Source organism: Staurois parvus, unplaced genomic scaffold (genome assembly GCF_062004578.1).
Source record: "Staurois parvus isolate SC_StPar_1 unplaced genomic scaffold, SC_StPar_1.0 ptg000275l, whole genome shotgun sequence".
Classification (NCBI taxonomy): Eukaryota; Metazoa; Chordata; class Amphibia; order Anura; family Ranidae; genus Staurois; species Staurois parvus.
Genome location: NW_028318071.1, coordinates 3155 through 1156587, shown reverse-complemented (window position 1 = coordinate 1156587; position 1153433 = coordinate 3155). Strand labels below are relative to the sequence as shown.

At 45.0% G+C, this 1153433-nt stretch overlaps 1 protein-coding gene across 2 annotated transcripts; it reads left to right on the top strand.

Annotated features, from left to right (window-relative positions):
• Nucleotides 1–241202: 241202 nt before the first annotated feature.
• Nucleotides 241203–1131851, top strand: RASGRP2 (RAS guanyl releasing protein 2). 2 transcript variants are annotated; one of them, XM_089681653.1, is made up of 12 exons: nucleotides 241203–241310; nucleotides 407290–407432; nucleotides 578002–578104; nucleotides 660875–660925; nucleotides 661032–661163; nucleotides 792965–793115; nucleotides 839695–839868; nucleotides 840642–840758; nucleotides 965002–965283; nucleotides 976397–976474; nucleotides 1053275–1053388; nucleotides 1131732–1131851. In XM_089681653.1, the coding sequence occupies exons 2-12, from the start codon at nucleotides 407363–407365 to the stop codon at nucleotides 1131849–1131851; spliced, it is 1392 nt and encodes a 463-aa protein (XP_089537779.1). In that variant the 5' UTR covers nucleotides 241203–241310; nucleotides 407290–407362. The 2 variants fall into 2 exon arrangements, with proteins under 2 accessions (XP_089537779.1, XP_089537780.1); XM_089681654.1 differs by lacking the exon at nucleotides 965002–965283.
• The last annotated feature ends 21582 nt before the right edge of the window (nucleotides 1131852–1153433 follow it).

Sequence of the window (1153433 nt, the reverse complement as noted above, 5' to 3'; positions counted from 1 at the left end):
GCTTCCCTGAAGAGGTGGGTTTTCAGGGTGCGCCTGATGGAGAGGAGAGTAGGTGATAGTCTGATGATGGGTTGGGGCAGAGAGTTCCAGAGGATGGGTGACACCCTGGAGAAATCATGGAGGTGGGCAAGGGAGGAGGAGACCAGGGAACTAGTGAGAAGGAGGTCTTGTGAGGAGCGGAGTGTGCGTGTTGGGGTGTACTTAGATATTAATTCGGTGATGTAATTTGGGGCAGTATGGTGGACAGCTTTGTACGTTAGTGTTAGGATTTTGAATTTGATCCGTTGGGCAATCGGAAGCCAGTGGAGGGATTGGCAGTGGGGGGTGGCGGAAACGGAGCAGTTGGTAAGGTGAATGAGTCTGGCTGCTGTATTCAGGATCGACTGAAGCGGGGATAGCCTGTGGCGAGGCAGGCCAGTGAGGAGGGAGTTGCAGTAATTGAGTCGTGATATGATGAGGGAGTGGATGAGCTGTTTAGTGGTTTTAGGAACGTGCGGATTTTGGTGATGTTGCGGAGGTGGAGTCTGCATGAGTTTGTTAATGATTGGACAAAAATATATATACACACACACACATACTTCTTCAATCATGCCTAGTTCATTTTAAAATAAAATATCCTGTGCTTCTTAATTGATTTTTTCGTGTGAAAAAAAAAACTTGCATTTGTTGTGCTCCCCCACCAGATGTGCTCTCACCTCAAGTATATGACCAAACCTTTAAGAGGTCATATCAGGCTTGTGTCCCTTTGAATGGGCCAAAAATGGATGGGATGGTATCCTGCTGTTTGGGGTCATTTTGCGATTTTGTTTTTTGTTCATAATATGTATATGCATATTGGTTTTGAAAATTGATATTGCTTTACATTATATATTTATTTATTTTGAGCATTCTTAGTGAATAGTCTGAACATATACTGTATCTTTCGCTCAATAAGACACCCCCCCACACAAAAATGGGGGAAAATGTCTGTGCGTCTTATGGAGCGGCCGGACCGGTATTTCCCCCGTCACTGCCGCCGTGTTAGAATACTGGGCTGGCCGCTCGGCTCTACTGTACAGAAGAACCAAACCTACTCCTCAGTCCTACCTGTTCCTCGGTCTAGCGGTGTCCTCTTTTCACCAGCCATCTTCTCTCCCTGGCGCTGGCATCTTTACTGTGGGCACCCGGCTGTGACAGCTTGCAGATTCACAGCCAGGTGCCCACTGCACATGCACGAGAAGCGCTGCACCTTGTGAATGGCTCCGTAGTCTTGTGGAACCTGTCACGTGTCCCAGAAGACTACGGGGAGGACAACTCCACGGAAGTGGAAGCGGGTACCTGTCAAATTTGGGTACCCCCCTCCCTCCCCAAAGGTCTGCAGTCTCTAGTCATCTTGTGTACTATCTCCGCAGTCTCTGGTCATGTCCTGTACTGTGTCCGCAGTCCATTGGTTCAGAATATTTTTTTAGTTTTCCTCCTCTAAAATCTAGGTGCATCTTATGGTCCGGTGCTTCTTATGGAGCAAAAAATGCAGTAAATAGTTCCAAATTTCATCTGTATTACTTCCCATAGAGATCCCCTTAATTACAAAGTTACATAGTTAGTCTGGCTGAAAAAAGACTAAAGTCCATCCAGTTCAACCATTAAAATTAAAAAAAGTTTAATCCTACATCCACAGTTGATCCAGAGGAAGGCAAAAAAAAAAAAACCCAGCAAAGCATGATCCAATTTCCCACTCTGATTCCCTGTTCTATTTATAGAATAGATCCTGGGTTCCCACTTACCCTGAAAGTTTTCCAGTCTATTACTATAGATATGTACTCATTTTTGCTTCATCTAGTGTTCTATAAAAGATGTCTGTGACATAGTTATTCTAGGTAAAAAAAAAACAAATTTCCATCTGGTTCAACCATAAATAGAAAAAAAGGTTATATTCCTATACCCACAGTTGATCCAGAGGAAGGCAAAAATCCACAGCAAAACATGGTCCAATTTGCTCCTGCACGGGAAAAAATTCCTTCTTGATCCCCCGAGAAATCAGATATTCCCTGGATCAATTTTACCTATAAATGTTAGTATCCAGTTATATTATGTGTATCTAGAAAAGAATCCAGGGCTTTTTTAAAGCAATCTGCTGAGCTGGCCAGAACCAACTCTTGAGGGAGTTTATGCCACATTTTCACAGCTCTTACTGTGAAGAAACCTTTCCGTATTTGGAGACTGAATCCTTCTCCAGACGTAAAGAGTGCCCCCTTGTCCTCTGATGACCTCAGGGTGAATAACTCTACACCGAGTTCACTATATGAACCACTGATGTATTTATACATGTTGATCATATCCCCCCCTTAATCTCCTCTTCTCAAGAGAGAATAAATTCAGTTTCGCTAATCTTTCCTCATAGCTGAGCTCCTCTATGCCTCTTATCAGTTTGGTTACCCTTCTCTGTACTTTCTCCATTTCCCCAATGTTCTTTTTGTGAATTGGTGCCCTAAATTGAACTGCATATTCCAGATGAGGTATTACTATTGATTTGTACAGGGGTAAAATTATATCTTCCTCTCTGGAGTCTATAACTCTTTTAATACAAGAGAGGATTTTGCTATCTTTAGAAACTGCAGCTTGGCATTGCATGCCATTATTAAGCTTGTGATCTACCAGAACTCCCAGATCCTTCACCATTGATTCCCCCCAGTTGTACTCCCTCTAGTAGGTATGATGCATGCATATTCTTAACCACCAAGTGTAGAACATTACATTTATCAACATTAAACCTCATTTGCCACATAGTTGCCCAATTAAACAGTGCATTGAGGTTGGCTTGTAAGTTGGAGATATCCTGTAAGGACATTATTCCACTACACAGCTTGGTGTCATCTGCAAAGACTGAAATGGTATTTTTAATCCCAGACCCTATATCATTTATAAATATATTAAAAAGTAAGGGTCCCAACACTGAACATTGGGGTACACCACTGACAACCCTAGACCATTCAGAGTATGAATCATTAATCACTACTCTCTGAATACAATCTTTTAGCCAGTTTTCTATCTATTTACATACAGATTTTTCCAAGCCTGTAGACTGTACCTTACGCATTAGCATTTGGGGAACTGTGTCAAACGCTTTTGCAAAATCCAAGTATACCACATCCACAGCCACCCCTCTGCCCAAGGTTTTACTCACCTCCTCATAAAAAAAAAAATTAGATTTGTTTGACAACTTCTGTCTTTCATGAATCCATGCTGTCTGTTGCTTAAAATATTTTTTTCCAGCAAGAACTCATCTACGTGGTCTTTTGTTAAACTCTCGAGTATCTTCCCAACTATAGAAGTTAAATTGACAGGTCTATAATTACTTAAAAGATTTTGACCCCTTTTTAAATATAGGCACCACATTGGCCTTACGCCAATCCAATGGTACTATGCCAGTCATTAAAGAGTCCCTAGAAATTAGAAACAATTGCTTTGAAATGACAATGCTCAATTCTTTAAAGACCCGTGGGTGTATGCCATCTGGTACAGGTGCTTTATTCATCTTTATTCTGTCTAAATATTTCTGGATCATATCAATTGTGATCCAATGTAGATCATCTGGAACTGTGTCAATACCATGCCCATTATGGACAAGAGCTCCCCCATGCTCATTTGTATACACAGAGCTGAAGAAGGTATTTAATAAATTTGCCTTCTCTTTGTCCCTAGTCACCCACTTTAGATTATTTTTTAAAGGGCCTACATGCTCGGACCAGACCTTTTTAATATATTTGAAGAATTTTTTAGGGTTAATCCTGCTATCTTTTGCATTCTGTCGTTCATTTTCAGTTTTGTGAAGAGGTAGAGCAGTCCATGCAGGATGGATGGACGGAACACACTAGAATAATAGCGGAGTCAGACAGGCTGGATCGATAACGGTGGAAGCAGAGCGGTACAGAGCAGCAGGCAGAGGGTCGTCGGGTCACAGACCAGGTTCAGCAGCAGGAGATCAGATAATCGGGAACAGGCTATTAGCAAGACAGAAAGAAGAAAATAAAACAACTACAAGCACCAGCAATCACCAGCAGTCGAAGTTCCTGCACTAATGCTATAATATGTTGGCCTGTGTTTGCTAGGTGTAAGGTTTATCAAACAGATGCTAAATGGAAGACAATCAGAAGAGTCTCTCCCGAGCTTCATGCTGGGAGAGACCCATTGTCCATAGGATTAGTTCTGTAAATAGAGTGTCTCCGATGGGAAGTTCAAACTTATGCAGCACTAACCCCTTAGGGGTTGCTGATGAATTGGGTCCCCCTACAGTTCTGCACAGCCAGGCAATCTGCATTCTCCACACAAATTTGCATTTGGAGGCAGAAATCAGTTATTGAGCTTTTGTTTTGTAATTTATTGAGGGGATTTGAACTGGGATTGGGTAAGGAGGGTATAGGATGCCCACACTTCTTGGAAATATTCATACGCTTCTCTTCTGCAACACAGTCTCTGTTGGAGAGCTAGCCAGCATCTCCTTGTTGTACCACCCCAGACCCTAGATGAATTCCTCTTTACCCAGAAAACTGGAGACTTTTCCTGAGCAGGGGATCTGCCTCCTGTCCCTTTGAATAGGTGAAGAATCACTAGTAGGGGGCTAATCTGCTCCATCCCTTCGCTCAGGGGGCCAATGAGCTTTGAGGTTTCCTCCTTTCCAGCTCCAGGCTTGCAGGCAGGCCTCATCCCACTAGGCCTCCCAGCAGCCTCCTTCCTCTGCCTAACATCTTTCTCTCCCCTTCTCTCATTCTTCCACCAGATTCCCCCTACTGAGCAGGCTCGTACACTTTTTAAGGGAATCCAGCCCCTTGCCAAGCCTTCTGTTGGGGATTAGCTGAGGTCCCTCAGCCAGCCACTCCTCAGATCCACACACTGCCTGCAAAGTCATCCTCCAAAAGCTTCAGAGCAGAGGTTCTTTCCAGAGGGGCTGTCCTGCAGAGTCTCTCAACTCTGACCACCATTTGACCCCACTGGCTATTACACCTGAGCTGCTAACAGCTTCTGTCTAACCATTAGGATCTAGCTCCCACTAGCTAACCTAGGAGGGTGCTACACTTAAAATAAAGGCATTACTCTGACTTGTTTAAAATCTGTCTCATATAATCCAAAAATAAAAATGATAAAATGTACCAAATTTTTTTATTCATAAAAGTTCTGACAAGTTACTCAGGCCTGAAAGACTGAAAGTTTTATGATAGCCACTAGCGAGACTAAGATTTGTATTGTTTTAGACTCTGTTAATCCTATTGTAGCACCCTCTTAGATACAGTAGGTGCCAAGATTTGTACAGTTAGGATAAGTATAGCTGTGTTTCTCTGCTTAACAGAGAGGCTGTTAGGTAAATTCAGTTTGGTATTCTGCTTAACAGAGTGCTGCAACTGAGTAGTCAGGTCTGCTCATGATGCTCTGGTGCTGTTTAAGTTTGTCTTGAGCTCCACCTGTTTTCAGGAAGCTAGTAGAGCCTTCCAGAACATAGGCAGGGGCTAGGCAAATGAATATGGATACAGCCTAACCAGTTGCAGGGCTGGGTGGCCCCATTATATGCTGGGAATGGTATTTATGTTCTGTGAGCACATGGGCTGGGGGTATTTTTTGGAGAGGATTACACTAATCCAAGAGGGTGGCAGGCTTGCCTCGCCTGGCACCGGCTGCCATGAAGCCTCAGGTGTGTGACCTGAGGGCCTGAAGTAAGAGAAAGAGTGACCCTGGTACACTGACTGAGGGGGAGCTGTCTGCCAAGGATCTGTCTGGCATCACTGGAAGGGTGTCGCTTGGAAGATTGATAGGAGGCTACCATTCTGTCCTTGGGCATTGTGAGTATGGACTCTGAGAGATCTTGGGGACTCTGTGTGCTTTGCTACCCCTCTGGTGCTTGATAGTTAACATGGGTCTGAGAAAAGGAAACACTGGCTAGGGTTCTGAAGAGCTTGTCCAACTGTTGCTACTGCATAGGACTTTGCTCAGTTTCTGTTACTTTTGGACTGCCGCAGTCTGCCATAACTAGCTTGTACCTGGGGAGCTTTGCCCAGGTACTACTAGTACTGCTAAAGAGACATTCTCAGTCCTAAACTACTTGTTGCTTTTACCAAAAGAGATGCCTTTTACCCTCTTCTGCAAGGACTTCACCTAAAGCTCAACCAGAGACCAGTTAGATGTCCTCAGTTGAATAGTTCTAATTCTGGAGTATCCTACTAAATTCCCAATCCCTATCCCCAGTTCTACAATAAAATTACAAAAACAACATCCCACAGACTGGTCATTGAAGACAAAAAGCAAAAATGTGTGTGCACTTGGCTGTAAAAAAAATACCTTGTGCCTGGTTGCGGGGTGAAGACCTGGGCAAAAATACAAGCGGCTCCTATGGGGGTAGCGCTACACTATCAAAGTACTGATAATGGTGTTTGGAATGAAGCTAAACGTTTGTTATTTGTACAAGATGCCTTTCTGATACTATTGCAATGGGATAACTGGTGTTTTGTGTCTCTTTTTCTCCAAAATGTCATGGCTGACCCATGAGTCCTTAACAACAACAACCTTTTGGGGTGCCCAGTTGGCACTATTATCAAACACCAGACCAGTGCAAGAATCAGGAGGGAACAGACCATCAGTCAATGGGACCACAGGTAAGAGTTCAGCTTCGCAGCCATAGCAAGGCAGGAACAGTCCACATGTCTGTAGGACTACAAGGTAACAGATTAGCTTTACAGCTGACTTGTGACACCTGAGTGCACTGTGAGTGGCGGAATTGGGTCTCCTCTGCATCTCTGCTTATCAGCAACCCCCCAACCTCTTGGGACACACAACAATTTGACATCTGTGTTGGTGCATGGCCTCAAACACACACTGTCTGCATTCAGGGTCATGCACCCACAAGCATGTCAAATTTGGAGCAGCGGTTGTCAAGGAGATCACCATGACCTGGGTCCTTGTAGGGGCCTGGGGCCAGCCTCCTTCCTATCGACTATGGATACAGGACTTTGGAGACCCCCCTCAGACCTGTTGGGGTTACAAATAACATTTCTCTCTTAGATTGTAAGCTCCAAGGAGCAGGGCCCTCCTAACCCTCTTGTATTGAACTGTATTGTTGCTGTATTGTTCCCCATTATATTATAAAGCGCTGCGCAAACTGTTGGCGCTATATAAATCCTGTATAATAATAAAAATAATCATTTCTGCTGCTTTCCCCTGGCATTATGTTTAGGTCACCCTGTATCCATAAAAGGTACAGGGTGTGAATCAAGCATGAAGGATTCATTTTTGGGACCTATTCCTGTTTTTTGAATAATGGAATTAACCTGGTTGACTCTAGGTGATAATCTCTAGCTTCACTTAAACACCTCAAGTCCAGGCTTTTAAATGCCAGAAAGGAACCCATTGTTCTTCTATGTTTGATTGTTTATGTGATTTAATTTTCTCCTAAAGCGTGTCATACCTGAACATTTTTTGTGTTTAAATATTCTGTGGTTTCTTAACCACCTCAATACTGGTTACTTTTACTCTCTTCCTGACCAGGCCAATTTTCAGCTTTCAGCGCTCTCACTCTTTGAATGACAATCGCACGGTCATGCAACACTGTACCCATATGACATTTTTATTCACACAAATAGAGCTTTCTTTTGGTGGTATTTAATCATCAATGAGTTTTTTATTTTTTACTAAAGAAAACAAAAAAAACTGAAACTTTTGAAAAAAAAAAAAACGCAGTTTTCTTAATTTCTGTTATAAAATTTTGCAAATAAATAACATTTCTTCATAAATTTAGGTCAAAATGTATTCTGCTACATTTCTTTGGTGAAAATACCCCAAATTAATGTATATTATTTAGTCTGTAGGAAAGTTATAGAGTCCACAAACCAAGGTATATACAGTATATCTGACAATGGATCAATCCTGATGTGCTGACGGCCCATCTCATTTCTTGAGGCCCAAAAACACCAGGAAAGTACAAATACCCCCAAATTAGCCATTTTTGTAAAATAGACTGTTCAATGTATTTAGTAAAAGTCATAGTGAGTTTTTTGGAGGTTGTAATTTTTTGTTACAATTTTTCAACACACTGTGACCAAAGCAATACAATGTTACCATAGTAACATTGAACTACTCTGGGCAAGTGATCAGGATTTTTGTTTAACACATTATGATTGCTAATACCAATGTATTTCATTGATATTTGCAATTATTGTTACTGAGTGAAACTGATTAATTCAGTCTTTTGTTGTGATTAGCTGTGATTGGACAAAGTTCATCACAATACAGATGGGCTGTGATTGGCCCTGTCTGTATCATATGACTGCTTTGACCAGTCACAGCTAACAACATAATTGTATACAATGGATGGCATAACAGGCTACGGGCCGGTGTAGTGATATGTCATTGGCTGGGTCCCGTGTCACAACGAGGAGTGTTCTGCCTGGCCGTCAATCTGCTATAGACCGGGCAGGAAGGTGTTAAGTCAGTCCTGTTTTACTTAGCATTGGTTCTGTCTGATGCTCGGGGTAAATTTGCTATCTACAGTCCTAACCTAATATACTGGTCCTGTTTGGTAATTAGGGAGGATTAGGCTGAACTTGCTATATTCTGGTTCCAGGGTGGAGGAAGGTGTAGTTTGGCAGAGATATAATGTTCATGCAGCTGCCACGTGCCAAGTGATATCAAACAGACAGCCTGCATTGGGATGCACAGAACATCTGTGCATCCCGTTGCAGGTAAACACAGCCCTCACACAGATGTATGCTGTAGTGCGTTCCATGTGAACTTCAGCTAAGTGTGGTTTTCTGTTTTGTAACTACTTTGTAATACAATTACATATTAATAAAGAAATTGCAAGCTTCTGAAATCTCATCCAGTAGGTTGTTCCCTGCCATCTTAAACAAGGATCAGTAATAGTGCTTTCATGCAAAACCAATACAGGTAGCTTTACCCCTGGGAATAGATTCAATCAAATACTGGCACTGTCACCAGCACCTCCACAATTAATTTTAGCTGCTCTGTTAGTTGGACACTATGGGATTGATTTACTGAATAAGTAGAGCATGTTCACTTTCAAAGTGAATTTTCACTTTTCAAAGTGAATGCTCACTGAAACAAAGAAAAAATTCACTTTGCACAGAATATCAAATCATGTCCAAGGAAAAAAAAAATACATATTTGCCTGCACATGATAGGATGAATATAATCTTTTTGAAACTGCACTTGTGGTTATCAATGAACAAAGAAAAAGCAGCTAACACAATACAGTATGTGATAGCCAATGTAAATCATGCACACCAATTATTAAGTGTAGCCCTAATCAAAAACATACAGCCAGTGAAATCCTAAAAATACATTCATCAAGCAGGGTAAAATGCACAAACATGAAAGTTTAGTAACAAAACTGTGAAAAAGTCCTCATAATAATCCACCACATACAAAGTGCAACTCTACAAGAGTGATTTTCACAATTGTGCACTTCATGTAACCTCCACACCACCAGTGGCCAAACTGCAGGCTTAGCAGTTTGGAATGATCCTCTGAGTATGAGTGCTTAAAAGTGCTTTCGGTACTATGGAAACCTGCAGCTTCTATTCCGATACTCCACAGAGACTCACATCAAATCTGCTAGTTGAATAACAAATAATGAGAAAAAAGAAGGGCCAGGAACCCAATAGTGTAATAGTGTCATCTCTGTATACCTCTAATTCACATCACATTGGCCTCTCAGCCCTCCAGTATTTTCTAGTGAAGGACAGCAAGCTGAATAGTTCACAAGCTGCCTTTTTGGTGGAAGCGGCCAAATGTATCTTGCACCACAATTATTTCATCTTTCAAGATACATTCTACCTCCAGATTATGGGCACAGTCAAGCTCCACCCCCCAGTTATGACAAGAATTTTTTGTGCTACTGGGAGGAGCAATTCATTTGGAATGACAACACCTTTGCCAAGCACTTGGTGTTGTTTGGCCACTATATAGATGACATTATCTTTATCTGGCAGGGGGATTATTATTATTATTGTTATACAGGATTTTTATAGCGCCAACAGTTTGCGCAGCGCTTTACAAAATGAAGGTAGACATTATAGTTACAATACAATTTGGTACAAGTGGAAACAGAGGGCCCTGCTTGTTAGAGCTTACAATCTAGGAGGAAGGGTTGAGTGATACAAAAGGTGATAGCTGTGGGGGGGATGAGCTGATGGAGGAAATAAATGGTGGTTTACTAGGTAGAAACAGGATAGACGTCTTTAAAGAGAAAGGTTTTCAGGGATAGTCTAAAGGTGGATAGATGAGACAGCCGGAGAGATTGGGGTAGAGAGTTCCATAGGATGGGAGAAGTCCTGGAGGTGAGCATGGGAGGAGGTGACACGGGAACTAGAGAGCAGAAGGTCTTGGGAAGATCGGAGAGAGCGGTTTGGTTGATATTTTGAGACCAGGTTGGTGATGTAGCTGGGGGCAGAGTTGTGGATGGCTTTGTAAGTTGTTAGTATTTTGAATTTTATTCGTTGAGCGAGTGGAAGCCAGTGGAGGGATTGGCAGAGAGGGGTAGCAGACACTGAATGGTTGGTAAAGTGGATGAGCCTGGCAGCAGTATTCATGATGGACTGGAGGGGGGATAGCCTATGTAAAGGTAAGCCAATGAGGAGGGAGTTGCAGTAATCAAGTCGAGAGATTACCTGGGAGTGAATTAGGAGCTTTGTGGTATCATTGGTTAAGAAGGTGCGTATTCTGGAGATGTTGCGGAGGTTGAGGCGGCATGATTTGGACAGGGATTAGATGTGGGCCTGAAAGGATAGTTCAGAATCCAGGGTTACACCTAGCACCTTGGCATGCAGGGATGGGTTGATAGTGGTGCTATTGATCCTGACTGAGAAATCAGTGGAAGAGGCACATGGGGGAGGGAATATTATGAGCTCAGTTTTGGATAGATTGAGTTTTAGGAAGTGGAGTGACATCCAGTCTGATATGTCTGTTAGTAAATTGGTGATACGTGTGGAAACTGATGGGGTGAGCTGAGGAGTAGAGAGATAGATTTGTGTGTCATCAGCATAGAAATGGTATTGGAAACCATGTGAAGCTATCAGCTGACGCAAGTAGAGGAGTAGAGAGATAGATTTGTGTGTCATCAGTAGAGATGAGTGAATTATTCAAAAATTCGGTTCGGCTGATTCGCCGAATTCGCCGATTAAATTCGCTTCGTGCCGAATATATTCACTGCGAATTTAACTTATAAAAAGGGTGTTTCTAGGCTTCAGAGAGCCTTTATATTAGTGCAGAACACTGTACCTTTAATTTAAATGCCCTTGGAGTCTGCTGGGGAAGACTCTTAGAATCACCGCACACTTCACTCATTTGGGCAGTCACGGGCCAAAACCAGAGTGTGGAGCCACAGTGTGGCGGTGGAGGCAGCAGCAATGGGAGGCCATACAGCACCCTATGACAAAATGGAACCCACCAGCAGTGTGAGGAGACCTGAAAGTGGCACATGGCAGAGTGTGGCGATGGAGACAGCAGCAATGGGAGGCCGTACAGGGACCCATGACACACTCTGGACCTGGCAGCAGCATGAGGAGGCGGTACAGGGGCCCATGACAGATTACGGGCCTGGCAGCAGCATGAGGAGTCGGTACGGGGTCCCATGGCAGATTACGGGCCTGGCAGCAGCATGAGGAGGAGGTACAGGGGCCCATGGCAGAGTGGCGGAGCGTAAGCAGCTAAAATTGAAGGCCATACAGAGGCCTATGTTAAAAAGTCCCCCCAGCAGCAGCGTGGGGAGACGACTATCAAGAGTCCAATGGCAGAGTGGCGGAGCAGAAGCAGCTTCAATTGAAGGCCATACACAGGCCTCGGTTAAAAAGCGGAAGCCGTCAGCAGCGTGAGCAGACGACAGAGGCACATGGCGCAGGGTGGCGGTGGAGGCAGCAGCAATGGAAGGCCATACAGCACCCTATCACAAAATGGAACCCACCAACAGTGTAAGGAGACCTGAAAGTGGCACATGGCGCAGGGTGGCGGTGGAGGCAGCAGTATTCGGAAGACATACACAGGACTAGTTTAAAAAGCGGAAGCCGTCAGCAGCGTGAGCAGACAACAGAGGCACATGGCGCAGGGTGGCGGTGGAGGCAGCAGTATTCGGAAGCCATACACAGGCCTAGGTTAAAAAGCGGAAGCCGTCAGCAGCGTGAGCAGACGACAGAGACACATGGCGCAGGGTGGCGGTGGATGCAGGAGTATTCGGAAGCCAAACACAGGCCTCGGTTAAAAAGCGGAAGCCGTCAGCAGCGTGAGCAGACGACAGAGGCACATGGCGCAGGGTGGCGGTGGAGGCAGCAGCAATGGAAGGCCATACAGCACCCTATCACAAAATGGAACCCACCAACAGTGTAAGGAGACCTGAAAGTGGCACATGGCGCAGGGTAGCGGTGGAGGCAGCAGTATTCGGAAGACATACACAGGACTAGTTTAAAAAGCGGAAGCCGTCAGCAGCGTGAGCAGACCACAGAGGCACATGGCGCAGGGTGGTGGTGGAGGCAGCAGTATTTGGAAGCCATACACAGGCCTAGGTTAAAAAGCGGAAGCCGTCAGCAGCGTGAGCAGACGACAGAGGCACATGGTGCAGGGTGGCGGTGGAGGCAGCAGTATTCGGAAGCCATACACAGGCCTAGGTTTAAAACTGGAACCCAGCAGCGTGAGCAGACGACAAAGACGCACATGGCAGAGGATGGATCTGGCAGCAGTATGAGAAGGCGGTACAGGGGCCCGTGGCACAGTGTGGTGATGGGGGCTACAGCAACTGGATGCCAGAAAGTGGCCGATAGGGCTATATACTGCATGACTACATAGGTGGTTTTTATAGTACTTTATTTTGGCCTCCCTCTCAGCAGGTGTGAAAAAGGCCACCATTTTTGAACGGTAGCGAGGGTCCAACAAGGTGGACAGCCAAAAGTCATCCCTCTGTCTGATGGTTATTATTCGGCTGTCGCTACGCAAGCAACCGAGCATGCTATGGGCCATTTGTGCCAAGGAATGCGAGGGACTCCCTGCCTCCATCTCCACAGCATACTGCCACGGTGCGTCTGGGTCCTCTGTCTCCTCCTCCTCTACCAGATGCTCCTGCTCCTCCACTCCTGTCCGCTGAGTGGAAAAACCACCCATTTCACTCAATAATTCCTGAGCACCAATGTCCTCCTCTACCTCCTCCTCTTCTTCCTGTCCTGCCCCCACAGGGGTTATGTGGCGTTGAGATCTGTGCGCTACGTCTACCGCACCCTGACCAGCCATTGTTAACAGCATTTGTTCCAGGTTCCATAGTCCTGCCGACTCACGAATAGCGTGGCCTCCTCAAAGGGCCTGAGCAAGCGGCAGGTGTCACGCATGAGCTGCCAATGGCTGACATCTAAGTTACACAGGGGAGTACCTTTATCCGCTTGTAACATCAGGAAATCGGTGATGGCCTTTCGCTGTTCGTAAAGGTGGTCTAACATATGTAGGGTTGAATTCCACCTTGTTGCAACGTCGCAGATCAGGTGATGCTGTGGAATTCCGTTCTGCCGCTGCAGCTCAAGGAGGGTGTGCTTTGCGGTGTAGGAATGGCTAAAATGCATGCAAAGTTTACGTGACATTTTAAGGATGTCTTGCAGTGGGATGGTGGATTTTAGGAACCGCTTGACAACCAGATTGAACACGTGAGCCATGCATGGCGCATGGCACAACCTTCCTTGACGCAGAGCAGACACCATGTTCTTTCCGTTGTCGGTCAACATGGTTCCGATTTTCAGTTTGCGCGGAGACAGCCATCTGTCGATTTCTCTGTTCATTACACTCAGAAGTTCCTCCCCTGTGTGACTACGTTCGCCAAGGCATACCAGGTGCAGCACAGCGTGACACCGTTGCGCCCTGCACATGTGATATGCCGGTCGGGTAATGGAACTTGGCACGGGGGTGGCGGCTGAGGACACGGCGGAAGAAGAGGTGGTAGAGGCGGACATCTTTGCTGGACCAAGGACGTGCAAACGTGGAGGCAAAAGCGGCGTGACCTGTCCAAGTTGCTGGTGCAGCTGTGCCGGCACCACGTTCACCGAGTGGGCCGTAAATGACATGTACTGTCCCTGACCGTAGTTACAGCTCCACACGTCGGCGCTGCCGTGCACTTTGGCAGAGACCGACATGCTCAAAGACTGGCCCACCATCTCTTCTACATGTGAATGCAGGGCTGGCACTGCCTTTTTGGCGAAGAAATGCCGGCTTGGCACTCTCCACCGCGGCTCGGCACAAGCCATCATTTCTCGGAAAGGTGCTGAGTCCACCACTTGGAAAGGGAGGGACTGCAGCACCAGCAACTTGGACAGGAGGACGTTCAGCTTCTGCACCGTCGGGAGCGTGCTCGCAAACTGTTGTCTCTTGGAAACGGATTCCAAGAAAGACTGCTGACGGAATCCGTGAAGAGGAGTAGCAGGAGAAGGAGCATCTGAACAAGCGGAAGATGCCAACGAGCGACAACTCCCCTCAGCAGAGGTGTTGGAGCCTTGACTGGCTGATAGAGGGCGATTGACGTCGGGTGACGGAGCAAGTAACGGAGCGGGTGATGGAGCGGGGGCTGGGGCAGGCAGAACCGCCGTATCTTTATCACGGTTTTCCCAGGCCACCGAATGGCGACGCTGCATATGCTGACGCAACGCTGTAGTCCCAACATTGGCCCCCTGGCCACGCTTGACTTTCTGGCCACATAGTCGACATACGGCTACGTTTACTTCCTCGGGCGGCGTGACGAAAAATTGCCACACCGCCGAGTAGGAAACTTTGCCCCCGCTACTCCTCACTGGCTGACTGCTACTTCCTCCGTGCACACCGGCACCACTACTGGCCGTGGTGGTAGGCTGCAGTGGAGCTGGTGCTCTACTCCGTGGCCGTTTGGCTCCACTGACACTGCTGCGACCCTGCTGCCTTCTGGGCAACCCACCGACTGTTTTGCTCGCTGGCAAGCTGGCACCCTCTTCTCCTGATGATGCGGAAGCAATAGCCTGATGACGACGAGGCTGCCAAGTGCGATCAGCCTCATCATCATCAATTAGGGTCTCTGCGTCACTACTAGCCCCCTCGGCTGCGTGTGGGTCAGGAGACAGACCTGTCTCTAGACCGGCTACCGAGCCACTCTCCTCGCCAGTACTTCTTCGCCTGGCTGCTGAAGAGGCGGATGTCTCCCCCCGTTCCTGACCGCCCTCTGTTAGCTCTTCCTCACTGTACAGTGGGGCTGAGCCCACAGCATGCGATACTTCGCTTGGTGAGGGAACACCAAAGGACAGGGGCAGGTCGAGGACACGTGATTTCAGTGGGCTTGCTCCCGGGCCATGCCAACTAACGGTTGTGTCTGACGTACCCACCGACCGTTGGCTGTAGGTGTCAGAGGTGACCTGGGAAGAGGAAGACGACCGAGTCAACCAATCAATGACGGCAGGGTTGTCGGTGGAGACACGACCGCTGGATGACACCGGGAGCACTGGCCTCTGGCTGCGACTAGTGCTGCCTCGACCCCTTCCTCTGCTGCCACGTCTGCTCGCTCCTGAAACATTGCCTCCTCTGCCACTCCTCTGCGTGTTGTCTGACTTACTCTTTAATTCAATAAGCACCCCAAAAATAAAACCGGGTTTAACTCTTTGAACGTACAATAGTGGTTGTGAAGCAGAAAGTCAGTTTATTTAGCACAATCGGTCAATTGCAGCTTGCCGTTGGCTGTAAACTGTACGTTTATGTCACTGGAATGCACTAATCACCCAAAAAATATTACCGCCACCCGGCGTGTAAATGGATCTAACTCTTTGAACGTACAATAGTGGTTGTGAAGCAGAAAGTCAGTTTATTGTACACAATCGGTCAATTGCAGCTTGCCGTTGGCTGGAAACTGTACGTTTATGTCACTGGAATGCACTAATCACCCAAAAAATATTACCGCCACCCGGCGTGTATATGGATTTAACTCTTTGAACGTACAATAGTGGTTGTGAAGCAGAAAGTCAGTTTATTTAGCACAATCGGTCAATTGCAGCTTGCCGTTGGCTGGAAACTCTACGTTTATGTCACTGGAATGCACTAATCACCCAAAAAATATTACCGCCACCCGGCGTGTAAATGGATCTAACTCTTTGAACGTACAATGGTGGTTGTGAAGCAGAAAGTCAGTTTATTGTACACAATCGGTCAATTGCAGCTTGCCGTTGGCTGGAAACTGTACGTTTCTGTCACTGGAATGCACTAATCACCCAAAAAATATTACCGCCAGCCGGCGTGTAAATGGATTTAACTCTTTGAACGTACAATAGTGGTTGTGAAGCAGAAAGTCAGTTTATTTAGCACAATCGGTCAATTGCAGCTTGCCGTTGGCTGGAAACTGTACGTTTATGTCACTGGAATGCACTAATCACCCAAAAAATATTACCGCCACCCGGCGTGTAAATGGATCTAACTCTTTGAACGTACAATGGTGGTTGTGAAGCAGAAAGTCAGTTTATTTAGCACAATCGGTCAATTGCAGCTTGCCGTTGGCTGGAAACTGTACGTTTATGTCACTGGAATGCACTAATCACCCAAAAAATATTACCGCCACCCGGCGTGTAAATGGATCTAACTCTTTGAACGTACAATGGTGGTTGTGAAGCAGAAAGTCAGTTTATTGTACACAATCGGTCAATTGCAGCTTGCCGTTGGCTGGAAACTGTACGTTTGTGTCACTGGAATGCACTAATCACCCAAAAAATATTACCGCCAGCCGGCGTGTAAATGGATTTAACTCTTTGAACGTACAATAGTGGTTGTGAAGCAGAAAGTCAGTTTATTTTGCACAATCGGCAAACTGCAGCACCAACTGTGCACGACAGCCACCAAAAAAAAAAAGGGTGTATGTCACTTTAAATTTTCGATTCTTTGATAGCTGTGGCCCTGAGTAACGATTCTGTGTCCCTGAGTAACGATTCTGTGTCCCTGAGTAACAATTCTGTGTCCCTGAGTAACGAATCTGTGTCCCTGAGTAACGATTCTGTGTCCCTGAGTAACGATTCTGTGTCCCTGAGTAACGATTCTGTGTCCCTGAGTAACGATTCTGTGTCCCTGAGTAACAATTCTGTGTCCCTGACTAACGATTCTGTGGCCCTAAAGTCTCTGTGGCCCTAACTCTGTCCCTTAATACAGACAGGTCTGTCTCTCTTGAATGACCGGAGGCTAATGGAGAATTCTAAGATGGCCGCGATTTATAGCTCCACCATTACACAGTGCTGGCTGGCTGCTGATTGGCTAATGCGATCACATGTCATGATTCATGACTCATGAATGCATTATGGGTCAGCGCGCCTTGTCTGCGCGCCTTCCCAGAGATCCCCGCCCCATCTTCTCTGTCCATTTTTTCCTGTCGCCACAAATGTCGCCGCCATTTTTGGGAAAATTCGATTCGTACATCCGAAGTTTGCTAATCTTCGGATTCGTCGCGAATCAAATTTTTCCAAATCTTCGGAACGAATTCCACTTCGTCATGTTCGATTCGCTCATCTCTAGTCATCAGCATAGAAATGGTATTGGAAACCATGGGAAGCTATCAGCTGACGCAAGGAAGAAGTGTAGATCGAGAATAGGAGAGGTCTGTGGGGGAAAGGGTTAATTTCTTATTCCTGTCTAAAGCTACTTTTATTAATTCTAATATACAGTTCAATGCCCTGGCTGAGGGAAAAAGGTTATTACCCAAGACTTGACGGTACATTGCCCCATCCATCATCCCTTTGATGCGGTGCAGTTGTCCTCTCCCCTTAGCAGAAAAACACCTGCAAAGCAGAATTATTCCACCACCATGTTTGACAGTTGAGATGGTGTTCTTGGGGTCATAGACAGCACTCCTCCTCCTCTAAACACGGCGAGTTGAGTTGATGCCAAAGAGCTCGATTTTGGTCTCATCTGACCAGAACACTTTCAACCAGTCCTCCTCTGCATCATTCAGACATTCAGTGGCAAACTTCAGATGGGCCTGGACATGTGCTTTCTCGAGCAGAGGGACTTTGCGGGCACTGATTGACTTCAATCCTTGTCGGCGTAGTGTGTTACCAATGGTTTTCTTGGTGACTGTGGTCCCAGCTGCCTGGAGATCATTAACAAGATGCTCACCTGTAGTTCTGGGATGATTCCTCACTGTTCTCATGATCATTGACACTCCACGAGGTGAGATCTTGCATGGTGCACCAGACCTAGGGAGACTGACAGTTGTTTTGTGCTTCTTCCATTTGCGAATGATTGCACCAATTGTTGTCACCTTCTCACCAAGCTGCTTGGCGATAGTTTGGTAGCTCAGTCCAGCCTTGTGTAGGTCTACAATCTTGTCCCTGACATCCTTGGACAGCTCTTTGGTCTTTGCCATGGTGGAGAGTTTGGAATCTGATTGTTTGATCATGTCCTGTGGACATGTGTCTTTTATACAGGTAACAAAATGAGATTAGCAGCACTCCCTTTAAAAGACTGCTTCTAATCTCAGCTTGTTACATGTATGAAAGACACCTGGTAGCCAGAAATCCTGCTGAATGATAGGGGATCAAATACTTATTTCCCTCATGAACATGCAAATCAGTGCATAATTTGTTAGACATGCATTTCTTTTGAAATTTTTGTTGCTATTCTGTCTCTTAGTGTTACAATACACCTACCATTCGATTTTTAGACTGATCATATCTTAGTGAGTGGGAAAACATTCAAAATCAGCAGGGGATCAAATACTTATTTCCTTCACTGTATCAGCAGTTAATTTCTCCCTCACAGATAGAGAACTTTGGTTCAATCAATACTGAATGCTTATTCTAGCCACTGTTTATTCACATCTCTAGTGTGTCATGATAACCTAGTCCCAAAATTGTTAATATCACGTTAGTTACAAGTACTGGACTTTGGATTCCTGCAAACCATAGCACTTTTATATAAAACAGCTATAGAATGAGATCATGTTATAAAATATGCTTAGCTAATGTTCTGATTGGCTGAATTGATATTGGTTGTAATACTCCTAGATTGTAAGCTTGAAAGAGCAGGGCCCTCGATCCCCTCATGTTTTGCATTGTATTGGTATTGTTCTGTCACATGTTCTGTCCCCCTTTGTAATGTACAGCGCTGAGCGAACTATTGGCGCTTTATAAATACTGTATAATAATAATAATAATAATAATAGTCTGATTGGATGGAGGGACATCCTCCCTCAATAACTGTCTGTATTTAATTCCTTCTCATGCTACCATTAAATGAGCACATTAAGAGCCTCTATGTCTCCTTTGGTTTTCATTGTGTGCTCCCAGAATTCTGAAGGGTCTCCCAGATCATCCATGGGGCCAAATTAACCCCTTCCCAACAGATGGTGGCAGCGGTGGGATGCAGTGATCATCCGGGGTAAGTGAATTTGTGTCTTCTTGCCTCGGCTCTGACTATACTACATTTCTCTATAGTTAAATTTAACAGCTGTTAGCAGCTGAGATTGCGTTTGGTACGCAACGGTGGTTGTGTTCGGTACACAACAGAAGTTTTTCTGCTTTACTTTTGGGAAGTACAAAAATTGTCTTTGGTAGACTGAGTAAATAGGTCTTTTTGGGAAAGACCAAGAAAAGTGGATAATCTGAGGGACTCCTAACCTCTTTTGCTTGACCTCTTCTATCAATGCATGATATAGAGTATAAGGTTGGCATTCATAGAGTTATAAGATTGCTGAAGGCCTTGTAAGGTGAGACAACGGCTGACAGTGAACCATCATTGTAATTGACTGTTTTAACACACTTACACACTTGCAGAATGGGATCAAAAGGTAGTAAGGAGTATTCTCCCCCCAACCCTGGGAAAACATGTAAAACTTACGTAGCCCGGGTCTGTGGGACAGACTATTTCCTTGTTAACCCCTTTGTAGATAATCTGGCAGGGTGAACTGAGCTAATGGGAAGCTCCTCCCCATTTCCTCAGGAAGGGGCAAATGATTTGTTCCATATGGATATGATAAAGGGACTTTGTTTAGGGGATAGACAGGCCTTCCCGTGGTATTCAGGTAACCCAGACTAGGACCAGTCTTATATGAAACGGAGAAAATTGGCTTTTAGTAGCCCCTTTCTGGCATGAGGTTGAGGATAAAGGGAGTAAGGTGACCGCCAATGAAGATAATGGAGAAGCAAAGAAGCCGAAGTGAAGGTTAGTATTGCCCAAACTGAAACTAAAAAAGGAACAAGGAAGGTAATGTACCCACCTTTACCCCTGAACAACTGCATGCAATAGAGGCAAAAGTAAAGTGCCCACCTACGATGCTTGCAGGTGTTACTTACACCCCACCAGCATACTGCCCCCTATATCCAGTTCTCCCAGCTGGTATCAAAAGGGCCAAGGATGAGGAGCTCATCCAAATAGCTGCATTGGCCCTGAAGCCCCAAGCCCCACAAGCTCCTGCTGCTCAGATCCAGGCATCTGAATCTGCCCCCTCACCAAGTATGGTCAAAGAGTCAGGAGATGCAAGTGGTGAAGAAATGGTAACTGTCTCGAAGGCGACGCTGGAACATGTGATAGATACACTGAAGGAACATGTCGATGAGGCAACGCAGGAGGAAAAAGAAACCCTTGAAGCCCCCAGACAGGCCAAAATGGCAGCAGTTGACAAACTTAAAAGGTTTGCTGGTAAAGGTAAAACCTGCCCAGGGAGACCTGAAGGAGAGATGTGGGAACAAGAAGGAGCAACTGGGGGAACAGGACCACAAGTTAGTAGTACACTGCCCTACTTTATTATGGGAGATCAGATGATTCTCAAGCCATTGGAATTTGGAGAATTAGCTGATATTATTAACAGAGCCCCAAAGCCCCAGCACAACCCTGCTGCTTGCATAACGTTTCTCAAGCCTGCATGCAAAGGCAGACAGTTCACTCAAGAGGATATGAGGTTAATCATAGATGGGATCATGGGTTATTTTTTTTTTTAATTTAAATATTTATTACATTTTTCATGTTAATACAAAAACCCATAAAGGGGAAAAATTCTCATACAAATAGACATTTATAACATTTCTACCTTTCCCTTACTAAAAACTCTTTTCTTTCCCATCCCACTACCCCCCCTTTCCGCCCCTTATCCCTCCTCCTCCCCCTCTGCAGACTCTAGCCCATTCTACTCTCTTGAGGCATTATTAATTTTTTACTAACATCCTAGTTCATGTTTTCCTATATTTTTCTTTCAATCCTGCTCTTTCCCACTTTTCCCATCTCCTAAAATAAACTCTCATCCTATCTTCCTGCATATGGTATGCTCTTTCCATTCTACCTATCTGGTTTACTCTGTTAATCCAGTCTTCCTCCTTCGGTACCTCAGATTTCCGCCAAAACTTGGGTATCAACCCCTTCGCCGCATTCAAGAAGTACCATATACCTGAATCTTTATATTTATTTACAGATGTCTCCACATTGTGTAGGAGGCACGTCATTGGGTCTAACCCTATGTCAATTTCAGTTATATCTTCAATCAATTTGACTATTATCTTCCAAAACGCCTGGATTTTCGGACATTCCCACCATATGTGAAACACCGTGCCTATCTCTCCACATCCTCTCCAACACAAATTTGAATTTTCCCCACTCATCTTGTGCTCTACACTCGGTATAATGTGCCAACGTGTCACACACTTATAATTAACCTCAACCTCTCTCATACTAACATTATCGTATATCAATCTAAACATCTTTCTCTGTCTATCCTCATCAATCCCAACTCCCATATCTCTCTCCCATTTTGTTATAAAGATTAACTTTCTGTTTGTGTCTAATTCTGTGAGTATTCTATACACTTTTGAAATACCGTGCTTCCCATCCCTTCGTGTCTCTAACAACCTTTCAAACATATTCCACTCCTGTTTTGATCTCAGGGGTTTCGGTAGATTTCCAATAAAACATTTCAATTGATGATATTTCCACTCATCTATTCTAATAAAAATATCTCCCTTCTTCTATATTAAATCTTTTAGTGATCTCAATTCCCCCTCCACCAAAACATCTCTCAGTTGGGTATCCTCCTTTCTAAACCATCTCCCTGATATCCTAATCTTTCCCGGGGGAAAGTACTCAGTGTTTGTGAGAGGCATTAATATAGAATTAAAATCCCATTTCATGCTTTTGTGTAAATTATCCCATACCCTAAAGACATTTAAAGTGTAGATACTTGTGCTTTCTTTAATTCCCCTGAACTGTGGTGGAACCCATATCATCTGACTCAATCTAATGCCACTAAGATCATTTTCAATTGTTACCCAGCTTTTCCCCTTATGGTTAAATGTCCAGTCATATATTCTTGCTAAAACCACTGCTTTATAATATCTCTTGACATCTGGTAGACCCAATCCCCATTTCTCTTTAGTCCTACTCAATGTTTCATATGCTATTCTAGGTTTTTTATTCTTCCATATGTATCTTGTTAGTATTTTTTTCATTATCTTGAAGAAGGCTTCTGGAATTTTAATTGGTACCATTTGAAATCTATACAGTATTTTAGGCATGATTACCATTTTGACTAGGTTTATACGTCCTATCCAGGATGGGTTTCCTCCTTCTAGTCTTTTTAAATCTTCTCTGATCTCATTTATCAAAGAGATATAGTTTAATCTATACAAATGCTTAGATGAGGCAGTGAGTTTTATTCCTAGGTATTTTATCTCTTTTTCTCTCCATATAAAGGGGAATTCTTTTTGTAGTTTTTCTTTTTCATTCTTTGATATATTAATATTCAAGATCTCTGTTTTCGTTGGATTAATTTTTAAATTTGATAGTTCACCGTACTCCTTCAGAATCTTCATTATATTTGGGAGAGTTATTCGGGGATTCCCCACATAGAACAATAAGTCGTCCGCAAAGGCCGCTACTCTATGTTCTATGGATTCAATCTGAATTCCCTTTACCGATCCACTATTTCTTATTATTGACAGCAGAGGTTCAAGTGACAATACATATAGCAAAGGGGACAGTGGACAGCCCTGTCTTGTACCATTAGACATTCCAATGGGTTCTGATCTCTCCCCATTTACCGTGATGATTGCAGTGGGCTCCCTATATAATTTACTTATCCACTCTCGCATTCTATCACCTATCCCCAGCACTTTTAAGTTGTCCATCATAAAACCCCAGTCCACTCTATCAAATGCCTTCTCTGCATCAATTGACAAGAGCACCACCGGGGCTTTCCCTTTTCTACTTTTCTGAATAAGCATCAGGGTTCTCAGGCCGTTATCTCTACCTTCTCTCCCCGGTACAAAGCCCACCTGGTCTCCATGGATCCATTCAGGCATCAGATCTCTCAACCTGTTTGCTAACACCTTGGCATACAGTTTAGTGTCTGTGTTCAATAATGAAATAGGTCTATAGCTGGAGCACTGAGATGGATCTTTTCCCTCCTTGTGAATAAGTACTACATGGGCCTGTAGGGATTCTCTCCTCACTTCCATCCCACCTCCCAGGGCATTCATATATTTGTCCAACTTGGGTAACAGTACTTCACTAAATTTCTTATAGTATTTAACTGTATAGCCATCCGGACCTGGGCTTCCCCCCCCCCTGTGCCTTTTAATGCTATTTTGATTTCTTCCTGGGAAATTTCTGCATCTAGGGTGTTCAACTGTGCTTCACTTAATTTTGGTAATCCCGCATTTTTTAAGTATGTCATCTTTTTTTCATTAATTCCCCCTTGAGCTTCTTTTAGAGGGCCTTGGGAACTAATATTATATAGCTTTTTGTAATACTCCGTAAACACTTTAATAATCTCTTTATTTGAGTGGACCAACTCCCCCTTTGAACTTTTTATCTTTTCTATATAGTTCCTATTTTTCTTTTTGTTCAGAGATCTCATTAGATATATTCCTGGTCTGTCTCCCCATCTATATCTCTCGTTCAAAACCCTGTTGTATACTCTTCTCTTCTCCTCATCCATCAACCTCTCTAGTTCATCTTTTTTATCCAATAACGTCTGTCTCATATCTTTTGTTATTTTCTTCTTATGGATCTGCTCCAAGTCCAATATTTCTTTTAAAAGCCCACTGACCCTTTCTCTTCTTTCGTTTTTCTTCCTTGCTCCTGCCGCAATCAAGATTCCTCTTATGAATACCTTGTGGCTTTCCCAGACTGTAGCTATCGATACCTCCTCTGTTTCGTTCTCCTTAAAGTATACCTTAATCTCTCTTTCTCGATTTTCTGAACTAAATCCTCATCCAGAAGAAGAACCTAATTTAACCTCCACCCTAATCCTCCAGTCCACCTTCTTCCCCATCCCATTTTCATTACGACCGGAGCGTGATCCGAGAACGTCCTTGTCTCTATGTCAATTTTAACCAGATGATCTATAAGTTGATGATCTATTAAGATGTAATCTAATCTCGAGTATATCTCATGTGCATTAGAGAAGAAGGTATAGTCTCTGTCTTTCATATGCATTATTCTCCAGGTGTCCACTAGTTGATATTCATGCATCACTTTTTTCAAAGATCTCAGAGACCTACTCCCCTCTCTTTGCACGGAAGAGGTATTATCCTTTTGTGGGTCCATACAGAAATTTAGGTCTCCAGCTACTATCAAGCACCCTTTTTTAAATTCCATTAATTTTTTCAACAAACCTTTCATATACATCTCCGGGTTTTTATTAGGGCAGTATATGTTGGCTAAAGTACACTCAATCCCCTGAAGTCTACCTTTTAAAAATAAAAACCTCCCCTCCGAGTCTGTTCTTCTATCCTCCAGCTCAAATCTCATATTCTTTGCCAAACCTATTGCAACCCCTTTTGCTCTTTTAATTGGGGAATCTGCATAGTACCATGTTGGGTAGTGTTTGGATTTCAATTTCACGTTTGCCTCTATCTCAAAATGTGTCTCCTGTAAAAATACCACTGACGTAGCCCTATGATGTAACTCATTAAATAACCTAAATCTCTTCCCTGGACCACTCAGCCCGTTCACATTATAGGTTATAAACTGTATTTCTTCCATCATTCCCAATTAACTCCATCTCTCTTCCAGATTGCCTCTTCCTCTTTATCCCTTCTGTCATGCAGAGTATTACCCAATACCTCCTCCCCTCCCTCCCACCCCACTCCTATCCCCTCCTCCCTCCCTCCCGTTCCCCCATCCCACCCCCTTCCCTCCCCCTCCCCGCCTTTCCCTCCATCCCCCCTCCCACCCCCCATTTTTCCCCCCTAACCTCCCCCCCACCCCACCCCCCCTCCCCCCTCCCCACCACTAGGCATCTAATATACCTACTAATCATTTGTGGTTCTAAGAACCACTGTTGATTATTTTTGGGGTTTGAACTCTGTCCATGGACAGCTCCTCCTCCTTCACCCTCCTCCCCAGCTGTTCCCGTCCGTTATCTCATTTCTTTCTTTACTTTTAACAATCCGCTGTTTCACCCCTAGGGAAAATCTACTTTCTCCCTCTAACAGTCTGCCATTCCTTTTGTCTTGCTTCTCCTCCTTTATTTTCTTCCTCCCATCCAAGGATCTCCATCCTCTGCAACTCAAGTTTTTCACAAAATTCTCTCATATCTTCTGGGAATCTCAGGTAGGCTGTTATCCAATTTTTCCACCCAATCAGACAAATTGGGGTTCCCTATCTATAGAGCACCTTCTTTTTTCTCATCTGCTCTGTCAGTGGTTTCAAGGTTCTTTTTCTCCACAAAGTTTCTGGTCCAAGGTCTGCAAAGATCTGAATATCCATTTCTCCATATTTAATCTTTTTTTTTCCTTTAATCTTCCTCCAGATCTCTTCTCTGTCTCCATATCTATGTAATTGGACTATAACATCTCTTGGATTTTCCTTCCCACCACTTTGAAACTTTCCTTTTCTCCAAACACCATCTGTTTTAATCACCTCTGACGCAGCTCTATTCAATATGGAATTTAAAATTTTACATATTTCTTTTTGTAATATTTCCCCTTCTATAGTCTCTGGGATTCCTCTCAGCCTTAGGTTGTTCTTCCTGTCCTTATTTTCTTGTACTTCCAATTTATACAGCAGCTTTATTTGCGTTTTCTCCATATTTTTTACTTTTTCCTCCAATTGAGATATATTCTGGGTCTGATGTTTTACTTTTCCTTCCATTTCCTCCACTCTTGTCAGCACCTGCCCCAGATCCTTCCGTATAGTTGCCATTTCATTCTTTATTATCTTTTCTAAGGCCTCAAACATTTCTGCCATCTCTTTTTTATTTGGTGCTTGTAGGTCACTTTCCATTTCTCTCCCATCCACTATTTCTAATATCTGCTGGTTAGTGACATCCAAGCCCAATGATAATCTAGGGCTTTTTCCAGACTGGTATCCCCTTCTCTTTTCCCGTTTATACTTTGTGGTCTTTCTGGGGTTATATTTCCCTGCGATGTATATTTTTTAATTGTTCCTGATTGGGATCCTTTAAGACCACTTCCTTTAATGCTCTTATTCTTCATGTCTTCTATAGGGTTCTTTTATTTTTTCATATGCTATTAAATAGTATACTTCTATAATAGGGTCCCCTTTTTGCCTGTTAGGTTATCCTCTAGTTTTCCTGCTTTAATTACTAAATTAGTCTCTCTTTCCAGATACCCTGGGAATCCCCTCCTTTCTCTTCTCTTTTGTTTTCTATGTTGTTGTGTCACATGCAACAAGTAAATACGAAGGAAACAATAACCCACAATTTTATGAGTTATTTTTTTCAGTTTTCAGCAGCTTCCACTCACCCAGCTCACCCCTCCTTCTGCTCGGTCTGGCTCCAGCTTGCTGTCTGTAGTTCCACTTAGTTTGCTTGGGGATTCCACAGGGTCCTTTCCTTTTACTTTTCCCCCTCTTATTTCTTCTCCTCTTGGGGTATTTTTGGTTCCTGGATCAGCAGGTATTTTTTCCTTTCCCCCCTTCGGTGCAGGCTCAGCAAGGGGGGTACTCGGAGGAGCCGCCTTGTCTCTCCCTGCCTCTTGTGAGACGCCAGCCGGCTTTCTCCTTTCCCAACACTCCTTTGCAGCTGGTCACATGGTCCCGCCGTCCTCCTGTCACCTCGGCAACCCGGCTTCCCGGCTCGCTCACTTGCCGCTGTCCGGGCTGCCGGGTAGACCTAGCCCGCATCAACAGCTCCTCTCTGTCTCCGCACCAGGGATCCACTCTGCCGTCGGTTACCCCGCTCTCCAGGTACCTCTTCGGCCGCTCATGCCTCTTTCTGTATGGGGTAGCTGGGGAGGGTCTGGACGGAGGAGTCCCGTCGGAGAGCTCCTATCGCATGCTCTCCGGCGCCGCCATGTTCAGGCTCCTCCCCCAATCACCTCAGCCTGGGATCATGGGTTATGATCAGGAAAGTGCTTGGGATTGGACCAAGGTCCCCGCCATAGATACTGTTCAAGGCCCAGGCACAGCAGCTAGTGCCCATAGACTCAATAATGAGGCTGGGAGGGATGATATGTGGACTCAACAACAGAGATTAAGCGGGTTTTTAGTGAAAGGTCTTCTCTCCCCACAGCTGTGGCATGTAAACAGAAGAGTAAGGAGGAAGTTGTGGAGTTTTTCAAAAGGTTTATGAAAGTGTGGAAGGAAGAAGCAGGTTTGTCTACTGAAGGATCAATGGGTCCTTTATTCATTCAAACATTCATTTCTGGTTTGAAGAATGAATCAGGGCTCATGGTGAAGCAAATGATTTTTGAATGGCCAAGTTTAACAGTGAAGGATTTTACTAGTGAGATTATGGAGAAGGATGCAGCAGGTTGTTTTGATTCAAAGGGAGTGACAGCATTTTATTATCAGGGAAGCTTGCAGCACTACGACCCAGTGCATGCCGGACCCCGTGATAATACTGGAGAGTGTAGGAAGTAGGGGAGGGGAGAAAGACCAAAATGGAGAGGAGAAAGACGCAGACAGGAAAGGGGAGTTAGGCACACTCATTGTTTCAACTGTGGCCAGGAGGGCCACTGGAGGAATCAATGTCCACATCCACCAAAGCCTCAACAGCCATAGCTACAGCCACAGCCACAACAAACACAAGGGCCCCCTTACCAAGCCAAAAAGGAAGAAAAGGAAGAAGGCATAGCCCCAATGGTTGAGCACTTTTTGAAGCAAGGGATATTGAAACCAATCATATCACCTTATAACACGCCCATCAATCCAGTGAGGAAGAGTGGTGAAACCTTTAGATTTGTACAAGACCTCGGGGCCTTCAATAATCTGGTAGTCCCCATTGCCTCAATTGTACCTGATGTTCCATCTCTCATTACCTCCAATTCCTGTGGATGCAGGGTTTTTTACAGTTGATTTAGCAAATGCCTTTTTTCTGTCCCAGTTGACTAAGAGACACAGCTACTAATGGACTGGACATATAGGGGGCGCCAGTTAATCTGGTGTCATTTAGCCCAAGGCTTTGTAGACTTGCCTCCAGTCTACTCTATAGTGCTCCAGGCTACCTTACAGAGTTGGGCACCCTGCCATGGTTCCGTCCTGATTCAGTATTGTGATGACTTATTGCTCTGTAATGCTAGCAAAGTGTCATGTGAAAAAGACTCCATCTCATTGCTTGAACATCTAGCGCAGACAGGTTACAAAGTGTCTAGAAAGAAATTGCAATGGTGTAAGGAAACTGTGGAATACCTGGGATTCACATTGTCTCATGGAGAGAGAAAGATCAGTCATAAGTGAGCTGTGGCTCTAGTGGGTCTGCCACGCCCACAAACAAAAAAGGAAATGCTAACCTTCTTGGGTATGATTGGTTACTGCCGCCAATGGATACCTGACTATTCATTGTAGGACAACATCCTGAGACAAGCAACCTCAACTGAAAACTCTGATTTTGTAAGATAGTCTGATGAAATGGTTGATACTTTTGTGTATCTTAAAACTGCAATGGTGACAGCTCCTGGTTTAGGACTTCCTGATTACCGCAAAATGTTTCATTTGTTTGCAAGGGACAGCTGTAAAACCATGGCAGGGGTTCTAGCACAGAAGCATGGTGGTAAGCAGAGACCTGTAGCCTTCTTTTTCAAAGTAGTTCCAATGCCGGTACAGGGCATGTCGGCGTGTATGAGGGCCCTGGCCTCATGTGCCATGGCAGTAGAGATGGCTACACCATTTACAATGGGTCATCCCATGGAGTTACACACCACACATCAGATAATGTTCTTGTTAAAGAACCTACACACACAACACATGTCTGCCCAGTGACTCAGTGGATATGAAGTTATCCTCTTGAGTAACCCATCCCTGTTCATTACATATGGATCCCCTACCTCTGGCCCAACCCTTGTTTTCAATGTCTTATTGGGTTTAAAATGGGAGGGCGATGAGGTGCCTTCTCCACATGACTGTATTGAAATCATCCATCAGGATACTTCCCCAAGAGCTGATCTGCTTTCTTCTCCAATGGAGGGGGTGCATACTGTCTTTGTGGATGTGTAAGCCGTGTACCGGGGTGGGCTCCCCAGGATACAGTGAAGTCACAAACGAGGAAAGCAACCCTAACACCAGCTTTTGTCACAACAGAATTTTACTTAGATGTGGCAAATAAACAAAACCACAAATGCTCGAATATACAATAAATTTACATACACCCAGCCCAAAGGCTGAGACTCCTGTGCTGCACAGCACAGCGCCTTCTGATGGATGAAGGTAGAAAGTGCAGCTAAACTACACAATTCCTGCCCATCCAACTACTTTTAGCTTCTGTTGAGATGTGGGGGGTGGAGCTCCCTTTACCTGGAAATGATCACACAGCACTTTCAGGTTGCTGTTGGAATTCACATAGAGACTGGCTTCAGACTCAGCCCCCGGTTTTATTAAAAACACACACGCCCCCCCCCCCACATGAATAAGGTCAATTCCCTCCCACAGAACAATGCAATGGGGAGTGCCTATACACAGGATGTACATTCCGATTGGAGCATAGCCTTTCCTATTATCTGGTCCTCCCCCATGAGCCCTCTGAGGTCAGCAGACTTCCTCCCCTTCCACCCATGAGCCCTCTGTGGAGAGCATATCTCCTCCCCTTCCCCCCATGAGCCCTCTATGGAGAGCATATTTCTTGTTCCAGCTCCTAGCAGTATGTTCATTCTCTGTACAAGCATTCCCTAGAAACATCAGTCTGTACCTGGATGGGCCCGATACGATCTTTATTAAAACACATCCATCCGGATACAGTTCAGGTCGGTAATGGGTTGTAAGATATGCATAAGCCTACACGCGGAGTTCGTACCGCTTGGCGCCTTGCGTTATGAAGTCCATGTGGTACTATGCTGCTGATATGTGGATACAGGCCCGCGGTCTACTGCCAGCGGCATTCGATGCGAATGCCGTGGTGGTATACACGCCGGTCTATAAGCACAGATCCGCCATCTCATCCATTACCGAGCTGAGTACTGTAATACATACATTGTACATGCGCATGGCCCAATTGCAGCCTTCAGAGCTTTAATTAAGCCACACGAGAGACATATGAATAACACTCATATATGACACATTTAAAGTTCAACCAACAATACAAAATTTCCATGACAACACTTTGCAGGACAGATGTTTGCAGATTGAGAATCGGTTTCAGGCCTGCACCATATCTGTTTCTGTTTCACAGGCCCCGGCTCCTGCACCCCCGGTCGCAGCAGCCCACGAGCCGGCTCCTGGGCCTTCCGCATCACTCCCTATGGCGGAACCCCGAGTACCCTTACCCGAGCGCTTCCACGGGGATCGCACACGCTTCCGGTCATTCCGTGACTCCTGTCTGCTCTATTTTGAACTACAACCACAGACTTTTTTGACAGAATCGGTGAAAGTGGGGTTTGTTATCTCCCTGTTGCAGGGGGAACCCCAAGACTGGGCCCACCGACTAAGGGGAAATAATGACCCCCATCTGGTGACGGTTGACAATTTTTTTAATGCTATGGCCATCTTATACGATAATCCACAACGGGCGGCCTCGGCCGAGGCCACATTATACGCACTCCGATAAGGTCGGCGAGCGGCTGAGGAATACGCCTCTGACTTTAGGCGTTGGATGGGAGACACTCGCTGGAACGAGTTTGCGCTTTTGCACCAGTTCCGTATGGGCCTATCTGAGGCTCTGAAAGACGAGCTCGCCCGGGTGGAGGTGCCTGAGACATTAGAGGACTTGATTGCACTCACCATTAAAATTGACCGTAGGCTACAGGAGCGCAGATTGGAGAGGTCTGGTCAGGGTCGCGGAAATACCTGGGGGTCTTTCCAAGGAGCCAGTCAAAATACTAGGCCAAATTTCCAGAACCTGCCGTCTGAAGATGCTCCCGAACCCATGCAGCTAGGCCTGGCACGGCCTAAACTACCGCCAGAGGAACGCCAGCGCAGACGCTCCCAGAACCTGTGTCTCTATTACGGTGAAGCTGGTCACATGGTACGTTCCTGCCCGCAGAAACTGAGTAAGTTCACCTCATCTTCCTTATCTATTGGCAATATGAATCCGTCCCAATACTTAGTTGTCCCCCTCTCCTTCCAGCTTTCAGAAAGGACCGTGGAGGTGACGGCCATAGTTGATTAGGGGGCATGCAGCTGATTTGTGGATATCAATTTTGCTCACCGGCAGGGTATCCCCCTCCGTCCAAAGGAGAAGGGGTTTCACATCTTTTTGGCTGATGGTTCCCGGATAAAGTCAGGGGTGGTTAACCAGGAGACCCCTTCCATTGTGACTTCCATTGCCGGTCAGCACCGGGAGCTCCTCCTCCTGGACGCTATTGCATCACCCCTTTTCCCAGTCATTCTGGGGCTCCCATGGTTGCGGGCCCATAACCCCCAAATTGACTGGGAGACTGGGGTTGTCTCGTTCCCTTCCCCATACTGTCGGGAACTGTGCCGAACTTCAGGCCTGGAGGTCCCCCAGGTCCTCCTGTGCTCTGAAGGGGATGCCAGCCTAAAACAAGTGATTCCTGCAGCCTATCATAAGTTTCTTGATGTGTTCAGTGAATGGGGAGCAGATACTCTACCCCCCCACCGCCCATATGACTGTCCTATTGATCTGTTACCCGGTTCTGAAATTCCCTTCGGGCGAATTTTTCCCCTTTCTGAGCTAGAATTAGGGGCCCAGAAGGATTATATTGAGGACAGCCTCCGGAAGGGATTCATCCGTCCCTCCACTTCCCCAGCAGGTGCAGGGATCTTTTTTGTAGAAAAGAAAGACAAGACTTTGAGGCCATGTATCGACTATCGGGAACTGAATAGGGTCACAATCAAGAACCGTTACCCATTACCACTGGTACCAGAATTATTCCAGAGTTTAAAGGCTGCAGTAGTATTTACCAAGCTGGACTTAAGGGGAGCCTACAACTTGGTTCGCATAAGGGAGGGGGATGAGTGTAAAACGGCCTTCTGCACCCGTTTCGGCCATTTCGAGTACCTGGTCATGCCTTTCGGGTTGTGCAATGCGCCGGCCACCTTCCAGCACTTTGTAAATGACATCTTTAGGGACTTCCTGGACATATTTGTCATCGTCTACTTAGACGACATCTTGATTTTCTCATCCTCCCTGGGGGAGCACAAGGGTACATGTAACAAAGGTGTTGGGGCGGTTGCAGCAGCATGGGTTGTACGCTAAAGCAGAGAAATGTTGCTTTGAACAGGCTAGCGTTACATTTCTGGGTCTGATTATCTCCACCACGGGGGTCGCAATGGACCCTCAGAAGGTCTCTGCGATCCTAGATTAGCCTGAACCCACGGACAGGAAAAGCGTCCAACGTTTTATCGGGTTCGCAAACATCAAGAACTTCTCGGGTCTGGTCTCCCCCATCACTCAGTTAACCAAGCTTGGGACGCGATTCAGATGGACGCCAGAGGCACAGGAAGCTTTTGAAGCATTAAAAAAGTTATTTACCTCGGCACCCATTCTGGGTCATCCTGACGCCTCCCTGCCCTACATCTTAGAATTAGATGCGTCAGAAAACGCGGTTGGCTCCATTCTTTCCCAGCGAAAGGGCGCCAAGGAATTACTTCACCCAGTAGCATTCTTCTCACGGAAACTTACCCCTGCGGAGAAGAATTACGACATTGGGGATCGAGAACTACTGGCTATCAAGACCGCATTAGAAGAATGGAGGTACCTGCTGGAAGGTGCCTCACACCCCATCCTGATATTCACGGACCACAAGAACCTGGAATATCTGAGGACCGCCAAACGTTTGCGCCCACGACAAGCAAGATGGGCATTGTTTTTCTCGAGGTTCCAGTTCCACATCACATACAGGCCGGGATCAAACAACACGAAGCCGGACGCGTTGTCACGCATGTACGAGGACGCCAAGGAGATCCCAGTACCTGACACTATTCTGCCTGCAGGAAACTTCTTGGCTCTCCAGACGAACCTTGCTCCGAGATAATGAGAGCGTCCACAGCCATGTCTACCCCCGATGGGGCGCCCCTCCTGAACAAGGGGGGACTCCTATGGAGGGAGGACCGGATTGTGGTGCCGGAGGAAGCCCGAACCCTAGTCTTGGGACGTTGCCATGACCACCCGATGGCAGGACATTTTGGCCCGGTCAAGACCTTGGAACTTCTCCGACGTTCCTTCTGGTGGCCGGACATGGCCAAGGATTGTAAGAGTTACGTGGGCTCCTGTGTCATCTGCCAGCGGAGCAAGCCTACAAGAAATAAGGCGTGGGGCCTGCTACGTCCATTGCCCATCCCTGAACGGCCCTGGCAGAAGATCTCTATGGATTTCATAGTCGAGCTTCCACCTTCACTGGATCACACAGCAATTCTCGTGGTCGTGGACCGTTTATCCAAGATGGCCCATTTCATTCCTTTACGGAAGACTCCATCAACAGCCGAGACGGCGCAAGCTTTTATTCGAGAGGTTGTTAGACTGCATGGGGCCCCCGAAGACATCGTCTCGGACCGAGGGGTGCAGTTTACCTTGAGATTTTGGAGGGCATTGTGCAAGGCCCTGGATATCAAGCTTTCCCTGTCCTCGGCATTTCACCCTCAGACCAATGGTCAGACCGAAAGGACCAATCAGACCCTAGAGCAATACTTGCGATGCTACACATCATTTTCTCAGGACGACTGGGTGCCACTTCTCCCTTTGGCGGAATTCGCGTACAACAACGCTTGCCATTCAGCAACAGGGCAGTCCCCGTTCTTCTCCAACTATGGGTTTCACCCTATCTTCCTCCCGGATTTAGTCCCGGAATGCCCAATTCCAGCAACACAGGATGCACTAACCTTTTTCGCTTCAAACAATAAAAAACTACAGGAAGCCATCAGTCAGGCCCAAGAAGATTTCAAGAGGGCTTTTAATAGGAAGCGAAGAGGGGATCTGGTGTTGCGGCCCGGAGAGAAGGTTTGGCTGGCTACTTCTAACTTGAAGATGCTCTGCCCATCAAAAAAGTTGGGACCTAAATTTATAGGCCCTTTTTGCATTAAGCGGATGGTCAATGAAGTGGCCTATGAACTTGTCCTCCCTGAGACACTCAAGATCCACCCTGTTTTCCACGTGTCCCTGCTGAAGCCGGTAGTCCCTGATGCCTTCCCGGAACGGGAATCCAGGCCCCCGGAGGCCATAACAGTCGAAGAGGAAGAAGAATTCGAGGTGGAGACTATCCTGAAGTGCCGACGAAGGGGGGGCCAGACCCAATTTCTCATCAAGTGGAAGGGCTACGGCCCTGAGGACAATTCGTGGGAACCAGCCCATAATGTCCATGCACTCAGACTTGTCCGGAGGTTTCTTTGTGATCACCCGTGGTGGAGAGATCGGGTGGGCATCCGGAGGTTGCCCGTAGGGGGGGGCAATGTCAGGGATCCCCTCGATCCCCGCCGCGATGGTCCCGGCACAGGCGCACTGCACCGCCCTGTGCAGGGAAACGGGCACTAGGTCCGGGCCGGCTGCGGCGTTCGAGTTCGCGCATGCGCAGTAGAAGCCACGGCCGCCCGCTGGGCACCAATGGCAGCGCAGGGCAGGATATTTAAATGTCCCTGAGCTGTCATTTTGGTGCCTTCTGGTCTTACCTGCTCCCTGTGTATCTGAACCTGTGCCTTGTAAGTTATTTGACCCGGATTGTTCTTGACCTGCTGATTTCTCCTGCCCAGACCCTTGCTTTGCCTGACCTCTCTTCCTGGATGCCCCTCATTAGATTTGACCTACTGTTGCTGACCTGGCGTGTGACCCGACGATTCTCTGCCCGCTCCCTTGTACCTTACCGTCCTCTACGTTACCAACTCAGCCTGTCTGACTTCGCACTTGCTCAGCCATCCATCCATCCCATCGGGGTCACCCGACCTTCTCACATCTGGCTCTCCCTGGTTGGAGCCCCTGGCGAACACCCCTACCACTGACAGGTGTGCTCACTAGTGGCGACCTGGTCCCGGGGTACTACAAGTCCATCCCCACCATCAGGGGCTCTGGTGAACAAGTACCCTGGGGCTTAAACTCCGCGCTCTGGGCACGCCTGACCAGTGGAGTGCTAGGGGTGCCGCTCGGCGGTCCCTCACACCATCTTTATCTGGGTGCCAGGCAGGCTGGGAAGCTGAGTAATCTAGCACCTCGTAAAAAGATAACCCAAGCCTTCCCCTGAGTTCAAAGACATTCCAGAGGAGAAGACACTAGATAACACTTTTAAAATCCATTTTTCCCCTATGTCTCATATCTTGGAATATGAAAGACTTACATAAAAATCAGGTATATCATCAGATTGTATAAAATCATTCTAAAAAGAATCTCTCCATTTTAAGCAAATCCCCAACTGAGATATATAAACAAACCAGAACACCTTAAATTAATGATCAAACCAACAATAATCATAAATAAGTCCAGTGTCTTAATAGTTAAAAATCACTCAAAGAAGAAAAAACTGTGATAAACTTGAAACTTGAAAATAGTGAAACACTTGTGAAAAAAATTTGCAAACAGCACTCGTGCTAAATCCTGAAGTGTTTCACTCAGTGAGAACCATAACCCACGTGTGGCACTTCTAATAAATGAGGCATATATACCCTTACCAACAGTAAGAAAACAAACGCCTTAAGGTATCATCTGTAGAAATCATCCAACAAATCTTTCTCCTCCTTCACTTGTTGCAGAGTAACACTGTGCTATCATCCCTCCATGATCATTCACAAGCCTTGATCCAAAATTGCCAGGCTCCAATCATATAATAGGAAATGACAATAGTGTAACTCCGTATATTTATGAGATCATACTACTTTAATATATCTGCTTACATTTAAAAACAATCAGAGATGCATTTTAATCAATACCCCAGTTGCTGGGGATTACCAGGCAGTTCCCATATGGAGTGTGCAGCAATTTCCCACAATAAAAATGGCCGCCGTATCACTTCCGGTTCCTGCTCCTTGCGTTCGACGTCACTTTCTCTTGACGCGTTTCGTCACATCCGGGACTTAGTCATAAGAAATAAGGGCTTATCTCTTATGACTTTTTTTTTTTCTCATATAATGTTATGGTAATACACTATTTGAGTTTCTTTCTTGAGGTTTTCACAAAAGTCTCCGGAAGCAGTCAACACTATAAGAAAATTTCAAGTTTATCACAGTTTTTTCTTCTTTGAGTGATTTTGAACTATTAAGACACTGGACTTATTTATGATTATTGTTGGTTTGATCATTAATTTAAGGTGTGTGGTTTGTTTATATATCTCAGTTGGGGATTTGCTTAAAGAGGGGAGATTCTTTTTAGAATAATTTTATATAATTTTGAGCTTTCAAGGGCTGAAAGTTTTTTCTATTTGGAATTTAGAGCGTGATTGGGTTTTTTCTTTGGGATTTATATCATATTCACAATTGTGTTTGTATATCATCAGATTGTCCACGAGAAAACAAACAGTTTGATAGGTCACACTTCCTGACTGGAATACCTAGGAAAGCAGAAAATTACATCTCTGGAACCCTTCGAGTATGTATTTCATATTTCATATCTAACCGTTCCTCAGATGTGTCTGCATAGTATTCTACCTGTGGGTGGAATGTCACTTGTGCATAGGAAAAGTTATGAGCCAAAATATGAACTAGGAGAGATTTTGGCTATAGTTTAGGTCAACGCCCAGACCATACCTCCCTAAATGAGGCATTGGTCCTTGGCTTTAAAGACACCCCCTGCTGGGGGACTACAAAATGGGCTGTCAGGCCCAAGAGAGTTAAGTTGAAGAATTCTCCCTTTTAACATCAGAACCACCTTGGGAGACCGTGCCCTTTGGCAAGTACTTTAACCCTCTAACTTCTCTCTGTTATCTCTTTGCTGTGCTTATTGTGTATTTATATATATATATTGCTTACATATTTTTTTCTGTAAATATTTTTATTGCACCCTTTTGACCTTTTAGTAATAAATCTTTCTTCTGAAAGTGTTGAACTGTTTCTATAGCTCTTTATTGCAACTTACGAATTCCTGCCTCTAAAAGAGCGCTACTGTGTTTGTTTAATCCTCTGTATAACCTGTCCACAGTGACCGTGCTATACAGACGATTATCTCAACCATTATAGTGTTATTGCTGAGATTCCCGAGTTTCCTCTTTCTCTGTACAAAAAGAAGGTGGTGGCAGTGTGAAGGGTTAATTGCGTAATTAACCTGACCCAGTAACAAGTGCATTCAGGCTGCCGGTACATCGATTGGTGGTCCATTAGCTGGAAAATTGTTGTGCAGGGTGCAGCTGGGTGTGGCATTGTTACGCACGTGACATCGCGGTTTTAGATTGACTAGTCCTTCGGTCACGAGTTTGGTGAGAAGGTCAGGGGTCTGACGCCGCGATCGTCACAATCTGTTCTTGAAAATCTTGGTTATAGTTTGCTTGCTTATTTAGATTGAAATGCAGTTTTCTGACAAACCTGCTGAGAAATGTATGTGTAGGGAATTTGTAGAGGTGGGAGGTGTTTGTTATTTTGGCACTTATGTCTTATTATAGTGATATTTTGATCTGGAGCCTGTTTTGTGGATAGATCATCCTACTAAGTGATGGTGTGTTAATTTTTTGGCCCTGAAAATGTTGCTTGATTCATGTTAACCGTTTGTTTCCTGCTGTAACCTATGAAAGCAGTTCATTAGAAGTATCATCTTTAGATTGTAAGCTCTTATGAGCATTACCGTTTTATTTTAGAAACATCAATCCTGCTTTTCTTTTTTCTCACACCAAGAAATTGACTGTACCTAATTGTTGCTGCTGTCCAAATAAATGTGGAAGATGTATTTGATCAATAAACGTTTGAACTATGTATTTTTAGGGGGGTTATTTCATGTTCAATATACAAACACCCCTAACACTTACTTTGGATACCTATATAATATGCCCAAATTTAGCTTGTAAGAGTGCACATTTGCAAGTATGTCCAAACTAAAAAAAACCCCAAAAGCCCCCTATTGCACCACAAGACAATGTTATGTAGGAATGAATAGGTCATGTTCAATGTGCAGCAAGCTATTTTTTTTCTACAATTCTCTTAACAGTAATAAACTAGGCCCCCACTGTATGTTGACTTTGGGCCTTTGCCGACAAATATACCCACGCGTACCCAGAAGTGGTAGTGGGGAGTGTTAGTGGATGGGAGAGTGGTTGAATATTTTTGGCTTGCTGTTTGCGGATTTACAGACCACAATTGGACATGGCGAGATCGCTAATCTCAACTGAGGAGATGATTCTCATTTGCAAAGTAAGTGTGGCCGTTGCAAATATGTTCATAACATATGGGAGGGATAGGTAATTGCAGCTTTTGGGAGCCTAGCAGAATGTCACTTGGCGCACATGTGCATGCACATGCTACTTCCTGCTTATCTGTACATTAGCTCGTGGGTATTGATGGGTCACTGATATTAACCATCACACCAGCTAGGCCTTCATGTTTAATCTTTGCTTATATGTACATGTATACTGCGTACAGTGCATTAGTGTAAAATGCGTTAGGATGTACAGTGCGTTGGTGTACAGTGCATTGTGCTCTAACACATTTTACACTAATGCACTGTACACACTAACGCATTTGACTGCTCTAGTGTAAAATGCGTTAGTGTGCAATGCCTTTGAGAGTACACTGCATTTGCAATATTGGTGTATGTTTATTAAGCACAGATAATTGATCTCATTTCAGTTCTCAGGGAGTCTCATTTCAGTTCTCAGGGAGTCTTTGTCCGCCTGTTTATGAGGTGGAGGACATTTGTTCTCCGAAGGAGAAGAGAGGAGACTTTTTTTTTCTCTGAGAACAGTTGAAATCTGTGTAGACGGTTGAGGGACTGCATGTGATCTCCTGAGATAATTGTGATTACAGATCACCTGAGTTAAACCAGTGAAAGAAAAGTCACAAAAACCATTAAATTAAAATAATAACACTGACCACTGTGCTTTTTTAAAGCCACATTTTGGCACATTCTGGTTTCACACTGATGCGGTGTGGAATTTGCAGTGTTTTCTGTGCAAATGCTGCACCGCATCACAACCGCAACCCCTTCATGCCACCTGCTGCGGGTTTGTATGTGAAGTTAACAACACACCAAAATTGGTCCACAAAACGCAGTGCGATGTGCAGAATTGGATCGCATGGCTATTCACACCCATATGCATACCCCAAAAAAGTGTCCTGCACCTTATTGGACAATATGCTGTGTAATTTGAGCCATGCCAAATGTATGCCTCAAACGCAACGTACACAAATCGCATGTGATTTGCCCAGCAGTGCAGTTCCTGTGAAAATCACATGTGATATACCGCAACGCATATATGTGAACCCAGGCTAAATGTGTATTTTGTCTCCTTTTAATTGCGCATTTTAGCATTATATAAGTGCATTTTTCCGCTGTTTAACATGCTGTATACCCTGTTCCAAATTATTATGCAAATTCTATTTAAGTGTCACAAAGGTTAAATATTTTGTTTTTCAGTTTAACTCATGGATGGCATTGTGTCTCAGGGCTCTTTTGATCACTGAAAACAATTTCGGACACCTGTGATAATTAGATTTAAGGAAAAACTACTAAAGGAGGGTGTTCCACATTATTAAGCAGAGCACCATTTTCAAGCAATATGGGGAAGAAAAAGGATCTCTCTGCTGCTGAAAAGAGTGAAATAGTTCAATGTTTTGGATGAGGTATGAAAACATTAGATATTTCATGAAAACTTAAGCATGATCATCACACTATTAAGAGATTTGTGGCTGATTCAGAGCACAGATGGGTTTGTGCAGATAAAGGCACATTGAGGAAGATTTCTGCCAGATCCATGCATCGGATCAAGAGAGCAGCTGCTAAAATACCATTACATAGCAGCAAACAGATATTTGAAGCTGCTGGTGCCTCTGGAGTCCCACAAGGACATCAAGGTGAAGAGTCCTCCAGAGTCTTGCAACTGTGCATAAACCTTCTATTTGGCCACCACTAACCAATGCTCACAAGCAGAAATGGCTGCTTTGGGCAGAAAAATACATGAAGACTAATGTATTCTAAAATTTTAGAATTATCTTCACACAACTAGAGCTTTCTTTTGGTGGTATTTAATCACCACTGGGGTTTTTATTTTTTGCTAAATTAACAAAAAAAGGCCAAAAATGGTGAAAAAAAAAAAGTTTTTCTTTGTTTCTGTTATAAAAGTTTGCAAATAAATAATTGTTCTTCATAAATTTAGGCCGAGATGTATTCTACTACATGTCTTTGGTGAAAATAACCCAAATTAGGATGTATTTTTTAGTTTGTAGGAAAGTTATAGAGTTCACAAACTATGGTAAAGATCTGAATATTGATCAATCCTGAAGTACTGACAGCCAATCTAATTTCTTGAGGTCCAAGAACGTCAGAACAGTACAGATATCCCCCAAATGACCCCTTTTTGCAAAGTAGACAATCCGACATACTTAATAAGAGGTATTGCAAGTTTTTTGAAGTTGCATTTTTTTTTGTCATAATTTTTTGGAAAATGAAAAAATAAAAAAAAAATTAGTTTCACTATATATTTTTTTTTTTTACATATGGTCACCAGTGCAGTACAGCATCATCATATAACTGGCATGGCGGTGATCAGGGACACTGACTGACTGGGGACAGTATGAAGAAAAAAAAAAAAAATATATATATATATATATATATATAAATTTTGATCTGTGCAAAATCGCACTCTTAGTGGGCGAGATGTGCGTCCCACATAGAATAAGCCACATGGGCATAATAGGCCATAAATGACGAAAGATGTCCCACAGTTGATGAACTGTTTGATAATGTACTTTCTCCCATCAGTACCAGTGACATCACGTAGTGTTTAGTGTGTGTGTGTGTGTATATATATATATATATATATATATATATATATATATATATATATATATATAATAAAATTTTTATTTTTTTTCCCTTTTTATTATTATAAATTATCCTACTAATGCTCTTGAGAATATAACGATCGTTAGGAATGTGCGGGTAATAATTCCCTAAAAAACTATTCAAAAGGTATTAATCTACACCGTAATTAGAAATGATTCCCCAATCTTTACTGATTTGAATTTAATCCTTATCAATTGATACAAAGCAGAAGCCAGCAACCCATTCTGCCTTTTAATAATTTTAGCCTGCAATTGATAAAGCTGTCACTAGATGGCGCTGAACTGTCTGCACCTTCCACCTTTCAAGTATTTATGTACTTTTTACGGTCCCTTAATAACTAAGTATTAATCTCTTAAGGTCTAGTGGGTTCTTGGCCATGTTCAGCCTTTTGATCACTTTTTGCTGTAGGAGCTGTGGTGTCAGACTTCCTGCTTCATGATCCTCTTTAATATGGCAATGGCAGCTGGAACGCACAGCACATGTGCAGTAATGCATATTAGCCGGCGTGCGTTCCACTGCCACCTGCAGGCAGCCTACAGTATTTAATCCATTGCTTTAACCGCCAGCCACACTAAACAGGCTGAACTGCTGTAATACTGACACTCAGTGGCTGAATGTCTCCTTGCTATGGGAACTCTGCCATACTGAAGTTTTCTATCTGCTCAACCCAGGTATCTGTTTTTATATTTAATTCTATACTACACATAATAAAATGAACGTATCCTATTTTTAAATAGCAATTGTACTTTTGCATTTATATATGTTTATTTTATGGATTTTTTTGATTCTATATTATAGGGTTTTTTTGTATATGATATTTTATATGATTTTTAGTGTGTGTGTGTGTGTGTGTGTGTGTGTGTGTGTGTGTGTGTGTGTGTGTGTGTGTGTGTGTGTGTGTGTGTGTGTGTGTGTGTGTGTGTGTGTGTGTAATTTTTTTTATAATTAATTATTAAATGAATTTTTTCTACTATAGATACTTTTTATTGCTAATCGATCTTTAACCAGCAATTTTAATGCCAGTTGTACAATTAAGCTCTCAGTTTTTTCCATCATAATAATTATTTCCATCATCTATTTCCACCCATTATATATATATATATCTATATCTCAATTTTTTTTTTTTTTTATATATACCTTTTCTGTATGTGTTTTTTGACATCATCATTATTATTATTATACATATTGTCATTTTTATTCTCATGTGTATTGTTCTGCTCATCTACAATATCACAACCTGTTATACCATTTTGAATATTCATGTAAATATTTTGAGGGGAATTTGTATTTATGTTTTTTTGATCAGCTCTGATGAAGGGAGCACCTTTCGAAACGCGTTAGTTTTTATCCCCCTCTTTGGATTTACCTGTAACCTTGTGTGGATATGGTTTACTTATGCCTGTTTTACCGTCACCTTTGTGAGTATATTTCCTAAATTAAATAAAATAAGTCGCTACATTGAGGTAATGCACAAGGTTTGTACACTTTCATCCTCTTCTACAGTTTAATCAAGCTTCCCCAGCTTCATGATAGAGCTGCACAACCTCTGATCACCAGCGGATGAACACGCTGTTTGTTACTAATGCCCGTTTGATCTGAGTCTTTGAGCGCAGGAGATAATGGACCTTATGTGGAGTTTATGACTGGCCACTTTCTTCCCTGGTACAGAAGGAAGAACTATGCTTTCCGTAATAAAATCATCTTCATGCATGACAATGCACAATCTCATGCTGCAAAGAATACCTCTGCATCAATGGCTGCTATGGGGATAAAAGGAGAGAAAGTCATGGTGTGGCCTCCATCCTCCCCTGACCTCAATCCTATTGAGAACCTTTGGAGCATCTTCAAGCAAAAGATCTGAGGGTGGGAGGCAGTTAACATCCAAACAGCAGCTCTGGGAGGCTATTCTGACATCTTGCAAACAAATTCAAGCAGAAACTGTCCAAAAATTTACAAGTTCAATGGATGCAAGACTTGTGAAGCTGCTATCAAATAAGGGGTCCTATGTTAAAATGTAACGTGACCTGTTAAAATGTTTAAAAAGTTAAAATGTTGTTAAAAGTTTGATTGAAATAGCTTTTGATTTCAGTAAATATGCTGCAAACACAACAAATGACAATTTTCAGTTCTTTACAACCTATAAAGTGTTTTGAAACTTACTGTGCGTAATAATTTGGAACAGTGCATTGTAAGTTTTTTATGTTTAAAACAAATACTGTTATTAGGAGGTTTGTTCAATAAAATTTGAATTGTACTTTTAATAGTTGATAACATGAGAATTATGCTGACTGTTATTTACAACAATTATTTAGGTAAATGAGAAAAATATCATTTGCATAATAATTTGGAACAGGGTGTATATTTGGAACATGCATTTGGATGTTGTGTTTTTTGTATGTGCAATTTTCTAAACACACATTGACCCTAGGGCCACACCATATTTTCAGCAGTGTTTGTCATAAATGCAGTACAGTACATTTAAGATGATTTCCTATGGGACATGTTTACACCTGTGCGGTTTCACCTGGCCTGTTTTTTGGAAAGGGTCAGAGCCTTTCTTGAATGCAAAAAGTTGCATGTTTTCTTCAAAATACTTAAAGGGAAACACTGCAGATAAACACGTATTTCATTTTTGCTGCGTTTTGCCGGTTTAAATCTGCCTAGCAACAAGAATGAATAAAAAAAGGCAAAAAAATGCATCAAAAACTTGTGAAAAAAACCAAGTGCAAAAACACAATGCCAAACACAATGCAGAGATGGCTACAAAGCAATCTGTGTAGGTGTGAACTTAGCCTTAGGTACTTGAGCACACATTTCGGCACAGGTGATTTTAACCATTAGCCGCCCGACCAATAGCTATTTGGCGGCTTGAAAAATGCACTAGCTTTCCGGGTGGATGCCATATGGCGTCCTCCCGGACACGTCCCCAAAGCGTGCCCCTGGGGGCGCACCGGTCTCTTGTCGGCTGTGTCCCATGGACACAGCGCTCTCCCTGATGAGGGTAACAGCCAATAAAATTGGCTGTTTACCCTGCGATCGGTTGTGTCCTATCACAGCCGATCAGAAGTATAAACAATGAGTTGTCACTTGTTGTCACCATTTCTTCTTCTCACACATGGATCCTGTGTGAGGATAAGAAGGGGAACCGTGAGTTACAGCTCAGTACAGTGCAGCACATTACTGATTGCCATCACCGTGTACCTGTCAGCAGCCCATCACCGTGTACCTGTCAGCGCATACAACTGTGCAGCCTGTCAGTATACCTGTCATCAGAGTATCCATAGCAGAGCCACCATCACTGCAGCCCATCAGTAGTGTACCCATTACAGTTGCCTGACATACTGTCAACATGTAAAAAAAATATTATTCTAGTGAGGAGGCTTTCCAAATCCTGAGCATGATGGACGAGAGCAGCGGGGAGCTCTCACCGTCCGATTCCATTTGGATTACGAGCCAAGAGAAAGCAGTGGATCAGTGACCGAATCAGAAGAGGAAGCAGTCCCTCCTAAAAGAATAAGACGCTCTGAAGAGCAGGCAACAACGAGCAGCACCAACATACCAGTGCCATTACACACAAATGGTCAGTCAGAAAATGCCAACAGAGCTAGACCCTAGGATGACAGGCACAGTACCAGCACTGGGATATCACGCCAGACCCCCAAGACCCTGATTTACTATTGTGCCTGGGTGCATTTCCATGGGCGAACGTCTAATTTTTATGAGCGACCATCTACTTTTACCCCGCTAAGAGATTTACTATTGAGCAGCGTCAACAAGTAGACGCCCAATCGAATTTACTAATCAGACACACACCAGGAATCAGACTCACAAAGTAGACTTGGCAAGAGGTATGTCTAACACCATGAAAAATCACTGCAGAAACATGTTCACTTTGAAATTTGCTTTGCCAAATATCAGGACTTCACTTTAAACAATATCTACCATTTAAAAAAAAAAATAAAAAAATGTGTTTAAAAATTTTTTTTTTTTAAGCAAAACGACACAGTGAAAAACTAGACACTTGGGCAGTTTATTTGGCTGATACAAATGCGCATGTGCAGAACACATTTTAGACGTCCTCTGTGGGCGCTTGCTTTTTAGCCACTGCTCAATAGTAAATCTCAGTGTGGATTCCTCTGACAGCCGACACTCGGTCGCATCTACTGTGTTTAACAAACAGCACTAGGCATATCTTTATGTATTCTAATTTGATTTCCTTAGTTCTAGTGATTCTATTTTTGTTTCTTATCCTTTATAATTATTTCTGTAATGATTTTACTTATTTCGAAGGTCTAGATAATATTTTGACAGCTGAATGTAAAAATAAAGGTCCGGGGGCGCATGCGCGGCCAGGGACGATGGCGGCTGCATTTTAGCTGAGCTCCGCTCATCCCCGGCCAGCGCGGACTCACCTGCTACACGCCACTGCTTCCCTGCTAATAAGGGTGAGTCCCATCCACTTGGCACCCGGCCCGGCTCCAGGGAGAAACCTGTATGGGGAAGATAGGGCGCTGGAAGCCCCCCTCCCCGCAGCCACCGGATTCGCGGCTCTCGCCGCTCCGGCGGTTCCTGTCCAGGCCGCAATCCCCGGCCTCCAGTATGCCCAGGAACCCAGGGAGAGATCCCGGCCCCCCGGTGGTCACGGATGGTACTGCACCTTCATGCCTGTCAGCTTCCATGCCTGCCTCTACCCTGACTCAGCCCCAGATGGAGGACTCTGATCCCCATAATATAACTGGGGATTCCCAGCATATAACTGGGGGGGCAGCAGAATACTCTGCATCGGGAAATCATCCTCCCTCCACCCAGATATCTCAGCAAACCATACTGTCTCCTTCCCTCACACTTTCAGCGCTAGATGACAAGTTGCAAATTTTTCTGCGCAATATTACCGCATCCATATCCGCTGAAATTGGAAAGCTGGCATTAGATCTCAGAGGGGAAATAACTCAGATTGGAGACCGCACGGATAAATTGGAGACTGAGTTTGATGATTTGGTGCAATACGTTCATGTTTTGGAAGAGGATAACGCATATTTGAAGCATTCCATGTCCCAAATGCAACTCCAGCAAGAGGATTTAGAAAACCGGGAACGGCGCCAAAACATCCGTATACGCGGTATGTCCGAATCTATCGCTGATGCGCAATTGCACCGTCACCTTCTGTCCCTCTTTAGCGCAATTGCTCCATTGGTTCCGGAAACGGATTGGCGAATGGATAGGGCTCATCGCTCACTGGGCCCAAAACCTGTCGAGGGCACCAGACCACGCGACGTCATAGTTCGCTTCCACTTTTTTCAGAGCAAAGAAGCCTTATTATCAGCTGCTCGCCACAAATCATCTCTGGAATTTAAAGGTGACAGACTCCAACTCTTCTGCGATTTGTCTCCGACTACCTTGGCCAAGAGACGAGCCCTGAAGCCGCTCACCACACACCTCCAACAACATCATGTCCTTTACCGATGGGGGTTTCCTTTCCGGTTGGTCGTGACTAGGGATAATTCCCAAGTCGTGCTTCGTGATCTTCAAGAGGTGGATTCCTTCTTAAAGCGCCTGGGACTTCCACCTTTGCCTGAAGATGTGTCCCCTCTGCCACCAACTTCGTCTTGTCCATCCGCCACCCCCAACAAGATCTGGACTCCAGTCCGCGGAGGTCGGAAGAGACTCACACGTACCCCACAGCGTCCACGTCACCCTCAGTAGATCAATCCATCTGTATGATGATTCTCTGGGGTGCCCTTCCGATGTGTTTCCGGTGATGATCCTTCCTTCCTGGGTTTTTTTTTTACATAATATTTTTTTCTTTTTGGGTTTCTCTTTTCTGTCCGGCCGAACCATTGTTGGGTGCATTTTCTCACTTCTGTTTTATCTGGCCGGGCATGACGATTTTTCTGATGTCTTGGTTGTCGTGCTGCTCCCGAATTTGTCTAGCCATAGGCCTAGACGACTTGGGCCAATTGGTTGTTCCCGAGTTTATATCCTCATGGATACTTATGTCAATTTCTATGTTTACACCTTTCTGTGTTACTTTTATTGTTTTTTGTTTTTTTTTCTATTGCATCGATGGTATTTCATTTCTTTTTTAGGCTAACACATTTGCTTCAATTTTTGTTATTTTATAATGGCTTTGCGGTTTATGTCGTATAATGTCAAGGGCCTCAACTCCATTCAAAAAAGGTGGATGGCTTTGAGGGAATTTCGATCCTCAGGAGCAGACATTATTTTTGTTCAAGAGACCCATTTCAAATCAGCTGGCTCCTTTCGTTTTGCCTCAAGATTTTTTCCCCAAGCCTATTCGGCCTTTGATCCCTCCGGGAAGGCTGGGGTGGCAGTTTTGATTGGGTCGCACTGCTCCCTTCGGATTGTTTCCTCCAGAGTTGACCAAAAAGGTCGTTTCATTATTCTGGAATGTATGCTGGGTAACACTCCCCTTGTTCTGCTGAATTTATACGCCCCCAATACGGGTCAATTGCAATTTCTTTCCCAAACACTCGACGCTTTAGACTCTTTTTCCACTTCACATGTGATTGTTGGGGGTGATTTTAATTTGATTTTATCCCCCCATAAGGACAGGAAAGTTCTTTTTGAGTCCACACCCTCAAAGCGGCAATGCTCCGCTTCAAAATCCTTTCGTAGACTGATAAGGGAGCATCGTCTCTTCGATGCTTGGCGGATTAAACACCCCACCCATAAACAATTTACTTTCTACTCCACCCCTCACCGTAGCTTCTCCCGCTTAGATCATTTTTTCATCTCTGCCCCATTGCTTTCACTCTTGGTCTCTTCTGAAATTAACCCCATTACCTGGTCTGACCACACCTCTCTGACTTTAAACCTTTTCTTTCCTCCCGCTCTACCCAAACCATGTCATTGGCGTCTTAATGAGACCTTCCTCTCCACAGATCATCTTAGGGATGAATTGTCTCGGGGACTTGATACCTATTTTACCCTCAATGTTGGCTCCGTAGCCTCTTCCTCTATTTTATGGGAGGCCCATAAGGCGGTATTTCGGGGACTCTGTATTTCTATGGGTTCTCGTTTAAAGAAATCTGCGGCACGTGCTAAGGCCTCTCTTGTACATCAACTATTTTCGGCGGAACGACGGTTGATGGCCAAGCCTTCCATTTCTGGGCTCCGGAAGGTAACATTTTTACGTGACCGAATTAAAGCCCTCGACTCCAGTAAGGCTGCACAATCCCTGCTGTGGGTTAAACAGAAATTTTATGAATTTTCCAACAAACCCCATCGTATGTTAGTCAATCGACTTAAAGCTCAGTCTCCTTCCACAATGCCTGATCTTTTAATCCAACCAAACGGCAGTCCTACCTATGATCCTCAGGTCATGGCAACCCTTTTTGGCTCCTACTATGAGAAACTGTATAACTGTTTGATCCCAGACCTCCACCCGCCTCTCACACAGTTATCCTTTGACAATTTTTTTGATTCCTTGTCATTTCCGAGACTATCTCCATCAGACTTTGCCATTCTTAATGCTGACATTACGATAGAGGAATTACTTGATACAATTAAACATCTCCCTTCTCGTAAGGCCCCGGGTCCGGATGGTTTACCCTACACTTATTATAAATCCTTTATTGGTATCCTGGCTCCCCCTCTCCTTTCTCTTTACAGAGATCTTTTTAAGGGGGTCACACCCCAGACTGAATTTTCACGAGCCTATATCTCGGTTATCCCTAAACCCGATAAGGATCCCTCTATTGTAGACAACTACCGTCCGATTGCCCTACTTAATTCCGATTACAAGATTTTCACAAAAATTTTAGCCAACCGACTGTCCGGAATTATTTCCAAACTCATACATAGGGACCAAGTGGGCTTTGTGCCTTCCAGACATGCTGCGGATAACACCAGGAGAACTATTGATCTGGTTGATCTGGTTAATCGATCCTCCACCCCTGCTGTGTTGCTGAGCTTGGACGCTCAAAAAGCTTTCGACCGGTTAAGCTGGCCCTACATGTTTCTGGTTTTGGAGAAGTTTGGTTTCCGGGGTCCATTTGTAGCAGCCTTGAAGGCCCTTTATTCTTCCCCATTTTCGCAGGTCAGGTTAGCATCTTTTCTTTCACTCCCTTTTCAGATGTCAAATGGCACACGTCAGGGTTGTCCACTCTCCCCTCTGCTGTTTATTCTTTGCCTGGAGCCACTGGCCACAGCCATTAGGTCGAATCCGGATATTCGCGGGATACATTCCCATACCTATGAGTACAAATTATCGCTGTTTGCAGACGACATCCTCCTCACACTCACGAGTCCCTATACTTCTTTACCGATTTTGCATCAGATCTTGAAACGATTTGGGGCTATTTCAGGTTACAAAGTTAATACGTCTAAAACTGAGGCACTCCCAATTCACGTCCCACCTGTCACATTATCCCTGCTTCAGGAAGCCTTTCCCTATCGGTGGTGTACCCATTCTTTAAAATATTTAGGTACTAATCTTACTTCCTCTTACCAATCCATATACGAGGCCAATTTCCCTCCACTATTCATAGCAATTTCTCGCTCTCTGAAACGATGGGATGCCTTGCCCATTTCTTTCCTAGGACGCATTAACGTATTAAAAATGACAGTGTTGCCTAAACTTTTGTACCTGTTTGCGACCCTCCCCGTTCCCATTCCTATGTCCAAACTTCACTCTCTTCAGAAATCTTTCCTGCATTTTATTTGGCACAATAGGCGGCACAGGATTGCACGCTCCGTTTTGCTTTCCCCAAGATCTAGGGGGGGCTTGGGGGCCCCGGATATTATAACATATTACTACGCAACTCATCTTCGTTTTCTCATGTCATGGTCTTCCCATCATCCTCCCAACACATGGACTGAGATCGAATCTTTGCAATTGTCCCCAGCTCATCCATGCTCTCTCCTTTGGTCGACCTCAGCAGTGGATGTCTCCTCCTTTCGCCATTTATTTCTGGGACCTATGTACTTTTCCCTGACTGTTTGGCGGAAATGTAGGGCTAAATTTACATTGGCCTCTGATTGCTCCCCACTGACAAATGTCCTCTATAACCCTAATCTCCCAGACAATATGTCCATGTCCCGGATGTCGCATTGGGTTGTAGCTAACCTTTTTCAACTGCGTCACTTGGTACATCCGGTGACTCGTAAGTTACACTCATTCCCAGTCCTCCAGAAAAAATCCCTTTTACCTCCTCAACACCTATATATTTATCTTCAAATACGCCACTTTTTTTCCACTTTATCTCCCTCATTGACTCTGGGGAAACCTACTCCCTTTGAAAGTATATGTATGCAGGGTCTCCACCATAGGGGTATAATCTCTAATACTTATAAACTTCTTATGGAAGCCCCCTCCTTATCCAATGATACTCACCTTTACATGCGTAGGTGGTCTCAATTCATACAACGTGACATTGATTTATTAACATGGAAGAAAATTTGGGAAAATGCATCTAGATCTTCTGTCTGTGTGGTTTTTAAGGAAAATATTTACAAGATTATGATGTTATGGTATAAAACACCTGAGGTTCTGCATGCTTATAATCCGAGTGCTTCTCCTGATTGCTGGCGCTGTAGTAGAGACCATGGTTCTCTCTATCATATTTTTTGGACATGCAGCTCCATTACCCCTTTCTGGCAGGATGTTCTTTCCTTGTTGAATTCATTGCTGCATGTCTCTCTCCCATTTGATCCCTTACATTTTTTACTGGGTCTACCATTCCCAGGATTACCTAAATTATCCAGGAAACTCGCTGTCCATGTGCTGACCGCGGCCAGGAGAAGCATTCCTATGTGTTGGTTATCCTCTACTCCTCCTTCAATGTCAATTTTGTACAAACTCATTGCTGATGTGAGACAGATGGAATATTTGACTGCACTACATAGTTGTTCGTTTGCTGTATTTGAGATGATTTGGCTCCCATGGGATACTTTCACCTCTTCTATGCCGGTCCACGTTGCAAGGCCCTGATATCCTTTACATTGATATTTATGACTCCGCTGGTCCTGTCACTATTTAATTTTGCCATCGATGTATCTTTCTGTTATGTTTATTTTCTCTTCTTAACCTTTTGAAATATACTGTTTTTGTATTTCATGAAAACCAATAAAAATTGTTAATACAAAAAAAAAAAAATAAAAAAAATAAAGGTCCGCAATAAAAAAAAAAAAACCCAGCGTGGGTCCCCCCTCTCATCCATACCAAGCCCTTCGGGTCTGGTATGGATATTAAGGGAGAACTCCACGCCAAAATTAAAAAAAAAAAAAAACACACAGCGTGGAGTTCCCCCCAATATCCATACCAGACCCTTATCCGAGCATGCAGCCCGGCAGGTCAGGAAAGGGGGGGGCGAGCGAGCACCCCCCCTCCTGAACCATAGCAGGCCACATGCCCTCAACATGGGGGGGTGCTTTGGGGCAGGGGGGCTCTCCCCCCCAAAGCACCTTGTCCCCATGTTGATGGGGACAAGGGCCTTTTCCCCACAACCCTGGCCGGTGGTTGGTGGGGTCTGCGGGCGGGGGGCTTATCAGAATCTGGAAGCCCCCTTTAACAAGGGGCCCCCAGATCCCGCCCCCCACGTGAATGAGTCTGCGGTACATGGTCCCGCTACTCATTCACAAAAAAACAAAGTGTTGTGTAAAAAAAAAAAAAAAAAAAAAAACACACAGTACAGGGTCTTTGACAAGTCCTTTATTAAAACAATGTCCCCCGAACTAGATCCAACGTCAACTGCGGCGGCGATCCAAAAAAAGAAAAAAAAAAAAGTTCTGGTCCCGCCAGAGGCTTCCAGCCTTCTGAAAAAAGTCTCGCTGACAGTTCTTAAATAGGTTAGGGGCGGGGCCAGCCGGGGGACATCATCCGAGTGACCCCGCCCCATGTCACATGCTTGCTGTCCCCAGATGGCCCCGCCCCTTACCTATATAAGAACTGTCAGACTGTCTCCTGCATACAGCAAGTTAGCCTCAGTGGAGAGACAGGGTGACAGTTCTTAAATAGGTAAGGGGCGGGGCCAGCCGGAGACATCATCCGAGAAACCCCGCCCCATGTGACATCAATGATGTCATCAATGATGTCACATGGGACGGGGTCACTCGGATGATGTCCCCGGCTGGCCCCGCCCCTAACCTATTTAAGAGCTGTCAGCGAGACTCTTTCAGAAGGATGGAAGCCTCCGACAGGACCGGAACTTTTTTTTTTCTTTTTTTGGATTGCTGCCGCCGTGATTGATGTTGAATCTACTTCGGGGGACATTGTTTTAATAAAGGACTTGTCAAAGACCCTGTACTGTTTTTTTTTTTTTTTTTTTTAATTTTTTTTTTTTACACACTTTGTTTTTTTGTGAATGAGTAGCGGGACCATGTACCGCAGACTCATTCACATAAGGGGGGGGGTCGGGATCTGGGGGCCCCCTTGTTACAGGGGGCTTCCAGATTCTGATAAGCCCCCACCCTCAGACTTCCACAACCACCGGCCAGGGTTGTGGGGAAGAGGCCCTTGTCCCCATCAACATGGGGACAAGGTGCTTTGGGGGGGGAGCCCCCCTGCCCCAAAGCACCCCCCCATGTTGAGGTGATGTGGCCTGGTTTGGTTCAGGAGGGGAGGGGGCACTCGCTCGACCCCCCCCCCCCCCTTTCCTGACCTGCCGGGCTGCATGCTCAGATAAGTGTCTGGTTTGGATATTGGGGGGTACTCCACGCTGTTTTTTTTTTTTTTAATTTTGGCATGGAGTTACCCCTTAATATCCATACCAGATCCGAAGGGCTTGGTATGGATGGGAGGGGGGACCCCACGCTGTTTTTTTTATTATTTATTTAATTCACGGAAATAATTTAAAATTCAGCTGTCAGTGGGAAACCCCGATGACAGCTGAAACATTCCTTCTGTCCCTGCAGAGAGCTCTGCTATTATATTTGACATTAAAAAGTATAGAGACTGCAACATTGTATCTATTTGTATCCATTTCGGATATAGATATTTTTATTCGGATACATATAGATACAATGTTGAAACCTTTATACTTTTAAATGACAAATATAATAGCGCAGCTCTCTGCAGGGACAGAAGTAATTACTTTGCTATTATATTTGACGGCCGTAGACCGGGCGAAAATCGGACAATTTTTTTTACCGTTGGTGGTAACATCGGCCCATTGAACAACCGATTTGTCGGGTTTTTTTTTTTTTAAACGGCCAGTTTTCGCCCCATCTATGGCCTGCATTTTTCTTTTTCTTATTTTTCATTTTCTTCTTTTTTTTGCAGGTCATGGCTCATGCGCAGATTTTTTATCTGTAAAAAGATCAGCCAATTTGCCGATCATTGCCGCTAAAATCAGCCAATCTGCAAAATCGGCCGATTTTTATCCAAATTTACCGATTAAAAAAAAGTGGCAAAATTCCAAAAAATGGCTGACCAATTAACCCACTAACGGCCCGAAAATCAGCCGATTTTTTTTTTCGGCCGATTTTAGACCCATCTAAAGCAGGCCATAGATGGGTCTAAAATCGGCCGTTTTTGTGCCGAAAAAAAACGAACGATTTTTGGGCCGTTAGTGGGTTAATTGGTCGGCCGTTTTTCGGGATTTTGGCACATTTTTTTTATCAGTAAAGTTGGAAAAATTTTTTCCAACTTTACTGATAAACAAAATGTGCCAAAATCCCAAAAAACGGGCGACCAGTTATCCCACTAACGAAAGAGGCCCTTGTCCCCATTAACATGGGGAAAAGGTGCTTTGGGGGGAGCCCCCCCTGCCCCAAAGCACCCCCCCATGTTGAGGGCATGTGGCCTGGGATGGTTCAGGAGGGGGGGCGCTCGCTCGTCCCCCCCCCTTTCCTGACCTGCCGGGCTGCATGCTCGGATAAGGGTCTGGTATGGATTTTGGGGGGAACCCCAAGCTGTTTTTTTATTTAATTTTGGTGTGGAGTTACCCCTTAATATCCATACCAGACCCGAAGGGCTTGGTGTGGATGGGAAGGGGGACCCCATGTTGTTTTTTATTTATTATGGTGCTGGTTTTTAAATGTAATTTTCCCTTTTTTTTTTCTTCACTATAGCTCAGAAATTCACCTGTCACTTCCCCCAGCTAAAAGAGAAAGTTTTCTTGGAATTTATATCCCTAAAGGAAACAATGTTTACTTTGAGTTTATTAAAAGATACAATGCTTTCTTTAACTTAGGGGAAAGTGACTTCTAAGCTTGTGAACTATAGTGAAGAAAAAAAAGGCTGGCATTTGCATATCAGAGCTGACATACACTTTGTATTGCGAAAAAAAATTATTAACAATTGTGTAAACTGAGGCATTATTTTCAATGGATTTTCATTCGTAAACCAAAAATTATGTTAACCGAGGCGTTGGTAAACTGAGGTATGCCTGTATTAGTATTGCAATCCTTTGTATTGGGATACATAGAACCAACATACATCTGAATTGGCAACATAGCACAACATTTGTGTCACATTTGAGATATCTGGCTAGTTACACTGACCTTGCCCAGGGACTTAGGGTTGATTCACACCACAGAAATACAGGCAGGATTAGTGTTCAACAGCTCCGTGGATTAGTGGTTAGCCCTACTGCCTCACAATGCTAGGGTTGTTGGTTTGCAATCCCAACCACAGCAATGAATTTGCATGATCTCCGTGTGACTACCCTAACATACCTATGATGGTGGCAGCATCTTTGCTTTCTGTTTAAATGATCCCTAGAATGTGAATTAGAATGAGGCCTTGTCTGTTCAAGCACCTTTAAAGTAGCACCTTATGTGAATGTCAAACTATGGGATGAGATAAGGGCCTGGACTACTGATTGATTGGATAATGCTGGTTTGCACTCCACCTCCTTTTGGGAAAGTTTGTCAAACCATGACAAGAGTTAACGAGAGAAAGAAAAGGATTTATAAAATAATGGCATGGAGCCCCCCCCCAAATCCATAACAGACCCTTATCTGAGCATGCAGATAACGCATGCCTTCAAAGATTTATTTCCTTTATTGAATTGCCTGCTTGGTTCACACTAGATGTGATTTAAAATTGTGCTTTTTGTTGGCAATTTCACCGTGTTTTCTGTAGATTTACCAATGAGTTATTGCGTTTTCAATTGTGTTTTGCATTGCGATTTCTATTGTAGTCTATATGTGAAATCGCTACAAAATGCTGAAAAAGTTAGACAAGAACTACTTTTGAAATTGTGCTGCAGCAAATCGCTTATGTTAAGACACTCACATCCACATTCATTAGATCGGATATCGGGTACAATTTCAATTCCCAAATCGCACCTGAAATCGTGCACCCTGGATGCGACTTGGCATGCGATTTGCATGGCATGCAAGTTGCAAATCGTATGCCAAGTCGTACCCTATTGTCTGCTATTAGAGCAGTCACATGGGTGCGTTTCCGACACTGATTTCTAAAGTAGTACATGTACTACTTTTGTGATGATTTGCATAGATATCTGTGTCAGATGTCTTGCAAATCGTAAGGAAATCAGCATCTTCACTGTACGTTGCACAATTTCTAAATCAGCTTTGATGTGACCGCGGTGTAAGGCCTTTTTATGTTTGATTTCCTGAGTGTTTTTCCGATTTATGGAAAATGCCGCATACTAGCAAAGTGAATTGACATTTTCAGTATTGCATGCGAGATGTGGCCATGTGACTGCCTTAACTCATGCGATAATCTGGAGTGAATTGTGCCCATAGGGCCAAGAAATATTGCCAATAGGGTTCCCTTTCACATCCCTGTTCAATGTTCTGTTGTATGCTGCACAGGTACACTTCACTGTGGCTTTCTTTCTGACTCTGATTTGTGGGGCCTGTATGCCAAGGGTTAAACACAGGTGGGAAGAGAATTAATCAGGTGCAAACACTTTCTCTGACCAAATGAATGACAGTGGTGGGTGTGGCCTACCTTATATAAAGAGATGCAGTAGTGGCTGATTTTTGCCTTGTACAGGCACATTATTTCTGCATGTCCTTGTCTGTGGTGGTTTGGGGAGGAAGAAATATTGTGGTGAATTGCCCCAGGCCACACTCACACTGTGTTTTGATGTGGGCTGTAAATGTTTTGCGTGTTCTTCCTTCTAAGGTGTGTTTGTGTGTTATTGTACAATGATTGTGTGTTATCTTTGCATTGTAATCCTAACACATGTCCATTGCTCTGCTCTTCCAAGTTTGCTTTATTTAGAATGAAATGCAGTTTTCAGACAAACATGGTGGGAAATGTATGTGTGGGGGATTTGGGGAGGTGGGAGGTGTTTTTATTTTGGCATGTATGTATTTTTATATTGATATTTCGATCTGCAGCTTGTTTTGTGAATAAGCCCAAGTGATTCATATTAACCGTTTGTATCAGGGACCATCGCGACGCATGGGTCTGCACATGCGTAGGTGTCTGTCAAGACATGCAGGCAGCAGGGCACTAGGACCCAGGCGCACCCGTCGTCTATGACAGTGCTGGGCAGGCACTAGGACCTAGGCTGCGCCTGTCAGGTGCAGGGCGGGCTACTTAAACCAGCCCTGCACAGACACTTGTTGCCGAAATGCAGAAAGACCAATCCTGTTACCTGTGTTGTGAGTACTTTGATCCGGATTGTCTGACCTAGCTGCCTTCTCCTGTCCTGACCCCTTGGCTTGCCTGACTCTGCTCCTGGATGTTCCCCTTTATATTTGATCTCCTGTTATTGACCCAGCGTGTGACCCGACCATTCTTTGCCTACTGTTTTGTACCGCACCGACCCCCCGGCTACCGACATGGCTTGTTTGACTCTGCCCTTGCTCATTCCTCCATCCATCCATCCATCCGGGACCCCCGGGTCCTCTCACATCAGACTCTCACCCTGCAGGAGCCGCCGGCAGACTCCTCTACCACTGATAGAGATATCCGGTAGCTGCGACCTGGTCCCGGGGCGCTCCAAGTCCATCCCCACCATCAGTGGCCTGCTGGAGGTCATTTTGTAGGGCTCTGGCAGTGCTCATCCTGTTCCTCCTTGCACAAAGGAGCAAATTCCAGTCCTGCTGATGGGTTAAGGACCTTCTACGTACCAGTCCAGGTCTCCTAGATTAACTGTCTGTCTCCTGGAATCTCCTCCATGCTCTTAAGACTGTGCTGGGAGAAGCAGCAAACCTTCTGGCAATGGCACGTATTGATGTGCCATCTTGGAGGGGTTGAACTGCCTGCATACTCTCACCACATGAGGCCGGGCATTGTCACGCACCATGAGGATCCCAGGACCCACTGCACCAGTGTAGGGTCTGACAATGGGTCCAAGGATTTCATCCCCATACCTAATGGCAGTCAAGGTGCCATTGTCTAGACTGTACAGATCTGTGTGTCCCTCCATGGATATGTCTCCCCAGACCATCACTGACCCACCACCAAAACGACCATGCTGAACCATGTTACAGGCAGCAGAATGTTCTCCACGGCTTCTCCAGACCCTTTCACATCTGTCACATGTGCTCAGGGTGATCCTGCTCTCATCTGTGAAAAGCACAGGGCACCAGTGGTGGACCTGCCAATTCTGGTGTTCAATGGCAAATGCCAATCGAGCTCTATGGTGCCAGGCAGTAAGCACAGGGCCCACTAGGGGATGTCGGGCCCTCAGACCACCCTCATGAACTCTGTTTCTGATTGTTTGGTCAGAGACATTCACATCAGTAGCCTGCCCTGCACCTGACAGGCGCAGCCTAGGTCCTAGTGCCTGCCCAGCACTGTCATAGACGACGGGTGCACCTGGGTCCTAGTGCCCTGCTGCCTGCCTGACAGACACCTACGCATGTGCAGACCCATGTGTCGCGATGGTCCTTGACAGTTTGGTTCCTGCTGTAACCTGTGAAAGCACAGTTCATTATAAGTATAATCTTTTAGATTGTAAGCTCTTATGAGCAGGACCATTCTATTTTAGCAACATCAATCCTGCTTTTTTTTTTTTTTTTTCACACCAAGATATTGAATGTAGCTTTTTGTTGCTGTCCAAATAAATGTGGAATGTGTATTCGATCAATAAACATTTGTACTATGTATTTTTTGGGGGGATTATTTCATGTTCTAGTTGAATGTTGCACAGTGGCTAAATGGTTAGCACTTCCACCTGGCAGTACTAGGGTCATTGGTTCAAATCCCAGCCATGGCACCTCCTGCCTGGAGTTGGCATGTTCTCCCTGTCCCTGTGTTTCCTTTGGGTACTCTGGTTTCCTCCCACACTCTAAAGACATGCTGGTAGGTTAATTGGATCCTGTCATAATTGGCCCTAGTATATGTATGAATGTAAGTTAGGGCTCTTAGTACGCCCCTTCAGGGTTAGGGACTGATGTGAATTTAACACATCTATATGTAAAGCGCTGCGTAAATTGACAGCGCTATACAAGTATCTGAAATGTACTAGCACCCCTAACACTTATTTTTGCTAGCTATATAATATGCCCAAATCTTCCTTGTTAGAGCGCACATGTGCAAGTATGTCCAAAATAACAAACCAAAAGCCCCCTATTGCACCACAAGACCATGTTATGTACCAATGAATAGGTCATGTTCAATGTGCAGCTAGCTATTCTTTTTCTACAATCCTCTTAACAGTAATAAATTGGGCCCCCAATTTATGTTGACTTTGGGCCTTTACTGGCAAATATATATTCGCCAATGTCATATACACAGTATAGCTGCAAGCATACATTCACCAATGCCAAATCTACAATAGAACTGCAAATATATATTTGCGAATGTCATATACACAATGGAGCCGCATGTAAAATTGCTATGGTGCACAAATAAACGCCAAGACAGCTGTTGGAGGAGGCGCTAGAGCAGCTGTCATACCGGAAATAAATCATGATGTTGGCGGAAGGATGTTTGCACACACCCGGAAGTGGAAGTGGAGAGTGTGAGTGGATGGGAGTGTAGTTAGGAGAGTTTAGTGGTAATTTGCAAGTCTATTTTTTAGTTTTGTGAATTGTTCTTTTGTGGAATTCCAAACCACATCTGGACATGGCAAGATCGCTGTTCTCCACCGAGGAACTGATCCTCATTTGCTGGGGAAACAATACTAATAATTGTATTTTCAATTGAAAACATGTCCAATTCCTAGATCCATTGAGGTACATAGCAGAGGTTCAAGGTTCTTCCTAACTATACAGGTGGCACAGACCCAAGCATGCACCCAGGGCCACTGTTAGATATCATGGGGCCCCGTACAGCATACCTGACAGCCCCCCACTGCCAGAGAAAATATCCAAATTATATTTATGGTAAAAATACACTAAAAACATTATTAATGGACATAATCCCAACCATATTCCTGTGAAATCTAAATGATAAAACTGTACTGCGTTCATAAATAAAGCTGTGTGTGTAATTGAGGTGTAATTGAGGTTTTGGGGCTCATGGGTGCTGTGGTCTATAGAGTGGGAATCAGTGGTTTGTTTTTGTGGCTATCGCCGTGTCACGGTGTAAGGTCAGGTTCAGAGACCAGTTGCTATAGCAGTAAAAGGCTTACCTGAAACCAGCAGGATAGGTACACCAGTGGATCCCCCTGGGAATGACGCAGGCTCACCTGAGGTGCGGGGTCTAAGTATTAACTGGTATTCACCAGAGCTCCTAATGGTGGAGATGGATTGGGCTGCGTGTTAATACCAGGTCGCAGACCTCAGGATCACCCCATCAGGGAATGAGCAGACTGGGAACCAATAGCAGATCAACAGGTTAGGGATCAGACGAAAGCAGAGTCAGTCACAAGCCAAGGGTCAGTCACAAATGGTAGCAGATCAATCGTAGTACGTTAGGATGAGACAAAATCGTGGTCAGGAACAAGCCAAAGATCAGTAGCGGAGGTGTAGACAGCAGCAGGAACAGTAGTGGGATATTGGCTGGAAAGGCACAATAATCTGGCAAGGAGGAAGTCCAAGGACATGGCTTATATAGGAAGTTCATGGGAGGAGCAAGGAGTTCAAGGTTCAAGAGCAAACAAGGAACAAGGCAGGATTATCCAATAGATGAGGCAGAGTGTTGTCCAGCATCCTAGGTAGCTCAGTGAGAAGAGTTACTGCCTGACACAGTAGAAGTCCCAGGTTCAAGTCCAGGCCCTGACAGTACTCCCCTCCTCCCAGGACGTCCTCTGGACGTCTTAGGACTAGGCTTGTGTGGAAACCTCTGGTGGAATTCTCTTGTTAGTCTAGGACAGTGTTTCTCAACTCCAGTCCTCGTGGACCCCCAACAGGTCATGTTTTCAGGATTTCCATTATTTTGCACAGGTGATTTGATTAGTTTCACTGCCTTAGTAATTACCACAGCTGTTTCATCTGAGGGAAATCCTGAAAACATGACCTGTTGGGGGTCCATGAGGACTGGAGTTGAGAAACACTGGTCTAGGAGCATGAACATTCTCCTCAGGCTCCCAAGAATTTTCTTCTGGCCCATATCCTTCCAATTGAACCAGATACTGTAACTTATTCCTAAAGATCCTGGAATCAAGGATTTTCTCCACCACAAATTCTTCTTCACCCTGTACCTCAACAGGTGGAGGAGGTGGAAAAATTCTTCCAGGGAAAGGATTTTCCTGAAACGGTTTGAGTAGTGATATATGAAAAACAGGGTGAATCCTCATACTATCCGGAAGCTTTAAGCGAAAGGTGACTGGGTTGATTTGGGCAGAAATCTGAAAAGGACCCACAAACTTTTGACCCAACTTAGCAGATGGCATATGGACCTTCAAATGCTTTGTTGATAACCAAACTTTGTCACCCACATGAAACGTAGGAAGTGTTCTCCGGTGTCTGTCTGCAGCCTTTTTGTAATATTCCTGAGCTTCCCTCGAAGTCTCAATCAATTTCTCTTGAATCTCCTGCAATGTAGTTAGTCTATTGGTAACAGCAGGGATTGGAGTTGTGATAGGGAGATCAGGAATAAAAACTGGATGGTAACCGGTGTTTAAGTAAAAAGGACTTTGAGAGGTGGAACTATGTTTAGAATTGTTGTATGCAAACTCTGCAGTGGGAAGACAGTCCACCCAGTCATCCTGAAGATAAGTGACAAAGCATCGAAGATACTGTTCCATTGTTTTTTTGTTTTTTTTTTCCAAAAAAACAAAGTTTATTGAAAACAAGATACAAATTATCACACGAAAATGTACAGAGGAAAGGCACATAGGACAAACAGCAAAACATAAATCATACAAAGGCAAATGAGGTCCAACGCAAGACCAAACAGTGTGGATGAACTAGGCCACAACAGGGTTGTGCCTGCAATATTTAGGTATGCTTATCAAGTGCTAAAAATAAAGAGACGTCTGGCCTTCCACCATAACGTCTAGCGATAAAAATCTGTAGGGGGGAGAAGAGCAAGTACGATGCCTATGTGAGAGTCAATACTACAGAATACGATGGTGGAATTGTGCGAATGTAGGAGTAATTGTCGTGGGAACCGCGAACGAATTGCGGGAAGTGATGCTGACAGCATACTCAGTGTGCTATCGGAAAAATTGTCCAAAACGTGTAAAAGCATATGAAAGAAAAGAAAAAAGAAGGCGAGAGAAAAAAAAAAAAAAAAAAAAGACAGGAAGAAGAGGGGGAGAGAGAGAAGAAAGGAAAAAAAAAAAGGGGGGGGGGGAGGAAGGGAAGCAAGTGGGGAGGGCAAAATAAGAGAAGGGACAACCGTCAAAAAGATCTTATCCTCCAGACAAACAGTAGCGGGAGCGGGTGGAACCTAAGCTATCATCGGCGTCAAAGGAAAGCGTGTGTAACACAGGGGGGAGTATGATGGCACCCTCAGGTCAAATACCACTAAATAACACTATCAGGAAGTCCAAATTAGGTTTTAGACAGGTTGGTCCATGAGGGATCGATACTCCGGGGTAGTCAGAAAATGGGTCCAACAGGCCCATACATGAGAGTATTTCGTAGGAGTATCGCGGGCAGTCGCAACCAGTTCTTCCATGTCCACCGTTTTACCCACTCGAGTGAGCCATTCACGGATAGAGGGAGAGCGTGTGGAGCCCCATAGAACCGGAATACAGAGTCTGGCTGCGTTGATCATGTGCATGGCTAATGATTTAAAATACTGAGCCCTGGGAAGGGAAGAGTGATGGAGGAGGAATTGGGCGGGAGAGAGAGCTAAGGGTAAGGTAGTTATAGACACTACTAACCTATGGACCTCCTGCCAAAATGGTTGAAGAATCGGGCAAGACCACCAAATGTGAAGAAAGGACCCATCTGGGGTCCCGCATCTCCAGCAGCTGTTGGGGAAGGCGGGGTTAAAATGATGAATTCTTGAGGGAGTTCGGTACCATCTAGAGGCTATTTTGTAGCTGTTTTCTTGTGTCGAGACATTGAGGGAACATTCATGAGAGTATTGGAAAACCAGGTCCCAGTCTGAGTCCGACAGCTCAGCATTAAGATCTCTCTGCCAAGCCCGACATGCGGGGAGGGAGTCATAAGACCGGCTCTCCACTAGAAGTGGGTAGATCTCCGAGATCAGATGTTTCCGCGGTTCAGCCTTCGCGCATGCAGATTCAAATGGGGTAAGAGAGCGATGCCAGTTATGAGGGGGTTTATGAGAGAGCAGATAATGTCTGATCTGGAAATATACCCAGAAAGGGAATTCGCGAATACCCAGGCTTTCCTGCAGTTCACTGAGCGTTTTCACCTTGCCTTTGTGGAGAAAATGTTTCACTAAGATCTGTTTGTGCGGCCAGTGTTTCATTAAAAAGTCTTTATGCATCCCAGGGGGGAAGTCAGGGTTGAGGCGTATAGGGGTCAGGGGGTTGGGTGTATCAGAAATGGCTGCAGATCTACAAGCCGATCGGAAAATTTTTAACGTAGGTCCCACAAAGGGATGGGTGAGAAGAGCTTATGGCGTGTGTTTCGGCGAGAGCCAAGGAATCGATGCCAGGGGGAAGGGCGAGCAAGCATTCTCTATAGATATCCAGTCTTTAGAGGCAGTATGAACGTGCCAATCAACTATCCGGGAAAGATGACAAGCCCAATAGTAGCGGTAAAGATCAGGAAATCCTATGCCCCCTTTAAGTTTAGAGAGGGTTAGTTGGGAGTAGGCAATACGCGGACGTTTGTGGCTCCAAAGGAACAGTGAACACAGTCTTTTGCAAGATGCAAAGAAAGCAAGAGGTAAGTGAATTGGTAATGTTTGGAAGAGATACAGGAGACGGGGAAGTACATTCATTTTAATGATCGCTGCCCTTCCAAACCACGAGAAACAGGGACGGTGCCATTTATTGAGGTCTTCTTGCATAGAGCGAAGAGCGGTAAGATAGTTTTTCACATAAAGGTCATCAAGGTTACTGGTGAGCTGGATACCGAGATAAGTTAGGGAATCCCTTTCCCAATGAAATGGGAATTGGGCCTCACAAGCAGAGACTAGCTCAGCAGACAAAGTAATGTTAAGGGCGGCAGATTTGGAAAAATTAATTTTAAAATTCGACAAATATCTGAAAAGGGCAAAGTCTTTCAGTAGGTTCGGGAGGGTGATGTGAGGGTCCGCCAGGAACAAGAGAATATCATTCGCATAAGCTGCAAGCTTATATTCCTTGTCTGCCACCGTGATTCCTTTAACATCAGGGTTTAAACGAATTTTCCGCAACAGGGGCTCAAGGGATAGGACAAACAAAAGCGGGGAGAGGGGGCATCCCTGACGTGTACCGTTCCGTAGATGAAAGGAGTTTGACAGATGACCGTTCACCCGGACCCGGGCAGTAGGTGCAGAATAGAGGGCCATTATAAAGTTAAGCATCTTCTCACCCAGACCCAGTGCCACTAAAGATGCGTTCAGGTAATCCCAGGCAATCCTGTCAAAGGCCTTTTCTGCATCCAAGGAGAGGAAAAAACCCGGAGTGGTAGACCTGCGAAGCCAGTGGTGGAGATTAAGGGCCTTGATAGTGTTGTCCCTTGCTTCTCTACCAGGGATAAATCCTACTTGGTCCAAATCGACCAGGGAGGGAAGCAAGGGAAGAAGACGATTAGCAATGATCTTCACGAATAGTTTGACGTCCACGTTCAGCAAGGAAATGGGTCTATAATTGGAGACCTGGGTGGTGTCCTTCCCGTCTTTGGGGATAACTGTAATGTGAGCCTCCAACAGGTGGTTAGGCGACCCTGAAGGTCGAGCGAGAGTGTTAAAAGCAGCGAGAAATGGAATACCCAGTATATCTAAAAAAAGATTTATAATAGGCTGCTGAAAAACCATCAGGGCCCGGGCTCTTCCCCGGTTTCATCTGTTTTACTGCGGATTGCAGTTCAAGGAAGGTGAGATCAGTTTCCAAAGCGTGCACCAGATCCTCTGAGAGGGCAGGTGAACCGTAGAGATGGAGAAATTCAGAGATCAAGGCAGTTCTAGATTTGTCCGAATGGATAGGGGGACGTTCCTGAGGGAGGTTGTACAGAGATTTATAGTAGCGTTCAAAATGGGCGGCAATATCGGGGTTGGATGTAGCCTCAATGCCATCAGAGCCTCTGATTTTATGCACCGTCATACTAGCCCGTTTTTCACGAAGAGCTCTGGCTAAAAATTTCCCGCTCTTGTTTGCGAACTCGTAATACAGCTTATGTGAAAGAATGAATCTTTTTCTAACCACCTTACCCAGTTCCGTGAGAAGCTGTGTGCGTGTACTCGTGAGTTCCAAAAGGGTCGACGCAGCCAGAGTCTGTTTGTGTACTCTTTCCAAAGAGCGGATCCTATCTGAGAGGAGCTTCAGACGCTCCTGTTTGGCTTTCTTACGTCTCGTCGCAATGGCTATGAGGCTGCCCCGAATGACACACTTGTGGGCCTCCCATCGTGTGATGGGTGAGGTGTCTGACGAGCTATTCAAGGAAAAATATTCAGCCATATTAGAGCGGAGCTCTTGAACAATAGCGGCATCTGCAAGAAGGGAAGCATCCAAACGCCAGTATTTGGAGCGCGGGTGCGAGATGGGAAACCGAAGCGTCATGGTGATAGGATGATGATCGGAAAGGACCATCGGTTCTATGGTAGCAGCATGGAGGAGAGGGAGATCTGGTTGCGACAAAAAAAAATAGTCTATCCTAGAATACTTATTGTGTGGTGGGGAAAAAAAAGTATAATCTTTAACAGTGGGGTAAAGTGTACGCCAGGTGTCATGTAATTGTAGAAGCTGTAATTGTATATGTAGTTGCCTGAGGGCCTTGTAGGGTAAAAAAGAACTACCCGAGGAGGAGTCTAGCAGAGGGCTCAAAGGGACATTCAGATCGCCTCCAAGTATCAGTAACCCTTCCTGGAAAGCGGCTAGGTCAGAGACGATTGAGCGCAGGAAGGAGACCTGTTGAACATTGGGGGCATAGACATTGGCGAATGTGATAGGTCTGTTAGCGAATACTCCCTTTATAAACAGGTATCTACCCTCAGGATCCACCATGGAATCTGTTATATGAAACTGGAGGTGTCTGGCGAACAGTATCGCAACCCCCTTAGACTTAGCCAGGGGGTTGGTGGCGTGGAGGACTGTGGGGAAGCAGAAATTGTAAAGCTTTAAAATGGAGTCTTGGCGAAAATGCGTTTCTTGTAAAAAGACCACATCCGCTTTCTGTTTGCGTAAGTAAGAGAGGAGCATGGAGCGCTTTTCGGGTATGTTCAGACCTTTGATATTAAGTGAAAGGAGTTTCAGAGACAGTTGTCCCGGTTGTGAGGTGGAAGAAAGCATGACTGCTGGAAGGCGAAGCCTGAGTCCGAAGCTTCGGTATGCCGAGGATTCGGGGGATGGGAAAAGGAAGGGGGGAGGGGAAAGAAAAGAAGAAAAAAAAAAAAAAAGGGGGGTGGAAAAGAAGATTATAGATAGGATACGGCTTGAGGAACAGACCCGCTGTTCCACGTGAGAGAAAGAGAAACAGGAAAAGGGGAAAAGGACGGGAAAAAGGAAGAGAAACACAAAGATAAAAGAGAAGCTCAGAAAAAAGATAAAGATAGAAGCCGAAAGAAAAAGATCAGTGGAAGCTCGCCGAGCTCACTGTGTGGGGAACGAGGTCGGCGTAAAACCAGGAAGTGCGCATCCGCCGGCCGGTAGCCCCCTATGGGAAATTATATTTAAAAAAAAAGGCAAGAATAAGGGGGCGGGGTTCGAGAGAGATAAGAGGTGTCAGGAGTCCGCAGGGGTGGAGCACAGAGAAGGTTTGGGTACCGGTCTTCCGTGGGGGATGAAGTGTTATGTAACATGTAGAAGAAGAAGACCTGGGCAGATTTATTAGAAGCATCGCAAGTGAAGTGTTGCGGAGCTAGGGGTCTAGCTACACTTAGTATTAAAGAAGTGTAAAGGCACATACAGAGTGAACGCATTGGGAAGGACAGCCTAAGCCAAGGTGAGCGCAAGACAGTAAAGGGGCACCTCGCTAAACGGAGAACAGCGAAAGACCCCTGCACATATTACAGGCAAACCGCATCACAAGGCAAAAACATAACAAGTCAACATTATCAAAACATGAATGAGCATGACAAGAACAGATAAAACGTCAATAAGCCCCTGTTCAGCAGTTACCAATGAAGCCCCCTAAGATCAAGGCCCGTCATCAAACCCACAAAAATATAAGTATCAAGGGGACTAAATAAGACACAGGAAACCCCCCTCCCCCCCCCCACACAATTATAGTAGCTGGCGCCCTCAGGGAAGCAAAGGGGGCGAGCATCACCTCTCTTGGAATGGCGTAGGAGTGGGGAGGAGGAGGCGGAGGGAAGTGAGCATGGGGGTGAGCAAAGGCACACAGGCCCTCAGGTATGCCATTTCGGCCAAGTGAAAGCCGGGCTGGAGAGAATGATATGGTTCCATGTTGAAATGGCTAACCAGTAGCGGGGAGAGGTGGCGCTCATCCACCCAACCAAACTCCACTGACTATACGAACAATAACACTCCCCTAAAAAAAAAGCAGTTACCTGTCCCCGCCTACAATAATCACCTCCCCTCAGACCACCCCCCGGCGGAATTTGAAAGACACTAACATATGCACACAGAAAATATAAAATATACGTTACAAATTGAGCAGTAATCACTTCCGAAGGAATGGGAAGGCCAGGCGTTCCAATGTCCAGGGAGAGGGTGGGGGGGGGTGAACAAATCATCACAGAACAGCCCCAAGCGAGCAGCAGGACGTCCGCAAAGACATGAGGGCGAAGTTCAGAGCTTGCCAGGAAGACGAGGCTGGAGGACCTTCATTGCCCAGGATGCATCCAGATGGTAATTGGAGATAGAAGGCTGGGAGACGGCACAAATCGATAACCAACTGGAGGCGGAGGACTCGCTGTGGAATGCAGAGAACTAGGTGACGAGTAGCAAGGCAGAGCCCAGAAACTGTTCCCTCTTGTGGTAGGACGAGTCAGCTAGAATGAGGTCACCACCCGACCTCTTGGAAGGCAGGAAGGAACTGTGGAGGCCCAAACTTTTTCGTATAGGATAGTGACAGAGTCCCAGGAGTCGCAGGCTGTCATCTTGACGAATAAGTAGGAAAGGCAGTAAAGTAGGAGTCCGACGAGCATTGATCATAGAGCGCCAGTGCACAACTGGAACATATGGGGCGAGTGGATGAAAAAAGGTGCGCAGTCGCAGTAGAACGTAAACACTCAGCAGTGTATGCATCGAAGAAGCAGTGTTGAGGGAAGGACAGGGACCATTAGGTTTCGCGTCGTGGCCTCCTGTGCGCTGGAGAGGCCGTCGGGCTAAAGGTAGTTGTGGCGTCCCCTATGAGGGGTCTCGGAGGGGTCGATGGGGCTATCCGCCCTCTACGATAAGACTGACCGCGCCAATCCATAGCACTATCCTCGGCTACCAAATCCTGGGATAGTGGTAGTCTCATGGAGCTGAACCAATCAGGCAGGTCAATCAGTGGGATGTCTATGGAGGCACAGAAAGAGGGCAGTTCTTCAGGGGTTCGCAGGTTGTAAGAACGACCACCAACTTGTACAGAGAGACAGAAGGGGAACCTCCATCTGTACGGAATGTTGCGCGAACGTAGCGTATCCAGAAGAGGGCGTAAAGCGCGCCGCTGGCGTAGGGTGGTGCTGGATAAGTCCTGAAACAATTGTATTTCTGTCCCCTCATATAGAAGGCGCGCTCTGTCTCTAGCACATCGGAGGACATCTTCTTTGAGCGGAAAACTTACTAGGCAGCAAACGATATCCCTGGGTGGGTCTGCGTCTCCCCTCCTGGGGCGGATCGCTCTGTGCACACGTTCGATGTCAATCGGGGTTACTGGCGGGCGACCAAGGAGGTTATTGAATATGGCCATTGCTGCCTTGGGAATATCGGCATGTTCTACTGATTCTGGGAGACCGCGGATTCTGATATTACGCCTGCGGCCACGGTTATCTAAATCCTCAATATGCCTGTGGAGTTCTCTGATAGTGGAAGCGTGTACCGTTGACTGATGTTGTAAATCAAAGATGGCGGAGCCAGTTTGCCTGGATGCGGATTCCACCTGTTCCAATCACGAACCCAAGGCCCTTAAATCATTATGCAGATCCCCCAAAGCTGCAGTGAGTGTGGCTGTCAGGGTGGCCTTAATGTCAGCTGCCACAGCCTGAAGATCCCTTAGGGACAGAGATTGTGAGGCAGGGGGGACATCATGCTGAGGCACTGTGTCTGGGGCTGCCTGCATATCAGAGCAGGGAGGGTTAATAGTGTCAGCAGCTGTAGAGAGGGGGGGGAGGGGGAAGAAGCAGGAGAAAGAGATGGCTGCGGCCCTTCCCTTTGCTGCTGGGAGCGGAAGAGCTCCTGTATGTGTCTCCCCTGCACACCCTGGCTCCGTGGGGAGTGCGATCGGGCAGCGGATGAGGTCCGGTCATGCTTCCCCATATCGTGGCAGCTCTCTCTCACCCCGCTCCGTTGTGCGGTGATTCAGAGGGATCCGGCCGGCGGGAGCTCCCTCACTATGCGGCCATCTTCCAGCCACGGCAGACCACGCCCCTCCTGTTCCATTGTTTGATTAGTTCTCTCAGTCTGACCATTAGACTGGGGATGAAAAGCAGAGGACAGATTAATTGTAACACCTAAGGCTGAGCAAAAACTTCTTCAGAATTTCGAAGTAAACTGCACACCTCTGTCAGACACCACATCATCAGGGATTCCATGCAGTTTAAAGACTTCTCGAACCATCAGTTCAGCAGTCTGTTCAGCAGACTGCTGAACTGATGAACTGCAGTCTGTTCCACCACTGCCTTGATCTTTTCGGGATCCATGCTCACTCCTTCTGAAGAAACGATATATCCAAAGAACTGGATCTGGGCTCGTTCAAACTCACACTTCTCCAGTTTGATGTAAAGTCGGTTCACCCTTAACCTTTTGAATACAGTGCAGACATGCTTGCGATGCTCCACCAGGTTGGCCGAAAAGATGAGGATATGTCCAGATAAGCAATAACAAACTGGTCCAACAAATCTCGAAACACATCATTTATGAAGTGCTGAAAAGTCGCGGGAGCATTACATAGGCCAAAAGGCATAACTAGGGACTCGAAGTGTCCATATCTGGTTCTAAAGGCAGTCTTTCATTCGTCGCCTTGACGCATGCGTACCAGGTTATATGCGGAGCGGAGTCTTTCCAACATCTCTGCGATTAAAGGGAGTGGGTAACGGTTTTTAACAGTGATTTTATTCAAGCCCCTAAAATCAATGCATGGACGCAAGGTGGAGTCCTTTTTCTCAACAAAGAACAGGGCTGCTCCTGCAGGAGATGTTGAGGGTCTGATAAAGCCCTTCTGCAAATTCTCATCAAGCCAGTCCCTTAGCACCTTTAACTCAGGTTCTGATAAATTGAAAATGCGACTGAATGGTATTTCTGCTCCTGGAAGCAGTTCAATGGGACAATCGTATGGACGATGAGGAGGTAGTTGATCCGCATTTTTCTTATCACAGACGTCTCGAAACTCATGGTATTGTGGAGGCAGATTGTCATATGACTGTGTAGTTACCATATCAGCCTGTGATTTCCTGATTGGTAGACAACTTGTAGCACATGGTTTCCTACAATGTTCCTCACAATGGGGGGATGTAAAATTTATGGTCCGTGCTCCCCAGTTGATGGAGGGATTATGGGTAGAAAACCAAGGGATGCCCAGGATGAGAGAAAATTTAGGTGATGTAATCAGCTGAAAGCTGATGGTCTCAAAATGGTCAGCCTGAAATTGGAGTACTAGAGGAACTGTTTCATGAGTAACGTCCTGATGATAAAGGTGAACCATGAACTGTCTCCATATCAATAGGGGCAGATTTGTTTCTTCTGAGATAATTATTGTGGGCAAACTCTGTCCATAAAGTTTCCCCCAGCCCCAGAGTCCAGCATAGCAGAACAAGGAATTTCATGGCCCTCAGTGAAAAGTTTGATAGGGACAACAAAATGAGACTGTTTAGGACCAACTTTATTTTCTTCATCGATCAATGGGGAGATAGACTGGGTAATTGAATTTATGCATTCAGGCAGGATAACATCAGTCGCAGCAATTGTTCTTTTGACTTTATTAGGACAATTGACTGCGTAATGCCCAGAGTCCCCACAATATAAACATAAATTCTCCAAACGTCTTCTCTCCTTCTCTTGAGTAGAAATGGATCTTTTAATAGTATCTACTTGCATAGGTTCAGGTGTGTTGGAATCTGAAGAAATGTTTAAATCCTTCTGACTGAACTGATTAGCAGAAAAACGCATGCCACCATTACTTCCCAATCTCTCCTTTCTTCTTTCTGTCAGTCTCTGGTCAATCCGAATGCATAATTGGATGAACTCCTCAAAATCGTTAGGAGTCTCTACTCTGGCGAGCTCATCCTTCACCTGTTCAGAGAGCCCCTGCCGGAACTGACTCTTTTGCGCTGCTGAGTTCCAGGTGGTATCTGAGATCCAGCGTCAAAATTCAGTTGTATACTCCGCAACAGGGCGTCTACCCTGCCTCAAACTATGCAGCTTTGCTTCAGCGGTAGCGCAGCGGTTGGGATCATCAAAGACCTGGTTCATTGCAGTCACAAAACTGTTTAACATTGCATTGTCTTGCTCTATATAGGGAGAGGCCCAAGCTAGGGCTTCCTCAGTCAGGAGGTTTATAACAAACAATACCTTCTGCCTCTCAGTATTAAATGCAGCAGGTTGCATCTGGAAATAAATGCGGCATTGGTTAAGGAAACCCCTGTAGTGGCGGCGGTCTCCATTGAACTTGAGTGGCAGAGGCATGCGTGTATGCAGAGCATGGATCTCTTCCTGTTGCCCCTCTACTACACTTTGCAGTTCAGCAAATTTCGTTTGGTAGGTAACACCAAACTCTTGTAGCTCTGAAATTTGCTGCCTGACAGGAGCCATGGCATTTGCTATAGCGGCCTCCATGTGTGGGCCAGATTATTCTGTCACGGTGTAAGGTCAGGTTTAGAGACCAGTTGCTATAGCAGTAAGAGGCTTACCTGAAACCAGCAGGATAGGTACACCAGCGGATCCCCCTGGGAATGATGCAGGCTCACCTGAGGTGCGGGGTCTAAGTATTAACCGGTATTCACCAGAGCTCCTAATGGTGGAGATGGATTGGGCTGCGTGTTAATACCAGGTCGCAGATCTCAGGATCACCCCACCAGGGAATGAGAAGACTGGGAACCAATAGCGGATCAACAGGTTAGGGATCAGACGAAAGCAGAGTCAGTCACAAGCCAAGGGTCGGTCACAAATGGTAGCAGATCAATCGTAGTACGTTAGGATGAGACAAAATCGTGGTCAAGAATAAGCCAAAGATCAGTAGCGGAGGTGTAAACAGCAGCAGGAACAGTAGCGGGATATTGGCTGGAAAGGCACAATAATCTGGCAAGGAGGAAGTCCAAGGACATGGCTTATATAGGAAGTTCATGGGAGGAGCAAGGAGTTCAAGGTTCAAGAGCAAACAAGGCACAAGGCAGGATTATCCAATAGATGAGGCAGAGTGTTGTCCAGCATCCTAGGTAGCTCAGTGAGAAGAGTTACTGCCTGACACAGTAGAAGTCCCAGGTTCAAGTCCAGGCCCTGACACGCCGTTTGCAGGCAACCTATGTTACACTATGGAATTGCTGCAGGTCATAATTTGACAAGCATATGAACACAGACAGGGAGCATTCAGGGCCACTTCCCCACGCCTTCACACCTGTCAGATTAAAACCTATGTTCATACAGCTGCTGTGTCCCCATAGCATAACAGGTGGCTCTAGCCACATAAACAACCCAACTCATTCATGCTGTACAGGCCAGAGGACCTGTGTGAATGGGGCATTTTTAACTTTTTTTTTTTCTTCAGCTCGTTAATTTCAATGGGCTGCCTAATGTGTGAGAACATGCAAAAATACTGCAGGCATATTATTTTAAAAGTGTGTTGCACCTAACCGCTCACAAATCTGCAAAGAGCATTGCATTTCTTTGCTGTGCTGAAAAAAGTGTGTTCTTGCATGCGTTTCTGCACCACCAATGGTGTGAACAAGTCCTAAGGGCCAGTTCACACTATAGAAACAGTCTAGATGTGATTCTGATGTGTTTTTGCATGCCCTTTTGGCATGCATGTTTAGTGTGTTCCAGGACATTTTGGATGCGTTTTGGACACGTTGCATTGCATTTTTGTATCCCTTCCAGTTAGTTTTTTCTACTTTCTTTTTATTCAATTTAATTAGGGACTTGTGCGTTTTAGTACATTCAAGGATGTTTCAATGTGTTCCAGTACAGTTCTGTGCATAAACAATGCAGCGTGGGAGGAAAAGGCGGTGGAGCGTGAGCAAGGAGGAAGAGGGGAAAAAAAAAAAACCCTTCTCTCACCTCCACTCCCCGCCCCCCCTCCCCCCCTCCACTCGTCTCCACTCCTCCCCTCTTCTTGATCTATTTTCTCCAAATTCTTCTTCCCAACCATTAATTTCAATTCTCTGCATTTCAAGTCTATCGCAAAAATTTCTCAAGTCCTCTGGGAACCTCAAATGGGCTGTTATTCCGTTCTTCCATCCTATTAGGCACTCCGGTACCCCCCATCTATATTGCACCTTCTGTTTTTTCATCTGCTCCAGCAAAGGCCTCAGAGCTCTCCTCCTCCGGAGAGTCTCCGATGACAAGTCCGCATATATTTGGATATCCATTTCTCCATATTTTATTACTGATTTTCCCTTAGTTTTCCTCCATATTCTTTCCCTTTGCTGCATTTCATAAAATTTAACAAGTATGTCTCTCGACCTATCCTTCTCATGGTTCCCCTGGAGTTTCCCAATTCTAGAGATTCCTTCTATATTAGTTCTTTCCATATCAAAGTTTTCCATTATGAAGTTCAGTATTTTGCAAACCGCCTCTTCCAATATTTCTCCTTTTAAACTTTCCGGTACCCCTCTTATCCTTATATTTCTCCTCCTTTCTCTATTCTCTTGGATTTCCGCCTTGTATTGCAATTTTTCCTGAGCTTTTTCCATATTAATTATCTTCTTCTCTAATTCGGAGATAATCTGGGTCTGATTTTTAACTTTCGCTCCGTTTCTTCCACTCTTAGCAACAACTGCCCCAAGTCATTCCGAATATTTACCATTTCTTGCTTTATTGTTCTCTCCAGATCTTTGAACATTTCTGTCATCTCTTTTTTATTTGGGATTTGTAGGTCATTTTCTGTCTCTGATATTTGTTGACTACTAATATCCAGGTCCATAGATTGTTTAGGACTATTTTGCATACTTAGATCTAATTCTCCTTTGTCATTTCTGCTCTGGGGCCTTTCCGGGGTCACGTTTCCCTGGGATGTGTACTTTTTAATTGTACCCGTTTGGGACCCTTTAGGCCCCGGATCCTTTTGCACTTTTATTTTTCATTTCTTCTGTATCTTTTATTTTTCTCCCATAAACTTGTACTTTACACAAAAAAAAGCAATTAATATGAAATAAAAACATAAATCCCAACTCTGTCTGTTCACTTTCGCTTTTCTGTGTTTTTTTTCTGCATCTTATCGCCTTTTCCTCCCTCGCTCCTTTAGCTTAACTCCTTTCTTCTTTTTTTTTTTTTTTTTTCTTTCTTTAGAAGTATAAGCAGAAAGGGGGTCAATGGGGAGATTCGGAGGGAGGGGAGGCTGTCCATGGGAGGAGTGTAGCCCTAAGGATTAAATCAAAAGTGGATGTCATCTCCACAAATGATGGTTAGGCAAAGCGAAGGCCTAAAAAGAGGGGGGAGGGAGAGATGGTGAGGGAGGGGGGTGGAGGGGAGGGAGAGGAAAGGGATTGAGGGGAATACTGAGAGAGGGGGGGAGGGATAAGGGGAGAGAAATGTGTAGTAGGATAAAAACGCTCTATAGGAATGAGAAAGAGGAAGGGAAGGAGGAAGAAGGAGTTAGCAGGAAAAGAGTAAGATGGAAGAAATCCAATATATAACCTACAACGTAAAAGGGTTAAACTGTCCAGGAAAGAGATTTAGATTATTTAAAGAACTACAACATAGAAAATCCTCAGTGGTATTTCTGCAGGAAACACACTTAGAGATACAATCGAAGGTTAGATTGAGGACCAGACATTTTCCAACATGGTTTTATGCGGACTCACCAATCAAAAGAGCAAAAGGAGTTGCTATAGGCTTTGCAAAGAATATAAGGTTTGAGGTGGAGGAGAGATTAACGGATTTGGAGGGAATGTTTTTGTTTTTGAGAGGTAAATTACAGGGAACTGAGTGTACAATAGCAAACATATACAGTCCAAATAAGAGGCCGGAGATGTTTATGAGAGAAGTGTTGAAGAGATTGATGGATTTTAAAAGGGGGTGTATGATAGTAGCGGGAGACTTTAACATCTGTATGGACCCGCGGATGGATACTAATTCCTGTGTGAGGAGGGAGGAAAGCAAGTCCTTGAGAATGTTAAAGAAACTGTTGCATGAGTGTCAACTGGTGGACATCTGGAGAATCAGGAATATGAAGGAGAGAGATTATACTTTCTTTTCGCATGTACATGAGACTTATTCTAGATTAGATTACATATTAGTAGAACATCGAATGATAGAGTTGGTGGTGGAAGTAAAAATTGGAGGAAGCACCCTGTCGGATCATGCCCCAGTTGCAATGAAGTTAAGATGGGGTAGAGAGGGGAGAGAAGGATATGTATGGCACTTCTCATGGATGAAGAGATTGGCCAAAGAATTGAGAGGGAAATTGAGTGGTTTTTTGAAGAGAATGAAACAGAGGATGTGTCGGTTGCAACAGTGTGGGAAGCACATAAAGCCTACATCAGAGGTATACTCATTGCAATGGGGACAAAAAAGAAAAAAGAAAGGAGAGAAAAGATAGATAGATTATTAAATGAAATATATGATCTTGAACAGGTGTATAAAAGGGAAAGATCTAAGGAGATAATGCAGTTGTTAATAAAGAAGAAAGAAGAATTAGAGAATGTAATGGAGGAGGAAAAAAGAAGAGTCTTTAATAAAATAACATGTGAAAGGTATAGATGGGGAGATAGGCCGGGAAAGTATTTAATGAGAACTTTAAGAAAGAAGAAAAATAGAAATTATATTGAGAAAATAAGAAATCCCAAGGGAGAATTTGTACACTCAACCAAGGATATTGCCAGAATATTTAAAGAGTATTATAAAGAGCTGTATAATATCATACCTCAGGATATGTTTAAGAAAATGGAAACAGTAAATAGAGGGAAAATAAAGACATACCTAGAGGACGCAGGCCTACCGAAACTAAGAGAAACACAACTGAACTCTTTAGAGGCAGAAATAACTGCAGAGGAAATAAAAACAGCGTTAAAAAGCATGGCGGGAGGGAAAAGTCCGGGTCCGGATGGATATACGGTCAAATACTATAAAAAATATAAAGAGCTTTTAATACCCAAGATGAAGATTTACATGAACGCCTTGGGGAATGGGATGGAGATAAGGGGAGAATCTTTACAGGCTAATATAGTATTGATACAGAAGGAAGATAAAGACCCCTCGCAATGCGCGAGTTATCGACCAATAGCGCTGTTGAATGTAGACACTAAAATATATGCAAAGGTTCTGGCAAATAGTCTGAAAGAGTTGATGCCGGAGTGGATACATAGAGATCAGGTGGGGTTTGTCTCAGGAAGAGAGGGTAGAGATAATGCTTTGAGATCACTGTTGCTTATACAGGAGGGTAAAAAAGGGAAAACCCCAATGATACTGATGTCGATAGACGCTGAGAAGGCATTCGACAGGGTGAGTTGGGGTTTTATGATGGATACCCTGGAAGCGTTAGGAATTGGAAATAGAATGAGAGGGTGGATTGGAGAGTTATATAGAGGGCCTACCGCTACCATAATGGTAAATGGAGGAAGATCGGAGTATTTTAAGATGTCAAATGGTACAAGACAGGGATGTCCATTGTCGCCATTGTTATATGTGTTATCACTGGAGCCCTTATTGTCCATGATTAGGAAGAACATAGACATAAAAGGAATAAAGATAGGAGATAGAGAACATAAGGTAGTGGCTTATGCGGACGATCTGATGTTTTATGTTGGAAACCCCAGAACATCACTTCCAAATTTAATGAAAGCATTGAGGGAGTATGGAGAACTGTCGAACCTGAAAATTAACCCGACAAAGACTGAAATCTTGAATATAAACCTTAAAAATAGTGAAAAGGAAAAATTACAAGAGGAATTCCCTTTCCTTTGGAGAGACAAAGAACTAAAATATCTAGGAATAAAACTATCAGCTTCAATTAAGAACCTATACAAAGCCAATTATATAGCATTATTAAATGAGATTAAGGAATAGCTGAGGAAAGTGGGAAATGGAAACCCAACGTGGATGGGTCGCATAAACTTGATAAAGATGGTAATTGTCCCCAAAGTATTATACAAATTTCAAATGATCCCAATCAAACTCCCAGAGACATATATTTTAAAGAACTTAGGAAAATGATATTAAAATGTATATGGAGGAATAAAAAGCCTAGAATAGGTTATGAAACGTTGACTAGAAAAAAAGAAAGAGGAGGATTGGGGGTACCAGATTTTAGGAGATATTATAAAGCGGGAATTATCGCGAGAATATTTGACTGGATTCATAATCCGGAGAAAAGTTGGGTTAAAATTGAGAAAGCACTGAGTGGAATAAGTTTAAGTAAAAGTATCTGGGTACCTGCACAATATAGGGAATTAGAGGAGAGCACTAGCATGCACACTCTTAATGTTTTAAAAGAATGGGATTTATTACACAGACAAAAGGGGTGGGTTTTTAATTCACAATTAATACCACTTAGGAACACAAAATATTTTACCCCGGGTAAGGATAGCATAGCAGGAAAATGGATTATAAAACAGGAGGCGCAATTGAGAGATATAATGGTAGGAGAGGAAATCGGGTCATACAAGGATATGGAGGATAGAAAGGGAGAAGTCTTTAATAAGATGGATAGACTAAGATATTACCAACTGAAGTACTTTTTTGAGAGCCTTCCAAAGCCTATAAGAACTAGAAAAGACTGGAATCCATTTGAGAGAATATTTGAGTCACGGGGAAATGGTAGACACGGAACGGCAAAAATACACAAGATATTAATGGAACTTGATACCGACACAAAATTAATGCACATAGAGAAATGGGAAAGAGATATGGGAAGAATAATAGAGGAGGAGGAGCAGAGGAAAATGCTCACATTAATTCACAAAAATATTAGTATGAGGGAAGTAGAAATAAATTATAAGTGTTTGAATAGATGGCATATTACCCCTAATGTAGAGCACAAGATGAATATGGAAATTTCACGGATGTGTTGTGGAGAGGTGGGCATGTGCTATCATATGTGGTGGGAGTGTCCAGAAATACAGGTGTTCTGGCGGAGGATAGTTTATTTGATAGGGAAAATTACCAAAATCAATATAGGATTAGATCCAGAACTATGTCTCCTCCATATCTCAGAACTCTCAGTGAAAGCATATAAGAGTTCGGGGATATGGCATTACTTGACCGCAGCAAAGAGCCTGATACCCAGGTTCTGGAAGAAAAGAGAGGTGCCAACTGAGGAGGATTGGATGGCTAGAGTAAATCAGATTTCAGGGACAGAAAGATTGTACTATACGCATGAGGACAAGTTGGAGATGTATAATAACAAATGGAAAGGCTGGGAAGAATATAGAAAAAAGGTGAAATATATGAAGAGATAATATCCCTGGAAGTGGGTCTAGAATTGGGTTTAGGAACAACAGAATAATATGGACTTAATCAGAGAAGAGAAAATGTTGAGCATGGGAGGGAGGGGATAGGGGGATAGAGGTGGGGGGTCTGGGTGGGGGTGGTGGTAAGAAAAGGAAGTTATAAATAAATTATATAAGGAGAAAATACGGTTTTGATAACTATTTTAATAGAAATGTTGAAATGTTTTGTATATGATTTGAAAAATTAATAAATATTTATAAAAAAAAAACAAAAAAAAATGCAGCGTGGTCAACTTTGTTTACAGCACCTGCAATGCACTGAAAATGCAAGCGCTGATGTGAACTATGACATTGACAACCATATAACCTTCTTTCTGTGCGTTTGTGAGGCCGAAAAAGCAACTGAAACACATGTAGTGTGAACTGGTCCTAAAGATTATTAGAGGTAAGGGAACGGGACTGACCAGGAATTGTCAATTCAATCAGACTAGTGGTGATATACAATCAGCAATCGTATAATAATGTGAGATCTGAGCTGTAGCTAATAGAAAATGAGACACATTCACTTGATCAGTAAATAGTTAAAAAGAGTGGGGCGGTGATCCATAGATTTGCATATGGGACAGGTGATGATGGGGAGGGGGAGTGGGTCAAGTTGTATAAGGAGACAGATTTAAAAGAAGAGAAAAAAGTTACAATGAAATATACACAGCATGAAACTTGCACATTTCCTAATTGGCAGAAGAACAGGACGCAAGTAACATTCATCCACTTTCTAGTCATTGGGCAAAATCATAATTGATTGATCAATATTCCTGGCACTGACACAACCCAGAAAATTGATCTCCATTTTTTGAACGTTCATAAATGTCAAGGAGCTTATAATCTGAGGGCAGAAACGCAGCCATGTAACTAGGTCCAATGAACCTAACAGCATGTCTTTTGAGTGTTGGCAGAAACACATTCATACAGCAAAAGCATACAAACTGGGATTAGAACCCATGACCCAAGTGCTGTAAGTTCTGAGCTCTAACCACTAAACCACTGTGGGAGACACAGTTTGAGCTACAATGTAGAATAGTTACATTGTTTAAAAATGATAAAGCGAGTACTGGTAAAATTATATAGACTACTAAAATGGTATTACACAAGATAAATATAACCACGAACAGTAGTGCATGAACTCGTGAAAGGTCATCCACCCTTGTGGCAGTGTACTACACTATTAAGCACCTTTCTGGCTCCTGTGGCTGAGCTAATTCCTCCCCAGGACCATTTGGGCACCCACCCTGATGGATGGCTGGAGCTGGATGACTAACCCATAGCTGCCAGCATACCGCTGCACCCCCAGATGTGTGATGTGTATAACCCATGCGCATTAATACTTTTGCTCTGGTGAGTGCAGACCAGTCCCAAGGGTGGTTTATCATTCACAAGTTCATGCACTACTGTCCGTCACGGAGAAACCACACGTGCCATTCATAGGCACTGTCAGGAATGGACTGGCCAGCTATGGTGGCACTCACCTGCCTTTTGATCTGCAGTACCAGGGCTGGCCAGCGGGTGTTCCCAGCAATCAGAGACTCAACTTTGCAGCCAGCTAACACCTGTAACTGATTATGCTGGGGTATTTAAGGGATGGCCAGACCCACAGACTCTGCCTTGGTGTGTGTTTGTCCTGGGCCCTGCATCCTGTTTCTGTCCTGCATCCTGTTTCTGAACCGCTGCTGACTTCTCCTGCTCTGATCCCGGCTCGCTCCTGACCATCCCTCTGTCTGACCCTCTGTACCACGCTGCTTGCTACCTGTTCTGATCCCTGGCTTGTGACCCTGACCAATCTCCGCTTGCTCCCCCTGTACCTACCTGCCTTATTGATATTGACCCGGCCTGCCTGACGACGCTTGCTTGTATGTACTGTTATCTGTGGGTGGTTTGGTTTGGTTTGTTTGCACTGTATTATGTTTTAGTATTGCACTGCGTTTATGTTTGTATTGTTAGTGTTAATAAATTATATTGTTTATAACATATCTGAGGTCTGCGTTTCCCTGCGTCAGTCACACATCTCTGGTCACACCTGGGAGCCCTGACATTACACCAAGGCCAATCCTGACCAGAAGTGGCTGCACAGGGAAGCCATCTTGGCTTGTTGATGGGAAGGATGGATCTGGATGAGGTTGAGTATTTATCTCTGCTAGTGCTTGATGACAGAGAGTATGCTTATCAGACTCTGAAGGAGTATCCCCGGGATGAACTGCTAGAATGTATACGGCTCGCTCATGTTCTAGTAGATCAGGGCACAGATTTCTCTATGGTGCAGCCATTGATTCAGGTTTGTGTTGAGTTGGTTTCATCTGGTTCCCCCGAATGCAGGGATGAATTTTTGCCACCATTTAGTGCAGACCAGGTTGAGTCCCTGGTGTGGTTATTAGAGGATGATGTGGGTTACTTTCTGGAGCGTTATTCCACATGTTCACCACAGACACTAAGAGATTGTATAAACGCAGTGCAGTCATTGACCAGACAGGCTTTGTGTAAGCTCAGCTTTGTTCAACCCCTACTGCAGACATGGACAGACTTGTTGCACCCAGCCTCAGTCAGCTTACAAAAACCCAGTCCTGCTTCTAACTCTACTCCTGTATTCCCACCAGCTCCTCCAGTTACAGCCCAGTATACTTGGCTATCTACCGCATGTCAGTACCCTGTTCCCACTCGCTGCACCTATCCTGCCTTTAACCCTGTAAAAAAGCCCTCTGTAGCAACTGCTCCCTCTCCTGTTCCATCCTCCAGTTTTTCTCTGTCTCCAGCTGCTCCATTCGTTTGCAGACCTGCGTTTACTTGCAGTGCTCCAGTAGTTAAAACCAGAAAAAAGCGAAAATTCTTTCCAACCAATACCATCCTGCCAGTATCCAAACCGGTGAACCTGCCTTCCGTGACTCAGCCTGAAGCCTCTACTCAGCCGGATGCCTCTCTTCAGCCGGATGCCTCTCCTCAGCCGGATGCCTCTCCTCAGCCGGATGCCTCTCCTCAGCCGGATGCCTCTCCTCAGCCTGAAGCCTCTCCTCAGCCTGAAGCCTCTCCTCAGCCTGAAGCCTCTACTCAGCCTGATGCCTGCATTCAGCCTGATGCCGCTACTTAGCATGATGAACTGATCCAGCCCGACGATCCTATTAGGCCAGTTGACTCGATGCCCGCTGTTGATCCAGATGATCCGGTACCTGATCCAGTGCCCGCTGTCGTGCCAATTGACTCAGAGCCCTCTGTCATACCTGGTGACCCGGTGCCCACTGCCTTGCCAGATGACGCGGTGCCCGCTGGCAAGCCAAATGACCTGATGCCTGGTGACCCAGTGCCCGCTGTCATACCTGGTGACCCGATGCCCGCTGTCGAGCCAGACAATCCGATACCTGATGACCCGGTGCCCACTGTTGTGCCTGTTGACTCGGAGCCCACTGTCTTGCCAGACGACTCGGTGCCTGCTGTTCCGCCAGTTGACTCGATGCCCGCTGTTCCGCCAGTTGACTCGGTGCCCGCAGTCTTTCCAGACGACTCGGTGCCCGCAGTCTTGCCAGACGACTCGGTGCCCGCAGTCTTGCCAGACGACTCGATGCCCGCAGTCTTGCCAGACGACTCGGTGCCCGCAGTCTTGCCAGACGACTCGGTGCCCGCAGTCTTGCCAGACGACTCGGTGCCCGCTGTTCCGCCAGTTGACTCGATGCCCGCTGTTCCGCCAGTTGACTCGGTGCCCGCAGTCTTGCCAGACGACTCGGTGCCCGCAGTCTTGCCAGATGACTCGGTGCCCGCAGTCTTGCCAGACGACTCGGTGCCCGCAGTCTTGCCAGACGACTTGGTGCCCGCAGCCTTGCCAGACGACTCGGTGCCCGCAGTTCCGCCAGTTGACTCGGTGCCCGCAGTCTTGCCAGACGACTCGGTGCCCGCTGTTCCGCCAGTCGACTCGGTGCCCGCAGTCTTACCAGACGACTCGGTGCCCGCAGTCTTGCCAGACGACTCGGTGCCCGCAGTCTTGCCAGACGACTCGGTGCCCGCAGTCTTGCCAGACGACTCGGTGCCCGCAGTCTTGCCAGACGACTCGGTGCCCGCAGTCTTGCCAGACGACTCGGTGCCCGCAGTCTTGCCAGTTGACTCGATGCCCGCAGTCTTGCCAGACGACTCGGTGCCCGCAGTCTTGCCAGACGACTCGGTGCCCGCAGTCTTGCCAGACGACTCGGTGCCCGCAGTCTTGCCAGACGACTCGGTGCCCGCAGTCTTGCCAGACGACTCGGTGCCCGCTGTTCCGCCAGTTGACTCGATGCCCGCTGTTCCGCCAGTTGACTCGGTGCCCGCAGTCTTGCCAGACGACTCGGTGCCCACTGTCGTGCCTGGTGACTCGGTGCCCGCCGCTTCGTCTGGGGGCCCGAGATCTGTTGCTCCGCCTGAGGGCCCGAGACCTGTCGCTCCATCTGGGGGTCCGGCGCCCGCCGCTCCGCCTGAGGGCCCGAGACCTGTAGCTCCGCCAGGGGGTCCGGCGCCCGCCGCTCCGCCTGGGGGTCCGGCGCCCGCCGTTCCGCCTGGGGGCCCGATGCCTGTCGCCCCGCCTGGTGGCCCGATGCCTGTCGCCCCGCCTGGGGGCCCGATGCCTGTCGCCCCGCCTGGGGGTCCGATGCCTGTCGCTCCGCCTGAGGGCCCGAGACCTGTAGTTCCGCCTGGGGGTCCGGCGCCCGCCGCTCCGCCTGGGGGTCCGAGGCCTGTCGCCCCGCCTGGGGGTCCGAGGCCTGTCGCCCCGCCTGGGGGTCCGAGGCCTGTCGCCCCGCCTGGGGGTCCGATGCCTGTCGCCCCGCCTGGGGGTCCGATGCCTGTCGCCCCGCCTGGGGGTCCGATGCCTGTCGCCCCGCCTGGGGGTCCGATGCCTGTCGCCCCGCCTGAGGGCCCGAGACCTGTCGCTCCTTCTGGGGGTCCGGCGCCCGCCGCTCCGCCTGAGGGCCCGAGACCTGTAGTTCCGCCCGGGGGCCCGAGGCCTGTCGCCCCGCCCGGGGGCCCGGTGCCTGTCGCCCCGCCCGGGGGCCCGCTGCCTGCTGCTTCGCCTGGTAGCCCGATGTGCCTCTGCCCGGGGTCCTGCCCGATGTGCCTCTGCCCGGGGTCCTGCCCGATGTGCCTCTGCCCGGGGTCCTGCCCGATGTGCCTCTGCCCGGGGTCCTGCCCGATGTGCCTCTGCCCGGAGTCCGGCCCGATGTGCCTCTGCCCGGAGTCCGGCCCGATGTGCCTCTGCTCGATGTGTCTCTGCCCGGAGTCCAGCCCGATGTGTCTCTGCCCGGAGTCCAGCCCGGTGTGCCTCTGCCCGGTGTGCCTCTGCCCGGAGTCCAGCCCGATGTGCCTCTGCCCGGAGTCCAGCCCGATGTGCCTCTGCCCGGAGTCCAGCCCGATGTGCCTCTGCCCGGAGTCCAGCCCGATGTGCCTCTGCCCGGTGTACCGCTGCCCGGAGTCCTGCCCGGTGTGCCAGTCTTTGATATCCCGCCAGTTACCAGACCCGGGCGGTGGAACATTTTTCCCAGCTAGGACTGTTTGGAGCGTCCTGAGGCCGCTCCTTGAGGGGGGGGTACTGTCAGGAATGGACTGGCCAGCTATGGTGGCACTCACCTGCCTTTTGATCTGCAGTACCAGGGCTGGCCAGCGGGTGTTCCCAGCAATCAGAGACTCAACTTTGCAGCCAGCTAACACCTGTAACTGATTATGCTGGGGTATTTAAGGGATGGCCAGACCCACAGACTCTGCCTTGGTCTGTGTTTGTCCTGGGCCCTGTATCCTGTTTCTGTCCTGCATCCTGTTTCTGTCCTGCATCCTGTTTCTGAACCGCTGCTGACTTCTCCTGCTCTGATCCCGGCTCGCTCCTGACCATCCCTCTGTCTGACCCTCTGTAACACGCTGCTTGCTACCTGTTCTGATCCCTGGCTTGTGACCCTGACCAATCTCCGCTTGCTCCCCCTGTACCTACCTGCCTTATTGATATTGACCCGGCCTGCCTGACGACGCTTGCTTGTATGTACTGTTATCTGTGGGTGGTTTGGTTTGTTTGCACTGTATTATGTTTTAGTATTGCACTGCGTTTATGTTTGTATTGTTAGTGTTAATAAATTATATTGTTTATAACATATCTGAGGTCTGCGTTTCCCTGCGTCAGTCACACATCTCTGGTCACACCTGGGAGCCCTGACAGGCACTCTCTGAGTTGGTACTCTGACACAAAGGACATTCCATTATTCAGGAATGATTATATGAACTTATTTTAGCACCATTTACCATTTTACATCATTATTGCAATTATTTGCACTTTTTGGTTTTTACATGCGTTCATTATTGATCACATGCATTTATAGCGCTGCACTTGACTTTAACATAGAATAGTTACGTGATTAAAGAGAATTAAGGTATATCATTATATTGGGAAATTAGAACTCGACATTCCAAATTATTTGAGATATAAGTGTGAAAATGTTTAACATTTGAAAATAGAATGTATGACATTCATTAGTAAATGCATTAGTTGTCTGATCATTTTGGAGAAACAGCAAAAAAAAAAAATATATATATAGGTGTACAAATTATGTTACATTCTAAGTATTCTCTTTTGCTAACATAAAAACGCCAATGGTACAAAGCCCGCGCTTGTGCGCCATCTAGCGAACATATCCGGTATTGCACCTAAAAATGTGCCAGATGCGATTTCACATTTACTAATAGTAAAGTAGACGTTCGTCAATGAGATTGCTAGACGCCGCTCAGAAGACTGACAGGTCTTGATTGATTTAATTGAGTCTGCCTGAATGTTCAGAGTCTGCTGGTAGACTCAAGTCTTCGTAAATCAGGGCCCAAGAGTCAGGTCCCAAACTTTCCTCCCAAACTCTCTTGCAAACCCTTTGTGGCTGCCTTCCAACACAGGATCAGCTACAATCCACCCTTTCACCGTACAACCAGGAGTGCAGCCCAACACATAAAAATTTTCCCCGATTGATTTTTTAAATTTATTTTTCCCTGATAGTTTCCTTCAGTCAATTGTCAATGAAACCAACCTATTTGCCCAACAAGTTATTGCAGCCAACCCCAATTCGTGTTATGCCCGTCCATTCGAGTGGAGACAGCTATCACTAGATGAGCTTAGATTGTTTTTGGGCCTTACAGTTAACATGGGGCTTACAAAAAAAATGTACTACATTCATATTGGTCCACCCACCCCATCCATCACGTTCCCATATTTTCATCCGTAATGTCCAGGTCACGTTATGACATGATAATGCGTTTCCTGTATTTTAATGATAATTCCCAGTGCCCTCCACAAGATCAGCCAGGCTTTGACAAACTGTATAAAATTCGCCCCCTAATTAGTTTTTTTTCTAGAATATTTTCTGAAGTTTATGTCCCTGACCAAAATATCTGTGTGGACGAATCTGTTGTCCACTTTACTGGCCGGGTGGGAATCAAGCAATACATTCCCAGTAAAAGGGCCAGGTATGGACTGAAGCTCAACAAGCTGTGTGAAAGTGCCACGGGTTATGTGCATGCCTTTCGCATGTATGAAGGCAAAGACTCCCACCTGCAGCCCCCTGGGTGCCCAACCTACATTGGCACAAGTGGCAAAATTGTCTGGGACCTGGCTTTTCCACTCTTCCAAAAGGGGTATCACATCTACGTTGACAATTATTATACAAGCCTGCCCCTTTTCCGCCTCCTATACCTTGAAAAAACAATGGCCTGCGCTACTGCCCGAACAAACAGGAAGGGCTTCCCACAAAGTTTAGTAAGCACGACTCTACAAAGAGGGGAATCTGCAAGTCTTAGGAATGAGGAAGTTCTGTCCGTGAAGTGGAGGGATAGGAGAGATATTTATGTCCTGTCCACTATCCATAATGACATCATGGTGGAAATTCATAGAAGATGAGGGGAAGTCCAAAAGCCAGAGTGTATCTACAATTATAATCAATTCATGGGGGGGGTGGATTTAAACGATCGCATGCTGCAGCCATACTTATCAACAAGGAAGTCCCTCTACTGGTACAAAAAAGCTGCAATATACTTTTTCCACATGGCCATTTATAATTCATACATCATCTATCAAAAATCAACTGAAAGACCTAGCCCCATCTTCAAATTTACAGAAGATGTCATTACTGCCCTAATCTATCAGCAAGGATCTCCACAACAAACCATTCGCTACGATTGTGTCAGCAGACTGCATGAACGCCATTTCCCTGAGAGAATTCCACAATTAGAAACAGGAAGAAGACGTAAAAAAAAATGTAAGGTATGCAGCAGAAGGGGAATTCGGAGAGACACCAGTGTTCATTGTCCCCAATGTCCCTCCCAACCAGGCCTATGCTTCGGAGACTGCTTCAGATGTTATAACACTTTAATAAGATATTAGTTCCCCATATTTTCAACAGCCTGCAATTTCCCCATTTTTGTTATCTGTGCTGATATTTTTCCTACTGCCTTGATTTATCATGCCTCTGCCTTCTACCTTAACTGACCCTGGCCTGTTTACTGACAATGCCTCTGCTTGCCGTCTGAATTGCTTCTAAACCACATTTCTGCCTTCCACCAAAACTGACCATGGCTTGTTTATCGACTATGCTTCTGCCTGCTGTCTGGATTTTCAACCACGTTTATGCCTTCTTCCTGGACTGACCTCAGCCTGTTAAATCGACAATGTTTTTTGCCTGCTGCTTGGATTGATCTTTTGCCCTGCTACTGCAGTAGTGGGATTCAAGATAACACAGGGGTCTCGCATATGTGAGGGGCTTCAGAATAGAGAAAAAACAGTTTTTGGTTTTCTCCGGGTTTTGTTAGCCCGGGAATAGGGTCTGTTTGTCTGGAGGCTTCAAAGAGATTGGGTGGGACGAAGCCTCTACCCCTGTGCCCCAGTCCTACCTGACCAAGGCCCTAAACCTGATGTTCCTGTCTGCTGCCTGGACCAATACTTTGGCTCTGCTAATCATATCTCTGCTTGCTGCCTGTACTGATCTAGGACAATTTATGGACCATGTTCCTGCCTGTTGCCTTTACCAATACTTTGACTGTGCTGACCATATCTCTTTTTGCTACCTGTACTGACCCAAGACTTTTTCAGACCATGTTCCTGCCTGCTGCCTGGACCAATACTTTGGCTGTGCTGACCATATCTCTGCCTGCTGCCTGTACTGACCTAGGACTTTTTATGGACCATGTTTCTTCCTTCTGCCTGGATCTCAGCCTGCTGCCTGTTCTGACCCTGGCTTGTTTATCCACCATATTCCTGCCTCCTGCCGGGTCGAATCCTGTTGCTGTTGCCTGCTTCCTGGTCCAATGCTCTCCTAAAACCATAGGTAATCTTTTGCTTATCCTTTCTTTAGCTGTGAAAAAGTCTCACATGTGGTATTGTCATGTTCAGGAGGAGTAGTAAAATGTATTTTCGAGTATAGAAGAAATATCCTATAAATTGACAACTTTGTGTAAAAAAAATACTTTTTCTTTTTTTTTCCACATTTTCTAAAACTTGTGGAAAAAAATAACATGTTCAAAAGACTCATTATGCCTGATAGAATATACCTTGGGATGTTTGCTTTCCAAAATGGGTTCATTTTGTGAGTGTTTCCACTGTCCTGGTGCTCCAGTGCCTAAAAAACTGTGATAGGTAGTCAGAAAATTAGATGTGTAATTTATGCCACTTCTATTCTCCTACAACGTGTGAAGGTACTACTTGGATGTTGAGTCTCTGTATGTGGCCAAGTTGTGGAAATGTCTCACACATGTGGTATCACAATACTCAGGAAGTGTAGCAGAATGTGTTTTGGGGTGCAATTGCAAGTATGTCTATGCCAGGTGTGAGAAATAACTTGTTATTTTGCCAATTATGTGTGAAAAAAAACATAATAATTTATTCATTTTCCAAAGAATTGTGGGAAAAAATTACAACTTCAAATAACTCACCATGTCTTTTACTAAATACTTCAAGATAACACATGACACATGAAATTTTAAATTTATTTTTTAAAATGAAGAGAAACATAGTGCCTTATCCTTTAAACGCCTTTAATTTGTAGCCAATAAATAATGCACTGACAATGTTTCAGAATTAAAACAAGCCTTATAATAATGCTCAAGAGTCTCCTCTGTGTGTGCTGAGCACACTTCTCATACTCGCTGTCTGAATGCCGAATGCGCGGTGACGTCAGAGCCCCTTTCCTACGTGTTGCGCCACCAGGTCACGTGGCTTCGTCAGGGGGATGTGATAAGACATCACCTCACTCCCGTCTCCTTATAAGGCATACTGCCACCACTGAAACGTAGTTCATCAGACCGCGGCCATTTTTCTGAGGACACATATTGCGATGTATGCAATGAGCTTTTTACACATATGTGGATCGTTAACTTTGCAGAATTTACTAATTTACTCTGCATCACCTCGCAACTGCATTATAGTCCAGTCTGGCAAGTGCAGCACCCCAGAGGAGAACCCAGACCACTCATATAATACATACAAAATATTAATTTAAAATTGAATTGTGCAATTCTAAAAATAAAGCATAAAAATATATAGTATATTAAAAAATCATATAATCAATATATAATAAACTTCACTGAATACTGCCCTATATATATTAACCTCATACATTCCTAATTCATAAATCTTTATTAATAATACTAGAAAGAAGATAATTGTATCTATAGCTACTTTATATCATACCTACATATATTCATGATTATTCCAAATCATATAAATAAAGTAAAATAAAATATAATAAATTATATAAATACATTTTTAAAGCCTGCACCATCATATACATTTACCTCACATAAGTGTAATCATATATATTTTAACCATATCCTAATAATTAGATATTTATTAAGTGTACTGGATGAAGGATCATGGTATCTACTACTACTTAATATAACTCCTTCATATATGGATGTGTAACCCTAGCTAGATGAAATAAAATTAAAATTAAATTTAAAATGAAATTAAATTCAAAATTAAATAATATAAAATTACGCCATCATGTGTAATTATCTAATTAAACCTCTATGTTAGTGTATACTTATTTGGGCGTAAATGTATGCTGATAGAACAAGATGGTATGATCCTGGTTAATTATACTTGAGTAACATTACCCTCTCTCTGATATACTAACATCTCGAGGTTGAATCTTGTAAAGATCAAGAACAATAAACAATATGTCTTCCTAAATGTGCATAATGGCAACATCCACCCCTATTTGTACAACCCACTGTACTCAAAAAACATGTACCCCTCTTTAATACTTAAATATCACAAAGTACAAACATATGAGCATATTTCTCATTATGTCCCTGTGATTGCACATACTGGGTGGGGGTCATGGTGTCTACTACTACCTAAGATCATTATGCAGTTATAAATCAATCTCCTTATATTATGCATAATGACATCATCCACCCCCCTATTGTAGCATCCTACTATTACATTTGTATATATACATATTTGATGTTAATAATTGCTAATAATTGTGATCTGGTGGCGCAACACGTAGTTGAGGGGCCCTGACGTCACCGCGCATTCGGCATTCAGACGGCGAGTATGAGAAGTGTGCTCAGCACACACAGAGGAGACTCTTGAGCATTATTATAAGGCTTGTTTTAATTCTGAAACATTGTCAGTGCATTATTTATTGGCTACATATTAAAGGTGTTTAAAGGATAAGGCACTATGTTTCTCTTTCTTTCACATGAACGTTATATGGAGAAACAAGGAGTGATGGAGGAGTAGATTCATAATCTTAAGCCTGACAGAGGGAGAGATCCATCCATGCATGTCTGTCCACACTAAAGGATCAATTACATCCAGAGATTCCTGGTGGATGAAATACCACATTACATCTATAATTCCTTTTTTAATGAGAGAATCTGAAATATCCTGCTAATATTGGGACACAAAGCTGCTTTGCCTAATTGACAGTTAGGCTTATTTCACCATAGTGTGTTGCGCTCCTTATTAATTAATATCTCTTTAAATACTTATAATCATTTATACCCAAAATTTATAATCATATATAAACAAGTGATCTAATTTGCAAAAATATTTAAACATGTGTTCATACCATTGACCAAAATTCATATATAATAATAACTTAATATACTTAAAAAATATTCTAATAAAAAACCTCAATAACTCATAATATTAATACGTATACGTGATTATAAAATTAATTATTATTGAACCAATTGTGCAGCATTATTAGTGAAAAAAATAAATGTCAAGAAAATGTGAATAAATACTCATATATAATTAATTAATATTGTGCAAAAACAGTGTCCCATTAATCATAAAAATAGTGACTTTGTGCTTTATTTGATCTTCAATCCGTGACTGTTTGTGAATCCTCCAATTAGTGCAGATGTAAGCTCACCTCCTTATCTGCCTACAATTAGGCTATATGCGCTTTTGGTTCACCTCCTTTGGAACCTGCTTGATTAAGATTTTTCCTCTTTAGATTGTGGAATAGGGATATCCTTTATCACTGATTATCCCCTCTGGGATTAATCCCTCCTCACGATGATACAAGCCCCCTATACTCTCCTCTCCATGCGTCTATTTACTGCAATCAATATAAGGCAATCTTGTGTGTAACGAATCCTCCGCCGACCGTTGAGTCATGCACCCGCCGTCTGTCAAACAATCCGGCTATCTCCGAGTGACGTTGCAGCCCCACCCCTACGCGTTACGCCACTGGTCATGTGGCTTCATCAGGGGATTTTGATAGAATAGTCACTCTCCCATTGCCGGCTTATATAGCTCGGCTCCGCCATTTTGTTGTATATCTACAGGGGGCAGCCATGTTTTTGGGGGCAATTTCGTTACATTAACACTTTTTCCAATTGATACATTTGTTGCACTTACTGCATTACTTCACCCGGAGAAATACATTGTGACATGACTCTGCGGCTTGCCGGGATTCAAACGATCTCCTTATATATTATACTCATAATACAATTTTATTCTTTATACTTAAAATCGATCATATTTTTAAATTATGCAAACCATCATACATAAAAAATATATAGATATATATTGTTATAGGATGAACGGCGAGGTGATAGAGGGACGCTATGGCCTTGATTCACTGAGATGTGAGTGTATTAGCAGAGACTGACCATTCAGGCAGACTCCGGTCAATCAATCAGTGGTCTGACCAGCGTCTAGCAAGCTCATTAACGAGCGTCTACTGACTACTTTGCCATTAGTGAATGTGGTATCCCGTCTGGCACATTTTTAGGTGCAATACCGGATATATTCGCTAGATGGCGCACAAGCGCGGGCTTTATTAACATTGGCGTCTTTCTGATAGAAAATTCTAATACAGCTGTACTATTACATTCTGAAAATTCTCTTTTGCTATTTTTTTTGGCTGTTTCTCCAAAATGATCAGGAAAGTATTGCATTTACTAATGAATGTCATACATTTTATTTTCAAATTTTTCACACTTATATCTCAAATAATTTATATACTTCTAATTTCCCAATATAGTTATATATCTTCATTCTCTTTAATCACATAACTATTCTATGTTAAAGACAAGTGCAGCGCTATAAATGCATGTGATCAATAATGAACGCATGTAAAAACCAAAAAGTGCAAAGAATTGCAATAATGATGTAAACTGGTAAATCGTGCTAAAATAAGTTCATAGAATCATTCCTGAATAATGGAATGTCCTTCGTGTGAGAGTACCAACTCAGAGAGTGCCTATGAATGGCACGTGTGGTCTCTCCGTGACGGACAGTAGTGCATGAACTCGTGAAAGGTAAACCACCCTTGGGACTGGTCTACACTCACCAGAAAAAAAGTATTAATGTGCATGGGTTATACACATCGCACATCTGGGGGTGCAGCGGTATGCTGGCAGCTATGGGTTAGTCATCCAGCTCCATCCATCAGGGTGGGTGCCCAAATGGTCCTGGGGAGGAATTAGCTCAGCCACAGGAGCCAGAAAGGTGCTCAATAGTGTAGTACACTGTCACAGGGGTGGATGACCTTTCACGAGTTCATGCACTACTGTTCGTGGTTATATTTATCTTGTGTAATACCATTTTACTAGTCTATATAATTTTACCAGTACTCGCTTTATCATTTTTAAACAATGTAACTATTCTACATTATAGCTCAAACTGTGTTTCCCACAGTGGTTTAGTGGTTAGAGCTCAGAACTTACAGCACTTGGGTCATGGGTTCTAATCCCAGTCTTGGCAACATCCCAAAAAAATGGAGATCAATTTTCTGGGTTGTGGCAGGAATATTGATCAATCAATTATGATTTTGCCTAGTGACTAGAAAGTGGATGAATGTTACTTGCGTACTGTTCTTCTGCCAATTAGGTCATGTGCAAGTTTCATGCCGTGTATATTTCATTGTAACTTTTTTCTCTTTTAAATCTGTCTCCTTATACAACTTGACCCCCTCCCCCACCCCATCATCACCTGTCCCATATGCAAATCTATGGATCACCGCCCCACTCTTTAACTATCTATTTACTGATCAAGTGAATGTGTCTCATTTTCTATCAGCTACAGCTCAGATCTCACATTATTATACAATTGCTGATTGTATCTCACCACTAGTCTGATTGAATTCACAATTCCTGGTCAGTCCTGTTCCCTGACCTCTAATAACCTTTAGGGCCAGTTCACACTACATGTGTTTCAGTTGCTTTTTCAGCATCACAAACGCACAGAAAGAAGGTTATATGGTTGTCAATGTCATAGTTCACATCAGCGCTGCATTGTTTCTGCACAGAACTGTACTGGAACACATTGAAACGTCCTTGAATGTACTAAAACGCACATGTCCCTAACTACATTGAATACAAAGAAAATAGAAAAAAATAAGTGGAAGGGATACAAAAATGCAATGTAAACATGTCCAAAACGCATCCAAAATGTACTGGAACACACTAAACATGCATGCCAAAAGGGCATGAAAAAAACCCATCAGGAACACATCTAGACTGTTTCTATAGTGTGAACCAGCCCTTAGGACTTGTTCACACCATTGGTGGTGCAGAAACACATGCAAGAACACACATTTTCCAGCACAGCAAAGAAATGCAATGCCCTATGTAGATGTGCGCAGGTACCATGATGAAAACGTTGTTGCACCTACACACGTCTATTAAAAACAGCCCCATTCACAGCCACAAATACGCATGGCACCACACTACTGTGCGGTTAGGTGCGACACACTTGGAAAATAACATAAAAATAAGCCAACATGGCTAAAACATATCTTGAAAATATGGGGACTCTGATATCCGGCGACAGTCCGTTCACGAACGAGAAGCAATTCTGCACCCTAAAACCAACATAGAGGAAAGGGATGGTCAAATTGCTGTGCTGCTTCCAAACCACCTCTGGCATGCCAGGGTCATTATGCAGGTCCTCGATGCCAGTTCTTGCCTGCGGCCACAAAATATCCACTGGCCACAAGTGAAGGTGAGTGGAGGACGTGAAGGTGGATTTCTACCAGCTTCAACCGCAAGCAGTACCACTCCTGAAAAATGAGAGCAAATAATCATTGACACGTCATCATGACAGTCAATTCTCAGTGCAGGCTATCTAGAGTGTCTTTCCTTTTTAACCATTTCAAGAGTTTAAGGAAACATTCTTGGAGCATCTACTGTGTTTGGAAAGGCCAAAGGTCCCCCCCTCCCCCAGGCACACTAATGCTTATGCAGGCCATAGACGGGGAGAAAAACAGCCGATTTTTCTTTTAAAAAATGAAAAATCGGTTGTTCAAGCGGCCGACGTTACCAGCAATGGTAAAAAAAAAATCGGCCGATTTTCATCCCGTCTACAGCCGGCAAAAAGTGTCCCTGCAGAGAGCTCCGCTATTTCTTTGACAGTTCTTTGACATTTATAGCGGTTGCAACAATGTATTTGTATCCATTTCGGATACAGATGTTTTTATTCGGAAACAAATAGATACAATGTTGCAACCGCTGTAAATGTCAAGGAACTGTCAAAGAAATAGCGGAGCTCTCTGCAGGGACACTTTTTGCCATACTGGAATTCCTCTCATTTTTCATCCTTCTTCTTCCTCTTCTTCTTCTTCTTCATCATCATCCTCTTCTTCCTCTTCATCATCTTCTTCTTCTTCTTCTTCATCATCATCCTCTTCTTCATCATCATCCTCTTCTTCTTTTTCTTCTTTTTGTCTTCCTCTTGCAGGTCACTGCTCATGTGCAGATTTTTTATCAGTAAAAAAATCGGCCGATTTGCCCATCATTGCCGCGAAAATCGGCCGATCGGCAAATTCGGCCGTTTTTTTCCAACTTTACCGAAAAAAAAAATCTGCCAAAATACCGAAAAACGGCCGAACAAATAGCCCACTAACGATCCGAAAATCGGCCGATTTTATTTTCGGCCGAAAAATCGGCCGATTTTCGACCCATCTATGGCCTGCATAAGATATGGTGTGGCCCTAGGGTCAATGTGTGTTTAGAATACTTCCAAAATGCACATACAAAAACACTCCATCCAAATGCATGTTGCATTTCTATAGCATGTTAAACAGAAGAAAAATGCACTTACATAATGTTAACATGCGCAAGTAAAAATAGACAAAATCCACATCCTTTTATTCTGGCTTCACATACATGCATTGTGGTCTAACACCGCACTCCTGGGCAAATCACATGCAATTTGTGTGCGTTGCAATTAGAGACAAACATTTTGCACACCTCAAATTGCACCGCATCCGGGCCAAAAATGTGCAGGACCCTTTTTCAGGGTATGCACATGGGTGTGAATAGGCATGCCATCCAATTTGGCAAATCGCAATACGCTTTGTGTACCAATATTGGTGTGTTGGTAACTTCACCTAGAAAGCCGCAGCAGGTGGCATGAAGGGGTTGCGGTTGTGATGCGGTGCAGCGCTTGCACAGAAAACACTGCAAATTTCACATCGCATCTGTGTGACACCAGAATGTGCCAATATGTGGCTTGACAAAGCACAGTGGTCAGTGCAGATTATTTTCAATCCATGTTTTTTTACACTTTTCATTCACTGGTTTAACTCAGGTGATCATTAATCACAATTATCTCCGGAGATCACATGCAGCCCCTCAACCATCTACACATATCTCTGGAAATCTATACAGATCTCCTTGAAAAAATGTCTCCTCTCCTCTTCGGAAAACAATTGTCCTCCACCTCATAAACAGGGGGACAGAGAAGACTTCTCCTTGATAACTAAAATCAGATGAATTATCTGTGCTTAATAAACATACACCAATACTGCAAATGCATTGTACTGTCCAAGGCATTGCACACGAACGCATTGCACACTAGAAATGTCAAATGCGTTAGTGTGTACAGTGCATGAGTGTAAAATGCTTTAGTGCACACTGCAGTGTACAACGCATTGCACACTGTAATACTCTGTACAAAGTAATACCGTGTACACCCACACATTGTAGACTGTAATGCACTGTACACTGTCATGCAGGATGGAGCAACGCATTGCACACTGTGATACCATGTACACCCACACATTGTAGACTGTAATGCACTGTACACTGTCATGCAGGCTGGAGCTACGCATTGCACACTGTGATACCGTGTACACCCACACATTGTAGACTGTAATGCACTGTACTCTGTCATGCAGGATGGAGCAACGCATTGCACACTGTGATACCGTGTACACCCACACATTGTAGACTGTAATGCACTGTACACTGTCATGCAGGCTGGAGCTACGCATTGCACACTGTGATACGCTGTCCACTGTCATGCAGAATCCAGCAACACATTGCACACTGTAATACCATGTACACCAACACATTGTAGAATGTAATGCATTATACGCAGTATACATGTCCAGATATTCAAAGATTAGCCATGAAGGCCTAGCTGGTTACCTATTTGGCGACCGCAGATAGCCGAATAACGCTACACTGCATCCAGGCAGCTCTGGGAGGGTGTCATATGACATCCTGGCAGAACGCGCTCTCCGTGATTGCTGTGTCCATGGACACAGCTGATCACGTGATGTGGTAAAGACCAATCACAGCGGCTTTTTACCATGTGATCAGCCATGTCCAATGACACGCTGATCACCGGGAAATGCATTTGCCGGGTCTTGGCTGCACTTTCATCACGCTGTCAGAATGTGTGGAAAGTACTGCCGAGAACCAGCAGTTATCAAAGCAGGGGTCGGCCCCGATGATCAGTGCCACCCAACAGTTCCGCCCACCTGTGGCCAGCAGTGCCGCCTCATCAACGCACATCAGTGTTGCTAAATTACCAGTTTACCAAATGTTATAATATAAACAGCCTTTTATTCATTATGAGCTATTTTGTGGTTTATCGAGCAAAAAGTAAAACTCACAGCAGCAAGTCAATACCACCCAAAGAAAGCTCTATTTGTCTGAAAAAACTGATACAAATTTAAGATGGGTACAATGTGGCATGACCGCACAATTGTCATTCAAAGGGTAACAGTGCAGAAAGATGAAAATTGGCCAGGACAGGAAGGGGGTAGGAGTACCCAGTAGGCAAGTGGTTAATATAATTGACCCATCAATACCCAGGAGCTAATGTACAGATGAGTAGCATGTGCACCAAGTGAGATTCTGCTAGGCCCCACCCACAAAATTACAATTACTTGTCCCTCACATGTTATAAACATATTTGCAATGGCCACAGTTACTTTACATATAAGGATCATCTCCTCAGTTGAGAACTGTGCTCTCGCCATGTCCAAATGCCAATAAAGTTATCAAAATTTTCAACCAACACAAAACCTCCAACCACTACTCATCCACTTACACTCCCCACAACCACTTCCGGGTGCGTGCGCACCAGATGACGGACTTCCAGGAGGATAGCTGCTCGTGCGCCATGGGGGGACACCTGTTTGGCGTTTATTTGTGCACGATCGCGCATATCTATGCACGATCGCTCATTTCTATGCACGGCTATGATAGCTTTCGCGAATGTGTGTTTTAGTGATTTTTTTTCTTTTTAAACCTTGGCTAATATATCTTTGTTGCCAAAGGCCAAAAATCAACATACAGTGGGGACTATTTTATTACTGTAAATCAAATTGTAGAAAACCTGTAGCTGGCTGCACAGTGAATGTGACATATTCATTAGTACATAATATTGTGGTGCAAGCAGGTTTTTTATTTTTTTGTTTGGTTTTGAAAAAGCCAGTTTGCACCCACTTGCATATTCACGCTCTTACAAGCTACATTTGAGCAGATTATATAAGTATACAAAGTAACTATTAAGGTTGTTCATATATTGAACATAAAATAAACACAAAAACATCGGTGAAACATTTATTGATCAAATATATCTTCATTTATTTGGTCAGCAGGAACAAGTAGGTACAGTCAATATCTTGGTGAGTCACAAAAATAGGATTGATGTGGCAAAAAGAAAACACTCCTGCTCATAAGAGCTTACAATCTAAAGATACTTCTAATGAACTGTGTGTGCTCAGGTTATAGCAGGAAACAAAGGGGAAGATGAATCAAGTAACATTTTCGTGCACATAAGGTTTACTTACACAATCATTTAGTATAAAGATCCATTCACAAAAAAAGTCTACACATCAAAATATAAAGAAAACAAGACATATGTGAAAAACCCCTCCCACCTCTACAAATCCCCTACACATACATTTGTCAGCAGGTTTGTAAGAAAAATGCATTTGAGTCTAAATAAGCAAGCAAAATTAAAACAAGAGCAGATTTTAAACAAAACGATTGACATGTGTGAGGCTTTCAATGCAAAGAGAAAAAACACAATCATTGTGCAATAACACACAAACACACTTTACAAGGCCAAAAATATGCAAACATTTCCAGCCCACTTCCAAACACAGCCTGAGTGGTGTCTGGGGCAATTCAGCACAAAATCTCTTCCTCCCCCAAACCACTACAAGCAAGGACTTAGTCACAAACCACCCGGCCTAGTAACAGGCCAAATCACTCCCTACTGCACATCTTTATATAAGCTAGGTTGTATTTGGAGCGTGCCAAACAAGGCCCCACACCCAATGAAGCCACACCCACCACTGACCTTAGTTTGGTCAGTGAAAGTGTTTTCACCTGATGAATCCGCTTCCTACCTGCATTAACCCTTGGTATACAGGCCCCACAAATCAGAAAGATATATACAGTGAAATGTACGTGTGCAGCATACAACAGAACATTGAGCAGGGATGTGAAAGGGAACCCCAATTGGAACCTTTATTGCTACTATGGTCACAATTCCCTCCAGATTCTCGCATGAGTTAAGACAGTCACATGACCACATCTTGTATGCAATACTGAAAATGACAAATCGATTTGACTAGTATGGTGAATTTCCCATCAATTGGTAAAACACTCCAGAAATCAAACATCACCAAACATTACACTCTGGGCAAAGCTGATTTACAAATCATGCAACTTACAGTAAAGTTGACCATTTCAATCCAATTTTCAAGACATCTGACACAGATCTCTATGCAAATTGCCACTAAAGTAGTACATGTACTACTATAGAAATCAGTGTTTGAAACGCACCCATGTGGTCACTCTAATAGCAGACAATAGGGTGCGACTTTGCAGACGATTTACAGCTTGCATGTTGTGCAAATCACATGCCAAGTCCCACTCAATGAGCACGCTATTGGAGCGTTCATATTGTTGTGGTTCAAACTTGGTAGGAGCCGCAAGTAATAATAGAGTAATGAATACACTACTTTTCATGCAATTTGCTGAGAGATCGATGTCGAATGTCTTGCAAATTGCACTTGAAATCACCATGTACCCCGACTTTGAAATCATGCAACTTCTATGCAAGTCACATGATGTGACTGTGGTGTCAATAACACCACTTAGAAATCTGCTTTAATGTGACCGGGTAGCCCCCAGTAACATTGTTTGCGATTGCCATGCAATTGGCATGACAGGCGACTTGCAAATCGTAGACCAAGTCGCACCCTATTGGCCACTGTAGGCTCTGTTCACATCCAATTGGATTGTGAACTCGTGCAACTTCACTGTAAGTTGGACAATTGCCGCATCGGATTAGATGTGACAGTGGTGTTGGCCCCCAGTAACATTGGGTGCAATTTGCCATGCAAAGAGCAAGCTGCTGGCCATGCCAATCACATGACAAGTCACATCCAGGGTGTGCAATTTCAGGTGCGATTTGTGCATTGACATCGTACCTGATATTGGATATAATGAATGTGAGTGTATTAACATACACCATTTGTTGCAGCGAGAGTTCAAAGGTATTTGAGAATTGTGGCCATTTATTAGCAATTTAACATCTAGACTCAAATAGAAATCGCAATGCTACACACAATTGAAAACACAACTAGTTAGTAATTCTCTAGAAAACACAGTAAAATTGGCAACTTAAATTGCATATAGTGTGAGCGAAGCAGGAAAATCAACAAAGGAAATAAATCTTTGAAGGCGTGCGGTACCTGCCTGCTGGGATAAGGGTCTGCTATGCATTTGGGGGAAAAATGCACGCAGAGGATTTGTGACAAGTTTGATGTGTGGATTCACCAACCAAGTCTTTTCTCTCTCCTTCACTCTTCTGAATGTCTCTCTTTATCACTCTTCAGTATGTATCTCTTGCTCACTCTTCTTTGTCTCACTGGCTCGCTCTTCTCTCTCGCTCACTCTTCTGAATGTCTCTCTTTATCACTCTTCATATGTATCTCTCGCTCACTCTTCTTCGTCTCACTCTTCTCTCTCTCTGTCAGCTCTTTGCTTGCCAAATCCTTCACAAAAGTGGGTGGAGTGTAAACCATCATTATCAAATCTATTAGTGATTCAGGCCCTTATCTTATCCCATTGTATGACATTCACATAAGGTGCAGCTTTGAAGGTGTTTCAACAGACAAGGCCTCATTCTAATTCACATTTTAGGGATCATTTAGACAGAAAGCAAAGATGTTGCCAGAATATGTATGTGAAGACAGCCACACACGGAGATCATGCTACTACCTCGCCGGGGTTGGGATTCAAACCGACAACCCTAGAGTTATGAGGCAGTAGTGCTAACCACTAATCCACGGAGCTACATTGCTAACCCAGCCTGTATTTCTGTGCTGTGAATCAATCCTAGGTCCCTGGGCATGGTCAGTATAACTAGCCAGATATCTCCAATGTGACACAAATGTTGTGCTATGTTGCCAATTCAGATGTATGTTGGTTCTATGTATCCCAATACAAAGGATTGCAATACTAATACAGGCGTACCTCGGTTTACCAACGCCTCAGGGAACGTCATATTTGGGGTACAAATGTCAAACCATTTCAGTTAATTGGTCTGTTTACAAATGTTTGAATAATTTGGTATGGGCATGTGGCCTGGTATGGTTCAGGAGGGGGGGAGGCACTCGCTCGTCGTCGTCGTCCCCCTTTCCTGACCTGCCGGGCTGCATGATCGGATAAGTATGTGTTATGGATTTAGGGGGGTACCCCATGCTGTTTTTTATTTAATTTCAGCGTGGAGTTACCCCTTAACATCCATACGAGACCCGAAGGGCTTAGTATGGATGGGAGGGGGGACCCCACGCCAGTTATTTAAAGAACTGTTTATAAATCACTGCAATACTTTGACATTCAACTGTCAGTGGGGAAATCCGCCGACAGCTGAAACATGAGCGCTGCATTGGTTTTCATTACTAAAATGCTGCATGAGTTGATAACATAACTCATGCGGGATTGTAGGAGCGACAGCCATGAGTTAATGTTTCATCTGTCAGCGGGGTTCCCCACTGACAGCTGAATGTAAAATAATTCCCTTTATTGCATAAATAATAAAAAAAAAAGCGTGGGGTCCCCCCTCCCATCTGTACCAAGCCCTTCGGATCTGGTATGGATATTAAGGGGGAACTTCACGCTGGAATTAAAAAAAAACCCAGCGTGGGTCCCCCTCAATATCCATACCAGACCCTTATCCGAGCATGCAGCCCGGCAGGTCAGGAAAGGGGGGGGGACGAGCGAGCGCCCCCCCCCTCCTGAACCATACCAGGCCACATGCCCTCAACATGGGGGGGGTGCTTTGGGGCAGGGGGGCTCCCCCCCCCCAAAGCACCTTGTCCCCATGTTGATGAGGACAAGGGCCTCTTCCCCACAACCCTGGCCGGTGGTTGTGGGGGTCTGCGGGCGGGGGGCTTATCAGAATCTGGAAGCCCCCTTTAACAAGGGGGCCCCCAGATCCCGGTCCCCCCCCCTACGTGAATGATTCCGCGGTACACGGTCCGCAGACTCATTCACAAAAAAACTAAGTGTGGTGTAAAAAAAACACAGTACAGGGTCTTTGACAAGTCCTTTATTAAAACAATGTCCCCCGAAGTAGATCCAACGTCAATCGCGGCGGCGGCGACCCGAAAAAAGGAAAAAAAAAAAAGGTTCCGCTCCCGTCCGAGGCTTCCAGCCTAGTGAAGAAAAGCCTAGCTGACAGTTCTTATATAGGTATGGGCGGGGCCAGCCGGGGACATCATCCCAGTGACCCGCCCCATGTCACATGCTTGCTGTTCCCGGCTGGCCCCGCCCATACCTATATAAGAAATGTCAGCTAGGCTTTTCTTCACTAGGCTGGAAGCCTTGGACGGGAGCGGAACCTTTTTTTTTTTTTTCCTTTTTTCGGGTCGCCGCCGCCGCGATTGACGTTGGATCTACTTCGGGGGACATTGTTTTAATAAAGGACTTGTCAAAGACCCTGTACTGTGTTTTTTTTACACCACACTTAGTTTTTTTGTGAATGAGTCTGCGGACCGTGTACCGCGGAATCATTCACGTAGGGGGGGGGCCGGGATCTGGGGGCCCCCTTGTTAAAGGGGGCTTCCAGATTCTGATAAGCCCCCCGCCCGCAGACCCCCACAACCACCGGCCAGGGTTGTGGGGAAGAGGCCCTTGTCCTCATCAACATGGGGACAAGGTGCTTTGGGGGGGGGAGCCCCTCTGCCCCAAAGCACCCCCCCCATGTTGAGGGCATGTGGCCTGGTATGGTTCAGGAGGGGGGGGGTGCTCGCTCGTCCCCCCCCCCCCTTCCCTGACCTGCCGGGCTGCATGCTCGGATAAGGGTCTGGTATGGATATTGAGGGGGACCCACGCTGTTTTTTTTTTTAATTTTCGACGTGGAGTTCCCCCTTAATATCCATACCAGATCCGAAGGGCTTGGTACAGATGGGAGGGGGGACCCCACGCTGTTTTTTATTATTATTTATGCTATAAAGGGAATTATTTTACATTCAGCTGTCAGTGGGGAACCCCGCTGACAGCTGAAACATTAACACATGGCTGTCGCTTCTAAAATCCCGCATGAGTTATCTTATCAACTCATGCGGCGTTTTAGTAGTGAAAACCAATGCAGCGCTCATGTTTCAGCTGTCGGCGGAGTTCCCCACTGACAGTTGAATGTCAAAGTATTGCGGGGAATTAGAAACTGTTTTTTAAATAACTGGCGTGGGGTCCCCCCTCCCATCTGTACCAAGCCCTTCGGATCTGGTATGGATATTAAGGGGGAACTCCACGCTGAAATTAAAAATAAAAACAGCGTGGGTCCCCCTCAATATCCATACCGACCCTTATCCGAGCATGCAGCCCGGCAGGTCAGGAAAGGGGGGGGACGAGCAAGCGCCCCCCCCCTCCTGAACCATACCAGGCCACATGCCCTCAACATGGGGGGGGTGCTTTGGGGCAGGGGGGGCTCCCCCCCCCAAAGCACCTTGTCCCCATGTTGATGAGGACAAGGGCCTCTTCCCCACAACCCTGGCCGGTGGTTGTGGGGGTCTGCGGGCGGGGGGCTTATCAGAATCTGGAAGCCCCCTTTAACAAGGGGGCCCCCAGATCCCGGTCCCCCCCCCCCTACGTGAATGATTCCGCGGTACACGGTCCGCAGACTCATTCACAAAAAAACTAAGTGTGGTGTAAAAAAAACACAGTACAGGGTCTTTGACAAGTCCTTTATTAAAACAATGTCCCCCGAAGTAGATCCAACGTCAATCGCGGCGGCGGCGACCCGAAAAAAGGAAAAAAAAAAAAAAGGTTCCGCTCCCGTCCGAGGCTTCCAGCCTAGTGAAGAAAAGCCTAGCTGACAGTTCTTATATAGGTATGGGCGGGGCCAGCCGGGAACAGCAAGCATGTGACATGGGGCGGGTCACTGGGATGATGTCCCCGGCTGGCCCCGCCCATACCTATATAAGAACTGTCAGCTAGGCTTTTCTTCACTAGGCTGGAAACCTCGGACGGGAGCGGAACCTTTTTTTTTTTCCTTTTTTCGGGTCGCCGCCGCCGCGATTGACGTTGGATCTACTTCGGGGGACATTGTTTTAATAAAGGACTTGTCAAAGACCCTGTACTGTGTTTTTTTTACACCACACTTAGTTTTTTTGTGAATGAGTCTGTGGACCGTGTACCGCAGAATCATTCACGTAGGGGGGGGGACCGGGATCTGGGGGCCCCCTTGTTAAAGGGGGCTTCCAGATTCTGATAAGCCCCCCGCCCGCAGACCCCCACAACCACCGGCCAGGGTTGTGGGGAAGAGGCCCTTGTCCTCATCAACATGGGGACAAGGTGCTTTGGGGGGGGGAGCCCCCCCTGCCCCAAAGCACCCCCCCCATGTTGAGGGCATGTGGCCTGGTATGGTTCAGGAGGGGGGGGCGCTCGCTCGTCCCCCCCCCCTTTCCTGACCTGCCGAGCTGCATGCTCGGATAAAGGTCTGGTATGGATATTGAGGGGGACCCACGCTGTTTTTTTTTTAAAATTTCAGCATGGAGTTCCCCCTTAATATCCATACCAGACCTGAAGGGCTTGGTATGGATGAGAGGGGGGACCCATGCTGTTTTTTTTTTTTTTTTTTTTATTGCGGACCTTTATTTTTACATTCAGCTTTCAAAAAAAATATTATCTAGACCTTCAAAATAAGTAAAATCATAACAGAAATAATTATAAAGGATAAGAAACAAAAATATAATCACTAAAACGAAGGAAATCTAATTAGATTACATGAAGATATGCTTAATGCTGTTTATTAAACACAGTAGTCGCGACCGAGTGGCGGCTGTCAGAGGAATCTTCAATCAGATTCACTATTAGTCAGTGGCTAAAAAGCAAACGCCCATGGCAGAGGACTAAAAGGTGTTCTGCACATGCTCAGTTCTATCTGCCAAAGACACTGCACGGGCATCTAGATTTTTACTGTGTCGATTTCCTTGAAAAAAACGATTTTTAACACATTCTTAATTTTTTTGGAAATAGCAGATATTGTTTAAAGCGAAGTCCTGATATTTGGCAAAGCAAATTTCTAAGTGAACATGTCTCTACAGTGATTTTTCATGGTGTTAGACGTGCTTCTTAGCAAGTCTGCTTTTGTGAGTCTGATTCCGGGCGTGTGTCTTTTTGTGAATTAGATTGGGCGTCTGCTTATGGGCTCTGCTCACTAGTGAATTAGGTTGCAGGGTCAAAAATGGACGGACGCCCATGAAAATTGGGCTTAAGCCCATAAATATGCGCCCACGCCCAATAGTGAATCAGGGCCTATGTGTCACCTCGCATATGCTCATACCTGACCGTTTAAGTGGAGTCCACTCCGGGTTTTCGGGGCCACAGTTAAGCAGGTGGGTCCGGACCAGAGTTTGGGCTCCACTGATGTCCACCAACAGGTGGTATAAATAAGACAGGGATGGAGCAAGGAGTTGCTCGTGGCCTGGGACTCAGAGAGGTGTTCTGAGAGAGCTGTGTGTGTGCTATACCTACAAGAAAAGGTTTGCATTTGTTTTATTTCAGTGACAGGGAGAAGCCCTTCACCTCTGAGAGAGGAATTGCCTTTTGTTTAGTTAGTGCCTGGATGGCAAGGGTTTATTTTCATGTTTTGTTTATTTTCTGCAAACCTTTTAAATAAAGCTGACAACCAGTCAGATTTTGATGAAAGCCTGCTGTGCGGTCTACCTTTGTCCCAGGGAAGGAGATCCCCCACCTGAGCTAACCCCACATATGGTGGAGGATGCGGGCACTTCCTGAGCAAGTGGGAAGATGGAGGAAATAATAAGAGCCTTGCTGCAGGCCAATGCAGCACAACGGGAGACAAATCGCCAGTTTGCGGAGGCCCAACAGGCACAACATGAAGCCCAACAAGCACAACATGAAGCCCAACAAGCAGACCGAGAGCTCCTTAAGCAGGTGGCCCAACACCTATTAGAATTAAAGAAGGAATCTGCAGATCCGCTGCCAGTGGAGCAGAAAATGGCACGGGCCAGCTATGTTTTGCAGAAGATGACACCTGCGGATGATGTGGAGGCCTACCTCTCAACTTTTGAAAGGGTTGCTGTTCGGGAAGGATGGAAAAAGGAGCAATGGGCAGGACTGCTTGCACCATTTTTGACAGGTGAATCCCAAAAAGCCTATTATGACCTGGAACCAGGGGATGCCCAGGACTATGAAAAACTGAAGGCTGAGGCCCTTGCACGCCTGGGTGTCACCATTGCAGTCCGGGCTCAGCGGGTGCATCAGTGGCATTACAGGGCTGACAAACCACCCAGATCTCAGATGTTCGATTTGATACATCTCTACAAAAAGTGGCTCCAGCCAGAGGTATTGTCAGGCCCTCAGATTGTGGAGTGTGTGGTCATGGACCAATATTTACATGCGCTCCCTGCCACTTTGAGGAAGTGGGTTGGCCGTGGAGACCCTAAATCTGCAAACGAGCTGGTGGACCTGGTGGAGAGATGTGCAGCCGCTGAGGACTTTTTCCATTCACCTGGGCCGTACTCCAATGTCACTCGGGGTGGAAAACTATCCGGAAGATCCGGTAAGACTGTTCCATGGGCCAAAGGCTCAGGGAAAAATGATAAGACTATTGTGTCAGATAATGAGACTGTAGGCTTAGGACCTAGGGACTGGCCAAATAGGTCAGGAAGGTCCCCAAAGCCGTTTAGAGGTCTAAGCACAGAACATATACAATGTTATCGTTGCCATGCGTTAGGTCATATTGCTGCCAACTGTCCTTTAAATGATGAACCTATGCAATGTGAAAATGCTTATTTAGGAAAACGCATGTCTCTTTTTGCACAGGTGGTATGTACTGCAGCATGTCAGAAACGCATGGAAAAGCAAATGTGTGATTGCCATTGATGAAAAGCCAGTAACTGCTTTGCTAGACTCGGGTAGTGTTGTGACCTTAGTTAAGAGTGATTTGGTAAACCCTGCAAGCTTACACCCTAGCACGATTGGGGTTATTTGTATTCATGGTGATACACGTAATTACCAGACTGCTCTGGTGGAGATTGGTACTCCCTGGGGCCCTGTGACCCATTCTGTGGGGGTGGTGCCCTCTCTGCTTCATGAAGCCATAGTGGGGAGAGATTTTCCCCATTTCTGGAAGTTATGGGATAAGGAGGGGAGTCAGGAAGACCGAGCTCCCCCTGCTGGGGAAACGCCGGAAGCTCCTGAACTCACTCCTGACCCCTTTGACTGCCGAGTGGAAGTGGAAACTGTGGGTGTGTCCGAGGAAGGCGTAGATCTTTTCCCCTTCTCTGTAATGGCTGGGGAGCAGGAGGAGTTGGATACAACCCCAGACATTGAGGGTATAGAACAAGAGATGATCGCTGGCTCTAGTGAGAGTGGACAGAATGTGGTGCCTGACCTAGAGGTCAGAAAAGAGGATTTTTGTACGGAACAACTGAAAGATTCCACACTTAATAGAGCCCGTGAAAACATTAAAATGATTGATGGGGAACCAGTTGAAAATGATGTAGCGGTGTCTTTTCCCTACATGGCTCTTAACAATAACTTGCTCTATCAAGTGGTAAAGCAAGGGGAGGAGGTGGTAGAACAGTTAGTGGTCCCCAAACCCTTTCGCCGGATGGTACTGGATTTAGCCCATGGGCATATAATGGGTGGACATCTGGGTGTAGAGAAAACAAAGGAGAGAATAACCCAGAGATTCTTCTGGCCAGGCTTACATGGAGACATCAAAGCGCATTGTGAATCATGCCCGGAATGTCAATATTCTGCGCCCTCACCCCATTTTCGCAGTCCGCTAGTACCTCTACCCATAATTGAAGTACCGTTTGAAAGAGTGGGCATGGACCTAGTGGGTCCAGTAGTAAAGTCTGCCCGGGGCCATCAGCACATACTGGTTATACTTGACTATGCCACCCGGTATCCTGAAGCCATCCCCTTGCGTAATACCTCCGCTAAAAATATTGCCAAAGAGCTTGTCCGGGTGTTTAGTCGTGTAGGTATTCCAAAGGAGATATTAACGGATCAGAGCACGCCGTTTATGTCTAGAGTTATGAAAGAGTTATGCAAATTGTTCAAAATCTCCCATCTCTGTACCTCGGTCTACCACCCCCAAACCGATGGGCTTGTGGAAAGGTTTAACAAGACCCTTAAGAATATGTTAAAAAAGGTGGTGGACAAAGATGGGAGAAATTGGGATTTTTTGCTACCATATCTCATGTTTGCTATATGGGAAGTACCTCAGGCATCTACAGGATATTCACCTTTTGAATTACTGTATGGTAGACATCCCAGGGGATTGCTAGATGTTGCAAAAGAAACCTGGGAGACAGAGTCCGCGCCCTATAGAAGTGTCATCGAGCATATCTCGCAGATGCAGGATAGAATCGCAGCTGTCATGCCACTTGTTCGGGAACACATGGAGCAAGCCCAGGAGGTCCAGAGAAGGGTTTATAACCGGGGTGCCAGGATCCGTACCTTCAACCCCGGGATTAGAGTGCTGGTGCTAGTCCCCACCGTGGAAAGTAAATTCCTCGCAAAGTGGCAAGGTCCCTTTGAAATTAGGGAGAAAGTGGGAGAAGTAAATTATAAAGTTTACCAGCCAGGAAAAAGGAAACCCGAACAAATCTATCATGTTAATCTCTTAAAACCTTGGAAAGACAGGGAAAGTTTGTTGGCAGTACCAAGCCCCCAAAAGGACGTGGTTCCCGTGGCCCCTCAGGTACCTATAACGGAAACCTTGTCAGTAGCCCAACAAAATGATGTTAAGGAGTTTGTGAGGAAAAATGGAGATTTCTTCTCTCACCTACCTGGACTGACGACGGTCATACAGCATGACATAGTTACCCAGCCTGGGGTCCGTGTAAATGTCAAGCCCTATAGAATACCCGAGGCCAGGCGGGAGGCGGTGGCAAAGGAAATAAAGGACATGTTAGAGTTGGGAGTGATTGAGGAATCTCACAGTGAGTGGTCGAGTCCCATAGTGTTGGTCCCAAAACCAGATGGAACAATTTGTTTCTGTAATGATTTCAGGAAACTGAACAGTGTGTCTAAGTTTGATACGTACCCGATGCCTCGGGTGGATGAGCTCATTGACAGGTTGGGAACGGCTCGGTACATAACCACCTTAGATCTGAGCAAAGGCTATTGGCAGATTCCTTTAACGGAAGCTGCAAAAGAAAAGACAGCCTTCTCCACCCCCAAGGGGTCCTTTCAGTATAAGCGGATGCCGTTTGGTTTGCATGGGGCTCCTGCATCATTCCAAAGGATGATGGACAATACGTTGAGACCACATCGTCAATATGCAGCTGCCTATTTGGACGATGTCGTCATCCACAGTCCCGACTGGGAATCTCATTTGTCCCTCTTGCAAGTGTTCGTAGATTCGCTGCTGGAAGCAGGTCTTACCGCCAACCCCAGAAAGTGTGCCATTGGCTTAGAGGAGGCCAAATATCTTGGCTACATCATTGGTCGAGGTCTCATTAGGCCTCAGATCAATAAAATTGAGGCAATTCAAAAGTGGCCCCAACCTGTAAATAAAAAACAAGTCCGGGCATTTCTTGGAATCACGGGGTACTACAGGCGGTTTATCCCCAATTTTGCCACCATTGCAGCCCCACTGACAGATCTGACAAAAGGTAGGGGGTCAGTCATGATTAAGTGGACTCCTGAGGCAGAGATCGCATTTCAAAGGCTGAAACAAGCTCTCTGTGCTCAACCTGTGCTTGTGACTCCAGATTTCACAACAGAGTTTGTGGTACAGACTGATGCCTCTGACGTGGGACTAGGTGCGGTACTGTCCCAAATCAGAGATGGGGAGGAGCACCCTGTGGTCTTCCTAAGTAGAAAGCTCAACAAACATGAGAGAAACTATGCCATTGTGGAGAAGGAATGTTTGGCCATCAAATGGGCCTCGGAGGCCCTGAAATATTACCTGTTAGGAAGACCGTTCAAGTTGGTTACTGATCATGCCCCGCTCAAATGGATGTGTGATAATAAGGAGAAAAACAGTCGAGTGACAAGGTGGTTTCTCGCGCTACAAGTGTTCAAATTCACAGTGGAACACAGAGCGGGGAAACTGCAAAGTAATGTAGATGCCCTCTCCCGGGTCCATTGTCTGGTTGGGACAGTTGCTCAGCCGCAGGGGCTTGAGCAGAGGGGGGGGATATGTGATAGGATGAACGGTGATAGAGGGACGCTATGTGTCACCTCGCATATGCTCATACCTGACCGTTTAGGTGGAGTCCACTCCGGGTTTTCGGGGCCACAGTTAAGCAGGTGGGTCCGGACCAGAGTTTGGGCTCCACTGATGTCCACCAACAGGTGGTATAAATAAGACAGGGATGGAGCAAGGAGTTGCTCGTGGCCTGAGACTCAGAGAGGTGTTCTGAGAGAGCTGTGTGTGTGCTATACCTACAAGAAAAGGTTTGCTTTTGTTTTATTTTGGTGACAGGGAGAAGCCCTTCACCTCTGAGAGAGGAAATGCCTTTTGTTTAGTTAGTGCCTGGATGGCAAGGGTTTATTTTCATGTTTTGTTTATTTTCTGCAAACCTTTTAAATAAAGCTGACAACCAGTCAGATTTTGATGAAAGCCTGCTGTGCGGTCTACCTTTGTCCCAGGGAAGGAGATCCCCCACCTGAGCTAACCCCACAATATATATAAAAATACATACATCTGTATATATATAAAATAAAAATTATAATATATTAAAATAATTATACACCAATAATAAAAAAATATATATAATACAAAAAATATATTTTTTAAATAAAATAAAAATCTCCTACAAAGAATATCTTTATTTAACATACCAAAAAATAATTAAACAAAATAAAAAATCTCCCACATAAATCCATTTATAATTTGCACATCTAGTATATATAAATAGAACTCACCTATACCTATAACTCAAATGTGCAACTTCTATTCTTATAAAACTCGGCATCAAAGCCCTCCACTATCATATATACTACCTTTATAGTATCACTAAAGGTACGCGATATATTAGACATATTAATACAATCTCATAAAAATGTATAACTGTGGTGAATGAGAGAAGAGTTCTCCCTAACCTTTATCTCTATTACTTCTCTCACATTCACCACATCAAGATTCAAAACCTCCTAAACCGGGGTAAAACTACATACATGGATAATACCATCATATATTGTTCTTACGTCTAAACATCAATAATGAAGCAAGATAAATTAAATTCCTTGTTTAAACCCCCTGGTGCTAGACTTCCCAACTCATAGATCCAGAATGATTCTTTTTTACTTATTTCACGCACTAAATTATCTCCCCTCCAATGTGAGTTATGTTTTGTAATACCCCAGAATTCTATTTTCTCTATGTCTTGATTATGATATAGTTTAAAATGTACTGATAAATGGTGATATTTGTAGCCTATACTTATATTGTGTATTTGTTCTTTTACACGTTCTTTGAGACTTCTCTTTGTACGTCCTATATATAAACGATTACATGGGCATTTTAGGGCGTACACTACGCCCCTACTATCTCATGAAATGAATCGATCGATCTCATATTGTTTCCCATTCTTTGGATTCTTAAATAACTGTCTACATCTTGGATTCCCATGCGTTCTTCTGCAACTATAGCAACGACCGCATCTGTAAAACCCAGTTCCATTAAAAAAACTTAAAGTACTAGTCGATATGAGGGGAGGTTCTAACACATTTTTTACTACTCTATCATGAATATTGGGTGCCCTTTTATAAATGAACCTAGGTTTATCTTTAACAATAGTCTTAAGGGTCTTAACTAGTTTGAGTGTATTCCAATGTTTAGATATAATTTTCTGTATATCCCTGTGTTGTTTATTATATGGTAATATTATCAATATTTCCTGTTCATCTACTTTATGTTGTATCTTTTTTTCTAATAATGTTTTTCTATCTATAACTTCTATTCTCTTGCTTGCTTCTAATATTATTTCTCTCTTATAAACTTTGTCCACAAACCTTTGGGCCAATATTTCACTTTGCTCTCTATAATCATCAACATAAGTGCAATTCCGTCTCAATCTAAGAAACTGTCCCCTCGGGACATTTTTAATCCATGGTCTGTGGTGACAACTATTAACAGAGATATATGAATTACGATCAGTTTTCTTGAAATAATTTTTTGTTATTATACCAACACCTATATTTATTAATTTGAGATCTAAAAAATTAATCTTTTTATCATTGATGTTCCAACTTAATGTAATATTTTTAGTGTTCTGATTCAGATTCTGATAATAATTAATCAATGATGATGCATCTCCTCTCCATAATAATATAATATCATCAATAAATCTGCCATATTTAATTATATTATGACTCATATTATTGAATATTACTTCCTCCTCCCATTTCGCCATATATAGGTTAGCAATACTAGGTGCGAAACGGGTTAGGCTTATATTGAGGTGAGCGCATATTGATATCAAGGCATGCTGAGGTTTATTCACCATTTCAATACCGTGCAATTTTACACCTTCCTGCCCAGGCCATTTTTCAGGTTTCAGCGCTCTCACACTTAGAATGACAATTGCGCGGTCATACAACACTGTACCCACACTAAAATTTTATCATTTTCTTCACACAACTAGAGCTTTCTTTTGGTGGTATTTAATCACCGCTGGGGTTTTTATTTTTTGCTAAATTAACAAAAAAAGACCAAAAATTTTGAAAAAAAAACACATTTTTCTTTGTTTCTGTTATAAAAGTTTACAAATAAATAATTGTTCTTCATAAATTTAGGCCGAGATGTATTCTGCTACATGTCTTTGGTGAAAATAACCCAAATTAGGATGTATTTTTTAGTTTGTAGGAAAGTTATAGAGTTCACAAACTATGGTATAGATCTGAATATTGATCAATCCTGAAGTACTGACAGCCAATCTAATTTCTTGAGGTCCAAGAATGTCAGAACAGTACAGATATCCCACAAATGACCCCTTTTTGCAGAGTAGACAGTCCGACGTACTTCATAAGAGGCATGGCAAGTTTTTTGAAGTTGTATTTTTATGTCATAATTTTTCGGAAAATTAAAAAATTAAAAAAATTATTTTCACTATTTTTTTTTTTACATACTGTCACCAGTGCAGTACAGCGTCATCATATAACTGGCATGGCGGTTAACAGGGACACTGACTGGTGACAGTATGAAAAAAAAAAAATATATATATTTTTCTTATTTTTTTTATTTTTTTATTATATTTAATTTTTTATTACATTTTTTTTAATTTTTTTTAAGATTTTTTTTTCATATTTTACTATGACCAAAGTAGTACAATGTTACCATAGTAACACTGTACTACTTTGGTGAAGTGATCAGTATTTTTTTTTTTTTACACAATTTGCTTATAGCAAAGAATTACTTTGCTATAAGCAAGCATTTACCTGAATGAAATCGATTCATTCAGCTTTTTTTTTTTTTTTTTTTGTGCTTAGCTGTGATTTGGTCACAGCTAATCACATGACATGTGCATGTGATTAGCTGTGACCATTCACAGCTAGGCACTAGTATACAATGGATGGCATCATGAATGAAGCCATCCATGTATACAACTGTCATGTGACCTGCTGTGATTGGTCACAGCAGGTCACATGGTACCAGCAACGGAAGCCGGTACTCGGATCTGTCATCGGCCGTGTCCGAGGTGCACGGCCCGTGACAGATCCCGCTGCTGCGCCGCTCTGCATTACCGCAAACGGCGCATGTGTGGGAGCACGCCAAATGGCGTGCACCCGAAATGAAGAGGCACATCTGAAGCCGCCAAACGGTTATTGGCCGGGCGGCTAATGGTTAAAGAAAGTGAATACCCAACCTGGATTACTTGAATTGACTTTGGGACATTTATAATTTTATTATATATATATATATATATATATATATATACAGTTGCAAGAAAAAGTATGTGAACCCCTTGGGATTACGTGGAGTTTTACATGAATTGGGCATAAAATGTGCTCTGAACGTCATCTAAGTCACAACAATAGAAGAACACAGTCTGCTGAACATAATACTACACAAACATTAGATGTTGCCATGGTTTAATTGCACATAACATATAAACATTCTCAGTGCAGGGAGGAAAAAGTATGTGAACCTTTGGACTTAATAACTGGTTGACCCTCCTTCGGCAGCAATAACCTCAACCAAACATTTCCTGTAGTTGCAGATCAGACCTGCACAACGATCTGGAGTCATTTTGGACCACTCCTCTTCACAAAACTGTTTCAGTGTAGCAATATTCTTGGGATGTCTGGTGTGAAGCGCTCTCTTAAGGTCATGCCACAGCATTTCAATCGGGTTGAGGTCAGGACTCTGACTGGGCCACTCCAGAAGGCGTATTCTGTGCTGTTGCAGCCATTGTTTTGTTGAATTACTTGTATGCTTTGGGTCATTGTCCTGTTGCATCACCCATCCTCTGCGGAGCTTCAGTTGGCGGACAGATGGTCGTACGTTTTCCTGCAAAATGTCTTGATAAACTCTGGAATTCATTTTCCCATCAATGACAACAATCCGTCCAGGCCCTGAGGCAGCAAAGCAGCCCCAAACCATGATGCTCCCTCCGCCATGTTTCACAGTGGGGATGAGGTTTTGATGTTGGTGTGCTGTGCCTTTTTTTCTCCACACATAGTGTTGTGTGTTCTTCCCAAACAACTCAATCTTGGTTTCATCTGTCCACAGTATATTTTGCCAGTAGTGCTGTGGAATATCCAGGTGCTCTTTTGCAAACTTCAAACGTGCTGCAATATTCTTTTTGGACAGCAATGGCTTCCTCTGTGGTGTCCTCCCATGTACTCCATTCTTGTTTAATGTTTTCCTTATTGTAGATGTGTCAACAAAAATGTTAGCATGTGCCAGAGATTTCTGTAGGTCTTTAGCTGACACTCTGGGATTCTTCTTTACCTCATGCAGCATTCTGCGCTGTGCTCTTGCAGTCATTTTTACAGGACGACCACGCCTAGGGAGAGTAGCAACAGTGCTAAACTTTCTCCATTTGTAGACAGTCTCTCTTACCGTGGACACATGAACATCAAGGCTCAAGGAGATACTTTTGTAACTCTTTCTAGCTTCATGCAAGTCAACAATTCTAGATCTTAGGTCTTCTGAGAGCTCTTTTCTGCAAGGCATGGTTCACATCAGACAGTGCTTCTTGAAACCAGTAAACCCAAAACAGGTGTGTGTTTTTTAAGGGCAGGACAGCTGTCAGCAACACATCCAATGTCATCACACTGATTGGAGTCAAGGTTGGCTCAATACTGGCTCCAATTAGCTTTAGGAGAAGTCATTAAGCTAGGGCCTCACATACTTTTTCCTCCCTGCACTGTGAATGTTTACATGTTATGTGCAATTAAACCATGGCAACATCTAATGTTTGTGTAGTATAATGTTCAGCAGACTGTGTTCTTCTATTGTTGTGACTTAGATGACGTTCAGAGCACATTATATGCCCAATTCATGCAAAACTCCACGTAATCCCAAGGAGTTCACATACTTTTTCTTGCAACTGTATATATATATATATATATATATATATATATATATATATATATTTTTTTTTTTTTTTTTTTTTTTTTTTTTTTTTTAAATAATTTTTTAAATTTTCACATTTTTTAATTTCACTTCATGAATTGTTGATTTGATTTTGAAGAATATACAGGTGAAACTCGAAAAATTAGAATATTGTGCAAAGGTTAATTTATTTCAGTAATGCAACTTAAAAGGTGAAACTAATATATGAGATAGAATCATTACATGCAAAGCAAGATAGTTCAAGCCGTGATTTGTCATAATTGTGATGATTATGGCTTACAGCTCATGAAAACCCCAAATCCACAATCTCAGAAAATTAGAATATTACATGCAATCAATAAAACAAGGATTGTACATAGAACAATATCGGATCTCTGAATAGTATAAGCATGCATATGTACTCAGTACTAGGTTTGGGCCCCTTTTGCAGCAATTACTGCCTCAATGCGGTGTGGCATGGAAGCTATCAGCCTGTGGCACTGCTGAGGTGTTATGGAAGACCAGGATGCTTCAATAGCAACCTTCAGCTCTTCTGCATTGTTTGGTCTCATGTCTCTCATCTTTCTCTTGGCAATGCCCCATAGATTCTCTATGGGGTTCAGGTCAGGTGAGTTTGCTGGCCAATCAAGCACAGTAATCCCACGGTCATTGAACGGTTTTGGTACTTTTGGCAGTGTGGGCAGGTGCCAAGTCCTGCTGGAAAATGAAGTCCGCATCCCCATAAAGCTCGTCTGCGGAAGGAAGCATGAAGTGCTCCAAAATCTCCTGGTAGACGGCTGCTTTGACCCTGGACTTAATGAAGCACAGTGTACCAACACCAGCAGATGACATGGCTCCCCAAATCAACACAGACTGTGGAAACTTCACACTGGACTTCAAGCATCTTGCAGTGTGTGCCTCTCCATTCTTCCTCCATACTCTGGGTCCTTGGTTTCCAAATGAGATGCAAAAGTTGCTTTCATCAGAAAAGAGGACTTCTTTGGACCACTGAGCAACAGACCAGGTCTGTTTTTCTTTAGCCCAGGTAAGACACTTCTGATGTTTAGGAGCAGCTTGACAAGAGGAATATGACATTTGAAGCCCATATCCAGGACCCATCTGTGTGTGGTGGCTCTTGATGCACTGACTCCAGCCTCAGTCCACTCCTTGTGAAAGTCTCCAACACTTTTGAATGGCCTTTTCCTGACAATCCTCTCCAGGCTGCGGTCATCCCATCTGCTTGTGCATCTTTTTCTTCCACACTTTTCCCTTCCACATAACTTTCTATTAATGTGCTTTGATACAGAACTTTGGGAAATCCAACTTCTTTTGCAATTACTTTTTGAGGCTTTCCCTCCTTATGGAGGGTGTCAATGATGGTTTTCTGCACAACTGTCAAGTCAGCAGTCTTTCCCATGATTGTGATTCCTACTGAACCAGACTGAGACCATTTAAAGGCTCAGGAACACTTTGCAGGTGTTATGGCTTAATTAGCTGATTAGAGTGGGACACTTTGGCCTTGATTCACTAAGATGTGAGTGTATTAGCAGAGACTGACCATTTAGGCAGACTCCGGTCAATCAATCAGTCGTCTGACCAGCATCTAGCAAGCTCATTGACGAGCGTCTACTGACTACTTTGCTATCACTAAATGTGGTATCCCGTCTGGCACATTTTTAGGTGCAATACCGGATATGTTCGCTAGATGACGCACAAGCGCGGGCTTTATTAACATTGGCGTTCTTATGATGGCAAAATAGAATTCTTAGAATGTAATGAATAGTACACCTGTATTAGAATTTTCTATTTTCTTCTATTTCTTTTCTTGCTGTGTCTCCAAAATGATCAGGAAACTAATGCATTTACTAATGAATGTCATACATTCTGTACTCAAATGTTAAACATTTTCACACTTATATCTCAAATAATTTATATACTTCTAATTTCCCAATATAATTATATATCTTCATTCTCTTTAATCACGTAACTATTCTATGTTAAAGACAAGTGCAGCGCTATAAATGCATGTGATCAATAATGAATGCATGTAAAAACCAAAAAGTGCAAAGAATTGCAACAATGATGTAATATTGTAAATGGTGCTAAAATAAGTTCATAGAATCATTCCTGAATAATGGAATGTCGTGTGAGAGTACCAACTCAGAGAGTGCCTATGAATGGCACGTGTGGTCTCTCCGTGACAGACAGTAGTGCATGAACTTGTGAAAGGTAAACCACCCTTAGGACTGGTCTACACTCACCAGAACAAAAGTATTAATGTGTATGGGTTATACACATCACACATCTGGGGGTGCAGCGGTATGCTGGCAGTTATGGGTTAGTCATCCAGCTCCATCCATCCATCAGGGTGGGTGCCCAAATGGTCCTGGGGAGGAATTAGCTCAGCCACAGGAGCCAGAAAGGTGCTCAATAGTGTAGTACACTGTCACAGGGGTGGATGACCTTTCACGAGTTCATGCACTACTGTTCGTGGTTATATTTATCTTGTGTAATACCATTTTACTAGTCTATATCATTTGACCAGCGCTCGCTTTATCATTTTTAAACAATGTAACTATTCTACATTATAGCTCAAACTGTGTCTCCCACAGTGGTTTAGTGGTTAGAGCTCAGAACTTACAGCACTTGGGTCATGGGTTCTAATCCCAGTCTTGGCAACATCCCAAAAAAATGGAGATCAATTTTCTGGGTTGTGGCAGGAATATTGATCAATCAATTATGATTTTGCCTAATGACTAGAAAGTGGATGAATGTTACTTGCGTACTGTTCTTCTGCCAATTAGGAAATGTGCAAGTTTCATGCCGTGTATATTTCATTGTAACTTTTTTCTCTTTTAAATCTGTCTCCTTATACAACTTGACCCCCTCCCCCACCCCATCATCACCTGTCCCATATGCAAATCTATGGATCACCGCCCCACTCTTTTTAACTATTTACTGATCAAGTGAATGTGTCTCATTTTCTATCAGCTACAGCTCAGATCTCACATTATTATACAATTGCTGATTGTATCTCACCACTAGTCTGATTGAATTCACAATTGCTGGTCAGTCCTGTTCCCTGACCTCTAATAACCTTTAGGGCCAGTTCACACTACATGTGTTTCAGTTGCTTTTTCAGCATCACAAACGCACAGAAAGAAGGTTATATGGTTGTCAATGTCATAGTTCACATCAGCGCTTGCATTTTCAATGCATTGCAGGTGCTGTAAACAAAGTTGACCACGCTGCATTGTTTCTGCACAGAACTGTACTGGAACACATTGAAACGTCCTTGAATGTACTAAAACGCACATGTCCCTAACTACATTGAATACAAAGAAAATAGAAAAAAATAAGTGGAAGGGATACAAAAATGCAATGTAAACATGTCCAAAATGCATCCAAAATGTACTGGAACACACTAAACATGCATGCCAAAAGGGCATGAAAAAAACCCATCAGGAACACATCTAGACTGTTTCTATAGTGTGAACCAGCCCTTAGGACTTGTTCACACCATTGGTGGTGCAGAAACGCATGCAAGAACACACATTTTCCAGCACAGCAAAGAAATGCAATGCCCTATGTAGATGTGCGCAGGTACCATGATGAAAACGTTGTTGCACCTACACACGTCTATTAAAAACAGCCCCATTCACAGCCACAAATACGCATGGCACCACACTACTGTGCGGTTAGGTGCGACACACTTGGAAAATAACATAAAAATAAGCCAACATGGCTAAAACATATCTTGAAAATATGGGGACTCTGATATCCGGCGACAGTCCGTTCACGAACGAGAAGCAATTCTGCACCCTAAAACCAACATAGAGGAAAGGGATGGTCAAATTGCTGTGCTGCTTCCAAACCACCTCTGGCATGCCAGGGTCATTATGCAGGTCCTCGATGCCAGTTCTTGCCTGCGGCCACAAAATATCCACTGGCCACAAGTGAAGGTGAGTGGAGGACGTGAAGGTGGATTTCTACCAGCTTCAACCGCAAGCAGTACCACTCCTGAAAAATGAGAGCAAATAATCATTGACACGTCATCATGACAGTCAATTCTCAGTGCAGGCTATCTAGAGTGTCTTTCCTTTTTAACCATTTCAAGAGTTCAAGGAAACATTCTTGGAGCATCTACTGTGTTTGGAAAGGCCAAAGGTCCCCCCCCTCCCCCAGGCACACTATTGCTTATGCAGGCCATAGACGGGGAGAAAAACAGCCGATTTTTCTTTTAAAAAATGAAAAATCGGTTGTTCAAGCGGCCGATGTTACTAGCAATGGTAAAAAAAAAAAATCGGCCGATTTTCATCCCGTCTACAGCCGGCAAAAAGTGTCCCTGCAGAGAGCTCCGCTATTTCTTTGACAGTTCTTTGACATTTATAGCGGTTGCAACAATGTATTTGTATCCATTTCGGATACAGATGTTTTTATTCGGAAACAAATAGATACAATGTTGCAACCGCTGTAAATGTCAAGGAACTGTCAAAGAAATAGCGGAGCTCTCTGCAGGGACACTTTTTGCCATACTGGAATTCCTCTCATTTTTCATCCTTCTTCCTCTTCTTCTTCTTCTTCTTCTTCTTCATCATCATCCTCTTCTTCTTCATCATCATCCTCTTCTTCATCATCCTCTTCTTCTTCTTCATCATCTTCATCATCCTCTTCTTCTTCATCATCATCATCCTCTTCTTCTTCTTCCTCTTCTTCTTCATCATCATCCTCTTCATCATCTTCTTCTTCTTCATCATCATCCTCTTCATCATCATCCTCTTCATCATCTTCTTCTTCATCCTCTTCTTTTTGTCTTCCTCTTGCAGGTCACTGCTCATGTGCAGATTTTTTATCAGTAAAAAATCGGCCGATTTGCCCATCATTGCCGCGAAAATCAGCCGATCGGCAAATTCGGCCGTTTTTTTTCCAACTTTACTGAAAAAAAAAATCTGCCAAAATACCGAAAAACGGCCGAACAAATAGCCCACTAACGATCCGAAAATCGGCCGATTTTATTTTCGGCCAAAAAATCGGCCGATTTTCGACACATCTATGGCCTGCATAAGATATGGTGTGGCCCTAGGGTCAATGTGTGTTTAGAATACTTCCAAAATGCACATACAAAAACACTACATCCAAATGCATGTTGCATTTCTATAGCATGTTAAACAGAAGAAAAATGCACTTACATAATGTTAACATGCGCAAGTAAAAGTAGACAAAATCCACATCCTTTTATTCTGGCTTCACATACATGCATTGTGGTCTAACACCGCACTCCTGGGCAAATCACATGCAATTTGTGTGCGTTGCAATTAGAGACAAACATTTTGCACACCTCAAATTGCACCGCATCCGGGCCAAAAATGTGCAGGACCCTTTTTCAGGGTATGCACATGGGTGTGAATAGGCATGCCATCCAATTTGGCAAATCGCAATACGCTTTGTGTACCAATATTGGTGTGTTGGTAACTTCACCTAGAAAGCCGCAGCAGGTGGCATGAAAGGGTTGCGGTTGTGATGCGGTGCAGCGCTTGCACAGAAAACACTGCAAATTTCACATCGCATCTGTGTGACACCAGAATGTGCCAATATGTGGCTTGACAAAGCACAGTGGTCAGTGCAGATTATTTTCAATCCATGTTTTTTTACACTTTTCATTCACTGGTTTAACTCAGGTGATCGTTAATCACAATTATCTCCGGAGATCACATGCAGCCCCTCAACCATCTACACATATCTCTGGAAATCTATACAGCTCTCCTTGAAAAAATGTCTCCTCTCTTCTTCGGAAAACAATTGTCCTCCACCTCATAAACAGGGGGACAGAGAAGACTTCTCCTTGATAACTAAAATCAGATTAATTATCTGTGCTTAATAAACATACACCAATACTGCAAATGCATCGTACTGTCAAAGGCATTGCACACTAACGCACTGCACACTAGAAATGTCAAATGCGTTAGTGTGTACAGTGCATGAGTGTAAAATGCTTTAGTGCACACTGCAGTGTACAACGCATTGCACACTGTAATACACTGTACAATGTAATACCGTGTACACCCACACATTGTAGACTGTAATGCACTGTACACTGTCATGCAGGCTGGAGCTACGCATTGCACACTGTGATACGCTGTCCACTGTCATGCAGAATCCAGCAACGCATTGCACACTGTAATACCATGTACACCAACACATTGTAGAATGTAATGCATTATACGCAGTATACATGTCCAGATATTCAAAGATTAGCCATGAAGGCCTAGCTGGTTACCTATTTGGCGACCGCAGATAGCCGAATAACGCTACACTGCATCCAGGCAGCTCTGGGAGGGTGTCATATGACATCCTGGCAGAACGCGCTCTCCGTGATTGCTGTGTCCTAAGGACACAGCTGATCACGTGATGTGGTAAAGGCCAATCACAGCGGCTTTTTACCATGTGATCAGCCATGTCCAATGACACGCTGATCACCGGGAAATGCATTTGCCGGGTCTTGGCTGCACTTTCATCACGCTGTCAGAATGTGTGGAAAGTACTGCCGAGAACCAGCAGTTATCAAAGCAGGGGTCGGCCCCGATGATCAGGGCCCACCAGTGCCACCCAACAGTTCCGCCCACCTGTGGCCAGCAGTGCCACCCACCAGTATTGCCTCATCAATGCACATCAGTGTTGCTAAATTACCAGTTTACCAAATGTTATATAAACAGACTTTTATTCATTATGAGCTATTTTGTGGTTTATCGAGCAAAAAGTAAAACTCACAGCAGCAAGTCAATACCACCCAAAGAAAGCTCTATTTGTCTGAAAAAACTGATACAAATTTAAGATGGGTACAATGTGGCATGACCGCACAATTGTCATTCAAAGTGTAACAGTGCAGAAAGATGAAAATTGGCCAGGACAGGAAGGGGGTAGGAGTACCCAGTAGGCAAGTGGTTAATATCATTGACCCATCAATACCCAGGAGCTAATGTACAGATAAGTAGCATGTGCACCAAGTGAGATTCTGCTAGGCCCCACCCACAAAATTGCAATTACCTGTCCCTCACATGTTATAAACATATTTGCAATGGCCACAGTTACTTTACATATAAGGATCATCTCCTCAGTTGAGAACTGTGCTCTCGCCATGTCCAAATGCCAATAAAGTTATCAAAATTTTCAACCAACACAAAACCTCCAACCACTTCTCATCCACTTACACTCCCCACAACCACTTCCGGGTGCGTGCGCACGTGATGACTGACTTCCAGGATAGCCGTTCATGCGCCATGCGGACACCTGGTTGGTGCTTATTTGTTTGCAATCGCGCATTTCTATGCACGGCTGTGATAGCTTTCGCAAATGTGTGTTTCTTATTGATTTGTTTTTTTTAACCTTGGCTAATATTTGTTGCCAAAGGCCAAAAATCAACAAAGTGTGGACTATTTTATTACTATAAATCGAATTGTAGAAAACCTGTAGCTGGCTGCACAGTGAATGTGACATTCATTAGTACATAACAATATTGTGGTGTAAGTGGGTTTTTTTTTTTTTTTGGTTTTGAAAAAGCCAGTTTGCACACACTTGCATATTCACGCTCTTACAAGCTACATTTGAGCAGATTATACAAGTATACAAAGTAACTATTAAGGTTGTTCATATATTGAACATAAAATAAACACAAAAACATCAGTCAAACATTTATTGATCAAATATATCTTCATTTATTTGGTCAGCAGGAACAAGTAGGTACAGTCAATATCTTGGTGAGTCACAAAAATAGGATGTGGCAAAAATAAAACACTCCTGCTCATAAGAGCTTACAATCTAAAGATACTTCTAGTGAACGGTGTGTGCTCAGGTTATAGCAGGAAACAAAGTGGAAGATGAATCAAGTAACATTTTCGTGCACATAAGATTTACTTACACAATCACTTAGTATGAAGATCCATTCACAAAAAAAAGTCTACAGATCAAAATATCAAGAAAACAAAGCATGTGAAAAAAAAACCCTCCCACCTCTACAAACCCCCTCCCACCTCTACAAATCCCCTACACATACATTTGTCAGGTTTGTCAGAAAAATGCATTGGAGTCTAAATAAGCAAACAAAATTAAAACAAGAGCAGATTTTAAACAAAACGATTGACATGTGTGAGGCTTTCAATGCAAAGAGAAAAAACACAATCATTGTGCAATAACACACAAACACACTTTACAAGGCCAAAAATATGCAAACATTTCCAGCCCACTTCCAAACACAGCCTGAGTGGTGTCTGGGGCAATTTAGCACAAAATCTCTTCTTCCCCCAAACCACACCATGCAAGGACTTAGTCAAAAACCACCCGGCCTAGTAACAGGCCAAATTACTCACTACTGCACATCTTTATATAAGCTAGGTTGTATTTGGAGTGTGCCAAACAAGGCCCCACACCCAATGAAGCCTCACCCACCACTGACCTTAATTTGGTCAGTGAAAGTGTTTTCACCTGATGAATCCGCTTCCTACATGCATTAACCCTTGGTATACAGGCCCCACAAAGCAGAAAGAAATATACAGTGAAATGTACGTGTGCCGCATACAACAGAACATTGAGCAGGGATGTAAAAGGGAACCCCAATTGGAACCGTTATTGCTACTATGGTCACAATTCCCTCCAGATTCTCGCATGAGTTAAGACAGTCACATGACCACATCTTGTATGCAATACTGAAAATGACAAATCGATTTGACTAGTATGGTGAATTTCCCATCAATTGGCAAAACACTCCAGAAATCAAACTTCACCAAACATTACACTCTAGGCAAAGCTGATTTACAAATCCTGCGACTTACAGTAAAATTGACCATTTCAATGCAATTTTCAAGACATCTGACACAGATCTCTATGCAAATTGCCACTAAAGTAGTACATGTACTACTATATACTACATACTATATACATATACTATATGTACTATAGAAATCAATGTTTGAAACACACCCATGTGGTCGCTCTAATAGCATACAATAGGGTGCGACTTTGCCTCTCTCTGTCAGCTCTTTGCTTGCCAAATCCTTCACAAAAGTGGATGGAGTGTAAACCATCATTATCAAATCTATTAGTGCTCCAGGCTCTTATCCCATTGTATGACATTCACATAAGGTGCAGCTTTGAAGGTGTTTCAACAGACAAGGCCTCATTCTAATTCACACTTTAGGGATCATTTAGACAGAAAGCAAAGATGTTGCCAGAACATCTATTTGAAGACAGCCACACACGGAGATCATGCTACTTCCTCACCAGGGTTGGGATTCAAACCGACAACCCTAGAGTTGTGAGGCAGTAGTCCACTAATCCACGGAGCTACATTGCTAATCCAGCCTGTATTTCTGTGCTGTGAATCAATCTTAGGTCCCTGGGCAAGGTCAGTATAACTACCAGATATCTCCAATGTGACACAAATGTTGTGCTATGTTGCCAATTCAGATGTATGTTGGTTCTATGTATCCCAATACAAAGGATTGCAATACTAATACAGGCGTACCTCGGTTTACCAATGCCTCAGGGAACGTCATATTTGGGGTACAAATGCCAAACCATTTCAGTTAATTGGTCTGTTTACAAATGTTTGAATAATTTGGTATGGGCATGTGGCCTGGTATGGTTCAGGAGGGGGGGAGGCGCTCGCTTGTCCCCCCCCCCCTTTCCTGACCTGCTGGGCTGCATGCTCAGATAAGTATCTGTTATGGATTTTGGGGGGTACCCCATGCTGTTTTTTATTTAATTTCAGCGTGGAGTTACCCCTTAACATCCATACGAGACCCGAAGGGCTTATTATGGATGAGAGGGGGGACCCCACGCCGGGTTTTTTACAAATTGTTTATAATTCCCTGCAATACTTTTACATCAACTGTCAGTGGGGAACTCCGCCGACAGCTGAAACATGAGCGCTGCATTGGTTTTCACTACTAAAATGCTGCATGAGTTGATAACATAACTCATGCGGGATTGTAGGAGCGACAGCCATGTGTTAATGTTTCAACTGTCAGCGGGGTTCCCCACTGACAGCTGAATGTACAAAAAAAAAAAAAGCGTGGGGTCCCCCCTCACATCCGTACCAAGCCCTTCGGATCTGGTATGGATATTAAGGGGGAACTCCACGCTGAAATAAAAAAAAAACAGCTTGGGGATCCCCCCAAAATCCATACCAGACCCTTATCCGAGCATGCAGCCCGGCAGGTCAGGAAAGGGGGGGGACGAGCGAGCGCCCCCCCTCCTGAACTATACCAGGCCACATGCCCTCAACATGGGGGGGTGCTTTGGGGAAGGGGGGCTCCCCCCAAAGCACCTTGTCCCCATGTTAATGGGGACAAGGGCCTCTTCCGTTATTGGGATAATTGGTCGGCCATTTTTTGGGATTTTAGCATATTTTGTTTACCAGTAAAGTTGAAAATTTTTTGTTCCAAATTTACTGATAAAAAAAATGTGCCAAAATCCCGAAAAACAGCTGACCAATTAACCCACTAACGGCCCGAAAATCGTTCGATTTTTTTTTCGGCAGAAAAATCGGCCGATTTTAGACCCATCTATGGCCTGCTTTACATGGGTCTAAAATCGTCCGCAAAAAAAATCGGCTGATTTTCGGCCCGTTAGTGGGTTAATTGGTCAGCCATTTTTGGGGATTTTGCAACTTTTTTTAATTGGTAAATTTGGATAAAAATTGGCCGATTTTGCAGATCGGCCGATTTTAGCTGCAATGATCGGCAAATTGGCTGATCTTTTAACAGATAAAAAATCTGCACATGAGCCATGACCTGCAAGAAAAAGAATAAAAAAAAAGAATAAGAAAAAGAAAAATGCAGGCCATAGATGGGGCAAAAACTGACCGTTTAAAAAAAAAAAAAAAAAATTTGGTTGTTCAATGGGCCGACGTTACCACCAATGGTAAAAAAATTGTTCGATTTTCGCCCCGTCTATGGCCTGCAAATATAATAGCAAAGTAATTACTTCTGTCCCTGCAGAGAGCTGCGCTATTATATTTGACATTAAAAAGTATAAAGGTTGCAACATTGTATCTATTTGTATCCGAATAAAAACATCTATATCCGGAATGGATACAAATAGATACAATGTTGCAGTCTCTATACTTTTTAATGTCAAATATAATAGCGGAGCTCTCTGCAGGGACAGAAGGAATGTTTCAGCTGTCATCGGGGTTTCCCACTGACAGCTGAATTTCAAATTATTTCCGTGAATTAAATAAATAATAAAAAAAACAGCGTGGGTCCCCCCTCTCATCCTTACCAAGCCCTTCAGGTCTGGTATGGATATTAAGGGGGAACTCCACACTGAAATTAAAAAAAAAAACAGCGTGGGTCCCCCTCAATATCCATACCAGACCCTTATCCGAGCATGCAGCCCGGCAGGTCAGGAAAGGGGGGGGGACGAGCGAGCGCCCCCCCCCCCTCCTGAACCATACCAGGCCACATGCCCTCAACATGGGGGGGTGCTTTGGGGCAGGGGGGGCTCCCCCCCAAAGCACCTTGTCCCCATGTTGATGAGGACAAGGGCCTCTTCTCCACAACCCTGGCCGGTGGTTGTGGGGGTCTGCGGGCAGGGGGCTTATCAGAATCTGGAAGCCCCCTTTAACAAGGGGGCCCCCAGATCCTGGCCCCCCCCTACGTGAACGAGTCTGCGGTACATGGTCCCGCAGACTTATTCACAAAAAAACTAAGTGTGGTGTAAAAAAAACACAGTACAGGGTCTTTGACAAGTCCTTTATTAAAACAATGTCCACCGAAGTAGATCCAACGTCAATCGCGTCGGCAGGGACCCGAAAAAACAAAAACAAAAAAATGTTCCGCTCCAGTCCGAGGCTTCCAGCCTTGTGAAGAAGAGGCTAGCTGACAGTTCTTATATAGGTATGGGGCGGGGCCAGCCGGGCACATCATCCCCGCCCCTTACCTATTTGAGAAATGTCACCCTGTCTCTCCACTGAGGCTAACTAGCTGAATGCAGGAGACAGTCTGACATTTCTTATATAGCTATGGGGCGGGGCCAGCTGGGAACAGCAAGCATGTGACATGGGGCGGGTCACTCGGATGATGTCCCCGGCTGGCCCCGCCCCATACCTATATAAGAACTGTCAGCTAGCCTCTTCTTCACAAGGCTGGAAGCCTGGGACTGGAGCGGAACCTTTTTTTTTTTTTTCTTTTTTCGGGTCCCTGCCGCCGCCACCGCGATTGACGTTGGATCTACTTCGGGGGACATTGTTTTAATAAAGGACTTGTCAAAGACCCTGTACTGTGTTTTTTTTACACCACACTTTTTTTTTGTGAAGGAGTCTGCGGAAGCATGTACCGCAGACTCCTTCACGTAGGGGGGGGGCTTATCAAAGGGGGCTTCCAGATTCTGATAAGCCCCCCCGCCCGCAGACCCCCACAACCACTGGCCAGGGTTGTGGGGAAGAGGCCCTTGTCCTCATCAACATGGGGACAAGGTGCTTTGGGGGGGAGCCCCCCCTGCCTCAAAGCACCCCCCCATGTTGAGGGCATGTGGCCTGGTATGGTTCAGGAGGGGGGGGGGGGCGCTCGCTCGTCCCCCCCCTTTCCTGACCTGCCGGGCTGCATGCTCGGATAAGGGTCTGGTATGGATATTGAGGGGGACCCACGCTTTTTTTTTTTAAATTTCAGCGTGGAGTTCCCCCTTAATATCCATACCAGACCTGAAGGGCTTGGTAAGGATGAGAGGGGGGACCCACGCTGTTTTTTTTTTTTTTTTTTTTATTGTGGACCTTTATTTTTACATTCAGCTGTCAAAATAAATATTATCTAGACCTTTGAAATAAGTAAAATCATTACAGAAATAATTATAAAGGATAAGAAACAAAAATAGAATCACTAGAACTAAGGAAATCTAATTAGATTACATGAAGATATGCCGAGTGCTGTTTATTAAACACAATAGACGCGAGCGAGTGCCGGCTGTCAGAGGAATCCACAGTAAGATTCACTATTAGTCAGTGGCTAAAAAGCAAACGCCCATGGCAGAAGTCTAAAATGTGTTCTGCACATGCTCAGTTGTATCTACCAAAGACACTGCACGGGCTTCTAGATTTTTACTGTGTCGATTTCCTTGAAAAAAACGATTTTTAACACATTCTTAATTTTTTTGGAAATAGCAGATATTGTTTAAAGTGAAGTCCTGATATTTGGCAAAGCAAATTTCTAAGTGAACATGTCTCTGCAGTGATTTTTCATGGTTTTAGACTTGCTTCTTAGCAAGTCTGTTTTGTGAGTCTGATTTCGGGCGTGTGTCTTTTTGTGAATTAGATTGGGCATCTGCTTATGGGCTCTGCTCAATAGTGAATTAGGTTGCAGGGTAAAAAATGACGGACACCCATGAAAATAGGGCTTAAGCCCATAAATATGCGCCCACGCCCAATAGTGAATCAGGGCCTTTGAGCCTAGAATATTGCACCTTTTCACAATATTCTAATTTTCTGAGATTGTGAATTTGGGGTTTTCATGAGCTGTAAGCCATAATCATCACAATTATGACAAATCACGGCTTGAACTATTGCTTTGCATGTAATGAGTCTATCTCGTATATTAGTTTCACCTTTTAAGTTGCATTACTGAAATAAATGAACTTTTGCACGATATTCTAATTTTTCGAGTTTCACCTGTAGTTATTACATTTATTTGGATTATTTATTATCAATTTAATAAGTAGTTAATTACGTATCATGTTGAGCACATTTATCAATTAGCACATGAAGGTGATTCACATTTAATAATTAGGAGCATGACACAGATGTAATATTAAGATTTATTATTGGCACATGAGTGTGTGGAAGAGTGTCAGCGAACCGCCTTAACACTAAGAACGTCAATTCACATTATTGGTATTGACATTACTAAATAATAGTCATAGTGGCTCACAAGCACTTTTATTTAATATTTTGGTAAACTGCACATCTGCATCCCACTTTGGTGACATTAACAAAATAATGTCACCACAAACATGACTTGCATTTTGCATGCATTGCCAGAACACACACAAAAATGCTGGTAGCAAAATGAGCCAAAATACATGTTCAAAAAGCACAAAAATGCACATCCAAATTTCTAATCACATTTTAAGAAACGTGTCTTGACAGAAAAGCCGCAAAAATGTTGTTTACAAAATGCACCACAATGAGCATTAAAATGTCCAACAAAGCAAAAATTTAACTTTTTTTGCCCATGGAGTGTTGTGTATTTTTTCAATGCTCTTTTAGGTGTGTGGCTAGCATATTTGTTAAATGCTAAAATGTGCAGCAAAATGCATGTTTGCTAACAGCATTTGGGGTGCCATTAACAATGAATGGCACCCAAAAGCACACCGCATATTTTAAGACCATTTTAGCACAATTTGGAAGTGCAGCAAGAATTGTGCAATTCTGCCAACAGTTCTGCATTGCTCAGGTGAGAATGCATTGTAAATGACAATACAATATAATCATACTGTATGTATGTATGTGTATACACACACGTATGAAGATAAAGATAATGTTTTGGCTTGCCTTTGGGGACAATTATCCCCTGCTTTGTGTGGGATATTTTGTATGTTTGATTACACAAACATCTAAAATTTTAATTCTTGCCCTTTTTTTGTCATCCACAGATCCTCCTCATTTGCAAATATGATGTTGGCTTGTACAACTTCACCAAGCAGACCATCCTGTGCCATACTAAGCATCGGCTGTGGCAGAGATTCCAGCATCGCTACACTGTGCTGAAGCACAGTTGGAGCAATGTTAAGCAGCGCAACTCCGCCTTTTTAAAAAAAAGTGGCCCGCCGAATCCCTGGTAAGTCAAGTTGTTAAAAAAATCTTTAGTTGTTAAAAAAAGTTTTTAGTATTGTGAAAAATGTTTTGCTACATTCATTCTTAATTTGTTAGGCAATAATGTTGTCTTTGTTGACTTGTTCTAGGCACAGTTGATGGGCGCCAGGCAATGGTCTGTTTGTTGAAGAAGGCACACCGGAGGAAAGCTACCATTCAATATTGCCTGCCACAGGGTGGGCATCCCCTACACAGGCTACAAATTGTGGAAGGTAAGCACAAGCTCTGGAAGCTTGGACCTCATGACCTTGCCATTTTTGGCATCTCCCCACTGATCTACAGTGACTGTCAATAGTACATTAATTCCACATTGTTTGTAAATGTGTCAGGAATGGACTTGCCAATAGTGGTGGGACTCACCTGCCTTGTGGGCTGCAGTACCAGGGCTGGCCAGCGGGTGCTCTCAACAACCAGAGGTTCACTTTGGCAATTAGCCATCACCTGGGGCTGATTGCAGGTGTATTTAAGAGATGGCCAGACCTGCAGTCTGTGCCTTGGTGTGTGTTTTTCCATGGGCCCCTGTATCTTGTAACCTGCATTCCTGTTCCTGTTTCTGCCTGACTTGTTGCCGACCCTGCCTGATCCTGACCTCTGCTGACTTCTCCTGTTTTGATCCCTGGCTTGTGACCCTGACCATTCTCTCCGCCTGCTCCTCCTGTACCTACCTGCCCGATAGTTATCGACCCGGCCTGCCTAACTACGTTGTGCTCTACATGTGTATGTACATGGGTATCTGTATCAGTTTAGGTTTGGGTTTGTTTCACCTTGTTGTATGTATTTGTGTTAGCTTGGGGTTTGGTGCACTGCGTTTATGTTTGTATTGTTAGTCTTTAATAAAACGTCTTATTTATACCATATCTGAAGCTTGCGTTCCCTGTGTCAGTCCACACACTTCTGGTCACACCTGCATCTCTGACATTACACCAAGGCCAAAAACCTGACCAGAGGTGGCTGCACAGGGAGGCCATCTTGGCTTATTGTTGCTGGGAAGGATGGATCTTGATGAGGTGGTGTATTTATCTTTGCTAGTGTTTGATGACAAAGACTATGCTTATCAGACTCTTAAGGAGTATACCCGGGATCAACTGCTAGAGTGTATAAGGATCGCTCATTGTCTAGTAGATCAGGGCACAGAGTTTTCTGAGGTGCAGCCATTGATCCAGGTTTGTGCTGAGTTGGCTCGGTCCTGTACCCCTGAAAGCAGGGATGACTTTTTTCCCCCATTTAGTGTGGATCAAGTGGAATCACTGGTATGGTTGTTGGAGGATGATCCAGATTGTTTCCATGAGCACTATGCAGCATGTCCATCACATGTGCTTATGGATTGCATAAACGCAGTGCAGTCTTTGATCAGACAGGCTAGGTGTAAGCTGAGTTTTGTTAAACCGGTACTGCAGACATGGACAGATTTGTTACACCCAGCCTCAGTTGGCTTGCAACATCATTCCTCTGCTCAAGGCACTCTTCCTGCATCCCCGACAGCACAGTGGTGCTAACTACCACATACCAATCCCCTGCTCCCACTCGCTGCACCTATCCTTTCTTCAACCCTGTAAAGAAGTCCTCTGTAGCAACTGCTCCCTCCTCTGTTCCATCCTCCAGCTCTTCTCTGTCTCCAGCTGCTCCATCCGTTTACAAACCTGCGCTTACTTACAATGCTCCAGTAACTAAAACCAGGAAAAGGCGAAAGTTCTTTCCAACCAATACCATCCTGCCAGTATCCAAACCGGTCAGCCTCCCATCTGAGAACCTGCCTTCCGTGGTGCAGCCTGGTGCCTCAGCGCCCACAATTCAGCCTGATATCTCTACCCAGCCTGATGTCCTTACCCAGCAGGATGTCCTTACCCAGCATGATGTCTCTACCCAGCCTGATGAACTGATCCAGCCTGATGATCCTATTATGCCAGACGACTCGGTGCCCGCAGTCTTTCCAGACGACTTGGTGCCTGCAGTCTTGCCAGACGACTCGATGCCCGCTGTTCCGCCAGTTGACTCGGTGCCCGCAGTCTTGCCAGACGACTCGGTGCCCGCTGTTCTGCCAGTTGACTCGGTGCCCGCAGTCTTGCCAGACGACTCGGTGCCCACAGTCTTGCCAGAGGACTCGATGCCCGCTGTTCCGCCAGTTGACTCGGTGCCCGAAGTCTTGCCAGATGACTCGGTGCCCGCAGTCTTGCCAGTTGACTCGATGCCCGCTGTTCCGCCAGTTGACTCGGTGCCCGCGGTCTTGCCAGATGACTCGCTGCCCGCAGTCTTGCCAGATGACTCGGTGCCCGCAGTCTTGTCAGACTCGATGCCCGCTGTTCCGCCAGTTGACTCGGTGCCCACGGTCTTGCCAGATGACTCGGTGCCCGCAGTCTTGCCAGATGACTCGGTGCCCGCAGTCTTGCCAGACTCGATGCCCGCTGTTCCGCCAGTTGACTCAGTGCCCGCAGTCTTGCCAGACGACTCGGTGCCCGCAGTCTTGCCAGATGACTCGATGCCCGCTGTTTCTCCAGTTGACTCGGTGCCCGCAGTCTTGCCAGATGACTCAGTGCCCGCAGTCTTGCCAGAGGACTCGATGCCCACTGTTCCGCCAGTTGACTCGGTGCCCGCAGTCTTGCCAGACGACTCGGTGCCTGCAGTCTTGCCAGTCGACTCGATGCCCGCAGTCTTGCCAGATGACTCGATGCCCGCAGTCTTGCCAGACGACTCGGTGCCCGCAGTCTTGCCAGACGACTCGATGCCCGCTGTTCCGCCAGTTGACTCGGTGCCCGCAGTCTTGCCAGATGACTCAGTGCCCGCAGTCTTGCCAGACGACTCGATGCCCGCTGTTCCGCCAGACGACTCGGTGCCCCCAGTCTTGCCAGACGACTCGGTGCCCTCAGTCTTGCCAGACGACTCGATGCCCGCTGTTCCGCCAGTTGACTCGGTGCCCGCAGTCTTGCCAGACGACTCGGTGCCCGCAGTCTTGCCAGACGACTCGATGCCCGCTGTTCCGCCAGTTGACTCGGTGCCCGCAGTCTTGCCAGATGACTCAGTGCCCGCAGTCTTGCCAGACGACTCGATTCCAGCTGTTCCGCCAGTTGACTCGGTGCCCCCAGTCTTGCCAGACGACTCGGTGCCCTCAGTCTTGCCAGTCGACTCGATGCCCGCAGTCCTGCCAGACGACTCGGTGCCCACAGTCTTGCCAGACGACTCGATGCCCGCTGTTCCGCCAGTTGACTCAGTGCCCGCAGTCTTTCCAGACGACTCGGTGCCCGCAGTCTTGCCAGACGACTCGATGCCCGCTGTTCTGCTAGTTGACTCGGTGCCCGCAGTCTTGCCAGATGACTCGGTGCCCGCAGTCTTGCCAGACGACTCGGTGCCCGCAGTCTTGCCAGACGACTCGGTGCCTGCTGTTCCACCAGTTGACTCAGAGCCCGCTGTCGGGCCGGTTGACTCAGAGCCCGCTGTTGTGCCTGGTGACTCGGGGCCCGCGGTCTTTCCAGATGACTCTGGGCCCGCGGTCTTGCCAGATGACTCGGGGCCCGCGGTCTTGCCAGATGACTCGGAGCCCGCGGTCTTGCCAGATGATTCGGTGCCCGCAGTCTTGCCAGACGATCCAATGCCTGATGACCCAGTGCCCACTGTCATGCCTGGTGACCCGATGTCCGCTGTCATGCCTGATGACTCGATGCCCGCTGTCGAGCCAGACGATCCAATGCCTGATGACCCAGTGCCCGCTGTCATACCTGGTGACCCGATGCCCGCTGTCGAGCCAGATGGCCCGGTGCCTGCCGCCCTTCCTGGTTGCACGATGCCCACCGCTCTGCCTGGGGGCCCAGTGCCTGCTGCTCCGCCTGGTGGCCTGGTGCCCACCGCCCTGCCTGGGGGCCCAGTGCCCACTGATCCGCCTGGTGGCCCGGTGCCCGCCGCCCTGCCTGGGGGCCCAGTGCCTGCTGCTCCTCCTGGTGGCCCGGTGCCTGCTGCCCTGCCTGGTGGCCCGGTGTTCGCTGCTCTGCCTGGTGGCCCGGTGCCCGCTGCTCCACCTGGTGGCCCGGTGCCTGCTGCCCTGCCTGGGGGCCCGGTGCCCGCCGCTCCGCCTGGGGGCCTGGTGCCTGCCGCTCCGCCTGGGGGCCCGGTGCCTGCCGCTCTGCCTAGTTGCCCGGTGCCTGCTGCTCCGCCTGGTGGCCCGGTGCCCGCCGTCCTGCCTGGGGGCCCGGTGCCCGCTGCTCCGCCTGGTGGCCGGTGCCCGCTGTTTCGCCTGGTGATCCGGCATCCAGCCTGATGTGCCTCCGTCTGGTGCCCAGCCCGACGTGCCTCCGTCTGGTGCCCAGCCCGACGTGCCTCCGTCTGGTGCCCAGCCCGAAGTGCCTCCGTCCGGTGCCCAGCTCGAAGTGCCTCCGTCCGGTGCCCAGCTCGAAGTGCCTCCGTCCGGTGCCCAGCCCGAAGTGCCTCCGCCGGTGCCCAGCCCGAAGTGCCTCCGTCCGGTGCCCAGCTCGAAGTGCCTCCGTCCGGTGCCCAGCCCGATGTGCCAGTCTTTGATATCCCGCTAGTCACCGGACCCGGGCGGTGGAACATTTTGCCCAGCTAGGACTGTTTGGAGCGTCCTGAGGTTGCTCCTTGAGGGGGGGGTACTGTCAGGAATGGACTTGCCAATAGTGGTGGGACTCACCTGCCTTGTGGGCTGCAGTACCAGGGCTCTCAACAACCAACTCTGTCAAGATGTTTCCCATCACCTCATCTCTAATTGGGATTTGCATTACACAGAAGCCACATGACTTGAAAGCTGCTCTTGGAAGGACTATGAGTTATGGAAGAGACCACTTACATGCAATGTCCGCAGAAAAGGAGGGGCCCTAATGGGCAAATTGACTATTTGCTCACCACATCCCCACTTGTATCCAACTTGTTGCTCATTCACATGTCAGTGTTTTGTCAACAGGAGGTGGGCAGGTAATGAAGTTAGGAACAAGTGTCCACTGGGCACATACATTCCATAGGCACACACGTCTCGAATCAGGCAGCTAAAGGTCCTATGCTCCCCAACCAATCTCGGGGCAAGATGTTACACGGTGTGTAAAGCAAACTTAGTCCGGGTCAAGTTAGTCAAGCATAATGATAGTCCAAACAACAGAAGTCCTTTTTCTTTTTTTTTCTCCAAGAACAATTTTTATTGAGAAATAAGGCACAGAGGTAACATATACAGGTTACAATCGGTTCATGTATACAACTTAGTAAATGCCCGTATCCCTGATGGGGTTTACATCTGAAGCACATTTAGTGTCATCAATTAACATAGCTTGAAGCTGAAAAAAATATACACAAGAGAAAAAGAAAAACAGAGGAGAACATGTTCCAAGCACACATCTACATATTATGAAATGAGCAGAACAGTTGGGTACATAGATCAGCCAATCCTCGTATGATCATCTTAAATAGTGTGATGCAATGCAATACAACATAGCAGGATGGTGGGAGTAGCGGATGTTGAGGCATCCACCCATGGGGGCGGAGGCTGAGAAGCTGAAGTTGTACCTGTGGGTCTACTGATATTCTAAGTTCATCTGAACTTATAAAATTGGGGAAGTAAATTTGAGAATGTAAGATAGAGCGGGGGAAGAGAGAGGGAAGAATAGAAGGAGAGAAATAAGAAGGAGAGAGGAGAGACATAGTGGGGAGGAAAAAAAAAGGGGGGGAGAGGTAGGGGGAGGAAAGGGAAGCAACTGCTCCGGGTCAAACATTGCAAAATAATCCGAGTAGTAGTTAGAGGTCCCATATAGCAGTCTAGGCAGGCATGCGTAGCGGTCTCGTATATAGGTCCGTTTCTGCAATATTTATGCCGTAATTTTCGATCTCAGGCAAGGTGTGCATTACATGTGTGATGCATGAACAAAAAAACATATTCCTATTGGTAGTCGAGTAGTGATCAAGTGGGGGAAGAGGTGGAGTCATGCAGTAGTTGGTGATAAGCGGTTGTGGTTTTGAAATTACTCCAATATGCCCACGTCTTCCTGAATCTCTCGGGGCAATCCTCTATATCGGGGCAATCTTCCTATGGCTCCTCCATATCAGCAATTTTGTTTATACGTGCAAACCATTCCCGGACAGAGGGGGTATGAGCTGAGTGCCAGTGGATTGTAATACACTGTTTTGCGGCATTCACCATATGCATAGCGAGCGATTTGCAGTATGTTTTATAGGGGAGCGAGGAGTAGTGAAGTAAGAATTGCTCAGGAGATAGATCTAGGGAGTAGGTTGTTACTTGAGCAATTATTGATTGTATTATCCCCCAGAAGGGTTGGGGCATTGGGCAGCCCCACCATATGTAAAAGTGCACCAGTCGCTTGGCCGCATCTCCAACAAGAGTCAGAAATGCTAGGATCAAATCTATGAAGCAGAGAAGGAAATCTATACCATCTAGAGTATAGTTTGTAATTATTTTCTTGGGTCAAAACACATATGGAACCTTTGTGTATAAGGCCATATACATGGTCCCAATCAGAGGGGGTCAGGTTTAGTTGTAGGTCGTTGCTTAAAAGCTACGCAGGCCTTTCTGGACGTAACTTCATTTGTGTTTTCCAGGCATGCGTATAGCTTTGAGACCATATGTCTCTGTGAGGAATCTGTGGAGCAGAGTTTTTCGAATGGGGTAAGGGGTCTAGCAAGCTCTCTTGAACGTGACGGGCTATGTATGAAGTGATGGAGTTGCCTATACATCCACGGAGTCATGTTTAGAGTTGGCCATTGGTTCAGGAGGCGTTCTTTGACGCCATATTTGAAAAGATGGTGTAGTCTCAGGTATTTTTGGGGTGAGGCCCCAGCGAGGAATGCATTCTACATTCCGGGGGGAAAATCAAGGTTCATACAAATGGGCGTGAGTGGACCAGGCATTCAGGAAAGGCCCGATTTCTGACACATCAAGTGGTAACAAGACAGTGTAGGACCGATTAGCGGGTGTTTTTTGAAAGTGGATGGGATAAGTGATTTACCCAGCCACAGGGATGTGGCTAGTGGGGTCACTGAAAATGCTGCTTCCAGATTCACCCAGGCCTTATGTACATGGTTTGTAGACCAGTCCACAATTCTTGCCAGGTGACAAGCCCAATAGTAGCGAGTAATGTCTGGCAATCCGATACCTCCTCCAGCCTTCGGCATTGTAAGTTGTTCAAAGCTGATTCTAGGACATTTATTGCACCATAAGAAGAAGGTGCATAGTGTCATATATGAGCTAAAGAATGACTTAGGCTGTCCGATTGGGATCGTTTGCATCAGGTACAGTAGCCGGGGAAGCACATTCATCTTGAGGATCGCTGCCCTTCCGAACCAGGAGAAAATTGGTTTATCCCATCTCTGTAAGTCTTTAGTAATGCTACGTATGATAGGTAAGAAGTTTCTTGTATATAGATGTGAAAGGTGGGTGGGTAGCTGAATCCCCAGATAAGAGATGGCCTCGGATTGCCAGGTGAAGGGGAAGTTTGTCCGTGCCTGTCTGACCAAGTCAGGGGGTAGGATGACATTGAGGGCCTGGGATTTATTGAAATTAATTTTGAAGTTGGATATGTACTGAAAGTCTTGAAGTAGATTGGGGAGGGTGATGTGTGATTCTGTTAGGAAGAGTAGTATATCATCGGCGAATGCCGCTATTTTGTGTATTCTGCCCTTAACCATAATTCCTCTGATATTGTCATTCATTTGAATGCGATTCAAGAAGGGTTCCAGTGTAAGGACAAATAGGAGGGGAGATAACGAACACCCCTGTCTAGTCCCATTACTGATAGAGAAGGCTTCCAACAGGAGACCATTGACTCTAATGTTGGCTGTTAGTGTGGTATACAGCGACATGATAAAGTTCATGAGGAGTGGGGGAAGGCTAAGTCCAAGCAGAACCACCTCCATATAGTCCCAGGCCAACCTGTCAAAAGCCTTCTCTGCGTCGAGAGAGAGAAAAAAGCCATGTTGATTTGTTTGTGTCAACCAGTGATGTATATTTAGGGCTCGTATTGTGTTATCCCTTGCCTCTCTTCCTGGCACAAACCCCACCTGATCAGTGGATATAGAGGGTTCAATGATGCTTAAGAGACGGTTTGCTAGTATTTTAGTGAAGATTTTTAGATCAACGTTCAGAAGGGAAATTGAGCGATAGTTGGCCGTTGATGTCGTTTTCTTGCCTTCTTTTGGTATGAGTGTGATATGGGCTTCAGAAAGGAATCGCATCGGCTGTCCCAAGGTGTCTAGTGAGTTTAATGCTAGTTGAATGAGGAATGGTATGCAAGAATTTCCATAAAGGATTTGTAATAAGTGGTCATAAATTCGTCAGGGCCTGGGCTTTTGCCCGGTTTTAATTGTGCAATGGCTTTTTGGAGTTCTACAAGTGTCAGCACCCCATCTAGTTCACCTGCTTTAGATCATGAGATAGGTTTGGGAAGATATTGTGCTAGAAATGCCTGGATAATGTCAGTGCGTAATCTATTATCCCCTGCAGGTTTTGGGGCTTGAGGGAGATTATAAAGGGTCTTTTCAAATTCTGCAGCTATATCCGGGGATGTTTTAGGTATTCAACCTTGCTGGGAATGGATTTGATGAATAGTGCAACTTTGCAGGGCCCTAGCTAAAAATTTACAACTTTTGTTCCCATATCTGTAGAACAGTTTTTGAGATAAAGCAAAGTTATGCTTGGTTTTCCTTTCCACAGCTTCCAGTAGTTGTTTATGTGCAGCTGTTAGTTCGGCAGTAAGTGTCAAAGCCTGTTTACGTTTATGGGAACACTGTAGTTGACGTACTTTCTGGAGTAGCGAATTAAAAGATGCTTGAGCTGCGCATTTTCAAGAAGCAGCAATTGTAAGTAGAAGCCCACGTGTCACACATTTGTGTGCTTCCTATTGGGTGAGTGGGGTCGTTTCTGGAGATGTATTTTCCCGAAAATAGTTGATCAGACACTCACGAATTTGGAGAGACACGGATGGGTCCGTAAGAAGTCCAGTTACCATATTTTGGGAGTGATTGGGACATCTGGGAGATAAAATGGTCATAGTAACGTGGTGATGGTCTGAAAGAATCATAGGTTCAATAAAGGCCGACTTCAAAGTAGGGAGATCTCTTTGCGAGAGAAAGAGATAATCAATTCTAGAATAGTGGCTATGAGGTGCAGAAAAGAATGTGAAGTCTTTATCAGTTGGGTGTAAAGTGTGCCATATATCATGTAAGAGGAGGTCTGTAAGTTCCAATTTGTTCTGTTTCAGAGCTCGAAATGTTTTTGAAGATGTACCCGTCGAGGTATCTTCCAAGGGGTTTAATGCCACATTAAAATCACCACCCAAAATCAGAATGCCTGATTGGAAAATAGTTAGTGTTTTCACAATTTTACGGAAGAAGCTGACTTGCGCCGTATTGGTGCTGTATATGTTAGCTAATGTGATCGGCCTGTTGTGGATGAGACCTTTAAGGAAAAGGAATCAACCTTCTAAGTCCTCGAGAGAATCAGTAACCGTAAGCAGGAGTCTCTTAGAAATTAAAATGGATACACCTTTTGCTTTCACCACTGTATTGACTGCATGATATACTGTCGGGTACACTGCGTTGGAAAATTTAGGGATCTGGTCAGCACAAAAGTGAGTTTCCTGAATGAAAATCACATCTGCTCGTAGGCTTTTCATATAAGTCAGTAGTTGTGAGCGTTTTCGGGTAGATTCAGACCTCTAGCATTTAGAGATGCCACTGAAAGCGTATGGGAAGCATGTGGGGTTGAAATTGAAAAATTGATCCGTTTTATGTACAAAAGGGCAAACTTGACAATGGCCACACGGATACATACCTACCACTTTATTAGTTCTTGTTAACCAATTTTCTCTAGGAACCTTCTTAAATTCAGATTGAACCAATAAATCATTTAGATTAGAGGTTCAATCCACGAGGGGAAAGAAGCAAGTGATGCAGCTCCATCTTGGATAAGCATGAGGCAAAATGAAAAACTACAAGGCAACCACTCTGAGGAGCTTTCATAGGGGATTTAAGTGACTCAGTTCACTTCCACCAGTGGCAAGTACTAGAGTGTTAAGCTGAGTCACTATAGACCGCAATTTTTTGGAACGGGAGTCATACCTTATGCAACAATAGAGTCATTTGAGCCCCATATTGAGGGGAATTTTTGGATTAAATAGGTATATTTATATCGTGTGTTATATAGCCAGTGGTATGGGATAACAGTCTCACGTATTCCCATAGGAACTGCATCAGCTCTTATATAAGAGGAATTTTTGGAACCCTTAGAGGGGCACATTCAAAGGAACCATTAATGCCTGAACGCAATCTATTGAGATTTTTACACTAATTACTCTGGACTACAACTCCATTACCAACATATCCATGTTTTTCACTTCAACAGAGGGAATTTTTTCTGGTTCCTTTAATGGTAATTCACATTAGTCATAGATGTATGATACTAATGCACTACTTTATACATCCTTTATATTTGAGAAAGAGGATATTCACATAGAACATTGAGAAGAGCCAAACATAAAGCTTCATATACAGTGGGGCAAAAAAGTATTTAGTCAGCCACCAATTGTGCAAGTTCTCCCACTTAAAAAGATGAGAGAGGCCTGTAATTGGCATCATAGGTAGACCTCAACTATGAGAGACAAAATGAGAAAAAAAAAGCCAGACAATCACATTGGCTGATTTGGAAAGAATTTATTTGCACATTATGGTGGAAAATAAGTATTTGGTCAATATCAAAAGTTCATCTCAATACTTTGGTATATATCCTTTGTTGGCAATGACAGAGGTCAAACGTTTCCTGTAAGTCTTCACAAGTTTGGCACACACTGTTGCTGGTATGTTGGCCCATTCCTCCATGCAGATCTCCTCTAGAGCAGTGATGTTTTGAGGTTGTCTCTGGGCAACACGGACTTTCAACTCCCTCCAAAGGTTTTCTATGGGTTTGAGATCTGGAGACTGGCTAGGCCACTCCAGGACCTTGAAATGCTTCTTACGAAGCCACTCCTTCGTTGCCCGGGCGGTATGTTTAGGATCATTGTCATGTTGGAAGACCCAGCCACGTTTTATCTTCAATGCCCTTGCTGATGGAAGGAGGTTTGCACTCAAAATCTCACGATACATGGCCCCATTCATTCTGTCCTGTACATGGATCAGTCGTCCTGGTCCCTTTGCGGAGAAACAGCCCCAAAGCATGATGTTGCCACCCCCATGCTTCACAGTAGGTATGGTGTTCTTTGGATGCAACTCAGCATTCTCTCTCTTCCAAACAAGACGAGTTGTGTTTCTACCAAACAGTGCTATTTTGGTTTCATCTGATCATATGACATTCTCCCAATCCTCTTCTGGATCATCCAAATGCTCTCTAGCAAACGTCAGACGGGCCCGGACATGTACTGGCTTAAGCAGGGGGACACGTCTGGCACTGCAGGTTCTGATTCCCTGGCGGCGTAGTGTTTTACTGATGGTAGCCTTTGTTACGTTGGTCCCAGCTCTCTGCAGGTCATTCACTAGGTCCCCCCGTGTGGTCCTGGGATTTTTGCTCACAGTTCTTGTGATCATTTTGACCCCATGGGGTGAGATCTTGCGTGGAGCCCCAGATCGAGGGATGTTATCAGTGGTCTTGTATGTCTTCCAGTTTCTAATTATTGCTCCCACAGTTGATTTGTTCACACCAAGCTGCTTGCCTATTGCAGATTCAGTCTTCCCTGCCTGGTGCAGGTCTACAATTTTGTTTTTGTGTCCTTCGACAGCTCTTTGGTCTTCACCGTAGTGGAGTTTGGAGTGCGACTGTTTGAGGTTGTGGACAGGTGTCTTTTATACTGATATCAAGTTCAAACAGGTGCCAATGATACAGGTAATGAGTGCAGGACAGAGGAGCCTCTTAAAGAAGAAGGTACAGGTCTGTGAGAGCCAGAAATCTTGCTTGTTTGTAGGTGACCAAATACTTATTTTCCACCATAATTTGCTAATAAATTCTTTCCAAATCAGCCAATGTGATTGTCTGGCTTTTTTATCTCATTTTGTTTCTCATAGTTGAGGTCTACCTATGATGCCAATTACAGGCCTCTCTCATCTTTTTAAGTGGGAGAACTTGCACAATTGGTGGCTGACTAAATACTTTTTTGCCCCACTGAAAGACTAGAAAAGAACTAATCACTAGTTAATCCAAATAAAATTGATAAATCACAGAATCAACCAGTGAGGTTTATAACTACATTTGGACAACCTCATGGAATGAGGTTAAAAAGATCCTAAATTCACATTGGCACTTACTAACCATGAACCCAGGAATAGCGCAAATTGTAGGAAAAAAAGCACAACTGGTGGCTAAAAGAACCACTAATCTAAACGATTTATTGGTTCAATCTGAATTTAAGAAGGTCCCTAGAGAAAATTGGTTAACAAGAACTAATAAAGTGGTAGGTATGTATCCATGTGGCCATTGTCAAGTTTGCCCTTTTGTACATAAAATGGATACATTTTTCAATACTGATAAATCTCAAATATTCAAAATTAGAAACTTTATTAACTGTTCTAGTAGTAAAGTGATCTATAAAACTAAAAGATCATTGAGAATAAGAATTGGTGAACATCTGAGGGACATTAAGAATCAGGGGCGGACTGACCATTTGGAAACTCGGGAACTGCCTGAGGGCCCGGGTCAGTAGGGGGCCCCTGGTACCTTTTTCATAGGCTTTTTTGAATTTGGGCAAGGACACAGGGGCCCCATGATGCCCTATTGCCTATTGAGGCTCCATGAGTTGTCAGTGCGCCCCTGTTAAGAATGATAATAAAAATAGAAATGAAAAGGAGAGAGAGAATCCTTTAGCCCAGCACTTTAAGGATGTACATAAAGGGAAAATGGAAGGTCTGAAAGTAAAGGGAATTTTTCTGTTGAATATCTCCTCAAGGAGAGGTGATTTTGGTAAAATACTCTCACAGAAAGAAAAGTATTGGATATATAATCTAGGTACTTTATTGCCACATGGACTAAATACTGAACTGAATTTCAAAGTATTTTTGAATTAAAAAGAATAAAGAATATAACAGGAATAGATTTAATTAGAGAATTTTGGAGATTATTTCGATATTAATATCCACATGGCCATTTGATGAATATGAGTAAAAATAATTGAAGAAAAGAACACTATCTGGGATAGATTTGAGTGAATTTGGCCATTTCCTTAATGTTCTTTCTCAATCATATGTTTTTTAATGGAATTTTTGATGACATTGATGACATTTGAACACAAGAGGGCGACATATGCAGTTAAAAAGGTGCAATTAACCACATGCCGCCCAGCCACTGTAGAAATACAGTGGCAGGGCCGTACGGCTGGGCAAAACCACGTTTTAAAACGTGTGTTTTTAAAACAGGTAGGGGGCACGCGTGAGGCGCCCCGCCGCCCTACCTGTCCTGCCGATCACGGCCGCGGATGTCAGTCGCCGGGTCACAGCCGGTCGCTACCGGCTATGTCCCAGCGATTAGCGGCAATCAGTGACAGAGAGCACAGCTGCAGTAGCTGTGCTTTCTGTCAGTTCCCTGACAGCTCCTGACACGCTGATCGGGACAGAAGAGTTTATCTGTCCCGATCAGCAGTGTTCCCTGCAGTACACACCCCCGCCCCCTAGTAAAACACTCCCCTCACACAGTTAACCCTTTCACTGAATAATAAAGTTAACCCCTTCCTCCCCAGTGCCATTAGTACAGTGTCAGTGTTTTTTTTTTTGCACTGATCACTGTATTGGTGTCACTGGGGACATTGAAGATAATGTGATTTCTTTCTCGAGCTGTGTAATAATTCTTCCTTGAGTCGGAAATCCACCAGGCAGCAGATTACATCTCGTGGGGGATCTGTGTCCCTGCTTTTAGGCCGCAGAGCCCTATGGAGATGTTCAATCTCAATAGGTGACTCTTGTGGTCTTTCAAGAAAATCGTTAAAAATGGTTAGGATCGTTTGTGATAACTGACCCGCCTCAATTGTTTCAGGGTCACCACGCACCCTTAAGTAGTGACACTGTCCCCTGTTGTCCAGGTCTTCAATATGACAATAGGAAGTGCTGCATTTTTAGTGTTCACTATTTTGAATTACTGGTAGCAACACTCAAAAAAGCACCTGTGTTGGATTCCCTACATGGCCAACTTACCATTATTACCCCAAACACATTTGACAATTTGCAAGACACGTTCAGCCACTTTCCAAATCAGATTTATTAACATACTGTATAAAAAAACAAAAAACAACAAACATAATATAAAAGCAAACAATTAATTTGGGGAGGAGGCTGCTGGTGCTGCTGTGGGGGTGGGGGAAGTACTGTGTGTGGAGGGGCTGGGAAAAAGTGTGGGGGATAGAGGGCTGGTGGAGGGGTGGAGGGGTGAAGGAAAGGTGGGGACAGAAGGCAGGGAGGATGCGGGGAGGGGCTGGGAAAGAGTGATAGGGAGGGAGTGCTGGAGAAGGGGTTGAACGTGTGGTGAAGGAAAGGCGGGAATGTAAGACAGGGATGTGGGGAGGGAGTATGTGGGGAGGAGCATTTGAGGGCTAAGGAGAGTGGGCAGGATGTGGAAGGTAAGGGTGGAAACGGGATTGAGGAGGGGCATGTAGAAAGAAGGCGAGGAGGTGTGAAAGTGAGGGTGTGGTCAAGGGGCAAAGTGGAGTGTGAGGAAGGTGCAGAAGTGGGATCCATGGGGAAAGAGACATACTGGTGTTGGGGTGGGGTTTCTTGAGGGGGCTGCTCCAGAGTGGGTATTTTATGAATTGGCAACTCCCAAGCTTGTTCCCCTGCTGATTCCCTGGCACTTTCAGCAGGGGAACTCTGTGGTACCCTTGGCATTGGCTCCAAACAACTACTGCACAGGGGTTGGGAGCCTCTGGCTGAAGGTCCATTTTGTTCAGTCCCTGCTTGACATAAAGCCCGGATATCCTGCAGCACTGCAATCTGTTCCTGCAGCGCTGCAGTCTGATCCCTGACCGCGGTTCAAGTTCAAGCAGGGTTGCCTGTTGGAGCCCCAGTAAACCTTCTATATTACTTGGCGCAATAGAAAGCCTCCTTTGCTCCCACAATCTATCCATGTTGAACACCAGCCTTTCCCCAAGTTCGAGAAGGGGGCTGGCTCCAGGTGGAAGGGGTGCTGATCCAGCTGCATCCAATGTTTTACTGCAAGGAGAAACAAACAAACAAAAAAATTAAAGAGTGTTTAACACACAGCACAAGCACACAGTAGGACAGGGGGCTCATCTGACACTAAACACTAGCTCATGTTCCTGTCCCGCCCCTAGGACCAGGTATTGGTGAATGCCTTTCCCTGACACACTACACTGGATGAGCATTTGACCGAAATGAATGATTTCACATCTTTACCCAGACTAATACCTTCCTGCTCTGAAATGTGATCTGATTTGGATTTAGACAAAGTGAAATGCTAAAATGCTGATTTGTCACATGCACATCACTCCCTCCAGCTCTTGACTAAACAATGATCCGAAAAAAGTAAGTTACACATCACTTTGCCAAATCTTGCACAGCCAAGAACGAAGTTATACTATAAATGGGTGACTCACTAGGGATAACATCTTTAGCATCTCTTACCGGAGGTTCAGGCAACTCAGGTGTAGGTGACGGCCTTTGATGTAAATTTGGAGTGACTGAACTTCCCTGCACCACAAAACAAAAAAGAACAATGCATTACATTTCCAAAATACACATGTAACATGCATTTGTACATCCCCACCCCAATACAGCAGTTCCTATAGTCCAACATCAGATGCAGATTCTTCTTCCACTCCAACAGCTGGGGCATCCAGGGCCAAAAGATGATCTGCAAATATATTTCAAGAAGTTTAGCAACAGATACTAGTTAGGCTGAATGTATGATCTGACATTTTTGACCAAGGTTTGAGGGATTGCTTATTGGTATGTTTTTCACAACAGTTTATCCAGAGAAATAGGATACTGGCAGCCACAGCCCAGGAGACTGTTTTGGAGTAGATAGAGGCATGATAAGGCTCAGGAGCATGGGCCACAAGAATTAGTGGCCACCTTTCCTGCCAAACAAGAAGGCAGATGTGTTAGAATGGCTACAATATGTCCATAAGCCACTGCAGCCTTTTTGACCATGGGCTTCAAACATTTAATCCAAACATATAACATTTGTCGTCAAGGCAACATTCCAAAAATGATTCAATGGCAAAAAAAAATGGTCAAATCAAATATAAATGTGACCCAAAATATTTCAAAAGCCAAACGCATGTACATGCATCCAAAAGAATTGTTGATATAACTGTTGATCTGAAAATATCAAGAGCAATGCATCCAAAACTCCTTTAATCACTTTTAAACCACAGGTCTCATGCAAACTCAATGTGAAAAAGAAAATTATTAACTCATGTGGCAGTCTCAGAATATCCGAAAAGATTAAACAGCCTTTCCAGACAATTTGAAGCTGTTTGAGCTCCAAAGGGTGGGACAACTCAATATTGAACCATACAGATTAAGACTGGGATGCCATTCAAGTTCATGGAAGGCATCCCAACAGTGTTGGCAACATAGTGTATTTGTCAATGACCAATAGGTTAGTCTTTATGATGCCTTTGGGCTTTAGGCGACTTCAGTCCTGAGAATCTGGGTGGATAGGTCTGGCAAAGCAATAGATCTTCCTGCCAGTCATGTGATATGCCAAACTCAAGCAGTCTAATTATTGGCCCCATGTTCACATGAGAGGGCCAAAGCATTGTTTTGGTTACTTTGTTTTTTTGGGGGGGGCACTGTAAAATTATTTGCCCCTGGGGATTCCTTTTTCGTGACTAAGAAAATTGACATTTTTGTATGCTCTTATTTTGGATCTGGCTGGGTTTTTGGCTTTAAGAAAATGGCTCCAAGAATACTCAGTCTTGGTATGAACTTGATTTGACCTCTACAGTATATTTGGAGCAATGGGAAAATGGTCGCCGTGACTTTGAACTTGACAATTGGGTGAGTAGCTACATTTCTTGATGTTGACCTCAAGTTTTACTATGCTTAAGTCCCAGATCACATGATGAATCAAGTCAGGAGAGGGGGCCCACTAGATATTACTGCCAGCAGTGTCAGCATGGCTTTTTTAACCACTTGCCTACTGGGCACTTAAACTCCCTTCCTGGCCCGGCCAATTTTCAGTGTTCAGTTCTGTTGCACTTTGAATGACAATTGTGGTCATGCAACACTGTACTCATATGACATAGTTATTATTGTTTTCACACAAATAGTGGTTGCTTTTGGTGGTATTTAATTGCTGCTGGGTGTGTTTTTTTTTTTTACAAAAAGACCTAACAATGTGGAAAGAAACTATGTTGCTCTTGGTTTCTCTTCTCAAATTTTTCAAACAGGTAACTTTTCTCTTTCACTGATCTGTTGATGCTGCACTGATGAGGTGGCATGGATAGGCAGCACTGATGATTCTGCACTGATCTGCACCAATGATGGGCACTGATAGGCAGCACTGACTGGTGGCCCTGCTGGGCACTGATCATCAGGGCAATGATCATCAGTGCCCTGATGATTGGTGGCGATCTGTTCTCTGCCAATTGCCAGTTATCTGCAGTAATTTCCTCACACTGACAGCGCGAGGAAAGTGCAGCCGATAACTGCCAACTGAATTTACCATTGATCTGCCGTGATCACGTGGTAAAAAGCCACTGTGCTTGGCCTTTTACCACATCACCTGATCAGCTCTGTTGGTAGGACACAGAGATCGCCAGGTGTGAGCCCCCAGGGGCACGCGGGAGGGCTTCATATGATGCCCTCCCCTGACTGTAGCCAAATGACAGCTACAGTGCGGTTGATAAGTGGTTAAACACTACTCCGAAAATCAGCTTTCTTAAGGGTGTCAATAAACTCATTGAATGGAAATTTAAACAAGCATGAGCTCTTTTGGGCTTTAATTTTAACAATGATTTGGCTGAGACCTGCGGCCTTACAATGATACTTCTGAATTCCAGTTCTGCCACCCATAGTGTTGACCAATGTGTGTTTGACCTTCCCTTTGTGTGGCTTAAACCTGAAGGTGAGTGGCACGATTGGGAGGTAATGGTTCACTGTAGTGGAGCATATCATTTCTTGTATATTGAGCATGCATGATATATGCATGTCACTAAACAGCAAACACATTGGATATTCTGGGACTGTCAGAGTTGAGCATTTTGACATTGGTCAGAATATGTGTATGTGTTTACATGCATGGAATATTTTTGTGTCTGGGAGTAGTTCTGAAGTTGCGAAAGCGAGTTTGATTTGGAACGCTGGGGAGATGTCAGCTAGTTGGTGATGTTTGGAACTTTATTGCTCTCATCAGTTAGTTCCCCCATTTGGTGTGGTGTAGTTACCTGCTTTTCTTGGGCTGGGGAAACTGGGCCCAGGACATTTGGCAGGGATTAGACACATTTCTGTGTGGCAACAGTTTTTAACACTTTTTTGGGGTTTGAATGCAATACAGTAATGAGCCCCAAAGAAATACAACATGTTGTGGAGATATATTTGTGCTCAGACAGAGTTTAACATTGGTTTGTTCTTCATTCCTACAAGGATACTCATTGGCTTATCATAAGTGATTCTGATTGTTCTAGAAAAGTACATTAATACATACCCAGATCTTCCTCCTGGCCTGACTGCAGTGGGAGGAGCCTCTCCTCCTCCTGCTGATGTTGAGCTGTGAATAGGACATTGACATGTGAGATGATGTTTGATGTTCTAGCAGCCTGTTCAACATTACAGGGTGCATTCCCAATGAGTGCTTACCAGGAGGGAACATCTATTTATCAGCGTATGCGTGATCTGGTTCGTCTGATGGGCTGGCAGGGGCAGCACCTGGCTCGGGACTGGCTACAACAAAAGACAAAATGAACAACAAATGTAAAGCAACACTATTTCACACACTTTCCTTTAAAAAAAGATAACACAACTTTAAAGACAATATGGACATGTGTAGTGTACTTACCACTCTATCAATCATCAGTATCTCCATGAGCCGTCATCCCAAAAATCATGTTTAGGCTGATGATTGGCAGAAGTGCCTATTCTTCCCGAGTCAGGTGCTGAAGATATGTGGGGTCCACACCTTCCATGGTAACATGCCCCTGCTCAGCCCACTCAGCCAACTTCAACTATAAATTGCGTTTCAGATTACGCATACGCTTCTTGATGTTCTGGAGGCTCCGGCGTATCCTCTTGCCCACTGCATTCACGGCCACCGCAATTTCCTCCCACAGATGGTCCTTTGCCACCTGACCACTGAGGGAGGACCTGGGCCCCAAGATTTGTTCTGCTGTTTCCATGAAAGCCACCACCAGGGCCCAGGTCTCATCGCAGGAGAAGGGTGGAAACTTTGGCTCGGACTGGGATTGTCTGCCTCCCCTTGATGTCCCTTCTTCGGGACTAGAAAGGGAGGCAGCAGCCTCTGCTTCTGCCTCTTCTCAGAAGGAAGCCTGGCCCCTTCTGCCACCAGCTTGTTGCCCCCTCACACCACAGCCAGACCCCGGCCCTCCATGCCTCCCCTGGCCCTAACAGACACCTGGGCCCCAGTAGGCCCCCTGGCAACTGGCCCAGGGGAAGGCCCAGTGTACCGCCAGCCACCCCAGCCCCCCCTGGAACCACAGCCTCTTCGGCCCCTTGGGGGTGCCATGGGAGGACAAGTGGGCAGGGAGTCTGGCTGGATACTGTTTGCAGCAGCAGCAGCAGGTAGCACGTACGAATGTTGAAATCTGCAACAGAAAATAGGGACATAAGGGCAAGGGTTAGTTGTCTGGGCTCAAAAGACAGCACATGTCCTGGAGGAAGGGCCACACTTACCAAAATACGAAAATGGTTTTCTTGGCCAAAGGGCAGTTACGTCAGAATGCTAAATGGGAATATCCTCCTGCGCTTGGTATGGGTGAGTCCCTATCCTAAACAGCTGCTATCACTCTGCCTTAACCAATAGGTGATAAAGTAACAAACACAAAAATAGTGAAGCGCTAAAACAAATCCCTACATACGCACACAGTGCATATAATATTAAATGAAAACCATACCTCATAAGTAAAATATATCCGTGACATAAAAAATGTGTCAATAGAAAACCAAATAAAATATTTTCCTTGCCCCTAAATTATTTCTTTAAATCATACATTGATAAAAAATAGAAAATCCATGATAATACGAATAAAGTGATGAAAAAAAAAAAAAAAAAAAATATATACTGTATATATAAAAAACTGTGTTAATTAATATATATATATATATATGTGATAATACCAATAATAAATGTGACACCTAACAGAATAAAAGCATATAAATAGTGAATCTCAATCAAATATACGTGATTGTTGTGAAAAAATTATGCTATTACATAAAAAAACCCCTAAAACTTGTGATGTTTAGATATAAATAAGTGTCCATAAATGAACAAACACAGTCCATGCAGTAAGGTGAAAACGACACTCAGTGTTCTTCACTTCTAGTGCTCATAAAAAAGACAGGGAAGAAATCCTCCAATGGCAGCAATGCCTGCTCACCTCCCCAACTCGACCCGCAAAGGGCCACAAGGCTATATCTCTCCTCCAGGTAATCCTTTGCTTCCAAGCAGCTCAGTAAGGAATCACAGGACCTCCTCTCCACCTCCTCTCAAACGTCATATAGGACACAAACAGAGCTTCCCATAGTGTAATACCATTTATTTCAGACACTCCATATAGCAAAAAGTTTCCACTCACATGCGTTTTGTTAGTAATATGCAGTCCTCCTCATTCCCTGGGTGCATTCACATGTACATAGGGAAACCAATATGGTCGCTGTGCTCGGACATCCGTCCCCACGTGACCGGAAATGATGTGTCTCTGGGCTGGGAAAAGCGTTCCGACGCGTTGAGTCACGGCACCTCCTGCCTGGAGTCTGCATGTTCTTCCTGTGCGTGCGGGGGTTTCCTCCGGGTACTCCGGTTTCCTCCCACACTCCAAAGACATGCTGGTAGGTTAATTGGATCTTGTCTAAATTGGCTCTAATATGTGTATGTATGAATGTAAGTTAGGGACTTTAGATTGTACACCCCTTGAGGGTTAGGGACTGATGTGAATGTACAATATATATACTGTATGTGTAAAGCGCTGCGTAAATTGAATGAGCTATATAAGTACCTGAAATAAATAAATAAATACACACCACCAGCGAAAATATCCAAATTATATTTATGGTAAAAATACACTAAAACATTTCTTAATGGACACAATCCCAACCAAATTCTTGTTAAATCTAAATTATAAAACTGTACTGAGTTAATAAATAAAGCTGTGTGTATAATTGAGGTCTTGGGGTTCATTCATATGGGTGCTGTGGTCTGTAGAGTGGGAATCAGTGGTTTGTTTTTGTGTCTGTAGCTGTTTGCAGGCAACCTATGTTACACTATGGAAATGCTGCAGGTCCTAATTTGACAGGCATATGGGTGCAGGTGTACAGCCCTGAACACAGACAGTGAGCATTCAGGGCTACTTCCCCACACCTGCACATCTGTCATATTAAAAACTGTGCTCGTACAGCTGTTGTGTCCCCCAGCCACATGAACAACCCACTCCCTCATGCTGTACAGGCCAGAGGACCTATGTGAATGGAGAATTTTTGACTTTTTTTCCTCAGCCCATTAATTTCAATGGGCTGCCTAATGTGTAAGAACATGCAAAAATACTGCAGGCATATTGTCATGTTTCACATGACTGTCATATGCCTTTAAGTGTTTCTATATTTTGTGTCTGCTCCTCCCTTTCCTTTGGTTTAGTTAATGCTGTATAGATAGCCCTCCCCCTTTCCCAGAGATGCATTGCAGCTCTAGCCTCATGTCATGGAGCAGGAAACATTATGATCCTTTGACCTATTGAATGTTCATTGTTGTAAGATTCTCTCAGTTTATGGAATAAACTTCACAAGATCTACAAGATGTCTTATCGATTGAGTCACTGACTGTGGTATCCAACTGAGGTTGAAGTTATTGCTATCTCATCACAACTGTAAGTTACAGAGATCACACTATCAATGCTTAGATTGGAGAGACAGAGCAGTCAAAAGATCAGTGAAATGCTTCATAGGATCCTTGCAAGTCAAAGGATCAGTGAAATGTCTTCATAAGAATCCTTGCTAGCTAGAATACACAGTGAGATTTTACATGGATACTGGATATAACAGCTATAGAGAGTGCAGCCACCTCTACACAAGTCTGTGCATGCCTCCAAGTTTATCCCAGCATAACACTCATCTGTGTCAGGACAAATTATTGATGTGAATGTTTTACAACTGCAAGTTTATTCACTGCATCTGTATGCATTACCACATAGCTTGCTTGTGAACTTAAGAAGAAAGAAAAAGAAAATCTTTCTGCAATCATTGCCTAGGAAACCTGAACTCAACCACAGAAAAAGTCATACATTTCTCTGTAAACGTTCTATCAACCCCTCTCCTTGCTAACATGATGTTTCAGGAAAGTAATATAGTCTGGGTAAACCAATACACAACCACAATCAGAGCTTCATCCAGAGCAGGACTTAGAGAAAAGAGAAAAATGCTTAAGAAATCCAACCTGGAGAGTGCAAGAAAATCTTAATGCTGACAAGTTAGAATTGCTGTTTAATATTAATGACTTATGGTCTAATACTGTTAAATGCATGTCTGCTCTCTCCCAACAATCTCATGAGCCAATACAACTAGAGGTCGCTATCCAGCAATTGAATGTTGCTTATGAGAATTATCAAAGACTTTGTGTTAAATATTTTGCTCTGTTAAAGCGGTACAACACTCAAAGGTCATTGGAAGAATTAATGAGTTTTGAGGAGCTCAGTCTTGAAAGAGACAATTTAGTGGTGCGAACAAAGACAAAGGCAGAAGTGAGAATACCACACAGCTCCATGAATCCAGATCTTATCGCTCTGCATCTACTAGACGCTCCTCAAGATCTTCCAAATCCATACAATCAATGTCTTCTACACTCAGTCAACAACTGATAAAAGCCCGTGCTGATGCTGAAGCTTCTAAAATTCAGGCAGCTTTTGCCCTAAAGAAAACAGAAATAGAGTCTCAGGCCGCATATAAGATTGCAGAAATGGAGTCTCAGGCCGCACATAAGAAAGCAGAAATGGAGGCTCAGGCTGCACATAAGAACGCAGAAATGGAGGCTCAGGTCGCACATCAGAAAGCAGAAATGGAGGCTCAGGTTGCACATAAGAACGCAGAAATGGAGGCTAAGGCCGCACATAAGAACGCAGAAATGCAGGCTAAGGCCGCACATAAGAACGCAGAAATGGAGGCTAAGGCCGTACATAAGAACGCAGAAATGGAAGCTCAGGCCACAGATAAGAAAGCAGAAATGGAGGCTCAGGCCGCACATCAGAAAGCAGAGAAAGAAGCTGAAGCCACACGTCAAAAGGCAGAAATTGAAGTTTCAAAAAACAATGTGAGCATGCCACAGCCATGGCAAGGTTAAGGGTCTTAGAACAAGCCGCTAGTGAAAACAAAAGACAACAGTTCCAGACACTCAGTTGTATCTTATGTCTCAGATTCTTCACACACCTCTCCAGAACGTCAACTCTCTGTCACAGCAGTCAAAGTACTCAAAGTCTCTTCTCTGCACCTACCGTACCTCAAGAAGATTTGCCCTTATATCCTCAAATACATCAGACTGCAGCATCTCAGCTAGCCGCAGGCACTGGTATGTATTTAACAGACCGTCCACCTTACTTTGGCACCAACAGAGTACCTCCTAGCAAACGCAATACTCTACAAACCAACATGCCAATGGACTTTAAGCCAGCTCTGGGATTGAATGTCTTAGCAGCAACATATGTTTCCAAGTCACTCAACGTAACTCCACCAACCGTCACAACCAACTCTGTTCCACCTGCAGTCATGCACCCAAAATATGAAAACATGGACATGTCACAGTTTGCTAAATACATGCTCTGCAGAGAGTTTGTTAAGACAGGCCTCACCAAGTTTGATGACAAGCCTGAAAATTACAGAGGCTGGAAATCCACTTTTAAGGTCACAATGAGTGACCTAGACATCAATGCCACAGAGGAATTAGATCTACTCATCAGAAGACTAGGTCCCCAGTCTACTGAACGCATCAAGAAGCTCAAAGCAGTTCATATTGACAACCCTGCTGCAGGCCTTAATGCTGCTTGGGGCAGACTTGAACATACCTTTGGCAGGCCAGAGGCCATTGAAGATGCTTTATTCAAAAGGTTGCAAAGCTTCCCAAGGATTTCTGCTAGCGACAATCTAACATTTCAAGAACTCAGTATTGTTTTATTAGAGCTTCAACTTGCTAAGGCTGACATCAACTTACCTGGTCTCAGTTACCTTGACACCTGTCATAGAATCAAATCTATTGTTCTCAAGCTACCATATGGAATTCAAGAAAGATGGGCAGCGATTGGATCAGAGTATAAGGAAGAATATAGAGTTGCCTTTCCTCCTTTTTCCTACTTCTGCAAGTGCATCAAAAGAATTGCAGACACTAAGAATGACCCAAGTTTCTCATATGGGGACTGTAACCTTCTCAGTACAATCTCTCCAAGACCTACGAACACACGTATGTCGCACAGAGACCGTAGAGGTCCAGCGTTAGTGAAAATGACTAATGTTCTACCTGCACCTGCTACAGTTCTTGAAAAGACTGATCAAAACAAGAGAATTGAGGAACCAAATCACCAGTGTCCAATACATAACAAACCACATCCAATTAAGAAATGTATCGGCTTCAGAAAGAAAACCCTCAAAGAACGTAAGGAACTTTTGAAAAAATTTGGGGTTTGCTGCAAATGCTGTGCCGCCACAGAACACTTTGCAAAAGGACTGTAAAGCGATCAAATGTATAGAGTGTGACAGTGATGACCATGTGCAAGCTCTTCATCAATATTCGCACAACTCTACTACGCTCACAATCTTCCTGAGGCAAAGCAAGGCAGTGAGCGCCCAGATCAAGCAGCACCTACCACCCCAGTGTTCTCTACATGTACAGAGGTCTGTGGAGAAGAATTCAGTGACAAATCCTGTGCAAGCTATGCTTGGTCCATGTATACCCCAAAGGTCAACCTGAAAAGGCCATAAGACTGTATACTATTCTGGATGATCAGATTAACAGATCTCTTGCAAGAACACAGTTTTTTTGAAATGTTGAAAAAACCTGGAGAGACTCTGTCTTATACTCTAAGCACCTGTTCCGGCACTACAGAAGTCTTAGGTAGGAGAGCCAGTGGTCTTGTAGTTGCTCCTCTGAATGACAATGTGGAAATATCTTTGCCCACTATCACTGAGTGCAACCAGATTCCAAGCATTAAAGAGGAGATCCCTACTCCTGAAGCTGCTTTTCACCATTCTCACTTAAAGCACATAGCCAACCAAATACCAGTCCTCGATGAAAGTGTCGATATCCTGCTGTTACTTGGTCGAGACATCCTAGGGGTGCACAAAGTTCGTCATCAAATTAACGGTCCACACGATGCACCATATGCTCAGCATCTGGATCTAGGATGGGTCATCATAGGCAATGTCTGCCTAGACAAGGATAGGAGGTCCTACTCAGTCTCTTCCTTTAAAACACATTTCCTGTCAAATGGACGAACAACTTGTTCTGCACAACGACCACATAAATATATTGTGAAAGAAAGACTGTTTGAAAAAAGGTGCACAACAGCACATCATACAAGACAATAAGAAAGCTCTTAATCTGTGGAATGACAACATCAGCAACACAGTGTTCGAGGTAACCACTAAAGACAATGAGATGGCAGCTACCATAGAAGACAAAGAATTCTTGAAAACCATGAGTAAAGAGTTCTACCAAGATAATTCCAACAGTTGGGTAGTACCTCTACCATTTCGTATCCCAAGAAAGAGACTACCAAACAACAGGGTACATGCAGAATCTTGGTTTGTTACTTTAAATTGCAGTTTGAACCTGAAGCCTGAGATGAAAAAGCACTTTGTGAACTTTATGCAGAAGGTGTTTGAGAGAGTTCATGCTGAGCCTGCACCTCCTCTTATGGAAGGAGAAGAATGTTGGTATCTACCATGCTTTGGTGCCTACTATCCTCGCAACCTGATCAGATTAGGGTGGTCTTTGACTCAAGTGCTCGTCATGAAGGTTTGGTTTAGTTAATGCTGTATAGATAGCCCTCCCCCTTTTCCAGAGATGCATTGCAGCTCTAGCCTCATGTCATGGAGCAGGAAACATTATGATCTTTTGACCTATCGAATGTTCATTGTTGTAAGATTCTCTCAGTTTATGGAATAAACTTCACAAGATCTACAAGATGTCTTATCGATTGAGTCACTGACTGTGGTATCCAACTGAGGTTGAAGTTATCGTTATCTCATCACAACGGTAAGTTACAGAGATCACACTATCAATGCTTAGATTGGAGTGACAGAACACATTATTTTAGAAGTGTGTTGCACCTTCAAAAGAAACATGAAAGGCAAAAATACCAAAGGGGTTGGGTCTAGGAACCCCCAAACCGGTACGATCAAAAAATTTACGTCACAGGGAAATTTCACTCCAGAAAGATCCCAGGGGGTCAGTGAAAAAATTGAATTGGAAATAAGTCTGGATAACAGCCCGAGACTTTCCCTGGGTCCGGTGTATAATAGTCAACAATTAATGGAAGGCATTGAGTCGAGAGAAATTGAAAGGGACCTTCAAATACCAAATAAAAAGGAAATGGCGGAGATGTTTAAAAATCTGGAAATATCAATAAAGCAAGAGATGGGCACAATCTGGGAAGATCTGGAGCAATTGTTAACTAGGGTGGAAGAAACGGAGGAAAAAGTTCAAACACATGCCCAAATTATCCCAAACTTGAAAAAAGGGATAATAGATAATAGAAAGGACCTAAAAAGATTGCTTTACATGATGGAACAACAAGAAAACAGAGCAAGGAGAAATAATCTAAGAGTAAGAGGAGTCCCAGAGTTGACCCTGGGGGAAGATTTAAAAGAGTTAATTGGTAAAATTTTGACCTCCATAATGGATAATCAGGACGTGGCGATATGTAAACTGGATGGAGTATATAGGATAGGGAAGTATCAACGAGAAAAAGGAGTAGAAAAACCAAGAGACATAATTGTCAAATTTCATAACCACGGTGATAAAGAAGAGATATGGAAAAAGGTGAAAGGAAGAACAAGTATTGTATATGGAGGGAAAAACATCCAAATTTTTGCGGACTTAACAGCAGAGACTTTGAGAAAAAAGAGATTACTGAAACCCTTATTAGAAGTGCTGAAAAAGCATAATGTGAACTATAGATGGGGTCGTACAGCGGGTTTAATTGGTTGGAGGGAAGGAATTACAGCGGTCTTGAGGTTCCCAGAAGATGTGGGGGATTTTTGTGATAAATTTGGCATACAGAAACCAGAGATTCCGGGTTGGGAAGTGGAGGAGGGAGAGTCATATAATTTGGAGGAAGAAAATTGGCAGCCGGTTAGAAAAAGAAATAGAGAAGCAATGGATAAAGGGACACGGGGGAGGAGGGGGGGAGGGAGTGCGGTCATGGGAGGAGTTGAACCCCTAAGGTAGGGATCTGAGGTGGATAATGATCCAAAGGCAGAGGAGGCCTGGAGGGGATGGTGTGGGGGGGAGAGGGGGGTGGTGGGATTTGGGGGGGGAGGGTGGAGAGATGGGGAGTGGGGGGGGGCCGGACGGGTAATACTCTGCATAGTAGGGGTAAGTGTAAGAGGATGGGTGGAGGAAAGAGAGAGAAAAGAAAGAGCGGGACAACATGGAAGAAGTTCAGTTTGTAACTTTTAATGTAAAGGGGCTAAGCTGCCCTGGAAAGAGATTTAGATTATTTAAGGAGTTACAACATAGGACAGCCTCAGTGGTTTTTTTGCAGGAGACACATTTCGATTTGGAATCTAAGATTAGGCTGCGGTCAAGATATTTTCCGACATGGTATTATGCAGACTCACCAATTAGAAGAGCAAAAGGGGTAGCTATAGGGTTCGCAAAAAATATTAGGTTTGAAGTGGAGAAGAGAATAACAGACCCAGAGGGCAGGTTTTTGATTTTAAGGGGTAAGTTGCAGGATATTGAGTGTACAGTTGCTAGTATATATTGCCCAAATAAGAAACCGGAGATATTCCTAAGGGAAGTATTGCAGAGGCTGATGGATTTTAAAAGAGGTCGATTGATAGTAGCGGGGGACTTTAATCTTTGTATGGATCCACGGCTGGATACTACCTCCCATGCGAGGAAAGAGGAGTATAGGTCCCTGAGATTATTAAAGAAATCATTGAATGAATATCAATTAGTGGACATATGGAGAATCAGGCATATGAAAGATAAAGATTATACATTTTATTTGCATGTTCATGAGACTTACTCCAGATTGGATTATGTATTGGTAGAACATCAATTTATAGACTTCGTGGTAGAGGTTATGATTGGAGGGAGTTCTATCTCAGACCACTCTCCGGTTGCAATGAAGTTAAGATGGGGTAGAGAAGATAGAGGTGGTTTTGTGTGGCGGATGAATGAGGCACTTCTTCTGGATGAGGAGATCGATCGAAAGATTAAAATAGAAATTGAAAGATATTTTGAAGAGAATGATACTGAGGAAGTGTCGGTTGCAACACTGTGGGAAGCCCACAAAGCCTACATCAGAGGACTACTTATTGAAATAGGGGCAAAAAAGAAAAGGGAAAGGAGAGAAAAGATCAATAGACTTTTAAATGAAATATCTGATCTAGAACAGGCCCATAAAAGGAATATTCTGAAAGAATTAAGGCAGAAGATAACAAAAAAGAAAGATGAATTAGAGAGGGCAGTAGAGGAAGAAAAAAGAAGAGTCTTTAATAAAGTAACAAGTGAAAGGTATAGATGGGGAGATAGGCCGGGAAAACATCTAATGAGGGCGTTGAGGGAAAAGAAAAATAGGAATTATATAGAAAAAATAAGAAACTTTAAGGGTGAAATGATTCATTCAACTAAAGGAATCGCTAGAGTATTTAAAGATTATTATAGTGAACTATACAACATTATACCCCAAGACACCCCTAATAATATTGATACAGTAAATAAAGAAAAAAGAAGCACATTTTTAAAAAATGCAGGTTTAACAAAACTAAGTAAAATCCAACTGAATTCCTTGGATTCAGAAATTACGTCAAAAGAAATAGAAATAGCATTGAAGGATACAGTGGTGGGGAAAAGTCCAGGGCCCAGATGGGTTTACTGTAAATTACTATAAAAAATATAAAGAGTTACTAATACCCAGATTGAAGACATACATGAATGCTCTGGGAGATGAGTTGGAAATTAGGGGAGAGTCCTTACAGGCCAATATAGTTTTAATTCACAAGGAAGATAAAGACCCTTCTCGGTGTGCAAGTTATAGACCTATTTCGCTGTTGAATGTTGACACTAAATTGTTTGCAAAAGTTCTGGCAAACAGGCTTAAGGTCTTGTTGCCAGAATGGATACATGGGGATCAGGTGGGGTTTGTCCCGGGAAGAGAGGGTAGAGACAACGGATTAAGATCATTGTTGCTTATACAAGAGGGGAAAAAAGGGAAGACCCCAGTAATATTACTGTCAATCGATGCAGAGAAAGCATTCGATAGAGTGAACTGGAGTTTTATGATGGACACCTTGGTGGAGATAGGGCTGGGGGATAGAATTAGGAAGTGGATTGGTAATTTATATAAAGGCCCCACAGCCACTGTCATGGTAAATGGAGGAAGATTGGAGCTCTTCAGGATGTCAAATGGAAAAGAAAGGGATGCCCCCTATCCCCATTGTTGTTTGTCTTGTCCCTGGAGCCATTGTTGTCGATGATAAGAAAGAATATTAATATAAAAGGAATAAAGATAGGTGATAGAGAACATAAGGTAGCGGCCTACGCGGACGTTCTGTTGTTTTTCATTGGAAACCCTCGTATTTCTCTACCAAACTTAATGAAAATTCTGAAGGAGTATGGGGAAATATCAAACTTAAAAATTAATCCAACAAAATCTGAAATGTTAAATATAAATCTTAAAAATAGTGAAAAAGAAAAAATACAAGAAGAATTCCCCGTTATGTGGAGGGAGAAAGAATTAAAGTACCTTGGGGTAAAATTGTCTGCTTCAATTAATATGTATAAGATTAATTATATTTCACTTTTAAACGAGATAAAAGAGGAATTGAAGAGGTTGGGAACTGGAAATCCGTCTTGGATGGGCCGTATAAATTTGATAAAAATGATAATTTTGCCCAAAGTCTTATATAAGTTTCAAATGATCCCAATTAAACTTCCAGAGGTTTTTTGCAGGACACTAAGGAAAATGTTGTTGGGGTATATATGGAGGAAAAAAAAACCGAGGATACGATATGAAACGCTGACTAGAATTAAAGAGAGAGGAGGCCTAGGGCTCCCAGATTTCAAGAGATATTATAAAGCGGTCTTGATCGCGAGAATCTTTGACTGGACTCATAACCCAGGGAAAAGTTGGGTCAAAATTGAAAATATATTGAGTGGGTCCAATCTAAACAGAATTATATGGTTACCTACACATTATAGAGGTCTAGACGTTAACACAAGTGTGTACACTTCTATTGTTTTAAAAGTCTGGGAGATGTTACACAGACAAAAGGGTTGGGTTTTCAATTCACAGTTAATGCCACTTAAAAATACAGATTACTTTGCACCTGGGAAGGAAGATATCACAGGGAATTGGATTATTAAACAGGACGCGCAACTGAGAGATATAATGGTGGGTGAGGAACTAAGATCTTATAGAGAGATGGAGAAATTAAAGGGAGAGATTTTTAGCAGAATGGACGAGGTTCGTTATCACCAATTAAAACACTTTTTTGAGAGTCTCCCAAAACCGGTGAGAATTATAAAGGAGTGGATTTCATTTGAAAGTTTATTAGATACACGGGGAGATGGGAGACACGGAGTTGCCAAAATATATAGAATCTTAACGGCACTAGACACTGACACAAAATTAACTTATGTAGAGAAATGGGGAAAAGATATGGGCAGGGAGATAGATGAGGAACAGCAGAGGAAAATGTTTCGATTAATTCACGAAAATATTAGTATGAGAGAAGTAGAATTAAATTATAAGTGTTTAGTTAGATGGCACATTACACCGATTGTGGAGCACAAGATGAACGGGGAGAACTCTCCACTATGTTGGAGAGGTTGTGGAGAAGTGGGTACACTATATCACATATGGTGGGAATGTTCAAAGATACAGGTGTTCTGGGGGAAAATCGTCCATTTAATGAGGAAAATTACTAAGATCGATATTAGATTGGATCCAGAGTTATGTCTTCTTCATATCTCTGAGCTTACAGTGAGATCATATAAGGATTCAGGGATTTGGTACTTTCTGAGTGCAGCCAAAAGCTTGATCCCTAGGTTTTGGAAAAAAAGCGAGGTACCGACGGAAGAAGATTGGTTGATCAGAATGAATCAGCTATGTGAGATGGAAAGACTTTATTACACACACATAGACGGGATGGAGAAGTACTATAAAAAGTGGGGAAAATGGGAAGAATTTAGACAGAAAGTGAAATACACTTGATTTATACCTTTTGAAACGAATAATGTATTTTAGAAATGAGTGTTAGAAAGAAAAGGATAGTGTTATTTATTTATTTTTTTTCTCTCTCTCTTGGATTAGAAAGGAAAAGGCAGAGTGGGTTGGAGGGGGGAGGGGGGATACGAGGATGGGTGTGGGAGGGGGGGGGGGTTCAGGAGGGAATTAGGGTTGTGGGAATTAAATAAATTATGAGGAATATAATGATCTTTTAATGAAGAAAATGTTTGTTAATTATATCTGATTGAAAACCAATAAATATTTATATAAAAAAAAAGAAGTGTGTTGCACCTAACCGCACAGTAGTGTGTTGCCATGCGTTTTGGTGGCTGTGAATGCATCTGTCTTTACTAGACGTGTGGAGGTGCAATTAAGTTTTCATCATGGTACCTGCGCACATCTGCAAAGGGCATTGCATTTCTTTGCTGTGCAGGAAAATGTGTGTTCTTGCATGCGTTTCTGCACCACAAATGGTGTGAACAAGTCCTAAGAGCCAGTTCACACTATAGAAACACAGTCTAGATATGTTCCAGATACGTTTTTGCATGCATGTTTAGCGTGTTCCAGTGCATTTTGGTTGCATTTTGGACACGTTCCAGTGCATTTTTTTATCCATTCCAGTTAGTTTTTTCACTTTCTTTTTATTCAATTTAATTAGGGACATGTGCGTTTTACCGAGTTCAAGTACAGTTCTGTGCATAAACAATGCAGCTTGGTCAACTTTTTTGTCATCAGCTGCAACGCACTGGAAATGCAAGCACTGATGTGAACTATGACATTGACAACCTGTCACGTACCTGATAGGAGACTGAATTGATGAGGTCGGCCTCACTTGTGTCACTAGCCCTGAGCCCGCTGAGGTTGGAACAGAGGGAGTCTAGGGACCAGGGGGACAAGGGCGCCTGAGGTGGTTGCTTGTGGCTCTGGCAGATGATGGCCTGAGAAGGCAGTGTAACCTCTGATTTGAGTATTGTAATAGCAGACAGAGCAGGTTCTGGATAATGCCTGATGTGCAGCAGAGCAGGTAGGTAGCCAGGACACAGGACAGGAGCAGGGTCAAAGGAAGCCAAGGTCATCAACAGTCGGGCAGCAAGGTACAGAATCAGTAGGAGAAGCCAAAGTCAGGAGCAGAGCTGAAGTCAGGAACCAGGAGCAGGAGAGCAGAGTCGGGTCAGGAACAAGCCGGGTCAGCACCAAAGGAATCACACAGGAACAGCAGGACACAGGGGGAGGCTGAAGACCAGTCAGCAGTGAATCATCATTGAGGTGCTCCTTAAATAGCCCGCCCAGCGCCGACAGGTGTGCCTGGGTCCTAGTGCCTGCCAGTTCCATCATTGGTGACAGGCGCGCCTGGTTCGTAGTGCCTGCCTGCCTGTATGCCTTGTCGGGATCCTGCGCCTGTGCAGATTCATGTTCTGCAGCGATCTTCTTGTTCCCTGACATTGCCCCCCCTTATGGGCAGCCTCTGGATGCCCACTAGGGCTCGTTTCTCAGGATGACGACGGAGGTAGGCTTGAACTATCCGTGGGGCATGGACATTAGTGGACGGTTCCCAGGAGTTATCCTCTGGTCCGTAACCCTTCCATTTGATGAGGAACTGGGTCTGTCCACCCCTTTTCCTACAGTTCAGAATAGCCTCAACCTCATACTCTTCGTTCCCTTCGACCAACACTGGCGCAGGCGACTCCGGATTCCGGTTGGGAAACCCACTTGGGATGTGTGGTTTCAACAAGGAGCAATGGAATACTGGGTGAATCCTCAAATTTTTTGGTAATTCAAGTTTAAACGGTACAGGGTTCACCTTTTTCTTGATGGGAAATTGTCCCAGAAACCTTGGACCAAGCTTTCTTGATGGACAACTTAGTTTCAGGTTGGCCGTGGATAGCCAGACTTTGTCCCCTTGTTTCAGTTCCAGGTTACCCCTTCTTTTCCTATCAAAAAATTTCTTGTTGCTCGCCTGAGCTTCAGAAATTGTTTTTTGTAGGACTTCGCCGTTCCTCCTGAGGAACTCCATCTTTTCTTGTACTGCCGGCACAGTGGCCTCTACTGGTATTTCTGGAAGAAAGGTGGGGTGGTATCCGTAGTTAGATCAATCACTACGAAGATAGTAGTAAAACCTTCAGATGGTGGCACTTCAACGATAAAGTCCATTGAGATCATGCTCCAAGGTTTTTCTGGTATGGGCAAGGACTCCAAGAAGCGCCAAGTCTTGGCTTTATCGGATTTATTTGTCAGGCGGACTGTGCAAGATCTCACGTAGTCTTGGCAATCCTTCACTGTGTTTGGCCACCAGAAAAAACAGGAAACCAACTCAGAGGTTTTGTGAATCCCAAAATGACCTGCTAGTGGATGGTCATGACATCTCTGGAGAACAAGAGTCCGGAATTCTTCAGGCACGAAGATCTGCTCCTTGTGGAAATACAAGCCATCCTTTAATTGCAAGTGCATATTCATGGGAGGTGGGTGACTACTCATGGCTTCCTTTATCTGTGTAACAAGGTCCGTCTGAAGGAGTAAGTTTTTGGCAGGCAGCATTGTGTCGGGTTCAGACTGCGCAACTGGGTCGGGGAACATACGGGAGAGTGCATCGGGTTTGCCATTTTTGGATCCAGGATGGTATGTCAGATGGAAGGTGAAACGAGAGAAAAATAGTGCCCATCTAGCTTGTCGTGGCCTGAGGTGTTTCGCAGTTTTCAGGTACTCAAGATTTTTATGGTCTGTGAAGATGAAAATGGGATGAACTGCACCTTCCAGTAAATAGCGCCATTCTTCCAATGCTGCCTTAATGGCGAGTAATCCTCTGTCTCCCACGTCATAGTTCCTTTCGGAAACACTCAATTTTCAGGAGAAAAATGCAACAGGGTGCAGAAGGGATTTGAGTCCCTGTCTTTGGGATAATATGGCTCCAACTGCGTTCTCCAAAGCGTCAACTTCAAGGACAAAAGCGAGAGCAGGGTCCGGATGCTTCAGAATAGGTGTGGATGTGAACACAGTCTTTAACCACTTGCCGCCCAGCCACCGCATTAAAACGGTTGCAGGGAGGCACGGCTGGGCAAAACCACGTTTTAAAACGTAGTTTTGCAAAACAGGTAGGGGGCGCGCTAGCCCTACCTGTCCCGCGGGTGTCAGCAGCAGGTGTCAGCCGCCGGGTGATTACCGGCCGTTTCCCTGGGATTCGCGGTGATCGCTGACAGAGAGCAGGGCTGCATTGTTTACACACAGCTCTGCTCAGTGTCAGTTCCCTGACAGCTCGTGACAAGGTGAAGAGGGAGAGAAGAGTTTCTCTCTCTCGATCAGCCTGCCCCCGTCCAGCACACCCCCCCCGCCCCCTAGTAAAACACTCCCCTCACACAGTAAACCCTAAAAATGTTAACCCCTTCCTCCCCAGTGCCATTAGTACAGTGTCAGTGTTTTTTTTTTTCACTGATCACTGTATTGGTGTCACTGGGGATGTCAGTTACCCCAAGTCAGTTCCCCCCCAGTGTCAAAATGTCCGCCGCAGTCCCGCAGTCCTGCCATAAGTCGCTGATCGCCGCCATATGTCGCTGATCGCCGCCATTATTAGTATAAATAAAAATTAAAAATCCCAGTATCTTTCCCGCCATTTGGAAACGCTATAACTTTCATGTAAACCAATTAATTTACATGTATTGGGATTTTTTTTAGCAAAGACATGTCGCAGAATGCATTTTGGATGAAATTTGTGACAAAATTTGATTTTTAAATTTTTTTTACTGGACATGTTTTATAGCAAAAAGTCCAAAATATTGTTTTTATTTCTCAAAATTGTCAGCCTTTTTTTTTATAGCGCAAAAAATTAAAAACGCACAGGCGATCAAATACCACCGAAAGAAAGCTCAATTTGTGGGAAAAAAAGGATGTAAATTTAAATTTGGGTGCAGTGTTGCATGACCGCGCAATTGTCAGTTAAAGTAACACAGCGCTGTAACACAAACCTCTTCTGTAACCGCTTCTGACCACCCTACAGCAGAAATACTGCTACAGGGCGGCATGGGTACACAAAATCACATATATATATATATATATATATATACACGTGATTCGCTCTCCCATGGTTTTCACGCCCCTCGCTGATAGCGTCAGATTGCCCGTCAGTACACCAGTCATCACATTTAACCCCTTGATTGCCAGGAGTACGCTCATGTACAATAATCCTCCATTGCTAGTATAGCGTCTGAACTGGTCAATATCTTTGATCAGGTCAGCACTATACCAGCGTTCACATTAGTATAGCGTCCCCAAAAATGCAGCGTTAGCGGGATCAGCCCCTGCACCTGTCAACACCTGTGTTTAGCCCCTAGGCTTACCCCCCCCTTCTCCCCCAGCAAGTGCAGTGTCAGTAGGTCACTGTCACTTGATACATTGCACACAAAACTGCAGTGTTCGCAGAATCAGGCCTTATCTCTGTTAGCACTTGCTGGTAAATTTTGATGACTCTCATATGCAGCCAGTACTAGGGCCACTCTACCTTTTGGTGAACTGTCGAGTTCCAGCGGTCTAGTACATCCTGGTCTTTCACATACCTCCTTGATTTTTGGAGCTGTTTTTCACGGAGTATCTGTATGCGTTGATTGTGGATCAAAGCAGTTTATATGCACAACAATTTATTGCCGCCAACCCAAATTCAAACTTTGCCAGACCATTCGCATGAAAACTCATTACGGTTTTCAAATTTACATTATTTTGGGCCTAACCCTCAACATGGGCATTACTAAAAGAAATGAATTGCGGTTGTATTGGTCCGCAGACCCAATTCATCATATGCTGTGTTCTCTGCTGCCATGGCCAGGCATAGATATGAGAGTATAATGTGTTTTATGCATTTCAGTGACAATACACTCTGTCATCCTCGGGGTAACCCTCAATTTGACCGGCTCCACAAAATTCAGCCCCTCGCAAATCACCTTAACCTAAAATATGCAGATGTCTATACTCCCCAGCAAAACATCTGCGTTGATGAGTCCCTTATTCATTTTTCTGGCCGCCTTGCATTCAAACAATTTCTCCCCTGCAAGCGTGCCAGATATGGGGTCAAGATGTAGAAGACCTGTGAGAAGACAACAGGCTATACTTATAAGTTTCGGATTTACGAGGGAAAAGATAGTCACGTGGAGCCCGCCTGGATGCCCAGAATACATGGGGAGCAGTGGCAAGATAGTTTGGGACTTGGTGTCATCATTTCTTCATATGGGGTACCACTTATACGTGGACAATTTTTATTCAAGCGTGCCACTATTTAGACATTTATTCAATCTTGGAACTGGCACTTGTGGCAAAGTGTGACCTAATGTGTGCCCACCATTAGAAGTGGGTGGATGCAGGGTGGTATATTCTAATGGTGGGCATGCCACACACTTTTTCTGGCAGAGATTTCTTCTCATTTTTTCATTCAGTCCACTGGCTGCTTACAAAAAAAAAAAAAGAACATAGCATATATAACCAACAAGGACCAGCGATGTACTGGTACATCACTGGATTTGAATGGTTATACCAGGATGATGCCTACAGCTGCAGGCATCATCCTGGTGTCGTTTTTTTCAGCTTTCATGTAAAAGCAATCCTAGTGGCTAATTAGCTGCAAGATTGCTTTTACAAGCAGTGGGAGATGATGTCCCTCCTCCCCCGCTGCCTTCCAAGGCCTTCTCGGGCAGTCCCGTGCCATCAGGGGAACCTGAGAATGCAGCCGGTGTTTCTGCCAGCTAACCATAGAGCTGATTGGAGACCAGAATGGTGCCAATCATCTCTATAGTCTAAGAATTCGGAAGCTACAAGCATTTCATCACTTCAGTTTTGCAGGATATAAACAGCGCCATTTGTAAATTGGGAAAGCATCTGATCACACCGATTTTGGTTTGATTAGATAATGTAAGGGCAGAGGAGATATCTAGAGTCTGATAGACCCCAGATTTCTCAAAAAAGAATATATGACAATGCCCATTGAAGTTATAGGGGTTATTTGCATTCCCTGTTATAGCATTAAAAGTGATAAAAAAAAAAAAAGAAAGGTACAATGTAAAAATAATAATAAAAAATCAAAATAATTAAAAAAAAAAAATTGCCCCTCCCATGCGCGCACACCTGTGTGCACAAGCCTTGACCCTGTGCCGTTATGTAAACAGCGGTTACACCATGCATGTGAGGTATTGCCGTGAACGTCAGATCAAGGGCAGTCATTCTAACACTAGACCTCCTCTGTAAATCTAAAATGGTGGCTTTTAAAGGCTTTTAAAGCACTGCCTATGGATATTAAAAATATTTGCAGTTTGTCGCCATTGCATGCGCAGTTTTAAAGCATGTCATATTTGGTATCTATTTACTCAGCATACCATTATATTTTATATTTTACCAAACAATTGGCCAATATATTGTGTTTTTTTGCATTAAAAGTAAAAAAAGTGTATTTTTTTTTTTTTAAAAATTTGCTTTTGAAAAATCGCTGCGCAAGTACTATGTGCCATAAAAAATTGTAGTACCCACCATTTTATTCACTAGGGTGTCTGCTTTAAAAAAATATATAATGTTTGGGGGTTTAAATTAATTTCCTAGCAAAAAATACTGATTTTTTTTCATGTGAACAAAAAGGCTTGGTCTTCAGGTGGTTAGAAGAGTGAATGATGTGTGGCATAAACTTCTAATGCTGGGCATAAAACGCCCCCACCCCCCAAAATGACCTCTTTTTGGAAAGTAGTCACCCCAAACTATTTGCTGAGAGGAATGTTGAATCAATAGAAGAATTTTATTTTTTTACCACAAGTTTTTGGAAAATGACAAAAATAAATATATATTTTTTTTTTACACAAAATTGTCAATTAAATGATTTACTGCTCACACATGCCATGGTTATATGTGGAATTACTCCCCAAAATACATTTTGCTACTTCTCCCGAGTATGGGGGTACCACAAGTGAGAGACTTTTTGGCAGTCTAGCCAAGTACAGGACCCCAAAATCCAATAAGCACCTTCAGGCTTTTAAAGGGCTTTATTTCCTCATTACACTTCCAGACTACCTATCACAGTTTCGGAGGCCATGAAATGCCAGGATAGCACCTAACCCCCCCAAATTACCCCTTTTTGGAAAGTAGACGCCCCAAGGAATTAGATAAAAAGCACGGTAAGTATTTTGCAGATCTCATTTGTTGCCACAAGTTTTTGGAAAATGAAGAAAAAAAACAAAAACATATTTTTTCTATTTTTTTTATATTTCAAAACCTTGTGAGAAAAAAATGAGATCTGCAAAATACTCACCATGCCTCTTTTTAAATTCCTTGGGGTGTCTACTTTCCAGAAAGGGGTCATTTGGGGGGGTTTGGTGCTATCCTGGCATGTCAGGGCCTTCGAAACTGTGATAGGTAGTGAGGAAGTGTAATGAGGAAGTTACGCACCTTCAGGCTTTCAAAGTGGTCATCGGATTTCAGGCTCCTGTATGTGGCTAGGCTCCCAAAAAGTCTCACACATGTGATATCCCCATACTCAGTAGAAATAGCAGAATGTATTTTGGGTGTAATTCCACATATACCCATGGCTTGTGCGAGAAATAAATCATTTAAATGACAACTTTGTGTAAAAAAAAAAAGTCTTCCATGGACTCAATATGCCTCTCAGCAGATAGCTTAGGGTGTCTAATTTCCAAAAAGGGGTCATTTGAGGGTGTTTGTACTATTCTGGTATTTTAGCACCTCAAGAAATGTGATGGGCAGTCAGAAAGTAAAAGCTATGTAAATTCCATTATCTATACCATAGTTTGTAGACGCTATAACTTTCACAAAAAGCAATCAATATACACTTATTGGGATTTTTTTAACCAAAAACATGTAGCAGAATATATTTTGGCCTAAATTTATGACGAAATTTTAATTTTTTTAGATATTTTTTATGACCAAAATGAGAAAATATTGTTTTTTTCAAAAACATTTTTTTTCTTCAAGCATTTTCAGGTTATAGCGCCAAAAATAAAAAGTGCACAGGTGATAAAATACCACCAAACGAATGCTCTATTTGTGTTAAAAAAAGGACATAAATTTCATTTATGTACCATATTGCATGACTGCGCAATTGTCCGTTAAACTAGCGCAGTGCTGTATAGCAAAAACTTTTGGTAAATTGCAGTATCTATACCATAGTTTGTAGATGCTATAACTCTCACACAAAACAATCAATATACACTTATTGGGAATTGTTTTACCAAAAACATGTAGCAGAATACATTTTGGCCTAAATTTATAACTAATTTTGAGTTTACTATATATTTTTTATAGCTGAAAGTAAAAAATATCGTTTTTCTTCAAAATATTTTGGTCTTTTTTGTTTATAGCGTGAAAAATAAAAAGCGCGCAGGTGATCAAATACCACCAAAAGAAAGCTCTATTTGTGTGAAAAAAAGGACATAAATTTTGTTTAGGTGCAGCATTGCAATTATCAGTTGAATTAGTGCAGAGCCGAGTAGCAAAAAGAGGCCTGGTCATTAAGGGGGGTAAATCCTCAGGAGCTCAAGTGGTTAATTGCTCGAAGGCTGTTTAAGCTTCGGGAGTCCATTTAAAGGGAATATGCTGCCTGGTAAGCTGTGTTACTGGTGCGATAATTCCAGGGAAATTCTTGATAAATTTTCTATAAAAGTTAGCAAAACCAATAAAGCGCTGCACTGCTTTCCTGTCTCCTGGGATGGGCCATTCTAAGACGGCGGACACCTTTTGGGGGTCCATAGAGATGCCCTCAGAAGAGATCACTAGCCCAAGGAACTGGATGGATTGCCTCTCAAAATCGCATTTCTCGGCTTTTGCGTACAAACGATGTTGGCGTAATCTATCCAGAGTCTTCTTTACGTGCTCCCGGTGGCTTTCTATGGTACTGGAAAAAAACAGAATGTCATCCAGATAGACAATGAGGAAGAGATCCAGGTAGTCTCGAAAGATATCATGCACCAGGTGTTGGAAAGTTGCCAGGGCATTACAGAGGCCAAAGGGCATCACAAAATATTCAAAGTGTCCGAACCTAGTTCAGAAAGCCGTCTTCCACTCGTCACCCTCCCAAATTCTCACCAGATTGTAAGCACCCCTGAGGTCCAGTTTTGTGAAGAAGCATGCTCCTCGCAACCTTTGAAATAGTTCGGGGATCAACGGAAGGGGGTAACGATTCTTTACCGTTATCTTGCTTAAGTCTCGGTAATCGATACAGGGTCTGAGAGTATGGTCTTTCTTCTCCACGAAAAAGATACCGGCTCCTGCTGGTGATGTAGAAGGCCGAATAAAGCCTTTTTCCAAGCTCTCATTGATATATTCCCAGAGGACCTCTAATTCAGCCTCGGATAGGGTATAGATTCTGCCGAAAGAAATTTCGGTACCGGGCAGGAGTTCAATAAGGACAATCGTATGAGAGATGGGGAGGAAGGCAGTTGGCACTTTTCTTATTGAAGATGTCCAGATATTCATGGTATGCTGCAGGAACAAGTTTCATGGTCTCAGGGTCAGAGTGAATGCCGAGAAGAGGAGTTGCCTCAGTAGTCCCTTTGGGAGTACAGTGATTCAAACAATATTCTGAGGTGAAAGAGATTTCTCCGGACAACCAATTGATGGTTGGGTTGTGGGCTTTTAGCCAGGGCATGCCGAGAATGACTGAAAAAAATCGGAGAGGTAATGAAGTCTAAGCATAGGAATTCCTGGTGTCCCACAGTAGAGTAGCAGAATATTGGCACGGTTTCCTGTGTCACAGGGCCAGAACTGATACCAGATCCGTCAGCCAGGTGAACTGCAAGTCTCCGTGCTTTGTTACGGAGCGGAATCTGGTTTTGCATAGCGAATTGTGCATCCATAAAGCAGCTACAGGCACCTGAGTCTATAATAGCTGAGACCCTTATCCTTACGGCCAGTTGTAGCTGCAGATGAAAAGAGAGATGTGCCTGACTTGCTCCTTGAGGGTGCATCATGTCTCTGGCCTTGTTGTAGCTTACTGAGCATGACTTCAGCAGTTTGGCGCCGGAAAGGATCATCATAGATTTGTGCCATCGCTGTAAAGAAGGAGTCCACAGAAGCTAAGGCCGGGTCATGCAACTCACGTAGGTGGTAGGCCCAGGACTGGGGTTCATTTCTGAGGAGTGTGATAATGAATCCCACCTTAGTGTTAGGTGCCAAGAAGCTTCTGGGGAGCAGGGAAAAATATAACTCACAGGAGTTACGAAAAGTCCTGAACTTCCCGCGATCCCCTGTAAAGAACTTGAGTGTAGGCACCCGGGGTTCCTGCAGAGCAGAAGTTTCAAAGGTTATTCTGGTCTCTGTTTGCATGACAGCATCAAGGGTAGTATTGAGGTCTGTGTCTAAGAGGACATTAGAGTCGGTTCGCAGTTTGCTCTCCAAGTGTTCAAAGTCTTTCTGTAACTCATGCATTACGTTGAACAAGGTAGTTACTGCTTGGCGAATGTCCCCCAGTTGTGAGGCCTCCCTTTCAGACTCCATCATGGCTGACTGGTACTGTCACGTACCTGATAGGAGACTGAATTGACGAGGTCGGCCTCACTTGTGTCACTAGCCCTGAGCCCGCTGAGGTTGGAACAGAGGGAGTCTAGGGACCAGGGGGACAAGAGTGCCTGAGGTGGTTGCTTGTGGCTCTTGCAGATGATGGCCTGAGAAGGCAGTGTATCCTCTGATTTGAGTATTGTAATAGCAGACAGAGCAGGTTCTGGATAATGCCTGATGTGCAGCAGAGCTGGTAGGTAGCCAGGACACAGGAACAGGGTCAAAGAAAGCCAAGGTCATCAACAGTCAGGCAGCAAGGTACAGAATCGGTAGGAGAAGCCAAAGTCAGGAGCAGAGCCGAAGTCAGGAACCAGGAGCAGGAGAGCAGAGTCGGGTCAGGAACAAGCCGGGTCAGCACCAAAGGAATCACACAGGAACAGCAGGACACAGGGGGAGGCTGAAGACCAGTCAGCAGTGAAACATCATTGAGGTGCTCCTTAAATAGCCCGCCCAGCGCCGACAGGCAGTGCCTGTCAGTTCCATCATTGGTGAAAGGTACGCCTGGTTCCTAGTGCCCGCCTGCCTGTATGCCTTGTCGGGTTCCTGCACCTGTGCAGATTCATGTGCTGCAGCGATCCTCTTGTTCCCTGAAACAACCATATTACCTTCTTTATGTGTGTTTGGGATGCCAAAAAAAACAACTGAAACACATGTAGTGTGAACTGGCCCTAAAGGTTTTTATAGGTAAGGGAACGTGATTGACCAGGAATTGTGAATTCAATCAAACTAGTGGTGAGATACAATTAGGAATCTTATAATAATGCTAGATCTGAGCTGTAGCTGCTACGAAATGAAACACATTACCTTGATCAGTAAATAAATAGTTAAATAAAAAGAGTGGGGCGGTGATACATACAGTGGGGCAAAAAAGTATTTAGCCAGCCACCAATTGTGCAAGTTCTCCCACTTAAAAAGATGAGAGAGGCCTGTAATTGGCATCATAGGTAGACCTCAACTATGAGAGACAAAATGAGAAAAAAAATCCAGACAATCACTTTGGCTGATTTGGAAAGAATTTATTTGCAAATTATGGTGGAAAATAAGTATTTGGTCACCTACAAACAAACAAGATTTCTGGCTCTCACAGACCTGTACCCTCTTCTTTAAGAGGCTCCTCTGTCCTGCACTCATTACACAGTGCTGTTCACACTGAAGCATTAGCATTGCGTCACAGCAAAACTGGCGCCTCATGTCCAATCAGGAGGAGTTGAAGCCTCCTATTGAAGTCTATGGTGCCACTCCTCAAACACCTGGCAGGCGTTTGCGATGCAGTTGCGACATGGCGTTTGTGGAGCGTTAATACCATTTAACTTCATTATAGGTGTTTGTGGTGCAGTTTTAACGCTTGACAAATGCCTATCAAATGCCTCAAAACCACTCATAGGGCATTTGGGCAGCATTTGAGGAGTGTTAAAAATGCTTCCCAAACTCTATAGGGTTGTTTGGCAAGAGTAAGGGCTCATTCACACTTGAGTTTATTTCTAACTCTTGCCAAACGACCCTATAGCATTTGACAGGTGTTTGGGAAGCGTTTTTAACGCTCCTCAAATGCTCCCCAAATGCCCTATGCGTGGTTTTGAGGCATTTGATAGGTGTTTGCCAAGTTTTAAAACTGCACTACAAATGCCTATAATGAAGTTAAATGGTATTAACGCTCTGCAAAGGCCTCGCAAACCGTGTCGCAACCACACCGCGAATGCCTGCCAGGCGTTTGAGGAGCGGCACCATAGACTTGAATGGGAGGCTCCTGACTCGACATGAGGTGCCAGTTTTGCCGTGACTCAGTGCTAACGCTTCAGTGTGAACAGCACTGTGTGCTGCCATGTGCAGAATTTTCATAGGCGTTTGAGAAGCATTACAAATGCTTCCCAAACACCTGTCTGATGCCTGATGACAAAGCTAGTGTGAATGTCGCCTTAGAAAAAAGTCAAGTGTGAATGAGCCCTTAAACCTCTCTCCTTATACAACTTGACCCCCTCCCCCACCCCCCCTGTCATCACCTGTTCCATCTGCAAATCTATGTATCACTGCCCCACTCTTTTTATTTAACTACTTATTTACTGATCAAGTTAATGTGTCTCATTTCCTATCAGCTACAGCTCAGATCTAGCATTGTTAGAAGATTCTTAATTATATCTCACCACTAGTTTGATTGAATTCACAATTCCTGGTCAGTCCCGTTCCCTTACTTATAATAACCTTTAGGGCCAGTTCACACTACATGTGTTTCAGGTGCTTTTTCTGCATCCAAAATGCACATAAAAAAGGTTATATGGTTGTCAATGTCAAAGTTCACTAGCGCTTGCAGTTCCAGTTCAAGTCGAACAGGCTGCATTAGAAGGATGCGTAGAAATGTACTGGAATGCAGTAAAACGCCATTGAACGTACTAAAATGCACATGTCCCTAATTGAATTGAAAAAAAAGAGAGGGGAAAAAATTAACTGGAATGCATAAAAAAATGCACTGGAACACATCAAAAACACATCCAAAATGCACTGGAACATGCTAAACATGCATTAAAAAAGTGCATGCAAAAACGCATCTGGAATACATCTAGACTGTGTTTCTATAGTGTGAACTGGCCCTTAGGACTTGTTTTTTAAGGGAACATGGTCTTGTGGTGCAATAGGGGGCTTCTGGTTTGTTAGTTTGGACATACTTGCATATGTGCACTCTAACAAGCTAGATTTGGGCATATTATATAGCTCGCAAAATAGAGGTGTTAGGGGTGCTAGTATATTGAACATGAAATAAGTAAGTAAGCAGAGCTCCGTGAGGACGTCGAGGATGAAACTCGTAGGGCAGAGCCTTTGGATGTGACGTCAGGACGCTCCCAGGTCATTGGTACAGCGCACGCGCAGCCCGTGTGTCAGGGCTCGGGGTATGACCAGAGGTGTGTGGACTGACACAGGGAAATGCAGGCTTCAGGTATAGTGTAAATAAGACAATTTATTAAGACTAAACAACACAAACACAGTGCAAGGTAAACAACACAGTGCAAACAACCCAAACTCCAACAGATAACCATATATACAAATCAAACGTAGTCTGGCAGGCCGGGTCGGTAGCAAACGGGCATACGGTACCAGGAGCGAGCGGAAGAGTGGTCAGGAATAGCCGAGGTCAGGACAGGCGGAGTTCGTTCAGAGTCAGGATCAAAGCAAAGTCAGGATCAGGCAGGAAGCAGACAGGATGCAGGTACAGGGGCTCATGGGAAACATACAAGGCCCTGACTGCAGGTCTGGCCATTCCTTAAATACACCTTCTGCAATCAGCCTCAGGTGATGGCTGATTGCAGGAGTGAGCTTCTGGTTGCTGAGAGCACCCGCTGGCCAGCCCTGGTACTGCAGCCCACACGGCAGATGAGTCCCACCACTAATGGTGAGTCCATTCCTGAGAGAGGGTGTGTTGCACTTGTCTGCTGAGCTCCAGAAAGGCCCGAGAAGCCTGGGGCTAAAGTGCCCTGCCCAGCCCAGGCAGGATGGCGGATCCTGGGCCTGGGTCCAGCGGGGAGAAGGCCCTGGAGGGGCCTAGTACCGGCCTCTCTTTTCCACCAGTAGAGGACCTGGGAATGGCCCCTAGGAAGGGGGAAGTTTATTCTGCCTACCGGGACCGTGTGGCCGCTCGGGCCAGGTTAATAGACAAGGAGGAAGCCAAGCTCCAGAAGCTGACTCTGGAGCTAAAGAAGTTCCGGTCATCCTACGACCGTGTATGGTCTACTAAGCGGCAGGCCATGAAACCGGACCTGGAGGCGCTGGAACTTCGTGTGTCACAGCAGGGGAGGTATGTGGCGGCGCTGCAGCGCCAGAGCGGCGTCCTAAGCGAGAAGTATCTGAATGAAGCGAGATTTAAGGCTGCAAGAAGCCGCAGTGTTGCGGCGATGCGGGGTCCGGTGGAGGAGGCCTCTTCGGTGGAGGAATTGTTGGGGGAGTTGCTGGTGGAAGGCGAGCAGGGGCAGGTTGAGCCCACAGCACCCTCAGAGGAAATGGCGTCTAAAATGGAAGACAGCGTGGTGGCAGGATCATCAGAGTCCCTCCCCCCTGGGCAGCTGCCTGTGGATTGGGGGACCCAGGTGGAGGAGGAGGAGATAGTGGGCGGATTGCAGTTCCTGGCAGAGGCGGTTGCAGAGATGCGTGGAGCCGACTTCAGGTTTACGTCCGAGGACTCTGAAGAAGAAGCTGAAAGTGTTGTCATACCCCGCAAGCCGGCTAAGCCGGTGGTGAAGGAGCATGCTGCCTTTGTCATGCTGCAACGCATCCCCAAGGACGTGTTGGCAAAGGCAGGGGAGCCACTGGAAGGGGAGAAGGACTCTGCTGATTGTGTTGGTGAGATGGTTCTGGACACTGGGGTAGCGGGTATAATGCCTGCAAAATTGTCTGAGGTGCAGGTTAGCCCTACAGTCCTGGCTAAGGGTGTTTCCCCTCCGGTGGTGGTCCCACTGGGCCCCGCCCCTTTGGGGGGCATGGTGGCCTCTGGTGTGCAACCAGCAGGTCCCCCGGTTTCTCCTCAGGGGGCTCCAGGTTCTCAGGTCCAGGCTCCTGCGGGTCCGGCTCAGGTGGGTTCTCCTGCTGGTATGGGTGGTCCCCAGCCCCGGGCTCCCCCAGGTCATGGCTCATCAGCATCTGCCCCTTCAGTTGCTGCTGCTGGTGTGGCGGCTTCCCCTGGTCATGCCCCCTTGATGTTGAGTACCCCTGGGGCTAGATCGGGGCTCAGTTACTCTGCTGCAGTTAGGGGAGGTCAGGGGTCAGTGGGATCGGCCCGGGCAAGGGCAGGTAACCTACCCACTTCCGCCGCAAGGCGAAATGTTGTTCAGCTGAAATGGTCAGGGGAGGGCCCCCCCTTAGCAGGAGAGAGGTCATAGACCGCATATTAGAAATGGGCTTCCGTGCTGCGGATATTTTTGCGTTTATTGCTCCAGTTGGTACTGGAGAATATGACGTGTCCTTCATGCGGCCAGAATTGTTGGACCTCTTTTGGCAGAGGTATGAGGCCACCTTTGTCACCAGCCCTAGGTGGGTGGGCCTAACCCCGAGGCTCGTCTCTCGCCAGTCCCTGATTAAAAAAATAAAGGTGCTGGTGAGAAATGAATCCATCCCAGCATCAGAAATTGTGGTCTGGCTAAGTAGATATGGGGATGTGATGGGGCCCCTTGGGAAGATCAAGGATGAGAGGGGAATATGGACAGGTGGGTGGACGACCACCGTCCGCTTAAAGGTGGTTGGAAATGTGCTCCAGCACATTCCCTCTTCCGCTTTTCTAGGGAAGGACCGCCTGATAATTTTTTATGCGGGTCAGCCGAGGGTCTGCCACCGGTGTGGGGGCAAGGGGCATTTTGCGGCCACCTGCCCCGTCATTAGATGTTCCCTGTGTCAGGAAATAGGACACCTGGCCAGGGACTGCAATGTTGTCCGATGCAATCTCTGCGGGGAGCTCGGGCATTCATACAACCAGTGCCCGGAGGCCCTCCACAACCTTCCGGTGGGGGAGCTTGAAGCAGAGTTGGATCGGATAGATGCTGAAGAGGCGGAGGCAGCATTGGAGAGAGCGGCTTCGGTTGCTGTGGCGGCCCTTGTGAGGGAAGGGGAGGTTTCTGTGGCCCCTCCTGTCTCTGTCCCCCCTGTTTCGTCTACCCCTTTGGAGTCCCCTGTTGTTTTCCCTTGTGTGCCGGTTCCTCCTCCCAGGACTAAGAAACAGCTGAGGGAGGCTGCTAAAGGGGCCGGGATGGTTGAGGCTAGGTCTAGTCCCTCAGTGTCTGCTCCCCCCTTGCTCTTGCCGCTGCGGCGGAGTAGGAGGCCCGGTAGGGAGTCCCGGGAGTCCCAAGGTTCTGCTCCAGTAGGGGCTCAGGTGGAGGAGGGGTGGTCCCTGGTGGGTAGGCGGAGTAAGCCAGTTTTGTCCTCAGCAGGGTCGGTGTCCTCTTTAGAGGCGGGGGAGGTGGCCCTGGGGAATAGGTTTGGGGCTTTGTCGGGGGAGGAGGAGGGGTCAGGTGATCCCGCTTCCCCGATGGAGGACGAGGATGCTGGGGGGTCTCTTAAGAGAGTGAGGGACCCTGCCAAGAAAGTCAAGAGGAGGATTAAGAAACGTCCCTCTCAATTATCTTAATGGCAGTTCCCGCTCCGATAAAGGTAGCAACCATTAATGTTGCCAGCCTGAAGTCTGTAAGTGCTAGAGAAACAGCCTTATTTTTGATCAGTGGGATGGAAGCTGATATTTTCTTTTTGCAGGAGACCAGGTTGCCCACCTTGGCTGATGTCCATCTGGCCAAGCGTGAGTGGAGGCGTGGGCCCTCCTACTGGTCTCTTGCGGCTGAGCTTTACAGCGGAGTTGCGGTGCTTTTTACCGGCATGGTAACGTGTCGGCGGATAATTGAGGTAGAGATCGGAAGATGTCTGATTCTGGATGTTCTCATAAGGGGGCATGAGGTCCGTCTCATTAATATCTATGGCCCACAGTCCAAGTGGGACAGGAAGAACCTCTTTGCGAGGATTAAACCTTACCTCTTTACATCCCGGCTGGTAGTCTTTGGAGGTGATTTTAACACCATTACTAGGCCCAAGGACAGGAGAGGCTTCACTGACGGGCTGGGATATGATAGCAATTTTCTAAATGCTATAGTCAGGGAGGCAGGTCTGGTTGACGCTTGGATTCAAAGTGTCCCAGACGGCACGAGTTTCACCTTTAGAAGAGGTAATAGCCAGAGTAGGATAGACAGGTTTTTTTTGAGGGAGACCTCTGCCTTCTCGGCACCTGAGTGTCAGGCGGTGGAGTTTTCCGATCACCTTATGCTATCTGTCACCTTGAATATTTCAGACACGCCGCTGAGAGGAAAGGGCATCTGGAGGATGAATTCATCTCTGCTGGAGGACGAGGAGGTGAGACGATCTTTCGAGGAGTTCTTTCAGGCGCAGGAGACGGTGCTGGATTTCTGCGGCAGTAAGTCTGAGTGGTGGGAGCTCACCAAAGTGCGGATCAGCAGGTTTTTCAAGGCCGTTGGTAAGAGACGGCAGTTTAAACAGTATAACGCCTACCAGCGGTTGCGGAGGAAGCTCGACCGCCTTGTTTCTAGCGGTGGAGATTCGGGGGCAATCTCGGAGGTGAAGCTTCTCCTTAGGAAACTCCAGTATGATCGGCGTGCCTCTTTGGTTCTGGAGAGGGATTATGGGAAATACTACTCGCCTGACCCTTTCCAGAATTGCAAACAGAGTGCAGCAGTTAAGACAATCTCTGCTCTGAGGGATAGTACAGGGTCCCTGACTAAATCCAGGTCAGGGATTCTGGAGGTCTCCAGGTCCTTTTATCCGGATTTACTGAGTGAGAAACACCTTGACCGGACAGGGATGTCGAGCTTTTTGGAATCCACGCCTGGTCTGGACAGTGATGTCCCTCTGGCGAGTTTGACTGGGGAGATTACTGCAGAAGAGGTGTCCAGAGCGATTGATAGTCTGGCCATTAAAAAGACTCCTGGGCCAGACGGTCTGACTGCCGAATTTTTTAAGGCTTTTAAATCCCGCCTGGCACCTCGTCTCGCGGAAGTGTATAACAGCTGTCTGGATGAGGGATCTCTCCCTCCTTCCATGAGACAGTCTGCAGTTATTCTCCTGTCAAAGGGTAAAGATCCTTCGGCTATTGAGAACTGGCGCCCCATCAGCCTCCTCAATGTCGATAGAAAGGTTCTGGCGAAGATCTTGTTCTGGCGCTTGTCGTCAGTGGCAGACAGTTTGCCTTCTCGTCAGCAGCATTGCTCGGTCCAGGGCAGGAGTACCTTTACAGCGGTGTTAGCTGTCCGGGAGGCTCTGGAGCGATGTAAGGCTGAAGGATGGGGAAAGGCGTTCGGATCTTTTTGGTAGCCTTTTGCATGGTAGGTTGTAGGGGTCAGACGTGGAAGATCTGCGGGTTCCTTAGCCCTCCCCTGTGGTGTATATAATGGTATGGTTAGGTCCTTTGTATATAGTTTAGGCCATATAGGCCGTAAGCAGCAGGTTTGAATATGGAAATTGCATATGGTTTATGTTTTTGTCTGAGCCATAAAGGCTCTTAGTCATGTGGTCTCGGCCATAAAGGCCTTGTACTGTAAATATTGTATATAGTTTCCGTTTTTTCCTTTCAGGTTATGGACTTTTATTTATGAGCCGTTCAGGCTATGTTTGAGTTTTTTTTTTTTTTTTCCCCAGGGACTGTTGGGACATTTTAGTTTCCTTTCTGTTGAGTTTTGTATTTATTTATTTATATTTATACTTTTATACATAAGTCTGATGGATATGTATGACATCAATACATAATAAAAAATCTCCATTCCTGACAGTACCCCCCCCTCAAGGAGCGGCCTCAGGACGCTCCAAACAGTCCTTAGTGGGCAAAATGTTCCACCGGCCGGGTCAGGTAACTGGTTGGATATCCTACTGCCGGAGTCAACCGGCTGGCTGGGTTTCCTGCTGGTAGACTTCTCCTTGTGTAGGAGAACCCAGGAAGGCAGGTTACTGGACACAGGATCTCCCGGAGCAGGCTGGGAATCAGTTATTGGCCAGTTTAGCTGGACATCAGGGGCTGGCACATCAGGCTGGGCAGCGGACAGAGGCACATCAAGCTGGGCAGCGGACAGAGGCACATCAGGCAGGGCAGCGGACAGAGGCACATCAGGCATCAGGCTGAACAACGGAAGGCGGGTTCTCAGACAGCAGGCTGACCGGCTTGGATACTGGTAGGATGGTACTGATTGGAAGGAATTTTCGCTTTTTCTTGGGTTTAGTTACTGGGGCACTGCAAGTAAATGCAGGTCTGTAAATGGATGGAGTAGCTGGGGACAGAGAAGAGCTGGAGGGTGGAACAGAGGAGGGAATAGTTGTTACAGCAGCCTTTTTTACAGGGTTAAAAGCAGGATAGGTGCAGCAAATGGGAACAAGGTACTGACATGTGGTAGATAGCAGGGTATATTGGGCTGTAACTGGGGGTGCTGTCGGGAATGCAGGAATAGAGCTTTGAGCAGAGGAATGATTAGAAGCAGGACGGGTTGCAAGCTGACTGAGGCTGGGTGTTACAAGTCTGACCAGGACTGTAGTATTGGTTGAACAAAACTCAGCTTACACATAGCCTATCTGACCAAAGACTGCACTGCGTTTATACACTCCACTAGCACATGTGGTGAACATGCTGAATAATGTTCCCAGAAGCAATCCGGATCATCCTCCAACAACCATACCAGTGATTCTATTTGATCCACACTGAATGGTGGAAGAAAGTCATCCCTGCTTTCAGGGGTACTAGATGAAGCCAACTCAACACAAGCCTGAATCAATGGTTGCACCTCAGAGAACACTGTGCCCTGATCTACTAGGGAATGAGCGACCCGTATGCATTCTAGCAGCTGATCCCTGGTATACTCCTGCAGAGTCTGATAGGCATATTTTCTGTCATCTAAGACTAGCAGACACAAGTATATAACCTCCTCCGGATGCATCCTTCACCACAACAAGCCAAGATGGCTTCCCTGTGCAGCCACTTCTGGTCAGGAATGGCCTTGGTGTAATGTCAGGGCTCCGGGTATGACCAGAGGTGTGTGGACTGACACAGGGAAACGCAGGCTTCAGGTATAGTGTAAATAAGACAATTTATTAAGACTAAACAACACAAACGCAGTGCAAGGAAAACATAACACAGTGCAATCAACCCAAACTCCAACAGATAACCATATATACAAATCAAACGTAGTTGGGCAGGCCGGGTTGGTAGCAAACGGGCAAACAGGGTACCAGGAGCGAGCGGAAGAGTGGTCAGGAATAGCCGAGGTCAGGATAGGCGGAGTTCGTTCAGAGTCAGGATCAGGCAGGAAGCAGACAGGATACAGGGGCTCATGGGAAACATACACCAAGGCACTGACTGCAGGTCTAGCCATTCCTTAAATACACCTCCTGCAATCAGCCTCAGGTGATGGCTGATTGCAGGAGTGAGCTTCTGGTTGCTGAGAGCACCCGCTGGCCAGCCCTGGTACTGCAGCTCACACGGTGGATGAGTCCCACCACTAATGATGAGTCCATTCCTGACACCGTCTTATATTACAGATCACGCTGTTTGTGCTGGTGTCTGCATAGACACCGTTTCTTGTAAGTGCAATAGTTTTTATTAAATCAGAAGTTTTATTATGTACTGCACCATGAGTCTTTATTTCTTTATATCCCGAGTGGAGGTCTGATTACCCTAAGGATTCGGTGGCTGATTTCTTGGAGTGCATCTATATGGTACACAGTCCTGCAGAATATTGCTCCCTGGAGACCAGATTTAAAGATCCTAGGCCTCAACCATTTGCAGATCATTGCTCCCAGAGCAGCAAGCGCTATATGCTGATTTACAGTATAACATAATCAGCATATTGCTCTGGTGAGTTTATTTAACCGTTTTTGGTGGCGGATTCACTTTGGTGGAATTTGTTTAAACACTTCTTCAAATATTATGTATTATATCACTTTGGAATTCTTTTTTGGACTTTATATAATTTATATGTGATTTAATTGAGATATATTTATTCAGATATATTTTCATTAGCGCAACCTGATTTTTTCACATTTAATGCACCTTATATGTTTTCTAGGTTAGGTTTTGCAGCTTATTCATTTGTTTGTTTGTTTTTTGTTTTTTTCGTGGCACTATCTAATTATTCAACTGTATACATAAGACAGTGCCAAAATAGCAAAAGCCTCTCACCTCCCCAAATCCCCCACACATACATTTCTCATCAGGTTTGTTCCAAAACTGCATTTCAGTTTAAATAAGCAAACTATAGCCAAGTGCAGATTTTGAAGAGCAGAGCTGTTGACATGTGTTAGGATTACAATGCAGAGATAATAAACACACAATCATTGTACAATAATACACAAACACACTTTAGAAGGAAAAAAATGCAAAACATTTACAGCCCACATCAAAACACAGCCTGAGTGGGGTCTGGGGCAATTCAGCACTATATCTCTTCCTCCCCAAACTACCACAAGCACAGACCTGCTGAAAATAACCTAGCCTAGTAACAGGTAACATCACCCACTACTGCAGGTCTTTAAATAACATAGGTTGCCATTGGAGCACACCAAAAAAGGCCCCACCCCCAATGAAGGCCACACCCACCACTGTCATTCATTTGGTCAGAGAAAGTGTTTGCACCTGATTATCCAGCACCAATCCTCTTCTCACCTGCGTTAACCCTTGGTATACAGGCCCCACAAATCAGAGTCAGAAAGAAATCCACAGTGAAGTGTACCTGTGCAGCATACAACAGAAAATTGAACAGGGATGTGAAGGTGAACTCCATGGCAACATTATTGGCACTATGGGCACAATTCACTCCAGATTATCGCACGAGTTAAGGCAGTCACATGACCACATCTCACATGCAATACTGAAAATGTCAATTCACATTTGCTAGTATGCAGGATTTCCCATAAATCGGAAAAACACCCCAGAAATCAAACATAAAAAGATCTTACACCCCGGTCACATCAAAGCCGATTTAGAAATCGTGCGACTTACAGTGAAGTTGCCATTGTCCTTGCGATTTGCAAGACATCTGACACAGATATCTATGCAAATCGCCACAAAAATAGTACTATTTTAGAAATCAGTGTCGGAAACGCACCCATGTGACTGCTCTAATAGCGAACAATAGGGTGCGACTTGGCATACGATTTGCAAGTCGCATGTCATGCAAATCACATGCCAAGTCGCACTCAATGTGACCGCTATTAGAGTGTTCATATTGGTTTGGTTCAAACTTGGTCAGAGCCGCAAAGATTTCTAAAGTAATGAATACACTACTTTTCATGTTATTTGCAGAGAGATCTGTGTCAGATGTCTTGCAAATCACACTTTAAATCAGCATGTCCCCCGACTTTGAAATCATGCGACTTCACTGTAAGTCACATGATGTGACCGTAGTGTAAGTCGCACCACTTCAAAATCCATTTGATGTGACCGGGGTGGCCCCCAGTCACATCGGGTGCGATTTGGCATGTGATTTGCATGACAGGCAACTTGCAAAATGTAGGCCAAGTCACACCCTATTGTCCACTATAGGCTCCATTGACATTCAATCTGATTTTGAAATCGTGCGACTTCACTGTAAGTTGCCCGATTTCCAAATCGGATTAGATGTGACTGTAGTGTTAGCCCCCGGTCACATCGGTTGCAATTTGGCATGCAATTTGCAAGTCGCATGCCAAGTCACATCCAGGGTGCGCGATTTCAGGTGCGATTTGGGAATTGAAATTGTACCTGATATCGGATCTAATGAATGTGAATGTCATAACATACGTGATTTGCTGCAGCACAATTTCAAAAGTAGTTCTTGACTAACTTTTTCTGCATTTTGTAGTGATTTCACATATAGACTACAATTGAAATCGCAATGCAAAACACAACTGAAAACACAACTGAAAACACAATAACTTGTTGGTAAATCTACAGAAAACACTGTGAAATTGCCAACAAAAAGCACAATTTTAAATCGCACTTAGTGTGAACCAAGCAGGCAATTCAAAGGAAATAAATCTTTGAAGGCATGCGGTATCTGCATGCTCAGATAAGGGTCTGTTACGGATTTGGGGGACTCCATACCATTATTTTATTTTTTTTAAATCCTTTTCTCTCTCTCTTGCCTCTCTCTCTCAGCTCTTGGCTTGACAAACCCTTCCCAAAAGGGGGCGGAGCATTATCAAATCTATCATTAGTCCAGGCCCTTATCTCACCCCATCTTTTGAAATTCACATAAGGTGCAGCTTTGAAGGTGTTTGAACAGACAAGGCCTCATTCTAATTCACATACTAGAAATCATTTAGACAGAAAGCAAAGATGCTGCCAGCACATCTATGTTAGGGCAGCCACCCAGGGAGAACATGCAACTTCATTACCGTGGTTGGGATTCAAACCGACAACCCTACCACGGTGAGGCAGCAATGCTAACCATTCCTCCACGGAGCTGTGACACAAATCCAGCCTGTAATTCTGTCGAGTGAATCAACCCTAAGTCCCTGGACAAGGTCAGTGTAACTAGCCAGATATCTCAAATGTGACACAAATGTTATGCTATATTGCCAATTCCGATGTATGTTGGTTCTATGTATCCCAATACAACGGACTGCAATAGGCATACCTCAATTTACCAACTCCTCGGTTAATGTTCTTTTCAGTTTATGAATGAAAATCCATTGAAAATAATGCCTCGGTTTACACATTTTTTCATAATTTTTTTCGCAATATGAAGTGTATGTTGGTGCTGATTTTTAAATGCAATTGCCAGCCTTTTTTTTTTTTCTTCACCATAGTTCACAAGCTTAGCTGTCAATTTCTCCGGAGTTACAGGAAACTTTGTATCTTTTAATTAACTATAAGTAAACATTGTTTCCTTTAGGGATATAAACTCAAAGAAATCTTTCTCTTTTAGCTGGGGAAGTGACAACTGAAATTCGGAGCTATAGGTCCCCCCCAAATACTTACCAGACCCTTATCTGAGCATGCAGCCTGGCAGGTCAGGAAAGGAGGGGGGGGATGAGCGAGCGCCCCCCCTCTTGAACCATACCAGGCCACATGCCCTCAACATGGGGGGGTTGCTTGGGGGCAGGGGGGCACCCCCCCAAAGCACCTTGTCCCCATGTTGATGGCGACAAGGGCTTTTTCCCCACAACCCTGGCCAGTGGTTGTGCGGGTCTGCGGGCGGGGGGCTTATCAGAATCTGGAAGCCCCCTTTAACAAGGGGGCCCCAGATTCCACCCCCCTACATGAATGAGTATGCAGTCCATGGTACCGCTGCTCATTTACAAAAGACAAAAAGTGTAGTGTAATAAAAGACAGGATACGGTCTTTGACAAGTCCTTTAATAAAAGAAAAATCTAAAAGAATGTCCCCCTAAGTAGATCCAACGTCAATCACGCTGCAAACCGCTGGTGACCCGAAAAAAGAAAAAAAAAAAGGTTCTGCTCCCGACGATGGCATCCAGCACTCTGCTTTTGGCTGGGTTGCCAGTTCTTAAATATGTAAGGGGCGGGGCCCCCCCGGGGACATCACACATGTGACCCCACCCCATTTGACATAATTGATGTCACATGAGGCGGGGTAACTCGGATGATGTCTCCGGGGGGCCCCCTTATTAAAGGGGGCTTCCAGATTCTGATAAGCCCCCCGCCTGCAGACCCCCACAACCACCGGCCAAGGTTGTGGGGAAGAGGCCCTTGTCCCCATCAACATGGGGACAAGGTACTTTGTGGGGAGGAGCCCCCTTGACCCAACGCACCCCCCCATGTTTAGGGCATGTGGCCTGAAATGGTTCAGGAGGGGGGCGCTCACTTGTCCCCCCCCTTTCCTGACCTGCCGGGCTGCATGCTCAGATAAGGGTCTGGTATGGATTTGGGGGGGGACCCCACACCATTTTTTTATTTTGGTGTGGGGTTACCCCTTAAGATCCATACCAGACCTAAAGGGCTTGGTATGGATGGGAGGGGGGACCCCACGCCGTTTAAAAAAAAAAGTTTTAATTGCCGATCTTTATTTTTAGATTCAGCTGTCAAAATATATATTATCTAGACCTTTGAAATATGTAAAGACATTACAGAAATAATTATAATGGATAAGAAACAAAAACAGAATCAGTAGAACAAAAGAAATCAAATTAGATTACATAAAGATATGCCTAGCTACAAATAGCGCTGTTTGTTAAACACAGTAGATGCGATCGAGTGCCTACTTGCAGAGGACTCCACACAGAGATTTACTATTAAACAGCATCTAAAAAGAAAGCTCCCACAGCAGACGGCTAAATTGTGTCCTGCACATACTCATATCTATCCCTGCGTAGATGTTGGAAAAGCATCTAGTTCTTGACAGTCATGAATTCCCTTAAAAAACTATTTTTTACCCATTGAAAACATTTTTTGAAATGTAAGATATTGTTTAAAGTGAAGTCCAGATATCTGGGAAAGCAAATTTCAATGTGAACATGTTTCTGCAGTGATTTTTCATTGTGTTAGACGTGCTTCTAGCACGACTGCTTTCTTAGACTGATTCCTGGATTGTGCCTAGTTAGTAGATTCGCTTTTGAGTCTACTTGTTAGACTCTTTCTTTAGTAAATGTCTTTGCCGCCTAAAAGTAGACGGACTCTATTGAAAGTAAACTTTATCCCACGGAAATGTGTCTAGGCACATTAGTAAATCGGGGACAAGTTGTCAAAAAAAAAAATCTAATTTCTTTTTATGAGGAGTTAAGAAAAAAGAAAAAGTCTACTTGGATTTTGACAAAATATGTGATACAGTTCCCCATACATAATTAATAGGTAAATTAAAGTCTTCAGGCTTAAAACTAGCTAAAAGTATGTATTCAGAGAGTGGTGAATAATGATTCATACTGTGAACGGTCTAAGTTTATAGATGGTGTACCCCAAGGTAAAGTGTTACTTTTACTTTTTAATATATTTATAAATGATATAGGTTCTGGGATCAAAAATACCATTTCAGTGTTTGCAGATGATACCAAGCTATGCAGTGGAATTACGTCCTTATGGGATGTCTCCAACTGACAAGCCGACCTCAATGCACTATTTACTTGCAACTATGTGGCAAATGAGGTTTATTGTTGGTAAATGCACTTGGGGCTAAAACATGCATGCATCATACATTCTAGGAGAACAGCTGGGGTAGTCACTGGTGGAGAAGGATCTGGGTGTTTTGGCAAAGCATGCAATGCCAAGCTGTAGTTTCTGAAGCAAGCAAAATATGTTCTTGCATCTGAAGAGGTATAGACTCCACAGAGAAAGAGACTTAATTTTGCCCATTTATGAATCATTATTAAAACCTCCTCTGGAATATGCAGTTCAGTTTTGGGCACTAATTCACAAAAAGGGTATCAGAAAACTGGAGAAAGTGCAGAGAATGGCAACCAAACTGATAAGAGGCGTGGAGGAGCTCAGCTACAAGGAAAGATTTGCTGAACTGAACTTATTCTCTCTTGAGAAGAGGTTATTAAGGGGGGAATATGATAAGATTTTAAGATCATTACAGAGAACAAGGGGGCACAATTTAAAAAAGATTTAGTCTTCACATATGGAAAGCATTGTCCACAGTTAGAGCTGTGAAAATGTGGAATAGACTCCCTCAAGAACAAGGGGGCACTCTTTAAAAGAGATTTAATCGTCAAATATAGAAAGGTTTCTTCACAGTAAGAGCTATGAAAATGTGGAATAGACTCCCTCAAGATCTAGTTCAGGCCAGCTCAGTAGATTTGTCAAAAATAGAAGGGAAAAAAAAGGGGAGGGGTTGCAAATGGACTTTAAAGGCACAGAAATTCCAAAAACATAATAGTAAAATCATTTGTATTTTATTATGACAACAAGTTACGAAAAAACATTTTGCAGTTTCAAAAATCATAGTTATTGTCAGGGATTCTGAGTTTTGCCGCGGCGCACGGGTCTGCACATGCGTGGAATCCCGATGCGGACAAGCATGCGGGAGCTAGGACATAGGCGCCCACGGCAACAACTGCATGCGGATGCGCACCTGGCACTAATGACAGCGCAAGGCTCACTATTTAAACTGGCTCTGGCAATGCTCAAATTGCTGTATGGTCTTGTTCCTTGTTGTTCCTGTTCCTGTGAGAATTTCCTGTTTTTGCCGAACCCTGCTTGATCCTGATTATTGCTGACCTTCTCCTGCCCTGACCTCTGGCTCGTTTGACCATTATTCTGCCTGTTCCCGATTATCTGATCTCCTGCTGCTGAACCTGGCCTGTGACCCAACGACCCTCTGCCTGCTGCTCTGTACCGCTCTGCCTCCACCGTTACTGACTCGCCCTGTCTGACTCCGCTATTGTTTCAGTGTGTTCCGTCCATCTATTCTGCACGGACCACACTGCCTCTTCACATCAGGCTCTCATCCTGCTACGTGCCACTGGCGGTTTGCTCTACCACAGCTGGGTGTACCCAGGGGCCACGACCGGGTCTCAGTCTGCTCCAAGTCCATCCCTACTATCAGGGGCTCTGGTGAACAAACAGATTGGGGCTTAGACTCCGCGCCCTGGGGAAATGCGGTCTGTGGAGCGCTTGAGCTACCGTAGGTAGGTACCTGACAGTACCATATGGCCATGTCTGAGCCTGGAAGAGGACCATCCCCTCTGGATGAGATTTGCCAACATCTGGCAGCACTCACCCAAGCAGTCAAGACGCTACAGGAGGGATATATGCATTTGGAAGGACGTATTCAGACCCTAGCCTCACCGGCATCCATACCTCCGGATCCGGCTTCTCCCCCTGCAGCCAGGAACTCCACGGAACCCTCCGCCGGAGCAGTGGTCACATTCCCTCCGCCTGAACCCCGCGTGCCGACGCCGGAGCGTTCCAATGGGGATCGAGGGAGGTTCAGGGCTTTTCGGAACTCGTGCCAGTTATACTTTGACCTGCAGCCGCGGACATTTTCCTCAGAATCCGTGAAAGTGGGGTTCATCATATCCCTACTGCAAGATGAACCCCAGGGCTAGGCCCACCGTCTACTGGAAGCCCGCCATCTGCAACTAAATTCGATATCTACGTTCTTCGAGGCAATGGCGCAGTTATACGACGATCCGCAGCAGGCAGCTTCTGCTGAGGCGGCCCTGCACTCGCTCCGACAAGGTCACTGAGCGGCGGAAGACTATGCCTCTGAATTCAGACGTTGGAGTGGAGACACCAAATGAAATGACGCAGCCTTGCGCCATCTGTTTTGCTTTGGCCTGTCTGAACCACTTAAGGATGAGCTAGCCAGAGTGGGCATACCCAACTCCTTCGAAGATCTGATAACCCTTGCCGTTCAGATCGACCGCAGGCTGCGGGAACGTAGGCTAGAAAGGTCCAGCCAAGGTCAGAGACCGACATGGGTGTTACCTCGGTTCCCGGTCCAGTCGAATCCCCTTTTTTATTAACCAGAATCCTGAGACTACCAACATACCCGAGCCAATGCAACTGGGACTGATTCGACCTTCACTGACATTTGAGGAACGCCAAAGATGTCGAACAAATAACCTCTGCCTTTACTGTGGGGAAGCAGGCCACTTTGTGCGTTCCTGTCCGGCGAAGCTGAGTAAGTGTGCCTCTATCTCTTCTGCTGTGTCTCCAGCTTGTCTCCACAACTCAAATCATCTAGCCATGCCTATCTCTTTCCATCTCCCCGGAAGAACCGTGACAATGATGGCGGTTATTGATTCAGGGGCTTGCAGCTGTTTTATAGATCTGAACTTTGCAACCCAGCAGCAGATCCCCCTACAGACGAAGGAGCACGGTCTAAACATCTTCCTGGCCGATGGGTCCCGTATCAAATCCGGGTTGGTAGACCATGAGACCCCACCGATCTGTACTATGATTGCCTGCCACTATCAGTAACTCCTTTGCTTGGATGCCATCGCCTCTCCCTTATTCCCAGTCATTTTGGGGCTTCCCTGGTTACGAGCTCATGAACCCCAAATCAATTGGAAGACAGGGGCGATCCAATTCTGTTCATCTTACTGTCGAGAACATTGTTGTCCCAAGATGCCTTTGGTCCCACGGATCCTATTATGTGTGGACGCTGATGCTGAGCTAACTCAAGCCATTCCTTTGGTTTACCATGGCTACCTCGATGTGTTCAGCAAACGGGAAGCAGACGTTCTTCCTCCGCATCGAGCGTATGATTGCCCGATCGTCCTCCTCCCGGGGTCTGAGATTCCCTTCAGGCGAATCTTTCCTTTATTGGAGCGAGAGTTGGGGGTATTGAAGGACTACATAGATGAGAATCTCCAAAAAGGTTTTATCCATCCTTCCACGTCACCAGCTGGAGCTGGAATCTTCTTTGTGGAGAAGAAGGACAAGTCCCTGAGACCCTGTGTGGACTATCGGGAGTTGAATAAGGTAACTGTGAAAACCCGCTATCCCCTGCCCTTAGTCCCCGAGCTGTTCCAGAGGGTGAAGACGGCATCTGTCTTCACCAAGCTGGATCTGAGAGGTGCCTATAACTTGGTCCGCATACGAGAAGGGGATGAGTGGAAGACGGCGTTCCACACCCGATTCAGCCACTTCGAGTATCTAGTCATTCTGTTCGGGTTGTGCAACGCACCCGCCACATTTTAGCATTTCATTAATGATGTATTCAAGGACTATTTAGATGTTTTTGTTGTCATTTACTTAGATGACATTTTGATTTTTTCTCCATCCCTGGAGGCGCATCAAGGTCATGTCAGGAGTGTGTTGGAGCGACTTCGCCAGCACGGGCTCTATGCCAAGGCAGATAAGTGCAGTTTCGAGCAGCACAGCATCCCCTTTCCTGGGATTAATCATCTCCACCACAGCAATTGCCATGGACCCTCAGAAGATTTCTGCAATCCTAGAATGGCCGGTACCCTCTGATAAGAAGGGTATACAGCGGTTCATTGGCTTCGCCAATTTTTATCGAAAGTTTATCAAGAACTTCTAAGGCCTCATGTCTCCCATCACCCAACACACGAAGATAGGGGTTCGGTTCCAGTGGACTCCCGAGGCGCAGGTGGCTTTTGAGACCCTGAAAAAGCTGTTTACAGCAGCTCCTATCCTAAGTCACCCGGATTCTTCCTTGCCCTACATACTGGAGGTAGATGCGTCGGAAAACGCAGTGGGGGCAGTCCTGTCACAAAGGAAGGGCCTTAAGGAGCTTATGCACCCCGTAGCCTTCCTTTCCAGAAAACTCACACCAGTAGAGAGAAATTATGACTTTGGAGACCGAGAGCTCTTGGCCATCAAGATGGCACTGGAAGAATTGAGGAACCTGCTGGAGGGGGCCATGCATCCGATCTTAATCTACACAGACCATAAGAATTTGGAATATTTGAGAACAGCTAAGTGCCTGAGACCACGCCAGGCCAGATGGGCGCTGTTCTTTTCGAGATTTGTATTTCACATAACGTATAGACTGGGGTCTAAGAACACAAAGCCCAATGCTCTCTCTCACATGTTCGAGGACCCGGAGGAAATCTCTAAACCTGACACTATCCTGCCTGCAGGGAATTTTTTATTGCTGCAGTCTGAACTCCTGTCCAAGTTGCAAGCAGCATCTGTGGGAATACCCAGTCCATCCGGAGTTTCGGTGCAGAACAGAGAAGGACTCGAACCCTGGTCCTGGGCTACTGCCATGACCATCCGTTGGCAGGCCATTATGGAGTGTTCAAGACATTAGAGCTGATGCAGCGCACATTCTGGTGGCCAAGTATGGCTAAAGACTGCGAGACATATGTGAAGACTTGTGCTATCTGCAACAGAAACAAGCCCACCAGAAACAAAGCCTGGGGCTTGTTACGACCTTTGCCAATACCTGATAGACCATGGAAAATGATATCCATAGACTTCACTGTCGAACTTCCACCCTCCCAGGATCACACTGCGATCTTCATGGTAGTGGATCGTCTGTCCAAGATGGCCCACTTCCTACCATTAAAGAATACGCCTTCGGCGCCAGAAACTGCACGGATCTTTATCAAGGAAGTTGTAAGGCTCCATGGGGTGCCTAGGGATATTGATTTGGACCGAGGGGTTCAGTTCACCTCGAAGTTTTGGAGAGTCCTGTGTGAAATCTTAGAAATCAAGCTATCCTTTTCTTCCGCATACCATCCACAGACAAATGGGCAGACCGAACAGACCAACCAAACCCTCGAGCAATACCTCCGGTGTTACACTTCTTTCCTCCAGGATAACTGGCTGGCACTCCTGCCTTTAGCAGAATTCGCCTACAATAATGCGAGTCATTCCGCCACCAAGCAATCCCCTTTCTTTGCCAATTATGGGTATCATCCTACATTCCTGCCTGATCTGATTCCGGAAACTTCGGTCCCTGCCGCTCAGGATACTCTGGATTTCTTTTCATCCAATAACAAGGTGTTACAGGAGGCAGTCGCAAAGGCTCAGGAAGACAATAAGAAAGCCTTTGATAGAAGGAGAAGAGGCGAATTGATTCTGCATCTGGGAGACCAAGTCTGGTTGGCAACGACCAATCTGAAGTTGGCATGTCCATCAAGGAAATTGGCACCTAAGTTCGTGGGCCCATTCCAGGTAAAACGTAAAATTAATGAGGTTGCTGATGAGCTAGCGCTTCCTGAATCCTTCAAGATACATCCTGTCTTCCATGTGTCTCTGTTAAAACCTGCAGCACCGGATCCTTTTTCAGATCGTATGTCCAGACCCCCGGAGGCCATAGACATTGATGGAGAAGAGGAATTTGAGGTTGAAGCAATCTTATACTGCAGGAAGAGGAGAGGTCTAACACAGTACCTCATTAAGTGGAAGGGCTATGGCCCAGAAAAAAATTTGTGGGAGCCAGCCCAAAATGTCCATGCTACAAGGCTAATTCAAGAATTTTTCCGCAACCATCCACAAAAGAGAAGTCAGTTGGGCATCCGGAGGCTGCCCATAAGGGGGGGGCAATGTCAGGGATTCTGAGTTTCACCGCGGTGCACGGGTCTGAGCATGCGCGGAATCCTGATGTGGACAAGCGTGTGGACGCGCGCCTGGCACCAATGACAGCGCAGGGCACACTATTTAAACCGGTTCTGGCAATGCTCAAATTGCCGTATGGTCTTGTTCCTTGTTGTTCCTGTGAGAGTTTCCTGTTGTTGCCGAACCCTGCTTGATCCTAATTATTGCTGACCTTCTCCTGCCCTGACCTCTGGCTCGTTTGACCATTGTTCTGCTTGTTACCGATTATCTGATCTCCTGCTGCTGAACCTGGCCTGTGACCCGATGACCCTCTGCCTGCTGCTCTGTACCGCTCTGCCTCCACCGTTACTGACCCGGCCTGCCTGACTCCACTATTGTTCCAGTGTGTTCCGTCCATCCAACCTGCACGGACCGCTCTGCCTCTTCACATCAGGCTCTCATCCTGCTACGTGTCACTGGTGGTTTGCTCTACCACAGCTGGGTGTACCCAGGGGCCACGACCGGGTCTCAGTCTGCTCCAAGTCCATCCCCACTATCAGGGGCTCTGGTGAACAAGCAGATTGGGGCTTAGACTCCACGCCCTGGGGAAATCCGGTCTGTGGAGCACTTGAGCTACCGTAGGTAGGTACCTGACAGTTATACGATCCCCGCAGGCAATGTCCCACAGCCCACCATATACAAGAAACACCTTAATGATTGAAGACATGATAACCACCAGATGAATCCCATAGAGGAGGGTTGTGAAGGACATCAAACCACAGGAAAATGGCCCAACATGTTTCTCGACAATGATCGCTTCTTCAGGGGCTTAGTAGTAAAATCTAAAAGAAATATACATAAATTGGGTATATCAGATTACAATATATAGTTAACAAATGGAAAAAAAAAAGCACAATCATACATTAACATAATATGACTTACATATGATATCAATATGCACCATGCAGCAGCAAAACCCTCCGTGTGCAAGGGGTAGGCCTCCTCTGTATATTCGATAAGGCAAGAGGCCGCTTAACAGGCCAGATATGGGGGCGCAAAAATTGGCTAACAGTTCGAAATGGTCTAAAATCAGCCAATAAAGAAAGGAAATATTACACGTAATATATACTATGGTACACCCCAAAAAAGATCATAATAAAATATGTATATAATAGCAAGATAAATACATTTTCTCCTAAATTGGCCATCCCAGTATTGATATTAGTGTGTTGAGCATTACCTTTAATAGGAATATTTGTATCAGAGATCAAGCCCTTCCACAGGAAAATGTCCTATCCTCCCACAAAGCAACAATAGTGAAATAACAAAGATACCCTCAGATAATGAGCTCAGTAGATTGTTTTAAAAAAGGAGCTGAATGCATTCCTAAAGGCACAAAATAAAAAAGGATACTAATTTTTAGAGGCAATAATGCCAGGGGTAGTTGATCCAGGGATTTTCCGTTTGCCTCCGGGGGGCCAGGAAGGATTTTTTTCCCTGCTGGATCAAATTGGATCTTGCTTTACTGGGGCTTTTTAAACCTAAGAATATATATGGGGCAAACCCAGTATATAATCATCCTCATGAGCCAGAGGTGCCTTACATATGAATTAATAATTAAAGATAAAAACCATACATGTCATATTATGATATTGTTGTCATAATACATTGTTGACAATAAATAGGCCTAAAAGTCTTTTAAAAGTTTCATAAAACAGGCAAAGGATGCACTTCAAGAAGGCTGCTCCACTAAGAGACAGGAAAAACCTCTAAAATGCAAATGGAGACAAAAAAAAAAGGGGGTGCCAACTAAGTGCAGTATTGATAAAACCTTTAACAATAAAAAAAAGACAAATGACAAATCCCAATAAAGAGGGGGCTGTGCGCTTATCTGTATAAATGTAGCTCATGAAAGGTTACTCTTGCCTGGGCAATATCCAGTCTGAATCCAGCCTGTGACCATCAATAGGGAAGCCAAGCCAAAACCGAAAGTCAGGTAGATCCACCGTGGAATGCCAAACCAGAAGTGACATCACTATGGGGAGGACCTGTAGCTAGGGGGCATTGTAACATGTTTCAGAGCGCTCTAGCTTCTTTGTCAAATAAATGCACAGGTGTATGCCAGTCCATCTATTGTATATAAAGGGGAGTGACATTGGTACTGCATGGCCCAGCAGACCCTGTGCAATAATATTGAAGCAAAACAGAATGGCAAGAAATCAATGCACCACAGGTCCATGGGGCCTTGACTTTGTAGGTGGCCCATTGGGGCAGCTCTGATGGGCAAAGTCTTCCTCTGGATGGAGCGAAGGCAGGAGTGACAGTAGCTTTCAATTTCAGCTCACATTCATGGCCAGTAGAAGCAATCCCTAACTAACTTGACTGTTCTATCACATCCCAAGTGCCCATGCTCATCGTGTAATGCATTCAGCACTGCCCCCCTATGCTTTTCTGGGAGGAACAGTTGCCAAGACTCTTCTGAGTCATCCAAGGGGCCCCTTCGGTAGACCACCCTGTCTGACAACTGCAGTCGATTCCACTCCTTGTGAACCAATCGAGCCTCCTTTGGGGAGTCTGCTGCTAGCAAAAGTTCTGGATGACCACTCTCCAAAGCTTTCAAAGTCAGGAAACAAAGTCTTTCTTGGAAAGGGCAGGCAGTCCCTCGTCCCACAGTTGGGTTAGGTCACAGTAGAGCCTTGGGACTCCAACAGTGGTTGCTCCAAGGGTTTCAGCCCCTGTTGCTCCTCTACCCCGGTACTCAATCCCTTGACACAAAGCCTGAGCGCCTTTTGTCGTCAGTCGAGTCCACTGTTCCTTAGAAGCTCCCGGGTCATGAAGTCTTCTTGACAGAGCATCAGCATCTCTATTTTCAACTTCAGGTCGATACTTGAAGCTGAAACGGAAACTGGAAAGTGCTGCCAACCATCGATGTCCCATGGAATCCAGTTTAGCTGTAGTAAGGACATATGTGAACGGGTTGTTATCTGTCTTGACCTCAAATTCTGCACCATACAGGTATTCTTTCAACTTGTCAATGATAGCCCATTTCAATGCCAAGAAATCCTACTTGTGGGTAGGTTAGTTTCTCTCAGATGGAGCAAGGCTTCGACTAACATAAGCGACAGGTCTCAAACATCCATCACATTCTTGATACAACATACCACCCAGCGCATCTCTGCTGGCATCAACATGGAGCTCATAGGGCTTGCTGGGGTCAGCGTAGGCTGAGACTGGGGCATTAGTCAAGCTCCACTTCAATTGAAGAAATGCTTGTTTGCATTTAGAGATGAGCGAATCGAACATGACGAAGTGGAATTCGTTCCGAAGATTTGGAAAAATTCTATTCACGACGAATCCGAAGATTAGCAAACTTCGGATGCACGAATCGAATTTTCCCAAAAATGGCGGCGACATGTGTGGCGACGGAGAAAATGGACAGAGAAGATGGGGCGGGGATCTCTGGGAAGGCGCGCAGACAAGGCGCGCTGACCCATAATGCATTCATGACATGTGATCGCATTAGCCAATCAGCAGCCAGCCAGCACTGTGTAATGGTGGAGCTATAAATCGCGGCCATCTTAGAATTCTCCATTAGCCTCCGGTCATTCAAGAGAGACAGACCTGTGTGTATTAAGGGACAGAGTTAGGGCCACAGAGACTTTAGGGCCACAGAATCGTTACTCAGGGACACAGAATCGTTACTCAGGGACACAGAATCGTTACTCAGGGACACAGAATCGTTACTTAGGGCCACAGCTATCAAAGAATCGAAAATTTAAAGTGACATACACCCTTTTTTTTTTTGGTGGCTGTCGTGCACAGTTGGTGCTGCAGTTTGCCGATTGTGCAAAATAAACTGACTTTCTGCTTCACAACCACTATTGTACGTTCAAAGAGTTAGATCCATTTACACGCCGGCTGGCGGTAATATTTTTTGGGTGATTAGTGCATTCCAGTGACAGAAACGTACAGTTTCCAGCCAACGGCAAGCTGCAATTGACCGATTGTGTACAATAAACTGACTTTCTGCTTCACAACCACTATTGTACGTTCAAAGAGTTAGATCCATTTACACGCCGGGTGGCGGTAATATTTTTTGGGTGATTAGTGCATTCCAGTGACATAAACGTACAGTTTCCAGCCAACGGCAAGCTGCAATTGACCGATTGTGCTAAATAAACTGACTTTCTGCTTCACAACCACTATTGTACGTTCAAAGAGTTAAATCCATTTACACGCCGGCTGGCGGTAATATTTTTTGGGTGATTAGTGCATTCCAGTGACAGAAACGTACAGTTTCCAGCCAACGGCAAGCTGCAATTGACCGATTGTGCTAAATAAACTGACTTTCTGCTTCACAACCACTATTGTACGTTCAAAGAGTTAAATCCATATACACGCCGGGTGGCGGTAATATTTTTTGGGTGATTAGTGCATTCCAGTGACATAAACGTACAGTTTCCAGCCAACGGCAAGCTGCAATTGACCGATTGTGCTAAATAAACTGACTTTCTGCTTCACAACCACTATTGTACGTTCAAAGAGTTAGATCCATTTACACGCCGGGTGGCGGTAATATTTTTTGGGTGATTAGTGCATTCCAGTGACATAAACGTACAATTTCCAGCCAACGGCAAGCTGCAATTGACCGATTGTGCTAAATAAACTGACTTTCTGCTTCACAACCACTATTGTACGTTCAAAGAGTTAAATCCATTTACACGCCGGCTGGCAGTAATATTTTTTGGGTGATTAGTGCATTCCAGTGACATAAACGTACAGTTTCCAGCCAACGGCAAGCTGCAATTGACCGATTGTGTACAATAAACTGACTTTCTGCTTCACAACCACTATTGTACATTCAAAGAGTTAAATCCATTTACACGCCGGCTGGCGGTAATATTTTTTGGGTGATTAATGCATTCAGTGACATAAACGTACAGTTTCCAGCCAACGGCAAGCTGCAATTGACCGATTGTGTACAATAAACTGACTTTCTGCTTCACAACCACTATTGTACGTTCAAAGAGTTAAATCCATTTACACGCCAGCTGGCGGTAATATTTTTTGGGTGATTAGTGCATTCCAGTGACATAAACGTACAGTTTCCAGCCAACGGCAAGCTGCAATTGACCGATTGTGCTAAATAAACTGACTTTCTGCTTCACAACCACTATTGTACGTTCAAAGAGTTAAATCCATATACACGCCGGGTGGCGGTAATATTTTTTGGGTGATTAGTGCATTCCAGTGACATAAACGTACAGTTTCCAGCCAACGGCAAGCTGCAATTGACCGATTGTGCTAAATAAACTGACTTTCTGCTTCACAACCACTATTGTACGTTCAAAGAGTTAAATCCGGTTTTATTTTTGGGGTGCTTATTGAATTAAAGAGTATGTCAGACAACACGCAGAGGAGTGGCAGAGGAGGCAATGTTTCAGGAGCGAGCAGACGTGGCAGCAGAGGAAGGGGTCGAGGCAGCACTAGTCGCAGCCAGAGGCCAGTGCTCCCGGTGTCATCCAGCGGTCAGGCCTCCACCGACAACCCTGCCGTCATCGATTGGTTGACTCGGTCGTCTTCCTCTTCCCAGGTCACCTCTGACACCTACAGCCAACGGTCGGTGGGTACGTCAGACACAACCATTAGTTGGCATGGCCCGGGAGCAAGCCCACTGAAATCACGTGTCCTCGACCTGCCCCTGTCCTTTGGTGTTCCCTCACCAAGCGAAGTATCACATGCTGTGGGCTCAGCCCCACTGTACAGTGAGGAAGAGCTAACAGAGGGCGGTCAGGAACGGGGGGAGACATCCGCCTCTTCAGCAGCCAGGCGAAGAAGTAGTGGCGAGGAGAGTGGCTCGGTAGCCGGTCTAGAGACAGGTCTGTCTCCTGACCCACACGCAGCCGAGGGGGCTAGTAGTGACGCGGAGACCCTAATTGATGATGATGAGGCTGATCGCACTTGGCAGCCTCGTCGTCATCAGGCTATTGCTTCCGCATCATCAGGAGAAGAGGGTGGCAGCTTGGCAGCGAGCAAAACAGTCGATGGGTTGCCCAGGAGGCAGCAGGGTCGCAGCAGTGTCAGTGGAGGCAAACAGCCACGGAGTAGAGCACCAGCTCCACTGCAGCCTACCACCACGGCCAGTAGTGGTGCCGGTGTGCACGGAGGAAGTAGCAGTCAGCCAGTGAGGAGTAGCGGGGGCAAAGTTTCCTACTCGGCGGTGTGGCAATTTTTCGTCAAGCCGCCCGAGGAAGTAAACGTAGCCGTATGTCGACTATGTGGCCAGAAAGTCAAGCGTGGCCAGGGGGCCAATGTTGGGACTACAGCGTTGCGTCAGCATATGCAGCGTCGCCATTCGGTGGCCTGGGAAAACCGTGATAAAGATACGGCGGTTCTGCCTGCCCCAGCCCCCGCTCCATCACCCGCTCCGTTACTTGCTCCGTCACCCGACGTCAATCGCCCTCTATCAGCCAGTCAAGGCTCCAACACCTCTGCTGAGGGGAGTTGTCGCTCGTTGGCATCTGAGGGGAGTTGTCGCTCGTTGGCATCTTCCGCTCGTTCAGATGCTCCTTCTCCTGCTACTCCTCTTCACGGATTCCGTCAGCAGTCTTTCTTGGAATCCGTTTCCAAGAGACAACAGTTTGCGAGCACGCACCCGACGGTGCAGAAGCTGAACGTCCTCCTGTCCAAGTTGCTGGTGCTGCAGTCCCTCCCTTTCCAAGTGGTGGACTCAGCACCTTTCCGAGAAATGATGGCTTGTGCCGAGCCGCGGTGGAGAGTGCCAAGCCGGCATTTCTTCGCCAAAAAGGCAGTGCCAGCCCTGCATTCACATGTAGAAGAGATGGTGGGCCAGTCTTTGAGCATGTCGGTCTCTGCCAAAGTGCACGGCAGCGCCGACATGTGGAGCTGTAACTACGGTCAGGGACAGTACATGTCATTTACGGCCCACTGGGTGAACGTGGTGCCGGCACAGCCGCACCAGCAACTTGGACAGGTCACGCCGCTTTTGCCTCCACGTTTGCACGTCCTTGGTCCAGCAAAGATGTCCGCCTCTACCACCTCTTCTTCCGCCGTGTCCTCAGCCGCCACCCCCGTGCCAAGTCCCATTACCCGACCGGCATATCATATGTGCAGGGCGCAACGGTGTCACGCTGTGCTGCACCTGGTATGCCTTGGCGAACGTAGTCACACAGGGGAGGAACTTCTGAGTGTAATGAACAGAGAAATCGACAGATGGCTGTCTCCGCGCAAACTGAAAATCGGAACCATGTTGACTGACAACGGAAAGAACATGGTGTCTGCTCTGCGTCAAGGAAGGTTGTGCCATGCGCCATGCATGGCTCACGTGTTCAATCTGGTTGTCAAGCGGTTCCTAAAATCCACCATCCCACTGCAAGACATCCTTAAAATGTCACGTAAACTTTGCATGCATTTCAGCCATTCCTACACCGCAAAGCACACCCTCCTTGAGCTGCAGCGGCAGAACGGAATTCCACAGCATCGCCTGATCTGCGACGTTGCAACAAGGTGGAATTCAACCCTACATATGTTAGACCGCCTTTACGAACAGCGAAAGGCCATCACCGATTTCCTGATGTTACAAGCGGATAAAGGTACTCCCCTGTGTAACTTAGATGTCAGCCATTGGCAGCTCATGCGTGACACCTGCCACTTGCTCAGGCCCTTTGAGGAGGCCACGCTATTCGTGAGTCGGCAGGACTATGGGATGAACGACGTCATTCCTCTGTTGCACGTCCTGGAACAAATGCTGTTAACAATGGCTGGTCAGGGTGCGGTAGACGTGGCGCACAGATCTCAACGCCACATGACCCCTGTGGGGGCAGGACAGGAAGAAGAGGAGGAGGTAGAGGAGGACATTGGTGCTCAGGAATTATTGAGTGAAATGGGTGGTTTTTCCACTCAGCGGACAGAAGTGGAGGAGCAGGAGCATCTGGTAGAGGAGGAGGAGGAGACAGAGGACCCAGACGCACCGTGGCAGTATGCTGTGGAGATGGAGGCAGGGAGTCCCTCGCATTCCTTAGCACAAATGGCCCATAGCATGCTCGGTTGCTTGCGTAGCGACAGCCGAATAATAACCATCAGACAGAGGGATGACTTTTGGCTGTCCACCTTGTTGGACCCTCGCTACCGTTCAAAAATGGTGGCCTTTTTCACACCTGCTGAGAGGGAGGCCAAAATAAAGTACTATAAAAACCACCTATGTAGTCAGTTGGTCTCTGCCTTTCTGCGCCAACGTCCATCCTCAGACACTGTGGGCCCTGTGCGCTCGCGTTCCGCTGCCATGGCAGCAGGGGAGGGGTGGTAGGAGCAGTGGCAGCTCCACCAGCAGCGGCTGCCTCAGTCTGCAGTCGATGATGAGTAGCTTTCTTCACCAGCGCAGTGAGGAAACTACTAACCAGCCGCAGCAGCAGCAGCATCAGGTGGACCTGGAGCAGGACCTCAAACAACAGGCTTGGGCCTACTTGGACAGCACCCTGCCAACCGAGGTAGACAATCCCCTTGACTACTGGGCAACGAAACTTGACCTTTGGCCCCAACTAGCTGAATTTGCCCTTGAAAGGCTGTCATGCCCGGCCAGTAGCGTGGCATCGGAGCGCGTGTTTAGTGCGGCAGGAGGTATTGTAACTCCGCGGAGGACACGACTGTCCACCCAAAGTGTGGAGAGACTCACGTTTGTGAAAATGAATCAGGCGTGGATTAGTCTGGATTTCAAACCACCAGTTCCTGACACAACTGACTAAATCCGCCATGAATCATGCCCCAAACATGTTATTAGGGACAAATGGAAGACCTCCACCTGATCCGTACATTTGTATATATATTTTATTGAGAGGCTGCTGGTCGGCCGACTCATGTTTTGCACATTTTTAATGACTTATACTCTGCAGGTCGAGCCCCTCATGAATTGGGGTTTTTAAATTATTTATACGTCGCTGGACGACTGTCACATGAATTTAAATTTTTTAATTATTTATAGTCGACCAGTTCCAGACCGATGGAATAGCAATTTTTTTAAATATTTATTTGACACGTGTTGTCCATCTCATCAATGAGGTGGACTGTTTATTTATTGGCCACAGTTTGGCCCCCTCCTGTTTCTTACATTGTTAACTTGTTGTATCGGTCATGGTTTGGCCACATGTTTGGTTGTCTTGTTAAGATTTTCTGTAATGTACACAGTTGCGCTTGACTTGTCGACTTTCCACAATCTACTAAGGTATAGCATCGCATCAAAGTTTTTTTTTTTTTTTTTTGGTCTAAACCATTTCTTATAATGTCAATTTGTAGGATACGCCGCTGTAAGGCGACCTACTTTTTTGTCACTGTGTAGACATCTATTTATAGGCCGATGTTTGGCCAGAAAGATATATTTAGTAATAACCTAGCCGTTCAAGCCGCTCATTGAACACCTCGGGAATTGCTTTGTATATCTGTCGCCTTAGGGGCCGCTGTCTGGCGACATAATTTTTTGTCACTGTGTAGACATCTATTTATAGGCCGATGTTTGGCCACAAAAATATATTTAGTAATAACCTAGCTGTTCAGGCCGCTCCCTGAACACCTCGGGAATTGCTTTGTATATCTGTCGCCTTAGAGGCCGCTGTCTGAACAGCTCATGAATTGCTTTCTATATGTGTCGCCTTTGAGGCCGCTGGCTGGACAGCTGATGAATTGATTTGTATATATGTACTTATTGTCCGCTGTCCGGACAGCTCATGAATTACTTTTTGTATATAGCCTTCCAAACCACTCTCAGAATAAGTCATGATATTCATGCTGTGTATAGCCTTATAGGCCAATGGTCAATCAAGTCATGATTGTTATAGTGTGTATAGCCTTATAGGCCGCTGTCTTTACAACTTTATAATTCCATGCAGTATATAGCCCTATCGGCGACTTTCTGGCATCCAGTTGCTGTAGCCCCCATCACCACACTGTGCCACGGGCCCCTGTACCGACTTCTCATACTGCTGCCAGATCCATCCTCTGCCATGTGCGTCTTTGTCGTCTGCTCACGCTGCTGGGTTCCAGTTTTAAACCTAGGCCTGTGTATGGCTTCCGAATACTGCTGCCTCCACCGCCACCCTGCGCCATGTGCCTCTGTCATCTGCTCACGCTGCTGACGGCTTCCGCTTTTTAACCTAGGCCTGTGTATGGCTTCCGAATACTGCTGCCTCCACCGCCACCCTGCGCCATGTGCCTCTGTCGTCTGCTCACGCTGCTGACGGCTTCCGCTTTTTAAACTAGTCCTGTGTATGTCTTCCGAATACTGCTGCCTCCACCGCCACCCTGCGCCATGTGCCACTTTCGGGTCTCCTCACACTGCTGCCAGGTCCATACTGATTCATGGCCCCCTGTACCGGCTCCTCATGAACGTGGTTCAGCGGGTTTGCATCACTTAACGGCAAATCGTTGACAAATGCTGGGACGTTCAGTGTTGTGCGCATTAAGCCAGACACCAAAGGGCAGCACAGACCTGTTATTACTCGCTCAAGCATGGCTGAACAAAACCAGTCTCTACCACAAATTGGACCCAGACCTGCCCAGGGTCTCGTAACTAGATTGCACGGAGGAGTAGAGTCCGTTATCGGAATTAAATAGACAAAACGCCACACCAAAAAGAGTGGCCATTTCCAACACTTATTCCAGAAAGAGGAACAACCCGTTTCATATACGGCCCGTAGACGTTTCACGTCTGCCACATTCAGTCGATTTAAGACGCAAGCTCCACTTCCTGTGGTCTCTGACCGTCGATATACCTTTAAGTGTCAGCTTTGAAGCTATATTCCCTCCGGAGCACTGACACTGGTGCCCTTCCGTCAACATGCCTTTAAGTTTCAGTTTTCAACCATATTCCCCACAGAAGCCAAACTCTTGGGTATCCCAGAAGCTGCTCAGCGGGACAGGGCAATAAAGCTCCCGGTTCGCAGGTTGTTCCGTCTTATGAATGGAAGTACGACGGTATATGATCTTCTTCGCACCCACGGCATTACCTCATAAAATTTCTGCATTGCATCTGCAATCACAACGCTGACTTCCCGGATCGCCACTCAGCCATTGGACTCTTGATAGTCGTCTCCCCACACTGCTGCTGGGGGGACTTTTTAACCTAGGCCTGTGTATGGCCTTCAATTGAAGCTGCTTCCGCTCCGCCACTCTGCCATTGGACTCTTGATAGTCGTCTCCCCACGCTGCTGCTGGGGGGACTTTTTAACATAGGCCTCTGTATGGCCTTTAATTGAAGCTGCTTACGCTCCGCCACTCTGCCATGGGCCTCTTGGGTATCCCAGAAGCTGCTCAGCGGGTCAGGGCAATAAAGCTCCCGGTTCGCAGGTTGTTCCGTCTTATGGATGGAAGTACGATGGTATATGATCTTCTTCGCACCCAGGGCATCACCTCATAGAATCTCTGCATTGCATCTGCAATCACAACGCTGACTTCCCGGATCGCCACTCAGCCATTGGACTCTTGATAGTCGTCTCCCCACACTGCTGCTGGGGGGACTTTTTAACCTAGGCCTGTGTATGGCCTTCAATTGAAGCTGCTTCCGCTCCGCCACTCTGCCATTGGACTCTTGATAGTCGTCTCCCCACGCTGCTGCTGGGGGGACTTTTTAACCTAGGCCTGTGTATGGCCTTCAATTGAAGCTGCTTCTGCTCCGCCACTCTGCCATTGGACTCTTGATAGTCGTCTCCCTACACTGCTGCTGGGGGGACTTTTTAACATAGGCCTCTGTATGGCCTTCAATTTAAGCTGCTTACGCTTCGCCACTCTGCCATGGGCCCCTGTACCGCCTCCTCTTGCTGCTGCCAGGTCCAGAGTGTGTCATGGGTCCCTGTACGGCCTCCCATTGCTGCTGACTTCATCGCCAGACTCTGCCATGTGCCACTTTCAGGTCTCCTTACACTGTTGGTGGGTTCCATTTTGTGATAGGGTGCTGTATGGCCTTCCATTGCTGCTGCCTCCACCGCCACCCTGCGCCATGTGCCTCTGTCGTCTGCTCACGCTGCTGACGGCTTCCGCTTTTTAACCGAGGCCTGTGTTTGGCTTCCGAATACTGCTGCATCCACCACCACCCTGCGCCATGTGTCTCTGTCGTCTGCTCACGCTGCTGACAGCTTCCGCTTTTTAACCTAGGCCTGTGTATGGCTTCAGAATAATGCTGCCTACACCGCCACCCTGCGCCATGTGCCTCTGTCGTCTGCTCACGCTGCTGCCAGGTCCATACTGATTCATGGCCCCCTGTACCGGCTCCTCATGAACGTGGTTCAGCGGGTTTGCATCACTTAACGGCAAATCGTTGACAAACGCTGGGACGTTCAGTTTTTTGCGCATTAAGCCAGACACCAAAGGGCAGCACAGACCTGTTATTACTCGCTCAAGCATGGCTGAACAAAACAAGTCTCTACCACAAATTGGACCCAGACCTGCCCAGGGTCTCGTAAGTAGATTGCACGGAGGAGTAGAGTTCGTTATTGGAATTAACTGTGAGGGACTTTTAAACCTAGGCCTGTGTATGGCCTTCAATTGAAGCTGCTTCTGCTCCGCCACTCTGCCATTGGACTCTTGATAGTCGTCTCCCCACTCTGCTGCTGGGGGGACTTTTTAACATAGGCCTCTGTATGGCCTTCAATTTTAGCTGCTTACGCTCCGCCACTCTGCCATGGGCCCCTGTACCGCCTCCTCATGCTGCTGCCAGGCCCGTAATCTGTCATGGGCCCCTGTACCGCCTCCTCATGCTGCTGCCAGGTCCAGAGTGTGTCATGGGTTCCTGTACGGCCTCCCATTGCTGCTGTCTCCATCGCCACACTCTGCCATGTGCCACTTTCAGGTCTCCTCACACTGCTGGTGGGTTCCATTTTGTCATAGGGTGCTGTATGGCCTCCCATTGCTGCTGCCTCCACCGCCACACTGTGGCTCCACACTCTGGTTTTGGCCCCGTGACTGCCCAAATGAGTGAAGTGTGCGGTGATTCTAAGATCGACGGCACTCATCTGCATGTCATACTGACTGATAGTATTATTTCTCTTCCCCAGCAGACTCCAAGGGCATTTAAATTAAAGGTACAGTATTCTGCACTAATATAAAGGCTCTCTGAAGCCTAGAAACACCCTTTTTATAAGTTAAATTCGCAGCGAATATATTCGGCTCGAAGCGAATTTATTCGGCGAATTCGGCGAATCAGCCGAACCGAATTTTTGAATAATTCGCTCATCTCTATTTGCATTGATCAGACCACTCTCCCTCTATGGACTCTTGTGACTTTCTTGCTCCGTTAGCTTGCTGGACTCCCTCTGAGGCCTCTTGCTCCCTATCATCTTCACCAGCCTGCAGAAGTCCAGTGAGAGGTCTGGCTATCTTGGCGAATCCTTCCACAAACCTCTTGTAGTAAGAGCAGAACCCCAGAAATGACCTCAACTCTTGCACATTTCGGGGCCTGGGCCATGTGGTGATGGCTTTCAATTTATTGGGGTCAGTTGCTACTCCCTCGGCTGAGACAACATGCCCAAGATAGGTGACTGATGACTGGTAAAACTGGCACTTCTCAAGAGACAGCTTCAACCCCTCTTCATAGAGTCGTTTTAGGACCTTCTCCAAACACTTCTCATGTTCTGCCAGAGTACGTCCAAAGACAATTATGTCATCTAGATACACCAGTACTTCAATCAGATTCCTGTCACCAACAGTCCTTTCCATCAAACGCTGGAAGGTAGCAGGGGCTCCAGACAAACCTTACGGCATCCGCTCAAACTCAAAGAACCCCACAGGGCAGATGAAAGCAGTTTTCTCTTGATCATCTAGATGCATGGGGATCTGATGGTACCCACTTCTCAGATCCAACATGCTGAACCATGTGGCCCCTGAAAGACATTGCAGGGCATCTTCTATCGTGATGTAGTGTACTGGTCTGGAATGCTTTTCTTATTGAGGGTACGATAATCAATGCACATCCTCAATGACCCATTCTTCTTTCTCACCACCACAATTGGAGAAGCATAGGAACTTCGGGATTCCAGAATAATTCTTATCCTCTTTAACTCTACAATATGTTCCCTGAGGTCATCTAAATCTGCTAATGGGATTCATTGACACCTCTCTCGAAATGGCTTATCCTCTTGTAGACGAATATGCAGCAGTGCGCTCTTTGCACATCCCACATCAAACTCATTTGCTGAGAAAATTTTCCTCTGCTTTAAAAGTTGTGTTCTGGCCTGTTCTCCCCATTCAGATGGCATAGGAGAGCCCTTTGGATAGAATTGGCCCTCTAATAATTCTTCATTGGCTTCCCCCACTGTATCATGTGGTGTGATGGGTGTGGCTGGGTTCACTTGTCCTATCACCATTTGGGCCCACATCTTCACTGGAGAATCAGTAACATTGAGAACACTGACAGGAACCTTTCCATGGGCTCTCTGTAAGGCCTTCATCGAAATGACTTCTAGAATCAGTTCCAAACCCGAATCTGTTGTCTGTGGGTCACCTTCAAGGACAATGTAAGGGCCAGGTTGGTCCCAATTCGATTTAACTGAAGCCTGCACACATGCTGCTTCACCTGGTTTCAAAACCTTTTCTGTCCTGTCCAAGTTCCATAGTTTTCCCACTCCTTCGGCTGGAGCCTTCTGTTCCTGAATCAACCTCTTGTACATTGAGTGCAATGCAGGATGTACACTTTCAGCTGCAGTCTTACTCTTACATGGGGAGTGAGTAACCGTTGAACTAAGTCAGTGTTCGTCCTCACAATCATGGAACTCCGAGTTGACCCTGGAGGGCGGGGACATACAATGGCCAATGTGACAGAAGTTACTGGCTGTCCTACGACAGATGGGCCATATTCAAGCTTGACTGGGAGATATCCGTCATAGGGGAGCTTCTTAGTTCCTATACCCCAGATCTCTAGACTTTCTAATTTCCACAAGGGCAGGTGTCTCAGGTGTTTATCATAGAAATCACGGTAAAGTAAAGTAACTTGAGTGCCAGAGTCTAAGAGGGCTTTTGTATATACACCCTCAATCTGAATAGGCACTATGGGAGAAGGGCCCACCAGCTAGTCAGAGAACCTGCCTGGCTGCTTTGGTGCGGTTTGCTCGGCTGTTTGGGTTTGAACCCCTCTTTTGTTTTGGGTGCGTTTCCATTGCTGTCTATGCCGACGGTTTTGAGTTTGGTGTGCACTGATCCCCTGTGATTTGGGACAATCGGAGAATAGGTTGGGCAGCCTAACTGAGGCTTTAGGTGAGACTTGATACAAAGATTTGGGCCCCACCTGCCCTTCGTTTGCAGTTTGGGAACTGGAGCAAACTGACTTAATTGGGCACCCGGTTGGTTCCCTCACCAGGGCTCTCTGGAGTTTCTTGCCGGCTTGTGATTTTCTATGTGGCTTGTGTGGGCTGGAACAATCACGCTGATAGTAACCAACGCCCCCACAATTGTAACAGACCACTGCGCAAGAGTGTTCTCTAGTAGGAACATTCTGTGTTCTCTCTGCCTGGGTGGTTTTCAATACCTTTTCCCCCTCAGATGTGGCAATCCTGGCAGACAGTAATGTCATCAACTCCATCATCTGTGACATTTGAGTCTTCAAAAGGTCTATATCTGAACTGTCATTACACAAATTGGCCGTTCGGACCTCTTTAGATAGTGTAGATCCTGATCCTTTCTTTTTCTCCTCCAAGATGGCCTCTTCCTCCCGCACCTTCTTGATAAGCTCAGGGTATCGCAGTGATGTACCTCCTTGTAAAGTCTTCAACTGAATCCAGGTAGGGTTTGAACTCAGTGCGCCTCTAAGGATCTGTTTCATTCTGACTTGGTCTACATCTGTAGGCTCTATTTCTTTCTTCAGTACAATCTGATACAGCATTTTATTTAGTCGTCTAATATACTCAGACAACTGTTCATCTTCCCGCTGAAATGAATGTTCAAACAGGTAGATTAAATCCATAGCTTTCTCTGTGCATCCAAATTCATCCTGTAACATGCGAAGATAATCATAGGCTGTACAGGACTCTTGACTGAATTTCAGATTTCTAATAGCTTTAGCTGCAATACCTTTCAGACTCTCAGTAATTCGCTGTTTCTTTTGAGCCTCTGGAACATCCCACTCTTCTAGTGATTGCATAGCCTGTTCCATCCATGTTTCATACTCCTCTTCCCCAGGTGGCACAAGGACCTTCCCAGAATAAAATCACAGCTTGCAATATCCATAATTGATAGACGCAGCTGAATTTTGGATTAAAGTCTCCACCAGCTTTCCCATATCAGTGTTAAATGTAGCAGGAGGGAACCCTGTATTTGGAGTGGAAGTAGTATCTGACATTCCTGATGCTGTTGAGCTAGTAATCTTAGGGTGTTCATCCTGCGTACTTGTCTGTATAAGCTGGGCTTCAGGGTTCCCTGGTAACTGTATGTTAAACCCCTGGAAACAGGTTGGAATCCCTCTCTTCAATTCTAACAGAGCATAAGTACTGGATGCTGCCTGATCAAACTTCAGGTTCACTACGAATGTCTTTTGATCAGATACTAAAGTTGACACTACTTTCTGGACTTGTTCCTCTGTCCATATGGCACCAGAGAGACACATAATTACATAGAGCCCCAACCTGCCATTTTGCTCTTCACACCACTTGACTGCAGTGGCAGAATCCATCATGGCAGCTTGGTCAGTAGAGGTGGTTATCACTCTGTAACAGGGACCAGAAGGTATGCCGGACGAGACCCCTATGTGTAACGCTCACCCCCGAAGGAGCCGCTGAAATTAACAGGCACTTCTGTCCTTTCTTCAGTGATGAACCATATATATATTGGACCACAGAACACCAGTACACCTTGTGGGAAGTTTTATAACAGGTTTAATAAGACAGGTAAAACTCTGCTAATAGACTGCAAGTTAACTTGGAAAATAGCAGTTAAATGCACTGAATACACAAACCTTCTAGAATTGGCACAATAACATCAATAAAAACAATATTTATTTATATACCGGTATAGCTATAGATCAGAATTAACCCCCTGCAACTATAGCAGCAATATGTCCCCAGCTAAACTGACATCTCTTTAGGCTCAGTCCCAAATTCACTTGTATACTGCAGGATTGTAACACTGTGTGAGTCTATGTGTTGCACAGGCCTGTGTTAGTGAATCGGTGGAGCGCTCTTAAGGACTGGCATGTCACTGGTTAGCAGTTGCTCACCACATCCAAGAAGAACAGTCTCCAGGGGTTAACTCCTTGAAGGGATGATGAATGGGGCTCTCTCTCACTGACTAGTGTTTCCTGTTGTCAGGTGCCTCACCTGGGATGATCACACACCTCCTCTGCGATTTCCAACACTCTGACCTCTCTCTGCGGTGGGAGATATCGTTGCTGTCGGTAACTGCCGTCGCTGGTGACTGCTACCAATGATCACAGTTCCCGCTGACTTCAGCTGCTGTACATAAACATTGTCTTTAGCAACCTCTGCTGTTCTGGAAACAGTGTCAGTGTTCTTCAACAGTAGGGGCTGCAGACTAGCTCCCACATGTCCTCTGCAAAGGCCCACGTGGCTCCTCCACCCCCTTCCTCCTTGCAAAGAATCCTGGTCTTGTAGTTCTGTGCAGTATCAAGTCACATTGCCTCTGTAATGAAACTGCAACTCCCACAAACATTCCAGTACTGCTGAGAGCTGAGCCAATCAAACCCTTTCTGACAACATGCAGTCTTAAAAGGGAAACAGTTCTTTAAAAGGGAAACAGCAATGGCCCCGCTACAATAGTTTTTTTTTATATTTGAGGATATAGGGGTTCATCCAGGGGCGGACTGACCATTTGGAAACTCGGGCACTGCCCGAGGGCCCGGGGTCAGTAGGGGGCCCCATGAGATGCCCCTGGTACCTTTTTCATAGGCTTTTTTGAGTGTGGACAAGGACACAGGGGCCCCATGATCCCCTATTGCCCGGGGGGCCCCATGAGTTGTCAGTACGCCCCTGGGTTCATCCTTTCATGCCAGCTGCTTTGTGTTCTACTGTGCACTTGTTTTGCTTTTTATGGGATTCGTAGGCTGATTGCAAGGCTTCATTGTCTAACAAGAAAACAAACTACATTTCCCAGAGGAGCTGGTGGGCGAGGGCAGATAAATACAGGAGCCCGGGAACTCGTAGACAGGAAGTGGAAGGAGAAAGCTGGAGAGAAGGTGTAAGAAGAAGACTGTGCGGGACAGCGGAGGTTCCAGCTGGGCCAGACTGCAGAAAGTGGAGGAGAGAGGAGGAATTGCTGACCGCTGATACAGCTGACAAGTCGGGCAGACAGCCCTGTGAGGCGGGCCAGAATGCTGCTGTTCAGAGTGATCTCTGAAGGAGGAACCGTGAGGACATGGGGGCCCCCCGTCTACCGAAAGACCATCCGCCACCTGTCCGAGGCCACAGATTGGGTGAGAGAATATCATATTCAAGCCATCTAAGTTGCACATGACATTTCTAAATCCAGTTACTTTCTACTGAGCTTGACTACTATTGTTTCTCAAGTTACATGTGTTAAGGCAAAGTTGTTTGGCCTACTAGTTATTACAGTTCCAGCACATCCAACATGGCCAGATCTAAGGGGATGCTGAGGTGGGCTGTGCCCTCCCAGATTGCAGTTGGGCCCCCCAAGGTCGGGTGCCCTCCTCTCATGTACATTGTGCTGTGTTCGCTGAGCTCCCCCCCCTGCACTCACAGCAGATCGCCGTTATCTAAAGTAAACAGTCCATACAGGAGCGGCAGAGAGGAGAGAGCGGGGAGGAGATGCAAGCTCTCTGTGATTAGACCTCCTGTCATAACAGCGATCCTCCATACAGCAGGTTACATAAGATCGCTATTACATCCGATGGTACACGGCTTCATTACCTGCACCATCTCCTCCAAAGACTGCTCAACTCTTGGATATGTGGATGGGGCAGTTAATGAAGCCATGCACTGTCGGGTGCAATCCTATGTAACCTGCTGTATGGAGGATTGCTGTTGTGACAGGAGGTGGAGATCACAGAGAGCCCGCATCTGCTCACTACTCCTGTTGTTCCCGCATGTAAGACTGGGAAAGCATGTGAGGAGGGGTGGTGGGGGGGCTGTTTGTGCTGGTAAGGGTAGGGGGGGATGTGTTGGGAGGCGTGATTGGGGAAGATTTTTGAAAGGAGGGGGGGAATTGGGAGGGGGATGATTTGTGCTAGGAGGGGGGAATTGTGCTAGGAGGGGGATTTGGGAGGGGGGGTGGATTTGTGCTAGGAGGGGGAATTGGGGGGGATTAGTGCTAGGTGGGGGGAATTGGGGATGGTATGTGCTACTAGGATGATGTGGGTATGCAGGAAATTGTGCTCGGAAGGGTAATCAGTAGGCGTTTGTGCTAGTAGGAAACATTTTGGGGGGGATTTTGTACTAGAAGGGGGGAATGGGAGGATTTGTACTAGTAGGGGGGATTTGTACTAGGAGGGGGGATTTGTACTAGAAGGGGCTATTTGGGAGGAGGATTTATGCTGGGAGGGGGGATTTAGGGGGGGATTTAGTACTAGAAGGGGAGATTTAAGGAGAGGATTTACGCTAGGAGTAGGGTTTTGGGAGGGAGGCTTTGTGCTAGTATTGGGGGTAATTTGTACTAGGAGGGTGATTTGAGGAGAAAATTTGTACTAAGAGGGGGGATTTGGGAGAGGATTTATGCTAGAAATAGGGATTTCGGGAGAGGAATTATGCTAGAAGGGGGAGATTAGTACTAGAAGGTGAAATTTGGTGGGGATTTGTACTGGGAGAGGGATTGGGGAGAGAATTTATACTAGGAGGGGGGATTTGAGGGGAGAATTAGTACTAGGAGTGGGATTTGGGGAAGAGGGTTTGTACTAGGAGGGGGGATTTGGAAGGAAAGAGGATGTGTGCTAGGAGGGGAGATTTTTGGGGCATTGAAGATTTTTTTAGGAATTGAGGGGATTTGATCTGAAAGGTGGGATTGCGGAGCAAAGATGGGGAATTTTTGCATTGGGGGGATTTGAACTAAAAGGTGGGATTGGGGAGCAAAGATGGGGAATTTTTTCAGTTTTGTTTGGGTAGAATTTGGGCTTGCAGAAGGAATTCATGCTTAGGGGTGAGCATGTTGATTAGTGCTATTTTTTCTTTTTTGAGGGGGAGGGGCAGTTTATCACCTTTACCTTGAGTGATAAAGGAGGAGAACTTTTAAGTGCCCTGCAAGCAGTGACCCTGTCCTCAACTCTGCTGATCACTGTTTTCTGCCATCCTTACTCCTGTACCCTGCCCTGCTAACTCCTGTCCTCTGCACTGCTGACCCCTATCTTCTGTCCTGTTGACCCCTGTCTTCTGCCATGCTAACCTCTGTACACTGCCCTATAAACTGTCCCCTGCCCCCCTGACAGGCTAGATCCAGCCCTGATATCCAATCACAGTGGTTTACTGCACTATCTGCCCTTTGCAGGCCCAGCTGTATTATTGCTCCCGTTGCCCAAGGTGTTCCTGTGCCAAGGTGTTCCTTCATTGTTGCAGTTTGCCACTGTGGCCCAAGGAAGAACCAATTTCCACAGAAGTGTGTTTTTACCCATTTGTAATTTCTGCCACATATTACACCTCACCCTGTGTGTGCCAAAGAGGTACCATTCAAATTCAATATCACCTAAGGGGGCAGCTCCCTTCCTTTGTGTTCACCCTCTATTAAAGATTCTACCTTTGCTTTAAAGAAGATTTTAATTATTATGTGCACCAACTAGAGCCCCATCAAACATGCAGAATATCAGACACTGCAGTTAAAGGGACATTGACCTGTTTCATTGAAGAGCTCTTCTTTTTCTCAGAATTAGGCTCAGCCCAAAGTGAGTTAGCCTCTACTTGGCAGTTTGTTTTGACTCACTGGGGAAGAAACATCTCAGGACTAGGGTTCTCATTTAAATTCTGAACTGCAGGACTTCTAGAATTGATTGAAATTGTACTTTGTTGTGACCCTTACTTGAAAGTACTAGAGTGACAGCTGTTATCTTATGCACATATTTTCCTGTTGCTTTACTGTATTTACATTTTATCTCAATACAACCTGGTGATAAAATATTCAAATTATACACTCGCCAGATGCATAATTCAAATATTCCCTGGTGGCTCTCTCCCCATGAACTCCCACCGCGGGGGGAAACAAATCCGCACTCCGGGTTCCAATCCGCTCTGGAAATCACGCAGGGCCGGAAGCACCGGAAGGTAACTGAGAGGTGCTATATCGGATGATCCAAAGGGAACCCCAGATGGTCAGAGGTGCCCAGAGGGAAGCCTAAAGATGCTAGACAAGTCCTTAAGAGGATTCCATTTGAGACCTTGAGATGAGATATATCTTCTTAACGCATATATGAATTATGCATCTGGTGAGTGTATAGTTTGAATATTTTATCACCAGAAGACACACGAAGGATCACCATTCAATATATAGACTTTGGCACTTTATTCCGGCACTTATCAGTCACCTATATATATCTATTATTGTGGTTTATCCATTTGTTATCATTCATTTCAATAATTTAATGTTTTTATCCATCCTCCAGTATTTTATCTGAGTTTTTAGCACTGCACCTTTTGTATTATATTAGTTTATAAGATTGAATTGCAGTTTTACCGAAATATTCACAGAAGTAAATTCAGTTTTGAAATGAAACACAACAATGCTTCTGTTAGTTTTGTTATCTAGCTGTGGGCTAAATGTTAGTAGGATAGCATAAAAAAAAGTAATCTGTATACAGACAAAGATAGAGGGGCTTCACAGTGAAACAAGCATACGTCTACAGGTGAAAATAAGGAGCTCCATTTGAATGTGAAACACGAACATATCAAACTTCAGAGAACAGATCTCACATATCTGGCTGCAGATATTCAGTGTATTCCAGCAGATCATTCGCCAGTTTTGCAGGCCACAGAGCAAGAGCAAAGGCAGAAGCAGCACGAGCCTTATAATCTCAAAAAGAAGTTGATTTGATAAGGCAGAAAGCGGAGTTAGAAGCTACCTCTTTGAGGCAGAAAATCACGTTAGAAGCCACCTCCTTGACCAAGTTAGGACAGAGTATGCTTCTATCAAGCCTATCTCCAACACATTCCCACAGTTTCCTGACTTGACATACTGACAGCCCTCTGCAGATATGCCTGCTTTGTCTCCAACTTTTCAGATTAACTCTGAATCTGTCCCAGCACCAAGGGTACAGGTTCAAGAAAGACGATGTAAACCCTCAGCATCCATCATGCAACATGGTTTATCATGTATCCTTCTTACATTTGCCATTTGCCCATTAGGATCCTCAGAGACAACTTATCTAGCAAGGCACCTAATTCGTCGAGAATTAGTGAGCACCTGGCTACTAACACTTTACGATCGCCCCAAGAACTATTGGGCAAGGAAGACATCTTTCCAAGGCATCATCAGATATCTTAGTATTATGGCTAGAAAGGAGCTACACAGTTACATAGTTAGTTTGGCTGAAAAAAGACAAAAATATATCTAGTTCAACCATAAAAAAAAAGTTATAATCCTATACCCGCAGTTGATCCAGAGAAAGGAAAAAAACCCAGCAAAATATGATCCGATTTGCTCCTGCTGGGGAAAACATTCCTTCCTGATCCCCTCGAGAGGCAATCGGATATTCCAGAAAGAATCCAGGCCTTTATTAAAGCAATCTACTGAGCTGGCTAGAACCAACTCTTGAGGGAGTCTAATCCACATTTCCACAGATTTTACTGTGAAGAAATGTCACGTACCTGATGGGAGACTGAAATGATGAGGTCAGCCTCACTTGTGTCACTTGTCCTGACCCCACTGGAGTAGGAACAGAGGGAGTCTAGGACCCAGGGGAACAAGAGTGCCAGTAGTTGTTTGCAGCTTTTGCTGATGAAAACCTTGCAAGGCTGATGATCCTCTGATTCTGGCACAGTAGTAGTAGGCAGAGCAGGTTTTGCAGATTGCCAGGCGTGCACCAGAGCAAACCAGGTAGTGAGGAGAAGATTATTATTATTATACAGAGACAGGAGCAATGTCATGGAACAGCCAGGGTCATCAACAGTCGGGCAGCACGGTACAGAATCAGAAGGAAAAGCCAAGGTCAGGAGCAGAGCCGAAGTCAGGAACCAGTATCAGGATAGCAATCAGAGTCAGGTGAGGAACAAGCCAGGTCAGCAACAAAGGAATCATACAGGAACAAGCAGGACACGGGGGAGCTGAAGACCAGTCAGCACTGAACATGAGCAGAGACACTCCTTAAATAGGCCGTCTGGTGCCAATCTTCACCGTGCGTGATCACGCATTTCCGGTCACGATTCGTCTTGCCGGAAATCCCTTACAAGAAACCTTTCCATATTTGGAGATTAAATCTCTTGTTGATCATATGCCCCCTTAATCTCCTCTTCTCAAAACAGAATAAATTCAATTCCTTTAATCTTTCCTCATAGCTGTGCTCCTCCATGCCTCTTATCAGTTTGGTTGCCCTTCTCTGCACCTTCTCCAGTTCCCCAATATTTGTTTTTTTGAATTGGTACCCAAAACTGAACTGCATATTCCAGATGAGGTCTTACTAATGATTTGTATAGGGGAAAAATTATATATCTCTCTCTCTCTCTCTGGAGTCCGTGCCTTTTTTAATACAAGAGAGGGTTTTGCTCGCTTTAGAAACCGCAGCTTGGCATTGCATGCCATTATTAAGCTTGTGATCTACCAGAACTCCCAGATCCTTCTTCACCATTGATTCCCTCAGTTGTGCTCCCCCTAGAATGTATGATGCATGCATATTCTTAGCCCCCAAGTGCATAACTTTACATTTGTCAACATTAAACCTCATTTGCCACATAGTTGCCCAATTGAACAGCGCATTGACGTCAGCCTGTAAGTTGGAGACATCCTGTAAGGGCGTTATTCCACTGCATAGCTAGGTGTCATCTGCAAAGACTGAAATGGTATTTTTAATCCAGACCCTATATCGTTTATAAATATATTAAAAAGTAGGGGTCCCAACACTGAACCTTGGGGTACACCACTAACAACCCTAGATCATTCAGAGTATGAATCATTAACTATTACTCTCTAAATTCGATCTTTTACCCAGTTTTCTCTACAATTACATACAGATTTTTCCAAGCCTGTAGACTTTACCTTAACAAAATTAAAAAAGAAAAAAGCGCCACTTACAAAAAACACCAAAGTGTCAGCAGCATATCCCACCCAAAATAAATTTTGGTGGGATACCGGTACCGCCCCTTGATGACGTCGGTGTGACGAAACCGGTTGGGCGTAGCCTACTTGATGTGGACGTTAGAGAGCCCTGCTGGTCTGTGCTGTATGGGAGAGATCTGCGGTGAGCGTTAACTGTATCTCAACCCTTTTTTTGCGATTGAAGCTGGTGTCTGTTGGACACCTTGTTTGTGAGTTTCCTTATACCTTTTTTATTAAAGAGATAAATGAAAAAAACGTATTGCACCATTATGTTGTCTTTTTTGTCCCTGAGTGTACTGCATGCTCTCATGGAGGTATGAGAGAGTGGAGAAGTTCATCATAAGAGCTTGGGCTGCAAAGTTGTTTGGCTGTGATTATTATTATCTGGAAGTATCTGAAACATCACCATATCTATTTGGACATCGGGTTCATTGCTCCCAGAGCACAAGCGCTGTTGCTGGTTTATTATCTGACCAGCCATTAGCTCTGGTGAGTTCATTTAATATCCTTTGGTGGTGGATTTCTCACAATTGGTTCAAGTCACTGAAGATATATATATTTTTTTGGACACTAATTTATGTTTGGACACTATAATTTATTTAAAACACTAATGTTTTTTGGATGATGATATACACTTTTGTATAAGTTTGTTATTAGCGCATACCTTTTAATTTGCATTAGACTTTACCTTAAGCATTAGCACTGTTTTGGGAACTGTGTCAAACTCTTTTGAAAAATCCAAGTATACCACGTCCACGGCCACCCCTCTGTCCAAGGTTTTGCTCACCTCCTCAAAAAGAAATCAGATTTGTTTGACAACTTTTGTCTCTCATGAATCCATGCTGTCTGTGGCTTAAAATATTTTTTAAAGTAAGAATTTATCCATGTGGTCTTTTATTAAACTCTCCAGTATCTTCCTAACTATAGAAGTTAAACTAACAGGTCTATAATTACTTAACCGCTTCCCCGCCACACTATAGTAGAACTACTGCTACAGGGGGGGCAGGGCTGTGCAAAATTGCTTATATATACGTGATTTTCATTTCTGGGTAGGGGGCCCACGAGCGCCATTAGCGGCTACAGATGTCAAACACCGGGTCCCGGCTGGAGATTCCCCTCCGGCACCCCGCGATCGCCAAGTAAACTGACAGAAAAGAGACCTGTGTGGTTTTTTTTTTTTTAAAAGAAACTTTATTAGGTTTTATTGTACACACACATTAACCAACTATGAAATTTGTCAGTAGTCATAGCGTGGCAACATGCCAAAGCAGGTGAAAAATTCCAGAGATGACAATTTTACTCATAAACATATTGCAAAAGCCCCGAAAGAAACAAAGAGGGATTACAGACAAGGCATATAAGCATGATGCATAATTTTGAATTGCTGCTCCCTCCAAAATTTGTTCGTGTTGAACGCACAGGTAGTGTTAAAACCTGTGAGTATTTGCTCCGCGGTGAATGCATTGTCAAAGTCCCTTATCCACGATTTGATGGAAGTAAAGGATTCCAACGGTTTTGCATAGTGCATAGACAGTTGACCATAAATATTGGATATGTTGTATTTTTGATTCCTTACAAGGACTTCTATCATAGTCGTGCAGAAGCAAGTGGACTTGTTCTGCTCTATGGAGTTCACATAATTCCTAACTTGTAAGATATACAAAAAATTATGGGAAGGCAAAGCAAACGAGCTAAGAATTTGTTGGAACGGAAGGGGAGATCCTGATGCAGAGTCATACAATTGACTGACAAGTCTAAGACCCTGGTTATACCACTTTTCATAGTCTGCATGATGTTGAGAGACAGAAAAGGAAGGATTGTGATGAATAGGGAGAAAACGAGACAGCCAGGGAGGAACTCCTAGTCTACGTCTGACCTCCCTCCATGTGAAGAGCGTATCCCGTATGAGTGGATTATGTTTAAGATGTGGAGGAAGTGAGTTGGAATTAGAATGTAAAAGGGCCGACAGATCAAACGGACTCACCATGGCAGATTCGAGTTGGTAATTGGAAAACACGGACGATCGGGAGATCCAATCTATGCATACCCGTAAAATGCAAGATAGATTATAGAGCCTAATGTTGGGGAGGCCCAGACCGCCCTCACATCTAGGGAGAAACAACTTATATATAGCTATACGCGGGCGGCGCCCCCTCCATAGGAAACTGGAAATCGCTTTGTTCAACCTGACTAATTATCCGTATGTTTGAGCAGGAGAGGGATAGTTTGCAGAGGATATAAAAGCTTCAGAAAACTCGTCGTCTTGAAGAGGTGGGCTCTACCCATAAGTAATAACGGCAGTTCTTTCCACATTTCTAACTCCCCTAAAATTTTTTGCATTACTGGCGAATAGTTAAGAGAATAAAGGGACGAAGTTAATTTCCCAATTTTAATACCTAGATAGGTAATATGGTTTGTATTAATTTTGAAAAATGATTCGCCGGCCCACTCAGGAAGTCGAGCATGATATAGGGGGAGAACCTCACTTTTCGCAAAATTTATACGGAGACCGAGCAACACCGAAAATCTGCAAAAACTGACTGAATATAAGGTAAATCTAGAGTCGGGTTGGAAGTGAATATTAATATGTCGTCAGCAAATAAAGCTAGGCGAAGATCTTGTTGAGCAATTTGAATGCCATGAAGTTGTGACTGAAACAACAAGAAGCGGGCTAGGGGTTCTAAAGCTAAGTTGAAAAGCAAGGGGGGCAATGGACAGCCTTGCCTTGTTCCCTTATGTAGTGGAATGGGGTTAAATATTTTTCCCGCCGCTACTACCTGAGCCATTGGGGCGGAATACATAGCCTGAATTAAATGCGTAAATGGACCGGAAAAGCCAAATTTAGAGAGAACTAAATGGAGCCATTGAAAACTAACATTATCAAAGGCTTTTTCAGCGTCGAGGGAGATAATCGCTAGATCCTGTAATGAGTTATTTTTAGCCTGATGTAGAACTGTGAGCACTTTGCGGATATTTGATGTGGCCGAGCGCCCCTTTATAAAATCCGCTTGAGAAGGATGAATAAGAGAGGGTAAAATAATGGCCAAACAGTTAGCTATGATTTTAGAAAGGATCTTTGCATCTAGGTTAAGAAGAGAAATCGGACGATATGAACCAGGGTCCGAAGGGTCTTTGCCTTTTTTGGCTATTAGTTTAATGTGGGCTTGCGATGCCAATGGGAGATACACCCCGCTCTCCTGGATGGACTGATATACCAACTGTAAAGTAGGAGAGAGGGTTTTATTCATAAGTTTATAGAATTCGGAGGTGTACCCGTCTGGGCCTGGAGCTTTACCATTGGCTAGAGAGCTAATAGCTAGACAAATATCCGCTTGTTATATAGGGGCATTTAGAGATTGCAGTGCTATTGGATCTATTTGTGGTAGATTTACACTTTCAAGAAAAGAGTGTGCACATGCCTGGTCTATAGGATCTGGCCCATATAAATTTGCGTAAAAACTTTCCAAAATAGGTATAATCTCTTCTGGAGATTGTTTAAGTAACCCCTGAGAATCTTTTAGAGAGGTGAATTGTGTGGTGGTAAAAGGCTTCCTACATAGGCACGCTAGAAGTTTGTCTGGTTTGTTACCAAACCTGTGATACTGTAAGTCAAGGTATGAGTGATGTAGTGTTTCCTGAGCTGCCGCCCATGTGTCGAACTGGTTTTTAGCATCCGCCCAAGCTTTCCTGTTGTCCTGCGTATTTGAGTCCGTCATCCTTCTTTGAGTCAGTCTAAGAAGGTTACTAGCCTCAGTGAAATTATGGAAAATTATTTTTTTATAACTGGACGTAAAGGTGATAATTTTGCCACGTAATACAGCCTTCCCCGTATCCCAAAATAAATTTGGATTGGAAACATGGGCCGCATTGGTAGTTTGGAAATCTGCCCAGGTGTCTTGTAACTGCCAGGAAAGCTCCTGATTATTCGCCAGAAACGAGGGAAAGCGCCATATCCTAGGATGTGGTGTAGGATCTAGAAAATTTATAGTAATAGAAATTGGAGAGTGATCCGATATGGCTATGTCATGTATGGTAGACGATACAACATGTTGCAGTATTGTGGGGTTACAGAAAATATAATCGATTCTAGATAAAGAATGATGAACGGGAGAGTAGAAAGTGTAATCTCTACTGTCTGGATGGGTCAAACGCCGTAATTTGCATTGCTTCAACGAAGCTACATAGTAAAGTGGGCGTTGGACGGGAAGTCTGAGAAGAGCGAAAATCACGGTCAACACTCTGCGATTTATCCTCCTGCTCCTGCATGACAGAATTAAAGTCACCTCCCATGACAAGCTTGTGAATATATGCTGCCAACTGTGAAAACAGACCTTGAAAAACCTGCCTCGTCAGGGAGTTTGGTGCATATATACTGGCAAGTACCAACTCTTGGGATCCGAGTTTGATATATGCTGCTATAAAACGGCCCTCGGTGTCAGCGTCCATAGAGACCCCTGCTTTATTATTTAGGGAGGAGGAGCCGAAGACATGACCCACCCAGAGTTTTCGTATACGGACAAAGTCAGATTGGGTGAGATGAGTTTCTTGAAGTAGAGCTATATCCGCGCGTAAGTGCCGCAAATGTCGTATTACTGCCATGCGTTTGTGAGGAGATCAGAGGCCCTTAACATTCCAAGAAAAAATACGTGTCATTCTAGCTGGTGTGAGATGTGTGATAAAAGGATAAGAAACTTACCAATTAAAGATGTGGAAACGATTAGCGCTGCTTTGTAGACGGATGGGAGTGGTGTAAATCTGGTCTCAGAAGACTAAGGAGTTCTCCAAAGAAATAAAAGTGGGAGTGGAGAGAAAAAAGAGTAGAGAAAACGCAGACAAGAGCAAGGGCCCTAGTAAAGCCCAACAAAAATTCAAAACATACAATATACCAAAACAGTATAAAGGACTTCACTTCATTCCGCATGCTGTGCCCACCAACGTTAGCGTGACCGGGAGTAGCAGTGAGAGGAACCTGCCTCAGGGACCAAGTTGTAATTGTTGAGATGAGGGAGGGCGTCCCTCAAACGTATTCCCAACAACAGCTCCAACACCCCACCACCCCACCACCCGCAGCACTGCTGATATATGGAACAAGACACATGCGGGAGTAAGGAAGTAAAATTCAGGCATATATATATATATAAAACATTAACATTGAAACAGGTGAATGTGATAAGACACCGTACCAATCAGATAAGGCTTAAAACAACTAGTGCTGAACAACCAATAAAAACTCAGACTTTAGAATGTGAGAGCTTTTCAGTAAATAACAAGAGATGCCATTCAAAAAAATAGAAAACTCTTTCATCTGAACCAATCGGACCAAGAGAAAAGCTTGAAGCTTTAATGTAGAGACCAGTGGCCTCATAGACCTTCAAGGCGGGCAATATTTGGAGGAAGATGGATTGGTGTGTTGACGTTTAGGGGGGTCTTTGCGAGGACTGCGTTGATCTCTAGGACCAAAATTTCTACCCGCATGCTGTGTCGACGAATTCCCGTTGATTGGGTGGTCCTGGAGATATTGGAGGGCTTCTTCAGGATGAACGAAAGATTTGGAGACCCCAGATGGTGCAGTGAATCGTAACGTGGCCGGATACGCCAATGTGAACTTTATTCCTTTCTGGAGTGGCACAGACGTGCTGAAATGCTTTCCGTTTACGCGATACTTCCTGTGAGTAGTCCGCAAATAGTAGTAATTTGTGACCCCCGATCTGCAGAGAGCGTGAGTTACGAAAAGAGGTGAGGATTGCTACGCGGTCAGCATAGTTGAGATAGCGGACAATCACTGATCGTGGCGTTCAGCGTTCGGTAGACGGAGGCCCCAGGCGATGAGCTCTCTCTACCTGACAAGAGGAGGATAGGCCTAACGCCGCAGGGATCCATGCTGAGCAGAGATCGGGGAGAGAACCAGTATTAAAAGATTCTGGAAGACCCACAATGCGTAAGTTATTCCTATGTGATCGATTTTCCAGATCATCGATTTTATCCAAAATACTTTGCTATATACGATTGGTATGTGATGTAACCGCTTGCATTGAATGGACTTCATCTTCTAAATCAGATAGGCGCTGTTCAGCCTCAGATAATTGTTTAGAATGTTTGCCCAAATCTTTACTCAGCTGTTCAATGCCCATTGTGACAGCTCTATCTACAGCCTGGGTGATATTTGGGAGCAATAGAGAGGACACTGCCTGAGCTATTTTATCATATTGCTCAATAAGGCAGTCAGTGCCAGAAGGGAGTGGAGAGGCAGTGAGGAGGATGGTGGGAGGCTCTTTCATACCTGCTCCCACTTTGCGATCCCGCTCTGTGCCTGTGTCCATACTGTGACAGGCATCGTCGGCCATCTTGGCTGCAGGAAGGGGAGAGCTGCATCCCTCCGCTCTAGCCACCGACTCATGGCCGGACTGCACTGGCAGAAGGTACCGCTCCATGCTGGGGCCACTGCAGGAAAGTAAGGGACACCCCTAGGCTAAAAAGCAGGGGTCCCCGAGGCAGTTAGCTGGCTTTATAGAGCCGGGATCCTGGGAGCCGCGGGTCCCGCGTGTCATAGCATCCGGCGCCGGAACCGGAAGTCTCAGACCTGTGTGTTAACAACACAGGTCTCTCACCTGCCAGCAATAACATGCTGCTGTGTATTTCTCTGCACAGCAAAGAAATACATAGCAGCATGTTTCTCAAGTAAAACACACATAGCACAGCACATAGTTAACCCTTTGATCCCCCCAGATGTTAACCCCTTCCTGCCCAGTGTCATTAGTACAGTGTCAGTGCTTTTTATTAGCACTGATCACTGTATTAGTGTCAGTGGCAGTTAGTCAGTTCCCACCCAGTGTCAGATTGCCCGTCGCAGTCCCGATCGCTGATCACCGCCATTTCTAGTAAAAACAATTATAAATATAAAAATTATACTATATATACCACCATTTGTGGATGCTATAACTTTCATGTAAAACAATTAATTTACATGTATTGGGAATTTTTTTCAGCAAAAACATGTAGCAGAATACATTTTGGTCTAAATTTATGATGAAATTTGATTTTTTAAATTTTATTACTGGATATTTTTATTTATTTATTTATTTATTTCAGGTACTTACAGTTGCAAGAAAACGTATGTGAACCCCTTGGGATTACGTGGAGTTTTGCATGAATTGGGCATAAAATGTGCTCTGAACGTCATCTAAGTCACAACAATAGAAGAACACAGTCTGCTGAACATAATACAACACAAACATTAGATGTTGCCATGGTTTAAATGCACATAACATGTAAACATTCACAGTGCAGGGAGGAAAAAGTATGTGAGGCCCTAGCTTAATGACTTCTCCCAGAGCTAATTGGAGCCAGGAGTGAGCCAACCTTGACTCCAATCAGTGTGATGATATTGGATGTGTTGCTGACAGCTGTCCTGCCCTTAAAAAACACACACCTGTTTTGGGTTTACTGGTTTCAAGAAGCACTGTCTGATGTGAGCCATGCCTCGCAGAAAAGAGCTCTCAGAAGACCTATGATCAAGAATTGTTGACTTGCATGAAGCTGGAAAGGGTTACAAAAGTATCTCCAAAAGCCTTGATGTTCATGTGTCCACGGTAAGACAGACTGTCTACAAATGGAGAAAGTTTAGCACTGTTGCTACTCTCCCTAGGCATGGTCGTCCTGTAAAAATGACTGCAAGAGCACAGCGCAGAATGCTGCATTAGGTAAAGAAGAATCCCAGAGTGTCAGCTAAAGACCTACAGAAATCTCTGGCACATGCTAACATTTTTGTTGACACATCTACAATAAGGAAAACATTAAACAAGAATGGAGTACATGGGAGGACACCACGGAGGAAGCCATTGCTGTCCAAAAAGAATATTGCAGCACGTTTGAAGTTTGCAAAAGGGCACCTGGATGTTCCACAGCACTACTGGCAAAATATACCGTGGACAGATGAAACCAAGATTGAGTTGTTTGGGAAGAACACACAACACTATGTGTGGAGAAAAAAAGGCACAGCACACCAACATCAAAACCTCATCCCCACTGTAAAACATGTCGGAGGGAGCATCATGGTTTGGGGCTGCTTTGCTGCCTCAGGGCCTGGACGGATTGTTGTCATTGATGGGAAAATGAATTCCAGAGTTTATCAAGACATTTTGCAGGAAAACGTACGACCATCTGTCCGCCAACTGAAGCTCCGCAGAGGATGGATGATGCAACAGGACAATGACCCAAAGCATACAAGTAATTTAACAAAACAATGGCTGCAACAGCACAGAATACGCCTTCTGGAGTGGCCCAGTCAGAGTCCTGACCTCAACCCGATTGAAATGCTGTGGCATGACCTTAAGAGAGCGATTCACACCAGACATCCCAAGAATATTGCTACACTGAAACAGTTTTGTGAAGAGGAGTGGTCCAAAATTACTCCAGATCGTTGTGCAGGTCTGATCTGCAACTACAGGAAACATTTGGTTGAGGTTATTGCTGTTAAAGGAGGGTCAACCAGTTATTAAGTCCAAAGGTTCACATACTTTTTCCTCCCTGCACTGTGAATGTTTACATGTTATGTGCAATTAAACCATGGCAACATCTAATGTTTGTGTAGTATTATGTTCAGCAGACTGTGTTCTTCTATTGTTGTGACTTAGATGACGTTCAGAGCACATTTTATGCCCAATTCATGCAAAACTCCATGTAATCCCAAGGGGTTCACATACTTTTTCTTGCAACTGTATACAGTATAGTGCTGTCAGTTTATGCAGAGCTTTACATATATATTGTACATTCACATCAGTCCCTAACCCTCAAGGGGTGTACAATCTAAGGTCCCTAACTCTCATGCATTCATACACATGCTAGGGCCAATTTAGACAGGATCCAATTCACTTACCAGCATGTCTTTTGGAATGTGGGAGGAAACTGGAGTACCTGGAGGAAACCCACACAGGCACAGGGAGAACATGCAAACTCCAGGCAGGTGGTGCCTTGGATGGGATTCGAACCAACGACCCTAGTACTGCAAGGCGGAAGTGCTAACCATTTAGCCACTGAGCTGCCCAGTTTTATAGTAAAAAGTCAAAAATATATATTTTTTCAAAATTGTTGGTCTTTTTTTGTTTATAGCGCAAAAAATAAAAAATACACAGGTGATCAAATACCACCAAAAGAAAGCCCTATTTGTGGAAAAAAGGACATAAATTGTATTTATGTACAGTTTTGCATGACGCAATTGTCAGTTAAAGTAACTTGCAAAAAATGACCTGGTCAGGAAGGGGGGAGTAAATCCTCTGGAGGGCAAGTGGTTAAACATAGGCATTACATTGGACTTACACCAATCCAGTGGTACTATGCTAGCCATTAAAGAGTCCCTAAAAATTAGAAACAATGACTCTGAAATGGCAGAGCTCAATTCTTTAAGGACCCATGGGTGTATGCCATCCAGTCCAGGTCCTTTATTCACCTTTTAGTTGTCTAAATATTTCTGGATCATATCAATTGTGAGCCAATGTGTCAATACCATGCCCATTATGGACAAGAGCTCCCCATGCTCCTTTATACACAAAGCTGAAGAAGGTATTTAATAAATTTGCCTTCTCTTTGTCCCCGGTCACTCACTCTAAATTATTTTGTCAAGGGCCTACATGCTCGGATCTGACCTTTTTACTATTAATATAGCTAGATCTGCTAACAAAGTGGCTCGGACCAGAGTTATCTCTGCAGGCCAAAAGAATCAGGTCCGTACATTTGTACATCAGGTCTGTATTTATGATCCAGCTGCTGGGGTTAAAATGGTATGGCAGAGATAAGAGGACTGTTATGGCAGTCCTGGAGCTATTGAGAATGCTCTGTTGAAGAAACTGGGAGACTTCCCTAAAATGTCTAACAAAGACAACCTAAAGTTAAGAGAACTTGATGAAATGTTGTTGGAGGTCAATGCGACCAAGGCCGAAGGACCTTACCAGGACTGGGATACTTAGACACAGCATGTGGGATAAAACTAATAATTTAAAAGCTCCCATATAGTCTGCAAGATAAGTGGATTTATCAAGGCTCTAAGTAAAAGGAAGATAATCATGTCTCCTTCCCACCATTCATTTTCTTCACCAAGTTTATCGTCAACCAATCAAAGACTAGAAATAACCCAAGCTTCATATTTTTTTTTTCTTTTTTTCTTCTAGCAGTACATGTTTTATTTCTTAATTATACAAACAACATTAAAACATTCCATCTTCCAAAATATACTTTTTTCTTTTCTCCCCTAAATGAATAAATACATTCTATAACCCCCCCCCATCCCCGCCCATCCCCCCATCATTGTCTTATCTTTCTTTATCTGTATCCATTTCTCCATAACTTGTTATTCCGACCAATCTCATCGTGATTTCTTAGGCTACCTCCTTTACTTTAATTAGTTCTGTATAAGATTCTGTGGATTTAAAATTTAACCAAACACTCCATATTCTTTTAAATATTCCCATCTTATCCTCTTCTAAACTTCTCAGTTCTTCCATTCTGAAAATGCCTTCCACACTATCTATCCAATCCACCACCCTCAGAAACCTCTGCCACTAACCAAAATTTTGGTATCAAACCCTTTGCTGCACTGATTAAATGGTACAATACTTTATTCCTATTTACTTCCGCCATGGGCTCAGAATAGTAGAAAAAGCATTTCAGTGGATCCCCTTGAATATCTACCCCACATATTTCCTTGATATAATATGTTATTTCCCTCCAATAAACCTGTATCCTTGGGCAACTCCACCTGATGTGCTCCATATTGCCCTTTTCTTCACATCCTCTCCCGCACCATGGGGAGCTTTCTCCTTGCTGCTTATGGGTTATGCTGGGTGTTAAATACCATCTTGCCAAGCATTTGTAGTTCATCTCTACTGTGCGCATGTTTATTACCTTGTGTGTTAGGTTAAAAATACCTTCCCTTTGCTGAGGGTTGACTTTTATTCCTAGTTCCCTTTCCCATTTACTTAAATATCCAGGGGGTTCTACATCATCTAAGTCCACAAGGATTTTATATATCCTAGAGGTGATGTGTTTTGGACTTAATTCAGCATTCATTCGTTTTCAAACGGGTTAATTTCTCCTACAACCCTAAATGGTTGTGGTAAATTTGCAACGAAATGAGACAACTGGTTATACCTCTATTCATCTATTCTAACAAACAAATCCTTATTCTTCTTTAAATTCTGAAATGTGCATAATCTCCCCCCTTTTATAATATCTTTCAAGAGTGCGTTTTTATCCTTTATCCATCTTCCACTTATTTTAACATTTCCTGATGCAAAAAAATCTGTTCCCACTAGTGATATCAATAGTGAATTAAATTCCCATTTTTCCTTATTGTGTAATCTGTCCCATGTATCCAACATTAGCTTAGTCAATTTACTCGTTTCTACATCTAATGTACGAAACCCATGAGGTTATACTCGCCGTATAAGACTACCCCTCTTCCAACGCACACCAAATAAAAATGAAAAAACATCAGATTTGATTTCAATATGGTATGCTATTTCAGTATGGTATTCCATTGATGGGGTGCTATTCCTCCCACTGACACCAATGATGAGGCACTACTCCTCCCACTGACACCAATGATGGGGTACTATTTCATCCACTGACACCAATGATGGTGCCCCATCATTAGTGTCAGTGTGTGAGGAATAGTGCCCCATCATTAGTCAGTGGGAGGAATAGTGCCCCATCATTAGTCAGTGGGAGGAATAGTGCCCCATCATTGGTGTCAGTGGGAGGAATAGTGTCCCATCATTAGTGTCAGTGGGAGGAATAGTGTCCCATCATTAGTGTCAGTGGGAGGAATAGTGTCCCATCATTGGTGTCAGTGGGAGGAATAGTGGCCCATCATTGGTATCAGTGGGAGGAATAGCACCCCATCATTGGTATCAATGGGAGGAATAGCACCCCATCATTGGTGTCAGTGGGAGGAATAGCACCCCATCATTGGTGTCAGTGGGAGGAATAGCGCCCCATCGTTGGTATCAGTGGGAGGAATAGTGCCCCATCGTTGGTGTCAGTGGGGGAGGAATAGTGCCCCATCGTTGGTATCAGTGGGAGGAATAGTGCCCCATCGTTGGTATCAGTGGGAGGAATAGTGCCCCATCGTTGGTGTCAGTGGGAGGAATAGTGCCCCATCATTGGTATCAGTGGGGAGAATAGTGCCCCATCGTTGGTGTCAGTGGGGAGGAGGAATAGTGCCCCATCATTGGTGTCAGTGGGGGAGGAACAGTGCCTCATCGTTGGTGTCAGTGTTGAGGAGGAATAGTGCCTCCTTCATTAGTGTCAGTGGGGGAGAGGAGCGGATGCTCCTTCTTCCAGTTCGGCCGCTCGATTTTCGCGGGGCCGCTCGGCTCCGCCTCCTCGCCGGTGATTGGTCGCCTGTGTGCCTTTCCAGTTCTGGCGCCCAATCACCGGTGAGGAGGCGGAGCCGAGCGGCCGCGTGACCATAGAGCGGCCGAACTGAAAGAAGTAGCAGCCGCGCTTCCTGGACCGGATCGTCGTGGGACCGGAGCCAGGTAAGGTACAGCAGCCCCTCTTCCCACCCCTGTACTTAGTGTCCGTTGGAGGAGGAGGGGGGGCGGCGCCGCGCCGCCCCTCGAAAAAGTGCCGCCCTGACACCGGCTCGCAACGGCGTATAAGACGACCCCCGACTTTTCAGAAGATTTTCAGGGGTTGAAAAGTCATCTTATACGCCGGAAAATACGGTAATTGTGATTTACTTAATTCCCCTTCTATCTTTACCCAACTTTTCACTTGTGAATTAAAAAACCAATCTATCACCCGTGACAATATTACAGCTGTATAATACTTCTTTATATTCAGTAACCCCAGTCCTCCATTTGCTTTTACTCTACATAAGACTTTATAACTAATCCTAGGTCTCTTATTTGCCCATATGAATAGTAATCATCTTTCTAATTATTGTAAAGAAAGTTCCCGGTAAAGATATCGGGAGCATCTGAAACTTATACAGAATTTTTTGGAGTATCACCATCTTGACTAAATTAATTCTTCCAATCCACGAGGCCCCCCCTTTTACTAGCCTTTTCAGCTCATCTTTTATTTCATTTATCAGGGGAATATAGTTTATTTGGTATATGCTTTTAACCAAAGTCGTTAATTTTATTCCAAGATATCCTATTTCGTTTTTCCTCCAGGAAAAAGGGAACACATTTTGTAATCTTTGCTTTTCTGTCACTGCAAGATTGATATTTAGGATTTCCGATTTAATCGGGTTTATATTCAAATTTGATACTCCTCCATATTGTTTTAGTTCTGTCATTAAGTTGGGCAAAGTTCTCCTAGGGTAAGCCACGTAGAACAGCATGTCGTCTGCATAAGCAGCGACTTTGTGTTCCCTATCTCCTATTTTTAACCCTTTTATGTCATTACCTTTCCTGATCCTCTCCGACAGTGGTTCTAATGACAACACAAACAACATGGGGAGAGGGGGCAACCCTGCTTAGTTCCATAATTCATCCTGAAAAACTGAGATAATGTTCCATTTACCTTTACTGCCGCTGATGGGTTCTTAAATAATCCTTTTATCCAATTCATCATTTTAGGCCCCAGCCCCAATTTTTCAAGCTGTCAAACATAAACCCCCAGTCGACCCTGTCAAATGCCTTTTCCGCATCGATCAACAATAAGAGCGCAGATGTTTTTCCTTTTTAGCTTTTTGTACCAACATCAAAGATCTCAGACCGTTGTCCCTCCCCTCTCTCCCTGGTATAAAATCCACCTGATCTAAATGCACCCATTCGGACATCAGATCCTTCAACCTTGCAGCCAGTACTTTTGCGTACAATTTGGTATCAACGTTTAGCAATGAAATCGGCCTATAACTTGCACACTAAGAACTATCCTTCCCATCCTTCAAAATGAGGGTGATATAAGCCTTGAAGGATTCTTCCCTCATTTCTAGTCCCTCTCCTATCACATTCATATATTTACATATTTTGGGAACCAATATCTCTTTAAATGTTTTCAGGTATCTTACTGTATACCCATCTGGCCCAGGACTCTTACCCACTTTCGTATTTTTCAAAGCAACATTAATTTCCTTGGGGGTGATCGGGCTTTCGAGATTTTCTAGTTTTTCCTTTGTTATATTTGGGAGCTCCACCTCACTTAAATAGTCCTGTATTCTTTTCTCCTCCTCCTCTTCACTTCCCCTATACTTATCCTTTCTTACATTATAAAGTTCACTATAATAATTATGAAACCTCCTAGCAATGTCAGATGTTTTAAACAAATTCTCTTCCTTCCTGTCACTAATTTTTTCAATAAAATTCCTTGCCTGTTTATTCCTGAGTCTTCTCATTAAATATTTTCCTGGTTTATTCCCTCATTGATATCTTTCTTTAGCTATTCTATTAAATATCATCCTAGAATCCTGTTCCATCAGATCTTTCATCTCATCCCTTTTTTGTATCTTCTGATATTTATTCATCCCCTTTTCCTTTTTGTGAGTTTGTTCAAGTTTTTGCAGTTCTTCTATGGCCTGTTTTATTTTTTTCCCCCTTTCCTTCTTCTTCTCTATGCCTATGGAAATCAATATTCCTCTGATGTAAGCTTTATGTGACTCCCACACTATTGCCTTTGACATTCCCTCGGTCTCATTTATCTAAAAAAAATTGTTCAATTTCCCTTTTTATCCTCTTCTCCACTTCAGGATTCTGTAAAAGCGAATCATTCAATTTCCAAGATAATGTTTTATCTTCTCCACTCCCCATTTGAAACCTCATCATGACTGGGGCATGAACTGATAATGACATAACTTCAATCTTAGATCCTTTTACTATCTCCAACTGTCTATGAAAGGGTATGTACTGAGGACCCTTCCTGTACCACTTTTCTTTGTTCCCCTCTCCTCTCTGAAATTGGGCTTCCTTTATCTTGGACCTCCTCCATATTACCAAGTGACAGTCTTGATTGATCACCTCTCATGTTTATAGAGCACTTGCCCTGGTTCTCTTGATTTTGCGATTCTGGACTTTTTTTTCCCCCGTGCCGGCATATATTTTTTTATCATAAGGGAGTTTGCACTTGCCTGGGGTGTTTTAGGGCCACCCCCTTTAGTTGGTTTACTTCTAATTTTCTTTAGGGGATTCCCGTTTAATGACTTATTTGTTATTTCGGACTGGTGTAGGCCTTCTATATATATATATATATATGATATAGGTCTACTATATAAGACAACTTGGATCTTCTGTATTGAATTTGCGTAAATCTGCTATATACAGCTAATACGTGTCTGCTGTATAGTACTTGAATTAAGTCAGCAATATATAACTTGATGCAGATCTGCTGTATACAATTTGATGTGCGTCTACTATTTGAAGTTTTTGTGCAGATCTACTATGTAACACTTGACGGAATTCCACTGTATAGACCATGGTGCAGGTCACTTGTTTGGACTTCCATATGAGTCTGTTGTTTGCAGCTTAGTGCGGGTCTGCTGCGTTGTATTTAACAAGCGCCTGCTATTTATGGCTTAGTGCAGGTCTGCTGTATGAAATTTGGTGTGAGTCTGCTGTCTGGAGCTAGGTGCGGGTCCACTGTATAATATTTGGTGTTAGTCAGCTGTATAGAGCTTGTTGCAGGTACGCTGTATATGTTTGGTATACATCTGCATTTAAGAGCTTGGTGTGGATCTGCTGTATGATGCTTGATGAGAATCAGCTGTAACTGAATATCAGTCTTTAGACTTCCACCAGCACCGACAGACATTGGTAATACAGTTCTCGAACAAATGTACCCAGTGTGCTGGGAAATGTCTGCAGCAACCCTTAATTGCCCTGCACTAGGAAATCTGCACCACCTTGGTGCAGGTCATTTGTTAAGACTTCCATATGAGTCTATTGTTTGGAGCATAGTGCGGGTCTGCTGCATTGTATTTAACAAAAGCCTGCTATATATAGCTTAGTACAGGTCTGTTATATAAGATTTGGTGTGAGTCTGCTATTTAGAGCTAGGTACGGGTCCACTGTATAACATTTGGCATCAGTCAGCTGTATTGAGCTTGTTGCAGGTACGCTGTATATACTTTGGTATAGATCTACATTTAAAAGCTTGATGTGGGTCTGCTGTATGGTGCTCGACAAAAATCAGCTGTAACTAAATATCAGTCATTAGACTTCCACCTGCACCAACAGACATTGCTAATACAGTTCTTAAACAAATATACCCAGTGGGCTGGAAAATGTCTGCAGCAACTATTAATCACCCTACACCAGGAAATCTGCACCAACCTTTTTGTATATGTTTTATTTTATATGCCCGGTGGAATACGAGATGAATTTGGGAACTGACCATATGTCCCCAGGCTCCGGTCCCACTGCTGCTGCTCCCTTCCCCTTCTAACCTGTGACTGCCAGTCCTCCAGTCCTCAGGCAGTATCCGGGGCAGCTGCGGGTCCTTCCATACCTCTCCGGGTCCTTGCTTCTTCTCTCTCCTTCCTTGGTCACTTCCCCTAGCACACCAGCTCCAGACTCACATGGGAGTGGACTCTCACTCCGCTCCCCCAGCACACCGACACTGCTCCCTTGCCGTACCACCGTCCTCCACCGCTCCGGATCAGATGACACCCAGGCTCCACGTCCTCTCACTCCAGGGAAGTGTAAGCTCTTTCCACACTTAGGGCACAGCACCTCATACTGCTTCTAGCAGGCCGGCACCCGTAGCCTCCCAGCCATGCTGCTACAGATTCCTGCTGCGGCTCCTCCCCATTTCCCCAACAGACATTTTCTTCCCCAAGCTTCATATTCTTGACATGCAGTAACCAGATGTCAGCAAACACAGAGAAGAAAGGAATAAAGCAGACCATCAGTGTCAGTCAGAAAGACAGAGGTGTCAGCCACTGATGCAACTTTACATCTTAACAAGTCTGAAAAGAAATCCATGGACCCAGACAGTTCATGCTCAATTCATAAAAAACACAGCCACTGTCAAAGTGTCGTCGATTTAGAAGCAAGCACATTATTGAACTTAAAGCTTACCTGAAGGAAAATGCTATCTTTTTCAGATTTTGTGTATCCACCAAACACATTGCTAAAGACTGAAAGGTCAATGTTAGATGCAGAGAATGCAGTAGTGACCAACATACCACAGCACTGCATCCACGACCACACCTTTGGGCAACAGAGATTCCGGTAACCAACAAAGAACAAGGCAGGGAGGAAGATGAACCTACCCCATCAACTGTTGTGTCCAAGTGTATGGAGGAATGTGCAGAAGGGACGAGGTCCAGATCATGTTCCAAGATTTGTATGTGCAGAAGGGACGGAGCCCAGATCATGTTCCAAGATTTGTTTAGTGACGGTATACTCCTCTAACAAACCTGTTTTGTGAAAATGTATGCAGTGATCAAAGTAATCGCTCATTAGCCAAGTCAGAGTTATTTAATGTTTTTAACATTAGTGGTGAAACGTTTTCTTACACACTAAAAACATGCTCAGGTACTATGGAGAAAACAGGCGTAGGGCATCTAACTTTACTGTTCAGTCTATTGATAGGAAAACACACATAAAACTTCCCACTCTCATTGAATGTGACATGATACGCAATGACAGGTCAGAAATACCAACCCCTGAGATTACACAATCCCTAATTTGAACTCCTTAACAGATAATATCCCTGCAATTGACCTCATTGCCCAAATACTCCGCTCACTGGGGAGATATATTCTCAGGGTGCACAAGGTATGTGAGCAGATTAACAGACCCCATAATGCTCCTTATGCACAATATTTAGATTTAGATTGGGTCATAGTTGGAGAAGTATGCTTAGGTGGGGCTCACACACCAGTAGACGTGAACTCATGTAAGACAAATGTGCTGCCTAATGGGCACCCTTCTGTATTCAGCCCATGCACCAGCTACAGTGGGGCAAAAAAAGTATTTAGTCAGCCACCAATTGTGCAAGTTCTCCCACTTAAAAAGATGAGAGAGACCTGTAATTGGCATCATAGGTAGACCTCAACTATGAGAGACAAAATGAGAAAACAAATCCAGACAATCACATTGGCTGATTTGGAAAGGATTTATTTGCAAATTATGGTGGAAAATAAGTATTTGGTCAATATCAAAAGTTCATCTCAATACTTTGTTATATATCCTTTGTTGGTAATGACAGAGGTCAAACGTTTCCTGTAAGTCTTCACAAGGTTGGCACACACTGTTGGTGGTATGTTGGCCCATTCCTCCATGCAGATTTCCTCTAGAGTAGTGATGTTTTGGGGCTGCCGCTGGGCAACACGGACTTTCAACTCCCTCCAAAGGTTTTCTATGGGGTTGAGATCTGGAGACTGGCTGGGCCACTCCAGGACCTTGAAATGCTTCTCACGAAGCCACTCCTTCATTGCCCAGGCGGTATTTTTGGGATCATTGTCATGTTGGAAGACCCAGCCACGTTTCATCTTCAATGCCCTTGCTGATGGAAGGAGGTTTGCACTCAAAATCTCATGATACATGGCCCCATTCATTCTGTCCTGTACATGGATCAGTCGTCCTGGTCCCTTTGCGGAGAAACAGCCCCAAAGCATGATGTTGACACCCCTATGCTTCACAGTAGGTATGGTGTTCTTTGGATGCAACTCGGCATTCTCTCTCCTCCAAACACAACGAGTTGTGTTTCTACCAAACAGTTCTATTTTGGTTTCATCTGACCATATGACATTCTTCCAGTCCTCTTCTGGATCATCAAAACGCTCTCTAGCAAACTTTCAGACAGGCCCGGACATGTACTGGCTTAAGCAGGGGCACTGCAGGATCTGCAGGATCTGAGTCCCTGGCGGCGTAGTGTGTTACTGATGGTAGCCTTTGTTACATTGGTCCCAGCTCTCTGCAGGTCATTCACTAGGTCCCCCCATGTGGTCCTGGGATTTTTGCTCACCGTTCTTGTGATCATTTTGACCCCACGGGGTGAGATCTTGTGTGGAGCCCCAGATCGCGGGAGATTATCAGTGGTCTTGTATGTCTTCCATTTTCTAATTATTGCTCCCACAGTTGATTTGTTTACACCAAGCTGCTTGCCTATTGCAGATTCAGTCTTCCCAGCCTGGTGCAGGTCATAAATTTTGTTTCTGGTGTCCTTCGACAGCTCTTTGGTCTTCACCATAGTGGTGTTTGGAGTGTGACTGTTTGAAGTTGTGGACAGATGTCTTTTATACTGATAACAAGTTCAAACAGGTGCCATTGATACAGGTAATGAGTGCAGGACAGAGGAGCCTCTTAAAGAAGAAGGTACAGGTCTGTGAGAGCCAGAAATATTGCTTGTTTGTAGGTGACCAAATACTTATTTTCCACCATAATTTGCAAATAAATTCTTTCCAAATAAGCCAATGCGATTGTCTGGATTTGTTTTCTCATTTTGTCTCTCATAGTTGAGGTCTACCTATGATGCCAAATACAGGCCTCTCTCATCTTTTTAAGTGGGAGAACTTGCACAATTGGTGGCTGACTAAATACTTTTTTGCCCCACTGTATATACGAGTAAAAGAGACCTTTACTGCTTGTGAACTACAGCCATGCACTCCCTCGTAATGCCATTCAGGAACCACAGCTCATAGTGTGGACAGTTTAGATGACATGTTCACTAGAACGCCAAATGATGAAAGACCTGCTATGTCCATTGAAGATCATATATTCCTTGATGTAGTTTAAAAGAGATGTTTGTGGATGAAGCAAATCGCTAGGTAGCACCCCTACCATTTCGTTTACCACTCCCTAGACTACCAAACCACAGGGAGCAAGCACAGAAGAGACTCAATGTTCTACAGCTCTTTTGCAAGAAAACCTGAAATGTAAGAATATTTTGTTAACTTTATGTAAAAGATATTTGACCATGTTTAAGCAGAGCCTGCTCCACCACTGAAACTGTGTGAAGAGGGTTGGTACCTACCAATCTTTGGTGTCTATCACCCTCAAAAACCAGAGCAGATCAGAGTAGTTTTTAATTCTAGCACTCAGTATGATGGCATCTCATTAAATTATGTGCTTCTTCGAAGCCCTGATTTGAATGATACGCTGCTAGGCGTTTTTCTACTTTTCCACAAAGAGCAAGTTGAAGTTACTACTGATGTGCAGCAAATGCTTTACTGTTTCATGGTTAGAGAAGAACACTGCAACTATTTGAGGTTCCTTTGATTTCAAGATAATGACCTCAACAAAGAAATTACAGAGTTCAAGGTGAGAGTACATGTCCTTGGAAATGGTCCTTCACCCTCCATAGCCATTTATAGTCTAAGACAGGGGCGGACTGACCATTCGAGCACTCGGGCACTTGCCGAGGGCCCGGAGTCAGTAGGGGGCCCCATGAAATGCACCTGGTACCTTTTTTATAGGCTTTTTTGAGTGTGGGCAAGGACACAGGGGCCCCATGATCCCCTATTGCATGGGGGCCCCATGAGTTGTCAGTCCGCCCCTGTACTAAGACAATAGCTATAATAGCAGGGAGCATGTGGGTATGCAGAAGATGTAAAACAGTTCATCTTAAGAAATTTCTACATAGATGATGAACTTACATCTGTACCTACTGAAGCTGAAGTAGTCAGTCTTCTGCAGAGAGCTAGAGAGATGCTTTCAGGATCTAATCTTAAGCTACACAAGGTGGCATCCATGTGAAGTACAGCAAAGGAAGCATTTCCTGTAGATGACAGAAATAAAGAGTTAAAAGACCTTGTTCTAGGTTTTGATCCTCTTCCCCTTAAACAGAGTTTAGGAGTAAGGCTCCATGTACACAGGACACTTCTGAATGATGGAAACTGACTGCTGGAATATGTAGGTTAAAAAATGTCTGTTTAGCCGCGTTTGCATAACGCGTTTATGCGCATTTATGTGCGTTTGCATTTAGAAGCATTTTTTAAAGATAAGCACAGGAGAACCTCCCAAATGCCAAGAATGCACTGAAAAGTGGTAAATTATTAACTATTTCAGACTGTTTCAGAGAAATACAGATAGTAGAAGCAGAGACAGTGTTAAAATTAGCTTAGGTGCAAGTTGGTCATTAACATTTCATTTGTTTCCAAGGGTGGGAAAGGTGTCTGGTGGAGTGAGTCAATAAGGCCACCTGGCAGGGGGTCTTCATGAGGAATTTGAGGTGTGAATGGTCATTAACATATCTTTTGTTTCCAAGGGTGGGAGAGGTCTGAGTTGTGAATTGGTCATTGCAATGTGTGACAAGCTTGGTAGGAACATCCTGTTTTCAGTGTTTTGTCCATCTGAGTACCTTGAAAATGCTTTGCATGCACTTTTCATGATGAAAAAAGGCTCTGGACAGCATTGGGAACTGGAAGAGTTAAAAAAAAAAATTCAAATGAAAATGCTTACAAAACGCAATTTGCCGCATTTACAAGCATTTACAAGCGTTTTGCGTTTGAAACGCTGATAAAATCGACTGCTGAACGCAAGTTTTCTGCATTCAAAAAAACGACTGTAAACTTAAATGCCTGGAAATGACTGTAAACGAAGATGCATACATGGACACATAGGAAAACATTAGGGTGAGTTCAGGGGCTGCTGAAAAATACGCTGAACAGCTCCTAAATGTGAGTTTATCGTCTGCAGCCCTAGGTTGTAATCTCCAGATCGACAGTTTTACCTTTCAAGTGTCCAAGGAGGTGAAGCTATACACACGGAGAGGTATCCTAGCAACAGTAAACAGTCTTTATGACCCACTTGGGTTTGCAGCCCCAGTCACTATGCAAGGTAAAGTTTGAGTTAGAGCGCTCTCAATAGGTGAATGTAATTGGGACTCCTCACTCTCGCAAGAAAGAGAAACTCAGTGGAGAACATGGGCCAAAGACTTGATTTATCTTGAAGATCTCAATATTCCCAGACCCTATGTGCCAGTGTCACTAACATCAGAGCGAAGATAAGTAGATGGAAGGAAGGCAGGAAGAAAGAAAAATGATGGATGGGAGGCAGGAGTCTTACCAGGCTGATGTACCACATCTGCCTAGGCAGATGTTCTGTGGGGCTTGGCATATTATTGTCCCTTGGACCATGTGTAGAGTTGCTGGCTTTAATAGTATGGCTGTTGAAGCCCAGTCGGGGCATTTATGAATTTGTGTTCCCTACAGTACTATCAGCTAGGAAGGCTATTACCCATAAAATATATTATTGGGTATGGACCTCACTTATTGTGAGTCTTAGGACTTGCAAGTTTCTCCATAGAATAAATCCTCTTCTTCCGGCAACTGGATTTGGACCAGTATTTGGCTCTTAGCACTTTCAAGGGGCTGAATTTTACCCTATCTTCTTTCAGAGACTATTGGTCTTTCACTTCTTGATTTAGACCTTTGTATGGAGAGTCTCTTATGTACCCTAACTTGCTCAGCCTCCTGTGACTCTTTGGGATCTGATTCTGGTTCTGTCTGTGCCTCAACTTCACCATGTGAATTAATTAGAGACACTCCTCTCTCTCTACTGTCCAGACAAAGTAGTGATTCTTGCAGCCACCATCTCTACAAGATGAAATCCTGAACTGATATTTATTTATTATAGGTACTTAAATAGCACTGTCAATTTATGCAGCACTTTACATATATATTTGACATTCACATCACTCCCTAATCCTTGAGAGGTGTACAATCTAAGGTTCTTAACGTACATTCATTCATACACATACTAGGGCCAATCTAGACAGAATCCAATTAACTTACAGCATGTCTTTGGAGAGTGGGAGGAAACCAGAGTATCCAGAGGAAACCCACGCAGGCACAGGAAGAACAAACTCCAGGCAGGTGGGGCCATGGTTGGGTTTCGAACCAACGACCCTAGTACTGCCAGGTGGAAGTGCTAACCATTTAACCACTGTGCTTCCCGTACTGGTAGGCTTTTCCTGCAAGGAACCTCTTCTGGTTTTACAGAAGGACTAATTGGTGTTGAGGAACAGGACTTCTTTGTTGCCTAAGGAAGTTCTGTGTTTTACTTCATCCAGTACATTGTTACCTGTCCTTCTGTCTGGCTCCAGTTCAAAACAGAATTTTCCTCAAATGTTTGGTTATTATAAAATCCTATAGATTCTACGCTACCTAGCCACATGAGTCATAAGGACATTTCTGTGAAGAGTCCATGTTTGTGCAGCTTACATTTTTCTGCAGAGCATGTGTTTTGCTATCCTTAACCCGTTTTACATTATTGCTGATAATTGTGCACGTGTTTACTAAACTGCAAGTTACAGTTACTCTCTGTCTAATCATTTGGCCTACTGCCTATTCTGTTAAAGTGTTAAAGCTCTTGTCAGGATATAAGCAGTTAGAGAAAGCTGCAGGATTTAAATGTTTTTTTTTTTTCTAGAGAAAGCTGTGAAAAAAACTGCCAAGCCGTTGGCCTACCGAACTGAAGAGTGAACAAAATGTATCATTCTGGTAAGCTGGCAACTGTTTGTGTGTGTGTAATGTTTCTTTGACTTGTTTGTAAGTGAAAAAAAGTGTTCCACTTTGAGGAACTATTTTAGCAATCTCTTGTGTGCTGACAAGGGGGGGCATCTGACATGACAGAGCGGATGCCCAAATATTAGAGGATGTAGCTGTGTTAACTGCTGATTATATACTGCAGTTTCCTGCCCAGATGCACAGGGAGGAAGTGCAACTCAAATTGTATAATAGTATTTTGGGCAGTGAAAAAAGACAAAGAGGGGCTGTGTCTTGTCACAACTGCTGGAAAGAGGTAGGAAGGGTGCTGTTCTGAGTTAAATACTAAATTAAATGGATATTATTTTTTTATAATGTTGTCTGTATGTGGTTCTGATATGTTTGTGTGTCACCTGTGATTTAACGGAAGTTTTTTAATTTTATATCTTATTATGATTATTGTGTTAATGATGTGTACATCTTCACCAGTTTATGTTACAAGTCACTAAACATTCAAATTGTTATACAATCTGTAACATTTGTAATCCAATTACAAATGATTGATGTGAAGCATTTGTGTTATAACATTTCATATTAATCACATTACATAAGAGTGCTTGTTGTCCGCTCACATTTTCTGAGAATGCTGCCATGCGCACATTGCATAGAAATAGAGAATTTTTGTCTTCACATATGCAACCGTAACAAGAGTACTTTAACTTATGTTGTAATACTTTGTTTCAAATTCCTTTATATCTGTTTTCATCAGTTTTCATGTATATAATGTGAAACTTTACTTTTAATAGTCTTTACACATCAGTTACTTACATTGTAAGGATTTTCTGCACACTTAAAATGATATAAAACCCAAGGAAAACATTTAATACATTGCAGATTACCAATTTCTAGATGTGATGGCTGCATTCATTTTTCTTTTTTAGGATTTCTGTATTTTATTTTTACTTGGAAAGTTTTTTATATTTAAATAGAACTATCAATCTTGCAGATGTAGCAGTTATGGGATTAAGACACTGACAGCGGTGATTACAACGATCAACTTATATTTATCAGCTTAAATTTATATGCAAAACCTTTACCCCAAAGAGAACAATGTTTCTGTAAGTGCTTATAAAGTGTTATCTGGAGTTTGGCTTTATATTTGTTAATGTATTTAAATCTGCTAATACTCCCCTCCACCGAGACTAACAATACTGCTGTCCAAAGGCATCTCTGCATTCCTTCATCCAGAGTGTATGCACCCTAATACAGGAGATGTGTTACTGGCCAGATCACCAGGTGAAAACAGAGGGGAAAAAAGCCTAGAAAAGAAAATTATTGCAGCCACCACATCTCAGGATTAGTAAGTTGTAATATATTACATTTTTGGTTTTGCTTTAATTCCACTTGCTGGTGTTCTGAAGTTTTGTGAATGGTGAGGCACGACATTCTAGAAACTTTCTCTTCACTATGCTGTGATAATTGCAATTGCCTATCTGCTGTAATTGTACAATCACATCAGAAGTAAATTACATTTCTGGTGGTGATCTGTATTTGTACACTATCTTTCAATTACTTTTAAAGAATTTACTGTGTTGTCATACCTGACTGAATACAGTATATTAATAATTTGCTTGCAAAGATTTTATTTCTTGTTTTGAGTAGTTGAAAATTTTGAAAATACTAAATATAAAATACTTTAGTCTGGCTTCACATCTATACATTGCTGTAATGTGCAGTAAACCTTGTGTTTTACCACTTGCTAATGCAAAGCATGGTACTCTGTGTGCTAAATTGCAGTGCCATTTTTTTTAGATGCACAATGTACAGGATACCAGGGATGGATCCTGGGCAGCAGGTATATTTTTATACTATCTCAGTTTACTGCAGGGCGGGCCCACTGCGCAAAATCATGTGTATATATACATGATTTTGCATTTCCAGGTAGGGGGTACACCTGTCAGTACACTAGTAATCACATTTAACTCCTTGATTGCCAGGAACACGCTCATACACAATATACCTCCATTGCTAGTATAGTGTCTGAATGGATCAATATCTTTGATCAGATCAGAACTACCAGCGTTCACATTAGTATAGTGTCCCCAAAAACACAGCGTTAGCAGGATCAGCCCCGGCACCTGCGTTTAGCCCCTACGCTTACCCCCCCTTCTCCTCAAGCAAGTGAAGTGTCAGTAGGTCACTGTCACTTGATAGATTGCAAACAAAACAGCAGTGTTTGCAGAATTAGCACCCGTACTTCCCCCATTCACTGCCCAACTTGGAATTCAGGTGGAAACAGCAAATTTAACTACTCCCCTTGATTTTTTGGAGCTGTTTTTCACGGAAGATCTGTATGCATTAATTGTGAATTAAAGCAATTTATATGCACAACAATTTATCTCCGCCAAACCAAATTCAAACCTTGCCAGACCATTAGCATGGAAACCCATTACGGTTTCCAAATGTAAAATTTATTTTTGGCCTAACCCTCAACATGGGCATTACTAAAACAAATGAATTGCGGTTGTATTGGTCCACAAACCCGATTCATCATATGCCCGTGTTCTCTTCTGCCATGGCGAGGCATAGATATGAGAGTATAATGTGTTTTATGCATTTCAATGACAACACACTCTGTTGTCCTCATATACACCTACACTCCGTGATACTCACTCTGCTCCGCGGTAGGATCGCACCACATCCGGAAACACTCCTTCCGGTGGCCAGAGACCGACAGCCAATCACAGGCAGACTACAACTCCGCATGGGCACTCTGTGGCACAAGGAAGCCCTTCCTCAGTTTCTTCTCTTCAGGGATCAGACTGCTGTAATGTAATGAGGCACTAGCCATTCATCTCACTGCTGGGGAAGGAACGTTTACAACTACTAAGGAGCAGTCCACAGGCCACCATCCAAGGGATCACCCTGATGTTCCAGCAGTAATATCCAGGAGCACTGGAGGGAGGCTATTGCATTGCAGACCTTACCTAGACCAGCTGATGAACCCAAGGGAAATTTATATTTACAAACGCCCATTATACTGTGCGTTCTGGTGAGTGTGCATTTCTTCAGCACTATACCGCACAGCACCTTATTATCAGGAGGATATGAATAGATGAGAGCACTTGAAGTCACCTTGATATCACCACATGAACTGTTTTATTTATTTATTTATTTATTTATTTATAGTATTTCTCTTTTTTAGCGCTGCATCTTCTGATTTATGTTGTCCTCAGGGTGACCCTGTATTTGACCGGCTCCACAAAATTTGGCCCCTCATAAATCACCTTAACCAAAAATTGTCTATACTCCCCAGAAAACCATCTGCGTTGATGAGTCCCTCATTAATTTTTCTGGCCGCCTTGCATTCAAACAATTTCTCCCCAGCAAGCGTGCCAGATATGGGGTCAAGATGTATAAGACCTGTGAGAGGGCAACAGGCTATACATATAAGTTTTGGATTTACGAGAGAAAAGATAGTGACGTGGAGCCCCCTGGATGCCCAGACTACATGGGGAGCAGTGGCAAGATAGTTTGGGACTTGGTGTCATCCTTTTTCCATATGGGGTACTACTTATACGTGGACAATTTTTATTCAAGTGTGCCACTATTTAGACATTTGTACAATCTTGGAATTGGTACATGTGGCACCGTGCGACCTAATGTGTGCCCACCATTAGAAGTGGGTGGATGCAGGACAATATATTCTAATGGTGGGAATACCACACACTTATACTGGCACATATTTCTTCTCTTTTTTTCATTCAGCCCAAGAAAAAAAAAGAACAGCATATATTCTCAACAAGGACCAGCGACATACTGGTACATCACTGGACTTTGAATGGTTATACCAGGATGATGCCTACAGCTGAAGGCATCATCCTGGTATCTTTTTTTTTCAGTCAGCGATTGGCTTTCATGTAAATGCAATCCTAGTTGTTACTTAGCTGCAGGATTGCTTTTACAAGCAGCAGCAGCAGACGATGCCCCCCCCCCTCCCCTGCTGCCTTCCACGGTGCTCTCGGGCAGTCCCATGCCATCAAGGGAACCTGAGCATGCTGCCGGTGTTTCTGCCAGATGACCATAGAGCTGATTGGAGACCGGAACGGTGCAATTATCTCTATAGTCTAAGAAATCGGAAGCTACGACCATTTCATCACTTCAGTTTCGCAGGATATAAACAGCGCCATTTGTAAATTGGGAAAGCATCTGATCACACCGATCTTGGTGAGATTACATAATGTAAGGGCATTGGAGATATATACAGTAGAGTCTGATAGACCCCAGATTTCTCAAAAAAGAATACAGTTGCAAGAAAAAGTATGTGAACTCCTTGGGATTACGTGGAGTTTTGCATGAATTGGGCATATAATGTGCTCTGAACGTCATCTAAGTCACAACAATAGAAGAACACAGTCTGCTGAACATTATACTACACAAACATTAGATGTTGCCATGGTTTAATTGCACATAACATGTAAACATTCACAGTGCAGGGAGGAAAAAGTATGTGAGGCCCTAGCTTAATGACTTCTCCTAAAGCTAATTGGAGCCAGTATTGAGCCAACCTTGACTCCAATCAGTGTGATGACATTGGATGTGTTGCTGACAGCTGTCCTGCCCTTAAAAAACACACACCTGTTTTGGGTTTACTGGTTTCAAGAAGCACTGTCTGATGTGAACCATGCCTCGCAGAAAAGAGCTCTCAGAAGACCTAAGATCTAGAATTGTTGACTTGCATGAAGCTAGAAAGAGTTACAAAAGTATCTCCTTGAGCCTTGATGTTCATGTGTCCACGGTAAGAGAGACTGTCTACAAATGGAGAAAGTTTAGCACTGTTGCTACTCTCCCTAGGCGTGGTCGTCCTGTAAAAATGACTGCAAGAGCACAGCGCAGAATGCTGCATGAGGTAAAGAAGAATCCCAGAGTGTCAGCTAAAGACCTACAGAAATCTCTGGCACATGCTAACATTTTTGTTGACACATCTACAATAAGGAAAACATTAAACAAGAATGGAGTACATGGGAGGACACCACAGAGGAAGCCATTGCTGTCCAAAAAGAATATTGCAGCACGTTTGAAGTTTGCAAAAGAGCACCTGGATATTCCACAGCACTACTGGCAAAATATACTGTGGACAGATGAAACCAAGATTGAGTTGTTTGGGAAGAACACACAACACTATGTGTGGAGAAAAAAAGGCACAGCACACCAACATCAAAACCTCATCCCCACTGTGAAACATGGCGGAGGGAGCATCATGGTTTGGGGCTGCTTTGCTGCCTCAGGGCCTGGACGGATTGTTGTCATTGATGGGAAAATGAATTCCAGAGTTTATCAAGACATTTTGCAGGAAAACGTACGACCATCTGTCCGCCAACTGAAGCTCCGCAGAGGATGGGTGATGCAACAGGACAATGACCCAAAGCATACAAGTAATTCAACAAAACAATGGCTGCAACAGCACAGAATACGCCTTCTGGAGTGGCCCAGTCAGAGTCCTGACCTCAACCCGATTGAAATGCTGTGGCATGACCTTAAGAGAGCGCTTCACACCAGACATCCCAAGAATATTGCTACACTGAAACAGTTTTGTGAAGAGGAGTGGTCCAAAATGACTCCAGATCGTTGTGCAGGTCTGATCTGCAACTACAGGAAATGTTTGGTTGAGGTTATTGCTGCCGAAGGAGGGTCAACCAGTTATTAAGTCCAAAGGTTCACATACTTTTTCCTCCCTGCACTGAGAATGTTTATATGTTATGTGCAATTAAACCATGGCAACATCTAATGTTTGTGTAGTATTATGTTCAGCAGACTGTGTTCTTCTATTGTTGTGACTTAGATGACGTTCAGAGCACATTTTATGCCCAATTCATGTAAAACTCCACGTAATCCCAAGGGGTTCACATACTTTTTCTTGCAACTGTATATGACAATGCCCAATGAAGTTATAGGGGATATTTGCATTCCCTGTGATAGCATTAAAAGTGATAAAAAAAAAGAAAAAAGAAAGGGACAGTGTAAAAATAATTAAAAAAATCAAAATAACTTAAAAAAAAAAACCACCCTCGCCCCCCTACGTGTACACCTGCATGCTCGAGCTATGACTCTCTGCCGGTATGTAAACAGCAGTTGCACCGTGCACGTGAGGTATCACCGCGAACGTCAGATCAAGGGCAGTAGTTCTAGCACTAGACCTCCTCTGTAAAAATCTATCTAAAATGGTAGCTTGTAAAAGCTTTTAAAGCATTGCCTATGGATATTAAAAATGTATGCAGTTTGTCGCCATTGCACGGGGCATGCGCAGTTTTAAAGCATGTCATATTTGGTATATATTTACTCGGCATACCATCATCTTTCATGTGTTACCAAATAATTGGCCAATATATTGTGTTTTTGTACATTAAAAGTAAAAAAAGTGTATTTGTTTCAAAAAATTTGCGTTTGAAAAATTGCTGCGCAAGTACTGTGTGACATAAAAAATTGCAGCACCCACCATTTTATTCACTAGGGTGCCTGCTTTAAAAAAACATAATGTTTGGGGATTCAAAGTAATTTCCTAGCAAAAAATACTGATTTTTTTTCATGGGAACAAAAAAAATAAATGTTTTTGTCATTTTCCAAAAACTTGTGGTAAAAAATTAATTCTTCTATTGACTCAACATACCTCTCAGGAAATAGTTTGGGGTGTCTAGAAGAGTGAATGATGTGTTGCATAAACTTCTAATACTGGACATAAAATGCCCCCACCCCCCAAAACTACCCCTTTTTGGAAAGTAGACACCCCAAACTATTTGCTGAGAGGCATGTTGAGTCAATAGAAGAATTAATTTTTTTCCCACAAGTTTTGGAAAATGATAAAAACATTTTTTTTTTTACACAAAATTGTCTCTTAAATGATTTATTGCTCACACATGCCATGGGTATATATGGCATTACTCCCCAAAATACATATACTTCTCCCAAATATGGGGGTACCACATGTGAGAGACTTTTTGGCAGTCTAGCTAGGTACAGGACCCCAAAATCCAATAAGCACCTTCAGGCTTTTAAAGGCTTTATTTCCTCATTACACTTCCTGACTACTTATCACAGTTTCGGTCATTAAGTTTCAGTCATTAAGGGGGGTAAATCCTCAGCATGGCAAGTGGTTAAACATGCAGATCTAGGCTTCCTCCCCTCCTTCATCCCTCTTCCAGAAAATTCTCTTATTTTCCATGAAGGGTGTGAGGGCTCCAGAAGTCCTGACCTGTACAGCCTTCCAAGCTGTCCTGAGGTGAACTCACTACCTCACTCCCAGGCTGACTCATCCCAGGCTGCTACCCAGCCTCTATAAAAAAAAAAACCCAACAAAGCCTACCTAGCTAAACCTAGAGGGTGCTTCACAGTCGTGGTCATTTGCATGGGTGGCATGTTTACAGGAACGAGCTATATGGATGAGGCAAGGAATAGCTGGAATGAGTGACTTCCAGGTTGGGAAACTGTTAAATCTGTAGGATTTAGGTTGACTGCCAGAAGTCATTGTCTGAAGTGTGGAGATTTCAAGGCGGATTTCAACATCTTATTCTGGATCCACTAGCTCAATTGTGCCACTATCAGAATCAAGCTTTTCTGTGAAGTACAAGAATAGAAGTCCTGAGAACCATGTTGTGTCCTTAAGATGACATGCAGCGACAGCATGATCTGTAGAGTTATGGTCAGTAGATACATACAGTTGCAAGAAAAAGTATGTGAACCCCTTGGGATTACGTGGAGTTTTACATGAATTGGGCATAAAATGTGCTCTGAACGTCATCTAAGTCACAACAATAGAAGAACACAGTCTGCTGAACATAATACTACACAAACATTAGATGTTGCCATGGTTTAATTGCACATAACATATAAACATTCTCAGTGCAGGGAGGAAAAAGTATGTGAACCTTTGGACTTAATAACTGGTTGACCCTCCTTCGGCAGCAATAACCTCAACCAAACATTTCCTGTAGTTGCAGATCAGACCTGCACAACGATCTGGAGTCATTTTGGACCACTCCTCTTCACAAAACTGTTTCAGTGTAGCAATATTCTTGGGATGTCTGGTGTGAAGCGCTCTCTTAAGGTCATGCCACAGCATTTCAATCGGGTTGAGGTCAGGACTCTGACTGGGCCACTCCAGAAGGCGTATTCTGTGCTGTTGCAGCCATTGTTTTGTTGAATTACTTGTATGCTTTGGGTCATTGTCCTGTTGCATCACCCATCCTCTGCGGAGCTTCAGTTGGCGGACAGATGGTCGTACGTTTTCCTGCAAAATGTCTTGATAAACTCTGGAATTCATTTTCCCATCAATGACAACAATCCGTCCAGGCCCTGAGGCAGCAAAGCAGCCCCAAACCATGATGCTCCCTCCGCCATGTTTCACAGTGGGGATGAGGTTTTGATGTTGGTGTGCTGTGCCTTTTTTTCTCCACACATAGTGTTGTGTGTTCTTCCCAAACAACTCAATCTTGGTTTCATCTGTCCACAGTATATTTTGCCAGTAGTGCTGTGGAATATCCAGGTGCTCTTTTGCAAACTTCAAACGTGCTGCAATATTCTTTTTGGACAGCAATGGCTTCCTCTGTGGTGTCCTCCCATGTACTCCATTCTTGTTTAATGTTTTCCTTATTGTAGATGTGTCAACAAAAATGTTAGCATGTGCCAGAGATTTCTGTAGGTCTTTAGCTGACACTCTGGGATTCTTCTTTACCTCATGCAGCATTCTGCGCTGTGCTCTTGCAGTCATTTTTACAGGACGACCACGCCTAGGGAGAGTAGCAACAGTGCTAAACTTTCTCCATTTGTAGACAGTCTCTCTTACCGTGGACACATGAACATCAAGGCTCAAGGAGATACTTTTGTAACTCTTTCTAGCTTCATGCAAGTCAACAATTCTAGATCTTAGGTCTTCTGAGAGCTCTTTTCTGCAAGGCATGGTTCACATCAGACAGTGCTTCTTGAAACCAGTAAACCCAAAACAGGTGTGTGTTTTTTAAGGGCAGGACAGCTGTCAGCAACACATCCAATGTCATCACACTGATTGGAGTCAAGGTTGGCTCAATACTGGCTCCAATTAGCTTTAGGAGAAGTCATTAAGCTAGGGCCTCACATACTTTTTCCTCCCTGCACTGTGAATGTTTACATGTTATGTGCAATTAAACCATGGCAACATCTAATGTTTGTGTAGTATAATGTTCAGCAGACTGTGTTCTTCTATTGTTGTGACTTAGATGACGTTCAGAGCACATTATATGCCCAATTCATGCAAAACTCCACGTAATCCCAAGGAGTTCACATACTTTTTCTTGCAACTGTAGTACTATTGTGTTGGACAGGTGGTTCTCCTAATCCTTAGCATTCTGTTGTTGACATAAACATAGAATCGAATCCTCTAGTTTCATACAGATGTAACCTAAAACCATCTTGCTGTCAGTGTAGAAATCAGAATCTTGAAAGGTCAATGTCCATTTCTGATGCAATAAGATTGGCTAGCTCAACAGCTAATACCGCAGCACAAAGTCCTAGTCTAGATATGATGTGCTCAGGGTGTGGAGCCAGTTTTGTTTTGCCCATGACAAACCCTATATGGTGTTGTTTTGTAGCATTTCCAGTTTTTAAGTAGGCAAGTATCTAGAGTGTAACAGCCTCTCTGGTCTGAAGGGAAGAGATGTGACCCAGCTATTTTTACCATCTGTGACTAGTCCCTGCTCCGTTATTTCCAAGAAGGGTTTGCCTTCAATAGACATTGCCACCTGATTGTCCTCTGTTGTTCTTTGAAAGACTGTACACCCTAAATGGTCTTGGTCACTGTCACAGGCAAGGTTGTCATTAGAAGGGCCTATGAAGGGACAGCTAAGGCTGTCGGGACTTGTAGTTTCTCATTCACAGAGGAGACAAGACAAAAGTACGTATTGGCGCAGGAGAGGAAGTAGTGGGTATGTGGTTTGTAAAGAGTTTTTAGAGGTGTGTAAAAATGTTTCAGTTATAGGAGAGCATGGGGGCTTCTCCGTACACCGGGGTTGGGGGGAGAAAAAAGGGGTAGGGTGGGGCGAGAAATATATATATCATATATGGTAGTATAGGAAGGGTATTGCAGCTTGAGTAGTTCAAAAGGTGGAGGAGTCTTATAGTTCAGGTAGTAATGGGCAGGAAGGGGGGATATAAAAGTCTGTATATATATATATATATATATATATATATATATATAAAAATATATATATAGCTGTAATATAAACACCGACATGAGGCCGCACTCTCTAGAGTAAACTGGAACTCTGTGTGGAGAGAATAGAGGAGTTGAGAGGTGTGCCAGACTAAGTGCAGTAAAAATGGTAACTGTTTATTGCACACAAGATATTTAAAAACTCACAAGATGTGGGTAAAAATCAGGCATCAGGATGTAGATATAGGGCGTCATATAGGGTGGACATCTGGAGCAGATGGCTGAGGTACCAGAGGCCAAAAAGCTCCCTCTGTGGCTGGTGCTCTGGAGTGGGTCTCAGTGGAGGAGCAAGGAAGGCAGGCGATTGTCTTGGGAGTGGCGGTGCAGGGAAGGAACCGTGCTATGGACGGGTGCTGCTAGCCTCTCTCATCAGCGTGGGTAGGGTCACGTAGTAGAGCTCCCCGCTAGCTGTCAAAGCGGGGGAGCTGGGGCCTCTGTATTCATAACATATGACATCCTGAACATGGGTGTAACATGTTATGAAAGGTGAACTTATAGTTTAAACTTTTAAAGTTCTTTTGTGACTAACTCACTTAGTGCAAAAAAACTTGGCAAAGTCTACTGTGGCTTGGTTAGCTGACTGTGTATTGCTATGGTGAAAAGGTGTTGTGCATTAATACCTTTTAAGAGTCTCTGGTTTAAGCCAGTCCCTGTTGTACTGTTCTGATGTGAAGGCAGGACCTGCAGAATAATTTGTAGATTATGGTGCCTTGCATGTAAGGTATCTGTCATAAGAGGTTTCACTTTGCTTGGAGTTCTCTTGTTTGCAGATTTGAGGCTCGATGTTGACTTGCGGTGGTGCTATGTCTTTGGTTTGTCTCCTCGACGTTATCTTTATTGCTGCTTGGCCTGAAGTGCTGATAGTAGATGTAGCAGTGTGATTTGTACAGAATCTGAACCTCAGGATCCTGTACAACGCACTCTGGATTACGTCTATGTTCACTATCAGGGTATACAACTAATTATAAGGCCTCTGCTTCAGCTATAGCATCTGTAATGCAATGCTGGATACAATAACTAAAAGCAAGTCACATACACACATACTCACACACACAGCTACGTTCAACAGCATTTACACCATTAATTATTCTAAGCATGTGAAAGATCCTCTACCAAATGAACAACTGCCCTGGCACATCATAGCATTCACTCGGCACTCCAAGAAATAACAGAATCCAACTGCAATATTCTTGCACTGTCAAAACTTCAATTTTTATTATCACACGACACACAGGAGGATATATCTTATAGTCATCACAACCTGCATAATAAAATACACCAATAATAATGTGAGCATTACAGCATGAAATAGACACATCTTTTGACAGCGTCACATCATTAAATTAGTACATTACCAAAGCTATAGGAAGACGGGAAGGAACAGACCCCAAGGGATCTATAATGTACAGGGGGTTGCGGGGAAGCCGTAAACGCGATCAATCGATGAGCCCATATAGCCTTGGCAAGAGTCCCAGTGTCAGAGCATCCTCGTCTGCATAGGAAGGGTGCTCCCAATTCATCCCAGTTAAGCTCCTTGTTTTAAACCCTTTTTCTGGCAGCTTTCCCAAAGTGGGCAATTCTTATCTAATTTAGGCAGTCTACTGTAACATTTTCTAGATGTCATAAACACGTTTAATCCCACAAACAAGTTCTTATCTGCTTTAAGCATGCTAATATCTTGTGACTGTTCCTTGGGCCTAGGGAAATTATATCAATGTCTCATGCTCCTGGCATCTGGCCAAAAGATGCGTTATTGTAAAAATTACCCAAGAAACAAAGGGTCCAAGGCCAACACATTTCATAGGCATTAAATTCCACCCCTTGGCATTGGTCCATTGGTTTTCGGGGGCTGCGAGCATTGCGCTATCAAATACCAGCCCAGCATCCATGTTATTATTAAAGCCAATAAACAACCCACAATAATAAGAGTGCACTTAAGCAAGGTTCCAACCAACTCCTGAACATTCCTCCCAATCCCAAGGTCCAGTCAAAATCCTTAAAGAAGTCTGAGATACTTTCTGCTATGTCCCAGGTGGTGTCAATAATAGGCTTGAGATGGGCCTGAACCTTGAGACGGACCTGAATTTTGGTCTGGTGCAATAAACAAACTCTGCTCTCCTCCCTCTTCACTTGCCTCCATTGTAAGTATAGGTATGTCAGGGATTTCACCATCTCCTTCCACTTGCAGCCTTGGATTCCTGGATAACAGGATCACCACCAGATTTACCCATAGTAGGTACATGGCTGTCTCCTGAGCTTTCCCAATGGAGTGGAGTATGCACAGGCGTTACAATAGCACGTTACAGGGTGGTCCTCATTTCCTATGGAAGAAATCATTCTTGTGAATATCAGGTAAAGTTTTTATCTTAACACTAACTTCAAGGGCTCACTTCACTCCTTAAACTTATTTCTATTATCTTAACTTATTGTTCCTCAAAAGTGAAAAAAAAAAAAACTTTGTTGCATTAACGTCTTTCATCCTAAAAGAAAAAAAAACACACAAGGTACCTTATCACTCTTATAAATGGTATTGTCTTGAAAGGTGGAAAGAGTCCTTACCAACCCACAGTTAGTGTATTGTTAAGGTTTACTCCCTAAGGAAGCATTTTCCAGATGGCACATGCCGCCACTTGTCTTCTCCATCCACTAAAATAATCAGGGTACTGACATTACTGGAGACTATGATTTTAGCCTGCAACAGGGGACCATTTTTCCTGGTGCCACCATACCCGGGCGCCAGCTCTCAGTATTCCTTTACCTGTAACAGGTGCCAGAGCCAATGTAGGAGGTGGCTCCTCCACACCTTGGTCACCTGTAGATAGGTCTAAAAGCATGTGACCTGTACAGTCATGGTTTAGCATTCTTTGTAGTGGGGTCAAACCAGTAGTTAGTTGTCTGCCATTATGTTGCTTAACTGCTGGTGAGGTGGAGGGGCGGATGAACCCCTTTTTGAGATTATCCTCAATGTAGTCCTTTAATACCTCCAACTCACGTTCTGATAGCGGAAAGATCCGACAAAAAGGAATCTCAGCTCCAGGTAGAAGTTTGATCGGGCAGTCGTAGGGCCTGTGAGGTGGAAGGCTGTCTGCACCATGTTTACTGAAGACATCCAGAAAGTCATGGTATGCTGCCGGAACCATTTGGCCTACTTCAGTATCATTTTCCATGCATAACAGGGGCCCGGATAGAGCAGGACCTTGGGGCAAGCAGTGCCCATGGCAGTAGACCGATTGAAAGTTCACTTCACCAGATACCCAGTTTACACTGGGGTTGTGGGCCTGCAACCATGATGACTGGAAACAGTGGTGATGCAATAACATCCAGGCATAGTAGCACCTTGTGACCAGATGAAGATATTACCACAGGAAGTGGGATCATTTCCTGTGTGAATGCCCCAGATTTAATGTTAGATCCGTTGGCCAGATATACTGTCAGTCTCTGAGTTTTGGTGTCAGGAATGGATTCAGCACTGGTGGTGGGACTCTCCTGCCGTGTGGGCTGCAGTACCAGAGCTGACCAGCGGGTGCTCTCAGCACTGGTGGTGGGACTCTCCTGCCGTGTGGGCTGCAGTACCAGAGCTGACCAGCGGGTGCTCTCAGCACTGGTGGTGGGACTCTCCTGCCGTGTGGGCTGCAGTACCAGAGCTGACCAGCGGGTGCTCTCAGCACTGGTGGTGGGACTCTCCTGCCGTGTGGGCTGCAGTACCAGAGCTGACCAGCGGGTGCTCTTAGCAGCCAGAAGCTCACAATCAGCCAAACCTGGGGCTGATTACAGAAAGGTGTATATAAGGCATGACCAGGCCTGTGCTCTGCGCCTTGGTGTATGTTTCCCCATGAGCCCCTGTATCCTGTTCCTAGTGCCTGTGAGAAGATACCTTGTTGCCGACCCTGCCTGATTCTGATTCCTGTTGACCGTCTCCTGTTCTGACTACTGGCTTATCCCTGACCATCCTTCTGCCTGATCCTCTGTACTGCGCTGTCTGTGAGTTACTGAACCCGGCTTGTGACCTTGACCATCCTCTGCCTGCTCCTTTGATACCTTGCTGCCCGCACGTTGCTGACTTGGCCCGTCTGACCACGCTCACTACTCTGCCATCCATCCATCCTGCACGGATCCAGCTGTACCTGCACATACCTCTGGCGGATCCCTCTATCACTAGCAGGTGTACTCAGGGGCCGCGACCTGGTTCCTGTCTGCTCCAAGTCCATCCCCACCATCAGGGGCCCTGGTGAATAGCAGACTGGGACTTAGACTCCGCGCCCTGGGGAATCCTGCCCTGAGGACCGCTAGAGGTACCACCAGGCAGTCGTTACAGAACCCTACGGCCGGCCCGACCATTCCACCTCTCCAGCCCTGACTACGCCTGTGTTCCTGCACCTCCTAAGATTAGTGGAAGGTTAGTTTGCTCACTGTGCGTTTATATATATATATATCTGGGTGGCTAATAATAACCTGTATTATACTATACCTGAAACCTGCGTTTCCCTGTGTCAGTCCACACCTTTCTGGTCACTCCTTGATTCCTGACATCACACCAAGGCCTTTCCTGACCAGAAGTGGCTGCACAGGGAAGCCATCTTGACTTGTCGTGAAGGATGCATCCTGATGAGGTTATATATTTGTCTATGCTAGTCTTTGATGACAGGGAATATGCCTATCAGACTCTGCGGGAGTATACCCGGGATCAGCTGCTAGAGTCCATACGGGTCGCTCATTCCCTAGTAGGTCAGGACCTAGAGCTCTCTGAGGTGCAACCTTTGATTCAGGCTTGTATTGAGTTGGCTTCATCTAGTACCCCTGAAAGCAGGGATGAATTTCTTCCTCCATTCAGGGCGAGTCAAGTAATTTCACTGGTATGGTTGTTGGAGGATGATCCGGATTGCTTCTTGGAGCATTATTCAGCATATTCACCACAGGTGCTAACGAAGTGTATAAACGCAGTGCAAACTTTGATCAGACAGGCCTTGTGTAAGCTGAGCGTTGTCCAACCCTTACTGCAGACATGGTCAGACTTGTTACACCCAGCCTCAATCAGCTTGCAACTAACCAGTCCTATTTCTCATCATTCCTCTGCTCAAAGCTCTTTTCCTGCATTCCCGACAACACCCCCAGTGACAGCCCCCCCAGTGACAGCCCAGTATACCCAGCAATCTACCACATGTCGGTACCCTGCTCCCACTCACTGTACCATCGTACCAGTTGACTCGGTGCCCGCTGCCGAGCCAGATGACTCGATGCCAGTTGACTCGGTGCCTGCTGTCGTGCCAGTTGACTCGGTGCCTGCTGTCGTACCAGTTGACTCGGTGCCAGTTGACTCGGTGCTCGCTGTTGTACCAGTTGACTCGGTGCCAGTTGACTCGGTGCTCGCTGTCGTACCAGTTGACTCGGTGCCAGTTGACTCGGTGCCCGCTGGCGTACCAGTTGACTCGGTGCCAGTTGACTCGGTGCCCGCTGTCGAGCCTGATGACTCGATGCCAGTTGACTCGGTGCCAGTTGACTCTGTGCCCGCTGTCGTACCAGTTGACTCTGTGCCCGCTGTCGTACCAGTTGACTCTGTGCCCGCTGTCGTACCAGTTGACTCTGTGCCCGCTGTCGTACCAGTTGACTCTGTGCCCGCTGTCGTACCAGTTGACTCTGTGCCAGTTGACTCTGTGCCCGCTGTCGTACCAGTTGACTCGGTGCCAGTTGACTCTGTGCCCGCTGTCGTATCAGTTGACTCGGTGCCAGTTGACTCGGTGCCCGCTGTCGAGCCAGATGACTCGATGCCTGATGACTCGGTGCCCGCTGTCATGCCAGTTGACTTGGTGCCCGCTGTCGAGCCAGATGACCTGATGCCCGAGGACCCAGTGCCCGCTGTTGAGCCACATAACCTGATACCTGATGACTTGGTGCCCGCTGTTGTGCCAGTTGATTCAGTGCCCACTGTTGTGCCAGTTAATTTGGTGCCTGCTGTCGAGCTTGGTGACCCGGTACCCGCGGTTCTGCTAGAAGGCTCGGTGCCCGCTGACGTGCCCGGTGACCCTGTGCCCGCTGTCGTGCCAGATGACTTGGTGCCCGCTGACGTGCCTCTGCCCGCTACACAGCCCGCCATACCAGCCCCTGATGTCCAGTTAAACTGGCCGATAACTGATACCCAGCCTGCTCCTGGAAATCCTGTGCCCAGTGACCTGCCTTCCTTGGTTCTCCTACACAAAGAGAAGTCTACCAGCAGGAAACCCAGCCAGCCGGTTTACTCCGGCAGTAGGATATTCAGCCAGTTACCGGACCCGGGCGGTGGAACATTTTGCCCACTAAGGACTGTTTGGAGCATCCTGAGGCCGCTCCTTGAGGGGGGGGTTCTGTCAGGAATGGATTCAGCACTGGTGGTGGGACTCTCCTGCCGTGTGGGCTGCAGTACCAGAGCTGACCAGCGGGTGCTCTCAGCACTGGTGGTGGGACTCTCCTGCCGTGTGGGCTGCAGTACCAGAGCTGACCAGCGGGTGCTCTCAGCACTGGTGGTGGGACTCTCCTGCCGTGTGGGCTGCAGTACCAGAGCTGACCAGCGGGTGCTCTCAGCACTGGTGGTGGGACTCTCCTGCCGTGTGGGCTGCAGTACCAGAGCTGACCAGCGGGTGCTCTTAGCAGCCAGAAGCTCACAATCAGCCAAACCTGGGGCTGATTACAGAAAGGTGTATATAAGGCATGACCAGGCCTGTGCTCTGCGCCTTGGTGTATGTTTCCCCATGAGCCCCTGTATCCTGTTCCTAGTGCCTGTGAGAAGATACCTTGTTGCCGACCCTGCCTGATTCTGATTCCTGTTGACCGTCTCCTGTTCTGACTACTGGCTTATCCCTGACCATCCTTCTGCCTGATCCTCTGTACTGCGCTGTCTGTGAGTTACTGAACCCGGCTTGTGACCTTGACCATCCTCTGCCTGCTCCTTTGATACCTTGCTGCCCGCACGTTGCTGACTTGGCCCGTCTGACCACGCTCACTACTCTGCCATCCATCCATCCTGCACGGATCCAGCTGTACCTGCACATACCTCTGGCGGATCCCTCTATCACTAGCAGGTGTACTCAGGGGCCGCGACCTGGTTCCTGTCTGCTCCAAGTCCATCCCCACCATCAGGGGCCCTGGTGAATAGCAGACTGGGACTTAGACTCAGCGCCCTGGGGAATCCTGCCCTGAGGACCGCTAGAGGTACCACCAGGCAGTCGTTACAGAACCCTACGGCCGGCCCGACCATTCCACCTCTCCAGCCCTGACTACGCCTGTGTTCCTGCACCTCCTAAGATTAGTGGAAGGTTAGTTTGCTCACTGTGCGTTTATATATATATATCTGGGTGGCTAATAATAACCTGTATTATACTATACCTGAAACCTGCGTTTCCCTGTGTCAGTCCACACCTTTCTGGTCACTCCTTGATTCCTGACATTTGGCTTTTAAGGGTATCTGGTGTTGCTGAGGGAAGGTTGCATCGATAAAGCAACTGCAGGCCCCAGAATCAATGATTGCAAGTACTGGCAGAGTTATTCCCGAAAGCTGGAATGAGATGAAAATGGTAAGATGAGCAGGGTTGGTAGTTGGAAGTTTAGCAGGCAGGGTGGTCAGAGACTTACGTAATTTTGCAGGGCAGTTCCGTTGTCAAGGAGCGAGGAGCCAGACACACAAGGAGGTACAATTAAAGGTAGGTTTATTTACACAGAAACAAGGCAAGAGTCTATGAAAGTCTGACAGCGGATGACTTGGTAGGACAGAAGTTCTCCTGCCGAGGTCATCTTCCAGGATAATCAACTCGAGAACCAGCGGGAATCGTAGCCAAAGCCGGGGTCAGAAGCCAGGAAGAATGGTCGCCAGAGCCGGGGTCAGAAGCCAGGAAGAATGGTCGCCAGAGCCGGGGTCAGAAGCCAGGAGGAGTCTTAGCCAAAGCCGAGTCGGTATCCAGGAGTGCAAAGAGTTAACTGAACAGGAGCTTGCTGCTGTGCAACAGACAGGACACGAATGCAATGGACAGCTGCAAACAGCAGACTTAAATGTGATAAGCCGCCACCTCCTGGGAGAAGCCGCAGAGGGCTGAAAAGCATAAAGTATCCCACAATGCTTTGCAGACCTAAGATGGATGCCAGCACATGGAGCAGCACAAGCCCTGAGGAAAGGGGGGACCTTGATAGTACCTCCTCCTCAAGGGCCCCTCCCCCTACGCGGCTCAACATAAGGCTTCTGGGGAAAGCGTGCGTGAAAAGCGTGGAGGAGGGCAGGAGCATGAACATCTGCGAAAAGAACCCAGGAACGCTCCTCGGGACCATACCACGCCAATGGACCAGGAACTGCACCCAACCCCGGACCAACCGAGAGTCCAGGATGCAGCTCAACTTATACTCCTCATGACTGTCAACCCGGATAGGACGGGGCTGAGGTGGTGAGGCAGTAAAGCGATTGCAGACCAGAGGCTTCAACAGGAATACATGGAAGACATTGGAGATACGCATCCCAGGAGGAAGAGCAAGGGCATAGGCACCCTGTGGAGGATGCGGAAAGGACCAACAAAACGGGAAGCCAGTTTCGGTGCGGGCACCCGAAGATTGAGGTTACGAGTGGACAACCACACCCGATCTCCGACCTGGTATGAAGGAGCGGACAACCGTCTACGATCAGCCTGGAACTTCTGGCGCTGTGCTGAGTCCTTCAAGGACCTCTTGATCTGCCCCCATGAAGAACGCAGGGCAGCAAGATGGTTCTCCACAGCCGGAATGTCCTGTGGCGAGAACCACTCAGGCAATACAGCGGGTTGGAACCCATAGTTGTCTATGAAGGGAGACATCCCGGAGGAGGAGTTGACAGCCGAGTTCCTTGCAAACTCTGCCCATGGCAGGAGATTGACCCAATTGTCTTGATGGTCTGAGATATAGCAGCAAAGGAATTGTTCCAGGGCCTGGTTGGAACGGTCCGCAGCCCCATTGGACTGCGGGTGGTAGGCCGAAGAGAAGGAGAGCTTGATACCCAACTGGGAGCAGAAGGTGTGCTAGAACCTGGACACAAACTAGCTCCCACAGTCCCAGACAACCTTAGGCAACCCATGCAAGCGAAAGATCTCCCTGGCAAAAACCGTAGCCAGTTCTTGCGCAGTCGGCAATTTCTTGAACGGAACACAATGGTACATCTTGGAGAAACGATCAATGACCATAAGAATGACCGTATGGCCTTGAGACGCAGGGAGGTCCACAATGAAATCCATGCCCAGGTGTGACCAGGGACGCTCCCCATTGGGAATGGGTTGCAGAAGGCCAAATGGAAGATGCTGAGGAGATTTATTCTGGGCACAGACAGAACATACCGCTACATATGAGGCGATGTCGGAATGGAGAGATGGCCACCAGAATAGACAAGAAACGACCCAGGACAATTGGTTCCTCCCCGGATGACCGGCAGTCTTGGAATTAAGGTAGATATGCAGCAGGCGGGTGCGCAATCCCTCAGGTACAAAACATCTACCAGCTGGTCTCTCAGAGGGAGCATCAGTTTGAGCCGCCAAAATCTGCTCCCCAAGGGGAGAAGTCAGGCTGGTACAAATGGCAGCCAGGATCTGATCAGGAGGTATGACCGAGGTAGGCTCAGAGTCCTCCCTGGACAGCTCAGAGTATTGCCGCTACAAGGCATCAGTCCTGACATTCTTGGAGCCAGGCAAATAGGAGACCACATAGTTAAAACGCGACAAGAATAGAGCCCATCTGGCCTGACGTGGAGTCAACCTCTTAGCCTCTGAGAGATACATCAGGTTCTTGTGGTCAGTGAGAATGAGAACTGGAACCGCAGAACCCTCGAGCAGGTGCCTCCATTCCTTGAGAGCCTGAATAATGGCCAACAACTCCTTGTCTTCAATCTGGTAGTTGCATTCTGCGGAGAAAAGCTTCCTGGAGTAGAACCCCCAGGGAAGTAGGGGTCCATCGGGCGACCGACGCTGAGACAGGAGGGAGCCTACTCCCGTCTCAGATGCATCAACCTTGAGGACAAAGGGCAACCCAGGATTGGGATGAGACAGTATCGGAGCCGAAGCGAAGGCGGCTTTCAGAGCTTCGAAAGCTAAGATGGCCGCGGATGACCACTCGTGGGGATTACTGCCCTTTTTGGTCAGATCAGAGAGAGGCTTGGCCAGCGTAGAGAAGTTTCTGATAAACGTCCAATAATAGCTGGCGAATCCCAAAAAGCGCTGAATGGACCGAAGACCACTGGGACGAGGCCACTGCAGAACCACCGAAACCTTCTGAGGGTCCATGGAGAATCCCACAGCGGAAATGATGTAGCCCAAAAAGGCAACCTGGGATCGGTGAAATTCACACTTCTCGAGCTTACAGAAAAGCTTGTTCTCATGTAACCGTTGCAGCACCCACTTGACATCCTGGATATGAGACTCCATAGACGCAGAGTAAACCAGGATGGCGTCCAAGTAAACCACCACGCATTGCTGAAACAAGTCACGAAAGACATCATTAATGAACTCCTGAAAGACCGCGGGCGCGTTACACAACCCGAATTGCATAACCAGGTATTCATAGTGGCCGGTTCTGGTGTTGAACGCGGTCTTCCACTCGTCGCCCCCATTGATCCGCACGAGGTTGTACGCAGCCCTAAGGTCAAGTTTAGTAAAGACCGTTGCTCCCTTGAGGCGGTCGAACAACACGGTAATCAACGGAATTGGGTAAGCATTCTTATATAGACCCCTATAATCAATGCAAGGCCTCAATTCACTGCCCTTCTTTTTCACGAAGAAAAAGCCAGCTCCTGCTGGGGAAGTAGACTTGCGAATGTGCCCCCGGGATAGCGCATCCGCAACGCACTCCTCCATGGCCTGATTCTTCGCAACCGAAAGAGGATACTCCCTGCCACGAGGAGGAGTTGCACCGGGTTGCAAGGCTATGGCACAATTGTATGGACGATGAGGAGGCAGAGCACCGGCGCGTACCTTGTCAAACACGTCCAGGTGCTCCCCATAGTAAGTGGGCAACACAGAGTCCGAAGAGGCACACAACACCTTAACAGGTCCAGGGATGCAACCGGACCCATACTGTGGAGACCACGAGAGAATCTCGGCCGACCGCCAATTAAACGTTGGATTGTGCTTCTGAAGCCAGGAATATCCCAAAACCATGGAGTAGTGCGGAGAAGAAATTACCTGGAAACCGGCCAACTCCCTGTGAACAGCCCCAATAGCTACTTCAACCGGCAGGGTCTCGTGGGTAACCTGCGGTGGTTGTAGGGGCCTGCCATCTATCGCCTCGAGAACCAATGGAGCTACTCGAGCCTGCAGAGAAATGGAGTACTGAGTAGCAAACGAACTGTCCATAAACAACCCGCCAGGACACGAGTCTACCAACGCCTGGGCTGTCACCGAGTCTTCCACCCAAGAGAGGACAACGGAGATTAGCGGTTTATCTTTGCGGGACACCGGGGACGAGGAAACTCCACCCAAGATCTGCCCCCCACAGGATCTCAGGTGCGAGCGTTTCCCGGATGGACCGGACAGGACTGCCAAAAATGCCCACCGAGACCACAGTACAGGCAGCGACCCTCCCGACGCCAAGAGGCCCGCTCCCCCTCAGAAAGGCGAGCAAACCCCAGCTGCATGGGCTCACCGCCAGACAAGCCATCCCCAGGAGGCAAGGGAGGAGAGGGAGGAACGGGTGGGACAGAAAACATAGGCACCAATCGGTTAGGAGGCCTCCGCAGACGCTCCTTAAGTGAAGGCCTCTCCCTGAGCCTGGTGTCAATCAGAATTAGGAAGGAAATGAGTGCTTCGAGCTCCACAGGCAGTTGTAACGGACCGCCTGACAGTACCTCTATCAGTCCCCTGATAGAGCCTCCCCAGAGTGCGGAGTCTAAGTACCGGAGCACTTGTTCACCAGGGCCCCTGATGGTGGGGATGGACTTGGAGCGCTCTGGGACCAGGTCGCAGCTGCTAGGTATCTCTACCAGAGGTAGAGGAGTCTGCCAAGGGTTCCAGCGAGTTAAGATTCTGATGTGAAGGAGCCCAGGGATCCCTGAGGGATGGATGGACGGATGCGCAAAGTCAGAGTCAAACAAGCCGGGTCGGTAACTAGCAGGTCGGTGAGGTACAAGACGATAGGCAAAGGATAGTCGGGTCACACGCAGGGTCAATACCAAAAGATCAGATCTATAAGGGAACATCCAGGAGCAGAGTCAGGCAAGCCAAGGGGTCAGGACAGGAGAAGGCAACAAGGTCAGACAATCCAGATCAGAGTACTCACTACACAGGCAACAGGATACAAAAGACCATTCGGCAACAAGCGTCTGTGCAGGGCTGGTTTAAGTAGCCCGCCCTGCACCTGACAGGCGCCGCCTAGGTCCCAGTGCCTGCCTAGTACTGTCAAGACGACGGGTGCGCCTGGGTCCTAGTGCCCTGCTACCTGCACGTCTTGACAGACGCCTACGCATGTGTAGACCCATGCGTCGCGATGGTCCCTTACATTGCCCCCCCCTATGGGCATCCTCCGGGTGCCCAACTGATCTCTCCACTGCGGGTGACCACGCACAAACTCCCGCATAAGTCTGGGGGCATGAACATTTTGAGCAGGTTCCCAAGAATTCTCCTCAGGACCATAGCCTTTCCACTTAATCAGAACCTGGGTCTGGCCCCCCCTCCTACGACAGTTCAGAATTGCTTCTACCTCAAATTCTTCCTGTCCCTCCACTGTAATAGCCTCAGGGGGCCTGGATTCCCGGTCCGGAAATGGGTCTGCGACCACTGGTTTCAGCAATGAGACATGAAACACCGGATGGATCCTAAAGGTCTCCGGAAGGGCAAGCTCATAAGCCACCTCGTTGATCATGCGTTTAACCTGGAAGGGGCCTAAAAATTTTGGTCCCAGCTTTTTTGACGGACAACATAATTTTAGGTTAGTTGTTGCCAGCCAGACCTTATCTCCTGGCTACAGCACCAATTCCCCCCTTTGCTTTTTGTCAAACGCCTCTTTGTTGTCTTCCTGGGCTTTAGCCATGGCCTCCTGCAACAGTTTGTTGTTATCTGAGAAAAAATCGATCATGCTTTGGGTAGCTGGAACCGTGCTTTCAACAACCAGATCAGGCATGAATGTGGGGTGGAATCCGTAATTCGCAAAAAATGGCGATTGCCCTGTGGCGGAGTAGTTTGCATTATTGAAAGCAAATTCTGCTAAGGGCAAGAGGGTCAGCCAGTCATTCTGTAAAAATGATGTGTAACACTTCAGGTACTGTTCCAACGTCTGGTTGGTTCTTTCCGTCTGTCCGTTGGTTTGTGGATGAAAGGCGGAGGAAAGTGAGAGCTTAATGCCTAGAGCCTTGCATAGGGCTCTCCAAAACTTAGAGGTAAATTGTACCCCCCGGTCAGACACTACATCTTCTGGAACCCCATGTAATCTGACCACTTCTTTGATGAAAACCCGAGCGGTCTCTTCAGCTGATGGGGTACCTTTCAGTGGTACAAAATGGGCCATCTTTGACAGACGGTCCACAATAACGAAGATTGCCGTATGGCCCTGGGACGGGGGTAGTTCCACTATAAAATCCATTGCTATCATCTGCCAGCATCGAGCAGGAATGGGTAGTGGGCGTAGCAGCCCCCAAGCCTTATTTCTGGTTGGCTTATTCCTCTGGCAAATCGCACAAGACTTTATGTAGCGTTTGCAATCCTTGTTCATGTCAGGCCACCAGAAGGTGCGTTTAAGCAGCTCCAGCGTTTTTGCCACTCCAAAGTGCCCAGCCATTGGGTGATCGTGATAGTGCCCTAACACCTGCGTCTGCACATCTTCCGGTACCACAATCAATCCCTCCTTTCGTAACAATCCTCCTTCGAGGGAGAGTGGTATTCCTGGTAGAGGGGGGCAAGTCCCAGATGCGTCTTGCAGCTTAGCACGCAGCTCCGTTTGGAGGGCCAAAAAGTTTCCTGATGACAGAATGGTATCCGGCCTGAGTTCTTCCTTGGGGTCCTCAAACATGCGCAAAAGGGCATCTGGCTTTGTGTTCTTTGAACCCAGCCTGTAGGTGATGTGGAAGGAAAAACGTGAGAAGAAAAGAGCCCACCTGGCTTGGCGTGGCCTTAAGCGTTTAGCTGTTCTCAGGTATTCAAGGTTCTTATGGTCAGTAAAAATCAAAATTGGGTGGGCCGCTCCTTCCAGCAGGTATCTCCACTCCTCCAGGGCGGTTTTGATGGCCAATAGTTCTCGATCCCCGATGTCATAGTTGCGTTTTGCCGGAGTGAGTTTCCTGGAGAAGAATGCCACTAGGTGCAACAATTCTTTTGGTCCTTCCCTCTGGGATAAAATTGATCCCACCGCGTTCTCGGATTCATCCACCTCTAGCACATAAGGTAGTGCAGTGTCCGGGTGACCCAGAATGGGGGCAGTGGTAAACAGTTGTGTCAGGGTCTCGAATGCTTCCTGAGCTTCTGATGTCCATTTGAAGCGGGTCCCTGACTTAGTCAACTGCGTGATAGGGGCGACCAGACCTGAAAAATTCCTAATAAACTTCCTGTAGAAGTTGGCGAACCCAATAAACCATCGGACGCCTTTTTTATCGGTTGGGATCGGCCATTCAAGGATTGCTGAGACCTTTTGGGGATCCATTGCGATCCCCGCAGTGGAGATGATCAACCCCAGAAAGGAAATGCTCTGTTGCTCAAAGCTACATTTATCGGCCTTGGCATATAGGGCATGTAGGCGCAACCGCTCCAGAACCTTAATCACATGGACTCTATGGGTGTCTAGGGATGGTGAAAATATCAAAATGTCATCCAGGTAAACAATGACAAAAATGTCCAGAAAGTCCCTAAAGACATCGTTCACAAAATGCTGGAAGGTGGCCAGAGCATTGCAGAGCCCAAAAGGCATGACCAAATACTCAGTGGCCAAACTGAGTACGGAAGGCCATCTTCCACTCGTCCCCTTCTCGGATGCGTACCAAGTTGTATGCCCCACGGAGATCCAACTTAGTGAAGCAAACCGCTGCCCTTAGGCTTTGAAAAAGTTCGGGGACCAGTGGTAGAGGGTAGCAGTTTTTAATTGTAACCCGATTCAGTTCCCGTTAATCAACACAAGGCCTTAAAGTCTTATCTTTCTTCTCCACGAAGAAAATACCCGCCCCTGCAGGTGAAGTGGAAGGACGAATAAATTTGTTCTGGAGATTCTCTTCAATATACTCTTTCAGTACCCCCAACTCCACCTCAGATAACGGGAATATGTGACCAAAAGGGATCTCGGATCCAGGCAGTAAGTCAATGGGACAGTCATATGGTCGATGAGGGGGCAAAGTGTCGGCCCCACGTTTGCTGAATACATCGGTAATCATGGTATACCACTGAAACAACCTGTCTCAAGCTGGAATCCTCCTCTGCACATAGGAGGATTTGGGGGGCCCGGGGCCTGGAGGCATGACAGTTTTCCCGACAATAGGCCGAGGGAAAACTGAGGGACCCGGTTTCCCAGTTGATCTTAGGGTTGTGGGCTTGTAGCCACGGAAGCCCCAAGATCACTGGGAAAAGGGGTGACGCGATAGCAACAAAACGTAATAACTCCCGGTGAAGGCCCATTATGATGGTGAGTATAGGGGGAGTTTCTTGGTCAACCAAACTCGATTTAATCTGGGAACCATCAGCCAGGAACAAATTAAGTCCCCATTTCCTGGCCTGTAAAGGTATTTCCTGCTGACGGGCAAAATCAATGTCCAAAAAGCAACTGCAGGCCCCCGAGTCAATGATTGCAGTGGTCTCCATGGTTCTTTCCGGAAGCTGAAAAAAGAGGGGTACTGCTAAGTAACTGGATTGACTCATATTACCCAGGGAACAAAAGGGAACTGTAGTTCTCGACTTACGTGCCTTCACCGGGCAGTTCCGCACAACATGTCCAGTTCCTCCACAGTAGAAACAGAGGTTCCTGGTGCGTCTTCTCTGGCGCTCCTCTGGGGTGAGGGCCTGCCGAGCCAATCCCAGTTGCATAGGCTCTGAAGTATCCACAGGAACGGCTGATGGAACATCGGTAGGGGCGAGATGACCTGTGCCCCTGGGAGGTGCCCATGTGACTCCTTGACCCTGGCCTGACCTCTCAGACCGGCGTTCCCGCCACCTGCGATCGATTTGGATTGCCAGGGTGATCAGATCTTCCAAGGACTCTGGGAGGCCAACCCGGGCTAACTCATCCTTTAGGGCCTCCGAGAGTCCGACCCGGAACTGGTGACGCAGGGCAGCGTCGTTCCAACGCGTGTCCCCCATCCATCGCCTGAACTCGGAGGCATATTCCTCCGCAGCTCGACGACCCTGTCGGAGGGAGTAGAGGGTGGATTCAGCTGAAGCCACCCGCTGGGGGTCGTCATAGAGGACAGACATGGACTCAAAAAATGTGTTTAAGGTCTGTAACTGGGGGTCCTGCGTTTCCCTTAATCTATGGGCCCAGTCCTGGGGTTCGTCTTGTAGTAGGGAAATCACAAATCATACTTTAACCGACTCAGTGGTGAAGGTACGAGGTTGCAGGTCAAAATACAGTGACATGCGTTTTTGAAGGACCTAAACCGTGCACGATCTCCCCAAAAACGTTCAGGCATGGGAACACGAGGTTCGGCTGGTGAAGCTGCAGCCGCAGCCCCTATGGGAGATCCAGAGGCTACCTCAGGGCTAACAGTTGAGGCCTGGCCCTGAGGAGGAGCCTCGGACATGGTCATGGTGTCAAACCGATTTTCTAACCGGAGCATTTGTCCTGGAGGGCAGTTACTGCCTGGGTTAGGGCGGACAAATGTCGGCAAATCTCTTCTATGGGAGAAGGACCCCTCCAGACTCAGTCATGGCCGAATGGTACTGTAACGGACCACCTGACAGTACCTCTATCAGTCCCCTGATAGAGCCTCCCCAGAATGCGGAGTCTAAGTACCGGAGCACTTGTTCACCTGATGGTGGGGATGGACTTGGAGCGCCCCGGGACCAGGTCGCATCTGCTAGGTATCTCTACCAGAGGTAGAGGAGTCTGCCAAGGGCTCCAGCGGGTTAAGAGTATGATGTGAGGGATCCCAGGGATCCCTGAGGGATGGATGGACAGATGAGCAAAGTCAGAGTCAAACAAGCCGGGTCGGTAACTAGCGGGTCGGTGAGGTACAAGACGATAGGCAAAGAATAGTCGGGTCACACGCAGGGTCAATACCAAAATATCAGATCTATAAGGGAACATCCAGGAGCAGAGTCAGGCAAGCCAATGGGTCAGGACAGGAGAAGGCAACAAGGTCAGACAATCCAGATCAGAGTACTCACTACACAGGCAACAGGATACAAAAGACCATTCGGCAACAAGCGTCTGTGCAGGGCTGGTTTAAGTAGCCCGCCCTGCACCTGACAGGCACCGCCTAGGTCCCAGTGCCTGCCTAGTACTGTCAAGACGACGGGTGCGCCTGGGTCCTAGTGCCCTGCTACCTGCACGTCTTGACAGACGCCTACGCATGTGTAGTCCCATGCGTCGCGATGGTCCCTGACAATGCATCTGAGAGACCATGAGAGAAAGCAGCCACCAGAGCCTAATTGTTCCAACCCACCTCTGCCGCCAGGGTATGAAATTCTATGGCGTACTCGGCAACGGTCCGTGAACCCTGATGCATGGACATGAGCAGCTCTGCAGCAGAGGCGGAGCGAGCAGGCACATCGAATACCCTACAGAAGGAGGCAACAAAACCGGCAAACTCGTGAATCACAGGGTTATCGTTCTCCCATAAGGGATTTGCCCAGGCCAAGGCCTTGTCCGAGAGCAGCTAGATTAGGAAGCCCACCTTTGACCTCTCAGTAGGAAAAACGTGGGGTATCAACTAAAAATATATGCCTCCTTGGTTAAGGAAACCCCGACACTGACTTGGCTCACCCCCAAAGCGCTGTGGAAGGAGGGCTGATCCAGTCATACCTCGGGGCACCGCAGGTGCAGCAGCAGATGCAGAGGTAGGCGCAACAACTGGAATAGCAGCGGGAGCGACCACAGGAGTGACAACTGGCCTAATTGCAACAGGAGCAAGGTGCGCTGTGCGTGCAAGCAGCGTCTGCAACGCCTGAGCGAACTGATTCAACAAGAGATCCTGCTGATCAAGTCTGGCAACCAACATAGGGAGCGAGGGCGTACCTGCACCGTCAGGATTCATGGCATTCATGTAGTGTCAAGGAGCGAGGAGCCAGACACACAAGGAGGTACAATTAAATGTAGGTTTTTTTACACAGAAACAAGGCAAGAGTCTATGCAAGTCTGACAGCAACAGCGGATGACTTGGTAGGACAGAAGTTCTCCCGCCGAGGTCGTCTTCCAGGCTAATCAAGTCGAGAACCAGCGGGAATTGTAGCCAAAGGCGGGGTCAGAAGCCAGGAAGAATGGTCGCCAGAGCCGGGGTCAGAGGCCAGGAAGAATGGTCGCCAGAGCCGGGGTCAGAAGCCAGGAAGAATGGTTGCCAGAGCCAGGGTTAGAAGCCAGGAGAAGTCTTAGCCAATGCCGAGTCGGTATCTAGGAGAGCAAAGAGTTAACTAAACAGGAGTTTGCTGCTGTGCAACAGACAGGACACGAATGCAATGGACAGCTGCAAACAGCAGACTTAAATTTGATAAGCCTCCACCTCCTGGGAGGAGCCGCAGAGGGCTGAAAGCATAAAGGATCCCACAATGCTTTGCAGACCTAAGATGGATGCCAGCACATGGAGCAGCACAAGCCCTGAGGAAAGGTAGGAACTTGATATCCGAACATAATGGCCTGGTTCTCCACAACAGAGGCATAGGTTTCCCTGTCACCCCTGAAGAAACCTCAAGCCACCCCATTGTGCCTGGGCACCCTGGTTGAAAAAGTCTGGGGTAAGGCCAGTCAGAGTATATCTAACTGATACAGCTGCCTTGCTGAAGACAGACTCACTGTTGTCACAGATGGCCCCGGGCCTATTCCCTTAAGAGTTGGGAGGTTGTGATCTTTCTTTTCCTACTATTTATGCCCCCCCCCCCCCCTTACCATTTTGTAGCGTTAACATATTCAAGAGCACAAGTACTTGAGTCAAAAGAGGAATTGTGGCACCACGTCCCCCACTTTAAAAGTACAAGAAAAAAGGGGAGAAAAAAACACTCTTCAAAATGTGGGACTTTATTGGTGCACAGTCATTCAATGTGACACATAATTCCAGATAAAATCAGAGTTTAAAAATCAATTTGTTTTATTCAAAGCAGACTAAATTGGAGGTTTTGATGAAGTACAATCTCACACATGATAGTTCCAAATAGTGTGTATATATATATATATATATATATATATATACACACATACACACACATACATATACTGTACATATATGTGATAAATACCAATGGGTTTCGCCTATCAGGCTTCCTTAGGGGATAAAGTCTATCACATTGTGAAGGAACTAAGAAAGAGATATACAGTAACAATACTTCATAACACATGTAATTTGTTAGAAGACAATATATAGTAACAACAAATGCTGCTTTAAACATATAATTCTACCAAAGACATTTTTAATACTTAAAATTTGAACCTTTCCAGCAAATTAAAGAAAACACAAAAATCATTGAGGCATTGTTAAATGGCATCTCACCAATGTCACATAGATCCAAAAAAGCAATTGGAAACAAAAGAGTGGTTGTATCAGGTTAGAGCCAGGTAAATCCAAGAATCCTCAACACACCTAGACAAGGGCAGTATATGGTGAGCTACAGGCAGAGCACACAGGCAGGAAACGGTTTTAGAGAAATAATTATTGTATATGTATCTATAAAATTAATATATATATTACGGTATTTTTCGCTCCATAAGATGCACTTTTTCCCCCCAAAAAAGGGGGGAAATTTCAGTGCGTCTTATGGAGCGAATATAAAGCGGCCGGTCCGGTATTTTTGCGGCCATCATGTCAGAATACCGGGCCTTACCTGTTCCTCGCTCCAGCGCTGCACAGTCTTCCCGCGCTGGCTTCTGTGACAGCAGGGTGCCCACTGCGCATGTGCTGCGCTTTGTGAATGATCCGGTGTCTTCTGGGACACATGACAGGTCCCAGAAGGCGCCGGCCATTCACAAAGCGCAGTGCTTCTCACGCATGCGCAGTGGGCACCCGGCTGTCACAGAAGCCGGCCCGGGAAGAAGAGATAAGGACAACTCCGTGGAAGTGGGAGCGGGTACCTGTCAAATTCAGGTACCCGCTCCCCCTCCCTCCCCAAAGGTCAGCAGTCTCTGGTCATTCCCTGCACTGTCTGCAGTCTCTGGTCATTCCCTGCACTGTCTGCAGTCTCTGGTCATTCCCTGCACTGTCTGCAGTCTCTGGTCATCCCCTGCACTGTGTCCGCAGTCTCTGGTCATCCCCTGCACTGTGTCCCCAGTCTCTGACCATCTCCTGTACTGTGTCCGCAGTCTCTGGTCATCCCCAGTACTGTGTCCGCAGTTTCTGGTCATCTCCTGCACTGTGTCCGCAGTCTCTGGTCATCTCCTGCACTGTGTCCGCAGTCTCTGGTCATCTCCTGCACTGTGTCCGCAGTCTCTGGTCATCCCCTGCACTGTGTCCGCAGTCTCTGGTCATCCCCTGCACTGTGTCCGCAGTCTCTGGTCATCCCCTGCACTGTGTCCGCAGTCTCTGGTCATCCCCTGCACTGTGTCCGCAGTCTCTGGTCATCCCCTGCACTGTGTCCGCAGTCTCTGGTCATCCCCTGCACTGTGTCCGCAGTCTCTGGTCATCCCCTGCACTGTGTCCGCAGTCTCTGGTCATCCCCTGCACTGTGTCCGCAGTCTCTGGTCATCCCCTGCTCTGTGTCCGCAGTCTCTGGTCATCTCCTGCACTGTGTCCGCAGTCTCTGGTCACCCCCTGTACTGTGTCCGCAGTCTCTGGTCATCTCCTGTACTGTGTCCGCAGTCTCTGGTCATCTCCTGTACTGTGTCCGCAGTCTCTGGTCATCTCCTGTACTGTGTCCGCCGTCTCTGGTCATCTCCTGTACTGTGTCCGCCGTCTCTGGTCATCTCCTGTACTGTGTCCGCCGTCTCTGGTCATCTCCTGTACTGTGTCCGCCGTCTCTGGTCATCTCCTGTACTGTGTCCGCCGTCTCTGGTCATCTCCTGTACTGTGTCCGCCGTCTCTGGTCATCTCCTGTACTGTGTCTGCAGTCCATTGGTTCAGAATATTTTTTTTTCTTGTTTTTCGCCTCTAAAACCTAGGTGCGTCTTATGGTCAGGTGCGTCTTATGGAGCGAAAAATACGGTAATATATAATTAAAGCAGACCTCATTAACGCCACCCTTATTTACACCAAACTATTAATGAGGTTCTCTAATTTACAGTGCGATAGACTTTATCCCTTGAGGAAGCCTGATAGGCAAAACATGTTAGGATGCATCACACGCTATTTTGAACTATCATGTGTGAGATTGTGCTTCATCAAAACCTCCAATTTAGTGTGCTTTAAAAAAAAACAAATTGTTTTTTAAACTTTATGTACTGTATTTAATAAAGCTTGATGATTTTATCTGGAATTATGTGTCACATTGAATGACTCTGTACCTATAAAGTCTCAAATTTCAAGGAGTGTATTTTTCTTACAGTTGCAAGAAAAAGTATGTGAACCCCTTGGGATTACATAGAGTTTTGCATGAATTGGGCATAAAATGTGCTCTGAACTTCATCTAAGTCACAACAATAGAAGAACAGTCTGCTGAACATAATACTACACAAACATTAGATGTTGCCATGGTTTAATTGCACATAACATGTAAACATTCACAGTGCAGGGAGGAAAAAGTATGTACGTTTTCCTGCAAAATGTCTTGATAAACTCTGGAATTCATTTTCCCATCAATGACAACAATCCGTCCAGGCCCTGAGGCAGCAAAGCAGCCCCAAACCATGATGCTCCCTCCGACATGTTTTACAGTGGGGATGAGGTTTTGATGTTGGTGTGCTGTGCCTTTTTTTCTCCACACATAGTGTTGTGTGTTCTTCCCAAACAACTCAATCTTGGTTTCATCTGTCCACAGTATATTTTGCCAGTAGTGCTGTGGAACATCCAGGTGCCCTTTTGCAAACTTCAAACGTGCTGCAATATTCTTTTTGGACAGCAATGGCTTCCTCCGTGGTGTCCTCTCATGTACTCCATTCTTGTTTAATGTTTTCCTTATTGTAGAAGTGTCAACAAAAATGTTAGCATGTGCCAGAGATTTCTGTAGGTCTTTAGCTGACACTCTGGGATTCTTCTTTACCTCATGCAGCATTCTGCGCTGTGCTCTTGCAGTCATTTTTACAGGACGACAACGCCTAGGGAGAGTAGCAACAGTGCTAAACTTTCTCCATTTGTAGACAGTCTGTCTTACCGTGGACACATGAACATCAAGGCTTTTGGAGATACTTTTGTAACCCTTTCCAGCTTCATGCAAGTCAACAATTCTTGATCGTAGGTCTTCTGAGAGCTCTTTTCTGCGAGGCATGGTTCACATCAGACAGTGCTTCTTGAAACCAGTAAACCCAAAACAGGTGTGTGTTTTTTAAGGGCAGGACAGCTGTCAGCAACACATCCAATATCATCACACTGATTGGAGTCAAGGTTGGCTCACTCCTGGCTCCAATTAGCTCTGGGAGAAGTCATTAAGCTAGGGCCTCACATACTTTTTCCTCCCTGCACTGTGAATGTTTACATGTTATGTGCAATTAAACCATGGCAACATCTAATGTTTGTGTAGTATTATGTTCAGCAGACTGTGTTCTTCTATTGTTGTGACTTAGATGATGTTCAGAGCACATTTTATGCCCAATTCATGCAAAACTCCACGTACTCCCAAGGGGTTCACATACTTTTTCTTGCAACTGTACCTTTTTTCTTGTATATTCAAAAGGACTTAAAAACATTCATGTCAGGCAAAGAAGCGTATGACAAACAGTGCCTAATGAATATGCCAAATTCCTTGGGGCCGAGCTTATGCAAATATGCAGCCTCTCAGGAGCTGGGCCTTGGCGCCAAGGGGCCGCATATTTGCATACCCAATGTAAACAAAAGATGTGCTGAGATCACATGCCCCACGTGCTCTTAGCACATTTACCAGTGCCTCTCGGAAAGGTCCTGATCGCTACTTGTGGTCAGAAGCTTTCTGATCATGTCACCGCCGTGACAGCCATCATAATGACTCTAAACCCTACCCCGCTTCCTGGCATCACAAACCCCTTAAAGAGGGAGGCGCTGGCGCCAGGGGGTTAAATATGTTATTTTTAAATTATTGTGAGTAAATGAGCAGATCTGTATGATGAATGTTTTTACTGGGTAGGAATATCACTTTTGAATGAAGTTATGTTCTGTCCAATGACTAGCTTGTAAAACAAAGCTGCTGGAGGGCATGCGCAGCCGGCTCTGAGGATGGACACTCAGTGAGGAGAGCTCCATCCCCAGCCAGCATGATCTCCGCACACTAAAGCCCCAGGGAATATAAACAACAGCAGCTGAAACATTAACCCCTCGCCATCCGACAGGGCTATGACCCGACATCGGAAAACGCCAGGACACCCTGGTAAAATGACCAGTTTCTTTCCTGCTCTCGGCCCCAGCAGCCAAGATGCCGCCGGCTGCATGCTAAACGGCCACTCAACACAGCCAGCACAGCAGGGAGAGAACACAGATCTCCAGGCAGCATACATTCCAGACTCCAGGCTGAAGGGATCGCTGTATCCAGGGGATCCTGGTGAGTCTTCTCTCCCCCGTCTTCTACGTCCACCAGCCTGGCAAAATCCAGACCAAGACTGGACACAGGTTCACCCCCTGACAGACAGCCTTCTTTCTCAGCTACTATTCTATCAGCTAAAGCTCCATCTTTAATCGAATCCTATCCTGCTTCTGACCAACCTATCACAGAGATTTCCATGAAAAACATGTTCCTTTCCCTGCGACAAACGCTACATAATGACCTGACAGCATCATTATCTCAAATTTCAAATAAGGTCCAAAATCAAGAAAAACGCATCTGCCATATCAAAAATAAATTAGGGGAAATGTGCACCACACATAACGACCTCATTGATGCACACACAGACCATGAGGCAGACATCGAACAAATCAATCTCAAATTGGCAGACTTAGACTATCGCTCCAGGCGAAACAACATCAAATTCCATGGGATCCCAGAATCCATCACCACAGACGCCATAGTCCCATACATACAACAATATATGAAAACTCTCATCCCTACCCTCACAGATGTAGAACTGGCTGTAGATCGAGCACATCGAATCCCCAAACCATCATTCCTGCCAGCGACGGTCCCCAGAGACATATTGGCGCGCATACACTTTTTCCACGTGAAGGAAAGAATAATGATGGCAGCAAGAAATTCGATCTCCATCCCTCCAGCCCAAAAAACCATCAAATCGTTTGCAGATCTATCCAAAGCCACACTCTCCAACCGTAAGAAGCTCATCAGCATAACTAAAGCTTTACGGAATCATGGAATCGGATATCAAAGGGGGTTCCCTACGAAATTGAATGTCAAATACCAAGGCGGATTTTACACAATTAAATCCCTAGAAGCAGGCATCGAATTGCTGAAATCGTGGAACATCATCCCAGCAGACTCCCATCAACCAGCATCCAATCGGCCGCAACAGATGGAAGCAGAATGGTCATGACCAATGCTCAAGCATAATACCTCCAACCCAAATTCCCTGGGCCTCACTCTCTAACACACAAGCTGGTAAGCGGCCCCTGATCGAATATGTTGTTCGTCCAAGTTCGTCTCAAGCATGAGCTCTCGAAAGAGTCATGCTTTCTCGTGCCTCCACTTTACACAGTAGCAGATACTGCTACACGTTACTTGTGTTTTTTACCCCTGTTTTTACCCTTGATCATACACCAAGCTACCAGTCATCAGTCGCTAGAACCAACCCTCTCAACAACCCCCTCCATATAATTGAACACTCAATCCACAACAAAGACAAACCCATACTCACAAAGCCGCACACCTGGCGGGCCATCACCTCCGTCATGAGGAAAATCACTTACCTCCATAACACCTGAAACAACACAGCTATGGAATCCAAACCATCTACAATCAACAAAATGATTACTATATCTTTGCTTAATGTCCGAGGTCTCAACTCCCCCTTCAAAAGATCCCTGCTCTCAAGAGAAATCCGCTCCATTCAACCTGACATTGTATTTGTAGTCTGGGTCCAAGATGGCGTTCATAGTGGCTGCATAGTCTACAGCTCTAGCGCCTCGTCCACTAATCCGCTGCCATCCGGGCAGCGGCGTGCCACCAACAAGCGTCGGAGCTCTCCCCGACCCTGCCCTTACCTGGAGGAGGGGAGCAGAGTAATTTTGGCCTCGACTACCGTGCCCGGCATGGCGGGGCCTACCGCAGCCTGCCGCGCTCTCATCCGCGGCCTACCGTGATCTCATCCATCCGGGCCATCCCGGCTGGCCATCTTGGCCTGTGGTGAGCCCGTGAGGTGAGGCCATCGGGCGGCGACCGTGCCCAGCATGGCGGGGCCTACCGCGATCTCATCTGTGGCCATCCGGGCCATCACGGCAGGCCATCCAGGTGGCGGTGAGCCCTTGGCGGGCATCGGAGGCCTCCACTGTCCGGTCCATACCTTGGGGGGGGGGATCGGAGCGGGTCTGTCCCCCATCAGCTGCGGCAGACGAGCTCTGCCTAGTGAGGCCTACTGCGGCCTGCCAAGACACAGCCTGGCCCATGCCTGGAATCCATCCGCCCTTCATGTGAGTATACTTGGCATGGGGGGGGCAGCCAGCACTTATCAGACCCCCTGTGGGTGCTCCGCTGGCAGCGATTGGCATCTGAGGCCTGAAATTTTGCCAGCAAGGCCTCAATTGGGCCTGGGGGCTTGCAGTGGCCTGGGAGTCAGGAATTTGGTCTCCCTATATATATTCTGAGTCACTCTGGATCCTGGTGCCTGGGAAATCCTGTATCTTGTGGTCCCCTGTACCTCATCTGACCCCATAACAGAGGCCGGGCCAGCGTATGGTTCCCTTGCTCCTACTGCACATAAATTCTACAGCTGATATCCATCCCTCACCTCACCTCACCGACTTGACCCTTTATAGTCTAGCTTTCACTCTCTACACTCCACTGAAACTGCTCTATTATCCATCCATCCCTCACCTCCACATGTTAAATCTCATTTTTACAATATGGAAATTGTACAAAACGGAAATTGAAGCTTGACTGCATCTATGTAACTACTTCTCTGCACCGGTACCGGGCGTTATAGATCCCCTGGGGTCAATACTACCCTTGGTTATACTGTATTCAATTGATCACCCCCAGGAGATTTCCTGCATGCCGTCCACCAAAAAGAAAGTAGGGGTAATGCTAAAAAATCCCTTACGACATATTTAATGAAAACGCACAAGATTTTCAGCATGTCTCAGGATATCACGGAAAAAGCATCCCCACCTGGTCCGACACAGGATAACGCAGCCCATCCCTCAGCCCAGGACAGTGAGTACGCACAGCAACTTACAAAGGGGGATCTGGAATTTTGCCTGGAAACTATACACACCAAATTAGCCGCTAAATTGCAATCAAAACTCCATAAAAGTACAAACGTCCTCTCTCAGGAAATAGCCGCGTTGGGCTCCAGTAGCAACCATTTAGAAACCAAACACGATGAACTCTGCTTAGCTTGAACTAACGCAGGAGAACCCAAGCAGCAGGTAGATACAACAACAAGAAACTCTACTGCATGCTTGACAGACTGCAAACAAACACCCTGGGAAACATCTCTTACAAGACTGAGTCCCACTCCGTGTACATTTTTAATATGTCCCCTCTACTCCTCCTTTTCATATTACTTTGCTGCGTACCCAAAATATCACTTCTTCATCCCTCTGCTCCACCCCAAAACTTGTACATCCCACCCTCACTGCTTCCATCTCCCTACTACTGCTCTCATCACCTCTTGCTGATACTTCACTCTCCTGCTGACCCAAACACCAGGACTGGAAGGCATGTGCGCTCGTGTACATCCCGCTCCTATGCTACCTTCCTCACCTTTCTTCTTCTCCTAACCTCTGGGGATATCTCCCCAAACCCTGGTCCTCCACTATTTCACCCACACACCAGGCATCCTTTCTTCCTGGGAATATCCACAATCCCCTCAATTTATTATCTGTCCCTGTGCTCCCAAAAACCACCCTCCCTTTTTCATGTGCACTCTGGAATGCCCGCTCTGTCTGCAATAAGCTCACCTCTGTCCATGACCTTTTTGTCTCCCGCTCCCTTAACCTACTAGCAATTACAGAAACCTGGCTCCAAGCAGCAGATTCTGCTTCCCCTGCAGCACTTTCCTATGGAGGCACCCTTCTTCTTTTCCTAACTGCGGGGGACATTTCCCAGAACCCTGGTCCTCCACCACCTCGCTCACCCACAAGGCACCCTCCTACTTCCAAGAACTGCCGCAACCCCCTCAACCTAATACCTGTCCCTCTACTCCCCAAAACCACCCCCCATTTTCGTGTGCACTCCTGAACGCCATCCACGAATGCAACAAACTCACCGCCATCCACGATCTCTTTGTCTCCCGCTCCCTCAACCTCCTAGCGATTACTGAAACCTGGATCCAAGCCACTGACTCTACCTCCCCTGCGGCAGTCTCCTATGGAGGTCTCATCTGGACCCACTCACCCAGACCCAGTGGTCAGAAAGGTGGTAGGGTTGGTTTGCTTCTATCCCCACTGAGCACCTTTCAAGTCCTCCATAACCTCCCTCTCTATCCTTCTCTTCTTTCGAGACTCGCTGCATCCGGCTGTTTTCTCCCATTTCTCTGAGGATTGCAGTGATCTATCGGCCTCCTGGACCCGTGTCCCGCTTTCTTGATGATATCTCCACCTGGCTACCCTACTTTCTCTCCTCTGAACTACCCACTATTATTCTCTGAGATTTTAACATCCCTATTAATGTCAACAACCCGGCTACAACCCAACTCTTCAACATAACCTCATCTTTTGCATTAGCACAGTGTATACAGTCCTCCACTCAGTCTGATGGGAATACATTAGACCTTGTCTTCTCTCATTTTTGCACTCCATACAACCTCACAAACACCCCCTTTCCTCTCTCTGATCACAATCTCATCACCTTCACAGTCTCCTCATCTTCAAACACCTATCCCTCCAAGCAGCAAACAATTACTCGCAGAAACCTTTGCAACTTGAACCCTGCTCCTTTCCACTCTGCAACTGACCAACTCTATGACAGAATCTCTCCACTGTCCTGCCCTGACATGGCCACTATTGTCTATAACAGTTGGCTTTCATCCACATTAGACTCGCTTGCTCCTCTAACAACACGAAGCATCAGGCCCCGACCGTTACAACCTTGGCAGACTGACCACACCAGAAATCTTAAATGACATACAGTAGTCGTGAGCTGGAGTGATTGTGGCGTAAAACCAAATCCCACCAAGCATTCACCTGATATAAATCTGCTTTCTTAACATACAATTCCTCCTTTCATGCTGCCAAACAAGTCTACTTTGTCGCTCTTATTATTACCTTCTCATCCAGTCCTCATCGTCTCTTCTCTACTTTTAACTCTCTACTTTCTCCACCTCCACCCAGTACCTCACTCACTGCTCATGAGATTGCAAATCATTTCAAAAACAAGATTGACGCAATTCGTAGGGGTGTCGCCCCTGCACAGACATCCATCCCACTTAGCATACCTTATACTAAACCTCCCTCAACACTTTCCTCTTTTAACCTCGCTACTACCGAAGAGGTCACTAAGGTTTTCTCAGAAGCCCATCTCACTACCTGCCCCCTGGATCCTGTCCCCTCACAACTACTACGGTCACCCTCTTCTTCCATTCTATGCTCCCTCACTCACATCTTCAATCTTTCCCTCTCTACTGGTGCCTTCCCCTCCCCTCTAAAGCATGAGCACATCACTCCCATACTTAAAAAGCCCTCCCTGGACCCCACAAACCTGAACAACTTAGGACCCATCTCCCTGCTGCCATTTACCTCTAAACTCCTAGAACGCTTAGTCTACAATCGCCTGAGCTCCCACTTCACCAACAACAACCTTCTTGACCCTTTACAGTCTGGCTTTCGCTCTCTACACTCCACTGAAACTGCCCTACTAAATCTCACTAAAGATCTACTAACTGCTAAAACCAATGGCCACTACTCTGTACTCTTACTACTTAACCTCTCTGCGGCTTTTGATACGGTTGACCATCCCCTCCTCCTCAAAAAACTCCAAACTCTTGGCCTCAGAGACTCTGCTCTCTCCTGGTTCTCCTCCTACCTATCGCAGAGCTCCTTCAGTGTTACCTACTGTATAACGCTGCCTCCTCCTGTTCACTCCCTCTCTCCATAGGGGTCCCTCAACGTTCTGTCCTTGGACCCCTTCTCTTCTCCATCTACACCTCCTCCCTTGGTTACTTGATAAACTCCCACGGCTTTAAGTACCATCTCTATGCTGATGACACACAAATCTATCTTTCTACCCCTCACCTCACCCCTTCAGTCTCCACTCGCATTACTAACCTACTAAGGGACATATCGGTATGGGTGTCACTCCACTTCCTCCAACTCAATCTTTCCAAAACTGAGCTCTAAGTATTTCAACCAGCCCGTGCCCCCTCCCCTGATTTCTCCATCAAGATCAATAACACAATAAACAGTCCCTCCCCTCATGCCAGGGTACTAGGTGTAATACTAGACTCCCATCTGTCCTTTCAGCCCCAAATCCAATCACTGTCCAAATCGTGTAGACTTTACCTCCGCAACATCTCCAAGATACGACTGCTCCTAACCTCGGAACCCACTAAGCAACTTATTCACTCCTTAGTTATATCTCGCCTTGACTATTGTAACTCCCTCCTCATTGGCCTACCTCATCGCAGGCTATCCCCTCTTCAGTCTATCGTGAATGCTTCTGCCAGACTCATCCACCTTACTGACCGTTCTGTATTGGCCACCCCTCTCTGCCAATCCCTCCACTGACTTCCCGTTGCCCAATGGATAAAATTCAAAACACTAACAATAACGTATAAAGCCATTTATAACTCTGCCCCAAATTACATCACCGATATTGTCTCCAAATACCACCCAAACCGTACTCTCCGCTCCTCGCAAGACCTCCTACTCTCTAGCTCCCTTGTCTCCTCCTCCCATGCTCATCTCCAGGACTTCTCCAGAGCTTCCCCCATCATATGGAACACTCTACCCCAATTTATCAGACTATCACCTAATCTGATCACTTTTAGGCAATCGCTGAAAACCTATCTCTTCAGGGAAGCCTATCCTGCCCTCAGCTACTGGAATCTTCTACTCTTCCAACCAGTCCATCCCCCACAATTACTACCTTTTCTATCACTAGCCCCTCCCTCCTAGATTGTAAGTTCCAAGGAGCAGGGCCCTCAAATCCCTCTTGTATTGAACTGTATTGTTACTGTATTGTCTTCCTTTATATTGTAAAGCGCTGAGCAAACTGTATAATAATAATAATAATAATTCCTACAAGAGACTCACTTTGCCTCATCCAAAATCCCTAAACTCAATATTCCTCACCTCTCCACAGTATATATGGCAACAAACCGGAAAAAGAAAAATGGCATCATTACAGCCATAAGAGACTCCCTGCAGTTCCAATTTATCTCAGCAACAGCAGACCCACAAGGCCACTACCACATATTGATCTGCAATATCAATGATACTACATACTGTGGCAGGAGGTCAGGAAGAACTATGGGATGTATTCAAGATGGGAGATATATTTGTCCCAGGTTTATGCTCTACACTGACTGTTTTCCTGTTGTGCTGTGTGATGAGCCTGTGTGGCTCACTGTGGATAATTAGCTCAGGTGTAGTGCATTAAGGGCTCTGGGCTCTATAAAACTCCCAGGCTGCATAGGGAGATTGCTCTATCCTGGAACCAGTTGGCTGTGTAAGACAGACTGGGGAGCAACCAAACCAACCTATGGTGAGAAACAATCTCTGTGATTTTGGAACTGTGTGAACACCCTGGGTCTGAGCAGTGGTAGGCTGCATACAGACCGCTAGATAGGAAAGCTGTGTGTTGTAGTTAGTAGCCCAGTGTGGCCAGGATTTATTTTTTGTTTTGTTTGTTTTGCTGGGTTTTTTTATGCACTGTGTGTTCACTGGACTTTGTAAATAAATGCACAAAATTTATTCACCAAGTACCTGCTGTCATGCTGAGCCTCTGTTTATGGTGTTCTGACCCATCCAGGGGGTCAACCACAACCCGCTAGTGAGCTAAGCCCTCACATATGGTGGAGGTTTGCGGGCACGTGAAGTAAGGCCAGCATGGAGGAGATACTAAGACAGCTTGCTTTGGCAAATGCAAATCAGCAGAGAACAAATGCAAGTGTGTAACAGAGCCTTGCAGCCCAGCAGCAAGCCCTGGAACAGGCGGAGGCCCGCCATAGGGAATCATTGGAACAGCAGGAACGGATACATCAACAGCAAATGGCGGCCATCACAAAACAGCTTCAGCAGAGGCAGCAGACGGAGGCTGGGAGTGATTCTACTACCATACCATCTTTTCGTGTAAAGTCACCTGCTGCCAAAGATGACTACAGATGAGGACCCTGAGATGTTTCTCACCACTTTTGAGAGGACAGCTGCAAAAGAAAGTTGGCCTAAAGAGCAGTGGGCTGGACTAGTGGCCCCCCTACTATCCGGTGAGTCCCAAAAGGCTTATTTTGACCTTGAGCCTAAGGAAGCCAAGGACTATGATCGCTTAAAAATGGAAATTTTGGTGCGGCTGGGCGTAACCCTGGCTGTCCGGGCTCATCGGGTACACAATTGGAGTTATCGACTGGGAAAACCACCTCGATCCCAAATGTATGACCTCATTCATTTGACCAGGAAATGGCTGCAGCCAGATACACTGTCTGGACCAAAGATTGTAGTAAGGGTGGTGATAGACAAGTTTCTGAGGTCTCTCCCTACTACCTTGCAGAAATGGGTGAGTCATGGAGATCCGGAAACAGCGGACAAACTTGTGGACCTTGTGGAGAGATATTTAGCGACTGAAACTCTTACGTCTTCCCTCAAGGACTCACGGACTTTCCACCCCAAGACCAGACCATCCCCGGCTGTGGGTAAGATTGCACCAAGGGATGGGGGTGGAGAGAATGGAAAAGGGGGAATGAAAGGTACTTTTGGGACTGTTTCGAATATCTGTCGCGAGCGGTCTGGAAGGCCCAACCCGCCAGAGGGGAGAAGAAGGATAATCTGTTACCGCTGCCGGGAAGAGGGACATGTAGCGGCGGATTGCCCAAGTACAGATGAACCAATGCACTGTGACTTTCTTACAGAGACCGCAGTCCCTCTTTGCAGCGGTTACTTACACTGCTGAAAAGGGAAATGAGAAACCTTTTTTCCAAATGTGTATTGATGGTAAAAATGTTCTGGTATTGTTGGACTCAGGTAGCCTGGTTACCTTAGTAAAAACTGAACTGGTAAGGGGGAAAACCTTGCACCCTAGAAAACTGGCAGTCATTTGCGTTCATGGGGACACTCGAGAGTATCCGGTGGCAACAATGTTCTTTGAGACCTCCCTGGGTAACCTGTGCCATTAGGTGGGATTGGTGCCCCAACTACCGCATGACGCCATTGTGGGAAGGGATTTCCCAAAATTCTGGGAGCTCTGGAATGGCCCCGAGTTGAACGGTGTTTCAGAGCCTGAAGGTTCTCATAGGGAGTCCTTTGTGGGCGAGGATTCCCCGAAATTTCCTTTTACAGTATTAGCTGGGGAAACAGGGCCTAGGGAGGAGCCTACATCCTCAGAAGTGGAACAGCCACCCCTAGTGTTTGACTTAGAACTAAACAGGGAAAAGTTGGTCACTGAACAACTGAAGGACCCCTCATTACTAAGGGCCCGAGAGAATGCAGTAAAAATAGAGGGGGAATTAGTGAATCCCGACGAGAGGACTGCCCTCCCGTACTTTATCATAGAAGCAGACCTCTTATACCGGGTGTCACAGAAGGTGGGGGAAACCATAGAGCAACTGGTGGTACCTAAATCTTACCGCAAATTGGTCTTAGAGCGGGCCCATGGGCACATTCTAGGGGGACATTTAGGAGCTGAAAAGACCCGAGACAGAATCATACAGAGGTTCTATTGGCCTGGGGTCAACAAGGAAGTGGAAATGTACTGCTCTTCCTGTCCCGTGTGTCGGATTTCAGCCCCGATGCCACATTGTCACAGTCCTTTGGTTCCTCTGCCCATCATTGAGGTCCCGTTTGAAAGGATCACCATGGATTTGGTTGGCCCCTTGCTAAAGTCTGCAAGGGGGCACCAACACATCTTGGTGATAATGGACTATGCCACCCGTTACCCAGAGGCAATTCCTCTCCGAAACACCTCTGCCAAAACCATTGCCAAAGAACTATTTCAGGTCTTCAGCCGTGTAGGCCTACCCAAGGAGGTACTAACCGACCAGGGCACCCCGTTTATGTCTAGGGTAACCAAAGAACTTTGTAAACTTCTGAAGGTGACACAAATCCGTACTTCCGTGTATCACCCTCAGACAGATGGGTTAGCAGAAAGGTTTAACAAAACGTTAAAACAAATGCTAAAGAAGGTGGTTGATAAAGACAGGAAAAACTGGGATTGTTTACTACCGTATTTAATGTTTGCGATCCGAGAGGTTCCCCAATCATCCACGGGGTTCTCTCCCTTTGAGTTGTTGTATGGGAGACACCCACGGGGGCTACTGGACATTGCGAGGGAAACATGGGAGAGTGAGAGTTCCCCTCATAGAAGTGTCATTGAACATGTGGCCCAAATGCAAGACAGAATTACACAAGTAATGCCTATTGTGAAGGAACACATGGCTCGAGCCCAGTTGGCTCAACAAAGAATTTACAACCGTGGAGCTCGGATCCGGTCTTTTTCACCTGGTGATAGGGTGTTGGTGTTGGTCCCCACGGTTGAAAGTAAATTCTTGGCCAAATGGCAGGGCCCTTATGAAGTGTTAGAAAAAATGGGGGACATGAATTATAAAATTAGCCAACCAGGAAGGTGAAAACCTGAGCAGGTGCACCATGTGAATTTGCTGAAACTCTGGAAGGATAGGGAAACCTTGGTCGCTGAAACTTCCCCGATTCCAGCTCCGCCTACCTTGGAAGTCCTAGAGGTCGGGGTAGCGGAGACTCTATCAAAAGCACAGCAACAGGAAGCTAGAGAGTTTGTGCTACGCAACAAAGAAAAATTCTCAGCCTTCCCTGGATGGGTGTCTGGGATTGAGCATGACATTATTACTTCCCCAGGGGAAAGGGTCAAGTTAAAACCCTATCCTATTCTGGAAGCTCGGCGAGAGGCAATTCGCCAAGAAGTAAAAAATATGCTGGAACTGCGGGTTATAGAGGAGTCAAACAGTGACTGGTTCAGTCCTATCGTGCTAGTGCCCAAACCAGATGGAAATTGGCGGTTTTGTAATGACTTTCGCCAACTGAACAAAATTACTAAGTTTGACACCTATCCCATGCCCCGTATAGATGAGCTGATTGACCGTCTAGGGACAGCCCGGTATATGACAACACTGGACCTGACCAAAGGGTATTGGCAGACTCCTCTTTCGGAATCAGCCAAGGAAAAGACTGCCTTTGTAACTCCAGAAGGTTCTTTGCAGTATCGGAGGATGGCGTTTGGGTTGCAGAATGCTCATGCCACGTTTCAACGGGTGATGGATAAGACCCTCCGGCCCCATAGAGCTTATGCGGCAGCATACTTAGACGATGTGGTCATCCATAGTAAAGATTGGGACTCACATTTACCGAAAGTTCAGGCAGTGTTAGACTCTATCTGGAAAGCAGGGTTTACAGCCAATCCAAACATATGTACCATTGGGCTAGAGGAAGCCAAATATCTGGGATATACCATTGGGAGAGGTCCTATGAAGCCCCAGGTCAACAAAGTTGAAGCTATACAAAGCTGGCCACGCCCCACCAAGAAGAAGCAGGTACGAGCATTTTTGGGAATTGCTGGTTATTACCGGCGGTTTATTCCTGATTTTGCTTCGCAGGCTGCTCCCCTGACCAATTTCACAAAAGGGAAGGAGTCTGTCATGGTCAAATGGACCCCTGAAGCAGAAGCCACTTTTGAGGCCTTAAAACGGGCCTTATGTAGACAGCCAGTATTGTACTCCCTGGATTTTTCAAGGGATTTTGTGGTCCAGACCGATGCCTCAGATGTTGGGTTAGGAGCTGTGTTGTCGCAGGTTTTCAAAGGAGAGGAACACCCCGTCATTTACCTCAGCCAGAAATTAAAACCCCATGAAGAAAATTATGCCACTATTGAGAAAGAATGCTTGGCAATTAAGTGGGCTCTAGATTCTCTCCGCTACTATCTTTTGGGAAGACAGTTTGAACTAGTAACAGATCATGCTCCCTTGAAATGGATGGCCCAGAACAAAGAGACCAATAGGAGAGTGAATAAGTGGTTCTTGGCCCTTCAAGAATTCAGTTTCAGCATACAGCACCGGCTACTAGAATGGGGAATGCAGATGCCCTGTCCCGAGTACACACTTGCTTGCAACCCCAAGGTTGAAACAAGAGGGGGGGGGGGTATGTGACAGGAGGTCAGGAAGAACTACGGGATGTATTCAAGATGGGAGATATATTTGTCCCAGGTTTATGCTCTACACTGACTGTTTTCCTGTTGTGCTGTGTGGTGAGCCTGTGTGGCTCACTGTGGATAATTAGCTCAGGTGTAGTGCATTAAGGGCTCTGGGCTCTATAAAACTCCCAGGCTGCATAGGGAGATTGCTCCATCCTGGAACCAGTTGGCTATGTAAGACAGACTGGGGAGCAACCAAACCAACCTATGGTGAAAAACAATCTCTGTGATTTTGGAACTGTGTGAACACCCTGGGTCTGAGCAGTGGTAGGCTGCATACAGACCGCTAGATAGGAAAGCTGTGTGTTGTAGTTAGTAGCCCAGTGTGGCCAGGCTTTATTTTTTGTTTTGTTTGTTTTGCTGGGTTTTTTTATGCACAGTGTGTTCACTGGACTTTGTAAATAAATGCACAAAACTTATTCACCAAGTACCTGCTGTCGTGCTAAGCTTCTGTTTATGGTGTTCTGACCCATCCAGGGGGTCAAGCACAACCCGCTAGTGAGCTAAGCCCTCACAATACACATTGGTGAATGTCTACGGTCCTAACACCAATCAACTCCATTTCTTCAACAAGCTTAACTCCATTATAAATCAACACAGAAAAGGCAGACTACTCATCGGCGGAGACTTTAACACTATAAGGAACCCTCTTCTTGACACATCATCCAAGACAAGATCTTCAAAACAGTCCTTCAACCAATTTCTTCACTCCAACGATCTTTACGACATCTGGAGATGTCAACATAGCACAGAAAAGGACTATACCTACTATTCTCTATATCACTTATCCTCATCCAGAATCGAATTCTTCATCACCGATAAATGGACTCTACAACACGTCACCTCCTCCAAGATTGGTACCATCACTTGGTCAGACCATGCTGTGACAGCAAACAACATTGGTCATTCCCTTGACAGCAAACAACATTCATCGATACCCCGATTATGGCGATTGAACTCGATCTTGCTGAAAAACCAAGACTACAAGCAACAAATAATTGATGCACACAAGTCATTTTTTTGAATTTAAAGATACCCTTGATATATCCATAACCACTTTGTGGTCAACCTATAAAGCATACATGAGAGGTATTCTGATACAACTAAACAATCGCGTTAACAAAAACAAAACCCAACAAATAGATAATCTCCTAACCTCAATGAAAAACAAATGAGGAAAAAAACAAAAAATCCCAAGACGCAACAATCTCTTCGTCCCTGACAGCAGATAGAAATAAATTAAGATCCCTTCTACTCTACAAATATGATCTAAGTCTCCAAAAAATGAAAGCGAAATTCTACTCACTAGGTAACAAAGCCAGCTCGTTGTTAGCCAAATCGGTAAAACAAAAACGGCTGAAATCCAAAATAGCCTCAATTAAACACCCATCTGCGAATACCCTAAATACAAACCCACAAGACATAGCTAATGCCTTCGCAGAATACTACCAAAACCTATATAACCTTAAAAACGACCCTGACACCATTCAACCAACAACCACCTCCATACAACAAATGACCAATCTTCCTCAACTATCCTCAGACCAACTTGACACCATTTCTTCCCCAATATCACCCAAAGAAATAGAAACGACCATTAAAACACTCCCAATTAACAAATCACCAGGAAACAACGGATACACTAACGAATACTATAAACACCTTTCCACGGCCTTATCACCACTCCTGACCAAACTCTTCAATCACGCTGCCACCACAGGCTCATTCCCCAAAGACATGTTGCAATCCATCATAACAACTTTACCAAAACCTGGCAAAGACTCCCAACTTGTCCAAAACTACAGGCCAATTTCGTTACTCAATACCGACATAAAACTATACGCGAAAATCTTATCCCGAAGAATTCTCCCCTACCTCCCCACCCTAATTCACCCAGATCAAGTAGGTTTCATCCCAGGTCGCCAAGCACCCGATGCTACCAGAAGAATTATCTCCCTCCTACATAACCTAGAAAGTACCAAGAGCCCCTCCTTATTCCTATCTCTAGACGCAGAGAAAGCATTCGACCGGATACATTGGCAATCCATGGAACTCACTATTCAAAAATTCGGCATCACAGGTTGGATGCTGAACGCCATCTTGTCATTATATTCACATCCATCTGCTAGAGTACTGACAGATGGCACATTATCTGACTCCTTCGACATCTCAAACGGTACAAGACAAGGCTGCCCACTCTCCCCAATAATATTTACACTCCTTATTGAACCCTTAGCATCCAAACTCAGAGCGGACCAATCATTTACAGGAATCGCACACCTCAACATGGAACACAAAATTAGCCTGTTTGCGGACGATATTATGTTGATGGTGACCAACCCAAAAAGATCCCTCAAAATGATTCCGCACAGATATATACCTACTCAACAGTCTCATATTACAAACTTAACGAACCCAAATCTTCCATACTAAACCTTCACATCTTATCCCAACTCCAAACCCAACTAGCCAAACAATTCCCTTTCTTATGGGAAACGAACATTCCCTACTTAGGAATCAGACTCACACCGACGACAAACCAACTATACACAGCAAATCATAAAATTTTGCATGCAACTATCCCCCGAGAACTAAACACTTTACGCACTTCAGAACTCTCCAAACTAGGCCGAGTGGCAACTCTGAAAATGTCCATTTTTCCAAAAATCTTATACATATTCCGCACACTCCCCAAACCAATCCCTAACTCATTCTTTTCTAGCCTACAAACAATCCTCACAAAGTTCCTATGGAACTCGAAAAAACCAAGATGTATCATGAATCTCTTAATGTGCCCTACAGCTAAAGGAGGAGCAGGACTCCCACACCTCAAGTCTTATTACATAGCTACTCTTTTAGACCAATTATATTTCTGGTGGAACCTATCAAAAGAAAAAATTTGGTCCATAATGGAAACCCTCCCTTTTCAACCACTTAAGCCCCAAAATATAATCCTGACTCCACTGGCCAACCGAAAAGAACCCCAACTAAAACACCCCTACATTAAAGCCTCCCTACAAGCTTGGCAGGACCTCCTTTCCACTAAATTTAAAGACTTCAAACATATACCTACTCCAACCAATATACTACACCTTCTCATCCCCTCGCTAGACTTATCTCAATGGACAAAACAAGGGATAACCAATATAGCAGACCTCTATATGAATCAACCTATATGCCCCTTCCAAATTCTCCAAACCAAATATATTCTCCCTACTACTAAAAACTTTACATACCTAAGAATTGCTCACTGTCTACAAACATCTATCTTACCCCACACCACTATGATACCAATTACAGCGTTCATCTTCTTCACCAAACCTCAATAACCAGGCAAAGGTACATCCACCTTTTATACATATCTCACAAACTTACAACTTACTCTACAAACAACCTCCCTAACCACCTGGGAAAAAATCCTAGTACATCAAATAACTTTAAAATGCTGGGAAAATACCTTCAACATCACCTATAGAGCTACCCGATGCAGCTCCCATTGGGAGTCATGCCTAAAAGTACTCCACCAATGGTACCTGACCCCGGTCAAACTCTCCATCTACTACCCGAAACAGTCTCCTACATGCTGGAGACAATGTGGCGAGCCAGGCTCAACACTACATATTCTTTGGTCATGTAAGTCACTCAGATCCTTCTGGAATACTACTTTTCAATTAATCTCCGAAATAAACAAAATATTGTTAACACCGAACCCCTCATTAGCACTCCTACACATCAGGATCGAGAAACTCCATCCTCGTTCCCAAACAATTATTACCCACATACTCTTTGCCGCCAAAATTAACATTACCAGATTATGGAACACAAATAAAACCCCCTCAACCACATCATTACATACAGACCTTAACACCCAATGTGAAATGGAAAAATTATCCGCAATTAATACTTCTTCCTATCACAAATTTAATAACCAATGGACCCGATGGCGAAACCACCCAAAATGTTCTGTACAATGCTGATGACATTTTACTAGTCGAATTACCATCCAAACCGAGACTGGTATCTCCTCAATTACTCAGTTATATCCCTCCTCCCCCAATCCTCTCCTTCCCCACCCCCCCACCAAAACCCCCCTAACAACCCAACTCCCCACCAAAGGTTTATCATACATATATGAATACCTCTGATGATATTGCTAAACAAGATCTACACCTCCACCTACCATTGTGTGGAACAACAAAAATACTCAACCATGTATTGTCTAATGTAATATTTAGAGATGAGCGAATTATTCAAAAATTCGGTTCGGCTGATTCGCCGAATTCGCCAAATAAATTCGCTTCGAGCCGAATATATTCGTTGTGAATTTAACTTATAAAAAGGGTGTTTCTAGGCTTCAGAGAGCCTTTATATTAGTGCAGAACACTGTACCTTTAATTTAAATGCCCTTGGAGTCTGCTGGGGAAGAGAAATAATACTGTCAGTCAGTATGACATGCAGATGAGTGCCGTCGATCTTAGAATCACCGCACACTTCACTCATTTGGGCAGTCACGGGGCCAAAACCAGAGTGTGGAGCCACAGTGTGGCGGTGGAGGCAGCAGCAATGGGAGGCCATACAGCACCCTATGACAAAATGGAACCCACCAGCAGTGAGAGGAGACCTGAAAGTGGCACATGGCAGAGTGTGGCGATGGAGACAGCAGCAATGGGAGGCCGTACAGGGACCCATGACACACTCTGGACCTGGCAGCAGCATGAGGAGGCGGTACAGGGGCCCATGACAGATTACGGGCCTGGCAGCAGCATGAGGAGTCGGTACGGGGGCCCATGGCAGATTACGGGCCTGGCAGCAGCATGAGGAGGCGGTACAGGGGCCCATGGCAGAGTGGCGGAGCGTAAGCAGCTAAAATTGAAGGCCATACAGAGGCCTATGTTAAAAAGTCCCCCCAGCAGCAGCGTGGGGAGACGACTATCAAGAGTCCAATGGCAGAGTGGCGGAGCAGAAGCAGCTTCAATTGAAGGCCATACACAGGCCTAGGTTTAAAAGTCCCTCACAGTTAATTCCAATAACGAACTCTACTCCTCCGTGCAATCTACTTACGAGACCCTGGGCAGGTCTGGGTCCAATTTGTGGTAGAGACTGGTTTTGTTCAGCCATGTTTGAGCGAGTAATAACAGGTCTGTGCTGCCCTTTGGTGTCTGGCTTAATGCGCACAACACTGAACGTCCCAGCGTTTGTCAACGATTTGCCGTTAAGTGATGCAAACCCGCTGAACCACGTTCATGAGGAGCCGGTACAGGGGGCCATGAATCAGTATGGACCTGGCAGCAGCGTGAGCGGACGACAGAGGCACATGGTGCAGGGTGGCGGTGAAGGCAGCATTATTCTGAAGCCATACACAGGCCTAGGTTAAAAAGCGGAAGCCGTCAGCAGCGTGAGCAGACGACAGAGACACATGGCGCAGGGTGGCGGTGGATGCAGCAGTATTCGGAAGCCAAACACAGGCCTCGGTTAAAAAGCGGAAGCCGTCAGCAGCGTGAGCAGACGACAGAGGCACATGGCGCAGGGTGGCGGTGGAGGCAGCAGCAATGGAAGGCCATACAGCACCCTATCCCAAAATGGAACCCACCAACAGTGTAAGGAGACCTGAAAGTGGCACATGGCAGAGTCTGGCGATGAAGTCAGCAGCAATGGGAGGCCATACAGGGACCCATGACACACTCTGGACCTGGCAGCAGCAAGAGGAGGCGGTACAGGGGCCCATGGCAGAGTGGCGAAGCGTAAGCAGCTTAAATTGAAGGCCATACAGAGGCCTATGTTAAAAAGTCCCCCCAGCAGCAGTGTGGGGAGACGACTATCAAGAGTCCAATGGCTGAGTGGCGATCCAGGAAGTCAGCGTTGTGATTGCAGATGCAATGCAGAGATTCTATGAGGTGATGCCGTGGGTGCGAAGAAGATCATATACCGTCGTACTTCCATCCATAAGACGGAACAACCTGCGAACCGGGAGCTTTATTGCCCTGACCCGCTGAGCAGCTTCTGAGGTGGTAGAGGCGGACATCTTTGCTGGACCAGGACGTGCAAACGTGGAGGCAAAAGCGGCGTGACCTGTCCAAGTTGCTGGTGCGGCTGTGCCGGCACCACGTTCACCCAGTGGGCCGTAAATGACATGTACTGTCCCTGACCGTAGTTACAGCTCCACACGTCGGCGCTGCCATGCACTTTGGCAGAGACCGACATGCTCAAAGACTGGCCCACCATCTCTTCTACATGTGAATGCAGGGCTGGCACTGCCTTTTTGGCGAAGAAATGCCGGCTTGGCACTCTCCACCGCGGCTCGGCACAAGCCATCATTTCTCGAAAAGGTGCTGCGTCCACCACTTGGAAAGGGAGGGACTGCAGCACCAGCAACTTGGACAGGAGGACGTTCAGCTTCTGCACCGTCGGGTGCGTGCTCGCAAACTGTTGTCTCTTGGAAACGGATTCCAAGAAAGACTGCTGACGGAATCCGTGAAGAGGAGTAGCAGGAGAAGGAGCATCTGAACGAGCGGAAGATGCCAACGAGCGACAACTCCCCTCAGCAGAGGTGTTGGAGCCTTGACTGGCTGATAGAGGGCGATTGACGTCGGGTGACGGAGCAAGTAACGGAGCGGGTGATGGAGCGGGGGCTGGGGCAGGCAGAATCGCCGTATCTTTATCACGGTTTTCCCAGGCCACCGAATGGCGACGCTGCATATGCTGACGCAACGCTGTAGTCCCAACATTGGCCCCCTGGCCACGCTTGACTTTCTGGCCACATAGTCGACATACGGCTACGTTTACTTCCTCGGGCGGCTTGACGAAAAATTGCCACACCGCCGAGTAGGAAACTTTGCCCCCGCTACTCCTCACTGGCTGACTGCTACTTCCTCCGTGCACCGCGGCACCACTACTGGCCGTGGTGGTAGGCTGCAGTGGAGCTGGTGCTCTACTCCGTGGCCGTTTGGCTCCACTGACACTGCTGCGACCCTGCTGCCTCCTGGGCAACCCACCGACTGTTTTGCTCGCTGGCAAGCTGGCACCCTCTTCTCCTGATGATGCGGAAGCAATAGCCTGATGACGACGAGGCTGCCAAGTGCGATCAGCCTCATCATCATCAATTAGGGTCTCCGCGTCACTACTAGCCCCCTCGGCTGCGTGTGGGTCAGGAGACAGACCTGTCTCTAGACCGGCTACCGAGCCACTCTCCTCGCCACTACTTCTTCGCCTGGCTGCTGAAGAGGCGGATGTCTCCCCCCGTTCCTGACCGCCCTCTGTTAGCTCTTCCTCACTGTACAGTGGGGCTGAGCCCACAGCATGCGATACTTCGCTTGGTGAGGGAACACCAAAGGACAGGGGCAGGTCGAGGACACGTGATTTCAGTGGGCTTGCTCCCGGGCCATGCCAACTAACGGTTGTGTCTGACGTACCCACCGACCGTTGGCTGTAGGTGTCAGAGGTGACCTGGGAAGAGGAAGATGACCGAGTCAACCAATCGATGACGGCAGGGTTGTCGGTGGAGACACGACCGCTGGATGACACCGGGAGCACTGGCCTCTGGCTGCGACTAGTGCTGCCTCGACCCCTTCCTCTGCTGCCACGTCTGCTCGCTCCTGAAACATTGCCTCCTCTGCCACTCCTCTGCGTGTTGTCTGACATACTCTTTAATTCAATAAGCACCCCAAAAATAAAACTGGATTTAACTCTTTGAACGTACAATAGTGGTTGTGAAGCAGAAAGTCAGTTTATTTAGCACAATCAGTCAATTGCAGCTTGCCGTTGGCTGGAAACTGTACGTTTATGTCACTGGAATGCACTAATCACCCAAAAAATATTACCGCCACCCGGCGTGTAAATGGATCTAACTCTTTGAACGTACAATAGTGGTTGTGAAGCAGAAAGTCAGTTTATTTAGCACAATCGTTCAATTGCAGCTTGCCGTTGGCTGTAAACTGTACGTTTCTGTCACTGGAATGCACTAATCACCCAAAAAATATTACCGCCAGCCGGTGTGTAAATGGATTTAACTCTTTGAACGTACAATAGTGGTTGTGAAGCAGAAAGTCCGTTTATTTTGCACAATCGGCAATCTGCACCACCAAAAAAAAAAGGGTGTATGTCACTTTAAATTTTCGATTCTTTGATAGCTGTGGCCCTAAGTAACGATTCTGTGTCCCTGAGTAACGATTCTGTGTCCCTGAGTAACGATTCTGTGGCCCTAACTCTGTCCCTTAATACACACAGGTCTGTCTCTCTTGAATGACCGGAGGCTAATGGAGAATTCTAAGATGGCTGCGATTTATAGCTCCACCATTACACAGTGCTGGCTGGCTGCTGATTGGCTAATGCGATCACATGTCATGAATGCATTATGGGTCAGCGCGCCTTGTCTGCGCGCCTTCCCAGAGATCCCCACCCCATCTTCTCTGTCCATTTTCTCCGTCGCCACACATGTCGCCGCCATTTTTGGGAAAATTCGATTCGTGCATCCGAAGTTTGCTAATCTTCGGATTCGTCGCGAATAGAATTTTTCCAAATCTTCGGAACGAATTCCACTTCGTCATGTTCGATTCGCTCATCTCTAGTAATATTGTATGAATGAACCATATTTCACTCCCTTGTTTTTCTCTGAAAAATTTAATAAAAATATTGAAACATAAAAAAAAGGTGGTCATGGGCCTTTTGAGGTATTGTGCTGCATGGGATAGCATGTTTTTGATATAAAATGCTTACAGTATAGAAAGCGATAAACGTATTTAATGGTTTGTATAGACATGTTACAACAAATTTGTAGCAAAATTGCAGTAAACCAAGATTAGTAAAAATATAAAACAAATGGTTTGTGGTATATCAGGAAACAAATCTAATTCAATTTTTGATTTTTCTTTTATGAACTTTTTCAGTAGCAAAGCGTTCCTGGAAAATAGTTTGTAGTGCTGGCATCTATGATACTGACACATCATTCTCTAGCCAGCTTGCTGTGTTTTTGTACAGGATGACATATGGGTGATTATTAGATAAATAAATTGAATGAAAATGAAATTTCTTAGCAGAACTGCTATACTGAGTACTTACATATTCTGTTTGTGTGAAAAATTACAGAAAAATATAAAATGCCTGAAGAGTCCACTTACCATTTTTAAAAGGCAAGAACATAAAAAATTGTACAACTCACTATTATATTCTCTAGGGCCTCTGCTAAAAAATATATATAATGTTTGGGGGTTCTAAGTAATTTTTTAGCAAAAAAATACTGATTTTTACATGTAAACAAAAAGTGTCAAAAGGTAGATATTAAAGTGGGCAACATACAAAACAACATATAGAGTGCAACATTAGGATGAGCCCACCTGTTCACATCAGATTCCCCCTTACATTAGGAATCCCCAGAGTCCCTCCTGTCCATGTCAGGGGTCCCCCAGAAAGCAGTGTTTGGAAGTATGATATTGAATTATGGACAACAAGGGGGGGGGATTTACTAAAACTGGTGCACTCATAATATGGTGCAGCTGTTAAGTAACCAATTGGCTTTTAGGTTTCTTGTCACAGCGTAATTTAACAAGTTAGAAGCTGATTGGTTACTATGCACAGTTGCACCAGATTCTGAGTGCACCAGTCTTCGTAAATTTCCCCACAAGAAAGAAAGAAACGGAATGTGCACTGAACATTCATGTCTGCTTGCTGTACCTGTCAGCATAGACTGGAGATTGAGATACACAGTCAGTCCGGCAGTAAATAAGGTTATGTGCAAAGAAAGTTCTGTTATCAATTGAGAAGATTTACTTTAATTTAATACTTTACTTTTGTACTGAGCAGGGCTTGTTTGAAGATGTATTCACACTATTTGAAGTATTGTATGTGTACATGCGTTACACATGCTTTACTTATCAGTTATGCATTTTTTGATATTTTTTGATGATGTACTGAATAAGTCTGTGTGGTGATATAGTTATATATATTTGTTTGGTGCTTTGTATATATAACCACTACACATTGGTTATAATATCTGCTCAGAATTTATTATTGGGAGCGCTTCGCTGTATTTTTCTTTTACTATTATTTTGAGTTTTTTAGTGGTAGCTGCTTCAAGGTAATGAATATTCTTACTATGTAGTTTTTTTTTTCACTTGTACACTTGGTGGGTTATATTAAGGTGTGTCATTAGCATGAGGATTTCCTTTTTATATTTAAAACCTAGAAATAAAGCAAGCTTTGCTTTATCTTTTGGCTTGGGTAATTTGGGTATAGCATCAATGTTGGATTGTAAGAGTTGTATACCCAGTGATGAGAGTCTGTGGCCTACAAAATCAACCTCAGTTTGCGAAAAAACACATATTTCTTAATTTAGGGTGAGGTTATATTCCATCTGTCTGTGAAAAACTTGTGAAAGGATTGAATTATGTTCCTCCAGAGAGGGTGTATGGATAAAGATACTCAGGTAAATTGTTATACCAGGTATTTCTGCAAAAACAGTGTCCATTATTTTTTGTAAACAGCTTGAAGAGGTGTACAGCTCAAAAGGCATGCGTTCAGAGCAGAAAAGTCCCAGATGCATAATGAAAGCTGTTAGCATTCTATCCTGCAATGCAAGTGGGATTTTGTAAATAGCCTTTACGGAGATCTAGTTTAGTGAAGATTTTTCACCCATGGCATTTGGAAATAAATCCTCTGTGGTAGGCAGTGGGTAACAGTCCAGTATTGATTTATTTACCAGGTTAAGGTCAACATATAGTTGAATTTGTTCTCTTTTTTTGTTAGACCTAGTGTTGACAGGTATTCTCTTCCACTTCCGGCTGAGTTCTCTGTGCCAATCTCCGGCCCCTCCTCCTCCCCCTCGCAGTCTTCCGGGACACATCATAGGTCCTAGAAAACTGCAGGACTAATCAAAAAGCGCAACACAGCTTGCACATGCGCAGTAGTAAACTTGCTGTGAAGCCGGAAAACTGGAAGGCTTCGTTAAGATGCTGGTGCCAAAACCCAAAGCCGATTAAGGAAATCGGCTCAGGTGCGGACATCACCGGACACCTGGACATGTAAATGTGCTTATATTAAAAGTCAACAGCTACAGTATTTGTAGCTGCTGACTTTTAATTTTTTATTTTTGAGACTGGAACTCCCCTTAATTAAGGTGCTGAACTTGGGGTGTCACTCTTATGACAGTTACCCTTATGGTTAAAATAACGTGTGTTTGGTGTGCTGTAGTCAGTTTTTGTACTTTAACAGGAGCTTCATTACCATCTGTGGTGAACAGCATATTACTGGCTTTTTGCATTGCCATTTCCATCTGTGACCCCAAATACACAAAGTAAGTATCTGGCTCCTTTAGCAGCCTTTCCCTATGTTTTGTGCTTGTAGTCTTTTCAATAAGCTGGTCTCTAATAATTTAGTCATGTATTGGTCCAAATCTGCAGTGCGCTGCTCACTCTCCAAGATCAGCAACATAGTGGTGAATAGATTCTTCCTTACCCTGACATTGTCTGTGAAAATTAATTCCAGCCACTAAAGCATGAATGATTGATTTAACCACTTGCACTCCTGAGGATTTAGCCCCCCTCCTGACCAGGTTTTTTTTTTTGCCATTCGGCGCTGTACTATTTCAACTGGTAATTGTGCAATCATGCAATGCTGTACCCAAACAAAATTTATGTCCTTTTTTCACACAAATGGAGCTTTCTTTCGGTGGTATTTGATCACCTGTGCACTTTTTATTTTGTGCGCTATAAACAAAAAAAGACTGAAAATTTTGAAAACAAACAATATTTTTTACTTTCGGCTATAAAAAATATATAGTAAACTCAAAGTTAGTCATAAATTTAGGCCAAAATGTATTCTGTTACATGTCTTTGGCAAAAAAATCCCAATAAGTGTATATTGATTGCTTGTGTGAAAGTTATAGCGTCTACAAACTATGGTATAGATACTGCAATTTACGCCATTTTTTGTTATACAGCTCTGCACTAGTTTAACTGACAATTGCACGGTCATAAAATACTGTACATAAATAAAATTTATGTCCTTTTTTCACACAAATAGAGCTTTCTTTTAGTTGTATTTGATCACATGTGTGCTTTTTATTTTTTGTGCTATAAACAAAAAAAAACCGGAAATTTTGAAAAAAACAATATTTTCTCATTTTTGTCATAAAAAATATCCAAAAAACTAAAATTTTGTCATAAATTTAGACCAAAATGTATTCTGCTACATGTTTTTGGTAAAATAATCCAAATATGTATATATTGATTGCTTTGAGTGAAAGGTATAGCATCTACAAACTATGTTTTAGATAATGGAATTTATACAGCTTTTACTTTCTGAACCTCATTTCTTGAGGTGCTAAAATACCAGGACAGTACAAACACCCCCAAATGACCCGTTTTTGGAAAGTAGACCCCCTAATCTATCTGCTGAGAGGCATACTGAGTCCATGGAAGATTTATTGTTTTCCACAAGATTTTGGAAATAACAAACTTTTTTTTTTTTACACAAAGTTGTCACTTAAATGATATATTGCTCGGAAGGTGTGAGGAGGGGGGAGGAGCCTAACTATGGCGGTGTAGGAGAGCGCGGTGTGGGCGCTCTCTGTGCTTCCCCACCATCTCAGATACAGACTTTGGAGAGCAGGGACCGGGGAGACCTACCGGAGTACGGTGGGTCCCGTATTGAAGACGGTGCTCCGGGCGCGGTGAGGAGGAGGTGAACCGCGTCGTCGGGCTGGGTCGGAGACAGGCTGGAGCCCCGCTTGAGGAAGTGAGAGCAGAGGGCAGGGTTGCCGAGGAGATGAGGAGCTGCAGCTTGACCACGTGTCAGCCGCAGAGAAGCACTGGGTAGGGGAAAAGCCGGCCGGCGTTTAGAGGTGAGAGGAGAGAGGAAGACGCCGGTTTGCTCCCCTCCCAGTACATGAGACACCCATATGGGAAAACTGTGCAGCAAGATGCCCCCCCCTGAATGGAGGTGACCTTTCCACAGGGGAGTGAAAAGTGAACAGACCCAGAGGAAACCCCCCCCCTGAAGAGCGCTATGGACTGTGACAACTGACTAGTCTGCTGGTGCTGCAGCTGTGGAGGGTGAGTGTCAGCAGCCTGGATGGACTATTGTGATGCATAAATGACTGTTTTTGCTGTCTAAAGGGAAAAAGAGGAGTTGTGAAAGGGGGTTTCCCTGGGGGGGTCTGACTGAGAGAAAGGAGGAAGTTAAAGCAGCCTGGTAGGAGCACTAAGTGGAGAAATGGACAATAACAAATCTGGGTCCCTGGTATATATTTTTATCAATTCTTGTGTTTCCCCCATTGAAGAAAACAAAACGCATAGAAGAGATGAAGAATAAAAATGTTAAAAATAGTGGGCCAAAGGGGTCTCAAACTGGTACGATAAAAAAATATACATCTCAAGGAAATGTGACTCCAGATAGGACTCAAGGTGTCGGTGAAAAAAGTGAACTGGAAATGAGTATAGAAGGTAGCCCTAGACTCTCCCTGGTAAAAAAAATATAACAGCATGCTACAGAAAAGTTGGAGATGAGAGACACTGAAAGTGAATTACAAATTCCAAACAAGAAAGAGATGGCAGATATGTTCAAGAATCTAGAAAAAGCATTAAAGCATGAAATGACAAGTATACGAAGTGATTTGGGCCGGATGCTATTGAGGGTGGAGGAGACGGAGGAAAGGGTTAAAAGCCATGCTCAATATATTTCTGATCTAGAGAAAAGGACAATAGAAATTAGGAAAGATCAAAAAAAGTTGCTATACAGAATGGAAGTACAAGAAAATAGGGAGAGGAGAAACAACATTAGGGTAAGAGGAGTTCCGGAATCGGTAAAGGGAGAAGAAACAAAAGGCCTTATCTGTAAAATATTAAACTCCATAATGGACAGATCAGAAACAGAAATGGTTAACCTGGAAGGTGTTTTCAGGATAGGAAAAAATCAACAAGAAAGTGGAAAAGAGAAACCAAGAGATATAATAGTCCAATTTCAGAAATGGGCAGATAAAGAAGAAGTATGGAGAAAGAAAGATTAAGGGAAGATCAAGTATTAAATATGGAGAAATGAATATACAGATTTTTGTGGATTTAACAGCAGAGACACTATGGAGGAGAAGATCTCTAAAACCCCTGTTAGAGCAGATGATAAAGCAAAAGGTGCACTACAGATGGGGTACGCCGGAGTGCCTAATTGGATGGAAGAATGGAGTTACAGCTCAGTTGAGATTTCCTGAAGACTTCTGTAATAGACTTGAGTTACAAATGATGGAGGTCCCTGGTTGGGAGGTAGAAGAAGGGGGTTTAGGAGGTGGAGAGAGAGAGGAGTGGCAGTTTGTTAGAAGGGGGAGATAGAGAATCAAGGGAGGGCGCAGGGTGGGAAATTTTTTTTTCTTCCATCCCGCTTGACACCACCCCTCTCTCTCTCTTTTCCTCTTTCGGGACCTCAAGAAAGGTGGGAACATATCGAATTGACTACGGAGATAGTTTTGGGGTATCTGAGGTGGTGGGAGGGAGGGGAGGGGTGGATTGGGGGGTGGAGGGGTGAGGGATGGAGGGAGGATATTAGGTTGGATAGCTTGGGGGAAGATAAGAGTAATAGGGGTAGAGAGAGAGAGGATAAGATAGAGAGAAGGGAAAAGATATAAAGGAAATGGAAGATTTAAGATTTATAACCTATAATGTAAATGGGTTGTGTTGTCCAGGGAAAAGATTTAAATTATATAAGGAACTACAACATGGAGCAGCATCAGTGGCTTTCCTACAGGAAAGGCATTTTGAATTGAAGTCAAATGTAAAGTTGAATTCTAGATATTATCCGTTATGGTACTATGCAGATTCCCCGGTTAAGAGAGCAAAGGGGGTAGCTATAGGATTTGCAAAAAATATAAGGTTTGAGTTGGAAGAAAGAGAGACAGACCAGAAGATAGGTAGGCTCCTAAAAGAACTAGCGGAGGTTGAACAATTGCATAAAAAGAATATAACGAAAGAGATAATGCAGAAGGTAAAAGGAAAAGAAAAAGGAATTAGAGATTATGATGGAAGAAGAGAAGAAGAGAGTCTTTAACAAAGTAGTATGTGCAAGATATAGATGGGGGGATAAAACAGGAAAGTTTTTGATGAGAGCTTTGAGGAAAAAGAAAAATAGGAATTATATAGAGAAAATAAAGAACCCCAAGGGAGAACTGGTTCACTCAACTAAAGATATTGCGAAAGTGTTTAGGGATTATTATAGAAAACTTTATAACATTGCCCCTCAAGATTTAACATGTAAGGATGGAATAACATACGTAGAAAAAAGAAGAATATATTTAAAAAATGCAGGACTACCGAAATTAAATGAGTATCTTTTGAATTCTCTAGAATCTGAAATTACTTATGAAGAATTAAAGATAGCATTAAAAAATTCCATGACAGGCAAAAGCCCAGGGCCAGATGGGTATACTGTTAGATATTATAAAAAATATAGTGAATTGTTAATATCTAAATTGAAGTCCTATTTCAACGCCTTGGGGAAGAGATGGATATGAGACGAGAATCACTGCAGGCTCAGGCGGTCCTCATTTACAAGGAAGGAAAAGATCCCACCCAATGTTCAAGCTATAGACCAATATCTTTATTAAATATAGATACGAAGATTTATGCAAAGATCTTAGCAAATAGATTTAAAGATTTAATGCCCGAATGGATACATGAAGATCAGGTGGGTTTTGTCCAGGGGAGAGAAGGTAGAGATAACGGGTTGAGATCATTGTTGCTTATTCAGAAAAGTAGAAAGGGAAAGACGCCAGTGGTGACTCTTTCAGTGGATGCAGAGAAGGCATTTGATAGAGTTAATTGGGGATATATGATGGATACATTGGAGATCTTGGGAGTGGGTGCTAGAATGAGAACTTGGATAGGAAAGTTGTATAGCAGCCCCTCTACAGTGGTTATGGTAAATGGGGAGATGTCGGAGTCATTTGAGATGCCAAACGGAACAAGACAGGGCTGCCCACTGTCCCCATTGTTGTATGTTCTGTCCTTGGAATCACTGTTAGCAACAATAAGGAAAAACGCAGACATAAAAGGAATATGGGTGGGACATATAGAGCATAAGGTTGCCGCATTTGCAGATGATTTATTGTTCTATGTAGGAAATCCTAGGATAACGCTCCCTAACTTAATGAGGGCTTTGAAGGAATATGGAGAGATGTCAAACTTAAAAATCAACCCGTCTAAAACAGAGATATTAAATATAAACCTTCCAAATAAAGAAAAAAGGGGGATACAAGGGGAATTTCCCTTTGTGTGGAGAGAGAGAGATTTAAAGTACTTTGGCTTATAAAAACTTGTATAAATCAAATTATATAGTAATGTTTAACGAAATTAGAGAGGAATTAAAGAGATTAGGGGGAGGAAATCGGTCCTGGTTGGGACGTATAAATTTGATAAAAATGGTTGTAGTTCCCAAAATTCTATATAAATTCCAAATGGTCCCTATTAAGCTTCCAGAGGTATATTTTAAGATAATGAAAAAGATGATGATAAGATTTATTGGAGAAATAAAAAACCTAGAGTATCTTATGAAGTGATAACTAGAAATAAAGAGAATGGCGGATTGGGAGTGCCTGACTTTAAGAGATATTATAATGCAGTTATTTTGACTAGAATATTTGACTGGACATATAATGTAAAAGGGAAAAGTTGGGTCACAATAGAAAATTCACTTAATGGTAATTTAAGTAGGAGTATATGGGTTCCTACAGAGTATAGAGGATTAAAAGAAAGCACGAGTGTGTATTTTTTAAATGTGTTAAGAGTGTGGGATAAAATGCACAGACAGTTAAAGTGGGAGTTTAACTCATCCCTGATGCCATTGAGAAATTCAGGGTTCTTCCCGCCAGGTAGGGAGGAGGTTTCAGGAAAATGGATCAGGAATGAGGGAGCACAGTTGAGAGATATAATGAAAGGTGTAGAATTAAGAACACTTAAGGATTTGAAAAAGGAAGAGGGAAAGATTTTCACTAGGATAGATAGTTGGAGCTATTATCAATTAAAACGTTTTGTGGGGAAATTGCCTACGCCTTTGAGAGCAAGTATAGATTGGAACTTGTTTGAGAAGTTGTTGGGATCACGAGGTGATGGGAAACATGGTACGGCAAAAATCTATAAAATTCTCACTGAGTTAGATATAGGTGGAAAAAAATGTATGTATATAGAAAAATGGGAAAGAGATCTGGTTGTGGAGATAGATGAGGTTAAACAGAAAAAAATATTTAGATTGGTCCACGAGAATATAAGTTCACGGGAGATGGAAATGAATTTTAAATGTTTGACAAGAGGATATATTACACCGAGTTTAGAACATAAGATGAGTGGGGAGAAATCGCCTTTTTGTTGGCGGGGGTGTGGAGAGATAGGCACGTTTTATCACATATGGTGGGAATGTCCAAAGATACAAGTATCAAATTAGAAAGATTACGGAAATTTATATTAGTCTGGACCCTGGAACCTGCCTTTTACATAATACAGAAATACCATTAAATAAATATAAAGAATTAGGAGCATGGTACTTTTTAAATGCAGCCAAGGGATTGATTCCAAAGTTTTGGCGTCAAGTAGAAGCTCCAAAAAAACAAGACTGGATAGATAGAGTGGACTATATTGTAAGATTAGAGAAACTGTTTTATACCCAGGAAGATGGTTTGGTGATATACTATGCGAAATAAAAAAAAATGGGAAGAGTTTAGATCAAGGGTAAGTGAATGAGAATAAGGCCTCTCTTTTTCCTGCCCCTCTGTGGTGAGAGCATGATTTAGAGCCTCTTTTTCTCTTGCCAAAGAGCGGTAGTCGAAGGGTGGGGTGGGAGGGGGGTGACTTTGGATTTTATTAATGGGGGGGTTTGGAGAAATAAAGAAAATATGGGAAATGAATGTACAAGTTAGATATTGTTGTTATATGAATGTAAAGAATTTATATTGTAGATTTTAATTTTCCTAATATTTTGAAAATCAATAAATATTAAAAAAAAAAAAAATGATATATTGCTCACAGAAACCATGGGTATATGTGGAATTACACCCCAAAATACATTCTGCTACTTCTACCGAGTATGGGGATACCACATGTGTTAGACTTTTTGGGGCCTAGCTACATACAGGAGCCTGAAATCCAATGACCACTTTGAAAGGTGCGTAACTTCCTCATTTCACTTCCTCACTACATATCACAGTTTCAAAGCCCCTGAAATACCAGGATAGCACCACCCCCCCCCCCCCCCCCAAATGACCCCTTTTGGAAAGTAGACACCCCAAGGAATTTAAAAAGAGGCATGGTGAGTATTTTTCAGATCTCAATTTTTCTCATAAGGTTTTGAAATATAAAAAAAGACAAGAAAAAAAAATGGTTTTTGCTTTCTTTCTTCATTTTCCAAAAACTTCTGGCAACAAACTAGATCTGCAAAATACTCACCATGCATCTAATCAAATTTCTTGGGGTGTCTACTTTCCAAAAAGGGGTTATTTGAGGGGGGGGGGGGTTGGTACTCTCCTGGTATTTCAGGGCCTCCATAACTGTGATAGCTAGTCAAGAAGTATAATGTGGAAATAAAGCCCTTTAAAAGCCTGAAGGTGCTTATTGGATTTTTGGGGTCCTGTACTTGGCTAGACTGCCAAAAAGTCTCTCACATGTGGTATCCCTATACTCGGGAGAAGTAGCAGAATGTATTTTGGGGATTAATTCCACATATACCCATGGCATGTGTGAGCAATAAATCCTTTAAGTGACAATTTTGTGTAAAAAAAAAAAAATTTTGAGGGGTGGGGGGCATTTTATGCCCAGCATTAGACGTTTATGCCACACATCACTTACTCTTCTAGCCACCAGAAGCCCAAGTGTCACATACCAGATTGGAGACTGAAATGATGAGGTCAGCCTTACTTGTGTCACTAGCCCTGACCCCACTGGAAGTGGAACAGAGGGTGTCTAGGGACCAGGGGAACAAGAGTGCCAGCAGATGTTGTTTGAAGCATTTGCAGCTGGAGTCCTTAAAAGACTGATGACCACCTATTCAGGAACAGTAGTGATATGCAGAGCAGGTATAGTAGATCGCCAGGCGTGCACCAGAGCAAGGCAGAAAGCTGGGATGGGAGACAGGAGCAATGTCATAGGAATAGCCGGGGTCATTAACGGGCAGACAGCGAGGTACCAAATCATAAGCAAGCCAAAGTCAGGAGCAGAGCCGAGGTCAGGAACGAGTATCAAGGAGGAGAGGGTACCTTGGACCAAGCTTCTTTGAAGGGCAGCTCAATTTCAAGTTTGTTGTGGATAGCCAGACCTTATTTCCTGGTTTCAGATTCCCACTTCTCTTTCTGTTAAAAAATCTCTTGAACAGCGGCTTCCACCGGCATTTCAGGGAAGAAGGAAGGATGATATCCATAGTTGGCATAAAAAGCAGACTGTTTGGTAGCAGAGTGGATGGAATTGTTATATGCAATTTCTGCCAAAGGAAGGAGAGACACCCAGTCATCCTGTGAGTAAGATGAGAAACATCGTATATATTGTTCAAGGGTCTGGTTTGTCCTCTCAGTTTGCCCATTCATTTGTGGATGATATGCAGAAGAAAAACAAAGTTCGATCTCTAGTGCCTCACACAGAGCCTTCCAGAACTTAGACGTGAAGTGCACTCCCCGATTGGACACGATATTGCTGGGAATACCATGTAACCTCACAATCTCTTTAATGAAAGCAGAAGCAGTCTCAGTGGCAGAAGGAGTCCCTCTCAGGGCTATGAAGTGGGCCATTTTTGACAGACGATCAATCACAACAAAGATGGCGGTGAACCCTTCAGATGGGGGAAGCTCTACAATAAAATCCAGAGAAATCATACTCCATGGTTTTTCAGGTACTGGAAGGGATTCCAATAGGCCCCAGGTTTTGGCTCTATCAGACTTGTTTTGGAGGCATACAGAGCAAGATCTAATGTAGTTTTTACAATCCTTCATTAAGTTTGGCCACCAGAAGGAACGGAAGACCAAATTTGAGGTCTTGTGGATCCCGAAGTGACCTGCTAAAGGATGATTATGGCATCTTTTAAAAATGAGAGTTCCGATATATAAATCTGTTCTTTATGAAGATACAGGCCGTCCCTTAGCTGAAGATGCATTTCCAAGGGGGGTGGATAATCATCAACCACTTCCTTTTATTTGTGATACAAGGTCTGCTTGCAGGAGTAAAAAGTTTTTAGCTGGCAGGATCATGTCAAGTTCAGGCGGTACTATTGGGTCATAAAACATGCGTGACAGCGCATCAGGTTTGCCATTCTTTGATCCTGTATGGCATGTCAAGTGAAACACAAAGCGAGAAAAGAAAGGTGCCCATCTTGCCTGCCGTGGCCTTAGGTGTTTTGCAGTTCTCAAGTATTCCAGATTCTTGTGATCCATAAAAATGAGGATAGGGTGTGAATCTCCCTCCAGCAAGTAGCGCCATTTCTCGAGGGCCGCCTTGATGGCTAACAGCTCCCTGTCTCCCACGTCATAGTTCCTTTCAGGGGAGCTTAACTTTCTAGAGAAGAAGGCAACAGGGTGAAGGAGGGATTTGAGTCCCTGTCGTTGAGACAATATAGCTCCAACAGCATTTTCAGAAGCGTCTACTTCAAGAACATAAGCTAAGGCAGGATCTTGGTGCTTCAGGATAGGAGCAGAGGTGAATAAGGTTTTTAGCTGTTCAAAAGCTACTTGAACCTCGGGAGTTAACTTGAAAGCAACATGTTGCCTGATTAACTGCATGACTGGTGCAATGATACCAGAAAAGCTCTTAATGAATTTCCTGTAGAAATTAGCAAACCCCACAAAGCGTTGTACCACTTTCCTGTCTCCTGGGACAGGCCGCTCTAATACAGAGGTCACCTTTTGGGGATCCATAGCAATGCCATCGGGAGTAATCACAAGTCCAAGGAACTGAATAATCTGTTTCTCAAATTCGCACTTTTCAGCTTTGGACCACGATAGCCTACACATGGTCTAAGAGTATGATCATTCTTTTTGACAAAGAAGATACCAGCTCTCGCTGGTGATGTAGAGGGCGGAATAAACCCCTTCTCCAGGCTTTCATCTATGTAATTCCGGAGGACCTCTAGTTCAAATTCGGAGAGAGGGTAAATTCACCCAAAAGAAATCTCAGCACCGGGCAGGAGTTCAATAGGACAATCGTAGGGTCAGTGCGGGGGAAGAGCATTGGCACTTTTCTTGTTGAATACATCCAAGTAATCATGGTAAGTGGCAGGGACAAGTTTCATCATCTCTGAATTAGGATGGAGTCACTGTGCATGGTTCCTTTGGAATGCAATGAGTCTGACAGTATTTGGAAGAACAGAGGATCTCCCCGGAGAGCCAGTTGATGGATGGGTTGTGCACCCTTAGCCATGGCATGTCGAGGAGGACCGGAAACATTGGTGAGGTTATGACATCCAGATGTAGAAATTCCTGATGTCCTGAGGATGAGTGGCAGACGATTGGCACAGTCCCTTGTGTCACCGGGCCAGATCTGATACCAGAGCCATCAGCCAGATGGACCGAAAATCTTTGTTTTTTGGTACAGAGAGGGATATTGTGTTGATTAGCAAAGGTAGAATCCACGAAACAGCTACAGGCACCAGAGTTTATAATTGCTGGAACAGTAATAGTTCTTTCAGCTAGTTGAAAGTGAAGAAGGAAGGAGAGGTGCGTTTTTGACTCGTTCCTTGTGGGTGCATCATATGGAACCAGCTAGGAGAAGGTTTATGAGGTCTCACTGGACAGTCAGTATGAAGTGACCCGCATCAACACAGTAAAGGCAGAGGTTGGAGCTTTGTCATCGAAGACATTCAACAGAAGATAAAGGTGGTCTCCAAAAACTCCTTCGAGGAGAATTACGATGCCCCCTTTTGCTGGAGAGTATGTCTGATGTGACAGCAGTGGGGACAGGAGTCTTCATTTCTGAGCAGATCAAGACACCCCTGCTAATTCTTTCACCCTGCCTTTCCCGGAGCTGTCGGTCGATTTGAATGGCAAGGTTTATCAGGTCCTCTAGCATGGTTGGTACCCCCACTCGGGCAAGCTCATCTTTCAAGGTGTTGGAGAGACCGAGACGAAACTGATGTTGGAGAGCAGACTCGTTCCATTGAGTGTCATAACTCTACAGTATATACGGAACTCAGTCACATAGTCCTCTATAGACCTTTGGCCTTGCTGTAGCTTGCTAAGCATAAATTCTGCAGTCTGATGACAGAAAGCATCAGCGTAAAGCTGTGACATGGCTGAGAAAAAGAGTCTGTAGAAGTCAGAGCCGGATCATGTTGCTCTCAAAAGTGGTGTTGCCGAGCATTGGGGTTTATTCTGAAGGAGTGAAATAATGAATCCCACCTTGGTGCTTTGTGATACAAAGGTTCTTGGTAGCAGAGAGAAATATAACTCACAGGAGTTATGAAAGGTTTGAAACTTCCTGTGATCTCCCTTAAAATATTCAGGTATTGGCACCCGGGGTTTAGGTGGAGGAAAAGTTCCATAACTCATGCTGAGCTCTGTCTGAGTAGTCATATCTGAGACTGCAGAGGGACCCATGGTTGATGAAACATCTGGCTTGGCTGGTAGTTGGTTCTCCATGTGATCAAGGTTTCTTTGCAAACCTGGTAAGACAAGGCAGAGATTGATTGACAAATGTCCCCCAATGCAGAGGCCTCCCTTTCAGACTCCATCACTGGCTGACTGGTACTGTTACGTACCAGATTGGAGACTGAAATGACGAGGTCAGCCTCACTTGTGTCACTAGCCCTGACTCCACTGGAAGTGGAACAGAGGGTGTCTAGGCCAGGGGGACAAGAGTGCCAGCAGATGTTGTTTGAAGCAATTGCAGCTGGAGTCCTTAAAAACTGGATGAACCACCGATTTCAGGAACAGTAGCAATATGCAGAGCAGGTATGGTAGATTGCCAGGCATGCACCAGAGCAAGGCAAGAAGCTGGGATGGGAGACAGGAACAATGACATAGGAATAGCCGGGCTCATCAACGGGCAGACAGCGAGGTACCAAACCATAAGCAAGACAAAGTCAGGAGCAGAGCCAAGGTCAGGAATGAGTATCAAGCAGGAGAGGAAACAACAGTCAGGTCAGGAACAAGCTGGGTCAGCAACAGAGGAATCACACAGGAACAAGCAGGACACGGGGGACAGCTGAAGACCAGTCAGCACTAAGCACAGGCAGAGGCACCCTTTAAATAGTCCGTCTGGCACCAATCTTCGCCGCGCGTGTGCGCAATCGTGCATTTCTGTGCGCATGCACACGTCTGGTCACTCTTCTCCGGATATTTCCGTGCGCATGCGCATTTCTATTTACCAGCCGTCTCACAGGAATTCCCTTACACCAAGCCTTTTCTGACACTTTTTGTTATTGAAAAAAATTTTAACATACATGAGAAGAAGAACAAACATCAACATGAGAAGATTCACATTTGGGGAGAACATTGCTTAATGAAGGGAAAGGAAATGAGAGAGAAGAATAGAGGATCCCCACCATTTGGCCGGGGATCTAAGGGATTTCGTATTATGTACATGAGAGGTATACTCAATGTAATGTGAACCTTAATGGGTTGTTAGTAGCAGATGTGTAGTGAGATAAAGCAAAGTGGGGAGGAGGGGGGGGGAAAGGGAAGCACCAATTCAGTGGGTGTGGAAGATGTTGGAGCAGTGTTTAGTAATCATCAATCATCGATCAACAACGTATTGAGCAATTAGGATTTTTTAACCATCGAAACCATTGGGTCTTAAATTTGTGGTAGGAGGAGTTGTGCAGGGCTGTTCTTCTTTCCATCTCACATTGGAGATTGAGCTCAGAAAAGAGGCGTGACAAAAGAGGAGTTGTAGTGGATCGCCATAGTTTGGTAATGTTAATTTTAGCGGCTGCTAGAATGTGTATAATGATAATGCGTGAGTTTGTAGGGTATTTATCAATCCCGATGTGAAGAAGGGCTAGTGCTGGGTTCGGGGATACTTGTGTTTCCGCAATTGAGGAGACTATCTGGAACACCTTGTTCCAATATGATTTGAGGGACTTACACATCCAGAGTAAGTGAAGTAGTGAGCCTGTCTCTTCACAGTGTCTCCAACATGCTTGCGAGAGCTGGGGGTAATAGAGGGATAGTTTGGTAGGGGTTAGGTACCACTGATGGAGAATTTTTAGATACATTTCCCAATGAGAGCTACATTGAGGCTACATTGAGGCTTTGAAAGTAATAGTGAATGTTTTTTCCCAGGTAAGTGGAGCTATTGGAAGAAGAAGGTGTTTTCCCCAGTTGGCTATTGAGGTGGTATTTGTGGTAAATAGTGTTCCAATTATAGTTGTGTAAAAATTTGAAATTCCTTTTTTTGGGTAAGTGGACATCTGGAAGAATTGGTGCGTAGATACCGGGACTTTTACCTCAGATGGTATGGGTTTTTTTTGTAGTACATGGGCTATCCGCATGTATGTAAATTGTTCCATGTCTGGGAGATGGAAGTTCTTTTGGATAGTGGGAAATGAGTCAAGGTTATGATTAGTGTAGATGTCATGAATATGTAGTAAGCCAGCGGCTTTCCACCTTGTTAGGTTTAGTTGTGGGATGATGCGGTGTAGGGAGGACAGTGGGACAGGGGTTCGCACTGTATTTTGATTTAACTGATTATGATTTAAAAAGTCGAGCCAGACACACAAAGAGGCTTGTATGCAGGGGTGTTTATGTAGAGGTTTAGATTGCGCCACCTGTGGTATGAGTAGTATGTCAGTTATTTTGTGTGGTAGGAATAGGGATGTTTCCATAGTGGACCAGATCTTCTCAGCGGTAGGATGCCACGAAAAGAAAATCTGGTCCAACAGAACAGCTTGATAGTACAATTTCAGGTGTGGGAGTCCAGCTCCTCCCCTAGAGGGTGGATGTATGAGTAGGTTCGTAGTACATCTGGGTTTTTTTGAATTCCACATAAATTTGTTTAATATTGCTTGTAGTTTAGAGAAAAAGGAGGAGGGGACTGGGATAGGGAGTGTCCGAAAGATGTAAAGAATTTTGGGTAGTATGCACATTTTTAAAGTGGCTATTCTGCCAAGTGTCGATAACGTAGTTGTGCGGAGGTATTTGAGCTCTTGTGGGATAATTTCAAGTAGAGGCTTAAAGTTATTGGTGTAAAGTTGGTTAGTAGAGGCAGAGAGTTTAATCCCCAGGTAGGGGACACTGTGCGTTTCCCAAGTGAACGGGAAACGCTGGGAGAGAACGTTTTGTGTTACTGTGGGTATATAGAGGTTCAATATAGACGATTTGGGTTCATTAAGCTTATAATAGGAGACTGCCGCGTATCTATGAATCTGTGTATGGATTGACTGAAGCAACTTGGATGGATTAGTAACCATTAGAATATTGTCATCTGCGAAGAGACTAATTTTATGTTCTTTCTGGAGGAGATTGATGCCTGTGAAATTTAAGTCTTTTCTAAGGTTGGAAGCTAGTGGTTCAATGAGTAGTGCGAAAATAATAGGGGATAGTGGGCAGCCCTGTCTGGTCCCGTTAGATATAGAAAAAGATTGTGACAGCGTGCCATTAGTTAAGACTTTAGCTGAGGGATTTGAATAGAGTGATAAAATTGCCGATAGCATCCAGTCTGTTATTCCAAATTTTTGGAGTGTAAGTGTCATAAATTGCCAATGTATTCTATCGAATGCTTTTTCCGCGTCTAACGACAGTAGGAGGGAGGGTTTCTTATTAGTTTCGAGATGGTGTAGAAGGGATATAATTCGTCTGGTAGCGTCTGGGGCTTGTCTACCCGGTATAAACCCCACCTGATCCGGGTGGATCAGTGTAGGTAAGTGAGGGAGGAGTCTCTGGGCGATTATTTTGGCGTATATTTTTATATCTGTATTGAGGAGTGAAATCGGTCTGTAATTCTGGACCAGTTGGGGATCTTTGCCCGGTTTTGGGATTGTAGTAATTATTGATTGGAGCATATCAGGGGGGAATTCCCCGCGAGAGGCAACAAGGTTGTATAGGGCAGCTAAATGTGGCGTTAGACTGGGTGCAAATGTTTTATAAAATTTGTTTGTAAAGCCGTCATTCCCTGGCGATTTGTGTAGGGGGAGATTTTTTATGGCTTTTTCAATTTCCATGGGAGAAATTGGCACAGAAATGGCTTCAAGTTGAGATTGGGTAATTTGGGGTAAATTAGTATTGGATAGAAAGTTTTCAATAGATACAATCGTTGGTTGGGTTGTATTTGGGTCGTCTTTAATATTGTATAGTGTTTGGTAATAAGATGCGAATGCGTTGGCTATATCCTGTGGGTTTATTAGTGGGGAACGCGTGATGGGGTGTTGGATTGTAAGAATTTTAGTTTTAAGTCATTTTTGTTTAATGATTTTAGATAGTAATGCGTTCGTTTTGTTCCCAAGTGCATAAAATTTGGCTTTCATTTTTTGGAGATTGATGTCATATTCGTGGAGTAAGATGGTGCGTAGTTTGTTTCTATCTGTGTTTAGAGCCGCAGATGTGGAAGGGTTTGGGTTTTTTTTGTTGATCTCTTCATTTAATTGAATGGAACTGAGTAGTTGGTCAATTTGTTGTGTGCGTTGCCTGTTAATGCGTGAGTTAAGTTGTATGAGGATACCTCTCCTGTAGGCTTTGTATGTTAACCAGAGCGTAGTAATAGAGATATATCAGGGGTAGAATTGGTTTCAAAGAAAAGATTATGGGCTTCTAGTAGGTGTTTCTGGTTCTCTGGATTTTTCAGGAGTGTAGAGTTCAGTCTCCATATAAGCGGGATTGCCGATCGTCGTTTGCTGTCTAAGGATATGTTGATTGGAGCGTGGTCAGACCAGGAGATAGTACCGATTTTGGACGACGTTACATGTTGTAGAGTCCACTTGTCAGTAATGAAAAAGTCGATTCTCGAGTACGAAAGGTGGGAAGGGGAGAAGTATGTATAGTCTCTTTCCGTGCCGTGCTGGCATCTCCAGATATCGTATAGATCGTGATCATGCAAAAAGCGATTGAGGTTTAATTTGGAGGATCTTTGGCTGGAGGAGGAGTCTAAAGAAGGGTTATTCAGGACATTAAAGTCGCCACTGATAATAAGTCTACCTTGTTTTCAACGTTCAACGATCTTGTATAGCTTGTGGTAGAAGCTCAGCTGTTTGCTGTTTGGTCCATAGATGTTCACTAAGGTGTAGGTTATGTCATTTATTTGGCACATCAGGATATGGTAGCGTCCTTGCGGATCAGCTGTATCCAAAATAATGTGGAATGGAATAGAGTCATTTATGGCAGTGATAACTCCGTTCTTTTTCTTAGCGTTTGTTGCGATAAATATTTGGGTGAAATGGTGGAGGTATAATTTGGGGATTTTGTCTGTGGCAAAATGTGATTCCTGTATAAAGATTACATCGGCTTGGGACTTCCGGGTTTCTTTGGCGAGCATCAATCTCTTAACCACTTGCCTACCAGGCACTTATACCCCCTTATTTACCAGGCCAATTTTCAGCTTTCAGCACTGCCGCACTTTGATTGACAATTGCGCGGTCATGCAACATTGTACCCATATGAAATTGTGATCATTTTTTTCTCACAAATAGAGCTTTCTTTTGGTGGTATTTAATCGCCACTGGGCGCTTTACTATTATAAAATTTTTCAAACAGGTAATTTTTCTCCTTCACTGATGTGCGTTGATGAGGCAGCACTGATGGGCACTGATAGGCGGCACTGATAGACAGCACTAATGAGGTGTCACGGATAGGCGGCACTAATATGCAGCACTGATAGGCGGCACTGATAGGTGACACTGATGATGGGTACTGATAGACGGCACTGACTGGCATCACTGCTGGGCACTGACTGGCAGCACTGACTGGCACAACCGCTGGGCACTGACTGGTGGCACTGACTGGCAGCACTGCTGGGCTGCACTGGTGGGTGGCACTGGTGGGCAGCACTGGTGGGTGGGCACAGGTGGGTGGCACTGCTGGGCACAGGTAGGTGGCACTTCTGGGCACAGGTGTGTGACACTGCAGAGTGGCACAGGTGGGTGCACTGCTGGGCACAGGTGGGTGATCTGCTGGGCACAGGTGGGCGGAGCTAGTGGGCGCACTGCTGGGCACAGGTGGGCGGAACTTGCAGGTGGCACTGCTGGGCACCGATCATCAGGGCACTGATCATCAGTGCCCTGATGATCAGTGCCGATCCCCGCTCTGACAACTGCCGGTTCTCGGCAGTACTTTCCTCACGATCTGACAGCGTGAGGAAAGTGCAGCCGAGAACCGGCACTTGCATTTCCCTCTGATCAGCGTGTCATTGGACACCGCTGATCAGGTGGTAAAAGGCCGCTGTGATTGGCCTTTTACCACATCACGTGATCAGCTGTGTCCGTAGGACACAGCGATCACGGAGATCGCCGGGTGCGCGCCCCCTGGGGCAGGCAGGAGAGCGCGTTCTGGGAGGACGTCATATGACGTCCACTCAGAACTGGCCGGCCGCAGTGCAGCCGTCATTCGGCTATCTGCGGTCGGCAACAAGTTAAATGGGGAGTTTAGGCCTCGTACATTTAGGGATGTGATATTAATCATTTGTACATGTTTTTCCCAGGTGTATGCTTAGTAGCATTGTTATTTGGGGGGATCGTGGTTTAGTAGGTGTCTTCTGGAGGGGGAAAGATATGACATTATCGTAGTGCGGGTTAGGCTCGATGGAGGATTTGGAGTGCGTTTTCCCTGGATGTGCAGGATTTCCAAATCTTAGGATGTAAGTAAGTAGCTGGCGGTCCTGGGGTAAGGGGGGGGAGGAAACACAAAAAAGGATAAAAAAAAACTTGCAGACAATGCAAGTAGACCAAGTAGCTGCAACTGCTACTTGATAACTGGGGGTTTTGAACCGGCTTCGACCTCCGAAGGGGTCATGCCAACTGTAGAAACTTAGAACACGAGTCATCAGGTATGGCCTATCACCAGACGGTAGTATGCAAAAGGGTGGCCTCTAGGGAGAAGTATGGGTGTGTCAAAGCGTAAAGTGTGACATTATGGTGGTTATGTTGCCTCCATAGGTAAAATGGAGGCGGATGTCGTTTCCTGCGCATCCGTGGGTAGGATGTTCCATACTTTGAGTAAGTCCAGGCCAGCTTCCAGGGGTTTAATCTGGTATGCTATGCCATGATTTCTCAAAGCTTTGGTAATGGAAATCATTTTTTTCCTGTTGAGAAGTGTGGCTTTGGATAGGTCTGCGTACAGTCGGAGATTTGCATGTGATGGCGGGAGCGGAGGTGGATTCCTAGCAGCCGTCACAATTTTTTCTTTAATATGGTAGAAATGGATACGGGCCAATACATCTCTTGGAATAGATGCTGACAGAAATGAGGGTTTTGGTAGCCGGTGGGCTCGATCTATCGCCATCTCCAGATCAGGAAGTGATGGAATAAGAAGTTTGATATACTGCTGTATATAGGGCAATAGCGCCTCGCCGGTGACTGATTCAGGGATCCCTCTGAATTTGATGTTATTGCGACGCGAACGATCCTCCAGGTCAGCTAATTTTAAATTAATTTGTTTGATGTCAGATGAATGGTCCGCGTGAGCATCGATCAAATCATTATGTGCTGATATTACATCTCCCATATTAAGTTCGATGTGCCGTATTCTGCGTTCTTGTCTTTGTACCGCATTAGTAATTTGGTTTAGCGATACCGAGATGTCGTTATGTAAGGTTTGCCGCAATAGGGTCAGCATGTTTTTCATGGAGATTTCCGTCAGCGGCTGGTCTGACGCAGGGAAGGAATCTATGTCAGGCAATATTGTGCAAGTTGACTGAGGCGGGAAGTTTTGGGCCTGAAATGCGGGGTCAGGGTCATGGTCAAGTCGTGGCCGAGATTTGGCTTGGCTACTGGTCGTGGGGGCTAGTGGAGGTGACAACTCACCAGGGTCCCCTGGATAAAGTGGATGCCGCAGCCTGGTGTCTGCTTGCTGGGCCATGTAGTCCCCCTCATGTCTCCTGTCTTCTCCCTGGGTGCTGCAGTCGGCGCCATCTTGGATTCCTGGAATGAGCGCCGGGAAGAATTATGTAAGTTTCCCCGGCTGCTCCGGGGTTTTTCTCCTGCAGGGCATGATCAGAGAGGTGCAGGCACGCTCTGGCAATGTCACTGTGGGGTTGGTTACTCCCTGGGCCGGTGTGTGCCGCTCTGATGCTGGCGGGTGGACGGAGCTCTCACAGCTTAGCGTCCATCTGTGAGCCGGCCGCGCATGCGCCCCCCTTTTTTTACTTTTAATGCACAAAAGCACAATATATTGGCCAATTATTTGGTAAAATATAAAAGATGATGGTGTGCTGAGTAAATAGATACCAAACATGACATACTGTAAACTGCGTATGCCTTGTGCAATGGTGACAATTTGCATACATTTTTAATATCCATAGGCAACGCTTTAAAAGCCGTTACAAGCTACCATTTTAGATTTACATAGGTGGCCTAGTGCTAGAATTACTGCCCTTGATCTGATGTTTATGGCGATACCTCACATGCATGGTGCAACTGCTTTTTACACACTGGCACGGGGTCAACGCTTACTCACGCAGGTGTGTGCACGCATGGGGGAGGGCGAGGGTGGATTTTTTATTTTATTATTTTGATTCTATTAATTATTTTTACACTGTCCCTTTCATTTTTGTTTTTATCACTTTTAATGCTATCACAGGGAATGCAAATATCCCCTATAACTTCAATGTCCATTGTTATATATTATTTTTTTGAGAAATCTGGGGTCTATCAGACTCTAGATATCTCCTCTGTCCTTACATTATCTAATCTCACCAAGATTGGTGTGATCAGATGCTTTCCCAATTTACAAATGGCGCTGTTTATATCCTACAAAACTGAAGTGATGAACTGCTCGTAGCTTCCGATTTCTTAGACTATAGAAATGATTGGCACCATTCCGTCAGCTCTCCAATCAGCTCTATTGTCAGCTGTCAGAAACACTGGCTGCATTCTCAGGTTCCCCGACGGCACGGGACTGTCCTGGAAGGCAGCGAGGGAGGGGGACATCTTCACCCGCTGCTTTTAAAAACAATCCTACATCTAGGATTAGCTGCGTCAGTTTGTGTCGGAAATTACGTCACCACATTCCTCTCTCCGACCTATGCGTTACATCACTGTCACGTAACTTCATCAGGGTCCCTGATGAAATCACGTGACAGTGATGTAACGCGTAGGAATGTGGTAAAGTCATTTCCGACACAAACGGCCGCAGCCATATTGGTACACTCAGTACACCCATATCAGCACGTCATTGATGCCTTGTTTGATCTGTTCCCATATAAGTGCACATTTGTCTTTACAATAAATTTGATTCATTTACAATATTACACTATAGAAGTACTTTTTCTTGTCTTCCTGGGAGTGCTGTGAACTGGCTCTTTTTTCTGGTCCAACGAACCCCTGGCAGGAGTTCTGTGCGCTGGCTGATTTCTGTGTCCAAAAGGTGAAAGATATATTACCACCTCTGAACAGTACGGTCCACCAGTGAGGGGGATATCATCTCTACATCGCCGTTTGGGATTCCACTTAAAAGGCCCCTGCAGTGAGTGTCCTGAAAGCCTTTTGGCCCCTTGGGGTCTGGACGCGGAGGTGAGGAGGCATTTTAGGCGGTGTGGGACCCTATCCATGTTGGGCTTTTTTTGGATGCGTTTTTGTTGGACGTTTTTGCACATGGACTTTTGTCACATTTCTGATATTTTTTTTTTTAGTCACGTTATTTATTTCTTCATTGTGTTATTGTATGTTAAGGTGCACAGTAATACATTCATTTGGTTTCACTGTGCATTTGTATTGCCATTTTCTGTTCTATACTAGTTGCACTCTATATATGTTTGCCACATTTATTTATGGTATTTATATGGGCACTTATTAATCGTTTTATGTCACATGGCATTTTGATGCACATTGTGTTATGACCCTTTAATTGCATGGTCACATTTTTTTGGCCTCACTGTGCATTGTTATTGTCATTCTTCTGTGATAAGTGGTTTGTCCACTTTTAATAATGAAGCACTTCATTTTGTATTTTTCCCATTTTGCTCCACTATCTCATCAGTTGTATTCACGTTATTTCATTTATGTTATGACGGACTCATATGTCCCACTATTACTATGATTTAGTTAATATTTTATTTTTCCCTGATCATTTCCGTGCGTTTTGCCCATGTTCACGGTTTATTGTCTGTTACACCTTTTGGTCCTCATTTTGGATCTTTATTATTTCACCTTTCCCTTCACTCCCATATTCCTTCCAAGTCCCACACTATCTTGCCAATACTCCCCATGTGGTCTGGGCATCCGGGGGACTCCACGTGACTATCTTTTCCCTCGTAAATCCAAAACTTATATGTATCGCCTGTTGCCCTCTCACAGGTCTTCTACATCTTGACCCCATATCTGGCATGCTTGCTGGGGAGAGATTCTTTGAATGCAAGGCAGCCAGAAAAATGAATGAGGGACTCATCAACGCAGATGTTTTGCTGGAGTGTATAGACATCTGCAAATTTTTGGTTAAGGTGATTTACGAGGGGCTGAATTTTGTGGAGCTTGTCAATTTCAGGGTCACCCCAAGGACGACAGAGTTTGTTGTCCTTGAAATGCATAAAATGCATTATACTCCCATATCTATGCCTGGCCATGGCAGCAGAGAACACGGGCATATGATGAATCAAGTCTGTGGACCAATACAACCACAATTCATTTTTTTTTAGTGATGCCCATGTTGAGGATTAGGCCCAAAATAATTTAAATTCGGAAACCATAATGGGTTTCCATGTGAATGCTCTGGCAAGGTTTGAATTTTGGTTGGTGGTGATAAACTGTTGTGCATATAAATTGCTTTGATTCACAATCAATGCATACAGATCTTCTGTGAAAACAGGGAGTAGTTAAATTTGCTGTTTCCATCTGAATTCCGGGTTGGGCAGTGAATGGGGGAAGTACGGGGTGCTGCAGAATTTGTGGGCTGCCAATTGGGATTTGCAAGCACATCCGAAAGGATACTAGGGGCTCTACAGGCCTGTGTGTGAATTCTTGGTGGCTACGGGACACTACTTGTGCTCGCCACCGCACCAACTTGTACTGCACTTATGGGACTCACCACATCACCAAGTGATACTGCAGTGCTGGTATGTGAAAGACCAGGATGTCCTAGGTCGCTGGTGCTCACCAGTTCACCAAAGGCTAGGGACAATAGTACTGGCACTCTGCTGCATATGAGAGTCATCATGCATTTGTAACATCTCAGCAACCTGAGAATGGGGTCAGGTATGCCTGATCTTAACAGGGACCTCTTCTCCATTGTCTGAGATATCTGTCAGGGTGCTGCTGCTGTCTACAGGTTCATATTCTGAGGCTGACTGTGTCAGTGATTCTTCCCCTTTGCACTCACCTGACATGCTCAGAATCCTGTAGGCATCTTCACTTTCCATTGACATTTTGGCCACTAAATTTATAGGTACCTAGTGAGACTCATGGGAAAAAGAGCACCTGGCTATCATGGACTGCTTGAATCACTACAAAAACATTTACTGGCAAGTGCTAACAGAGATCAGGCCTAATTTTGTGAACACTGCAGTTTTTTGTGTAATGTATCAAGTGACAGTGACCTACTGACACTGCACTTGCTGGGGGAGAGGGGGGGGAGCATAGGGGCTAAACGCAGGTGCTGGGGCTGATCCCGCTAATGCTGCATTTTTGGGGACACTATATTAATGTGAATGCTGGTATAGTGCTGATCTGATCCAAGATATCGATCCGTTCAGACACTATACTAGCAATGGAAGTTTATTGTGTATGTGAGCGTGTTCCTGGCAATCAAGGGGTTAAATGTGATTACTGGTGTACTGACGGGTAATCTGATGCTATCAGGGAGGGGCACTAACTGACGCTGACGCTATCTGAAGAAGCCGGCGACACTAATACAGTGATCAGCAAAAAATCTGTACACTGTACTAATGACACTGGTGACAGGGCACAGAAGGAGTTAACGGGGGGGGGGGGATCAAGGGGTTAATTGTGTCCTAAAATATCTAACTGTGCAAGTGTGCTGTTTTACTCACTGTGTGTCTTGATTCACCATTTCCTGTATCTGTGTATCTATAAACACAGGTACAGGATGATCCCTGATAGGACAGGGATCGATCATCTGACTTAGGCTGACGATCACTGGCCTAAATCAGATAACTGATCCCTTGGGGATCAAACCACGAAAACTGTGGGAGCGTGAATCACGTATATATACACGCCCTGTATTTCTGCTATAGGGTGGATGGGAAGCTGTTAAAATACTGTTCCAGGGCTTGTACTGTAGTTGTGTATAAATAATCTTCTCCTAGAGTTAAGAAAATGCTATAGACTTCTGAATCTAATAAGTTTTTTTTTTAACTTAAATATTTATTAGTTTTCAAAATATTAGGAAAAATTTAAATCTACAATGTAACTTCTTTACATTCGTATAACAACAATAACAAACTTGTACACTCATTTCCCATATTTTCCTTATTTCTTCTGACCCCCCCATTAGAAAAACCAAAGTCACCCACCCTACCCTTCGACTACCGCTCTTTGGCAAGAGAAAAAGAGGCTTTAACCCATATTCTCAACACAGAGGGGCAGGAAAAAGAGAGGCCTTTTTTCCTATCCACTCACCCTTGATCTAAACTTTTCCCATTTTTTCCATTTCGCATAGTATATCACCAACCCATCTTCCTGGATATAAAACAGTTTCTCCAATCTAACAAAATGGTCCACTCTATCTATCCAGTCCTGTTTTTTTGAAGCTTCGACTTGACGCCAAAACTTTGGGATCAATCCCTTTAAAAAGTACCATACTCCTGATTCCTTAAATTTATTCACTGATATTTCTGTATTATGTAAAAGGCAGGTTCCAGGGTCCAGACTAATATCAATTTCCGTAATCTTTCTAATTTGATGTACCACTTTTCTCCAGAATACTTGTATCTTTGGACATTCCCACCATATGTGGTAAAACGTGCCTATCTCTCCACACCCCCGCCAACACAAAGGTGATTTCTCCCCACTCATCTTATACTCTATAATCGGTGTAATATATCCTCTTGTCAAACATTTATAATTCATTTCCACATCCCGTGTACTTATAATCTCGTGAACCAATCTAAATATTTTTTTCTGTTTAACCTCATCTATCTCCACCCCCAAATCTCTTTCCCATTTTTCTATATACATTAATTTTTTTTCACCTATATCTAACTCCGTGAGAATTTTATATATTTTTGCCGTATCATGTTTCCCATCACCTCGTGATCCCAACAACCTCTCAAACAAGTTCCAATCTATACTAGCTCTCAAAGACTTAGGCAATTTCCCCACAAAAAATTTTAATTGATTATAGCTCCAGCTATCTATCTTAGTGAAAATCTTTCCCTCTTCCTTTTCCAAGTCCTTAAGTGTTCTCAATTCTACACCTTTCATTATATCTCTCAACTGGGCTCCCTCATTCCTGATCCATTGTCCTGAGACTTCCTCCCTATCTGGCGGGAAGAACCCGGAGTTTCTCAATGGCATCAAGAATGAGTTATACTCCCACTTTAACTGTTTGTGCATTTTATCCCACACTCTTTTTCATTATCTTAAAATATACCTCTGGAAGCTTAATAGGGACCATTTGGAATTTATATAGGATTTTGGGAACTATAACCATTTTTATCAAATTTATACGTCTCAACCAGGACTGATTTCCTGCCCCTAGTCTTTTTAATTCCTCTCTAATTTCATTTAACATTACTATATAATTTGATTTATACAAGTTTTTATATGCCGAAGTGAGTTTTACCCCCAAATATTTTAGTTCACTCTCTTTCCATACAAAGAGAAATTCCCCTTGTATCCCCCTTTTTTCCTTATTTGGAAGGTTTATATTTAATATCTCTGTTTTAGATGGGTTAATTTTTAAGTTTGACATCTTTCCATATTCCTTCAGTGTCCTCATTAAGTTAGGGAGCGTTATCCTAGGATTTCCTACATAAAACAATAAATCATCCGCAAAAGCGGCAACCTTATGCTCTGTATTTCCTAACCATATTCCTTTTATGTCTGAGTTTTTCCTTATTGTTGCCAACAGTGATTCCAAGGACAAAACATACAACAATGGGGACAGCGGGGGGCAGCCCTGTCCTGTTCCATTTGTCATCCCAAATGACTCCGACATCTCCCCATTTACCATAACCACTGTAGAGGGGGCCCCTATACAACTTTCCTATCTAAGTTCTCATTCTAGCACCCACTCTGAGGATCTCCAATGTATCCATCATATATCCCCAATTAACTCTATCAAATGCCTTCTCTGCATCCACTGAAAGAACCACCACTGGAGTCTTTCCCTTTCTACTTTTCTGAATAAGCAACAGTAATCTCAACCCATTATCTCTACCCTCTCTCCCTTGAACAAAACCCACCTGATCTTCATGTCTCCCATTCAGGCATTAATTCTCTCAGTCTATTTGCTAAGATCTTTGCATAAATCTTCGTATCTATATTTAATAATGATATTAGTCTATAACTTGAACATTGGGTGGGATCTTTTCCTTCCTTGTAAATGAGGACCGCTGAGCCTGCAGTGATTCTCATCTTATATCCATCTCCTCCCCCAAGGCGTTGAAATAGGATTTCAATTTAGGTATTAACAATTTACTATATTTTTTATAATATCTAACAGTATACCCATCTGGCCCTGGGCTTTTGCCTGTCATGGAATTTTTTAATGCTATCTTTATTTCTTCATAGGTAATTTCAGATTCTAGCGAATTCAAAAGATGTTCATTTAATTTCGGTAGACCTGCATTTTTTAAATGAATTCTTCTTTTTTCTACATTTGTTATTCCATCCTTACCTGTTAAATCTTGGGGGGCAATGTTATAAAGTTTGCTATAATAATCCCTGAACACTTTCGCAATATCTCTAGTTGAGTAAACCAGTTCTCCCTTAGGGTTCTTTATTTTCTCTACATAATTCCTATTTTTCTTTTTCCTCAAAGCTCTCATTAAAAACTTTCCTGTTCTATCCCCCCATCTATATCTTTCACATAACACTTTATTAACCACTTGAGCCCCAGAGGATTTACCCCCCTTAATGACCAGGCCTTTTTTTGCTGTTTGGCGCTGCACTAATTCAAATGATAATTGCGCAGTCATGCAATGCTGTACCCAAACTAAATTTACGTCCTTTTTTTCACACAAATAGAGCTTTCTTTTGGTGGTATTTGATCACCTGTGTGCTTTTTATTTTTTGCGCTATAATCAAAAAAAACACAAACATTTTGAAAAAAAACAATATTTTCTACTTTCAGCTATACAAAATATATCATAAACTCAAAGTTAGTCATAAATTTAAGCCAAAATGTATTCTGCTACATGTTTTTGGTAAAAAAAATCCCGTTCATTAGCGGGCAAACTGGCGCTATCTAGGAGGGGTGCTAACACTATCGGAGTCACCAGTGACACTAATACAGTGATCAGTAAAAATCTGTTCACTGTAATCAATGACACTGGTGACAGGGCAGTGAAGGGGTTAACTGGGGAGGGGGGCGATCAAGGGGTTAAATGCGATTTCTGGTGCACTAGCGGGCAAACTGGTGCTATCTGGGAGGGGCGCTAACACTATCGGAAGTCACCAGCGACACTGATACAGCGATCAGTAAAAATCTGTTCACTGATCAATGTCACTGGTGACAGGGCAGTGAAGGGGTCAACTCAGGGGAGGGGGCGATCAAGGGGTTAGACGGGATTATTGGTGTATTAGCGGGCAATCTAGCACTATCTGGGAGGGGCGCTAACACTATCGGAAGTCGCCAGCGACACATACAGTGATCAGTAAAAATCGGTTCACTGATCAGTGACACTGGTGACAGGGCAGTGAAGGGGTTAACTGGTGGGGGGGAGATTAAGGGGTTAAATGGGATTACTGGTGTACTAGCGGGCAATCTGGCGCTATCTGGGAGGGGCGCTAACACTATCGGAAGTCGCCAGCGACACTGATACAGTGATTAGTAAAAATTGGTTCACTGATCAGTGACACTGGTGACAGGGCAGTGAAGGGGTTAACGGGGGGGGGGCGATCAAGGGGTTAAACGGGATTACTGGTGTACTGGCGGGCAATCTGGCGGTATCTGGGAGGGGCGCTAACACTATCGGAAGTCGCCAGCAACACTGATACAACAGTGATCAGTAAAAATTGGTTCACTGATCAGTGACACTGGTGACAGGGCAGTGAAGGGGTTAACTGGGGGGGGGATCAAGGGGTTAAACGGGATTACTGGTGTACTGGCGGGCAATCTGGCACTATCTGGGAGGGGCGCTAACACTATCGGAAGTCGCCAGCGACACTGATACAGTGATCAGTAAAAATCGCTTCACTGATCAGTGACACTGGTGACAGGGCAGTGAAGGGGTTAACTGGGGGGAGATTAAGGGGTTAAATAGGATTACTGGTGTACTAGCAGGCAATCTGGCGCTATCTGGGAGGGGCGCTAACACTATCGGAAGTCGCCAGCGACACTGATACAGTGATCAGTAAAAATCTGTTCACTGATCAATGTCACTGGTGACAGGGCAGTGAAGGGGTCAACTCAGGGGGGGGGGCGATCAAGGGGTTAGACGGGATTATTGATGTATTAGCGGGCAATCTGGCACTATCTGGGAGGGGCGCTAACACTATCGGAAGTCGCCAGCGACACTGATACAGTGATCAGTAAAAATCGGTTCACTGATCAGTGACACTGGTGACAGGGCAGTGAAGGGGTTAACTGGGGGGGGGGGGATTACGGGGTTAAATGGGATTACTGGTGTACTAGCGGGCAATCTGGCACTATCTGGGAGGGGCGCTAACACTATCGGAAGTCGCCAGCGACACTGATACAGTGATCAGTAAAAATCGGTTCACTGATCAGTGACACTGGTGACAGAGCAGTGAAGGGGTTAACTGGGGGGGGGGGCGATCAAGGGGTTAAACGGGATTACTGGTGTACTGGCGGGCAATCTGGCGCTATCTGGGAGGGGCGCTAACACTATCGGAAGTCGCCAGTGACACTGATACAGTAAGCAGTAAAAATCGCTTCACTGATCAGTGACACTGGTGACAGGGCAGTGAAGGGGTTAACTGGGGGGGGGGGGCGATCAGGGGGTTAAATGTGACCTAGAGTGTTCTAACTGTCAGTGTGTAGTGTTTTACTCACTGTTTGGATGTCTTCTTCTCTGTCTGGAACGGAATGTGTCCAGGCAGAGAAGAATTACATCATATCCTGCCCTGTGTAAATGTCAACAGAGGACAGGATAGGACAGGGACCGATCATGTGATTTCAGCCAGAAATCACTGGCTGAAATCTAATGATTGATCCCTCCTGGATCGAATCGTGCCCCCTACCTGCGAATGTGTCGGGAGCGCGGAGCACGTTTTAAAACGTGCTTTTGCGCTCCACTGCCGCCCTGCACACGTATATACACAGTGGCAGGGCGGCAAGCGGTTAAAGACTCTCTTCTTCTCTTCTTCCATCATAATCTCTAGTTCTTCTTCTTTTCCTTTACTTTCTGCATTATCTCTTTCGTTATATTCTTTTTATGCAATTGTTCACACTCCGCTAATTCCTTTAGGAGCCTACTGATCTTCTCTCTCCTTTTTCTTTTCTTTCTTGCCCCAATTGCGATAAGGACTCCCCTTATATATACCTTATTGGCCTCCCACACTGTAGCCTCTGACACATCTCCCGTTTCATTTTCCTCAAAATATCTCCTAATTTCCTCTCCAATCTTTCGCTTGATCTCTGGATCCATTAGGAGAGCCTCAGTCAACCGCCAAACCGACCCTCCTGGAGGCCTTCTTCCCCATCCTACTTTCATTACAACCGGGGCATGGTCTGAGAGTGACATTACCTCTATTGTTACTCTAACCAAAGACTCTATTAATCTGTTATCTATCAGTATGTAGTCCAGTCTAGAATACATCTCATGAACCCTTGAGAAGAAGGAATATTCTCTATCTTTCATGTACATAATTCTCCAACTGTCCACCAGCTGATACTCCCTTATCACTTTCCTCAGTACTCTTAGGGACTTACTACCCTCTCTTTGTGTGGATGAAGTTGTATCCATTTGTGGGTGCATACATAAATTAAAGTCCCCAGCTACTATCAAATACCCCTTTCTAAAATCCGTCAATTTTTTAAAAATTCTTTTCAGGAATAGCTCCGGCTTCTTATTAGGGCAATAGATATTAGCAACTGTACATTCAATATCTTGTATTTTACCTCTCAGAAATAAAAAACTCCCCTCCGGGTCTGTCTCTCTTTCTTCCAACTCAAACCTTATATTCTTTGCAAATCCTATAGCTACACCCTTTGCTCTCTTAACAGGGGAATCTGCGTAGTACCATAATGGATAATATCTAGAATTCAATTTTACATTTGACTTCAATTTAAAATGCGTTTCCTGCAGGAAAACCACTGAAGCTGCTCTATGTCGTAGTTCCTTATATAATTTAAATCTTTTCCCTGGACAACACAAGCCATTTTTATTATAGCTTATAAATCTTAAATCTTCCATTTCCGTTATATCCTTTCCCTTCTCTCCATCTTTTCCTCTCTCTCTCTCTCCGCCCCTATTACTCCTGTCTTCCTCCAAGCTATCCAACCCAATATCCTCCCTCCTACCCTCCCTCACCCCTCCACCCTTTAGTCCACCCCCCCTCCACCCTTCCTTTAGGCTTACATCCCTCACCCCTCCACCCTCCAGTGCACCCCCCCTCCCTCCCACACCTCCCTTCCTTTAGGCTTACATTTTGCCTATACATCTTTTGAGGGACCAAACCCACCATAGATTTACCACCTTGGTTGGGGTTAAACTCCAACCATGGACAGATCCCCCCACCACCCACCACCTCAGATACCCCAAAACTATTTCAATCAATTCGATATGCTCCCCACATTTCTTGAGGCCCCAAGAGAGGGAGAGAAGAGAGAGGGGTAGGGCTGAGCGGAAAGAGAAAAAAAACAAAAGAAAACTTCCACCCACCGCCCTACCCCCCTCCCTCAGTTCCCTATCTCCCTTTTCTAGCAAACTGCCACTCCTCTTTCCCTCTACCTCCTAAAGCCCCCTCTTCTACCTCCCAACCAGGGACCTCCATCATTTGTAACTCAAGTCTATCACAGAAGTCTCTTAAGTCCTCGGGGAATCTCAAACGCGTTGTAACTCCATTCTTCCATCCGATTAAACACTCCGTAATACCCCATCTATATTGCACCTTTTGCTTTATCATCTGCTCTAACAAGGGTTTTAGTGATCTTCTCCTCCACAATGTCTTTGCTGTTAAATCCGCAAAAATCTGTATATTAATTTCTCCATATTTGATACTTGATCTTCCCTTAATCTTTCTTCATACTTCTTCTTTATCTCCCCATTTCTGAAATTGGACAATTATATCTCTTGGTTTCTCTTTTCCACTTCCTTGTTGATTCTTTCCTATCCTGAAAACACCTTCCAGGTTAACCACTTCTGTTTCTGGTCTGTCCATTATGGAGTTTAAGATTTTACAGATAAGGCCTCCTGTTTCTTCTCCCTTTACCGACTCTGGAACTCCTCTTACCCTAATATTGTTTCTCCTCTCCCTGTTTTCTTGTGCTTCCATTCTGTATAACAATTTTTTTTGATCTTTCCTAATATCTATTGTCCTTTTTCTCTAGGTCAGAAATATATTGGGCATGATTTTTAACTCTTTCCTCCGTCTCCTCCACCCTCAATAGCATCCGGCCCAGATCACTTCGTATACTTGTCATTTCTTGTTTTATTGTTTTTTCTAGATTCTTGAACATATCTGCCATCTCTTTCTTGTTTGGAATTTGTAATTCACTTTCAATATCCCTCATCTCCAAATTTTCTGTAGCTTGCTGGCTGCTACATTTTTTTCCCAGGGAGAGTCTAGGGCTGCCATCTATACTTATTTCCAGTTCACTTTTTTCACCGACACCTTGAGACCTATCTGGAGTCACATTTCCTTGTGATGTATATTTTTTTATCGTACCAGTTTGAGACCCCTTTGGGCCACTGTTTTAACATTTTTATTCATCTCTTCTGCGCGTTTTGTTTTCTTCAATAAGGGAACCACCAGAATTGATAAAAATAAGCGCCAGGGACCCAAACAATTTTTGCCAGACTTATTATTGTCCACTTCTCCACTTAGTGCTCCTTCAAGGCCACTTTAGATTCCTCCTTTCTCTCAATCAGACCCCCCAGGGAAACCCCCTTTCACAAATCCTCTTTCTCCCCTTAGACAACAAAAACAGTCATTTATGCATAGCAATGGTCAGTCCAGGCTGCTCACACTCACCCTCCACAGCCACAGCTACCAGCAGACTCCTCAGTTGTCACAGTCCATTGCTCTCTTCAGGGGGGGGGTTTCCTCTGGGTCTCTTCACTTTATCACTCCCCTGTGGAAAGGTCATCTCTATTCAGGGGGGGCATCCTGCTGCACGATTTTCCCATTTGAAGTACCATGTACTGGGGGGGGAGCGAGCCGGCGTCTTCCTTTCTCCTCTTACCTCTAAACGCCGGCCGGCTTTTCCCCTACCCAGTGCTTCTCTGCGGCTGACACGTGGTCAAGCCGCACCTCCTTGTCTCCTCGGCAACCCTGCACTCTGCCCTCACTTCCTCGAGCGTGACTCCAACCTGTCTCCAATCCAGCCCGACGTCGAGGATAACGGAGCACCGTCTCCACTGCGGGACCCACCATACTCTGGTAGGTCACCCCGGCCCCTGCTCTCCAACTATTGTATCTGAGGTGGTGGGGAAGCACGGAGAGCACCCACACTGTGCTCTCCTACACTGCCATAGTTAGGCTCCTCCCCGCACTGGCTGAATCTAATAAGTTAAGCAGCAAGGCACTCTGCCTCTCAGGTGTGGTCCTATTCAGGCCAGATACAAGTACTAGAAGTGTAGTGAAATCTGTTCATCCCTGAGATGCCAGGGCCACTCGCTCAGATGTTGCAGACATTTCTTTGGCAGCAGGATTCAGTGTCCTCACTGTCATTGTGTCTCAGCAGTGCAGCTCCATGCCTGCCCTTTAAGAGCTTCTAAATGCCGGGGGGCGGAGGCGAGCATTCCTGTTTATGTGATTGGCTGTCACATGATCGGAAAGCTCCCGGTCACAAGTTCGTGTTGGGAGCTTTCCGTTCCATCCCGGTAACTGTGCTGGGGGAGCACACACTCACCACAGAAAAGTGTTTACATAGGGCTACATATGCAGACTCTTGGTGGTAAAGCCCACGTGCTAAGAGGCCACATATATGCATACCTCTGGCAGGAAGTGGTTAACAGGTCATCAACTTTATTAACCACTTACCTACTGTACACTTATATCTCCTTCCTGCCCAGACCATGCAACACTGTCATGCAACACTGTACCCATATGATTTGTTTTTCCTTTTTTCACAGAAATAAAGCTTTTTTTTGGTAATATTTAATCAGCACTGGGCTTTTTTTTTGCACTGTAAATGAAAAAAGACCAAAACATTTGAAAAAAAACATGCATTTTTCTTCATTTCTGTTGTAAAATAAATATTTTTTTCTTCATAAATTTTGACCAAAATTTATACTGCTACATTTCTTTGCTAAAAATAACCTAAGGCTGTCTATATTATCTGGTTTGTGTGAAAGTTACAAGCTATAGATGTACTGACGGCCTATCTCATTTCTTGAGACACTAATAAGCCAGGACAGTACAAACACCCCCAAAATGACCCCCTTTTGGAAAGTACACAGTCCAAAGTATTTAGTAAGAGGCATAGTGAGTTTTTTTTAAGTTGTAATTTTTTTCCCACAATTTTATTGAAAATGAAGATTTTTTTTCCCCACATATTTGTCATATTAACAGGTTATTTATCTGGCATAGCATATGCATACTTGCAACTACACCCCAAAACACATTCTGCTACTCTGAGTATGGGGATACCACGTGTGTGAGACTTTTCACAGCCTGGCCACATAGCAAGGCCCAACATCCAAGTACAAGAGAAATATTTGGCGCACTAAAAAGAAAAAAAAACAGGTATACTGTGATGGATAGTATATTAACCACACAAGTAAAGTTCTTAAAGTCCAAAGGTGGTTAAGGGATATTCCAGCAATGCTTGACTTAGTGGCAGCCGATTCAAAAAGAGCTAGAAGAGACTCTGTGTGAACCAAAAAAAAAGAGAGAAGCAGAGCCATCTAAGTGCAGCAATATAAGCAAATAATTTATTCCACAAAATTGGCAACTCACAATAATCAAATGAGCGCTATTCAAACTGGTGTCAACCACTGTGCAACTCCTGGCTGGTCCCACTACAGGCAAGTCTCCAAAGCACTGTCCTTGGCTGTGCTGGTGGTTCCCAGTACTTCCTGATCGGTGTGGATCCTCAGGGCAGGCAGGCATGAGTGATGTCAGCTCCAGGCACAGAAGCAGTAGGCGTGGCACGTGTTCAGAACATGCATGCTCATTCATCAGGCCATAGAGGGGGCATATATTGGCAAATGATAGTGGCAGACTATAGGGCCCCGCCCACTCATGGAGAGACCCAAGTGTCATCATAAGTTAGTACAAAAAACATATCAAGCCTCCCTCTCAAACTAATTAGACTAAGCACTCTTAAATTAAAATACAATAAATAAAATAAACATATAAGGGGAATGTTAAGGGGAAATTATGCAAATTAGGCATGTATCTCACTAAGCACTATAACATAGAGACCATAAGGGTCCTGTATGAATAAATAAATAGATATCTAAAAATAGAAATGTTTATACAAAAACAGGTGATTCCATATTATTGAAAATATGTAAACAAAAATTCTAGATGATAACAATAATGCTACCTATGCCATTTGAAAAAATGAAAATAATGTAGAGCAAGAGATAATAAAGGATAGAAATATAAAAAGAATCTTGGAAGGATGGCTAGCTATCGGAAATATTAGGAAATGGATGTAACTATGTTTAAGCTGAAGCACTAGAGGTATCAAGTGAGTAGGTGTGATCGTAGAGTATATGATAATCACTAGCTGGTACAAACAAAGCACATGGTGTATAAACTAACATGCAATATGTGGATCAACTTTAGTGTCAAGAGACACAGGAGTGATGGTGGAACAACTCCACCACTAAAAGACTGTCAGTTTGCCTCCCAAAAATGTGGAAAACCATGGAGGCAATGCCAAGGAGACACATCCATAAAATATTTAAAGAACTGTGCTGACTTCAAGTTCCTAAAATTCCTGGAAGTGCCTGGGGACACTGTGTTTGTTGATGCCATCCTCAACAAAATGACGGTGTTCCCCAAACCTCTTCCTGAGGGTCCGGATAGTATGGCTAACGTACAGCAAGCCGCATGGACATGAGACAGTAGACTACATATTCAGATGAACAGGTGTAAAACTCAGGGATGAGGTAAGTTTTACCCTTTGTGGTGAAGTCTCTCTGTCCATGTTGGTTCCTGGAATTTCACCAAAAATCCTCTTCGGGTCTGATGGTCTGGGTCATCAAAGCCATATCCCATGACCTGCCTACAGCAGAATGTTTTAAACATCCCTGTGAAAGAGACATTTTGGATCTATACCTTGGACACTTGCCCCTGGCGGACTGAATGAGGAACTTGAAGGGCAAAAGATCAATCCAAGCGGCAGGCAAAAAACATGGTTTACAGGTTGAGGTCAGTCCAGGAAGAAGGCATAAACGTGTTTGATAATTCAGATGGCATGCAGAAGCATAGTCAAACAGGCAAGGGTCAGATCAGGTGGAAGGCAGAAATGTGGTGGATAAACAATGCAGAAGGCAAGCAGAGGCACAGTTGATAAACAGTCCAGGGTCAGTTAAAGTGGAAGGCAATGGCATGGTTGGTTGAGGAAGCAGGCAAGTGATCAGCAGAGATATTGAAAATGGGGAAATGGCAGGCTGTTAGAAATACAGTATGGGCTAATATTTTAGTGACATGTGAAAATGTTGGAAGCAGACTCTGATGAAGTCTGCTCACAGATTCGGAATGAGTGTTTTCTGGGGTGATCCTTAGATAAGGGACGTAACGATTTCTTCTATAAATCTGAGGAAGGCAGTGGGTCTTTCTGTGGATTTGGTGTAGGTTACATAGGCATTATAAACAGCCAAATGATTAGGACAAATTGCAACTTTTTAAAAACAGAAATGGGACTTTGTTGTTGCTAAATACAGCTGTAGCATCTGATCATTGAAATCCAGGTGTCGGAAAAGGGGCAGACTGGTATAGAAATTCTCTAGGTAGATGCGATGACCTTTTCTGAAAAGTGGAAAAACCTGGTTCCAGACAATTTTTCCACTTATGCCGATGTAGGTTGGGCACTCAGGGGGCCGGAGCTGGGAATCTTTGCCTTCATACATGCTGAACGCATATAAATATTCCGTGGCTATTTCACAAAGCTTGTAGAGCTCTACTCCATATCTGGCTCTTTTGCTTGGAATATATTGATTGATTCCCAGATGACCAGTGAAGTGGACAAGGGTTTTTTTTTTGGTCCGGGACATAAAGTTCAGCAAATCTTTGGGAAAAAAAACTGAGAAGTGGGCACATTTTTTATAATTTGTCATAGTTGGGATGATCTCAGGGAGAGCACTGGGTATTGTCATTGAAATGAAGGAAGCACATGATCATCTCTTACCGTGACCTGGGAATTACAATGGAATAAATGGGCATGTGGTGGATGGAGTGTGTGGACCAGTAAGCATGTTCATTTTTTTTTGTAAGCCCAATGTTAAGGGTTAGGCCTGAAAATAACAAATTCCTCCATTCAAACGGACGGGCATAGGATGAACTGGGGTTGTTAGTAATATATTGTTGGGCCACAATAAAATGAAGTAAACTGTCGGGCAAAAATACATTTTAAAAAATCAATTTCTGAAAAGTTTCAGTGTTGACCTGCACACCTGGCTGTGCGGTGAAAGGGTGAATACTTGCTGATCCTGACTTGGGGGGCAGCCATAATGGGTTGGCAAGAGCTTCTGAGAAGTATGTTTGGGCCCTGATTCTTGGGGTCTGATGGGATATTCCAGTGCTAGTTAGTGTTGGGCTAAACACTGCCGTATTCGGTTCATGGTCGAATGTTCGACCCTAATTCACGAACTTCAAACTCAATGCATGTTTACGGGACTCAAACTTTTAAATGCAAAAGTGCCCATTTTAAAGGCATATATGCAAGTTATTGGCCATAAAAGGGAGATGGGGACTCGGGTATTGTCTTGAGGGACATGAATCCGTGTAAAAAAAAAAAATCAGAAAGTACCGTCTCATTGCATAAAGTAAAAACAAACAAAAAAAATTTCTTTAATATGCTTGGGGAGGTCCCCTTAAACTACCTGCGAAGTTGCATATCTGTACAATGTATAGAATCTGCTGCAGCAGGACTAACATTTTTTTTAAAAATGGGGAAAAAAAACCCATAAAACAACAGACGCTTTAGGTCTGGTAGGAAGGTTAGGAGGGACCCCGTAGTAAAAAGTAAAAAAAAAATGTGTGGGATTCCCCCTAAACACCATACCAGGCCCTTTAGGTCTTTAAATAAGGGGGCACCCTAATGCTGCCTGGTTCCCCCTTGTGAGTGAGTAAGGGGTACTTGTACCCCTAACCATTCATTAAAGGGTTAAATTCAATAAAAAAAAAATTAAAAAATAATTTAATTGAACTTGTAGCCTGACAGTTTGCTTAGCACTGTTGGCTCAGAGGACAATTCAGCAGAAGAAGCCATAGAGGAAGAGGCAGAGGCGTGGTGGCAGAACAAGCTCCAGCCCTGAACCCTGCCCTGCATCCTTACCAGCTGCCAGTAGAGTCACCCAGTGCACTGTGAAGGAAATGTAATGTCCCTGACCATGCCTGCTGGACCACGTGTCAGCAGTAATGTGGCCCTTGCTGCTGACTGCCGTGGCCAATGAGGCCAAAACATTGCCTTCCACATAGTACAGAGCTGGAATGGTCTTATGTGAAAATAAATTTATTTTCAGAACCTGCCATTGTAGTACAGCACATTTAAGCAAATTCACTGAAGGGGGCAGAGTCCACCAGATGGAAAGGCAGCAGTTGTAAAGCTAGCAATTTGTCCAAGCTAGCATTTATATGCTGGACATGTGGATGGATGGGTCTTTTTTTATGGTTCAGCAACTGGGGTAGCAAAATTTGCCTGGTGAAATCAACAGGTTTTGTACTGCTAGCAGATTGGGAGCAATGACCCGTGGCACCCATTACTATACCATCATCCCTCTCAGTGGAGGCTGTTGAAAAGAATTGAGGTGTAGTAGGGGTAGAGATCCCAGATGAGAAGCAAAGAGAAGTCTGCAGTTTTTTATGATGTGGGTCTTTCAGGTGTTGTTGCCAGTGGGCTTCATGGCAGGTAGTCATATGTCTTGTCAAGCATGTGGTGCCCAAGCGGCTGGTGTTTTGGCCATGTTTGATCCGCTTCAGACAGACTGCAAGCAGCAACGCTGTGATCTGCTGCACCTGTGTTGAAAAAAGCCCACACCAATGAACTTTTAGAAGTCAGCGGGGAGTCAGCAGTGTCCAGCACCTGTGGAGCTCTGTCGTGTGATGCAATAGGGTGGCTGCCCTTATGCCTGTCCCTGGAGCACACCCTACCACATTGAAGTTGCCTCCTCACTTTCCTCCTCTGTTCTCTCAGACACCCAAGTACAGTCAGTAACAACATCATCCCCTCCCCACTAGTCACTGGAGCCAACTTGGCAGTATGCTATGGCTGGGGGAACACGACTGCCAATTTCTTGTCCATCATTGGCACCCCCTCTCTCTAGGCTGACATCACTCCCTTTCTCAACCTGGGAACCAACATCAAAGTAGTGAAATTGCTGTGCATCCTCCAGCAGCATGGGACTGACACTATGTTTGAATAATTCAACTGACTCCGTGCATGATGGTGGGACTATGGACAAGGAGCCTGTGGAATAGGCGTTTGGCAGCTGCTGTGCAAGGCGAACTAGTATAAGCCTAGGTGATAGAGGATGAGGAGGATGAAGATGGCTTAATTATCCACTCCACCACCTCTTCTGTATGTTGTGACTCAATAACAGCCATCACTGGAAAAGAGCACAATCGTGTCCTGTCTGCAGGGGATGCACCATATCCACGACCACCACTTTTCACTGTAAACACAGAGGCTGCTTGCCCTCTTTTAGCTGCATGTGAGCATCTTCCTCTCCTTGTGGCATTTTGGACATGATGGGGATTTTTTGGGGGGATTTTTAAACTTTTTATTTTAGAGTGTGGGCTGGGAATTTGTTGCTTGGGTGCAATACTTTTATGCTTGGTGCACTATAAACCATTTTATTTTTTTTTTATTAAAGAAAATAGGGGGTTCAGCAATTATGGAGTTTTTTTTTTACTGCTGCTGCAAAAATTAAAATAAATGTAATAAAATTAAGAAAGCCAGAAAAGAAAAAACACACTGGCGACACAGAAGGAAAAACACCTGCGACTCAGGAGGAACAGCAATTATGGATAAATTTTTTTTCTGCTGCTGGAAAAAAAAAATTCAGAAAGCCAAAAAAAATAAATAAAACTGCTGATGCGTAAGGAACACCTGCAATGCAGAAGGGGGGAAAGCAATTATGCCCTAAATATTTTGCTGCTTCTGCGGTAAAAAAAGAAAATTTTAATTTAAAAAAAAATTCAGAAGGCCAAAATAAAAAAAAGGGAACCACTGCTGATGCAGAAGGAAGAAAATCTGTGACACAGAAGGGGGGGGGGGGGGGGGACACCAATGATGCAGCAAGAGAACCTAATGCTGCAAAAAGAAAAAAATCTAAAAAAGAAATTAAAAAAGAAAAAAAAATGGGAACAGCGGTGATACAGAAATGCTGTAAAACACACTGATACTTCACTGACACCACTACACTGCTCTTCACAACACTGCACTACACTCCTAAAACACCACTAACTCCACCAAACTCCAGCAACATACCGCAGAGTATATAGTGTGGGGCGTGGATTTAGCCACAATGGGCCAAAGTCACTGTGACTTTGGCCAATCATGGCTCTCACAGTGCATTGTGCTGTGATTGGCCAAAGCATGACACCTGACCTGTGGTCAAGTCACAATGCACTGCGAAAGTGCAGTACATTGGGGGGCGCTCAGCAGAACAGCCCACCGAATGCTCTTACCGTTCATGTGTTTGCTGAACACATGAATGGCCGATGTTCGAGTCAAACAGAGTCCAACACTAGGGCTGGTACTGCGCCTTTCATCTATGGGTCTAGAGCCACTGGTGTTTGCCGATTGACCGTTGGGGTGTATTGCACTGCTGGAGGTTGTCTGGTCTTCGTAGCACAGTATCCTTTTAGGAGGGACCTTTTCCTCCTCCAATTCGGTTGCTGATCCACTGATTTTGATAGGTTCATATACTGATACAGAATTGGACAGTGAGAGCGCCACACTGCTCTCATCTTTCATACTGAGGATATTGAACGCCTCTTCACTAATGTAATTTTTTTTTTTACATGACTGGCTCTGGGACAGGTAGACTGCTGATGGTGGCTGTAGGCTGGCTACCCTGCTGATGATGGCTGCATGACAGTACTCTGTTGATGGTGTCTGTGTGACGGATACACTGCTGATGGGCAGCTGTGTGATGGGTACACTACTGATGGGCAGCTGTCTGATGGTGGTTGTGTGACGGTTACTCTGGTGATGGCAGCACTTATGGATTATATGTGACAGGTGCACTGCTGTTGGGCACTGATGGGTGACAGGTGCACTGATGGGCAACAGGTACACTGATGGGGGAGGGCACTGTGACAGGGGCACTGTGATCTGTTTGTGCAATAGGTTGTGTGCAGAACAGAAACTCACTGTTTGAAGATTCCTCTCCTCACACAAGATCTGTGTGTGAGTAGAGGAAGCTGGTAACAGCAAGTTACCGCTCTGTGTTTCCATTTGTTGACCGGCTGTGATTGGAAATAGCCAATCACGTGGTAAAGAGCCACTGCCATTGGCTTTTTACCTCGATCCAAGGGACACACTTCGCTAAGCGATCGCTGCGCCTGTGCTGTGCAGCACTAAAAGTGAGACTTCTACACAAATAATTCATAAGTGCATGAATAAAAGAACAGTGCGGCACTATAAATGAAATATTTAAGAGTTTGTGCACCTCTGACGAAGCCCCACCTAGAAAGTATGTAAGGTGGAGACAGGCATGATGTCATCATGCTTCCCGGAAGCTGCCAGCAGTGTCAGTATGGAGGATCTATGAGAGCTGATGCAGGATTGTTACCTGTATTTATAAAGCTGTATACCTTTACCATGTTGGGAGTAGCTTTTAATGCCAATTTTAACTGCTTGCTGACTGCCCGTCCGTAGTACATTGCAGGTACGTCGCTCTGGCTGTACTAACACAGCGGGGCTCTGCACGCTCGCAGCTAGGGTTGCCATCTCATCCCGTTAAAACCAAACACATATTACACAGGTTCTGTGGCTGATTAAGGTGGCAATTAAACTCACTTAGTGCCTTATCTGCATTAAATTGGTCTCAGAACCTGTGTAATTAACATGTGTTCGGGTTTAAAGGGATGAGTCGGCCCTATGAACCCTATGTGCAGCACTCCCCACCCGCGATTTCTGTGTCTGGTGAAATGAAGATCCCAGTGTACGGTACCCGGTGATCATGTAATTGCTATGCAATCACAATGATAGCAAAGCTCTTATGAATCAATCTGATTCATACCAGCTCTGCTTCTCTTCCTGGTGAGCGGTGATTGGCCAACAGCTCTCACATGACACATGGGGCCAATCACAGCACCCTGTACCATGTGACCAGCTTAAGCCAATCACAGATCACTATTATATTGAACTCAACTCATTCATTACAGTTCAAGCAATCTTTGGATTGAAGAGCAATGATCTTTTTTTATAAAGCAAAGTGGTAAAAAAATATCCCTGATTACCCCCCAGAGTAGTACAATGTTACTATGGTAACATTGTACTACTGATCAATAAAAAAAGCAAATGGGTGCAGCGCTAGAATCAGAATGCAAAAACTCTCTATAAAGGTATATATGCGTATAAATGTCAATGATCAAAAAAGATGTGACACAATGGTGAACAGTGCGCTCATCAGTGAGAAATATTAAAGCACACATAAAGTCCTCATCCCAGATCAGTGGTTGAAGAGAAGTGAAAAAATCCTAGGAGCAAATAGAGTGCGCACTCACCAGAGGTGCGTTAAAATAACGCATGTAGAGAAGTATAATCTGCAAAATCTCTCCAGCATCAAGGCTCTGGTCAGATCGCACTCCGTACTATCCTCTGTCTCACCGCGAAGAACAGTAACCAGGATTCATCAAACCGTGTAGGCGTCAAGGTACTCCTTAGTCCAGATAGGTACTGTGGGAGATGGTGCTCTCAAAGAGAGCCCAAAAAAGGACGCCACATAGTGTGATGCTGTTTGACTAAGGTTTATTGGTCAAAAAGGGTGAAACAACAAGAAATTACTGACCATAGAAAGTTGGCCACATAGAGTGGCTAGATGTCCATAAGCTGTAGCCCCTCTAACGCGTTTCGTGCGATGCACGTCCTCAGAGGGTCAGGGCTTACAGCAGGACATCCTTCCCCATCTATTTATTCACAGAAATGGCAATCGCGCTAGTCGCGGTGGCCATTTTGCCGGCGTCTCGCGCATGCGCAGTGGATCGGTGCCATTTTGCCATAGGTCACTGGGGAGAACACACTTATTCCCCAAGTGTCCATTAGAATTATATAGAACAAACAAGGCAGGCACCATGTTATAGGTGGGGAAAGCAAAGTCTTTTATAAACGCCGATCAAGCTGCTGACAAAATAAACATTACTGTTGTAACTAAAGGAGCATTATGCTATCTAGTAACAATGGCTTCATACAAGGAGGAACATATCCAAATACAAATGGGTAATTTGCTGCAGTATGTTCAAATTGTATATATATATATATAGATGCATGTTGCAGAATTTGCATAATATAAAATTAGGGGAAATTACTCCTTATTTAGCTTTCCATTAAAATATGAATGTGAATAGTCAATCAATGACTACTCACTAATAACTTGACATTAAATATAAAATATTAATTAAAAATCATGATAATAGATGGTTATAAAAATAAATGGTTATAAAATAGTTATGCAATGGCCATTTCTGCTGTGATAAATAGATGTAGATAATATAAATACATTTAAAATCTAATATATTTTATTAAGCATATATTTTAAAATAGGTCAGTACAGTATAATCTATTTCATATGGTCAGAAAAATAAACTCAAACATCAATAATGATACATAAAAAACAATAATGATACATAAAAATAGTACATGATAAAACTACCTAGAAACATATATAAATAGAATTCACAGTTACAAGTTATGTTGGTGTAGTTAATAATAGGGTACTATCAACCACATCTACTCATACAGGGCAAAAGTGTCAATAATTTCAGGACAATGTAAACGCACATTAACTGTCATCAATGAAACAATTCAAATCAAATTCAATATTGTGACCTTTTGGGTATAAGGATCCCAGGTTATATATCCACTTAGATTCTAATTGTGAGATAGCTCTTTTTTTTATTTTGTCCTCTCCAATGTGCGTTTATCATTCCTATACCCATAAATATTAATGACGATGGGTCTTGGTTGTGATGCGTTTTATAATGGAGGGATAATGAGTGATCTTTGTAACCCTTTCTGATATTGTTCACGTGTTCTTTTAAACGATCTCTCAACCGTCTAATTGTTCGTCCAATATATTGTAAATGGCAGGGGCATTGTATTAGGTAAACAACATATTTACTTGTGCAAGTAATAAAATCGTCAATCTTAAAGGTCTTGCCGTTTCCTGTAGAGTTGAAACTTGTATGTCTGCTTGTAAAGTTACTATTCGTACAAATCATGCATTTTCTACATGGATAAAAACCTTTCATTTGTGGAAAAAAAGGAGCATATATAGGGGGGTCGAGAACATTTGGGGCTATTCTATTCCCCAGCGGAGTGGCTTTTCTAAAGGTGATCTGTGGTTTATCTGGTAAAAATCGTCTTAAAACTGGATCTGACATAAGAATCTTCCAATTGTTACGAATTATCTTGGTGACAGATTTATGTTGAATTGAATAGTTTTGTGACAAACTGACCCTTATGGACATCTAGCCACTCTATGTGGCCAACTTTCTATGGTCAGTAATTTCTTGTTGTTTCACCCTTTTTGACCAATAAACCTTAGTCAAACAGCATCACACTATGTGGCGTCCTTTTTTGGGCTCTCTTTGAGAGCACCATCTCCCACAGTACCTATCTGGACTAAGGAGTACCTTGACGCCTACACGGTTTGATGAATCCTGGTTACTGTTCTTCGCGGTGAGACAGAGGATAGTACGGAGTGCGATCTGACCAGAGCCTTGATGCTGGAGAGATTTTGCAGATTATACTTCTCTACATGCGTTATTTTAACGCACCTCTGGTGAGTGCGCACTCTATTTGCTCCTAGGATTTTTTCACTTCTCTTCAACCACTGATCTGGGATGAGGACTTTATGTGTGCTTTAATATTTCTCACTGATGAGCGCACTGTTCACCATTGTGTCACATCTTTTTTGATCATTGACATTTATACGCATATATACCTTTATAGAGAGTTTTTGCATTCTGATTCTAGCGCTGCACCCATTTGCTTTTTTTATTGATCATTGTAAGGTGGGTTGGTTGCCTTTTTTGGAGTTCTAGGTGTTTACATATTTCTGTCTGTAGCGCTCGCTATACCATTTTTACAACATTGTACTACTGTGATAAAAGTATTTTAAAAAAAAAAGAAAGAAACCCTCAAAAAATTGAACTACTTGCCGCACTACTAGTGCGGGCGAGCAGTAGCTCTGGGCAAAGCGACGTAACGTTACATCGCTTTCTACATTTTACTACGCTACAGCACTACATTTTACACGCACATGTTAGATTACCACATTTAACTCTTTAATCTCCCCTATTAACCCTTTGATGACCCCATCACCCAGCCAGGGCCATTAGTACAGTGTCAGTATATAGACTTTCACTGATCACTGTATTACTGCCACTAGTGATATCAGATAATATCAAGGTCTCTAAGTTCTCCTCCCAGTCTGGGTCAGCTAGCGTTAGATTGCACTCATGTTATAGGTCACTGTTCACCGCCATTACTGGTATAGTATTTGTACGGATCAATATATTGATCATGAACAGAACTATACTAGTACCTCATTTGTATAGTGTCCCCAAAAATGCAGCTTTAGCAGGATCAGCTCCGATCAACCTGCAGCTGCAATCATCCTGGTATTGTTTTTTGCAGCTGGTGGTCAGCTTTCATGTAAAAGTAATCCTAGTGGCTAATTAGCTGCTGGATAATTTTTACAAGCAGCAGAAAGGGATGTCCCCACACCCCTGCTGCCTTCCTTGGCTTTCCCTGTGATAACAATAAAAGTGATTAAAAAAAATACAGTGTAAAAATAAAAAAAATTACCCCTGCCCCCTTTCCCATGCTCATGCACAAAGGGGTGAACTCAAGCATTGGCCCTGTGTCTGTATGTAAACAGAGATTGCACCATGCATGTGAGGTATCACCAAAAATGTTAGATTGAGGCCAGTAATTCTAGCACTAGATTTCCTGTGTAAATATAAAGTGGCGACCTGTAAAGGCTTTATAAGCGTCACTTATCGATATTAAAAATTGACGTAGTTTGTCGTCATTACATGCGCATGTGCAATTTTAAAGCATGTCATGTTTGATATCTATTTATTCAGCGTAACATCATCTTTTATATGTTATCAAACAATTGGGCAATATATTGTGTTTTTGCACATGAATATTCAAAAAAGTGTATTTTTTCAAAAAAATTAGCGTTTGAAAAATTGCCGTGCAGATACTGTGTGACATAAAATATTGCAACGTATATGGAACATCAGTGAGTGCTATGGGTGTGTAGAAAGGTATAAGCTGCTGGCACTAAAGGACCGCCCTTGGTATCCTCACTAGTGAATGAAATATAAAAGGTGCAGCGCTAAAGTAATGAATTAACCACTTGAGCCCCAGAGGATTTACCCCCCTTAATGACCAGGCCTTTTTTTGCTGTTTGGCGCTGCACTAATTCAAATGATAATTGCGCGGTCATGCAATGCTATACCCAAACAAAATTTACGTCCTTTTTTGCACACAAATAGAGCTTTCTTTTGGTGGTATTTGATCACCTGTGCGCTTTTTATTTTTTGCGCTATAAACAAAAAAACCACGAAAATTTTGAAAAAAAACAATATTTTCTACTTTCAGCTATAAAAAATATATCGTAAACTCAAAGTTAGTCATAAATTTAAGCCAAAATGTATTCTGCTACATGTTTTTGGTAAAAAAATCCCAATAAGTGTATATTGATTGCTTTGTGTGAAAGTTATAGCGTCTACAAACTATGGTATAGATACTGTAATTTATGCCTTTTTTTGCTATACAGCGCTGCACTAACTCAAATGATAATTGCGCGGTTATGCAATGCTGCACCCAAACGAAAATTACGTCCTTTTTTTCACACAAATAGAGCTTTCTTTTGGTGGTATTTGATCACCTGTGCGCTTTTTATTTTTTGCGCTATAAACAAAAAAACCACAAAAATTTTGAAAAAAAACAATATTTTCTACTTTCAGCTATAAAAAATATATCGTAAACTCAAAGTTAGTCATAAATTTAAGCCAAAATGTATTCTGCTACATGTTTTTGGTAAAAAAAATCCCGTGCATTAGCGGGCAAACTGGCGCTATCTAGGAGGGGCGCTAACACTATCGGAAGTCACCAGTGACACTAATACAGTGATCAGTAAAAATCTGTTCACTGTAATCAATGACACTGGTGACAGGGCAGTGAAGGGGTTAACTGGGGGGGGGGGGGCGATCAAGGGGTTAAATGGGATTTCTGGTGCACTAGCGGGCAAACTGGCGCTATCTGGGAGGGGCGCTAACACTATCGGAAGTCGCCAGCGACACTGATACAGTGATCAGTAAAAATTGGTTCACTGATCAGTGACACTGGTGACAGGGCAGTGAAGGGGTTAACTGGAGGGGGGGGTGATCAAGGGGTTAAACGGGATTACTGGTGTACTGGCGGGCAAACTGGCCCTATCTGGGAGGGGCGCTAACACTATCGGAAGTCGCCAGCGACACTGATACAGTGATCAGTAAAAATTGGTTCACTGATCAGTGACACTGGTGACAGGGCAGTGAAGGGGTTAACTGGGGGGGGGCAATCAAGGGGTTAAACGGGATTACTTGTGTACTGGCGGGCAAGCTGGCGCTATCTGGGAGGGGCGCTAACTCTATCGGAAGTCGCCAGCGACACTGATACAGTGATCAGTAAAAATTGGTTCACTGATCAGTGACACTGGTGACAGGGCAGTGAAGGGGTTAACTGGGGGGGGGGCGATCAAGGGGTTAAACGGGATTACTGGTGTACTGGCGGGCAAGCTGGCGCTATCTGGGAGGGGCGCTAACTCTATCGGAAGTCGCCAGCGACACTGATACAGTGATCGGTAAAAATTGGTTCACTGATCAGTGACACTGGGTGACAGGGCAATGAAGGGTTTAACTGGGGGGGGGGGGCGATCAAGGGGTTAAACGGGATTACTGGTGTACTGGCGGGCAATCTGGCGCTATCTGGGAGGGGTGCTAACTCTATCGGAAGTCGCCAGCGACACTGATACAGTGATCAGTGAAAATTGGTTCACTGATCAGTGACACTGGGTGACAGGCAGTGAAGGGTTTAACTGGAGGGGGGGGGGGGCGATCAAGGGGTTAAACGGGATTACTGGTGTACTGGCGGGCAATCTGGCGCTATCTGGGAGGGGTGCTAACTCTATCGCAAGTCGCCAGCGACACTGATACAGTGATCAGTAAAAATCGGTTCACTGATCAGTGACACTGGTGAAAGGGCAGTGAATGGGTTAACTGGGGGGGGGGGGGAGATTAAGGGGTTAAATGGGATTACTGGTGTACTAGCGAGCAATCTGGCGCTATCTGGGAGGGGCGCTCACACCATCGGAAGTCGCCAGCGACACTGATACAGTGATCAGTAAAAATTGGTTCACTGATCAGTGACACTGGTGACAGGGCAGTGAAGGGGTTAACTGGGGGGGTGATCAAGGGGTTAAACGGGATTACTGGTGTACTGGCGGGCAAACTGGCCCTATCTGGGAGGGGCGCTAACACTATCGGAAGTCGCCAGCGACACTGATACAGTGATCAGTAAAAATTGGTTCACTGATCAGTGACACTGGTGACAGGGCAGTGAAGGGGTTAACTGGGGGGGGGGGCGATCAAGGGGTTAAACGGGATTACTGGTGTACTGGCGGGCAAGCTGGCGCTATCTGGGAGGGGCGCTAACTCTATCGGAAGTCGCCAGCGACACTGATACAGTGATCAGTAAAAATTGGTTCACTGATCAGTGACACTGGTGACAGGGCAGTGAAGGGGTTAACTGGGGGGGTGATCAAGGGGTTAAACGGGATTACTGGTGTACTGGCGGGCAAGCTGGCGCTATCTGGGAGGGGCGCTAACTCTATCGGAAGTCGCCAGCGACACTGATACAGTGATCAGTAAAAATTGGTTCACTGATCAGTGACACTGGTGACAGGGCAGTGAAGGGGTTAACTGGGGGGGGGGGGGCGATCAAGGGGTTAAACGGGATTACTGGTGTACTGGCGGGCAAGCTGGCGCTATCTGGGAGGGGTGCTAACTCTATCGGAAGTCGCCAGCGACACTGATACAGTGATCAGTAAAAATCGGTTCACTGATCAGTGACACTGGGTGACAGGGCAGTGAAGGGGTAACTGGGGGGGGCTATCAGGGAGTTAAATGTGTCCTAGAGTGTTCTAACTGTGGGTATGTGCAGTGTTTTACTCACAATTTGTATGTCTTCTTCTCTGTCTGGAACGGAATGTGTCCAGGCAGAGAAGAATGACATCATATCCTGTCCTGTGTAACTGTCAACACAGGACAGGATAGGACAGGGACCGATCATCTGATTTCAGCCAGACATCACTGGCTGAAATCGAATGATTGATCCCTCCGGGATCAAATGGTGTCACCCACGGGTCGACGGGAGCGCGCGCGCGTGCCCCCTGCCCGCGAAAACGTCGGGAGCACGGAGCCCGTTTTAAAACGTGCTTTTGCGCCCCAGTGCCGCCCTGCACACGTATATATGCAGTGGCAGGGAGGCAAGTGGTTAAAAGGTAGACACAGTGAGGCGCTCTGATCAGTGCTACCATTCTAAAGTGCGAGAGTTCAGGACTAAATAATACAGCAATAATTAATATACTGATAACTGTGGTGATGGTATCCGTGACACTGAATTGTCAGCGTTGGGTGATATAAAATGAATAGTGACTGATAGTGAACATATGTCAAATGACACAATTGCAATAAACAATAGTTATAAAAGAGTCCAGAAAATAAATCCGTGAACAGGTGACATCCAGCGCTGGTGAATCCGTGAAAAGTATTCTCACCAGAAGTGCATATAAAATGCGCATGAACAGCTGGTTTCTTCCCCAGGTAAGTCAGGCAGCACATCCATCAGTCATAGGACCATGAAGGCCAGGATGATCTCAGATAGGGGTGATGACACCAAGCAGCATGCAAACCGTGATGAGAAATCCTGAGGAGTTAGCTCACAAAAGAGCCAGAGAACATCAGAGTATCCAAGTGGAGAGTACAAACAAACAGTATAGAACAACTCACTAAGATGGCCGCCTGACCTTCGTGCGGCCCCGGCGGTGTGATGCCAATTCTCTGGCTCCTTCTCTGACACGTTAAGTGCGCACGCACATTTTCAAAGGGATATGCCTGCTAATTGATGTCTATGCAATCTTATTTATAGTCCAGATCATGTGCATGTCAGCGGGTGCCATTTTCCCGGAGACCTCATGTGTGAACGGGCTCCATTTTCCCGGGGACCAACATACCAGCAACACAAAGAAGAGACTCCTCGGTGGAGGGAGAAGGAATACCCAAAACCTTTTGCATGGAATGGGAAAGGATATGTACTAGATATGCTCTCATAGCAGGGGCGGCTGACCATTTGGAAACTCGAGCACTGCTCGAGGTCCCGGGGTCAGTAGGGGGCCCCATGAGATGCCCTCGGTACCTTTTTCATAGGCTTTTTTGAGTTTGGGCAAGGACACAGGGGCGCCATGATCCCCTATTGCCCAGGGGCCCCATGAGTTGTCAGTCCGCCCCTGTCTCATAGTATAGCTTCCAATGATTATAAGTAGAGATGAGCGAATCGAACATGACGAAGTGGAATTCGTTTAGAAGATTAGGAAATATTCGATTCGCGCCGAATCCGAAAATTAGCAAACTTCGGATGCACGAATCAAATTTTCCCAAAAATGGCGGCGACATGTGTGGCGATGGAGCGGGGATCTCTGGGAAGGCGCGCAGACAAGGCGCGCTGACCCATAATGCATTCATTCATGACATGTGATCGCATTAGCCAATCAGCAGCCAGCCAGCCAGCACTGTGTAATGGTGGAGCTATAAATCGCGGCCATCTTAGAATTCTCCATTAGCCTCCAGTCATTCAAGAGAGACAGACCTCTGTGTATTAGGGACAGAGTTAGGGCCACAGAGACTTTAGGGCCACAGAATCGTTACTTAGGGACACAGAATCGTTACAGTACATGTCATTTACGGCCCACTGGGTGAACGTGGTGCCGGCACAGCCGCACCAGCAACTTGGACAGGTCACGCTGCCATCCAAGATGTCCGCCTCTACCACCTCTTCTTCCGCCGTGTCCTCAGCCGCCACCCCCGTGCCAAGTCCCATTACCCGACCGGCATATCACATGTGCAGGGCGCAACGGTGTCACGCTGTGCTGCACCTGGTATGCCTTGGCGAACGTAGTCACACAGGGGAGGAACTTCTGAGTGTAATGAACAGAGAAATCGACAGATGGCTGTCTCCGCGCAAACTGAAAATCGGAACCATGTTGACCGACAACGGAAAGAACATGGTGTCTGCTCTGCGTCAAGGAAGGTTGTGCCATGCGCCATGCATGGCTCACGTGTTCAATCTGGTTGTCAAGCGGTTCCTAAAATCCACCATCCCACTGCAAGACATCCTTAAAATGTCACGTAAACTTTGCATGCATTTCAGCCATTCCTACACCGCAAAGCACACCCTCCTTGAGCTGCAGCGGCAGAACGGAATTCCACAGCATCGCCTGATCTGCGACGTTGCAACAAGGTGGAATTCAACCCTACATATGTTAGACCGCCTTTACGAACAGCGAAAGGCCATCACCGATTTCCTGATGTTACAAGCGGATAAAGGTACTCCCCTGTGTAACTTCGATGTCAGCCATTGGCAGCTCATGCGTGACACCTGCCGCTTGCTCAGGCCCTTTGAGGAGGCCACGCTATTCGTGAGTCGGCAGGACTATGGGATGAACGACGTAATTCCTCTGTTGCACGTCCTGGAACAAATGCTGTTAACAATGGCTGGTCAGGGTGCGGTAGACGTGGCGCACAGATCTCAACGCCACATGACCCCTGTGGGGGCAGGACAGGAAGAAGAGGAGGAGGTAGAGGAGGACATTGGTGCTCAGGAATTATTGAGTGAAATGGGTGGTTTTTCCACTCAGCGGACAGGAGTTGAGGAACAGGAGCATCTGGTAGAGGAGGAGGAGGAGACAGAGGACCCAGACGCACCGTGGCAGTATGCTGTGGAGATGGAGGCAGTGAGTCCATCGCATTCCTTGGCACAAATGGCCCATAGCATGGTCGGTTGCTTGCGTAGCGACAGCCGAATAATAACCATCAGACAGAGGGATGACTTTTGGCTGTCCACCTTGTTGGACCCTCGCTACCGTTCAAAAATGGTGGCCTTTTTCACACCTGCTGAGAGGGAGGCCAAAATAACGTACTATAAAAACCACCTATGTAGTCAGTTGGTCTCTGCCTTTCTGCGCCAACGTCCATCCTCAGACACTGTGGGCCCTGTGCGCTCGCGTTCCGCTGCCATGGCAGCAGGGGAGGGGTGGGGTGGTAGGAGCAGTGGCAGCTCCACCAGCAGCGGCTGCCTCAGTCTGCAGTCGATGATGAGTAGCTTTCTTCACCAGCGCAGTGAGGAAACTACTAACCAGCCGCAGCAGCAGCAGCATCAGGTGGACCTGGAGCAGGACCTCAAACAACAGGCTAGGGCCTACTTGGACAGCACCCTGCCAACCGAGGTAGACAATCCCCTTGACTACTGGGCAACGAAACTTGACCTTTGGCCCCAACTAGCTGAATTTGCCCTTGAAAGGCTGTCATGCCCGGCCAGTAGCGTGGCATCGGAGCGCGTGTTTAGTGCGGCAGGAGGTATTGTAACTCCGCGGAGGACACGACTGTCCACCCAAAGTGTGGAGAGACTCACGTTTGTGAAAATGAATCAGGCGTGGATTAGTCTGGATTTCAAACCACCAGTTCCTGACACAACTGACTAAATCCGCCATGAATCATGCCCCAAACATGTTATTATTTTTAACATAGGCCTCTGTATGGCCTTCAATTTAAGCTGCTTACGCTTCGCCACTCTGCCATGGGCCCCTGTACCGCCTCCTCTTGCTGCTGCCAGGTCCAGAGTGTGTCATGGGTCCCTGTACGGCCTCCCATTGCTGCTGCCAGGCCCGTAATCTGCCATGGGCCCCCGTACCGACTCCTCATGCTGCTGCCAGGCCCGTAATCTGTCATGGGCCCCTGTACCACCTCCTCATGCTGCTGCCAGGTCCAGAGTGTGTCATGGGTCCCTGTACGGCCTCCCATTGCTGCTGTCTCCATCGCCACACTCTGCCATGTGCCACTTTCAGGTCTCCTCACACTGCTGGTGGGTTCCATTTTGTCCTAGGGTGCTGGCAGATTACGGGCCTCCCATTGCTGCTGCCAGGCCCGTAATCTGCCATGGGCCCCCGTACCGACTCCTCATGCTGCTGCCAGGCCCGTAATCTGTCATGGGCCCCTGTACCGCCTCCTCATGCTGCTGCCAGGTCCAGAGTGTGTCATGGGTCCCTGTACGGCCTCCCATTGCTGCTGTCTCCATCGCCACACTCTGCCATGTGCCACTTTCAGGTCTCACACTGCTGGTGGGTTCCATTTTGTCATAGGGTGCTGGCAGATTACGGGCCTCCCATTGCTGCTGCCAGGCCCGTAATCTGCCATGGGCCCCCGTACCGACTCCTCATGCTGCTGCCAGGCCCGTAATCTTTCATGGGCCCCTGTACCGCCTCCTCATGCTGCTGCCAGGTCCAGAGTGTGTCATGGGTCCCTGTACGGCCTCCCATTGCTGCTGCCAGGCCCGTAATCTGCCATGGGCCCCCGTACCGACTCCTCATGCTGCTGCCAGGCCCGTAATCTGTCATGGGCCCCTGTACCGCCTCCTCATGCTGCTGCCAGGTCCAGAGTGTGTCATGGGTCCCTGTACGGCCTCCCATTGCTGCTGTCTCCATCGCCACACTCTGCCATGTGCCACTTTCAGGTCTCCTCACACTGCTGGTGGGTTCCATTTTGTCATAGGGTGCTGTATGGCCTCCCATTGCTGCTGCCAGGCCCGTAATCTGCCATGGGCCCCCGTACCGACTCCTCATGCTGCTGCCAGGCCCGTAATCTGTCATGGGCCCCTGTACCGCCTCCTCATGCTGCTGCCAGGTCCAGAGTGTGTCATGGGTCCCTGTACGGCCTCCCATTGCTGCTGCCTCCACCGCCACACTGTGGCTCCACACTCTGGTTTTGGCCCCGTGACTGCCCAAATGAGTGAAGTGTGCGGTGATTCTAAGATCGACGGCACTCATCTGCACTAATATAAAGGCTCTCTGAAGCCTAGAAACACCCTTTTTATAAGTTAAATTCGCAGCGAATATATTCGACTCAAATCGAATTTATTCCGCGAATTCGCCGAATCAGCCGAATCGAATTTTTGAATAATTCGCTCATCTCTAATTATAAGACAAAATAATAAACCACAAGCATGCACGTGTTGGCGGGCGCCATTTTTCCGGAGCCCGCATGTATGGATGGGCACCATTTTCCCAAAGACCACCATACCAGCAACACAAACAGACTCCTCAGTGCTATACTCGAAACCTTTTGCATGGAGTGCTCTCATAGTTTAGCTTACAATAATTTCATGACAAAAGACTGATTGGTAATAGTCCTTACATTGAGATAAAAATCCATGTACTTAAAGAGGGAAAAATTATAAAAATGTGCAAAATTATGGTCATCCGGTAACCGCCATTATAATATGACAATAATGGTACTTCTAAGATGAGGAAAAGATTATTATACAAACTTTGCTATTATGGGTAGCATAATGATCTATATGAAATAGATCTCCCTCAAAACCGGGTACTCTAGGTAAATATCAAAAAAGGCATATATCTATTAAGGGAACACCGTATATAAAAAAAATCAAATCATAATGATCAGAATGAGTCTCATTATGTGTGCTGGTCATGTTATAACAAAGCAAGAACTAAAATAGATATAAAAACGTAAAAATCTAATACAATAAAATTCCTAAAATAGGAGTAAAAAATATGAAATGTAATCCTAAATATAAAACTACTCTGAACATAATAAGAATAAGACCATTATATAAAGTGAAATGAGAATGGGGATAAATAAATAAAATAGACTAAGCCAATCTTGTGATATAATCTGATTTATGGATTGTGATATAGATGTATTCGCTATGACTTGAAAAATTGCTCCTATGAATATAATGGCTAAAAAATTCCAGAGGGATAAGAAGGTGATAACCACACAGGGGACAGAGATGTCGAAGGAGAGGGACTAGAACAAACTAATAGCAAATGTAAATGAATAGACTAGGATAGAAGGAAATATAGACTAAGATAACTAAAAATACATAAACATTTTTTAAAAAATTAACAAGGAGAATAAAAACAGGTCAACTATTGTCCATAAAGCAATTGATACAAAAAACAGATCAACTATTGATATCAATTGCTTTATTGACAATATCAATGTTGTGCCCCAAAGGAGCAAGGGTCTGCATCTCAAATATCCATCGTGTTTCTAATCTAGATACAGCCCTACGCTTGTTACTGCCTCTCCAATGGGAATGAATGAGATTGATTCCCATGAACTTCAAAAGAGATGGATCCCTATGATGGTGATATCTAAAATGTTTTTACAGAGTGCTCCGTGAAGCCTTTTTTAATGTTATAAACATGCTCTATTAATCTATCCCTTAGTATCCTTGTAGTTCTACCAATGTATTGTTTTTTGCAGGGACATTCAAGGAGGTACACAACATGTTTGCTATTAAAGGTATTAAATGAATTCATATTGTAGCTTCTACCTGTGGAATGGGACTCAAAAGGTGTCATGCATCCTTTTGCATGTCCCATCACACTTACAGATAATGCATTTATTACATGGATAAAATCCTTTCATATGTGAGAAGGAGGTAGTATTTGGAGGGTCTATGACATTCGGTGCTATTTTGTTTCTCAGAGGGCTGGCCCTTCGAAAAGTAACTTCGGGTTTTTCTGGTAAAACCTTTGCTAGAATAGGGTCAGTTCTTAGCACCCCCCAATTTTTATTTATAATCCTGGATATTTCCTTATGCTGAATTGAAAAATTGGTGACAAATTGGCAGACTATATTGGGCCTGTTGTCATTTCTGGCAGTTAGCATTGAGGATCTGTCCATCTCTGCTACTTGCCCAATTGCCCGATCTAATGTTGCATCATCATATCCCCTTTCTGAAAATCTACCTATCGGTCGCTTTAATATATGATTTGGTGATGATCCTTGTGCCTTGAATCATTAAAGTCAAATCGAGGAAGTTGACCTCTTTACTTTAGGATCATAAGTGTAGGTAAGCTGTATGTTTTCGTCATTATTGTTCAAAGTGCCAAAGAAATTGATCAGAGACTCCTCCCTCACATGCCATTACAGTAAAATGTCATCAATTTAGCGGTGGTAGAAAATTAATTCTGGCCATTCTCTGGAGTATATGATGTCCTCCTCCCACCTAGCCATGAATAAATTGGCTAGGCTAGGAGCGAACCTGGCCCCCATTGCAACACCTATGGTTTGTAGATAAAAGGTTTTATGAAACCAGAAGTAGTTGTGATGCATTGCAAATGCTAATAATTCTAGGATAAACGTCTTTTGGTATGAGGGGATATCAGTGGCTCCATTAAGATAAAAGTCAGCAGCTGCCATCCCGTCGGAGTGTCGAATATTACTATAAAGTGCGGCAACATCTGCCGTGACCAAAAATGTGTCCGTTTCTACAGTTATTCCTTTAATATCATTAAGGACCTGCTTAGTGTCTTTAAGAAAAGATGGAGTGGACACGACTAGAGGTTGCAAAAAGTAATCAATATATTCTTCCACTCTGGAACATAGGGACCCAATCTCACTAACTACGGGCCTTCCAGGGGGTTGTTGTTGATTTTTATGTATTTTAGGGAGACAGTAGAGGACCGGTAATCTAGGTGCAGTAGGGCATAGAAATTCTTTTTTTATTAATAATTTGCTCATCAAACCCTCTCTTAATAGTGGTTTTTAGGATACCTTTATAGGACACCAACGGGTCTTTGGATAGAACACAGTAAGTTTCTGTGTCCCCTAAAATTCTATGGACCTCTGCCATATAGTCCGTTTTGTTAAGGATAACTACTCCCCGTCCTTTATCTGCTGGCCGGATAACCAGGTCTTTATTACCTAGAAGCAATCTGATCATCAATAGACCGCTGGTTGTTGGGGTTCTTAATATGTAGGGACTCCAAATCTTTCATCACCATGTCTCTGAAAATATTGACATGGGAGTGGGCCTGAGTGGGTGGGTTGTAAAGAGAGGCATTTCTCAAATTAGATGGTTTGGCCTCACTGTATGCGTTTATGCTGGCAATGGGGTTAGTTAGTTAAAAAATATCTTTTGAGAGAAAGTTGCCTGGTAAACTTATGTATATCAAAGTAAGTTTGAAACTTATTAAGCTTAGCTTTGTGAGCGAATTTTAATCCTTTATTCAGCAGAGAAAGTTAATTCGGGGATAGTTCAGTATGACTGAGATTAAAAATACTATTGTTGGTTAAATCCGTTTTTTTTGGAGTCTATTGACCCTCTTTCCCCCTCGCTTTCCTTTGCACGTGCGCTTCATTTCCTGGATGGTTTTTCCCCTAAAAAATTACTCGATTGTTCTAAAGGTCTGGTTTGAGGGGTAGGGTAGTAGTCCGACTCATGTCTCTGTGACTGTACCCTAGAATTCCCTTGATTACCCCTTTCGGTGGTCTAAAATGGGGTTTTCTGTTTCCCCATTGCTGTTGAGGAGAATAGTAAGCATTTCTGCTCTCATCATAAGAAGGGGAGTAGTAATCATGATAATTCTCCCTGTTATTTCTCCCATTTGTATGGTAGGTACCTGACTCATTTCATGGACCTTTCCATGTCTGTTGTGATGGTCTATAACCTCCATCATCAGGTCTAGAAAATTTTGCCCTAGGGTGTTACCATCCACCCTCATGTTGATATTTCCTACCTTGATGAGTAGGGGTGGGGTGGGAAGGGTGTACCCAAAGTTCCCTAGTCCCTATATTTTCATCCAACAATGGTATTTTTAATCTCAGTCATACTGAACTATCCCTGAATGAACTTTCTCTGCTGAATAAAGGATTAAAATTTGCTCCCAAAGCTAAGCTTAATAAGTTTCAAACTTCCGTTGATATACATAAGTTTACCAGGCAACTTTCTCTCAAAAGATATTTTTCAACTAACCCCATTGCCAGCGTTAACACATACAGTGAGGCCAAACCATCTAATTTGAGAAATGCCTCTCTTTACAAACCACCCACTTAGGCCCACTTCCATGTCAATATTTTCAGAGACATGGTGATTAAAGATTTGGAGTCCCTATATATTAAGACCCCCAACAACCAGCGGTCTATTGATGCAGCGATAAGATCGCTTCTAGATAATAAAGACCTGGTTATCCGGCTGGCGGAGTAGTTATCCTTAACAAAGGTCCATAGAATTTTAGGGAACACAGAAACTTACTGTGTTCTTACCTAAGACCCGTTGGTGTCCTATAAACGTATCCTAAAGACCATTATTAAGAGAGAGTTTGACAAGCAAATTATTAATAAAAAAGAAAAATAATTTCTATGCCCTACTGCACCTAGATTACCGGTCCTCTACTGTCTCCCTAAAATACATAAAATATCAACAACAACCCCCTGGAAGGCCCATAGTTAGTGGGATTGGGTCCCTATGCTGACTTTATCTTAATGGAGCCACTGATATCCCCTCATGCCAAAAGAAATTTATCCTAGAATTATTAGAATTTGCAATTCGTTACAACTACTTCTGACTCAAGGCACTAGGATCATTACCAAATCATAATTTAAAGCGACCGATAGGAATAGCTATATCCCCGTCGAAAGTTGTCATTATCCATTTAGGCTACAGAATATATCAAAAGGCCAATTGAGGATCAGGAGGAATTGTAACAATATAGTGGATTTTCTCTCCCAAGCACAGGTTCTAAAGAGCAGATTTTCTGAAAGGGGATATTATGATGCAACATTAGATCGGACAATTAGGCAAGTAGCAGAGATGGACAGATCCTCAATGCTAACTACCAGAAATGACAACAGGCCCACTAAAGTCTGCCCGTTTGTCACCAATTTTTCAATTCAGCATAAGGAAATATCCAGGATTATAAATAAAAATTGGGGGGTGCTAAGAACTGACCCCATTCTAGCAAAGGTTTTACCAGAAAAACCCGAAGGTAATTTTCGTAGGGCCAGCCCTCACATATGAAAGGATTTTATCCATGTAATAAATGCATTTTCTGTGTGATGGGACACGCAAAAGGATACAAGACACCTTTGAGTCTCATTCCACAGGTAGAAGCTACAATATGAATGCGTTTATTACCTGTAATAGCAAACTTGTTGTGTACCGCCTTGAATGTCCCTGCAAAAAACAATACATTGGTAGAACTACAAGGAGACTAAGGGATAGATTAAAAAAGCATGTTCATAACATCAAAAAAGGCTTCAAGGAGCACTCTCTTTTAAAACATTTTAGATATCACCATCATAGGGATCCATCTCTTTTGAAGTTCATGGGAATTAATCTCATTCACTCCCATTGGAGAGGCAGTAACAAGCGTAGGGCTGTATCTAGATTAGAAACATGATGGATATTTGAGATGCAAACCCTTGCTCCTTTGGGGCACAACATTGATATTGTTATAAATTGCTTTATTGACAATAGTTGACCTGTTTTTATTCTCCTTGTTAATTTTTTTTTTAATTTTTTATGTAGGGGTGCATGCACTTTGGAGTGTGGTGAGCTCCGTCCATCTGCCAGCCTGACAGCGACACACTATGACCCCAGAGCGTATCAGGGACACTGACAGCTTCCCTTACCTCTCGCCATCTGAACGGGCTATGACCCACTGCTGCTAGACCCCAGGGAATCCAGGGAAGATAACCAGCTTCTTCCCTGGAATAGCAATATGCAGCCAAGATGGCGCTAGCTGCACAGCAAACGGCTTCTCAGCACAGCATGGGGAGAACACAGGATCACAGACAGCATACCACCCAAATGCCAGGCTGAAGGGATCTTTGTACCCTGGGGACCCGGATGAGTTGTCTCCCCCCCCCCCGTCCCCCACATCCTGCAGCCTGGCTAAATCCAGGCCCAGACTGAATACAGGATCACCCACTGACAGACAATCCTCTCCCCCAGCCGCAACTTTGACAGAAAATGCTCCATCTTTAATTGAATCCTACCCTGCTTCTGACCAACCCATCACAGAGATTTTCATGAAAAACATGCTCCTTTCTCTGCATCAAAACACTACATATGACATGATGACATCACTATCCCAAATCTCAAATACGGTTCAAATGCATGAAAAGCGTATCTGCCATATTGAAAACAAGCTAGAAGAAATGTGTACCGCACACAATGACCTCATAGATTCACACACAGACCATGAGGCCGACATCGAACAGATTAATCTCAAATTGGCAGATTTAGAAGATCTCTCCAGGCAAAACATCAAATTCCGTGGCATCCCAGAATCCGTCACCCCAGTTGCCATTGTCCCATATATTCAACAATACATGAAAAATCTAATCCCTTCCCTCACAGATGTGAAATTGGCTATAGATCAAGCACATCGAATCCCCAAATCATCATTTCTACCAGTGACGGTCCCCAGGGATACACTGGCGCGTATACATTTTTATCACGTGAAGGAAAGAATAATGGTCATGGCGAGGAACCCTACCTCCATTCCCTCAGCCCAAGCAAACATCAAATTGTTCGCAGACCTATCCAAGGCCACACTCTCCAACCGTAAAAAGCTTGTCACAATAACTAAAGCTTTACGGAACCATGGGATTGGATACCAATGGGGCTTTCCTACAAAACTAAATGTCAAACACTAAGGTAAATTTTACACAATCAAATCTCTAGAAGCAGGCATCGAACTACTGAAAACGTGGGACATCATCCCAACAGACTCCCACCAACCAACACCCAACCGGCCACAACGGATGGAAGCAGAATGGTCATAACCCCACGCACAAGTCTAACCTCTTTTTGCCCAAACACCCTGGGCCTCACTCACTAAACCATAAGCTGGCAATCGGCCCCAGATCGAATATGTTAAACTTTCAAGTTCGTCTTAAGCATGAGCTCTCGAATGAGTCATGCTTACCCGTGCCTCCACAGTTTATAGTAGCTGTTCCTGCTACACATGTTACCTGTGTTTTTTGCAGGTCTTTTTTTATCCCTGTTCATACCCCAATCTACCAGTCAAAAGTCGCTAGAACCACTCCTCCCAACAAACACACTTATACAAGTGAATGCTCTTACTACAATCAAGACAAACCCAAACCCAGCAAACTACGTACATATTCAATGGTCCACCACATCTGTCATGCGGAAAATCACACATCTCCACAATACCTGAAACACCACCGCTACGAGATTCTATCCATCTACAAAGCAACAAAATGATTACCATAACCTCACTAAATGTCTGGTGCCTCAACTCCCCCTTCAAAAGATCCTTACTCTCAGGAGAAATCTTCTCCATACAACCTGTCATTCTATATTACAGGAGACCCACTTTGCTTCATCCAAAATTCCTAAACTCAACATCCTCCACCTCTCCACAATGTACATGGCAACAAATCCCAAAAAGAAAAATTGCGTCATTACAGCCATAAAAGACTCTCTACAATTCCAATTCATTTCTGAAATATCAGACCCCAAGGCCGCTACCACATATTTGAACTGCAAAATCAACGATACTTTACATACACTGGTGAACGTCTATGGTCCCAATACCAACCAACTCCAATTCTTCAACAAACTTAACTCCATTATCACTCAGCATAGAAAAGGCAGATTACTCATCGGCGGTGACTTTAACATCATCGGTAACCCTCTTCTGGACTCCTCATCCAAAAAAAATCTTCAAAACAGTCCTTTAACCAATTCCTTCATTCTAACGACCTTTACAATATTTGAAGATGCCAACACAGCACAGAAAAGGACTATACCTAATACTCTCCATCCCACTTATCCTACTCCAGAATCTACTTCATCACCGATAAATAGACCCTACAACACATTACCTCCTCCAAGATCGGAACTATCACATGGTCAGACCATGCTCCAATCACTATCTCCCTCGAAGGCAAACAACATTCGAAGATCCCCCGAATATGGCGTCTGAATGCAACTTTGTTGAAAAATCGAGACTACAAGCAACAAATACTACATGCCCACAAGACAATTTTTGAATTTAACGATACACTTGATATATCCATACCCATTTTTTGGTCAACCTATAAAGCATACATGAGAGGTTGTCATGCCTTTAGTAATTTGTTCTTTGTTAATTAGGCATTATTAGTATGCCTTATCAGTTTGTAATTCTCTGTTCATTGTGTAACTGCTCCATCTAGTGGCTGTTTGTATACACTGCATCTTTTCACAGTAGAAGTTTGACCCATTTCAGCTTCCATAGCTTGTAGCCTATGAACTCTGATTACATCATCAGCCATGCTCATAGCAGCCATTTCCTCATCACAGACTCCATTCCTGTGGTATGCTGATAGGATCCAGCCCTCACATTCAGGTTCACAATAGCATCGTCGTTTCACCTCTTATATCTTTGCAATAAAGACAAAGTTGGACGTTGCTTCTTTGTCAACTCATTGCCGAGAAAGGTTTAGCTGTCTGTCAAGCTATGTACCTTCACACATAAGGAGGACAGAACAGTGAAACGACGGCTTCTTACAAGCTGGATACGAGGACTGCGACTCCTGAAGTCCTGACTGCAGTGAAACGACGGCTTCTTACAAGCTGGATACGAGGACTGCGACTCCTGAAGTCCTGACTGCAGTGAAACGACGGCTTCTTACAAGCTGGATACGAGGACTGCGACTCCTGAAGTCCTGACTGCAGTGAAACGACGGCTTCTTACAAGCTGGATACGAGGACTGCGACTCCTGAAGTCCTGACTGCAGTGAAACGACGGCTTCTTACAAGCTGGATACGAGGACTGCGACTCCTGAAGTCCTGACTGCAGCGAAACGGTGGCTTCTCACAAGCTGGATAAGAGGAACTACGCAGCATTGCCACCCGCAGCGGTTGCAAGTGTGCTAACCCGTTCACAGCATCATCATGTCAGCAAGGGAATCCGGACAGTTCGAGACAAGGTCTCGCATCTCAGTTAACTCCAGAGGCTCAGGGAGATCTTTGAGCAGCTCCACCGTCGCCATTGCCCGCGCGAAGGCCGAGGCCGCCAAAACCCGCGCGACATTTGCCGAACAAGAAAGACAATTAAAAATAGAGAAAGCATGCACGGAAGCAGCTCTAGAAAAGCTAACTGTGGAAAAAGAAGCTGCAGCTGCTGTAGCAGAAGCAGAGGCTTTAGAGGAAGCAGCAAACTTCACAAGCGATAGACTCAGCTACATAAGTAGGCCCGAACCCAGTCTTCACAATAACTTGCAACGCACTTCAGATTACGTACTGCAACATGCTAAGTCAGAAGACGGCCTAAATCCAGGTCCAAGAGCGACATCAACCCCTGCTAAGGAGCTCCAACAGACTCCAGTCATACAACAAGCGACCTCAGTTAACCAAAGACCCTGCATGGAACAAGTCGACGGTTCCATAGAACATCAACCCTCAATGCAACCTGCATTCAAACCCACAAATGATCGCAGTATGGTCAAACCCTTTAAGGAAGAACAAGTAGATGGTGCCTATTACAGCAACAATCTGTCAAACAGAGATACAGGTATGTCAGATTTTCTAAAATTCTTTGCCCGACGTGAGTTAATAACCAAGGGACTCTCCAAGTTTAATGACAGACCTGAAAGCTATAGGTCATGGCGATCATCATTCAGGAATAATATTAGAGATCTGGATCTGTCTGCATGTGAGGAAGTAGATCTTCTTGTCAAGTGGCTAGGAAATGAGTCGACAGAGCATGCAAGGCGGATTAGAGACATTAATATTAACTACCCAATCAGAGGGTTAAACATGATATGGGAGAGACTTGAGGAGTGTTACGGCTCACCAGAAGTGATAGAGAACGCACTTTTCAAAAGAATTGAGGATTTCCCTAAGATCCAAAACAAAGATTCCCAGAAGCTAAGAGAACTGAGTGATCTGTTAACAGAGCTACAAGTTGCCAAAACTGAAGGAGACTTACAAGGTCTGGCATTCTTAGATACTGCACGTGGTGTAAACCCCATAGTACAAAAATTACCGTACAACCTGCAAGAGAAGTGGATTGCTCAAGGCTCCAGGTACAAGCAACAGTACGATGTCTCGTTCCCTCCATTCTCTTTCTTTATGGACTTCGTGCACCAACAAGCAAAAACTAGGAATGATCCCAGCTTTAACTTCTCGATGTTTGACACCGCTTACCCCAAATCAGGTAAACCTATCTCACTTCGTAACATGAAAGGTACACCGGTTGCAGTACACAAAACCAGTGTGTCTCTTAAAGACTCCTCAAACAAAACCTACAGTACTACAGAGTCTGAGACGATCTCCACAAAGGACCCATGCAGAGAATGTCCTCTACATAAGAAACCACACTCATTGTTGAAATGCAGAGGATTTAGAGGAAAACTTCTCAGGGATCGCAGAACTTTCCTCAAGGAAAACCACATTTGCTACAGGTGTTGTGCCTCAACCTCTCATCTTGCAAAGGACTGCACAGCGAACATCAAATGCTCGGAATGCAACAGTGAAGCGCACAATACAGCTTTACACCCTGGGCCAGCCCCATGGACTCTCACACCCCCAGACCAGGCTGTAGAGCACGGCGGGGAGGAGGGAGACACAGTACCTCCTGAAGTGACACCCCAGTGCACCCAAGTCTGTGGAGAAGGTCTTAGTAACAAATCTTGCTCCAAGATTTGTCTTGTTACAGTTTACCCCATCGGTCATAAAGAGAAAGCGGTAAGGTTGTATGCCATCCTTGATGACCAAAGCAATAGATCTCTTGCAAACTCAGCCTTCTTTGATAGCTTCAGTATTAAAGGACACTGCTCTTCATATTCACTTAAAACTTGCGCTGGTGTGAGTGAAGAAAAAGGCAGAAGAGCTACTGGTTTCCAAGTCGAATCCATAAATAGTGAAGCATCCCTGCAACTACCTACCTTGATTGAATGCAATCAGATCCCAAACAATAGAGAAGAGATTCCTACACCTGAGGCAGCATTACATCATGAACATTTAAAGACCATAGCGCATCTCATACCTGCACTCGACCCAAAGGCCCAAATAGTACTTCTCCTTGGGAGAGATATCATAAGAGTCCACAAGGTAAGAAAACAAATAAATGGTCCTCATAGTTCTCCATATGCTCAGAAGCTTGACCTGGGGTGGGTCATCATAGGTGATGTTTGCCTAGGAAATGTTCACAAGCCAACCACAGTGAATTCTCTTTACACAAATACCTTGGAGAATGGACGTCCATCCCTCTTTCAGCCTTGTCCTAACAGATTCCTTCTAAGAGAGAAGCCGGCAAGTGTGCTATATCCTGACTTTACAGAAACCGAGAACCACTCTTGCAGTGAAGACCAAGATCACTTGGGGTGCACGGTGTTCCAGAGGACAAAGGAAGACCACAAGATAGCTCCCTCTATTGAAGATGAGGCCTTCTTGGGCATAATGGAACAAGGATTCTTCAAGGATAAAACAAACACCTGGGTTGCACCACTACCTTTCAAAACACAGAGACGTCATCTTCCCAACAACAGGTATCAGGCCTTAAAACGCTTCTGTTCACTTAAACGCAACTTTCAGAAAAGACCAGAGATGATGGAACATTTCTTCTTATTCATGAAAAAGATGTTTGAGAACAATCATGCAGAAGTAGCTCCACCGCTAAAAGAAAAAGAAGAATGCTGGTATCTACCAATCTTCGGCGTTTACCACCCTAAGAAGCCAGGACGAATCCGAGTGGTATTTGACTCCAGTTCACAGTATGAGGGAGTCTCTCTCAATGATGTCCTTTTGACAGGACCAGACCTCAATAACACACTTCTCGGTGTCCTCATCAGATTCCGTAAAGAACCCATCGCTATAGTTGCCGACATACAACAAATGTTCTATTGTTTCCTAGTAAAAGAAGAGCACAGGAACTTCTTGAGATTTCTTTGGTTCAAGGACAATGACCCTACTCAAGACATCATAGAATATCGCATGAAGGTCCATGTTTTTGGCAACAGCCCATCTCCAGCTGTCGCTATTTATGGACTCAGACTCTCTGCTCAAGAAGGTGAAAAAGACTATGGGAAAGACGTTAAGAAGTTTGTTGAAAGAGACTTCTATGTAGATGATGGCTTAAAGTCGCTTCCCTCACCAGAGGCTGCAATCAGTCTACTCAAAAGGACCCAGAGTATGATTTCCTGTTCAAACCTCAGACTTCATAAGATAGCTTCAAACAGCAAAGTTGTTATGGAAGCCTTCTCTACTCAAGATCATGCCAGTGATTTGAAAGATCTAGACTTAGCGACAGACCCGATATCCATGCAGCGCAGCCTAGGGCTTAGCTGGGACCTCAAATCTGACACCTTTACCTTTCAGGTCGACCAAGAGCAAAAGCCTTTCACACGACGTGGAGTGTTATCTACCATTAACAGTCTATATGATCCACTTGGATTTGCAGCTCCTGTGATCATCCAAGGTAAGACTCTGCTCAGAGAGTTAACCACAGATACGTGTGATTGGGATTCGCCACTTCCCTCAGAGAAAGAAGCACTATGGATAGCATGGAGAAACTCTCTACAGGCATTATCTAACTTACATATCTATAGGCCATATGCCCACTTCTCCCCTGCAGAAGTTCAGTCTAGGCAGCTGTGCATATTTTGTGATGCTTCGGTAAAAGCAATCGCTGCAGTCGCTTACCTTAAAACTATAAACATTAAAGGTCAAGTCCAAATTGGCTTTGTAATGGGCAAGGCAAAACTGGCACCAAGCCCTGAGATTACCATACCAAGACTGGAACTTTGTGCCGCTGTTCTGGCAGTAGAGCTGGCAGATCTCATTGTGTCAGAAATAGATATAAAACTTGTCAGTACAATGTTTCATACAGACAGCAAAGTAGTATTGGGCTACATTTACAATGAGACTAGGAGATTCTATGTCTATGTTCATAACAGAGTTCAAAGAATTAGGAGGTCAACACAGCCTACCCAGTGGTGCTATGTACCAACTGACCTCAACCCAGCAGACCATGCTACAAGAGCTGTTCCAGCAGCTCACCTTAAAGATACTACGTGGTTCACAGGGCCACCATTCCTCTATAAACCTGTACTTGACACCCTGGAGAAATACTCATTTCAGCTATTAGAACCAAATGCTGATGCAGAGATTCGTCCTCATATTTCTGTACTCACCACAAGAGTTTCTCACAAAGAGCTTGGATCCAAACGATTCAACAAGTTTTCTACGTGGAAATCACTGAACAGAGCTATAGCCGGCTTGATCCACATAGCCAGATCCTTTAGAGCCACACCTACAGGATCAGATCACTGCAAAGGTTGGCATTACTGTCACAAGGCCCATACAGTGGATGAGCTCACACAGGCCAGAGACGTTATCATCCGTTGTATCCAACAAGAGGTTTATACTCAAGAATTTGAACTCATCCAAAATCAAAAGAGTGTTCCTAAAGACAGTTCCCTCAAGAGGCTTGACCCCTTCATAGATGCTAATGGACTGTTGAGAGTTGGGGGACGTATTTCAAATGCAAAGTTCGAGAGTAAAGAATGTAATCCCATAATACTTCCAAGCAATCACATTGCATCTTTACTTGTGCAACACTACCATGAGAAGACTAAACATCAGGGACGTTTGTTCACTGAAGGAGCTTTACGTACAGCTGGATTTTGGGTAGTGGGAGCGAAAAGACTTGTGAGTTGTCTTATTTTCAAATGTGTCACTTGCAAAAAACTACGTGGTATGTTTCAGTCACAGAAGATGGCTAACCTCCCTGCGGACCGACTCAGTATAGAACCTCCCTTTACTAATGTTGGTCTTGACGTGTTTGGTCCCTGGTCTGTCACCACACGGCACACTAGAGGAGGCCAGGCAAACAGCAAACGCTGGGCAGTCATGTTTACATGCATGAGTATCAGGGCTGTGCATATAGAAGTTATCGAGTCTTTAGACACATCCAGCTTTATAAATGCTCTCAGACGTTTCATCTCCATCAGAGGCCCAGTTAAACTAATCCGCTCTGATAGAGGTACCAACTTCGTTGGGGCCTGCAAAGAACTGCATATCCCCTCAAACATTGACAGTGACCATGTAGAGAGATATCTTGCCGCCCAAGACTGTAAATGGACATTCAACCCCCCACATGCGTCTCACATGGGAGGCTCTTGGGAGCGTATGATTGGCATAGCTCGCCGGATCCTTGATTCTGTTTTTCTACAGCTGGGAACTTCGAGGCTCACCCATGAAACCCTCTCAACCTTCATGGCCGAAGTAGTGGCGATCATGAACGCCAGACCTTTGACTTCAATATCCAGTGATCCAGAAGATCCCTTCTTGCTCACCCCTTCCACTCTTCTCACCCAAAAAGTCGGTACAGCATCGGCTCCTCCTGGAGAATTTAGTGCTAAAGACTTGTACAAGTGTCAGTGGAGACGAGTGCAGACTCTAGCAGATACCTTCTGGGATAAATGGAGAAAACAATACATCTCTACTCTACAAGTCCGGAATAAATGGCAAACCAGCAAACCCAATATGGAGGTTGGTAATGTTGTTCTTGTCAAAGACTCTCAGTCAAGAAGAAATGACTGGCCTTTGGGACTGATAACCAAGGTGTTCCCAAGTGAAGATGGGAAAGTCAGAAAAGTGGAGGTCAAGGTCTGCAGACAACAGGAGCCCAAACTCTTCCTCAGACCCGTTACTGAACTGGTTTTGTTGCTCTCTCCAGGGGTGATTTAATGTGGTATCCTTTAGATACCAGACGGGGAGTGTCATGCCTTTAGCAATTTGTTCTTTGTTAATTAGGCATTATTAGTATGCCTTATCAGTTTGTAATTCTCTGTTCATTGTGTAACTGCTCCATCTAGTGGCTGTTTGTATACACTGCATCTTTTCACAGTAGAAGTTTGACCCATTTCAGCTTCCATAGCTTGTAGCCTATGAACTCTGATTACATCATCAGCCATGCTCATAGCAGCCATTTCCTCATCACAGACTCCATTCCTGTGGTATGCTGGTAGGATCCAGCCCTCACATTCAGGTTCACAATAGCATCGTCGTTTCACCTCTTATATCTTTGCAATAAAGACAAAGTTGGACGTTGCTTCTTTGTCAACTCATTGCCGAGAAAGGTTTAGCTGTCTGTCAAGCTATGTACCTTCACACATAAGGAGGACAGAACAGAGGTATTTTGATACAACTAAATGCCCGCATTACAAAAAACAGAACCCAACAGATAGATGAGCTCCTAGCCTCAATTAAAACAAATGAAGGAAAAAACAAAAAATTCCCAGACCCAGCAACCTCCTCATCCCTCACAACAGACAGAAACAAACTAAGATACCTCCTTCTATACAAATATGATCTAAATCTCCAAAAAATTAAAGCCAAATTCTACTCATTAGGTAACAAAGCCAGCTCACTACTATCCAAAACAATAAAACAAAAACGTTTAAAATCCAAAATAGCTTCAATTAAACATCCGTCCACAAATTCCCTACACACAAACCAGCAAGATATAGCTAACGCCTTTGCAGAATACTATCAAAACCTATACAACCTCAAAAATGACACAAACACCGTCCAACTGACGGTCACATCAATTCAACAATTTCTCCACACGACCAACCTCCCCCAACTATCCTCAGACCAACTTGACGCCATCTTTATCCCTATTTCCCCCAAGGAAATAGAAACAACTATTAAAAAACTCCCACTCAAAAAATCTCCAGGAAATGACGGATACACTAATGAATACTACAAACACTTATCCACAGACCTAGCTCCATATCTGTCCAAACTCTTTAACCATGCTGCCACAAGAGCTCATTTCCCAAGGACATGCTACAATCCATTATAACGACCATACCAAAACCCAGCAAAGACCCTCAACTTGTTCAAAACTACAGGCCAATCGCACTACTCAATACCTACATAAAACTATACACAAAAATTATATCTCGAAGACTTCTCCCATATCTCCCAACTCTAATCCACCCAGACCAAGTAGGTTTCATCCCAGGTCGCCAATCACCCTTTGTGACTAGAAGACTTATCTCCCTCCTACACAACTTAGAAAACACCAAATGCCCCTCCTTACTTTTATCTCTGGACGCAGAAAAAGCATTCGACCGGATACATTGGAAATTTATGCAACTCACTCTTCAAAAATTTGGTATCACAGGTTGGATGCTGAACGTCATTCTATCATTATACTCACATCCATCCGCTAGAGTTCTGACAGACGGCACATTATCTGACCCCTTTGACATCTCTAACAGCACCAGACAAGGTTGTCCACTCTCCCTGATAATATTTACACTCCTTATTGAACCCCTAGCATCCAAACTCAGAGAGGACCGATCATTCACAGGAATCACACATCTCAACTTAGAACACAAAATTAGTCTATTTGCGGACAATATTATACAGATGGTGACCAACCCAAAAACGTCCCTTAATACGATTCGCTCACACCTCTATAACTATTCAATAGTATCATACTACAAACTTAACGAACCCAAATCTTCCATACTAAACCTCCACATTTCACCCCAACTCCAAACCTTATTTCAAACAAATTTCCCTTCTCATGGGAAACAAACAACATCCCTTACTTAGGTATCAGACTCACACCAACAATGGATCAATTATACTCCGCAAACCATAAAACATTACTTGAAACTATTCCCCGAGAACTAACCACACTCTGTACCTCAGAACTCTCCAAACTAGACCGAGTGGCAACCCTAAAAATGTTCATTCTACCCAAAATCATATACATATTCTGTACACTCCCTATACCAATCCCCAACTCATTCTTTTCTAGCCTACAAACAATCCTCACAAAATTTCTATGGAATTCGAAAAAGCCCAGATGCACCACAAACCTCTTAATACGCCCTACAACTAAAGGAGCAGGACTCCCACACCTCAAGTCTTACTACACCACAACTTTTCTAGACCAAATGTATTTCTGGAGGAACCCATCGAAAGAAAAAATTTGGTCCACAATGGAAATCCTTCCTTTTCACCCCCTTAAACCCCAAAATATAATCCTAACCCCACCAACCAACCGCATAGAACACAAACTAAAACATCCCTGCATACAAGCCTCCCTACAAGTTTGGCGCAACCTCTTGTCCACCAAATTCAAGTACATCAAAAAAATCCCCACCCCCAACCAATATTCTGCATCTTCTTATACCCTCGGTAGACCTATCACATTGGACAAAACAAGGCATAACTAGTATTTCAGACCTCTACGCCAACCAATCTATATGCCCCTTCCAAACTCTCAAGCAAAATATAATCTACCTAATTCTGAAAACTTCACATACCTAAGAATTGCTCACTGCCTACAAACAACAATACTACCTCACATTACCAAAATACCAATTACAGCATTCCCTTTTTTCACCAAATTTCAATACCCAGGTAAAGGCATCTCTACCTTCTATACATACCTCACTAACCTACAATTCACGCTACAAACTACTTCTCTTACCAATTGGGAAAAAATCCTATCAGAACAAATAACCTTACAATGCTGGGAAAATGCTTTCAACATTACATATAAAGCTACCAGATGCAGCTCCCACTGGGAGTCATATCTAAAAATACTCCACCAATGGTACCTGACTCCGGTCAAACTCTCTCTCTACTACCCAAAACACTCTCCCACATGCTGGAGACAACGCAGGGAAACAGGCTCAACGATACATATTCTTTGGTCATGTAAATCACTTAGATCCTTCCGGAGCTCCACCTTCCAACTAATATCTGATATAACCAAAATTGTGATTACCCCGAACCCCTCATTAGCACTCCTACATATCGGAATTGAGAAATTCCCCCCTCACTCCCGCACAATTATCACCCACACACTTTTTGCTGCCAAAATAAACATCACCAGATTATGAAACACAAATAACGCCCCACCAATTACCTCACTAATTATAGACCTCAACTTCCAATGCGAAATGGAGAAAAAATCTGCAGTCAATACTTCCTCCCACCTTAAATTTAACCAGAAATGGACCCAATGGTTAAGTCACCCAAAATGTTCTGTACAACTCTGATAACATTCAAATAGTTAAAAACATCTCCTAAACCTTGACTGGTACATCCTCATCCTTATCCACCCAATTATATCTTTCCCCCCTTTTTCCCCCCCACCTCCAGCTCCCCTACCAATAACCCCCCTAACAACCCTTTTCCTCACCAAGGTTCTTCATAAATATATAAATACCTCTGATGATATCGCTAAATGAGACCAACTCCACCATTGCCTAACGAATGGAATAATAACAACAACAATGCTCATCAACTGTATAATGTTTTATTGCAATAAAGTATAAATGAACAATGTCTCATTCCTTTGTTTTTTCCCTGAAAAATTTAATAAAAATATTGAAATATAAATTTTTTATGTATTTTTAGTTATCTTAGTCTATATTTCCTTCTATCCTAGTCTATTCATTTACATTTGCTATTAGTTTGTTCTAGTCCCTCATCTTCGATACCTCTGTCCCCTGTGTGGTTATCACCTTCTTATCCCTCTGGGATTGAGGTCATTCCATTCTTTAGTCATTCTATTTATAGGAGCAATTTTTCATATCATAGCGAATACATCTATATCACAATCCATGTATCATATTTTATAACTAGATTGGCTTACAGGCTATTTTATTTATTGATCCTCATTCTAATTTCATTTATATAATGGTCTTATTCTTATTATGTTCAGAGTAGTTTTATTTTTAGGATTACATTTCATATTTTTTACTCCTATTTTAGGAATTTTATTGTGTTAGATTTTTACGTTTTTATATATATTTTAGTTCTTGCATTATTATAACATGACCAGCACACATAATGAGACTCATTCTGATCATTATGATTTCATTTTTTAAATACAGTGTTCCCTTAATAGATATGCCTTTTTTGATATTTACCTAGAGTACCCGGTTTTGAGGGAAATCTATTTCATATAGATCATTATGTTACCCATAATAGCGAAGTTTGTATAATAATCTTTTCCTCATCTTATAAGTATCATTATTGTCACATTATAATGGCGGTTACCGGATGACCATAATTTTGCACGTTTTTATAATTTTTCCCGCTTTAAGTAAATGGAGTTTTATCTCAATGTAAGGACTATCGCCAATCAGTCTTTTGTCATGAAATTATTGTAAACTACACTATGAGAGCACTCCATGCAAAAGGTTTCGGGTATTGCACTGAGGAGTCTTTGTTTGTGTTGCTGGTATGGTGGTCTTTGGGAAAACGGCGCCCGTCCATACATGCGGGCTCTGGAAAAATGGCGCCCGCTGACACGTGCATGTTTGTGGTTTATTCTTTTGTCTTATCATTGGAAGCTATACTATAAGAGCATATCTAATACATATCCTTTCCCATTCCATGCAAAAGGTTTCGAGTATTGCTTCTCCCTCCACTGAGGAGTCTCTGCTTTGTGTTGCTGGTATGTTGGTCCCTGGGAAAACGGAGACCGTTCACACATGCGGGCTCCGGGAAAATGGCACCCGCTGACAAGCACATGCTCTGGACTATAAATAAGATTGCATAGACATCCATTAGCAGGCATATTCCTTTGAAAATGTGCATGCTCACGAAACACGTCAGAGAAGGAGCCAGTGCATTGATGTTACTCCGCCGAGGCCGCAAGAAGATCCGGCGGCCATTTTAGTGAGTTCTTTTATACTGTTTGTTTGTACTCTCCATGTGGATACTCTGTACCTTTAATAAAGTACTACACTATTAGCCGATTTTCTCTGGCTCTTTTGTGAGCTAACTCCTCAGGATTTTTCATCACAGTTTGCATTGTTCTTGGTGTCGTCATCCCTATCTGAAATCATCCTGGCCTTCATGGTCCTATTACTGATGGGTGTGCTGCCTGACTTACCTGGGGAAGAAACCAGCTGTTCAGGTGCATTTTATATGCGCTTCTGGTGAGTGCATATAAAAGAATACTTTTCACGGATTCACCAGCACTGGATGTTACCTGTTCAGGGATTTATTTTCTGGACTTTTTTATAACTATTGTTTATCACAATTGTGTCATTTGACATATGTTCACTATCAGTCACTATTCATTTTATATCACTCAACGCTGACCACTCAGTGTCACAGATACCATCACCACAGTTATCAGTATATTAATAACTCATGAACTCTCGCACTTTAGACTGGTAGCGCTGATCAGAGCGCCTCACTGTGTCTACCTTTTAATATTGCTGCTATTCATTCTATTGCTGCTTCTATTCACCTTATTATTTAGTTATGTATATGCACATGTTTTAGAAGTATTTCATTTGATTCATTCATTACTTTAGCGCTGCACCTTTTATATTTCATAAAATATTGCAACACTCACCATTTTATTCTCTAGGGCCATTGCTTTAAAAATATATATAATTTTGGGGTTCAAAGTAATTTTCCAGGAAATAAACTTCTCATGTAAACAAAAAGATTCAGAAAAGGCTTGTTCTTCAAGTGATTATAAGAGTGGGTTATGTATGGCATACACTTCTAATGTTGGCCCTGAAATGCCAGGACAGTAGAAGCACCCCCCCCAGATGATCCCTTTTTGGAAATAAGACACTTCAAGCTTATTGCTAAGGAGCATGGTAAGTATTTTATAGATCTCATTTGTTGCCACAGGTTTTTGGAAAATGAAGAAAAAACAAAAATGTAATGGTACCACTGGGAGGAATAGTGCCCCATCGCTGGTGTCAGTGGGAGGAATAATGCCCCATCATTGGTATCACTGGGAGGAATAGTGCCCCATCGTTGGTGTCAGTGGGAGGAATAATGCCCCATCATTGGTATCAGTGGGAGGAATAGTGCCCCATCGTTGGTGTCAGTGGGAGGAATAATGCCCCATCATTAGTATCAGTGGGAGGAATAGTGCCCCATCATTGGTGTCAGTGGGAGGAATAGTGCCCCATTGTTGGTGTCAGTGGGAGGAATAGTGCCCCATCATTAGTATCAGTGGGAGGAATAGTGCCCCATCATTGGTGTCAGTGGGAGGAATAGTGCCCCATCGTTGGTGTCAGTGGGAGGAATAATGCCCCATCATTAGTATCAGTGACACCAATGATGCGGCACTATTCCTCCCACTGACACCAATGACACTTGCTGACCCCTGTTGCAGTATGGTGCTGCTGCAGCCAGCATATGTGGTTGCAGCAGCACCTCTGCACTGCACACTTACCAGCTTTTACCTCACTCGATTTTCGCGGGTCCGCTCGGCTCCGCCTCCTCGCCCGTGATTGGCCGCCTGTGTACCTTTCCTGAGCTACAGTTCTGGCGGCCAATCACCGGTGAGGAGGCGGAGCCGAGCGGCAGGAGTGAGGGAGTGGCCGGAGTGACGGAAGGAGCAGCGCTTCCTGGATGGATCATCGTGGGACCGGAGCCAGGTAAGAGACAGCAGCCCTCTGCCCACCCCTGTACGCGCCCCCCTTGACGGAGCCTCTTGCCCCTCCTGGGGGGCGCGCCCCACTATCTGCAGATGTAGAGTCGAGTATAAGCCGAGGGGGCCGTTTTTCAGCACAAAAAATGTGCTGAAAAACTCGGCTTATACTCGAGTATATACGGTATGTGTAAAAAACATTTGTGGCAAAAAAATTTTTTTCATGGACTCAAAATGCCTCTCAACAAATTCATTGGGGTGTCTGCTTTCCAAAGAGGGAGTTATTTGGGGGATTTTTGTACGGCCCTGGCACCTCAAGAAATGTGGGAGGCAGTCAGAAAGTAAAAGCTGCATAAATCCCAGTATATATACCATAGTTTGTAGATGCTATAACTTTCACACAAACCAAATATTATACACGTATTGGGATTTTCTTTTTTTACAAAGACATGTTGCAGAATACATTTTGGCCTAAATTTATGAAAAAGAACAAACAAGGGCGCACTCTCATCGTGCATTACCGTGGTATAACACGTATTTATTAAATAAAAAGAGGATATATACTCACAAACCAACATGATAAAAGGCAGTAAAAGTAGTCCACAAAGACAGTCACAATGCATCTGTGTCTAATGATGCAGATAGGCTAATGCGTTTCGGGAACTAAACCCCCTTCCTCAGAGCTCCTTCCTCAGAGGGGGTTTAGCTCCCGAAACGCGTTAGCCTACCTGCATCATTAGACACAGATGCATTGTGACTGTCTTTGTGGACTACTTTTACTGCCTTTTATCACGTTGGTTTGTGAGTATATATCCTCTTTTTATTTAATAAATACGTGTTATACCACGGTAATGCACGATGAGAGTGAGCCCTTGTTTGTTCTTTTCCACAAGTGGTTAGATTCCCTGATATTAAAAGGGCAGCACCTCTTCGGTTGGCATTTTGGCATTGCCTTGGTTGTATGAAGACTGGAGCGCTGGTTTTGTTCGTTCATCTTTTGGCCTAAATTTATGACTGAGTTTGTTGGATTTTTTTTTGTAATCTAAATTAGAAAATATTTTTTTTTTTCAAAATGTTCAGCCTTTTTTCGTTCATATCACAAAAAATAAAAAACCTAGTGGTGATCAAATACCACCAAAAGAAAGCTCTATTTGTGTGAAAAAAAGGACATACATCTGTCTGGGTACAGACTTGCATGACCGCGCAATTGCCAGTCGAAATAGCGCAGTGCTGAATATGTAAAAATTGGCCTGGTCAGGAAGGCTGTAAATCTTCCAGAAGGCAAGTGGTTAAATAAAATATGTACAGAGAGCACTAGGTCTGTTTTCCTTTCATTTGAGCACAGATGAGGAGAGGAAGAGAACTTTTATTAAGACTGGAGACATCAGGTCTCAAGAGGGGTGCAAATGTATATTTTTTTTATGTGTGAAGTCACATGGTGCTATATGCTGGAGAGGTGACATTTGGACTTCACGGACACCAATATATGTGTTTTGAGGGAATATGTACAATGGAATCACTATTTTCTTGATTCACTGACTTTTGGACTTAATTTTTGGAAAGATCACTATAGTCTCACTTCTGGTGCTGCACTAAGATTGAACTGTGTTTATGATTAATACTAAACCCATTTGAATATCTTATTTATAGTGACAAGCAGTTTTGTATTAATGCACTTATATAAAACGGAAAATTGAATGACAGCTACTTGCCGTAATTTTCCTTTCCTGATGGGCTCCATGTCAGCACAGCTGGGGGTAAGGGCCCTGCCCCCCCTCCATGCTTCCAGGACCTAACTCATAAATTTGAGCCCACCTGCAGCCTCACCGTTCTGTCACTAGTCCTACCAAGCTGGGTGGGAATTATGCTGACATCCATGTCAGCCCTTCAGGAAAGGAAAATTACGGTAAGTATCTGTCATTCAATTTTCCATTTTCCTGACAGCTCCATGTCAGCACAGCTGGGAACTAACTAGGCACATAGGGGAGGGATAATGCTTCACACTCCTCAATTCTGGCTAAAAAGCCAAAGCCAGGATGCCTCTGCCAAACTCAACTGTCATTCAGACTGCTTCTATACAGTAATGAACCATGAATGTAAATATTGACCTATATAGATCTATCTATCTATATATATATATTGACCTATATATATATATATATATATATATATATATATATATACACACAGCTCTGGTCGCCTCCGCGCTCCCGCCCGCCATCCCAGGGAGTGCAGCAGCCAGTGATCTCCCCTACCTCCCCTACCTGGAGGGGAGAGCCGTTCTCCTCGCGGCGGACGATCCAGCCTGGTCCTCCACGCGGCGCCGGCCCTTCGTCGCTCCGGCGCCACTCCTCGAGCCGCCCATGCACAACAAGCTGCGGCCCACTACCGCCCAGAGGTACGCCTGGCCTGAGAAGGAGGAGCGGCCGCCTGAACCTCCCCACCGCTCCACCGCTGCCTCCCCGCCGGAGCCTCTTTGCAGTGGCTCCCGTCCTGCAGGGCCCAGCCACTGATACTCAATAGTTACTAACCATAAGGGACACAAGCCAAAAGAGAGTGCAGCCATATAAGCCTCCCACCACCCACAACTCCGCTGCCTCCCACTGCCCACAACTCCGGCACCTGGCCTGCAGAGCCCGCTGCGGCCCCCGCATCTAGGCCACACACCATCCCAGCACAGCCCAAAGCCACATAGACCACCAGGCCAACCACACCACTCAGCCCCCACCTCACAACCCTACCACCCAGGTAGTTGACGACAGGGGGAGGGCACCGGTTGTCTCCCCGACCCTACCACGAAGGAGCAAGGGACCTGCACCACCTAGGCCGAGGCCTACCTCACTACCCCAGCACCTGGCCTGGCAGGGCCTGTTGCGGCCTACCACGGTACCCCCCCCCCTCCTGACAACCCAATGGGAGCCTGCAACTGGCTTAAAGGAGCTCCACCCACACATCCCCATCTGCACCCAAAAGAGCGACCCGAAGCTAGCTTATTTCCACACTACTGAGCCCAGCAGATGATCTCGGCCTGGTGAGGCCTACCATCCCCTACCACGACGCAACCCTGCCCGAACCTGCAGAGCCCAACAGATGACCTTGACCTGGTGAGCCCTACCATCGCCTACCATGATGCAACCTTCCCAGACCTAAAGCCCATCTGATGACCCCCGTGAGTACAGTGTGGGACAAAGTCCCACTGCTGATTCTGCAATCCCCCAGCCTTTACTACGCCCATCTCCCACAGCTGATGCCCACCCCTCACAACCTTTTCTACACCTCATCTCCACCACCTGGGAAACACTTCCGCTGGTGGGGTTGGTACGCTCCTGTCACCGCTGAGCACCTTCCAAGTCCTCCCAAACCCCACCTCTCTATCCTTCTCCTCCTTTGAGGCCCACTGCATCCAACTATTCTCACCAATCCCTCTGAGGATTGCTGTAATCTATCGGCCTCCTGGACCCGTTTCAACTTCTCCGCCTGGCTACCCTTCTTTCTCTCCTCTGAGCTACCCACCATCATCCTTGGAGACTTCAACATCCCTATCAACATAAATAACCCGGCTACATCCCAACTCCTCCACTTAACCTCTTCTTTTGCACTCGCACATTGTATACAGTCCACCACCCACTCCAACGGGAACACCCTGGACCTTGTTTTCTCTCATCTCTGCACTCCCCACAACCTCACAAACACCCCCTTTCCTCTCTCTGACCACAACCTTCTTCGTCTACCCCTCCAAATGTCAAACTATCACCAGCCGAAACCTCCGCATTTTGAACCCTGCCTCCTTCCACTCTGCAATATCCTTCCCCTGTCCTGCCCTGACCTGGCCACTACTGTTTATAACAACTCGCTGTCAGCCGCTCTAGACTCGCTAGCGCCTCTAACCACACGAAGCATTAGACCCCGAGCGCTTCAACCCTGGCAGACTGAACACACCAAAAATCTCAAACGACGCATTCGTGCGCTGGAGCGACTATGGCGCAAAGCCAGATCCCAACAAGCGTTCACCTGCCTTCCTCACCTACACTTCCTCCCTCCACGCTGCCAAGCAAGCCTACTTTGTGACCCTCATCAATACCCTCTCCTCCAGTCCTCGCTGGCTCTTTTCTACTTTTAACTCTCTACTCTCTCCGCCCCCACCTCCACCCAGTACCTCACTCACCGTCCACGAGATTGTCAATCACTTCAAAAACAAGATCGAAGCAATTCGTAGGAACATCGCCACTGCTCAGACTTCCACCCCACCTAGCATCCCTCACACAAAAACCCCCTCATCACCCCTCTCCTTCGACCTTGCTACCACTGAAGAGATCACTAAGATCTTCTCTGAAGCCCGCCTCACCACCTGCCCCCTTGACCCTGTCCCCCTACGATCACCCTCCTCCTCCATCCTCTCCCGCATTCCCCTTCCCTCTGAAGCAAACGCACATCACTCCCATTCTTAAAAAACCCTCCCTGGATCCCACCGACCTGAACAACCTTAGACACATCTCCCTGCTGCCATTTACATCCAAACTCCTTGAGCGCTTAGTCTATAATCGCCTGAGTTCCCACCTCACCGACAACAACCTCCTTGATCCCCTACAGTCTGGCTTCCGTCCCCTACACTCCACCGAAACTGCCCTACTCAAACTCACCAACGACCTGCTAACCGCCAAAGCTAATGGCCACTATTCAGTGCTCCTACTCCTCGACCTCTCCATGGCTTTCGACACGGTTGACCACCCCCTCCTCCTCAAAAAACTACTCTCTTGGCCTCAGAGACTCCGCTCTCTCCTGGCTCTCTTCCTATCTTTCACAGCACTCCTTCAGTGTTACCAATAATGCTGCCACCTCCCCCTCACTCCCCCTCTCCGTTGGGGTCCCTCAAGGTTCTGTCCTCGAGCCCCTTCTCTTCTCCGTCTACACCTCCTCCCTTGGCCAACTGATACACTCTCACGGCTTCAACTACCATCTCTATGCTGATGACACGCAAATCTCTCTACCCCTCGCCTCACCCCTTCAGTCTCCGCCCGAATCACTAGCCTACTGAACGACATATCGGATTGGATGTCACTCCACTTCCTCAAATTAAACCTTTCCAAAACCGAGCTCCTAGTTTTTTCCCCAGCCCGCGCCCCCCCCCCCCGACTTCTCCATCACGACCAACAATGCCACCATCAGTCCCACCCCGCAAGCCAGAGTACTAGGTGTCATCCTAGACTCCAATCTGTCTTTCCAGCCCCAGGTCCAATCACTGACAAACTCATGTAGACTCCACCTCCGCAACATCTCCAAAATACATCCGTTCCTAACCCCAGAAACTACTAAGCAACTCATTCACTCCCTTATCATATCACAACTTGACTACAGTAACTCAGTCCTCACCGGCTTACCTCACCACAGGCTATCCCCGCTTCAGTCTATCCTGAGTACTGTGGCCAGACTCATCCACTCATCCATTACTAACCGCTCCGTATCCGCCACTCCCCTCTGCCAATCCCTCCACTGGCTTCCGATTGCCCAACGGATAAAATTCAAAATGTTAACATTGACGTACAAAGCTATTCATAACACTGCCCCAAATTACATCACCGACCTGATATCCAAATACCACCCAAAACGTACTAGGCCGCTCCTTGCAAGACTTCCTACTCTCTATTTCCCTGGTCTCCTCCTCCTATGCCCATCTCCAGGACTTCTCCAGGGCTTCCCTACCCCAATCTATCAGACTATCACCTACCCTCCTCTCCTTTAGGCGCACCCTGAAAACCCATCTCTTCAGGGAAGCCTACCCCGCCCTCAGCTAATTGCCGATCTCCTCCACTCTTCCTACCACTCCATCCCCCACAGCTATTTCCTCCTGGACCACTATCCCCTCCCTCCTAGATTGTAAACTCCAAGGACCAAGGCCCTCAAACCCCTCGTGTATCGAATTGTATTGTTACTGTACTGTCTCGTGTACTGTCTCCCACTGTAATGTACAGCGCTGAGCAAACTGTTGGCGCTATATAAATACTGTATAATAATAATAATTGACATCCACGTAGCTGCCTTTCACTTTGTAGGCCAAGGAGATGAGCTTCACCAACCAGGAGGCAATAATCTTGTTGGAAGCCATAAAATCACGAATTCCTCTACATGGAATGACCGACAAGTGCTCTAACTTCCTAATGAAAGATGAAGCCTTGATGTTAAATTTTAAAGCTTGACTGACATCTGATGGACTAACTTCTTTAGTACTCCCAAAGAAGCATGTAGGAAGGACAATTTTCTGTGTGATATGGGCTATGAAGGCCACTTAGGCACGATCTCGAGCATCAGCATGAGTACCACCTTATCCAGGATGAACGTAAACCCCAGGGCCGCTAATACAGACACTCTTCTGGTTGATGGAATTGCCACCAGGAAATAAATCAAAGTGGCCCCTTGTGGTACCTCTCGCTGAAAACTGAAGGTATCTGATGCAAGCAAGTCACAAACAATCCCTTAGGTAGGCTTCAACCAAGTTATAGCTCGAAGGAGAGTATAATTGGGTGTTGGATGCCCACTGTATGCTGGTGAAAGCAGAGATAGCTGAAATGTGTTACAATAGTGTACTTATGCATAAACCTAAATCAAGCTTCTCCAACAGAAACTTCAGAATGTGAAGAGCCCAGTGTAAAACCTTGATTAGCAGCAATCCTGTGAATTTATGTCATTCTACTGTAGGCACTGTTAGTGCTGTGCTCCTTTGCTTTCATAAGAGTACTCACAACCTTTACAGAGCCCCGAAATCTATTAGCCTCTGCCTCTCAAGACCCAAGGCATGAGCCTGTCAGGTGTTGGATGAATGTTACTTTTGGAGAATCCGATCTTACTGGCAGAGAGAGTGGATCCTTGGCACTCATTAGGAGGGGCAGAGGGTACCAATGCACCTTCAACCAATCTGGGATCACTACCAGAACGATCACCTTTCCCTGCCACAGCCTCAGCAGGAAGCTGAGAATCAGAGGGAGAGGCAGAAAGGCATAAGCTCTCCTGAAGACCCACTCTGCGATCAGCACCTCCACCCTGATTGCTTGTAGATGCTGGACCCTGGAATAGAAAGCAACTTGGTGTTGACTGAGGATGTGAACAGGTCTACCTCTGGAAGTGATTACCAAGCTCGTTAGTTCACAAAAGACTTATGGCAGTCTGGGCTATTCATTGTCATCCAGGATTGTCCTGGACAAATTGTTTGCCTAAAGATTATTCCGACTGGGCACAAAGGCAGCAGATAGCTGCAGGATATTGATTTGGGCCCACTCCAGAATCAGAGAAACCTCCTTCAGGAGGGAGACACTAAGTGCCCCCTTGTTTCCGGATGTAGGACAGTCATTGAGCTGTCTAACTTCACCAGGACAGGCCCACCTTGGATGAGGTCACTAAAGGCTAGAATGCTGGTGTTTTACTGCACCACCAGCCACTGGGTCATCAGATGGTAATGACATTGCAGAAGATTCTGATTCTCCAACTACAAGTATTGGCTCGCTTCCATACAAGGCGTAATCCATGTCTTCTAACAAAGTCCCTCTGACTGCTACCAGTCCAGAAACCCAACTTGATAGTGGGTGAGAGTTCAACTGAGTCTACCAAACCTGCTGGATCTGAGATGTGAAGGATGAAATATCTCAAATATAACCTGAAATGCTTGCCTTGAGTAGTCACTCATAGTCATGTGTCTGTCACCAAAGCTATACCTATGTCCAAAGAGGAACCACCAAGTTCCCATAAGACATGTATGGATGACAATTCCCAAAATACCAGAATGCATTCGGACATGAAGCTCTTCATTGACTTCTTGGATTATGTGCTGGCTTTTTCTTTGACTCCCAGCCAGAAATGCAGCAGCTACTCTCTCTGGAGTGAGCTTGGAAATGGACTTGAACTCCAGTCTCCTTTAACTCAACAGATGTTCATCTTGAGGCAGGAAGTCAAACTAACCACTTCACCTTCCAAGATCAAGGACAATGCAGTTATTGAGTACATCCTTTGAGGCCACAGCATCTTCTAATGGTAAAGTCATGTATCTGGCCAATCACATAAGGGACAGGGGTCCTTGACATCCTGCTGTGACAACATGCTCCAATCTTGTAGAGCAGGCACTTGATTCAGTCATCATAAGGGAATTGTCAAGCCATCCTCTGGAGGCACTTGAAATACTTCCACAGCTTTGCTTCTATTTAAAGGAATTTCATCAACCTTACAAAAGGAGGAATCAACATCCTGAACAAAGGTTGTCCTCATCTTCTTGCTCAAAAGGGACTGATGAGGATTTATTGGCTTGACTGAGCCTTCCCCAAAGGTACCAATCCTTAATGGGGAGCAGGGGCCAAAGCATTAAAGCGAAACTTCCCCTTTTGGGCGGAGCTCCACTTTAATGAACCAAACTTTGCCCTGCCATAGAACAGGGCATGATGAAAATGTTTTGTTAACAAAAAGGTAGGAATCTGCATCAGAATTACAATAATATTCTGCAATGTACACAAACCATCCAAGGGCATTGTTGATATCATAAAGACCTTCTCTTTTGTTTTTTTTGGAGAAAGGGGAGACCACAAATAAATTACCTCCTTTGGGAATGCTGGTCTTTTGAGGGGGTTGGCATCATTATGCCATTGCACAATAGTAAAGAAAACATGAGAAGCCACCAACAGATAATGCCATGTGTGAACAGATAAAGTATTACTTTGTGCACCTGTTATGCAGAGTACTATCTGTGGAGGAGCTCAGGGTATACACAGCGGCTGCAGATAGCAAGGCACAACAATACCTAGCAATGCAGCATTCATTTGGTTACAAAGCATTTTTACATTTAGCTCACCCAACTTCCATATTCCCACTGTAAACACTGGCACTGCGTGGGTGTGCATGCCTAGAGGAGACTGCTGACACCGCTATGTCACAATCACGGCGTCAGACCCCAGACCTTCTCACCCAAACTCATGACCGAAGGACTAGCCGATCTAGAACCGCGATGTGACGTGCGTAACAATGCCACACCCAGCTGCACCCTGTACAAAGATTTTCCAGCTAATGGGCCACAATCGATGTACCGGCAGCCGGGGCAATTGTTACTGGGACAGGTTAATTATGCAATTAACCCTTCACACTGTCGCCACCTCCTTTTTGTACAGAGAAAGAGGAAACTCGGCGTTATCAGCTATAACACTATAATGATTGAGATAATCGTCTGTATAAAACGGTCCGCAGGCCGGTTATACAGAGGTTTAAACAAACACAGTAGCATTCTCTTTAGAGGCAGGAATTCGTAAATTGCAATAAAGCGCTATAGAAACAGTTCAACACTTTCAGAAGGAAAGATTTATGACTAAAAGGTCAAACGGTGCAACAATATTTACAGAAAAAGATGTACCTAAGATATATATATATATATACATATACAAAGAACCATAGCACAGCAAAGAGATAGAGAGAGGTGAAAGGGTTAAAGTCCTTGCCAAAGTCCTGGGTTAGCAGATCCAAGTTTCAGAGCAGAAGAGTGCTTTGATCTTCCTATGTTACGATGGTCAATGGGAGAATTCTTCAACTTCCTACTCTTAGGCCTGACAGCCTGTTTTGTAATCCCCAGCAGGGGGTGGCTCTGCAGTCAAGGACCAATCTCCGCTTAGGGCGTGGAGATATGGGTGGATGCCTCAACTAGAGCAAAAATCTCCCATAACTCATATTTGGCCTATAACTTTTCCTATGCACAAGTGACATCCCACCCGCGGGTAGATTATTATGCAGACAAGTCTGAGGATTGATTAGATATGAATTATGAAAGTGTATGCTAAATGGTTTGCGAGATCTATTTTTCTGCTTTCCTGGGCATCCGAAGCAAGCCGAATGACCCATCAAACTGTTCGCCTGCTCATCGTCCATCTGACGATATATCCGGTTTTTATGTAAGTCTCTCATATTCCAAGATATGAGACATAGGGGAAAACACGGTTTTAACAGAGGTTATCTGATTCTATCACCTACGCTGAGTTAGGTTTTATTAGGGTGGAATCTCTCTCAACTCCAGAGAAAGCTTGCCTTATCTCTTCCGAGGTGTGAAATGGGACAGCTCGCCCAGACAGCTAGGCACCTAGCTCAGAGATGCCTTGGCCTGCCAGTGACCCACAACCAGCACACACACACACACACACGCTGACCAAATGTCTCCTCTTAGAGAGGGAGGGGGAGGGAGTGAGGGGAGAAAATAGATACTCAACAAAATGGCGGACTGCGTCAGTCTCTGTTGCGCACGTTTGCGACACCTCCCCCTCAGGTGGTTGCATGGGAGGGAACTACAATTTCCCTCCTCACGTAACCGACCTCTGCCCAGAGGTTCACCTTGGGTCGACCTGGTACCGCTGCACTGCGGGAGGACCAAGTTCCGTCTGAGTGGAAAGGAGAGGTGATTGGGGCTGAGGGCCCCGACCCCTCTCTGAGATCTGAGGATCAACCCCAATAAGGCCCCCATCCAGGTGTGGTGTCAGTGCCTAGGACACATGTTTGTCTGCCTGTTGACACACCATGACAGGTCAGATCAAATGAAATGCTTTCAGGCTCCCAGCCCCCAGTGAATAGGCCAGTCATTCCAGCCTCCCTGTCAGGCCTTTGTTTACTCTCCCCAGCAGGGGAGCGCACATTTAGCCAGAGGATGAAACTCCCATATGAATGGCTTTCCAGGGCTGCCTTACTTGTGGAACTACAAGTCCCAGCTAGCTGGCCTCTGAAGGTCCTTTGTTGATCACTTTTCAGTACCGCCTTATGCGTGGAACTACAAGTCCCAGCCGGCTGTTGTTTACCCTCCTCCGCAGAGCAGCTCACAGCTAGCTGACATCTAAAGTTCCTTTGGGAATCGCTTTTCAGTGCTGCCTTGCACGTGGAACTACAAGTCCCAGCTGGCTGCCCAGTACCATGCAAGGCCAACGGCTGGGCACTTATCAAGGCATGATCTTTTAGGCCTGGACAATGAACAGGCCTATCCAGACCATCTTTTTGCTCAGCCCCCAGAGGTTGTACCTCTGCCCCCTCCACAGCACTGTGGGTGACCCCCAACAATGAAAATGCATCATTTGTTTCATCATGACCATCATAAACATTAGAGATGAGCGAATCGAACTCGGTGAAGTGGAATTCGTTTCGAATATTAGGAAAATTTCGATTTCGCGCCGAATCCGAAAATTAGCAGACTTCGGATGCACGAATCGAAATTTTTCCAAAAATGGCGGCGACATGTGCGGCGACGGAGCGGGGATCTCTGGGAAGGCGCGCAGACAAGGCGCGCTGACCCATAATGCATTCATTCATGACATGTGATCGCATTAGCCAATCAGCAGCCAGCCAGCACTGTGTAATGGTGGAGCTATAAATTGCGGCCATCTTACAATTCTCCATTTGCCTCTGGTCATTCAAGAGAGACAGATCTCTCTGTATTAGGGACACAGAATCGTTACTTAGGGACACAGAATCGTTACTTAGGGACACACAAGCGTTACTTAGGGACACACAAGCGTTACTTAGGGACACAGAACCGTTACTTAGGGACACAGAACCGTTACTTAGGGACACAGAACCGTTACTTAGGGACACAGAATTGTTACTCAGGGACAGACACAGAATTGTTACTCAGGGACAGACACAGAATTGTTACTGAGGGACACAGAATTGTTACTGAGGGACACAGAATTGTTACTGAGGGACACAGAATTGTTACTCAGGGACAGACACAGAATTGTTACTCAGGGACAGACACAGAATTGTTACTCAGGGACAGACACAGAATTGTTACTGAGGGACACAGAATTGTTACTGAGGGACACAGAATTGTTACTCAGGGACAGACACAGAATTGTTACTCAGGAACAGACACAGAATTGTTACTCAGGGACACAGAATTGTTACTGAGGGACACAGAATTGTTACTCAGGGACACAGAATTGTTACTCAGGGACACAGAATTGTTACTCAGGGACACAGAATTGTTACTCAGACACAGAAGTGTTACTCAGGGACAGACACAGAATTGTTACTGAGGGACACAGAATTGTTACTGAGGGACACAGAATTGTTACTCAGGGACAGACACAGAATTGTTACTGAGGGACACAGAATTGTTACTCAGGGACAGACACAGAATTGTTACTCAGGGACAGACACAGAATTGTTACTCAGGGACAGACACAGAATTGTTACTGAGGAACACAGAATTGTTACTGAGGGACACAGAATTGTTACTGAGGGACACAGAATTGTTACTCAGGGACACAGAATTGTTACTCAGGGACAGACACAGAATTGTTACTGAGGGACACAGAATTGTTACTCAGAGACAGAGAATCGTTACTCAGGGACACAGAATTGTTACTCAGGGACACAGAATTGTTACTCAGGGACACAGAATTGTTACTGAGGGACACAGAATTGTTACTCAGGGACACAGAATTGTTAATCAGGGACACAGAAGTGTTACTCAGGGACAGACACAGAATTGTTACTGAGGGACACAGAATTGTTACTGAGGGACACAGAATTGTTACTCAGGGACAGACACAGAATTGTTACTGAGGGACTTAGAATTGTTACTGAAGGACACAGAATTGTTACTGAGGGACACAGAATTGTTACTCAGGGACACAGAATTGTTACTCAGGGACAGACACAGAATTGTTACTGAGGGACACAGAATTGTTACTGAGGGACACAGAATTGTTACTGAGGGACACAGAATTGTAACTTAGGGACACAGAATTGTTACTCAGGGACATAGAATTGTTACTGTGGGACAGAGAATTGTTACTCAGGGACACAGAATTGTTACTCAGGGACACAGAATTGTTACTCAGGGACAGACACAGAATTGTTACTGAGGGACACAGAATTGTTACTGAGGGACACAGAATTGTTACTCTGGGACACAGAATTGTTACTCAGGGACACAGAATTGTTACTCGGGGACACAGAATTGTTACTCAGGGACAGACACAGAATTGTTACTGAGGGACACAGAATTGTTACTCAGGGACAGACACAGAATTGTTACTGAGGGACACAGAATTGTTACTGAGGGACAGACACAGAATTGTTACTGAGGGACACAGAATTGTTACTGAGGGACACAGAATTGTTACTGAGGGACACAGAATTGTTACTCAGGGACAGACACAGAATTGTTACTGAGGGACACAGAATTGTTACTCAGGGACACAGAAGTGTTACTCAGGGACAGACACAGAATTGTTACTGAGGGACACAGAATTGTTACTGAGGGACACAGAATTGTTACTCAGGGACAGACACAGAATTGTTACTGAGGGACACAGAATTGTTACTGAGGGACACAGAATTGTTACTGAGGGACACAGAATTGTTACTCAGGGACACAGAATTGTTACTCAGGGACAGACACAGAATTGTTACTGAGGGACACAGAATTGTTACTGAGAGACACAGAATTGTTACTGAGGGACACAGAATTGTTACTCAGGGACACAGAATTGTTACTCAGGGACATAGAATTGTTACTGTGGGACAGAGAATTGTTACTCAGGGACACAGAATTGTTACTCAGGGACACAGAATTGTTACTCAGGGACAGACACAGAATTGTTACTGAGGGACACAGAATTGTTACTGAGGGACACAGAATTGTTACTCTGGGACACAGAATTGTTACTCAGGGACACAGAATTGTTACTCGGGGACACAGAATTGTTACTGAGGGACACAGAATTGTTACTCAGGGACAGACACAGAATTGTTACTGAGGGACACAGAATTGTTACTGAGGGACACAGAATTGTTACTCAGGGACACAGAATTGTTACTGAGGGACAGACACAGAATTGTTACTGAGGGACACAGAATTGTTACTGAGGGACAGACACAGAATTGTTACTGAGGGACACAGAATTGTTACTGAGGGACACAGAATTGTTACTGAGGGACACAGAATTGTTACTCAGGGACACAGAATTGTTACTCAGGGACACAGAATTGTTACTGAGGGACACAGAATTGTTACTGAGGGACAGACACAGAATTGTTACTGAGGGACACAGAATTGTTACTCAGGGATACAGAATTGTTACTCAGGGACACAGAATTGTTACTGAGGGACACAGAATTGTTACTCAGGGACACAGAATTGTTACTCAGGGACACAGAATTGTTACTCAGGGACAGACACAGAATTGTTACTGAGGGACACAGAATTGTTACTCAGGGACACAGAATCGTTGAATTAAAGAGTATGTCAGACAACATGCAGAGGAGTGGCAGAGGAGGCAATGTTTTAGGAGCGAGCAGACGTGGCAGCAGAGGAAGGGGTCGAGGCAGCACTAGTCGCAGCCAGAGGCCAGTGCTCCCGGTGTCATCCAGCGGTCGTGTCTCCACCGACAACCCTGCCGTCATCGATTGGTTGGCTCGGTCGTCTTCCTCTTCCCAGGTCACCTCTGACACCTACAGCCAACGGTCGGTGGGTACGTCAGACACAACCGTTAGTTGGCATGGCCCGGGAGCAAGCCCACTGAAATCACGTGTCCTCTACCTGCCCCTGTCCTTTGGTGTTCCCTCACCAAGCAAAGTATTGCATGCTGTGGGCTCAGCCCCACTGTACAGTGAGGAAGAGCTAACAGAGGGCGGTCAGGAACGGGGGGAGACATCCGCCTCTTCAGCAGCCAGGCGAAGAAGTACTGGCGAGGAGAGTGGCTCGGTAGCCGGTCTAGAGACAGGTCTGTCTCCTGACCCACACGCAGCCGAGGGGGCTAGTAGTGAGGCGGAGACCCTAATTGATGATGATGAGGCTGATCGCACTTGGCAGCCTCGTCGTCATCAGGCTATTGCTTCCGCATCATCAGGAGAAGAGGGTGCCAGCTTGGCAGCGAGCAAAACAGTCGGTGGGTTGCCCAGGAGGCAGCAGGGTCGCAGCAGTGTCAGTGGAGGCAAACGGCCACGGAGTAGAGCACCAGCTCCACTGCAGCCTACCACCACGGCCAGTAGTGGTGCCGGTGTGCACGGAGGAAGTAGCAGTCAGCCAGTGAGGAGTAGCGGGGGCAAAGTTTCCTACTCGGCGGTGTGGCAATTTTTCGTCAAGCCGCCCGAGGAAGTAAACGTAGCCGTATGTCGACAATGTGGCCAGAAAGTCAAGCGTGGCCAGGGGGCCCATGTTGGGACTACAGCGTTGCGGCAGCATATGCAGCGTCGCCATTTGGTGGCCTGGGAAAACCGTGATAAAGATACGGCGGTTCTGCCTGCCCCATCCCCCGCTCCATCACCCGCTCCGTTACTTGCTCCGTCACCCGACGTCAATCGCCCTCTATCAGCCAGTCAAGGCTCCAACACCTCTGCTGAGGGGAGTTGTCGCTCGTTGGCATCTTCCGCTCGTTCAGATGCTCCTTCTCCTGCTACTCCTCTTCACGGATTCCGTCAGCAGTCTTTCTTGGAATCCGTTTCCAAGAGACAACAGTTTGCGAGCACGCACCCGACGGTGCAGAAGCTGAACATCCTCCTGTCCAAGTTGCTGGTGCTGCAGTCCCTCCCTTTCCAAGTGGACTCAGCACCTTTCCGAGAAATGATGGCTTGTGCCGCGCCGCGGTGGAGAGTGCCAAGCCGGCATTTCTTCGCCAAAAAGGCAGTGCCAGCCCTGCATTCACATGTAGAAGAGATGGTGGGCCAGTCTTTGAGCATGTCGGTCTCTGCCAAAGTGCAGCGCCGACGTGTGGAGCTGTAACTACGGTCAGGGACAGTACATGTCATTTACGGCCCACTGGGTGAACGTGGTGCCGGCACAGCCGCACCAGCAACTTGGACAGGTCACGCCGCTTTTGCCTCCACGTTTGCACGTCCTTGGTCCGGCAAAGATGTCCGCCTCTACCACCTCTTCTTCCGCCGTGTCCTCAGCCGCCACCCCCGTGCCAAGTCCCATTACCCGACCGGCATATCACATGTGCAGGGCGCAACGGTGTCACGCTGTGCTGCACCTGGTATGCCTTGGCGAACGTAGTCACACAGGGGAGGAACTTCTGAGTGTAATGAACAGAGAAATCGACAGATGGCTGTCTCCGCGCAAACTGAAAATCGGAACCATGTTGACCGACAACGGAAAGAACATGGTGTCTGCTCTGCATCAAGGAAGGTTGTGCCATGCGCCATGCATGGCTCACGTGTTCAATCTGGTTGTCAAGCGGTTCCTAAAATCCACCATCCCACTGCAAGACATCCTTAAAATGTCACGTAAACTTTGCATGCATTTCAGCCATTCCTACACCGCAAAGCACACCCTCCTTGAGCTGCAGCGGCAGAACGGAATTCCACAGCATCGCCTGATCTGCGACGTTGCAACAAGGTGGAATTCAACCCTACACATGTTAGACCGCCTTTACGAACAGCGAAAGGCCATCACCGATTTCCTGATGTTACAAGCGGATAAAGGTACTCCCCTGTGTAACTTCGATGTCAGCCATTGGCAGCTCATGCGTGACACCTGCCGCTTGCTCAGGCCCTTTGAGGAGGCCACGCTATTCGTGAGTCGGCAGGACTATGGGCTGAACGACGTCATTCCTCTGTTGCACGTCCTGGAACAAATGCTGTTAACAATGGCTGGTCAGGGTGCGGTAGACGTGGCGCACAGATCTCAACGCCACATGACCCCTGTGGGGGCAGGACAGGAAGAAGAGGAGGAGGTAGAGGAGGACATTGGTGCTCAGGAATTATTGAGTGAAATGGGTGGTTTTTCCACTCAGCGGACAGGAGTGGAGGAACAGGAGCATCTGGTAGAGGAGGAGGAGGAGACAGAGGACCCAGACGCACAGTGGCAGTATGCTGTGGAGATGGAGGCAGGGAGTCCCTCGCATTCCTTGGCACAAATGGCCCATAGCATGCTCGGTTGCTTGTGTAGCGACAGCCGAATAATAACCATCAGACAGAGGGATGACTTTTGGCTGTCCACCTTGTTGGACCCTCGCTACCGTTCAAAAATGGTGGCCTTTTTCACACCTGCTGAGAGGGAGGCCAAAATAACGTACTATAAAAACCACCTATGTAGTCAGTTGGTCTCTGCCTTTCTGCGCCAACGTCCATCCTCAGACACTGTGGGCCCTGTGCGCTCGCGTTCCGCTGCCATGGCAGCAGGGGAGGGGTGGGGTGGTAGGAGCAGTGGCAGCTCCACCAGCAGCGGCTGCCACAGTCTGCAGTCGATGATGAGTAGCTTTCTTCACCAGCGCAGTGAGGAAACTACTAACCAGCCGCAGCAGCAGCAGCATCAGGTGGACCTGGAGCAGGACCTCAAACAACAGGCTTGGGCCTACTTGGACAGCACCCTGCCAACCGAGGTAGACAATCCCCTTGACTACTGGGCAACGAAACTTGACCTTTGGCCCCAACTAGCTGAATTTGCCCTTGAAAGGATGTCATGCCCGGCCAGTAGCGTGGCATCGGAGCGCGTGTTTAGTGCGGCAGGAGGTATTGTAACTCCGTGGAGGACACGACTGTCCACCCAAAGTGTGGAGAGACTCACGTTTGTGAAAATGAATCAGGCGTGGATTAGTCTGGATTTCAAACCACCAGTTCCTGACACAACTGACTAAATCCGCCATGAATCATGCCCCAAACATGTGCCACTTTCAGGTCTCCTCACACTGCTGGTGTGTTCCATTTTGTCATAGGGTGCTGGCAGATTACGGGCCTCCCATTGCTGCTGCCAGGCCCGTAATCTGCCATGGGCCCCCGTACCGCCTCCTCATGCTGCTGCCAGGTCCAGAGTCTCTCATGGGTCCCTGTACGGCCTCCCATTGCTGCTGTCTCCATCGCCACACTCTGCCATGTGCCACTTTCAGTTCTCCTCACACTGCTGGTGTGTTCCATTTTGTCATAGGGTGCTGGCAGATTACGGGCCTCCCATTGCTGCTGCCAGGCCTGTAATCTGCCATGGGCCCCTGTACCGCCTCCTCATGCTGCTGCCAGGTCCACAGTGTCTCATGGGTCCCTGTACGGCCTCCCATTGCTGCTTTCTCCATCGCCACACTCTGCCATGTGCCACTTTCAGGTCTCCTCACACTGCTGGTGTGTTCCATTTTGTCATAGGGTGCTGGCAGATTACGGGCCTCCCATTGCTGCTGCCAGGCCTGTAATCTGCCATGGGCCCCTGTACCGCCTCCTCATGCTGCTGCCAGGCCCGTAATCTGTCATGGGTCCCTGTACGGCCTCCCATTGCTGCTGTCTCCATCGCCACACTCTGCCATGTGCCACTTTCAGGTCTCCTCACACTGCTGGTGCTGTCCATTTTGTCATAGGGTGCTGGCAGATTACGGGCCTCCCATTGCTGCTGCCAGGCCCGTAATCTGCCATGGGCCCCCGTACCGCATCCTCATGCTGCTGCCAGGTCCAGAGTCTCTCATGGGTCCCTGTACGGCCTCCCATTGCTGCTGTCTCCATCGCCACACTCTGCCATGTGCCACTTTCAGGTCTCCTCACACTGCTGGTGCTGTCCATTTTGTCATAGGGTGCTGGCAGATTACGGGCCTCCCATTGCTGCTGCCAGGCCCGTAATCTGCCATGGGCCCCTGTACCGCCTCCTCATGCTGCTGCCAGGCCCGTAATCTGTCATGGGTCCCTGTACGGCCTCCCATTGCTGCTGTCTCCATCGCCACACTCTGCCATGTGCCACTTTCAGGTCTCCTCACACTGCTGGTGCTGTCCATTTTGTCATAGGGTGCTGGCAGATTACAGGCCTCCCATTGCTGCTGCCAGGCCCGTAATCTGCCATGGGCCCCCGTACCGCCTCCTCATGCTGCTGCCAGGTCCAGAGTCTCTCATGGGTCCCTGTACGGCCTCCCATTGCTGCTGTCTCCATCGCCACACTCTGCCATGTGCCACTTTCAGGTCTCCTCACACTGCTGGTGTGTTCCATTTTGTCATAGGGTGCTGGCAGATTACGGGCCTCCCATTGCTGCTGCCAGGCCCGTAATCTGCCATGGGCCCCCGTACCGCCTCCTCATGCTGCTGCCAGGTCCACAGTGTCTCATGGGTCCCTGTACGGCCTCCCATTGCTGCTGTCTCCATCGCCACACTCTGCCATGTGCCACTTTCAGGTCTCCTCACACTGCTGGTGTGTTCCATTTTGTCATAGGGTGCTGGCAGATTACGGGCCTCCCATTGCTGCTGCCAGGCCTGTAATCTGCCATGGGCCCCTGTACCGCCTCCTCATGCTGCTGCCAGGTCCACAGTGTCTCATGGGTCCCTGTATGGCCTCCCATTGCTGCTGTCTCCATCGCCACACTCTGCCATGTGCCACTTTCAGGTCTCCTCACACTGCTGGTGCTGTCCATTTTGTCATAGGGTGCTGGCAGATTACGGGCCTCCCATTGCTGCTGCCAGGCCCGTAATCTGCCATGGGCCCCCGTACCGCCTCCTCATGCTGCTGCCAGGTCCAGAGTCTCTCATGGGTCCCTGTACGGCCTCCCATTGCTGCTGTCTCCATCGCCACACTCTGCCATGTGCCACTTTCAGGTCTCCTCACACTGCTGGTGTGTTCCATTTTGTCATAGGGTGCTGGCAGATTACGGGCCTCCCATTGCTGCTGCCAGGCCCGTAATCTGCCATGGGCCCCCGTACCGCCTCCTCATGCTGCTGCCAGGTCCACAGTGTCTCATGGGTCCCTGTACGGCCTCCCATTGCTGCTGTCTCCATCGCCACACTCTGCCATGTGCCACTTTCAGGTCTCCTCACACTGCTGGTGCTGTCCATTTTGTCATAGGGTGCTGGCAGATTACGGGCCTCCCATTGCTGCTGCCAGGCCTGTAATCTGCCATGGGCCCCTGTACCGCCTCCTCATGCTGCTGCCAGGCCCGTAATCTGTCATGGGTCCCTGTACGGCCTCCCATTGCTGCTGTCTCCATCGCCACACTCTGCCATGTGCCACTTTCAGGTCTCCTCACACTGCTGGTGTGTTCCATTTTGTCATAGGGTGCTGGCAGATTACGGGCCTCCCATTGCTGCTGCCAGGCCCGTAATCTGCCATGGGCCCCCGTACCACCTCCTCATGCTGCTGCCAGGTCCACAGTGTCTCATGGGTCCCTGTATGGCCTCCCATTGCTGCTGTCTCCATCGCCACACTCTGCCATGTGCCACTTTCAGGTCTCCTCACACTGCTGGTGTGTTCCATTTTGTCATAGGGTGCTGGCAGATTATGGGCCTCCCATTGCTGCTGCCAGGCCTGTAATCTGCCATGGGCCCCTGTACCGCCTCCTCATGCTGCTGCCAGGTCCACAGTGTCTCATGGGTCCCTGTACGGCCTCCCATTGCTGCTGTCTCCATCGCCACACTCTGCCATGTGCCACTTTCAGGTCTCCTCACACTGCTGGTGCTGTCCATTTTGTCATAGGGTGCTGGCAGATTACGGGCCTCCCATTGCTGCTGCCAGGCCTGTAATCTGCCATGGGCCCCTGTACCGCCTCCTCATGCTGCTGCCAGGCCCGTAATCTGTCATGGGTCCCTGTACGGCCTCCCATTGCTGCTGTCTCCATCGCCACACTCTGCCATGTGCCACTTTCAGGTCTCCTCACACTGCTGGTGTGTTCCATTTTGTCATAGGGTGCTGGCAGATTACGGGCCTCCCATTGCTGCTGCCAGGCCCGTAATCTGCCATGGGCCCCCGTACCGCCTCCTCATGCTGCTGCCAGGTCCAGAGTCTCTCATGGGTCCCTGTACGGCCTCCCATTGCTGCTGTCTCCATCGCCACACTCTGCCATGTGCCACTTTCAGGTCTCCTCACACTGCTGGTGTGTTCCATTTTGTCATAGGGTGCTGGCAGATTACGGGCCTCCCATTGCTGCTGCCAGGCCTGTAATCTGCCATGGGCCCCTGTACCGCCTCCTCATGCTGCTGCCAGGTCCACAGTGTCTCATGGGTCCCTGTACGGCCTCCCATTGCTGCTGTCTCCATCGCCACACTCTGCCATGTGCCACTTTCAGGTCTCCTCACACTGCTGGTGCTGTCCATTTTGTCATAGGGTGCTGGCAGATTACGGGCCTCCCATTGCTGCTGCCAGGCCTGTAATCTGCCATGGGCCCCTGTACCGCCTCCTCATGCTGCTGCCAGGCCCGTAATCTGTCATGGGTCCCTGTACGGCCTCCCATTGCTGCTGTCTCCATCGCCACACTCTGCCATGTGCCACTTTCAGGTCTCCTCACACTGCTGGTGGGTTCCATTTTTGTCATAGGGTGCTGTATGGCCTCCCATTGCTGCTGCCTCCACCGCCACACTGTGGCTCCACACTCTGGTTTTGGCCCCGTGACTGCCCAAATGAGTGAAGTGTGCGGTGATTCTAAGATCGACGGCACTCATCTGCATGTCATACTGACTAACAGTATTATTTCTCTTCCCCAGCATACTCCAAGGGCATTTAAATTAAAGGTACAGTGTTCTGCACTAATTTTAAAGCTCTCTGAAGCCTAGAAACACCCTTTTATAAGTTAAATTCGCAGCGAATATATTCGCCTCGAATCGAATTTATTCCTCGAATTCACCGAATGAGCCGAATCGAATTTTTGAATACTTCGCTCATCTCTAATAAACATCATTAGCGTTACCAACCATATCATCAACATTACTGACATTATCATCAACATTACTGACATTATCACCCTCATCGTCATCATTATCATTATCAACAGTCACGTTTATAAGATCAATGACACATGAGTTCAATACCAGCTAATGGAGAATCCTGTAGCCCCACTCCATTCCCAGCCCCCTCCCTCTGTCCATCCACAGGTTGCTCAGACATTACCCCAATATCTGCACACCATACCTTGGCATGTCCCGAGAGTTCCAGGGGGCCCTTCCGGATATTCTCGGCAGGGTCATAATAAGAAACAAGAGTGACTAGATCAGCACCCAACAAAACAGGTGTGGGAATTTCATCCAAGACCCCTACCTCCCTCATCCCCCTTTCCGCACCCCAATCAATGAATACCTTTGCACAGGGTATGCGTGAACGGGTCCCCCCAACTCCTGTGAGGGTCAGGAACTTTCCTGGGGTGAGGTTCCTTTGCTCAGCCACCTCTGGCTGGATCAAGGTGACTTCTGGACCGGTGTCCCGGAAACCACTTACAGACCGGTTGCCCACAGTGACTGGCTGCAAGTTGGCGGGGGTTACCCGCATCTTCCTGCGAACGAACAGCACGGAAGAAGAGTTGCTGGCCGGCTGGCCAGATGATGTTGTCTGCTTCTGCTCAGGACACTGCATCCTGAGATGTCCGGCTTTCCCACAGGTGAAACATCTGCGGTTGTTAGGCAGGGATGGCTTGGCCCCAGGGGCGGGCGGAGGGGAAGCTTGACTCCCCGATGTAGGAGAGGTTGCTAGGGGTGATTTCCCCCCCTTCCAGCCATTCGGCGGAGCCTTGCGAGGGTCAGACACCCGCGTATGAACATAGGTATCAGCCAAATCGGCTGCAGCTTTAGTAGATGCTGGCTCTCTCTCCAAGACAAACTGCCTGACGTTGGCCGGGCAAATGTGCAAAAGTTGATCTCGTATGATGAGATCTTCCAAAGACTCATAGGAGTCAGCTTTCAGTTCATTAGTCCACTATCGTAATGTGGTACGTAAGCGACTCGCCACATCCGTGTAAGAGTCCCCAGGTCCCTTCTGCATGGACCAGAACTGCTTGTGGTACACTTCCAGGGTCATCTGGTACTTCCGGATGATGGCATCTTTTAAAACTTCGTAACCATCATCCTGCCCCTCTGGAAATTCAACAAACGCGTCCAGGGCCTTGCCTCCTAGCCATTGTGTCAGGTACCGAGCCCATTGAGTTTGGAGCACATGGTACTGACGGCACGTTTTTTCAAATGACAGTAAGTACGTGTCAATGTCACTATCTTTTTCCATCACTGGGAACTTGGCGGCTGTGCCCACGCCCAGAGTGGCATCCCTGTGCTCTAGGGACCCGGGGTTCAGCACCTGATGCTGGGGCTGGAGCCTTGCCATCTCCAGCTCGTGCCGACGATCAGCTTCCCTCTGCACTGCCTCTCTCTCAGCCGCTGCTCGGTGTTCTTCTCTCTCCGCCGCTGTTTGGCGTTCCTCTCTCTCGGCCTGGCATTCCGCGGCTGCTCTGTCAGCCACTCTCTCAGCCTGGCGGTCAAGGAGCTGCACGTAGGCCATAGGATCCATCTCCATGATGCGTTTCAGGGCTTCCTGCATCTGAGGAGAGTCTCTGCTAGTTACAGGCACTCCGGTGCTGGCCCGCTCAGGCAGTGGTGTGACGATACCATTCGGTGATCCTCCAGTGTCAGTCTCTGTATGCCCATCCTGCGAGGCCATCTCTGAGCCACTGGGATTGGATATAGCGGGAACCCCGTCATGGTCAAGTTCCCCCGAGTTCTGATCTGCTCGGATATCATACTCCACTAGATCACTAATCAAATCTTCACGATTTTTGCGACCGACGTCCAATCCTCGTGAGGTACATTCCGCCTTCAAATCACCTTTGCTTGTTTTCTTGTATTCTGCTGCACCAGGCATGATTGCAAGCAAAGATAGAATAGAAAGAAGGAAAAGGAAGGAGCTGTTGCTATATGTCTCTCTCTCTCGCTCTCTCTCTCTATATATATATAAAAATATGCACCGCTTGTTTCTAAGGACTGTTTCCACAAAGGTTACAATCCTTCAGTGCAGAGCCAATTTTTAACACTGCACTGAAGCTCTTAATGCAACTATCTCACATACGCTGACAGCCAATATGTCACGATCCCACCGCTGCCACCAATATGTCATGATCGCGGTGTCAGATCCCAGACCTTCTCACCCAAACTCGTGACTGACGGACTAGCCGATCTAGAACCGCGATGTGACGTGCGTAACAATGCCACACCCAGCTGCACCCTGCACAACGATTTTCCAGCTAATGGGCCACAATCGATGTACCGGCAGCCTGGGCGATTGTTACTGGGTCAGGTTAATTACACAATTAACCCTTCACACTGCCACCATCTCCTTTTTGTACAGAGAAAGGGGAAACTCGGCGTTATCAGCTATAACACTATAATGATTGAGATAATCGTCTGTATGAAACAGTCCGCAGGCCGGTTATACAGAGGTTTAAACAAGCACAGTAGCATTCTCTTTAGAGGCGGGAATTCGTAAATTGCAATAAAGCGCTATAGAAACAGTTCAACACTTTCAGAAGGAAAGATTTATGACTAAAAGGTCAAATGGGTGCAATAACAATATTTACAGAAAAAGATGTGCCTAAGATATATATATATATATATACATATACAAAGAACCATAGCACAGCAAAGAGATATCAGAGAGAGGTGAAAGGGTTAAAGTACTTGTCAAAGTCCTGGGTTAGCAGATCCAAGTTTCAGAGCAGAAGAGTGCTTTGATCTCCCTATGTTATGATGGTCAATGGGAGAATTTTTCAACTTCCTACTCTTAGGCCTGACAGCCTGTTTTGTAATCCCCAGCAGGGGGTGGCTCTGCAGTCAAGGACCAATCTCTGCTTAGGGTGTTGACATATGGGTGGATGCCTCAACTAGAGCAAAAATCTCCCATAACTCATATTTGGCCTATAACTTTTCCTATGCACAAGTGACATCCCACCCGCGGGTAGATGATTATGCAGACAAGTCTGAGGATTGATTAGATATGAATTATGAAAGTGTATGCTAAACGGTTTGCAAGATCTATTTTTCTGCTTTCCTGTGCGTCCGAGACAAGGCGAGTGACCCATCAAACTGTTCGCCTGCTCATCGTCCATCTGATGATATGTCTGGTTTTCATGTAAGTCTCTCATATTCCAAGATATGAGATATAGGGGAAAACATGGTTTTAACAGAGGTTATCTGATTCTATCACCTACGCTGAGTTAGGTTTTATTAGGGTGGAATCTCTCTCAACTCCAGAGAAAGCTTGTCTTATCTCTTCCGAAGTGTGAAAAGGGACAGCTCGCCCAGACAGCTAGGCACCTAGCTCAGAGATGCCTTGGCCTGCCAGTGACCCACAACCAGCACACACACGCTGGCCAAATGTCTCCTCTCAGAGAGGGAGGGGGAGGGAGTGAGGGGAGAAAATAGATACTCTTAACAAAATGGCAGACTGCGTCAGTCTCTGTTGCGCACGTTTGCGACACCACTGCCCACTTCACATGGACCCAGCAGACAAGGCTGTTAGCTGTGATAAAAGCCGCCTTGAGGACCAACAGTGGGGCTCCCCGGATTCTGGGTCATTTAGTTAGTACATCAGGGACAGCGTCCAATTGAAACCCGACCGCATCGGACAGACAGCCAGCCCTTTAGGCCAGCCAGGTAGAGAAGCACACCTAGGTCCTGCACATGGGTTGAAAAAAGAGGAACAGTGAGGCTGCAGGTGGGCTCAAATTTATAAATTAGGTCCTGGAAGCATGGGGGGGGGGCCAGACCCTTAACCCCAGCTGTGCTGACATGGAGCTGTCAGGAAAAAAAATGTATTTAGTATATTCGGAATTTTTTTGGTGAATAAGTCTGGGTGTTCAGCAATTGAATATTTAGTTTGTTTTTCAGTGTAGGGTGTACATCACTATGCGATTCTTAAAATTTCTAAAGGCAGAACTTTTTTTTCATGTACCGACAACCTTCTTGATCCCCGACAGTCTGGCTGTCACCCACAACAGTCCACAGAAACTGCCCTACTAAAACTCACTAATGACCTACTAACTGCTAAAACCAACAGCCATTACTCCATACTCATACTCCTTGACCTTTCTGCTGCCTTTGACACAGTCGACCACCTGCTCCTCCTCAGTAAACTCCACTTCATCAGCCTCTGTGACTCTGCTCTCTCCTGGTTCTCCTCTTACCTTTCTCAGCGCACTTTTAGTGTCACATACAACTCCTCCTCCTCCGCTCTCTTCCTCTTTCTGTTGGGGTACCCCAAGGTTCTGTTCTTGGACCCCTCCTTTTCTCTCTCTATACTTCCTTCCTGAGCCAACTGATAACCTCCCACGGCTTCCAATACCACCTCTATGCTGATGACACCCAGATCGATCTCTCCACTCCCCAGGTCACACCCTCACGTATCACAAATCTACTTAGCAAAATATGAGTATGGATGTCACATCACTACCTTAAACTCAATCTTTCAAAAACTGAGCTTGTAATATTTCCTCCTCCCCGGTCCCCCACTCATATATCACGTACCTGGTGATGGAGGCCAATGGAGAGAGGACTTCCCTTGTGGCTAAGTTCCAGACTCCCCTGAGAGTGGGACAGCGGGAGTCTGGCCCAAAGTTGCACAGGTCACCTGTAGGAGTGCTGGTTGGTGGTCCACTCAGAAGCACAGCTGGTGCATGGAGATAGGTCTGCAGACAGGAGGCGCCTGTGCATGGTATGCAAGCCCTTCCGGGATTTGGATATTTACTGGGTAGTCAGTTCAAGCCAAGGTCAGGTACCAGGTGGGAATCAGAGCTGACGAAGTCAGATGGGATAGCCGAGGTCATTCACAGAGGAGCGAAAGAGTATCCGTAAGCCAAGCCGAGGTCAGATCAGGGGTAAATCAGAGTAGACAGGTCCAGGAGCAAGCCGAGTCGGTAACAGGAAATCACAAGTCAGAATCATAGGGAACAGGGCACAGGGAGCTAGAGATCATCCAGCAACTAGAGGAAGTGATGAGCCTCCTTATAAAGGCCGTCTGGCACCAGACTAGCATCCCCACTATTAAGGTTCTGATGTCAACTCAAAATTTGGGATTTTCTTTTACTTTCAAAGATAAAAGTAAACAGGACATACAGGTGAAACTCGAAAAATTAGAATATCGTGCAAAAGTTCATTTATTTCAGTAATGCAACTTAAAAGGTGAAACTAATATATGAGATAGACTCATTACATGCAAAGCAAGATAGTTCAAGCCATGATTTGTCATAATTGTGATGATTATGGCTTACAGCTCATGAAAACCCCAAATCCACAATCTCAGAAAATTAGATTACATGCAATCAATAAAACAAGGATTGTACATAGAACAATATCGGACCTCTGAAAAGTATAAGCATGCATATGTGCTCAGTACTTGGTTTGGGCCCCTTTTGCAGCAATTACTGCCTCAATAAGGTGTGGCATGGAAGCTATCAGCCTGTGGCACTGCTGAGGTGTTATGGAAGACCAGGATGCTTCAATAGCAGCCTTCAGCTCTTCTGCATTGTTTGGTCTCATGTTTCTCATCTTTCTTTTGGCAATGCCCCATAGATTCTCTATGGGGTTCAGGTCAGGCGAATTTGCTGGCCAATCAAGCACAGTAATCCCACAGTCATTGAACCAGGTTATGGTGCTTTTGGCAGTGTGGGCAGGTGCCAAATCCTGCTGGAAAATAAAGTCAGCATCCCCATAAAGCTTGTCTGTGGAAGGAAGCATGAAGTGCTCCAAGATCTCCTGGTAGACGGCTGCGTTGACCCTGGACTTAATTAAGCACAGTGGACCAACACCAGATGACATGGCTCCCCAAATCAACACAGACTGTGGAAATGGCACACTGGATTTCAAGCATATTGCAGTGTGTGCCTCTCCATTCTTCCTCCATACTCTGGGTCCTTGGTTTCCAAATGAGATGCAAATGTTGCTCTCCTCAGAAAAGAGGACTTTGGACCACTGAGCAACAGACCAGGTCTGTTTTTTTTTAGCCCAGGTAAGACGCTTCTGACGTTGTTTGTTGTTCAGGAGTGGCTTGACAAGAGGAATACGACATTTGAAGCCCATGTCCAGGATCCATCTGTGTGTGGTGGCTCTTGATGCACTGACTCAAGCCTCAGTCTACTCCTTGTGAAAGTCTCCCAACACTTTTGAATGGCCTTTTCCTGACAATCCTCTCCAGGCTGCGATCATCCCTGCTGCTTGTGCACCTTTTTCTTCCACACTTTTCCCTTCCACATAACTTTCTATTAATGTGCTTTGATACAGCACTTTGGGAACTTCCAACTTCTTTTGCAATTATCTTTTGAGGCTTTCCCTCCTTATGGAGGGTGTCAATGATGGGGTTCTGCACAACTGTCAGGTCAGCAGTCTTTCCCCTGATTGTGATTCCTACTGAACCAGACTGAGAGACCATTTAAAGGCTTATGAACCCTTTGCAGGTGTTATGGCTTAATTAGCTGATTAGAGTGGGGCACTTTGAGCCTAGAATATTGCACCTTTTCACAATATTCTAATTTTCTGAGATTGTGGATTTGGGGTTTTCATGAGCTGTAAGCCATAATCATCACAATTATGACAAATCACGACTTGAACTATCTTGCTTTGCATGTAATGAGTCTATCTCATATATTGGTTTCACCTTTTAAGTTGCATTACTGAAATGAATGAACTTTTGCACGATATTCTAATTTTTCGAGTTTCACCTGTATAGAGAGGGTAAACATCCCTAAAGGGAGCACAGACTTCAATAAAAATGGAACGCTGTTCTGATCCCTTTCCATGCTATCCAGAAATTAAAAAATTGCATTTAGTTTTGCTGTAACAAATACATAACACGTACGTCAATGGCAGCACAGGGGTTGAAGTCCAACTCCATGTTTGTTCCCCCCACATCTATTAAAGTAGTTGTAAACCTTTGAAATGAAAAATGAAAAAGGCGTGTCCTCATATTGTGTACTTCCCTCAATCCTTAGCACCTAGTGTGGATCTCTCACCGCAATCTGCATTTATAACTTACAGCTTTCTTTGACACAAGGCAATCGATTATGACTCACTCCTCCCTTTCCCTGCCACACAGCAGGTAAATGACAGCCTCAGTAAGCCTGCATATAGAGGGAGGTGTCCATTCCCTCCACTTAGGTGTCAGATTGGTTTCAGCTCTCTGATTTTGTGCTGTGGAGTGTGTGAAGCAGATGCCTGTTCTCTGAAAGCTTCCTCTTGGAAGCTGAAAAATTCCATCTTAGCTGTGTACCTTAGAAGGCTCTGGGGAAGAGAGCGCTGCAGGAGGCTCAGCTTATGTGGGAGGATATGATTCATCATTAAGACCTAAGTCTTGCCATGCAGTGGGTTAATGTCAAGGTTTATTACCGCAAAAAATAAATAAATAAATAACATATATATATATATATATATATATACATATATATATATATATACACACACATACACCGTATATATCTCTCTGATTGGCCCTTCGGATCACATGATGGCTGTGTCTGATCTCAGCCACCATGTAATATCAACACAGCCGCCATTCTGTTGATCAGCTCTGCCTCTCCTCACACAGAGCCCGTTAGTGAGGAGAAGTGTAAATTCCACATCTGTACCAGTGATCCACATCTGTCACCGGGTACCAGTGTAAATTCCACATCTGTACTAGTGATCCACATCTGTCACGGCATACCAGTGTAAAATTCACATCTGTACTAGTGATCCCCATCTGTTACAGCGTACCAGTGATCCACATCTGTATAAGTAATCCACATCTGTCACCGTGTGCCAGTGTAAAATTCACATCTGTACCAGTGATCTACATCTGTCACGGTGTACCAGGGTAAAATTCCACATCTGTACCAGTGATCCACATCCATCACAGTGTACCAGTGTATATTCCACATCTGTACCAGTGATCCACATCTGTCATGGTGTACCAGTGGTCACCCACTTCTGTACCAGTGAGCAACATCTGTCATGGCCTACCAGTGTCAAATCCACATCTGTCACAGTATACCAGTGCTCATACGCTTCTGTACCAGTGATCAACATCTGTCACTGACTACCAGTGTCAAATCCACATCTGTCACAGTTTACAAGTGCTCAATATCTGTCACACAGTACTAGTGTAAAATCCACATCAGTACCAGTGAATAACATCTAGATAAATAAATAGTGCATTTGACTAAAATCTATTTATTTGACTCACATTGGTAGGAGGTTAAGTGTCAGCAGCTATAGGGATAGGGCCTCATTCTGAGCGCAGGAAGTTGTTTCTTAATTTATTAGTGAATAACATCTGTCACAGTGTACCAGAGTAAAATCCACACCTGTACCAGTAATCAATATCTGTCACAGTGTACCAGTGTCAAATTCACATCTGTTCCAGTGATCAATATCTGTCACAGAGTATCAGTGTCAAATCCACATCTGTACCAGTGATAAACATCTGTACCAGTGAACATCAAAATGTCTTAAAATTTTTACACTAGCGAGGAAGCTTTCCAGATACTGAGTAATGAGTATGACGAACGAGAGTAGCAGGGAACTCGCTCTGCCAGACTCAGATTCTGAGTATGAGCCAGTTGAAAACAGTGGGCCAGCAATGGATTCTGAGGAGGAGAGAGTCCAAACAAAAAGGTTCAGGAGATCTGAGGAGGAGCAGGCATCCAATAGTAGCGCAGTGGTGAATACAAGCAGTGCAGCATTCCCAGAAGATAGGCAGGCATCCACCAGTAGCACTGCAAATCCTAATACTGTGGTGAGTACAAGCAGGGCCACATTCCCAGATGATAGGCCAGGCACTAGTAGCAGGGTTTCCCGTCCACAACAAAGTAGGGCCCATACTAGCCTCCCAGATGTACTTTTATATCCCACGTGGATGCCTGCTAATTCGGCAGAACCTACAATTCCCCCTTTTACAGCACAGCCAGGCCCTCATATACAAGCAGAAAAGGATACCCCAATTGGATTTTTTAATTTATGTTTTACTAATGATCTGCTAAATTACATTGTGGAGTAGTGCAACCTGTATGTTAGCCAATATGTAGCCAGCAATCCCAATTCATCATGTGCCCGCCCATTTGTGTGGAAACCCCTCACCATGGAGAAATTTAAAATTTTTCTTGGGCTTACTCAGAACATGGGACTAACAAAAAAAATGAAGTTCATAACTACTGGTCTACCCGACCTATACATCATATCCCAGTCTATTCATCTCGTATGCCCAGAACACACTATGAGATGATAATGAGGTTTTTGCATTTCAATAATACCCAATGCCCTCCTCAAAATCATCCTGATTGTGATAAGCTATTCAAAATTCAGCCACTAATCAACTTTTTTTGCTGTACCTTCAAGGAAATAATTACCCCCGAGAAAAACATTTGTGTGGATGAATTCCTAGTCCACTTTACTGGAAGGCTTGGCATCAAGCAGTACATCTCCAGTAAATGAGCCAAATATGGAGTAAAATTCGACAAGGCACATGACAGGGCCACAGGATATACCTACAACTTCAAGATTTATGAGGGAAAGGACAGCCAGCTAGACCCCCCCTGGATGCCCTACCTATATATGGACAAGTGGAAAACTTGTTTTGCAGCTTATAGAACCACTGTTGGAGAAGGGTTACCATTTGTATGTAGATATTTCTACACAAGTCTCCCATTATTCCACCATCTCTATTTGCAGAAATCTGTGGCCTGCGGGACAGCACGGACCAACCGCAAGTTCTTCCCACAACAATTGGTTGCTACAAAATTAAAACGGGGGGGAAACAGCCAGTTTGCAGAATGAAGAGATCCTAGCCCTAAAGTGGAAAGATAAAAGAGATGTCTATATTTTTTCCTCAATTCATGATGACACCTCGGTGGAACTTCAAACAAGACAAGGTCCCGTCCAGAAACCAAGATGAATACACGTCTATAACCAGTTCACGATAAGGGGGGGGGGGGGATATGAATGACCAGATGTTAAAGCCGTACTTAGCCACCAGGAGATTGATCTAGTGGTATAAAAAGGTTGCCATCTACTTGTTTCAGTTACCCTGTACAATACGTATGCCATCTTTTCTAAGTGCCCTAACCTGAAGTATCAAGAAGATATTGTTACAGCCCTTCTCTATCCGCATGGTCAAGCCCCTGAACAAATTCACTCTCATTTAGTGACCCGACTCTATGAGAGGCATTTCCCTGATATCCTCTTACCCAAACAGGCCGCAAACCCCCCCAAAAATGTTGCGTATGTTCCAGTAACCAAATTCGCCATGACACCTGATACTACTGTCCCCAATGTCCTTCTCAGCCAGGAATTGGAGATTTCTTCTGGATCTATCACATATCACTACACTATTAGTCAAGATATGTTTCCAGTGTCCACTATCTGCTATTTCCCTGTATGACCTGGACTGTTTATCAACAATGCCTCTGCTTGCCACCTGAACTGACCTTGGACTGTTTATTGACGATGCCTCTGCCTGCCTCTTGAACCATCAACCACGTTTCTGCCTTCCATATGAATTGACCTCGGCCTGTTAATTGACCATGCTTTTTGTCTGCATCCTGAACTGATCTCCTGTATATGGCTAGGCTCCCAAAATGTCTTGCACATGTGGTATCCCCATACTCAGGAAAAGTAGCAGAATATATTTTGGGGTGTAATTCCACATATACCCATGGCATGTTTGAGTAATATATCATTTAAGTGACAACTTTGTGTAAAAAAAAAACAATTTTTGTTGACATTTTTCAAAAACTTGTGGTAAAATAAAATGTTTCCATTGATTCAAAATGCCTCTCAGCAAGTAGTGGTAGGGGTGTCTACTTCCCAAAAAGGGGTCTATAGGGAAGGGGGGGAGGGTTGTGCTACCCCGGAGTTTTTGAAACTGTCATAGGTAGTGAGGAAGTGAAATGAGGAGTTTAAGCACCATAAGGATTTCAAATGGGTCATTGGATTTCGGGCTCCTGTACATGGCTAGGCTCCCAAAATGTCTTGCACATGTGGTATCCCTATACTCAGGAGCAGTAGCAGAATATATTTTGAGGTGTAATTCCACATATACCCATTGGCACATGTGAGCAATATACCATTTAAATGACAACTATGTGTAAAAAAAATAGTTTTTGTCATTTTCCAAAAACTTGTGGAAAAAAAAAATCTTCCATGGACTCAACAATGGCTCTCAGCAAATAGCTTAGGGTGTCTATTTTCTGAAAAGGAGTCATTTGGGGGGCGTTTGTACTGCCCTGGCATTTTAGCACCTAAAGAAATGTGATAGGCAGTCAGAAAGTAAAAGCTGCGTAAAATTCCAATACCTATACCATAGTTTGTAGACGCAATAACTTTCATACAAACCAATTATATACGCTGTGGCAGTGCGGTGTCCTGCCACGGTCAAAATAAAGCTGAGAACCTTGGATTCTCAACCAGGCAGGTTGAAGGGCTCCAGAGAGTTGATTTATTGCAGAGGAAACTGGCTTTTCAGTTTCCTCATTTGTTCATTAAGTTTGTTTTGGGATCTGGAGCCTGGAGATTTCAAAGAGATCTGGGAGGGATGAAATCTCCAATCCGGGGTCCGTGTTTTGAGAACCCCCAGCACACTGATTGCACAGGTGTGTGCGGGGCTTTTTGTAGAGGCCTAACCATAGTTCTGGGCTCCACCCCGGCAAATGGAGTCAGGAGGGCTCCACCCCGGCAGACGGGAGGTCTCTGCCTTGGAGTCAGGTGGAAGCCAGACTAGCTGTGTGCTAGTGACATATTTTGGGAAGAGTCTGCAGGAGGCAGACTTAAAACTGTGTACAAGCCAGGAGGCTGAAAACTGTTAATTTGCTTGATGGTGGATACCCCTGCGTGGGAAGCATTTGTTACTTGAACTTTCTTAAATAAAAGTGGGCAAAAAAGCCCTTAAAGAAGCGAGTTGCTGTGTGCTTGGAAGAAGCTCTACCACTTGAAGCGAGTTCCCACAACGCTTATTGGCATTTTTCTTACCAAAGACATGTAGCAGAATACATTTTGGCCTACATTTATATATTTTTATAACAGAAAATAGAAAATGTCATTTCTTTTCAAAATTGTTGCTCTTTTTTTCATTTATATCACAAAAATAAAAATCCCAAATACCACCAAAAGAAAGCTCTATTTGTGTGAAAAAAGGACATACATTTTGTTTGTGTACAGCATTGCATGACCGCGCAGTTATTAGTTGAAATAGCTCAGCGCTGAATAACAAAAAATGGCCTGGGGTAAATCTTCCAAAGGGCAAGTGGTTAAGGAATCTCTCTTTTCGCTCTCTGGTATGCAGCTAAATAAGGTGTGCATTCCCACAGAGCAGTCATTGCCAGCCACACTTATCACTCATCCTTATCAGATTTACTGAGCGCATCAAAATTGCACCTATGCATCCAGCAGTGGGGCTTCCTTACCTGAACCTCATTAGGAGCTAATCTGGGGGGACTTCACCTCTATCCAAGTGGGTTACCAGGGATTTACCCCGGTTAGGTAAATCAACAGCTCAGTAGATTCAAAGAGTTTAGAGGAGGTAGAAAGAGGAATGTTGTGACTGGGGAGGGGTAAAAATGTATGAATAGATGGTCCTATGGGGGTAGAGGGGGAGGAGACTATCCATGTGTATGCTGACATGAAGCCATCAGGAAAGATACATTGTACTTATATATTTTATATGAAAAATGTTTTTTGTGCAACTGTGGCATAGATTATTGTATATAACTGTTATTTATGTTGAAAATATGAGCAGTTAAGAAAAAAAGGCAACTAATTGAACCCTCCTGAACACTGGATCCACTTTTTTCTGGCTTGAAGCATATTTTGTGAGCTGCCACTATAATTTGGTATTAGGGCTCATTAACATATGCATATCTTCTGCACGGAACGCAGGTGCTTGCTGGAAGAGCTAATAGAAGAACCTGTGTTAAATACACGCCTAAAGTATTCACGTGTAGACGCATACAATTTTTCTTTCATTCCAACAAATGGCTGTACAAGTACTGTAAGTATTTATGCACATTTATGCATGTAGACGCAGCTGTGTGTATGGGCTCATTGATTACTATAACGATAGATGTAGGTGCACTCAAAACTATATGCTGTGTGCTTCTAAACGCAGTATTTTTTCAGACCATGTGAATGAGCCCTTAAAAACTGCCATCCGCTGTCAATAATTCAGCAAGTGAGGCCGTATTTAAAGTGTTAAATACAATTAAAAAATGTTAGGAAACATTGAAACATTCTGAAAACATTAGCTATAGCTTTGCAATGCAAGGGGAAGTAAGCTTCGAAAACAGGAAAGTAAATCACAACAGAAAGAGGAAGAGGTTACCCAAAATCTGGGAGGGGTAAGGTGTTACAGTATGTTTTCATATTACTTCACCTTCTACTTAAGTAATGCTTAAGAGACTTTGCCAACAGTTATATCTATAAGGCATCTGAATAAAAAACTGAGGAACACTCTAAAAATAGAAACAAATTTTGTTTATTTTTAATCAGCACCCTGATCAACCCTCATCCAGGACCCCTGTTTACAAGCTCTTGACAAGAGGAAAATAAATGAGAAACAGCAATGGAAAAGCTGGATCTTGAGAAGGGGTTCACCATTGATGAAATTACATCCCTATGCATTCAGAATTTTGGTAAGAAAATGTTGTGACTGAATCTGTTTATTGTTTCATAAATAGGTGGAAGACAACCAAAAACATTATTTAGGAATGTTATAAATCAGAAAATGTTTAATGTTAATGCAGATATGACGACTGGACAGAGTATTTTGAATCACAGTGTAAAAAATATGTGCAAGACTGATATTCTAAACCATCCACAGAAATGTAAAATATTAATGCATTTGTGTTTCCTCATCGTAAAGGGAATCACATCCCCTAAAAAGAATACACTTACAACGTGTGCAGTAGTTTGGCAGCTGGATAAATTATTATGATTGTTATGGACCACCTGGTGTACTCTAGCAGTCCACAGGACAGGATTCCCCAGGGCGTGGAGTCTAAGCCCCAGTCCGCTTGTTCACCAGAGCCCCTGATGGTGGGGATGGGCTTGGAGTGGACAGTGACCAGGTCGCGGCCCCCCGAGTACACCCACCTGAGGTAGAGAAATCACCAGAGTTAATGACAGGTGGAGAGCCTGGTGTGAAGAGGCAGACAGATCTGGAGAATAGCAGCTAATCCGTGCGGGTTGGATGGATGGCTGAGCAATAGCATGGTCAGACGAGCCGGGTCGGTAACGGGCGGACAGTGTGGTACAAGACAGCAGGCACAGAGGAATTAGGTCACTCGCCGGTCTGGTAACAGAAGTTCAGATCAGAAGGGATATCCAGAAGAGTAGTCAAACGAGCCAGAGGGTCAGGGCAGGAGAATATCAGCAAGGTCAGGTTCAAGCAAAGGTCAGCAACAGTCAGGAATCAACTCACAGTTCACAGGAACAAGATCAGACCATACGGCAACTTGTGTCTGTGCAGGGTTGGTTTAACCGCTTGCCGCCCTGCCACTGTATATATATATATATGTGTGCAGGGCGGCACTGGGGTGCAAAACCACGTTTTAAAACGGGTTCCACGCTCCCGACGTTTTCGCCGGCAGGGGGTGCGCGCTCCCGCCGACCCGCGGGTGACACCATTTGATCCCGGAGGGATCAATCATTAGATTTCAGCCAGTGATGTCTGGCTGAAATCAGATGATCGGTCCCTGTCCTATCCTGTCCTGTGTTGACATTTACACAGGACAGGATATGATGTCATTCTTCTCTGCCTGGACACATTCCGTTCCAGACAGAGAAGAAGACACAGTAAACGTGAGTAAAACACTACACATTTACAGTTAGAATTACAGTATTTAACCCCCTGATCGCCCCCCCAGTTAACCCCTTCACTGCCCTGTCACTAGTGTCGCTGATCAGTGAATCGATTTTTACTGATCACTGTATCAGTGTCGCTGGCGACTTCCGATAGTGTTAGCGCCCCTCCCAGATAGCGCCAGTTTGCCCACTAGTACACCAGTAATCCCATTTAACCCCTTAATCTCTCCCCGCCCCCCAGTTAACCCCTTCACTGCCCTGTCACCAGTGTCACTGATCAGTGAACCGATTTTTTACTGATCACTGTATTAGTGTCGCTGGTAACTTCCGATAGTGTTAGTGCCCCTCCCAGATAGCGCCAGATTTCCCGCTAATACACCAGTAATCCTGTCTAACCCCTTGATCGCCCCGCCCCCCGAGTAAACCCCTTCACTGCCCTGTCACCAGTGTCATTGATCGGTGAACAGATTTTTACTGATCACTGTATTAGTGTCACTGGTGACTTCCGATAGTGTTAGCGCCCCTCCCATATTGCGCCAGTTTGCCCGCTAATGCGCGGGATTTTTTTTACCAAAAACATGTAGCAGAATACATTTTGGCTTAAATTTATGACTAACTTTGAGTTTACGATATATTTTTTTATAGCTGAAAGTAGAAAATATTGTTTTTTTTCAAAATTTTTGCGTTTTTTTTTTTTGTTTATAGCGCAAAAAAAAAAGCGCACGGGTGATAAAATACCACCAAAAGAAATCTCTATTTGTGTGAAAAAAAAGACATAAATTTCGTTTGGGTACAGCATTGCATGACCGCGCAATTATCATTTGAATTAGTGCAGTGCTGTATAGCAAAAAAGGCATAAATTACAGTATCTATACCATAGTTTTGTAGACGCTATAACTTTCACACAAAGCAATCAATATACACTTATTGGGATTTTGTTTTACCAAAAACATGTAGCAGAATACATTTTGGCTTAAATTTATGACTATCTTTGAGTTCACGATATATTTTTTTATAGCTGAAAGTAGAAATTATTGTTTTTTTTTTTTTCAACATTTTTGTTATTTTTGTTTATAGCGCAAAAAATAAAAAGCGCACAGATGATAAAATACCATCAAAAGAAAGCTCTATTTGTGTGAAAAAAAAGGACGTAAATTTTGTTTGGGTACAGCATTGCATGACCGCGTAATTATCATTTGAATTAGTGCAGCGCCAAACAGCAAAAAAAGGCCTGGTCATTAAGGGGGGTAAATCCTCAGGAGCTCAAGTGGTTAAGTAGCCCGCCCTGCGCCTGACAGGTGCAGCCTAGGTCCTAGTGCCTGCTCAGCGCCATCATAGGTGACGGGTGTGCCTGGGTCCTAGTGCCCTGCTTCCATGCCTGTCTTGACAGACACCTATGCATGTGCAGACCCATGCCTCATGATGGTCCCTGACAATGCTAATTCATTTGCTTTTACACTCACCACTGATTCGTCAATGCTACATTTAGTATACATCATCATTTTCAACAATATTTTCCAATGCCTTGACTCAACAGGGTTACGAGCTCCTCAATAAAACAATCCATTCAGTTTAAAATAGAAAGGTGTGGTGGGCGTGGCCAAAACAGGCATGTGAATGGACACAATTCACGGAGCTCCCCTTTCTGATCCTGTAATTGATCCTTTCACTGACAGTACCGCTTACCATTCTCACCTATTCCTGTTCCTTATCCATCCAGGATATTCTCTGCAACCTTTTTACTGTCACCTGGTGCCGCTATGGTCAGAATGAAGGACTAGATGGTGGCCACCAAGCTCCAAAATGGCACCCCTCAGCCCCTTCTATAGTGGGCCTCGAGGGCCTCTACCAAAGACAACATGGGCAAAGTGAGTAAATCCTCCCACCCGGCCAGGAAAGAGGCACCGTATGACATTCTTTATTATGCCCAGAAGATGCTGAGCTCCTCTGAGCAGATATTGCTGGACTCTCTCACTGATACACATCCCTTTCCAGATGCACCACATGCTTTGGAGAAAGATCAAGTGGGGATCTGTTGGCTCTATTGGCTTTATGTTCCCTTTTCTATTCACTGCCAACATGACGGACATCCCTATAATTCCTTGGAAAGTGAGGGGTATGCACAGTCCTCTGAAGAGGACTATGATTATGTCCACCTTACGTAAATATCAACCTGCTATTGTGGGCTGCAGGAAACCCACCTTACTAAAGACATACTGAGTTGTTTGAGTTATCATGGTTGGGCTCTGTGTATCACTCCACTCGCACTTCCTACTCCAGGGGGGTGAGTGTCCTGATTCACAGATCTATAGAGTTTCATGAATATGTCTCAGATGTAGATAAAGAGGGCGGATATGTTTTTCTTTACTGTCGTATTTGTTTACCTTTTTTCAATGAATGTTTTGAGACACCTACTTTCTTTTTTGCTAGACAAGCCAAATGTCCCTCTCCTTCTTATAGGAGACTTCAATGGCTGCCTGTGTCCTCAGCTGGACAAACATCTGCCTCCAACTTTGGGCCCTCACTATAGTGGGGCAACCTTGTCTAAATTTCTTTTGGAGACTGGGTGGATGGACGTCCGCAGGAGCGTAAATTCTCATGTTTTCTAAATCCTATATGTCACGGTCTAGGATTGATTTGTGTTTGGTAATTGCAAGATTGCCCTGTAAATTAGTCAGACTTTACTACACTCCTAGAGGGATTCCCCCCTGTTGGCCTGGCTGACTGCTACACTACGCTGTCCAAGGCTCCCTGGATATTGAATGCCTACTGGCTTAATTTATATACATCTCATGAGACCATCTCAGCCCACACTGAGGACAATTTTGCCAGACGTGTTCAATGCCAGGATGTATTGACTGTGTGGGAGATGCTTAACTGCTTTTTACGAGGTTTTTTTATCTCGGAGATACTGGAAGTCAAGGCGGCCACCACGGAGCAGAAATCTAGGTTGGCTCTTCAAGTCCAACTGCTGGAAGGAGCTTGCATCTCAGATCCATCAGAGTCTAACAGGGGAGAGTGGCTACCAGCTCAGGATGTGTACCAACTGCATGGCAGAGTGCAGGTGATTTTTTTTCAAAAGCAGGCATTCTACGAGTAGGGTGAACAGACCGGCTATCTACTGGCCCAAATTGCCAGCACAGAAACTATATCTCAGATAATTGGGGCCCTGGCAAGGGAGTCTGGGACCTTGGTTAATTTCCCAGAACCTATTATGGCCCAGTTTTAGATTACCTGAGTTTGTAAATCTGCTTCCCCTCAAGCCTTCTCAGAAATGCCTTTTAGATTCTCCTATTATGCTAGAGGAGCTGCAGAAGGTGACCAGCTCCTTTCCCAGCTCCTGGGGCGGACGGTCTACCAATAGATGTCTATAAGAAATATGCAGATGTCATTCTCCCGCATCTACTGCAGGTTTTCAATGCCTCGTTGGATGTTAGGACCCTTCCTCCCTCTAAGTCAGTGGCTCCTTTTGAAACCTGACAAACCTTCTACTGACCCGGGCTCATACCGACCTATCTCACTTCTACAAACTGATGTCAAAATCTTAGCTAAGGTCTTAGCTAACAGATTGAACAAAGTAATTGCCAGCATAATTCATCCAGATCAATCTGGCTTCATGCCACATAAATCCGCTGTTATAAACCTGAGACATCTATTTATTAATATTCAGACCCCTGCGGATAATATGCGTGGACAATCGTTGCTGTCCCTTGATGCCACAAAGTCATTTGACAGCATCGAATGACTGAAACACCCTCAAACGTTTTGGGTTTTGGGATAAGTTTATTTCCTGGGTGCGACTTCTTTATAATACCCCGAGTGCAGTTATTGGGGGAAGGGGGGGGTCTCAAAACCCTTTCAATTGGAGAGGAGCACTAGATGGCAGTGCATGTTGTCTCCCCTCCTCTTTACCCTCTCCATTGATCCATTGGCGGCTCTCATTAGATCGGCAGAAGGCATCACGGGATTTCAATATGGTCCCATATATGAAAAAATAATGCTTTATGCAGATTACATGTTCCTTTTACTGGGTGACACTGGGCCCTCCTTCCACATTGGTAGAGCCAATTTGATAAAGATGATTCTTATGCCCTAGTTACTTTATTTACTTCATAAAACCCATATGGGTATACCCCTATGAATTTTCCGTACGGTCACTTTGATTTATATATCTCTACTTTGGAGGGCCAAGTCACCTAGAATCAGGTCGGAGCAGTTAGAAAGGCCTAAAGACAATGGAGGCATTTCTTTACCTAACCTGTGGGTGTATTACCTCGCTGCCAATTTTCAGCACCTACGCAGTGATCTTCAGACTGCTGTGGTGGACCCCTCTCCAGGTCAGGACTTCGCCCTAGATATAGCCCTATTTTGTACTAAAGCACAGGACTTACCAGGAGGACTGGAATCCTATGTGCTGATGCATAATATTTGGAATGAAGTCAAACAACTAGAAGGGGTTTAGGGCTGTACAAGTTATGCACCCATCTGGCACAATGAAACTGTCCCAGAGCTAGCCAAGTTCAAATACACCTCTTTGTGGCAAGCACGGATGTCAGCACCTGTGGTAGTGAGCCCTTGTAGATGCTCAACTTGGGGTTCCCCAGGGCGCGGAGTCTAAGCCCTAGCCTGCTTCTTCACCAGAGCCTCTGATGGTGGGGATGGACTTGCAGCAAGCCGGGACTAGGTCGTGGCCCCCAGGTACGCCCAGCTGAGGATGAGGAGACCGCTTGCGGGAGCAGAGTACAATGGGAAGAGACAAACGAAAATCCGGTAGACTAGCTGAGGTCAGGACAGGCGGAAGACAATCACAGTCAGAGAATGAAGTAAGGGTCGGTACACAAGTAGTCAGTGCAGGATACAGGCAGTAGCAACACACAGTAGCTCTGACAACTAGGAAGTTGCTCAGGCAAGGTGGCCCAGTCTGTGCATGTCTTATAGGCAGGCAAACAAGGAGGCGGGATAGGAAGTGATGGAAGGGAAGGAAATAAAACCCATAGAACAGCAGACGATGCCCATAGGTGAGCACAGACAAACACACATGTGAAGAGATCAGGAACAGGACTGCAGCAAGGAGGTAAGAACACAAACCAGAAACTGCAGGCTAACTTGTGACAGTGGGGCTTTACGAACCTATGCTATATTTTCCAGGATGGGGTCTTACTTTCTTTTCAGGAACTACAGTCTAGATTTCATCTTCCAAACTCTATGTTCTTTTATTTTATGCAAATTAAACATGCCGTTTTATCTCAGGGTCCTTAATGGAATTGCCATATGTCCCCCACCCCTGTCTTTCATTTAATCCAGAACTCATCCTCTATGAAAGGCCTTATATCTCAGTGTTGTAGGGCATGCCTCTTAGGTTTCCTGGAGAGCTACCATTATAATGCCTTGGAAAAAATGGGAGAAAGATGCAGGTGTCTTTGAGGAGGACCAATGAGATAGTGTCCTTGAGTCTATCCATCGTAGCTCCTTGAATACATCCCAGAGGCTCTCACAATTGTACATTATTCTTTGGGCCCACTATACTCCTAGTAAAATTACATGTTATGGGCTTGCTGGACTCACCTACTTGTTTTAAGTGCACCAAGACTGGGGCATTCTAATCCACATGCTATGGCACTGTCTGAAATTACGTACTGTAGGTACTGGGCCAAGGTAAAGGTATTCCAAATTGCCCAACCTTTAGACCTCAAAGTATGCCTGTTGGGTGTCTTGGTTGACCCCCAGCTCACTGACAACTCCAGAGCTGCTTGTAACCTGGCTCTGTTCCAAGCCAGGAATGGTATTCTACAACACTAGAAGGTGGAATGACCACCTACACATAGAGAATGGGTAGACTGCATGGGTCATACTCTGAGGTTGGAGAAATGTATCTCTCAACGTCGGGCATGTCCTGATGAATTCAATGAGTTGTGGAATGACTGGTTGGCCACACCGGGTCTCTTCCCCATTGACCTAATTCTGGATAGACTTCAATGAGACCCCCCTCACTGGGATGAGTTTAATACCGTTCCTGTTCGGGGCGGATGTGCCTGCCTCGATGTAGTGTATACTGTTGTATTCTCCTTGTTATCTGGGTTTGTATTTTCGTACTGTAGAGCTGACACATTCAATGTCTTGTTATTTCCAAGTATCTGTGAGTGTACTTTCATTTCTTTTTTTTTTGTATGTACTGATTGTGAGCTATGGATGATGTGTTACTTGAACTTAAAGTTCCTCTGTGATTAAAAAAAAAAATAGAAATGTGTAAACATATAAAAACATTAAATATAATTTTCCCTTCTGTTCTCAGTTGCATAAGGAGCTGATGGGGGTGGAGCACACTGAACTTCCCAGTAAATAGCTGTGTGTGGGGAGGGGGGGCATGTTAGTACAAGCCTGATCATTGGATTAGCTTCCAGCACAGCCAGAAAACTGACCACACTGTGCTATCCTGCCTAATGTGGACAGTTTTTATTAGGAAAGCAGAGGGACTGGCAGGAACACCAAATATTTCACACAAAGAAAGCAATACAATGAGAACTGGATACTGTTTCATACAAGTACATGGTACAGCAGGCACACATCAGGAATATAAAATGTTGGGATTACATATTCTTTAAAAGGCAACAGAACTGTGAATTTCCCATTGCTGATTATTCAATAACCGACTTTGATTAGAGAAGAACAGTATGAAAAAATAACTGCTGTGATATCTATTTACAAATTCCATAATGCTCTGCACTACCCATGGCCTTGGGCATCCTCCATCATTATCTACAAAATACAAATCTTATATAAATAAGAAAATTAATTTAAAAATATATATATAAATGTAGCGATACCCTCGAAGGGGCTGCTTAAGTTTGTTCACTCCGCCACTATGCTTCTCAACCCCAAGAACTGTCTTAGCCCCAACTGACACACCTGGCAATAGTGTAAGTGCAAGAACCAATGAAAAGCACACACTTTACAATAAAACACAGAGATCAGCTTTACTGTAAGACCTCTATGGAAAGTAATAAACATTAACAACAGGTATACATTAGATGAATCAAGAGAACAGCAAATACTGTGACCGAACACAATATAGCTCACTTTTACACTCAGGCTGCTTTCAGGGGATTCCAACTGTGTATAACCCCAAAAGCAGAGGCAAACACTTAAATGGCAACCTCAAAGTGGGTCTAAACCCCTTTACATAAGTTTGGCTCTATGATGTCCAAGCAGGAGGAGAGCAGAAGAATGACTCTCTGTTGTGTCAGACTTCTCCCTTCTAACCCCTGACACCACAAGCCCAGTAGGCAAACACTGTACCCAACTGATTCTTAATAGCTATTTTCCAAGGTAAAGCTATTCCCTCACACACCATGCAATATAGAGGCCTGAATATGCATGCACGTGCCCGTATGGCACCAGTAACTTCAGTCTCTTGGTAACAGGATGAATCTTGGATCTTCAGCAAGCCACTTTCGTTGGTGCATTTAAACTCCTATGGTAAAGTATAATTGTAATCCCGTGGCAGTATTTGTATAGCATAGCAAATACTGTGTCTGTTTAGCAGGGCCATCTACACAACCCAGTGCATGGTGAGCATGGGCAAAGTGTAATGTCTGTCTGTGTGCAGTGTTCCAGTCATCTGCCAGTGGGTAAAATCCCTCTCACCAGATCCTGTGACCAAGGCCCAAACAATCGTCCTGGAAATGACAGGCTCCTCTGGTCACCTCACGATGAGCGCTTCACACTGTCGGTGTAGGCACTGTACTGTAGGCCCACATCTCTCAGTTTGGGTGTCCTCTTGACTGATGCAAATAACTAAACATGCAGTGAACTGACCCTAAGCACTTCTCTGCTAGATCCATACTGTTACCTTGCCACATGCAGACTCCCTCCCCTCAGGAAAAACAAGATGGAGTCCTTCACTCTGCTCTCACTAAGCATGCTGATCTGTAGTTCCATTCTTCATATAAGCCTATCAGGCCGTTTCTGTTCGAGACTGCATATTCCACAATGCTTTGCAGCTGCACCTCCTGCTTGAGAAAGTCTCTGTCATTGGCTCCTTTTAATGGCTTTTCTGATTGGCTCCCTCTCTATTACAGTCTGAGAGGAGAAAGGGGGGGCTGAAATCGCTCACTGTGCAAGTGTCCAGGTTCAGAGGAGATGCAAGTCAGCAGATTACAGCAGTCACAGATAGGATTAATTTCCTCCACTACATAAGTAAAAATGACCTAAAACATACAGTATAGTTTCTCTTTTAAGAATGACTTATATTTTAAAATATGTGAAAACAAAATCAGCTAAATGTAAATGATTTGATCAATGGACAATAACTAAATTGTTTTATTGAGTCTTGTAATTATATATGTACATGAGGCAGTCATATTTGCTCATGATATAAGCAGACTTTATTTCCTTCCAGTATTTTTACCGCACTATTAAAATAATAGTAAACCTTTTCTTTTTTTATTAAAATAACAAACATGGTATACTTACCTTCTCTGTTCAAAGGTTTTGCACAGAACATCCCTGATTATCCTCTTCTGGGATTCCCCACCAGTGCAACAGGCCTCTCCTCTTTGATGGGTGCCCCCATGGAAAGCTGTTTTCCATGGGGGCACAATTGTGGGCTCACTCCAGAGCCTGCATGTCTTCTTCTTCTCTGACTAGGAGGCTGAGCCCCAGCTCCCCGCCACACCATTTGATTGGCAGCTCTCGCTGCTATCCCCCTCCTCATTAGGCAGATTGATAGCAGTGGGAGCCATTGGCTCTGGCTGCTATCAACCTGCCCAGTGAGGAAGGAGACAGGCGAAAGCTGCTCTCATGTAAATCACTGAATCGGATCGGGCTCTGGTAAGAATAAGCAGGGATCCTGCTGCACACAAGATTTTTACCTTAATGCATCAAACGCATTAAGGTAAAATACGTTAAAGTAGAACTATAGGCCAAACATTTTTATTCATTTTGGATAGAGTAAGGGAAGATTATAACTCCTGTCAGATTTTATTTGCCATCTGTGTCCTACTGGGGAGATTTCCCTTCACTTCCTGTCCAATAGCCAAACAGGAAGTGAGAGGAAAACCTTGCAACTTAAGGGAATTCCTTGGAGACCCCCAGGTCACCAGAACTAGTGTCCTGATTGGAAGATTTTACCTCTATTACTGTTCTAGTGACAATCCAAAATTTGGGATTTCCTTTTACTTTAACTTTCAATGACAATGGTAAACAAGACAAACAGAGAGGGTGAATCACCATAATGGGTCACAGACAGCAATAAAAACCTAACAGATGATTTAATTCAACCCCCACTCTATCCAAAACAAAAAAAAAGTTAGAACTTGTGGTAGATCCGGAAAGCAGCTACACGGAGAGGGTTTCTGTCTGCACAATGGATGCGAGTGACAACCCAGGTGGAGACAGAGCTGCTGCACAGTCCAACGCTACAAGCACTTCTACCTACAGGTCTACACCTGCTAGGGTAAAGATGATTTCCCACACTTCTTATACTATGCTTCTACCTGTACTTATACCTGTACCTGTTGTTGGGTATCCCAGGAGTTTGGTCATGGTTGCCTTTTTTTCTTTGCATATTGATAAGCCCGGCAAGAAAATATGTAGAAACTGCAAGGCCAAACTATCTGGCACTTATACAAGGTGACTTTGTGAGAACTCCATTGTTCAGGTGGCTGGCTCGGAGTCAGCCTCATGCATGAGGAAATGATTTAGTCCTTTAAGGCATTTAAGTCCTCTTTGGCTTTCCACTTCTGGGACACCTGTGGTGGAGTAGGCGGCTCCTAAATCACTTCCACCACCTTTAAAACTGGAGACACTGTGTTCAGGGATTGTTTTCTCCTTGGCAACAGCTGCAGTAAATAGGGCTCTCATCCTATCCCGGACTTAGATGAGGGTTGAAATTCTGGGTCCCTATCCAGAGTTATTTCATCTTTGGGGGATGAAAATGCCAGCATTTCTGGCTGGTATCTCTTTCCTGTGGAAGATAGAATTGTTCAGGGCGACTCATGCTTCTGAACAGATTGAGGATTCAGAGCCAACTCCTGTTCAGGATAAATTTATATAGCAGCCTCCAAAAACATAAAAATAGGCATTTTCTGATCCATCAGTCTCTTAGAAATATTATCCTCAAAGAGTGGTAGGATCTGGAGAGGAAACCCTTTTTATCAAGGGGCTATAAGAGGCCTTTTTTCTTTCAATGCTAAAGGGGAAGAGTCCCTTTTTAAAAGTGCCCTAAGTTAGACAATGCACTCTCTCAGGTATCTAAAAATCCAGACCATTCCTTTAAGGATGCCGGAGTCACTAAGGAGCAAATGAATAGGAAAACTGAGTTGCTGCTTCAGACTAGCATTGGCTGCTATGTGTGTTGCCAGGAATATGGACATTTGGGTGCAAAGATTAGATGATTTACTTTCTTCCGGTACATTGATAGACCAAATTAGGGAGTTGCTTCCCCTGGTTTCCAGGTTGGTAGCATTCTTGGCGGATGCTGCTGCAGGTTCGGTCAAGACTGTTTCCAAAACTTCAGCACTGATCAATTTCAAAAGGCGAGCCAATTTGGCTAAAGTCTTGGCAAGGTGAATTTACTTCCAAAAACAAATTGTGTGGTACTCCCTTTGAAGGAAAACTGCTTTTTCGGTCAGACTTGGAGGCGGTCTTGTCCAAGTATGCGGACAAAGGGAAGGCATTCCTGACTAAAAAGAAGACCTTTTGTAATAGAAGGCCCTTTTGTAGCCCCCATGGTAAACCCGATAATAGACCCAGCAAAGGCCAGAATAAGAAAAAAATGGTCCTTCCATAAGGGAAAGGGTAAAGGTGGGATGCTGTTTGCTGCTTTGTTCCCCACCTACCGGCCCAGAGATTTTTTTGGCACCAATCTGTGAAGAGACCAGGAGAAAAGACTAGCCATGCACCAATTTCTTTTTCTGTGAGTAAAGAAACAGGTGATTATGCAAGTGCCAGTGGATAAAAGATTCCAGGGGTTTTATGCTCATATTTTTCTGGTCAGGAAGCCTTTGGGCAAGTTTCAAATGATCATCAACCTAAGTGGGTTGAACAGGTTTCTTATTTACAAGAGATTCCAGCTGGAAAACATTTATTCAGTGAGAAATCTGATCTGCCAGGATGCCTTCATGGTTTCTTTGGACCTCCATGATTCATATCTTCACGTTCCACATTCCAATTTTTCCCTTGCATAAGAAGTTCCTGCAGTTTACTATTCAGACAGAGGAAGGGTTGCAGCATTGGCAGTTCAGGGCTCTACATTTTGGTCTCTTGGCAGCCCTAACAATTTTTACAAATATTATGGCTGAGGTTATGGCTTTCCTTCATCTTTAGGGAATTTCTATAATCTCTTACTTAAATGATTTCTTGTTTTTTCCCACAGAGCAGTCTGCAATTGTCTCAGAATCTTCAGGTGGTCCTGCAGACATCGTCCAGGCTGGGCTGGCGGATAAAAATTAAGAGAAATCCAGTCGTCTGCCACCCCAGACTATGGTATTCTTAGGTTATATAATAGACACAAGTCAGGAGAGGATTTTTCACACAGAGGAAAAAAGTACTAAAACTAGTATTCGTAATACAGACAGTGAAAGTTCTCCCGCAGATTTTTGTTCACCAGTTAATGCATGTATTGGGTCTCATGACAGCAGCTATTCCAGGGGCTCAATTGCACTCCTGGTGTCTCCTGAAATTCCGCCTCAGGGCCTGGAATCACAAGCGGGAATCTTTGGACATGCTGTTGTCACTCCCCAACACAGTTTTGCTGAATCGCTCTTGGTGGGAGGACCCCCAGAATCCGAGGAGGAGAAGATCATGGCCAAAACTGTGACTCATCAAGGATACTAAGGATGCCAGTCTATGGGGGTGGGGGGCCAACTCTGGGGATTGTCAGGCCCAGGGATGATGGCTGCCAGAGGAGGCTCAGGGAAACTTCCAACTTTCGCAAATATCTGACAGTCAAGGAATCTGTCACGTACCTGATGGGAGACTGAATTGACAAGGTCGGCCTCACTTGTGTCAATAATCCTGAGCCTGCTGAGGTTGGAACAGAGGGCGTCTAAGGACCAGGAGGACAAGAGCGCCAGGATTTTGCTTGCGGCTCTTGCTCTTGCTTGCGGCTCTTGCAGATGATGACCTTGATAAGCAGGATATCCTCTGCTTTGGGTACTGTGGAGATAGACCAGGCAGGTACCGTGGATTGCCAGATGCACAGCAGAGCCAGGTATGCAGCCAGGACACAGGACTGGAACGGAGTCGTAGAATAGCCAGGGTCCTAACAGTCGGGCAGCGCGGTATAGGATCAGGAGGAAATGCCAGAGTCAGGAACAAAGCCGAAGTCAGGAACCAGGGGGGGGGGGGGCAGGAAAGTACTCTGAGTCGGGTCAGGAACAAGCCGGGTCAGAACCAAAGGAAATCGCACAGGAAACAAGCAGGACATGGGGGGGGGGGGGCTGAAGACCAGTCAGCACTGAATGAGCACCTAGATGCTCTTTAAATAGCGTGCCCAGCGCTGACAGGCGCGCCTGGGTCCTAGTGCCTGCCAGTGCCGTCATTGGTGACAGGCGTGCCTGGGTCCTAGTGCCCACCTGCCTGAATGCCTTGTCAGGATCCTGCACATGCGCAGATTCATGTGCTGCAGCGATCTTCTTGTTCCCAGACATTGCCCCCCCCCCATGGGCAGCCTCTGGATGCCCACTAGAGCTCGTTTTTCAGGATGACGATGGAGGTAGGCTTGAATTATCCATGGGGCATGGACATTAGTGGACGGTTCCCTGGAGTTATCCTCAGGTCCATAACCCTTCCACTTGATGAGGAACTGGGTCTGTCCGCCCCTCTTCCTACAGTTCAAGATAGCCTCCACTTCGTATTCTTCATTGCCATCCACCAACAGTGGAGCAGGTGCCTCAGAATTCCGGTTGGGGAACCCACTTGGGACATGTGGTTTCAGTAAAGAGCAGTGAAATACCGGATGGATCTTTAGGTTAGCTGGTAGTTCCAATTCAAATGCTACAGGATTGACCTTTCTCTTGACGGAAAATGGTCCCAGGTATCTCGGACCCAGATTTTTGGATGGACAATTTAATTTCAGATTAGCTGTGGACAGTCAGACTTTATCCCCTTGTTTAAGTTTCAAGTTGCCCCTTCTCTTTCTATCAAACTTTTTGTTACTCTCTTGGGCCTCAGCAATTGTTTCTTGTAAAATTTTGCCGTTCCTCCTGAGGAACTCCATCCTTTCTACTACTGCCAGGGACAGCGGCCTCCACTGGTATTTCTGGAAGAAAGGAGGGGTGCTATCCGTAGATAGAGTAAAAGGGGGATTGTTTGGTGGCGGAGTGGATGGAATTATTATATGCGAACTCCGCTAGAGGAATGAGTGATGCCCAGTCATCCTGTGAATAGGAGGAAAAGCATCGGAGATATTGCTCCAGCGTTTGATTTGTCCTCTCTGTCCATTTGTTTGAGGATGATAAGCAGAGGAGAAGCGTAACTCGATCTTTAATGCCTCATACAGGGCCTTCCAAAATTTAGATGTAAATTGTACCCTTCGATCCGATACAATATTTAGGGGAACACTATGAAGCCTTACAATTTCCCTGTTGAAAGCGTAAGCTGTTTCTGTAGCGGAAGGAGTCCCTTTCAAGGGAATGAAGTGGGCCATCTTGGACAAACTATCAACTACCACTAAAATAGTGGTGAATTCCTCAGATAGGGGAAGTTCCACAATAAAATACATGGATATCATGATCCAAAGTTTTTCTGGTACAGGCAGGGATTCCAGCAGGCCCCAAGTTTTGGCTTTATCCGACTTATTCTTCAGACAAACTGTGCACGATTTCACATAGTACTGGCAATCTCTTGCTGCATTAGGCCACCAAAAGGAGCGAGAGACTAACTCCGATGTTTTGCGAATTCCAAAGTGACCTGCTAAGGGGTGGTCGTGACATCCCTGGAGAATAAGTGCTCGAAGTCCTTTGGGCACAAAGATCTGTCCCTTGTGGAAGTACAGGCCATCCTTAAATTGTAGATGTATATTTGCAGGAAGTGGGATATTGTCCATGGCTTCTTTTATTTGTGTTACAAGATCCACTTGCAGAAGTAGAAAGTTCTTGGCTGGCAAGATTGTATCAGGTTCAGACTGTACAACTGGGTCAGGAAACATGCAGGAGAGCGCATTGGGTTTACCATTTTTTTGAACCCGGGCGGTAGGTCAGATGGAACACGAAGCGTGAGAAAAATAGTGCCCACCTAGCTTGTCGTGGCCTGAGTTGTTTTGCGGTTCTCAGGTACTCTAAATTTTTGTGAACAGTAAAGATGAGAATAGGATGGGCAGCTCCCTCTAGTAAATTGCGCCATTCTTCCAATGCTGCTTTGATGGCTAGTAATTCCCTGTCTCCCACATTGTAATTTCTTTCAGAAACGTTCAATTTCCGGGAGAAGAAGGCAACAGGATGCAGAAGCGATTTGGGCCCCTGCCTTTGTGACAGGATGGCCCCTACTGCATTTTCTGAAGCATCAACTTCAAGGATGAAGGCTAGGGCAGGATCAGGATGTTTCAGGATGGGTGCGGTTGTGAACATGGTTTTTAGCTGTTCAAAGGCTGCTTGGGCTTCAGGAGTCCACTTGAAGGGCACATGTTGCCTAGTGAGCTGTGTCACTGGCGCTAGGATTCCCGAGAAGTCCTTGATAAACGTCCTATAGAAGTTTGCAAAGCCTATAAAGCGCTGCACAGCTTTCCTATCTTCAGGTATGGGCCAGTCCAAGACAGCGGACATCTTCTGAGGGTCCATGGAGATGCCTTCAGGAGTGATCACCAGCCCAAGGAATTGGATAGACTGTTTCTCAAACTCGCATTTTTCAGCTTTTGCAGAGATGGTGTTGGCGTAGTCTATCCAGTGTCTTTTTTACATGGTCACGATGACTTTCGATGGAACATGAAAAAACCAAGATATCATCCAGATACACTATTAGAAATAAATCCAGGTAGTCCCGAAAAACATTGTTTACCAGGTGTTGGAAGGTTGCTGGTGCGTTGTAGAGACCAAATGGCATTACCAGATACTCAAAGTGCCCGAATCTGGTCCGGAAAGCTGTCTTCCAATCGTCTCCCTCCCGAATTCTCACTAAATTGTAAGCACACCTCAGATCCAACTTTGAAAAAAAGCATGCTCCTCGCAATCTTTGGAACAACTAGGAGATTAGAGGAAGAGGATAATGGTTCTTGACTGTGATTTTGTTCAGGTCCCGATAGTCTATATAGGGTCTCAAGATGCCATCCTTCTTCTCCACGAAGAATATATCGACTCCTGCTGGTGAAGTAGATGGCCGAATAAACACTTTTTCCAGGCTTTCATCTATATATCCCCGGAGGACCTTTTAATTCAACTTCGGACAGAGGGTAAATCCTACCGAAAGGAATCTCGGCGCCAGGCAAGAGCTCAATTGGACAATCATAGGGCCTATGTGGAGGAAGGGTGTTGGCACTCTTTTTATTGAACACATCCAGGTATTCGTGGTAAGCCGTAGGGACAAGCATCATGGTTTCAGGGTCAGAATGAATGCTGAGGAGAGGGGTTGTCCCACCTGTCTCTTTGAGGGTGCAGTGAATCTGACAATATTCAGAAGGAAAAGAGATCTCTGGTCACCCAATTGATGGTTGGTTTATGCGCTTTTAGCCAAGGCATACCAAGGATGATTGGAAAAATTGGGGAAGTGATAATGTCCAGACATAAGAATTCTTGGTGTCCCAACTGAGAATAACAAAAGATTGGCGAGGTTTCTTGTGTTACTGGACCAGAACTAATACCAGACCCGTCTGCCAGATGAACTGCAAGCCTCTGTGTTTTCGTGCGGAGGGGAATCTGATTCTGTGTAACAAAATGAGAATCCATGAAGCAGCTACAGGCACCTGAGTCAATGATAGCCAGGACCGTGATAGTCCTTTCGGACAGTTGTAAATGCAGCTGGAAGGAGAGGTGCGTTCGGTCAGTACCCTGAGGGTGCATCATGTAGCAGTTGGGAGAAGTTTTGTGAGGTTTGATCGGGCAGGTAGCCACGAAATGTCCCACTTCACCACAGTAGAGGCAGAGATTTGGACTTCTGCCGATGGAGACGTTCTGCTGTGGATAACTGTGGTCTCCAGAAGCTCCTTCTAGCTGGCTTGGTGGGCAACTCAGACAGGACCATATTCATAGCTGGCCCAACCTCAGGGCATAACAGAAGTTTCCCACTGGTCCTTTTCATTTAACCTTTCCCGAATCCAATGATCGATATGGATCGTTAGGTCTATCAGACTCTCCAGTCTGGTTGGTACCCCCACTCGTGCCACTTCATCCTTCAGGGTGTCAGAAAGACCAAGGCGAAACTGATGATGGAGAGCAGACTCGTTCCACTGAGTATCAGAACTCCAGATACGGAAGTCAGTGACATAATCCTCCACAGGCCTTTTGGCCTTGTTGTAGTTTGCTGATCATAGACTCCGCAGTTTGGCGCTGAAAGGGGTCTGCATAAACTTGTGCCATTTCTGAAAAGAATGAATCCACAGAGGTTAGGGCCAGATCATGCTTTTCACGGAGATGGTATGCCCAGGACTGGGGTTCATTTCTAAGAAGGGTGATAAACCCTACTTTAGTACGTGGTGAGGAGAAGGTCCTGGGGAGAAATCTAAGTCACAGGAGTTACGAAAATTCCTGAACTTCCGGCGTAAAGAACTCAGGTATAGGTACCCGGGATTCCGGTAGAAACGAGGTTTCAAGGAACATACTGATCTCGGTTTGAGTGGCTATACCACAGGTTACTGTGTCTGAGAGGACATTAGGATCGGTTCGCAGTTTGCTTTCCAGGTATTGGAAGTTCCTCTGCAGGTCCTGTATGACATTGGACAAGGAAGTCACAGTTTGGCAAATGTCCCCCAGTTGTGAGGCCTCCCTTTCAGACTCCATCATTGGCTGACTGGTACTGTCACATACCTGATGGGAGACTGAATTGACGAGGTCGGCCTAACTTGTGTCACTAATCCTGAGCCTGCTGAGGTTGGAACAGAGGGCGTCTAAGGACCAGGGGGACAAGAGCGCCAGGGTTTTGCTTGCGGCTCTTGCAGATAATGACCTTGATAAGCAGGATATCCTCTGATTTGGGTACTGTGGAGATAGACCAGGCAGGTACCGTGGATTGCCAGATGCACAGCAGAGTCAGGTATGCAGCCAGGACACAGGACTGGAACGGAATCGTAGGATAGCCAGGGTCATAACAGTCGGGCAGCGCGGTACAGGATCAGGAGGAAATGCCAGAGTCAGGAACAGAGCTGAAGTCAGGAATCGGGGGGTTAGGAGAGTACTCGGAGTCGGGTCAGAAACAAGCCGGGTCAGAACCAAAGGAAATCGCACAAGAAACAAGCAGGACACGGGGGGGCTGAAGACCAGTCAGCACTGAATGAGCACCGAGGTGCTCTTTAAATAGCGTGCCCAGCGCCGACAGGCGCGCCTGGGTCCTAGTGCCTGCCTGTGCCGTCATTGGTGACAGACGCGCCTGGGTCCTAGTGCCCGCCTTCCTGTATGCCTTGTCGGGATCCTGCACATGCGCAATTTCACGTGCTGTGGCGATTCTTCTTGTTCCCAGACAGAATCCTTGGAGGCTCTGTAAGACAGAGTTCAGTTGAGAAATGTAGTGGTCTTCTTGGACAACACCACATTTGTGTCTTATCTCAACAAACCGGAAGGAACGCATTCAGACACCCTATTGTCCCCTGCCCTCCTGATCTTGAGGTGGTTCAAGAAGACTATTTCATCCATCTTGGTGGTACATATCAAGGGGATGATGAACATCCTAGCGGATGAATTAAACAGGTTTCAGGTGACTAACAGTGATTGGGAACTCGGCCTGGAAGTGTTCAGAGAGATTGTGGCAAAATGGGGAATCCAGAGTTAGATCTATTTACTACCAGGCACAACAGAAAGGTGAAGTCATTTTACTCACTAGTAATAGATCCGACAGCTCTGGGAATGGATGCATTAGCCTCTCCCTGGAAGTTAAGACTGGCGTATGTCTTTCCTCTATTTGCCTTACTCCCGCTGGCGATCAGGAATATCATCAGGGAACAAGCGGGTGTGATATTGATACAGTATTTCCCAGGTGGCCAAGGGGATCTGGTTTTATGCTCTGCATCAGCAAGATCTCTTTCAGGGTCCTGTGTTGCACCCAAGCCCTCAGATCTCTCATCTGAGGGCTTGGCGGCTGAAAGGCAGATCCTGAAAACTAAGGGGTTTTAAGATATTATTATTATTGACACTGTTCTCCACAGTTGCAAGTTATCAAGCAGGAAGGTTAATGGCAAATTCTGGAAGACTTTTAGAACTTAACAAAGGAAGAATGAACATTATTTCTGTGTGCCTGCCATCCTGAATTTCCTTTTTGGAGGGGGTCAAAAAGAACCTTAAGGTGCAGGTTGCGTCCCTTTTGGTGTTCTTGGATTCAAGAGTGGCTGAGGATCCAGATGTCGAGAGGTTCCTTATGACTAGAGTATGGTATACACCTTGATTGATTAAGTCTGTTTATCCATGGGAGCTGTCGACGGTGTTAAATTCCCTTACTAAGACACCATTTGAACCCCTGACAGAAGCTTATTTAAGGTTTTTGACACTTAAGATGTTTTTTTTTTTTTTTTTTCTGTCAGTGACCTCTGGTAGGAGAATTGCAGACATGCAAGCCCTGTCTTGTGAAGATCCTTTTTCTGTTATCTTGGAGGATAACGTGATTTTAAAGCCAGACCCACTCTATTTGCCCAAAGTGGTTTCTAACTTTCACAGGTCAAAAGAGGCTGTGCTACCCAGATTTTTCAGTGAGCCTAAGAATAAGGAAGAAAAATGTTTCAGCTATTTAGACTTTAGGAGATGTCTAATTAAGTATCTGGAAGTTACCAGAGGTTTTAGGAAATCATCTCAGCTCCTAGTTTTCTACAGTGTTTCCAAGAAGGGCCTTTTTGCTTCCAAAGTTCCATTGCTAGGTGGATTAGAGACCAGATCTATCTAGCCTACAAGCATTCGGGTAGGTTACTGCGTGCTAAGGTTAGGGCACACTCCACAAGATCACTAGCCACATCCTGGGCTGAAAGAGCAGGTGCTTCATGGGAAAACATTGCAAAAGTTGCAGTATGGTCTTCATCCCATGCTTTTGTAAAGCACTACTGAATGGAGATTTTATCCAGCCATTATTTATCCTTTGGAAGGAAGGTTTTGCAGGCTGTGGTCCCCCTAAGGTAGGTTTTCTTGTTTAACCCCTCAAGTGAGGTCTCCTGGAAGATGACTGGGAAAAACCTTGGTTAGTCTTACCGGTAACCATATTTCTGGGAATCTTCCAGGACAGTGGATATATTCCCACCTAGTTTGTTAGTATTATTCACTGGGAGTTTATGGGTTTGTTGGAATTAGTATTTTTGCCGTGTGCACGTTGGCAGAGCTTCTTTTACTTCTTTCAACTGAAGAGGAAAGGTAAGGGAGGGGAGCTATTTAATCTCTTTTTGGTTTATGTTTCCTGTTGAAGATGGAGCCAATCATCTTTCAAGTGAGTTGTACTGGCAGTTGCCGGAAATACCTTTACCGGTGTTATGATCCGCCGGGTGGTGCCTCTGGCAGTCCACTGGACAGACCTACCCAAAGTGTGGAATCTAAGTCCCGGTCTGTGCTTTCACCAGGGCCCCTGATGGTGGGGATGGACTTGTAACAGACCAGGGCCAGGTCACAACCTCCGAGCAGGCCTACCAGTGGCAGAGGCAACCTCCGGGGATGTATAGGTACCGGGAGAGCCAGATGTGAGGAGGATGGCGGGACCTAGCAGGATGGGTCACGAGCAGCGGTCCCGTGGGGTAAGCGAGGTACAGAATCGGCAAGCAAAGAGTAGTCAGGTCACACGCAGGATAAGTCAGTCCGCAGAGAGGTCAAACAAGCCGGGGATCAGGAGTGGAGAAGGCAGAGTAGTCGGGGCAATCCGAGTCAAATGCAGGAGAAGGCAGCGTAGTCAGGACAATCCGGGTCAAAGCACAGGAGAAGGCAGCGTAGTCAGGGTCAATCAGGGTCAAATGCAGGTACAGGAACTCAGGATCACAGATAGACCTTGCGGCGATTAGTGACAGTGCAGGGCATCTTTAAATATTGCGCCCTGCACTGTCATTGGCCGTCCAGGACGCGCCCCCAGGCTGTCATTGGCCGCCCGAGGCGCGCCCACGGCTCCTACTGCTCATGCGCGGCGTCCTGTCTGCGGCTCACGGGACCTGGTGCTTGTGTCCCGGCGTGAGCCGGCGCCAGTGCGCGTGCGCCAGCTGACAGGACGCCACGATCCCTGACATTGCCCCCCCCTATGGGCACCCTCCGGGAGCCCCACCGATCTCTCCACCGCGGGTGGCCACGAAAAAATTCCCGGATGAGCCTGGGGGCGTGAACATTCTGGATGGGCTCCCATGAGTTCTCCTCAGGGCCATAACCCTTCCATTTTATCAGGAACTGCGTCTGGCCTCCCCTCTTTCGGCAACTGAGAATAGTTTCTACTTCATATTCTTCTTGTTCACCTATGGTGACTGCCTCGGGAGGTCTGGATTCGCGATCCGGGAAGGAATCCGGTCTGGATGGTTTCAGGAGAGACACATGGAACACAGGGTGTATTTTGAAAGATTCCGGGAGCTCGAGTTCGTAGGCCACTTTGTTGATTACCCGTTTAATTGGGAACGGGCCAAAGTACTTCGGTCCTAGCTTCCTTGAAGGACACAGCATCTTCAAGTTGGTCGTAGCCAACCAAACCTGATCCCCTGGCTGGAGCAACAGCTCTCCTCTTCTCTTCCTGTCAAACGCCTTTTTACTGTCTTCTTGGGCTTTTGCGATGGCCCCCTGAATTGTTTTGTTATTGACAGAAAAGAAATTCAAGACATCTTGAGATGCTGGTACCGGATTTTCGGGCATCAGGTCAGGGAGAAATGTAGGGTGATATCCGAAATTGGTAAAGAACGGGGATTGTCCCGTAGCTGAGTGGTTCGAGTTATTATAGGCAAATTCTGCAGAAGGCAACAGTGTTAGCCAGTCGTCCTGAAGGTAGGAGGTGTAGCATCTTAGGTACTGTTCCAACGTTTGATTGGTCCTTTCCGTTTGCCCGTTGGTCTGTGGGTGGTAAGCGGATGACAGTGACAGCTTGATTCCCAACGCTTCACATAAGGCTTTCCAGAATCTTGATGTGAACTGGACTCCCCGATCCGAAACTATATCTTCGGGAACCCCATGTAGCCTCACTAATTCCTTAATGAATATCCGTGCAGTCTCCGGCGCCGACCGTGTCCTTTCCAGGGGCACGAAATGAGCCATCTTTGAAAAGCGATCCACGATCACCATTATTGCTGTGTAGCCTTGAGATGGTGGGAGTTCGACTACAAAATCCATGGCAATCATTTGCCAGGCCCGTTTGGGTATCGGCAACGGACGCAACAATCCCCAGGCCTTGCTTCTGGAGGGCTTGTTCCTTTGGCAGGTGGGACAGGTCTGGACGTAGCGCTCGCAGTCCTTGCTCATGTTTGGCCACCAGAACGAGCGCTGCAGTAGCTCCTGAGTTTTCGTGACCCCAAAGTGCCCTGCCATTGGATAGTCGTGGCAGTGCCCCAGGACCAAAGTTTGAACTCCTTCTGGCACCAGGATCCAATTTTCCTTCCAAAGCAGACCCTCGCGGTTCTGGAGAGGCGACCCAGGTGGGACTGGCAGTCCTACGGAAGCGTCAATCAGTCTGGAGCGAAGTTCCGTTTGAAGGGCGAGGAAGCTTCCGGACGGTAAAATTGTGTCAGGTAACACTGCATCGTCGGGGTCCTCAAACATGCGGGACAGAGCATCTGGTTTCGTATTCTTAGACCCAGTTCGGTACGTTATATGAAAGACAAACCGAGAGAAGAAAAGAGCCCATCTCGCCTGGCGTGGTCTCAGTCATTTTGCCGTTCTTAAATATTCAAGGTTTTTATGATCCGTGAATATTAGGATTGGGTGTGTGGCTCCTTCCAGGAGATACCTCCATTCTTCTAGAGCAGACTTAATGGCCAGGAGTTCCCGATCTCCAATATCATAATTTTGCTCCGCCGGTGTCAACTTCCTGGAGAAGAACGCCACAGGATGCAGTAGCTCCTTGGTACCATTCCCTTGGGAAAGAATCGCTCCTACCGCGTTTTCGGAGGCGTCCACTTCCAAAACGTATGGCAGAGAATGGGAGCAGAGGTAAACAATTTCTTGAGCGTGTCGAACGCAGTCTGAGCTTCGGAAGTCCATTTAAAACGGATCCCTTGTTTAGCCATTTGCGATATTGGGGAGACCAGCCCAGAGAAGTTCCTGACAAACTTTCTATAAAAGTTTGAGAATCCGATGAAACGCTGTACCCCCCGCTTATCGGCGGGTGTTGGCCAATCTAAGATCGCCGTGACTTTCTGGGGATCCATTGCGACCCCCGCGGGAGAGAGGACCAGTCCCAAGAACGTGATTTTACACTGTTCGAAACAGCATTTTTCTGCCTTGGCGTAAAGCCTGTGTTGGCGTAAACGTTCTAAGACCCTTGCCACAAGATCCCTATGAGCCTCCAGTGAGGGTGAAAATATCAGGATGTCGTCTAGGTAGACAACCACGAAGATATCGAGGAAATCACGAAAAACGTCATTGATAAAGTGTTGGATGGTGGCTGGTGCGTTACAGAGCCCGAACGGCATCACCAGATATTCAAAATGACCGAATCTCGTACGAAAAGCTGTCTTCCATTCATCCCCCTCCCTGATACGAACAAGGTTATATGCCCCCGCAGGTCTAATTTAGTAAAAATCGTTGCTGACCCTAATCTCTGGAGGAGCTCGGGAACCAGAGGTAACGGATAGCGATTTTTTTTTTTTTTTTTCTCCCCGTGATATTATTCAGATCACAGTAGTCTATACAGGGCCGTAACGACTTGTCTTTTTTTTCTACAAGAACAACCCGGCCCCGGCTGGGGACGTGGACAGGCGAATAAATCCCTTCCGAAGATTGTCATCAATATACTCCCTCAAAACTCCTGATTCGAATTCGGATAAAGGGAAAATCCAAACCAAATCTCAGACCCGGGTAGGAGGTCTATGGGGCAATTGTATGAACTGTGCGGGGGGAAGAATGTCTGCTCCTCGCTTACTGAACACGTCTAGGAAATCGTGGTAGGCCGGGGGGATAACCTGAGAAAGATCTGTATCACCATCCATGCACAGAAGAAACCGGGGGGCCACGGACCCTGGGACGTGGCAGTGACCCAGGCAGTATGGTGACCGAAATTGAACCGTTCCCTTCTCCCAATCAATCTGGGGGTTATGGACCCGCAGCCAAGGAAGCCCCAGAATGATTGGGAAAAGGGGGGATGCGATGGCATCCAGACGGAGGAACTCTTGATGGTCTGCCATTGTGGTAAAAATAGGAGGCGTCTCCTGATCCACCACCCCGATTTTATGCTAGACCCGTCTGCCAGGAAGATGTTAAACCCCCTTTCTTTGGTCTGGAGGGGGATTTTTTGCCGGTGAGCAAAAGTAAGATCGATGAAACAACTACATGCTCCCGAATCAATGATTGCGGTCACCGACAAGGTTCCTCTGGGGAGCTGTAAAGACACAGGTATTGCCAGGTAACTAGATTGATCACTTCTTTCTGTAGGTAAAGGAAAAAAACAGGAAGCGGACTTACTAATTTTTGCAGGACAGGAGCGCACCTGGTGACCAGCTTCCCCACAGTACAGACATAGGTTCTGCGATCGTCTCCTCTGACGTTCCTCGGCCGATAAAGTGGAACGGGCCAGTCCCAGTTGCATGGGTTCCGAGGTGTCCCCTGCTTCCGTGCTCCGGGTATGGTTCCCTGGGGTTGAAGCTGCTTCTCTCTGTGGAATCCATGCCACCCTTTGACCCTGGCTGCTCCTTTCCAGGCGACGCTCTCTCAGTCTGCGGTCAATTTGGATGGCCAACTCTATCAGTTTCTCAAGAGAGTCAGGTAGGCCTACTCGTGCTAATTCATCTTTTAGCGACTCAGACAGCCCGATGCGGAACTGGTAACATCTGGTATCTCCCATCCAACGCCTAAACTCGAACGCATATTCTTCGGCTGCCCGGCGGCCTTGCCGCAGAGAATATAGGGTAGCCTCTGCAGAAGCAGCCCGCTGGGGGTCGTCATATAGGACAGCCATGGCCTGAAAGAACTCAGTCACAGAATCAAGATGGGGGTCGCGCTGCTCCATCAGACGGTGAGCCCAATCCTGGGGCTCATCCTGAAGGAGAGAGATTATAAACCCCACCTTGACGGTCTCGGCGGTGAACGTGCGGGGCTGCAAGTCAAAAAATAAAGTGCATGCGTTCGGGAAGGCCCAGAAGCGGCTTCGGTCTCCACGGAATCGTTCCGGCAGGGGAACGCGGGGTTCGGGAGCTAGGGGTGCGGCAACTGCTCCGGATGCTGGGGTAGCGGGTGACTCCGCAGTTGCGGGACTTGGAGCAGGAGGAGTCAGGGTGGCTAATGTCTCCATGCGGTCCTCAAGACGGGTGCAGCGGCTGTGAAAATTCTGGACGGCCTGGGTCAGAGTTGCCAGTTGCTGGCATATATCCTCTAGGGACGCCGGTACTCTTTCTGGCTCTGTCATGGCCACAAGGTACTATTATGATCCGCCAGGTGGTGCCTCTGGCAGTCCAATGGACAGACCTACCCAAAGCGTGGAATCTAAGTCCCGGTCTGTGCTTTCACCAGTGCCCCTGATGGTGGGGATGGACTTGTAACAGACCAGGGCCAGGTCACAACCTCCGAGCAGGCCTACCAGTGGCAGAGGCAACCTCCGGGGATGTATAGGTACCGGGAGAGCCAGATGTGAGGAGGACGGCGGGACCTAGCAGGATGGGTCACGAGCAGCGGTCCCGTGGGGTAAGCAAGGTACAGAATCGGCAAGCAAAGAGTAGTCAGGTCACACGCAGGGTCAGCAGGACAAGTCAGTCTGCAGAGAGGTCAAACAAGCCGGTGATCAGGAGTGGAGAAGGCAGAGTAGTCAGGGCAATCCGAGTCAAATGCAGGAGAAGGCAGCGTAGTCAGGACAATTCGGGTCAAAGCACAGGAGAAGGCAGCGTAGTCGGGGTCAATCAGGGTCAAATGCAGGTACAGGAACTGTCAGGGATCCCGGGTCCTCGGCGGTGCGCGCATGCGCAGACTGCCGATCTGTCCCAGCCGGCGAGCGCTGAGTCCTCAGCGATCGCGGCGGCGCATGCGCAGTAGCGATCGCGGCCGCACCAATGGGAGAGCAGGGCGCTCTATTTAAAGCTGCTCTGTGCATCTCCAAGTTGCCGCAAGGTCTTGTTTCCTGTCCTGTAAGTACGTTTCCTTGTTGCCAAACTCTGCCTGTTCTGTTTTACGCTGACCTTCTCCTGCTCTGACCCCGGCTCGTTCCTGACCATCCTTCTGCCTGACCCTCGGTACCACGCTGCCCGCTACCTGCTGAACCTGGCTTGTGACCCCGACCATTCTCCGCTTACTCCCCCTGTACCACGCTGCCCGCACAATACCGACCCGGCTAGTCTGACCTCGCCTACTCCTGACAGTCATCCCATCCATCCCGCTCGGATCGGGATCTGTCGTCCCATCCATCCCGCTCTGATCGGGATCTGTCGTCCCCTTCACAGCAGGCTCAACCCGGGCACATACCCTCAGCGGGACCCCACTGCCGCCGCTGGGGGGTGACCAGGAACGCGACCTGGTTTCAGTCTTGCACCAAGTCCATCCCCACCATCAGGGGCCCTGGTGAAAAGGCAGACTGGGACTTAGACTCCGCGTCCTGGGAAACCCCGTGCCGTGGACCACTAGAGATCCCGTTGGGCGGAGCCTGACAGTACCTTGCGGCCATGACTGAGCCTGGAAGGGGAACTTCCCCTCTGGACGACATCTGCCAACAGATGGAGACCCTTACACTGGGAATTAGGGGCCTACAGGAAGGTTATACGGAATTGGACAGTCGCATATAGACCTTAGCTACCTCTACCAGGGGGTCTGGGGAACCCACTAGGGAGACACCGGGGTTGTTACCCGCACCAGAACCCCGTGTCCCCACACCGGAACGGTTTTCTGGAGACCGAAGTAGATTCAGGGCCTTTCGTAACTCCTGTCAGGTATACTTTGACCTCCAGCCTCGGACCTTTTTCTCCGAATCGGTGAGGGTAGGGTTCATTAATTCCCTACTACAGGGGGGACCCCAAGACTGGGCCCACCGGCTCCGAGAGAATCGAGACCCACTGTTGAAGTCAGTGACAGTATTTTTTTGAGGCTATGGCCCTCTTGTATGACGACCCGCTGCGCACCGCAACGGCCGAGAGGGCCCTATATACACTCAGGCAGGGTCACCGGACAGTGGAGGACTATGCCGCCGAATTCAGGTGTTGGCGTAGTGACAGCCAATGGAACGAGGCGGCTCTGCACCACCAGTTCCGCGTAGGGTTAGCTGAATCCCTGAAGGACGAATTGGCCCGAATAGACATACCTAGCACTTTGGAGGCCTTAATAGCTTTGACTATTCGAATTGACCGCCGGTTGCGGGAGCACAGGCAGGAAAGGTGCAACCAAGGACAAGGACCAACTGGAACACCCCCTCAGGCTTCAATCCAGTTGCAGCCGGCAAGCCAGAATCAGGATGCTATGGATACACCCGAGACCGGGCCATCGGGAAGGATCCGGCCGACACACCTGAGGAACGCCAGAGGCGTCTTACCAACCATCTCTGCCTCTACTGTGGGGGAGCAGGCCATGTGGTACGTACCTGTCCAGCCAAGAGGGGTAAGTGTTCCCCTGTTTTCTCTACGGTCACTTCTAACAGTGTGGGCAACACTAGTTATCTAGCGGTACCTGTGTCACTTCAGCTGCCGGGGAGAACAGTGGTGACCACGGCTATTGTGGATTCTGGGGCGTGTAGTTGCTTCATAGATTTAGACTTTGCAGTTCAGCAACAAATTCCCCTACAAACCAAGGAGGTGGGATTGAATATTTTTCTAGCAGATGGATCACGTATTAAGTCAGGGGTGGTGGACCACGAGACCCCACCTATCCGTACTACCGTATCGACCCATCATAAAGAACTCCTTCGGTTGGACGCCATAGCATCCCCATTATTTCCAATTATTTTGGGGCTCCCGTGGTTACAAGCCCATAATCCCCAGGTGGACTGGAAGGCGGGTTCTATCCAGTTCCTCTCCACATACTGCCAGCAGCATTGCCTCCCTAAGATCTCCCCGATTCCGCCGACTTTGTTGTGTCTAGAGACAGATGCGGAGCTGGCGCAAGTCATTCCTTCAGTCTACCATAGTTTTCTGGATGTGTTTAGCAAGCGGGGGGGCGGACACTCTCCCCCCGCACCGAGCTTATGACTGCCCAATTGATCTCCTCCCAGGATCGGAAATCCCATTTGGGCGGATATTCCCCTTATCCGAACGGGAGTTAGGGGTACTAAAAGAATATATCTATGAAAACCTCCATAAGGGGTTTATTAGACCCTCCACGTCACCAGCCGGGGCGGGCATTTTCTTTGTGGAAAAAAAGGACAAGTCCCTCCGGCCCTGCGTAGATTACCGGGACTTGAATAAAGTCACGGTAAAGAACCGTTACCCGCTACCACTAGTCCCCGAACTTTTTCAGAGGCTGAAGTCAGCATCTGTCTTCACTAAACTAGACTTGAGAGGTGCCTATAATTTAGTTCGTATCAGAGAGGGGGACGAGTGGAAGACAGCATTCCGTACCAGATTCGGACACTTTGAATAATTTGGTTATGCCCTTCGGCCTATGCAAAGCCCCTGCCACCTTCCAGCATTTCATAAACTATGTGTTCAGGGACTACCTGGATATCTTCGTCATCGTATACCTGGACGATATCCTTATCTTTTCCCCAACCTTGGAGGACCATAGAGGTCACGTGAGGCGCGTGTTAGAACGGCTCCACCAACACAGCTTATATGCCAAGGCAGACAAGTGCTGCTTTGAACAGAGTAGTATTTCGTCTCTGGGTCTAACCATCTCTCCCACGGGAATAGCCATGGATCCCCAAAAGGTTTCGGCCATCTTAGATTGGCCAGCCCCCACCGATAAGAAAGCGGTCCAACGCTTTATCGGCTTCGCAAACTTTTACCGAAAGTTCATTAAGAACTTTTCGGGCCTAGTGTCCCCTATCACCCAGCTGACCAGGCAGGGGGTTCACTTCCAATGGACACCTGAGGCACAGAGGGCTTTCGAAGCCTTAAAGGAATTGTTTACGGCAGCTCCTATTTTGAGCCACCCTGATTCGTCCTTGCCATATATCTTGGAGGTGGACGCATCCGAGAATGCGGTTGGGGCGATCCTGTCCCAGAGGAAGGGCATCAAAGAGCTCATGCACCCGGTGGCTTTCTTCTCCAGGAAACTAACTCCTGCGGAAAGGAATTATGATATCGGGGATCGGGAGCTCTTGGCGACCAAGGTGGCACTAGAGGAATGGAGATACTTGTTAGAGGGGGCGGTTCACCCAATATTGATTTTTACAGATCATAAGAACCTAGAATATCTTAGGACAGCCAAACGTCTGAGGCCACGTCAAGCCAGGTGGGCGCTGTTCTTTTCACGGTTCTTTTTCCATATAACCTATAGGCCAGGGTCTAAGAACACAAAACCAGACGCGCTCTCCCGCATGTTTGGGGATCCCGAAGAGAATCCCAAGCCAGACACTATCCTGTCCCCAGGAAATTTCCTAGTCCTCCAATCGGAGCTCCATTCTCAACTGCAGACCGCGTCCGTAGGAATGCAAGGTCCACCCAGTGTCCCCTTACTAAATAGGGAAGGACTTTTCTGGAAGGAGGATCAGATTGTGGTCCCTGAGGAGGCCCGTACATTGGTATTAGGATACTGCCACAATCACCCGCTGGCCGGGCACTTTGGGGTACGTAAGACCTTGGAGCTGCTGCAGCGTACTTTCTGGTGGCCTAATATGGCCAGAGAGTGCGAAACCTACATAAAGACCTGTCCCGTTTGTCAGAGAAACAAACCCACTAGGAATAAAGCTTGGGGTCTCTTGCACCCATTACCCATACCTGACAGGCCTTGGACCATGATTTCCATTGACTTTATCGTGGAACTTCCACCCTCTCAGGACCACACAGCAATCTTCGTGATTGTAGACCGCCTGTCCAAAATGGCCCATTTTGTACCTCTAAAGGACACGCCTACGGCCCTTGAGACAGCACGTGTGTTTATTAAGGAAGTGGTAAGACTCCACGGAATTCCCAGGGATATTGTATCTGACAGAGGGGTTCAGTTTACGTCCAGGTTCTGGAAAGCTCTATGTGAAACCCTGGGAATTAAGTTATCGTTCTCCTCAGCTTATCACCCACAGACCAATGGCCAGACGGAGCGTACAAACCAGACCCTAGAGCAGTACCTCAGGTGCTATACCACCTTCCTCCAAGATGACTGGTTTACTCTCCTGCCGCTTGCGGAATTCGCATATAACAATGCAAGTCACTCTGCTACTAGACAGTCCCCATTTTTCGCGAACTATGGGTTCCACCCTGTATTCCTGCCAGATCTAATCCCGGAGGTCGCAGTCCCAGCCACGCAGGATATGTTGATCTTTTTGTCAACCAATAGCAAGGTATTGCAGGAAGCAATGGCAAAGGCCCAGGGTGACAATATGAGGGCATTTGATAGGAAAAGAAGAGGGGAATTGAGTTTGCGGCCAGAGGACCAGGTTTGGTTGTCCACTGCAAATTTAAAAATGTCCTGCCCTTCAAAGAAATTGGCTCCCAAATTCTTGGGGCCTTTTCGGGTCAAACGTAAGATCAACGAGGTAGCATACGAGCTGGCACTGCCCAAGTCTATGAAGGTTCATCCGGTCTTCCATGTGTCCCTGTTGAAACCAGCAATTCCAGACCCCTTCCCGGATCGAAGGTCTAAACCACCGGAGGCAGTAAACGTGGATGGGGAGGAGGAATTTGAAGTTGAAGCTATCTTAGATTGTAGGAAGAGGGGAGGCCAAACTCAGTTTCTGGTTAAATGAAAAGGATATGGGGCGGAGGAAAATTCATGGGAGCCGGCCCAAAATGTGCACGCCCCAAGGCTTGTGCGGGAATTTTTTCAGAACCAGCCGTTGAGTAGGGGTCGGTTGGGCATCCGGAGGTTGTCCGTAGGGGGGGGGGGCAATGTCAGGGATCCCTGGTCCTCGGCGGTGCACGCATGCGCAGACTGCCGATCCGTCCCAGCCGGCGAGCGCTGAGTCCTCGGCGATCGCGGCGGCCACCCATGCGCAGTAGCGATCGCGGCCGCACCAATGGGAGAGCAGGGCGCTCTATTTAAAGCTGCCCTGTGCATCTCCAAGTTGCCGCAAGGTCTTGTTTCCTGTCCTGTAAGTACGTTTCCTTGTTGCCAGACTCTGCCTGTTCTGTTTTACGCTGACCTTCTCCTGCTCTGACCCTGGCTCGTTCCTGACCATCCTTCTGCCTGACCCTCGGTACCACGCTGCCCGCTACCTGCTGAACCTGGCTTGTGACCCCGACCATTCTCCGCTTACTCCCCCTGTACCACGCTGCTCGCACAATACCGACCCGGCTAGTCTGACCTCGCCTACTCCTGACAGTCATCCCATCCATCCCGCTCGGATCGGGATCTGTCGTCCCATCCATCCCGCTCGGATCGGGATCTGTCGTCCCCTTCACAGCAGGCTCAACCCGGGCACATACCCTCAGCGGGACCCCTCTGCCACCGCCGGGGGTGCCCAGGAACGTGACCTGGTTTCAGTCTTGCACCAAGTCCATCCCCACCATCAGGGGCCCTGGTGAAAAGGCAGACTGGGACTTAGACTCCGCGTCCTGGGAAACCCCGTGCTGTGGACCACTAGAGATCCCGTTGGGCGGAGCCTGACAGGAACTCAGGATCACAGATAGACCTTGCGGCGATTAGTGACAGTGCAGGGCATCTTTAAATATTGTGCCCTGCACTGTCATTGGCCGTCCAGGACGCGCCCCCGGGCTGTCATTGGCCGCCCAAGGCACGCCCACGGCTCCTACTGCGCATGCGCGGCGTCCTGTCATCTGCGGCTCGCCGGGACCTGGTGCTTGTGTCCCAGTGCGCGTGCGCCGGCTGACAGGATGCCGCGATCCCTGACAACCGGTAACACTAACCAAGGTTTTCGAGACTATTAGACAAAGGATTGTCAAACATTCTTAATTCTAATAATGTTTTAAAGCCAACATTAAAAATGCAAAAAAAAAACCCTTCCTTTAAATAACATGACTGGGGTGTGCCCTTAACCTGCCTTTGAAGTGGTACAATGTAAACCACCTACTAAAGTAAAACTGAAATTTACAATGAAAACAAAATGCCCTTTAAATTGCCAGCAAATGGCTCTGGCCACTTTACTTCTATTTGTAAGCAAATGGCAAGTAATTCCAACATATAGACGTTAACCGCCATATGAAAAAAAAATGGCATGGAGTTCTCTCAAGCATGCAAACTAGACCCTTAGCACTGATAAGAGTTTGCCATGGATGTCAAGGAAGACCCCCCCACACCAAAAAACAAACACGGCATGAGGTTCCCCCTACAAATACATACCAGACTATCATCAAGGCTCATCCCTACCCTTAACATACCAGGCCCTGATCAAAGATGAGCTCAGCATACCTCGGTTTGGTGAACGTTACTGAAGTTTTGAAATTCAAATCCCACTGAAATTAGTAGGAGTTGAATGTTTGCATTCAATAATGGCCATTTTTAAGCTAAAAGTCAGTACCTTTTAAATACCATAATGGGTGATGCCTTAAAGCTGTACATGGAATTTCAGAATGTTATAACTATCTGGAACAGCATCATCAATGCTATATTCTGGAATTACATAAATTGCATGTCTATTCATTTACTTTACTTTTCTTGTTCAAACATTTTATTGTTTTAAAGTACAACAACATAAGTTACAAGTAAGCAAATGGGACATTAGAGGTGTACAGTAAATGAACAAGTAAGGTTCCCATTTATACTAGTCAGGCAGCACTAACAAGAGTGAACAACAAAGATCAAATAGAGCCTAACATGAAGGAAAGGAGGAGGGGGGAGAGGAAGGGAGGGATAGGGTGTACGGCACCAAGGAAGGGGATACTGTAAATAGCCAAATAACCGCAGTATCAACAAAGGATGGTTCCCGTAAAGCAAAAAACATAGATTATGGGTTGAGAAGGGACTCGTCAAAGTTGGGCGGGAGGAAATGCTCCACCCATGGGTTCCAAATCTTTTTAAACTTGGGGATGGAATCCAGGATAGTGGCTTCAATTTTTGCGTGGATCATCGCCTGAGTGACCCTAGTCATGACTGCAGTCGTATTCAGTAAGGGTGATTTCCAGGCTTTAGCGATAACCTGTTTGGCCGCAGTGGTGACTTGCAGAATAAGCTTAAAATTTGCCTTTGTGATGTCTGGTGGCCGGTGATTGAGAAGCGCGACTAGAGGACTTGGTTGGAGGGTTGTGGCGCTGAGTACAGACAGTGTCCTGAATACCTCCGTCCAAAAAGTACGGACGATTGGGCAATCCCACCAAATATGAAAAAATGTTCCTAGGTCTGCACAGCCTCTGAAACAAACTGGGGGATAATCAGGGGTAAATTTCACAATTCTGGTCGGGACAAGATACCAGCGGGTTAGGACTTTGTAATTGGTCTCCGGGGCCACAACATTTTGCGAGGACTCCTTGGTATTGTTCCAAATGAGGTCCCAATCTGAGGGGTCGATTTGCCGGCCTAAATCAGCTTCCCATTTATCGGTATATGAGGGTAATGGAGAAACGGATGGGGTCGTAAAAAGGGAGTATAGATAGGAAATGAGACCTCGTCTATGAGGGTCTTGGAGACATGCTCGCTCAAAGGGAGACAGTGAGGAAATTGGGTTGGCGGCCAATGTGTACGGAGCAAAGAAATGTTTCAACTGCAAATATCTAAATAATTCAGAGGTGGGGAGGTTATGGGACTCACAGAGAGAGGTAAAAGATTTAAATTGATTCCTGAGTACAAAATGATGGGTCTGGGTGAGACCAGCCGTTACCCATTGAGCAAAGACGTGCGGTGCGGACCAGGCCGGGAAGAAGGCTGGATTACGAAGATAGGAAAGGAGGGGGTTATGGGGAGATTGTAGCAGGTAACGAGATTTCAGTTTGTCCCAAAGGGACAGAAAATGCATAGTAATGGGATTCTCAATCGCGCGGCGGTCAATGCGTCTCAACCAAAGAAGGTTTGCTATAGAAAAGGGGTCGCACTCGATGGATTCGAGAATGACCCACTGCGGGATTTCGTAGGTAGCGTGATATTTTGGTAGTTGTGCCATATGCGCCGCTTGGTAGTATTTGCTGATCTCAGGGAGACCCAGACCGCCATGCAGTTTAGATCGGTATAGAGTACTGCGGGGGACACAGGGGCGGACTTTGCCCCAAACGTAAGAAGAAATACGGCGCTGCAGAACTCGCAGGTAATGAGTGGGTATAGAAATAGGGAGAACTCTGAAAAGATAAAGGATTTTGGGAAGGATCGACATCTTCACGACCGCTATTCTGCCCAGCCAAGCTAGAGGAAGGGAGGACCATTTAGTCATAAGTGCCGTTAGATGGGCCAGCATAGGGATGTAGTTAGCGTTATAGAGACCTGAGATATGCGGGGTGAATTTTATACCCAAAAAGGGGACAGAGTCTTGCGACCATGAGAATGGCAAGATCTGTTTGAGGTGGGTAAGTTCGTTAGGTGGTAGCGAGATATTAAGCGCCCATGATTTCTGGGGGTTAATTTGAAGGCCAGAGAGCGTGCCAAACCTATCAAGAAGACGAAGTAGAGTAGGCGTAGATGTTAAGGGAGAAGTGAGAAAAAGCAGGACGTCATCAGCAAACAAGCACAGTTTGTGAGGTGCCTCCTATCTCAAGCCCTCGGATATCAGGATCGGTTCTAATCAATAGTGCCAGTGGTTCTATGGCTAGTGCAAAAAGCAAGGGGGAAAGGGGACAACCTTGCCTGGTGCCACATAAAATCGGGAAATGGGCGGACCGATGTCCTAGATATTTAATTCTGGCCGAGGGGCCCTGGTAGAGAGAAAATATCCAGGTTAAGAAATGTGGGCCAAAGCCCCAACGGCGCAGGATGTAATGTAAGTATGACCATGAGACTGTGTCAAACGCCTTCCGAATGTCTAAGGACAAAAAGCATGTGGGAATATTGCGGGATTTAGCTAAATGTGCTAATAGGGATGCACGTCGAACGTTGTCACCTGCTTGCCTAGTTGGTATGAAACCAACCTGATCGTTGTGGATTAGGGAACCAATACATGCGTTGAGGCGAGTTGATAGGATTTTGGCTAGCAGTTTAACATCTACGTTAAGGAGGGAAATTGGTCTGTAATTAGACCATTGCGTGTCGTCAGAGTTTGGCTTCGGTATCATAGAGATGTTGGCTTGCACAGTATCCGGGCTAAAGATATGATTCGAGAGTATGGCATTAAAGGCATTCGTCATGACAGGCATGAGAATGGGGGCAAACTTTTTATAGTACGTGGCTGAAAAGCCGTCAGGTCCTGGGCGTTTGCGGGGCTTCAAGAAATTTATAGCATTTGTGACTTCGTCTGTGGTGATGGGTCGCTCTAGCGTAGCAAGATGCTCACCAGCCAATTTTGGAAAAGAAAGGGAACCAAAAAGGGCATCGGCCTGGGAAGAGTCAAAGGGAGCGGAGGCAGAGTAGAGACTCGAGAGGTGTTTGTGGAAAATTCGTAGAATCCGTTCCGGGTTGCTGGTGAAATTTGCCGATGAGGTCCGCAACCTTATGGGCTTAACGGTGTGGTCTAGTTTACGGAGAGAGAGAGCAAGAAAAGTGTCGGGGCTTATTGGCCTTAGTGTAAAATTTGTGTCGTGACCTGCGGATGGAGAGCTCGGCTTGGTCCGTAAGGAAAAGATCTAGGGCTAGTCGAGAGCGTTCAAGGGCTTCTTTGTTAGCTGGGGTGGGGGATGCTTGAAAGGCACTATGGGATTGGTCGTACTCTTGTTCAAGGAGGAGGCGTTTCTGCCTCCTTGCTCTACTCAGGAAGGAGGCTTTACTAATGCAGAATCCGCGGATTACTGGTTTATGCGCTTCCCACAATAGGAGGGGGGAAATCCCGGGGGTTTGATTTAGGGAGAGATACTCTTTAAGGGCAGCAGCAATCTCTGTGCAGTGGGCTGGGTCAGCCAGCAGGCGTTCGTTGATGGACCAGGAGGGATCAGCGGGAGAAGGAGCTAGAGAAGAAACGGTGGTGATCACAGCACAGTGGTCTGACCATGGGATCGGAAGAATATCAGAAGCCAAGATACGAGGGGAAGAACTGGCAGTCATAAAAATATGATCGATTCTTGAGAAGACTTTGTGTGGGTGGGAGTGTAAAAGTGTACTGGCGTTTAGTAGGATTGGATTCCCTCCATGAGTCGACCAGTGAGTGCTGATGCAGAATGGATTGAAAGGAGTGTTTGGGGATATGTGGAGTGTGAGATTGTGTTGATTTGTCTAGAAAAGGGTACAGTGTACAGTTGGAGTCTCCGCAGACTAAAAGCGTGCCTCGTGTATGATGAGCAATAACCGAGAAGAGATGAGAAAGGAATGGCAAAGGACCCTGGTTTGGAGCATAATATGTGGCAATGGTGACCTCAAAATCCAGCAATTGCCCTACAAGTAGAAGATAACGACCTTCCGGATCTTTAATTTCAGTGCATAATTTGAAGGGTGTAGTACGGTGAAGAGCAATTAAAACCCCCCTGCGCTTAACAGTAGCAGAGGCGGTGTAGACCTGTGGGTAGCAGGGGCCAAAAAATTTAGGAGTGGAGGTAGGAGTGAAATGCGTCTCCTGCAGGCAGACTATTTGGGCCTTATAGGATGCAAAAGAACGAAAGGCTTTGTTGCGCTTCTGCGGATCATTAAGGCCCTGAACATTCAGGGTAAGGATATTCAGGGAACCCATGGGTGGAGGAAGCGGTGATTTGGTAAATATTGGAGTCCCTTCAGCAGAGCCATCTTGCGAATTGAGCTGGGGGAAAGTAGGCGGTTGTAGAAACTGGATAATAAAAAGGGGCCGTACAGAAAAGTAAGGGTTGAGGTGGGGGGGGGGTTAAGGGTGGTCTAGGGTAGGTAGAGAGGGCCATAAAGAGGCTGGAAGAAAAAGAAAAGGAGAACGGTCCCCTGGGGTACCCGGAATCCGGGTGGTCCGGGGAGCGGTTGTAGCCCGAGTGGTGTAAAAAAAAAAACGGGACACCAAAGGGGCAAGTGGAGAGTGCACAGGTGCGCGGGTGGCAAGTAAGACAGCATGTAGACATATAAATACGTGAGTGATCCTGGAAAGAAAGAAAACATCAAACATAATGGGCAGGAAGCCCGGGGTGCCCCGGTGCCGGCGACCCCGACCCACCCGGCACAGCCTCTAAAAGACCGGAACCGGGTGATCCGAGCCGCCGGGACCAGGGGTCCAATAGGCAAGGTAGAGGCCCAACAGTAGCCCCAACTTGGCAAACAATAAGGCAGGTAACAACCCAACGTAAGACATATCTAGGATGGCCTGTATCCTGAGCTGGTCAAAAGAAACAGGTATGAAAAAAAAAAAAAAACAAATAAAGCCCAGCAAACAAGAATAAGGATACAGGTGTGCAATGTAAACCGTCAGATGGGGGGGCGATTGATTCGACTCAGCAAGTAGCGACTACAGGGGTGGCCACGGACCACCACACGAAGAGACGGTAGGAGGAGTAGAAGTGGTCAACAGGATTCAGTCCATAGAGTCTTGTGGTGAGGGAGCTGGAGATGAAAATCGGCCGCGTTTGTGTACATTCAGGTGACCGTTAGGGGTCGACGGAGGCTGTAGTTTCTTCGGAGAGCACGACGCCGTTCGCCTTCTGGAAGTCTCTGACGGTGTTGCGGGGGGGTGTAGCTGGAGGTTCCGTAGTGTGTCCAGGAGTTCGTCAGTGGTCTTGCATACGTGGTCCCGGGCTTGGTATCTGAACCGCACAGCAAAGGGAAAGCACCATTTATATGGTATATCATGCTGCTGAAGCACTTGCAGGTGCGGTTTCATGGCTCTGCGCTTGGTGATAGTAGTGGGGCAGAGGTCCTGAAATAGTTGATAAGCATGACCTTGGAACAGGAGGGACTCCGAATTGCGGGCGGCTTGAAGTAGTTGCTCTCTTGTGCAGAAAAAATGGAGTTTAGCTATGATATCTCGCGGCGGGCCATCAGTGCGTTTAGGAGCTAGTGCCCTGTGAACCCTGTCCATCTCAAGGCGTTCTACTGGAATAGCAGGGGCGAGCTCTTGGAATAGCGCAGTAACTGTAGAGTGGACATCAATGATCGACTCAGGGAGGCCGCGAATACGTACATTGGAGCGTCTGCCCCAGTTCTCAAAGTCCTCTAGACGCGTCTGAAGTGTAAGGTTTTCGTCCCGCAGCAGGTCAATTTCGTCCCCCTGCGTTTGAAGTGTTGCGTCAAAGTCATCCACCCTCTGCTCCAGGTCTGCAGTGCGTTGCCCCAGCTCGCGGATTTCCCTGGACAGCTGGTCAGTAATGCGGTCAGAGGTCTGTTTCAGGGCCTTATGCAACATTTTTTCAAAGCGGGCCAGAAGGTCAGAGGCAGTAAGGTCAGGTGTCGTGGTAGTCATGGGGGTCTCAGATTCATCTGCAGACTCACCCTCCGAAGAGCATGGCTGGCTCGGTTGCTCTGGCTGTAGGACTGCAAGCCTGGAGGATGCTGGCTGGGCATTGTAGTTCCCCGATGCGGCGGCCATCTTGGATGAGGCTCGAGCTAGGGCCTCCTTTATGGGCTTGCCTGGCGGCGCCACCTGGTGCTTATGACCCCCCCCTGACCATTATTGCAGGTGGCCGGGGGGTTATACTAATGATCGGGGCCGCTCGTGGAGCAGTGCGAGCCCGGGTCGCGCGGCGGTGAGGCTGTCTTACCTGCAGCACGGAGGAGCCTCAGGGAGACATGTCCCGTACCGCCGGCCGCGCATGCGCACTCCCCTCATTTACTTTACTTTTACATAATTGCTTGGTTTACATACAGTAGCAGCAACAACTCCATGGGAAGTTGGTCACAAGTGACAGGGAGAAGGCAACTCTATTAAATACATTCTTCTCCTCAGTTTATATGAACAAAAAGGAGAGGTATAATAAACAATACCGTAATTTTAGTAACATTATAATTAATGTACCCTTGTGGCTGATAGAAACCACTGTTCAAAAGACACTGGAAAAAACTTAATGTAAATAAATCACCAGGACCAGATGGCTTAGAACTGAGAGTTCCCAAATAACTTATCCATGTTATAGCCAGCCTGTTGTTCCTAATTTTTAAGGACCACTTACTGACCGGAATGGTACCAACAGATTGGTGAAAAGAAACCTTAGTTTAGAAAGGGACAAGATATATACCTGGATATAACCAACTGTGATCAATCAGCGCTCTCCACCTAATTCCAAAATACTATTAAATACCTCTTTGTTGCTTGCTGAACACAAAAACAGTGAATTCCACCTCATTATCTAAATATATTCACAAATTACTAGTGCAGCACAACTCTCTAAATTAATAATTGTTAGAAAACAGAAGTACTCCTGTGAAAAACATATATAAGTGATAAAACTAAAAAGTCCATAAACAATCCCCTCAGTGATGTGTATCACTTCTGTGAATATCTTCTTGTTTAGTAATATTCAGTGATCCTCCACCACACCAGGTGAAAAAACCTGCTCACCACAAGAAAACAAAAAGGGGAACTCATCTGGGTATGCTCAACTCCTCAGTCGCAGTGACATACCTTCTTATCTCCTCTCACCTTCCACTCACTCTGACATCAGGCCAAAATTGATCTCATGCAACAGACATGCAAAGACTGAAACATAGTCCTCTCTGTATAATACTTTATTGTATCCCCCACCAAAATAACACTTACAGATATAAAAGCAAAAAAAGCATAAAATGTGTATCCACATCCAGCTCACCACTCCGCTAGCAAGATAGTGGTTGCATGGTAACACAGTACAGGCTCCTCCTTCCTAGATGCATTGCACCCCCTCTCAGGGCTTCCTCAGTAGATGGAGAGCCGTTCTAACACAACCTTTTTATAGCCACACATTCCCCCAACTTGTGTCTAATTGGTCATGGAGACACAGGAAGTGAGTCATCATCTTTGGGCGGAAGTGCCAATACTGGCCACTTCTCCACCTGTGGACTACACACACACCACTGGAAGTACACCAGCGGCCATCTTAAGTGAGGGTAATAGGAGATTCCCACCAAGCACAGGCACCGTCAGTACGTTATCATCCATGGGCGGAAGTGCCAATACTGGCCTCTTCTCCGCCCACAGACTGCACACACACCACTGGAAGTAAACCGACGGCCATCTTAAGTGAGGGTGACAGGAGATTCCCTCCAAACTCTGGAAGAAAACACTCTCTCCCATCCGCCACACAAAAGACCAGAGGCCTACACATTAACCCCACATCTACCCAGGCTACCTCCCCAAAACCCTGATACATAAAAAGATAAATGATGAATAATATGCATATACCCGGGCTGTATCATTACAATACCTGACTCAAATACATCAAAATGCACATGCATACAAGAATATATACCGAATAAAACACTTAACTATTACTAATAAAACAATTTAAATCAAAATCAATATTAAGACCCCTAGGTGACAGAACCTTGGTGTTGCAAATCATAAAAGATTCCCTCTGACTCAAAAACCATATAAAATTACCTCCTCTCCATATTTTTTTTTTTACTTTTTCTACCCCCCCCCCCCCCCAGAATTTTAATCCTGTGGGGTCGTTCCCATGGACTTCTCTAAAATGTTTAGAAATACTATGTTCCTTCTTACCTTTCTTAATATAATTATGTTCCCTAATCCTCATGTGTAAAGGTCTTGAGGTACACCCAACATACAGAAGTGAACAAGGGCACTCCATCATATACACCACCCCTTCAGTGGCACACGTGATGAAGTCCTTCAATTTATAAGAGGAACCTGTGGCTGTTGCCTTAAATTCACAAATTTTGTTTTACTAACTTTAGATGTTCTACATGCTAGGCATTTCCTAAATGCATAGAAACCTTTAAAATCTAAAAATCCTTTACATACATTATTAGAAGGGGGGTCTATTACACCCAGAGCAATTAAATTCCTTAAACTAGGGGCCATTTTATAAACAAATTTGGGATGTTCCGGTAATACCCCTTTTAACACCCTATCATTCTGTAAAATATCCCAGTACTTCCTTATAATATTCTCCACCTTTTTTGACTGTACATTATAATCTAAAACAATCATATAAATCCATTTCTTTTTTATCCCTCAAACTCTCATCCTGGTTCTCAATAAGTTTTCCTCTTTCTAAATTCATGACTTCTTCCATTTTAACTTTGATGAATCCCCTATCATAACCTTTCTGTATAAACCTATTTTCAAAAATCTCTGCTTGCTGCAAAAAAATCATCCTCCTCTGTGCAATTTCTCCGCAACTGGACAAACTGCCCTTGAGGCGTATTAAGAATCCAGGATTTATAATGGCAGCTATATACCATTCCTATCCATCGGTTTACAGTAATTCTTAGAATAAATACCTCCTTCCCTCTTCGAAATCTCCAAATCAAGAAAAACATTACTACTATTACTGTATTTCCATGATAAAACAATATTCTTATCATTGGAGTCTAACTTTTCCATAAATGCCCGCAGACTACTCTCATCTCTTACCCATATCAAGAACAGATAATCAATAAACCTTTTGTAACAGATCAACTGATGTGGTCGTTCATTAAAAACCACCTGTTCCTCCCAGTGTGCTAGAAACAAGTTCACCACACTGGGAGCAAACCGGGCTCCCATAGCTACTCCGGTGGTTTGTAAGAAGTATTGGATATCATACCAAACAGAGTTATGACTTAGACCAAACCTTAAACACTCAATCAAAAACCTCTGATGTTTCTTCCTAAGAGTAGGCCTTTCAAGGGCCCATTTTACCAACTCAATAGTATCGGTATGTTTGATAATTGTATATAACGAATTAACATTCGCAGTCACTAAATAACATGGTTAAAATAACATTTTAACTCTGTCCAAAATCTGTAATAGATGTTTAGTATTTTTCAAAAATGCCTCTGTCTTAGTAACTAATGGTTGCAAAAAAATGTCAATGTATTGACCTATCCTAGAAGATAAAGAATCCACCCCATTAACTATCGGCCGCCGTGGAGGAGTCTCCACATTCTTCTGTAATACATTTTCTGCCCAAATTGCATGAGTTCTGCACATTGAAGGATTGAGGTATTGGGCTTCTTTTTTGTTTAAGATATTCTTTCTAACTCCTTTTCTTATCCCTTTACAAAGCTCTCCTCTGTACTGTATAACAGGATTCCTGTTCAATAACCTGTATGTATCCCTATCTTCTAATAGCCTATTCATTTCTGCCTTATACTATGTCGTAGACATGAGGACAATCCCCCCCCCCCCCCTTATCTGCCGGTCTGATCACCACAGCTTTTTTTTCTCCTCTAAAGCTCTTACCCTTTTCTGATGTACTCAGGGTTTTTCACTTTTTTTAATGTCCAGAACTTCCAAATATTTTATTACCATATTTTTAGACACAGAATGTGTTTATTATCAGAAACAGATGAATTAAAAGTGGATGTATTTTTTAACTTAGTGTACTTTCCCTCCTCACCATCAGTACATCTGCTGATGGGGTTGGACAGAAAATATTTCTTGATATTGAGGGACCTAATGTATTTATGAACACAGATATATGTATCACATTTGTTCAAATCTTTAACGGAGCGAACTTAAGACCCTTTTTTTTTTTTTTTTTTTTGGATCCTCTTTCCTGCCCTCTTCCCCCTTCTTCTTCTCTCACTCCAAATCTGTTTCCAGTGTATCCCCCTGGTGGACCCCACCCCAGGTTCCTTTGTGGACCTAAAAAATCCCTCTGATTCCCTTCATATCCCCCTAGGGGCACAGACCTATTCTGTACTGGAACCTCATATTGATCACTATTATCCCTCCTATACGACTGCTGATACCCATATTGGTTAAAACCATTTCTAGGGGGGTCCATGTCCATGATTGAACAGGGGTTGATGTGTTCTCCCATTTTGAGGGAATCTTCGATCCTGAAATCGATATCCTCCTACTATTTCTATTACTATTCCACTGGAGAACTCTCACTCCTATACCTCTATTGTCTTGATGGTTCAACTGACCCCCCCTTCCTTCTCTCTCCTAGTTCATTCTCTTTTTGGGGTAACCTACCTTCCTGTGTGCTTTTAACCTCACTCCTCCCCCCTTCTGTAGATGGTTTTAAAGCTATAGTGTTATTAGACGATATCTCCTGTTCTTCAGTTGTCTGCTGTTTCCATTTAAATACCTCAGTTTCCTTATAATCCCCCTTATCTCTGAGGAACTTTTTTCTCTTCTTCTCCTTGGCCTCTTTTCCCACTTTCGCATATTATCTTTCAATTCACTGGACAATTTAACAAACTCAAGGCTGTCTTTATGAGGCTCAACTAATTCTTTAAGTTCTATTTGTGTATCAAGATTCTTCATCCTATTCTGTTTACGCTTCATCAAAAATTTTAATCCTGCAATTATTGCATTGAAACTTGAAATTAGCCACAGAAAAAGTGATACATTTCTCTGTAAACTCAAGAAATCAACCCCTCTCCTTGCTAACATGATGTTTCAGGAAAGTAATATACAGTCTGGGGAAACTAATACACAACCACAATCAGAGCTTCATCCAGAGCAGGACTTAGATAAAAGAGAAAAATGCTTAAGATATCCAACCTGGAAAGTGCAAAAGAATTTTAATACTGATAAAGAAGAATAGCTGTCTAATAATAATGACGTATGGTCTAGTACTGTTAAATGCATGCCTGCTCTCTCCCAACAATCTCATGGGCCAATACAACTAGAGGGCGCTATCCAGCAATTGAATGTTGCTTATGAGAATTATCAAAGACTGTGTGTTAAATATATTGCTCTGTTAAAGCAGCACAACACTCGTAGATCATTGGAAGTGAGTTTTGAGGAGCTCAATCTTGAAAGAGACAGTTTAGTGGTGCGAACAAAGACAAAGGCAGAAGTGAGAATAACACAGCTCCATGAACCCAGATCTTATCGCTCTGCATATACTAGACGCTCCTCAAGATCTTCCAAATCCATACAATCAAGGTCTTCTACACTCAGTCAACTACTAATAAAATCCTGTGCTGATGCTGAAGCTTCTAAAATTCAGGCAGCTTTCACCCAAAGGAAAGCAGAAATGGAGGCTCAGGCCGCAGAAATGGATTCTCAGGCCGCATATAAGAAAGCAGAAATGGAGGCTCAGGCCACACATAAGTAAAGCAGAAATGGAGGCTCAGGCCGCAGAAATGGAGGCTCAGGCCGCAGAAATGGAGGCTCAGGCCGCACATAAGAAAGCAGAAATGAAGGCTCAGGCCACAGCAATGGAGGCTCAGGCTGCAGAAATGGAGGCTCAGGCCACACATAAGAAAGCAGAAATGGAGGCTCAGGCTGCAGAAATGGAGGCTCAGGCTGCACATCAGAAAGCAGAGAAAGAAGCTGAAGTCACACGCCAAAGGGCAGAAACTGAAGTTTTGGAAAAACAATGTGAGCATGCCACAGCCATGGCAAGGTTAAGGGTCTTAGAACAAGCCGCTAGTGAAAAGGAAAGAGACACCAGTTCCAGACACTCAGTTGTATCTTATGTCTCAGATTCTTCACACACACCTCTCCAGAACGTCAACTCCCTGTCACAGCAGCCAAAGTACTCAATCAAAGTCTCTTCTCTGCACTGACCATTTGGAAACTTGGGCACTGCCCAAGGGCCCTGGGTCAATAGGGGGCCCCATGAGATGCCCCTGGTACCTTTTTCATAGGCTTTTTTGAGTTTTTGGGCAAGGACACAGGGGCCTTATGATCCCCTATTGCCCGGGGGCCCCATGAGTTGTCAGTCCGCTCCTGCTCTGCACCTACTATACCTCAAGACCATTTGCCCTTATATCCTCCAATACATCAGACTGCAGCATCTCAGCTAGCCGCAGACACTGTTGTGTATTTAATAGACCATCCATCATACTTTGGCACCAACAGAGTAACTCCTAGCAAACGCACTACTCTACAAACCAACAAGCCAATGGACTTTAAGCCAGCTCCGGCACTGAATGCCTTAGCAGCAACATATGTTCCCAAGTCACTCCACGTAAGTCCACCAACTGTCACAACCAACTCTGTTCCACCTGCAGTCATGCACCCAAAATATGAAAACACGGACATGTTTGCTAAATACATGCTCCGCAGAAAGCTTGTTAAGACAGGCCTCGCCAAGTTTGATGACAAGCCTGAAAATTACAGAGGCTGGAAATCCACTTTTAAGGCCACAATGAGTGACCTAGACATCAATGCCAAAGAGGAATTAGATCCGCTCATCAGATAGCTAGTTCCCCAGTCTACTGAACACATCAAGAGGCTCAAAGCAGTTCATATTGACAACCGTGCTGCAGGCCTTAATGCTGCTTGGGGCAGACTTGAACATACCTTTGGCAGCCCAAAGGCCATTGAAGATGCTTTATTCAAAAGGTTGCAAAGCTTCCCAAGGATTGCTGCTAATGACCATCTAAGGTTTCAAGAACTCAGCGATGTTCTATTAGAGCTTCAACTTGCTAAGGCTGACATCAACATACCTGGTCTCAGTTACCTTGACACCTCTCATGGCATGAAATCTATTGTTCTCAAGCTACCATATGGAATTCAAGAAAGATGGGCAGCGCTTGGATCAAAGTATAAGGAAGAACATAGAGTTGCTTTTCCTCCTTTTTCCTACTTCTGCAAGTTCATCAAAAGAATTGCAGACACTAAGAATGACCCAAGTTTCTCATATGGGGACTGTAACCTTCTCAGTACAATCTCTCCAAGACCTACGAACACACGTATGTCGCACAGAGACAGTAGAGGTCCGGCGTTCGTGAAAAGGACTAATGTTCTACCTGCACCTGCTACAGTTCTTGAAAAGACTGATCAAAATAAGAGAATTGAGGACCCAAATCACCAGTGTCCAATACATAACAAACCACATCCACTTAAGAAATGTATCGGATTCAGAAAGAGAACCCTCCAAGAACCTAAGGAATGCTGTGCCTCCACAGAACACTTTGCAAAGGACTGTAAATCTATCAAATGTATACAGTGTGACAGTGATGACCATGTGCAAGCTCTTTTCAATATACACACAACTCTACTACGCTCACAAACAAACTTCGTGAGGCAAAGCAAGGCGGGAAGCGCCCAGATCAACAGCACCTACCACCCCAGTGTCCTCTACATGTACAGAGGTCTGTGGAGAAGGATTCTGCAACAAATCCTGTGCAAAGATATGCTTGGTCCGTGTATACCCCAAAGGTCAACCTGAAAAGGCCATAAGACTGTAAACTATTCTGGCTGATCAGAGTAACAGATCTCTTGCAAGAACACAGTTTTTTGAACTGTTGAACATAACTGGAGATGCTCTGCCTTATACTCTAAGCACTTGATCCGGCACTACAGAAGTCTTAGGTAGGAAAGCCAGTGGTCTTGTAGTTGCTCCTCTGAATGACAATATGGAAATATCTTTGCCCACTATCACTAAGTGCAACCAGATTCCAAGCATCAAAGAGGAGATCCCTACTCCTGAAGCTGCTTTTCACCATTCTCACTTAAAACACATAGCCAACCAAATACCAGCCCTCGATGAAAGTGCCGATATCCTGCTGTTACTTGGTCGAGACATCCTAAGGGTGCACAAAGTTCGTCATCAAATCAACGGTCCACACAATGCACCATATGCTCAGCGTCTGGATCTAGGATGGGTCATCATAGGCAATGTCTGCCTAGACAAGGACAGGAGGTTCTACTCAGTCTCTTCCTTTAAAACACATTTCCTGTCAAATGGACGAACAACGTGTTCTGCACAACAACCACATAAATATATTGTGAAAGAAAGACTGTTTGAAAAAGGTGCACAACAGCACATCATACAAGACAATAGGAAAGCTCTTAATCTCTGGGATGACAACATCGGTAACAGTGTTCGAGGTAACCACTAAAGACAATGAGTTGGCAGCTACCATAAAAGACACAGAATTCTTGAAAACCATGAGAAAAGAGTTCTACCAAGATGATTTACACAGTTGGGTAGCACCTCTACCATTTCGTACCCCAAGAAAGAGACTACCAAACAACAGGGTACACGCAGAATCACGGTTTGTTTCTCTAAATCGCAGTTTGAACCAGAAGCCTGAAATAAAAAAGCACTTTGTGGACTTTATGCAAAAGGTGTTTGAGAGAGATCACGTTGAGCCTGCACCTCCACTTATGGAAGGAGAAGAATGTTGGTATCTAACATGCTTTGGTGTCTACCATCCTCGCAAGCCTGATCAGATTAGGGTGGTCTTTGACTCAAGTGCTCGTCATGAAGGTGTCTCCCTCAATGACAATCTTCTCACTGGGCCTAATCTGAACAATCTCAGGAGTTTTACTTCACTTCAGACAAGAGCCAATTGCTGTTATGGCTGACATTCAGCAGATGTTCCACTGTTTCATTGTCCATGAAGACTACAGAAACTTCCTCAGGTTCCGATGGTACCGCAATAATGATGTGAACGATTAAGTAGTAGACTACCGAATGAAGGTACATGTTTCGGTAACAGTCCTTCTCCTGCAGTAGCAATTTATGGACTAAGAAAAACAGCTCAAGAGGGTGAGAGAATTTGGATCTGATGCAAGACAGTTTGTCGAAAGGAATTTCTATGTAGACGACGGACTCAAATCTCTGCCCAATGAAGAAGCTATTGACCTTCTTACTAGAACCCAGAACATGTTTGCCACTGCAAACCTCAGACTTCACAAAATCATCTCTAACAGCGCAAGGTCATGATAGCCTTTCCTTCTGATGACCATGCTGTCAGTGTGAAGAAATTCCAACTAGTATCTGACCTGTTACACAACGCAGTCTTGGATTGCTTTGGAATGTTAATCAAGACACATTCACATTTCAAGCATCAGCCTGTGACAAGCCCTTCACAAAGCGAGGAGTATTGTCTACAGTAAACAGCATTTATGATCCGTTCAGGGTAAGATACTGCTGAGACAACTTACTTCTGAAAGTTCAGACTGGGATATCCCTTTGCCCAAGGAGAAACAACAACGGTGGGAGTCTTGGAATCAGTCTCTGGAAGCATTGGAACAACTCCAGATACCACGCTCTTACACCCAAGCTGACCGCAGCAGTCATGCAGTACCTACTACTGCATTTTGGAACACATCTTGACTATATCCACCATGAAAGAAGGTTCTGTACACCTTTACTTCAGGCCCATAAAGGAACTAGTACCTCTTTTGCCCAAAGAGGAAGACAAGTCATCAACCTGATTTAAATGGAGGTAAGAAGGAATGTGCATGTTGCTGCCTTCCCCTCTGAATATGGATTTCTATGTCTCAGCCTGGACTTTCGAGACTAACATCTGCAAGTATTATGCTAAATGTTTGCATTGTTTTCCTTTGTTCTTCCCTTCCCTCTTGTTTTGCAGAAAGAATCTCATTACTTATATTGGACTTGAACTAAAGTTTATTATAATAGAAATCATAGATTTCGACGGGGAATGTCATGTTTCACATGACTGTCATATGCCTTTAAGTGTTTTCTGTGTCTTGTCTCTGCCCCTCCCTTTCCTTTGGTTAATGTTGTATAGCTAGCCCTCCCCCTTTTCCCAGTAAGGCATTGCAGCAAGCCTCATGGCATGGAGCAGAAACATTATGATCTTTTGACCTATCGACTGTTCATTGTTGTAAGATTCTCTCAGTTTATGGAATAAACTTCACATGATCTACAAGATGTCTTATCGATTGAGTCACTGACTGTGGTATCCAACTGAGGTTGAAGTTATCGCTATCTTATCACAACTGTTACAGAGTTACAGAGATCACACTATCAATGCTTAGATTGGAGAGACCGAATAGTCCTTATGTCAAAGACATATTATGAGGCAGAAATTAATAGGCTATTAGAAGATATGTACACATACAAGTTATTGAACAGAAATCTTGTTATACAGTACAGAGAAGTACAGAGAAGAGCTTTCTAAATGGATTAGAAAAGGAGTTAGAAAGAATTTCTTAAACAAAAAAGAAGCCCAATACCTCAATTCTTCAACGTGCAGAACTCATGGAATTTGGGTAGGAAATATATTACAGAAGAATGCGGAGACTCCTCCACAGAGGCCAATAGTTAATGGGGTGGATTCTTTATCTTCTAGGATAGGGCTACACATTGACATTTTTTTGCAACCTTTAGTTACTAAGATGGATGCATTTTTGAAAGATACTAAATATCTATTATAGATTTTGGACAAAGTTAACATGGATGAACTATGTTATTTAGTAAGTGCGGATGTTAGTTTGTTATATACAATTATCAAACATACCGATGCTATCGAGTCGGTAAAATGGGCCTTTGAAAGGTCTACCCTTAGGAAGAAACATCAGAGGTTTTTGATTGAGTGTTTAAGGTTTGGTCTATGTCATAACTCTTTTTGGTATGATACCCAATACTTCTTACAAACCACCGGAGTGGCTATGGGAGCCCGGTTTACTCCCAGTGTGGTGAACTTGTTTCTAGCACACTGGGAGGAACAGGTGTTTTTTAATGAACGACCACATAAGCTGGTCTGTTACAAAAGGTTTATTGATGATCTGTTCTTGATATGTGGGAGATGAGAGTAGTCTGCGGGCATTTATGGAAAAGTTAGACTCCAATGATAAGAATATTGTTTTATCATGGAAATACAGTAATAGTAGTACTGTTTTTCTTGATTTGGAGATTTTGAAGAGGGAAGGAGGTATTTATACTAAGAATTACTGTAAACCGATGGATAGGAATGGGTATATAGCCATTGATAGCTGCTATCATAAACCCTGGCTTCTTAACAGGTTCCCTCCCCGCCTATAGCCAGATGGCGGCCTGCAAAACCCCTCATCCCTCCGGGTGGACGCCATATGGCATCCTTTCAGGCATGCACAGTTTGCATGCCCGCAGAGCCACGCAATCTGTCACCGGCCGTGTACCTCGGACACGGCCGATGACAGATCTATGTACTGACCCCGTTGCCAGTACCATGTGACCTGCTGTGACCAATCATAGATTGTCACATGACAGTTGTATACAATGGATGGCTTCCTTTCATGCCATCCATTGTATGCTAGTGTGTCTAGTTGTGAATGGTCACAGCGATCACATGCAAAAGCTGGGCCAATCACAGCCCAGCTGTGTCATGTGATTAGCCGTAGCCAAATCACAGCTAAGCACAAAAAAAAACCCCTGAATGAATCGATGTCATTTAGGTAAATGCTTACTTATAGCAAAGTAATTCTTTGCTATAAGCAAATTGTGTAAAAAAAAAAAAAAAAAAAATGTTATATATATACACTGATAAATTTCTCCATGGTAACATTATACTACTTTGGTCATAGTGAGATATGGAAAAAAAATCTTAAAAAAAAGAAATAAAAGTAATAAAAAATTAAAACTAATAAAAAAATTTTTTTTTCATACTGTCACCAGTCAGTGTCCCTGATCACTGCCATGCAAGTTATATGATGACACTTTACTGCACTGGCGACAGTATGTAAAAAATAGTGAAAATTATTTTTTAAATTTTTTCATTTTCCAAAAAATTATGACGAAAAAATTACTTCAAAAAACTCGCCATGCCTCTTATGAAATATGTCAGACTGTCTACTTTGCAAAAAGTGGTCATTTGGGGGATATCTGTACTGTTCTGACATTCTTGGACCTCAAGAAATTAGATTGGCTGTCAGTACTTCAGAATTGATCAATATTCAGGTATACACCATAATTTGTGAACTCTGTAAACTTTCCTACAAACTAAATAATACATCCTAATTTGGGTTATTTTCACCAAAGACATGTAGCAGAATACATCTTGGCCTAAATTTATGAAGAACAATTATTTATTTGCAAACTTTTATAACCGAAACAAAGAAAAACTTGGGTTTTTTTCAAAATTTTCGGGCTTTATTTGTTATTTAGCAAAAAATAAAAACCCCAGTGTTGATTAAATACCACCAAAAGAAAGCTCTAGTTGTGTGAAGAAAATGATAAAAAAATTTTTTGGGTACAGCGCAATTGTCATTCAAAGTGTGAGAGCGCTGAAACCTGAAAAAAAATGGCCTGGGCAGGAAGGGGGTAAAAGTACCCGGTATGGAAGCGTTTAATATCTCCATAAGGCAGTTTGTCCAGTTGCACCGAAATTGCACCGATGAAGATGATTTCGTGCAGCAAGAAGAGATTTTTGAAAAAAGGTTTATACAGAAAGGTTATGATAGGGGATTCATCAAAGATAAAATGGAAGAGGTCATGAACAAGGAACACTTATTGTGGATCAGGAAGGGAGTTTGAGGGATAAAAAAGAAATGGAGTTGTATAGGATTGTTTTAGATTATAATGTACAGTCAAAAAAGGTGGAGAATATTATAAGGAAGTATTGGGATATTTTACAGAATGATAGGGTGTTAAAAGGGGTATTACATCCCAAATTTGTTTATAAAAAGGCCCCTAGTTTGAGGAATTGAATTGCCCCGGGTGTAATAGACGCCCTTCTAATAATGTATGTAAAGGATTTTTAGATTTTAAAGGTTTCTAAGCATGTAGAAAATGCCTATTTATTAACTTTATATAGAACATATAAAGTTAATAAAAAAAAGTATTTGTGAATTTAAGGCAACAGCCACAGGTTCCTCTCATAAATTTAAGGACTTTATCAAGTGTACCACTGAAGGGGTGGTGTATATGATGGAGTGCCCTTGTTCACTTCTGTATGTTGAGTGTAATTCTAGACCTTTACACGTGAGGATTAGGGAACATAATAATATTAAGAAAGGTAAGAAGGAACATAGTGTTTCTAAACATTTTAGAGAGGTCCATGGGAAAAACCCCACAGGATTAAAATTCTGCGGGGTGGAAAAAGTAAAAACATATTGGAGAGGAGGTAATTTTATACTGTTTTTGAGTCAGAGGGAATCCTTTTGGATTTTTGAAACCAAGGTTCTGTCACCTAGGGGTCTTAATATTGATTTTGATTTAAATTGTTTTATTAGTAATAGTTGAGTGTTTTATTCAGTATATATTCTTGTATGCATATGCATTTTGATGTATTTAAGTCAGGCATTGTAATGATACAGCCCGGGTATATGCATATTATTCATCATTTATGGTTTTATGTATCAGGGTTTTGGGGAGGTAGCCTGGGTAGATGTGGGGTTAATGTTTAGGCATCTGGTCTTTTGTGTGGAGGATGGGAGAAAGTGTTTTCTGCCAGAGTTTGGTGGGAATCTCCTGTCACCCTCACTTAAGATGGCTGTCGGTGTACTTCTGTGTGTGTGCAGTCTATGGGCGGAGAAAAGGCCAGTATTGACACTTCCGCCCAGGGATGATGAAGCGCTGCCTGTGCCTGTGTTCAGTGGGAATCTCCTCTGTACCTGGAAACTACTGAAAAACTACAGACCAGTCAGAGTAATTTCAATAGTATGTAAACTATTGGAAGGAATGATAAGGGACAATATCCAAGAATTGGGCAATGAAAATAGTATAATTTGTAGTAAAGAACATGAATGTATGAATGACTGTTTTTGCCAGACCAAGCTGCTACCATTCTATGAAGAGGTAAGCTGTAATTTGGATAGAGGAAGATTTTGCTAAAACATTTGATACAATATAAAAAAAAAGCATCATTTACAAATTAAGGGGCTTTGGCATTGATGAAACTGTATGTATCTGGATGTTAAACTGGGTACAGAAGCATGTCCAGAGAGTAGTGATTGATAACATATTTTCTGAATGGTCTGGAGGTGTGAGTGGTGTGCCCCAGGCCTCTGTCCTGAGACCAATTCTGTTTAACTTGCTCAAAAATAGCTTAGAATAAATAGGCAGGGCAGTTATATGGCAGAAAAGGTTCAATTTTTTAAAATGTAAAGTAATGTACTAGGGAGCAACAAATATGTATGCATGTTACTCATTGAGGAGAACCTCATGAGCGAACCTCTGGGGAAATTGAGAATGAAAAAAAGATCTGGGAGTCCATGTGGATCACTGACTTGACCATAACAATTCCAAGCTACCACAAGTAAGGCTCGTAGACTATGATCATGCACTAAAAAGAGTATTTATTCAAGAGAGAAAACTATAATTCCATGACTGTATAAAACTCTGCATTGGCCACATCTTTTGTATGCAGTCTAGTTTTGGTCACCAGTGTTCAGGAAGGATCTCATTCCTGCAACACTAAGCCACTTTGCATGACTACAATCCTCATCTGTCTTGCTGCTGCCATCTGTAACTGACTCCACTCATCCCTGCAACACTAAGCCACTTTACATGACTCCATTCTTCTCTGAGACACTGGGCTACTTTGCATGACTGAAATCAACATCTGCCTTGCTAAGACTTTTCAAACTGCTGTTTATACTTGTCTATATTAAGCTGCACTTACTTTTCATGGTGCCTTGGCCAAGATCAAACACCTAGCCTTATCTTGCTGTTTCCATCCTGCTTTGCAATTTGTCTAGGGCACAAAATGTCCACTTTCACCATGTGTCTTATGTTATAGCTCTTAATTGATTGATTGATCTAACCTCCCCATTCTTCATCCAAGTATAAATTCAGTACAAATCTTGGGACGGTTGGCAAGGGACAGGCTGGCCATTTCTTGTGCAAAGTTCCATTTCTGTGCTAAGTGCATGGCACTTTTTACACAGCACTTTAACTAAGGCACTTCAACAAAGGCAAGTACAAACATTAGTACTCCACTGCAAGTTGTCTGCAAAAGCAGTTTCATCTTTTCTCTTTCCCACAGCCTTTTCCCCTCTCTTCACCCTTCAACATGCTCTTACTAATCTTCTTTGCAATAATTCCCTCTCTTGCTGCGTTGCACCCTAGTGACCCAAAAACACCCTCCTGAGCATCAAACCCAATGTGTACATGAATAAATCTGTGAAACAAATACCGTGAATAGTTAATACGGAAACTAGTTGAGCCACTAAATCAAAATGATATGTGAAACATAGAAAAATATCAAAAAAACTTCCTGGTGCCAAATCCTGTAAATACAAAAGAAACTGAACTGCTATGTACGGCAAAGGTATTGAATTCTTTGGGCACAGTAAGAGACCACATTGTAAAATACATATAACCATTTATTGACATAAAATAGTCATATTTCCCGAACCCTTTACCCACGTGCTGGCAACCTGTAGTGGGTTACCTCAGTTTCATCAAAAGTAAAAGGCCCTATCCTACAAGCCCTTGCACCCCCCCTCCACATCTACTGTATAGATTTCCAATGCATACCTTTGACTCACTGGCCCGGCTCTTTGCTGCTGCTCGGTAACTGAGGTTATATATCCTCGACCCTGCCAGTGCTGTGATTCCAATATGCTGAATAAGGGCTTGAGACCAGATAGGCCTTTAATGTTCCTGCATTTGAATGTCCTCATTTTTCCCCTATTTTCTTTTCCCTGGGATGACTTACGTCTGATTCTTTGCCTATGTATTGCTATGTATCTTTTTGTTTGCTGTATGTGTATTACCTCCTATTGTATTTCCGACTGATACCTTGTATTACCTGTACCTATTGTATGCTCTGAGTTTATTAATAAACTTTATGGAAAAAAAAATAGTCATATATCTATGATAGAACCCATAGTACAAACATGCTCTTCAAAAGAGGAGACGAGCAAAACAAGTCATAGTTGAACACAATGCCCTCCTGTATATTAAGAAAATTACCATTAAGCACATAGCAACATGCATTTATAAGAATACGCTCAACGTGTTTCGCCTGTGCATTTGGCTTCTTCAAGACCATAGCTTGAATATGGGGGAGAGTAGTGCTACTGCATATATAAAGAAAGTACAAAATAAATGTACAGACAAACATACAAATGTACATAAGATCAACAAAATACATACTTGTGAAATAAAGCCGAGCTTACGTGGAGAAGACGGATAGGTGGCATAGATATCTGGAGGAAGGACATAGGGGACCAGAGCTTAAAACATGTTACTTGTTACATTGCTATATAGTCAACATGAGACTTTATGTTCGCATTCTGATTTCCTGATCAAAAATAGGGAGTTACAATAATATCTTGAACAACTGAATGTCAATTTAATTCAACAAAAAGAACACACTTTTTTCAGGGACAAGTTGGCCTTTTTCTAGTAAGTATACATATAAATGGCCCGAAGGGGGACATTAATGCCCCTGGGCTCAAAGAAAGGCACAACTTAACCTCCCTGGAGGTATTCCCGAGTGTAGCTCAGGGTAAAGTTTCAGCACCACAAGTGGTAACCCTGAGCTGTCACAAGCTAGCTTGCAGCCTCTTGTGTGTTTACTCTTACCTCCTTGCTGCTCTTGATTTCCTCACATGTGTGTATGTCTGTGCTCACCTCTGGGCATCGTCTGCTATTCCCTGGGTTTTATGTCCTTCCCTTCCATCACTTCCTGACCCGCCTCCTTGTCTGCCTGTCTATTTAAGATGTGCTCAGACTGGGCCACATTGCCTGAGCAACTTCGTGTTGTTGGAGCTCCTGTGTGTTTCCGCTCTGTATCCTGTGTTGTGTACCGACCCCGGCTTTGTTCCTGACCTTGCTTGTTTTTCACCTGTCCTGACCTCGGCTAGCCCATTGGATTCCCTGTGTCTTCTCCCTTGCACCCTGCTCCCGCTAGCGGTCTCCTCCACCTCAGCTGGGTGTACCTGGGGGCTGCGCCCTGGTCCCAGCCTGCTGCAAGTCCATCCCCACCATCAGGGGCCCTGGTGAACAAGCAGGCTGGGGCTTAGATTCCGTGCCCTGGGGAACCTCAAGCTGTGGTTTTATAGAGCTCGCTACCATAGACGTGACACGAGCTACACTCAGGAATACCTTGCAGTGTTGCTCCGGGATCTCTTCTGCACTTACCTTGTCCTTCGCTTACGCGATGTCCCCCCTGCAGCGTCCCCGGCCATCTGCTCCGGCCGATGCCGGCATCTATGCTCCAGGTTCCATTCCCTGCGATGTCAGGATGTATGGGGGACGTAACCGGCGGGAAATTTAAAAATGTCAAAAAGTGACACACTAAATACACTAAAATCACATAGTAAAACATTACTGTATCAAAGCATTTCACATACATTTTGTCCCTAGTGCTTTGTCCTGTGCCCTGCCTGAATTTTTACTGTTCTTTCTGCCTGGAAACTGAGAAATGTCCATGGCGTCTTAAAAGCGTCCCTTTAGGTCAAAAGCGGTTTTAGACCAGCTAGAGAACAGTGATAGTAAATTAGAACCACTTGCAGAATTGAGTGATGATTCGTGGAGAAATTCATCATCAGACACTGAAAATAATTTTGCGACTTTGCTCAGTGATGTGCGAACTTAGCACTCTATTTAAAATTTCAGTGTTTTTGGTTTGATTACATTATTGAATTAAATTTATTATATATTTTTTTTAATGATTATTTATTAAATTATAATTTATGATTTCGGGTTTCAAATTTTATCATACCCGGGATGTTTACTAGACTCTTGTTCGGACAGATTTCAGTGAGTTATTCCTAAAAATTACAGGCCTACAATAAAAAAATGACATACAGTATTTCCATGCATAAAAGTGTACCGCTTTGAGCACAGAAATATTGACATAATCAGACCGCTAGGGAGGTTAATAAGAACTTTCACATCCAAGAGCAGGATGGTATAGAATCTGATTCTTCTACTCTTTCTCGTACTTCATAAGGCACACGTGGCCCATTGAAGGCACCGAACATCTCGGAAGAGACCTAAAGACAGGGATAGTCATTTTACACCTACCGCTATGGGTAAAAAAAGATTGGTGGAACAAGGTGTTTAGCCTTCTAATGTGAATATACAACAGTCACAATCCAATTCCTCACATACGGGAGCCTCTGCCTTCCATGGCCCTAGATCAAATTTTAAAGATATTACTTTTGACACACCTCTTTCTGTTTCACAGTTGTCAGTCCATTCTGAAAATGGACAATCTTTTTCTAATAATGACACAGATGTTTCTGGCAATTTTTTAGGACTATAGTCACAAGCAGATCAGGCGCACGCATTATGTCCACCAACAGGCACTATGGACCAATTTGTGGTCAAGATGGCACCTCAGAACTAGGTTTGAATGTTATTAATTTTTCTTCAGATAATCTCACTGCATTTGAATATGATGTACTGAGCCTCAGTCTTATCTTCTGCCCTGTTCAACAGCTAGATCATTTTGAGATTACTACGGATATTCATCTTTTTGCACGTATACTTACCTATAAATGCCTCTTTGAGGAGGAACGTAAGAAGAAAAAAAAAAGTGATAAAGTTCTTAAAGATCAATGGAAAGATTTTATGGTTAGTGATTTTTGTGCCTTAAAAGATCTTATGAATCTTTTAGAGGAGAATGAAGGCCCAGAGGCGACCATGGTACGTGCATCTAGATCTGACTGTCCACCCATGAGGGCCACACTTGTCCATCCTCCCAAAATCAAGCAATAGTCTGACAAATTTCCACCCCTTCAGGTTAGTCTATGTGTCATCATGGTCATTTTCGTGAATGTACTGAATCACCTTGCTGTTATTTGTATCTGCCTACTGGCTGAGCCACTAAATCAAATTGATATGTGAAACATAGGAAAATACCAAAAAAGCTTTCTGGTGCCAAATCCTGTAAATACAAAAGAAAAAGAAACCTAACTGCTAGGTACGACAAAGGTATTGAATTCTAGCAGCTAGCAGCCATTGTTTTAAATTTGTCACCCAGCTGCCCACAACACAGTGCGTGCATTGCATGCAGGGGGCTGGGCGTGGTTGGGCAGCGGAGTGAGGGAGGGGCTAAGGAGGCAGTGATGACAGGATGGGCAACGGAGCATATACAGTCCAACTACCAGGCAAGCTGGCTTTCATTGCTCTAAGTATATCACTACGCCAGGCTGCTAAAGCTAGAATCTCACTGTCAGGAAATGCGGCAGCTATTGCCTGAACCACCTGAGCAGCCGAAAACACAAAAATAGTGCCATGCTTGCATCAATGTGTGTTCCCACACCTAAATCTGAAAAAAAATAAAGGAGTGTGATGCTGCGCTGCAAGCCTGTAATGAATTAAATACAGTGTTTTGTGAACGGATTAATAAATCAAAGTGTGTACACAATCATTTCCCATGTATTGCAATGCATCAAAACAGACATAATATATACGCACATAAATATCAATGATTTTATCAATACAATACAAAAATGCCTAGGCCATAAATTTCAAGTGTCATAAAAGTGATGAAAAATCATAATCATACAGCAATATTCAAATCCTCCTACACCTCCATGCCACTAAGGACTCTCCACTTGTATTTCCTATTGACTCCAGTCATAGGAGGGTTTATGTAGCCATGTCTGCCTTTCCCATATAACAAGCCTCTTATGGTGTAGTATGTCAATAATAGCAGTTTTATTAAAAAACAAAATGCACTTACACTTTATTCCCCTTCATGCTGACTGTACGCACATTAGGGGCCCCACTGGACTGGACTTTTTCTGTGGGACCGCTAATCTGTGCACCTGCCTGTGTGCTGGGAGCATGCCATATGGTGCACTCCCAGCACAGAGAACAGGGTCTCACTGAAAGCCTTGGGTCCGGTTCTAACGATCAGGACCCCAAACTCCCGATTCCTGGTCACTTGATCACTCTGATAGCCTCTCATTGGCTATCACAGTGATCAGTCACTGTAAAGCCAGCCCCTGTGTTTTCTCTCTGAATGGAAAATTAAAAATAGTGTATGTAAAAATAAATAAATAACTATAAATAATAATTTAAAAAAAATACCTAGATCAAGGTTTGATCTAGGTCAGTGCCAGAGTTAGTGTTTGGGACAGGGTCAAAGGTTAGGGTCAGTTTTTTTTTTTCTTTTGGTCAGGATTTTTTTTTAATTATTAATATCAGTGTCAGTCAGTGGGAAGATAAAAAAAAAGCAAAATGCATATTATTGTTTCTGGGCCATATTAAGGGTACAAACAACAACTAATATACACATATGTGGTATTGATGTAAGCTACAGGAGCAGGAGAAATTATTTTGGGTTGTTCTTTGGTGGTAGGTTATGGTAGTAGCAAGAAATATACAGCTAAATTTAAATATATATTTTTTTTTACTATTTTGGGCCAGTTTTCCTTGGATAATTAAAAAAAATAAACAAAATAAAACCAGGAGATATCCATTTCCATTTACCACCAAATGAAAGCCCAATTTGTCATGAAAAAAACAAGGTATAATCCACCTGGAGGATGGGGGCGTGGTCTGCCGCGGCTGGAAGATGGCCGCATAGAGAGAGAGCTCCCGCCGGCCGGATCCCTCTGCATCGCCATACGACGGAGTGGGGTGAGAGGGAGCTGACACATTATGGGGAAGACAGACCGGACATCATCCGGTGCCCATTCGCGCTCCACATGGAGCCAGGGTGTGCAAGGGAGGCACATACAGGAGCTCTTCTGCCCCCAGCAGCAAAGGGAAGGGCCGCAGCCATCTCCTTCTTCTGCTGCATCCCCCTCTCCCCCCTCTCTACAGCTGCTGACATGTCTAATCCTCCCTGCTCTCACATGCAGGCAGCTCCAGACACAGTGCCTCAGCATGATGTCCCCTCTGCATCACAATCTCTGTCCCTAAGGGATCTTCAGGTCGTGGCCGCTGACATTAAGGCCACCCTGACTGCCACACTCACTGCAGCTTTAGGAGATCTGCATGATGATTTAAGGGCCATGGGTTCGCGATTGGACCGGGTGGAATCCGCATCCAGGCAAAATGGATCCGCCATTTTTGATTTACAGCATAAGACAATGATACACGCTTCAACTATCAGAGAACTCCACAGGCATATCGAGGATTTAGACAACCGTGGCCACAGGCGTAATATCAGAATCCGCGGTCTCCCAGAATCAGTAGAAAATACAGATATTCCCAAGGCAGTGATGGCCATATTCAATGACCTCCTTGGTCGCCCGCCAGCAACGCCGATTGACATCGAACGTGTGCACAGAGCGATCCGTCCCAGGAGGGGGGATGCAGACCCACCCAGGGATATCGTTTGCTGCCTAGTAAGTTTTCCACTCAGATATCCTCCGATGTGCTAGTGACAGAAGGCGCCTTCTATATGAGGGAACAGAAATACAACTGTTTCAGGACTTATCCAGCACCACCCTACGCCAATGGTGCGCTTTACGCCCTCTTCTGGATACGCTCCGATCGCGTAACATTCCTTACAGATGGAGGTTCCCCTTCTGCCTCTCTGTACAAGCTAGCGGTCGTTCTTACAACCTGCGAACCCCTGAAGAACTGCCCTCTTTCTGTGCCTCTATAGACATCCCACTGATTGACCTGCCTGATTGGTTCAGCTCCATGAGACTACCGCTAACCCAGGATTTGGGATCCGAGGACAGTGCTATGGATTGGCGCGGTCAGTCTCATCGTAGAGGGCGGATGGCCCCATCAACCCCTCCGAGACCCCCCATGGGGGACGCCACGACTACCTTCAGCCCGACGGCCTCTCCGGCGCACAGGAAGCCATGACGCAAAACCTAATGGTCCATGTTCCTCCCTCAACACTGCTACTTCGGTGCATACCCTGCTGAGTGTTTACGTTCTATTGCTATTTCACACTTTCTCTCGTCCACTCGCCCCGAAAGTTCCAGTTACGCACTTGCTCTCTGATCAATGCTCATACTTTACTGCCTTTACTACTTATCCGTCAAGATTGCAGTCTGTGCTCCATGGGACTCTGTCACTGCCATATACGGAACTATTGGGCCTCTACAGTTCCTCCCTGCCTGACAAGGGGTCGGGCGTTGGCCACACTCTAGCTGACTCGTCCTCCCACAAGGGGGAACAGTTTCTGGGCTCCGCCTCGCTAATTGTCACCTAGTTCTCCGCATCCCACAGCGAGTCCTCCACCTCCAGTTGGTTATCGATTTGTGCCTTCTCCCAGCCTCCTATGTCCTAATACCATCCGGATGCATCTTGATCGTTCACCGTCCTCCAGCCTCGTCTTCCTGGCAAACTCTGAACTTCGCCTTCACGTCTTTTGCGGACGTCCTGCTGCTCGCTTGGGGCTGTTCGGTGGTGCGTTGCTTGCCCCCCCCCCACAGATATTGGAACGCTCGGCCGTCCCGATCTCTCGGAAGAGATCCCTGCTCAATTTGCAATGTATATTTTATGTGGGAATATGTCAGTGTCTCTAAATTTCCACCGGGGGGTGGTTTGAGGGGAGGTGGATATTGTATGCTGGGACGGATAACTGCTTTTTTAGGGGAGTGTAATTGTTAGTACAATCAGCGGAATCTGACTTTGTGGATAAGCATCACCTCTCCCCGCCACTTGTTAGACATTCCAGAATGGAACCATGTCATTCTCTCCAGCCCGGCTTTCCCGTTCACTTGGCCGAAGAGGTATACCTGAGGACCTGCGTGCCTTTGATCACCCCCATAAGCACTTCCCTCCGCCTCCTCCTCCCCACTTCTAAGCCACTCCGAGAGAGGTGATGCTCATCCCCTCTGCTTCCCTGGGGGCGCCAGATACTATATTTGTGCATGGGGGAAGGGGGAGGGGGGTTTTCCTGTTTATTATTTAGCCCCTTTGATACTTATATATTTTTGGGATTGATGATGGGCTTTGATCTTAAGGGGCTTCGTTGGTAACTGATTGCTGAACAGGGGCTTATTGGCATTTTATAATGCTCATTCATGTTTTGATATTGTTGACTTGTTATGTTTTTGCCTCGTGATGCGGTTTGCCTGTAATATTTGCAGGGGTCTTTCGCTATTCTCCGTTTAGTGAAGTGCCCCTTTACTGTCTCGCGCTGGCCTTGGCTTAGGCTGTCCTTCCCAATGCGTTCACTCTGTATGTGCCTTTACACTTCTTATATACTAAGTATAGCTAGACCCCTTGCTTGGCAGCATTTCACTTCTGTTACACCTATTACCATCACCCAGGTCTTCGTCCTCTGCATGTTACACAACACTTCATCCCCCACTGAAGACCGGTAACCCAACCTTCTATGTACTCCACCCCCGCGGACTTCTGACACCACTTACCTCTCTCGAACCCCGCCCCCTTGTTCTTGTCTTTTTTTTACATAACTCCTCATAGGGGGCCACTGGCGGATGCGCACTTCCTGGTTTTACGCCGACCTCGTTCCCCACACAGTGAGCTTGGTGAGCTTCCACTGACCCTTTTTTTCGGCTACTATCTTTATCCCTTTTCTGAGCCTCTCTTCCATCATCTTTGCGCTCCTCTTCCTTTTCCCCGACCTTTTCCTCTCTTCCTGTTCCTCTTTCTCTCACGTGGAATAGCGGGTCTGTTCCTCAAGCCTTATAATATCTATAATCCCCTCTTTCTTTTTTAGTATTCCTGATTCCTTTTTCCCCCCTCCTCCCTCCCTTCCCTCCTCTTTTTTCCTTCCTCTCCTCCCCCTTTTTTTTCCCCCTCCCCCCTCCTCTTTCCCATCCCCCGGATCCTCGGCATACCGAGGCTTCGGATTTAGGCTCCGCCTTCCAGCAGCCATGCTTTCTTCCGCCTCACAGACGGGACAATTGTTTCTGAAACTCCTTTCACTTAATGTCAAAGGTCTGAACACACCCGAAAAGCGTTCCATGCTTCTCTCTTACTTAGACAAACAGAAAGCGAATGTGGTCTTTTTACAAGAAACGCACTTTCGCCAAGACTCCATTCCAAAGCTTTACAATTTTCGCTTCCCCACGGTCCTCCACGCCACCAACCCCCTGGCTAAGTCTAAGGGGGTTGCGATATTGTTCGCCAGACACCTCCCGCTCCATGTAACAGATTCCATGGTGGACCCTTAGGGTAGATACCTGTTTATAAAGGGAGTATTCGCTAACAGACCTATCACATTCGCATGTCTATGCTCCCAATATTAAACAGGTCTCCATCACGCGCTCACTCGTCTCTGCCCTAGCTGCTTTCCAGGAAGGGTTACTGGTACTTGGAGGCGATCTGAATGTCCCTTTGAGCCCTCTGCTAGACTCCTCCTCGGGATGTTCTTTTTTACCCTACAAGGCTCTCAGGCAAATACATATACAATTACAGCTTCTGCAATTACATGACACCTGGCGTACACTTTACCCCACTGTTAAAGATTATACTTTTTTCTCCCTGCCACACAATAAGTATTCTAGGATAGACTACTTTTTTTTGTCGCAATCAGATCTCCCTCTCCTCCATGCTGCTACCATAGAACCGATGGTCCTTTCCGATCATCATCCCATCACTATGACGCTACGGTTCCCCATCTCGCACCCGCGCTCCAAATACTGGCGTCTGGATGCTTCCCTTCTTGTGGATGCCGCTATTGTTCAAGAGCTCCGCTCTAATATGACTGAATATTTTTCCTTTATTAGCTCTTCGGACACCTCACCCATCACACAATGGGAGGCCCACTAGTGTGTCATTCGGGGCATCCTCATAGCCAATGCGACGAGATGTATGAAAGCCAAACAGGAGCGTCTGAAGCTCCTCTCAGATAGGATCTGCTCTTTGGAGAGAGCACACAAACAGACTCTGGCTGCGTCGACCCTTTCGGAAGTCACGCATACACGCACACTACTTCTCACGGAACTGGGTAAGGTGGTTAGAAAAAGATACATTCTTTCACATAAGCTGTATTACGAGTTCGCAAATAAGAGCGGGAAGTTTCTAGCCAGAGCTCTTCGTGAGAAACAGGCCAGTATGACGGTACATAAAATCAGAGGCTCTGATGGCATTGAGGCTACATCCAATCCTGATATTGCCGCCCATTTTGAACGCTACTATAAATCTCTATACAACCTCCCTCTGGAACGTCCCCCTATACATTCGGACAAATCTAGAGCTGCTTTGATCTCTGAATTTCTCCATCTCTACGGTTCACCCGCCCTCTCCGAGGATCTGGTGCACGCTTTGGAAAAAGATCTCACCTTAATTGAACTGCAGTCCGCGGTAAAACAGATGAAAAGCCCGGGCCCTGATGGTTTTACAGTAGCCTATTACAAATCTTTTCTAGATATACTGGGTATTCCATTTCTTTCTGCTTTTAACACTCTCACTCAACCTTCAGGGCCGCCTAACCACCTGTTGGAGGCTCACATTACAGTTATCCCCAAAGACGGGAAGGACAATACCCAGGTCTCCAACTACAGACCCATTTCCTTGCTGAACATGGACATCAAGCTATTTGTGAAGATCATTGCTAATCGTCTTCTTTCCTTGCTTCCCTCCCTGGTCGATTTGGACCAAGCGGGATTTATCCCTGGTAGAGAGGCAAGGGACAACACTATCAAGGCCCTTAATCTCAACCAGTGGCTCCATAGGTCTAACTCTCCAGGTTTTTTCCTCTCCTTGGATGCAGAAAAGGCCTTTGACAGGATTGCCTGGCATTACTTGAACACGTTTTTAGTGGCACTGGGTTTGGGTGAGAAGATGCTTAACTTTATAATGGCCCTCTACTCTGCCCCTACTGCCTGGGTCCGGGTGAACGGCCATCTGTCAAACTCCTTTCATTTACGGAACAGCACACGTCAGGGATGCCCCCTCTCCCCGCTTTTGTTTGTCCTATCCCTTGAGCCCCTGTTACAGAAAATTTGTTTAAACCCTGACATTAAAGGAATCACGGTAGCAGACAAGGAATATAAGCTCGCAGCCTATGCGGATGATATTCTCTTGTTCCTGGCGGAGCCTCACACCACCCTTCCGAACCTACTGAAAGACTTTGCCCTTTTCAGATATTTGTCGAATTTTAAAATTAATTTTTCCAAATCAGCCGCCCTTAACATTACCTTGTCTGCCGAGCTAGTCTCTGCTTGTGAGGCCCAATTCCCATTTCACTGGGAAAGGAATTCCCTAACTTATCTCGGTATCCAGCTCACCAGTAACCTTGACGACCTTTATGTGAAAAACTTTCTTCCCGCTCTTCGCTCTATGCAAGAAGACCTCAATAAATGGCACCGTCCTTGTTTCTCGTGGTTTGGAAGGGAAGCGATCATTAAAATGAATGTACTTCCCCGTCTCCTGTATCTCTTCCAAACATTACCAATTCACTTACCTCTTGCTTTCTTTGCTTCTTGCAAAAGACTGTGTTCGCTGTTCCTTTGGAGCCACAAACGTCCGCGTATTGCCTACTCCTAATTAACCCTCTCTAAACTTAGAGGGGGAATTGGATTTCCTGATCTTCACCTCTACTATTGGGCTTGTCATCTTTCCCGGATAGTCGATTGGCACGTTCACACTGCCTCTAAAGACTGGATATCTATAGAAAATGCTTGCTCACCCTTCCCCCTGCCATCGATCCCTTGGCTTTCACCGAAACACACGCCACAGGCTCTTCTCACCCACCCTTTGGTGGGGCCTACTTTAAAAATTTTCCGTTCAGCTTGTAGATCTGCATCCATTTGCGAAACACCCAACCCCCTGACCCCCATTCGCTTCAACCCTGACTTCCGCCCTGGAATGCATAAAGACTTTTTAATGAAACACTGGCCACACAAACAGATCTTAGCGAAACATTTTCTCCACAAGGGCAAGGTGAAAACACTCCGAGAATTGCTTGAAAGCCTGGGCATCTGCGAATTCCCTTTCTGGGTATATTTCCAGATCAGACATTATCTGCTCTCTCATAAACCCCCTCATAACTGGCACCGCTCTCTTATCCCATTTGAATCTGCATGCGCGAAGGCTGAACCGCGAAAACATCTGATCTCGGAGATCTACCCACTCCTAGTGGAGAGTCGGTCTTATGACTCCCTCCCCTCATGTCGGGCTTGGAAGAGAGATCTTAAAGCTGACCTATCGGACTCAGACTGGGACCTGGTATTCCAATACTCTCATAAATGTTCCCTCAACGTCTCGACACAAGAAAACAGCTACAAAATAGCCTCTAGATGGTACCGAACTCCCTCGAGAATTCATCGTTTTAACCCCACCTTTCCCAACAGCTGCTGGAGATGTGGGACCCCAGATGGGTCCTTTCTTCACATGTGGTGGTCTTGCCCGATTCTTCAACCATTTTGGCAGGAGGTCCACAGGTTAGTAGTGTCTATAACTACCTTACCCTTAGCTTTCTCTCCTGCTCAATTCCTCCTCCACCACTCTTCCCTTCCCAGGGCTTAGTACTTTAAATCATTAGCCATGCACAAGATCAACGCAGCCAGACTCTGTATTCCGGTTCTGTGGGGCTCCACACGCTCTCCCTCTATACGTGATTGGATCACCCGAGTGGGTAAAACGGCAGACATGGAAGAACTAGTTGCGACTGCACTCGACACTCCTATGAATTTCTCCCATGTATGGGCCTGCTGGACCCACTTTCTGACTACCTCGGAGTATCGATCCCTCATGGACCAATCTGTCTGAACCTGACTTGGACTTTCTGATGGTGTTATTCAGTTGTATTTGACCTGATGGGTGTCATCATACTCCTTCCTGCGTTCCACCCACATTCATTTGACGCTGATGATAGCTTAGATTCCACCCACTCCTGCTACTGTTTGTATTGAGGATAAGATATTTTTGGCGGTTATCCCCTCCCTTACTTTACCCTTCCCATTTGCTTCCCTTCCCCCCCCCCCTTTTTTTTTGCTTTTTCTTCCTCTTCTTTCTTTCCCTTTTTCTCGCCTTCTTTCTTCTTTTCCTCTCATATGCTCACACACGTTTCGGACAGTCCTTCAAGTAGAATACTGAGTATGCTTCCTGCATCATCTCCCTCACTCCATTAGCAGTCCCCACGACAATTTACTCCTACATTCGCATTCGGACAATTCCACCATCGCAATCTGTAGTATTGACTCTTACCTAGGCATCGTATTTACTCTTCTCCCCCCTACAGATTCTTACCACAAGACATTATGGTAGGAGTCCAGACGTCTCTTTATTTTTAGCACTTGACAAGCCATACCTAAATATTACAGGCACAACCCTGTCGTGGCCTAGTTCATCCACACTGATTGGTCTTGCGTTGGACCTCATTTGCCTTTGCATGATATATGCTTTGCTGCATGTCCTATGTACATTTCATCTGTACATTTTCGTGTGTTAATTTGTATCTTGCTTTCAATAAACTTTGTTTTTTGGGAAAAAAATAATAAATAATCCAGCTGGATGCACAAAGCAGTTGTGATGATATGTACAGTTTTGCTGACACATGTAAAAGTTGCAAAATTTTGCTGAGGCGTTAAGATTATTTTTACCCTTGGGCATGAAGGGGTTAAAATCATTATGCAATAGTACCACAGTGCAGCGCTGTCATCTATCAGCACGTATAGCACATACCACAGTGTCATAAATATACCGTATTTGCCGGCGTATTGGACGACTTTTTAACCCATGAAAATCTTCTGAAAAGTCGGGGTGTCTTCTTATACGCCGGTATACGGCGAGCCGGTGTCAGGGCAGCACTTTTTTGTGGGGCAGTGCGGTGGCGGAAGGGACACTAAGTACAGGGGCGGGCAGGGGGCTGCTGTACCATACCTGGCTCCGGTCCCAGTCCCACGACGATCCGGTCCAGGAAGCGCGGCTGCTCCTTCTTTCAGTTCGGCCGCTCGATGGTTGCGCGGCCGCTCGGCTCCGCCTCCTCACCGGTGATTGGGCGCCAGCACTGGAAAGGCACACAGGTGACCAATCACCGGCGAGGAGGCGGAGCCGAGCGGCCCTGCGAAAATCGAGTGAGGGAGCGGCCAGTAAGTGTGCACCAGCACCATGCTGTGACACTCTTGGCACTATTCCTCTGCCCCACTGACACTAACGATGGGGCACTGTTCCTCCCCCACTGACACCAATGATGAGGCACTGTTCCTCCCCCACTGACACCAACGATGGGGCACAATTCCTCCCCCACTGACCCCAACGATGGGGCACTATTCCTCCTCCCCAATGACACCAATGATGGGGCACTATTCCTCCCCCACTCACACCAATGATGAGGCACTATTCCTCCCCCCACTGACACCAACGATGAGGCACTATTCCTCCTCCACACTGACACCAACGATGAGGCACTGTTCCTCCCCCACTGACACCAACGATGGGGCACTATTCCTCCTCCCCACTGACACCAACGATGAGGCACTATTCCTCCTCCACACTGACACCAACGATGAGGCACTGTTCCTCCCCCACTGACACCAACGATGGGCTCTATTCCTCCTCCCCACTGACACCAACGATGGGGCACTATTCCCCCCCCCCACTGGCACCAATGATGGGGCACTATTCTCCCCACTGATACCAATGATGGGGCACTTTTCCCGCCACTGATACCAACAATGGGGCGCTATTCCTTCCACTGATACCAACGATGGGGCGCTATTCCTCCCACTGACACCAACGATGGGGCGCTATTCCTCCCACTGACACCAATGATGGGGCACGATTCTTCCCACTGACACCAATGATGGGGCACTATTCCTCCCACTGACTAAGGATGGGGCACTATTCCTCCCACTGACACTGATGATGGGACACTATTCCTCACACACTGACACTAATGATGGGCACCATCATTGGTGTCAGTGGGAGGAATAGTGTCCCATCATTGGTATCAGTGGGAGGAATAGTGCCCCATCATTGGTGTCAGTGGATGAAATAGTGCCCCATCATTGGTGTCAGTGGGAGGAGTAGTGCCTCATCATTGGTATCAGTGGGAGGAATCGTGCCCCATCATTGGTGTCAGTGGGAGGAATAGCACCCCATCATTGGAATACCATACTGAAATAGCATACCATATTGAAATCAAATCTGATGTTTTTTCATTTTTATTTGGTGTGTGTTGGAAGAGGGGTAGTCTTATACAGCGAGTATAGCTCAAACCCTATATTTTAACAGGAAAAGTAGGGGGTCGTCTTATACGCCCAGTCGTCTTATACGCCGGAAAATACGGTATATATATATGTGCTAATATGTGCAGTACATATATAGATCAAATTAAAATAATATATATATATCAACAAAATGCCAAAAAATACATTAAATAATAGTGGGGCCTTAAAATAAATACAATATATTAGTGAACGGCTGTAGAGAAGTGCCTTTATTTATACATGATTATCCTTCCATCAATCAATAAATTGTACAGTTCATGAATTTAGCCAGTGCTATTATCACCATAACAGTGTATTTCCTCCACCGAATATACTCTCACATCCAATATTTGACCTACAATAATAATTTATTATTGTTGGTATAGCCTTAAGCACTCTCCAGGAGTTCACAGTGTAAATCAATCCATCTCCATCCTCTTAAAGACATGCAGGATATTTTCCTGTTAGTTCCAGCTGTTCAGTATATCATCCCTGTGTTGAGTAGGGAGTTCACTGCAACTGTACCTGTTTTTAATATTCCCTTCAACAAGAACAGGAAGTGTTTGTTTGTTAAGAATAAAGATTTCCCATAAACCCCTGCAGACTTTTTAGCTTCTAGAAGAACACCAGTCAAGGTCTCCACCATTCTCCCTTTGATACACATATGCCTGTAAGTTCTTTAATTGTGTTTGTTAAAGTCACATACATAGCTAGCTCGCTTTTCAATGTATTCAATGTGATTTGTAAGTAGCTGTTTGTAAGAAATGTGCTCATTTGTGGCAGACATGTTTACAAGCATATTTTAAATTTCAGTTTCTGTGATTCACAGAAGTAAATTCAGTTTTGGAATGAAACACAATACTGCTTCTGTCAGTTTTGTTAGCTAGCTGTCAGCTAACCATTAGTAGGACAGCCCACCAACTGTCATTTTCCTGCAAGATCCATATAAGGTACTCAGGCAGACCCAGAACAAATATAAAGTGAGAGGATCAGTTGCTCTTTCCATCATATAAATTCTCCTCAGGGGCTGCAGGAGGACCCTTCATTTCATAGGAGGATTCGAATATGGCTGAAAGTCGGATGGATTATGATATACATGCTATATCACATATATTTGAAAGTGAGAATTCTGTGAGCACAGAGGTGGCACATACTGTGTGAAGTTGAGCAGGAATTTCCTTTGGTGGTTGATGTTAAAGGATCATGGAACAAGACTTTTCATCACTTTTATGACACTTTATTTAAATTTATGGACTAGGCACTTTTGAATTGTAATGCTGAATTTTGAGTCACTGATTAACTTTATCATAATGTAATGCCCTCCTAGGTAGATAGGGGGAGCTAGACTCCAGTGGTTAGGGGCTGAGCAGCAAGCCAGGTGTAATAGCCAGAGTGGGGTCAAATTGTGGTCAGGGCTGAGAGGCTCTGCAGGCCAGCCCCTCTGGAATTTCCCCCTGCTTTAGAGGAAGATGTAGCAAACTTGCCCATAAGAGATGGACGTGGAGTTCCCCTTTTTTATTAGAAGTATTCCTCAATCCTTTATTCCCTACCCCCTCCCTTCCTGAAAGGCACAGGGACAGATATGTAAGTGTTAAAAGTTGCTGGCAGGCTGGAGCAGCAAGGGGCCCAGCTCTACAAAGCCCCCCCATAGAGACAGGAGACACTCTGTCCCAAGGCCTGTGTAAAATCACACCACCTAACCAAGATAAGAAAGTTTTTCCCAGGGGACTTGAAAGAAGTTGGAACCTCATAAACCCTACCAGCCAGGTGACAGAAGTTAAATGAGCATTCCTCAGGTCAGCTGTCACCTATGTTTCATATCATGGATTATGAAGCTGTCAGTTTTAATACAGAGCCCATCCGACGATCCCGTCCAAAACAGGGTATTGGCCAGTACTCAGAGCCACCCCCCCTGCAGGGGGACTTTAAAAGACAGGCTGGCAAGCCTAAAAAGTTAAGCTAAACACATCTCCCAATTTTAACATTGTAACAGCAGGAGATCAAAGACCCCTCGCTCTGCAACTTGGATCTGCTTACTTTAAGGCTGAACATGGCAAGCAACTTAACCTTTTAACTTCTCCCTGTTATCTCTTTGCTGTGCTGTGCTGTTTTTTATGTATATATAAATATATATCTTAGTTACATTTTCTTTGTAAATATTTTATTGCACCTGTTTAACTCTTTTAGTAATAAATCTTTCTTTCTGAAAGTGTTAAACTGTTTCTAAAGCGTTTAATTGCAATTTACGAATTCCTGCCTTTTGAAGAGACGCTACTGTGTTTGTTTAATCCTCTGCCCAATCGACCTGCGGTGACCGTATTGGACAGGCGACTTTTCAACCATTACAGTGTATATTGGATAAAGAGAGTTTCCTTTTTCTCTATACAAAAGAAGGTGGTGGCAGTGTGAAAGGGTTAGTTGCGTAATTAACCCGACCCAGTAACAAGCGCATTCAGGCTTCAGGCACCGATTGTAGTCCATTAGCTGGAAAATCGCTGTACAGGGTGCAGCTGGGTGTGGCCTTGTTACGCACGTCACACCACGGTTTTAGATCAGCCGGTCCTTCGGTCACGAGTTTCGTGAGAAGGTCTGGGGTCTGACGCCGCGGGTGTGGCATATTGTTGGTCGCGGTTGTGCGATTGTTGCATGCTGAGGGTGGCGATCGTGCGTCCATGACAGAAGGCCTAGAGGAAGTGGGTGGATCTGAGGAGTGGTTGGCCTGTACTCTTGAGGGAACATGGCCAATCCTCAACAGGAGGTTGTAAAGGGGCCAGGACAACCCTTAAAATTAAGAGAGCCTGCTGAATAGCAGGAGAGTGTGGGTGGAAGATGGAGAAGTGAGGTTGAGATGCAGGAGCCTGGGAGTGAGCCCAGGCTGGAAGGGGCTTGCCTGCAGGCAGAGGGACCTTGAAAGGAAGAAAACTGTGGACTTCACTTCCCCCTGAGAGAGGCCTGGCAGCAGCCACTTACCCAACAGCAGCACAGGAGAAGGACTCAATGAGTACTCCTACACCCCTTGGGCCAGAGAGGGGAGAGAGCACTTGGGTGGGGAACATGATTAGCTCTATACTTGGGACTGTTACATTTCAAGTGGCAGCTTTGGAATCCCTTGCCCAGGGATTCCTCCAGACAGCTGGGTAAAGAAGAGAATTTATCTGGGGTCTGGGGTGGTACACCAGGAGAGGCTGGAGAGCTCTCCTAGAAGAGACGTTCTGACTTTGGAACTTGTAATATAGCTCAGGAAGTTTGTCTTCAGTTGCCATTCCCTTGGGTATGCCATACACCCCTTACCTAATCCAAGTTCTACATTCCTAATAAAACTTCAAAGAAAAGCTCAAGGACTGTTTTTCTGTCTCCTGGTGCAAGTCTGAATGGAAAAATGTGTGATGCCTGGCTCTACAGGGGGACCCAATTCTTCATTAACTCTTAAGGGGGTAGTGCTACAATAGATATATTTATGTGTGTATATATTATGTCTATTTTGATGCATTGCAATGCATGTGAAATGAAGATTGTGTACACATATCGATTTATTAATCAGTTCACTAAGCACTGTATTTAATTTACTATAGGCTAACAGCACAACATCACACTCCTCTCTTTATGTAACTATGTAACTCAGTATGATTTTTTTCCACCCTAAGAAATTTGTAGTAGGTAGTTTATGCTAAAAAATATTTTTTTGTGTAGAAGGTATATATTTTCTTTGGCATTCATAGCTTTAGCTTTTTTGTTTTAAATTGCTGAACAAGGACAAAACAAGTAACAAATCATAGCTTGTTGTGATCATCTATTCAATAACACACTGTATTGTGCACAAATCACAATCCATAAACCTGCATTGCAAAGGTGAGACAGTTGTTATGTTGAACAAGAAAAAAAAAATAATCCTGCCATGTTTTAGAGACTTAAAGCCAACATTTCCACACAATAGCTGGGAAGCATACAAGCAGTTTGAATGGAGCAGCAATGTAAGAGAAAGACATGAGCCTTTAATTTCCAAGAGAAAACAATTGGGGTATGATATTACAAACACAGCAGCCCTAAATATTTTAGAGACTTGCTGCCTAATAAACAAGCATATTTACTTGGCCACTATGTCAGAGGAAGTAAAAAAGCATATTTTATTTAGATATAAAATATTTCCACTGATAATCCTACAGTCAAGAGCCAGAAATATTGTACATGCAGCACACCAATGCAAGATAGAGAGACTGGAAAACACAAAACTGTATGTGCTCATTTGTGAAGGTCCTATGTCTGGTAGGCCTGATCAATTGTAAAAATTTGATGCAGACTGTCACATAATTGATAGATGAGACTGATATGAGGAGGAAGGTCTTTCTTACACCAATGATTTGGGGCCCCTTGTTGAGCAAAAAGGAGGTGCAGGAGTGCAGAGTGACACAAGTACCTGTAGGTCTTATTAGCAGCAGGGCAGGCAACTCCAGGCAGAGGTAGTTGTCAATGGTCCTCGGTGCAGCAGGTGAACTGGGTAGCAGCTAGTGAAAAGCAGGTAGAAGTAGGCTGATATTGATGACAGCAGCCAGGCGAGGCATAGTCTGATAGCAGGTAAGAGGTAAGCAGGCACAGATGGGTAGGGAGGTTCCAGCAGCAACAGAAATGGCAGCAGAGTTGAGAAATATGGGCCATACACTGGCAGTGTATGACCCAGTACATACACTGGGTCATGATCAAGTACAGATGTGTAGGCATGAGCGTAGTCCGGTTACATGCCAGAGTCAGTAATGGATCAGTGGAACAGCAGCAAAAGGAGCAGACAGTAGCGGTGGTCAGGAGACAAGCCAAAGTCAGTAAAGGGAGAGTTCAGGGAGAGGTCAAGACAAGCTGGGTCAGAATCAGATGCAGAATCACAGGGTCCCAGGACACATGGAAAGCTGTAGACAAAACAGCACTGAACCTGAGCTTTGGCTCAGTGTAACCACTTCCCACCTGGCAACTGCACTTAAACGGCCAGGTGGGAGCTTTGTCATTCTGAGGGGATGTTCCTTTGTGTCCCTCAGAATGTGGGTGCATGCGTGACCGCTCAGCTGCGCACTCTCAGTGTGCCTGTGTCCTCTGGATACAGCGCAACATCGCTCAGCAGAAGGGCTCTGTGATTGACCATTCTGATCACAAGATGGCTTTATCCAATCACAGCCATCATGTAAAGTAAACATGGCAGTTGATCGGTTCTGCTTCTCCTCACACAGAGCCCGCCTGTGAGGAGAAGCAGAGGCAATCTGTGAGCGAGTGAGATTTCAAGCACACTAATCACCCAGCTAGTGTCCCTCACACATCTGTCACAGTGATCATCCACATCTGTCACAGTGATCATCCACATCTGTGCTCATCCACAGCTGTACCAGTGATCCACATCTGTCACAGTATGCCAGAGGTCATCAACATCCGTACCAGTGATCAACATCTGTCACAGCGTACCAGTGTCAAATCCACATCTGTCCCAGCATACCAGTGATCAACATGTGTCACAGAGTATCAGTGTCAAATCCACATCTGTACCAGTGATCAACATTTGTCATAGTGTACCAGTGTCAAATCCACATCTACACCAGTGATCAACATCTGTCACAGTGTACAAGTGTCAAATCCACATCTGTAACAGTGTACCAGTGAACATCAAAATCAACATCAGCAATATCAGTAGTGCAGCGTCAAAATGTCAAACAAATTATACAGCAGCTAGGTGGCTTTCCAAAAACTGAGCATGACGGATGAGAGTAGTGGGGAACTTTCTCTGTCAGACTCAGATTTTGAGTATGAGCCATTTGAAAGCAGTGGGTCAACAATAGATTCTGAGGAGGAGAGAGTCCAAACAAAGAGGTTCAGGAGATCTGAGAAGGAGCAGGCATTCACCAGTAACGCAGTGGCGAATACAAGCAGCACAGCATTCCCAGAAGATAGGCAGGCACCCACCAGTAGCGCTTCAAATCCTGGTGCAGTGACAAGTGCAAGCAGGGCTGCATTCCCAGATGATAGGCCAGGCATTAGTAGTGGGGTGTCCCGTCCACAACCACGAGGTAGGGCCCATACTAGCCTCCCAGACATTCTTTTAAATCCCTGATATTCTCCCTCTTACCCAAAACAGGCCCCAAACACCCCCAAAAATAATGTGTATGTTCCAATAATGGAATTTGCCGTGACACCTGATACTACTGTCCCCAATGTCCCTCCAAGCCAGGCCTCTGTACTGGAGAGTGCTTTCAGATCTATCACACATCAAAACACTATTAGTGAAGTGTATGTGAAGTGAAGATATTTTTCCAGTGTCCACTATCTATTATTTCCTTGTATGACCTAGACTATTTAATCGACAATTCCACTGTTTGCCGCCTAAACTGAACCTGGACTATTTATTGACGATACCTCTGCCTGCTGCTTGAACTATCAACCACATTTCTGCCTTCCACGTGAATTGACCTTGGCCTGTTAATCGACCATGTTTTTTGTCTGCCTCCTGAACTGATATTTTGCCCTGCCACTGTATTAGTGGGATTCAAGACAACACAGGGGTCTCATGTATGTGAGGGCCCCCAGAATAGCTTTTCTGAATGGAGTAAACTAAGTTTTTGGCTTTCTCTGGGTTTTGTAATTCTTGGAATGGGGTATGCAGACTAGAGGCTTTGAAGAGATTTGGGTGGGAAGAAGCCTCTTACCTGACCAAGTTCCTAAGCCTGATGTTTCTGCTTGCTGCCATCTGACCCTGGCCTGTTAATCAACCATGCCTCAATGGACCATGTTCCTGCCTACTGTCAGGACCAATACTTTGGCTGTGCTGACCATGTCTCTGCCTGCTGTCTGGACAATTCCTTTGGCTATTTCTGACCACATCTATGCCTTCTTCCTGGACCAATGCTTTGGCTGTTCTGGCAATATCTCTGCCCGCTTCATATACTGACTGTGGACAGTATTCCTTCCTGCTGCCTGGGCAATTCCTTTGGTTGTCATTGACCATGCCCCTGCCTGGTGCCTGGACCAATGCTCTACATTGTGGACAACAACACTACTAAAACCACAGGTAATATTTTGTTTACCCTTTGCTCAGCAGAATGTATTTTGGGGTATAATTATTGGTATGTACATCCTATGTGTTAGAAGCCTGAAGCTACTACTTGGATGTTGGGCTTCTCGATGTGGAAAAAGTCTTACACATGTGGTATCCCCATACTCCGCAGGGGTAGCAGAATGTATTTTGGGGTGTAATTCTTGGTATGTACATGCTGTGTGTTAGAAATATCTTATAAAAGGGACAACTAACTGAGGCTTTCTTTTGACTGTCCTCTATATAAATAACAGGTTCAGGAATGTTCCGTTAGGCCTGTAGAAGGAGCTAGAGGCTTCGAGTGCATAGCCTGTGATTACTACTATCCCCTTCCGATCCTCTGTGTTCCTCCGCTGGTCAGCAGGGTGGTCTCCTGCTCTACTCCAGATTGCCTCGCTGGCCCTGACTTCCAGCACAATCATATATATATATATATATATATATACAGTGGGGATCGAAAGTTTGGGCACCCCAGCTAAAAATTTGTATTAATGTGCATAAAGAAGCCAAGGAAAGATGGAAAAATCTCCAAAAGGCATCAAATTACAGATTAGACATTCTTATAATATGTCAACAAAAGTTAGATTTTATTTCCATCATTTGCACTTTCAAAATAACAGAAAACAAAAAAATGCCGTCTGCAAAAGTTTGGGCACCCTGCAGAGTTAATATCTTGTACTGCCCCCTTTGCCAAGCTGAGACCTGCCAGTGTCATGGATTGTTCTTGATCATCGTCTAGGAAGACCAGGTGATGTCAATCTCAAAGGTTTTAAATGCCCAGACTCATCTGACCTTGCCCCAACAATCGGCACCATGGGTTCTTCTAAGCAGTTGTCTAGAAAACTGAAACTGAAAATAGTTGACGCTCACAAAGCTGGAGAAAGCTATAAGAAGATAGCAAAGCGTTTTCAGATGTCAATATCCTCTGTTCGGAATGTAATTAAGAAATGGCAGTCATCAGGAACAGTGGAAGTTAAAGCAAGATCTGGAAGACCAAGAAAAATATCAGACAGAACAGCTTGCAGGATTGTGAGAAAAACAATTCAAAACCCACGTTTGACTGCACGATCCCTCCAGAAAGATCTGGCAGACACTGGAGTTGTGGTACACTATTCCACTATAAAGAGATACTTGTACAAATATGGTCTTCATGGAAGAGTCATCAGAATAAAACCTCTTCTACGTCCTCACCACAAAAATCATCGTTTGAACTTTGCAAATGAACATATAGACAAGCCTGATGCATTTTGGAAACAAGTTCTGTGGACCGATGAGGTTAAAATTGAACATTTTGGCTGGAATGAGCAAAGGTACGTTTGGAGAAGAAGGGGCACAGAATTTAATGAAAAGAACCTCTGTCCAACTGTTAAGCATGGGGTTGGATCAATCATGCTTTGGGGTTGTGTTGCAGCCAGTGGCACAGGGAACATCTCACGAGTAGAAGGAAAAATGGATTCAATAAAATTTCAGCAAATTTTGGATGGTAACTTGATGCCATCTGTGAAAAAGCTGAAGTTAAAGAGAGGATGGCTTCTACAAATGGATAATGATCCTAAACACACCTCAAAATCCACGGGGGATTACATCAAGAGGCGTAAACTGAAGGTTTTGCCATGGCCTTCACAATCTCCTGACCTCAACATAATTGAAAATCTATGGATAGACCTTAAAAGAGCAGTGCGTGACAGACAGCCCAGAAATCTCAAAGAACTGGAAGACTTTTGTAAGGAAGAATGGGCAAAGATACCTCAAACAAGAATTGAAAGACTCTTGGCTGGCTACAAAAAGTGTTTACAAGCTGTGATACTTGCCAAAGGGGGCAGTACAAGATATTAACTCTGCAGGGTGCCCAAACTTTTGCAGACGCCATTTTTTTGTTTTCTGTCATTTTGAAAGTGTAAATGATGGAAATAAAATCTAACTTTTGTTGACATATTATAAGAATGTCTAATCTGTAATTTGATGCCTTTTGGAGATTTTTCCATCTTTCTTTGGCTTCTTTATGCACATTAATATACATTTTTAGCTGGGGTGCCCAAACTTTCGATCCCCACTGTATATATATATATATATATATATACACACACACATACATACATACATACACACATATACACACATACACACACATACACATATACATATATACACACATACTGACTTTATAGGCAGTGTTTTTAATCTATATTATTGCTTGTGCGAACATGTCCTTTACCTCTTTTTGTGCCAAAATTTCATCTATGGATAACTTATATATGAGATATTACTCTGCCAGCCTCTGGAAATGCCTCGGGTTCCTCTGTATTGTGTAGCTCTGCTACAATCCTTTTGCAACATGGATCAAGGAGGATTGCCAACAAGTAATGGTCCTGCTCCTTGATGCCATAAATCTTAGGGTCCTTTAGCAAGCTCTGGAGCATGTGGGGGCCTATGCACTGCAAATTAGAGGAGGCAGAGGATCCTTGGGGAACACTGAGGAGGACATTGTTCTGAGCTTCCTCCCCCAACTACATACTACTGCTGGGGTTTGGGAGGCATGAAACCCACCCCTGGAAGACTCACCCATGTTATCTTCAGCTTCAATGCTCTCACTGAAACTATACTCCTCCTCCTGTGCTTGCTGTCAAGTACCCTGTGCTTGATGCCATTCAGTGCATGCTGCAATAGGAACACAGCTGGTACAGTGTCAATGATACATACATTGCCACGACTCACCATTCTTGTCACTTCCTCAAACGGTGACATTACAATGCATGACACCTGTATCAGCAGCCATTGGCATGTAGAAAAGAAGTCCAGCTACCAGGGACCTGTCCTTTTGCTATACTCATTCAAGTACTCAATAATCACTGTGTGCTAGATGTAGCCACTGCAGCATGGCCAGTTGAATTCCAGCTGGTGGCCATGTATCAGATCTAGTGGTTTGTTGGCAAGTGGAAATCCCTTTGAATTTCATCCAGCCAAACACTGGCTGGATATGATGACCTTTAATGGCTACAAGCTCTTTGGGCCTGCCTCTGAAGATTGTGTAACCCAGGGCACCTATCCAGGAACTGCTGCACCACCAGACTGAGGACATGTGCCAGACTCCCTGCCAGGGAAGGGGGGGGAGCAGGCTGGTGCCATTGCCCCATTGTCCCACACCACAATTAACAGCATTAGCACCTTTACCACTAGTTGTAAGGATGCAGGGTGGAAGAATAAGGTTCAGTGATGAGCCCCATTCTGTATCCTTCCTGCCTGCCATCAAAGTCACTCATTGGGACGTAAATGATACATAGCATCCCTGCCCATACTTGCTGGGCCGTGTGTTTGCTGTCATATGAGCTCTGCTGCTGATCACTAGTGTTGGGCTTGATGTTAAGTGTTGAACCTAAGTTTGACTTGAACATTGTCCGTTTGTGTGTTCAGCGAAGATGCGAACATTAAGGGCATTCAGCTTGCTATTCGCCGCCATGCCCCACGATATACTGCACCCTGACAGTGCATTGTGATTGGCCAAAGCAATGCACGTGACCACTGGTCAACGGCAACGCTTTAGCTAATCACAGTGCATGATGATGTCATAAGGGGGCGTGGTGCCTACTCTGAAATGCCAGTCTGTGATTTCGGCCACCAATGCCAAGGTCCACTAGGGAAATGCAGAAATGAACCACCAAGGTACTCCCCATCTTGCCTGCCATCAGTGATGATCACCTACAAAAGATATGCCCCCCATGAGTTCATCTACCCAACTGTCACAGGGGAATTACAGAGAAAGAGAGTGCACGTGAAAGAGCGCGTGAAAGGGAGAGCGTGAGAGAAAGAGAGAGAGTGAGAGAAAGAGAGCGAGAGAACATGAGAGAAAAAGAAAAAAAAAAAGAGACAACAAAGAGAAAAATACAGAAAAAGAGAGAGGGATGAGCAGGTCACAGACCAACTATTAAGCTGAATCTTTGTTGATGCTGTCAGTTCTCATTTGCAGTAAGCTTCAGGTGTAAACCCTGCACCTACTGATCACTTTTTTTGCTAGGCTAGGCCCAATGCAGCTAAGTTACCTCTTCTGCTCCCCTGAGCACTGCAATTGTGTACACCCAAACATCCTAGTGCTGTACCTGTGCACACCTTAACATCTTACTACGTACTGCAACTATGAACAGCCTGACATCTTACTGGTGCAATTGGGTGTGCCTTTGTTGAAAGTACTTAACTGCATCTAAAGATTCCCCTCCCTTGGGCCCCAGTGTAGCCAGGAAAACATTCACCTCAGAAACTTTGTCCACAAACTATACCTTAGATGAAGTCGGAAGTGACGAAACGGGTCAGAATGTGACGTCGGACGTAAACCAGAAGTTGCGGAGCAGCCATTTTGGAAAAGGTTTTTTACACTGTTTGCCAGCCGTATACATGCTGAGACACCTTGTCTTTCCTGTAAGCACAATTTGATCATTAACCACTTCCAGACCGGACACTTTTACCCCCTTCCTGACCAGGGCAATTTTCAGCTTTTAGCGCTATCACACTTTGAATGACAATTGCGCGGTCATGCAACACTGTACCCAAATGAATTTTTTACCATTTTTTTTTAGATAGATAAAGCTTTATTTTGGTGGTATTTATTCACCACTGGGATTTGTATTTTTTTTGCTATGTAAATGAAATGTCCAAAAATTTTGAAAAAAAGTGTTTTTTTAATAAAATTTTGCAAATAAATAATATTTCATCATAAATCTTAGCCAAAATTTATTCCGTTATCTTTTTAGTAAAAAATTAGTTTATAAGCAAAAATTATAATTTTTAAACATTCTTTTTTACATTTTTATTTTATTTTTTTATATTATTATTTTTTATTTTTATTTTTTTTTTACATACTGTCACCCTAGCAGTACAGTGTCACCATGGTGACACTGTACTACTTGTGAGGGGTGATGAAGATTTTTTTTTTTTTTTTTACACTGATTACTTTTACACCCATATAGGATGTAAAAGCAATCATTTCTCTTTCTCTCTGTGTGCATTCTTGCACTCATTGAGAAGAACTGAGTGAGCTGTGATTGGTCACAGCTTGTCACATGGTACAAGGCTTTTGTGAATAGCCTTGTACCATGTGACCTCTGTGATCATTCACAGATTTCACACATAGTAAGCAATGATGTCAGAAGTGACATCTTGCTTACTACTTTGCATGTGATCACTGATTGGCCAATCAATGATCACATGATCGGGACCTCGTACAGAGGTCCCGTCCGACGATCGGTGTTTCACTTTGTCCGGAGGACACAGCGGGCACCGGATCGCGGTGCTGCGCGCTCCCAGGGAGCGCGCACAAGCAGGGTGCGGGGAGGCCGTTTATAGACGGCCACCCGACCCTGCAGTGCCACCGTCCAGCCGTTTATATACAACGGCCGGTCGGGAAGTGGTTAAAGGAGCTATAACCCTATTATTACCTACTACACTATGTTGGTTGTACTTGCTACATGTTATGATGCCATTTGAGAACTGGATGATCTATACAGTGAGAAAAGCCCCCCTTTTCTAAAGCATACAGATCTTGTCATCTGGTAAGGTGCATAAGATAAGATGTGGCAGTCAGTGTGCACACTAGCACTAGGAGTTTGTTACGAGGGGAGCACGAGCTGAGTGAAAGTATTTTTGTGATACAATGATTTATGCGATTCCTTTGGAGGTATATTTCCTATGCGAAGGCGGACGGATTTAGGAACCTAACCACAAAGCAATATTGTGTGGAAGATTTTTTTTGATTTATAAGAGGGTAAGAGTAAGGATGGTTAAAGATGCACACACGGTGGAGTGGATTTTTGCACGCAATTCACAATTTTTGTAAATGCGTTTTGCTATGTTGACTATAATGCGTTGTAGATAATGCACTATATGCGATTTATATTTTTTTGAGGGCACTAAGAGGAGGAAGAGGATTTTTTGGCACTTGTGGAAGAAGAATATTCACTAAGAAAATATTAGTACCACTGGTTATTTTATACACAGAGACACTGAATAAAAGTTGGACTGTTTTGGACTTTCGTGAGAGAAAGTGTTTTTTGGCATCGGGGGTTTTTAATTTGTTATATTTTGGTTTATTATTTTGTGTCATCACCTAGTATTATACCGATAAATAAATGTATCTGTCAGGGAACCGAGGAGAAAAGACAGCTAGTGTGTTACTTTTGTTATTGTTTACACCAATTGATCACTCTGATTGGCTGTCACAGTGATCATTCACTGAGGAAGTCTTCTGACTGGCTCCTAATCATAGCAGTGGGAGCTTATCTATCTACAGACAACAGAAGGGAGCAGGGGAGAAGAGAAACTGCAGGCAGTCTTCTGGATGTACAGGAAACTCCTTGTGTACAGAGGAGGAGATTGTATGGCTCTGTGTAACATGCTGAAGGGAGGCAGCTGGTTAACTGACATCGGAAGCAGAAGTTGTCCTTCCCCCCTCCCTCCCCATAGTTTTCTAGGACACGTGACAGGCCTGAAAAGACTATGGGACGATTCACAAAGTGCAGCACTACCAGCGCATGTGGCACCCGGCTGTAAAGCCACAAGCTGTCTGTTAGGGATCCAGGTATGACCAGAAATGTGTGGACTGACACAGGGAAATGCAGGCTTCAGAAATGAAATAATAATAGAATTTATTAAGAGCTGCAACAAAATAAACAAACGCAGTGCAAACAAAACCAAACCTTAAACTAATATAAATAAGAACAAGTGTTGTCAAGGCTGGAGAGGTGGAGTGGTCAGGCAGGCCGGGTCAGGAACAATCGGGCAGACAAGGTACAACAGGAGCAGGCAGGAGAATGGTCAGGAGTAGCCAAGGTCGGTGCAGGCAGAGTTCTAGCAGAGTCCAGATCAGGCAGAAATATCAGGCAGGAGTATCAGACAGGATGCAGGTACAGGGGCTCATGGGAACAAACACCAAGGCACTGATTGCAGGCCTGGTCCTGCTTAAATAGACCTCCTGCAATCAGCCTCAGGTGATGGCTTGATTGCAGGAGTGAGACCCTGGCTGCTGAAAGCAACTTCTGGTAGGAGCTGGTACTGCAGCCCAAAGAGCAAGTGAGCCACAGCACCACCAGTGGTGAGTCCATTCCTGACAGTACCCCCCCTCAAGGAGCGGCCTCAGGACGCTCCAAACAGTCCTTAATAGAAAAAATGTTCCACCGCCTGGGTCAGGTAACTGGCTGGATATCCCACTGCCGGAGTCAAGTGACTGACTGGGTCTCCTGCTGATAGGCCTATCTTTTTGCAGGAGACCACAAGAAGGCAGGTTGCTGGGCCGCAGGCACCGGGACATCAGGCTGAGCGATAGTTATCGGTTCCTCAGGCTGGATAACGGACACCGGAGCATCAGGCTGAATGACGGACACCGGAGCATCCGGCTGGATAGGATCATTAGGATGGGTAGCGGGCACCAGATCATCAGGCCGGGTAGGATCATCAGGCCGGGTAGGATCATCAGGCCGGGTAGGATCATCAGGCCGGGTAGGATCATCAGGCCGGGTAGCGTACACTAGGTCATCAGGCATCAGGGCATCAGACTGAACAGCGGGCACCGGGTCATCAGGCTTGACCGCGGGCACCGGGTCACCTGGCAGAACAGCGGGCACAGGGTCATCTGGCAGAACAGCGGGCACCGAGTCATCTGGCACGACAGCGGGCACCGAGTCATCTGGCACGACAGCGGGCACCGAGTCATCTGGCACGACAGCGGGCAACGAGTCATCTGGCACGACAGCGGGCACCGAATCATCTGGCACGACAGCGGGCACCGAGTCACCAAGCTCGACAGCGGGCACCGAGTCATCTGGCACGACAGCGGGCACCGAGTCACCAAGCTCGACAGCGGGCACCGAGTCACCAAGCTCGACAGCAGGCACCAAGTCACCAAGCTCGACAGCGGGCAGCGAGTCATCTGGCAAAACAGCGGGCAGCGAGTCACCTGGCACGACAGCGGGCACAGAGTCACCTGGCACGACAGCAGGCACCGAGTAACCTGGCACGACAGCAGGCACCGAGTAACCTGGCACGACAGCAGGCACCGAGTCACCAAGCTTGACAGCGGGCACCGAGTCATCTGGCACAACAGCGGGCACCGAGTCACCAAGCTCGACAGCGGGCACCGGGTCATATGGCACGACAGCGGGCACCGAGTCACCTGGCACGACAGCGGGCACCGAGTCACCTGGCACGACAGCGGGCACCGAGTCACCTGGCACGACAGCGGGCACCGAGTCACCAAGCTCGAAGGCGGGCACCGAGTCACCAAGCTCAACAGCGGGCACCGAATCACCAAGCTCGACAGCGGGCACCGAGTCATCTGGCACGACAGCAGGCACCGAGTCATCTGGCATGACAGCGGGCACCGAGTCATCTGGCACAACAGCGGGCACCGAGTCACCAAGCTCAACAGCGGGCACCGAGTCATCTGGCACAACAGCGGGCACCGAGTCATCTGGTTCGACAGCGGGCACCGAGTCACCAAGCTCGACAGCGGGCACCGGGTCATATGGCTCGACAGCGGGCACCGGGTCACCTGGCACGACAGCGGGCACCGAGTCACCTGGCACGACAGCGGGCACCGAGTCACCAAGCTCGAAGGCGGGCACCGAGTCACCAAGCTCGACAGCGGGCACCGAATCACCAAGCTCGACAGCGGGCACCGAGTCATCTGGCACGACAGCAGGCACCGAGTCATCTGGCATGACAGCGGGCACCGAGTCATCTGGCACAACAGCGGGCACCGAGTCACCAAGCTCAACAGCGGGCACCGAGTCATCTGGCACAACAGCGGGCACCGAGTCATCTGGCACAACAGCGGGCACCGAGTCATCTGGTTCGACAGCGGGCACCGAGTCACCAAGCTCGACAGCGGGCACCGAGTCATATGGCTCGACAGCGGGCACCGGGTCACCTGGCACGACAGCGGGCACCGAGTCACCTGGCACGACAGCGGGCACCGAGTCACCAAGCTCGAAGGCGGGCACCGAGTCACCAAGCTCGACAGCGGGCACCGAATCACCAAGCTCGACAGCGGGCACCGAGTCATCTGGCACGACAGCAGGCACCGAGTCATCTGGCATGACAGCGGGCACCGAGTCATCTGGCACAACAGCGGGCACCGAGTCACCAAGCTCAACAGCGGGCACAGAGTCATCTGGCACAACAGCGGGCACCGAGTCATCTGGTTCGACAGCGGGCACCGAGTCACCATGCTTGACAGCCGGCACCGAGTCATCTGGCACGACAGCGGGCACCGAGTCATCTGGCACAACAGCAGGCACCGAGTCACCAAGCTTGACAGCGGGCACCGAGTCATCTGGCAAAACAGCGGGCATCGAGTCCCCACGCTCAACAGCGGGCACCGGGTCTCCACGCTCGACAGCGGGCACCGGGTCATCTGGCACGACAGCAGGCACCGAGTCATCTGGCACGACAGCGGGCACCGGGTCACCAAGCTCGACAGCGGGCACCGAGTCATCTGGCAAGACAGCGGGCACCGAGTCATCTGGCACGACAGCGGGTACCGAGTCATCTGGCACAACAGCGGGCACCGAGTCACCAAGCTCGACAGCGGGCACGAGTCATCTGGCATGACAGCGGGCACCGAGTCATCTGGCACGACAGCGGGCACTGAGTCATCTGGCACAACAGCGGGCACCGAGTCATCTGGCACAACAGCGGGCACCGAGTCCCCATGCTCGACAGCGGGCACCGGGTCTCCACGCTCGACAGCGGGCACGAGTCATCTGGCACGACAGCGGGCACCGAGTCATCTGGCACGACAGCGGGCACCGAGTCATCTGGCACGACAGCGGGCACCGAGTCATCTGGCAAAACAGCGGGCATCGAGTCCCCATGCTCGACAGCGGGCACCGGGTCTCCACGCTCGACAGCGGGCACCGAGTCATCTGGCAAGACAGCGGGCACTGAGTCATCTGGCACAACAGCGGGTACCGAGTCATCTGGCACAACAGCGGGCACCGAGTCACCAAGCTCGACAGCGGGCACGAGTCATCTGGCACGACAGCGGGCACCGAGTCATCTGGCACGACAGCGGGCACTGAGTCATCTGGCACAACAGCGGGCACCGAGTCATCTGGCAAAACAGCGGGCATCGAGTCCCCACGCTCGACAGCGGGCACCGGGTCTCCACGCTCGACAGCGGGCACCGAGTCATCTGGCACGACAACGGGCACCGAGTCATCTGGCACGACAGCGGGCACCGAGTCACCTGGCACAACAGCGGGCACCGAGTCACCAAGCTCGAAGGCGGGCACCGAGTCACCAAGCTTGACAGCGGGCACCGAATCACCAAGCTCGACAGCGGGCACCGAGTCATCTGGCACGACAGCAGGCACCGAGTCATCTGGCACGACAGCAGGCACCGAGTCATCTGGCATGACAGCGGGCACCGAGTCATCTGGCACAACAGCGGGCACAGAGTCACCAAGCTCAACAGCGGGCACCGAGTCATCTGGCACAACAGCGGGCACCGAGTCATCTGGTTCGACAGCGGGCACCGAGTCACCACGCTTGACAGCCGGCACCGAGTCATCTGGCACGACAGCGGGCACCGAGTCATCTGGCACAACAGCAGGCACCGAGTCACCAAGCTTGACAGCCGGCACCGAGTCATCTGGCACGACAGCGGGCACCGAGTCATCTGGCACAACAGCAGGCACCGAGTCACCAAGCTCGACAGCGGGCACCGAGTCATCTGGCAAAACAGCGGTCATCGAGTCCCCACGCTCAACAGCGGGCACCGGGTCTCCGCGCTCGACAGCGGGCACCGGGTCATCTGGCACGACAGCAGGCACCGAGTCATCTGGCAAGACAGCGGGCACTGAGTCATCTGGCACGACAGCGGGCACCGAGTCATCTGGCTCGACAGCGGGCACCGAGTCACCAAGCTCGACAGCGGGCACGAGTCATCTGGCACGACAGCGGGCACGAGTCATCTGGCACGACAGCGGGCACGAGTCATCTGGCACGACAGCGGGCACCGAGTCATCTGGCACGACAGCGGGCACCGAGTCATCTGGCACGACAGCGGGCACCGAGTCATCTGGCACGACAGCGGGCACCGAGTCATCTGGCACGACAGCGGGCACTGAGTCATCTGGCACAACAGCGGGCACCGAGTCATCTGGCAAAACAGCGGGCACCGGGTCTCCACGCTCGACAGCGGGCACCGAGTCATCTGGCAAGACAGCGGGCAATGAGTCATCTGGCACGACAGCGGGAACCGAGTCACCAAGCTCGACAGCGGGCACCGAGTCACCAAGCTCGACAGCGGGCACCGAGTCATCTGGCATGTCAGCGGGCACCGAGTCATCTGGCATGTCAGCGGGCACCGAGTCATCTGGCATGTCAGCGGGCACCGAGTCATCAGGCACAACAGCGGGCACCGAGTCACCTGGCACGACAGCGGGCACCGAGTAACCTGGCACGACAGCGGGCACCGGGTCACCAAGCTCGACAGTGGGCAGCGAGTCATCTGGCAAAACAGCGGGCAGCGAGTCACCTGGCACGACAGCGGGCACAGAGTCACCTGGCACGACAGCAGGCGCCGAGTAACCTGGCACGACAGCAGGCGCCGAGTAACCTGGCACGACAGCAGGCACCGGGTCATTAAGCTCGACAGCGGGCACCGAGTCATCTGGCACAACAGCGGGCACCGAGTCATCTGGCACAACAGCGGGCACCGAGTCACCAAGCTCGACAGCGGGCACCGGGTCATATGGCTCGACAGCGGGCACCGGGTCACCTGGCACGACAGCGGGCACCGAGTCACCTGGCACGACAGCGGGCACCGAGTCACCAAGCTCGAAGGTGGGCACCGAGTCACCAAGCTCGACAGCGGGCACCGAATCACCAAGCTCGACAGCGGGCACCGAGTCATCTGGCACGACAGCAGGCACCGAGTCATCTGGCATGACAGCGGGCACCGAGTCATCTGGCACAACAGCGAGCACTGAGTCACCAAGCTCAACAGCGGGCACCGAGTCATCTGGCACAACAGCGGGCACCGAGTCACCAAGCTCGACAGCGGGCACCGAGTCATCTGGCATGACAGCAGGCACCGAGTCATCTGGCACGACAGCGGGCACCGGGTCACCAAGCTCGACAGCAGGCACCGAGTCATCTGGCACGACAGCGGGTACCGAGTCATCTGGCACGACAGCGGGCACCGAGTCACCAAGCTCGACAGCGGGCATGAGTCATCTGGCACGACAGCGGGCACGAGTCATCTGGCACGACAGCGGGCACTGAGTCATCTGGCACAACAGCGGGCACCGAGTCATCTGGCAAAACAGCGGGCACCGGGTCTCCACGCTCGACAGCGGGCACCGAGTCATCTGGCACGACAACGGGCAACGAGTCATCTGGCACGACAGCGGGCACCGGGTCACCAAGCTCAACAGCGGGCATCGAGTCATCTGGCAAGACAGCGGGCACCGAGTCATCTGGCACTACAGCGGGAACCGAGTCATCTGGCATGACAGCGGGCACCGAGTCACCAAGCTCGACAGCGGGCACCGAGTCATCTGGCAAGACAGCGGGCACCAAGTCATCTGGCATGACAGCGGGAACCGAGTCACCAAGCTCGACAGCGGGCACCGAGTCACCAAGCTCGACAGCGGGCACCGAGTCATCTGGCATGTCAGCGGGCACCGAGTCATCTGGCATGTCAGCGGGCACCGAGTCATCAGGCACAACAGCGGGCACCGAGTCACCTGGCACGACAGCGGGCACCGAGTAACCTGGCACGACAGCGGTCACCGGGTCACCAAGCTCGACAGTGGGCAGCGAGTCATCTGGCAAAACAGCGGGCAGCGAGTCACCTGGCACGACAGCGGGCACAGAGTCACCTGGCACGACAGCAGGCGCCGAGTAACCTGGCACGACAGCAGGCGCCGAGTTACCTGGCACGACAGCAGGCACCGGGTCATCAAGCTCGACAGCGGGCACCGAGTCATCTGGCACAACAGCGGGCACCGAGTCATCTGGCACAACAGCGGGCACCGAGTCACCAAGCTCGACAGCGGGCACCGGGTCATATGGCTCGACAGCGGGCACCGGGTCACCTGGCACGACAGCGGGCACCGAGTCACCTGGCACGACAGCGGGCACCGAGTCACCAAGCTCGAAGGCGGGCACCGAGTCACCAAGCTCGACAGCGGGCACCGAATCACCAAGCTCGACAGCGGGCACCGAATCACCAAGCTCGACAGCGGGCACCGAGTCATCTGGCACGACAGCAGGCACCGAGTCATCTGGCATGACAGCGGGCACCGAGTCATCTGGCACAACAGCGGGCACCGAGTCACCAAGCTCAACAGCGGGCACCGAGTCATCTGGCACAACAGCGGGCACCGAGTCACCAAGCTCGACAGCGGGCACCAAGTCATCTGGCAAAACAGCGGGCATCGAGTCCCCACGCTCAACAGCGGGCACCGGGTCTCCACGCTCGACAGCGGGCACCGGGTCATCTGGCACGACAGCAGGCACCGAGTCATCTGGCACGACAGCGGGCACCGGGTCACCAAGCTCGACAGCGGGCACCGAGTCATCTGGCAAGACAGCGGGCACCGAGTCATCTGGCACGACAGCGGGTACCGAGTCATCTGGCACGACAGCGGGCACCGAGTCACCAAGCTCGACAGCGGGCATGAGTCATCTGGCACGACAACGGGCACGAGTCATCTGGCACGACAGCGGGCACCGAGTCATCTGGCACGACAGCGGGCACGAGTCATCTGGCACGACAGCGGGCACCGAGTCATCTGGCACGACAGCGGGCACCGAGTCATCTGGCACGACAGCGGGCACCGAGTCATCTGGCACGACAGCGGGCACCGAGTCATCTGGCAAAACAGCGGGCACCGAGTCATCAGGCACAACAGCGGGCACCAAGTAACCTGGCACGACAGCAGGCACCGGGTCACCAAGCTCGACAGCGGGCACCGAGTCATCTGGCACAACAGCGGGCACCGAGTCATCTGGCACAACAGCGGGCACCGAGTCACCAAGCTCGACAGCGGGCACCGGGTCATATGGCTCGACAGCGGGCACCGGGTCACCTGGCACGACAGCGGGCACCGAGTCACCTGGCAAGACAGCGGGCACCGAGTCACCAAGCTCGAAGGCGGGCACCGAGTCACCAAGCTCGACAGCGGGCACCGAATCACCAAGCTCGACAGCGGGCACCGAGTCATATGGCACGACAGCAGGCACCGAGTCATCTGGCACGACAGCGGGCACCGAGTCATCTGGCACGACAGCGGGCACCGGGTCATATGGCTCGACAGCGGGCACCGGGTCACCACGCTCGACAGCGGGCACCGGGTCACCACGCTCGACAGCGGGCACCGAGTCACCTGGCACGACAGCGGGCACCGAGTCACCTGGCACGACAGCGGGCACCGAGTCACCTGGCACGACAGCGGGCACCGGGTCATATGGCTCGACAGCGGGCACCGGGTCACCACGCTCGACAGCGGGCACCGAGTCACCTGGCACGACAGCGGACACCAAGTCACCAAGCTCGAAGGCGGGCACCGAGTCATCAAGCTCGACAGCGGGCACCGAGTCACCAAGCTCGACAGCGGGCACAGAGTCATCTGGCACGACAGCGGGCACCAAGTCATCTAGCACAACAGCGGGCACCGAGTCACCAAGCTCGACAGCGGGCACCGAGTCATCTGGCACGACAGCGGGCACCGAGTCATCTGGCACGACAGCGGGCACCGAGTCACCAAGCTTGACAGCGGGCACCGAGTCATCTGGCAAGACAGCGGGCACCGAGTCATCTGGCACGACAGCGGGTACCGAGTCATCTGGCACGACAGCGGGCACCGAGTCACCAAGCTCCACAGCGGGCACCGAGTCATCTGGCACGACAGCGGGCACCGAGTCATCTGGCACGTCAGCGGGCACTGAGTCATCTGGCACGACAGCGGGCACCGAGTCATCTGGATGGATCGGGTCATCAGGCTGGATCGGGTCATCTGGCTGGATCGGGTCATCTGGCTGGATCGGGTCATCTGGCTGGATCGGGTCATCAGACGACAGCCTGACCGATTTGGATATTGGCAGGATGGTACTGGTTGGAAAGAATTTTCGCTTCTTCTTGGTTTTGGTTACTGAAGTATTGCGAGCAAATGCAGGTCTGTAAACAGAGGGAGCAGCTAAAGACAGAGAAGAGCTGGAGGGTGGAACAGAGGAGGGAGCAGTTGCTACAGTGGGCTATTTTACAGGTTTAAAGGCAGGATAGGTGCAGCGAGTGGGAACAGGGTACTGACATGTGGTTGATAGCAGGATATATTGGGCTGGAACTGGGGGTGCTGTCGGGAATGCAGGAATAGAGCTTTGAAAAAATGGATTAGAGGCAGGCCTGGGTTTTTGCAAGCTGATTGAGGCTGGGTGTAACAATTCTGACCATGTCTGTATTACCGGTTGAACAAAGCTTAGCTAACATGTAGCCAGTCTGACCAAAGACTGCACTGCGTTTATACACTCCACAAGCACATGTGATGGACAAGCTGAATAATGCTCAAGGAAGCAATCTGGATCATCCTCCAACAACCATACCAATGACTCTATTTGACCTGCACTAAATGGTAGCAAAAAGTCATCCCTGTTTTCAGGGGTACTAGATGAAGCCAACTCCGCACAAGCCTGGATCAATTGCTGCACCTCAGAAAACTCCGTGCCCTGATCTACTAGTGAATGAGCGACCCGTATACACTCTAGCAGCTGATCCCTGGCATACTTCTTCAGAATCTGATAGGCATATTCTCTGTCATCTAAGACTAGCAGATACAAGTACACAACTTCCTCCAGATGCATCCTTCATAACAACAAGCCAAGATGGCTTCCCTGCGCAGCCACTTCTGGTCAGGAATGGCCTTGGTGTTCTGTTAGGGATCCAAGTATGACCAGAAATGTGTGGACTGACACAGGGAAAAGCAGGCTTCAGAAATGAAATAACAATAGAATTTATTAAGAGCCGCAACAAAATAAACAAACGCAGTGCAAACCAAACCTTAAACTAATATAAATAAGAACAAGTGTCATCAAGGCTGGAGAGGTGGAGTGGTCAGGCAGGCCGGGTCAGGAACAATCGGGCAGACAAGGTACAACAGGAGCAGGCAGGAGAATGGTCAGGAGTAGCAGGCAGAGTTCTAGCAGAGTCCAGATCAGGCAGGACTATCAGACAGGATGGAGGTACAGTGGCTCATGGGAACAAACACCAAGGCACTGATTGCAGGCCTGGTCCTGCTTAAACAGACCTCCTGCAATCAGCCTCAGGTGATGGCTTGATTGCAAGAGTGAGACCCTGGCTGCTGAAAGCACCCTGTGCTAGGAGCTGGTACTGCAGCCCACAGAGCAAGTGAGCCACTGCACCACCAGTGGTGAGTCCATTCCTGACACTGTCACAGCCAGGTGCCCACACTGAAGATGCCAGCGCTGTGGAGAGAGGACAGCCGGTTAACCCAGCTCCTTTGGGGACGCCGCTGGATTGAGGAACAGATGAGTGTCTGTTTTTTAAAAGTCTTTTTTTTGTAGCTCCTGACTTATTTTTTTAAATTTGACTGGAGCTCCGCTTTAACAGAGGTGATTCTATATTATCAATTGGAGAGTTGAAGATCCTTCAGATCTTATTGAATTTGTAATCACATTAATTGCTATGTTTATATGTAAATTACACCTCTATGGCAGTGGGGGCAAAATAGCAAAAAGCAGTAAAAATGTAAATATTAATTTGCTTTAACCGCTTGCCCTCCAAAGGATTTACCTTTCTTCCTGGCCAGGCCATTTTTTGAGATACAGTGCTGCATTACTTTAACTGACAATTGCATGTCATGCAGCACTGCACCAAAAATGAAATGTATGTCCTTTTTTCCCACAAATAGAGCTTTCTTTCTGTGGTATTTGATCTCCCCTGCATTTTTTATTTTTTGCACTATAAACAAAAGACTGAAAATTTTGAAAAAAAAAAAACTGTATTTTTGACTTTTTGCTATAAAACATATCCAGTAACAAAATTTTTAAAAAATGTAATTTCATCATAAATTTAGGCCAAAATGTATTCTGCTTAATGTCTTTGCTAAAAAAAAAATCCCAATACGTGTAAATTAATTGGTTTATGTGAAAGTCTACAAAATGGTGGTATATATACTGAAATATTTTTTTTTTACTAGTAATGGCGGTGATCAGCGACTTATAGCGGGACTGCAGTAGGCATTTTGACACTGGGGGGTGAACTGACTAACTACCATGGACATCCCCAGTGACACTAATACAGTGATCAGTGCTAATAAAAAGCACTGCCACTGTACTAATGACACTGTACAGGAAGGTTATAACATCTGGGGCAATCAAAGGGTTAACTGTGTGCTGTTTAACATTATGTGCTGTGTGTTTGCTTTTACTATGTAAGCATGCTGCTTTGTATTGCTCTGCTATGCATGGTGGTGCTGATGGGGGAGAGATCTGTATTGTGTACATTTGGACCTCTCCCCTGTCAGTGTTCCTTGGCAATCGCCAGGTGCCGGCGGACCTGGTGATCAACAGCTGTAGCTGCCAATGGCGGTGTGGGTAGGACTGCGTGCGTCCCCCCCCGCCAGGAAATGTAAAATCATATATATACATACACATATATTACACACACACACACATATATATACACACACACGATTTTGCACAGCCCTACAGCAGTGGATTTGCTATAGGGCAGTCGGGAAGCGGTTAACTTAAACAACATTTATGGACTTTGCTAAAGCTTTTTGAGGAGAGTCTTTCATGTTGAAGACATATGAATCTATGCCACCATAAAGATTTTACAAGTGAGTTAGAAACATTAGAAATTAACATGTTTTGCTTGACATTGTTTGCTAGTGGGGGGAAAAGGATAGGAAGAATGGGATGCCAGCACGGTTACCCTGGATAAATAGACGTGTAATTTTTACTACTACAATTTATTGGAAACTGCAAGGACTTTCAGAAATATGAACTCTGTCAATTTTCATTAGACATGTGCGATTCTTTCCGTTTTGAATTTAAATTCAGACAAAATTTGTTAGTCTGAGATTCCAATGTTTCCGAATCTCTGAATAACAACAGTACTGAATTTCAACCAATCTGAAATAAATGATAACGAAACAATGAAATTCATTTGTTTCATTCAGATGTTTGAAGCATGATGCGAATTGATTTGTTAAAAGCTGGTTGTTAAGGAGTGGACGGTCTGCTGGCTACCACATCCTTAACAATCATGACTTCTGTCCACCACAGAATATAAACAAAAAAAAAACAGCATGGGGACCCCCCCAATCATTACCAGGTGCTTCGGGGCCAATATATGTTTTGAGGGAAACCCCATGTCAAAATGTATTTAAAAAGCGTGTGGTCACCCCCAAAATCCAAACCAGACCTTTAGGTTTGATATGGATTTTAAGGGGAACCCCACTCCAAAATGTTTAAAAAATGCATAAGGTTCCCACCCAAAATCCATACCAGACCCTTTTCTGAGCATGCTGTCCGGCATGCCAGGAAGGAGGAATGAGCCCTCCCCCCTCCGGAACTATATCGAGCCACATGCCCTCACCGAATGACTCCACCCCCATCTTCGCCTGTCATTCGGCATATGATGGAACACGGAATAGATGCATTCAGACAGTGGCAGAATTTATTTTTTTTTGGGGGGGTTCTCAGTAAAGGACTTGACAAAAACAGTGTTTCTTTTTTTTACCTTTGACACTTTTTTTGGTGAATGAGTAGGGGGGGTCCGGGATCTGGGGGCTCCTTACAGATTTTGATAAGCCCCCACAACTACCACCCTGGGTTGTGGGGAAGAGGCCCTTGTCCCCATCAACATGGAGACAAGTGGTCCCCAAACACCCCCCCATGAGGGCATGTAGCCTGGTATGGTTCAGGGGGCCCTGGTTCATTCCCCCCTTTCCTGGCCTGCCAGGCTGCATGCTAAGAGATAAGGGCCTGATATGGATTTTGGGGGGCCCCATGAGGTTTTTTTAATTTTGGTGTAGGGTTCTCCACAAAATCCATATCACACCTGAAAGGAAAAATGCAGTACAGTCCATTTAACATGGTTTCCTGTGGGACACGTTCACATCTGTGCTTTTTTGAGTTGCTGCATTTTTGGAAAGGGTAAGGGACTTTTTTTAAACGCAAAACATTCAATAGACTTCAATGGAGATGCTTCAGAAAACACATGTTTTGAAGCGTTTGCTGGGTTTTTAATGCCTTTTGCGGTTTTAATCTGCCCAGGAACAAGTTGGCCCAAAAAAAATACATTAAAAAAATGCAAAACGAATAAAAAAGTGCATGCAAAAAATACAGAATGCACTGCAAACAGCACTGAAAAATGCACACTTTATTTGGTGTGAACACACATCAAAAACACACGTGTTTTGCGTTTTTAATCTGCTTGGCCAAAAAACATAAAAAAAATTTAAAATGCATAAAAAAAATGCATAAAAAATGCACATGCAAAAAGCACTGCCAGAAGCACTGCAAAACAGACAAAATGCAAACTAGATGGTGTGAACCAGGCCTGGAATGCATTGAAAATACTTTAAAAACACATCAGAAACACACATGCGATGTGTTTTGCGATTTTAACCTACCCAGCAATAAGTTGATCACACAAAAATTTAAAAAATGCAAAACGCATAAAAACAATTCATCAAAAATGCACATTAAAAAAAATACACTGCAAAATAGACAAAATGCAATCTGCAATGGTGTGAACCAGGCCTAAAATGCATTGAAAACGCTTTTACAATGCATAAAAAATGCACACATTAGCTACTGACCAGCCTCCGGTGCAGATATGTAGTGGATAGATGATGGGAGCCTTGCTGGCGATGCATGAGAGGCATCACCAGCAAGGCTCCCATCATCCATCCACTACACATCTGCACCAGAGGCTGGTCAGTAGCTCTGAGGAAAGGGATTTGACCCCGAAACACTTCAGCCATTTGACCACACTGACAGTTGGAACACCTTAGTAAATATAGATCACTAATTCTTCCCAACTCTTTTTAAGCACACTTCGCCTCTACCCTTAGAGGTGCACAAATATAAACATAAATATGCTCAGTGAAAATTAATAAAAGAAACCCTTCATTAGATAATAATTTCAAATTAAAGTCCAAAATATATATAAAATTATAAAAATTAGAAACCGAAATGTCCAAAAATATATATATCCAATATCCCAGTAAAAAAAATAAATACGTGTAGTCCAAAATTGATTCAAGTGTAAAAACTCTCCACTGCTTGCAAAAACTTGATTACCTCAAAAAAAAACCTAAAATATTCATAGTGCATTATCCTTTATAAATCAAAAATTTACATGTGAAATCACTCCAATAATAATCACCCAAGTGAGAAACAAGTGTATATATCAAACCACATACACATGCAATATACAGTGCAAAACCATGTATGTGAAAACACTCTACTGTGCTCAAAAACTCCTAACACAGTGTACACTTCTATCAAGGTAAGGAGTGAATACCCTTACCAATATTCAAAACAATTTTTGCTTTGATCTCGATCCACAAAGATTGCCCGATGATATAAATCCTCCTGCAGATGTCTTCAGGGTTTACTTTGATCCTATAGCACTGTGTGGATCCTTCCACCCTAGCAACTCAGATATGTTTCCACCATATACGCCATTCAGATACTGCCATCCAGGATCCAGGAGAGTCCTAATCGCAAGTCACAACCGATTTTTGTCCTCTCCAAGATGGCCGCCACTCCACTTCCGGTTTCTCGTATGCGTCTGACGTCACTTCCCTTTGACGCGTTTCGTCATTGGACATAATCATAAATGATAATCATAAATGATTATCATTTATAAATGATAATCATTTATGATTATGTCCAATGACGAAACGCGTCAAAGGGAAGTGACGTCAGACGCATACGAGAAACCGGAAGTGGAGTGGCGGCCATCTTGGAGAGGACAAAAATCGGTTGTGACTTGCGATTAGGACTCTCCTGGATCCTGGATGGCAGTATCTGAATGGCGTATATGGTGGAAACATATCTGAGTTGCTAGGGTGGAAGGATCCACACAGTGCTATAGGATCAAAGTAAACCCTGAAGACATCTGCAGGAGGATTTATATCATCGGGCAATCTTTGTGGATCGAGATCAAAGCAAAAATTGTTTTGAATATTGGTAAGGGTATTCACTCCTTACCTTGATAGAAGTGTACACTGTGTTAGGAGTTTTTGAGCACAGTAGAGTGTTTTCACATACATGGTTTTGCACTGTATATTGCATGTGTATGTGGTTTGATATATACACTTGTTTCTCACTTGGGTGATTATTATTGGAGTGATTTCACATGTAAATTTTTGATTTATAAAGGATAATGCACTGTCAGGGCTCCCGGGTGTGACCAGAGGTGTGTGACTGACGCAGGGAAACGCAGACTTCAGATATGTTATAAACAATGTAATTTATTAACACTAACAATACAAACATAAACGCAGTGCAATACTAAAACATAACACAGTGCAAACAAACCAAACCAAACCACCCACAGATAACAGTACATACAATGCAAGCGTCGTCAGGCAGGCCGGGTCAATATCAATCGGGCAGGTAGGTACAGGGGGAGCAAGCGGAGAATGGTCGGGGTCACAAGCCAGGTTCAGCAGGTAGCGGGCAGCGTGGTACAGAGGGTCAGGCAGAGGAGAATGGTCAGACAATCCAGGGATCAGGAGCAGGAGAATGGTCAGAAAAGCCAGGGATCAGAGCAGGGTCAGCAGAGAATCAGACAGGAACAGGAAACAGGGCCCAGGAGAAACACAACACCAAGGCAGAGTCTGCAGGTCTGAATGTCCCTTAAATACACCAGTATAATTAGTTCCAGGTGTTTGACTGGCTGCAAGGTTGAGTCTCTGATTGCTGGGAGCACCCGCTGGCCAACCCTGGTACTGCAGCTCATAAGGCAGGTGAGTCCCAATATTGCTGGCCAGTCCATTCCTGACAGTACCCCCCCCTCAAGGAGCAGCCTCAGGACGCTCCAAACAGTCCTAGCTGGGCAAGATGTTCCACCGCCCGGGTCTGGTAACTGGCAGGATATCAAAGACTGGCAAACCAAGCAGGACTCCGGGCAGAGGCACTCCGGGCAGCGGCACACCGGGCAGAGGCACATCGGGCTGGACTCCGGGCAGAGGCACATCGGGCTGGACTCCGGGCAGAGGCACATCGGGAGATTACCAGGTGAAGCAGCAGGCACCGGGCCCCCAGGCGGGGCGACAGGCATCGGGCCCCCAGGCGGGGCGACAGGCATCGGGCCCCCAGGCGAAGCGGCGGGTGCCGGGCCCCCAGGAGGGGCAACAGGCATCGGGCCCCCCGGCAGGGCGACAGGCATCGGGCCCCCCCGGCGGGGCGACAGGCATCGGGCCCCCAGGTGGAGCGGCGGGCGCCGGACCCCCAGGCCGAGCGCCGAACCCCCAGGCGGAGCGACAGGTCTCAGGCCCCCAGGCGGAGTGACAGGTCTCAGGCCCCCAGGCAGAGCGGCAGGCGACCGACCCCCAGGCGGAGCGGCGGGCTTCGAGTCGTCTGGCAAGACTGCGGGCACCGAGTCAACTGGCGGAACAGCGGGCACCGAGTCATCTGGCAAGACTGCGGGCACCGAGTCGTCTGGCAAGACTGCGGGCACCGAGTCGTCTGGCAAGACTGCGGGCACCGAGTCGTCTGGCGGAACAGCGGGCATCGAGTCAACTGGCGGAACAGCGGGCACCGAGTCGTCTGGCAAGACTGCGGGCACCGAATCACCAGGCACGACAGTGGGCTCTGACTCAATTGGCACGACAGCGGGCACCGGGTCATCAGGTACCGGATTGTCTGGCTCGACAGCGGGCATCGGGTCACCAGGTATAACAGCGGGCGCTGGGTCACCAGGCATCAGGTCATTTGGCTCGACAGCGGGTGCCGGATCAGGTACCGGATCATCTGGATCAACAGCGGGCATCGAGTCAACTGGCGGAACAGCGGGCTTCGAGTCGTCTGGCAAGACTGCGGGCACCGAGTCGTCTGGCAAGACTGCGGGCACCGAGTCGTCTGGCAAGACTGCGGGCACCGAGTCGTCTGGCAAGACTGCGGGCACCGAGTCGTCTGGCATTGGATCGTCAGGCTGGATCAGTTCATCATGCTGGGTAGAGGCATCAGGCTGAATGCAGGCGTCCGGCTGAGTAGAGGCTTCAGGCTGAGTAGAGGCTTCAGGCCGAGTAGAGGCTTCAGGCCGAGTAGAGGCTTCAGGCCGAGTAGAGGCTTCAGGCCGAGTAGAGGCATCAGGCCGAGTAGAGGCATCAGGCCGAGTAGAGGCATCAGGCCGAATAGAGGCATCAGGCCGAGTAGAGGCATCAGGCTGCGTACAGGCATCAGGCTGAGCAGAGGTTTAAGGCTGAGTAGAGGATTCAGGCTGAACCACGGAAGGCAGGTTCACCGGTTTGGATACTGGCAGGATGGTATTGGTTGGAAAGAATTTTCGCTTTTTTTCTGGTTTTAACTACTGGAGCACTGCAAGTAAACGCAGGTCTGCAAACGAATGGAGCAGCTGGAGACAGAGAAGAACTGGAGGATGGAACAGGAGAGGGAGCAGTTGCTACAGAGGGCTTTTTTACAGGGTTAAAGGCAGGATAGGTGCAGCAAGTGGGAACAGGGTACTGACATGCGGTAGATAGCAGGGCAGGAGGAGCTGTTGGGAATGCAGGAATAGAGTTTTGAGGAAATAGATTAGAAGCAGGACTGGGTTTTTGTAAGCTGACTGAGGCTGGGTGCAACAAATCTGTCCATGTCTGCAGTATGGGTTGAACAAAGCTGAGCTTACACAAAGCCTGTCTGACCAAAGACTGCACTGCGTTTATACAATCTCTTAGTACCTGTGGTGAACATGTGGAATAACGCTCCAGAAAGTAACCCACATCATCCTCTAATAACCACACCAGGGACTCTACCTGGTCTGCACTAAATGGTGGCAAAAATTCATCCCTGCATTCGGGGGTACCAGATGAAACCAACTCAGCACAAACCTCAATCAATGGGTGCACCTCAGAGAACTCTGTGCCCTGATCTACTAGAACATGAGCGAGCCGTATACATTCTAGCAGTTCATCCCGGGTATACTCCTTCAGAGTTTGATAAGCATACTCCCTGTCATCAAACACTAGCAGATATAAATACGCAACCTCATCCAGATCCATCCTTCCCATCAACAAACCAAGATGGCTTCCCTGTGCAGCCACTTCTGGTCAGGATTGGCCTTGGTGTAATGTCAGGGCTCCCGGGTGTGACCAGAGGTGTGTGACTGACGCAGGGAAACGCAGACTTCAGATATGTTATAAACAATGTAATTTATTAACACTAACAATACAAACATAAACGCAGTGCAATACTAAAACATAACACAGTGCAAACAAACCAAACCACCCACAGATAACAGTACATACAATGCAAACGTCGTCAGGCAGGCCGGGTCAATATCAATCGGGCAGGTAGGTACAGGGGGAGCAAGCGGAGAATGGTCGGGGTCACAAGCCAGGTTCAGCAGGTAGCGGGCAGCGTGGTACAGAGGGTCAGGCAGAGGAGAATGGTCAGACAAGCCAGGGATCAGGAGCAGGAGAATGGTCAGACAAGCCAGGGATCAGAGCAGGGTCAGCAGAGAATCAGACAGGAACAGGAAACAGGGCCCAGGAGAAACACAACACCAAGGCAGAGTCTGCAGGTCTGAATGTCCCTTAAATACACCAGTATAATTAGTTCCAGGTGTTTGACTGGCTGCAAGGTTGAGTCTCTGATTGCTGGGAGCACCCGCTGGCCAGCCCTGGTACTGCAGCTCATAAGGCAGGTGAGTCCCAATATTGCTGGCCAGTCCATTCCTGACATGCACTATGTATATTTTTTTTTTTTAATTTTTGAGGTAATCAAGTTTTTGCAAGCGGTGGAGAGTTTTTACACTTGAATCAATTTTGGACTACACGTATTTATTTTTTTTACTGGGATATTGGATATATATATTTTTGGACATTTCGGTTTCTAATTTTTATAATTTTATATATATTTTGGACTTTAATTTGAAATTATTATCTAATGAAGGGTTTCTTTTATTAATTTTCACTGAGCATATTTATGTTTATAGTTGGAACACCTTGCTTGCCGTTGTGGTCATCGTCATTATGCAAATGTATTTTAGATACATGCTTCGTCTGTGAGTATGTTTTTACTTTTCATACCTTTGAATAAACCTTGGATAATGCACTAGGTGTGTGCACCACCTGTTTATTATCTATCTAGTGGCTGACCTCCCCCTATGCTTCGGCATATATATTTTATAATATTTTTTGGCACATATTTCTTTCAACTCTTTTTTATTAAAGTTTTTCAAGACAATAACATAACAGTGGACGACTGTAACAGAAGTCGAAATAGCATCACATTTTTCAAATTTATACAGAATTCATTCAGCAAATACGTACAATTATCTGATATTGATGTCAGGAACATATCTATACGCAAGAGGTTAGCAGATACACCACAGATTTAACACTCAGAACAAATCAATGCACGTTTCACTTCCCCATATGACACATTTGATACACAAAGAATAGAATTTCATCCATTACGAGAACAGTCGAACAGAAATTTAACCAAAAAAAGATAAACAGAGAAAAAAAAAAAGAAAAAAGACAAATAAGTACAATAAAGCAAGAAATCCAACATATCCAACAGAATTCAGTAAAATGCCAATATCCATGCCGTATGGTACCTTACACTCATAGGTCAGAGAGCTTGAATAAAATGTTCCAGCGCAGCCATTTAACATCGACTACCCATATAATATGATTCGAAAATGCATAGGACCTCTCATATAGATAATAGGAGTGTACTCTAGTAATCACTTCCGAAATAGGAAGAGATGTAGTAGATTTCCACGGTTTAGTGATAGTTAACCAGGCAGCAGTTAAGATGTGGGCAATGATTGTTCGACATTGGACAGGAAATAAATTTAATGTAATATTTAATAATGCCAGATGAGGATTGGGACTTGTTCGTATTCCTGACACCCGAGAGATCAAAGCAAAAACTTCTCTCCAAAATTCCCGCATACGCACACAGCCCCAAAGAACATGTAGTAAGTTTCCAACCCCACTGCAAGCCCTCCAGCAAAAAGGCGATGCATCAGGGTAAATCTTGGAAAGTTTATATGGGGTAAGACAAACTGCAGTATAACATCTTAAGGGAGCTATCCCAATGATTAGTACACTTTGAAAGACTGATGTTACAGGACCAGGCCGCTTGCCACTCTTCTGGAGTAAAGGATCTCCCCAAGTCCCTCTCCCACCTCTCCATACATGCTATCACTGAGTGCTCAGAGTCATATTGTAAGAATTTGTAAAACCATGAAATGCCCTTTTGTAATCCAGACAAGTTCGATAAAATATTCCAATCTTAGAGTCCACCTCCACCCCCGAATTGTAATTGGAACAAAGGTAAGCTCGAATCTGAAAAAATGGGTAGTTATTTCCCCTTAATTGTGACACAAGGATGTCAGTAAACTTAGAGTAGCACGCTTCTCTCAAAGGTTTTATATTAAGATTGCGAATAAGATGTCCATAGGTTGTTAATGGTATGTCTAGTTTAATCTCAGGGGTAGAAGGAGTGGATGTAGATAATCCTATTAACCATGCGCTCAATGTCGCGGAAATAGAGGGAAGGTATGCTTGCATTAACTTCGGGGAAATAGTCTTCACAAGTAGTAGAGCCTGAAGATCCCCAGCTGGGACTGTGCTTCTCTCTATTTGTACCCAAAGCTTATCCGAGTGGAATCAGCCAGTTTTGAAGTTGATCTAGCAGTGCAGCGTAATAGTAGTTAGGTACAACAGGGAAACCTACACCCCCCTTAGATTTATGTTTAATGAGATCCGAAAATGGGATTCTAGGCTTATTCCCCTTCCAAATATATTTTTTCAACAATATATCTTACTAAAATAAGAATGGGAGAGAAGGAGCGGGATCGTTCTAAAATAGTATGAGTATAGGCAGGATCAACATCTTAATGGCCGCTACTCTGCCCAACCACGAAAGCTCATGTTTTCCTATTGCTAATAGATCCTTTGAGATCACCTGGTATAGTTCCTCGTAATTGTCTTTGAACATGTTGGAAGAAGGGGAGGACACCCGAATATCCAAATACTACAGATGCTTAGTGGACCAGCTGTACAAGAACTCGTTTTTAAGACAATGTAAAAGATCTTTTGGAATCCCTATAGGAAGTGCACATGATTTAGTAATATTGAGTTTAGAATATGAGATGCTGCTGAACATTGTAAGCGTAGAAGAGATTGCTGTCAATGAAGTCAATGGGTCCGTTATGGTAAGTATAACATGAGCTGCAAAGAGGTCAATTTTGTGGGATATATTTGCTGTTATATACCCGAAATCAACGGATTCAATCTAATTGAGGTCGCCAGGGGTTCCATCACCAAAGAAAAAATAATAGGGGAGAGGGGACATCCCTATCTGGTACTGTTTGTGATTGGGAAGGGATCTGACAAGGCATTGGATGTAAAAACTTGTGCGGAAGGTACTGTGTATAATGCTGTGATAGCCGATTTGATGTATCCGTACATACCGAAATTGGAGAGTAGAGTCGAGATACTGTCAGTGAACCCTATTGAAAGCCTTTTCAGCAATGTAGATCTAAAATTACTAGCCAAACTTATAGCCAGACTGCGGCCCTTACTCACTACACTTATCGGTCCAGAACAGGTAGGGTTTATGCCTGGGAGAAAAGTCAGGGATAACATCATAAAGGCTCTTAACCTCATCTATACAGCCAACACAGATAACATACAAGGCCTACTACTTTCTACAGATGCAGAAAAGGCCTTTGATAGGGTAGCATGGGATTATATGATGGCCACCTGTTCCCATATAGGTCTTAGTCAAAAAATGATGACCTGGATTTCCTCGCTGTATCACATCCCTTCTGCACAAATTAAGGTAAATGGGACTCTGTCTGATACGATTCTCATCAAAAATGGGTTGCCCCTTGTCACCCTTATTATTTATCTTAACATTAGACTCTCATATCCGCTTAATCAACACCAATACATCAATACAGGGATTTAAGCTTCAAAAGGGAGAGAATTTAAAACATCAGCCTATGCAGATAATCTGTATGATCACTGCACCACACTGTACACTGTTTCAGTCAGAGATGAAGCTGTGTGCCAAGTGCACTCTTGCACCTGGCACACTAGAAGCTGCATATTCACTTCTCTGTCAGATGGATTGATCTCTCTAGACCTGGCCCAGCATGACGTCATTGTCATCATTACTGATGCTGGGGGAGTGAGATGGAAGAAAGAGTGACGCTGGCGGTGCTGCATGTGAACTGGGTGCAAGTAAGGCATTGGGCTGGAAAATCCTCTACCTAAAGGTAGTCTAATGATTTCCTGTAAACTGGTTGCAAAAGTGGTTAACTCTTTTTTTTTTTTTTTGGGGGGGGGGGGGGGAGTAGAAATTAACAATGCTTTTAGTAATTTGAAGCATAAAAGGGTTAATGCACTGCAACTAGTCACTGATGCATTAGTGACCAGTGGCAGTTAATTAACCCCTTTGTGCTGCGTTAGTGACACCGCTGTCAGTGCTAATTAAACCCTTTTGCTGCAGCATGAGGGGGTTAATAAACATTGACAATGATGCCACTAATGCAGCACAAAACTGTTCGCAGCACAAAAATGCATCAGTGACCTGTGGCAGTACAGTAACCCCTTCATGCTGCATATTACTAATATCATTGTTAATTCATTTTTTTTAACAACTCCTGCTGTTTAGCACATTAAAAATATATGTTTTTTTCTTTTAAACCATACCTACCCAGGACGATGCAGCATCAACCTAAATACTGCATCTGTCCCCCACTGGCTCTAAGGCTGAAAACTGAGCAATCAATCTTTGCTCAGTTCTCCCTGACGCTCTTAGCAGAGAGCGGTGACTGTCAGTGGAGGGGGTGGAAGCAGCTGGCTCAAGCTCTCAGCAGCTCACTGAGAGGCAGAGCCAGTTGCCGGTTCAGGTTCCTGGGTGGATCTTTCCCTAGCCTGGATCAGCTCTGTCACATCAGCTGACTGGGCCACAGGAGTGCAGAACGAACCCTCACAGGTGATCCAGCACTGTCCAGCTGAGAACCTCTTCTCTTCTGGCAGCACACTGTCTCACCCTGCCATGTTTCACTGTGATGTCATCAATAGGCTGCCGGCTGTTCCGGATCCAGTTGGCACACTGCCGAATGACACGCTGATAAGCTAGCTCCATTCTTCTTTACTGAAATGACATTGACTCTTTTGTAAGAACCAGGTGGCGCAGTTTGCCATTTTCTCCCTGGCCAATGAATGACCTTGTTCTGGCACTGTGTGTAGTCACTGCGCCCTCACAGAGGTTGTGACCCCCAGCCACCATATGATTGTCATAGTCTCAGATGGACAAATCAAAGTAGGCCTTTTGGGAGTCCCCTGCTAATATTGCTGCACACCATTGGTCTTTAGGCTAAGCCTGCCCCTCTGCAGTCTTTTCAAAAGTGTACAAGAAGGCCTCCACATCATCTTGGGATGTCATCATATGTAAGAGATGAATCTTTGTGCCTGAAAGGGTGTTCCCAGGAGATACAGTAGAAACACTTCCTGTCTGGGCTGGCAGCTGCTGTAGCAGTTCTGCTAAGGCCTGTCGGTGTCTCTCTGCTGCCTTGGCCTCAGTACTCACCAGCTGGACAATAGTCCAGCCAATAGTCTGTGGGTTTCTTGCTGCTGTGCAAGGCTCTGCTTATACTGTAAGCCTGCTGTTATGCAGCTTTACTTTGGAGAAAGGTTTTTATCAAGACCTCCATATTCACAATTACACCACAATACACTGTGCTTTTAAGTGGTATAGACAGTTTGCTGTCCCTTTAAATACTGCTAAAACCATCACAGGATAACCAATAAGCTTGCCTTTCAGCGAGGATCAGTAGAGTGATTGCCCATATATGAGCACCAATTGTGGGGTTCAGTTTCAAACAGAGAGTTTGCAGAGAGGTATTCCTAGCATGAAGTTTAAGGGCTCCATGCCTATGTTTATTGGCCAGCATTTTGCAGCTAAACAAGCAGTTTCCATCACAGGAGTAAGAGTCCAAAACAAAAGTCCACGAAAACAGTTATTCATGCCGGCCGCACACACATGTGCAGCCTCCCGGCATCTGGGCCTCGACGCCGAGCGGCCGCACATTTGCGTTCATGTAACAAAAAACATATGTGCTGAGAGCGCGCGCCCTGCACGCTCCCAGCACACTTGTGCGGTACTCATGGAAAGGTCCCGGTCCCCTCTTTCAATCGGGATCTTTCCCGATCATGTGACCGGCTGTGACGTCACGGCGGTCGCATCAGTGGTGTATTTTGGTTTTGTGCTGCCCTAGTCAAGACTAAAATCGGGCACCCCCCACATCTAAATTTGCCCCACCCTTTTATCTGCAATCTCCACCCCTTCCTTTTTAGGCTCCACCTCTTCCTATTAGAGCTCCGCCCACTGACAACGATGGGGCACTATTCCTCCCACTGAAACCAATGATGGGGTCCCATCATTAGTGTCAGTGTGGGAGGAATCATGCCCTGTCATTGGTGCCAGGGGGAGGAATTGTGCCCCATCATTGGTGTCAGTAGGAGAAATAGTGCCCCATATTTGGTGTCAGTGGAAGGAATAGTGCCCCATCATTGGTATCAGTGGGAGGAATAGTGTCCCATCATTGGTGTCAGTGGGAGGCCCACTTGGGACAAGTGAGGGGCAGTGGGACAGGAGGAGCGCAGAGGGACAGGCGAGGGGCATTGGGACAGGGGGAGCTCAGAGGGACAGGTGGGGGGCAGCGTGACAGGGGTCATGGGACAGGATCGGGACAGGAGGAGTGCAAAGGGACAGTGGGACATGAGGAGCACAGAGGGACAGGTGAGGGGCAGTAGGACAGGAGGAGCACAGAGGAACACAGAGGGACAGCTGAGGGGTAGTGGGACAGGAGGAGCACAGACGGACAGGTGAGGGGCAGTGGGACATTAGGAGCGCAGAGGGACAGGTGAGGGGCAGTGGGACAGGAGGAGCGCAGAGGGACAGGTGAGGGGCAGTGGGACAGGAGGAGCGTAGAGGGACAGATGGGGGGGCAGCGTGACGGGGGTGCATGGGACAGGATCAGGGAAGCGGGACAGGAGGAGCACAGTGGGACAGGTGAGGGGCAGTGGGACAGGAGGGGCACAGTGGGACAGATGGGGGGCAGCATGACGGGGGGCATGGGACAGGGATCAGGGCAGCGGGACAGGAGTAGTGCAGAGGGACAGATGAGGGGCAGATGGACAGGAGAAGCGCAGAGGGACAGGTGGGGGTCAGTGAGGACAGATGGGTGGTAGTGGGGCAATGTGGGGGACAGGAGGGGGAAGTGGGACAAGGGGCTGAAAGCATAAAGGATCCCACAATGCTTTGTAGACACCTAAGATGGATGCCAGCACATGGAGCAGCACAAGCCCTGAGGAAAGGTAGGACCTTGACAGTACCTCCTCCTCAAGGGCCCCTCCCCCTCCACAGCTCAACATAAGGCTTCTGGGGAAAGCAGGGGTGAAAAGCGCGGAGGAGGGCAGGAGCATGAACATCCGCGGAAAAAACCCAGGAATGCTCCTCGGGACCATAACCACGCCAATGGACCAGGAACTGCACCCGACCACGGACCAACCGAGAGTCCAGGATGCGGCTTACCTCATACTCCTCATGACCGTCAACCCAGATAGGACCAGGCCGAGAGGCAGAAAAGTGATTACAGACCAGAGGCTTCAACAGGGATACGTGGAAGACATTGGAGATACGCATCCCAGGAGGAAGAGCAAGGGCATAGGCAACCGGGTTCACCCTGCGGAGGATGCGGAAAGGACCAACAAAACGGGGAGCCAGTTTCGGTGCGGGCACCCGAAGATTGAGGTTACGAGTGGACAACCACACCCGATCTCCGACCTGGTATGAAGGAGCGGGCAACCGTCTACGATCAGCCTGGAGCTTCTGGCGCTGAGCTGAGTCCTTGAAGGACCTCTGGATCTGCCCCCACGAGGAACGCAGGGCAGCAAGATGGTTATTCACAGCCGGAATGTCCTGTGGCGAGAACAACTCAGGCAATACAGCGGGTTGGAACCCATAGTTGGCCATGAAGGGAGACATACCGGAGGATAAGTTGACAGCCGAGTTCCTCGCAAACTCTGCCCATGGCAAGAGATCGACCCAATTGTCTTAATGGTCTGAGATATAGCAGCGAAGGAATTGTTCCAGGGCCTGGTTGGAACGCTCCGCAGCCCCATTGGACTGCGGGTGGTAGGCCGAAGAGAAGGAGAGCTTGATACCCAACTGGGAGTAGAAGGCGCGCCAGAACCTGGACACAAACTGGCTCCCACGGTCCGAGACAATCACCTTAGGTAACCCATGCAAGCGAAAGATCTCCCTGGCAAAAACTGTAGCCAGTTCTTGTGCAGTCGGCAATTTCTTGAACGGAACACAATGGCACATCTTGGAGAAACGATCAATGACCATAAGAATGACCGTATGACCTCGAGACGCAGGGAGGTCTACAATAAAATCCATGCCCAGGTGTGACCAGGGACGCTCCCCATTGGGAATGGGTTGCAGAAAGCCCAATGGAAGATTCTGATTAAATTTATTCTGGGCACAGACAGAACATGCCGCTACATATGAGGCGATATCGGAATGGAGAGATGGCCACCAGAATAAACGAGAAACGACCCAGGACAACTGGTTCCGCCCTGGATGACCGGCAGTCTTGGAATTATGGTAGGTACGTAGCAAGCGGGTGCACAATCCCTCAGGTACGAAACATCTACCAGCCAGTCTCTCAGAGGGAGCATCAGTTTGAGCCGCCAAAATCTGCTCCCCAAGGGGAGAAGTCAGGCTGGTACTAATGGCAGCCAGGATCAGATCCGGATGTATGACTGAGGTCGGCTAAGAGTCCTCCCTAGACAGCTCAGAGTATTGCCACAACAAGGCATCAGCCCTGACATTCTTGGAGCCAGGCAAATAGGAGACCACATAGTAAAAAGCGACTAGAACAGAGCCCACCTGGCCTGACGGGCCATTCCTTGAGAGCCTGAATAATGGCCAACAACTCCCTGTCTCCAATCTGGTAGTTGCATTCTGCGGAGGAAAGCTTCCTGGAGTAGAACCCACAGGGAAGTAGGGGTCCATCGGGTGACCGACGCTGAGACAGGAGGGCGCCTACTCCTGTCTCAGATGCATCAACCTCGAGGACAAAAGGCAACCCAGGATTGGGATGAGACAGTATCGGAGCCGAAGCGAAGGTGGATTTCAGAGCTTCAAAAGCTAAGATGGCCTCGGATGACCACTCATGGGGATTAATGCCCTTAATGGTCAGATCTGAGAGAGGCTTGGCCAGCATAGAGAAGTTCCTGATAAACTTCCGATAATACCTGGTGAATCCCAAAAAGCGCTGAATTGGCTGAAGACCACTGGGACGAGGCCACTGCAGAACCACCGAAACCTACTGAGGGTCCATGGAAAATCCCACAGCGGAAATGATGTAGCCCAAAAAGGCAACCTGCGATCGGTGAAATTCACACTTCTCGAGCTTACAGAAAAGCTCATTCTCACGTAACCGCTGCAGCACCCGTTTAACATCCTGGATATGAGACTCCATAGACGCAGAGTAAACCAGGATTGTCATCCAAGTAAACCACCACGCACTGCTGCAACAAGTCACGAAAGACATCAATGAACTCCTGAAAGACCGCGGGCGTGTTACACAACCCGAAGGGCATAACCAGGGATTCATAGTGGCCAGTTCTGGTGTTGAACGCGGTCTTCCACTCGTCGCCCTCCTTGATCCGTACGAGGTTGTATGCAGCCCTAAGGTCGAGTTTAGTAAAGACTGTTGCTCCCTTGAGGTGGTCGAACAACTCGGTAATCAACGGAATGGGGTAAGCATTCTTAATCGTGATTCAATTGAGACCCCTAAAATCAATGCAAGGCCTCAATTCACTGCCCTTTTTTTTCACGAAGAAAAAGCCAGCTCCTGCAGGAGAAGTAGACTTGCGAATGTGCCCCCGGGAAAGTGCATCCACAACGTACTCCTCCATGGCCTGATTCTCCACAACCAAAAGAGGATACACCCTGCCACGCGGAGGAGTGGCACCGGGTTGTAAGGTTATGGCACAATCGTATGGTCGATGAGGAGGCAGAGCACCGGCGCGCACCTTGTCAAACACGTCCAGGTACTCCCCATAGTCAGTAGACAACACAGAGTCCGAGGAGGCACACAACACCTTAACAGGTCCACATATGCAACCGGCCCCACGCTGTGGAGACCATGAGAGAATCTCGGCCGACCGCCAATCAAAGGTCGGATTGTGCTTCTGAAGCCAGGGATATCCCAAAACCACGGAGTAGTGCGGGGAAGAAATTACCTGGAAACAGGCCAACTCCCTGTGAACAGCCCCAGTAGCTACTTCAACCGGCAGGGTCTCGTGGGTAACCTGCGGCGGTTGCAGGGGCCTGCCATCTATCGCCTCGAGGACCAATGGAGTAACTCGAGCCTGGAGTCCATAAACAACCCGCCAGCACCAGAGTCTACCAACGCCTGGGCCGTCACCGAGCCTTCCCCCCCAAGAAAGGACAATGGTGATTAGCGGTTTATCTTTGCGGGAAACCGGGGACGAGGAAACTCCACCCAAGATCTGCCCCCGACAGGATCTCAGGTGCGAGCGTTTCCCAGACGGACAGGACTGCCAAAAATGCCCACCGAGACCACAGTACAGGCAGCGACCCTCCTGACGCCGAGAGGCCCGCTCCCCCTCGGAAAGGCAAGTAAACCCCAGCTGCATGGGCTCACCTCCAGACAAGCCATCCCCAGGAGGCGTGGGAGGAGAGGGAGGAACGGGTGGGACAGAAAAGGTAGGCGCCAATCGGTTAGGAGGCCTCCGCAGATGCTCCTTAAGTTAAGGCCTCTCCCTGAGCCTGGTGTCAATCAGGATTAGGAAGGAAATTAGTGCTCCGAGCTCCACAGGCAGTTATTTGGCTGCAATCTCGTCCTTCAACGCATCTGAGAGACCATGATAGAAAGCAGCCACCAGAGCCTCATTGTTCCAACCCACCTCTGCCGCCAGGGTACGAAATTCTATGGTGTACTCTGCAACGGTTCGTGAATCCTGATGCATGGACATGAGCAGCTTAGCAGCAGAGGCGGAGCGAGCAGGCACATCAAATACCGTACAGAAGGAGGCAACAAAACCAGCAAACTCGTGAATCACAGGGTTATCGTTCTCCCATAAGGGATTTGCCCAGGCCAAGACCTTGTCCGAGAGCAGCGAGATTAGGAAGCCCACCTTTGACCTCTCCGTAGGAAAAGCGTGGGGTATCAATTCAAAATATATGCCCACTTGGTTAAGGAAACCCTGACACTGACTCGGCTCACCCCCAAAGCGCTGTGGAAGGGGGGCTGAACCAGTCATACCTCTGGGCACCGCAGGTGCGGCAGCAGATGCGGAGGTAGGCGCAACAACCGGAGCAACATCGGGAGCGACCACAGGAGTGACAACCAGCCTAATAGCACCAGGAGTAAGGTGCGCTGTGCATGCAAGCAGCGTCTGCAACGACTGATCCAACAAGAGATCCTGCTGATCAAGTCTGGCAACCAACATAGGGAGCGAGGGCGTACCTGCACCGTCAGGATTCATGGCATTCGTGTAGTGTCAGGGAGCGAGAAGCCAGACACGCAAGGAGGTGCAATTAATGTAGGTTTATTATACAAAAACAAGACAGAGTCTATGCAAGTCCAACAGCAACAGCGGATGACTTGGTAGAACAGTAGCCAGGAAGGATGGTCGCCAGAGCCGGGGTTAGAAGCCAGGAAGGATGGTCGCCAGAGCTGGGGTCAGAAGCCAGGAAGGATGGTCGCCAGAGCCGGGGTCAGAAGCCAGGAAGGTTGGTCGCCAGAGCCAGGGTCAGAAGCTAGGAAGGATGGTCGCCAGAGCCGGGTCAGAAGCCAGGAAGGATGGTCGCCAGAGCCGGGGTCAGAAGCCAGGAAGGAGTCTTGCCAAAGCTGAGTCGGTATCCAGGAGAGCAATAAGAAACTAAACAGGAGCTTGCTGCTGTGCAACAGACAGGACACGACAGCTACAAACAGCAGACTTATATGTGATAAGCCACCTCCTGGGGGAGGAGCTGCAGGGGGCTAAAAGCATAAAGGATCCCACAATGCTTTGCAGACACCTAAGATGGATGCCAGCACATGGAGCAGCACAAGCCCTGAGGAAAGGTAGGGCCTTGACAAGCACCAGTCCTCCAAGCACTTACCTGTCCAGCAGCGGCTCCTCCAGATGGTGGCAGGATCACCAGGTGTATCAAAAAGAGGGGGAAAGCCTCCTGTGTTCAATACTATTAAACTAAAATAGGCTGCTACACCTGCACCTTAATACCTAAAGTGGAAAAGCAAAAATGGAAACAATCAATAAGTGTAGCACTCTGTGACAACAAACTAAAAAGGGTCCCTGAAGAAGTCACGTGAGCGGTGATGCAATGCGTAGGTGACGTCATTTCCGGCGCGGACGCCATCTTTGGACTCCCTAAAGAACCCATGCAAGTACACCCATACATGAGGTTCTAATGCTGTATACAAGATGATCTACCATGTGAGTGTCCTGATTATATTTTAACTTACTGCATAAATAAATGGTAATATACTATGGAGGCTTTTCTCTTTGTGGATTATGTGGGAGCTGATTATACTGGATAAGAGCCATTTAAGGATATTCCTCTGGAGGATACGATTTAACCCAGGAGGATCCAGTAGTGATCCAAAAGGCCCTTAGGCCCTTTTAGGGTCACTGTAAGGAGCCAATCTAGCTGTGTGTGGAGTCATATGGGATGGGTAAAGCGAGCGCTCATAAATCAGCTGCTAGAACACTCCAAGGAATCACTAAACCTCATAACATGAATAATAAATAATAAATAGTGCAGCGCTGTAATACTGATATACAAAATAGAGAGATATACGTAAATAAAAGTTCATAGAGTTCCTTATACAATGTAAAGTGGTTGCAAGAAAAAGTGCTGTGAAGACCTTCTCAGCATCAGATAAGTGACTGGAATCATATAGGTAAAATGCGCACTCACCGACCGCGCATTTAAAATGCGCATGTATGCAATTATCCAGATAGTCGGCCAGGCATATGGATCAGCCAAACGCATAGGTCATCCCTCTCAGGTAAAACGTCAGCCTTGGGTGCAGTGATATGCTTCTAGGTCCAGAGAGCCTTCTTGCCCAGTGTGTTGAAATAGGATAAGTTCCCTCTCCTGGTTGCAAGGTACCCTAGGAATTGGCTGCTGTGAATCTGGAACCCTCCAAAAAGAGGGTCAAAAACAGAGAGGGAATACCAATAGTGTAGTAGGTTCAAACCTGGTTTATTTGGTCAAAGGTAACATACTAGCCAGGGTTATGTGCATATACAGACACTGTCAGCAATCAAGCGGGCAGGTAAGTGAGATAAAGATATAAAATATACATGCACTGACCCGGCAAGTTAAAAAAGGACCGCCGGACCTCCTTGTGGTCCTGGTGGTCAGGAAGTCACACGTGCTGCTGGCTCCTCCTGAGGCCTTTCGTGCTACGGCACTTCATCAGAGGGTGGATGCCATCAGCAGTGTGACTGGAAAAGACTTCCTATTAAAACGAAGTTCGCGCATGCGCGCGCAAGGCCCGCCCCACTGCCAAAGGCGGAAAAAAGAACCGCGCATGCGCGCACTCCCAATAACCGCCATTTTGCCATGGGCTGTGGATGCACGAAAATGAACTGCGCATGCGCCACTTAATAGCCGCCATTTTGCCATTGATCATGGGCAGTAAGCTGTGTAATCCGACAGCTACCGCTAAAAAAAGGTTTTGACAAGGCACATATGATTAGTGCCGATTACCCGGGGCTGATGGTAGTACGGTGATCAATCCGATCAGAATGGTAATTGATCCAATCCGAGTATAACCCCCCAAGGCAGATGTCATGGTATATAAGCCACTGCATAAGTTGCTAAAAAAATTTCACAGGAATTATTCAACCTCTGTCGGGGACCTGGTCAATTCCTTGACATATATCCTTACATCCATGGCATTGGTGCTAGAATGGTAACACATACACAATAATCATATATAATTGATACATGATGGACATTTTAGGTGCAAACAACGCCTATATCAAAACGCATGTAAAAACTTATATAAAAAACGTATATAAAAAACACACCCAGGTATTAAAAAACACCCATAGGTATTGAAAATGCACACAAACATTTATGATGCGGCATCTCCCGCTGACATACATTCTTTTCATGAGTCACCATTTTGCCGTGGATCATAAACCGCAATCTGAATAAGTATATGATTTTAACAGGGCACATCAGTGCCATAATCCCAGAGAGGGGGTTTTCCACTACTCAAAAAAGTATGCCTATAAAGGGTGAATTATCGCTATCCCACTTCCCTAGGGCATATTGGAAGCACAATAGCCCATTTTGAATATATACCCCAAGGACGCGTCATCCCTTAATATTCTACATCAAAAAATGTCACATATCCTTATTATATGTAACATCCACTATATCATCAATGGCCTTAGGTGCTCTACATATAAATGCTACATATCATAAAACAGTGTATTTCATAAAAAATGTATGTATTTCATAAAAAAGGGGGGGGGGCCCAAGAAAACCCCCAAACTCTACTGGGCTACAAATCAGGTCCGTGCTATAAAGTTCCAAACAAGGGCATATGATAAAACACAGTAGGAAATCACATGATTATCTTAGCTGTTGGCAATGAAGCAATTAATATCCACCTCAATATTATGTCCATGAGGGTAAAGTGTACTTAGTTCGTAGACCCATCGGGTTTCTGCCTGGGAAACAGTTCTAGTCTTATGAAGCCCACTCCAATGCGGGGATATCACCTCTATACCCATAAATTTTAGTGAAGCAGGGTCCCTATTATGGAAAAGCCTATAATGGTTGGATAGCGAATGATCTCTATAGCCTTTTTTTATGTTCGCCACATGCTCACGTAGGCGATCCCGTAGGCGTCGGGTTGTCCGTCCTACATACTGTTTCTTACAGGGGCAACTAAGAAGATAGACCACGAACTTACTGTGACATGATATGAATTGCTTGATATCATATAATTTTCCTGTTACTGATGAGGTAAAAGTATCAATCCTCCGCTTACGGGTATTGTCACACCTACATATAATGCACTTATTGCACGGGTGGAACCCCTTTAGTTCGTTAAAAAAGGTCAATTTAGTGGGGGGGTTCAGCACATTTGGTGCAATGCGATTTCTGATGGCCGAGGCCCTCCTGAACATGATTTCAGGTTTCTTGGGTAGTATTTGTGATAGGACGGGATCCATCCTTAAAATATCCCAATTATTCTTAATCAGTCTTCCTACCTGTCTGTATTGCACTGAAAACGTAGTCACAAACGGACAAATTCTCTCATATGTTCTTTTAGGTTTATATGAGAGCATCTCGTTCCTGTCCAGACCCGCAACTTTGACTAAAGAGTCATCAAGTTCAATTTCTTTATACCCTTTTTCAAGGAATCTATCTTTTAATATGTTTGCTTGTGTTATGATCCGCCAGGTGGTGCCTCAGGCTGCCAACTGACAGACCTACCCAGAGCGTGGGGTCTAAGCCCGGGCTGTGCTTTCACCAGGGCCCCTGATGGTGGGGATGGACCTGAAACAGTCCCGGACCAGGTCACGACCTCTGAGCAGGCCCACCAGTGGCTGAGGAGACCTCCAGGGACGTATGCAGGTACCGGAGAGCCAGATGTGAAGCGGATGGCGGCCCCAGCAGGGTAGTAACGGATCGTGGTCCCGTGGGGGTAAGCGAGGTACAGAATCGGCGGGCAAAGAGTAGTCGGGTCACAAGCAGGGTCAGCAGGGTAAGTCAGTCCATAGAATGGTCAGGGCAATCCAGGTCAATCACAGGAGCAGGCAGCGTAGTCAGGGCAATCCGGGTCAATCACAGAAGCAGGCAGCGTAGTCAGGGTCAAACAGGGTCACTAGACGGGTGCAGGAACTCGGAATCACAGATAGACCTTGCGGTAATTACTGACAGTGCAGGGCATCTTTAAATAGTGCGCCCTGCACTGTCATTGGCTGCCCAGGACGCGCCCCGGGCTGTCATTGGCCGCCTGAGGCACGCCCGCGGCTTCCACTGTGCATGCGCGGCGTCCTGTCATCCGCGGCTCGCCGGGACCTGGTGCCTGTGTCCCGGCGTGAGCCGTCACCAGCGCGCATGCGCCGGCCGACAGGACGCCGCGATCCCTGACAGCTTGAGACCAGTATGTCTCCAAGTCTGTACAATTACGCCTTATTCGAGTAAATTGGCCTTTTGGTATGTTATTGAGCCAATTTGGGTGGTGGCAGGGATCACAGGGATATAGCTGTTTCGGTCAGATACCTTAAAAAAGGACTTAGTTACTATCTTCCCGTTGTCATTGGTTAATGTAAGATCCAAAAAGTCGATCTGTTGTCGACTATAGGTATAGGTCAATTGAATGTTTAAAGTATTGTTGTTCAGTGTTGTGAAAAAAATTTTCAGTGCATTTTCCTCTCCATTCCAGAGGAGGAGGATGTCATCAATATATTGTTTGTACAAAATCAGTTCCGGCCAGTCTCTGGCGTATATGACATCCTCCTCCCATCTGGACATGAAGAGGTTTGCGAGGCTGGGGGCGAACTTAGCCCCCATCGCAACGCCCTTTATCTACAGGTAATAGGACTTATTTACCAGAAATAGTTGTGATACATGACAAAATGCAACAAATCGGGAATGAAGCGCTTTTGTATGTCCGGTAGGTGACTATGGTTAGTCAGATAGAAATCCGTGGCCATCCGCATGGTCAATGCTTGTGTACAGGGAACTGACATCCGCTGTGACCAAGAACATACTGGGTGATCGTATAATTCGAACCTACTTCACTAAAATTTATGGGTATAGAGGTGATATCCCCGCATTGGAGTGGGCTTCATAAGACTAGAACTGTTTCCCAGGCAGAAACCCGATGGGTCTACGAACTAAGTACACTTTACCCTCATGGACATAATATTGAGGTGGATATTAATTGCTTCATTGCCAACAGCTAAGATAATCATGTGATTTCCTACTGTGTTTTATCATATGCCCTTGTTTGGAACTTTATAGCACGGACCTGATTTGTAGCCCAGTAGAGTTTGGGGGTTTCTAGGGCCCCCCCTCTTTTTTATGAAATATATACATACATTTTTTATGAAATACACTGTTTTATGATATGTAGCATTTATATGTAGAGCACCTAAGGCCATTGATGATATAGTGGATGTTACATATAATAAGGATATGTGACATTTTTTATATGTAGAATATTAAGGGGTGACGCGTCCTTGGGGTATATATTCAAAATGGGCTATTGTGCTTCCAATATGCCCTAGGGAAGTGGGATAGCGATAATTCACCCTTTATAGGCATACTTTTTTGTGTAGTTGAAAACCTTCTCTTTGGGATTATGGCACTGATGTGCCCTGTTAAAATCATATACCGTATTTTTCGCCGTATAAGACGCACCTGACCATAAGACGCACCTAGGTTTTAGAGGCAGAAAACAGGAAAAAAAAAATTCTGAACTAATGGACTTCAGACACAGTACAGGAGATGACCAGAGACTGCGGACAGCACAGGGATGACCAGAGACTGCGGACAGCACAGGGATGACCAGAGACTGCGGACAGCACAGGGATGACCAGAGACTGCGGACAGTACAGATGACTGCTGTCCTTTGGGGAGGGGGTACCTGAATTTGACAGGTACCCGCTCTTACTTCCGCAGAGTTGTTCTTTGATCTTACCTGTTCCTCGATCCAGCCGCGCGCTGTCTTCCCGGCTTCTGTAATGGCGCTCGGCATGACAGCCGGGTGCCCAGTGCGCATGAGCGAGAAGCACTTGTGATTGGTCCGGCGGCTTCTGGGATCTGTCATGTGTCCCAGGTACCGCCTTACCATTCACAAAGCGCACCGCTTCTCGCGCATGCGCACTGGGCACCCGGCTGTCATGCCCAGTGCCCACACTACAGAAGCCGGAAGACAGCCGGAAGACAGCACGCCGCTGGATAGAGGAACAGGTAAGGTCCCGCTGCAGAGCTGAGCGGCCGGCCCGGTATTCTGACACGGCCGCGGTGGAAATACCGGACCAGCCGCTCCATATTCGCCTTATAAGACGCACTGACATTTCCCCCCCAGTTTTGGGGAAGAAAAAGTGCGTCTTATACGGCGAAAAATACGGTACTTATTCAGATTGCGGTTTATGATCCACGGCAAAATGGTGACTCATGAAAAGAATGTATGTCAGCGGGAGATGCCGCATCATAAATGTTTGTGTGCATTTTCAATACCTATGGGTGTTTTTTAATACCTGGGTGTGTTTTCTATATACATTTTTTATATAAGTTTTTACATGCGTTTTGATATAGGCGTTGTTTGCACCTAAAATGTCCATCATGTATCAATTATATATGATTATTGTGTATGTGTAACCATTCTAGTACCAATGCCATGGATGTAAGGATATATGTCAAGGAATTGACCAGGTCCCCGACAGAGGTTGAATAATTCCTGTGAAATTTTTTTAGCAACTTATGCAGTGGCTTATATACCATGACATCTGCCCTGGGGGGTTATACTCGGATTGGATCAATTACCGTTCTGATCGGATTGATCACCGTACTACCATCAGCCCCGGGTAATCGGCACTAATCATATGTGCCTTGTCAAAACCTTTTTTTAGCAGTAGCTGTCGGATTACACAGCTTACTGCCCATGATCAATGGCAAAATGGCGGCTATTAAGTGGCGCATGCGCAGTTCATTTTCGTGCATCCACAGCCCATGGCAAAATGGCGGTTATTGGGAGTGCGCGCATGCGCGGTTCTTTTTTCCGCCTTTGGCAGTGGGGCGGGCCTTGCACGCGCATGCGCGAACTTCGTTTTAATAGGAAGTCTTTTCCAGTCACACTGCTGATGGCATCCACCCTCTGATGAAGTGCCGTAGCACGAAAGGCCTCAGGAGGAGCCAGCAGCACGTGTGACTTCCTGACCACCAGGACCACAAGGAGGTCCGGCGGTCCTTTTTTAACTTGCCGGGTCAGTGCATGTATATTTTATATCTTTATCTCACTTACCTGCCCGCTTGATTGCTGACAGTGTCTGTATATGCACATAACCCTGGCTAGTATGTTACCTTTGACCAAATAAACCAAGTTTGAACCTACTACACTATTGGTATTCCCTCTCTGTTTTTGACCCTCTTTTTGGAGGGTTCCAGATTCACAGCAGCCAATTCCTAGGGTACCTTGCAACCAGGAGAGGGAACTTATCCTATTTCAACACACTGGGCAAGAAGGCTCTCTGGACCTAGAAGCATATCACTGCACCCAAGGCTGACGTTTTACCTCAGAGGGATGACCTATGTGTTTGGCTGATCCATATGCCTGGCCAACTATCTGGATAATTGCATACATGCGCATTTTAAATGCGCGGTCGGTGAGTGCGCATTTTACCTATATGGTTCCAGTCACTTATCTGATGCTGAGGAGGTCTTCACAGCACTTTTTCTTGCAACCACTTTACATTGTATAAGGAACTCTATGAACTTTTATTTACGTATATCTCTCTATTTTGTATATCAGTATTACAGCGCTGCACTATTTATTATTTATTATTCGTGTGTGGAGTCATCACCAGAGCCTACAACGCACAAGATTCACCTGCATGTTTCTATTTATTGTTGTGGACACTGGTGGCACGTGTTGTCATATTTATCTTATTTTTGAGTGACATATTCATTTACATATTCACTTTTTTGTATCCATTGTGATTTTAGTGGTTTATATATTTGTATGGATTAGAGTGTGTTGACACTCAGCACTGGCTATGTAGGTTATATCTCCCGTAGTTGGGGGCTTAATATAATTTTTTCACCTTATACACAATATTGTGTTATGTTGCACTGCTGCAGGATTTATATTTACTTACCTGTATTGAGAAGTTTTCACTGTTTGTCCCACTTTTTTTCACATTAATATTTTGTGTTGAGTATTTTAGTTTGTTGTCACAGAGCACTTCACTTATTGTTTCCAGGATCACCAGGTGCCTGTGTTCCTTCTCCCCCAGGATCTCTGGCGGCTGCAAAGGAGCGGGCGGGCTCCAACCCCGACCTCGTCCTCTTCTGCTTCCTCCTTCTGGCCTTCCTGCAAATCCCGGCACTTACAGCGGGCCCTGCCCCTCACGCTCTCCGTGCGCACACCGGGGATCCACCCACCACTCCGCTCTCCTCTGCAGCTGGTGAAGATGTGCAGATGCGTCAGGGGGACAGATCTTCATGTGGGGGGGGGACAGATCTTGCTGCTACACCGGTCCCTCAGCCATGGCGGCCCTGCCCCTGTCCCTTTCCCATGGAAGTGTCCCTTCCGTGGGAAGGGGGGCGGCACCGCCGCCCCCTTGAAAATGCCGCCCTAGGCAAATGCCTAGTTTGCCTCGCAGCAAATACGCCCCTGGGCCACATGACACTAAGCCCCACCCACCTCCTGGCACAGGAACTCCTCTTCACGCCGGGGCGATCCAGCGTGAAGGGGTTAAAGGATAAGTTCATCTTTTAGAACATGTTACATGTTCCACCCGCTGCCCGCTCCTCTGCATATAGTGACAGCTAGCGGGGGATATTCTTCCCCTACTAGCTGTCACTATTATAAAAAACTAAAAAAAAGGGGCAACTGGACGCGTCATTCATGCACAGAATTCTGTGAATGGGAAACGGCAAGTACCGACATCCTTTGCAGCTGTCAGCTTGTAGTTCTCAACGAAGTAGCATGTCATTGTTAAGCGCTGTGGTAGTTAATAAATAAAAATTATAAATGCACTTTTTTTTTTTACCTGCACGGCCGCGCTGTTTTCAAATTTGACACATAGTACGGGGAGACTTCACCCCATACTACAGAGAAGGAAATAAGTATTTGATCCCGTGCTGATTTTGAATGTTTGCCCACTCACAAAGAAATGATCAGTCTAAAATCAAATGGTAGGTGTATTGTAACACTGAGAGACAGGATGGCAACAAAAAATTCAAAAGAAATGCACGTCTAACAAATTAGGCACTGATTTGCATGTTCATGAGGGAAATAAGTATTTGATCCCCTATCATTCAGCAGGATTTCTGGCTACCAGGTGTCTTTCATACAGGCAACAAGCTGAGATAAGAAGCAGTCTCTTAAAGGGAGTGCTGCTAATCTCATTTTGGGCCCTGTGTTCACTGCTCGGAACCATAGAGCTCGATTAGCATTTGCTATTGAACACCAGAATTGGCAGGTCACTGGCGCCCTGTGCTTTTCACAGATGAGAGCAGGCTCACCCTGAGCACAGACCTCTACAGGCTAGACAATGCCATCCTAACTATATAAGTGAATATATCGGTGTGCCAATAGTGTCTACAAAACCCCCAAACACCAAAATAATATACTTTCTCCCCCAAAAGTCTAAAATATATAGTCCAAGTCTTTTAGCGTCTAAATGTGCAGATGTCCTGGAAACCATGAATATGATAATTTTTTTTCTTATTCTTCCTCCAAAGTGTAAGAATTCTTATTCAAATAAACCTGAAAAAGAAAAAAATTATATTCGTACATAGTGCATTATTCCCAACACGTGATATGTTTCACAAAACGCACTTCCAAACTCGTGATAAATCATGCAAAATTCCACCTTGTGACCACTTCTAAATAACTGTTATCCTTACTCTTACCCTATGTAAACTTGAAAAAGCTTTAATCAATTCCACTTTAATGACTCCATGTCTTTACTTCTCAATTCGTCCACCTCAACGTAGGAGATGCACCTCCAAAAAAATTTTAATATAGTGTAATATCCTTAAAGCAATATATACACACTCGTGCTCCCCTCATGTCTCCACAAATCACCAGTATATGTGAATACATAAACCACCACCTCATATATAATGCACCTTACCAGATGGTAAGAATTAACCAGCATTGAATAGATATAAGTTCTTCTCATCCCAGAATATATATGACCTCTGATGGCATCATAACATATATCAGAACAAAGTAATACAGTGTAGTAGGCAATAGTAGAAATTCGACCATTTATTTAGGTAAAATTGCACTTACAAACAAAACTCTTGTATCTCAGCATGTATTTATTCATAAAAAAAGCATGGTGTGTAAAACCTTCTCCAAAATGGCCACTACGCAACTTCCGGTTTACGTCCAACGCTACGTGCTTTCATCACTTCCACCTTCATCAAAGGCTGTATACGTCAGACTGGCGGCCACTTAAATACCCACATCTGTACCAGGCATGAGCAGAGAAGAGCCATTTTGGAGGAGGGCAGGTGCATACTAGAGAATTCCCTTTAGCCTACATTCATGATACACATCGATGGCACGAACAAAAAAGCATGGCAATGTGGTGGTAAAGAAGTGTAATATAATTACATCTCTATAAGGCTACAGCATACGGATTCTTAAACATTAGATTGTAACATAATACATATGCTCTTGGTACACTGCCATCTAGTGGTACAATAGTGGATCTCAATTACATCTGTATGGTCTTCCCGCGCTCTAGGTCCCCTATTAGTTTATACTAAAAATCTGCTAGTACCTTACCATAAACCCGATGAAAAATTACAAATTGAAGACTAATTGGTGCTGCGCTATCTCTAGGTGATAAATAAACTCCTGTGATGTTAATACCCCACACAGTGTACAAACCTGTAAATAAATATACATAAACCAAAAAATTATTGAATAGAATGCACATGAAAACATCCAAATAGTGGATAATAGTGAATATCACCCAATCGTAAAAGGTGTAACCTAGGTACACCCCTAGAAATAAAACAGGTGACTATGGGTGAACAAAACACATAATTACAAAGTAAATACAGTATATATATGAATATATACTACTTCTTTTTGAATTACGCCCCAAAAAAATGTGATACAATCCTACGGAGGATCCCAAAACTCAGTCATTCAAATACAACACAGAAAATATCCTGCAACTGATTAGTTGCTATAGGAAATGCTCCCAAAATTTAAGTGTTCACAGTGAACATAATAAAGGATAGGTGGAAATGAAAAATTGAAATCTAAATAAACAGTAGAAACTGGTGTGGAAAAATAAAATAAACTGCAAAGTAATTTCTGCAACACACATCTATTACTGAAATGCGCTGAAACTTACGGATTCAAGTGAGATTTGTGAAAAAATAAATGAACGTGAAATCACAAAACAGTGACCCCTAAATCAGGGGTATGTGAAATAGATGTATAAGTGACATAAATAATATGAACACAATGACCCTGATTTAGTATTGTGCCTAGGCACATTTTTATGTGCTAACGTCTACTTTTTAATAGCGACCGTCTTTTACACCGCAAAGAGATTTACTAAAGAAAGCGTCAACAAGTAGACACCAAATTGAATTTACTAACCAGACACAGTCCAGGAATCAGACTCAAAAAGCAGACTGCGAGGCACGTCTAACACCATGAAAAATCATTGCAGAGACATGTTCACATTGAAATTTGCTTTGCCAAATATCAGGACTGCACTTTAAACAATATCTGTCATTTCATAAAATTTTTAAAATGTGTAAAAAATCGTTTTTTAAAGCGAGTTGTCACAGTAAAGAACTAGACGCTTTTCCATGGTCTATGGCCGATATAAATGTGCATGTGCAGAACATATTTTAGACACTGTTCAATAGTAAATCTCTGTGTGGATTTCACTGACAGACGGCACTCGATTCAATCTACTGTGTTTGACAAACAGCACTAGGCATATCTTTATGTATTCTAATTTAATTTCCTTAGTTCTATTGATTCTATTTTTGTTTCTTATCCTTTATAATTATTTCTGTAATGATTTTACTTATTTTGAAGGTCTAGATAATATTTGACAGCTGAATGTAAAAATAAAAAAGGTCTGAAAGAAAAAAAAAAAAAAAAAAAAAACTGCGTGGGTTCCCCCTCACATCCATACCAAGCCCTTCGGGTCTGGTATGGATATTAAGGGGTAACTCCACGCCAAAATTAAATGAAAAAAAGCGTGGGGTTTCCCCCAAAATCCATACCAGACCCTTATCCAAGCATGCAGCCCAGCAGGTCAGGAAAGTGTGGGGGGGGGGGCGAGCGAGCGCCCATGTTGAGGGCATGTGGCCTGGTATGGTTCAGGGGGGGGCACTCACTTGCCCCCCCTTTCCTGACCTCCCAGGCTGCATGCTCGGATAAGAGTCTGGCATGGACTTTAGGGGGGACTCAACGCCATTGTTTTTTAAATTTTGTTGTGGAGTTACCCCTTAATATCCATACCAGACCCGAAGGGTCCCCGGATGGCCCCGCCCCTTACATATTTAAGAACTGTCACCCTCGCTCACTGCATAAGGCTGGTGAGCCTCTGTCGGGAGCAGAACTTTTTTTTTTTTCTTTTTTCGGGTTCCCGCCGCCTGACACCGTGATTGACGTTGGATCTACTTCAGGGACATTGTTTTATTAAAGGATTTGTCAAAGACTGTGTTCTGTGGAGTTTTACACTACACTTTGTTTTTTTGTGAATGAGTAGGCGGTACCATGTACTGCCTACTCATTCACGTAGGGGGGGGAGGTGGAATCTGGGGGGCCCCTTGTAAAAGCGGGCTTCCAGATTCTGATAAGCCCCCCCGCCCGCAGACCCCCACAACCACCGTCCAGGGTTGAGGGGAAGAGGCCCTTGTCCCCATCAACATGGGGACAAGGTGCTTTGGGGTCCCCACCCCCCTGCCCCAAAGCATCCCCCCATGTTGAGGGCATGTGGCCTGGTATGGTTCAGGAGGGGGGGGGGCGCTCGCTCATCCCCCCCTTTCCTGACCTGCCGGGCTGCATGCTCGGATAAGGATCTGGTATGGATTTTGGGGGGGACCGCATGCCGTTTTTTTTTTAGATTTTGGCGTAGAGTTACCCCTTAATATTCATGCCAGACCCGAAGGACTTGGTGTGGATAGGAGGGGGGACCCCACGCCATTTTTTTTCTACATTTTGCTGTGGAGTTACCCCTTAAGATACATACCAGACCCGAAGGGCTTGGTGTGGATGGAAGGGGGACCCCATGCCGTTTTTTATTTATTAGGGTGCTGGTTTTTAAATGTAATTCTCCCTTTTTTTTCTTCACTATAGCTCAGAAATTCAGCTGTCACTTCCCCCAGCTAATAGAGAAAGTTTTCTTGGAATTATACCTAAAGGAAACAATGTTTACTTTGAGTTTATTAAAAGATACAAAGTTTTCTGTAACTTTGGGGAAAGTGACATCTAAGCTTGTGAACTATAGTGAAGAAAAAAAAAAGGCTGGCATTTGCATTTAAAAATCAGCGCCCACATACACTTTGTATTGTGAAAAAAAATTATTAACAATTGTGTAAACCGAGGCATTATTTTCAATGGATTTTCATTCATAAACCGAAAATTACGTTAACCGAGGCAATGGTAAACCGAGGTACGCCTGTATTAGTATTGCAATCCTTTGTATTGGGATACATAGAACCAAAATACATCTGAATTGGCAACATAGCACAACATTTGTGTCACATTTGAGATATCTGGATAGTTACACTGACCTTGCCCAGGGGCATAGGGTTGATTCACACCACAGAAATATAGGCAGGATTAGTGTTCAACAGCTCCGTGGATTAGTGGATTGCACTGCCTCACAACACTAGGATTGTCGGTTTGAATCCCAACCACGGCAATGAATTTGCATGATCTCTGTGTGACTACCTTAACATACATGTGCTGGTGGCAGCATCTTTGCTTTCTGTCTAAATGATCCCTAGAATGTGAATTAGAATGAGGCCTTGTCTGTTCAAACACCTTTAAAGTTGCACCTTATGTGAATGTCAAAGGATGGGATGAGATAAGGGCCTGGGCTAATGATTGATATGATAATGCTGGTTTGCACTCCACCCCCTTTTGGGAAGGGTTTGTCAAACCAAGAGAAGAGTGAGCGAGAGAGAGAAAAGGATTTTAAAATTTTTTTATAAAATAATGGAATGGAGCCCCCCCACCCCCAATCCATAACAGACCCTTATCCAAGCATGCAGATACCGCATGCCTTCAAAGATTTATTTCCTTTGTTGAATTGCCTGCTTGGTAGATGCAATTTAAAATTGTGCTTTTTGTTGGCAATTTGACCGTATTTTCTGTAGATTTACCAATGAGTTATTGTGTTTTCAATTGTGTTTTGCATTGCGATTTCTATTGTAATCTATATGTGAAATCACTACAAAATGCTGAAAAAGTTAGACAAGAACTACTTTTGAAATTGTGCTGCAGCAAATTGCTTACGTTAAGACACTCACATCCACATTCATTAGATCCGATATCAGGTACAATATGAATTCCCAAATCACACCTGAAATCGTGCACCCTGGATGCGACTTGGCATGCGATTTGCATGTCCTGTGACTTGCAAATCGCATGCCAAATTGCACCCGATGTGACTGGGGGCTAACAAAACAGTCACATCTAATCCGATTTGGAAATTGGGCAACTTACAGTGAAGCCGCACGCAGGGGCGGACTGACCATTCGAGCACTTGGGCACTGCCCGGGGTCAGTAGGGGGCCCCATGAGATGCTCCTGGTACCTTTCATTGGCTTTTTCATAGGCTTTTTTGGGTGTGGGCGAGGACACAAGGGCCCTATGATCCCCTATTGCCTGGGGGCCCCATGAGTTGTCAGTGCGCCCCTGGTCGCACGATTTCAAAATCAGATTGGATGTGAATGGAGCCTATAGTGGACAATAGGGTGTGACTTGACCTATGATTTGCAAGTCGCCTAGCATGCAAATCGCATGCCAAATTGCACCTGATGTGACTGGGGGCCATCCCGGTCACATCAAAGCGGATTTTGAAGTGGTGCGACTTCACTACAGTCACATCATGTGACTTACAGTGAAGTCACATGATTTCAAAGTCGGGGGACATGGTGATTTAAAGTGCGATTTGCAAGACATCTGACACAGACCTCTCTGCAAATCGCATGAAAAGTAGTGTATTCATTACTTTAGAAATTGTTGCGGCTCCAACCAAGTTTGAACCACACCAATATGAACACTCTAATAGCGACCACATTGAGTGCGACTTGGCATGTGATTTGCATGACATGCGACTTGCAAATTGTATGCCAAGTCGCATCCTATTGTCTGCTATTAGAGCAGTCACATGGGTGCATTTCCGACACTGATTTCTAAAGTAGTACATGTACTACTTTTGTGGCGATTTGCATAGATATCTGTGTCAGATGTCTTGCAAATCGCAAGGAAATCGGCATCTTCACTGTACTTCGCACAATTTCTAAATCAGCTTTGATGTGACCGGGGTGTAAGGCCTTTTTATGTTTGATTTCCTGAGTGTTTTTCCGATTTATGGGAAATGCTCCATACTAGCAAAAGTGAATTGACATTTTCAGTATTGCATACGAGATGTGGTCATGTGACTGCCTTAACTCATGCGATAATCTGGAGTGAATTGTGCCCATAGGGCCAAGAAATATTGCCAATAGGATTCCCTTTCACATCCCTGTTCAATGTTCTGTTGTATGCTGCACAGGTACACTTCACTATGGCTTTCTTTCTGACTCTGATTTGTGGGGCCTGTATACCAAGGGTTAATGCAGGTGGGAAGAGAATTAATCAGGTACAAACACGTTCTCTGACCAAATGAATGACAGTGGTGGGTGTGGCCTACCTTATATAAAGAGTTGCAGTAGTGGATGATATGCCTTGTACAGGCCACATTATTTTCCGCAAGTCCTTGTCTGTGGTGGTTTGGGGAGGAAGAGATATTGTGGTGAATTGCCCCAGGCCACACTCATGCTGTGTTTTGATGTGGGCTGTAAATGTTTTGCATTCCTTTTAAGGTGTGTTTGTGTGTCATTGTACAATGATTTTGTGTTTATTATCTTTGCATTGTAATCCTAACACATGTCAATTGCTCTGCTCTTCCAAGTTTGCTTTATTTAGAAGGAAATGCAGTTTTCAGACAAACATGATGAGAAATGTATATGTGGGGGATTTGGGGAGGTGGGAGGTGTTTTGTTTTAGCATGCATGTATTTTTATATTGATATTTTGATCTGCAGCTTGTTTTGTGGATAAGCCTAAGTGATTCATATTAACCGTTTGTTTCCTGCTGTAACCTGTGAAAGCACAGTTCATTTGAAGTATAATCTTTTAGATTGTAAGCTCTTAAGAGCAGGACCGTTCTATTTTAGCAACATCAATCCTGCTTGTGTTTTTTTTTTCACCAAGAAATTTAATGTACCTACTTTTTTTTGCTGTCCAAAGAAAAGTGGAATATGTATTTGATCAATAAACATTTGGACTATGTATTTTTGGGGGGGATTATTTCATGTTCTAGTTGAATGTAGCACAGTGGCTAAATGGTTAGTACTTCCGCCTGGCAGTACTAGGGTCGTTGGTTCGAATCCCAGCCATGGCACCTCCTGTCTGGAGTTTGCATGTTCTCCCTGTGCCTGCGTGGGTTTCCTCTGGGTACTCCAGTTTCCTCCCACACTCTAAAGACATGCTGGTAGGTTAATTGGATCCTCTCAAAATTGGCCCTAGTACGTATATGTATGAATGCAAGTTAGAGACCTTAGATTGTACGCCCCTTGAGGGTTACGGACCAATATGAATTTACAACATACAGATGAAATTCGAATAATTAGAATATTGTGCAAAAGTTCATTTATTTCAGTAATGCAACTTAAAAGGTGAAACTAATACATGAGATAGACTTATTACATGCAAAGCAAGAGAGTTCAAGCTGTGATTTGTCATAATTGTGATGATTATGACTTACAGCTCATGAAAACCCCAAATCCACAATCTCAGAAAATTTGAATATTACACGCAATCAATAAAACAAGGATTGTACATAGAATATCAAACCTCTGAAAAGTATAAGCATGCATATGTACTCAGTACTTGGTTTGGGCTCCTTTTGCAGCAATTACTGTCTCAATGCGGCGTGGCATGGAAGCTATCAGCCTGTGGCACTGCTGAGGTGTTATAGAAGACCAGAATGCTTCAATAGTGGCCTTCAGCTCTTCTGCATTGTTCAGTCTTATGTCTCTTATCTTTCTCTTGGCAATGCCCCATAGATTCTCTATGGGGTTCAGGTCAGGCGAGTTTGCTGGCCAATCAAGCACAGTAATCCCATGGTCATTGAACCAGGTTTTGGTGCTTTTGGCAGTGTGCGCAGGTGCCAAGTCCTGCTGGAAAATGAAGTCAGCATCCCCATAAAGCTTTTCTGTGGAAGGAAGCATGAAGTGCTCCAAAATCTCCTGGTAGATGGCTGCATTGACCATGGACTTAATGAAGCAGAGTGGACCACACCGGCAGATGACATGGCTCCCCAAATCAACACAGACTGTGGAAACTTCACACTGGACTTCAAGCGTGTGCCTCTCCATTCTTCCTCCATACTCTGGGTCCCTGGTTTCCAAATGAGATGCAAAAGTTGCTCTCATCAGAAAAGAGGACTTTGGACCACTGAGCAACAGACCAGGTCTGTTTTTCTTTAGCCCAGGTAAGACACTTCTGACGTTGTTTGTTGTTCAGGAGTGGCTTGACAAGAGGAATACAACATTTGAAGCCCATGTCCAGGATCCGTCTGTGTGTGGTGGCTCTTGATGCACTGACACCAGCCTCAGTCCACTCCTTGTGAAAGTCTTCAACACTTTTGAATGGCCTTTTCCTGACAATCCTCTCCAGGCTGCAGTCATCCCTGCTGCTTGTGCACCTTTTTCTTCCACACTTTTCCCTTCCACATAACTTTCTTTTAATGTGCTTTGATACAGCACTTTGGGAACATCCAACTTATTTTGCAATTACCTTTTGAGGCTTTCCCTCCTTATGGAGGGTGTCAATGATGGTTTTCTGCACAACTGTCAGGTCAGCAGTCTTTCCCATGATTGTGATTCCTACTGAACCAGTCTGAGAGACCATTTAAAGGCTTATGAACCCTTTGCAGGTGTTATGGCTTAATTAGCTGATTAGAGTGGGGCACTTTGAGCCTAGAATATTGCACCTTTTCACAATATTCTAATTTTCTGAGATTGTGGATTTGGGGTATTCATGAGCTGTAAGCCATAATCACCACAATTATGACAAATCACAGCTTGAACTATCTTGCTTTGCATGTAATGAGTCTATCTCATATATTAGTTTCACCTTTTAAGTCGCAGTACTGAAATAAATTAACTTTTGCACGATATTCTAATTTTTCGAGTTTCACCTGTATATATGTAAAGCTCTGCGTAAATTGACAGCGCTATATAAGTACCTGAAATAAATAAATAAATGTACTAGCACCCCTAACATTTATTTTTGCTACCTATATAATATGCCCAAATCTTCCTTGTTAGAGTGCACATATGCAAGTATGTCCAAAGTAACAAACCAAAAGCCCCCTATTGCACCACAAGAGCATGTTATGTACCAATGAATAGGTCATGTTCAATGTGTAGCTAGCTTTTCTTTTTCTACAATCCTCTTAACAGTAATAAATTGGGCCCCCAAATTATGTTGACTTTGAGCCTTTACCGGCAAATATATATTCGTCGATGTCATATACACAGTAGAGCTGCAAGCATACATTCACCAATGCCAAATCCACAAATAACTGCAAACATATATTTGCGAATGTCATATACACAATGGAGCCGCATGTAAAATTGCTATGGTGCACAAATAAACGCCAAGATGGCTGTTGGAGGAGGCGCTAGAGCAGCTGTCATATCGGAAATACATCATGACGTTTGTGGAAGGACGTTTGCACACACCCGGAAGTGGTAGTGGGGAGTGTTAGTGGATGGGAGTGTAGTTAGGAGAGTTTAGTGGTAATTTGCAATTCTATTTTTTAGTTTGTGAATTGCTCTTTTGTGGAATTCCAGACCACATCTGGACATGGCGAGATTGCTGTTCTCCACCAAGGAGCCGATCCTCATTTGCCGGGCAAACAATACTAATAATCGTATATTCAGTTGAAAACATGTCCAATTCCTAGATCCATTGAGGAACATAGCAGAGGTTCAAGGTTCTTCCTAACTATACAGGTGGCACAGACACAAGCATACACCCAGGGCCACTGTTAGATATCACGGGGCCCCGTACAGCATACCTGACAGCCCCCCACCACCAGAGAACATATACAAATTATATTTATGGTAAAAATACACTAAAAACATTATTAATGGACATAATCCCAACCATATTCCTGTGAAATCTAAATGATAAAACTGTACTGAGTTCATAAATAAAGCTGTGTGTGTAATTGAGGTCTTGGGGCTCATTCACATGGGTGCTGTGGCCTGTAGAGTGGGAATCAGTGGTTTGTTTTTGTGGCTGTCACCGTTTGCAGGCAACCTATGTTACACAATGGAAATGCTGCAGGTCATAATTTGACAAGCATATGGGTGCAGGCGTACAGCCCTGAACACAGACAGTGAGCATTCAGGGCCACTTCCCCACGCCTTCACACCTGTCAGATTAAAACCTGTGTTCCTACAGCTGCTGTGTCCCCATAGTGTAACAGGTGGCTCCAGCCACATGAACAACCCACTCATTCATACTGTACAGGCCAGAGGACTTGTGTGAATGGGGCATTTTTTACTTTTTTTTCTCAGCTCATTAATTTCAATTGGCTGCCTAACATGTGGGAAAATGCAAAAATACTGCAGGCATATTATTTTAAAAGTGTGTTGCACCTAACCACACAGTAGTGGGGTGCCATGCGTTTTGGTGGCTGTGAATGCATCTGTGTTTACTAGACGTGTGGAGGTGCAATTAAGTTTTCATCATGGTACCCACGCCCATCTGCAGAGGGCATTGCATTTCTTTGCTGTGCTGGAAAAAACATGCTCTTGCATGCGTTTCTGCATCACAAATCGTGTGAACAAGTCCTAAGGGCCAGTTCACACCATAGAAACACAGTCTAGATGTGTTCCAGATGCGTTTTTGCATGCACTTTTTTGATGCATGTTTAGCATGTTCCGGAGCATTTTGGATGCCTTTTTGATGTCTTCCACTGCATTTTGGATGCGTTTTTTGTGTGTTCCAGTGCATTTTGGACGTGTTTTTGGTGTGTTCCAGTGCATTTTGGATGTGTTTTTTGCGTTCCAGTTAATTTTTTTACCATCTCTTTTTCTTAAATTTAATTAGGGACATGTGCATTTTAGTGCATTCCAGGGCATTTTAACGCGTTCCAGTACAGTTCTATGCATAAACAATGCAGCCTGTTTGACTTTTTTGGCAGCACCTGCAACGCACTGGAACTGCAAGCGCTGATTTGAACGATGACATTGACAACCATATAACCTTCTTTCTGTGCGTTTTGGATGTAAAAAAAGCAAGTGAAACACATGTAGTGTGAACTGGCCCTAAAGGTTATTATAGGTAAGGGAACTGGACTGACCAGGAATTGTGAATTCAATCAGACTAGTGGTGAGATACAATCAGGAATCATATAATAATGCGAGATCTGAGCTGGAGGTGATAGTAAATGGGACACATTAACTTGATCAGTAAATAAATAGTTAAATATAAAAAAGTGGGGCGGTGATACATAGATTTGCAGATGGAACAGGTGATGACATGGGGGGTGGGGGAGGGGGTAAAGTTGTATAAGGAGAGAGGTTTAAGGGTTCGTTCACACTTGACTTTATTTCTAACTCTTGCCAAACGGCCCTAGTGTTTGACAGGTGTTTGGGAAGCGTTTTAACGTTCCTCAAATGCTCCCCAAATGCCCTATGTGCGGTTTTGAGGCATGTGATAAGCATTTACCAAGCGTTAAAACTGCACCACAAATGCCTGTAATGAAGTTAAATGGTATTGACGCTCCGAAAATGCCTCGCAACCACACCGCAAACGTCTGCCAGGCATTTGAGGAGTGGCACCATAGACTTGAATGGGAGGCTTCAACTCCTCCTGACTCGACATGAGGCGCCAGTTTTGCCGAGACGCAATGCTAACGCTTCAGTGTGAACAGCACTGTGTGCTGCCATGTGCAGAATTTTCATAGGCATTTGAGAAGCGTAAAAAACGCTTCCCAAACGCCTGTCTGATGCCTGCTGACAAAGCTAGTGTGAACATAGCTTTAGAGAAGATAAAGTTGTAATGAAATATAAACAGAAGGAAAATTGAAAGTTGCAAACTTGTCAGAAGAACAGGACGCAGGTGAGATTCACTCCCTTTCCACTTTCTAGTCAGTAGCCAAAATCTTAATTGATTGCTCAATATTCCTGGCACTGACAGAACCCTGGAAATTGATCTCCATATTTTGGGCATTCACAAATGTCAAGGAGCTTACAATCTAATGCAGGCCATAGATGGGTCAAAAATCGTCCGAAAAAAAAAATCGGCCAATTTTTGCACCATTAGTGGGTTAATTGGTTGGCCATTTTTCGGGGGTTTGACACATTTTTTTTAATCGGTAAAGTTGGAAAATTTGTGGCCGATTTTGACGTTCGGACGATTTTCTCAGCAATGATGGGCAAATCGACCGATCGTTTTACCAATAAAAAAATGGGAGAGGGAGAAGAAGAAGAAGAAGAAGAAGAAGAAGAAGAAGAAGAAGAAGAAGAAGAAGAAGAAGAAGAAGAAGAAGAAGAAGAAGAAGAAGAAGAAGAAGAAGAAGAAGAAGAAGAAGAAGAAGAAGAAGAAGAAGAAGAAGAAGAAGAAGAAGAAGAAGAAGAAGAAGAAGAAGAAGAAGAAGAAGAAGAAGAAGAAGAAGAAGAAGAAGAAGAAGAAGAAGAAGAAGAAGAAGAAGAAGAAGAAGAAGAAGAAGAAGAAGAAGAAGAAGAAGAAGAAGAAGAAGAAGAAGAAGAAGAAGAAGAAGAAGAAGAAGAAGAAGAAGAAGAAGAAGAAGAAGAAGAAGAAGAAGAAGAAGAAGAAGAAGAAGAAGAAGAAGAAGAAGAAGAAGAAGAAGAAGAAGAAGAAGAAGAAGAAGAAGAAGAAGAAGAAGAAGAAGAAGAAGAAGAAGAAGAAGAAGAAGAAGAAGAAGAAGAAGAAGAAGAAGAAGAAGAAGAAGAAGAAGAAGAGTATCCGAATTGGATACAAATGGATACATTGTTGCAACCGCAATACTTTTCATGTAAAATATAATAGCAGAGCTCTTTGCAAGGGACAGAAGTAAAAATGCCGGCCGTAGAAGGGACGAAAATCAGCCGATTTTTTTACCGTTGGTGGTAACGTCGGCAGATTGAACGACTGATTTTTCATTTTCTTTTTTTTAAATTGATGGTTTTTGACATATACTAGGCCCAATTAACCTAACAGCATGTCTTTGGAGTGTTGGCAGAAACACACCCGTGCAGAGAAAGCATGCAAACTGAGATACAGACAGGTGCAGCCATGATTGGGATTAGAACCCATGACCCATGTGCTGTAAGTTCTGAGTTCTAACCACTAAGCCTCTGTAGGAGATAGAGTTTGAGCTGCAATGTAGAATAGTTACATTGTTTAAAAATAATGATAAAGCGAGCGCTAGTAAAATTATATAGACTACTAAAGTGGTATTACACAAGATAAATATAAATATAGGTATAGATATGAAGGTAGCAGCTAGCACTCAGGGTATTGGCAACAATCCCAGAATAGAAATATGTTAAAGTAATAGTGCAGCGCTATAAATGCATGTTAACAATCATAAACGCATGTAAAGTCAACAAAGTGCAAATAAGTGCAATAATGATGTAAACTGGTAAATGGTGCTAAAAAAAGTTCATATAATCATTCCTGAATAATGGAATGTCCTTCGTGCGAGAGTACCAACTCAGAGAGTGCCTATGAATGGCACCTGTGGTTTATCCGTGACGGACAGTAGTGCATGAACTTGTGAAAGGTAATCCACCCTTGGGATGGGTGTATACTCAGGATGGGTGCCAAAATGGTCCTGGGAAGGAATTAGCTTAGCCACAGGAGCCAGAAAGGTGCTTAATAGTGTAGTACTTTATTATAATAGTCACAAGTAACAATTTAAAATATCCATGTGGAGTAATAAAAATAATAGCAAAGTGAGTACCAAGATGGCAGACGCTCCTCAATGGCGGCGGCGTGGCGTCAGCAATAGGGATGCACCCAATGCATTTCGTGTACCAACATGTCCTATTGGTGTGCCCTTGAGGGCGTGTTGGTACATGAAATGCATTGAGTGGAGCCCTATTGCTGACGCCACACCACCGCCATTGATGAGCGTCTGCCATACTGTCCGTCACGGATAAACCGTCTGCACTACTGTCCATCATGGATAAACCACACGTGCCATTCATAGGCACTCTCTGAGTTGGTACTCTCACACGAAGGACATTCCATTATTCAGGATTATATGAACTTTTTTTTAGCACCATTTACCAGTTTACATCATTATTGCACTTATTTGCACTTTTTTTATTTTACATGCGTTTATGATTGATAACATGCATTGATAGCACTGCACAATTACTTTAACATAGAATAGTTACATGATTAAAGAGAATGAAGAAATATAATTATATTGGGAAATTAGAACTAGACATTCCCAATTATTTAAGATATAAGTGTGAAAATGTTTGACATTTGAATATAGAATGTATGACATTCATTAGGAAATGCATTAGTTGTCTGATCATTTTGGAGAAACAGCAACCCAAAAAAATAAAAATATAGGTGTACTTTTTACTTTAAATTATAAGTATTCTCATATGCAAACAGAAAAACGCCAATGGGACAAAGCCCGCAGTTGTGCGCCACCTAGCGAACATATCTGGTATTGCACCTAAAAGTGTGCCAGACGCGATTCCACATTTACTAACAGGAAGGAGTCTACAAAGTAGATGCTTTTCAATGAATTTGCTAAACGCCTTTCAGAAGACTGACAGGTCTAGATTGTTTGAATTGAGTCTGCCTGAATGTTCAGTGTCTGCTGGTAGACTCAATTCTTAGTAAATCAGGGCCAATGGATCATGAATATCATACAAAAGACCTGATGGCGACAAGTCCCATGAACTACATACAGGTATGTTATCGCATCAACCAGGAACCAGGATCCACTTCCACAGATATCAAGTCAGCAGATGGGTCAATCCCCCTCACTGGTGGATATCAGCACAGTAGGAACCCTCTCCAGAGCAGTAAGTATAGGAACAGCCAAAACTCACAAATCTCACTTGAATCCGTAAGTATCAGCGGATTTCAGTAACAGATGTGTGTTGCAGAAATTACTTTGCAGTTTATTTTATTTTTCCACACCAGTTTCTACTGTTTATTCATTTATTTATTTATATTTCAATTTTTCACTTTCACCTATCCTTTATTATGTTCACTGTGAACACTTACATTTTGGGAGCATTTCCTATAGCAACTAATCAGTTGCAGGATATTATCTGTGTTGTATTTGTATCACTGAGTTTTGGGATCCTCAATAGGATCATATCACGTTATTTTTGGGGCACAATTAAAAAAGAAGTAGTATTTATTGTGAGGGATTAGCCAAGTAGCGGGATGTGCTTGACCCCCTGGATGAGTCAGAGCACGGTCAAAGAGGCTCAGCACGACAGCAGGATCTTGGTGAAAACAATTGTGCTTTATTTACAAGGCTGGTGAACACAAGAAAATAAAGCCTTACCACACTGGGCATCTACTGCAAACACAGGTTCCTATCTACCTGTCTGGATACAGCCTATCGCTGCTCAGACACAGAGGCCCTGATTTACTAAGAATTGAGTCTACCAGCAGACGCTGAACATTCGGGCAGACTCAATTCAATCAATCAAGACCTGTCAGTCTTCAGAAAGGCATCTAGCAAACTCATTGAAAAGAGTCTACTTTGTAGAATCTTTCCTGTTAGTAAATGCGGAATCACTTCAGGCACATTTCTAGATGCAATTCCAGATATGTTCGCTAGGTGGCGCACAACCGCGGGCTTTGTCCTGTTGGCGTTTTTCTGTTTTCATATGGAAATACTTATAATTTAAAATAAAAAGCACACCTATATTAAAATTTTTTTTTTTTTTTGGTTGCTGTTTCTCCAAAAATGATCGGACAACAAATGCATTTCCTAATGAATGTCCTACATTCTATTTTCAAATGTCAAACATTTTCACACTTATATCTCAAATAATTGGGAATGTCTAGTTCTAAATTCCCAATATAATTATAAATCTTCATTCTCTTTAATCATGTAACTATTCTATGTTAAAGTAATAGTGCAGCGCTATAAATGCATGTTAACAATCATAAACGCATGTAAAGTCAACAAAGTGCAAATAAGTGCAATAATGATGTAAACTGGTAAATGGTGCTAAAAAAAATTCATATAATCATTCCTGAATAATGGAATGTCCTTCGTGTGAGAGTACCAACTAAGAGAGTGCCTATGAATGACACGTGTGGTGTATCCGTGACGAACAGTAGTGCATGAACTCGTGAAAGGTAATCCACCCTTGGGATGGGGTGTATACTCACCAGATCAAAAGTATTAATGCGCATGGGTTATACACATCACACATCTGGGGGTGTAGTGGTATGCTAGCAGCTATGGGTTAGTCATCCAGCTCCATCCATCCATCCATCCATCCATCAGGGTGTGTGCCAAAATGGTTCTGGGGAGAAATTAGCTCAGCCACAGGAGCCAGAAAGGTGCTTAATAGTGTAGTACTTAATTATAATGGTCACAAGTAACAATTTAAAATATCCACGTGGAGTAATAAAAATAATAGCAAAGTGAGTACCAAGATGGCCACCGCTCCTCAATGGTGGCGGCGTGGAGTCAGTAATAGGACTCCACCCAATGCGTTTCGTGTAACAACACGTCCTATTGGTGTGCCCCTGAGGACGTGTTGGTACACAAAACGCATTGGGTGGAACCCTATTGCTGATGCCACGCTGCCACCATTGAGGATCAGTGGCCATCTTGGTACTCACTTTGCTATTATTTTTATTACTCCACGTGGATATTTAAAATTGTTACTTTTGACCATTATAATAAAGTACTACACTATTAAGCACCTTTCTGGCTCCTGTGGCTAAGCTAATTCCTCCCCAGGACCATTTTGTCACCCACCCTGATGGATGTAGCTGGATGACTGACCCATAGCTGCCAGCATACAGCTGCACTCCCAGATGTGTGATGTGTATAACCCATGCGCATTAATACTTTTGTTCTGGTGAGTGTACACCCGTCCCAAGGGTGGATTACCTTTCACGAGTTCATGCACTACTGTTCGTCACGGATAAACCACACGTGCCATTCATAGGCACTCTCTGAGTTGGTACTCTCACACAAAGGACATTCCATTATTCAGGAATCATAACATATATATGCAGAGCTGGGTAAAATGATGATGAGTAAATATATAAATCAGCTGCTTACTAATATCATAAGCAATAAATAGTATAAAAGTGCGCTCCAAGGCGCTAAAAACAGTAATGTGAAAAAACGTCCAGACGTGACATCATAAAGTGCATATAGTGGTATAAAAAAATTTCAAGTTCAATAGCAATATAAAAGTGAAATTCAGTGACTCCAGTTACTGTAAAATGAGTGTAGATTGCACTAACCAGAGAGCGCAATCGAATGCGCATTTGAGTAAATTAAAACCAACTCCTGGTCATCTGGATCTGGGAAATGGAACACTGGGGGTCATCTGGCAAGCATCAGCAGGACAGGTGACACACCGCATGAATCTCCAGGCTCCAGGACCACACTCTCCAAACAGTAGGGGGAACCACAGATAGGTAAATACAGAGTCACAAGGATTCACCTTAGGGGGGGCTTGTAAAAAACAAGCCACAGGCACGAAACACGTTAGGGAGGTGCCCTACTTGGTGACGTCACTCCTCACGGCCCACATGGACGGCCAGCGGCCATTTTGGATTCTGTCATTGCCAGATGTGAGTACATATCTCCTTATCTGATATACCATTCCATGTTCTAATAATGTACTACACTATTGGAGATTCTTTTCTCTGGCTTGTTTGTTACGAGCCCCCCCTAAGGTGAATCCTTGTGACTCTGTATTTACCTTCATGAATGGTTCCCCCTGCTGTTTGGAGAGTGTGATCCTGGAGCCTGGAGATTCATGTGGTGTGTTACCTGTCCTGCTGATGCTTGCCAGATGACCCCCAGTGTTCCATTTCCCAGATCCAGATGACCAGGAGTTGGTTATAATTTACTCAAATGCGCATTCGATTGCACTCTCTGGTTAGTGCAATCTACACTCATTCTACACAAAAATATAAGAAGTGCGGCGCTAATGAGTACAAGATCTATAACCACATATATGTTTCAGATGATCCGGAACACAATGTGATATATATTAAACAGAGAGAATGACCAGTACATCAAATAAATGGTTAATAATGAAGAAAATGTCCAAGCAGGTTATCGCAGGATCTTGCATAAAAGCTATAAAAGCCAGGATCAAACGGTAAAATTGCGCACTCACCGGACGCGCTATAAAAAAGCGCATGTGTAGTATGACCCCTGGAAATCCCTTATCAATCGAGGACGATAGATAACCATCCGGGAGCAGATGATCTTGGTGTAATGGACAGCCTCCAGATCCAGGAATCCCCTTTAGACTGGGTGAATAATGAATAAGGAACTCCCTCCGGTGGTCAGGATGAGTAATGGGATGTCCTAAAATTAATAGCTCCAAATGGGCGCCAAAAAACGCCTCATAGTGTAGTAGGTAAAATCAAAAATGTTTATTCCAAAAATAAGTTGATAAAAACAGGGCAGAGACACTTAAGCAGTGAATGATACAAGTAAAGTGTGACTGACCCAGAAGTAAGATGTACGCCTGGCCTCCTCGTGGCTCCTCCTAAGGCCTTTCGTGCTCCTGCACATCATCAGAGGGGAGGCCAACAGCAGCATGACAGACCTCTATCCCTATAAAGCAATATGAGGCAATCGCGCGTGCGCATATCGGCGCCACCATTTTGTCGTGGTCAGCTAAAGTGCGCATGCGCGACTCCGCGGGCGCCATTTTGTCATAGGTCTGAAATCATGTTTCAGACAGCACACTCACCTCTGGTAATACTATGTCACCACAGCATACCATAGTTGATCACATTGAGTCCAGACCTTGAGCACACTCTTTGGTAATACATATGGTACAACATTATTAACATAATAATGTTGTTACCACTCGCAAGGAGTGCACAAAAGCAACTTTACAGGTGCCATTTTACTGAAGGTCAGGACAAATGCACAAATATCATATTACACATGGTCAGAAAAAATAGCAGCCAATTTCAAAATGCGGACAAAAGCGCTAGTTGATCTGGCAGCATCATAGTATATTATATTACTTATGTCATTAAAATGACACAAAAAAATTACATTATATCACTCAATAACAATAATCATTCACAAATGAACAGGTGAGTGCCCAATGTAAAATAATAAATGATAAACAATACAATAAAAAATATAATAAAAAGTACACACATATAGAATGTAATACAAAATATAAAAAAATATATATAAAAGAGAAATCTCCATTTTAAAGTCCATAACGAGAACTATCATAATGTTACTGGCGTAATCCTATCATAGATCAAAAATATGTATGTACATAGGTTCCCTACATATCAAAGGACAACCCAGCGCTCATGTTTAGCACTGAGAGACCACCATAAATGGTTGTGATAATTTTAATTAATACAATTCGCAATGACCACCATAAACGGCAATAATGATTTTAGTCAATAATGATAAGATTCATGATGACAATAGTCAAACGAACCTAGATCATAGTACCATTAAAGATAAAAATAAAATAAAATAAAATTGGAGAGGCATCACCCACAATAAAGTATCACTAATAATGAGAGAGTAAGAGGAGTAAACCTAGACCAAGAAAGACAGTATTATTATATTATTAGCTGTTAGCAATAAAGCAGTTGACGTCAATTTCGATGTTAAGCCCCAGGGGGTATAAAGTACCCAGCTCATATACCCATCTTGTTTCTGCCTGGGACACCGCACGTGTTTTGTTCACACCCCTCCAATGGGGAGTAACGATGTCAATAGCAGTAAACTTGAGGGAAGTGGGATCCATATTATGATGTATTCTGTAGTGGTTTGATAGGGAATGATCCCTATACCCTTTTCTGATGTTTGCCACGTGTTCTCGCAAGCGGTCCCTTAACCGCCTTGTGGTGCGTCCCACGTACTGTTTTAGACAGGGGCATTGAAGTAAATAGACAACATATCTACTATGACAGGAAATAAAGTTCTTGATAACATATGTTTTGCCTGTTATGTGTGATATAAACTCAGTGATCCTGCATTTTCTAGTACTGTCACATCTGCAGATCACACATCTATTACATGGACTAAACCCTTTCATGTCGGAAAACAGAGAGATACGGGCTGGGGGATCTATCACATTAGGTGCTATATTATGCCTAATAGATATAGCTTTCCTAAACATAATTTCAGGTCGTTCAGGCAAGATGTTACTCAGGATTGGATCAGTAAGTAAAATATCCCAGTTTCTCTTAATCAACCCACTAATAGCTTTATGCTGTATGTTATAAGTAGTAACGAATGGGCAGACTTATATAGTTATATATAGTAGCAAACTACTTATAGTTTGAATAGGTCTGCGATTAACCTGTAGCATAGTGTCCCTATCGGAATCTGCAACAGACTGTATTGTTTCCATCAGATTACTGCTACTGTAACCCTTTTCCATGAATCTTTCTTTCAAGATCATAGCCTGGGAATAATACGTATCCAAGTTGGTACAGTTACGTCTTATCCTAGTAAATTGACCCCGTGGAATGTTCGCTAACCAGGAAGGATGGTGACAGCTGTGCGTAGGGATGTAGCTATTGCGATCCGTGGACTTGAAAAAAGACTCCGTAATTATCTTTCCTTCTACATTAAAGAGTGTAAGGTCAAGAAAGTTTATTTGCGATTTACTATACACATATGTTAAACTTATATTATGTGTGTTGTTATTTAACGTTCCAAAGAAATTCACGTGTGATTCCTCACTGCCATTCCATAAGAGGAGGACATCATCAATATATTGCCCATAGAGTGCCAATTCAGGCCAATCTCTGGCGTAAATGATGTCCTCCTCCCATCTCGCCATAAAGAGATTAGCGAGACTGGGGGCAAACTTGGCCCCCATAGCTACACCTTTGATCTGCAAATAATAGGTCTTATTAAACCAAAAATAGTTATTGGTCATTGCACATCTAGTAATTTGAGAATAAACTCTTTCTGTATAGCCGGCAGGTTACTATGATGTGATAAGTAATAATCAACTGCTTCCATTCCATCACCATGTTTGATGTTAGTATATAGTGAGGCGACGTCTGCCGTCACAAGAAATGTATCTGCTGATATTGTAAAATCTTTAATTAGATTAAGTACCTGTTTGGTGTCTTTAAGGTAAGCAGGCGTTTGTACTACTAATGGTTGCAGGAAATGATCGATATATTCACCCACCTTTGAGCAAAGGGATCCTATACCGCTTATTATTGGACGTCCCGGGGGTTTGGTGGGATTCTTGTGAATCTTTGGAAGTATATATAAGATGGGTAATTTAGGTGCAATTGGAATGAGAAAAGCTTTCTCCTTTTTGTTTAAGATTCCGTGTTCATAGCCATAGTTAACGATTTTTTTTCAATGTGCGTTTATAACCAGGAAGTGGGTCGCCAAGTAGTGGGGAATATGTCGTATGATCACTCAAAATATTCATAACTTCTAAGATGTAATCTGACTTATTAAGGATGACGACCCCTCCCCCTTTGTCAGCGGGTCTAATAACTAAATCCTTCTTTTCAAGAAGTGATCTCATCGCTGTAACATCCCCCGTCCTATTATATGGTTGCTTGACAGTTAGATGTCCTAGTTCTTTCAGAACCTTATCTCTGAAGATGTTAACGTAAGAGTGGGTTTGCGGAGGAGGGTTATATGTAGAGGCATTCCGTAAATTGGAATGCACAAAAAGGTCTGCCTGCGTATTGTTAATAATAGGTTTTTTGGCAAAAAATCTTTTTAAGGATAGTTGCCTGGTAAATTTGTGTATGTCCATATACACTTTAAACTTATCAAGTTTACTGGCAGGAGCATATTTCAGACCCTTATCTAGCAAACATAATTCGTCATTATTAAGATCGATATTACTAAGGTTGAATAACCCTTTACCAACTATATCCTTCTTTTCTTGCTTATGTCCATGTACTCTTCTCCCTCCTCGTCTACCTCTTCTACCTCTTCTGTGTCCTTCCTTTTTCTCACCTTGCCTTCCCCTAAAAAAGGCTGTCTAGGGTGATTATTCCCATTATTCCCACTATTGGGATGGGTAATGCGCCTAGGGGGAGTTTGTGGTGTCCTTTGTGCATGTGGATGGTTAGAGCGCACTGGGCTAGGTCTAAGAGGCCTATTGTTATTCTGGTTAGGATGGCCCTTATACTGGCGTGGAGACGCATAATATACATGGTCATTCCTCCATGTTTGAGGACTAGGTCTGAAAGGCCTATTATTGTTCTGATTAGGATGGCCTCTATACTGACGAGGGGACGCATAGTGTAAATGGTCATTCCTCCACATTTGAGGACCATCAGAGTAATATGGGTGATTATTATAATATTGCCTTGGAGAGGCAGAGAAATTATCATTCCTTCTTTCTCCTCTTGGGGTATCTCACTGTTGGGATCCATTCCTAGAGTCTTTATAAGGGGAATTCCTATACCCTGGTGGATACCTATTAGGATGCCAGAAAGAGTCCCTAGACCCCATATTCTCATCATGTAAACGTTGTGTGGGCTCAAAACGACTAACTGTAGTATTGTTTGTATTATGATATTGAGTCTTTTTATGGGGATATTTTAATATTGGTCTAGGTTTAGTCATATTATCAGAAGGTTTAGGGGTATTAGTAAGAGGAACATGTGGAGTCTGCTTCTCCTTCTGCCATTGGAAAACTATTCCATCAGAGTAATCTTTATAGTCCCTCTGATACTTTTTCTTTTTCTTTAATTTTTGCTCTTTCTCTACCCCCTCCAGATGTGTTTTGAGTCTCTCTGATTCACTCTTGTAATTATCTTTCTCTTTAAATGGTGTAAGTTTCTCTCTTACTGAATTAATCTCCCTATCTAAATATGTGAGTTTCTTTCTTTTCCTTAAAATAAGGAATTTAATGAGATCACAGCCTGCTGAATTAAAGAATTGGTACCATTCTAAATGGCCATTACCATCATCAGAGTCAGGGGGTATATCCCAACGTAATGACCTTGGAACCATCTGTTCTTTTACGTATTTATTTAAGAAAGAGATATCCCATAAAGTCTTAATTTCTGACGAAGTTAGATTTTTGAGATGCAGAAAGAGGCCTTTAAGATCATCAGGGTCATTATCCATTGTGTAGACATCATCCGAAATGTCTACATGTGATAATCGTTGTTCAAAAACATCACCCATCTTAATGGGGGGCTGTGACAAATAATCAAATAGAAGCAATGAATGAAAGCAGCTACAAACTTCAACTCGATTAATGACCAAAATAATAAAAAATAAAAAAGTGAGCGCTCTCACATCAGCAGCCAATGCACCCAAGGCAATCGCAGTAAAACCTTCAAAAATACACAAAAATATAAGAAGTGCGGCGCTAATGAGTACAAGATCTATAACCACATATATGTTTCAGATGATCCGGAACACAATGTGATATATATTAAACAGAGAGAATGACCAGTACATCAAATAAATGGTTAATAATGAAGAAAATGTCCAAGCAGGTTATCGCAGGATCTTGCATAAAAGCTATAAAAGCCAGGATCAAACGGTAAAATTGCGCACTCACCGGACGTGCTATAAAATGGCGGTGCCGATATGCGCATGCGCGATTGCCGCATATTGCTATATAGGGATAGAGGTCTGTCATGCTGCTGTTGGCCTCCCCTCTGATGATGTGCAGGAGCATGAAAGGCCTTAGGAGGAGCCAGCAGAGCATGATATCTTAGCCGCCTGGAGCCACGAGGAGGCCCGGCGGCCATCTTACTTCTGGGTCAGTCACACTTTACTTGTATCATTCACTGCTTAAGTGTCTCTGTCCTGTTTTTATCAACTTATTTTTGGAATAAACTTTTTTGATTTTACCTACTACACTATGAGGTGTTTTTTGGCTCCCATTTGGAGCTATTAATTTTAGGACATCCCATTACTCATCTTGACCACCAGAGGGAGTTCCTTATTCATTATTCACCCAGTCTAAAGGGGATTCCTGGATCTGGAGGCTGTCCATTACACCAAGATCATCTGCTATGGATGGTTATCTATCGTCCTCGATTGATAAGGGATTTCCAGGGGTCATACTACACATGCGCTTTTTTATAGCGCGTGCGGTGAGTGCGCAATTTTACCGTTTGATCCTGGCTTTTATAGCTTTTATGCAAAATCCTGCGATAACCTGCTTGGACATTTTCTTCATTATTAACCATTTATTTGATGTACTGGTCATTCTCTCTGTTTAATATATATCACATTGTGTTCCGGATCATCTGAAACATATATGTGGTTATAGATCTTGTACTCATTAGTGCCGCACTTCTTATATTTTTGTGTATTATTGAAGGTTTTACTGCGATTGCCTTGGGTGCATTGGCTGCTGATGTGAGAGCGCTCACTTTTTTATTTTTTCTACACTCATTCTACAGCCACTGGAGTCACGGAATTTCACTTTTATATTGCTATTGAACTGTACTGGAACGCGGTAAAACGCCCTGTAACGCACTAAAACGCACATGTCCCTAATTAAATTTAAGAAAAAGAGAGGGTAAAAAAAATAACTGGAATGCATAAAAAATGCACAGGAACACGTCAAAAATGCATCCAAAATGCACTGGAACACACCAAAAATGCATCCAAAATGCACTGAAACACACCAAAAACGCTTAAAAAATGCACTGGAACACGTCAAAAACGCATCCAAAATGCACTGGAACACACCAATAGCGTATCCAAAATGCACTGGAACACACCATAAAGGCATTCAAAATGCACTGGAACATGTCAACAATGCATTCAAAATGCACTGGAACACGTCACAAACGCATCCAAAATGCACTGGAACACATCAAAAACGCATCCAAAATGCTCTGGAACACGTTAAACATGCATCAAAAAAGTACATGCAAAAATGCATCTGGAACACATCTAGACTGTGTTTCTATGGTGTGAACTGGCCCTTAGGACTTGTTCACACGACTTGTGATGCAGAAACGCATGCAAGAGCATGTTTTTTCCAGCACAGCAAAGAAATGCAATGCCCTCTGCAGATGGGCGTGGGTACCATGATGAAAACTTAATTGCACCTCCACACGTCTAGTAAACACAGATGCATTCACAGCCACCAAAACGCATGGCACCACACTACTGTGTGGTTAGGTGCAACACACTTTTAAAATAATATGCCTGCAGTATTTTTGCATGTTCCCACATGTTAGGCAGCCAATTGAAATTAATGAGCTGAGAAAAAAAAAGTAAAAAATGCCCCATTCACACAAGTCCTCTGGCCTGTACAGCATGAATGAGTGGGTTGTTCATGTGGCTGGAGCCACCTGTTACACTATGGGGACACAGCAGCTGTAGGAACACAGGTTTTAATCTGACAGGTGTGAAGGCGTGGGGAAGTGGCCCTGAATGCTCACTGTCTGTGTTCAGGGCTGTACACCTGCACCCATATGCTTGTCAAATTATGACCTGCAGCATTTCCATTGTGTAACATAGGTTGCCTGCAAACGGTGACAGCCACAAAAACAAACCACTGATTCCCACTCTACAGGCCACAGCACCCATGTGAATGAGCCCCAAGACCTCAATTACACACACAGCTTTATTTATGAACTCAGTACAGTTTTATCATTTAGATTTCACAGGAATATGGTTGGGATTATGTCCAATAATAATGTTTTTAGTGTATTTTTACCATAAATATAATTTGTATATGTTCTCTGGTGGTGGGGGTTCTGTCAGGTATGCTGTACGGGGCCCCGTGATATCTAACAGTGGCCCTGGGTGTATGCTTGTGTCTGTGCCACCTGTATAGTCAGGAAGAACAATAACTTCTTCTATGGAATACCTTGAACCTCTGCTATGTACCTCAATGTATCTAGGAATTGGACATGTTTTCAACTGAAAATACAACAATTATTAGTAATGTTTCCCCTGCAAATGAGGATCAGCTCCTTGGTCGAGAACAGCGATCTCGCCATGTCCAGATGTGGTCTGGAATTCCACAAAAGAGCAATTCAAAAAGCTAAAAAATAGACTTGCAGATTACCACTAAACTCTCCTTACTACACTCCCATCCACTAACACTCCCCACTACTACTTCCGGGTGTGCGCGAACGTCCTTCCGCAAACGTAATGACGTATTTCTGGTATGACAACCGTTCTAGCGCCTCCTCCAACAGCCGTCTTGGCGTTTATTTGTGCACCATAGCAATTAGCCACGCTGCTCCATTGTGTATGTGACATTTGCAAATATATGTTTGCAGTTCTATTGTGGATTTGGCATTGGTGAATATATGTTTGCAGCTCTACTGTGTATATGACATTGGTGAATATATGTTTGCAGCTCTACTGTGTATATGACATTGGTGAATATATGTTTGCAGCTCTTCTGTATATATGACATTGGTGAATGTATGTTTGCAGCTCTACTGTGTTATGACATTGGCAAATATATGTTTGCAGCTCTACTGTGTATATGACATTGGCGAATATATGTTTGCCAGTAAAGGCCCAAAGTCAACATAAATTGGGGGCCTAATTTATTACTGTTAAGAGGATTGTAGAAAAAGAATAGCTAGCTGCACATTGAACACGACCTATTCATTGGTACATAACATCGTCTTGTGGCACAATAGGGGGCTTTTGGTTTGTTATTTTGGACATACTTGCATATTGTTGTCTTATTATAATGAAGTCCACACAAAAACAGTTCATAAGACAAATCTGTTGTCTTATATCAATAATGGAGGACGTATAACCAGTGTATATTTATATATGTACTATTCCCGCAGAAACCAATAGTCCTTTTCCAGAGAGATGCATTTATTCGGATAAAGATATTTGTTACAGATGACAGAAATCCAGCTGAATATTTGTAAAGCTTACAGTGAACAACAGCCCTCAAAGTCCCATTTAAGATACTTCATATCAAACATGGAGATAGTATACCATCCAGCATATGTCCGATATATAATATGTACCTAGGTATCTTCCATGCATGCAATAATGTGAGTTATGATCTCTACCTGTCCTGTCACCTGGGTTTTGTCACCCGTATCCTGACCTGTGCTCTGTCCCACGTATCCCCCTTATGCTCTGCTCCAGGTATCCCACTTGTGCTCTGTCCCTTTGTTCTGTGACCTGAGTTAATATACACATTTTCCCCATTCAGTACAATGGCAAACACTCTGATTGGCCACTTTTAGTAGCATGTTTGATCTTATGTGTCTAGACCTAGAAACTTCCCCTGACTCTCCATATATTTACCCCAAAACAGGTTAAGCCAACACGACAAAGGTAAGGTAATTACCTCCTGCATACATTAACATAGTAAGGTGTCCTTTTGGTGTGTAAAGTGGTCTTATCACTGAACAGTATGTGTTTCAATGTCTTCAATACATATACATATATATTACACACAATATACTACACATATGTGCACTGTAACAAGCTTGATTTGGGCATATTATATAGCACGCAAAATATAAGTGTTAGGGGTGCTAGTATATTGAACTTGAACATGAAATAACAAACAATATACATAGTCCAAACGTTTATTGATCAAATACATATTCCACATTTATTTGGACAGGAGCAACAAGTAGGTAGTCAATTTCTTGGTGGGAAAAAAAAAGCAGGATTGATGTTGCAAAATGATACGGTCCTGCTCATAAGAGCTTACAATCTAAAAGATTATACTTCTAATGAACTGTGCTTTCACAGGTTACAGCAGGAAACAAACGGTTAATATGAATCACTTAGTAGGCTTATCCACAAAACAGGCTGCAGATCAAAATATCAATATTTATATACATACATACGTGCCAAAATAAAACACCTCCCACCTCCCCAAATCCCCCACACATACATTTCTCATCAGGTTTGTCCGAAAACTGCATTTCAGTCTAAATAAGCAAGCAAACTATAGCCAAGTGCAGATTTGGAAGAGCAGAGTAATTGACATGTGTTAGGATTACAATGCAAAGATAATAAACACACAATCATTGTACAATAACACACAAACACACCTTAGAAGGAAAAAAATGCAAAACATTTACAGCCCACATCAAAACACAGCGTGAGTGTGGTCTGGGGCAATTTACCACAATATCTCTTCCTCCCCATACCACCACAGGCAAGGACTTGCTGAAAATAACCTGGCCTTATCCAAGGCAAAAATCACCCACTACTGCAACTTTTTATATAACATAGGCAACACCCACCACTGTCATTCATTTGGTCAGAGAAAGTGTTTGCACCTGATGAATCCTCTTCCCACCTGTGTTAACCCTTGGTATACAGGCCCCACAAATCAGAGTCAGAAAGAAAGCCACAGTGAAGTGCACCTGTGCACAATACAACAGAACATTAAATAGGGATGTGAAGGGGAACCCTATTGGCAATATTTATTGGCATTATGGGCACAATTCACTCCAGATTATCGCATGAGTTAAGGCAGTCACATGACCACATCTCGCATGCAATACTGAAAATGTCAATTCACTTTTGCTAGTATGTAGGATTTCCCATAAATCGGAAAAACACTCAGAAAATCAAACATAAGAAAGGTCACATCAAAGCCGATTTAGAAATCGTGTGACTTACAGTGCAGATGCCGATTTCCTTGCGATTTGCAAGACATCTGACACAGATATCTAGGCAAATCGCCACAAAAGTAGTACATGTACTACTTTAGAAATCAGTGTCGGAAACGCACCGATGTGACCGCTCTAATAGCTGACAATAGGGTACTACTTGGCATACGATTTGCAAGTCGCATGTCATGCAAATCACATGCCAAGTCGCACTCAATATGACCACTATTAGAGCGTTCATATTGGTGTGGTTCAAACTTGGTTGGAGCCGCAACAATTTCTAAAGTAATGAATATACTACTTTTCATGCGATTTGCAGAGAGATCTGTGTCAGATGTCTTGCAAATCGCACTTTAAATCAGCATGTTCCCCGACTTTGAAATCATGCGACTTCACTGTAAATCACATGATGTGACTGTAGTGTAAATTGCCCCACTTCAAAATCCGCTTTGATGTGACCGGGATGGCCCCCAGTCACATCGGGTGCAATTTGGCATGCGATTTGCATGCCAGGCGACTTGCAAATCGTAGACCAAGTCACAAACTATTGTCCAATATAGGCTCCATTCACATCCAATCTGATTTTGAAATTGTGCGACTTCACTGTAAGTTGTCCAATTTCCAAATCAGATTAGATGTGACTGTGGTGTTAGCCCCCCGGTAACATCAGGTGCAATTTGGCATGCAATTTGCAAGTTGCAGGGCATGCAAATCGCATGCCAAGTCGCATCCAGGGTGCGCAATTTCAGGTGCGATTTGGGAATTGAAATCGTACCGGATATTGGATCTAATGAATATGGATGTGAGATTTCACATATAGACTACAATAGAAATCGCAATGCAAAACACAATTGAAAATGCAATAACTCATTGGTAAATCTTCAGAAAACACGGTGAAATTGCCAGCATAAAGCACAATTTTAAATCACATCTAGTGTGAACCAAGCAGGCAATTCAACAAAGGAAATAAATCTTTGAAGGCATGCGGTATCTGCATGCCCGGATAAGGGTCTGTTATGGATTTGGGGGGGATCCATGCCATTATTTTTTTTTTTAAATCCTTTTCTCTCTCTCTCTCTTTCTCTCTCAGCTCTTGGCTTGACAAACCCTTCCCAAAAGGGGATGGAGTGCAAACCAGCACTATCAAATCAATCATTAGTCCAGGCCCTTATCTCACCCCATCATTTGACATTCACATAAGGTACAGCATTGAAGGTGTTTGAACAGACAAGGCCTCATTCTAATTCACATTCTAGAGATCATTTAGACAGAAAGCAAAGATGCTGCCACCAGCACATCTATGTTACAGTAGCCACCCAGGGAGATCATGCAACTTCATTGCCGTGGTTGGGATTCAAACCAACAATCCTAGCGCTGTGAGGCAGCAGTGCTAACCACTCATCCATGGAGCTGTAACACTATAATTCTTCCTGTATTTCTGTGGTGTGAATCAACCCTAAGTCCCTGGGCAAGGTCAGTGTAACTAGCCAGATATCTCAAAAGTGACACAAATGTTGTGCTATGCTGCCAATTCAGATGTATATTGGTTCTATGTATCCCGATACAAAGGATTGCAATACTAATACAGGCGTACCTCGTTTTACCAACGCCTCATTTAACGGAATTTTCGGTTTACGAAAATCCATTGAAAATAATGCCTCAGTTTACAAATTTTTTTCATAATTTTTTTTACAATACGTGTATGTCGGTGCTGATCTTTAAATGCAAATGCCAGCCTTTTTTTTTCTTCACTATTTATTTATTATTTCAGGTACTTATATAGCACTGTCAATTTACACAGCACTTTACACATATATATATTGAACATTCAAATCAGTCCCTAACCCTCAAGGGGCATACAATCTAAGGTCCCTAACTCACATTCATACATACACATATTAGGACCAATTTAGACAGGATCCAATTAACCTACCAGCATGTCTTTGGAGTGTGGAAGGAAACCGGAGCACCCAGAGGAAACCCACACAAGCACAAGGAAAATATGCAAACTCCATGCAGGAGGTGCCATGGTCGGGAATCAAACCGCCTCCTGCCCACCATATAGTGTAATGACCAGTGAAAGGCGGTTCTCTCGATCTGGGAGGACGTCATATGCGCGGCGATCGGTGGTGCGCTGTGTCCCTCTGACAAAGCGGATCACCGATCGACGGAAAGAGCTGAAGATGTTGGCTCGGTCATGTGATCAGCTGTGTCCGATCACAGCTAATCACATGTAAATAGGGAAATGCCGGTTAGTTAGTCAGTGCCGCCTATCAGTGCCAGTCAGTGCCACCTATCAGTGCCATATATGAGTGCTGCCTCTCAGTGCCAATCTGTGATGCCTGTCAATGTCCATCAGTGCCACCTACTAATGTCTCCTCATCATCCTCATGTCCATCAATGCCACCTATTGGTGCCCATCAGTGCCACCTATCACTTATTTACAAAATGTTATAACAAAAACTAAGAAAAAAACGTTTTTTTTCAAAATTTTAAGTTGTTTTTGGTTTGTTTAGCAAAAAATAAAAAACCCAGAGGTGATTAAATACCACCAAAAGAATGTTCTATCTGTCTCAAAACAATGATAAAAATGTCATATGGGTACAGTGTTGCATGACCACGCAATTGTCTTTCAAAGTGTGACAGCGCTGAAAGCTGAAAATTGGCCTGGGCAGGAAGAGGGTATAAGTGCCCAGTAGGCTAGTGGTTAATAAACTAAAAGTAAACATTGTTTCCTTTAGGGATATAAACTCAAAGAAATCTTTCTCTTTTAGTGGGGGGAAGTGACAACTGAATTTCTGAGCTATAGAGAAGAAAAAAAAAAGCCAGAATTACATTTAAAAACCAGCACCATAATAAATAAAAAAAAGGCGTGGGGTCCCCCCTCCCATCCATACCAAGCCCTTCGGGTCTGGTATGGATCTTAAAAGGAAACCCGCCACCAAAACAAAAAAATGGCGTGGGGTACCCCCCAAATCCATACCAGACCCTTATCCGAGCCTGCAGCCCGACAGGTCAGGAAAGGGGGGGACGAGCGAGCGCCCCCCCTCCTGAACCATACCAGGCCACATGCCCTCAACATGGGGGGTGCTGACGTTGGATCTACTTCGGGGGACCTTCTTTTATGAAAGGATTTGTCAAAGACCGTGTCCTGTGTTTTTGTACACTACACTTTGGGTTTTTTTGTGAATCAGTAGCGGTACCACGTACCCCATACTCATTCACATAGGGGGGGCGGGATCTGTGGGCCCCCTTGTTAAAGGGGGCTTCCAGATTCTGATAAGCCCACCCGCCTGCAGACCCCCACAACCACCGGCCAGGGTTGTGGGAAAGAGGACCTTGTCCCCATCAACATGGGAACAAGGTGCTTTGGGGAGGAGATCCCCCCCTGCCCCAAAGCACCCCCCATGTTGAGGACATGTGGCCTGGTATGGTTCAGGAGGGGGGCGCTCGCTCGTCTCCCCCCCCCTTTCCTGACCTGCATGCTCGGATAAGGGTCTGGTATGGATTTTATGGGGGACCCCACGCAGTTTTTTTTTTTTTTCATTTTGGCGTGGAGTAACCAATTAAGATCCATACCAGATCCGAAGGGCTTGATATGGATGAGAGGGGGAACCCCCCGCCATTTTTAAAAAAATTTTTAATTGACGACCTTTATTTTTAGATTCAGCTGTCAAAATATATATTATCTAGACCTTCGATATATGTAAAATCATTACAGAAATAATTATAAAGGATAAGAGACAAAAACAGAATCAATAGAACTAAGGAAATCAAATTAGAATACATAAAGATATGCATAGCTACAAATAGTGCTGTTTGTTAAACACAGTAGACGTGATCGAATGCCGTCTGTCAGAGGACTCCACACAGAGATTTACTATTGAACAGCTTCTAAAAAGAAACCAGCCACAGCAGACGGCTAATATGTGTTCTGTACATGCGCATTTATATCCATCCATAGACGCTGGAAAAGCGTCTAGTTCTTCACTGTCATGACTTCCTTTAAAAAAGTATTTTTTACACATTTTAAAATGTTTTTGAAATGTAAGATATTATTTAAAGTGAAGTCCCGATATTTGGGAAAGCAAATTTCAATGTGAACATGTCTCTGCAGTGATTTTTCATGGTCTAAGACGTGCTTCTTAGCAAGTCTGCTTTTTTAGACGGATTCCTGAATTATTGCCTGGTTAGTAAATTCGCTTTCGCGTCTACTTGTTGATGCTTTCTTTAGTAAATGTCTTTGCCATCTAAAAGTAGACAGTCGCTATTAAAAAGTAGACGTTAGCCCACAGAAATGTGCCTAGGCACAATACTAAATCAGGGTCAGAGTGTTCACACAGTCTAAAAAATTACATAGATTTACTTTCACTGTAGTATAGTTTGGTTGCTCCCTAGTCTGTCCTGCACATCAAACTGGTTCCAGGTTGGAGCATCCTCCCTAAGCAGCCTGGGAGTTTTATAGAGCCCAGAGCCCTTAACTCACTAAACCTGAGCTCATTAAATCATCAGTGAGCCAGACAGGCTCACTACACAGCACCAAAGGAGAAACAGTCAGTGTAAAGCAAGAACCTGGGACAAACATACCTCCCATCCTGGACACATCCTTTAGTTCTTCCTGACCTCCTGTCACAATATTCATATATATATATATTTACTTTGTAATTATGTGTTTTGTTCACCCATAGTCACCTATTTTATTTCTAGGGGTGTACCTATGTTACACCTTTTATGTTTGGGTGGTATTCACTATTATCCACTATTTGGATGTTTTCATGTACATTCTATTCAATAATTTTTGGTTTATGTATATTTATTTACAAGTTTGTACACTGTGTGGGGTATTAACATCACAGGAGTTTATCACCTAGCGATAGCGCAGCACCAATTAGTCTACAATAGTGGATCTGCTACAATATAAAGGAAAAGATATTGTTATAACCTTTTGTATTGATGGCTGAGTGCATCTTAACCTCCCTGGCGGTCCCTGAGTGATAATGATTCATGGGGAAATTCGTCACCGGACACTGAAAACGATTTTGCGACTTTGCTAAGTGATGTGCGAACTTGGCGCTATATTTAAAATTTCAGTGTTTTTGGTTTGATTATATTTTTGAATTAAATGTATTATTATTATATTATTTTTTATGATTATTTATTAAATTATAATTTTTGATTTCGTGTTTCAAGTTTTATCCTACCCAGGATGTTTACTAGACTCTTGTTCGGACAGATTTCAGTGAGTTATTCCTAAGAATTACAGACCTACAATATAAAACGCCAAATTTCCATGCAAAATAATGGTACCGCTTTCAGCACCAAAAATCTTAAATAATCATACCGCCAGGGAGGTTAAGAGTAAATACAATCAATACTAATCTAAAATTGTGATTAAATACCTTTATAATCTCTTTTTTTTAAACTGGATGAAAAATCATTTCCATGAATAAAATATATGCATAAAATATATTACATATCACATGTTGGGAATAATGCACTATGTGCAAATATAATTTTTTCTTTTGAGGTTTATTTGAATAAGAAGAATTCTTACACTTTGGAGGATTAAAAATAAAAATATTAAAGAAAATGATCATATTCATGGTTTCCAGGACATTTGCACATTTAGACGCTAAAAGAATTGGACTATATATTTCGGACTTTTGGGGGAGAAAGTGTATTATTTTGGCATTTGGGGTTTTGTAGACACTATTGGCACACCGATATAGTTACTTATATTGTTATACACCGGGGGTGTAAAATTATCGGTTTTAAGGGAATATGGATGAATTTAACTTTATGCATACTAGAAAAATCAACTTGGATGAAGTATTTTCTATTTCAACCACACTGTCACAAGATAATTTGGAAAGTTTGAGTAAGAAAGTTGGCTTTGCTATGGAAAAGCAAATACAATTATGGTGGGATGTAGTAACTTTTGAGAAGTACCTCACTGATGATATTATACCTAGGTGTCTGAGATGGGATTTAGCACCCAATAATTAATTAGCGGATGTGGAATCCGAGAGAGTGGAGAACATTCTTTCATACTTGTGAGAGGCAGTTACTGAATATGTTAATAGAAAGGAAGAAAAGGAAATTACATATAGTGGAGGCAAAAATAGTAGAGTTGAAAGGCAAGATTGAGATATGCCAAGAGAACAAAGAATATGGGGATCTTATTAAAAAATTACAAGATCAAATTGCCAAAAAAGACTTAGAGGTCAAGAAAAAGAAACATAATAAATATGTAAGAGACATGGGTGACTATCAAGTATAACTAGAAGTTCAACTAAGGGAGAAGAGAGGAGTGGACCTCAAACCCACTTTCAGGGGCACAAGAATAATGGCCCACCCCTTAGAAATATAAATAAAGGTGAAAACGGTTATCATCAGAGCCCCTATGGTTATAAAGGACAAGGGGAATTCAGACAGCAGTACAATGTCCCTGTTTATAATAGATTTCAACCATTGGAGGGTTGGAGGAGTGACAACCCAAACTATGGTGGAAGTCCGAGAACGAATGGAATAAAATCAAAAAATTTTTCAGAGAGAGTACAGAGGAAAACCACCAGGACCCCCGCCCAGAACTCCAAATTACCATCAGGGATGGGGGAGGGGTGGACCCAGGGAGTACCAGTACCAATACAGAATGGAGGGACCCAGGGAACGATTTTACGATTGAAGGGAAGAAGAGATGCCATACAGACAGAGTCCAGTAAGAGAACACAAGGGGATGAAGGAAGAGGGAGGGAAAACAGCAAGAGAAAAAGGAAAGAAACATAGAGAAGGGTATTTACAATCTCAGCTCTATCCCATTATCAGATGAACAAATAGAACAAATAGAGTGTTAGATCACGGTTTAAAATTTGCACCTAAAACTAATCTTAATAAATTCCAGACATTCATCGATCTCAATAAGTATATTAGAAAATTGAATATCAAAAAATATTTGATGTCTTTGCCAGGACCTACTAATTCTGCCAACAAGCATGGGACTCATTGTGAGTTCATACATAAAGGTTTAAAAAATAGCTCTACTTTCAACCCGACCATTTCATCAAATCAAAACGTGGAGGTTTTTAAGCAGATGGTTGGTAGTGATCTGAGAGAACTTAATATTAAGAAACAGAGAGATGAAAATGCTTTTTGCTTAGGACTGAAACAGTTGGCGGATAAGAACAATATTGTTATCCAACCGGCTGATAAAGGGGGAGCAGTGGTCCTTTTAGATAGGGAGGACTATGAGTTTGAAATGAACCACATTCTGAGCGATGGAGACACATGTCAAAATTAGGAGTAATCCCACCAAAAAGTTCAAAAAACAACTTAGTAAGATAACTATGGAGGCCAATGATATAAAAATTATTAATGAGAAAGAAGCAAAATGTTTGATCTCCTCTAGTTGTAGGGTCCCGGTATTTTACTATTTGCTGAAGATCCACAAAAGTTTAAATCGGCCCCCAGGTAGACCCATTGTTAGCGGTATAGGTTCTGTGCACTCCAGGATTGGGGACTACATAGACCTATTTCTGCAACCGATAGTAACACAAATGCTGTCCTATCTGAAAGATGGACAGGACGTGATCAACCTAGTGAAGAACATAGAGATCACACACAGTATTATATTGTTAGATAATGAGTTTATGTGAAATCTCCATTAATGGATGTAAATAATAATATAATTACAAGTATATTTTAGTTAGATGGAAATAGACAGTATTTAAACCATTGAGTTTTTTGAAGCATCAAACTATTTCTAGCTTCCATACTGGTGTAAATGTATATAGAGTTTTCCACTATACAAGTTCTTACCTTTTGTTGTCCCCTTAGCACATCTCACATGAGTGGTAAACAGCAGCCTTCTTTGAACCTCCAATCAGGCTGTGCCCAATATACTTTTGCTAGTTGCAGTGTCCAATTAGTGAGCAATATATTAGCCACAGTACAGAAAGGAGGGGGGATATAAGGCTTGGTCACCAACTGTAGGGCTCTCTTTGTGCTGGGATGCCCAGCAGGCAGCATGACCAGACCTGAAGTTGAGAGGTAGACTAACTTCATACTTGTATTGTACATTGTATTTTAAACATGGTTTGTGGGTAAATTGTAAATATCACAGAAGTCAAAGGACTTAAACTGTACATTGTGTTGTAAATACTGCTTAGCATGTAATTTGTATATATTATGTACCTCTATCAATAAATGTATATTGCAGATGGAACTACCTCTTTTGTGAAGGAACTCTCAGATCTAGCTGGGTACATGTAAATACTCCTACAAGGATTGGGGTGTATTCACAAATACACATAACCTAGTCAACAATATTAGCCACCATAGATGTAAACTCTTTGTACACGAGCATTGAACATGAAGATGGAATTAGGGTGGTTAAATGGGCCCTTAAAGAGTACACTAAGGTCCACAGGAAACACAGGAAGTTCATCATCCAACTATTAGAATTTGGTATGTACAACAACTATTTTTGATATGGGGGGGACTTCTATATCCAGAGAAAAGGTGTAGCAATGGGCTTGAAGTTCGCCCCCAGCCTAGAAAACATTTTTATGGCACAGTAGGAACACACTGAGATTTTCGGCAAAGAATGGAAAGAGTTAAAAGCATGGCAAAGGTATATCAACGATATCCTGGTTATCTAGGAGGGTGACATGGAATTGTTACAGATGTTTTTGAAACATGTGGAAAATAACCAATATGGATTAGGTTTTTCACAAACTATAGATGTGAAATCAGTAAATTTTATGGATTTGTGCATTTTTCAAGAAAAGGGTAAATTATACACCAAAACATACTTTAAGACTACCGATTGGAATGCATACATTCCTATCTCCAGTTGTCATCACTCACAATGGATACAAGGAGTTGCGAAAGTACAATTTGGCCGCATTAAAAGCAATTGCTCAAGGCTTTTAGATTACATTGAACAATCTGAGGTGATTAAACAAAGATTTATCCAAAAGGGCTACGATCCAGTGAGGTTAGAACAATTGAGATTTGATATCAGTAAGGAGTATATAGGAGATGGTAAGAAAACAAAGGTTAATAAGATTAGACGAATTAAAGTAGGGAGATTTGAGTTTGCCTTTATCTTTTAATTGCCAGTATAAAGCTATGGAGATGATTGTTAACAAATATTGGCCTATAGTGAAAAAAGACAGAATTTTGGGTCCTATGTTGCCTAATAAACTGTCTTTCATCTATAGAAAGGCTAAGAACCTACGTAACAAATTTGTTAAATGTATAATCTCTCCTTTGAAGGAAAATAAAAACAATATGTACAACCTTTTTTTCGATGTAAGAAATGCAATATTTGTAAAAAAGATAGGAATTAGAAAAATGTTAAGTTTTAAGTCACAGGTGACCAGAAGGGAATATCAGATTAACCAATTCATAACATGCACTACTCCCTATGTTACCTATCTGTTGGAATGTCCATGTAAGTTCCATTATGTGGGGCGGACAACCAGGCCATTGTTCAAGAGGTTAAGAGAACATGTCTCAAATATTAAGAAAGGAAAGAAGGATCACAGTCTGTCCAGGCACTTCAGAGATTTCCACAAATATGATCCATCAGTTCTGACATTTTGTGGGATTGATAAGGTAGAGGAACACTGGAGAGGTAGCAACAAAACCAAAGAGTTCTCTCAGAATAAAACTTTTTGGATTTTTGAACTAGATACAATGAAACCCAAGGTCCTGAATGTAGAGTTAGAGCTGAACTGTTTTATTTCAGATGCATGATCCCAATTAGATAAGTGGAGGAGTTAGAGTGTCACTATTCCCTTTCCATTCTATTTTCCACTATACTATTTTGGGTAGGGGACCAATTGTCTAGTTTATTTAGTTTGCCATTAGAAGATTACAGTTTATTTATGATAACCCATGGTTTTCTGCACAGGGCTAGATATCCGGCTTTGAATGAACTAATCCATTTTGGTAGCCATATTTTTTACTCCATCTAATTTTATATAGGATAATATCTTACTCCATCTGACTTTATATAGGATAATATAATATCTATTTGCTCCCCCTAGGGTTCATTGTTATTGTGCGAGGGGACAGTTTTTTTAGGGTCTATATACTCTCGCTGGGGCCACTCCCATTAGATTTGAGGGGCAAATTCTAGGGCAGTTAGGGTGATAGGAGATTTCATACCATAAAAATAAAAATTATACAATATATTGATACCCATCTTTATTATGAGGCTAGTATCATGGGTAATTGCAGCAAAATGGACTAGCCTGCTGCATCATTTTTTCACTTTGATTTTTTGGTTGTCTTTGAATTTAGTCCCCTGTAGATTGATAATTTTCATTTCCATCAAACGATGGGGCATCCTTACGTTCCTAACACATTACCCAGTCCATATCAGTATAGATATCCAGCATGATATTTTTCCCCATTGAGATTTGATGTAATCCTTTAATTTTTTAGCAGTGTATATATAATCAGGGCTATTTTTCTCGCAGAATAAGTGCAGGAACTACTCCCTTCTGTGTCCTGTATATCTCCGCCTGCTACCCACCTCCCAGTGCCACCCTTTTAGATAATAAAGGGCCAAGTATTATTTTGTGGTGCTAAGTAATGTGTATGGAAATTGTTAATGATGACAAGAAAAACAATAAAAAAGATCCCCCGTAGCCAGCAACAATGGACCCCAACAACAAAAGACCCCAGTAGCAACAAAAGATTTCTCAGCAGCCATCAAAAGATTCCCCAGCAGTCAGTGACAATTGCCCCCTCAACAGCAGAAACAACCCCCAGCAATATAAGCTCCCCAGCAACAATAGATTCCCCATCAGCAACAATAGACTGCCACACAAAAATAGATGCGCTCCAGAATTAATAAACCCCTCCCTCAACAGTAAATCCCTTTCAGCAACAATTAACCCCGCAGCAACCTAAGCCCCCAGCAACAATAGATCACCAACAACAGGTCTCCGGAGCAACAATAGCCCACCATGCAAAAATAGATCCACTCCAACAACAATAGATCACCTAACAACAAGCATTAACCAGTTCAATACAAGGCACTTTTACCCCCTTCCTGTCCAGAGCAATGTTCAGCTTTCAGTGCTCTGACACTTTGAAGGACAATTACTCAGTCATGCTACAGTGTAGCCCAACAAAACTTTTATTATTTTTTTCCACACAGATAGCGCTTTCTTTTGGTGGTATTTAATCACACTGTTTTTTTTTATTATTTTGCGATATAAGTGAAAAAAGAGCAAAAATTAAAAAAAAAAAACCTTTTATTTCATTTCTATTAAAAAATTTGCAAATAAGTAATGTTTCTTCATAAATTTAGGCAAAAAGTTATACTACTACATTTCTTTGGTAAAATTACCCAAATCAGGGTATAATATTTAGTCTGTGTGAAAGTTATAGAGTCTGCAAGCTACGGTACCAATCATTGAAAATTGATCACTCCTGATGTACTAATGGCCTCATTTCTTGAGACTCTACCATGCAAGGTAAGTACAAATACCCCCCAAATGACCCCTTTTTGGAAAATGGACAGTCCAAGGTATTAAGTAAGAGGCATGGTGAGTTTTTTGAAGTTGTAATTTTTTTTCCAGAATTCTTGAGAAAATTTAATTTATATTTTTTTTTTAACACAAAATTGTCATATTAACAAGTTATTTCTCACACATGGCATATGCATACTTGCAATTACACCCCAAAACAGATTTTGCTACTAGTCCTGAGTATGCTGATACCACAAGTGTTAGACTTTTACACAGCCTGGCCACATACAGAGACCCAACATCCAAGTAGCACCTTCAGGCGTTCTAGGGTATAAATTACACATTTAATTTTCTGACAACCTATCACATTTTTGAAGACCCTGAAACATCAGGACAATGGAATTACCCACAAAATTACCCCATTTTGGAAAACAACACCCTAATGTATATTCCATGAGGCATAATGAGTCTTTTGAACATGTCATTTTTTTGCACAAATTTGTGAAAAATGTGGATAGACCGTTACATTTTTTTTTTTTACACAAAGTTGTCAATTTATACAATATTTCTAAATTACATAGTATGTACATACCAGGAATTGCACCCAAAATACATTCTGCTACTTGTACTGAGTATGGTGATACCACATGCAAGAGACCTTTTCACAGCCTAGCTAAACAAACGGTAAACAAAAACCTGTGGTTATAGTAGAGCAGTTGTCTGCAGAGGAGAGCACTGGTCCAGGAAATGGGCAGAGATGTGGTCAGCAACAGCCAAACTAATAGTCCAGGCAGCAGGCAGGAGTCATTGTCAATGTCCTGGGTCATTACAGGCAGCAGGCAGAGATATGGTCAGCACAGCCAAATTACTGTTCAGGCAGCAGGTAGGAACATGGTCCATAAAAGGTCCTGGGTCATTATAGGCATCAGACAGAGATATGGTCAGCACAGCCAAAGTACTGATTCAGGCAGCAGGCAGGAACATGGTCCATAAAAAATCCTGGGTCATTACAGGCAGCAGGCAGAGATATGGTCAGCACAGCCAAGGTACTGGTTCAGGCATCAGGCAGGAACATGGTCCATAAAAATTCCTGGGTCACTATAGGCAACAAGCATAGAAATAGTCAGCACAGTCAAATTATTGTTCCAGGCAGCAGGAAGGAACATCAGGCCTCCAAAATAACAGACCCTGATTCAGGAATTACAAACCCGGTGAAAACCAAAAACTGGTTTTCTCTACTCTGATGCCCCTCACATATGTGAGACCCCTGTGTTGTCTTGCATCCCACTACTACAGTAGCAGGGCAAAAGATCAGTTCAATAGGCAGGCAAAAAGCATGGTCAATTAAAGGGCCGAGGCCAGTGCAGTTAGAAGGCAGAAAGGTGGTTTAGAAACAATCCAGACGACAGGCAAAAGCACCGTCAGTAAACAGGCCAGGGTCAGTTCAGGTGCTAGGCAAAAAAGTGGTTTAGAAACAATCCAGATGGCAGGCAGAGGCATAATTGGTAAACAGACCAAGGTCAGTTAACATGAAAGGCAGAGATGTAGTCAATCAAGGCCGCAGGCAAATGATCAGCACAGATTTTAGGAACTGGGAAATGGCAGGCTGTTAAAAATAAGGGAAACTGATATTTTAGTGACGTGTAATAATGTCAGAAGCACTCTCCGATGCATAGGCCTGGTTGGGAGGGACAATCAGAGCAAATGTTGTCTGGGAGAGATACTTGCTGGTAGTTCAGGGCAGTGATGATTTCTTCTATATATTTGAGGAAGGTGGTGGGTCTTTCCATTGACATTTAATATATTACAAACACATTTTGAATGGCCAAATAAAAAAAAAACAAATTGCAACTTTTTATACCAGATGAGGGGCTTTTATGTTGATAAATAGGGCTGTAGAATCTGATCGTTTAAATACACCCCCCCATGAACCGATTATAATTGGATATATCCAGGTTTTTGGATGGAACCGCATCTTCTGTGAATTTCCACCGAGGTGTCATTGTGATGGTGGACAGGATGTATACATCTCTCTTATCCCACCCACAGCCAACACATCCTCATTTCTCAGACAGCTGATAGGGGCTATCCATCCACTGGCCACCCCAGGCCCCCATGCTATGGCATATATGCTCTTTTTTAACTGTGGATGAAAAATCTCACTCAACAGGGCTGCCTACACTGACTTATGTATAGTCTGAGAGCAAGTTCCTGTTGCTTGCAGAATAAACAGGTCGGTGCTGCAGCTGAATGGCATTCCTGCAAAGAAAGCAGCAATGGTTAACAATAAAACAGTAAAATTGTAACAGTAGAACAGTAACAACAACAAAAAAAATCTATAACTATGTTTAGTTTTTAAAACTTTTAATTTTGGGGGGGATTTGTACTTTTATTTTTTTTTTTTCACTTTAATTTTTTTTTAAACGTGAAACTTTTTAAAACAGATTGTAGGGTCTCTCCAAATGCGATAGCCAGTTTCCTGACTACCTAACATCTTTTGAGACCCTGTGTAAATATGTGCCCTGAACTGTGCTGTGCTGTACCCTATACTAATACTCCACTAGTGTGTGGTAGCGACAGAAGCAGTCCTTGAGGCAGAGACCAGGTTGGCCAAGACAGGAGGGACAAAAGAAGTGGGTGTCATGCCTAATTCAATGTTTGCTACAGACATATCTTTTCTGGGGTGTCCTTTGGGTTGGGGTGCCAGAAATGGCATCTGGAAAATGTCTCTCATGCAGCCGGCTAACTGCATCTGTGTTGGGGGTATGGCCACAGCAACTTCTGTATAAAAAGGGCCGTGATGATCTCTTCCTGAAATTTTAGGAAGGACCCACTTCGTCCAGTTGCTTTATAAAGCACAAAAGCATTATATAGAGCCAATTGAAATAAATAAACAGACATTTTTTTGTACCAGCGTCTGGTTTTTTCGGAAAACTAAGTACGGCTTCATCATCTGGTCGTTGAAGTCAACCTCTTCCATGTTAAGGTTATAGTCGTGGACACAGAGGGGCTTTTCAACAACACCAGCTGCCGTGGCAATTTGGATGGTCCTGTCTGCGTGAATGGAAGACAGGACAAAAACATCCCATTTGTCCTTCCACTTCACTACAAGCAATTCCTCATTTCTCAAGCAGGCTTTTTCCCCCTTTCTAAGATAGGTATTTACAAGCCGTTGGGGGAAGCCCCAGCGATTAGGTGGCACAGTGCCACATGCGCCAATTCCAAGATCTTGCCACTAATCCGCATGTAGTCTGGGCATCCAGGGGGCTCCACGTGACTATCTTTTCCCTCATAAATCCAAAACTTATATGTCTCAAAGGTCTTATACATCTTGACCCCATATCTGGCACACTTGCTGGGGAGAAATTGTTTGAATGCAATGCGGCCAGAAAAATTAATTAATGAGGGAATCATCAATGCAGATGTTTTGCTGGGGAATATAGACAATTGCAAATTTTTGGTTAAGGTGATTTATGAGAGGTTGAATTTTGTGGAGCCGGTCAAATTCAGGGTCACCCCGAGGACAACAGTGTGTTGTTGAAATGCATAAAACGCATTATACTTTCATATCTATGCCTGGCCATGGCAGCAGAGAACAAGGGCATATGATGAATTGGGTCTATGGACCAATACAACCGCAATTAATTTATTTAGTATCGCCCATGTTGAGGGTTAGGCCCAAAAAAACTTTAAATTCGGAAACCGTAATGGGTTTCCATGCGAATGGTCTGGCAAGGTTGGAATCTGGGTTGGTGGCGATAAATTGTTGTGCATATAAATTGCTTTGATCCACAATCAATGCATACAGATCTTCTGTGAAAAACAGCTCCAAAAAATCAAGGGGAGTAGTTAAATTAGCTGTTTCCATCTGAATTTCTGGTTGGGCATTGAATGGGGGACGTACGGGTGCTGCAGAATTTGTGGGTTGCCAATCGGGATTTGCAAGCACATCCGAGAGGATACTAGGGGCTTAATGGGACTGTGTGCGAATTCTTGGTGGCTGCGGGGCACTACTTGTGCTCGCCACTGGACCAGCTTGTACTGCACTTATGGGACTCACCACGTCACCAAGTGCTACTGCAGTGCTGGTATGTGAAAGACCAGGATGTAATAGGCTGCTAGTGCTCACCAATTCACCAAAAGGTAGAGCAGCACTAGTACTGGCACTCTGCTGCATGAGAGTCATCATGCACTTGTACCACCCCAGCAACCTGGGAATGGGGTCAGGTACACCTGATATTAGCAGGGACCTCTTCTCCATTGTCTGTGCTATCTGCCAGGGTGCCCCTGCTGTCTACAGGTTCGTATTCTGAGGCTGATTGTGTCAGTGAGTCTTCCCCTTCGCTCTCATCTGACATGCTTATAATCCTGTAGGCCTCTTCACTAGAGCACCTTTCCATTGACATTTTGGCCACTAAATTTATAGGTACCTAGTGCAAATCACAGGAAAAAGATCACCTGGCTGTCAGGGACTGCTTGAACCACTAGAAAAAAAATCTACCAGCAAGTGCTAACAGAAATCAGGCCTGATTCTGCGAACACTGCGGTTTTGTGTGCAATGTATCAAGTGGCAGTAACCTACTGACACTGCACTTGCTGGGGGAGAAGGGGGGGGGTAAGCATAGGGGTTAAATGCAGGTGCTGGCAGGTGCCAGGGATGATCCTGCTAATGCGGCATTTTTGGGGACACTATACTATTGTGAACGCTGTTATAGTGCAGATCTGATCAAAGATATTGATCCGATCAGACACTATACTAGCAATGGAGGTTTATTGTGTATGTGAGCGTGTTCTTGGCAATCAGGGACTTACAAATCGCATGCCAAGTCGTACCCTACTGTCCACAATTACAGCTGTCATATTGGTGCGATTCTGACTTGGTCGGAGCTGCGCCAATTTCTAAAGTAGTACATGTACTACTTTTGGTGCGATTTGCATAGACATCGCACCTGAAATCGGCATGTCCCCCAACTTTGAAATAGTGGAATTTCACTGTAAGTCGCATGATTTCAAAGTCAGGCTTGATGTGACCAGGGTGTAAAGCTGTGTTTTGCAAACACATGTTTATGTGCACTGAAACGCGTCAAACATTTGGGCATTCATTAATTCCATTGACTATATTAATTTATTCTTGCCACTGAAATGCAAGCTCAAATTCAACTGCACCTAGTGTTTAGGTGAGTCAAGACATGTTTAGACATGATTAGGTACATTCAGCATTTTTTCTGCCCAAAAGCTCCTCTCCTGAATACACAAGAGATGTTTTTTTTTTTCTTTATAAATGTCTACGTGTGCATGGGGGTGAGTTTAGAGGCTGAAACAAAAGTCGTAAAAGTAGCAGTTTTAGGCCTTGTATGCATGAGGTCGTTATGCTACCAGTCTGGGAGTTGGGTCTCTTACAAGTTCTAAAAGCTGTAAGTGAAAAAACTTATTTGCTTATTTACAGTTTTGCGTACCTTCGATTTTCACCAAAGACTTAACTTAAACTTTACTAAAATTTGTTATATATTAACAGTGATACAGTTTTATCCTTTTAGATTTAGTGGGAATTTAGTAGGAATTGTGTAGATTGTGCTGTGTTTGTGTCCACTAATAATGATTTTAATGTATTTTTTGCAAAAATATTGTTTTGTTAAACATTTGAGCAAATATCGCAGGCCCTTAAAAGTCAGTAGCACCTTTTTTTTCTACTGGTCCTTTGTGTTCAGAAAATGTATGGTTTGGGGGTCTTTTACAAACTTTGAAAGCTGTAGGTAAAAAAGATAACCTCCAGATGTACCTTTTGATTTTCACTGTTTCACAAAAAGGCACCATTTAAAATTTGGTAATATTTGTTATTTATTAACTCAATACAATTTTATCTTTTAGATTTAGTAGGAGTTTTGAAACTTTTGTTGTGTTTGTGTGGACTTTCTTTTACTACATACAACAGTTTTGTGTCATAGCAAACACAAAAATGGTACTTTTTAACTTCCTGAATAGTAATTATAATCATAAATGCACTTTTTGTCCTGCAAAAAGATGCACATTTATAATTTTTTTGAAAGGTGAATTTAACCTTTTAAGCTGGCCAAACACTGTTAGCATCACTTCGCTTGAAAATGTCAAGTTAAAGATTGAAAATGCTAGAAAATCAAAGATGCTGGAGAAGTCAGACAGGAGATTTACTAAAACTGGCGCACTCAGAATCTGGTGAAGCTGTGCCTATTAGCCAATCCGCTTCTAATTTCAGCTTGTTCATTTAAGCTTTGCCAATAAAGCCTGGAAGCTGATTGGTTTCTATACATAGTTGTACCAGGTTTTAACCCCCACAGTGCCTGCATCCAGTTAAAAGCAGTCACTGTTTGGGTATTCAGACATCCATGTGTGTGTGACTGTCTGAATACCACAGCTGGAAGAGATGTTTCCTCCCATTCATGTTGTTTAATGTGGATTTGGGAATCAAGTGATTTATCTTGTTCTGTCCAATGATATGTATGTCTAGACTTATACAAAAATGCTCTGCACATTGAGAACAGCACAGTATTTCCATTATACGCTAAGAAGAGAAGGCAATGGAAAGTCACTGGTTACTGATTCTCTCATGTTACCAATACATTTTTAAACTAAACTGTTACTGGTATTAAAGAAAAACTATAGTATGCTAATATTTTTGGTGAAAGACATCAATTTAATGCAAATAGATGTATCAGTATCTGTTAAGCTTTTTTGTGTTTGTGAGTTCTGTGTATGGTTTGTAGTTACCTATGTAGAGGGCCTGTATGAGAAGTGGAACAGTAAGATTTTTCCCCAGATATCACATTTTATCAGTTCAGTTCTAAAGACTGGTGATCAAGGAACCCACATTGCCTAGATATTTTTTTCTCTTAATACATATCTGTTGCATTACTGCCTACTGTCTCCCAGATCAAACAGCCTCTTGGACAGCGTAAACACCTCCCCTACAGTCCATAACCAAGACTGTGATGAAGAAATGCATATACAATAAGTATGTATAGTCACAAACATAAAATGAACAGTACAGTACTAGCATAACAGAAATTCCACTGGAGAGTATAGGACAGTCCCTAAATATGATAGCAGTGAAAAACATGGAAATTAGTAAAGTTTCAACCTGATATTGTTCCACAAGAGGGAGAGGTACAGAACATGTGTAGGAGGCTGAAGAAAAACTTGAATGATCTTTCCCAGAAATCTCTGGTTTCTTGACCCTCACAGAATAATTAAAGAAAGGGTATCAACCACTTGACCTTCGTATGGTTTTACCCCCTTCATGACCAGACCATTTTTTGCTAGTCAGCACTGTGCTACTTTAACTGGCAATTGGTCAGTCATGCAACACTGTACCCAAATGAAATTTTATGATTTTTTAGAGCTTTCTTTTAGTGGTATTTAATCACCACTGGGATTTAAAAAAAAAATTTCTATATAAACAAAAAAACTGAAAATTAAAAAAAAACACATTTTTATTTGTTTCTGTTATAAAATTTCACAAAGAAATCATTTTTCTTCATAACTTTAGGCCAAAATGAAGTCTGCAACATTTCTTTGGTAAAAATAATCCATATCAGTGTATATTATTTAATCTGTTTAAAAGTTTTAGAGTCTGCAAACTGTGGCATATGCAGCATATATTTGAAAATGGATGTACTGACTGCCTCATTTCTTAAGGCACTATGCCAGGACAGTACAAATACCTCCCAAATAACTCCTTTGTGGAAAGTAGACAGTCTAAGGTATTTTGTAAGAAGCATGGCGAGTTTACTGAAGTTGTAATTTTTTGTCACAATTTTTTGGAATATGAATAAATTAAATTTGTTTTGTACATAATGTCAGCAGTGCAACACAGCGTCATTCATCATATGACTGTGTGATCAGGGATACTGCTTGGTGACAGTATGTAAAAATAAATGTACATTTTTTAGTTATTGTATTTTTATTTTTAAATTTTTTACACACTGTCATCAGCATAGTTCAGCAACAGCATTCATTTGAACTGTCAAGAATAGTTTTCATTCATGGCTCATTGTTTACTATCGTGATGCTGTGAATGGCCCACAGCTATCACATGGTACAGGGTGATGTGATTGGCCCAGGTACCATGTGATCACAGGTGACCAATCACAGATCACACACAGTATTAAACAATTATATCATGAATGGATTACATTCATGACTATTGTTTACTATATGACATGTGATTGCACAGCGATCACGTGGTATCTGGGCCACTCACAGTGGCCTGATACTGAGCACCACAATCCGCTGTGTCCAGTGACCACAGCTGTTGCAGAGTGTACCACTGTGGAGTGTTAATGAGCACCGCAATGTATGGGTACAAAGTGGTGCCTAAGGGAGTTGCCCGCCAGCAGTAAAAGTACTGTTGGTGGTCGGCAAGTGGTTAGTGGCATTTGGTCACTAGATGGTGCTGACCCATTAATAACAGAAACAATGCACGAATTTACATATTTTAAAAATTATTGACATTTTTCACAGAGTATGCTCTTAGGGCAGAACAATATCAGCGTTCATACTCTCAGTAGTGTGATTGGGCAACTCTGTACACTATTGAAAAAAGATCTGTTGAGCAAAACTTTTGAACCTGGATGACATTTGATTTTCTGTCAGTTATATTTTGAAAATATCTTTTGAACTCATCACTGCTGCTTTTGGTATTTAATAAAAAGAAAGACAATAGAAACTGCATGTTAAATCTTCCTTGGTCATAATGGTGTTTTCTCTTTGCCTTGTCTAGATTCAAATGGAAGTCCTAAGAATCGTGAATTGGTTCAAATGTTTCTTATGATGCATCCCTGGTACATTTCATCTGGAGACCTAGCTAAGAAACTCTTTACTCTATATCCTTTATGCAGTTTTTAAAATGTTACGTTATTGCACTGTATTTTAAAGCATATGTAAAGGCAAAATTTTAAAAACATTTGCACATCTCTGCAATACATTTATGTTTCCCTATGTTTTATCTTTTTAACTGGTTCCCGCCTGGCCAATGGCAGATTGAGGGCTTGGCGGGCCTTTCATCCCTCCAGGTGAACGTCATATGACATCCTCCTGGTCACCCCCCTTGTGCGCACCCCTGGGGACGTGGTAAGCTGTATCCCCTGGACAAAGTGCATCACCGATCAAGGTAAAGAACCAATTAAACTGACTCTTTACCATGTGATTAGCTGTGTCCAATCACAACCAATCACAAATGTGAACAAACAGTGGTTTCTTGCTGTGACTGGATTCTCCTCCTCACACACAGATTCTGTGTGGGGAAGAGAACCTGGAAAGAGTTACCACTTAACTCCTTCAGTACTGTGCACCACACTGCCCTGATTGTCACAGCAGCCCAGTGTATCTGTCACAGCAGCCCAGTGTACCTGTCAGTGCAGCCCATCAGTGTACCTGTCAGCGCAACCCATCAATATATCTGAGAGTATAAAAAATACAGTGAGCGCTCCAATGGTCAGCAGCTGAACATTCAAGGAAAACATAAAAGTCCCAAAAATATATATATAAAGAAAATGCAGTGCTGTGTGATGTTACTATATTGTGGGCAAATATAAAATTTATATTTGCCCGCAATATAGTAACATCACACAGCGCTGCATTTTCTTTATATATACATCAATATACCTGTCACACATCCATCAGTGTACCTGTCAGCACATCCATCAGTTTACCTGTCAGCGCATTCATCAGTGTACCTCTCACAGCATCCCATCAATGTACCTGTCACAGCAGCCCATCAGTGCAAGTATCACAGCAGCCCATCAGTGTACCTGTCGTGCAGCCCGTCAGTGTACCTGTTAGCGTAGCCCATCAGTTTACTTGTAACCGCAGCTCATCAGTGTACCTGTCACAGCAGCCATCAGTGTACCTGTTACAGCAGTCATTAGTGTACCTGTCAGCGCATCCATAAGTGTATCCGTTAGTGTGTCACATACCTGGTGGAGATCAAACTGGAGAGGGGGCTTCTCTTGCACCTCTAGTCCAGTGCCTTTGGTAGTGACGAGAGGGAGTGTGGGGACACAGAGTGGCACGAGGGCCAGTACAACAGGTAGCGCCAGCTGGGATTTGCAGGAAGCAGGTGATCGTAGATCACCAGGCAGGAACCAGGAACTGGAACAGGAGTGTAGCCAGGACACAACCCAAAAGATCATCATGAGCCGGGTAGCAAGGTACATGAACATTAGGCAGAGACGGAGTAGCCAGGTAGAGAGGTAAAGGAACGCAAGACAGGGGCAGAGTTAGAATGCAAGCCAAGGTCACTGTAGGAAGGCAGAAATCCAAGGACGTTTGCACAAATGTGACTGCCTGTTTTGTATTGAGCTTTTGCTCAGAATTATGAGCATGCACATAAGTATGAGCATGTGCCAGCCTTCTTCCAACATGTACTGAGGTTCTCTTACATTGCTCCCTCCCAATGGGCAACCTCCGGATGCCCATCTGCAACATCTTTTCAGAATGGGCCTGAAAAAAATGCCTTTATCAGTCTTTTGGCGGGAACATTTGCTTCTGGCTCCCATGAGTTTTCTTCTGGACCAGGGGCGGACTGATCATTTGGAAACTCGGGCACTTCCCGAGGGCCCGGGGTTAGTAGAGGGCCCCATGAGATGCCCCTGGTACCTTTTTCATAGGTTTTTTTGAGTTTGGGCAAGGACACAGGGGCCCAATGATCCCCTATTGCCCGGGGGCCCCATGAGTTGTGAGTCCGCCCCTGTTCTGGACCATAGCCCTTCCATTTAAGAAAACACTGAATAGCTCGCCTTCTTTTCCTGCAGTCCAAAATTCTTTCAACTTCATATTCCTCATTGTCATATACTACTGTAGTTGCTGGTGGACCTGACTCATATCCAGAGAATGGATCTAGTCTTGCGGGTTTTAACAAGGATACATGAAAGACTGGATGAATTTTGTATGTTTCTGGCAGTAAAAGTTAATAAACTGCTGGATCAATTTGTCTCTTGACAGCAAATGGATCAATATATCTAGGTCCTGACTTCTTGGATGGACATGAGTTTTAGATTAGCAGTTGACAGGCCTGTCCTGTGGCTGACTGAACTGCATAATTGTAAGGGAATTCTGTCAGGGGAAGGAGTGATGCCCAATCATCTTCCGCAAAATACAAAAAGAACCAAAGGTACTGCTCCAAAGTTTGATTTGTATTTCAGTCTGGCCATTTGTTTGTGGATGGTAGGCTGAAGAAAAACAAGTTTCAATCTTCAGTGTTCTGCAAAGATCCCTCCAAAACCTAGATGTAAATTGTACTCCTCGATCTGAAGTGGCCCTGCTAGGCACCCCATGAAGTCTGACCACTTCTTTGACGTCATATGACACCCTCCCAGGACTGGAAAACCGCGCTGTAGCCGTCATTCGGCTATAGCGTGGTTGCCAAGTGATTAACCACTTCTCGTCCGGCCCATGTATATAAACGGCTGGACGGGAGCAGTGCAGGGGCAGTGTCAGGAATCCAACCGCGGTAGCCTCTAGCACTCCACAGACTGGAATCCCCCAAGGCGTGGAATCTAAGCTCAGACCTGCTTGTTCACCAGGGCCCCTGATGGTGGGGATGGACTTGGAGCAGGCCGAGACCAGGTCGCGGCCCCTGGGTTCACCCAGCTGTGGTAGAGGCACCGTAGAAGGTGTATAGCGGGTAAGAGTCTGATGTGAGGAGGTAACTAGAGCAGCGTCGGGCAGGCCGGGTCGGTAACAGTGGTGGCGGTGTAGTACAGAATCAGCAGGCAGAGGGATAAACAGGTCACAAGCCGGGTTCGTCAACAGGAGGTCAGAACGTGCGGGGTTAAGCAGGAGAATGGTCAGACAAAGCCAGGGATCAGAACAGGAGACGGACAGCAAATCAGGGTCAGGCAGGGTCGGCAACAAACAATCTACACTCAGGACAAAGATAAGACCATACGGCAATTGAGCATTGCAAGAGCCGGGTTTAAATAGCCCGCCCGACTCCTGACAGGCGCTCCTGGGTCCTAGTGCTTGCCCGGCGCCGTCATTGGTGACAGGCGCGCCTGGGTCCTAGTGCCCGACTGCCTGTATGTTTTGTCAGGATTCTACGCATGTTCAGATTCGATCACTGCAGCGATCTTCTCATTCCCTGACATTGCCCCCCCCCTTACAGGCAGCCTCCGGATGCCCAACCGGTTTCTCCTTTGAGGCTGGTTGTGAAGGAATTCCCGCATTAATCTGGAGACATGGACGTTCTGGGCAGGTTCCCACAAATTTTCCTCCGGCCCATAGCCTTTTCACTTGATTAAATACTGTACCTGACCACCCCTCCTCCTACAATCCAAAATTGCTTCCACCTCAAATTCTTCCTCCCCATTGATGTCTATGGCATCTGGAGGTCTAGACCTGCGGTCTAAAAAGGGTTCTGGAACCACAGGCTTCAACAACAATACATGGAAGACTGGGTGTATCTTGAGGGATTCAGGGAGAGCCAACTTAAAAGCTACTTCGTTAAACTTACGTTCTACCTGGAAGGGCCCCACAAACTTGGGTGCCAATTTTTTGGATGGGCAAGTCAGTTTTAGGTTGACCGTTGATAACCAAACCCGATCCCCAGGATGTATAGCCAATTCTCCCTTTCTCCTCCTGTCACACTGTCACAGAACCTTTTACTGTCCTTTTGGGCCTTAGCCATTGTCTCTTGTAGTAGCTTGTTATTGGTAGTGAAGAATTCTAAGGTGTCCTGAGCCGCTGGGACTGAGTTCTCAGGAACCAGGTCTTGCCTAGTGGAAGAAAATGGGCCATTTTAGACAGGCGGTCCACCACCACAAAGATCACGGTGTGGTCTTGTTAGGGTGGCAATTCAACAATAAAGTCTAACGAGATCATACTCCAGGGTCGGTTAGGTATTGGCAAAGGTTTCAATAAGCCCCAGGCCTTGTCTCTGGTGGGTTTGTTTCGGTTACAGACGGGGCAAGATTTCACATACGTTTCACAGTCCTTGGCCATGTTTGGCCACCAAAATGTACGTCGTGTCAGATCTAATGTCTTATGTATCCCAAAGCGTTCTGCTAGGGGATGGTCATGACAAAACCCCAACACCAGGGATTGGACCTCCTTGGGTACCACGACCTGTTCCCCCCTCCAAAAAAGACCCTCCTTGTTCAGCAGGGAGACCCCAGGCAGGTCAGGAACCCGGTTGGAGGCAGCCTGCAATTTAGACAGTAGTTCTGACTGTAGCAATAGAAAGCTACCTGCCGGCATGATGGTGTCTGGCTGGGGCGTTTCCCTAGGATCCTCAAACATCCGAGAAAGGGCATCAGGCTTAGTGTTCTTTGACCCAGGACAATACGTTATGTGAAGACTAAATTAATTTATAGTGCCGCGCTCCTATTTGCAAAATCCTTAGTTATAAATGATCTCACACTTATAAATACACTAAAAGGTGCTTAAGTTGATACATAAATAATATTATATCAAATGAATTACTGTGACTTGTAAATAAATTCAAAATAAATTAGAAATAAAATAAGAGCGCGGCACTATAAATTAATTTATACAATTGAACAATAGGAACACAATTAAGTGGGTTTGTGTAAGTGCCAGCGAACCTAGCACACCATACAAGTAGATAATTACTAATAGCTTACTGAATACCTCATTCATAATAGCTCACAAGTATTCACTTTTTATAATATGTGAAGACTAAATCTTGCAAAAAACAGTGCCCATCTGGCCTGGCGTGGACGGAGGCGTTTGGCTGTTTTTAAATACTTCAGGTTTTTGTGGTCAGTATAGACCAGAATGGGGTGTAGGGCCCCCTCTAGCAGATATTGCCATTCCTCCAGAGCTGTCTTAATGGCCAGTAACTCCCTATCCCCAATATCGTAGTTCCTTTCAGACGGGGATAGCTTCCTGGAGAAAAAAGCCACTGGACGTATTAGCTCCTCGGCCCCCACCCTCTCTGACAATACTGCCCCTACAGCCACTTCCGATGCGTCTACCTCTAGTATGTAGGGTAGGGATTAGAGATGAGCGAATCGAACATGGCGAAGTGGAATTCGTTTCGAAGATCAGGAAATATTCGATTTGCGCCGAATCCGAAAATTAGCAAACTTCGGATGCACGAATCGAATTTTCCCAAAAATGGCAGCGACATGTGTGGCGACGGAGCGGGGATCTCTGGGAAGGCGCGCAGACAAGGCGCGCTGACCCATAATGCATTCATTCATGACATGTGATCGCATTAGCCAATCAGCAGCCAGCACTGTGTAATGGTGGAGCTATAAATTGCGGCCATCTTAGAATTCTCCATTAGCCTCCGGTCATTCAAGAGAGACAGACCTGTCTGTATTAGGGACAGAGTTAGGGCCACAGAGACTTTAGGGCCACAGAATCGTTACTCAGGGCCACAGAATCGTTACTCAGGGACACAGAATTGTTACTCAGGGACACAGAATTGTTACTCAGGGACACAGAATCGTTACTCAGGGACAGACACAGAATTGTTACTCAGGGACACAGAATTGTTACTCAGGGACACAGAATCGTTACTCAGGGACACAGAATCGTTACTCAGGGACACAGAACTGTTACTCAGGGACACAGAATTGTTACTCAGGGACACAGAATTGTTACTGAGGGACACAGAATCGTTACTCAGGGACACAGAATTGTTACTCAGGGACACAGAATTGTTACTCAGGGACACAGAATTGTTACTGAGGGACACAGAATCGTTACTGAGGGACACAGAATTGTTACTCAGGGACACAGAATCGTTACTCAGGGACACAGAATCGTTACTGAGGGACACAGAATCGTTACTGAGGGACACAGAATCGTTACTCAGGGACACAGAATCGTTACTCAGGGACACAGAATCGTTACTCGGGGACACAGAATATTTACTCAGGGACACAGAATCGTTACTTTCTGCTTCACAACCACTATTGAATTAAAGAGTATGTCAGACAACACGCAGAGGAGTGGCAGAGGAGGCAAAGTTTCAGGAGCGAGCAGACGTGGCAGCAGAGGAAGGGGTCGAGGCAGCACTAGTCGCAGCCAGAGGCCAGTGCTCCCGGTGTCATCCAGCGGTCGTGTCTCCACCGACAACCCTGCCGTCATCGATTGGTTGACTCGGTCGTCTTCCTCTTCCCAGGTCACCTCTGACACCTACAGCCAACGGTCGGTGGGTACGTCAGACACAACCGTTAGTTGGCATGGCCCGGGAGCAAGCCCACTGAAATCACGTGTCCTCGACCTGCCCCTGTCCTTTGGTGTTCCCTCACCAAGCGAAGTATCGCATGCTGTGGGCTCAGCCCCACTGTACAGTGAGGAAGAGCTAACAGAGGGCGGTCAGGAACGGGGGGAGACATCCGCCTCTTCAGCAGCCAGGCGAAGAAGTACTGGCGAGGAGAGTGGCTCGGTAGCCGGTCTAGAGACAGGTCTGTCTCCTGACCCACACGCAGCCGAGGGGGCTAGTAGTGACGCGGAGACCCTAATTGATGATAAGGCTGATCGCACTTGGCAGCCTCGTCGTCATCAGGCTATTGCTTCCGCATCATCAGGAGAAGAGGGTGCCAGCTTGCCAGCGAGCAAAACAGTCGGTGGGTTGCCCAGGAGGCAGCAGGGTCGCAGCAGTGTCAGTGGAGGCAAACGGCCACGGAGTAGAGCACCAGCTCCACTGCAGCCTACCACCACGGCCAGTAGTGGTGCCGGTGTGCACGGAGGAAGTAGCAGTCAGCCAGTGAGGAGTAGCGGGGGCAAAGTTTCCTACTCGGCGGTGTGGCAATTTTTCGTCAAGCCGCCCGAGGAAGTAAACGTAGCCGTATGTCGACTATGTGGCCAGAAAGTCAAGCGTGGCCAGGGGGCCCATGTTGGGACTACAGCGTTGCGTCAGCATATGCAGCGTCGCCATTCGGTGGCCTGGGAAAACCGTGATAAAGATACGGCGGTTCTACCTGCCCCAGCCCCCGCTCCATCACCCGCTCCGTTACTTGCTCCGTCACCCGACGTCAATCGCCCTCTATCAGCCAGTCAAGGCTCCAACACCTCTGCTGAGGGGAGTTGTCGCTCGTTGGCATCTTCCGCTCGTTCAGATGCTCCTTCTCCTGCTACTCCTCTTCACGGATTCCGTCAGCAGTCTTTCTTGGAATCCGTTTCCAAGAGACAACAGTTTGCGAGCACGCACCCGACGGTGCAGAAGCTGAACATCCTCCTGTCCAAGTTGCTGGTGCTGCAGTCCCTCCCTTTCCAAGTGGTGGACTCAGCACCTTTCCGAGAAATTATGGCTTGTGCCGAGCCGCGGTGGAGAGTGTCAAGCCGGCATTTCTTCGCCAAAAAGGCAGTGCCAGCCCTGCATTCACATGTAGAAGAGATGGTGGGCCAGTCTTTGAGCATGTCGGTCTCTGCCAAAGTGCACGGCAGCGCCGACGTGTGGAGCTGTAACTACGGTCAGGGACAGTACATGTCATTTACGGCCCACTGGGTGAACGTGGTGCCGGCACAGCCGCACCAGCAACTTGGACAGGTCACGCCGCTTTTGCCTCCACGTTTGCACGTCCTTGGTCCAGCAAAGATGTCCGCCTCTACCACCTCTTCTTCCGCCATGTCCTCAGCCGCCACCCCCGTGCCAAGTCCCATTACCCGACCGGCATATCACATGTGCAGGGCGCAACGGTGTCACGCTGTGCTGCACCTGGTATGCCTTGGCGAACGTAGTCACACAGGGGAGGAACTTCTGAGTGTAATGAACAGAGAAATCGACAGATGGCTGTCTCCGCGCAAACTGAAAATCGGAACCATGTTGACCGACAACGGAAAGAACATGGTGTCTGCTCTGCGTCAAGGAAGGTTGTGCCATGCGCCATGCATGGCTCACGTGTTCAATCTGGTTGTCAAGCGGTTCCTAAAATCCACCATCTTACTGCAAGACATCCTTAAAATGTCACGTAAACTTTGCATGCATTTCAGCCATTCCTACACCGCAAAGCACACCCTCCTTGAGCTGCAGCGGCAGAACGGAATTCCACAGCATCGCCTGATCTGCGACGTTGCAACAAGGTGGAATTCAACCCTACATATGTTAGACCGCCTTTACGAACAGCGAAAGGCCATCACCGATTTCCTGATGTTACAAGCGGATAAAGGTACTCCCCTGTGTAACTTAGATGTCAGCCATTGGCAGCTCATGCGTGACACCTGCCGCTTGCTCAGGCCCTTTGAGGAGGCCACGCTATTCGTGAGTCGGCAGGACTATGGGATGAACGACGTCATTCCTCTGTTGCACGTCCTTGAACAAATGCTGTTAACAATGGCTGGTCAGGGTGCGGTAGACGTGGTGCACAGATCTCAACGCCACATGACCCCTGTGGGGGCAGGACAGGAAGAAGAGGAGGAGGTAGAGGAGGACATTGGTGCTCAGGAATTATTGAGTGAAATGGGTGGTTTTTCCACTCAGCGGACAGGAGTGGAGGAGCAGGAGCATCTGGTAGAGGAGGAGGAGGAGGAGACAGAGGACCCAGACGCACCGTGGCAGTATGCTGTGGAGATGGAGGCAGGGAGTCCCTCGCATTCCTTGGCACAAATGGCCCATAGCATGCTCGGTTGCTTGCGTAGCGACAGCCGAATAATAACCATCAGACAGAGGGATGACTTTTGGCTGTCCACCTTGTTGGACCCTCGTTACCGTTCAAAAATGGTGGCCTTTTTCACACCTGCTGAGAGGGAGGCCAAAATAAAGTACTATAAAAACCACCTATGTAGTCAGTTGGTCTCTGCCTTTCTGCGCCAACGTCCATCCTCAGACACTGTGGGCCCTGTGCGCTCGCGTTCCGCTGCCATGGCAGCAGGGGAGGGGTGGGGTGGTAGGAGCAGTGGCAGCTCCACCAGCAGCGGCTGCCTCAGTCTGCAGTCGATGATGAGTAGCTTTCTTCACCAGCGCAGTGAGGAAACTACTAACCAGCCGCAGCAGCAGCAGCAGCATCAGGTGGACCTGGAGCAGGACCTCAAACAACAGGCTCGGGCCTACTTGGACAGCACCCTGCCAACCGAGGTAGACAATCCCCTTGACTACTGGGCAACGAAACTTGACCTTTGGCCCCAACTAGCTGAATTTGCCCTTGAAAGGCTGTCATGCCCGGCCAGTAGCGTGGCATCGGAGCGCGTGTTTAGTGCGGCAGGAGGTATTGTAACTCCGCGGAGGACACGACTGTCCACCCAAAGTGTGGAGGGACTCACGTTTGTGAAAATGAATCAGGCGTGGATTAGTCTGGATTTCAAACCACCAGTTCCTGACACAACTGACTAAATCCGCCATGAATCATGCCCCAAACATGTTATTATTTTTAACATAGGCCTCTGTATGGCCTTCAATTTAAGCTGCTTACGCTTCGCCACTCTGCCACGGGCCCCTGTACCGCCTCCTCATGCTGCTGCCAGGTCCAGAGTGTGTCATTGGTCCCTGTACGGCCTCCCATTGCTGCTGTCTCCATCGCCACACTCTGCCATGTGCCACTTTCAGGTCTCCTCACACTGCTGGTGGGTTCCATTTTGTCATAGGGTGCTGTTTGGCCTCCCATTGCTGCTGCCAGGCCTGTAATATGCCATGGGCCCCCGTACCGACTCCTCATGCTGCTGCCAGGCCTGTAATCTGTCATGGGCCCCTGTACTGCCTCCTCATGCTGCTGCCAGGTCCAGAGTGTGTCATGGGTCCCTGTACGGCCTCCCATTGCTGCTGTCTCCATCGCCACACTCTGCCATGTGCCACTTTCAGGTCTCCTCACACTGCTGGTGGGTTCCATTTTGTCATAGGGTGCTGTATGGCCTCCCATTGCTGCTGCCAGGCCCGTAATCTGCCATGGGCCCCCGTACCGACTCCTCATGCTGCTGCCAGGCCCGTAATCTGTCATGGGCCCCTGTACCGCCTCCTCATGCTGCTGCCATGTCCAGAGTGTGTCATGGGTCCCTGTACGGCCTCCCATTGCTGCTGTCTCCATCGCCACACTCTGCCATGTGCCACTTTCAGGTCTCCTCACACTGCTGGTGGGTTTCATTTTGTCATAGGGTGCTGTATGGCCTCCCATTGCTGCTGCCTCCACCGCCACACTGTGGCTCCACACTCTGGTTTTGGCCCCGTGACTGCCCAAATGAGTGAAGTGTGCGGTGATTCTAAGATCGACGGCACTCATCTGCATGTCATACTGACTGACAGTATTATTTCTCTTCCCCAGCAGACTCCAAGGGCATTTAAATTAAAGGTACAGTGTTCTGCACTAATATAAAGGCTCTCTGAAGCCTAGAAACACCCTTTTTACACGTTAAATTCGCAGCGAATATATTCGCCTCGAATCAAATTTATTCCGCGAATTCAGCGAATCAGCCGAATCGAATTTTTGAATAATTCGCTCATCTCTAGTAGGGATGCGTCAGGGTGGCTCAGAATGGGAGCCGTTGTGAATAGCGTTTTCAATGCGTCAAAAGCTGCCTGTGCAGCTAGAGTCCATTGGAAACAAACTCCTACCTTGGTGAGCTGGGTAATGGGCGCTACCAGGCCTGAGAAGTTCTTTATGAATTTTCTCTAAAAATTGGCGAACCCAATAAATCTCTGAACTCCCTTCTTATCCGTGGGGGCAGGCCATTCCAGGATGGCCGAGATCTTTTGTGGGTCCATAGCGATCCCCGTAGTGGAGATTATTAAACCAAGAAATGAAATGCTTTCCTGTTCAAAGCAGCCTTTCTCGGCTTTCGCATAAAGGCCATGCTGACGGAGGCGTTCCAGCACACTCTTAACATGTCCCCGATGTGCTTCCAGGGATGAGGAAAATATCAGGATATCGTCCAAATAGACAATGACAAAGATATCCAGAAAGTCCTTGAAAATGTCATTGACATTGCTGGAAGGTGGCCCGTGCATTACATAGCCCAAAAGGCATGACAAGACATTCAAAATGTCTGAACCGAGTGCGAAATGCCGTTTTACACACGTCCCCCTCACGTATCCAAACCAAGTTATAGGCACCCCTGAGGTCAAACTTGGAGAAGATGGATGCCGTCCTCAACCTCTGAAACAATTCTGGGACCAAAGGAAGGGGGTAGCGGTTCTTGACCGTAATCTTATTGAGGTCCTTGTAATCAACACACGGTCTCAGGGATCCGTCCTTCTTTTCAACAAAGAAAATCCCTGCCCTGGCCGGGGATGTGGAAGGGGGGATAAATCCCTTCTGGAGGCTCTCGTCTATATATTCTCTTAAGGCCCCTAGTTCCCACTCAGATAACGGGAAAATGTGGCCGAAAGGAATCTCGGAGCCCGGGAGCAGATCGATGGGGCAATCATAGGCCCGATGTGGGGGAAGAACCTCTGCCCCCCGTGGACTAAACACGTCCAGGAATTGGTGGTAAGCTGCAGGTACCATTTGAGCTAACTCGGCATCAGGACTTACAGTTAACAAGGCTGGGATATCTAGTGATGCCAATGACAATGTTCCTGACAGTATCGTGAGTGGAACTGGACCGACCCGGTCTTCCAGTCAATTTGGGGGTCGTGAGCTCGTAGCCAAGGGAGCCCCAAAATAATAGCAGATATATTAGAAGAAAAAGCAGAGAACTTACAGTCTTTCTCCGGACAGGAATGCACCATATGACCCGCTGCTCCGCAGTAAAGACACAGGTTATTGGCTTGACGCCTCTGTCATTCCTCAGTAGAGAGGGTAGGCCGCATCAGGCCGAGTTGCATCAGCTTGGCCCCCTCGAACGGCTCTGGGCTCCGACTGCCGATGCTGACCCTTGGCATGACAGGTATTCTAGGCATCATCCATAAAGTTCTCTGCCCCTGGCTGGACCTCTCCTGTCTCCTTTCCTGCAATTGGCGATCGATCTGTATGGCCTGATCGATTAAACCTTCCAAGGAGTCTGGAATTCCTGTTCTCGCCAACTCGTCCTTCAGTGGTTCTGACAGTCCCAACCGGAACTGGTGCATCATTCCACTGTGTGTCTCCACTCCATTACCTGAACTCAGCGGCATAGTCCTCCGCTGCCCAGCGTCCCTGTTGTAATGAGTAGAGAGCTGCCTCGGCCGAGGCGGCTCGATGCGGGTCATCGTACAATTGTGCCATCGTCTTAAAGAATTTGGCGACAGTACTTAAATGCGGGTGGTGGGCCTCCATCAGGCGATGAGCCCATCCCTGGGGCTCACCCTGCAGCAAGGATATGACAAAGTCTACCTTCACTGATTCGGAAGAGAAGGTCCGGGGTTGCAGGTCAAAGTACAACTGGCAGGAATTTTGGAAGGCCCTGAATTTCCCTCGGTCCCCACTGAACCGCTCAGGGGTCGGTACTCTTGGCTCTGGCGGAGGGATGGTAAATGCTGCTACAACTGCAGACCCCGCTGGCCAGAGGCGTACCCACTGGGGCTGGAGTTGTGGGTGCTGGTGAGGCCAGGCTCTGGACCTGTCCCTCCAGGTGCTTGTATCCCTCTTCCAGGGTCTTCACTGCCCGTGTGAGTGCTGCCAGATGTTGGCGCATCTCTTCCCAGGGTGAAGGTCCTCCTCTAGACTTTGACATGGCCGTGTGGGGATGGACTTGGAGCAGGCCGAGACCAGGTCGCGGCCCCTGGGTTCACCCAGCTGTGGTAGAGGCACCGTAGAAGGTTTATAGCGGGTAAGAGTCTGATGTGAGGAGGTAACTAGAGCAGGGTCGGGCAGGCCGGGTCAGTAACAGTGGTGGCGGTGTAGTATAGAATCAGCAGGCAGAGGGATAAACAGGTCACAAGCCGGGTTCGACAGGAGGTCAGAACGTGCAGGGTTAAGCAGGAGAATGGTCAGACAAAGCCAGGGATCAGAACAGGAGATGGACAGCAAATCAGGGTCAGGCAGGGTCGGCAAAAAACAATCTACTCTCAGGAACTCAGGAACACAGATAAGACCATATGGCAATTGAGCTTTGCAAGAGCCGGGTTTAAATAGCCCGCCTGACTCCTGACAGGCGCTCCTGGGTCCTAGTGCTTGCCCGGCACCATCATTGGTGACAGGCGCGCCTGGGTCCTAGTGCCCGACTGCCTGTATGTTTTGTCAGGATTCTACGCATCTGCAGATTCGATTGCCGCGGCGATCTTCTCATTTCCTGACAGGCAGGTGGCCGTTTATAAATGTCCTCCCCGCTTCCTGCTTGTGCGCGCTCCCTGGGAGTGCCCAGCATCATGATCCGGTGCCCGCTGTGTCCTCCGGAACACTGATCATTGTATGGGACCTCTGTGTGAGGTCCCGATCATGTGATCACTGATTGGCCAATCAGTGATCACTTGAAGAGTAGAGTTGTACCATTTTTCTTGGTCAGTTTGTGGTTTTATTCTTTCTGGTTTCTTAAAGTTTTATAGTACTACATATGTGTGATTTAATATTTTCACTTGTTTCCACCAATACTGAGCTACACTGTATAATATAATTTATATACAGTATGTGGATGAAGTTACAGAATTTTTGGGATAGCGCTACACCATTTTGTTGTAATATACATCTATTTCTATCTAGGCATATAGTCAGGTTATAGCAGCTCCCCCTTTCTTTGGTGCACAGGCAGGTAGCGCGGGAGGTCCATTCTATAACTTTGGGTACAAACACCTTCTGGTTATGCAGAAACAGACCTCTTTGTTCCTGAAGACAGACATCTCGTGGTAGGACATCCTTTACAGATACCTGCTTTAGCTGAGTAATCAGATTTGCTTAAAGCAGCAAAAAGCTTTGGGCTGGCAGAATTGTGACTGATTGACAAGGCACTTCATCTTCTGGCTTGCCATTCTTGGAACCTGTCCACAGAGGAGAACATTGGTCCAGGAAGCAAGCAGAGATGTGGTCAGCAACAGCCAAAGGAATCGTCCAGGCAGAAGGCAGGAACATGGTCCATAAAATGTAATGAGTCAGTGCAGGCAGCAGGCAGAGATATGGTCAGCACAGCCAATGTATTGGTCCAGGCAACAGGCAAGAATATGGTCCATAAAAAGTCCTGGGTCAGTGCAGGCAGTAGACATAGATATAGTCAACATAGCAAAAGTATTGATCCATGCAGGCAGGTAAGAGCATGGTCCATAAAAAGTCCTGGGTCATTACATGCAGCAGGCAGAGATATGGTCAGCACAGTCAAATTACTGGTCCAGTTTAACAGACCCTGATCCAGGAATAACAAAACCCAGAGACCCCGTTGTTATTTTGACCCCAACTACTACAGTAGCAGAACAAAATATCAGTCTAAGCAGCAGGCAAAAAACATGGTCGATTAACAGGCCGAGGTCAGTGCAGGTGGAAGGCAGAAATGTGGTTGATAAACAATCCAGACAGCAGGAAGAGGAATTTTTGATAATCAGGTTAGAGTCATTTCAGATGGAAAGCAGAAACATGGTTTAGAAATAATCCAGACAGCAGGCAGAAGCATAATCAGTAAACAGGCCAGGATCAGTTAAGGATGAAGGCAGAGGCATGGTAAATTGAGGCAGCAGGAAAATGATCAGCACAGATATTAGAAATGGGGAAATGGCAGGCTGCTGAAAATAAGGGGAACTAATATTTTAGTGACGTGTGATAAAGTCGGAAGCAGTCTGATGCACAGGCCTGGTTGGGAGGAACATTGAGGACAATTATTATATTATTATTATAGCGCCATAAATTTATGCAGTGCTTTACATATATATAGTACATTCACATCAGTCCCTAATCCTCAAGGAGCTTACTATCTAAGGTCCCTAAATTACGTTCATAAATACACATACTAGGGCCAATCTAAACAGGATCCAGTTAACCTACCAGCATGTCTTTGGAGTGTGGGAGGAAAGTGAAGTACCCGGAGGAAACCCATGCAGGCACAGGGAGAACATGCAAACTTCAAGCAGTTGGTGCTAGTACTACCCTAGGCAGAAATGCTAACCATTTAGCCACTGTGCTGCCCCATTGATAAAACCCAATTCCTTCTCTACTGTAAAAACGTAAATAATTGCTATTCTCATGGCAACAAAGCTGGTAAACTCCTAGCAAAGCAATTAAAAGAAAGGTAGCTAAACAAAAACTTCCACATCTTTTCCATCCCCAGACTCGGGAAAAACTCCTTAACCCACAAGAAATAGCAGATGCATTCAGTATCTACTATGGTTCATTATATAACCTAAAACAAGACCTATCTATTCCTCAAGCAACTCCAGACAAAATTGCAGACAATAAAAACTGGTGTCTCTCCCCCTCTGCTGAAAACAATCCTTTTTTTTGGTGTTTTCTTCCTGTTTCTGGAATGTTCTCAGGGAAATGGCGCCCATGAAGTCTGCTGACACAATCGGAGTGAATGCTTTCTGGTGGGGATCCTTGCTAGTAGATTAACCACTTGCCTACCAGGCACTTATACCCCCTTCCTTACCAGGCCAATTTTCAGCTTTCAGCGCTGCCGCACTTTGATTGACAATTGCGCGGTCATGCAACATTGTACCCATATGAAATTTTGATCATTTTTTTCTCACAAATAGAGCTTTCTTTTGGTGGTATTTAATCGCCACTGGGCGCTTTACTTTTTGCGCTATAAATTAAAAAAAGTGCAAAAAATTTGAAAAAAAAAAAAAGTTTATTTGTATCTTTTATAAAATTTTTCAAACAGGTATTTTTTCTCCTTCACTGATTTGCGTTGATGAGGCGGCACTGATGGGTACTGATAGGCGGCACTGATGGGCACTGATAGGCAGCACTAAAGGGCACTGATAGGCAGTACTAATGAGGTGGCACGGATAGGCGGCACTGATAGACAGCACTAATTAGGGGTCACGGATAGGCGGCACTGATATGCAGCACTGATAGGCAGCACTGATAGGTGACACTGATGATGGGTACTGATAGACGGCACTGACTGGCATCACTTCTGGGCACTGACTGGCGGCACTGACTGGCACAACCCCTGGGCACTGACTGGTGGCACTGACTGGCAGCACTGCTGGGCTGCACTGGTGGGTGGCACTGGTGGGCAGCACTGGTGGGTGGGCACAGGTGGGTGGCACTGGTGGGCACAGGTGGGTGGCACTGGTGGGCACAGGTGGGTGGGCACAGGTGGGTGGCACTGCTGGGCACATGTAGGTGGCACTTCTGGGCACAGGTAGGTGGCACTGCAGAGTGGCACAGGTGGGTGCACTGCTGGGCACAGGTGGGGGCACTGCTGGGCACAGGTGGGGGCACTTCTGGGAACGGGTGGGCGGGGCTAGTGGGCGCACTGCTGGGGGGAACTTGCGGGTGTCACTGCTGGGCACCGATCATCAGGGCACTGATCATCAGTGCCCTGATGATCGGTGCCAATCCCCGCTCTGACAACTGCCGGTTCTCGGCAGTACTTTCCTCACGATCTGACAGCGTGAGGAAAGTGCAGCCGAGAACCGGCACTTGCATTTCCCTGTGATCAGCGTGTCATTGGACACCGCTGATCACGTGGTAAAAGGCCGGTGGGATCGGCCTTTCACCACATCACGTGATCAGCTGTGTCCGTAGGACACAGCGATCACGGAGATCGCCGGGTGCGCGCCCCCTGGGGCGCACAGGAGAGCGCGTTCTGGGAGGACGTCATATGACGTCCACTCAGAACTGGCCGGCCGCGGTGAAGCCGTCATTCGGCTATGCGCGGTCGGCAAGGTAGTGATGATAAATTTGAGGAAGGTGGTGGGCTTTCCGTTGACTTTCTAGGTTGTAGTAGTACTGCCTGGACCTTAAAGAAGGGGACATACCCCGAAAGCTTGTCCTCAAAATTGGATGTTAGTGCAAATAAAAAAAGTATCATGTCAGTACTCATTTGTTTCTGTCGCAAGTGCACTAATATGGCTACAATCACCTCAAGCTAAAAACATATGGGAAAATTGACATGCTCAAAAGACTCATTATGCATCAAAGAATATACATTGGGGTGTTTGCTTTCCAAAATGGGGTCATTTTGTGGGCATTTCCATCATCCTGGTGCTCTTGGGCCTTTAAAGGTGTGATAGATAGTCAGGAAATTAGATGTGTAATTTATGTCTCAAAAACACCTAAAGGTGCTACTCTGATATTGCACCATTCTAATTGCTCTCACACATTCAAACTGTGAGAGCACTGAAAGCTGAAAATTGGCCTTGGCAGGAAGGGGGTAAAGCGCCTTGTATTGAAGTGGTTAAACATGCTGCAAGAAAAATAACTCTTGATGTGCCAAAAATATAGTGAGCAAATAATTTATTTGACATGACAACACATTGTTGATTTACTAAAGCTGGAGAGTGCTGCTGTGCACTGTAGCAATCGGCTTCTAATTTCAGCTTGTTCAGTAAAGCTTTGACAGAAAAAATGTTGACGCGCATTGATTTCTATGCAGAGCTGCACCAGATTTTGCACTCTTCAGTTTTAGTAAATCAACCCCATTGTTATGTGGCTCTGTATTCCAAAGCACATGCTATCAGCCCTGTCTAATTTCTGATCTATTACAAAGAACAGAGCTCTCCCCTCATCTCTATAACACCTCACTGAATTCAAGCAGAGTTCTGGCAAAAATAGCAGATATTTTTTGCACTTGTCAAACAGATATGACAAGAAACCTATCAAGTGTGTGTGTGTGCATGTGTGCATGTACAGTATCTCACAGAAGTGACTACACCCCTCACATTTTTGTAAATATTTTATTATATCTTTTCATGTGACAACACTGATGAAATTTCACTTTGCTACAATGTAAAGTTGCGAATGTACAGCTTGTATAACAGTGTCAATTTTATATCCCCTCAAAATAACTCAATACACAGCCATTAATGTCTAAACCACTGGCAACAAAAGTGAGTACACCCGTAAGTGAAAATGTCCAAATTGGGCCCAATTAGCCATTTTCCCTAACCAGTGTCATGTGACTCCAAAGTGTTACAGGGTCTCGGGGAGCAGGTGTGTTAAATTTGGTGTTATCTGGGGTCTTTGCATAACAGTATTCGCTGGGCCAGCTCTGCCCCTTGACCCTAATTTATAAACATATATATAAAGTTTATTGCTACTCCATGATTTAAAAAATATGGGCATCAATTGAGACCTACAAGTGCAATATTACTCTGTAATGCATGGACTGTTATTTTGGATTCCAGTCTTGAGGGATAAAGGACTTGTTGCTTAGGTTATTATGTGCAAGGCCGGAGGGGGTACTTTTCTTCTCCAACAACCCAACATTTTCAAGCTCATGTCTGCATGGGAGGTGTTGAAAGCCTTTTCTCATCATCTGCATGGCTGTTGTGTCCCATTGATATCAATTGGGATACAACGGCTGATTGGACACAGCTGCTGTTCCCAATGTGACATCTGTGTGGGTACACAGCCTTGAACTCAGGTAGTGAGTTCACAGACATGAACCCACACACAGTTGTACCACAATACACATCAAATTGAGAGCAGTGGCTGTGTGTGCCGTCACTGTGTTCCAGTTGACATCAATGGGGCTGCCTGCACAGGTTTGCATGGTAATCCTTGTGTCCCCATGTGGGTAAACATGGCCTTGCATGGGCATTCGCTGTAGTACACCACATGTGAGCGAGGCCTGTTGGGGGCCTTTGGTGGGATCTATATAGACTCTTGATTAATCTTTTTGTTAAGACAGAGAAAGGGACTGAGAACCAAGACAACTACCATAATAGATTCACCCGCGGAGTTCTTCCTAAAGCATGGACCAAGCCATCACCCCAACTATTTTGGCTATGAAGAAAGAGTTGAAATCTTTATTGTATTTGGAGAAACGTGACACCATTGTCCAAAATTATGGGCCTACCAAGCACTTTTATGCCCACTGGAAGTGGTTCCATTGACTATTCGCTTTCGACCCAAGAAAGAGCTCTTCTCATGAAGTCTTTTTTATTACTCTGTATGGTATTTGAAAGCTGCTCTGAATAACACTCTGGGCAGGCTAAAGACCCCCGAAGCCATGTGGGTCCTTAGATCTTTATTCCCCTCAATGTTTGAGAAATGTATTTTGGATTACTGTTGATTACTAAATGTGTCATGTACCTGACCGGAGGCTGCAATAGAGAGAGGGCTCCCCTTACGGTTAAGTGCAGTGCGCCCCTGGAGGTGGAAACAGGAGGTGCAGTGCCCAGAGAAGCACAGGTTGCCAGTGATGTTGCTGCTTGGAAATGCCTGATGAGATGGAACCTGTGGGTGCTCCAGTTGCAGGAGGAGTTTCTCCAGAGAACACGTGGATCCCAGAGAATGGGTAAAGTAGTCAGTAGCCAGAGTCAGGATCAATATGGAACAGCAGACAAAAGCAACATCAGGATCAAGCTGGGGTCATACACAGAGTAGCAGCAGACAGGAGCAAGGTCAAGATCAAGCCAGGGCCATACACAGAGTAGCAGCAGACAGGAGCAAGGTCAGGAACAAGCCAGGATCATACACAGAGCAGCAGACAGGAACAAGGTCAGGATCAAGCTGGGTTGGTAATGGGTAATCAGCAGTAAACTCAGGAACACAGGAACGGGAGGGGCTGACGATATTCCAGCAATCACTGAGCAGAGCTGCAGTTCTTATAAAGGCCACTGAGTGTCAGCAATTAGTGCACCCTGTGTGTGCTTGTGCGTTTTTGCACACAGGAATGCATGATTACGTGTCGCCCACCTATGCGCATGCGCACTTCTTTGCGCGATTTAGCGTGGCCATATTGCGCATTGACGCATTTGCCCGGGCTTCCTCATCTTTTCCTCTGACAATATGTTTAGGAAAGGTTTGAAATGTGATGACTTTAGTAGTACAGTAATATTATGTTTGCTTCCACCCACAGGGTCGGCATACTCATCCACAAGCCTATTCTCTTGTCTTAGTGTGTGTAATGCCCTCAAGGTAAGCTAGATAAGATTTTTTTGTTAGATAGAGGCTGGGTAGCAGCCTGGGATGAGTCAGGAGTTCACCTCAGGACAGGGTAAGAGACTCTATAGGTCAGAGCTTCTGGAGCCCTCACACCCTTCCAGAAACTGAGAAAACTTTCTGGAAGAGGGGCAGAGGAGGGAAGGAGGCTCAGATCTGCAGATTTGAGGGCCCATAGCCAATTTCCAGGCAGGAGGTTGGGCATAGTGACAAAGGACATCCCTCAAATGTGGCAGAGCCTGGGGAACAAATGTGCAGAGTCTGGTGGAAGATGGACTGAGAGGAAGGTGCTGGAGAGTAGAGCCTGGGGGGTGGGGGCAGGAAGGAGATCCTACCTACAGGCTGGTTGCTGGACAGGAGGATCTCCACTGTACCACCGTCTCTTTGGGAGGACATCCTGAGCAGCAGGGAAGGAGCCAGCCCAGTGAAAGACCTGAAAGCAACTACCAAACCACCACGCTGACAGGACAGTGTAAGTACTCCTACACCCCCTGGGCCAAATAAAGGGAGAGGGCGGTCACGTGAAAGACCCAACTAGTTCTCATCCAGGACTACTTAATTGGCAGATCTTGGAATCCTTTGCCCAGGGACACCCTCAGGACAGCTGGATGAAGAGGAGGATTTATCTGGGGTACACCAAGAGGTGCTTCTTAACGGAGACAGCTGCTTCAGCCTCAGTCCAAATCCTCCAAAATGTTGGCTCTGCCACAGGTGTAACAGATTGCTGTATAGACAAAGCTCACATACCAGAGCAACAAAGGGGGACCATAGTGTAGTGTTTTAATCAATAGTTAATATACAATGCACACACAGTGCTCACCAAATGTAAACATAGGTATAACAACAACAAACATATATCCACCCTGAAAATGTGTTCCACTGATCACCAGGCAAATACGAATTTATTGAAGGTACAATACATATTTATTGTTTTTTGTTATTGTTTTTTAACCACTTCCATACAGGGCACTTTTACCTCCTTCCTGCCCAGGCCATTTTTCAGGTTTCAGCGCTCTCACACTTTGAATGACAATTGCGCGGTCATACAAAATTGTACCCAAACTAAAATGCTATCATTTTCTTCACACAACTAGAGCTTTCTTTTGGTGGTATTTAATCACCCCCGGGGTTTTTATTTTTTGCTAAATTAACAAAAAAAGACCGAAAATGTTGAAAAAAAACCACGTTTTACTTTGTTTCTGTTATAAAAGTTTGCAAATAATTGTTCTTCATAAATTTAGGCCAAGATGTATTCTGCTACATGTCTTTGGTGAAAATAACCCAAATTAGGATGTACAGTCAGGTCCATAAATATTGGGACATCGACACAATTCTAACATTTTTGACTCTTTACACCACCACAATGGATTTGAAATGAAACAAACAAGATGTGCTTTAACTGCAGACTGTCAGCTTTAATTTGAGGGTATTTACATCCAAATCAGGTGAACGGTGTAGGAATTACAACAGTTTGCATATGTGCCTCCCACTTGTTAAGGGACCAAAAGTAATAGGACAGAATAATAATCATAAATCAAACTTTCACTTTTTAATACTTGGTTCCAAATGCTTTGCAGTCAATTACAGCCTGAAGTCTGGAACATATAGACATCACCAGACGCTGGGTTTCATCCCTGGTGATGCTCTGCCAGGCCTCTACTGGAACTGTCTTCAGTTCCTGCTTGTTCTTGGGAATTTTCCCTTCAGTTTTGTCTTCAGCAAGTGAAATGCATGCTCAATCGGATTCAGGTCAGGTTATTGACTTGGCCATTGCATAACATTCCACTTCTTTCCCTTAAAAAACTTTTTGGTTGCTTTTGCAGTATGCTTTGGGTCATTGTCCATCTGCACTGTGAAGCAGCGTCCAATGAGTTCTGAAGCATTTGGCTGAATATGAACAGATAATATTGCCGGAAACACTTCAGAATTCATCCTGCTGCTTTTGTCAGCAGTCACATCATCAATAAATACAAGAGAACCAGTTCCACTGGCAGCCATACATGCCCATGCAATGACACTACCACCACCATGCTTCACTGATGAGGTGGTATGCTTAGAATCATAAGCAGTTCCTTTCTTTCTCCATACTCTTCTCTTCCCATCACTCTGGTACAAGTTGATCTTGGTCTCATCTGTCCATAGGATGTTGTTCCAGAACTGTGAAGGCTTTTTTAGATGTCGTTTGGCAAACTCTAATCTGGCCTTCCTGTTTTTGAGGCTCACCAATGGTTTACATCTTGTGGTGAACCCTCTGTATTCACTCTGGTGAAGTCTTCTCTTGATTGTTGACTTTGACACACATACACCTACCTCCTGGAGAGTGTTCTTGATCTGGCCAACTGTTGTGAAGGGTGTTTTCTTTACCAGGGAAAGAATTCTTCAGTCATCCACCACAGTTGTTTTCCGTGGTCTTCCGGGTCTTTTGGTGTTGCTGAGCTCACCAGTGCGTTCCTTCTTTTTAAGAATGTTCCAAACAGTTGCTTTGGCCACGCCTAATGTTTTTGCTATCTCTCTGATGGGTTTGTTTTGTTTTTTCGGCCTAATAATGGCTTGCTTCACTGATAGTGACAGCTCTTTGGATCTCATCTTGAGAATTGACAGCAACCGATTCCAAATGCAAATAGCACACTTGAAATTAACTCTGGACCTTTTATCTGCTCATTATAATTGGGATGAGGGAATAACACACACCTGGCCATGGAACAGCTGAGAAGCCAATGGTCCCATTACTTAACAAGTGGGAGGCACATATGCAAACTGTTGTAATTCCTACACCGTTCACCTGATTTGGATGTAAATACCCTCAAATTAAAGCTGACAGTCTGCAGTTAAAGCACATCTTGTTTGTTTCATTTCAAATCCATTGTGGTGGTGTATAGAGCCAAAAATGTTAGAATTGTGTCGATGTCCCAATATTTATGGACCTGACTGTATTTTTTAGTTTGTAGGAAAGTTATAGAGTTCACAAACTATGGTATAGATCTGAATATTGATCAATCCTGAAGTACTGACAGCCAATCTAATTTCTTGAGGTCCAAGAATGTCAGAACAGTACAGATATCCCACAAATGACCCCTTTTTGCAAAGTAGACAGTCTAACATACTTTATAAGAGGAATGGCGAGTTTTTTGAAGTTGTATGTTTTTGTCATAATTTTTCGGAAAATGAAAAAATTCAAAAAATTATTTTCACAATTTTTTTTTTACATACTGTCACCAGTGCAGTACAGCATCATCATATAACTGGCATGGCGGTGATCAGGGACACTGACTGGTGACAGTATGAAAAAAATATATATACAGTATTTTCTGGCGTATAAGACTACTTTTTATACTTAAAAATATACGCCAAAAATTGGGGGTTGTCTTATACGCGGGGTATAAAATGTGAACCTTGAGTTTGTTTGGGTCAAGCTGGCTGGATGTGTGGTAATACTGTACATACAGTATACCGTGCTGAGCCAAGCTGGCTCAAAACAAATGTCCCTATGACAGATTAATCTGTCAGCCCGCTGGATGTGCGGTATATACAGTATACTGCGCTGAGCCAAGCGGTTTCAAAACGTACCGGTACGTCCCTACGGTAATCAGACCGCTGGATGCGTGTATGTACGGTAGCTGCGGCTACATACAGTATACACTGGGCCAATCACGGCGAGTAATGTATTCTACTAATGAATACAAACCCTGCTCGGATTGGCTGAGTCAGAGAGGTGGGCTGATGATGTCACAACCTCAGTCAATCCGAGCAGGATTTGTATTCATTAGAATACATCGCTCGCCGTGATTGGCCCAGCGTATACTGTATGTAGCCTCAGCTACTGTACACACACACACATCCAGCGGTCTGATTACCGTAGGGACGTACCGGTACGTTTTGAAACAGCTTGGCTCAGTATACTGTATATACCACACATCTGTCATAGGGACATTTGTTTTGAGCCAGCTTGGCTCAGCGTGGTATACTGTATGTACATTACTGCACATCCAGCCGGCTGTATATATACTGTATGTAGCCGAAGCTACCGTATTACCGCACATCCAGCGGGCTGTATATATACTGTATGTAGCCGAAGCTACCGTATTACCGCACATCCAGCGGTAACCATCTGATTTGGAATTTGATCCATATGATGACTGTCTTACAAATGTATCACAAGATGTCGTTCATGAACTTATGATGTCAGAGGATGAACATGAGGATTTTGAAGGATTTTAAGTACCGGTAAGTCATAACCATTTCCATTAAAAAATCTGATGTTTTTAAATGGTGTTGCCTCGGAAGGGGGGTAGTCTTATACGGCGAGTATAGCCCAAAACCTATGTTTTAACTGGAAAATTAGGGGGTCGTCTTATACACCCAGTCGCCTTATAAGCCGGAAAATACGGTATATATATATATTTTTTTTTTTATTATTATTTTTAATTCTTTATTACATTTTTTTTCTTTTCTTTAAGATTTTTTTTTTCATATTTTATTATGACCAAAGTAGTACAATGTTACCATAGTAACATTGTACTACTTTGGGGAAGTGATCAGTATTTTTTTTTTTTTTTTTTACACAATTTGCTTATAGCAAAGAATTACTTTGCTATGAGCAAGCATTTACCTGAATGACATCGATTCATTCAGGGTGTTTTTTTTTTTTGCTTAGCTGTGATTTGGCCACAGCTAATCACATGCCACGTGCATGAGCCATCCATTGTATACAACTGTCATGTGACCTGCTGTGATCGGTCACAGCAGGTCACATGGTACCGGCAATGGGGGCCGGTACTCAGATCTGTCATCGGCCGTGTCCGAGGTACACGTCCGGTGACAGATCGCGCTGCTGCACGGCTCTGCAAGCACGCAAACTGCGCATGCCCGGGAGTACGCCATATGGCGTCCACCCGGAAATCTAAAGCATTTTTCCGGCCGCCAAATGGCTATTGGCCGGGCGGCTAATGGTTAAATTTTCACCTTGAACATTCAAATATGTACGATTGTTAAACATCTGCATAAAGATTGGGTTTTAGGTGTGGAAATAACGTAACCCCACAGACTAAATCCTTTAGGACATGAGATGGGTCCTTTGATCCTTTTGCTCTAAATTCTCAGCATTTGCAACTGTGAAACAGATGCTATAAAATGTGTGTGCCAAAATTGTTGTTTTAACCACTTGCCCTCCTGAGGATTTACCCCCCTTCCTGACCAGGCCTTTTTTTTGCTATTCGGAGCTGCACTATTTCAACTGATAATTGCACGGTCATGCAATGCTGCCCAAATGAAATTTACGTCCTATTTTCACACAAATAGAGCTTTCTTTCAGTGGTATTTAATCACCTGTGCGCTTTTTATTTATCTATAAACAAAAAATGACCAAAAATTTTGAAAAAAACTATATTTTTTATTTTTGGCATAAAAAAAATATATAGAAAACTCAAAGTTAGTCATAAATTTAGGCTAAAATGTATTCTGCTACATGTTTTTGGTAAAAAATCCAAATAAGTGTATATTGATTGCTTTGTGTAAAAATTACAGCGTCTACAAACTATGGGATAGAATGGAATTTATGCCATTTTTTGCTATACAGCGCTGCACTAATTTAACTGACAATTGCGTGGTCATGCAAAGCTGTACCCAAGCAAAATGCTTTCTTTCACACAAATAGAACTTTCAGTGGTATTTGATCACCTGTGCGCTTTTTATTTTTTGCGCTATAAACAAAAAAACCAACAAAAATTTTGAAAAAAAAATATTTTCTCATTTCTCTCATAAAAAATATCCCAAAAAATCAAATGTAGTCATAAATTTAGGCCAAAATGTATTCTGCTACATGTTTTTGGTAAAAAAAAATCCCAATAAGTGTATATTGATTGTTTTGTGTGAAAGTTATTGCATCTACAAACTATGGTATAGATAATTTGAAATTTACACAGCTTTTACTTTCTGACTGCCTATCACATTTCTTGAGGTGCTAAAATACCAGGATAGTACAAACACCCCCAAATGACCCCTTTTTGGAAAGTAGACACACCAAGGAATTTAAAAAGAGGCATGGTGAGTATTTTGCAGATCTAATTTTTTCTCACAAGGTTTTGAAATATAAAAAAAAAAGAAAAAATATGTTTTTGTTTTCTTTCTTCGATTTTCAAAAACTTGTGGCAACAAACGAGATCTGCAAACTACTCACAATGCTTCTTATCAAATTCCTTGGGGTGTCTACTTTCCAAAAATGGGTCATTTGGGGGGGGGTTAGGTGCTATCCTGGCATTTCAGGGCCTCCGAAACTGATAGGTAGTCTGGTAGTGTAATGAGGAAATAAAGCCCTTTAAAAGCCTGAAGGTGCTTATTGGATTTTGGGGTCCTATACTTGGCTAGACTGCCAAAACGTCTCTCACATGTGATACCCCCATACTCGGGAGAAGTAGCAGAATGTATTTTGGGAAGTAATTCCACATATACCTATCTCATGTGTGAGCAATAAATTATTTAAATGACAATTTTGTGTAAAACTTTTTTTTTTGTCATTTTCCAAAAACTTGTGGTAAAAAACTAAATCTTCTATTGGCTCAAAATGCCTCTCAGCAAATAGTTTGGGGTGTCTACTTTCCAAAAAGATGTCATTTTTGGGGGTGGAGGCATTTTATGCCCAGCATCAGAAGTTTATGCCACGCATCACTCACTCTTCTAACTACCTGAAGACCAAGCCTTTTCTGACACTTTTTGTTCACATGAAAAAAATCAGTACTTTTGCTAGGAAATTAATTTGAACCCCCAAACATTATATATTTTTTAAAGCAGACATCCTAGTGAATAAAATGGTGGGTGCTGCAATTTTGTATGTCACATAGTACTCGTGAAGCGATTTTTCAAACACAATTTTTTTTTTAAAAATACACTTTTTTTAATTTTAATGCACAAAAACACAATATATTGGCCAATTATTTGGTAATATATAAAATATGATGTGATGCTGAGTAAATAGATACCAAACATGACATGCTTTAAAACTGCACATGCCCTGTGCAATGGCGACAAACTGCATACATTTTTAATATCTATAGGCAACGATTTAAAAGCCTTTACAAGCTACCATTTTGGATTTACAGAGGAGGTCTAGTGCTAGAATCACTGCCCTTGATCTGACGTTCGTGGCAATACCTCATATGCATGGTGCAACCGCTGTCTCCATACTGGCACAGGTTCAACGCTCACGAATGTAGGTGTGAGCGTGTGCGGGGGGGGTGAGGGTACTTTTTTTTTTTAAGTTATTTTGATTTTTTTTATTATTTACACTGTCCCTTTAATTTTTTTATCACTTTTAATGCTATCACAGGGAATTCATATAGCCCCTATAACTTCAATGGGCATTGTCATATATTCTTTTTTTGAGAAATCTGGGGTCTATCATACTCTAGATCTCTCCTCTGCCCTTACATTATCTAACCTCACCAAGATCTGTGTGATCAGATGCTTTCCCAGTTTACAAATGGCGCTGCTTATATCCTGCGAAACTGAAGTGATGAAATGCTTGTAGCTTCTGATTTCTTAGACTATAGAGATGATTGCCACCTTTCCGGTCTCCAATCAGCTCTATGGTCAGCTGGCAGAAACACTGGCTGCATTCTCAGGTTTCTCTGATGGCATGGGACTGCCTGAAAAGGCCGTGGAAGGAAGCGGGGGAGGGGGCATCTTCTCCCACTGCTTGTAAAAGCAATCCTGCAACTAATTAACCACTAGGAATGTTTTTACATGAATGGTGGTATGCCCACCATTAAAATACCTCCCTGCATCCACTCACTTCTAATGGTGGGAACATATTATTATTATTATTATACAGTATTTATAAAGCGCCAATAGTTCGCTCAGCGCTGTACATTACAAAGGGGGACAGAACATGTGACAGAACAATACCAATACAATGCAAAACATGAGGGGATCGAGGGCCCTGCTCTTACGAGCTTACAATCTAGGAGGGAAGGGGTGGTGGCACAGGAGGAGATAGCTGTGGGGGATGGAGTGGTAGGAAGAGTGGAGGAGGTTGGCAAGTTAGCAGGGGGTGGTGTAGGCTTCCCTGAAGAGATGAAATGTGCCAACAAATATTATAAAATATATATGCCGAAGCATAGGGGCCATCCACCCACTGGCCACCCCAGGCCCGCATGCTTCGGCATATATGCTCTTTTTTTAAACTTTTTTTTTAAATCTCATCCATTTCATGATTTATGCATTATCTGAGAGCAAGTTCCTGTTGCTGTCAGAATAAACAGGACAGTGCTGCAGCTGAAAGCATTCCTACAAAGAAAACAGCAATGGTTAACAATAAAACAGTAACAATAAAACAGTAAAAGTAGAATAGTAACAAAAATGGCAACAACAAAAAAAACCATAACTATTTTTGGTTTCTAAAATTTTTACTTTTTTGGGGGGGGATTTTTACTTTCTATTTTTTTTTTTACTATTTTTTTTTCAAACTTTGACGTTTTAAAAACAGATGGTAGGATCTCTCCAAATGTGATAGCCAGTTTCCTGACTACCTAACATTTTTCGAGACCCTCTGTAAATGTGCCCTGAACTGTGCCATGCTGTACCCTATACTAATACTCCACTAGTGTATGGTAGCGATGGAAGCAGTCCTTGATGCAGAGGCCAGGTTGGACAGGACAGGAGGGACAAAAAAAAGTGGGTGTCACACCTAATTTCATGTCTGCTACAGACATGACATCCTTTTTGGGGGTTCCTTTGAGTTGGGGTACCAAGAATTGGCATCTGGAAAACGCCTCTCATCAGCCGGCTAACTGCATCTGGGTTGGGGGTTGAGGCCACAGCACCTTCTGGATACAAAAGGGTTGTGATGATCTCTTCCTGGAATTTTAGGAAGGATCCACTATGTCCAAATAATATACCTTTAAATGTTGCGCTCCTAACACAATATCAAAATATTAAATCCTTCCTATAATGTGACACCCCTTAAATTTTAAAATAAGGGATCAATATTCATAAGTGACCAAGTTATATAAAAAATATATTATACCATCAAACCAATTTAATATATATAATAATAGTCCCATCAATCAAATATAGTCCAATATTTGTGACAGAGTGATTATCAATCTTCAATTTGTGACTTTCAGTGAATCCTCCAATTTGTAAAGATGTCACTCCTCTGATACTGGCTTATATATGTTAACTCCGCCATTTTCCTGAAGATTTATAGGAGGCGGCCATGGTTTTGGGGTCAATTACAATCAGTCTCTCCTCTCCATTGACACATATGTTTCAACTTGATTAGTAACTACGCTCATCTCGGAACGATAGATTGTATCATGACTCCACGGACTACAAAGGCATAAATAAATGAAATTAATATTATACACAAATATAATATATAAAAATAGAAAATAAATTTAAAAAATATTAATATAAAATTAAAAATAATAATAATACTTGACATAATATTTTAATATAATAATAAAATAAATAAAATAATAAAATATACGTATAATACACAGAACCCCAGAAATCATGCAGCCACAAACAATTAAATACATTATCCTTTTCTTAAATATCACTAATGAAACTTGAAAGGTCAAAATCTTTATTCAAACCTCCTGGTGCTAAACTTCCCAATTCATAAATCCAGAATGATTCTTTTTTACTTATTTCACGAATTAAGTTATCACCTCTCCAGTGTGGATTATGTTTAACTATACCCCAAAAATCTATCTTTTCTATTTCTCGATCATGGTGTAGCCTGAAATGTAATGGTAAATTATGATATTTATAGCCAATGCTAATATTATGTATATGCTCCTTTATACGCTCTTTTAAACTTCTCTTAGTGCGTCCTATATATAACCGATTACATGGGCATTTTAGGGCGTATACTACGCCCTTAGTATCACAAGATATGAATTGATCTATTTTATACTGTTTGCCATTTAACGGGTTAATAAATTCTTGTCTACACTTTGGGTTTGCATAAGTTCTTCTGCAGCTATAGCAGCGACCACATTTATAAAAACCAGTACCTTTAAAAAAACTTAAAGTATTTGTGAGTACTTGTGGGGGTTCCAATACATTTTTTACAACCCGATCTCTGATATTTGGTGCCTTTTTGTAAATAAATCTTGGTTTATCTTTAATAACAGTATTTAGAGCTTTATCAAGTTTAAGTATGCCCCAGTGTTTAGTTATAATTTATTGCACATCCCTGTATTGTTTGTTATAGGGTAATACCATGGATATCTCATGTTCTTCTAGTTTCTGCTGTTTTTTCTTTTCTAGTAGACTCTTCCTATCCACCAATTCTATTCTCCTACTTTCTTCCTGTATTATTTCTTTTTTATATCCTTTATCTATAAACCTCTGGATTAATACTTTACTTTGTTCTCTGTAATCCTCAAAATTGGTACAGTTCCTTCTTAACCGGAGGAACTGTCCCCTAGGCACATTTTTAATCCATGGTTTATAGTGACAACTGTTAACAGGAATATATGAATTTCGATCTGTCTTCTTAAAATAATTTTTTGTAATTCTATCTATACCCGTATTGATTAATTTAAGATCTAAAAAGTTAATCTCATTACTACTGATGTTCCAGCTCAATGTAATATTTTTATAATTGTTGTTCAGATTATGGTAGTAATTAATTAATGATAGTTCATCTCCTTTCCAAAACAATATAATATCATCAATAAATCTGCCATACATGGCTATATCTTTACTCATATCATTAAATATAACTTACTCCTCCCATTTTGCCATGTATAAGTTTGAAATACTGGGTGCAAAGCGAGCACCCATTGCGACACCCCTAATCTGCAAGTAATATTCACCTTTATACCAAAAGTAATTGTGATTGAGACAGAACTTGATACATTTAATTATATATTTTTGTTGTTTATTAGGGAGAGAAGAATATTTATATAGAGCCCAGGTTACTGCATCAATCGCTCCTGCGTGATCTATGATGGTGTACAATGAAGAAACATCAGCTGTACTCATAATTAAGTTATTACTTATCTCTAGAGTTTCTATAGTAGTAATCACATGTTTAGTGTCTTTAATATAGGCTCTGGTATTTTCTACCAGAGGCTGTAAAAATTGATCAATGTATTGGCCCACTCTAGATGTGAGTGAGTCTATACCATTAATGATCGGTCTGATAGGTGGATTTTGGATATCCTTATGTATTTTCGGTATAGAGTATATAATTGGTATTTTATTCACTGATGGCACCAAATATTTAGCTTCTTTTTCATCCACAATACCCTTTTTATTTCCATAATCTATTAGCTTAATTAGTTCTTTTTTGTATAATCTTGTTGGATTGTTATTTAATTTACAATATGTTTCATTATCTTCTAACATTTTGATCATAGATGTCTCATATGAATCCTTAGATAATATGACTATTCCTCCCCCCTTATCAGCTGGTCTTATTACTAATTTTTTTCTATTTTTTAGGGCCTTGATTCCTCTATTTATATCAGATTCTTCCTTATATGTTTTAATTTTCAAAGCTTCAATATCTTCTGTTAATAATTTCTTAAATATATTGATATATGTATTATCCTGATTTTTAGGATTGAACAGAGATCTATTTTTCAATGTACTATGTTGAATATTATCCATACTATGGCTACTTTCTTTACTGGGATTCTGTATAAAATATTTCTTTAAATTTAAATTTCTTACAAGTTTCTGCAAACTGACATAGGTTTCAAATGTATTCAACTTATTTATAGGTGCAAATTTTAGGCCTCTATCTAATACTTTTATTTCCTCTTCAGTTAGTGGAATTCCACTCAGATTATATATACCTCCACCTATTAATCTCTTCTCCTTTTCTTGTTTCCTGTTTCTTCCTCCTCTTTTTCCCCTTTTTCTAATCTTTCTGAATTGTGTGTGGGATTGTGATCCCATCCTAAAAAAGGGTTGGGAATTGGATTTTCCTGATATTGTTGCTCTAATGGTGAATAACTATTGTATGTAGGAACATTATAAGTATAATTATCAGGTTTTGGATACCCTTGTGGTCTATAGCCTGGAGATCTTTGGTAATTAGGTCTATATCCTTGTGCATTCCTGGGTGGATGTCCCTGTGATCTCCTATAATTAATGCCTCTATATCCTTGATTAAAATATGGTTTAAACCCTGGATGTGGGAATCTGTGTGGTTCTCTATTTTGAGACTGATATTGATTGTATTGTCTCCAATTTTCTCGATTATTGCCATATTGAGGTGGTCCAAACTCTTTTTTAGGTAATGGTGTTTTTTTATTTGGGATTTGATTTTTAGGTGTTATAAATCCTATAGATCTCTTTACTGCAGACCCATTATTCACTGTGTGTTTGACCAGTGTATTTTCTATGGATGAAGTGCCTTGATTATCACTTTTATTTTGCCACTTAAACACCTGTTTCAAACTATAATCCTGTATCACTCTTTGGTATTTCCTTTTCTTCTTATTTTTATTTTCTTGATCTTTATTTTTTACATTTTTATTTAATTCATTCATATGTTTACCGAAATCACAATGATCTTTGAATGTTTCTATTTTCTCCACTTGCTCTTTTAAATTTAATTCTATTTTTCTCATTTTCCTTTGTTTCCTTTTGGTGAGAAATACTAAAAGTTCTAGACGTTTTTCACTAAAGAAATTATACCATTTAATTTTATCCTCCTCTTCCACTAATCCATCAGCAATAGGCAGATCCCATCTTAATTTTCTAGGTATAATTTTCTCTTTTATATATTTCTCCATGGTTATGATATCCCACCATGTATTAATCTTCTTTTCCATAATATGTCCTGCTCGTCTAAAAACATTCTGAATATTGACATCATTCTTATCATCTATTTTAAAAATGTTCTCAATATCCATATTCCTATTTTCTAAAAATGAAAAGACCTCCATTTTGTCTCTAGCAAGTTAGTGAGTTAATTGTGAAAAAAAATTTGTTTGTGTGACTTGCGAGCCAAACTAAATTATTTCAAATGGATCGCCAACATTAAACACATAACTTCAACTGTGCACATAAAATAATATACCTTTAAATGTTGCGCTCCTTAATAACACAATATCAAAATATTAAATCCTTCCTATAATGTGACACCCCTTAAATTTTAAAATAAGGGATCAATATTCATAAGTGACCAAGTTATATAAAAAATATATTATACCATCAAACCAATTTAATATACAGTCAGGTCCATAAATATTGGGACATCGACACAATTCTAAATTTTTTTGCTCTATACACCACCACAATGGATTTGAAATGAAACAAACAAGATGTGCTTTAACTGCAGACTGTCAGCTTTAATCTGAGGGTATTTACATCCAAATCAGGTGAACGGTGTAGGAATTACAACAGTTTGCATATGTGCCTCCCACTTGTTAAGGGACCAAAAGTAATGGGACAATTGGCTTCTCAGCTGTTCCATGGCCAGGTGTGTGGACCTTTTATCTGCTCATTGTAATTGGGATAATGAGGGAATAACAAAGTTCATTTCAAGTGTGCTATTTGCATTTGGAATCTGTTGCTGTCAACTCTCAAGATGAGATCCAAAGAGCTGTCACTATCAGTGAAGCAAGCCATCATTAGGCTGAAAAAATAAAATAAACCCATCAGAGAGATAGCAAAAACATTAGGCGTGGCCAAAGCAACTGTTTGGAACATTCTTAAAAAGAAGGAACACACCGGTGAGCTCAGCAACACCAAAAGACCCGGAAGACCACGGAAAACAACTGTGGTGGATGACCGAAGAATTCTTTCCCTGGTGAAGAAGACACCCTTCACAACAGTTGGCCAGATCAAGAACACTCTCCAGGAGGTAGGTAGGTGTATGTGTGTCAAAGTCAACAATCAAGAGAAGACTTCACCAGAGTGAATACAGAGGGTTCACCACAAGATGTAAACCATTGGTGAGCCTCAAAAACAGGAAGGCCAGATTAGAGTTTGCCAAACGACATCTAAAAAAGCCTTCACAGTTCTGGAACAACATCCTATGGACAGATGAGACCAAGATCAACTTGTACCAGAGTGATGGGAAGAGAAGAGTATGGAGAAGGAAAGGAACTGCTCATGATCCTAAGCATACCACCTCATCAGTGAAGCATGGTGGTGGTAGTGTCATGGCGAGGGCAAGTATGGCTGCCAATGGAACTGGTTCTCTTGTATTTATTGATTATATGACTGCTGATAAAAGCAGCAGGATGAATTCTGAAGTGTTTCAGGCAATATTATCTGCTCATATTCAGCCAAATGCTTCACAACTCATTGGACGCCGCTTCACAGTGCAGATGGACAATGACCCAAAGCATACTGCAAAAGCAACCAAAGAGTTTAAGGGAAAGAAGTGGAATGTTATGCAATGGCCAAGTCAATCACCTGACCTGAATCTGATTGAGCATGCATTTCACTTGCTGAAGACAAAACTGAAGGGAAAATGCCCCAAGAATAAGCAGGAACTGAAGACAGTTGCAGTAGAGGCCTGGCAGAGCATCACCAGGGATGAAACCCAATATCTGGTGATGTCTATGCGTTCCAGACTTCAGACTGTAATTGACTGCAAAGGATTTGCAACCAAGTATTAAAAAGTGAAAGTTTGATTTATGATTATTATTCTGTCCCATTACTTTTGGTCCCTTAACAAGTGAGAGGCACATATGCAAACTGTTGTAATTCCTACACCGTTCACCTGATTTGGATGTAAATACCCTCAAATTAAAGCTGACAGTCTGCAGTTAAAACACATCTTGTTTGTTTCATTTCAAATCCATTGTGGTGGTGTATAGAGCCAAATATGTTAGAATTGTGTTGATGTCCCAATATTTATGGACCTGACTGTATATAATAATAGTCCCATCAATCAAATATAGTCCGCAGAGTCATGATACAATCTATCGTTCCAGGATGAGCGTAGTTACTAATCAAGTTGAAACATATGTGTCAATGGAGAGGAGAGACTGATTGTAATTGACCCCAAAAACATGGCCGCCTTCTATAAATCTTCGGGAAAATGGCGAAGTTAACATATATAAGCCAGTATCAGAGGAGTGACTGTCCTATCACAACCCCCTGATGAAGCCACGTGACCTATGGCGTAAAGCGTAGGGGTGGGGCTACGACGTCACTCAGAAGGAAATAGAGTAAACAGCAGATGGCAAGTACATGCCTCGGCGGCTGGCAAAGGCTTTCATATCACTTGAGCGCATTTTAGATGTTTTAAATGTGAGTGTATTACCTGGCTAAGTGGGAATAAATAATTTTAAGGATAAAGCACTATGTCTCCACTCTCTTTTTACATGCGGAGGAACGTATAAAGAGGATCAATAGGTGGTATATCACAGCTGAAGGAGGGATCAATCCCTGCAGGGATAAGCAGCCCACACAGGATATCTGTATTAATCCAAAAGGAAGGACCTTACAACTTATCCATATAGAGTTAATTCTGGCAGGTTCCAAGGAAGGGGAACCACAAGTGTGTATAGCCTAATTGTAGGCATTAAAGGAGGTGAGCATACATCTTTACAAATTAGAGGATTCACTGAAAGTCACAAATTGAAGATTGATAATCACTCTGTCACAAATATTGGACTATATTTGATTGATGGGACTATTATTATATATATTAAATTGGTTTGATGGTATAATATATTTTTTATATAACTTGGTCACTTATGAATATTGATCCCTTATTTTAAAATTTAAGGGGTGTCACATTATAGGAAGGATTTAATATTTTGATATTGTGTTATTAAGGAGTACAACATTTAAAGGTGTATTCTTTTATGTGCACAGTTGAAGTTATGTTTTTAACGTTGGCGATCCATTTGAAATAATTTAGTTTGGCTCGCAAGTCACACAAACATATTTTTTTATCCACTATGTCCAGTTGCTTTGTAAAGAACAAAAGCATTATATAAAGCCAATTGAAATAAATTAACAGACACTTTTTTGTACCGGAGTCTGGCTTTTCGGGAAACTAAGTATGGCTTCATCATCTGGTCATTGAAGTCCACCCCTCCCATGTTAAGGTTATAATCGTGGACACAGAGTGGCTTCTCAACAACACCAGCTGCTGTGGTAATTTGGATGGTCGTATCTGCGTGAATGGAAGACAGGAAGAAAACATCCCGTTTGTCCTTCCACTTCACTGCGAGCAATTCTTCATTTCTCAAGCAGACTTTTTCTCTCTTTCTAAGATGGGTATTTACAAGCTGTTGGGAGAAGCCCTGGCGATTAGGTTACACAGTGCCACATGCGCCAATTCCAAGATTGTACAAATGTCTAAATAGTAGCATGCTTGAATAAAAATTGTCCACGTATAAGTGGTACCCCATATGGAAAAAGAATGACGCCAAGTCTCAGACTATCTTGCCACTGCTCCCCATGTAGTCTGGGCATCCGGGGGGCTCCATATGACTATCTTTTCCCTCGTAAATCTGAAACTTATATGTATAGCCTGTTGCCCTCCCACAGGTCTTATACATCTTGACCCCATATCTGGCATGCTTGCTGGGGATAAATTGTGTGAATGCAAGGCGGCCAGAAAAATGAATGAGGGACTCATCAATGCAGATGTTTTGCTGGGGAGTATAGACATCTGCAAATTTTTGGTTAAAGTGATTTACGAGGGGTCAAATTTTGTGGAGCCAGTCAAAATTCAGGGTCACCCCGAGGACGACTGAGTGTGTTGTCATTGAAGTACATAAAACGCAATATCATCTCTTATCTATGTCTGGCCATGGCAGCAGAGAGCATGGGCATGAATAATTGGGTCTGTGGACCAATACAACCGAAATTAATTTTTTCAGTAATGCCCATGTTGAGGGTTAGGCCCAAAAAAACGTTAAATTCAGAAACCGTTATGGGTTTCCATACGAATGGTCTGGCAAGGTTTGAATTTGGGTTGGCGGCGATAAATTGTCATGCATATAAATTGCTTTGATCCATAATCAATGCTTACAGATCATCTGTGAAAAACAACTCCAAAAAAATCAAGGGGAGTATTTAAATTTGCTGTTTCCATCTGAATTCCGGGTTGGGCAGTGAATGGGGGAACTACAGGTGCTGCATAATTTGTGGGCTGCCAATCGGGATTTGCAAGCACATCCAGAAGGATACTAGGGGCTCTACGGGCCTGTGTACAAATTCTTGGTGGCCGCGGAACACTACTTGTGCTCACCTCCACACCAGCTTGTACTGCACTTATGAGTGCTGGTATGTATAAGACCATGACGTACTAGGTCGCTGGTGCTCGCCAGTTCACCAAAAATAGCGCAGCACTAGTACTGACACTCTGCTGCATATGAGAGTCATCACGCATTTGTACCACCTCAGCAACCTGGAAATGGGGTCGGGTACGTCTGATCTTAGCAGGGACTTCTTCTCCGTCATGTGAGCTAACTGTCAGGGTGCCGCTGCTGTCTACAGGTTTGTATTCTGAGGCGGATTCTGTCAGTGAGTCTTCCCCTTCGCTCTCACCTGACATGCTCAGAATCACATATAAACAGCGCAAATCAAAAAACCTCCTCACCAAATAAATAACATTAATAAACAAAACCAATATGAAAATCAATAATAAATACAAATATATATAATTTGTAAAGTGTCCAAAAAATGTATATAATGTGTGCAAACAAATACAAATAAATTAAGTAAAAAATAAAATAAAAATAAAAAGTCCTTCTTCCCAAAATATATAATCAAAATAATATTCTCCAAAAGAAATGTGCTTCCACTAATCACCAGTGCAGAATCAACATCAACCTCACTCACCAGATTTTGGTGAGTATTGCGCCTTTTAGGATTTTAGGGATCCGAAACCCCCTCTATATTCTCCAGAGCTTCTTATCCGCCTTGTATGGCTTGATGTTCTCCTTCCACTCACTCCTAATAAGAGCTCCCCAGCAGTGTTAAAAAAAAAAAGTATACCATAGTGTGATATTGCTAATACCATATGCAGTATTAAAATAATACCAGGCCACTCACACGTTCAAAGGTCATTAAAAGCATTGGTTTATTGCCTTCATCGGCTCACACAGATCCACATAACCACAGTTCAATCCTCACAGCCTTTTGGTTTGCAGAGGATAGCAGAACACAATTCCAACACCAAAAATGGCCGCCTGGAACACACCGCTCAGCGTGCGTTCCACTCACCGGAAGTGATGCAGGACGTTTGGACGGCAAACCAGAAGTGCGTCGACGCGTTTCGCCACTCCCACAGGGCGTTCTCAAGACATCACTTCCAGTCATCAGCCGCTTTTTATACATCACATGATCCCTCCCCTCTTCTCTCATATGCCAATTCCCCCTATGAAGCTTACTCCTTAACTGTCATCCTCTGCTCACCAGCTTGAGATTCCTTCACACTTGGTACCTGATGTGTACTTCAACAAAAATTATTATTTAAACCTTTAATATTAAAAATAAAAACAAGGTCATAAAAATAACTCCAAAATTAATTGACCAATGATCAAATCACATAATTATATATTTAAAACAGAGGAATTCCCACAAGACAATATACGTTGCAAATCCACATATAATGTGTGCTAATCCATGTTCTAAATGTACACACACATATGTGCACATATTAGCAATACAAAAATATAAAAAAAATATAAAAAAAATCAAAATAAGATAAAAATATAAAATGAAAAATAAAATATAAAAATAAGAAAAATAAAAAATCAGAAAATAAAAATATAATGAAAAATAAAATGAAAATAACAAAAATAAAAATAAATATGAAAAATAATAAAATAAAAAAATAAAGAATAAAAAATAGAATGAGACATATGAAAAATATATAATTTGCACTAAAGTCCTTTACCAATTGGATAAGAAACAATTTATATTGATCTCTGCATTTAACCCCTTAGGGATTAATGTTCCCATTTGGTAGATCTATTTAGTTTCATTTTGTGATATAGGTTTAGCCATATCACCCCCTCTCCATGGGACATCAATCCTATCTATCCCACAAAACCTTAACCCCTTCACGCCTAAGGGTAAAACAAATCTAAATGCCTAAGCACAATTCTGCAACGTTGACGTGTTAGTAAAACCGTACATATCGTCACAACTACTTTGTACATCCAGGTGAATTATACCTTGTTTTTTTCAGGACAAATTGGGCTTTCATTTGGTGGTAAATGGTCATGGATAGCTCCTAATTTTTTTTTTATTATTAAAGGAAAACTGGGCCAAAATAGTAAAAAAAATAATTTTTTTTTATTTAACTGTGTGTTTCTTGTTACGACCATAACCTACCACCAAAGAACAACCCAAAATACATTCTCCAGTTCTTGACGATCGCAGCGATACCATATATGTGTATGTTATTTGTTGTTTGTACCCGTAGTACAGTCCAGAAACAACAGTGCGCATTTTGTTTTTGTCTTTTTTTTAATTTTTTTTTTACATAAAACACACTGTCACTGACATTGACATTAACACTAACTGACACTGATACCAATTTTTTTTAAATCCTGACCTTTGACCCTGACCTTTGCCCTTGACCCTGACCTTTGACCCTGACCTTGACCCAAACACTAACCCTGGTACTGAACTAGATCAAACCTTGATCTAGGTATTTTTCTTTATTTTTTCTTTTATTTTTTAATATTTATTTATCCTTTTTTTTTTTTTTTACAAACTTTTTTTTTATCTCTCTATGTTAGGAGTTCGAGAGATACAATGTATCTCTCTTCTCCATTCATAGAGAGAGAGAAAACAAGGGGGCCGGGCTGCACAGTGATTGAGGCTATCACAGCGATCACGTGACCCAGGATCGGGAGTCCCGGGTCCCGATCGTTAGAACGGGACCCGGGGCTCTCAGTGACACCGCGGTCTTGGTGCTGGGAGCGCACCGAGCGGCGCGCTCCCAGCACAAAGACAGGTACTCAAATATGCGGCCCCACGGAAAAAAGCCCAGGTCCGTGAGGCCGCATATTTGTGTTACGTCGGCGTCAAGGGGTTAAAGATGTCGGATCCCTATTATGATATACTGTGAAATGGTGTGACAAGCTTTGATATTTAAATCCTTTCTTAATATTTCTAATGTGTTCTCCCAGTCTCACAGAGAGTTGCCTAATAGTTCTACCTACAGTATATACTGGAAGTTGCAAGAGCATTCCAGCAGATAGGTGACATGGGTGCTGTCACATAATATGAACTTCTTGATTTTATATGATGAACCATTAGAACACAATTGGAAGCTGTCATAGTATCTCTTATTATCGCCCTTCAGATTTTTACATGCTATACACCTTTTACACTTAAAAAGCCCAACCCTGTCCAAGAAAGTTACCACCTTCCTAGGTACATCAGGGACATTTTTTACTAATCTAGTTCTTAATGTTGGTGGCTTCCTATAAATAAACATGGGCTTCCCCGGTAGCATTTTACTAAGGACTTCATCCCTTTTTAAAATCTGCCAATACTTCTTGATGATCTTTTCAACCAGTTTAAATTGACTCGAATAACCTGTCACAAAAGCCAAATCCCCTACTTTTCTATTATGTTCTTTCTTCACCAGCAAATCGTCCCTTTTGATTTTATTAACCTGTTCTAAAGAACATGCTAGAACTTCTTCTTTATACCCCTTCTCTTTAAACCTGTTTAGCAACATATCTGATTGACTTTGAAATATGCTTTCATCATCACAATTCTGTTTCAATCTAATAAACTGACTCTTGGGAATAAATTTTAACCAGTTTCTATGATGACAGCTGTGACTCGGAATGTATCCATTCCTGTCAACCTCCTTGAAATGCGTTTTTGTGCAACATTTATCACCTTGTTTGTAAACCGTGAAATCTAGAAAGTCTATCGCTTTTTCACTGATATTATTAGTAAATTATATATTAAAAGGGTTATTACCCATCTCCTGAATTAATTCATCCTTCTCTAGTGCCTGTCCATATAATAATAATATCATCTATAAACCTTCTATATACTAACAGTTCCTGGTTCCTATTGTCAAAAATGGCTTTGCTTTCCCACCTACTCATGAACAGGTTCGCCACTAACGGCGCATATTTGGCTCCCATGGCCACACCCATTGCTTGCCTATAGAACTTATTGGAATACCAAAAGAAGTTATGTGTCATAGCTAAATCAAGACTCTTAAGTATGAAATCTATTTGTTCAGATTTCAGTCCTTCTTTAGTCTCCAATGCCCACTTGGCTGACCCCAGTGCATCACCGTGTCTGATGGTCGTATAAAGAGAATTTACATCAACATCTCTCAGGATCAGCGAGTTCCCGTGAAGTACACACCCCCGCCCCCTAGTAAAACACTCCCCTCACACAGTTAACCCTTTCATTACATAAAAAATGTTAACCCCTTCCTCCCCAGTGCCATTAGTACAGTGTCAGTGTTTTTTTTTATTGCACTGATCACTGTATTGGTGTCACTGGGGGATGTCAGTGACCCCAAGTCAGTTCCCCCCATTGTCAAAATGTCCGCCGCAGTCCCGCCATAAGTCGCTGATCACTGTCATAAATCGCTGATCACCGCCATAAGTCGCCGATCGCCGCCATTATTAGTATAATAAAAAAAAAATCCTAGTATCTTTCCCGCCATTTGTAGACGCTATAACTTTCAATTAATTTACACGAATTGGGATTTTTGTTAGCAAAGACATGTCGCAGAATACATTTTGGCAGAAATTTATGACTAAATTTGATTTTTAAATTTTTTTACTGGACATGTTTTATAGGAAAAAGTCCAAAATATTGTTTTTTTTCTCAAAATTGTCAGCCTTTTTTTTTATAGCGCAAAAAATAAAAAATCCACAAGTTTTTGGAAAATGAGAAAAAAAAATTTTTTTTTCTTTTTTACACAAAATTGTCACTTAAATGATTTACTGCTCACACATGCCATGGGTATATGTGGAATTACTTCCCAAAATTCATTCTGCTACTTCTCCCAAGTATGGGGGTACCACATGTGAGAGACATTTTGGCAGTCTAGCCAAGTACAGGACCCCAAAATCCAGTAAGCACCTTCAGACTTTTAAAGGGCTTTATTTCCTCATTACACTTCCAGAATACTTATCACAGTTTCAGAGGCCCTGAAATGCCAGGATAGCACCTAACCCCCCCAAATTACCCCTTTTTGGAAAGTAGACACCCCAAGGAATTTGATAAAAAGCACGGTAAGTATTTTGCAGATCTCATTTGTTGCCACAAGTTTTTGGAAAATGAAGAAACAAAACAAAAACATATTTTTTCTATTTTTTTTATATTTCAAAACCTCGTGAGAAAAAATGAGATCTGCAAAATACTCACCATGCCTCTTTTTAATTTGCTTGGGGTGTCTACCTTCCAGAAAGGGGTCATTTGGGGGGATTTGGTACTATCCTGGCATGTCAGGGCCTTCAAACTGTGATAGGTAGTGAGGAATTGTAATGAGGAAGTTACGCACCTGCAGGCTTTCAAAGTGGGCATTGGATTTCAGGCTCCTGTATGTGGCTAGGCTCCCAAAAAGTCTCACACACATGATATCCCCATACTCAGTAGAAGTAGGAGAATGTATTTTGGGGTGTAATTCCACATATACCCATGGCTTGTGCATGAAATAAATCATTTAAATGACAAGTTCGTGTAAAAAAAAAAGGTTTTTGTAATTTTCCAGAAACTTGTGGAAAAAAAAATAAATCTTCCATGGACTCAATATGCCTCTCAGCAGATAGCTTAGGGTGTCTACTTTCCGAAAAGGGGTCATTTTAGGGTGTTTGTACTATCCTGGTATTTTAGCACCTCAAAAAATGTGACGGGCAGTCAGAAAGTAAAAGCTGTGTAAATTCCATTATCTATACTATATTTTGTAGACGCTATAACTTTCACACAAAGCAATCAATATACACTTACTGAGATTTTTTTAACCAAAAACATGTAGCAGAATACATTTTGGCCTAAATTTATGATGAAATTTTAGTTTTTTTGGATATTTTTTTATGACCGAAATGAGAAAATATAGTTTTTTTCAAAAAATTTTTTTTTCTTCAAAATGTTTTTTGGTTATAGCGCCAAAAATAAAAAGTGCATAGGTGATCAAATGCCACCAAAAGAAAGCTCGATTTGTGTGAAAAAAAGGACATAAATTTCATTTATGTATTGCATGATGGCGCAATTGTCCGTTAAACTAGCGCAGTGCTGTATAGCAAAAAAATGATGTAAATTGCAGTATCTATACCATAGTTTGTAGACGCTATAACTTTCACACAAAGCAATCAATATACACTTATTGGGATTTTTTTACCAAAAACATGTAGCAGAATATGGAAGTAGAAAACAGTGCGGCGCTTCTATAGCCTTACAGCCCTAGATGTAATACAAATGACTTATCACATGTAACTATTGAGTGATATATGCGTGATACACACAGTAGAGTGACTAAAACACAATGACATGAATAGTGTCCATGTGGAAAATAAAGTCATGCAGGTGTACACTGCAAATGCCAATCATCAGACAGGTGGAGTGCCCCCCTCCTCAAATAGATGGAGTGCCAATCTGTAGACACTACAGGTACCAATCCTCAGACAGGTGGAGTGCCCCCTCACCTTCCTGCCCAGGCCCCACAGGACCAACGAGCCTTGGGTATATAATCGCTCTATACCCCTGAGCGTGGATGGATCCCTCTGCTGATGGATTCCCCGGATGATAGTATTAGACTTCTCCTCCTCTTAGTTCCTATGCAGATTGTTGGTGGTATCGGTAGGTCTCCCTCCCTCACGAGCACAAATGAGGAAAGAGAGCTTGCATAGTGTAAAACCACTTTATTCAAACAATAAAAGATGAAATACGTACTCACATGCTTCTCAAACAAATCAGGCCTTTACACCACTCAGAGGGTGTACTGTATTCGGGACCAGGTGCACCAAGATGGCGCCCACCATAAGTCCAGGAATAGCTTGGAGCTCCACTGGTAGCATACAGTGGAGCTCCAAGCTATTCCTGGACTTATGGTGGAATTGTCCATTTGGAACTTTACATCCTGTGACGTAACGCGTAGACACGCCAGGGGGAGGAGCTTCACCGACCGAACGTTCTGACGTCACATCCGGCGCGGGCGCCATCTTGGTGCACCTGGTCCCGAATACAGTACACCCTCTGAGTGTTGTAAAGGCCTGATTTGTTTGAGAAGCATGTGAGTACGTATTTCATCTTTTATTGTTTGAATAAAGTGGTTTTACACTATGCAAGCTCTCTTTCCTCATTTGTGCTCGTGAGGGAGGGAGACCTACCGATACCACCAACGATCTGCATAGGAACTAAGAGGAGGAGAAGTCTAATACTATCATCCGGGGAATCCATCAGCAGAGGGATCCATCCACGCTCAGGGGTATAGAGCGATTATATACCCAAGGCTCGTTGGTCCTGTGGGGCCTGGGCAGGAAGGTGAGGGGGCACTCCACCTGTCTGAGGATTGGCACCTGTAGTGTCTACAGATTGGCACTCCATCTATTTGAGGAGGGGGGCACTCCACCTGTCTGATGATTGGCATTTGCAGTGTACACCTGCATGACTTTATTTTCCACATGGACACTATTCATGTCATTGTGTTTTAGTCACTCTACTGTGTGTATCACGCATATATCACTCAATAGTTACATGTGATAAGTCATTTGTATTACATCTAGGGCTGTAAGGCTATAGAAGCGCCGCACTGTTTTCTACTTCCATTCCCTGCTTATTGTGGGTGCTTAGATTGTGGCACCAGTAGTGCTGGCTGCTGTATTTTAGTAGTTTATCTGGAGGCGCAGGAGATACCTCTTTTTATTTCTCTAGATGTAGCAGAATACATTTTGGCCTAAATTTATAACTAACTTTGAGTTTACTATATATTTTTTATAGCTGAAAGTAAAAAATATAGTTTTTCTTCAAAATTTTTGGTATTATATTGTTTATAGCGTGAAAAATAAAAAGCACACAGGTGATCAAATGCCACCGAAAGAAAGCTCTATTTGTGTGAAAAAAGGACGTAAAATTTATTTGGGTGCAGCATTGCATGACCGCGCAATTATCAGTTGAATTAGTGCAGCACCGGGTAGCAAAAAGAGGCCTGGTCAGGAAGGGGGGTAAATCCTCAGGAGGGCAAGTGGTTAATATGTTTAATTTAGCTTTATATTTTTTAGTGGGGTTAGCCTTCAAAACTTTGTAGGTATTGAAATCCTCAACTAATCTATTAAGTTCCGCATAATAATCATTTTTGTTTAATACCACAACCCCTCCCCCTTATCTGCTGGCCTGATTACAATATTTCTATTATTCTCTAATTTTTTAAGTCTCCTTAGTATATCCTGTTATCTTCTTAACCTTGGAATAGACTAATTCTCCAAATTGTGTTCCACCATCTTTTTAAATGTGTCAACACAACAATTATTCCCTATCTTAGGATTGAATACAGATTTGTTTCTCAATGTTGTATGTATATAAGGACCCTCAGTTCCTCTCAGTAAGGACCCTCAGTTCCAGATAAGGGGGGAGGGGTTGTAGTATTAAACAAAAATGATTATTATGCGGAACTTAATAGATTAGTTGAGGATGTCAATACCTACGAAGTTTTGAAGGCTAACCCCACTAAAAAATATAAAGCTAAATTTTTTAAACAGATTAAAGAAGGAGAAAGGGTAGGTTTACTTAATAAAAAGGAAGGTAAATATTTGATACCTAACGCTCCAAGAGTGCCGGTCATTTATCAACTGCCAAAAATTCACAAGAATTTGGAAAAACCACCTGGAAGACCCATCATTAGTGGGATTGACTCCCTGTTTTCCAGATTGGGTGAATATGTTGATAAGTTTTTGCAGCTCCTGGTCCCTAGTTTTCCTGCATATTTGAAAGGACAGTGGTGATCTGATTAACTCACTTAAGGGTATTAGAGAAGAAGGAGATTGCATCATGGCAAGTGTTCATGTAAATTCTCTTTATACGACCATCAGACACGGTGATGCACTGGGGTCAGCCAAGTGGGCATTGGAGACTAAAGTAGGACTGAAATCTGAACAAATAGATTTCATACTTAAGAGTCTTGATTTAGCTATGACACATAACTTCTTTTGGTATTCCAATAAGTTCTATAGGCAAGCAATGGGTGTGGCCATGGGAGCCAAATATGCGCCGTCAGTGGTGAACCTGTTCATGAGTAGGTGGGAAAGCAAAACCATTTTTGACAATAGGAACCATGAACTGTTAGTATATAGAAGGTTTATAGATGATATTATTATTATATGGAAAGGCACTAGAGAAGGATTGGATCAATTAATTCAGGAGATGGGTAATAACCCTTTTAATATATCATTTACTACGGATTTCAAGGAGGTTGACAGGAATGGATACATTCCGAGTCACAGCTGTCATCATAGAAACTGGTTAAAATCTATTCCCAAGAGTCAGTTTATTAGATTAAAACAGAATTGTGATGATGAAAGCTTATTTCAAAGTCAATCAGATACGTTGCTAAACAGGTTTAGAGAGAAGGGGTATAAAGAAGTTCTAGCATGTTCTTTAGAACAGGTTAATAAAATCAAGAGGGACGATTTGCTAGTGAAGAAAGAACATAATAGAAAAGTAGGGGATCTGGCTTTTGTGACAGGTTATTCGAATCAATTTAAACTGGTTGAAAAGATCATCAAGAAGTATTGGCCGATTTTAAAAAGGGATGAAGTCCTTAGTAAAATGCTACCGGGGAAGCCCATGTTTATTTAAAGGAAGCCACCAATATTAAGAACTAGATTAGTAAAAAATGTCCCTGATGTACCTAGGAAGGTGGTAACTTTCTTGGATAGGGTTGGGTTTTTTAAGTGTAAAAGGTGTATAGCATGTCAAAATCTGAAGGGCAATAATAAGAAATACTATGACAGCTTCCAATCGTGTTCTAATGGCTCATCATATAAAATCAAGAAGTTCATATCGTGTGACAGCATGTCAGCTATCTGCTGGAATGCTCTTTCAACTTTAAAAAAAAAATAAAAATAAATATGAAAAATAATAAAATAAAAAAATAAAGAATAAAAAATAGAATGAGACATATGAAAAATATATAATTTGCACTAAAGTCCTTTACCAATTGGATAAGAAACAGTTTATATCGATCTCTGCATTTAACCCCTTAGGGATTAATGTTCCCATTTGGTAGATCCATTTAGTTTCATTTTGTGATATACGTTTAGCCATATCACCCCTCTCCATGGGACATCAATCCTATCTATCCCGCAAAACCTTAAAGATGACGGATCCCTATTATGATATACTCTGAAATGGTGTGACAAGCGTTGATATTTAAATCCTTTCTTAATATTTCTAATGTGTTCTCCCAGTCTCACAGAGAGTTTCCTAGTAGTCTTTTTTTGGTGGTATTTAATCACCACTGGGCTTTTTATTTTTTGCTAAATTAATGAGAAAAGACTGACATTTTTTTTAAATAACACGTTTTTCTTTGTTTCCATTATAACATTTTTCAAAAAAAATTGTTCTTCATAAATTTAGGCCAATATATATTCTGCTACATTTCTTTGGTGACAATAACCCAAAGCAGTATTTATTATTTAGTCTGTAGAAAAGTTATAGAATTCAAGCATGGTACCGTGATAGGTTGCCACCTGTGCAATAAGTTCATCCGTGAAATTTTCTTGCTACTAAATATGCTACTAAATATTCCAGATATTTAGATTAGCACAATAGTACATAGAAAGCTTCATGGAATGGGTTTCCATGGCTGAGCAGCTGCATCCAAGCCTTACATCACCAAGTGCAATGCAAAGTGTCAAAAGCAGTGGTGTGAAGCACGCCACCACTGGACTCTAGAGCAGTGGAGACCTGTTCTCCGGAGTGACAAATCAACCTTCTCTGGCAGTCTGATGGATGTGTCTGGGCTTGGCAGTTTCCAGGAGAACGGTGCTTGCCTATCTGCATTGTGTCAAGTGTAAAGTTTGGTAGAGGGGGATTATGGTGTGGGGTTGCTTTTCAGGGGTTGGGCTTGGCCCCTTAGTTCCAATGAAGGGAACTCTAAAGGCCTCAGCATACCAAGACATTTTGGACAATTTCATGCTCTCCACTTTGTGGGAACAGTTTGGGGATGGCCGCTTCCTGTTCCAACATGACTGCGCACCTGTGCACAAAGTAAGGTACATAAAGACATGGATGAGCGAGTTTGGGGTGGAGGAACTTGACTGGCCTCAATCAGAACACCTTTGGGATGAATTAGACAGCGAGCCAGGCCTTCTCGTCTAACATCAGTGCCTGACCTCATAAATGCACTTCTGGATGAATGATCAAACATTCCCATAGACACACTCCTAAATCTTAAGGACAGCCTTCCCAAAAGAGTTGAAGCTGTTATAGCTGCAAATGGTGTAAAGTTCATATGCGTGCAAAGGCAGGTGTCCTAATACTTTTAGCAATATAGTGTATGTACCGTATACCCCACTTATTGCATGTCGCATGGGCATTCAATCATATCTGTGATATTGCTTGTGGAGCAAAGTATAATATATTTAACCTCCTTAGCGTTCTGATTATGTCCATATTTCTGTGCTCAAAGCGGTACTTTTTTTGCATGGAAATATGTATTTTTTTTTATTGTAGGCCTGTAATTTTTAGGAATAACTCACTGAAATCTGTCCGAACAAGAGTCTAGTAAACATTCCGGGTAGGATAAAACTTGAAACACAAAATCATAAATTATAATTTAATAAATAATCATAAAAAATAATAATATAATAATAATTAATTTAATTCAATAATATAATCAAACCAAAAACACTGAAATTTGAAATATAGCGCCAAGTTCGCACATCACTGAGTAAAGTCGCAAAATCGTTTTCAGTGTCCGATGATGAATTTCCCCACGAATCATTATCACTCAATTCTGCAAGTGGTTCTGATTTACTATCGCTGTTCTCTAGCTGGTCTAAAACTGCTTTTGACATAAAGGGGTTTATTTACTAAACCTGGTTGACTCAGAATCTTGGGCACCTGTGCATGGTAGCCAATCAGCTTCTAACCTCAGCATGTTCAGTTAAGCTTCAGCAATAAAACCTGGAAGCTGATTGGTTTTTATGCAGAAGTGGACAAGATTCTGAGTCAACCAGGTTTAGTAAATAAACCCCAAAGGGACGCTTTTTGGACACCATGGACGTTTCTCAGTTTCCAGGCAGAAAGAACAGTAAAAATGCAGGCAGGGCACAGGACAAAGCACTAGGGACATAATGTATGTGAAATGGTTTGATACAGTAATGTTTTACTATGTGATTTTAGTGAATGTCACTTTTTGTCATTTTCAAATTTCCCGCCAGTTCTGTCCCCCGTACGTCCCGATGCTTGCAGGGGACGGAGCCCAGATGACAGATGCCGGACTCTGCTGGATTACATTGCCGGGAACACTGCAGGAGGGACATCGCGGGAGCTCAGGACAAGGTAAGTGATCGAGAGACCGCGGAGCAGTGTTGCATGGTAAACCCGAGTAGTAGTAGTAGCTCGGGGGTTACCGCTTGTGGTACTGAAACTTTACCCTGAGCTACACTCGGGAATACCGCCAGGGGGGTTAATATTAGAGATGAGCGAATCAAACTTGGCGAAGTGGAATTCGTTTCGAATATTAGGAAAATTTCGATTCGCGCCGAATCCGAAAATTAGCAGACTTCGGATGCGCGAATCTAAATTTTTCCAAAAATGGCGGCGACATGTGTGGCGACGGAGCGGGGATCTCTGGGAAGGCGCGCAGACAAGGCGCGTGACCCATAATGCATTCATTCATGACATGTGATCGCATTAGCCAATCAGCAGCCAGCCAGCACTGTGTAATGGTCGAGCTATAAATTGCGGTCATTTTAGAATTCTCCATTAGCCTCCAGTCATTCAAGAGAGACAGACCACCTGTCTGTATTGAGGGACAGAGTTAGGGCCACAGAATCGTTACTTAGGGACACAGAACCGTTGCTTAGGGACACAGAACCGTTACTTAGGGACACAGAACCGTTACTTAGGGACACAGAACCGTTACTTAGGGACACACAATCGTTACTTAGGGACACAGAACCGTTACTTAGGGACACAGAACCGTTACTTAGGGATACAGAACCGTTACTTAGGGACACAGAATTGTTACTCAGGGACAGACACAGAATTGTTACTCAGGGACAGACACAGAATTGTTACTCAGGGACAGACACAGAATTGTTACTGAGGGACACAGAATTGTTACTGAGGGACACAGAATTGTTACTCAGGGACAGACACAGAATTGTTACTGAGGGACACAGAATTGTTACTGAGGGACACAGAATTGTTACTCAGGGACAGACACAGAATTGTTACTCAGGGACAGACACAGAATTGTTACTCAGGGACAGACACAGAATTGTTACTGAGGGACACAGAATTGTTACTGAGGGACACAGAATTGTTACTCAGGGACAGACACAGAATTGTTACTCAGGGACAGACACAGAATTGTTACTCAGGGACAGACACAGAATTGTTACTCAGAGACAGCCACAGAATTGTTACTGAGGGACACAGAATTGTTACTGAGGGACACAGAATTGTTACTGAGGGACACAGAATTGTTACTCAGGGACAGACACAGAATTGTTACTCAGGGACAGACACAGAATTGTTACTCAGGGACAGACACAGAATTGTTACTGAGGGACACAGAATTGTTACTGAGGGACACAGAATTGTTACTGAGGGACACAGAATTGTTACTCAGGGACACAGAATTGTTACTCAGGGACAGACACAGAATTGTTACTGAGGGACACAGAATTGTTACTGAGGGACACAGAATTGTTACTCAGGGACACAGAATTGTTACTCAGGGACAGACACAGAATAGTTACTGAGGGACACAGAATAGTTACTGAGGGACACAGAATTGTTACTCAGGGACACAGAATTGTTACTCAGGGACACAGAATTGTTACTCAGGGACAGACACAGAATTGTTACTGAGGGACACAGAATTGTTACTGAGGGACACAGAATTGTTACTCAGGGACAGACACAGAATTGTTACTGAGGGACACAGAATTGTTACGGAGAGACACAGAATTGTTACTGAGGGACACAGAATTGTTACTGAGGGACAGACACAGAATTGTTACTGAGGGACACAGAATTGTTACTGAGGGACACAGAATTGTTACTCAGGGACAGACACAGAATTGTTACTGAGGGACACAGAATTGTTACGGAGGGACACAGAATTGTTACTCAGGGACACAGAATTGTTACTCAGGGACACAGAATTGTTACTCAGGGACAGACACAGAATTGTTACTGAGGGACACAGAATTGTTACTGAGGGACACAGAATTGTTACTCAGGGACAGACACAGAATTGTTACTGAAGGACACAGAATTGTTACTGAGGGACACAGAATTGTTACTGAGGGACACAGAATTGTTACTCAGGGACACAGAATTGTTACTCAGGGACACAGAATTGTTACTCAGGGACAGACACAGAATTGTTACTGAGGGACACAGAATTGTTACTGAGGGACACAGAATTGTTACTCAGGGACACAGAATTGTTACTCAGGGACAGACACAGAATTGTTACTCAGGGACAGACACAGAATTGTTACTGAGGGACACAGAATTGTTACTGAGGGACACAGAATTGTTACTGAGGGACACAGAATTGTTACTCAGGGACACAGAATTGTTACTGAGGGACACAGAATTGTTACTCAGGGACAGACACAGAATTGTTACTGAGGGACACAGAATTGTTACTGAGGGACACAGAATTGTTACTCAGGGACAGACACAGAATTGTTACTGAGGGACACAGAATTGTTACTGAGGGACACAGAATTGTTACTGAGGGACACAGAATTGTTACTGAGGGACACAGAATTGTTACTCAGGGACAGACACAGAATTGTTACTGAGGGACACAGAATTGTTACTGAGGGACACAGAATTGTTACTCAGGGACACAGAATTGTTACTCAGGGACAGACACAGAATTGTTACTGAGGGACACAGAATTGTTACTCAGGGACACAGAATCGTTGAATTAAAGAGTATGTCAGACAACACGCAGAGGAGTGGCAGAGGAGGCAATGTTTTAGGAGCGAGCAGACGTGGCAGCAGAGGAAGGGGTCGAGGCAGCACTAGTCGCAGCCAGAGGCCAGTGCTCCCGGTGTCATCCAGCGGTCGTGTCTCCACCGACAACCCTGCCGTCATCGATTGGTTGGCTCGGTCGTCTTCCTCTTCCCAGGTCACCTCTGACACCTACAGCCAACGGTCGGTGGGTACGTCAGACACAACCGTTAGTTGGCATGGCCCGGGAGCAAGCCCACTGAAATCACGTGTCCTCGACCTGCCCCTGTCCTTTGGTGTTCCCTCACCAAGCGAAGTATCGCATGCTGTGGGCTCAGCCCCACTGTACAGTGAGGAAGAGCTAACAGAGGGCGGTCAGGAACGGGGGGAGACATCCGCCTCTTCAGCAGCCAGGCGAAGAAGTACTGGCGAGGAGAGTGGCTCGGTAGCCGGTCTAGAGACAGGTCTGTCTCCTGACCCACACGCAGCCGAGGGGGCTAGTAGTGAGGCGGAGACCCTAATTGATGATGATGAGGCTGATCGCACTTGGCAGCCTTGTCGTCATCAGGCTATTGTTTCCACATCATCAGGAGAAGAGGGTGCCAGCTTGGCAGCGAGCAAAACAGTCGGTGGGTTGCCCAGGAGACAGCAGGGTCGCAGCAGTGTCAGTGGAGGCAAACGGCCACGGAGTAGAGCACCAGCTCCACTGCAGCCTACCACCATGGCCAGTAGTGGTGCCGGTGTGCACGGAGGAAGTAGCAGTCAGCCACTGAGGAGTAGCGGGGGCAAAGTTTCCTACTCGGCGGTGTGGCAATTTTTCGTCAAGCCGCCCGAGGAAGTAAACGTAGCCGTATGTCGACTATGTGGCCAGAAAGTCAAGCGTGGCCAGGGGGCCCATGTTGGGACTACAGCGTTGCGTCAGCATATGCAGCGTCGCCATTTGGTGGCCTGGGAAAACCGTGATAAAGATACGGCGGTTCTGCCTGCCCCATCCCCCGCTCCATCACCCGCTCCGTTACTTGCTCCGTCACCCGACGTCAATCGCCCTCTATCAGCCAGTCAAGGCTCCAACACCTCTGCTGAGGGGAGTTGTCGCTCGTTGGCATCTTCCGCTCGTTCAGATGCTCCTTCTCCTGCTACTCCTCTTCACGGATTCCGTCAGCAGTCTTTCTTGGAATCCGTTTCCAAGAGACAACAGTTTGTGAGCACGCACCCGACGGTGCAGAAGCTGAACGTCCTCCTGTCCAAGTTGCTGGTGCTGCAGTCCCTCCCTTTCCAAGCGGTGGACTCAGCACCTTTCCGAGAAATGATGGCTTGTGCCGCGCCGCGGTGGAGAGTGCCAAGCCGGCATTTCTTCGCCAAAAAGGCAGTGCCAGCCCTGCATTCACATGTAGAAGAGATGGTGGGCCAGTCTTTGAGCATGTCGGTCTCTGCCAAAGTGCACGGCAGCGCCGACGTGTGGAGCTGTAACTACGGTCAGGGACAGTACATGTCATTTACGGCCCACTGGGTGAACGTGGTGCCGGCACAGCCGCACCAGCAACTTGGACAGGTCACGCCGCTTTTGCCTCCACGTTTGCACGTCCTTGGTCCAGCAAAGATGTCCGCCTCTACCACCTCTTCTTCCGCCGTGTCCTCAGCCACCACCCCCGTGCCAAGTCCCATTACCCGACCGGCATATCACATGTGCAGGGCGCAAGGGTGTCACGCTGTGCTGCACCTGGTATGCCTTGGCGAACGTAGTCACACAGGGGAGGAACTTCTGAGTGTAATGAACAGAGAAATCGACAGGTGGCTGTCTCCGCGCAAACTGAAAATCGGAACCATGTTGACCGACAACGGAAAGAACATGGTGTCTGCTCTGCGTCAAGGAAGGTTGTGCCATGCGCCATGCATGGCTCACGTGTTCAATCTGGTTGTCAAGCGGTTCCTAAAATCCACCATCCCACTGCAAGACATCCTTAAAATGTCACGTAAACTTTGCATGCATTTCAGCCATTCCTACACCGCAAAGCACACCCTCCTTGAGCTGCAGCGGCAGAACGGAATTCCACAGCATCGCCTGATCTGCGACGTTGCAACAAGGTGGAATTCAACCCTACACATGTTAGACCGCCTTTACGAACAGCGAAAGGCCATCACCGATTTCCTGATGTTACAAGCGGATAAAGGTACTCCCCTGTGTAACTTCGATGTCAGCCATTGGCAGCTCATGCGTGACACCTGCCGCTTGCTCAGGCCCTTTGAGGAGGCCACGCTATTCGTGAGTCGGCAGGACTATGGGATGAACGACGTCATTCCTCTGTTGCACGTCCTGGAACAAATGCTGTTAACAATGGCTGGTCAGGGTGCGGTAGACGTGGCGCACAGATCTCAACGCCACATGACCCCTATGGGGGCAGGACAGGAAGAAGAGGAGGAGGTAGAGGAGGACATTGGTGCTCAGGAATTATTGAGTGAAATGGGTGGTTTTTCCACTCAGCGGACAGGAGTGGAGGAGCAGGAGCATCTGGTAGAGGAGGAGGAGGAGACAGAGGACCCAGACGCACCGTGGCAGTATGCTGTGGAGATGGAGGCAGGGAGTCCCTCGCATTCCTTGGCACAAATGGCCCATAGCATGCTCGGTTGCTTGCGTAACGACAGCCGAATAATAACCATCAGACAGAGGGATGACTTTTGGCTGTCCACCTTGTTGGACCCTCACTACCGTTCAAAAATGGTGGCCTTTTTCACACCTGCTGAGAGGGAGGCCAAAATAACGTACTATAAAAACCACCTATGTAGTCAGTTGGTCTCTGCCTTTCTGCGCCAACGTCCATCCTCAGACACTGTGGGCCCTGTGCGCTCGCGTTCCGCTGCCATGGCAGCAGGGGAGGGGTGGGGTGGTAGGAGCAGTGGCAGCTCCACCAGCAGCAGCTGCCTCAGTCTGCAGTCGATGATGAGTAGATTTCTTCACCAGCGCAGTGAGGAAACTACTAACCAGCCGCAGCAGCAGCAGCATCAGGTGGACCTGGAGCAGGACCTCAAACAACAGGCTCGGGCCTACTTGGACAGCACCCTGCCAACCGAGGTAGACAATTCCCTTGACTACTGGGCAACGAAACTTGACCTTTGGCCCCAACTAGCTGAATTTGCCCTTGAAAGGCTGTCATGCCCGGCCAGTAGCGTGGCATCGGAGCGCGTGTTTAGTGCGGCAGGAGGTATTGTAACTCCGCGGAGGACACGACTGTCCACCCAAAGTGTGGAGAGACTCACGTTTGTGAAAATGAATCAGGCGTGGATTAGTCTGGATTTCAAACCACCAGTTCCTGACACAACTGACTAAATCCGCCATGAATCATGCCCCAAACATGTTATTATTTTTAACATAGGCCTCTGTATGGCCTTCAATTTAAGCTGCTTACGCTTCGCCACTCTGCCATGGGCCCCTGTACCGCCTCCTCTTGCTGCTGCCAGGTCCAGAGTGTGTCATGGGTCCCTGTACGGCCTCCCATTGCTGCTGACTTCATCGCCAGACTCTGCCATGTGCCACTTTCAGGTCTCCTTACACTGTTGGTGGGTTCCATTTTGTCATAGGGTGCTGGCAGATTACGGGTCTCCCATTGCTGCTGCCAGGCCTGTAATCTGCCATGGGCCCCTGTACCGCCTCCTCATGCTGCTGCCAGGTCCAGAGTGTGTCATGGGTCCCTGTACGGCCTCCCATTGCTGCTGTCTCCATCGCCACACTCTGCCATGTGCCACTTTCAGGTCTCCTCACACTGCTGGTGGGTTCCATTTTGTCATAGGGTGCTGGCAGATTACGGGCCTCCCATTGCTGCTGCCAGGCCCGTAATCTGCCATGGGCCCCCGTACTGCCTCCTCATGCTGCTGCCAGGTCCAGAGTGTGTCATGGGTCCCTGTACGGCCTCCCATTGCTGCTGTCTCCATCGCCACACTCTGTCATGTGCCACTTTCAGGTCTCCTCACACTGCTGGTGGGTTCCATTTTGTCATAGGGTGCTGGCAGATTACGGGCCTCCCATTGCTGCTGCCAGGCCCGTAATCTGCCATGGGCCCCCGTACCGCCTCCTCATGCTGCTGCCAGGTCCAGAGTGTCTCATGGGTCCCTGTACAGCCTCCCATTGCTGCTGCCAGGCCCGGATGACATTTTAACATCACCCTAACAAAAAGTGAAGGAGGAGAGGAGGATAAAGTTCCTTTGGAGGATTTCTACATAATATATGATTAAGGCGTGGGTTCTTTCTACTGTTGGTAAGGGTATATTGGCCTTACTCACTAGAAGTGTCACGTGTGGGTAGGAATCTCACTGAGTGGATCACTTCAGGATTTCATAATTTATGAGCACGAGTGTTTTATTACCTTTTTTGGAAGGTTTTCACAAGTGTTTACTATTCTTTTATCACTTAATGTTGCACAATCTTTTGATACACATCTGTGTGTGCATGTATACGTATATATAGGTGTGTATATATATATATATATATACATATAATTTTTTTTTTTTTTCTTTGATTATATTATGGTAATGCACTATTGTGAGTTTCTTTATTTTTGAGGTTTTCTCACAACAATAAACACAAGAAATACATCTTTTTTAGTTCTACTATTTTCTTTTTTATCGAGACACTGGACTTTTATTATTTGTTTTGGATCACTGAGACACTGGACTTTATGACTTTGTGTTAGTATATAACTATATGGGGAAAATTTTGTTGTTGCACATATAGGTAGACTATTTGTTTAAAGAGGGTAGATTCTTTTTTGGACCTATCTTTGAATTCTATTAATGTGTCAAATGGAACACTTATGACAATGATAAAATCCTGTAAAACTTCAAAAAATAATGATCTTTTAGGGGAGATTATGATGTTCGGACCTATTCTATGCTGTTGTGAGGGAAAACCTTGATATACTACTGTAGATTGGTCTGGTAACAGAGGTCCCAACACTGGGTCATTTTTTTGAACCTGACCAATGTTTCTTAAAATTTAAAAAAAAATGTAAACAAGTAATGTTGTGGGGAAAAATTGGTTGCTAGGGACCAACGAAATCTAATTCCTCCCCTTTATTTAACTTTTTGGATCAACATCTGATCACGGTCCATGCGTCCAACATCAATCACATGTTTTAGATTTAATTTAATATAACCTTTCTCTGCTAATCTAGCAGTAAAGGGGAGAGAACCAGATGTTTCTGGAAAAAGGATTCTCCTCAGAGTGTGACAGGAGAGTGATGTCACAGGAGTGTGATGGGATCGTGTCAAAGAAACTTTACCTAAGAGAGAAAGAGCCTGGTCAGCGAAGCCCACAGACATGTTAGGGACAGCGAGAGGGTACAGAGCATGACCTGAGAAATGAGGGACAAAGCTACCTACCAGAGTTGTCACAGGCAACCCACAGTGTGCGGATATCTGATCAGAGAGACCACTACTGCTGTGTAGCTGGGCCTAGTGAGAGTGCCTTCGGGCTGCTACTTATTACCACTGTTAGTGAGTGAGCCATTAGGAACTACCTTACAGTTACTTCATAGATCTCTTATTGCCTCCAGGTCTTATTGATTGCCTTAACACACACTAACGGGCCCCAGTGTTTAGATGGCTGAAGAGTCAGGGCTAAAGACTGCCCCTAACAGTTGCTGCACTGAACCCTTGCATTCTAACCAGAGTAGTGCTATCATCATTTATACTGCATTTAATGTTTACTAATTTTTTTTATTGCTGATTTACTAACTTACCCTCCTGATTCTAGTTAGGCGTATACAATCTAATTTTGACAACTTTAACATAGTTATTACTCTGTCTATCAGGTTGTGCTATAATCTATAAGCTGTGTGCTCAATTTGTTATTTATTGTTATTATTAATAGATTAAGAGCATTTACCCCTAAACGGGATTGTGTCTATTTACTGGTAGTAACCCACAGCTAGGTTAAAGGCATTCTACATTTGTGTATTTATCCATGCTTGCAGTGATTTTTAGTCAGCCAGGTGTCAGAGGGGACGAGGTTGTTCAGAACAGACAACCCAAAGTTACCAAGCGGCTCCTTCTGGTGTGGTGCTACAAGGGAAATGCCACATTTCTATCTGAATATTTAAAATGTGTGGTAGTAATCACCTTCCCATCAACAATCTTGATATTTAAATCTAAAAAATGGACTTCCTCAGAGCTAGCTTGAAAGTCCAAATGTATACCTCTATTGTTCAGATTGAGGTTCTCCATAACATTCACCAAACTCTGGTGAGGACGTGGTCCATCCTCATGACCCAGTATTCAAAGTTGGTCATTCATTTGGAGGGTCTCTGTAACCACTGTTGTCCCCAGATAATGGGCCACTATGTGATGCAGCCACTCCCAATAGGTTCTGGCAGCAAACAGTCCTGGGTGCTGACAAATTAAATTTTTTTTAAAACAGCATTGCACAGGCAACCACCCCCACTGCTGCTCATTTCACAAACAGGAGGCTCTGAGACAATAAATAGTTCTGTAGTTAGTCAGGTTGCAAAAAGTCACTGTCCATCTAGTTCAGAAAAAAAAGAGGTAATAGAACCCCCATATACAAAATCCTATACTCAGCTTTTATGCAGATAAAGGCAAAAAAAACCCAATAAATCATGATCCATAGTTGCCAACAGTCACGGATTGCCTGGGACACTCATGGATTTTTGACATTTGTCACGGACAGTCTTTGTTCTGGGCTGAATCACAGAAAACTGAATTTTTTTTTTGCCATGGACAGGTTTTATTTTGTCATGGCAGTCGGGGCATCTAGTACTGCAATGTGTTAACTATATTCTTCCCCCTCGTTCCATGTGATCCTCTGCCCTCCCTCTCTGTCCTCCCCCTGCCAATCAGTGAGAGACAGAAAGTCATGTGGCCGTTTCTCCCTTGCTGATTGGTTGTTGCTGTGAGGGGTGTGGTAGCCCAGGGGTGATCGCGCCAGTCCGCCTTAGGCTCCTCAGTTTCAGAGAAGCATGTCACGTGCAAGGCAGAGGAAGCTGCTGCAGAGCAAACTCAGGACCAGGCCGGGCACCCAGAACACCAAGCAGAGAGGACTCTGAGGGACAGGAGAGCTGCAGGGTCATCATGATGAGCAAGTTGACTTTTTGGGAGTGGCAGTTTAGGTATTTTTATTTTGTGAGTGTTTTTTTTGGGGGGGGGGGCTTGGTGTGGTGGAATCATGACCTGAGAGGAGCAAGTAGTATTGTCTTTTGGGGGAAGGGTGGATCAGTGTGGGGTGTCTGTGTGTGTGTGTGGGGGGGGGGGGCTGCAGTATGGTGGAGCATACTGTGATATTTATGGTGGGGCATATGTGATATTTATTGTGGAACATACGGTGATATTAATGGTGGGACATATGGTGATATTTATGGTGGAGTATCCTGTGATATTTATGGTGGAGTATCCTGTGATATTTATGGTGGAGCATTCTGTGATATTTATGGTGGAGCACCCTGTGATATTTTATGGTGGAGTATCTGTGATATGTATGGTGGAGCATCCTGTAATATTTATGGTGGTGCATACTGAGGTATTTATGGTGGGCATCTGTAATATTTATGGTGGAACATACTGTGATATTTATGGTGGAGCATCTGTGATATTTATGGTGCAGCATCTGTGATATTTATGGCGGAGCATGCTGTAATATTTATGGTGGAGCATGCTGTGATATTTATAGTGGACCATACTGTGATATTACAAGGTACAGTAAATAAAGGGAAAAGACCCCCTATAGGACTTGGGACTTTGACTTATGTACCAATACCTCCAAAGGGGCTCCTTAAGTTTGTTCACTCCACCACTCTGCCTCTCAACCCCAAGAACTGTCTCAGCCCCAACTGGCACACCTGGCAATATTGTAAGTGCAAGGACCAATGATAAGCACACACTTTATAATAAAACACAGAGATCAGCTTTACTGTAAGACCTCTATGGAAAGTAATAAACATTAACAACAGGTATGTGTTAGGTCAGGGCTTAAAATTTCAAGTCCTGAGCTACTAGCCAGGCCTCAGAGTTACTCACCACCAACAAACACACACAAACAGAGATACCTGTACACACACACACATACAGACACACACAAGCATGTACAGATGCATACACACAGATACATGTACATACATAGAAATACACATGCACAGACACATGTACATACACACAGACACATGTACATACATACACAGACACATGTACACACAGACATATGTACGTACATAAACACACACACACACATGCACACAGACACATGTACACACACACATACATGTACATACACGCAGACAAATGTACAGATACACACATGTACATACACACAGACACATGTACAATTGTACATGCATACACAAACACACACACATGTACACGTACACACACACCCATATAAAGTTGCAGTACTTCATTGTTCACTCACAGATCCGGGTACTGCACTCTAGGGGGAGGCAGAGAGCACAGCACACACTCCTTGCTTTGCTTTCACTGCACTCAGCTATTGAGCAGTCTGACGGCTCCCAGTGCCAATGACAGATCCAGCCTGAGCTCCGAGCCTGCTCAGCAAGACGGCCCTGGGCGACATACTCGCCCCCACCATAATTTCCACTCGCCATTGGTGAGCAGGAGAGTGAAAATTTCAAGCCCTGCGTTAGGTGAATCAAGAGAACAGCAAATACTGCGACCAAAAGCAATATAGCTCACTTTTACACTCAGGCTGCTTCCAGGGGATTCCAACCGTGAATAACCCCTTGGCAAACACTTAAATGGCAACCTCAAAGTGGGTTTAACTCCTCTACATAAATTCGGCTCTATGATGTCCAAGTAGGAGGAGATAAAAGAATGACTCTCTGTTGTGTCAGACTTCTCCCTTCTAACCCCCGACACCACAAGCCCAATAAATGGCCTCCCCGCCCCCTGCTTGTGCACGCTCCCTGGGAGTGCGCAGCACCGCGATCTGGTGCCCTCTGTGTCCTCCGGACACAGTGGAACATCGATCGTTGTACGGGACCTCTGTGCGAGGTCCCGATCATGTGATCACTGATTGGCCAACCTCAGTGATTGCTTTTACAGCCTTTATGGATGTAAAAGCAATCAGTGTAAAAAAAAAAAAATCTTCAGAACCCCCCACAAGTAGTACAGTGTCACCATGGTGACACTGTACTGCTAGGGTAACAGTATGTAAAAAAAAAAACATAATATAAAAAGATAAAATAAAAATGTAAACAATTATAATTTTTGGTTATAAACTAATTTGGGTTATTTTTTTTTTACTAAAAAGATAACTGAATGAATTTTGGCCAAGATTTATGAGGAAATATTATTTATTTGCAAAATTTTATAACAAAAACACTTGTTTTCAAAATTGTTGGACATTTTCATTTATATAGCAAAAAATAAATAAAAATCTCAGTGGTGAAAAAATACCACCAAAATAAAACTTCATCTGTCTCAAAAAAATGCTAAAAAAATTCATATGGGTACAGTGTTGCATGACCGCGCAATTGTCATTCAAAGTGTGATAGGGCTGAAAGCTGAAAATTGGCCTGGACAGGAAGGGGGTAAAAGTGTCCGTACTTGAAGTGGTTAATAGCTCCTTTCCAAGATAAAGCTATTCCCTCACACAGCATGCAACATAGAGGCCTGAATATGCATGCGTGTGCCCGTATGGCACCAGTAACTTCAGTCTCTTGGTAACAGGATGAATCTCGGGATCTTCAGCTAGCCACTTTTGTTGGTGCACTTAAACTCCTATCGTAATATATAATTGTAATCCCGTGGAAGTATTTGTATAGCAAAGCAAATACTGTGTCTGTTTAGCAGGGCCATCTACACAACCCAGTGCCTGCTGAGTATGGGCGAAGTGTAATGTCTCTGTATCTGTGCAGTGTTCCTTCATCTGCTAGTGGGCAAAATCCCTCTCACCAGATCCTGTGACTAAGGCTCAAACGATCGTCCTGGAAATGACAGGCTCTGGTCACCTCACGATGAGCGCTTCACACTGTCGGTGTAGGCACTATACTGTAGGCCACTTCTCTGAGTTTGGATGTTCCCCTGACAGATGCAGATAACTAAACATGCAGTGAACTGACCCTAAGCATTTCTTACTGTTACCTGCCACATGCCTCCCCTCAGGAAAAACAAGATGGAATCCTTCACTCTGCTTTCACTAAACATGCTAATCTCTGTAGTTCCATTCCTCATATAAGCCTATCAGGCCATTTCTGTTGAAGACTGCATATTCCACAATGCTGTGCAGCTGCATCTCCTGCTTGAGAAAGTCCCTGTCTTTGGCTCCTTTAATGGCTCTTCTGATTGGCTTTCTCTCTATTACAGTCTGAGAGGAAGAAGGGAGGGGCTGAAATCCCTCACTGCCTTGTGTGTGCCCAGTGTAAGTGTCAGAGCTCAGAGGAGATGCAAGTCAGCAGGTTACAGCAGTCACAGAAAGGATTAATTTCCTCCGCTACACACCCCCCCACCAAAGAACCTTTGGTCCTCCAAAGGCAGTATCAATCCTTGACCTGGTACATGCTTGATTTATACATGCGGAGAAAAAACAAGTTAGTACACACAAGAAACCAAACAATTTACATTTTCATAAAACTTTGGCAGAGGAACCTCCCACCAGTTAGCATAGGAGCGAAGGTTGTCCTGCCTACAAGCCACCTTAATTGGAATGGCCCAGCCAGATGTGTCAGGGGGTGAGTCAGGATTGTCGACCACCAAATCTGCGGTGGAAGGAATAGGTGCTTCAAGAGTCCTTTTTTGCAGTGAGAACGACCTCTTCAGAGCTCTCACCCAAAGTATCATATGTTAATCTCTTTGGCGGGTGAATAACCCTACACTCTTGCTGTTCTTTAGGCTCTGGGGTTGCAAGCACACTGGTCTCTTCTTCATCCACAACCTTCTCTTCTTCCTGCATTTTAGCTTCATCTCTAACTTCCTCTTCAATGAAGGATGAGAAGTCTGCAGGGTCTGCTGTCAGCAAAGAGGATTGAGAGTTCTCCAGCTCTTCAATTAGTGGACTCTGAGGCACAAACTCAGGAGCTTCTGGCCTGAGTATCCCGGTGCCAATCACCATAGCAGGAGAAGGGATAGCAGATTCAGGCATCTGAGATGACCAAAGCCAATCCATTCTCATCTCTTCATCTTCGCTGTCCCCATCTTCTGCAAGCTGGAGCACAGAATGAGACAGAGTCATTGGCAGAGATCTCTGGGGGGCCCTGGATGATGACTGTGGATCTGGCTGTAGTGGCACACAAACTGCTTCAGATAGAGGCAACAAATGATTATGATGTCAAGTCTTCAGCAGGCCTGTGCTTACCTCTGGCCGATCTGGTACACTGGGAACCCTGGCAGTTGTTTGCAGACGACATAGGACTGCGATTTCCACTGGTCAGCTAATTTGTGTTTTTGCAGGGACACCCAGGTTTCTCAGCAGTACCTTGTCACCAGGCTGTAAATCCTGCACTTGCACCCTGAGGTCAAAGTTTCATTTGTTTCTCTGTCCTCGTCTGCATCTGAGATAGCTTGAGCCTCAGACTTTTCCGCAGGCGGTCCACGTATCCTCTGTGTGAGGTTGCAGAGCTATGGTCTATGGACATGCCAAAAGCCAAATCTACTGGCAGAGGGGCCTCCCACCCAAACATCAGACGATAGGGAGAGTATCCTGTGGCATCATTTGTGGTGCTGTTATAAGCATGCACGATAGCTACTATGTGCTTGCTCCAGTGCTGCTTTTTCTCAGAAGTCAGAGTCCCAAGCATATCCAAGAGGGTTCTGTCGAATCTCTCTGGTTGGGGACCTCCCTGAGGATGGTATGGAGTGGTTCTAGACTTCTTGATGCCCAATAGGTCTAACAGTTTCTTGGTGAGGCTGCTTTCAAAGTCTCTCCCTTGATCAGAATGGATGCATTGAGGTAGACCATAGTGTACAAAAAATTTCTCCACCAAGATCTTGGCTACCGTGGATGCTTGTTGGTCTCTCGTGGGAAAAGCCTGGGCATACCTAGTGAAGTGATCAGTTTCTACTAGGATATTTCCCTGTCCACTCAAATCAGGCTTCAAGCTCAGAAAATCAATGCACACCAGCTCCATGGGTCCCTGACTCTGAAGGTGGCCTATTGGGGCAGCTCGGTGAGGCAACGTCTTCCTTTGGATGCACCTAATGCAGGAGTGACAATAACCCTCAACTTCAGCCCTCATGCAGGGCCAGTAGAATCTTTCCTTCACCAGGTGGAAGGTCCTGTCGGGTCGTAAGTGACCATGACTATCGTGCAAGGTAGTTAATACTGTCTCTCTGTGTTTTTCTGGCAGGAACAACTGACATCTTTCTTCAGGATCACCAGAGGGGCCCCTTCGGTAGACCACCCCTTGATGCAACTGCAACCGATCCCACTCTCGGTGTAGTAGACAAGCTTCCTTAGGGGAGTCAGTGAGGAGCAAGTCAGGGTGTTGGCTCTCCCAGGCTTTCAATGCAAAGCTACAGAGAGGGTCTTCGAACTGATCTCTTCGCAAGTCTTTCTTGGAGAGTTTTGGCAAGCCTTCATCCCCTACTTGGGTGACGCTGCAGTAATATCTGGGAACACGAGTGGCTGACACTCCAATGTCTTTGGTCCTGGATCCTCCTCCAGCTTGGTGTTCTGCCCCTTGACACAAAGCTTCGTACCCCTTCGCGAGTCAGCTGAGCCCATTCTTTAGGATAGTTCCTGGAACAATGGGGCCCTCTTGACAATGCATCCACATCTTTGTTTCCAACTCCCAGTTGATATTTCAGACTGAAAGTGAATTCAGATAGGGCAGCCAGCCATCTGTGACCTGTGGCATCTAACTTCGCCATAGTGAGGATATAGGTGAGAGGGTTATTGTCTTGATCATGAATTCAACCCAGTACAAGTAATCTCTCAGCTTATCCACTACTGCCCACTTTAGAGCCAGAAATTCGAGCTTGTTTGTGGGATAGTTCTTCTCAGTGGGTGCCAAGCACTGACTAACATGATCAACAGACTGAAGGTGCCTATCATGCTCTTGATACAGCACCCTGCTTAACCCGTCTCTGCTAGCATCAACAAGCAGCTCGTATGGCTTGGTTGGGTCTGCAAAGGCTAGAATTGGAGCAGTGGTTAGACTCCACTTCAGCTGTCTGAAATCCTCTTCACACTGAGAAGTCCACTGTTCTTGATTGGACTCTCTGGGTTTTCTAGGACCTCCAGCTGATTGAACAGGTTTAGTCAGATCTGGGTCATCGTCTTCCTTTTCGCTTTTCAGTAGTTTGTTGAGTGGGCGAGCTATCTTAGCGAATCCTTCGACGAATCTTCTGTAGTAGGAACAGAATCCCAGAAATGACCTAAGCTCAGTTACATTAGTAGACCTTGGTCAGGAAGTGATGGCCACCAGCTTCTGGGGGTCGGTGGCCACTCCATCAGCAGACACAATGTGGCCAAGGTAGTTAACTGAGGGTTGATAGAACTGGCAATTCTCCAGGGATAACTTCAACCCATCGTCATGGAGTCTTTTCAGTACCTTTTTCTAGACACTCTTCATGCTCCTCCAGAGTCTTGCCAAAAACAATGATATAATCTAGGTACACCAATATCTCTATCAGGTTCATGTAGCCTACCATCTTCTCCATTAACCTCTGGAAAGTGGCTAGGGCACTGGACAGGCCTTGTGGCATGTGGTCAAATTCAAAGAACCCCACCGGGGTAATGAAAGCGGTCTTCTCCCAGTTTTCAGGGTGCATGGGAATTTGGTAGTATGTGCTCTTCAAATCTAACACACTAAACCACTTGGCTCCCGATAGACTCTGCAAGGTGTCTTCTATTCTTGGGGTGGTGTATTGGTCAGGAATGGTCCTCCTGTTCAGAGTTTGATAATCAATACACAGCCTCAATGCCCCATTCTTCTTCCGTACCACCACTATTGGAGAAGCGTATGGAGACCGGGACTCTCGGATGATACCTGCCCCTTTCAACTCTGCCAGCTGCTCATGCAGGTCTTCCAAGTCCCCTAAAGTAATCCGCCAAACTCTCTCCCTGAATGGCTTATCCTCTTCAAGACAGATTCGGTGTTTGGCACTTTTTGCACATCCCACATCGAATTCACTCTTGGAGAATGCGACCTTCCATCCCTGAAGCTGAGCATTGGCCCTTTCCTTCCATTCAGGTGGAAGGGGAGTATTTTTCAGATAGAATTCCTTGACAGGGACTCCATCTTTCTCTTCCCCCGCCAAATCAGATAGTGAGACTGGGGTGGCTGGGTTAACTTGTCCCAACAACATCCGAGCTGGCATCTTCACAGGCAAGGCCATTATGTTGCAGACACTAACAGAGATTTTTCCATGACTTCTTTGTAACGCTTTAGTTGAAACAACTTCGGGAATTATCTCTACTCCCAAACCTTTTCTCTGGCCATCTGCTTTGACGACGATGAAAGGGCCTGGTTGCTTCCAGTTCAACTTGACGGATGCTTGTAAACAAGCCACTTCACCAGGCTGAAACACCTTCTCCCTTTGGTCCAAACGCCAGATCTTCCACTCTTCCTCAGCTGGAGCCTTCTGTTCTTGTACCAGGTGCTGATAGGCCTGTCTCAACATGGGGTGCACACTTGTAGTTGAAGTGCCTGACTCCAGAACAACAGGCGTCAACAGTCTTCTGACCAGATCAGTATTGGTTCCTATGATGAGGGAACTCATACTAACCCCTGGTGGGCGAGGACAGACCACTGCTAACGTGTCAAAAGTCTCAATTTTCCCAGCCACCAAGGGATTTAAAGTCAGCCTGACTGGTAAATAACCATCTGTCATGCACTGCCCAGTGGGATCTCTAGTGACCCACAGAACGAGATTCCCCAGGATGCGCAGTCTAAGTCCCAGTCTGCCTTTTCACCAGAGCCCCTGATGGTGGGGATGGACTTGGTGCAAGACTGAGACCAGGTCGCAGTCCCTGAGTGCACCCAACTGTGGTATAGGGGTCCCGCAGAGGGTATGTGCCAGGGGTGAGCCTGATGTGAAGGGCTGACAGGTCCATGACCCGTGCAGGATGGATGGATGACAGTCAGGGGTAAGCATGGTCAGACAAGCTGGGTCAGTAACGGTGGAGGCAGATCGGTACAGAGCAGTAGGCGAAGAGTAAACAGGTCACGAGCCAAGGTTCAGCAACAGGAGGTCCAATAACAGGTAGGCAGAGGAGTAGTCAGGGACGAGCCAGGGATCAGAGCAGGAGATAGTCAACAGGAATCAGGACAGGCAGGGTTGGCGACTAGGAACTCACTTCAGAATACAGATGACAGGAACTAGACCTTGTGGCAATCTGATCACCGCCTGGCTAGTTTAAATAGCGCGCCCTGCACTGTCATCAGTGCCAGGCACGCGCCTGTGTGTGCGAGTGCGCATGCGCAGCCGCAATTGCTGCCGCGGGCACCCAGGTCCTAGAGCCTGCACATTGGTGCGTCTAGGCAATCTGCGCATGATACGTGCGCCGCGACGAGACCCGCGATCCCTGACATTGCCCCCCCCACGGGCAGCCTCCGGATGCCCGAATGACCCCCCTTCAGTGGCTGGCTTCGAAAATATTCCCGAACAAGTCTTGGGACATGAACGTTTTGGGCCGGTTCCCACAAATTTTCCTCTGAACCATAACCCTTCCATTTAACAAGAAACTGAGTCTGGCCTCTCCTTTTCCTATAATATAGGATCGCCTCTACTTCAAACTCCTCCTCTCCGTCGTTGTTTATAGCCTCCGGGGGTCTAGACCTATGATCCGGAAAGGGGTCTGGTGTCGCCAGTTTTAATAGAGACACATGAAAGACCAGATGAACCTTAAGAGATTCGGGGAGTGTGAGTTCGTAAGCAACTTCATTGACCTTGCGTCTCACCCGGAAAGGACCCAGGAACTTAGGTGCCAGTTTCCTCGATGGGCGGGACATTTTTAAATTCGTCGTGGCTAACCAGACCTGGTCCCCTGGGTGCAAGCTTAATTCCCTTCTTCTCTTCCTATCAAAAGCCCTTTTATTGTCATCCTGGGCTTTTGCCATTGCCTCTTGCAACACCTTGCTATTAGAAGAAAAAAAATTTAACATATCCTGCGTAGCAGGAACCCTGACCTTCGGAATCAGGTCTGGCAAGAATATGGGTTGGAACTCATAATTCGCAAAAAACGGGGATTGCTTCATAGCAGAATGACTCACATTGTTGTATACAAACTCCGCCAGCGGCAGGAGCGTTAACCAGTCATCTTGGAGGAAGGTGGTATAGCATCTGAGGTACTGCTCCAGGGTATGATTCGTCCGTTCAGTCTGGCCATTGGTTTGTGGGTGATAAGCTGATGAAAAGGAGCAGCTTAATTCCTAGGGTTTCACATAGGGCCTTCCAGAATCTAGACATGAACTGAACCCCCCTGTCTGACACAATATTCTTGGGGATTCCGTGGAGCCTTACCACCTCCTTAATAAAAACCCGCGCTGTCTCAAGGGCCATCTTAGACAAGCGATCTACAATCACAAAGATTGCTGTGTGATCCTGAGAGGGTGGAAGTTCCACAATAAAATCAATAGAGATCATTCTCCATGGCCTGTCGGGTATTGGTAGAGGTTGTAGTAGACCCCAGGCCTTGTTCCTAGTAGGCTTGTTTCTTTGGCAAATGGTACAGGTTCTAACTTATACCTCACAAATCTTGACCATATTCGGCCAACAGAACGTGCGCTGCAATAGCTCCAGGGTCTTGCGTACTCTAAAATGCCCTGCTAATGGGTGATCGTGGCAATAGCCCAGTACCAAGGTACGGGCCTCCTCGGGTACCACGATCTGACCCTCCTACTCAGTAAGGGAACACCGGGTGGACTTGGCATTCCTACGGATGCGGTTTGCAATTTGGAACGGAGCTCGGTTTGGAGGACTAGGAAATTCCCCGAGGACAGAATAGTATCAGGTTTGGGGATCTCTTCAGGGTCCTCAAACATGCGGGAGAGCGCATCGGGCTTTGTATTTTTTGACCCTGGCCTATAGGTGATGTGGAATGTAAATCTCGAAAAGAATAGTGCCCACCTGGCCTGACGTGGTCTTAATCGCTTTGCCGTCCTCAAATACTCTAGGTTTTTGTGGTCCGTGAAGATTAAGATTGGGTGTATAGCCCCCTCTAGTAAGTACCTCCACTCCTCTAGCGCCACCTTGATCGCCAGGAGCTCCCAATCCCTGATATCATAGTTCCTTTCTGCAGTGGTCAATTTCCTAGAAAAGAAGGCCACTGGGTGCATGAGCTCCTTAATGCCCTTCCTTTGAGACAGGACTGCCCCTACTGCATTCTCGGATGCGTCTACCTCCAGGATATAAGGTAAGGAAGGATCCGGGTGGCTCAGGATAGGAGCTGCGGTGAATAATTTTTTCAACGCTTCAAATGCTACCTGCGCTTCAGGTGTCCATTGGAAGCGAACCCTCTGCCTGGTCAGCTGGGTGATGGGGGGATACCAGACCTGAAAAGTAGTAAATTGACTCCACCTTCCAATCAACCTGGGGATCATGGGCTCATAGCCAAGGGAGCCCCAAGATAATTGGGAACAATGGGGATGCAATGGCATCCAGGCGAAGGAATTCCTGATGGTGGGTTGCCACTGTAGTGCAGATAGGTCGGGTTTCCCGGTCTACTACCCCTGATCTAATACGGGACCCATCGGCCAAGAATATATTTAACCCAACCTCCTTCGTCTGTAGGGGAATCTGCTGCTGAGCTGCAAAGTCTAAATCTATAAAGCAGCTACATGCTCCGGAATCGACAATTGCCGTTGTTGACACCGTTCTCCCCGGAAGCTGAAGTGAGATAGCACAGCTAGATAACTGGTGCTACTAGGACCATTGGGGGCAACTGCAGAAAAAACAAAAGGTACACTTACCCATCTTGGCTGGACAGGTACGCACCACATGGCCTGCTCCCCCACAATAAAGGCAGAGATAGTTTACCTGACGCAAGTGTTAGTGAAGGCCGCATCCTTCCTGATGGCCCAGGCTCAGGTGTATCTGTAGACTCCTGGTTCCGGTTATCCAAAAAAGAATTAGGCTGGCCCGGAGCATGAGGTAGTACCCAGGTTGGTCTCAGCCCTTGGTTGTACCTCTCCCGCAACCTGCGATCGATCTGGATAGCCAAGGTTATCAAGGCCTCAAGAGTATCGGGTATGTCTACTCGGGCCAGCTCGTCCTTAAGTGACTCAGATAGACCCAGGCGGAACTGGTGATGCAGGGCCGCATCATTCCATAGGGTGTCACTACTCCAACGCCTGAACTCGGAAGCATAGTCTTCCACTGCTCGTCGGCCTTGCCTCAGGGCGTGTAAGGCTGTCTCAGCCGTCGCTGCCTGCTGCGGGTCGTCATACAATAGTGCCATCGCCTCAAAAAAATACCGTTACCGATTTTAAGTGCGGGTGACGAGTCTCTAATAGGCGGTGGGCCCAGCTCTAGGGTTCATCGAGTAGTAGGGAAATGATGAACCCTACCCTTACGGATTCTGATGAGAATGTCCGTGGCTGAAGGTCAAAGTACAGTTGGCATGAGTTGAGAAATGCCCTAAATCTGCTTCGATTCCCGTTAAAACATTCCAGTGTGGGGACACGGGGTTCCGGTGCGGGTATTGAGACCAGTGTTCCCCCAGGAGGTTCCCCAGAATGCCTGGTCGGGGATGTCGGTGTGGCTAAAGTCTGAATGCGGTCACCCAGATATGTATACCCTTGCTGTAGGGCTTTAACCTCTTGTGTGAGGGTCGCCAGGCGTTGGCATATGTCATCCAAAGAGGAAGCTCTTCTTCCAGGCTCAGTCATGGCCGCAAGATACTGTCATGCACCACTCAGTGGGATCTCTAGTGACCCACAGAATGAGATTCCCCAGTCTAAGTCCCAGTCTGCCGTTTCACCAGAACCCCTGATGGTGGGGATAGACTTGGTGCAAGACTGAGACCAGGTCGTGGTCCCTGAGTGCACCCAACTGTGGTAGAGGGGTCCCGCTGAGGGTATGTGCTAGGGGTGAGCCTGATGTGAAGGGCTGACAGGTCCAGGACCCTGTGCGGGATGGATGGATGACAGTCAGGGGCAAGTGTGGTCAGGCAAGCCGGGTCAGTAATGGTGGAGGCAGTTTGGTACAGAGCAGTAGGCAAAGAGTAAACAGTTCACGAACCAAGGTTCAGCAACAGGAGGTCCAATAACATAGGGGTAGGCAGAGGAGTAGTTAGGGACGAGCTAGGGATCAGAGCAGGAGATAATCAACAGGAATCAGGACAGGCAGGGTCGGCAACTAGGAACTCACTTCAGAAAACAGATGACAGGAACTAGACCTTGTGGCAATCTGATCACCGCCTGGCTAGTTTAAATAGCGTGCCCTGCACCGTCACTGGTGCCAGGCGCATGCCGCCGACGGCGCCCAGGTCCTAGTGCCTGCACATTGGTGCACCTAGGCAATCTGCACACGCGCAGACCCGTACGCCGCGGCGAGACCAGCGATCCCTGACACCGTCATAGGGGAAGTTCTGACTTCCGATGGCCCATATATCCAGCTCTTCTAACTTCTGCAAGGGCAGGTGCTTGTCATAGAAGTCTTGGTTCACTTGAGCTCCAGTATCCAAAAGGGACTTTCCTCTACTTGGATGGAAACAACAGGAGAAGGTCCCCCCAGCTTGTCTGGAAGCTTAGGGGCGGTGGGGATCCGAGTCTGTTTGGTGGCCTGAATCCGCACTACTTCCTTGTAGAAATTCTGATCTGGTTTGATTCTCCTTTGAGTACTGGGCATCTGATGTGCATTGACCCTCCATTGCTGGGCCGTATGTGCCAAAGTAAATGAGGCACTGTCAGCACCTGTGGTAGTGAGCCCTTGTAGATACTCAACTTTGGGTTCCCCAGGGCGCGGAGTCTAAGCCCCAGCCTGCTCTTCACCAGAGCCCCTGATGGTGGGGATGGACTGGGACCAGGTCGCGGCCCCCAGGTACGCCCAGCTAAGGATGAGGAGGCCACTCGTGGGAGCAGAGTACAATGGGAGGAGACAAATGGAAATCCGATAGACTAGCTGAGGTCAGGACAGGTGGAAAACAATCACAGTCAGAGAACAAAGCTGGGGTCGGTACATAGGTAGTCAATGCAGGATACAGGCAATAGCAACACACAGGATCTCCGACAACTAGGAAGTTGCTCAGGCAAGGTGGCCTAGTCTGAGCATGTCTTATATAGGCAGGCAAACAAGGAGGTGGGCCAGGAAGTGATGGAAAGAAAGGAAATAAAACCCAGAGAACAGCAGGCGACACCCATGGCTGAGCACAGACAAACACACATGTGAAGGGATCAGGAATAGGACTGCAGCAAGGAGGTAAGAACACAAACATGAAACTGCAGGCTAACTATGACAGTACCCACCCTCTTACGAGGTCTCCCCACTTTTTTAGGGCCAGGCTTAAGGGGAAAAAATTCCACCAGACTAAGTGCAGAAACATCAGTAGAATGAATCCAACACCTCTCCTCAGGACCATATTCCTTCCAGTCAATTAGATACAAGAGGTTCCCTCTGATGAATTTAGAATCCAAGATTTGCTTGACTTCATACTGATCCAAAGTACTCGCTATTGGGGAAGGATGACGACGATGAGGACAGGAAACCCTGTTGATGATGTACGGTCTCAGAAGAGAAACATGGAAAACATTAGGGATTCTGAAATGTGACGGGAGGCGAAGTTTAAAAGCAACAGGATTGACCTGGAGAAGGATGGTAAAGGGACCAATGAACCGAGGAGCAAACCGAGGGTACCAATAGACAGATAATCTTGGCAGAGAGCCAAACCTTGTCACCAGGGAGAAATTTGGGCGATCTGCAACTATTTTGTACTTGGAAGCTGCCAGATGTAAATTCTTGGAAACCTCTGCCCAGATGGAATTGAATGATCGTTGTTTGTTTGGAGCCGCGGGCACCGCAGAGGAGATGGGAACAGGAAATGGCACCGAAGGATGATGACCATACACAGTGAAAAAAGGAGACTCATTAGTACTAGCTTGGTTATTAAGGGCACACTCTGCCCAGGGTAGAAGGTCTACCCAATCATCCTGATGGGCCGAAATGAAGGCATGAATATAACGTTCCACGTTCTGGTTGACCCTTTCGGTTTGGTCATTAGACTGCGGATGAAAGGCTGAGGAGAAGTCCAACTTGATTCCAAAGAATGTGGCCAGAGCCCTCCAGGAGCGAGCTGTAAATTGAACACCTCTATCAGAAACAATGTGTGAGGGCATACCATGAAGACGGAAGATTTCCTTAATGAAGTTGGAAGCCAACGTGATGGCAGAAGGTAGTCCTGGAAGTGGACTTAGGTGGAACATTTTTGAAAACCTGTCCACAACCACCCAGATAACAGTGGAACTAGCTGAAGGGGGTATTTCAGAAATAAAGTCCATGGAAATGCAACGCCAAGGTTCATCTGGAACAGGTAGAGGTAAAAAGAGACCTTCTGGGGCAAACGTGGAGGACGTAGACTGCACACAAATGGAGCAAGCCTGAACATATTCTTCAACATCCTTCCGCAGTGAGGGCCACCAGTAATGACGCTGCAGGAAGGCACAGGTGCGTTGCACCTCAGGATGTCCAGAGAGTTTAGAGTCGTGTGCCCATTTGAGTAGCTTGGAACGAAGGGTGGGGACCACAAAGGTCTTTCCGGTTGGGATGAGTTTAGGCTGAAGATGAGTGGTGGCCAGGATTCGATTGGCAGAATTGATAGGCTCCAATTCAACATGACACTCAGAGTCAGCAATGTCAAATGATCTAGGCATCTGCACTGCACATTTTTAGAACAGGGCCAGAAGGTAATGCCAAAGTTAAATCTGGCAAAGAAGAGGGCCCGTCATGCTTGCCTGGGGCTCAAACGCCGGGCAGACTAAAGATACTGGAGGTTCTTAAGATCAGTATAAATCAGGATGCGATGTGGGGATCCCTTCAGCAAATGTTGCCATTCTTGCAATGCCAGCTTTATCGCCAGCAGTTCCTGATCACCGATGGTGTAATTCTTTTCGACATCCGAAAACTTTTTTTAGAGAAGAAGGCACAAGGACGGAGCTTACCATCATGCTTTTGGAGAAGGACGGCCCCCACTCCCAAAGATGAAGCATCTACCTCCAAGAAAAAAGGCTGGAAAATGTCCAGACGTATGAGAATAGATGCAGAGAGGAAGGTGGATTTTAGTTTGTGGAATGCGTCGACTGTCTCAGGAGGCCAGGTTCTGGCGATGGAACCCTACAGGGTCAAAGAAGTGATCAGGGCCACCAGCAAAGAATAGTCAGGAATGAACTGGCGATAGAAGTTGGTGAATCCCAAGAAGCACTGTGTGGCTTTCAACCCAAAGGGCTGAGGCCAGTTGGAGATGGCTTGGAGTTTGGCAGGATCCATAAGCAGTCCTTTATCTGTGACTATGTAGCCTAGAAAAGGAACCTGGGTTTGTTCGAAGAGGAACTTCTCCAACTTTGCATACAGGCAGTGGTCCTGAAGATGTAGGAGAACAGTACATATGTGCTGAAAATGAGTTTATAAATCCGGAGAAAAAATTAGCATGTCATCCAGATAGACAATGACACAAACATACAGGAGATCAGAAAAAATGTCATTAACAAAGATCTGAAAGACGGCTGGGGGGAAACACAAGCCGAAGAGCATTACAAGATATTCATAATGCCCGTCTCTGGTATTGAAAGCTGTTTTCCACTCATCACCTTCATGGATCCTAACCAGATTGTATGCTCCACGGAGGTCTAGCTAAGTGAAAATTCAGGCATCTCGGAGTCTGTCAAAGAGTTTAGAAATCAGAGGTAAAGGGTACCGATTCTTAACGGTGATAGCATTGATACCTCTATAATTAATGCAGGGACGGAGCGTACCATCTTTTCTCCACAAAGAAGAAGCCAGCCCCAGCAGGAGAATTGGACTTATGGATAAATCCTTTCTGCAGATTCTCCTGGACGTACTCAGACATGGCTTCAGTCTCAGGAGTGGAGAGAGGGTAAACTTTACCTCGAGGTGGAGCAGTCCCAGGTCAGAGGTCAATAGCACAATCATGAGGAGGCAAACAGTCAGCAGCTTTCTTACAAAAGACATCTTGGCAGGCTTCAAGTTTGACAGGGTTGAATCCCAAGCCTTTTTAAGGAGGGATTCCGCTCTCCTGTCCAACAAATCCGGCAAGACCCCCATATCCTCGAACGCTAGGTCCGTCTTTCTCGCTGTCTGTGAAAAGGCTGCGTCAAGCTTGGGGTTTTTATTCCACACAGCCTCAGGATCCTCACTAAACGGAAATCTCCTTCTAAGAGCTCTGGAAAAGAAGGGCTTCCTTTACGGGTCCTGCCACACTTTCTTGATGGTATCCACTAAGATATCATGCACTGGAAACACTCTGTGCCTTTGTTCCTCTAACCCCTGATACATCTGATTATGCAAGGACAAGGTCTTAACTTCCTCCTTGATGTCTAGAGTCTCGTACAACTTGTACCAAGAAGGACCCCTGCACTCGTCTGAGGGACCCTCCCCAGCTAACTCCTCTTTCGACTGGGAATCCCCTAAAGGTTCCTCGTCCTCCCCTGCTATGAGGAGTTCCCTGCTCTGACCTACTGAGGTCACCGGGGGGGGGCAAGGGGTGGTCTGGGGAACGGCTAACCTCTCCATAAGACTCTTGAAAGAGTCGAAGGTACTGGTCAGCTCCTTCACTGACCTGACCAAGTCACCCTGCTCTGGCCTCTCCTCTTTTCCTATCCCCTCAATGCATGGGCCGCAAAGAACCTTCCTCCAGGAATCTTTTAGCACTACTTTGCAGGATGGGCATCTGCGCTTAGGCTCCTGGTGCTTAAGCTTCGCCCGGGCTTTGCCCTGAAAGACAAAAAAGGGGGCAGAAAGGGAGCCTATCACCCACTGCCATCACCCCTCTGCTCCCCCCCCCCTTCCCAGCAGGGCCTAAGGGCCTGACCCCCTCCAACAGGACCCCTTCCCTGCCCAAGAAAACCCTCACCACCAGAGGGTCCGGGAATACCCCAGGAGCTAGGGGCCACCAGGTAGGGGAGGACTCCTCTGAGTCACCTTACCTAAGACTGGCTGGTGCTGGCATCCCCTGGTCCCAGTGCATCCGTCATCCTTCTCAGGAGGGTGGTCGCTTGTGCTAGCCTGCTCCCAGGCTGTTCCGCACCGCCTTTTTCAAAATTCGTGCTGCCGCGGTGTCTATGGCCGCGACCGGAAGCCGCAACCCTGGGAGAAGCCCCGCCCCCTCCACCGGAAACGCCGTCCCCCAACATCCGGCCCAGCAAGCTCCACTTCCCGCCAGCATGGGAAGGAACGGGACTCCTCCCCGATCCTCTCCAAATCTCACCATGGCCACCCCGACACCCCAACTTGCCGGAGGGGGTCGGGGGCGAAGAGCAGGTATGTGCTGTCACCTGTCCCCCAGGGTGCACGCTCTCTGCATGGCAGCAGGCCCTGGGAGGATTGAAGCCGGACGCTCCGGCCTTCACTCCCTGCTGTCCTGAGCCTCCCAGCCGGCTCTCCGACCCTCGGCTCCCCTAACCTGTCTACCTGACAGCACCTTGTGCCTCCTCACGTGTCTCCCCACCAGAGGAAACACCTGAACTGAGGTCGGAGGGGAGTGGAGAACTTTTTATTTTGGGTGGAGGTGTTTCCTCAGGTGGGGAGGAGCCGAGGTCTCTCAAGGTGCTGTTCTGAAAGACGAAAGGGGAAAAAAAAAAACGGTGTGGGATCCCCGCTCCCATCCATACCAAGTCCTTCAGGTCTGGTATGGATTTTGAGGGGAAACTCCACACCAAAATGTAAAAAAAAAAAAAAAATGGTGTGGGGTCCCCCCGAAATCCATACCAGACCTTTATCCAAGCATGCAGCCTGGCAGGTCAGGAAAGGGGGGGGAGGAGCGAGCGCTACCCCCTGAACCGTACTAGGCCACATGCCCTCAACATGGGGGCTGTGCACCTTGTACCCATGTTGATGGGGACAATGGCCTCTTCCCCACAACCCTGGTCGGTGGTTGTGTGGGTCTGCGGGCAGGGGGCTTATTGGAATCTGGAAGCCTCTTTAACAAGGGGGCTCCCAGATCCCTGCCGCCCCATGTGAATGAGTACGTGGTACATGGTACCGCTACCCATTCACAAAAAAAAGGGAAGTAAAAAATGACAGGAGACTGTCTTTGACAAGTCTTTCATTAAAAACAAAAATAAAGGATATGAGGCACAGCTTATTCAAACAGCTTGTAATAAATATCTAGCCCTTTATGATAGTAATCCCATAGATTCCACTGTCGTGGAAGCTGGTAGTAATTCCCAGACCGCCACTGACACTTGTAATATGAACGAAGTACGGTTCTGTACTAGATTTAGCAACAAAGCCTGGGATATCAAACACACTCTGTCAAAAAATTGGAACATTTTAAAAAACGACCCGTCTCTAGGAAAGGTACTCCCTGATAGACCCACACTAATTTTCAGGAAACCTAGGGATCTTAGGAGCATAATAGCACCTAGTAGAGTACGCAAAAGGAACTTCCAGCAGACATCTAACCCAGGTCCATGGTCAGTGCTATTCGACCAAAAGGGTTGCTACAGATGTAGCGTTCCCAATTGTGGTACATGTGGAGTCATATGGCACCGGAAAAAAGATTTCTTGAGCACAGACGGCAGGAGATTTTCCATTAAACAGTTTATCAACTGTGGGACGTCATTTGTCATCTATGGCTTAATCTGCCCTTGTGGCCTACTCTAGGTAGGCCGGACCTCACGGTGTCTTAGGACACGCGTTAGCGAGCACAAAAGTAATATAAAATTGGCGAAAGATAAATATTCAGTCCCCCGTCACTTTAAAGAAGTACATCAGAGCAATTACGATGGACTGAAAGTCTTTGGAATAGAAGCAATTACAAAAGACTTAGATAGTGGGAGGAGATACCAAGAACTCTGCAGAAGAGAAAGCTTTTGGATATTCACATTGGGTACTCTGTCTCCTAGAGGCTTAAATGATGACCTGGAGATCCATACTCTCATTTAGTCACCAGGAAGTACCAACACAATTAGGTGAACTCTACTGTTCCACCCTAAGTTCAGTTTGCGTTATAAAATAATATAATATATTTAATATATATAATATATCTAATATATGTACTGTCCTTAGTGTTATAGATTCTGCTGCCAGTGGGGATGTTATGGGTGTGGGGGGTGGGGTGGCCTAGGACTAGCCCGGACAAGGAATAATAATGAGTGTTCATTGCACTGCCTACACCACTAGGACATGCATGGTCGTTTTAGGTCTTTTTAGGCTCTGTATATATGTTTTCTAGCAGTTTGGTGCGTACTGATAAGCCCCTAAGACTGTTAAGACACTGCCAATCCATGTTTGATAAATCTCAGCCAGAGCGGTCTGACCACCTCATTGGATCGCCTAGAAGATACACACAATAGTAAGCCGGCCAGAGGGGATTCCCCAGACAGGTCTTTTCCCGTTAGGAGATCCTCGTCAGAGGCTGGAGGCGGGGTAGCAGGTCGGGTATCTGACTCATTCGAGCGGGGTGAGCGCACGCGCAAAGAGTGGCCGTCAGATGCGCGTGAAGGGGACCTACGCGATCGCGCAGACGGACCTTCCTTATTCACTGCGCATGCGCGTGTTGGTTCACGCATGCGCAGTTACGAGCACGGCAAAATAGCGTGCGTTCCACACATAGGGTAAAGCTGCAAGTAATGAGGGAAGTCCATGTTCTCCCTCTGCAGCCGATTACAAAATATCATGGATAAGAACAATCGATCGAATCCCCTTCATTATCGGATTATGAAGGGCTTGTGGCCGTTTTGTGTTATAAAACACACAGCGTAGGGGTGAAGGTCAGAGTGTGGAGGGACATGTCGGTGGGTCTGTAAATGCATATAGATGTATATGGATGTATACACTTGTAGATGAAGAGTATTGTTCTAATCCCTGTTACCTTCTGATCATGAAACGCATGCAGCTGCCTGGTGGTATAAAACACAAAAAACACACATCTCGGGGCTGCAGGCCTGAGGGTGGGTGATTAAGTCTTTTTACTTGTACATACATATATATACATGAAGTTGTGTCACTAGGGTCACCAAATCACTAGAGATCCGGTGATGAACAATCTATATCAATAACAACTTTTTGTATACTGTTACATTGATGGCTATACTTCCATTCAGCGCTATTTTTAGATGAAATGCCCATGAGTCACTTGGTTCGTAGATGTAACATGGAAGATGTTAACTATGTGTAATCGGTGACGATTACCATCGTCTTTGTTGTCACGGTTCAACTGAGGGATTGGAAGCACATCAAGTGGTGGATGCAAAATGTGGGTTTTTTCTCATATATATATATATATATGTTTTTATGTTTTTATGTGTTTTTTTATGTGTATTTCATGCACTTTTTATATATTTTATAATCTATGTTGTTTCTCTCTAATGGCATTGTATACTTTGATTGTCAGTTTTCAAGACTCTGGCCCCTCCTACTACCCTGAGACTGCCCAACCCGGTAGGGAGGGCCTAGCTTTGGTCTAGATATATGTGTGTATATATAGGAGGGAGCAGTCATAGTTCAGTTAGCTCTGAGGAAGAAGGGACTCCCTTCGAAACGCGTCAGCTGTACTGAACACCCATTCTCCTGATGGGACTCTTGTAATCCCCAAGTCCCTGAGAGGACTTACATGCCTGATTTTATTCGCTGTTTGTGAGTATGTTTTTTATAAGCAATAAATTTTGGTTATTGAGGTAATGCGCAAGGCTGGTGCGCTTCTTGTTTTTTATTTCATTTTGCAGTGCTGATTGGGCTTCCCCAGCCTTGGTTTGGAGCTGCACAGCCCTTTATGCATTGGGGGTCGCTCCCTCTAGGCCTGGTTCCATCTTGTGCCACCTGTCTGGGTCCCGGAGCGCAGGAGAATTTTCGTTTGTTTTCCCCCGAAATCCATACCAGACCTTTATCCAAGCATGCAGCCTGGCAGGTCAGGAAAGGGGGGGGAGGAGCGAGCGCTACCCCCTGAACCGTACTAGGCCACATGCCCTCAACATGGGGGCTGTGCACCTTGTACCCATGTTGATGGGGACAATGGCCTCTTCCCCACAACCCTGGTCGGTGGTTGTGTGGATCTGCGGGCAGGGGGCTTATTGGAATCTGGAAGCCTCTTTAACAAGGGGGCTCCCAGATCCCTGCCGCCCCATGTGAATGAGTACGTGGTACATGGTACCGCTACCCATTCACAAAAAAAAGGGAAGTAAAAAATGACAGGAGACTGTCTTTGACAAGTCTTTCATTAAAAACAAAAATAAAAAAAAATGTCCTCCCGAAGTAGATCCAACGTCAATCACGATGCCCATCGATACCATGGACCCGAAAAAAGAAAAAAAAACTGCTCCGCTCTCCTGCCATCTGACAGCTGCGCCGGGATGATAATTCTTAAATATTGTGATAACGTCACAAGGGGGCAGGGTTATCCCTGCCCCACTGTGATGTCATCATGCGGCTGTGATTGGCCAAAGCATTGCGTCTGACCTGTGGTCAGGTGTATTGCTTTGGCCAATCACAATGCACTGTCAAGGTGCAGTGCATTGTGGGGAACGGTGGGTAAACAACCCACTGAATGCCCTTACCATTCATGTGTTCAGTGAACACATGAATGGCCCATGTTTCAGTGGAACTTACATTCGACTCGAACATGAAGCCCGTCTCTAATTAGTAGTATGTCCTTCACATTGGTGTCATTAGGAAATAATGCTCCTCACATTAGTGTCAGTGAGAAAATAATGCTCCTCACTTTGGGGTCAATGGGAAAATTATTGCTCCTTACATTACTTTTAGTGGGAAAAAATGCCCCTCACATTTACACCAGTGAGAAAATAATGCTCCCCACATTTATATCAGTAGGAAAAAATGTTCCTCGCACTGGTCTCTCTAGGAAAATGATATCCTTCACCATTGGAATTACATAGTTATATAGTTAGGCTGGCTGAAAAAAGACAAAAGTTCATCCTGTTCAACCATTAAAAAAAAAAAAAAAAAAGTTATAATCCTATACCCACAGTTGATCCAGAGGAAGGCAAAAAAACCCAGCAAAGCATGATCCAATTTTCTCCTGCAGGGGGAAAAATTCCTTCCTCATCCCCCAAGAGGCAATCGGATATTCCTTGGATCACCTTTACTATAAATATTAGTATCCAGTTATATTCTGTGTATCCAAGAAAGTATCCAGGCCTTTATTAAAGCAATCCACTGAGCTGGCCAGAACCAACTTTTGAGGGAGTCCATTCCACATTTTCACAGCTTTTACTGTGCAGAAACCTTTCTGTGTTTGGAGATTAAATTCCTTTTCCTCCAAACGTAAAGCATGCCCCCTTGTCCTCTGTGATGACCTCAGGGTGAATAACTCTACCCCGAGTTCACTATATGAACCACTGATGTATTTATACATGTTGATCATATCCCCCCTTAATCTTCTCTTCTCAAGAGAGAATAAAGTCAGTTCCTCTAATCTTTCCTCATAGCTGAGCTCCTCCATGCCTCTTATCAGTTTGGTTTCCCTTCTCCGTACTTTCTCCAGTTCCCCAATGTTCTTTTTGTGAATTGGTGCCCAAAACTGAACTGTATATTCCAGATGAGGTTTTACTAATGAAAATAGGAATTTGTTAGAAAAAAACATTTCTTACATCTATGCCGGTATAAAAATAATGCCCCTTACACTGGTATCCGTAAGAGTAGTTTACACTGGTGTCAGTGTGAGTAGCGTATGTCCCTTACACTGTTCTCAGTGGGATGCACTGACAGCAATGTAAATGGGGTATTCACTTCTCCTACTGACACCAATGTAAACTACTGCCACTGTCACCAAAGTAAATGGTATACTACTCTACTGAGTAGCCCAGTATTGCTGCAGTATTTGTTACCTAGGAAGAAGTGCAAGAGCAGCTCCAAACATGTCCTAAGGTGTTGTGCAGCTCTGCTCTTCTTTCCAGTATCATGCTGGGACATTATATTGAACAAAAGATCAATCTGCCCAAGCTATACACACATTGTCAGGCAGATAATATAATGTAGGACAGTGCTTACAAATCAAGTGACTGGAATTAATGAACAACCCAATCGCTATTGCCAAATGATGGGGGTTTTATGGGGGTGTTGGGAGAGATTTGTTGGTGCTCAAGAACCAGCAAGTAGTTCCCTAGCACTGTAATTACACTGTATGTATTTATCATGCACTCATTGAACATTTACAGTATACAATTCTATTAATGGTATATTTAAGGTGTAAAAGGGAGCAGATAAGAACAGCTTGGACTGAACTTTGGCTGTTCAGGTGTTTGGACAACACCATATTTTTACCCATTTGGCAGGAGCAGAGAATTTTGAACAGCAGCAGTATTACTATCACTATTATACATAACAATGTTAGGTTTTCAATGGTTGTTAAGGACACCAGCGGGTGCAGACACTGCTGGGTCCTTAACCAGTGACGTCACTGGCCCCATTCACTTTAATACCAACATTTTCTTCTCAATTTAAAATAATACTCACTTATTGTTCGGACCAGAGTCCTCTTAATTGTGCAGCACAAAGATTATTGCACATGCTATAAAAATTCAATAAACGTACAGCATGAATTGAATTCTGATTTTCATTCAGTGTCTATGTTCTCATTTCTAATTGAAAATAATTTTCAGTAGGAATTTTAGTTTCTTAACTTCTCTTCACTTCAGATGCTGGTGATAATACTGATCGGGAAAGAATCTGCCATCTTGTGAGGTCATGCATGTCTTATATTATTTATTTTTTTAATCAAATTGAATGTATCATTTACAATCAGAAGGGCTAATTCTGCAGTAAATATATACATTTGTTGTATTTGCAGATTCTGGATAGCTGAATACCCAGCTGAATTTGATCTAAATCCTGAACTTGGAGATCAAATTAGAGACCTGAAGAGAGCACTGGAAAACAAAGGAAATCGCAGAGAGAGCAGCCTCATAGACATCGAGAGCATGTGAGTTGGACAGGTTCTAAGCCCTGAAAACTAGGAGCATGTGTGTGTGTGTGTGTGTGTGTGTATATATATATATATATATATATATATATATATATATATATAATTTTTTTTTAATATATTACAGGTACTGTATGCCCTCAAGGGGCATACAATCTAAAGTCCCTAACTCACATTCATACATACACATACTAGGGTCAATTTAGACAGAAGCCAATTAACCTACCAACATGTCTTTGGACTGTGGGAAGAAACCAAAGTACCCAGAGGAAACCCACACAGGCACAGGGAGAACATGCAAACTGAAAGTGTAAGATCTAGTTTCTGTAGGTTGTGCTATTTCATTGGTAATTCACAAGCCATGCAGGAAACCCTCTTCTTGGAATTTTAAAGTATATCTGACGATGTGTAAAAGGTTATTTTTACTGCCTGATGTGATAATGACAGGCCCGAAGAATAAAGAAATGTGCTTGTGCTATTTTTTTTTTGTAAATCACTTTATTTATAAAGGTAAGTCACAGAATATTTAAGCTGGGTACATATGGTCCGAATAGAAGCCAGTCTTTTGGAAGGGGCATGCTGGAAAATCAGCATTCAATCAGCCATTGGCTGTGACCACTGATTAGTGTGTTCTGGCGGGGACGGGGGGGTGCCCCCCTGTCAGAACACAAAGGAACACTAACATTGTTAGTGCAGTGCAGTGATTTCTCTTTTTTTTTTTTCATTCAGTCCAGTGGGTTGAACGAAAAAAAACTGAATGTGTGTACCCAGCCTTAGGAGAGGTTGCAGCTATAAGTTACAAAAATAAATGCTATATGTTTCCAGCATAGTCAAGCAGCAAGTCAAGAAAACGTCAGCAAACAAGACAAGCTCATGATAGCTTTCAGGCAAAAAGGAATAGCAATGGGAAGGTACAATACTCTTCTAAGACAGAATGTGATGGGTACACAAGGAGGGGGAAACTACAGGTACTGTATGTGTTGAAAAGTATGTCCAGGAGCAGCGCCTAGTTTACTTTGATTCTGGGTAATTATCAGCGATATCATAATGGGGATAAGGGGGATAGGGAAAAGAAGGGTGGAGAACAGGAACACAGACTGGGGAAGCGACCAAGAGGTTCTCCCTGGGCGTTAGAGAAGGTAGTGTGGCTAGTCACTTGTGACAGCATATTAAGCTAAGCATCCATGTAAATGAAGTACTGCCAAGGCATCCATGTGGACCTGAAGGTTTTCTCAGTGTTATACAAGGTAGCTATGAGATCCTTCATGTCCATGATTTCATTAACCTTTGCAAGCCACAGAGATTTTGTGGGTGGGCACATTTGCTTCCATTGCAGTATTATAAAGGTGAATGGTCAGCGAGGTTTTATATTTTTTAATGGGTCTGTTCAACAAGTCTAGAAGGTAGGCTGCAGGGTTGTCACTTACATCCACGGATGTACGCTGTTTAATGACCTCTGCAACATTGCTCCAAAAAGGCTGCACTCTGGGGCACTGCCAAAATATGTGAAACAGTACCCAGGTCGCTTCCACTCCTCCAGCACTCACTCGAGGCTTGTGGAAATACACGTTGAAAACTGACCCCCACAACTACAGGGCAAGGTTTTTGGGGACGAGGCCCTTGTCCTCATCAACATGGGATCCTCCCCAGCAACGTACCCCCCACATGTCAAGGGCATGTGGTCCAGTATGGTGTGGGGCAGGGGCGGTGCATACCAATTCCCCCCTCCCCCTTTCCTGACCACCCAGGCTTTATGCCCAGATTAAGTATATGGTATGAATTTTAAGGGACTCTCATGCATTTTTTTGTTTTTGCTTTTTTTTTTTTTTTTTTGCATGGGGTCTCTTATAATCTGTACCAGACTCAGAGTTTGATACTCTGCAGGACCTCACACTTTTTGGGAGATACCCCCTTTTTCCATTCTTGTAAGATGTGCTACAGCAAAAGTGACATTTACAAAGAAAAAAAATGGTAGTTTAAATTGCCAGCAAATTTATTTAACATTCATTAGAAGACACATATGGAATAAGAGTGTGTTCAGTCAAACACCCCAACTTCACAATGGCGCTATGACCAAATTTCAAGAATTAGTAATCAATGAGGTGCATAGAGAATAACATTAAATAAAAAGTCCTCAAGTAGTCCATAGACTTGTGCAAAAAAATATGCTGCATTTACTCCCGAAAGTCTTCACCACACACCGCTTGTGCCATGAGGTCCCTCTCTCTCTGTGATCAAACCCCGGTAGTCAGGATGAAATGCATCAGAGGGCATGGCCGGAGTCACAGCTGAGACCATCTTACTTTAGGTTTCCTCGAGCGGTCGGAGCGGAATCCACACTTATGCAGGAGCTTCAAGACTGGAACTTTTTGAGGACACTGCTCCCCATTTCATGCCAGTGAGGTGATGTTTTTATGCTCCAACTTGGAGCGGCACCAGCACATTATGCACACCAATCTATCGCTTTGTGTATATCTTGTCACTGGACCAGTTCTCCATCCGGTGCATTAATCACCACATATTATATAGTAGAAAAAGAGACAGCCTCCAATCATGCAGTAAACTAATCCACAATCGATTTAATAGAAAGCCACACACAAATTAAAATAATAAATCACCTCTATCCTCTGGAGACGCTGTTTACAGTGAAACGCGTTAGAACAGCGCCAAACACATGACATTATTACGCATGCTGGCAGGAATCTGGTGACGCTCAACGTTTGTTATATGCCTGTGATGGACTTTTTATTGTGAGTACATTACTATATTAAAAGTCATTGGTTTTAACATACTGTACTATGGTGGTCCTGTCTTGCTTTTAACTCTTCTGTGCTGAGCACACTTACCCAGGATCGTGCCTAGATGGAGTGGCACGTCTGAATATTTTGTGCTGTGGGACAGCAAAAGCTTCATGATCTCTATGTGGGGTCAGTGTCTCTGGTAAGGAGTTCACCTTACATGTGAGTGGTGTGATTTCCTGGCACCCTCTATTCCTGCTGCACTGAATGCTCTACGTCTCACACTTTGAAGTGAGTCTTCTTTTTCTTTGGCATTTTCCATCTTGATTTTGGACTGTTCACCAAGATATTTACCCATCTGTAAGGACATTTTGCACATTTGGTTGCTTTATTCATCTTTATTATCTCGTTTGCAATATTGAATAATATATTTTTATTTATGCTTGTGTAATAATAATATCATTATTTCCATATAAATTTATGGTTTAATATAGTTAGTTATATTGTATGCACAATTTCACTTTGGAATTTTTAAGAGACAGCGTGACCATGTTGTTTTACATTTAGTATCTAGATTGTGTAGTGGATGCAGCAGTCTTTATTTTTATTTTGTTTTTGCTAGCGCAAGGAAATTATTTGGTTTGTTTTTTCCCCTAAAATAAATACCAGACCCTTAGGGGGTCTGTGTGCTGATTTTTAAAAGACAGTAGAAGAAGACAGTAATGACAGCCATCATTGGGCCCTATTCACAAAGAGTTATTTTCCTCTTTATCCCCTTTACGCCGACGTCAGACAAATATGCGGCCTCACAGAACTGGGCTTTTTTCCGTGGGGCCACATATTTGCGTACCTGTCTTTCTGCTGGAAGCACAACACACCGCTTGCTCCCAGCACAAAGACCGCTGTGCCACTGAGAGCCCCGGGTCCTATTCTAACGATCGGGACCCGGGACTCCCGATTCTGGGTCACATGATGATCACAGGTGTTAGCCTGTGATCGCTGTGTACAGCCCGGCCCCCTCTATGAATGGAGGAGAGAGATACATTGTATCTCTAACACCTGGCATAGAGGGAAAAAAAATTTTGTAAAAAAAAAAAAAAAAGATAAATAAATACATATATATTAAAAAATAAAATAAAAAATACCTAGAATCAAGGTTTGATCTAGTTCAGTGCCAGGGTAAGTGTTTGAGTTAAGGTCAGAGTCAAAGGTCAAAGGGTCAGAGGTCAGAATTTTAAAAAATGGTATTAGCGTCAGTTGGTGTCAGTGTCAAGGTCAGTGTGTTAAAAAAAAAAAAAAAATAAATGCACTGTTGTTTCTGGGCTGTACTACGGGTACAAATAACATACACCTATATGGTATCGCTGCGATCGTCAAGAGCTGGAAAATTTATTTTGGGTTGTTCTTTGATGGTAGGTTATGGTAGTAACAAGAAACACACAGGTACATTAACTGCTTGAGCCCCAGCCACTGCATAAAAATGGTTACAGGGCGGCACGGCTGGGCAAAACCACATTTTAAAATGTGGTTTTGCAAAACAGGTAGGGGGCGCGCCCGAGGCGCGTGCCCGCCCTACCTGTCCCACGGGTGTCAGCAGCGGGTCATTACTGGCCGTTTCCCCGTGATTAGCGGTGATCGCTGACAGAGAGCAGGGCTGCATTGTTTACACACAGCCCTGCTATCTGTCAGTTGCCTGTCAGCTCCTGACAAGCTGAAGAGGGAGAGAAGAGTTTCTCTCTCCCGATCAGCCTGCCCCTGTCCAGGACACACCCCCGCCCCTAGTAAAACACTCCCCTCACACAGTTAACCTTAAAGAATGTTAACACCTTCCTCCCCATTGCCATTATTAGTGTCAGTGGGTTTTTTTTTCACTGATCACTGTATTGGTGTCACTGGGGATGTCAGTGACCCCAAGTCAGTTCCCCCCCAGTGTCAAAATGTCCGCCGCAGTCCCGCAGTCCTGCCATAAGTCGCTGATCTCCGCCATAAGTTGCTGATCGTCGCCATGTCGCTGATTGCCGCCATTATTAGTATAAAAAAAATTAAAAATCCCAGTATCTTTCCCGCCATTTGTAAACGCTATAACTTTCATGTAAACCAATTAATTTACACGTATTGGGATTTTTTGTTAGCAGAGACATGTCGCAGAATGCATTTTGGATGAAATTTGTGAGAAAAATTATATTTTTTTATTTTTTTTACTGGACATGTTTAATAGCAAAAAGTCCAAAATATTGTTTTTTTTCCTCAAAATTGTCAGCCTTTTTTTTTTATAGCGCAAAAAAATTAAAAACGCACAGGTGATCAAATACCACCGAAAGAAAGCTCAATTTGTGGGAAAAAAAGGATGTAAATTTAATTTGGGTGCAATTGTCAGTTAAAGTAACGCAGCGCCGTAACACAAACCTCTTCTGTAACCGCTTCCTGACCACCCTACAGCAGAAATACTGCTACAGGGCGGCATGGGTACGCAAAATCACACATATATATATATATATATATATATATATATACAATTGATTTGCGCTCCCGTGGTTTTCACACCCCTCCCAGATAGCGTCAGATTGCCCGTCAGTACACCAGTCATCACATTTAACCCCTTGATTGATAGGAGCACGCTCATGTACAATAAACCTCCATTGCTAGTATAATGTCTGAACGGGTCAATATCTTTGATCAGGTCAGCACTATACCAGCGTTCACATTAGTATAGCGTCCCCAAAAACGCAGCTTTAGTGGGATCAGCCCCGGCACCTGCCAGCACCTGCATTTAGCCCCTACACTTACCCCCCCCCCCTTCTCCCCCAGCAAGTTCAGTGTCAGTAGGTCACTGTCACTTGATACATTGCACACAAAACCGCAGTGTTAGCAGAATCAGGCCTGATCTCTGTTAGCACTTGCCGGTCAATTTTGATGACTCTCATATGCAGCAGAGTGCCAGTACTAGTGCCGCTCTACCTTTTGGTGAACTGGCGAGTACCAGTGGTCTAGTACATCCTGGTCTTTCACATACCTCCTTGATTTTTGGAGCTGTTTTTCACAGAATATATGTATGCGTTGATTGTGGATCAAAGCAGTTTATATGCACAACAATTTATTGCCGCCAACCCAAATTCAAACCTTGCCAGACCATTTGCATGGAAACTCATTACGGTTTTCAAATTTACATTTTTTTTGGGCCTAACCCTCAACATGGGCATTACTAAAAGAAATGAATTGCGGTTGTATTGGTCCGCAGACTCGATTCATCATATGCCGTGTTCTCTGCTGCCATGGCCAGGCATAGATATGAGAGTATAATGTGTTTTATGCATTTCAGCGACAATACACTCTGTCATCCTCGGGGTAACCCTGAATTTGACCGGCTCCACAAAATTCAGCCCCTCGCAAATCACCTTAACCTAAAATTTGCAGATGTCTATACTCCCCAGCAAAACATCTGCGTTGAGGAGTCCCTCATTATTTTTTCTGGCCGCCTTGCATTCAAACAATTTCTCCTCAGCAAGCGTGCCAGATATGGGGTCAAGATGTAGAAGACCTGTGAGAGGACAACAGGCTATACTTATAAGTTTCGGATTTACGAGGGAAAAGATAGTCACGTGGAGCCCGCCCAGATGCCCAGACTACATGAGGAGCAGTGGCAAGATAGTTTGGGACTTGGTGTCATCATTTCTCCATATGGGGTCCATAAGGATAATTTTTATTCAAGCGTGCCACTATTTAGACATTTATTCAATCTTGGAACTGGCACTTGTAGCAAAGTGTGACCTAATGTGTGCCCACCATTAGAAGTGGGTGGATGCAGGGCGGTATATTCTAATGGTGGGCACACCACACACTTTTTCTGGCAGAGATTTCTTCTCATTTTTTCATTCAGTCCAGTGGCTGCATACAAAAAAAAAAAAAGAACATAGCATATATAACCAACAAGGACCAGCGATGTACTGGTACATCACTGGATTTGAATGGTTATACCAGGATGATGCCTACAGCTGCAGGCATCATCCTGGTATCGTTTTTTTCAGCCGGTGATCGGCTTTCATGTAAAAGCAATCCTAGTGGCTAATTAGCTGTAAGATTGCTTTTACAAGCAGTGGGAGATGATGTCCCCCCTCCCCCACTGCCTTCCACGGCCTTCTCGGGCAGTCCCATGCCATCAGGGGAACCTGAGAATGCAGCCGGTGTTTCTGCCAGCTTACCATAGAGCTGATTGGAGACCAGAATGGTGCCAATCATCTCTATAGTCTAAGAATTTGGAAGCTACAAGCATTTCATCACTTCAGTTTTGCAGGATATAAACAGCACCATTTGTAAATTGGGAAAGCATCTGATCACACCGATTTTGGTTTGATTAGATAATGTAAGGGCAGAGGAGATATGTAGAGTCTGATAGACCCCAGATTTCTCAAAAAAGAATATGACAATGCCCATTGAAGTTATAGGGGATATTTGTATTCCCTGTTATAGCATTAAAAGTGATAAAAAAAAAAAAAATGAAAGGTACAATGTAAAAATAATTTTAAAAAAATCAAAATAACTAAAAAAAAAAAAAATTGCCCCTCCCATGCGCGCACACCTGTGTGCACAAGCCTTGACCCTGTGCTGTTATATAAACTGCGGTTGCACCATGCATGTGAGGTATTGCCGTGAACGTCAGATCAAGGGCAGTAATTCTAACACTAGACCTCCTCTGTGAATCTAAAATGGTGGCTTTTAAAGGCTTTTACAGCGCTGCCTATGGATATTAAAAATGTTTGCAGTTTGTCGCCATTGCACGGGGCATGCACAGTTTTAAAGCATGTCATGTTTGGTATCAATTTACTCGGCATACCATTATCTTTTATATTTTACCAAACAATTGGTCAATATATTGTGTTTTTGTGCATTAAAAGTAAAAAAAGTTTTTTTTTTTTTTAATTGTTTTTGAAAAATCGCTGCGCGAGTACTATGTGCCATAAAAAATTGTAGTACCCACCATTTTATTCACTAGAGTGTCTGCTTTAAAAAAATATATAATGTTTGGGGGTTTAAATTAATTTCCTAGCAAAAAATACTGATTTTTTTCATGTGAACAAAAAGGCTTGGTCTTCAGGTGGTTAGAAGAGTGAATGATGTGTGGCATAAACTTCTAATGCTGGGCATAGAATGCCCCCACCCCCCAAAACGACCCCTTTTTGGAAAGTAGTCACCCCAAACTATTTGCTGAGAGGAATCTTGAATCAATAGAAGAATTTATTTTTTTACCACAAGTTTTTGGAAAATGACAAAAATAAATATATTTTTTTTTTTACACAAAATTGTCAATTAAATGATTTACTGCTCACACATGCCATGGTTATATGTGGAATTACTCCCCAAAATACATTATGCTACTTCTCCCGAGTATGGGGGTACCACATGTGAGAGACTTTTTGGCAGCCTAGCCAAGTACAGGACCCCAAAATCCAATAAGCACCTTCAGGCTTTTAAAGGGCTTTATTTCCTCACACTTCCAGACTACCTATCACAGTTTTGGAGGCCCTGAAATGCCAGGATAGCACCTAACCCCCCCAAATTACCCCTTTTTGGAAAGTAGATGCCCCAAGGAATTTGATAAAAAGCACGGTAAGTATTTTGCAGATCTCATTTGTTGCCACAGGTTTTTGGAAAATGAAGAAAAAAAAAATAAAAACATATTTTTTCTATTTTTTTTATATTTCAAAACCTTGTGAGAAAAAATTAGATCTGCAAAATACTCACCATGCCTCTTTTTAAATTCCTTGGGTGTCTACTTTCCAGAAAGGGGTCATTTGGGGGGGGGGGGGGGTTGGGGCTATCCTGGCATGTCATAGCCTTCATAACTATGATAGGTAGTGAGGAAGTGTAATGAGGAAATTACGCACCTTCAGGCGTAATTGGATTTCAGGCTCCTGTATGGGGCTAGGCTCCCAAAAAGTCTCACACATGTGGTATCCCCATGCTCAATAGAAGTATCAGAATGTATTTTGGGGTGTAATTCCACATATATCCATGGCTTGTGCATGAAATAAATCATTGAAATGACAACTTCGTGTAAAAAAAAAAGTTTTGTCATTTTCCAGAAACTTGTGGAAAAAAAATAAATCTCAGCAGATAGCTTAGGGTGTCCAATTTCTGAAAAGGGGTCATTTGAGGGTGTTTGTACTATCCTGGTATTTTAGCACCTCAAGAAATGTGATGGGCAGTCAGAAAGTAAAAGCTATGTAAATTCCATTATCTATACCATAGTTTGTAGACGCTATAACTTTCACAAAAAGCAATCAATATACACTTATTGGGATTTTTTTAACCAAAAACATGTAGCAGAATATATTTTGGCCTAAATTTGACAAAATGTTCATTTTTTTAGATATTTTTTATGACCAAAATGAGAAAATATTGTTTTTTTTTTCAAAAAATTTTTTTTTTCTTCAAAACCTTTTCTGGTTATAGCGCCAAAAATAAGAAGTGCACAGGTGATCAAATACCACCAAAAGAATGCTCTATTTGTGTTTAAAAAAAGGACATAAATTTAATTAAATTTTTTTACCAAAAACATGTAGCAGAATACATTTTGGCCTAAATTTATAACTAACTTTGAGTTTACTATATATTTTTATAGCTGAAAGTAAAACAATATCGTTTTTCTTCAAAATATTAGTTTTTTTTGTTTATAGCGTGAAAAATAAAAAGCGCACAGGTGATCAAATACCACCGAAAGAAAGCTCTATTTGTGTGGAAAAAAGGACGTAAATTTCGTTTAGGTGCAGTGTTGCATGACCGCGCAATTATCAGTTGAATTAGTGCAGCGCCGAGTAGCAAAAAGAGTCCTGGTCATTAAGGGGGGTAAATCCTCAGGAGCTCAAGTGGTTAAAAAAAAAAATTTTTTTTTTTTTACTATTTTGGGCCAGTTTTCCTTTGATAATAAAAACAAAATCAGGAGATATCCATTACCATTTACCACCAAATGAAAGCCCAATTTGTCCTGAAAAAAAAAAACAAGGTATAATTCACCTGGATATACAAAGTAGTTGTGGTGATATGTATGGTTTTACTAACACATGTCAACGTTGGAAAATTCTGCTTAGGCATTTAGATTTGTTTTACCCTTAGGCGTGAAGGGTTTAAAATTTGAGATAAAATACCTCATAATGTTTTTTAAAAACTTTTTTGCAATTCACAAAAAATGCTACCAAAATAAAAAATAAAGCATGAGTTATTTAGTCATAATGTGATGTATTTATCTAAATAAACCATTGGGTATTTTATCTTATGATGTTATATCCAGTGTAATGGATGTGGAGAAGAATTAGAACCCCTGTCAGTTTTTAATGCTAACAAGGTGGTAAAATGGTTTAAGACGTAGAAATATGCCAACTTACCAAGTCAGTGCGGTCCCTGCAGCATATGTATTAATACAAAAGAGAAATGGTCACTGGAATATTAGTCAAAGGGAAGTTCCTTTCACAGGACACACGTGGTGTATCAAAAACAACTATGTTAAATTAAACAAATACAAAATATCCTTATAAATGTTAAATATTGAAGGAAAATAGTATAAAAAAAAAAATCACACACATATCACACCTATGTGGTAACACACATGGTCAGAATAGCACCAGTTACACAGCTCTTGATGTACACAGGGCAATGTCTTTTGGCACACTGACTTATAAATGTCTGTGCTCCCTGTGACTGTTTGTGCAGTTTTGTGCTGCCACCTGTTAGTGTTACAAAACTAGTTTTAAAACTTTTTGATACCACCTTGTACAAATACCCTTCTTCCACCAATAAAAAAAACAGTTGTCATTGGGGAGAATGTCCTTCACTTCCTGTCCCATAGCCAAAACAGGAAGTGAGAGGAAATTTCTATAAATTAAAAGGATCCCTTGGGGACCCCCAGGTCCCCAGAGCTAGTGTCCCCATTGGAAGATATCCTCTCTATTAGTTTTCTGGGGGCAACCCATAATTTTGGGATTTTGGGGATTTTCTTTTACTTTCTCTTTCAATGATAACAGACAGCAATATAAACCTGACAGGGGTTCTATTTCATCTCCACTCCATCCAAAACTAAAAAAAAAGTTTTGTCTTTAGTTATACTTAAAGTAAATCAACCCCAATGATTCTGTGTTTTTTTCCATATTTACGTATCTATGCATTACTGTTGAGAGAGCTGATCCAAAAAAGAAGAGAATACTCCAAATTGGCTTGTGACAGAGGGTAGGCACGACAGAACACACAAGGCAGATGGCAAACACACAAAGCTTTACTGAGAAAAATGACAATCACTCAATGGGGGGATTGCAGGGAGTGGGACAGTGCCCAGTATGGAAATAGCAAGGAGAGGACCCAAAACTTTTAGTCCATAACCAGGGGCAAAGTTAAAGTCTCTACAGCAGTTTGTAATCCAAACAGAGAGGTGGAGTACAAGAACAGTTCAGGGGAAACAGGGGAGCATACACTCATGACACAAGTACCTGCCCGGAGTCCGGAGTATGCGTGGCGTAGTCCGTGGTAGTATTCCCCCCTGGGTGCCTACAAAGGGCAGCTGGTGCAGTTCTCCCCCTTAGCTTGGGGCTGTGCAGAGCGGCAGCATGCAGAGGCTCCCCCTTATCCTTGGGGAATCTTGGGGCTTGTGTGGCAGCTTGTGGAGGCTCTCCCCCTATCCTTGTGGGTCTCAAGGCTTTGGCAGATTGCGGAGGCTCTCCCCCTATCCTTGGGTGCGTCTTGCAGAGTGGGCCACGAGGGTCCCACCGCAGCTGGGATCCCTCAGTGGCTTGGCAGTGGAAGAGAATGATCGGGAAGAGCCCGGCATCGGTCTGGCAACGAGGCACGGCCCTCTGGACACGGGTCGCGCTCTCATGAGACATTCGCAAGCGCAGGAACCCCTCGGATCCTGCGGATGCCAGGACCGTGCGGCATCCGCCTGACACAGCGGTCCGGAACATCTCTGCAGGAGGTTCGCACCTCTCCGCAGAGGTGTGAACCTTGCTATCTTGTAAGATAGTGGCAGAAGAGGTGAGAGGAGCCGCGCCTCCCGTCCTGCGTGGCTTGGCTTCAAAGAGCCGCAGTAGGACGAGAGACAGCAGGGGGGCCGCTCATCCTGACAGGGGGGAAGCGCTGGCTTGGAAGTACAATGCTAAATGAATGTGGGGGAAATTGTTTAACAAAGTTTGGGACTGCAATGCACTTTATTGGGCTGACATGTATTATTGTGGAGAGGGTGGGCACAGCTAATTTGGGGCACCCTGGCAGCACCTACTGTGACACTTGGGCACCCTGGCAGCCCCTATACTGTGTCATGGCTATTATATTTTACCATTCCTTAAATTCCCCATGCCTGGACAAACTACTTATTTAACCACTTGCCTACCGGGCATTTATACCCCCTTCCTGCCCAGGCCAATTTTCAGCTTTCAGTGCTGTCGCACTTTGAATGACAATTGCGCAGTCATGCAACACTGCACCCATATGAAATTTTAATTTTTTTCACACTAATAGAACTTTATTTTGGTGGTTTTTACTCGCTTCTGAGTGTTTTATTTTTTGCGCTATAAACAAAAAAAGAGCAAAAATTAAAAAAAAAGTTGTTCTTTGTTTCTATGATAAAAGTTTGCAAACAGGTACTTTTTCTCCTTCACTGATGAGCGTTGATGAGGCTGCACTGATGGGCACTGATGAGCTGGCACTCATATTCAACATTGATGGGCACTGATAGGTGGCACTGATATGCAAAAATGATGGGCAGCACTGATGGGTGGCACTGCTGGGCACTGGTGGATGGCACTGCTGGGCACAGGTGGATGGCACTGCTGGGAACTCCTCTGACAATTTCCGGTTATCAGCAGTACTTTCCTCACACTGTGACAGCGTGAGGAAAGTGCAGCCAATAACCAGCAACTGCATTTACTGGTGATCTGCTGTGTCATTGGACATGGCTGATCACGTGGTAAAAGGCCGCTGTGATTGGCCTCTTACTACATCACGTGATCAGCTGTGTCCGTAGGGTGCACGGGAGGGCGCGTTCTGGGAGGACGTCATATGACGTCTTCCCAGAGCTGGCCGGCTGCAGTGTAGCCATCATTCAGTATAGTGGATTGACATTTTCAGCATTGCATGAGATAACTGGAAAAAGATGTGTCATTCTTCAGTAAATTGAGCCCAAAGTCATATGCCTGCAATTTTAAAACTTTTGTCTTTTGTAAATGTCAGTGATGATGGGCACTTTCTGTACAAGATGTCCTCCTTCACAGGCAGAATTATGACACTTCATTTAAAGCATTAATTTCAAGCATTCAAAAAAATAATTACACCTGGCTGAATTGATTTTTTAGAAATCTTTTTTCTTTTATTGGTACATGTTCCCTGGTCAGTGCCCACCCCCATGCTATTGCCTATTAGCCCAGAAAATAGGCATTTTTAATTTGACAAATGTGGCTCCTACTGAATTCAATGTGGTTGGAGTTTGGTACACCAACCTCTTTGAAGTTTTACTGTTGAGGGTCAATCAAAGGCTCTGTTTACATGTAACTGCTCCGATGAGTAGTTATATGTGAACAGCAGTGGTGTTGGTCATTGATTACATATCTTTCGGCTGTCTCCCACAGCTGCTGCTGGTTGTACACTGTGCACAGGTAGAGTTTAGAACTGTCCAGCAAGAATCTATTGATTCTCGCTGGCAGCCGCCCCAGCTCAATTCTGTCCTTAGAAAGCTTGCTACATTTGGCAGTCTTTCCCCTTGTAGATCCCAAAGTGTGCTGCTGTACTCACACTGTCCTCTATGCTCCCTGCTGCTCTAGGCCGTGACTTTTAACTTAAACTTAATTAACTTAAACTTGGTCCTATAGAGGAAAAATAGCATTATATGTGGGCAGCACAGTGGCTAAGTGGTTATCACTTCTGCCTGGCAGTACTAGGGTCGTTGGTTCGAATCCCAACCACGGCAACACCTGCCTGGAGTTTGCATGTTCTCCCTGTGCCTGCGTGGGTTTCCTCCAGGTACTCTGGTTTCCTCCCACACTCCAAAGACATGCTGGTAGGTTAATTGGCTCCTGTCTAAATTGTCCATAGTATGTGTATGTATGAATGTGAGTTAGGGACCTTAGACTTTACGCTCCTTGAGGGTTAGGGACTGATGTGAATGTACAATATATATGTAAAGCCCTGCGTAAATTGATGGCGCTATATAAGTACCTGAAATAAATAAGTAAATAAATGTGTATCACCCACTAGGTGGGGCTAGTGTGAAGTAAATTCATTTTTGCTCATGGTAGTGAGTGAGCCTGAATTACTGTGGGTTCAGTGTGAGGTCAGGCTGGATGGCTCGGCAGGTTGGGACTCTATCGCTTCCACTTGGTGCTGGAGGTCCATGGAAGCTTCCAGAAGCCATAGGGCTGAAGGGTGGAGACTTCCATCTGCATACTCATGTGAGTCTGACCAATCCCAGAGAGGAGGCTCTGGTAGTGTGGTAGACCAGCCCATAAATATGAGAGAGTCATGCAAGCAGGGGAGTCAGGTGGAAAATGGATGAGCGTTGTTGCTGTGTTCCCTGGGAGCCCCAGAGCAGGAGGTTCTGCTTCCAGGTTGGAAGCTGAAGAGAAGCTAAGAGAGGGAGATCCACTGCCCTGCAGTCTGCCTGCAAAGCTTAGAGAGGAACCATATAAATAGATAATAAAAGAATTTTTGAACGAGCGCTGGATAAAAAAAGTGTACAAAGCTGCTAGCATGAAAGGTAAAAGCCTCTAAAACCTTCTATAAAACCATGGAATAAATAAACATGCAGCGCTGATCCAGGGGGATAATAAAACCACGTATAAATAAAGAATTGGTGATAAAACTTATAAATGGGTAACAATAAAATATAATCCAAACAGCATATAATCGCATATATAATAATAACATATATAAACGCTCAGTAGCGTTGCAGATAATGACACGTGCAAACGTCCAAACTTGACGTAATACAGTGCTTATAGTGATAACAACAGGATGTAAAGCACACTTCAGTAATAGTAGATGGTGACAGTCCGTGATCGTGGTAATAAGAGTAATGAGTGTAGATTGCACTAACCAGAAAGCGCAAATTAATGTGCATTTGAGTGAATCAAGACCAACTCCTGGTCATCAGCATCTGGAAACTGGAAACAGTGGGGGTCATCTGGCAAGCATCAGCTAGCACACCATCAGGGTCTCCAGGTACCAGGTATAAACTCTCTCACCAGGGTTTGCCTTGGGAGGGGGGGCTTGTAATGAACGAGCCAGACAAAGAAAAATCCAATAGTGTAGTATTTTAATTTAAAGTGGGGGTGTTTTGCAAGTTAAAACGCACACTCACATGTAAATGAATAGTGGTTACAGGGAAATCCAAAATGGCCACCGGCCATCCACGTGGGCCATGCGGAGTGACGTCACAGGGTCTGGGCAACTCCCTAACGCATTTTGCCGGAGAGAATTGAAGCCACACAGACCCTCATTTTACGTTGCCACTTATCCCGTGAGATTGGGGCACAGCCAGACATGATCTCTAGAAAGATAAAAGAGAGGGGCAAATTGGGGAGGATGACAGATTTCTTCTCACAGCCACAGGGCCTCTCTGAGCAAGATGGTGCCAGCAGCACTACGAGCACACTACACATGCATGATCCGGAGCAGGGATCATCCCTCAGACGTTCTAAACAGCAAGGTAAAGGCTCCAGCCGCACTTCTCAGTCCCAGTCTTCATCCACGGCATCCAGCCCAGCAAAAGCAAAGCCTAAACCTAAACTATAGAATTATACTTCCTCTCAAGGAGGTGAGCGATTTAGACACCTCATTAGAAGACACAAGAGAGTTACATGACTCCATCTTAGAATTTCCGACATCTAATCAACCAGTGATGGACACAAAATTGAAGGATATGTTAGTGTCTTTGCATACAGCTATTCACTCTGAAATAATGTCCTTGGCACAGCAATTCAAATCAGAAATAGCATCGTTCTCTAATAGAGTGTCACACATTGAATCCAAGATGGGTGAATTTGCATCTACTTTTAATGAGCTAGTGGATTCACAGAATGCACAAGATGACGATTTAATTGGGATAAAAGCAAAGTTGGCAGACCTAGAGGCAAGGTCTAGATGCAATAATATTAAAATAAGAGGGATTCCGGAGTCAATTAAACATTCTGAATTAAAAGGGTTCTTCGCCAACATACTCCAAGAAGCACTTTCTGAAACCACCTAGAATCCATTTCTATCATGTTAAAGAAAGATTGATGATGATCACTAGGAGAAAACATAATCTCCCTTCCAGTCTACAGGGACTTCTGTTTTTTGCTGATTTCTCAGCATATACGACGTAACAAAAGAGACAACTATCAACGATAACAAAACCTCTAAGCAAAGCAAAGTTGATAATCACAAAAGATGACACTACTTATGCTGTTATATCTGTAAAGGAGGGCCTGAGGCTGCTCAGAGTTTGGAACATACTGGAACCTCATCAATTCAAGCAAGCCAACTTACCAAGCTCCTCTAAAGCTTAACATGCTGGTTCTGATATAGAAGCAGGTTGACTCTATGTGTTTTCTCACTCATACCTTTACATGCAATCCGGTGAGCCTGTTTAAGATGTTGGCATATTGTCTTTTCACCTCCAGGTATTTTAGTGGTATCACTCCATTCAGATTCTGCTAAGAATCGCCAGTTTTACTTGTTAAGAGCTCTGCACATTCTACAGTTATTGCAAGCTAAAAATTGTTTCTTCTGTTCGGTAATAGTGCTGTACAAATTTACCATTTAAAGTTTTACATTCTCTTGGATTTCGCAATATTCCTGACATTCCTTAGGGTTCTCTACAGTGGGTGTTCATCTCAGAGAAGCTGCAGGTAATACAATACCTCCCAACTCACTGATTAAGGTAAATGTGCCTCCATCTAGCGTATCAACATGTCTTACAAAATGTCTTCTTTCAACATAGAGGGTCTGAATAACCCTGTTAAAAGAGGGTCGGTCTGGGAGGAGGCCCACAGATTAGAATGCCACATATTGTGTCTGCAACAGACACATTTTTTCCTCTCAAAGGCCACCAATGATTAAACATCGTAACTTCCCATACATTTTCTATTCAAATGTGAATAAGAAAAAAAGAGGAGTACTTATTGCAGTTCGTGATACGGTTGCCTTTAAACAATTAGAAGTACTATATGATGATCTTGGCTGCTATACCATACTATTTTGTGAAATTAACAATGTCATATATACACTGGTCAATGTCTATCTGCCGAATGCTAAACAGATTAGGTCTCTCAATAAATTATGGAAAAAGGTTGAGTCCCTGCTCAGGGGTCATGTGATCCTGCGTGGTTACTTCAACGCAATTGCAAATTGAGACAGGGACTGCTCTGCCCCATCAGGGCCTAGCTCCTCTAGAGCCTCCCTTGCTGATTTTATTTCCAAGTCAAATATGTTCGGTGTGTGGAGGTGTCAGCATGCCTCAGAAAAGATTACACATTTTTCTCCCATGTACATCATTCATATTCTAGGATAGACATGTTCCTGGTGGACAAATGTCTATTGCAGAAAATTAGCAAATCTGTGATCCATACTATAACATGGTCCGATCATGCCCCAATATCCATCTGCCTAGGAAATCCATTCTGAAACAAGGGCAAATAGATGGCGGAATGATATCTCAATACTATCTCATTCGATTCATAAACAAGAAATGAATAGAGCGCTAAAGGAATTTTTTTAAATAAATGCCCCCTCAGTATGGATCCCTTCACACCGTGGAACTCTCACAAGGCCTATTTGAGAGGTCTCCGTATTCAAATTAGCTCCAAGGTCAAGAGACAAAGAAAATAGCAGTTGAATGAGTTGTTGGAGAATATAACAAAGTTAGAGGCAGAAAACAAAACTATCTTCTCCAAAGCTTAGAGACCAACTGTTTATAGCTAGACAGAACTTACGATCTCTATTGATAGGTCAACAGTATCGGCCTATTAAAGTTTTAAAAGCCACCAACTACAGATATGGAAATAAGACGGGCAAATTACTTGCCAATCAGGTGAAAAAAAAGGTTCACAGGCAAAATATACCATTTCTTAAAGACCCCACGGCTGGTTCTAAGGTTTACAATCCCAAAGAAATTGCAAACTCATTTAGTAAGTATTATAGGAAATTATACAATTTAATGGGTGATGTTTATACTCCACAACCGAACCCGGAGCTTATAAATCAATTTTTGGATTCAATTGTTTTGCTTAAGTTGTTAGACGACATCCTAGATTTTATAAATTTCGCAGTTTTTATATAATTTCGCAGTTTACGTTGGAGGTCAGCACACTCATAAATAATTTGTCGCATAACAAGTCATCGGGCCCTGATGGATACTCTGAGGAATACTACAAAGGGTATCAGTCAATTCTTATACCGCATAGGATCCCAGTTTTTATTGCAGCGGTGTCCAAAGCTGAATTTCCATCTGAAATGTTAGCAGCAATGATAATTACCTTGCCTAAGCCTTGGAAAACACCCCCAACGCCTCAAAACTTTAGGGCAATATCATTATTGAATGTAGACCTAAAAATTTACAAATTGTTAGCAAACAGATTGGCTAAGTGCTTGCCAGCTTTGATACAAAAAGACCAGGTGGGCTTCGTTTTGGGGCTCCAGGCCCTAGGCGCTACTAGGAGGATGCTGAATCTGATACATTTGGCGGATGGGAGGAAAAGGCCTTCTCTGCTTCTAGCCATGGATGTGGAGAAGGCCTTTGGCAGGATTCACTGGGGGTACTTGTCAGAGGCGTTGAATAGATTTGGTATCCAGGGCTTTATGCACTCAGTGATAATGGCATTATACTCTAATCCCTCAGCACATGTATTTACGGAAGGAATGTATTCAGAAATGTTTGATAGCTAATGGTACATGGCAGGGGTGTCCCCTTTCGCCGCTAATATTCGCCCTTCCCATAGAACCGTTGGCAGAAAAAATTAGATCACATCCACTCATTAAAGGATTCTCATCCAAAACTCGACAACACACTATTACGTTTTTCGCAGATGACGTGATTCTCTCCCTGGAGGACCCATTGAGGTCCCTCCCGGAGGTACATGATGTCATAGAGCAATTTAATAGAATTTCTTTTTTTTTTTTTCATAAAATGTATTAGGAAAGTACAAGGCATACAAAATATACACTCAGTAAATAGCAATACAGTGTGATAGGAAAAAGAGAAAAAACACATTGTATCACAATGAGCAAAAGCCATACAGAGAGAGATGGCTAGGTAAACATTTACAAAGATCGCATGTCATACGTGATATCCTTGAGGTTAGTATTAGGCAATCAGAAAAGGTGACAAACAATAACGGCAAGGGTAAAGGCACTGAATACTCGAAGCCATAATAGGACAATGGAGGGCCACAATAAGGGTAAGTTCAAGCTTTTAATCCACCATTCGTCTAACATCATATGAAAGGCAAGGTGAGGGAGCAGGGAAAATACATAATGACTAAGTATATCCGTAAGGGAAAACATGTAATGAGAACACTAAGCGGACCCAAATATAAAAAGGGGGAGCTGCGCAGTGGATTGCAAGTAGTGGTTACCCGTGCGTGGAAAGAAAGCTTCATAGATCAAGAGGCACGCATATTGCAATGTACTAACATGTATGGGTGTGTGTCACCTACGGGCAGGGAAAAAAAAAAAAAAGCGGAGGGGTAGGTGGAGAAGAGCAAAGTAGGACATGCAAAATGGAAAGGAAAAAAGGAAAAGATATAGGATGAGATAAAAAAGGAGTCAGAAAGGAAGGGGTAGGGAGGAAGGATGCTTGAAAGGAAGGAGGAGCGAAGAAGAAAAAAAAAAGGTGGGGGGTGGAATGGGAAGGGAGGGGAAGAGAGGATCAGAGTGGGAAGGGGAGGGAACAAGGGAGGGGGACAGTATAGGCAGGCATATCACAGAAATGAAGGCTCCAAGGACACGACAACTAAAGGCAACCCCGAAGAGAGTAGAAACGTGTATCAGACAGACGGGAGACCCATAATGAAACGGAATTCCAGGGTTGTTTGAAAATTAGTCCAGCAAGACCAGATATGAGAAAATTTGGTTGGGTTATCCTGTGATGAAGCAATCAACTCTTCAATCGCTGCAACTTTTCCCAAACGGGCGGGCCAGTCTCGGATTGAAGGAGGGTGGGTGGATCCCCATAGAACAGGTATACAGGGTCTAGCCACGTCGAGCATATGCATATCAAGTGATTTAAAATAGAGGTGTCTGGGGAGGGGGGAATAGTGGAGGAGGTATTGGGCCGGAGAGAAATCGAGGGGTAAGATAGATACTGACAAAGTTATCCAGTGAACCTCTTGCCAAAAGGGCTGAATACTTGGGCAAGACCACCAGTTATGGAGGAGAGACCCATCAGATGCCCCACATCTCCAACATTTGTTAGGCAGAGAGGGATAGTAGCAATGGATTCTAGAGGGAGTACGGTCACAACGGTCCCAACAAGGGAAGTGTGAGGAGGGCCTGAGGTGTATGCTTCACAATAAGCCAGGGGATCGATGCTATGGGGAAGGGGGAAAATGAGTTCTCTAAATTCACCCAAGCTTTGCTGGTCGAATGAACATACCAATCAATAACTCTAGAAAGATGGCAAGCCCAATAATAACGTTGTATGTCAGGGAGTCCGATCCCTCCTTTAGATTTAGGGAGAACCAGTTGGGAATAAGAAATGCGTGAACGCTTGTGGTTCCAAAGAAACAATGAGCACATTCTTCTGCACGAGGTAAAAAAGGCAGGTGGTAGTTGAATAGGTAGGGTTTGAAAAAGATAGAGGAGGCGAGGGAGTACGTTCATTTTGAGTATGGCAGCCCTTCCGTACCATGAGACGCAAGGACGGTGCCACTTCATAAGGTCGCCCTGAATGGATCTGAGAGCTGTGACAAAGTCTTTGGCATATAGGTCAGTTAGGTTACGAGTGAGCTGGATACCTAGATAAGTGAGGGCCTCCTTTTCCCAATGAAATGGGAATCGGGACTGGCAAACAGATACCATGGCAGAAGAAAGAGTGATGTTAAGGGCATAGGACTTGAAGTAATTAATTTTGAGGTTTGAAAGATATTGAAAGAATGACAAATCTTTCAGCAGATTGGACAAGGTGGTTTGAGGATCCGCTAAAAACAGTAGGATGTCATCCGCATAAGCAGCAATTTTGTATTCTTGAGCTGCTGCTGTAATGCCTTTGATTTGAACGGACTTTGCGTAGCAGTGGTTCTAATGATAGTACAAAGAGGAGCGGGGAGAGGGGACATCCCTGACGTGTCCCATTCCCGAGGGGGAAGGAATTTGACAAGTGGACATTCACTTGAACCCATGCTGTTGGGCCAGAATAGAGGGCCATCATGAAGTTAAGCATATGTTCTTTCAAACCGACCGCCTGCACGGACGCCTTCAGATAATCCCATGCCACTCTGTCAAAGGCCTTCTCCACAACCAAAGAGAGGAGAAACCCAGGGGTATTAGATGTGTGAAGCCAGTGGATGAGATAAAGGGTCTTAGTGGTATCATCTCTTGCTTCCCTGCCAGGAATGAAACCCATTTGATCTAAATTGATCAAGGAGGGGAGTAAGGGAAGGAGACGATTGGCAAGAATTTTTGCAAATATTTTGACATCTACGTTCAAGAGGGAGATGGGCCTATAATTGGATACCAATGTTGCTTCTTTACCCCCTTTGGGTATGACTGTGATGTGTGCTTCCAAGAGGTGATGTCATGGTGGGAGTGATGAGGAGAAGGTGTTGAAGGCAGAGAGAAAAGGTTTGTGCCGTATCCTCAGGAAGTGCGGCGGGGCTATAAAGATGAAGGAAGTCAGATATCAGAGTGGCCCTGGGTGTATCGGTGTCAGATGGGAGAGGTTGTTTAGAGTACTGTAAAACTGCTCAAAATGAGAAGCAATGTTGACATTCGATGTGGCGACCGCACCATCCGAACCCCTGATTTTGTAGACTGTCATGCTCGACTTTTTTTCTCAAAGGGCTCTAGCTAGGAAACTCCCACTTTTATTTGCAAATTAAAATAGCTTCTGCGACAAAATATATCTCCATTTGCTTACTTTGCCCAGCTCGGTCAGGAGCTGTGAACGAGTGTTCGTGAGTTCAGTCAGTGTCAACGCGGCCTGAAATGGACTTGCCAATAGTGGTGGGACTCACCTGCCTTGTGGGCTGCAGTACCAGGGCTGGCCAGCAGGTGCTCTCAACAACCAGAGGTTCACTTCAGCAATTAGCCATCACCTGGGGCTGATTGCAGGTGGTGTATTTAAGGGATGGCCAGACTTGCAGTCTGTGCCTCGGTGTGTGTTTTTCCATGGGCCCCTGTATCTTGTAACCTGCGTTCCTGTTCCTGCCTGACTTGTTGCCGACCCTGCCTGATCCTGACCTCTGCTGGCTTCTCCTGTTTGATCCCTGGCTTGTGACCCTGACCATTCTCTGCCTGACTCCCTGTACCTACCTGTCCGTTAGTTGCTGTACCCGGCTCGTGACCTGACTACTCTCCCCCTGCTCCTCCTGTACCTACCTGCCCGATAGTTATCGACCCGGCCTGCCTGACTACGTTGTGCTCTATATGTGTATGTACCTGTGTATCTATATCAGTTTAGGTTTGGGTTTGTTTCACGTTGTATGTATTTGTGTTAGCTTGGGGTTTGGTGCACTGCGTTTATGTTTGTATTGTTAGTCTTAATAAATTGTCTTATTTATACCATATCTGAAGCTTGCGTTTCCCTATGTCAGTCCACACACTTCTGGTCACACCCGCATCTCTGACACTCCCATTGCGTTAGAGAGGAGGTTTCTGGAGTTTGGTTTGTTGAGAAATAATCAGTTATTTTGGAACGGATCTCAGTTTCGGTTGCTATGTCGGATAGAAGGGAAGCGTCCAATCGCCAGAGCTTAGAGTGGGAGTGATTTTCTGGAAAACGCAATGTTATGGTTATGAGGTGGTGATCCGATAGAACCATCGGTTCTATGGAGGTGGCGTGGAGGAGTGAGAGATCCGCTTGAGATAAGAAAATGTAGTCTATTCTGGAATATTTGTTGTGCGGTAGAGAAAAGAATGTGTAGTCTTTGACGTTAGGGTTAAGGACTCGCCAGGAGTCATGAAGTTGTAGGTCCTGTAGGTGAGTGCGGATCTGCCTGAGAGCTTTGTATGGTAAAAAGGAGCTACCTAAGGAGGAGTCCAATAATGGGCTTAAGGGGACATTCAGATCTCCCTCCAGAATCAGCATGCCTGTCTGGAAGGAGGAAAGGGAGGCAGTGATCGAGCGGACAAAAGAGACCTGCTTGGTATTGGGGGTGTAGAGATTCGCAAGCGAGATGGGTCAATTAGCAAGAGTGCCTTTTTGAAACAAGTATCTGCCTTCGAGACCTTGGGAATTAAGTTATCTCTATCCTCGGCATGTCATCCACAGACCAATGGACAGACGGAACGTACAAACCAAACCTTGGAACAGTATCTCCGATGCTATACGTCATTTCTTCAGGATGATTGGCTAACTCTTTTACCACTGGCCTAATTTGCGTACAATAATGCAAGCCACTCAACTACTCAGCAAACCCCATTTTTTGCCAATTATGGATTCCACCCGAATTTTTTACCTGACACAATTCCTGAAAGTTCGGTGCCAGCCACACAAGACATGTTGCACTTCTTTTCTACAAACAATAGGGTCTTACAATTAAGCAATCCTGAAGGCCCAGGAGGGCAGTAAGAAAGCCTTTGATAAGAAAAGAAGAGGTGAGCTTGTTCTACACCTGGGGGACCAGGTCTGGTTGGCCACAACAAACCTTAAGATGACATGCCCATCAAGGAAATTGGGACCAAGATTTATGGGCCCATTTCAGGTAAAACGGAAGGTTAACGAAGTGGCGTACGTGCTCATACTTCCTGAATCTTTTAGAATTCACCAGGTATTCCACGTATCTCTGTTGAAAACTGGGGCACCGGACCCATTCCCGAACCGGAGATCTAGGCCTCCTGAGGCCATAAACATTGATGGAGAGGAAGAATTTGAAATTGAGACAATTCTAGACTGTAGGAAGAGGGGAGGTCAGACCCAGTTTCTCATTAAGTGGAAGGGGTATGGTCCAGAGGAGAATTCATGGGAACTGTCACAGAACGTTCATGCCCCTAGGCTGATTTGGGAATTTTTTGACAATCACCCACACAAGAGAGAACTGTTGGGCATCCGTCAGGACGCGGGTGTTCTGCGACATCGCGTCGGGCGGCGCATGCGCAGAACACCAGCACTTACCACCAGGCGAGTGATAGGACCTGGGCGCGCATGGCGGTGGCAATGTTCGCACATGCGCACTCGCGATCGCGGACACGCGCCTGGCACCAATGACAGCGCGAGGCGGGCTATTTAAATGTGGAATCAGGTATGTCAGATTGCCGTTTGGTCTTATTACCTTGTTCCTGATTCTGTGTTCCTGTGTAATCCGTTGCCGACCTCTGCTTATTCCTGATCCTGCTATTCTCCTGATTAACCCCTGGCTTGCCTGACTACTCTTTTGCTTGATCCCTGGTACTGTGCTGCCCGCATCCTGTTGAACCTGGCTTGTGACCCGACCATCCTCTGCTCGCTCCTTCTGTACCTCGCTGCCAGCACGATACCGACCCGGCCTGTCTGACCACGCATACCTCACCCGACCATCCATCCATCCCGCTCGGATCATACCAGTAGGTCTGACTGCCTCTTCCAATCAGATTACGTCCCTGCACTCCCCTGCCAGTACTCTCTACCACCGCCAGATGCACTCGGGGGTCGCGACCTGGTTCCAGTCTGCACCAAGTCCATCCCCACCATCAGGGGCCCTGGTGAACAGTAGACTGGGACTTAGACCCCACGCCCTGAGGAAATCCGTGCAGTGGGCTGCTAGAGACTCTGCCAGGCGGCACCTAACAGTCACTTAGTAGTTAAGCGAGAGGAGACTGAAGGGGTGAGGTGATGAGAGGAAAGTGGACCACCTGGGAGAACTCTAGTGTTTCAAATATTATATCTGGATTTCCAGATTCAAGGATCTGACGGGGGAAGGAAGGAAATTAGGTGGAAAGTAAAAGTACAGGATGGTTGATAGGAATGCTGTAAATTGAATGACCTATAATGTAAAGGGCCTGAATACCCCGGTAAAAAGACACAAGATTCTCAGGGAAATTTTCTCAGGAAAAAAAGAGACACATTTAGCACAGGATTCAAGAATTATGTTACAATCTAGAAATTATCCGGTTTGGTATTATGCTAATTCCCCAATAAAATGGGCTAAAGGAGTAGCATTAGGAATTATGAAAAATGTCAGATTCATAATAGAAGATAGGAGGGTGGATCCAGAGGGTCGGTTCTTATTCTTAAGGGGGAAACTGCATGAAATGGAATGTACTCTTGCTAATATATATTGCCCTAGTACAAATCCATAACTGTAGCTGCTGACTTTTAAAATACAGCCACTTACCTGTCCCTCGGTCCAGGGTTGTCTTTACCACTGCTAGTTTCACCAGCTGTCTTCTCTCCCTGGCCCCAGCATCTTCAGTGTAAGCACACGGCTGTGTATCCACATCCCCATGAAAGGAGTACCCGGACACTGGGACATTTGTGATTTGTATGGAGCCAGTTTGATTTGACTGACGGATTGCTGACGCTCTGGCTTGCTCCAGTTGCAGGATAGATCTTGGTAAACGTTTTATTGTGTTCTATTCCCTTTTTGTTTTATAGTGAATAGTCATTTGTGTGTGTCTTCTTGTATTTTTTGTATTTCTGTAACTTTTTATACTTTGTACATATTTTATGCACTGCCCACTTTGAGGAAATTAAAGCTTAAAATTAATTAGTGACTTCTGTGTATTTAAGCACGTGCTCATGTCTTCGGAGAGATTAGATTGGATCAGATTAGATTGTATTGTATTTTAATGCCTTTAAATGCTCGGTCAAGCTCATTGCCAATCTGTATGCAATTGCACTGTGTGTGGGCAGATTGTGTGCAGATTGTAAAAGGTAACAGATCGACCAGACGGAGATCTGTGTGTGTGGTGTCCCAGCAGACAGTTCTGCGGATAAACTCTGCGGATAAACTTTTGGGTGGTGGCAGGCTACCTTTTGTGGTGTGTCTGGTGTGGGGGTGTGTGTGGACAGTGGAAGGGTGATTTACACCGCGGTTCAAGCTAGGATAGCTGGAAATATTTTAATTAGAAAAAAGATCTTGCCACCAGCATACATTTTACATAAAAGTACAAAAAATAAATACAGAGAACCACACATCTGGTTAATCAACATAAACATAACTGGATAATTCTCCAAAATTAAACACAATCTTTATGACCATATCATCAGAAAAGAACGTTTATAACCTTTTATAGAATGTTATGCCTGCGTGGTGGCCTCTACAGCCTTCACACCAGGAAAGGCACAATGCCACACACAAAAAAAATTCACAGCCTTTATAGCTTAACCTTAAACTCCACTTTATCCCCTACAACGGGAAGGTAACATTATTTCACAAACTCAAGATCCTTATGACCTACTAAGGTACTCAAACATACCCCTCCCACCAAAGGCTAAGAAACCTAGTCCTTCAGGACATGTAGCCAATCTTCAAAAAAAGACTTCACAAAATCTAGGGGGGTGAAAGAAGAAAGGAAAAAACAGGACAGTAACCACACCTCAAGATTAACAGACAGCAGCTACAGACCTGATATTCCTTCACGCCTCTATCCAGGCCCTTCGCCGCAATCTGTCTTTCTCCAGACCCCACATTTTCCCAACCTCACCAAGAATGTCACACACCACCACCTGAACAGGAAGAACCTTTTGCTGCAGGGAAACCTGACACCATGCATTCCACGTGTAATATCGGACCACTAGACAAACTAAGAAAAGAGTGTTTAAATCAAAACCTGAATGCCTTTCTAATGCCCCATACACCCACTCAGCATAAGACATGCAATGCAGGAAGGGAATGTCTAGAGCCCTCCCCACCTCTTTATTGAAGGGACATTGAAGCAAGAAGTGGTCCATACTCTCCACTTCACCCCCACACTCCGTCCTCGGACAACCATGGTCATCCAAAGGATGGTACTTCAAATTTCCCCTCACGTAGAGCCTGCCATGAAACGCAAGCCAGGCCTGGTCCCTAAATTTTAAGGGAATCCTCTCCAAATTTAACAATCGTAGACCCTCCCGCAAAATATGGCCTGAGCAATCCTTCAAGGCCAGCGGTGCATGAAAATCAGAGGCCACGATCTTCTCCCTCAGGAGTCTCCCAGGGAGTGACCTGACCTCCTCCGCAGTCACACACCACCGCTTAAGAATCTTCAAGCACGGGGAGACATAAGCCGGGAGCTTACCTTGCTTAATAGCTGGAAGAAGCAGCTGTAAACCCTTGTGTAAAGAGACTCTGGCAAGAGACAGATGAAACTGACGTATAAGAAAACAGGGACCAAGTAAGTCTTGATTAGGTAAACCCTTTCCCTTAGGGATAGCCGCCACCCCTTCCAGCATCTCACTTTAACATCGGCATCTGATAACCTGGACTCCCAATTTGATTTGCTATAATCACCAGGGCCAAATTCGATGCCTAGCACTTTTACCTTCTGTCGGGGCTCGGGGAAAGCATCCGGAAGCTCGAAGCCCTCACCCTCCCTGCCCATCCAGAAAACTGCACACTTATCATGATTAATCTTGGAGCCTGATGCCTCCGCAAACTGCAAACTGCTCAATCACCGAGACCACCTCCTGCACCTCACCAGTCCCAAAGATGGATACAGATACATCATCGGCATAGGCCACGACCCTCAAAGGTGGCTCTCACTAGAAGCGCCCACCGACACCCCGCCCAACACTCCACCATCTAGCCTTCTAACGAAGGGGTCGATGGCAAATACATAAAGCAGAGGACTCAGTGGACACCCCTGGCGCACCCCCGAGCCGACCCCAAAGGGCCGCCCAATCCAACCATTGACTAGCATGAAGCTCTTAGCCCCTTTATACAAAGCCTGAAGCTATCCAATGAACCTCCTCTCCAGGCCAGATCTGTCAAGGAGACACCAGAGGTACTTGTGATCAACCCAATCAAAGGCCTTAGCTTGATCCAATGCCAGCAAGTACTTCCCACAGCCGTCAGCCCTGCACCGCTCCAGAGCCTCCCAGACAGCTAACACCGCTGAAAAGGTACTCCTGCCCTGGACCGAGCAGTGCTGCCGCTGCGAAAGTAGACCGTCTGCCACCGACGATAAACGCCAGAAAAGAATCTTGGCCAGGATCTTTCTATCGACATTGAGCAGGCTAATGGGGCACCAATTCTCAATCATCGAAGAGTCCTTACCCTTTGACAATAAGATCACAGCTGACTTCCTCATGGAGGGAGGGAGAGAACCCTCATCTAGACAGCAATTAAACACCTCCGCTAGGTGAGGTGCCAAGCTAGATTTAAAGGTTTTTAAAAAACTCTGCTGTCAAACCATCTGGCCCTGGTGTCTTTTTAATGGCCAGTCTGTCTATCACTTTAGCAACCTTTAGCTGTGATCTCACTGATCAAACTTGTGGGCGGGGTGTTATTCTCCAAACCTGATGTAGATTCCAGGAAGCTTAAAATCCCTGCCCGGTCAAGGTGCCTCTCTCTCAGAAGATCCTCAAAAAAAGACCTTGAGACCTCTAGGATCCCTGACCTGGATTTCATCAAGGATCCCGTACTATCCCTCAGTCCACTGACAGTCTTAATTGCTATGCTCTGTTTGCAATTCTGATAAGGGTCGGGCGAATGGTACTTCCCGTAGTCCCTTTCCAGAACCAAAGAGGCATGCCGATCATATTGATACTTCTTCAAGAGAAGCTTAACCTCTGAGATTTCCCCAGAATCTCCACCCTCTGAGACAAGGTGGTCAAGCTTCCTCTGTAACTGCTGATAGGCAATGTATTTCTCAAGTTGTTTCCTCTTACCTTGGGCCTTGAAAAACCTGCCAATCCGCACCTTGGTAAGCTCCCACCATTCCGACTTACTGCCACAGAAATCCAGGATGGTCTCCTGAGCCTGAAGAAAATCCTCAAAGGATCGTCTCACCTCTTCTTCCTCCAGCAGAGCCAAATTCATTCTCCAGACACCCCTTCCCTTCAGCGGCGTATCTGAGGCATTCAAAGTCACAGTTAACATAAGGTGATCGGAGAACTCCGCCGCTCGACACTCAGGTGCTGAGAAAGCAGAGTCCCCCTTCAAAAAAAAAAAAAACCTATCTATCCTACTCTCACTTCTACCTCTTCTAAAAGTGAACCCCGTGCTGTCCGGGCTGCGCTTAATTAAGGCATCCTCCAGACCTGCTTCCCTGACTATTGCATTTAAGAAAACGCTGTCATATCCCAGCCTGTCATTGGAGCCGTTCCTGTCTTTGAGCCTAGTGATGGTGTTAAAATCACCTCTAAAGACAACCTGCCGGGACGTAAAATGGAAAGGATTAATCTTCTTGAAAAGGCATTTCCTGTCCCACCTGGACTGGGGACCATATATATTAATTAAACGCAATTCATGCCCCTTCATGAGGACGTTCAGGACCATGCACCTTCCAATCTCCACCTCAATGACCCGCCGGCACGTTACCATTCCGGAAAAAAGCACCGCAACTCCGCTGTAAGGCTCAGCCGCAAGAGACCAATAAGAGGGACCACACCTCCACTCCCTCTTGTCCAGGTGTAAATCAGCCAGGCTATTAAGCCTGGTCTCTTGCAAAAACAAAACATCAGCTCCAATCTTGCTGAGCAAAAATAAGGCTGTATATCTTGCACTAACAGATTTAATGCTGGCAACATTAATGGTTGCCACCTTTATCGGAGCGGGAACTGCCATTAAGATAATTGAGATGGCCGCTTCTTAACTTTTGTTCTCTCACTTTTTGCCGGGGGTCTAGCCCTCTTAAGGGAACCTCCTGTATCCTCATCCTCCATAGGGGATAAATTCTCACCTATATCCCCCTCCTCCCCAAACAATAAACTGTACCTATTTTCAACAGGTACCTCCTCAACATCTAAGGATGAACAGGAAGAAGCAGAAGATAGTACTGTCTTGTTCTTGCCACCCCCACCCACCACAGACCATCCCCCTCCCCTGTCCTTATCCTCCCTCCCTGACCCCACAGCTCCAGAGTCCGGACCCACCTGGTCTACCTCCTGCTTACCCTCAGGGGACTTTGCAGCCTTAGCCTGGTTCCTATGCCTACCAGAGGGGGGGCCACAGGAGACCCCGCAACCCCTGCCCCCTTGGCTGCTTCACTGATTTTGGACTGTGCTGAAAGGGGTGACACATGAGGGGGGGAGGACGACACTCGGGAAGACACCACAGTAGGAGGACACTTCACAATGGTGGCAGAGACAGAAACACTAGGAGACGCACTGGGCACCTCTGGAGCAGGAGCCGCTGCACTCACCTGACCCCCAGTGACCTGAACTTCCCCCGCCTTCTCAGCCTCCATCCTAGCCAACTCCTCCACCACCTCCGGCATATTTTGCAGTGCCTCTGGGCACCGATTATAGGAATGGCCTAGCTGCAGGCATAGGTTGCACCTAATCAGGTTGCAATCTTTAGCAATATGCCCTATTCCTTGGCATAGGGAACATTGCAGGATACTGCAACTGGAGGCGAAGTGCCCCTTGCACCCACATTTGTAGCAGACTTTTGGCTGACCTGCATAGAACACCGCTAGTCTATCTTTCCATAAAAATGCTGACAAAGGAATATGGCTTATCTGATTGTCTACCAACTTAAGCTTAACCAATGCTGACCACCCACCTGTCCATATCCCCTTGTCATCCAATAGTTTCCCAAGGAGGGCCAACACCTCCCCAAATTGGCTTAACCATACAATTATGTTGGTAGCAGGGATGGATTCATTTCTGACCAAAATGGTCACATTTCTAACCAGACCCTGCCTGGTGACCACTTTAGGGGTGAGCCCTTGCCATCTGGGGGTACACATCCATATATACTCATACCTTTGCCAAAACATCTCTAACCCCTCAGGTCTAACAAAAGATATATAAAACTCTCCTGTGCCTAGCGGTGCTATGAACGCAAATATGTCTGATACCTTGAATCCCATTTCCTGGATTCTATCCACCACCTCTCTCCTGCCAGGGGGAGGACCATCTCCCTCCCATTTCAATTGGACTACATTGCGCCTCTTCACAGGTGGCGCTGACCCCCCTGCCCGTACCACAGGTGCATTCACTGCATTCTGACCCCCCCTCAGTGCAGCAGAATAACTGATAGCAGGCCTTGCTGCAGGAGCAGGGATGGGGGCGGATCCCTGTTCAGTACCAACCCCGCCCTGCACTGTCTGGGGGTGGACCATAGAGCCCTGCGCTGCAGGAGCAGATACATGGATGGGGGTGGACCCTTGCTCCATACTTGGCACTAACAAGGGAGGAACCACTACTCCCAGCTGCACCTTAGAATCATGGACCGGGATGTGGGTGGGCCCTTGCTCCATACCAGCCACCCCCCAAGGAGGGGCTAACACTCCAAGCTGCGCTGGAGAGGCAGAGACTGAGACATGGGCGGGTCCCTGCTCTGTACCGCCCACTCCTGGCGGAGAGGCCACAACACCCGGCCGTGTCACGGAAACGGGGACCCGATCGTGAACAGATCCCAGCTCTGCACCAGCCCCCAATGGGGGAGGGGCTACAACTCTTGGTCGAGCGGCCAAAGCAAGGACCAGGATGTGGGCAGAGTCCTGCTCTGTACCAGGCACTATCAGGGGTGGGGCTACAACACTCGGCTGTGATGCGGAGACAGGGATGTGGGCGGACCCTTGTACCGTACCAGGCACTATCAGGGGCGGGGCTACAACACTCTGCTGTGATGCAGAGACAGGGATGTGGGCAGAGCCCTGCTCTGTACCAGGCACTATCGGGGCGGGGCTACAACACTCGGCTGTGATGCAGAGACAGGGATGTGGGCGTACCCTTGTACTGTACCAGACACTATCAAGGGCGGGGTTACAACACTGCTGCACTGCGGAGACAGGGATGTGGGCGGACCCTTGCTCTGCTCCGGTTACCACGTGTACTGCCCGGGGGGAGGCCTCACTGACAGTGTTTGCACACACAGGAATAATCACGCCATCCCACCTTTTGTCCACCATTGTGTTACTTACAGTCCCCCTGGGATTAGATCGCCCCTGCGGCTCTCCCTCCACTCTGCTCACATCCAGCCCTGCAGCTCTTTCCTGTGCACTGGAGAGCCTCTCCAGCACAACAAACACAGCTTTCTCCTTGCTCTTTTGCTGCAGGTGCCTTGGACACTTGTCATCCTCTGCACCGTGTCCTCGGATGAGAAGGCAAACTGCCTCCCATGCAGGGGAGACTCCAGCTCAGTCACAAACTCCATTACTCCTCCTGCCTCCTCCTGCTCCACCTGGGATACCCAATCTACTTTCTCCACATCTTGCTGTTGGGGAGGGATGGACTCCGATCCCTCGCTCACCATATCCCTGGGTGTAGATACTCCTGCCTGCTGGATCATACCAGCCGGTGCTCCTGTTGCAGGGTCAGATGACTCCTCAGATGAAAGGGTCTCCTCTGCCTGGCCTCTCGCTGCCGCCAAGGCTTTCTCATGCGCTTGCTTCACCCGGTCCTCATTAACATACTTCTCCCTTAGTATGCTGCTCACTGCTTTCAGCGTGGAGACAAGGTCACTCTGCACACGGACCGCCGCTCCATGCTCTCCAACTCTGGCTTCCTACTTTTCCACTCTGTGCTCTGAAAACGATCAAAAGAGGCCTTAAACCTCCTCAGCTCAAGTTTCATTTGAGCCAACTTCTTCTCCTTAGCAATTTTCCTTACATGCTTAGTAATACATCCCCGATAGGCTGTATACGTCTCACCAGGCTTAGGGCCCTTTCTCAGGTCCTCTGTGGATGTCCCAGGACCGGTACTCGGCGCCCCATGACTTCCACTGCCACCCGGGTCACGGCCGGGCTCCGCCATCCTTTTTGGGAATAGGCTCCAAAATTGAGCCCCAGGCTCCAGATGAGGTCTGTGGAGTTCAGGACAGTCCACACAGACACAGCAGTCTGCAACAACCACGCCCACTTCCTCCTAACAAGGCCCAGCTGTAGGATAGCTGGAGATATTTTATTGAAATAAAATCTTGCAACCAGTTTACAATTTATACAAAAATACAAAAGAATAAATAAGAAAACTTCATACAGTGATCAAACGACAGAAAACAAACAAAAAAAGAACTAGCTATATCTCCATACAATTAAATTACACCACTAAAGATAGGAAAATAACTTAGGCCTTTATATAGCCACTATAACTGGAAACAGCAATTTTTGTGTATAAGGCCTTTCTGACCTGGCTTCAAAAAATCAAAACAAAATACTACAATAGTAAAATTAAGAAAAACCTGAGGCTTCTACAGCCCCATACATATACCTATTTTTTGTTATGCTCCCTATGGCCACCATCAGCCGTCAAAGGAACGCACATAACAACCAAGAAAAAAAGGAACATACCAGGGCCTTTATGGCCCAAAAGAAACTTCTACATATCTACACAACCAAAGCTAAGAAACGTAGACCTTCAGGTGCACATAGCCTTTCTTCAAAAAGACTTCTAACCAAAATCTAGGGGAGTGAAGGAAGAGGAAAAACAGGAAAGCAACCTCACCAAGAGATCAACAGATCGCAGCTACAGGCCTGATGTTCCTCCATGCCTCTATCCAGGCCTTTTGCCGCAACCTGTCTTTCTCTAGACCCCGAATCTTCCCTACCTCACCAAGGATGTCACACACCACCACCTGAACAGGAAGGACCTTCTGCCGAATGGAAACCTGACACTGTGCATTCCATGTGTAGTAACGGGTCACTAGACAAACTAGAAAAAGAGTGTTCAAATCAAAACCAGTATGACTTTCCAATGCCCCATATACCCACTCTGCATAAGACATGCAGTGCAGGAAGGGGATGTCTAGAGCCCTACCCACCTCTTTATACACCTCTATGTTGAAGGGACACTGAAGCAAGAAGTGGTCCATAGATTCCACCTCGCCCCCACACTCCGTCCTCGGACAACCACGGTTATCCAGAGAACGGTACTTCAGGTTTCCCCTCACATAGAGCCTGCCATGGAACGCAAGCCAGGCCTGGTCCCTAAACTTCAAGGGAATCCTTTCCATATTTAACAAACGTAGCCCCTCCCGCAAAATATGGCCTGGGCAATCCTTCAAGGCCAATGGTGCATGAAACGCAGAGGCCACGACCCTCTCCCTCAGGAGTCTCCCAGGGAGCGATCTGACCTCTTCCGCAGTCACACACCACCGCCTCAGTATCTTCAAGCACGGAGCGACATAAGCCGGGAGCTTACCATGCCTGACTCTCAAGCTTCTCACTGGCACGCCTCTCACCCAACAGTTCAGAAAAGGCTTGGTAAAGGCCTACTCATGCAGGCGGTCTCTCTTTTAACATGTTACCAAGATTATGTTTAATAAACATCAGAGAGAAGAAAACAACTGTGTTGACCATACCTAGGCCACCCTCCCGCCTGGATCGATAAGTCACATCCCGCTTCACAAGGTTCAGTCTGTTCCCCCATAACAGCTGGAAGAAGTAGCTATAAACCCTTGTGTAGAGAGACTCTGGCAAGAGACAAACGAAACTGACGTATAAGAAAACAGGGACCAAGTAAGTCTTGATTAGATCAACCCTTTCCCTTAGGGACAGCCGCCACCCCTTCTAGCATCTTACTTTAACATCAGCATCTGCCAACCTGGACTCCCAATTTGTTTTGCTGTAGTCGTCAGGGCCAAATTCGATGCCTAGCACTTTTACCTTCTGTCGGGGCTCAGGGAAGGCATCCGGAAGCTCAAAGCCTTCACCTTCCCTGCCCATCCAGAAAACTTCACACTTGTCATGATTAATCTTGGAGCCTGATGCCTCCGCATACTGCTCCATCACCGAGACCACCTCCTGCGCCTCACCGGTCCCAGAGATGAATACAGATACATCATCGGCATAAGCCATGACCCTCAATGGTGGCTCACCAGTAGTGCCCACTGGCACCCCACCCAACACCCCGCCATCTAGCCATCTAATGAAGGGGTCGATGGCAAACGCATAGAGCAGAGGGCTCAGCGGACACCCCTGGCGTACCCCCGAGCCGACCCCAAAGGGCCGCCCAATCCAACCATTGATCAACATGAAGCTCTCAGCCCCTCTGTACAAAGCCTGAAGCCATCCAAAGAACCTCCCCTCCAGGCCATACCTGTCAAGGAGATGCCAGAGCTACTTGTGGTCGACCCGATCAAAAGCCTTAGCTTGATCCAATGCCAGCAAGTACCTGCCACAGCCATCAGCCCTGCACCACTCCAGAGCCTCCCCGACAGCTAACACCGCTGAAAAAGTACTCCTGCCCTGGACCGAGCAGTGCTGCTGCTGTGAAAGTAGATCGTCTGCCACTGACGACAAGCGCCAGAAAAGGATCTTGGCCAGGATCTCTCTATCGACATTGAGCAGGCTAATGGGGCGCCAATTCTCAATCATCGTAGGGTTCTTACCTTTTGACAGCTGACTTCCTCATGGAGGGAGGGAGTGAACCCTCATCCAGACAGCAGTTAAAAACCTTCGCTAGGTGAGGTGCCAAGCTAGATTTGAAAGTCTTAAAAAACTCTGCTGTCAACCCATCTGGCCCTGGTGTCTTTTTAATGGCCAGACTGTCTATCGCTTTGGCAACCTCTTCAGCTGTGATCTCACTTGTCAAACTTGTGGACGGGGTGTTATTCTCCAAACCTGGTGTAGAGTCCAGGAAGCTTGACATCCCTGCCCGGTCAAGGTGCTTCTCTTTCAAAAGATCCTCAAAAAAAGCCCTTGAGACCTCCAAGATCCCTGACCTGGATTTCGTCAGGGATCCTGTACTATCCCTCAGGCCGCTGATCCTCTTAATTGCTATGCTTCATTTACAATTCTGGTAAGGGTCGGGTGAATGGTACTTCCCATAGTCCCTCTCCAGAACCAAAGAGGCATGCCGATCATACTGATACTTCTTCAAGAGAAGCTTAACCTCTGAGATTGCCCCAGAATCTCCACCCTCTGAGACAAGGCGGTCAAGCTTTCTCCGTAACTGCTGATAGGCAATGTATTTCTCAAGTTGTTTCCTCTTACCTAGGGCCTTGAAAAACCTGCCAATCCACACTTTGGTAAGCTCCCACCATTCTGACTTACTGCCGCAGAAATCCAGGATGGTCTCCTGAGCCTGAAGAAAGTCCTCAAAGGATCGTCTCACCTCTTCGTCCTCCAGCAGAGCCGAATTCATCCTCCAGACACCCCTTCCCTTCAGGGGCGGATCTGAGGCATTCAAAATCACAGTTAACAAAAGGTGGTCGGAAAACTCCACTGCCTGACACTCAGGTGCCGAGAAAGCGGAGTCCCCCTTTAAAAAAAACCTATCTATTCTACTCTCACTTCTACCTCGCCTAAAAGTGAATCCCGTGCTGTCTGGGCTGCGCTTAATTAAGGCATCCTCCAGACCTGCTTCCCTAACTATGGCATTTAAAAAAACGCTGTCATATCCCAGCCTGTCAGTGGAGCCTTTCCTGTCTTTGAGCCTAGTGATGGTGTTAAAATCACCTCCAAAGACAACCTGCCGGGACGTAAAAAGGAAAGGCTTAATCTTTGTGAAAAGGCATTTCCTATCCCACGTAGACTGGGGACCATATATGTTAATAAGACGTAATTCCTGCCCCTTCACAAGGATGTCTAGGACCATACACCTTCCAATCTCCACCTCAAGGACCCGCCGACATGTTACCATGCCGGAAAAAAGTACCGCAACTCCGCTGTAAGGCTCAGCCGCAAGAGACCAAAAAGATGGGCCACACCTCCACTCTCTTTTTGCCAGATGTAAATCGGCCAGGCAATTAAGCCGGGTCTCTTGCAAAACAAAACATCAGCACCAATCTTACTGAGCAAAAATAAGGCTGTACTACGAGCACTTACAGATTTAATGCTGGCAACATTAATGGTTGCCACCTTTATCAGAGCGGGAACTGCCATTAGGATACTTGAGATGGCCGTTTCTTAACCTTAGTTCTCCCAACCTTTGCAGGGGACCTCGTCCTATTGAGGGAACCCCCTGCATCCTCATCTTCCATAGGGGACAAGGACTCGCCTCCATCCCCCTCTTCTCCAGAAAGCAGATAAAATTTGTTCTCCAGAGCTATGTCCTCTACCTCCAATGAGGAACAGGAGGAGGCAGAAGAGAGGGCCACCCTACTCTTGCGCGCACCCCCTACAACTGTTCACTCTCCTTCCTTACCTTCCACCCCTGGCTCCTCAGTCCCAGAGGCCAGCTGACCTTCCCCCCCTTACCCCCAGAAGCCCCTAAACCCTTAGTAAGGCTCTTCCGCCTCCGCGGCAACAACACCAGAGGGGGACCCATAAGAATTTTACTGCCTTTAGCCCCTTTTGCAGCCTCACTGATTTTGGACTTAACTGTAGGGGAGGATACACGCGGGAGGGAAGATGACACTGAGGAAAACACAGTGACAGAGGAATGCTTTACAACAGAAGAAGGAACAGACACATCAGGCGACACGCTAGAGGCCTTTGAGGCTGGGACATCCACCACATTCTGGTCCCCAGAGACCTGCACTTCACCCGCCTCCTCAGCTTCCATCCTGGCCAGCTCTTCTACAATATCTGGGATGTTGTGCGATGCCTCTGGACAACGATTGTATGAATGCCCAAGTTTCAGACACAGGTTGCACCTTATCATGTTACAATCTCTTGCAACATGCCCTATTTACTGACACAGGGAACACTTGAGCACACTGCAAGAGGATGCATAATGGCTTTTGCTGCCGCATCTATAACAGACTTTAGGCTGCCCAGCGTAAAAAATGATGAGTCTGCCCCTGCCTATATAGGCTGATGATGGTATATGCTTGACTTGGTTCTCCTCCACCTTTAATTTTATTACTGCCGCCCATACTTCTGTCCAGATCCCCCTCTCATCTAATTGCTTTCTAAGGGGGCTCATTACCTCCCCAGCCACACCATGATGTCCGCCGCTGGGATGGACTCATTCCTCACCAGAATTGTTATATTTTTTAAGAGAGGTTTCCTGGAAATCACCTTTGGGACTAGACCCTCCCACCTGGGGGTCCCCTTCCACTCCCGCTCATATCTCTGCCAAAATACATCCAACCCTTCAGACTTTACAAAAGACACATCAAATTCACCAGTCCCCACTGGTGCTATGAAGGCAAAGAGCTCTGAGGCACTGAACCCCATATCTAAAATGCGGTCCACCACCTCTTTCCTGCTTGGGGGGGAACCCCCACCTTCCCACCTCAACTGAACGACATTTCGTCTCTTCACACCCTGAACTGACCCCCCCACCTGCACCTCAGGCTGTCTCACCACCCCCTGACCCCCCCTCAAGGCTGCCGAATAACTCAAAACCTGTCTGGTGACAGGAGCTTGCCCAGGAACAGAGACAGACACAGGGACATGACAGGGGAGAGGGGCCGTGGCGGGAGCGGGGGCCCGAACGGGAGCAGACACAGAGGCTGTGTCCGGAGCAGGGACGGAGGATGGATCTAAAGCCGGGGTGGAGATCACACCACAGACAGGAGGCTTACCCATGGTCGGGTCAGCTGCTTGGGTAGGAGCCGATACAGAAGCCGCGACGGGACCCGCAACGGGAGCCGGACCGGAGGTCAGGGGAACAGCATCGGGGGAGGGCCCCCCCTCAATACCAGCCCTGCCAGACACAACCTGGGGAGCCGGCCCAGCAACATCCCCAGGGACAACAGAGAACGGCACACTAGCAGGCATACTAGCGGACACAGACACAATACCATCCACATGGTCCTTACTCACTGTCCCCACAGCTTGCGGCTTCAACACAGCACAGCTCCTCTCCCCCAGAGCAGCTGCTTTCTCCTGCTCACTGGTCAGTCTCTGCAACTTTACATATACCCCCCTTTCCTTTTTCTTGGGCTTTATGGGCTTTGGGCACTTGTCTGCCTCCGGATCCGTCTCATCTGATGAAAAGGCAAACTGTCTCCCTTCCAAGGGAGATTCCAACTCAGTAATAAACTCCATTACCCCAGCTGCTTTACTCTGCTCCACTTGGGACCCCCAGTCCAGCTTCTGCTGCTCCAGGGGGCTGATTTTGGTTCCTCAATTATGGGAGATGACACTGATTCTCCTGCATGCTTCCCTGGAGATGCAGAGATCCCTCCGGCGGGATCAGATGATTCCTCTGATGAAAGCACCCTTTCCGTCTGTTTTCTCACTGCTGCAAATGACTTCTCTCTTGCTTGCCTAAATTGCTCTTCATTGAGGTATTTCTCCCTCATTACTCCACTTGTGGCTTTAAGTGTTGCCACTAGGTCTCCTTGCTGCCGAACCGCCTTCTCCACAGCATCCAATTCAGGCTTCATGGCCTGCCTTTTGGAGCTCCAAACTCTGTCATAAGAGGCCTTCAGGCGTTTCAAATCCTTCTTCATCTGTGTCAGTTTCTCTTCCTCCTGAGCAATCCTTTTAATGTGCATAGCCACACGGTTTTTGTACTCAGAATAAGGTTCCCCGGGCTTAGGGCCTTTTCCCAGGTCCTCAATAGTTGTTCCAGGACCGGTACTAGGAGCCCTAGGGGTCCTTCCGCCACCTGGATCACGGCCAGGCTCAGCCATAGTTTGATTGGGCTCTGGCCCAAAATTTAGGCCCAGGCCCCAATGAGGCCTCCAAGCCTCAGAGAGCTTCACACGCTCACCACTCTGTGTCAGCAGCACCACGCCCACTTCCTTCTAATGAGGACCAGCTGTAGGATAGCTGGAGGGACTCTAGAAGGGTGTGTAATTACTAAGCTAGTCCTCAACTCTAATCAGTGCACCAGATTGTATATAAGATTTGTATCTGCCAGTTTGTGTGGTCGACCAGCTGGATTGGAGTCTCCCTCTGGTGGTGGCCAAATGGTAGTGCGGGCTGTGAAAGTGTGTCACGGCTGATCTTATATACGGTTTTATATATTCAAAGTTAAGTCCCCTTTATTCCCTCTCTACCCCCAGTCACGGCCGCACGTGCACGCCTCGGTTAGCTAGTTGCTGTGGGCGTGGCGTGTGGGGGATCCGTGACAGGAGTGGGTACCTGTCAAATTCGGGTACCCCCCCAATCCCCAGAGGTGCCAATCCTTAATGGGGAGCAGGTGACAAAGGCTTTAACTGGAACTTCCCCTTTTGGGTGGAGCTTCGCTTTAAGAAAGGGGTATCGATTGTAGCAAGAGATTTTATTATTTGTATGAACCCTCAGATTGATACATTGTCGAGTGGACGGATGGAGGTAGAGGCCTGAGAGCTATTAAAAATAAGCTGTACCAATATCAATTGGTAGATGCATGAGGAATTAAGCACCCAGGAATGAGAAATTACACATTCTATTCCACTGCACATGCTACATATTCTAGGTTGGATTACATACCATATAGTACCTGATGGGAGACTGAGTTGACGAGGTCGGCCTCACTTGTGTCCCTAGCCCTGACCCCACTGAGGTTGGAACAGGGGGAGTCTAGGGACCAGGGGGACAAGAGTGCCAGGAGTTGTTGCTTGTGGTTCCTGCAGATGATGGCCTTAGTAGACTGAATATCCACTGATTTAGGGCACAGTAGCAATAGAGCAGGCAGGTTCTGTGGATTGTCGGATGTGCAGCAGAGCAAGGTAGCTAGCCAGGAACAGGACTGGAGCAGGGTCAGACAAGTCAGGGTCATAAACAGTCAGGCAGCGCAGAACCAAATCAGAAGAGAAAGCCAAGGTCAGAAGCAGAGCCAGAGTCAGGAACCAGGAGCAGGAGAGCAATCGGAGTCGGGTCAGGAACAAGCTGGGTCAGCAACAAAGGGAACGTCAGGAACTAGTAGGACACAGGGGGAGCTGAAAGACCAGTCAGCACTGAATCAGCACGGAGGTGCTCTTTAAATAGCCCGCCCAGAGCCAACAGGCGAGTCTGGGTCCTAGTGCCTGCCTGGCGCCGTCATCGATGACAGGTGCGCCTGGGTCCTGTATGCCTTGTCGGAATCCTGCGCATGCACAGATTCATGCGCTGCAGCGATCTTCTCGTTCCCTGATATTGCCCCCCCCTATGGGCAGCCTCCGGATGCCCAGTAGGGCTCGTTTCTCAGGATGACGACGGAGGTAGGCTTGAAGTATCCGTGGGGCATGGACATGAGTGGATGTTTCCCAGGAGTTATCCTCTAGTCCATAACCCTTCCATTTAATGAGGAACTGGGTTTGTCCACCCCTCTTCCTACAGTTCAAGATCGCTTCAACTTCGTATTCCTCTTCACCCTCAACTAGCAGAGGCCTCTGGATTCCGGTTGGGAAACTCACTTGGGATATGCGGTTTTAACAGGGAGCAGTGGAATACCGGATGAACCTTCATGCTAGCAGATAATTCCAATTCGAAGGCCACAGGGTTCACCTTTCTTTTGATGGAAAATGGTCCCAAGTACCTTGGACCAAGCTTCCTTGATGGACAACTCAATTTCAAATTAGCCGTGGATAGCCAAACCTTATCCCCTTGATTTAGTTTCAAGTTGCCCCTTTTCTTCCGATCAAAGAATTTCTTGTTGCTCGCCTGAGCTTCCAAAATTGTTCTCTGCAATACTTTGCCGTTCCTTCTGAGGAACCCCATTCTCTCTTGAACTGCCAGAACAGCGGCTTCTACTGGCATTTCCGGAAGAAAGGAGGGGTGGTACCCGTAGTTGGCGAAAAAAGGAGATTGTTCACCCAGAGTGGGTGAAATTATTGTAAGCAAATTCTGCTAATGGGAGGAGTGCCGCCCAGACATCCTGTGTGTAAGAGGAGAAGCAACGGAGATATTGCTCTAGAGTCTGGTTTGTCCTTTCCGCCTGTCCATTAGTTTGAGGATGATAAGCTGAGGAGAAGCGTAGCTCGATCTCTAATGCCTCACACAGAGCCCACCAGAATTTAGATGTGAACTGCACTCCTCGGTCAGACAGAATATTCAGAGGAACGCCATGTAATCTTACGATTTCTTTGATGAAAGCAGAGGCAGTTTCTGTGGCAGAAGGAGTCCCTTTTCAAGGGGATGAAATGAGCCATTTTAGTCAGTCGATCGACTACTACAAAAATAGTGGTGAAGCTTTCAGATAGGGGCAGTTCGACAATAAAATCCATAGAGATCATACTCCAAGGCTTTTCCGGTATAGGCAGAGATTCTAACAGGCCTCGGGTCTTGCTTTTATCAGATTTGTTCCTCAGGCAGATGGTGCAAGATCTCACCTAGTCCTGGCAATCCTTCACTGCGTTTGGCCACCAGAAGGAGCGAGAGACCAGATCTGAAGTCTTATGAATTCCAAAGTGCTCTGCTAAAGGATGGTCATGACATCTCCAGAGAACAAGGTTCTTCAAAGTTCTTCAGGCACAAAGATTTGATCCTTGTGAAAGTACAAACCGTCCTTTAGTTGTAGATGCATATTTATGGGAGGTGGATGGTTATCCACAACTTCCCTGATCTGCGTTAGAAGGTCTGTCTGAAGGAGTAAGAAGTTTTTGGCAGGTAAGATCATATTGGGTTCAGGCTGCACAATTGGGTCTGGAAACATACGGGACAGAGCATCAGGTTTGCCATTTTTAGATCCCGGATGGTACGTTAGATGGAAAACGAAGCGAGAAAAGAATAGTGCCCATCTTATGGTCGGTATAGATAATAGGATGGGATGCCCCTTATAGTATGTAATGCCACTCTTCCAATGCTGCCTTGATGGCTAATAGCTCTCTGTCCCCCACATCATAGTTCCTTTCTGAGATACTCAATTTTCGGGAGAAAAAAGCGACGGGGTGCAGAAGGGATTTGAGCCCCTGTTTTTGTGACAATATGGCACCTACCGCATTTTCAGATGCGTCCACCTCAAGGACGAAGGCTAAAAGTAGGGTCTGGGTGCTTCAGGATGGGTGCAGATGTAAACATGGTTTTCAGTTGTTCAAAGGCTGTTTGAGCCTCAGGAGTCCACTTGAAGGGAACATGCTGCCTGGTGAGCTGTGTCACCGGCACGATGATTCCCGAGAAATTCTTGATGAATTTTCTATAAAAATTTGCAAATCCAACAAAGCATTGCACAGCTTTCCTGTCATCTGGGATGGGCCATTCTAAGACAGTGGACACCTTTTGGGGGTCCATAGAGATGCCCTCAGGAGTGATCACAAGACCGAGAAACTGGATGGATTGTCTCTTGAATTCACACTTCTCTGCCTTTGCATAGAGATAATGCTGGTGTAGATGATTCAGAGTTCTCTTTACATGCTCCCGGTGATTTTCCATGGAACTAAAGAATACCAGGATGTTGTCCAGGTAAACGATTAGGAATAGATCTAGGTAGTTCCAAAATATATCGTTTACCAGGTGCTGGAAAGTTGCGGGGGCATTACAGAGCCCAAAAGGCATCACCAGATATTCAAAGTGTCCGAACCGGGTTCGGAAGACCGTCTTCCATTCATCACCTTCCTGGATTCTTACTAAGTTGTAAGCTCTCCTCAGGTCCAACTTGGAGAAAAAGCGTGCTCCTCGCAGCCTTTGGAATAGTTCAGGGATTAGCGGCAGGGGATAACGGTTCTTGACTGTTATTTTGTTTAAATCTCGGTAGTCTACACAGGGTCTCAGGGTGTGGTCTTTTTTTCAACAAAAAAGATACCGGCTCCTGCTGAGGATGTAGGGGGTCGAATGAACCCTTTTTCTAAACTTTCATCTATGTACCACGGAGGGTCTCTAATTCCACAAGGGGTAAATCCTTCCGAACGAAATCTCGGCGCTGGGCAGGAGCTCAATTTGACAGTCATAAGGACAATGAGGAGGAAGGGTGTTGGCACTCTTCTTATTGAACACATCCTCAAGTACTCATGATATGCCACCGGAACGAGTTTTATGGTCTCCGGCTCCGAGTGGATACTGAGGAGAGGGGTTGTCATTCTTGCCCCTTTTGGGGTACAATGGATCAGACAATATTCAGAGGGGAAGGAGACCTCTCCAGACAACCAATTGATGATTGGATTATGTGCTTTTAGCCAAGGCATGCCAAGAATAACTGGTAACATTGGAGAAGTAATGATGTCTAGGCGTATAAATTCCTGGTGTCCAGACGGAGAACAACAGAAGATTGGTATAGTTTCCTGTGTTACTGGGCTGGAACTGACACCATCTGCCAAATGAACTGCAAGCCTTTGTGCCTTGGTGCGGAGCGGGATCAGATTCTGAGCAGCAAAATGAGCGTCCATGAAGAAGCTGCAAGCACCTGAGTCTATGATGGCCGGGACTGTGATTGTCCTCTCGGCCAGTTGCAGTTGCAGAGGGAAGGAGAGGTGCGTTCAGCTAGTTCCTGGAGGATGCATCATGTAGACACAGTTGGGAGAGGGTTTACGAGCTTTTATTGAACAGGTGGCAACGAAATTACCTGCATCACCACAGTAGAGACAGAGACTGGATTTCTGTTGATGAAGGTGTTCTGCTGTGGAGAGTGGTGGTCTCCAAAAGCTCTTTCTAGCAGAATTAACGGGCCTTTCTGATGGAGCAGTGCTCATAGAGGGCCCAACTTCCGAGCATATCAGAATCCTCCCATTAGTCCTTTCTTCCTGTCTTTCCTGAATCCTACGGTCGATATGGATCGACAGGTCTATCAGACTCTCCAATCTGGTCGGTACCCCCACTCGGGCCAGCTCATCCTTTAGGATATCCGAAAGACCCAGACGGAACTGATAGCGGAGAGCTGACTTGTTCCACAGAGTATCCAAACTCCAGATGCGGAAATCGGCAACATATTCTTCTATGGGCCTCTGCCCTTGCTGCAGCTTACTAAGCATAGATTCCGCGGTTTGCCACCGGAAGGGGTCAGCATAGATCTGAGCCATTGCTGTGAAAAAGGAGTCCACTGAGGTTAGGACCGGATCTTGTCGTTCCCGGAGATGGTATGCCCAGGACTGGGGTTCATTTCTGAGAAGGGTGATGATAAATCTCACCTTGATACTTGATGAAGAGAAGGTCCTGGGAAGCAACGAGAAGTACAACTCGCAGGAATTCCGAAAGGTCCTGAACTTCCGGCAGTCTCCTGAAAAGAACTCAGGTGTAGGCACCCGGGGTTCCAGAGGGGCAGAATTTTCAAGGATCATACTGGCCTCTGTCTGAGTAGCTGTATCAGAGGTTGCCGTGAGGTCTGTGTCTGTGCGGGCATTAGAGTCGGCTAGCAATTCATTTTCCAGGTGTTCCAAGTCCTTCTTCAGACCATGTATCACGTGGAACAAGGTAGTGACTGATTGGCGAATGTCCCCCAGTCGTGAGGCCTCCCTTTCAGACTCCATCAATGGCTGACTGGTACTGTCACGTACCTGATGGGAGACTGAGTTGACGAGGTCGGCCTCACTTGTGTCCCTAGCCCTGACCCCACTGAGGTTGGAACAGGGGGAGTCTAGGGACCAGGGGGACAAGAGCGCCAGGAGTTGTTGCTTGTAGCTCTTGCAGATGATGGCCTTGGTAGACTAAGTATCCACTGATTTAGGGCACAGTAGCAATAGAGCAGGCAGGTTCTGTGGATTGCCGGATGTGCAGCAGAGCAAGGTTAGGTAGCCAGGAACAGGACTGGAGCAGAGTCAGACAAGCCAGGGTCATAAACAGTCAGGCAGCGCAGTACCGAATCAGAAGAGAAAGACAAGGTCAGGAGCAGAGCCGAAGTCAGGAACCAGGAGAGCAATCGGAGTTGGGTCAGCAACAAAGGAAACGTCAGGAACTAGCAGGACACGGGGGGGAGCTGAAAGACCAGTCAGCACTGAATCAGCATTGAGGTGCTCTTTAAATAGCCCGCCCAGCGCCGACAGGCACGCCTGGGTCCTAGTGCGAGCCCAGCGCCGTCATCGGTGACAGGTGCGCCTGGGTCCTAGTGCCCGCCAGCCTGTATGCCTTGATGCGCAGATTTATGCGCTGCGGCGATCTTCTCATTCCCTGATAGTTGGTTATGGATTTTAATATAGAAGTTGTATCTCTATCTGATCATGCTCCTGTCACGATGAGATTGAAAGTGAGTGGGGTGCAGAGCAAAGCATAAGCATGGAAATTAAATGAGACACTCATTCAAAATCAAGAGACAGAAAAGAGAATACAAGAGGATTTTTCCTAGCAAATGAAATGGAGGGAATCTCGGCAGCCACAATGTGGGAGGCACATAAGGCATATATAAAGGGTATCCTGATTGCTATAGGAGTGGAAAAAAGAAAAAAAAGGTCAAAGGATAAATAGGTTAATAGAGGAATTACTGTATTTACACTCGATCAATCGCATAAAAAAAGAACAGAAATAGACGTACAACATAAGATTGTTCTAAAAAGAGAAGAATTAAGTAATTTACTAGAAAAATAAACAAATGAGGTATATAATAGGGTGCTTAGAGAAAGATACCTATGGGGAAATAGACCGGGAAAATTCTTGGCAAGGTTAGTGATAAAAAATAAATCAATAATTTGTATAGAGAAAAGCAGAAATGAAACAGGCGAATTAGTGTATCCAACTAAAATAATTGCTAGTGTATTCCAAAAATATTATTGTTACTTAGATGCAGTTAAACCCAAAAAGAAAGATCTGGAAGGAGAGAAAAATAAAAAAATCCAGACATATTTAAAAGAGGCGGGATTACCTAGATTAGATAAAGAAAGATGGGTAATGTTAAAGAAAACGATAACACAAGAGGAAGTGGAAGTTGCACTAAGGAGTACAGTAGCAGGAAAGAGTTCAGGACCAGATGGATTCACAGTGAGATATTATAGGAAATTCAAAGAACTATTAGTGCCAAAAATGGGTATTTATATGAACGAACTGGAAGTAGGAGGACAAATGAGGAAAGAGTCGTTGATAGCACATATTACAATTTCACCAAAAGAAGGTAAAGATCTGTGGCAATGTGCCAGCTACAGACCAATCTCATTATTAAATGTAGATACGAAATTATATGCTAAAATTATTGCTAATAGGTTGAAGGGTTTAATGCCAGAACTGATACACCTAGATCAGGTTTGGTTTATACCGTGGAAGGAAAGTAGAGATAATGGACTGAGATCGTTATTACTCTTACAAAAAAGCAAGAAATCGAAGTCCCCAGTGGTATTCCTGTCAAGAGATGCTGAAAAAGCTTTCGACAGGGTGGATTGGGGATTTATGATGAGTACCCTAGAAGCAATAGGGCTTGGGCCCAAAATGTTTCAATGGATAAAATCTTTGTATTGTCACCCGTCAGCTGCAGTGAAGGTCAATGGTACATTGTTGGAATTTTTCAAAATGTACAATGGAACGAGGCAGGGCTGTCCACTTTCACCTTTTTTGTTCATGTTAACTTTGGAACAATGATAAGGAAAAGTATAACAATATAATATAGCAATGCTAAGGAAAAGTGTAGACATAAAAGGAATCTGGATAGGAGAGGCAGAACATAAAGTGGCAGCGTATGCAGACAATATGCTATTTTATGTGGTCAATCCTAGAACAACGCTGCCAAATTTAATACAAACGTTAAAATGGTATGAGAACTATCACATTTTAAAATAAATCTTACAAAATTGGAGATCTTGGATAATAAATGTCGAAAGTGGATAGACAAGCTGTGATGGAAGCATAGGCAGGACAGAACACACAAAGAAGATGGTAAACACACAAAGCTTTATTGAACTATGGAAGGCACTCAATCAGGGTCAGTTCATGGTACTGGCACTCTGCAGCATGCGGCTTGTAGGGACACTTACGGTAAGCGGGCTCACCACTTTCTAGGGACAACAGCAGCCTCACAGGGACTCAGCGGGTAGCGATGGCTCAAGAACTCGGGGGCAGTCCAGGTAGCTATACTCCGGGAACGCCATGGGGCAGTTCAAACAAGGTTAGTCTGAGCGCACAATAGGGGCAGTTCATGACAAGGGTGGTCTGAGCGCATAATAGGGGCAGTTCATGACAAGGGTGGTCTGAGTGCACAATAGGGGCAGTTCATGGCAAGGGTAGTCTGGGCACACAATAGGGGCAGTCCAGGGCACTCCGCAACATGCGGCTTCTAGGGACACTCACGGTAAGCGTCTTGCAGACACTCAGCAGCATGCAGCTTTCCAGGGACACTCACAATAGGTGGCTTGCAGACACTCAGCAGCAAGCAGCTTCCAGACAGGGACGATCAGCAGACAGGGACGACCAGTGATTAGCAGAAAGGGACCCCCACAACACTCAGCGTTCCAGGGACGACCAGCGATCAGCAGACGGGGACCCCCATGACACTCAGCATTCCAGGGATAACCAGCGATCAGCAGACAGGGACGACCAGCAATCAGCAGACAGGGACCCCCACGACACTCAGCATTGCAGGGACAACCAGCGATCAGCAGACAGGGACCCCCATGACACTCAGCGTTCCAGGGACGACCAGCGATCAGCAGACAGGGGCGGCTTCCCAGGGACCCAGCGATCAGCCGGTAGGGACACAGCAGGCTTCAGCAGGTAGGGACACAGCAGGCTTGCAGGGGCTCGGCGGAGTCCTGGCTGTGAGGCCTGGCCTCAGCGCAGACCCCGCACAGCACCCTGTCCTGAGTAGGAACGAGCACACAGCACAGTGGGTAATCCGGGCCCCAGAGTATAAGCAGAGGGGGAGCGGATAATAGTCCTGACCTTTGAGGGGGGGTCTCCTGCAGAGTGCTCAGCGGGGATGGCTGCGGAGGCCTGGTTCCCACCCGGACCTCCCAGCGGCTTGCGAGTCCAGCTGCGGTGGAAACAAGACAGGTGACCGGGTCCCGCGCTGGTCTCTTTAAGGCCAGCCAGGATGCTTCCCAGTTGCCCCGGCAACTTCCGGCCCAGCGCCGCGTTGCCGGGGCAATGAGGCACACCCCCTTGACTTGGGCCACGCTCTCGTGAGCGCGGCCCTTGTCTCCTGGCGGCGCAGAGCTCGGGAAGCCCCTGTGCCCACGCTGTGTCCGCCGGGGACGTGCAGAGACATGTCGGCGATCTGCCGCTGGGGTTTCCTGGCGTGGGGGTGGGTCACAGCTCCTCCGCCTAGATTGCTGGATGAGCTGTGATCCTCGCCGCAGGGGTCCCTTCCCCCCATTATGCACAGCCTGGCTTTAAAGGCTGTGTGCAGGATGAGAGGATGTGGCAAGGGGGGGAGTGCACACCGTGACACAAGCATTACGAGAAAACTTCCCTTCAAATGTAAAGGGAAAAAGTTAAAGTACCTAGGAGTAAAGTTAACCCCGTCAATTAAGAGTATCTATCAAGCGAACCATATACCATTATTGAATGAAATAAAAGAGGAGTTGAAGAAAATATCAAAAGGCTAAGTGTCCTGGATAGGCTGAATTAATATGGTTAAAATGGTGATACTCCCGAAAATCTTGTATAAAATTCCAAATGCTTCCAATTTACCTGCCGCAAGAGTTTTTTAGGGTTATTAAAAAAATAACAAGGTATGGATGAATAAAAATCCAAGGCTGAAATATGAGGTCTTATGTAAAGATAAAATAAATGAAATATGCCGAAGATTAAAAGATATTATTATGCGGTAATTTTGTCACGGATAATGTGTGCCTATTCCGTAAGACTGACCTAACAGTTAAGCAATATAGGAATAGAATGATATTTCATTTACTAAATGCAGCAAAAGGGTTGATACGCAAGTTTTGGAAGGCCAAGGAGACTCCTAAGTTAAAGGACTGGTTAAGAAGGGTGAAAAATATACAAAAAAAAAGGAGGAATTATACGATAGTGGAGAAGATAAAATGGGTAAATTTAGGAAAATCTGGAAAGGTTGGAATGAGTTTAACCACCTACATACCCTTCCTGCCAAGGCCAACTTTCAGCGCTGTCACACTTTGAATGACAATTGTGCGGTCATGCAACACTGTACCCATATTCAATTTTTATAATTTTTTTGAGACAGATAGAGCTTTCTTTTGGTGGTATTTAATAACCTCTGGGGTTTTTTTATTTTTTGCTAAACAAACCAAAAACAACTGACAATTTTGGAAAAAAAGTTTAGTTTTTGTTATAAAATTTTGTAAATAAGTGATTTTTCTCCTTCACGGATGAGTGTTAATGAGGCTGCAGTGACGGGCACTGATAAGCTGCACTGATGGGCACTGATGGGCATTGACAGGCATCACTGATGGGCACTGAGAGGCAGCACTCATATATGGCACTGATAGGCGGCACTAATAGTTGGCACTGATAGGCAGCACTGATAGGAAGCATTGACGGGCACTGTTAGGTGGCACTGACTGGCACTGTTAGGCAGCACTGATAGATGGCACGGATGCGCACAGATAGGTGGCACTGATAGGCGGCACTGACTGACATTGATAGGTGGCACTGATAGGTGACACTGAAAGGCAGCTCAGATGGGCACTGATATGTGGCATTGATGTGCACTGGTAGGCACTGATATGTGGCATTGATGTGGCACTGATGGGCACTGGCAGGTGGCATTGATGAGCACTGACAGGTGGCACTGCTGGGGCTACACTGATCATCAGGGCACACTGATAATCAGTGCCCTGATGATCAGTTGATCAGTGTACATGTCTCCTCTGAGGAATGCCGATTACCGGCTCTCCTCTCCTCACGAGCTGTCAGCGTGACAGCTCTTGAGGAGAGAAATGCCAATAACTGGCATTTCCCTATTTACATGCGATAATCTGTGATTGGACACAGCTGATCACATGACCTAGCCGACCTCTTCGGCTCTTTCTCTTGATTGGTGATCTGCTGTGTCTGAGGGACACAGCGCACAAGCCATCGCCGAGCTGCGAGCCCCCGGAGCTGCGCACGTGCGGTTAAAGCAGGAGGACGTTATATGACGTTTTCCCAGAATGAGAGAACCGCCTTGCGCCTGTCAGTTCCTTATATGGGCGGGAGGCGGTTAAAGTTACACAGAGGTTTGCTGTGCTGATGGGGGAGAGGGTGGGAGATGGTAAAAGGAGTTCAGAGGAAAAATATAGATGTGAAGAAGGAACACTAGAGGAACAATAAGAAAAGGTAAAAAGGGAGGTCCTGAGGGGGATGGGGGGAAAAGGGAATGGGAAATGGGGTTGGGAAAAATTGTAATAAATTGTAGATGAGTAAGTATAAAAAGGTTTTCTTTTGTATGTTTTGTAAGCTGCAATCATTAAAAATAAAATAAAATTGCTCACGCCCCATGCAATTCCGGAAAACTACATATATTTTTAATATCCATAGGCAACTCTTTAAAAGCCTTTACAGGGGGGGCGCTCGTGAGCAGCTTCAAGGATTGGCGCATTGTAGATCTGCTCCTGGCCCCCTGGCCCCAGTGCCCTGATGCGCAATAAGTCAGCGGCCACCCGCCCATCCAGCGCCCGGCGGGTTGTGCCACAATTTGCAACCTACCTACCAGAAGCCGCAGCCTCGATTTTGGGTCCGCCGCCGGAAGGTTCCAGGGCCCCGGCCACGAGTTTGTGTCTTCCGCCGGAGGCCGCAACTGAAGCCCCCGGCCTTGATTTTGGGTCCCCCGCCGCCGTGACCTTGCATCAGAGATATCCCTGCAGTCTTCCACTCCAGTTCTGAGGGATGCTGAGCTCCTGCGCTGCTTTAAGTCCATGAAATTCGGGAGTTGGGCAATCGGACAAACGATCTCAAGGATAAAATGGACGCTGTGGCCACAGTCATTGAAAGTCACGAACAGGATTTGTGTGAACTCAAGAAAGAATTACCGGACCTGCTGCTCCGGCTTGAGGATTTCTAAAACCGTTCCTGCAGCGGCAATTTACAATTAAGGGGTATCCCAGAAATCATCACAGATCTCACCTCCACTGCTACTGCTCTGTTTCAGGAGCTGACGCCTGCCATTCCCATTGACCAGCTCAAATTTGACCACATACACCGTGCATTGAGCTCCAGATGACCGGATGGGCCCCCGAGGGACATTATCATCAAGTTCACTTACTACCACACTAAGGAAACTATCCTCTTGGTGGCCAGAAACAATCCAGACCTTAGGTTCCAGGGCCATCGCTACCAGCTCTTTGCGGACTTCTCCCAGGCCACTTTTCAGAAGTTGAAGCCCTTCACTTCGGTACCGGTGAATTAAATATGCCTGGGGCTTCCATTCCGCCTCACCTTCAACTACCAGGGCCGCAGTCACTCTGTTGCCATGCCGGAGGAGGCCCACTCTCTCCTGGAATCTTCACACCTTCTTTCACTGGAAGCTGCTACTCAGAGCACAGCTCATTAATTCGGATCCCCGACAAGGCCACTTCCTTTGGCCCGCCTCTGGGAGCAGTCGCCTAACAGGCAGAGGAATCTCCCTCAGACCCCTCTACGATCAAGTCCATCCTGCTCTTCTCCGGGCTGATGTTTCTCGAATACCCTACGTTGTGTTTCTTCGTTGGACTTTCCTGACGGGACCGTGATTTTGGCCCTTAAGGCTTTTCCAGTTTGTTAGCATTCCAGGTTGGGCCTGTGTCAGGGCAGGTCTGTGGAACGGACAGGTAGGCCTAGTGGCAGGGTAACGCACTGGCTGATGACAACCACCACCAACAGACCGAAGTCCCTCAGGGCGCAGAGTCTAAGTCCCAGGCTGCCCTTCACCAGGGCCCCTGATGGTGGGGATGGACTTGACGCAGCCAGGAACCAGGTCGCGGCCCCCGAGACACCCCGGCTGCGGTAATGGCCGCCGCCAATGGCGTGTAGCTGGTAAGAATGACAATAGCGTAGTCAGGCAGGCCGGGTCGACAACAACGGGACAAAACGGTACAGAACAGTAGACAGAGAATCACAGGTCACAGGCCGGGTTCAGCAACGGAAGGTCAGATCGAAGGAAAACACAGAGAATGGTCTTAGTCACAAGCCGAGTCAGATACCAGAAGAGTCACGAGCGTATACACAGAGCTGTAGCAAGACAAAGACACAAGACACAAGTGCAAAGAGCATGTGCGGATCACAGGCTTATATGTACTCAGCCACACCCCTCTGGGGGATGGACCTCAGAGACCTGAAGGCATAAAAGATTCCCAACATGCTCAGCAGAAATACAAGATGGATGCCAGCACATGGAGTAACATAACCTCTGGGAAAAGGTAGGACCTTGACAGCCTGATCCGGCCTGTTCCCTTGGGTTCCATCCCTAAGTGGGGGGGTCTCCTCCTGGACTTACAGATTATGACTTTTTGCTGTTGTGGCCTACCACGGGTTCGGGTGACATTGTTCGGGTTCCCGTTGGTGGAATGGGGTGATGGTTCCCTTGGGCTCCGGGGTGAGAGGTTGGCCTGGTGGGCCCGGGTTGGGTGTCGGTCTTACTGAGAGGTGGGTGGGGGACCACTTGGGTGGTGTTGTGGGGTACCACGGCGGCCTGTAGTTGTCCTCCTGGAGGGGATTGGCCCCCAAGTTTAGCTGGGTTTCTATGGGAAGTTGACCGCGGATGTTCTCACTTCTGGGACTTATATTTTATTACTTTGGTACCCCGTTATATTATGTTTATTGCCTTTTTGCCCCCTGAGGGCTTATGTTTTTGATGTTTTCATTTGCAGCCATGTGTCCGGTGGTAGAGCCAGCCCCAACTGGTATCCTTCAAGTGTAGGGGGATGCTTGTCACCATTGGCATGACACGTTTGTACTGTTGTATATAGTTCTTGTGTAATTTTCTTTTTTTCTTTTCTGGTTTTCTTTTCTTCTTTTGTTTTTTCAGTTTTTTTTGCAGGGTTTCGGGACGCCATGGTCCAAACACCATTGGGAGTAGAAATTGTTGACCGACTTATTTTTTTTCTACTGAGCGTGCTGTGCTGATACCGCCATTGCCTCATCCCTTCTGAAAGTACACTCACAAAATGTTCAAGGTTTCAGTTCGCCTCAGAAGCGGGCTAAAGTTTTTCATCTAACAAAAAATAGCAGTATGACAAATGCAATACTGCTCAAACAAAAGTGGTTACTTCAAAATCCAAGTGGAGTAGTATTGTTATACAAAAAGCTTTATTCGATCACATGGATCATATAGAGGTTAGACATGGATATGGTAAACAAGTAATCATAAAATCACTTAAAAACATTCGGCGTCTCCAAGTAAAGTAGTTGTTCGGCAGTTTGAGGATCCACATAAGGCAATGGAGTTCCTAACCACTAGATCAAAGAATTTTCCATATTTTCCATAGAAAATCAGCATAGGGAGAACATTCTTCAGAAACCATTATGGTAATAATCACAATAAGTAGAATGACTTCCTAAAATGGAAAAACCAAAAAGAAAGATCATAGTAGGTGGAACTACAATAAGGGAAATATACTGGGCGAATGCATCAGCCCAGCAAACACAAAACTAGTGTATATTTAAATCATTACCTTCTCATTGAAAGATGGATATATGGCCTTCCTGGGTAACCACCCCAGATGAAAGTGTATCCACATTAATAGATGACTCTAAAGAGGTGTATAAATGTGAAACATCAATAACAAAAAACATATACCTGAATAAAAAATAAATGGAGGTAAAAAAACTAAATATTACCATATGGAAGATCAAGAGGACTTAATCCACTTGAAGTGCGATCAGGTCTTGTTGAAAAAAGTGAATGCAGGGGTGGGAAGCCAGGTGGTGAATATATATAATCCAGACTGATATAGCTCAGTCTAAATATACTGTGAAATAAATACCCAAAACTGGGTTTCCAAAAATTGCTCAAATGATGAGGAGGCAATGTAATCCTAATGGATATGTGAGACTATTTTCACATGCCACAGCACATATGTAGCGTATTAAATACGTATTACTCCAATAGGAGTTCAAAAAATTCCCCCAATGTTGAGGTAAAAATAAGCACAGGTTATTTAGAGGTGTAAAGATATACCTCATATATAAGTTAGGGTTCAAGCCTCAATATATTATACGGCTAATAACTTGCCACCGGTGGAAGTATACTGTGCCTCAAGATCACCATGTGCGGGCTGTTTTGATGGTGTATTCATCGTGATTTCAATGTCTCCTGCCTTTCAAATGTGGAGCTGAAGCAAGCCGCTTCTTCCTTCCTCGTGGGCACCGCGCCCTATGGAGACGCCGAACGTAATGATGTCATCACGTTGACGAGTTTCGTCCGCCAATCACCGCAGGCTTCGTCAGAACTGGGAGGGGACTGTTATTCCATTGCCTTATATAGTGCCCCAACTACATATAACGTTATATATGTCGCCCTCTTGTGTTGAAAAAACATCATTACATCTAAAATCAAAACTTATGCAAAGAATATATACTCTATGGTGACATTATGGAGGGGCCTTTATTTATCAGAAAAGAGGATCACTTTTACAAATACATACTTATATCAATAATTTTCAATCTTCGATCTGTCCATTAATAGAGGAAGAAGTAGATCTAAACATAAGAGATATTTTTCTAGAAATAATAGACAATATTCATCTATGAGTGAGGATGAGGATGACACTAATAGAAAATCAGTCAGTTTTTTAGAGGAGGAAAAAACCATTGGGGAAAGTCAAGGAATTTTAAAACAGGGAAACAAACCAATGAGTGTAACAAAAGACGAAAGGAATGTAACAACCATGTCCAAATCCTCCAACCAAAATCGAATTCGAAGTCACAAGAGATAAAACTACAGGAGAATGCCAAAGATCTTAGGGTAATTAATCTATCTAAATTTAAGCTAGAAAAAAGACACTATGATCTACTGTGTAAGGGATTAACCTTTTCACCAACAGATAAAATGAATTTATTTGAAGTTTATAAAGACTTGAATTTATTTTTGAGGAAAATCTTGTTAAGAATTCCATACATTTCTGGAGAAAACAGGACATTAGCTCTAGACTCAGAAAGAGAACATCAAGCTCTTTTAGACCTTGTGAGCCTCCTGGATGAGACATCCATTGCAGATGAGCTGGAGGATGATTATACCCCCGATATTTGGAAAAGACATACTAGATTAATAACACCATCCAGAAGAATGCCTAATATTAGAGAAAATGACCTGTGCAAAATTGATTGGTCTATGAGGAATCCAGATAATCTTACTAAAGAGGAAAGAAGAGCACTGTTTTAGCTAAAAAATGTGAAAGATACTGTAATAAAGAGAAGTGATAAAGGAGGGAATGTCGTATTATTACAAAATGAAGACTATGAGAAGGAAATTCGAAGACAACTAAGAGATCCAAATACTTACTGTGAGCTACATATAAACCCCTTTCCCAAGATAGTAGAGGCACTCAATAGAAAGATAAAATGGGCATTTGAAGTAAACCTTTTAACAAAACGGGAATATGATATGTTAACGGTTGATATTTACAACATCCCCACATTTTATGTTATTCCCAAAATACACAAAAATCCTACTCAACCACCAGGACGTCCCATAGTGTCAGCTATAAAGGGCCCATTAGAAACAATTGGCAAATTTATTGATGACCTCATTAAAGATATGGTCATCAAACTTAAGTGTTATGTAAAAGACACTAGAGATGTACTGGGAAAAATTGGCAAATTGGAGATACCTAAGGGAGCAGTTTTAGTAGGTATCGATGTTGAATCACTATATACCTCGATCCCACATATTTGGGGATTGAGAGCTATAGCTTTTTTCCTGGAAGTACATTTTCCAGGAATGGAGGCACAGAACGAATTTATTTTGGATCTCATAGAATTCATGGTGACACATAACTGTTTTCAATTCTTGGGGGCATGGTATCAACAGGTACATGGCACATCGATGGGAGCACCTTGGGCCCCGGCATATGCATGCCTCCATCTAGGACTATGGGAAGAAGACCTGGTTTATCCAGCCATTCCCTTTAATCAACACGTAGTTAAATGGCTAAGATATATAGATGATGTCCTGTTGATATGGGATGGTGATTTAACACAATTGGAATGTTTTCTTGAACTCCTTAATGGAAATGATAGAAACATTAGGCTAACGTATATAGCTGATAGAGAAGTAATCTCTTTCTTAGATCTATCTATTTCAATTTGTGAAAATAGATTGATTACAAAAACTTTTACAAAAAGAAACAGCAGCAAACACACTTCTACACGCCACTAGTGTAGAAGCCTAAAGCAAGGCATACCAATTGGCCAATTTCAGAGAATTAAAAGGAACTGTACCAATGATGTCCAATATAAAGCGGAATCTATTCAACTTTATAATAGATTTAGAGAAAGGGGATATTCACATAGGACTCTGAGAAGAGCAAGACGTAGAGCTTCATATAAAACAAGAAATGAATTAATTTTTAATTCTAAAATTAAAATGAATGATAATCCTCAAAACCAACCAGTAAGATTTATAACTAAATTTGGACAACAATGGAATGAGGTTAAAAAGACCCTGGACTCCCACTGGCATTTATTAACCAGTTCCCGACCGGCCGTTGCATATAAACGGCCGGACGGTGGCAGTACAGGGTCGGGTGGCCGTTTATGAACGGCCTCCCCGCACCCTGCTTGTGCGCGCTCCCTGGGAGCGCGCAGCACCGCGATCCGGTGCCCGCTGTGTCCTCCGGACACAGTGAAACACCGATCGTCGGACGGGACCTCTGTACGAGGTCCCGATCATGTGATCACTGATTGGCCAATCAGTGATCACATGCAAAGTAGTAAGCAAGATGTCACTTGTGACATCATTGCTTACTACGTGTGAAATCTGTGAATGATCACAGAGGCCACATGGTACAAGGCTATTCACAACAGCCTTGTACCATGTGACAAGCTGTGACCAATCACAGCTCACTCTGTATTTCTCAATGAGTGCTGGAATGCACACAGAGAGAAAGAGAAATGATTGCTTTTACATCCTATATGGGTGTAAAAGCAATCATTGTAAAAAAAAAAAAAAAAAAATCTTCATCACCCTCCACAAGTAGTACAGTGTCACCATGGTGACACTGTACTGCTAGGGTGACAGTATGTAAAAAAAAATAAATAAATAAAAAATAATATAAAAAAATAAAATAAAAATGTAAAAAAAAATGTTTAAAAATTATAATTTTTGGTTATAAACTAATTTGTTTTTGTTTTTTTTTACTAAAAAGATAACAAAATACATTTTGGCAAAGATTTATGATGAAATATTATTTATTTGCAAAATTTTATAAAAAAAACACTTTTGTTCAAAATTTTTGGACTTTTTCATTTACATAGCAAAAAAAATAAAAATCCCAGCAGTGAATAAATACCACCAAAATAAAGCTTTATCTGTCGCAAAAAAATGGTAAAAAATTAATTTGGGTACAGTGTTGCATGACTGCGCAATTGTCATTCAAAGTGTGATAGCGCTGAAAGCTGAAAATTGCCCTGGTCAGGAAGGGGGTAAAAGTGTCCGGTCTGGAAGTGGTTAACTCAAAACCCGGGAATAGCACAAATAGTGGGAGATAATCCACATATGGTAGCAAAAAGAGCTCAAAATTTGAATGATATTCTGGTGCAATCAGAATTTCAAAGAATTCCTCAAACAAACTGGCTAAACAAACAAACTCGTATAACCGGGATGTTTCCCTGTGGACATTGTCAAGTTTGCCCGTTTGTACATAAGACCAATCAATTTTGCAATACAGATGAATCCCAGAAATTCAAAATAAAGAACTTTATTAACTGTTCCAGCAATAAGATCATCTATATGATAGAATGCCCTTGTAAAAAGAAATATATAGGGAAAACTAAGAGGACCCTGAGAACTAGAATTGGTGAACATCTGAGAGATATTATGAATGAAAATAAATATAGAAATAATAAAGAGAGAGAAAATCCACTTGCCCAACACTTTAAAGAAGTACATGGGGGAAAAATTGAGGACCTAAAGGTCAAAGGAATTTTCCAACTAAATATTTCAGCTAGACGAGGAGACTTTGATAAAGTTCTCCTCCAAAAGGAAAAATATTGGATATATTCTCTTAATACTTTAGTCCCCTATGGACTAAATACTGAACTCAACTTTAAAGTATTCTTGAACTGAGCTGGAGAGCCACTTTAATATCTAAGATTAAATATATATCCACACTGCCATTGGGGGTTAGAAAATTATTGATATAAGTATGTATTTGTAAAAGTGATCCTCTTTTCTGATAAATAAAGGCCCCTCCATAATGTCACCATAGAGTATATATTCTTTGCATAAGTTTTGATTTTAGATGTAATGATGTTTTTTCAACACAAGAGGGCAACATATACAACATTATATGTAGTTGGGGCACTATATAAGGCAATGGAATAACAGTCCCCTCCCAGTTCTGATGAAGTCTGCGGTGATTGGCGGATGAAACGCGTCAACGTGATGACATCATTACGTTCGGCGTCTCCATAGGGCGCTGTGCCCACGAGGAAGGAAGAAGCGGCTTGCTTCAGCTCCACATTTGAAAGGCAGGAGACATTGAAATCATGATGAATACACCATCAAAACAGCCCGCACATGGTGATCTTGAGGCACAGTATACTTCCACCGGTGGCAAGTTATTAGCCGTATAATATATTGAGGCTTGAACCCTAACTTATATATGAGGTATATCTTTACACCTCTAAATAACCTGTGCTTATTTTTACCTCAACATTGGGGGAATTTTTTGAACTCCTATTGGAGTAATACGTATTTAATACGCTACATATGTGCTGTGGCATGTGAAAATAGTCTCACATATCCATTAGGATTACATTGCCTCCTCATCATTTGAGCAATTTTTGGAAACCCAGTTTTGGGTATTTATTTCACAGTAAATTTAGACTGAGCTATATCAGTCTGGATTATATATATTCACCACCTGGCTTCCCACCCCTGCATTCACTTTTTTCAACAAGACCTGATCGCACTTCAAGTGGATTAAGTCCTCTTGATCTTCCATATGGTAATATTTAGTTTTTTTACCTCCATTTATTTTTTATTCAGGTATATGTTTTTTGTTATTGATGTTTCACATTTATACACCTCTTTAGAGTCATCTATTAATGTGGATACACTTTCATCTGGGGTGGTTACCCAGGAAGGCCATATATCCATCTTTCAATGAGAAGGTAATGATTTAAATATACACTAGTTTTGTGTTTGCTGGGCTGATGCATTCGCCCAGTATATTTCCCTTATTGTAGTTCCACCTACTATGATCTTTCTTTTTGGTTTTTCCATTTTAGGAAGTCATTCTACTTATTGTGATTATTACCATAATGGTTTCTGAAGAATGTTCTCCCTATGCTGATTTTCTATGGAAAATATGGAAAATTCTTTGATCTAGTGGTTAGGAACTCCATTGCCTTATGTGGATCCTCAAACTGCCGAACAACTACTTTACTTGGAGACGCCGAATGTTTTTAAGTGATTTTATGATTACTTGTTTACCATATCCATGTCTAACCTCTATATGATCCATGTGATCGAATAAAGCTTTTTGTATAACAATACTACTCCACTTGGATTTTGAAGTAACCACTTTTGTTTGAGCAGTATTGCATTTGTCATACTGCTATTTTTTGTTAGGTATATATTGGGTTCATAAATCCACACTAATTATGAGTGAGACAAAGATATTAATATGACATATTTATAGGTGTCATATCAGGTGGCTCTTTTTCGTTTGTTTGTTTTGAAAGTTTTTCATCACCTCAAATCGCAACAAATCGACGTGGTATGTTTACAGGAGACCAGGTTTTCTCAGTCCTCCGCTCCACGGTATCTTTCGCCTTATTATCCCACCTTTTACACAGCCTCGGCTCCTGAGAAATGCCGGGGTGTACCGATAGCTTTTAAACGCAATCTTCCTTTTGTCTGTGCTCGGAATATAGCAGACCTCACGGGCAGGTATTTGCTCCTGCAGGGCACCCTCTGGGACCAGGAGGTTACTTTTGTCTCTTACTACGTGCCCAATCACTTTCAGCATAAATTCTTTTTTCATCTTTGCACCATTGTTTCCTGACACTCCAGAGTCTTCTTCTTTTGGGAGATTCAAGTGTTACCTTGGATTCCACATTGGATAGGTGCTATGCCCAGGGGGCAGCCCCTTCTCACGACTTAGTGCTAGAGGAAAGTATGCGCTCTCTCTTGCAGACGGCGGGGCTGGCGGACATCTGGAGAGCACTTCACCCAACTGAGTGCGACTTTACATTCTATTCCATCCCTCATGACAGTCTTTGTAGAATTGACCATACTGTATATTCATGCATGTTGAGCAGCTTCCCCTGGTCAGGCTAATAGCTATTCCCTCCTCGCCATGGTTGGACCATGATCCCCTGGTACTCCTTGTCTTCTCTGAGTCGATACGGTGCCCCTTTCACTGGCGCAATAATGATTCTTTATTGACCACTCAGGTTACCTGCCAACAAATAGAATTTTTCTTACGTACATACTTCACAGAAAACTCGGGATCTGTCTCTTCAGCCGTGCCCCTGTGGGAGGCACATAAAGCCACGGTACGGGGTCATGTTATAGAGCTGGCGGCGGTTCGTAAGCGGGAGCGCCAACTTTTGGAGCTTCATTCCTTACTGGCCTCTGCAGATGCTCGTTGGAAGTCATTTGCATCCGCGGCCCATAAATGCGCACGGGACGCTCTGGCGGCAGAGTTGGACCTACTTGCCTCTTCGGAGGCGGAACGGGCCCTGCATTTTATTCCTGTGCTAATAAGCCGGGTCCAATGCTGGCCAGGAAACTAAATTCTGTGGGGAAACCCCATAAATCAATTCCGATTACGACTTCCCACGGGTGGCTGTACTTCTAATCCCCAGCAGATTGTCTTCCTTTTCACAGACTTCCTTTCGCGCCTTTACACTAAACCAAGTCCCTTCCCTGTGGCTAAGGCAGAGGCATTCTTCCAAGATCTCTGACTTCCTGGATTATCAGAGGCAGCGCAGATGGCCCTCAACGCTGGTGTCACCGTATCAGAAGTGCTCCAAGCTTTCAAATCTCTACGGTCCACCACGGCCCCAGGTCCCGACGGCTTCTCCGGTCTCTATTATAAGAAATTTGCAACCCTGTTAGCTTCCTTATTGGCTGACTATTTTAATGAGTTACAACAGGGCTCTTTGCCCTCTCTGGACGCGCTTAGAGCTCATAGCTCCACGATTCCTAAAACGACTGACGATGTGCAGGAACCTCAAGCCAATTCTCTTCTTAATGAAGAGCTGAAGATATTGGTCAAGATTCTTAGTTTTCGTTTCAATAAATATTTGCGTAGTCTGGTCCTCAGGGACCAACTAGGTTTCGTTCCTGGGAGGCAGGCAATAACGTTCATAAGGTGATTATTACTGTCCCGGGGATTATTACTGTCCTTAGACATATATAAAGCCTTTGATTCTCTATCCTGTGAATATCTGCGGTTTGTGCTGTCTCATTGGGGTTTTGGGGATTCTATTCTTTCTTGGATTCAAGCTTTGTATTCTTCCCCTTCAGATTCCGTTAAGTACGCTGGGTATTTCTCAGATCCCTTTCCTATTTGGCAAGGGACAAGACAGGGCTGCCCCCTGTCCCCAGCGCTCTTTGTCCTGGCACTTGCGCCGCTGGGTTTGGCGCTCCGGACCGATTGTAATGTATCGGGGGGTTCCATACGTGGGACAGGAGTTCTAGTTGAACCTTTTTGCGGACAATTCTCTCTTGACTCTCACTAATCCCCTGACAACGCTTCCAAAATTTGCAACAGGTTTTTGAGTGCTTCTCCTTGATTTCGGGTCTCTGTATTTGGATAAGACTGTCACTCTCAATATTACTTTGGCCTCAGATTTAGTTTCGTGCCTACAGTCCCACTTCCCTTACAAATGGGCTTCCTCTTCTCTTGAATACCTAGGCATTCGCTTGACCCCCACCTATGACTCATTGTTTTCTGCAAATTATTATTCATTGCTTCGCTCTGTGTCGTCTCTTATGCATTCTTGCCAATTTCTGCACCTGTATTGGATAGGACGGGTAAATTCAGTGAAAATGACCATCTTGACGAAATTGTTATACTATTTTTGCACCATCCCAGTGCGAGTTCTTCCTCATTTTCTTCGGTTGATTCAGGCAAAGATTATGCGTTTTACCTGGGCCGATAAGCGCCCCAGAGTCTCCAGAACTACGCTTTTTGTTCATAGACTCCAGGGTGGTCTTGGGGTGCCTAATGTAACTAAGTATTATCAGGCGAGCCAGATTGCCCCGCTGTCTATGTTGCACGCTTCCTCAGATGGTCCTCTCTGGGTCCTGCTGCAACTACCTAATTGTGCCCCTATTGTGACATTGACGCTTCTATGGCTTCCCCCTGCTGTACGGCACGGAGTCTGATTTTGCTCCACGGCTTACAAGTGTGGGACTCGGTACGTTACTCCAGTGGCCTGATGTCACCTTTCTTGCCTTTGCGCCCAATTACTAACAACCCTCTCTCCCACCGGGTTTAGATCAACCAAGGGCGTTTTCTTGCTGGGTGGCCAATGGTTTTCACAGCTGTGACACTTTTTGACTTCTCGGTCCTTCCCTACCTGGAATTCTCTTCGGGAGTCATGGGATGTCCCTCCAGCAGAATTTTTTCGTTACCTTCAATTGCGACATTGGCTGATATCACTGCAGAGCACTTCTGCTTTCCTGTACCAGAAATCTGCCTTTGAACTGCTTTGCCAACAGCATCCAGGTGCCCCACGCCTTATTTCACTTCTTTATGCAGCTTTGAAAAGATGCACGACACATACTTCTCTTTCATATGTTGTTCAGTGGGAGCATGACCTGGGGGCAGCCGTGGATCTGGAGGACTGGAATAGGGTATGGTTGCTTATAGCTAAATGTTCATTTAAAATGACCACGCTGGAGGCGGCATACAAAGTATTATTTTGTTGGTATTGGGTTCCGGCTCGTTTGGCCCCGGTGAACCCTGCCTGCAGTGATCGATGCTTTCGGGGTTGTGGCCATCGTGGTGATGTATTGCATATTTGGTGGTCATGCCAGAGACTGTTTCATTTTTGGTCTCATGTGTTTGGCCTCCTTTTCACATTGTTCCATCTCTCCATACTCGGTATGCTTTGCTTCATTGTCCCATACTGAACAATGGCTCGTCAGCAGAAGTTGGCTTCCTATTTGTTTTTGTCGGCCACTAGAACAATTGCTCAGGCCTGGAAGAGCCCGTTTGTCCGTCTTCAGGGGTGCAAGACTGTATGACCACTATGATGCTCAATGAACAGATGTTGAGTATCTGCAATGACTCCCAACATAAATTCTTGTAAATATGGGAGCTGTGGTTGCAATATGCCTTTCCCACACTCTTCCTGGCTAGTCTGGGGATGTTATGTTGTTCGGTATTGGCATTCTTGGACCCCTGCTCTTGGTTTTGTTATCTTTTTTCTTTTGTACTCCTCTTTCCTTTTCTTTTTGTTTGTTTTTGGTGTGGCAGAGTATAGCTGCCTTTAGCTTGAGTTCCGATCGGTGTTATACTAATGTTTTGTCATTTAAGTGCCATTGATAGCCCCTGCGTGGGCACACCTTTTACTCTGTTGGTGTTAAAGCACTGTTTTTTCAAATTTTTTTATGCGCAATTGATAGCCCCTGCATGGGCGTGATCTGTTGCTCCTGTGTTAAACTGTTAAAAATTAATAAAAACCATTGAAATACAAAAGCTTTTACAGGCTGCCAATTTAGATTTACAGAGGAGGTCTAGTGCTAGAATTACGGCCTTCGATCTAACATTCGTGGTGATAGCTCACATGCAAGGTTCAACAGCTGTTTACATATTGACAGGGGCCAATGCTTGCATAAGCCTTTGCATGCGAGCGCAGGGTTACAGGGGTGCTTTGATTTTTTTTTTTTTTTTTTTTTTTGGTTTTTTATTTTTACACTGTCCCTTTTACTTATTTATTTATTTTGTATCACTTTTGTTGTTATCGCAGGGAATGCACTGTGAATATCCCCTAAGATAACAATAAGCAGTGACAGGTACTTTCTTCTGAGAAATCTAGAGCCTATTAGACTGTATATCTCTCCACTGCCCTAAAGCTTTTGATCACACCAAGTTTAGTTTGATCAGATGCTTTCCTATTTTAAATATGGTGCTGTTTATATCCGGTGAAACCAAAGTAATGGAATGGTCTAAGATTCTGGTTTTTTAGACCATAGAGTTGATTGGAGCCATTCCAGTCTCTGATCAGCTCTCTGGTCAGCAAGCCGAACCACCGGCTGTATTCCCATGTGGGACAGGAGAGCCTGAGAAAGCTGTGGATGGCAACGGGGGGGGGGGGGGTTGAGGGCATCCCTTCCCACTGCTTGTAAAAGCAATCCAGTGGCTAATTAGCTGCTAGGATTGCTTTTACATGAAAGCCTTCAGTTGAAAAAAATAATACCAGGATGATGCCTGTAGCTGCAGGAATTATCCTGGTATAACTAGAGTCCAGCGACATACCAGTACATCACTGGTCCTTGTTGGGCATATACTGTATGTAATGTTCTTTTTTTTCATGCAATCTGTTGGCTGAACAAAAAAAGAGATCTTCACAGATTCCTCCATTCATATCGATTGATGTGGATGAAGAAATCTCTGCCAGAAAAAGTATGCCCACCATTAGAATATACCGCCTTGAATCCACCCACGTCTAATACTGGGCAGACATGTAATGTTCCTTTTGTTCAGCACATGAGCTGAATGAAAGAAAGACCCTAAGAGATTCCTCCATTCACAAACAATGATTAACAATAAAACAAAGTAACAATAGAACATTAACTCAACAAAACAACTTTTTGGGGGATTTTTTGTTCCTTTTTTATTTATTTTTTAAAAACTTTTTTGTATCAGCCTCTGATTTTTGGGTCTCTCAAAATGCGATAGAAGGTTTTGTAATTAACATCTTTCGAGACCATGTGTGAAAATGGTGAATATTTGCCCTAGACTGTGCCGTGCTTTACTCTATACGAATACTCCGCTAGTGTGTGGTAGCAACGGATGCCGTCCCTGAGGCAGAGACCTGGTTGTCCAGGACAGAAGAGATAAAAAAAAAAAAAGCACGTGTCACGTCTTATTCCGTGTCTGCTACAGACACATCTTCTTTGGGGTGACCTTTGGGTTGGGGTACCAGAGAGGAAACGCCTCTCATGCAGTTGGTTAACTACATCTGGATTTGGGGATTAGGCCACAGCACCTTCTGTATGCAAAAGGGTCGTTGTCATGTATCCCGAGTTTCACTGCGGCGCACGGGTCTGCGCATGTGCGGAATCCCGATGTGGACAAGCGTGCGGGCACTAGGACATAGGCGCCCGCGGCAACAACTGCGGCCGCGCATGCACACACGGACCTGCGCATGGCACCAATGACAGCACATGGCGCACTATTTAAACTGGCTCTTACAATACTCAAATTGCCTTTTGGTCTTGTTCCTTGTTGTTCCTGTGAGAGTATCCTGTTGTTGCCGAACCCTGCTTGATACTGATTACCGCTGACCTTCTCTTGCCCTGACCTCTGGCTCGTTTGACCATTCTTCTGCCTGTTCCCGATTATCTGATCTCCTGCTGCTGAACCTGGAACCCGATGACTCTCTGCCTGCTGCTCTGTACCGCTCTGCCTCCACTGTTACCGACCCGGCCTGTCTGACTCCGCTATTGTTCCAGTGTGTTCCGTCCATCCATCCTGCTTGGATCCATCCATTGCGGTCTTGTCAAGGTCCTACCTTTCTTCAGAGCTTGTGCATCTCCATGAGCTGGCATCCATCTTGGTTTTCTGCAAAGCATGGTGGGAACCTTTATGCCTTCAGGCTTCTGCGGCTCCTCCTCAGAAGGGTGTGGTTGAGCACATTTAAACCTGCTGTCTGCAAGTGTGCTCTGCACTTGTGTCCTGTATGTTGCCCTGTTGCAAGCTCTTGTGTTGTTCCCATTGCTCTCCTGGTAACCGACTCGGCTTGGACAAGACTACTCTCTGCATTAACCCTTTACCTGACCTCCCGTTGCTGAACCCGGCCCGTGACCTGAGTATTCTTTGCCTACCGTCTAGTACTGTCTGCTCCGTTGTTATTGACCCGGCTTGTCTGACTACTCTACTCGTGTTCCCATCTAGCTCCCACCAGCTGTACGCCATTGGCGGCAGTCGTTATCGCAGCTGGGGTCACTCGGGGGCCACGACCTGGTCTCAGGCTGCGTCAAGTCCATCCCCACCATCAGGGGCCCTGGTGAAGGGTAGCCTGGGGCTTAGACTCCGCGCCCTGAGGGACTCTGGTCTGTGGGTAGTGGCTGTCGTCAGTCGCAGCGTGACCGTACCATAGTCCTGCCTGCCCATTCCATCGTTCCTGCCCTGACATTACACAAGTGCCATGAATCCTGACGGTGCAGGTACGCCTTCGATCCCTATGTTACTCGCCAGACTTGACCAACAGGATCTCCTGTTGGATCAGTTCGCTCAGGCGTTGCAAACTCTGCTTGCACGCACCGCGCACCTTACTCCTGGTGCTATTAGGCCGGTTGTCACTCCGGTGGTGGCTCCTGCTGCTGTTCCGCTTGTTGCGCCTACCGCCGCGGCTGCTGCAGCACCCGCGGCGCCCAGAGGTATGACTGGTTCTGCCCCTCTTCCTCAGCGCTTTGGGGGGGAACCGAGTCAGTGTCGTGGTTTCCTTAACCAAGTGGGGATTTACTTTGAATTAATACCTCACGCTTTCCCTACTGAGAGGGCAAAGGTGGGCTTCCTAATCTCGCTACTCTCTGATAGGGCCTTGGCCTGGGCTAATCCCTTATGGGAGAGGAATGACCCAGTGATTCACGTGTTTACCCGTTTTGTTGCCTCCTTCCGTACGGTATTCGACGTACCCGCTCGCTCCGCTTCTGCTGCCAAATTGCTCATGTCCATGCATCAGGGTTCACGAACCGTTGCCGAGTACGCCATCGAATTTCGTACTTTGGCGGCAGAGGTGGGTTGGAACAATGAGGCTCTAGTGGCTGCTTTCTCTCATGGTCTCTCTGATGCGTTGAAGGACGAGATCACAGCCAAAGAACTGCCTGTGGAGTTAGAGGCACTCATCTCCTTCCTAATCTTGGTTGACACCAGGCTCAGAGAGAGGCCTTCATTTAAGGAGCGTCTGCGGAGGCCTCCTAACCGTTTGGCGCCTACGTTTTCTGTCTGTCAGGGCAGGAACGATGGAATGGGCAGGCAGGACTATGGTACGGTCACGCTGCGACTGACAGCCACTACCCACAGACCAGAGTCCCTCAGGGCGCGAAGTCTAAGCCCCAGGCTACCCTTCACCAGGGCCCCTGATGGTGGGGATGGACTTGACGCAGCCTGAGACCAGGTCGCGGCCCCCGAGTGACCCCAGCTGCGATAACGACTGCCGCCAATGGCGTACAGCTGGTGGGAGCTAGATGGGATCACGAGTAGAGTAGTCAGACAAGCCGGGTCAATAACAATGGAGCAGACAGTACTAGACGGTAGGCAAAGAAGACTCAGGTCACGGGCTGGGTTCAACAACGGGAGGTCAGATAAAGGGTTAACGCAGAGAGTAGTCTTGTCCAAGCCGAGTCGGTTACCAGGAGAGCAATGGGAACAACACAAGAGCTTGCAACAGGGCAACATACAGGGCACAAGTGCAGAGCACACTTGCAGACAGCAGGTTTAAATGTGCTCAACCACACCCTTCTGAGGAGGAGCCGTAGAAGCCTGAAGGCATAAAGGTTCCCACCATGCTTTGCAGAAAACCAAGATGGAGGCCAGCTCATGGAGATGCACAGGCTCTGAAGAAAGGTAGGACCTTGACAGTACCTCCTCCTCAAGGGCCCCTCCCCCTCCGTGGCTCAACAAAAAGTTTCTGAGGAAATCGGGCGTGAAAAGCGCGGAGGAGGGCAGGAGCATGAACATCCGCGGAAGGAACCCAGGAACGTTCCTCGGGACCATAACCACGCCAATGGACCAAAAACTGTACCCGACCGCGGACCAACCGAGAATCCAAGATGCGGCTCACCTCATACTCCTCATGACCGTCGACCCTGATAGGACGAGGACAAGGCAGAGAGGCAGTAAAGCGATTACAGATCAGAGGATTCAACAGGGATACGTGGAAGACATTGGAGATGTGCATCCAGGAGGAAGAGCAAGGGCATAGGCAACCGGGTTCACCCTGCGAAGAATGCGGAAAGGACCAACAAAACGGGGGGCCAACTTTGGTGTGGGCACCCGAAGCTTGAGGTTGCGAGTGGACAACCACACCCGATCTCCGACCTGGTATGAGGGAGCGGGCAACCGTCTACGATCAGCCTGGAGCTTCTGGCGCTGTGCTGAGTCCTTCAAGGACCTCTGAATCTGCCCCCATGAGGAGCGCAGAGCAGCCAGGTGGTTATCCACAGCCGGAATGTCTGTGGAGAGAACAACTCAGGCAATACAGCGGGTTGGAACCCATAGTTGGCCATGAAGGGGGACATCCCAGAGGAGGAGTTGACCGCCGAGTTCCTCGCAAACTCTGCCCATGGCAGGAGATCGGCCCAGTTGTCCTGATGATCCGATATATAGCAACGAAGGAATTGTTCCAGGGCCTGGTTGGAACGCTCTGCAGCCCCATTGGACTGAGGGTGGTAGGCCGAAGAGAAGGAAAGCTCGATACCCAACTGGGAGCAGAAGGCGCGCCAGAACCTGGACACAAACTGGCTCCCACGGTCCGAGAACAATCACCTTGGGCAACCCGTGCAAGCGAAAGATCTCCTTGGCGAAAACCGTAGCCAGTTCCTGTGCAGTCGGCAATTTCTTGAATGGAACGCAATGGCACATCTTAGAAAAAACGATCGATCACCATAAGAATGACCGTATGACCTTGAGACGCAGGAAGATCTACAATAAAATCCATTCCCAGGTGTGACCAGGGACGCTCCCCATTGGGAATGGGTTGCAGAAGGCCCAATGGAAGGTGCCGAGGAGATTTATTCTGGGCACAGACCGAACAAGCTGCTACATATGAGGCGATGTCAGAACGGAGAGATGGCCACCAGAATAACCGAGAAACGACCCAGGACAATTGGTTCCTACCAGGATGACCGGCAGTCTTGGCATTATGGTAGGTACGTAGCAAGCGGGTACGCAATCCCTCAGGTACAAAACATCTTCCAGCAGGTCTCTCAGGGGGAGCGTTAGTTTGAGCCGCCAAAATCTGCTCCCCAAGGGGAGAAGTCAGGTTGGTACGAATGGCAGCCAGGATCTGGTTTGGAGGAATGACCGAGGTCGGCTCAGTGTCCTCCCTGGACAGCTCAGAGTATTGCCGCGACAAGGCATCAGCCCTGACATTCTTGGAACCAGGCAAGTAAGAGACCACATAGTTAAAACGTGACAAAAACAGAGCCCACCTGGCCTGACGGGGTGTCAACCTCTTAGCCTCCGAGAGATATGTGAGGTTCTTGTGGTCAGTGAGAACTAGGACCGGGACCACAGAACCCTCAAGCAGGTGCCTCCATTCCTTGAGAGCCAGAATAATGGCCAACAACTCCCTGTCTCCAATCTGGTAGTTGCACTCTGCAGAGGAAAGCTTCTTGGAGTAGAACCCACAAGGAAGTAGGGGTCCCTCGGGTGACCGACGCTGGGACAAGAGGGCGCCTACTCCTGTCTCAGATGCATCAACCTCAAGAACAAAAGGCAACCCAGGATTGGGATGAGACAGAATTGGGGCCGAAGTGAAGGCGGCTTTCAGAGCCTTGAAAGCTGAGATGGCCTCGGGTGACCACTCGTGAGGGTTACTGCCCTTCTTGGTCAGATCTGAGAGAGGCTTTGCCAATGTGGAAAAGTTCCTGATAAACTTCCGATAATAGTTGGCAAATCCCAAAAAGCGCTGAATGGACCGAAGACCACTGGGACGAGGCCACTGCAGAACCGCTGAAACCTTCTCAGGGTCCATAGAAAAACCCATCGGGGAAATGATATAGCCTAAAAAGGCAACCTGGGATTGGTGAAATTCACACTTCTCGAGCTTACAGAAAAGCTCGTTTTCACGTAACCGTTGCAGCACCCGCTTAACATCCTGGATATGAGACTCCATGGACGCAGAGTAAACCAGGATGTCGTCCAAGTAAACCACCACGCACTGCTGCAACAAGTCACGTAAGACATCGTTAATAAACTCCTGAAAGACCGCGGGTGCGTTACACAACCCAAAGGGCATAACCAGGTATTCATAGTGGCCGGTTCTGGTGTTGAACGCGGTCTTCCACTCATCGCCCTCCTTGATCCGTACAAGGTTGTAGGCAGCCCTAAGGTCGAGCTTAGTAAAGACCGTTGCTCCCTTGAGGCGGTCAAACAACTCGGTGATCAACGGAATAGGATAAGCATTTTTAATCGTGATCCGATTGAGACCCCTAAAATCAATGCAGGGTCTCAGCTCACCTCCCTTCTTTTTCACAAAAAAAAACCCAGCTCCTGCTGGAGACGTAGACTTGCGAATGTGCCCCCGGGACAGTGCATCCGCAATGTATTCCTCCATGGCCTGATTCTCTGCCACCGAAAGAGGATACACCCTGCCACGCGGAGGAGTAGCACCAGTTTGTAAGGTTATGGCACAATCATATGGACGATGAGGAGGCAGGGCACCGGCACGCACCTTGTCAAACACGTCCAGGTACTCCCCATATTCAGTGGGCAGCACAGAGTCAGAGGAGGTGCACAGCACCTTAACCGGACCACGGATGCAACCAGCCCCACACCGTGGTGACCATGAGAGAATCTCGGTCGATCGCCAATCAAAGGTCGGATTGTGCCTCTGAAGCCAGGGATAGCCCAAAACCACGGAGTAGTGCGGGGAAGAAATTACCTGGAAACAGGCCAATTCCCTGTGAACAGCCCCAATAGCTACCTCCACCGGCAGGGTCTCGTGGGTAACCTGCGATGGCTGCAAGGGCCTGCCATCTATCGCCTCGAGAACCAATGGAGTCTCTCGAGCCTGCAGAGGAATGGAGTACTGGGCCACAAACGAACTGTCCATAAACAAACCGCCAGCCCCAGAGTCTACCAGCGCCTGGGCCGTCACCGAGCCTCCTGCCCAAGAGAGGACAACGGTGATAAGCGGTTTATCTTTACGGGAAACCGGGGACGAGGAAACTCCACCCAAGATCTGCCCCCGACAGGATCTCAGGTGCGGGCGTTTCCCGGACGGACCGGACAGGACTGCCGAAAATGCCCCCCGAGTCCACAGTACAGGCAGCGACCCTCCCGACGCCGAGAGGCCCGCTCCCCCTCGGAAAGGCGAGCAAACCCCAGCTGCATGGGCTCACTACCAGACAAACCATCCCCAGGAGGCGTGGGAGGAGAGGGAGGCACGGGTGGGACAGAAAACGTAGGCGCCAAACGGTTAGGAGGCCTCCGCAGCCGCTCCTTAAATGAAGGCCTCTCTCTGAGCCTGGTGTCAATCAAGATTAGGAAGGAGATGAGTGCCTCTAACTCCACAGGCAGTTCTTTGGCTGCGATCTCGTCCTTCAACGCATCAGAGAGACCATGAGAGAAAGCAGCCACTAGAGCCTCATTGTTCCAACCCACCTCTGCCGCCAAAGTACGAAATTCGATGGCGTACTCGGCAACGGTTCGTGAACCCTGATGCATGGACATGAGCAATTTGGCAGCAGAAGCGGAGCGAGCGGGTACGTCGAATACCGTACGGAAGGAGGCAACGAAACGGGTAAACACGTGAATCACCGGGTCATTCCTCTCCCATAAGGGATTAGCCCAGGCCAAGGCCCTATCAGAAAGCAGCGAGATTAGGAAGCCCACTTTTGCCCTCTCAGTAGGGAAAGCGTGAGGTATTAATTCAAAGTAAATCCCCACTTGGTTAAGAAAACCACGACACTGACTCGGTTCCCCCCCAAAGCGCTGAGGAAGAGGGGCAGAACCAGTCATACCTCTGGGTACCGCGGGTTCCGCAACAGATGCAGAGGTAGATGCAACAACCGGAGCAACAGTGGGAGAGTCCACCGGAGTAACAACTGACCTAATAGCCCCAGGGGTAAGGTGCGCTGTGCGTGCAAGCAGAGCCTGCAACGCCTGAGCGAACTGATCCAACAAGCGATCCTGTTGGTCGAGTCTGGCGAGTAACATAGGGATCGAAGGCGTACCTGCACCGTCAGGATTCATGGCACTTGTGTAATGTCAGGGCAGGAACGATGGAATGGGCAGGCAGGACTATGGTACGGTCACGCTGCGACTGACGACAGCCACTACCCACAGACCAGAGTCCCTCAGGGCGCGGAGTCTAAGCCCCAGGCTACCCTTCACCAGGGCCCCTGATGGTGGGGATGGACTTGACGCAGCCTGAGACCAGGTCGCGGCCCCCGAGTGACCCCAGCTGCGATAACGACTGCCGCCAATGGCGTACAGCTGGTGGGAGCTAGATGGGATCACGAGTAGAGTAGTCAGACAAGCCGGGTCAATAACAATGGAGCAGACAGTACTAGACGGTAGGCAAAGAAGACTCAGGTCACGGGCCGGGTTCAACAACGGGAGGTCAGATAAAGGGTTAACGCAGAGAGTAGTCTTGTCCAAGCCGAGTCGGTTACCAGGAGAGCAATGGGAACAACACAAGAGCTTGCAACAGGGCAACATACAGGGCACAAGTGCAGAGCACACTTGCAGACAGCAGGTTTAAATGTGCTCAACCACACCCTTCTGAGGAGGAGCCGTAGAAGCCTGAAGGCATAAAGGTTCCCACCATGCTTTGCAGAAAACCAAGATGGAGGCCAGCTCATGGAGATGCACAGGCTCTGAAGAAAGGTAGGACCTTGACACTGTCCCACCCGTGCCTCCCTCTCCTCCCATGCCTCCTGGGGATGGTTTGTCTGGTAGTGAGCCCATGCAGATGGGGTTTGCTTGCCTTTCTGAGGGGGAGGACTCCATTGGTTCTCGAGGCAATAGATGGCAGGCCCCTGCAGCCATCGCAGGTTACCCACGAGACCCTGCCGGTGGAGGTAGCTTTTGGGGCTGTTCACAGGGAATTGGCCTGTTTCCAGGTAATTTTCTTCCCCACACTACTCCGTGGTTTTGGGCTATCCCTGGCTTCAGAGGCACAATCCGACCTTTGATTGGCGATCGGCCGAGATTCTCTCATGGCCAACACGGTGTGGGGCTGGTTGCATCCGTGGTCCGGTTAAGGTGCTGTGCACCTCCTCGGACTCTGTGCTGCCCACTGAATATGGGGAGTACCCGGACGTGTTTGACAAGGTGTGCGCCGGTGCCCTGCCTCCTCATCGTCCATGCGATTGTGCCATAACCTTACAAACTGGTGCTACTCCTCCGCGTGGCAGGGTGTATCCTCTTTCGGTGGCAGAGATCAGGCCATGGAGGAATACGTTGTGGATGTGCTTTCTCGGGGGCACATTCGCAAGTCTACGTCTCCAGCAGGAGCTGGGTTTTTTTTCATGAAAAAGAAGGGAGGTGAGCTGAGACCCTGCATTGATTTTAGGGGTCTCAATCGGATCACGATTAAAAATGCTTATCCTATTCCATTGATCACTGAGTTGTTTGACCGCCTCAAGGGAGCAACGGTCTTTACTAAACTCGACCTTAGGGCTGCCTACAACCTCGTACGGATCAAGGAGGGCGACGAGTGGAAGACCGCGTTCAACACCAGAACCGGCCACTATGAATACCTGGTTATGCCCTTCGGGTTGTGTAACGCACCCGTGGTCTTTCAGGAGTTTATTAACGATGTCTTACGTGACTTGTTGCAGCAGTGCGTGGTGGTTTACTTGGACGACATCCTGGTTTACTCTGCATCTATGGAGACTCATATCCAGGATGTTAAGCGGGTGCTGCAACGGTTACGTGAAAACGAGCTTTTCTGTAAGCTCGAGAAGTGTGAATTTCACCAATCCCAGGTTGCCTTTTTGGGCTACATCATTTCCCCGGTGGGTTTTTCTATGGACCCTGAGAAGGTTTCAGCAGTTCTGCAGTGGCCTCGTCCCAGTGGTCTTCGGTCCATTCAGAGCTTTTTGGGATTTACCAACTATTATCGGAAATTTATCAGGAACTTTTCCACACTGTCCAAGCCTCTCTCAGATCTGACCAAGAAGGGCAGTAACCCTCACGAGTGGTCACCCGAGGCCATCTCCGCTTTCAAGGCTCTGAAAGCCGCCTTCACTTCGGCCCCAATTCTGTCTCATCCCAATCCTGGGTTGCCTTTTGTTCTCGAGGTTGATGCATCTGAGACAGGAGTAGGCGCCCTCTTGTCCCAGCGTCGGTCACCCGAGGGACCCCTACTTCCTTGTGGGTTCTACTCCAAGAAGCTTTCCTCTGCAGAGTGCAACTATCAGATTGGAGACAGGGAGTTGTTGGCCATTATTCTGGCTCTCAAGGAATGGAGGCACCTGCTTGAGGGTTCTGTGGTCCCGGTCCTAGTTCTCACTGACCACAAGAACCTCACTTATCTCTCGGAGGCTAAGAGGTTGACACCCCGTCAGGCCAGGTGGGCTCTGTTTTTGTCACGTTTTAACTATGTGGTCTCTTACTTGCCTGGTTCCAAGAATGTCAGGGCTGATGCCTTGTCGCGGCAATACTCTGAGCTGTCCAGGGAGGACACTGAGCCGACCTCGGTCATTCCTCCAAACCAGATCCTGGCTGCCATTCGTACCAACCTGACTTCTCCCATTGGGGAGCAGATTTTGGCGGCTCAAACTAACGCTCCCCCTGAGAGACCGGCTGGAAGATGTTTTGTACCTGAGGGATTGCGTACCCGCTTGCTACGTACCTACCATAATTCCAAGACTGCCGGTCATCCTGGTAGGAACCAATTGTCCTGGGTCGTTTCTCGGTTATTCTGGTGGCCATCTCTCCGTTCTGACATCGCCTCATATGTAGCAGCTTGTTCGGTCTGTGCCCAGAATAAATCTCCTCGGCACCTTCCATTGGGCCTTCTGCAACCCATTCCCAATGGGGAGCGTCCCTGGTCACACCTGGGCATGGATTTTATTGTGGATCTTCCTGCGTCTCAAGGTCATAGGTCATTCTTATGGTGATCGATCATTTTTCTAAGATGTGCCATTGCGTTCCGTTCAAGAAATTGCCGACTGCACAAGAACTGGCTACGGTTTTCGCCAAGGAGATCTTTCGCTTGCACGGGTTGCCCAAGGTGATTGTCTCGGACCGTGGGAGCCAGTTTGTGTCCAGGTTCTGGCGCGCCTTCTGCTCCCAGTTGGGTATCGAGCTTTCCTTCTCTTCAGCCTACCACCCTCAGTCCAATAGGGCTGCAGAGCGTTCCAACCAGGCCCTGGAACAATTCCTTTGTTGCTATATATCGGATCATCAGGACAACTGGGTCGATCTCCTGCCATGGGCAGAGTTTGCGAGGAACTCGGCTGTCAACTCCTCCTCTGGGATGTCCCCCTTGATGGCCAACTATGGGTTCCAACCCGCTGTATTGCCTGAGTTGTTCTCTCCACAGGACATTCCGGCTGTGGATAACCACCTGGCTGCTCTGCGCTCCTCATGGGGGCAGATTCAGAGGTCCTTGAAGGACTCAGCACAGCGCCAGAAGCTCCAGGCTGATCGTAGACGGTTGCCCGCTCCCTCATACCAGGTCGGAGATCGGGTGTGGTTGTCCACTCGCAACCTCAAGCTTCGGGTGCCCGCACCAAAGCTGGCCCCCCGTTTTGTTGGTCCTTTCCGCATTCTTAGCAGGGTGAACCTGGTTGCCTATGCCCTTGCTTTTCCTCCTGGGATGCACATCTCCAATGTCTTCCACGTATCCCTGTTGAAACCTCTGATCTGTAATCGCTTTACTGCCTCTCTGCCTCGGCCTCGTCCTATCAGGGTCGACGGCCATGAGGAGTATGAGGTGAGCCGCATCTTGGATTCTCGGTTGGTCCATGGTCGGGTACAGTTTCTGGTCCATTGGCGTGGTTATGGTCCCGAGGAACGTTCCTGGGTTCCTTCCGCGGATGTTCATGCTCCTGCCCTCCTCCGCGCTTTTCACGCCCGATTTCCTCAGAAACCTTTTGTTGAGCCGCGGAGGGGGAGGGGCCCTTGAGGAGGAGGTACTTCAAGGTCCTACCTTTCTTCAGAGCTTGTGCATCTCCATGAGCTGGCATCCATCTTGGTTTTCTGCAAAGCATGGTGGGAACCTTTATGCCTTCAGGCTCCTGCGGCTCCTCCTCAGAAGGGTGTGGTTGAGCACATTTAAACCTGCTGTCTGCAAGTGTGCTCTGCACTTGTGTCCTGTATGTTGCCCTGTTGCAAGCTCTTGTGTTGTTCCGATTGCTCTCCTGGTAACCGACTCGGCTTGGACAAGACTACTCTCTGCATTAACCCTTTACCTGACCTCCCGTTGCTGAACCCGGCCCGTGACCTGAGTATTCTTTGCCTACCGTCTAGTACTGTCTGCTCCGTTGTTATTGACCCGGCTTGTCTGACTACTCTACTCGTGTTCCCATCTAGCTCCCACCAGCTGTACGCCATTGGCGGCAGTCGTTATCGCAGCTGGGGTCACTCGGGGGGCCGCGACCTGGTCTCAGGCTGCGTCAAGTCCATCCCCACCATCAGGGGCCCTGGTGAAGGGTAGCCTGGGGCTTAGACTCCGCGCCCTGAGGGACTCTGGTCTGTGGGTAGTGGCTGTCGTCAGTCGCAGCGTGACCGTACCATAGGCCTGCCTGCCCATTCCAGCATTCCTGCCCTGACAGGTCTGGGCCTGTTCTGCCCCTTCACATCAGGCTCTCATCCTGCTACGTGCCACTGGCGGTTCCCTCTACCACAGCTGGGTGTACCCAGGGGCCGCACCGGGTCTCAGTCTGCTCCAAGTCCATCCCCACCATCAGGGGCTTTGGTGAACAAGCAGATTGGGGCTTAGACTCCGCACCCTGGGGAAATCCGGTCTGTGGAGCGCTAGAGCTACTGTCGGTAGGTACCTGACAGTCGTGATGATCTCTTCCTGAAATTTTAGGAAGGATGCACTTCATCCAGTTGCTTTGTAAATTAAAAAAGCGTTATACAGTATAGCCATCTGAAATAAATAAAGACACCTTTTTCCGGGAACTAGGTATGGATTCATCATTTGGTCGTTGAAGTCCACCCCTCTCATTTTAAGGTTATAGTCGTGGACACAGAGGGTCTTCTCAACAACACCAGCTGCCGTGACAATTTGGATGGTCATGTTTGCGTGAATGGAAGACAGGATGAAAACATCCTGTTTGTCCTTCCACTTCACTGCAAGCAAATCATCATTTCTCAAGCAGGCTTTTTCCCCCTTTCTAAGACAAGTATTTACAAGCCATTGGGGGAAGACCCGGTGATTAGGTCGCACGGTGCCACCTGCACCAATTCCAAGATTCTACAAATGTCTATATAGTGGCACGCTTGAATAAAAATTGTCCACATATAAGTGGTACCCCATATGGAAAAAAAGGATGACACTAAGTCCCAAACTATCTTGCCACTGCTCCCCATGTAGTCTGGGCACCCGGGGAGCTCCACATAACTCTTTTCCTTCGTAAATCCAAAACTTATATGTATAGCCTGTTGCCCTCTCACATGTCTTATACATCTTGACCCCATATCTGGCACACTTGCTGGGGAGGTACTGTGTGAATGCAAGGCAGCCAGTAAAGTGAAAGAGGGACTCATCCAACGAGATGTTTTGCTAAGGCATATACACATCTGAAAATTTCTCAGTGAGGTGGTTTATGAGGGGCCGGATTTTGTAGACCCCGAGGCTGACAGAGTGTGTTATCACTGAAATGCATGAAGCGCATTATCGTCTCATATCTATGCCTGGCCATGGCAGCAGAGAACATGGTCTGTGGACCAATACGACCACAACTCATTCTTTTTTGTAATGCCCATGTTGAGGGTTAGGCCCAAAAACGTTTTGAACTTTGAAACCGTAATAGGTTTCCATGCAAATTGTCTAGCAAGAGCTGAATTTGGATTGGCGGTGATATGTTGTTGTGCATATAAATTGCTTTGGCCCACAATCAAATTGTACAAACCTTCTGTGAAAAACAGCTCCGTAAAATCAAGGGGAGTAGTTAAATTTGCTGTTTCCACCTGATTTCCACGTTGGGCAGTGAACGGGGGAAGTACAGGTGCAGCAGAGTTTATGAGCTGCCAATCAGGATTTACAAGCATGTCTGGAAGGACACTATGGGCTCTATGGGCCTGTGTGTGAATTTTTGGTAGATGCGGGATGCTACTTGTGCTCATCACTGCACTAGGTTGTACTGCACTTATGGGACTCGCCATGTCACCAAGTGATACTGCAGTGCTGGTATGAAAAAGACCTGGATGTACTAGGTTGCTGGTGCTCTCCAGTTCACCAAAAGTTAGTGTGGCATAAAACTGGCACTTTGCTGCATATGAAACAAGTCATGTGTTCCTAGCACTTCAGCTTCATGAGGTTGGGTATGCCTGATTTTAACAGGGACCTCTTCTTCATTATCCAAGCTACCTGACAGGGTGCCGCTGCTTTCTACAGGTTCGTATTCTGAGGTGGATTCTGTCATTTGCTCTCTTCTGACATGCTCAGAATCCTGTAGGCCTCTTCACTAGTGTAACTTTTTTGGGACATTTTGGGCTCTAAATTTACTGGTACCTAGTGCGACTCCAAAAGTGCAGAAAAAGAGTGCCTGGCTGTCAGAGACTGCTTCAACAGATACCAATAAACTTCACCTGCTAGTGCTAAGAAAGATCAGGCCTGATTCTGCTAATTCTGTGGTTTTGTGTGCAATTTATCACAGGTGACAGTGATCAGAAATTACACTGACACTACACTTCATGTTAGGGGTGGGGGTAGAGCATTGGGGTTAAAACACAAGTACTGGCAGTTAATGGGGCTGATCCTGCTAACACTTTGTTTTGGGGACACTAACACTAGGGGGGCACTGGTATAGTTCTGTTTGTGATTAATATATTGATCTGTACAAAATTAAACTAGTAATGATGGTGATCAGCGACCTATAGCATGATTGCGATCGTGTGTGGGCAATTAAACACTAGCTGACCCTGGCTGGGAGGGGCGCTAACTGACCCTGCTGCTATCTGATGTTGCTAGTGGCAGTAATACAGTGATCAGTGAAAAATACTGTACACTGACACTGTACTAATGGCACTGGCAGGGTGACAGGGGGCAAAGGGTAAATGTGGCAATCAAAGGGGTAAAATGGCTCTAATTTGTGTGGGTGCAATGTGCCGCTTTTACTCATGTGTAATTAGTCTTTCTTCTCTCCCTGGAACAAAATGGTTCCAGGGAGAGAAGATCCAGCTAGATCATGTGCCTGTATTTACAAATACAGGCACAGCTCTGCTCCTCCATTTGCTGTAGGAGATCAGCAGAGTCCCAGCCAAAAATCTCTGGCTGCGACCTACTGACACGCATTTCCTACAGCGGGGGGTCAGTGCGCACTCTAAACTCGGAAGAGTACCGGTACTTCACTTTGCCTGTAGCTATTGCCCTTCTGCAGTATATTGCAGGCGGGCATTCATCAAGCAGTTAAACAAAAAGCAGTGATGCAGAGCAACAAATCATTGCCCTGATCACGCATAAGGCCTGGTTCACACCTATGCGTTTTTTTGGTGCAGAAACACATTACGGTCCATTTAAAATTGTTTCCTATGGGACACTTTCACATCAATGCACTTTCAGACGCTGTGTTTTTGTACAGGGTCAGGGACTTTTTTTTGTCCTGCAGCAGATTGCATCACGCATAGGTGTGAACCAGGCCATAACTAGGTAATGGTTAATATGGCTGCAATAATTGCTAAGCATTTTACTACTGGCATATTTGTTAATGTTATCGCTTTCATTGATAATTACTACCCTATTGAGAACTAATACAGTAATACCTCAGTTTACCAATTGAATTAGTTCTGCAGGACTTTTTCGTATTTGCGAAAAATTCGTACACTGAAGCACTGTTTCCCATAGGAATGCATTGAAAACCAATTAATCTGTTCCGGAGGTCAGAAAAAAACTAAACGCTACTAAAATACCACATGAGTTATTTTATTAAGTCATGTGGTATTTTAGTAGTGACAACCATGTGTTAATGTTTCAGCTGTCAGCGGGGTTCCCCACTGACAGCTGAATGTAAAAGAATTGCTGGCAATAAAAAAAAAAAATTTAACAAATGGCGTGGGGTTCCCCCTCACATCCATACCAAGCCCTTCGGGTCTGGTATGGATTTTGAGGGGCATTCCCAAGCCAAAATTTAAAAAGAAATGGCGTGAGGCCCTTTTCCCCATCAACATGGGGACAAGGTGCTTTGGGGAGCCCCCCTGCCCCAAAGCACCCCCCCATGTTGAGGGCATGTGGCCTGATATGGTTCGAGGGGGCATTCACTCGTCCCCCCCCTTTCCTGATCTGCAGGGCTGCATGCTCGAATAAGGGTCTGGTATGGATTTTGGGGGGACCCCCCTACTTTTTTTTACATTTTGGCATGGGAGTTCCCCTCAAAATCCATACCAATGGGCTTAGTATGGATGGAAGGAGGGACTCCACGCCGTTTTTTTTTTTTTATTTATTATGGTGCCGGGTTTTAAATGTAATTACCGCTTTTTTTTTTCTTCACTATAGCTCAGAAATTTAGATGTCACTTTCTCCCCAGCTAAAAGAGAGAATTTTTCTTTTAGTTTATTTCCCCAAGTTAAAAGAAACAAAAAAAAGTTTCCTTTTAGTCTCTTAAAAGAAACAAACTTTCCAGTAACTTCTGGGAAAGTGACAGCTAATCTTGTGAGCTATAGTGAAGAAAAAAAAAAAAAGCTGGCAATTGCATTTAAAAATCAGCACTGACATACACTTTGTATTTAGAAAATTAGTAAAAAAAACCTCATAAACCGAGGCATTATTTTCATCCGTAAACTGAAAATTACGTTAACCGAGGCATTCGTAAACTGAGGTACCATTGTAAAATTGTATAACTTGGAGTATCCTAAATAGCCATTAAATGGATCTCATCACTATTGTAGTGAGTTCCAAGAAGCAGATTGAATGCCCATGTAAAGTATCTCAAATAAGTAAGTCCACCCCTCACATTTTTGTAAATATTTTATATCTTTTCATGTGACAACACTGAAGAAATGACTCTTTGCTATAATGTAAAGTAGTGAGTATACAGCTTTTATACTGTAACTGTAAATTTGCTGTCCCCTCAAAATAGCTCAACACACAATATCAAACAATATCTGGCATGTACCACTTGCCTACAGTGGAGCAAATGAAACATGACCACTTTAGTTTTTGTACAACTAAAAAATATATGCAAAACACAAAAGCAAAAATGTGACAATGAATTAAAGCGTTTATTCACTATTGCCAAGTAAAATATGAGCGATAAAAGCTTTGGTGCATGAGAAGAACTATGATTTAATTGGTATTGCTGCATCTTGGCTTTATTCTTCAAATGATTGCGCTATTAATTTTCCTGGCTCTGCTCTCTTTCAGAGAAACGGGGCAAAACATAAAAGGAGGGTAGTGTCTGTCTCAAAGCGAGTGTGAAAGAGGATCTAGTTGATGAGACTGAAGCATTATAGGTGGAACTGCATATGGGTGTGCTTAGTTCAAAGTTGATCTTTGGAGTTTGTTACAGGCCAGTCATTGTTAATAAGGAGGTGGAGACTTAGCTTCTTCCACAAATAAAAAGGGCTGCAAGGGCTGGGACAGTCATGATAATGGGGGATTTTACCTACCCTGATATTGACTGGAGTAATGGCACTGATGGAACAGTTATAGGGCAAAAATGTATAAATCTATTACAAAACAATTTTTTGGTACAGTTCATAGAGACCCCAACTAGACATGATGCTCTGCTGGACCTAGTAATCTAAAACTATGCTGAGCTTAGTACTAATATTCATATAAAAGAACATCTGGATAGCAGTGACCATAACACGATTTCATTTATTGTTAGCTGGAAGCATCAAACACATACTAGAAAGATAAAAACACTGAACTTTAGGGGAGCAAATATTCCAAGAATGAGGGCTGCTCCATAGACATAGACTGAGAGGGAATGTTGGCATCAAAGAGCACAGAACAAAAATGGGAATTCTTCAAAACCACTGTATGCAAATACACTGTAAAATATATGCCCATGGGCAATAAGTTTAAAAGGCTAAAAATAAAACCTATGCTGCTCACGGCCAAAGTTAAATAAGAACAGAGTGTTTAAAAATCATACAAAGTAAGAAAAACACTAAGAAAGCAACCTACTAATCAACCTACTTATCAACACCACACCAATTTCTTACCATTTGGCAGGGCTGATTGGATATACCTGGGCTTGCCCCACCACAAATAGTGATGGATAGACTGTTACAAATGTAAAGGGTTCCTGTTGTGTACATTTTATGAATAATCGATTCTTGTCTATGTGGGTTGTATTGCTAAGACAAGGATTTCTCACTGACTCCAGTGGCTTCTTGTGTATATGATTTGCTTTATGTTCTTAGGTTTCTTTTGACAGTCTGTTGGTTGTGTCTAGTCACATTTTATTGCAGAATGTCCTTGCTGCACCTTTTGAAAATATCAGAACACTGACTGCTAGAGCTGTTGTGATGTTTACCGTTGCACTCCTGGTATATATGTCTGTACTCTTCCTTTTTTATATATCTTAATAAAACTGTTTGGATTAACCTCCTTGGCGGTATGATTCTTTCCAATTTTTTTTGCTGAAAGCGGTACCATTTTTTTGCATGGAAATATGTAGTTTTTTATTGTAGGCCTGTAATTTTTAGGAATAACTCACTCAAATCTGTCCGAACAAGAGTCTATTAAACATCCCGGGTAGGATAAAATTTGAAACACGAAATCATAAATTATAATTTAATAAATAATCATAAAAAATAATATAATAATAATAAATTTAATTCAATAATATAATCAAACCAAAAACACTGAAATTTGAAATACAGAGGCAAATTCGCACATCGCTGAGCAAAGTCGCAAAATCGTTTTCAGTGTCTGATGACAAATTTCCCCACGAATCATTATCACTCAATTCTGCAAGTGGTTCTGATTTACTATTGCTGTTCTAAAACCGCTTTTGACGTAAAGGGACGCTTTTTGGAACGCCGTGGACTTTTCTAAGTTTCCAGGCAGAAAGAACATTCAAAATGCAGGCAGGGCACAGGACAAAGCACTAGGGACAAAATGTATGTGAAATGCATTGAAACAGCAATGACAGCAAAAATGAAATTTTTTAAATATTTCAAATTTCCCGCCGGTTCCGGCGCCCGTACATCCCGAAGTCACAGGGACCAGAACACAGAAGCCGGATGCCGGCATCGGCCGGAGGAGATGGCCGGGGACGCTGCAGGGGACACATCGCGGGAGCGAAGGACAAGGTAAGTGCTGCAGGGACCCCCAGAGCAACGCCGCATGGTAAGCCCGAGTGTAGCTCGGGGTTACCGCTCCCTGTATAGAAAGTTTACCCCGAGCTACACTCAGGATTACTGCTAAGGAGGTTAAAAAATATCCTCTTCAGCTCTGTGTATACAAATGAACACGGGGGAGCTCAAGTCCATAATACTGATATGAAATACTGATGATATTGACAGCCCCAAATGAACGTTTGTGGCTCAAAATTTACCTGGTCCAGAAACATTTAGACAGAATAAAAGGTGAATAAAGCAACTGGAACAAGATGGTATACACCCATGGGTCCTAAAAGAATTTAGCTCTGTCATTTCAGTGCTATGGTTTCTAATTTTAAGGGACTCTTTAATAACTGGCATAGTACCACTGGATTGGTGTAAGGCCATTGTGGTACCTATATTTAAATAGGGGTCAAAGTATTTGCCAAGTAAGTACAGACCTGTTAGTTTAACTTCTACAGTCATATAAGACCACAGAGATTAGTTCTTGCTTGAAAAAAAAATATATATATATTTTAAGCAACAGACAGCATGAATTCATGAAAAACAGAAGTTGTCAGACAAATCTGATTTCTTTTTATGAGGAAGCCAACAAAAACTTACACAAAAGGAGTGGCTGTGGACATAGTGTATTTCGATTTTGCAAAAGCGTTTGACACAGTTCCCCACACATGGCTAATGTGTAAGGTAAAGTCTACAGGTTTGTAAATGGATAGAAAACTGGCTAAACGATCATATTTAGAGAGTAGTGGTTAAAGATTCATACTCTGAATAGTCTAAGGTTATAACCTATAATTAGTGATGTACCCCAAGGTTTAGTGTGGATCCCTTACTTGTTAACATATTTATAAATGATGTAGGGTCTGGGATTAAAAGTGCCATTTCAGTCTTTGTAGATGACACCAAGCTATGTAGTGGAATAACATCCTTACAGGATGTCTCCAACTTACAAGCCAACCTCAATGCACTGCTTATTTGGGTAACTGTGTGGCAAATGAGGTTTGACAATGAATGTTGACAAATGTAGAGTTATGCACTTGGGGGCCAAAAACATGCATGCAAAATAAATTCTAGGAGGAGAACAGCTGGGGGAATCAATGGTGGAAAAGGATATGGGAGTTCTGGTAGATCATAGGTTTAATAGCATGCAATGCCAAGCTGTGATTTCCAAAGTGAGTAAAATTCTCTCTTGTATTAAGGAGAGGTTTAGACTCTAGATAGACATAATTTTGCCCCTGTACAAATCATTAGTAAGACCTCATCTAGAGTATGCTGTAATGGACCCCGGTCTGCCGTGACTGGGTATCTCCATCAAGAAGCTGCTTCTCAGGCTCTGGAAAACTAGACCAGTGACTCTGGCTGTTAGGAATGGACTGGCCAGCAATGGTGGGACTCACCTGCCTTTTGATCTGCAGTACCAGGGCTGGCCAGCGGGTGCTCCCAGCAATCAGAGACTCAACCTTTCAGCCAGCTAACACCTGGAACTGATGATGCTGGGGTATTTAAGGGATGGCCAGACCCACAGACTCTGCCTTGGTGTTGTGTTTGTCCTGGGCCCTGTATCTGTCCTGCATCCTGTTTCTGTTCCTTTGCTGACTTCTCCTGCTCTGATCCTGGCTTGTGACCCTGACCATCCCTCTGTCTGACCCTCTGTACTACGCTGCTTGCTACCTGTTATGATCCCTGGCTTGTGACCCGGACCATCCCTCTGCCTGACCCTCTGTACTATGCTGCTTGCTACCTGCTGAACCTGGCCTGTGACCCCGACCATTCTCCGCTTGCTCCCCCTGTACCTACCTGCCCAACTGATATTGACCCGGCCTGCCTGACGACGCTTGCTTGTATGTACTGTTATCTGTGGGTAGTTTGGTTGGGTTTGTTTGCACTGTATTATGTTTTAGTATTGCACTGCGTTTATGTTTGTACTGTTAGTGTTAATAAATTATATTGTTTATAATATATCTGAGGTCTGCGTTTCCCTGCTTCAGTCACACACCTCTGGTCATACCTGGGAGCCCTGACATTACACCAAGGCCAATCCTGACCAGAAGTGGCTGCACAGGGAAGCCATCTTGGCTTGTTGATGGGAAGGATGGATCTTGAGGAGGTTGAGTATTTATATCTGCTAGTGTTTGATGACAGGGAGTATGCTTATCAAACTCTGAAGGAGTATACCCGGGATGAATTGCTAGAATGTATACGGCTCGCTCATGTTCTAGTAGATCAGGGCACAGTGTTCTCTGAGGTGCAGCCATTGATTGAGGTTTGTGCAGAGTTGGTTTCATCTGGTTCCCCCGAATGCAGGGATGAATTTTTGCCACCATTTAGTGCAGACCAGGTAGAGTCCCTGGTGTGGTTATTAGAGGATGATGTGGGTTACTTTCTGGAGCGTTATTCCACATGTTCACCACAGACACTGAGAGATTGTATAAACGCAGTGCAGTCATTGACCAGACAGACTTTGTGTAAGCTCAGCTTTGTTCAACCCCTACTGCAGACATGGACAGATTTGTTGCACCCAGCCTCAGTCAGCTTACAAAGACCCAGTCCTGCTTCTAACTCTACTCCTGTATTCCCACCAGCTCCTCCAGTTACAGCCCAGTATACTTGGCTATCTACTGCATGTCAGTACCCTGTTCCCACTCGCTGCACCTATCCTGCCTTTAACCCTGTAAAAAAGCCCTCTGTAGCAACTGCTCCCTCTCCTGTTCCATCCTCCAGTTCTTCTCTGTCTCCAGCTGCTCCATTCGTTTGCAGACCTGCGTTTACTTGCAGTGCTCCAGTAGTTAAAACCAGAAAAAAGCGAAAATTCTTTCCAACCAATACCATCCTGCCAGTATCCAAACCGGTGAGCCTGCCTTCCGTGGTTCAGACTGATGCCTGTACGCAGCCTGAAGCCTCTACGCGGCCTGAAGCCTCTACGCGGCCTGAAGCCTCTACTCGGCCTGATGCCTGTACTCGGCCTGATGCCTGTACTCGGCCTGATGCCTCTCTTCAGCCTGAAGCCTCTACTCGGCCTGATGCCTCTACTCGGCCTGATGCCTCTACTCGGCCTGAAGCCTCTACTCGGCCTAATGCCTCTACCCAGCATGATGAACTGATCCAGCCTGACGATCCTATTAGGCCAGTTGACTCGATGCCCGCTGTTGATCCAGATGATCCGGTACCTGATCCGGTGCCCGCTGTCGTGCCAATTGACTCAGAGCCCGCTGTCGTACCTGGTGACTCGGTGCCCACTGCCTTGCCAGATGACGCGGTGCCCGCTGGCAAGCCAAATGACCTGATGCCTGGTGACCTAGTGTCCGCTGTCATACCTGATGACCCGATGCCCGCTGTCGAGCCAGACAATCCGGTACCTGATGACCCGGTGCCCACTGTCGTGCCTGTTGACTCGGAGACCACTGCCTTGCCAGATGACGCGGTGCCCGCTGTCGAGCCAAATGACCTGATGCCTGGTGACCCGATGCCCGCTGTCCAGTCAGACGATCCAATGTCTGACCCAGTGCCCGCGGTCATACCAGTTGACTCGGAGCCCACTGCCTTGCCAGATGACGCGGTGCCCGCGGTCGAGCCAAATGACCTGATGCCTGGTGACCCGATGCCCGCTGTCCAGCCAGACGATTCAATGTCTGCCCCGGTGCCCGCGGTCATGCCAGTTGACTCGGAGCCCACTGCCTTGCCAGATGACGCGGTGCTCGCTGTCGAGCCAAATGACTTGATGCCTGGTGACCCGATGCCCGCTGTCCGGTCAGACGATCCAATGTCTGACCCAGTGCCCGCGGTCATACCAGTTGACTCGGAGCCCACTGCCTTGCCAGATGACGCGGTGCCCGCTGTCGAGCCAAATGACCTGATGCCTGGTGACCCGATGCCCGCTGTCCAGCCAGACCATCCAATGTCTGACCCAGTGCCTGCGGTCATACCAGTTGACTCGGAGCCCACTGTCGTGCCTGGTGTCTCGGTGCCCGCCGCTCCGCCTGGGGGTCCGGCACCTGCCACTCCGCTTGAGGGCCCGAGACCTGTCGCTCCTCCTGGGGGTCCGGCGCCCGCCGCTCCGCCTGAGGGCCCGAGACCTGTCGCTCCACCTGGGGGTCCGGCGCCCGCCGCTCCGCCTGAGGGCCCGAGACCTGTCGCTCCATCTGGGGGTCCGGCGCCCGCCGCTCCGCCTGAGGGCCCGAGACCTGTCGCTCCATCTGGGGGTCCGGCGCCCGCCGCTCCGCCTGAGGGCCCGAGACCTGTCGCTCCTCCTGGGGGTCCGGCGCCCGCCGCTCCGCCTGAGGGCCCGAGACCTGTCGCTCCGCCTGGGGGTCCGGCGCCCGCCGCTCCGCCTGAGGGCCCGAGACCTGTCGCTCCGCCTGGGGGTCCGGCGCCCGCCGCTCCGCCTGAGGGCCCGAGACCTGTCGCTCCACCTGGGGGTCCGGCGCCCGCCGCTCCGCCTGAGGGCCCGAGACCTGTCGCTCCATCTGGGGGTCCGGCGCCCGCCGCTCCGCCTGAGGGCCCGAGACCTGTCGCTCCGCCTGGGGGTCCGGCACCTGTCGCTCCGCCTGGGGGTCCGGCACCTGTCGCTCCGCCTGGGGGTCCGGCACCTGCCGCTCCGCCTGAGGGCCCGAGACCTGTCGCTCCACCTGGGGGTCCGGCGCCCGCCGCTCCGCCTGAGGGCCCGAGACCTGTCGCTCCATCTGGAGGTCCGGCGCCCGCCGCTCCGCCTGGGGGCACGATGCCCGTCGCCCCGCCTGGGGGCACGATGCCCGTCGCCCCTCCTGGGGGCCTGATGCCCGTCGCCCCTCCTGGGGGTCCGATGCCCGTCGCCCCTCCTGGGGGTCCGATGCCCGTCGCCCCTCCTGGGGGCCCGATGCCCGTCGCCCCGCCTGGGGGCCCGGTGCCCGTCGCCCCGCCTGGGGGCCCGGTGCCCGTCGCCCCGCCCGGGGGCCCGGTGCCCGCCGCTCCGCCCGGGGGCCCGGTGCCCGCCGCTCCGCCCGGGGGCCCGGTGCCCGTCGCCCCGCCCGGGGGCCCGGTGCCCGTCGCCCCGCCTGGTGGCCCGGTGCCTGCTGCTCCGCCTGGTGGCCCGCTGCCTGCTGCTTCGCCTGGTAATCCGATGTGCCTCTGCCCGGAGTCCTGCCCGATGTGCCTCTGCCCGGAGTCCTGCCCGATGTGCCTCTGCCCGGAGTCCTGCCCGATGTGCCTCTGCCCGGAGTCCTGCCCGATGTGCCTCTGCCCGGAGTCCTGCCCGGTGTGCCTCTGCCCGGTGTGCCTCTGCTCGGTGTGCCTCTGCCCGGAGTCCAGCCCGGTGTGCCGCTGCCCGGAGTCCTGCCCGGTGTGCCAGTCTTTGATATCCCGCCAGTTGCCAGACCCGGGCGGTGGAACATTTTGCCCAGCTAGGACTGTTTGGAGCGTCCTGAGGCCGCTCCTTGAGGGGGGGGTACTGTTAGGAATGGACTGGCCAGCAATGGTGGGACTCACCTGCCTTTTGATCTGCAGTACCAGGGCTGGCCAGCGGGTGCTCCCAGCAATCAGAGACTCAACCTTTCAGCCAGCTAACACCTGGAACTGATGATGCTGGGGTATTTAAGGGATGGCCAGACCCACAGACTCTGCCTTGGTGTTGTGTTTGTCCTGGGCCCTGTATCTGTCCTGCATCCTGTTTCTGTTCCTTTGCTGACTTCTCCTGCTCTGATCCTGGCTTGTGACCCTGACCATCCCTCTGTCTGACCCTCTGTACTACGCTGCTTGCTACCTGTTCTTATCCCTGGCTTGTGACCTGGACCATCCCTCTGCCTGACCCTCTGTACTATGCTGCTTGCTACCTGCTGAACCTGGCCTGTGACCCCGACCATTCTCCGCTTGCTCCCCCTGTACCTACCTGCCCAACTGATATTGACCCGGCCTGCCTGACGACGCTTGCTTGTATGTACTGTTATCTGTGGGTAGTTTGGTTGGGTTTGTTTGCACTGTATTATGTTTTAGTATTGCACTGCGTTTATGTTTGTACTGTTAGTGTTAATAAATTATATTGTTTATAATATATCTGAGGTCTGCGTTTCCCTGCTTCAGTCACACACCTCTGGTCATACCTGGGAGCCCTGACACTGGCTATTGCTACCCCAAGATCCAGATGACATCAGATTTGAAGTAAGCCAGAAGGTAAACTAGTTTATTTGAACACAGATACAAGATGTATACACTAAAGGGGGCAATCCCCCCTTTCTGCATAATGACACAGGGTGGGGCAATCTACATTTAGTAACAAGAGACACACCAACAGACAGTCCTATCAGGAGGGAGAGCTGCTGGAGACACCCCACACCAAGCCAATATACATAAACACATACATCTCATAATAGTTTGCTCCCAGACACACAATAGAACAATGAGATGCAACCACATAAACATCAAACAATCAACAACCCCCACCCCAATATTAGGACAGATCATCCTGTACCCCTAACAGGCACAGGGTGACTTACACATAATAGGGATATGGGAAGCTGAGACAGGGGTCTCCCCACCTCTCCAAAGTGAGCTGGGTTTCATGGGCCCCCAACCCAAAGTGACTCCATTCACATATCTCCCCTTTCGGCAGGAGACTAACACAGGAGGAGACCCCAGACAGGTTGACTCCGAACTTAGTCTCTACTTCCAGTCCCCCAATGCCAGCACCCACACAATTCCCCAAACAAATTGTCCCAAACATAGCATTACTCACCCAGCCAACCTCTGCCTCTCTCATAGAACATACCCGCTGCTGGGGAGAAATATGGACTGGTCCTTCTCCCTGAAGTACTCTCAGCCTCTAGAGAGAAGACAGGGTGGCTGGGTCGGCTCCATCATGCTGTTGGTGATCTGGGCCGATTGCCCAGCATCCCTGGGGTATCCAGGTGATGACTGTAGTCTCATCCACTTTGACTTTATGGACATCCCTCAGTGTTCGCAAAGTTAGGTTGTCATCCTCCTGTCCCAATGCCAGACCCTTTTCTGGGGTTGTGTCAGTGGAGACCGAAGTCCCATCCACTGATATCAGCTCAAGCTGCAGTTGTGAGGTGCCGATTGCATCCTCTTCCTGTAGCTCCTGCGGTGCTGATTGTTGTGGGCAAAGGTCAACAACGCCATGCCCTGATCCCAGCTCTTCTGCTGGAGGCGCACCGGCTGGTTCCTCCTCAGCAGAAAATTTAATCAAATCCCCAGTCTCTGGAACTGGTGTCTGGGGATAGGGGTTCACCATCTCCTGTCCATGGAACCCAGAAGAAGAGGTTACCAGTACTGGGCAGAGTTCAGCAATATTTGGCCCTGTTGCCAGCTCTTCTGCTGGAGGCCCACCAGGTTGTTTTTCCTCAGCAGAGAAGTCTATCAAATCCCAAGTCTCTGGAACTGGTGTCTGGGAATAGGGGTTCATCATCTCCTCTCTGTGGGAACCCAGAAGATGTTACCAGTGCTGGGCAGAGGCTAGAAGAGCTCTGCCCTTTTGTCAGCACTTCAGGTTTGGGGATGGCAATCTCTGGAATCTCCATTGCAGATTCTTGGGCATGCTGCTGAACATGTTTTAGCAGTTGCCTGTATGCCCTTTCCAGATGCTGTTCTTTCATCAGCAGATATTCCAGATCTGGTTCAAGCTCTGAGACCCCTGTGAGACCGAACATAGCCGCTCTGTCTTCTCACAGGTCCTCAAGGGTAGGTTCTCCTTCATCGCCAAACATAAAATGATCTGTAAGGCTCTCCCACAGCAATCCAGGGCCACCAAAGTCGAATCCCTCTGGAGAGCATTCTGTTGTCACCCCTAAACATTTCTGCACCATTACAGAGCCAGATATCGGTTGTCCAGATCTATCTCCTGCTGGACCAACCTGTCCAACTCAGTCCCTGGCCCATTCCCCTGGAGTTGGATAGCACTTGCCTTTGTACATACCAGTAACCTGGAGGGCTCCACTCCAAAGCACCACCCGAATCCACTGCCTGAGTTCCAGGTACTCATCCGCAGACACAGTTCTGGGGTATGTTGCAAGAACAATCCGCAGCAGCCCCGGGAACTCTGATGCCAGGTCCATATCTCCACTGGGGTGACCGACGTCTACGTTCCTGATCTTGAACCGCGGTGGTGGTTTGGAGGTGTTCAAAGCCAGGAAGCAGAATCCTATCGCTTGCCACCAATGTAATGGAATCGACCCCAGACTGCGCTTGGGTACTTCAGTTAGACTACCGCTTCCCCGTCCAAACACTGACAACAGACACCACAGCAGACCATACAAGACTAGACGACACCAGTCTTGAAGCCAGAAGGTAGAACACAGATACAAGATATATACACGCAAGGGGACAATCCCCCCTCCCTGCATAATGACACAGGGCCGGGCAATCTACATTTAGTAACAAGAGACACACCAGACAGTCCCATCAGGAGGGAGAGCTGCTGGAGACACCCCCCACCAAGCCAATACACAAACACATACATCCCATAATAGTTTGCTCCCAAGCCAGACACAATAGAACAATGGGATGCAACAACATATCAAACAATCAACAACCCCCCACCCCAATATTAGGACAGATCACCCTGTACCCCTTACAGGCACAGGGTGACTTACACATAATAGGGATATGGGGAGCTGAGACAGGTGTCTCCCCACCTCTCCAAAGTGAGCTGGGTTCCATGAGCCCACCCACCCAAAGTGACTCCCGTCACATATGCTGTTCAGTTTTGGGCACCAGTTCACAAAACAGATATTGGAGAACTAAAGGAAGTGTAGAGAAGGGCAACCAAAGTGATAAGAGGCATGGAAGAGAAGAGCTCAGCTATGAGGAAAGAATAGAGGAACAAATGTATTCTCTCTTGAGAAGAGGAGATTAAGGGGGATGTGATCAACATATATATATATATATATATATATATATATATATATATATATATATATATATATTTGTGGGAACTCGCTTCAGATGATAGAGCTTTTTTTTTTAAAGCACACAGCAACTCGCTTTTTATTTTTTGCACAATTTTATTTAAAGAAAATTCAATAACAAAAATGCTTCCCACGCAGGGGTATCCACCATCACACAAATGCAACAAATTTCAGCCTTCTGGCTCTCTCAGGTATACCGCTTTATGTCTGTCTCCTACAGACTCCTTCCAAAAGGTTGTTTTTGCACACAGCAAACCTCTAGCACACAGCTAGTCTGGCTTCCACCTCTCCTTGGTGAAGCCCTCCCGACTCCAAGGCAGAGACCTCCTGTCTGCAGGGGTGGAGCCCTCCTGACTCCTGTCTGCTGGGGTGGAGCCCAGAATCATGGCCTCCACAAAAAGGCCTGCACACACCTGTGCAATCAGCGCGCTGGCTGCTCTCAAATCATGGACCCAGGATTGGAGATTTCGTCTCTCCCAAATCTCCAGGTCCCAAAACAATTTTTATCAAACCAAAGAGGAAACCAATAAAACAGTTTCCTCTGCGTTATGAGAACTGCCTGGAGCCCCTCAACCTGTATGGTTGAGAATCCTGGGTCACCACCGTGATTTCCACCATGGCAGGATACCGCACTGCCACATATCCCCCCCTTTGTTTTGATCCCCTAGGGGGCAGAACACACAAGCCTAAACTCTTTAATTTGGAACCTCTGTGCCAGCTGTCACCCATATGAGCCCATTCCTGACTGACATTGTTTTTAAAGGGAAACTTTCCTTCCTGTCTTATGAGGCAACTTTCCCTGTGTTCTCCTACGACACGGACTTGGGCTCTATAAAGACACTGTGCCTTTTTACGGGTACGCTTCCAAAAGCGTTGCCTCTATTTTCCTTGGGGCCATCCAAGTCACCTTCCCATTTAGGAACTTCCAAAACTTGGTACCTGAGGATGAGGTTGACGCCTGAGTTGTAGGTGTCGGATAACATTAAAGCTATGCTGCACTCTCAACCGCCGGTTTCCCTTTACCTTTGAAGGGGTCACGCTTTTAAACACAAAAAGTGTGGGCTCTTTTATTGGGGTTACCTTAGTCCCTCTCTGCATTCTATGTACAGGCATCCTTTTACTGTCCAAACTTATCTCTGCTTGTTTCCCCCCATACACTGCATGCTTTCTTTTGTCACTGACATTCTCAGATGACAGCAATGTCCTACTCCCTTTCTGAAGGACAGACCGATTGTCTTGCCCTTCGGATGTTTTTATGTCAGGGGACCTCTTTAAATATTCCACTTCTTTCAAGTTTTCCCTGTGGGCAGATAAGCCATTTAAAGTTTCCCTTCCCAGTCTACCCTCCTGAACATGTAGGGGGCCTAATTCTTCTGCAGCTTTTAGCTCAGCTATGTCTACCACATCATTACCCACCACATCACATGTTTCAGTGTTATCAGCACTAGAGATGAGCGAATCGAACATGGCAAAGTGGAATTCGTTTCGAAGATCAGGAAAAATTCGATTCGCGCCGAATCCAAAAATTAGCAAACTTCGGATGCACGAATCGAATTTTCCCAAAAATGGCGGCGACATGTGTGGCGACGGAGCGGGGATCTCTGGGAAGGCGCGCAGACAAGGCGCGCTGACCCATAATGCATTCATTCATGACATGTGATCGCATTAGCCAATCAGCAGCCAGCCAACCAGCACTGTGTAATGGTGGAGCTATAAATCGCGGCCATCTTAGAATTCTACCTTAGCCTCCAGTCATTCAAGAGAGACAGACCTGTCTGTATTAGGGACAGAGTTAGGGCCACAGAGACTTTAGGGCCACAGAATCGTTACTCAGGGACACAGAATCGTTACTCAGGGACACAGAATTGTTGCTCAGGGACACAGAATCATTACTCAGGGACAGACACAGAATTGTTACTCAGGGACACAGAATTGTTACTCAGGGACACAGAATCATTACTCAGGGACACAGAATCATTACTCAGGGACACAGAATCGTTACTCAGGGACACAGAATTGTTACTCAGGGACACGGAATTGTTACTGAGGGACACGGAATCGTTACTCAGGGACACAGAATCGTTACTCGGACACAGAATCGTTACTCAGGGACACAGAATGGTTACTCAGGGACACAGAATCGTTACTCAGGGACACAGAATCGTTACTCAGGGACAGACACAGAATTGTTACTCAGGGACACAGAATTGTTACTGAGGGACACAGAATCGTTACTCAGGGACACAGAATCGTTACTCAGGGACACAGAATTGTTACTCAGGGACACAGAATCGTTACTCAGGGACAGACACAGAATCGTTACTCAGGGACACAGAATCGTTACTCAGGGACACAGAATCGTTACTCAGGGACACAGAATCGTTACTGAGGGACACAGAATCGTTACTCAGGGACACAGAATCGTTACTCAGGGACACAGAATCGTTACTCGGGGACACAGAATCGTTACTCAGGGACACAGAATCGTTACTTTCTGCTTCACAACCACTATTGAATTAAAGAGTATGTCAGACAACACGCAGAGGAGTGGCAGAGGAGGCAATGTTTCAGGAGCGAGCAGACGTGGCAGCAGAGGAAGGGGTCGAGGCAGCACTAGTCGCAGCCAGAGGCCAGTGCTCCCGGTGTCATCCAGCGGTCGTGTCTCCACCGACAACCCTGCCGTCATCGATTGGTTGACTCGGTCGTCTTCCTCTTCCCAGGTCACCTCTGACACCTACAGCCAACGGTCGGTGGGTACGTCAGACACAACCATTAGTTGGCATGGCCCGGGAGCAAGCCCACTGAAAGCACGTGTCCTCTACCTGCCCCTGTCCTTTGGTGTTCCCTCACCAAGCGAAGTATCGCATGCTGTGGGCTCAGCCCCACTGTACAGTGAGGAAGAGCTAACAGAGGGCGGTCAGGAACGGGGGGAGACATCCGCCTCTTCAGCAGCCAGGCGAAGAAGTACTGGCGAGGAGAGTGGCTCGGTAGCCGGTCTAGAGACAGGTCTGTCTCCTGACCCACACGCAGCCGAGGGGGCTAGTAGTGACGCGGAGACCCTAATTGATGATGATGAGGCTGATCGCACTTGGCAGCCTCGTCGTCATCAGGCTATTGCTTCCGCATCATCAGGAGAAGAGGGTGGCAGCTTGGCAGCGAGCAAAACAGTCGGTGGGTTGCCCAGGAGGCAGCAGGGTCGCAGCAGTGTCAGTGGAGCCAAACGGCCACGGAGTAGAGCACCAGCTCCACTGCAGCCTACCACCACGGCCAGTAGTGGTGCCGGTGTGCACGGAGGAAGTAGCAGTCAGCCAGTGAGGAGTAGCGGGGGCAAAGTTTCCTACTCGGCGGTGTGGCAATTTTTCGTCAAGCCGCCCGAGGAAGTAAACGTAGCCGTATGTCGACTATGTGGCCAGAAAGTCAAGCGTGGCCAGGGGGCCCATGTTGGGACTACAGCGTTGCGTCAGCATATGCAGCGTCGCCATTCGGTGGCCTGGGAAAACCGTGATAAAGATACGGCGGTTCTGCCTGCCCCAGCCCCCGCTCCATCACCCGCTCCGTCACCCGACGTCAATCGCCCTCTATCAGCCAGTCAAGGCTCCAACACCTCTGCTGAGGGGAGTTGTCGCTCGTTGGCATCTTCCGCTCGTTCAGATGCTCCTTCTCCTGCTACTCCTCTTCACGGATTCCGTCAGCAGTCTTTCTTGGAATCCGTTTCCAAGAGACAACAGTTTGCGAGCACGCACCCGACGGTGCAGAAGCTGAACGTCCTCCTGTCCAAGTTGCTGGTGCTGCAGTCCCTCCCTTTCCAAGTGGTGGACTCAGCACCTTTCTGAGAAATGATGGCTTGTGCCGAGCCGCGGTGGAGAGTGCCAAGCCGGCATTTCTTCGCCAAAAAGGCAGTGCCAGCCCTGCATTCACATGTAGAAGAGATGGTGGGCCAGTCTTTGAGCATGTCGGTCTCTGCCAAAGTGCACGGCAGCGTTGACGTGTGGAGCTGTAACTACGGTCAGGGACAGTACATGTCATTTACGGCCCACTGGGTGAATGTGGTGCCGGCACAGCCGCACCAGCAACTTGGACAGGTCACGCCGCTTTTGCCTCCACGTTTGCACGTCCTTGGTCCAGCAAAGATGTCCGCCTCTACCACCTCTTCTTCCGCCGTGTCCTCAGCCGCCACCCCCGTGCCAAGTCCCATTACCCGACCGGCATATCACATGTGCAGGGCGCAACGGTGTCACGCTGTGCTGCACCTGGTATGCCTTGGCGAACGTAGTCACACAGGGGAGGAACTTCTGAGTGTAATGAACAGAGAAATCGACAGATGGCTGTCTCCGCGCAAACTGAAAATCGGAACCATGTTGACCGACAACGGAAAGAACATGGTGTCTGCTCTGCGTCAAGGAAGGTTGTGCCATGCGCCATGCATGGCTCACGTGTTCAATCTGGTTGTCAAGCGGTTCCTAAAATCCACCATCCCACTGCAAGACATCCTTAAAATGTCACGTAAACTTTGCATGCATTTCAGCCATTCTTGAGCTGCAGCGGCAGAACGGAATTCCACAGCATCGCCTGATCTGCGACGTTGCAACAAGGTGGAATTCAACCCTACATATGTTAGACCGCCTTTACGAACAGCAAAAGGCCATCACCGATTTCCTGATGTTACAAGCGGATAAAGGTACTCCCCTGTGTAACTTAGATGTCAGCCATTGGCAGCTCATGCGTGACACCTGCCGCTTGCTCAGGCCCTTTGAGGAGGCCACGCTATTCGTGAGTCGGCAGGACTATGGGATGAATGACGTCATTCCTCTGTTGCACGTCCTGGAACAAATGCTGTTAACAATGGCTGGTCAGGGTGCGGTAGACGTGGCGCACAGATCTCAACGCCACATGACCCCTGTGGGGACAGGACAGGAAGAAGAGGAGGAGGTAGAGGAGGACATTGGTGCTCAGGAATTATTGAGTGAAATGGGTGGTTTTTCCACTCAGCGGACAGGAGTGGAGGAGCAGGAGCATCTGGTAGAGGAGGAGGAGGAGACAGAGGACCCAGACGCACCGTGGCAGTATGCTGTGGAGATGGAGGCAGGGAGTCCCTCGCATTCCTTGGCACAAATGGCCCATAGCATGCTCGGTTGCTTGCGTAGCGACAGCCGAATAATAAACATCAGACAGAGGGATGACTTTTGGCTGTCCACCTTGTTGGACCCTCGCTACCATTCAAAAATAAAGTACTATAAAAACCACCTATGTAGTCATGCAGTATATAGCCCTATCGGCCACTTTCTGGCATCCAGTTGCTGTAGCCCCCATCACCACACTGTGCCACGGGCCCCTGTACCTCCTTCTCATACTGCTGCCAGGTCCAGAGTGTGTCATGGGTCCCTGTACGGCCTCCCATTGCTGCTGTCTCCATCGCCACACTCTGCCATGTGCCACTTTCAGGTCTCCTCACATTGCTGGTGGGTTCCATTTTGTCATAGGGTGCTGTATGGCCTCCCATTGCTGCTGCCAGGCCCGTAATCTGCCATGGGCCCCCGTACCGACTCCTCATGCTGCTGCCAGGCCCGTAATCTGTCATGGGCCCCTGTACCGCCTCCTCATGCTGCTGCCAGGTCCAGAGTGTGTCATGGGTCCCTGTACGGCCTCCCATTGCTGCTGTCTCCATCGCCACACTCTGCCATGTGCCACTTTCAGGTCTCCTCACACTGCTGGTGGGTTCCATTTTGTCATAGGGTGCTGTATGGCCTCCCATTGCTGCTGCCAGGCCCGTAATCTGCCATGGGCCCCCGTACCGACTCCTCATGCTGCTGCCAGGCCCGTAATCTGTCATGGGCCCCTGTACCGCCTCCTCATGCTGCTGCCAGGTCCAGAGTGAGTCATGGGTCCCTGTACGGCCTCCCATTGCTGCTGTCTCCATCGCCACACTCTGCCATGTGCCACTTTCAGGTCTCCTCACACTGCTGGTGGGTTCCATTTTGTCATAGGGTGCTGTATGGCCTCCCATTGCTGCTGCCAGGCCCGTAATCTGCCATGGGCCCCCGTACCGACTCCTCATGCTGCTGCCAGGCCCGTAATCTGTCATGGGCCCCTGTACCGCCTCCTCATGCTGCTGCCAGGTCCAGAGTGTGTCATGGGTCCCTGTACGGCCTCCCATTGCTGCTGTCTCCATCGCCACACTCTGCCATGTGCCACTTTCAGGTCTCCTCACACTGCTGGTGGGTTCCATTTTGTCATAGGGTGCTGTATGGCCTCCCATTGCTGCTGCCAGGCCCGTAATCTGCCATGGGCCCCCGTACCAACTCCTCATGCTGCTGCCAGGCCCGTAATCTGTCATGGGCCCCTGTACCGCCTCCTCATGCTGCTGCCAGGTCCAGAGTGTGTCATGGGTCCCTGTACGGCCTCCCATTGCTGCTGTCTCCATCGCCACACTCTGCCATGTGCCACTTTCAGGTCTCCTCACACTGCTGGTGGGTTCCATTTTGTCATAGGGTGCTGTATGGCCTCCCATTGCTGCTGCCAGGCCCGTAATCTGCCATGGGCCCCCGTACCAACTCCTCATGCTGCTGCCAGGCCCGTAATCTGTCATGGGCCCCTGTACCGCCTCCTCATGCTGCTGCCAGGTCCAGAGTGTGTCATGGGTCCCTGTACGGCCTCCCATTGCTGCTGTCTCCATCGCCACACTCTGCCATGTGCCACTTTCAGGTCTCCTCACACTGCTGGTGGGTTCCATTTTGTCATAGGGTGCTGTATGGCCTCCCATTGCTGCTGCCTCCACCGCCACACTGTGGCTCCACACTCTGGTTTTGGCCCCGTGACTGCCCAAATGAGTAAAGTGTGCAGTGATTCTAAGATCGACGGCACTCATCTGCATGTCATACTGACTGACAGTATTATTTCTCTTCCCCAGCAGACTCCAAGGGCATTTAAATTAAAGGTACAGTGTTCTGCACTAATATAAAGGCTCTCTGAAGCCTAGAAACACCCTTTTTATACGTTAAATTCGCAGCGAATATATTCGCCTCGAATCGAATTTATTACGCGAATTCGGCGAATCAGCCGAATCGAATTTTTGAATAATTCGCTCATCTCTAATCAGCACGCATGTCCACATGACCTTCAGGTCCATCCTTAGGCTTATGGTCACCCACAGAATCTAAATGATCGACATTTACCAGTGCTTTGCACTTTTCCTCATCATCGTATTTAACAACATTTACCAGTGCCTCGCACTTTTCCTCATCATCATCATAAATATCAACATTTAAAAGGGCCTTGCTATTTTCCTCATGGTCCGAAACATCCACACCTTTGTCTGAACTGATTTCAGTGTTTGGCAGGGCAGTGTCTGGAGACCGAGCGCACACAGCGGAGTGGTTGTCTCCCATGGCAACGTCACTATTCACCAGCTCCACTGGCCCATGAACCTCTTTCAGCAACTGTCCTGACACCTGACCATAACATAATTCCACATTTGGTTTACTGACCCCAATCTCTTGATTTGTGCCATCTGACACTTCCATTAACACCAGCTCATTTGGTATCACACTATTCATTCCCACACCATTGGATCCTTTGTGGTTTGTGGGCACGATCTCTGCTATGTGCTCAATCTCACTTGGCCCTTCTATTTTGGGAGGGAGACCATCTGCAGCAACAGCAACTGAGCCCTTGTCTATAAGCGGCTCTGCAGTCCCTCCATTTAGCACAGCAGAAGTCGTGTCCACTCCACTGTTAGAAACAGAGGTCCCTTTCAACAAAGCCAACAGGTTTTTAGCCCATCTGTCCCAGTTTACTTTCTCTGTGCTCCAATCAGAGGTACTACACAGTACCACACCAACTGCCGGAGGAGACACAGGACAGAGTGGCTCAGCAGACACATCACATATATCACTTTTGTTCAAACCAAACTGTGGCACTAAATTTTTAACCTCAACAGGTTGCAATACCACACCCTCACCACTGTACTCTGATGGCGCTTCATTAAACTCATGAACACTTCCATACCTTTTATCATCAGTACTGACAGACTCTGTTAACCCTTTATCACCATGAGCATTTTCAAATATTTCAGTTTTAGCATTTAAATTATCACTTGGTTCAAGTACTCTCTTGTCCAGAGCAGCACCATAGTTGTCCCAAGCAACCTCTGGCTCCAACACACAGCCTTTGCAGCCTTGGACACTGTTGCCAAGGGCAACAACATATCTTTAATCATATTCACATCAACATTGTTATCTCTAGTGAGCTGTGCTAGCCCATCACCAACCATAACATTACATTTACCAACAGTAACACTTTTGTCGGCATGCCCATCAGCATTCTCATTGCATATAGACATGACTGTGGCTTTTGCGGGTAGTCCCTGGCTATTACCCAGCTGAGCAGCCTGTGAGCCATGCCCCACAGCACTCTCTCTCTTTAAAGGGACACTATTTTCAGTTTTAGCAGCTCCATAGCTGACCTGGGAAATCCTCTGCTCCGTCACTGCGGGCTCCTGGGAGGTTTCCCTGGGCATCTCTGCAGCACCTTTCACTAGGGAACACGGTGCCATGACAATTTTGGTCACCCCTAGTCTAACTTCCCCAGCCATCTGCTGGATTATAGCAGGCACATGCAGAGTCCCCATGTCCTTTTCCATATTTAGTCCTGCTAATCGTTGGGCTTCTCCCTGTGCCTCCCCACTACTTAGGGTAGCACGCAGCAGCCAGTCCATGTCCATCTGTATTGTGGAACGCCCTGAAGGACACACTTCACTTCCTTGGACTCATTGCCATAAACCGAAACAGTCTTACCATTTCCTGAAGCATGTGTCATAGCCTTCACTTGAGTGCATAGTCTCTCTGCTTGGCTTTGGCCAGCCCTTTCATCCATGCAGCTATAGGATGATATTGTGGCCAGCACTTCTGACTCCTTGGCACCCCCTGCAGGCACAACAGGTACTTCCTCACTGTTGCCAGAGGTGGCTGCCAATACCTTTAAGCAAGAATCTGGGCTTGCAGATGAAGACTTTTGCCCAGTAGCACCATCATCAGTGGTATTCCATAATCTGGGACAGGTAAAGATACCATGCCCAAACTGACCACATTCCAGGCAGGGTATTAACACATAACACTCTTGGGATACGGAACCACATCTCCCTTGTAGCTTCTTCTCCTGGTTGGTAGGCTTTCTCCTGTTGCTATGGGAGATGGCACTCTCCCAGCTGAACTTTGTGGGTTCCTCCAGATGCACTGAACTCTCATCTCTGCGTTGAGACAATCCTCTGCAGACAACACTTCTCTCACAGGGTCCGCAGGCCTGAAGTCGCAAGTGTTGCTATGGACAACCACATTCTTCTGAAACTTTTGGGCAGCCTGCTGCTCCTTTCTGGAACTCCAAACAGGCTTCCCAATTGCATACCCAGACCTTTGTCTGGTTGGGTCACCTTGCACTGGAAGCTGGGATAAAGGGCACTTGGAGACAGTGTGCCCCCCATTCACTGCACCGCAAACAGCGCTCTTGCGGCAGTATCTTGGCCGAACTTCCAACACTGCATCCTCTTTCAGGCTTAGTACTCTGCACATTCATAGCTTTCACCAGTGTTGCCAGGGGCAACAGCAGCAGTTTCCCACTGTGAATGATCAATTAAAATAAATAGTGTAGCGCTAATAATACTAACAAATTACGTGTTAAAATGCACAAACTCTATATACATCCCCTACATATATATATCCAAGGTGATAAATCAATACATAAATAATAAAATAGTTGTGTCATACGTGAATTCCCTCACGGGGAATATTTAGTGAAAAAAGTGACAAACACACTCCTATTTGCACATTGTGAAACAATATGTATACTGGTGCACAAAATTAGTGAACAAATAATCAATTCAAAAAGTCCAAAATGATATAATAATAGTAATACGATAATTTGTGATGATCCTCACACTTCACTCTTCATGCAAGAATATATAATGTGCCGTATACGTGGTACACACGTGCCAATCCTTTACCAGCCAAAATACCCCCTCACCTCCTTCAATAGACCCCACAGGGTCAACACGCTTTGAGGATCAAGTGATCCTATCAGAATGGGTCCCTCTCAGGCTTTCCCCTCACGTCTCCAGCCTCCAACAGACTAACAGCCAGCTCCTCACAGGATCATGATAAGACACAAACAGAGACCCTGCATAGTGCAAGTGAGGAATATGGAGTCATTGATTGGTGAGATCAAGGAGAAATTGGAACCATTCAAAGAGTCACAGGAAATGATAGGATTCACTAAAAGATTGAATAAGGATCTAGAGAAATTAGATCAGGAAATGAAATACAAGAAAAGCAAGAAATATCAAAGAGACCTGAATGATTTTAAGAAAGATGCTGTTTTTAAATGGCAAACAGCATCCAATACAACCGAGGTAGCATCGGCAAATACCACATCAGTGAAGGAAGTTAGGGTAGTTACACCTAGAATACCCATTAACCAACAGGGAGTACCATATAGGAACCCAAATACGTATTATATATGTAATACACAGTATACGCCGAGGAATGGGGGGAAACAAAATAAAGGGGGATCGTATAACAATAAAAAGGCGAAAGGAAAGGGGAAAAGTAATTATTGGAGAACCCAGTACCCACCATTCAGACCGCCATATCCCCCTAGAGATAATTATGTTCCACAACCTTCCTACTATTATGATAGAGTGGATCAGAGGCAATATTATGCAGGATCCCCTAGGCATTATCCACAGGAAGGATGGAATTACCAACAGGCAGGAGGTAGGAGTCCTATACAGATGTTTAATAGGTTTGAACCTTTGAAAGGGATTTTTTAGAGAGGGACAGGAGCCCAGGACCGAACAGAAGAAGAAGCCCCAGAAGAGGAGGGGATGTAGAGCAGGGCGTAGGTTACAAAAGAAAAAGAGAGTAGTGGGTGAAGGGGTTTTTAACTTGAGTGGGTCCCATTTTTTTTTATTATAAATATTTATAAATTTTTCAAATCATATACAAAACATTTCAACATTTCTATTAAAATAGTTATCAAAACCGTATTTTTTCCTTATATAATTTATTTATATATAACTTCCTTTTCTTACCATCCCCCCCACCCAGACCCCCCACCTCTATCCCCCTATCCCCTCCCCCCCCCCCTCCCTCCCACGCTCAACATTTTCTCTTCTCTGATTAAGTCCATATTATTCTGTTATTCCTAAACCCAATTCTAGACCCACTTCCAGGGATATTATCTCTTCATATATTTCACCTTTTTCTATATTCTTCCCAGCCTTTCCATTTGGTATTCTACATCTCCAACTTGTCCTCATGCGTATAGTACAATCTTTCTGTCCCTGAAATCTGATTTACTGTACCCATCCAATCCTCCTCAGTTGGCACCTCTCTTTTCTTCCAGAACCTGGGTATCAGGATCTTTGCTGCGGTCAAGTAATGCCATATCCCCGAACTCTTATATGCTTTCACTGAGAGTACTGAGATATGGAGTAGACATAGTTCTGGATCTAATCCTATATTGATTTTGGTAATTTTCCCTATCAAATAAACTATCCTCCGCCAGAACACCTGTATTTCTGGACACTCCCACCACATATGATACCACGTGCCCACCTCTCCACAACCTCTCCAACACATCCGTGAAATTTCCGTATTCATCTTGTGCTCCACATTAGGGGTAATGTGCCATTTATTCAAACACTTATAATTTATTTCTACTTCCCTCATACTAATATTTTCGTGAATTAATGTGAGCATTTTCCTCTGCTCCTCCTCCTCTATTATTCTTCCCATATCTCTTTCCCATTTCTCTTTGTGCTTTAATTTTGTGTCGGTGTCAAGTTCCATTAATATCTTGTGTATTTTTGCCGTTCCGTGTCTACCATTTCCCCGTGACTCAAATATTCTCTCAAATGGATTCCAGTCTTTTCTAGTTCTTATAGGCTTTGGAAGGCTGTCAAAAAAGTACTTCAGTTGGTAATATCTTAGTCTATCCATCTTATTAAAGACTTCTCCCTTTCTATCCTCCATATCCTTGTATGACCCGATTTCCTCTCCTACCATTATATCTCTCAATTGCGCCTCCTGTTTTATAATCCATTTCCCTGCTATGCTATCCTTACCCGGGGTAAAATATTTTGTGTTCCTAAGTGGTATTAATTGTGAATTAAAAACCCACCCCTTTTGTCTGTGTAATAAATCCCATTCTTTTAAAACATTAAGAGTGTACGTGCTAGTGCTCTCCTCTAATTCCCTATATTGTGCAGGTATTCAGATACTTTTACTTAAACTTATTCCACTCAGTGCTTTCTCAATTTTAACCCAACTTTTCTCCGGATTATGAATCCAGTCGAATATTCTTGCGATAATCCCCGCTTTGTAATATCTCCTAAAGTCTGGTACCCCCAATCCTCCTCTTTCTTTACTTCTAGTCAACGTTTCATAACCTATTCTAGGCTTTTTATTCCTCCATATACATTTTAATATCATTTTCCTAAGTTGTTTAAAATATGTCTCTGGGAGTTTGATTGGGATCATTTGAAATTTGTATAATACTTTGGGGACAACTACCATCTTTATCAAGTTTATGCGACCCATCCACATTGGGTTTCCTTTTCCCACTTTCCTCAGCTCCTCCTTAATCTCATTTAATAATGCTATATAATTGGCTTTGTATAGGTTCCTAATTGAGGCTGATAGTTTTATTCCTAGATATTTTAGTTCTTTGTCTCTCCAAAGGAAAGGGAATTCCTCTTGTAATTTTTCCTTTTCATTATTTTTAAGGTTTATATTTAAGATTTCAGTCTTTGTCGGGTTAATTTTCAGGTTCGACAGTTCTCCATACTCCCTCAATGCTTTCATTAAATTTGGAAGTGATGTTCTGGGGTTTCCAACATAAAACATCAGATCGTCCGCATAAGCCACTACCTTATGTTCTCTATCTCCTATCTTTATTCCATTTATGTCTATGTTCTTCCTAATCATGGACAATAAGGGCTCCAGTGATAACACATATAACAATGGCGACAATGGACATCCCTGTCTTGTACCATTTGACATCTTAAAATACTCCGATCTTCCTCCATTTACCATTATGGTAGCGGTAGGCCCTCTATATAACTCTCCAATCCACCCTCTCATTCTATTTCCAATTCCTAACCTTCCAGGGTATCCATCATAAAACCCCAACTCACCCTGTCGAATGCCTTCTCAGCATCTATCGACATCAGTATCATTGGGGTTTTCCCTTTTTTACCCTCCTGTATAAACAACAGTGATCTCAAAGCATTATCTCTACCCTCTCTTCCTGAGACAAACCCCACCTGATCTCTATGTATCCACTCCAGCATCAACTCTTTCAGTCTATTTGCCAGAACCTTTGCATATATTTTAGTGTCTACATTCAACAGCGCTATTGGTCGATAACTCGCGCATTGCAAGGGGTCTTTATCTTCCTTCTGTATCAATACTATATTAGCCTGTAAAGATTCTCCCCTTATCTCCATCCCATTCCCCAAGGCGTTCATATAAATCTTCATCTTGGGTATTAAAAGCTCTTTATATTTTTTATAGTATCTAACTGTATATCCACCCGGACCCGGACTTTTCCCTCCCGCCATGCTTTTTAACGCTGTTTTTATTTCCTCTGCAGTTATTTCTGCCTCTAAAGAGTTCAGTTGTGTTTCTCTTAGTTTCGGTAGGCCTGCGTCCTCTAGGTATGTCTTTCTTTTCCCTCTATTTACTGTTTCCATTTTCTTAAACGTATCCTGAGGTATGATATTATACAGCTCGTTATAATACTCTTTAAATATTCTGGCAATATCCTTGGTTGAGTGTACAAATTCCCCCTTGGGATTTCTTATTTTCTCAATATAATTTCTATTTTTCTTCTTTCTTAAAGTTCTCATTAAATACTTTCCCGGCCTATCTCCCCATCTATACCTTTCACATGTTATTTTATTAAAGACTCTTCTTTTTTCCTCCTCCATTACATTTTCTAATTCTTCTTTCTTCTTTATTAACAACTGCATTATCTCCTTAGATCTTTCCCTTTTATGCACCTGTTCAAGATCATATATTTCATTTAATAATCTATCTATCTTTTCTCTCCTTTCTTTTTTCTTTTTTGTCCCCATTGCAATGAGTATACCTCTGATGTAGGCTTTATGTGCTTCCCACACCGTTGCAACCGACACATCCTCTGTTTCATTCTCTTCAAAAAAACCACTCAATTTCCCTCTCAATTCTTTGGCCAATCTCTTCATCCATGAGAAGTGCCTCATTCAACCGCCATACATATCCTTCTCTCCCCTCTCTACCCCATCTTAACTTCATTGCAACTGGGGCATGATCCGACAGGGTGCTTCCTCCAATTTTTACTTCCACCACCAACTCTATAATTCGATGTTCTACTAATATGTAATCTAATCTAGAATAAGTCTCATGTACATGCGAAAAGAAAGTATAATCTCTCTCCTTCATATTCCTGATTCTCCAGATGTCCACCAGTTGACACTCATGCAACAGTTTCTTTAACATTCTCAAGGACTTGCTTTCCTCCCTCCTCACACAGGAATTAGTATCCATCCGCGGGTCCATACAGATGTTAAAGTCTCCCGCTACTATCATACACCCCCTTTTAAAATCCATCAATCTCTTCAACACTTCTCTCATAAACATCTCCGGCCTCTTATTTGGACTGTATACGTTTGCTATTGTACACTCAGTTCCCTGTAATTTACCTCTCAAAAATAAAAACCTTCCCTCCAAATCCGTTAATCTCTCCTCCACCTCAAACCTTATATTCTTTGCAAAGCCTATAGCAACTCCTTTTGCTCTTTTGATTGGTGAGTCGGCATAAAACCATGTTGGAAAATGTCTGGTCCTCAATCTAACCTTCGATTGTATCTCTAAGTGTGTTTCCTGCAGAAATACCACTGAGGATTTTCTATGTTGTAGTTCTTTAAATAATCTAAATCTCTTTCCTGGACAGTTTAACCCTTTTACGTTGTAGGTTATATATTGGATTTCTTCCATCTTACTCTTTTCCTGCTAACTCCTTCTTCCTCCTTCCCTTCCTCTTTCTCATTCCTATAGAGCGTTTTTATCCCACTACACATTTCTCTCCCCTTATCCCTCCCCCCCCTCAGTATTCCCCTCAATCCCTTCCTCTCCCTCCCCTCCACCCCCCTCCCTCACCATCTCTCCCTCCCTCCCTCCCCCCTCTTTTTAGGCCTTCGCTTTGCCTAACCATCATTTGTGGAGATGACATCCACTTTTGATTTAATCCTTAGGGCTACACTCCTCCCATGGACAGCCTCCCCTCTCTCCGAATCTCCCCATTGACCCCCTTTCTGCTTATACTTCTAAAGAAAGAAGAAAAAAAAAAAAGAAGAAAGGAGTTAAGCTAAAGGAGCGAGGGAGGAAAAGGCGGTGGAGCGGGAGCAAGGAGGAAAAAAAAACAAAAAACCCTTCTCTCACCTCCACTCCCTGCCCCACCTCTCCCCTCTTCTTGATCTATTTCCCCCAAATTCTTCTTCCCAACCATTAATTTCAATTCTCTGCATTTCAAGTCTATCGCAAAAATTTCTCAAGTCCTCTGGGAACCTCAAATGGTCTGTTATTCCGTTCTTCCATCCTATTAGGCACTCCGGTACCCCCCATCTATATTGCACCTTCTGTTTTTTCATCTGCTCCAGCAAAGGCCTCAGAGCTCTCCTCCTCCGGAGAGTCTCCGATGACAAATCCGCATATATTTGGATATCCATTTCTCCATATTTTATTACTGATTTTCCCTTAGTTTTCCTCCATATTCTTTCCCTTTGCTGCATTTCATAAAATTTAACAAGTATGTCTCTCGACCTATCCTTCTCATGGTTCCCCTGGAGTTTCCCAATTCTAGAAATTCCTTCTATATTAGTCCTTTCCATATCAAAGTTTTCCATTATAAAGTTCAGTATTTTGCAAACCGCCTCTTCCTATATTTCTCCTTTTAAACTTTCCGGTACCCCTCTTATCCTTATATTTCTCCTCTTTTCTCTATTCTCTTGGATTTCTGCCTTGTATTGCAATTTTTCCTGAGCTTTTTCCATATTAATTATCTTCTTCTCTAATTCGGAGATAATCTGGGTCTGATTTTTAACATTCTGCTCTGTTTCTTCCACTCTTAGCAACAGCTGCCCCAGGTCATTCCGAATATTTACCATTTCTTGCTTTATTGTTCTCTCCAGATCTTTGAACATTTCTGTCATCTCTTTTTTATTTGGGATTTGTAGGTCATTTTCTTTCTCTGATATTTGTTGACTACTAATATCCAGGTCCATAGATTGTTTAGGACTATTTTGCATACTTAGATCTAATTCTCCTTTGTCATTTCTGCTCTGGGGCCTTTCCGGGGTCACGTTTCCCTGGGATGTGTACTTTTTAATTGTACCCGTTTGGGACCCTTTAGGCCCAGATCCTTTTGCACTTTTATTTTTCATTTCTTCTGTATCTTTTATTTCTCTCTCATAAACTTGTACTTTACACAAAAAAAAGCAATTAATATGAAATAAAAACAGAAATCCCAACTCTGTCTGTTTACTTTCGCTTTTCTGTGTGTTTTTTTTTTTCTGCACCTTACGTTTTTCTCCTTATTTAAATTCTCTGGGGGTCCCCCCTTTTCTCTCACTCTCTGCTTTCCTCCAGCTCCATACAGTTTTTTTATGCAGTTTTTATGTTTGGGGCCACCGCCAGACTCACTCACCCTTCCTGCGCTTCTCGTGAGACGGCTCCATCCTCCAGCTCCTTCAATAGGTCAGCTCTTTTCCTCCCAGGGGGACCCTCCAGGACTTTCCTCCACTCTCTTCTTTTTGTTGGGCAGGCTGTTCTTTCCAGTCAGCCCCTCGACAGGGCTTCAGAGACAGCTGGTCGTCCGACAGGACGGTACTTCTCCTGCTCTCCGTCAGCCTCCGGCCAGCCGGCCGGCTTCCTTGCCTCCCAGGGATGCACCGCGGACGGTCACGTGTCTTGGCCGCGCCTCCCTGTTTCCCGGCAACCAGGCTCAGTGTCCCTGTCTCTCTCTGTTGGTCTCAGTTCCCGCGGACCACCGCTCAACCAAAAGGAGCCCGCCCGACCGAGGTAGGTCTCAGCCTTCTAGTGCTCCATGCTTCAGGGGGAAATTTGAGGTCAAAGAGGGATCGGACGGAGAAGCCCCATGCGGGAGCTCCTACCACGAGCTCTCCGCCGCCGCCATAGTCAGGCTCCGCCCCTCATGTCGTATTGAGTGGGTCCCATTTAACCAAGGAAGAATTGGTAAAGTTTGCCCCACCCAAACCTGTCAATAAGTTTGATGTATTTATAGACACCCAGAAGTTTATAAGGAAACTGAATATCAAAAACATTTTATGAGTCTACCAGGGGCTAATAGGGTGATTGATAATGCTCTTAGTAGTGAGATTGTACATTCGAATTTAAAGAACAGATCGCTTTTTAACCCACAAATATTTAATAATTGTCATGTAGAGGCTTTTAAAAAGATGGTAAACCAGGATCTGGAAAACCTAATTGTTCCTAGAGGTAATTATGACAGGGGTCTGCGAGTAGGAATTTAGAGATTGAGTAAGAGAGATGACATAGTATTCCAGCCGGCAGACAAAGGTGGGGGTATCATGGTACTGGCCAAAGACTATTATGTGAAAGAATTAGAAACCCAATTGGGGGATAGTACCACATATAAAGTTCTTCCTAAGGATCCAACACTGCAGTATAAGAGGGACCTGACCAAATTAGTTAAAAGGGGAAGGGAATTAAAAATACTTAATAAGAAGGAGGCTAAATTCTTAGTGCCAGAAACATGTAGAATTCCAGTAATATATACTATCCCCAAGATTCATAAAGATTTGGTAAACCCCCCAGGCAGGCCTATTGTGAACGGTATTGAGTCAGTATTGGCCAGGATAGGCCTCTATATAGATATATTCCTTCAACCGTTGGTTAAGAAGACAAAATCGTACCTACGGGATACTAAGCACCTAATTCAGTTGCTGAATAATATCAAGGGAGACCCCAGCATTTATCTTGCAAGCGCGGCTGTGGCGTCGTTATATACGATTATAGGACACGAGGATGCCATTAATGCGGTCAGCTGGGGCCTTAGGGAATATAGCAAATTGTCCTGGACACAAAGAAACTTTTTAATGGAGTGTCTTGATTTTAGTCTGTCCCATAATTATTTCTGGCATGCCAAAAAATTCTTTCAACAGATTAGAGGAGTTGCCATGGAAGCAAGATATGCTCCCAGTGTAGCAAATTTATTCATGGCAGGTTGGGAGGAAGAAACCATCTACCAACATTATCCTGAACAACTCATATTGTTTAAACGATTGATGACGTGTTAGTATTATGGAAAGGGAGTAAGGAAACTTTACAAACGTTTCTCCAATTATTGAATAATAACAATAAGAACATTGTATTCTCTTGGGAAATAAGTAATGAGTCCATAAATTTTCTAGATTTAAACATTAAGATTGAGGAATTGGGACTCACTACAAAAACCTTTTTCAAAGAGGTAGACCGGAATGGGTATATCCCTCTTGACAGCTGTCACTATCCCCTCTGGCTTTTAAATATTCCTAAAGGCCAGTTCATGCGTTTACGGAGAAATTGCACGTTGGAAGTAGATTATGAAGAACAGGCTAAAATTATTGGGGAACGGTTTGAGAAAAAAGGTTATATATCAACACATATCAAGAATGAAATAAAGAATATTGGAAAAATGGATAGATCAATGATATGTTGAGTGATAGAGTGAAAGATAACAATTTTAATGATCAGGTTGCCATAATTTTATATTTTAATGTACACTATAAAAAAGTTGAAAACATTTTTAAAAGACACTGGCCAGTATTGAAAGCAGATCCCATTTTAAATAAAATTCTATTGGAACACCCCACATTTATTTATTGAAAGGCACCTACGATTAGGAACATAGTGGTTAAGAATGTGGTAGATCCACCTGGATACAAAAAAGGAGTAACATTCCTAGACCAGAAAGGTTTCTTTCCTTGTAGGAACTGTTTTGCGTATAAATCGACCAGAAGGCATAACAAAAGGATGACCTCCTTTACAGCTTATTCTACGGGGCGAGAGTTCCGGATTCAAGATTTCATTTCATGTAGGACGGAGGGGGTTATATATGCTTTGGAGTGCGCATGTGGCCTCCAATATGTGGGTAGGACTAAAAGACCACTCTGGAAGCGGCTTCGTGAACATGTGCAGAACATCAAAAAAGGTTTTCCCAAGCATAATGTGTCTAGACACTTTCTAACGCATCATAATAGAGACCCCTCCGCATTGAACTTCTGGGGGATTGAAAAGTATAAAGGTCACTGGAGGGGACTTAATAAAGTACGTTCCCTTAGTCAAATAGAGTCCAGGTTTATTTATGAGATGAGAACGCAGGCCCCAAGGGGTTTAAACGTGGATTTTGACTCAAATTGTTTTTTAAGTGATTTTTAGTGATGGGATATTGCTCTTTTGGATAATATTATTTACTGATGACTATTTTATTGTATTTTAAACTCATGTTTTAGATGTGTAGCGATCTGATATATACTAGGCATTTAGGAACTGCTAGTAGCTAGGATGATTACTATGATGTGAACCTATGCTATGGGTGTCTGTATGGTCTGGCAGGTTCCCTCTTTAAGAAATTCCATTATGTATTTTTTATTATTTATTGATTGGAATTTGATCAATAATTGAGAGTTTGATGGCTATAGTTTTAACAATATAATACATTTTAAACTATTTGATGTCTATGTAAATATAAATGTATATTTTAGTATAAAGTGAGCCTTCAAATGGGGATTTTTAGTATATAAGGTCTATTTATTTTTGTCCACTAGATGGCTCACTTTCATGTGTATAGGAACATTTACCTCCAAAGGATGAGAGAATTTTATTTTTTAAGAATTTTTTAAGAATTGTATTTTTTGTGGTTTATCTATGTAATTAAAAGTGTGATTTTATTATGTATTTCCCCTGGAGTTAGTTTAGTCACATGCACTTTAATAGGGTATTATCACCTATTTCCTTGTATTGGGAGACTGCCTATCTGATAATGGCCATTGGAGTTTTTTTCTTGTCTATCTGAGTATAAGTCAGTGTCTGCAGTTAATGGTGGGAAACTGACTTCAAGAAAATGGCCGCCGGAGATCCGCCTCCGGATGATTATTGGTGGGAGTTCTCCTATATCAGGAAGTCTTGTCCCCTATGGGCGTTACCCTGATAAAGTCACGAGGTGGGCGTGACGTCATTTCCGGCGTGGGGGCCATATTGGATCACCTTGTTGAGTACACCCATAGCATGTGGTAAAAAGCTGGAAAACTCGTGGGCAAATGTGAGTGTAATACTTATTGTTTTAAATTTGATGCAATAAAAACCGGTTGCACTATGGAGGGTCTCTGTTTGTGTCTTATCATGATCCTGTGAGGAGCTGGCTGTTAGTCTGTTGGAGGCTGGAGACGTGAGGGGAAAGCCTGAGAGGGACCCATTCTGATAGGATCACTTGATCCTCAAAGCGTGTTGACCCTGTGGGGTCTAATGAAGGAGTTGATAGGGTATTTTGGCTGGTAAAGGATTGGCAGATGTGTACCACGTATACGGCACATTATATATTCTTGCATGAAGAGTGAAGTGTGAGGATCATCACAAATTATCGTATTACTATTATTATATCATTTTGGACTTTTTGAATTGATTATTTGTTCACTAATTTTGTGCACCAGTATACATATTGTTTCACAATGTGCAAATAGGAGTGTGTTTGTCACTTTTTTCACTAAATATTTCCTGTGAGGGAATTCACGTATGACACAACTATTTTATTATTTATGTATTGATTTATCACCTTGGATATATATATGTAGGGGATGTATATAGAGTTTGTGCATTTTAACACGTAATTTGTTAGTATTATTAGCGCTACACTATTTATTTTAATTGATCATTCACTTACTTGGGTATAAGTTCGGTGTCGGCAGCTTTTGAAGGATAGGATTCACTTAAGCGCAGGAGGTTTTTTTTTTGGAGTTTCCCACTGTGGCAACCTCTGTTCAGACATGGATGGGGCTCGTTCTGGGTATAACCCCTCCAGCCACAGGATTCTGTCTCTCATTTCAGCAATCCTTGCTTCTTTTTTGAGTTTTGACCTCCCCATCTTCACAGTCACTTCACAACACTTTTGCACAGTCAGGTTACTTTGTTCTTGCAGGTTCTCCTCACCTGCACACACAAATTGTGCTGTCCATTGCACATAAACACAGTTCATATAACTGTTGAACTTACTTCTTTTGCAGGGATCTCCAATTCTGCCCCTTGTTAAGGGGGATGTGATCATTATATATATATATATATATTTATGGGAACTCGCTTCAGATGGCAGAGCTTTTTTTTAAAGCACACAGCAACTTGCTTCTTTTTAAGGGCCTTTTTGCCCAATTTTATTTAAAGAAAATTCAATAACAAAAATGCTTCCCACGCAGGGGTATTCACCATCACACAAATGCAACAAATTTCAGCCTTCTGGCTCTCTCAGGTATACCGCTTTATGTCTGTCTCCTACAGACTCCTTCCAAAAGGTTGCTTTGTACACAGCAAACCTCTAGCACACAGCTAGTCTGGCTTCCACCTCTCCTTGGTGAAGCCCTCCCGACTCCAAGGCATGGAGCCCTCCTGACTCCTGTCTGCCGGGGTGGAGCCCAGAATCATGGCCTCCACAAAAAGGCCTGCACACACCTGTGCAATCAATGCGCTGGCTGCTCTCAAAACATGGACCCAGGATTGGAGATTTTGTCCCTCCCAAATCTCTTAGAAATCTCCAGGCTACGGGTCCCAAAACAGGCTTTACAAACCAAAGAGGAAACCAATAAAACAGTTTCCTCTGTATTATCGGAACTGCCTGGAGCCCCTCAACCTGTATGGTTGAGAATCCTGGGTCACCATCATGATTTCCACAGTTTCAGGATACTGCACTGCCAATATATATATATATATATATATATATACAGTTGTGTCCAAAATTATTCAACCCCCACTGAAATTGAGTGTTTTGGCCAGTTTGACATTGCTTTTGATCATTCAGTCATCTTGCTTACATTTACATTAAAGAGGCACTTGTAGGTCAGACAAATATAACATAACAGTTATAATGAAATAACCACAAATGTCTTTTCTGTGCTCACAGCATTATCAGTTTTATTCAACCCCCAAGTGACATTCAATCTTAGTACTTAGTACAGCATCCTTTTACAGTTATAACAGCTTTTAAACGTGAAGCATAGCTTGACACAAGTGTCTTGCAGCGATCTACGGGTATCTTCGCCCATTCTTCATGGGCAAAGGCCTCCAGTTCAGTCACATTCTTAGGCTTGCGCACTGCAACTGCTTTCTTTAAGTCCCACCAGAGGTTCTCAATCGGATTTAAGTCTGGTGACTGCGATGGCCACTCCAAAATGTTCCAGCCTTTCCTCTGCAACCATGCTCTAGTGGACTTGGAGGTATGCTTGGGATCATTGTCCTGTTGAAAGGTCCAACGTCTCCCAAGCCTCAGGTGTGTGACGGACTGCATCACGTTTCCATCCAATATCTCCTGGTACTGAAGAGAATTCATGGTACCTTGCACACGCTGAAGCTTCCCTGTACCTGCAGAAGCAAAACAGCCCCAAAGCATGATTGACCCTCCACCATGCTTCACAGTAGGCAAGGTGTTCTTTTCATCATAGGCCTTGTTCTTCCTCCTCCAAACATAGCGTTGATCCATGGGCCCAAACAGTTCTAATTTTGTTTCATCAGTCCACAGAACACTATCCCACAACTTTTGTGGTTTGTCCACATGGCTTTTGGCATACTGCAGTCGACTCTTCTTATTCTTTGGAGACAGCAAGGGGGTACGCCTGGGAGTTCTGGCACGGAGGCCTTCATTACGCAGTGTGCGTCTTATTGTCTGGGCTGAAACTTCTGTACCCACATCTGACAAATCTTTTCTCAGTTCCTCAGCAGTCACACGGGGACTTCTCTCCACTCTACGCTTCAGGTAGCGCACAGCAGTCGAAGTCAGCATCTTCTTTCTGCCACGACCAGGTAGCGTTTCAACAGTGCCCTTTGCCTTGAATTTGCGAATGATGCTTCCTAAGGTGTCTCTTGGTATGTTTAACATCTTTGCAATCTTCTTATAGCCATTGCCCTTCCTGTGAAGAGAAATCACCTCTTCTCTTGTCTTCCTGGACCATTCTCTTGCCTTCACCATGTTTGTAACCACACCAGTAAATGTCTAGAAGGAGCTGAGTATCACAGTCATTTTAAAGCTGCCTAATTGGTGCTTATTATGCTTGATTGCTGCTCGGTGACATCCACAGGTGTTTTCAATACCTGATGGAAAGCACCTGTATGAACCTCTGTTCTTCAGAGTGGTAGTCTTTAAGGGGTTGAATAATTGTGGCAATGAAGAAACCACATAAGAACCATTTACTACTGTATTACATAAACAATTGATGTCATTTTAGTTGCATTTGGGTAGTTACAACGTCCTTGTAGGATTTGATTCTGAATACAATTCCAAATGTACACTATAGTCCCTAAACCCCTTTACAGCATTGGGGGTTGAATAATTTTGGACACAACTGTATATATATAGTCCATATAGTGAACTTGGTGTAGAGTTATTCACTTTAAGGTCATCACAGGGGGTATCACAAGGGGGCACTCTTTACATCTGAAGAAAAAAAGATATAACTTTCAAATACAGAGAGTTCTTCACAGTAAGAGCTGTGAAAATGTAGAATAGACTCCCTCGAGTGCTGGTTCTGGCCAGCTCAGTAGATTATTTAAAAAAAAGGCCTGGATCTTTTCCTAGATACAAAAATATATAACTGGATACTGATATTAATAGTAAAGTTTATATTAGGGTATATCCAATTGCCTCTTGGGGAACCAGGAACAATGTTTTCCCCTGCTGAAGCAAAAAGGATCCTCCGGACACAGTGGGCACCGGATCGCGGTGCTGCGCACTCCCGGGGAGCGTGCACAAGCAGGGTGCGGGGAGGCCGTTTATAAATGGCCACCCGACCCTGCAATGCCACCGTCCGGCCGTTTATATACAATGGCCGGTCGGGAAGTGGTTAACTATTTAAAATGTATTCAGCTTCCCATAAAATTTTACTCACAAAAGCAAATAAACACCCATCAAATCATACATCCAATGTAAAGCAGGAATCTGTAACTGTCAACTACACTACCCGTCATTGTGTTGGCTCCCCGGAGTCTCACCCAATCCTCCCATGCTCCACTGCCATCACATCTCTTCCGGCTTGTGTGTGACGTCACTTCCAGTTGTCATGCAGGAGCACCCTGATAGGATTCATCATACTGACTTCTTCTAAGGGCCAGATCGCACAGCGTGGAAACAACATTATAGACCTCCCGCTGAAAAAGCTAACTCTGCATCTGTCAGACATAATTGGTTCTGTGTATTGGTGAACTTTTCCTTACATAAGCAAGCCTATGGGAAAGACCCAAAGCGGCTTTTTGACATTCACTGAAGGTAGATATCATAGCAAAAAACTGATAAAATCTAAATATAAATGTTCAATAAATCAGCTCAGTCTGTTAAAGGGCCCCATTCCCTATTCTACCAAACACAAAACATAACATATCAGATGTTAATCATACTATTACCAATAAATAAATATCATACAAAATAATAAGTAATAAATAATAATAATCACCATTTTCCTATCTAAATTCTTCACTCTCTCAAACCTGTAATAAACTCTGAATAAAAAATACAAGACCTCAAAGTTTATCACTTGTAACAACACACATGGTTTATGTTTTGCAATGTCCTTGCGGCTTACAATACATGGGCCACCCGAAATGTCCTCTGAAGAATTTTATTTTGTAACATATACAGAATATTTTGATTGGGTATTGACAACATAGTAGGCCATTACACTTTAGGCAAGTCATGGAATCAGTGGTATATTTTGGTTTTGTGCTGCCCTAGGCAAGACCAAAATTGGGCACCCCCCATCTAAATTTGTTCTATCCCTTCCTGTTTAAGATCCACCTCTTCAGGACAGGAGCATGATGGAGGGCAGTGTGACATGGGGGGGCACGTGATAAGGGGGCTGCAGGACAGGAGGCGGCAGCATGATGGGGGGCCGCATGACAGGAGGGAGGCAGCAGAACAGGAGGGGAGCAGGGTGATGGGGGGCCACAGGACAGGAGGGGGGCAACATGACAGGGGAGCATTTTGCCAGGAGTAGGCCATCGGGAAAAATGGGGAGTAGCAGGACAAGAGGGAGGCAGCATGACAGGGGAAGGACAGCATGATGGGGGGCAGCATGATGGGTGGGGGCAGTATGACAGAGCAGCATGGCAGGGGACAGCATGATGGGTGGGGAGGCAGAGGGACAGGTGGAGGGCAGCATTGTTGGGGGAGAAAGGACAGGAGGGGGCAGTGGAACAGGTGAGGGGCAGTGGGACAGGAGAAGCGCAGCAGGACAGGTGAGGGGCAGTGGAACAGAAGGAGAGCAACAGGACAGGTGAGGGGCAGTGGGACAGGAGGAGCACAACAGGACAGGTGAGGGGCAGTAAGAGAAATGGGGATAGGAGGACATGTGGGGGACAGTGGGACACGAGGGGAGGAGTGGAACAGGTGTGGGGCAGCAGGAAAGGAGGGGGCAGTGGAAAAGGTGTGAGGCAGCGTTACAGGTGGGGGCAATGTGACAGGGGGCAGAATGAAGGATGGGGGGCAATGGGACAAGGGGAGGGAAGTGTGACAGATGAGGGCAGTGTGTGTGGAGGGGGACAGTGAGACAGGAGTGGGGAAGCAACACTCCTCAAAGCTCTTCCCTGTCCAGCAGCGGCTCCTCCAGATGGTGTCAGGATCACTCCATGGGGGGTGCCTGTGTACCATCTCCCCCAGGATCTCCGATGGCAGCGGCAAAAGAGCTGGGGACTCCTCCACCCTGACCTTGTCCTCTTTTTCTTCTTCCTCCACAGACCCTCCACTGGCACCTCCTGGCCATCCTGCACATCCCGGTGCACAATGACAGTGGTCCCTTGCCCTCACGTGCTCCCAGCACACATTGGGGATCCGCCTGTCCGGGTGACCCTACTTGTGTGTCGGCTTGGCTGTACCCAAACCTATGGCGGCCCTGCAGCTGACACAGTGTCCCTTCTGCCTGGGGGGTGCCACCACCCCCCTGTAAACTGACGCCCAAGGCGAATGCCTTGTTTGTGTCAGGGATCCGGGTATGACCAGAAATGTGTGGACTGACACAGGGAAGTAACAGGCTTCAGGAATGATATAATAACAATACAATTTATTATTAGCCACCCAAATATACAACGCACAGTAAACAAACCAACCTTCCACTAATCTTAGTATGTGCAGGAACACAGGCGTAGTCAGGGCTGGAGAGGTGGAATGGTCAGGCCGGCCATACGGTTCTGTTAACGACCGTCTGGTGATACCTCTAGCAGTCCTCAGGACAGGATTCCCCAGGGCGCAGAGTCCAAGTCCCAGTCTGCTTATTCCCGAGGGCCCCTGATGGTGGGGATGGACTTGGAGCAGACAGGAACCAGGTCGCGGCCCCTGAGTACACCTGCTCGTGGTAGAGGGATCCACCAGAGGTATATACCGATGTGAAGAGGCAGAAGGTGTGAGCAGGGATGGCTGGATCCGTGCAGGATGGATGGATGGATCGTCTGGGTAGCGTAAGGCGTAGTCAGGCAGGCCAGGTCAGCAACGTGCGAGCAGCGAGGTACCGAAGGAGCAGGCAAAGAATGGTCAGGGTCACAAGCCGGGTTCAGTAACTCGCGGGCAGCAACAGCAACAATGCAGAGGTCGGCAACAGAAGATAGGCAGAGGAACAGGAACACAGGATACCAGGTACAGGGGCTCATGGGAAACCATACCAAGGCACTGATCACAGGCCTGGTCCTGCTTAAATACACCTCCTGCAATCAGCCTCAGGTGATGGCCTGATTGCAGGAGTGAGATTCTGGCTGCTGATAGCACCCGCTGGCCAGCCTTGGTACTGCAGCCCACAAGGCAGGTGAGTCCCATCACCATTGGCAAGTCCATTCCTGACAGTTTGCCTCGTGGCAGAAACATGTCTGCATGGAAGGGATCCATCAAGTTTGAAGTTTTGGGGGATTGATAAAATCTATCCCTCCTGGAGGGGTTCCAGTATTGTTAGGGACCTCTCCAGGAAGGAAACTAAATGAATCTTTGATTTAAAATCCCTCAGTCCAGGGGGTTTAAATGTAGAAGTGGATATCAACTGCTTCTTTAGTGATTATTAGGGGGACAGCTAAGAGGTTATTGAGTACTAACATTGAATGGAGATATTTGTAGGCTATTATGTGTATTTTTGGTTTAATATTTGAGTTTATTCTGGTAAGTTTATTTTGTTTTGCTTTTTAGTGAAACATTTTTGTTTGGGAATATATTATTTATGGGTTTTTTTATTAAATTATGATTAACGGCTGATGAATTTTGTTTATGGTAGAATAGTGAAAGCAATAGGACCCCTTTAAAAGAGTGAGCTAATTTATTGTAAAAATGTATGTTTAAATTTTATATGAATAAAATATGAATATGAATGTGAAAAAGTAGCTCTGAGTCCTCCTCATAGCCTTGCTTATGTAAGGAAAAGTTCATCGCTGCTCAGAATCAATTTTTCCTGGCAGATGCAGGGATAACTTTTCTAGCCAAAGCACTTTATGATGATCATATTACATGCAAGGCATAGTTGTCTGGTGAGTGAGATCAAATACTGGGAGTTGTGAATCGCAATAAGTGGTGGAGTGGAGTGTGATTTAAACACCAGCCTGGTTATTCCTGTGGGATATTTATCCTTAAAACACAATAAGAGCATTATTATATATTGCAGTGGACTATTATGAGACTTTTATGAACTTTATTATTACACTTTGGAATTGTGATTTTGAATTTATAGAGGGATCGCTTAGCACCTCCTAAAATCTGTATATGTTTGCGGTTCTAAATTTACCGCCACTATCTTACATTGGTTAAAGCAAAGGAAACTGAGCTCTGATACAATTTTCTATGTAGAGTGTGCATCTTTTCAGCCTGGAGAAAACGACTTCCTATTGCTGCTTTTGCCAACAACAATTAATTCCATTCTAGTAGCACTTCTCTGCTCACCTCGGTCACTTCTGGCTTGGAACCTTTTCAGAATGAGCTGTCTCAGTTTGTGAGTAAACAAGGTCTTTCCTTACTTATTCCTACTTTTTCTCATCTATGCAGTGCAACATATTTGTTAATAAATATACAGAAGAAATTCCAGGTGCAACAGCTCATCTGAGCCCTTAGTCTCCCATTGTGGATAGGGGCAATATCTCGGTATTAAAAGCACCACAAACCAAAACGCTATTGAATTCATTTTTAATATTCAAAACAAACTCCCCCATTCATCCATGTTTTATTTTTCTGGGAAATCACTTTGAAAAACTCCCCCTGGCATTTTCGACCATGGCCATCTTAAGTATCAAGATCTTTCATGTAGCATTTACTTCCTGGATTTCCTCTGCCCTTAGCTCAGGCATGCAGGCAGGTGGGTGTGCTTAGCTGAGATAACCCCGTCCACCCTCCTCCTCTCCTGAAGACTCCTGTAATGTATGTAATGTATGCCTGGAAACCAGAAAGTGAAAAAATGTAAAAGGAAAGATTAAAACAAGTGTAGTGCTACCCCCTTAAGAGCCGCTGAATATTTTTGGGTTCCTTGTCTGTTCTGAGCCTGATCTGTAAGCACAGCCCTTGCTGACACTACCATAAAACCTTGACCAGGAGAATCTCCCAGCCCTGGAACACAAAGTAATCACATAGTTTTAATATTTTGATTGTATTCAGATCACAGTAGAAGAAATAGTACAAGCACAAAAGAAACAACAGTAAGCGTGTACAGCAGTTATACACTCTGCAAGGCTCAGCCAAATGATCAAACATAGTACCACTTTAGAACAAACCCAAAATGTCTTGCAAGACCAGAGTTTAAACATCAATCTCTGCACTGAGATATCTTTCCCAAAAATGAGCTGAAATAAGCTATCAAGAATTTGCACTAACCTAACTCACTTTTGGGTTCTCAATGTCTGGAAATAGGGTTTACCTCAGAAGGTGAATATACAGATGCCAATTTCCACTTTAATATCACCCCAGAACATAAAAGAAAACAATTCTTCTACGAGTTTGTTAGGGCCCAGTTGGTGCACATTAAGGTTAAGGCCCTTTTTGCTTTAGAGCAAGACTGATGGTAGCAGAACTACAAAAAAGGCCCCTTAGTGGAAGTAGGTGACAGTAAGGATCAGGTTAGATGAGGAAGAGGCAGGAGTAGACTCTAATAGAATTTGTATTCCAATAGGTATTGAATTGGCTTGATGAAGCAAGTTCCTTTATGGCTATAATATGTTGGAATGAGGTATTAACAGTGTCACTATCCTCAGTGTGCTGCAGGAGTAGTCCTGCGTACAAAGTAATGCAGGGTCACTGAAGCTATAGGCCCCAGTACTGAATTGGGCTAAGAAGCCTGTGTTTCAAGTAGTAGACTGTGATGCAAAGTGTACTGCACTGGTGTAACACCCTCCAGATTAGCCAGATAGCTGTTATGGTTTTCCTTTTGGGCAGAGGCTGAATGGCAGCCTGGGATGGGTCAGCCTGTGAGTGGTGCAGGAGTTCACCACGGGACAGGCTGAGAGGCTTTGACAGGTCGTGGCTTCTGAAGCCCACCCACCATTCCAGAAACTTAGAGAGATTACTGGAGGAAGGTGGAGGAGGGGAGGAGGCTCTGATCTGCATGTTTAAGGGACCCTGGCCAGTCCCCTGGTGGGAGGCTGGGACTGGTGTCCAGGGCAACCCTCAAAAGCGTCAGAGCCTATGCAGCAGGGTTAGAGTGCCAGGTGGAAAATGGACTGAGAGGAGATGGAGTTTGGAGCCTGGGAGGGGGCCCCAGGGAGGGGGCCTACCTATGGGCAGTTGGTGAAGAAGAGGATCTCCACTGTGCCACTGTCTCCTAGGGGGGATGTCCTAAACAGCAGGGAAGGAGCCAGCCCAGCAAAAGACCTAAAGGCAGTCACCAACCCACCAAGCTGACAAGAAAGGACAGTGTGAGTACTCTTGCACCCCCTGGCCCAGATAAGGGGAGAGGGTAGACAGGTGCAATACCCAACTTCATCTGAGCCTGTTCTCAATCTACAGTTCTTGGACCCCCTTACCCAGGGAATACCTTCAGACAGCTTGATGAAGAGGAGGAGTCATCTGGATTCTGAGCTTTGGATTCTCTTAGAGGAGAGACTGTTTTTGTCCATATTTTATACATAGTTGCTATAAGTTGTCCTGAAGTTTAATTTCCCTGGGCGTCCCATATACCTCTAGACCCCGTCCAAGTTGTTAACCCCTAATAAAACAACAAAACCAAGCTCAAGGACTATTTACTGACTCCAGTGTGGAAGAAAATGCATGCTGCCTGGCTGTGCAGCGCTCTAGGGGGGGCCAAAACTTAGCAACTCCTAAAGGGGTAGTGCTACACTGATAGGACTCAGAAAACAGCTAGATATTTGGTAATTGAAGACAATTTGGGTTGTGGAACCCTCTCACCAAGTCTGTAGTCTTAGCAGAGTAAAGAACAGTCTCTTGGTTGGGGGCACCCCTTGTCCACTTGGTCCCTCTAGAACAGAACGATAGCGGGGGAAAAATACCATGATCTGTCTCCCTGCAAGGTCAGCTCTCCTGCTTGCCAATAATGCCAGTGATCTGTAGTCCTTCCTTCAAGCTCTCTGATGCAACCTGATCCAGCCTGGGCTCTCTGAGTCCCACACCAGTGTCCAGCACATGTCCTCCCTCTCACACAGTCTTTCTCCTCCCTCCAGTAAGTTCCTGGGCTTTTGGTTATATAGCTTATATGGCTCCTCTGGGAAATGTAGTCTCCTTTCAGCCTGTCCATGCACAGCAGTCCTGTCTTCAGCATAAAATTTCAACAATACCTTACTATACTCAGGTCTTTAACCACTTGAGCTCCTGAGGATTTACCCCCCTTAATGACCAGGCCTCTTTTTGCTACTCGGCGCTGCACTAATTCAACTGATAATTGTGCGGTCATGCAATGCTGCACCTAAACGAAATTTACGTCCTTTTTTTCACACAAATAGAGCTTTCTTTCAGTGGTATTTGATCACCTGTGCGCTTTTTATTTTTCACGCTATAAACAAAAAAAGACCAAATATTTTGAAGAAAAACAATATTTTTTACTTTCAGCTATAAAAAATATATAGTAAACTCAAAGTTAGTTATAAATTTAGGCCAAAATGTATTCTGCTACATGTTTTTGGTAAAAAAAAATCCCAATAAGTGTATATTGATTGCTTTGTGTGAAAGTTATAGCGTCTACAAACTATGGTATAGATAATGGCATTTACATAGCTTTTACTTTCTGACTGCCCATCACATTTCTTGAGGTGCTAAAATACCAGGATAGTACAAACACCCTCAAATGACCACTTTTCGGAAATTAGACACCCTAAGCTATCTGCTGAGAGGCATATTGAGTCCATGGAAGATTTATTTTTTTTCCACAAGTTTCTGGAAAATGACAAAAACTTTTTTTTTTTTTTTTTTACACAAAGTTGTCATTTCAATGATTTATTTCTCGCACAAGCCATGGGTATATGTGGAATTACACCCCAAAGGACATTCTGCTACTTCTACTGAGTATGGGGATACCACATGTGTGAGACTTTTTGGGAGCTAGCCACATACAGGAGCCAGCAATCCAATGACCACTTTTAAAGCCTGAAGGTGCGTAACTTCCTCATTACACTTCCTCACTACCTATCACAGTTTCGAAGGCCCTGACATGCCAGGATAGCCCCAACCCCCCCCCCCAATGACCCCTTTCTGGAAAGTAGACACCCCAAAGAATTTAAAAAGAGGCATGGTGAGTATTTTGCAGATCTCATTTTTTATCACAAGGTTTTGAAATATAAAAAAAATAGAAAAAATATGTTTGTTTTTTTTCTTCATTTTCCAAAAACTTGTGGCAACAAATGAAATCTGCAAAATACTTACCATGCTTTTTATCAAATTCCTTGGGGTGTCTACTTTCCAAAAAGGGGTAATTTGGGGGGTTAGGTGCTATCCTGGCATTTCAGGGCCTCCGAAACTGTGATAGGTAGTCTGGAAGTGTAATGAGGAAATAAAGCCCTTTAAAAGCCTGAAGGTGCTTATAGGATTTTGGGGTCTTGTACTTGGCTAGACTGCCAAAAACTCTCTCACATGTGGTACCCCCATACTCGGGAGAAGTAGCAAAATGTATTTTGGGGAGTAATTCCACATATAACCATGGCATGTGTGAGCAGTAAATCATTTAAGTGACAATTTTGTGAAAAAAAAATATATATATTTATTTTTTTCATTTTCCAAAAACTTGTGGTAAAAAAATTAATTCTCCTATTGATTCAACATTCCTCTCAGCAAATAGTTTGGGGTGACTACTTTCCAAAAAGGGGTCATTTTGGGGGGTGGGGGCGTTTTACTCCCAGCATTAGAAGTTTATGCCACACATCATTCACTTTTCATTCACATGAAAAAAATCTATTTTTTGCTAGGAAATTAATTTAAACCCCCAAACATTATATATTTTTTAAAGCAGACACCCTAGTGAATAAAATGGTGGGTACTACAATTTTTTATGGCACATAGTACTCGCTTTTGCAAAGCAATTTTTTTAAAAAAATACACTTTTTTTACTTTTAATGCACAAAAACACAATATATTGGCCAATTGTTTTGTAAAATATAAAAGATAATGGTATGCCGAGTAAATAGATACCAAACATGACATGCTTTAAAACTGCACATGCCCCGTGCAATGGCGACAAACTGCAAACATTTTTAATATCCATAGGCAGCGCTTTAAAAGCCTTTCAAAGCCACCATTTTAGATTTACAGAGGAGGTCTAGTGTTAGAATTACTGCCCTTGATCTGATGTTCACGGCAATACCTCACATGCATGGTGCAACCGCTGTTTACATAACGGCAGAGGGTCAAGGCTTGTGCACACAGGTGTGCGCGCATGGGAGGGGCAATTTTTTTTTTTTTTTTTTTTTTTTTTAGTTATTTTGATTTTTTTTTATTATTTTTACATTGTACTTTTTTTTTTATCACTTTTAATGCTATAACAGGGAATGCAAATAACCCCTATAACTTCAATGGGCATTGTCATATTCTTTTTTTAGAAATCTGGGGTCTATCAGACTCTAGATATCTCCTCTGTCCTTACATTATCTAATCAAACCAAAATCGGTGTGATCAGATGCTTTCCCAATGTACAAATGGCGCTGTTTATATCCTGCGAAACTGAAGTGATGAAATGCTTCTAGCTTCCAAATTCTTAGACTATAGAGATGGTCTCCAATCAGCTTTATGGTCAGCTGGCAGAAACACTGGCTGCATTCTCAGGTTCCCCTGATGGCACAGGACTGCCCGAGAAGGCCGTGGAAGGCAGCGGGGGAGGGGGGACATCATCTCCCACTGCTTGTAAAAGCAATCTTGCAGCTAATTAGCCACTAGGATTGCTTTTACATGAAAGCCGATCACCGGCTGAAAAAAACAATACCAGGATGATGCCTGCAGCTGTAGGCATCATCCTGGTATAACCATTCAAATCCAGTGATGTACCAGTACATTGCTGGTCCTTGTTGGTTATATATGCTATGTTCTTTTTTTTTTTGTATGCAGCCTGTGGACTGAATGAAAAAATGAGAAGAAATCTCTGCCAGAAAAAGTGTGTGGTATGCCCACCATTACAATATTCCGCCCTGCATCCACCCACTTCTAATGGTGGGCACACATTAGGTCACACTTTGCCACAAGTGCCAGTTCCAAGATTGAATAAATGTCTAAATAGTGGCACGCTTGAATAAAAATTGTCCACGTATAAGTGGTACCCCATATGGAGAAATGATGACACCAAGTCCCAAACTATCTTGCCACTGCTCCCCATGTAGTCTGAGCATCCGGGCGGGCTCCACGTGACTATCTTTTCCCTCATAAATCCGAAACTTATAAGTATAGCCTGTTATCCTCTCACAGGTCTTCTACATCTTGACCCCATATCTGGCACGCTTGCTGGGGAGAAATTGTTTGAATGCAAGGCGCCAGAAAAATTAATAAGGGATTCCTCAATGCAGATGTTTTACTGGGGAGTATAGACATCTGCAAATTTTAGGTTAAGGTGATTTGCGAGGAGCTGAATGTTGTGGAGCCGGTCAAATTCAGGGTTACCCTGAGGATGACAGAGTGTATTGTCGCTGAAATGCATAAAACACATTATACTCTCATATCTATGCCTGGCCATGGCAGCAGAGAACACAGCATATGATTAGAGATGAGCGAATTATTCAAAAATTCGATTCGGCTGATTCGCCGAATTTGCGGAATAAATTTGATTCAATGCGAATTTATTCGCTGCGAATTTAACTTATTAAAAGGGTTTCTAGGCTTCAGAGAGCCTTTATATTAGTGCAGAACACTGTACCTTTAATTTAAATGCCCTTGGAGTCTGCTGGGGAAGAGAAATAATACTGTCGATCTTAGAATCACAGCACACTTCACTCATTTGGGCAGTCACGGGGCCAAAACCAGAGTGTGGAGCCACAGTGTGGTGGTGGAGGCAGCAGCAATGGGAGGCCATACAGCACCCTATGACAAAATGGAACCCACCAGCAGTGTGAGGAGACCTGAAAGTGGCACATGGCAGAGTGTGGCGATGGAGACAGCAGCAATGGGAGGCCGTACAGGGACCCATGACACACTCTGGACCTGGCAGCAGCATGAGGAGGTGGTACAGGGGCCCATGGCAGAGTGGCGAAGCGTAAGCAGCTTAAATTGAAGGCCATACAGAGGCCTATGTTAAAAAGTCCCCCCAGCAGCAGTGTGGGGAGACGACTATCAAGAGTCCAATGGCAGAGTGGCGGAGCAGAAGCAGCTTCAATTGAAGAAGAAGAGGATGAGGATGAAGAAGAAGAAGAAGAAGAAGAGGATGAGGATGAAGAAGAAGAAGAGGATGAGGATGAGGAAGAAGAAGAAGAAGAAGAAGAAGAAGAAGAAGAAGAAGAAGAGGATGAGGATGAAGAAGAAGAAGATGAGGATGAAGAAGAAGAAGATGAGGATGAAGAAGAAGAAGAAGAAGATGAGGAAGAATAAGAAGAAGAAGATGAGGAAGAAGAAGAAGATGAGGAAGAAGAAGAAGAGGATGAGGATGAAGAAGAAGAAGATGAGGATGAAGAAGAAGAAGATGAGGATGAAGAAGAAGAAGAAGAAGAAGAAGAAGAGGATGAAGAAGAAGAAGAAGAGGATGAGGATGAAGATGAAGAAGAGGATGAGGAAGAAGAAGAAGAAGAAGAGGATGAAGAAGAAGAAGAGGATGAAGAAGAAGAAGAGGATGAAGAAGAAGAAGAAGAAGAGGATGAAGAAGAGGATGAAGAAGAAGAAGAAGAGGATGAAGAAGAAGAAGAAGAAGAAGAGGATGAGGATGAAGAAGAAGAAGAAGAAGAAGAAGAAGATGAGGAAGAAGAAGAAGAGGAAGAGGATGAAGAAGAAGAAGAAGAAGAAGAAGAAGAAGAAGAAGAAGAAGAAGAAGAGGAAGAAGAAGAAGAGGAAGAGGATGAAGAAGAAGAAGAAGAGGAAGAGGAAGAGGGTGAGGAAGAAGAGGATGATGGTGAGGAAGAAGAAGAAGAAGAAAAAGAGGATGAGGATGATGAGGATGATGAAGAAGAAGAAGAGGAGGATGAGGATGAAGAAGAGGATGAGGATGAAGAAGAAGAGGATGATGGTGAGGAAGAAGAAGAAGAGGATGAGGATGAAGAAGAGGATGAGGATGAAGAAGAGGATGAGGATGAAGAAGAAGAAGAAGAGGATGAGGAAGAAGAAGAAGAGGATGAGGAAGAAGAAGAAGAAGAAGAAGATGAGGATGAAGAAGATGAGGATGAAGAAGAAGAAGAAGAAGAGGATGAGGATGAAGAAGAAGAAGAAGAGGATGATGGTGAGGAGGAAGAAGAAGAAGAGGATGAGGATGAATAAGAAAAAGAGGATGAGGATGAAGAAGAAGAGAATGAGGATGAAGAAGAGAATGAGGATGAAGAAGAGGATGAGGATGAAGAAGAAGAAGAGGATGAGGATGAAGAAGAAGAAGAAGAAGAAGAGGATGAGGATGAAGAAGAATAATAATAAGAAGAAGAAGAAGTAGGATGAAAATAAGAAGAATTCCATTCCAGCAAAAAGTGTATCTGCAGAGAGCTCCGCTATTTCTGACAGTTCTCTGACAGTTCCTTCACATTTACAGCGGTTGAAACATTGTATCTATTTGTTTCCGAATAAAAACATCTGTATCCTAAATGGAAACAAATAGATACAATGTTTCAACCACTGTAAATGTGAAGGAACTGTCAGAGAACTGTCAGAAATAGCGGAGCTCTCTGCAGGGACACTTTTTGCCGGCTGTAGAAGGGATGAAAATCGGCCGATCGGGGAAAATTCGATTCGTGCATCCGAAGTTTGCTCATTTTCGGATTCGGCGCGAATCGAATTTTTCCTAATATTCTAAACAAATTCCACTTCGCCAAGTTCGATTCGCTCATCTCTACATATGATGAATCGGGTCTGCGGACCAATACAATTCATTTCTTTTAGTAATGCCTATGTTGAGGGTTAGGCCCAAAAAAAATGTAAATTTGAAAACCGTAATGAGTTTCCATGCGAATGGTCTGGCAAGGTTTGAATTTGGGTTGGCGGCAATAAATTGTTGTGCATATAAACTGCTTTGATCCACAATCAACGCATACAGATATTCCGTGAAAAACAGCTCCAAAAATCAAGGAGGTATGTGAAAGACCAGGATGTACTAGACCGCTGGTACTCGCCAGTTCACCAAAAGGTAGAGCGGCACTAGTACTGGCACTCTGCTGCATAGGAGAGTCATCAAAATTTACCGGCAAGTGCTAACAGAGATCAGGCCTGATTCTGCGAACACTGCGGTTTTGTGTGCGATGTATCAAGTGACAGTGACCTAATGCCACTGCACTTGGGGGAGAAGGGGGGGTAAGCGTTGGGGCTAAACGCAGGTGTTGGCAGGTGCCGGGGTGAACGCTGGTATAGTGCTGACCTGATCAAAGATATTGACCCGTTCAGACACTATACTAGCAATGGAGGTTTATTGTACATGAGCGTGCTCCTGGCAATCAAGAGTTAAATGTGATGACTGGTGTATTGACAGGCAATCTGACGCTATCTGGGAGGGGTATGAAAACCACGGGAGAGCGAATCACGTATATATATATATATGTGATTTTGCGTACCCATGCCGCCCTGTAGCAGTATTTCTGCTGTAGGGTGGTCAGGAAACGGTTACAGAAGAGGTTTGTGTTACGGCGCTGCATTACTTTAACTGACAATTGCGCGGTCATGCAACACTGCACCCAAATTAAATTTACATCCTTTTTTTCCCACAAATTGAGCTTTCTAGGTATTTGATCGCCTGTGCGTCTTTAATTTTTTGCGCTATAAAAAAAAGAAGGCTGACAATTTTGAGAAAAAAAAACAATATTTTGGACTTTTTGCTATCAAAATCAAATTTTGGCACAAATTTCATCCAAAATGCATTCTGCGACATGTCTCTGCTAAAAAAAAATCCCAATACATGTAAATTAATTGGTTTACATGAAAGTTATAGCGTTTACAAATGGTGGGAAAGATACTGGGATTTTTATTTTTTTTATACTAATAATGGCGGCGATCAGCGACTTATGGCGGCGATCAGCGACTTATGGCAGGACTGCGGCAGACATTTTGACACTGGGGGGGAACTGACTTGGGGTCACTGACATCCCCAGTGGCACCAATACAGTGATCAGTGAAAAAAAAAACCCACTGACACTGTACTAATGGCACTGGGGAGGAAGGGATTAACATTTTTTAGGGTTAACTGTGTGAGGGGAGTATTTTACTAGGGGGCGGAGGTGTGTGCTGGACGGGGACAGGCTGATCGGGAGAGAGAAACTCTTCTCTCCCTCTTCAGCTTGTCAGGAACTGACAGGCAACTGACAGAGAGCAGGGCTGTGTGTAAACAATGTAGCCCTGCTCTCTGTCAGCGATTACCGCTAATCGCGGGGAAACGGCCAGTAATGACCGGCCGTGATGCGGCGGCTGAGACCCGCTGCTGACACCCGCGGGACAGGTAGGGCGGGCACGCGCCTCACGTGTGCCCCCTACCTGTTTTGCAAAACCACGTTTTAAAACGTGGTTTTGCACAGCCGTGCCGCCCTGCAAACATTTTCATGCAGTGGCTGGGGCTCAAGCAGTTAATAGATAACTGTGGAACACCACCATCTTGTTGTTAATCAACATCCTTTAAACAGGAACAATGCAGTGTGTTACACAAGTAAATATCAAATACTCTTCTATTTACTAATGCTAACAGCATAGGATTTAAAATATTCAATGCTGATTGAGAGAGTGAAGTTCTGCTTTAAGCATTAAAAGGGGGAACATGGGATTTATTAATAGGTATTAACTTTTCATGAGGTACTTAACTCATGTGCGCAAGAATGTGTATTTTCTATATTATAGTATTATAGTATTTTATATTAGTATGAAAAAATATTTGACCTTTATAGACAGAAAACGAGTGAAAGGGATTGTATTTCTACATGGTTATACTGGGACTACTCTCTGTAAAAACAAAAAAATTATTACATAATACCCTTTGATTATACTTACACTTGTGTTTGTTTTTTTCCAGTGCTGTGGGTGTTTACAGGCATTAGCTAGTTATTTAATTAATGTGTTAGTTTTGCTTTGATTTATAGCCCGTCTTATGGCTGGAAAAGACAAGTGACACAACGAGGGCAAACTGGGGGCAGAATAAGAAAGACATCTCTTCTGTTTGATCACCTGGACCCGGCTGAACTTGCAGAACATCTAACACATTTGGAATTTCACTCATTCTCAAAGATTTTGGTGAGCTGTTTATTTTGGTGATTTTGATGTTGATTTTGGTGAGCCGTTGTGAGCTATAATTTGCTACATTTATAACCTGGCATTAGTTTTTTTTAATCAAATTCCAATTTAAATGGAAAGCAAAATATGTAACAATGGCTTGTAAAACTGGTAAAAAGACAGATTCTGGTACTCTTAAAAATGAATGATGCATACAAATATATAGCATTAAGTTTACTAATCTAAATATTAATAATTCTGCAGATATTATCAAAGTAATATATAATTAACATATCACATTTTAAGGAATAAAAACCATCTTACATGCTAGAATCCCTGCGTTAATCACTTTTCCCAATACAACAATACTCTCTTACTGATCACTGTATTAGTGTCACTGGCGACTTCCGACTTGCCCGCTAGTACACCAGTAATCACATTTAACCCCTTTATAACCCCCCCCCCCAGTTAACCCCTTCACTGCCCTGTCACCAGTGCCATTGATTACAGTGAACAGATTTTTACTGATCACTGTATTAGTGTCGCTGATGACTTCCGATAGTGTTAGTGTCAGTTAGCTCCCCTCCCAGATAGCGTCAGATTGCCCACTAGTACACCATTAATCACTTTTAACCCCTTGATTGCCAGGAACATGCTCACTTGCACGCTAAACCTCCATTGCTATTATAGTGTCTGAGTGGATCAATATCTTTGATCAGATCAGCGCTATACCAGCGTTCACATTACTATAGTGTATTTCTCGTGAGTCGCACTAGGTACCTGTAAATTTAGTGGCCAAAATGTCCAAGCAAAGGTACTCTAGTGAAGAGGCCTACAGGATTCTGAACATGTCAGGTGAGAGCGAAGGGGAAGACTCACTGACAGAATCCGCCTCAGAATACGAACCTGTAGACAGCAGCGGCACCCTGACAGTTAGCTCAGATGATGGAGAAGAGGTCCCTGCTAAGATCAGGCGTACCTGACCCCATTTCCAGGTTGCTGAGGTGGTACAGACGCATGATGACTCTCATATGCAGCAGAGTGCCAGTACTAGTGCCGCTCTGCCTTTTGGTAAACTGGCGAGCACCAGCGGCCTAGTACGTCCTGGTCTTATACATACCAGCACTGCAGTATCACTTGGTGACGTGGCGAGTCCCATAAGTGCAGTACAAGCTGGTGCGGTGGCGAGCACAAGTAGTGTCCCGCGGCCACCAAGAATTTGCATACAGGCCCATAGTATCCTTCTGGATGTGCTTGCAAATTCCAATTGGCAGCCCACAAATTCTGAAGCACACTTACTTCCCCCATTCACTGCCCAACCCGGAATTCAGGTGGAAACAGCAAATTTAAATACTGCCCTTGATTTTTGTGAGCTGTTTTTCACAGATGATCTTTATGCATTGATTGTGGATCAAAGCAATTTACATGCACGACAATTTTTCGCCGCCAACCCAAGTTCACACCTTGCCAGACCAGTCACATGGAAACCCATTACGGTTTCCGAATTTAAAGTTTTTTTGGGCCTAACCCTCAACATGGGCATTACTAAGAAAAATGAATTGCAGTCGTAATGGTCCACCGATCTGCTTCTTCACATGCCCGTGTTCTCTGCTGCCATGGCCAGGCATAGATATCAGACGATAATGCGTTTTATGCACATCAACGACAACACACTCAGTCATCCTCTGGGTGACCCTGAATATGACCGGCCCCACAAAATTCTGCCCCTCGTAAATCACTTTAACCAAACATTTGCAGATGTGTATACTCCCCATCAAAACATCTGCATTGATGAGTCCCTCATTCATTTTTCTGGCCGCCTTGCATTCAAACAGTATATCCCCAGCAAGCGTGCCAGATATGAGGTCAAGGTGTATAAGACCTGTGAGAGGGCAACAGGCTATACATGTAAGTTTCGGATTTACGAGGGAAAAGATAGTCACGTGGGGAGCCCCCCGGATGCCCAGACTACATGAGGAGCAAGGGCAAGATAGTTTGGGACTTGGCGTCATCCCTTTTCCGTATGGGGTACCACTTATACGTGGACAATTTTTATTCAAGCGTGCCACTATTTAGACATTTGTACAATCTTGGAATTGGCGCATGTGGCACTGTGCGACCTAATCATCAGGGCTTCCCCCAACGGCTTGTAAATACCTGTCTTAGAAAGGGGGAACAAGCCTGCTTGAGAAACGAAGAATTGCTCGAAGTGAAGTGGAAGGACAAAGAGGATGTTTTCTTCCTGTCTTCCATTCACGCAGATACGACCATCCAAATTGCCACGGCAGCTGGTGTTGTTGAGAAGCCCCTCTATGTCCACGATTATAACATTAACATGGGAGGGGTGGACTTCGACGACCAGATGATGAGCCGTACTTAATTTCCCGAAAAGCCAGACACTGGTACAAAAAAGTGTCTGTTTATTTATTTCAATTGGCTATATATAATGCTTTTGTTTTTTACAAAGCAACTGGACATAGTGGATCCTACTTAAAATTCCAGTTAGAGATCATCAGGACTCTTTTGTATCCAGGAGGTTCTGCGCCCAAAACCCCCAACCCAGATGCAGTTAGCCGGCTGCATGAGAGGCATTTTCCTGATGTCATTCCTGGTACCCCAGCCCAACGGAACCCCCAAAAAAGATGTTGTGTCTGTAGCAGACATGGAATTAGGCGTGACAGCCGCTTTTGTTGTCCCTCCTGTCCTGGCTAACCTGGCCTCTGCGTCAAGAACTGCTTATGCCTCTACCATACACTAGTGGAGTATTAGTATAGGGTACAGTACGGCACAGTTTAGGGCACATTTACACAGGGTCTCGAAAGATGTTAGGTAGTCAGGAAACTGGCTATCACATTTGAAGAGACCCTACCATCTGTTTTAGATGTTAAATGTTAAAGTTTGAAAAAAAAAGAAGTTAAAAAAAAATAAAAATAAAAAAGTACAAATCCCCCCCAAAATTTTAAATTTTAAAAACCAAAAATAGTTATAGTTTTTTTATTGTTGTCATTTTTGTTATTGTTCTACTTTTACTGTTTTATTGTTACTGTTTTATTGTTAACCTTTGCTGTTTGCAGAAATGCTTTCAGCTGCAGCACTGACCTGTTTATTCTGACAGCAACAGGAACTTGCTCTCAGAATATACATAAATCAGTGTGGGCAGCGCTGTCGGATGTTATTTTTTTAATCCGCAGTTTAAAAAAAGAGCATATATGCTGAAGCATGGGGGCCTGGGGTGGCCAGTGGGTGGATGGCCCCTATGCTTCGGCATATATATTTTATATTTGTTGCAACATTTCATGTGTGCTTACCATTAGAAGTGGGTGGATGCAGGGAGGTATTCTAATGGTGGGCATACCACACACATTTTTCTCTGGCAGAGATTTCTTCTCTTTTTTTCCATTCAGCCCACAGGCTGCATAAAGAAAAAAAGAACATAGCATATACACCCAACAAGGACCAGCAACGTACTGGCACATCACTGGACTTTGAATGGTTATACCAGGGTGATGCCTGCAGCTGCAGGCATCATCCTGGTATTGTTTTTTTCAGCCGGTGACGGGCTTTCATGTAAAATCAATCCTAATGGCTAATTAGCTGCAGAATTGCTTTTACAGGCAGCGGGAGAAAATGCCCCCCTCCCCTCCCCCGCTGCCTTCCACGGCCTTCTCGGCCAGTCCCGTGCCATCGGGGAAACCTGAGAATGCAGCCGGTGTTTCTGCCAGCTGATCATAGAGCTGATTGGAGATGGGAATGGTGCCAATCATCTCTATAGTCTAAGAAGTCAGAAGCTAAAAGCATTTCATCACTTCAGTTGCGCAAGTTATAAACAGAGCCATTTTTAAATTGGGAAAGCATCTGATCACACCGATCTTAAAGAATATATGACAATGCCCATTGAAGTTATAGGGGGTATTTGAATTCCCTGTGATAGCATTAAAAGTGATTAAAAAAAAAATTAAAGGGACAGTGTAAAAATAATTAAATAAATCAGAATAACAAAAAAAAAGTACTCTCCCCCCCCCCCCCCCCCCCGCACATGCGCGCACCTGCGGTCGTGAGGGTTGACCCTGTGCCAGTATGGAAACAGCGGTTGCACCATGCATGTGAGGTATCGCCACGAACATCAGATCAAGTGCAGTAATTATCGCTCTAGACCTCCTCTGTAAATCTAAAATGATAGCTTGTAAAGGCTTTTAAAGCGTTGCCTATAGATATTAAAAATGTATGTAGTTTGTCACCATTGCACAGGGCATGCACAATTTTAAAGCATGTCATTTTTGGTATCTATTTACTCAGCTTATTATCATCTTTTATATCTTTATATATGTAAAAGTGTTATAAACAAACTTTAAATAAAAACTGTGAAGTCCATCAATCAGTCCATCAAACAGTTATTAACTCTCACTATCCTATAATATCAAAGTTCAAGATGTTCAGAAATTCTTCTAACGATCTCCCATGTGCATGTACCTCAAAAAAAAGGAAATAATATATAGTGCATTATCCTTTATATAATATAAACTTAATTCATCTCCCACAATCCAGTGACAAATAGTGATAATGGTGAAAAAAAACGGTGAAAATAGTGAAATAATCAGTGAAAACACTGTGTGTGTGAATCACCCTTCAATCCCACACACAGAAAGATATAATTGCAAACTGGTGTGCACTTCTATTCATAAATAATTTTTAAAAAAGGTCATTTGATTTTACTATTGGCGGTATTACACTATTGTGTTCCTTATGTTTTGTCCCTGGATGGAGTAAAGTGCCTGGAAACAGTGGGATCAGCAATCCAGGGAGGATTGTGGAGATCATTCATCCTGAGAAAGCTGTTGGATTGATATAAGCATGTGTTTTCTGAAATGTTGGTAAGGGTACCCTTACTATGAATAGAAGTGCACACCAGTTTGCAATTATATCTTTCTGTGTGTGGGATTGAAGGGTGATTCACACACACAGTGTTTTCACTGATTATTTCACTATTTTCAACGTTTTTTTCACCATTATCACTATTTGTCACTGGATTGTGGGAGATGAATTAAGTTTATATTATATAAAGGATAATGCACTATATATTATTTCCTTTTTTTTGAGGTACATGCACATGGGAGATCGTTAGAAGAATTTCTGAACATCTTGAACTTTGATATTATAGGATAGTGAGAGTTAATAATTGTTTGATGGACTGATTGATGGACTTCACAGTTTTTATTTAAAGTTTGTTTATAACACTTTTACATATATAAATCTGTTACACCTTCAGGGGAAGGTGTTGTTTGTGTTAAGGGTTATTGTTTATCACATTTATTTAGGAGGTGGTTTTTTGTTAAAATATCTTTTATATCTTAACAAATAATTGGCAAATATATTGTGTTTTTATGCATTAAAATTAAAAAAAGTGTATATTTTTCAGAAAAAGTGCGTTTGAAAAATCGCTGTGTGAGTACTATGTGAGATAAAAAAATTGCAGCACCCACCATTTTATTCATTAGGGTGTCTGCTCTAAAAAAAAATATAATGTTTGGGGGTTCAGATTAATTTCCTAGCAAAACTACTGATTTTTTTAATGTGAACAAAAAGTGTCAGAAAAGGCTTGGTCTTCAGGTGGTTAGAAGAGTGAGTGATGTGTGGCATAAACATCTAATGCTGGGCATAAAATGCCCCCACCCCCCAAAATGACCCCTTTTTGGAAAGTAGACACCCCAACCTATTTGCTGAGAGGCATGTTGAATCAATAGAAAAATGTATTTTTTACCACAAGTTTTTGGCAAATGACGAAAAAAAAAAATTACACAAAATTGTCATTTAAATAATTTATTGCTCACACAAGCCATGGGTATATGTGGAATTACTCCACAAAATACATTCTGCTACTTCTCCCGAATATGGGGGTACCACATGTGAGAGACATTTTGGCAGTCTAGCCAAGTATAGGACCCCAATATCCAATAAGCACCGTCAGGCTTTTAAAGGGCTTTATTTCCTCATTACACTTCCTGACTACCTATCACAGTTTTGGAGGCCCTGGAATGCCAGAATAGCACCAACCCCCCCCCCCCAATGACCCCTTTTTAGAAAGTAGACACCCCAAGAAGTTTGATAAGAAGCATGGTTAGTATTTTGCAGATCTCATTTGTTTCCACAAGTTTTTGGAAAATGAAGAAAGAAAACAAAAACATATTTTTTCTTTTCTTTTTTTATATTTCAAAACCTTGTGAGAAAAAATGAGATCTGCAAAATACTTACCATGCCTCCTTTTTAAATTCCTTGGAGTGTCTACATTCCAAAAATGGGTCGTTTGGGGGGGTTTGGTGCTATCCTGGCATTTCAGGGCCTCCGAAAACTGTGATAGGTAGTGAGGAAGTGAAATGAAGAAGTTACGGACCTTCAGGCTTTCAAAGTGGTCATTGGATTTCAGGCTCCTGTATGTGACTAGACTCTCAAAAAGTCTCACACATGTGGTATCCCCATACTCAGTAGAAGTAGCAGAATGTCTTTTTGGGGTGTAATTCCACATATACCCATGGTTTTTGTGAGCAATATATCATTTAAGTGACAACTTTGTGTAAAAAAACAAAACAAAAAAAAACTGTTTTTGTCATTATCCAAAAAGTTGTGGAAAAGAAAAATAAATCTTCCATGGACTCAATATGCCTCTCAGCAGATAGTTTAGGGTATTTACTTTCTGAAAAGGGGACATTTAGGGGTGTTTGCGCTATCCTGGTATTTTAGCCTCTCAAGAAATGTGATAGGCAGTCAGAAAGTAAAAGCTGTGTAAATATCAAATGATCTATACCATAGTTTGTAGACGCTATAACTTTCACACAAAGCAATCAATATACACTTATTGGGATTTTTTTACCAAAAACATGTAGCAGAATACGTTTTGGCCTACATTTATGAAGAAATTTGAGTTTTTTGGATTTTTTTATGACAGAGAGAGAAAATATTGTTTTTTTTCAAAATTTTGTTTTTGTTTATAGCGCAAAAAATAAAAAGCACACAGGTGATCAAATACCACCAAAAGAAAGCTCTATTTGTGTGAAAAAAATGACCTAAATTTCATTTATGTACAGCATTGCATGACAGCGCAATTGTCAGTTAAACTAGTGCAGCGCTGTATAGCAAAAAATGGCATAAATTACAATATCTATACCATAGTTTGTAGACACTATAACTTTCACACAAAGCAATCAATATACACTTATTGGGATTTGTTTTACCATAAACATGTAGCAGAATACATTTTGGCTTAAATTTATGACTAACTTTGAGTTTACGATATATTTTTCATAGCCGAAAGTAGAAAATATTGGGGGGTTTTTTTCAAAATTTTCAGTCTTTTTTTGTTTATAGCGCAAAAAAATAAAAAGTACACAGGTGATTAAATATCACGGAAAGAAAGCTCTATTTGTGTGAAAAAAAGGACGTAAATTTCATTTGGGTACAGCATTGCATGACTGCGCAGTTATCAGTTGAAATAGTGCAGTGCCAAACAGCAAAAAAAGGTCTGGTAAGGAAGGGGGGTAAATCCTCTGGATGGCAAGTGGTTAAGCAATACTTTATTATTGTTTTCAAATATAGAGTAAGAAAAGAAAACATAGCATCATGTACTGTAAAGTACAACAGCACCATAATACAAGAGTGCAAAGATCAAAAAATACACATGCATAAAAGTGAAATGGAGCTTCCAGTAGACATTGTTAAAGGAGCCACACAGGGTCCTACAACCATTTATAGCTTGTGTAGTACTACCTCCTTAGGAGTCACTGAGTTTTGGGTCCCCCTACAGCTCTGCACAACCAGGAAACATGCATTTTTTTTCCCACACATGCACACTGGAGACAGTAAAGAGTCCTGAAAGCTTGGCTTTGTGATTTTATTGAGGGGTTTAGAACTTGGATGGGGTTGAGGGGTGTATGGAATGCCCAAGGAAACTGTTAACCATGAGGAAAAACTCTTAGCAACTATGTATAAGTCCATGGGTAAAAAGTATCTTTTAAAAACCTCTCCAGCTTTCTGGTGTACCTCCTCAGACCCCAGATTAATCCTCTTTACCCAGCTGCCTGAAGGTATCTCTGGGCAAGAGGACCCAGAAACTGCCAACTTAAGAAACCGTCCTAGATGAGCTAGCTGGATTATCCACCTGACGGCCCTCTCCCTATATCTAGCCCAGGGGGTATAAAGTTACTCACACTGTCCTTCCTGATTGGTCAGTGGGTAGGTGGGTAGGTGGCTGCATTCAGGCCTTTCGCTGCTCAGGCTGTCCTTCCTAGAAGACAGTGGTACAGTGTTGAGTCCCTTGTCCAGCACCAACCTGTAGGTAGGACCCTTCTCTGGGCCCCCTCCCAGGCTCCAGACTCCAGCCTTCACACTTAATGGCTGTCCTTGCCGCATGCCCTACCTCCTGCTTGGGGGTTGGCCAAGATCCCTTAGGTATGCAGATCATCCCCTCCTCCCCCCCCCCACTGCCTTCTAGAAACTGCTCAAGCTTATAGAGCAGGGGGAGGTATCGGGGAACTGACCTGCAGAGCCCTCAGATCTGATCTAAAGTGACCTGGCTGACTCATCCCAGGCTGCTACTCAGCATCTGCCTTAAATCCTGACTAGCTGTCCCTAGCTTAGTATGAGGTGTGCTACACTTGTTAAATGATTAAATGGATTAGCGGCCACTTTGTCTAGATACATGAAAATTGCATTTTATCAATAAGTCATTTCTTACACCATTCTACCCATATGTTTAAGGGTTTTTCAATTTTAGAAAACTAGCCAGATCTAACAATGAGTGATTTTTCATAGGTTGGGTGCCAGCTTTTGTTTTCCAAAATCTAGTTATGATTATTTTTGCTGCCAGTAGCACATGAGCTATAACAATATGGAAGTGGGGTGGAAAATGCTCACTTCCCAAGTTAAATATTGCTAAGGCAGGAATTAGAGATATCGAAATACCAGTGACATGAGATATGAGCTGGAAGCGTGCTAGGTTTTTGCGTGACCAAAAGATATGGATTAAATTTCCCACTTGACCTCAGCCCTGCTAGAAGATTTGGAGGAAGAAAATTTTTCAAGCCAGTATACAGTGAGATACCACTGAGTTGCGAGTTTTTTGGGCTAGCTCTGTTTGGTTTACACAGGGAGTTAAATTGTATTTACTATATATTTGAACACCTTCAAACTTTTACTACATTCAGATATAGTAAAAGTTTGACTCAAATCTGATTCCCATTGGCAGATAGGTGGTGTTTTTTGAAAGGACATTTTATTCTGGAAAAGCTTGTAAAATAGTGAAATGTCCTTGTCAGGCCTTGGAGGATGGTCATAAAACCTCCAAGCCAGCGGGTGTTTCTAGACTAGGGGTTTGGGAGTGAGAGCTAAAAACAGTGAGATACAAATATACATAAAGTCTTTGAAATACCATATTCCTCTGCCAAATCTTTCATCATTTTGAGGGAAGAGTCTGAAAAGAGTTCCTCCACCAATTGAATCCCTAGACTGAACCATGTTTTGACCAAAAGGTAAAGTATGAGATGTTCCAAGGCATACAATAGAGTTTGTATATTGGGATTGTGAGCATGGTACACAGATGGATAGTTAACTAACTTCTAACTAGTAAACTGCCTTTTATTTCCTCCATCAGCTCATCTCCCACAGCTATTACCTTTTGTATAACCATTACTCTTAGATTGTAAGCTCTAACGACCAGGGTCCTGTGTTGCCTATTGCACCAAATTGAGGCAGCAATTGCTGCAAAAGGGGCCCAAACCAAGTACTGAGTACATATGCATGCTTATACTTTTCAGAGGTCCGATATTGTTCTATGTACAATCCTTGTTTTATTGATTGCATGTAATATTCTAATTTTCTGAGATTGTGGATTTGGGGTTTTCATGAGCTGTAAGACATAATCATCACAATTATGACAAATCATGGCTTGAACTATCTTGCTTTGCATGTAATGAGTCTATCTCATATATTAGTTTCACCTTTTAACCGCTTGCCGCCCTGCCACTGTTTTAAAACGGGTTCCGCGCTCCCGCTGTTTTCGCCGGCAGGGGGCGCGCTCCCGCCGACCCTTGGGTGACACCATTTGATCCCGGAGGGATCAATCATTAGATTTCAGCCAGTGATGTCTGGCTGAAATTGGATGATCGGTCCCTGTCCTATCCTGTCCTGTGTTGACATTTACACGGGACAGGATATGATGTCATTCTTCTCTGCCTGGACACAAAAAAAAAGTGAGTACAAAGCACTACACTGACAGTTAGAACACTCTAGGACACATTTAACTCCCTGATCGCCCCCCCCAGTTAACCCCTTCACTGCCCTGTCACCAGTGTCACTGATCAGTGAAGCGATTTTTACTGATCACTGTATCAGTGTCGCTGGCGACTTCCGATAGTGTTAGCGCCCCTCCCAAATAGCGCCAGTTTGCCCGCCAGTACCCCATTAATCCCATTTAACCCCTTGATCGCCCCCCTCCCCCCAGTTAACCCCTTCACTGCCCTGTCACCAGTGTCACTGATCAGTGAAGTGATTTTTACTGATCACTGTATCAGTGTCGCTGGCGACTTCCGATAGTGTTAGCGCCCCTCCCAGATAGCGCCAGATTGTCCGCTAATACACCAGTAATCCCGTCTAACCCCTTGATTGCCCCCCCCCCCGAGTTGACCCCTTCACTGCCCTGTCACCAGTGTCACTGATCTGTGAACCAATTTTTACTGATCACTGTATCAGTGTCACTGGCGACTTCCGATAGTGTTAGCGCCCCTCCCAGATAGCGCCAGTTTGCCCGCCAGTACACCAGTAATCCCATTTAACTCCTTGATCGCCCCCCCCCCAGTTAACCCCTTCACTGCCCTGTCACCAGTGTCACTGATCAGTGAAGCGATTTTTACTGATCACTGTATCAGTGTCGCTGGCGACTTCCGATAGTGTTAGCGCCCCTCCCAGATAGCGCCAGATTGCCCACTAATACACCAGTAATCCCGTCTAACCCCTTGATTGTTCCCCCCCGAGTTGACCCCTTCACTGCCCTGTCACCAGTGTCACTGATCAGTGAACCAATTTTTACTGATCACTGTATCAGTGTCACTGGCAACTTCCGATAGTGTTAGCGCCCCTCCCAGATAGCGCCAGTTTGCCCGCCAGTACCCCAGTAATCCCATTTAACCCCTTGATCGCCCCCCCCCAGTTAACCCCTTCACTGCCCTGTCACCAGTGTCACTGATCAGTGAAGCGATTTTTACTGATCACTGTATCAGTGTCGCTGGCGACTTCCGATAGTGTTAGCGCCCCTCCCAGATAGCGCCAGATTGTCCGCTAATACACCAGTAATCCCGTCTAACCCCTTGATCGCCCCCCCCCCCTGAGTTGACCCCTTCACTGCCCTGTCACCAGTGTCACTGATCAGTGAACCAATTTTTCCTGATCACTGTATCAGTGTCACTGGCAACTTCCGATAGTGTTAGCGCCACTCCCAGATAGCGCCAGTTTGCCCGCCAGTACACTAGTAATCCCATTTAACCCCTTGATCTCCCCCCCCAGTTAACCCCTTCACTGCCCTGTCACCAGTGTCATTGATTACAGTGAACAGATTTTTACCGATCACTGTATTAGTGTCACTGGTGACTTCCGATAGTGTTAGCGCCCCTCCCAGATAGCGCCAGTTTGCCGCTAGTACACAAGTAATCACATTTGACCCCTTGATTGCCAGGAATACGCTTACTTGCACGCTAAACCTCCATTGCTAGTATAGTGTCTGATTGGATCAATATCTTTGATCAGATCACCGCTATACCAGCGTTAACATTACTATAATATCCCCAAAAATGCAGCGTTAGCGGGATCAGCCCCGACACCTGCCAGCACCTGCGTTTAGCCCCTACGCCCCCCCTTCTCCCCCAGCAAGTGCAGTGTTAGTAGATAACTGTCACTTGATACATATTACACACAAAACCGCAGTGTTCACAGAATCAGGCCTGATCTCTGTTAGCACTTCTTGGTAAATTTTTTGTAGCGGTTCAAGCAGTCCCTGACAGCCAGGCGCTCTTTTTCCCGTGAGTCGCACTAGGTACCTGTAAATTTAGTGGCCAAAATGTCCAAGCAAAGGTACTCTAGTGAAGAGGCCTATAGGATTCTGAGCATGTCAAGTGAGAGCGAAGGGGAAGACTCACTGGCAAAATCAGGCTCAGAATACAAACCTATAGACAGCAGCGGTACCCTGACAGATAACTCAGACGACGAGGAAGAGGTCCCTGCTAAGATCAGGTGTACCCGATCCCATTCCCAGGTTGCTGAGGTGGTACAAATGCATGATGACTCTCATATGCAGCAGAGTGCCAGTACTAGTGCCACTACCTTTTGGTGAACTGGCGAGCACCAGCGGCCTAGTACGTCCTGGTCGTATACATACCAGCACTGCAGTATCACTTGGTGATGTGGCGAGTCCCATAAGTGCAGTACAAGCTGGTGCGGTGGCGAGCACAAGTAGTGTCCCGCGGCCACCAAGAATTCGCAGACAGGCCCGTAGAGCCCCTAGTGTCCTTCCGGATGTGCTTGCAAATCCCGATTGGCAGCCCACAAATTCTGCAGCACACTTACTTCCCCCATTCACTGCCCAACCCAGAATTCAGGTGGAAACAGCAAATTTAACTACTCCCCTTGATTTTTTTGAGCTGTTTTTCACAGAAGATCTTTATGCATTGATTGTGGATCAAAGCAATTTATATGCACGACAATATATCGCCGCCAACCCAAATTCATACCTTGCCAGACCATTCGCATGGAATCCCATTACGGTTTCTGAATTTAAAGTTTTTTTGGGCCTAACCCTCAACATGGGCATTAATAATAAAAATCAATTGCGGTTGTATTGGTCCACAGACCCGCTTGTTCACATGTCCGTGTTCTCTGCTATGCCAGGCATAGATATGAGAAGATAATGCGTTTTATACACTTCTACGACAACACACTCAGTCATCCTCGGGGTGACCCTGAATTTGACTGGCTCCACAAAATTCGGCCCCTCATAAATCACTTTAACCAAAAATTTGCAGATGTGTATACTCCCCATAAAAACATCTGCATCGATGAGTCCCTCATTCAATATTCTGGCTGCATTCTAATCAAACAATATCTTCCCAGCAAGCGTGCCAGATATGGGATCAAGATGTATAAGACCTGTGAGAGGGCAGCAGGCTATACATGTAAGTTTCGGATTTACGAGGGAAAAGATAGTCACTTGGAGCCCCCCGGATGCCCAGACTACATGGGGAGCAGTGACAAGATAGTTTGGGACTTGGCGTCATCCTTTTTCCATATGGGGTACCACTTATATGTGGACAATTTTTATTCAAGCGTGCCACTATTTAGACCTTTGTTCAATCTGGAAATTTGCGCATGTGGCACTGTGCGATCTAATCGCCGGGGCTTCCCCCAACAGCTTGTAAATACCCGTCTAAAAAAGGGGGAAAAAGCCTGCTTGAGAAATGAAGAATTGCTCGCAGTGAAGTGGAAGGACAAACGGGATGTTTACCTCCTGTCTTCCATTCACGCAGATACGACCGTCCAAATTACCACGGCAGCTGGTGTTGTTGAGAAGCCCCTTTGTGTCCACGATTATAACCTTAACATGGGAGGGGTGGACTTCAACGACCAGATGATGAAGCCGTACTTAGTTTCCCGAAAAGCCAAACGCTGGTACATAAAAGTGTCTGTTTATTTATTTCAATTGGCTGTATATAACGCTTTTGTTCTCTATAAAGCAACTGGACATAGTTGATCATACCTAAATTTCCAGTTAGAGAACATCAGGGCCCTTTTGTATCCAGAAGGTGCTGCGCCCCAAACCCCTCTCCCAGATGCAGTTAGCCGTCTGCATGAGAGACATTTTCCTGATACCATTCCTGGTACCCCAACCCAAAGAAGACCCCAAAAAAGATGTCGTGTCTGCAGCAAACGTGGAATTAGGCGTGACTGCCGCTATTGTTGTCCCTCCTGTCCTGGCCAACCGAGCCTCTGCGTCAAGCCCTGCTTCCGCCTCTACCATACACTAGTGGACTATTAGTATAGGGTACAGCACGGCACAGATCAGGGCACATTTACACAGGGTCTCGAAAGATGTTAGGTAGTCAGGAAACTGGCTATCACATTTGGAGAGACCCTACCAGCTGTTTTAAAAATGTTTAAAGTTTGAAAAAAAAGTTTAAAAAAAAAAAAAAATTAAAAATACAAATCCCCCCCCAAAAAATAAAAAAATTTAAAAACCAAAAATAGTTATAGTTTTTTTTTTGTCGTTTTTGTGATTGTTCTACTTTTACTGTTTTATTGTTACTGTTTTATTGTTAACCATTTCTGTTTGCAGGAATGCTTTCAGCTGCAGCACTGACCTGTTTATTCTGACAGCAACAGGAACTTGAAGTCAGCGTGGGCAGCGCTGTTGGATGAGATTTTTCATCCGCAGTAAAAAAAAAAGAGAATATATGCCAAAGCATGGGGGCCTGGGGTGGCCAGTGGGTGGATGGCCCCTATGCTTCGGCATATATATTTTATATTTGTTGGCACATTTCATGTGTGCCCACCATTAGAAGTGGGTGGATGCAGGGAGGTTTCTAATGGTGGGCATACCACCACACACTTTTCCTTGCAGAGATATTTCAATTATAAAGTTGTTTTATTGAGTTTATGTTTTATTGTTAACCATTGTTGATTTCTTTGCAGGAATGTCAAACTGCAGCACTGACCTGTCTATTCTGACAGCAACAGGGTCTTGCTTTCAGAATAGACATAAGTAGGTGTGTGCAGTGCTGACGGATGAGATTTTTCATCCGTAGTTAAAAAAAAGAGAATATATGCCAAAGCATGGGGGCCTGGGGTGGCCAGTGGGTGGATGGCCCCTATGCTTCGGCATACATATTTTATATTTGTTGGCACATTTCATGTGTGCTAACCATTAGAAGCTGGTGGATGCAGGGAGGTTTCTAATGGTGGGCATACCACACACTTTTTCTGGCAGAGATTTCTTCTCTTTTTTTCCATTCAGCCCACAGGCTGCATAAAGAAAAAAAGAACATAGCATATACACCCAACAAGGACCAGCGACAAACTGGTACATCACTGGACTTTGAATGGTTATACCAGGGTGATGCCTGCAGCTGTAGGCATCATCCTGGTATCATTTTTTTCAGCCGGCAATGGGCTTTCATGTAAAAGCATTCCTAGTGGTTAATTAGCTGCAGGATTGCCTTTACAAGCAGCGGGAGAAAATGCCCCCCCTCCCCCTCCCTGAGATAGCATTAAAAGTGATTAAAAGAAAATATTAAAGGGACAGTGTAAATATAATTAAATAAATCAGAAAAAAAGAAAAAAAAGGACCCTCGCCCATCCGCGCACGCGCACACCTGCGGTCGTGAGCGTTGACCCTGTGCCAGTATGGAAACAGCGATTGCACCATGCATGTGAGGTATCGCCATGAACGTCAGATCAAGGGAAGTAATTATAGCTCTAGACCTCCTCTGTAAATCTAAAATGGTAGCTTGTAAAGGCTTTTAAAGCGTTGCCTATAGATATTAAAAATGTATGCAGTTTGTCGCCATTGCACAGGGCATGCGTAATTTTAAAGCATGTCATGTTTGGTATCTATTTACTCAGCATAGCATCATCTTTTATATCATACCAAATAATTGGCCAATATATTGTGTTTTTGTGCATTAAAATTAAAAAAAGTGTATATTTTTCAAAAAAATTGCGTTTGAAAAATCGCTGTGTAAGTAATATGTGAGATAAAAAATTGCACCACCCACCATTTTATTTACTAGGGTGTCTGCTCTAAAAAAATATATAATGTTTGGGGGTTCACTTTAATTTCCTAGCAAAAATGCTGATTTTTTTAATGTGAACAAAAAGTGTCAGAAAAGGCTTGGTCTTCAGGTGGTTAGAAGAGTGAGTGATGTGTGGCATAAACTTCTAATGCTGGGCATAAAATGCCCCCAATCCTCAAAATGACCCCTTTTTGGAAAGTAGACACCCCAAACTATTTGCTGAGAGGCATGTTGAATCAATAGAAGAATTTATTTATTTACCACAGGTTTTTGGAAAATGACAAAAAAAAAATAAATTACACAAAATTGTCATTGAAATAATTTATTGCTCACACAAGACATATGTATATGTGGAATTACTCCCCAAAATACATTCTGCTACTTCTCCCGAGTATGGGGGTACCACATATGAGAGACTTTTTGGCAGTCTAGCCAATTACAGGACCCCAAAATCCAATAAGCACCTTCAGGCTTTTAAAGGGCTTTATTTCCTCATTATACTTCCTGACTACCTATCACAGTTTCGGAGGCCCTGGAATGCCAGAATAGCACCAAACCCCCCCAAATTACCCCTTTTTGGAAAGTAGACACCCAAAGGAATTTGATAAGAAGCATGGTAAGTATTTTGAAGATCTCATTTGTTACCACAAGTTTTTGGAAAATGAAGAAAGAAAATAAAAACATATTTTTTCTTTTCTTTTTTATATTTCAAAACCTTGTGAGAAAAAATGAGATCTGCAAAATACTTACCATGCCTCTTTTTAAATTCCTTGGAGTGTCTACTTTCCAAAAAGGGGTCATTTGGGGGGGTTTGGTGCTACCCTGGCATTTCAGGGCCTCCGAAACTGTGATAGGTAGTGGGGAAGTGAAATGAAGAAGTTACGCACCTTCAGGCTTTCAAAGTGGTCATTGGATTTCAGGCTCCTGTATGTGGCTAGGCTCCCAAAAAGTGTCACATGTGTGGTATCCTCATACTCGGTAGAAGTATCAGAATGTATTTTGGGGTGTAATTCCACATATACCCATGGCTTGTGTGAGAAATAAATCATTTAAATGACAATTTTGTGTAAAAAAAAAAACAAAAAAAAACATTTTTGTCATTTTCCAGAAACTTGTGGAAAAAAAAATAAATCTTCCATGGACACAATGGGGTTTATTTACTAAAGCTGGAGAGTCCAAAATCAGACTCCCTTCTGCATAGAAACCAATCAGCTTCTAATCTCAGCTTGTTCAATGAAGCTTTGGCAATGAAACCTGGAAGCTTATTGGTTTCTATGCAGAAGGGAGTCTGATTGTGGACTCTCCAGCTTTAGTAAATAAACCCCAATATGTCTCTCAGCAGATAGCTTAGGGTGTCTGCTTTCCGAAAAGGGGTCATTTGGGGGTGTTTGTACTATCCTGGTATTTTAGCACCTCAAGAGATGTGATGGGCGGTCAGAAAGTAAAAGCTGTGTAAATTTCAAAATATCTATACCATAGTTTGTAGACGCTATAACTTTCACACAAAGCAATCAATATACACTTATTGGGATTTTTTTTTTACCAAAAACATGTAGCAGAATACATTTTGGCTTAAATTTATGACTAACGTTGAGTTTATGATATATTTTTTATAGCTGAAAGTAGAAAATATTGTATTTTTTCAAAATGTTTGTGTTTTTTTATTTATAGCGCAAAAAATAAAAAGTGCACAGGTGATAAAATACCACCAAAAGAAAGCTCTATTTGTGTGAAAAAAAGGACGTAAATTTTGTTTGGGTACAGCATTGCATGACCGCGCAATTATCATTTGAATTAGTGCAGCGCTGTATAGCAAAAAAAGGCATAAATTACAGTATCTATACCATAGTTTGTAGATGCTATAACGTTCACACAAAGCAATCAATATACACTTATTGGGATTTTTTTTACCAAAAACATGTAGCAGAATACATTTTGGCTTAAATTTATGACTAACTTTGAGTTTACGATATATTTTTTATAGCTGAAAGTAGAAAATATTGTTTTTTTCAAAATTTTCGTGATTTTTTGTTTATAGCGCAAAAAATAAAAAGTGCACAGGTGATCAAATACCACCAAAAGAAAGCTCTATTTATGTGAAAAAAAGGACGTAAATTTCGTTTGGGTACAGCATTGCATGACCGCGCAATTATCATTTGAATTAGTGCAGCGCCAAACAGCAAAAAAAGGCCTGGTCATTAAGGGGGGTAAATCCTCAGGAGCTCAAGTGGTTAAGTTGCTTTACTGAAATAAATGAACTTTTGCACGATATTCTAATTTTTACAGTTTCACCTGTAGGCCAAAAGTTGGCAGGAGTATTTGGCTCTTTGCCAAGTTGAGGTAGAGTACCAATGTGGGTGGCCAGCATCTCAGAGGGGAATGATTCTGTATGAGAAGTAGTTGTAAAAAGTTTCACAAGATATGGTGAAAGTATTGTTGCAAAAGACGTATTCTACTCATTGGTGAAACCATCTAGACCTGGCGGCTTCCCATTTGGTAAGGTTTGATCACCTGAACAATTTCCTGAACAGTGAATAGAACATTAAGGTTGGTGAGTTGTGCATTAGTAAGGGCTGGGATATTTAGGCTTTCCAGAAAGGCCTAAATATCTGCTTCAGTGGGTTCGGGAGTATCTTTATCAAATTTGAGGTTATGCAAGTAGCTATAATAATCTGCAAATGTGTCTGAAATCTCTTGTGGGTTAGTCACTTTAGATTTAGTAAGGGGATGAAAAACATAAGGTATTCTAGTTTGGCTTTGCACTTTCAAGCTATGTGCTAGAAACTTCCCCTCTGTCAAGGAGCGAGGAGCCAGACATACAAGGAGGTGCAATTAAAGGTAGGTTTATTAACATAAAAATAAGACAAGAGTCTATGCAAGTCCAACAGCGGAAATCGTAGCCAAAGCCAGGATCAAGAGCCAGGAAGAATCGTCGCCAGAGCCGGGATCAGGAGCCAGGAAGAATCATCACCAGAGCCGGGATCAGGAGCCAGGAAGAATCGTCACCAGAGCTGGGATCAGGAGCCAGGAAGAATGGTCACCAGAGCCGGGGTCAGAGGAAGCCAGGAGGAGTCTTAGCCAAAGCCGAGTCGGTATCCAGGAAAGCAAAGAGTAGCTAAACAGGAGCTTGTTGCTGTGCAAGAGACAGGACACGAATGCAATGGACAGCTACAAACAGCAGACTTATATGTGATAAGCCGCCACCTCCTGGGGGAGGAGCCGCAGAGGACTGAAAGCATAAAGGATCCCTTAATGCTTTGCAGACACCTAAGATGGATGCCAGCACATGGAGCAGCACAGCCCTGAGGAAAGGTAGGACCTTGACAGTACCTCCTCTTCAAGGACCCCTCCGCGGCTCAACATAAGGCTTCTGGGGAAAGCGGGCGTGAAAAGCACGGGGGAGGGCAGGAGCATGAACATCCGCGGAAGGAACCCAGGAATGCTCCTCGGGACCATACCTACGCCAATGGACCAGGAACTGCACCCGACTAACCGAGAGTCCAGGATGTGGCTCACCTCATACTCCTCATGACTGTCAACCCGGATAGGCCGAGGCAGAGAGGCAGTAAAGCGATTACAGACCAAAGGCTTCAACAGGGATACGTGGAAGATATTGGAGATACGCAACCCAGGAGGAAGAGCAAGGGCATAGGCAAACGGGTTCACCCTGCGGAGGATGCAGAAAGGACCAACAAAACAGGGAGCCAGTTTCGATGCGGGCACCCGAAGATTGAGGTTACGAGTAGACAACCACACCCGATCTCCGACCTGGTATGAAGGAGCGGGGAACTGTCTACGATCAGCCTTGAGCTTCTGACGCTGAGCTGAGTCCCTCAAGGACCTCTGGATCTGCCCCCACGAGGAACGCAGGGCAGCAAGATGGTTATCCACAGCCGGAATGTCCTGTGGCGAGAACAACTCAGGCAATACAGCGGGTTGGAACCCATAGTTGGCCATGAAGGGAGACATCCCAGAGGATGAGTTGACAGCCGAGTTCCTCCAAACTCTGCCCATGGCAGGAGATCGACCCAATTGTCTTGATGCTCTGAGATATAGCAGCGAAGGAATTGTTCCAGGGCCTGGTTGGAACGCTCTGCAGCCCCATTGGACTGCGGGTGGTAGGCCGAAGAGAAGGAGAGCTTGATACCCAACTGGGAGCAGAAGGCGCGCCAGAACCTGGACACAAACTGGCTCCCACGGTCCGAGACAATCACCTTAGGTAACCCATGCAAGCGAAAGGTCTCCCTGGCGAAAACCGTAGCCAGTTCTTACGCAGTCAGCAATTTCTTGAACGGAACACAATGGCACATCTTGGAGAAACGATCAATGACCATAAGAATAACCATATGGCCTTGAGACGTAGGGAGGTCTACAATAAAATCCATGCCCAGGTGTGACCAGGGACACTCCCCATTGGGAATGGGTTGCAGAAGGCCCAATGGAAGATGCCGAGGAGATTTATTCTGGGCACAGACAGAACATGCCGCTACATATGAGGCGATGTCGGAACGGAGAGATGGCCACCAGAATAAACGAGAAACAACCCAGGACAACTGGTTCCTCCCTGGATGACCGGCAGTGTTGGAATTGTGGTAGGTACGCAGCAAGCGGGTGCGCAATCCCTCAGGTACGAAACATCTACCTGCCGGTCTCTCAGAGGGAGCATCAGTTTGAGCCGCCAAAATCTGCTCCCTAAGGGGAGAAGTCAGGCTGGTACGAATGGCAGCCAGGACCTGATCCAGGTATGACCGAGGTCAGCGCAGAGTCCTCCTTGGACAGCTCAGAGTATTGCTGCGACAAGGCATCAGCCCTGACATTCTTGGAGCCAGGCAAATAGGAGACCACATAGTTAAAACGCGACAAGAACAGAGCCCATCTGGCCTGATGGGGCGTCAACCTCTTAGCCTCCGAGAGATACGTCAGGTTCTTGTGGTCAGTAAGAATGAGGACCGGAACCGCCGAACCCTCGAGCAGGTGCCTCCATTCCTTGAGAGCCTGAATAATGGCCTACAACTCCCTGTCTCCAATATGGTAGTTGCATTCTGCGGAGGAAAGCTTCCTGGAGTAGAACCCACAGGGAAGTAGGGGTCCATCGGGCGACCGTCGCTGAGAAAGGAGGGCGCCTACTCCCGTCTCAGATGCATCAACCTCGAGGAGAAAAGGCAACCCAGGATTGGGATGAGACAGTATCGTAGCCAAAGCGAAGGCGGATTTCAGAGCTTTGAAAGCTAAGATGGCCTCGGATGACCACTCGTGGGGTTTACTGCCCTTCTTGGTCAGATCTGAGAGAGGCTTGGCCAGCGTGGAGAAGTTCCTTATAAACTTCCGATAATAGCTGGCGAATCCCAAAAAGCGCTGAATGGACCGAAGACCACTGGGACGAGGCCACTTCAGAACCGCCGACACCTTCTGAGGGTCCATGGAAAATCCCACAGCGGAAATGTAGCCCAAAAAGGCAACCTGGGATCGGTGAAATTCACACTTCTCGAGCTTACAGAAAAGCTTGTTCTCACATAACCGTTGCAGCACCAGCTTAATATCCTGGATCTGAGACTCCATAGACGCAGAGTAAACCAGGATGTCGTCCAAGTAAACCACCACGCACTGCTGCAACAAGTCATGAAATACATCATTAATGAACTCCTGAAAGACCACGGGCGCGTTACACAACCCGAAGGACATAACCAGGGATTCATAGTGGCCGTTTCTGGTGTTGAACGCGGTCTTCCACTCGTCGCCCTCCTTGATCCGTACCAGGTTGTACACAGCCCTAAGGTCGAGTTTAGTAAAGACCGTTGCTCCCTTGAGGCGGTCGAACAACTCGGTAATCAACCAAATTGGGTAAGCGTTCTTAATCGTGATTCGATTGAGACCCCTAAAATCAATGCAAGGCCTCAATTCACCGCCCTTCTTTTTCATGAAGAAAAAGCCAGCTCCTGCTGGAGAAGTAGACTTGCGAATGTGCCCCCGGGAAAGTGCATCCGCAACGTACTCCTCCATAGCCTGATTCTCCACAACCGAAAGAGGATACACCCTGCCACGCGGAGGAGTGGCACCGGGTTGTAAGATTATGGCACAATCGTATGGACGATGAGGAGGCAGAGCACCAACACGAACCTTGTCAAACACGTCCAGGTACTCCCCATAGTCAGTAGGCAACACAGAGTCCGAGGAGGCACACAACACCTTAACAGGTCCATGGATGCAACCGGCCCCACACTGTGGAGCCCACAAGAGAATCTTGGCTGACCGCCAATCAAAGGTCGGATTGTGCTTCTGAAGCCAGGGATATCCTAAAACCATGGAGTAGTGCGGGGAAGAAATTACCTGGAAACAGGCCAACTCCCTGTGAACAGCCCCAATAGCTACTTCAACCGGCAGGGTCTCGTGGGTAACCTGCGGCGGTTGCAGGGGCCTGCCATCTATCGCCTCGAGGACCAATAGAGTAACTGGAGCCTGCAGAGGCTTGGAGTACTGGGCAGCAAACGAACTGTCCATAAACAACCCGCCAGCACCAGAGTCTACCAACGCCTGGGCCATCACCGAGCCTTCCGCCCAAGAGAGGACAACGGTGATTAGCGGTTTATCTTTGCGGGAAACCGGGGACGAGGAAACTCCACCCAAGATCTGCCCCCGACAGGATCTCAGGTGCGAGCGTTTCCCGGACGGACCGGACAGGACTGCCGAAAATGCCCACCGAGACCACAGTACAGGCAGCGACCCTTCCGACGCCGAGAGGCCCGCTCCCCCTCGGAAAGTCGAGCAAACCCCAGCTGCATGGGCTCACCGCCAGACAAGCCACCCACAGGAGGCATGGGAGGAGAGGGAGGAATGGGTGGGACAGAAAACGTAGGCGCCAATCGGTTAGGAGGTCTCCGCAGACGCTCCTTAAGTGAAGGCCTCTCCCTGAGCCTGGTGTCAATCAGGATTAGGAAGGAAATGAGTGCTTCAAGCTCCACAGGCAGTTCTTTGGCTGCAATCTCGTCCTTCAACGCATCTGAGAGACCATGAGAGAAAGCAGCCACCAGAGCCTCATTGTTCCAACCCACCTCTGCCGCCAGGGTACGAAATCCTATGGCGTACTCGGCAATGGTTCGTGAACCCTGATGCATGGGCATGAGCAGCTTAGCAGCAGAGGCGGAGCTAGCAGGTACATCAAATACCGTACGGAAGGAGGCAACAAAACCGGCAAACTTGTGAATCACAGGGTTATTGTTCTCCCATAAGGGATTTGCCCAGGCCAAGGCCTTGTCCGAGAGCAGCGATAATAGGAAGCCCACCTTTGACCTCTCCGTAGGAAAAGCGTGGGGTATCAATTCAAAAGTGGATAAGGAAACCTCGACACTGACTCGGCTCACCCCCAAAGCGCTGTAGAAGGGGGGCTGAACCAGTCATACCTCTGGGCACTGCAGGTGCAGCAGCAGATGCGGAGGTAGGCGCAACAACCGGAGCAACAGCGGGAGCGACCACAGGAGTGACAACCGGCCTAATAGCACCAGGAGTAAGGTGCGCTGTGCGTGCAAGCAGCGTCTGCAACGCCTGAGTGAACTGATCCAACAAGAGATCCTGCTGATCAAGTCTGGCAACCAACATAGGGAGCGAGGGCGTACCTGCACCGTCAGGATTCATGGCATTCGTGTAGTGTCAGGGAGCGAGGAGCCAGACACACAAGGAGGTGCAATTAAAGGTAGGTTTATTAATATAAAAATAAGACAAGAGTCTATCCAAGTCCAACAGCGGAAATTGTAGCCAAAGCAGGATCAAGAGCCAGGAAGAATCGTTGCCAGAGTCGGGATCAGGAGCCAGGAAAAATCATCACCAGAGCCGGGATCAGGAGCCAGGAAGAATCGTTACCAGAGCCGGGATCAGGAGCCAGGAAGAATGGTCACCAGAGCCGGGGTCAGAGGAAGCCAGGAGGAGTCTTAGCCAAAGCCGAGTCAGTATCCAGGAAAGCAAAGAGTAGCTAAACAGGATGCCAGCACATGGAGCAGCACAGCCCTGAGGAAAGGTAGGACCTTGACACCCTCCTTGTTGTTATTAGCGTAGAAACGAAGTGTGACCAGCAAAGGTACCCGTCATACTGGGCACACACCAGTTCTCTGAGATCACATCACAGATTTAAAAGAGAGGAAGCAGTGGACTCAGAATAAGAAGCCTTGTTTTATATTTCTAAATTATGAATGGATTTCAAAAGGTCATTAAGCTTTGATGTAACTTGCTGCTTACGGGTATTCCATTGGAAAAAAATCCCAGTAGCAGAGGAATCATTGGCGTAAAAGTAGTCAAGAAGCTGTTGGGTAAGCCGCACATTGTTACGCGGATTTAGAATAACCGCATTAATACTCCGCTAAACATACAATGATGAACAAGTATCTGACCAAGTGATATCATGTATGGATAAAGTGGACATCTGTTGTCAACTACATTTGTCAGCTACATTTGTCAACTACAAAGAGATCAATTTGAAAATAAAATAGATGCATGGAAGAAAAAGAAGGTAAAATCTCTCTCATCAGCATGTTGGCACCTCCACAAATTGTAGACATCTTCTTTATGGAGGTTGTCTCTGAGGGATGCAGATTGGCCTCTAGTCACCAAAGTGGAATCTTGACCTGGATTCCCAAGACACAGTTGCAGCCTTTTTGAACAGTTGTCGCACAGCTGATGAGAGTTTGGGGCATAGACATTGACTTCCTAATTCCTTTACACTAAAGAAAATGGAATGCTTAATTGCAATTAGCACACCCCTTTTCTATACTGGGGCATAGACAGAGAAGATGTGAGGATAGTCTCTGTGGGTGCACTTCCTGGCCGCACTGACCTGAATGTTGAGAATGTCTGCATGGTATTTACTGGTCTCCTGCCATATGGAGTGACATTTAGCTGGGTGGCTGAGGCAATTGACATTGAGGAATACAATTTTAAGTCCCATGTCTCGGATAAAGGGGAATAAGAACATAATGGGGTTGATTTATTAAAACCAGAGAGTGCACAATCTGGTGTAGCTCTGCAGTCAAACAATCAGCTTCCAAGTTTTTTGTCCAAGCTTAACTGAAAAAGCTGAAGTTAGAGGCTTATTGGCTACCATGCACAGTTGCACCTGCTTGTGCACTCCCCAGTTTTATTAAATCAACCCCAAAGACTCACCATGAACAGCAGATTGTCCACAGAATAATAAATGGGATATGGCGAGCAACTGTGAGAACAGTTTCATTTGAAGGGGTGTATAGGCAGAGAGACGTTGCTGGAAGATGTTTGATGGTGTAACAAACTGGCACTCCATCTGTGAAGAAGATGTCACAAGAGGCCTCAAGTAGAAAGAGGATTAGTTCCAACATGCAACAAATGAAACAAACGTTTAAGCCTCAAACAGTGTATACTGCAGCAATTAGTGGGGGTAAATAAGTAAAATGGAAGGTACTCATTCTCTGCCAGGGGATCTCCAGGGGTGTGCAGATAAGAAAAAAGTAGGGATTGTGAGCCTTGTCTAGTGGACAGTTGAGCAGCTTTTTTGTGGGAGACAACTTGCCATTCTGCGAAGAGCCTGGCAGTGATTGAGGGATGGTTGTCAGCTTTTGGAGAGTCGGAGACAATGTTCCACTGGTATAAGAGGTGCATGCCATCCTCCAGGGCGGTAATAGAGATGGTGGAGCCAAGATGTGTAATAACATGTTTTGCAGGATACTCCCACTCCCACATAATCTTATGGTTTCTCAGGGCCTTCATGATGGTCAGAAGGTTTTCGTGTTGCTGCAACATGTGCTGAGGGAGATTCGGGAGCACTTGCAGTTTGGATGCTTGCTCTGGTCCAGTTTACAGAAAGTTTCAAGTAGTCTTTCCTTTACTTGGAAGGCAAGTAGGAGTGTTTAGGCACTTGGTGGATCCTATCGATGGTTAAGTGAGTAAGGGATGAGATGACTACCAAAAAGAGATCTCGTACAAAGTGAGGTATTTGTGAGGATGACCTTGACTCCGAGATACCCCACATTTTTAAATTGTTTCTCTGGGATCTGTCTGTCAAGTCCTCTAGTTTTGCTTTAATCCAGGTAAGATCCTCCTTTTGTGCTGCATGGGGATCCACTAATGTAATGAAAGTGGAAGTGAACTCACATATTTTGTCTTACATGTGGTATTCGTGCATACCAGTCAGAGTGTAAAGATGCACTAAGAGACAGCAGAATATCTTTCATTGTGGTGTCTGAGACAGGCTGATTGGAAGTTGGAAAGTCTGTAATAGGATCTGACTGTGAACGGTCTGCTGGCAGCTGATTTGAGGAGAGCTTACCTCTGTACATTACTGCATCCTGTTCCTCTGGTATGTCCCAGAGGGGTTTCGATTTCGTGTAAGAACAAAGCCGCCACTAGAGTACCAGCGGCAGTCTGTGCAGTGTGGGTCCCACTGCCATTTTGTGGTAGCCTCTTCAGTACCATTGGGGGAAAAAAATAATTTTTTGTGGTTGTGGAGCTTGTTTTTGGCACCTCGGCATAGCGCAGTCTGTGGGCACACTGGGGCAGAGAGGCTGTGGATGGCGGTGCTGAAGTCTCTGATTTTAAAGAAGTTCCCCTATGGCCGAGTATAGCTCCTGAATTACGCGCACATCGTGCCGAGCAGTCCCCACACCCCTGATTCTTCTGATCTTTGACATAAATCAGTCATACCCAGTTCAGAGTATTTTGGGTGTATAGGTCTCGTCCTCTACTGAGCTTGTAGATGAAATGACTAGAGACTCCCTTTATAGGCTCAGTGAAGTGACAGTTCCCTCATACTGATGTATAAGAAAGAAAGTGCTGTGCTTTCTCTTTAAATGTGCAAATAATCATCAAAATCCACAAAATAGAAAATAAACAGGTAGTATAAATAAAGTGTATAGCAAACTGTACAAAAATAAAAAGTCCTTTGATTGTACTACATACCAATACACAATAGATATCCATATAGCTCCAGTGTTCTCATTCTTGAAAAGACAATTCATATAGTGCTTCAAATTAAGTGCTTCGGTGCCCACAATCCCAGTACACTTCCTTGTGCAGTGCTTGCTCACCTTATTACTTGACCTATATATATATAATAGGTAATTCACACTTTGTTCGATGAATACTGCAGCTCCACTTCCAGCTGTTAACAGCTACTTCCCCCGTATTGTCTCTTTAAGACACTAGGTCCATCCACCTCCAGTTCAGGTAGGGCTTTTTAGTGTTTTTTCTTTCCATAAATCAAATTGTATTCACTTGCAATGTGCCTTCAAATTTGCTAGAAAATTTGACTATTCCTGGAAGACTGCACACCAAGCTCCTCTGCCCTTCGGTGGCTAAATGCCTGCTTAAGTTCACAGAAATTATGGCTTGTTCAAACAGGTTTTTCTAATTTAAACCTGTATGCCATTTCCCTCATTGGTGTCCAAAAAAGACACAACATTTTTTTGGGGAATGCAGAGAATTATGTTAACATACTGTATATTCTTCTATGAATAGATATAAGTACCTTAAGTTGAATTGTGATGGCCCAGAGAAGAGATTCCCTTGACTAGAGATTGCAACTTGAGTCCTGAGATGTTTAAAGTTCCTGATATGGTAGCATCCGCTGTATTCTGTTAGCAGTGGTGAGGGCCCATAGACATTAGTGAATACTGGTAATTCAATTACATTAAACAGATAGACTGAGGTACTGCTCAAAGCAACGCTCTCCTAGTACTGAGGTGTAAATGTGTCTGCATGAAGGGTCTTTAGAGTGATGACAGAAAGAGGTTGGGCATCCTCCCGCTCACCAATCCTATGTACAACACGGCCTCCTTGGAACAGAATTTTTGCTCAGGCTCTTAGCTACTTGCTGGGATGTGCGGTATTACAGCCTAATGGCCTGTCAGCACAGTGAGCAGAGGTGTCTGCGTGAAGAATGGACAATGACAGTCCCAATGCAGAGGCCCGGAGTGGCAATCGGTGTCACCGCTGCACTGAACTGATTGCAGAGTCCAATAGTAGTAGGCCAGCAATCTGTCTCTGGAGGAGAATAGCAATTCCCCTGTGTTTAGCTCTGAATCCCATGCCAAGAGAGAGAGCCAGTCTGTAGAATATATCTGCTTTCCCTGCATTCTCCTCATTTGCCAGCTCTCTGGTAGCTGTAGTTTCGTCAGCACTCAGGAATACAGGATGTATTGGCTATAGGACTACAGGTCTCAAGATCCTTTGCTGTCAGAAAAACTGAACCCAGTCTGCTAACATGAAGTGATGTAGCAGTCCCGTACTGGGAACTGGGGGAAAAGGATTAAACATAGTCTCATCTGTAAATGTCCCAGAATGGCATAATGTTATAGTTGGCACCTGGCTACACATATATTCCAGTTTATGCTCACATAAAATATACATTATATTTCTATATCCATTCCATCCAAATGCTTTCAAAGACATTTGCATACAGTCCCATTGTTGGAAAAAGCACATTCCATATCTCAATGCATTTTGTGAACGGGCGGACTGACCATTTGGAAACTCGGGCACTGCCCGAGGGCCCGGGGTCAGTAGGGGGCCCCATGAGATGCCCCTGGTATCTTTTTCATAGGCTTTTTTGAATTTGGGCAAGGACCCATGGGCTCCATGATCCCCTATTGCCCAAGGGCCCCATGAGTTGTCAGTCCGCCCCTGTTTGTGAACATAAATTCACTTCCTCAGAAGTGGATGCTACTAACAAGAGGGGAGTCCCAAGACCCAAAGAAACAAGTACCGTATTTTTCGCTCCATAAGACGCACCTGACCATAAGACGCACCTAGGTTTTAGAGGCAGAAATGGACTGCAGGCATAGTACAGGAGATGACCAGAGACTGCGGACAGTACAGGGATGACCAGAGACTGCGGATGTAGTACAGGGGGTGACCAGAGACTGCGGACAGTACAGGAGATGACCAGAGACTGCGGACAGTACAGGAGATGACCAGAGACTGCGGACAGTACAGGAGATGACCAGAGACTGCGGACAGTACAGGAGATGACCAGAGACTGCAGACAGTACAGGAGATGACCAGAGACTGCAGACAGTACAGGAGATGACCAGAGACTGCAGACAGTACAGGAGATGACCAGAGACTGCAGACAGTACAGGAGATGACCAGAGACTGCAGACAGTACAGGAGATGACCAGAGACTGCGGACACAGTACAGGAGATAACTGCTGACCTTTGGGGAGGGGGGGGAGCGGGTACCTGAATTTGACAGGTACCCGGTCTTACTTCCGCGGAGTTGTTCTTTGATCTTACCTGTTCCTCTATCCAGCCGCGCGCTGTCTACCCGGCTTTTGTATTGTGGGTGCTCGGCGGACAGCCGGATGCCCAGTGCGCATGAGCGAGAAGCGCTGCGCTTTGTGATTGGTCCGGCAGCTTCTGGGATCTGTCATGTGTCCCAGGTACCGCCTTACCATTCACAAAGAGCACCGCTTCTTGCGCATGCGCACTTGGCACCCGGCTGTCACGCACACTACAGAAGCCGGGAAGACAGCGCGCCGCTGGATAGAGGAACAGGTAAGGTCCCACTGCAGAGCTGAGCGGCCCGGTATTCTGACACGGCGGCAGTGGAAATACCGGACCGGCCGCTCCATATTCACTCCATAAGACGCACTGACATTTCCCCCCTTTTTTTGGGGGAAAAAAGTGCGTCTTATGGAGCGAAAAATATGGGTATTTATTTTTTGCTGTGGTGCAAAAACTGTATTCTATCTTTATTGTTGGTTTCAAAAAAACACACTGGTATTTTTTTCCAATGCTAAATGTTTGCTCAATCTCTCAGAAATTGCAGTGTGTCCAAAAAGGCTTTCTAGCTCAGCTGTGGTGCAAACCAACCTGTATGCTGTATCCATTGTCAGTGTGCAAAAAAAGAAGCTAATATAATCTTATTCTTTTTTTATGAATGTTAAATGTCTGCTCAAGCTCTCAGAAATTGCAACACGCTATTCAGCTGGTGCAACAACATGTGTGCTACTTCCTATATCAGTGCCCACATTTAATTTTTATATATATATATATATACCTGTTTAACCACCTCTCACACGGCCTGTTATAATAAAAGGGATGAGCAGGAGCACCACTATCCTGAGTGGACATCTTATGATGTCCTCCAGACATGCACCTCATGTGCAGCCTAGAGGCTGTGCAGCAGACTGATCTGTCACCAAAGCACAGCAGAAGACAGATCATTGTACCGTGCCAGCCCTGCTATCATGTGATCTCTGTGACCTATCACAGCGATCGCTTTTCAATTGTACATAATGGCTTTCATTCATAGCCTTTCATTGTGCACTATTGTGATCTTTGGGATTGGTCAGATGGTACAAACAGTCAGTTACAATACACCTGTACCAAGTGATAGCTGTGGCCAATTGTTGCTCACAGTTGTACACAATGGCACTTGAATGGATGCCATTCATAAAAATGATTGCGTATAACCTGATCATTGCTTTAATAAGCAATCATACTGTAAAAAAAATTGTGATCACCTCCCCAGAGCAGTGCAGTCACTATGGTGCTAAGTGACACTGTACTACTCTGATCACAGTATAAACGAAAGAAAAAAAAAAGATGTTAATAATTTGGATTTTTTTAACATACTGCCACCAGTCAGTGTCTCTGATTACCACCACACCAGTCATATGATGACACTGTACTGGTTTGGTGACAGTATGTAAAAACAAAATTGTTAATAAAAAAATGTGATCGGGCATGGTGACCGCTGAACATTATGGCCGCATAAGAAAGGAGTTCTGCTCAGACACTGGGGATTAACTATATCACATAAGCCTCCTATTCATCAGACTCGCCCTAACACCCATACCACCTAACGTTATGCCCAGATGGAGAGAGCAGCCCAAGCCACAGAAATTGTCATGCACCCATGCTGAGAAGGTTTTTCCAAGATTGCAACGAGACCAACCAAACACTGCTGACTGCTCACACTCACAGGAGGGCTCTTCCAAAATGACTCTCTGGAGCCCAGCAAGGCCCAGACCATGGCGGGATTCCACTGAGGATACTGAGGTAAACAATGATCACTATCAACAACATATAGACACATGATATACTGATCCTATTGCCACATTTTCCACCTCAGGTCAGCCTGTATCTGATACTACTATGAAAGAGATGCTACTTTCACTGAAGGCCTCATTGCAGGCAAATTTGCTGCCTCTTTCAATACGTTGGTGGATGCCCATACTGCACAGAAAGAGGATGCTTCCTGGCATAAGGCTAAAATCGTGGACCTAGAGGACAGGTCATGATGAAACAACCTCAAAATCCGAGGTATTCCAAAATCCATTCAGCCTTTCCTACTACCACACCATGTCCTTTGAACTTTTCGGCGATCCCATTTCTCACATCTGTGGATCTCACCATAGATAGGACTCATTGGGTGCCAAAACCCAACATACCTTTCATCTAATGTGCCACACAATGTTCTATACATGTTTACTTTTTTTAAAGAAAAACTGATAAATGCTTCTGGATTTCTCTCGGTACATGCTGCAAAGATGAAGGAATCTCCAAACTATTACCAAAGCTGAAAAAAAAAAAAAACAGGAAATACAAGATGGTGTATATAAGTGGAAATACTTGGCTACCCTTCTCATGACACATCGAGGTACCACAACAATGATTACCAAGCTAGAAGAGGTCCTTCTGCTTCTCAAGCATTGGAATAACCTTTTGGCTCTTCATCCAGTTCTGCTGCATCCACATCTGCTACCCCTTTGTCTATTGACGAGTTACTTATGCTCTTCTACCAATCCCTGGAGAAAATTTAAAATAAATGTACCATACTGTTATTCTTCTTTTCCTGATTTGAATTGTAATGTTCACTGCTCTTGGTTCTACACTTAAGGACCTACCCTTTTTAGTGTACTAACTTTGTTTACTAGTTTTGTTCTTCATGGCTGGTCCCTGTTTTTTTACATACCATCTATTTCTGGACTAGTTACTACATTAGTCTTTACAACCATCAGGACCCCATGTTGCACCCGTCCATAATGGCACCTATTCAGCCATCTATACTACCTGCTGGTCCTTACCTACAGCATTGTTTGAATAATTACCAACACACAGTGAAGCAATACCTTAGGTGATCCCTCATTTTTCATCTCTACACTTCATCACTACACATCACATCCCTACATCATTTTCTGGCTCATTCATCATTGGTCTTAAACTACTCTCAATTTTTGCCCGGGGCCTTAACCATCCAGCCAAACATTATTCTATGTGGCAAGAAGCCACCCGTCACAAAGCTGACATTCTTGCTGTCCAAGAAACTCATTTTTATTATGACTCTACCCTGAAATGCAGTCACAGGAACTACCCACATGTTTTTCTGGCCTCAATGTCCATGAGGAAGAGAGGAATTCTGCTTGCTATCAGAGACTCATTATCCTTTGATTGAAAAGACTCTATTCTTGATCCAGAGGGTAGATTTATAATATTAATATGCAATATCAATGATATGCCTTACATGCTGGTTTTGGTTTATGCACCAAATTTGCACCAATTGAGATTTCTCTGGAAAATGTTTTTAAGAATCTCTAAGGTGCGATATGGAAATCTTGTTTTACATAGAGACTTTACTTTAGTAATACATTCCAATCTTGGTTTTACCTCCTTGGTAAGGAGCTGCAATCCTTCCTTACATGACCTATTACACAAGGAGGATGGCTATGATATATGTTGTTGTCTGCACGCTAATGAAATTAATTTTTCATTTTCTACTTTTCCAGACACCACTCATATTTCTCATTGATTTGTTTATTGTTGATACAAGTTGTTGTTATAGCGGGAGTTTCATTCCTTTATCTTTGATAACACCTGGTCAGGCACTGTTATCCCTATCACTGAGGAGAAGAGGGACTCCTGCTCTCCTGTGTATCTATGGTGATGTAATAATTTTGTTATGCAATCTCCAAACTCTCAACAGGTGCTCAATCAGCATATCCGAGATTACTTTAAGGACAATGCCTCCCCTGATATAGGGCATTTACACTGTGGAACTCCCATAAGGCGTACATGCATGGTATACTCATCCAACTGAGCTTTAGAGCCATAAAAACAGTATACTTCTCAGCACAATCTCCTATAATAAATTCACACTTTAGCTTCATCCCTGCTAAATTGCAGAATGATTTCAGTGGGTTGTCATGTGAACAGTATACTTAAGCCACCTTAAACTTCTACACCAACAATAACAAAGCAGGTAAATTCCTGGCAGTCAGAATAAAGGTGCAGAAGGCTAAAGCAAAAATATCATATTTATTACATTCGTTTACCAAACACAAGCTCACAAACCCACAAAATATAGCAGATGCCTTTGCAGATTACTATGGCTCACTTTACAATTTAAAAGATGATGCTTTCACACCTCAACCCTATGACACAGATATTCAATCTCTTTTTACCTATTTTCAGCTCCCCACCCTCTCTGCCTCCCAACTTATGGACCCAAACTCTCTTTTTACTTCCTTTGAAGTAAGTAAGACTATAGGTTCATTACCAAATGGTAAATCACCAGGCCCAGATGGGTTCTCTAATGTGTACTACAAAATCTTTAAGTCCCTTTTGGCACATATTGTCACACTTCCCAGCTAGCAAAGATCCTAATACCTCAACTAGCTTCCGTCCCATTTCCTTATTGAACTCTGATTTAAAAATGTATGCCAAACTGACGGCTAGGCAATTGCTAGATATTATCTCTGCACTAGTCAAACCTGACCAGATGGGTTTCCCAATAGGCAGACAGGAATCTGATGCTACAAGACATCCTCAATATCATACACCATGAGACAAGTTGGACACCTCTTGTTCTTCTCTCCATAGATGTGAAGAAGGAATTTGACAGGGTACATTGGTCATATATGGTGTCAACCCTCTCAAAGTTTGGCTTCCAGGGAATGATATTGTCTGTAATAATGGCTTTATATTCACACTCATCCGCTCAAGTCTATATCTCTGGCCTCCTGTCTAATCCATTTAAAATTTCTAATGGTACTCCACAAGTTTGCCCACTCTCCCCGTCTATATTCATCCTAATGATTGAGCCTCTTGCAGAAGCCATCCGATCCCACCCTCCACCACCAAAGGTCAATTTTACCAAATCACTAATCCTAGATTTAGGTGTACAAGCAAGTATAAGATAACACTTCTCAACACAGCTACCTTACTCGTGGGCTGAAAATAGCATACCATATCCGGGTATGGTGTTGACCTCCACAACGGCATCTCTAATAGAAGCCAACTACAAACCTTATTACTGATATCAGTAAAGAACTAACCATATTGATAAACATAAGTTATCTTATACGGGCAAGTTGGCATCCTTCAAAATATTGATTCTACCTAAAATGGTATACTTATTTTGTACCTTACCGATCCCTCTTAAAATCTCATATCTTTCCTTATTGAACTCCTTATTCAAACAATAAATCTGGCAAGTCAAGAGGGCTAGATGCTCCTATTTCCATCTTATTAAACATAAGGGGGTCGGGGGTATGGGTGGGCTTGGTGGATATAAAGGATTTTTATACAGCAGCTCAACTAGCTTAGCTAAAATACTGGTTCCCCCTTCCCCTTCCTTGTCAGACACCTTATGGGTGTTGAGCTGCCACAGACACATGTGTCACATTGATATCTGACTCCTTATAAAATGGCCAAATTCTCCAACTCCCTCTTCTGTTACAGCCGCTGTGGACAAATTGGCAAACTTTTCCACATATTATGGGCTTTTAAGAACCTCACTAGTTTCTGGAGGAGGGTCTTCCAAACCCTCTTGGATATTACAGGTATATTAGTGCAACCGAACCCAGCTCTGGCTCTTTTGAATCTAGGGATAGATGACTTTCTTGCAACTAACCATACATTCACAGTTCACCTACTCATAGCAGTGAGAAGTGTCATAACGAGCTACTGGAGAAAATATCACACTCCAAACCTGTCTGAAGCTGTAGCCTCAGTTAAGATTCATTATTTGTATGAAAGATCTTTCTCCAATCACTCTAACTCCCAGACCTCTATTGATAAACTGTGGAAACCATGGACAGATCTTGGTGCTGCAAATGCCTTTCTGACTAGTTTATTTTGCATCTCCTTGCTGAATGTTCTATATATCCCATTAAGCCTCTTTTAACTTTATGTGTACGCCCTGCATGGCAGAAATTTTGTGATATACTTAATGGATTTAATTTTTTTCTTTTTTGTATTCTTTGTGTTTCTTTAAAAAAATTCAATAAAAACTATAGAAATAAATTTTTTTTATTAATTTCTTAATTTTCCAAAAAAGGTGACAAAAAATTACAACCTCAAAACACTTGCTATACTACCTTGGACTGTCTAATTTTAAAAAATGGGTAATTTGGGGCACTCTACTGACATTTATTATAGGGCCTCAAGAAATGAAATATCATCATTACTGATTAATTTTCAAATACATACTGTATATGTAGTGCCTTCTAGTTTAGACAGGATTTTTGGATGTTTAATTAGAGGCTTGCTAGAAGCCTGGGTATAAGTCAGCCTGTGAAGGAGTCAGTGAGGTCACTTCATGTTAGGTTGGGAGGCTGTACAGGTCAGGGCTTCTGGAGCCCCCCCACCCTTCTTGAAACTACTGGCACCTTCTAGAAGGGGGTCAAAGGAGAGAAGGCCTAGGTTTGCATGTTTGAGGGAATCTGGTCAATCTCCAAGCAGGAGGTCTAGCATGGTGGCTAGGTCATCCCTTAAATATGAGCGAGTCTGATCAGCAAGGGAGAGTTGGAGTTGTATGGAAGATGGATTGAGGAAGGTGCTGCTGGTGTGGAGTCTGGGGGGGGTGGATCAGAGGAGGGAGGCCTGCCTACAGGCTGAAGCTGGACAGAAGGACCTCCACTGTCTCCCAGTCTACTTAGAAGAGACAGCCTGTCAGCAGGGAAGGAGCCAGCCTAACGTAAGGCCTGAGAGCAGCTGCAACCATTAAGCTACATTAACAGAACAGTGTGAGTACTTCTACACCCCCTGGGTGTACTTCTCTCTGGGACTACCTAGTTTGTATATCTCTGAATCCCAAGACAGCCAGGTGGATGAGGAGATTTTCATCTGGGGTCTGAGGAGGTTCACCAATGGGGACCAAGTGCTCTTTACAAAGACTGTGTGCTGATTTTTTTCCTTTTCACTAAGATGTTTGTCCTCATAAATTATACAGTTCCATTGAGCATCCCACATACCCCTAGACCCTATCCAAGTTGTTAAATCGGAGTTCCACCTGAAAAAAAAAATTACGAAAACTGTAGCTGCTGACTTTTAAAATACAGCCACTCACCTGTCTCTCGGTCCAGCGGTGTCCTCACCACAGCTGGTTTCACTGGCTGTCTTCTCTCCCTGGCGCGGGCATCTTCAGTGTGGGCACCTGGCTGTGACAGCTTGTGCATGAGAAGCTCTGCTCTGTGTGAATGACCCCATAGTCTTCTGGGACCTGTCACGTGTCCCAGAAGACTACGGGGAGGGAGGGGGGAGGACGACTTCCGCTTCCGATCACCTAGGCGATCTCAGTGGGAGTGGGTACCTGTCAAATTCAGGTACCCCCGTTCCCCAAAGATGCCAATCCTTAATGGGGAGTGGGGGACAAAGGCTTAAAGCGGAACTTCTCCTTTATAAAACAACTTCCCCTAATAAAACAAAAAAAAACAAGCTCATGGATTGTTTACTGACTTTGGATGAAAGTGTGCAGAGCTTAGGGAGACCCAAAAACTCAGCGGCCCTTAAGAGGGTAGCGCTACTTATACAATAGTTTGTAGACTCTATAACTTTCACAAGAAGTAAATAATATATGCTGATTTTGGTTATTATTATTATTATTATAGAGTATTTATATAGCGCCAAAGGGTTTGCTCAGCGCTGTACATTAGAATGGGGGACAAGACATGAGACAATACAGTTGCAAAACAATACATAATACACGAGGGTTAGAGGGCCCTGCCCTTTCAAGCTTACAGTCTAGGAGATTATTTTTACCAAAGAAATGTAGAAGAATACATTTTGGCCTACATGTATGAAAAAAGATTATTTATTTGCAAAATTTTGTGACAGAAATTAAGAAAAATATGTTCTTTTTTAAAATCCTTGGTATTTTTTTCTTTATATAGAAAAATATAATAACCAATTGGTGATTAAATACTGCCAAAAGAAAGCTCTGTCTCAACAAAATGCTAAAGATTACAGCGTTGCATGACTAAATAATTGTCATTTAAAGTGTGACAGCACTGAATTGTTAAAATTGGCCTAGGCAGGAAGGAGGTGAAAGTGTCCAGTACTGAAGTGGTTAATCGCTCATAAATTGCAGCTTTTCCATATAGGCTTAATAACTGTACAGCAAGGTCTACTGTCACGTACTGTACCTGGTAGGGGATTGAATTAGCGAGGCTGGCCTCTCTTGTATCTCCAGCCCAGACACCACTGAAAGTAAAACTGGTGGAGCCAGGGGACAGGAGGAATGCGAGTGCTGGCAGGTGTAGTAAGCAGAACTTGCAGCAGGGGGTGTAAGCTAGAGAGGTCAGGCAGGACATCAGGTCAGTGATGCAAGCAGGACCAGCTGAGGTTAAAGGGGCAGTCCGTATGTACCACAGATACTGGATGCATGCTGTGCCGAAGCTCTCAGCAGACTTTAGGCAGGAACACACTGCGATGACTGGAGCTGATATAAGGAGCAGCCGACAGGCACTCAAAAGTAGTATAAAGCCAAGTCAGACAGGTCACAGAGACAGCCCAGGACAGTAGCAGCCAGGCAGTGAGGTACAGAAGCTGCATAGGTAGAAGCGTGTTCAGGAACGAAAGTGAAGTCAGAAACAGGCGGGCAGAGGTACAAGCAGAATCCAAGATCAGGTCAGTAAAAAGTCAGATCATCAACAGAAATGAGATACAAGATACACACAGGACACAGAAAAGTTGAAGACTCATCAGCACTGACAGTGAGCAAGAGCATCCCTTAAATAGCCCGTCTGGAGCCAACAGAAACTGGGCATGCTCCTGCATCCAAGCGCCTATGCTCAAGTCTATGAATGATGCCATACACATGCGCACGCCTATGTGGCAGTCATCTTACTGGAATTTCCTTACAGCTACAAACACTAACTTATATTTTAGGAGGATGAAACCTGCCTAGTTTCTCTGTCTTGCATTGCGGCCTAGTAGAAACAATTCCTGTGTGTCCGTGCAATATTTCTGGCTTTTGACTGTGACGTAAAGTGTTACCAAACCTACAACAGTAAAATAAGTCTGTATATGCAATAAAGCATGTTTGTTATACTCACTGTGGAACCTAAGGGGTTAATCCTCTGCATTGTGTAAAAATGGTCTTTGATCCTGGCCTCTCTGATCCTCCCCTTCTTCCAGTGTCCCCCTCTTATCTCCTGATAAGACATCGTGTGGAGACAGTCTGCATGTACTCAGTTTGGTGTTTATTGCTAGAGAGTTTTTTTTTTTCTTGGGAGAGTGCATGTGATAAGCACAGGGCCAAACTGCACTGTCCAGATAGAGGTCAGGGGTTCTGCATCCTTCTAGAGCAGAAAGAAAACTCCTCCTACAAGTTTTAACCAGTGCACTGCTGAACACTAATAGAAGTCACAAGACTGCTATATACTGCTGATGAGAAAAGGTATTTAGCAGTTTATATTTACTAAAATAATTGCACTTCCATGTTCTGTGTACTGTGGGAGACCAGATATAGTGAATGCAGGGTCCTGGGTTTAGTAACACTTTAACAAACTCATGTTTTTTTAATCTAAATAATATATGCCTCATCTCTTATTCTGACATAGTGGCCAAGTAAATATACTTACTTGTTGGGAAAACAATCTCTAAAATATTTAGAATTGCCAGGTTTGTAATACAGTGGGGCAAAAAAGTATTTAGTCAGCCACCAATTGTGAAAGTTCTCCCACTTAAAAAGATGAGAGAGGCCTGTAATTAGCATCATAGGTAGACCTCAACTATGAGAGACAAAATGAGAAAACAAATCCAGACTATCACATTGGCTGATTTGGAAAGAATTTATGTGCAAATTATGGTGGAAAATAAGTATTTGGTCACCTACAAACAAGCAAGATTTCTGGCTCTCACAGACCTGTACCTTCTTCTTTAAGAGGCTCCTCTGTCCTGCACTCATTACCTGTATCAATGGCACCTGTTTGAACTTGTTATCGGTATAAAAGACACCTGTTCACAACCTCAAACAGTCACACTCCAAACTCCACTATGGTGAAGACAAAAGAGCTGCCAAAGGACACCAGAAACAAAATTGTAGACCTGCACCAGGCTGGGAAGACTGAATCTGCAATAGGCAAGGAGCTTGGTGTAAACAAATCAACTGTGGCAGCAATAATTAGAAAATGGAAGACATACAAGACCAATGATAATCTCCCTCGATCTGGGGCTCCACGCAAGATCTCACCCTGTGGGGTCAAAATGATCACAAGAAAGGTGAGCAAAAATCCCGGGACCACACGGGGGACCTAGTGAATGCCCTGCAGAGAGCTAGGACCAACGTAACAAAGGCTACCATCAGTAACACACTACGCCACCAGGGACTCAGATCCTGCAGTGCCAGACGTGTCCCCCTGCTTAAGCCAGTACATGTCCGGGCCCGTCTGAAGTTTGCTAGAGAGCATTTGGATGATACAGAAGAGGATTGGGAGAATGTCATATGGTCAGATGAAACCAAAATAGAACTGTTTGGTAGAAACACAACTCGTCGTGTTTGTAGGAGAGAGAATGCTGAGTTGCATTCAAAGAACACCATACCTACTGTGAAGCATGGGGGTGGCAACATCATGCTTTGGGGCCGTTTCTCTGCAAAGGGACCAGGACGACTGATCCATGTACAGGACTGTCGGATCCCCGCGGCACTGGTCCCGGCGCAGGCGCAGTGCGCCGCCTTGTGCAGGGACGCGGGCACTAGGTCCTGGCCGACCGCGGTGTCCGGGTTCGCGCATGCGCACTAGGAGCCGCAGGCACGCGCCTGGCACCAATGACGGTGCAGGGCGCGATATTTAAACGGCCCTGAGCTGTCATTCAGTGCCTTCTGGTCTTACTTGCATTCCTGATCCCGTGAACCTGTATCCTGTAAGTTGCTGACCCGGATTGTACCTGAACACGCTGTATTCTCCTGCTCTGACCCTTGGCTTGCCTGACCTCTCTCCCGGATGCCCCCTATTGGATCTGACTTTCTGTTACTGACCTGGCGTGTGACCCGACTATTCTCTGCCCGCTGCTTTGTACCGCACCGTCCCCACGGCTACCGACCTGGCTTGTCTGACCTTGCACCTGCTCAGCCATCCATCCATCCCATCGGGGTCACCCGACCTCCTCATATCAGGCGCTCCCCTGCGGGAGCCCCTGGTGCATACCCCTACCACTGACGGGCGTGCTCAGTAGTCACGACCTGGTCTCAGGGTACTCCAAGTCCATCCCCACCATCAGGGGCCCTGGTGAACAAGTGCTCTGGGGCTTAGATTCCATGCTCTGGGGACGCGTGATCAGTGGAGCGCTAGTGGGTGGTGGGCTAGTGGGTATACGGTGAAGGACTTTTTTGAGGCTATGGCCATCCTATACGATGACCCGCAGCAGGCAGCCTCCGCCGAATCAACATTGTACGCACTTAGACAGGGCCACCGGGCGGCAGAGGAGTATGCTTCGGAATTTAGGCGATGGATGGGGGACACACGCTGGAACAAGGCCGCTCTGCGGCACCAGTTCCGTATGGGTCTTTCAGAATCCCTTAAAGATGAGCTGGCCCGAGTAGGTTTACCCGAGTCTCTAGAAGATCTCATAGCCCTGACAATTCAAATTGACCGGAGACTGCGGGAACGCAGATTTGAGAGGTCCGGTCAGGGCCACGGAAATACATGGGCTCCGATCCAAGGCCCTGGTCAACAAACCAGAGTGGATACCCAGATCCCACCTCCCGGGGATGCTCAGGAACCTATGCATCTGGGTCTGGCTCGGCCTAAATTATCGCCCGAGGAATGCCAGCGGAGACGATCCCAGAACCTCTGCCTTTACTGCGGTGAAGCCGGCCATGTGGTACGATCCTGCCCTCTGAAAACGAGTAAGTCAACCTCTTTTTCCACCCTATCTATTGGCAATGTCAGTTCTTCCCAGTACTTAGTTGTGCCCCTCTGCTTCCAGCTTCCAGAAAGAACCGTGGAGGTGACAGCCATAGTTGACTCGGGGGCATGCAGTTGTTTTCTGGACTTAGACTTCGCTCGCCAGCAGGAGATTCCCCTACAACCCAGAAAAAGGGGCTTTAACATATTTTTGACAGATGGCTCCCAGATTAAATCAGGAGTGGCTAATCAAGAGACCCCCCTCATCGCCACCACAATAGCCAATCAGCATCAGGAGTTCCTCCGCCTAGATGCCATTGCGTCACCCCTTTTCCCAGTCATTCTGCGGCTCCCTTGGTTGCGGGCCCATAACCCCCAGATTGACTGGGAGACCGGGTCTATCCTGTTCCCCTCTCCATACTGTCAGGAACACTGTCGCACTTCGGGCCCAGCAACCCCCCAAGTCCTCCTGTGCTCCGAAGGGGACTCTAATCTAAGACAGGTTATTCCCGCAGTTTATCATGACTTCTTGGATGTTTTCAGTAAGTGAGGGGCAGAAACTCTGCCCCCCCCCCACCGCCCATATGACTGCCCCATTGATCTGTTGCCTGGCTCTGAGATCCCTTTTGGGCGGATTTTCCCCCTACCTGAGCTTGAGTTGGGGGTCCTTAAGGAATATATTAAGGACAATCTCCAAAAGGGGTTTATCCGCCCCTCCACTTCACCAGCAGGGGCGGGGATCTTCTTTGTGGAGAAAAAGGATAAATCTCTGAGACCTTGCATGGATTATCGTGAATTGAACAAGGTCACTATTAAAAATCATTACCCTTTGCCCCTGGTCCCAGAACTGTTTCAGAGCCTGAAATCCGCGGCCGTATTTACCAAATTAGATTTGAGAGGGGCCTACAACCTGGTTTGCATAAGGGAGGGGGACGAGTGGAAGACAGCGTTCCGTACTCGTTTTGGGCACTTTGAATATCTGGTCATGCCATTTGGGCTGTGCAATGCCTCAGCCATGTTCCAGCATTTTGTGAACGATATCTTCAGGGACTACCTTGATATTTTTGTAATCGTCTACTTGGATGACATACTGATCTTTTCACCCTCACTTAAGGATCACAGGATTCATGTGGCAAAAGTATTGGGGCGGTTGCACCAGCATGGGCTATATGCCAAAGCTGACAAGTGCAGCTTTGAGCAGCGTAGTATTACTTTTTTGGGTCTGATTATCTCCACCACGGGGGTTGCGATGGACCCTGTATTCTCCTGCTCTGACCCTTGGCTTGCCTGACCCCTCTCCCGGATGCCCCCTATTGGATCTGACTTTCTGTTACTGACCTGGCGTGTGACCCGACTATTCTCTGCCCGCTGCTTTGTACCGCACCGCCCCCACGGCTACCGACCTGGCTTGTCTGACCTTGCACCTGCTCAGCCATCCATCCATCCCATCGGGGTCACCCGACCTCCTCATATCAGGCTCTCCCCTGCGGGAGCCCCTGGCGAATACCCCTACCACTGACGGGCGTGCTCAGTAGTCACGACCTGGTCTCAGGTCTCCAATTCCATCCCCACCATCAGGGGCCCTGGTGAACAAGTGCTCTGGGGCTTAGATTCCGTGCTCTGGGGACGCCTAATCAGTGGAGCGCTAGTGGTACCACCGGGCGGTCCCTTACAAGGACAGAATGAATGGGGCCATGTATCGTGAGATTTTGAGTGCAAACCTCCTTCCATCAGCAAGGGCATTGAAGATGAAACGTGGCTGGGTCTTCCAACATGACAATGATCCCAAACATACCGCCCGGGCAATGAAGGAGTGGCTTCGTAAGAAGCATTTCAAGGTCCTGGAGTGGCCTAGCCAGTCTCCAGATCTCAACCCCATAGAAAATCTTTGGAGGGAGTTGAAAGTCCGTGTTGCCCAGCGACAGCCCCAAAACATCACTGCTCTAGAGGAGATCTGCATGGAGGAATGGGTCAACATACCAGCAACAGTGTGTGCCAACCTTCTGAAGACTTACAGGAAACGTTTGACCTCTGTCATTGCCACAAAGGATATATAACAAAGTATTGAGATGAACTTTTGATATTGACCAAATACTTATTTTCCAACATAATTTGCAAATAAATTCTTTCCAAATCAGCCAATGTGATTGTCTGGATTTTTTTTCTCATTTTGTCTCTCATAGTCGAGGTTTACCTATGATGCCAATTGCAGGCCTCTCTCATCTTTTTAAGTGGGAGAACTTGCACAATTGGTGGCTGAGTATATACTTTTTTGCTCCACTGTATCATACCCTATCTGTTTTTCTTGGAAAAAAGTGAATCAAAATGCTTGCATGCTTTCCAGCTACTGTGTAAAATGTTTTCTTTTTTCTCTGAAACATGACAATGTGGTTTTCTTTTGTTTGGTATAACAGCATATTCAGTTCTGCAGTGTGGGCTTGTGAATTGTGATTTGTGCACAGTACAGTGTGTTGCTGACTATAAGATCACAACATCATAACAAGCTATGCTCTGTGACTTGTTTTGCCCCTGCAAGTTATATGATGTTGATAGCTTTCATTTTTTTGGGTTGGAAATCAATCATATTGGGTAGCTGATGGTGCACGAACGCCAAGCAATTACATAAAAGTAAAGTAAATGACCAGACATGCAGTTTATGCGCTGCTTATGCTGTCTTTGAGAGTCAAAACATTCTGTTATTCCAGAAACAGCTTCAAGCATCCCCAAGCACATTCTTATTTAAAATGTTACTAAACCCTCAACAGTAAAATTAGTCTGTATATGCAGTAAAGGATGCTTGTTGTACTCACTGTGGAGCCTAAGGGGTTAATTCTCTGCATTGTGTAAAAAGGCTGTTTGATCCTGACTTCTCTGATCCTCCCCTTCTTCCAGTGCCCCCTTCTTATCTCCTTATAAGACATATCATGTGGAGAGACTCTGCACATTGTAACAGGAAGCCAGGAAGAACTGGATGAGAGGTATATTTGTCCCAGATTCATGCTGTACACTGACTGTTTTCCTTTTGTTCTGTTTAGTGAGCTTGCTTGGCTCACTGATGGGTTAATGAGCTCAGCTGTAGCAGGTTAACGGCTCTGGACCCCATAAAACTCCCAGGCTGCTTAGAGGGAATGTCCCAACTTGGAACCAGATTTCTGTGCAGGACAGACTGGAAAGCAACATTGTGGTGAGAGTAAGTCTGTGTGAATGCCAGATGTCTGAGCAGAGGTAGGCTGTAGCCAGACAAGTAGTTAGGATCCTGCATTTGCAGTTAGATGCCCAACATGGCAAATCTTTATTTTTTGTTTGTGGGGTTTTTTTTTGCTGATTTGGATATCTGCACTTTGTGACCACTGCCCTTGTAAATAAAGCAAACCTTGTTTCACCAAGATCCTGCTGTTGTACTGTGCCTCTTTCACCATTCTCCTACCAAAAAAAATGCCTTCTGCAAGCTTTAACATGTGCTCTGCTGAGCACTGATGCTGAAGCAGTCACAAGACTGCTCTAACTGCTGATGAGAGAAGGTGTTTAGAAGTTTATACTTCCTAAAATAATTGCACTTCCATGTACTGATATAGTGAATGCAGGGTTCTGGGTTTAGTAATACTTTAAAGGAATGGCCTCTTTCTGTTGAGGTGTACATTTTTTAAATTTTCATTCCTTCATGATCCCAGTTCAGTGCCCAGCCCCCCCATGCCTTTTCTTTGTCAATTCATTGACTTTTATATTTGGAAAATTGCCATTACTGAAATCAAACATTTGTCCCCTATTATTTTAATGGAATTTGAATTCCAAATCTGAACTTTAATAATATTCACCAAACTGAACCTGAGTACGTTTGGCCCATCTCTAATCAGGAGTGCTGACTGTGGAAGAAAGTTCCCACAAAGGTTCAACTGTAAAAGTAAATTTAGCCTGTCTGCACCTGCCTCCATGTCCTATAGCTGAGGTCTCCAATCCCTGGGCCCTGGACTAGTACCAGTCCAAAGCCTGTTAGGAACCAGGCTGCACAGCAGGAGGTGAATGGCAGGCAACTGAGCGAAGCTTCATTTGTATTTACAGCCGCTCTCCATCATTCACATTGCTGCCTGAGCTCTGCCTCCTGTCAGATCATTTGATTCTCATAGGAGTGTGAACCCTATTGTAAACTGCATATGTGAGGGATCTGGGTTGTGCTCTCCTTATCAGGATCTAATGCTGGATGTCAGGTGGAGCTGAGGAACTGATGCTAGTGTTGGGAAGTGGCTGCAAATACAGATCATTTATGAATAGGCCAGGTGAATTGACTGTGCTAGAAGAGAATCAACTACTTGAAATTGCAAATGACAGTGGCCTTAAAAGTACTGTATGTTTGAGGCAACTTCAAATCTCTATACGTTTTGGATTCAAGTCCAGGTGGAATATCCTGAGATTGCCACAAAAGCACTGGAAAGCTTGCTTTCATTTCCAACATCCTCTTTGTGAAGCAGGGTTTTCTGCAGTGACCACAACCAAAACGAGATTATGGAGTAAACTGGACGTAAGCAACACACTTCAGGTGTCACTATCTCCCATCGTCCTATAGTTGCAGGAAAACAAGCTCATGGCTCCCACTAATTCTTTATTATGATGGACTGTCCCAGTCAGTGGAAAAATTGGGGACCGCTGTCCTATAGGGGTTCTTATTTGAGCCCTTAACAGACAACCCAATTAAATTTGTTTAAAGTGGAACTTAACTTTCTCAATCAACATTGACTATTTTTAATCCCTATGCTACTAGCATTAGTAAATGGGTAGGAAAGTATATCATACATACTTCTGTACCCTTTTTTTTTTTTTTTAATATCTCCTGGTCTCCCAGCCTAGGCAAAATATGTCATACATCCCAGGAGTCTTCAGGAAGGTTTTTTCTTCAGCTAAGCAGTCTCCTGCCTGCATGCCTGAGCTAAGGTCAGATGGATTCTAGGAAGTAAATACTAAGATGTTTTTAAAGTGATTTCACAGCAAAATAAAGCATGTAGACACCAATGGGTGAGTGATTTTGCTGCGATTATTAAAAATGCATTAAATAGCCTTTTTGGTTTGTGGTGCTCAGATGCAGTGCAGCTTTGCTTTAACTTCTTCCTCCCATAGTTTTATTTCTATATCTGTTTTGTTCGGGTTTTTATAGCACCACAATTAAAAATACACACAATTATAACATGTAATTTCCTTTGAAAATAATTTCACCTGCCTTTGTGCCAAAATTATAGTTTGGTAACATTTATAAAAGACTAACTGTAGAATAACTTTGCACTTGTAATGGGATATAGATACCTCAGTTTAGAGGAAAAAACAAGGTTTGCATATCATATTGTTAGTTGAGACCTAGGACTTGATCATTGCTTTCTAATTGACCAAAAATTATATATATATTTTTTTTTTTTTCAAATCTAGTATAGCCTCTCAACAATATCTGACTTAAAGGGACTTTCCTATATAACTGGAAGCAAGGAAAATGTCACAAGTTTCTACTTTAATTTTCTAACCAGCACTTAGAGGAATCAAAACTGGATTTTCTAACATTTTGTATCTTTATCATGTACCGTATGCTTTAAAATATATCTTGTTGCTAGAAAAATGACTAGCTTTTAAAATATGAATAAATGGTGAAGGTTTTCTGTTCTAAAGACCTGAATTAATTATAGGCTAAATTGTCTGTATTTTTATATCCAGTTTCAGGATTATCACAGCTTTGTCCTTCATGGTTGTACTGTGGGAAACCCTGTCTTGGAAAGATTCATAGCCCTGTTTAATGGTGTTTCTCAGTGGATTCAGCTTATGGTGCTCAGCAAACCTACCCCACAACAAAGGGCAGCTGTTATTAAGCAGTTTATACAAGTAGCAGAGGTGTGTATCATTGTATCTTATTATCATAATGATGTCTTTTCCACAGGTCTAAACAATAAGAGTGGAAAATATTTATCCGCTGTGGCAGTGCGGTGTCCTGCCACGGTCAAAATAAAGCTGAGAACCTTGGATTCTCAACCAGGCAGGTTGAGGGGCTCCAGAGAGTTGATGTATTGCAGAGGAAACTGGCTTTTCAGTTTCCTCATATATTCATTAAGTCTGTTTTGGGATCTGGAGCCTGGAGATTTCAAAGAGATCTGGGAGGGATGAAATCTCCAATCCGGGGTCCGTGTTTTGAGAACCCCCAGCACACTGATTGCACAGGTGTGTGCAGGCCTTTTTATAGAGTCCTAACCATAGTTCTGGGCTCCACCCCGGCAAACGGAGTCAGGAGGGCTCCACCCCGGCAGACGGGAGGTCTCTGCCTTGGAGTCAGGTGGAAGCCAGACTAGCTGTGTGCTAGTGACTTATTTTGGGAAGAGTCTGCAGGAGGGAGACTTAAAACTGTGTACAAGCCAGGAGGCTGAAAACTGTTAATTTGCTTGATGGTGGATACCCCTGCGTGGGAAGCATTTGTGTTATTTGAACTTTCTTTAAATAAAAGTGGGCAAAAAAGCCCTTAAAGAAGCGAGTTGCTGTGTGCGTTAACAAGAAGAGCTCTACCATTTGAAGCGAGTTCCCACACCGCTTACACAAGGGGAACGCGTGTGTGTGTGTTTTGGTTTTCTTTGTATTTACTTTATATTTCCTAACAACTATATTTGTTGTTGCAGAAACTTCTAGAGCTGCAAAACTTTAACACCCTCATGTCTGTTGTTGGTGGCCTCAGTCATAGCTCTATCTCTCGCTTAAAAGAAACACAGTCCCATGTTGGTGCAGAGACCACAAAGGTAAATTTAAGATTACACTTGTCAAATCCGATATCAGTTGCTTTGTGTCTGCAGTTTATAAATACAACAATTTAAAAAATGCCTCCCTTTTCAACCTCCCTGGTAGTTCAAATTCACATATTACTGTCTTTAAGGAAATGGTAATGAAACGGATAAAGGGTATTTCAGTGAAAAAAAAAAAAAAAAATCACAAGAGGATATCATAATACAAAGCGGAATTAAAAGCTTATTAGGGAGTAAAGAATTATCAGTCCTGTGGATAAAGGTGGGAATTGTGCTGCTAAACAATTATTTGAAAGATGTATAATATTCTAGGGGATACTGAAACGTATGTTCCCTTAATAAAGACCCCACTTTGGAATACTACGTGTGGTGTTGTTTTTTTTTTTTTTTTTTTTTTTTCTCAAACGAAAGGCATGGCAATGGGCACTAAATTCACACCTAGCCTCCAGGATTTGTTTACGGCAGTGTGGGGAAAGTTATTTATGGGTAGACACTGGCCACTCTTGGGCTTTTACAAAAGATATATTGATATTATCTTTATTTGGAATGGTGATGAGGAATCATTACAGGATTTTATGCTTTTTCTGAATGCCAATGATAAAAATATTAACCTATACATTAAGTAGCAAAGAAACTTTTTGTATTTGACCATTACTATTGTAGGCAGCAGCATTGGAATTGAGTCCTATTTTAAGAGTGACATGTGCTTAAATATTCCAAGGGACAGTTTATTAGGATGAGGAGAAACTGTAGCAGGATATCTGATTACCTGACACAGCCTTATCCAAAGAAAATATTTTTTTCAGAGACTACGATGAGGAATTAAATGAACTGATACAAGAAGTGGAGGATTTGGAGAGACCTTCCTTGCTGGCAAATAAGAATAAAGATCAGAATTCAGAAATTTCTAAAAAATGCATGATCTGTAAAATGGGGTGTCAAATATGTAGGCAGGTCTTTAACTTTACCTGCCATAGCACACAAGGATTATGAAATAGGTTTGTTTCATGTAATTCTACACATGTGGTTTATCTTCTACAATGTAGTTGCATTATACAGTACGTTGGTAAGACTACTTAGAGACCGCCTTAGGGAGCATGTGTACAAAACGTGGGTTTACGTACCACAGTCTTCACCTTACTTTAGAAGGTTCCATAATGGATCCAAGGGAGATCAAGTTTATAGGGATTGACAAGCTGAAACCACATTGGAGAGGGAGTAATAGGACTAAAGATGCGATGGATATACGAGCTCAAGTGAATTCATAAGTGGTTGATGTCTTGACACCCCATAATTTTATTTTCCTGCTTCCTTTGCTGTGGGACATCTTTGGAGCTCTCTAGTGCCATACTTGCATTGGTATTTGGATGGTGGATGTCCCCCTCAGATCTCCTCCTTTGTAACAGTATGCTTTATAGGGATGCTTTTTTGGGTATATAATTTTGATGCATGTACTTTTTTTCTTTATTTTTAATCTCTTGATACATTGAGGACTTTTTGGGAATAGTGATGAATGGCTTTAAAGGGTCTCTTGACCTTAAGTAAAATGACGGCTTCACGATTTTCATTTTATAAAATGGCTGATTCATGACATCCAATGTTAAGACTGCACCATTTTGGCTTCTGGTCTTGCGCAGTGGCAATGCTGTACTCTTCCACTTTGGATATAGCAATGGACAGTTCTAGAAGTCCCTTTAACGCTAAGTAAGATGGCAGTTTCACTATTTGCGTGTGGGTTTTTTTTTCCTTTTTATGAAATTCCCAATTCATTATTTTATCCACGCAAGATATGCCTGGAGCGGGTGGACTTTTAAGATGTCAAGCCCGGATTACTCCTTGATGATGCCCCATTGGACGTAGCACATCAGAGGGGAGTTTCCAGTACTGATGTCATGCCAATGCGTGATCCTGGGTCAGCAGCAGCTATACATGTAAGCTGGCTTTTACTATTTATTTTAATAAAGTCCTACACTATTGGAGTCTTATTTTCTTTCTGGTAAGCTTCATGTTGTCCTAGCCCGTCTCTATTAAGTGGTATTTGTGGAGGCAGTGGCCGAGCAACAACACTCACACAGTGGGCTTCTGTTTGATATATTGGAATATAAGCTGTTGTAAAAGCAGCCATCAACTTTTGTGAGTTTTTTTAATTCACGGGAAGACTGTTCTGGATATTTGATCTTTTCATAGCAAGCAGTTTCAGTACTGTCTTCATATATGAACTTCCCATTTTGTGAACTGCATTTGCATTCTGGATATGTAATTTTTGTAGTTACTTTTGATTAAAATTTTTTGTTTAAACATTTTAGTGGCACTACACTGTTTGTTCCCCCCCCCCCCCTTTTTTTTTCTTTTTCTTTTTTCAGATACAGTATATATGTAGTGCTGTACACAAACATTAGCTGCGGTATATTGGATCAGAGACACTATGGTGTTAATTCACTAAGACCATTAGACTGTGCAGTTGCTCTCTGCAAGAGTAGTTGCTTCAGAGCTTAGTAAATGAGCAGAGGCTCTGCTGACTTCATTGTTCAATCATGTACAAGCAAAAATGTTTACATTTTACTTGCAGGTCATTGGGTAGTCTTTGCAAAGTGAAGCTTTGCCTCATTTACTAAGCACTTACACTCTGAAGTCCATTTGCCTTTAGTAAATCACCCCTATATTGTTAAGGACTTTATTAGCATAAAGCACTTCATAAAAAGTACATTAGTTTGGTTTTTGTTTACCCATCAGCACTACCTAATATATTTCACTTTTTACCAGTGTCATATACACCAAAGGTAGCAGCTTGTCATTAGCATGGTGCAGGTATTATTTGTATTTCTCTCACACAGCATAGGCATATTTATAATTATACCCCCAAAACACTTTCTACTAAATCTCCTGAGTATGGGGATGCCACATGTGTAAGACTTTTTCACAGCCTAGATGCATAGAGGGGCCCAAAATCCAAGGACCACTGTCAGAAATGGACTCGCCAATGGTGGTGGGACTCGCCTGCCTTGTGGGCTGCAGTACCAGGGCTGGCCAGCGGGTGCTCTCAGCAACCAGAAGCTCACGCCTGCAATCAGCCATCACCTGAGGCTGATTGCAGGAGGTGTATTTAAGGAATGGCCAGACCTGCAGTCAGTGCCTTGGTGTATGTTTCCCATGAGCCCCTGTACCTGATTCCTGATTCTGCTTTGATCCTGACTCTGAATGAACTCTGCCTGTCCTGACCCTGGCTATTCCTGACCACTCTCCAGCCTGCTCCTTTGGTACTGTGTCTGCCTGATTGTTCCTGACCCAGCCCGTATGACTACGCTCTGCCTACTTCTTTGTGTCTTGTCTGCCCGATGGTTATTGATCCGGCCCGCCTGACCACTCCACCTCACCAGCCCTGACTGCTCTTGTCTGTGTACATTCCGTTATCAGTTGGACATTTGGTTTTGTTATATTGTGCATTTATATTTGTGTATAACCTTTAATAAACTATATTGTTACACCATACTTGAGCCTGCGTTTCCCTGTGCCAGTTCACGCATCTCTGGTCTTACCGGGAGCCCTGACAACCACCTTTTAAAGCTTTCAAGGAGCATAAATTACACATCCAAATTTCCAGACTACCATTCACTTTTTTTTTTTTAAAGAAGCCCTTGAAAATAAGGACACTGAAAACACCCATAAATGACCCCATTTTTGAAACAAACACTCCCAATGAATTTTCTGAAAAGCATAGTGAGTCTATTGAAAATTTTTAATTTGTTGCCACAAGTTTTTGGAAAATACAGTGTGTTTTGGTTTTACATAAAGTAGTCAAATCACTAAGATATTTCTTTGATATTTTAGATTAATAGAACAGTGTACAAACATTATTCAAATCAGTTTGACAATGTGCTGCTATACACACAACAGTAAGATTATGCAGGTGTTCTTATTCATAGTAACAATGTCAAAAGAACAGTAACAACTGGAGTAATATGTGGTGCAACACTCATTAGGAATATGAAGGAGTAAGAGCCGTGCTATCTGAGTGTAGTATTGGGTATCAAAAAAATGTATTCACACAAAATTGGCAACTCGCACAATAAAGCAGAACGCTTATCAAGCATAAAACACTGTCACACCAATCTGGTCCCACTGCATACAGGCACCTCAGGATGCGATCTCCAGCTGTACTGGTGGCTGCCAGTGCTTCCTGGTAGCTTGGGTACTCAGGGCAAGCAGTGATATTTCTAGGGGTGGGAGCAGGGCAGTAGGCATGGCTACACGTTCCAAGCATGTGTGTTCTTTCTTCATGCCATGGGGAGGCCATATTGGAGTTGGTATTTATGGGCAATAGTGCCAGCAGACCACAATGCCCAGCATGACGTGTCAACTCAGAACACCCCGCTATACAGCCACGACCTATTAATGGTATTTCTGAATCTCTTGCATATGAAAACAATATGCTTGATGTAAATACATATTCTGCCATATAAAAGCATAAATAAGGTAAAGGGTAACGTAGGAGTACTTACAACTGCCTGTATCATGATCAATTTCAAGTTAAAGACCATAGGGGTCCTGTGTAAATAAATCAATAAAATTGGGTCAGTGTATGTATATACATGTCACAACTATATTACAAGAGTATTAGGATATAAAAGAGAAAGGAAAAGCTTTTGTGTACCCCCTATGGTTATACATGGGATTCAGAGGGAAAGCAGAAGGAATGGCATACCCTTGTGGGTAAAGAGTTACAATATGTCACAAGGAACTATATGCATAAGTTTACTAATACCAAGAGCAAATAGGAATAAAAATGAAAATAAAACTATGCATTGGGATAAATACATACCAAATAAACCATAAATCCTGGGGCAACCCAGAAGCGTCCTGCTCCAGAGATAAAAGACCAGAGCAGAACCCGGGTAGGCAGTTCGTCCCCCGCTCGGGACAGGGTGCTGTGTGAGGTCTAAGCTGAGGCCAAGTCCCTGCGAGCCTGTTGGTCCCCTGCTCTTGTTGTTTCTAATAAAGTACTACACTATCAGGAATTTCTGTGTTCTGGCTCGTTACTCCCGAGCCCCCCTCCCCCCTTCAAGGCATAACATGACCTGGTGGTGGAGACAGGCTCCCCCCTGCTGGAGAGAAGATGGTCTTTCCCTGGTACCTGAAGACCCTGAGCGTGCGATACTTACCTAGCTGACACAGGCCAGACGATCCCCGCTGAGATCCAGTTTCCATATGTGGATGACCAAGAGTTGGTTATTAATCAGTCAAACTCGCATTAAATCGTGCTTTCCGGTTAGTGCAATCTACACTCATCTCCCAATAAGGAACATGGTCACAGAAGTCACCAATTTTTTCACTATTTTGCCTTGAAAGTTTTCACTGTGCACTTTATAATAATAACTTTGGACGCATATATTCATCACCATTGATCACATCTCTGGATGCCTATTTTATCTGACAATCCCCTTATGTATGTTATTAAGTAGTGATTGCTTTGTCGTTTTTTGATTATCTCATTTCAAGTTCGCATACTTCAATTTTAGATTTGTACTAGCGCTGCATGTTTTACTTATATATCCACTATGGAGGCTTCTGAGGTTCGCCTTTTCATGCTAGTTGCTCTTTGATTCCTATCCAGCGCTCGTATTTTGTCCGTTTTTCATTGTGTAATTTAAAATTACACGATAGATATATATATATCTATCTCTATCGTGTAATTTTAATATGTACCCTATATGCATTATACTGTAGATAAAGGATATATGGAATATGAGACACCCAAAGGAGGGCTATTGCATACTGTAACTAAAAAGGGTCTTAGTGCCAGCACCATTATCGTGTGCCCCCTACCTGTTTTGCACAGTGATGTTAAAAGACTTCGCTGTGCGTATAGGTGCCGCCCTGCCGCAGTAAAAACACTGCGGTGGGTTGGCAAGTGATTAAATTCCCATCCCATCTGTCCGTGCATTATGTCCCAAGCTCTCAACACTATTCTTGTTAATACACTTGTACTTTTCTATCAGTCCATGAAAGTGAGCTGGCAACCATATTATCCTATCCAAATGTGTTTTACTTCGTGTTTTCTATATTTATCCAACTTTTGCCTTGTGAATTATGTGTCCAATCAAAAATTTGTGCTATCAATACTGCATTATAATATCTAAAATCAGGTACACCTAAACCTCCATTTTCTTTGTCTCTAGTTAGAACTTCATAACTTATTCTAGGTTTTTTATTTCTCCATATAAACTTTAGCATAATTTTTTTCATTATCCTAAAATGTCTTGGCAGCTTTATTGGGATCATCTGGAATTTATATAAAATTTTTGGGACGATTACCATTTTAATTAAATTTATTCGTCCTATCCACGATATACCACCTATCCCAAATTTTCTCATTTAATCTTTAATTTAGTTTAATAATGGAATATAATTTACTTTGTATAGATTCTTCATGGAGACTGCCAATTTTATTCCTAAATATTTTAATTCTTTTTCCTTCTAAGAGAGAAAATTCCCTTTGCAAGGCTCTCTCTCTCTTCTTGGAAGATTTATATTCAAGATTTCTGTTTTTCATTGGGTTGATTTTCAAGTTAGACCACTCGCCATATTCCTTCAATGTTTTCATTAAATTGGGTAATGTTATCCTTGGGTTACCTACATAAAAGAGCATGTTATGGACCTGCCAGCGGTAGCCTCTAGCGTTCCACAGACCGGAATTCCCCAAGGCGCGGAATCTAAGCCCCGACCTGCTTGTTCACCAGGTCCCCTGATGGTGGGGATGGACTTGGAGAAGGCCGAAACCAAGTCGCGGCCCCTGAGTGCACCCAGCTGTGGTAGAAGCACTTGTCAGAGGTGTATAGCAGGTGAGAGCCTGATGTAAGGAGGTAGAGAGAGTGGAGTCAGGCAGACTGGGTCGGTAGTGGTGGAGGCAGAACGGTACAACACAGTAGACAGAAGAATAAACTGGTCACGAGCCGGCTTCGGTAACAGGAGATCAAAACGTGCAGGATTAGACAGGAGAATGGTCAGACAAGCCAGGGATCAGAGCAGGAGACAGTCAGCAAATCAAGGTCAGGCAGGGTCGGCAACAAGGCAATCTACTTCAGGAAACACAGGATACAGGTAAGACCATATGGCAACTAGAGCACAGACTTGACCTGTTTAAATAGGGTGCCCTGCGCCCTCATTGGTGGCAGGCACGCATCTGCGAGTGCGCGTGCGCGACCGCCATTGCCTTCGCGGGTGCCCAGGTCCTAATGCTAGTGCGGCTCGGCATACCGCGCATGCGCAGACCCATGCGCCGCGGAAAGATCTGGGATCCCTGACACGCCGCAACTTTTTTCCTAATTTTCTGTAAAAGGGATTCTAAGGACAGGACAAACAGCAGCGGTGACAAAGGGCATCCCTGAGATGTCCCATTATGCATCTTAAAACACTCTGGTATTTCCCCATTGACTTTTATTGCAGCTGATGGTTGATTGTGTACAATTTCCCTATCTATATTCTCATTCTAGGGCCCATCCCCAGGAGTATCCAACATATACCCACAGTCTACTCTATAAAATGCTTTTTCAGCATCTACAGACAGTAACAATATAGGGAATTTTTCTCTTACTTTTTTGTATGAGCATTATTGATCTTAATCCATTATCCTGACCCTCTCTCCCAGGGACAAACCCCACTTTATCCATATGGATCCACTCCAGCATTAGCTCTTTCAACCTATTTGCCAGCACTTTTGCATATAGTTTAGTATCTATGTTTAATAGGGATATCGGCCTATAGCTAGAACACTGTGTACTGTCTTTCCCTTCTTTTGGTATTATTGTGATATGGGCCTGAAGGGATTCCTCCCTCATTTCCATCTCCCCTCCCAATGCATTCAAATATGTAGTTAATTTAGGTATCAGTTGGTCTTTAAATTTCTTATAGTATCTCACAGTATACCCATCCGGTCCTGGACTTTTCCCTGCCATAGTACTCTTCAGTGCACTATAAATTTCTTCTTCTGTTATTGCTCTCTCTAAAGATATTTAACTGCTCCTCTCTCAATTTTCGGTAACCCCGCCTCTTCTAGGTATATCTGTCTTTTAACTGTTGCATGGAACCACAACTTGACTCGACGTCTCGTGTTGAGAGAGGGGAACAAACATTTGAAAGAATTAAAGAAAACGATACAATATTGTCAGTTGGTTGATAGTTGGAGAATTAAAAATCTAAGAGATAGAGATTATACATTTTATTCTCATGCACAGTGCTAACCATTTAGCCACTGTGCTGCCCGTGCACCAATAAACTGTAAATGGGAGCTTCTAGAACTCTTTGACTACCGTGGAAGGCAACACTCTGTCTACTGGCTGCAAATCCTGCAATTTCACCTTGGCATCATGGCGCCGCTTGTTCCTTTCTCCTGCAGACTGGGAAGCTTTCTTAGCCTTCTCATAAGCGGTCTCAAATTGGTGTTTCAGTCTCTCCACATACCCCTGGTGGAATGAAGGCGTGAGCTGATCAGGGGCGGTGCCGAACGCTAGATCCACGGGTAGCTTGGCCTCTCGTCCAAACATTAGACGATAGGGAGGAAAACCAGTGGCTTTATTTTAGGTGCTATTATAGGCAAGCACCACTGCAGCAATGTGTTGGTTTCCCAAGAAAAGGGCTGCATTGCCCTTGTAATCCAAAAAATAAACTAATAAAAAACACCCTCCTAAACATCAAATCCAATGTGTAAATTAATCATTCTGTAAAATAAAGTCAATAGTAAATAAAAAAAAAAAAAAAAAACTGGCTGAGCCTCTAAATCCAAATGATATATGTGAAACATAAATTATCAAAAATGAACCATAATCAAGTCGCAGTAAACACCTGGTCAACTTAAAATAAACTACAATGAAGAATAAAAACAAAAGCGCACTGACCTTGTGCATTACCTCAGTAAACAAGAGTGATTTTATTGAATTAAGATGTATATACTCACAAAAGTGGCAATATATAAGGCATATAAAATACAAAATCGGAACACTGCAGTAGGAGACACGTGCAAATCCCATCAAGAGGGGAGCTACTTAGGGTGAAGCTGACTCGTTTCAAAGTCAGATCCCTTCTTCCTCAGAGCTAATCAAACCAAGAATACCCTCCTATATATAGCATAAATCTATTTGTGAGTTTTCCCATATGGGCAGGACATTCACAGCATAGAAGGTGCGGCATCAGTGTCAAAAAACAAAAATAAAAATAAAACTTGCTAAGAGGACAATACAAATGTATATGTAAACAGTAGCTGTCATTAAAAAAATCTATCTAAATATAACAAATGTTAAACACCTAGGAATACAATATAGGATTGCTGTAAAACACTGATAATGGTCACTAAAAAATAATTAAAAGAGGTTTATCTTTATCTTCAACTTGTAATTTAAACCATATGAATCCTTCAAGGAGTAATCCAGAACTAGTTCATTATTAAAGCTCTATAAAAGTGGTCGGGCAGGTTTAAGAGCAATCTCTTGTCATTATAATAATGGTAGGTATGCCATGATAGCTGTGAAGAGGGTGACTAGAGATACAGGGGTTGGCGGTAGAACGCACACCAGTATGTCACATCTCGTGAGGCACAAATCTATCATGCTTCTCCACCTTCAGGCATGCACGCTTACCTTAACAGCTGACCCATAGAAAATATAGATCAACATGCGCGCAATATAAATCCCACTGGATCCTTGGCTTCCACGGGTCTCTCCACTTAATTTTTTAGATCACTAGGGGGCATTTAGGTGCTTGCAGTAGCTTATTGTTAATTTGTGGCAGTGAATGAGTATTCTATCCTTATTAATGTGCTGGCTCCACTGTTGCTTCTTTTATAATGGCAGGGTATCAAGCATATTCAGAAGTGTTTGATTGAATCTCTCTGGTTGAGGATCACCTTGAGGGTGATCAATAGTTCTGATCTTCTTTATGCCTAACAAAACTAGCAGTTCTTTTGATTATTTACTTTCACTGATCTGAGTGAATCCTTTTGAGTTCAGTGGCAATGGTTCACTATTGAGGAGTACTTCCCTTTTTTTTTTTTTGTCCTTCATTTGATATATATTAATATATTATTTATGAATTTTTTTTTTTTTTTTTTTTTTAATTTATACTTCACTTAGCGCAACACTAGAGATTTATTTGGATAAGGAAAAACCTCCTGGCTGCCATGGGTAATCATAATCTTACAGAAATAGTAAGCAAATATCTAGATTGTCATGCGTCCATTTGTGTATAGTTTACCTTCATATGTTGAAGATACACAAGACTTTGTAAACTGGCTAACAGATATCACAGTGGAAGATGTTTGCCTGCTAGTCTGGATGTGGAGGCCTTGTATAGTAATATCAGTCATAACCTGGGTCTAAAAGCTTGTAGATCATTTCTAGAAACTAGAGGTAATTTATTTGCAAACCATACTATATTCATTCTCCAACTTTTGCAGTTCATCCTGGAGCATAACTTTTTTCCTATTTGATGGCAAAATATATAGACAACGCAGAGTAACTGCGATGGGTTCGTCCTGTGCACCTATGCTTATGCAAATCTGTATCTTGAGTGGCGGCAATGTATTAACTATGGTCTTTGTAGAGGAATTGGAATGCTTTTATATTGCACATTCTTATGTGCGTAAGATTTATTGATGTGTTTATATTGTGGCAGGGTCAAAATGATCTGTTCATGGAATTTGTAATGGCACTAAATCGAAACATTATTGGGATGTATTTTAAGAGTGAAATCAAATATGATAGCAGAAATGTCTTGGATCTGGAGATTAAGAGGGGGGGGAGGAGGAGGTAGTATTAATACAATCTATCGAAAACCGACCTCCACGGATAGCTTGTTACATCGGGAAAGTTTACACCCAACAACCTTGAAAAGAGGAATCCCCTCCAGCCAATTTATGAGAGCAAAATTGTTCAACGGAAGTGGCATTCCAAATTGAGAGTCAGAAATTGTTTGACAGATTTATGAGATGTGGCTTTCATAAGACTTTATCTAATCCTATGAGAAGATGAAAGGGTTTCTGAGGGAATCCCTGTTTGGTCAGAAGACCAAAAAAGTGGATGCCCAGCAAGCTATGCGACTCATAGGTACATACTCAAATTAGTCAGGGCAGATTTTTAACATCATAAAGATATTGGAACAGTTTGCATGAAGATCAATGTATATCACAGATCCTGTCAAAAGACACTCAGAACCTACAGATGGGGTAGAAATTTGAAAGATATGTTAGTACATATTTATCTAGAAAAAACCCCCAAGATATAAATAAAACACACTTGGCTATCTGAAAAACCAAAAGGTAGTTTTAGGTGTGGTCACTGTAAAGCATGTAAATTTTTAAGCAATACCAAAGAGTTTGTTAATCCCAAAAATGTGGAAGTTATCAAAATAAAAGATTTTTATAATTTGTAGTACAGAGGGGGTGATTTATGCCCTAAAATGTCCGTGTCCCTTAATATATGTAGGAAAAAGTGTGTCATTTTTTTAGATGAGTCCTTGAACATGTGAATGATATTGCTCAAAAAAAGGATAGGGGTGTAGACCAGACTGGGCGGAGCCTAAACATGACGGCGTCTGAGAGCACGATGTGAGTGCTCTCCGATAACCTTCCGAGCTGACCACCCCGAGAACCCTCATGATTTGAAGTGCGGAGCCCTACCTGAGTGAGGAGGTCTCCAAAGGGGGAGAAGCCGGCGCAGTGAAGGGAGAGGAGAGCGAGAGCGGGCACGGAGCTCCGGGAGGTGATCACTCTGCAGAGACCCGAGATCAGCTGTCGGGTTGCCGGGGAAACGGAGCAGTGCGGCGTGAGCATGCTGGTGGCCGCAAAGGAGCTCTGGGAAGCAGAAACGCCGGCCGGTTCCCTGACAGAAGCCGGTTCCCCGACAGGAGAGAGGAGACGCGGGACCAATCCCTAAACCTGCTGCACAGTAGAGAAAAAAAAAAACAGGACACATACCCACAGGCCACAGGAGACCCTGTAGGAATCCCCCCAGAGACACAAGCCAGGAGTAACAAGCGGACGGCAGTGGATTTGGGTCGACTCACTTGGTGGGTGAGTGAAGGAGGGTGAGTGAAGAAGCCACATATAATTGTATAAGTGTTCTGGACTGTGGGAAATGACTTTAAATTGCCTATAAAAGAGAGAAGGGGGATGCTCAGGGGATCTGGAAAGTGAAAAAAGAAAGAAGAGGGAAAGAGAAATTGTTAAAGTGGCCCTAGAAAAGAAGTGTTAAATTGATAGAGATCTGACTAATACCAATATCCCAATATACAGCCTAAAGTTGCCCTCTGGTTAAAGAGTATAGCCTGCACAGAAGATATGAAGAATAAAAGCGCTAAAGGAAGCGGGCTTAAAGGGTCCCAGATGGGTACAATTAAAAAATATACTTCCCAGGGGAATGCGACTCCAGAAAGGGCCTATAGTGGAAATGAAAAAGGGGAAATGGAAACCAGCTTGGAAAATAGCCCCAGAATGTCATTGGGCCTGAATAGTAGCAGTCAACAGTTGATAGAAAATCCAGAGAGGAAAGATCTTGAAAAAGATTTACAAGTGCCGAATAAAAGAGAGATGGCCGAAATGTTTAAAGATCTGGAAAAAACTTTTAAGCAAGAAATGACAAATATACGACAGGATCTAGGGCACCTGCTAATCAGAATGGAAGAAATGGAGGGAAAAATTAATAAACATACCCAATTCATTTCAGACTTAGAAAAAAGGTCCGCTATGATGAGGAATATGCAGAAACAATTGCTGTATAAAATAGAAGTAAAAGAGAACAGGAATAGGAGAAGCAACTTGAGGATAAGAGGAATCCCAGAAATCCTGAAAGGGGGAGAACTGCAAGAAATAGTCTGTAAAATGTTAAACTCCATTATGAACAGACCTGAAATAGAGGTAATTAAATTGGATGGAGTATATAGAACAGGAAAGTTTCACCAAGGTAACAAGAAGGAAAAACCAAGAGATGTGATTGTTCAGCTGCATAAATATGGAGATAGAGAAGAGATTTGGAGAAGGACTAAAGGAAGAACTATTGAGTATGGAGATATAAATATTCAGATTTTTGCGGACTTATCGTACGAGACATTGTGGAGAAGGAGAGCCTTGAAACCCCTATTAGAGCAGATGAGAACACGGAATGTACAATATAGATGGGGTAACCCAGAGTGTTTAATCGGATGGAAGAACGGTGTTACAGCATATTTGAGATTTCCCGAGGACTTAAGAGACTTCTGCGATAGACTGGAATTGCATAGAATAAGGATTACTGGGTGGGAAACAGAGGTAGAAATAGGCATTGGTGGAAAAGAGGAATGGCAGACAGTAGGCAGGGGGGAGGTAGGGAGGAGTTAGAGGGGATAACGTTTGGGTTTTTTTTTTTTTTTTATATATATACTCCTCTCTTTCTCTTTCAATCGCAACATTAAAGTTAAAAGAAATAAAGAAAACTAGGGAAATCGGGGGTGGTTGGAGGGTGGGAAAGCTGTACATGGGAGGAGTTCAACCCCAAGGTTTAAAAAAAATCAAAGGTGGTATTATCTCCACAAATGATTGATAGGCAAATTGAAGGCCTAAAAAGTGGGGGGGGGGGAGGGTGGGCAGATGGAGAGGGAGGGGGGAGGGGATCAGCGGGAGAGGGGGGGAGGGATATGGTCAGAAAGATGAGAGGGTTAGGGGGGGTTTTAGGGACAATACTCTGCATGATAGAAGGGGGAAAAAAATAGCAAAACAAGACGTATGCAAAATTTGCGATTTATAACATATAATGTAAAAGGATTGAACTGTCCTGGGAAGAGATTTAAATTATTCAAGGAGCTGCAGCATAGAGAGGCTTCGGTGGTTTTTTTGCAGGAGACTCACCTAGAGATCAAGTCAAATGTAAAGTTGTACTCGAGAAATTACCCAACATGGTTCTAGGCTGATTCCCCGATTAAGAGAGCTAAGGGAGTAGCAATAGGGTTTGCAAAAAACAAGGTTGGAGATTGAAGAGAGAGAAACAGATCCGGAGGGGAGATTTTTATTTTTGAAGGGTAGATTACAAGAACAGAAATGTACAATTGCGAATATTTATTGCCCAAATAAGAGACCAGAGGTATATCTGAAGGGAGTCTTGAGAAAACTGATGGCCTTTAAGGAGAGATTTCTGATAGTGGCGGGGGATTTGAATTTGTGTATGGACCCACAAATGGACACAACCTCTTCTGTGCAGCGAGAGGGAAGTAGAGCTCTGAATTTTTTGAAGGGGGTGATACATGAGTGTCAACTGGTGGATATTTGGAGAGTGATACATGGAAAAAAGAGAGATTATACCTACTTCTCTAATGCCCACGGGATGTATTCCAGATTGGACTACATATTGGTAGATCATCAACTCATAGAAATGGTGGATAAAATAGAAATAGAAGCAACGTCTCTCTCTGACCATGCTCCTGATACATTGAAAGTGAGGTGGGGGAGATGTTCGACCGGAGGGATTGGATGGTAGTTGAATGAGGCTCTTCTTTTGGACCTGGAGGTTGACCAGAAAATTGGAGAAGAAATCGAAAGATTTTTTTCGGGAGAATGAGACAGGTGAAGTGTCGGTGGCTACAGTGTGGGAGTCCCACAAGGCCTTCATAAGAGGTATATTGATTGCGTCCGGGGCAAAAAAGAAAAGGGAAAGAAGAGAGAAACTTACTGGGCTGTTAAAAGAAATAAGTGATTTGGAGCAGATACATAAAAATAAAAGAACAGAAGAGATAAGACAGAAGGTAGTAAAAAAGAGAGAAGAACTAGGGTTAGTGATGGAGGAGGAGAAGAGGAGAGTTTTTAACAAAGTTGCAAGTGAGAGGTATAGATGGGGAGATAGACCAGGAAAATATCTAATGAGAGCCTTGAGGGAAAAGAAAAATAGCAACTATATAGAAAAAATAAGAAACCCTAAAGGAGAAATGGTTTATTCCACCAAAGAGATCTCTAAAGTGTTCAAAGAATACTATAGTAAGCTGTATAATATTGCCTCCCAAGATCCAGTAAATATAAGTGGAAAAGAGAGTAGAGAAAAAAGGAGGGTATATTTAAAGAACGCAGGACTACCGAAGCTAAGTGAGGATCAATTGAATAACCTAGATATGGAGATTATGCAGGAAGAAATAAAAAGTGCATTAAAAAGTACCATAAAGGGGAAAAGCCCAGGCCCAGATGGTTATACAGTGATGTACTATAAAAAATATAGTGACTTGTTACTACCTAAAATGGAGAAATATATGAATGCCCTGGGAAGAGAGATGGAGATGAGACGGGAATCATTACAGGCCCATGCGGTACTAATCCAAAAGGAGGGGAAGGATGCTTCTCAATGCTCTAGCTATAGACCTATATCACTTCTGAACATCGACACTAAGTTATATGCAAAGGTTCTAGCAAATAGACTAAAAGATCTAATGCCAGAATGGATCCAAGCGGACCAGGTGGGATTTGTTCCAGGGAGGGAGGGTAGAGACAACGGGCTGAGAACTCTGTTGCTTATCCAGAAGGCTAGGAAGGGGAAAACTCTGATAGTGGTGCTTTCGATCGATGCTGAAAAGGCATTTGATAGAGTAAACTGGAGCTTTATGATGGATACTCTGGAGACTTTAGGATTGGGAGCAAGAATGAGAGAGTGGATAGGAAAGCTGTACAGAGAACTTTCCGCGGTTATTATGGTTAATGGGGAGAGGTCAGAAACTATAGGAATGTCAAATTGAACTAGACAGGGATGTCCACTGTCCCCATTGCTGTATGTACTGTCGTTGGAACCTTTACTGGCAACAATTAGGAAGAATATAGATATAACAGGGGTGCAGATAGGAGGAGATGAACATAAAGTGGCAGCCTTTGCGGATGACCTGTTGTTCTATGTGGGAAATCCTAGGATAACTCTCCCGTATTTAATGAAGAGCTTAAAGGATTATGGGGAGTTATCAAACCTAAAAATCAACCCAACAAAAACTGAGATTTTAAAAGTAAATCTTCCAAATAGCGAAAGAAAAAATACAAAAAGAATTCCCTTTTTATATGGAAAAATAGAGAGATAAAGTATTTAGGGGTTAAATTATCTGCTTCGTATATGAACTTGTACAAATTAAATTATATCCCACTCCTAAATGAGATTAAGGAGGAATTAAGGAAATTGGGAAGAGGCAACCCATCTTGCATAGGGCGTATAAATCTGATAAAAATGGTAATTGTACCTAAAATCCTGTATAAATTTCAGATGATCCCAGTTAAAATCCCGGAGGTATTTTTTAAAGTAATAAAAAAGATGTTAAGATATATATGGAAAAATAAAAAATCTAGAATATCATATGACTTGCTGAGCAGAAATAAGGAGAAGGGAGGATTGGGAGTGCCAGATATCAAGAGGTACTATAGAGCAGTAGTTCTAGCGAGAATGTATGACTGGACACATAACCCAGAGGGGAAAAGGTGGGTTAAGATTGAGAATGAATTAAGTGGAACTACCTTGAGTAAAACTATATGGGCACCAGCAAAATATAGAGGTTTAAAAGATACCACGAGTGTTTTTACATTGAATGTTTTAAAGGTTTGGGATAAATTGCACAAATTTATGAAATGGGATTTTTATTCACAACTAATATCACTTAGGAACACGGACTATTTCCCTCCAGCTAGGGAGGAGAGTATAGGAAAATGGATAAAAAAAGAGGATATTCAATTGAAAGATATTATGCATGGTCAGGAATTAAGAACACTTAAGGATTTGGAAAAAGATAAAAGGGAACTTTTTATTAAAATAGACGAGTGGAGATATCACCAATTTAAAACACTTTGTTAGAAACCTTCCGAAAACCTTTGAGAATGAGAAAGGATTGGAATTTGTTTGAGAGGTTGTTGGATGCACGAGGAGATGGGAAACGGGACACGGCTAAAGTATATAAGATTCTCACTGAGTTAGACACACACACACACAAAGCCAATGTATATAGCAAAATGGGAAAGAGATCTGGAAATAGAGTTAGATGAAGATAAACAAAGGAAAATATATAGATTAACACACGAGAACATAAGCATGAGAGAGGTGGAGGTAAATTATAAATGTTTAACGAGATGGCACATTGCACCGAACGTGGAACACAGGATGAGTGGGGAAAATACACCAGAGTGCTGGTGGGGATGCGGAAAGATAGGTACCTTATATCATTTATGGTGGGAGTGCCCAAAGATCCAAGGTTACTGGGAGAAAATAGTTCAATTAATTGAGACAATCACTGTGTGAGGGACCGCCGAGCGGCACCACTAGCACTCCACTGGTCAGGCGTGCCCAGAGCGCGGAGTCTAAGCCCCAGGGTACTTGTTCACCAGGGCCCCTGATGGTGGGGATGGACTTGTAGTACCCCGAGACCAGGTCGCCTCTACTGAGCACACCTGTCAGTGGTAGGGGTGTTCGCCAGGGGCTCCAACCAGGGAGAGCCAGATGTGAGGAGGTCGGGTGACCCCGATGGGATGGATGGCTGAGCAAGTGCGTAGTCAGACAGGCCGAGTCGGTAACGTAGAGGACGGTAGGGTACAAGGGAGCAGGCAGAGAATCGTCGGGTCACACGCCAGGTCAGCAACAGGAGGTCAGATCTAATGAGGGGCATCCAGGGAGAGAGGTCAGGCAAGCAAGGGTCTGGGCAGGAGAAATCAGCAGGTCAAGAAACAATCCGGGTCAATAAACTTACTAGGCACAGGTACAGAATCACAGGAAGCAGGTAAGACCAGAAGGCAACGAAATGACAGCTCAGGGACCTTTAAATATCCCGCCCTGCGCTGCCATTGGTGCCCAGCGGGCGGCCGCGGCTTCTACTGCGCATGCGTGAATTCGAACGCCGCGGCCGGCCCGGACCTAGTGCCCGTGTACAGGGCGGAGCAGTGCGCCTGCGCCGGGACCATCGCGGCAGGGATCGAGGAGATCCCTGACACACTGAGATAAAAATAGGATTGAACCCAGAGGTGTGTCTACTACATAGAACAGATTTATAAGTAAATAAATACAAGGACTCTGGTGTATGGCACTACCTGAATGCGGCAAAGGGTCTGATTCCTAGGTTTTGGCATAGACCAGAGGTACCGAGGGAGGAGGATTGGGTAGAGAGAACGAATCAGATATGTAAGATGGAGAAATTATAATATACGCAAGAAGACAAGATGGGGCTATTCTATAAGAAGTGGAGAAAATGGGAAAATTTTGTAGCGAGATATACAAAGTAGTAATGAGAAAGAGGAGGAAGTATTTGTATATACTATTTAGGAAAAGAGTTAATAGAATAATGCAGAGTGGGAGGGCTCATTAGTGGGGAGGGTGGGTACTTTGAGGGGGATGGTGGGGTTTTAGACAGGGGCTGGGGAGTTAATGGGAATAAAAGATAGGAAGAAAAGTAATTAATGGTTTGGAAAATGATTTTTATATAAAAATAATGAAGAAATGTGTATTTTTATATGGAAAATGAATAAATATTTGAATAAAAAAAAAAAAAAAAAGGATAGACCAGGGGCTAGACATATGATACAAAAACATGACGGTAAGGCAGACCTTCTAAATTTATGAAATAAAGCAAGAGCACTTATTGTTATCTCACAAATATATTCTTATTCTTATTAAGTGTTCTTGCATAGCAGGAACACTTATTGTATTCTCACATATATATTCTTATTAAGTGTTCTTGCATAGCAAGGAACACTTATTGTTATCTCACAAGTATATTCTTATTAAGTGTTCTTGCATAGCAAGGAACACTTATTGTTATCTCACAAGTATATTCTTATTAAGTGTTCTTGCATAGCAAGGAACACTTATTGTTATCTCACATATATATTTAAGTGTTCTTGCATAGCAAGGAACACTTATTGTTATCTCACAAGTATATTCTTAAGTGTTCTTGCATAGCAAGGAACACTTATTGTTATCTCACATATATATTCTTATTAAGTGTTCTTGCATAGCAAGGAACACTTATTGTTATCTCACAAGTATATTCTTATTAAGTGTTCTTGCATAGCAAGGAACACTTATTGTTATCTCACAAGTATATTCTTATTCTTATTAAGTGTTCTTGCATAGCAAGGAACACTTATTGTTATCTCACATACAGTCATGGCCGAAATTGTTGGCACCCTTGATATTTCTCCAGGAAATCATGTATTTCTCACGAAACGTATTGCATTAACACATGTTTTGCTATACACATGTTTATTCCCTTTGTGTGTATTGGGACAAAACAAAAAAAGGGAGGAAAGAAAGCAAATTCGACATAATGTCACACAAACCTCCAAAAATGGGCTGGACAAAAGTATTGGCACCCTTTCACAACTGCGGATAAATAAGAATGTTACAAGCATGTGATGCTCCTGTAAACTCACCTGGGGCAAGTAACAGGTGTGGGCAATATAGAAATCACACCTGAAAGCAGATAAAAAGGAGAGACGTTCACTTAACCTTTGCATTGTGTGTCTGTCTGTGCCACACTAAGCATGGACAACAGAAAGAGGAGACGAGAACTGTCTGAGGACCTGAGAACCAAAATTGTGGCAAAATATCAACAATCTCAAGGTTACAAGTCCATCTCCAGAGAACTAGATTTGCCTTTGTCCACAGTGCGCAACATTATCAAGAAGTTTGCAACCCATGGCACTGTAGCTAATCTCCCTGGTCGTGGACGGATGAGGAAAATTGATGAAAGATTGCAACGCAGAATAGTCCGGATGGTGGATAAGCAGCCCCAAACATGTTCCAAAGACATTCAAGCTGTCCTGCAGGCTCAGGGAGCATCAGTGTCAGCGCGAACTATCCGTCGACATTTAAATGAAATGAAACGCTATGGCAGGAGACCCAGGAGGACCCCACTGCTGACACAGAGACATAAAAAAGCAAGACTACAGTTTGCCAAAATGTACTTGAGTAAGCCAAAAGCCTTCTGGGAAAACGTCTTGTGGACAGATGAGACCAAGATAGAGCTTTTCGGTAAAGCACATCATTCTACTGTTTACCGAAAACGGAATGAGGCCTACAAAGAACAAAACACAGTACCTACGGTAAAATATGGTGGAGGTTCAATGATGTTTTGGGGTTGTTTTGCTGCCTCTGGCACTGGGTGCCTTGACTGTGTGCAAGGCATCATGAAATCTGAGGATTACCAAAGGATTTTGGGTCGCACTGTAGTGTCAGAAAGCTGGGTTTGCGTCCAAGATCCTGGGTCTTCCAGCAGGACAATGACCCCAAACATACGTCAAAAAGCACTCAGAAATGGATGGCAAAGAAGCGCTGGAGAGTTCTGAAGTGGCCAGCAATGAGCCCAGATCTAAATCCCATTGAACACCTGTGGAGAGATCTTAAAATTGCTGTTGGGAAAAGGTGTCCTTCCAATAAGAGAGACCTGGAGCTGTTTGCAAAGGAAGAGTGGTCCAAAATTCCGGGTGAGAGGTGTCAGAAGCTTATTGATGGTTATAGGAAGCGACTGATTTCAGTTATGTTTTCCAAAGGGTGTGCAACCAAATATTAAGTTAAGGGTGCCAATACTTTTGTCCAGCCCATTTTTGGGGTTTTGTGTGACATTATGTCATATTTGCTTTTCTGCCTCTGTTTTATATTTGTTCCAATACATACAAAGGGAATAAACATGTGTATAGCAAAACATGTGTTAATGCAATACCTTTTTTGTGTGAAATACTTGATTTTCAGGAAAAATATCAAGGGTGCCAACAATTTCGGCCATGACTGTATATATTCTTATTCTTATTCCGTTTCTTATTATAGCCATATTTGCCACGCTAACTCCTCCCACAGTTTTTACACTACAAATACAAGTAATATATCAAAACGTGCGGATTGTTCCCGATCGGATTGCTATTACTTTGTGGAACGTTTCGCCGAATCGTTCAAGAAATATCGCGGTTTTTGCGGCAAAATTTTCCCATAGGAATGCATTGAGCAGCAGAGCACAGCTAGGGTGTGTAAAGGAAAAATCAGAAAAATCAGAACATGATTTGTAAACTGCCATCACTCTTTCATTTTCAAGCCCACCTACACATATCTTATATCAAAACGTTCAGCTAACCCTGCTGTCACTAAAAATGTTCACGGCTAGGACATACTCCTGATAGTTTTCAGAATATGACCATTTGTTTGGACCTCATCCCTCCCATTGACTTTCATTGAAACTCCACTTTAGACACAAGAAATTTTAAGGGACGTTTTTAAACTGCGACTGTGCCTTCATTTGTTATCTTTCAGAGACATACTATACATCAAACTGTAGGTCTTTTTCTTGTGATTGTCACAATATAAACCTTTTCACGGTAGCATTTATACGTTTAAAACTACAAGCGTTTGAAAATGGCAATCGCCAGTGAACTTGGCAAGTTTAAATAGCCTGTTTAGAGCAGAGCTTCTCACACACCTATGACTGACTGAGGTAACAGGTGCAACCAAAGGTCACTCAGGGGGCAGCTGAGTCACATTAGAGTGAGAAAGCTACAGTGTGAAAGGAAAAATCAGAACATGATTTGTAAACTGCCATAACTATGTCATTTTCAAGCCCACCTACACATATCTTATATCAAAACGTTCAGCTAACCCTGCTGTCACTAAAAATGTTCACGGCTAGGACATACTCCTGATAGTTTTCAGAATATGACCATTTGTTTGCACATCATCCCTCCCATTGACTTTCATTGAAACTCCACTTTAGACACAAGAAATTTTAAGGGACGTTTTTAAACTGCGACTGTGCCTGCATTTTTTATCTTTCAGAGACATACTATACATCAAAATTTAGGTCTGTTTCTTGTGATTGTCACAATATAACCTACACATATCTTATATCAAAACGTTCAGCTAACCCTGCTGTCACTAAAAATGTTCACGAATGCCAGTAGTGTACCGCGCTCCAATATATTCTACCTTATGTGATATAATGAATTCATAGGTGTACCACCGATAATCAAATAATTACATCAATTAATTATACTTAAATATATGATTTGTGTAAATATATAAAATAAATTAATTTATCAATGTGAAAAAACAAAAACTATGAATGAAAAATATAAATAAAAAATAAAAAATATTTGCAGTGGGAATGACAGTTCCTTCTGTATAAATGAGATGGTGTTATTATTCAGTCTGGATAAAAATAAAATAAAATTAAAATTAAAAAAAAAAAAATAATAAAATTAAAATAAAAATAAAAATAAAATTAAAATTAAAATAAATAAAAAATATTTGCAGTGGGAATGACAGTTCCTTCTGTATAAATGAGATGGTATTATTATTCAGTCTGGATAAAAATAAAAATTATATTAAAATTAAATTAAAATAAAAAAAAAATAAAACTAAAATTAAAATAAAATTAAAAATAAAAATAAAAATTAAAATAAAAAAATTAAAATTAAAATAAAAAATTAAATAAAAATAAAAATAAAAAAATTAAAATAAAATTAAAAATAAAATAAAAATAAAAATTAAAATAAAAATAAAATTAAATTAAAAAAAAAATTAAAATAAAAATAAAATTAACATAAAATTAAAATAAAAATAAAATAAAAAAAAAATAAAAATAAAATTAACATAAAATTAAAATAAAATTAAAATTAACATAAAATTAAAATAAAAATAAAATTAAAATAAAATAAAAATAAAATTAAAATTAACATAAAATTAAAATAAAAATAAAATTAAAATTAAAATAAAATTAAAATTAAAATAAAAAAAAAATTAAAATAAAAATAAAAATAAATAATTGATATCCCGGATAAGACACTATGTTTCTTTTCTTTAATATTTAATTAATACTAATTTTAGCACGCAATTGAACTTGGCAAGTTTAAAAAGCCTGTTTAGAACAGGCATGCTGACATTCCTCTCAGAGTGAGTTGTCATAGCAACCCAGCTGTCTCAGCACAGTTAGCCTACTCCGCCCTCTCCAGGTGCAGCAACCAAAGGTCACTCAAGAGGCAGATGACTCACGAGGCTGGACTGTGAGCTTCAAAATACAAGCTGAAATGCATTTCTCACTATAAGGCTTGCAATGTGCACTGCTTACATTTCATCAATCATTTGGTAAAGGTTGCGGCAAGAACACTTTACACAATTTCCCCAGAAATTGTAGATTGTCTAGTTCTTATTTTTATTCCGTTTCTTATTATAGCCATATTTGCCACGCTAACTCCTCCCACAGTTTTTACACTACAAAGACAAGTAATATATCAAAACGTGCGGATTGTTCCCGATCGGATTGCTATTACTTTGTGGAACGTTTCGCCGAATCGTTCAAGAAATATCGCGGTTTTTGTGGCGAAATTTTCCCATAGGAATGAATGGTGCATCTAGAGTGGCAGCAGAGCACAGCTAGAGTGTGCAAAGGAAAAATCAGAACATGATTTGTAAACTGCCATCACTCTGCCATTTTCAAGCCCACCTACACATATCTTATATCAAAACGTTCAGCTAACCCTGCTGTCACTAAAAATGTTCACGGCTAGGACATACTCCTGATAGTTTTCACAATATGACCATTTGTTTTTACCTCACACCTCCCATTGACTTTCATTGAAACTCCACTCTAGACACCAGACATTTTAAGGGACGTTTTTAAACTGCGACTGTGCCTTCATTTGTTATCTTTCAGAGACACACTATACATCAAACTGTAGGTCTTTTTCTTGTGATTGTCACAATATAAACCTTTTCACGGTAGCATTTATACTTTTAAAACTACAAGCGTTTGAAGATGGCAATCGCCAGTGAATTTGGCAAGTTTAAATAGCCTGTTTAGAGCACAGCTTCTCAAACACCTGTGACTGACTGAGGTAACAGGTGCAAGCAAAGGTCACTCAGGGGGCAGCTGAGTCACATTAGAGTGAGAAAGCTACAATGTGAAAGGAAAAATCAGAACATGATTTGTAAACTGCCATAACTATGTCATTATCAAGCCCACCTACACATATCTTATATCAAAACGTTCAGCTAACCCTGCTGTCACTAAAAATGTTCACGGCTAGGACATACTCCTGATAGTTTTCAGAATATGACCATTTGTTTGCACCTCACTCCTCCCATTGACTTTCATTGAAACTCCACTTTAGACACAAGAAATTTTAAGGGACGTTTTTAAACTGCGACTGTGCCTTCATTTTTAATATTGCAGAGACATACTATATATCAAAATTTAGGTCTGTTTCTTGTGATTGTCACAATATAAACCTTTTCACGGTACCATTTATACTTTTAAAACTACAACTGTTTGAAGATGGCAATCGCCAGTGATGTCAGCAACTTGGAGCAGTTTGTTTATAACCATGACTCTGCCCTTGGTGTGGAGGGAGTTGCCATAGGAACCCAGCTGTGTGAGCAGGAAGCAGAGAGACAAAAGCTAACCTGCCCACTCCAGTTGTGTGGAGGCCAGAACACCACACAATTTCCACAGAAATTGTGAAGACACCAGTGAAGTAAGCAATTTGAAGCAGTTTGTTTTTAACCGCTCTTCTCTGCCATATTTGAAATCTAATTCTTTTTCTTATTATAGCCATATTTGCCACGCTAACTCCTCCCACAGTTTTTACACTACAAAGACAAGTAATATATCAAAACGTGCGCATTGATCCCGATCGGATTGCTATTACTTTGTAGAACGTTTCGCCGAATCGTTCAAGAAATATCGCGGTTTTTGCGGCGAAATTTTCCCATAGGAATGCATTGAGCAGCACAGCACAGCTAGAGTGTGCAAAGGAAAAATCAGAAAAATCAGAACATGATTTGTAAACTGCCATCACTCTGCCATTTTCAAGCCCACCTACACATATCTTATATCAAAACGTTCCGCTAACCCTGCTGTCACTAAAAATGTTCACGAATACCAGTAGTGTACCGCGCTCCAATATATTCTACCTTATGTGATATAATGAATTAATAAGTGTACCACCGATAATCAAATAATTACATCAATTAATTATACTTAAATATATGATTTGTGTAAATATATAAAATAAATTAATTTATCAATGTGAAAAAACAAAAACTATGAATGAAAAATATAAATAAAAATAAAAAATATTTGCAGTGGGAATGACAGTTCCTTCTGTATAAATGAGATGGTGTTATTATTCAGTCTGGATAAAAATAAAATAAAATTAAAATTAAAATAAAAAAATAAAATAAAATTAAAATAAAAATAAAATTAAAAATTAAAATTAAAACAAAAATAAAATGAAAAATAAAATAAAAATTAAATTAAAATTAAAATAAATAAAAAATATTTTCAGTGGGAATGACAGTTCCTTCTGTATAAATGAGATGGTATTATTATTCAGTCTGGATAAAAATTAAAATAAAATAAAAATAAAAATTAAAAAATAAAATAAAATTAAAATTAAAAAAAAAATTAAATAAAAATAAAATTAACATAAAATTAAAATAACATAAAATAAAAATAACATAAAATAAAAATAAAATTAAAAATAAAATAAAATTAAAATAAAATAAAAATAAAATTAAAATTAACATAAAATTAAAATTAACATAAAATTAAAATTAACATAAAATTAAAATAAAAATAAAATTAAAATAAAAATAAAATTAAAATTAACATAAAATTAAAATAAATTAAAATAAAAATAAAATTAAAAATAAAATAAAATAAAAATTAAAATTAAAATAAAAAAAAATAAAAATAAAAATAAATAATTGATATCCCGGATAAGACACTATGTTTCTTTTCTTTAATATTTAATTAATACTAATTTTAGCACGCAATTGAACTTGGCAAGTTTAAAAAGCCTGTTTAGAACAGTCATGCTGACATTCCTCTCAGAGTGAGTTGTCATAGCAACCCAGCTGTCTCAGCACAGTGAGCCTACTCCGCCCTCTCCAGGTGCAGCAACCAAAGGTCACTCAAGAGGCAGATGACTCACGAGGCTGGACTGTGAGCTTCAAAATACAAGCTGAAATGCATTTCTCACTATCAGGCTTGCAATGTGCCCTGCTTACATTTCATCAATCATTTGGTAAAGGTTGCGGCAAGAACACTTTACACAATTTCCCCAGAAATTGTAGATTGTCTAGTTCTTATTCTTATTCTTATAGCCAAATTTGCCACGCTAACTCCTCCCACAGTTTTTACACTACAAAGACAAGTAATATATCAAAACGTGCGGATTGTTCCCGATCGGATTGCTATTACTTTGTGGAACGTTTCGCCGAATCGTTCAAGAAATATCGCGGTTTTTGTGGCGAAATTTTCCCATAGGAATGCATTGAGCAGCACAGCACAGCTAGAGTGTGCAAAGGAAAAATCAGAAAAATCAGAACATGATTTGTAAACTGCCATCACTCTTTCATTTTCAAGCCCACCTACACATATCTTATATCAAAACGTTCAGCTAACCCTGCTGTCACTAAAAATGTTCACGGCTAGGACATACTCCTGATAGTTTTCAGAATATGACCATTTGTTTGCACATCACCCCTCCCATTGACTTTCATTGAAACTCCACTCTAGACACCAGACATTTTAAGGGACGTTTTTAAACTGCGACTGTGCCTTCATTTGTTATCTTTCAGAGACATACTATACATCAAACTGTAGGTCTTTTTCTTGTGATTGTCACAATATAAACATTTTCACGGTAGCATTTATACTTTTAAAACTACAAGCGTTTGAAGATGGCAATCGCCAGTGAATTTGGCAAGTTTAAACAGCCTGTTTAGAGCAGAGCATTCTCACACACCTGTGACTGACTGAGGTAACAGGTGCAAGCAAAGGTCACTCAGGGGGCAGCTGAGTCACATTAGAGTGAGAAAGCTGCAGTGTGAAAGGAAAAATCAGAACATGATTTGTAAACTGCCATAACTATGTCATTTTCAAGCCCACCTACACATATCTTATATCAAAACGTTCAGCTAACCCTGCTGTCACTAAAAATGTTCACGAATGCCAGTACTGTACCGCGCTCCAATATATTCTACCTTATGTGATATAATGAATTCATAAGTGTACCACCGATAATCAAATAATTACATCAATTAATTATACTTAAATATATGATTTGTGTAAATATATAAAATAAATAAATTTATCAATGTGAAAAAACAAAAACTATGAATGAAAAATATAAATAAAAAATATTTGCAGTGGGAATGACAGTTCCTTCTGTATAAATGAGATGGTATTATTATTCAGTCTGGATAAAAATAAAATAAAATTAAAATTAAAATAAAAAAATTAAAATTAAAATAAAAAATTAAATAAAAATAAAATTAAAAATAAAATTAAATTAAAATAAAATAAAAATAAAATTAAAATTAACATAAAATTAAAATAAAAATAAAATTAAAATAAAAATAAAATAAAAATAAAATTAAAATAAAAATAAAAATAAAATTATAAATAAAATAAAATAAAATAATAAAAATTAAAATTAAAATAAAATTAAAAAAAAAAAAATTAAAATAAAAATAAAAATAAATAATTGATATCCCGGATAAGACACTATGTTTCTTTTCTTTAATATTTAATTAATACTAATTTTAGCACGCAATTGAACTTGGCAAGTTTAAAAAGCCTGTTTAGAACAGCCATGCTGACATTCCTCTCAGAGTGAGTTGTCATAGCAACCCAGCTGTCTCAGCACAGTGAGCCTACTCCGCCCTCTCCAGGTGCAGCAACCAAAGGTCACTCAAGAGGCAGATGACTCACGAGGCTGGACTGTGAGCTTCAAAATACAAGCTGAAATGCATTTCTCACTATCAGGCTTGCAATGTGCACTGCTTACATTTCATCAATCATTTGGTAAAGGTTGCGGCAAGAACACTTTACACAATTTCCCCAGAAATTGTAGATTGTCTAGTTTTTATTCTTATTATTATAGCCAAATTTGCCACGCTAACTCCTCCCACAGTTTTTACACTACAAAGACAAGTAATATATCAAAACGTGCGGATTGTTCCCGATCGGATTGCTATTACTTTGTGGAACGTTTCACCGAATCGTTCAAGAAATATCGCGGTTTTTGCGGCGAAATTTTCCCATAGGAATGAATGGTGCATCTAGAGTGGCAGCAGAGCACAGCTAGAGTGTGCAAAGGAAAAATCAGAACATGATTTGTAAACTGCCATCACTCTGCCATTTTCAAGCCCACCTACACATATCTTATATCAAAACGTTCAGCTAACCCTGCTGTCACTAAAAATGTTCACGGCTAGGACATACTCCTGATAGTTTTCAGAATATGACCATTTGTTTGCACATCACCCCTCCCATTGACTTTCATTGAAACTCCACTCTAGACACCAGACATTTTAAGGGACGTTTTTAAACTGCGACTGTGCCTTCATTTGTTATCTTTCAGAGACATACTATACATCAAACTGTAGGTCTTTTTCTTGTGATTGTCACAATATAAACCTTTTCACGGTAGCATTTATACTTTTAAAACTACAAGCGTTTGAAGATGGCAATCGCCAGTGAATTTGGCAAGTTTAAATAGCCTGTTTAGAGCACAGCTCCTCACACACCTGTGACTGACTGAGGTAACAGGTGCAAGCAAAGGTCACTCAGGGGGCAGCTGAGTCACATTAGAGTGAGAAAGCTGCAATGTGGAAGGAAAAATCAGAACATGATTTGTAAACTGCCATCACTCTGCCATTTTCAAGCCCACCTACACATATCTTATATCAAAACGTTCAGCTAACCCTGCTGTCACTAAAAATGTTCACGGCTAGGACATACTCCTGATAGTTTTCAGAATATGACCATTTGTTTGCACCTCACTCCTCCCATTGACTTTCATTGAAACTCCACTTTAGACACAAGAAATTTTAAGGGACGTTTTTAAACTGCGACTGTGCCTTCATTTTTAATATTGCAGAGACATACTATATATCAAAATTTAGGTCTGTTTCTTGTGATTGTCACAATATAAGCCTTTTCACGGTAGCATTTATACTTTTAAAACTACAACCGTTTGAAGATGGCAATCGCCAGTGATGTCAGCAACTTGGAGCAGTTTGTTTATAACCATGACTCTGCCCTTGGTGTGGAGGGAGTTGCCATAGGAACCCAGCTGTGTGAGCAGGAAGCAGAGAGACAAAAGCTAACCTGCCCACTCCAGTTGTGTGGAGGCCAGAACACCACACAATTTCCACAGAAATTGTGAAGATGCCAGTGAAGTGAGCAATTTGAAGCAGTTTGTTTTTAACCGCTCTTCTCTGCCATATTTGAAATCTAATTCTTATTCTTATTATAGCCATATTTGCAGTGGGAATGACAGTTCCTTCTGTATAAATGAGATGGTATTATTATTCAGTCTGGATAAAAATAAAAATAAAATAAAAATTTAATTAAAATAAAAAAAAATAAAATTAAAATTAAAATAAAATTAAAAATAAAATAAAAATAAAAATTAAAATAAAAATAAAATTAAAATTAAAAAAAAATTAAAATAAAAATAAAATTAACATAAAATTAAAATAAAAATAAAATTAAAATAAAAATAAAAAAAAACATAAAATTAAAATTAAAATAAAATAAAAATAAAATTAAAAATAAAATAATAAAAATTAAAATTAAAATAAAATTAAAATAAAAAAAAAATTTAAATAAAAATAAATAATTGATATCCCGGATAAGACACTATGTTTCTTTTCTTTAATATTTAATTAATACTAATTTTAGCACGCAATTGAACTTGGCAAGTTTAAAAAGCCTGTTTAGAACACACATGCTGACATTCCTCTCAGAGTGAGTTGTCATAGCAACCCAGCTGTCTCAGCACAGTGAGCCTACTCCGCCCTCTCCAGGTGCAGCAACCAAAGGTCACTCAAGAGGCAGATGACTCACCAGGCTGGACTGTGAGCTTCAAAATACAAGCTGAAATGCATTTCTCACTATCAGGCTTGCAATGTGCACTGCTTACATTTCATCAATCATTTGGTAAAGGTTGCGGCAAGAACACTTTACACAATTTCCCCAGAAATTGTAGATTGTCTAGTTAAGTGTTCTTGCATAGCAAGGAACACTTATTGTTATCTCACATATATATTCTTATTCTTATTCTTATTCTTATTATAGCCATATTTGCCACGCTAACTCCTCCCACAGTTTTTACACTACAAAGACAAGTAATATATCAAAATGTGCGCATTGTTCCCGATCGGATTGCTATTACTTTGTAGAACGTTTCGCCGAATCGTTCAAGAAATATCGCGGTTTTTGCGGCAAAATTTTCCCATAGGAATGCATTGAGCAGCACAGCACAGCTAGAGTGTGCAAAGGAAAAATCAGAAAAATCAGAACATGATTTGTAAACTGCCATCACTCTTTCATTTTCAAGCCCACCTACACATATCTTATATCAAAACGTTCAGCTAACCCTGCTGTCACTAAAAATGTTCACGGCTAGTACATACTCCTGATAGTTTTCACAATATGACCATTTGTTTGGACCTCACACCTCCCATTGACTTTCATTGAAACTCCACTCTAGACACCAGACATTTTAAGGGACGTATTTAAACTGCGACTGTGCCTTCATTTGTTATCTTTCAGAGACACACTATACATCAAACTGTAGGTCTTTTTCTTGTGATTGTCACAATATAAACCTTTTCACGGTAGCATTTATACTTTTAAAACTACAAGCGTTTGAAGATGGCAATCGCCAGTGAATTTGGCAAGTTTAAACAGCCTGTTTAGAGCACAGCTCCTCACACACCTGTGACTGACTGAGGTAACAGGTGCAAGCAAAGGTCACTCAGGGGGCAGCTGAGTCACATTAGAGTGAGAAAGCTGCAGTGTGAAAGGAAAAATCAGAACATGATTTGTAAACTGCCATAACTATGTCATTATCAAGCCCACCTACACATATCTTATATCAAAACGTTCAGCTAACCCTGCTGTCACTAAAAATGTTCACGGCTAGGACATACTCCTGATAGTTTTCAGAATATGACCATTTGTTTGCACCTCACTCCTCCCATTGACTTTCATTGAAACTCCACTTTAGACACAAGAAATTTTAAGGGACGTTTTTAAACTGCGACTGTGCCTTCATTTTTAATATTGCAGAGACATACTATATATCAAACTTTAGGTCTGTTTCTTGTGATTGTCACAATATAAGCCTTTTCACGGTAGCATTTATACTTTTAAAACTACAACCGTTTGAAGATGGCAATCGCCAGTGATGTCAGCAACTTGGAGCAGTTTGTTTATAACCATGACTCTGCCCTTGGTGTGGAGGGAGTTGCCATAGGAACCCAGCTGTGTGAGCAGGAAGCAGAGAGACAAAAGCTAACCTGCCCACTCCAGTTGTGTGGAGGCCAGAACACCACACAATTTCCACAGAAATTGTGAAGACGCCAGTGAAGTAAGCAATTTGAAGCAGTTTGTTTTTAACCGCTCTTCTCTGCCATATTTGAAATCTAATTCTTTTTCTTATTATAGCCATATTTGCCACGCTAACTCCTCCCACAGTTTTTACACTACAAAGACAAGTAATATATCAAAACGTGCGCATTGATCCCGATCGGATTGCTATTACTTTGTAGAACGTTTCGCCGAATCGTTCAAGAAATATCGCGGTTTTTGCGGCGAAATTTTCCCATAGGAATGCATTGAGCAGCACAGCACAGCTAGAGTGTGCAAAGGAAAAATCAGAAAAATCAGAACATGATTTGTAAACTGCCATCACTCTGCCATTTTCAAGCCCACCTACACATATCTTATATCAAAACGTTCCGCTAACCCTGCTGTCACTAAAAATGTTCACGAATACCAGTAGTGTACCGCGCTCCAATATATTCTACCTTATGTGATATAATGAATTCATAAGTGTACCACCGATAATCAAATAATTACATCAATTAATTATACTTAAATATATGATTTGTGTAAATATATAAAATAAATTAATTTATCAATGTGAAAAAACAAAAACTATGAATGAAAAATATAAATAAAAATAAAAAATATTTGCAGTGGGAATGACAGTTCCTTCTGTATAAATGAGATGGTGTTATTATTCAGTCTGGATAAAAATAAAATAAAATTAAAATTAAAATAAAAAAATAAAATAAAATTAAAATAAAAATAAAATTAAAAATTAAAATTAAAACAAAAATAAAATGAAAAATAAAATAAAAATTAAATTAAAATTAAAATTAAAATAAATAAAAAATATTTGCAGTGGGAATGACAGTTCCTTCTGTATAAATGAGATGGTATTATTATTCAGTCTGGATAAAAATAAAAATAAAATAAAAATTAAATTAAAATAAAATTAAAATAAAATAAAAATAAAAATTAAAAAATAAAATTAAATTAAAATTAAAAAAAAAATTAAATAAAAATAAAATTAACATAAAATTAAAATAACATAAAATAAAAATAACATAAAATAAAAATAAAATTAAAAATAAAATAAAATTAAAATAAAATAAAAATAAAATTAAAATTAACATAAAATTAAAATTAACATAAAATTAAAATAAAAATAAAATTAAAATAAAAATATAATTAAAATTAACATAAAATTTAAATTAAATTAAAATAAAAATAAAATTAAAAACAAAATAAAAATTAACATAAAATTAAAATAAAAATAAAATTAAAATAAAAATAAAATTAAAATTAACATAAAATTAAAATAAAAATAAAATTAAAAATAAAATAAAATAAAAATTAAAATTAAAATAAAAAAAAATAAAAATAAAAATAAATAATTGATATCCCGGATAAGACACTATGTTTCTTTTCTTTAATATTTAATTAATACTAATTTTAGCACGCAATTGAACTTGGCAAGTTTAAAAAGCCTGTTTAGAACACACATGCTGACATTCCTCTCAGAGTGAGTTGTCATAGCAACCCAGCTGTCTCAGCACAGTGAGCCTACTCCGCCCTCTCCAGGTGCAGCAACCAAAGGTCACTCAAGAGGCAGATGACTCACGAGGCTGGACTGTGAGCTTCAAAATACAAGCTGAAATGCATTTCTCACTATCAGGCTTGCAATGTGCCCTGCTTACATTTCATCAATCATTTGGTAAAGGTTGCGGCAAGAACACTTTACACAATTTCCCCAGAAATTGTAGATTGTCTAGTTTTTATTCTTATTCTTATTATTATAGCCAAATTTGCCACGCTAACTCCTCCCACAGTTTTTACACTACAAAGACAAGTAATATATCAAAACGTGCGGATTGTTCCCGATCGGATTGCTATTACTTTGTGGAACGTTTCGCCGAATCGTTCAAGAAATATCGCGGTTTTTGCGGCGAAATTTTCCCATAGGAATGAATGGTGCATCTAGAGTGGCAGCAGAGCACAGCTAGAGTGTGCAAAGGAAAAATCAGAACATGATTTGTAAACTGCCATCACTCTGCCATTTTCAAGCCCACCTACACATATCTTATATCAAAACGTTCAGCTAACCCTGCTGTCACTAAAAATGTTCACGGCTAGGACATACTCCTGATAGTTTTCAGAATATGACCATTTGTTTGGACCTCACCCCTCCCATTGACTTTCATTGAAACTCCACTCTAGACACCAGACATTTTAAGGGACGTTTTTAAACTGCGACTGTGCCTTCATTTGTTATCTTTCAGAGACATACTATACATCAAACTGTAGGTCTTTTTCTTGTGATTGTCACAATATAAACCTTTTCACGGTAGCATTTATACTTTTAAAACTACAAGCGTTTGAAGATGGCAATCGCCAGTGAATTTGGCAAGTTTAAATAGCCTGTTTAGAGCACAGCTCCTCACACACCTGTGACTGACTGAGGTAACAGGTGCAACCAAAGGTCACTCAGGGGGCAGCTGAGTCACATTAGAGTGAGAAAGCTGCAATGTGGAAGGAAAAATCAGAACATGATTTGTAAACTGCCATAACTATGTCATTTTCAAGCCCACCTACACATATCTTATATCAAAACGTTCAGCTAACCCTGCTGTCACTAAAAATGTTCACGGCTAGGACATACTCCTGATAGTTTTCAGAATATGACCATTTGTTTGCACCTCACTCCTCCCATTGACTTTCATTGAAACTCCACTTTAGACACAAGAAATTTTAAGGGACGTTTTTAAACTGCGACTGTGCCTTCATTTTTAATATTGCAGAGACATACTATATATCAAAATTTAGGTCTGTTTCTTGTGATTGTCACAATATAAGCCTTTTCACGGTAGCATTTATACTTTTAAAACTACAACCGTTTGAAGATGGCAATCGCCACTGATGTCAGCAACTTGGAGCAGTTTGTTTATAACCATGACTCTGCCCTTGGTGTGGAGGGAGTTGCCATAGGAACCCAGCTGTGTGAGCAGGAAGCAGAGAGACAAAAGCTAACCTGCCCACTCCAGTTGTGTGGAGGCCAGAACACCACACAATTTCCACAGAAATTGTGAAGACGCCAGTGAAGTAAGCAATTTGAAGCAGTTTGTTTTTAACCGCTCTTCTCTGCCATATTTGAAATCTAATTCTTTTTCTTATTATAGCCATATTTGCCACGCTAACTCCTCCCACAGTTTTTACACTACAAAGACAAGTAATATATCAAAACGTGCGCATTGATCCCGATCGGATTGCTATTACTTTGTAGAACGTTTCGCCGAATCGTTCAAGAAATATCGCGGTTTTTGCGGCGAAATTTTCCCATAGGAATGCATTGAGCAGCACAGCACAGCTAGAGTGTGCAAAGGAAAAATCAGAAAAATCAGAACATGATTTGTAAACTGCCATCACTCTTTCATTTTCAAGCCCACCTACACATATCTTATATCAAAACGTTCAGCTAACCCTGCTGTCACTAAAAATGTTCACGAATACCAGTAGTGTACCGCGCTCCAATATATTCTACCTTATGTGATATAATGAATTCATAAGTGTACCACCGATAATCAAATAATTACATCAATTAATTATACTTAAATATATGATTTGTGTAAATATATAAAATAAATTAATTTATCAATGTGAAAAAACAAAAACTATGAATGAAAAATATAAATAAAAAATAAAAAATATTTGCAGTGGGAATGACAGTTCCTTCTGTATAAATGAGATGGTGTTATTATTCAGTCTGGATAAAAATAAAAATAAAATAAAATTAAAATAAAAATAAAATTAAAAATTAAAATTAAAACAAAATAAAAATTAAAAATAAAATAAAAATTAAATAAAAATTAAAATAAATAAAAAATATTTGCAGTGGGAATGACAGTTCCTTCTGTATAAATGAGATGGTATTCTTATTCAGTCTGGATAAAAATAAAAATAAAATAAAAATTTAATTAAAATAAAAAAAATTAAAATTAAAATAAAATTAAAAATAAAATAAAAATTAAAATAAAAATAAAATTAAATTTTAAAAAAAATTAAAATCAAAATAAAATTAACATAAAATTAAAATAAAAATAAAATTAAAAATTAAAATTAAAACAAAATAAAAATTAAAAATAAAATAAAAATTAAATAAAAATTAAAATAAATAAAAAATATTTGCAGTGGGAATGACAGTTCCTTCTGTATAAATGAGATGGTATTATTATTCAGTCTGGATAAAAATAAAAATAAAATAAAAATTTAATTAAAATAAAAAAAAATAAAATTAAAATTAAAATAAAATTAAAAATAAAATAAAAATAAAAATTAAAATAAAAATAAAATTAAAATAAAAATTAACATAAAATTAAAATTAACATAAAATTAAAATAAAAATAAAATTAAAATTAAAATAAAAATAAAAATAAAATTAAAAATAAAAATAAAATAAAATTAAAAATAAAATTAAATTAAAATTAAAATAAAAATAAAATTAAAATTAACATAAAATTAAAATAAAAATAAAATTAAAATAAAATTAAAATTAAAATAAAATTAAAATAAAATTAAAATTAAAATAAAATTAAAATAAAATTAAAATTAAAATTAAAATTAAAATTAAAATTAAAATTAAAATTAAAATAAACATAAAATTAAAATTAAAATAAAATAAAAATAAAAATAAAATAAAATAAAATAAAATAATAAAAATTAAAATTAAAATAAAATTAAAATAAAAAAAAAATTAAAATAAAAATAAAAATAAATAATTGATATCCCGGATAAGACACTATGTTTCTTTTCTTTAATATTTAATTAATACTAATTTTAGCACACAATTGAACTTGGCAAGTTTAAAAAGCCTGTTTAGAACACACATGCTGACATTCCTCTCAGAGTGAGTTGTCATAGCAACCCAGCTGTCTCAGCACAGTGAGCCTACTCCGCCCTCTCCAGGTGCAGCAACCAAAGGTCACTCAAGAGGCAGATGACTCACCAGGCTGGACTGTGAGCTTCAAAATACAAGCTGAAATGCATTTCTCACTATCAGGCTTGCAATGTGCACTGCTTACATTTCATCAATCATTTGGTAAAGGTTGCGGCAAGAACACTTTACACAATTTCCCCAGAAATTGTAGATTGTCTAGTTCTTATTCTTATTCTTATAGCCAAATTTGCCACGCTAACTCCTCCCACAGTTTTTACACTACAAAGACAAGTAATATATCAAAACGTGCGGATTGTTTTCGATCGGATTGCTATTACTTTGTGGAACGTTTCGCCGAATCGTTCAAGAAATATCGCGGTTTTTGTGGCAAAATTTTCCCATAGGAATGCATTGAGCAGCAGAGCACAGCTAGAGTGTGTAAAGGAAAAATCAGAAAAATCAGAACATGATTTGTAAACTGCCATCACTCTTTCATTTTCAAGCCCACCTACACATATCTTATATCAAAACGTTCAGCTAACCCTGCTGTCACTAAAAATGTTCACAGCTAAGCCATATTCCTGATAGTTTTCAGAATATGACCATTTGTTTGGACCTCATCCCTCCCATTGACTTTCATTGAAACTCCACTCTAGACACCAGACATTTTAAGGGACGTTTTTAAACTGCGACTGTGCCTTCATTTTTTATCTTTCAGAGACATACTATACATCAAACTGTAGGTCTTTTTCTTGTGATTGTCACAATATAAACCTTTTCACGGTAGCATTTATACTTTTAAAACTACAAGCGTTTGAAAATGGCAATCGCCAGTGAACTTGGCAAGTTTAAACAGCCTGTTTAGAGCAGAGCTTGTCACACACCTGTGACTGACTGAGGTAACAGGTGCAACCAAAGGTCACTCAGGGGGCAGCTGAGTCACATTAGAGTGAGAAAGCTGCAGTGTGGAAGGAAAAATCAGAACATGATTTGTAAACTGCCATAACTATGTCATTTTCAAGCCCACCTACACATATCTTATATCAAAACGTTCAGCTAACCCTGCTGTCACTAAAAATGTTCACGAATGCCAGTAGTGTACCGCGCTCCAATATATTCTACCTTATGTGATATAATGAATTCATAAGTGTACCACCGATAATCAAATAATTACATCAATTAATTATACTTAAATATATGATTTGTGTAAATATATCAAATAAATTAATTTATCAATGTGAAAAAACAAAAACTATGAATGAAAAATATAAATAAAAAATAAAAAATATTTGCAGTGGGAATGACAGTTCCTTCTGTATAAATGAGATGGTATTATTATTCAGTCTGGATAAAAATAAAAATTAAATTAAAATTAAATTAAAATTAAAATAAAATTAACATAAAATTAAAATTAAAATAAAATTAAAAAAAAAATAAAAATAAAATTAAAATTAACATAAAATTAAAATAAAAATAAAAATTAAATTAAAAATAAAATTAAATTAAAATTAAAATAAAATTAACTTAAAATAAAAATAAAAATAAAATTAAAATAAAATAAAAATAAAATTAAAATTAACATAAAATTAAAATAAAAATAAAATTAAAAATAAAATAAAATAAAATAAAAATTAAAATTAAAATTAAAAAAAAATTAAAATAAAAATAAAAATAAATAATTGATATCCCGGATAAGACACTATGTTTCTTTTCTTTAATATTTAATTAATACTAATTTTAGCACGCAATTGAACTTGGCAAGTTTAAAAAGCCTGTTTAGAACAGGCATGCTGACATTCCTCTCAGAGTGAGTTGTCATAGCAACCCAGCTGTCTCAGCACAGTTAGCCTACTCCGCCCTCTCCAGGTGCAGCAACCAAAGGTCACTCAAGAGGCAGATGACTCACGAGGCTGGACTGTGAGCTTCAAAATACAAGCTGAAATGCATTTCTCACTATAAGGCTTGCAATGTGCACTGCTTACATTTCATCAATCATTTGGTAAAGGTTGCGGCAAGAACACTTTACACAATTTCCCCAGAAATTGTAGATTGTCTAGTTCTTATTCTTATTCCGTTTCTTATTATAGCCATATTTGCCACGCTAACTCCTCCCACAGTTTTTACACTACAAATACAAGTAATATATCAAAACGTGCGGATTGTTCCCGATCGGATTGCTATTACTTTGTGGAACGTTTCGCCAAATCGTTCAAGAAATATCGCGGTTTTTGCGGCAAAATTTTCCCATAGGAATGCATTGAGCAGCAGAGCACAGCTAGAGTGTGTAAAGGAAAAATCAGAAAAATCAGAACATGATTTGTAAACTGCCATCACTCTTTCATTTTCAAGCCCACCTACACATATCTTATATCAAAACGTTCAGCTAACCCTGCTGTCACTAAAAATGTTCACGAATTCCAGTAGTGTACCGCGCTCCAATATATTCTACCTTATGTGATATAATGAATTCATAAGTGTACCACCGATAATCAAATAATTACATCAATTAATTATACTTAAATATATGATTTGTGTAAATATATAAAATAAATTAATTTATCAATGTGAAAAAACAAAAACTATGAATGAAAAATATAAATAAAAAATAAAAAATATTTGCAGTGGGAATGACAGTTCCTTCTGTATAAATGAGATGGTGTTATTATTCAGTCTGGATAAAAATAAAATATAAATAAAATTTAAATAAAAATAAAAATAAAAATAAACATAAAAATAAAATAAAATAAAAGTAAAAGTAAAAGTAAAAGTAAAAATAAAAATAAAAAAAAATGAAAATAAAAATAAAATAAAAATTAAAAATAAAATTAAAAATAAAATTAAAATTACATAAACATAAACTTAAAATTAAAATGAAAAAGAAAATAAAAATAAATAAAAATAAATAAAAATGAAAATAAAATTAAAAATAAATAATTGATATCCCGGATAAGACACTATGTTTCTTTTCTTTAATATTTAATTAATACTAATTTTAGCACGCAATTAATTAATTAATTCGTAATTAATTTGTAATATTTTATTATTTATATATTTTTCACATATATTTTTTTTATAATTTTTTATGTATGATATCAATTAACAATAGAGTTTTTATATAGAAAGAAAACTCCTAGTGGCTCACAAGTAACTATCCAACTTTTTATAAAAATGTTCACGGCTAGGACATACTCCTGATAGTTTTCACAATATGACCATTTGTTTGCACCTCACCCCTCCCATTGACTTTCATTGAAACTCCACTCTAGATACCTGACATTTTAAGGGACGTTTTTAAACTGCGACTGTGCCTTCATTTGTTATCTTTCAGAGACATACTATACATCAAAATTTAGGTCGGTTTCTTGTGATTGTCACAATATAAACCTTTTCACGGTAGCATTTATACTTTTAAAACTACAAGCGTTTGAAAATGGCAATCGCCAGTGAAGTTGGCAAGTTTAAAAAGCGTGTTTAGAGCAGAGCTGCTGACATTCCTGACAGAGTGAGTTGCTATAGCAACCAAACATGACTCACACACAGCTGAGTCACACAGGCTGGACTGTGACATGCAAAATACAAGCTCAAATCCATTTCTCCCTCTGTCAGGCTTGCAATGTGCACTGCTTACATTTCATGAATCATTTGGTAAGGGTTACTTGCAAGAACACTTTACACAATTTGCCCAGAAATTGTAGATTTTCTAGTTCTTATTCCGTTTCTTATTATAGCCATATTTGCCACGCTAACTCCTGCCACAGTTTTTATACTACAAAGACAAGTAATATATCAAAACGTGCGGATTGTTCCCGATCGGATTGCTATTACTTTGTGGAACGTTTCGCTGAATCGTTCAAGAAATATCGCGGTTTTTGTGGCAAAATTTTACCATAGGAATGAATGGTGCATCTAGAGTGGCAGCAGAGCACAGCTACAGGGTGGAAGAAAAAATCAGAACATGATTTGTAAACTGCCATCACTCTGTCATTTTCAAGCCCACCTACACATATCTTATATCTAAACATTCAGCTAACCCTGCTGTCACTAAAAATCTTCACGGCTAGGACATACTCCTGAAAGTTTTCACAATATGACCATTTGTTTGCAACTCACCCCTCCCATTGTCTTTCATTGAAACTTCACTCACAGCCACCTGAAATGTTAAGGGACATTTTTAAACTGCGACTGTGCCTTCATTTTTCATTATTCAGAGACATACTATAAATTTAGATCTGTTTCTTGTGATTTTCACTATCAACCTTTTCGCAGTAGCATTTATACTTTTAAAACGACAAGTGTTTGAAGATGGCAATCGCCAGTGAAGTTGGCAAGTTGGAGCAGTGTGTATATAAAAATTCCTCTCAGAGTGAGTTGCCATAGCAACCCAGCTGTCTCAGCAAAGTGAGCAAGCCTACTCCGCCCAGTCCAGGTGCAGGCAGTACTTCAGTGGGACATGACAATTTAGAGTGTGCAAAGGAAAAATCAGAACATGATTTGTAAACTGCCATCACTCTGTCATTTTCAAGCCCACCTACACATATCTTATATCAAAACGTTCAGCTAACCCTGCTGTCACTAAAAATGTTCATGGCTAAGCCATACTCCTGATAGTTTTCAGAATATGACCATTTGTTTGCAACTCACCCCTCCCATTGACTTTCATTGAAACTTCACTCACAGCCACCTGAAATGTTAAGGGACGTATTTAAACTGCGACTGTACCTTCATTTTTAATATTGCAGAGACATACTATACATAAAAATTTAGGTCTGTTTCTTGTAATTGTCACTATACCAAGCTCTTCACTGTAGCATTTATACTTTTAAAACTACAAGTGTTTGAAGATGGCAATCGCCAGTGAAGTTGGCAAGTTGCAGCAGTGTGTTTAGAACAGCACTTCTAACATTCCTGACTGAGTGAGTTGCTATAGCAACCAAAGGTCACTCAAGAGGCAGATGACTCACCAGGCTGGACTGTGAGCTTCAAAATACAAGCTGAAATGCATTTCTCACTATCAGGCTTGCTATGTACACCGCTTACATTTCATCAATCACTTGGTAAGGGTTGCTTGCAAGAACACTTTACACAATTTCCCCAGAAATTGTAGATTTTCTAGTTGTAAATACAATCTAGGTCCTAGAAAAGGAGATCTAGATAAATGTCTCTTGAAGCTTGAAGCAAAATGGATTTTCCATTTTAGGCTCAAGGGCACCTGATGGTTTAAATGAAGGATTCACCTTCCTCCCTTTTTTGTGTGTGATTAGGGACTTTTTTTGTTTGAATATGCTCGATAAATGTTATATAATGGTATGAACTGTAAATGAGGTCGTCAAACAGTGGGGTATTTAATATTAGGACATTCGAGTGTATCAGCAGTATATATTATTTCATATATTGACATACTGCTGTGGTGTTGTGTGGGGTTTTTTTTTTTTGGGCAATCGTTAAGGAACCGAGCATGTGCAGAAACGGAAAGGCGCCATGACGCATGTACGTGATTATGTCACGACATCACACACGTGGTGACCTTTTATATACAGAGGTAATAACAAATGATAGGTGCCATTCATTGCCACCATGTGATACTGAGCGCAGCTTCCTACCATCATGTGATCTGATTTTAATTCTCTGTACTCCTGACGAAGCTCTGTAGTTGGAGTGAAACATGTAGAGTTCTTTTCTTTCGGTCATTTTGGGAGCACTTTTTGAATGCACATGGAACTTGCTCCCCTATTTTTTGGAGTGGTCTGCCCTGCACATTTTAGTGCAATTATTTGCATTCCTCAAGATAGTGAGGTATTTTTGACTGGATATGGTGACATATGGAGCATGTCCATTAGAGGCTGACATTAAGGTCCATGGATGAGTGTACTCGTATTGGATATCTGTAGCAAGATAGATCATATTACTTATAATCAAACTACAGTGTGTTTTCCCGCAACTTCATCCAAAACGGTATGTGATTTGACTTGGCTTGGGATTGGTAACCATTTGGATGTAAGGGATGGGCCTACTGACAAACTATTTGTAATTTTATCCAGTTATGATTGAGTGCAGTGTATTCCAGTCCATAAGGTCTTTAACCTTTATTCAGATTTATATAAAATGTGTATACTATACAGTATTTTATTTTATATTCATTAATTGATGCGTAGGGACACTCACCCTTGTCCGGTATAGATTTCTTATTTACCAAAGATGATTTATAATGAAGGCTTAGTAAAATTGAAGTGTGGCAGTACTCTTCTACTTCTGCCCTCATCCGTGACTAAAATCAGTCTCTCCCCAGCAAATAGGTTCTCTCCTGTCCTAAATGCCCATGTTCATCATGTAGCAACCTCACCTGCATTCTTTGGCAAAAAGAGTTGCCATAGATTGGTCTGAGTGGCCTCTTTTGTAGACCACCCCATTCCATAGTTCCAATCTATCCCACTCTCTATGGACAACTTTTGCATTTGGGGGATCTTCCACCCAAACCAAGGTGGGTTGCTGCTCCATAAGGGCTCTTCTTAGTTGGCAGAGCGAGTCTTGCTCCTGAGCCTTCTGCATATCTTTAGTGGTGATCTGGGGTAGCTCCTCACCCTTCAGCTCTGACACATTGCAGTAATACAAGGGAATGCAGGCACCCACCACTTCTGCGTAGGCAACTCCTTTGGCTACATACTCAGCACCTTGGCTCATGGCCTGCACCTCTTCTGTGGACACTTGTAACCAGCTTGGCTCAGGGGCTTGCTGACCATAGGGCCTTCTTGATAGAGCATCTGCATCTCTGTAACCTACTCCAGGTCAGTACTTTTAAGCTGAAGTGGAATCCTGATAGAGCAGCTAACCACCGAAGTCTGTTGACATCCAGCTTGGCTGTAGTGAGTATGTAGGTTAGTTGGTTGTTGTCTTTCACTACAAACTCAGCCCCATGAAGAGAGTCCTTCAACTTATCCACCACGGCCCACTACAGCACAAGGAAATCTAGCTTATGTGTCGGGTAGTTTTCTTTCAGCAGGGAAGAAGATTCGGTTCACAAATGCTACAGGTTGTAGCAGCCCAGAATGTTCCTGGTACAGAACTGCCCCAAACCTCTCATGGCTGGCATCTACGTAGAGCTCATAGGGCTTGAAGGGGTCATCGTAGGCTAACACTAGAGCATGCGTCAAACACTGCTTCAGCTTGATGAAGGACAGCTCAACTGAGTCAACTGGCCACTAATGGATTGCTGAGGTCTTTTAAGGTTCTATCTTTGGGGGACCTTTGGCTCATTAGTGTCTCCTTTTCATATTCTTCAGAAGGTCAGTGAGGGATGCAGCAGTTTTAGCGAATCCTTCCACAAACTGACAATAGTATGATCAGAATCCCAGGTACAACCTCAATTCAGTAATGTTCTTTGGTCGGGGCCAGGTGGTCACAGCTTCAATCTTGCTAGGATCAGTGGACACCCCATCTGCAGAGACTACATGCCGCAGATAACAGAATTCTGGTAGAATTAGCATTTTTCCAGGGATAATTTCGGGCCTTCCTCATGAAGCCTCTGGAACACTTTCTCCAACTGCTCTTCCAAGTTTCTCCTGAACACTATTATGTCTATTAGGACCTCAATCTGATTCATGTCCCCTACCGTACACTCCATCAGTCTCCTGGAAAGTAGCCGGTGCCTGGTTAGGCCTTAAGGCATGAGGTCAAATTCAAAGAATCCTAGTGGGCTGATAAAAGCAGTTTTCTCTCTGCCTTCAGGTTGCATAGGGATTTGATAGTGTCCACTCTTCAAATCCAGCACACAAAATTACTTGGCCCCTGGTAGGCACTGCAAGGCATCCGTGGGGTTGTATAGTGATCTGGGATAGTCTGTTTGTTCAAGGTTCTATAATCAATACACATTTGTAGGGTATCCTTTTTTCTTGCATACCACTACAATAGGGGAGGCATAGAGACTCCTGGATTACTGTATAATCCTGGCCCTCTTCAGCTCTGCCAACTGCACCCTGAGGTCCTCCAGGTCCCCCAAAAGGACCCGTAGAATCCGCTTCCAAAACTGTTTGTCTTCCCTGAGTCAAATTCAATGTTGAGCACTCTTGGAGCACCCAACATCAGTCATTCCTGGAAAACACTGACAGAGGGAAATCTTGAAGGCCAAATCCTCTCTAGTAGGGTCATATGGTAAGGAACACTGACCTGGGGTAGTCACATTCACTTGCCCCAACAGAGTGCTAGGGTTAGGGTTATGGAGGAAGGGGTGTTGTTACAGACTTGGACAAACGCGCTACCCCAGCTCCACTGCAGTGCCTTTGTGGTGATCACTTTTGGGATGATCTCTGTCCCATCTCTCCTCTGATTTCCATCTCCAACACTACGAAGGACTCTAGCTGGTCCCAGCTTAATTTGACTTGGTCTTTCAAATATGTGACTACCCCCGGGTGGAGCACTTTCTCTTCAGGCCCATTCTTCCAAACCTTCCCCACTTCCTTTTCTGGAGCCATCAATTCTCTGATTCTCTGATAAACCTGATGTAACTGTGAGTGAATGCTCTCCAGTGGCACTGTTTTGGCCAATGGGGTAAGGAGACACTGAACGAAGTTGCTTTTGGTCCCAATTAATAGGGAAATCTCTAGATCTTCCAGCTTCTGCAATAGTATGTGTTTCAAAAACTTGGGCTCCAGTGTCCAGCACAGCTTTGGTGTAGAATCCCTCCACTTGATGGAGGCCACTGGAGATGGGCCTACTAACTCATCTGGAAGTCTTTCAGGTTGAGGGTTTGCACTTCTGATTTGAGCTTTCCCAGATTGAGTGGCTCGCTTCTTGGTTTGGTCTTCATGGTTTTCTGGAGTGGTATCAATTCCCTGAGCCAGAGTTCCAGTCAACAGAATTGGGAGCTGAGTGGACTCGGAGGGACAATAACTAGTAGGAGTCTGAGTGGTTTTAGTCTCTAAAGTCTGTTCCATGAGAGTTGGAGTTCTGAGTATTTTTGGGGACCTCAGATGGCTCCTTCACAAGGCCCTGCTGTTTCCTGCTGTCTTTGGAAAGAACAATTTCTTTAAGGCTCGTATCACTTCAGTTGTAATGTCGGCCATTGGCTCAGCCTGTGGGCATTGGCCACGAAAGTGTCCTGGTTCTCCACACTGGAAGTAACATCTGAAGTGTCCAGGGCTGGATTCCTCCCTCCCGACTGCCATTGCCGACATTGTTTGTCCCATCATCTGTCCCACTGTTTTCTGGACCTCACAGAAGGACTGCTGAATCATGGCTTGGGCCTGAGCCAATTGATATGGGGTCTGCACAATGCCATCTATTGAGACCGTGACCTGTGCCTTAGGCACGCCCCCTATGGTTGGAATAGCTTGAGTGAAGCAAGAGGAAGCCCTGGGCTGCGCTCTAACCTGAGCCTCTGCCCTCCTAACCTTGGCTGTCATCAAAGCTTCTTCCTCCCTGATAGTCTTCAACAGCTTGGAATAGGTCACAGCCCTATAGAGGTAACTGATTCTCAGCTTCTGTACAATCAGAGCGGCTGAGCCCCCTTCTGTACTTGGGTCCAAAGGGTCTTGCTAGCGCCTTCTGCCTTCACTCCTCCTTGGACAACTACTTGGTGTAGAATCTTGTCCAGCTTTTGCACGTAGTCAGACAACTTCTTTCCTTCTTGCTGATCTGTGTCTTCGAACAGATAGGTCAATACTATACAGTTTTGAACTCGCCCAAATACCTCTCATAGAGCCTCTAGACACTTGTGGGCAGTAAAACGTGGCTTATCTCATTTCAAGTGTTGCACAATGTCCGAAGCGGGAGCCCATAGGCTTTCCACAACTCTCTGCACAGCATTGGCTACTTTCCATTCCTCTATAGCCTGGAGGGCCTGATTGACCCATGTGTTGAAGTCATACTCCCCAGAGGAGTGGGGGTCCTACCAGAGCAGAATCGCATTCTCCGGTAATTGTGACTAATGATAGAGGTAGAATTCTACAGCAGAGTCTCTATGAACCTTCCTAGATCAGCTAATGAACTAGCAGGTATGCCTCCCACTATCTCTGCTGAGGTGGATGGTTCGGGGTTCCTTTTAGAGATGAGCGAATTGAACTCGGCGAAGTGGAATTCGTTTCGAATATTAGGAAAATTTCGATTCGCGACGAATCCGAAAATTAGCAGACTTCGGATGCGCGAATCAAAATTTTTCCTAAAATGGCGGCGACATGTGCGGCGACGGAGCGGGGATGTCTGGGAAGGTGCGCAGACAAGGCGCGCTGACCCATAATGCATTCATTCATTCATGACATGTGATCGCATTAGCCAATCAGCAGCCAGCCAGCCAGCACTGTGTAATGGTCGAGCTATAAATGGCGGCCATTTTAGAATTCTCCATTTGCCTCCAGTCATTCAAGAGAGGCAGAGCTGTCTGTATTGAGGGAGAGAGTTAGGGACACAGAAACGTTACTTGGGGCCAGAGAAACGTTACTTGGGGCCAGAGAAACGTTACTTGGGGCCAGAGAAACGTTATTTGGGGCCAGAGAAACGTTACTTGGGGCCAGAGAAACGTTACTTGGGGCCAGAGAATCGTTACTTGGGGCCAGAGAATCGTTACTTGGGCCAGAGAATCGTTACTTGGGGCCAGAGAATCGTTACTTGGGGCCAGAGAAACGTTACTTGGGGCCAGAGAAACGTTACTTGGGGCCAGAGAAACGTTACTTGGGGCCAGAGAATCGTTACTTGGGGCCAGAGAATCGTTACTTAGGGCCACAGAAACGTTACTCAGGGACAGACACAGAATTGTTACTCAGGGACAGACACAGAATTGTTACTCAGGGACAGACACAGAATTGTTACTCAGGGACGGACACAGAATTGTTACTCAGGGACGGACACAGAATTGTTACTCAGGGACGGACACAGAATTGTTACTCAGGGACGGACACAGAATTGTTACTCAGGGACGGACACAGAATTGTTACTGAGGGACGGACACAGAATTGTTACTGAGGGACGGACACAGAATTGTTACTGAGGGACGGACACAGAATTGTTACTGAGGGACGGACACAGAATTGTTACTGAGGGACGGACACAGAATTGTTACTGAGGGACGGACACAGAATTGTTACTGAGGGACGGACACAGAATTGTTACTGAGGGACGGACACAGAATTGTTACTGAGGGACACAGAATTGTTACTGAGGGACACAGAATTGTTACTGAGGGACAGACACAGAATTGTTACTCAGGGACAGACACAGAATTGTTACTCAGGGACAGACACAGAATTGTTACTCAGGGACAGACACAGAATTGTTACTCAGGGACACATAATCGTTGAATTAAAGAGTATGTCAGACAACATGCAGAGGAGTGGCAGAGGAGGCAATGTTTTAGGAGCGAGCAGATGTGGCAGCAGAGGAAGGGGTCGAGGCAGCACTAGTCGCAGCCAGAGGCCATTGCTCCCGGTGTCATCCAGCGGTCGTGTCTCCACCGACAACCCTGCCGTCATCGATTGGTTGGCTCGGTCGTCTTCCTCTTCCCAGGTCACCTCTGACACCTACAGCCAACGGTCGGTGGGTACGTCAGACACAACTGTTAGTTGGCATGGCCCGGGAGCAAGCCCACTGAAATCACGTGTCCTCTACCTGCCCCTGTCCTTTGGTGTTCCCTCACCAAGCGAAGTATCGCATGCTGTGGGCTCAGCCCCACTGTACAGTGAGGAAGAGCTAACAGAGGGCGGTCAGGAACGGGGGGAGACATCCGCCTCTTCAGCAGCCAGGCGAAGAAGTAGTGGCGAGGAGAGTGGCTCGGTAGCTGGTCTAGAGACAGGTCTGTCTCCTGACCCACACGCAGCCGAGGGGGCTAGTAGTGAGGCGGAGACCCTAATTGATGATGATGAGGCTGATCGCACTTGGCAGCCTCGTCGTCATCAGGCTATTGCTTCCGCATCATCAGGAGAAGAGGGTGCCAGCTTGGCAGCGAGCAAAACAGTCGGTGGGTTGCCCAGGAGGCAGCAGGGTCGCAGCAGTGTCAGTGGAGGCAAACGGCCATGGAGTAGAGCACCAGCTCCACTGCAGCCTACCACCACGGCCAGTAGTGGTGCCGGTGTGCACGGAGGAAGCAGCAGTCAGCCAGTGAGGAGTATTGGGGGCAAAGTTTCCTACTCGGCGGTGTGGCAATTTTTCGTCAAGCCGCCCGAGGAAGTAAACGTAGCCGTATGTCGACTATGTGGCCAGAAAGTCAAGCGTGGCCAGGGGGCCCATGTTGGGACTACAGCGTTGCGGCAGCATATGCAGCGTCGCCATTTGGTGGCCTGGGAAAACCGTGATAAATATACGACGGTTCTGCCTGCCCCAGCCCCCGCTCCATCACCCGCTCCGTTACTTGCTCCGTCACCCGACGTCAATCGCCCTCTATCAGCCAGTCAAGGCTCCAACACCTCTGCTGAGGGGAGTTGTCGCTCGTTGGCATCTTCCGCTCGTTCAGATGCTCCTTCTCCTCCTACTCCTCTTCACGGATTCCGTCAGCAGTCTTTCTTGGAATCCGTTTCCAAGAGACAACAGTTTGCGAGCACGCACCCGACGGTGAAAAAGCTGAACGTCCTCCTGTCCAAGTTGCTGGTGCTGCAGTCCCTCCCTTTCCAAGTGGTGGACTCAGCACCTTTCCGAGAAATGATGGCTTGTGCCGCGCCGCGGTGGAGAGTGCCAAGCCGGCATTTCTTCGCCAAAAAGGCAGTGCCAGCCCTGCATTCACATGTAGAAGAGATGGTGGGCCAGTCTTTGAGCATGTCGGTCTCTGCCAAAGTGCACGGCAGCGCCAACGTGTGGAGCTGTAACTACGGTCAGGGACAGTACATGTCATTTACGGCCCACTGGGTGAACGTGGTGCCGGCACAGCCGCACCAGCAACTTGGACAGGTCACGCCGCTTTTGCCTCCACGTTTGCACGTCCTTGGTCCAGCAAAGATGTCCGCCTCTACCACCTCTTCTTCCGCCGTGTCCTCAGCCGCCACCCCCGTGCCAAGTCCCATTACCCGACCGGCATATCACATGTGCAGGGCGCAACGGTGTCACGCTGTGCTGCACCTGGTATGCCTTGGCGAACGTAGTCACACAGGGGAGGAACTTCTCAGTGTAATGAACAGAGAAATCGACAGATGGCTGTCTCCGCGCAAACTGAAAATCGGAACCATGTTGACCGACAACGGAAAGAACATGGTGTCTGCTCTGCGTCAAGGAAGGTTGTGCCATGCGCCATGCATGGCTCACGTGTTCAATCTGGTTGTCAAGCGGTTCCTAAAATCCACCATCCCACTGCAAGACATCCTTAAAATGTCATGTAAACTTTGCATGCATTTCAGCCATTCCTACACCGCAAAGCACACCCTCCTTGAGCTGCAGCGGCAGAACGGAATTTTACAGCATCGCCTGATCTGCGACGTTGCAACAAGGTGGAATTCAACCCTGCACATGTTAGACCGCCTTTACGAACAGCGAATGGCCATCACCGATTTCCTGATGTTACAAGCGGATAAAGGTACTCCCCTGTGTAACTTCGATGTCAGCCATTGGCAGCTCATGCGTGACACCTGCCGCTTGCTCAGGCCCTTTGAGGAGGCCACGCTATTCGTGAGTCGGCAGGACTATGGGATGAACGACGTCATTCCTCTGTTGCACGTCCTGGAACAAATGCTGTTAACAATGGATGGTCAGGGTGCGGTAGACGTGGCGCACAGATCTCAACGCCACATGACCCCTGTGGGGGCAGGACAGGAAGAAGAGGAGGAGGTAGAGGAGGACATTTGTGCTCAGGAATTATTGAGTGAAATGGGTGGTTTTTCCACTCAGCGGACAGGAGTGGAGGAGCAGGAGCATCTGGTAGAGGAGGAGGAGGAGGAGACAGAGGACCCAGACGCACCGTGGCAGTATGCTGTGGAGATGGAGGCAGGGAGTCCCTCGCATTCCTTGGCACAAATGACCCATAGCATGCTCGGTTGCTTGCGTAGCGACAGCCGAATAATAACCATCAGACAGAGGGATGACTTTTGGCTGTCCACCTTGTTGGACCCTCGCTACCGTTCAAAAATGGTGGCCTTTTTCACACCTGCTGAGAGGGAGGCCAAAATAAAGTACTATAAAAACCACCTATGTAGTCAGTTGGTCTCTGCCTTTCTGCGCCAACGTCCATCCTCAAACACTGTGGGCCCTGTGCGCTCGCGTTCCGCTGCCATGGCAGCAGGGGAGGGGTGGGGTGGTAGGAGCAGTGGCAGCTCCACCAGCAGCGGCTGCCTCAGTCTGCAGTCGATGATGAGTAGCTTTCTTCACCAGCGCAGTGAGGAAACTACTAACCAGCCGCAGCAGCAGCAGCAGCATCAGGTGGACCTGGAGCAGGACCTCAAACAGGCTTGGGCCTACTTGGACAGCACCCTGCCAACCGAGGTAGACAATCCCCTTGACTACTGGGCAACAAAACTTGACCTTTGGCCCCAACTAGCTGAATTTGCCCTTGAAAGGCTGTCATGTCCGGCCAGTAGCGTGGCATCGGAGCGCGTGTTTAGTGCGGCAGGAGGTATTGTAACTCCGCGGAGGACACGACTGTCCACCCAAAGTGTGGAGAGACTCACGTTTGTGAAAATGAATCGGGCGTGGATTAGTCTGGATTTCAAACCACCAGTTCCTGACACAACTGACTAAATCCGCCATGAATCATGCCCCAAACATGTGCCACTTTCAGGTCTCCTCACACTGCTGGTGTGTTACATTTTTTGTCATAGGGTGCTGGCAGATTACGGGCCTCTCATTGCTGCTGCCAGGCCTGTAATCTGCCATGGGCCCCTGTACCGCCTCCTCATGCTGCTGCCAGGTCCAGAGTCTCTCATGGGTCCCTGTACGGCCTCCCATTGCTGCTGTCTCCATCGCCACACTCTGCCATGTGCCACTTTCAGGTCTCCTCACACTGCTGGTGGGTTCCATTTTTTGTCATAGGGTGCTGGCAGATTACGGGCCTCTCATTGCTGCTGCCAGGCCCGTAATCTGCCACGGGCCCCTGTACCGCCTCCTCATGCTGCTGCCAGGTCCAGAGTCTCTCATGGGTCCCTGTACGGCCTCCCATTGCTGCTGTCTCCATCGCCACACTCTGCCATGTGCCATTTTCAGATCTCCTCACACTGCTGGTGTGTTACATTTTTTGTCATAGGGTGCTGGCAGATTACGGGCCTCTCATTGCTGCTGCCAGGCCCGTAATCTGCCATGGGCCCCTGTACCGCCTCCTCATGCTGCTGCCAGGTCCAGAGTCTCTCATGGGTCCCTGTACGGCCTCCCATTGCTGCTGTCTCCATCGCCACACTCTGCCATGTGCCACTTTCAGGTCTCCTCACACTGCTGGTGGGTTCCATTTTTGTCATAGGGTGCTGTATGGCCTCCCATTGCTGCTACTTCCACCGCCGCACTGTGGCTCCACACTCTGGTTTTGGCCCCGTGACTGTCCAAATGAGTGAAGTGTGCGGTGATTCTAAGATCAACGGCACTCATCTGCATGTCATACTGACTGACAGTATTATTTCTCTTCCCCAGCAGACTCCAAGGGCATTTAAATTAAAGGTACAGTGTTCTGCACTAATATAAAGGCTCTCTGAAGCCTAGAAACACCCTTTTATAAGTTAAAATCGCAGCGAATATATTCGCATCGAATCAAATTTATTCCTCGAATTCGCCGAATCAGCCGAATCGAATTTTTGAATACTTCGCTCATCTCTAGTTCCTTTCCTTGAGTTCTGTGGTGCCATAAGAAAGGATTGGTCAAAACACCTGGGCCATTACTGTATCAGACAGGTGTACGTTCTCTCGTTCTAGTAGAGGATGAGTTCCTTTTTTCTATTCCATCAGTATCAACACATTAAAAACATCTGGATTACTTCTGATGTTGAGGATACTCACTCCCTTATTAGGGATGTAGGCTGTAAGCATCTGCTTGAAACGCTCTTCAGTCCAGTCGTCTCCATGGAGGCTCAGCACCACACACTGTTCTGGTCTTCCATTCTCCTCTTGGCACCAGGCAGTGATCTGCGTGGGTTCCATGCTTTCTTCCTTCAGACTCTTTAGACAGGGAAATCCCGGATAAGCCCCCACATGTAGCACAACCATTTAGGAGAATTGTTTTTAGGTTCCCTGTGGATTTGGACTCCTATATGAAAGAGGTTTATAGAAAACTTCAATATGACTTGGTTACACATCATAAACAGAATTTGGCATGTGTAAAATCAATAGTTACTTGTGTTCATTTGAAAATAAGAAACACTTATCACAGAATCTCAGTTAGTATTAGCATTCCTAATTTTCAGAAATTAACCCAATACCTTCATCCTGAGGTGGTCTTACAGTTCCCAGTGAACAGCTGGAACTATCAAACCGGTAGACTAGCTTACTTTGGGCCCTCAGGACCTGATGGCAAGGTGATAGCCTGACCAGGGGCGGACTGACAACTCATGGGGCCCCCAGGCAATAGGGGATCATGGGGCCCCTGTGTCCTTGCCCAAACTCAAAAAGGCCTATGAAAAAGGTACCAGGGGCATCTCATGGGGCCCGCTACTGACCCCGGGCCCTTGGGCAGTGCCCGAGTTTCCAAATGGTCAGTCTGCCCCTGAGCCTGACATAAGGAAAATAACTCTTTACCCCAAAACAACCATTATTCTTTAAATGCAAGGAAGATTCTTCTGCACGCATTATGGGGCACAGTGAAGGGAAGGGTGGACTGTAACTCTGAGGAACCATGCAATAAAAAGAGGGAAGAATAACACTCCTTCTGTCAGCAGCAATTTTACAGATGTAATGTTCCTTTTTAAGGCAGTAGTCTAAAGCAACAATTGGTTTTTGACACAATAGGAAAAGGGCCTCCTTAGCAGAGTGAATTGATGGTGACACAGTGGTGGTTTGGCCTGTGGACAGACTGTCCTGCTATCAGTGCTGATAAGGCTGTGCTAAGTCTATTCCAACAATGACGGCTAAAGGAACTAGGACGCAACTTTTAATAACTACTGTATGTGCAATGTCCACAACTGTGTGCAGGAAAATAGCAAAGGTAGAGCAGGTGTCAGTGTTCTCTGTCCTTGATAATGCTTGGCATCTGGTGAACTCTGGTGGTCTCTCTCTTTCGATAAGGCCTCCACTCACTCTTTGGTCTCGCCTGTTTCGTTCCATCTGGTCACCTGCTAGCAGATTATCTTTCTTCACGATGCGGCAAGGTTACGATCAGCGATCTCTCCTTATCTCCCTTTCCACAGTCCAAAAAAGCAAATAGAAAAAACATTCCCCACACCTGCAAGTAATATTTCAAAATTATGGCGATTCACATCCATTATCAATGTCCATGGTCCAGCAGAGAACAAAGAAACCAGAAACTCATTAATGGTCTTGATAAAACACAAAAAAATGGAAAATTGAATGATGGATACTTAATGTAACTTTCCTTTCCTGACAAGCTGCATGTCAGCAGAACTTGGTATGGGCCCCCTGCCTCCTCTTGCTTTTAGGACCTAACTCATAAATTTGAGCCCATCTGTGGTCTTGGTGTTATATAACTAGTCCTACCAAGCTGACTGGGAATTGTGCTGACATGGAGCTCGTCAGGAAAGGAAAATTATGGTAAGTATCTTTCATTCAATTTACCATTTTTTTCCCTGACCACTCCTTGTCATTACAGCTGGGAACTAACTAGCCACACAGGGGAGGGATAATGCTACACACTTCTTAATTCTAGCTAAAAGCAGAAGCTGGGATGCCTCTGCCTAACTCAACTGTAATTAAGGCTGCTTCTATACAATGAGCCATGATTGTGTATATATAGATGCCCACGTAGCTGCCATGGATATAGTCTCTGGGAACACTCGGCATGCTGCTGCTCACAAGGTCGGGACCCTTCTAGTGGAGAGTAATGTGACCACCCTGGCACAGCAAGCCCTTTGAACTTGTGGGCCAAGGAGATGAGCTTCACCAATCAAGAGGCAATAATTTTGTTGGAAGCAGTGTAATCATTACACTCTCCACCTGGAATGACAAACAAGTGTTCCGACTTCCTGATGCCAGATAGCCTTGATATAACATTCTAAAGTGTGGCCCACATCCAATGGGATAACTTCCTGGGTACTCCTCAATAGGAATGCAGGAAGGAAAACATCATGTGTGATATGGACTCTGAAGGCCACTTCAGGCACACATTTGAGCATTGGCATTAATACCACCCTATCTGGGTAGAATGTGAGAGGATTCTTAAAACTCCAAAGCTGCTACTACTGACACTCTTCTGGCTGATGTAATTGCCACCAGAAAAGCAGTTTTCATCGAAAGGTACCACAGGGGCCACTTTGATTAAAGGCATCTGATGCAAAAAAGTCCAGCACCAATGGAAATCCCACTTCGGGAACAACAATCTTAGGGAGGTTTCAACCAAATTGCAGCTTTAAGATAGCCAAAATGTGGGCCTATAGTATACATATGCACAGACCTAAATCCTACCCCACCTGCAGAAACTTCAGACCGTGACAGATTTGTGAACAGCCCAATGTAAAACCTTGTGAATTTTATGATATATTCTACTATAGGCACTGTTAGTGCTGTCCTTCCTTGCTTTCGTAGGAGTATCCACAACCTTTACAGAGCACCTGTCTCTCAAGATCCAAGTCATCAGCTTGAGCCTGTCAGGTGCTGGAAGAATTGGACTTTGGAGAAGATTTGATCTTATTGGCAGAGGGGGAGTGGATCCATGACAATCAGTAGGAGGAGCAGAAGGTACCAAAGTCCCTTCGACCAATCTAGGGTCACCACCAGAACTGTCACCTTCCCCTTAGTAGGAAGCTGAGAATCAGCAACAGGAAAACATTAGCTGTCTTGGAATGCAATCCACTCTGCAATCAACACCTCCACCCTGATTGCCTGCGGATGCTAGACCCTGGAATAAACAACTTTGTGTTGATTGCGGATGTGAACAGGTCTACCTCTGGCTTGAAATTACTAAGCTCTCTTGGTTCTAGAAAGACTTGTGGTAGTCTGGACCATTCATTGTCGTCCAGGATTGTTCTGGACAAATAGTTTGCCTGAAGCTTCTTCTGATTGGGCACATAGGCTGAAGAAGATTGATTGGGCTCAATCAGAGAAACCTCCTTCAGGAGGGAGAGACTGTGATTGCCCCCTTGTTTCTGAATGTAGGCCACAGTTGTTGTGCAGTTTAACTTTACCAGGACAGGTCCACCCCAGATGAGATGACCAAAGGCTTGGAGAGCCTGAAATACTGCTTCAGGATGTCAGACACAAAAAGGCCATTGACCCTGAGCCCATTGCTCCTGAAATAGGGCTACCCAACTACTTTGTGGGTATCTGACTGCACCACCAGCCACTAGGTCATCAAAAGAGAATGACATCACAGAAAATTCTACTTCTCCAACCACCAGTTTAGGCTCGCATTTTTATACAGGGTGTAATCCATATCTTCTGACCTAGGCCCTCTGACTGCCACTAGTCCAGAAACCCGTCTTTAAAGGGGTCGAGAGTTCAACTAAGCCTACTTGACCTGCTGGAGTGACACCATTTCTGCAGCCCTATCTGAGATGTGAAGGATGAAAGATCTCCCAAATATGGCCTGAAATGCTTGCCTTGAGGAACCACGTGTCTCTCACCAAAGCTGTGCCTATGTCCAAAGAGGAGCCACCAAGTTCCCATAAGACATGTATGGATGGCATAATCCACTAAATACCAGAAAGCATCCTGACATGGAGCTCTTCACTGATTTCTTGGATTATGTGCTGCCTAACCAGTTTTTCATGGACTTCCTGTCAAGGTCCTACCTTTTCCCAGAGGTTGTGCTGCTCCATGTGCTGGCATCCATCTTGGGTTTCTGCAAAGAGCATGGTGGGAGTCTTTTATGCCTTCAGGCCTCTGAGATCCATCCCCCAGAGGGGTGTGGTTGATTACATATAAGTTTGTTGTCCGCACATGCCCTTTACATTCGTGTCTTGTGTGTTAATGTTGCAACAGCTCTGTGTATACTCTCGTGACTCTCCTGGAAGCTGACTCGGCTTGTGACTAGACCATTCTCTGCGTTTTTCCTTTGATCTGACCTCCCGTTGCTGAACCCGACCTGTGACCTGTCATTCTTGTCTACTGTTCTGTACCGTTTGTCCCATTGTTGTCGACCCGGCCTGCCCGATTACGCTATTGTCTGATCTGATTCCTACCAGCTACACCCCATTGGCGGTGGCCATTACCGCAGCTGGGATGACTCGGGGGTCGCGACCTGGTTCCTGGCTGCGTCAAGTCCATCCCCACCATCAGGGGCCCTGGTGAAAGGCAGCCTGGGACTTAGACTCCGCGCCCTGAGGGATTCCGGTCTGTGGGTGGTGGTTGTCGTCAGTCAGTGTGTGACCCTGCCTCTAGGCCTGCCTGTCCGTTCCACAGCTCCTGCCCTGACACTTCCAGCCAGAGATGCAGAAGCAGACCTCTCTGGAGTGAGCGTGGACATGGATTCTTGAACTTCAGTCTTCTTTAACCCTTTGAGGACCAAGGGACGTATTTGTCCCATGTTTTTTATTGCATGTATCATCTGATTAAGAACTTTAAAACTTTTTTTTTTTTTTGGTTTTAGTCAAAATATTAGTTCTTATCAACAAACAACAAATGGATCTAGCTTTTTGCCAATTATTTCATGAAATGGCTTAGTTACAGCAACTGAAGTGTACGAACTTTAAAAACAAAAAAAATGATTCTTTTGGCATTCCAAAATCTTACAGTCCTGAAAGGGTTAACTCAAAAGACGTTTATCTTGAGGCAGGAAGCCAAACTGACCACTATTCATTTTTAGGCTTCACCTTCTAAAATCAAGAATAATGCAGTGATTGAGTATATCCTTGAAGGCCAAAGCATCTTCTAATGGTAAGTCATGTATCTGGCCAATCTCATAAGGGGCACGCTGACCAAAGGGGTGATTCTAAACCCTGGACTCCCTGTTCAAGAGGGCATAAGTTTGAGATCCTGCTGTGACAATATGCCCCAATTTTGTAGAACAAGCATTTGATTCAGTCCCCATGAGGGATTTGTGAAGCCGTCCTTTGGAGGCACTTGAAATACTTCCACAACTTTGCTTCTATTATTTTAACAGTTACGTTTATTGAAGATGTACAGTGGTACAGACAACTATAGGTACATTAAAAAAAGTAGTCAAGCAGTCAGTGGTATACAGCATAGAGAAATTACCTAAAGCAGGAAAGTCCTGCAATTAGTATCCTGGTGAGATTCTGTATGTTACCTGAGTAAGCATGTTAAACAAGAACTCAATGTGATCCAAAGGCCGGTGCCCAGCCAGGGAAGGGGGGAGAAGAATAGAAGGGAGGAATAATGAATAGAAATGGTAGATGGGGGAGTGCGCATGGACGGCCGGCGGGACGGACATGTCCCGATGAGGCTCCGTCTCCCCGTCGGGTGACAGCACCGAGGAGCAGTGGGTCCCGGCCCGCAATACAGCCTGGGGGGATCCGATTCCCGAGGCAACCCTCTCAGGGTCTGATCCACCCTGGTCTACAACGGATCCTCCGCAGCAGGTCGGAGAAATCCGACAGGGGACTCTGTCCCCATTGTGAGCCATGCACAGGCCCGCCCACCGCTGTCTACACAGCACCGAGGCTGAGGAGAGAGAGCAGGGGGGCTGAGATCAGCATAACAGCCCCCCCCCTGACAAGCAGCAAAATGGTTAAGGGGGCACCCCGGCACCAGGTCCCCCCTTCAACCAAAAAAATCAAAGAGGCCCTGGCAAAGGCCTCCACAAAGATGGCTACCGCCCCAGCTCGTGGAAGCAAGCAGGTGGCAGGGGCATATGCAGCCCTGCAGGATCCGCAGCCCAGCCATCCCTGCACGTCTGAGGGAGAGTCTGACACTGAAACAGATGTCCCTGCACAAGCCCTGACACCTGACCTTACACCCCCTGACCTATTGTCACGCTTTGAAAAAATGCTACACAAAGCTTTGAAGCAAACCTCGGACTGCATCACTGCCACGCTATCTTGGGAAATCTGTGAACTAGGACAGCGCACTGCGGACCTAGAACAGAGAGTAGACGGTCTTGACGCCTCGCTTCAGACACATACGGATGACCTTGATCTCCTGCGTGATGAAAACGCAACATTATTAACACGACTGGAGGACTTTGAAAACCGAGCACGGCGCTCAAACCTACGTATTCGTGGCCTTCCGGAAACGATCGTCGATGTCCAATCAACGGTAACAGCTATCCCAATCGAAAGATTAGAATTGGATAGAGTTCACAGGGCGTTAGCATGACGACGCACGGGTGGTTCACCATGCGACATTATAGCCAAGCTCCACTTTTTCCGTACCAAGGAGCAACTCCTACAAGCTGCCCGTAACGCAGAATCTCTACAGTTCCAGGGTCATACCTACCAATTATTCCAAGATCTATGCCCCACAACTATCTCCAAGTGCAGGGCTATGAAACCTCACCTACAAGTACTTCAACAACACGCTATACCATATAGGTGGAGCTTACCCTTTGCAGTGCGATTCCAATACCAGACCCGAGATTACACCTGCAAGACTCCAGAGGACCTTTTAGACACCTTCCGGATCCTACAACTACATTCCCCAGCGACGCCTTCAGAAAGCGCCAAGCGGAGGTCCACATCCTGCTCGCCGCGGAAGTCCTTCCCCACACGTACAACTGAAGGTCAACTCAGCCTCCACAAAAGAGGGCGTTTTTCGTCTCCAGGCCTATCTTCGCAAGATACCATGGAGTGAACGCTTATCTTTTTTTATTTTCCTTTTTTTGCCACACACACCAAACGGTGTACTTTTTTGACTATCATCGCAGTTAACACCATTGATATCCTTTCTCCCTCTACCTGTTAAATTTTGGTTGCCCCGCAACTTGGGGATTGTTCTGCACACCCCCCCTTCTGGGCTCCATTTTAGTTTATATTTGGGAGCCTAGGCTTTGGCGGCATGCGATGCCACACCCCTACACCCAAGATGTCTCACTAGTACTGCTAGTGCCGTCTGAGTCTGGGACACCCTGATTTTCTCGGATGTTTTTTTTTTTTTTTATATATACCTGGTTTTTTTTACCGGGACCTCGCCACCATTTATTAATCACATTGCTGTCATCCTCGCGGTCCGCGTACCTGCACACTCCACCCTAGCCCCAGTGTTATTGGTTATTTAATAACACTTGGGCTACTATTGCTCCCTAGACCACCCTGATCCAGGGTGTCCTTGGGAACCCACCTTTTAGGCCTTAAATGGCCTCCTACACCCCTTCTTTCATGTTACCTCTCTCATACCGTACCCCTACTCCCTCCCCCCAACATGACTCCATGACTTTGCGCAACATACTCCACAACGTTCTCATCCCCCACAGTAATCGTCAGGCTCCATCCCGGGCGGTAGTGCCATGCTATCCAAACCACTATGCACTTTCCCCATGGGCTCGTTAAATATCCTCACCCTGAATGTACAGGGCCTTAATATTCCACAGAAACGTAATAAGGCTTTCCGAACCTTTGCTACACTTAAAGCTCACGTGGTCTGTCTACAGGAAACACATTTCACTCCCAACTCCACCCCTAAGTTTTTTGGCCCTCGATATCCTCAGGTCTATACAGCCTCTGCCACCAAACGCAGGGGGGTACTGATTGCCTTCCATCGCACAACACCTTTCGCGCTATGCACCGAAATCAAAGACCCGGAGGGTCGTTACCTCCTGTTAGTAGGGCAACTCCTAGACGTAGATGTCACCATTGTTGCATACTATGCCCCAAACCAAGACCCTTTACCATTCCTTTCCCACATACTCTCGGTTATAGACCACTTTAATTGTTAGTGGAGACTCTAACAGTTCTCGACAAATCTCCTCAACCATCCCCTGTCCCTGCCTCTAAACAAACCTTCCAAGCCATACTACAACGTTATTCTTTGATAGATACATGGCGGGAACTCAACCTGACTAAATGCCAATACACCTTCTATTCTCACCCCCACCAGTCATTCTCCAGGATAGATCATATTTTCATTACCACCGCCTCTTCCCCCCTGCTCCTGACTTCTGAAATAATTCCAATCCCTTGGTCTGACCATTGCGCCGTATTCACGACTATGACCTCGTTAGCCCCATCCCCCGCTGAATCCTCTTGGATCATTAACAATAAGCTGCTTGCAAATCCAGCTCACTGTCTAGAAATCGAAGCAGCCCTTAAAGACTATTTTTCTCTTAACCAATCACCTGATATTTCCCCTCTCCTGTTATGGGAAGCGCATAAACCGGTATTGCGAGGGTTTTGCATTAGCAAAGCATCCTTCTTAAATAAAACCAAAAGACAACAACATCTCTCACTGGAGCAAACCTATGATCGTTCCCATCAAGCCTTCCAGGCGGCTCCTACGCCTACCAACCGTGAGGCCCTGGAGCAATCTAGATTGGCTCTAGATCTTTCTCACAGATCAAGCGGAACTCCGTATATCTAGGCACAAATATTATACTAGGGCAAATAAACCCAATACATTCCTGGCCCTCTCACTTCGCAGGCTCGACCAGCTCACTAGACCTATCCGGATACGCGCCTCTTCTGGCAACCTCACTAGTAACCCAGAACACATTCTACAGACTTTCCATAAACACCTGTCACAGCTTTATTCTTCTTCCACACCTTTTGACCCCACACAAGCTGATACCCTTCTAACTTCCATTTCTTTCCCAAAACTCTCAGAGTGCCAATTAGCAACACTTGAGCGACCCATCTCCCCAGCTGAAACCTTAGATGCTATTAAAAGTCTAAAACTACGTAAACGCCCAGGACCAGATGGCTTCTCAGCCACTTACTATAAAAAATCTGCTCATTTCCTCACACCTATCCTCACTAATGCTTTTAACACTTTACTATCTGGCCAAACCTTCAACCATGAAACAGTGCAAGCGAACATTTCAATGATCCCAAAGCCGAATTCTGATGACACGCTGTAGTCCAATTTTATAGGCCAATCTCTCTCCTTAACATTGATATCAAACTGTTAGCAAAAATCCTCTCTTCACGTCTTAACCTGTGTATTGGCTCTCATAACGACCAAGTGGGCTTTATCCCAACTAGACAAGCAGGAGATAACATCAGAAGTGCATCTCTTTTGGCAAATTTAGCTAGGTCTCGCAATATTCCCGCCTGTTTCCTGTCCTTAGATATCCGGAAAGCATTCGATACAGTCTCATGGCCATACCTCAACTATATTTTGCACCGTTGGGGTTTTGGCCCACACTTTTTAACCTGGATCTTCTTGCTGTATCGAGAACCCTTGGCCAGAATTGGGTATCTGGGGCACAGGTCAGCTCAGTTTCCGATCTCTAGAGGCACGAGACAGGGCTGTCCTCTGTCCCCCTTGCTCTTTGCCCTGGCTATAGAGCCTCTGGCTCTCTTAATCAGAGCTAACCCGGATGTCAGGGGACTCGAGATAGGGGGCACATATCATAAGTTATGTCTCCTTGCGGATGACGTCTTGCTCTTTCTCACATCTCCATTGACTTCCTCTCCTTCCCTACTCCGGCTTCTCGAGGCATTTGGCTCGCTCTCTGGTCTAATAATAAACCCCAATAAATCAACAGCACTCAACATTTCTCTCCCCCCTATAGAGCTGACGCATCTGAAGCAGATTTTGCCATTCCCTTGGTCACAGTGTCATATCCCCTTCTTAGGAATCAAACTGACTCCTAAGTTATCAGTCCTTTACGCAGCTAACTATCTTCTGATGCTAAACCATCTTTCTGCTCTTCTGACCAAATGGTCTTCCCTTCCCCTCGCATGGCTAGGCAGAATAGCAGTTATCAAGATGTCAATCCTCCCAAAAATTCTATATCTGAGTCCTCCCAGTCCCCCCTCACTACCTCCGCACACTGCAGCGTCGCATCTTTTCCTATGTATGGGGCAATTCTCGTCCTCGTATACCTCGCTCCACCTTATATCGCCCTAAGCTCAATGGAGGTCTAGGCTTACCCGACATCAGCAAATACTATCAAGAAGCGCATTTAGCCCAGTTACCTAAATATCATGCAACCTTTGAAATCCCTCAATGGGTAGCCCTTGAATCGATAGAATGTGACCCCTTATCTACAGCTAACTTACTCTGGTTGAGGCCAATAGACCGCCGTTCTATAACCAACCCCATCACTTCTCACTTTTTATCCTTATGGGACAAATTGAAAACCTGTTATCTCCTCCAATCATTACATAATCCTATGCTCTCGTTTCTCCGAAACCCAGCTTTTCCCCCGGCCTGGCAGACACCCCTTTTATTCAAAGCCTGGTCCTCTGCTAATTTGCTCCGTACACATCATTTTCTACAGAGGAATAAGTTTAAATCCTTTGCCTCGCTGCGGGAAACACATAGCCTCCCAGCTTCTGAGATATTCAGATACTTACAGCTACAACACTTCTACGCCCCCCTACGCTACAATAACCAATCGACCAGACTCCATGTCTCTCTTTGAACGAGTGTGTTGCAAAGACCCTCATAGACGTGGGCTTATCTCCTGCTTATACTCACTCTTCACTACTTCGATTACCACGTCCCCCCCCCTCTGTATACCCATAGGTGGGAAGTGGATTTGGGTAAGAGATTCGACCCATCTGATTGGGACCACATTTGGGCCAACACAAAATCATCTTCGCATAACATTGTAGCATTGGAAACTAATTATAAAGTTTTAACCCGCTGGTACTTGGTCCCAAAGAATCGCAAAATTTACCCCTAATTACTCGCCCAACTGTTTTAGAGGCTGTACGGACCCAGGAACATATTACCATATGTGGTGGGACTGCCCAGTAGCCTGAATCTTTTGGGATGAAATTTTCACCATGATATCTACACTTAGCACTATCACTCTACGACCCGACCCAACAACAGCCCTACTCAATCAATGCCCCCCTGGCATCTCCAATTCACAATTCAAGCTCCTTATGCAAGTTACGACGGCAGCTAAGCAGGTTATAGCAAAATCCTGGAAATCCCCCACCCTAAGTATCACGGCCGTCAAAGCATGGACACAGGCACAGAGCGGGATAACACCGAGGGAGCAGGTATGACAGAGCCTCTCCTCACCATCCACACTGCCTGCCCACTCACTTCTGCACTTGATAACACTGCTGAGCAGTATGTTAAAATAGCTCAGGCAGTGTCCTCTATCCTGCTCCCAAACATAACACAGGCTGTAGATAGAGCTGTCACAATGGGCATTGAACAGCTAAGGAAAGATTTAGGCGATCATTCTAAACGTTTATCTGAGGCTGAGCAGCGCATATCAGATTTGGAAGATGAATTTCATTCAATGCAAGCGGTCACTTCACAATCCAATCGTGTACAGCAAAGTATAATGGATAAAATCGATGATCTGGAAAATCGATCACGTAGGAATAACTTGCGCATTGTGGGTCTTCCAGAATCTTTTAATACAGGTTCTCTCCCTGATCTCTGCTCAGCGCGGATCCCTGCAGCTTTGGGCCTATCTTCTTCTTGCCAGGTGGAGAGAGCTCATCGCCTGGGCCCCCCATCTAACGAGCGTCGTGCACCACGCTCTGTGATTGTCCGCTATCTTAATTATGCTGACCGCGTAGCGATCCTCACCTCTTTCCGTAACTCCCGTTCTCTGCAAATTGAGGGTCACAAATTGCTATTATTTGCGGACTACTCACAGGAAGTATCACGTAAACGGAAAGCATTCCAGCAAGTCTGTGCCACTCTTTACCAGAAAGGAATAAAGTTCACACTTGCATATCCGGCCACGTTACGTTTTACTGCACCATCGGGGGATTCTAAATCTTTCGTTCATCCTGAAGAAGCCCACCAATATTTGCAAGACCACCTAAAGGACGGGGATCCCGCGGGTAGGAATAGTGGTCCCAGAGACCAACGCAGTCCTCGCAAAGACCCCCCCAAATGTCAACGCACTAATCTAGCGTCCTCTAAATCTCGCCCGCCCTGAAGGACTGAGGAACCATCGGTCTCTTCACAACTTCTTCCAGCCTTACTCCTGATCCGATTGGCTCAATTGGATGTGTTTCTTCAATTTTTTTTTCTTGTTTTTTTCTTTTCATTTTCATCTTGGAAAGATTCCTCTTGCTATTTACTGATATATTATCACACTCCAATGTATGAGTCTATTGATTGTTCGGCACGAGTTTATTTTTTGTAATTTCTGATGTTGCGATGTTTCCTCGTAATCACCCGTTTCATTGTTACTGTTTAATTTACCTACAGGCCTGATTTTACTACTTCCTTACTCCTACATGTGCCTGATTCCATATTTCAGCGTTGCTGTGGATGGCGGGATGCTGGAGCCGTTGTTGGGAATAAGTTTGCGGGGCACCCTTCCTCGCCTCAACAAATCGGCAATGGTCCCTGGGGCAGGTCCCTCCCCTGCCATTCCCGGTTACGCTGGTATTGGTGGAAACAGCATGCGGAATGACGTGAAGTCCTGTTTACTGCTCTGGTATATTGTATGTTTTGATTTTTTGTTGGGCTCAAGTAGGGCCCTTGCCTCTCTCTCTGTCTTCTCTTCTTTCTTATCTCTACTTCTTGGGAGAACTCCTTTGTCCTCTGAGACCAGATTCCAACGACCTCCATTTGCCATACATAGCAGCGCCATCCATTCATCCATCTCTAATTGGTAAGATTCTTATCCTTTCACTATATATATTACAACAGTTAAAATGACACGTATATTTTCATGGAATGTTAAGGGCCTCAGATCTCCTCACAAACGCATGGCGATACTAAGACACTTGCGGCGTTTACGCGCGGATGTAGCTTTGCTCCAAGAAACCCATCTTACCCAATCGGATTTTGCCCGTATGCGTAAACTCTGGGTAGGCCAGATCTTTGGCTCCTCCTCCTTAAACAATAAAGCTGGGGTACTTATTCTTATACACAAACGGCTTAATCCTGAATTAATTTCCATGGACGCTGACACTGAGGGTCGTTTTATAGCAGTACATATTAAACTTGGATTCCAGGAGCTGGTTCTCTCCAACTTTTACGCACCCAACTCCCCGACGAGACAGGTTTTTCAAGCCCTCTCGACGCGGCTGGCGGCCTATATTCACAAGCCTCTCATCATGGGAGGGGACTTTAACTCCGTTATGCAAGAGCAGGAGGATAAATCACAGAGTGTTGAACGTGGACTTCGCTCCTCTCAGATTTCCCGTCCAACACCTACTTTACTATGTAGCTTCGTTGAAGCAATGCAACTTACAGATATATGGCGCTTAGCACATCCGGACGGCAAAGACTACACTTTCTATTCCCCTGTTCATCATTCTTTATCTAGAATCGATTACATTTTCTGTAACCCCGTACTACTGCATCATGTGGTATCTTCGACTATACATGACATAGCCATATCGGATCACTCACCGATTTCTGTTACTATAAATTTTCTAGACCCTACGCCACATCCTAGGATATGGCGCTTTCCTTCGTTTCTGGCGAATAATCAGGAACTCTCCCAGCAATTAAAAGACACATGGTCAGACTTCCAAATTACTAATGCGGCCCACGTTTCCAACCCAAATTTGTTTTGGGATGCGGGGAAGGCGGTATTACGTGGTAAAATCATTGCCTTTACGTCCGCTTATAAAAAAAGAATTCTGCATAACTTTACTGAGGCTAGTAACCTTCTTAGACAGACACAAAGTGATATGGCAGAGTCCAATACGCAGGAAAACAGGAAAGCTTGGGTGGATGCTAAAAACCAGTTTGACACATGGGCGGCAGCGCAGGAAACATTATACCATTCACATCTTGACTTACAATATCATAGGTTTGGTAATAAACCAGGCAAATTATTGGCGCGCCTATGTAGGAAGCCTTTCACCCCCACACAATTCACCTCTCTTAAAGACTCTCAGGGAGCACTTAAACAATCTCCGGAAGAGATCATATCTATTTTGGAAAGCTTTTATGCAAAGCTATATGGGCCGGATCCTATTGACCAGGAACAAGCACAATCCTTTCTGGACAGAGTAAGTCTACCTCAAATAGATCCAATAGCGCTGCAATCTCTAAATGCCCCTATATCACAAGCGGATATCTGTCTAGCTATTAGATCTTTAGCCAATGGTAAAGCTCCAGGTCCGGATGGGTACACCTCTGAATTCTTTAAACTTATGGACAAAACCCTCTCTCCTACTCTACAGCTGGTTTATCAGTCCATCCTGGAGAGTGGGCTTTATCTCCCATCGGCTTCACAAGCCCATATTAAATTAATAGCAAAAAAAGGCAAAGACCCTTCGGATCCTGGATCTTATCGTCCCATTTCCCTCCCTAATCTAGATGCAAAGATCCTTTCTAAAATTATAGCTAACCGCTTGGCCATTATTTTACCCTCACTTATTCACCCCTCTCAAGCGGGTTTTATAAAGGGACGATCGGCCACGTCAAATATCCGCAAAGCATCAGGCTAAAATCAACCCACTACAGGATCTAGCAATCGTCTCTCTTGACGCTGAAAAAGCCTTTGATAATGTCAGTTTTCAATGGCTCAAACTAGTCCTTGCTAAATTTGGCTTTTCCGGTCCATTTACACAATTGATTCAGGCTATGTATGTTGCCCCTATGGCTCAGATAGTAGCAGCGGGAAAAATATCCAACCCTATTCTACTCTATAAGAGAACAAGGCAAGGGTGTCCATTATCCCCCCTGCTTTTCAATCTTGCACTAGAACCTTTAGCCCGTTTCCTGTTATTTCAATTGCGCCTCCATGGTATTCAAATTGGTCAACAAGATCTCCGCATAGCCTTATTTGCTGACGATATATTAATATTCACCTCCAACCCAACTCTAGATTTACCTTATATCCAGACAGTTTTCGCAGAATTTTGGTGCTGTGCGGGTCTCCGTATAAATTTTGCGAAAAGTGAGGTTCTTCCCCTATATCATGCTCGGCTTCCTGATTGGACCTGCAACTCTCTATTTAAAATTAATACTAACCATATTACTTATCTGGGTATTAAAATTGGGAAATTAGCCTCGTCCCTTTATTCTCTGAATTATTCGCCAGTGATCCAAAAAATTTTAGGAGAATTGGAAATGTGGAAAGACCTGCCGTTATCACTCATGGGCAGAGCCCATCTCTTCAAGATGACGACTTTTCCGAAGCTTTTATACCCTCTTCAAACTATCCCACTCCTGCTCAAACATACGGATATAGTCAAGTTAAACAAGGCGATCTCTAGTTTCCTATGGAGGGGGCGCCGCCCGCGCATAGCCATACATAAGTTGTTTCTCCCTAGATGTGAGGGCAGACTGGGCCTCCCCAATATTAGGCTTTAAAATCTATCCTGCATTTTACGGGTGTGTATAGATTGGCTCTCCCGAGCGTCCGTGTTCTCCAATTACCAACTTGAGTCAGCCATGGTGAGCCCGTTCGATCTGTCAGCCCTTCTACACTCCAACTTTAACTCACTCCCGGAGCATCTTAAACATAATCCACTCATGCGGGACACACTGTTCACGTGGAGGGAGGTCAGACGTAGACTAGGAGTTTCTCCCTGGATATCTCGTTTTCTCCCCATTCATCACAATCCTTCCTTCTCTGTCTCTCAACAACATGCAGCTTACGATTTATGGTACAATCAGGGACTTAGACTTGTTAGCCAATTATATGACTTTGCATCAGGATCTCCCCTTCCGTTCCAACAAATCCTTAGCTCGTTTGAGTTGCCTTCTCATCATTTTTTGTACATTTTACAAATCAGGAATTTTGTGCAATCCATAGCTCAAAATAAACTTACTCGTTTCTGCACGACGGTGATAGAGGTCCTTGTTAGGAATCAGAAATATAACATATCTGATATATAGTCAATTGTCTATGCATTATGCAACACCGCTGGAATCCTCCACATCCATCAAATCGTGGATCCGAGACTTTGACAATGCCTTCACTGCGGAACAAATACTCGCAGGTTTTAACATGACCTGTGCATTTAACACAAACGAATTTTGGCGGGAGCAACAGTTTAAAATTATGCATCACGCTTATATGCCCTGTCTGTACTCGCGTTCAGACTCATCGATCTCTACGTGTCCGCTCTGTGGTCTATGTAAGCCGACACTTCACCACAGGTTCTGGAATTGCCCATCAATCTCTACCTTTTGGAACCAACTTTTGAACTTCATGCTTTTCATCACTACTCTCCCGTTACCTAGAGACCCACTGCTGCTTCTTTTTGGCAACTTGGATGCTTCCGTGTCTGCTGCTACACACCAGCACATTGCTAGGCTCAGAGCCACCAAACCGTGGCTGTCCACTTGTCTGATGGCTGCAAGAAGATCTATTCTAAAAAAATGGGTTTCCAACGGCCCGCCAACTATCTCGGATGTCAAATTGGAACTTAACTTCTTACTTCGCTTGGATTGGCTCAGTATCCATATCTCTCCATCTATATCAGGAGAGGAAAAGTTCAACCGCAAATGGGGTCAATATGTTTCAAGAACATTTCCTACTTCGGAGACCCAACTTCCCTCCCAAGGACTTCTAACCTAGCCCTAACTTAGCCTCTAGGCGATTCCTGATGCACGTGTTTTATTTGTCTTAGGGGGCAAATGACCGCTAAATTACCTTCTCTAAGTCTTCAAGAACCTTTACTCACCTACTTTGACTATCTGCCCTTTTTACGCCTTGGCTCCTGTTTTCTTATTCTCGCTGTCCTTCATAATCTCGCTTCACTGTTGACCCTTAGTGAAGAGTCCCCGTAATAGCACACTTTCACATGTAATGTTGAGCTGCTTCCTATAATATTATATCATCATAGTAGCCTACTATTCTAACACCCTATTATCTTAGTGTCCTAATCTCTATATTCTGGCCTGTCCTCTTGGTCTTCTGATCTCAGACCTCTGACTTCTGATCTCTGCTCTTTGGTAACAAAATTCCTTGCCCTCCTTTTCTCCTTATTTTCTTTTCTGTCCGTACACTCTTTTCTGGGCTGGTTCTTGCAGCTCCTTGTTCTCCTTTCTTCACTGCTCTATCTCTACCTTCTGCTCTCATTTTGCATCTACTTCTTACCCATATACACGATGACCTTCCTCTTGGTCATTTGACAAATGGTCAACATGGCATACATTTGCACATCTATAAGTTAATCATACAAATGAAGATATATACATGTACTTTTCTAAACCCTTGTAAACTCTATTCTTAAGCCCTTGTCACCTGTTACAGCAGACGATGTCTCCTTCCTATAAGTAACTTTCTCTTTACTAAATTTCTCTGATGCCTCTTTGTTTCTCTTGGGGTTTTGACAATTTGTTTTCATGTACAATTATTATTCTTGATTCTTTCACCGGCTTCGACGTGTTGCCAAGCTATGATTACTGCATAATTTCACCGTTGGTTAATGTGTGTATACAATAAAACCAAATAAAGTTTCTTTAAAAAAAAAAAAAAACCAGAAGAACACAAGCCATGATACATGCAAAGGTGGAAGCCACAATTCTTGACACGATCCCTAAATGCTTGCGCATATGGAGCCCCTGGGTAGAGCGTTTCCTCCCGCCTAACTTTGACGAATCACTCCTTCTCCCTTGATTTGTATACTGTGTGCCTAGGGTATTGTCAATAGCCCTTCGTACGCAGCATGTAGGCGCTGTTGTAAACTTGATAAATGCTCATGGAGTCATCGTTGTTGTTCCTCTTCCCCTTCCACCCCTGTCTGACCCCCTTCCAAACTTCCCCCTATTTCTTTAATGCCCTTGAGAGACACTACTCTGGCCGAAACAATAACGTAATTTGCTATCAACTCTTAACTACCTGTTTCCCTCAGGAATGTATAGACATTTGTACTGTGACCTTCAGTCATTTTTTATGTCCTACTGCCACTTCAATGTCCAGTGTACATTAGTAATGTCTCCTTGTTTGTGTCATTCTGGTTTATTGTTAATAAAATTGTTTGAACAAGAAATGGTAGATGGGAAAGAGAGGAAAAAATAAGGGAAAGAGGGCATGGGAGGAGGTTAAATGGTACACAGTGCTTTGGTACTACAAATATCTTTAGATAAATAACTGGAGACACCACAACCTGAACTGTGAGGCCTAGTGCCTCGACCCACCCAGCCCAGATTTGATAAATATTTGCTGGACAGTGTCAGCTTATGTACATAGCTTATAGAGAGGAAGAGCACCATTAATTAGCCATAAAATTAATTAATCTTAACCATTAGAAACCATGGGTGGGATTTGCAGTTTCCATCTCAAGAAAATGTCTTTTCTAGTGTAATAGGTAGAGAAGAAAACAAACAACTTACTATGTTTAGGTGCCTCCACAAGATAAGTCCCGACAGAAGTATCAGGTCCATAGGAAGAGATAGGTTACTAACTACATAGATAGTGTCCAATATTCCAGTCCAAAAGAGATGCAGCCTCAAACAGGACCAAAGCATATTGTTACATGTGCCCTCAGCCATATCACAGCAGGGGCACGCTTCTGTTCTGCCAGGATAAATTGCTGTCAGTTGCTGGACAATATGGTATACTCTATGGATAAATTTAAATTGTATAAAGTGATCTCTGGGAGAGATGATGGTAGGAATATATTGCAAAAGGCAGTCCTCCCAGTCATCTGTCAGGGATTGATGGTCCAAGTGCCATTTACAATAGTGACTCCATTCTAGAGGTGGTCAGAGTGGATAGAGGACAGTGTTTTAGGCAGGTCTTCTATCAACAAACTTTCCGGGGGGGTCAGTTTGTATAGTAGGGGAAGATGGAAATTGAGCAGCAATCGCATGGCTCAATTGTAGAAACCTGGAAAACATCCACTTGGGCAGGCTGTAGGCATGTTTGAGCTCAACAAAGGAGAGGAAAACCCCTGGAAGCATGATATTTTGCAGTATCTTAATGCCATACCGAGCCCATGTAGCAGGATTTGGCACTGTGAGTAGGTGAGGAAGTGTAGGGTTGCCCTAAAGTGGTGTGTAAGGGGAATATGTGGTATTTATACCATTTTGAACCCTGGCCTGCTTCCATACTGTCAGGGTCGTCATCACTTTGCTTCTATTTAATGGCATTTCACCAAATTTACAAAAGGACGACTCAAAAATCTGGACATAGGTCGTCCTCATCTTGTTTAAAAGACTGAAGAGAACCGATTGGCTTGAGAATTCTCAGAGACCAGTTTTAATGGCCACAAAAGGAAGACTGGACATTGCCAGAATAGATGGCCCTTGCAGAAGGTGAAATCAGCAATTCCCTTATAGTGTCTTGACCACATGAGTCATTTTGACAAATTTGGTCACCACCATCTTAATCACTGTCTACTTGAACAAAGCGGAACCATACAGTCATGTTCATCTATATCATCTTTGGAAAAATCTGACAAAGGTTGATTTACTTGAGAAAGTTCTGCGAGTGCTTATCGGCAAAATATGACCTCTTCACGGGGTGAGTGGAAGCAACTCCCTTAGAATGTATTGACCACATGTTCAATAAATATGATGGCCTATTAGGTGTCGACATCTTTATCCCTGGCTGCTTGAACCAGTGGGGCTCGTACAGTCAGGCTCATCTGTATCTTCTTTGTAAAAGAGTCTGAAGAGAATGGTTTGCCTGGAAGGCTAGGAGACTGCTCATTGATAGAATAGATAACCCTTTCACAGAGTGAGTGGAAACACTCCTTTTTTAGAATGTATTAGCCACATGTGACAACCTGTTAAGTGTTGTCATCTTTATCCTTGGTTGCTTGAACAAAGCAGTATTTATGCAGTCATGTCCATCTGCATCATCCTCTTCAGCAACTCTAAAGAGGGCTGTTTTGACTGGGAAGGCCAGGTGGCTTCTCATTGCCAGAGCAGATAACCCTTTCAGAGGGTGAATGGAAACCACTCCTTTTTTAGAGTGTATTGACAATGTGTTTATTGAATATGATCTCCTGTTAGATGTACTTATCTCTATCCCTGGCTGCTTGAGCCAGCAGGATACTTAGTCATGCTCATCCGCATCTTCGTATTTATAGAGTCTGAAGAGGGCTGTTTTGCCATGGAAGGCTATGAAACTGCTCATTGCGAGAACATATAAACCTTTCACAGGGTGAGTATAAACAACTAGTCTTTGAGTGTATGAGCTACTTGTTTAATGAATGTGACAACCTGTTAGGTGTCATCATCTATGGTTGCTTGAACAAAGCAAGATTCATACAGTCATGTTCATCCACATCCCTTTTTTTTTTTTTTTTTTTTTTTTTGAAGAGGGCTGTTTTTGCTTGGGAAAGCTCATTGCCAGAATAGATAATCTTTTCACAGGGTTTTTTCCTGCTGCTTAACAAAGCAGCTCAAAATATAATTCAATGCAGTAGCTTGCTTAGTAACAAACCCTAGAGGGTTAACTACTGCTAGAGGGAGGCTGATACTGCAGCTTCTAGCCACAGCCCTGAGATTCAACAGGTTGTTAATAAACCAATCCTTGCTCTGCCAGTGAGCAGGATATGATGAAAAGGTTTTGTTCAGAAGAGCAACAAAAAGGTAGGAATCTGCAAGATAATTAAAACTGAATCTCTGGGGGCGTGATCTGCACGTAGTGGCCTCAAACATTAAAAACACTTTATCAGTGGCAATATCAGAATTACAGCTAAACACCCAAGCCGTAGCCACATGGTTAGAGGAAGTAGAAGAAACCGTGACCCGCCATGATGCTGCTATTCAGGAAGTACAGCAGGTAAGAGGCACACACGATGCATCTGCTTGAGATACATTGCCACCTAGAAGATCTAGATAATAGGGGACACCGCCATAATATTCGCGTGAGAATAGACCGCTAACACAAGCCGTTCTTGAGATACAGTATTTAATGATCTATTGGAGAGACTGCATTACACACCAATTGAGATGGAACACCTTCATTGTGCTCGAAGACAGAAGGGAAGAGATACAGACACACCGAGAGATTTGGTCTGTTACATTGTGAACTTTCGGCTCAAAGAAGAAATCCTCAGGAGGCGACCTGTTCCTGGGTTTTCAATCATGGAGCTAACATTAAACTTTATGAAGATTTATCGCACATCACACTGCAACATTGCAAGGATCTTTGACCACTGCTTAATCTCCTACATGAAAGAGATACACTACAGGTGGAAATTCCTGTTCGGTCTATCGGCTGACACTGCAGCAGGCACAATACAGTTCTGGGTCCCCCAGGACATCAAATCTTTCTGTGAGAGCCTGAATCTACCACTCCATAGCTCTCCCTGACTGATATGAAGGCTTTAGTCTACTCTCTCTACCACCTGTTGAACCAATGGAAATGCAATGCCACAGAAGGCCACTGACCATGAGACATCATGGCTCACCACCAGCTGCTTCATCTCCTCCAGCAAATTATCGGTCACCAGACGAAGGCAGTGTACCAGCATCTACTGCTCATCACAGAGCCTGGTGTGAGTAATCCGCTAGCCTGCCCTAAAACATGGAAGAGACCCACATAGGAGCTTCACTTGGTCCTAATTGCAAGTCTTCCTTTTTAGCTCTCTCCCAGATCTTTTCCAGGTTTTTCATCTCCCTTGAATTGAATTCCTTAGGTACCTCCTTTTTTTCTTAAGATATGACAATGACTCTATTGTGGCCATAAAACCTGTTGCTAAAAGAGTTCTATACAAACATCGGCCCATATATATAGATATTTTTGCGCTTATTTATTATTATTTATTTATCGAGTTTATATAGCGCCAAAGGGTTTGCTCAGCGCTGTACAATAGATGGGGGACAATACATGAAACAGAACAGTAACATCAAACAGTACACAAGGGGTAAGAGGGCCCTACTCTTTCGAGCTTACAATCTAGGAGGGAGGGGGTAGAGGCACAGGAGGAAACGGCTGTGGGGGATGGAGTGGTAGGAGGAGGGAAGGGCAGCGGCTGTTAGGTGAGGGTGGGGTAGGCTTCCCTGAAGAGGTGGGTTTTCAGGGAGCGCCTGAAGGTGAGGAGGGAAGGTGACAGTCTGATGGATTGGGGTAGTGAGTTCCAGAGGATGGGGGAGGAGCTGGAGAAGTCTTGCAGTCGTGCGTGGGAGGAGGAGACCAGGGAGCAAGATAGAAGGAGGTCCTGTGAAGAGCGAAGGGTACGGGTAGGGTGGTACCTGGGAATCAGGTCGGTGAGGTAGTTAGGGGCAGTGTTGTGAATGGCCTTATAGGTCAGGGTGAGCAATTTGAATTTAATGCGTTGGGCAATGGGGAGCCAGTGGAGGGAGAGGCAGAGGGGGGTGGCAGAGGTGGAGCGGCTGGTGAGGTGGATGAGTCTGGCCGCTGAGTTCAGGATGGTCTGAAGCGGGGAGAGCCTGCACTGGGGTAGGCCGGTGAGGAGGGAGTTGCAGTAGTCCAGGCGTGAGATAATCAGGGAGTGTACTAGTAGTTTAGTGGTGTCTGGGGTAAGGAAGGAGCGTATCTTGGAGATGTTCCAGAGGTGGAGCCTGCATGTGTTTGTGAGAGATTTGATATGAGGTTGAAAGGAAAGGTTTGAGTCCAGAATGACGCCAAGGACCTTGGCTTGCTGGGCGGGATTGATGGTGGTGTTGTTGGTAGTGATGGAAAGGATGGGGGGGGGGCGCGGGCTGGGGGGAAGATGAGAAGCTCTGTTTTGGAGAGGTTGAGTTTGAGGAAATGGAGCGACATCCAGTCAGAGATGTCGTTTAGGAGGTGAGTGATGCGGGCGGAGAATGTGGGGGTGAGGTGAGGGGTGGATAGGTAGATTTGAGTATCATCAGCATAGAGGTGGTAATTGAAGCCGTGGGAGTGTATGAGTTTGCCAAGGGAGGAGGTGTAGATGGAGAAGAGAAGGGGTCCAAGGACAGAGCCCTGGGGGACCGCAACAGAGAGGGGGAGTGAGGAGGAGGTGGCACCGTTGTAGGAAACGCTGAAGGAGCGTTGGGATAGATAGGACGAGAACCAGGAGAGAGCGGTGTCTCTGATGCCAAGGGAGAGTAGTTTATTAAGGAGGAGGGGGTGGTCGACTGTGTCAAAGGCCGCGGAGAGGTCTAGGAGGAGGAGGACAGAGTAGTCGCCTTTGGCTTTGGCGGTTAGTAGATCGTTGGTGATTTTGAGGAGGGCAGTTTCGGTGGAGTGTAGGGGACGGAAGCCGGACTGTAGTGGGTCAAGGAGGTTGCTGTCAGTCAGGTGGGCGCTTAGGCGATCGAAGACCAAGCGCTCAAGGAGCTTGGAAGTGAGTGGCAGCAGGGAAATTGGTCTGAGGTTGTTGAGGTCAGTGGGGTCCAGGGAGGGCTTTTTGAGTATGGGGGTGATGTGTGCATGTTTTAGGGGGGAGGGGAAGACGCCAGTAGAGAGGGAGAGATTAAAGATGTGGGTAAGGGAGCGGATGAGGGAAGAGGGGGGTGACCGGAGGAGTTGAGAGGGGATAGGGTCCAGGGGGCAGGTAGTGAGGCGGGCTTCTGGGAAGACTCTGCTGACTTCCTCAGTGGTAGTAGGGCTGAAGGAGTGCAGTGATGGGGGGGTTACGGTAGGCAGGGCCTTGGGTGTGGTGGGGGGCAGTGCCGTTGCGAGGTCAGAGGAGGGGAGAGATGAGGGGGTGATGGAAGGGGGGAGGCTAGATGGGGAGGTAGATTGCAAGTTGACTATGTCCTTGCGGATTGCGTCAATCTTGTTGTGGAGATGAGTGGCAATTTCGTGGGCGGTAAGTGAGGTACTGAGTGGAGGAGGGGGGGGGAGAGAGCAGGGAGTTGAAGGTGGAGAAGAGTCGGCGAGGGCAGGTGGAGAGGGTGTTAATCAGGTTAACAAAGTAGGCCTGCTTGGCGGCGTGGAGGGAGGAGGTGTAGGTGAGGAAGGCAGATTTGTAGAGGGAGAATGCATGAGGGGACCTTAGATACCTTAGCCCCCCATTGGGCCGAATGAACATATTCTCCAAATAGATCCAGGATGTCCATCCTATCCAGGAACTCCAAGAATTTTTGACTGATGAGAAATGGATCAGCTCCATAAGACTTTTGAGCTCCTTCATGACAGGATATTTTATGGGGTATCCTGACATTCCACCTTTGCATTCATTAGGTATTGTGCATTTGGCTTTAAGCCTACACTTCCCCCTTAACATTAATGTTCTCTACCTTCCTACCTGCTCCCCCGCCTTCTGATAACATGGAAAATTATAGCGATCACCTGATCAGATCCTACCAACTAGCATATACACAAGGTGCTCAGAAATCCTCGATTCCATGTGGCAAACTGCTCCCATAAAGAGGATTGTTCCCGGCATGTCTCTGCAGGCATATTTCTATTTTTCGGTTTGCCACCAGGACTCCTGGGTGGAGTTGCACCTACTATTTTGTATTATGAGGGCTATCATATACAGGATATTTTGGCACGTACTTAGAAGTTTTTATGTGCCTTTATCTTACTGCACCATATTGCTACATCATAGTTTATAAGCTAGGCTTGTTGTACTTCTTCTGTTTGATATTTGTTTGATAAGACGCATTTCATCCCTCAGGAATCCTAGGTCCCCCTTACCGCCCCCTCCCCTATCCCCCTTTTCCATGTCCTTTTCACACCCCCCTGCACTTCTTAGCACCTATTCGATGACATACAGGCAAGCCACATTATCTCTGTGTAAATTATACACTAGTCTTGGATATTATATGGCCTACAAATGAGAATTATCCTGAATCTATAATAGGCCTTTATTGAATGTAGTTGCCCAATGCTGTTCCACAGCTATATTGCATGTTCCTCAAGCCTGCATATCTACTCACTATGCTGGATTAATACTTTTTATCCTCAATGCTGAATCGGTAAGCTCTATGCGCCCAATTACTGCTTACCCCCTCCCTCTAACCCCCCTTCCTGAATGACTCCTTGATTTAACCCCCTTTTCTTTCTGCTTTATTCAGATGTAGATTTCCTTTGATCCTCACCACACTGTTTTAGCTATGGAAAGCTAGGTAAACATATGAGATACCTCTTAATGCCACCACATACGAATGACCACCTGGTTTCTAGGTGGAGGCCTATTTTTTTTTTATTATAGAGCCGCAATGTCTTTTATATGGCAATTGGCTCATTCATGTTTATGGAAAATACACAATCTAAATCCTACCACTTGGACTCAAGGATGAATATCTGGCCTTTATTTCATAATATGGCTACAGCCATGAGCTGGAGACAAGGCTACATGCCTGAAATTCTCATTAAGCTCATATACCTTCTCTCCTTGCTGCATTCTGCTATAAGTTTGCATCAAATATTGAATCTTGTATATAGTGATACTGCTTAACAATGGTTAAATACCCCTCTTCATCCTAGCATCCCCCACCTGACCTATTCCTCACCTCCTCCTTCCCTTCTCTTTCCTAATGCCGCTTCACCCTTACCCCCTATATGTCACCCTAAGCCCTATGGTTTTATGTCTAACTGTCTTGAAGGGCTAGGGATGTTTGCCAGTTTTAAATGTTTTCATATTTCTACCAATTGCTTGCAGTTTTATGCAGTTATCAGTGCTGGTCTTTGCAACCAAATATGCTAGAGACACAATATATCTAAATGCCTTCCTTTAAAGTATTATGGTCCACCTTAATGGGCAACGGCCATGGATAATTTCACTTCTCAAAAGCATATTAACCTTTCTTGTTGGGAGCCTATTTGGTAGATAAACCATGAGTCATGACAAAAGTTTATAGTACTAATTACCTACAAAAACCTATGTCGCCTCCTCCTATAGAACCAGATTACCCTGACAGGCCACCACTAAAACATGAGCACAAGCTTCACACTCTAAGTTCTGTTTTGAGGTGAGGAAATCCCTGTTCATGGAAGTTGCATAAAAACAGCTCCCCCTTTAGCAATAAATGTCACATTCTCTCTCCCATATCACCACCAGGATGGCTGGGATAGCCACAGCGATGGGATTATACCTACTCCTGTACCTATCCTCCCCTATTTCCCGCGTTATTGTGTAATACTGGATGAAGACCTGAGTGCCTCATGCCTCCAGTAGCTCAAGGATGAAGAGTTTTTATTAGCCCTTAAACAACTCAAAATAGGCAAGAGCCCAGGACCTGATGAATTCATTGCAGCTTACTACAAGACATATCCTGACTTGCTAGCTCACCCCTTCTTATGCGCCTTCAATCTGACCTCGGCTCCATCGCAACCAAAGACTACCTTCCTGGAAGCCCATATTTCAGTCATCCCGAAACCTGGCAAAGACCCAGCCTCGGTTATCAATTATTGGCTGATATCACTGTTGAACATTGACATAAAGATCTTTGCCAAAATTCTGGCTAACCATCTGCTCCCAGTGCAAAACTGCCTGAAAGCAAAAGACCAGGTACGATTTTGTCCCAGGCAGAGAGGCTAAGGACAATACCATGACAGCCCTAAACATCCATCATTGGCTTATCAGTTCCAAACACCATGGCTTCTTTTTTGTCATTAGATGTGAAGGCATTCAGCAGGTTGGCCAGGGCCTATTTATAAGCAGATCTGCAGGTACTAGGTCTGGGAAGTTGTTTGACCCACTTTATTATGTCCCTATATGCAGGTCCTACAGCGAAATTCTGTGTTAAAGGCCATCTGTCATATGCCTTTTTCCATTTGTAATGGAACAAGACAAGGTTGCCCCTGTCCCCACTGCTCTTTATACTCAAGTTATAACCCTTCCTAAATGGCCTAAACACAAATGAGAATACCCATGGTGTGTTGGTAGCTGGATGTAAGTACAAATTGGCAGCTTTTGCAGATTACATCTTTCTGTTTCTGTCACACACCCTAATCTTCTGAAAGACTTTCAGTTTTTCCAATATGTCTTTAATTTTAAAATTAATTTTAGCAAATCACAAGCCCTGAATATCTCTTTTCAATAATCACCAATCGTGCTGTGTCGATGAAACTTTCCATTTGCATGGCAATCAGGAGCCCTCACCTATTTTGGAATTCAGCTACCGAAGCACCTATCTGAACTATACCTCAGAAACTACTTGCCTATCTTATGTACTATCACAGATGATCTCCAAAAATGGAATAAGCCTCAAATTTTTTTTTTCTTGGTTCGGTAAGGAAACAATTCTTATAATGAATGTGCTTCCAAGACAATTATACATACTCCAGGCAGTCCTGATCAAACTTCCTCCTACTTTCCTGCGATCCTTTTAAGAAAATGTGCACTTCCTTCCTATGGCACCATGGCCATCTGAGAATTGGCTATGAACAACTAGCTACCCCCAAACTAGAAGGAGGCATAGGACTTCCAGATATACGATATTACTACTGGGCATGTCACCTGTTGTGCACAGTAGATTGGAATGTTCATCATTTAGCCAAAGATTGGGTTAAACTAGAAGCTGCACTCTCCGAGCTGCCTTTGAGCAATACCCCCTGGATAAAGAGAGGTCATATTCCAGCCTCTTTACAGGACCATTGGGCCAACATTTACTTGCTTCCGAGAATTCTGCTCCGAACTCGAGGTGTCAACAATACCTGGACACATGACTCCTGTCGAAATGAACCCAAACTTCCAACCTGGGATGACCCGCACATTCCTATTAGGTGCAGACCCAGTGCACAAACTACATGCACACCATTTCTTCCAAAAGGGCAAATTGCTTGACCATGATACCTTTTTGTGCCCAATGACCAGATGCAGGACTGAACCTTTGAGCCTGTTCACAACTTCGCCATTTCCTACACTCCCTTAACAGGTCTGCTGCATTGTCAGGACTTCTCATCCCCTTTGAGAGTCTTTTTACTCTAAACATATTCCAGAAAAACATGTAATTTCTACAATTCATTCTCTTCTCTGGGTGAAAAAACCTATGATGAGAGGAAAGCATGCAAAGCTTGGGCCCAAGACCTTCACTGAGACTTCTCCTCAGAAGACTGGGAACGTATTTATTGCAACATACATAAGGTCAATGATGCCATTGGTGCTTGGTCAATGATGCAATTTAAGAACATAATTATAAGATCATATTGCGATAATATCAAACCCCTGCTCTACTACACAAATTCAACCCATCAGTTCCCAATCATTGCTGGCGTTGCCACCAAGCTACAAGCACTTTACTGCATGTTTGGTGGGAATATTCATGTCTTCAACCATTCTGGTCCACTGTCCATGACCACATAGCTAGAATAACTACCACTATTTTCAAAATACTCCTGGATTTCTCATCCTTCATCACACCTCACTTTCCTCCATGACATACCTTAAATCTCTTACAAAAAAATGGAAAACACAGCTAAAATATGCATACCTACACACTGGGGAACAACTCAGGTCCCCTCTTTGTCAGAATGGTATAGATGACTAAATAAGATTGCAGAAATGGAAGAAATCGTATGCATAGCAAGATTCACCAAGCTTACATCCACCTGGGCATGCTGGTTCCATTTCCAATTGACCAGAGACTATCATTATGTGATGGGGGATCCCCCGTGCTGATCTCTTTAAACAAACACACTGAATTGTATATCTCCTACCTACCCCACCCCATTTTTCTTTTTTTTTCCTCCTAGTCCCGACATCTTGATTTACCTCCCACACTTGCTGGATGAGTTAAGAGAGGCTTCCCTACCCTACAGTCTTCCAGGACTCCCCCCCACCCCCCTTTTTTTTTTTTTTTTCTTTTTTTTTTTTTTAGTATCCTTCTCCATTTCACCCTTTTCTTCCTATAATGTCTCCTCTGGTGCTCGGCACCCTTACACTTTTCTCTCCAGATTAACATTTACTCAACCATGGGTTGGTATAGCCTGACTCCTAGCGCAACACATGACCAGGAGAATGCCATAGGCCAGTGTATTTATGTCCAGATATATAGTCCCCTACTTCTATTGCCTTCCAATATCCTATAATCCTTTCCATTCCAGGTGTAGGCCATTACCAGCCATATCCCAAGCTGAACTGGTTTATACTCTCTCATTATGCCTATTTTAGATATTCTGGGTTGCCACCACACACACATACCATACTTTTGATACCAGTGTCTTCTCATCAGCTATCTATTATATACTTCACCTTGCATTATCGGTATGCTCTCAATTACTTATCAGATATATCCTTCTTATTATGCTGAATGTACTGTTTTGAAGACATTCCCATATTGGCTTACAAATGATTTGTGTACATTTATATAGTGATTCATCCGTACTGCCTTTCTTTTTTTTCTTTTTTGTGCCCTGTATATTTTCAAAATATTCAATACTTGTTCAGATAAAACAGAATAATATTTGTGCAATGTACACAAACCACCGAAGGTAATTGACACAAAGACCTCCTTTTTGTTTTTGTTTTTTTTTGTTTTTTTGCTGAGAAACTGGAGAGCACAAAAAAGTATAAAAGGATGTCCTATACTCCAACAGGCAATAGTTGGCTACAGTAGTCATCCACAGATGACTCCTCTACCTTCTCTGGGAATGCTGGTCTTTTGAGGGGGTTGGAATAATGGTACAATAGTAAAGCAAGCATGAGAAGCCACCAACAGGTGAATGCCATGTATGAACAGACAAAGTATTACTTTGTGTACCTGTTATGCAGCGTACCACCTGTGTAGGAGCTCAGGGTATGCACAGCGGCTGCAGGGAGCAAGGCACAACAATACCTGGCAATGCAGTATTCGTTTGGATACATCTTCCTATCCACTCCAGAAGGGAAGATTTATTATATTTATGCATGGAATTAATCCAAGCCTAGCTCTGTGTTCATCACGGTGTTATCCATCATAAGAGACTGATCTGTTCTCTCTGTGATCAGAGGCTAAAATGCACTCTTTTCCATGCTCTGATCGGATGAAGCAGACAAAATCCCTGGTCTCCTCCATGGGCCATAATCAGTGGGTAGAAGGCTATCCCCTAGTCCCCTCCAAAAGCCCCTATCCCGGTTGGGTCTGTCACATTTCTTCCCCTTCAAAAGTCAACTAGCCAGGTCCCAGACCTCCACCTGGTCTGGATATGTGTTAGTTGGTCCACACAATCCCCATTCTTGGCCACAGGGAAAAGTTGTCATTGGTAGGTGAGGAGCCAAGGTAGTGGAACCTCTGTCCGGCTGCCAGCGCTTCAGCTGGGAGGTTTTTATTGTCCGAGGCTTGGCCTGCTGCTGGGTAGAGGGGCCAACTGCCCTAGCTCGCTGGAACTGTGAAGACATGGTAGGTGCTGGAGAGAGGCCAGCAATGCTTTACCCTGTTACCAGCACTTCAGTTGGGAGGGTTTTACTGTTCCGGGGCTCAGTCTGTTGTTGGGGACAGGGGCCAACTGCCCTAACTACCTGGAGCTGTGAAGACACATTAGGTGCTAGGAAGAGGCAAGTGACGCTCTGCCCTGTTGCCAGCACTTCAGCTGGGGACCCTAAATCTTCAGCTCTGGCTGACTGTTGGGCAAGGAGGATGGCCACCTCATCTCCTGGACTGTGGACTTGCCGCTGGGGAGGGAGGATGACTTCCTCCCCTCCCTGGTCCTTGAACTGCCACTGGTGAAATGAGCTGGTTGCTCCATTTCCTGGACATCTGCTGTGGAGTGAGGATAACTTCTGCATTCCCGAGTCACTACACTTTCGCTGGGGATGGAGGATGACCACCTTCTCTCCTGGACTGTGGAACTGCTGCTGGGGAGGGAGGATGATTACCCCTTCTCCTGGACTGTGGAATTGCTGCTGGGGAGATGAGCTGGCTGCTCCATCTTCTGGACTCCCGCTGTGGAATGAGGATGATTTCCTTCACTTCCAACACTTAATAGTTTATTTTTTACTCTAGAATCACCATTGAGGCATTTGTATATCGCTATCATTTCTCTTTTCAGGTGTCTTTTTTTCCAGGGAGAATACAATTAATGTTTGTAGTTGTTCCTCGTAACTGAGGTCCTCCAGGCCCTTTTTAACTTTGTTGCCCTTCTTCTATGGACTCTCTTTAGTTCCAGCACATCTTTTCTGAGGACTGGTAACCAGAACTGGATGGCATACTCTAGATGTGGCCAGCCCAGAGTTGTATAAAGTGGCAGGATTTAACTCTTGCGTAAATTCCCTTTTTTATACATGCTAGTATTCTGCTAATTTTGCTTGCTTGCAGCTTGGCGTTGCATACCATTGCTTAGCCTGTCATCTACTAGGACACCCCGGACCCACATTTTTTTTTATTTTAATATATATAAAAGGCGCTCACGCCATTAAAAATTTTGATTCATTCCCACTCAGTGAAACCCATAAAACACATAAACCAAGTACTAATATCATTAAATAACGATTGACATAAACTAAATATTATCTATTGAATAAATCACCATAAAACATATACAAAGAAAATGTCCATAAATAAATTGCAGTCCATCCACTGATTTCTCATCCACTTGCGTGCCCAACACCTGTATAAATTCCATTTGCCACTGGTTCACCATTAGGATGCTTCCCTATTAGGAAGCTCGTATTTATTAAGGAGTTAATCATTTCATTTTGATTTTTTTTTATAGGTATGGATTATTTATTTTTACAATTTTAATGTTTAATTTTTTGGGTATCTGTTCATAAGCCTTGAGGACCTGTGGCATCGGATAAGTGTACTCTGGTGTAGGTAATTACATTTATGGAGTTTTAATATGAGAGTTCTTAGGCAACCCAAGTTTTCTTGATGGGGAGATTTTGGTGACCATTGTCAGAGCTGGTTGTCACGGATCCCCCACACGCCACGCCCACAGCGACTAGCTAACCGAGGTGCGCACGTTCGGCCGTGACTTGGGGTACGAGGGAATAAAGGGAACTTAACTTTGAATATATAAAACCATATATAAGATCAAACGTGATGTACTTTCACAGCCCGCACTACCTTTTTGGCCACCACCAGAGGGAGACTCCACTCCAATCCAGCTGGTTGACCACACACACTGGCAGATACAAATCGTGTATACAATCTGGTGCACTGACTAAAGTTGAGAACCAGCTTAGTAATTACACACCCTTCTAGAGTCCCTACAGCTTGAACCCCGGTGTTAATCACTCTTCCACTGTCCACACACCCCCACACCAGACACACCACAAAAGGTAGCCTGCCACCACCCAGCAGTTTATCTGCAGAACGGTCTGCTGAGACACCACACACCCACAGATCTCCGTCAGGCAGATCTGTTACCTTTTACAATCTGCCCACACACAGCGCAAATGCATACAGATTGGCAATGAGCTTGAGCGAGCGTTTAAAGGCATTAAAATACAATACAATCTAATCTCTCCAAAGATATGAGCATATGCTTAAATACACAGAAGTCACTAATTAATTTTAAGATTTAATTTCCCTAAAGTGGGCAGTGCATAAAATATGTACAAAATATAAAAAGTTCCAGAAATACAAGAAGACACACAAATGAATATTCACTATAAATTAAAAGGGAATAAAAGACAGAAGTAAAACTTTACCGGGATTTACCCTGCGACTGGAGCAAGTCAGAAAAGTCAGCAATCCATTGGTCGATCAACCAGCTCCATATGAATCACAATATCCCAGTGTCCAGGTACTCCATTTATGGGGATATGGATGTAGGTGGGACATTAGTCCTTGGCCAATTGACACTGGGGAGTGTTCCTGCACCCGCCCACATTATGTTCTGGGTGCTGACCTGCCCAAGTTCAATCGGGTCAAGACTGGCTTGAAACACCAAGTCGGGGATTGGATTTCCGACACCAGCGCATCAGTCCGATCGCGACAGTACCAAACACTGTTCGACTGTCGCACTCCAGCATCACCTAACCATTTCCTGCATTTTCCTGGCCTTTTACCTAAACCACAAATACGGTTTTTAGGTGTTGTGTGACGCACAGGGTGTACTATTAGAAGGAAGTATTTTCATCTCTCTGCAACTAATATTAGTTTTTATGAAGGATGAAACGTACTTCTTTGTATGTATATTCCTTTTAGAGCTTCCAATGTCAGGTAGACAACCTGTCTGCAGTCATTTCTTCCAAACTGGTTTCCCCAGAAGGTGACAAAACCTTATTAGCACCAAGGTGTCACATCCAGAGGAAGCTGGAAGTCTTTTCAGACGCTAATTGATGACCCTCTGGCCCTGATTTGAAGACCTGAGTCTTCACCTGGCCCTGAAGACTTGAGTCTACCAGCAGACTCTGAACATTCAGGCAGACTCAGTTAAATCAATCAAGACCTGTCAGTCTTCTGAGTGGTGTCTAGCAATCTCATTGACGAACTTCTACTTTGCTATTAGTAAATGTGGAATCGCATCTGGCACATTTTTAGGTGCAATACCGGATATGTTCGCTAGATGGCGCACAAGCGCGGGCTTTGTAGCCTTGGTGTTTTTGTGTTAGCATAAGAGAATACTTAGAATGTAACATAAATAGTACACCTATATTAGAATTGTTTTTTTTTTTTTTTTTTTTTTTTTTCCTGTTTCTCCAAAATGATCAGACAACTAATGCATTTACTAATGAATGTCATACATTCTATTTTCAAATGTTAAACATTTTCACACTTTTATCTCAAATAATTTGGAATGTCTAGTTCTAATTTCCCAATATAATGATATATCTTCATTCTCTTTAATCACGTAACTATTCTATGTTAAAGTCAAGTGCAGCGCTATAAATGCATGTGATCAATAATGAACGCATGTAAAAACCAAAAAGTGAAAATAATTGCAATAATGATGTAAAATGGTAAATGGTGCTAAAATAACTTCATATAATCATTCCTGAATAATGGAATGTCCTTCATGTGAGAGTACCAACTCAGAGAGTGCCTATGAATAGCACGTGTGGTTTCTCCGCGATGGACAGTAGTGCATGAACTCGTGAAAGATAAACCACCCTTGGGACTGGTCTACACTCACCAGAACAAAAGTATTAATGCGCATGGGTTATACACATCACACATCTGGGGGTGCAGCGGTATGCTCGCAGCTATGGGTTAGTCATCCAGCTCCAGCCATCCATCCATCAGGGTGGGTGCCCAAATGGTCCTGGGGAGGAATTGGCTCAGCCACAGGAGCCAGAAAGGTGCTTAATAGTGTAGTACACTGTCACAAGGGTGGGTGACCTTTCACAAGTTCATGCACTACTGTTCGTGGTTATATTTATCTTGTGTAATACCATTTTAGTAGTCTATATAATTTGACCAGCGCTCGCTTTATCATTTTTAAACAATGTAACTATTCTACATTGTAGCTCAAACTGTGTCTCCCACAGTGGTTTAGTGGTTCGAGCTCAGAACTTACAGCACTTGGGTCATGGGTTCTAATCCCAGTCATGGCTGCATCCCAGTTTGCATGCTTTCCCTGTATGGATGTGTTTCTGCCAACACTCAAAAGACATGCTGTTAGGTTCATTGGACCTAGTTACGTGGCTGAGTTTCTGCCCTTAGATTACAAGCTCCTTGCCCTTTATGAGCATTCAAAAAATGGAGATCAATTTTCTGGGTTGTGTCAGTGCCAGGAATATTGATCAATCAATTATGATTTTGCCTAATGACTAGAAAGTGGATGAATGTTACCTGCGTCCTGTTCTTCTGCCAATTAGGAAATGTGCAAGTTTCATGCTGTGTATATTTCATTGTAACTTTTTTCTCTTCTTTTAAATCTGTCTCCTTATACAACTTGACCCCCTCCCTCACCCCATCATCACCTGTCCCATATGCAAATCTATGGATCATCACCCCACTCTTTTTAACTGATCAAGTGAATGTGTCTCATTTTCTATCAGCTACAGCTCAGATCTCACATTATTATACGATTGCTGATTGTATATCACCACTAGTCTAATTTAATTCACAATCCCTAGTCAGTCCGGTTCCCTTACCTCTAATAATCTTTAGAGCCAGTTCACACTACATGTGTTTTCAGTTGCTTTTTCGGCATCACAAACGCACAGAAAGAAGGTTATATGGTTGTCAATGTCATAGTTCACATCAGCGCTTGCATTTTCAGTGCATTGCAGGTGCTGTAAACAAAGTTGACCACGCTGCATTGCCCCATTCACACAGGTCTTCTGGCCTGTACAGCATGAATGAGTGGGTTGTTTATGTGGCTAGAGTCACCTGTTACACTATGGGGACACAGCAGCTGTATGAACACAGGTTTTAATCTGACAGGTGTGAAGGCGTGGGGGAGTGGCCCTGAATGCTCACTGTCTGTGTTCAGGGCTGTACACCTGCACCCATATGCTTGTCAAATTATGACCTGCAGGAATTCCATAGTGTAACATAGGTTGCCTGCAAACGGCGATAGCCACAAAAACAAACCACTGATTCCCACTCTACAGGCCACAGCACCCATGAGCCCCAAAACACCTCAATTACACACACAGCTTTATTTATGAGCTCAGTACAGTTTTATCATTTAGATTTCACAGGAATATGGTTGGGATTATGTCCAATAATAATGTTTTCAGTGTATTTTTACCATAAATATAATTTGGATATTTTCTCTGGCGGTGGGGGGCTGTCAGGTATGCTGTACGGGGCCCCATGATATTTAACAGTGGCCCTGGGTGTATGCTTGTGTCTGTGCCACTTGTATAGTTAGGAAGAACCTTAAACCTCTGCTATGTACCTCAATGGATCTAGGAATTGGACAAGTTTTCAACTGAAAATACAATTATTAGTAATGTTTCCCCAGCAAATGAGGATCAGCTCCTCGGTGGAGAACAGTGATCTCGCCATGTCCAGATGTGGTTTGGAATTCCACAAAAGAACAATTCAAAAACTAAAAAATAGACTTGCAAATTACCACTAAACTCTCCTAACTACACTCCCATCCACTCACACTCCCCACTTTCGGGTGTGTGCAAACATCCTTCCGCCAACATCATGACGTATTTCCGGTATGACAGCTGCTCTAGCGCCTCCTCCAACAGCCGTCTTGGCGTTTATTTGTGCACCATAGCAATTTTTCATGCGGCTACATTGTGTATATGAATTCGCAAATACAGTCAGGTCCATAAATATTGGGACATCGACACAATTCTAACATTTTTGGCTCTATACACCACCACAATGGATTTGAAATGAAACGAACAAGATGTGCTTTAACTGCAGACTGTCAGCTTTAAGGTGAACGGTGTAGGAATTACAACACTTTGCATATGTGCCTCCCACTTGTTAAGGGACCAAAAGTAATGGGACAATTGGCTTCTCAGCTGTTCCATGGCCAGGTGTGTGTTATTCCCTCATTATCCCAATTACAATGAGCAGATAAAAGGTCCAGAGTTCATTTCAAGTGTGCTATTTGCATTTGGAATCTGTTGCTGTCAACTCTCAAGATGAGTTCCAAAGAGCTGTCACTATCAGTGAAGCAAGCCATCATTAGGCTGAAAAAACAAAACAAACCCATCAGAGAGATAGCAAAAACATTAGGCGTGGCCAAAACAACTGTTTGGAACATTCTTAAAAAGAAGGAACGCACCGGTGAGCTCAGCAACACCAAAAGACCCAGAAGACCACGGAAAACAACTGTGGTGGATGACCGAAGAATTCTTTTTCCCTGGTGAAGAAAACACCCTTCACAACAGTTGGCCAGATCAAGAACACTCTCCAGGAGGTAGGTGTATGTGTGTCAAAGTCAACAATCAAGAGAAGACTTCACCAGAGTGAATCCAGAGGGTTCACCACAAGATGTATACTATTGGTGAGCCTCAAAAACAGGAAGGCCAGATTAGAGTTTGCCAAACGACATCTAAAAAAGCCTTCACAGTTCTGGAACAACATCCTATGGACAGATGAGACCAAGATCAACTTGTACCAGAGTGATGGGAAGAGAAGAGTATGGAGAAGGAAAGGAATTGCTCATGATCCTAAGCACACCACCTCATCAGTGAAGCATGGTGGTGGTAGTGTCATGGCGTGGGTATGTATGGCTGCCAATGGAACTGGTTCTCTTGTATTTATTGATGATGTGACTGCTGACAAAAGCAGCAGGATGAATTCTGAAGTGTTTCAGGCAATATTATCTAAAAAGGAAAAATGCTACGAGCGCTGGATGAAAATGAAAAAGCGACTAGCATGAAAAGGCAAACACCTGGAGCCTCCAAAGTACATAAATCAAAAGAACATGCAGCGCTAATAGATACAATCTTACATGCATATATACTTATAGTGCATATTATCAAACGGTGGTATTGTGAGTAGAGATGAGCGAATTATTCAAAAATTCGGTTCGGCTGATTCGCCGAATTCGCGGAAAAAATTCGCTTCGAGCCGAATATATTCGCTGCGAATTTAACATAAAAAAAGGGTGTTTCTAGGCTTCAGAGAGCCTTTATATTAGTGCAGAACACTGTACCTTTAATTTAAATGCCCTTGGAGTCTTCTGGGGAAGAGAAATAATACTGTCAGTCAGTATGACATGCAGATGAGTGCCGTCGATCTTAGAATCACCGCACACTTCACTCATTTGGGCAGTCACGGGGCCAAAACCAGAGTGTGGAGCCACAGTGTGGCGGTGGAGGCAGCAGCAATGGGAGGCCATACAGCACCCTATGACAAAATGGAACCCACCAGCAGTGTGAGGAGACCTGAAAGTGGCACATGGCAGAGTGTGGCTATGGAGACAGCAGCAATGGGAGGCCGTACAGGGACCCATGACACACTCTGGACCTGGCAGCAGCATGAGGAGGCGGTACAGGGGCCCATGACAGATTACGGGCCTGGCAGCAGCATGAGGAGTCGGTACGGGGGCCCATGGCAGATTACGGGCCTGGCAGCAGCATAAGGAGGCGGTACAGGGGTCCATGGCAGAGTAGCGGAGCGTAAGCAGCTAAAATTGAAGGCCATACAGAGGCCTATGTTAAAAAGTCCCCCCAGCATGCAGCAGTATTCGGAAGCCAAACACAGGCCTCGGTTAAAAAGCGGAAGCCGTCAGCAGCGTGAGCAGACGACAGAGGCACATGGCGCAGGGTGGCGGTGGAAGCAGCAGCAATGGAAGGCCATACAGCACCCTATCACAAAATGGAACCCACCAACAGTGTAAGGAGACCTGAAAGTGGCACATGGCGCAGGGTGGCGGTGGATGCAGCAGTATTCGGAAGCCAAACACAGGCCTCGGTTAAAAAGCGGAAGCCGTCAGCAGAGTGAGCAGACGACAGATGCACATGGCGCAGGGTGGCGGTGGAGGCAGCAGTATTCGGAAGCCATACACAGGCCTAGGTTTAAAAGCGGAAGCCGTCAGCAGCGTGAGCAGACGACAGAGGCACATGGCGCAGGGTGGCGGTGGAGGCAGCAGCAATGGAAGGCCATACAGCACCCTATCACAAAATGGAACCCACCAACAGTGTAAGGAGACCTGAAAGTGGCACATGGCGCAGGGTGGCGGTGGAGGCAGCAATATTCGAAAGCCATACACAGGCCTAGGTTAAAAAGCGGAAGCCGTCAGCAGCGTGAGCAGACGACAGAGACACATGGCGCAGGGTGGCGGTGGATGCAGCAGTATTCGGAAGCCAAGCACAGGCCTCGGTTAAAAAGCGGAAGCCGTCAGCAGCGTGAGCAGACGACAGAGGCACATGGCGCAGGGTGGCGGTGGAGGCAGCAGCAATGGAAGGCCATACAGCACCCTATCACAAAATGGAACCCACCAACAGTGTAAGGAGACCTGAAAGTGGCACATGGCGCAGGGTGGCGGTGGAGGCAGCAGTATTCGGAAGCCATACACAGGCCTAGGTTAAAAAGCGGAAGCCGTCAGCACGTGAGCAGACAACAGAGACACATGGCGCAGGGTGGCGGTGGATGCAGCAGTATTCGGAAGGCAAACACAGGCCTCGGTTAAAAAGCGGAAGCCGTCAGCAGCGTGAGCAGACGACAGAGGCACATGGCGCAGGGTGGCGGTGGAGGCAGCAGTATTCGGAAGCCATACACAGGCCTAGGTTTAAAACTGGAACCCAGCAGCGTGAGCAGACGACAAAGACACACATGGCAGAGGATGGATCTGGCAGCAGTATGAGAAGGCGGTACAGGGGCCCGTGGCACAGTGTGGTGATGGGGGCTACAGCAACTGGATGCCAGAAAGTGGCCGATAGGGCTATATACTGCATGGAATTAAAAAGTTGTAAAGACAGCGGCCTATAAGGCTATACACACTATAACAATCATGACTTGATTGACCATTGGCCTATAAGGCTATACACAGCATGAATATCATGACTTATTCTGAGAGTGGTTTGGAAGGCTATATACAAAAAGTAATTCATGAGCTGTCCGGACAGCGGACAATAAGTACATATATACAAATCAATTCATCAGCTGTCCAGCCAGCGGCCTCAAAGGCGACACATATAGAAAGCAATTCATGAGCTGTTCAGACAGCGGCCTCTAAGGCGACAGATATACAAAGCAATTCCCGAGGTGTTCAGGGAGCGGCCTGAACGGCTAGGTTATTAGGTCAGTTGTGTCAGGAACTGGTGGTTTGAAATCCAGACTAATCCACGCCTGATTCATTTTTACAAACGTGAGTCTCTCCACACTTTGGGTGGACAGTCGTGTCCTCCGCGGAGTTACAATACCTCCTGCCGCACTAAACACGCGCTCCGATGCCACGCTACTGGCCGGGCATGACAGCCTTTCAAGGGCAAATTCAGCTAGTTGGGGCCAAAGGTCAAGTTTCGTTGCCCAGTAGTCAAGGGGATTGTCTACCTCGGTTGGCAGGGTGCTGTCCAAGTAGGCCCAAGCCTGTTGTTTGAGGTCCTGCTCCAGGTCCACCTGATGCTGCTGCTGCTGCTGCGGCTGGTTAGTAGTTTCCTCACTGTGCTGGTGAAGAAAGCTACTCATCATCGACTGCAGACTGAGGCAGCCGCTGCTGGTGGAGCTGCCACTGCTCCTACCACCCCACCCCTCCCCTGCTGCCATGGCAGCGGAACGCGAGCGCACAGGGCCCACAGTGTCTGAGGATGGACGTTGGCGCAGAAAGGCAGAGACCAACTGACTACATACTGTAGGTGGTTTTTATAGTACTTTATTTTGGCCTCCCTCTCAGCAGGTGTGAAAAAGGCCACCATTTTTGAACGGTAGCGAGGGTCCAACAAGGTGGACAGCCAAAAGTCATCCCTCTGTCTGATGGTTATTATTCGGCTGTCGCTACGCAAGCAACCGAGCATGCTATGGGCCATTTGTGCCAAGGAATGCGAGGGACTCCCTGCCTCCATCTCCACAGCATACTGCCACGGTGCGTCTGGGTCCTCTGTCTCCTCCTCCTCCTCTACCAGATGCTCCTGCTCCTCCACTCCTGTCCGCTGAGTGGAAAAACCACCCATTTCACTCAATAATTCCTGAGCACCAATGTCCTCTACCTCCTCCTCTTCTTCCTGTCCTGCCCCCACAGGGGTCATGTGGCGTTGAGATCTGTGCGCCACGTCTACCGCACCCTGACCAGCCATTGTTAACAGCATTTGTTCCAGGACGTGGCCTCCTCAAAGGGCCTGAGCAAGCGGCAGGTGTCACGCATGAGCTGCCAATGGCTGACATCTAAGTTACACAGGGGAGTACCTTTATCCGCTTGTAACATCAGGAAATCGGTGATGGCCTTTCGCTGTTCGTAAAGGCGGTCTAACATATGTAGGGTTGAATTCCACCTTGTTGCAACGTTGCAGATCAGGCGATGCTGTGGAATTCCGTTCTGCCGCTGCAGCTCAAGGAGGGTGTGCTTTGCGGTGTAGGAATGGCTGAAATGCATGCAAAGTTTACGTGACATTTTAAGGATGTCTTGCAGTGGGATGGTGGATTTTAGGAACCGCTTGACAACCAGATTGAACACGTGAGCCATGCATGGCGCATGGCACAACCTTCCTTGACGCAGAGCAGACACCATGTTCTTTCCGTTGTCGGTCAACATGGTTCCGATTTTCAGTTTGCGCGGAGACAGCCATCTGTCGATTTCTCTTCATTACACTCAGAAGTTCCTCCCCTGTGTGACTACGTTCGCCAAGGCATACCAGGTGCAGCACAGTGTGACACCGTTGTGCCCTGCACATGTGATATGCCGGTCGGGTAATGGGACTTGGCTTGGGGGTGGCGGCTGAGGACACGGCGGAAGAAGAGGTGGTAGAGGCGGACATCTTTGCTGGACGAAGGACGTGCAAACGTGGAGGCAAAAGCGGCGTGACCTGTCCAAGTTGCTGGTGCGGCTGTGCCGGCACCACGTTCACCCAGTGGGCCGTAAATGACATGTACTGTCCCTGACCGTAGTTACAGCTCCACACGTCGGCGCTGCCGTGCACTTTGGCAGAGACCGACATGCTCAAAGACTGGCCCACCATCTCTTCTACATGTGAATGCAGGGCTGGCACTGCCTTTTTGGCGAAGAAATGCCGGCTTGGCACTCTCCACCGCGGCTCGGCACAAGCCATAATTTCTCGGAAAGGTGCTGAGTCCACCACTTGGAAAGGGAGGGACTGCAGCACCAGCAACTTGGACAGGAGGACGTTCAGCTTCTGCACCATCGGGTGCGTGCTCGCAAACTGTTGTCTCTTGGAAACGGATTCCAAGAAAGACTGCTGACGGAATCCGTGAAGAGGAGTAGCAGGAGAAGGAGCATCTGAACGAGCGGAAGATGGCAACAAGCGACAACTCCCCTCAGCAGAGGTGTTGGAGCCTTGACTGGCTGATAGAGGGCGATTGACGTCGGGTGACGGAGCAAGTAACGGAGCGGGTGATGGAGCGGGGGCTGGGGCAGGCAGAACCGCAACGCTGTAGTCCCAACATGGGCCCCCTGGCCACACTTGACTTTCTGGCCACATAGTCGACATACGGCTACGTTTACTTCCTCAGGCGGCTTGACGAAAAATTGCCACACCGCCGAGTAGGAAACTTTGCCCCCGCTACTCCTCACTGGCTGACTGCTACTTCCTCCGTGCACACCGGCACCACTACTGGCCGTGGTGGTAGGCTGCAGTGGAGCTGGTGCTCTACTCCGTGGCCGTTTTGGCTCCACTGACACTGCTGCGACCCTGCTGCCTCCTGGGCAACCCACCGACTGTTTTGCTCGCTGCCAAGCTGGCACCCTCTTCTCCTGATGATGCGGAAGCAATAGCTTGATGACGACGAGGCTGCCAAGTGCGATCAGCCTCATCATCATCAATTAGGGTCTCCGCGTCACTACTAGCCCCCTCGGCTGCGTGTGGGTCAGGAGACAGACATGTCTCTAGACCGGCTACCGAGCCACTCTCCTCGCCAGTACTTCTTCACCTGGCTGCTGAAGAGGCGGATGTCTCCCCCCGTTCCTGACCGCCCTCTGTTAGCTCTTCCTCACTGTACAGTGGGGCTGAGCCCACAGCATGCGATACTTCGCTTGGTGAGGGAACACCAAAGGACAGGGGCAGGTCGAGGACACGTGATTTCAGTGGGCTTGCTCCCGGGCCATGCCAACTAACGGTTGTGTCTGACGTACCCACCGACCGTTGGCTGTAGGTGTCAGAGGTGACCTGGGAAGAGGAAGACGACCGAGTCAACCAATCGATGACGGCAGGGTTGTCGGTGGAGACACGACCGCTGGATGACACCGGGAGCACTGGCCTCTGGCTGCGACTAGTGCTGCCTCGACCCCTTCCTCTGCTGCCACGTCTGTTCGCTCCTGAAACATTGCCTCTTCTGCCACTCCTCTGCGTGTTGTCTGACATACTCTTTAATTCAATAAGCACCCCAAAAATAAAACCGGATTTAACTCTTTGAACGTACAATAGTGGTTGTGAAGCAGAAAGTCAGTTTATTTAGCACAATCGGTCAATTGCAGCTTGCCGTTGGCTGGAAACTGTACGTTTCTGTCACTGGAATGCACTAATCACCCAAAAAATATTACCGCCAGCCGGCGTGTAAATGGATTTAACTCTTTGAACGTACAATAGTGGTTGTGAAGCAGAAAGTCAGTTTATTTTGCACAATCGGCAAACTGCAGCACCAACTGTGCACGCCAGCCACCAAAAAAAAAAATGGTGTATGTCACTTTAAATTTTCGATTCTTTGATAGCTGTGTCCCTGAGTAACGATTCTGTGTCCCTGAGTAACGATTCTGTGTCCCTGAGTAACGATTCTGTGTCCCTGAGTAACGATTCTGTGGCCCTAAAGTCTCTGTGGCCCTAACTCTGTCCCTCAATACACAGAGGTCTGTCTCTCTTGAATGACCGGAGGCTAATGGAGAATTCTAAGATGGCCGCGATTTATAGCTCCACCATTACACAGTGCTGGCTGGCTGGCTGCTGATTGGCTAATGCGATCACATGTCATGATTCATGACTCATGAATGCATTATGGGTCAGCGCGCCTTGTCTGCGCGCCTTCCCAGAGATCTCCGCCCCATCTTCTCTGTCCATTTTCTCCTGTCGCCACACATGTCGCCGCCATTTTTGGGAAAATTCGATTCGTGCATCCGAAGTTTGCTAACCTTCGGATTCGTCACGAATAGAATTTTTCCAAATCTTCGGAACGAATTCCACTTCGTCATGTTTGATTCGCTCATCTCTAATTGTGAGCACCACCTAATCATAAGGTTGATCTAAACATTTCTAAACGTCCAGACATAATGGTAATGGTAAATAATTAAAAAACTACAACACAAGTGTTCTTACAGTGCATCGTGCAAAAATTGGAAGGCAAGGTGGTACACAAATTGTATTAGTGACTTCTGTGACCGTATTCCTCCCACAGAAATGAGTGTAGATTGCACTAACCAGAAAGCGCAATGGTAATGCGCATTTGAGTGTTAACCAACTCCTGGTCATCCGCCTATTGACACTGGATCACAGAGAGGGTTGTCAGGCCTACCTCAGCTGGGCAAGTTTCACAACCTCAGGGTCTCCAGATATCAGGGGATATGCAATCGTCTCATCAGCAGGGGGGGTATAACCATTCCTTGTGTGGCCACCAGATCATCCTAAGTAAGCCTTGAAGGGGGGGGGGGGCTCGGAAGTAACGAGCCAGAACAACAGAAAGGTATGCAGTAGTAGGCAGTTAGTGTTAGGGAATTCCAAAATGGCCGCCGGCCGTCCACAAGTGCCGTGCGGTGTGACGTCACAGGATGTAGGGCACCTCCCTAACGTGTTTCGTGCTCTTGCACGTTATCAAAGGGAGTGTGCCTCCTGTTCTGACGTTTCTTATATACTGTATGTCGCACATGCGCAGTCCCGCCATATCGCGTGATCGCGAACGGTCCGCGCATGCGCGATGCACGCAAACGGTGGCCATTTTACTCGAGCACAATGTGTTCAATTGAAGGCATGACAGCATATATGCAGGAAGTGTACCAGGACATGTAAGCTGGCTCCTGAGTATGCCTAATTTTGTGTGGGACGCTGTGACAATATACTAAACAGTCCGGATGGAGTATAAATAACTTGCTGATTGTGTGATTCCCCATATATTCTAAAACCGAGGGGGAAAGTTAAATTATGCACTCATCGCGAGCAATCTGCGCATGCGCAGTACGTGCCGATGACGGTCATTATACTGGAGTGCAATGCTACTTGCCAGTTGTGGTATAATGAGATGTAGATAATATATCAGCGGTCCAGTACAGATTAATGAGCCCAATCATCTGCAATAAAGACAGCTTACATGTACTTGCAGAAAAACTGATACACGTTAAAAACATTGTGCAAACATAGCAAACTAATTGGTGAACACAAGGTACATATATCACCAAAAAGGTACAAGATAGATAAGAATTGGTCAGGTTCATGATGTGTAACTTTAAGATAAAAAATTTTGATGCACACAAATAATAAATAAAAATCAAACCGACTCTCGTTAAAAAGTTGTAATGTGTGTGTCCATGTGATGAGTGTTGAGGGTGGTGTATAAAGTTATTAAGTTCCATAAATTAGGGTAGAATAAGATAGGCTAAAAATAAGGTAAAATGGACTTAAAAATAAAAGTTTAAAAGCACAGAAATGCTAAATAAAAAACCCCAAGCGACTCTCGTCAGGAAATTACATTATGTGTGTCCATGTATTCATATTAGGAGTGGTGCGTATGAATATTACATCACAATAGTTAAGCTAGACCACAATAGACAAGAGATAGAATAGAATGGACTTAAAAAATACCCTTAAAGTGTAAAAAAGGTATTATATCAATGTCCAAACCCAATATGATAAATATAAGAATTTCAAAAGAACTTAGATGGGGAATGGAAATAGATGAATGCTGCAAAAGTTAATTGTTTCCTCTAGGTAGAATCAAATCGGATAAAAATGGGCTGATCTTCTCTTGTGTTCCTTGTAGTCCCACCAAGATAATTGGTAACAGATGTGTATATATAACAAACCTCCAGTCTACTTCTCCTAAAGTCTGAGTGTAACCTAAGAAGGCCTAGACATTCCATCAATCAGAGTAAATTAGATGTATTACACACACACACACACACATAAATATCGTAATCAATAAATATTACAGTATAAATCTTGTAAACCTAACATGTATGAAATAGATTTTTACAATTCTCTAGTTAGTGAAACTTAATCTCTTACATAGATGGGGGAGGATGGATAGACCAATTGCTACCACATGTATGGCTTGAATGTAAAGAAAACCCAAGATATATGTTCATATGTATATTCACAGACTATGAAGTCTAATTACTTACTTTTCCCAATCTAGAACAAATATAAATATAATAACTCAATTATTCTATTAAGATCCAACTCATTCATACATGTTAGTACTGTTAATAAGCAAATATTAGATATTGGGTTAAGGAAAGCTTCTAACACACACCTTAGAAGGAAGAACATGCAATACTGAAAATGTCAATTCACTTTTGCTAGTATGCGGCATTTTCCATAAATCGGAAAAACACTCAGGAAATCAAACATAAAAAGGTCTTACACTGCGGTCACATCAAAGCCGATTTAGAAATTGTGCGACGTACAGTGAAGATGCTGATTTCCTTACGATTTGCAAGACATCTGACACAGATCTATGCAAATCGTCACAAAAGTAGTACATGTACTACTTTAGAAATCAGTGTCGGAAACGCACCCATGTGACTGCTCTAATAGCAGACAATAGGGTGCGACTTGGCATACAACTTGCAAGTCACATGCCAAGTCGCATCCAGGGTGCACGATTTCAGGTGCGATTTGGGAATTGAAATTGTACCTGATATCCGACCTAATGAATGTGGATGTGAGTGTGTTAACGTAAGCGATTTGCTGCAGCACAATTTCAAAAGTAGTTCTCGTCTAACTTTTTCAGCATTTTGTAGCGATTTCACATATAGACTACAATAGAAATCGCAATGCAAAACACAATTGAAAACGCAATAACTCATTGGAAAATCTACAGAAGACACGGTGAAATTGCCAACAAAAAGCACAATTTTAAATCACATCTAGTTTGAACCAAGCAGACAATTCAACAAAGGAAATAAATCTTTGAAGGCATGCGGTATCTGCATGCTGAGATAAGGGTCTGTTATGGATTTGGGGGAGGGGGACTCCATGCCATTATTTTATTTTTTTTAATCCTTTTCTTTCTCTCGCTCACTCTTCTCATGGTTTGACAAACTTTCCCAAAAGGAGGTGGAGTGCAAACCAGCATTATCCAATCATCATTAGTCTAGGCCCTTATCTCATCCCATCGTTTGACATTCACATATGGTGCTACTTTAAAGGTGTTTGAACAGACAAGGCCTCATTCTAATTCACATTCTAGGGATCATTTAAACAGAAAGCAAAGATGCTGCCACCAGCACATGTATGTTTAGGGTAGTCACACAGAGATCATGCAAATTCATTGCTGTGGTTGGGATTCAAACCAACAACCCTAGCGTTGTGAGGCAGTAGTGCTAACCACTAATCCACGGAGCTGTTGAACACTAATCCTGCCTGTATTTCTGTGGTGTGAATCAATCCTAGGTCCCTGGGCAAGGTCAGTGTAACTAGCCAGATATCTCAAATGTGAGACAAATGTTGTGCTATGTTGCCAATTCAGATGTATGTTAGTTCTATGTATCCCAATACAAAGGATTGCAATACTAATACAGGCGTACCTCAGTTTACCAACGCCTCGGTTAATGTAATTTTCGGTTTACGAATGAAAATCCATTGAAAATAATGCCTCGGTTTACACAATTGTTAATAATTTTTTTCGCAATACAAAGTGTATGTAGGCGCTGGTTTTCAAATGCAAATGCCAGCCTTTTTTTTTTCTTCACTATAGTTTACAAGCTTAGAAGTCACTTTCCCCGAAGTTACAGAAAACTTTATCTTTTAATAAACTCAAAGTAATCATTGTTTCCTTTAGGGATATAAATTCCAAGAAAACTTTCTCTTTTAGCTGGGGGAAGTGACAGGTGAATTTCTGAGCTATAGTGAAGAAAAAAAAAGGGAAAATTACATATAAAAACCAGCACCATAATAATTAAAAAACGGCATGGGGTCCCCCCTCCCATCAACACCAAGCCCTTCGGGTCTGGTATGGATATTAAGGGGTAACTCCACGCCGAAATTAAATAAAACACAGCTTGGGGTTCCCCCCAAAATCCATACCAGACCCTTATCCGAGCATGCAGCCCGGCAGGTCAGGAAAGGGGGGGGGGGGTGAGCGAGCACCCCCCCCCCCGAACCACACCAGGCCACATGCCCTCAACATTGGGGGGGGTTGCTTTGGGGCAGGGGGGGCTCCCCCCCCAAATTACCTTGTCCCCATGTTGATGGGGACAAGGGTCTCTTCCCCACAACCCTGGCCGGTGGTTGTGGGGGTCTGTGGGCGGGGGGCTTATCAGAATCTGGTAGCCCCCTTTAACAAGGGGGCCCCCAGATCCTGCCCCCCCCCACGTGGATGAGTCTACAGGACATGGTCATTCGCAAAAAAACAAAGTGTTGTGTAAAAAAAACACAGTACAGGGTCTTTGACAAGTCCTTTAATAAAACAATGTCCCCCGAAGTAGATCCAACGTCAATCACGGCGGCGGCGGTGATCCAAAAAAAGAAAAAATTATGTCACATGGGGCGGGGTTTCTCGAATGATGTCCCTGGCTCGCCCCGCCCCTTACCTATTTAAGAACTGTCACCCTGTCTCTCCACTGAGGCTAACCAGCTTTATGCAGGAGACAGTCTGACAGTTCTTATATAGGTAAGGGGTGGGGCCAGCCGGGGACAGCAAGCATGTGACATTGGGCGGGGTCACTCGGATGATGTCCCCAGCTGGCTCCGCCCCTAACCTATTTAAAAGCTGTCAGCGAGACTTTTTTCATAAGGCTTGGAAGCCTCCGACGGGACCGGAACTTTTTCTCTTTTCTTTTTCCGGATCGCCGCCGCCGTGATTGACGTTGGATCTACTTCGGGGGACATTGTTTTATTAAAGGACTTGTCAAAGACCCTGTACTGTGTTTTTTTTTTTTTACACAACACTTTGTTTTTTTGCGAATGAGTAGCAGGACCATGTACCGCAGACTCATTCACATGGGGGGGGCCGGGATCTGGGGGCCACCTTGTTAAAGGGGGCTACCAGATTCTGATAAGCCCCCCACCCGCAGACCCCCACAACCACCGGCCAGGGTTGTGGGGAAGAGGCCCTCGTCCCCATCAACATGGGGGCAAGGCTGCCCCAAAGCACCCCCCATGTTGAGGGCATGTGGCCTGGTATTGTTCAGGAGGGGGGGCGCTCACTCGTCCCCCCCCCCCCTTTCCTGACCTGCCGGGCTGCATGCTCGGATAAGGGCCTGGTATTCCACGCTGTTTTTTTTTTTTTTTAATTTCGGCGTGGAGTTGCCCCTTAATATTCATGCCAGACCCGAAGGGCTTGGTATGGATGAGAGGGGGGACCCACGCTGTGTTTTTTTTTTTTTTTTCTTTATTGCGGACCTTTTTATTTTTACATTCAGCTGTCAAAATAAATATTATCTAGACCTTCGAAATAAGTAAAATCATTACAGAAATAATTATAAAGGATAAGAAACAAAAATAGAATCACTAGAACTAAGGAAATCAAATTAGAAAACATTAAAGATATGCCTAGTGCTGTTTGTTAAACACAGTAGACGTGACCGAGTGTCGGCTGTCAGAGGAATCCACACTGAGATTTACTTTTGAGCAGTGGCTAAAAAGCAAGCGCCCACAGAGGATGGCTAAAATGTGTTCTGCACATGCGCATTTGTATCAGCCAAATAAACTGCCCGAGCGTCTAGTATTTCACTGTGTCGATTTCCTTTTTACCACATTTTAATTTTTTTTTGAAATGGCAGATATTGTTTAAAGTGAAGTCCTGATATTTGGCAAAGCAAATTTCAAAGTGAACATGTCTCTGCAGTGATTTTTCATGGTGTTAGACATACCTCTTACCAAGTCTGCTTTGTGAGTCTGATTCCTGGTGTGTGTCTCGTTAGTAAATTCGATTGGGCGTCTACTTGTTGAAGCTGCTCAATAGTAGATCTCTTAGCGGGGTAAAAGTAGACGGTCGCTCATAAAATTTAGACGTTCGCCCACGAAAATGCGCCCAGGCACAATAGTAAATCAGGGTCTCTGTGTCTGAGTACCTCTGACTGAATACATCTTTAATGACAAGGACTGAAACAATTTACGATTACATATTGCAACTGATCACATCTTATCTACTCAAATCTCATTTATGTCACATGTACATTACATCATGTCACATGTACGTTACAGCGGTAAATGGGAGTAAAGGGTTAATTATCACCCTACCCTGGGTTGAGGGTATATAAGAGTTATCCAAAATGGTGTAGGCTGATCTTTCTAGTGATGCGATTCTGTGAAATGCATTGAGGCCTGGCCATTGTCATATCCATTCCCTGAATACGTCCCTTCTGGTGATTTACTTGCGGAGCGGCGATGCTTGGTTTAATCATGACTGTGCAAGTGCCGATGGCGGCACTTTTAAATGTGAGTGTACTTTTATCTTATAACTTCTGCATATATGAGAAAATTTGCTACACTATGGGAAGCATCTTTGTTTCTTGAGTGTGTGCATTGTCATAATGGTTATTCGAAAAAGAAAATCCTGGTGGCATCTGCTTCCTCTTTGACTTTGTGACACCCATGAATTATTATGGATCTGGTAAGCATTACATTTTAATGCACGTGGTGGTGAACCAGCAGCAAGTGGAATTAACATATATTGGCAACGCAAGTGGATGAGAAATCAGTGGATGGACTGTGATTTCTTTATGGACCTTTTCTTTGTATGTTTTATGCTGATTTATTTAACAGATAATATTTAGTTTATGTAGATCATTATTTAATGATATTATCACTTGGTTTATGTGTTTTATGGTTTTCACTGAGAGGAATTGAATCTATTTTCAGTGGGGTGAGCGTCTTTATATATATATATATATATATATATATATATACAGTTGTGTCCAAAATTATTCAACCCCCACTGAAATTGAGTGTTTTGGCCAGTTTGACATTGCTTTTGATCATTCAGTCATCTTGCTTACATTTACATTAAAGAGGCACTTGTAGGTCAGACAAATATAACATAACAGTTATAATGAAATAACCACAAATGTCTTTTCTGTGCTCACAGCATTATCAGTTTTATTCAACCCCCAAGTGACATTCAATCTTAGTACTTAGTACAGCATCCTTTTACAGTTATAACAGCTTTTAAACGTGAAGCATAGCTTGACACAAGTGTCTTGCAGCGATCTACGGGTATCTTCGCCCATTCTTCATGGGCAAAGGCCTCCAGTTCAGTCACATTCTTAGGCTTGCGCACTGCAACTGCTTTCTTTAAGTCCCACCAGAGGTTCTCAATCGGATTTAAGTCTGGTGACTGCGATGGCCACTCCAAAATGTTCCAGCCTTTCCTCTGCAACCATGCTCTAGTGGACTTGGAGGTATGCTTGGGATCATTGTCCTGTTGAAAGGTCCAACGTCTCCCAAGCCTCAGGTGTGTGACGGACTGCATCACGTTTCCATCCAATATCTCCTGGTACTGAAGAGAATTCATGGTACCTTGCACACGCTGAAGCTTCCCTGTACCTGCAGAAGCAAAACAGCCCCAAAGCATGATTGACCCTCCACCATGCTTCACAGTAGGCAAGGTGTTCTTTTCATCATAGGCCTTGTTCTTCCTCCTCCAAACATAGCGTTGATCCATGGGCCCAAACAGTTCTAATTTTGTTTCATCAGTCCACAGAACACTATCCCACAACTTTTGTGGTTTGTCCACATGGCTTTTGGCATACTGCAGTCGACTCTTCTTATTCTTTGGAGACAGCAAGGGGGTACGCCTGGGAGTTCTGGCACGGAGGCCTTCATTACGCAGTGTGCGTCTTATTGTCTGGGCTGAAACTTCTGTACCCACATCTGACAAATCTTTTCTCAGTTCCTCAGCAGTCACACGGGGACTTCTCTCCACTCTACGCTTCAGGTAGCGCACAGCAGTCGAAGTCAGCATCTTCTTTCTGCCACGACCAGGTAGCGTTTCAACAGTGCCCTTTGCCTTGAATTTGCGAATGATGCTTCCTAAGGTGTCTCTTGGTATGTTTAACATCTTTGCAATCTTCTTATAGCCATTGCCCTTCCTGTGAAGAGAAATCACCTCTTCTCTTGTCTTCCTGGACCATTCTCTTGCCTTCACCATGTTTGTAACCACACCAGTAAATGTCTAGAAGGAGCTGAGTATCACAGTCATTTTAAAGCTGCCTAATTGGTGCTTATTATGCTTGATTGCTGCTCGGTGACATCCACAGGTGTTTTCAATACCTGATGGAAAGCACCTGTATGAACCTCTGTTCTTCAGAGTGGTAGTCTTTAAGGGGTTGAATAATTGTGGCAATGAAGAAACCACATAAGAACCATTTACTACTGTATTACATAAACAATTGATGTCATTTTAGTTGCATTTGGGTAGTTACAACGTCCTTGTAGGATTTGATTCTGAATACAATTCCAAATGTACACTATAGTCCCTAAACCCCTTTACAGCATTGGGGGTTGAATAATTTTGGACACAACTGTATATATATATATAAAAAACCAAAAAAACCTGAGATTAAGCTATTTATACCAACTCATTTATGAATACATTAAAAAGAACTGACCCCAGGACCAAGCCCTGGGGTATCCCACTTACCACTCCAGACCTGTCTCGCTATTAATCACTACCCTTTGGATATGCCCCTGTAACCATTTTTCTATCCATGTACAAACCCTCTGGTCCATGCCTACAGACATCAGTTTGTAAATAAAGCGCTTATGGAGGACTGTATTGAATGATTTTGCATAATCCAGATACACCACATCCACAGGCCTTCCTTTATCTAGATGGCAGCTCACGTCCTCATGGAATGTTAACAGGCTGATTTGGTAAGAAGGACCTTTCGTAAAGCCATGACGAGTACTATTAATGATACTGGTTTAATCACCAAAATCTTGGATATACTGTAGTCCCTTATTTCCTGCAGTAGTTTATATACTATTGATGTTAGACTGACTGACCTGTGGTTTCCAAAAATGTATCTCTGACCTTTTTTAAATTTTGGTACCACATTGGCACTTTTCCAATCAGCTGATACCATTCCTATCAGTATGCTGTCCATAAAAGTTAGGAATAATGGTCTGGCTATATCCTGACTGAGTTCTTTGAGAACTCTTGGGTATAGGCCATCTGGTTCTGGTGATTTTATTTGCATTGTGCTTTTCAAGTTTTTTTTGGACACTGGCTTCTGTTAGCCACAAGGGTACACTCTGTGATGCGTTACTAGTGATACAGTCTTGATTACTATACTCCTCCTTTTCCTTAGTAAAGACTGAGAAGAATGTATTTAGTACAATTGCTGTCTCTGTGTTCTTTGTAACCAACTTCCCTTCATCCGTTATGGGGCCAATATGTTCTGACCTTGCTTTTTTACTATTAATATATTTTAAAATAATTTTTGGGGATTTTTTTTCTACTCTCCTCCACTGTGTCTCTTGTGGTCTATCTTAGCCATGCTGATTGCTTTCTTACATTTCTTATTGCATTCCCTGTATTGTTGGAATGCTGACAATGACTCCTCTGTCTTTTTTTTTCAAGGCCATTTTTTCTCCTTAATATGTCTTTTATTATGTTAAAGTTTAACCACCCAGGTTTAATCTTGGCTTTTATTTTTGTTGCCTATTGGAATACACTAATACCTCTATTTAATATGTTCCTAAAGTATTCCCATTTTTCCTCAGTTTTCAATGTTTAATATCTTGTGTTATTGTGCACAGTTTAGAAAGGTAGGCTCTTTTGAAATTTAGTGTTCTTGTATTACCCATGTGCCTCCTTTTCCCATGATTTATGTTGAATGTAATTATCCTGTGATCGCTGGTTCCCAAGTTGTCCCTTATTTCCACATCCGCGACCTGATCTGTGCTATTTGTAATTAATACATCTAGCAATGCATTATTTCTAGTCAGGGCATCCACCAATTGGCACATGAAGTTCTCCTGTAAGACATTTAAGAAATGGCGAGCCTTAAATGATTAGCTGTTCCTTCTGCCCAGTCAAAATCTGGATAGTTGAAGTCCCCCATAATTATAACATTGCCTAGCCTCACTGCCATATCTAACTGTGATAGGAGATCTAACTCCTCATCATCCTTAATGTTAAGGGGGCCTGTAGCATAACCCCACTATTTAATTTCCCACTTGTTTCTTCTTTGAAGTTTGACCCATAGGGACTCCACCTTCCCCTTGCCCCATTTGCAATATTGTCCCTCACGTTCACTAGCAAACCATTCTTGATGTACAGGCATACCCCTCCTTCTCTTCTACCCTCCCTTTCCCTCCGATATAAGGAATACCCCTGGATAGTTGCCAACCAATCGTGTGAGCTGTCAAAACAAGTATGTTTTTTGCTTCCTTTTTCTTTTGACTTTTTTATGGTTTTGTTTTTGTTTGTTTTTTTTCTGAGGGTTTTTGTGTAAATTTACACATGCTGTCACTGTCAAACACATAGAAGAAATAGAATCTTTCAGATCTACCAGAAAGCTCTTCCTGACAATTTGTCAAGCTTTTTTACATGCAGCCCACCCAGTCCCCTCCCCTCTCCTTCTTAGAAGCACTCCATCCAAACCCTCTGAATGGTTTGATAAATCATATACACTTTGCTACACTATGGGAAGCATCTTTGTTTCTTGATCCTTGTTGGTCCTTGTTGCCTAAAAATGCGTAACCCCGCCCCAACATCATCCCCTTGATGTCTTCTGCATCTCTGCTTTGGCTCTGGCTTGTTACCAGTGACATGTTCTACATAACACCAACAAAGTGCTGCATATCCTGGTTATCTTTGGAGTGTCTTGCTACCAGCAGTACTACTACAGCACGATCTGCACACCTCTCCCTACCGCATCCAGGCTCAACCCTGCCAACCCAGCAGCCACCCTGCCAAGCTCTGTAGTCCTCCATGTAGATGTTGTTATACATTTATCTTCCTAGTAAATGTAAGTAAATTTTTATTATTTCCAGTATTTATCTAATAATCTGCACTTAGGTGGTGGTACTTCCTGTATTTTTTTTCTCCTGCTGGATTTACACTATGGAGTATATCCAGGCGGACAAATACTAATTTGTCATACATGTTTTCTTGACAGATTCTTTTGCCTAGGCATATACATGATTGGTTTTGTATTTTATCAATTCCACTAACGTGTTCTGGTTTCTTTGTTCCCTGCTGTATCATGGATATTGATAATGCGTATGAATCGCCAAATGTTGAAATATTGCCCACTCGTGGTGTACTTCTGAACTCTGAGCAAAAAAATGTTTTTCTTTTTCCTCAGCTATTTGTGTGTTTACCATGGTAGTGGTTAGCAAAGATTGCATTGTTGGTGTTTCCATTCTTTCTTTTTTCTTTATTGGCATTCTATCTTTTTTTTTGTCTTTTTTCATTTTCTTCACTCCAGTCTTTTTTTTTTTTTTTTTATCTCTACTTTTTCCTTTTATTTTAGTTTTACTTGTACTTTTTTTTATTTTTGTCACTGAGGGATAGCCTGCATAATCCTTTGTATGATGTACATAAGAAACATGCTACAAATGTAGCTAAACATTTTAATTATCACTAAGGTGGTGATTCCTCTATCTTACAAATTCAGGCTATAGAAAAGGTGTCAAGTACAGCTAGAGGTGGAGATTAATTTAGATTGTTATATAAGTGTGAGGTCTTACAGACTCTTATCCCTAATGGTTTAAATTTTGAATAGAATCTCACTCATTGCTCCCTTCCTTTTCTTCTTTCACTCCTTTCCCATTTTCCTCTTTTATGCCCAGAGAGGTGGCCTGCTTTTTTTGTCTCCAGCCTACAGGCATGTAGCCCTTTCCCACTAGCCTGTCTGCACCCCCAATCTAGTGTGGGGCTAGTGACATCGCAAGGGGGCGGTGTCACTTAGTTGACATCACTGAGTGCCCCTGCCCCTTATAATGAAATGTCAGGCCGCTGCAGCTGTCCATTCACTTTGGGGGTGGGGCGGGGTCTGGGGGTCTACTTGTTAAAGGGGGCTTCCAGATTTTGATAAGCCCCCCCCCACCTGCAGACCCCCACAACCACCGGCCACAGTTGTAAGGAAGAGGCCCTTGTCCCCATCAACATAGGCCCCCCCTGCCCAAAGCACCCTTCATGTTGAGGGCATATGGCCTGGTATGGTTCGGGGGGGGGGGGGGAAGCTGCTCGCTCCCCCCCTTCATGACCTGCCAGACTGCATGCTCGGATAAGGGTCTGGTATGGATTTTGGGGTGGGGAGCCCCACGCTATATATATATATATATATATATATATATATATATATATATATATATTTTTTTTTTTATTTTTTTCTATTTTGGAGTGGGGGTTCCCTTCAAAATTCATACCAGATCTGAAGAGCTTGGTATAGGGGGGGGGGGGGCTGGGGGTACTTTTTTTTTTTTCACTTTTAATGCTATCACAGGGAATGCAAATATCCCCTATAACTTCAATGGGCATTGTCATACTTTTTTGAGAAATCTGGGGTCTATCAAACTCTAGATCTCCTCTGTCCTTACATTATCTAATCTCACCAAGATCGGTGTGATCAGATGCTTTCCCAATTTACAAATGGCGCTGTTTAAATCCTGCGAAACTGAAGTGATGAAATGCTTGTAGCTTCTGATTTCTTAGGCTATAGAGATGATTGGCACCATTCTAGCCTCCAATCAGCTCTATAGTCAGCTGGCAGAAACACCGGCTGCATTCTCAGGTTCCCCTGATGACAAGAGAAGGTGGTGGAAGGCAGCAGGGGAGGGGGGGCATTGTCTCCCGCTGCTTGTAAAAGCAATCCTGCAGCTAATTAGCCACTAGGATTGCTTCTACATGAAAGCTGATCGGCAGCTGAAAAAAATGATACCAGAATGATGCTTGAAGCTGTAGGCATCATCCTGGTATAACCATTCAAAGTCCAGTGATGTACCAGTACGTCACTGGTCCTTGTTGGGTATATATGCTATGTTCTTTTTTTTTTTTTTTTTTTTTTGTATGCAGCCTGTGGACTGAATGAAGAGGAAATCTCTGCCACAAAAATTGTGGTATGCCCACCATTAGAATATACCGCCCTGCATCCACCCACTTCTAATGGTGGGCACACATTGGGTCATATGGTATCTCATATGGAAAAAAGATGACACCAAGTCCCAAACTATCTTGCCACTACTCCCCATGTAGTCTGGGCACCCGGGGGGCTCCACGTGACTATCTTTTCCCTCGTAAATCTGAAACCTATAAGTATAGCCTGTTTGTCCTCTCACAGGTCTTCTGCATCTTGACCCCATATCTGGCACGCTTGCTGGGGAGAAATAGTTTGGAAGCAAGGCCAGAAAAATTGAGGGACTCGTCAACGCAGATTTATTTTTTTTTTCTTCTGGGGAGTATAGACATCTGCTAGTTTTTGGTTAAGGTGATTTTCGAGGGGCTGAATTTTGTGGAGCCGATCAAATTCAAGGTCATCTTGATGATGACAGTGTATTGTCGTTGAAATGCATAAAACACATTATAGTCTCATATTTAGGTTTGGCCATGGCAGCACAGAAAACGGGCATATGATGAATCGGGTCTGTGGACCAATACAACCGCAATCAATTTTCTTTAGGCATGCCCATGTTGGGGATTAGGCCCAAAAAAATATAAATTCAGAAACCATAATGAGTTTCCATGCAAATGTCAAGGTTTGAATTTGGGTTGGTGGTGATAAATTGTTGTTGTGCATATAAAATGCTTTGATCCACAATCAATGCATACAGATCTTCTGTGAAAAACCGCTCCAGAAAATCAAGGGGAGTAGTTAAATTTGCTGTTTTCCACCTTAATTTCTGGTTGGGCAGTGAATGGGGGAAGTACGGGTGCTGCAGAATTTGTGGGCTGCCAATTGGGATTTACAAGCACATCCGGAAGGATACTAGGGGCTCTACGGGCCTGTGTGCGAATTCTTGGTGGTTGCGGGACAATACTTGTGCTCGCCACCGCACCAGCTTGTACTGCACTTATGGGACTCGCCAAGTCATACTGCAGTGCTGGTATTATTATACAGGATTTATATGGCACCAACAGTCTGCTCAGCACTTTACAATATAACGGAAAACAATACAGTTCAATACAAGAGGGTTAGGAGGGCCTGATCCTGAGAGCTTACAATCTAAAAGGTATGTGAAAGACTAGGATGTACTAGACCGTTGGTGCTCGCCAGTTCACCAAAAGGTAGCATGGCATTAGTACTGGCACTCTGCTGCATATGAGAGTCATCAAAATTTACCGGCAAGTGCTAACAAAGATCAGGCCTGATTCTGCAAACACTGCGGTTTTGTGTACAATGTATCAAGTGACCGTGACCTACTGGCACTGCACTTGCTGGGGGAGAAGGGGGGGTAAGCGTAGGGGCTAAACGCAGGAGCTGGCAGGTGCCGGGGCTGATCCTGCTAACACTGCATTTTTGGGGACACTATACTAATGTGAATGCTGGTATAGTGTTGATCTGATCAAAGATATTGATCCGTTCAGACACTATACTAGCAATGGAGGTTTATTGTGTATGTGCGTGTTCCTGGCAATCAAGGAGTTAAATGTGATTACTGGTGTACTGACAGGCAATCTGACGCCATCTGGGAGGGGCATGAAAACTAAGGGAGCTCAAATCACGTATATATGTGATTTTGCACACCTGTGCCGCCCTGTAGCAGTATTTCTGCTATAGGGCGGTCAGGAAGTGGTTACATAATTGGTTTGTGTTACGGCGCAGTTTGTGTAATTGCACAGTCATGCAACGCTGCACCAAAATGAAATTTACATCCTTTTTTTCCCCACGAATTGGGCTTTCTTTCGGTGGCATTTGATCGCCTGTGTTTTTTTAAATTTTTTGCGCTATAAAAAAAGGCCGCCAATTTTGAGAAAAAAAAACAATATTTTGGACTTTTTGCTATAAAACCTATCCAGTAAAAAAATGTAAAAATCAAATTTCGTCATTTAGGCCAAAATGTATTCTGCTACATGTCTTTGTTAAAAAAAAAAAAAAAAAATCCCAATACGTGTAATTTAATTGGTTTACGTGAAAGTTATAGCGTTTACAAATGGTGGTATAGATACTGGATTTTTTTTTTAATACTAATAGTGGTGATCAGCGACTTATGGCGGCAATCAGCGACTTATGGCGGGACTGCGACGGACATTCTGACACTGGGGGTAACTGACTTGGGGTCACTGACATCCCCAGTGACACCAATACAGTGATCAGTGCAAAAAAAAACACTGACACTATAATAATGGCACTGGGGAGGAAGGGGTTAACTTTTGGAGACAATCAAAGGGTTAACAGTGTGGGGGGAATTTTTTACTAGGGGGCGGGGGTGTGTACCTCTTTTACACACTGTTTCGGAAGGCTGTGTCCAGCGATCCTGGAACAGTGTGCTGAAAGCTGACAGGGAGGAGGGCTCCATTGAAAACAATGCAGCCTTCTTCCCCGTCAGTCTTTGCCGGCAATCGCCGGGCTCCGGCGAGTAACCACCGGCCAGGACCCGGTGATTGACACCAATCGCGGGTAGGGCGGCCGCGTGCCCCCTACCCCGGAATGCAGGATCACGTTTATATACCTGATCCAGCGCACAGAGGCTGCCTTGTAGCAGTATATGTATTGTGTGCGGTCCCCTAGTGGTTAAGGAATGTTATTTGTTTGGTATTAGGAACATAAACATTGACTTGTGTGATACTGGGGATCATTCTGCACAGTGGTAGTAGAAATTCATTGAGTCATGCCACTAAAAACTGGTTGTGGGGTTTGCCAGCTAAATTTATTGAAAAGGAAAGGGAAAAATTCTGACATTAGGCTTCCCACACAGGAATTTTAGCTTCACACCGCATCAATTTAACACAAATTGTTCAGCCTCCTGGCTATCTGTTTCTCTCAGGCCCCAGCTTTGTCAGAATGCCTCTTTCAGGATACACTCTGCTAGTGTCTTAGTCACACACACTGCTACCTTGCAGCACTACTGTTCCACAGCACACCATGCAACAGGAAGAAGGGTCAGTCGCACACCAGTGGATTATAGTGTATATTTATTGATCCGTAGGACACACAAAACACGAGGACATGAATACAAGACCTGTTAACACATTTTACATGATCTTGTACTTAATCATAACAAATAAAACAACAAAATTGCTGTCTTATGTAGGTATTAGTTAATAAAGAACACTTGTCCTAATCAGCACTCCTGAATCCTGAAGATACACCTACTAATGCATTGTAACAAAACATATAAAACCATTGTATCAATAACAGTGATCTCAGAGAGCAAGAAAGGAGGAAAAGAAAAAGGAAAGTGAAGTGGAATAAAAAGAGAAACCAAGAGACAAAAATAATGGATAAAAATAATTATGAAAAAATGATAAATGGAAAGTAAAATGAAATTAAATAACATACACAAACACAGATAAACAAGTAAATATCCCAAAAAGATATGGGCTAAGAAGCCACATTTGTAAATAATCAAAATGTAAATAGTATATCCCAAGTAGACATGTTTTTTGTATAAAGTACAAAAAAATCACAAAAAAATACATATTCAGATCAGAATATATCAAAACAGCAGAAAAAAATATATATCAAAAAAACACAGAAAATCCCAAAGGGAAAAGAAACATGGTATTAAAGATGTGTGTGCAGATGAATATGCACACATAAGGTGCATGATGTGCCCAAATGAACATGACGAGCATCCAAATAAATTTATGAAATGTATGAAAGGATATATATATATACACATTATGAACAACTCATACATATATATATATATATATATATATATACACACACGCTCATGCATCTGTATGCAGGGGTGAAGGGAACACTAGAGACATGCTCTCTATCAATCATAAAAATGTGATATCCCATTCATGGTTCAAACCCCGTGGAACACATGTATTTAGCTGAAATATCCAGAATACTCTTTTGAACAACCGCAAAAACATATCACCACCTCTTTTTATTTTCAAATAATTTTTTATTAGGAGTTTTAAGGTTTCTGAACAAAACATGTTATATCATTATATAGAAACATTCGAATACAAGGTTCACATAAATGAAACATATAGAATGAAAAGACGAGGTAATAAACCCCCACCAACTGGCTGGGAGTTCAAATTATCAAAATCATACTTACAAGAGAGGTATTCTCATTGGATTGTGAACCTTATCAGTGAATATGAAAACATAAAGGAACTAAACAGGGGATGAAAAGGGGTATAGGAAAGTGTGAGGGGGGGAGATGAGGGCACCAATGAACTACAAATGTAGCATCTTATAAGGTTTAGGGTTTGTAATCAGACAATAAAACATTTGGGATGTTTTAGCCATCGAGACCAGTGTAATGTGAATTTGTGGTAGGAGGAATTTCGGAGGGCCGTTCTTCGCTCCATCTCACATTGCAAGTTGAGATCAGCTAGTAGGCGGGCTAATAGGGGGGGTGAGGTAGAATGCCATAGTCTCGTAATGTTAGTCTTTGCAGCTGCCAGGATGTGTATGATAATGATGCGTGAGCAAACGGGAAATTGATCTATCGTTAGATGAAGAAGGGCTAGCCCTGGATTAGGGGGCGTTGGGGAATCTCTAACTGAAGAGATTAATTGGAACACTTTATTCCAAAAGGACTTGAGGGATTTGCATGACCATAGTAAGTGGAAGAGCGAACCAGTGTCACCACAACGCCTCCAGCAATTTTGCGATTGCTGTGGGTAATAGATGGATAATTTGGCAGGGGTTAAGTAGCATTGGTGGAGAGTTTTCAAATAAGATTCCCAGTGGGAGCTACATTTCGAGGCTTTGTATGTGATGGAGAACGTCACTTGCCATGTTTGCGGGGTTGTTGGGAGAAGGAGATTTGTCTCCCAATTGGTAAGGGATGATGTATGAGTTAAAAATTGTGCTTCAGTAAGTAATGTATAAAAGGTAGAGATTCCTTTCTTTGGATAAAAAGTTTTGTGGTAGAAATGGTACGCAGTAGCAGGGAAGTCTAATTCAAGTGGAATATGCGTGTTATGGAGCAAATGGGATATTCGCATATAAGTGAATTGTTCCGTATCGGGAAGATGGAATCTTTCTTGAAGGGTCTGAAATGACTCGGGTTTATGATTGTTGTGAATATCTTGGATATAGCCTATACCCGACGTCTTCCAAGATGTTAGGTTCAAGTGGGGGGATAAGAAGTAAAGGGAGGAAATAGGGGTCGGGATTCGTAAATTAGTCTTATGTGAATGAGTGTAAGTCAGGAAGTCATGCCAAGCTGTCAGAGAGGCTTGGATGCATGGGTGAGCGTGTGAAGGTCTAATCTGTGTCGAACGAGGTGTAAATAATAAGTCTGTTAAGGTATTTGGCGAATACATAGCGGTTTCCATAATAGTCCATGTTTTGTCTTGGGTCGGGTGCCACCAGTAGTATAGCTGGTCCAATATGGCTGCCTGATAATAGGATTTCAAATGTGGGAGGCCGGCTCCGCCTCTGGAGGGCGGGCGTATCAGAAGGTTTGTAGAGCATCTAGGCCGTTTAGAATTCCATAAGAATTTATTTAAGATTTTTTGAATTGTAGAGAAGAACGAGGAGGGTATAGGAACAGGCAATGTACGAAATATATATAAAATTTTAGGCAATATACACATTTTAATAGTAGATATTCTGCCCAGTATTGATAGCGTGGTTGTACGTAAGTTCTTAAGCTCCTGTGGGATTGTGTCAAGAAGTGGCTGAAAATTAGCTACATAGAGTTGATTGGTTTTGGGAGTAAGTTTAATCCCCAGGTATGGGATATTATGTTTTTCCCATTTGAAAGGGAATTGTTTTGTAAGGAGGTTTTGGGTCCGAGCAGGGGTATGAAGGTTTAAAATTAAAGATTTGGGTTCGTTGAGCTTATAATAAGATACATCTGCATAGTTTTGTATGTGCGTACGTATTGAAGTGAGTGATTTGTAGGGGTTTGTAATCATTAGAATAATGTCATCTGCAAAAAGGCTGATTTTGTGTTCGTGCTGGAGAAATTTAATTCCCGAGAAATTGGGGTCATTTCGAAGGTTGGATGCCAGTGGTTCAATGAGTAAAGCGAAGATTATGGGGGAAAGAGGGCATCCTTGTCTAGTACCGTTAGATATTTGAAATGGCTGCGAGAGCGTACCGTTAGTGAGGACTCTAGCTGAGGGTTTAGAGTAGAGGGATAAAATCGCTGACAGCATCCAGTCCGTAATTCCCAGTTTTTGTAAAGTAAGTGTCATGAATTGCCAGTGAATGCGGTCAAATGCTTTTTCTGTGTCAAGAGATAGGAGAAGTGAAGGTTGTTTGTTCGATTCAAGGTGGTGTATCAATGATATAAGTCGTCAAGTTGCGTCAGGGGCTTGCCTACCTGGTACCAATCCCACTTGATCAGAATTGATCAACGTGGGAAGGTACGGGAGGAGTCGTTGAGCTATTATCTTGGCATAGATTTTTAGGTCCGTGTTTAGTAGTGAAATTGGTCTATAGTTCTGGACTAATTGGGGTTTTTTTCCCGGTTTTGGGATGGTAGAGATTATTGACTGCAGCATGTCCGGGGATGAATTCTCCTTTAGGGGCAACATAGTTATAGAGATCAGATAGGTGTGATTTGAGATGGGGCGCGAACATTTTATAAAATTCATTAGTAAAGCCATCATTTCCCGGTGATTTATTCATGGGGAGTTTATTTATGGTTTTCTCTATCTCTAAAGGTGAGATCGGGACAGAAAGGGAGGCTAGCTGGGAAGGTGTAAGATGAGGAAGCTCAGTATGACGTAGGAAGTTCTCGATTGACGGGTTCATTGGTTGGGTTGTGTTTGGGTCGTCTTTTATATTGTATAGGGATTGATAATAAGACGCAAATGCATTAGCTATATCTTGTGGGTTAGTCAATGGAACATTAGAAATTGGGTGTTGAATCTTGGCAATTTTGTTTTTAAGCCATTTTTGTTTGATGGTTTTGGCAAGAAGAGAGTTAGTTTTATTGCCCAGCGCATAAAATTGGGATTTTGTTTTTTGGAGGTTAAAATCATAGGTGTGTAATAGAGTAGTGCGTAGTTTGTCCCTATCTCGGCTTATCGCCGCAGTTGTGGTAGCATTTGGATTCTGTTTATTGATATCTTCATTTGTGCGTATAGAGTCAAGGAGTTGTTCAATTTGCTGAGACCTTTGTTTTTTAATACGAGAATTCAATTGGATGAGAATACCTCTCATATAAGCCTTATATGTCAACCAAAGAGTGGTAACAGAGATCTCCGGGGTAGAATTAGTGTAAAAAAAAAGGTCATGTGCATCTAATATAAATTTCTGGTTTTCCGGGGTATTTAAAAGTGCAGAGTTAAGTCTCCAAATAGGTGGAATGGTCGACCTTCGGTTGTCATCCAAGACTATGGTGATCGGTGCGTGGTCAGACCAGGTGATAGTACTGATGCTGGAGGAAGTCACGTGTTGCAGAGTCCATTTATCGGTGATAAACATGTCAATTCTAGAATATGAGAGATGAGGGGGTGAAAAGTAGGTGTAATCTCTTTCCGTACCATGTTGGCATCTCCATACGTCGTATAGGTCATGGTCGTGCAGGAAGGGGTTGAAGTTAAGGTTACAGGATTTCTTACTAGAGGAAGAGTCTAGTAGTGAGTCACTGAGAACATTAAAGTCTCCGCCAATAATAAGTCTACCTTGTTGATGTTGGGAGATGAGAGTATAGAGTTTCAGATAGAATTTAAGTTGCTTACTGTTAGGGCCATATACGTTCACCAGGGTGTAAGAGATCTCATTAATTTGGCACGTCAATATGATATAGCGGCCTTGCGGGTCAATTAGTGTGGAGGTGAGTTTGAACGAAAGAGCGTCGTTAACAGCGATAATAACGCCATTCTTCTTTTTGATGTTTGTTGCCATGAAGAGTTGAGAGAAGTGATGTAGATAGAGTTTAGGGACTTTTTCTGTGGCGAAGTGCGATTCTTGTATGAAGAGTAGGTCCGTTTGAGATTTCCGGATTTCTATTGATAGCATCGATCTCTTGAAAGGGGAGTTGAGGCCCCGCACATTAAGAGATGTGATGGTAATCATTCGTAAATGAGTTCTCGAGGTACAAATATACTTGGGGTGTTTTTTTTTTGCTAGTGTTCGTTACGGTCACGAGGGTGAAGGTTTGTGTCAAAAATGTATAGTCAGTGGTGCCATTGGAAGGGATGGGTGGGGAGGGAAAAATAACAATAAAAAAATACTTGCACATAAAGCAAGTAAACAGTGTAGCCAGGATTGCTACATCAAAAAAAAGGGGGGTCAAGCAGGATATGATCCTCGGATGGGTCATATCTAATCAAAACCTTGAATTTCAGAGCCATAGGGTTTAGGCCGATCGCCAGAATTAGGAGTATTCAGGTATCGCCTCCAGAGAAAAATACAAAGAGAAAGATGTAAACGCGGCTGGTGCCGCTAAGCCCTTCAGGTTGCTTCCATGTTTTGAACGGAACCAGGGTTGTTTTTCTGTGGATCAGCAGGTAAAATGCTCCAGGCCTTAAGGAAGTCCAAACCGGCCTCTAGGTTTTTAATAGTATAGATTCTGCCTTGGTGACGTACGATTAATTTAGTGGGGAATCCCCATTGATAGGCCATATTGTGGTTTCTAAGCGCTTTCGTGATGGGTATCATTTTTTTCCTGTTGGAAAGCGTGGCCTTAGATAAATCCGCATAAAGACGCAGAGTCGCATGTGAGGATGGGAGTGGAGGTGGATTTCTAGCCGCCAACATAATTTTCTCCTTAATATGGTAGAAGTGTATTCGGACGAGCACGTCCCTAGGAATGGTTGCTGACAAGAATGAAGGTTTAGGTAGTCGATGTGCTCGATCGATTATGGCCTCTACGTCAGAGAGTGTTGGGATTAACAGCTTGAGGAATTGATGTAGATATGGTAATAATGCTTCGTTAGAGACCGTTTCTGGGATCCCTCTGAATTTAATATTATTGCGGCGTGATCGATCCTCTATGTCGGCCAATTTTAGATTGATTTGTTCGATGTCTGACGTGTGGTCAGAATGGGCATCAATCAAATCATTATGCGCTTCCACTATATCCGCTATGTTGGTTTCAATATGGCGGATCCTGCGTTCCTGTCTTTGCACCAGATTGGTAATTTGGGTCATTGGTGCAGAAATATCGTTATACAGAGTTTGGCGCAGTAGTGTTAGCATGTTCTTCATGGAGATTTCAGTTAGAGGTTGGTCTGATGCTGGAAATGTGTCTATGTCAGGCAGGGTGGGGTATGGTGGCTGAGGCGGAAGGTTCAGGGTCTGGCAGGTGTCAGCAGGGTCACTATCAAGTCGTGGCCTTGATTTAACTGGGCTGCAGGACGTGGGTGACAGTGGGGGTGACAACTCACCAGGGTCCCCTGGATAACGCTGTTGCTGCAGCCTGGGATCCACAGGCTGGGATCTGTAGTCCTCCTCCTGGTTGCTGCAGTGTCCCTGCATGTCCGCATGGCGGCCGCCATCTTGGATTCCCGGCTGAACGGCCGGGAAGAAGTGGGTTAATTTCCCTGGTTGCCCCGGGCTTTTTTTCCTGCGGGGCATGTCCAGTGGCCTGCGGGCACCTTCCGGGAAGTGCCGTGAGTAGTTTGTTTTCCCTGGGGTCGTAGTGTGCCGCTTCAGCACTGGCGGGTGGACGGAGCTGAGCTTATGCCGCGTCCATCCCCGAGCCGGCCGCGCATGCGCCCCCACCACCTCTTTTTAAAGGACACATTTTTTTCAATGACCTGTACCTGTACTGCTGTACATAATTATTGAAATGGCGGGCCACACTGGTAGAGAGACGTCTTTCTATACTATATAGATGTTAATAAAAACGATCCCTTAAATGCCTGGTCCCACATACTGAATATTGCAAAGTTTAAAAGTGATCAGATAAATCACATAGGTGGTATTACAGTTAAAGAAGGAAGCAATACTATATTCTGTTAACAGTAGACTGAAATGTATTGCCCTTCATAATATGTATACAGCATGGACAGGAGAGCGCACCACAATGGTAGTTGCCTTGTGAAATGCAACCAGTGGATTGAGCTTGTGTGGGACTATAGAAACTGGAAGACCTAAAGTGGGGGCTCTTTTTGAAACTACACTGATACCATTCTTGAGTATGTTTGCACATACAGTATCTGGTCCTCACATAGGATAAGATAATGGGTGACAATACGTTTAATTGAATTGAATTCCAAACTAAATGTAGTAGTACAAAAAGTAAGATTCCTTTTACTGGATTGATTGGCATTATCATCCGCAACATTGCCAAAATACGCACATTCCTAACCCCAGAAACCACTAAACAGCTCATCCACTCCCTCATCATATCATGACTCAATTACTGCAACTCCCTCCTTACTGGCCTGCCACGCCGCTGGCTATCCCTGCTTCAGTCGATCCTGAATACGGCAGCGAGACTCATTCACCTTTCCAACAGCTCCGTTTACGCCACCCCCCTCTGCCAGTCGCTCCACTGGCTTCCGATTGCGCAACGGATCAAATTCAAAATCCTAACACTGACGTACAAAGCTGTCCACCATACTGCCCCGAACTACATCACCGACCTAATACCCAAGTACCACCCAACACGCACACTCCGCTCCTCAAAAGACCTCCTTCTCTCTAGTTCCCTGGTCTCCTCCTCCCATGCCCGCCTCCAGGACTTCTCCAGGGTGTCACCCATCCTCTGGAACTCCTTGCCCCAACCCAGTAGATTATCACCTACTCTCCTCTCCTTTAGGCGCACCCTGAAAACCCACCTCTTCAGGGAAGCCTACCCCACCCCCTGCTAACTTGCCGACCTCCTCCACTCTTCCTACCACTCCATCCCCCACAGCTTTCTCCTCCTGTGCCACCATCCCCTCCCTCCTAGATTGTAAGCTCGAAAGAGCAGGGCCCTCGATCCCCTCATGTTTTGCATTGTATTGTTATTGTTCTGTCCCCCATGTACAGCGCTGAGCGAACTATTAGCGCTTTATAAATACTGTATAATAATAATCATTTATCTTACTATCACTCCCACTGCATGTTTTTTCTTTAACCCCTTCACGCCAGCGCCTCCCGGCCCTTTAAGAGTTTCAGAAGCCGGGGGGTGGGGTTTAGGGTCATGTGACCGCCGTGACGCACCGTCACAGCGGTCACATGATCAGGAAAGGTCCCAATCGAAAGAGGATTGGGACCTTTCCGTGAGTACCAGACATGTGTGCTGGGCGCGCGCTCTCGGCACATATGTCCTTTTTTAATAGAATGCAAATGTGCGGCCGCTCGGCGTCTAGGCCCAGACACCGGGAGGCCGCACATTTGCGTTCGGCCGGTGTGAAGAGGTTAATAGAAGATCTTCCCTCTGTTTGGAACTGGCTATACAGTATGCTTTATCCAGCATCCATTTGGGATATCCCCTATGGAAAAAGCATTGATAGCCTCTAGCGGCCCACAGACCAGAATTCCCCAGGGCGCGGAATCTAAGTTCCGACCTGCTTGTTCACCAGAGCCCCTGATGGTGGGGATGGACTTGGAGCAAGCCGAGACCAGGTCGCGACCCCTGGGTGCAACCAGCTGTGGTAGAGGCACCTGTCGGTGGTACGCAGCAGGTGAGAGTCTGATGTGAGGAGGTAGAGTAAGCGAGGTCAGACAGGCCGGGTCGGTAACAGCGGAGCAGGTCGGTACAAAACAGCAGGCAGAAGAATAAACGGGTCACGGTCCGGGTTTGGCAACAGGAGATCAAAAGTGCAGGAGCAGGCAGGAGAATGGTCAGGCAAGCCAGGGGTCAGAGCAGGAGAAGTCAGCAGATCAGGATCAGGCAGGGTCAGCAGCAAAGTAAACTCACAGGAACACAGGAAAGACCATACGGCACTTGAGCATTGCAAGAGCTGGGTTTAAATAGCCCGCCCGACTCCTGACCGGCGCTCCTGGGTCCTAATGCTTGCCCTGCGCCGTCATTGGTGACTGGCGCGCCTGGGTCCTAGTGCCCACCTGCCGGTATGTTTTGTCAGGACTCTACGCATGTGCGGATTCGATCGCCGCAGCGATCTTCCCATTCCCTGACAGTTTACTAAGAAATGACTGTAACATAAGTAAAATAGTCTTCAGTATGCTACTCCATAAATATTTAGATAATTACCCCCCTTTGCGTGGTAACTCATTGGATAACTGATAAAGGCACCTTTGGGGAAGATTAATGAGTGGAGGCCATACAGGCAATTCAGGGTTGTTTACTTAAGGTTGTCCAGAAATTTTATACAATTTTATATCCTTCTACGGGTTCATTGTACCCCTACAAAAACTTTATAAAATAGGAATCCTTCATGACCCCTTATGTAGTAAGTGCCGCAGGAAAAATGGAAACTTAATCCTTCTTTTATGGCATTGCCCCAAACTAGTGTTTGGATAATCCCTGTCCAAATATTTTTCTAAATATAGTATTCCAGGTTACTATCCCAACCAACTCTAAACCGTGTATCCTAAGTACTTTAGGTATGCCACAGTTGCTAAAGTATAATAAAGAGGCCATTGCAAGAGCCCTTTTTCAGGCACACAGGTGGATTCTGCTTCATTGGAAATCTTCAGAGCCACCTAGGCATTTCGATTGGGTGAAGACTGTGGGTGATAAACTGACACTGGAGAAATATATATATATATATATATATATATATATATATATATATATATATATATATATATATATATATATATATATATATATATATATATATATACAGTCAGGTCCATAAATATTGGGACATGGACACAATTCTAACATTTTTGGCTCTATACACCACCACAATGGATTTGAAATGAAACGAACAAGATGTGCTTTAACTGCAGACAGTCAGCTTTAATTTGAGGGTATTTACATCCAAATCAGGTGAACGGTGTAGGAATTACAACAGTTTGCATATGTGCCTCCCACTTGTTAAGGGACCAATAGTAATGGGACAATTGGCTTCTCAGCTGTTCCATGGCCAGGTGTGTGTTATTCCCTCATTATCCCAATTACAATGAGCAGATAAAAGGTCCAGAGCTCATTTCAAGTGTGCTATTTGCATTTGGAATCTGTTGCTGTCAACTCTCAAGATGAGATCCAAAGAGCTGTCACTATCAGTTTAGCAAGCCATCATTAGGCTCAAAAAACAAAACAAACCCATAAGAGAGATAGCAAAAACATTAGGCGTGGCCAAAACAACTGTTTGGAACATTTTTAAAAAGAAGGAACGCACCAGTGAGCTCAGCAACACCAAAAGACCCGGACGACCATGGAAAACAACTGTGGTGGATGACCAAAGAATTCTTTCCCTGGTGAAAAAAACACCCTTCAGAACAGTTGGCCAGATCAAGAACACTCTCCAGGAGGTAGGTGTATGTGTGTCAAAGTCAACAATGAAGAGAAGACTTCACCAGAGTGAATACAGAGGGTTCACCACAAGATGTAAACCATTGGTGAGCCTCAAAAACAGGAAGGCCAGATTAGAGTTTGCCAAACGACATCTAAAAAAGCCTTCACAGTTCTGGAACAACATCCTATGGACAGATGAGACCAAGATCAACTTGTACCAGAGTGATGGGAAGAGAAGAGTATGGAGAAGGAAAGGACCTGCTCATGATCCTAAGCATACCACCTCATCAGTGAAGCATGGTGGTGGTAGTGTCATGGCGTGGGTATGTATGGTTGCCAATGGAACTGGTTCTCTTGTATTTATTGATGATGTGACTGCTGACAAAAGCAGCAGGATGAATTCTGAAGTGTTTCGGGCAATATTATCTGCTCATATTCAGCCAAATGCTTCACAACTCATTGGACGCCGCTTCACAGTGCAGATGGACAATGAGCCAAAGCATACCGCAAAAGCAACCAAAGAGTTTTTTAAGGGAAAGAAGTGGAATGTTCTGCAATGGCCAAGTCAATCACTTGACCTGAATCCGATTGAGCATGCATTTCACTTGCTGAAGACAAAACTGAAGGTAAAATGCCCCAAGAACAAGCAGGAACTGAAGACAGTTGCAGTAGAGGCCTGGCAGAGCATCACCAGGGATGAAACCCAGCGTCTGGTGAAGACTATGCGTTCCAGACTTCAGGCTGTAATTGACTGCAAAGGATTTGCAACCAAGTATTAAAAAGTGAAAGTTTGATTTATGATTATTATTCTGTCCCATTACTTTTGGTCCCTTAACAAGTGGGAGGCACATATGTAATTCCTACACCATTCACCTGATTTGGCTGTAATACCCTCAAATTAAAGCTGACAGTCTGCAGTTAAAGCACATCTTGTGTGTTTCATTTCAAATCCATTGTGGTGGTGTATAGAGCCAAAAATGTTAGAATTGTGTCTATGTCCCAATATTTATGGACCTGACTGTATATATATATATATATATATATATATATATATATATATATATATATGTGTATGTGTATATATATATATATATATAATGTGTGTATGTATGTGTGTGTGTGTGTATGTATATATATATATATATATATATATATATATATATATATATATATATACCAACATAGAGGTTATCTCAATAAGTCTGAAAAAGTATGGGCCCCATGGTTGGATACCCTAGGTCTCAGCCCACTGGATTTGGTAGTCAAACTCCTGCAAACTGCAAGGTAATACTGGTACACCTCTGCCATTACATATCAGTTACTGGTGCTGTACACGTGTTTAATATGTCAGTCTATCCATGGGATTTATGCCACTTGTTTGTTTCTGATTAATGCATGGATACTGATGATTGGTGTCAAATCTACAAATTTCTCATGTGTAATCTTTTTTGGCTTCACGATTAATGTGTTTTGCTCTGGAAATGCTGATTCAGTATTTTTTAATAAACATATTTACTCATTTAAAAACAAAATGTTCTTCAGTACAGAATGCTTGCATTAAATGAGTAAATCCAGAGCTTTTTTTCAGCAGGAATGCAGTTCCGGAAGCTCCATAACTGAATGTATGTAATGGCAAGGGGTGCTGGGGTGTGCTGGAAGATCTATTGATGCTGGCTGCTGGGGGATCTATTGTTACCGGAGGGGATATAATTGTGCATGGTGGTCTATTGTTGCTGGAGAGGTTTGTTGTTAGTGGGGTATCTATTGTTGTTGGAAGGTATCTGCTGTTGAGGTAGGACGTCTATTGTTGCTGGCTGCTGGAGAGCCTTTTGATGCTGGCTGCCAGGGGATCTCTTGTTGGTGCTGGGGGAGAAGTGTTGCTGGGGTGATATTTTGTTGCAAGGTCCATAGGGGAGTCTAATGCTTCTGGCTGCAGGCAATCTATTTACTACTTTTCTTGTTATCATTAACAAATTCCATACAAATGACTTAGCACCACAAAATGATACTTTGCTGTGTTTTTTCTATATGGAGCAGTACTGGGAGGTGGGTAGGGGATGGAACTAAGACTGTGCTTGGAGACTGGTAGGGGGAAGGAGACAAGTGATTCAGAAGGAGGGAGTTCCTGTACCTATTCTCTGAGGGAAAAAAAGCCCTGAGTATATCTAAATATTCTTCACAAAAATTAACCATGTTTAAATAAACAGGAATATTTTTTCTTTTCTTGAAGGTCTATGATTCACTTTTGGAGCTTCTTACATCTTCAGATAACTATGCAAGATACAGACGCAGACTTACGCTTTGTGAAGGCTTTCGTTTTCCAGCCCTGGGAGTTCACCTGAAAGACCTCATGGCTCTGCATGTGGCTCTGCCTGACTGGTCTGATAAAGCCAGAGGTGTCATAAATATCTCCAAGATGCGCCAGGTCTATAAGGCTGTTCATGAACTGACCGAAGCCCAGAGACTAGAACCTCCTGTGAAAGCCAACTCTGACCTTCTGAACTTGTTAACGGTGAGGCATTTCCTATGTGAGAGAAATACCATAGTATAATTGAAACAGATATACAGTATTGTACAAGACTGTACACAATTAAAATCCGCATAACACTAAAAACATTTATATAATTTACAGACAGCAGTAAAACATGAGGCTGTCTGTTGAAAAATAATTCTCAACACAATAATAAACGTTTGAGTCGACTAATAAGAGGCCTCACTACAGCTCAAAATGCCCTGTGAAATGGGCAATAAACAATAAACTCCCAAACAAGTGTCAAAGCCTACGTTTGGTCAAATCTTTTTTTTTTTTTTAATCTTCAGTGTATGGGACAGTGTTTACAGTCAAGAAGAAGTGTCCCTTTGTGCTGCTGTCTGCAGTTTTATTTGAAATCTGAAGTCCTCTGATCTCTACAACCCCTGCAGCTGTTACGTTCTCTAGTCTAATATGAAAGTTGGGCCTGTCATAGGCACTTGTCAAGAGTGCCAACTATGCCCACCGTTTCAGTCCCCCCTTCCATTCATAGAAGCTGTACTGTAGCTTCCACCAATGAAAAGCAACTGCATTGGGAGCATTGGAAGATTATGGCTGCAGGGGTGGGAGTGAATCGGAGGACTTTGGATTTCAACCAAAACCACAGTCAACAGCACAAAGAGACACAAGTACTGATTTTTTTTTTTTAATGAATGGCTTTGGCTAAACTTAGATTTTTAACATGGAGTGGTCATGCACTAACATCCTACTGGTGAAAATGGCTTTATTGCACAATACACTTTTTTAAAGTTTGAAATTGAGCAAAAGACCTACCTGCCATTGCTTTCCTTGCTCTGAAAAGAGCTGTCTGGTTGCCATGCTGGTCTTATAACTGCAATTCTTTTTGGGTCTCTTACTTTACTTACTGCATACTTATTTCTAGGTATGTGACACAAAAAGCGCAGAAACAAGACCCAACCAGGTACCCACTATAGAATTTTCAGGCAGTCAGCAACTGTCAACCTACATATTTCTCACATGATCTGTGTATTGCGGGTTTTATGGAGTTAAAGATTTAGGAGAGACTTTATCATTATTTTTAGTAGAGTTTGCCTATTTAAGTTAAAAAGGTAGCCATGTGTAGCACTACCCCCTTAGGAGTCGCTGAGGTTTTGGTCCCTCGATAGTCCTGCACAGCCAGGCAATGTGCATTTTCATATAGACTTGAATTCAGGAGTTAGTAACTAGTCCATGTTTTTGTGATTTTATTAGGGGATTGTAACTTAGATAGGGTAAGGGGTGTATGGGATGCTCAATGGAACTGTGATTAAGGACAATCGTCCTGAACTATGTACAAGTCTTTACACAAAAATCCTCTTCTTGGAGAGCTATCCAGCATCTCCTGTTTTGCACCATCCCAGATTCTCCTAATCCAGCTGTTGAAAACAAATCACAAATCCATCTAGCACACAACAGGTCCCTGCTTTACAAATCCAATGTCCAATTTACTGTGGTAATGGGGGAAACGAATCTCAAAATGGACCCAGCCAATAGACCCAGGAAGATCCAAAATAGCTTGAAAAAAACAAAAGAAACAGCAGTGCGGGATCCCCATCAGCAATATATGTGATTTTATTGAAACAATTAAAAATAGTACACTCACATGTAAAGTTCTTGGCAAGCAGCTCAGGTACAGATCTGAACATGGAAATAACATCAAGTGTGTTGAGTAAACAACCATTCCGAATCCCTCAGCCGGCATATCGAGGGAATGAATTTGACAGCTGTCAAACCCCGCTAATGGCCGACACCGCTAACACTGCCTCATGGATCTTCGTACACTGTAGGAATGGAGGGCAGGAAGTTAATGCATTTCAAAAGACACACCATATTTGTCATTATTATTATTATTATTATTATTATTATACAGTATTTATAAAGCGCCAAAAGTTCATTCAGTGCTGTACATTACAAAGGGGGACAGAACAAGCGACAGTGACAGTACAGTAACAATACAATGCCATACACGAGGGGTTTGAGGGCCCTGCTCTTTCGAGCTTACAATCTAGGAGGGAGGGGATAGTGGTACAGGAGGAGATAGCTGTGGGGGATGTGGTAGGAAGAATGGAGGAGGTCGGTAAATTAGCAGGGGGCGGGGTAGGCTTCCCTGAAGAGGTGGGTTTTCAGGGTACGCCTAAAGGAGAGTAGAGTAGGTGATAGTCTGATGAGTTGGGGCAGGGAGTTCCAGAGGATGGGTGACACCCTGGAGAAATCCTGGAGGCGGGCATGGGAGGAGGAGACCAGGGAACTAGAGAGAAGGAGGTCTTGTGAGGAGCGGAGTGTGCGTGTTGGGTGGTACTTGGATATTAGGTCGGTGATGTAATTTGGGGCAGTATGGTGGACAGCTTTGTACGTCAGTGTTTAGGGTTTTGCATTTGATCCGTTGCGCAATCGGAAGCCAGTGGAGATATTGGCAGAGGTGGGTGGTGGAAACGGAGCGGTTGGTAAGGTGAATGAGTCTGGCTGTCGTATTCAGGATCGACTGAAGCGGGGATAGCCTGTGGCGAGGCAGGCTAGTAAGGAGGGAGTTGCAGCAATTGAGTCATGATATGATGAGGGAGTGGATGAGCTGTTTAGTGGTTTCTGGGGTTAGGAACGTGCATATTTTGGCGATGTTGCGGAGGTGGAGTCTGCATGAGTTTGTTAATGATTGGACTTGGGGCTGGAAGGATAGGTTGGAGTCCAGAATGACACCAAGTACTCTGGCTTGTGGGGCGGGTCTGATAGTGGCATTGTTGGACGTGATAGAGAAGTCAATGGGGGTGGTGTGTGGGCTGGGGGGGGAAGACTAGGAGCTCTGTTTTGGAGAGGTTCACTTTAAGGAAGTGGAGCGACATCCAGTCTGATATGTCGTTCAGTAGGTTTGTGGAGACTGAGGGGGTGAGGCGAGGGGTTGAGAGATTTGTGTGTCGGCATAGAGGTGGTAGTTGAAGCCATGAGAGTGTATGAGTTGGCCAAGGGAGGAGGTGTAGATGGAGAAGAGAAGGGGCCCGAGGACGGAGCGTTTAGGTAACGCTGAAAGAGCATTGTGATGGGCAGGATGAGAGCCAGGAGAGAGCGGAATCTCTGAGGCCGAGGGAGTGTAGTTTTTTGAGGAGGGGATGGTCGACTGTCGAAGGCCGCGGAGAGATCAAGGAGTAGGAGCACTGAATAGTGGCCATTAGCTTTGGCGGTTAGAAGGTCGTTGGAGAGTTTGAGTAAGGCAGTTTCGGTGGAGTGTAGGGGATGGAAGCCGGACTGTAGGGGATCGAGGAGGTTCATGTCATTGACGTGAGAGCTTAGACGAGTGTAGACTAAGCGCTCGAGGAGTTTGGATGTGAATGGGAGCAGGGAGATGGGACTGAGGTTGTTCGGGTCATTGGGGTCCGGGGAGGGCTTTTTAAGTATGGGGGTGATGTGTGCATGCTTCAGAGGGGAGGGGAATGCGCCGGAAGAGAGGGAGAGATTAAACATGTGGGTGAGGGAGCATAGGATGGAGGGGGAGGGAGGTCGTAGGTGTTGTGAGGGGATAGGGTCGAGGCGGCAGGTGGTGAGGCGGGCATCAGAGAAGACCTTGGAGACCTCCTCGATGGTAGTAAGGTCGAAGGTGTGGAGTGTTGAAGGGGCTTCAGTGTGAGGAATGATGGGTGGGGTGGAGGTCAGAGCAGTGGTGGGGCCGTGGGAGAGGGGTGATGAGGGGGTAGCTGTGTGAGAGGGGACGGGGTTGGAGGGAGTTTGAGCAGCAACGAAGTCTCTGTGGATTGTGTCAGTCTTGTTTTTGAAGAGATTGGCAATCTCAAGGGCGGTGAGTGAGGTGCTGGGTGAAGGTGGGGGCGGAGAGAGTAGACTTAAAGGTGGAGAAGAGTCGGCGAGGATTGGAGGAGAGGGTCTTGATGAGGGTCAGGAAGTAGGCTTGCTTAGCGGCGTGGAAGGAGGAGGTGTAGGTGTGAAAGGCAGATTTATAGCGGGTGAAGGCTTGTTGGGATCTGGTTTTGCGCCATAGTCGCTCCAGGGCACTACTGTGTCATTTGAGAGTTTTGGTGTGATCAGTCTGCCAGGGCTGGAGCGGTCGGGGTCTGATGTTTCGTGTGGTTAAAGGTGCTAGTGAGTCAAGGGCTGTTGACAGCGCGTTGTTATAGCCAGGTCAGGGCAGGGGGAGGATGCTGTCATGGAGTTGATCAGCTGTAGAGTGGAGGGGGGCAGGGTTCAGGTTGCGGAGGTTACGGCTGGTAGTAGTATGACATTTGGAGGGGTAGGGGTTAGAGGACGAGGAGATAGAGAAGGTAATAAGGTTGTGGTCAGAGAGAGAGAAGGGGGTGTTTGTGAGGTTGTGGGGAGCGCAGCGGTTGGAGAAGACAAGGTCCAGGATATTTCCGTCAGAGTGGGTGGTGGATTGTATGCACTGTGCAAGTGCAAAGGAGGAGGTTAAGTGGAGGAGTTGGGATGTGGCTGGGTTGCCAATGTTGACAGGGATGTTGAAATCCCCAAGGATGATGGTGGGTAGCTCGGAGGAGAGAAAGAAGGGTAACCAGAAGGAAAGGTCATCAAGGAAGTGGGATACTGGTCCAGGAGGCCGGTAGATTACGGCAATCTTCAGGGGGGTTGGGGAGAATAGTCAGATGCAGTGGGCCTCGTAGGAGAAGGACAGAGAGGGGGGGTTTGGGAAGACTCGGAAGGTGCTCTGAGGTGACAGGAGCAAACCAACCCCACCACCTTTACGACCGTTGGGTCTGGGTGAGTGGGTCCAGGTGAGACCTCCATAGGAGAGTGCTGCAGGGGAGGTGGAATCAGTGGCCTGGATCCAGGTTTCCGTGATCGCTAGGAGGTTAAGGGAGCGGGAAACAAAGGTGTTGTGGATGGCGGTGAGCTTGTTGCACACCGATTGGGCGTTCAGGAGTGCACACGAAAATGGGGGGGGGGTGGTTTTAGGGAGCAGGGGGACAGATACTAAGTTGCGGGGGTTGCTGCAGGATGTGGAAGCGGGAGGGTGCTGTGTGGGTGAGTGAGACAGTGGAGGGCCAGGGTTCAGGGAGATGTCCCCCGTGGTTAGGAGAAGGGTGAGAAAGGTGGCATGGGAGCGGGATGTGCAAAAGCATGTGGGTCTGTTAGTGGTGGCGTGTGGGTCGGTGGGAGAGTGGAGTATCAGGAGGAGGTGGTGAGAGCTGTAGTGGGGAGATGGAAGTAGTGAGGGTCCGATATGTATAGTTGTTTTGGGGGAGTAGGGGGGTAGTGGGAGGAGATTTTGTGAATGGAGGAGATGAGTACGAGAAGGAGTGCAGGTGGCATATTGGGAGAGTGAGCGGAGTGCTGGTCAATTGAGGGAGGTGAAAGGTTTCACATCAGGGCGTAAAGATGCGGAGAGTCTGTCGCGCAGACTGAGATCTGTACCTGCCACTTGGCAAGAATTTTACATGTACTTTTTTTAATTGTTTCAATAAAATCACATATATTGCTGACGGAGATCCCGTGCTGCTGTTTCTTTTGTTAATCCAGCTGTTGTGAGGGTAATCCCTGGGCAGGGGATCCAGTGCCTGCCACTGCAGTGTGAACAGTCCTGAGTAGTTGCTAATCTGGTTTCCAACCAGAGTGACCCTTCCTATATCTGGCGGGTGCAGGTCTACTCACTCAGTCCTTCTCCTGTGTTGCTGGTGGGTCTTTAGCTGGTACCAGGCCTTCTAGCTGGACCTCTTTCCCCACCTCACAGGTGGTTCTCTCTCAGGGTGCCAGTGAAGTCCCAAGCTTTCCTTCTTCCAAGGTCCTCCTGCCTGTTGGTAAACCCCCTCCCAGGCTCCTCTCTCCAGCCTCACTTCTCCATCTTCCACCCAAACTCTCTTCCAATGCTCCTGCTGCTGAGCAGGCTCAGTTACTCTTAAAGGCTATCCTGGCCCCTTGCCAAGCCTCCTGTTGGGGATTGGCTAGGATCCTCTAAGAGTACAGTCCATCCACTCCACCTCTGCCCACTGCTTCTAGATCTTTCTCCAAAGTCCTAGAGCAGGGGGGAAATTCCAGAGTGATGCTCTGCAGAGCCTCTCAGCTCTTACCAGAATTTGACCTTCTGACTATTGCACCCAGGGTGCTACTTGGCCTCTAGCAATTGAAGCTATAGCTCCCTATAGCTAACTAGGAGGATGCTACATTCACCCGCCACTGAAAACAGCCATGTCCTTATCGGCTGGGGGACAAAAATAAGAAAAAATGGCTCCTGAGCCCAGGAGAAGGGCATCCCATACAGAAAAAGGAAGGGAAAAGGGGGAAAATATGTACAAAAGAAATATTTGTATAAAAAATAAAGACATTTTTGCATGCTTACAAATATACAGAAGTACAGTGCTCAAAATAAATGAGTACACCCCTTTGAAAAGTAAGATTTTAATCCATATTTCAACGAACACAAGAACAATTTCCAAAATTGTCACAAAACTGAGTTTTATAGAGCATTTGTTTAGCTCATTACATGAAAGTAAGGTTAATAATGTAACTTAGACTACAAAATCTTCACTTTTACTCAAATTAGTTGATGCAAAAATGAATACACCCCACAACAAAAACGACTACATCTAGTATTTTATATGACCCCCATGATTTGTAAAGACAACACCAAGTCTTCTAGGCATCGAATGAACAAGTTGGCAACATAGTGTAACATATTTTTCCATTCTTCAAGAAGAATTCTTTTAGAGCCTGGATGGAGAGTGATGCTCAACTTGTCTCATCAGATTTCCCCATAGGTGTTCGATTGGGTTCAGATCAGGAGACATACTGTACTTGGCCACTGAATCACTTTCTGCTGGTTCTTCTTCAGAAATGTAACAGTGGCCTTAGATGTGTTTTGGATCATTGTTCTGGTGGAAAAATGCATGGCGACCAAGGGCACAGAGTGATGGTAGCATATTCTCTCTAAATATAGAGCAGTACATTTGAGTTCATGATACCATCAATGAAATGCAGCTCCCTGACACCAGCAGCACTCATGCACTCTCCAAAGAAGGACACTGCTACCACCACATTTCACTTTAGGCACCATTAATTTTTCATTGTACTCTTCACCTTTGCGACGCTATACAGTTATGAAGCCATCAGTTCCAAAAACATTTATCTTGCTCTCATTACTCCAGAGTACAGAGTTCCAGTATTCTTCTTCTTTTTCAGCATGGGTCCTGGCAAATTCTAGGTGGGCTTTTTTGTGCATGGACTTTAGTAGAGGCTTCCTTCATGGACGACACCAATGCATGCCATTCCTCTGCAGTATATGCCATATTGTGTCATGGGAAACAATCACCCCAGTTTGGCTTTCTACTTCTTTAGCTAATGGCAATGAACTTTCATATTGATTTTCTTCAATCCTCATCATGAGACACTCCTGTTGAGGTGTTAACTACCATGGATGGCCTGGACGTCTCTCTGAGATTGTTGCAGTTTAATCTTTGTTAAATATTTGTATCACCTTTATTATAGTATTCTGACTGATAAGTAAAGCTTTGCTAATCTTCTTGTAGCCTTCAACTTTCTTGTGTAAAGAAATTATTTTCTTTCTCAGGCCTGGTGACATTTCGCTTCCATGTGGTGCCATTGCTGACAGCATAACTTGGGAAGAGATTTTCTTTACGTAATGCCCTTTTTATAATCAATGTCGGCTGGACATCTGTTTAATGAATAAATAGACTCGCCTGTAGTTTAATTCCTCTTTATTAGGATTTTGTTGTCTAATATTTAGCTTTGCTTCTAAGACTTTCATTGGGGTGTATTCATTTTTGCAACATGGTCTTGAATGAATTTGTTAGGAAAAACACTTTTTGTGTGTGCAGATTAACAAATCTTGTTTGCAATCAATGGCCCGCATTTGTGGGAGTATTTTGTAGTATAGTGTCCCATAGAAAATGTTGATTCTGAAAGTAAAGTAAATGTTTTCTGACAAATCTGTTGGGGGTGTACTCATTTATGCTGAGCACTGTATGTACACAGCCTGACCCTAGATAACTAACACTAGCAGCAGGCAGCAAATTTACATGGACAATAACATATTTACAAAAAAGTGTAAGAGCAAAAGGCGTGAAGTGCCTCCCTCTCAAGGGAAATCTTTCATGGCATGAAGAGGTCTTCTTCTGTACTGTAGCAGGGAGACAGTCGTCCTCGAGTACCTGCAAACAGTGAGAAGGAAAATAGCAAAAAATCAAACATAACATAGCCCTAACTCTGGCTAGCTATCTTGAGCAAGGTACTTTAGCATTATTTTTTTTCCCAAACCGTCCTTATAAATTGAAGGAGGAGCCTCTCCTAAGGAAATGTTAGGGACTAAACGGTCTTGGAGATGTTCACAGATCAGCCTATCTGAGCAGCAAAATAAAGTCTGGCTTAGTTCGCAAAGGGAGTAATAGCAAAATCCACTGAGTTGGAGATCCTGCGTCCAATCTCAGTAACATTGCTTGGGACTGGGCAGTCTAAGAATAGAACCATCTGTCCTGCAGGCAGAAACAGAGAAGGTCACTTTAGGCCTTCACAGCCACAACCCTGTCCTTCTAGATGGCCCGGCCCCTGCTCCATTCTTCTTTAATTTCAAAGAACCAGCCTAAAGCATCAGTAACATATCTCTCTTCATTCTCAAGTCAGCAGTTGTATTCTCAGAAAATATTTTTTGTTTAACAGTGCTTTGAAAATAGAATAAAATAAAAACTGCGCTTGGTGTTCTCTTGAGTATTGATTAGTGGAGCACTAAGTACAAAGAAGCTTAAATAACTAAATATTGTTGAACTGTGCCTTTAAATATTGGGGAAACTAATGTGTACAATAAAACAATATAAATATATATCAACTGTGCATGAGTGACACAATAACCAGTGTTCCACTCTAAAGTGAATGGCAAAAAGCACACAGTGCTTTAAATGGTATTCAGCTTCAATCGCTGAACATCCACCACCACATGCATACCAGCTGTTAAAAACCCAAGTTATAGGTGGTCCTTTAGATTTAAACCCTATCCAATCATCGCAGCACACCCTAAAAATATACAATAGTGCTTTAAATAGTTGCTGCTAAAACACTTAGTGACTTCACAACACCTATACCAAAATATATAAGAATATAGTGTAGTGTAACAAACAAACTTCTTATAAAAATGAATCCAAAAATAAAGTCCCATAAAAAAGTATCTTATAACACCACTGTGCTATGTGTATAAAATAAATCTCTCTTCTTCAGTGCCAACCATGCCACCACCGTTAGGTGAAAAACCTGCTCGCCTCACTTTATGACTTCATCAATAGATCATTATGCTCTCAACATATGGACACACTTGTGTACACTCTCTGTGGTCTTCCTCCAGCTCCTCTCCTGGTACTGCCACAGTATACACTCCTCCAGCTGACGCTCTCATATACAGCGTCTTGAAAAAGTATTCATACCCCTTGAAATTATCCACATTTTATCATGTTATCAAAAACGTATATGTATTTTATTGGGATTTTATGTGATAGACCAACACAAAGTGGCACATAATTGTGAAGTGGAAAGAATGATAAATGCTTTTCAAAAATGTTTTACAAATAAATATCAGAAAAGTGTGACCTGCATTTGTATTCAGCCCCCTTTACCCTGATACCCCTAACTAAAATTTATTAGAACCAATTGCCTTCAGAAGTCACCTAATTACACCTACTGTATGTGTAATTTCATCTCAGTATAAATACAGCTGTTCTGTGAAGCCTTCAGAGGTTTGATAGAGAACATTAGTGAACAAACAGCATCATGAAGGCCAAGGAACATACAAGACAGGTCAGGGATAAAGTTGTGGAGAAGTTTAAAGCAGGGCTAAGTTATAAAAAAAAAATGTCCCAAGCTTTTAACATCTCAGAGCACTGTTCAATCCATCATCCGAAAATGGATGGTCATCAATTCAAAACATCTAGGGCTCAGCTCCTTCCATCTATATGCGTTATGCCTCAGATTCAGGCTTCCTCAGTAGGCCTACCTATTTTTGGGACTAAAATTTTTTTTTTTTTTATATATATGAGAGATTAATTTGTTGTGCTACACTATATTGTTCCTATAGATTGTAAGCTCCATGAGCAGGGCCCTCCTATTCCTTCTGTATTGAACTGTATTGTAATTGTACTGTCCCCCTTTGTATTGTAAAGCACTGCACAAATTGTTGGCTCTATATAAATGCTGTAAATAGGCTTCCAAATAGCAACTGTCATTAGGCGCATAGAGACCTCTCAGGACATCATCAGAGCATATGGAGGCAGGGCACATTTAAAAGCCACATGGAATACCACAGGACTGCTATTGTACAGTACTCAGCAGCACATTAAGATACTACTCATTAGAGGATATCTTATTTACATTGTTTTGTTTACAATAAATATTTTCCTGGAGTTCAACTTTAAGCCTGAAAGTATCCTAAAATTGATGTAATGTTTACATGCTACAGAATTATCAGTGAATGATAGAAAATAAATGGTGATCCAATAGTAGGTTTGGATAGTAATCATGGTTTGTTACCAAATAGAGATATAAGGCACTTTATTTTATTTTGGGAATGGAAGTAGGATAGTCTATTTTGGTCATTATGCCTTTTAATCTCCTCTTAATTGCATTAATAAAATTCAGCACTGCACTAAAAAACATAATTAAAAAAACTGGAGCATCTTAAGTGGGAAGCATCATAGCTGCTGCAATACAATTAATGTAATCCTTATAAACTAGATATAACTCAATTTTTTTTCTTTTTAAATTATAAAACAAGAAGGACCACTACATTTTTCAACAGTATATGATCTTTTAAATTATATTTTCTTAATAGAGAACATTAAACATTGTGGTAGATTTTTCTTGCCACCGGAAACCTAATTTTAAAAAGGATAAAAAAATATTTTGAATGTATTGGTTCTTAACATGCTGGCACATAAATTAAGCCTGCTGTTTTGTTATATGCCTTTGGCAAATTCTCATTGACAACAGCTGAAATATACGACACAATAACATTTTGACTGTTTTTTTTTTGTGTGTTTGGACATAAGTGAAATTCACTAATGATGATAATTTTATTAATTAGGAAAAAAGTTTGAATGAGCTTACTAATAAATTTAATTTAATTTTTTGCACCATTTCTACGCTTTAGGTATCCCTAGACCAATATCGATCAGAGGATGAGATATACCAACTATCTCTGCAAAGAGAACCAAGGACAAGGTCATCGGTAAGAACACAGTCTCGGGTACATACTTAACATGTGTCAAAGGCCATTAAACTTTGCAGTAATTCTGATATAATTACTACTCCGTATTGCATTGTAGTTAGTAACTGAATTAGTACTATTTGGTAAAGGAAATTTCGCTAATCCAACATCCAAATTTAAGGTTCATTATACATCTGTAAACCCTAACTGAATGAAATTTAGGTTGGTAGAGTGTTCTCCTGTTGGCGTTCTTGCAGCCACTTCCTGTTTGTATGCACATTTTCCAGTAATGCCTGCACAGCATTTCTTGGGCTTCTTGATGATGACTAGTGGACCATGGGTGTGCAATGTGTGTTGAAACAAAACAAATGCCCCTAGTTTCAATGAGAATCTCATGTGACAACTTAGTATCACAATTGGAAGACAGGGCTAAAAGACTTATCACCCTATAACAGTAAGGGTCTGAACAAGGATCCTCGTGAGGATTATTAGGTATAATTTTAATAACAGCTGCAGATTTTAAAATATTGAAAGTTATTGACCTCTGAAAGACCTCTGGCATGATCTGCTCCTAATGAATGACAGCTCCCTAGCTGACGGCTGAGTGTAAACAAAGGCGTGAAATCCATAGACTCTACAATACACTTTTTTTGTTTAGTTTTTTCTTTTCTTTTTTTTTTTTTTTTTTTGCTTGTGTGGGGTCCCCCTTAAAATCTGTTCTAGACTATCATCTGTTGGCACCCTCAAACACATATACACTTGATCTTTTAGTGCTGAATGAGCACTATATTATGTGAATGTGTTTCCAATGTTTCTTGCTATGTTTAAATAAAGAAAAACGTTTTATGCTATGTGGTTATCCTCTCCTCTGTGCCTTTTTTGTTGGGATGTGGCGCTTTTGACAGGAGGAGTGAGTTCAGAGCTGCCTGTGCAGTTTTTATTCAGTGCTCTCTCATTCTTATATCTTCGAGACCCCTGAAAGTTTGAAATGAAATATTGGGCTGCACTTCGTTGTGAAGACTAATTTCTGATTTGACTTATCAATTTTGGGTGGATGGACTCTTTTTGCACTTTATATGAACATGAATGTCAGGTGGGGATGGCACAATGGTTGTCAGGGCGCTGGCTACTGCTGTCTCTCTAACAACCTAAGCAGGATGTTATCACATTTAACAACTGTAGTAATATTGCTGCTAATTGTACTACCTCCTGCTGCAGCCATGGGTTTGGTATTCAATGGAGCATTCAATGGGTGAGCAATCTCCTCATTCAATTTAGCCATTCACTTAACACCAACTGAGCAAAAATCAGACTGAATTAGATTTGGCCCAAACCTGAAGCTCCTTCCTAATCATTAAAGCAAACTTATGTTTGCTATGCAAATGGAAAAAAACAGTTTCCCTTTGGTTCATTGAAGATCACAGCAGAGATCTTGATTCTCTGACCACTGGTCTACAGAGCGGCCTTCAAGAGTAGGACACTAGGCAGAAAACAAAAGCACAGCCCAGTGGTGGCCCCTGATGGTGGCCAAACCACCCATCTGCTGTCAGTCGCAATGTCTCTCCAGCTGGACATGTTCTGGTGAAGACGTGGGCTGTCATGGTGAGGGAACCCCCTGATACAGTAAATAGAAGAGAACAGCCCCCCCCCATCCTCCTTAGGCTAACCTGGAGTGGTCTGACAGCATGTTCTCCTAGGCAGAACCTCTGGTGGGCCATTTGGGGGTGAGCACAGTGGTCATATTATGAATGCGCAAGCCAGCACCAATGTTATGAATGTACAGAACTGTGAATATGCAGGTGAGAGCTGATGGCATAATTTCAGGAGGTTTCCATGTCTAGGGATTCATGGCAACCCTATTACCAGCGGAAAGGCTTTCTGCATGCTGTAAGGCTCCAGCTCTGCTTCACATTCCAGGTGTAGTATATTGTGTCATTCATATATATATATATATATATATATATATATATAATTGAAACCCATACTAGTCATTCTGGGACAGGCCAGTGACCAAACCACTTTACACATCAAAGAACTCTTTGCTATGTTAATTTTATGGAAGGTCACCTTGGTATTTGGGGAATAGCCTGTTTATCATCCTTAAACTTGTAAACAATGTACTCTTTGAAGATAAAGAATGTGATTTGACCATACAAGAAGTATTTATTGATGGTAGACTCCAGGGGGTAATTCATGGGAAATGGTGAAAGGATGACTTGTGTATCTGGTAAAACACTATAGTGACCCTATTTGTTATCTATAGTAATGACAAGAAGTTTTTTTCACATAAGATCAAAAGTGTTGTCAGCCAATCAGAAACCCCTCCAGTAAACTATTTCAAGGGAAGTTATTTTGGCTGGGAGAGGACTTTTCTTCCTGTCATTAATGTGGGACCACCGGTATAGACTAGGTTCTTCCTGTCATTAACCTCCCTGGCGGTATGATTATTTCAGATTTTTGGTGCTGAAAGCGGTACCATTATTTTGCATGGAAATATGTAGTTTTTTTTATTGTAGGCCTGTCATTTTTAGGAATACCTCACTGAAATCTGTCCGAACAAGAGTCTAGTAAACATTTCGGATATGATGAAACTTGAAACACGAAATCACAAATTATAATTTAATAAATAATAATAAAAAATAATATAATACATTTAATTCAATAATATAATCAAACCAAAACCACTGAAATTTGAAATATAGCGCCTAGTTCGCACATCGCTGAGCAAAGTCGCAGAATCGTTTTCAATGTCTGACGAATTTCCCCACAAATCATTATCACTCAATTCTGCAAGTGGTTCTGATTTACTATTGCTGTTCTCTAGCTGGTCTAAGGGCTCGTTCACACTTGGCTGTTTTACCAACGCTTGCCAAATGCCCCTATAGCGTTTGGCAAGCGTTGGTCCGGCGTTTGCGGAGCGTTTTTAACGCTCCGCAAACGCTGCATGCGCGATTTAGCGGCGGTTGCTAGGCGTTTGCCGAGCGTTAATACCGCCCTACAAATGCCTATAATGCAGTTTGAGTGGTGTTACCGCTCCGCAAACACCCCGCTACCACGTCGCAACCGCACCGCAAACGCCGGGCGTTTGCGGAGCGGCACCATAGACGAGAATAGGAGGCTTCAACGCCTCCTGACTTGACCAGAGGCGTCCGTTTTGCCAGTTTCCAGGCAGAAAGAACAGTCAAAATGCAGGCAGATCACAGGACAAAGCAGTAGGGACAAAATGTATGTGAAATGCTTTGAAACCGCAATGTTTTGCTATGTAATATTAGTTTTAAAAAAAAGACATTTTTTAAAACTTTCAAATTTTCTGCCGGTTCCGGCGCCCGTACGTCCCGACGTCACAGGGACAGGAACACGGATGCTGGCATCGGCCGGAGGAGATGCAGGGGACACATCACGGGAGCAAAGGACAAGGTACGTGCTGCAGGGAATCACTGAGGAACGCCGCATGGTAAGCCTGAGTGTAGTTTGGGGTTACCGCTTGTGGTACTGAAATTTTACCCCGAGCTACACTCGGGAATACCGCCAGGGAGATTAATATGGGAGCACAGGTATAGATCATAACTTACATTATTGCATGCATGGAAGCTACCTAGGTGCATATTCTAGATCGGACATATGCTGGACTGTGTAGTATCTCTGTTATGAAGTATCTTAAATGGGACTTTGAGGGTTGTTTGTTCATTGTAACATTTACAAGTATTCAGCTGGATTTCTGTCATCTGTAACAAATATCCTTATCCGAATAAATGCATCTCTGGAAAAGAATAGTTGAAATAGTTGCTGTGAGAAAAGTGCATTTATAAATATGCATCATTGTTCCTCTTCATTAACCTCTTGCCGACCGCGCATAGCCGAATGACGGCTTCACCGCGGCCGGCCAGTTCTGAGTGGACGTCATATGACGTCCTCCCAGAACGCGCTCTCCTGCGCGCCCCAGGGGGCGCGCACCCGGCGATCTCCGTGATCGCTGTGTCCTACGGACACAGCTGATCACGTGATGTGGTGAAAGGCCGATCCCACCGGCCTTTTACCACGTGATCAGCGGTGTCCAATGACACGCTGATCACAGGGAAATGCAAGTGCCGGTTCTCGGCTGCACTTTCCTCACGCTGTCAGATCGTGAGGAAAGTACTGCCGAGAACCGGCAGTTGTCAGAGCGGGGATCGGCACCGATCATCAGGGCACTGATTATCAGTGCCCTGATGATCGGTGCCCAGCAGTGACACCCGCAAGTTCCGCCCAGCAGTGCGCCCACTAGCCCCGCCCACCCGTTCCCAGCAGTGCCCCCACCTGTGCCCATCAGTGCCCCAACCTGTGTTCAGCAGTGCACCCACCTGTGCCACTCTGCAGTGCCACCCACCTGTGTCCAGCAGTGCCACCTACATGTGCCCAGCAGTGCCACCCACCTGTGCCCACCCACCTGTGCCCACCCACCTGTGCCCACCAGTGCCACCCACCTGTGCCCATCCACCAGTGCTGCCCACCAGTGCCACCCACCAGTGCAGCCCAGAAGTGCTGCCAGTCAGTGCCACCAGTCAGTGCCCAGGGGTTGTGCCAGTCAGTGCCGCCAGTCAGTGCCCAGAAGTGATGCCAGTCAGTGCTGTCTATCAGTACCCATCATCAGTGTCACCTATCAGTGCCGCCTATCAGTGCTGCATATCAGTGCCGCCTATCCGTGACCCCTAATTAGTGCTCTATCAGTGCCGCCTATCCGTGCCACCTCATTAGTACTGCCTATCAGTGCCCTTTAGTGCTGCCTATCAGTGCCGCCTATCAGTTCCCATCAGTGCCGCCTCATCAACACAAATCAGTGAAGGAGAAAAAATACCTGTTTGAAAAATTTTATAAAAGAAACAAATAAACTTTTTTTTTTTTAATTTTTTGCAATTTTTTAATTTATTGCGCAAAAAGTAAAGCGCCCAGTGGCGATTAAATACCACCAAAAGAAATCTCTATTTGTGAGAAAAAAATGATCAAAATTTCATATGGGTACAATGTTGCATGACCGCGCAATTGTCAATCAAAGTGCGGCAGCGCTGAAAGCTGAAAATTGGCCTAGTAAGGAAGGGGGTATAAGTGCCTGGTAGGCAAGTGGTTAATATAAGACAACAGATTTGTCTTATGAACTGTTTCTGTGTAGACTTCATAATTGATAAGACAACACCAGGGTGCAATGTGACTGTGGGGACCTTCCTCCTGGTTGTGTGGTCTCCTTGGTACTTTCTGCTGGTTATCCCACATAATTCCCAGAGCACCTAATAGGGCTTGATGTCCTTTTCTGGGAACCTATAGGGATTGATCTTTCCTTTCTGTGATTACTGCAGACCCCACTTTCCTGCATGTCTATAGTTATACCGTTAGCTGCCTTAGATCTCAAGCTTGGTGTACCCTATGGGGCCTGAAAGACTAGTGTTAAGCCTCTCTTTTCACACAAGTTTTAAAGCCCATCTACCTTTTGAGGAGTTCTTTATCAGATGTGGACTGTCCCACTGTTGATCCAGGAGTTCCCATCTTAATAATATACAGGTGAAACTCGAAAAATTAGAATATCGTGCAAAAGTTCATTTATTTCAGTAATGCTACTTAAAAGGTGAAACTAATATATGAGAGAGACTCATTACATGCAAAGCAAGATAGTTCAAGCCGTGATTTGTCACAATTGTGATGATTTATGTCTTACAGCTCATGAAAACCCCAAATCCACAATCTCAGAAAATTTAGAATATTACATGCAATCAATAAAACAAGGATTGTACATAGAACAATATCGGACCTCTGAAAAGTATAAGCATGCATATGTACTCAATACTTGGTTTGGGCCCCTTTTGCAGCAATTACTGCCTCAATGTAGCATGGCATGGAAGCTATCAGCCTGTGGCACTGCTGAGGTGTTATGGAAGACCAGGATGTTTCAATAGCGGCCTTCAGCTCTTCTGCATTGTTCGGTCTCATGTCTCTCATCTTTCTCTTGGCAATGCCCCATAGATTCTCTATGGGGTTCAGGTCAGGCGAGTTTGCTGGCCAATCAAGCACAGTAATCCCACGGTCATTGAACCAGGTTTTGGTGCTTTTGGCAGTGTGGGCAGGTGCCAAGTCCTGCTGGAAAATGAAGTCAGCATCCCCGTAAAGCTCGTCTGCGGAAGGAAGCATGAAGTGCTCCAAAATCTCCTGGTAGATGGCTGCGTTGACCCTGGACATAATGAAGCACAGTGGACCAACACCAGCAGATGACATGGCTCCCCAAATCAACACAGACTGTGGAAACTTCACACTGGACTTCAAGCATCTTGCAGTGTGTGCCTCTCCATTCTTCCTCCATACTCTGGGTCCTTGCTTTCCAAATGAGATGCAAAAGTTGCTCTCATCAGAAAAGAAGACTTTGGACCACTGAGCAACAGACCAGGTCTGTTTTTCTTTAGCCCATGTAAGATGCTTCTGATGTTTGTTGTTCAGGAGTGGCTTGACAAGAGGAATATGACATTTGAAGCCCATATCCACGATCCTTCTGTGTGTGGTGGCTCTGGATGCACTGACTCCCGCCTCAGTCCACTCCTTGTGAAAGTCCCCAACACTTTTGAATGGCCTTTTCCTGACAATCCTCTCCAGGCTGCAGTCATCCCTGCTGCTTGTGCACCTTTTTCTTCCACACTTTTCCCTTCCACATAACTTTCTATTAATGTGCTCTGATACAGCATTTTGGGAACATCCAACTTCTTTTGCAATTACCTTTTGAGGCTTTCCCTGCTTATGGAGGATGTCAATGATGGTTTTCTGCACAACTGTCAGGTCAGCAGTCTTTCCCATGATTGTGATTCCTACTGAACCAGACTGAGAGACCATTTAAAGGCTCAGGAACGCTTTGCAGGTGTTATGGCTTAATTAGCTGATTAGAGTGGGACACTTTGAGCCTAGAATATTGCACTTTTTCACAATATTCTAATTTTCTGAGATTGTGGATTTGGGGTTTTCATGAGCTGTAAGCCATAATCATCACAATTATGACAACTCACAGCTTGAACTATCTTACTTTGCATGTAATGAGTCTATCTCATATATTAGTTTCACCTTTTAAGTTGCATTACTGAAATTAACTTTTGCACGATATTCTAATTTTTTGAGTTTCACATGTATGTCTTATGAGAATTCACCTGTGCATGGATCTGGACTATTGTGGACAGATCCATCCTCCCTCCAAATTGATCCTATAGTGTGATGTACCAGAAGCTTATGTTGGCAACCCTAGAATATTGTGAGAAGGTTATTTATCTCCTGTCTTATGCCATAGGAGCCAACTATCAGTTAATATCAGTCAAAGATTGGGCTGTGGAGGGGGCATGTATAAAGCGTTTGCAAGACATACACTTCAAGGGAATGCCCTTCAAGGGACATTACTTGACACTGTCCTAGCCACCCTTTTTAAGAATGTCATTGGGAAGTGAAATTGCTTTTTCACAACCCTGAGCTCATGAAAGATTGTTTTCATTTAATTTGTCTATAAGGGTTATAGCTAGAGTCCCACTCTGTTTCCTTCCCACTGCATGTCCTTCCACCTGCCCATGTCTCCACACTTCCTAGAAGTTCTCCATGCAGCATTTTCAGATTTTTGGATCTAGGAGATATTGCCCATATTCCTGCGGTTCACTGGTTTAAGTAATATTAGTTCAACTTTCCCTGTTTCCAACTATATGGGAGTATTCACTTCCTCTTGGATCTCCAGGCCCTGAATGTTTCATTTGAGGACAAATTTTCTGCTAGCATCCCCTGGGTCTGTCATAGCCTTTCTTTGACTTTCTGGACTATGGGGACATCTGAAATACATATTTGCATGTTCACATTTTTTTCAGCACATTAAAGCTTACTAAATTTGCCATGGACATCCAGCACTTTTGTTTTGATGGTCATTCCTCCTCATCCTAAGTGTTCTCTTAGGATTGGCTTCCCATGTATCATGTGTGATGATACAATCGGTACAGGTTCCGACTTGCTATGTGCTGCAGACTACAACTCTTGAAAAGGTTTATTGTTATATTGAAATAAAATACAAAAATCCCCCTGCGCTCCACAGAACCTAGTGAGTAAGCTGCTATCACCTATTCTTTTATACCGCAAGATGTGTGAAATCAAATCATATAAGTGGTGAAGCGCTCAACTTATATTTATCTAGTGAATACTCAAATCATATTAATAAAAAATAATTATAAATAATTATAAACTAGTGCAATATCTTCATACACATAACAACTATATCCCTGGTGATATAGTGAAAACTTATATCTTTTAAACTGTGCAAAAGTGAAAAAATACAATAATTAAATAAATAAATAGTGATGCCACGCTGTGAAATTACTGGCAAAAGTGTTCAAAATAATGTCACTCCATGCTGCAAATAGTGCTTTTCGTGTAAATCTTGACGTGACTCCCCTCAATAGCAGAAATGCCCCCTCACCTTCCACATTCGACCCTTGCGGGTCACAGAGCCTTTTTGTATATATCTCTTTCTCTTTGATGTTCTCCACTGCCTCCACCGACCATAATCCACCTCCAGGCAGTAAGTACCTCTCCAATTACTCCCCTCATGCACCGAACTTTGTCAGGTAAACCTCTCCTCCACTGCCACCTCCGACCAAATTCCTCCTCCAGGCAGTAAATATCATCCAATACCCCTCACACAATGGACTCAGGCTCAGAGTGATTCATGTAAAACGATAAAACAAACCTCCATAGTGTAACATCGCTTTATTAGACTGATCCAATATAATAAAATATTGCACTCACATGTCCCCACGATATTACAGGCAGTTTCCCATATGCTATGGGTATATACAGGAGTCCCAAGATGGCGTCCGAACCCGGAACCGGAAGTACGTCACCGCTACGTCGACGCGTTGCGCCACTGTCACGTGGCTTCTTCAGGATATCGTATTGGATAACCGCACTTCCTTTTAACTCCTCTACACAATCTACAAGGGGCGTGTACAATACCTCCATTTTCATGGAGCCCATTATACAAGGACAGCCGCGATCTCCCGCTGATTCCCCTAATTCCAAACTCTAAAAGGGCATAAGGAATTACCCATATATAAAAAACTACATGGGGCATATATATTTTCTCGTGGGACCCCCTGTATATAGGACAATATGCTAATCAATATACACAACACCCCATAAAAACCTTTTATTACACTACATAGGTAAGTATACTAAACCCAAAAAAATCCCATAAGTATAATATTGTAATTGACATAAAACCCAATAAAAAATCTACTCTTAATATTTCCCCTCCCACCTAGACATATGTATATCTAAATATGTGTATATAACAAATAAGCAAATATACACCAAAATATTTTTATAAAAATTATAAAAATATATACATAAAAAATATATAAAAATGTATATACCCATATACATAAAACACCATTACGTAAGTAAATATATTATTGTAATGGATTCCAATTATTTTATATTATAATTAATTTGAAGAAATATTGCAAATATTTAAAAACCATGATCTAAACTACTTCTAAAAAATTCTAAAAACTATAAAAAGGGCTCCTATATAGTACCCATACCACATGTTCACAACAATGGAATCATCTATAATATACAACCTAAACCATATATTGTTACAAATCATCTTAAAAATCATTAATGAAGCAATTGAGATCAAATTCAATGTTTAAGCCTCTAGGTGTCAGCGTTTGCATAAGGAAAATCCATTTGGACTCCGCCTGACTAATTGTTCTCACTTTGTGGCTCCCTCTCCAGTGCTTTTTATAACGTTCTACTCCCCAGAATTTCAAGCCCGAAGGGTCATTAGCATGATGGCTAGCAAAGTGTTTGGAAACATTGTGTTTTGGGTTCCCCTTTAATATATTTTTCACATGTTCTCTTAGTCTCACGCACAAAGCTCGTTTAGTGCGTCCCACATACTGCAAACCGCAGTTGCACTCTAAAACATAAATCACACCTTCAGTTTTACATGTGATAAAATCATTGATCTCAAATAAACGCCCATTACTATTAGCCATAAACTCTTTTTTCTTTTTATTTTGCCCTTTAGTGGCTTTGCAGACACTACATTTTTTACAGGGAAAAAAACCTGTAACATTAAACAAGGTACCCTCTCTATTAACCTTAGGAGGATCTAGTACATTCTTCATAATTTTGTTCCTGAGGGTGGGGGCTCTCCTATAGACAAACTTGGGTTGTTCTGGTAATAAATTACCTAAAATAGGATCCATTTTTAAAATTGGCCAATACTTTTTGAAAACATTTTGGATCTTTTTATATTGCAAATTAAAATCCAATATCACCGCTACCTGATCGGTCTTCTCCTTATCTTCATTTTTTATTTTGTTCCTGATAAGTTTCTTTCTATCCATATTGGCCACCTCAAGTTTATTTTTCTCGAGATCACACACAGCATAACCTTTGGATGCAAACCTTTTTTCCAGAATCATGGCCTGAGTCTTGTAATCTTCTTCATATGTACAATTTCTTTTTAACCTGATGAACTGGCCCTTAGGGATGTTCATTAACCAGGGGGGAAAATGACAACTCTCTATCGGGATGTAACCATTCCGGTCCACATCCTTAAAATGGGTTATAGTGCTAATAATTCCCCCTTTTACTTGAATGTCTAAATCCAAAAATTGAATAGACTGGTTACTACATTTCCATACAAACTTGATGTTCTTATTATTATTATTTAATTGATTCAAAAAATTCATCAATTTACTTTCATCCCCTTTCCATATGATGAACACATCATCTATATATCTTTTATACATTGCCAGTTCAGCTGGTTGGTTTTTATATATCGAATCTTGCTCCCAATGGGCCATGAACAGGTTCGCCACACTTGGGGCGAAACGGGCTCCCATAGCCACACCCCTAATCTGTCTATAAAAAGCCTTGTCATACCAAAAGTAATTGTGGCTCAGACTGAAATCCAAACATTGTACAATAAATTTCCTCTGCGTCCAATTCAGATTACTCAATTCCCTCAGACCCCATCCTGTAGCTTCTAGTGCATCTTCATGATTAATGATGGTATATAGCGAAGATACATCAGCGCTAGCCATTATCAAATTAGAACTCCCTTTTTCTTCCTCCAAAAGTTGAATGAGATGTTTGGTATCTCTCAAAAACGATACCGTATTCTGGACCAATGGCTGTAAAAAAGTATCTATATATTGGCCCAACCTGGCCAATACTGATTGAATACCGTTAACAATTGGCCTCCCCGGTGGGTTAACAGAATTTTTGTGCATTTTCGGAATAGTATAGATCACCGGTATACGGCAACATTCTGGTACCAAAAATCTCCCCTCTTTATTATTCAGTATCTTTTTCTTTTCACCTATTTTTATTAGCTGTTCTAATTCCTTTCTGTATATCCTTGTGGGGTCTTTTGATAATTTCAAATATGTGTCTTCATCATTCAACTGGGCTTGCAATTCACTGCAATAATATTCTTTAGAGAGTACAACGATTCCCCCTCCCTTGTCTGCCGGCCTTATTACTATATCATTCCTTTTCATTAATTTATTAACACCTATTTGGAATCCCTGATTGGCCTTTTTATTTGGAATATGTATATTCTCTAATTCTTTATTCACCATTTTTTTAAAAACTTCCACTTGATTATTGCTGTTAATCTGGGGATTAAAAACCGATTTGTTTCTCAATGTGGTATGGGTAAATTTGTCACAATTCTTAAAAGTACTAACTTTAGCTCCAGTGAGCCCTGCAAAATATTTCTTCAGATTCAATTTCCTTATGTATTTCTGTATGTCTATGTAGGTACTGAACTTGTCCATATTCTTAGGGGGTGCAAATTTGAGACCTTTATCAAGGACCATAATCTCTTCTCTCGAGAGGGATGTCCCACTGATATTAAAAATCCCTTCCCCTATTGGTCTCTTTTCCTTTTGTTTTTTACTTCCTCTGCAGCCCCTTCTCTTCCCGGGCTTTTTTGTTTCCCTGGTACTGGACTCTTCTCCCCTTTGCCCCTCTCTAAAAAATCCCTACTGGGATAATGATTAAGTGGTTCAAATCTATTCTGGGTTGGAACAGGACCCTGATTGTCATACCTAGGTGGATACCAATCTCCATTCCTAGGACTTCTCTCATAATACGGTTGATAATTCATCCCTTGTGGTGGATAATTCATCCCATATTGCGGATAATTGGTCCCCTGTTGCGGATAATAATTCCTAGGTGGTTGGTAATCTGACCTGGATGGATTTGATCTATATGGTTGGTAATAAACCATCCAGGTCAGATTACCAACCACCTAGGAATTATTATCCGCAACAGGGGACCAATTATCCGCAATATGGGATGAATTATCCACCACAAGGGATGAATTATCAACCGTATTATGAGAGAAGTCCTAGGAATGGAGATTGGTATCCACCTAGGTATGACAATCAGGGTCCTGTTCCAACCCAGAATAGATTTGAACCACTTAATCATTATCCCAGTAGGGATTTTTTAGAGAGGGGCAAAGGGGAGAAGAGTCCAGTACCAGGGAAACAAAAAAGCCCGGGAAGAGAAGGGGCTGCAGAGGAAGTAAAAAACAAAAGGAAAAGAGACCAATAGGGGAAGGGATTTTTAATATCAGTGGGACATCCCTCTCGAGAGAAGAGATTATGGTCCTTGATAAAGGTCTCAAATTTGCACCCCCTAAGAATATGGACAAGTTCAGTACCTACATAGACATACAGAAATACATAAGGAAATTGAATCTGAAGAAATATTTTGCAGGGCTCACTGGAGCTAAAGTTAGTACTTTTAAGAATTGTGACAAATTTACCCATACCACATTGAGAAACAAATCGGTTTTTAATCCCCAGATTAACAGCAATAATCAAGTGGAAGTTTTTAAAAAAATGGTGAATAAAGAATTAGAGAATATACATATTCCAAATAAAAAGGCCAATCAGGGATTCCAAATAGGTGTTAATAAATTAATGAAAAGGAATGATATAGTAATAAGGCCGGCAGACAAGGGAGGGGGAATCGTTGTACTCTCTAAAGAATATTATTGCAGTGAATTGCAAGCCCAGTTGAATGATGAAGACACATATTTGAAATTATCAAAAGACCCCACAAGGATATACAGAAAGGAATTAGAACAGCTAATAAAAATAGGTGAAAAGAAAAAGATACTGAATAATAAAGAGGGGAGATTTTTGGTACCAGAATGTTGCCGTATACCGGTGATCTATACTATTCCGAAAATGCACAAAAATTCTGTTAACCCACCGGGGAGGCCAATTGTTAACGGTATTCAATCAGTATTGGCCAGGTTGGGCCAATATATAGATACTTTTTTACAGCCATTGGTCCAGAATACGGTATCGTTTTTGAGAGATACCAAACATCTCATTCAACTTTTGGAGGAAGAAAAAGGGAGTTCTAATTTGATAATGGCTAGCGCTGATGTATCTTCGCTATATACCATCATTAATCATGAAGATGCACTAGAAGCTACAGGATGGGGTCTGAGGGAATTGAGTAATCTGAATTGGACGCAGAGGAAATTTATTGTACAATGTTTGGATTTCAGTCTGAGCCACAATTACTTTTGGTATGACAAGGCTTTTTATAGACAGATTAGGGGTGTGGCTATGGGAGCCCGTTTCGCCCCAAGTGTGGCGAACCTGTTCATGGCCCATTGGGAGCAAGATTCGATATATAAAAACCAACCAGCTGAACTGGCAATGTATAAAAGATATATAGATGATGTGTTCATCATATGGAAAGGGGATGAAAGTAAATTGATGAATTTTTTGAATCAATTAAATAATAATAATAAGAACATCAAGTTTGTATGGAAATGTAGTAACCAGTCTATTCAATTTTTGGATTTAGACATTCAAGTAAAAGGGGGAATTATTAGCACTATAACCCATTTTAAGGATGTGGACCGGAATGGTTACATCCCGATAGAGAGTTGTCATTTTCCCCCCTGGTTAATGAACATCCCTAAGGGCCAGTTCATCAGGTTAAAAAGAAATTGTACATATGAAGAAGATTACAAGACTCAGGCCATGATTCTGGAAAAAAGGTTTGCATCCAAAGGTTATGCTGTGTGTGATCTCGAGAAAAATAAACTTGAGGTGGCCAATATGGATAGAAAGAAACTTATCAGGAACAAAATAAAAAATGAAGATAAGGAGAAGACCGATCAGGTAGCGGTGATATTGGATTTTAATTTGCAATATAAAAAGATCCAAAATGTTTTCAAAAAGTATTGGCCAATTTTAAAAATGGATCCTATTTTAGGTAATTTATTACCAGAACAACCCAAGTTTGTCTATAGGAGAGCCCCCACCCTCAGGAACAAAATTATGAAGAATGTACTAGATCCTCCTAAGGTTAATAGAGAGGGTACCTTGTTTAATGTTACAGGTTTTTTTCCCTGTAAAAAATGTAGTGTCTGCAAAGCCACTAAAGGGCAAAATAAAAAGAAAAAAGAGTTTATGGCTAATAGTAATGGGCGTTTATTTGAGATCAATGATTTTATCACATGTAAAACTGAAGGTGTGATTTATGTTTTAGAGTGCAACTGCGGTTTGCAGTATGTGGGACGCACTAAACGAGCTTTGTGCGTGAGACTAAGAGAACATGTGAAAAATATATTAAAGGGGAACCCAAAACACAATGTTTCCAAACACTTTGCTAGCCATCATGCTAATGACCCTTCGGGCTTGAAATTCTGGGGAGTAGAACGTTATAAAAAGCACTGGAGAGGGAGCCACAAAGTGAGAACAATTAGTCAGGCGGAGTCCAAATGGATTTTCCTTATGCAAACGCTGACACCTAGAGGCTTAAACATTGAATTTGATCTCAATTGCTTCATTAATGATTTTTAAGATGATTTGTAACAATATATGGTTTAGGTTGTATATTATAGATGATTCCATTGTTGTGAACATGTGGTATGGGTACTATATAGGAGCCCTTTTTATAGTTTTTAGAATTTTTTAGAAGTAGTTTAGATCATGGTTTTTAAATATTTGCAATATTTCTTCAAATTAATTATAATATAAAATAATTGGAATCCATTACAATAATATATTTACTTACGTAATGGTGTTTTATGTATATGGGTATATACATTTTTATATATTTTTTATGTATATATTTTTATAATTTTTATAAAAATATTTTGGTGTATATTTGCTTATTTGTTATATACACATATTTAGATATACATATGTCTAGGTGGGAGGGGAAATATTAAGAGTAGATTTTTTATTGGGTTTTATGTCAATTACAATATTATACTTATGGGATTTTTTTGGGTTTAGTATACTTACCTATGTAGTGTAATAAAAGGTTTTTATGGGGTGTTGTGTATATTGATTAGCATATTGTCCTATATACAGGGGGTCCCACGAGAAAATATATATGCCCCATGTAGTTTTTTATATATGGGTAATTCCTTATGCCCTTTTAGAGTTTGGAATTAGGGGAATCAGCGGGAGATCGCGGCTGTCCTTGTATAATGGGCTCCATGAAAATGGAGGTATTGTACACGCCCCTTGTAGATTGTGTAGAGGAGTTAAAAGGAAGTGCGGTTATCCAATACGATATCCTGAAGAAGCCACGTGACAGTGGCGCAACGCGTCGACGTAGCGGTGACGTACTTCCGGTTCCGGGTTCGGACGCCATCTTGGGACTCCTGTATATACCCATAGCATATGGGAAACTGCCTGTAATATCGTGGGGACATGTGAGTGCAATATTTTATTATATTGGATCAGTCTAATAAAGCGATGTTACACTATGGAGGTTTGTTTTATCGTTTTACATGAATCACTCTGAGCCTGAGTCCATTGTGTGAGGGGTATTGGATGATATTTACTGCCTGGAGGAGGAATTTGGTCGGAGGTGGCAGTGGAGGAGAGGTTTACCTGACAAAGTTCGGTGCATGAGGGGAGTAATTGGAGAGGTACTTACTGCCTGGAGGTGGATTATGGTCGGTGGAGGCAGTGGAGAACATCAAAGAGAAAGAGATATATACAAAAAGGCTCTGTGACCCGCAAGGGTCGAATGTGGAAGGTGAGGGGGCATTTCTGCTATTGAGGGGAGTCACGTCAAGATTTACACGAAAAGCACTATTTGCAGCATGGAGTGACATTATTTTGAACACTTTTGCCAGTAATTTCACAGCGTGGCATCACTATTTATTTATTTAATTATTGTATTTTTTCACTTTTGCACAGTTTAAAAGATATAAGTTTTCACTATATCACCAGGGATATAGTTGTTATGTGTATGAAGATATTGCACTAGTTTATAATTATTTATAATTATTTTTTATTAATATGATTTGAGTATTCACTAGATAAATATAAGTTGAGCGCTTCACCACTTATATGATTTTATTGTTATATTGAACCTTCAGAATTCAGCACCGATTTAGACTCATCACAAAAAGTCTTTGATTTGTTCGATATGTAGTTTGAGCCCAAGTGTTCTTTCCTCAGGTGAAACATAAACTTCCAGTCTCAGATGATGTGATCCAGGAGCTGTGAATACTCTGTACCTGATTATTCTTCTTTGACACTCACTTGCAAGGTTGCCTTTTTTGCTACCATCACTTCTGTGAGATGTTTACTGAGCTAGTGGCCGTGTCCTGGAAAACACCCTTCTGGTCCCAATCAGGAATGAAGAGTGTTGACACCCAGTCTTCTTTCTTTCTACTGGGATTTGGCTTTTTGCTTCATCCATGATATTGTTGCAATTTCTCTGTCCAGCTTCAGTGCCTAAAAAATAATTTTCCTCTTCTCTGCCTAGAGGTAGTTTGTGTTGTGCAGGTTCCTCAGAGTTTCTACTTCCATTCATAAGTCTAAATCCATGTCTGTATGACATCCACCCAGCATGGTGAATGTCCTGCCTGGTTGTCATTTGTCTATAGGCTGGGCGTGAACTGGTTAATGCTTGTATAATAAAAAACAAGGTTTTTTTTTTTTTATAGTCCTATGGAGTGGTACCCTAAAAGTCCTAGTAGTTATTCTTGTAAGGGATTTTTGTTTTTTATTTTTCAGTGTCATGTATTAGAGGATGCGGTACCAGTAAAACCTCTGGAACAAGTTGAGATTTCCTAGTGCAGTCTAATTCCCAGTTTTCTTTAGTATATTTTTACTTTTGTTTGATCTGTGTCACACATTGCCAATTTTGCACTGTAAACAAGTTTATATGTTGTAATTTATGAAATAGTTGTGGAAGTGGATTATGTATGTTTATTATTTTAAGCACATTTTTCATCAATTGACAGCAAAATTTATGATTTGATCAGAGATTTTTTTATTGTTACACTTTTTTTTAAATGTTACTAAACAGGTAGTGCTGGACTAATTTTAGTTACTATATTATCTAAATGTGAAGTGAAACACTTTGCAGTGTCAGTTTGCTTACATAATTATCACATCAGGTTGAACAGGTTTGTATTTGGTTAGTTTGACTAAGGCCTGTTTGAACTGGAATCATACTTACCTTTATGGGTTTTTCTTAAGCCTCATTGCTGAACTCTTTTTTTTTTTTTTTTTTTTTTTTTTTTTTCATGTGGAACTTTTTTTCTTTTAATATTTACATGAGAAGTAGGTTATAATCTTTCTATGATTCATATTGAGATGTGGTGACCTTTAATGTTTTTGGTTGTTTTTTGTGCTGTATTCATTCCATATATAGCATGTAATTGTCCAATTTCCTTTTATTTTAGACTGCAGCCAAAAATACCTTTCTAAACTAACCATCTGATTTTTGTTTTTTACTCTGCCATCACACTACTTTTATCCAGTCCTGTGTTTGGCTTATGTTTCTTTCTCTCTCAGTGCTGTGAACAGAGACATGGCATCCTCTGCATATCCTAAACTAGACATTTGTTAGAATCTCCTAAGCAGGGCAAATTAGAGACCTTTACTTAAATATCTCAGTAGTGGAACTACTACTGCAGTAAAGTGCTAGCATTCAAGTGGATATCAGGGATGCAGTATTTTATAAAACACATAGGGTGCATGCACACTAGGCGGCTGAAAAAAATGCCAGAACGTCTGGCAGAAAAAGCAGCATAAAAAATTCTCATAGTGGCTCATACAAGAATTTGATTATTTTTGGACATTTGTTTTTATAAGCATTTTTCCCCAAAACATTCCCCTCTGCTCATTTTTCACTATAACCAATCTACGCTTGAAAACGCATAAAGCTCCTAAATGCTGTGTTTATGCACGTTTTTTGCATCAAACTTTTTTCTGCTTGAAAGCTCTCCTCAAAAAGGAGTTCTTAAATAAGCCATTTCACATGGCAGCCATTTTGAGAATTGTTAGCTGGTACAGGCTCATTTCCATAAATGCTGTATGAAATATAGCTTTTAGATGCAACGCCCTGTTGTAAGGCCCACCCCAGACCTAGGGATGGGGTTCTCCTGACACACCGATAGGAGCTGACCTGCCTCCTGAAACTCAGACCTCTGTCTCTAGGCTTGTGGAAGGGTCCTCTGACCCTTTAACCACCTCCCGCCCACCATATAAGGAAATGATGGGCAGGCGGTGGTTCTCTAGTTTTGTAAGGATGTCATATGATGCCCTCCTACTTTAACTGCGCATTCGCGCCAATCGGTGGTGCGGTGTGTCCTTGGGACACAGCGGATCACCGGTCACTGTAAAGAGCCGATGACGTCAGCTCTGTCATGTGATCAGCTGTGTCCAATCACAGCTGATCACATGGAAATAGGAAATGTTGGTTATCAGCAATCCTTTCCTCATACTGACAGCATTAATTGGCATTCCTCAGAGGGGACATCTACACTGATCATCAGGGCACCGATCAGTGCCCTGATGATCAGTGTAGCCTCATCAGTGCCACCTGTCAGTGCCCATCAGTGCCACTTGTCAGTGCCACATACCAGTGCCCATCAATGCTGCCTATCAGTGCAGCATATCAGTGCTATAAATGAGTGCTGCCTTTCAGTGCTCATCAGTGATGCCTGCCAATGCTCATCAGTGCCACCTATCAGTGCCCATCACTGCAGCCTCATTTGCGCACATCAGTGAAGGAGAAAAATAACTTACAGAATTTTATAACAGAAAAAGCAAAAAATAAAAAACCCCAGTGGTGATTAAATACCACCAAAAGAAAGCTCAATCTGTCTAAAAAAAAAATGATAAAAATTTTGTTTGGGTACAGTGTTGTATGACCACGCAATTTGTAATTTTAAGTCCGACAGCGCTGAAAGCTGAAAATTGGCCTGGGCAGGAAGGGGATAAAAGTTCCCAGTAGACAAGTGGTTAATGAGACCTTCCCTCTCCACCCCCACTGGGAGTGGTCTCCAACTGAGAGCCCTGAGCTATTTTTAGACCTGAGTATATTAGGACACCTCACACCTGTGTATTTCAGATTGCAGGTGTCTAGCAAAACCTGGACACAGGATTGAATGTTCTGATCCAGAACTGAAGAATCCAGAGAAAACCCATTCCATACCTCCCAACAGTCCTGGATTGGATAGGATTTTCACCTTTGTCCCACGGTCCTGGTGTACAGGGGCTTTGTCCTACATTACTCTGTCTATTCTTTATATGCTAACTTCCAGCCGAGCAGGACCTGTGAACATCTAGCACAGCCAGAGATTGGTGGGAAAGCCAACGGGGCTTGCAGGTGCAATGAGAGAAAGCATGCAGCTGTCAACTCCAACCTGTGATGTCAGGAATGGGCAGGGCTAATAGGCATTTCAGGGGCTCTGCCCCCCTTTGTCAAGCAAGCACTGCATAGACAAACAGCTGGCATTTATACACTGCTGGCCAGGAAAGACAGTGAAAAGGGGTAGGACCACTTGGAACTACTGCATGTTCACCTGCAGCGGTGTATAATAAACCTGAATTATACACTGCTGCGGGTGCACATGCAGTGGTTCCAATTGGTCCTGCCCCTTGCCACCTTTTTCCCAGTTGGCACTGTATAAATGCCAGCTGTTTTCCTATGAAAAGGTGTTTTTTTTAAAGGGGCGGAGCTCCGTAAACTCACATCAGCCCTGCCCATCCCGGACATCACAGGTTGTACTTGACACCTGCACTCTCTCATTGCAACCGTACCCCCACCGACTTGTTCGCCAATCCCTGGCTGAGCTAGATGTTCACTCATCTGCAGGTCCTGCTCAGCTGCACTCATTTGTTATCCATCTGATGCCTGCATTCTTGCCTTGGCTTCTGTATGACGGTAATCAAGATTTTAGAATGTAACTTTATGTTTAATTGGTGTCTTTGTGGTTTAACTTCTGAACCTTGCTCTCTGTATGTAACGCACTCCTGAATCATGACCTCTGTATAAAATGCACTCCTGAATCCTGCACTCTGTGAATAATGCATTCCTGAATCCTTCCACACTTTGTGTAACACACTCTTCCACAGTTTGTACAAAACCATTTGTAATGGAAGCTTTTTATACTTCTTTTTTTTTTTTTCTTTTTTCGTAAATGATTGTCCTGGGGTTTTGTGTTCGTGAGACTAAGCATTTGGCCACGCACTACGCATGCCACAGGCCACTTCCTCCCTCAAATGTCCCTCATTCTGAAGTTCAAAAGTTGGGAGGTATGCCATTCCACCGCTTTCTCTGCCCAGAAACACTAGTTTGGATTGTCACATTCACTCTAAATGAGAATCCTGTGCCACAGTTTCTTATCTCCTTACAGTGACAGGGTCTCGTCCTGTCACATATCCCCTTTCCCTTGTTTCAAACTGGAGGGAGGAACACATGAACCTGTCACTGTGGTTTGAATACCTCTGTGCCAGCCTTTAGCTGCGTAGTCCCAACTCTTTTCCATGTAAGTTTCCACAAGCACCTCACTCTGACACCTCTGTGCCAGCTATCATGAACAGGAAACTTAGCCTGTTTGACTTCCTTTTTAAACTGGAATTCTACCCACATCTTTTTCTGGGTGTGCTTCGACAAGAACTTTTTCCTGCACCGTGGGGTCCCACTGGTCTCTTTTGTCTTGGAAATTCGCTTTCAACGAATTTCTCCTTACCGTGAGTACCCGCAGTTGGATGCGCAGCAATCCCCCATAAAGCTGTGCGAACTTTGGTGGCACTGAAAACACCTGGGAGGGGGCCTATCCTTCCTGTGACCCAGATCCCTTGGTTTTCTGTATGGGGTCTGGGACACAAGAACTTTGGCCTTGTCCTGTTTTCTCCTCTCCATTTCCCTCTCTATTGCCGCAAGAGTGGAAAGGATAGCAGGGATAGACATCTCATTATATTCGGGTCGGGCCAGAACCAGCCTTTCCCGAATTTTAGTATCGATGCCTTCCAAAAATTTGGCCCACAACAGAATGTGCGTCGCGGTCACCTTTACCCCTTCAGTTGGAGCATCAGGTCCAACTTCCAGATCCGCATCCAGTGCCGTCTGCTTGAGACGGCGCCAGAAGCAGGCGCTTTCCTCATTAGGAGTGAGCTTCATCATGTCCGTAGTAGAGGTAGCACCATACATTTCTGGAAGCTTTGCCTTTAGCTGTGCACAAAACTCTTTGCCCCCTGAAGTCATCTCCTCATGAGTGGTTATAGAGCACCCTGCAATCACTGCACTGGCCACTTCCATGCCCACCTTTTGCCCGCAGGATCTGCGCACAATCCGACCCGCTCATACCATAGCTGAACTGGTTTTGTCCAAACATTCGAGCAAATCCTCTCGGATTGACCCGATAGTCCGGGAGCTCAACCAGAATAGTGCGGATCTCTGCCGGGGTGAAGGGGACATGCCAAACTACCCGTTCCCCTAAGGTCCGCTCCCCCTGTGCCAATGCACAGGGGGAGCGGACCTTAGGGGAACGGGTAGTTTGGCATGTCCCCTTCACCCCGGCAGAGATCCGGGAGGACCTTCAAATTGCTGCACCCTGACTGGATAGGCCTCAGTCCGGGAAGAGTGCAAGGGCTGGCCCGGCTTCATCGGTGGGCTTAGATTAACCACCTCGCTTACTGCACCTTCAGGTTTGAGGACCCTGGTATAGCTGGGGGGCAGGGGTCTGATCAGCGGCTCATAGCGGTTTGATGCAATCCGCCCTGTTTCTTAACCGGGTGTCTATTCCCCTTGATTCGTAGATAGTCTGCAAATCGGCTGTTGAGAAGACTTCGTAGTTGGAAACAGAAGGAGCTGGGGTGAAGCAGGGAGAAGGGAGAGGTAGAGGCTGAGGCATAGATACAGAAGGCACGGAAGGTATGTCAAGAGTGACGTCACTAGAAGAAGAGACAGGTGCAGTTATACTTATCTCAGCCACTGTTGGTTGTTCGGGAACCCCAGCAGACCCTGACCCTGCCTGCCTTAGTAGAGTCAGCCCTGAAAGAGGTTCCTCCACCTCTGACACCGGATCCTCCTGTTTTATTCCCTCTGGAGGCCAGGTATACATCACCTGGTTCTTCTGGACAGACACCAGTTTCTGTATGCCCTGCTTCCCTAATTTGATTGACCTGTGAAGCCATAGCTGTGCAATCTCTAGTTCTGACGCCTGCATCCGTGGTTCAAATTCAGAGATTCATTTTTCCCACCTCCATGCGTCAAATGTACCTTCCCGGGGAATTTCCTATCTGGTACCCTTCAAACATTTATTCCATCTTTTGAGGGGTTCTGTAGACTTCCCCCCCAAACTCACCTTCATCAGCTGTGCAGCTGTCCTCACCCTGAAGAGGGCTGATTCCCCCTCTCTCTTCATGGACTGACTACTGCCCATCGTGACTAGTCACTGGTATATATCCTGAGTCCGGGTACCTGTTTACCCCCTGGAGCACTCGGTGGGATCTTACCGAGAGGCCTGATTCCACCACTTTCCCAGCACAGCGTAATTTATGTGATTCTTATCGATCACCCGAAGCGCATCAAGTGGCGGTCAGACTGAGAGCACACCTCCCACTCCCACAGCGCAATTTATGTGATCCTGACCACCCGAAGTGTTTGTGGTAACCAGGCTAAGCATTACACTTCCCTGGACCGCCCACTCACACAGCATAATTTATGTGGTTCTCATCACCCTCTGTGTTTGGCAGGCCACACCGCACAATGATGAAAGTGGCTTTTCTCTCCCTGCACACAGTAGCTAACACAAGTCAAAACAAAAGGAGGGCTTCTTTGATGTTACTTATGGGTCACTGGTTGCCCGGAAACCTGCTAACTGATCTTTAGGAAAATTGTGTAAAGAAAAAACTTTCCTAATACATACAGAAAAACTGTTAAAAAGTACAAAGTGAAGCCTTATGAAAAACACGGGACGTTTAGCAGTAAAACAATTACACAGAGGTAAGCCGAAAAACTGCGCCAAAAACAACCCCGGTTGCTGACACGAAAATCGCTCCTACCAGCGCCGCTAAACGATCCGCGCTACACATGCGATCTTCGCTGCAACCGCCTAAAACCGTTTACACAAAAAGTCTGCTCGATGCGAAACACGTGACGCAGCAGCTTTAAACAAACCCGCTTTACAAAAAGGAACTACTTTTAACAATAAAAACACAATCACTATACAAGAAATCTATGTGCAAAAACCCAAACTCTCACTAAATGTGGAACACGTGGGGGAAAAACTCCCTTAACACACTTTAAATTGGCTGGCAATGCGCAAATTTAAAGCTAAAAGCAAACAACTTAAACCAAGCTTTTGATTAAAGGCGGTAGCGTACCCAGAGCTAGATGTGCTGCCCTTGTGGGTAACCCCCCCTTGAACCAAAAGGAAATAACGATGGAATAATAATAATATGCAAAACTGTAAAAATTTGAATTAAAACACAATGTGGGTTAAATGCATATAGAAAACTGCATACACATTGCATAGAGATTCCTGAAACTCAAAGCGAAACTCGCAAAACGGCGTTCACGAGTGATTAAAAAACAAAATGGCGGAGAAACACATGGCAGTCACAAAAAATGGCCACCAACAAAGACACATGTGCTAACCACAAGATGGCCGCCAACAAAGAAACACATGGCAGTCACAAAAAATGGCCACCAACAAAGACATGTGCTAACCACAAGATGGCCGCCAACAAAGAAACACATGGCAGCCACAAAAAAAAAATGGCCACCAACAAAGAAAACCCTTGCGACACTAGCCTCAAAATTGCCTCTGACTTCTTACATAAAACAGACTTTTGGACAAAGCATACACTGGACAATTACACATACAACACAATTTGACACAATCACAGAGCAGACATAGAGAAACCAACATATCACACTAACATGCGCATGTAACAGAAAAGACCCACTGCTGCATGCTTGCTGGGAGCAGTAGTACCGACAAAACACTGCACAGACTATATGCACACAAAGGTCTTACAACAGTTAACGATTAATCTAAACCTTTCAGCACTGTAATAATTACCTCACCTGGAGGGAGGTAAAGCAATTACCACAGTACCTACAACCCGCAAATACTTACCTAAACTATGCCAGAATTTTTAACCAGCTAAAACATATACCCGTTTAATTTTTTTGGTTGAAAGATTTTTAAACTTAACCACATCCAGCCAACCAAACCCACCCCTCTGCTGCTTTTAGCAGAGAAAAACCCTTGTCTTTCACCCAAAAATCAAAATTTTAGGATGACTAGGTCCTTGCTAAGTGGAATTCACGTTAGCTAACAGAGAGCGAAATTAGCCACACGAACGCACAAAAAGCGATCCTCTTAACGGTAGAGAGACCTGAAATGTGTCGGCATACTTTTTGCTAGTTCATGATAGCTCATTCCCCCCTCGTACTCGGTTAGCTATCGCAGAATTCGCGTTAGAATCCTCTGGCTCACCAAAATGTCTTAGAAAGTCGCTTTCAACGAATTTCTCCTTACCGTGAGTACCCGCAGTTGGATGCACAGCAATAAAGCTGTGCGAACTTTGCTTACCACGACTGCAGCTTAACTCCACGATTCCTGCGCCTCCAACTGGTGTGCAAAGGTTTAGCTCTTTTGAGATGTGGGGAAAATGGAGCTCCCGTGATCCAGGAATCATCAGACGATACTCCCAGGTTGGAGTTTGAATCCACTCTGTCTGGCTCTAACCCCAGACTTCTGTTTTATTCTCTTACAAAACCACATCCCCCCCGCACGGGGGTCAGGTCAATCCCCTCCCACAGAACAATGTATAGGGAGTGTCCATATACGAGAATGTCCATCCTGCTCGGAGTGTAACGTTCCCTCTTACCTATACTGAAAACCAGTTAAACCAGTTCTCACCCCCCCCCCCCGGTAAGCTCTCTTTGGAGAGCAAGTTTCCCATCATTTACATGCTATCAGCTCCTAGCAGTATGTTCATTGTCTGTACAAGCATCCCCTAGATTAAACAGTGTCAGTCTATCTGAATGGGCCCGATACGATCTTTATTAAAACACATCCATCCAGATACAGTTCAGGTCGGTAGCGGCTTGTAGAGATATACGTGAGCCTACACGCGGAGTTCGCACTGCCCGGCGCCTGGCCATACGAAGTCCATGTGGTACTATGCTGCTGATATGTGGATACAGGCCCGCGGCCTACCACCGGCGGCATTCGCATCGAATGCCGTGGTGGCATACATGCCAGTCTATAAGCGCAGATCTGCCATCTCATCCATTACCGAGCTGAGTACTGTAATATATACTTTGTAAATGCGCATGGCCTAATTGCAGCCTTCAGAGCTTTAATTAAGCCACACGAGAGACATATGAATAACACTAATATATGACACATTTAAAGTTCAACCTGTAATAGAAAATTTCCATGACACTTTACCACCATTTCTACCTTTGGGGCAGGACCAATTGGCCTTGGATTCCTGTGTTTCTTTTTACCTCCCCTAGACTTGCTCTCCCACGACGGTGGGGGGACTACTTCTATGGCACCTGTCAGGGGCCAAGCTCTCTCACTACCTGATTCAATCTTAACCAGCACCATCTGTATTTCAGGCTCACTAACCCCTGTGTGGCTACCCTTGGCAACCAAATCATCTGAGTTTAGCACCATGTTCTTCTGTTTATCATCAATAGCAACATTCCACAATGGATTACTCAGCCCATTATGGTCACCATCACACTGAACTCTTGTACCATTGTTTTCTAGTGTGAGATGGGGAAACAGCTCGCATTGTTTTGAACATGGTTTGTGTGCAGTAAATTATGGTGTGGAGTAAATTGATGTTTTGACTGACATTCTGCGGTTTAGCCACAAGATGTCACTGTTTTTCTAACACAGGCTCAGACTGCATAGATATTTGTATATTCATGAAGAGGTGGGGTTTTTAGTGAACAGGAAGAGGAGACTGCAGCCATGTTTTGGACGATGCTGAATGCAGGAGCCATGTTCTGGAGAATGCTGAATGGAGGGGCCGTGTGTGCTGCAGCTGGTTGAAGCTGATGAGATTGCTGCCAGGAAGCTGATGAGAGCCGAGGAACACCGCAGCATACACTACAATATCGCAGGCCTGTTGGAGAGACATTTGTTCTGTTCAGAGTCACCAGCGGATGCAAAGCAGACCCGGGTCGGTAAGATCGTGCACGCACCTCATTTCAGTGTTGGCGCCTTGAGACTGAATCCAGGCCTATAGTTAGTTAGGGTCTCTGTTTGTGTCAGGCCACAAGTGTTGTTACTGATTATTGGAAGGACTCCACAACTTAAAGTGACATTTCACATTGGAGAGCTGATAAAATCCTACAAACTCAAGCCAGACTGGCGTTTTGCTCAGAAGGAATACTCAGGCACGTGCTACAGAACCAGTTATGGGAGAGGGAATACTGTAGATTTGTGTAAGATTGTAAGCTGTTGTGTTGCACCACAGGCTAGTCCATACTGTACACTCATACACTGATTCCTGCTCTTTTAGGGTAATAACAGGTAAGGTGTTGCAGCTCATTTGTGCCCGCCAGTAAGTAAATTACTTCACTTTCTACCTTCATCCATCAGAAGGCGCCGTGCTGTGCAGCACAAGGGTCTCAGCCTTTGGGCTGGGTGTATGTAAATTTATTGTATGTTTCCAGCAATTGTGATTGTGTTTATTTGCCACATCTAAGTAAAATTCTGTTGTGGCAAAAGCTGGTGTTGAGGTTGCTTTCCTAGTTTGTGACTTCACTGTATCCTTGGGAGCCCACCCCGATACACGGCTTACACTAGGACAGTGTCTGAGGAGGGATCACATACAGGCCAGTGGTCACTCTCCATGGGACCATCCCAAAGTTTAACATCACCTCCTTTTGTCCAACACTCCTTAAGCGACATTTCTATCAACTGACATTTTTCAACACATTTCTGTACATGGGTCCTCTGGTACTTCCACCAATACCTCTAAACCTGTCAAACAGTGCTCTAGGGTGCCTTTCATACCCAAGATCAGTAGGAAGCAAGCAAGCACACTGTGAGACAACTTTAAACATGTGTTTACATACTTCCCCATTACAGTTACCAACACTGTTATTATTGCCTGAGTGTCTTTGGGTGCCCTAATCTGCACCTCTTGGCAGGTGACAGACAGAATTCCCGGTACTGCCGTGTCCATTCTGGGCCCTCCCTTCTCATAAGGTCTAGTGGGTGAGACCGTATACGTGCCATGTACCAACCACTGCTCAGAAGCACCTCGGACCACACCAACAAGAATGCACACCATCAGACTATAGAGACTTCTAACATATGTAATTTCTGATTCCTTTAGCAGTTCACCTGAGCACCTTCCGCACAAAAACACCACTGGAAGCAATCTCGCAGAGAACCGTGATACCAGTTTCCATACATGTTACCAGCCCAGCAATAACCAATTCCAATTTTGACCGACATTGCTTAACATTGCCGATACCACCTGATTGGTACGAGGCAGTACCCTGCCTCCCATCTGTGGTGGATAAATACAGGTACACAGTGAAAGGGTTACATGGAGGGTCTTATTCACTAAGGCTCCAGAGGCAGAGCCATTTAAAAAAGACCTTCACCTCAGAGGTACTTGACACAACTTGCAACAACCCTTGAGCAACGCCAGACGCATGTGTCATATTCATCCTCTCATTTTCAGCAACACTGAGCCTCTCCAAGTCTTTATAATTTACACTGACATTGTGCTCAAGTTTTTTTTTGCTCTTGGGCTGTGAACAAAACCTATGACATGCACGCACCCTTAACCGATCCTTCTGACTGGAGGAGGTTAACATCTGAAACACCCAACATGCTCTCAACTACTGGTTGCTCTGCAGACCCTCCATTTGGCACAGCAGGTGTCATGTCCACCCTACTGTCATACATGGAAATTTCCTTCAACCACGTAAATAACTTTATGGACACATGATTCCAGTCTATCATGTCTGGGCTCCAGCCTATGGTTGCCACCTCCTTCCTTTAAAACCGAACACATATTAATTACACAGGTTCTGTGGATGATTAAGGTGGTAATTAAATTTGCTTGATCCCTTATCTGCAATAAATTAGCCTCAAAACCTGTGTAATGTATTCAGTTTTAAAGGGATGGGGTGGCAACCCTACTACAGCCCCTCTACTCACATCAGACTCAGATAATATATGTTCTACCATTTGAGTCCATTTCCCCTGCTGTTCCACCAGAGCAGTATCAGAGCTGTCCTGGATAACCCCTGGCTCCAACACAGGGAATCCCCGTGAGACTTCCAAGGACAACTCTGTGGCACTACCCCTGGTTGCCACGGGAGACACCAAACCATCATCAACATTGTCAGTAATACATTTCCCAACATCATTATCAGCATTATCATCATTCTTGATGTTTACAGGCTGTCTCAGCCCATCACCAGCTTGAGCCTGTGGGACATTTAGTACACCATTTTATTTACATTATGAGTAATGCCCTGGCCCATCTGGGCAACTACACTGTTGTCCTGGGAAACCTCAAGCTCACCATGAGCTCCTGGGAGGTCTCCAGGGACACCTTTTGTTGCACCTGTCATGGTTGTTCGGTGCAATTGCATATATCTCTCAGTGGTCAACTCTGACATAACTGGTTGCAATACCACATTTTCAACACCGTGCACGGACAGTGCTTCATTAACTTCATAAGCCTCTTCTGTTTCAGCCATAGCAGGTGGCATTTACCCATTATTTACATCAGCACTTTTAAACTTATCGGTAAGCAACACATCATTATGCTCCATTTTACCCCTTATCTCCCTGCTACACAAGACTGCATGAAGACAAGTCCATATCAGTCCTCCATCTTGCTGCAAGTTCAGCATTAACCCATGGTTCCCCAGTACACAGCAGCAAGTGTCTTTTGTAAAGCAGATCTCCTCACCAAACAGCTACCACTTCACTGGCATTAAACACATACTCAGTCTCTCTCGCACATGTAACAGGAACAGTGTTACCATTCCAGTTGGCAGGTGTTGTACTGTTCATTTGGAAGCATTGTCCCTTGTCTGCTGCACTCTCACAGGCTACTGCCCTCACATGGTCGCAGGGCAACATTACAGCCTTTTTGAAGAGAACAAGGTGCTTCTAAGTGCAGTACATCCAGGGGCGGACTGACCATTTGGAAACTCGGGCACTGCCCGAAGGACCAGGGTTAGTAGGGGGCCCCATGAGGTGCCCCTGGTACCTTTTTCATAGGCTTTTTTGAGTTTGGGCAAGGACACAGGGGCCCCATGATCCCCTATTGCCCGGGGGCCCCATGAGTTTTCAGTCCGCCCCTGAGTATATCCACATATTTATTGGTGAAAATGGTTAAAACCACTTACAGAAGATAAGGCTCAGGCATATGAAACGTGAATGCAGGGCTCCTGTCACTGTGTGCTGAAGCTCGCTGTGCTGGTCAGCAGCAGCAGAGGGAGCTCAGGTGCAATTCTAAGATGGCCACCACACTTCCTGGGCTGCCATGGAATGTACGCCATCTGTGTGGAAAGCACGTCCCGGAAGTGATGTCAATGGTGGGTGGTGACACGTTCCGGAGCATGCGCAATTGCTCCTTCAACAAGAATTAGAGAGGCTGGGTTCTTCAGTACAGACCATGGCAATTTGTGTCTACTTGCACCCCATACAAAGGAGTTCAATATGTAATCTATGGTTTTTAATATTTTGAGAGGTATGTATACGGGAGAGTCCCAGAATGTATGTAACAGTTTTGGTAATAGAACCATTTTGATCAGATTGATCTGTCCCATAACTCCCAGCAGTAGTCTCACCCATGCCTGAGTTTTTTGCTTAAGTAACGTGAAAAGAGATTCAATAGTCAGGTTAATATAGTTTTGTATGGATCGAGACACTTACACTCCCAAATAACAGATCGAGGCTACTCTAGCAAGAGGTAAACTGGCCTGTGCTTCTGTAGGCATCAAAAAGGTCCAAAGGAAGAATTTGAGATATCTCACAATTTATTTGCAGACCTGAATGAGAACCCAGTTGGTTTATTATAGCCAGTACTGAGGGTAATGAAGTGCCTGGGTCTATTAAATAAAGTATAGTGTCATCAGCGTACATGCCCACTGTTTCTACCAGGTTACCAATTCTCAGGCACTGAATCTGGTCATGAGACCTAGGGGAAATGGCCAGAGGTTGTGCCACCAGGGCGTACAGAAGAGGAGATAATGGGCAGCCCTGATCGGTGCCCTGGCTGGAGGGAAAAGAGGATTTGTATAACAGCTGTACCCATTTGATGAATCTAGAGCTGAATCCAAAACATTTTAAACATTCTCATAGATCACTGTCAGGGAGCGAGGAGCCAGACACACAAGGAGGTGCAATTAAAGGTAGGTTTATTATACAAAAACAAGACAGAGTCTATGCAAGTCCAACAGCAACAGCAGGTGACTTGGTAGAACAGTAGCCAGAAAGGATGGTCGCCAGAGCCGGGGTCAGAAGCCAGGAAGGATGATCGCCAGAGCCGGGGTCAGAAGCCAGGAAGGATGGTCACCAGAGCCGGGGTCAGAAGCCAGGAAGGAGTCTTGCCAAAGCCGAGTCGGTATCCAGGAAAGCAATGAGAAACTAAACAGGAGCTTGCCGATGTGCATCAGACAGGACACGAATGCAATGAACAGCTACAAACAGCAGACTTGTATGTGATAAGCCGCCACCTCCTGGGGGAGGAGCTGCAGAGGGCTGAAAGTATAAAGGATCCCACAATGCTTTGCAGACATCTAAGATGGATGCCAGTACATGGAGCAGCACAAGCCCTGAGGAAAGGTAGGACCTTGACAATCACTCCACTGAATCAAATGCTTTGGCTGCATCCAAAGCCACCACCACCCTGGTGCCAACTCTGTCATGTGTTGCCTGGATGTTCATGAACAACCGCCTGATGTTAATGGCTGTTTTTTACTGGGCATAAAGCCTGTGTGGTCAGAATGGACTAGACAGAATCACAATATTCAGTCGAGAGGCAAATATTTTAGCCAGGATCTTAACGTCCATTTGCAGTAGAGAAATTGGGTGGTAAGATTCTGGAAGAGTAGGATCTTTGCATGGATTTGGAAGGACAATAATCGGGGCTTCATGCATTGTTGCTGGTAGTGTGGTGGACTCAAAGATACCATTATACAATGTAAGTAGGTGTGGCAAGATACAGTCAGATTACGTGGCATAGAATTCAAGTGGTAGCCCATTGGAACCAGGGGCCTTTGCAGAGGCCATTTGAGACACCGCGATTGCAATCTCACCAGTTGTAAGAGGGGCTACCTGATCTGGTGTTAACCTGGGGGAGTGTAAGGCCATAAGATATGTTCTCCTGGCTGCCGTAGAGTGGTGCACCTGGGAGGCATATAATTTAGAGAAAAACTCTCTGAATTCTGTGGTGACCAATTGAGGGTCAGTAATGAGGGCCCCATCCTGGGTTCGTTAAGAAACCACCACTGGGGGGGTCTAAGATTATGGTGGATTAGATATGCCAATAATTTTCCTGCCCTTTCTCCATGTTCAAAAATATGCAGTTGCAAAAGAAAAGATTCTGTTTGGCCCGCTCAATGTGTAGCTGTTCAACTAGGCATAAATGTGACTTCAATTCTGCCGCTGCAGTGGGAGAGAGGGCTCGCACAAATGACACTTCCAGTTGTGCCAAGTGGGCCTCAGCGGTGTTGAGTACCAGCTTAGAGGTACACTTTCAGGTAGGAAATGTGAAGAGTAAGCATGGCCTGAAATTTAAAAGATTCCCACACCGCTCCGAAGGGGGCAGTTAAGGCAATAGTAGTAAAAAAACATTGTGCCGAGTGCGCATGCGCGGCTGACGGTGCAGGACATGTCTCCCTGAGGCTCCTCCGCACCGCAGGGAAGACAGCCTCGCTGCCGCGTGATCCGAGCCCGCACCGCTCCACAGTGCAACCCCCCGGCCACCTGTCATTATGGTCAGGGGGGCACATAAACATCAAGCGGCGCCGCCGCACAAGCCAGTAAAGGAGGCTCTAGCCCGTGCCTCCAAGATGGCCACCGCATCGGAGCACCACAGCAGCCAGCCAGCACTGACCAGACTTGCAGCCCTGTAAACTGAGCAGCTGAGCCACCCATGCTCTTCAGAGGGTGAGTCAGATGACGACACTGAGACCCCCAAGCATGCCTTGACGCCTGACCTTACTGCACCTGACATCGTAGCTCGCTTCGAAACAATGCTGCATAAGGCCCTGAAACAGACCTCAGACCGCATAACCGACAAGCTTTCTAGGGAAATCCGTGCGCTGGGGCAACGCACTGCAGACCTGGAACAGAGGGTAGATGACATTGATGCATCACTCCAAACGCAAGGGGATGAGCTTGACCTACTACGTGACGAAAACGCTATACTTCAAGCGCGCTTAGAGGACCTTTGAGAACCGGGCTAGACGCTCCAACGTGCGTATTCGTGGCCTCCCTGAGTCAATCTCATTGATGTCCACTCTACAGTCACTGCGCTATTCCAAGAGCTCACCCCTGCTATCCGATAGAACACCTTGAGATGGATAGGGTTCATAGAGCACTAGCTCCAAAGCGCACCGATGGTCCGCCACAAGACATCATAGCTAAACTTCACTTTTTCCGAACGAAAGAGCAACTACTACAAGCTGCTCTCAACTCGGAGTCCCTTCTGTTCCAAGCTCATAATTACCAGCTGTTTCAGGACCTTTTCCCCACTACCATCACCAAGCGCAGAGCCATGAAACCGCATTTGCTAGTGCTTCAGCAGCACAGTATACCGTATAAATGGTGCTTTCCCTTTGCAGTACGTTTCCGGTATCAAGCCCGTGACCACGTATGCAAGACTACGGGCGAGCTTCAGGATGCCCTACGGAACCTCCAACTGCACTCTCCCGCTGCACAGTCTGAGACTTCCAGAAGGCGTTCGGCGTCGTGCTCACCGCAGAAGTCACAGCCATCACGGATCCCTAGCCTTAATGCACACAAGCGAGGATGCTTTTCTTCTCCTGCTCACTCTCCACAAGATTCAATGGATTGATTCCTGTTGACCACTCTTGACCCTCCATCCTGCTCCTCATGTGGTGGACAGTCGCCACTCACACAGTTGTCACCTGCAGGGTTTAGTCAATTGGTCCTATACCTGACTGTTGTCGTTGTACCCTTGTATCCTTATGCTCGTCTGTTGGGCTCCATTTGTTTTTTCCTTTTCCCTACATTTGACCAGCACCGGATACATGCTGCCCAGGATGGGAATTCTATAGGTGTGCTGCTTGGTTTGGTGCATGCCATGTTTGGACTGCTGTTGAGCCTTTACCTCGCGTGGTGGACTCTCGGCTCCGGCGACTCGTTTGGTTTGGTTCCGGCCTCCCTGAGGCTGTGCCCGATTGGCCGGGGCCGCAGGTGCCGAGGCTCTCCAGGCCTCTTGCTCGCTGATGTTGAAGCCTTTTTTTCCTGCTAGGATCGCTTTAATATGCCTTTGTTTACATGCTGTCTTCCTAGCCGCCTGCGCATCTGTGCACTCACCACTAGCCCCCTTGGTGTCCCGTTTTTTTGACACTACTTGGGCTACACCCGCTCCCTAGGCCACCCAATTTCTGGATGATCCCGGGGACCGTTCTCTTTTCCTTTCCTCTTGGCCTGTTTATGTTCTTCAGTGCTTATCATAGAGCACCCTCCCCTCTCCCCATCCCCACCCTTGTTCTCGCATACGACTCCACATTAAAGCTTAGCTTCAGCATCCGCATACCCTCCCTACGTCTAACTCACAAAATATCCCGCCTGATGGTACCCCATTATCTACTTACTCACTGCTTGCTCTACCCATGGGTTCTCTGAATATTCTCACCCTGAATGTTCAGGGCCTTAACGTCCCACAGAAGCGCAACAAAGCCTTCCGCTCATTTGCGTCTCATAATGCTCATATAGTCTGCCTTCAGGAGACACACTTCACTCCTACCTCTATTCCCAAATTTTTTAGCCCTCGTTACCCACAGGTCTACGCGTCCTCTGCTGCTACTAAGTGTAGAGGTGTTTTAATTGCCCTTCATCGTACAACGCCTTTTAAGCTACATACTGAGATTAAGGATCCAGAGGGTCGTTATATCTTGCTTGTTGGGCAACTACTGAACTTTGAGGTCACGATAGCCACCTATTACGCTCCAAACCAGGGTCCTCTGCCGTTTCTTTCCCACCTCTTCTCGTTCATTGATCATCATAAACGAGGCACGCTCATAGTCTGTGGAGGCTCCAACCATATAATATACCCCTTTCTAGATAAATCCCCACAATCCCCTTCTCTGCACACCCCCAAACACTCCTTCCAATCCATACTGCAACATTACTCACTGGTCGATTCTTGGAGGGAAACCAATCCTACCAAGCGCCAGTACACTTTTTACTCCCACCCACATAAGGTTTTTTCAAGAATCGATCATATTTTTATGACCGCCAGTTCCTCCCCCCGCATCCTGGCTTCCGACATCCTTCTGATCCCCTGGTCGGATCACTGTGCAGTGGTTACCACCATTGCTTCTTTGGCTCCAGCCCCCCCTGATCCCTCCTGGACCATTAACGAAAGCCTGCTGGCTAATCCAATTTATTGCTCAGAAATAGCAGTTGCACTTAAGGACTATCTTTCCTTAAATCAAAGCCCTGAAATCTCCCCCCTCCTATTATGGGAAGCTCACAAACCTGTACTCCGCGGACTCTGTCACAGTAAAGCCTCTTTCCTGAGTAGGGAAAGGCGACAGAAACGCCTCCTTCTTTAAAAAAGCTTATGACCAATCCCATACTGCCTTCCAAGCTTCCCCCACCCCTGCCAACAAAGAAGCCCTTGAGCACTCTCGACTAGCCCTGGATCTCTTCCTTACGGACCAAGCCGAGCTCTCCATCCACAGATCTCGGCATAAATTCTACACTAAAGCCAACAAACCTGGCACTTTTCTTGCTCTCTCTCTCCGCAAACTAGACCATAGTGTTAGGCCCATACGTTTAAGGACCTCAACTGCAAATCTTACTAGCAACCCCAAACGGATTCTGCAAACTTTCCACAAACATCTCTCGTGTCTTTACTCCGCTTCCACACCCTTTGACTCTTCCCAGGCCGAAGCCCTTTTTGCTTTCCTCCCTTTCCCGAAATTGGCTGAAAATCACCTAGCAGCGCTGGAATGACCTATCTCTGCAGCTGAAACCTTAAATGCTATTAATTCCTTAAAGCCCCGTAAACGCCCAGGACCCGATGTCTTTTCTGCCACGTATTCTAAAAAGTGCCCCCATACTCACGCCTGTCATGACAAATGTGTTTAACGCCATACTTTCGGGCCATACCTTTAGCTCAGATACAGTGCAAGCCAACATTTCTATGATTCCTAAGCCGAACTCAGATGACACGCAATGGTCTAATTATAGACCAATCTCCCTCCTTAACGTAGATGATAAACTGTTAGCTAAAATCCTATCTACTCGTCTTAATACATGCATTGGATTCCTAATCCATAATGATCAGGTCGGCTTCATACCAACCCGACAAGCAGGGGACAACGTCAGGCGTGCATCCCTCTTAGCTCACTTAGCCATATCTCGCAATATTCCTGCTTGTTTCCTGTCCTTGGACATATGGAAAGCGTTTGACACTGTCTCGTGGCCATACTTACATTACATTCTGCGCCGATGGGGTTTTGGTCCGCATTTCCTAACCTGGATCTTTTCTCTCTACCAGGGCCCTTCAGCCAGAATTAAATACTTAGGGCATCGATCTGCTCATTTCCCAATTTTGCGTGGCACCCGACAAGGCTGTCCCCTATCCCCTATCCCCTCTGCTTTTCGCACTAGCTATAGAATCACTGGCCCTATTGATTAGGACTGACCCAGATATCCGCGGACTTGAGATAGGAGGCACCTCACATAAACTGTGTTTATTCGCGGATGACGTCTTACTCTTCCTCACCTCTCCCTTAACATCCACGCCTAACCTTCTTCGCCTACTTGATAGGTTTGCCATGCTCTCTGGCCTTCAAATCAATCCCCAGAAGTCACTGGCGCTTAATATCTCGCTTCCACCCAACAAACTTACCCACCTAAAATTGATACTGCCGTTCTCATGGTCGCAAGGCTCCGTTCCCTTTTTGGGTATAAAATTCACCCCACATATCTCAGGTCTCTATACCGCTAACTACATCCCTATGCTAGCTCATCTAACGGAACTTATGACCAAATGGTCCTCCCTTCCGCTGGCTTGGCTAGGCAGGATTGCTGTTGTGAAGATGTCGATCCTTCCCAAAATCCTTTACCTCTTCAGAGTTCTCCCTATTCCAGTACCCGCTCACTACCTCCGTGTCTTACAGCGCCGTATTTTCTCCTATGTTTGGGTCAAAGTCCGCCCCCGTGTTCCTTGTACTACTCTATACCGATCCAAACTCCATGGCGGTCTGGGCCTCCCTGAAATCAGCAAGTATTACCAAGCGGCGCATATAGCACAACTGCCAAAGTATCACGCTACCTACGAAACCCCGCAATGGGTTATTCTTGAATCCATTGAGTGTGATCCCTTTTCTACAGCGAACCTTCTTTGGCTGAGACGCGTTGATCGCCGCATGATTGCGAATCCCATCACCTCACATTTCTTGTTCCTTTGGGATAAACTGAAGTCCCGCTACCTGTTACAATCGCCCCATAATCCCCTCCTTTCATACCTTCGAAATCCAGCCTTTCCCCCAGCCTGGTCCGCACCACAGGTCTTTTACTCGCTGGTCTACGGCTGGTCTCACCCAGACCCGACACTTTATGTGCAGGAATAAATTTAAATCGTTTGCTTTACTATGTGAGTCCCATAACCTCCCCGCCTCTGAGTTATTCAGGTATCTGCAACTGAAACATTTCTTTGCTCCGTATACAATGGCTGCTATCCCAGCACCTCCTTTGTCTCCTTTTGAGCGAGCATGCCTCAGGGACCCCCATAGACGGGGCCTAATTTCCTATTTATATTCCCTCTTCACAACCTCAACTATCTCATTGTTACCCTTGTACACAAATAAATGGGAAGAGGATTTAGGACGGCAAATCGACCCTCCAGATTGGGACCTCATTTTGGTCCAACACCAAAGAGTCTTCGCAGAATATTGTGGCCCTGGAGACCAACTACAAAGTCTTGACCCGCTGGTACCTAGTCCCAGCTAGAATTGCGAAATTCACCCCTGATTACCCCTCAGCATGTTCAGGGGCTGCGCAGACCCGGGTACATTTTTTCATATTTGGTGGGATTGCCCAATCGTCTGAGCATTTTGGGAGGAGGTTTTTAGAATACTATCCACACTCAGTGCCATAACCCTCCATCCAAGTCCTTTAGTTGCGCTTCTCAACCTGCGACCACCTGACACCACAAAGGCAAATTTCAAACTCATTCTACAAGTCACCACCGCAGCCAAGCAGGTTATCGCTAAGTCATGGAAGTCTCCCCTCGCTGAGTATGACAGCAGTTACGAACAGGGTAATTCAGGCGATGAGTCACGCAAAAATAGAAGCCACTATTTTAGATTCTATCCCTAAGTTCAAGAAGATTTGGAATCCCTGGGTAGAGCATTTCCTCCCTTTCAATTTTGATGACTCCCTTCTCAATCCGTAACCTATACCTCTTGCCTTATTGGTACCATTCCCTACCAATGCTGCGATTTTACCTCTTCTCCCCCTACCATGGAGCCGTATGCCACTTTCCACCCTCCCTCCCCCCTTCCCCCCCCTTCTTGTTAGGCCTCATTTGCCATTTAATAGTCATCTATGTTAGCGATGTCTGACATTGTATTATTGGGTATCTTTACTGTGCAATTACTGTACACCTTCAATGACCCATACTCTTACTTATTATCTTGTTTTGTTTCATGTTAAAACAATAAAATATTTGAACAAGAAAAAAACATTGTGCCATTCCCGGAATAACTCCTCAATCTCCCAGGGCATTCAGTCAAAACGAAACGGGTTCAGTCGCCATAAGGGCCTGATACAGGGGAAACCAGGGGCGGACTGACCATTTGGAAACTCGGGCACTGTCCGAGGGCCCGGGGTCAGTGGGGGGCCCGGGGTCAGTGGGGGGCCCCATGAGATGCTCCTGGTACCTTTTTCATAGGCTTTTTTGAGTTTGGGCAAGGACACAGGGGCCCCATGATCCCCTATTGCCCGGGGGCCCCATGAGTTGTCAGTCCGCCCCTGGGGGAACCTAACTCTAACACCACCCAATAAGGGGAATGGTACGATAACAGTATGGGGCTAAATCCCGCATCTGCCAGGGAAGGAATCAGGGTTCGAGATAGAAAAATAAAATCTATGTAGGACATTGAGGAGTGGGTGGCAGAAAAGCAGGAGTAGGCCTTGCAGGAGGGGTATTTAAAGGACCACGAGTCTACAAACATAAAGTCTGTGAGGATTCGGTACATTCGAGTTTTATGGCCTCTTGGGGAATCCGTAATTATCTGACTTGACTTGTCCATAGCCTGCTCCAAGACCATGTTAAAATCCCCCAGCCAGATTTCAGGCATTGTAGGGGGTTGGGACATACCGTATTTTTCGCTCCATAAGACTCACCTGACCATACGACGCAGCTAGGTTTTAGAGGCAGAAAACAGGAAAAAAAAATTCTGAACTAATGGACTGCAGACAGTACAGGAGATGACCAGAGACTGTGGACAGTACAGGAGATGACCAGAGACTGTGGACAGTACAGGGATGACCAGAGACTGTGGACAGTACAGGGATGACCAGAGACTGTGGACAGTACAGGGATGACCAGAGACTGCGGACAGCACAGGGATGACCAGAGACTGCGGACCGTACAGGAGATGACTGCTGACCTTTGGGGAGGGGGGGGAGCGGGTACCTGAATTTGACAGGTACCCGCTCTTACTTCCGCAGAGTTGTTCTTTGACCTTACCTGTTCCTCTATCCAGCCGCGCGCTGTCTTCCCGGCTTCTGTAGTGTGGGCGCTCGGCATGACAGCCGGGTGCCCAGTGTGCATGAGCGAGAAGCACTTGCGCTTTGTGATTGGTCCGGCGGCTTCTGGGATCTGTCATGTTTCCCAGGTACCGCCTTACCATTTACAAAAAGCACCGCTTCTTGTGCATGCGCACTTGGCACCCGGCTGTCAAGCCCAGCGCCCACACTACAGAAGCTGGGAAGACAGCGTGCCGCTGGATAGAGGAACAGGTAAGGTCAAAAAACAACTCCGCGGAAGTAAGAGCGGGTACCTGTCAAATTCAGGTACCCGCTCCCCACCTCCCCAAAGCAGTCATCTCCATAAGGTCCCGCTGCAGAGCTGAGCAGCCGGCCCGGTATTCTGACACGGCGGCAGTGGAAATACCGGACCGGCTGCTCCATATTCGCTCCATAAGACGCACTGACATTTCCCCCCCCTTTTTGGGGGGAAAAAAGTGCGTCTTATGGAGCGAAAAATATGGTATATGCCAGTCCCCCATTAATCACCACAGAAGTATTAGGCGGAGGAATGTAACATGCGAGTATGAGTACAGGGCAACCATGAATGTTATGAATAAATATTAGCAGTTGACAAGAGCAAACCTGCCATAAAGCTGTATATTACGAATCATATGAGGAGTAATAATCACTAAATTAGCGAATGCAAATTGTATTTATTAAGATCACATGGATCATGGAAAGGTAGACATTTATATCATGGTGAACATAGGTCAATGATAAAAAAAATCAAAAAAATAAAAACAAAAAAAGTTCTGCGTTTTCCACTTAGCTGCATATATGACAAATGAGCCAGATAAAATAGGTAAAGACTACTTCTGTATTCATTATGGAAAGTCCATGTAGAAAATCCAGGTATATGTAAATCTTCCGTATTTCAATCTGTATCCTTTATCTTTAGGGTATCAAAAATTTATTCCAATACCTCTAATGTAGTGATAGAGGCATGTGTATCTAAACTCCTGGATAATGAATAATAATAAGCTTGCTATATCAAGATAAATCCTAAATAGCCACAAAAGGCATGGTATAATTGATATGTTGGAATATTACCTTAACGAATCATCAACATCATATAGATAATTAGTTGATTCATAGCGTGTGGCCAATTTCAATCGGCCGATATTCCTTGAATGAAATATTTTCATAGGATTGCAGTGATAAGGTTTCTAAAATGAACAAACCTATGTTTATGTACCAATTTCTGATAAAGATAATGGAAATAGCCAACTGAAATGTATAATTACCATAACAGAAACCATGATGTTGCCACTGATGAAATATGAATCTGTATACATTCTTAGGTTGAAGAGAGGTATGTCCTCCTTTATATAAAACATTGGTTGAATATGATAGGAAAGTCTTGATTGTGCATAATAGCACTGAAACATCCAAGTGATTTGCCAAAAAGGGCTCCAAAAATTTATTTTATATAAGAGCAAATGCATTTCCTTACAGGGGTAGATAGGACCGATGTCCCATTTTTCATAAAAAATGCTTGTGAGATAATACTCAATATTCACCTATACAAGGCCCAAAAATTTCTCTGTATATGAGAGTTGAATTCCCAATTGCGGCATGAGGTATAACAACTCCGTATCACTATAAATAATAAGATATGACTTGGCTTTATTCAAGGGTACTTGCCACCGGTGGAAGTGAACTAAGGCACTTAAATTTGCAAAAAACTCCCGGGAGTTATATGTATAAGTGGTTTTCTGTCTTGCCTCATGTTTTATCCAAGATGGAGACACATGGCTTGCTTCTTTCCCCTCCTGGACACTGCAGCATGGAAGGACGCAGAGCATGATGTCACTACATTGACGCGTTTTGTCCGCCAATCATCGCGGACTTCATCAGAACTGGGAGGGGATAACTCGTCTATTTCCTTTTTATAGTGCGTTATTTGCATATTTCCATCACTATATCGCCCTCTTGTGTTAACCATGAATGTTAGCCTGTAGGAAAATAAATCTGCCGTGTGGGTCAATGTTGAGCTTAACTCAAAGGGGACCGATTTGGCCACCAGAACTGAGACGCCCCGAGAATAGGTGGTGTCAAATGGCCAGTCCAGCCCACCTAGGGGCATGTTAGGGCCAGTTGTAGTTGGTCTGTAATATGGGTCTTGACCAAAACAATTAGGTCTGCTTTCTGGGCTTTAAGGAACGTTAGGATTGCTGTACGTTTAATTTCGTCCCACATACCACGGACGTTCCACATTAGAGTTTTAAGGGTGCCATAGGATGAGTCAACACAGCAGAGTAGACAGAAGAATGAGCATCAGACCAACACAGAGATTCACCATACAATAAGTACAGTATCATTTCATTTATAAATATTATTTTGTGCTTTCACATTTTCTGCACAGCAGCAATTTAGAAGAAGAATACACATATTTTGTATATGGCACTTTTTTGTTGGCGCAGGAATATTATATTTTTTGTTTTAGTGTAAAGAAAAAATTTATTTTATTTTATTTTTTCTGGTTTTGATCTTGCAGCCATGGAATTATTTAATTTTGTTTCTCAAAGAAAGATAAATGTGGAGGATGTTTTTTCACAGAGTTTGGAAAACACAGATTTGTCAAAGGACTTTAAAATTTAAAAAAACTCCTTGGACAAACAAGTGAGAGCGTGGTGGGATATATTAACCCTTGAAAAATATATTAAAGAAGGAATTACCCCAAGGAGACTGAGATGGGAGGTGGCTCCTAATGATGGTCTCATGAGTAAAGAATTAGATGAGGAATGGTTCTCATTTTTTAATCATGTAGAGAAAAAGCTTATGGAATTGATTGTACAAAGAAGAAAGAGAAAATTGAAAATTTTGGAAGATAAAATTTATAATTTAAAAGAAAAAATGACTCCTTTTTAATGAATCCAGTGAGTTTAAAGAAAAGGCAAAACAGGTCCAGGATTATATAAAAAAAGTAGATGAGGACACAAAAAAGAAAAAAATTAAGAAATATGACAGAGACATTCAGGATTATAAATCCCATAATGTTTATAAATGGCAGGAAGAATCTAATAAGGAAAATAGTGACTCCAAGAATTCCTCAGTAGAGGATGGTATTATTGGCCCAGATCCTTATTTAGGATCATCTCCATTAAAAATCAAAATACCGAATATAGGGAATTCTAATAAGAATACCAATTCCTCTCCAGAAAGGATCACAATGGGGGTCCACCACCCAAGTATACAGTACCCACCCATAATAGGTTTGGACCTCTAATAGGACCTCCTTATGGCGAGAGTTATGATTACAACAATGGGGGAAAGGTTTTTCCAAGAGGAGGTTATGGAGGACCGCCATGGAGAGGGGGAAATGCAAGGGGAGTATTCAATTGGAGAGGAAGAGGGGGAGCGTACTACCCGCCAAGAAGGGGGAGGGGTGGGTGGAAACCACCCATAAATTATCAGGACCCCTATTGGGAAGAAAGAGAAAAAGGGGATGCAGAGGAGGCAAAAGGAAAAAGGAAAAGGTCAATGTAAGCAAAGGAATTTTTAATTTGAGTGATCATATTCTAACAGAGGAGGAATTAAAAGTTTTAACATTAGGTTTAAAATATGCACCGGATAAAAAATTGAATAAATTGGAAACCTATATAGATCTTCAAAGGTTTGTTAGAAAATTGAATCTTAAAAAATATTGGAGTAAAAATTCAGATTCAAAGTCAGTTGGGTCAGTAGGAGGTGAAAGGTATGAAAGTATTTATAGGCATACTGATTTAAAGAATAAGTCTGTGTTCAACCCGAAGGTAGGGAATAACTGTTGTGTGGAGGCTTTTAAGAGGATGGTAGAATATGATTTAGAATCGCTGATTGTCCCAAATAAGAGGATCAAGCATGACCTAGTAAGGGGAATCCAACAATTAGAGAAAAATAATAATCTTGTAATAAGAGCAGCGGATAAGGGGGGGGAGCTGTGGTATTGAATAAAGAAGACTATTATGAGGAATTTATTAGACTGGTAGATGATAAGAGTACTTATACTTTCTGATAGGATCCCCCTTCAAGATCTCATAAGAGTAAACTTGTAAAATTAGTGAATAAAGGTGAAAAAGAAGGTTTTTTGAGTAAAAAAAGAGGCTAAATATTTGGTGCCCAAAGCACCTGTTACACCTGTAATATATCAATTACCTAAGATTCATAAAAGGTTAAATAAGCCTCCTGGAAGACCCATTATTAATGGGATTGATTCAGTTTTTTCCAGGCTAGGAGAGTATGTGGATAAGTTTTTGCAACCTCTGGTTCCTGTCTTTCCCTTTTATCTGAGAGACAGTAGTGATTTAATATCAGTTCTGAAAAATATTGAAATAGAAGGAAAATGCGTTATGGCAAGTATTGATGTGAATTCATTGTATACTAATATTAGACACAGTGATGCGTTAAGATCGGTAAAATGGTCATTAGAGAAAGAATCAGGTTTAAAAAGTAGACAAATTGACTATCTGTTGGAGTGTCTTGATTTGGCAATGGAAAATAATTATTTTTGGAACTCTAAGAAGTATTACAGGCAGGCCACTGGGGTTGCTATGGGAGCGAAGTATGCACCCTCAGTGGCCAACCTGTTTATGAGCATGTGGGAAGATGAAGCAATTTTTAAGAACATGAATGATAATCTATTACTTTACAGAAGATTCATAGATGATATTATGATAATCTGGAAAGGTACGAAGGAAGAATTGGAGGAATATATTCATGGAATGGGAATAAATTCCTATAATATAACATTCACCAATCATATTAGTATAGAAGCCATAAACTTTCTTGATTTAACCATTTATAGACAAGGAAGATACTTCCATACAAAAATGCATTTTAAAGAAGTAGATAGGAATGCCTATGTCCCAATTCACAGTTGCCACCATAAAAACTGGTTAAAATCTATTCCAAAAAGTCAGTTGATCAGACTTAAGCGTAATTGCAATGATGATAATATTTTTCAAGAACAAGCAGAGTTTTTGTTACAGAGATTTAGAGAGGCTATAAAGATGAGATATTGGTGGAGACAGTCAATCAGGTTAGCAAGATTAACAGAGAAGAACTATTAATCAAGAAAAAGAAAAAGGATAAGATAGGTGAATTAGCCTTCATTACTGGTTATTCTAACCAACACAAAGTCATCGAAAATATAATAAGGAAACATTGGTCAATTCTGAAAAGGGATAATGTTTTGCAAAAATTACTACCTAAAAGACCTTTGTTCATTTATGGAAACCTCCCACACTAAGAGTGAAATTAGTGAAAAATGTTCCAGATATTCCTAAAAAGAAGGTTACCTTTCTTGATAGTGTTCTATAAATGTAAAAGGTGTATAGCTTGTAGAAATATGAAAGGTGATACTAAGAGATATTTTGATAGCTTTCACTCTGGGTCTAATGGTTCCTCTTATAAGATAAATAAATTTATTACTTGTGATAGCTCTTTCGTGACGTACTTGTTGGAGTGCTCCTGTAACCTTCAGTACGTAGGTAGGACTACGAGGAAATTATCAGTAAGGTTGGGGGAACACATCAGGAACATCAAAAAAGGTTATAAGTATCATAGCCTCTCTCATCATTTTAGGACCCATCATAATAGAGATCCTTCATGTTTGAAATTTTGCGGCATAGATAGAATCTGTGCTCATTGGAGGGGAGGAGATATGGTGAAGAGCATTTCACAGAATGAAACAAAATGGATTTATCAAATAGGTTCTCTGTATCCCAAAGGGTTGAATTCAGACATAGATATAAATAGTTTTTTGTCCAATTGGTAGTGATGTAATTATATCCGGTGCATTGTTATATATATGTATATATATGTGTATATATATGTATATATATGTATGTATATATATATATATATATATATATATGTGTATGTATACTGATTTGATTGGTCTTTATATATTAATTTATGTGGAGAGAGTATATATATTTATATAATTAAAAGTAAATTTAAAAAATTTGTTTACATGTTTTATATAATTTTCATTCATTTTTTATAAAAAATCTTAAAGATTTTATTTTATTTTAATTTAATAATTTTTTTAATTTTGTTTAATAAAAGATTTAATTTATATTATATATTGTTTTAATTGTCATATGGTATGATATTGAGCCTTTGCAGTGTGAGATAGATATAGATATATAGATATATAGATATAGATATATATATATATATATATATATATATATATATATATATATATAGATATATATATAGATATAGATATATATATATACTCTGAAGAGTATGTATGTATAAAGAACTTGGGAATTGCTCTGCTGATTGTTCCCGTTTATTGTAAAGGGTTCTCAAGTCAATGTGCAGAGGGAGTGGTGAGTAATAGTTCTGGAGAAGAATGTTTGACCAATCAGTAGTGAGAGGTGGGCCATCTGTGAGCTATTTAAGGTGGTGGAGATAGGAAATGGACGTCTTGAGAACGCCCTGTAGGAGGGGCGAAACGCGTTGACGCAATTTCCGGTCCACACATCCGACGTCTGACGTCACTTCCGGTGAGTGGAGCGCACGCCAGGCGGTGCGTTCCAGCGGCCATCTTTGAGGGATTTATACTGGTCTTCTGCTGTTCCTCTGCTCTTACTGGCTTGTATTGATGTGAGAATCCTGGATTTTGTGGCTGTTTGCTGGTTCTTAATATCAGGCTGGTGTTGGCCTAAATAAATGCGCCTTTTACAAGTTGGAAAAATGTGAGTGGCCTGGATTCTGTCTTCTGTTATAATATCTATTTGGCAATATTACACTATATAAGTTTTTTTCTCCGATACGGTGGAGTAAACAAGGATACCACGGTGAGGACCTGGGAGAAGATACATACCTGGTGGGGCAGGCTACTATTGATCTGATGCAAAGAGGGTTTAGGATTTCCCAAAAATCCTTAAAGGCTTTTCATTCACCAATATCTGGTGAGTGCATTTGATGTTGGTGTGCACGGGTGATAGGTGGAAGTTTCCTAAAAGTATTTGGAATCCTCAGCTTTCATCACAAGTGGTTTTGGGGTGTTTTTCCTGAAGATTTTTTGACAGAGATATGCACCAATGATTATTGGACATTTTATGTTTTGTGATTCACTAAATTTGTATGAAGGTCTATTTTGCGCTGTTTCATTTATAAATATTATTTGTGTTTTCACATTTTCTGCACAGCAGCAATTTAGAAGAATACACATATTTTGTATATGTCACTTTTTTGTTGGCACAGGAATATTATATTTTTTGAATAAGTACAGTATATTCAGTGGTATATATGCATCATCTTGGACTAATAGTCTTTTTATAACAAGTAACAGTAGGGGTGCAGAAAAATATTATTACATTGCAACATAGAACTTTGCATAGCTCCTGACCTCCCCAACTTGGCTGGAGTATACAACCCAAAACTAAGAACAGACAACATTATGTTCAAACGCAGTCAAGAGAGCCCAACATGGGGGAGGAGCTGCAATATGGCGCTGTGAGCAGCATGGCTGGGTAACGCGGGATGCCGACCTGCCGCAGCCCTGCTGACTGAGACCGAGGGAGTGAGCAGCGTAGGAGGTCTCTTACCTGGAGCCTGGGAGCGGAGGTGCGCGCTGTGTTGTGCTGCGGGTGTCCATAGAGGAGTTGGCATGGTGCAGGTCGGGGAGCGGTGTGGGGGGTGAGTGGAGAATAGAGGGAGAGTGGAGGTGGTGGTGTTCGGAAGGACCAGGAGAGCAGAGGTCCTAGGAGCAAGGAAAGGACCCGATAGATGTCCGAAGAGTGCCTGTATGGGCGGCTGGAAATCAGCATAACATATAGGAGGCTGGCAGACTGTAAGGCATCCCTTGCTCTGGGACTGAAGTGGAATGAAATAAGGTGGAGTGGAGATGAAAAGTGAAAAAGTGGCATGAAAATTGTTTTACAGTAATAAACATGGGATCGCCCTAATGCACCATTAACACACTATTTATACCACCCCTCCCCCCCTCCCCCTCACCGCATAAAAGTAGAGATGAGCGAATCGAAGTAGGCGAAGTGGAATTCGTTTCGAATATTAGGAAAATTTCGATTCGCGTCGAATCCGAAAATAAGCAGACTTCGGATGCGCGAATCGAAATTTTTCCTAAAATGGCGGCGACATGTGCGGCGACGGAGCGGGGATGTCTGGGAAGGCGCGCAGACAAGGCGCGCTGACCCATAATGCATTCATTCATGACATGTGATCGCATTAGCCAATCAGCAGCCAGCCAGCCAGCACAGTGTAATGGTCGAGCTATAAATGGCGGCCATTTTAGAATTCTCCATTTGCCTCCAGTCATTCAACAGAGGCAGACCTGGCTGTATTCAGGGAGAGAGTTAGGGACAGAGAAACGTTACTTAGGGACACAGAAACGTTAGTTAGGGCCACAGAATCGTTACTTAGGGCCATAGAAACGTTACATAGGGCCACAGAAACGTTACTTAGGGCCACAGAATCGTTACTTAGGGACACAGAATTGTTACTCAGGGACAGACACAATTGTTACTGAGGGATACAGAATCGTTACTTAGGGCCACAGAATCGTTACTTAGGGCCACAGAAACGTTGCTTAGGGCCACAGAATTGTTACTTAGGGACAGACACAGAATTGTTACTGAGGGACACAGAATTGTTACTGAGGGACACAGATTTGTTACTGAGGGCCACAGATTTGTTACTGAGGGCCACAGATTTGTTACTGAGGGCCACAGATTTGTTACTGAGGGCCACAGATTTGTTACTGAGGGCCACAGAATTGTTACTTAGGGACAGACACAGAATTGTTACTGAGGGACAGACACAGAATTGTTACTGAGGGATACAGAATTGTTACTGAGGGACACAGAACCGTTACTTAGGGCCACAGAAACGTTACTTAGGGCGACAGAATTGTTACTTAGGGACAGACACAGAATTGTTACTGAGGGCCACAGAAACGTTACTTAGGGCCACAGAAACGTTACTTAGGGCCACAGAATCGTTACTTAGGGCCACAGAAACTTTACTTAGGGCCACAGAATTGTTACTTAGGGACAGACACAGAATTGTTACTGAGGGACACAGAATTGTTACTGAGGGACACAGAATTGTTACTGAGGGACACAGAAACGTTACTTAGGGCCACAGAAACGTTACTTAGGGCCACAGAAACGTTACTTAGGGCGACAGAATTGTTACTTAGGGACAGACACAGAATTGTTACTGAGGGCCACAGAAACGTTACTTAGGGCCACAGAAACGTTACTTAGGGCCACAGAATCGTTACTTAGGGCCACAGAAACTTTACTTAGGGCCACAGAATTGTTACTTAGGGACAGACACAGAATTGTTACTGAGGGACACAGAATTGTTACTGAGGGACACAGAATTGTTACTGAGGGACACAGAATTGTTACTGAGGGACACAGAAACGTTACTTAGGGCCACAGAAACGTTACTTAGGGCCACAGAAACGTTACTTAGGGCCACAGAAACGTTACTTAGGGCCACAGAATTGTTACTTAGGGACAGACACAGAATTGTTACTGAGGGCCACAGAACCGTTACTTAGGGCCACAGAACCGTTACTTAGGGCCACAGAACCGTTACTTAGGGCCACAGAAACTTTACTTAGGGACAGACACAGAATTGTTACTTAGGGACACAGAATTGTTACTGAGGGCCACAGAATCGTTACTTAGGGCCACAGAATCGTTACTTAGGGCCACAGAAACTTTACTTAGGGCCACAGAATTGTTACTTAGGGACAGACACAGAATTGTTACTTAGGGACACAGAATTGTTACTGAGGGCCACAGAATCGTTACTTAGGGCCACAGAATCGTTACTTAGGGCCACAGAATCGTTACTTAGGGCCACAGAATCGTTACTTAGGGCCACAGAATCGTTACTTAGGGCCACAGAAACTTTACTTAGGGCCACAGAATTGTTACTTAGGGACAGACACAGAATTGTTACTGAGGGACACAGAATTGTTACTGAGGGACACAGAATTGTTACTGAGGGACACAGAATTGTTACTGAGGGACACAGAAACGTTACTTAGGGCCACAGAAACATTACTTAGGGCCACAGAAACGTTACTTAGGGACAGACACAGAATTGTTACTGAGGGCCACAGAACCGTTACTTAGGGCCACAGAACCGTTACTTAGGGACACAGAAACGTTACTTAGGGCCACAGAAACATTACTTAGGGCCACAGAAACGTTACTTAGGGACAGACACAGAATTGTTACTGAGGGCCACAGAACCGTTACTTAGGGCCACAGAACCGTTACTTAGGGCCACAGAACCGTTACTTAGGGCCACAGAAACTTTACTTAGGGCCACAGAATTGTTACTTAGGGACAGACACAGAATTGTTACTTAGGGACACAGAATTGTTACTGAGGGCCACAGAACCGTTACTTAGGGCCACAGAACCGTTACTTAGGGCCACAGAACCGTTACTTAGGGCCACAGAAACTTTACTTAGGGCCACAGAAACTTTACTTAGGGCCACAGAATTGTTACTTAGGGACAGACACAGAATTGTTACTGAGGGCCACAGAACCGTTACTGAGGGCCACAGAACCGTTACTTAGGGCCACAGAACCGTTACTTAGGGCCACAGAACCGTTACTTAGGGACACAGAATTGTTACTTAGGGACACAGAATTGTTACTTAGGGACACAGAATTGTTACTGAGGGCCACAGAATTGTTACTGAGGGCCACAGAACTGTTACTGAGGGCCACAGAAACGTTACTTAGGGCCACAGAAACGTTACTTAGGGACACAGAAACGTTACTTAGGGACACAGAAACGTTACTTAGGGACACAGAATTGTTACTGAGGGACACAGAATTGTTACTGAGGGACACAGAATTGTTACTGAGGGACACAGAATTGTTACTGAGGGACACAAAATTTTTACTGAGGGACACAGAATTCTTACTGAGGGACACAGAATTCTTACTGAGGGACACAGAATTGTTACTGAGGGACACAGAATTGTTACTGAGGGACACAGAATTGTTACTGAGGGACACAGAATTGTTACTGAGGAACACAGAATTGTTACTGAGGGACACAGAATTGTTACTGAGGGACACAGAATTGTTACTTAGGGCCACAGAACCGTTACTTAGGGCCACAGAACCGTTACTTAGGGCCACAGAAACGTTACTCAGGGACAGACACAGAATTGTTACTCAGGGACAGACACAGATTTGTTACTCAGGGACAGACACAGATTTGTTACTCAGGGACAGACACAGATTTGTTACTGAGGGACACAGAATTGTTACTGAGGGACACAGAATTGTTACTGAGGGACACAGAATTGTTACTCAGGGACACAGAAATGTTACTGAGGGACACAGAAATGTTACTGAGGGACACAGAATTGTTACTGAGGGACACAGAATTGTTACTGAGGGACACAGAACTGTTACTTAGGGACACAGAAACGTTACTCAGGGACACAGAATTGTTACTCAGGGACAGACACAGAATTGTTACTCAGGGACACAGAATCGTTTAATTAAAGAGTATGTCAGACAACATGCAGAGGAGGCAATGTTTTAGGAGCGAGCAGACGTGGCAGCAGAGGAAGGGGTCGAGGCAGCACTATTCGCAGCCAGAGGCCAGTGCTCCCGGTGTCATCCAGCGGTCGTGTCTCCACCGACAACCCTGCCGTCATCGATTGGTTGGCTCGGTCGTCTTCCTCTTCCCAGGTCACCTCTGACACCTACAGCCAACGGTCGGTGGGTACGTCCGACACAACCATTAGTTGGCATGGCCCGGGAGCAAGCCCACTGAAATCACGTGTCCTCTACCTGCCCCTGTCCTTTGGTGTTCCCTCACCAAGCGAAGTATCGCATGCTGTGGGCTCAGCCCCACTGTACAGTGAGGAAGAGCTAACAGAGGGCGGTCAGGAACGGGGGGAGACATCCGCCTCTTCAGCAGCCAGGCGAAGAAGTAGTGGCGAGGAGAGTGGCTCGGTAGCCGGTCTAGAGACAGGTCTGTCTCCTGACCCACACGCAGCCGAGGGGGCTAGTAGTGACGCGGAGACCCTAATTGATGATGATGAGGCTGATCGCACTTGGCAGCCTTGTCGTCATCAGGCTATTGCTTCCGCATCATCAGGAGAAGAGGGTGGCAGCTTGGCAGCGAGCAAAACAGTCGGTGGGTTGCCCAGGAGGCAGCAGGGTCGCAGCAGTGTCAGTGGAGGCAAACGGCCACGGAGTACAGCACCAGCTCCACTGCAGCCTACCACCACGGCCAGTAGTGGTGCCGGTGTGCACGGAGGAAGCAGCAGTCAGCCAGTGAGGAGTATCAGGGGCAAAGTTTCCTACTCTGCGGTGTGGCAATTTTTTGTCAAGCTGCCTGAGGAAGTAAACGTAGCCGTATGTCGACTATGTGGCCAGAAAGTCAAGCGTGGCCAGGGGGCCCATGTTGGGACTACAGCGTTGCGGCAGCATATGCAGCGTCGCCATTTGGTGACCTGGGAAAACCGTGATAAAGATAGGGCGGTTCTGCCCGCCCCAGCCCCCGCTCCATCACCCGCTCCGTTACTTGCTCCGTCACCCGACGTCAATCGCCCTCTATCAGCCAGTCAAGGCTCCAACACCTCTGCTGAGGGGAGTTGTCGCTCGTTGGCATCTTCCGCTCGTTCAGATGCTCCTTCTCCTGCTACTCCTCTTCACGGATTCCGTCAGCAGTCTTTCTTGGAATCCGTTTCCAAGAGACAACAGTTTGCGAGCACGCACCCGACGGTGCAAAAGCTGAACGTCCTCCTGTCCAAGTTGCTGGTGCTGCAGTCCCTCCCTTTCCAAGTGGTGGACTCAGCACCTTTCCGAGAAATGATGGCTTGTGCCGCGCCGCGGTGGAGAGTGCCAAGCCGTCATTTCTTCGCCAAAAAGGCAGTGCCAGCCCTGCATTCACATGTAGAAGAGATGGTGGGCCAGTCTTTGAGCATGTCGGTCTCTGCCAAAGTGCACGGCAGCGCCGACGTGTGGAGCTGTAACTACGGTCAGGGACAGTACATGTCATTTACGGCCCACTGGGTGAACGTGGTGCCGGCACAGCCGCACCAGCAACTTGGACAGGTCACGCCGCTTTTGCCTCCACGTTTGCACGTCCTTGGTCCACAAAAGATGTCCGCCTCTACCACCTCTTCTTCCTTCGTGTCCTCAGCCGCCACCCCCGTGCCAAGTCCCATTACCCGACCGGCATATCACATGTGCAGGGCGCAACGGTGTCACGCTGTGCTGCACCTGGTATGCCTTGGCGAACGTAGTCACACAGGGGAGGAACTTCTCAGTGTAATGAACAGAGAAATCGACAGATGGCTGTCTCCGCGCAAACTGAAAATCGGAACCATGTTGACCGACAACGGAAAGAACATGGTGTCTGCTCTGCGTCAAGGAAGGTTGTGCCATGCGCCATGCATGGCTCACGTGTTCAATCTGGTTGTCAAGCGGTTCCTAAAATCCACCATCCCACTGCAAGACATCCTTAAAATGTCACGTAAACTTTGCATGCATTTCAGCCATTCCTATACTGCAAAGCACACCCTCCTTGAGCTGCAGCGGCAGAACGGAATTCCACAGCATCGCCTGATCTGCGACGTTGCAACAAGGTGGAATTCAACCCTACACATGTTAGACCGCCTTTACGAACAGCGAAAGGCCATCACCGATTTCCTGATGTTACAAGCGGATAAAGGTACTCCCCTGTGTAACTTCGATGTCAGCCATTGGCAGCTCATGCGTGACACCTGCGCTTGCTCAGGCCCTTTGAGGAGGCCACGCTATTCGTGAGTCGGCAGGACTATGGGATGAACGACGTCATTCCTCTGTTGCACGTCCTGGAACAAATGCTGTTAACAATGGCTTGTCAGGGTGCGGTAGACGTGGCGCACAGATCTCAACGCCACATGACCCCTGTGGGGGCAGGACAGGAAGAAGAGGAGGAGGTAGAGGAGGACATTTGTGCTCAGGAATTATTGAGTGAAATGGGTGGTTTTTCCACTCAGCGGACAGGAGTGGAGGAGCAGGAGCATCTGGTAGAGGAGGAGGAGGAGGAGACAGAGGACCCAGACGCACCGTGGCAGTATGCTGTGGAGATGGAGGCAGGGAATCCCTCGCATTCCTTGGCACAAATGGCCCATAGCATGCTCGGTTGCTTGCGTAGCGACAGCCGAATAATAACCATCAGACAGAGGGATGACTTTTGGCTGTCCACCTTGTTGGACCCTCGCTACCGTTCAAAAATGGTGGCCTTTTTCACACCTGCTGAGAGGGAGGCCAAAATAACGTACTATAAAAAAACCACCTATGTAGTCAGTTGGTCTCTGCCTTTGTGCGCCAACGTCCATCCTCAGACACTGTGGGCCCTGTGCGCTCGCTTTCCGCTGCCATGGCAGCAGGGGAGGGGTGGGGTGGTAGGAGCAGTGGTAGCTCCACCAGCAGCGGCTGCCTCAGTCTGCAGTCGATGATGAGTAGCTTTCTTCACCAGCGCAGTGAGGAAACTACTAACCAGCCGCAGCAGCAGCAGCATCAGGTGGACCTGGAGCAGGACCTCAAACAACAGGCTTGGGCCTACATGGACAGCACCCTGCCAACCGAGGTAGACAATCCCCTTGACTACTGGGCAACGAAACTTGACCTTTGGCCCAAACTAGCTGAATTTGCCCTTGAAAGGCTGTCATGCCCGGCCAGTAGCGTGGCATCGGAGCGCGTGTTTAGTGCGGCAGGAGGTATTGTAACTCCGCGGAGGACACGACTGTCCACCCAAAGTGTGGAGAGACTCACGTTTGTGAAAATGAATCAGGCGTGGATTAGTCTGGATTTCAAAGCACCAGTTCCTGACACAACTGACTAAATCCGCCATGAATCATGCCCCTGCCATGTGCCACTTTCACGTCTCCTCACACTGCTGGTGTGTTCAATTTTTTGACATAGGGTGCTGGCAGATTACGGGCCTCCCATAGCTACTGCCAGGCCCCTAATCTGCCATGGGCCCCTATACCGCCTCCTCATGCTGCTGCCAGGTCCACAGTGTCTCATGCCATGTGCCACTTTCAGGTCTCCTCACACTGCTGGTGTGTTCAATTTTTTGACATAGGGTGCTGGCAGATTACGGGCCTCCCATAGCTGCTGCCAGGCCCCTAATTTGCCATGGGCCCCTATACCGCCTCCTCATGCTGCTGCCAAGTCCAGAGTCTCTCATGGGTCCCTGTACGGCGTCCCATTGCTGCTGTCTCCATCGCCACACTCTGCTATGTGCCACTTTCAGGTCTCCTCACACACTGCTGGTGTGTTCAATTTTTTGACATAGGGTGCTGGCAGATTACGGGCCTCCCATAGCTGCTGCCAGGCCCCTAATCTGCCATGGGCCCCTGTACCGCCTCCTCATGCTGCTGCCAGGTCCACAGTGTCTCATGCCATGTGCCACTTTCAGGTCTCCTCACACTGCTGGTGTGTTCCATTTTTTGTCATAGGGTGCTGGCAGATTACGGGCCTCCTATAGCTGCTGCCAGGCCCCTAATCTGCCATGGGCCCCTATACCGCCTCCTCATGCTGCTGCCAGGTCCAGAGTCTCTCATGGGTCCCTATACGGCCTCCCATTGCTGCTGTCTCCATCGCCACACTCTGCCATGTGCCACTTTCAGGTCTCCTCACACTGCTGGTGTGTTCCATTTTTTGTCATAGGGTGCTGGCAGATTACGGGCCTCCCATAGCTGCTGCCAGGCCCGTAATCTGTCATGGGCCCCTGTACCGCCTCCTCATGCTGCTGCCAGGTCCAGAGTGTGTCATGGGTCCCTGTACGGCCTCCCATTGCTGCTGTCTCCATCGCCACACTCTGCCATGTGCCACTTTCAGGTCTCCTCACACTGCTGGTGGTTTCCATTTTTGTCATAGGGTGCTGTATGGCCTCCCATTGCTGCTGCCTCCACCGCCACACTGTGGCTCCATACTCTGGTTTTGGCCCCGTGACTGTCCAAATGAGTGAAGTGTGCGGTGATTCTAAGATCGACGGCACTCATCTGCATGTCATACTGACTGTCAGTATTATTTCTCTTCCCCAGCAGACTCCAAGGGCATTTAAATTAAAGGTACAGTGTTCTGCACTAATATAAAGGCTCTCTGAAGCCTAGAAACACCCTTTTATAAGTTAAATTCGCAGCGAATATATTCGACTCGAATCAAAATTTTTCCACGAATTCGCCGAATCAGTCGAATCGAATTTTTTAATACTTCGCTCATCTCTACATAAAAGCCTAAATACACAGAGGAGATAACTGATCCTGCATAGTTCCTAAAGACATATACAGTAAAAATAACCAGTACCACAGCAGCTCCTGGTGGACTAATTGAAAAAGGAGCATACAGGATGGGAACTCTGTAGAACAGAAGATAAACAGGAGAAGGAGGTTTTAAAAAATTAAAAATAAATTACCGCAACATAGCTGGACTTTTCACTCTACGGACTACATGCTACTGGACAAAGTTTGCTGCCTTTTTAACTCGGGAGTGGCAAAGTGGAAGAGGAATAGATGAGTACCTTATTTCTCTGTGATAAAGTCGGGAAGGAGAGAGAATAAAAAGATCTAACAAAATGAGGGATAAAGCGACTAAAGCCCCCCCAAGCAATAGTGATTTCTTCAGTTATAAAAAAAATACTTGCCTACCCAAGGAAAAAAAAGCCACGAACCTCAAAAATGAAGAAAATGATCAAGTAATGCAAACTAACTTAGGAAGAGAACAACACAGACTATCTTATGGGATGGCGGAGGAGAACCAGGAGAGAGAAACCTCTCATATCGAAAATTCAGGAGATCAAGAGGAGGAGATCAAGAAGGGGCCATGACTCACTCAATTTCAAAATTAGAACTATCTGAAATGTTTGCAAAAATGGAGACTGTGTTGAAAAAAGATTGGGCACTTACGTGGAGAACTGAGTCATCTATTAGGACGAATGGAGGAAACGGAGAAAAAAGTAAAGGAACAGGAAAAAAAGATTAAATATCTAGAGAACCAAGTAGAAGAAAGGTGGAGAGAACAGAGGGATCTATTCATCAAATTGGAAGAACAAGAGAACTGTTTTAGAAGGAATAATCTGAGGATTAGAGGATTGCCAAAAGAATCGGACAAGATGAAGAACACTCAGAAAAAAAAAAAATCTGTAACCCATTAATGGGCAGAGAATTGACGGAGACTCTTAAACTGGACAGAGTTTTTAGGATAAGATGCCCAAAGGGAATCCCTGTTGAAAGTCCTAGAGATGTGATTGTGAAGTTTCAGAATTTAAGAGATAGAGAACGGATCTGGAGAGGGACTCAAGACTTCTCCGAAATAAAGTATGAAGGAGCAGTCCTACAAATTTTTGCAGACATGGCTCCAGAGACATTAGCCAGGAGGAGGACTTTAAAACCCCTATTAATACATATGAGAGAGAAAAATAACAGATACAACTTGGGGTCGTCTGCATCTTTGATAGGCTGGAAAGACGGAAGATCGGCAACTCTGAGATACCCTGAAGACTATAATGACTTTTGTGATAAATTAGATTTGCAGAGCGTATCGGTTCCGGGTTGGTCTGAGGGAGTTAGGGAGAAAGAAGTTCAGGGGGCAAGTAGGTGGCATCAGGTTCCAGGGAGGAGGAATTAGGAAGAACTAGCAGGGTAGGGGGCAGAATGAGGGGAAGGGGGGCAGGGGATTGAAAGATTGAGGAAGGTGGGGTGGGTGGTGGGGATAACATCTCACCCCTCCTTTTCTTCCTTTTTTTTTTTTCTTCCCCTTTGTTCCCTGCCCAAGCCCCTTCCAATCTTTCTTCTCCCCAGGGTCTTGAGTAAGGAAAGGATAGAATAATATACTCCCCAGTGGTCCGTACCCCCAAGGGGATGGCGGGACGCGGGGGGTGGGCTTAAATGACTGGGTGGGTTCACATTCTGACAAAATGGCATGGGGTTGCTCCTTAGGGCCTAGATAAATAGTAGAACAGGTGATGAGTAGGTGGCCATGTTCCGAGCTTTACTCTAAAGAAAGAAAGAATCACTAGGAAAGTTTTTTTCTTAGACAGATTCCATGGCCAATAGTGGGCCAGGGGGAAGGAGGGGAGGGAGTGGGGGGAAGGAAGATGAATATAGAGGGGGGAAAAGCATGGAAGAGAAACTATCTGTATCTATGTAATTATGATGGGAAGGTGTTAGGCCAATATAACAAAGAGAGTAATGAATGAGATCAAGTTTTTGACTTACAATGTAAAGGGGTTAAATTCCCCCCCAAAAAGATATGATTCTTAGGGAGATACAACAATACTCAATAGATATAATATTCCTCCTAGAAACCCATTTAACTAGAAATACCAATGTAAAACTATACTCGCAGCAGTACCAATTCTGGTTATATGCTGATTCACCTGTAAAAGGAGCAAAAGGAGTGGCAATAGGGGTCTCAAAAAAAAGTCAATTTTGCTCTGGAGGACAGAATGCAAGACCCTAAGGGTTGATATTTGTTCATTCGAGAAAAATTGGAAGGAATGTATGTTTGCCAATATATATTGCCCCAATAGGAATCAAGTGGGATTCCTAGAGGGGACCATAAGAAAACTGGTAGAATTCAAGATCGGATATTTGGTAGTGGCAGGGGACTTTAATTTTATGTATGGACCCAAGGTGGGATATGTCAGCAGGGGTAAGGAGAGAGGGAGACAGGAGACTCAAATCACTAAAGTTATTCTATAAACCTCAGTTAGTTGACATGTGGAGAATAAAACATCACAGGGAAAGAGATTACACTTTTTACTCTCAAGTACATGGTTCATACGCAAGACTGGATTATATAATGATTGAGCATAGACAACCTGAGGTATTGAAATGATCCAATATGGAGGTCATGTCTTTATCTGACCATTCCCCCGTCACGATGAGGTTACATATAGGGAGGGAGGAAGATCACGTTACCTCCTGGAAATTAAATGAATCACTTTTGCAGGACCCCGCAATGGAGAAGAGGTTAAGACGGGAGATTGAACAATTTTTTGAATTAAATGAGACTGAGGGAATGTCTGAAGCAACAGTATGGGAAACACATAAGGCTTACCTGAGAGGTATATTGATCTCAATAGGTATAGAAAAGAAGGAAAGAAGGGAAAAAATAAAACAAATTATAGAAGAACTATATAAACTGGAAGAAATGTATAAAAAAGGAGGGGTATAGATAAATATCAGGAGATGATAATAAAAAGATGAGTTGAAAGATCTTATGGAACAGGACTCTGAGGATATATAATAAAGTCACCAAAGAAAGATATCAATGGGGAAATAGACCAGGAAAATATTTAATGAGAAGACTTAGGAACAAGAAATCTAGGAATTTTATAGAAAAAATCAGGGATGAGAAAGGGGAAATTATGTATAAAACATCAGACATTGCCAGGAGGTTTCACAACTTTTATAGTGAATTGTATGATGTAAGAGGGAGAAATCAGGAGGAAAATAAGGAAGAGAAGAAAGAAGACCAATATCTGAATGGAGTTGAGTTTCCCCGATTTAATACCGGAAAAACTGGAGACTCTGGAAAATACTATTACCCTGGAAGAGATTAATTTAGTTTTAAAAAACGAGGCATTAGGCAAAAGCCCAGGACCCAATGGATACACTGTAAGATACTTGAAAAAATGTAAAGATCTTCTTATACCTAAACTGTGTCATTATATGAATGCACTAGGAGAGGGTTTGGAGGTGAGGGAAGAATCCTTACAGGCACATATTGTATTTATCCTGAAGGAAGGGAAAGACAGCTTGCAGTGTGCAAGTTATTAGGCCGATATCGTTGTTGAATTTTTTAATTCTTTTATTTAAAAAGTTAACAGTTTAACAAATCAAAAAAAACATTTCCATACAAAGAAAAAACCAAGTTCCAACACATATCACGATAATCAAAATCAAATACGAAAAAAAACATACATATGTACTTTAATATACACACAAACCAAAGCATATTTCCTACTCCCCAAAAAAACCCAACAAAAACAGGAAAAAAAGGGTTCGGAAAAACAATGATTCCATTTTTTCAAAAAAGCATTCCAGAATCTCAAGACTTCATCCAGAAGTGCTCTTTTCCCAGTTTTCGTGTTTGGAACTTCACCAAGATTCCTTCTTTCCTCTGACTCTATACACAGCACACTCCTACCACTGTCCCTTCCCGATATCGTTGTTGAATGCTGACACTAAATTGTATGCAAAAATCTTGGCAACAAGGTTGAGGGGACCTGATGCCAGAATGGGTACATTTGGACCAGGTGGGCTTTGTCCCGGGGAGAGAGGGAAGGGATAATGGATTGAGATCCCTATTGTTGGTTCAAAAAGTCAACAGGGAAAAAACTCCAGTAATAGTATCGATTTGATGCTGAAAAAGCCTTTGACAGGGTTAACTGGGATTTTATGTTCGATACAATGGAAAAAATGGGACTGGGGATAAAGATGTTGAATTGGATTAAGGGGTTATATAATGGGTCAATAGTGTCGGTAAAGGTAAATGGATCCTACTCACAATTCTTTAAAATGTATAATGGAACAAGGCAGGGATGCCACCTTTCCCCTTTACTGTTTGTGTTGTCATTAGAGCCACTCCTGTAAAGGATTAGGAAGAGTGAGGATATAAGAGGGATAAAAGTAGGAGACCTAGAACATAAAGTCGCCGCATATGCAGACAACATGTTGTTCAGTGTTGCTAATCCAATAATAACATTACTGAACTTGATAAAAGAATTAAGAAAAAAAAATAGAGTAACATCAAATTTGAATATAAACCCCGTGAAAGCAGAAATTTTAAATATCAACCTCTCAGTGAAAGATAAGAAAAATCTGCAGAAGATGTTTTCATTTACATGGAGGGAAAAGGAAATGGAGTACCTCAGAATAAAATTAACTACCTCAGTAAAAAAACTGTATCAAGTAAATTATATCCCTTTATTAAACGTAATAAAAGAGGAGTTAAAAAGGCTGGCAAAAGGTGGGGCCTCATGGATAGGAAGAATAAACTTAGTTAAAATGGTAATTCTCCCAAAAATATTGTATAAATTTCAAATGCTCCCGATCCCAGGGACCTTCTTTACCATAGTTAGGAAAATGATCACTAAATTTGTTTGGGCAAAAGGAGACCTAGAATAAGGTATGAGGTGCTATGTAGAGCAAAAGGGAATGGTGGAATGGGGTTATCTAAAGTGAAGAATTGTTACACAGCTGTAATGTTATCACGTGTGGTGGATTGGACTTTTAACACTCAAAGGAAAAGTTGGATAAAAATAGAGGAATTAAGTAAAACACAATTACAGAAGATGATATGGATACCGTATAGGTTCCGAACATTAGATATAGGCACAAGTGAGTTGACTAGGATGATATTTGACACGTGGGATAGAATACACAGTAAGGAAAAATGGAAATACAATTCATTGTTGATCCCATTAGAGGGTACAGAATATTTTGCACTGGGGAATATGAAGATAGGGGGAAGATGGATAAAAGATAAGAATGCATGTTTGAAAGAGATTGTAAAAGGAGGAAAATTCTGCACATTTCAAATGTTAAAAAAAAAAAAGAGAGGTTTGTTAGTTTGGATGAATAGAGGTATAACCAGTTATATCATTTTGTTGCAAGTCTACCACAACCAATGAGGTCATTGGAGGAAATGAATCCTCTGCAAAAACTAATGAATGGGATGGGAACCCCAAAAAATTTGACCTCAAGGATATACAAGATCCTCATGGACTTAGATGGAATAGATCCCCCTGGGTATATAGGCAAATGGGAGAAGGAATTAGTAGTTGAACTGAATCCACAGCACCGAAAAATGTATCTTTAATTTAACATATAGGGCTACAAACATGTGCACAGTTGAAATGGACTACAAATGTCTAGCGAGATGGTATATAACTCCAAATGTGGCTAATAAACAGCAAGTGGAGAGCTCCCCCAAGTGCTGGAGAGGGTGTGGACAAAGGGGTAGCATGGAGCATGTATGGTGGAGTTGCCCGAAACTGAAACATTGCTGGAGAGAAATAGCTTTATATACCCATGATACTGTATATGTGGGGCAGATATCCAAGGAGACCCGTAGAAATGCCTATTTTATCATTTTGAGCCAGCTTCGGTATTACGTAAAAAAATAAAGCTTTATATCACTTGTTAAGTGCTGCAAAGGGTCTAATTCCTAAATTTTGGCAGGCAAAGGAGGCCCTAAGGATAGAGGATTGGATTGACAGAGTAGAGGGTATTATGCAAATGGAGGAATTAAGATGTATAGATGAGGATAAAATCGAGATGTTTAGGAGAACATGGAGTGGTTGGATGAAATTTTTTAGGACTTCTGAAAAGTATATGAATTATTGAGAATAAAGGTAGCATGATAGAAGACTTGATAGTATTAAAGAAATCACAAAGGTCTAAAGATTGATTACCTCTAGATAGTCTTAAGAGTAGAGGGTGGGGGGGGGGGGGGGTTGGGAGTTTGGGGAGGGTTTTAGATAATATAAGAAATATACCTTTATGAAGCTTAATGTGTTTTTTTATTGTTTGTATGAGTAAAGAAATAAAAATTTTAAATATTAAAAAAAAAAAAACTTGGTAAATGGTGTCTATCGGATCCACTCCCCCGTGGATCCTCAAACCTGACACTCCAAATTGTAGGAACTGTAGCAACTTCTTGCTGGTGTGAGCTACTGAGTGAGGCACACAATAAGTCCTTCAGATGTAATTTAAGTAATACTAATGTGGCAGTGACATCCATAACAGAGGAGAGGTATCTTCAGGTAGATGTTCATGCAAGATGGTATCCAAATAGAGAGAAATTCCTGCGGGGAAGAACAAAGGGATAAACATATATGGGATGAGGGGAAAGGAATAGCAGGATACATGAATAGGAGACCTGGACAAGAAACAGGTGCACCTAATCCACATGGTCTGAAGTGGCAAAAGATGTATATTTTCCAGGTTGGGTACACAGTAGCAGATGGCTGGTGAGAAGCCATGGTCTGAGGTTTGGCCATGTGGGGAAGGAGGGAAAGTAAAGAAAGAACTGTTGCCGGGTCACGCAAGGTGTGATCATCTATAGTAGAGAAGCGTGAAAATGCAGGAAGGTGCTCACGGAGAGACGGCCAGTTGTAAGTGTTCAGGCCAGAGCCACATCAGTAGTGGACCACTGATCAAGCCAGGTGGACGCCAGGTCGGGGTCTTCAAAGAAGTGGACGTGACCTTCTACCTCCACACGGAGCTTGGTAGGGTACAACAGGACGTACTTGAGATGGTGTATGCGGAGGCGCCTTTTAACCATATCAAAGCAGGATCTTCGCCTCTGCTGAGAAGTCAGGGAAAGAAACCACTTTGACATTCTGAAAGGGAATGTTGAACAAATGACAACAACCTCCTGCGCTGGGGATGGATAGCCTAATAATAAGCTGCTCACACTCACCTTCACCACAAGGTAAATTTAATAGAAAAAAAGTAATAAATGTAAATAGTGGAGCACTGATATTACCTACTAGTCAAGGACAGGTTAGCATATCACAATATATAAATGGTGCAAAGGTGACTAGCAGTGTCATAAATACACACACATAGATAATTATTGCAGTGATATAGTGCATGTGTACATATCAAACCATAATTAATGCTATATGAAAGTCTATAACAAAGAACTTCCGCATAAAGTGACCAAAAAACACAGCAATCTATATGGGGTGATCACAGTGCCACACGTTGTGCAGACAAATCCACAAGTGGCCAAGATGGCTCCTCACCTCCCAGATAAGACCCACTGGGTCAACTCACTGTGTGGATGGCCCACAAGCATCCGAAGGGATATCTCCAGGGATGGAACACAGGGAACAGCGATTAAATTGCTTCAAAGTCTTCTCCTATCACAGGGATACTCAGATCCATATGACCATAAGGAAGTGATATTACAAACAAAAAAGATCCTCCATAGTGTAATCCTGCTTTTTATTCAACATATAGACAAACAGAAAAAGCCAATTGCCCACTCACATGTGAAAAAACAGTAAAAGCATCTTTTTCCCATATCATGGGTGTATACTCATGGTTTCTGATGCTCTGAGCCATTTGGCTTTTTCTGTTTGTCTATATGTTGAATAAAAAGCAGGATTACACTATGGAGGATCTTTTTTGTTTTTAATATCACTTCCTTATGGTCATATGGATCTGAGTATCCCTGTGATAGGAGAAGACTTTGAAGCAATTTAATCGCTGTTCCCTGTGTTCCATCCCTGGAGATATCCCTTTGGATGCTTGTGGGCCATCCACACACTGAGTTGACCCAGTGGGTCTTATCTGGGAGGTGAGGAGCCATCTTGGCCACTTGTGGATTTGTCTGCACAACGTGTGGCACTGTGATTACCCCATATAGATTGCTGTGTTTTTTGGTCACCTTATGCGGAAGTTCTTCGTTATGGACTTTCATATAGCATTAATTAGGGTTTGATTATATGTACACATGCACTATATCACTGCAATAATTATCTATGTGTGTGTATTTATGACACTACTAGTCACCTTTGCACCATTTATATATTGTGATATGCTAACCTGTCCTTGACTAGTAGGTAATATCAGCGCTCCACTATTTACAATTATTACTGAAAGGGAATGTTGCCTTTCTCTTGCCAGTCAAAAGACAGTGTTCGGTCTCAGTAGTTGAGGAGTTTAGCTATGATTGTACACTGTGGTGCTCCTTGTGGTGGTGGCCGTGCAGGCATATGGTGGGCTCTCCCCATTACGAATGTGGTGGAGAATGTGGCCCTGCCATAGGTGGAGCACAGGAGGTTTTCAAGAAAGGAAGCTGGGTCGGATCCCTCTGGCAGGCCTACAAAGTAAAGGTTACAGGGCCGCAAGCGGTTCTCCATGTCATCCTGCTTCTGGGTGATCTGCTGTACCTGGCATTGCATATGCTCCATGGTGTGCTGGAGCAGGTGTAGCGTGTCTTCCACTCGGCTGATGTGGGTCTCGGCCTCTGTAACCCGGTCCTGAAGTTTATGAAAGTCCTGGTGTTCTAGAGAAATATCAATCTTGACCTCGTTTAGGTAAGTTAAGGGTTGCTTGAAATGTGGAGATCATTTCCAGGAATTTAGTAGTCTCTGTCACTGGGTTCCCCATGTTTGATGTAGAAACACCCCCATCTTCGATCTGAGCATCCCGCTCCTTGAGGCAAAATTTCTCAAGTTTAGAGCTGGCCTCTGAGGCTTTGCGTGGCGGAGAAATATCAGATAGTCAGGGTAGAGTATCACTCTAGAGCAGGGTAGAAAGGTCAGGATATTTAGCAGGATGCCTATGAAAGGATAGAATGAAGACTGAGCTCTCCTCGTGTGCGCCTTACTCCATCGCATTCCAGGGCATGTTCTGATCTTCTCCAACTTTAACAGAAATCCATACACTGGAAAATGCTGAGCCACTATGCTCATAAGCTCACTTCGCTTCAATTGCAGTACCTCTCCTGGATACTTGGCTCTCTAGCATTTAGACACAGCACCCTGCTGTAAGATCCACTTCTGACCTATGGAGGAATTCTCCTGACACACTATTAGGAGCCGACTTGACTCCTGGAACTGAGACCTGTCTCTCGGCTTCCGCCTGGGTCCTCTGACCCTTCAGTGAGACCTTCCATTTCCCCCACTGGGAGGCCTGAGCTATTCTCAGACCTGAGTATATAATGACACCTCACACCTGTGTACTCCAGATCTTAGGTGTCTAGCAAAACCCGGACACAGTATTGACTGTTCCAATCCAGAGCTGCAGAATCCAGAGAGAGCCCATTCCACAGCTTTCTCTGCCAAGATAAACTAGTCTGAAATGTCACATTCACAATAAATGGGAATCCTGTATCACATTTTCCCATCTTATAATGACAGGGTCTTGTCCTGTCACAATATGTTAAAAGTAATAGCAAGATAGGCGTGCGCACAGTGTGTGCTGAATATACCTGGGCACACCTAATTACCCCATTCGCATTAGGATTATCACTCTGTGTGGAGATGGGAAAGATCTCTCACTGAGCGACTCTACTCATAAAAGAAGTGTGGAAGCAATTCTCTCACTCTGAATCTGCAGTCAGGGAGATAATATGCTGACGGGGCAGAGTGCCACTAGATGGACCCCAATGACCCAAACAACCTCAGACCCATCCCCCTGCTCCCATTTACATCTAAACTCCTCGAGCGCCTAGTCTACACCCGCCTAAGTTCTCACCTCAACGACAACAACCTCCTCGATCCCCTACAGTCCGGCTTCCGTCCCCTACACTCCACTGAAACTGCCTTACTCAAACTCTCCAACAACCTGCTAACCGCCAAAGCTAATGGCCACTATTCAGTGCTCCTACTCCTTGACCTCTCTGCGTCCTTCGACACAGTCGACCACCCCCTCCTCCTCAAAAAACTACACTCCCTCGTCCTCAGAGATTCTGCTCTCTCCTGGCTCTCATCCTACCTGTCACAATGCTCTTTCAGCATTACCTATAATGCTACCACCTCCCCCTCACTCCTCCTCTCTGTTGGGGTCCCTCAAGGCTCTGTCCACGGGCCCCTTCTCTTCTCCATCTACACCTCCTCCCTTGGCCAACTCATACACTCTCACGGCTTCAACTACCACCTCTATGCCGACGACACACAAATCTATCTCTCAACCCCCCCACCTCACCCCCTCGGTCTTCGCCCGAATCACACACCTACTGAGCGACATAGACTGGATGTCGCTCCACTTCCTTAAACTCAACCTCTCCAAAACCGAGTTTCTTGTCTTCCCCCCAGCCCGGACACCACCCCCCATTGACTTCTCCATCACATCCAACAACGCCACCATGAAACCCGCCCCGCAGGCCAGAGTACTTTGTGTCATTCTGGACTCCAACCTATCCTTCCAGCCCGAAGTCCAGTCTTTAACAAACTCGTGCAGACTCCACCTCCACAAGATCGCCAAAATACGCACGTTCCTAACCCCAGAAACCACTAAACAGCTCATCCACTCCCTCATCATATCACGACTCGACTACTGCAACTCCCTCCCCACTGGCCTGCCTCGCTGCTGGCTATCCCTGCTTCAGTTGATCCTGAATACGGCTGCCAGACTCATTCACCTTTCCAACCGCTCCATCTCCGCCACCCCCCTCTGCCAATCCCTCCACTGGCTTCCGATTGTGCAACGGATCAAATTTAAAATCCTATCACTGACGTACAAAGCTGTCCACCATACTGCCCCGTACTACATCACTGACCTAATATCCAAGTACCACCCAGCACGCACACTCTGCTCTTCACAAGACCTCCTTCTCTCTAGTTCTCTGGTCTCCTCCTCCCATGCCCGCCTCCAGGACTTCTCCAGGGTGTCACCTATCCTCTGGAACTCCTTGCCCCAACCCATCAGACTATCACCTACTCTCCTCTCCTTTAGGCGCACCCTGAAAACCCATCTCTTCAGGGAAGCCTACACCACCCCCTCCTAACCTGCCGACCTCCTCCACTCTTCCTACCACTCCATCCCCCACAGCTATCTCCTCCTGTACCACTATCCCCTCCCTCCTAGATTGTAAGCTCGAAAGAGCAGGGCCCTCGATCCCCTCATGTTTTGCATTGTATTGGTATTGTTCTGTCACATGTTCTGTCCCCCTTTGTAATGTACAGCACTGAGCAAACCATTGGCGCTTTATAAATACTGTATAATAATAATAAATAATAATGTATAAATATGCATGTGTAGTTAAGGTGTAGTTAAGCTTTGGTGTGCACTCGGATTGCCACCTCATACCTTTAAAACCGAACACATACACCGTGTTCCAAATTATTATGCAAATGATGTTTTTCTCATTTACCTAAATAATTGATGTAAATAACAGTCAGCATAATTCTCATGTTATCAACTATTAAGAGTACAATTCAAATTGTATTGAACAAACCTCCTAATGATAACAGTATTTTTTTTTAAACATAAAAAACTGGGGGGTGTGGTCTGCCACGCGAGGAAGATGGCCGCTTAACCCGAGAGCTCCCGCCGGCCGGAACCCTCTGCACCACTTCACAGAGGAGCTGGGTGAGAGACAGCTGCCACAGGATGGGGAAGACGGATCGGACATCATTCGGTGCCCGGTCACGATCCCCACGGAGTTACAGTGCGCAGGGGAGACATATAACGGAGCTTTTCCGCTCCCAGCAGCAGAGAGAGGGACAGCAACCATCTCCTTCCCCCTCTGCATCTCCCTCCCCCCCCCTCTACAGCCGCAGATATGCCGAACTCCTCTTGCTCTGCCACACATGCAGCCCCAGACACAGTGCCCCAGCATGACATCCCTGCTGTTTCACGATCCCTCTCATTGAGGGATCTTCAGATTGTGGCTGCTGACATCAAAGCCACTCTGACTACCTCGCTTACTACCGCTGTTAATGATTTACGTGCAGATATACAGGCACTGGGCTCAAGACTAGATCAGGTGGAATCCGCCTCCAGGCAAAGCAAGTCCGCCATGCATGATATGCAGCAAAAATCAACGTGTCACACTTCTACTATCAGGGAACTCCATAGGCATATTGAAGATTTAGACAAACGGGGTCGTAGGCATAACATTAGAATCCGCGGCCTCCCAGAATCAGTGGTAACTACCGATCTCTCCAATGCGGTCATCGCAATATTTAATGACCTCCTTGGTCGCCCGCCAGCAACCCTGATTGATATCGAGCGTGTTCACAGAGCAATCCGCCCCAGGAGGGGAGACACAGATCCACCCAGGGACGTTGTTTGCTGCCTGGTCAGTTTTCCGCTCAAAGAGGATATCCTCCGCTGCGCTAGAGATAGAAGGCATCTTTTATATGGGGGAGCAGAAATACAACTGTTTCAGGACTTATCCAGCATTACCTTACGACAACGGCGCGCGCTATGCCCCCTTCTGGATATGTAACTTTCCCTACAGATGGAGGTTCCCCTTTTGCCTCTCTGTACAAGCTAATGGTCGCATCTACAACCTGCGAACCCCTGAAGAATTGCCATCTTTCTGCATTTCCCTGGGCATTCCACTGACCGACCTGCCTGAGTGGCATGGCTCCCAGGATCTGGGAACTGAAGACAGCACTATGGATTGGCTTGGCCAATCTCATCATAAGGGGCGGATGGTCCCATCGACTCCTCCGAGACTCCCCGCAGGGGACATACCAGCTACTCTCAGCCCGACGGCCTCTCCGGCACACAGGAAGCCGAGGCGCGAAATCTAAGAGTCCGCGATTCTCAACCGCTCCTGACTTTCCGGCGCACTCTTCACCAAGCGCCTAAGCTCTCCTAATGCTTCGCACGTTTTCTCACCGTTTCACCCCGAACGTCCTGGTTATTCACCCATTCACGGTTCCATGTTTGTTGGACTTCTACTTTTATGCACCCGCCACTTATTCACCAAGATAATGGCCAATGCTCCATGGGCTCCACCTGCAGTCAATGCCCTGCAACCAATGACCGGGCCTATGTACCTCTTCTCTGCCTAACAAAAGGATGAGCACTGTTCATATTGTCTCAACCTCCCATAATAGGGAACAACTCTCTGGCTCTACTTTGGTTATCATTGCCAAACGCTCTGCACCCCTTAACAGGTCCTCCGCCTCCAATTGGATCTCGACTCGGGCCTTTCCCGGCCTCCCACATTCTCCAATCAACCGAGAGCATGCTGGACGATCACCATCCTTTGGCCTCGTTCCTCTTGCAACACCTGAACCATGTCCTCGCTGCTTCGAAGACATTCTACTGCTGTTGTGAGACTGTCCAGACGTAGTCTGCTCTACCCCTGCATGCTTCGGATTGCCTGCCTCTTCCTGATTCCTCGGAAGAGGCCTCTGCTTACTCATAAAGTATTATACCTGTGGGAATGTGGCCGAGGCCCCTTATACTTTTAGAGGGGTGGTTGGGGGTGATGGGGCGACTGAATGTTAAGACAGGTAGATGCTTTGTAGGAGACCGTAGCAGCTCATACTGAGCACTGAATATAGCGATGTGAACGAGCATAGTTCCCTATACAGTGAGCTCGGTGAGCTTATACTGAACCCTTTATCCGGCTACTATTATTATCTCTTCTCTTGGTTTCTTTTCTACCCTTTTTGCACTCTTCTTCTTTCTCCCTGACTCTTTTTTCTTTCCCTATCCCTCTCTCCCCCACTTGGAATAGCGGGCCTGTCCCTTGAGCCGTCTACTACCCGCTCCTAATTCTAAGCAGGTCTTGTTTACACGCTTCCTCACCTCCGCCCTAGCCGCCTTTCAATCAGGGGTGCTGATACTGGGGGGTGATTTGAATGTCCCTTTGAGTCCTTTGTTAGACTCCTCCTCAGGATGCTCTTTCTTACGCTATACGGCTCTTAAGCAAATACGTATACAACTACAACACCTGCAACTGCACGACTCCTAGCGTACCCTCTACCCTTCTGTTAAGGACTACACTTTTTTTTCTCCACCGCACAATAAATACTCTAGGATAGATTATTTTTTTTTATCGCAGTTGGATCTTCTATTTCTCCACGCTGCCACCATAGAGCCAATGGTCCTTTCTGATAACCATCCCATTACCATGATATTGCAGTTCCCCATTGCGCACCCGCGCTCCAAATATTGGCGTCTAGATGCTTCTCTTCTTGCGGATGCTGCTATCGAACAAGAGATTCGCTCTACTCTGACTGAATATTTCTCTTTGAATAGCTCCGCTGACATCTCGCCTCTCACGCAGTGGGAGGCCCATAAATGTGTTATTCGGAGTACCCTCATAGCCAATGCGACGAAACGTAAAAGACTCAAACAAGAGCATTTGAGGCTCCTTACAGACAGGATCCACTCTTTGGAAAGAGCACATAAGCGGACCCTGGCCGCGTCAACCCTTTTAGAACTTACGAATACTCGCACACAACTTCTCACGGAACTGGGCAAGGTAGTTAGAAAAATATATATTCTTTCGCAAAAGCTGTACTATGAATTCGCAAATAAGAGTGGTCGGTTTCTAGCCAGAGCTCTTCGTGAACAACGATCTAGTATGACGGTACATAAAATCAGGGGCCCCGATGGCATTGAGGCCACGTCTAACCCCGATATTGCCTCCCACTTTGAAAGTTTTTACAAATCTTTATACAATCTACCTCCGGATCGTCCCCCTATACACACGGACAAATCCAGAGCTTCCTTGATCTCCGAATTCCTCCATCTCCATGGTCCAGCTGCCCTCTCCGAGGACCTGGTTCACGCTCTGGAAAAGGACCTTACCTTAAATGAACTGCAGTGCGCGGTGAAACAGATGAAGCAGGGTAAGAGTCCGGGTCCTGATGGTTTTACGGTAGCCTACTACAAATCTTTCCTAGATATCCTGGGTGTTCCATTTCTCTCTGCCTTTAATACGCTTTCTCACCCTTCACAGCCGCACAACCGCCTTTTGGAGGCTCACATAACAGTCATCCCCAAAAGCGGGAAATATACTACCCAGGTATCTAACTACAGACCCATATCCTTGCTGAATGTGGACATTAAACTATTCGCTAAGATCATCGCTAATCGCCTTCTCCCCCTGCTCCCCTCCCTGGTCAACATAGATCAAGTGGGATTTATCCCTGGCAGAGAAGCAAGGGATAATACTATTAAGGCCCTTAATCTCAACCATTGGATCCACAGGTCTAGCTATCCCGGTTTTTACCTCTCCTTGGATGCAGAAAAGGCCTTTGATAGGATTGCATGGGATTATCTGAAGGCGTCTTTAGTGGCCTTTGGATTGGGTGAGAAGATGCTTAATTTTATAATGGCCCTATACTCTGACCCATTTGCCCAAGTCCAGGTTAATGGCCACTTGTCAAACCCCTTTCGTTTAAGAAACGGTACACGCCAGGGATGCCCCCTCTTCCCCATCTTGTATGTCTTGTCCCTTGAACCGCTGCTAAGAAAAATTTGTCTTAACCCTGATATCAAGGGGATCAAGGTAGCAGACAAACAGTATAAGTTAGCAGCCTATGCGGATGACATTCTCCTGTTCCTTACAGACCCTCGCACCACCTTGCCAAATCTACTGAAAGACTTCGCCTTTTTTAGATTCTTGTCAAATTTCAAAATTAATTTCTCCTCCGCCCTTAACATTACCCTGCCCTCTGAATTAGTCTCTTTTTGTGAGTCCTAATTCCCATTTCACTGGGAAAGGGAATCCGTTACTTATCTCGGTATCCAGCTTACTCGTCATATTGAAGACCTTTATGCAAAAAACTTCCTTCCAGCTCTTCGCTCTATGCAGGAAGATCTCATTAAGTGGCATCGTCCCTGTTTCTCATGGTTTGGACCGGCGGCGATAATCAAAATGAACATACTTCCCCGCCTCCTGTATCTCTTCCAAACATTACCAATTCAGTTACCTCTGGCCTTTTTCAAATCTTGCAAGAAAATGTGCTCGTTGTTCCTATGGAACCATAAGCGCCCGCGCATTGCCTATTCCCAACTGACCCTTTCTAAACTTGGAGGTGGAATTGGGCTCCCTGACCTCCACCGCTACTACTGGGCATGTCACCTCTCACGGATAGTTGATTGGCACATTCACACGGCCTCCAAGGACTGGATATATGTTGAAAACGCATGCTCACCCTTACCCCTGGCTTCGATCCCTTGCCTTTTGCCGAAACATACGCCCCTGGTCCTTCTCACTCACCCGCTGGTAGGGCCCACTTTAAAAAATTTTCGTTTGGCGTGTAAATCCGCATCCATCTGCGAAACACCCAACCCTTTAACCTCTATCCGCCTTAACCCTGATGCACCAAGATTTTTTATCTACACACTGGCCACATAAACTGATCTTGGCAAAACATTTTGTCCACAATGGCAAGATGAAAACACTTCAAGAACTGCTTGAAAGTCTGGATATCCGCGAATTCCCTTTTTGGGCATATCTCCAGATTAGACATTACTTGCTTTCGCATAAACTCCCTCAAAACTGGTCCCGATCTTTTACCCCGTTTGAGTCTATATGCGCTAAAGCTGAACCACGAAAACATCTGATTTCAGAGCTCTAGAGATTTCTAGAGATCTGATTTCAGAGATCTTAGTAGTAAGCAGGACCTACAACTCTCTTCCCTCTTGTCGGGCCTAGAATAGAGATTTGGAAGCTAACCTATCAGACTCCGATTGGGACCTCATATTTAAGTACTCTCATAAATGCTCCCTCAATGTCTCGACACAGGAAAACGGCTACAAAATAGCCGCTAGATGGTATCGCACCACCTGGAAGATTCATCGTTTCAATCCTTCCTTTCCCAATAGCTGTTGGAGATGCGGAACTTCTGATGGGTCGTTTCTCCACATCTGGTGGTCCTGCTCGGTTCTTCAACCGTTTTGGCGAGAGGTCCATCGGCTCAATTTCTCCTTCACCATTCTCCCCTTCCCGGGGGACAGTACTTCAAATCCCTAGCCATGCATATGGTCAACGCGGCCAGACTCTGTATTCCTGTTCTGTGGGGCTCCACACGTCCTCCCTCTATACGTGACTGGCTCACCTGAGTGGGCAGGGTGGCGGATATGGAAGAACTGATTGCGACTGCACTCGATACCCCTACAAAAGTTTCCCACGTATGGGCCTGTTGGACCCATTTTCTGACTACCCCTGTTTACCGATCCCTCATGGACCATTCTGTCTGGGTGTTACTCGGTTTCATTTGACTCTATGGGGGCTGACCCCCCCCCCCTGTGCTCCACCCCCAACCGTCTGAATCTGATGACAGTCTGAAATCTAATTGCTTCCGCGAATGTACCACCGCGTTGATGACAATCACTCTGTTACTCCCTCTCTCCTTATACCCACTCCCTGTGCTTCCCCTCCTCCCCCCCCCCCCCCCTTTTCCTTATTTTTTTTTTTTCTCTTTTTTTCTCTCTTTCCTTCCCTCTCATCTTATCATTCCTTCTTTTCTTTTCTTTTCTTCTCTCCTTCTTTTCTGATAAATTTCCGTAAGTTTTGATAAATCGTCCAGAAGACAATTAGGCATGCTAACAACATCACTTCCCTTTCTTCATTAGCAGTTTACTTGATCATACATTCCCACACCCGCACTCGGATACCTCCAACTTTTTAAATCTATGGCGTTGACTTCGGCTTTGACCTCGTTTATGTTCTCCTTCCCTCTACAGATCCACATTCCGTGACATCACTATAGGAGTTCCGGTGCCTCATTGTCTAATTTGTTTCATAAGCGTCTTTGTGTATTACAGGCACAACCCTGTCGTGGCATAATTCCTCCACAATGTTTAGTTGTGTAGTGGACTGCATTCACTTTCTGCTTGATGTGTGCATTGCCCAATGTCTTATTCACACTTCACGTGTTTATTTTATTGTGACGAGTTGTATATTTCTATATTTCAATAAACCTTCTTTTTGGAAAAAAAAAAAAAACATAAAAAACTTACAAGGCACTGTTCCAAATTATTACGCACAGTAAGTTTCAAAACACTTTATAGGTTGTAAAGAACTGAAAATTGTCATTTGTTGTGTTTGCAGCATATTTACTGAAATCAAAAGCTATTTCAATCAAACTTTTAACAACATTTTAACTTTTTAAACATTTTAACAGGTCATGTTACATTTTAACATAGGACCCCTTATTTGATAGCAGCTTCACAAGTCTTGCATCCATTGAACTTGTGAGTTTTTGGACAGTTTCTGCTTGAATTTGTTTGCAAGATGTCACAATGGCCTCCTAGAGCTGCTGTTTGGATGTAAACTTCCTCCCACCCTCATAGATCTTTTGCTTGAGGATGCTCCAAAGGTTCTCAATAGGATTGAGGTCAGGGGAGGATGGAGGCCACACCATGACTTTCTCTCCTTTTATCCCCATAACTGCGATTGATCTAGAGGTATTATTTGCAGCATGAGATGGTGCATTGTCATGCATGAAGATGATTTTATTACGGAAAGCATAGTTCTTCCTTCTGTACCAGGGAAGAAAGTGATCACTCATAAACTCCACATACTTTGCAGAGGTCATCTTTACACCTTCGGGGGCTCTAAAGGGGCCGACCCACTCTGTTCCCATGATTCAGGCCCAAAACATGACTCTACCACCGCCTTGCTGACGTCGCAGCCTTGTTGGATCAGGGTGGCCGTCCACCAACCATCCACTACTCTATCCATCTGGACCATCCAGGGGTGCACGGCACTCATCAGTGAGCAGGACTGTTTGAAAATTAGTCTTCATGTATTTTTCTGCCCAATGCAGCCGTTTCTGCTTGTGAGCATTGGTTAGTGATGGCCGAAGGTTTATGCACAGTTGCAAGACTCTGAAGGACTCTACACCTTGATGTCCGTGGGACTCCAGAGGCACCAGCAGCTTCAAATATCTGTTTGCTGCTATGCAATGGTATTTTAGCAGCTGCTCTCTTGATCCGATGCATGGATCTGGCAAAAATCTCCCTCAATGTGCCTTTATCTGCACGAACCCGTCTGTGCTCTGAATCAGCCACAAATCTCTTAATAGTGCGATGATCACGCTTAAGTTTTTGTGAAATATCTAATGATTTCATACCTTGTCCAAGGCATTGAACTATTTCACTCTTTTCGGCAGCAGAGAGATCCTTTTTCTTCCCCATATTGCTTGAAAATGGTGCTCTGCTTAATAATGTGGAACACCGCCCTTTAGTAGTTTTTCCTTAAATTGAGCTCACCGGCCAATCTAATTATCACAGGTGTCCGAGATTGTTTTCAGTGATCAAAAGAGCCCTGACACACAATGCCATCCATGAGTTAAACTGAAAAACAAAATATTTCATCTTTGTGACACTTAAATAGAATTTGCATAATAATTTGGAACGCGGTGTAGTAATTACATATTACAGATTCTGTGGCTGATTAAGGTGGTAATTAAACTCACTTAGTGGCTTATGTGTATTAAATTTGCCTCAGAACCTGTGTAACCTGTGTAATTAATGTGTTCAGTTTTAAAGAGATAAGGTGGCAACCCTAGTGTGCACACTCTAATGCGGGGGTTGGCAACTAGGTCGGTCCTAGCAACCAATTACTAGCTTATTAATATGAAAAGTTCATTTGGCCAGCTCCTCCTCCCACCCTCCGTCCTGAGCCCTGCTGTCTTTGGCTCTCCGCTGTGCACTGAGGATGCACTACTCCTCCAGCAGCGGAGAAGGCTTGGGGAAAAGGGGGCAGAAGACATTGCTGTGGGGGGGGGGGGGAGTGGGCCAGAAGTCACTGCTGTGGGGGAAGGGCAGAGGACGGTACTGTGAGGGGGGGAGGTGATGTGCAGAGGAAACTGCTATGGGCAGGGCCATCCCCATAGCAGTGTCCACTACCACCCTTCATATCATCCCCCCTACAGTAGTGTCGTCTGCCCCCCCTTTTCACCCATAGCAGTGACTTCTGGCCCCCGTACCCCCCCAGCAATGTCCTCTACTCCCTTTTCCCCCACAAGCAATGTCCTCTTCCCCCACCCCCCTTCCCTCCCATGGACAGGTATTTTACAAATCTGAATTCCCAGCATGTGGCTGGGGATCGGGAATTTTCTGCCCCCCCCCCCCACCCTGATGCCGTAAGTCAGCTGTCTAAGCAGCCTTATGCTGGCGCCCACCATACGGCTGCTTAGACCGACACCTTAGGTCACCAGGGTGGGAGGGGGGGGGGCAGAAAAATCCCAATCCTCAGCCACTTGCAGGGAGTTCAGATTTTTAAATACCTGCCTTCTGACGATCCTCTTTATTGTCCTCCTGGACAAGCTTAAAGATAGCATCTCCTCCTCACCCTCCCACCAGCGTACAGCTGCTGCAGGAGGAAAATCCAGGGGATCTGTTCTAGTAAATGCCTCCCCCACTGCCCCTCCGATCCTTGTTCCTCCTTTTTTCTGCTGCCTGGCCCTTGCCCCCAAGTGCTCCCCTTTCAACAGGGCTCCTAAAAAAAAAAAAAAAAATTGTGACATATTAAAAAATAAAAATTATATAAAAACTACTGACACCATCCACTGTTCTACTGACTGGCAACAACCTCTGCCCTATTGACACCGTCCACCTCCCTAATGACTGACGCTGTCCATTTTTACGGTAGGCCAAGTCTGTATTTTTACAGTGACATTTGTTTTATTATATTTGTCTACATTTTCCTTGCTATTTAGTTAGGCCTGGCTAGTTATTTATTTATTTTTTAATGGCGCTGAACCCCGGTGATCTTTGATCTTTTATGTTCAGGTAGATCTCCACCTCTCAAAGGTTGCCTGCCCCTGCTCTAATGCAATAGGCTGTACACACCTATGAACAGCAACATGCATTAACATTTGATAAAACCATTGCTTGCATAAAGCTAACACTTTGATTTTTCAAAATGTGTTTAAAAAAATTTGTAATTGTATTTATCTCTGGTAAAGTAAGCTTACATATAGTCTCATACTGTTACCATTACTAAAGTTAATATTTTACCTGTCACTTAGCAAACATAAGTGATTACAAAATATTAAAAGCTTCCTTTTTTATTCATCAGCAAATCAACATTAAGTCACCAGCATCCCCTTCACCTCCTATGGAAGAATGGGCTTTGGTCAAAGCAAAACCTGATGAAGCTTTGCTATGTCAGCACATAGAGAAAATGGTGGCGGTAAGTAGATTGCTACTGTAATTTGCAAACCTCTACAGCTCTGATGATGTAGTGTGATCAATTAAAGGAAACCAGAACCGTTTCAGACTACAGCTGACTTCTCTTCTGAAAATGCTAGTTGCTTGACTTTCAAACTGATCCAGTGTATTCAATACTTTCATTGAGCCTGACCAAAAACACACATGAAAATCAGGAGATCTGAATTTACTTTCACATGGATGTTCCACTTGACCATTTTTACATCTTTTTAGATTTCAGGTGAAAAATAGACAGCAATTTATTCCTATGGGTTTGTGGATGTAAACAGATGACCATCCATTTGCACCAGCTTTTCATGTTAATTCAGGAAAGATTTTCTATTTCTATTACTATCCTTCGGCTGCCACTTCTATCAGGATGTGAGTACTTATTGCCTTATGGCCCACTAACAGTTTGTGGATTGATTCCCCTCGACTATAGCATGGGAATCGTACTCTGCAGTAGTAGGCCAGGCTGTAATGTTTTCTTAAGGAACTGGGTCCTGCGTTTGACTCTTACCTTGGCAAGTGGTGCGATTAATGTAGATAGCTGCAGGGTGCTATACAAATCCACAGCCATAGTCCATTCCTATTGCACTTAGACCTTGAACATCTCTTTGAGGTTATGCCAACCATATTGGGAAAATCCTGGACCCCGAACAGGGCCAGTGACATGGGAAAGGTAAGACAGGGCTTTCATGAACTTTTACATACATTTCTACACATGTCTTGATAGATCTGTGATAAAGCAGAAAATGGCAAAAAGCAAGGCGCTGGGGATAATACCAAGCAAAAAACGCCTTTATTAAAAGCAGCACAGTTACATATCAGAATTCACCAATCCACCAGTGGAATACAACACAGCAGGCTGAAACACCATATTCGATCATCTGAAGGTACACAGAGGCAAAAAAATGACCATCAAACATGCAGCAGCAGGGGCTCCAATGGGCCAGAAGATAGTATGGATAAAAAGAGCTAGTGACGTCTCCAGCCACACTGCGAGGATGTCAGAATCCTTAGGTGATGTCGGGGGGGGGGCAATCATAATGCATTTCAAGGGTCTCAGTCCTCTTTTTAAGCCTGTAACTATTAGTTTAAATAACCTGTGGGGGCAGACAAGGAGGCGGGAGGCACAGACTGGGCTTCTGCATTCTCGGCAATGTCACAATAAAACAATAGACAGGCAAATTATAGTAGGCAATCCAACGTGTACACAGAGAAGTATTCATGAAATATTTGTAAACTATGTTACTAGAAAGTCATGACAAATGTAAAAGAGAACAAGGATAAAATGACATATATTTTAAAAAATATTCATAAAACCATGATATATTAGGTAACCATCTTTCAATATATGGGGATGAAAGAGTACAGAGGGACCTGGTAAATACGGAGACTATACAGGATACTTAAAAATACTTATACTACTCAATCTGAAAAAAGGATGGGGGGGAATGATATGACCAATACAGAAAAAAAAATGGCGGGGGGGCAATAGGGACCATTGGCAGAAGGAAAATAAAATAAAAACTTAAAAAATTATTTAAAAGCAGCCTTTTTATGAAAAGTCATACAAAAAATACAATGAATTACAGAATGGTCCACACCTCCAACTCCTCATTCAGACCTACTTTGTGACAAAGTATTAAGATAATATATCCAAAAAGTTTCCCTGCAGCAGAGAGTATGAAACCTCTCCACCGCAGAGTCACAAGGGTGGATCTGCTCAAGAACCCAAACATGAAGACCTTCCGTGGATCCATTGTGAATGGACTTAAAGCGTCGGGGAACACTATGATCTGTGTTGACCTCTCCAATCAACCTCCTGTGCTCCCATTGTGTCCAGATTGTCCATACTGTCCGGCCCACATAGGTTGCAGGGACAGGAACAACAATAAATTGCATGGTCCGTGGAGCAAGAGAAAAAAGAGCTCTGCCCGTACGGTCCTTTAAACTTTTTTTGATGATCCACAAACTTCCACATTTTAGTTTCTTACACTGGTACATGCCCACAATATTATAGAAGGTTGCTAAGGAATGAGATGTTGGTTTCTTGGTAAATGGTACTCTACTGGGAGCAATTTTGTTTTTAATATTCGGGGCCCTTCTGTAAACAAACTTGGGTATACTGTGCTTTTATCAAAATCCTGCATAGCAAAAATCCTTTTCATCTGTTTAAACTTGTTATGGAACTGAGGGATGAAATGTCTGACCCTGTGGTCATTTCAGTTTTAGAAGCCTTGCTACAAATGGTAGAACATTCCTGATAGGATTTCTCAGCAAGAGCTGGGTCGAATCCCTTTTCCAAGAATATTTTCTTGAAGATTAGACCTTGGGAAGAGTACTCTTGATCCAAGGAGCAGTTCCTCTGGAGCCGCCTGAAATGTCCCTTGGGAAAGCAGTTTACCCACCTCGGGTGATGACAACTCAGAGTATAAATAGGAATTATCTGAGGAGGGCTTGAAGTGAGTTTTTTTGGAGCCGATTTGTCATTTGACGTAGCCTAACTCTAAGTCAAGGAACATCAGGTAATTGCTGCTATATGGCAGACTTGGTGTGTTTATCCATGGACTAATTTCTTTTGTTTTTGAATCTGTGATATACACTACATCCTAAAAGACACACTGCAGCACCATGCACACAAGCAGTCTAGAAGCCATGGGTTAAGGGGTAATATGCACTTTCCGCTAACTTTCCCTAACTTTTATTATCAATTGCATTGTTAAGGTATTTCCCTATTTTAATGTGGTGGTCTTTTTTTCAACTCACTACCAGAAGTTGCTGTAGAGATGTAGTGCTTATAAGACTTCTAACTACACACTTCTGGCCACCATTTTAAGTGACAATGCAACCTGATCATTTGCTGTCTTTTAATGTTAGTGACACAGCTATTTCAACTCATTTATGGCTGGAATATTGCAGTGCCTTGATACCAGACGTGCTAAACTGCCTCAATCCACTTCCATTCTGTGATTACCCTACACTGGAAGACCACAGCAGGCCCTTAGGAAACTAATTTCCTTGCAGTTTGATAGTGGTTTCCCTGTTCTGGAGCAGGGTCTAACACCAACACTGCTCCTTGACTCCCTCACAGACACACATCATGAGGCCAGTCTGACTAACGCAGAATTCTCTGCCACTGTTTGATTTATTTTAGAAGCTTTTGCCACTTCTGAAATCATACGTAAATGCTTTTATTTTTCTCTTCATCAGGAATGGGTTCACCTGTTGGTGGCACTGTGGCTCCCAGACCTGTAAGTTGTAGATCTGGTGTCCACCACTGGGTGTGTCTCAGGAGCCAGCAGCTCTTACTAATTAGTCATCATCTGATGTTGATTGCTGGGAGGATATTTAGCTCTTCCTGTGCTACTCCCCCTTGCCTTAATGTCATGTACCTTGGTTGCAGGCTGAGTTGACGAGAGGGCTTCCTTTGCAGCTCTGGTCTGAGCACCCCTAAATGTGGTGACCGGGTACAAAGCTCAAAGAAGCATGAGTGCCGGTAGCTTGATAGCATGTGAGGGACATAGTCAAGGTGAGCCAGGGTCATACACAGTGAGACAGCAGCGTAGTCAGGAACCAGGCTGAGGTCAGTACCAGGTTAGCAAGTAGAGCAAGGTCCAGTAGCAGGCTGAGGTCAGCACCAGGGAAGCAGGCAAAGAATAGTCAGGAGCAAGCCAAGGCCAGTATCCAGAATCCACAGAGCAAGGTCAGAAACAAGCTGGATCAGCAATGGAAGATCAGTGAGCAAAATCTGGAACATGGATCACGGGGAGCTGAAGAACTACCAGCGATTAGCAAACAGCAGGGCCTTCTTTAAATAGGCAGCTTGGTGCTAATGTGTAACATCTCAATGCATTCTGGTTATTCGCCCACTCTCGTCTGTGTGCTGGTACATGTGCACGAGCATTAGCTGCATGGGAATAAGCAATAGCATCACAGAAATGAGCATTAGATGTATTTGTTTCCTGGCACTTGGTGTTTTGCCCATGTGCCCCTGATCTGTGTACCTGTTCTCTGGTCCTGTAATCTGATCCTGTTCCTGATCCTCTACCTGCCTACTTCTTCCTGTTCCCACGTACCCTACCCATGTCCTGACTTGCTTCCTGCTCTCTCTGCCTGATCTCCTGTGCATGACCTTTTGCTTTGACATTGACAATGCTTCTTAGCCATATCCTCCTGCCTGCATATAGTTATTCATTGGCTTAAGTAGTTTCTTCACTGCTAGCATCTTCACTCGTTAGATTCACGGAGTTTGGTTCATGGGGTTTTGGTACACTTGATGTGTTTTTTATATTGTGTTTTTATTTACTTTATCCTAAATAAATCACATTATTTATATTATAATTGTGCCTGGTGGTCTCTGTGCAAGTCAACACATTTCTGATCACGCCTGTTTCACAGGATACCAGCATTTGGAATCCTTGATATAACATCAAGGCCAGAAATGACTAGAAGTGGCTGCACAGGGAAACCATTTTGGTTCTGCTATTGTTTGCTGCAGGATGCATCCAGAGGAGGTTATTTACTATACTTTGCTAATGACAGAGGACAAGGAATACTGAAGGAGCAGACCAGGGATCAGCTGTTGGAGTGCATACATCTTGCTCAATCCCTTGTTGATCATGGTAGGATGCTGTATGGGGATGTTCAGGGCTTGATTCAGATTTATGCAGAGGTAGCTTTGTCCAGTATTCCTAAGGGAAGCAGTGACTTTATTCCTGCCTTCAATATGGCTTAGGTGAAATCTCTACTATGGTTGTTGGAGGATGAATTGGCATACATTTTTTAACAATATTCAGGTGGATTGTGTTAACACAATGCAGTCTCCAGTCAGACAAAGGAAGTGTAAACTGAGTTTGTTCAATCATTACTACAAGCCTGGTCAGATAAGTTGCATTCAGCCTCAGTCAGCTTGCACCAACCCACGCTTGCTGCTGGAGCTTTCTCAAGAATCTTTAAACTTAAAGGGTGAAGCTGTCAAAACAGCGATGGGATGGAAAATATATAGCACAATTTTATATCGGGAGGGTCACCAACCCACACCAAACCAAATAGAAAAAATATACCAAAAAAAGGGTGTTCTAGGGTGACCCACCAATATCTATATGTACATATAGAAACCCAACTCCACAAACAAATTCGAAAAAATCTTTGTCACTTTTATTAAACATGCATTAAAAACATATGTATACAGCGCATCAATAAAAGGAATAAACTGTTCATAATGTAGAGTTACACTTGTTGGTTGTTCTTGACACGTTTTGCGGTAACTACCATTTCTTCAAAACATTAAAATCAAGTATGACAGATATCCATTAACTCTGTGGAAATAGAGAACATACATGCATTGGTAAATAATTAGGAAAAGAATAAGCCAATGTATTTGCTGGCCCAAATGGAGAGATGATGAAAACATAAATCAGCATTAAAAGGGGAAAAAGGGGAAAAAAACATGCCATATATCTCAAACATCAATAGAACACTATCCATCTGGGCTGCGGGGAGGCATAAGGAAGGGACCTTTGATGAAAGGGAGATAGACCAAATTCTCCAATCCTCTAGAACTAAACAAGTGTATAGTGATGGGCCAAACACCCCCCTGTGCGGTTCGCAGTCGAAGAATTCGAACCTAACGAAAGTTCGACCGCGAACTTCAGAGGGGACAGTTCACTAAGCGGTATCTTACCACATCTAAGTATGCAGCAAGATACCACACAGCTATCAAAAACATTCTTTAACGTTTCAGCTGTCAGCGGGATTTCTCGCTGACAGCTGAATGTAAAAAGAATTGATGGTATTGCCCAGCAATTAAAAAAAACAAAAAATAAAAATGCATGGGGTGCCCCCTCCCATCCATACCAAGCCCTTTGGGTCTGGTATGGATTGTGAAGGGAACCCCCACACCAAAATGTTTTTAAAAATGGCATGAGGTCCCCCCAAAATCCATACCAGACCCTTATCTGAGCATGCAGCCCGGCAGATCAGGAAAGGGGGGGTGAACAAGCGCCCCCCTCCTTAACCATACTAGGCTATGGGCCCTCAACATGGGGGGGTGCTGTGGGGCAGGAGGGACAACCCAGCCCCCCCCAAAGCACATGGGGACAAGAGCCTCTCCCCCACAACCATGGCCAGTGGTTGTGGGGGTCTGTGGTTGAGGGGCTTATCGGAATCTGAAAGCCCACTTTAACAAGGGGTCCCCAGATCCCAGCCCCCCCTCTATGTGAATGAGTATGGGGTACATGGTACCACTACTCATTCACAAAAAAAAGTGTAGTGTAAAAAATGACCATAGACAGTCTTTGACAAGTCCTTTTATTAAAAACAAAAAATGTCCCCCGAGGAAGATCTAACATCAATCACAATGCCACGGCCAACCTGAAAAGGAAAATAAAAATAAAAAAAAGCTCCACTCTCGACGCTGGCTGCCGCCGTCTCACAGCTGTGCCAGGATGACCGTTCTTAAATACAGTGATGACGTCACAAGGGGGCTAGGTCACCCCCGCCCTCTTATGACCTCATCATGCGCTGTGATTTTCCAAAGCCTTGCACCCGACCTGTGGTCCGGTGCATTGTTTTGGCCTATCACAATGCACTGTCAAGGCACAGTGTAATGTGGGGTGCGGCGGGCGAACAACATTACATAACATTTTGCTAAATTTCATAACTCATCACCTAATGGGCAAGGTCAAGGCATTCTACGTGCTGAATCTCTCCAGCTGCTGAGGTGATTTAGGTATGGACTTTTTGCGGAAGGAGGAGTGGATTTTCAGGTTGGCACTAGCACCTAAGGGGCTCAATACTGAGCAGCTCAGCTGTTACAGGGGGTTTTGGAGCCTTAATTAGAGATGAGCGAAGTATTCAAAAATTCGATTCGACTGATTCGGCGAATTCGTGGACAATATTCGATTCGAGTCGAATATATTCGCTGTGAATTTAACTTAAAAAAGGGTGTTTCTAGGCTTCAGAGAGACTTAATATTAGTGCAGAACACTGTACCTTTAATTTAAATGCCCTTGGAGTCTGCTGGGGAAGAGAAATAATACTGTCAGTCAGTATGACATGCAGATGAGTGCCGTCGATCTTAGAATCACCGCACACTTCACTCATTTGGCCAGTCACGGGGCCAAAACCAATGTTTGGAGCCACAGTGTGGCGGTGGAGGCAGCAGCAATGGGAGGCCATACAGCAACCTATGACAAAATGGAAACCAGCAGGAGTGTGAGGAGACCTGAAAGTGGCACATGGCAGAGTGTGGCGATGGAGACAGCAGCAATGGGAGGCCGTACAGGGACCCATGACACACTCTGGACCTGGCAGCAGCATGAGGAGGCGGTACAGGGGCCCATGACAGATTACGGGCCTGGCAGCAGCATGAGGAGTCGGTACGGGGGCCCATGGCAGATTACGGGCCTGGCAGCAGCAATGGGAGGCCGTACAGGGACCCATGACACACTCTGGACCTGGCAGCAGCATGGGGAGGCGGTACAGGGGCCCATGACAGATTACGGGCCTGGCAGCAGCATGAGGAGTCGGTAGGGGGCCCATGACACACTCTGGACCTGGCAGCAGCATGAGGAGGCGGTACAGGGGCGCATGACAGATTACGAGCCTGGCAGCAGCAACTTGGACAGGAGGACGTTCAGCTTCTGCACTATCGGGTGCGTGCTCGCAAACTGTTGTCTCTTGGAAACGGATTCCAAGAAAGACTGCTGACGGAATCCGTGAAGAGGAGTAGCAGGAGAAGGAGCATCTGAACGAGCGGAATATGCCAACAAGCGACAACAGGGGCCCATGACAGATTACGGGCCTGGCAGCAGCATGAGGAGTCGGTACGGGGGCCCATGGCAGATTAGGGGCCTGGCAGCAGCTATGGGAGGCCCGTAATCTGCCAGCACCCTATGACAAAAAATGGAACCCACCAGCAGTGTGAGGAGACCTGAAAGTGGCACATGGCAGAGTGTGGCGATGGAGACAGCAGCAATGGGAGGCCGTACAGGGACCCATGAGAGACTCTGGACCTGGCAGCAGCATGAGGAGGCGGTATAGGGGCCCATGGCAGATTAGGGGCCTGGCAGCAGCTATGGGAGGCCCGTAATCTGCCAGCACCCTATGACAAAAAATGGAACACACCAGCAGTGTGAGGAGACCTGAAAGTGGCACATGTTTGGGGCATGATTCATGGCGGATTTAGTCAGTTGTGTCAGGAACTGGTGGTTTGAAATCCAGACTAATCCACGCCTGATTCATTTTCACAAACGTCAGTTTCTCCACACTTTGGGTGGACAGTCGTGTCCTCCGCGGAGTTGCAATACCTCCTGCCGCACTAAACACGCGCTCCGATGCCACGCTACTGGCCAAGCATGACAGCCTTTCAAGGGCAAATTCAGCTAGTTGGGGCCAAAGGTCAAGTTTCGTTGCCCAGTAGTCAAGGGGATTGTCTACCTCGGTTGGCAGGGTGCTGTCCAAGTAGGCCTAAGCCTGTTGTTTGAGGTCCTGCTCCAGGTCCACCTGATGCTGCTGCTGCTGCTGCTGCGGCTGGTTAGTAGTTTCCTCACTGCGCTGGTGAAGAAAGCTACTCATCATCGACTGCAGACTGAGGCAGCTGCTGCTGGTTGAGCTGCCACTGCTCCTACCACCCCACCCCTCCTTTGCTGCCATGGCAGCGGAACGCGAGCGCACAGAGCCCACAGTGTCTGAGGATGGACGTTGGCGCAGACAGGCAGAGACCAGCTGACTACATAGGTGGTTTTTATAGTACGTTATTTTGGCCTCCCTCTCAGCAGGTGTGAAAAAGGCCACCATTTTTGAACGGTAGCGAGGGTCCAACAAGGTGGACAGCCAAAAGTCATCCCTCTGTCTGATGGTTATTATTCGGCTGTCGGTACGCAAGCAAGCGAGCATGCTATGGGCCATTTGTGCCAAGGAATGCGAGGGACTCCCTGCCTCCATCTCCACAGCATACTGCCACGGTGCGTCTGGGTCCTCTGTCTCCTCTTCCTCCTCCTCTACCAGATGCTCCTGCTCCTCCACTCCTGTCCGCTGAGTGGAAAAACCACCCATTTCACTCAATAATTCCTGAGCACCAATGTCCTCCTCTACCTCCTCCTCTTCTTCCTGTCCTGCCCCCACAGGGGTCATGTGGCGTTGAGATCTGTGCGCCACGTCTACCGCACCCTGACCAGCCATTGTTAACAGCATTTGTTCCAGGACGTGCAACAGAGGAATGACGTCGTTCATCCCATAGTCCTGCCGACTCACGAATAGCGTGGCCTCCTCAAAGGGCCTGAGCAAGCGCAGGTGTCACGCATGAGCTGCCAATGGCTGACATCTAAGTTACACAGGGAGTACCTTTATCGGCTTTTAACATCAGGAAATCTGTGATGGCCTTTTGCTGTTCGTAAAGGCGGTCTAACATATGTAGGGTTGAATTCCACCTTGTTGCAACGTCACAGCATGAGGAGTCGGTACGGGGGCCCATGGCAGATTACGGGCCTGGCAGCAGCAATGGGAGGCACGTAATCTGCCAGCACCCTATGTCAAAAAATTCAACACACCAGCAGTGTGTGAGGAGACCTGAAAGTGGCACATGGCAGAGTGTGGCGATGGAGACAGCAGCAATGGGAGGCCATACAGGGACCCATGACAGACTCTGGACTTGGCAGCAGCATGAGGAGGCGGTATATAGGGGCCTATGGCAGATTAGGGGCCTGGCAGCAGCTATAGGAGGCCCGTAATCTGCCAGCACCCTATGTCAAAAAATTCAACACACCAGCAGTGTGAGGAGACCTGAAAGTGGCACATGGCAGAGTGTGGCGATGGAGACAGCAGCAATGGGAGGCCGTACAGGGACCCATGACAGACTCTGGATCTGGCAGCAGCATGAGGAGGCGGTATATAGGGGCCTATGGCAGATTAGGGGCCTGGCAGCAGCTATAGGAGGCCCGTAATCTGCCAGCACCCTATGTCAAAAAATTCAACACACCAGCAGTGTGTGAGGAGACCTGAAAGTGGCACATGGCATGAGACACTGTGGACCTGGCAGCAGCATGAGGAGGCGGTACAGGGGCCCATGGCAGATTAGGGGCCTGGCAGCAGCTATAGGAGGCCCGTAATCTGCCAGCACCCTATGTCAAAAAATTCAACACACCAGCAGTGTGTGAGGAGACCTGAAAGTGGCACATGGCAGAGTGTGGCGATGGAGACAGCAGCAATGGGAGGCCGTACAGGGACCCATGACAGACTCTGGACTTGGCAGCAGCATGAGGAGGCGGTATATAGGGGCCTATGGCAGATTAGGGGCCTGGCAGCAGCTATAGGAGGCCCGTAATCTGCCAGCACCCTATGTCAAAAAATTCAACACACCAGCAGTGTGAGGAGACCTGAAAGTGGCACATGGCATGAGACACTGTGGACCTGGTAGCAGCATGAGGAGGCGGTACAGGGGCCCATGGCAGATTAGGGGCCTGGCAGCAGCTATAGGAGGCCCGTAATCTGCCAGCACCCTATGTCAAAAAATTCAACACACCAGCAGTGTGAGGAGACCTGAAAGTGGCACATGGCAGAGTGTGGCGATGGAGACAGCAGCAATGGGAGGCCGTACAGGGACCCATGACAGACTCTGGATCTGGCAGCAGCATGAGGAGGCGGTATATAGGGGCCTATGGCAGATTAGGGGCCTGGCAGCAGCTATAGGAGGCCCGTAATCTGCCAGCACCCTATGTCAAAAAATTCAACACACCAGCAGTGTGTGAGGAGACCTGAAAGTGGCACATGGCATGAGACACTGTGGACCTGGCAGCAGCATGAGGAGGCGGTACAGGGGCCCATGGCAGATTAGGGGCCTGGCAGCAGCTATAGGAGGCCCGTAATCTGCCAGCACCCTATGTCAAAAAATTCAACACACCAGCAGTGTGTGAGGAGACCTGAAAGTGGCACATGGCAGAGTGTGGCGATGGAGACAGCAGCAATGGGAGGCCGTACAGGGACCCATGACAGACTCTGGACTTGGCAGCAGCATGAGGAGGCGGTATATAGGGGCCTATGGCAGATTAGGGGCCTGGCAGCAGCTATAGGAGGCCCGTAATCTGCCAGCACCCTATGTCAAAAAATTCAACACACCAGCAGTGTGAGGAGACCTGAAAGTGGCACATGGCATGAGACACTGTGGACCTGGTAGCAGCATGAGGAGGCGGTACAGGGGCCCATGGCAGATTAGGGGCCTGGCAGCAGCTATAGGAGGCCCGTAATCTGCCAGCACCCTATGTCAAAAAATTCTACACACCAGCAGTGTGAGGAGACCTGAAAGTGGCACATGGCAGAGTGTGGCGATGGAGACAGCAGCAATGGGAGGCCGTACAGGGACCCATGACAGACTCTGGACCTGGCAGCAGCATGAGGAGGCGGTATAGGGGCCCATGGCAGATTAGGGGCCTGGCAGCAGCTATGGGAGGCCCGTAATCTGACAGCACCCTATGTCAAAAAATTCAACACACCAGCAGTGTGAGGAGACCTGAAAGTGGCACATGGCATGAGACACTGTGGACCTGGCAGCAGCATGAGGAGGCGGTACAGGGGCCCATGGCAGATTAGGGGCCTGGCAGCAGCTATAGGAGGCCCGTAATCTGCCAGCACCCTATGTCAAAAAATTGAACACACCAGCAGTGTGTGAGGAGACCTGAAAGTGGCACATGGCAGAGTGTGGCGATGGAGACAGCAGCAATGGGAGGCCGTACAGGGACCCATGACAGACTCTGGACCTTGCAGCAGCATGAGGAGGCGGTATATAGGGGCCTATGGCAGATTAGGGGCCTGGCAGCAGCTATAGGAGGCCCGTAATCTGCCAGCACCCTATGTCAAAAAATTCAACACACCAGCAGTGTGTGAGGAGACCTGAAAGTGGCACATGGCAGAGTGTGGCGATGGAGACAACAGCAATGGGAGGCCGTACAGGGACCCATGACAGACTCTGGACTTGGCAGCAGCATGAGGAGGCGGTATAGGGGCCCATGGCAGATTAGGGGCCTGGCAGCAGCTATGGGAGGCCCGTAATCTGCCAGCACCCTATGTCAAAAAATTCAACACACCAGCAGTGTGAGGAGACCTGAAAGTGGCACATGGCATGAGACACTGTGGACCTGGCAGCAGCATGAGGAGGCGGTACAGGGGCCCATGGCAGATTAGGGGCCTGGCAGCAGCTATAGGAGGCCCGTAATCTGCCAGCACCCTATATCAAAAAATTCAACACACCAGCAGTGTGAAGAGACCTGAAAGTGGCACATGGCAGAGTGTGGCGATGGAGACAGCAGCAATGGGAGGCCGTACAGGGACCCATGACACACTCTGGACCTGGCAGCAGCATGAGGAGGCGGTATATAGGGGCCTATGGCAGATTAGGGGCCTGGCAGCAGCTATAGGAGGCCCGTAATCTGCCAGCACCCTATGTCAAAAAATTCTACACACCAGCAGTGTGAGGAGACCTGAAAGTGGCACATGGCAGAGTGTGGCGATGGAGACAGCAGCAATGGGAGGCCGTACAGGGACCCATGAGAGACTCTGGACTTGGCAGCAGCATGAGGAGGCGGTATAGGGGCCCATGGCAGATTAGGGGCCTGGCAGCAGCTATGGGAGGCCCGTAATCTGCCAGCACCCTATGTCAAAAAATTCAACACACCAGCAGTGTGAGGAGACCTGAAAGTGGCACATGGCATGAGACACTGTGGACCTGGCAGCAGCATGAGGAGGCGGTACAGGGGCCCATGGCAGATTATGGTCCTGGCAGCAGCTATAGGAGGCCCGTAATCTGCCAGCACCCTATGTCAAAAAATTGAACACACCAGCAGTGTGTGAGGAGACCTGAAAGTGGCACATGGCAGAGTGTGGCGATGGAGACAGCAGCAATGGGAGGCCGTACAGGGACCCATGACAGACTCTGGACTTGGCAGCAGCATGAGGAGGCGGTATATAGGGGCCTATGGCAGATTAGGGGCCTGGCAGCAGCTATGGGAGGCCCGTAATCTGCCAGCACCCTATGTCAAAAAATTCAACACACCAGCAGTGTGTGAGGAGACCTGAAAGTGGCACATGGCAGAGTGTGGCGATGGAGACAGCAGCAATGGGAGGCCGTACAGGGACCCATGACAGACTCTGGACTTGGCAGCAGCATGAGGAGGCGGTATAGGGGCCCATGGCAGATTAGGGGCCTAACAGCAGCTATGGGAGGCCCGTAATCTGCCAGCACCCTATGTCAAAAAATTCAACACACCAGCAGTGTGAGGAGACCTGAAAGTGGCACATGGCAGAGTGTGGCGATAGAGACAGCAGCAATGGGAGGCCGTACAGGGACCCATGAGAGACTCTGGACCTGGCAGCAGCATGAGGAGGCGGTATATAGGGGCCTATGGCAGATTAAGGGCCTGGCAGCAGCTATAGGAGGCCCGTAATCTGCCAGCACCCTATGTCAAAAAATTCAACACACCAGCAGTGTGTGAGGAGACCCGAAAGTGGCACATGGCATGAGACACTGTGGACCTGGCAGCAGCATGAGGAGGCGGTACAGGGGCCCATGGCAGATTAGGGGCCTGGCAGCAGCTATAGGGGCCCGTAATCTGCCAGCACCCTATGTCAAAAATTTGAACACACCAGCAGTGTGTGAGGAGACCTGAAAGTGGAACATGGCAGAGTGTGGCGATGGAGACAGCAGCAATGGGAGGCCGTACAGGGACCCATGACAGACTCTGGACTTGGCAGCAGCATGAGGAGGCGGTATAGGGGCCCATGGCAGATTAGGGGCCTGGCAGCAGCTATGGGAGGCCCGTAATCTGCCAGCACCCTATGTCAAAAAATTCAACACACCAGCAGTGTGAGGAGACCTGAAAGTGGCACATGGCAGAGTGTGGCGATGGAGACAGCAGCAATGGGAGGCCGTACAGGGACCCATGACAGACTCTGGACCTTGCAGCAGCATGAGGAGGCGGTATATAGGGGCCTATGGCAGATTAGGGGCCTGGCAGCAGCTATAGGAGGCCCGTAATCTGCCAGCACCCAATGTCAAAAAATTCAACACACCAGCAGTGTGAGGAGACCTGAAAGTGGCACATGGCAGAGTGTGGCGATGGAGACAGCAGCAATGGGAGGCCGCACAGGGACCCATGACAGACTCTGGACTTGGCAGCAGCATGAGGAGGTGGTATATAGGGGCCTATGGCAGATTAGGGGCCTGGCAGCAGCTATAGGAGGCCCGTAATCTGCCAGCACCCTATGTCAAAAAATTCAACACACCAGCAGTGTGAAGAGACCTTAAAGTGGCACATGGCAGAGTGTGGCGATGGAGACAGCAGCAATGGGAGGCCGTACAGGGACCCATGAGAGACTCTGGACCTGGCAGCAGCATGAGGAGGCGGTATATAGGGGCCTATGGCAGATTAGGGGCCTGGCAGCAGCTATGGGAGGCCCGTAATCTGCCAGCACCCTATGACAAAAAATGGAACACACCAGCAGTGTGTGAGGAGACCTGAAAGTGGCACATGTTTGAGGCATGATTCATGGCGGATTTAGTCAGTTGTGTCAGGAACTGGTGGTTTGAAATCCAGACTAATCCACGCCTGATTCATTTTCACAAACGTGAGTCTCTCCACACTTTGGGTGGACAGTCGTGTCCTCCGCGGAGTTACAATACCTCCTGCCGCACTAAACACGCGCTCCGATGCCACGCTACTGGCCGGGCATGACAGCCTTTCAAGGGCAAATTCAGCTAGTTGGGGCCAAAGGTCAAGTTTCGTTGCCCAGTAGTCAAGGGAATTGTCTACCTCGGTTGGCAGGGTGCTGTCCAAGTAGGCCCAAGCCTGTTGTTTGAGGTCCTGCTCCAGGTCCACCTGATGCTGCTGCTGCTGCGGCTGGTTAGTAGTTTCCTCACTGCGCTGGTGAAGAAAGCTACTCATCATCGACTGCAGACTGAGGCAGCCGCTGCTGGTGGAGCTACCACTGCTCCTACCACCCCACCCCTCCCCTGCTGCCATGGCAGCGGAACGCGAGCGCACAGGGCCCACAGTGTCTGAGGATGGACGTTGGTGCACAAAGGCAGAGACCAACTGACTACATAGGTGGTTTTTATAGTACGTTATTTTGGCCTCCCTCTCAGCAGGTGTGAAAAAGGCCACCATTTTTGAACGGTAGCGAGGGTCCAACAAGGTAGACAGCCAAAAGTCATCCCTCTGTCTGATGGTTATTATTCGGCTGTCGCTACGCAAGCAACCGAGCATGCTATGGGCCATTTGTGCCAAGGAATGCGAGGGACTCCCTGCCTCCATCTCCACAGCATACTGCCACGGTGCGTCTGGGTCCTCTGTCTCCTCCTCCTCCTCCTCCTCTACCAGATGCTCCTGCTCCTCCGCTCCTGTCCGCTGAGTGGAAAAACCACCCATTTCACTCAATAATTCCTGAGCACAAATGTCCTCCTCTACCTCCTCCTCTTCTTCCTGTCCTGCCCCCACAGGGGTCATGTGGCGTTGAGATCTGTGCGCCACGTCTACCGCACCCTGACCAGCCATTGTTAACAGCATTTGTTCAAGGACGTGCAACAGAGGAATGACGTCGTTCATCCCATAGTCCTGCCGACTCACGAATAGCGTGGCCTCCTCAAAGGGCCTGAGCAAGCGGCAGGTGTCACGCATGAGCTGCCAATGGCTGACATCGAAGTTACACAGGGGAGTACCTTTATCCGCTTGTAACATCAGGAAATCGGTGATGGCCTTTCGCTGCTCGTAAAGGCGGTCTAACATGTGTAGGGTTGAATTCCACCTTGTTGCAACGTCGCAGATCAGGCGATGATGTGGAATTCCGTTCTGCCGCTGCAGCTCAATGAGGGTGTGCTTTGCGGTGTAGGAATGGCTGAAATGCATGCAAAGTTTACGTGACATTTTAAGGATGTCTTGCAGTGGGATGGTGGATTTTAGGAACCGCTTGACAACCAGATTGAACACGTGAGCCATGCATGGCGCATGGCACAACCTTCCTTGACGCAGAGCAGACACCATGTTCTTTCCGTTGTCGGTCAACATGGTTCCGATTTTCAGTTTGCGCGGAGACAGCCATCTGTCGATTTCTCTGTTCATTACACTCAGAAGTTCCTCCCCTGTGTGACTACGTTCGCCAAGGCATACCAGGTGCAGAACAGCGTGACACCGTTGCGCCCTGCACATGTGATATGCCGGTCGGGTAATGGGACTTGGCACGGGGGTGGCGGCTGAGGACACGGCGGAAGAAGAGGTGGTAGAGGCGGACATCTTTTGTGGACCAAGGACGTGCAAACGTGGAGGCAAAAGCGGCGTGACCTGTCCAAGTTGCTGGTGCGGCTGTGACGGCACCACGTTCACCCAGTGGGCCGTAAATGACATGTACTGTCCCTGACCGTAGTTACAGCTCCACACGTCGGCGCTGCCGTGCACTTTGGCAGAGACCGACATGCTCAAAGACTGGCCCACCATCTCTTCTACATGTGAATGCAGGGCTGGCACTGCCTTTTTGGCGAAGAAATGCCGGCTTGGCACTCTCCACCGCGGCGCGGCACAAGCCATCATTTCTCGGAAAGGTGCTGAGTCCACCACTTGGAAAGGGAGGGACTGCAGCACCAGCAACTTGGACAGGAGGACGTTCAGCTTTTGCACTGTCGGGTGCGTGCTCGCAAACTGTTGTCTCTTGGAAACGGATTCCAAGAAAGACTGCTGACGGAATCCGTGAAGAGGAGTAGCAGGAGAAGGAGCATCTGAACGAGCGGAAGATGCCAACGAGTGACAACTCCCCTCAGCAGAGGTGTTGGAGCCTTGACTGGCTGATGGAGGGCGATTGACGTCGGGTGACGGAGCAAGTAACGGAGCGGGTGATGGAGCGGGGGCTGGGGCGGGCAGAACCGCCGTATCTTTATCACGGTTTTCCCAGGCCACCAAATGGCGACGCTGCATATGCTGCCGCAACGCTGTAGTCCCAACATGGGCCCCCTGGCCACGCTTGACTTTCTGGCCACATAGTCGACATACGGCTACGTTTACTTCCTCGGGCGGCTTGACGAAAAATTGCCACACCGCCGAGTAGGAAACTTTGCCCCCGATACTCCTCACTGGCTGACTGCTGCTTCCTCCGTGCACACCGGCACCACTACTGGCCGTGGTGGTAGGCTGCAGTGGAGCTGGTGCTCTACTCCGTGGCCGTTTGGCTCCACTGACACTGCTGTGACCCTGCTGCCTCCTGGGCAACCCACCGACTGTTTCGCTCGCTGCCAAGCTGCCACCCTCTTCTCCTGATGATGCGGAAGAAATTGCCTGATGACGACGAGGCTGCCAAGTGTGATCAACCTCCTCATCATCAAGTAGGGTCTCCGCCTCACTACTAGCCCCCTCGGCTGCGTCTGGGTCAGGAGACAGACCTGTCTCTAGACCGGCTACCGAGCCACTCTCCTCGCCACTACTTCTTCGCCTGGCTGCTGAAAAGGCGGATGTCTCCCCCCGTTCCTGACCGCCCTCTGTTAGCTCTTCCTCACTGTACAGTGGGGCTGAGCCCACAGCATGCGATACTTCGCTTGGTGAGGGAACACCAAAGGACAGGGGCAGGTAGAGGACACGTGATTTCAGTGGGTTTGGTCCCGGGCCATGCCAACTAACGGTTGTGTCTGACGTACCCACCGACCGTTGGCTGTAGGTGTCAGAGGTGACCTGGGAAGAGGAAGACGACCGAGCCAACCAATCGACGACGGCAGGGTTGTCGGTGGAGACACGACCGCTGGATGACACCGGGAGCACTGGCCTCTGGCTGCGAATAGTGCTGCCTCGACCCCTTCCTCTGCTGCCACGTCTGCTCGCTCCAGAAACATTGCCTCCTCTGCCACTCCTCTGCATGTTGTCTGACATACTCTTTAATTCAACGATTCTGTGTCCCTGAGTAACAATTCTGTGTCCCTGAGTAACAATTCTGTGTCTGTCCCTGAGTAACAATTCTGTGGCCCTAAGTAACGGTTCTGTGGCCCTCAGTAACAATTCTGTGTCCCTGATTAACGTTTATGTGGCCCTAAGTAACAATTCTGTGTCCCTGAGTAACAATTCTGTGTCTGTCCGAGTAACAGTTCTGTGGCCCTAAGTAACAGTTCTGTGGCCCTCAGTAACAATTCTGTGTCCCTGAGTAACAATTATGTGGCCCTAAGTAACAGTTCTGTGGCCCTCAGTAACAATTCTGTGTCCCTGAGTAACAATTCTGTGGCCCTAAGTAACGGTTCTGTGGCCCTCAGTAACAATTCTGTGTCCCTCAGTAACAGTTCTGTGTCTGTCCCTGATTAACGTTTACGTGGCCCTAAGTAACGGTTCTGTGGCCCTCAGTAACAATTCTGTGTCCCTCAAGAAACAATTCTGTCTGTCCGTGAGTAACAATTCTGTGGCCCTAAGTAACGGTTCTGTGGCCCTCAGTAACAATTCTGTGTCCCTGATTAACGTTTCTGTGGCCCTAAGTAACGGTTCTGTGGCCCTCAGTAACAATTCTGTGTCCCTCAGTAACAATTCTGTGTCTGTCCCTGAGTAACAATTCTGTGGCCCTAATAACGTTTCTGTGGCTTTAAGTAACAGTTCTGTGGCCCTCAGTAAAAATTCTGTGTCCCTGAGTAACGTTTCTGTGGCCCTAAGTAACAATTCTGTGGCCCTAAGTAACAATTCTCTGGCACTCAATAACAATTCTGTCTGTCCCTGAGTAACAATTCTGTGGCCCTAACTAGCGTTTCTTTGGCCCTAAGTAACGATTCTGTGGCCCTCATTAACAATTCTGTGTCCCTGAGTAATGCTTCTCTGTCCCTAAGTAACGTTTCTCTGTCCCCAAGTAACGTTTCTGTAGCCCTAGCTCTGTCCCTAATACAGAGCGGTCTGCCTCTCTTGAATGACTGGAGGCAAATGAATTCTAAAATGGCCGCTATTTATAGCTCGACCATTACACAGTGCTGGCTGGCTGGCTGCTGATTGGCTAATGCGATCACATGTCATTAAGGAATGCATTATGGGTCAGCGCTCCTTGTCTGCGCGCCTTCCCAGACATCCCCGCTCCGTCGCCGCACATGTCCGCCGCCATTTTAGGAAAAATTTCGATTCGCGCGTCCGAAGTAGGCTATTTTTCGGATTCGGCGCGAATCGAAAATTTTCCAATATTCGACTCGAATTCCACTTCGCCTACTTCGATTCGCTCATCTCTAGCCTTAATCTGTACATCCACTGATTTTTTTTTTTTTTTTGCCACCATTCCTTCTGTTCACATTTTGAGCATCTTGTAGCAATCTCTGCCCTTGCTAGATGAATATCATTATAACCCCCAACTTTTGTCCATAAATGGCTTTATTTCGCCAATTGACCAGGTGTATGTCTAAGTTACATAAAATGTATATAAACCATTTTGTTGTAATATGGTTCACTGGTGCTATGGGGACATATCGGAATGCCTGGATGGGTGTGTTATATAATTTGGTATATTTTAAAACGAACTACTCACATACTATACACAATGTATACTTTAGCAGTGTAAATTGTGACATCATGGCTGCGGCTGTTAAAGGGGTGAATCGTAAGTGGTGTATGGTTCTCTATATGAGCCCTTGATATGATGGCCACAGCATCCTGAAGAAGCTCATGTGACTCAGTGAGTGAAACACGATGACATCACAACGTCATCTTACGCCTGTGCTCTGGACTGCACCTTTCGGCTTTCTATCATGCCGATCCACACGGGACACCAAGCATGGGACCATCTAATTTTCTGAGACACCGCCAATGGAGCCACTTATGGAATCACATCATGGCAGTGTTACACAGATGGCCAGGATTGTGTGAATTGGAATGATCATATCTGGAGTGGTGAGCAGCATCATTCAAAAGCCAGGTGTTGTCTACATCAACAGTTGGTCCTGGGACTGTGGTTGCTCTGGGGAGCCTTATGACTTGGTGACTCTCACCTGTGAAATTAATGTATGTGTGAAATTAATGTATGTGGCTTCTTCTGCTCTTTAGTTTTATATTGCCATTCAGCTCCAGATTGCCGCTTGTTTTCTCCTGCCCACCTAGCCTGCAAACTGCGGTTCCTTTCTTGGTGCTATCTTCATGGTGGCTATTGCAGCATAATATTTGTATGGACTGCCATTATACTCTGACTGGTCCTCTGTACATGGCTGATTCATTATAAATCTGCAATCTCTGCATGTCCAACTGACCATGGACACCTGTTTTGATTGATGCATGGATTGTGAGCTGTATACCCCATATAACTTAGAGGTTGCTTACATCTAAATTACTGGACTGTCATTACCCAATGGGACTTTCATCTTCATAGGAAACCCGAATGTGGATTATTTTCATAATCATGATTACAACTATGTTGTTGCAAACTTCCATTTAATTTTGAGTGTCGCTTCATGTGCTAATGTCTGTGTGGTTTGCATGCCTGTGAGCCTGAGTTGTGTTTTTTACTGTTTATGACATTGTTGTCATTGTTGGGTGAAGGGGTATAGGTGTTTAATAGCTTTTGATATCTTCAATAAATTTGCAATTTTTCAAGCTCCGACTTTGTTTTCTATTGGGATGAACTTCTCGCTCACACTTTATTACTTTGGATTACATATGGTTCGCTCCCAAGAACACCACCTTTAAATTGGATGAGTCGGCAGTAAAATTTATTAGCATTTATCCAGCAGTGGCTTCTGTAATTCTCAAGTTCTAAAGCACTCCAAAACCTTAATTTTGTTTCTTGTTTTTTTGTGAGACATTCAGAGGTGAACTTTATGGTGTGTTTCTGATCATTTTCTTGCTGTATAACCTAAGGGTGCTTGAGCTTGAGGGCACAAATTGATGGCTGGACATTAGCTTTCAGGAGTTACTGGTAGAGTGCAGAATTCATGGTTCCAGCAATTATGGTGATTCGCTCAGGTCCTGAAGCTGCAAAGCAGCCCCAGACTATCACACTATCACCACCATGTTTGATGTTTTTTATGAAATGCTATGTTCGTTTTATGCCAGATGTAACGGTACATACATCTTTTAAAAGTTCAACTTTTGTCTCATCAGTCCACAAAATATTTGCCCAAAAGTCTTGGGGATAATAGAGATGTTTTTTGTTGTCAAATGTGAAACAAGCTTTTTCGTTTTTTTTGGTCAGCAGTGGCTTTTGCCTTGAAACTCTCCCATAAATGCCATTTTTGCCTAGTCTTTCTTATTTTTGAACCTTGAACACTGACCATAACTGAGGCAAGTCCATCCAGTTCAACCAAAAAAGCTAAACATGATCAAATTTGTTCCTGCAGGGGAAAAAATTCCTTCCTGATCCCCAGAGAGGCAGTCTGATATTTCTTGGATCAACTTTACCTACAAATGTTAGTATCCAGTTATATATGTATCTAGGAAAGAATCCAGGCCTTTTTTTTTAAAAGCAATCCACTGAGCTGGCCAGAACCAACTCTTGAGGGAGTCTATTCCACATTTTCAAAGCTCTTACTGTGAAGAAACCTTTCCATAATTGGAGATTAAATCTCTTTTCCTCCAAACATAAAGAGGGCCCCCTTATCCTCTGTGATGACCTAAGGGTGAATAACTCTACACTGAGTTCACTACGTATATGAACCATTGATGTATTTATAAATGTTGATCATATTCCCCCTTTTATCTCTTCTTCTCATTAGAGAATACATTCAGTTCCTCTAATCTTTTCTCATAGCTGAGCTCCTCCATCCCTTTTATCAGTTTGGTTGCCCTTCTCTTTTGGTTGCACTTTCTCCAGTTCCCCAATGTTCTTTTTGTGAATTTGCATTCCATTATTAAGCTTATGATCTCCCAGAACTCCCAGATCCTTCTCCGCCATTGATTCCCCCATTGTACTCCCCCTAGTACGTATGATGCATGCATATTCTTAGCCCCCAAGTGCATAACCTTACATTTATCAACATTAAACCTAATTTTCCACATAGTTGCCCAATTAAACAGTGCATTGAGGTCGGCTTGTAAGTTGGAGACGTCCTGTAAGGACTTTATTCCACTGCAAAGCTTGGTGTCATCTGCAAAGACTGATATGGTATTTTCAATCCCAGACCTTATAAAGTTTATTAACATATTAAAAAGTAAGGGTCCCAACACTAAACCTTGGGATACACCACTAACAACCCTAGACTATTCAGAGTATGAATCATTAACCACTACTCTCTGAATAAGATCTTTTAGCCAGTTTTCTATCCATTTACATACTGATTTTTTCCAAGCCTGTAGACTTTACCTTACACATTAGCCGTGTGTTTGGAACTGTGTCAAACACTTTTGCAAAATCCAAGTATACCACGTCCACAGCCACTCCTCTGTCCAAGGTTTTGCTCACTTCCTCATAAAAAGAAATCAAATTTGTTTGACAACTTCTGTCTTTCATGAATCCATGGTGTCTGTTGCTTAAAATATTTTTTTTCCAGAGAGAACTCATCTGTGTGGTCTTTTATTAAACTCTCTAGTATCTTCCCAACTATAGATGTTAAACTAACAGGCCTATAATTACTTAGTAAAGATTTTGATCCTTTTTTAAATATAGGCACCACATTGGCCTTACTCCAATCCAGTGGCACTATGCCAGTCATTAAAGAGTTCCTAAAAATTAGAAACAATGGCTTTGAGATGACAGCTCAATTCTTTAAGGGCCCGTGGGTGTATGTCATTCAGTCCAGGTGCTTTATTCACCTTTATTCTGTCTACATATTTCTGGATCAAATCTGTTGTGAGCCAATGTGGATCATCTGGGGCTGTGTCAATACCATGCCCATTATGGATAAGAGCTCCCCCATGCTCTTATGTATGCACAGAGCTAAAAAAGGTATTTAATACATTTGCATTCTCTGTGTCCCCAGTCACGCACTCAGTTCTTTAGATGTTGTTCTGGGTTCTTTTATGACCTCCTGGATGAGTCGCATTATGCTCTTGGAGTAATTTGGTAGGCCAGCCACTCCTGGGAGGATACACCACTGTTCCAAGTTGTCTCCATTTGTGGATAAAGGCTCTCACTGTGATTTACTTTAATCCCAAATCCTTTGAAATTGTTTTGTAATCCTTTCCAGACTGAAACATGTCAATTACTTTTTCTCATTTGTGCTTGAATTTCTTTAGATCGTGGCATGATGTGGTTTTTTTTTGGGATCTTTTAGCATGCTTCACTTTGTCAGACAGCTTCTATTTAAGTGATTTCTTGATTCAACAGGTCTGGCAGTAATCAGGCCTGGGTGTGGCAAGTGATATGTAACTCATGTCACAAGTTCACCCACAAGCCACGCCCACAGCGACTAGCTAACCGAGGCATGCACGTGTGGCCGTGACTTGGGGTAAGAGGGAATAAAGGGGACTTAACTCTGAATATATAAAACCGTATATAAGACCAGCCGTGATGTACTTCCACAGCCCGCACTACCTTTTGGCCACCACCGGAGGGAGACTCCACTCCAATCCAGCTGGCTGACCACACACACTGGCAGATACAAATCTTATATACAATCTGGTGCACTGATTAGAGTTAAGGAGCAGCTTAGCAATCACACACCCTTCTAGGATTCCTCCAGCTATCCTACAGCTGGTCCTCGTTAGAAGGAAGTGGGCGTGGTACTGCTGACAGAGTGGTGAGCGTGTGAAGCTCTCTGAGGCTTGGAGGCCTCATTGGGGCCTGGGCCTAAATTTTGGGCGAGAGCCCAAGCAAACTATGGCTGAGCCTGGCCGTGATCCAGGTGGCGGAAGGACCCCTAGGGCTCCTAGTACCGGTCCTGGAACAACTATTGAGGACCTGGGAAAAGGCCCTAAGCCTGGGGAACCTTATTCTGAGTACAAAAACCGTGTGGCTATGCACATTAAAAGGATTGCTCAGGAGGAAGAGAAACTGACACAGATGAAGAAGGATTTGAAACGCCTGAAGGCCTCTTATGACAGAGTTTGGAGCTCCAAAAGGCAGGCCATGAAGCCTGAATTGGATGCTGTGGAGAAGGCGGTTCGGCAGCAAGGAGACCTAGTGGCAACACTTAAAGCCACAAGTGGAGTAAGGAGGGAGAAATACCTCAATGAAGAGCGATTTAGGCAAGCAAGAGAGAAGTCATTTGCAGCAGTGAGAAAACAGATGGAAAGGGTGCTTTCATCAGAGGAATCATCTGATCCCGCCGGAGGGATCTCTGCATCTCCAGGGAAGCATGCAGGAGAATCAGTGTCATCTCCCATAATTGAGGAACCAAAATCAGCCCCCCGGAGCAGCAGAAGCTGGACTTAGGGTCCCAAGTGGAGCAGAGTGAAGCAGCTGGGGTAATGGAGTTTATTACTGAGTTGGTATCTCCCTTGGAAGAGAGACAGGTTGCCTTTTCATCAGATGAGACGGATCCGGAGGCAGACAAGTGCCCAAAGCCCATAAAGCCCAAGAAGAAGGAAAGGGGGTTATATGTAAAGTTGCAGAGACTGACCAGTGAGCAGGAGAAAGCAGCTGCTCTGGGGGAGAGGAGCTGTGCTGTGTTGAAGCCGCAAGCTGTGGGGACAGTGAGTAAGGACCATGTGGACGGTATTGTGATGTGTCTGCTAGTATGCCTGCTAGTGTGCCGTTCTCTGTTGTCCCTGGGGATGTAGTGTTGGGGCCTGTTGCTGGGCCGGCTCCCCAGGTTGTGTCTGGCAGGGCTGGTATTGAGGGGGGGCCCTCCCCCGACGCTGTTCCCCTGACCTCCGGTCCGGCTCCCGTTGCGGCTCCCGTCGTGGCTTCTGTATCGGCTTCTACCCAAGCAGCTGTGCTGGCTTCTGACCCGGCATCCATCCCGGCTCCTGACCCGACCATTGGTAAGCCTCCTGTTCTGGTCTGTGGTATGATCTCCACCCCGGCTTTAGAGCCATCCTCCGTCCCTGCTCCGGACACAGCCTCTGTGTCTGCTCCCATTCGGGCCCCCGCTCCCGCCATGGCCCCTCCCCCCTGTCATGTCCTTGTGTCTGTCTCTGTTCCTGGGCAAGCTCCTGTCACCAGACAGGTTTTGAGTTATTCGGCAGCCTTGAGGGGGGGTCAGGGGGTGGTGAGACAGCCTGAGGTGCAGGTGGGGGGGTCAGTTCAGGGCGTGAAGAGACAAAATGTCGTTCAGTTGAGGTGGGAAGGTGGGGGTTCCCCCCCAAGCAGGAAAGAGGTGGTGGACCGCATTTTAGATATGGGGTTCAGTGCCTCAGAGCTCTTTGCCTTCATAGCACCAGTGGGGACTGGTGAATTCGATGTGTCTTTTGAAAAGCCTGAAAGCTTGGATGTATTCTGGCAGAGATACGAGCGGGAGTGGAAGGGGACCCCAGGTGGGAGGGTCTTGTCCCAAAGGTGATTTCCAGGCAACCTCTCTTAAAAAATATAACAATTCTGGTGAGGAATGAGTCCATCCCAGCGGCGGACATCATGGTGTGGCTGGGGAGGTATGGGGAGGTAATAAGCCCCCTTAGAAAGCAATTAGATGAGAGGGGGATCTGGACAGGAGGGTGGGCGGCAGTAATAAAATTAAAGGTGGAGGAGAATCAAGTCAAGCATATACTGTGATCAGCCTATATAGGCAGGGACAGACTCATCATTTTTTACGCTGGGCAGCCGAAAGTCTGTTATAGATGCGGCAGCAAAAGCCATTATGCGTCCTCTTGCAGTGTGCTCAAGTGTTCCCTGTGTCAGGGAATAGGGCATGTTGCAAGAGATTGTAACATAAGGTGTAACCAGTGTCTGAAAACTTGGGCAATCATACAATCATTGTCCAGAGGCATTGCACAACATCCCAGATATTGTAGAAGAGCTGACCAGGATGGAAGCTGAGGAGGCGGGTGAGGTGCAGGTCTCTGGGGACCAGAATGTGGTGGATGTCCCAGCCTCAAAGGCCTCTAGTGTGTCACCTGATGTGTCTGTTCCTTCTCCTGTTGTAAAGCATTCCTCTGTCACTGTGCCTTCCTCTGTGTCATCTTCCCTCCCTCGTGTATCCTCCCCTACAGTTAAGTCCAAAATCAGTGAGGCTGCAAAAGGGGCTGGAGTCAGTAAAATCCTTATGGGTCCCCCTCTGGTGTTGTTGCCGCGGAGGCGGAAGAGCCTTACAAAGGGTTTAGGGGCTTCTGGGGGTAAGGGGGGGGAAGGTCAGCTGGCCTCTGGGACTGAGGAGCCAGGGGTGGAAGGTAAGGAAGGAGGGTGGACAGTTGTAGGGGGTGCGCGCAAGAGTAGGGTGGCCCTCTCTTCTGCCTCCTCCTGTTCCACATTGGAGGTAGAGGACATAGCTCTGGAGAACAAATTTGATCTGCTTTCTGGAGAAGAGGGGGATGGAGGCGAGTCCTTGTCCCCTATGGAAGATGAGGATGCAGGGGGTTCCCTCAAGAGGACGAGATCCCCTGCAAAGGTTGGGAGAACTAAGGTTAAGAAACGGCCATCTCAAGTATCCTAATGGCAGTTCCCGCTCCGATAAAGGTGGCAACCATTAATGTTGCCAGCATTAAATCTGTAAGTGCTCGTAGTACAGCCTTATTTTTGCTCAGTGAGATTGGTGCTGATGTTTTGTTTTTACAAGAGACCCGGCTGAATTGCCTGGCTGATTTACATCTGGCAAAAAGAGAGTGGAGGTGTGGCCCATCTTTTTGGTCTCTTGCGGCTGAGCTTTACAGCGGAGTTGCGGTACTTTTTTCCGGCATGGTAACGTGTCGGCGGGTCCTTGAGGTGGAGATTGAAAGGTGTATGGTCCTAGACGTCCTTGTGAAGGGGCAGGAATTACGTCTTATTAATATATACGGTCCCCAGTCTACGTGGGATAGGAAATGCCTTTTCACAAAGATTAAGCCTTTCCTTTTTACGTCCCGGCAGGTTGTCTTTGGAGGTAATTTTAACACAGTCACTAGGCTCAAAGACAGAAAAGGCTCCAATGACAGGCTGGGATATGACAGCGTTTTTTTAAATGCGATAGTTAGGGAAGCAGGTCTGGAGGATGCCTTAATTAAGCGCAGCCCAGACAGCACGGGATTCACTTTTAGGTGAGGTAGAAGTGAGAGTAGAATAGATGGGTTTTTTTAAAGGGGGACCCTGCTTTCTCGGCACCTGAGTGTCAGGCGGTGGAGTTTTCTGACCACCTTTTGTTAACTGATTTTGAATGCCTCAGATACGCCGCTGAAGGGAAGGGGTGTCTGGAGGATGAATTCGGCTCTGCTGGAGGACGAAGAGGTGAGACGATCCTTTGAGGAGTTTCTTCAGGCTCAGGAGACCATCCTGGATTTCTGCGGCAGTAAGTCGGAATGGTGGGAGCTTACCAAAGTGCGGATTGGCAGGTTTTTCAAGGCCCTAGGTAAGAGGAAACAACTTGAGAAATACATTGCCTATCAGCAGTTACGGAGAAAGCTTGACTGCCTTGTCTCAGAGGGTGGAGATTCTGGGGCAATCTCAGAGGTTAAGCTTCTCTTGAAGAAGTATCAGTATGATCGACATGCCTCTTTGGTTCTGGAGAGGGACTATGGGAAGTACCATTCACCCGACCCTTACCAGAATTGTAAACGGAGCATAGCAATTAAGACGATCAGCGGCCTGAGAGATAGTACAGGATCCCTGACGAAATCCAGGTCAGGGATCTTGGAGGTCTCAAGGGCTTTTTTTGAGGATCTTTTGAAAGAGAAGCACCTTGACCGGGCAGGGATGTCAAGCTTCCTGGACTCTACACCAGGTTTGGAGAATAACACCCTGCCCACAAGTTTGACAAGTGAGATCACAGCTGAAGAGGTTGCCAAAGCAATAGACAGTCTGGCCATTAAAAAGACACCAGGGCCAGATGGGTTGACAGCGGAGTTTTTTAAGACTTTCAAATCTAGCTTGGCACCTCACCTAGCGGAGGTGTTTAACTGCTGTCTGGATGAGGGTTCGCTCCCTCCATGAGGAAGTCAGCTATGATCTTGCTGTCAAAAGGTAAGGACCCTACGATGATTGAGAATTGGTGCCCCATTAGCCTGCTCAATGTCGATAGAAAGATCCTGCCCAAGATCCTTTTCTGGCGCTTGTCGTCAGTGGCAGACGGTCTTCTTTCACAGCGGCAGGAGTACTTTTTCAGCGTTGTTAGCTGTCTGGGAGGCTCTGGAGCGGTGCAGGGCTGATGGCTGTGGCAGGTACTTGCTGGCGTTGGATCAAGCTAAGGCTTTTGATCGGGTCGACCACAAGTACCTCTGGCATCTCCTTGACAGGTATGGCCTGGAGGGGAGGTTCATTGGATGGCTTCAGGCTTTGTACAGAGGGGCTGAGAGCTTCATGTTGATCAATGCTTGGATTGGGCGGCCCTTTGGGGTCGGCTCAGGGGTGCGCCAGGGGTGTCCGCTGAGCCCTCTGCTCTATGCCTTTCCCATCGACCCCTTCATTAGAAGGCTAGATGGCGGGGTGTTGGGCGGGGTGCCTGTGGGCACTATCGGTGAGCCACCTTTGAGGGTCGTGGCTTATGCCGATGACGTATCTGTATTCATCTCTGGGACCGGTGAGGCGCAGGAGATGGTCTCGGTGATGGAGCAGTATGCGGAGGCATCAGGCTCCAAGATTAATCATGACAAGTATGAAGTTTTCTGGATGGGCAGGGAAGGTGAAGGCTTCGAGCTTCCGGATGCCTTCCCTGAGCCCCGACAGAAGGTAAAAGTGCTAGGCATCGAATTTGGCCCGGACGACTACAGCAAAACAAATTGGGAGTCCAGGTTGGCAGATGCTGATGTTAAAGTGAGATGCTGGAAGGGGTGGCGGCTGTCCCTAAGGGAAAGGGTTGATCTAATCAAGACTTACTTGGTCCCTGTTTTCTTATACGTCAGTTTCGTTTGTCTCTTGCCAGAGTCTCTCTACACAAGGGTTTACAGCTGCTTCTTCCAGCTATTATGGGGGAACAGACTGAACCTTGTGAAGCGGGATGTGACTTATCGATCCAGGCGGGAGGTATGGTCAACACAGTTGTTTTCTTCTCTCTGATGTTTATTAAACATAATCTTGGTAGCATGTTAAAAGAGAGACCGCCTGCATGGGTAGGCCTTTTCCAAGTCTGGTTTAAGCCTTTTCTGAACTGTTGGGACAGGCGGTCCAGTGAGAAGCTTGAGAGTCAGGCATGGTAAGCTCCCGGCTTATGTCGCTCCGTGCTTGAAGATACTGAGGCGGTGGTGTGTGACTGCGGAAGAGGTCAGATCGCTTCCTGGGAGACTCCTGAGGGAGAGGGTCGTGGCCTCTGCGTTTCATGCACCATTGGCCTTGAAGGATTGCCCAGGCCATATTTTGCTGGAGGGGCTATGTTTGTTAAATATGGAAAGGATTCCCTTGAAGATTAGGGACCAGGCCTGGCTTGCATTCCATGGCAGGCTCTATGTAAGGAGAAACCAGAAGTACCGTTCTCTGGATAACCGTGGTTGTCCGAGGACGGAGTGTGGGGGCGAGGTGGAATCTATGGACCACTTCTTGCTTCAGTGTCCCTTCAATATAGAGGTGTATAAAGAGTTGGGGAGGGCTCTAGACATCCAAATAAACAAGAAAATAAAAGTGGCCACCTGCCCAAGTCTATAACTGGCTTATGAAGCAAGGACACATAAACAGGCATCACATAGTGAATAAAGGGGTGAGAACAATGTTCTTGGACAACTTGCCAGCCAGCTTGCTAACAACTGAATTAACCTGTCTAACAGTATGCGTTTATAACGGGTTTAGTTAGCACACATTTGCAAATACATACGTAAGCCACAAAGCCACGTCACGGCACTCTGATAATCTGTGGTCCTAACTCTACAATTTGAGAGTCCCCATAATAGAGGCGCATGCATTTAATGGATAGATCAAGGGCAGGTGAACTTGAGGGAGCCACCCCTCTTAAAGGCAAAGGAGTGCACTGGACCCCAGCATGTAGCACAATGGCAACCAGGGTCCTAGTGCACCCACGTACCAATCCTCTTCCTGCACTGCATGTCTTATGCAGAGTGGGTATATGGGGCATTGGAAAGTCATACTGGTTTTGATTTGAACACTCTTTTTCTAGTTTGTCTAGTGACCCGTTACTACACATGGAATTCACGGTGTCAGGTTTCTATTCGGCAGAAGGTCCTTCCTGTTCAGGTGGTGGTGTGTGACATCCTTGGTGAGGTAGGGAAGATTCGGGGTCTAGAGAAAGACAGGTTGCGGCGAAAGGCCTGGATAGAGGCGTGGAGGAACATCAGGCCTGTAGCTGCGATCTGTTGATCTCTTGGCGAGGTTGCTTTCCTGTTTTTCCTCTTCCTTCACTCCACTAGATTTTGGTTAGAAGTCTTTTTGAAGAAAGGCTATGTGCACCTGAAGGTCTACGTTTCTTAGCTTTGGTTGTGTAGATATGTAGAAGTTTCTTTTGGGCCATAAAGGCCCTGGTATGTTCCTTTTTTTTCTTGGTTGTTATGTGTGTTCCTTTGACGGCTGATGGTGGCCATAGGGAGCATAACAAAAATAGGTATATGTATGGGGCTGTAGAAGCCTCAGGTTTTTCTTAATTTTACTATTGCAGTATTTTGTTTTGATTTTTTGAAGCCAGGTCAGAAAGGCCTTATACACAAAATTGCTGTTTCCAGTTATAGTGGCTATAAAGGCCTAAGTTATTTTCCTATCTTTAGTGGTGTAATTTAATTGTATGGAGATATAGCTAGTTCTTTTTTTGTTTGTTTTCTGTCGTTTGATTACTGTATGAAGTTTTCTTATTTATTCTTTTGTATTTTTGTATAAAATGTAAGCTGGTTGCAAGATTTTATTTCAATAACATATCTCCAGCTATCCCAGCAGCCTGTGGTGGAGGAAGTGGGTGGAGCTGCTGTTCAGACAGTGTGTGGTGTGTGCTGTGAGCTCCTGGAAGCTCTTACAGGCCTCATTTGGGCCTTGGACTACATTTTTTGGCTTTTGCCCTTGAACCATGGAGGAGCCAGATTGTGATCCGGGTGGAGGTGACCCCCCAGGGACACCCTGTACTGGTCCTGATACTATGCCAGTGGAGACCTGGGAAAAGGTCCTAAAGCAGGTGAAAACTACAGGGGGAGAGTTACATCTCCTATCAGAAGGATTGGGAGAGAGGAGGAGAAGCTGAAGCAAATGAAGATGGAGTTTAAGCGTTTTAAGGCTGCCTATGATTGTGTATGGAGCACAAAGCGTCAGGCCAACGCTGGAGGAAATAGAGCGGGCCGTCCGGGTGCAGGGAGACCTCGTGGCCATGCTCAAGGCAGCGAGCGGTGCCCTCAGAGAGCAGTATGTCAATGAGGAGCGATTTAAACTTGCCCGGGAAAAGACCTTTGCATCTGGGAGAGGCCGGGCGGAGAACCTGTCATCAGAAGATTCCTCCGATCATGCAGCAGCAGCCCCAGCAGTAGAGTGTCAGTGTGCAGAGGATGCCATGGAGGCTGTGAAGGTGGAGGAGGAGCAAGGATCTATCCCTCCCCAGCAGTCAGTGCGGGATTGGGCTTCGGAGGTGCTGAGTAAAGTTACAGAAGGGGTGATGGAGTTCATTGAGGAACTGGAGTCCCCCCTGCAGCGGAGACAGTTCACGTTTTCCTCAGCAGACACTGACCCGGAAGATGATGTGGTTCCCAAACTGGTGAGACCCAGGAGTAGGGAGAGAGCTGCCTTTGTTCTACTGGAGCGTTTGCCCAGTGAGATAGAGAAGGCAGCCTGATAAGTAAAGCTATGGACGGTTCTGTCATGTCTGCTAGTAATGCTGAGCCTATTGTGGTATTAGATGACCCGGATCCCATGTGTGTGCCTGGCTCAGTTGCAGCTGTGTCCATGGCTGTGTCTGCTCCAGGTCTTTGCTCTGACAGTGTTCCCATCCCTGCTCACACTGCTGTTCCCACCCATGTGCCTGCTTCTTCTATGGTCATGGCTCCCGGTGGTGTTCCCGCCCATGTTTCCACCTCTGCTATGGCGGCTCCCATCTCAGTACCCACCCCTGCTGCAGTCATGGCTCCTGTCTTAGTACCTGCCCATGTTCTCGCCTCAGCCCCAGTCACGGCTCTTGCCAGTGTTCACGCCCACGTTCCTGTCTCTACAACGGTGCAGGCTGCAGTCTGTGTACCCACCCCTGATCCCGCCTCTGCTCCGGTCTCGGCTCCCATTGCTAGTCCCGCCCCTACCCCCGTCCAGGCTCCTGCTTCTGCACCCTTCCCAGCTCATGGCTCAGCTGATCCTTCTGTCCCTGCATCTGTCACAGCTCCCAAGCCAGTGTTAAGTTACTCTGCAGCCGTGAGAGGTGGTCAGAGTGCAGTGAGGTCCTCAGAAGTACGGATTGGGGAGGCAGGCTCTTTGATAAAGAGAAGGAATGTGGTACAAATAAAGTGGGAGGGTGGGAGTCCCCCTCCCACTAGAAGGGAGGTTATAGATCGCATACTGGATATTGGCTTCTCTGCCAGGGACATATTTGCCTTTATTGCACCCATTGGCACAGGAGAATATGATGTTTCCTTTGTGAGGCCAGAGAGCTTTGATCTGTTCTGGCAGAGGTATGGAGGGGGTGGAACGATACCCCCAGGTGGGAGGGTCTGATGCCTAAAGTGGTCTCCAGGCAGCAAGTAATAAAGTATCACAATACTCGTCAGGAACGAGTCCATACCGGCGGCAGATCTGGTAGTGTGTTTGAGTCATTTTGGGGAAGTGTTGAGTCCCCTGAGAAAACAACTTGATGTCAGGGGTATATGGATGGGGGGGGGTGGACAGCGGCGGTGAAACTGCGAGTGCTGGGTAACACAGTAAGTGATATCCCATCATCAGCCTTCATTGGTAAAGATAGACTGGTTATTTTTTGTGCCGGTCAGCCTAGAGTATGCCACAGATGTGGAAGCAAAGGGCATTTTGCCTCTGGGTGCAGTGTGCTGAAATGCTCATTATGCCAAGAGATTGGCCATGTGGCCAAAGACTGCAATCTAATTAGATGTAACCTGTGTCAGGAGCTGGGTCATTCTTATAGCAACTGCCCAGAGGCTCTGCATAATTTACCAGGGGTGATGGAAGAGCTGGCTAGAATGGATACTGAGGAGGCTAAGGAAGTAGAAGCTGGTCAGGCTTCTGTTGAACCAGCAGTTGGTGCTTGGCCAGTTCCAGGGGCACCCAGTGCGTCCCTCAATGTGTGTCATTCCCCCTGTTAGTAATACCCCTGTTTCTGGCTCTTCCCAGGTGTCATCTGCCCCCCCTTGTGTGTCTCCCTCCTCCAGTCAAGCAAAAATCAAGGAGGCTGCTAAGGGAGCAGGAGTTGTGGGGCCCTTAGGGTCTCCCTCCCCAGTTTTGCTCTCTCGCCGCCGTAGGGATCAGGTTATGGGGATGGGGTGTTGGGAGGTAAGCAAGAGCGTTCAGGCTCAGGTCCTGGGATTGAGGGGTCAGGGATGGAGAATAAGGGGGATGTGTGGTCTGTAGTGGGGAAGGGAGATGGGAATAGGCCTTTGATCTCCCCTGCGTCATCTCTCTCCTCCTTAGATGTGGAGGAGGTACCTTTGACAACAGGTTTGGGACTCTGTCAGGAAAGGATGGGGACATAGGCGAGCCCCTATCCCCGATGGAGGGTGAGGATGCTGGGGGTTCCTTAAAAAGGTCCAGGCCTCCGGGAAAAGGTGGGAAAACAAAGGTTAAGAAACGGCCATCTCAAGTATCCTAATGGCAGTTCCCACTCCGATAAAGGTGGCAACCATTAATGTTGCCAGCATTAAATCTGTAAGTGCTCGTAGTACAACCTTATTTTTGCTCAGCAAGATTGGAGCTGATTAGAGATGAGCGAATTATTCAAAAATTTGATTCGGCTGATTCGCCGAATTTGAGGAAGAAATTTGATTCGATGCGAATTTATTCGCTACGAATTCAACTTATAAAAAGGCTTTCTAGGCTTCAGAGAGCCTTTATATTAGTGCAGAACACTGTACCTTTAATTTAAATGCCCTTGGAGATGAGGAAGGAGAAGGAGAAGGATGAGAAGGAGAAGGATGAGAAGAAGGAGAAGGAGAAGGATGAGAAGAAGGAGAAGGATGAGAAGAAGGATAAGGATGAGAAGGATGAGAAGAAGGAGAAGGATGAGAAGGAGAAGGATGAGAAGAAGGATGAGAAGGAGAAGGATGAGAAGAAGGAGAAGGATGAGAAGGAGAAGGAGAAGGATGAGAAGGAGAAGGATGAGAAGGAGAAGGATGAGAAGGAGAAGGATGAGAAGGAGGAGAAGGAGAAGGAGGAGAAGGAGAAGGAGGAGAAGGAGAAGGAGGAGAAGGAGAAGGAGGAGAAGGAGGAGAAGGAGAAGGAGGAGAAGAAGGAGAAGGATGAGAAGAAGGAGAAGGATGAGAAGAAGGAGAAGGATGAGAAGAAGGAGAAGGATGAGAAGAAGGAGAAGGATGAGAAGAAGGAGAAGGATGAGAAGAAGGAGAAGGATGAGAAGAAGGAGAAGGATGAGAAGAAGGAGAAGGATGAGAAGGATGAGAAGGATGAGAAGGATGAGAAGGATGAGAAGGATGAGAAGGATGAGAAGGATGAGAAGGATGAGAAGGATGAGAAGGAGGAGAAGGATGAGAAGGAGGAGAAGGATGAGAAGGAGGAGAAGGAGGAGAAGGAGGAGAAGGAGGAGAAGGAGGAGAAGGAGGAGAAGGAGGAGAAGGATGAGAAGGATGAGAAGAAGGAGAAGGATGAAGGAGAAGGATGAGAAGAAGGAGAAGGATGAGAAGGATGAGAAGAAGGATGAGAAGAAGGAGAAGGATGAGAAGAAGGATGAGAAGGAGAAGGATGAGAAGAAGGATGAGAAGGATGAGAAGGAGAAGGAGAAGGAGAAGGATGAGAAGAAGAAGGATGAGAAGGAGGATGAGAAGGAGAAGGATGAGAAGGAGAAGGATGAGAAGGAGAAGGATGAGAAGGAGAAGGATGAGAAGGAGAAGGATGAGAAGGAGAAGGATGAGAAGGAGAAGGATGAGAAGGAGAAGGATGAGAAGGAGAAGGATGAGAAGGAGAAGGATGAGAAGGAGAAGGATGAGAAGGAGAAGGATGAGAAGGAGAAGGATGAGAAGGAGAAGGATGAGAAGGAGAAGGATGAGAAGGAGAAGGATGAGAAGGAGAAGGATGAGAAGGAGAAGGATGAGAAGGAGAAGGATGAGAAGGAGAAGGATGAGAAGGAGAAGGATGAGAAGGAGAAGGATGAGAAGGAGAAGGATGAGAAGGAGAAGGATGAGAAGGAGAAGGATGAGAAGGAGAAGGATGAGAAGGAGAAGGATGAGAAGGAGAAGGATGAGAAGGAGAAGGATGAGAAGGAGAAGGATGAGAAGGATGAGAAGGAGAAGGAGGAGAAGGATGAGAAGAAGGAGAAGGATGAGAAGAAGGAGAAGGATGAGAAGAAGGAGAAGGATGAGAAGAAGGAGAAGGATGAGAAGAAGGAGAAGGATGAGAAGAAGGATGAGAAGGAGAAGGATGAGAAGGAGAAGGATGAGAAGGAGAAGGATGAGAAGGAGAAGGATGAGAAGGAGAAGGATGAGAAGGAGAAGGATGAGAAGGAGAAGGATGAGAAGGAGAAGGATGAGAAGGAGAAGGATGAGAAGGAGAAGGATGAGAAGGAGAAGGAGGAGAAGGAGAAGGAGGAGAAGGATGAGAAGGAGAAGGAGAAGGATGAGAAGGAGAAGGAGAAGGATGAGAAGAAGGAGAAGGATGAGAAGAAGGAGAAGGATGAGAAGAAGGAGAAGGATGAGAAGAAGGAGAAGGATGAGAAGGAGAAGGATGAGAAGGAGAAGGATGAGAAGGATGAGAAGGAGAAGGATGAGAAGGAGAAGGATGAGAAGGATGAGAAGAAGGATGAGAAGAAGGAGAAGGAGGAGAAGGAGAAGGATGAGAAGAAGGATGAGAAGAAGGATGAGAAGAAGGATGAGAAGAAGGAGAAGGATGAGGAGAAGGAGAAGGATGAGAAGAAGGATGAGAAGAAGGAGAAGGATGAGAAGAAGAAGGATGAGGAGAAGGAGAAGGATGAGAAGAAGGAGAAGAAGGAGAAGGATGAGAAGAAGGATGAGAAGAAGGAGAAGAAGGAGAAGGATGAGAAGAAGGATGAGGATGAGAAGAAGGATGAGGAGAAGGAGAAGGATGAGGAGAAGGAGAAGGATGAGAAGAAGGAGAAGGATGAGAAGAAGGATGAGAAGGATGAGAAGAAGGATGAGAAGGATGAGAAGGAGAATTCCAAGCCGGCAAAAAGTGTATCTGCAGAGCTCCGCTATTTCTTAGCGGAGCTCTGCAGATACACTTAGCGGAGCTCTGCAGATACACTTTTTGCCGGCTTGGAATTCTTCTTATTTTCATCCTACTTCTTCTTCTTCTTCTTCTTCATCCTCATCCTCAGAAGAAGAAGAGGATGAGGAAGAAGAAGAAGAAGAAGAAGAAGTAGGATGAAAATAAGAAGAATTCCAAGCCGGCAAAAAGTGTATCTGCAGAGCTCCGCTAAGTGTATCTGCAGAGCTCCGCTATTTCTGACAGTTCTCTGACATTCACATTTACAGCGGTTGAAACATTGTATCTATTTGTTTCCATTTATGGAAACAAATAGATACAATGTTTCAACCGCTGTAAATGTGAATGTCAGAGAACTGTCAGAAATAGAGGAGCTCTGCAGATACACTTTTTGCCGGCTTGGAATTCTTCTTATTTTCATCCTACTTCTTCTTCTTCTTCATCCTCATCCTCAGAAGAAGAAGAAGAATGAAAAGAAGAATGAAAAGATTCTTCTTCTTCTTCTTTTCATTCTTCTTTTCATTCTTCTTCTTCTTTTCATTCTTCTTTTCATTCTTCTTTTCATTCTTCTTTTCATTCTTCTTTTCATTCTTCTCCTTCTTCTTTTCATTCTTCTTTTCATTCTTCTTTTCATTCTTCTTCTCATTCTTCTTTTCATTCTTCTTCTTCTCATTCTTCTTTTCATTCTTCTTTTCATTCTTCTTCTTCTTTTCATCTTTTCATTCTTCTCATTCATCTTTTCATTCTTCTCATTCTTCTTTTCATTCTTCTCATTCTTCTTTTCATTCTTTTCATTCTTCTTCTCATTCTTCTTTTCATTCTTCTTCTCATTCTTCTTTTCATTCTTCTTCTCATTCTTCTTTTCATTCTTCTTCTCATTCTTCTTTTCATTCTTCTTCTCATTCTTCTTTTCATGAAGATGAGAAGAAGAATAAGAATGAAAAGGAGAATGAAAAGGAGAATGAAAAGGAGAATGAAAAGGAGAATGAAAAGGAGAATGAGAATGAAAAGAAGAATGAAAAGAAGAATGAGAATGAGAAGAAGAATGAGAATGAAAAGAAGAATGAGAATGAAAAGAAGAAGAAGAAGAATGAAAAGAAGAATGAAAAGATTCTTCTTCTTTTCATTCTTCTTTTCATTCTTCTCATTCTTCTTTTCATTCTTCTCATTCTTCTTTTCATTCTTCTTTTCATTCTTCTTTTCATTCTTCTTCTTCTTTTCATTCTTCTTTTCATTCTTCTTTTCATTCTTCTCATTCTTCTTTTCATTCTTCTTTTCATTATTCTCATTCTTCTTTTCATTCTTCTCATTCTTCTTTTCATTCTTCTTTTCATTCTTATTCTTCTTCTTTTCATTCTTCTTTTCATTCTTCTTCTTCTTTTCATTCTTCTTCTTTTCATTCTTCTCATTCTTCTTTTCATTCTTCTTTTCATGAAGAATGAGAAGAAGAATGAAAAGGAGAAGAATGAAAAGGAGAATGAAAAGGAGAAGAATGAAAAGAAGGAGAAGAATGAAAAGGAGAATGAAAAGAAGAATAAAGAGAAGAATGAAGAAGAAGAAGAAGAAGAAGAAGAAGAAGAAGAAGAAGAATGAAAAGATTCTTCTTCTTTTCATTCTTCTTTTCATTCTTCTTTTCATTCTTCTCATTCTTCTTTTCATTCTTCTCATTCTTCTTCTCATTCTTCTTTTCATTCTTCTTCTTCTTTTCATTCTTCTTTTCATTCTTCTCATTCTTCTTTTCATTCTTCTCATTCTTCTTTTCATTCTTCTTTTCATTCTTCTTTTCATTCTTCTTTTCATTCTTCTTCTTCTTCTTTTCATTCTTATTCTTCTTCTTTTCATTCTTCTTCTTCTTTTCATTCTTCTTCTTCTTTTCATTCTTCTTCTTCTTTTCATTCTTCTTTTCATTCTTCTTCTTCTTTTCATTCTTCTCATTCTTCTTTTCATTCTTCTCATTCTTCTTTTCATTCTTCTTTTCTTTCAGAAGAATGAGAAGAAGAATGAGAAGAAGAATGAGAAGAAGAATGAGAAGAAGAAGAATGAAGGGAAGAATGAAGAGAAGGGGAAGAATGAAGAGAAGGAGAAGAAGAAGAATGAAAAGATTCTTCTTCTTCTTTTCATTCTTCTTCTTCTTCTCATTCTTTTCATTCTTCTTCTTCTTCTCATTCTTCTTCTCATTCTTCTTCTCATTCTTCTTCTCATTCTTCTTCTCATTCTTTTCATTCTCATTCTTTTCATTCTTCTTCTTTTCATTCTTCTTCTTTTCATTCTTCTTCTTTTCATTCTTCTTCTTTTCATTCTTCTTCTTTTCATTCTTCTTTTCATTCTTCTCATTCTTCTTCTCATTCTTCTTCTCATTCTTCTTTTCATTTTTCTTTTCATTTTTCTTCTCATTCTTCTTTTCATTCTTCTCATTCTTCTTCTCATTCTTCTTCTCATTCTTCTTTTCATTTTTCTTCTCATTCTTCTTTTCATTTTTCTTCTCATTCTTCTTTTCATTTTTCTTCTCATTCTTCTTCTTCTTCTTTTCATTCTTCTTTTCATTCTTCTTCTTCTTTTCATTCTTCTTCTTCTTTTCATTCTTCTTCTTCTTCTTCTTTTCATTCTTCTCATTCTTCTTTTCATTCTTCTTCTCCTCATTCTTCTTCTCCTCATTCTTCTTCTCCTCATTCTTCTTTTCATTCTTCTTCTCATTCTACTTTTCATGAAGAAAAGAAGAATGAAAAGAAGAATGAGAAGAATGAAAAGAAGAAGTATTCCAGTACAGCAAAAAGTGTATCTGCAGAGAGCTCCGCTATTTCTGACAGTTCTCTGACAGTTCCTTCACATTTACAGCGGTTGAAACATTGTATCTATTTCTGAATAAAAACATCTGTATCCTAAATGGAAACAAATAGATACAATGTTTCAACTGCTGTACATGTGAAGGAACTGTCAGAGAACTGTCAGAAATAGCGGAGCTCTCTGCAGGGACACTTTTGCCGGCTGATCGGGAAAAATCCGATTCGCGCACCTGAAGTATGCTAATATTCGGATTCGCCGCGAATCGAATTTTTCCTGAAATTCGAAACGAATTCCACTTCGCCTGGTTCGATTCGCTCATCTCTAGAGCTGATGTTTTGTTTTTGCAAGAGACCCGGCTTAATTGCCTGGCTGATTTACATTTGGCAAAAAGAGAGTGGAGGAGTGGCCCCTCTTTTTGGTCTCTTGTGGCTGAGCCTTACAGCGGAGTTGCGGCATTTTGTTCTGGCATGGTAACGTGCCGGCAGGTCCTTGAGGTGGAGATTGGAAAGTGTTTGGTCCTGGATGTTCTTGTGAAAGGGCAGGAATTGCGTTTAATTAACGTGTATGGTCCCCAGTCTACGTGGGACAGGAAGTGCCTTTTCACAAAGCTTAAACCATTTCTTTTTACGTCCCGGCAGGTTGTCTTTGGAGGTGATTTTAACACCATCACTAGGCCCAAAGACAGGAAAGGCTTCAACGACAGGCTGGGATATGACAGCGTTTTCTTAAATACGATAGTCAAGGAAGCAGGTCTGGAGGATGCCTTGATTAAGTGCAGCCCGGACAGCACGGGGTTCACGTATAGAAAAGGTAGAAGTGAGAGTAGGATGGATAGGTTTTTTTTTTAAAGGGGGACTCTGCCTTCTCGGTACCTGAGTGTCGGGCGGTGGAGTTTTCTGACCACCTTTTATTGACTGTGACTTTGAATGCTTCAGATGCGCCACTGAGAGGAAGGGGTGTCTGGAGGATGAATTCGGCTCTGCTGGAGGACAAAGAGGTGAGACAATCCTTTGAGGATTTTCTATAGGCGCAGGAGACCATCCTGGATTTCTGCGGCAGTAAGTCGGAGTGGTGGGAGCTTACCAAAGTGTGGATCAGCAGGTTTTTCAAGGCCCTAGGTAAGAGGAAACAACTTGAGAAATACATTGCCTATCAGCAGTTACGGAGGAAGCTTGACCACCTTGTCTCAGAGGGTGGAGATTCTGGGGCAATCTCAGAGGTTAAGCTTCTCTTGAAGTATCAATATGGCCGACATGCCTCTTTGGTTCTGGAGAGGGACTACGGGAAGTACCATTCGCCCGACCCTTAACATAATTGCAAACAGAGTGTAGCAGTTAAAACGATCAGCGGTCTGAGAGAGAGTACGGGATCCTTGATGAAATCCAGGTTGGGGAGCTTGGAGGTCTTGAGAGCTTTTTTTGAAAATCTTCTGAAGGAGAAGCCAATGACCGGGCAGGGATGTCGAGCTTTCTGGATTCTACACCAATTTTGGAGAATAACACTCCGCCTACGAGTTTGACAAGTAAGATCACAGCTGAAGAGGTTGCCAAAGCGATACAGTCCAGCCATTAAAAAGACACCAGGGCCAGACGGTTTGACAGCAGATTTTTTTAAGACCTTTAAATTCCGCTTGGCACCTCACCTTACGGAGGTGTTTAATTGCTGTCTGGATGAGGGTTCGCTCCCTCCCTCCATGAGGAAGTCAGCTGTGATCTTGTCAAAGGGTAAGGACTCTACGATGATTGAGAATTGGCGCCCCATTAGCCTGCTCAATGTCAATAGAAAGATCCTGGCCAAGATCCTTTTCTGGCGCTTGTCAGTGGCAGACGGTCTACTTTTACAGCAGCAGCACTGCTCGGTTCAGGGCAGGAGTACCTTTTCAGTGGTGTTAGCTGTCCAGGAGGCTCTGGAGCGGTGCAGAGCTGACTGTTGTGGGAAGTACTTGCTGGCGTTGAATCAAGCTAAGGCTTTTGATCAGGTTGACCACAAGTACCTCTGGCATCTCCTTGACAGGTACGGCCTGGAGGGGAGGTTTATTGGTTGGTTGCAGACATTGTACAAAGGGGCTGAGAGCTTCATGTTGGTCAATGGTTGGGTGGCCCTTTGAGGTCAGCTCGCGGGGTGCGCCAAGGGTGTCCGCTGAGCCCTTTGCTCTATGCCTTTGCCATCGACCCCTTCGTCAGGAGACTAAATGACGGGGTGTTGGACGGGGTGCCGGTGGGCACGACTGGTGAGCCGCCTTTGAGGGTCGTGGCCTATGCTGATGATGTGTCGGTCTTTATCTCTGGAACTGGTGAGGTGCAGGAGGTGGTCTCGATGATGGAACAGTATGCAGAGGCATCTGGCTCCAAGATTATGCCTTCCCAGAGCCCCATCAGAAGATCAAAGTGTTAGGCATCGAATTTGGACCTGACGATTACAGTAAAGCAAATTGGGAATCCAGGTTGTCAGATGCTGATGTCAAAGTGAGATGCTGGAAGGGATGGCGGTTGTCCCTAAGGGAAAGGGTTGACTTAATTAAAACTTACTTGGTCCCCATTTTTTTGTACGTCAGTTTTGTCTGTCTCTTGCCAGAGTCTATCTATACGAGAGTTTACAGTTGTTTCTTCCAGCTGTTATGGGGAAACAGACTGAACCTTGTAAAGCAGGATGTGACGTACCAATCCAGGCAGGAGGGTGGCCTAGGTATGGTCAACCTGATTGTTTGTTTGTTTTCTTCTCTTTGATGTTTATAAAACATAACATTGTTAGTATGTTAAAAGAGAACCTGCCTGCATGGGTAGGCCTTTTTCAAATTTGGTTTAGACCCTTTCTGGGCTGCTGGGAGAGAGGTGGGCCAGTGAGAAGCTTGCAGGTCAAGCATGATAAGCTCCCGGCTTATGTCTCCCCGTGCTTGAAGATTCTTAAGCGGTGGTGTGTGACTGCGGAGGAGGTCAGGTCGCTCCCTGGGAGACTCCTGAGGGAGAGGATAGTGGCCTCTGCGTTTCATGCGCCGCTGGCCTTGAAGGATTGCCCAGGCCATATTATGAGGGAGGGATTACGTTTATTAAATATGGAGAGGATTCCCTTGAAATTTAGGGACCAGGCCTGGCTTGTGTTCCATGGCAGGCTCTATGTGAGGGGAAATCTGAAGTACCGTCCCTTGGATGACCATGGTTGTCCGAGGATGGAGTGTGGGGGTGAAGTGGAAAGTATGGACCACTTCTTACTTCGATGTCCTTTCAATGTAGAGGTGTATAAAGAGGCGGGGAGGGCTCTGGGCGTCCCCTTCCTATACTGCATGTCTTATGCAGAGTGGGTGTATGGGGCATTAGAAAGTCATGCTGGTTTTGATTTGGACACACGGTTTCTAGTCTGTCTAGTTGTCCAGTACTATACCTGGAATGCACGGTGTCAGGTCTCCTTGCGGCAGAAGGTCCTTCCTGTTCAGGTGGTGGTGTGTGACATCCTTGGCGAGAAAATTCAGGGTCTTGAGAAAGACAGGCAGTGGTGAAGGGTCTGGATAAAGGCATAGAGGAATATCAGGCCTGTAGCGGCAGTCTGTTGATCTCTTGGTGTGGTTGCTGTCCTGCTTTTCTCCTCTTTTTCGCTCTCTTAGATTTTGGTTGAAGGTTTCTTTTTGAGAATGGTCACGGATACCTGAAGGTCTAGCTTTCTTAGCCTTTGTTGGGTAGTATACTAAGTTTTCTAGTTTTGTTAAAGCCGTATAGGCGAATAATTTAAAGTGTGTGAGGTTTCCCCTCATAAGGGATATGTTATTTATGTATGCTGGTAGGCCATAAAGGCCTTTGCACTTAAGTGTGGTTCCTCCTGCAAGGGGTTTAAAGTTGTGCCATGGTAGACATATACTATATATATATATATATATATATATATACATAGATAAAATGTAAGGCTGTTAAGGCCTCTTTTTGCTGTTTTTCCCTGTTTTTTTGTTTTGCTTTATTAAAATGGTAGGCCATGGAAGCTGGATTTATAAGCAAAACTGCCCTCTGTAGGGTACAAATTACATGTCTGGGTATTATGGTCATAAAGACCAGGTCCTTTTCTGTTATTGTTGGTATTATGTCCTGGAGACGTATCCAGTTTTTTCTTTGTTTATTTCTGGTAGGAAGTTTGTTATGTTTATTTTTTATACTTTTGTAAAAAAATTTTGCTGGTTGCAAGATCTATTTTTGAATAAAAATATTTCCAGCTATCCTACAGCTAGAACCCCGGTGTTAATCACTCTTCCACTGTCCACACACCCCCACACCACAAAAGGTAGCCTGCCAACACCCAACAGTTTATCCGCAGAACGGTCTGTTGAGACAACCCCACACACACAGATCTCCGTCTGGCAGATCTGTTACCTGTACAATCTGCACGCAATCTGCCCACACGCAGTGCAATTGCATACAGATTGGCAATGAGCTTGACCGAGCGTTTAAAGGCACTAACATACAATAGAATATAATCTCTCCAATCTAATCTCTCCGAAGATATGAGCCTGTGCCTAAATACACAGAAGTCACTAATTAATTTTAAGATTTAATATCCTGAAAGTGGGCAGTGCATAAAATATGTACAAAATATAAAAAGTTACAGAAATACAAATACTACAAGAAGACACACAAATGACTAGGAGCAAGCCAGAGCGTCAGCAATCCATCAGTCAAATAGAACCGCCTCCATACGAATTACAATGTCCCAATGTCCGGGTACTCAATTTATGGGGATATGGACGTAGGCGGGACATTAGTCCTCGGCCAATTGACCCTGGGGGGTGTTCCTGTACCCGCACACAGGATTTTCTGGATGCTGACCTGCCCAAGGTCAATCGGACCAAGACCGGCTTGGATCACCAAGTCGGGGATTGGATTTCCGACAGCAGCGCATCAGCCCGATCGCGACAGTATCAATCACTGTCCGACTGTCGTGATCCAGTGCCACCTAACCATTTACTGCATTTTCCTGGCATTCTACATAGGCCACAAATATGGTTTGTATATGTCAGTGTGACCCACAGAGTGCCCCATCAAAAGGAAGTATTTTCATCTCTCTGCAACTAATATTTTAGCTTTTATGAGAGATGAAACATTTCCTTTGATGTATGTATTTCTTTTAGAGCTCCCAATGTCAGGGAGACAACCTGTCTACAGCCATTTCCTTCCAACAGGTTTCCCCAGAAGGTGACAAAATCTTATTAGCCCCCAGGTGCCACTTTCAGAGGAAGCTAGGCTTTTCAGATGTTAATTGATGACCATTTGTGTCTGAGTCCCAAATTAAAAAAGAAAAAAGCACCACTTACAAAAAACACCAAAATGTCAGCAGCATATCCCACCCAAAATAAATTTTGGCAACAATAATCCGAATCAAAACGTATGCGCTAATAACAAACTTATACAAAAGTGTATATCATCATCCAAAAAACATTAGTGTTTTAAATAAATAATTATAGTGTCCAAACATAAATTAGTGTCCAAAAAATATATATATATCTTCAGTGACTTGAACCAATTGTGAAAAATCCACCACCAAAGGAGATTAAATGAACTCACCAGAGCTAATGGCTGGTCAGATTATAAACCAGCAACAGGGCTTGTGCTCTGGGAGCAATGAACCCGATGTCCAAATAGATATGGTGATGTTTCAGATACTTCCAGATAATAATAATCACAGCCAAACAACTTTGCAGCCCAAGCTCTTATGATGAACTTCCCCACTCTTTCTCATACCTCCATGAGAGCATGCAGTACACTCAGGGACAAAAAAGAGAACATAATGGTGCAATACGTTTTTTTCATTTATCTCTTTAATAAAAAAGGTATAAGGAAACTCACAAACAAGGTGTCCAACAGACACCAGCTTCAATCGCAAAAAAGGGGTTGAGATACAGTTAACGCTCACCGCAGATCTCTCCCATACAGCACAGAACAGCAAGGCTCTCTAACGTCCACATCAAGTAGGCTACGCCCAACCGGTTTCGTCACACCGACGTCATCAAGGGGTGGTACCTTCGCCGCCATTATTTGTATAATAAAAAAAAAATTCCAGTATCTTTCCCACCATTTGTAGACGCTATAACTTTCACGTAAACCAATTAATTTACACATATTGGGTTTTTTTTTTTTAGCAAAGACATGTCGCAGAATACATTTTGGCAGAAATTTATGACTAAATTTGATTTTTTAAATTTTTTTACTGGAAATGTTTTATAGCAAAAAGTCCAAAATATAGTTTTTTTTCTCAAAATTTTTTTTTTTTTTTTTTTTTTTTTATATCGCAAAAAATAAAAAACGCATAGGCGAACAAATACCACCGAAAGAAAGCTCAATTTGTGGGAAAAAAGGACGTAAATTTAATTTGGGTGCAGTGTTGCATGACCGCGCAATTGTCTGTTAAAGTAAGGCAGCAACGTAACACAAACCGCTTCTGTAACCGCTTCCTGACCGCCCTATAGTATAAATACTGCTACAGGGTGGCACGGGTGTGCAAAATCACACATATATATGTGATTAGCACTCCAGTGGTTTTCACACCCCTTGAGATAGTGTCAGATTGCCCATCAGTACACCAGTCATCACATTTAACCCCTTGATTGCCAGGAACACGCCCATGCACAAACCTCCATTGCTAGTATAGTGTCTGAACGGGTCAATATCTTTGATCAGATCAGCACTATACCAGTGTTCACATTAGTATAGCGTCCCCAAAAACGCAGTGTTAGCGGGATCAGCCCCGGCACCTGCCAGCACCTCCGTTTAGCCCCTACGCTCACCCCCCCTTCTCCCCCAGCAAGTGCAGTGTCAGTAGGTCACTGACAGTTGATACATTGCACACAAAACCGCAATGTTCGCAGAATCAGGCCTGATCTCTGTTAGCACTTGCCGGTAAATGTTGATGACTCTCATATGCAGCAGAGGAAGTGTTTTGCACACGAAACGCGTTAGGGAGGTGCCCTTGACCTGTGTATGCATACCACTAAGCCATCCTGATTGACACCCTGGTGGCCTGACCTTGCTTTGATGTAAGTTTTTTTTTCCTCCAATTGTATCTGGTGTAAGTTTTTACTTAATAAACATACTACACTATCAGAGGCTTCTCTGGGTCTCATCTATGTTATGGGAGCCCGCTTTTGAAGGTTACGTCCATTTGGGAATGATGCATGATCACCCCCTCCCCCGCTGATGATCTCTCTGGTGGATGACTTACCTATATACCTGGATTGATGACATCTGGTGGCCAAACCTGCAGATGACATCCTCCTAATATTACAAGTCCAGAGCACCAGGAGCGGGTCTTAATTGCTCCATGCGCATTGGTTGCGCTATCTGGTTAGTGCATTATTTGTACAAATCACGAGATCACAAGAGTCACGAATTTCTCTGAACATGAATTATTGGGACAATTGCACCTATCACTTTATCGCACCATGCAATATGGACTGAATTTGTCATGCAGTTATGCTGTTCATGTTCTGTTTTTTATGCTTGTTCATATTTAATTTCAAAAGCGCTGCATATTTATTTTTCATGTTTCTATCTGGGTCCCAAGGTTACCTTTTATGCTAGCTGCTTCACTTATGTACTCCCAGCGCTCTATTACCTACTTATACATATGCAGCAGAGTGCCAGCACTAGTGCCGCTCTACATTTTGGTGAACTGGCGAGTACCAGCGGTCTAGTACATCTTGGTCTTTCACATAACTCCTTTTTGGAGCTGTTTTTCACGGAATATCTGTATGCGTTGATTGAGGATCAAAGCAATTTACATGCACAACAATTTATCGCCACCAACTCAAATTCAAACCTTGCCAGACCATTCGCATGGAAACTTATTACGGTTTTCGAATTTACATTTTTTGGGGCCTAACCCTCAACATGGGCATTACTAAAAGAAATGAATTGCGGTTGTATTGGTCCGCAGACCCGATTCATCATATGCCGTGTTCTCTGCTGCCATGGCCAGGCATAGCTATGAGAGTATAATGTGTTTTATGCATTTCAGTGACAATACACTCAGTCATCCTTGGCATAACCCTGAATTTGACCGGCTCCACAAAATTCAGCCCCTCGCAAATCATCTTAACCAAAAATTTGCAGATGTCTATACTCCCCAGTAAAACATCTGTTCAATCTTGGAACTGGCGCTTGTGGCAAAGTGTGACCTAATGTGTGCCCACCATTAGAAGTGGATGGATGCAGGGCGGTATATTCTAATGGTGAGCATACCACACACTTTTTCTGGTAGAGATTTCTTCTCATTTTTTCATTCAGTCCACAGGCTGCATACAAAAAAAAGAACACAGCATATACACCCAACAAGGATCGGCGATGTACTGGTACATTACTGGACTTTGAATGGTTATACCAAGATGATGCCTACAGCTGCAGGCATCATCCTGGTATCGTTTTTTTTCAGCCGGCGAGCGGCTTTCATGTAAAAGCAATCCTAGTGGCTAATTAGCTGCAGGATTGCTTTTACAAGCAGCGGGAGATGATGCCTTCCTCCCTCGCTGCCTTCCACAGCCTTCTCGGGCAGTCTTGTGCCATCGGGGGAACCTGAGAATGCAGCCGGTGTTTCTGCCAGCTGACCATAGAGCTGATTGGAGACCAGAGTGGTGCCAATCATCTCTATAGTCTAAGAATTCGGAAGCTACAAGCATTTCATCACTTCAGCTTCGCCGGATATAAACAGCTCCATTTGTAAATTGGGAAAGCATCTGATCACACCGATTTTGGTTTGATTAGATAATGTAAGGGCAGAGGAGATATCCAGAGTCTGATAGACCCCAGATTTCTCAAAAAACAATATATGACAATGCCCATTGAAGTTATAGGGGATATTTGCATTCTCTGTTATAGCATTAAAAGTGATAAAAAAAAAATGAAAGGTACAATGTAAAAATTAATAAAAAAAAAATCAAAATAACAAAAAAAAAAAAATTGCCCCTCCCATGCGCGCACACCTGTGTGCACAAGCCTTGACCCTGTGTCGGTATGTAAACAGCAATTGCACCATGCATGTGAGGTATTGCCGTGAACGTCAGATCAAGGGCAGTAATTCTAACACTAGACCTCCTCTGTAAATCTAAAATGGTAGCTTTTAAAGCGTTACCTATGGATATTAAAAATGTTTGCAGTTTGTCGCCATTGCACGGGGCATGCGCAATTTTAAAGCATGTCATGTTTGGTATATTTACTCGGTATACCATTATCTTTTATATTTTACCAAATAACTGCCAATATATTGTGTTTTTGTGCATTAAAAGTAAAAAAGTGTATTTTTTTTTTTAAATTGTAGTACCCACCATTTTATTCACTAGGGTGTCTGCTTTAAAAAAAATGTTATTGGGGGTTTAAATTTCCTAGCAAAAAATACAGATTTTTTTTCATGTGAACAAAAAGTGTCAGAAAAGTCTTGGTCTTCAGGTGGTTAGAAGAGTGAGTGATGTGTGGCATAAAATTACTCCCCAAAATACATTCTGCTACTTCTCCTGAGTATGGGGGTACCACATGTGAGAGCCGTTTTTGGCAGTCTAGCCAAGTACAGGACCCCAAAATCCAATAAGCACCTTCAGGCTTTTAACCAGTTGCCGACCACAGATAGCCAATTGACGGCTACACTGCGGCCGGCCAGTTCTGGGAGGGCGTCATATGATGGACACAGCTGATCACGTGATGTGGTAAAAGGCCAATCACAGCGGCCTTTTACCACATGATCATCCGTGTCCAATGACACGCTGATCACAGGGAAATGCAATTGCCGGTTCTCGGCTGCACTTTCCTCACGCTGTCAGATCGTGAGGTAAGTACTGCCGAGAACCGGCAGTTGTTAGAGCAGGGATCAGCACCGATCATCAGGGCACTGATGATCGGTGCCCAGCAGTTCCACCCACCAGTTCTGCCCACTTGTGCCCAGCAGTGCAACCACCTGTGCCCAGCAGTGCAACCACCTGTGCCCAGCAGTGCCACACACCTGTGCCCAGCAGTGCCATCCAGAAGTGCCACCCACCTGTGCTCACCAGTGCCACCCACCTGTGCCCACCAGTGCCACCCACCTATGCCCACCAGTGCATCCCAGCAGTTCTGCCAGTCAGTGCCCAGCGCTTGTGCCAGTCAGTGCCTAGTAATGCCGCCAGTCTGTACCTAGCCGTGCCCAGCAGTGATGCCAGTCATTGCCACCTATCCGTGCTGTCTATCAGTTCCCATCATCTGTGCCCCCTATCCGTGCCACCTCATTAGTGCTGCCTATCAGTGCTGCCTATCAGTGCCCATCAATGCTGCCTCATCAACGCACATCAGTGAAGGAGAAAAATTACCTGTTTGCAAAATGTTATAATAGAAACAAAGAAACGTTTTTTTTTTCAAATTTTTTGCATTTTTTTTTTGTTTATAGCGCAAAAAGTAAAACACCCAGCGGCGATTAAATACCACCAAAAGAAAGTTATATTTGTGAGAAAAAAATGATAAAAATTTCATATGGGTACAATCTTGCGTGACCGCGCAATTGTCATTCAAAGTTCGACAGCGATGAAAGCTGAAAATTGGCCTGGTAAAGAAGGGGGTATAAGTGCCCGGTAGGCAAGTGGTTAAAGGGCTTTATTTCCTCATTACACTTCCAGACTACCTATCACAGTTTCAGAGGCCCTGAAATGCCAGGATAGCACCTAACCCCCCCAAATGACCCGTTTTTGGAAAGTAGAGTGCAATTTGGGGTTGCGTCCTTGTGGGGGTGTGTGAAGATGACCTTTGCACACCTGTGGGACACCATTTCGCACAACCAGACCACATTATGGAAGACCTCAATGTATTAGTTCTTAAAGGAAATTTCAAATCCATCCAGGAAAGAAAAACTTTTGAACTAAGAATGATAATTCTATTTGACACGAGATAACAGCCTTAATTCCTCAATCATTATCCAACCGTTTTATGACTCCCTCTGTGAGTGTTGATCTCCCCCCCAGTCTTTGCTTTTGCTTCTAACATTCTGCTAAAACTTTGTAACAGTACTGCTTGGACCTTGAAGAATGGGACACTCCCTGAAAGCTTGTCCTTAAAATTGTATGTTAGTGCAAATAAAAAAAGTATCACGGACAGTACTGAATTGTTTCTGTTGCAAGTGCACTAATACGTCTACAATCACCTCTTTAAAAAGTTGAAAATCCTTTGCAACCTTCAAAGCTTTAAGGAGGACCTGAGCCCCAAGACTTCTGTTGTGACAGATTGCAGAACAGACTGTTCTGATTCCACAGTAAGCTGCCTTTACATACAGTAATTGCTTGGCTTACATACAGCAACAGTAACCCAATATAATTGATTTCCACCCAAAAAAATAGTAGTTAGTTTTTCTTTATAAGTAATACAGTAAATTAGTGTTAGAAGCAGAAGAGGCAACACAGCCAAAAACTGAGGAAAGGTATACACCTTAAAACAAAAAACACTATGCTATCAAAATCATATACATTGCCACACGGGCACATGTTGTCACAGAACATAGCTTGCTGCAATCTCCTATTCAATAATTTTGTGCACTGTATTGTACAGAACCACAAATTGCAATCCACAAACCCAAATTGCAGAAATGAGGCAGTTGTTATGCAAAACAAGAAAAATAATCATAATGCCATGTTTTAGGAACAAAAGCAAACATTTTCACACAGTAGCTGGAGAGCATGCATGCAGTTTGACTAGTCAATTTTTTCAAAGAAAATTCATTTATGGTATGCTAGCCCTAAATATTTTAGAGACTTGCTGCTCCTTAAGCAATTATAATTCCTTGAACACCATGTCAGAGGAAGAGATAAGGCATTTTATTTATATAAAAAACATTTGCATTTATTATGTCATAGTCAAGAGCCAGCTTTTTTGTACAAATATGCAGTACACCTTACAAGTGTTTTTTTTACTAAGTCGCAATGCAAGACAAAAGAGACTAGGCAGATTTTATCTTCCTAAAATATAAATTAGAGTGTGCTTTTTCAGAGGAGCAACCCACAAAAACTGAATTTATTAGCACTTGGACAGCATGTAATCCTTGTTTACTAAGATTCTAAGATTTGGGATGAACAAATCACGTCTTTTTTTTTTCTCAGACCATATGCCTAAACAATTGCAAACCTCTGATGCAGATTTATTGAAGCCTTTTTGCTAAGAGACTATTTCAGAAGGAGTGAGGAGTCAGATTACATCTAAAAACATGTATTCTATAAAATAATGTCTGTTGGAGTTGATGTATGTACATGGATAGGAAACTGGTTACGTGAACCGGTCAAGATATCGGTGTCAAATGACTCATTTTCTGAATGTTCTAAAGTTGTGAGTATCATGCTCCAGGCACTGGCGTAGCGTCAGGGGCTGCAGGGTATACAATTGCCAAGGGGCCTGGGCAGGCCTCCCTGTCACATTAAGCTTTACACCAGTCACCAGGCATCACTAAATGGTGGGTTGCGATCCCGCCATTTAGGAGCCTCTCTGTCCAGCAGCCATCACCATGACCTCTGTCATTCTCTTAGAGTCTACATCGGGAGGCAGGACAGCTCTGGATGGAGGGCAGAAGCTTCCTGAATTACAAGCAGGTGATTTGCTGTTAGGATGCAGGGCGGTCCTAGCAACCAATCACCAACTGGCAGCTCCCGCCCTCTGTCCAGACCCGCTATGCTTCCACCCTCCGTACTGTCTGTGCAAGGTAAGACAGGAGGAGGGGACAATGAGGAGGTATTGTGAAAGGGGGATCTGAGGACATTAATGAAGAGGGGGGGAAGCTGAGGACTGTAATTGAGTCACTGAGGACTGTAATGGAGGGGGGGCTAAGAACAGTTATGGGGTCCCTGGGGACATTAATGAGGGGGGCTGAGGCCATTATTGGGGTCACGGGATAGAAATGGAGAGGGGGTGAGGACATTAAGGGGGTCACTGAGAACAGTAATGGAGGAGCTGCGGGCAGTAATGGGGGGCTGAGGATAGTAATGGGGGGCTGAGGGCAGTAATGGGGGGATCTGAGAACATAAATGGGGTGGATGAGAACAATAATGGGGCCATTGAGGACAGTGATGGAGGGGGGCTGAGGAAATTAATCGCTTCCCACCTAGCCACTGCACATAATCAGTCAGGTGGGATCTCCAGCGTTCTGAGTGGACGTTCCTGAACGCCCCTCAGAACGTGGGTGTGCGTGGCCTTGTGGCCACGCAGCTGCATGCTCTCAGTGTGCCTGTTCCCCTGGACACAGTGAAATGCTGCACGGCAGAAGGGCTCTCTGATTGGCCCTTCTGATCACATGATGGCTGTGTCCAATCACAGCCATCATGTAATGTCAACAAAGCTGCCAGTCTGTTGATTAGCTCTGCCTCTCCTCACACAGAGTCCACTAGTGAGGAGAGGCAGAGCCGATCTGTGTAAAACAGTGAGTTACACACACACACATTGATCACCCCATAGTGTCCCACACACAGCTGTCAGTGCACCAGTGATCCACATCTGTCACACAGCACCAGTGATCCACATCTGTTACACAGTACCAGTGGTCATTCACATCTGTCACACAGTACCAGTGTACATTCCACATCTGTACCAGTGATCCACACTGTCAAGGTGTATCAGTGTAAATTCCACATCTGTACCGGTGATCCACATCTGTTGCGGTGTACCAGTGTATAATTCACACCTGTACCAGTGATCCACATCTGTCAGTGTACCAGTGTAAAATTCACATTTGTACCAGTGATCCACATCTGTTACAGTGTACCAGTGTAAAATTCACATCTATACCAGTGATCCACATCTATCACGGTGTACCAGTGTAAAATCCACATCTGTACCAGTGATCCACATCTGCCACAGTGTACCAGTGTAAATTCCACATCTGTACCAGTGAACCACATTTGTTGTGGTGTACCAGTGTAAAATTCACATCTGTACCAGTGATCCACATCTGTCACGGTATACCAGTGTAAAATTCACATCTGTACCAGTGATCCACATCTGTCACGGTGTACCAGTGTAAATTCCACATCTGTACCAGTGATCCACATCTGTCACGGTGTACCAGTGTAAATTCCACATCTGTACCAGTGATCCACACTGTCAAGGTGTACCAGTGTAAATTCCACATCTGTACCGGTGATCCACATCTGTTGCGCTGTACCAGTGTACAATTCACACCTGTGCCAGTGATCCACATCTGTCAGTGTACCAGTGTAAAATTCACATTTGTACCAGTGATCCACATCTGTTAGTGTACCAGTGTAAAATTCACATCTGTACCAGTGATCCACATCTGTCACTGTGTACCAGTGGTCATCCACTTCTGTACCAGTGATCAACATCTGTAACTGCCTACCAGTGTCAAATCCACATATGTCACAGTTTATCAGTAGTAAATATCTGTCATACAGTACTAGTGTAAAATCCATATTTGTACCAGTGATCAATATCTGTCATGGAGTACCAGTGTAAACTCCACATCTATACCAGTGATCCACATCTATCACGGTGTACAAGTGTAAAATCCACATCTGTACCAGTGATCCACATCTGCCACGGTGTACCAGTGTAAAATCCACATCTGTACCAGTGATCCACATCTGTCACGGTGTACCAGTGTAAAATCCACATCTGTACCAGTGATCCACATCTGCCACGGTGTACCAGTGTAAAATTCACATCTGTACCAGTGATCCACATCTGTCACGGTGTACCAGTGTAAATTCCACATCTGTACCAGTGATCCACATCTGCCACGGTGTACCAGTGTAAAATCCACATCTGTACCAGTGATCCACATCTGCCACGGTGTACCAGTGTAAAATCCACATCTGTACCAGTGATCCACATCTGTTGTGGTGTACCAGTGTAAAATTCACATCTGTACCAGTGTCTTGGAAATTCGCTTTAACGAATTTCTCCTTACCGTGAGTACTCGCAGTTGGATGCGCAGAAATCCCCCATAAAGCTGTGCGAATCTCACTTATCACGACTGCAGCTTAGCCCCAAGATTACTGCGCCTCCAACTGGGTTAGCTTCTGTTGAAATGTGGGGAATGGATCTCCCTGTACCCCAGAATGATCACACGACACTCTCAGGATGCTGTTGGAATTCACATAGAGGAAGTTTTTTTCTCAGCCTCTGGTTTTATTACAAACACACACACGCCCCCCACATGAATAAGGTCAATCCCCTCCCACAGAACAATGCAATGGGGAGTGCCTATACACAGGATGTACATTCCGATTGGAGCATAGCCTTTCCTATTATCTATCACTGGTCCTTCCCCATGAGCCCTTTGAGGTCAGCAGACTTCCTCCCCTTCCCCCCATGAGCCTTCTGAGGTCAGCAGACTTCCTCCCCTTCCCCCCATGAGCCCTCTATGGAGAGCATACTTCCTGTCCTAGTAGCTCCCATTGGTATGTAAATTCTTTGTACAAGCATTCCCTAGAAACATCAGTCTGTACCTGGATGGGCCCGATACGATCTTTATTAAAACACATCCATCCAGATACAGTTCAGGTCGGTAATGGTTTGTAAGATATGCATAAGCCTACACGCGGAGTTCACACCGCTTGGCGCCTTGCGTTATGAAGTCCATGTGGTACTATGCTGCTGATATGTGGATACAGGCTCGCGGCCTACCACCGGCGGCATTCGCATCGAATTCCGTGGTGGTATACACGCCGGTCTATAACCGCAGATCTGCCATCTCATCCATTACCGAGCCGAGTACTGTAATACATACATTGTACATGCGCATGGCCCAATTGCAGCCTTCAGAGCTTTAATTAAGCCACACGAGAGACATATGAATAACAGTCATATATGACACATTTAAAGTTCAACCAACAATACAAAATTTCCATGACATTCCCTCCTGTTTTATCATATTCTCCTCGTGTCCCTTCTTGATCTTCTTCAGCTTGATGGGTGTAGTCTCAAAACCTCAAAGAGTTCCTGTAGTTGTCCCTGAGAATAAAGCTCCACGGGGTACCTGAAACAACAAGACCCGACGCAGACTCAACGCAAACAGGCTTGATTGAAGCGATGATCCTCGAGCGTTGGAACCTTCACTATAGGAAGGCTCTTGCAAAAACCACAAACAGACTTGTGGTATGAATAAGGCTTGTGATCCCACGGTGGTCTGGGGAGATCCAGCAGCAGATTCTCAAATTGCCCCTGCAGACGGGGCCACACAAGGCTGGTCTCGACCCAGACAGTTTTCCAAATTGCAGACACAAACCATGATGAGGCTTGAAGCTTGCTTGGAGGTCTTGGAGAATGTGGTCTTCAGGGAGATAAATTAGAGGGAAGCCAGGACGTAATCTGTAGAGAAGGTGGTTGGTTGGTGAGGTCTTCCTCCGATCAGTGGTTGGAGCGGGATCCCAGGAGCGGGCATGGAGATGTGGTCGTCTGCCCGAGCTTGGCTTACACGGTCGACGAGGCAACAGGAACATCTCACCGCGGCATATAAGAGGCAGAGGAAAAAGAGAAGCATCAGGACATACACTCCCACTTCCTTCAACCAAGACCCGATGGAGAACAGGAAATCTCCCAATCCTCCCAAACCCTTGAACGGATTCCAACCCTCACTAGCTATAGCTATAGTTTTTCCCTGTAGTTCACTAACTTTGTCCATATGGGCCTGGACCTTGTCATCGGTATCTTCTATCCAAGTACAACAATCCTCTCCGATGAACTCACAGAACCCCCCTTTGGCGGCTAAAAGATAATCAAGGGCCATCTTCTCCTGAAGCACTAAAATTCCCATCTGCCGTTGTTCTTGGGCAATTTCTCTGACAGCCTCTACGGTCTCGTTAAACATACTATCCACGATGACAGAAAAATTGTTCAGGCGCTTCATAAGTTCTATTCCCCAACCTGTCCATGAGGGGAACCAAGCCCATGCCTGGTCGCCCTCAGAGAACAGTTCCCTGCGAACTCTCCCTGCCATCCTTACCTTCTTGTGGACCATCAACTCTTTATGATCCATCACTACATAGGATGCGGGGACTAGCTTTATGAGGGCACACGAACCTTTCGCGTTCTGGGGAAATGTTCTATAGGCTGCCGAACCACACAGAAAATAGTATGGACCTGTCAGAGCAGAGCAGGAGGAGTTCCTCGTTTGGCCTCTGGCTCTGAGCAACAGTTGCACAGACTGGGGGATTGCTCCCTCAGTCTGCACAGTATGCAGCTAGGCCTGGCGCAGCCTAAATTACCACCAGAGGAACACCAGCGCAGACGAGCCCAGAACCTCTGCCTTTACTGCGGTGAAGCTGGTCATATGGTGCGATCCTGCCCTCAGAAAATGAGTAAGTGCACCCGTTCTTCTTTGTCTATTAGCAATACCTGTCCTTCTCAATACTTAGTGGTGCCCCTCTCCTTTCAGCTTCCAGAAAGGACCGTGGAGGTGACAGCCATAGTTGATTCGGGGGCATGCAGCTGTTTCCTGGATTTAGATTTTGCTCACCAGCAGGGTATTCCCCTCCAACACAGACAGAAGGGCTTCAACATATTTTTGGCCGATGGTTCCCAGATAAAATCGGGGGTAATCAGGAAACTCCCCCCATTGCCACTACCATTGCCAACCAACACCAGGAATTCCTCCGCCTGGATGCTATTGCGTCACCTCTTTTTCCAGTCATTTTGGGGCTCCCATGGTTACGGCCCCATAACCCTCAAATTGACTGGGAAACTGGGTTAATCTCGTTCCCTTCCCCATACTGTCGGGAACATTGTCGCACTTCGGGCCCTGCGGGGCCCCGGGTTCTCCTATGCTCCGAAGGAGACTCTGATTTGAAACAGGTTATTCCCGCAGCCTATCATGGGTTCCTGGATGTATTCAGTAAGCGGGGAGCCGATACCCTGCCCCCCCACCGCCCGTATGACTGTCCAATCGACCTGTTACCAGGCTCTGAGATTCCTTTTGGGCGAATTTTCCCTCTATCTGAGCTTGAATTGGGGGCCCTAAAAGAATATATTGAGGACAGCCTCCAGAAGGGATTCATCCGCCCCTCCACTTCTCCAGCAGGAGCGGGAATCTTCTTCGTGGAAAAAAAAGACAAAACCCTGAGACCTTGTATCGACTACCGGGAGCTGAATAGGGTCACGATCAAAAATCGTTACCCATTGCCATTGGTACCAGAATTGTTTTAGAGCCTAAAGGCTGCGGTTATATTCACAAAACTTGATTTAAGGGGGGCCTATAACCTGGTACGCATAAGAGAGGGGGACAAGTGGAAAACGGCATTCCGTACCCGGTTTGGCCATTTTGAATACCTGGTCATGCCATTTGGGCTGTGCAATGCACCAGCCACCTTCCAACATTTCGTGAACGACATCTTCAGGGATTTTTTGGATATCTTTGTTATCGTCTATCTGGATGACATACTGATTTTTTCACCCTCCCTGGAGGATCATAGGATGCATGTGGCAAAGGTATTGGGGCGGTTGCGGCAGCATGGGTTATATGCCAAGGCGGATAAATGTTGCTTCGAGCAATCCAGCATTACGTTTCTAGGCCTGATTATCTCCACCGCGGGGGTCGCGATGGACCCCCAGAAGGTCTCTGCAATTATAGATTGGCCTGAACCCACGGACAAAAAAGGCATTCAAACGGTTTATTGGGTTCGCAAACTTTTATCGAAAGTTCATCAAGAACTTCTCGGGTCTGGTCTCCCCCATTACTCAATTAACCAAACTTGGAACCCGGTTCAAATGGACTCCGGAGGCTCAGGAAGCCTTCGAAGCTCTGAAAAAGCTATTCACCTCGGCACCCATTCTGAGCCATCCGGACACGGCCCTGCCCTACATCTTGGAGGTATATGCATCGGAGAATGCGGTAGGATCCATCCTGTCCCAGCGGAAGGGCACCAAAGAATTACTCCATCCCGTAGCATTCTTCTCGGAGAAACTCACCCCAGCGGAGAAGAATTACGATATCGGCGATCGAGAGCTGTTGGCTATCAAAGCAGCGTTAGAGGAATGGAGGTACCTTCTGGAAGGTGCCTCACACCCCATAATAATTTTCACAGATCATAAGAATCTGGAGTATCTGAGGACCGCCAAGCGTTTACGCCCACGACAGGCGAGATGGGCCTTGTTCTCCAGGTTTAATTTTCATATTACTTACAGACCCGGATCTAAAAATACGAAGCCCGACGCGTTATCCCGTATGTATGAGGACTCCGAAGAAGAACTGGTACCCGACACTATCCTGTCTTCGGGGAACTTCTTGGCACTCCAGACGGACCTTCGCTCCAAGCTAATGGAAGCATCTACGGCCACGTCAATCCCAGTTGGGGTATCCCTCCAGAACAAGGGGGGACTCCTATGGAAGGAAGATTTAATCGTGGTACCTGAGGAAGTCCGGACCCTGGTTTTGGGGCATTGCCATGATCACCTGCTGGCAGGACACTTTGGCCCAGTCAAGACTCTGGAGCTTCTCCGGCGCTCTTTTTGGTGGCCAAACATGGCTAAGGATTGCAAGCGCTATGTGAGATCCTGTACCATCTGCCAGAAGAGCAAACCATCGAGGAGCAAAGCCTGGGGGCTGTTGCGGCCTTTGCCGATTCCCGAACGGCCTTGGCAGAGGATCGCGATGGACTTCATAGTCGAGCTCCCACCGTCGCAAGACCACACAGCAATTCTTGTGGTCGTTGATCGCTTATCCAAAATGGCTCACTTCGTCTCACTAAGGAAGACTCCGTCAGCAGCCGAGACGGCACGAATATTTATCCGGGAGATCGTTAGACTACATGGAGTACCTGAGGACATTGTCTCTGATCGAGGGGTCCAATTTACGTCTAAATTTTGGAGGGCTCTGTGCAAGGCCCTGGACATCAAGTTGTCCCTCTTCTCTGCGTTCCACCCTCAGACCAACTGTCAGACCGAGAGGACTAACCAGACCCTGGAGCAATACTTGCGTTGCTACACGTCTTTCCTGCAGGATGATTGGTTGCCACTCTTACCCCTGGCGGAGTTCGCTTATAACAACGCAAGCCATTCTGCAACGGGGCAGTCCCCATTCTTTTCTAATTATGGGTTTCACCCTGTCTTTCTCCCTGATTTGGTCTCTGAATGCCCAGTATCGGCAACGCAGGATGCATTAACCTTCTTCTCCGCTAACAACAAAGTACTCCAGGAAGCCATCGCTCGGGCCCAAGAGGACAATAAGAATGCGTTTAACAAGAAACGAAGAGGGGATCTGGCGTTGCGGCCTGGGCAGAAGGTGTGGTTGGCCACAACCAATTTAAAGATGCTCTGTCTGTCAGGGCTCCAGGGTATGACCAGAGGTATGTGAACTGACACAGGGAAATGCAGGCTTCAGATATGTTATAAACAATATAATTTATTAACACTAACAATACATAAACGCAGTGCAATACTAAAACATAACACAGTGCAAACGAACCAAACCACCTACAGATAACAATACATACAATGCAAGCGTCGTCAGGCAGGCCAGGTCAATACCAATCGGGCAGGTAGGAACAGGAGGAGCAGGCAGAGAGTAGTCAGGTCACGAGCCGGGTACAGCAACTAACGGGCAGGTAGGTACAGGGGGGTCAGGCAGAGAATGGTCGGGGTCACAAGCCAGGGATCAAACAGGAGAAGTCAGCAGAGGTCCGGATCAGGCAGGGTCGGCAACGAATCAGTCAGACAGGAACAGAAACAGGAATGCAGGTAACAAGATACAGGGGCCCATAGAAAACCACACACCAAGGCACAGACTGCAGGTCTGGCCATCCCTTAAATACACCTGTAATCAGCCTCAGGTGTTTTGGCTGACTGCAGGGTTGAGTCTCTGATTGCTGAGAGCACCCGCTGGCCAGCCCTGGCACTGCAGCCCACAAGGCAGGTGAGTCCCACCATTACTGGCAAATCCATTCCTGACACTGTCCCTCGAAAAAATTGGGACCTAAATTTGTGGGGCCTTTTCGGATAAAGCGGATGGTCAACGAGGTAGCATATGAGCTTATCCTTCCTGACACATTCAAAATTCATCCGGTCTTCCATGTGTGCTTGCTGAAACCAGTGATCCCAGATGCCTTCCCAGAACGAGAATCCAGACCTCCGGAGGCCATAACTGTCGAAAGACAAGAGGAATTTGAGGTGGAAACAATCCTTAAGTGCCGAAGAAGGGGGGGCCAGACCCAATTCCTAATTAAGTGGAAGGGCTATGGTCCAGAGGACAATTCCTGGGAACCGGCTCATAATGTCCACGCACCCAGACTAGTCCGGGAGTTTCTTCGCGATCACCCGTGGTGGAGAGATCGGGTGGGCATCCGGAGGTTGCCCGTAGGGGGGGGCAATGTCGGGGATCGCCACGGCGCTGGGCTCGGCGCAGGCGCAGTGCACCTCCCTGTGCAGGGACGCGGGCGCTGGGACCTGGCCGACCGCGGCAATCAAGTTCGCGCATGCGCAGTAGAGACCGCGGACGCGCGCCTGGCCCCAATGACAGCGCAGGGCGGGATATTTAAACGGCCCTGAGCTGTCATTCAGTGCCTTCTGGTCTCTTTGTATCCTGTGAACATGTTTAAGTAAGTTGCTGACCCGGATTGTGCCCTGACCTTGCTGCTTTCTCTTGTTCTTGACCCTTGCTTGCCTGACCTCTCTCCCGAATGCCCCCTATTGGATCTGACCTGCTGTTGCTGACCTGGCGTGTGACCCGACTATTCTTTGCTCGCTGCTCTGTACCGCACCGTCCCCATAGTTACCGACCTGGCTTGTCTGACCTTGCACTTGCTCAGCCATCCTTCCATCCGTCCATCCATCCCTCTCAACGGGGTCTCCAGACCTCCTCATACCTGGCTCTCTCCCTGGCGAATACCCCTACCACTGAAGGGTGTCCTCAGTAGTCACGACCTGGTCCCGGGGTACTCCAAGTCCATCCCCACCATCAGGGGCTCTGGTGAACAAGTACTCTGGGGCTTAGACTCCGTACGCTGGGAACGACCGATCAGTGGAGTGCTAGTGGTACCGCCGGGCGGTCCCTTACACCCACACCTGAACTCTGTTGCCACCTTCTTCAAGGCAGCTTTATGATGACCCGCATCAAGCTGCCTCGGCTCTATTCCTTACAGCAGGGATGCCGGGCTCTGGAGGATTATGCAGTTGAATTTAGGTGTTGGAGTGGAGACACTCAGTGGAATGACGCAGCCTTGCGTCATCAATTTCGGTTAGGATTGACTGACCCGCTAAAGGATGAATTGGCAGAGCAGGAGTACCTGACTCCTTGGAAGACCTAATAGACCGGGCCATCCAGATCGATCGTAGGTTGAGGGGAAGGAGACAGGAGAGGTCCAGCCAGGGGCCAAGACCCACATGGATGCTGCCAAGGGTACCAGTCTTGCCAATAGTCAGTGTCGGCAATCGGAGTCCGGAACCGTCAGATGGGGCTGAGCCCATGCAGCTCGGTCTGATGCGGTCTTCCCTCTCAACGGAGGAACTCTAGAGATGTCGGACGAACAATCTATGCCTCTACTACGGGGCAGCGGGTCACATGGTGCGCTCCTGTCCAGAGAAGTTCCGTAAGTCCTCTTCTATTATTTCTGCTATATCTACTGTGTGCACAGGCAACCCCACTCACTTGGCTGTGCCTGTGTCTTTTCAGCTCCCCGGAAGAATCTTACAGGTGACAGCTATTATTGACTCCGGGGTGTGTAGCTGCTTTAATGACCTTAGCTTCGCGGCCCAGCAGCAGATTCCTTTGCTCACCAAAGAGCATGGCCTGAACATTTTTTTGGCCGATTGGTCTCGAATAAAATTGGACGGTAGATCGGGAGACCCCTCCTATACACACCACAGTGGCAGGGCATCATCAAGAGCTTCTCCGTTTGGACGCCATTGCATCCCCCCTATATCCAGTTATTTTGGGGCTTCCCTGGCTATGAGCTCACGATCCCCAAATTGACTGAAAGACCGGGTCGATTCAGTTTCACTCACCTTACTGCCAGGAACATTGCTTACCAAGGTTACCACTAGATACACGAACCTTATTAAATGTGAGTACCAATGCCGAGTTAGCCCAAATTGTGCCTGCGGCCTATCATCAGTTTCTTGACGTGTTTAGCCCACGGGGGGCAGATATTCTTCCCCCGCATCGGGCTTACGACTGTCCCATTGATCTTCTCTCGGGTTCTGAAATACCTATCGGCCGATTCTTCCCCCTGTCAGAACGTGAGCTGGGGGCACTGAAAGAATATATTGATGAGAGCCTCCGGAAGGGTTTTATCCGCCCTTCCACATAATCGGCTGGGGCAGGAATCTTTTTTGTTAAAAAAGATTTTCGTAATTGTTTATCTAGATGTCATTTTGATCTTTTCCTCGTCTCTGGAGGCGCATCGGGGGCATGTCAGGAGTGTGCTGGAGCGACTCTGTCAGCACGGGCTCTATGCCAAAGCTGAGAAATGCAGTTTCGAGCAGAGTAGTATCTCGTTTTTGGGTCTAATTATTTCCACCACTGGGATCGCTGTGGACTCTCAGAAAATCACGGTGATTTTGTAATGGCCGGCCCCCACGGATAAGAAGGGGGTTCAGAAGTTTATTGGGTTTGCTAATTTTTATAGGAAATTTATAAAGAATTTCTCAGGCCTGGTAGCACCCATCACCCAGCTCACAAAGGTGGGGGTATGTTTTCAATTGACCTCAGCAGCACAGGCTGCTTTTGAAGCTTTAAAGAAACTGTTCACAACAGCTCCCATCCTGAGTCACCCTGATGCATCATTACTGTATATATTAGAGGTAGATGCATCAGAAGTAGCTGTAGGAGCAGTATTGTCACAAAGAGTAGGGGCCAAGGAACTAATGCACCCGGTGGCTTTCTTTTCTAGGATGCTCTCCCCCTTGGAAAGAAATTATGACATCAGGGATCGGGAATTGTTTGCCATTAAGGCAGCATTAGAGGAATGACGGTATCTATTAGAGGGAGCCCTACATCCCATATTGGTCTATACCGACCATAAGAACCTAGAGTATCTGAAGACAGCTAAACACCTCTGACCACGCCAGGCCAGATGGGCACTATTCTTTGCGAGGTTCAATCTACATATCACCTGTCATCCTGGGTCTAGAAACACAAAACCGGATGCTCTCTCCCGGATGTTTGAGGACCCTAGAGAAACACCCCAACCGGATACCATCTTACCGGCAGGTAGTTTCTTATTGCTCCAGTCTGAGCTTTTGTCCAAACTACAGGCTGCTTCCACCTGGGTTTCTGATCTACCTGGAACCTCATTACAGAGCAGGGAAGGTCTCTTGTGGAGGGGGGAACAGATCCTGGTACCAAAGGAGGCTCAGTCCCTGGTTTTAGGCTATTGTCATGACCATCTATTGGTGGGTCACTTTGGGATACACAAGACCCTAGAATTAGCACGACGCACATTTTGGTGGCCAAGTATGGCCAAAGATTGTGAAGCGTACGTTAAATCTTGCCCTATCTGTAATCAGAATAAACCCACCAGAGACAGGGCTTGGGGCCTGCTGCAACCCTTACCAATACCTGACCAGCCCTGGAGTATGATCTCCATAGATTTTATTGTGGAACTGCCACCTTCGCAGGATCACACCGTGATTTTTGTAGTGGTAGACCATCTCTCTAAGATGGCACACTTCCTTCCACTAGAAAAGACACCATCCGCTTCCAAAATGGCACAGGTCTTCATTAAGGAGATAGTGAGACTTCACGGAGTGCCAAAGAATATTCTTTTGGATCGGGGAGTTCAATTCACGTCCAAATTCTGGAAGGCTTTATGTGAGGGTTTGGAGATCAAGTTGTCTTTTTCTTCAGCGTATCACCCACAGACTAACGGGCAGACAGAGCGGACCAATCAGACGCTCAAACAATATCTTAGATGTTACACTTCATTTCTGCAAGACGACTGGCTGACACTTCTGCCAATGGCGGAATTTGCCTCCAATAATGCAAACCATTCTGCCACCAATCATTCCCCATTCTTCGCCAACTATGGGTTCCACCCTTCTTTCCTGCCAGATCTGGTTCCAGAGTCCCAACAGCTCAAGAGACCCTACATTTCTTCACAACCAATAATAAGTTATTACAGGAAACAATGGCTAGAGCCCAGGAAGATAGCAAGAGGTTTTTTAACAAGAGGAGAAAAGGGGAACTGGTCATACTTCCCGGGGATCGGGTTTGGTTGGCAACGACCAAGCTAAAACTGGCATGCCCGTCTAGGAAATTGGCACCCAAATTCGTGGGGCCTTTTCAAGTAGAAAGTAAGGTCAATGAAGTGGCATATAAACTAGCACTTCCCGAATCCCTTAAAATACACCCCGTTTTCCATGTGTGCTGTTGAAACCCGCAGTACCAGAACCTTTTTTAGATATCAGATCTAGACCTCCAGAGGTCATAGACATTGATGGGAAAGAGGAATTCAAGGTAGAGGCAATTATTGACTGCAGGAAAAGGGGTGGTCAAATGCAATACCTCATCAAGTGGAAAGGCTATGGGCCAGAGGAGAATTCGTGGGAACCTGCTCAAAATGTCCATGCTCCCAGACTGATGCGGGAATTCCTTCGCAACCAGCCTCAAAGGAGAAATTGGGTGGGCATCCGGAGGCTGCCAGTAAGGGAGGGCAATGTCAGGGACCCCGGATCTTTCCGCGCCGCACGGGTCTGTGCATGCGCGGTATGCAGTGCCGCACTAGCATGAGAGCTTTAGGACCTGGGCACCCGCGACGGCAGCGGCGGTCGTGCATGCACACTCGCGATCACGGATGTGCGCCTGGCACCAATGAGGGCGCAGGGCACCCTATTTAAACAGGTCAGGTCTATGCTTTAGTTGCCGTATGGTCTTATCTGTACACTGTTTCCTGAATTAGATTGCCTTGTTGCTGACCCTGCCTGACCTTGATTTGCTGACTGTCTCCTGCTCTGATCCCTGGCTTGTCTGACCATTCTCCTGTCTAATCCTGCACGTTTTGATCTCCTGTTACCGAACCCGGCTTGTGACCCATTTATCCTTCTGTCTACTGTTTTTGTACCGTTCTGCCTCCACCGCTACAGACCCGGCCTGCCCGACTCCGCTCTCTCTACCTCCTTACATCAGAGTCTCACCTGCTATACACCTCCGGTAGTGCTTCTACCACAGCTGGGTGAACCCAGGGGCCGCGACCTGGTTTCGGCCTGCTCCAAGTCCATCCCCACGGGGCCCTGGTGAACAAGCAGGTCGGGGCTTAGATTCCACGCCTTGGGGAATTCCGGTCTGTGGAATGTTAGAGGCTACTTCCGACAGGTCCATAACACTGTGAGTACTGTTACGATTAGAAGACGCCTATGTGAAGCCAAGCTATCTGCAAGAAGCCCCCGCAAAGTCCCACTGTTGAAAAAAAAGACATGCTGAAGAGGTTACAATTTGCCAAAGAGCACATTGACTGGCCTAAAGAGAAATGGCGCAACATTTTGTGGACTGATGAAAGTAAGATTGTTCTTTTTGGGTCTAGTGGCCGGAGACAGTTTGTCAGACAACCCCCAAACACTGAATTCAAGCCACAGTACACTGTGAAGACAGTGAAGCATGGTTGCACAAGCATCATGATATAGGGATGTTTCTCATACTAGGGTGTTGTGCCTATTTATCACATACCAGTGATCAGTTTGAATACATCAGAATACTTGAGGTCATGCTGCCTTATGCTGAAGAGGAAATGCCCTTGAAGTGGGTGATCCAACAAGACAACGACCCCAAACACACCAGTAAACGTGCAACTTCTTGGTTCCAGACCAACAAGATTGACGTTATGGAGTGGCCAGCCCAATCCCCGGATCTTAATCCAATAGAAAACTTGTGGGGTGACATCAAAAATGCAGTTTCTGAGGCAAAACCAAGAAATAGAGAAGAACTGTGGAATGTAGTCCAATCACCCTGGGCTGGAATACCTGTTCACAGGTGCCAGAAGTTGGTTGACTCCATGCAACACAGATGTACAGCAGTTCTCAGAAACAGTGGTTATACAACTAAATATTAATTAAGTGATTCAAAGGAAAGCAAAATCTTCAAACATTTTTCAGTTTATATACTGTAGTGAATGTTTGAGTTTGTAAAGAAGAATACACACACTGCTATTTTTTTGAACAGTCTAACACTCACTTTTCTTCAATTTTTTTTAGAGGAACAACAAAAATTTGATATTTTTCTTCATGTTTTGATTTGGAATAGAATGTGTAGTGTTCCCAATGCATTTGTGTGTATGGAATTAAAAGCTATTAGAAGGATTTTGAGCTTTATTCACTTCTTTCAACACACTGCTATTATTTTGAACACAACTGTGTGTGTATATACTGTATGTGTATGTATGTATATATATATATATATATATATATATATATATTGCGGCAGTGTGGTGTCCTGCCACGGCCAAAATAATGCTGAAAACCCTGGATTCTCAACCAGGCAGGTTGAGGGGCTCCAGAGAGTTGATGGATTGCAGAGGAAACTGGCTTTTCAGTTTCCTCATTTACTCATTAAGTCTGTTTTGGGATCTGGAGCCTGGAGATTTCAAAGAGATCTGGGAGGGATGAAATCTCCAATCCGGGGTCCGTGTTTTGAGAACCCCCAGCACACTGATTGCACAGGTGTGTGCAGGGCTTTTTGTAGAGGCCTAACCATGGTTCTGGGCTCCACCCCGGCAGACGGAGTCAGGAGGGCTCCACCCCAGCAGACAGGAGGTCTCTGCGTTGGAGTCAGGTGAAAGCCAGACTAGCTGTGTGCTAGTGGCCATAATTTGGGAAGAGTCTGCAGGAGACAGACAGTGAACTGTGTACAAGCCAGGAGGCTGAATCTTTGTTGGTATTTCTTGATGGTGGATACCCCTGCGTGGGAAGCATTTGTGTTATTTGAACTTTCTTTAAATAAAAGTGGGCAAAAAAGCCCTTAAAGAAGCGAGTTGCTGTGTGCTTAAACTAGAAAAGCTCTACCAGTTGAAGCGAGTTCCCACAATATATATATATATATATATATATATATATATATATATATTCTCAAGGCCACTTTATTAGGTGCCAATAAAATATCCCCCACACCATACACCACCACCAGCCTGAACTGTTGATGCAAGGCAGGATGGATCCATGCTTTCATGTTGTTTATGCCGAATTCTGACCCTCTCATCTGAATGTCGCAGCAACCAGTCTGCCCATTCACCTCTGACATCAACAAGGCATTTTTGTCCACACAACTGCTGCTTACTGGATATTTTATCTTTTTTAGACCATTCTCTGTATCCATAGAGCAGGGGCAGACTGACAACTCATGCGGCCCCCGGGCAATAGGGGATCATGGGGCCCCTGTGTCCTTGCCCAAACTCAAAAAAGCCTATGAAGAAGGTACCAGGGGCATCTCATGGGGCCCCCTACTGGCCTCGGGCAGAGCCCGAGTTAACAAATGGTCAGCCCGCCCCTGCTCTAGAGATGGTTGTGTGTGAAAATCCCATTAGATCAGCAGTTTTTTAAATACTCAGACCAGCCCGTCTGGCACCAACAACCATGCCCTGTTCAAAGTCACTTAAATCCCTTTTCTTCCCCATTCTGATGCTCAGTTTGAACTTCAGCAAGTTGTTTTCACCACGTCTACATGCCTAAATGCATTGAGCTGCTACAATGTGATTGGCTGATTAGCAATTTGTGTTACCAAGCAATTGAATAGGTGCAGCTAATAAAGTTGCAGCTGAGTGTGTGTGTGTGTGTGTGTGTATGTGTGTGTGTCAGGGTCCTGTCCACGGCAGGAGTTCTGAAAGATCTGGCATTTCTGCCAATACTCTACATGGCCGCAGAAGGACACATCAGCCTCAGTCTGGTGCCAGACGGCCTTTATAAGGAGCCTCATCACTTCCTCTGGTTGCTGGATGATCTCTAGCTCCCTGTGCCTTGTTCCTGTGACTTCCTGATTCCGACTCGGCTTGCACTTGGACTTGTGTGCTCTACTGACCCCCTGATCTGACCTCAGCTTGGCTAAAGGATACTCTCACTCCTCTGTGTATGACCTCGGCTATCCCACCTGACCACGTCTGCTCTGATTCCCACCCGGTACCTGACCTCGGCTCAAACTGACTACCCAGTAAAACATCCAAATCCCGGAAGGCTTGCATACCATGCACAGACGCCTCCAGTCTGCAGACTAATCCCCGTGCACCAGAAGTGCTTCTGAGTGGACCACCAACCAACACTCCTGCAGGCAACCTGTGCAACTTTGGGCCTGATTTCCGCTGTCCCACTCTCAGGGGAGTCTGGAACTTAGCCGCAAGGGAAGCCCTCTCTCCATTGGCCTCCATCAATAGGTACGTGATAGTGTGTATGTATGTGTGTGTGTGTGTATATACTGTATATGATTGAGACTTTTTTTATATATTTGTATTGTACTGTTTTGCATACAGTATTTGTAACTGCTGACTTTTAATATTTTTCCAGAGACCGAATTTGATTGAATAAATTGAATATTTTATTATTGCATGTTTAAAAATATTTGAAAAATTGCATTAAAACTTGTTGGGTAGGTACAGCGTGATACGTTGGCAGAAAACAATATATTGCAAAACTTGAAAACAGTACAACAGACTTGACGGGGAGGCTTTCCCAACTGGGGCACTTACAACAATTCTGAGAGTGAGTCAGCAGTGTGAAGGCCAGAGTTAAAGACAGCAACTGTCATGGAGAGCAGAATGCGGCCTGGCTGGTCAGTCCCCAAAGGGAAAGCTTTCTGAAGATCAGACGTAAATCCTATGCTTTCCTTACTCCCCCGAAACCTCTCCCTACCGTTTAGTGCTGTCCCTGCACCAGCCACTCACAAAAATGCATGCCAAAACCTGGAGGCAAGGACTTAAAAAGACTCCGTGCGACCCAAGATAGCCACCAGCATCACCTGGATCCAGTGTAACCAAGGGGAAGCAAGAAACCAGCTGCATTCCAGGTACAAACGAGAGCCACCTGCAGTGGAGACTGTAGACTGCACCTGCCTACACTTTGTTTGCTTTGACAGATGCTGTCCTCAGCATCGAACAAAACAAAAACCAGTAATGACACAGATATTAGTGCAAGTAAAACCTTAACTGCCTTCCGCTTGCCATATAAGCTAATGAAGGGAGGGTGGCTGTTCTCTCGTTCTGGGAGGACATCATATGACGTTCTCCCACTCTAACTGTGCGTGTGCGCCCTCGGGAGCACTCGGCACAGCGATCCCAGGTGCACTGTGTCCCTGGGACACAGATGATCACTGATCACTGTAAAGAGCCGATGATGTTGGCTCTGTCATGTGATCAGCTGTGTCCAATCACAGCTGATCACATGTAAATAGGAAATGCCGGTTATCGGCAGTCCTCTCTTCCCGCTTATAGCTTGTGAGGAGAGGAGAGCCGGTTATCAGCATTACTCAAAGTGGACATCTACACTGATCATCAGGGCACTGATGATCAGTGCCCTCATGATCAGTGTAGCCCCATCAGTTTCACCTGTCAGTGCCCATCAATGCCACCTGTCAGTGCCCATCAATGCCACATACCAGTGCCACATATCAGTGCCTACCAGTGCACATCAATGCCACATATCAGTGCCCATCAGAGCTGCCTTTCAGTACTGCTTATCAGTGCCCATTAGTGCTGCCTATCAGTGCCCATCAGTGCTGCCTATCAGTGCTCGTCAGTGCCCCCTATCCATTCCAATCAGTGTCGCCTAACAGTTCCTATTAGTGCCAGTCAGTGCCGCCTATCAGTGCCATATATGCCTTTCAGTGCTGCCTTTCAGTGCCCATCAGTAATGCATGTCCATGCCTATTAGTGCCACCTATCAGTGCCCATCACTGCAGCCTCATTAGTGCACATTAGTGAAGGAGAAGAATTACTTATTTACAAAATTTTATAACAAACTAAGAATTTAGAGTTTTTTAGATTGTTTAGCAAAAAATAAAAACCCCAGTGGTGATTAAATACTACCAAAAGAAAGCTCTATCTGTCTCAAAAAAATGATAAAAATTTTGTTTGGGTACAGTGTTCCATGACCGCGCAGTTGCTGAAAGCTGAAAATTGGACTGGGCAGTAAGGGGTAAAAGTGCCTGGTAGGCAAATGGTTAAACAACATAATCTGAATACTTTGCAGGTAATTGCCCATGGTTAGATATAGTTGGTAGCAGAATACATAGACTCCTGTGGTGTCACGGTCAGAGTCCTCATCTTCTATTGGGGACTCCACAGCCCCAAGTGACTGAGGATCGGCAGAGCCAGTTGCATCCCCCACATTCAGGTTAGGGGCTGCATCATTGGTAGAGTCCATGGAGTCAATGGGGCTAGCATTCTGGGAAGGCAGGGCCTCCGGGCTGTCCATGGGCACAGGGTTAGGGATGGCATCCTCATAGCTCATGGCAGACAAATGTTCTAGTTTGAGGGGAGGCAGGTGTCACTTGAAGGGGACTTCCTGCAAAGGTGGAACATCTATGGAGCTCTGTTCCTCTCGGTCTTCTGCAAACTTGGTGGAGCACACATGGCCTCAACAGGTTGCAGTAGAGCTGCCTTTAGACAGGCATGGGGTCTTCTGAAACCACACTGTACACTGGTGTTAGAGGAAAAAGGATGTTTCTCCACCTGATAAGGGGTGCTTTCCCACCTTGGCTCCAGCTTGCTACCTCTTTCATATTTTGGGTTCTTTACAAGCACCCAGTCCAGATATTGTACATGCTTCTCAAATAAATTGGAGAAGATGATAATGTTGTCTAGATATAGAATAACACACTCTCAAAATTGAAATCCCCCAGACACCCCTCCATTAACCGCTAGATCATACTTGGGGCATTGCTCAGCCCAAAGGGCATACAGTTAAATTTGAATACACCCGGGGGTGTGATGTAGGAGGTTTTCTCACAGTCTTGTTCCCGTACCAGCACTTTCCAGTAACACCACATACAGTATAATGTTAATACAGTAACCTCTCACCAGATCACGCATCAAGAAGAACTTGGCTTGGCCCAGAGCCATAAGGGATTGCTCCACCCAGAGTAACTTGTGATAGTCCACACAGAACCATAGGCTTACATCTTTTTTCACACCAGGACAACTGGCGTGGCCCATAGGCTGCGACTCTCTCAGATCACCCCACTCTGTAGCATGTGCGGATCAGATCCTTGACCTCTTGGCAAAGAGCTAGGGGGAAGCGGCAGTCAGAGGACCCCAGTATGAATAGGATGGTCTATGGCCTCGGTATATCTGTAATCCTTAGAGCTAGTTGGGAACACCAGCAGATGCTTTTCAAGTAGCTGGTGTAGGAGCTGCTGTTGGGGAAAAGGATAGTCCTGAAACAGTATGTCCAGTTATCTACAGTGGTGGTGTGGTTAGGGAGTGGGATTGGGGAGGTTCCCAAAATGATACGCTGGACTCTTCCCTTTATGCACTTTGGGCTGGCTGTGCTGGCTGTCAACCACTCCCTTGGAACTCCCGTGTCCTCGCATGGCTCTACTATTACTGTGGATCCTTGCAGCTTTTTGTGAGCCCCAATGGGCAGAGACCAAAATACCTCCTTGGAGGGATGCCAGGATCAATTTTTGTTTGGGGAGTGTGTGGACCACACCTATCTGTTCAGGTTGTCTCTTGGCTACTCACTGGTAGACCTCAAAGGGTCTGATCATGTAGAGCCAGACAGCTCCCAGGCAACAGCCCTGTGCTCGCTGGTCTGAATGCTCACATTTTGCTAGCGAGTGGAGCAAGTTCAAGTCCTTAAACACGTTCATGCCCAGGACATTGCTAAGCTTACTGGACAGCAAATCAACACAACCCCCACTCATTCTATCACCTGGTCTTCTATCTGAATCTTCATCCAGGTGACATCTTCCACCAGGATGGGCAGGTTATTGGTAGATTTAAGGGACAGCCAGGAAGGGTCCAGTTGGTTATGAGTCCTGAACCTCTGACCATAGAAATCATATTTCATGACAGTCACTTCAGAACTGCATGTCAATCAAACAGGGGACCTCTTGCCCATTGATCAGGGCATTGGCCACTGGACTGGGTGCAACTGTAGTTGGTCTAATGGTACCTTGGGATGCTGGTCCCAGGGATCGTTCCTCAGCCTCAGGAGCCCCTAGTTTAACCTGCAGTTGCCTTTGGATTCAGGCCTGCAGCAGTTCCTGGCTAAATGTTCAAAACAGCCACACCACCATAATTTCTGCACTTAATGCAGGCCCCTTTTGTAGCGGATTGTCACCTTTGGAGTGGTGTGACTGCTCATGCTTGAATGTTTATATATTACAGGTATGTATATACTGCTGTCAATTTACAAAGCACTTTACATATATATTGTACATTCACATCAGTCCCTAACCCTCTAAGGTCCATAACTTACAGTTAGACAGGAGCTAATTAACTGACCAGCATGTCTTTGGAGTATGGGAGGAAACTGGAGTACCCAGAGGAAACCCATACAGGCACAGGGAGAACATGCAAACCTCAGGCAGGTGGTGCAGTGGTTGGGATTTGAACCAATGACCCTAGTACTGCCAGGCAGAAGTGCTAACCATTTAGCCACTGTGTTGCCCATGAATGCAGACATTTCCTGTTTCATGGACACCAGTGTCTGGGTGAGCTCCCTTGGGGTGGTCTGCATTGCCAAAAGGGGGGATGAGGCCAAGGCTTCCTCCCTCAAAGGCAGTTGTTCGTGCGTCTTGGTTACCGCTATCCTTGTTTCTGCATTTTCTCTTGCACCACTGCCTCCTCCACTACGGTATCATTGAAGGAGAGGGCGAGCTGTGCTTTTATTTGCTCATGCAGGGATCTCCTCATAGGGCTGGCCTTCAACCACCACAAACTGGTCTCTCAATAGTTTGTCAGAGGCAACGATATCAGCAGAGCCATGCACATCCTTCTTTTCTTTTGCTTCCACGGGTTCTGCTCTGCAGGGATCATCCTCCAGAGAGTTGATGGCCATCTTCATGATCAGTCTAGCAGGGGCTTGATACAGGCACACAGCACTCTATAGTCTCTCCTCCCATTCAGACAGTGAAATGTTGAACCCATTACACTTGGTTACAAAAGCTAAGGCCACTCCCACTGGTGCCATAATGGTCCCCATTCCTCCTTCCACACTGGCTACAAATAGGGGCATATCCTGCCAAGTGCCACCAAATGTTGGGTAGTTGCAGCATGGTGAGGCAGCAGAAAGCACACAGAGTCTCTGGTTGCAGTAGGGTGTGCCACATTAGTGAGTCAGCAGTGTGAAGGCCCAAGTTGAAGATAGCGTCTGTCAAGGAAAGCAGAGAAAAGCTTACTGAAGATCAGACATAGGCCCTATGCTTTCCCTACTCTGCCAGAACCTCTCCCTACTGCTAGTGCTGTTGCGGCCAGAGAGGTGATCTGTTCCAGCACTACCTACTCACAAGAATGCGTGCCAAAATCCTGGTGCAGGGACTTATAAAGATTGTGATTTACCCAAGATAGCCTCCAGGGTCACCTGGATCCACCGTAACCAACCAGATCACTGCTGCAGGGGACCAAGGAAGCCATAGAGAAATCCAGTTTTGACTTCCTCCTCTAGCTGCATTGCCGTTATGGATGAGCACCACCTGCAGTTATGACTGTAGACTGCACCTGCATACTGTATATGTTTAAAAAAACTAATGGAAAAATGTGAAATATCTACCTTTGAGAAAAATGGTATGGACTCTGGTTGGTGATATGTAAGTATCAAGAAATTCACCAAAAAAATGTGGGAAGTGAAATAGAAATGGATTAATGTGGGAATGCAGGATGCATACTTACTGAGAATCTATAGGGAACATGGTCATGTTCAGCAGCTGGTTGAGGCTACAACTAAACATGCTAATGTACCGAGTTTATAATGTGTAATAGGCGCCAAACATGGAAGACTATGGGAGGGAACCATGGGCAGACCTAGGGGAGGATGAAAGTGACGAAGAGAATTGCTAGGATGTGAGATGGAACACACATCACAGGAATGTGAGAACACTAAATGGATGGGGCGATGTGCTCAATGAAGGGAAAGAAAGTGAAGGGGAGATGAGAAGTGGATGGAGTGGAATGGTGGGAGTTAGACATGTCCATTTCGTTCTGAAATTGAATTTGGACATGTTTCATTATTTGGGCATTTGGATGCCTCCGAATTTCTGAATTACATTAGTAATGAATCATCCCAAGAAACAAAATTCAGAAGAAAGTCATATTCGAATCAAAGAAAAGAATAGAATACTATTTAAAAGAATAGATTAGAATAAAAAAGAATATAACTGTCTTCCGAAATGTGAAATTTGAACAGAATAGATTATAATAGAATATAAAAGAATAGAATAAAATAGAAAAAATATAACTGTCTTTAGAAAGTCGAGTTTTGAAGAGAACAAATTCGAACAGAATATATTATATATTAGAATAGAATAGAACATAAAATAGAATATATGAGAAAAGAAGACACTGGTGAAATAAATCAAACCCATGGGGGTGATGAACTCCATGAAGAATGCTGGAAAATATGAAAGAGGTTGTGCTAAAGTGGCCAACTGGAGTACTTATGAAGGAGCTGTCTTTAATCATTGAAATGAACTGGAAAGTTGATTGGGGTGCTACATCTAGATTTTGGGAGAAAGAAGATGGGAACCAGAAAATGTAAATTTGAAGTTGAAGGGGGAGGGAAGAAACAATCTCTTTATATCAATGGATACATAATAAAGATTAAAATGTCTGTATTGGTTAATTTAACCCATAGGAGTATTGAGGTGAAAAATCCTGCTATGAGGTTTAAAAACACAACTGACACCTGGGGGGTTATTTACTAAAGCTGGAGAGTGCAAAATAAGACCCACTTATGCATAGAAGCCAATCAGCTTCCAGGTTTTACTGCCAGAACTTAATTTAAAAAGCTGAGGTTAGAAGCTGATTGGTTGCTATCAGTGGTGTATTTTGGTTTTGTACTGCCCTAGGCAAGACTAAAATCGGGCACCCCCCTGCATCTAAATTTTGTCCCACCCTTTCATCTGCAAACCCCACCCCTTCCTCTTTAGGCTCCACCTCTTCATATTCGAGCTCCACCCACTGGCAACTTCCTCCCACTGACGCCAATGATGGGGCACGATTCTTCCCACTGACACCAATGATGGAGTACTATTCCTCCCACTGATACCAATGATGGGGCACTATTGCTCACACACCATCATTGGTGTCAGTGGGAGGAATAGGTCCCCAACATTGGGCCGCAATTCCTCCCACTGACACCAATGATGGGGCACGATTCCTCCCACTGACACTAATGATGGGGCACTATTCCTCCCACTGACACTGATGATGGGGCACTATTCATCCCACTGACGCCAATGATGGGGTACTATTCCTCACACTGACACCAATGTTGGGGCACTACTCCTCCCACTGACACCAATGATGGTGTGTGAGGAATAGTGCCCCATCATTGGTATCAGTGGGAGGAATAGTACTCCATCATTGGTGTCAGTGGGAAGAATCGTGCCCCATCATTGGCGTCAGTGGGAGGGATCGTGCCCCATCATTGGCGTCAGGGGGAGGAAATCATGCCCCATCATTGGTGCCAGGGGAAGGAATCGTGCCCCATCATTGGTGCCAGGGGGAGGAATCGTGCCCCATCATTGGTATCAGGGGGAGGAATCGTGCCCCATCATTAGTGTCAGTGGGAGGAATCGTGCCCCATCATTGGTGTCAGTGGGAAGAATAGCGTCCCATCACTGGTGTCAGTAGGAGGAATAGTGCAGCATCATTGGTGTCAGTGGGAGGTCCGGAGGCATAGTGCCCCATCATTGGTGTCAGTGGGAGGAATAGTGCCCCACCATTGGTGTCAGTGGGAGGAAAAGTTCCCCCTCATTGGTGTCAGTGACACCAATGAGGGGGCACTATTCATCCCACACTGACACTAATGATGGGGCACTATTACTTCCACTGACAGCAATTATACTTACATCGCTGTGCTGACCCCTGCTCCAGCCCAGCCTCCCTCCTTCAGGCACAGACACTTACCCATCAGCTGTCTTCCTTCTCCAGCCGCTCTCCTCTTCTTCACCGGCTCCAGCTGCTCCCTCACTCGGTCTTCAATCTTCGCGCTGCCGCTCAGCTCCTCCTCTCCGCCTCCTCGCCTGTAATTGGCTGCCTGTGTGCCTTTTCTGAGCTACAGATCTGGCGGCCAATCACCGGCGAGGAGGCGGAGCTTGCAGAGGGAGGGACAGGCTGCCATAGGCTGCCCAGTGATCCCAGGGGTGTGGCCAGATTAGAGGGGCGGCTTGTCATCCCGTCCACATCGCGATCAAGATCCAGGAAGATGAAGATACCGGATGGACACCCTCTGCACCCCTCCTCCAGCAGCGCCTTGTGTACTGGATCGACGTGGGACACGAAGTCAGGTAAGACACAGCAGCCCCTGTCCCTTTCCCACGGAAGTGTCCCTTCCGTGGGAAAGGGGGGGCGGCACTGCCGCCATGCCGCCCCCCTGAAAAGTGCCGCCCTAGGCAAATGCCTTGTTTACCTTGTGGCAAATAGGCCCCTGGTTGCTATGCAGAATTGAGCCTGATTTTGCACTCTCCAGCTTTAGGAAGTAAACATGCAGCTGTCATACAGATCCCAATCATATACTACCAGCAGCTTTCTTACAGACTTCTCCCTTATCAGTCAGACCCTGCCCACCCACGCTCCACAGCCTGTCCCACCACTTTGGACCACCCACTTCCCATCTCCCCTTCCCTTTATTATTAATATAATACAGGATTTATATAGCACTAACATTTTTGTACAGCGTTTTACAAAATTGTAGCACTCATTCATGGAGGGCCCACTGAGAACAACCCAGGTTTCTCTTACCTTTTCAGAGACTGTCAGACTCAGACACCAGTTCCAAACACACCAACAAACACAGGCTCAGTCCAGGGGATGTCTTTTTTGAAGATTTACTGCAGTGCTTAAAGCATGAGAGAGGATAAGGGTGCAGGATACCTAAAGACGCAAAACAGATACAGGAGGACAGATTCACGAGCAAAAAAAAGTATTTTGACAGCAGCCTTTATTGGGGGTAGAGGGGATAGCCAGCTAGTTTGAGACTGTGAGCAGCCCCAGTCCATGTAGCAACCACTGGCATTCACTCCCGCAAAGCACAAGCAAACCTGGAATCCTAGACCAGATCCCGCTTACAATGTCCAAAGACAGCTGCCTGCAGCCCAGCCTCCAGGTGACACTTTCCAGTGAGGGAGAAAAGGATCCTTCTCTAGACCAACCTCCATGAGTGATACCGTCCAGTAATATCCTTTAGGCAAACCTCCTTTGGGCTCTCAGCCAAGCACATGCTGAGGCCCAACAGCAACTCCTCTCATTAATGCACACTGGCTGCCCCCCAGGGGCAGCAACCCCAGGAGAATTATACTGCTGAACAGGTCATTTCTCTTCTCCCAAGCCACCTTCTAGACACCTTTCTCCCAGGAATTGTCTGAGGTCAGATAATTATTCACAACTTCAGTGGCTGACCCTCCCCCTCTATCTCTGGAAGCTTCTTTCAGAAGTAGACAGGAAAAATCAGCCAGCAAGCTTAGGAAAACCTGGCCAGGCCTAGAAAATAGATTGTTTGTCTTTTGTATAAGGCTGAAATTTAGACCTAAGTTGATTTAACTAAGGATTCTATTTAAATAATAACTTTAGGTATGGCAATTTTCACATAGTTAAAGCCCAGCTTGGACCAGTGTAAGCAGGCATGTCAAATACTTGGTGGTGGCTGCCCTGCTGCTTACTGAATACAGGAGATCACTCACTTGGTGCAGGCGAAATTCAGAGAACTTTGCTTTTTCTCAGTGAATCCAAAGTGTTCTCTGATTGAATGAGGTGGGGATTATGATGTTATTGCCCCATTTCTCCAACCTGTATGATCAGAGAATGCTTTGCATATATTGCGAAAATGCCAAGCTTTCCCTGAATGGCACCCATGCTGAGCGATCAATCTTCTGTGTTCAGTAAATGGCTGCTCATTGCAGGGCCATCACTAGAGATCACTGTAGTAGCAATACCTTCTATAGTGATTTCTAGCTCTCCCAGGCTTCTTACACATATGGGCACACACATGCTTACATCCAAGCTCGAAAATTGCCAGAACTAAACTTCAGTTTTAAGGTTTGTATACATTAGACACTTCCCTGTCTGCTTTTGGACAGGTTTGGTCACCAGGACTCATTCTTAAGATTTAGCTGAGTAGCTGTGATGTCACTTGTTCAGATGGGTTTAATCGCTGTGCCACTTAATAATTTAATTAGCTCAGTCAAATGTACTGTATATCTGGTATTTATTGTCTTTTGTGTCATAAAAAAAAAACTTAGACGCTAACTCTTGGTAAATAAATGATGTATTTGTTTGTTTACAGTCTGTATTTAGACTTTTTGATGAAGATGGTGATGGTCACATCTCGCAAGAAGAATTTCAAGCTGTTCGCAGTAACTTCCCCTACCTCTGTGCATTCGATGAGATAGATCAAAATCAGTAAGTGTAAAATTATTTTGAGATCTTGGAAAGGGTGCTTTTGTTTCATACAACTTGAATATTCCACATGCCAACTCTTTTATCTTAATAAAACACTATTATTATTGTATACTTATGGTTTTACTTCTTTAACTGTTTGTCGCCTGCCCACAGTAGTTGTACTGCGAGCAGGCGGCAACTGCAGGTCAGATGATGCAACGGTATGGTGAGACCTTTCTTCATGCACGCCCCCTGCGGACCTGTGCTGTAACTGGACAAAGCAAAAGTTTGTCAGCTGATTTCAGCTAATGATTTTGCCTTAAATCAACTGAAAACCTGTGGCCAATCACGTACAGAGTTCTGTGTTTACAAAATCACAGAACTCTGTGTACAGGGAACAGAGATTTGCCTGTTTCTTCTCCCTGCAAAGCAGAAAAGGAAGTTATATTTAAAAGAAGCCAGACTACACAGATTATAAGAAGAAAGTTCACTAGTTTTAGAAAAATTAATATCACAAGAAGAAATTCAAACAGCCTTAAGAAATATAGTGGCAGGGAAGAGTCCAGGACCGGATGGGTATACAATAAGATACTATAGGAAATTTAAAGAACAATTAATTCCGAAAATGTGCGCATATATGAATGCAATAGGAGAAGGGGTGGAGATGAAAAAGGAGTCGTCAATGGTGTGCATTACAATTATCCCTAAAGAAGATAAGGAAAGATTTGTCCCATTGTTCCAGTTACAGACCAGTGTTCTTATTAACTATGGATACGATATTATATGCAAAAATATTAGTGACCAGAATGAAAGCTCTAATGGCGGAGTGGATACATTTAGACCAGGTGGGATTTGTCCCAGGAAGAGAAGGAAGGGATAATGACCTAAGATCATTGCTCCTTCTGCAGAAGAGTAAAAGAGAAGTCCCCAGTGCTATTCCTGGTGATAGATGCTAAGAAAGCCTTCGACAGGGTAGACTGGGTATTTATGATGGATAGAAGCAACAGGGATAGGACCTAGAATGATGCAGTGGATAAAAAATGTGTCTAGCTGTCAGGAATGGATTCAGCACTGGTGGTGGGACTCTCCTGCCGTGTGGGCTGCAGTACCAGAGCTGACCAGCGGGTGCTCTCAGCACTGGTGGTGGGACTCTCCTGCCGTGTGGGCTGCAGTACCAGAGCTGACCAGCGGGTGCTCTCAGCACTGGTGGTGGGACTCTCCTGCCGTGTGGGCTGCAGTACCAGAGCTGACCAGCGGGTGCTCTTAGCAGCCAGAAGCTCACAATCAGCCAAACCTGGGGCTGATTACAGAAAGGTGTATATAAGGCATGACCAGGCCTGTGCTCTGGGCCTTGGTGTATGTTTTCCCATGAGCCCCTGTATCCTGTTCCTAGTTCCTGTGAGAAGATACCTTGTTGCCGACCCTGCCTGATCCTGATTCCTGTTGACCGTCTCCTGTTCTGACTACTGGCTCATCCCTGACCATCCTTCTGCCTGATCCTCTGTACTGCGCTGTCCATGAGTTACTGAACCCGGCTTGTGACCTTGACCATTCTCTGCCTGCTCCTTTGATACCTTGCTGCCCGCACGTTGCTGACTTGGCCCGTCTGACCACGTTCACTACTCTGCCATCCATCCATCCTGCACGGATCCAGCCGTACCTGCACATACCTCTGGCGGATCCCTCTATCACTAGCAGGTGTACTCAGGGGCCGCGACCTGGTTCCTGTCTGCTCCAAGTCCATCCCCACCATCAGGGGCCCTGGTGAATAGCAGACTGGGACTTAGACTCCGCGCCCTGGGGAATCCTGCCCTGAGGACCGCTAGAGGTACCACCAGGCAGTCGTTACAGAACCCTACGGCCGGCCTGACCATTCCACCTCTCCAGCCCTGACTACGCCTGTGTTCCTGCACCTCCTAAGATTAGTGGAAGGTTAGTTTGCTCACTGTGCGTTTATATATATATCTGGGTGGCTAATAATAACCTGTATTATACTATACCTGAAACCTGCGTTTCCCTGTGTCAGTCCACACCTTTCTGGTCACTCCTTGATTCCTGACACTAGTTACCCTTCAGCAGCTGTAAAGATCAATGGCTCATTGTCATTAGTGTAAAATGTATAATGGAACTAGGCAGGGAAGTCCACGCTCGTCCCTGCTATTTGTATTATCTTTAGAGCCGTTCCTAGCGACAGTCTAAGATAGCATAGATATTAAAGGAATTTGGATAGGAGACGTGGATCATAAAGTTGTAGCATATGCAGGCGATATGTTATTCTATGTGGTAAACCCTAGGTTAACATTACCAAACTTATTGATGATATTAAAATACTATAGATATTAAATATTGGTGTTCCCAAAATAGAGAAAACAGCATTACAAAATGAATGTCCTTTCACATGGAGAGAAAGAACTAAAATATTTGGGTATAAAGGTAATCTCGTCCCTTAAAAATATATATCAGGTAAATTACATGCCATTAATAAACGAGATAAAGAATGAGTTGAGGAAAAGTTCAAGATCACTCTCCAGGTTAGAAAGAATAAACTTGGTGATAATGGTGACAATTAGAGATGAGCGAATTGAACATGACGAAGTGGAATTCGTTCCGAAGATTTGGAAAAATTCGATTCGCGACGAATCCGAAGATTAGCAAACTTCGGATGCACGAATCGAATTTTCCCAAAAATGGCGGCGACAGGAGAAAATGGACAGAGAAGATGGGGCGGGGATCTCTGGGAAGGCGCGCAGACAAGGCGCGCTGACCCATAATGCATTCATGAGTCATGAATCATGACATGTGATCGCATTAGCCAATCAGCAGCCAGCCAGCACTGTGTAATGGTGGAGCTATAAATCGCGGCCATCTTAGAATTCTCCATTAGCCTCCGGTCATTCAAGAGAGACAGACCTGTGTGTATTAAGGGACAGAGTTAGGACCACAGAGACTTTAGGGACACAGAATCGTTACTCGGGGACACAGAATCGTTACTCGGGGACACAGAATCATTACTCGGGGACACAGAATCGTTACTCAGGGCCACAGCTATCAAAGAATCGAAAATTTAAAGTGACATACACACTTTTTTTTTTTTTGGTGGCTGTCGTGCACAGTTGGTGCTGCAGTTTGCCGATTGTGCAAAATAAACTGACTTTCTGCTTCACAACCACTATTGTACGTTCAAAGAGTTAAATCCATTTACACGCCGGCTGGCGGTAATATTTTTTGGGTGATTAGTGCATTCCAGTGACACAAACGTACAGTTTCCAGCCAACGGCAAGCTGCAATTGACAGATTGTGTACAATAAACTGACTTTCTGCTTCACAACCACTATTGTACGTTCAAAGAGTTAGATCCATTTACACGCCGGGTGGCGGTAATATTTTTTGGGTGATTAGTGCATTCCAGTGACATAAACGTACAGTTTCCAGCCAACGGCAAGCTGCAATTGACCGATTGTGCTAAATAAACTGACTTTCTGCTTCACAACCACTATTGTACGTTCAAAGAGTTAGATCCATTTACACGCTGGGTGGCGGTAATATTTTTTGGGTGATTAGTGCATTCCAGTGACAGAAACGTACAGTTTCCAGCCAACGGCAAGCTGCAATTGACCGATTGTGTACAATAAACTGACTTTCTGCTTCACAACCACCATTGTACGTTCAAAGAGTTAGATCCATTTACACGCCGGGTGGCGGTAATATTTTTTGGGTGATTAGTACATTCCAGTGACAGAAACGTACAGTTTCCAGCCAACGGCAAGCTGCAATTGACCGATTGTGCTAAATAAACTGACTTTCTGCTTCACAACCACCATTGTACGTTCAAAGAGTTAGATCCATTTACACGCCGGGTGGCGGTAATATTTTTTGGGTGATTAGTGCATTCCAGTGACAGAAACGTACAGTTTCCAGCCAACGGCAAGCTGCAATTGACCGATTGTGCTAAATAAACTGACTTTCTGCTTCACAACCACTATTGTACGTTCAAAGAGTTAAATCCAGTTTTATTTTTGGGGTGCTTATTGAATTAAAGAGTATGTCAGACAACACGCAGAGGAGTGGCAGAGGAGGCAATGTTTCTGGAGCGAGCAGACGTGGCAGCAGAGGAAGGGGTCGAGGCAGCACTAGTCGCAGCCAGAGGCCAGTGCTCCCGGTGTCATCCAGCGGTCGTGTCTCCACCGACAACCCTGCCGTCATCGATTGGTTGACTCGGTCGTCTTCCTCTTCCCAGGTCACCTCTGACACCTACAGCCAACGGTCGGTGGGTACGTCAGACACAACCGTTAGTTGGCATGGCCCGGGAGCAAGCCCACTGAAATCACGTGTCCTCGACCTGCCCCTGTCCTTTGGTGTTCCCTCACCAAGCGAAGTATCGCATGCTGTGGGCTCAGCCCCACTGTACAGTGAGGAAGAGCTAACAGAGGGCGGTCAGGAACGGGGGGAGACATCCGCCTCTTCAGCAGCCAGGCGAAGAAGTAGTGGCGAGGAGAGTGGCTTGGTAGCCGGTCTAGAGACAGGTCTGTCTCCTGACCCACACGCAGCCGAGGGGGCTAGTAGTGACGCGGAGACCCTAATTGATGATGATGAGGCTGATCGCACTTGGCAGCCTCGTCGTCATCAGGCTATTGCTTCCGCATCATCAGGAGAAGAGGGTGCCAGCTTGCCAGCGAGCAAAACAGTCGGTGGGTTGCACAGGAGGCAGCAGGGTCGCAGCAGTGTCAGTGGAGGCAAACGGCCACGGAGTAGAGCACCAGCTCCACTGCAGCCTACCACCACGGCCAGTAGTGGTGCCGGTGTGCACGGAGGAAGTAGCAGTCAGCCAGTGAGGAGTAGCGGGGGCAAAGTTTCCTACTCGGCGGTGTGGCAATTTTTCGTCACGCCGCCCGAGGAAGTAAACGTAGCCGTATGTCGACTATGTGGCCAGAAAGTCAAGCGTGGCCAGGGGGCCAATGTTGGGACTACAGCGTTGTGTCAGCATATGCAGCGTCGCCATTCGGTGGCCTGGGAAAACCGTGATAAAGATACGGCGGTTCTGCCTGCCCCAGCCCCCGCTCCATCACCCGCTCCGTTACTTGCTCCGTCACCCGACGTCAATCGCCCTCTATCAGCCAGTCAAGGCTCCAACACCTCTGCTGAGGGGAGTTGTCGCTCGTTGGCATCTTTCCGCTCGTTCAGATGCTCCTTCTCCTGCTACTCCTCTTCACGGATTCCGTCAGCAGTCTTTCTTGGAATCCGTTTCCAAGAGACAACAGTTTGCGAGCACGCACCCGACGGTGCAGAAGCTGAACGTCCTCCTGTCCAAGTTGCTGGTGCTGCAGTCCCTCCCTTTCCAAGTGGTGGACTCAGCACCTTTCCGAGAAATGATGGCTTGTGCCGAGCCGCGGTGGAGAGTGCCAAGCCGGCATTTCTTCGCCAAAAAGGCAGTGCCAGCCCTGCATTCACATGTAGAAGAGATGGTGGGCCAGTCTTTGAGCATGTCGGTCTCTGCCAAAGTGCACGGCAGCGCCGACGTGTGGAGCTGTAACTACGGTCAGGGACAGTACATGTCATTTACGGCCCACTGGGTGAACGTGGTGCCGGCACAGCCGCACCAGAAACTTGGACAGGTCACGCCGCTTTTGCCTCCTCGTTTGCACGTCCTTGGTCCAGCAAAGATGTCCGCCTCTACCACCTCTTCTTCCGCCGTGTCCTCAGCCGCCACCCCCGTGCCAGGTCCCATTACCCGACCGGCATATCACATGTGCAGGGCGCAACGGTGTCACGCTGTGCTGCACCTGGTATGCCTTGGCGAACGTAGTCACACAGGGGAGGAACTTCTGAGTGTAATGAACAGAGAAATCGACAGATGGCTGTCTCCGCGCAAACTGAAAATCGGAACCATGTTGACCGACAACGGAAAGAACATGGTGTCTGCTCTGCGTCAAGGAAGGTTGTGCCATGCGCCATGCATGGCTCACGTGTTCAATCTGGTTGTCAAGCGGTTCCTAAAATCCACCATCCCACTGCAAGACATCCTTAAAATGTCACGTAAACTTTGCATGCATTTCAGCCATTCCTACACCGCAAAGCACACCCTCCTTGAGCTGCAGCGGCAGAACGGAATTCCACAGCATCGCCTGATCTGCGACGTTGCAACAAGGTGGAATTCAACCCTACATATGTTAGACCGCCTTTACGAACAGCGAAAGGCCATCACCGATTTCCTGATGTTACAAGCGGATAAAGGTACTCCCCTGTGTAACTTAGATGTCAGCCATTGGCAGCTCATGCGTGACACCTGCCGCTTGCTCAGGCCCTTTGCGGAGACCACGCTATTCGTGAGTGGGCAGGACTATGGGATGAACGACGTCATTCCTCTGTTGCACGTCCTGGAACAAATGCTGTTAACAATGGCTGGTCAGGGTGCGGTAGACGTGGCGCACAGATCTCAACGCCACATGACCCCTGTGGGGGCAGGACAGGAAGAAGAGGAGGAGGTAGAGGAGGACATTGGTGCTCAGGAATTGAGTGAAATGGGTGGTTTTCCACTCAGCGGACAGGAGTGGAGGAGCAGGAGCATCTGGTAGAGGAGGAGGAGGAGACAGAGGACCCAGAGGCACCGTGGCAGTATGCTGTGGAGATGGAGGCAGGGAGTCCCTCGCATTCCTTGGCACAAATGGCCCATAGCATGCTCGGTTGCTTGCGTAGCGACAGCCGGATAATAACCATCAGACAGAGGGATGACTTTTGGCTGTCCACCTTGTTGGACCCTCGCTACCGTTCAAAAATGGTGGCCTTTTTCACACCTGCTGAGAGGGAGGCCAAAATAAAGTACTATAAAAAACACCTATGTAGTCATGCAGTATATAGCCCTATCGGCCACTTTCTGGCATCCAGTTGCTGTAGCCCCCATCACCACACTGTGCCACGGGCCCCTGTACCGCCTTCTCATACTGCTGCCAGATCCATCCTCTGCCATGTGCGTCTTTGTCGTCTGCTCACGCTGCTGGGTTCCAGTTTTAAACCTAGGCCTATGTATGGCTTCCGAATACTGCTGCCTCCACCGCCACCCTGCGCCATGTGCCTCTGTCGTCTGCTCACGCTGCTGACGGCTTCCGCTTTTTAAACTAGTCCTGTGTATGTCTTCCGAATACTGCTGCCTCCACTGCCACCCTGCGCCATGTGCCACTTTCAGGTCTCCTTACACTGTTGGTGGGTTCCATTTTGTGATAGGGTGCTGTATGGCCTTCCATTGCTGCTGCCTCCACCGCCACCCTGCACCATGTGCCTCTGTCGTCTGCTCACGCTGCTGACGGCTTCCGCTTTTTAACCGAGGCCTGTGTTTGGCTTCCGAATACTGCTGCATCCACCGCCACCCTGCGCCATGTGTCTCTGTCGTCTGCTCACGCTGCTGATGGCTTCCGCTTTTTAAACTAGTCCTGTGTATGTCTTCCGAATACTGCTGCCTCCACCGCCACCCTGCGCCATGTGCCACTTTCAGGTCTCCTTACACTGTTGGTGGGTTCCATTTTGTGATAGGGTGCTGTATGGCCTTCCATTGCTGCTGCCTCCACCGCCACCCTGCGCCATGTGCCTCTGTCGTCTGCTCACGCTGCTGACGGCTTCCGCTTTTTAACCGAGGCCTGTGTTTGGCTTCCGAATACTGCTGCATCCACCGCCACCCTGCGCCATGTGTCTCTGTCGTCTGCTCACGCTGCTGACGGCTTCCGCTTTTTAACCTAGGCCTGTGTATGGCTTCCGAATACTGCTACCTCCACCGCCACCCTGCGCCATGTGCCTCTGTCGTCTGCTCACGCTGCTGACGGCTTTTGCTTTTTAACCTAGGCCTGTGTATGGCCTTCAATTGAAGCTGCTTCTGCTCCGCCACTCTGCCATTGGACTCTTGATAGTCGTCTCCCTACGCTGCTGCTGGGGGGACTTTTTAACATAGGCCTCTGTATGGCCTTCAATTTTAGCTGCTTACGCTCCGCCACTCTGCCATGGGCCCCTGTACCGCCTCCTCACGCTGCTGCCAGGCCCGTAATCTGCCATGGGCCTCCGTACCGCCTCCTCATGCTGCTGCCAGGTCCAGAGTGTGTCATGGGTCCCTGTACGGCCTCCCATTGCTGCTGTCTCCATCGCCACACTCTGCCATGTGCCACTTTCAGGTCTCCTCACACTGCTGGTGGGTTCCATTTTGTCATAGGGTGCTGTATGGCCTCCCATTGCTGCTGCCTCCACCGCCACACTGTGGCTCCACACTCTGGTTTTGGCCCCGTGACTGCCCAAATGAGTGAAGTGTGCGGTGATTCTAAGATCGACGGCACTCATCTGCATGTCATACTGACTGACAGTATTATTTCTCTTCCCCAGCAGACTCCAAGGGCATTTAAATTAAAGGTACAGTGTTCTGCACTAATATAAAGGCTCTCTGAAGCCTAGAAACACCCTTTTTATAAGTTAAATTCGCAGCGAATATATTCGGCACGAAGCGAATTTAATCGGCGAATTCGGCGAATCAGCCGAACCGAATTTTTGAATAATTCGCTCATCTCTAGTGACAATACCAAAAATTTTGTATAAATTCAATATGCTCCTGATTTTATATATACTGATGACATACTTTGGGATCTTAAAAAAAAAATAATATTAAGGTATATTTGGCAAACAAAAAACCGAGAGTAAAATATGATGTTCTGTGCATAGATAAATTAGATGGGGGTTTAAATATACCAGATTTTAAGAGATATTATTCGGTAATATTATCACGGGTAGTAAAATGGGTACATAACGCACTAGGGAAAAGTTGGGTAAAAATAGAAAGTACACTAAGCGAGGCACTGTTAGATAAAATTATTTAGATTCCACAACAGTTTCGGATGTTTTCTGAAACCACAAGCACATTAACACAGAATGTATTTAGAGTATGGGATGTAATTCACGGACAAATGTGATGGGAGTATAACTCACCATTAATATCACTTGTAGGAACACGTTTTTTTCTCACCACGGAAGGAGGATATATCAAGTAAATGGATAAAAGATAGAAATGCACATTTAAAGGATATTATGAAGAAGGGGGAAATATGGTCTTTCCAAGAACTGAAACACAAAGGATTTTTTTTAGATATTAGATGAGTGGTGATATTTTCAATTAAGACACTTTTTAATGGCACGTCCATAACCAGTAAGAGTGGTAAAAGCAACTTGAACAGATGTTGAGTTCGGGTGCTATACAGAAACATAGTACTTCTCGTATATATAAAATACCTACTAAAATATCCAGACCTATCTCTCCATCATTTTTGGAGAAATGAGAGATGGAATTTGGAATTCAATTAAATGAACAGCAAAAAAAGGAAAATATTTAATTTAGCACATGGGGCTGTGGATATGAAGGTAGTAGAAATGAATTATAAATGCTTGGCAAGATGTATATTACACCTAGTGTGGCACACAAACAACAACCAGAGAACTCACCATTATGTTGGAGAGGGTGCGGGATAAAGGGAACTATGGCACATATACTGTATGGTGGGAATGCCCCAGGATACAGGAATTTTGGAAGGATTTAGTTCAACAAATACAAGAGATCTCGGGAGTTAAAACTTTAAAAGATCCATGGCTTTGTTTATTCCATAATACTGAGTTAACAGTGAAACAGTATAAGAATATGGTGAAATCTAATTTATTATATGCAGCAAAGGGACTGATCCCAAAGTTTTGGCGGGCTCAGGAGATCCCTAGAGTAAAGGATTGGATATTTAGGGTGGAATATATCTACAGGATGAAGGAATTATATCCCCCGCCGACCCACACGCTACCACCAACAGACCCACGCGCTCCTGCACATCCCGTTCCCATGCCACCTTCCTCACCCTTCTGCTAACGGCCGGAGACCTCTCCCCGAACCCTGTCCCCCCACCTCCCCACTCCCCCTCTCGGCACCCCCCTACTCCCGCCAGCCGCTGCAACCCCCTCAACCTCATATCTGTCCCCTTCCTCCCCGCATCCACCCCTCCTCTCTCGGTTGCACTCCTGAACGCCTGCTCGGTTTGCAACAAGCTCCCCGCCATCCACGACCTCTTTGTCTCCCACTCCCTCAACCTCCTAGCGGTCACTGAAACCTGGATCCAAGCCACTGACTCCACCTCCTCTGCAGCACTCTCCTATGGAGGTCTCGTCTGGACCCACTCACCCAGACCGAGCGGTCGCAGAGGCGGTGGGGTCAGTATGCTCCTGCCACCGCTGAGCACCTTCCAGGTCCTCCCTAACCCCCCCCTCCCTATCCTTCTCCTCCTTCGAGGCCCACTGCATCCGGCTCTTCTCTCCCACCCCCCTGAGGATTGCGGTAATCTATCGGCCTCCTGGTTCTGCATCCCTCTTCCTCCGAGCTATGGACCATCATCCTAGGGGACTTCAACATCCCCATCAACGCCAACAGCCCAGCTACTTCCCAACTCCTCCTCCTAACCTCCTCCTTTGCGCTCACACAGCACACACAGTCCTCCACCCACACCAATGGAAACACCCTGGACCTCGTCTTCTCCCATCTCTGCACCCCCCCCGCGACTTCCCTAACACCCCCTTCCCCCTCTCTGACCACCACCTCCTCACATTCTCCATCTCCCCCTCCCTTAACTCCCCCCCCCAAAGCATCTAACCATCACCCGCAACCTCCGCAATCTGAACCCGACTCATCTCCACCCGGCAGCTGACCGTTTGTATGACAGTATCCTCCCTCTGTCATGCCCTGACCTGGCCACTACTGTGTACAGCGACTCACTGTCGGCTGCCCTCGACTCCCTGGCACCCCTAACCACGCGTAACACCAGACCCCGACCGCTTCAACCCTGGCAAAACGACCATACGAAACATCTCAAACGACTCAGTCGCGCGATGGAGCACTTATGGCGCAAAACCAGATCCCCTCATGCGTTCTCCCTCTACAAAGCCACCTTCTTCACCTACACCACCTCCCTCCACGCCGCCAAGCAAGCCTATTTCGTAACCCTTATCAACACCCTCTCCACCTGTCCTCGCCGGCTCTTCTCCACTTTCAAATCCCTGCTCTCTCCCCCCCACCTCCACTCAGCACCTCTCTCACCGCCCACGAGATTGCCAACCATTTCCAAAACAAAATTGACGCAATCCGTAAGGACATTGTCAACTCACAATCTACCTCTCCACCCAGCCCCCCGCCCTCCATCATCCCCTCAACCCTCCCCTCCTCCGACCTCATAGCCACACTACCCCCCACTATGCCCAATGCCCCGCACACTATCACCTCCCCAACGCTCCGCTCCTTCAGCCCAGCTACCCCTGAGGAAGTCTCTAAGGTCTTCACCGAAGCCCGCCTCACCACCTGCCCCCTGGACCCTATCCCCTAACAGCTCCTCCAGTCGCCCCCCCCCATCATTCGCTCCCTCACCCACATCTTCAATCTCTCCCTCTCCACTGGCACTTTCCCCTCCCCTCTAAAGCACGCGCACATCACCCCCATACTCAAAAAAAACCCCTCCCTTGACCCCACTGACCTGAACAACCTTAGACCCATCTCCCTGCTACCATTCACTTCCAAGCTCCTTGAGCACTTGGCCTACAATCGCCTAAGCGCCCACCTCACTGATAACAACCTCCTTGATCCTCTACAGTCTGGCTTCCATCCCCTACACTCCACCAAAACCCCCCTACTTAAAATCACCAACGACCTGCTAACCGCCAAAGCTAATGGCCATTACTCTGTCCTCCTGCTCCTTGACCTCTCCACGGCCTTCGACACTGTTGACCACCCTCTCCTTCTTACTAAACTGCACTCCCTTGGCATCAGGGACGCTGCTCTCTCCTGGTTCTCCTTCTACCTATCCCAACGCTCCCTCAGCATCACCTATAACACTGCCACCTCCCCCTCTCTCCCCCTCTCTGTCAGAGTCCCCCAAGGCTCTGTCCTTGGGCCCCTTCTCTTCTCCATCTACACCTCCTCCCTTGGTAAACTAATACACTCCCACAGCTTCAATTACCGCCTCTATGCCGACGACACACAAATTTACCTCTCCACCCCCCATCTCACCCCCTCTCTCTCCACCCGCAGAACCTTTCCTTCCTACCTCACGTCCAATTACTATCAAGATCATGCAGGCTCCACCTCCGCAACATCGCCAAGATACGTACATTCCTCACCCCAGACACTACTAAACAACTCGTACACTCCCTCATCATCTCACGCCTGGACTACTGCAACTCCCTTCTCACTGGCCTACCCAAACAAACCCTATCCCCACTCCAGTCTATCCTGAACTCAGTGGCTATTCACCTCACCAACCGCTCCACATCTGCCACCCCCCTCTGCCAATCCCTTCACTGGCTCCCGATTTCCCAGTGCATCAAATTCAAACTGCTAATTCTGACCTACAAAGCCATTCACAATGCCGCCCCAAACTACCTAACCAACCTGATACCCAAATACTACCCTACCTGTGCCCTTCGCTCCTCACAGTACCTCCTACTCTCTAGCTCCCTGATCTCCTCCTCCCACGCCCGATTGCAGGATTTCTCCAGGACTTCCCCCATCCTCTGGAACTCCCTACCCCAATCCATCAGACTGTCACATACCCTACTCACCTTCAGGCGCACCCTGAAAACCCACCTCTTCAGGGAAGCCTACCGCACCCTCACCTAACAATTGACCTCCTCCACTCCTCCCACCACTCCATCCCCCACGGCCATTTCCTCCTGTACCACTTTCCCCTCCCTCGTAGATTGTAAGCTCAAAAGAGCAGGGCCCTCGAACCCCTCATGTATTGTATTGTTTCTGTCTTGTCTCATGTTCTGTCCCCCTTGTTATTGTACAGCGCTGAGCAAACCCTTTGGCGCTATATAAATACTGTATAATAATAATAAATAGTGGAGAGGATAAAATGGAAATATTTTTAAGAACTTGGAGGGGATGGTGTGATTTCAAAACCTCAAAGAGATATGTAGAACTGTTTGGGAGTGTAAAATAGGGGGAAAGATAATCGGTGAGATGAGGTAGCAAAGGGAATAAGAAAAGATGATTAAGAAGAGAGGAGAGAGAGAATATAGGTAGCTTAGAAGAACTGTAGGAGAAGAGAAAATGATAGAGTGGGATGTGGAGGGAAGCGGGTTGGGGGGAGAAGAGACTATGGAAATAATGTATTGTAAAAAGTGTTGAATGGTATTATATTGTGTAGGTTCTTTATATATTTGTTTGTAAATGAAATTAATAAAAATATAATAAATAAAAAATATGTATATAGTATACAGCACTTTTATTGCAATTGCTCTTTCATTTATATATGGTAAAATAAGGGTTGGTAGATGGCAATAACATTTTGTTTTGCACAATATAGAACAGTGGAGCCATGTTGGGTTTTTTATGGTACTGGGGTGATAACGGCAGTTTTGAGGATTGTTGGTACAAAACTGGTGCTAAGGGAGTCGTTTATGATATTAGGAATAATGGGGCATAGGGAATTAAAACAGGATTTAAATAAATGGGTGGGAAGAGATCAAGTATGCAGGTGGTAGATTTCATATTAGAGACCATTTTTTTTCTAGTATGGATCCTAATATGTTTGGTACTTTTATCTAAATATAAAAATATTTAGAGAATGGTCACTTACTGAGTTTTTCCAGATGAGGTTCTCTCCCTCCCTCCAGTCTTGTTTCCTCTTTTTTCCATTTTTTTCCCTATTTTCCTCTTTTCCTTCAATTTTGATATCATTTTTTGGCTATTTTCTTTATTTGCATTTGTTGAATAATTACATTTAAAGTGGTTGTAAACTTCGGACATGAAATATGAACAAAGCATATCTCTCTATACTGTGCAGCGTACTAAGTGTAGTTTTTGTCTGCTATCTCATTCGTCTTTTATAAGCTTGAGTCACTTCTGATGAGTTTTCCTGACATCAAAAGAAAAATGGTGACAGGGGAGGGCACAGTCTGTGATTAGCTGCCTCAGCTTTGTTCCTGTGTGTTGTGTGAAGGGGGTGTATCCTGTTCTGACAATCCACTCCTACAGTTCTCCTCACTGATGTAGCTTCAGCTCCCCATCCCCTGTTTTTCAGAGCTCAGAGATCCTGTGTAAATTCTGCACTTTGAATGGATGTAGAGGATAGATGGCTGCATATAAACAGGTACAACTTATGTAGGAGGATTTGTTTAATCTCTGTGAATCAGTGATAAGGCCAGTTACTCCATTGGGTGTATGTGGGGGTTTACAAACACTGGAAACCACTTTTGAAAATAAATAGCTTTTTATAAGTGGGATGTTTTCGTTAATGTTTTTGTGGTGTGTGGTCATTTTCAACTGGTTCCTGCCCAGCCTATTGTACAATGAGGGCAAGACAGGACCGCTCTCATATGACGTCCTCCCATTCATGTGCGCTCCCGGGGGGGCGTGCAGTGTGGCAATTAGTGGTAATCTATGTCCCTCGGTCAGCTGTGTCCAACCAAATAAATGCCAGTTATCAGTATTTTCTTTCGTTAGCGCTGTCACTGTCTGAGGAAAGGAAAGCCAACAGGGGACATTGGCTCTGATAATCAGAGCATTAATCATAAGTGCCATTATTGTCAGTGCAGGCCCATCAGAGCAGCATATCCACGCTGATCAGTGCAGCATATCAATGCCCATCAGTGCAGCCCCACCATTGGAGCATATGAGTGCCCATCAGTGCAGCCTCAGCAGTGTCTCTTCATCAGTGCCAATCATTGCAGCTTATTTGTGCCACCTCATCAGTGCCAATCAGCGCAGCCTATCAGTGCCCAGACGCAAACCGGAAGTGACGTCATATGGAAGCACAACTGGAGATCTCTGTATTTTGAAGTGATTTTATATATTTTGAAAGTGTAAGTGCAATATTATTTTAATACATTTTGATAATTTTAATATACTGCAACATGGCAAAGTAATTGTGACAGCATGCATGCATATACATCTTAAAGGTACCGTACTCCCTGATACTGGATGTAAGAGAGAGAGGAGTGGAGTGCTCCTAGTGGTTTGGAGGTGAAGGAGGTTAGAAGTATTGGTGAAATCTGGATGGATTATCATACACATGCGTTATGATTAGAGATGAGCGAATCGAACATGACGAAGTGGAATTCGTTTCGAAGATTAGGAAATATTCGATTCACACCGAATCCGAAAATTAGCAAAATGGCGGCGACATGTGTGGCGACGGAGCGGGGATCTCTGGGAAGGCGCGCAGACAAGGCGCGCTGACCCATAATGCATTCATTCATGACATGTGATCGCATTAGCCAATCAGCAGCCAGCCAGCCAGCACTGTGTAATGGTGGAGCTATAAATCGCGGCCATCTTAGAATTCTCCATTAGCCTCCGGTCATTCAAGAGAGACAGACCTCTGTGTATTAGGGACAGAGTTAGGGCCACAGAGACTTTAGGGCCACAGAATCGTTACTCAGGGACACAGAATCGTTACTCAGGGACACAGAATCGTTACTCAGGGACACAGAATCGTTACTCAGGGACACAGAATCATTACTCAGGGACACAGAATCGTTACTCAGGGACACAGAATCGTTACTCAGGGACACAGAATCGTTACTCAGGGACACACACAGAATCGTTACTCGGGGACACAGAATCGTTACTCGGGGACACAGAATCGTTACTCGGGGACACAGAATCGTTACTCGGGGACACAGAATCGTTACTCGGGGACACAGAATCGTTACTCGGGGACACAGAATCGTTACTCGGGGACACAGAATCGTTACTCAGGGACACAGAATCGTTACTCAGGGACGGACACAGAATCGTTACTCAGGGACGGACACAGAATTGTTACTCAGGGACGGACACAGAATTGTTACTCAAGGACGGACACAGAATTGTTACTCAGGGACACAGAATTGTTACTCAGGGACACAGAATTGTTACTCAGGGACACAGAATTGTTACTCAGGGACACTGAATTGTTACTCAGGGACACTGAATTGTTACTCAGGGACACTGAATTGTTACTCAGGGACACTGAATTGTTACTCAGGGACACTGAATTGTTACTCAGGGACACTGAATTGTTACTCAGGGACACTGAATTGTTACTCAGGGACACTGAATTGTTACTCAGGGACACTGAATTGTTACTCAGGGACACAGAATCATTACTCAGGGACACAGAATCGTTGAATTAAAGAGTATGTCAGACAACACGCAGAGGAGTGGCAGAGGAGGCAAAGTTTCAGAAGCGAGCAGACGTGGCAGCAGAGGAAGGGGTCGAGGCAGCACTAGTCGCAGCCAGAGGCCAGTGCTCCCGGTGTCATCCAGCGGTCGTGTCTCCACCGACAACCCTGCCGTCATCGATTGGTTGGCTCAGTCGTCTTCCTCTTCCCAGGTCACCTCTGACACCTACAGCCAACGGTCGGTGGGTACGTCCGACACAACCGTTAGTTGGCATGGCCCGGGAGCAAGCCCACTGAAATCACGTGTCCTCTACCTGCCCCTGTCCTTTGGTGTTCCCTCACCAAGCGAAGTATCGCATGCTGTGGGCTCAGCCCCACTGTACAGTGAGGAAGAGCTAACAGAGGGCGGTCAGGAACGGGGGGAGACATCCGCCTCTTCAGCAGCCAGGCGAAGAAGTACTGGAGAGGAGAGTGGCTCGGTAGCCAGTCTAGAGACAGGTCTGTCTCCTGACCCACACGCAGCCGAGGGGGCTAGTAGTGAGGCGGAGACCCTAATTGATGATGATGAGGCTGATCGCACTTGGCAGCCTCGTCGTCATCAGGCTATTGCTTCCGCATCATCAGGAGAAGAGGGTGCCAGCTTGGCAGCGAGCAAAACAGTCAGTGGGTTGCCCAGGAGGCAGCAGGGTCGCAGCAGTGTCAGTGGAGGCAAACGGCCATGGAGTAGAGCACCAGCTCCACTGCAGCCTACCACCACGGCCAGTAGTGGTGCCGGTGTGCACGGAGGAAGTAGCAGTCAGCCAGTGAGGAGTAGCGGGGGCAAAGTTTCCTACTCGGCGGTGTGGCAATTTTTCGTCAAGCCGCCCGAGGAAGTAAACGTAGCCGTATGTCGACTATGTGGCCAGAAAGTCAAGCGTGGCCAGGGGGCCAATGTTGGGACTACAGCGTTGCGTCAGCATATGCAGCGTCGCCATTCGGTGGCCTGGGAAAACCGTGATAAAGATACGGCGGTTCTGCCTGCCCCAGCCCCCGCTCCATCACCCGCTCCGTTACTTGCTCCGTCACCCGACGTCAATCGCCCTCTATCAGCCAGTCAAGGCTCCAACACCTCTGCTGAGGGGAGTTGTCGCTCGTTGGCATCTTTCCGCTCGTTCAGATGCTCCTTCTCCTGCTACTCCTCTTCACGGATTCCGTCAGCAGTCTTTCTTGGAATCCGTTTCCAAGAGACAACAGTTTGCGAGCACGCACCCGACGGTGCAGAAGCTGAACGTCCTCCTGTCCAAGTTGCTGGTGCTGCAGTCCCTCCCTTTCCAAGTGGTGGACTCAGCACCTTTCCGAGAAATGATGGCTTGTGCCGAGCTGCGGTGGAGAGTGCCAAGCCAGCCTTTCTTCGCCAAAAAGGCAGTGCCAGCCCTGCATTCACATGTAGAAGAGATGGTGGGCCAGTCTTTGAGCATGTCGGTCTCTGCCAAAGTGCACGGCAGCGCCGACGTGTAGAGCTGTAACTACGGTCAGGGACAGTACATGTCATTTACGGCCCACTGGGTGAACGTGGTGCCGGCACAGCCGCACCAGAAACTTGGACAGGTCACGCCGCTTTTGCCTCCACGTTTGCACGTCCTTGGTCCAGCAAAGATGTCCGCCTCTACCACCTCTTCTTCCGCCGTGTCCTCAGCCACCACCCCCGTGCCAGGTCCCATTACCCGACCGGCATATCACATGTGCAGGGCGCAACGGTGTCACGCTGTGCTGCACCTGGTATGCCTTGGCGAACGTAGTCACACAGGGGAGGAACTTCTGAGTGTAATGAACAGAGAAATCGACAGATGGCTGTCTCCGCGCAAACTGAAAATCGGAACCATGTTGACCGACAACGGAAAGAACATGGTGTCTGCTCTGCGTCAAGGAAGGTTGTGCCATGCGCCATGCATGGCTCACGTGTTCAATCTGGTTGTCAAGCGGTTCCTAAAATCCACCATCCCACTGCAAGACATCCTTAAAATGTCACGTAAACTTTGCATGCATTTCAGCCATTCCTACACCGCAAAGCACACCCTCCTTGAGCTGCAACGGCAGAACGGAATTCCACAGCATCGCCTGATCTGCGACGTTGCAACAAGGTGGAATTCAACCCTACATATGTTAGACCGCCTTTACGAACAGCGAAAGGCCATCACCGATTTCCTGATGTTACAAGCGGATAAAAGTACTCCCCTGTGTAACTTAGATGTCAGCCATTGGCAGCTCATGCGTGACACCTGCCGCTTGCTCAGGCCCTTTGAGGAGGCCACGCTATTCGTGAGTCGGCAGGACTATGGGATGAACGACGTCATTCCTCTGTTGCACGTCCTGGAACAAATGCTGTTAACAATGGCTGGTCAGGGTGCGGTAGACGTGGCGCACAGATCTCAACGCCACATGACCCCTGTGGGGGCAGGACAGGAAGAAGAGGAGGAGGTAGAGGAGGACATTGGTGCTCAGGAATTATTGAGTGAAATGGGTGGTTTTTCCACTCAGCGGACAGGAGTGGAGGAGCAGGAGCATCTGGTAGAGGAGGAGGAGGAGACAGAGGACCCAGACGCACCGTGGCAGTATGCTGTGGAGATGGAGGCAGGGAGTCCCTCGCATTCCTTGGCACAAATGGCCCATAGCATGCTCGGTTGCTTGCGTAGCGACAGCCGAATAATAACCATCAGACAGAGGGATGACTTTTGGCTGTCCACCTTGTTGGACCCTCGCTACCGTTCTAAAATGGCCTCCTTTTTCACACCTGCTGAGAGGGAGGCCAAAATAAAGTACTATAAAAACCACCTATGTAGTCAGTTGGTCTCTGCCTTTCTGCGCCAACGTCCATCCTCAGACACTGTGGGCCCTGTGCGCTCGCATTCCGCTGCCATGGCAGCAGGGGAGGGGTGGGGTGGTAGGAGCAGTGGCAGCTCCACCAGCAGCGGCTGCCTCAGTCTGCAGTCGATGATGAGTAGCTTTCTTCACCAGCGCAGTGAGGAAACTACTAACCAGCCGCAGCAGCATCAGGTGGACCTGGAGCAGGACCTCAAACAGGCTTGGGCCTACTTGGACAGCACCCTGCCAACCGAGGTAGACAATCCCCTTGACTACTGGGCAACGAAACTTGACCTTTGGCCCCAACTAGCTTAATTTGCCCTTGAAAGGCTGTCATGCCCGGCCAGTAGCGTGGCATCGGAGCGCGTGTTTAGTGCGGCAGGAGGTATTGTAACTCCGCGGAGGACACGACTGTCCACCCAAAGTGTGGAGAGACTCACGTTTGTGAAAATGAATCAGGCGTGGATTAGTCTGGATTTCAAACCACCAGTTCCTGACACAACTGACTAAATCCGCCATGAATCATGCCCCAAACATGTTATTATTTTTAACATAGGCCTCTGTATGGCCTTCAATTTAAGCTGCTTACGCTTCGCCACTCTGCCATGGGCCCCTGTACCGCCTCCTCTTGCTGCTGCCAGGTCCAGAGTGTGTCATGGGTCCCTGTACGGCCTCCCATTGCTGCTGTCTCCATCGTCACACTCTGCCATGTGCCACTTTCAGGTCTCCTCACACTGCTGGTGGGTTCCATTTTGTCATAGGGTGCTGGCAGATTATGGGCCTCCCATTGCTGCTGCCAGGCCCGTAATCTGCCATGGGCCCCCGTACCGACTCCTCATGCTGCTGCCAGGCCCGTAATCTGTCATGGGCCCCTGTACCGCCTCCTCATGCTGCTGCCAGGTCCAGAGTGTGTCATGGGTCCCTGTACGGCCTCCCATTGCTGCTGTCTCCATCGCCACACTCTGCCATGTGCCACTTTCAGGTCTCCTCACACTGCTGGTGGGTTCCATTTTGTCATAGGGTGCTGGCAGATTACGGGCCTCCCATTGCTGCTGCCAGGCCCGTAATCTGCCATGGGCCCCCGTACCGACTCCTCATGCTGCTGCCAGGCCCGTAATCTGTCATTGGCCCCTGTACCGCCTCCTCATGCTGCTGCCAGGTCCAGAGTGTGTCATGGGTCCCTGTACGGCCTCCCATTGCTGCTGCCAGGTCCGTAATCTGCCATGGGCCCCCGTACCGACTCCTCATGCTGCTGCCAGGCCCGTAATCTGTCATGGGCCCCTGTACCGCCTCCTCATGCTGCTGCCAGGTCCAGAGTGTGTCATGGGTCCCTGTACGGCCTCCCATTGCTGCTGTCTCCATCGCCACACTCTGCCATGTGCCACTTTCAGGTCTCCTCACACTGCTGGTGGGTTCCATTTTGTCATAGGGTGCTGTATGGCCTCCCATTGCTGCTGCCAGGCCCGTAATCTGCCATGGGCCCCCGTACCGACTCCTCATGCTGCTGCCAGGCCCGTAATCTGTCATGGGCCCCTGTACCGCCTCCTCATGCTGCTGCCAGGTCCAGAGTGTGTCATGGGTTCCTGTACGGCCTCCCATTGCTGCTGTCTCCATCGCCACACTCTGCCATGTGCCACTTTCAGGTCTCCTCACACTGCTGGTGGGTTCCATTTTGTCATAGGGTGCTGTATGGCCTCCCATTGCTGCTGCCAGGCCCGTAATCTGCCATGGGCCCCCATACCGACTCCTCATGCTGCTGCCAGGCCCGTAATCTGTCATGGGCCCCTGTACCGCCTCCTCATGCTGCTGCCAGGTCCAGAGTGTGTCATGGGTCCCTGTACGGCCTCCCATTGCTGCTGTCTCCATCGCCACACTCTGCCATGTGCCACTTTCAGGTCTCCTCACACTGCTGGTGGGTTCCCTTTTTTCATAGGGTGCTGTATGGCCTCCCATTGCTGCTGCCTCCACCGCCACACTGTGGCTCCACACTCTGGTTTTGGCCCGTGACTGCCCAAATGAGTGAAGTGTGCGGTGATTCTAAGATCGACGGCACTCATCTGCATGTCATACTGACTGACAGTATTATTTCTCTTCCCCAGCAGACTCCAAGGGCATTTAAATTAAAGGTACAGTGTTCTGCACTAATATAAAGGCTCTCTGAAGCCTAGAAACACCCTTTTTATAAGTTAAATTCGCAGCGAATATATTCGACTCGAATCAAATTTATTCCGCAAATTCGCCGAATCAGCCGAATCGAATTTTTGAATAATTCGCTCATCTCTAGTTATGATATAAATCTGGAGGTGAGAGTTTTGTGAGCACAGAAGTGGCACTATACCGTGTGAAGTTGACAAGCACTACTATATGGGTGTTGGATAATCACCATTACAGTGATGACTTTATAAACTGATTTATATTTATCTTACATGCACAATCTCATTGATGTATAGATTTGCACGATTAAATTTATTTATGTTATTGGTTATATATACGTTTTATCTTTATGCACTTTAGAGATTTGTACGCGGTAACATATTGATAGTAGCGCAGCACCATACACTACACCACTATAGCAGTTATAAGACTCATATATTTATCACATTAATATTCA

Coding starts and splice junctions, on each gene's coding strand:
- RASGRP2 (XM_089681653.1), top strand. CDS start 407,363: ATGGAAAAGCTGGATCTTGAGAAGGGGTTCACCATTGATGAAATTACA. Junction 965,284..976,396: donor ACCTTCTGAACTTGTTAACG/GTGAGGCATTTC, acceptor TCTACGCTTTAG/GTATCCCTAGACCAATATCG. Junction 976,475..1,053,274: donor AACCAAGGACAAGGTCATCG/GTAAGAACACAG, acceptor TTTATTCATCAG/CAAATCAACATTAAGTCACC.